The following is a 1,089,112-nucleotide window of genomic DNA, read 5'->3' as shown; positions in this document are numbered from 1 at the left end:
CAGGAAGACACCGTGCTACTTGGTGAGAGTCAAATCACGGCAGGCTGAGGGTCACCAGTTCAGATATTGGAGGTGTGATGCAGTGGCCTTGAACCTTGAATCCATGATCTGAATTGTGTGGACAGTTGGATTGGCCCTCTGTGCATGTCGCCTTTTCTTCTCGCTCTCTCCTCCCCCCCCCCCTCTCTCTCTCTCTCCGAGATATCGAGTTCCTCATCTAGTCACGTATCATGAGTGACGGCAAAGGAGTGGTGCGTCGACTACAGGATCTCTCAAAAACACGATCTCTTGTCGCGTAAGTACATATCTCACACATGGAGCAGGGACCTTGATCCTCTGGAGAAAGGAACCGACACAGAGGGCACTACCTCCAACATCTTTCGTCACTACCAGGTGCAATCGGTGTCGTTCTCGAAAAACACGATGCGCAGGAAATCCTCCACTCCCATGCGCGGCATGTGTCGATGTCAGAGCGACATGCGTGTACTCGGAGGCTGAAAAGCGCCGCTCCATCACAGAAAGGCATGTTACTTCGATAGTATAATTGGAATATACCTATTCAGACAAAAATGTCGCTCAAGCTGATGAGACATCTAGGGAGTATCGTGAACTACTCTCCCTGTCTCATGCTCAGCCGGTATCGCCACAGCCGTCGCAAGCAACATCTCGTTCTCAGGCCAAAAGAAAGGGGCGAGAAAAGTCGCGCTATCTACAGAGGCGAGAATCCTCCCTTCACGACTGTAGTCTCGATACGCCTCCAATTGCACCACATACTATTGAAGCTTCCGCCTCCGGCAATTCCCAAAATGAGACCGTCCTTGAACGAGATGACTGGTGGTATGAGGGAACCAGAAATGTGCTTCTGCATCGATCAGGCGAACATCGTAAGTCAGTTCATCCAATCTAGAGTACGAGCGTGACATGATTCATCCGACAGACTCCAGACTTCCTGGGACCCTCTGCGGCTACTCATATGGTTGAGCGCCTCAACCCTGGCTCAAAAAACCTGGCTTGGGATGCGCGTCCGCTATACGGTGACCCATTGTCTCTACAACGGTCTATTACGCCATCTCTTCCGGGTCTCCCCCCGATCGAGTTCGCGAAACATCTTTTCTGGGTGCAATTCTCCTACATCGGTACCATATTTTCCCTTATTCATCCCCGACAGTTCGAGGAACGACTGCTTTTCGTCTACAATCGACCTGCGGATTTCTCGCGACTCGAGAACCGTCTCATCTACTGCCAAACCCTCTTAGTACTGGCATTTGGTCTGATGTATTCGGTAAATCAGTGGTCAGGGGATGACGGTCCTCCAGGTTTCAAGTTCTTTAAACATGCACTGGAACTCTTGCCAGATATTCACGAAGAAGGCTCAATCTTCTTCGTTGAGGTTCTGTGCTATGTTGCCTACTTTATGCAAAATCTGAATAGACGAGATGCCGCTTTCATTTACGTACGTTGACGATATGTGGGTGTGATATCAATCTCTCGTCGAGCAGAAGCTTACAAGTCCTTGATTTTTTTTTGGCAGATCGGTCTTGCCCTGCGCATGGCAATTTCACTAGGGCTTCATCAAGAAGTCTCCGACCCTATGATCAGTGAGAAGGATCGCAATCGCCGCCGCAGTGCGTGGTGGTCCGTCTACAGTCTGGACCGGTAAGAAGTTTGACTTCCACCCGGGCAGTGCTATCATCTTGGTTACTCATCTTTGATCTATAGCGTCCTCTCGGTCAGGTCAGGCAATCCGATCACAATTCAAGATGACGATATAGGTACATCTTGGCCGGCTGCTCTTGTACGTTTTCGATTTGCATTCCACCTCTTTTCACTGTTCACTGAATCAAATGTTGGTGTTAGGACGGGTCAATCCGCGATCCTTGGCCATCGATTGTCTTGACCTATTACACACAAGTCTCTCGAATCCTCGGGCGGATTGGAGAAGGTGGGCCTTCACCAAAATCTGACCCTAGACCTTTCTCCTCTGACCAAACTCGACCCTAGAAATCTACCGCAAGAAACCTCGCTCCGGTTCCAACCTGATCAAATCGGTCCAAAGTGTCATGAACGACCTGTCAGCTTGGTTGGGATCAATCCCGGACTCCCTTCGGATTGACTTCAACGAGCTAGAGTCACACGTGAACCGGGAGACTGTATCAGTCAATCTGCATTTCTACTCATGCGTCAATATGACAGCACGACCTTTGGTCTTTTACGTTATCAAAAGACGCCTTGACGCCGGCGCGAACGGAACCACCCTAGAAGACTGGAAAGATGGACTCGCGCCAAATACCGTCGCAGTTATCGAAAGCTGTATATCTGCGGCCCGAGCCACCATCATGATCATGGATGCCGCTGATAAGCACAGCCTGATTGGTATGAACCAACTCGCCTTCTACTCAGGCACTGATTGCTTCGACCACTTGTTGCAGGGCAATTGCTGACAGAGTAATGCTATGTGACAGCTACATATGGTTATCTGGATGGCGATTATATTTTTGCTGCAGCACTATTACTGGTCATGGTTAACGCTGCCTTCCCATATAACGAAGCCAACGAGCGTTCGATGGACATGGCTCTCAACCTTCTCCGAAAAATGGCCAACAAAGGCAATGCATATCTTGAATCACGTCACGCCCTTCTCTTGGAACTTAGGACAGCGATTGATCCCCAGTGCAATGGGAATACTGAGCAGAACCCTAATCCTGACCTACAAGTTCGTGATAACCCAAACAGTGACAGAGCGCCGAGTTCAGGAGCTGCAGCTGCCGATCCAGAGACGCCACCGATAGCGTTGAATGATTGGCAGCAAGCTTCTCTCTTCCCATCATTCGGGAATGCATCATTACAGATTAGTCTTGACGATGATCCAGCTCTATGGGAAGGTGCTCTGGACCAGATCAATATCGACATGGATACGGATTGGATTGAGAGTACTTTGAGGCGTTAGTCTTGCGGGTTGCACCGACCTGATTCATGAATCTGACAAACTGAGAATTCTTTACATTCGACCTCGCTCCAATTTTACTAGGCTTCTTAGGATAGATGCACTGTTAGAAATCTGGCCTGCTGATGCTGTTTCGCGACGAGTGTGTAACTGTGTGCTAGTGTAGCACTAGGAACAGCCGCAAGTTACTGTCAGAAAATCTGGCAATCATCGTTCTGACGGCAACTTGCGTACCAAATGACCGCCACTTGTACTAGAGCCCATATCAGAACGCCACAGGCTCAGAATCTGAGGCCCCGTCTACCTGCTGACCACCAGGGGTGCATGTTTTGGGACTTGGTATTTGACTTGAAGATGATAAGAAGCTTGATCTCAAAGCCGCCAGTGGCTTATCGAGTTGTTGCGTCGGCCCGACGGTCCCGATAGCCGGCCATCGGCCCGACACGTGACTCGTCTTCAGTAGAGACGAATAGTTGGTAATCAAATCACAAAGCATTGAGGACCAGTTGGAGGGGTCCATGTCATAAATAAGATCCCAGGTTCTTGTATATCTCTCCAAAGTCGTTGTCCTGGCCAAGTACCAGTCTTGGCGAAGTATCGAGATGGACAACACAGGCAAGATCACCATTTCTATCGACCGAGGGGGCACGTTCACAGATGTACATGCCATCGTGCCTGGTCGTTCTGATATCATCTTGAAGTTGCTCTCGGTCGACCCATCTCACTACCAAGATGCCCCAACGGAGGGGATTCGGCAGATTCTAGAGCTCGCTACCGGCAAGCCACACCCCCGTGGCCAGCCATTGAAGCTCGACCGCATTGGCTGCCTTCGCATGGGCACAACTGTTGCTACAAATGCTTTACTGGAGCGCAAGGGTGCCCGATCAGTGCTATTCACGACAAAGGGCTTCCGTGATCTTCTCAAAATTGGAGACCAATCTCGCCCAGCGATCTTTGACCTATCCATGACACGCCCCGGTGTGCTGCCCGAAGGTGTTGTCGAAGTGAATGAGCGAGTGGTACCCTGTCACTCTGCAGCTGACGACAAATGTTTTCCCGACGCTCGATTGGTCCAAGGTGTGACTGGTGAGAAGTTTCGGGTCGTCCAAGAATTGGATCTTGATCATGTACGGGCCGAGCTGCAACGTCTCAAGGAGCAGGGTTATCAATCTCTCTCAGTAGCTCTGGTACACTCCTATGCATATCCGGACCACGAGAACCAGATCGCCGAAATTGCGGAGCAGATGGGATTCTCTGTTACCCTCAGCTCCAAGCTCCAGCCCATGATTAAGGTGGTGCCACGAGGAATGTCAGCTGCAGCTGATGCCTACCTTACCCCTGTGATCAAGACTTATATCGACTCTATCTCTGCCAGCTTCGAAGGCGGCCTCGGCAGCAACCAGTCTTGTCGCTTCGAGTTCATGCAGTCTGATGGAGGTTTGGTCGATTTTCGCAAATTCAGCGGGCTGAAGGCTATTCTGTCTGGGCCTGCTGCCGGGGTAGTGGGATTCGCAGCGACGAGCTGGGATCCCGTTGAGAAAATTCCCGTCATTGGTTTTGACATGGGTGGCACATCTACTGACGTCTCACGCTATGATGGACACCTGGAGCATGTATTTGGGTCCAAGGTTGCGGGAATCATGATCCAGTCACCGCAACTGGACATCAACACGGTGGCGGCTGGTGGCGGCTCGATATTGACATACCGCAATGGGCTCTTCTACGTTGGTCCAGAGTCTGCCAGTGCTCATCCAGGCCCTGCGTGCTACAGGAAAGGAGGGCCCCTTACTGTGACCGATGCCAACCTTTTTTGGGTCGATTATTGCCCGAATATTTCCCTCATATCTTCGGTCCCAACGAGGACGAACCGCTCGACACGGAAATCACTGCGAGGAAGTTCCATGAGCTTACCACGGAAATCAATGAAGAGCGTCGGCAGAGGTCACAGTCCGAGTATTCGGCCGAGGATGTCGCGCTAGGATTCTTGAAGGTCGCTGACGAGTCAATGGCCCGACCCATTCGCAATCTCACCGAGGCTCGCGGATTTGAGACCGCATCGCATCATTTGGCTTGCTTTGGAGGCGCTGGAGGTCAGCATGCTTGCTCTGTGGCTGAGTCTCTTGGAATTTCGCGCATCATCATTCACAAGTACTCCTCAGTCTTGTCCGCTTATGGTCTGGCGCTTGCAGAGGTGGTCAAGGAGTCTCAAGAGCCGGTATCGTCGGACTATCTTGCTTCTCAGAGCTCCCTTCTTCAGCGGTTCGAGAATATGGCCGCGGCCGCCACGAAAGAAATGCAGGGTCAAGGATTCGAGCCGAACCAGGTGCGACATGAACAATATCTCAACATGCGCTATGAAGGATCAGATACTAGCCTGATGGTCTTACGGCCAAAGGATACTTCTGATTTCCTTGCTGAATTCCGTGAGCGTCATCGACGAGAATTCAATTTCAACTCCGATCGGCCTGTGTTAGTGGACGATATTCGTGTGCGATCCATCGCCTCGTCGAAAGTTCGTACTGAGCGCAGTCCTATATTACAGCTCAATGATGCCACTCTTCGCAACGTGACATCAGCGCCTGCAGGCACAACTTCGGCGTACTTCGATGGCCATAGTGCGCGAGTTGATACTCCGGTCTATCTGCTTAATCAGCTGGAACGACACACTCGTATTGAAGGCCCTGCTATGATTATTGATAAAACGCAAACGATTGTTGTCGCTCCCAAGGCGGTAGCCAATATACTTGAGACTTGTATTGTCATCGATATACTGGAAGATAGACAAACAAGCTTAATCCCAGCAGCTCAACAAGCAGCCGATGTCGACCCAATCAAGCTGAGCATCTTCGGACACAGATTCATGTCCATCGCCGAGCAAATGGGACGGACACTTCAGAAGACATCCGTGTCAACTAATATCAAGGAGCGTCTGGATTTCTCGTGCGCTCTTTTCTCGCCAGACGGAGGATTGGTTGCCAATGCGCCTCATGTTCCCGTGCACCTGGGCTCCATGCAGTTTGCTGTCCGATATCAACATCAGAAATGGCTGGGGAATCTTAAGGACGGAGATGTTCTTGTCGCGAACCATCCCAGTTGTGGTGGCACCCACCTCCCGGATATCACGGTAAGAGAAAGCGTCCTGGATTCATAACTGTACCGGACTGGGTTAACGCTTTGTCTAGGTAATCACGCCCGTCTTCGACAGGCCAGGCGGCAGTGAGATCATCTTCTACGTCGCCTCACGAGGACACCATGCGGACATTGGTGGAATTTTGCCAGGATCCATGCCACCTAAATCCACCGAACTATGGCAGGAAGGCGCTGCGATTGAGGGCGACAAGATCGTTAGCAACGGAGTGCTTGACGAGGCTCGTCTGATTGAACTCCTAGTCACCAAGCCTTCGCAATACCCTGGTTGCTCTGGAGCTCGATGCATCAGCGATAATTTGTCTGATCTCAAGGCGCAGATCGCGGCGAACACGCGAGGTATCAATTTGATTCAGACCCTGATCAACGAGTACGGCGTGACCACGGTTCAAAAGTACATGTATGCCATACAGGCTACTGCCGAGACTGCCGTTCGTAATTTGTTGAAGGGTCTGCATCGAAAGTTTGGGGGAAAGCCTCTCGAAGCGGTTGACTACATGGACGACGGCACTCCCATCTGTCTCAAAGTCACCATTGACGGATCTTCAGGATCTGCAATCTTCGATTTTGCGGGCACAGGCCCCGAGGTCTACGGCAGTTGGAATGCGCCGATTGCCATCACCCATTCAGCCATCATCTATTGCCTCCGCTGCATGATCAACGCCGATGTTCCGCTCAATCAGGGGTGCCTGGCTCCGATCGACATTCGAGTCCCGTCTCCTAGCATCCTCTCTCCAACAAAGACGGCAGCAGTTGTTGGAGGCAACGTGGTTACATCCCAACGTGTGACCGACGTTGTATTCAAGGCGTTCCGAGCCTGTGCTGCATCCCAGGGTTGCTGCAATAATCTGACCTTCGGTACCGACGCCAAGATCGATGCCGAAACTGGAAAAGTCATCACGCCGGGCTTTGGTTACTACGAGACCATCGCCGGTGGTGGTGGTGCAGGAAGTACTTGGAACGGCCAGAGTGGTGTGCAGGTTCACATGACCAACACTCGCATCACAGATCCCGAAATCCTGGAAAAGCGCTACCCTACATTGCTTCGACAATTCACCCTTCGTAACGGCTCGGGCGGTCGTGGCAAGAATCCTGGCGGAGAGGGAGTCATTCGTGATATTGAGTTCCTCGCTCCCATGCAATGCTCCATCTTGTCTGAGCGCCGCGTGCACCGTCCCTATGGGTTGGAAGGTGGTGAAGATGCCCAGTCGGGCCTCAATATGTGGATCACCAAGGACACACAGAGTGGAGAGCAACGCTGTATCAATATCGGGGGCAAGAATACAGTTTCTGTTCAAACGCACGATCGAGTGGTCATCATGACCGCTGGTGGTGGCGGCTGGGGCTTGCAAGATGTCGCTTGTTGAATTCAATCTCATGTAGGCCTAGACACTTGAGGTGAAGGCCTACTTTTCTTGATCTTTTCAGATGACGATTATACATACAAGACTAAGATTACATGATTCTGGGAATTCAGCGATGATAATTTGGCACTGGTTTGGCTGGCAGTCGTAGATAGTGTTGAGATAGCTTGGTGGTCAGGCGTGTCACCAGCGTGGTGCGCGCCCACGCACACCACCTTCGTAGCTTAGATAGGCACCTCTCACCAGATGCAATCTCACCATTCCTTTCTCCCCTCTTTTGGGTCTGCTACGTTTTCCCAGTAGCCTCTAATAGATAGAACGCTACAAACTTAGTGCTTACACTCTCTTCCTGAAGAAGAACAGCCAGATAGTTCGGGTGTTTTGAATGACTTAACTCACTCGTAGTAAAGAACAGCATGGTGTCAAAAGAAATGGAACTTTATCTTTCTGTATAGGCCTCTTCAACAACACAGAACTTTCAAGTGATTGATCTGGAGACAGACAATATTGAGCATTCGTTCATTTTCTGATTGTGATGACCTACAATTTCATGGCTGTTCAACAAAGCGCGACACGACCCGTGACATAGATTTTCTCATCAGGCGAGTTTCTGTCAGTCTCGACTTCAAATAGGTCTCTTGAGGAACGATCGAAGTCACGACATACTCCTACTGTACGCCGTACGGAGCGTCGGCTGTAGTGGACCGTGATTTGCTCGAATACAGTTTGCCACTGGCCCCGCTGACGAAAGATCTTTCACTCTAAATCCAGGTACGCCTTCATAGTCGTGATGCTGCGTAGGTGAGTGTGGATACGATCAAGTTCGCCTGAGAAAAAAAACTTCTTCACTAACCGAACTTGAGGGGGGACGCGATTGAACCTCGGATGATCGCAACGATTTAACCCTCGGGCAATACTCGGGTCATACTGACTCAGAACGGAGTGTTTGACTTTCACGTCATCGGTCGTCGCATCCACTTCTAGAGAATTTAGCCGGGTCTTCCCCTAGGCACGGATCGTTTGGTCCGACGATGCAGGCGCGACCAGTGTGCATCTCGCTATATTCTCCGGAGGGTTTTATTGGACAAGCAATCGTCAGTTGTCGGCTGGCCGGGGAGGTAGCAGCGAGACAACATCACCGCAGTGCATTGGTAAAGGCGGACTCGAAATGAATTTAATCGATGAATTTAAGGTTGACTCCCGAAATGGAAAATCCGGTGGATCTTAACCGACCCATTGGGTCCACGTGCCCGCAGTTGCTCAGTTACATAAGCATCACATGTTGCCGTGCTTGGTCTTTTTTGGTCGCGTCAACTGATCAAAGGAAAAAATTGGGACGTTGTGGGCAGCTTAGACAAGGCGTTGAAGCCGTTTCGCAACTTCTCTGATCATGTCCTCTCTCAAACTATCCATCTGCTGAACTCGTCATCGCCGTCGCCGTAAGGTAACTACACTACGGCTGTCGTGGTGCTAATTTCACTCCAAGATTGTTTCCTGGTTCCTCCAACTCCCCACTATTACTCTTCGACCCCTCTCCGAATGACGGAGGCTCCGCCTATTGTCTTTATCGCCAGGTAAGGAGGATGGCTCAGCTTTAGCTGGCATATTCGTGCCGTAGCTGATGGAAATCACGCAGGCATGGTGCCCGCCTCGATGCAGCAGATAAGAACTGGCACCTCACATCTCCTACCCCGTATGACCCCCCGCTGTCGTATGGGGGTTGGCTACAGGCGAGGGCGCTGGGTCTTCGCATCGCCAGCCTCCTCGAGGCACCTCAGTATGCAGGCAAGGAACCAGAGTCTCTTCTTGGTCATCCTGCCGCCTCGAGCAACCCGACCACAGCCACCTCGTCGTCGATAAAGCCAGGACCGCCTCTGCGATACAATTTCATCATCCACACTTCGCCATACCTACGATGTTTGCAAACGGCTATCGGTGTGAGTGCAGGCCTCAGTCATCATCGATCAGCTGAGCATACCTCGGAATCGTCGCCCCTTTCCGGCGCGACTCAGGATCTTGTGACTGAGAACGGGGCCCAAGACAAACGGCCACTGTTGCGCGTGGACGCTTTCCTGGGCGAGTGGTTGTCCCCAGACTACTTTGAGCAAATCATACCACCTCCTCCATCAGAGAAGATGGTCGTCTCGGCAAAAACCGAGCTGCTTCGTCGAGGCGAGGGAATTCCCAACCCCAGAAATTCGCGGTCGACGTCAGGTCACTTCCCAGGAGGCTGGGGCAGCGACTCAGCCTCGAAAACCACCGAAAAGGAACATGAACGTCAAGTGTTTCCGGGGAACGCTGCTGGTAGTTCAAGCCTTGGGGAGCTGTCACAAAGACCGCGATCGAGCACTTTCAATACCCCCACAGACCCCGCCATCCCACGAGGCCGAGCTCTAGGCCGTCTGAACACCGACATTCGTCCCTCGATTCTCTCTGCATACAAACCTCCCACGCCCAGTTACGCCGTGTCTCCTTCAGATCCGATTCCAGTCGGGTACGTCGCGCACGCACGAGACGCCTGTACCAGGATTGACTATCAATGGGATAGCATGCGCACCCCGTACTGGGGTACAGGAGGCGAGTACGGTGAAGAGTGGGGTCTGATGCACGAGAGGGTACACGCTGGGTTCCAAAAGATGATCGATTACTATCGGGACGGTGAAAGTCCCAGTGACAGAGGCCGTGCATTGTCGAACGGATCATCCCCCGTCGAAGGTCCCACGCAGACCGTGCTGATCATTATCACCCACGGAGCAGATTGCAACGCCTTGATTGGGGCGCTTGCTGGGAGATCAGTCCTTCTTGACATTGGTACTGCCTCCCTGACCATGGCTGTGCGACGCGATCGCCTCGGGGTTGCTTCCAGTCCTTCGTCCGACCGCGTGCCAGAATCTTTGAGGGCCCCTAACTTGCCTTCCTCATTGACCGACCGAGGAGCGCGATTAGTCTCCCAGGAATACTCTTTACAACTCATTGCATCTAATGATCATTTGCGTGCGGGGGTGAACCCCTCCCAGCTCGCCTCCCTCACTTCCCCGACTGCCCCTCAACCTCTGCCGCCACCATCGATCTCCTCCTATCGCAATCGAACTGCCTCTCGCCCATCCGCCTCTATCCTGCAGGGCTCCTTTGTGATTGATTCCACTCCCAAAATCAATACAAATATGCGCAACTGGTCTCAAAACAGGCGCTCCTCTCCGACCTCGGCACCGCCACGAGGCGGACCTGGCCTGTGGGGCTCTATCAGGTCCCCCACAATCGAGGCCGACGAAGACGCCGACGAAAACTATGTGCCCAATTTTGGAAATCCAACTTTGGCACGTCCTGAGAATCACGAGAAATCAGATACTGACCCTGACCAAACCAATGGACCGGGTGGACTGAAGCAACTGCCTCGGAGAACTGCCTCTCAGCGTGGCTTGTGGGGCAGCGCTCAGACTTTGGACGATCGCAATGCCACCTCACGACGACGGTGGACGGTCACCGATCAAAAGTTGTAATCATGAGACATGAACTCTTCTTCTGTTACTTTCGGGCGAATCTGCTACTACGGTTTCCATGAGGGCTTCTCAACTCTTTCATTTTCGATGGCTTCTGGCGCGGTGTTTGGCGTGAATCCAGATCCCTCCCATGTGAGGAATCCAGACATAGCATCTCATAGCGAACTCATAACGAAATCATATCATTTTTTTCTATTCAAGGATTGCTCGTATCAAGAATGGAGTAGCGTACATTTACTGGTCAACAATGGAGGATTGCCTCCGTAGAATCGTAGATTAGTGATCCCAGAATAGATAACTCAGGCATCAAGGCACCCGTGCCTGTCATGGACTCAGCCACAATCGGCGATCGCTTCCCCGGATCTTCGGGTCTCTTGCTTGTAGCTCTCCAAGTAAACAACAGATTAACTGCCCTCGTTCTGATGTCAGCGTTCGAGTCGGGTCCTCCATCCAGCGTATATATTGCAGTGCCTCATTGGTCTCACTCAAGCGATCCAAGCTCTATCCCTCTCTCTTGTCTATCTCATGGTACCTATCAACTCCGACGGTCTGACCGTCACCCATGATTCGGGCCGAACAGGCTCGCCCGATCTCCGTCTGATCCACTTCAACGACGTGTATCATATTGAGTATGTCTGTCTTGACCGTCAAATATTGCTTCCTCATTTTACCGGCTTCTTCCAAAAGGACTCTGCTAATACGTAGAACTGCAGGTCAGGGTCCGCTGAACCAGTGGGCGGTGCCCCCCGCTTTCAGTCTCTCGTGAATCACTACCGCGATGACTCGCAATACGTGAACCAGCCTGGTGTCCTTACCTTTTTCTCGGGTGATGCCTTTAATCCCAGTCTCGAGAGTACTGTCACGAAGGGTCGTCACATGGTTCCCTTCCTGAATAAAATCGGTATCGACGTCGCGTGTGTGGGAGTCAGTCACTTCGTCAAAGCCACATTCATGTTTGTTTTGGAACACCTAGCTGACACCTGCAGAATCATGACCTGGATTTTGGCGTGGCCCAATTCCGTCATCTGTCAAGTCAGTGTCATTTCCCGTGGCTGTTGGCCAATGTCCTCGATCCGGCTCTTGGAGAGGATGTGCCGATCGCGAATTGTGGTAAAACACATATGCTCACTTCCTCCAACGGGATCAAGGTGGGCGTCATCGGGCTAGGAGAACGAGAGTGGTGAGAATTTTCTACTTTGCCCTTCTACATCCGTTCTCCTTCGAGTGCTAATCTGCAAGTAGGCTCGGTACAATCAACTCTCTTCCACCGGACCTGATCTACAAATCAGCCTCCGCCACCGCCAAGGAGCTAGCACCCAGGCTACGAGATCAGGGGGCGGAACTAGTCATTGCTGTTACACATCAGCGTGAGCCAAATGATGTCAAATTGGCCAATAGCTTGCCCTCGGGCCTGGTGGACATTGTCATGGGAGGTCATGATCACTTCTATGCTCATTCCATTGTCAACGGAGTTCATGTGCTGCGGTCCGGAACCGATTTCAAGCAATTAAGCTACATTGAAGCCTTCCGCAAACCTGGCGCCGAGGAAGGCTGGAATTTCAATATTGTGCGGCGAGATGTGCTTCGCTCCATTCCTGAAGACCCCGACACTGTCGCGATGGTAGACAGGTTGACGTCGAGTCTCAAGGCCAAGTTGGAAAAGCCCGTAGGGTACACAGCTAGCCCACTTGACAGTCGATTCACGACTGTTCGTCAGCGTGAGTCGAATCTAGGTAACTTTGTGTGCGATCTTATGCGACACTATTACTCCGCCGACTGTGCCATGATGGCGGGAGGCACGATTCGCGGCGATCAAATCTATCCTCCTGGTGTTTTACGGCTAAAGGACCTACTGAATTGCTTCCCTTTCGAGGACCCTGTGGTGCTGATTCGGGTCAGTGGACAGGCCTTACTTGACGCGCTGGAGAACGGCGTCAGTCAACTTCCGGCTCTTGAGGGGCGTTTTACGCAGGTTTCCAACATCGCATTCGGCTTCAAACTGAATAGTCCCTCTGGTTCACGTCTGACATTTGCTCGTGTGGGAGGGCAGCCCATTGATCCTGAAAGATGTTACACTGTTGCCACTCGTGGATACATGGCCCGAGGCAAGGACGGTTTCAGTTCGCTCCTTGTCGAGTCCGAGGGGGAGATGTAGAGGAACTCGTCAGCGAGGAGAACGGAGTACTTATCAGCACAATTCTGCGCCAGTACTTCCTGAGCCTCAAGGTTCTGGGCAAATGGCGCCGTTGGAGCCCAAGTCTTCGACGACATTGGGGAGTAGTGCATCGAGGGTTACATAGTGGCGGTCGTCTCAAGCCACCCTCAGCCCTATCATCACCGGTAGCAGAGAAAGCACCAGCTCGTCGCCTCGAGTCACGACCAGGATTTCAACGGACTGGGCGCGAAGCTTACTATTACGGAAGATTTCCCGAAGAAGTCAAGCCAGAAAACGTTGCCACTAACGAAGCCAACAGCGACGCCATGGACTCGGACTCTGATGATGACCCGGAAATTCTCACTTCGCCTCGGCCTACGAGCAACTACGTCACTTCCCCTGCAAAATCCTCTGCAGACGAAGAACGTCGTCTGAAGCTCGCACGCCGCGTTGTCAGAAAATGGATGCGACATGCCGGACTGGAATCGTCCTTCCTTGACCCAATGGACGGAGAACGCGAGTTCATTCCCCCTTGGACATCGGGCATTGCGCCTCGAATTGAGGGGCGAATTGTGATTGAGAAGGATTAGGCATACATCGCTACGAATCTTGTTGCAAGGGAGAATAGCTGTTAAGCCGGTGACAGAGCTCTAATATGGTCAGCTTTCGTCAATGAACTTGAAGTACTGGCCTCAGGGATGGGCTGATCTGCATCTTCCCTGGTATACTGTGACAAATTTCGGAGGTTCATCCTATTCACTACAATCCTGTTCGCTTTTAGACGTTGCTAATTGAATGAGTGATGATTCAAGTGACGGTTTTAAGACACCTGGGCATAACCTAAGTAAGTAACATACTGCCAAGCAGAAAGATGGCCTAGGTATCAGTTGGAACTTGGCAGGTTTCAAAAAGCAGTTGCAGTAGATACGGCGTATCTTGTAGTACATACTTCGATGCTGTGTTCAAAGCTGCCGTTTATGCTACTACATCGATACTCTCATCCTGGATGGTTTTCGTTGTCAGCGGATAGCTTCTGTGAGGGTCTCTGCAAAGACCTCTTCAATAGAAATCATAGACCTAAACCAGTGATCGTTATATTGCAGCTCTCTGTTTACACAATTATTGTCTGATGATTCACGCTGGTCAGACGGGAAGAAGAGCGCCGCGGTTGCCTCTACACCCGACATAACCGCCATAAATCATATGCCGCTTGGTTGTGATTCGGACACATAGTCAATCCAAGTTTTGATCGTAACGACCAAACATGGGTATCTGCGATTATCTTCCAGAAATTCATGCGCTCCATTGGCACCATTGCAGGGCATATAGTAGGCAAACTTATTAGGTCTACGACCCATATACAGATTATTTAAGAACATCATTCCACATAGATCGAGTCACGAACATTGTCCAATATCCTTCATTCATAGCATTGAGTTATGACAGCCAAGCCTTTGAGCAGAGCAATACGGGTTTGTATTCAGAAGTCAAATCGTAACAGCCAATCAAGCCCCGGAGCTCATTGGACTCCAACGGGTCGAGCACCCGACAAGTTGACCACACGGCCTCCACCGGCCGCGTCCAGCGCTCCTGGTGGTGGTGGACATACCCAGCCGGGAACATCTGGGTCTTCTCTTTCACGGGAGAAGATAGTCTCCCAGATATTGGGGAATCCGGTCGGTAGAGCACCTCGTTGCCGGGCTCCAGGAATGGCGAAACGTGGATTTCTGTGTGTCAAATAGCCGCGCATCAAGCCCTGGCTTAGGAGGGAGGCAAGAATTGTCTCAATTTCTTCCATAAGTAGGAAGTGTTTGTCCGCATCTGGCCCATCTTCGGTGGGCTCGAAGTACGGATTCAAGTCTGCAGGATCGAGATCCGCGCCCGGGTCGCCATCAATCAATTGCCCTGGCACATTATCATGCCAGCAGCCCATCTCGTCGAAAAACCCATCAGGTGCGAGGTAATCCCCAAATCTCTCCAACAGATATTCTGCTGAGGGCAGTTCGGGAGTGTCTAGATTTTGAAAGTCCGGATCGGTGGACTGGTGGATAGTTTGAGAACCGTAAAAGTGAAACTCAACATCTTCGGGGCGTGCTCCTTTTGAAATCTGCGATTGGCCATGTTGCACTTGCAACCACCTGGTAGCTACAGCCAACTTCTCGAGGTAGAGGTATGGTGGGGGTCCACGCTGCGCCTGCGCTTGAGGGTCCCCGAGGTAACCGCTGTGGATGAAGACTTTTCGACAGAATGACCGCCAGACCATGATCTCGCAACGGTTCCGGAGGGTGAGCAAAATCCCCTTTCGCGAAAACCACTCCGCGGCAGGCGAGCTCGGGGAGAGGTACTCTCGAAATGCGATGTAATCACCCCGGACAATCAATCTGCACAGTTGCTCGAACTGCTCAGTCAATCCATTTGCCTCGGGTCGCTGCAAGAGCCCCCGAGATGGGAAACGGCCCATGATAATGTTACAGGGGATTAAGTACGCGAGAATCAGGTGTCGCTGGCTGATTGCTTGTCGGTGACATTGCTCATAGGCGGCCTGGAGAGCCACAAGAGCTGGGTAGAACAAGTTGTTGGAGAATAGATATCGACCGAGGTAGTAGAGGTAGGTGACTCGCTGTGAGGCAGGGAAATGCGCTAATGGAGGGGATTGGGCACTGATACTGGCGAACATTTGTTCGGCGTTGCGTAGCTTGCCACACTAAAGAGGTCCGTATTCTCACGTCAATATTTTCAAGGTACCAAGAACCGACGAATCGCGGCTTAGGCAAAGGAAATCACTTACCTGGAAGAGAAGTTTGAGACACAGATTGGCCATGAGATAGATTCCCACCCGCTTTCCCTCGGGCTTGCTATGAGGGCCTGGGTTGCCGGTGCGATCGGTCAAACACTTGATGAAAGCCTCACGCACGACGTTCGCTGACTGCTCCACCAGTGTGACTTTCTCATTACCTTCTTCGTTACCCATGCTGTCCTCCATACGCAACATATGTGCGATCAGTTCCGGCCGGCGGTCTAATCCCATGGCGAGCTTTGCCAAGACTTTTGATAGGTAGAGAACGGTAGGCAGTACTATGACACCCATTTGACTGTCTCCAAGAGCTAGGACGCATTGACTGCAAATGGCGCAGAGCGAGGCTCGTCATCAGCCTCCATGTTTTTCTAAGATTGAATCGGGCGCCTTTCGGGTAGGAAAGCGAGCCCGGGTCTCGTAAAATTGTACTCGAGAACACTCACTTGAGCAAGGCTTTTAACTGTTTGTATGTGTCGAGTAGATTATCGGTATTGACGTCGCGGAGAAATGTGAAGTAGAGCTTCATAAAAGTCGGGAAAGCCGTCCATGACGAAGAGCCTTTGGTCCGCGGCACCAGCGCCTCGCATCGTGACAAGAGGGCGGACTCGCTTTCGTTACCGGGCGGATATCGTTGTCGAAGTTCCTGGACTATGCGCTGATAGGCATCCGACAAGGGAGGTTCAATCTGCAGAAAGTCTTGCAGCTTGGCGCCATCGCGGTTTTGGATCTGGACGGCGACGCCGGCGAGGAATTCGTCCAATATGGAGGGAGGACCCGCCATTAGAGGCTGATTGACGAGCGAGACTCCCAGAATTTGAGACGTGCTGATCGATGGATTAAAGCGACACTGATCACAATTCCATGATGCGAGATGGGTACTTGAACAAATTTGCGAGGTGCAGTTTCATGCAGCTCGGCGCAGTTTTGCAGGCAGCTGGTGGTCAACAAAGATCAAGAAGCTTATCGGCGCAAAGTGACAGACGGGTTAAGATCGGCGAATGTCCGCGTCTTCTTGGGGGCACTGGGCCAGGGCGGTCTCCAGTTCACCGCTTTTCAGACTTGTGGCCTCGGAAGCAATTTGAAGCAGCGTTTTCCTTTGCCATCAACTACTGGGAAAAATTCGGCGCAAGAGAACCATGAACAACAATCCTGGATGTGTGTGGTGAAGTAGAGTTGATCATCGAAGAATAGGGAGAAAACAAGTCCCAGAGCCGATATTCAATATATTCGAGCGTTCGGCCTCCTGTGTCTTCGGTCCCACAGGGCCCGACTGTACACTACGCTTCCAGGTTTACGCTTCGTTTACATCAATTCAACACTGGCAGGGCCTTGTCGCTCACTCGTTCTAAGTGGAAGCAGTATCTGCTCGACGCCTGGAATGGTCCAAAAATGTTCCCAACATTTTCAGCTACAGCGCATTAGTCTTGGTAAAGACGCGGTGCAATGGATGTATCTCTTTGTCCATGCCGATTTTAACTAATAGGTAGCGCGCTAAGGTGCCATTGTCCGCTGTCCGATGAGTTAGTCAGCTCGGTGCCTGTTGCCGCGAGGCCAGAAACTAAGTCACTATGACTGTCATTCCAATACTAGCATTAGATGGTATCTAGGTAGAGGGTTCCATGCAGATAGAATATCATATCAAAGGGCAGATAGGCGGCGTCAAAACATCAGTTGGTTCGTTGGTATTCCGCCCAGCTTCAAAGCATTCAAAGACGCTCTTCGCCTTGTTTACCGTCGCCTGCCTGGTGTTACCTACAGGGCGTAATATCGAAGTCACCTGATACGAGGGGAGATTGGAAACAAGTTGGCTCGATCCATGATGCGCATAGCTTACACCATCACATCATGACGGCCCGGACATGTTCTTGAAGTTTGCACATGTCACCGATCGCCCTTTGAAACACTTGGAGCTTGTCTTTTCGGCAAAGAGTATGCAGTCGATCTCGAATCGTGGCTGGTGCAGTTTGAGAAGGAACTAAGAGTGGATGATGGTCAGAAGACTCGGTCCCATTAGTCACTCGACTTAGTGATAATGTTGCCGGATAAATCATTCGGGGTCTATGGTTCCGGGTATCACAACGCCCGCCTGGACGTATTCCTGCGTTATCACCGGACATCCATTTCAGGTAACTTATCTAGCCGCCGCGGGGACCGCCTAAGAAGTTAATGAGTAGTAAGTTCGCGCGTGGGCACATCAATAAGGTATACGATTCAACCAGCTGTGTTTACACCCGTACACTACTTAGGTAAGTAGTGTACCACTGTAACTCGTAGTCAACTACCTACTAGTATACTAGTCACAGGTCAGGAGTTACTATCGTTGGATTCGGGAGTATAGCACAACATTCAAAGTTTGTTTGAACAGATTCCAAGCTTTGACCTTTTCTTATATCGAAAAATTAGAGTAGTAGTAGTAGTAGTAGTAGTAGTAGTAGTAGTAGTAGTAGTAGTAGTAGTAGTAGTAGTAGTAGTAGTAGTAGTAGTAGTAGTAGTAGTAGTAGTAGTAGTAGTAGTAGTAGTAGTGATAGTAGTAGTAGTAGTAGTAGTAGTAGTAGTAGTAGTAGTAGTAGTAGTAGTAGTAGTAGTAGTAGTAGTAGTAGTAGTAGTAGTAGTAGTGATAGTAGTAGTAGTAGTAGTAGTAGTAGTAGTAGTAGTAGTAGTAGTAGTAGTAGTAGTAGTGATATTCGCTCGTGATATTCCTTGATGTTAGCGTCGATCTAAAGCGGAGTACCTGTTGAGTCTTCATCTTTGGTCGACGGGTCCAGGCCGACCGAACCTTTACAGGGAAGAATGACATCATTCCGATTGCATCCACCCTTGAACCTTGACCCCGTCGGCAACTGCCCGGTCCTGACCTTTCCGGCATCCCAGCTCGAGCGGTCCGTCTTCCTTGTTGACGACTCGACGAGTGGAAGTGAACTCCCAAGCAGGTGCGCGGGGACAGTCGGCAAAATTGACGTGTTTACACGTGAATCCGGTCTAGGCCGGGGTTCGCTGGCTCGGAGGGGAGGCAGAGCCCAGGACCAGCCATTGAAACCGCAGGAGGGAAACGCCAACGGTCACATTCACATGCCAAACCACGAACACAAGCTCCACCGGTCACGTCACTTTTGGATAACATCTCCCTTGGTACATGATAGTCGTAGAATAGTAATAGATAACCAAGTCATCCCTCAAACCTCAACAGACCTCGTTCGCCTCCTTCATCCAACCTTTCATTTGCCCGTGTCCTGAACGGACCACCTTCATTCCACCATGGCGGGCTCTCGATCATCTATAGTGGCGCTGATCAAGCATCCCTTTGTGCAGTCTTTCACGTGGATCTATCTGATCCTGCAAGCGGTGCTTCGATTTGTCTTCTCACCTGCACCGCCTCCTCCTTCCGGCCACAACCAGAATCTGCCCCGAAAGAGGGTTGCCGTCATCGGTGCCGGTCTCACAGGTGTCTCGTCTGCAGCACATTGCGTTGGACATGGATTTGATGTGCAGATCTTCGAAGCGAGATCTAAGGACCGAGGTCTCGGCGGGATTTGGAGTGTAAGACTCCCCCGGCGGATGGACACGCAAACGTACAAGTACTCACCGTGCAATAGCGAGTCAATTCAACCTCCGCGCTTCAAGTTCATAGCTTGATGTACCGATTCCACCCGTCAGTCCACTACGACAGTGCGTATCCGTCTCAACAGCAAATCAAAGACCAAATCATCCAGCTCTGGAAACGTTATGATCTGGAACGACGGACTGTGTTTGACACCAAGGTAACCTCGGTGAAAAAGACCGAGGACGGTCAATGGATCATCAACGACGACGAGGAGCAGTACGGCCGCTTCGACGGTGTGTTGACCGCCGTAGGTGTCTGCGGCGATCCCAAGGCGCCGTCTTTACCCGAACAGGACAAATTCAAGGGCCAGATTTTTCACTCTTCAGAACTGGATGGCAAAGATGCCAAGGGCAAGAAGATTTTGATCGTCGGCGGTGGTGCAAGTGCCATTGAAGCCCTGGAATTTGCAGTCAAGTCCGGCGCCGCAGAAATTGATGTCTTGTCCCGTTCCGACAAATGGGTGATTCCTCGCAATATTCTCGTGCAGACTTTGCTCGCTTTGAACATCTTTGGGCAGGAAACTTCCCTTTCGTGGATCCCCGAAGGACTGCTCCGCAAATTCTTCTATCGTGACCTTCAGGATATTGCTCCCACCGACGATGGCATTTTCACTCAAACCCCGATGGCCAATTCAGACTTGTTCAATCAAATCCGCGAAGGCAAGGCTCACTGGCTTCGGGGCGACATTGTCTCCGTGGAGGAGAAGGGCATTGTATTCAATCACCGGTCAAAGGGTGTCCCCAAAGGTGGGCCTGGCAAAGAGCGCTTGGTCGAGGGAGATATCATCGTGATGGCTACCGGCTTCAAGCGTCCTTCGCTCAACTTTTTGCCAGATGAGGTCTTTGAGGAGCCTTACAGCCCGCCGGATTGGTATCTCCAGGTGTTCCCGCCCAAGTTTCCCGACATTTGCGCCAACAACAGCACCTACGTGAACGCCATCGGCACCGTGGGCAATATGCATATTGGCATATATACACGCTTCCTGATTATGTTTTTGACCGATCCCTTGACACGTCCTTCGGAGGGACGCATGAAGACCTGGATTGACTTCACGCGTTTCATGAAGCAGTTCGCACCCACACGGGCGTTTGACTTCTTCACTTACGCCGAACTCATCTACTGGTATGTGTTTGTCCTACTGGTGAACCCCTTCCGATGGAAGTGGGCGCTCTTCGTGTTCTTTGGACTAGGCCGGGCCTTGCCTCTGATGGTGGTGGAACAAGAGGAGTGGTTCCGAAACGAGTTGAAGAAACAACACAAGATTGACAGACCGGATAAGGGAGAGAAAGGTGAGAAAGGCGAAAAAGGCGAAAAAGGCGAAAAAAGCGAGTGAGGCGTACCCCAAGATGATTAGGCGTGGGCCTCGTCAAGTGATGTTGTAAAGGTTTCGATCTAGACGGCTCTGTCAAGTTATTGAATGATCGATCTCCTAGATCATGGCGCCAATTACTAGTACATGGAGTCCAATTCCAGCATTTAGTTCAATTACAGCGTCTAGCTAGAGTATCATGCAAAATTAAGGGTAATTGTAGCCTTAGAGTGTCACTGACCCCAACCTGGAGAGGTTCGACTCGGAGTAGACAAATCTAAAGCCTACTCCTTCTTGATCTCAGGAAGTTTCTCCCCAATGTCATAGGCCAGGTTACCCCGCGAAATCCAAACTGGCAGGTAACCGTTCTCTTCCAAGTACAGCATGGGCCAGAGCGCAGTCACACCAACAAGACAGAAGAAGGTGGCCATCAGGTGCCAGGCCATGACGAGCCAGTAACCAATATGCGGCAGCAGGAACTTGATAAAGTCCGAAGTCTGATACAGATCCTCCTGTCGGGTGATGTAGTACTTGGTGTGGTCGCCGTTGGTAGATGCATCACTTTGTGCCCGGTCGGTGGTCAAATCCAAGACTGTGGTCAATGTCACAGGTGCGACATGGAAGGGGACCAGCCAGATTGAGAAGATCTGGGACATGTTGACATAGAGCTTCAATTGATCCTCATCGAATGCTGTGAATGGTTCCTTAGCACCTTGACTTTTCTCGTTCTTGTAGAACACAGATCGAGAAATCAACGGAGTGAATCACTTACCGACTGAGTGAACTTGCATCTCAATCCGTGGAGACATGATCTTATACCACTGGAAGATCTTGGTAATCCACCACCGGCTTCCATTGAAGCTGGGCACCCGACAGAACGGATGCGCAAACGATGCATCGGGGACGAAGAAACGCTCAATCGCCTTTTGTTGGAGCGAAGGAGGGGACTGGACGAGCAGTTGGATCACTGTCCGGATTTCGGCCACTAGGAAAAGATGCTTGTCAGTCGAGGTGTTTCAAGTGTCATAATTCTGGCAGGAAAGAACGTTGATTCACCTGGTCTTTCCATGATGTATGAGTGTGAGTATACGTTACAATAAGCTGGAGCTGAAGGATGGAAAGTGTCTCGGTTCAAAAAGTTCTACAGTGCGAGTGCAGGATACGTTAAGTCATATGCAGCAGACGAGAATACAATAGAATGGAGTGCTCCGCCAAAGAGTGACATCATTCCTCCGGAACAGACATGTGAAAGGCATCGGAATCCGCAATGAACTTGGCAGCCTGGTCGGTCCACATGGAATTCGGCAGACTTACAGACCAGATACTCATCCGGGGCTTATCATGATATATACAAATAGAATTCTACAGTAGTTGTCTATTTCTTGGCAAGGTATTTACCATTCTGTAGCATCCTTGACGTGAACTTGCAAAAGTCGATTGGGTTTAGATTACTGTGCTTCAGGCGGGATGTGCCAACAAGAGCTTATGGACTCATTGGACTCTCTATGGATGCAAACCTCAAGTGGGTCCTCGGCATCCCGATTCCGCCTGGACAACGAACCTGATCGGGTCGGTTCGAGATGGTTTAAACAGTGGTATCAAGCAAAGCCAGAGGCGCTGTGAACACCAAATTCTATGGGATGTGACATCCTGTCCATGGATACGATCAGACTCGATCAGATTTAATGACTAGACTGCAGTACACCCATCAAGCCCCTGAATAACACCCCAACTCCAGTCAATGAGCACATGACTTTTATGCTTTCACAGCGCGGTGCAGGATGGTTGGTATAATAAGAAAATCATAGATGTGGAGGCGAGGTCCCCAGAAAAACTCCTTTCAAAGGCTTTACCGCTTCCAGGTATCAACCTTCTTGCGGCGCTTATCAAAGATATCACCAACAGCCACACCATCGCTGCGTTGCCCGTCCTCATTTTTGCGCTTCCGGCTTTTCTCAAGCGCGGAGCCACTATTCTTAGACCGACGGGTAAGACGCTCAATACGATCAGCACCCTCGGTAAGGCCTTTCCACTCATCACCACCATAGGTCGAGTCGAGGCGACCTCCACGCTTGGCAAGATCCTTTCGAGTTTCCTTGGGAAGACGGACAAAGTTGGTTTCTTCGTACCGTGTACGCTCCGCCTCATGCTCTCTGTCTTTCTTCGACTTGGTTTGCCGTCCGCCGGCAATGATGGTACTACCGATACTGGGTTCAGCCATAGGCGCCGCCGACATCTCAGCACTGACGAATTCGTCAATGACGTTAGACCGGCGAGGTCGGCGCTCTTGTCGTTCGCGCCGATCAAAGCTGGGCAGAGCAGTAGGCATGATCTTGGGAGGACGGTAGATGCCATCGCTGGGCTCCTCCCTCGAGACCTTGTCTTGAGGTTTCTTCTGCTCCATCTTGGCCTTGGCGAGGGCTGAGATGTTGGGCCGGTATGCCATCTCATCCATATCTTCCTCCTCCTCGTTTTCACTGCTCGCCTCACTGTCATCCCCATCGGAATTCTCGTCGCTGCTTGCATCGACATCCTTGCGGCTTGTCTTGGACTTTTTCGTTTTCGCGGCAGGCTCAGTCCGCTCGGCATCCTCCGCAGCCTTGATGACCTTATCAATTTGGTATTTAAGTCGTCCCTCGAGAGGCCGAACACCACGATCAAGGTACGTTCGCAGCTCGATCAATTTTTTCACAGCCTCGTCGTGAAGATTATCATCCGCAGCATTCTCGGAGCCTTCTTCGCTAGATTTCGTCTGTTTTTGTCGTAATTGAATGATTACCAAAAACACTAGGTTCTGGAGATATGAGAGAAGGATCTCGCTCTTTGTGTCTAGAAGCGAAATGCCGTCCTGGGGCGGCGTGATCGAAACGTCTGCGGGCGCATCTTTCTTTGAGGCTGGTAGGGATGAGGCAGCGCCAACCAGTGAGGTGTTGAGAGTTTCCAGAAGAGCAGAAATCCCGGGGCTTGTGGATTGAACAGTATCTGCCGAAGCCATGATGAATTGCTTTGATCGACGAGTGCGCAGTCCGCGAGCGTCGCAAATCTGTATGTTGCCGGAAATTTTTTGGATAGTTGATTTTCTTATCACCACGTGATAGATGTAGAGCTCCTGGCTTGGTCCATGAGCACCGTATGTATCCGCTTCCGGGTCACGTGTCGCTACCGGTAGCCTTGTCCTTCGTCATGGTGTCTGTCTTTAAAGGTCATCCTTCGTGTTTTGATGGTGTGGTCTTAACTTCTACCGGAATTGAAGTCTGTGACTCTAAGCGCCTCATCGCACTGGTATTCCGCATCTGATTGGCCTAGGTCGGAGTTGGGTAAGATCTATCTGCCTCCTAACGCCTGAATCTCGTACCTACCCTCGTACCCGGTGTTGACATCCATCAAAACACATGAAGCTGTCCTGAACGGAACCACCACCGTGCAACCTACGCGCCCACCATGCGGTTCACCGCCCATGTTTCCTGGCTCGTCCCTGCTTTTCTCTCACTGGCGTCTGTCTCATCGGCCTTTTATCTCCCCGGTGTCGCTCCATCCTCCTACGATAAAGGCCAAGCAGTCCCGCTAAATGTCAACCACTTGTCACCCGGGCTGTCGCGCGACGATCAACTTCACTCAGTCTTCTCTTACGACTACTACAAACCAGAATTCCACTTCTGTCAACCGGAGGGTGGACCAAAAGATGTTAGAGAATCATTAGGAAGCATTCTGTTCGGCGATCGGATTCGCACTTCGCCGCTGCAGCTTCATATGGCTCAAAATGAAACGTGCAAAGCAGTCTGCGGAGAGGTTACATTTGACGCGCGCAGCGCCAAATTCACCAATCGTCGAATTGCGCAGGGATATAACATCAACTGGATTGTGGACGGCTTGCCCGCGGCGCAGCTCAACTACGACAGCAACACAAATACTCAGTTCTATACCCCGGGATTCGCTCTTGGCGACGTGGATCAGAATGGACAATCGGTGCTCTACAACCATTACGACATCATTGTCGAATACCACCGCGTGGGTTTCAGTGGGAAGGATAAATACCGGGTGGTTGGCGTGCACGTGCAACCCGAATCCCGACGTGATTCCCGTGTGCTGGATGATGGTACCGCCGAGTGCGGCACCCAAGACGACCTTCTGAGATTGAGCGAAGAGGTTGACACTTCAGTTACCTGGACATACAGCGTGTACTGGAAAGAATCTTCCACTGCATGGGCCACGCGATGGGACAAGTATTTGCATGTATACGACCCCAAGATCCACTGGTTCTCCCTGATCAACTCCGCCGTTTTTGTTGTCTTCTTGGTGGCCACGGTCAGTATGATACTAGTGCGCGCTCTCAAGAAGGACATTGCCCGGTACAATCGGCTCGACCAAATCGATCTGGATGATTTGAACGGTAGCTCGGGCGCAGTCGAAGACGGAATTCAAGAAGACTCCGGATGGAAGCTTGTACATGGCGATGTCTTTCGCTGTCCCCAGTCGCCTCTCCTGCTGAGTATTTTACTTGGAAATGGTGCTCAACTATTCATGATGACAGGCGTCACCGTTGGTAAGTCGCAACATGAATCTATTCCATTCTTGGATGACTGCGAGTTCGCCGCTTTTGGAGCCTATATCGCTGACCTGCCTCCTCCAGTATTTGCCCTTCTCGGTCTGCTCTCCCCCGCCAATCGCGGGTTCTTGGCCACCGCCATCCTTCTAATTTCCGCCCTCTTCGGGGCGATTGGAGGCTATGTTTCGTCGCGTGTCTACAAATCATTCGGTGGTGAAGCATGGAAGCGCAACATTATTATGACACCTCTTTTGCTTCCGGGGGTCATCTTTTCCACCTTCTTCATTCTGAACCTCTTCGTTTGGGCCAAGGGGTCAAGTGGCGCTGTGCCTTTCGGGACTATGCTTGCGTTGGTTTTGATTTGGTTTGTGATCAGTGTTCCATTGAGCGTGGCCGGCAGCTGGTTTGGCTTCAGGCAAGCGGTATGTTGAACAACATTCTATTCCCTGGCGATCATGACTAGCGATCCACCGTCAATAACCGAACTCAATACTAATCCCTGGCGTCATGAATCTAGGCTATCGAAGGTCCCACTAAGACCAACCAGATTCCCCGTCAGATCCCTCCGGTGTCTGGCAGTCTCCGGCCCATCCCATCTACCCTCATGGCTGGCATTCTGCCGTTTGCCGCCATTTTCGTTGAGCTTTATCTCATAACCACCTCTCTCTGGACCAACAAGATTTATTATATGTTCGGCTTCTTGTTCTTGTGCTATGGGTTGATGATCATCACTTCGGCTGCGACCACCGTCCTGCTAGTGTATTTTTTGCTTTGTGCCGAGAACTATCGGTGGCACTGGCGCGCCTTTGCCGGTGCCGGTATGACCGGTGGCTATGTCTTCCTCAACGCCCTCATCTTCTGGGCCACTCGCGTCAGTTTCGGTGGCTTGACTGGCGCGGTGCTTTATGTGGGATACTCGGCACTGATTGGTTTTGTTGTCTTTGTCCTCACAGGTAAGACCATTGGGCGAATTTTTCAATTCCGTCCGCGCAACCTGCTGCAAGGGAAGCTTGCTAACTCTTTTGAACTATAGGCTCAATCGGCTTCTTCGCTAGCTGGGCATTCATACATCGCATTTACGGGTCTATCAAGGTGGACTGAGGCTGCTTTCCATGACTGGGAAACTTTCCTCTCCCTGGCGACCCTCGACCTGACATCTTTCTTTCAGGGCGATTTTCCCTCGTATACTTTCTCTTGTTTTTCGTTTTTGGCTCTATCCATGTCGACCACAGGCACTTGCATCTTTCCCCGGGGTTGCATTTGATAATGAGACGCATTGTTGTGCTGCGGCGAAAGAGTCCAGTTGTGATTCCCCGGGTATGTTCTTCGTTTACTGCACTCCACCGTATCGTTGCGGTTCGTCTATCTCTTTCGGCAGGATAGATTGATTCTTCGAAAAGCGATATGAAGGTTGAAGTTCTTGTACATAGTAATCCGCTATAATGCATTTATGTGATCACTGAGATGACTTCCTGGTACAAGCACTACTACTACTACTACTACTACTACTACTACTACTACTACTACTACTACTACTACTACTACTACTACTACTACTACTACTACTACTACTACTACTACTACTACTACTACTACTACTACTACTACTACTACTACTACTAGCAGCTTGAACTCAGTTGAAGATAGCAACACTCCCTCCTGTATCAAGTACCATTGTGGCAGTTGACGAGTACTGTGGCTAGAAATGATCTTCCATTCTTACACCGCCAGATCGCATCATCCTCTTGTTGAGGTTCTAGAACCCTCAGAAAGCGCCTATGCGGCAAATTCCAAGATCTTCAAGATTGGAGGAACCCTATCTCTTCACACTGAGCACTGCCCAAAAATAGGTCTTCTCAGAGTCATCGATTTTCACGCCGAGTGGCGTTCTCCACCCACTTCGAGCGATCGGACGGTCTGGACTCGAGGCTTTGTCCCTCCCACATGGGCACCTGTCCTCCAGTACTTCCCACATACCCGGCCGGCAGTGGGGTAGAGTAGGGGACACGCAGGTCTCTCCCCGGTTCCTTGCCATATGGCGGTACCTCAGCCCCGACTCTCGTGACGGGGCTGTTTCATCCCAGCAGGACGCACCCGTGACCTCATTCGGCATTTCCCCCTCGTGGCCTGTGGCTTGAAGACTTGAAGACTTGAAGGCTTCAGACCCAAACGGCGGAAGATTGGGACGGCGGAACCTCCCACGCACTGGGATTATTGTTTTTCCTGTTCACCACTTCTTCGTCACCCAACATACCCACTTCGAACTCAGTCGTGTGGATAGACAGGACGTGCCCCGAGTCCCGACCATCTACACTTGTATTCGAGTCGCTTCAAACACACCACGCACTACTACTACTACTACTACTACTACTACTACTACTACTACTACTACTACTACTACTACTACTACTACTACTCTTCCTCTTTCGTTCTCTATCTTGGCTCCCCCGCTCGCTCTCTTGTCCCCTCCAGCATCCGGCGGCCATCGACCTGCTTGTCCTCTCTTCAACCTCCCCGCCTACGCCACTGGACATTTCAAACCGAGCCACATCTTCTTCCCCGTGCTACCCCGCGTCACCAGATTTGCGATCCCCCTTTTTTTCTCCCGCCTCGTCTTTGAGTAGCGAGCGGCCATACCCTTGCAGCAAACCTCGCCAAAGCCAGACGAGAGCAGATCAGCTGCCGGCCTTCTCTGTCAATCGCCATTTCACCGCAATCATGGGCAAGTCGTAAGTGCGCTCGAGGTTCATCACTGTCAAACATCCTAAGGGCAACCCCGCCGTCATTCGCTGCGCAATTCGAAAGCAGGCGTGAATGCGACATGTACCACGCAATTTTCATCATCGCGGAGACCGGTTTCATGGAACCATGTCCACCTCGGATGAGTCGGTGTTGTTCACATTGTGGGGTATGGTTAGTCTGACACTAGAATCCCAGTCAATCGAAGCTCTCCCCCGCGCAGCTCGACGAGCTGCAGAAATCCACCCACTTTGATAAGAAAGAGCTTCAGCAATGGTATAAAGGTGCGTCTTGATAACAGCCATGCATGAGACCAGGCAGCTATCTCGTCGTTATGCTGCTCTGCATTGCAATTACCATGCTTTTTTGACGCGCAATGCTGATCTCTCGTTGTGTTTCGACACCATTAGGCTTCCTCAAGGACTGCCCGTCGGGCACCCTCACCAAGGAGGAATTCCAAAAGATCTACCGGCAGTTCTTTCCCTTCGGCGACCCCTCATCATTTGCAAATTATGTTTTTCGGGTATTCGACTCGGATAACAGCGGCATGATTGATTTCAAGGAATTCATCTGCGCCTTGTCGGTTACGTCACGCGGGAAGATGGAGGACAAGTTAGACTGGGCCTTTCAATTATACGACATTGATGGCGACGGAAAGATCACCTACGACGAAATGCTAGCCATTGTGGAGGCAATCTACAAAATGGTATGTACCGGCCCCCGGACAAGGCGACGGCACACCATCATCTTCACCCATACTTGGGCTCGTCTGAGTTGCGATCGCATCTGCCGGAAAGGTCCGCTAATGCATCTTCACAGGTCGGCTCAATGGTAAAGCTCCCCGAGGATGAAGACACACCAGAGAAACGAGTACGCAAGATCTTCCGCATGATGGACAAGGATGAGAATGGGAGCTTGGATATTGAAGAATTCAAGGAGGGCAGCAAGCGTGACGAGACTATTGTCAGCGCCTTGTCATTGTACGATGGTCTGGTTTAGCGCCCTGACGGGCTGGTTTTTCAAGGCACAGTGCGGCGCACATGTTTTTTGACTTGTTCTCGTCAATTTTGTTTTTATTTTCTTCGTTTTTCATCCCTCTTTCGACTGCTTCTTTTCCACCAGCTTGGATACTTTTTTTGGGGAATGCTTCTCTTCGTTCTCCTAGCTGGCTTTGTCATTGGGAGGTTCTGCCTGCTTTTCATCCGTCTGATCTTTGCACTTCTTTTTTTTTTTTTTGTTCCATTTCCCTCAGCCTCCCTCAACTTCTGGCCAGTCAATTTGCCCTACCGCTCAAATTCGGCCGGTCATCCTCGGACAACATGTACATGAAAGAAAGCTCTTGTATTTTGTCTGTCGCATACTTATCGTCACATCGTGTCATATCCATCCAGAGACCTACCTCAAACATGATCATTGATAACCTACCTAGGTACGCATGGATCGATTCTTACATTGGCCTTGACCCAACAATCTACGCGCGTACCAATTCGACGAGTAGATGGCACCATCCAACTTGTTCACCTGCCAAACTTCCTTCTGTTCCACCCCTACGAAGGCTACGATGGAATAGATTAGAATCTGAAGCAGACTGTACATGGATTGACTGATCGCATGCATAACGGTCTCTGTAAACTCCCCAAGAAGACCTGCGAGAGAGAAAAAGGTCGCTATGCAGCACTCTATTGGGATTTGATATACAAAGGGTATCGCAAGATGCACAAACCTCCCCTTCTCCCCCTGCGAATACAGGGCACGATCTATTGTACTGGGGGAAATCAGAATCAAAAGAAAGGACACAAGTCACACGCACATGGCAAAGCACATAATGCTAGAGACCACCGGCGGTGTACGGCAAACAAGCATGACAAGAATAACCTTCATCCTTGACGCAAAAAGAGGCATAATTCGGACAGACATATGACATTGCAGAGAAACTCGAGAGCAAAACGAAGAGACAACGGGGGTGGGGGAGTTCCAAGCAAAGATGAGACTCGTTATATGGCGTAAGGAAGATAGTCGAGTGACACAAGAAAGCGACAGTAGGGGCAGCCATAGTAGGGACTGAGATAGTTTTCAGTTCATCATCGACAAACCGGCATACTTGCAAGAGAATTTGTCACGATTCGATGAGCAATCCTTTTTGGACGGAGGAAAGCGGGTGAGATGGTGATCACTTGCGATCAAAGAACCAGCTCGACCGCTTGCCTGAGGACTCTTGTGTTTGCACACCCGCAATGGTGGCATTTGTTGGACCGTCCGACCCACCTCCACCACGAAGGGGCTTCGCAATACGTGAACCGCCAAAGCTGAAATTGCCATTGCTGTCCATGGAAGGAAGACCGCGCGTGGAACCCTGCTTGGCAGCTTCCAGGCGCTCCTTAACGGCGGTGAGCTGCGCTTCGAACCTAAAGGATTTCAGTTAGCATCTTCTGAGAAATAATGCATGCCTGTTCTTCGACGACGACGTGGGAAGGTTGAAAGAACGAGGATAAGGCTGTGTCATACCTGTGGTTCGCCTGAGTCAACTTCTCTTGGCTCTCCTGAAGCAGACTCTCCAGACTGGCAATGCGATCATTTCGCGCAAGCAGTTTGCGCTCCGCGATGGCAACCTCCTTCTTGAACAGGCTGTTCTGTTCCACGAGCTGTCGTTGAACAGAAGTCAGCTGCTCCAAGTTACGCTCCAAGAAGGCCATCTTCTTCTGTTGAGCCCGGCTGTTGGAAGATCGCAGCACGTTATTGTACTGCTCCCGAGCGTCGTCTAGTGAAATCTCAAGCTCCACAACCCGTTCACAACGGTTCTGAAGATCACGCATGAGAGACTTCTTCATGGCGTCGAATTCTGCGATACGCTGATTGAGATCGTCAGTTGCAGCCTGATGAGCCGGCGTGCCGGACTTGTTGTCAAGTTGCACCTGGCGGAGCTTGTGCAACTCCTCGTTCTTCTCGGTGATTTGCGCTTGGAGGTGTTCAATCGCGGCTGTCTCAGCCTCCTTCCGACGATCGAAGACTTGCTCCACACGTTGAAGAATCTCGCCCGCATCAATATCGCTGACACTGCGGGTTAGTAGGTCTTCGTAACCATGTAGCAATCCGTCGAGGTCCTTCAGCAGCTGCGCATAACGGCCGTCTTTCGCCGCATCAGCCTCTCCGCGGTCATTCATTGTGAGTTCAGCTTGGCGAATGAAGCCTTGGGTTTCCAAAAGTCCAGTTTGGAGCTCCAGCAAGTCTTCAGGGGCAATTACTTCGCCCGCGGCGCTCACTTCGTGAAGCGACTTGACACGAGCGATCAGCGCTTGCAATTTGCGCTCGTTGGTCGAGAACAGGTCGTCGCCCAAATCAAACCCAGCCATCATCTTGGCCATCTTTTCGGCCTTCTTCTTCTCCTTCTCATCCATTGCTGCGCTGGTCTCCTTCGCCTTCATGCGCACATCAAGAAGTTGTTGTTTCAGCTCATCAAGCTCAGTGGTCAACTCTGCGTTGGCCTCGCGCAGGCCATCCATGGTGATACCGGCTTCTTTACTTTCATATGACACCTTTTCCAACTGCATGCGCAGCTCGTTGACCTCTGTACTCAGACGCTCGTTGTCCTTGACAGAACTTCCAGCATTTTCTTTCAAAGACTTCAGTTCATCCCGAACATCGCGGAGACTTCGCTCCACATTCGCAATGTGTGTTTCCCTCTCAGCGAGCTGATCCTGCAACTCGTTCTCACGACGTAGGAATTCCTCGCGCTCGTCCTTCTCCAGCACCAGGCTGGGGGTACTGGAACGGTCACCGACCCGTGAATCGGGGCGTGGGGTTTCCGAACGAATGGTTTCTTGTAACCGTGAGGGAGTGCCAGGCCTGGGTCCACGAGCTTCTGCTTTCGCAGCGCCCACAATCTCGTTGCCTCGGGCGGGTGTCCAGTGGTCTTTGGGAACACTGTCTCCGCCACGCCAAAGATTGACTTCTCCTTCCAGCGCAGAGATATATGATTCGTAGCTTGTGACTTGAGTCTGAGCCTTGCGCAGCAGCTGCTTGAGCTCGGCCGGGCTGAGTTCCGCGTTGACCTTTGCCTTGTTCTTGATCGCCTTGGCACGAACACCGAAGCGAAGAGTTGAGATCGTCTCTGCATCGTTATAACTGCTAGGTGAACAGTTGATGATCAGTGTTGTCCGGGAATTTCCTCCCAGTGATTCCTGGAGAATTCGAGTGAGCTTCGAGTCTCGATACGGCACGTGGCTTGATTTTCCGTCAGTCAAGGCGTTGATGACCATGCCCAGCGCACTCAAACTTTTGTTGATCTTCTTGGCTTCTTCCAGGGTTTGACCACTGGCACCTGTCTTGCCAACCTTTTCACTGCCAGCCAAATCCACGAGGAAGAGCTGCCCACTCTTGGCTGAACCCGTTTCCACATTTTTCTGGCTGACTGTGATGACGAAAATTGAATGCGAACGAGACGACTCTTGATTCATGTTTGTCGCAGCAACCGCACGCGCATTTCCACCCCGGCGCATCACCTCGTAGACTTCTTGGACGCTGGACACGTAGACCTCCAACAGGCCCTTGACGTACACTCCGCGGGATTTCTCCTCGTGGACGGGGAGGTTGTCGTTCTGCGGCACAAGCAAATCTCGAATGCGCTCCATGTAAATTTCCATGTAGCTGACCCGCACCGTGTACTCAATATTGCTGGGGCTCGTCAAGATGCTGGCGAATATTTGCTCGACGATACGTGGAATGACACCTTTGCCGATGTCATCATCAATGTCGGAACCCATCATTGTATAAGATTTTCCCGCGCCGGTCTGGCCGTACGCAAAGACCGTTCCATTGTAGCCGTTCAGAATATCGTCCACAGTCGGACGAATTGAAAAATCGAATATGTCGGCTTGGGCTGTGTCCATAGGAAATACGCGATCGAAGGTGAAGGAGCCAGTACCCTCATTTGACTAATACTACATATCAGTATTATTTCATTTTCGCCTTTTGATTCCTATGGCTTCACCGTGCTTCTCTCTGGTTGCAATCCTGTCTAAGCGCAGCAGGGAAATCCGACTCACATTGATGATACATGAGTCCTCGCTCTCGAACTCGACGACTGGCTTACCACCAGACGCCAATTCTACCTTGTTCTGCGGTCTGAATCTGGCCACCACTGTGATATTGCGGTTAGTCGGTCAAATTCGGCGTAGGTCGCCTTCTCAGTCGTGTTGGGCATGCGCCTACCCTTAATGGTGTTGGACCCCGCGGACCTGATTGCAAAGTACTTTTAAGCTTGTGTACGGACTTCTCGCAACACAGTTGACATGGTGACTTACGCCATATTGACGGTTGAGAAGGCTCTCCGTTCGTTTTTGTCGGACTCTCTTCAGAGACAAAATAGTCCCCAAAGAGGGGCAGTGGAATGTCCGGTGGTTGTAGTGTTTGGCGGTGTCTTCTGAGCGTCCAGGATCAGGGGTGGGCTATGGTTGTTTGCGTGTACGGTTGCTCCCCAACCTGCTCTCTGCTCAGACGAAAATCCTCCAGGAACTTGAGGCTCAGTATGTCAACATGAACTGCAGTCCCAGGGGAGATTGGGCGTCGATCTGGTCGGAGCTGGAGGTTGAAGTGGATTTGTTGACACGCGCCCCCCCATTTGGGATGGATGGCCGACCGACCGCCCGACTGGAATTGAGTGGGACGTGCGGGACTGGCTGCAGTCATGCGGGCCAGGCGCATGCATGAATACTACTGAGATAATCATCTTCGTACGTGATGCTAATGATGACCTTTTTACTGACACCACGCGATGATCGGATTATTCAACGCTTTTTTCTTGTCGCCTGCACTCTCAAGATGCCCGCATGAAAGTTACTTTTTTGTAGTTGCCCATGAACCCCGTTCCTCAAGTCAGCAACGCCCTGCGGTACGGAAGCCTCGAGTGTTGAACGGAGGTTGTCTGGGCAGATAAGGTCCTAGAGCTGGAAAAGCGAGGCATACCTGCTCAAGGCGATAAATGCATTCAGGCTAAGGATAGATGGATTTCGGATGTGGGCATATGGGGTCATTCAGAACATCAATGATGGGGAAACAAGATTATGCGCGGAACCCCCAAAAATGGAAACCAAAGCATGGACGAAGAGGGAGCATGCCAAGTCATAAAAAAAGTGTAAACCATGCGCCAAAACCCCACGCTGTGCAGATCAACTGGCTCGATTCAGATACCCCAAATCCAAAAATCTCCTCGTGTCCGCAACGGAACCTGCAGATAAGCAGAAAGAGGACGAAGAGAAAACTGGAGGGGCTTGTGGTTGACTTTCGATGTCACAACATGCCTTTAGTCCTCCCAGCTCTTTTCAACCGTCTCACGTACTCGCTTGATGTATTCCTTGCGGTTGTCCTTATACAGGTTCGAAGCCTCGACGTTGGCTGGAGAGGAGGTGTTGGGATCGTTTAGGAGACTGCAGAAATGGGAGACAAGCCTGTCAGTAAGTCGTTCTCATTCATTTGTCATTCCGCGCCACTAGCCCATGCGACCCATACCTCTGGATGCTGGTCAGAATAGCGGCCACATCGTAGGTGGGACTCCAGCGGTTCTGAAGAATATCAAGACAGAGCTCGCCGGTTCCATAGACATTGGGGTGGAACATCTGGCTGATGAACTTAACACCTGGTGGCTTGTTTGGATATTGCTCCTCGAAATTCATCACCAGGCGAAATGTGCCATCCTCAAAGGGCGTGTCGGCGGGGCCGATGATGACGGCATTCCTGTACTTCTGTCAGTCATTGCCGAACCAACAAGTCGGGTGAGCCCCGCGGTCTGGAATCAGGTACACACCAGGTCATCACATTGTCAGCTACTGGAGATGCAGAAACACCAGCAGGAGGGTCGGTTTGCATGCGCTACAATGGAAGAAAGACAGGTTAGCGGGCGGGGGCGAACTTCAATTGTGGCAGTGTTGAGCTCGTGTCCGACATCAGGCCTTAAAAAAAAGGACGAATGCCCGCTTCTTGACTAGCACTGGAAAGGTGTGGCAAAATCCGAGCTCCAGCCCGCAGCAATGATGGTCGATTTTCAAAACTTGGGGCATCTCTTATGCACTTTGTCCATGTTGTGGTTGAACTAACCTTGAAGTCACGCATCAAGCGGCGGCGAGCGGAGGTCGACATGGCGGCGATGATTATGCTGGTGTCTGTGCTTCCAGTTATATGGAGTAGCTCTGGGACTGTAGAAGGAGACAGACGAGGCAGAAATGAGAGTGAAGACGAATAGTCAAGAGCTCTCGTTAGGCGGCGTGCGGGCGGTGATTGATAAATAGGGAAGAGGGGAATCGGCATAACGTTCCTAAATAGGAGTGATGAAGAAGGTTCGGATAAACTGACCCGATGAGGTCATTGACAGGAAGCCTCCCGTATCTAAATATGATTACCTTCCGGGAGTGGATATCGCGTGCGAGCTTTAGTAGTACTCACTACTCAGTACGTCAGTGTTGTAGAAACAGTGATATGGTATGTTTCGCTTTCATATCTGATCAGTACGTTACAGCTCAACGAACTGTAGCTCAAGTATGTTGTAATGAAGATCAGTCGACGGGCACTTTCTTGATTCGGTCTTGGGCCGAGTTGACCTCGACCGCACACTCAAATGGATGTCATAGATGGAAAACTGGAGTAGTCTTGTTCTAGTGAACGCTGTTGCACCGCCAGCACCCATACCAATAGGTCCCGCTTTCATGAACAATCTTGCCGCAAGACCATTTCCTTCACCTGTGGGCATCATCGCCAATGGATGCCGGAGATAAGAAGGTGGAGTGTGGGTATGCCATGGCGAGAGCACCCCAGGATAGATTTGAAGCATGGGTGAGATACTGAATGGACTGGACCTAGGAAAGGCTCGCGCATAAGGTCATGCCAACGCTCTGTGACGACCCAATATCTCATAGCAGAGTTCTCCCAAGAATGTGCTGGCGATGCTATCGACAGAGTAGCAACTTCTAGTATTCTACTATCTAGAACACTAGAGCACTGAGTAGATGGAACATGGTCGAGTCTACGAGTTATGACTAAGGAGTTTGGACGGCGGTGTGACACAAAAAGTGTCTTTTGGCCAATGATATCACGTGGATCTGCTGATAGCCTCGGCTCGGCGGCTACAGGCGGCGCGCCAGCGGCCCTTCGCAGGGAGAGGCGGGCATGCAGCAGGTGTGAGTTACGTTGCTTTCACGACCAGACTCTTCTTATTCAAGATACTTTCACTTCTGAACATCAAGTATCGGTACTAGTTGATAGTCTTGACTATTTGAATATAGCACGATCACCCTTTGCATTTCCTCACAACATGATGAACGTCGCAGGGCTATCCGCCCGACTTCCGTCACGCATGGCGATCCCCGCAATCCGCGCTCGACACTTCAGCTCCGGTCGCATGGTGCTGAAGGAGATTGAAGATGCCTACATTATCAGTGCATCTCGTACACCTACCGCCAAGGTATGTTATATTGTACTCATAGGTGGAAAGAGAATACGCCTGGCTATTATATCTCTTGGCTCCTCTAGTACCACCAACTGACAGCCCCTTCTAGTTCAACGGTTCCTTCGCCTCCGTGTCAGCACCCGAGCTCGGAGCTGTGGCAATCAAGTCTGCCCTGAGCAAGAGCAAGATTCCAGTAGAGAAAATCACTGATGTGTACATGGGGAATGTCTTGCAAGGGTCGGTCGGACAAGCTCCTGCCCGGCAGGCGTCTATGTTCGCAGGTCTTTCTTCGAGTGTGGAGTCGATGACAGTGAACAAGGTCTGCGCATCGGGTCTGAAGGCTGTCGTGCTTGCCGCCCAAAACATTCAGCTCGGTCTAGCGGAGGCTCAAGTTGCCGGTGGTATGGAGAACATGACCCGGGTGCCTTATTACTTGCCTCGCTCTAGCCAGCTCCCGCCGTTCGGTGAGATCAAGATGGAGGACGGTCTGATCAAGGACGGCCTTTGGGATGTCTACAACAAGTTCCACATGGGAGTCTGCGCAGAGCAGACTGCCAAGAAATACGAGATTTCCAGGCAAGATCAGGATGAGTACGCCATTCGTTCTTACCAGCGGGCGCAAGAGGCTTGGAAGGAAAATAAGTTTGCCGACGAGATTGCTCCAGTGACGGTCAAGGGCAAGAAGGGTGAAACCATCATTGACCGAGACGAGGGATACGAGAACTTGCGCATTGACAAGTTGACCACACTCAAGCCCGCTTTCCTCCGAGATGGAAACGGCACTGTCACTGCGGGCAATGCCTCTACAATGAACGATGGCGCATCTGCGCTGGTGCTGGCCAACAAAGCTCTGGCACGTGAGTTTGGCACTGGTGCTCGGGCTCTAGCCCGCATTGTGTCTTCAGCCGACGCTGCCATTGACCCCGTCGACTTTCCTGTAGCCCCAGCCAAGGCTGTCCCCATCGCTCTGGAGCGTGCGGGAATCACCAAGGACCAAGTGGCCGTCTGGGAGTTCAACGAGGCTTTCGCGGCCGTGATCAAGGCTAACGAGAAGGTAAGCTATTCAAATTATCTCTTGTTTTCACGTTGGAGGTTCCTGTGCAGGATTAACCACTGACTTGAATTCTAGATTCTCGGCCTGCAGGACGCAAAGGTCAACATGCTGGGTGGTGCTATCTCACTTGGCCACGCCCTGGGTAGTTCCGGCTCCCGTATCCTTGTGACACTTCTCCACCAGCTCAAACCCGGCGAGTATGGTGTTGCTGCCATCTGCAATGGCGGAGGCGCAGCCACTGCTATGGTTGTGCAGAAATTGGAGCGCGTGGATTAAGCAATCCCCAAGATGTATATCTTTGCATCTTCGTTCTAAGATACCCTCGCGTTGACCGATCTGGTCGAGCGTGGGCGTATTCACCTTTGTATATATCTAAGCGACACCTCAACATGAAAGTTGAAATACCTTGTGGAATGGACAGCTTTGTACTAAAAGTCGGCTCAATCAGCACCTGATACTGGTAAATCCTTAGGTCCTCCCGTCAGATACCGATAGAGGCGCATCCCGTCTCTATTGGGCACCTTGTTTGCGATGCGCGGGCCAGCCCCGAACCTCAGCGCCCTATGATATTGCTCAAATGCAGGTACCCATCGCCAAGGTTGCTTCAGAGAGGCATATGGTCCTTTCCTTCATGAAGCCAGCTATTGAGTTATTACATCCTTTTTAGTGAGGACTACCAGGCAATTCCTGGGAAACCCCTGATTGAAAGAATGGACAGATCCTTTGTGCAATGCGATTGTTCAATGGATATATTGTTGCATTCAATAGTACTCGGTGTTCTACATTGACGGATTAAAAAGTAGAACTTCTAGGTAAAAATGATTGGCTAGACGTAACGGATTTGGCTACGATGCTGGCGAGCCTAGTGTAAACCTGGCTGCGATGCTGGCTACGTTCCTGGGCCCCTAGCTACGGATCTGGCTGCGATACCGGCTGCGATGCCGGTGCGAATCTGGTCGCGTTAATAGCTACGATGCTGGCTGCGATGCTAGTGTGAATCTGCCTGCGATGCTGGCTACGATGCTGGTGTAAATCTGGCTGCGATGCTGGTGTGAATCTGGCTGCGGATCTGGCTGTGGATCTGGCTGCGATGCTGGCTGTGTGAGTGGTGTAAAATTAGCTGCGATACTGGCTCGGTGCTCACTGTGTATAGAATTCAGAATGTTGTTGTGGCCTCTGACGAGGCACATTCCAGTCCTAAGACCACTTTGGTCCTAGGATAGCTAGTATGTTGAGTGGCAAAAATCAGAGCACCTCTGCTTCACTGATGACAGTTAGAACTGGAGGAAGGAGCTGGTAGCCGCGAGTAAAAGTGATGGTATGATGGGTGGTGTAGCACAAGATCTCGTAGCGATGTTATCTTAGGCAGTTGTGCTAGATATGAGTTTTTTTCAACATTGGTATGAATCTGGTGTATTGAGTGAGCTCTTTCGCTCACGGCTACGCCCACATCCATGTAGCATCCAATGGCAAGGGACGAAACGTATCAAATACTATAAATTAGGAAATTAGGTCTGAGCGACAGGAAGTCAATTCTATATATCTGCGAAGAGATAAACATCGGCATAGGTGCTTTTTCAGCATGGGTCGTTCAACAGTTCTTCCAGGTAAGTAAATCAAGTAAAGGCTGAGGCTCATAGCTGACAGTGACAGTCAATGACGCGGGTCTATCTCGTGGCCAGACTGTCGTCGAGGGTTTCATACAGCCCACAATATCATCACCTTCAAGATAAATATATTTTAAGTTTTCTTGCTCCCCCAAGAATTCCTTCTAGCCAAATTCAGCACAACCACGGTCAATCCCTCAATATGGCATCGATAAGTCCATATATCGCTCCGCCAGGAGTTGCGGACTTCGCGGAGTCAAAAAGCCGGGGTGATTACATTTCATGAGGCTCGCCCAAACCGAGGTATCCTCCCTCTTTTGCCTACTATAACTTGCTAATGTTTCTAGTGTCTTACCAGAGAGCGTCAGTATGAGCATCCCCTCAGAGTTCATACGTTACTTGCCATTTTGGTCTTTCTGAAAACACAGTGTTCAAGGGGAAGACACATCAGTCCCACTTCTTCATCTCTGCTACATGTAGACACCGTCGTGGAAGCCGTTGTCAGGACACAAGTTGGGCAATTGAGTCAGGCCCTCTTTCTCCCCGGTATATGCAGGCTTTTCGCCGGCTTGGTAAGTTTTTTCCAATCTCATTTTCACAATGGACCATTGTTGACGTGTCACGTAGCAAGGAGGCTCTGCTGGGTGACAGAATATAATTCGAGGTGGTTCAAAGTCTCTGAGAGTAGATTTCACGGGGGAACAGGAGATCGATCCGCAGGCTGATTGAAGATTTACATAGGACTCAGGGCTACGTGTGTAGCCTCTTCTTGCATGTCTTTTACATGTCTATTTGCTGGTCAATGTACCCTTCGTGTCTTTTGACGATTGCAGCGGATGATGGACAATATTCACACCATAAAGATGTTTCATCATACCGGTTTTAGCTAGCTTAATTTCAATCTCTTGTCTTTGCGAACACGCCCATGGACTGTTTAGCTGCATAACCAATGTTGAAATGACTCTTCAATCAATTCATGCACAAATTTGTTTGTGCTGTTAGTCAGAGGCGACGGGACGAGTATGTTTGGCCTTTGAAGTTCCAATAACCTTCACGAAGTATTTAGAGCCTACCTACTACCTCTCTGCTCTCCCATCAAGTACATAGCTCTGCCGGTAGGTCAATAAGATCCATATGTCCACGAGATGAAATTAGACGTTCCCTCCGGTAAGGCTGTCATCGTAACTTATAAAATGGGACTGAATTTCAGCTTATCGCATTCGCTTATCGGGCTGCTACCTAATGGAGAAAATACTCGCAAGTCCCGATCGGGGTCCTTCAATCTAGCAGCACGCGCACTGCGACTTCTTGTTTACGTGCGAACTTACCCTTTCTAACTCTACACACAGAAGATGCAGATTGCTTTGACAACCAGAGAAGTGTGAGCTGGCGCACAATGCTGAATTCAATTCACTTACCCTGTGTTCCATCAGGCTTCGAGAGTTTGGCTTGGTCAACCGATGGTGACCTTGCTGTGGCCGCCGGCGAGTATGTTCAAATTTTGGTAAGTGAAAATAATTCTGAGCCGGAGAAAAGCTACCTATTGCTAAGCTTCCCTTAGACCCTCAAACGCCCAGATGAAGACTCGTCGGGTCCACTCAATAAAGATGAGTGGAACATCACTCGGCTTCGAGTCAATCTTTTCACGCAGGCCGAGTGGCAGAACATTCAGCCTCAGAATCGAGATGACTTCTCAGTTGGCGTGGAGCAGTCAACGAGCAATGTTGTTGGTATTGCATGGTCTCCACCGGGGCTGGCTCGATTTCGCCGGAGTGTGCTCGCTGTCTTGACATCCAACCTGCTGTTATCACTATGGGAGTTCGCTGGTATGCCAGGCCAGTGGAATAGAGTTGCTGTCATCAACCATGCGTTTCATTTGGATCCTAAGGCACCTGAACCACTGAGTGGACTAGAGTTGCGCAGGTCAAACATTCGGTCATTTCACTGGTGTCCCCCTTTGCATATCCCGCCTCAAAATCAAGGGCTGGCACGGGAAGCGGAAAGCCGATGGGGCATTCACCTTCTTATGGTGACGAATGATGCGAACGAGGCTATTCTGCTACGGGTTCGAAGAACTGCGCACGAAAAGGGGCTGTCTATGCCATACTCGGTGGAGAAATTGGCTCTCCATTCTTTGCAAGACGAGAAACAGCTTTATCCCCAAGTCTGTTCAAGTTCCCTTCTTCGGAGAGCCATGCAGATAAAGGCCAGGGCCTTGTCGGCCTCATGTGGGCCATGGCTTGAAACGGCTCGGACTTCAGATGAGGATATTTTCTCGGTCACTGCTATGATTGCCGTAACTCTCGGCTCCAAGCTACGAACATTCAAGGCTGTGGTGACTTTGCAAGAGTCTGACCTAGGTCGAGGCGAATTCACGAGTATGCCAGTGCGCGCGAGACTTTCGGGTCACTCAACGAGCCCGATGGTGTCTGATTCCACGACTCGTCCAGTCAACGGTCCCATTAGGTGGATCTCTACCGTAAGTCAAAGGTCCACCCATTTCAAGAAAGCAGTCCCTGATCTTGTATACCTCCAGACCTCGTCCACAACAATCATCTTGACTGCCGCGACAAATGCCAGTCTCTTAACTATACCCTTGCCCAGAGATCTTTACCTCGACAATCCTGCCAATGAGGTCAAGCTTAACATAGAAGAGCGGCTCTTTTCAAGCTTTGTCGAGGAGGATGGGGAAAGACCTCACAGGTATATGATGCCTGTATCAGGTGAGTTCTGAAGACTGGCAAAGATCTGCTAAATTGGTCAGAGCTGACGACTTCTAGAAATTATCTCTTTACTGGACGAGACTGGCGAGACGGCGAATATTCACGTCGGGAATGCTGGTGGTCTTGGAGCCACATTCCAAGTCAACGGAGAGGAGATCAGTCGCACCCCGCAGACTCCTTCATGGAATCATTTTATGCGAGACTCTCTCGAGCAATTCGACCTGGATCGTGACTTGGGAGGGCAGAGTATTGCTCGAGTATGGGGTCTAGCCTCCTTCAGGGATGTGGTTGCGGTGCTTTTCTCTAGACATCCCACAGACATGATCGAGTATCGTGTGGCCTCCGACGAAAGATCTACTATTGCTTTCACTTCTGAAACTTCGAACCACTCTGACGACATACACGCTCTCTTGGCTCCTAGTGCATCGGCAACTCAATCCTGGTCTCCGAAGGATCAGCGTGAAGCAGTGATTTCGTACGTGCTCTCCAGTTTAGATTCAGAGGCGGAGAATGATCTAGAGACCCAGAGACTAGTCTATGCGTCAGCCTGCTGCGCAATTGTGGATCAAGAGGGAAAGGCCATTCGCGAACATGCTCGTCTTTCCTTGGAAAAGCTGGCGGCACTCACGGGGGCCGACCTTAGTGAAGAGATAGCCAAGTGCAACGCGGAGCCGGCCGCAGTATCTGCTAAGACCACCGCGCAGCTTAATGGCCCCGGCATACATTTGTTCGAACGATGCGAGATCTGTGACGCCGGTATCTCATGGACTTCGGCTGATGAAGCGCAATGTGACGACGGTCATCTCCTTGGTTTGTTCCCCGGGCTTTTTCGAGTGTAGTCAATTTGCACTGACTTGTTTTTCTTGTTGTAGTACGCTGCGGTCTAAGCTTCTTGACTATTCAGGAGCCTGGGCTATCAAAATACTGCTCCCTTTGTCAAGCAGAATACATCAACGAAGAGACGATCGCTCATATCCATGAAGGCAGCCTTAGCCCTCTATTTAGAAGTATCTTCGGGGCTTTCGACACATGCCTTTATTGCGGCGGCAAATTTCAGGCCGGGCTGTAGGAGCCCGGGGTCAGCAAAAGTTTCGAATCTGTCAACTGACAGCCCCTCCCCTGGAATGTCGGTTGAGAAGTGCCACTCCTCGAGAGTTCGCGCGAGAAAGACGCCCCTGGAAAGGCCCAGGTCATGTGAGGCCTAGCAAAGTCCCTGCGATCGGATCCCACTCATCCTCCCAGCGGCGGCCGCTTTCCATTTGCGCGCCCGTCCGAAGACGATTCAGCTGCTGCGGATATTTGAAAAAAGTCACCAATTGATCAGTCAACTCGGCCGCGCTCCCAAAACCCATTCCGTTGACACCCTCAGTCACCAATTCCGGCCAAGCTTTGAAGCGATTCCATCCAACCACGGGCAGTCCTGCACCAAACATGTCTACAACTTTCATTGGAAGATCTACTCCACTGCTGCTGGTGTGCAGACTGACCCCCAGTGATGCCGAGGCTAGAAGTTGAGCGTAGTCCTGCACTGTCAGCCATGCAGTCCGAATGGTGACCTTCTTCAGCTTCCCTTCTGCCTCCAATGCCGCAATTTGCCGCATATACATCTCCTTCTGGGGTCCCTTGCCAGTGATGACGGCCAGGATATGGGGGAGGCATGGCTCATTCTCTGTTTGTTCGGAATATTGTTGGAGAGCTTCAATGAGCACAGAGAAATCCTCGTCCGGTGTCCAGGATGTAGAGCTGACCAGCACCTCCGCGCCGCCGGATTCTAATAATTCACGCAGTGGCTCCGCCCCGGGGAGTGTGACCAAAAACTTCTTGCGCTCTCCCGGATCTTGGATCGGGTGGAAATGGTTTGCTGGTCGATCGTGCAGGGTGAGAATAGGTGCGCGGAGGTTGAATTGATCTTTGAGCACGGAACCCATTGCGTCTGTGACACAAAAATGGACTGAAGCCGATTGGGCGAAGGTCCTTTCATACCAAGTTGACACCTTGACGAGCGGATGGTTTCGACCCAATTTCAAGGCGAGAATCGAATATCCAAAGTTGTGCCAGTCGATGATCAGTCGTGTATGTCGTAGAAAGCAAGACACCGAGGCGACCACGAGTGTGGGAATAGATGGCGGATTCTGTGGGATGTTGAACAGTCTGGTTCCGTAAATGACAAGGAAGTAAATCTTCTGGCTGCCTTACCTGTACAATCATCCATTGAGCTGGCGCAGTCGTATATGCCAGACATTTCCAAAGATAAGCGACCTGGAATAAGACCTTTAGAGGTCCATATAGTATAAACAGTATCTTGTTGCTCGTCTGTAGGAATGGCGGGTGAGGACGCAGTGGAACTATCGTGATATTGGGGTCGGTCAGAATCTCAGGGTGAGGGTCAGACTCTATTCGAAGAAGGCATCGGTCAATTCATTTGAATAGCAATCAGAATCTGCTTTGGAGCAGAAAATCGGTCAGAAATTTACCTTGATAGCCAATGATGTCGACTTTCCCGCCTTTGCGGGCGACACTCAGGGCATGATACTGCATGCGGGGGCTCCGTCCGATGTCTCCCAAGACGAGGATCTGGACAGTCGGCCGCGGCGTGCCGTTTCCGCCTTTTGCCTTTTTCGATGGCTCATATTGCGACGGCAGGAGCAGAATGATCAAGGTCAGTAGGCTGGATAGACAAAAGGCGATGCTAATGAGTGATTCGATCATGTTGACCTACGACCGATCGGCCACGCGCACGCCGAGGTCGTCCCGCGTCTGTCGCCGAAAGTCGACTGACAGCGGCTTATCTCATGCCGATAGCAAAACCATGTGACTCTTTATCAGACTCTGATAACGGAGATTACGGCTAATTGAATGGATCTGAAATTCTGTCTGGAAGTGTACTGTAACAATGGGGTTAGGACGTTGGGTTCCTAGATTTGGATCTTCTCTGATATACAATTGCAGACTATCGACTTGCCCCTGGGTATCTAAAAGAAGACCTCTGTACTTCCTCGAATCTTGTTCCATACCAATTTAGCATCAGTAGAGTATGATTGTGGTGTTCCAGCTGTCAGAGCTGGGGAGGCTGTACTGTAGGACTAGGAAGTTGGAACTAGAATTGCGGCAATTGCCTCTTCTGTATGTAAACACCTTACGCCATCTAGCATGCGTCAATTACCGCTATCGGGTTGCCCCCAAATCGTCGAGGCCCGCGCAAGGTACTCCGCAAACTGCTCCGTGCACACATCCTCACCATCGATTGTCGGACCTTCGATACACTACCTCACTCTCGCTTCATTGTCCTAACCGTGAGCAGATCCCACTTGATATCTCACTCTTTTGATACCCTCTCTCGCAATGCTGTCAATCTCTTCCCATTTACGCCCCACTAAATAAGAGCATCGGAAGCTCCTCCACAAATCGCACTGTTGACCCCCAATATTCTTGGCGCTGCCCCTGTTCCTCCTTGTCCGTCACCAGTCAATCTCTCCATAGTCTCCTCGAGCGTCATTCTCGGAGGCGACAATGTCAGCGGGAGCGTCGCCTTCCCTGGTAGAGGTCACGGAGTTGCCTACAGCAAAATCCCACTCCCATGGTCGAGGTCGCGGCCATGGTCACAGTCGGTCTGCGCGCTGGGCGCAACCGCCACTTCCTAGCCCACAGGAATACTCAAATGCTTCCAACTCGCCCCTCTCGAAACCGCTAGACAACGAGCCAGGCAGCTATTCCTACAGACATGCTTCGCGACCCTCTGTCCATGCACATGGTCACTCCAATTCTTTCCAGTCAAGCGGTCATCACTCGAATCCTTCGACCGCGTCCACGATTTATCACGACCCGTCACACTCGCATGCACATGATCATACACACAGCCATGACCACGACCACCACCACCACAACCATCACCATCATCATGAGGGAAACCCTTCCCAATCGCACAATCACCAGCTTCAGTCGGCCATGACGACGCAGGACACCCCTCGCGCGAAGCCGAAATTGCTGTACGTTGGTGGCTGGTCATTCAAGAGGGCACTAGCTAATCGCGATGTATAGATCTGAGACGATGAGGGGCGTGTTGCTTGCGTCGCCCTGGATTATTTTGTCGTGGTCGGCGCGGGGTTACGGGCAAACGAACAGCCCGGAAGACCCTTCCACTCCCTTCAACGAAAGCCTTGGACGCGTTGGTACAATGGTTGGGATGCTGACAGCGATGACTATGTTCACCTTTGGCTGTGGGGCAATCGTGGTTGAGAATATTCCCAGCAGCAAGTCGTCAACTGCCGCGTCCTTCAAGTTTCCCAGGCTTCCAAGAGCCAGCGTGCAGGTGGGAAAGCTAGCTATCCTGCAGACTCTCTCGGTAGCATTGCCGGTCTACGCTGCTTTGAATGTTGGTGGCTTCTTGGTGGCCTTTATCCATCTTCTCATAGCGGCGTCGGGAATCCCTGGTGGGGTCAGGAGGGGCTATCTTCAGCAATACAGCAAGAAGATGTTTACCTTGGCCGTTCTCGGAGTGACGGTCTTGCTGAGCTTTTTTGGTATGAACAAGCCCTGGGGTTCTTCACCTACTGGAGGATATGTCGCGCTTTCCCTTTCGGCAGTCGTGTTCCCGCCGTTTTTCCCACGCTCAATACTGGAAGATCCCAATTCAGAGCCCGGTCTCAGTGTTCAATCTATAGCTCAGCAAGACAAGCCTCAGGGGAGTGGACAGAGATCTGTGACCCCGAAAGCCGATGGTTCCCTCGCTATACTCACTGGACCTGTTTTGGCCGCTCTAACTATAATCCTTTCTGGTGGAAAGACCCTGAGTGCATGGGAATTGATCACTTTGATGCCCACCGCAATCCTTTTCGCGCTTGCATTGTTCATCTGGTCTCCACAAAGTCTTTTCTCTCGCAACAAGATTGGTCTCGCCGCCAGCAGTTCAATCGCGGCACTGCTCTGTTGTCCTAACAAAGAAGATGATCTTCTTTTCAATTACGCCGTCCGCGCTATTCTCGTATTAGTGGGCTTTTATGCTTCTAAGATGGATGATAGGCATCTCACCGAAGGCGACCACTCCCACGCGCATACGCACCCGAATCATCACCATGGTCACTCTTCCGCTGCGAATGCCGAGGCTACCCGAGTCACGAAGTGGTTACTCCGGCGCAGCGAGGATTATCCCTTGTTGCACAGCATTCTCAAGGAGAGCGATTCTCGCAGCATCTTCTACTTCATGTGGTTCGTCAAAAGAGTTTTCGATCAGTACTGGCCGTAAGCTAACTTTTCTAGTCTGAACTTTACGTTCATGCTCGTTCAATTGTCCTATGGTTTCCTGACGGGTTCTTTGGGCTTGTTGAGTGATAGCATTCACATGTTCTTTGACTGCCTGGCGCTCGTTGTTGGCCTCTGCGCGGCCGTCATGAGCAAGTGGCCCCCAAATTCACGGTTCCCCTATGGTTATGGTAAAGTGGATACCTTGTCTGGGTTTGCCAATGGTATCTTTCTCATGTGAGTCTGCGACGCACCTCACGTGCAGAAGCGATGAATCATCTTGTTCGAGTTATGCGATTCCCTCGGGTCTGACGAGTTTCTTCTAGGATCATTAGCGCGGAGATCATCTATGAGGCGGTGGAGCGGCTGTCATCGGGAAGTCAGATGCATCGCATTGGTGAGTTACTAGCTGTCAGTGTTGCAGGTCTGCTCGTCAACCTAGTAGGCATCTTCAGTTTTGAGCATGGGCACCACCACCATGGACATGATCATGGTCACGATCACTCTCATGGGAATGAGAACATGCATGGGATCTTCCTTCATATTCTGGCCGACACACTGGGCTCCGTGGCCGTGGTGATCTCCACGATCTGCGTACACTACTCGGGATGGGCAGGCTGGGATCCTCTGGCGTCATGTTTCATTGCCATTCTTATCTTTGCCTCTGCAGTTCCGCTGGTCAGTGGCACAGCGAAGAGTCTTCTCCTCACTTTGCCAGCGGATACCGAATACAATATTCGTGAGACCTTGGCTGGAGTGAGTACGCTCCGTGGAGTTGTCAGCTACACCGTTCCGAAATTCTGGCTCGATGACACCAATTCGGCATCGTCGTCCGGACACGATCATGCGCATGGTCATGGCCACATTCATGACCAGAGCCATGATCATCATCATCATCATCCTCATCATCATGATCACGATCATAGTGGCCATGATCATAGTCATGACCACGACCACGACCACGACCATGATCTTGGACACAAACACAAGAGCCAGAATGTTCTCGGTGTGATACACGTCATTGCGTCCCGTGGATCGGACTTGGAAGATGTCCGTCATCGGACAGTGGACTACCTCCGCGAAAAGGGCATGGATGTCGTGGTCCAGGTAGAACGCGACGGGGACGGTCGTTGCTGGTGTGGAGCTGGCAACAAAAGCCCTTGAACAGCCTCGTGTTTGAGTTGTGTCTTAGCACATGCATTGACGTATGAAACTCAGGCTACCGGCATGGGCCAGCGGCCAACCTGTGTATAGCTTGGAAGCAAATCCAAATCTTCCGTTGTCCGCTATGATGTACAAAAGACGGCAATTTCCAATTATGGTGCTTGGATTTGGACAGTAGGATGCTTTGATCCATCTGGACGAGATTGTACTATTTCTGTTTCTCACTTGCTGTGAAGATACTACAAAGAAAACCCTGTTCAGGAATACACGATGCTGATAGCCACCCCCGCTGATTGCTCCTCTCTTCCGATCTCCCTGGAGGGGTTTCGGCTCTTCAATACATTGCAACATGTCGATGCATGTGTTACGTGACTTTTGAATCGGGTTGCTGGAGCGCTTATTCCCGCCGCATGGAAGATTAGAGTTGTAAGGTGAAGGAGACACCGGCCTGGTTTGCTAATCGCTGGAGCCATGTAGAATCTCAGGTCGTACCAGACCCATGTCGACTCCGGGACATGGATGGTTCACACACACCAAAGGTCGTTGGCTATACATGGTCTTTTTGTACAACACAGCTTGTCCCACCGTGACTGCCCCCCTTGTGCCTGGCATGATCGAGATATGCCGCGTCGGCTCCGTTACCCTACCTAGTACCACCATCGTCATCATCCCGTTGGCCAACGGTTCTTCCACCGGGAAAATGACATGATTGAGGTCAATTCGCTCGAGTGGACCTGTCGCGTCCTGCTGCTGACAACCGAGGCCAAATTCGCAGAAATTCTATAATAAGATGACAAGGCGCACTGTTCCAGACGAAAATCTGCCTGGAAATCCCCATGGAGCGCAATTGGCCGCCAGCATGAACTCGTTCCCAAATCCCAGAGCCTCGTTTGCCGACGAGATCCTTCGTGAAGGGTACGCCAAGTTTTTTGAAAGACAAACAGTCTTGTTGACTGGCAGTACGGGCTCCTTGGGGGGATGTCTCTTGTATAAACTTACTCTGCAACTTCCAACCCGAAAGATCTATGCTTTGATTCGGAGCACACCCGAGGCAGCTTTTGCCAAATGGCGCAAGGCCATGCCGATTCAATCCCAGGCCATTGTATCGTCCAAAAAGGTGGAATATGTGATCGGCGACATCAAAGCCGAGAATTTCAATGTTGCCCCCGACGTGCTGGAAACGCTCAAGAGCGAGGTCACTCTGGTTATTCATACCGCGGCCAAGATCAGTCTTGATGCCAGTCTACACGACGCGATCGAGAACAACTGCCTGCCTTCGCTGGAATTGGCTCGCATGGCCTCTCAATTTCGACGGCTGAAACTGCTCGTTCAGATCTCCACCGCGTATGTAAATAGTTTCCTGCCCGATGGACCGGTCCTCGAACGTGCATATACACTTGCGGACCTCGACCCCGAGGAAGAATTAGCATCAGCTTTCGCAATCCAACCGACTAGGAGTCCCTCTCCCGCGGCCAGTGATCGATTCTCGTCAACGTATGCACATGCCAAGTACCTCATGGAACGACTTCTTCTCTCGCGTTATCCACTCCTTCCCATCTTGCTTCTTCGCCCGACCATCTTCGGCCAAGCCATACGCCACCCTTTCCCACTTTACGGCCTGGAGAACTCCACCCCCATGAACAAATTCTTCCAATACCTTCTGTCTGACCGTGGAGGTGTCCAGATCTGGCACGCAACAGAGGGCTACAAGACCGGCGCCAATATCCTCGACGAGATCCCCGTGGATTTGGTCGCCAATGCATGTCTCCTGCATGCGGCGGCCCGAACGACGGGGATCGTACAGATCGGATCGGAACTTTACCACCCTCTCACCTTTGACGATTTCCTGGAGATTGCGGTGTCGAATGCCCCGCCGGTGATCCGACGCGAATTGCCGCAGGTAGTCTTCACCGAGGATCGGACGGCTCAGCAGTGCTTTTTGGCGGAGATGGTGAGGGTGGCGTCGAGGAATTGGTTGTTTCATTGTGGTCGGTCGTACTGGCTGAAGCAGGTCGGGGGGGCCTTGAGTCTTTGTGTGGACAAGGGGGAGGCCGAGGAGTTGAATCGGAGGCGTATTCGCGACATTTACAAGCGTGCTGTGGACATGGCGAAGATTTAGGGGTACATGCTACATACTGCATACTCGACTAGTAGTGCACCCAATGTCGGGAGGATTCGGTTTGTTTTGACAACCTGAAGAAAACAAAAAAAAAAAAAAAAGGTCTACCGGGAGCTCAGCATCGAAGCGGCCTCGGACCTGCAAAGATACTGCAAAAGTGAATGTCAGGGGATAAGGATGGATGTTCACTGAGCATTAGCATTTTGTCACTATTATTACATACATGAGATGAGATGGAGAGATTCGAGGGGGACATGGGAACACATTCTATGAAAATCTTGTTCATTTTCCGCATCACTTTAGTAAGATCGTGGTTTTCACGGAGAAGATTCGATATATTTCAAAAGATGTGACCTGAGCCACTTGTGCGTGGTGATCGCGAGGACAAACCGCCAACGTCCCACTACTTTCGTATTTGAGCAGTGTTCACCTCGTCCCATTGGGTGGTCCAGTCGTATTCAATTAGGGGGTAGTTTCGACTCTCGACGTAAGAGCCAGGCCAGTATGGCGGCCTGCTGGAATCTCTTTCATAATGTGCAGATTCCGCATAGAATGGGTTGGCTACTCGACAAGTAGTTGTGTCGAGGAGATTCAGTCCCAGAGCATCAACGTTCACCGTAGTGGAGGCACTGGGTTGGGGCACCTTTGCTCTCTGGGGGTTGCTGTGAAATTTGACACATATCGATCCCTGTTCAAAGCCCGGTCACGGCAGACCAGAGAAACCGAGGGGGAGAGACCAGAGAGTGCTTTCAATGAAGCTCTTGATCTCTGATCCATGTTCTATAATGAAAGAGAAGAGTATCGTCCTGTCAAGGACTTCCACAAGGGTCAGAGACCCAGCCTGCGTCGCGGCCAGGTCACAAACTCTGACCATCGCGCACCTGCATCACTCAGTGATTGCGATAATTCGGCCACCAGGGACTTGCCAGACCCTTGAGCCCACCACCATCGGCCATGAAGCTCGCCTAGCAGGACACCCCAGTGCATGAGGATAAGCAGCGCCAGGGGCTGCCGACGCCGCACGGTATCCACAAATTCCTTGTCCACGGCTGCGAGCCACGACAGGACTTCTCCTGGGTCCCGCGAACTCATGTACAAGGTGAAACACTGCCTAAGATGTCCTATCACCTCTTTATTGGTACGATACTGTTGAACGTCGACCCCAGCCACAGCCTCCTCGTTCAGTCGAGCGAGTCGGTCAAGGGCAGCCGCAGCGTCACCATCTAACTCTGTTGGGGCCGCCGCTTCGTAGAGCTCTCGATGGCGAGAGTAGAGGTTAATCTTGATCCAAGATCGGCCGATGAGGATGATCTTTTTCACCCCTTGCAGAAGCTGGAAGACCACCAGCATGTTTTCGGTCATGTTCGAGGTCTCATCACGCGAGGCCGTCAGACGCGGCAACGCGATACCGATGACCGTTGTGACTATCGACTGCGCGAGAACGGCCTCACAATTTTCTTGGGTGAGATTGTCAATTGCCGCGCGAAAGGGCGCAAATGAAAGGTTATGGTATTGTAGAGCGGTGTCGATGTAGGCCAGCGAGGTCGGCGACTCGGTCGTGGCGGCGATATGTGAGGCGGCCAAAGCGAGAATGCCATTCATGAGAAAGTCATATTGGAGGGCCAAACGGGGGATGACAATTTGCCAGACGTGATATTTTGATTCGGCGGTACAGACGGTACTGAAGGTCTCTGTAGCGAACTTGTGCATCAGCTCCAGGTCGCGCACGCCGGAAATGCTTGAGGGCGTGGATGCTGGACTGATGGGCGCCAACGGTCGGGCGACCTCCAGCTCTCGGGTTGATGCAGACGCAGTGCTGCGCTTCCGCACAGCCGTCCCATCGCGTGGTGGAGCTTTCAGATAAGTACAATTGAGTTCTCGGGAAATGCAATTTGAGCAAGGCGGCCCTTTTTCATCGCACTGTATTGAACATTGATGGCCTGGTTAGCTCAGACGGACGCAACCCATCGTCCATAGGTAGAATGGGCTTGAAAGTAAGATGTCAGATGAACGGCGGAGAGTGATGCTGTTGTCAAGTCCCCAACATCACCCGTCCGGTCGCGCGTGCGCGGAGGCCCGAAGATCGACGGAGTGACCGTTTTGAGGGGGGGCGAGCTCGAGTGGGCATTGAGCAGCGCGCGGAGCCGCCAAAAAGTGTATGGGAGATGGAATATCCACGACCTCGAAATCCGTGCTTTGCATAATTCAGACTCACCTTGACTCGGCGTCGCTTGCATTGATCGCAGCCGTTACGTGATTTGGTGTGCGCTCGTCGCGGAGGCATAACGAGTGGTCAACCATGGACAACTCATGTCATTGAGCTGGGTGGAAGTCGACGGGGACGACGTTGGAGCGAGGGAAAGACGGCCGCGAAAGCAGTCAAGTCACGTGGCATAGTGATCTGGAGATGCGCAGACTCCAAATGACCCCAAGGGAGACGAATGAGAAGAGCTCATGAAAAATAATAATAATGTGGAAATAACGGGCTCGGAAACCAAACAGAATCAAATTGGTCAGATCTCACTAAATTTCCTACCGATCCTTAGGCCGGCACTTGGAGAGGCAAAAAGTGACCGGGCACTGAATGAGCTGTGGATAAGCGTCGCCTCCACGGAGATTGGGGCAACGCTGGACATCATTCGGAATGGGGAGGCTCATGGGAAAAGGGGACAGACTCTGCAGAGTGCTAGTCACCGGACAGTCGACACAGCACGAAAGAGATCAGCAGTTGGAAGGTAAACTGGGGGGGCGAGCTGATGTGAGGCAGTGTTTTCGGTCTGTCATCTGTGAGATGTTTTTTTTATCTCCGAGAAGCCGACAGGGAGGCGATGACCAGAGAGCATTGCCGAGATCTTCTAATGAAGCTGTTAGATCAGTGCAGGGCGTGGAAAGGGTCCAAAGAGTCGCGAAAGGAAGTTTGAGGAACAGCGTGGAGGGAAACATGTCTTTTTCAAGCAATCTTCAGCAAACGACCCCTTTTTTTGTGCTATTAAAGCAGTAGAAATTACGACCGGTTGGCATCCTCAAAGGTAGGGCAGCAATGGCAGATTTAAGACCAAAAGCCTGATCGTCGGCAGCAGGAGTACAGGAGGAGTTGCTCCCCCTCCACGCAGGGTGTTTCGGTCCGATCCAGGCCTCGAGGATCAGCCATTGATTGCTTCATCAAGTCTCTCGACCTTGAATTTGAGGATCGAGGAAAAGCGTAAATATTAAGGCACTGCTGGCTTGGAGGGAGGGGGGGGGGGGGCTAAAGCAGACCATGGGGATGCGAATACGATCCTGACTGAGCTGAATCCAACCCCGGATTGCATCAGTCACAGTGCCTTCAGCTTTACAGGGCTTGAACCGGGCATGACGACGGCCCTGTTCAGAGCTTGAGGGCTCAATCCTGACGGCACGAGTACCTTATCTCCAATCCTCCACTGTGAGATTGCCGTAGACCGGAGAGCCCGAATATGCCATAGTTGGAGATCGTACATGACAGTGCATAAGCTGCCTACTGTCAGTAACTACCTACTCCTATTTCTAGTAGTTCATTCCCTGTGAGCTATGAACAAGGGAGGCGGCCATCGACGCCCGGTAGAGTCAGCGACCACCATACTAGGTAGACTAAACCATACAAAACATTCTCGGTCGATGGGACTACATCAACATTGCCTACATTGTACGCTTTACCTAGTACTCAACTAGACCTGAAATAGTCGTGTATAGTCGTATACCATGAAAACTGTAGGTGATGTGCCTAATCGATGGAAACCAGTGGTCGTGACCTGCAAAGTGACTACAACAGTGGCAGTAATTGAGGTCAATGATTAGGTAATAGGTACAGACCTTGGTCACGGTACATTCAGCATTGAGGGTCGGCTTCGGCGATAAGAAACGATCTCCGATCGGAAGAATCACGACCGACGGAGTCAGACAGTATCACTTGTGAGTCGTGACTCGTGCGACAAACCTGACTCGCAGCATCCATGGTGACCACGGGGGATTCTCATTCCATTATGATTATGTTTTTTATTCCCCTTCCAGTCATGGGCAATCGTTCCGATCAAGCTGGTCTTGACACGACCGCAGTGGAGCTCGCTACGAAGCTCGCTTGGGGCTAAGAGCCCCCCAAGAGAGATAAAGCACCCACGTCCAAAGGGGAAAAGCGAGGGAAACGGAGACAGAACGTCCAGAACATGTGTCCCGCACTGCGAAAACGAGAACGAGAACGACGGTAATCAATCATCGTCCCACTCAGACGTCGGCGCTCCACAGCTGGAGGGTTGCCCTCAAACGGTCAGCGACTCAGCGACTCAGCGGTAACCAGGTATGTGGTACCCCTTAACATACACCATGTGGCGGGCCTGCCAAGGTACTCAGTACATGTCAGGGCCGACCCGACCGACTGCGAGATGACGCTCAGGTATGAATGTGCTTCTTTGCGCATACCTACCTACCAGCATCGTAACCGGCTTGCCAGAATATCCCGGTGCTGAGTGAGAGACACTCCAAGGTAGGCGAGCATATGAAACAGCTTTTTCCCAGTCTGCTACCCATATCTCTATCCGGCAGAATGACCTGGATATTGATACTGATAGTCGATTCTCGACAGGTACACGTACCTTTCAATTCGCGTCAGCAACAGCCGCCGTCCAGAAAGCAACTTGCCCAACGTGGTCAACGCTGCTGTGCCGTGGGCCCCTCCCCCGTCTCCATCTCACACCCAAGACAAACCGGTGTCAATGCTCTTCCAAAGCTGATGCTGCATCAAGGAACACGTCCAGGGTGGAAAACCACAGAGAGACGGTCAGGAGCGTAGAAGGAGTGTTCTATTCCTTTGCTGATACTGAGAACAGCCATCAGTAAGGAAATCCAACCCCGGCTGCGGGTGGATTACTAGAAGATTCGCGGGAATAAAACTAAGTTAAGTAGAGAGTAAGGTAGTTAAGGAAGACGTACACAATAATCATCGGCCTTTGCGAGACACGATCAGATCAAGTGGGTCCTTGACAGCCTCTGTTTCCACCTTTTGCATCTTCCAGATTTCCACACTAGCGTATTTGTAGTATTGCGACTCCCCTGACGTGATCATCCTTCTTTCCTCCCTCTAGGCCAGACCCGGAGCGAGACGACAACTACTTTAGGATTTGAATTGACGCTTCTGGTGGCCCGAAGTCCTTTCGCAGTGACAACCGACCAACCTTCTTCTCAAAAGTTGCGCCGCGCCTTCTCTCTTTTCGTCTTTACCTTGTCTTTCCCTTTTCCCTTTCTTCCGTGACACTCCCCTCATCGAGGTAAAACAGCCTTCAACATGCCGAGCTACGCGGACTGTACCGCGGTAGGCCCCGGCTGCCCCGTGCAAGCAACTACCTATGGCTATTATCCCAACTTGGGCGGCAACATCTTTTTCACGGCCTACTTTGGCGTGTTGGCTCTGTTACAACTCGGGTTCGGCATCTACTTTCGCACCTGGACCTTCATGGTCGCTCTGGGAGCCGGCACTCTGATGGAAATGGCCGGGTACATTGGCCGAGTGCTCATGCATCACAATCCATGGAATCAAGGCGCATTCAAGCTGCAAATCGTGTGCTTGGTCCTTGCGCCTACTTTTGTCGCCGCGGGCGTCTATCTCACCCTCAAGCACATCGTCTTGAACCTCGGGCCGGAACACTCCAAGCTCAAGCCCCAACTGTTCACCTGGATCTTCATCAGTTGCGATATTGGCTCGTTGATCCTGCAAGCCGCGGGTGGCGGTGTTGCCGCGGCCGCCGGCAAGAACAATGCGTTCCTTCTCAAGGTGGGCGATGATATTATCATTGCCGGTATCGCCTTTCAGGTTGCAACCATGGTGATCTGCGGTCTACTTGGAGCCAACTTCTTCTGGAATTTATATCGCAGTGGGAACGGCCTTTCTGGGGAGAAGACCTATGAGGATCCCTCTCCGTCGGTCTCTCCTTCGCGTATAAAGCTCGTGATCATTGCTGAGGTCTTTGCCTATCTTACTGTTTTGATTCGTTGTATCTATCGGTAAGACGGCCTTGTCCTGTGTTTGCGAAGTAAAGATGCATGAAAACGAAGAAGCAGAAAGAAAGAAGAGAGGGAAGACCATTTCGAGGATTTTGCTAACATGAAATTTCTACCACTCCAGTATCCCCGAAATGGCTGGCGGTTGGGGTAGCCCTCTCATGCAAAAGGAGAACGAATTTCTCGTGCTCGATGGAATGTAAGTGCTTCCCCCAGAAACGATTTTTATATATTTGTCACTCAAAAAATTTTTTTTAAAAAAAAAAAAAAAAAAAAAAAAAAAAAAAAAAAAAAAAAAAAAATACCGGCTAAAGTTGCATTTCAGGATGATCGCACTCGCCTGTACGGCCTTTACCCTGGTTCACCCCGGACTCTTCATCCCATCCATGCGAACGGGGTATAAGAACCGCCCACAATAGGGATTTGCGCCATATGCCTCGCTATATTTCTACAAATCGTGTGATTCCGTGTCCATGAACTTGTTTCTACTTCGGTTTGATTCCTTTTTTTTTCGTTGTCTGTGTGATCTTCTATACCCTTTGCATTTATTTTCGCACGGTATAGAGTGCTGAGCATTAGCGTGGACTATTCAAGTATTTGATGATTATGTACAAGCCTGATTTGATAGATTGCTGGGCAGCTCCCGTCTTTCTCTCTTTTCCAAATCTATTCTCCCTACGTTTTCGAAACTTGTCTTGCACAGGAGTCTTCATGAGGCCTCCCCTCCCCGTCTTTCCCTCGGAGCTTTCCAATGACTCGCAGAAGCTCGGGCCTGGTGATCTTCCACGCAGCACCTCAAATCGATGAGTGGCAACTCCCGGAGGGACTTATACAATGTGCGAACTTCGACACAAGCAGTAAAAGGCAGCAGACGTCTAGAGCCACCATCTGGCGCTGCGCGATACAACCAGTCTCAATCCCATTTATCAAGATCTGCCACGATTCTATCCGGAACATGACCCACTGGTGTGATGTACTACTGGGCAGGCGGCGGTAAGAAGCGAAAAGGGTCCATATGTGCAGACGAATATGAAGCCCCCATCAGAGAGCAGCTTTGTTTCTCGCCATATACTACAAAATGCAAAGATTCTGTGCAAGGCCCTCGGCGTCCTTTACTCCCCCAAAGCGGGAAATGCCCAAATGGAAATTTGATATCAGCACTCGCTCCGTAATGCAATCAATGGAAGCAAGACACCGCAAAGGAGGCCAAGAATACACGTAGAGCCCTGACCAGGTCAGCTCAAGGCCAGTTAACCCTGACCAGGGTCATAGAAGGAGATGGGTGAGACGGGTCAGAAAGATATGTGATAAGAGGCAAGGTGAGGGCAAAAGAAAAAGAGCAGAACAAGACCAGGTCGCATGCACCGTGCATTAGATGAATAAAAGAAGAAAACGAATCATCAAATCTCCTAAACGCTCAATCCTCGCCTTGGCTTAGTCGAACACAACGGCGCACTCGTTTCTTGAACTCGGCTGGGTCCTCGCGCCATAACCGCGCAGCTTCCACATTGGCGGGGCTTTCGTCGTTGGGACTGGAAAGCATCGAGATGACCGAGAGAAGGATAGTCTCGGGGGTCTGAACGGGCGACCAGCGCTCCGCAGCGGATTCGTATCCGTACTTATCCTCCTCTGGGGGGTGCAGAATCGATATGCACACTTCGCCGCTCTCGTAGACTGCCAGAAAAGCATGAGTTAGCATCAAGTAACTCCAAGATCAAGGTATCGATTGCTGTCTCCATCACCCCATCCACGCGTAGGGACATCACAATCGATGTGTAATCATGCATCTCAAAACGGGCCATCACTCACTGTTCGGGTGGAAGATGGGTGACTCGAACTTCATCTTCGGGGGCATGTGAGGATACTCTGGTGGGAATGTGAGGCGAGCGCGGAAGAAACCACCTAAGATTCACACACAAAGTGTCAGCAGATCGGCCAAGTATCACAAGGTTGAGCGTATCTCTCCCGCAGTCCCCATCCTTTCAGTATGTATGATCTTGAGGTGAGGATTTACGGGCGGTGCCTGTCCGTATGTCGACAGGCCAGGAATCGAGCGTTCACATACCTCCATACAGCTTCACATCATCAGAGATCATCAACATGACTTCCCACTCAAAGACATTGTTGTCGACCAAGCCACAGCTGATCCCGGGGATATCCTTATCGGACTGCATCTGCTGCAGCTGGCGGGCCAGCATACGGCCAGCGGGAGAGGCTGCCATGGTGGATAAGGATGTGTGGGACGAGTCGCAAAGCAGAAAGGGGTTGTGAGGACTAAATGAGAGTTCTTGCGATCAAGCGATGCCTTGTTGTCAATCAGAGATGAGAGTCGGTTGATGAAGAGGCAAAGGTAGGAGGGGGAGGGGGAACACAAAAAGTGATGAAGGCGGTGACTAAGGAAACGATGAGCGGGGAGGCAAAGTCGGGAAAATTACTAAACGATAAGACTCGCGCCGCTTATCGATGGGGTTCAATTCATATGCGGGGGACAGCAGAAAGATGTAAGTACGTCTGGGCCAGGAATAAAGTGGTCAGCGACTCACAACGCTCAGATTGCTGATCAATATAGGAGATTATTGACTACGGTAGGAAGTCCTTATGGAGGAACGGAAGAAGTACGGCGGATACAAGAATACGTCAAATTTGCTAGTCACATCTTCAATGATCCAAGATAGAAATGCAAGGACGGGCGGAGCGGAACCTGGCTAAGGGAAAGTGTTCTATACACTTTGATGATCGCCTTTGTTGTTTACTCATGCAGCGTCAACAGCATCTTCATCGGCAAAGTTTCAGTGACGGGATGGTCACTAGGAGTTCTTATTCTTCAAGGCCCACGACATTGGGAAAATAGCCATGAAGAATGCAGTGAGCATGAACACTTCGATGACAAAAGTCTTAATGATGACTTTGCCGTAGCGAACCCGAGCAGGCCAGTCAAAGGTTCTCCAAGCGTCAAGAATGCCAATATGGCCACTCCCGCCCATGATTTCGGTCTGAACCTTGCCACCGAATGAACGATCGAAGGGCACGATAGTCTCATCCTCCTCAGGCAGCATGGACGCTGCCACCCGGACAAAGATGACTTGGGCTGGGATTTGGACTACCCACGCAAGCAACGCGGGGATGCCATATCCGAATGCCGCAGGGCTCAGCGTGGAGCTCTGTCCATGCTCACCCAGGTTCCGTGCGATAGCCACGGCAACAAAATAGACAGCTGTGCCCGAAACATCCCTCAGAGCAATCGCTGGGGCAATCTTAATCCAAGTGCGCATGCTAGGAATCCGCTGGTAGAAGCGCTTTGTTGAGGGCTCTGAAATGACAATGTGCACCCAAGCCATGTGCAAAGGAGCAAAGAGGAGATTGAGAGACGTCAAGATTAGGAATGATAGTATCACATGTGATGACACCAGACTCATGATAAACACCTGAGGAACTGTAATGCATAGATGGATAGACAGTCCTCGAAAGCGAGACCAAAAGCCCGCGCGGGCGCGAAGATGTCTGACGGCACTTCGTAGCCCACTCGTGATGGGCTGAATGGGCCGTGGGGGTTGCGAGAAGGAAGCCTCGTCAGCTCCGCGAGGAACGAAAGGTTTAGTGGGATCTGTGGGATCCGGGTGGACGGGATCATTGTCGATGCGGATATAAATATCTGGATTGGAATCCTCGACCGCGGCCAGAGTGCCTACAACCTGTCCGTAAGTGTAATCCACCTAAATGAGAGTCGGTAATCAGCGATCGTCCTCCTTCTAGTCAAGATCCATGTGCGAGTCTTGGATCCAGCGATAATTCAGCCGGCAAGTCACTTACTGCTGCGACCGCACAAGGCACGACTACTACAAGAACGCAGATGATCAGAAAGATGAACAGCCTCAATCCATCTCCTTCCGAGTTCTTCGAATGTGAGGACGCATGTTTCAACCAGGCCTCATCGGCACTGCGTCTGACGAGGTGACCCACGGCGTAATACATGGTACGTGGCCGCCGTCTAAGGGAAGAGTGTTCGGTGCCTGACTCAGGATGCGAGAGAACAATGAAGTATTGGAGTTGAGAATCACTTCTCAAATGGCGATTCAAGAACCTTTGGGGCCAGATGGGGGCTTTTCGGCACCATATATGGGAGAGCCTCAAGAACAAACGAAGCAGGTCCTCCGCGCCACCAAGGCGGTAATATTCTTGGAGTTTAGGGGCAGTGCTGAACTGCTGACATCAGCCTCGAGTTGGAAACCTACTAATCTCGAGTTGACTGGCCAAGCGCCCACCGACGTGTGTCTGTGCACTTTGTGCGGAGTGCACAGCCCAGTTAAAACGGCAATCCCCGTCCAGCGTAGTGAAACATCCGCTGTCTGCCTGGCTCATGGACACTGACAGGTCAAAACGAGGTGAGCTTCTCCACTGTTTGGCGACATTCTCGGTCGATGACTCGAAGGTCGAGGACTTGGCGCTGTGAGCTAGCGACAAAGATAGGAACACGCCTAGATAAAGCGTCAGCTTGTCTATACGCGACGGGGCTCACGAAGACTACTCAGCTGTACCGAGGGACATTGAATACCCTTCTTGTGATTGTACCGTCCGAAATGATATTCCACCTCTCTCTCTCTCGGGTTGAGACCAAGGGTCACGATGGGTTTCTTTGTTGTCTTCCTTGAACGTGGAATGGAGCTTCCATTCCTCTCTTGGGTGGTGGAGAGATGGATCGCCCGGGGGGCGGAAAGTCAGCCTTGAAACTGTGAAATGTGGGTCCGAAAATGTCCGGACAGTGCCAGTCTCTGAGATCAAACTGGAGCCATGTATAACAAACAGGTAGGTCCTTGACGGTAATCCAATCTAGTCGAGCATAGTGATACTGTGACATTTCAGTCATCAGTATGTAGGTCGCTGTCTGATATACTCTTGCGTCGAATCTGAACAGTCGCTCACTAAGTGGAGTATGTCTACTCTCCAGTGCACTTGGCCAAGCGACTTGCATCACTTCGAGGGGAGCCCTTGATGCCGGTGTAGATCGCGAGGTTCTCTCCGCCCTCAGTACACAGGTGTGTCCCAGGGCATGTGGCCCGCCAGGTGCGTGTTGACTGCTTCTTCGAGACGGGCACAGGGATCGCCGATGAAGTAGTGGACTTCACTTCGAGAAAAGCACGTGCGGCTTCATTCACTTCGTTCCTAAAAGAAAGCCAACGAAGAGAGGAGGACTTGGAGGGAAGTGATACACTATCATAACAAATGCGCAGGGAGAGACCTATGATATTTTGAAAAGGTGAATGGAAAATTAATCTAAGTAGGTATCGTATCAACATCCAAAGACGCCCCAGCTATGATATCTCTCATCGAGTCGTTAATGCTTTGACCCCAGAGGCAGAATTCTCGACCAAGCGACAGAGCCGTACTTGGAGAAGGAGAAAATCGCTAGCAACAGAGGCACAACGAGCCACCAGATCATCCAGCTTGCCCGCCCGGCATTCTGCTTCGAAGCGTCCTTCTGAATGAGATCGGTGGTCACTTTGGCACTCATCAGGGCCACGGGCACGCCCGCACCGGGATGCGTGCTGGCACCCACAAAGTACAGGCCCTTGATATCCGGGTGTCGGTTCTGCGGCCGGAAGCTGAGGACGTTGAAGAAAGAGTGGGAGAGACCCAAGATGGCGCCACGGTCCAGATTGAACTTGGCCTTCCAGCTGGTCGGCGTCTCGACGGTCTCGCGGATGATGCTTTCCCGGAGTCCCTTTGCTCCCGTGCGCGCCTCAATCGTCTTGAAGGCGGCTTCTCGCGCACGGTTGACCAGGGCATCCCAGTCTTGGGGGTTAGAAGGGTCATCGTCAATGTGACCCACGGGGACGAGAACCACGGCCGAGTCCTTGCCCTTGGGGGCTGCTGTGGGGTCAATTCGACTGGGGACGTTGACGTAGAAGGAGGGATCGCTGGGCAGTTGGTGGCGGTGGAAGATGGAGTCGAAACTCTCCTTGTACTCCTCGGCCAAGAAGATATTGTGAACAGAAAGCTCGTCAATCACGCGGTCAAAGGACCAAAAGAAAGAGATACTGCTGCAAGACGCCTTTCGCTTGGTTAAGCTCTTGGCGTAGCTGGTCTGCGGCAGTAGGTTGTTGTAGGCGTACACAAGGTCTGCATTGATAACCACCACATCGGCCAAGAGCTCCTCTCCGGACTCGAGACGAACTCCCCGGGCAGAGCCATCGGGGCCTTGAATGATTGAGGCAACTGGTGTGTTTAAACGGAACGTCACACCGAGGCGTTCTCCAACTCGCGCCACTGCTTCAAGGACCTGTTTTCGTCAGTCCTAACTCCAGAAGGGAATGCACTGCGTTTAGTGCAAAAATCATAGTATCTCTTACCTTTACAAAGCCACCTTCTGGATATAGGATGCCATGTGCCAGCTCCGTATACTGCAAAAGCGAATATGTGCCGGGGGCTTCGAATGGATTCATGCCCAAGTACATGCTCGCAAAAGTGAACGCTCTGCGAAGCTTGTCGGACTTGAAATACCGCTTCACACGGCTGAACATACTCTCAAACGGGTGCAGGGCTAATAATGATTTCACGAGACCGGGGCGGAGCATGGCAAAGATGTTAGGGAAATCTTTACAGAGAACGTGCTCCATCGCTAGGTCGTAGTGGGCGCCGGACTCTTTCAGGAAACCAAAGACACCCTCCAGACCATTAGCGCCCTCGAGGCGCTCAATCTGAGGCTTCATTTTGGCGATATCGGTGGACATTTCCAGGTGATCACCATCGGAGAACCAGATGCGGTAATTAGGGTCACATGTCAACAATCTGACGTTCTCCTTTTCGGGAGTCGTGCCCAGCTCCTCGAATGTTTGTTGGAAGCATTCAGGCATCAACAAGAGCGAAGGCCCTTGGTCGAATCGCTATCATAGCTGGTTAGACAATTTGGAAAAATCGCGGCCTGGCAAGATCTGCTTGCACGCTTGATCACAGCCATCATCATTGGAGGAGGGTTTGCAGCTCACGAATTCATCATGGTGCACAAGAGAACACCGGCCGCCGAGGAAGGAATTCTTCTCCACGACCGTGACTTTGTACCCAGCTTTGGCGAGACGAGCAGCCGTGGCAATGCCGCCAGCGCCAGCACCTACAGTCACAATCAGCCATCTCCCTCTTCAATGCCGATGAAGAAGACCCAGCTTCTAGAACGAGTCCATTTGACTTACCAACGACAATCGCACTTCGAGGGGCCATTAGTTTAAAAAAGGGTATGTGTGGTAGGATTGGTTGACCTTAGGTTGACTCTGTCTGGTGCATCAATAAAGGCTCTCTCTCTCTCTCTCTCGATTGACGAATTTCGTCAGGTTCTTTAGAAAAGACGTGGAGATGGTAAGACTGAACGTTTTCTACCCCGTTTATGAATCCCGTGTGGGCTTCGCTATCTATCATAACAAACCGGTGTCAAGCCAGCCATCGTTCTCTCTTTTTCTGGGCCTGGGCCGAAAGTCCCGGATCTGATCAGGTCTCAGTCGCTGGGGTAATTTTACGGCATGTGAACGAGTGGGCAAATCCACGTTTGGGTAATACAATACATAAGATTACAGTATAATACCGTACATCTGTGAAAGATCGTACAGAAAGTCAGTCCGATCGATCGAAAGACCCACTCCAACATTCAGGCCTCCGCTCACGTAACTCTCCTCCCCTGCAACAAGGTGGATTGGTGGACTCTGCCCGACAGACCTGCCACCAGCTGGGCAGCTACCAGCTGCGGCCCCGTTCTGGACCAGATTTTAGATGCTTCGGTACGTATTAGAGTATCAGAAGCTTGGAAGCAGGAGTGAAAAAAAAAAAAAAAAACTAATCTGAATGAGAAACCAAGATGAGAGAGATGTGTGTTTCCGATCTATTTGCCCGGGCCCCCCCCATGCCCTTACAGCCCGTGGAGCCTCCCAAGATATTCCTTCTATCCACCTTTTCCCCCCGACCTCTCCCTCGTTTGTCCCGCGACCGACGGAGCAAGAGGTGAAATCGAATGAGACCCGCCCGTGACAAAACTGAGATGATGGGGCAGATCGCAGTCAGACTCGACTGCCAGTGAACCGAATGCCTTGATTCACGTCATTCCGTTCCTTGATCCTGCCTGTCCCCCCCCACTTGACAGGCTCGGGCCACTTCCAGTCGGACAGAATCAGGCCGATCGGAGATGGCTGAGCACTAAGCGACTTGACTTTTGTTTTTTTTTGTCTTCTTTTGTTCTTGGCCGACGTCCGTGAACTCCGTTAGAAGCCTCGATGTCAGTTTGTTGACTCCGATCGTGCGCCCGATTATGCGTCGATCGGGAACCGATCACCTGGGTCTCGGAGAAAACGGGTGTGGAGAGCAGAGGAATGTTTAATTCAAGCGATTACAATAGATTGAATCACATGCAAATCTCAGGGTCTTGACTACTGTGGAGGGATGGATACCTTATTGGGTCTGTTTATTTTGCTTGGCTTGATTGGTCATCTCTATCGTCAATTCCTGGATGGGGGCGAACAGGGACAAGATATTTATTAGAGGGCTGGCATGTACGTACATGGACAACACAGTTGTACGCAGTGAGGCACTAGGCAGTCGTACATATCCTTCAAAATAGGAAAGGCAGTGCAGTTGTGGGACGATACTCTTCATTGATTGATCGTATGTAGACATGAGATTATGAGTCACTACTCGACACGATGCTGCAAAAGGCCGTGGGCCAAGGATGGAAGCCAAACATCACGACATGAGACAAGGGCGGTTCGTTCCAAAATAAACGCTCGAAATCATGACCTTGAGGGTGGGGAAAGGATATCTGAGAGGCAGTCATCCGTCTAGTGATTAACGTACATGGCCGTCCAAGCCAGCTTTAACCTCCGCCAAAGAGGGACCTTGAGCTTGCCCTCGATCTTGATCGATTCCCGTCGTGCTTTGCGCACCATCTGTCCGATCATCATATAGCTTTCAATAGTGGTCTTGATGGGTCCGCGCACATCTTTGGGAAGCTGATCAATCGCCTTCACGCTCATTTGATACGCTTGGTCAGCCTTGAGGAGCATCTGATCCTCGAAGGAAGCCAGGGCCGGGTTGTCCGGGTTAGTGATCACATCGACGGGCGTCAGGTTTTTCGTCTTCAGCCAAGCGGTGGGGATGTAGACGCGCTTGATGGCCGCGTCACGCTTGATATCACGTGCAATGTTGACATATTGCAGGGCCTGACCCATCCGTTGGCCGGCATCGATGATTTGCTCTTGCTTCTCTGCGCTGTACTGGACGTCGGTGTGGCTGAAGACCAGCTCGAGGAGACCCGCAGCGACGGTACCCGCCACACGCTGCGCGTAGACCTCAAGATCATCCTCAGTCTCGATGGGGAATTCCCGCTTTTCAAAGGAGAATCCCAGGTCCATGTCAAAGCCCGAAAGCAGTTCGAGAAGGGGACCAAGACTCAGACGTGAGGCTGGCAACAAGGCGATAGAGTGGAGCAATGGAGACGCCTGAAGGGCTTGCTTCCGGTCCATATCAGCCTGCAGATAATCATACAAGGGCTTCTTGGGGCTTTTTTCGGAAAATCGCCAGTGCAGCACTTGAGAGGCTTCCTTGATGCTCTCCTGGGCCTTTTCACGGCTGGGAGCTTCATCCACCAGGTCATCGATGACTCGGCAGAACGAATATCTGAAAACCAGCAGACAGGTTAGAAATCCAACATGCCATCTCATCAATCTCGTGGATCAACTCACAAGAAGATCAGATCAACTCGAAGTCCGTCTTGGAACATCGCGCTGCCCAGGTACATACTCTGGCTTTTGCGAGACAGCTCCGTCACCGCCGCGCGAAGCCCGTCTAAAAAACCCTCGTCAAGAGGTTTTCGCTGCTGAGCCATGTAGGAATAGGCCATTTGACCCAGAGACGGGAGCGATCTTCCGGGTGAGTCCGAAGTGACCACATCATACTGGGCCAATGCAATGGCATGGTCCATGGTGACCATGCCAAATACCACCATGACGTTGCTCAGCAGGAAGAAAGTGGCTTCTCTGTTCGAACGGCCCAAGTGTCAATATCCTGGACTAGTTGCGCCATGGAAGCTTTTGGCAGGGCAAGACTTACTCAATGTCTAGGAACCCCCAAAATTGAATGTCCAGCTTGGTACCTTTTTCAATTACCCAGGTCCCCCGCTGCAACGACAAACGATCGACCATCCAGAGATACGCGGTTGGTATCAACACAGACATGAGAATCTGCTTTTTGGGGAAAGAGAGCAAAAAGTTCCCGCACAGACACCTAATTGAAAATAATTAGTTACCCATTCATCAAGGCAAATGCCTGTGACATCGATATTGATTTTTTTTTCCCCCCCGAGCTTACCATTGGAATAAAATCACCGACAAGGCCCACGTCAAAATCAGTCCCATATAAGTCAGATTGCTCTGCATCATAATACAAACCGCGCCAAAGCCGATTCCGGCGATGATGGCCGCGGCGCCCACATTCTTCGCCCCGGGTTTTGAGCGGTCAAGCAAGAAGGACGGAAGCACCAGATGTTTGGTGAGAATCGTGTAAAGCAAACTTGTGCAGTAGGTCTGAATCACGAAGAAGAACAATTCTTCAATGGGGATGTCGAACAATGTCCATCCGACCACAGCATCGGCCGGGTACGTCCAGATGCGATTACGAATTAGAAAAGAATCCCACGGTATCGTGGCATAAACCGCTACCTGGATTGCAAGTTAGTCCTGGGTCGCACTTTTCGCGGTCCGATCAGAAAAGAAAAAAGTCGCGTAGAAAGAGACTGTGTGATCGGTTGAATCCAGATCGCATGGCACATAGGCTTACATTAATCAAAATGACAATCTTCCAAATCTCCAATCGCGTGAAAAATGGCCAATATGCAACCGTGAACAAGGCCGCCGGAGGGATTGTCCACGTCAAGTGCCTGGAGAATTGGAGGCATGGTCAGCGTCAATGACAGACTGGGGGTTCCAAAGAGCTAAGCCGAGGGAAAGACTAACACCAGCCAGTAGTCATAACCCATGTTGAGACGAAAAGGAGCTCTTCAGTAGCGCCGGTGAGCTCGAGGTGCAAATTGCATAACCAAGTCAAGGAAAGGTCAAAGGGAGATAAGAATTAAGAGCGTGAGAATAGTCTAATCCGATCGATGTCGTGCCGGCCTTGGTCTCTTCTAAAAAGAGGATCCAAGGCTCAATCAATCGCTGACTACGACTTCTTATCGTCAGGCTGGGCCGAAACTTGCTGGTCCGGTTTCTTGCGGGATGCGGATACTGAAGGGCTGTGCGAGTCTCGAGCACAGGATGGAGACTAATGACATTCATTACTGTCACTCGCCCAAACCAAGCAATGAGAATACGATGTTAGAGCTGTTCGCAAGGAAATTAAAAAGCGAAAAAATTAAAAATGCAATGTACAGGCGAGCTCTCGCATTTCCGGAAGCCGATCAGATTGGCGCAATTTAGACGATGTTCCGACGGCCGCCCTTGGAAGCTCGTAATTATGGTTCCTTCCGGGACAGGAATGCGCAGTGTGACTGTTCGAGTCTTGTCTTTCGGTCATGATACTCGGTAATCGGTATTGCAGATTGAGTGTGAGAATATGTACGGTACTGAGTATTCAGTATCGTGGATCTATGTCCTGGAAGGCCTGTAGTGCAGCTTGGACTGGACCGCCAAAGCCGAGATGGAGTCCACTCGACTCTGCTCGGTAGCTTTCCGCAAATACACTACAATTGATATCTTAGTTCAAGACCTCTCTATTTTCACATACACGAGGGCAGCAATGCTGTCAATAGGGTGACCTTCACAAGGTCAAATATTCGAGTGTATATTCACCCTGATCTACCTGGGAAGAAACTAATTTCCTACGCTTATTCGGTGCTGTAAAGCTTGAAGCAGAAACAAGACACAGGTAACATGGGCATGCGGAGACAACCCTGGATTTCTTTGATCGTGACAATTTAAGCTTAGTGTGTATTGACGATACCGACTGGGCAATCTTACCCTGCACCGATCGATCGAACTTTGAACTCCACTACTCGCGCAAAGCAGGTTTAACATTTGCGATGCATGCCTAGCGGTCGAGCTGATCCCTGGACCGCGCACACGGTCCATCCAGCTGGAAGAGGCCCAGGAAATCGATAACTCTGTCCCTCGCGCGAGGTGAGCGAGACGGCTGGACCTTTGACGTTCGCGAATTGGCTCCTAGCGAAGCTGGTGCCTCCTCGGCTTTTGCATTCTGACCAACAAATGTCATCACCATCAGACCGACCAGGCCGACCAGGCCGACCAGGCTTCTCATCATCTCACGCAATGTCCCAGTCAAAGCACTCGTCTGTGCCTGGTTAGGTGCGCATTGCGGGTCTACTTCTTCGACTCGCGTTCGTAAAAATGCGGGAGATGTAGCAATTGCTTGATTGTCGCAAAAACTGATTTGGGTATGTAGCGCGCTCATCTTCACACACAAGGCACCGAATTCATCGACACAGAGCTCGACGGCTCAACTTCCTGGTTCAGGTTCGCCCAAGCCATCACGTTCGCCAAACTGCGACCATCGCGAATACCACTGACAGAAGCGCGATTTGTTTCCACGCCGCGCGCAACGGTTCCACCCCCGTATCTTTGCTCGCTTCTGCCGTTACTGCTTCCCGCGATCGAGTCCCCACGCTCTCCCAGGCGATCGGAACGTCCAAGTCACGCAAGATCCTTTCAGCGGTAATTTTGGCACCCGACAGACACGTCGGTACACCCGCGCCGGGATGTGTACTCGCGCCCACGAAGTACACCCCGTCAATGACGTCATGTTTGGTGTGGGGCCGGAACGAGAGAATGTTGAAAAAGTCGTGATTTAGTCCGAACACCGAGCCGCGGTGCGAATTGAACATTTGATGCCAGGTGGTGGGTGAATGCAGTGTTTCGTGTTCGATGAAGTCACGGAGGTCAACTCCGATGCGACTCTGCATAGACGAAAGTACGTATTCGCGGGTCGCGGTGATGAGACTGGTCAGGTCGTGCTGCGCCAACCCGGACATGTCAATGTTTTCCACCAGCACCAAAGCCATCACGGTGTCTTTCCCCTCTGGGGCCGCGGAGACATCGGTTCGGGATGGCACATGGACGTAGAATGATGGCATGGATTTCCGGTCCCGATTCCAATACACATCGGGAAATCGATCTCCAGTGGGTTGTCCCACGAACATATTGTGAGACTCGAGCTGGTGGATTTGGTGCGACATGGACCAGTAGAATGTAATTGCACTGCAGGAGACATCGTCTTTTTCCCTTGTCACGTCCGGCGTGGATTTCTGGGAGGGGAGCAGTTCTTCGTAAGCGTAGAGGAGATCCGCGTTCACCACCACCGCGTCAGCTTCGACAAGCTGTTTGGTGTCCAACTTGATTCCGAGTGCCTTTTTATCCGAGGAGATTGACACGCCGGCGACGGGCTGCGAGAGATGATACTTGACTCCGAGTCTTTCACCCACGTCGGCCAAGGTCTTTGCGATCTATTCAAGCATCAATAAATTAGTGACCTTTCATCATGGGATCTGAGAAGTCGACCTACCCGGTTGAACCCTCCACGAGGATACCAGATCCCGGCGGTGAGCTCCGTGTATTGTAGAAGCGTGTATGTCCCAGGCGTGTCAAATGGTGACATGCCTAGGTACATGCTCGCAAGACTGAATACTTGACGCAGCTGATGAGGCTGGAAGAAGTGCGAAACACGCTGCCATACGGTATGGAAGGGGTGCAGTTTGAACAAGTAGCGCAAAAAGCCGGGTCGTAGGAGCGCGAAGTAATTGGCAAAGTCCTTGTTGAGCACATGAGGGATGCTTTGTTGATAGTGATGGTGGGATTCCGCGAGGAAAGAGAGGAAACTTTGGAATCCATTCCGACTATCCACCTTCTCTAACTGGCGCTTCATTCGAGCAAGATCGGTGGAAGTCGTCAAACATTGTCCGTCGGGAAAGTAGAAGTTGCAGTTTGGGTCACACTTGAGCAGCTCAACGCCTTCCGAGGACATGGAAGTTCCCAGATGTCGATATGTTTCCTCAAAGACCTCGGTCATAAGCAGGAGAGACGGGCCTCGATCGAAGCGCTGCAACTTGAACGTTAGTCGCGCATATCTCCTCTTCCTGTACTTTCCGCCGACCAACAGCTCTTTGTTGACTTACATGACCATCTTCGACGATGCTACTGCATTTCCCTCCCACAAAATCATTCTTTTCGTAAACGGAGACATCCAGTCCACACTGTGCCAGCCTGGCCGCGGTTGCAATTCCACCGACTCCAGCTCCTGAGCGAGGGCTTGTCTCAGCATGCCAATTCGCATTTGACAAACATGGGCTGTCTCACTTACCGATGACAACTACCTTCTTTCTCGTCGGCTCCATCGCAACTGATGCAGTTCACCTCTAAATGGATGTGCCGATATGAGTGAGCCTGAAAAGAATCTTCTACGTCGTATCTGCAGGCGAAAATCGAACATGTTTTCCCCGATCAAGAGACTGGCCATCTAGTTAATGGACCGCTGTGATCATTCATAAAAAACAAAAATAGATTAATACCCGTGAAGGCACACGGTTCGGAGATACCGGGTAGTACGGTCAAACGGTCGTCACCGTATCACCGAGCTGTTGTTTCCATACCAAACGTCCCGATCTGGGCACGCCCAGGAGATACTGTTGAAGTGTACAGATGGGGCTGGTGGTCAATTCCCGCAAACGGCGGGCTTTGGTGTTCTCGTCCAGCTCCCCCTGTAAGTAAGCTTACTACTGCGCGACGCCTAGTAGAGTGCTGTAGCATTGTTTGGCCTTGGCTGTGGCCGTATAGAGTTAGTTTACTTTCTAGTTTCTCTCTAAAGACAGGACCGGCACTTGTGAGTGAAAGTCGCTCCGACTCATTCCGCCCGGTCGTACAATTACAGCTCATCTGATTTTTTTTTATCGGCCGACGTTGCCGAGCGTCTTATCTGATGGTGAGTGCGTTACTGGGTCGGATCTTGAACTGCCAATCTTCAAAACCCGCCAGTCAAATGACACAATCCGTCAACAAGCTATTCAACTACTGTAATAATCGTTGAGGTCTCTGGCGCGTAGAAAAGCAGAGGCACCTCGCAAGATGCTCTCGGTCAATGGCCGAAGCGCTTGTTCTATTACTGACAGGTGCTTTGGCACGTGGATTCCATCTCTTGCTTGAACCACTTCCAGAGCTACAGTAGTAACAGTAGTTATAGTACAGCTACCTGTATTTCACATACCAAAGATATAGACATACCGTAAGTTGATGATACGCGTGGATAGATCGTACCGGAATACACTAAACTCTAAACACTCAATACAATACAGCTTTCGATCGATCCACCCTTTTATGGAGCTCAGCAAGGCACACCATCCACTGCAGCTTATCTCAAGTCTAGACCCCGCAGCTATTCCGATCCGTGACGTCACGTCGCGTCCCACATCTCGTTCAGCTCGTCCGCCCGCCGGAGATGCTGAACTCTCGGTATGTTTCAAAGCCCGTCCCCGTTGCCTGTTCCTTGCAAAGGTACCGTGACCATCGGATGATTTGAATCTTAGAGCAAGGCACTCGAGGACGTCTGGTTGATACACACAACCGCACTTGTTGACTTTCCCGCGCAAATATGGTTGCGTGCAAAACAAGGGCATACAGAGAAAGTGAGCGCCGATCATGACAGAGGCACGCAAGACCTTCACAAGTAACAGACACAGGTAAGCCATCATATGCTCTTTTTCTTCGGATGGGGTGTTCAATAGGTTGAAGTACATTTGAGGCAGTCTAACGCATATCTCGACTAGATGCCTTAGTGGAAACTTTGCGCCCGTCCATCGACAATTCCGTCTCACAGCATGCTCATATTCCGGTATCCTCCCAGTGGAGCTTCATGGCGGCCAGTACGTACGAAATGGCGGAAATCCCAGCTTTGGAAACCAACCTCTGGAAGATGTACATATGTTTGACGGCGATGGGATGCTGAGTGGCATCTGGTTTCGGACGACAAATCAGACCAAGAAAGTTGATCCTTGCTTCGTGAATCGATACATCTTAACCGATCTATACCTCGGCGCAAAGTCAATGCCATATCTCAGGGCTCCAATCTTGCCCAGTATCGCCACCTTGGCGCATCCGCTAAGGTCCACGATTTCAACGTTCTTCAGGCTGTGTCGTTTTCTGGCACTGATAGCTTGGTCGTTTATCAGTCCTGATGCGCACCCTGTCCGGAAGGTCAGTGTGGCGAACACGGCCATTCTCTATCATGACAAGCGAGCGTTGGCGACGTGTCAGACCGGCCCGCCCATGAGGGTTCAACTGCCAGGACTGGATACAATCGGTTGGTTCAATGGACACTCGGCAGTCAACGAGAAGAAGTCCTACGCAGTGGAGCAGGACGCTTTTGGCTGTAACGGGCCACTGGGTTTTTTGAGAGATTGGACGACTGCGCATGTAGGTCACGCCGCTTTGCAAGTTCTCTGGCGCATATCGAGAAGATATGGATACTGACTGTTCCATGTCGAAGCCTCACGTGGATCCAGCTACAGGAGACCTCATCTCCTTCCAAGCCTCCTTTCTGCCACCATTTGTCTGGTACACCCTTATCCCCAGATCCGATGCGAGTCAAACTCGGTCTTCCGTACTCTATGCGCCAGTTCCAGGAGTGTCCATCCCGAAATTGATGCATGACTTTGGAGTCTCACAGCATCATACCGTGATTTTGGATCTCCCAGTTACGCTCGATCCGATGAACATGTTGCGAGGACGACCAATTATCCACTATGACCGAGACTCGCCATCGCGCTTCGGCATCTTTCCGCGCCGGCACCCGGAACAGGTTCGCTGGTTCCAGACGGACCCCTGCTATATTTTCCACACCGCAACCACGTGGGATGAGCCCGCAGTCAGCTCATCGAATTCGCATAATTCGAACATTCAGGCCGTGAGTATGGTCGTCTGTCGATACACCAACGGCAACATGTTGCACTCAATGGGTGCCATCGAACCCACCAATGCCGAGCTGAGCGACAGCAAGCTTTATTACTATCGGTTCTTACTCTCAGATCAACATCAAAATGTCATAACGCACCAATGGGCGCTGTCCACAATTCCGATCGAAATGCCCGTCATCTCAGCCGCTGTCCAAGGTAAAGGTGCCCGTTTCGTTTACGGCTGCTCCTCGCGCGACGCGATTTTCGGCGCTAAGACAGGCGAGCCGATGAAAGTGGACTGTTTGGTCAAAGTCGACATTCACACCTTGATCAAGCGGGGGGTGAAAGAAAGCCCTCGGCCGATCGAGGGCTGCGTCGACACCCGAAGCATGGAAGAAGTGCTATCGAGCCAAGACGCAGAAGATCCGATTCAAATCTTCCAAGCTCCAGTGGGTTGGTACGCGCAAGAACCGCAGTTTGTCCCGCGCAACGACGCACGGTCCGAGGACGATGGGTACCTTCTGACCTTGATGTTCGACGAGTCTCAACTGGATGCGAATGGGCAAGCCGATGAAAACTCAAAGAGTGAACTGTGGATTATCGACGCGCGGGACATGACCAGCGTAGTGGGGAAGGTGACCCTCCCTCAGCGAGTGCCATATGGATTTCATGGTCACTGGTTTAGTCAGGAGCAAATAGAAGCGCAGAGGCCTTATGCGCGGGTGCGCACGGAGATGACAGAGTGATCGCAGACATGCGGAGAGAAGTCTGGTTAATATACCCGGTGATATTGCATGGCTACGGAAGCAAGCTGTCAACGGGGCTGTCTGATTTCCGATCAATGATTTCTGATCCAGATGTGGCTCGAGGACTTGTATATACCCTATTTTCTTTGGGCTTAATCCTCGCTACATACTGTCTTAAAATGGGATTCAGATCTGAGACTTGGGACTTGGTTAAGCACCCCGATATCGTGAGATTATTTCAACTCAGAGTCTTCGAAAAGCTCAGTTCCACCCCCATCGTGACAGTTGGCGACGAATTCTCCTCCACATCTTGGTCACTGGAACGCGCTTCGACTATTCTACCGTTGGGGGCTGAAGTTCAGATATCTCCACTCCCCCTGATAGCAGTTCTCGAAACATCCCAGACTCAGAGTGATCGTCCCATTAGCACAGCAAAAATACCCATGATCAACCCAGCGGCCACAGGAACAGATCCCATGACTGGCCCAAGCTAGGCTGTCCCCCAGTGGACCTCGTGAGATATCGCGGAACCAAGGGGCCAAACCAGGGTTCCAGAAGAGGAACAGAATCATGTATATACCGACCTGACTTGCGATTCCGACCTGGTCATGGTGGAGTTGGGCCTCAATGCCATACTGCTCGGATTACGAGTTGACAATTACTTCTCATCCCGGATTATATGAGAGCTAAGTGGACTGGGAACCGTCGGAGATGAGCGGTCCCATGTTATGATAATTGAGGAATTCGGAAAAAAAAATATTAAATCAAATCAACATGATCTTGCGCCTGGTTGACATTTGACAGGGGGGCCCCCAAAGACACTGTAACCACTAGCCCCTGTATCCAGATACCTGTCCAGGCCGTTTATCAGCGTGGTTGCATCCAACGAGCACAAAAGCCACAAACCCTCCACGATTTCACCGGCAGTGAACGAATTGCTCACTGCACAGCTAGAGGGGGTTCAATATCATCCCGGATGGCCGCAACGCCGGGATAACTCGATCCAATCGCCGGACACTCAGAGCAAGCGCCTCTCCCGATGACAAAAGACTTGCCCGTCACGTCCATACCTACTCGGCAACTCAAGGGGACGGGACAGAGTCGCTTATTGCTTGTTCAATCGCGCTTTGACAGTCGAAGTGTCGCAATACCAAAGAGACGTGTGACGGCCTGCGAGTATACAGGTGATCAAGGCTCGTTATCGAGTTCAATGGCAGCAGCCTGGCTGTGGTTAGTGTGACTACCTCAACTGGGTATCAGATTCAGATGTGCGAGAATGGTTGATTATCTGGACAGTCTGGAGTTGGGATTAGGACATCTACCCAAAGAGTCACATGGACGTCATGAGCTCGGTGGCTGGAGTCTCAACATTCTTTCGCCTGTTTCCGAGCAAGTCATTTGCAAGTGCTGATCTGATCGCACGGATCGTAAGGGGTTGGGCGGGTTCATTCTAGGCTTTTACATGTCCAACTAATTTACCTTGGGGTCTAGGGCTCGGAGTCTTCAGCCGGCCGTTGCTGTTCTTGGTTTTTAAAAAAGCGGAATCAAACGTGGAACGCTGATCATAGGAGTTACAAGTACCGCTCAGGAAACCATGGAATCGTCGGATGAATAGTGTACAGTTGTACATCAAGTCTATGGTTGAACAAGTTGGTGTAATCTGAAGGATAAATAGGGAAGAAAAGCATGATGCGCATCCATGGATCAGGACATCGATGAGACTGTAACCACGGACCAAGTACGCTAAGGGTGGGAAAACACATGAAATGTCCATCATCCAAATATATGAAGGCTAATGCGGTATCAACGGTCGCAACTGGTGATCAAGGAATATATACGCTGGACATTCTATTCACTGAAAAGGAGGAAAAAAAAAAAAACAGTCGGCGGAGGGCTTCAGTCAAACATCGACTTCATAGCCTTGTGTGCGAGTTCAACGCCCAGGCTGTAGGTGAAACAAAAAGTCAGTACTTGGCATTCAAGTGGGGAGTTCCCTCAAACATGGACTGGTAGAAGGAGTTCTTAACGGAACCAACTTACAAGGTTGCGGCATTAGCAGGAACGGCACGGGCCAAGGCGGGTCCGAATCCAGGGAAGAAGGCCTTGAGACCACCGTTGGCGTATATCGTGCGAACAATTCCCCCGATGGTGGGCTTACCCGGTGCACTCTGCAGACGGGACTTGATGGTATCGACGGGGAAGACGGGGATCCACATGGCAATACCGGCGGCGCCACCTGCAGCCACCACGGCCGTGAGAGAGAGCTCACCGGTGACATTGCCTTCAGCATCCTTGGGAGTCAAGGAGCGCTTGATGTACTCATACGCAGCAAAGTACGCAGCCGATCCGGGACCGTCACGAGCTAGCGTCATGGCACTTCCCCGAAAGACACTGCGAACACCACCCTCCTTGTACAACTGACGGACCACATCGAGACCACCAGAGTACTTGGGCTTCTGGCCCGGCGGGGGCGGGTTCTGGCCCTGAATCTGGAGAAGAACCTTGACCCGCTCAAAGGGTGCGGTGATCAAGGTCATGGGAACGGCGGAGAAGAAGCCGGCCGCGGAGATCTGAGCAATGGAGTATTGGGGGGTACCGTTGACAACCGGCACGGTTGTGGTCTTTTCAACGAGACTTTTGCCGACATCGTAACCCTGCAGGTGTTGATCGAGTTAGAGAATTGAATGAATACCATCACAGCCACGTCGATCAAGGGCGGATTTGCAAAGGTCGCCCCGCGACAAAAAGTGGGCTACATACCCAGAAGCTCACGGCGACTGTGACAAAAAAGCAAAAGAAAATTAGCTTTCTCCGTCATTTTCCTCTCGATCTCCCCCAAAGGCCACTTACACATCGGAGTCACACCCACGAGGGGGGCAGATACACCCGCATACAGACCCTACAAGCACATTTCGCACTCGGTCAGTCTGATGAAAAGCTCCAATAACAGTCCAGAAAGAGAAAACCTACACGAGCCAGACCTTCACGGGCAATCGTCCTCCGAACGACATCCATAGCACCTGAATAGACACCCTTCTCGGCGGTCTGCAGACGGACCTTGACCAGATCAAATGGGTGTCCCACCACGACCGCGCAGAGGCCTCCCGCAGCGCCGGCGGCGAGAGAGCGGATCTGCTGAATGGTCTGGTTCACGGGCTTGGCATCGAGGACCTTCTTGACCTCATCTTTGATCTCTTCGGGAGCGGTTGAGGAGGTAGACATTTTGTGCTGGCTGGGTGAGGAGAGCAGTTGGGAGGGGGAGGAGGAGGAGGAGGAGGAGACAGAGAGAAGTACAAAAGGAAGAGGCGGGGTGGGAAAGGGCCGCGAAGAAGGAAGACAGGAGCTAGGAGCTGGTCACGGACGAGGTCACTGGTACAACGCAAAGGGACACCTGATTGACGATTGCAAGACAATGAAGCCGCTGGCAGAGTGAAAGAAGAAAACGAGAGAAGACGTCAAAACGAGATGCAACCACCAAAAAAAAAGATGGCTCGGGTCGCAAACTTACTAAGAGACGAAGAGCTTTGGCCGGCCTGCGTAATGCGGACCGAAGCCGAACGGCGGCGCTTGCGCCCACTCTGGGGCAGATTTCCCCCCGGACAACTGCACATGAGCCGAGGCTCGGAGACCGGAGAATCTGGCCCTCCGGCGATGACCGCTCGACGGTTCCGTTTCCCCATACATCTCGCAGCTACCTACTTGTTCACACGGAGATCCTGAAATGCAGGCCTCTGATCAGGAAGAACGAGCCTGAGGCCGACATCGTTCATTCTGTGCCTTTTGAAGAATCCTCGACTTTGAAAGGAAAAGTCACCACATCCGTCGTCGATTTGTTTCGCAAGCACATTTCTGCTCTCTCTGTCCGTGCGGAGACCGCCGAGCCCGGGTGAACGGGAAAAGTGCGCGGGCGCAACCATTTTCCCATGGAGACACGGAAGCATGAGTCCGGATCTGCTTCCACTTGAACGATGTTATGCTGGACAAGTGATTGAATTGCAAAGCCTTTGGCGTACACCATGGCTACGAATCAAGTACCAAACCCTACAGCCTTACGTGGAAACCAAATTCGAGGGTGGCAGGTGGGCACATGGCCGCTCGTCACATGTTTCTAAAAAAGCCCCTGGCACGTGCCGTTGGCGGAGCATGACTTCATTAGATGTTTCTTCGGGTCGTCGACATTACAGTGTTCTTCGTAAAAATGAGCGTTCGTGATGAGGGCAGGTCCATAAACCAAACCACAGCAGGGCATGAAAAGAAAAACCAACTACAAATGGGGTATTCCTCCAGATTCGCTTCTCATTAAAGAGGGGGGGGGGGGGGGGGGGGAAGGAGAGATCAACAAGGCACCGCATCCATCTACAGGATGAGCATAGCAGCCAGACCCAGAGCACCCATGGCACCAGAGCCCACGGTGGCCATAGGGTAAGCAGCACCAGAGCTGGTGGTGCTGGTGGCAGCAGCGTTGGAACCAGAGCCAGAGCTAGTGCCCTGCGCACCGTTGCCAGAGCCCGAGCCGGACGAGCTGGTGCTGGACCCCGAGCCAGAGCTGGAGGAGCCGCCACCGATGGTGCTGACAGAGGTGGTGACCATGGTGCCAGTGGTGACGGAAGTCATGGTCTGGGTGGTGAGGGTAGTACCGGAGGACTATTGAACGAGTTAGTGCCAGGAGTCAAGATGGGAGATGAGTTCAGGGCACAGAGCACTTACAGGCGTCAAGGTCTGGGACTGGGTCAAGGTGTTGGTAGCGACGCCGGTGGCAGTGCCGGTGACGGTGCCGGTGAAGGTCTCAGTAGTGGTACCAGTCACGCTTCCAGACGCGTCGGTCAGAGTCTTGACGAGAGTGCCGGTGGTGGTCTCGATCAAGGTAGCAGTCACGCTGTGGGAGGTCACGATGACGGTGGATGAGACACTAACACCAGTGCTCATGCCAGTGGAGGTCTGGTCACCCGACTGAGTGCTGGAGGAACCGGTGCCAGTAGATCCGCTGCCGGAGCCAGTGGAAGTGGCCGAGCTTGAGGCGGAGGAACCGGTGCCAGTAGATTCGCTGCCGGAGCCAGTGGAAGTGGCCGAGCTTGAGGCGGAAGAGCCAGTAGCGCCAGTACCGTAGCCGAAACCAGAGCCAGCTGTAAAGATAAGCATGAGCGACACGGTCTTGAATCATTTGGAGGAACAGGGGTGGTTGTGAATGCGACAACTCACCAGGGCATGAGGACAGGGCCATCTGGAGCACCGAGGCGACGTTGTACTGGGGGCAGGCCTCAGAGGTGCAGTCGCGCACACCATACATATAGTCCTGTTTGTTGCAGAGGCAGGTCTTGTCACCGGAGTTGCATCCAAGCTCCTTAGCCTTGTCGTTCATGTTGTTGATACACATTTGCTATCATGGAGAGCTGGTCAGCACTTGGTTGTCTCACGTGAATAGTGTGGTCTGGGCCTCTTCGCCCAAGGCGCAAGACGCAACACAACTTACAGCGCAGTCCTGGCTGGACATCTCAGCGGCGACCATGGAGGTCGCCGCAAACAGAGCAAAAGCGATGACAGACTTCATTGTGATGGTGGAGGGTTGAAGAAGATTAGGTAACTTGATGAAGGATAGAGGAGAATTGGGGATGTATGAGAAGGATAAAGAGGCTCGTGGATGCTTGGGGAATGAGAAGAAGAAGAAGGGAAAGATGGAGGGATGGGGGGGCAGCTGGTCTCCGTGATTAAGTATTTCTAGAGAAGGCAGGAAGCATCGATAGGAAGATACACTTGTGGAAGGCTCCCGCGTATGTACAACAGTCGCAACTCACAACCACCCAAACAAACCAATCTGCGCGTAGCCCATCCGCTGGTGGCTGTCCCACTTTCTCTCAATTTTTGTTTTTTTTTTCTCCTTCTCCACTGCTGTCTCGAGTTTGGTACAGCTCAACCTAGACCGTCCAATTTGCAAAGTTTTGACTATGTCCGACCTCCAGCCACTTCTCCATCTGCCCAAGTGGGGGCGCGTCCAGGCAAATGACGATGGGGGGATCGCGAGAAGATCACAACAGGCGGCGCAGCCAACAGAAAGAAGAAAAAGCAACACTCCGGATCCACTACCGAGCTGTGAGATGGTTGAAGATCGAGAAGACCGAGAAGACCGAGAAGACCGAGAAGACCGAGAAGACCGAGCTCTGCGCTGGCTACTCCAACATGAAGTAGCATATACTAGTTACTCATAAGTAGTCAAGAGTACCGACGCGAGTAATGAGTTGTGACTACCTCTCCTGTACGTGCGAGGGTACAGCGCCAGTGCTCTCGATGTAGCGTGAGCTCGCATCCAATCTCCACACTCGGAAGCTCTCCCCAGCCACGCTGATCGACCATGTGGAGCAGCACTCTGCACACTACACAGCGGTGACCCATGAGATGAGGCGCTCACCGACGGTTGTCATTCGCGAATAGCGATCCGGTGTGAATGGGTGGGGATTATGTACGATGCTTCACGCTCTCGAAGAAGACTGGCATACGACAAAAGACTGGGGTGCTTAGCGAAGACCCAGAAAGCCTGATTCCGTCCCAAGAGGAGGCTGGAGGGCCATGTCCTCGTTCCTCCCGAGACTACTGCCATTATCCATACCTCTCCGGATTACGAGCTGGCCAACAAGGACTCCAGACCTTGGCACTCTGTCGTGGTACTGGGGTGCTGTCTGGTTGTGCACGACCTGCGTCACAGGTCCTTTGCAGCCACCCTGACCGATAAGGAATAGAGACAGAGCAGCAATTCAGCCAGGGCCGGAACAGCTATCTCGTTCTGGTCAGAACAGGAAGGCAGCAATGGTCCATCACGATGATGAAGTCATATATGCGCAGGGATCTTTCCCTGTGTGATGTGTTTGATTTTCTTTTTTTTTTTTGGTTTTTTTTTTTTTTTCTCTTCCGTTCTTTTGTTATTTCGGCCCTGGAAGAGGCCCAGGACCTGGATTTTGGGATCGATCAGGGTTTGACGAGAGAAGGTCATCCTGACCCGACGAGCACTGGTGCTCGAGTGGAACTGGAACTCTCAAGAGTGGAGATCGGTTGATGTTGATGCGTTCATGGGTGGTCATTCGACGGGTGCCAGCACTCAAGTGGAGCCTCCAGGAAGCCAAAAGACCCAACGCCGAGAGGCGGCCAAACTGGTCTCTTCGTTGACTCGGGGACCTTTTGTTTTTCGCGTCGGATTGAGCTTGGAATCTACTCCGATCCGGGTGAAAGAACCACGGCGAGAAGAAGGGTGTATCACTGTACATACTGTGTAGTGTGTACATCATACAGGCCTCCCATACGAAAACTCACAGTCTCGGTGCCTGGGCCTCGGACGCCCCTTCAAGATTGATCGGAATGCGTTCTTGACCCTCTTTTGACATGAGTCGACTGTTGGACCTCTCTTTCGAGGATCATCAGGTCAACCTGGTGACGAAAGCGTTGAGTCACTGGCGATCACTTTCCCCAGCAACGCGACTTCGCCAGGACGTCGAAGCGTCCAGAACGGTGTGACCACGGACTGTCCAAGCTTTGCCAATCATTTGTCCATGTGGGGGAAAGTACGGTAGACTTGTAGAGTACTAGAGTTAGACGAGTAGATAGTAGACTCCAGACTGTAGTCTGTGCTCTGTACAGACCTGCAAAGGTGACACTGGATGACTGTAAAGAGCAGCCTCATGGTGATGAAAGTCAATACTGTGATCACTCTACTGATCAGTCATCCTTTGCCCTACCGTCCGGCAACAGGCACGTCCAATCAATCTTGGCTCTCCAGAAAGTCAATTGCCAATGTCCGTCCATGCGTCATTCCTGCGAGATTTGGGTCTGTGGCTGGGTCGCTACTTTGAGTACTTACTACTTTCTCCCCTCGGTTCCTCTCCTCCGGCACTGCTGCAAGCTCCAGTGATACCGTGTCCTACGGTCGCACCGAGCTGCGTTGAATCACTTTGATCTCCCTGTATACACTCAACACTGTACATGCATAGTGGGACAACGGAGTCTGACCATGGATTCATCATCTGGGTGTGTGGCGTCCGGAGCTCCATGGATGAGAAAAGTGGCTCATATAACCTGTATTGAAATCTTGAGTCTCTCGGCTCTCGAGTCCTCGAATTCATCGACCATTGCAGTTTGCACAGCACATGGAGGACAATAGAAGCTTTGGACAGGTCATCTGCCGATGCATCCTTTCGCAGCCTCATCGGTCGGCGACTCGGCACTCGAACCCAATGCATATTCATCAACCTCGCCATTGGATCCTGGTCTGCATTTGGACGTGCTCGGTCCTACGGTGGTGGGAATGCTTGAAGTAGTCATTCACATACACTCATAATCCTCACGCTCCGTACTCCAGAGTCCATACAAATCAGACCGTGCTCCGATGGGAGGATACTGGATTTGCGGGTCAATGATGATCCAGCCTACACTGGATGGACGTAACAGCGGCACACGCCCGACGGATACGGGAGTGCACCCCATCACGAGGAATCACGAGCGCGAGGTCGTCCATCACTCGTCACCAGCCACCGCTTGTGAGCCGTGCTTCATGCAATACGCATCGCTCTGGGCCTGGGCGCATGGATCCACGGTGATCAAATGGATTCGGATGGGCGCTTGCTGTATCATGATTTACATTTTACAGTGACTACTACTATTAGTAAGTAGCAGGATATAACTCAAGTTAGTACAGTACCTGAGTACACACGGCTATGCGCCATGCGCTGTACCCTACTCCGTCTGCTACCTCAAACCCAATAGAGCAGTGCACGTATCCAACAGGCACGATGTACAGCAAAGTCGCTGGAGCGAAAAGTCTCTCAACACTGAAACAGTAATAGTTCTCACCCGACCCAGGGGAAGACAAGGGAGTCTCTCCCACCGGGCTCAGCCAATGTGGCGGTGTTCCAGAGAAAGTGGTGAGTTGTGGCTGTTCAGCGCCACAGCCATGATCTCACCGACGCCTCGGGACTCACGCCAAGCCCGATGAGCGCGCTCGTTCCGTGTTTCCAGGCCAACTCAATTCGTGCCGACACTCGTGACGGAAGAGACCCGCACGGATCTTCCAAAAGGGCCACGGGGGAAAGGAAAAGTCTCTCGTGGCGTTCCCCGTTCTGGCTTGCTGGGACAGCATCATACTGTTCATCCAATATCAAAATCCAGATCAGCTTGAAACAGGCCGTGCCACTGATTCATTCGATTTCCATTCGAGCTTTTCGCTATGTTTTTCTGAAGAAACCTACTGTAGTCAGTGTACTGTGCACTGTGTAGTGAGAGTCTCCATCTCAAACGACATCGCGTCTTGGTTGATTTTACCGATCCGTGGTTAAATTGAAAAGCACTTTGCCACTACTTCCTCAAGTCTCCCAGGACTCTCGATGCTGGATTCCCTCTGTCTATGGTCTACCACCGATGCAACGTGGCAGTGCTCGGCATGGATCGTCTGATCGTGGCTCCGGATCTATCCTCATTCTCCTCATTCGCGGCACACCGTGTCCTCCCACTTTCCAATAACGGGACTTGGTCGTCCGATACAGATCGAAGTTTAGACCATGGTCATCTCGGGCCCTTGTCAAGAACCCTGACATGACATACCATCTGCAGACCTTGCCAAAGGGAAAAATGGATAAAGAAAGGCCGGGGAGCATGCAAGAAGAACAAAAGTATGACAGTGCTCGCTTTGGCTAGTGAGTTTTGACACCAAGCTTGGTCCCCTCTCTACTCTTGAGTGATTCTCATGGAAGAGGTGTGCAACGGACTATGATACCCACAAGCAGAGTCGAGAGAAGACTCATTGGTCCACGGTGGATTCAATACGCATTTACTCCATCCTCGTTGATCCTCAATTCGGAGCAGGAAGGACCTTCAGTATGCTTTGAATGAACGCAAATTACTCTTCTCGATTTCAGCAAACAGGTCACTGGTCACTCGGTGGAATATCTACCGGGGTAGTCTCCGTTGTTCGAGGAAGGGAGATGGAGCGAGCGACATACCATGGCAGAGTGTCGCGATACTCAATGGCTTCCGTGTAATACGCCAAACCGTCTCACAGAGTCCCAGATTGATATCCCTATGTCCTTGAATGAGAAGAAAATGTATGCAGTCCGTTCTCCTTGCTTTCCCCTGGGCTCTTGGGTCCGTTTGACACATGCTATGCGATTTGATCCAGTTATGGTCAGTCTGACTCCAAACGGGCCTCGCCCATCCACGAGAATCTCACTATTAGGGTTTGTCTCCCCTTTTGAAGCTGCCTACCTTGCACATTTCCCCTTGATCAACAGTGTCCCTCGGCCGCACTCTCGTTTAAAATAGAATCAAGCATGCAAAGAAACTAGATCAGATATATCAATCACCACTCGAGCTGGAACCCGCGGATCCCTGACTACTTCGTTTCCAATTTGCCAGTACAGGCGCCAGCACCAGCTGGGATAGACACATGCTGCTACATCTGAGTTGCAGGGTGGTATCATGAATCAAATGGACCCTCGGCACCAGTATCAGACTGGATTTTTTTTCCCATCCGACAATACCCTAGTGTCTCGTGCACGGTCTGGATCAACACGGCACGATCATGACCTTGGACGATCTCGCAATCTCGATCTGAGTACCTGTCCGTCGGAATATGACTGGACCTACGCGTCGAGCAATACACACTACACCCTACACCCTACACTCTAGCACAGTATGCAGGCTTGGCCCAGCAAGCCGCTACAAAACAATCCTAATCACGAGATTCCATCTTCAATGAACATGAATCAAACTGATAATCTCCCAACATTGACAAACATATCCCTTCGTCAGGCTTAATTTCATCATCCATTCTCTCATCCCCCCCCCCCCCCCCACAACGAGGACGAGAGCTGAAACTTGAAAGAGACCAACGGCGCGATCCTGACACAGTCTGCCAAGTTCCAATTGCATATATGTCACATAGCTCTGTCGGTCTCGGACCTCTCGGTATTTCGATGACTGTGTTCTTCGGGTTCCTATGGACACGGGGTAGAATGGTTATTGTGGTGCAATTCCAGAGGACAAACCACCGCCGAGCGAGTCTCGCCGGCCATTGAGATACTAGCTCTCCATGGGACTGGATGGATTCGAAAGCCTGGGACATTTGACGCGGGATCCGATTCGCGGTACTCTATGCGATTATACATCTCATTCTCAACTCAGACCCCAAAAAAAAGAATAGAAAAAATTGACCGACGCAGGGGTCGAACCTGCAATCTCTTGATTCGTAGTCAAGCGCCTTGCCATTGGGCCAGCCGGCCTTACCTGTTGAGGGAGCCCGAATCTAATTATATAATTCACATTGAACCGAAAACAATCTATGTAGGTCAGCACCTATCTTTGGACGCCCTCTCGTAATCTTATCGTGTGCGTGTCGGGCCGTATCTACCGGAGTTTCAGTCAGTTCAGCGGACTCAAACTGGAACTTACGGATCAGATGGTGTCACAAACCAATAGGTATATTATCATGTTTGACCTTCTGGCCTGAGCCATGGCTCAGATAGCTTCACTTCAGATTTCCACCTATTCACCAACAACGCGAGGGGCGAAGTAGGATTTCCAACTGTGCGGGGATGTTGGGGATGCCCCGCGGATGCGTTTCTATTTATTTGGGGATGACCCGATCCGAGCGACAGGTACTTCCCATCTAGGGTATTTACCTCACGACCTGACTGCTTCAGCTCAGGCCAACGCAAATGGTACGAAGGATATAATCCCGCCCCCGCCTATCGGTAGTAGGTATGGACATGTTCAATTGATTCTCAAAACCAGGATGGTCGAGAAATTGCCCGGATATTTATACCTCTCTAGTGACATAACTTATTCAGTGCTGCAGCGCGAAGCCCCTGAGAGCATACAGGAGTATACGGACACGGGAAGAAAACGCAAAGGAAATGATGGGCGGAGACCCATACAGACGAGATGCATGATAATATGTGCGATCGGATGGAGCTGATCCGACGCTTGGATCCGGGCATAGGGGTAGCACCATAAAAAAAAAGATATGAAATAAACAGTACAATACAGGTATCATCCCAGCCCAAAAGACGCCAAAATCGCAATGCCGTGGAAAAGAAAATGCCGTTGCTCATCAGTACACATGATGTTCCTCATCCGTCAGCCCCGAGATCATTCCACCTCCTCTTCAGATTCGCAGACCTCCACAATGATGGGGAGTTTCTCCTCACGAGAGCCCTGTTCCACGTCGATGGCGGCGGGCGGCTCCTCTGATCGGTTCCTGCGCAACCCCAGACGAGTTGCCAGTGACATGAACAGATGGCCAATGACAAAGCCGACGAGACAGGCGACCAGACCGGCAGTGACCCCGAGGACGGCAGGCAGAATCGCAGGTCGGACGAGATGCGTGAACGGATGGGGTAGACGATGTGGTCGGTGGGGTCCATGACCCCGATGAGAATAGGCGGAGGGTGACCAGTAGGGCGAGAAAATGAATCCCACCGAGGTCCCTTCCGTGAGATCGTCGATGGTGGCTGGGGATGACTGATCCGAGGTGGTCGGAAGATGGAGCAAAGACGACGACGACGAAGCAGCCTTCAATGGGTGTCGGTCACCCTCGTGCTGGGGGATTCGAGACGATTGGCCTTGCCAGAACTTCATGTGCCAGGGACGGTCCTGATCCGGGCGATGGATATCTCCAGGCTCGATGCGAAGGCGGGTAATGCGCTGACTGCCATCTGGGTGGGCGAGCAGATCCAGGACCACCGCGTCATGCGTGACCGGTTGGCCTTGCAGGTCGAGTAATCTGACTCGAACCCGGACGATCTTGGAATGCTCATCCACCTCATCCGACGACAGAGGTCGCGCGTCCAGAGCATAGGTGAGTGGTAGATCTGCCTGGGCGAGTCGTGCATGAGACCCTCCCCGAACTTCGGGGGCGCGGATTTGCATCGAGGTGGTGGGCGGAAACACTTGGTCATGATTGGCATACAGGCATCCATCTGTCACTGACCATTGAAGGGACTATCACCAAAGATGTCAGAATATTTGAGCTGGAAAAAAACGGAAAGCTGAACATGCGACCTGCAGGGCCTGGAATCTCCCCACCTGGGATAGTCCATATGACTTACCAAAAAGGTGTCCGACGGTTGAGGTGAATGAATGGCAGGATAGTATGGCAGGTGGAGTTCATGTGAGACAGAGAGGGGAATCGACGATGTGAGCGCGCCGACCACGGCACAAGCCGACCACGACAATGAAAGCAGCCGCATGATGATCTGATTTCGACCTGGATGGAGAGGCAAGTGGATGGATAGGGTCGGTATTTTCCAGGCTAGTGCCGGTTGTTGCAATGACTCCCGGTGGAGCGGGAGGCGATTGAACAACGGCGAGCCACAGGTGGATGTGGAGGTGCAGCGACGATCAAGATACACCTCCAAGGGAGAGACAAAGAAGGAGAGTGGGTGAGAGGGTAGAAAGAAGAAGAAGAAGGAGAAGAAGAAGAAAAAAAGGAGAAGAAGAAGCTATGAGGAGGTTCACGGGAGAGGGGGAGGGATATCACGTCAGACGAAGGAGGAGTCGCGAGTAGATATAAAAAGGTCGACCGAGATGGGGTCGTCGAGTGGGCGGAGCTGAAGAGCAGGCCGAGACACAGGCGTCAATGATGATCAACCGCCCCCAAGAGCCAAGTCGAATAGAGGGCACCGAAGTCAACGATGGAGACGATCCCCAGGCTTGCACAGGGAATCCGATGGGACGAATGGAACCAGCAGATGCGATCTCGTCAAGTTCAATAATTCCGAGGAGTAGAATCGAGTCACACGCCACACAGACTCTTTCTTTCCTCTCGCTTTTGTGAGATCTATGGAGCATTTGCTCCACCGATCGGTAGTGAGCCGTCAGCTTTTCTTTTTCTTTTCTCTTTATTTTTATTTTTTTTTTCTCTTGTGGGGGTTTCGATCCCACTTGCTCTGCACGGGTGTCAATGGTGTGCTGCGATGGGGCGAGGTGAACCCTTGAGCGCGCGCGCGAGTGGGGGCAAAAGAGGTCTCGGCGATTTTAGAGTCGTCAATCTACCAGTGCAGGGTCTGGGTGGACGAAGCTTGGCGAAGAGGATTATGATACTGCACCGAAGGGGGGTAAGATCCAAGAGAAGACGAAAGTGGATGATGTATGATGTGCGGAAGAGGCGCAAGGGAGGACGGTACTAGACGGTAGTCACGGTACTACTCCTGATCGCGAATTGACCTCTCTGTCCCAGGGAGACTTCACAGGAGAGAGAAAACACGAGGTGGGTATGAGAACAAAATCAAAGAACAGTACTGCAGGACTTTGACGAGAATTTCTACCAACGGAGTGCTCACTACTCACTACTCAGGGAGTCCAAGTCTACCTGGCACCTGGCACCTGGCACCTGGCACCTGTGGTCCTGTGGTCCTGGACTGCTCCTTCGATGCACCCCACACTAGTTCAAGGCAGAAGAATAATCCGCGCACTGGAAATGTCTCACAAGAATGTCGATGCCTATGCGAGGCTCTCTTTGGGAGATGGACCAGGGCACGCTAACGGAAAAGAGACGGGGACTCGGAAGAGTCACGACTCACGACTCACGCGAGGTACCTGTGGGAGGGGGGATGGGACGCAGAGAAGGGAAGTACCCCTCCCAAGTCCAGAGTTACCGTAGGTACAGTCACTCTCTGGTCGGTGGTCCCGTGGAAGAACGCGGTACTTTCTCCCGGAGTATTCTTAGATCAGCCAGAAAGCGAAACACGGGAGATCCGGAAGAGCGGGAGAATCGGTACAGTCTCTGCCTAATCACCCCCAAACTCCCAGGTCCAGCTTGAACATGATCATTGCTGGCGGGAGCAGTATACCAGGGAAGGGGAGAGAATGGACTCTTGTTTCAGATTGTCCGAGTCTCCCTTTGGCCGGGTAGAGATTTCTCCGGGAGCGGTACTACTAGTAAGTGAACTCAGGTATCAAGAGAGTCAAGTGGTAGTAACTTGTGAGTAACGAGTAGTAGGTAGCAAAGTCCCGTAAGTACTAGAGTACTGTATCGGGGATGGAAGTCGCCCAGTCCTTTGGAAGTTGAGGCTACGCGACCGGACCACGAGATTACGAGGATATCTGCAGGTCCGTCCAGACTCCCGACTCCCGTCCAGTCCCGTGCAGGAGTGAAACAACATTGTCATTAACGTTGAGGGGCAAGCTTTTGGACCCGACGGATAGCGAGCCATCATTGGCTCTCGGGGGACCGTCCCTGTCGACCGGGACTGCCAGACTTTGGCTCCATCGTGATTCTTTGGGCCACACGACTCTCCTTTGTACTTGGCTGGGCAGGAAGAGCACGAGCCGAAAGTCATAACTATCGGCCTATACTCCTTCACCGTCTACTAACCTACTACGAGAGTCAGTACTTGCTGGACCAATTTCTCTCTCTCTCTCTCTCCCTCTCTATTTTACTGTGTAGTATACAAGGTACTATACACTGGTATAGTCAGTACTCAGTAGTGTATACTGTATCCTGGATAGGACTAACTTACTAGGTAAGTACTATATTAAGGTAGTGAACACATTGTACTGGAATGTACAAGTGAACTTATAAGGAGATGGTACTGGTAGTAGCACTGTCAGTCTGCGAGTCCGCTGAATCATTTTGGGGACCCCCTGGCGAGTCGTCATGTGCTGTTCTTCATTCTTCATCCTCTCTCCTGTCTTTTTCCTTCTGGTCAAGACAAGCCAGCACCAGAGACCTCTTCTCCCCTTCTGAAGCATCCTATACCCGAGGGCCTATTACCGGAGCGGCACACGCACCGGAGGATGACTAGCTCTAGACCGTTCGGTGACAATGGAACCCCGACTCCTGTAGGGTTGAAATTTTCCACCCACGTGAAGCCCTCCACCTCACATCATGACCAACCACCGGTAGTCATCCGTGATCGATGAGGAGTAAGAGTAAGATCATGGTCGAGCTAGTTGAAAAGAATGGAGAGAGGGAGAGAGTGTGTGTGTGAGAAAGAAAGCAAGCGGGCGCCGCGGGCCCGGGGCAAACGGCGGCGTTTCTTGGCAAAAAGGCTGGAGATGCTTTCCTCTGGTTTTTGCATCCCTTCACCTCCAGGCACCTGCGGTCAATGGGCGGTATGATTGGATTCTGATCAGATCAGTCAAGTGTTTCCCCTCTTGAAGGCTCGCCCGAGCGGAGTGGGCTAAGACTGGTGAGCTCGTACTAGTAGTCTAGCACTACTATTGGAGTTGCCGACTTGGCACTGACTACTGAGAGTAAGCAGTAGTACTCTACAGCGGGAATTCGGACACAGAAAAGAAGACAAAGTCTTCACGTCGAATCAAGTCTCGTTCTCTCGAGACTCTCGTCTTCGGAGGAGAACGAAGCCAGCTGAATTGAACTGTACAGTATACACTAGCGCTGTGTGTCAGTGTGTCAGTGTGTCAGTCAGAGTCCTACCAATAAATAATAAAGAAGTAAATCTTTAAACTCAGTTAATAAAGATGTTGGGCATTAAAAAAGGCTTATTGTTACTACTACCGCCTCCAGTTCCTCGTCGCTTATGCCGACCATTTTTTTTTTCTGTGTTCCACATGGTCATGACTATTTCGATCCTAGCGAGGTGGACAGTCTAAGGACACCCCCGAAAGGACGGCTTGCTTATCGTGCTTAATGACATGCTGTATGACTATGCTGTTGGGAAAAACCTGACCATTCTGCAAGGGTGGCACCCTCTAGTCTGCAAATCCAATGCACGTGTTGCCCTCCCTTACTCTACCAGTGTACAACTGTACATACCTCGGACTCAAAACGGTAGACTCATGCCCGAGGGCCCAAGTGCCTGCGACCTGTGCCTGAGTGCCGATGTGTCCCGTCCGCGTACATGAACTCCTTCGGTAGCCCAAGAGTGAGCGACACGGACAGGCATGATGTACCCTTAGCTTCCGGCAAGTCCTGCAGCTGCGAGCGGATGGTTCGAGACTTGGGATCCCCGGACCAAGTTAACAAGTTAAGGTTGGATCCCAAGTCCTTGCGTGGATACAAACTTACTTTCTCGCATCTAGAACTGGTAAGGCATCGAGATCACAAAATTCTCATCATGCCCTTTCTGCCCGGTCTCAGAATTTGTTTCGTTATGGTGGACATTCTCCCCGAGTCACCCCAAAGATGACGGGGATGTGTACGACGGGATCAGCTATACACAATTAGTCATCTATCACGCATTGGAAGTGGGAGTGTATTCCTTGACAATAACTCCTCTTGATCTCGCCGATACCAAGAAGATCCGGGGAGGGGGTCTCGGCCGAGTCGAAGGACCACCTAACCGACCTCGCCCTCCTGACTCAGTATGGAGTGTATGGACAATGGAGTAGATATGAAGTATACCACCATAGGCCTCGGGCAACAGTTACACACACTACAATAAAGTGGACTCAACGACCAACGCTACGAGATTTGCCGACCTGGTGTCATATTTGCTTCCACCTTTCAACCTCAATTTTTTCTTATTCCTACCTTTCGTCTTACGTTTCAGACACGATCCATGCGCATCCGCTCAATAAGATCAAGTCACAGAAGGATGGAATGAAGGGATGAATGGACTATCTACCCACCTACCGACTTAGGTAACTACTACCCAAGTTACCACCGTGGTAGCTACGGTAGTAGTTTCTTTGCTAATTATACTCGAATCTGCGAGGTAATAGGTCGTAACTTGCTGTTCACATCACAGAAAAAGTTGAGCTTCTAGGTGTTTCCTTCCTGCGTGATACACAATAGTGAAAAAGAACGTATGGCATGTATCCGATAGTCCGCCACGTGGAGAGGTCTAAAAACATCACGTACTCGCTAACAGTCGAGGTCCGGGACCATCAAATTGAAGGTTGCCCGAGTCAGTTACTCGTAAAATTCAGTACTTGTTGATCCTTGCTGTGGGTTGCATACTGACACCCGGCCACGTTCTGATCAAGCAAAAACCGGGCAAAGCATGATGCGGCAGCGCGGCCATGGCCATGTGAGAACGTTGATTCTGTGGAGTCTCTCCCGAGTCCGAGGTCGCTTTCGGAGATTCCCACGAATGTTGGTCAAGTTCAGGGAACACTCATTACTTGGATAGCGGCTGTAGATAGGCAGCCGGCCTTTCCTCAGGGCTCTCTTCTCTTCAATCTGAAAATTTGTATCCTCCTTCCGGTCTGTCTTGCGAGGGTGGAATATCAGGGTCAGGTTTGGTTGATCAAATGGCATTCGACCTTCCTATGATAGTCGTGTCTTGTAAGAAGGAGAGTAATTCTCCCATCACATCGGATCATTATGCTTGATCTCATTAATTTATTACATGATAGGAGGTTCTCTTCATGAGTTCATATGAGCTTCGATTATCACAACAATCACAACGGAAAATCCCAGCCCACCTCACCATTACCGCCTCCATCATGCCTCTCCGGCAAAGTCGGCAGTCTGCCAAAAGCGACACCGAGGGTTATCAGTCGGGTCACGCTCCCTCGCAATCTCGGTATTACTCAGGTTCATCAACATGCCCTTGTCACCATACTGGTGGAACCAGGGCCCCGTCGGAGACCGAGGCTTGCCGGACTGTGCAAAAGAGGTGAAATAATCCTGCATGGTCTCTGCAACGGTACTGTTCTCCTTGCCGAGCAGCGCGTTGCCAGAATTGGACCCCTTGTTAAAGAAGGTATATCCCACATCTTGGCCGTGAATGGCGGGTGGAATGCTAAACTCGTACGCAAACGTCTGGTTGTCGTACGCGCGGTTGAAGTAGTCGGTGTTGCACACAAACACGAGATCGGAAATGACCAGGGCGGCGCGGGCGAGTGGGGAAGTATAACCGTAGGAGCCGTCATACTTGGCTGGATATAGGGTGTTGGCGATGTAATCGCTGACGTTCTTCTTCATATAGGGGAATTGCTGTTTGAGTTGCATGGTGAGTCCATTTGCATCCCGACTGTCCGGCGGGGTGAAGACCAGTCCCTCATCCGCATTGTGTCCCACCATAATTTTCAAGTTGTGGTCAAAGTTGCCCTCTGAGAGGAGCTTGCCTGGTAATTTGGGCACAAAGGTACCGTCGACCACCGGGCCGAACATGAAAGAGCCCCATGACGATTTGGTCGCCACTTGATAGGCGTTGGCCGCGATGACCTTGTCAGAAGGCAACTTGCGGGCCTCGTCGATAGTGCTCACGTTGAGGATCTGCAAGAACTGTTGCAGCACTTGCTCGGGTTGCTTCTCATCTGGGATGGGGACCCACCCGGGACTCTGGAGAATGGCTTGCTTGAAGGGCGAGGGACCCGCGTTGCCTCCATAAGCTGTGATTTGGTGCATGATCGAACCACCGCCGGCCGATTCGCCCATAACAGTCACGCGGGTAGGATCACCGCCGAAGAGGTGGATGTTCTTGTAAACCCAGTCCAGACCGAATCGCTGGTCGTAGAGAGCAGCATTGGCGGTACCATTGGCCTTGATGGATTCCCCCCAAGCCAGCCAAAAGCACCAAGCTAGAGAGAAATAGCAAAGACATCAGTATACACTGGTCTCAAAAGCGAATCTCAAAAGCGAAAGGGAAAGATTCCCCGGCGACTTCATAGAGCCGACCCAAAGGATGCACGAGGTGCCCGACTTACACGATAGTTGAGAGCAACATACACCACACCTTCACCGACCACTTGGCTGCGTTTGATCAGCCCTGTCGGGTCCTGGCCGCTCTTGTCCCCCCCGACATAGCCACCTCCGTAGATCCACACAATCACCGGGGCCAACTTGTTCTTCGGGATAAAGGACTTGTGCTTGGTACTGTTGGTGTAGGAGCGGGCCCGATCAAAGATATTTTTCGGCACCACCACATCGAGGAAGAGACAGTCCTCGGTGGTCCGGGGATCCATCTTCTCAGCGGTGTAGTTGTACGAGGAGATGTTGGTCGACTTGGTGAATGTGGTGTTGTACAGCAAGCTCAGCAAGAATGCTGGCTCAATGTCAGTCTCCCACAGCGGAGTGGCCTGAGGACATATGCGTCCGACATGACCGGTCTGAACGTGAGATCGATTCTTCTCCGGGGCCACGGGGGCCCGGAAGCGAAGGTCACCTAACGGAGGAGCCGCATATCGAATATTGCTGAAGTTGTACTGGCCCGTTGTGTGCTATTCGCAGGTCAGAAGCGGCATCTCCCGGAATAGTCGTCATGTTTGGTCCGTTCTCATCGAGTCACTCACATTCAAGGAGAATGCCTGATGCAATTCGTATCCAAGATCCACGATCGGAAGGTCTGCGGCAAGGGACGCCGAAACGAATCCCAATAACAAAGTTGCAGCCTTCATGATTAGGCTTGCAGTACACTCACAAGCACGTCGAGAAGAAGAACAATTCCACACCTCTTCTTGCCCATCCTCGGAACTCGCGGCATCTATATATATATTTGATATTAATAATCGACCCATGCCGAACTTGTCAACAAGCCTCGGCGCAGCTGTGCGGGGAAAATAAAAAGGTAATTGATCGAGCTCCATGATCCATCGTCAGCTCGCACGACAGAAGATCCCTCAGCTTGAACGAGTCCGTACACAATGATTCGTCGAGCACCTCAGGACCTGGCACAGTGCGTCAAGCCCCAAAAGCATGCCCAACGTGGTGGAGGGCCCTGCACGCGCAGCACAAGCTGACCATGACTCAAACGGGCCATCAGCCCGAGCAAAGATGATGTCAAACGGTGCCGGGACAGTCCAACTTGACTCCGCAAATTGCTCGGGGGTGGTTCAAGAGCCCCACTGGAAGAGATCGTTTCCCCCCAATATGGGGAACAGGAACAGGAACTGGAACAGCTCGGAAGGGCTGGGAAGAGTGAGGGCGAGAGAGGCACATGACCTGCACCTTCAAGGAACAGCTGGCTGATGATGACCGACCTTTATCGCAGGTCCGACAGTATTGTACAGAGCACAGCAGTATACCGACATGATCCAGCGGGATCCCGGACGAAAACATTGCCCCGTTGCCAACTATCACCATCACCATCACGTACTCAATCGAGTTAGTCCTACAGTACTCCACAGTCCGTAGACTTCGTACTCACTACGACTCACAGTGCCTTCGGAGAATGCGGGGATAGCCCAGCCGGGGGGCGTTGAACCTTTTTCATCGGGGAAACATGACTGGCTTGATCAACGATGGGGCACCCCAGAATAGGCGCCTCCGCCGAAGGAACGCGTGAAAAGAAACTACTATTCCTCTTTGGCACAGAGTCGGTCGACACGATAGCGATGCGGCAAAAGCTTGCGAGCTGGGCTTGAGTGATTTTCCAAGAACATCGTCCAGCTGTCTCACCGACTGGATCCATCAATGTACAGTACATCCATAGCGAACGATGTTGCGAGTCACTGCGATGATAATTTCATGTTGTCCAAGTCATGTACTCAAGATGAAGATGCGATGAAGTATCGGTTCAACAACCCCGAGGAGTGCACCTCAATTCGTACGGCAGCGATACAGCTTGACTACCGCAGCAGCCTAGAGGAGCCTTGTGTCGTTCAAGAAACAGAGTCCGGGCACGTTAACGTGCCTTGAACGTAATTCCAATTCCATCCACTCAGTGGAGGCTTCGTCATCCTCGCCAGACTCTCGTACCTTCGAACTGACCACCGACCGACGGTGGTCCTGCTTGCTTGCTAATCACATTGCGACTCGGCTCCCGACTTCACCTTCCGAATGGAGACTTGACCTGAAATACTGGTGCCTTGAAGAGAACGAGACCCTCGGTTGGCGAGACATCCGATCTCTACGATTACCCGAACGCAAGGAGCCGATGAGACTTGTTGCGATCGAATACCACTAATCTCGCCTACCCTGCCGGAATAGACACCCTGGAGCGATGTTGTGAACTTGACTTGAAGCTGTCGCCCATGGCTCTAACACATAGTCAGGCTCACGTGATACTATCCAAGTGCCCCCACATCTCCATCCGGGCGCGCAAAGAGCTCTAAACCATCATGCCGCGGATACGTCCTGGTGGTCGTCCAATTCGTCACTTTGAGCTGCTTTCCCGGTCATCTTGTCGCCTCAGCACCTTGCCAAAAGAAAAAAAAACAGACCTGGTCACGGAATCTACGATTAGGGTGCTAGTAACCACGGCAAGCCCCTCAGCTTGCCTTCCTCTACCTCGCTCCTCGCGCAACACCACCGCCGTCGAAAATCATCCATAATGAATGCGCTTATGCAGTCCTCGCTGAATGAGGTTGAATCTAAGCTCAACACGCTTCTCAAACACCTGACTTCCTCTCCCGGCGCTCTGGGTGCTCCTGCAGCCGCCGTGTCTTTGCTGGAAGCCGATGACACACTCACCTCCTCCATCCAAACGCTTCGACTTCATCAGGACAACTATGCAAAGATCCTCCAGCTGCGCAGTGAAGCAGACCGCCTCGAAGAACGCGTCAAGAATATCGTGAGAGACTTGGAACGATTCGACAAGGAAATCAGGGAAGCATGTGGTGACGACGACGACGAGGACGAGGACAGTAGTAGTGACTGGGACACCGAGGACGAGAGCGAGTCGAAGAGAGAAAGCGCCGTCAGCCAGCGTACCGCTGCTCGCAAGGAGATTGATTACCGACTTTTGCTGGACTTTGCGCGACGAATCAGCAAATACAACCAAGAAGCCGCGGCCGACGTGGCCAAGGGGCTCAGTCGAGACAACCCTTTGGAGAAGCCCACCAAGATTGCGGCAAAAGACCAGGTCATGACGGGGACAAACGGAGAGACAGAGACTGCCGAAGAGAGCGCCGACCCCGTTACGACGGTGACCAAGGAAGCAACGCAATGGCTGGAGGACTCGGCGAATCTTACTCGCGAGGCCAATATGCTTCCATACCCCGCGGAGGACCGAATACGCATGGGTGTCATGGGGAAGATGTCGATAGAGAGTAATGATCCGGATACGGAACTGGAAAAGATGCTGCGTAGTGCGGAAGGTCTGAACGTTGCAGAAGCGTCAAAGCCACTCCCGCCGCCGCCTACTGAACCACCAGCACACGAGCCGGTGAAGCCCTCCGCTCCGCCCGCTGGGACATCTACTGCTTCAGCAGCGCCTCGCCCGGCGCCGGCGCCCGCGCCAAAACCCAAACCCAAAGCGACATTGGACCTTGATCTTTACGATCCTGACGACGATGACTTTTGAATCTACCGTTCCATAAAGCCTATTTGGGTTTTGTTTGTCCCAAGATGATGATAATGATACCAAGAAAGCGAATTGTTCAGATGTCATGGCGAAAATGTCCAAATCCATAGTAAATCCCTCTGAGAAGACTTGTTACATTAAACATGCGCTTAAAATGATCATGCCAGATCCCTCTACAGTTTGTATCTGGTAAACTGGAACTTGACGCCTTTCCACATGTCCAAGACATTGGGAGGTGGGCTACCTCAATCAGTCCACTTGGCGCGAGTCTCTCGACTGACAGAAGCAAAGTCGTTCCTTTTCCGACCGGGCTGGTCGCTGGTGGCTGGCTCTTATCAAGGAGACGAGGAGAGCCCTTGGCCAGCATCAAAGATCTGAGCAACGGATTTCACCAAAGATTGACTAATACCCTGAGACCATCTGGCACACAACACCTGTGATGTGCGCTAATGAAATCAGCCGAACGTTCCGAACGCCGAATACATGATTTCAAGCCGTGGTCCATCCAGAAAGCGAACGGCAGGACGCAACTGGTTCCATTCGCAAATATAGGACACCGTTAAGGAAATTTACCGAAATGGCACTTTTTCATGTGGGTCATTATCCGCGATTCCAAGAGGATTGAAGCTTTTGAACAGCGTAATCTGTGGCCAGACCAAGATCGGCCTCAATACCTCGCAGAAGATCGACAATGATCTGCCGTTCGGTGCTGCTCTCCAGACATTGACCCATAGCATACAATAGCGGAATCATATTGATTCGGACCTCGGCATGTGGTCGGCCAAAAGCTATGCCGCAGACCTCACGACAACGATGCTCAACTTCCTTGGTGACTTCTCTGTATCCTTGCAGACGGTCAAATGCCGTGCTCGGCCCGCTGATCTCGTCCGGGGGACGGTTCAGCAAAAGCGCGATTCGAACGAAGTTATAATGCTGCATGGCAGCCGCACACGTGGACAATGCATGGAACACCTCTGGGAAGGGTGCTGGCGGGCTGTTTGCCGGACTTGACGGATCCCGAGGATGCTCAATGCGAACACAGGGACGTATCGTTTCCGGAACGCCCTCAAACCAAGTTTGCAAATCGAAACATAGGCCTAGCCATGTATTTGTGTCGGGATACTGAGGTGACTGTGCTGAGATCGCATGAGAGTCCTCGGAAATGGAGGAAGGAGTCCGTGTGACTGGGGATCCTGTCCACTGGGCGACTTGCACTTCTTTGGACCGGGCCAGGAAATTTACCACTTTGATTGCTAGCCAATTAAGACTGTTGAGAGTCTGATCTTCCTTTGCAATGTAGGGGCAGACAGTGTCGATGATTTGTGCCTTCTCGTTTTCGTCAATGAACATTCCCGCTGCCCGCCACAGCGACGTATCGGACGGGTTGAGATGGGTCTGCGCGCGTATGTAGTATGACCCCAGGTAATCCAGACGCGCAAAATTCCAGAAGCTGGCTCGAATGGCGTGAGAGAAGGTTGAGCTGTTTGTGCCCATAGCCTTCTTCAACATTTCGAACACTTCTTGAATGCTTGCAAGATACCTGGTTTTGATTTGATGAGTTGTCAGTTGACCGGGTGGGTTTAGGGCTCTTCGCATATCAGGTCACCGAGGTCACTAGACTCACATATGCCATTCTTCGCCTTTCGCGTCCAATAGCTTATACGAAATCAAGATCGCGACAGTTGCGAAGATGTCTTCAACCTTTCGCAAGAATGTCCCATCTGCGAAACCTTTCCCCTCGGCTGTCAATCCCAGCTGAGTCGGCAACCAGCGTTTGAGCACGTCGATTGGCGAATCTAGCACTGCCGAAGTCGATACGCTGGAATAGCCATCCGATGCAGACGCGGCGAGATCGGATATCGCAAGGTAGTAGTAATTGACTCCCTTGAGAAACCAGTCTACCGCCCCAGAGTTGGGATATATCTCGCTCACCGCTGGACTCGTCAAGATTCCTCGGCCGGTGTGGCACTTCACCCCTTTGACTCGACCGAGCTGCTTGGCTGCGAATGCAGCCATGGCGTATCTCATTGATACATTGTTGAGAGCTCTGATGGGAACATGTACCGAGAAGAACTTTGCCGCATCCGAAAGATCCAGCCTAAAGGGCGGAGTCAATGTCTGTTATTCCAAAAGCAAGAGACACGTATTTGTAAGCTTGGCTTACCAAGGAGCGAGGTTCTCTGCAAAGTGACGCGTCAAGAATGCCAGCTCGTGTTCGGTTCCGGTCATGAGCTCGGAAAAGATGTCGCGGAAATCTTCATGCTCATCAGTGTGCTTCATTGAGCTATCCGCGGTAGACGGACTTTGATCATGATGACTGGCCCCAGCAGCGTGGGCAATATTATTGAATTCGTGGGTCAACTCGAGCACATTTCCCCCATTGCTAGGCATTCCTGGGCTTCTTGGTGTGCTCCTTGATGCGTCGCGTGGGTTCGCACCATGAGGGGATCGCGGATAGTGTCCAGAAGTCGTCTGTTGGAATGACAGAGGCAGGCTTGCAGGGTCTGACACAATACCAGGGTGGGTTGAGCCAAAGGATTCGCCTGTAGATAGACTAGGTCCACCTCCTGCTTGTGCTGGCGCAGGATGAAGAGGGAGCTCGGGACCAGACACTTCATTTTCCAAGAACACAGGCTCATTGCCTCTCATTTGCGAAGTATTACTGAAGCTCTGAGGGCAAATGCTTCCAGTGTCATTTCCATGGTCCTGTGCAACGAGGTTAGCGTTTGGATCACATCGACAAGTGGTCAAGGTAGGTCGATTCCAGTAATATCTACCTCTGCGTTTGTCTTCACATGAATTTCCTGATAAGGCGCATATCGACGACGCACAGTGGCCCCCTGGTCAATAAACTTTCGAGTTTGTGAATATCCAGGACATTCTACGCCTGCATTGATGCATCGCTGGCATTGTGGACGAATCTCATCGCACTTGAAGAGTGTCAGTCAGAAATGCAATATCGGTATCCCAACCCAGAGTTTTATACTTTAATGTGACGCTTTTTACAACGTTCGCAAGCCTTATTTGAAGGCACTCCAGGCATGATGCTTTTGTTGTTGTGACTTTGAGTCGTCTCCACGGACTGCACACTATACAGTACGCGGCTACTCACTTTCCGAGGGTTACGACACCCTTGACGCTGTTCAAGCGGTATGTTTGTGAAGTTGCAATGGTCGCCTTATTGTTGTGTTTGCTCTTCACATATCGGAAATGGTGGTCCAATTCCATTCGCTAACCAAGTGCATTTCCCGCATGAGTAGGGATTTAGGATCCATGAGGTAACTGCTATGACGCCCTCGAGAGAGAACTTGTTATCTAAGCCGGCAATATCTCGGCAGATATTCGGAAACCCTTCCTACTGATGCAACTCAGTCAAAGGCAAACGCCCAGAGCTTCATGCCAGGAAAGCACATCCAGTCCTCACTCGTTACCCGTGGTCCTGAATTAATTGTTAGTGATCTCGATAGAAAACTCCCTGTAAAAGATTCAAGTTCGTGATCTTTTGGTGGACAAAATCGACAATAGGAACAACATGGATTCCTGGACGGAGAGGCCGACCGGCAAACACCGTCGGCAACTTGGTTTCGATTCGATCGGACGGTGCTAAGCCTGGCGTGCGACACTACTGCTACTGAGAATCTAGACCACTCAGTAGAGTCAGTACAGTCCTGTTCATTTGATCGGCGCGGTGCTGCTTTGCACGGTTGTGTTGTATTCAGAGCGGTTAGAGGCGATCATTTTCAAGCTTGCAAGCTTGATTTGCGATCTGGTCTGGCCGCCTCATAACTCGGCAGTCATTTACCGTCGGACGGAGTTGGTACATAGATACACCCTCAAGACACACGAAGGACTGGGCTGAACAGCCGGGTTCATGTCCCGTTCAACCAGCGTTGAGTTTGTATTAGTCGAGTCAGTGATACTGTCACCTACAGTTGCACGCCTCATTGCAGGACTTTTGATGGCATGGCTCTAAGACAACCTGCGAGTAACCATGATAAGACGTTGGGAGCAACACCTTGACACGTCCTGTGGTCTACTCATGTCGAATGATGGCTACCTCCTGCTTTCCCCTAATACATGATTTCCATGCAATGCCATTATCGGTGCCAGTCCAATGCATGATTGGGCATGTTTGTCGTTTGATGGCTGTGGGTAGCCGAGTAGAATTACCCGCACGGCGTCATCTTGAGTCGGAGACTTCTTTCCATATTGCTGACTCTTCCAGGGTTGACTTCAATCTGGCGGTATTCAACTATCTCGCAAGCTTTGCAATCTCCCTCAGAGGGTTACATTCACTAATAAAGTATGATTAAAAACGCGAGCAAATCGTGCCGATGCTACTCCGCATCATGGCAGATCAGGATATTGTATCCCCCGCAAACTGAGCGAAGAATATGCCCCGTAACTAATGACTAAAGATCAACACCAGATCAGCACTCCACCTACGACAAGTGGAGATCCTGATCCAACTTAGCTCACTTCTAGGGAGATGTCCAGAAACGCTTCCTTTTTCTCTTCGTGCGGAGTCTCCTCCAGGAAGGCCTTGCACGTGCCGCAGACATCAGGTGCAAGTACCCTAAACGCACGGAATACATGCGTTGGCAGGAGGCCGGCATAGCTGTTTCTGGCATTACCTGGAAAGCAAATGTCACACTATGCAGATCTTGAGTACTACAGTACTTAGTACTTCGTTCGATCTGCCTCATGGGTCTCCATGTATTGGTCTCATCAACTTTTTTCCCTCTCCAGCACCGGCCTCGAAGGCGGATCGGCAGTCCTATCGGAGGGGATGCAGAATGCTATTCACGTGTGGAGTCAAAGCACAGTCAGAATGCACCCGCTGACTTCTGAAACACAAAAAGCCCTGTCGTAGGATGCCTTCCATCTTTTGACAAGACTCTCGCCTAGCTTTCCAACAATTCAAGCAAGCATGCGGCTGCATACTCTGCGCCCCGAGAACATACTGGCTGCGGCCTTCTGTGGCCCATTTGCTCTTGCGGCTTCAGTATCTTCTTTGAATGACTACGATGTACTGAAATATGTCAATCCTTTGATTGGAACGGCCAATGGAGGTACAAGAGACGGGTGCCCAAGAGGACAAGCGCCGAAATTTGACCTGCGACTAACAACTTCCATCTAGGCCATGTTTTCCCAGGAGCGACTCTGCCCTTTGGTAAGGAGCTCAAGGAGGTACTTCAGCGAAATTGGATCTCTTCTGACAAATTGACTAGGAATGGCTAAAGCTGTAGCCGACACCATAGGCGAGAATCAAGCCGGCTTCGCCTTTGATACCGACTATGTCACCGGCTTCTCCCACATGCATGACTCTGGCACCGGAGGCGTAAGAAAGACCGGTTTAACTGCATACAAGGAGCTACATACTGACAGCTTCTTTAGTCGCCATCACTGGGGAATTTCCCAATTTTTGCCCAGCCGTCTTGTCCAAATGACGACATTAATCAATGCAAGTGGCAGCTCAACGACCGAGCAGTGGCGTGGGAAAAGGATTCAGTCAAGGCTCGCCCTGGCTACTTTAGTATCTCTCTGGCAAATGGTGTTCAGGCTGAGATGACGACTACCAATCGATCTGCACTGTATCGGTTCACTTTCGACGAGGGCTTACCCGTGGCTCTTAGTCCTGTCGTTCTGGTTGATCTGATCGATCTCCCACAGTCTCGAACGAATGGCACGGCGGAAGTCCATCGAAGCACCGGACGTCTGACGGGAAACGGCACCTTTAGTCCAAGCTTTGGCATCGGGTCCTACGATCTGCACTTTTGCGTCGATTTCAAAGGTGCCGAGCTTCGCGACACAGGTACCTGGACTAAGAATCGAGCAGGGATCACAACGGATTCAGTCTCAATGCTAGCAGATGGAACGAACACACCGGCATCCTTATCAGCGGGAACGTTCGCAAGATTTCATAGTCCGGCAAACCGCACTATACTTGCGCGTGTGGGTGTGAGCTTCATGAGTGTCGATCGAGCCTGTGCCAATGCCCAACGCGAACAGCCTGATTTTGACTTCGAGGGGACCAGGTCTGCAGCGGAGGCTGCTTGGAGGAAGAAGTTGAGTGTGGTGACCGTCGACGCTTCGGGGGTCTTAGATGACTTTCAAGAGATCTTCTGGAGCGGCGCATACAGGTCGCTCATCAGCCCACAGGATTATACAGGGGAAAACCCGCTCTGGCAAAGCGATGAGCCTTACTATGACAGCTACTACTGGTTAGTAAATTTCTTTGATTGCTTGGGATCAACTCGTGATCTGGAAAGCGGCAAGCTCACATGTGTTGTGTAGTATTTGGGACTCGTTCCGCAGTATTCATCCTTTGTTGACGATCGTCGACCCCATCTCGCAGTCTCGCATGCTACGCAGTCTGATTGACATTTATCGTCACGAAGGATATCTTCCCGATTGTCGCATGTCGCTCTGTAAAGGCTTCACCCAGGGTGGCTCCAACGCAGATGTTCTCATGGCAGATGCCTACCTGAAAAAGGTGCAAGGAATCGACTGGAACACCGCTTACGAAGCCGTGGTGAAAGATGCCGAAGTTGAGCCCGCAAACTGGAATGTCGAGGGTCGCGGTGGTCTAACGAGCTGGAAGAGCCTCGGATACATACCGACTGACGACTTCGACCCCTATGGAGTGGGCACCCACACGCGGAGTATCTCACGCACGGTCGAATATGCCTATAACGATTTCTGCATCTCCGAAATGGCCAAGGTAATGGGAAAACAGGCGGACTACGAGAAATATGCAAGCCGCTCCGGCAATTGGGCCCATATGTTCAAGGCGGATCAGACATCCAGCCTTAACGGGTCCGACACAACTTTCACTGGATTTTTGCAACCCCGTTATATGAATGGAACCTGGGGCTACCAGGACCCGATCTTCTGTAGCCCATTGCTCAATTTCACCTCGTGCTACTTGAACCCAGACGGTCATGAGACTTACGAGGGCAGTTCATGGCTATATACGTTGTGAGTTCTGATCATGCGAATATCTCGTTTTGCCATGTTGCATTGCCGGGCTTACAAGCTCAACGCATGTGCTAATCGATACCTCTTCTATCCTGCAACACAGCTATGCACCACACGACATGGGTGCCCTCATCCACGCACTAGGTGGTGCGGACAAGTTCATCTCCCGCCTAGAATACCTCCATCAATCGGGTCTTCTCTACGTCGGCGACGAACAAGCCTTCCTGACCGTTTTCCAATTCCACTACGGCGGCAGACCCGCGCTCTCATCCAAATATAGCCACTTCTATATCCCCTCCCAATTCAACACCACTGTCGCCGGTATCGCCGGAAACGATGACAGCGGGGCAATGGGATCTTTCGTCACGCTGAGTATGGTGGGACTCTGGCCCGTGCCCGGTCAGGACGTGTACCTGATCACGCCTCCTTACTTCAAGGAGGTGAGGATTAGGAGCCCGTTGACAGGGAAGATGGCTACCATTCGCAATGTGAATTTCGATGCAAGTTACAAGGCTGTTTGTATTCAGGGGGCGAGGCTGAACGGCCAGAGCTGGACGAAGAATTGGCTCACTCATGATTTCTTTACTCAGGGTGGTGTTTTGGAATTGACGCTGGGTGTGACGGAGAGCGATTGGGGCACACGGAAGGAAGATTTGCCGCCGAGTTTGAGTAGTTATGAGTGATGAGGTAGGATGGTAGTGAATGGGTCTGGTGTGACCAAGTTTCTTTCACTATGTTGCCCTGAGTTTTCTGGTGATCCTACCGAGAGGCCGAGACTGTCGGCTTGAAGCTACTATTTTGGCACAGAAAATGTCAAATTCGAACAAGGAGTGGTAGATAGCATCGAAAAGCTCAAGAGATCAAGTGCCTGAAGGGGTGGCGTTCAAACAGAGACACGATCGAGACTGTCATGAAGACGGGATATCATATATATACACAAGAATTGTTGCAGAGATGGCAAATTGGACAGAGGACTCGAACATCGGCTAAATGAGCACACAACAAACAGCATTTCCATGAAATAATAAGGGCTTGACAAAAAAGATTGCCACCTGCGCCATACGAACAGAGAAGACGAGAAGAAAAAAAAAAGAGACCTAGCATCTTGTGATCACCCTCGAGGATCGTCAAGGAGTCTCGTTTGTAGCAGGAGCTCGCCGAGCCCAACCACTGAAAAATCCACCTCCACCCGCGCCAGCATTCGCAGAAGAGCCCGACGCGCGTGAATGATCCGATTGAATTGGCGATTGACTCAGGAAGGAATGGCGTTTTTCCAGCTTGGGTGCCTGCTGAGCGCCGGGCCTGCTGATCATCTTTCGTAAAGCCTCTAATTTTCCTTTGACTTCCTCCAACTCTTGCTTTGCTATGGCCTCGGCAGTTTTAGAATTGACCAGTTCCAGGAGCAGAGAATCTTCAGCGGCAGGCTTCTGATTTTCCGTTGCCAGCACATTCTGTAGACCTAAGCTACTGGACCGCTTGTTGAAGACCGGGGGCTTCTGAGCGCTGGGCGGTGATTTGTGAGAATTGGTCCGCACCAGTCTGAGCTCACGGAGACCTCCCGAGGGAGAAGGCGTCTCATTCTCTGGGGACGCGAACGCGCTATCCGGGGGAGTGACTGCTTCGGGCATCTTAAGCACTCGTAGTTCCTTGTTTAGTCGCTCCAATCTTTGGCGGTCCCGGTAGCCGTCTTGGATCCGACTGCGTGCCTCTCGTAATTGCTCCTTGAGTGAGTTGTTCTCCTTTTCAAAGTCATCCATGCGTCGGGTCAGGTCTAGACAACGGCTTGCTTCGACCTCGTGCATCTGTTTCCATCTAACCATGTCATCGTGCAACTGGTGTTTGGTTTGATAAACAGACGACCGTTGGTGTTCATTGGCATCCACCGAGAAGCGATCTTGAGCCCTGGTAATCAAGTCCAGTGGCTGCGCTTCAGCCGATTGCTCTCGGATAAATTGAAGCATCTCCCTGGCCAAAGAGTGATCTTCTTCACGTTCCTCCCGCTCCTGTTGCAGGTCCCGCGTGAGATCGGCGTGCTGCCGTTGGAGATCGCCCAGTGCCATCAACAGATCCTCGATTTGAGTGTGAAGGTCGCGGTCTTTATGATGGGAAGACATGTTGGACTTTCGTGACCTTTGATCGCTATTTGGGGTTGCTGACAGCTCGGTTGGGGCCGTGCTGGCGTCGGACGTCGACTCCACCGAGTTCAGTGTTGAGGTGAGACTCTGCTTCGAGGTCGAGCGGCGAATGACGCTGGCAGGACGTGAGTAACCCTGATTGGGATTCAGGGTTTTGACCGAGTTGTGGGAGTTCGACCCAGCCCAAAGACGTCCGAGGAAACGAGAGGCAGCGGCTTGCATCTGAGGGAATGAGATCCCCGTTGGAACACCTTGAGATTGGTTGTAGCTGACTTCAAGGGCTTGAAGACTCTCGTGAGTGACGAGAGACGTTAGGGAGACAAAGTCGTTCACAAGATCGTCCGCATTGAATGCATATCTGCGACCATGGTTCAGCGTCAGTGGGGAAAACAATGTATGCAGGTCAAGATTACGTACGTGTCCCACAGGCTGCGTGACAGCAGCAATTGCATAACGTCCTCAAACTCGGTACAGGCCATGATCCGTTTCTCGTTGCGTTGCATCAGAGAGAGTGCGACTCGCATCAGAGTCTCACAGGCACCTTCAAGGAAGATGACATCGTAAATGCGGAGAAGCATTGGGAGAGGACAAGCCACTGCGAAGAAGGACAGGAACCATTGCGATACGTAGACCGGCTCGACTCCCAACACCTCGAGGTGTTGGAACAGCGCTGGACGCAGACGTGCCAAAAGGTTCTGGAATTGATACACGTGGAGGTGGAGGCCTGACAAATCTGGGAGGTAGCATGTTCGAAGGTTGTAGTGGTCCATGAGCCTATGTAATCGGGTCCGTCAGCAATCATGTTCGGGTAGACTTTAGCTGGGATGTCGTCCACACTTACCGCACCAACACACAAAACGCCTCTACGTCCGACATGTGCATCAAAAGTGGGCCAACCACAAAGCCCAATCCCTGACAGTACCCGATTTGCGAATCATACAGGCTGAAGCATCGTAAGACTCGCGCCAGCATGCGCTGGCCCTCTCCGTTAGGATCACGGAACATCTCCACGTTGGGGAAACTGCGACCAATATCTTTTCCAATCAGTCCATCGTAAGGGCTGCTTTCGCCACTTAATCGCTGGAACTCTTCGACTAAAATGGGATCGCGCGCACCCGCCAGGCTCGGCCACACCACACCTCGCAGAGGTGGAGGCACACCTTGCTGGATCTTATTCGAGGTCAGCGTTGGGAGTCGCTGTGCGGTCTGGGGGTAATCAGCCACCAGGGCGGCCCAGAATTCTAGCTCGGTCATTGGAGGCGGTTGAAGTTGCGAGTACCGCAGTTCCGATCGTGTAGGTTCATTGATGAGTTTTTGGATTTGGAAGAGCGACTCGGAACGTGATTGTCGTTGATGTGTTCGCTGGTTGCGGGGCGCATTGGACAATGCGGATTTGGGATTCGTAGCCAGTGCATTGTTCTCTTGTTCGAGACGTGCCAGCAAAAGAGCCGTAGACTAGAAAAACACAACCGGTTGGTATTGTCAATCTCACATTCCACGGGCTGGCCCGCACGATCCGTTGGGTGGATCGAGAGTCGCGAAAAAGGCAAAGAAGAAGAAAACGAGCGGGAAAGGGGGAATGAGGGGGGAGCCGCATTCCATGGGTTTCAACATACATCGTCCGATCCCTCTCCACGCGGCTCTTGTTCCTCGGTCCGGTCCAAGTCAGTCCAATCCCCTTCACTCTTGAATCCCTCGTCATGCAAATCGAGCGTTCCGGCATTGTCATCCTGGGTGGTGGGCGAGGACAATTCGTCTGTGGGGATTGGGGTGGTTTTGGCAGCATCCAGAAGCACCTTGGGGCCGAAGGACTCGGTTTGGTCCTGCAGGGTCCCAGGGCTATGTGACTCGACTGGCGTGGGTGGAATGTTGAGACTTCGCCATTCTGGTTGTGTATGCTCTGAGTTGGACAGATTATCGGACAAGGCCACTGTGACCATCGAGTCGTGGTTAGGGAGTTGTGGCGGTCCCACTGAAGCGGACGCGAAGCTCTCCATGTCTATGTAGACTTTCCCAGACTGAGGAAGGGAGGGACTGAAGAAGCTGTGGTGATGACCAGAATGAGTGGTGGGAGACTGAATGGTGGTCAAAAGAGTGTCGGTCGTGTTTCCTCAGCTGTATCCAGTTGCCAGCAGATGTTTGCTGCGCGTTGTCGCAACGTGTACGAGGGAAGAGCTGAAAGCAAACACACCCCCAGCGGTGATCCAGCACCACCTGTGATATGCGATTTGATGAAAGAGGTCGACAGGAAGGGCTGGCCGAGAGGACAAGTGATGGGTAGCAAACACGCGATCCAGAAGTCGAGGGGAGGCTGGCAATGGGATGGATAGGAAAGTCAGAGTCTATGGAAGGGAGTTCAATTATTCTCAGGAGGGGGCAGACGTCCCAGGCACTAAACCAGTATAGTGAATAATAGTAATACCACTTTAGTACTCACCTTGACTTGTTGCTAAACACACCACGAGACTCCACTCCGCCCCCTTTGGCTGTCCCCCCTGGGGAGGAGTCTCGCCCCCGGCGATCATCCACTGGCAAGCAAACTAGACGCTTCAGTGGATTCACCTGCCTTGGTGGATGGCGTTCTAGTGCTTTCCTTTTGTCGTTGGACGTGATGGATGGTGCAAAAGGTGAGTGCGGGACTGCGGATCCTCCACTTGGCCCCTCATCGCCAGTCCTTCGGCGTCATGATTCTGGTCAATCAGCGGCCAGATATTGTGTGTACATGAGCTACATACTGAACATTCAACATTGTACAATGTACAATGTACATCACTATCTGGATACTGACTATACTCAGAGTCAGTACTCAGTAGTAGTACCATGATATGATGATACTACTACAAAGATACAGTCTAGTGTCTAGGTACCGCGGTATGCAAACTTCTCCCGTCTCGGCCCTGACGCAGGAACCAATTTGCAACTCTACCGACCGTCTTTTCTTGGCGGCGGACACGGAAGGAGCTTAACATTATGTAGATCCAGCGTTGGAGCACAGAGAATTCAACCCTCTGAAAGATTCCTGTCTTCCGTCTGATCAATACTCCAGCACCAAAAAGGAGCCATTCTTTTACTACGACTGTGAGCGTGGAATGTTAAACCCCCCCCCCCCCCCAGCCTGGACCCCTCGCATCGCCACCGTCTTTGCTCGTGGAGAAGAATCTCCGGTGGACTTGCGAGGGTCGGGTGGGTTGTGGTTTCGGAGTCTTCCATCGAGCCTGATTGCCCAAACACCTCCTACTTTGAGTTCTTTCCTGTCCCACGGTTCAGAGAAGCGATTAATCAGGGCAATACGAGGTGTGACATCACGGGCAACGCGACTTTATGTAATTTAAACATCTCATTATTGGGTCAATCAACTAAAGAAGGATATCAATTGGTTGAGATTTGCGGATCTACATTGAAACACTGTTACCGCTGGCCCCCTGAAACCGTCAGAAAACAAGTTTCATGCTTCCCCACACATGAATCAGCCTCCATCAATAGACTGTCTTCCTTCACATCGGACAAAACTCATCCTAAGTCATGATGCCCCGGCACGATCACAAGGTCTGAATTCGCATACGAGGACTACCGGAACAAGATGGACATGGAGGGCTCGGCGCGTATCATTTGTGGACTCATGTGTAATCCTGCAAGTCAGTAGAATCTCGTGATTCAATGCCCCCGCCTACTTCATAGCAAGATATACAACCCCCAACCTTATGCCTGTAGGGCGGCTATGGTTGAAACTTGAAACTTGGGAGTGCTAACTGCTCAGGGCATCATCCATGGTCGTGCTATCAGCCTGTCTGATCATGTTCTTTTTGCAAGCTAAAATAACCAAGCGTTCTTGTGGGCGGTCAGCCAGACGTGCTTTCACCATCCATTCAACCCATTTTATCACTGGGATGCGCAGACAAGGCCCCTTGTAGAGTGGCTGGGCATTTCGTCGTGAATGGAGCATGCACACCAGTCGTCGAGTATTCTACCTTGCTTTGATAGACACCTCGGGACCCGCGTAAGGGTGTATAAATGCGCCGTATTGCACCGCAGTGACCACCGAGTCACTGACCACTGACCACACTATATTCGTACTTCGTGCTGACGTGCTCAGCTCACCTAAGGTTGTGTAAGACGTACCTTCATATCTGATTTTTACATACACACATCGATATGATACCGGCGAGAATGCGATTTCCAAAATCTGTCACCACTTGAAGACTCACTTGAGGATTTTGATTTTCATAGCAGACTCCTGTCAGAGCAGGACACGTTCAGATAGGGCTGAAATTGTCTCACTGAGCCAATGAGACACCATTTCTGGTCTTCGAAACACACAAGTCCAGCCCCAGGAGCCCAAGCCTTGAAGCGTATGTTGAATGAGGGCCAGACGGAATTGACAGGATTGTGACATGAAACGAGCTGTCGCTGTGCAAAGCTCAAGTCATCTCTCGTGGTGAAACCGCTCTTTCACTTTTACATAGGAGGGTGAAATGATTGGATATGCGGCGTCGATCCCAAGCACTGGGCCCCGACCTCATCGGGTAACTGACAGTCTCCCACACCTCCAACTGGAGATGGCTGCGCGAACTCAGAGGAACAGTCGATTTCTTCGATCAAGATTTGGCGCAGCGTGTCCCCAGCGCCTACCAGCGCAGACATGAGCTCTGAATATGAGCTCTAAATTTAGAGTCTTTTGGAATGTACAAAATACTGAATTGTCTCAATGAGGGCAACAGCGTCTTGCAAGCGACTAGCTAGACTGAGATCACTGAGTGCTATGCAACACGCTTGACATACGTAGATGACGCGCGATCGGAACGTCTGGATTCTGCCACCGACAAGCCGTAACATTCACGGAGAGTTTTTCACGTGCAGCACCACAGTGCAATACTGATTTGTTTAGAAATTGCTGCTTTGGGACACAAGTGGGGTAAGGCGGTCGAGGAATAAGGTTGGTCCGACGAGCCACGCAGCTCACCGCCCGAATATGCGCCGGCAGTCGCGTTTCAGCAAAACAAAGAATCAAAGAAGCGGTTTCCCCTCCTTCTACACTCGCCTCTGGACCTGTCATGCTAATCATCTAGTTCCTTCTCAACTTTCATTCACCCCTAATTCACCCCGTGGTCTTAGTTGAGCTCTCGATTCCCTCGTTGATCGGCCTGATACCGAATTCCTCGGTCGTTCAGCGCCGCAATCCCCTGATCATGGAGGACTCGGAGATTGACAATGATTCCATTTTTAACATCAGCGACGATGACAACTCAGATTTTAAACCAGAGAAGCCAGCAGTGGTGAGTCTACGTCTTTAGTGGCGAGTCGCCAGGCGAAGTCAGGCTGACTCGAAGACTCGACAGAAAACCAAGGCCAAAGCTGCGCCCAAGAAGGTTGCTGCGAAGGCTGCCCCCAAAAAGGCACCTGCGAAGCCCAGGGCCAAGCCTGCTGCCAAAAAGAAGGCCAAGGCCGATACGGAGGACGAGGCCTCGAATGTCGCATTGTCCGACGATGACGCCCACTCCCTTCTCTCCCAGACCCCTCCCAAGGCGAAAAAGGCACCTGCCGCGAAGCGTGCTGGCTCAAAGCCTCTGGCAGACCTCGAAAATGAGGCGTTTGGCGGAGATGGCGCGTCAGATGCCCCCCCAGAGAAGGGAAGCGCATCCGAGAAGTACCAGAAGGTAAGCTACAAGCAGAGACCTCGACTGCACATCAGACATGCCCATGCTAACACGGGGTCGCTATCAAAAGCTCACACAACTTGAACACATCACGAAACGTCCCGATACATACATTGGCTCAGTCGAGCGCACAACTCAGCAGATGTGGGTTTACAATTCCGAAACCGATTCCATGGAGTTCCGCAACGTCTCATACGTGCCGGGCCTGTACAAGATTTTCGATGAGATCGTCGTCAACGCCGCAGACAACAAGCAGAACGATAAGAACATGAACGAGATTCGCGTGACAATCAGTCGCGAGGCTGGTGAGATCAGCGTCTGGAACAATGGACGTGGTATTCCAATCGAGATCCACTCTAAAGAAGGGATCTATGTTCCTGAGCTCATCTTCGGCCATCTCTTGACCTCCTCGAACTACGACGATGCGCAGGCAAAAGTTACAGGTGGCCGAAATGGTTTCGGTGCCAAGCTCTGCAATGTGTTCTCCACCGAGTTCACCCTCGAGACCCAAGACTCGCGCCAGAAAAAGAGGTACAAGCAGACCTGGACGGACAACATGAGTAAAATGGGCAAAGCCAAGATCACAGAAGCCAAGGGCGACGATTTCACAAAAGTCTCTTTCAAGCCGGATTTCGTGCGATTCGGCATGGACGGCATTGATGATGATTTTGAGGCCCTCGTGAAGCGCCGAATCTACGATCTGGCTGGTACCACGGGTGTCGCCGTCAAGCTCAACGGTACCCGTGTGCCTGTGCGCAATTTCAGAAAGTACATGGAACTGTACACCAAGGCTATTCGCAGAGAGCGTGGCGAGGAAGGCCCTGCTCCCAAGGACGAGATCATCACCTGCAGCCCCGATCCTCGTTGGGAGATTGGATTCACAGTCTCGGATGGCGCTTTCCAGCAGGTCTCATTCGTCAACTCCATCGCTACCACATCTGGAGGTACACATGTCAACTATATTGCGGATCAGATTTGCAATCGTCTGGCAGAGCAAGTGAAGAAGAAGAACAAGACCGGTGCCACGTTGAAGCCAGCGCAAATCCGAAATCACATTTTCATCTTTGTCAATGCGCTTATCGTCAACCCGGCCTTCAACTCTCAAACCAAGGAACAATTGACCACAAAAGCCAGTCAGTTTGGCAGCAAGTGCGTCCTTGAGGAAGATTTCTACAAGAAGATTCTCAAGACCGATGTGATGAACAACATCCTCCATTTCGCAGCCCAGAAAGCAGATCAAATTTTGAAAAAGGGGGACGTCGGTCGTCGTACGCGCATGAACAACCCCAAATTGGTCGAAGCTAACAAGGCCGGTACTCGCGAGGGTCATCACTGCACATTGATTCTCACTGAGGGTGACTCCGCCAAGGGCCTGGCAATGGCTGGACGGGCTGTTGTTGGTCCCGATCTTTTCGGCGTCTTCCCCCTTCGTGGAAAGCTGCTCAACGTTCGCGACGCAACCTTCGACCAAATCTCCAAGAATCAAGAAATCCAGAACATCAAGAACTTCATCGGTCTGCAGCACAAGAAGGAATACACCGACACCAAAGGACTACGATACGGTCATCTGATGATCATGACGGATCAGGATCATGATGGAAGCCATATTAAGGGTCTGCTGATCAACTTCCTTCAGGCGCAATTCCCAAGTCTGCTGAAGATTCCCGAGTTCCTCATCGAGTTCATCACTCCTATCATCAAAGTTTGGAAGGGTGATCCTAAGAACCCCACCAAGTCGCGATCCTTCTTCACTATGCCCGAATACCATGCCTGGGAAGAGGATCACAAGAATGAGCGTGGATGGGAACACAAGTACTACAAGGGTTTGGGTACCAGCTCTACCGAAGATGCCCAAATCTACTTCCGCGACTTAGACCGACATCTCAAGGAGTTCCATACAATGCAGGACGGTGAAGACGCCCTCATTGAGCTTGCTTTTTCAAAGAAAAAGGCCGACGAGCGTAAGGAGTGGCTGCGTCAGTTCAAGCCTGGCACTTACCTTGATCACTCCACTGACAAGATCTCCTATACGGACTTCATCAACAAGGAGTTGATTCTGTTCAGTATGGCTGACAACCAGCGGTCCATACCCTCGGTGGTCGATGGCTTGAAGCCGGGACAACGTAAAGTTCTTTACACCTGCTTCCGCCGTAATCTGAAGAAGGACATGAAGGTTGTTGAATTAGCAGGTCTCGTCTCAGGATTGACGGCTTATCAACACGGCGAAGCCTCGCTGCAGCAGACCATTGTTGGTCTGGCTCAGACATTTGTCGGGTCAAACAACCTCAACACACTCGAGCCCAGTGGAAATTTCGGTAGTCGACTGCAAGGCGGTGGTGACTGTGCGTCAGCTCGTTACATTTACACACGCTTATCGCCCTTTGCTCGAAAGGTCTTCCATCAGGCCGATGAGCCTCTACTAACATACAATGAGGATGACGGTAAGAAGATTGAACCGGAGACCTACATGCCTGTGGTGCCTTTGATTTTGATCAATGGTGCTGACGGTATCGGTACTGGTTGGAGCTCTTCGATCCCCAATTACAATCCAGAAGACATTGTTGCTAACATCTACCGTCTGATGGACGGTCAAGAAATCATACCTATGCAGCCATGGTTCCGAGGCTTCACTGGTGAAATTGAGAACGTTGGTGGAGATCGCTACAAGTTTAGCGGAATTATCAAGGAGACCGGCGAGAAGGAGGTTGAAATTACTGAATTGCCGATCCGTACATGGACCCAAGACTTCAAAGACAAACTGGAGGACATCATCAAGGCCGAGAAAGTGCCCTCCTTCATCAAGGATTACAAGGATTACAACACCCACAGCAAGGTGCACTTTGTGATTCAGCTCGACGAGAAGAACATGAAACTTTCCGGCTCTGAGAACTGGGAGGAAAAATTCAAACTTTCGAAGACAATTGCGACCACTAACTTGGTGGCATTCGATGCGGAGGGGCGTATCACCAAGTATGCCACTGTCGATGACATTCTGAAAGAATTCTATACCATCCGCCTCAAGTATTACGAGCGGCGTAAGCAGCATCAGCTTTCCGAACTGCAGAAAGAGTTGGAAAAGCTGAGCAATCAGGCTCGTTTTATCATGATGATCATCGAGGGCACTCTGGTCATCTCAAAGAAAAAGAAGTCCGTCCTCGTCCTCGAATTGAAGGAGAAAGGCTTCAAACCCTTCCCTAAAGTCGCCGATGCGGTCAAGATGGGTGAGGATGAACCTGCGATGGAGGATCCTGAGGAGACTGAGGATCAGGATGTAGAAGTGCTGTCCAGCTCGTACGACTACCTCCTTGGTATGCCAATGTGGTCGCTCACCCAAGAGCGAGTCGAGCGCCTTCGTCGCCAGATTGGCGATCGTGAGATGGACATCGACACGCTGATCAAGCTGTCCAAGGAGGACATTTGGAGAAAGGACCTGGAGGACTTCATTACCGAATGGCGCTTCCAACTGGAGGACGAGGCGCGTCGAGTCCGAAAAGTTCAAAACATGGGTCGACGAGGCTCATCCAAACTCATGACTGGTGGCGCTAGAGGCGCCGCAGCGGCGCGCAAGCGGAAGGCTGCCGCCGGTGACGATCCTGATGATGCAGACTTTGCAGCCCCCAAGCCAAAGAAGACCGCTGCAGCCAAGAAGAAGGAGCCGGCGTTCAATAGTCTTGCCAAATTCCTTAACAAGACGCCGACGGAGGAGCCGAAGCCCAAGGTCGTGAAGCCTCAGGACACTGATGATGACTTTGATCTCGAAACGGAGGTTCTTCCTAAGAAACAGCGTGGTGCAGCCGCGCAGAAGGCCGAGGGGAGGACCGAAGATGCTACTCTCGATCTTGAAGAAGTTCCGTTGAATGACTCATCCCATGCCTCGGGCCGGGGGCAGCTTTCTAGTGATCCGATGGAGGTTGACGAAGTCAGAAAAACTGTAGCTGCGAAGCCAGCTCCCAAGGCAGCCGCGAAGCGTGCTCCCAAGGCCAAGGCCAAGGCCGTAATCGATGAGGACGAAGACGACGATGATGCCTTCCTCGAAATTGCGAAAGCAACGGCCTCAAAGCCGGCTCCAAAGACTGGCAGAGCCCGTAAACCTGTCAAGTACATTGCAGAAGATGAATCCGACAGCAGCAATGGCGATGATCTTCTGGGCGATGTCAGTCAGATGGTCAAAGGGATCGGTGGCGATGACGCAAATGCCCGACCTCTGATTTCAGAGCGCTCGCGCGCCGGTAGTAGTGCCAGCTTGATTGCGCCGACTAAGTCTAAAATGAGCGAGTTTGATCCTGACGAGACCGACTACAGCAAACTACTTCCACAAAGCTCCCCTCGTCGCGCACTCAAGGTCACATCCAAGGACAAGGATGTCTCTAGGATCGGAGATGACGAAGACGAGCCAGAAGAGCTCGAGGCCCCGGCGAAGGCTGCTCCGAAATCCAAGGCGGCCCCCAAGGCGAAGGTGGCCCCAAAGACCGCTGCAGCTGCGGGTCCCAAGGCTCGTGGCCGTCCTCCTAAAAAGGAGCCGGCGAAGGCCGCTGCTTCTCCGGCCGCCAAGGCGTACGCTGCCAAGGTCGCTAAGACCACCAAGAAGAGCGCCCTCAACGACGATTTCTCTGAAGATGACATTGATGCCATGGCCAACGATATCTTGGATTCGCCGGCAGGCAAGTTCGATGGATCAGACGACGAACCTGTCGCACCTCGACGGGCTGCAGCGAGACCTGCTCGTCGTACTGCTGCCGCGGCGAGGAAAACCTATGTCATTGAGGACGACAGTGATGAAGAGGCGTCGGCTGACGATTTTGACGATGAGAGTGACTAGTTAGCCTCACATTTGCCAGGGCTTCACATTGCATTCATAGTCCTGGCTCGATCATCTTCACCTTAGATTACTTGAAGCTTTTGCTTCTTTCCTTCCACTGAATATTTGGTGACTATTCTTCGCATTCGCGTTCGTGTGATGTAATTTTCTTATGGGTCTATTTCTGGTAACGGCGGTGCCGGCGGGGGTGTAGTTTCAGGAAACAAATGCTAGTCTTGATTTCTTTTCCATCGCTTCGATAGTTCTTGACGTTTGCGTAGTTACCTGGAGCAAATAAACAACCTCCTCAAAAGACCGTCAAATGTCTTGTCATCAACATCAAGAAGGACAAGGTATGACTTGCACATGAGAAACATCCACCTCGCCTTGGTAAACACCGTTGAAATCACTCTCTCCAAAATCAGCGCCATCCCAGTCTATTTGAACACCGATCCAATGACATTTGACTCATTCATGAAGAAAAATTCACACTCCAGTACCTATTTCCGACGGATCTCGCCGACAAGCCTTCATTTAAATCGAGACACGACGGCGTTTGCGGCTCCGGGGATTGGAACTGGCGAGAGAATACTCAGGGGCCGACTGCTCCAGGCTTCGCTCGTTATTCTTGTCAGAATCATCATCACTGTTTCTGCAAGAAGCGCGTTGCATATGCATGTGGAGCAGAGCATGGGCGGCTCTGATCTCCCGGCCAATTCGAATGGAAGGAGGCGTGATCTGGGGCTCTTCGTCTGCATGGTCGTTGCCGTTACCGTTGCCGTTACTGTTGCCGTTGCCGTTGCCGTTGCGTGAGGGATATCTCTTGGTCACGCTCGTATCACGGACAGCGTCATACTTCAAAGACGACCTGGCATGGCGTGGTCCACGGTACTCTTCATCATCCTCGTTTTCCTCCTCATCCATCAAAGTGCTATCGTCTGGCGAGGTGGAGAGATCGTCACCGAGCTCCGAGTCTGCATCCGCGGAGTCACGGCCAACGCCGGCCATATTGATCATGTCCGACTTGCGACGAGGAGGGTTGGAGCGAGGGACAGGGACCGACTCTGCGTCCGAGTCGCTGCCATCAAGTCGCAGTGTCAGGGCACCCAGTCTGCGAGCAGAGGCCTCATTGAGAAGGCTGCGAGACTCGCTGAGAGCAGGGTGCGAGCTAGGAGGCCGGTTGATCGGGGTGAAGCCATGGTGCGCAGGGCTATGGGGCGAGCCCGAGTACGGCTCAGAAGAAGAGCCGCGCATGCTGCTGGCACTGTCGTCGTATCTGTGTCGAGCCACTCTGCTTGAGACGGAGGACGAGTCCCACTGTTCTGCGTTGAGGATCAGGACGGGTCGCGTGAACTGGTTTTGGAGGATTGGAAGGTGACGGGGCGGTAGAGGGGACGGTTCTTGGGTAGTAGGAAGGCGCTCAAGGAGTCTGTAGCGACGCGAAAGCTCTGCTGCCTCTTGGACGATCCGGGGATCGATGATCATTCGATTGAAGTTGAAATGATCGTCGGGGGGAACGCACAGCTCCGGGAAATCCAGCCCAAAGATCGGAGTGAGCAGGAAACGAATCTCCCAGCAGAAAGTAGCGGCGATGGCCTTGGCTGCCTCAAATGGCATCCAATAGCCTGGATAAATTTTAGTCTTCAGTTTTGTCCAACAAGGAATACGTGTTTGTGGTTGTAATCTTGTGTAGGCTTGGGGAGCAGTGTGTTTGAAGGTTTGGAAGAGTAGAGGTGCGTAGGTTTGGGGGAGAGAGAGAGAGGAAGCGAGAGAGAGAGAGGAAGCGAGAGAGAAAGAGAGAGAGGGAGAGAGGGAGGGAGACAAAAAGACCAGAGAGAATGGATGTCCTACCTTGCGCTGCAAGTGAGCCCCCGGTAATGCTGTGACTGATTTCACGGAGTCCAAGATTGTTGTTCAGCACACGCGCCGGTGCAGTCTAAGAAATGTTTGGTAAGCGAAAGGTGTGATGAGATGAGGTTAGTATTTTCACTGGGTAGAGATGGACAGACCTTTGCATGACCCAGACACTTGAACAGATGAGTCGTGCGCACCAAACCGATGTTGTAGTCCCAAGTGACAGTCCACGGCTCTGCATCCACGCCAGGGCGCTGGAAGGTGTATTGGAAAACTGTGAAGAGACAATCGGATATAGTTGAGTATCGTACTTTTTCGACCAAGTCCCATCTTGTCGGCGAGGCTCACTTACCATGGAAGCAGTCTCGTCCAGTTTGCGTCAAGAATGTCTTCTTCTCGCTCTGGTATGGGATATGGCGAGGATAATCAGCGATATTGCCGTATGGGGTCAATTTTGCTTTGCGATGCTCTTCTTCCAGGAAAGGAGTGCGATCCTCATGAGGAGGATAGCGAAGTTCTCCTTGGATGGGACCGGGTTGGAACACAGCTTTGTCCTTGGCGACTTTGGGCTTCGGGGGTCGTTGATGCTGTTCGGCCAAGACCATCTGAGAGCTCGGCATGATGGATTGAAAATGAGCAGGTTGGGGCTCCCTAACAGGATTGAGCAAGTCACGGATCGAGCCCATGAATGACAAGAGATAGGCCGAGGCCTTCTCTTGGGATGACAGTGAGAGAGGAGTGTACCAGGGTCTTGGACTGATGAAATGGACAGAATAGACAAAAAACTGGGGGAAACCACAAGATGTTGTCGAGTCGAGGCAATGGGGGGAAAGGTGAAGATGAGATGGAGAGGAGAGAGGAGAATCTCGAGAGAAGATGGGAGCCTGGGAGGAGGTCTTAAAGTCAATCGGCAGAATGCTCTCAGTACAATGCACGCGTGGGTGTGTGTAAAGAGGAATCACAGTTTCCAGAAGCTGTCAAAGGTAAGACCTGGGTATCTGCTCTGAATGAGTGTCTTAAGAAGCAAGACAGCTCTGGGCTTTGTTCACGACGTCTGGATGATGGCGCGTTTTGACGCGTTGGGAACCTACGCGGAGCCTTCTTTGCCGCGGTGCTTGAATCACAGAAATGGGAAATTGCAGCAGCTTAATTTATGCTTGCTCAGTCATTGCTCTCGATTTGATACGGGAGCCACCTTGACATGAGTTGAATCCTCTACCAGCAGGACATCAAAGATGCATCAAGCGCCCTGCGAGATGAGCCAAGCGCAATGGAAGGACTTTTATTGAACTTCATCGAATTTATCTGAGATGTGGAATTTGCTGTTCATAAATGGTGGCAGATTCATCAGGGGAATGAGAAGACTCGACTCATTTTTTATGAGCGAGGCCATGGCCAGTGTTGAGATATCATCGGGCCCTCGAGGATGCCTTGATATTCTCCATGCCTTTCTCCGAATCCCTCGAGAACCGATCGCTATCTTCACCCCAATTCATACTTAGACGCCGCATGTCAGAAAGATTGAGTCGGACAACAGTCGGTTCCGATGAGCCTGTTTGTCGCTTTCATGGAAGATTAGACGCACGGTCACCGTCTTCCACGCCACCTGGTGAACCAAATGAAAGGCATAATTATCATCTTCAGGAATCACCAATTCTCAACTGACCGCCATCCGCCATGCTGTGTTGCAGGTCAGAGACTTTGACTCCTCTTGAATGCATGAATGAGTTTGACGAATGAAGCGAGGCGTACAGAAGAGAACCGGCCTTCTACGGGTCACTCTGCATAAAACCCATGTCTCTCAGTTTCGAGGCCTTAGCGGTTACACCACCGGAGCTGCGCTTAACTCAGACCTACCAATTCCCAGACAGGCAATCTGATTCAGGTGAGACTTTGAAAGTGTCTTTGGGATCTTCTTTGAACGCCATGTGGAGCCAGACGTGCTTCTATGAGGAAAGTCGGATGGATGACTCTTGACTTTATGGATGCCATATCCCATATGCATGCAAACAGACCGCGGCATTCAATACTATGCTAGTGGGACTAATCAGACAACTTTGTTCGAGTAGGGCCATCATGATACTGTGGATCTCCTACCGTCAAGCAGTCAGTCAGTAGACGAGCTTCCCTACGCTGGCGGCTTCTCCGTGCCCTAACAGCGGCATCGAACAACATTCGGACGAGATGCCACCATGACACACTTGGAGACAACCCCGATACAGGACGAAAAGACCCTCGAGTGGAGACAATGTCACTTGCAGAACTCGACGCTTTCTTCCAAGCTCATTTGACGTGCTGTCTTGATTTTCTGACTGTTCAAGGTGTTTCTTCAGTCGCTCAAAAGGTCTCAGACCTGCGGCAAGCTGCAGGAATGGGTACCTCACCGTCATACAAGGAAGCAACACGTCCCACATGCAACTCGATTTGATCACAACGGTGAAGTGTCCACCCTGAATGGAGAGATAAACTTCTGACAGACGATGCAAGTTGGTGTACTCTCATACAGAGCCCAAAGGGCTACAGATTCTATGGCCGTGGCATACTCCCATATCCCTCAAGACGAAGCTTTCTTTTCGGGAGAAGAAGGCAGTTGATATTATGATCTTTTATAGCCTGTGAAGGAAACAGAGCCATGGATTCAGATCTCTGCCAGCTGCCAGGGCATTGACAGACCGCCCGTGTTTTCCACTTCACCGGGAAAAATTAATGCATCCATCCTTCCGAGTGGATTGTACTCCGATTTACTCTTCTACATGATTAACAAAACATTCCTTGGGATAGGCGGCCCCACACCTGACCAGAAGAATGTTCCATGCATGCTTCTTTGCAGCCCTGACCGATACTTGGCTTCGTTCCTTGTCTTTGCCTGTTCCCTTTCAGATGTCAATTGTCTTGCGTGTTGACAGCTCTCGATCGCTCAACCCACGTTCACTGTGTTGAGTATAGTGTCATGGACTTTTATTCGACTTCACCCTTCTGGTCTCGACCATCATACTCATGATCGAGGCAGGGTTGTCTCATTGAGCAAGTGTGGTGAAGTCTCCGAGCAACGGTTGACGAAACAGGCACTGAGTAGGTAGGAGGGCCGCGCGTTGACACTGCGAGGTAATTCACGACCTGAACCATCTCGAATTTTGCTTCGGAAAACCTCTCGTCAATTTGAGCCTCCACAACTTTCTTGTGGTTGTAAGATTTCTGGGTGAAAGTGTGCAGACTTTCGGGCAGCTTTGATCTTTGTTGACCTGCTGCCCGACCAACGAGTCTGAGACACTCGGCATGGTTCAAAGAGGTTGGAACTGCAATAACTCAAGACACAGCGCTCATGTGAATACGAGACATAGTCGGTCAGTGCCATTGACAACATTCATTACAGAGTACAGTATGGATTTGGAGGTCTTTTTCAGCTAGACTAAAGTCATTCAATGTGAGAATGGCTACCCCCATATACAAGGATATACAAGGAGATTTGGATTGTTGGAAATGTTCAGAACCTCAAAACTGGCCAAATCACCATGCATCATATCAAATCCCAGCATTGATGCTGATCCATAGAAGCTTGGTTGTCTCTTGGTAGTATGATTCAGCTTGGATATACCCTAGCTATCCAACATCAACAGACAGCATATTGGAGGTAGAGAGTGTCAGATCCACCCGCTGTTCTACTGGTTAGACCTTCCACAACATTCATCGAGGCGAGGCACTCCAAGACTGAATTGCATCGCTATCTCCATAGGTACTGCCTCCCCTAAGTCCTGTTCCCCGTGATTGACTTCCACCATGAAATTCACCATATTCAATCGCACCACATGACATGAGAACAAGCCAGTCCAGATCACAACACGACAACTCCAGACAAATTCCCCGACACTGTTGTGTCGCGTAGTCCAAGATTCAATTCAACCGCTCGACAACATTTCCACCGTGCGGGGAAGAAGGCCACAAGTCATGTCGGATTGCGAGAGAAAGGCATTGTCAATCTGGCCTACGGGGAAGCCGGGTCTGCGCGTGCTTTTTCGTGGGCTCGAAGACAGGCTAGACTGAGGCAGTGACTGGACTCGAGGCTGTGCCGGAATTGACATCCCAACCGCCGGTGGTCTTTGTCCGAATTTGACTGATTTGCCGCGGTCTGGGGTGGGGGGAGCTTGGAGGTGCACTGTCCTGCCGTTTCTTCCCCCGTCGTAGAGACAAGTCATGCGAAGTGACACTGGACACCGTGGCTCAGAACGCTCGAGAGCCGAGAGGTTACAGTCGAACATGCTATCATTACTCAGATGCATCGTACGGGAGCATAGGGTGTAGAATGGTCATGAATTGATTGAAAAGTAGGCATTAACACAATATGAACCCTGCCAAAGGGACATCCACAACACACGGGAGGCACCAAACCCCCCGGTGCAGAGGCAATGGAAATGAACAGTAAATAGTCAGGAATTAAGACACAAGGAAGAAATAGATCAACGAGGGGCAAGCACAGAATGAGGTGGAAGCATGCCCGTACATCACATCAATGAGCATCCCCACAAAAGCTTTTGAAAGAGTCCGTACTCCCTAAGGACATACGAACGCAAAGTATGAAAAGAGTCACCCGCCTAACACAACAGGAGACCGGGATCCCACTAGGCCCTATGCTGTCAATGCGCGCAAGGCCAAGAAGATCTTCTTAGGTCTTGGAGCTGTGATGAGACGAGTGCACGACCTCGCGGGGCGGACCATTTACACAGCCACCAACGGCTCACGCTCAGCAGCGGCAGACGGGGTCTCGTCCGACTCAATTGACTGTGCGATGGGCGCCAGTTTGGGAGCTTCGGGGAAGTCCTCAGATTTAAAAACAGGCTCAGTCACAACTTCGGTCTTGATCAAGGGTTCGGTAGCAGGATCGACCTTCAACAGGGGCTCACTAGCGGGCTCAGACTTAATTGCGGGCTCCGCAGCGGGTTGTGTCTTTGACGGAGCAGGAGCCTTGGTCATCTCAGGGGATGCAGAACGACGGCCAATCATCTCCTGGGCCTTGTGGCTGTACTCATCGACATACTGCTTCATGACACCAGTGGCGTGAGAAGTGCGCTCGCCGGCGAGATCTTTCAGCTGGGTAGTCTGCGAGCTGACAATCTGGTGGATGTTGGTGAGTTGTTCATCGATAATCTCGCGGTTGCTGATGTAGATGAGAGGTCCCAGGTAGGCCACGGTCACTGAGATGACGGCCAGACCCCAGAGAGGAACGAAGCGAACAAGCCAGTAGCCGGAGAAAGCAGCGATAAAAGCCTATACATGGAGTCAGTCGGCTTGTTGACAACGGCGTTGCTAGTCTCACATACTCCAACGGTGTGCACCACGTTCTCAGCAAACAGAATGCGCTGGAACTCAATCACGAAGAAGTCGAGCAGCTGAGACAGGTCTTCGAGGATCGCTTCATGGGTCTCCTTAGGGATAGTGTAGTAACGACGAGGACGGAAAGAGCTGGCAATTCCCTGCTTGAGGATGATCTGACCAGCAAGCTCAACTCCGGCGGTCACTGCATGTAGGGGTGAGCGAGAGTCCATGATCATGGGAGGGCACGCAAGCAACTCACAGCCAAGCGACATGTACAAAAACTTGAAAGCCCAGCGAATCAGAGGTAGGTAACGGGCGGCAAAGATGAAGGTGATGACGGTGGCATAGGAGACAGCGGTCGCGCGGGGTTGTTCCCACTAGATTGTTCAGAGCGCATGTTAGACCGGGGCCACGGAGTAGTTAGTAGCGAGGAAGCCGAAACAACTTACGCTCAAGAGGCTGTACAGGAGCGAGTGGTAGTCTGAACGAAGAGCCAACAATCAGTCCACTGTATTTCTTGCATCGACAATCCATCTCGGTTGACACCTCGAGAACATACGCGTCAGAGGTTGGCCAGTGCTGGTTGTGGTTGAAGGGATGACACGGGCACTATTCAGATCGCGGAATTCACTAGAGGTCTTAGAGACCTCTGCTTTGAGATTGTCGACAACGGGACCTGGAGGCAAGATTGGTCAGACTGATTTTCTCGGGGTGGGAGAGCTTCTCGTGTGTAGGAGGAAGCCATGTCGGACAGGGGGCCTGGTAGGCCAGTACGACGCACCATTTGTGACAGCATCACGAAGGCCTAAGAGTTCATGAAAGATTTGAAATTAGTTTGTGTGGTCCCAAAGGGGTGTATAGCATGGCGCTCTTGACATGGTGTGACTGAAGTAGTGAACGGTCAATTAGTATCTTCCTGCTCAGTACCATAGTGGGCTGTGCGTCAACAAAGGTACTTACCTCACTGCCCGGGTTTGGGTAGCGCACATCACCAGAATCGGACATCGCGACAGATGGAGGGGGGCTCAAGTCGAAGGTGTTGATTAAATGCTCAAGCAAGGTCTGGGGTAGGGTAAGTAGGGCTTAGAGAATGAGTGGGCGTTGCAAAAAGTCTGAGGAAAAGAAAAGAAAGGGGATCTGCTACCAAAAGGGAGAGAGATAAGAAGAAGAGAGCGAACCGGGGCTGGATTGTTGTGGTTATTTTTTTAGGCGTGTGACTGTGATGCAACTGCCGTCCGATTGTCATGTGCGTTCGCCAAGGCTGGGCTCGTACCGCCCCGGCTGATGATGTCAAGTTGCTTCGGCTTTTTGACTTGTTACTTGGTCCATGACCACCCGATCTCTCTTATGATTAGACTATACTCTATCGTAGTATTGGGTGACTTCCTCAACTACTGTTATGACTTTTTGTATAGAGTCAGTTGGAATATCAGCATTATTGACTAGTACCGACTTTACCGAGTACTGACTAGTACTACTACTGACTCACTAAGCTATGCTGTACTGAGTCTCCTTGCAGGAAGCTTTACACCGCGACCGAGTCCCATTCATGGACTTTGACCACCTATCAGTAACTGGAATAGCAGAGAGTGGACATGATAAGTAGTGGAAAGTTGAAACAGGCCGGCTGAGCCTTATCTCTCGTCATGGAGACAGTCAAACACCTAATCGCTTCGTCATCCGCCCGCATTCGCACGACTCTACCCAGGCCATCCCGGTCAAAACGTACCAATTCCACGTCAAGGACCGGAACAGTAGGCAGGCTCCATCTTCTGGTCTGCTCCATCGCTCGTACCATGCGCTTGATGATCGTTTCATGGGTCCCATGTTGTACTAACGGACCTTGGATTTACCAGGAGCCTCCGATCAGCTATATGTCTACTTTAAGGTCACCAAGTGTTTTCAGTAACTTGTTTCGTTCTAAGACGAAAGCTGCATTGAATCTAGCAGTTGTCTAAGCCCGGGGACCGCCGGTAGTGGACGACTACGAAGTACGTACTACGTACTACGTGGTAACTATAATCGCCGGTCGTCACAAGTTTAAATAGTATTGTTGATTGTCTCAATGTTTACTATCGAGCCGAGGGAGTCAACTACACTTGTTGGGTCGTTGATCTAGGTGCGCGCTGGCAGCCATGAACTCGAAAGCTGTCGTGTGCTCACATACGCAAAGCGGGCTGCTTGGTGAGGCTTCGGTGATCTCGGCTCAGGACTGGGAGCTCTTCGGTCGGGTCCAGGCCTAGCGAGGCTGTGGCCGTTGCCTGTTCCCTCAGAAGAGACGTAATGCCTTCTCGGAAGATATGGGCCTACGCTCTTGCCACTTCGTTATACTCCGCTCTGGCAGAATTGCAAAATACACGCATCACAGCCTGAGGCATGGGCAAGGGCACTCCGTATTCCGTCGTCAAATGGCTAGTAGGCGGCCCAAGCTTGAGCAAGGTTGGTTCCAGAGCGGCACTCGATCAAGATTAAGCTTGTTTCATAAGCCCCGAATTCTGCATAGCTTTCCAGATGTACAGTAGCTTCATGAGAACATTCAAACCCTCTGGTGACCGGATCTTTCAAGCTGGAAAGGAGACCATCGAGGCGGTGAAAGGTATCATGAAGAAGTGATTCTGGCTGCCAAGTAAAGAAGAGCACGGATCTCTTAGGCATCGTGCGCACTAAAATCGGACAGCTCCGAGGACGATCAGATTTGATAGTTTAGTGAGATTGAGCTCTTGACAAGCTGACGCCAATCCCGCCTCGGGCCAGACCTGAGAACTTCTTAGGACCTTCAATGGTACTCCAGAGTACCACGTGACTCGGGCAGCCCGCGCGCGTTGCCCCGTTGGGACGTGTGTGTTTTGATTTTGGTCACCTTCTTTCTCCGCAAAGGTTCGACCTCCACAGACCCCACGACGACCATTACAATCGCCGACCGTGAAATTCGATGGCATCCACTCAAGATTGAGTGTGCAGCATAATTGGATCTTCATTTGCAACTCATCGTCAATTTGCATCGTCGGTGATCCCGCCGCCCGCAGCGCGTTGTTTACCTGATGGCTACAGCTACCGCGAGGGCCCGGAAGCCCGTGGGCTCTGCGCCCTGGGTCGCTGCGGAAAAAGAAAACATTACAGATCTTGTTCGACAGGAGCTCGAGGAAGTCGAGTACCCGGTGCGCCATGAGCTCGATTGGTTGAATGAGCATATGGCGGAGATCTTCTCAAAGGGCCAGGCGTGAGTCTCTCGCTCGCGCTCAATGAGTACAATTGACCTGGAGACTGACTTGGCTCAGCAACTTCACCGATGTCTTCAAGACGCCAGGGAAAATGGTGGGGAAGACACCGCGCACGGCGCGTAAGCGTCCGGTGGAGGAAAATCGGGTAGTACGTATCTTCGAAGTGCTTTCGGGCGGGTTTGGAAGGAAGAGACTGACGATGCATTTCTAGCCCCTAAGCGAAATCTTTTCATCGACGCAAAAGAACACAGAAAAGAAAGCTGTTCCAAGTCCGAGCCCTTTTGTGCATCGGGTCATGACCAAGTCCAATGCAGCAGAACCTCAACCCGCCCGCGCGACTTCCCCTGCAACTTCCCCTACAGCCACTCGTTCCGAAAATGTCGCGCAGGGCATGCAGCTACAATATCCCGACCTCACCCAAAAACTAAACTCTTTCTCACAATTCAACACTGATTCGGGATACCATGGATTGCAAGACGACAACGACATCATGATGTCGGACACACAACCCGAAACTCAGTCGACGCAGCCGTTCGAGGAGGACGATCAATTGGTCCTGCACTCTGAAGTGGACGTCTCTCTCGAACAGCAGCCGACTGAAGACTCTTTCCATTCCGCTCAGGAGAATATGCGTCTGCGCGGAGAGACCGTGGAGCCAAGAACTTCTACTCCAACCCCGAAGCAGCCACCAATTTCTCGTTCGAACGCACCCGACTCAGTGAACCTTGGATCCGAGGCAAACCTGACACCAAAGGCTCGCAAGGGCTCAGAGCGTGGGGAAACTGCAGCTGTGGAATACAAGCAGCAGAGTCGATCTCTGGAAAAACAAATTACACTCACGCAAAATGACAGGCTGGTTGACGAGGCCGAAAAGGCAGCCCAAGAAGCACAAATTGGAGACCTTGGAGAGACCGATGTTGACATGGAGGCTGACTTCAAAGAAGATCCTGTTCTTGATGAAGATTTCGACGATATCGGATCGCCTTCGGACGGTTCAACCCCAGAGCGATTCCCCATGCGCAAGAGTAGTCTGAATTTCGCCTCATTGCCCGCGCGGGAGCCGCTGAAGGGGCCTCGTGTGTCCCGTACCTCTCATATCGATCTACCAAAGCTGAATCACGCCGGTCGCACTAGCCTTCTTGGCAAGCAATTGGGGGCTTCTGGTTCCAAGCAAGCTGCATCGGATGATGACGACAAACATAATGCGAGCGATGGCCCGAAAAATTCCGACGAGGCCAGGGAAGAAACTCTGGATGTCGAGCAAGTCAGCAGGATTCACAACAAAAAGTCCACACAGAGCCTTCACGAGAGAATCAGTATGCTTGGCAAGGTTCCGCCGTCCAGACACAAGATCTCACTCGCAGCAACCGCCGCGACATCTGCTGGTCAGATACCTTACCCAGAAATTCCCGCGACAAAAGCGGAGATCAAGCCCAACACACTCGCATCTGAAGAGCGTACGGGCGTGGTGCAGCAGTCCAAGGAGGAACCCGTGGATGAGTGGATCCGTCCGATGAGCTCGCCACAGCGACTTGATCTCACCAAGAGCAAAACTTTTGATGTGAATGAGAAGCTGTCCGAGCAGTCCCAGTCGACGAACAACTCATCCACCAAGGATATGTCGAATCCACAGCCTACCGAACCGCAACGTCCCAAGTCATCCTACTCCATTTTCTCCTCGCCTCGCCCGCATGGTCACTTCAAGACCGCTTCTGTATCAAACATTACATCGGAAACTTCGACTACTCCGACTGGATCACCTAGGCGCTTCGAGGGTCCTTTGAGTGCATCCAAGATGAGACTACAGTCCATTATGAAATCGGCCAAGGGCTTGTTCTCAAGTACTGCTGCGCCAACAAGAGTGGAGGTCCCGTCTCCAGAGCAGCAACGTCTTCGACCCCTAGACCAAGTGCAGAAGGTTTCTGAAAGCAAGTCAAAATCTGAGCAACAGCCTCGTCAACACCTCAGTCCGCCGCGACACGAAGGTCGACGAACCCGAAGCTCCACGGAGAAAGAGGAGAAGCGTCGACAGCAGGAACTTGAGGATCGTCAACGTGAAGAAGATTTGAAGCAGGAGAAGGCGCGCGAGCAGGAAAAGGAGAAACAGCGTGTCTTGCAGGTCAAAAGCATGCAAGACAAGTCGTCCATTGAACCAGAGGACCGTCCGGGCAACGCTGCCCAGCGACCCATCCAGGCACATCGACAACAATCACGAGAGCCGGATTCTGTGCACGACGGATCACGGTTTGGTCTCGCCCAATCGAAACAAGCTGATCGACGACCCAGACCTCCGACCAGGGAGCCCACCCAGAAGTCCAATCCGAGACCGGTCTCCATTCGAGTTGGCAGTACGCTATCAAGGCCGATGTCCGTAGCTTCATCTATTCCTTCCAATTCCCATGAGCCCGCTGTTGTGCTTCCTGCGCCAACTCCAGCTTCGACGGTCAAGGCCCCGACATTGAAGAAGAAAGGTAGCAATCAGTCCTTGCACGCGGCTTCTACGGCCAGTTCATTGAAGAGCTCAGTCCTGAGTCAGACACAGGCACAGCGGAAGAGGAAAGAACAAGAAGAACGTGAGGCGCGCCGGAAAGAGGAGCAGAGAAAAGAGGAGCAAAAGCGTGAATTCGAGCGGAAGCGCGCTCTGCAGAAACAGCAAGAAGAGGAGGCCAGACGGCAGGCTGAGGCGGCTGAGCGAGAGCGTTTGGCCCAGGATGATCCTAAGAAGAGCGCTCACATGCGGGCAATTGAAAGACGTCGTCAAGAAAACAATGCTCGTAAAGGGCACGTCCGTCAGGGCAGTCAGCAAGCGCTTGGCGAGGTAAGAGAGTGCTCTCAGTCTTTCCACCGAAAAAAAAAAAAAAAATATTTTGCTAATCCAAGTTGCGCCAGGCTTCCATCCTACAGCACGAAAAAGCGGCTTCTCAGTCGTCGCAACGAAGTGACATGGGAGCTGCCCGACCAGCATCTCGCTTAGCGTATGGACGTCCTATGAATGCTCCAGCGCCTAATCCAGCCAAGCCACCCAAACGTAATATGGATGAAGAATCTGGTCACCGTTCGGCAATGGTCAATGCCTCCAACGTCCAGCCTTCGGGGGAGGCGAAACGACGCAAGACGGAAGACGAGCATAATCCTGTCCAGCCTGTTCGGCCAACAATGGCTCCTCCTATCCGCCAATCGAGCATCCGAAAGGTATGTACTGAGGGATTTTCTTGCATCAAGCGCTTACTTTGACCTATTCTCTAACGATGATGTTACAGCAACCTTCAATGTTTGGACAGTCAGCCTCGTCTATTTTCAAGACTGGCCAGGCTCAAAGGCCAGCTCATCCATCCGAACTGGCAAAGTATTCAAGCAATAAAATACCCTTTGCTGAACCCAGTCATGCTCCGGCTGCGGCTTCGCAGAAGACACCGGGCCCTAGCTCCGCTCAGCGTCCCCCGTCCTCGGTCAAACCCTCACCCAAGTATCCGAACGGAGAGAACATTCATCTTCCAGAGATTGCTACAGATAGCGAGGACGAAGATGACTCGGACTCTGAGATGTTCCCTGTGCCCAAGTGGGCACAGCCTAAGGAGCTGGAAGACCTGCTGCGGGTACAGGAAGGAATGGAGGTTGACTCCATCTTTGGCCCCATTGCGCCTTTCTCTCTCGAAGAGACCTTCAAGGCCGATAAAAAGATCAAGAAATATCGCGACAGAACCAGCAGCGCGAATTGGAATGGGCCTGACGGTCTAACTCAGGAAGAGATCCGCAAAGATCGACTGGAGCGACAAAAGCTGCGACTCAATGGTGGTTGGTCATTCCATTGACGAATTTCACGAGGTCACATCCTTCGTTCGGTTTGATCCTCATCATTCTCTCTGGGGCTTTGAAAGCATTTTGACGTACTGGCTGGACTAGTCATGCTCTCCGAACGGGGTCTGTTATTGGGATGGTGTTACTGAGGTGGGAGCCACTTGCATGGGTTGGTGCTGGTATTTATTGTATATGATTATTCACTGTGCTGGGAGGCTTGTTCAGGCGTTTGTCAACCCGCATAGTCATGATTCTCAATCTATCGGGACTGTCGGAGTACACTACAGTTTACCAATTAACATTCACTTGATTTGAACGCAGTGCCGAGTGCTTATTAAACCCCTGCACGCCCGGCAGCTCTGTCAGGCTTGTCAGCAGCGTCAATGTCTCAACGCGAAGGACGTGGAGCTGGCCGCAGGTTTTAAGTCGCGTGTGTCAAGTTTAGCTTCAAGTCGCAGCTATACTTCCTTTATCACATCGCCCAGCATCATTGGTCTAGTGGTGGAATTCGTCGTTGCCATCGACGAGGCCCGTGTTCGATTCACGGATGATGCATTTCTTTTTGCACTTGTTCGATCCCTTCAAGGGGGCTCTCGACGGCTTGATCCTTTTTGAGTCTAGCATTGCCGTACTGCGGGTCTTTGGGGCCAACCTTGATCATTCGGTCCTAAGAAGTCAAATCGACTACATGTCTGTTTTGCCTCCATGAAGGTAGCCCTAGGGCTGTGTGCGCGCGCTCGATTTTTGGATGTATGAGAAAAGGAAGTGGCCTCTTTGTTTTGGACACATCTACTCTGACGTTGTGCTTTAAATTGACTAAGTCAGATTGGTTAGGGTTGTCGAATACCTCGGGCTGAGCTCAGGGTAGTGGTGCTTTTATATATCAACGCGTTCAACTGCGCGAGACGCTAGCCGCCCGATTGATACTCTTGTCATGGATGCACGCGATGAATTGCCTCGAGACCTTCCGAATCCCATCCTCAACAAAAGGCACTTAAGACATGCCGAGTCTGTACCCCAACCCACCGGATGGGCTCAGCTGAACGTTCACGTATGGGGTAATGCTGACTTTCTCAGCCAAGACATTCTCTGAGATGTCTGGCAGAAGCTGTCCCGCCGCGAGCAGGTGAGGATTTTGTCCATGATCTCGTATACCTGACTATATACTGCGAAGATAATTCTACGTGGTCGTTGGGACGATCGCGAGGACGGCGTTCTGGCCAATCCCGAGATGTTGGCCGATATTCGCGCGAGCCTCGGGGTAGTCTAAAGATAGAAGCCTGTGACCCTTGATGGAGATCAGGATTGCATGCAGGTGCAGGATTTATGAAACGGCGATATAAGCTCTATATGCAGTTGCCTTTTTCTCGGACCGATGGGTAGGGGGGAATTTGAGCGAGGTACTGTAGTATCCCACTTCGGCGGGATTCGCGAGGCCGACGATCGAGGTTCAAGATACGAGAGCTGGCAATTTATGGGTAGTGTTGTACTTTCGGGCAATCATTTCGACATCGTGGAGATCTGTCGGCGCATCCCAGTGTTCGGCGGCTAATGTCCAATCGGTCAGATTAAACTCACCCAGTATCTTCTCGTCTCCAGGTGGCTTCACGGTTCGATCTATCGGCAAAATGATATCTTGTGGTTCCTGGGCACATTGTCTGCCGGCGACAGGTGCCAACTAACCCCGTCGTTTGTCCAACATGGAGTCGATCACTGTAGAGGGCGTCCGGACAGCATGAATATTCGGATTATTGGAGTTGCGTGGCCCACGAGGTGAGACTGCGATAATCAGCGTTTGTTTACTTTCCAGTGATACAGGCAGGTTCAGCCCTGAATCGATCCCGTCATATACGTGGACTGGCCCTTGATGACCTGTCCATGCGTTCATATAGGAATGTACCTTATTCCTTGCCGGACCAGTCACTGTAATGTATGCAAAGAAGCTGTTGGATTTGCGAAATACCAGAGTATAGTCGACTCTGCTTGATGGATCTTCTCTCCAAGTCGTCAACCACCCCTCGTTGGTTTAGCACTCTGATACGAGGCCACAGGCCAAGAGATGTCAACTTCTCTGAGACACTGCCTTTGTGTACGGCGTATATATTTGTGGTTCAGACTTGCTTTACGGTAATTCCACTACTAGTGGTGGTGGTGGCATGGACGCTTAGCAAGCCTCTAACGAGCAGGATCGGCAGTCCGCTGGCTGCTTATGCCTTTGTATGCTGTACCACGGCTGAGGTCATGTTGCTGTCACTAGTGACCACCATAGCCTAGAAACATGGCCTTTTCGGGCCGAGAACACCATCTTTTATAATAGCGTCGGGTTGCGTGAAATTGCCTGGGGAAAGGTATGCAGATGACCAACCTGAGGGAGACTGATAGAATCTCAACGTAGAAAGTTAACCCCTATTCTTATTGCAGAGCCACTGACCTCCCCGAGGCCGATACAAAAGGGGAAAAAACGACCAGAGTGCACTAGAAGCAGCGATTATCACTAGACGCAGGAACGCCCTGTCCCTGATCTGGACCCAGTGTAAAATCTGTCAAAAGCCCTGACGCTGTATGTGCCCGCAAAGCAGCCCGAAACACTTTGCGAAAAGCATGTGTCCCAAAGCCCGTCGTGATGCAATCAACTTCGGCCGGCGGGCTACCAAGTTCATCTCCATAGTTGTGGAATGGGACAAACTTGACTACATCAGCACCGCGATCTCCACTGTCTTTGATGTTGACAGCAACAACCTCTGGGTCGACTCCTGCGCCCCGGAGCCAAAACTAAAGTGTGGTCGAGATCTGACGGATGAATTCTCGAATGTTTTTAACGACGGGGTGGGCTTTGAAATCTCAGGAACTCTTGATCTTAGCACGGCGACCCCCTGAAGAAAAGAGAGGAGAGCTTGTATCAACATGGTCAACGGAAAATGAGTATTGAGTGGCACGCTTAGGACTGGGTGCATTAATCTGGCATCATCCGGTGTACATATCCTTCAAAGCATACTTATGCCATTGCGTCTAGATCCTTTCTTTCTGGGGTAAGACTGCCCCGAATATCCAGCGAACCTGACCGCATCTTACTGGCTAATTGACAGAAGTCCAGGAATTCTTGAAATTCGTGAGTTGAAGCCTTTCGGCAGGACAAAAGCCCCCGAAGATGCGAATAGTTTCCAGCCTGGCCGTGAGCCAAAATCAACAGTGGAGCTTTTCTGATTAGACGATCCTCGTAGCCCTGCAGATCCTACGCTGATCATGGAGAAGGCACAATGAAAAGCTGGGGGAATAATACGCTAATTGAGATCTAGGGTTTTGTCACGTCTACTCACCAGATATCTCAAGCTCTTCCACAACACAGACCTTGGAATGTATCCATCCGACGCAATAGTAGATCCGGCTGGCCAAACACCATCACGGACTTGGTGACCAGCATGCTCCAGAGAAGGCCAATCGATTGCAGGCATCAACACTGCGGTAGCTTTGGTAGGCCCGAAGCAGACAATATTTGGATGGAATGCGGCAAAATGGTGGTTTCAGAAAGAGACAAAGAGATTTCATAAATGTCCCAGGCCCTTCAGACCTATCCCGACCGGTTACTCCCTTTTCAGATATCATGCACATATAATACAGGATTGCCCGCCATGTATATCAATTCTCACTCGCAGCTCGCGAAGTATTCCCATCATGAGAACTCGGACGGATATAGTTCTACTCCATTTCAGGCTCGACATCGCTACCACCAGCCTCGCCGCCCTCGTCCATGGCATCCGGGTTCAGATTGGCGGCATCAGAGGCGGCACCAAGGACACCCTTTCCCTTGTCATGGGAGATGGTGCGCCACCCGGCCTCAGCAGACGGATCTTTAACATATTCAGACATAGGGAACTGGTCAACCAATAGTCAGCATTAGGCCCATGCAGGTGGCATTTTAGCCGCTGGGAAGTTCTCAGTAGTCTTACATAGTGATCGTTCTTTTTCATGGTTACGACCCATGGCACGTTGTCGAATGTGACAGCACGCAGGCGGAAGTAAGTGTTGTCGGGGATCTTGCGCACTTCCTCGACAAAGGCGTCGAGATTTGGCGTCGAGACGCCATTGACCGCAGTGATGAAGTTGGTGGGAGCCAGTCCATAGTGATAGGCTGGGGAACCACGGCTCTGTAAAGAGAGAGAAAAAAAACATCCGTTAATATGCCAATGATACCAGTATAACAGCAAAGACTAGACTGGAAACTTACCCTGGCGCTAACGTAAATCTCGCTGTGGAGCTTCGTAATTTGCTGGCGAACGGCGTGGTGAGGTTTCTGCAGGACCGCTCCGCAGAACACAACAGCTCGATCCGTCTCAAGATCTTCCGTCGGCACGGTGTGAACACGAATGCGCTTTTCTTGACCGTTACGAACGACCAGAGCCTCCAGGACTTCCTTCTCATACATCATATCGAGCTCAGAGACCCGGGTGATGAGCTGGTCATCCAGAGTGAGGATGATATCGGCTTCCTCGAAGCTGTCGACATCCGACGTGAACGTTGCTGGAGGGCAGTCCACCTTACGGACCATGAAAAGTTGATGCCGAGAAGGATTCGCCTCTGCAACCTTCTGGATCCACTCATCGGAGACGCCCATGATGCGCGCCTGACTCATTAGCACCACATAGCTTTCCATGTTCAAAATGCGCAGCTTGGGAGTGATGCCCTGTTGGACCTTGGATGTCACAGGAAGTAAAGCAGGAGTGGCGATACCAAGGTGATACTCCACGTCTTTGTGAGAGTTCGGTGTCCGCTCACCGAGGTAATTCAGCCACAGAGCCTGGACGACACCATCCTCGCCGATCAAGACACCATTCGTACACTGTGCACTCAACCCAGTGTCGATCGTCACAGCATCCAAATTGATGGCGCGATATCGCGGAGCTGAAGCATTGGCTGGGATAGAGACGGTTGTGATGTCAGTGACGGCGGTCTTGGCAACGACGATTCTGAAATTTTGGTTGAACCCGACAAAGATCGTATCCTGTCCCTGCTTGATATACTCTGTGCTGAAACGGGCACTCTGGACCGGTGCATGCACCAGACTCGGATCATATTGAATGATGGCGTAGTTTTGTAACGGATGCAGGAACACGACCTTGGCGCTCAGGATAACGGAATCGGCAACAGTGATGATGATGTCGCAGAGATCATAGGGCACGACTGCTCTTGAAACCACGACGAGACCCTTCTCGGCGTCGATGACCAGACCGTATCCAGTCTTCCTAGCCTGAGGATACCCATCCAATTTCAAAGGCATAGTGCAAGAAACTCGCACGAAACTCCGCACAATCGCAGCCGCTGCGGGTTGGCTTACACCGTCCAGCTGGATAAAGTCTGCCTTGCGGGGAACAGGCTTGTCTGCTGGGATCGGATCGGCTAGGTCTGAGAAGTCCCAAATGCCAGTCTTATCATTACGGACCGCCAAACGCATCTTTGGGTGCCAATGACGGTCCACGTGAATGATACACGTTCCCCTGGTATGGAGGTCACGAATGTGACGATATGAAATCGCCACACGAGAGCGATCGGGAATAGACCTCATTACTTCTACAAATTCATCCAGATCCCGTGTTGGCCGCTTGTCCACCGAATCGATGATCCACCCAGACAAGGTGTTCTCCAGCTTGAAGGAGCCAGCTGCTTCGCAGACATAGACACCGCGAGTGGCAATTGCATATAGTCGAGATTGTTGGTATGACAAGTTGTGGAAAGTCCCACCAGCAACTGTCACGAACCGATCGGGCGTGATCGCGTGGAGATCCCCAACCTCGCATTCTACCTCAAGATCCTGACCTCCTCGCTGAACCAGCAGACGGACGGTAGTGCCCACGCTCGAGTCTAGAATATCGTCTAGGCGAACAAATTGCGTGAGCAACTCACCGTTCACCTTCAGCAGTACATCTCCCTCTTGCAACTTTCCATCAGCCGGTCCCTCAGGAAGGATGATCTCAGCTGCCAGCATGTTGGTTTCGTTCGGAGACGCCTTGCGCACGGCGGCTTCCCACTCAGGGGTTAAGCCTAAACGACGACATTCGTCGAATGGTCGGAGGATCCACTGAGTTTGAATCGTGCCACGGGTGACGGGCAGTCCCTGGCGAATGCACTCGAGAGCACGTAGTGGGCGATCCAATGGCAAGAAGTAATCCGTTGCGGCGCCATCAGCACGTCCGCCCGCCTGCAGGGCCACCGCATGTCCATCAATATTCACGACCGGACTGCCTGAGCTACCGCCACTGGCCGCAGCCGCAGCCTGGATATAGTTTGTGTTGAAATCGCTGTATCCTTCGCCATATTCAGGAGCGTTGCGATCCAGACGACTGATGACGCCGGACAAGATACTGAGCTTTTCACCGGCATCGTTACCCACAACGCGAACCTCGACACCCACACGAGCTCCGTCGGGCCGAAGCTTCAGTTCCGTGAGCTTCAGATAGCGAATGGCTTTGGGATCAAACTGGAGGATACCGAAATCGTGGACAGGGTCTCGATAGACGGGCTTGACATCGCACTAGAAGGGTTCCAGGCATCAGTCATGAACAGAGACAGCATAGACAATAAATTCAGCCTTATGATCTTACCTCCTCATGATTGTCGAAAATGCAGTAACCCCAGAACGGGCCAGCACCAACAACATGTCGATTGGTAAGGATGTAGCCTCGTTCAGCATCGACGACAAAACCCGTTGCTTGACTGCTCATGGAGAGCTCTGTATCGAAAGAACATGTCTGGCAGAAGTGAATGGACACCACGCTCTTCACGACGCTCTCAATCATTGCCTGCCACTCAGGCGAATCGGCCTGGGGGTTACCGAGGGGCACCATCCGTGTTGAGTCATCGTCACCTTCGTCTCCATCCGCCACGTCGTAGACGGTTCCATTGGCAGGCGTTGAGTCTCCAGGGGTCAGAGCCGAGCCCTCAGGCTTGAGGTGTTTGAAGGGACGCTGCTCAGCGGCACCAGCGCTGCGCTTTCGCTTTGGCCCAAGGTCTCCGTGAGCGTTCATTGTCATTGTATATGACAATGAAGGACGATGAAGAATATCGCGACAAACGACAGTGGAGAATCGCCGGTGAGGACCTTGGCAGAGGAGGGAAGTAACAGAACAGTTTGGGGAAATCGAATATGGAGGGTCGCGGCGCGCAGGTGACCGATCAGGTGCAGGTATGAGCGCGATGGAGGACCAATGCACAGGGCGCGTGATGCAGGTCGGAGAAGAAGTCGCGAATCTGGTGTAGGATCGAGTATGGGAGCTCTGAATGCTTTGCACGCTTCCTTTGCAGCGGCGCAGCAACGGAGACATTCGCGATTGGACAAAATAACTTCAACGAGCAGTTCGTCGAGGAAAGAGCAGCGAGGCGGAGAGAGCCCGCCTTCACTGATTGGGCGGCATGATGCATGTGGGTATGCCTTCAATCTCATGGCGGTCGCGCCTGACCTGATATGCAAGACAGTCGACGTTCCATGCAGCTGAGAAATCAGCATGTGAACAGTGCTTGGTGATTTTTGAATATGACATCGGGTATAGCCAGTCAAGTGTGCATGGTCATGTTTCAACAAGTGTATGTCAACATCTTCACAAAGCCTTACTCGAGGGGTTTCCCCCAATGAGATATAGCGGAATTCAGGTACTGCACGTGACCATGATAGTCAACGACAGCACTGGAACGGGCCTGCTGTTGTTGGCCGCATATCTATACAAAGATGAGTCTTCCTAGTATGAATGTCCTATACAATGTGTATCTGTCATTTGATCCATGAAGTACAAGACTCAATGAATTTCACATATCTTCTCAACCTGGGTCGATCCTGAATTTACAAACAATCAGCCAGTCGGGCAGCATGTGAGCAAGCCTGGTCCAGTCAACAATGATGAATAACAAAACGGAAAGGAAAACACCTCGCCAGTGGAGGGCTGAGTCGAATATTGTATGGACTAATGTCAACCCACTTCATGACCGAACTAAGTGATATTGATAAATGGTTTAAAAGTACAACCTATCATAGGCAAAGTCAGCTCGTCCCGGTAGATTGCACGACCAGCGTGTTCACCCGCAAAGGAAGACTTGACGAGACTAAGCGGCCATGATACATAGTGGCGTTACGGCATATGCTTCCATAGCGGTACACCACACCAGTAGTGGGAAGGATTTGCGGCGATGACGATGGTCCCTCCGGAGCAAGAAAATGGGACGAGGGATGGTCTGCATGAAGGTGCAAATGGACCTACTTTCGGCGTGTGTGGCCGATATAAACGATCTCAGCGCAGCGCGTCCCAGTGTGCCGCCGTGAGGGGCGAGTCTCGGCGGCGGCCCATGCTCGGAAATTGTACTAGGTCCAGGCACATCTCCCAAGGCTCACATGGGGGAAACCTCTGGATGAAAGGCAAAACACAACATCTCCTTCTCGCGAGCAGAAGAACCGAAGAGAACATGGACACGAAGCATCCTTCTCTGATCAAATTCCCGATTCCGTGAGCGGCGACGGACTGGGCCCACCGTTACCCTGCATACCACCCGGACTAAGTGTTTGAGGAGTTGAGCCTTTGCCTGATCGAGGGAATAGCTCATTCAATCTAGCATACAGCTCATGAACGGCCGGCAGATGAGGCGGAGGAGTCATGATTGCGGGAGCTTGAGGGGCTACACCACCGGATTTTTTGGCCCGATCGGCTATCGTTGCCAAATAAGCCAAGTTAACCTGCAGTCTGCGCATGCACTCGATGTATTCTGAGCTTGGTTTGAGGGCGTGAGCTTTCGCCGCATCGGCACTGGGATCGGACGGAGATGCACTGGCATCACCCGGTGAAGGAGTGCCTGCTTTGTTCGATGCTTGCAGGTTGACGACTTCCTGGAGCAGAGCGGAGTTGATATCAAGCAGTACAGTGACCCGTGCCTTTTCGCGCGCCGCCATTTGAGCCTGCATTTGCGCCTGGGCTTGGGTTTGGATGGGAGGTTGGGTCTGCATCGGAGTCTCGGGTTGCATAACTTGAGGCGAATTTGAATGTGATGGTTTGGGCTGGTTTGCGAGCAAAGAACTCTGCTGGATGGATGCCATGTTTTGATTGAAGGCCTGCTGAACAACTGACGGCCCGTTGGGCACGACACCTGGTTGAGAGAAAGGTGTCATATTGGGAGGAAGAGGAGTCTGAGAGAATTGCGACGAGAACGCGTCCATTGTGACTGACGATGACTCTAAAGTTAGAACGACATGCCCATGACATCCACTCGAGACCCTTCAGGGCAATTTTAAAGGATGGATGAAGACGACGATGATGATGGCTTCACAGCATAAGCCATGGCATGCGATTTTCAGCAAGACGGTGACACAACAACCGCAAAATATGCGCATAGACTTATGCGTATAGAATGGCCCATCGTCAAGACAGACTCGGAGTGAGAGGGGGAGTTGCAGTTGCAACTCCGATGCGACAAAAGCGCAGAAGAGAAGGCGAAGACGTGGGTCTCAACACTCGACCGCGCGCAACTGCAGGGCTTTTTCCAGGTCTGGACTCTCGCACGATATTCTCGAGAGTGAACTGCGCCCAAGGACAGGAAGAGACGTCGTGCACGAGTCACAGAGGAACAAGGCAAAGAGCGGGCATAATGGGGAAGATAAGAAACTGCTCACTTACCGGATGTTTGTGGGGGAAAGCCGGCGGGCATCATAGCTCCTCCGGGGCCGCCTGCCTGCATCGGCATCGCACCATAGGAATGCTGTTGGTGCTGCACCGGCGGGATTGGGGGTTTGGACTGGGGATATTGGGGCATCGAATTAGGGTAAAAGGGCATTTGATTCGGAGGAGTCTGGCTCGGCATGGGATACGCAGGGGGATATCCAGCGTTGGGATCCATGGCGGCGCGTGGGGAAATCAGCTCAATGGGAGCTGGGCTCTTTGGCGCAGAAACAGGTCCCCAGAGAAAGGGGAGCAGGCCAACGTGGATGGGATCAGTGGAACGTTCTGCTCAAGAACAAGAGTCTTCTCTTCGCAATAATGCGACTTCGATCCAAGGGAAACACGCGGGAGCTCCGGAGGCTCAAAAGCGCCCTGGACAACCACGCACGGACAGGAGAGGACGCTGGGCGAAAGAGGAGGCGGGTGGAAGAGCTCGCACGGGGAATCCAGGGATAAGGCAGGCTCAAATCGAACTTGCAGAGCGGCTGAGAGGGTCTGGCCGTTTGGGGCGACTGGCGAGACTGAAGCCGCAAGTTTTTGGAATCAACCGGTCAGGCAGATCTAGACCAGTGATTGGTTCCAACAAGACTAATGGCCACAGGACGGAGAACGTTGTCCGAGCGAGAGAAGACTTGCAAAAGATGACGAGTTGGCGAGTCGGGCGACAGCTGGAGAGGGATGGGGGGCGCACAGGACTTTGCACCGGATTCAGTACGATCAGCCGGAAATTAGGCGATGGGACCAGTCCAGCGGAGTTGGTTCGGCTCCGGTGGAGACACCAGCCCTCGCCTTTCCAGCCAAGTAAGTTCACTTGTGGATGGCGGTGGTTCGGCTGTACTTGGGAAAGCAGAGCGAGACCACCCTTGAATCAAAGTGACAGGGCTGACTTGTGCGCAGGCAGGAAAGAATGATGGCAGTAAACAGGCTTCAAGATTGGTTCCACCAGAGGATTCTACCCGAGGACAACAAGCAGGGGATTGGAGGCCGTCGAGGACGCTCGAACCACGGAGCCCAGAGTTTCAGTCACGGGACCGAGCCATTCTGAATGGCAGCGAAGAGGTACATAATAGTACATTAGTAGTACTGGACTACTAACACCACTACCAGTACCCTACTGCTCACTGCCATGAAAAAGTCTGCACACAACAGTCTACACCCGTGTAGACGATCAAAAGGTTGCCCTGTTCAAGAGGCTTGTTCTCGTGGGTCGACAAGACTCCTACGCGAACAGTCATCGCGTCGTCACCAGACGTGTCCATTCACAGGTACCTTGCAAAGTGGGCACGGCTTTGCTCACTTAAGCAGCAGTACGTGACTGGAGTACTACACATATGGATCCGGAGACAAGCCTCGATATTGCAATTTGCCACAAGACGGCGCTCACGCACTGGAGTGGTCCGCTTCCCTGCTCTTCTTTTTGAGTGTCCATTTCTGATGTCGAATGGTATGAAAACTTCAGTCATATTGCAGCAAATTTACCGATTATATTCCCCGTCTGTTCCTTTACATATGACCCTGTACTCTGTAGTGATGGAGTCTGTAATTCTGTAGTTACTTGGCGGAACTCGTACTGGCCGCGAACCCCTGGAAATTACAATAACATGGGTACCTGCTGTGCCACAGCATGTGGCGTATCAATACGCGCTTTTGGTCGTTGAACGCCAACTAAGATTTGTACAGTTGTAACTTGTGTCTATGTCTGCTTTGTCAGGCGGGACCCCCTCTTTTGAGAGGGCGATCATCCTTGTGGTAATGGAACCTTGGAAGTGACTTAGGATTTGGGCAAAGGATCGCTGTGTGTGCAACAACCATGAACTTACATGTAGTTGTCACGCGGATGCTTGGGGTGAATACCCAGTGTTCAGTTATCAGTAGTTTACGACGTCAGTCTTATGTACACTCTGGACTACTTGCGAGCCTGTCCCACATGTTAAGCTGCATATGTTGCCTTTTCATTGTAATTATTGATCTTGCATTGAATAGGTACTGTACTGATCTACGGAGATGTAGTAACGAAGTATGAATTTATGGTCCAAAGACCGCAAGAGACGAAACAACAACAAGCGGACCCGAGCCCCAGATACGTGAGCGAGTCCACCGATCCATCAACAGGACACCTGCCGACGAAATATCTGAGCAGACTCAGGTGCTTAGAGGCACTGAGAGTACCAGGGGTTGGAGTACTTGCAGGTGGTACCACTCACACACGTGGTAGGACCCGTCCAACCGTTACCACCACATTGACCCCACTGCTGAGCGACACCAGAGCCACCAGTAGGTCCGCTGCCGCTGGCAGAAGTGGTAGTGGTCACGGCAGCGGTGGTGGTGGTAGTGGAACCGCCACCGCTGCTGCTGCCGCCAGCGTTCAAGGCGCTCAGGATAGCGTTGTAAGCAGGCTTCTTCTGGTAGTTCGAGTCCCAAGGGCAAGCAGCGCCTTGTCCGGGGAAAGTGTTGGGAACCCAGGAGTACTTGTCGGTCCAATCCCAGATGGTGACGCCGACACATTTCTTGGTCTCGACACAAGCAGCAACGGTGTTGCTGTAGTCGGTGGCCTGTTGAGTGAGCAGGGCATTGGTGGAAGGCAGAGTCATACGAATATCGAGCTCGGTGATGGCAACATCCACGCCGTAAGCAGTGTAGCCAGCCATGGTGGTCTTCTGGTCAGCCTTGCTGGGGGTGCTGCCGACGATGAAGTGAGACTGAAGACCAACGCCGTCAATCTTGGCGCCGTAGGACTGAACGAGCTCGACAATTCTGCGGGCACCACCGGCCTTAGCACCAGAGTACTCGATGTTGTAATCATTGTAGTAGAGCTTGACATCGGGGTCCACTGAAGCAGCAGTGGCGAAGGCAATGGGGATGTAGGCGGGGCCAATGGTGTTGTACCAGACACTCTGGCGATACGTTCCATCCTCGTTCAGAGCTGATGGAATTTAGCTCTCCAATCTCCCATATTGGCCTACAGTCTGGGCACACTCACCCTCGTTCACAACGTCCCACGCGTAGCACTGTCCCTTGTAGTGCTGGACCAGGTTGGTAATGTGGTTTTTCATGATGGAAATCAGAGTGGCATTGTTGAAGTTGCCGCTGGTAACTAAGCATTCGATTAGCACTGACCAGAGATTCAATTTCAAGAGGGATCGAACATACCCCAGCTGGGGAGCTGGCTATGCCAGACCAGGTTGTGACATCTCAACTTCTGGCCGTTGGATTGAGCCAACTTGGCAACAGTGTCACCCCCCGAGTATGTGAAGACGTTCCTTGAGGGCTCCGTAGCATCCCACTTTCATGATATGACTGATTAGCTAACAAATTTAGGGATCCAGGGGGAGACAGTATCGGGTAAGATCTTTACCTTCTGAGAGTTTCCAGGTGTGATTTGGCCAAAGTCGGCGGTATTGCTCAGCTGCTTGACGTAAGTCGAATCGCTCAGCTCAGGGTTATCGGTGGCAGATCCGAAGTAGGCCTGGCCGATTGAAACAGCAGCATCGTTCAATCCAGCACCCAAAGCACTGTGATCTTAGATCAGTACTTGACTCGAAACATGGAGCCAAACAGCCCCTCCATATGAGATGATGACACGCACAGATTGGGCAGGATTCCTGCTGCCAAGAGCAGGGAGCTAGCAGATAGATGAACCATCGTGAAGATCAGGGGGATGGTGATTGGAAGGATCGATCACTTTAACTTGATCTGTACAGGAGGTCTCCTTAGATTGAACAACACCAGGATAATCCTTCTTTATATAGAAATCCATGACCAGAGTCACCTGGCTAGTGAAGAGATTCATGCCAAAAGTCCGGCGGGGACAGTTAACGCAGCATGGGTATCCGAGGCCGCTTCGGACTTACACCCCGTGGCGAAGGAGTCGCGGCTGAAACGAAGGAAGCCAGCGTGCTCGCCGGAAATTGACTTTGCCGTAGAATGTTAACCTGCAATTAGCGGTCGTTGACTCAGGATCACCATCCGTATGGAAGCAGCAAGTTCGTAAAGTACAGCCCAAATTACCAAAGTGGGCCACATCTCGCCCGTGACGGCTCTCCGGCTATATACACCCTCATATCCTGAATAAAAAGCAGTGGTATTGCAGAACGATCATTGGACGCAATACTGTAGGTCAAGCTATGACCAACTGAGGCACGATCAGATGGAAATCCTTGGCGCACGAGAAGGAGTGACAGGAGCTAACCGAGAGCCCGGGCGTTTCAAGTTGGATGAAGGGTCGATGGCGTCCGAATACCACGAACTCTAGCCCATTTCGCTTTTCAATAACGAGTTCACATCTCGCAGTGCTCCGATGTCGTGCATTGATTGAATTCTCAAAACTCTGCAATGTTCGGTGTTTCGTCACCCAAGTCTGAAAGTTGTACGCAAGACAGTATTCAGAATGATTCTGGCTCATGCTCCTTTCTCCTTCATCGCGGAGAGGGCTCCGTGTTCTGAAGTCTGCAGAAATTCATGAAAACTTCTTTTCCGCCACGCGGGAGCAGATGCTTGTCCTCGCATTCCCTCACAGGCTCGAAGCTGCTGAAGAAAGTCTAATCATGTTCCCCTCGTTCTTGGCGCCAGACAGGGGATGCTGAGGAGTCAGGCGGAAACTCGGATAAATTCGATATGCATGCCAAGACACAGTGGTCCAAGAACTTCAACCGGTTGTTCGTACACTGACTAGTGCGGACTGGCTAGCGCGCTCAAATCCGGGGGCAAATGAATTGCGGGGAATATACGGGTTTTGTGTCTTCGTTAATGGGGTATATCCGCAGCTGCACTGCACGAGTCAGGAGAGTAAGACAAGTCAGCGTGGCTCAGATAGTCGACCTGACAGGGGTTCGGACCCGTTATGGCAATTCAGCCGGCAATTTTTTGCAGCAACCCATGATGGGACTGAAGTTCAGTCGGCTGTTGGACCAAATGTGATGCATCTTAGAGCCTTCTGCCATGTCGGCACAAACATACCACCGCTTGCGTAGATAATGCTAGGGCAGGTCAGGTATTAGCCTGGGAGAGTTTCCCAGAGGACGCTGCTTTCGTCGACTGCACAGTCGCACGTGAAATTGAGGTAAAACACTGGCGTCGCCCCCACTCAAGTGAGTGTTGCTAAATCGCAGCGTTAAAGAAAGAATGGGGTTTACAAAAATGCCAGTACATGTATATATTGATCGTGTGTTCATAAAATCGTGGGTATCAATTTGCTCCGGGGTTTGATCTTTGGCTGTGTGGGCGAGATATAAACACACCACACAGTGGATGATGACTGCTGCGTTGTAAGCCAGTCACTACTGGCCGGTTGCTCGCGTTTCAACATCAAAGCCTATTCTGAAGAATTCAGACACAGCAGAGCCGCCGATGCACTTGGGTAAACCGAGTGCGATCAAGCTTTGATGGTTGCAGGCAGGCCACTGCACTAAACGGGTGCTGCGCGCGAATATTGAAGTCGGCTCACTTACGAGCCCAATGGATTTCAATCTTCCTTGCGAGCCTTCATCTCGGCGATAAAAGTGGCAGTCTTAGACAAGGGCACCACGAAAATTCTCACTAGTTCGTCAACAACCTCAACCTTTCCCCCCGAAAGAATCTGCAACAGAGGCAGCTTTTTCCCGGCCTTGATTAGACCACCAGAAACTGTTTGCATGAAGCACTCGACATTGTTGATGGTATAATCTTTCTTATGGTCCCAAGGGAGAGGGAAGATGTAGTCCAAGTGATCAGCGATCGAGTGCATCTCAGAGAAGGATTTGATAAAGTCACTCTGGGCATCCATTGGATACAGGAAGACAGTAGGGAACTCCACTGTGCTCTCCGGCGAAAGGGGATCAGGGACCAATCGAATCCTAGTATCTTCCATGTCTGGGGGCTGATCGGTTTTTCGGGTTCGAATCTGACGAGCTCGCAAAGCCGTGCTAAGAACAAGGTTCTGCTTGCGAGTGAGCTCCTCTTCGGCCCTGCGCTTCGCAGCAACGCGCTCGATCTGGGCTTTGCGATCGGCGACCTTGGCAGCAATGGTTTGAAGAGCTTTGTTTGACGGATCGATTGCCAGGCCCCGCGACGCGGCGTCCTCAGCTTCAGGGACTTTGTCAAGCTTGAGCAAAGCCGTTGCCGATCGATAGTAGGCCTTGACATTTTTGGGATTCACTTTGAGCACAGCGGCACAGTCCAGGGTACAAGAACGGTAGTTGCCTACCGAGCGTTAGGTGAATCGTCTCACGGAGCTGCAGGATTTGAGTTAAGTCACGACTTACCGAGCTCAAGATTGCACAGTGCCCGGTTGACATGTGAGAGTTCTTCCATCTGTCGCAGAACTTTCTTTTCCGCTTCCGGGTCCTCAGGCTTTTCCCACTTGTCTTCCTTTGCGAAGATCACTGCGATACTCTTGGTGTACATCTCCTTCGCATCAATCCATCGCTTTTCTTGTACTGCCTCGTTGCCTTGCTCCTTATAGCTTTGCGCAACTTCTCCACGGGTACCCTCATTTTGAAGCGCTTGCAGTGCATCCAGGAGCTCATTCTCGCCGTCTAGAAAGTCGAAAGAAGTTTCACGTTAGCCTTTCTGTAAACTATGCGACAGTCTAAAAGTCGTTGACCAGTGGGACATACTCTCATCTCCAGCTTTATCAATATCGGTCATGAAAAGAGGAGTTTTGTTCAACATTTCCTTCAATTCATCGACAGAGTGCGATTTGACCGAAGCCATGCTCGGCGGCATATCGGGGGCGTTTGGGTCATTGATGAGCTCCTTCAAACGCTCTTCATTGATCGGGAAGGGCGCTTGGCTCGCTGCGGCTAGAGGATCGAGCCCCGATTGAGGTACGTTTGTTGATGGGACGGCATTGAGGTTGAGCGATTCATCAAAGTCATCGGGAAGCTCCTCGACGCGAGACATGTTGGGAGAGAGAGATTAACAGAAATGATGATATCCTTCTGCTCACTCACGAGGCTTCAAGGACTTTTTTTATGTTGGAGCGGGGATAAGCAACCGCCGGTGGTGGATTAACGCAAACAGTGCAAACGCGAGGGGAATACATGAGCACATGCTGTTGGAAATGCTTAGGTCCCGTGACTTGTCGTCATTGGCAATTGCACTAAAGTCGATTGGAAGTGAGTCGCAGAGTTCGAACTACATGTTACTACTAGGTAGTTAGTTAACGAGAGTACACGACCCAAAAGGCAGATTTTTTAGTACTCCTATGCAGTCCGTACGACGAAACATTGCCTTAATTTCGAAAGGTCTTCCAGCATGATGCAGTGTAGAGAAATATGAAATGCTTCGTTATCCTTGACAGCTTCTCGCCTGGAACCACGGGCCAGCAACTTTGAGACATCTCACACGATACCAATGTCGGAGCAAATACAGGAATGTGATTGATTAAAAGCAGTGAAAAGCTATTCTCATACAAATTTTGAGTCAATGTCAATTTCCCGCAGCGGTGCATTCGCCTACAAACAGGAAATTCTGGGCCCCAAGCAAAACCTATCGGGGAATACCCGAAGCCCCCGCATTGCTCGGTTGAAGACCGAGTTGTAGAAGGGCTTCCAGACATGCATTTAAGCATGGGTTGGTACCGACACGCTAGAACTGATGCCTGGCATACACTTGAACAGTCTTTGATATCGCAATGACCCAAACTCACAGCATCCTTGTCCTCCCCGGTGATGGAATCGGTCCTGAGGTCATGGCGGAGGCCATCAAAGTACTCAGAGCATTCGAAAACCCCGAGTGCAAGTTTGTACTTCGCGAGGAGTTGATCGGTGGCTGTAGCATTGATGCGACAGGGAAACCGGTGACCGACGAAGTGAAGCAGGCAGCCCTGACTTCGGATGCAGTGCTCTTCGCGGCTGTTGGAGGTCCAAAATGGGACAAGGCTCGACGTGGACTGGATGGGCCTGAAGGTGGACTCCTACAGCTTCGGAAAGCAATGGATATCTATGCGAATCTGCGTCCATGTTCATCTCATTCTCCTAGCTCATCGATCACCAAGGAGTTCAGTCCTTTTCGTCATGAGGTCCTCTTTGGCCCCGAAAAAGATGCGACGGGACTTGATGGAGTGGACTTTGTGGTGGTGCGAGAGAATTGTGGTGGTGCCTATTTTGGAAAGAAAGTTGAAGATGCCGATTATGGTATGTCTCATCGCATGACCAGCATCAGATGGCTGAAGCGGTGATCCCGCTAATGTTCTTGTCTATTGGCAGCCATGGATGAATGGGGATACTCTACGGCAGAGGTCCAACGAGTTACTCGTGTCGCCGCCCAAGTTGCCCTCCGTCACACGCCGACATGGCCAGTAATCTCACTGGACAAAGCAAATGTGTTGGCATCATCTCGGCTCTGGCGTCGAGTAGTCGAGGAGACTATGGCCACAGAATATCCTCAGTTGAAGCTGATTCATCAGCTGGCGGATTCGGCATCTTTGATCCTGGCAACCAACCCGCGGGCTCTGAACGGAGTCATACTGGCCGACAACACATTTGGTGATATGATCTCTGATCAGGCGGGCTCGATAGTTGGGACTCTGGGTGTTCTTCCCAGCGCAAGTCTCAATGGTCTCCCTGGTGATAAAACGCTCCAGACCAGGCCGTACGGATTGTATGAGCCTACTCATGGCTCCGCCCCAACGTGAGTGTCACTTCAACAAGCATCCATATGTGTCCTAATACTGACTGTTCCATAGTATCGCAGGGAAAAACGTCGCCAATCCTGTGGCCATGATTCTGTGTGTTGCTCTAATGTTTCGGTATTCTCTGAACATGGAGAACGAGGCACAACAAGTTGAGGACGCAGTCAGACGAGTTCTTGACAAGGGTCTCCGCACGCCTGATCTAGGCGGCAACTTGGGTACAAAGGAGCTCGGAGACGCTATTGTTGCAGAATTGAGGCTTTGAGAGATATCAATGCGGCTGAGATAGTGATAATCTTGCAAGGCCTACCGTGATGGGTTAGGGCTCGAACAAAGCGCTTTCGCATGGCCCGCTGCAGGAGATATCAGCAGCCTTACAGGTCCAAGCACTTGCCCGTCGTGCCCTCTGACAGACGCATTTCACCTGTAGATCTAAATTTCTTTACTAAACATTCCAAATGTTGTACGGTCGGATCAAAGGCTTTCACATCCTTCCATTAGGGCTCAGCGTCTCCACGTTTGCAAGAGAGCCTGAAATTTGGTCGTAGCTTTATTATACACCTCTTCTTCCCATCCATCCATCCATTTATATCTATCTACCAATTCAAGCAACCATTATCCTCACCCCGATCCATCGCCTCAAGTCATCAACTTAAGCTTTCTAGAAGATTACCACCATGTCTCAGCCCAAAGACACAGGGCGGGAGAATCCCGGCCCTGGACCTCTGACACCTCCAGAACGAGGGGCGCAAGTCCCACGATCCAAACCTCATGACTACGCTGCCAGCGACCCCGAATTCGTCCCAGGCTTCTCATTCCTACGTGTTGAACAAGCCAGGCACATGGCCAAGGATGAAGACCGCACAAGACTGATCAACTCCATCACGGACGACATCGTTGCCACCGTCATAAGAATTCGATCGTACTTCAAGAGCGGTGTTCTCAGCGACGGTAACATCTATCAACTTGACACAGTCCTCCAGACTATCGGCCACAACAATCTGAAAGCACAAGAGCGCCTGGAACGCAAGCTTTGCCGCCTAGAGCGAAAGCACTGTCGTCTACAACAGGAGTACGTACGCCTCGCCCGTGGAATGGACGCCATGGGCACGAAATACACAGCCAGACTTGCGTCTCTGGAGCATCGGACCAACACCTTGAGACACCGGCTCGACTGGTTGGAAACGGGTGGCCAGCTGCATGAGTCTCGGAGCCGCAGGAAGACGGCATTGCCGCAGACATTGGAAAAGAAGGAATCTCCAGAGTTGATGGCAATTAAGATTGAAGCGACGGAGGCCACTGAGGGGGAAGGCGAGATATCCGAGTGACGGCCGTTATTGACCTAAGACTTTGTCACCGATGGATTCATGTTGGGGTTCCGAAACGGGAGTACCTTTGGCTGTATGTTTACTCTGTGTTTTGTTCTTTTAACTACTGAAAATGAAAGGCGTTTGCTGGGAACGGAAGATGCAGGCACTCGTTTGCGAGTACAGAGCGGTAAAACACTTCAAACAGGACCTGTTGTAGCTCGAGATTCAGAATCTTCAGAAAAAGACTTTATTCTCAGTGGTGAAGACGCCCCTCTACGTGAACCTCGAGAACAGATTCTCCTTGGTGGCAAATTTAAGAATACCAGTAACTCGATTTTCTCGGAAGGGTCTCCAAAAGTCAACGCCCATTGCAACTATGGCCAGGCGATGCTTATCAGCGAAAACTGCTTCCCCGTCAAAGTCGGAGTTCATCTCGGGCAGACCGCCTATCGCCCGAACTTTGACATCCGAGGCAACAAAATCGAGACCGACGGCATTTGATCGGGCCAGATAAGATCACCACGTTTCTCATCGTATTGCGCGATCCCTTCGATCGTGCCATCCGCCACATGGATAGAAGATTTGACCCCCAAGAAAGACAAATACCTCTACATACAGAATGCTTGATCGGTTGACGATCGAACGTCTTCTGCAGCAGTCAAACCCCCGTAGTGTGCTATCAAACTAGCAGTGCGATCGGCAAAAGATGCCGCCGAAGTCATCTGCGACAATCTTAGGAACCTATTCACTTTCATCACGGTCAGAGGTAGGGTCATCAAAGAACCTCGGCAACTTTGATTGTGGATCGTGGGCGGACTGATTCATCGTGTGGATCCACGGTATGGCCTTCATGTGGAAGCGTTACTCCAGATTTCGCGACCCTTTCTTTTTCCCTCCGGTCATCCCCTAGACATCTTCTTCCTTGAATATTTGCTTTCACATTCAAGCATTTAGTAACCCGTTCGATTCCATCACGAACATTTCCCAAGACCTTGATCACGACGAAATTGACCCTTCTCCTCGCACACTCTGTCGCATCCTTCACGCTTCGGATAGTATCGGCCGAGAATGAGTCGCCACGGTGATTTTGATGCGGTCCGTAAGGATATCGCCGCTCAGCTCCAGAAGCCCGGATATGATGATGGAAGCGCAGGTCCGGTTTTTGTGCGTCTAGCATGGTAAGTGAGCTTCGAATTGTCGTCATCTGTTGTGTTGGGGGTTTTCTGGTGATATCACATACTCGTGGACGCACGCAGAACCAACTAAGATCAAATCAATGTTAACACTTTCCTTTCCATCTCGCGTAGGCATTCTTCTGGCACGTACGATGCTGAAACCGATACCGGTGGTTCGAATGGCGCCGGTATGCGCTACGAGGCAGAGGGTGGCGATCCAGCTAATGCTGGTCTCCAGCATGGTCGTGCGTTCCTCGAGCCGATCAAGGAGAAGCACCCGTGGATCACCTACTCCGATCTGTGGACATTGGCGGGTGTCGTTGCGATCAAAGAACTGGGTGGTCCCGATATTCCCTGGCAGGGCGGCCGAACCGATCTGGTCGATGACTCCAAGGTGCCTCCCCGTGGACGCCTTCCTGATGGGGCATTGGGTGCCGATCATCTGCGATTCATTTTCAACCGCATGGGCTTCAACGATCAAGAAATTGTCGCCTTGGCTGGAGGCCATAACCTCGGCCGCTGCCACGGTGACCGCAGCGGATTCGAAGGCCCCTGGGTAACGAACCCCACTCGCTTTTCCAACTCCTTCTTCAAGCTCCTGTTGCAGCTGGACTGGAAGCCACGCAAGCTGGCCACGGGGATGACCCAGTTCGTGTATGAAGACCCAGACGCCGAGGAGGACGAGGAGCCCCTGATGATGCTACCCACCGACATGGCACTGAAGACCGACCCCGGCTTCCTGCCTTGGGTCCAGCGATACGCCGAGGACAAGGAACTGTTCTTTGACCACTTTGCCAAAGTTTTCGCCAAGTTGGTTGAGCTGGGCATCAAGCGCGATGCCGAGGGCAACGTGATCAACACGGATAACCAGCTGGGCGGCTACCTTTCTGCTCCCAAGAAGAGCAATGTGCCCACGGGTTCAGCCAAGGATCAGCCTCGTGCTCGTTTGTAAGGAAGACTGGCTCGCCCGTTCCTCTTGAGGCAATGAGGTTGAGTCGTGGTCGGCATCACGCTCTCTGCAGGGTTGGTTTGCTGTTTTCTTTTTTTTCCCCCGCTTCTGGACAAATTCCCCCTTTTGTGTTATTGTTAGACCTGCTCAGTTGAGATAGAGGCCGACCATAGACTTGTACATAGACCATAGATTAAGACAAGACTTTCACAATGTGCATTCTGACGTATGAAAACCACGAAGACCCTTTCAGTCAAGGATGTCAAAGTCAAGACGGAGGCTCACGTCGATGGTGCCAGCCGTTGGAGGTACGTGGGCCATGCTTTGAGATTTGGTTGCCATGATTCCAGAGTGTTGGAAAGAATGCCAGGGGAGGGCCTTGGAGAGGAGATAGAAGACAACTTGGCAATGGCGGTACCTGTAGAGGGGAAGTTTAGAGAGGGGGTATCTTCACTTCGGGCAAGTCAGGGTGTCGGAGAACCCCGATCGTCGATGCAAGCAAAAAGTAGTGCGCATTGTGCCGTTTAAACGCCATACCCCGAGGCCAGCTGGTCCAGTTGTTCGTTGTTGTCTTGGGCGCGAGTCTGGGGTAAAAAGTGGGGGCAATCTCCACTCTGCAGAAAATGGGCACCGTGAGTCGAGTCGCCAGGCCTGCCGCCGCCTGCGGGCTGATTTTACAATACGGTAATTCATTTGATAAGTTGGTTGCCCAGAATATCACAATTTAGTCAGGTGTTCATTTAATGTTAGCAACTGATTATCAATTTATCGTATCAATATGCTATGATTTGTCATTCAAACCATGAATCCTCGCTGCGCAATCAGCATTCGATGCGCTCCAGTGTTCTTAGCGCACAATGTCAAAAGCTCTAAGGACATCCCACGCCATGCCTAGATATGAGATATCTTTCTTGACTTTGGTATTCATGCTGCTCCTCGCATGGCAAGTACATCTATAGCTAATTACCTGTTGATCGAGTGGAGCTTATACTTCCAAATTCGAACACGTAAAGGGAGGACTTAGGGCTACTGATTGGAATGCGTTGTTAGACATTTGTGACGGAATGTTCTCCATTGTATTACTTTCTTTCGTGGAGGAGATTAATGAAAATGGATTGCTGCTCACCCACCTTCCGCTGCAATAAGGACAGAACTAGTGCGTCATTTCCACAATATTGGCAAAGGTTGATAGAAAAAATAATCAATTTCCATGCAAGAGTCTATGATTAAAGAAATATCGATTGCCAGGAATCTCAAGTGTAGAAACAAGACATTGCACGGTGGTGTATATTTGTGAACATATATCTGATCATATCCGAAAACACCAAGGTAGAATGATCTTCATTCGATTCTTCCTCTCTGTATTTTCCGTCTGATGGCCCGTTCGACGGCTTCCTCTAACACGTCGTCCAAGGCTTGCCTGCTTCTCTTGTTAGCCGTATACAATGTCTTGGTGTGCTTGCGAGAACCAGGATTTTCCATCCCAGTACTGTTAACGTTTTGGTGCCAGCTTTTGAGTGGCCGCATCGGAGTCTTGAGAAGTTTGATCGCGCCACCGGCGAGAGGCCCCTGTGTTTGTGACAAATTTTCTAGATCATCGAGGAAAGTATCCAAGTTATCGCCTATCAGAGTGTTTACAAACTCCTCATGTGACGCAAGGGCTGTGTCAAAGACGTTGGATGACGGATCGATGTGCATCGGCTCATCCTCGATCACCTGGTCAGTGTGCAGATTCAGGTTTAACCCTGTCCATAGATCTTCCGCGGGCGATACCTGCGGGACCATCCTAGATACTAAGTCTACCGGTGTCTCCCGGTATCTTTCCCCGTCAAGAGGGAGCGGTCTCGCCAAGGGCAAAGAAGGCGAGGGTGGGCGTTCTGGAGTCCAGGGAGCGTGCGAAGTGAGAAAAGGTTGTCTCTGCTCGAAAAGCCTCAACATGTCATCGACTGTTTGCGCGGCAGCTGTCAGTATGTCTTCCGAGGGCTCCATAATGAGCTCGTACATCACGATGGGGATACCGTGACTCACTAGCTCTGGCGGGACTCGCTCGGTTGGTGAGTGAGGGCTTAAGCCACCTACAATGACTCCCCCGGCCAGTTGGCCATCATACTTGCACAAATTACCTGTTTGTTTCTCCCCTCGCTTGTCGTCGTTCCAAAGCACACGGACATGGTTCTCCGTCCAGTATGCCCCTCCAAGCCATCGATATTTTGCGGTTTTCTTCACGCCAGGGTACACCCAATATTCGAGCTCTTGATCCATGGTATGATTCAAGACTGGGCCGCTTGATCGTATCTCAATCGCCAGACGAAGGGGAAGCTCTGTCAGATATGACACTCGCTGGGGTCCGGCGGCGTGGCCGCAGCGATTACAAGGAATGACTCGGGTAGGAGTGCCACCGATGCGACTCAGGTATTCCGACATTTGGACACCATCATCATCGCTGGGTTTCGTCTCTGGTGTGACGCCAGCGCTGTGCCATGAGACGCTATCGGACTCCGTGTATCTGCATTTTCCACATTCGCCGTAGGGAATATCGATCCAGCCCATTCTAAACTGGCGAATCTTTTCCGTGGAATTCTGCCAAGCCACCCAGATAGGCACGGGTATATCCCTCTTGATAAAGGGGTTATGAGCACAAAGCATGTCGTAATAAGAGTGTCGAAGTCGAATGGACTCATCAGACGTGATGGCATCCCAATTCATATTGGTCGCCTGTATAAATGCCTTGGTAAGCAAGTCGAAAGCTTCCTCCGCGCCGTCGGCTCGATCTGCGTTAGTACAACCGGCCATAGTCAGCATACCCAGCACAATCACACAGTCGATGACGCATGATCCTCGATCCCATACAGGCCCACGACCCCGATACGGGAAGAAACAGCCCGCTGGATCAAAGTCTTGAGTAAGTGGGTTCAAACGTACGTGGGAAACGACCGTGTGAGCACCTACCTGAACCTTGTTTAAATGTTCGACCGACGAGGCGACCCGATCAGCCACTGGCTGCTTGCTCGGCGCACGGGGATGTCTCTCGAGGCTATTGTAAGTTATTTTGATAAGAGCCTTCTCAATTGCCTCCCGCACCATGCTTGGGTCAAAGCTCTGCGAGGAGGCGTGCGAATCTGTGCTTTGAGACGATTGTTGGCTTTGCGGGGACTGGGTAGCAGCTTGCGTACTGCCTGGAGCAGTGGGAGCTGAAGGAGCCAAGGGCGCCGTTGTGCTCAGGGTCGTCGCTGGACCGGGCACAGATACAGGAGGATTGGCTGGGAGCAAAAACTGAAACAAGTAATGATCAGGCACATCTGGCGGTGCGTCTGCCGGACGTTGGTACGAGCTTGTCCCCAGCTGCCGTATTTCGGCCTCACTCAGAAGCTTAGGCCAGTGGCGGCTGACTGGGAGAGGAGTCGGTCTGACTGTGTACTTAAGGAGCCGAGGGCCGCCATCTCGCTGAAAATCAAGCATCTCGTCTTCAGTGCTGATCTGGTATTGAGGTCGCATGTAGTAATTGACCTTGATTATCGCAGCCACCATGTTGACGCGGGTCCCCTTGCCATAGGAAAAGCCCCAGAGAATATAACTGGCGATTTTGTCCAGCCCTGCCTTACCGAAATACTGAGCTACTTTGGTCCGGTACTGCTTGAGTGTCGAACCAAGAAACACATAATCTTCCGGGGGATCAGGAAGTGCGGTCAGATCGTAGCTTGGCACTTGTTCATAGGGAATTGGCGGATCACCGGAAGACGCCATAGCTCTTGATATCAACAGTGAGTCGATACGAACTTGAGGGTAATAAGGCAATGCAAGATTCTCAAAGAAGTGCTCTTTTCGACTGCCAGGCAATCGTTCCAGTAAAATGAAGAATATGTAGACTTTTGTCAGGTGTTATTGGGGGCTCAAATCTGTCGCTGGATTCGTGGATGTCAGGATAGAGAGGAGCGAGATGAAATCAATAAGATAGATTGCTTCACAGTAGACAGGAGTCCGGAGTGGAAGTTGATGGTTTCGAGTAGATCGGTGGAAACTCTCGACCATTTAAATAGCATGAATTGGACTCGACATCTGATGGCACCCAAGTGTCTTCCAATGTGCCTTTGAGCCCCTCGAACAATGGCGGCCTGCACCAGTAACGAAATCTAGCACGTGCAATTGTGGGGTATGTCAAAGAAAGCCGCTGACTTCTCTGACGAACAACAACAATGAAACATCATGAGCCAATGTTCTCCAAAGGTGTGCCGAGTTGTTGACCAACACACTTAGTGTGGACATACACGGAACCACACTTGAGGTTCCAGTCTGTGTGTCAATGGAGACAATGAATCTCATAATGTCTGCTTTATCCCTCGAGCCAAGAATAGCCATTGTGAAGGAGGCAAGACTGGCATGGGAAGCGGCGAAGACCTCCAGTTCCAAGTTGATGCATCTTTCAAGAAACAACATCAGAGTTGTTCGTCGAATGTCTCCTTTCTCACCTCACACACGACGAAAATAGACTGTGCTTCAAAGTAGAGTGTTGATGAAGTTCAAGACATTGTTAGGGGATGTGTCCACTGTCCACAGCTTTTGTTGTCTATATATCCAGATCACCACTGCTATCGAAGGCGCATTACCCAGTCTGTTTTCACACCAAACTCGGAAGAAGGCGGCTATCACTTGACTGACGATGGTCATACAGGCGCTCGGCGACAGTCTTCAAACCTGAGGCATTCTGGCAGTTGCGAGTTTGCATTGACTTTGCAACGGGCTAAATTACGATACGTCGTGGAGGTTATGGACCGGTATTGTGTGCCCAAAGCCCGGCGTCTACATTACCAAATTACCTACCGGTCATGTGATATTTTCATGAAAACTCATTCCAAGAAAATTAAAATTGAAATAAAATGTGGCACATAACCCAGCCGCCCAAAACAGACTAGTGCCCCCATCAAGCGAGCCCTCACCACAGACTTTTCCATAAGTGGTTAGCGTCCCAATTACCCGATCCCACAACGGCAGCAAAAGTCACTCGACACTTCCTCCTCTCCATTCCTCTCGTCGACAACACATCGCGATACGCGCGCCCATCGCCCATCATGTGTACGTTGCCCTCTTCTGCGCCAGCTTCGATCAAGCAACACTTCGAAACCGTGAAATCATCCGCTTTTGCCGAAATCGAAGCATGCCGATAATGACCTTGAAGCTAACGTTTTCGCTCGATCTACAGCGCTCGTGTCCGGCGAGAAGACGAACTTCCAGTACATTCTGCGTCTCCTCAACACCAATGTTGAGGGTAAGCAGAAGATCATGTACGCCCTGACCCAGATCAAGGGTGTCGGTCGCCGCTACTCCAACTTGGTCTGCAAGAAGGCCGATGTCGATCTCAACAAGCGGTACGTTTTTCGATGGACAATCCAAAAAGCAGTCTCTGTATCGTCTACAAGTGTCTTCCCGATGTTCTCGGCTATGAACAACAAACGACCAAAGTATTTCAACTTTTTGTGGGCCCTTCACATCGCTTCGCCAAGCATGGATTACGACCATTTTGCGAAATTGGAACGTCTCTCGGCCAGGCTGGCGGCATCTTACAAATTTACACATCAAAACGAGCACGGCTAGAAGACACTTGCAGGCGTTGCAGAGATCCTCGCACAGAAGAATATGCACCCTACTTCAGAATGACACACTGACATACTATCTCTCTTGCAGTGCCGGTGAGCTTACCACTGAAGAGCTTGAGCGTATCGTCACCATCCTTCAGACCCCCACCCAGTACAAGATTCCCTCGTGGTTCCTGAACAGACAGCGTGACATTGTCGACGGCAAGGACACCCAGGTTGTCTCCAACGGTCTCGACAGCAAGCTCCGTGAGGATCTTGAACGCCTGAAGAAGATCCGCTCCCACCGTGGTCTTCGTCACTACTGGGGCCTCCGTGTCCGTGGCCAGCACACCAAGACTACTGGCCGCCGCGGTCGCACCGTCGGTGTCAGCAAGAAGAAGGGCTAAACCATTCGCTTTTCCTATTTATTTTCTGGGGGTTTATGGAGGGATTCCTTTACTGTCGGTGTGTTTCTATGGGCATCCGTGGGATCTTTTCCCTGCTGGACTGGGCGTGATGCTGGTCCCAAAAATGAAAATGAATCATACCAATTTGAAATGAACCAAACGCTGTGCTTTTTTTCTGCACATAGATTGCCATGTGTGGGGGCTCTTTTGCCCTCGTGCCTCGTAAGCAATGACCCCGGTCCATGGCCCTTTTTTCCAGTATCACGTTGTAGTATGGTGGCTTTCGTAGGCTGGCACCATCAACTCGATGCCTCTTAGATGTATCATCGTCGATTCAAGCGTGGAGTATCTACTATCTACGATCTTGAGCACATGAGCATTACGGTAGATCAGGCGTCCATGTCCGGGTTGCACGACACCAGAACCAGTACTGGATGTGGCCAACATCAAAGTGAGTTACCCACTCGTCAGCCCTCTAATGTGCGTTTTGAGCCAACATTTACGGCACTGTACTTTGCCCCAGCACAAGGCGTCTCTCTTTGTTCGACAACCCATTGAGTTGGCACAACAAGCGACGGTAATGGTCGATGTTGACCACCGGCTCAAATTGATGTAGGCTACCCGAGCAATCTGCCAGTACACAGTAATGTAGATACAAAAATTTCTCACATTTAGATTATGAAAGAGACTCGCGAACTATGGCGTGCGCTTTCTACAAAAGTTACTTCAAGGTTGACTGAGGTGTGATGTTGAATTTCGAACAGAAACAATACTTCGTGTACACATATACATCAACCAAAACGAGCCATCCTAAAGACAAGTCAAGTGCAGCCTGCGAAACAATTCCTCATCTCCGAGTGCGTGACCTTATTCGATCTGATCGACTTCAGATCAGGTACTCAAGGGTCGTATAGCTATGATTGTGAAAGCTTTCAAAACCACTCACCACCGAGCCAGCGGTTGAAGAACTCCAGACTGGCCTCGGGCTGGTCCATGGGAACCATGTGGCCACCACCATACAGACGCATGAAGGTGAAGTTGCCATGCGACTTGACTTGACCAATCTTCTTGCCAGTGTGCTCATTTTGCTCAATGGTGAGGTCCTTCAGTTCCTTCTTGGCGAACTGCTTCTGGCCAGGCCACTCAAGAGCCTCAGTCCAGGCCTTGTTGCCAAGCCAGTTGCAGATGAAGTCCGCGTCACCGGCGTAGATGAGCACGGGGATCTGCTCAATGAGACCGGGGACAAGACGGTGGTAAGGCTTCATCCAGTCACCGTGGAAGAGGAAGTTGCGGTTGATGTCAAAGTTGCATGAGTCGTAACCATCAACCTCAGCGCCAAGGGCCTCGCGGACCTTGGCCTGGTTGAGATATTCAGACACGTAACCCATGCCCTTGTAGCAAAGGTTAGAGGAATCCTCACACTTTCCACGGACATCGTAGACATTCTGGCCAGTGCGCTGGTAAGGGGCAAGGAGAGCGTTGTTGCAGTAGATGGAGGCGGGGACACAGACCCAGGCGCTCTCACTGTCATAGCACGACTGGATCATGGAGAGACAGCGAGGCAAGGCATTGTCCATCGACTGGCAGGAAGCCTCGTCGAGAACAGCGGGGTAACCACCATCACCGCAAGCCATGGGACGATAGTATTCGTACTGGGTCAGGCCATCGGTCAACCCGTTACCAATCAGTACAGACTTCAGGTTGATGTTGCGGTTCTTGTGAGACAGGATCTCCGAAGCAAAGACGGGGATATAGTGGCCGGCGTAAGACTCGCCAGCAATGTGGAAGTCCTGCTTAGCATACTCGGGGAACTGTTTGAAGAACAAAGACATCAGAGCATAGACGTCCTTGCCTGCAGCGACGGTGTCGCTAACACTGCTTCCGCTGTAGGAGTATCCCACGTTGACGGGCTGGTCAAGGAAAATCACAGACGCATTGGAGTTCCAAGAGTAATCATTGTAGACCAGCTCAATCTTCTTGTTGACAGAGCTGGGTCCAAGCTCCATGAACAGACCAGTCAGGGAAGAACAACCAGGCCCACCGTTCAACCAGAGAACGACGGGATCATTTTTGGGGTCGTTGCGAGACTCAAAGAACCCTTTCATAATACGTCAGGACCACGCGACCGTCAATGAAAGGATAAGTGACTTCGACTTACAATAGAAGAGATGCTTGTCGTTCTCGTTGTCATCCAGATACCCACTGTATTGCTTGACGTGGGGATCCACACCCAGAGCGCTCGGGTCCACTTTCTTCACGCGGAGATCGTAAGACTCCAGCTTGCCGCTGATCTCACGCTCTTTCTGGCCATCGGCACCAGACACCCAGATGTTCTGCACATCCTTTCCACGGACAACGTGGTCCCAGTGTGAGTCAGGACGACGAGTGTGCTTCTTAGGGAGTGACAACATAGGGGCATGGTCCATGGTGTTGGGGAACTGGTGGGCAACCTCTTCCCAAAGACCACGGGCCTCATCGGACAGAGAGCTGAACTCATTCTTGAGCTTCTCCAGTGGCTCGAAAACAGCATCAGCTCCCTTCTTGGCCCAGTCTTCGAGAACATTTGAGCCCATCTTGGCCCAATCCTCAACAATGTTTGAGCCCTGCTTGGCCAGATCCTCGGCGTGCTCACGATGAGCGCCCATCACCTGCTGGAGAGGGGGAGCCGCTGCCGAAGCGGCTCCCACCAGCAATGTTGCCGGCAAAAGTCTCATGATGACTTTGAAGCTTAGACTGAAGAGAAGATATAGACCACCTGCGATTTGCTGATGAAAACGGGTACCTGCGTAGGAAGAAGCTCTTATCAGCAAGGGATCAGGCTGCCAGGCAGAAGATGATGTGGAACGATGGCAAAGATGGAGGACGGAGACGGGTGGGAGATTATCTCCGACATACAGGATAGTAATTGCTTCGATAAAGATGATGGAGCACGACACAGGACCAACAACAGTGCCTGAGATCGGACAGAGAGGTCTATGGGGGAGCACAGGTGGTTGGGGAAGGAGATGGAACCTTGGAAGCGATGACGCCGGATGAGGAGTCTCCGCCAGATAAGCCGTCTCGCCCCGTGACTCGCTGAGTCATGCGGGGAAAATGGAACCTTCCTATACAGGAAGCGGTCAGCACGAGGTGACGCGATACAGTCCCGTGATATGAATTGTACATGGCTACATGCTACGATGCTGCTAGTTCGATTTGCGAGTTCTGCCGATCATCCCTTGCTCCTGATCTATAGAGGCGGGAGTCGGACTCGGCAGTGATTATGTCGGTAATATACAAGTTAATAACAGGTACTCATCTACCGTACATTAGGTACCAGGCAGGAAGATCATTTATCTGTCGGACCTTGGCAAGCTTTGAGATAGAGGGACAACACGTACATCGTACCTGATGCATCTGTCAAAGATTAGTATCTTACTATTGATCAGCAGATAGTAGCGTTTGCAAGGGTTCTTCTGGTATGTCCGATGATTCTTGCGTGGGTCATTTAGGAACTCTTCGAGGCTTTGCGAGGGTCTCTACAGGCAACTTTCCCAATGATAAACATTAAGGTTATGGACCCACACCAGGAATCGTCTTGGTGTAGGTCTGCAATTGCATACCAAGTGACTGAGACGTCAGATGGGGAGAGAGAGATCGACTATTGTCATGGATGGGACTGTAATTCTGTCAGTGTCTAGCCTCCAAGCAAGCACAATCTGAATCTGGTGCCCGCACGAGTAACTAGCCCCCAAGGCTGCTGACTCAGCACCTTTCCTGTCCCGTCCGCCTGGGCGGGCTCCGTCCCAGCTCGGGAAAAAAGTGCCTGATCATGAGGGGCACCAAGCACCGTTCAAACGAATTCGAGAAGAATTTCAAGATCTGAACTTACAGATTCGTGTGAAGTTGGAGTGCATTGCTGATTTTGCTCAACTGCTGGATCTGGTCCCGAAGGCGCACTCCCATCGTTGAGATCACCCAAAATTAATCAAAAGCATTTCGTCATACCGTCAAAATGCCGATCAATCAACCTTCAAACCAGATTAAATTCACGAACGTGTCTATCGTTCGTTTGAAAAAAGGTGAGTGGTTGCGAAAATACCTACTGAGCTACTAGCTAGTCACTCACGCCCGTCCATTCGCTCAGGCAAAAAGAGATTTGAGCTCGCATGCTACAAAAACAAGCTGCTCGAATACCGATCGGGCGCCGAAAAAGATCTCGACAATGTCCTCCAAGTTCCAACAGTCTTTCTTTCCGTGTCGAAAGCCCAGACAGCCCCTGCCGCGGAATTATCGAAAGCGTTTGGTGCTGATACTCCCCGTGATGAAATCTTGCAGGAGATTCTACGAAAAGGCGAGGTGCAAGTCGGTGAACGTGAGCGGAAAGAAGTTCTCGAGCGTGTCGAGAAGGAGGTTCTGGACATCGTTTCAGGGAGACTAGTCGACCCAAACACCAAGCGGGTGTACACATCTGGAATGATCTCAAAGGCCCTGGATCAGTTGCTGTCCGCGAGCGGTCAGCAACAGCAACAACAACAACAGCAGAATGGAGAAGCAAATGGGGCTGGAGACGAGCTGCCGAAGAAGCCCATGTGGACCGGAGTCTCTTCGAATCGATCGGCGAAGAGTCAAGCGTTGGATGCGATGAAGGCACTAATCGCGTGGCAACCCATCCCCGTGATGCGAGCGCGAATGCGTCTACGAGTGACTTGTCCTGTATCTCTGTTGAAGCAGTCCGTCAAAGCTGCCCCAGTCGCAAATGCAGTCAGGGAAGAGAAGCCATCAGGGAAAGGAGGCAAGAAGGGAGGAAAGGGAAACAAAAAGTCCAAGCGGGATGACTCCGAAGACGAGGCTGGCGCGTCCGGCAGCGAGGCTGCACTCAAAGCCTCCGGAACAGTCAAAGACAAGATTCTGACCTACATTGAAGCAGTCGAGTCGCAAGAAACGAGCGGTGATGAATGGGAGGTGGTAGGCTTTGCCGAGCCGGGAGCTTTCAAGGGGTTGAATGACTTTATCGGCACCGAGACTCGTGGCCGAGGCCGTGTGGAGGTGTTGGACATGTCCGTGACACATGAAGATTGAAATTTTTTTTTCAAATCAATTTTCGCGTGTGAAAGAAAGGCATGCGACAGCCGCTTGAAGTGGCGATGGCTACAGTATATTGCGCGACGACCGTGATGTCTTCAGTAAACAATGCAAATGACATGATACCTACATTTTCCGCAAGAAGCTCATCATCTGGTGGTGTCAGTCCTACAACCATGTAAAATTAGGGCAGAGGTCTGCGTCCCAGACTTTTCCACTACGCATTTCAATGCCTTGACAGGGACGGTACCCGAAGCCTGAGTTTTTCTGAACATGTTTTCACTTTGCTGTCTGCTGACTGATGAACTCGGGCTGTCAAACTTCGGCTTCTGCCTGTTAGAAAGTAGCGAATTTTGCCATCGAGCGAGCTTCTGAAAGCTCGCTGCAGAGAATTCCAAGCTAAAGCGACAAAATTCTAATTTCAAAGTAGTGAAAGCTCAATTTCCAAGGATAGAACTAATTAGCAGATCAAGCAAGTCCCAAACGCTACTTACATGGGTAACATTGGCGTGAAGATCCTCGGACCTCAGCTTGGTTCAGCGTCACCATATCCCAGTACATGAAGGGTATTGACGCATCAAAAGCAAAATGATTTGGAAATCCACATGTTAAGTCACAAAATAAGAGCAGGGTAGACGAAGCAAAAGCAAAAGCGTCAAACATTCTCAAAAACAACAATCAAAAACAATAAAGGGTATCTCGGTAAGCGCGTCAGCCCCTCCCGGGGCAGTCAGAGTACCACTACTGTACTGGCAACTCGACTCCATATGTCACTCGTGTTTGGGCCCCCATTCAGGGTTTCCGCCTCGACCAAAAAGCATTGCAACGTTCAATGCCATTCAACCAGCAATCACTCCATTGCAGCACGCATGTCGATCGAGTCACAACCCGTGACCAATAGCACGAGGTTCTTCCCTGGCCCCAGCTCCTTTGCCAGATCAATGGCTTTCAGCACAGCGTGACTCGAGTCCAGCCCGGACAAGATGCCCTCATGGTGTTGTAAGGTTTTGAACCCGTCCAGGGCTTCCGCGTCCGTGGCAGTCCGAATTCGAACGCGACCACTCTCCTTCCAATAAGCCAGCTCAGGCCCCACCGTTGAGAGGTTCATGTCAGGTGAGATCGAGTGACAGTCGAGGATTTGCCCATCGTCATTCTGCAACATCAAGGTTCGCGCACCCTGGAGAACACCCATCGAGCCCTCGGTCAGCGTGGCTGCTCCTGCACTCTCGACGCCTATCAGACGGATAGCCGGGTTATGAAGGAAAGGTCGGAATAGGCCCACGGCACCTGCACCACTACCAACGGCGGCAATGAGAGCATCGGGCTGGCGTCCAGTCTCTTGATGCATCTGGATCGCGACCTCTTCGCCCATTCGCTGTTGGAAGGTGCGTGTTAAGGTTGGGATGGGGTTAGGACCCACCGGCCCACCCATCAGATAGTATGCAGTCTCATGGTTGCAGACCGAATAGCGGAGAGCCTCTGTGATGGCGGCGCGCAGCGTGCCCATGCCGGACGGGGTGCGCGCGGTCAGAATCTTGGCCCCGAGCATCTTCATCTCGAGAACATCTTCGCTCTGCGACTGTGCGTCATCTGCACCCATGACCACCACACACCGCAGATTCAAGCGAGCACACATTGCCGCCGTGAAGGTGCCATGCTTGGCCGAGGCACAATCGGTGACCACTTCTGCACGGCCCATTCTGCGAGCCAGCAACAGTTGGCCGATGATATTGCGGGTCTTGTGGCTGCCGTATTCGTTGAGATCTTCACGCTTGAGCCAAATCTGAGCTCCCCGGCCAACTCCGTGAGATTACCGGCCAATTGCAGAGAAGAATTCTGAGTCCGGTCGAAGCTGGCAAACTCTTTCCAGAAAGAAGGATCCGAGATGGCCGACTCAAAGGCACGAGTCAGCTCGTCGAGGAATCCGATGATGGATTCGGGCGCGAACCGGCCCCCAAAAGAGCCATAGCCATTGAACGATATGGGTGGCGGCGTGGGCCTACGGTCAAGCTGCAAGCCACACACAGAGCGGAACCCATCTGGGAGAGATGAGTTGTCTTCGAGTCTGCTGTTTGTGCCGGAGGTCACGGAAGAGTTATCACAGGCTCCTGTGGTGGACGCGAGAGCAGACTCTGCAAAAGAGCTGTCCAAAGAAGATGCACAAGTGATGTTGGCTCTCGCTCTGATTGATGGAATTGCCGGTGGTGGGCTGTTGCAGCCAGCCTGAGTCTGGTCATGAGCCGCGAACTGGGAGGTAGGAAGAGGGACTGTGATGACGGGAGTGCTCGGAATTGATTTGATTGTCACGCTACGTGGAGGTACCTCGGGCGACTGGTCGGTGCCAGGCACCTTGGAGGCCCGTGAGAAGCAAAAGAGCTTTTGAATGGTTCGTCGCATGGCGATTGATGACAGAGAAGAGAGAGAGGGAGAGAGAGAGAGGGAGGGAGAGAAAGACAGAGATTGAAGGCAAGCTCAATATGCGTCGAGAGAACCGAGGAAAGAGGAGAAGAATGAAGTCCCACACATGCAGCGAGTGTTTTCAAAGGCAGTGCATCTGCAACGCATGCAAAGAGAAAGATGTCGGTCAAAAGGATCAGGGTGATGGCCAACTTTCACATAGGAAGTGTTTCCAATGAGTCCAGTTTCACAGTGGACTATGCACGTTGATGGCTAGGTTCCCATTCACTTCCCACGTGGAGATGATATGAGAGAGAGATGAAAAAGCGAGAAATCCGAGGTTTGGGCAACGAGAATCAATGATGAAGCTGAGTGAGGATTGGGAGATTGAAGGGATTCGAAACTTGAAAGAAGTGAAACGCCTGGCTCTGGCGTGACTTAAATAAACAAAAGAATCCATTACAGCTCTCAGACGACCTCGACGTTCTGTCTATGGAGTAATTCAATACAAGCATTCTGTACGAACTACGAACTACTTGTGAGCAGTGGGTACCGTTTCTGTTGTCTGCCCTATACTGGAGTAAGTTTTTAGTGTACTCGATGGTTCGAGCCCCACAGGGCAGCACGTCAAAGCACTACGTATTTTGTTGTTTCTTTTTTTTTCTTTGTTTTCTTCCTTCGATCTACATTTTGCCTCGGGGTCGTTTCGAGGAGAAAGAAAAAGCAGAAATTCCACTCGCGAAAAAAAAAAAACGAGGCATGACTCTCAAGAATCAGTCGTTGTGGTCCGTAAGGTCATGATTTTCATGTTATATCGGTGGTGCCGGTGGAGACCAGCTGCACCAAAGTGGATTTTTATCGACAAAGTATGTACCCAGACTGTCGCAGCGAGTCCAGCGAGTCCTGCGACCCCGTCCACTTGCCTGTACCGACAGATTCGACACTCCCCCCTAGCTGGAAGCATTGAATCTCGCTTGCCTCAATACATTCATGTAATGGTGTGGATCTCGGCGTCCGAGTTCCAGGCATCGCCTTGAACCGGAGACCTCTGACCCTGTTTGTCTGCTCTGGGAAGCTCTTACCGCCCAGTTCCAAGCACGCGGTTGGCTCCACCCCGGACCGTCCCAGAAGTTACCTGAGAATGCTCCTGACCAATCGGTCGATGCATTTTTTGCACTACCACAGTGCGGGCCACAGAAGTGCAATGTAGTGAATGTACAGTCTCCGGTACATACAGCGTACCGAGTGAGCGAATAGTCCATTTTTCCAAAGTCGTAACTGTGCTAGCGGGAATATTTCAGATGGACAAGGTTTGAAAGATCATGTGAAGACCACATGTGGCTAGGATTCGGGTTGTGGTGGTCAAGTATCGGTCCAGAAGCTGTGATTACAGCCACTGAATTAACCAACCCAAGGGACGGCTACGTAATCATTTCCGACTTCGTAAGCCATGAAAGTGTGTGTTTCATGATACTGCAGATAGGATTGCACTGACGGAGAATGGCAATCATATTTCCCAAGACGAAGAGGTGATTTGATTACGGGTATGATCCTCTCGAGAATGTAACTCCTATAGCCGCCGACATTGTGCCGAGTCGAAGCACATCTCGTCATGGGAACATCTATCAAGGTCAGCTGGGTACGAGCAACAATTTCTGATTGGATCAGTGTGAGAATGCGGCTTAGATTCACGAGACTCTAGGTCTTAGGTGCAAAATTGAAATTCTCATCTAATGGCTATGAGGAAAATCAGACACGGGGATGAGACAACTTCTCCACTGCTGGAAATTTCTTGGAAACTGACAGACTACAATAAGTAATACCTCAATTTAGTTCTCGTCCTCGAGGCCAATAGGCTTGTGTTTCCAGGTAATACGCTCTACTATTTCGTTGTGTCCACTCACTTGTCTAGTCCTGGCAGTCTCGTCACAGAGTCGTAGTTTGAGTCAAATACGGTTTCTCTACCGTGGACTACCAATTACGGTGTTCGGTTAAAGCTTTTGGTATATGCTCAGCCTTACATCTGTTCTGTTCAGGATTCAGTAGCTTATTAGACCAGATCACCGCTTGTGTTTTTTTTTTTCCTTTTCAAAAAAGAAAAATCCAAATCGGATCATTTCCTTCTAAATCTGATCATTTCCTTGTTCATCTACATGAGAACTGTGGAGGAGCAAACTTTAGATCCAGAAAGTATTGAACATATCAATATGATGGTTCGTCTACCTCACTAGCTTGGCTCGTGGTCTGCCGATCTTCAAAGATCGTTCATCTTAGCAGTAATGCGATCTATCTACTTACCCAGCTGGTACCATCTCATGCAGTGATGTGAGGCTGAGCCTCCTTCCGCGCTACATCTGGAACAGGTCTCACGACCCAGTTGGGCGAACGCGACTATCCCCGTACTATTGTATCGTGGCGGTGGAACCCGGCCCTCATGATCCGGTCGACCCAGTATCTTGGCCTTGGGGACTGTGGCCTTCAGCCTGCTCCTAGCACGTTAGCGAGATCCGGTAACCCGGTGAGGATGATGTCGAGGGGGTGCATAGATCGACGATGTTCGCAGGATTTTCATGCCAGTAGATACTCTCTTCTCATCCGTAGCGCCCATTGTCGATCGACATGTGGCGGTCAAGGAAGGGATGAAATCATTATCATCTGAAAGTCACGATGATTGGTCGTTTGAGGGCATTTTCTCTCACATCGAGTGCATATTTTTGGTGTCTCGCAAACCCAATCGGCTTCCGAGCTGAGATAGACTGCGGGCAACTCGAGGCATTACTGTACGTAGCGTGTGTTGTTTGGCGGTTGTTGGGGCTCTTTTCCTCTTTTCCCACGCAAAACACGATAGGAAGTCATCCTTCCATTTGAGACACTGCGCACACTGTCACCGAATTTAGCTCTGACCTCCATAGGATTTACAGCAGCAGGAGCCACTCGACTGTGAGGATCACAAGACGAACCTAATCATACTGAGGAGCTAGAAGCCAAAGTCCCCCTTCTATGAGATTTTCTCGCCTCACTCTACATCTTTTTCAAGATCGAGTTGGCTGGCAAGGCACAACGTGTTCCAGCCCGATGGTATGGGACCAATTTCTTGAAACGATAAGTACTGTCGACTCGGGGACTTTTCTCGTCAGGCGAATTTTCTTTTCTCCCTCGCGTGGAATATTCTCCTGCTCTCCCGAGAGAACTCAAGTTCCATCTCCATGGGAGCTGGGAACAAGCAACAATACCCACTTTCACAGGAGAAAAAGAAAGCATCAAGATCCACATGGATGCCTCCGGGGATGAGTTCCGGGCTTCAACCCGTGGACTTTGGTGTGCTAGGGACGGGACAGCCACGATCAACACCTGCTTCCCCGGTGATCGGGCAGCTGTGGCGGTAAGGAAAAGCAAGATGATGTTCGAAATCCCTGAAGATTGCAACTTTGGGAGAAGAAAAAAGAAAGAAAAAAAAAGAACTTCAAGAACGATCGATCCATCTGCACGGAAGGTCCCCGATTGCATATTGAAGACAAGGGCGTCCACGGTCATGTGACCAGGTTGAGGCTGCTCGGCGCCGCGCTGTTCATGTGTCATGTGGACAGTGGCACATTTTAGCGAAACGACCATTGTTTGGTTTGGTTTGGTCTCTTTCGGAAAGACTCGATTGCCTCTGGAGTCCATAACCGGCATCGCCAACTTTCATCCGATGATCTCTGATCAGTTGTTCTACTTGGAATATTTTTGGACCTATGCCATCAGCCTCCTCCTCCTCCTCCTCCTCCTCCTCCTCCTCCTCCTCCTCCAGTCCCAGCCACCTGAGACTACTCGGGATTTAGTTCGCTATGGAATCTCGCCGACATCCCCGATCTACGGTCTGCCGAAAGGGGGATTTTTATTTTGCCCATTGTCAGAATTGTTTAATGTACAGTACGTTCGAGACACGCTAAGATCGGGCGTGGTGGGTCATTGACAAAGGTACAATTGGACAGGTAAGGTTTAAAGGTACTCCCAGAGTCCGAGGTCCCTCCAGACGGTGTCCATTTGTCTTACATCATCTGCTGTCACGAGCGTGAACCACTGAACCTTTCGAGTCTCGATCTCCAAGGAGACGGGCTACTTTGTTTTTTTATTTTTCTTTGCTGGATGAGATATTCGAAACTGGACCGAATGCGACTTGTATGATTAGTCAATACGAAACCACTGCTGAAAACCCCTCTCAAGTCCATCAGAGTCAGAACCACGCCAACAACAGAAAGAAACTTGACCTCGTGAAAGAACAGTCCCACTCGTGTTTTTTTTGATTTTCCTTTGACACTCCCGGAAGATCAGAGGGCAAGATCCTCTGCTCTGAAAAATGAGACCTGTCATGAAATGTTGCTTTTCTTTCTTTCTTTTTTTTTTTTTTCTTCTCTCGGGGATCGCACCCAGCATCGTGGAAGCTCTGCCTTGAGAGAAGTCCGGTGCAGGGTGGATTTTTCTCCACCAGCTCAGGAGATACGGGACCTTGGGTTCGTGTCAGTAGGTTGTTCTGCATGAGACCTTTGCAGCCCAACAAATCAAGTGGACAATTTACAGTCCATATAGTACATTTAGGACATTTAGGACATTGAGTACATTTTGGTACATTTGGTACATGAGTACCTAGGTACATTAGTACCCTCGGGGACAATGGGCGCACGTTAATTATAATCATAATGATACTGCAGATTTGGGAAAGCCGTCATGTCCAACCATGAGCGAGGAACGCAAAATGCCACAGCACAATTTACGAGTCCAGTCCATAGGGATTGCTCCAGAATTCCCCATCATCAATTTTGATTTGCGTTGTCGACACTGGTAGGACAAAGAAACGCTAAGTCCTCGTGAGACTCGAACCAGATCATGTAGGCTGGCAGTTATGGGGCATAAATAGTCCTACACCTCCCTCCCCTTCCCTCGTCGTGAGACGTCCTTCTCAGGAGTGAATTCGATCATCGACAGATTCCGGGTTACACCAACAGGTCTGATCGGACGTCCTTGTTCATACTTTTGACGGTCTCATTTTACCTTTTTTTTTCTTTCATTGTTCCACGGTCTTTCCCACGTGGCCCACGCAGTTCAATTCACAATGTCCAACATGCGGTCTGGTACCAGCGAGGGTGTGGATTGGAAACTCGCCCTTTGGCTGTCGTACAAGATAACTAAGAAGCTTGCCTGTCATGCGGTGCATTCACATCACTAGGACAGATGGTATTTGTCTGTGAGTATTTCCCAGCTTCTTAATTTCAAGTACTATCGGTCGTTCGCTTCAGAGATGCCGTGAGATCATGACTGACTCAAACGGGAGAGCCATTAGATTCTCATGACTATTTGCTGCTGTGTCATTTCCTCGGCGCGGTTTCCATGAAGACTCAACAGCATCTATCTGTTCGTCAATCAATCCGTCCGCACTGGGCGATTTGAGCAATATGTCAATTCTCGAATCATCTGTCATGGGTCTCATGACCTTGTTCCCTGGTCGAGAGTATCTTTCTCTTCACTCGACGTCCAACGAAACACTTCCACCACGTTGACATGCGCCCTTTCACAGCCTCTTCATATATTCTCTACTGCACTCTCACGATGCCCTCCCCCCCCCCCCCCCCCTTCAATCTGTGAAGCACCTCCCACCCTCGAATGAGTCAACGCCTATCGGAACTTGAATCTCCCCCCCCATCATCCATTCATCCGTCCGTCTTCATGAATCATGCCCCTCACATCCACCTGTCAACATGAAGCTGGATCTTCATTCTTCCAGACCATGTCATTTTCTGTGTTTGTTTTTTTCCCTCGGATTCCTACTCTCTTGAAATCGCTCTTCCCTCCAGCTCGTGGCCCTCCTTGAAATCCCCATCGATCAGAGCCAGTCCCCACAACAGGACCCCCCCCCCCATCGGCCCCGGTGCTCCCCAAATCAAACAAAAAACTCTAAATCACCAACTTCCAAACGGCGCTCCACTTCCCGCCATCCCAAACATCAACCGCCCGTGCTCGTCCACTCAACGTCTCTCTACCTGACCTACTGTGGGATCACAGCCAGGAGCAAAGCAAAGCAACAAAGGCCTCGCTCTACTTCTCATCGCGCAGAATGTTCGCTCCATTCTACAACCGTATAACTCATGCACCGGGGTAACCATGTCGCCGATATTCCGCCTTTCCTCTCCCAGGTGAAAAGGAAAAACGTCATCCCAAACCAGGCCTTTCCCTTGAATCTGATTCCCGGGCACAAGAGGGACGGGACCTGGATCCGGCATCGATCTCCAGGCACAGCCCTACGCCCTGTGGTGCCGGTGGTACATTCGAGCGCAGAGTTTCCAACCCGCTAGACACAAATAATGACGGATTGATGTTTCTTTTGTTGAAGGGGGGTGATTGTTGCCATCAATTGAGAGTCCTTGGTTATATTTGAGCGTTCCTTCCTGCCCTCGGCGTCTTGATTCGTTCGTTCTTGTTAGTCTCGTGATGTTTTTTTTTTTTGACCTTTGAGCTTACACCATGGGTGGGTTGAGGTTGTTTTGCGTTTTTGAAGCTTGGTGTTTGATGAATTTTCAATGCTTGTGTTGGTGACCGGGGTGATGCCTTGTTGTTCGGGTTTGCTCTTGCGTCTCTGCTTCTTATTGCTTGTTCAAGCTCTCGACTCAATACATGATTACGTCAACTTGAAATACTCTCAACAATTATACATGTGTAATCTTGAATCTGTTTCATTATCTCCTCCAACTTTTTGGACTCATCTATCGACTAACAAACAAACGGTCTAGTCCCTGGGCGGGAAGGAAAACAAAGACACACCAAAAATAGATTCTCGAGCCGAGGTGGGCATGGATCAGAGAATAATCAAAAACGCCAAAAGGTAACGGGTATACGCTCAAAATGCAGGGTTGGATAATCAAGTGTCAAACAGGCAACGGGGTAGATGGAAGGGTGAGGATGAGGGTGAGGGTGGAGGAAGATTGAAGAGGACGAGCAAAGCGGTCAATCGAGAACAAAAGTAACGGCTCGGTTTCGCGTCACGCTGAGATGGGAGGGGGAAGAGAATCAGGCGAAGAGACCACCATCTGGGCTCCAGCCACATGAGGTCTCTTTCATCAAGCCTGTCAAAGGGCCTCGAAAATCATCAATGTGATTTCTGAGGCTTGGAGAGACGGCAGAGGGTCGGGTCCGAAGACCGATTCTGCGAGGTCGTCAATCCTGAACCTGAAACGGAACGATGGAATCCGTTCCCGCGGGGTGGAGACGGCATCGAAGTGATGGCGACATCGAGTCGCCGGTGAAAGGTAATGTCGAATTTGTAGTGCGAAAAACAAACGTTGGAAGCGGGCGGGTGAGATGGGCAGTCATGCATCGCAAAATGTTGCCCAGTCAAGGCAATCCAAATTCCCATTGGCAGGACATGTGGGAGAAGATGAAAGAGGGCAATCCAGGGCAACCCTTCTTGCATCGTCATTCCGCGCGAAGGGAATCTCGAAGCCTTTAGCCGCAGACCTGCACAGCGTTCAAAGCCCGCATCAGATCCTCCGGTGCGAACGGAAGTCCCTTGGCTTTGCTGAGCGGGGGCATCGGGTAAGGCGACGCCGCTGGGGAGAGAGCTCGGACAATCGGTGACGTGTAACGGATCGACTCCTTCAGCAAAACGATCGGGTCATCTGAAGGGTCATAGCCGGTCACGGGATGATCCTCGGGCAGTAGCGTCATCAGCGAACCCGAGTAACTTTCCGAATTGGAATTGACGGCGGTGGAGGACTGCGAGCCGACGGTGGGGCGGCTCAAGTCCAGCGAGTCCGACAACTCGGCAGGAACGGATGCGTCGGGATTTTGGAGACCTGAGGCATCAAGGGGAGCGAGTCAGCACCGAATGTGGAGTCATTGCATCTCGGGTAAATCGGCGAGGGTGCACAGCGGGCGTGGTAGAGGTGGAAAAGAAGAGAGGGGGGAAATGAAAGGCAAGGAATATCGCTGCGACAGAAAAAAAAAACCGAAGAGAATAGAGGAACTTCATGAGTCGAGAGTCGTATCCTCTTTCCCCTTTTGGGTGAAACGGTTCAGAAATTACCCGCGAGGTCATGACTGACATTCCATCCTCAATCTGAGGCGTCCCAACATTTTCTCTGTTTCGGCCGGCAATGGTGGTGATGGTGGTGGTATTGGAGAAAGTGATAGGGCAATATATGTTTAGTACATACCTGGGTCGATCGGCACGCCGTCGTCGTCGGGCGAGATATCGTCGTAATCATCACTATCCAGCGGGTCCAGAGGGCCTAGCGAGTCATTTGGCGGCAGGTCGTACGTGGCGCACGGAGACAGGGACAGATCTGACGGCCTGGGATGATCGGCCATGGCGCCGTCAAACGACCAGGCTGCCAGGCGTTTTTGATGTTCCTTGTCGAATGGTCCCTTGAATTTGGAGGGAGGGATCTCGCCGCGACGATAGTATTCCACTTTGGGTTTGCCGGCCTTTTCAGCCTTGCCAGCAGAGGGACGGCGGAAGACCCGTTTGACGCGATCCCGGAACGACATGGTAGTGCACGATGGATGTGAAGAGGATCTTTCACTCGAGATGGGGGTGTTTCGGGTGTGCAAGATTCGATTTGTGAAAGCACGGCGAGATGGATCGTAGATTTGAGCAATTTGAAGCGTTCGTATCGTGATCGAATTCGTGTCAAGTTCCCGTCGGAAAGATATCCCGGAGTGAGAAAGTCGTGTCGTATAGATCAGCCCGCGGGCAAACCCTCACAGTTGCAGACCACCTGTAGTCCTAGGTTGAGAGGGGAGGCCGAGAATGTGCAAGCACGTAGAACCGGGGAACCGCTGAAAAGACAATGGAATCATTTCATGAAGAGGGGAGATTGGTCTGAGGGCGAAATGGGGAAAATCTGGGGGGGGGGGGGGGGGGGATACAACAGAAGAAAGAAAGAAGGCCAGTGGAAGGGCCAGGGAGGATGTGGTGTCGATTATAGGCACGACGGGAAGTACAACAGTACTGGTATGGCCATGGAGGATGGAGTATGGAGTCTATGGAGTCTATGGACTATGGACCTCACAAGTATGGGGGAAAAGGCCCCTATGAGGGAATTCTGGAGTCAATTCGAGACCCGAAGAGGGGTGGGACGCAAGTGGGAGATGGAACTACGGAACCGGTGGATGCAACGGCGATAAGACCCCAAGCCAGGATGGATGATTCTTGTTCAGACGGTAGGACGAGGCACACACTGTAAGTGAACTTTTCTGGAGTTTTGACGGAATAATTATTACATACTGGTACCTCGCCATGCTGAAGGAGGACAGTCCCGTCAACTTCGGGATCCGACTGTACAGGAGTACATGGAGTCATGGACTACCTCGTGTTCAGTTGGCAGGTTGGCAGGTTGGCGGATGCTTGACATGACAGGACCAGTGCACAACTTCAACTTCATCTTCATTTTGTATTATGGTTTTGTGTAATCAAGTACTGTACCTGGAAGCAGTATGCCATTTCGAATCTCCTTACTACTGTAGGAATGAATATGTAACTATGTATCTCCATTCTCCCCATTCCGGTCAATTCAGCCTCGTCTCCAGCATCTGTACAATCGTACAGAGAATGCTACTACTGTAATAGGCTTTTTTTTGCTTCCCTGGTTTTTTTTCAACCAGCAGAGCCGACTGGAGCGAACAATCAGATAATCATTTTGATTTGTCTAGAGCTCCTCTGTGTCTTCTCGCCATGATGTGTGAGAAAGTTTTTTTTTTCTTTTGCTTATCCACGAGGTGTATACCAAAACCAGAAGGAGGCGCGTTTGACGAGCGATAAAAAGTAGTATGATAATGCCTCCCCCCCACCACTCCACGAGTGTTCAACCCCGAGCGCGCGCGCACGGCACACCTGCAGATACGCCTGTGGAGAAACCGTGGGCGTGGAAGGGAAGGGCAATCGTTCTTCTCCCGCGATAGTTCTCCGGTGAAGGCGATGGGCAACGTAAATCCGACATTGACGAAAGCTGGTTGGGCCTTTCACACGTCCCAGATCCACATTCGACTGTATTCTGCCCGTCTGTGCGAATGGAAAATGGGGAAACACAAAAAGCAAAAAGAAAAAGAAGAAAAAAAAAAACAGCACCTGGAGGCCGCTTTTGCCTCTCGGGCTTACGATTGTCCTGGTCCCGTTCGTGGCTAATTGCCTGTGCAGTACTGTAGACTCGGTACTGGTAGTAGAAGGGAGGCGTTCCCGCTTGAGGGTAGAGATATGACACGATCAAATGACTTTTCATCGCCTGCTGATTGCTCCAGTCCGCATTGAGGGTCCTGGACTAATGCGGGCAAGATTCGGGGCTGGCTTCGGTTAAGACGGAGTCGGCTGGTCGGAGAAAGGCTGGTACAGCCCCCTGACGGTAATCTTTCAGTGGCGTCAGCGTGTGTCGTGTGAAGCAATGGTCTCACCGTCTCAGTATCAGGCCCAGGGCGTTTTGCCGTTTTCTCGTACACCCGCCCGCAATACTTGCTGAACTTGTATTGTGCTGGGACGGCTGCTCAGGTACCGCACGTCTCAGCCTCGGACGAGTCTAACTCTCCGGCGCGTCGGTCACTCTGACCCCACGTCCAGGAAGTGGTGCCGCCGTTCGCGCGGCCCATGATCGCCATCGATCAACCGGTCCACTGGGCGAGAGACATTGAACATGGGTCTTGGTCTGGTCAGTCGTCACAATCGAAAAGAGCGCAATGTATTTCAGCATACCTTGAATGATGACAATCATGTCCAGGGGAATGACGGTCTAGCCGTCGGGCCCCTCTGCCCCGACCGGAACGAGAATGTCCAGGGTCAGGGTCGTCATAGCGGTCGCGTCGTGCGTATGCTTGGCCGATGCTTCCGTCGATGATGGGAGGGGCTCTCACTCTGCTCAGCCTCTCACTATCACTTGGGGAAGTTGGGTCATTGACTTTTGGGTGATTTCGCCGTTCCATGTTACAGTACTTGTCCGACTAACTGACCTGGAGGTCCGGGACTACAGTTCCAACTTCCCAGTGTAAGCCTTGTCAACCCCAAGGCTTGGTTTATCGGGAAGTCCGTCGGCGCTTAGGTCCTGCTTATCAAAAAGGGCCCATCCTTGGGTGTTCCACAGACTCTATCCCGCGTGCCTTGTACACCATCTCCGAGAGGCCCGTGTTGGAGGTCAGGCCAACGGTCGCTCGATTGACGATCCAGGGAATGGAGTGATGATACTTTGTACCAAGAAGCATATCCTCACAAAGTCAACCCCTGTGAGCTAGCTACACGGTCATACAGTATTTTTTTTGGGAGGTTCCAGTACTGTCACGAGACTCACGACTGTGTAATGAATGCAGCACAAATTAATGTCATACCACTCACAGGCTCGTCAGGTCACCCTGTCTGCCAAACGGGATTGCTCGATGCCCCATGAACAATTGATCGCGGCGATGGCGGATAAATCGTGAGATGATCTTCGAGGGCCAGCACACCTTCCTCCACTCCCGACAGAAGTCAAACTGTAGGGTCCTGCAGGGGGCCCAGGAACGGTAGCAGTGGCGAAAACTCTCTGCGGCCGGGCCTTGGGCCTCGAATGATTCTGGAACGACTCGGAAGTAACGTATCTTACAGCGGCATGCCGCGTAACCGCCATCGCAGGTCGATCAAGAGGCGTGCAGGGCCGTGCAGCAGACTGGCAGCCAGTCTGACCACGACAACGAGCCATTTCTCATCACAGCCTGGGAGCCACACGAGACCACCTTTTTCTACACTGTACAGTGTACACTCACAGTCATAGGACCAAGAAGTTGTTGGAACCGACAGTAGTCACAGTACTACATATGTAATACTGTATATGGAACGCCAAGAACTCAACCACCAAGCAGAGTCTAGGATATCATCTCATCCAAGCCTGATCAATGACTAGCAGCATATGAGAGAGAGAGAGAGAGAGAGAGAGAGAGAGAGAGAGAGAGAGAGAGAGAGACTCACGATTGCATCATTTTGCACCATTTGCATCCCCTCCACGGGCGCGGGTTAGCGTCGGCCAAATCAAATTGGATGGAAAAGTCGTCTGGGTGGCCCAGATGTGCCACCCCTGGCCGGCCTGACCTCATCGTGGCTAAAGTCAGGGTATATGTGCACCACTATGACAATCTACGTGGTCCTTGACGAGGTCTGTATCGCAGTGCCACCCCGGTTGTAGTCTATCAGTCAACACCCACCAACCCACATCAACACCCACCAGGATGACGATGACGATGGAGGAGTGAGGGGAGGGGGGTTCAACAACTGGGGGAGCACGTGAGCAAGCGTCGTCAGCCTAGTAACACGCTGCTGCCTCTCAAAGTCCATTTGGTCTGAGGACCAAAAGGTGTCCATAAACTGGTGGGTTCTGAAAATAGGTCGGAGACTAAGAGATATGACTATAATTGATTTCTCATGGAAGAATAGCCACGAGAATAAACCGGGAACAGAAAGAGGGGGCAAAGAATATGTCCAGCGCCAGACCAGATGAGTGGCACACGATACTTTCAGCGGGGGCGCTCTCCAACTCGAGGGGGCACAATCATCAATGCCCCAATTGTTTGGGACTCTCGGAGTCTCGGCACGGCTGCCCCGTTATGTAATGGAAATGAACAGAGTCCCGTGACCGTCACTGCTGAGTGTTGCAACTTGCGTGGAGGGCAGATTATGGGCAGTTTTCACACACGGGCCAAGCAGAGGTAGGTACTTACTACTTACTACCTCTTACTACTTACTGCTTTAGCACTTACCCCAGGTACTTTCTTACCCCTCCAACTAGATGACTCCCATCCAGTCAAGTGGTAGATGCAATTGAATTCTGGATCAATATACCGTAGGCAGATGGATTGGACACGTTTCAGGACACGGTGAACATAATCATTCTCAAGGATCAACCCTCGTCAATCCTTGATCAATAAAGACGGTGAACGGGTGATTCCACTCGTGATCGCGGCATTTTATGCTCTGCTCAAGCAATGCCCTGCTCAAGCAGGTCCGCATTGACCACCACCTTGAACTCGACACAGTCGAGTCTCGACAGGGGATCCAATCGTCAACTGGCTTGCATACGACCGATGGTTTTTGAAAGGATAGTGACCAATCGGAATGAGATAAAGTCGTTTTGTATTTGGCTCAGGCTAAATATAGCACTAATCCGCTTGAATATTCCATAAGCAAGGCCGGCTGGCCCAATGGCAAGGCGCTTGACTACGAATCAAGAGATTGCAGGTTCGACCCCTGCGTCGGTCAGATCTTTTTGTAGATGTTCTATGATCATTGGCGAGCAATGAGTTAGTTGGGGTCTCTGCTTTTTTTTCACAACATCAGAAGCATTTGCCATAATCTTCTTTCTGGCCCTGATAATAAGAGCAGACAGTTACCTAGTTGGCCTTGGAGTCTTCCATTTACCCTCTTCACTAGGTAGGATTCGTTCTCACGCCGATGGGTTTCTTGAGATGTTGTTCAAAATAGCTTTTCGAAGCCTAGGGTAAGGTACACCAGTCACTTGACACCTAGTATATATGTTGAACCACGCTCATCCGTCTTATATTCCCGAGTCTGAAGTCTGAAAACCCGCATTATTCCACCTCGAACCCATGGGATCGTCGCAGCATGTGCGATAAAACAGACGAGACGAACCTGACCAGGAGCAGGGCACACTCCACATTAGTAACATTATCATGTGTCAGCCCCCATGCACAACGGCTCGGCAGGCTGGCACCAAGAATCAATATTGAGGCGCCCTTGAAAGGGACTGACTGGTAGGTCCAGCTCATAGTCCACTCCACCCTGCTTACACTCAATGAACTCATAGACCCCAGGAGCCTTATCTGAAAGGGCAAGTCAAACAATTCACAGAATCATCCGAAGTTACTCGAGCAGAGTGGTCCTGACCCTCTCGTCACACAGGAGATAAAGATCCTACACAAATGAACATTGAAAGTTATCAAGGTATAGGAATTAAGGGAGTGAGATGTAGGGGACGGACTGCTAATCTAGGACATCGTTCGTATCTAGTAGTTACACTCACACACCCTTCGAAGCTGGGAGCATAGCGTGTTGTAAAAGATTGCCGGACCCTCTGATCATACGGACTTGACTTCAAAGATATCAGTGACTATCAGCAGGAGTAGTACTGTATATCCGTGCTGAACATCTGACCAGCAAGGTACACTCAATCCCAGCCACCACCTAACTGAGGTACTGTCTTCCTTGTAAGGCTCAAGCCTTGATCATCCCAGCAACACCCTGCATGTGACAGGGGTCCTGCCCGCCCTATATACCCGATCGGGTATTAGGGCTGAGAGATGCACGTCTCAGCCCGGCACACGACTCATCCAGACGCAGTGACCACGTTATGAAAGCGCTTTGAATCCATCCATGATGGTTCCTACATCCTTGATGCATTGAGGCAGGTCAGTAAAGGGGCCAAGCCATCCATCACACAAAGACCCAGGATGCGTCTCTCCCCTTCAGGAAGACCTCAGCAGTAGCACAGTACAGCACCTGAGCACAGCACTTGGAAGCCAGAGAGCCCTTGGGTGTGGAGACTACAGCTCCATCACGATTGGACACTCCAATTGAAGGTTAGAGTGCGCCCGCTCGACAACGTTTAGCTATGTGCCTGCAGATGACGATCCTGCAATCTCACGATTCTCTAACAAGGGCACGATGAATTGTCGATTCTGTCGACCATGCTTATCGCCTCGAGTGAGGAGACAAGGTTGTCATTTCATACGCCAGTATGAATATCTGAAGTTCGGAAGGGTGCCTAGTAGCCTACTGCCCAGGGAGGATGCTGCAAGCGGCCGACGGAATGTGTGGTGGGTTTGGCAACGGCGCCGGGACAATGCTTATTGGCCTGACAACAAATAAACCGAAATGAGTCGTGAGTCCTTTTTTTTTGTCCTCTTGAAGCGCATCATCGTTCGTCAAAGGAATGGATGCTTTCATGCGGACTTTCACCACATTTGTAGATGATAGCGATAATTCCATGACAGCGACCTCCTCAAGATATCAACTCTTCTATAGTAACTGTGCCCTTGTAGTAACTAGGTGTATGCGTCCTTCCATCACCATCATCGAAGAACCACGGATCCGACTTCCAAAGTCAACCAATTCCAACATACCTCATCTCGTACCGGATCGCCATCCCTTACTCCCACTCGAGCCTCCCAGCTCGTCCTGCTAAACGGTCGAAGGGTGAGACCATTTGGCCCACTCCGGTCGGCACCTTGTCCACAGTCCACAGTCCACAGTCACCGCACTCCTTCCAGACTTGCCCTGACCAAAACCCTTCTGACATCTCCGAGCTGCAGCTCAGCCAACTGCTCTAGTACGCACTACTTAATGTAAGTCGTCCATCATCCCATCGCCTACACCTCCGTCTACGCTCCCTCGGTCATTCCAGCTAGCCTTATCAAATCGCGAAACGGATATTCCAACCGAGATCATCGTCGTCATCGCGACGTGACCTCTTTCTGATTAGGTCATTCCAATATAGATCGCGCCCAACCTACAGATCACATCTTTCCACCATGGCCAAGAAGGGAGGAAAAAAGAAGAACAAGGGTGGTGCAAAGCCCGCCGCCACCACCGCCGCCGACAAGGTCGCTGGACCAGACCAGGATGTCGCGTAAGTGTATCATCCATATCTGGCGTAACACCGAGAAAAAGAGGATCCTCCCGTGTCGCCGACACTGGTCGCGTGCCCACTGGTGATCCGCGCTCGTCTCTTGTCGGGTTGTCGTGACGTGACACTAATTTTATGCTTCGCAATGTAGAACACCTCAAGAGGAAGTTGAGCAAGGCTCCGCTGCCGCTGCCGCTGCCGATTCGCAACCCCAGATCACCAGCGAGACTGGCGCGCCCGTCGTTGCAGAGCAAGCTGGCGCAACCGCAACCGCAGCCTCTGTCGAGACCACTACTCTGCCCACCGCGACTGAGCCTGAGACAAAGGAGGCCGAGAAGGTTGAGGAACCTCCCAAGCAGACAGAAATGGTGGCCGCGCCGTCGGCAGTAGAGAGCACTGCTCAGGATGTCACGGAAAAGACTCAGGCTCCCCTTGCTGCCGAGACGGGCGAGACGGGCGAGTCGCGTGACCTCTTGGATGAGGCCGATGACAAAGGTACGTGCCGAGGACGGGAGGTGACCTGACGGACAACTTTGCTATATGGTCATCAACACCCTTCGCAGCGACACAAAGCACTAACCTCATTCTCTGCGCAGTGGTTCTCCCTACGACAGCCACCACGACTTCCCCCGTCGCATCCGAACCATATCCCTCCACTTCCGAGATCGCCGCCGAAGAGCCTGCTATCTCGTCAGTCCCCGACACCGGGGTCGTTGCGCCCATCTCCACGCTACCGGAGCGTCCCAAGGCTACCGAAGAGCACAGTGAGCTCGCTGCATCTGCGGTGCAGCCTATTGCAACCACTGCTTCCGTAACTGCACCGGTCGAGGGACCCATTGCGCCCACCGTCGAGCCCCTTGCACCAGTCAGCAATACTCCTGCACCCGTCGCCGAGGCTTCAAAGTCCGCTGTCGAACCCGTCGCACCGGTTGCACCCGATACTGAGACATCTGCGCCTGCGGTCACAGAGACCGCTGCGCCTGTCTCTGCCGCCCCTGTCAGTGAGGCTCTGACCGAGTCCACAGCTGCTCCCGGAGAGTCAACCACGGCCTCATCTGTCCCTGTCGAAAGCGATGTCGCCCATACGAAGCGTCCCTATGAGAAGCCAATTTTCTCCAATGACGAGGTCAAGCCCTACAAGATGCCCAAGACCGAAGAGGAGCAGCCCGCCCCTGTGGTGAGCACCGGACCCTCGGCCCTGACAAGCGCTGGGCCAGCAGCGACCGTCGCAGAGACCACTTGCGAGCCCTTGTCCACGAGAGAGGTCAAGCCTCTCGAAGACAAGAAGGTTATAGAGCAGACGCCCGTCGGACCCGCTCCAGCTGCTTCCAAGCCTGCAGATGTGGCGACAGGCGCAACCTCGCAGAGCAAGGTCACCCCGTCCTCTCCACAGGCGGTTGCTGCAGCCGCGGCCGCTTTCAACTCCTCCAAGACCGACAAGTCTGCCTCGACTGGTCCGATCAACGTTGCAGGCACCGAGCCCAACAAGCCCGAGCCTGTTGCGGTTCGGGGTGAGGAACCTCAACCTCAGATTGAATTGCCCGCAGAGGCTTCAGCACCCCAGACAACGGCACAGCCAGACAACTTGAAGTCTGAAGAGGCCAAGACGGAGCCCTCGGAAGATCAGCAGGCTGAGAAGAAGAAGGGGGGACTCTTTGCCAAGCTGAAGCGCATGTTCAAGTGAAGTGACAATCTATACCCCCAAAGCAGCGAGAAACTTCTTTTCAAGTCATGACGTGGCAAACATTCCTACCCTGCCTCCAGTATTGCCCATCTGTATCAGAAGCCCAGGAGATCCTCGATCCATGAACGAAGAAAACATGCGGGAAGAAGATGAAAAAAAAAACGTCTAAACACAAGGATGGGTCTGAATGCAGACAAATGTACGATTCCAAAAGAAACCTCACTAATGTGTTTGTACGCCCATGTGGCACGTGGGTCGAGTGAAGCTCCCTTCCCCTTCTGTACTATTCAGTTCGTACGTCAAGCGGTGGGACATGACATCTTTCTAATTCTGGATCGGCGATTTCTCACCTCCACCCCTTTTCTTTTTCGTCGACTTTATTTCATCTGGACTTGTGAGGACTTAGGGGGTTGTCTGTGTTTTGGGATGATACACCAGTGGAAAACATTGTTACTAGTCACCCCCAATTTCAGTCGTCTTTGACAATCAGTGGTCCTTTTGTCCCCAGATCTGGTTGATCTGGCTCGTACAGTTCAATTTTCCCCTGCAGATTCTAGATTCATGTCGCAGGCACCTTGTCTTTTTGCAAAGTACCTTGCATTTCTAGAATCGCCACATAAGTTAGCAGCGAGCTAGTACTTACTTAATACTCAAAACAGCACTAAATGATGAACCGTTTCTCCCTAACAAGTCCCACCATGGAAATGGAGATATGGTTCTGTATGGTACCTTTGTACACACTACACAGTACACACCGCTAGTCCTCACCTCCGCCTGAAGGTTCCATGATCCGATGCGGTGACCGATTACTGGGACAAAAGCAAAAGCACCTCGATCTACAAAGTGGATCACCGGATTGACCATAAGTACCTGCATACTCCACATTCTCCTTTGCATGTAAAGAACTGCCGCGTAGTTTGCATGGAAATCTGACGCCGTAAAGGCTTCATCTCACAAGACAGGTCCACTCCCACGACTATGGGATTATGTGTCGGTGTAAGGGTGGGTGGAGACCTGTGCAACTAGCGGTGATGATTTCGTTGAGGCCCGGAAGAGAGTGAGGGCCTAACATTGTGGAATTGACGGTGACGTATGTATGTAGCTTAAGATCAGCTGTGACCTGAAGGCTGGCAGTGAGGCGAGTGGGTACTTTGCTCAACTCATACCATACCTAGTATTTAATAGGTAATACTGTAGAGTGTAGCCCCATCGTAAATAGAGGCGATGTTTGGGGCGGGCGTTGGCTACTTTGAGTTCAATGGTAAGCTTCAATGACGATGATTATTGTAAGAACTGGGTGTTTTTGGCTAGTTAAGGGGGTCATTGGACCGCGAGTCTAAGCTTATAACTATCGAGGGGAGATTGTCGTGAATACCTTAGTAACCTTAGGACCTAGTGGGTAGTGTCAATTACGATTATTGTGACCCTTCCAGCTGGTGTACCCTTGACTTGGTTTGAGTCAGTCAGAGGGTAGAATAAGGGACGGGTGGTGATGTTGAATGAGAGCTTCTCAATGAGAGCTTCCAGGTCAATGTCCGTTAGCATCTAGCCTTCAGAGCTACTAAAACGTAGCAGCTACTCTGCTCAGCTATCTGGATGAGTGTTCGACCGGGTGGAAGACCGGTATCGCTGAAGTCGAATCACTCTAGTAAGGGCTCTCGTACCTTTTTATTCAAAATTCGCGAGACTTCCTGGTCATGTCGAAGGGGGTGGGACACAAAAGGCCCGACGTTCCTTTCGATTGAGAATTGCCTTTTTGCACGATGATCGATGATCCTGTCCGCTAGTACATAGTACATAGTACATACTGCATACTACATATGAGTACCTGTCATACACTTGAGATCTTAATATACAGCAAGCAGGTAGGAGGTAGTAAGTAGGTATCCTACGGTTTCTAATTCAAGCACCTCAATCCTTCGCAGTCGCACGAGTGGACCAAGCGCAACATTCTGATTCCAAAGATGGAACTCGTGGTCAGACTCACTCCATTCATGAGCATCGAAGCAGAATCAACTGTAAAGATCGCTGTGATGCCTCTGAACCTCAATACAGAAGGTACTCGCGGCCTACTAGTACAAGCCGAGGTGGTCTGAGCCCGTTATCTTTGAATCATGGAAAACAGCTACATGGTTGAATATCTAGGCCGATAGAATTTGGGTTTGCCATGATGGAAGAGAGAAATTGCCTGAATCACGTATGTATTCCTTATGGGGGACTCCCAGAGTTGATGCCTTTGGCTACCAGATTGCATGGAAGCTGAGTCTCCTGGAGGTGAAAATCAACCATGTCAGCTCTACACAAAGTGTACACCTCCCCACTTAAGCCTTTCATGTATGGATCATAAATCCCTGTGATAAATTCCCCCTGCCTCCCTCTATTTAGATATCATTTGATGACAACAGGTCTGTGATCTCTTCCCCTCGAGCTTAGACCTTGCGGGATCTTCGCGGATACTTGGCTTCCCGCAAATTTATATCCGCAATGCGCTCGAGCCGGCGGCTCTTCCAAGGGACCTCGGATGATCCATGTCGTGTAGGAGCTTGAATGTTGGAATCAAATTTCCTCGGATGAGTATTGGGCAGTGAGCATTCATTACTATAGCAGGTGTGGCAGCCTGACAAGTATCTTTACAAGGAAAAGGTTGGTCACATTGCTACACCGTTGCGATTGGCGTGTCTCCCCAGGTAAAGCACGGTGTTGTGTATCGCGATCGCATCAATTGGTGAGACGCAGAGGTTATCAGGGCCGACTTCAATGTTTATTAACGGGTATGCCATAGCTTCACTACTAACATAGTTACTTCCAAAGTTCAAAGTAAGCAAGATTGATGGAAGAGCCTCGGAGATATCACCGATCGGATCCACTGCGAAATGCGGGGGTGCTTTGAAGCGCTCCTCTTTTTCCCCCCACGGGGTCATTCCAGTAAGTTATGTAGCTACCATCAGCCACGTCGGCCCTCGGTTGATGACTATTTGGGTTGCCGAGTTTCAGATCCGTAGATGCTCTTTTGATCTTCTCTTTTCTGAAGTTGGAACACGAGGTTGAGAACTCCTCTTTCTCAGGGTCTACTTCCACTTCGATAATCGGTACCTATAGCCTCAACAATGGCAACGACTAGCCTACCCCGGAAGCTCTGGGAGCATTCCAATCCCGAATCCACGCAAATGGGTCAATTTCGACGACGGTTGGAGAAATCCACTGGCAGGAAATTCGAGGTGAGTGGACTATGCGTTCTGATGATGGAAGAGTCTGAGATTAACAAGGGGCCGTCTAGACTTTTCACGACATGTATCTCTATTCCATTCAGAATCGGCCAAAGTTCTGGGAATTCTGCTGGAATTCCTTCCCCATCATTCACGAAGGCACCTACACGCAAGTTGTAGATGAGTCCGCGCGAATGGACAGCATACCGGCATGGTTCACGGGTGTCAAGCTCAATTTTGCGCAAAACTTGCTCTTCTCCGAACGACCAGGAGGCACGGCCGGCAAGGAGGATCAGAAAGTAGCCGTGACCGAAGTGCGCGAGGGAGATGCGGCCAATGCAGTGCATCTGACCTGGGGTCAATTGAGACAAAAGACGGGTGCACTTATGCAGGCGATGAAAGCCAGTGGCGTCGTTCGCGGAGATCGTATCGCAGTGTGCTCCTCGAACAGCATCGACACTCTGCTGGTGTTCTTAGCAACCACGGCAATTGGTGCCATCTTCTCTTCCAGCTCTACTGATATGGGCGTCAAGGGTGTGCTTGATCGTCTACTGCAGATCAAGCCGCGTTGGCTGTTCATGGATGACGTTACCGTGTACAATGGTAAAAAGCTTGATCTGCGCGACAAAATGAAGGACATCGCTCGGGGAATGGACTCAATCTCCGAGTTTGAGGGAGTTGTTTCAATTCCACGTTTCGTTTCTCAGCCTGCTGATATCAAATCCGTGCCGCATGCGGTGACTCTGTCAAGTTTTCTAGCCAGAGCAAATGGGAATGATACTCTGCAATTTGAGTGTGTCGACTTTCGAGACCCATTTCTGGTCGTGTATTCATCAGGTACCACGGGCCAGCCCAAGTGCATCGTTCATTCGGTAGGAGGTGTGCTCTTGAGTGGGTTCAAAGAAGGCGGCCTGCATTCTGAGCTCGGTCCAGAGGCAGTCGCTTTGCAATATACCACAACCGGATGGATCATGTATTTGTCTGCGGTTCAAACGCTCATGTTTGGAAGCCGCGTGGTGCTGTACGATGGCAGCCCTTTCATTCCAGATGTTACTGCACTTGTCAAACTTGCTGCTAATGAAAGGTATGCGCTTGTCTTTCGATGGACAGAAAGATCACCTTCGTTCAATTGCAAGCTTCGAGTTCTAATCGCAGGAATAGGGTCACTCATCTCGGCATTTCTCCCCGGTGGCTGGACGAATTACAGCGAGCAAAGATTCGCCCGCGTGAAATGGTTGATTTGAGCTCACTACGCGTCGTTAGTAGCACGGGAATGGTTCTTCGAGATGCTCTGTTCGAGTGGTTCTACGACGAGGGATTCCCCACACAAGTCCGCCTCAATAACATCTCCGGTGGCACCGACATCGCTGGCTCCTTCGGCACGAGCAATCCATTGTCTCCCGTGTACGTCGGTGGATGTGCAGGAGGAAGCCTCGGTGTGCCTGTGGAGGTTTTTGATTCCACCATCGAGGGAGGTGTGGGTGTCAAGGGTGTGGCCATTAAAGACGGCATTCCTGGCGAACTGGTGGCTACGGGAGCTTTCCCCAACATGCCCACAATGTTCTGGGGTGACACGAACGGTCAAAAGTATTTCAATGCATACTTTGCCCGTTTTGACGGTAAGCCCTATCCATACCCGGCGAATTTCGCGTGATCATCGCGAACAAATGTTCAGCAGACTCATTCCTATTTGTTCTCACCCTGTAGATGTATGGACGCACGGCGACTTTGTCTCCATTCATCCCATCACCAAGCAGATTGTATTCCATGGCCGTGCAGATGGTGTGCTCAACCCTTCGGGCGTTCGATTCGGCTCTGCAGAAATTTACCGCGTGATCGAGGGTCATTTCAGCGAGGAGATTGCAGATTCGATTTGCGTGGGCCAGCGCCGGCCGACCGACGCCGACGAAAGTGTGATGCTCTTCCTGCTGATGAAGCACGGGGTAGTCTTCACGGCTGATCTTGTAGCTCGAGTCAGAACGGCGATTCGCACCGAGTTGAGTGCCCGCCACGTGCCAGCTTTTGTTTTTGAGACCCCAGAAATTCCAGTGAGTTGCGCTCCCCACTGATATGTTAAAGCATGGAATCAAGCACACTATATTGACTTGCTCTTCTAGACGACGGTCAACCTGAAAAAGGTAGAGCTCCCCGTCAAGCAAATTGTTTCGGGAAAACGCATTCAACCCTCGGGCACGCTGCTCAACCCGGGCAGCCTGGAGTATTACTACCAGTTCGCGGAGGTGGAAAAGCTGAGCCGCGAGAGCAAATTGTGATCACAAAGATCTTGATAGACTTGAGTCCAACATTTAGAGAAAGCTCTCTGGCAGCCAGCCCCACCATCGATCTCACGATTTCACTGGACCACATAGTGCAGATTCAGCACAGTCTGGCTGTATTGTCGTAGTAAACGTACTGAATCGGTCTAACTTGACCCGATCAGGCACCTAGCACACCACCTGAAGTTCAATCTTGTCTCAACGCCAAAGCCAGGCCCATGTCCGATCTCATGTGGGACTCTCGTCCTCGGGCCAGGTCTGCCAAGTAGCTATGGATGTGTGTCCACGTCGTATGTAATGCAGGCTGCAGCCGACAAGGAATCCGGATGCTTCGACTGTCGTTTGTGGCCTGCTACTGGCCGCAGTGGAGCTGGTGGATACCCAACTGTGGACATTCATGCAGCTTCGGAACACGGCCTCAGACCACACTCACCACATTTGGAACTTGGAGGAGGGGTCCTCGGCTCCATTGTGACTGTGAAGTCGCATGTTGATACGATTCTCTGTCTGAGCCAGGCAGCATGAGTAGACGTGTCGATCGACAGCAGGCCAGAGGATCAGATTGGACAATTTCATCAAGAAATTGCCGCACCTTCTCCCGTCTTTAGCTGCTCACCATCTTCAAGTTCACCACGGACTAACACGACTGACACGGTCCAGAGTCCAGACGATGTCGGGAAGGCGAAGCTGAGGACGATCACTTTGCCAAGCGTACCAAGCTTTAACAGCCAGGAAGAAGGAAGAGGAGAACAAGCAGCCGGATCTCGGCCTGTGAATGCCGGATCGAATTGTCACCCCATCATCATTCAGTTAACAAGGAGCTTACGCCAGCACACTCGGCAGGATTGGAGCAGGGATTTACCGCCAAAACCCAATTATCAACGACTTGTGAGAGTGAGTGTGAGTGTGTGTGTGAGACAGAGAGAAAGAAAGTTCGATTTTCTGCAAGAGCCGTATTTTCTCCAATCATGAGTTTGGTGCAGCTTTAGCATTCGGGCAGTGGACTGTCGAGTTTTCAGCTTTGTGGGTGGTTCTTTGCGATGGGCTGTTTTGGTTGGGGTTCTGGCCCCTCCGCTGAGCAACGTCATGGCCTCCTCCCCCCCCCCGCACGTGTTACGTCCAGTGTCGCTTTTCTCGTTTTTGCTCGCTGGTGTTGGTAAACTTGTTTGGGGGAAAAAATATTTATTAATTGAACCTGGTCCGAACCTCCACCAAGTTACATCCCCAGTCACTCCGCTTGAGTTACTCTTCTCTTCTTCGACCCGTCTTTGTTGTCCCTCGTTCCCCCATCCTCACCATCGCCCGACTCCCCGTAGCCATGGTCCATCTTGCAGCCGTCAAGAACGACGATCAGGTCGTCGACCCGAAATCCCGCGTGGTCGAGTCCATCTCAGCTCCTCAGCCAGATGAGAATGACTTTTACACCAATGTCTACGGCAGTCACTTTGCGGTCGACCACCTCTCTCAGCATGAGATGCCGGAGCGGGAAATGCCCCGTCAGATCGCAGCGCGTATGATCAAGGACGAGCTGAGTCTGGATGGAAACCCCAAGCTCAAGTAAGTTGGATGAATCACAGACCCAGATACGTGGGGAAGGATAGAGGGGTCGCTGGAGGCGACAACCATCAAAGCTCAGAGCTGACTCTGGAAACCCTGCAGCTTGGCCAGCTTCTGCACTACATACATGGTACGATCGAAACGCAGCGACTTCAATGGATACAAATGAGCACCCCGAGAATAATTCTGGTCACTGACACGAAAGCTTGTTCGAAATTATGCAGGAAGATGAGATCGAGCAGATCATGACCGACTCTTTCAGCAAGAACTTCATCGATTACGAAGAGTACCCCCACACGGCTGAAATTCAGAACCGATGTGTCAACATGATCGCTCGTCTCTTCAATTGCCCAACCCATGCCCGGGAGGAGAACGCTATGGGTACCTCCACCATCGGCTCCTCCGAGGCGATCATGCTGGGCACTTTGGCCATGAAACGGCGCTGGCAGAACAGGCGCAAGGCTGAAGGCAAGGACTACTCCCGACCCAACATCATCATGAACAGTGCCGTCCAGGTGTGCTGGGAGAAGGCCGCCCGCTACTTTGAGATTGAGGAGCGCTACGTGTACTGCACCGAAGACCGCTATGTGATGGACCCCAAGCAGGCCGTTGACCTGGTGGACGAGAACACGATCGGTATTTGCGCCATTATCGGGACCACCTTCACCGGTGAATACGAGGATGTGAAGGGTATCAATGACCTCCTTGTGGAGCGTGGCATTGACTGCCCGATCCATGTCGACGCTGCCAGTGGTGGCTTTGTCGCACCATTCGTCGTGCCCGACATGGAGTGGGATTTCCGTCTGGAAAAGGTGGTGTCCATCAATGTGTCGGGACACAAGTACGGCCTCGTCTATCCCGGTGTAGGCTGGGTCGTCTGGCGAGCTCCAGAGTTCCTCCCCCAGGAGCTCGTGTTCAACATCAACTATCTGGGTGCCGACCAGGCTAGCTTCACCTTGAACTTTTCCAAGGGTGCCTCGCAAGTCATTGGACAATACTACCAACTGATCCGTCTGGGGAAGCACGGCTACCGCTCGATCATGACCAATTTGACCCGTATCGCCGACTACATGTCCGATCAGTTGGAGCAGATGAACATGATCATCATGAGCAAAGGTCGCGGCCATGGACTGCCATTGGTGGCTTTCCGCCTGCCACCTCAAGAGGAGCGCGCTTGGGATGAATTCGCGCTCGCTCACCAGCTTCGAGAGCGCGGCTGGATCGTGCCCGCTTACACTATGGCGCCACACAGTAACAACCTCAAGATGATGCGTATCGTCGTCCGTGAAGACTTTAGCATGACTCGATGCGACAGTCTGATGGTCGATATGAAGTTGGCTATTCAGTCTTTGGAAGCGATGGATCAATCCATGGCAGAGAAGTACAAGACGTTAGTGACTGGCAACCCCCATGCTACAAGAAATCACCCCATCGCTGACCCTCCAGACTTAGACACGTGCGCAATCACCGAACGCACCCAGTGCACAAGAATCGCTCTCACGACTCATACAAGGGCGAGAAGCACTCTCTTCAGGGCAAGACTGGCAAGACGCACGGCGTCTGCTAAGCATATTGATTCTGACGATGGCGTATTTGTTCAGTTGCGGAAGTCGTGAAGCTCCTCCGGCATGAGACGGGGACCCAACGACGAGCCGGAAGATTGACTTCCACTCAATACCTCTGACATGACTTTTGCCTAACTCAGCCATTCTTCCGCGCTGTCGGTGTAAATAGCAAGCAGCTACTAACGACACAGACCTCTTCCTACTCAAGTACTAGTCAATTGAATCATGAATTATGAAGTCAGATATGCCTCCAGATGGTCAAGTCCGTGACGTCACGACGACGCGCTTCCTCAACGGGGGCAATGAAAGGGCTCACGATAATCGGGTATCACAACAATGACTCTACAACTCAACCAAGAGATGGAAAGTACATGCAGTATGCAGCGCATCTTCATTGACCCAACTCATGATCAGTCTCCCACACGGGATCTACCCGCCTCGATCATTCCGCCCAACATTCTCCCTCCATCCAAGGCAATTCAATCTCACCCGACCACGGACGGAGGTATCGACAATGCATCCATTTACTACGTCGGTGCAGCAACGATCATCATGTCCGTGATGTTTCCCGAATCCCTCCCCCCCCCCACGCCCTGTTAGTGTACCCAGTGAAGAAAGCACACTGATGACTTATACTTGGGAGAAGAGAGTGGACAGGCATTCGAATTCTGACAGACGTACGTGACAATGCCATAGACTGACGCAGTCGTCCGAGTACCAATAATGCTGATTTGCCTTGTCCCCCATGAAGCCCAATTTCATCCATGCTGGGACCCACGCGCAGTTCGGTGGAGGAGTCTCGAGCGAGCGGCGTACCAACCCCGCGGTGGAACTCCATGATCTACCCCGAATTGATCTTATTTTGCTGTCGCATTTTCATGGGTATGATTGCTAGAGGCTGGTGCTCGCCTAGTGGTTGCACACGGCCCGTTCTTCTAGACGAACAGAAATAGAAGATTGACACCCCCCCCCCTCCCCCAGCTCTCCTCGATACTCACACTCTGCATGCTCAGGGACCACTTTGATCAAAAAGTCGAAGCCTCCCTCCGCCGAGATGTACCCATCATCACCAACCCCCATGCAAAGGCCCAGCTCACGGCTCGAGATCAAGACCCGTTCACCAACGTCTCGGCTCTCCGTCCGTGGGAGACTGCGCTGATCGAGATCGGTGGCACGGGAGGTACAAAACGACCATTACTTCGTGTGACAGGTACAACTGCGCAGCACGTCTCTAGTAATGCTGTTGTTGAGTTGTTGAACAAATGGGCTCAGGCAGTATGTCGACCTGGAATTGATTCAATTTCCTCAAACTTCCATGGCTTGTTGATCACAAGCACGCTTTTTTTCTTCTACCTGCCTGCGAGCTAAAAGGCCCACCAAATTGTATTCTAATATCGACCCTCCAGATTCCACCCACCAATGGCTGGATCCTCGAACTCGGCACGAGCGCCAACTCCCACGACATGACCGACTTCAACGCAGGCTACCGCATCTACATCACCGGCGACACTCTCATGAACGAATCTCTCCATTCCATCCATCAGCGATGGAACCCCAAACACGAGCCCATCAATCTGATGCTCGCGCATCTCGGAGGAACGATGATTCCCTCGCCCGCCGTCTCACCATTCGCTTTCCAGGTCTCCATGGATGCAGGACAAGCCGTACGGTTGATCAAGTTGATTGAGCCGGAGGTGACCATTCCACTCCACTATGAGGACTACGTGAATCAGGCGAGTTCGCTGGCAGAGTTTACAGAGCAGGTCAAGCTGGCGGGATTAGAAGGGCAAGTGGTGATTTTGGAACGGAGAGAGAGTTTCCAGTTCCGAGTTCGGGAACCGGTTGGACGGGTGAGGGTGGAGGATGTTTACTTTGGGGGTGGGAGGGATATAGGTCTCTAGGTGGCGGGTCTCTTGATTGACCCCTGAGAGAACAGCTTCACTCTCGATCGTTGTGAATGTTTCATCCCTGGAAGGACCAATCCAGACGTGGAGAGCCAGGGTTCATCCCGAGACCCATGCAGAGCTAAAAAAGAGGAGGAGGGTGTTTACTAGCTTGACACAGAAATCAGCCCCTTGGAATTAGAAAGCACTTGAGATTGATCAACGCTCTATGTTTGTATTGTGTCTCTCAAGGAGGGTTCTTCACAGGCTCGCGCGAGCACAATTAGGCCGCTTGAGGATAGGCACCTATGCACATGTTGCATCGTAGTTTCCGGCCGGGATTTCGTGAGCAGGTCAACACAGTGTCTCCGAAGTGTCCGACTTCGTGCATTGAGTGTTGCCAAGTCCTTCCACTCTGTTGCAGTGGGACTTGGAAGTGACTGCATCCTCATCGAAGACATGACGGGGAAGGATGGGATCATAACAAAGAAAAAGTCGTACCCATTCACCGACTAGTCGTCCTGGACCATTGCAGTGTCGGTCATCACCTCGCTCTGCCTGGTGATTTTTGCCTCAGCGCGGTGTCCGCTCACTGAGAGATAGGCTCTGTTGATTATTCTTTTCTTTGATTTCTTCTTGGTTTCTATTTTTACCTTCTCCCTCCATGGTACCCTTATATCAGCAAGTACAGTCAGTCGGTCTGAATCCCTGCATAAACCTTTGATCCTCCACCGTTGTGCACCTTTGTTCTTGGAGTCGCCTCTGGCCCCCACCGAGGATCTCTCTTGCTCCCCTTCTCTCGTTCCCTTATGTCTCTCTACTCTCCGTCTTGTGAGAGACTCTTCCGTCCATTGTGACGCTGACTGTAGCCAGATGAACGCTGATGCACAAGCCTACCGGTCAGCAATCTCTTCTTTGTGGGAGGGGAAGAGGATTCATATGGCCCCAACTCCACTCCGACGATCGACCTCTTCGGCGTTTACTGGAATCCCGAGGCATGTCAATGCGTTAAGACGTGACTCGTGTCGTTATTCCTCGCTGCCTGACCAGGATTTAACAACATGACCTACCACTGACTTACCCAATGTACCCCTGATTGATCCGCTTAGCAACTTTGGGGGCAGCTTGCGTATGTGGTTGGAAGCTGCAGCGCTAGATTCGCAGCTCTGACATGAGAAATAGCCTTCCATCACGTTTGAGATCAAAAGCATACGACCAGACCCTCTCTTTCCCCCTGGTAGTCTCGTCGTACACATCCTTCCTGTGTCTTACCGCACTCGCTTTCCACCAACAACTCAAGTCTTAGTAGAAAGTCTTTGTTCGTGGGGATATGTTGTCAACGGCTTCAGCCAAATCCAACCGAGACCGTGCGATTGATCATCGGTGGAACAATAAAAGTCCAACGACTATCGTTTCACTTCCTCGGCTGCTTCAATAGCCGCTCACTGTCAGTCTCTAAGCGCTCCTTACGTGTGCATACTAAACCGTGGCGCAGCATCACGGATAGTAGTCCATATTCCATACTCCATACTCCATACTCGGTTTCATAGCGATCCAAACCTCCCCATCTATCACGAGCTGTTTAGCTGCTGCTTTTTTTTTTTGAACGGCTTCATTTCACCTTCCCGACAGCCGCCCATTCCCTTACTCGAGTGTCATCTGACCGGTGCTTCAGATCCTTTTCTCGAGATCTGTCACCAACACCGAGGTCGCTATCGCCGGTCGAAGCGTCGTGATTGACTCGGTACCAAAGCTGAATTGTCTATTGTCCGAGCAGAGAGCTGCTCAGCTGCTCGATCCTCGTCTCTGCGACCCCCTCATTTTTGGCCTCGTCCCGCAAGCGACCCCCTGACCACTTTTTCCCTCTTCTCTCGCCGCCTCGCTCCCAGAGCCCAAGTCATGCCCCTCTTCAAGAATAAAAAGATCAGATCCTCACCTCGACAATCCCTCACATTTTCCTCGTCACGCCCGTCACAACCTCAGCAACGCCCTCCACCTCCACGCGCCGGCGAACGACTGATACACCCCGCGTTGGCTGCTCCACCGGGACCCATTTATCCGAACGGCAGCAGCAGCAGCGACAGCAGCGACGGCATCAATCCTCGTCTGGATTCGAACACATCTTATACGGATCTTCCTCCAGAGGGCTACCATCCCAACTACGACGGATCGGGCGTCCCGTCCACAGACGAGCTCGCAGCTCCCTATCCCAACTCACCATCGGCGCAACATCAGCCTCCTCCGCAGCTGTCGCAACCTTCTTCGTTGTACCGCTCGCAGAGCTCCCGTCAGCCCCACCTTCGTCATCCCGACCCTCAGCGTCAACAAACAAAGCCGCACGAGAACGAGCTCGACCGACCATCCGTCAATTTGGTTGCGCACGAGGAGAGCCCGCACTCTCGCCCTCTGGCCCCAAGAACATTCCTTGGGCGTCCCACCTCGGGAGTGCTAGAACGAAGATTGTCCGTCAAGGGCAAGTCGCTGTCTTACTCGACCTCGCAACCCTCGTCGCCGCAGATCGCATCTCCTCCGCGGCTGGGCCCGACCGAGAACGAACCCTACAGTCACCGGCCGAGTCATTCAAGTAACTCCTCCCCAACTGACCAACAGCACCCACCCGGTCCGAGAGTCACGTCCCTGCCATTGCAACAGCAACGGTATCAGCCACCATCGTGTGATAACTCGGGGTCCTTGCGGCAGGAGCAGCCTCAGTCATTGGACCGACCGTCATCGCGTTCGCAAGCGCAAGCGCTATCGCACTCGCAGTGGCAGACGCCCTCTCCATCCGCCGCTCTCACGCTACAGGAAGCGCTGGAGCTTCCGCCCCCACCTTCACTGAACCCTGCCCGGCGCAGCAACACCGAGTCAATTCTAGTCCATCGCCCCAACGGTCGTCCAGGGCCGACCGACATCCCTGCTGCATCATTGTCGCACGACCAAGATCGACTGAGCCGTCGTGCTCACCCACCAGTATTGCGAGCAAAACAGCAGGATCTTGTACAGAGCGCCCGGCCCCCGTCTCAGCATTCACTGGAGGCTTCCTCGCGTGTCAATCAAGCCAATCGTCCGGACGCTATGCAGCAGGCTGCCTCAAAGTCACCAAACCCACCCGTCAGCCAGCTTACCCAACACAACCAGCAGAATCAATTGCACCTGCCGCAGCAGCAAGAAAACCAAGGATTGTCATCTGCTCAGGGGTGGTACTCGGACGATTCGCACCGTCAGGTCAATCCGAGCTCGAATATGGCAGACTCGGCTGGTTCCACTCCGACGGCACATCGAGGTGGCGAGGATTCGGCTGAAATTGATGTGCAAGTTTTGAAGCAAAAATATGAAGAATTGCGTCAGTCAATCGTTGTTGCTTCCAAAGGCGTCATCAGAGCGCGCGGGTAAAGGGAAAAATGGGGCTGACTCGAGTACAGAAACCAAATATTCCAAAGTGAAGCGATATTACTTTGACAAGGATGCCCAGGTGCAGCATCTACAAAACACGGTAGCCCATCAACGGATGGCAGTCTCTCGCACCGTCCTCGACGACAACGAGTATGCGAATCGATTCACTCGCCTCGATGGAGCGATCAAAGACCTGGCCTTTTCCGTCCGGAAGGATTGGAGGGGCGTTCCTGGATGGTTGCATGGCTTGGTAGCAGAGGAGGCCACCGCCAAAGAAATGACGGCGGCAGGCCGAGCCGTCATTAGTCGGTGGTTAGTGGAAGAAGTCTTTCACCGTCATTTGCACCCTGGACTGGATCCAACGCTCAGTATTCAATTGAAGAGTATCGAGATGAACTTGCGACGACAACAAGTGCGACCACCGACCGAGGAGGAACGGGAAAATGTATTGGTTAGAATCTCCAACTGGCGACGCACGACCTTTGACGGCCTTGGTGATGCGCTATCCGCGCCGAGTGCGCAGAAACATCGCGATGAGCTGGTTGATTATTTGACCGCAGACCTCACTGCGTTCTTAAGCGGCCAACTACATGAATCCGCGCAGCCGGGCTTGGAGGCTGCAGTACGAATGATTATCGAGAGCTCCGTCAATATTACGGAGAAGATCCCATTAGAGGCCCGCGATGTCTCTGTCGAATACTTCCTCCCCAACAGCTCATTTGACGAGACTTGCATGAAAGTGGATGGTGTCCTGCCTCCTCTCGTTCACCCTCCCTCTCCGCCACCATTAGCCACTCCAACTGATGGGGACGTCTCCACGGATGGCCCTGCACCGGAGGCTTGTGATGCATCTCTCGCGGCCCCTGCAGACTCCGGATCTTCGGTTGTGCAAAAGACACCGAGAAAGACAGTGCTTGGTGCGCTCATGGGTCGCCGACCTCTGGGTTCTGCGACAGGCCGGACCCCGGCGGGAGCTGCTCCGCATGAAGAGAATAAACCGCAGCCAGGCGAGGACCGCGAGAAGCATTCTCGAATCCGGTTTGCATCTTTCCTGGCCATCGAAGTTCGTGGGAAGGGCTCTCCGGTGGTGCTGGTCAAAGCACCCGTCTGGCTCATTGAATGATCTAGTCACGGAGTAGATGAAGCTACGACGCGGTGAGACTTTATCATGCGACCGAGAGAGACCGTTCGAAAGAGTAGGAATTCGATTTTTCCTTGCGCTCAAATTCATTAGAATGTAGGTTCTCACCTCTGGACCTGGTGTATTGTCACTCCGGCGATGATCTCTCCGGTTCTTCGTTTCGACAAGCCCTCGCGGGTTCTTTTTATGATGGGATCTTGGGCGATCTGGATGATGTAGGCCAATTTTGTTGATAATTCGAGAGCGTGAGCACAATGCACAAGAAGATCCGCCCCGGCTGGAAGTTGTTTAGTCCGGATGCTTGGACATGTTTGAATCATCTCGCCGTTGAGTTAAGAAGGTGGAAGGTTTTTTTTTTTTTTTCTCCTTTCCTCGAATAAAAGTATGTGCCTATGCGTTTCCAGGGATGACGTCGTCTCAGCTGCTCTAGCTCCATGCTTGATCTGGAAGTCTCGTAGTTCTCACGAGGTCTCGTTCGGGCATATTCTCCGAGAAGAAGTAGTGTTACCGCAAATCGAATAGCCTTGTGCATTTATGATTGCAGACGGAACGTCCATAGCATTCAAGACATCGACACTCTGCACCGTCACCGTCATTCACTACACGAGACCCCAAATTGAGCAACCTCGGCTGAACTCGCCATAGCTCAACGCTGCATCGCGTCAGGCAGTAGTGTGCACGGGAAGGAAGCCCCCCAATTTAAGCTCCATCGGCATCGCGCGATCTGTCCCAAACCTTCCGCCAAACCTTCCGCCGATCCAGACTCCGAGACCACGGCGCAGACCCACTTTTGTCCGATTTCGATCTGCGCCGCAACAGACTGATGGACATATGCGTGGTTCATGATGTAATTGGGATCTTGGAGCCCAGTTATTTCGCAACGGAGGAGAAGAGGATCCATGCACAGATTGGCAGTGGTTCACTACGGTACCGTAGCCAGTGCTGGTGATCAAGGGTGCTAGTGCAGCATTCCATCATGACGATCCACGGGTCATCATCATTTGAACTCGAGGGCTTCGTACGTGGTTGCTAGCGAGGTGTTTCCACCCTTGATCCATTACGTCGGTCATGTACAGTAGTTATTTCTAGGATACAGTTCCCTTGGCCTACCGGCTCGATTCCTCCTACGGCAATATTTGCAACTGACCATTCATTCCCCATCAACGCGGTCGATCTGACAGAAAAAAAAGTTAACTATACCTCATCATTTTCTAAAATCACTTTCGTCAACGTCTTCCTGGTTAATCTCTCTCATACACCCAATTCCCTCAGCTTCAAAAGAAATACGGGCTACCTTTCATTGACTGCAACATCATGACTCTCGCAATTCAAGTCTCCGTACGCTCTGCCGGTTCGATGCGCACCTGCACTCCCCGACTCTGGTCTCATTCTCGTGCATCACAAAAACGATTCGCTTCCACTGCTTCTGAGAACAAGGGAGGAGTCTCTCGACCGTATGTTCAAGCATCCACACTCCTGTCACTCCGCGTGGTCGTCGTCGAAGGACGAGAATACCCTTCACCGAGACTGGTCCTTCGCCCTTCGGTAGCTAACTTCATCTGCTCTTTCTCTCTCAAACTATAGACTGCTTATCGTCGGCGCCTTGGCTGTTCCCGCAGCTTTGTACATGGCACGTGAAAAGGGTACGTTTCCGGCGCTTGGGAATCGGAATAAGAAATGGGACAGGCCGGCCTTGATTTGGAGTACCTCGGACTAACGCCATGATCTCACAACAGAGTCACAATCGAAAGGCTCTCTTGGAAAAGAGGTACGTTCGCCTTTTTTCAACCCGTTCACTCACTTCTTCATGAATACTTTCCCATTGCACCCCATTTTGGAAAAATGGCCCGATCCGCTTCCAATCCTCTCCACCTGATGTATACCGTGATCTCGTCAAGAAAACAACATGCTGATTCGCCCTGTTTCTCACCATAGGATGCCAACCACCCCGGCTCAGCATCTCAGCATCCATATATGGCCGAGTCCGGGAAGAGCGTCAAGGGCGAGGGTGTCATTGACACGGCGAGATTAAATGGTCCTGTTCGAGTCGATCGACCTGCGACGTGAGGGGTGATACATCTGGGAAGCCACTTGAAGGAAATATCAGTTTTGTGCATATGTGCACGCATGGAATCTACTATTTACTGTATAACATGTTATATTTAAGACTTCCAGACTCTTTTTCTTTGTCAATTGTATCATGCCCAGGCTGGGGCTGTTGATATATATCGACCTCTAATACTCATGGCTTTAGGTCACCGGAGTTGAAAGTATTAGGTCATACGGTGTAACGGTACACACCTATCTCTTATCTGGCGGCTGTGCGCAAAGATTAGGTTAGACGAGCTCGTCGTAGAGCACGCTTCGTTAGCCATGTAGGTGTCAACCAACTCGCGATGTGGATACAGTGATACACACGCTCATCTTCTGAATTGCCATGTGACTGTGTCAATAGAAGATCGCATTGCAAGACTGCTAGGAAAAAACTTCGACTTTCAAATCCATTACTTAGGTAACTGTAGCGGCGACTATATCATGAATCAAATGGACAATTGTGGCATTCTGTAGACATAGACTAATCAAGCAACTCAATACGTCCCATACTATCGATCAAAAGCCGAGAAAACCCTAGGAAAAAAAAAAACAAACACTACTACCAAGTACCAGCCCGAACGTTGCCCTATGACGAGTCGACGACCCGTGACAGTTTGAAACCTAGTCAGCACCGTCTCCTAATCGTTCCCCAAAGAAGCACACTTGGATCACCGTGAAAGTCGACGAGAGAAGTATTTTGCGTGCCTGGCTGCAAAGTGTAAGAAGTTCGGTACGCCGTGAGGCCCCGATGGAGAAGCAGCAGTGGTACTGCGTGCCTGATATTTCATGATATATGATACTGTCGAGACCATCGATCCATGAGAATAGAGAGGGACAAAAACCAGGGGATGAGGGGAACAGAATAACTAGGGTATCACGGCTCGTCAATGGTAATAAGGATGATGCTGGAGGCAAGATAACAAGAGATAGTCGTGCAAGGCAAAGAACGAGAACAAATGATGCTGCTGAGAACGATGAGTGGTAAAGAAGCATGCAACTTGCGTTAAAAAACAATGCATCAGGTGGCTCCGGGAATTCAGTAATCACATGTAGGAGAGCGATGGGGCAAAAAAATAAATAGGAAATAAATAAACCAATGTGCAAAGAGCAGACGGCAGGCTGAACGACTCAAAAACAACCGCAACAACAAAGTAAATGATCCAAGTATTCGGAGACCTCTGTACAGTCTTACTCTTCGAAAAGGTGACCGCTCACACGACGGAGACATCCCCCCCCCCCCCCCTCAATTAGCTCACTGAGTCGGTCTTCTCGCATATAGACCTCAGACCGGGATCCCTTTGGCTGTGGCGGCCTGCTGCAGCACGCGAGGCCAGCGCGAGATCAATTCGACATCGTCCAGGACACCCTTTCCTTGGTTTCGCACGTACTGCTTGCTAGCATCCACACGTGGCTCAAAGTCCCAGAAGGTGGGAGTGCCTTCGATCAAAGCAGAGTACACCAGACGACGACGTCGCTGGGATCGGATCACATCCTCTCGAATTGAGTCCATGTCCCAGCGAGTGAAGGTCTCTTCGAGGAAATAAGCTAGCAGCCTTGCGGGATCTGCGGTATTGGGCACAGAGGAAGATTTAGCCGGGCTCGGAGTGCGAGGGGGCGATAGTGCCGGGAAGGGGTAGTAGCTTTGACCGCCAGTGGCGCGCTGTGGAATAGGCGAAATTCGAGGAGTCTCCTCAGGCGTGGGCAGACCGGCCGGCACATTAAGGGGGTTGCTCTGCTTGCGTGTGGTTGCTGAGGGCTGTTTGATGGAAGGGACTGACAGACCAGCCACCAGATTGGTCTTTTCCTCGGGATCATTCACGAGGTCAAACAACATGGGTGGATCGAGGGGGCAGTAGATGAACTTCCACTGGCCTCGTCGAATCATCATCAGAGGGGCCTGCGTACCTTCACCCATGTACTCGCCGTAAACAGTGTCGGTGCGAAGACCCTCCTCACCCGTCAAATAAGGCACCAAGGAAACTCCATCGAGTGGAAGGCCCGGCACCAGAGATGCACCGGCCAATCCTGCAAATGTGGGCAAAAGATCCATCGTCGAGACATTCTCCGAAATTCGCTTGGGCGAGAATCTTTTTGGAGCGTGGAAGAGCATGGGAACCCGAGCTGAGTTTTCGAACCAGGTCATCTTGTACCACAACCCACGCTCACCCAACATGTCACCATGATCACCCGTGAAGACAATGATCGTATTCTCGTCCAGACCCGTGTCCTCAAGCACCTTCAACAACTTGCCAATATTGGTATCGACATAGGTGCAGGCAGCATAGTAGGCGCGGCGGGCGGCGCGGATGCGCTCATCGGGCATCTCCTTGCCGAATAGATCAATACATTTGAGGACTCGCTGAGAATGTGGGTCTTGCTGATCATGTGGGATTGCGCTATTCTTTGGCAATGGGATGTCCACCGATTCGTAAAGGTCCCAGAACTCCTTGGTCATGGCATATGGATCATGAGGGTGTGTCATAGACACCGTCAAACAAAATGGTTGATCTGTACGATGACGCACATGGTCATACAGATACTGCTTGGATCTGTAAATCACCTCTTCATCAAAGTCAAGCTGGTTGGTCCGCACGACAGGACCAGCCTCCAACACAGAGGACATGTTATGATAGTAATCCAGACGAATATTCTGTCGAGAATCGTCAGCGCTGATTCCAGTGGCGAAGAACAAGAGCTCAATGCCGAGCCACTCTCGCCGGAGACCCCCGGAAAGGGAAGGAAACTCACCGGCTCATCCCAATTGACGGACCAGCCATAGTCGCCAGGGTAGATGTCGCTTGTCAAGCGCTGTTCATAGCCGTGTAATTGATCTGGACCACAGAAGTGCATCTTTCCCGCCAAAGCAGTGTGGTAGCCTTCTCGACGCAGGTAATGCGCGTAAGTGGGCGTGTCGGCGGGCAAGTCCGCGGCGTTGTCGTATGCACCAATTTTCGAAGGCAGCTGGCCGCTCACCATGACGAAGCGTGATGGCGCACACAGAGGCGAGTTACAATAGGCCGAGTCGAAGACCACTCCCTCACTAGCCAGACGATCCAGGTTTGGGGTTTTGATAGGTGAGTTTTTGTCATGAAGTGACAGCAATGGGGCGGCCATTTGGTCCGCCATGATATAGAGGATGTTGGGCTTTCGGTCCGCCATGGCGTGTTGCAAGACCTCGTGGGGAGGTACTATGATACAGATGATCAATCAAGACGAGGCAGGAATTGACTATGTGAAGACTGGAAAAGTTGACTGAGGTTTCACCTCACGTATATGCTACCAGGGACATTCAACGGGAAGAAAAGGGGAAATGTAATTGAATAGAAAAAAGGTAAGAAGATTGTGGAAAGGGAGGAATAGACAATTATATGAGGGTTGGGAGACCCCGGGGGATGTGGGGATTCACCAAAATACGGAAATTCGAATATTGCCCAAAAGGGTCAACAAACATTACGACAAATCGGGATTCGCAGCCTTTGTAAAATACGACACGCACAGAAGTACTATAGCCAACTCGTCCCAAGACAGGAATGGAATGGCGCCTACTAAGTAAAGTGGATGCATTGTAAATATTGCTCGATGCTGAATGCTCACCAGTGAATGACGATAGGCTGGAAATCAGCATGTGGCCTTCTCGAGCGCTTGGAGGTACTTGGTTGTCAACTGGACTTATCATGAAAGGTTCTGTCATGCCGCATCAGGCGAGGAAGGCTACCGAGAAACGACAAAGTTCAAGTTAACCCGAGGCGGATCTCATTTCTCAATGCTACAGGAAGTTGGAACCAGGTGGTACTGTATTGTGATGTATCAATGTAATTAGTAATTCAATGTAGACCCGATACGACCATTTACATTATCGGTGCTAAATTACACGGTCTAGTCCGATTTCTCAGCATCACGCATAATCCTTAAGATTATTTTATTGCGTCTGGGCCAGTAGGCAATTAAGGGCTTGAAACCGACACCTCGATCGCAACCATTCCTGCGAATCACGCAATTTGAGCCCCTTCATAAGCTTATGGCCACTACACTCAAATCTGATTAGCCTCCTGCGTGGCAGATCAGGGGTCCAAAGGGGCGTACTGACGTCGATTCATCCTGGGAAGCAGGCAGTGAACGGATGGGCTCATCCTCCTGTGCGATGGTGTGATAGCGAACCAGAAAAGGGTGGATGAAGGGAGAGTACTAAAGTAGTAGAGTACTACGAATGGTGACTTATGAAATGTTACGGTATGTAAGATGGTACCCGTCACGTGCAAGTTATCCACAACTGGGGCGGACTTGGCAGTGGAAGCCTGGGAATTGTAGCACCGGAGACTTGCTAAGTTGCTACTAGCTACGGTACTAGCTAGGACTACCTCACTACTACTAAATTGGGTAGAGGAAAGTGCCACCTGACTGGCACAATGCAGTGAACGCACAATCTGTGGCTGGACAAGAGGACTTGGGTATGATTGTTTCAGCCTGAGGCCGGATCATTGCGAGTGCCCAGGAGTCTTGGCTGACAGACTCGGTTGAGTCGGTTCACTTGCAAATTGAAAGGAATGGGTCTGGCTCTGGTGTTTTCGGGTCATGTGCCCCTGGACCGTGATGATCAGATGATGTACTGCTAGAGTGGCCAGGCACTATCGAATCGGGTTCGATTCACTGAATCTTCTTCCAGATGAAAGGATTCTAAGTTCCGCGCAGCTATTCAAAATTAAAATACAGGTAGGTCTGTGGTGATTGCTGGCGAGTGAATCTAGACGAGAGTATATTTTTATCCTAGTGAGACTAGTCTGCTGCGCTCAGATTGAACTGTACATATTCAATATTGGCCGAACGTGGGCGCAAAGACCGAAATTGCCTTCATGAGTCATTCCAACTGGCAGCAGGTGACAAGAGGACCACTCTTCCTGGAATCGACAGCGCATTGATAAGCAAGCTCTCTAAGAGGCGGTCGAATCAGCGGAGAAATTCCAGGTGCAGTTGAACACTCTTTTCTCTCTCATCATCTCATGTGATAGGGGGTAAATTACAATCTCCATTACCGTCGTGGGTAACTTGGTACTGTATGTAGCTGCCAAGCTGTGTAGCGGGCTAGCACTGGAGACGCGCGCTAGTAATCTAATGAGCAAAGGTCCCGTACCGCAAAGCTCCTGCGCAACCGGCGGTTTTTCCGGAAGTTCGTTAAGATCGTGTCAACCCCAGCACCGAGTCCAATCACGAGCGAGGCAGATGCTTGCAGACGGGTCTTCGGGTCTGCGGGACGAGACTAGTCGTCTTTGAGACTAGCCTCCTTCCTTAGTGCCGGCTCCCCGACGCTTGAGAAGGTCTTAGTCTGGTTCAGAACTATAGACGACAGCCTGCGATCCAACCAGCAGCCTCTTGCCACTCCGGTAGACATGGCGACTCCACTTGCTTATCTTGAGCTCCCCAATCACGGCGGCGAGACGGAAAGACCGGGGCGTGAGGCGCAGGAGGGGAAAGGGTAAAAGAGTAAAAAAAGTTGGGAATACGACGGGTTCGCGTGGACACCTGCCATAAGTAAGGCCATCAGAGAGGCACGGAGAACAGAAGAGGAAGGCAATCAGGTAATAGAGTAGATACCTGTGAAAACCCGAAGACAGCGAGCCTAGAGCGAAGAGAGCAAGTTGACAACCCTTATCCAGCCCCCTATGTCAATCAAGAACAGCTAGAGGACTGTACCCACGGAATCAGAATCAGTGTCGTCCCGACAGCCTTCGAGCTTCCTTAAGCGAGACGGCCAAAAAAGCGGTGTGTGGGGGAAGACGGAACCTACCGATGCTCCTGGAAAAGATAGGAGGAATACTCGAATGAGACAGAAGTTGGAGAGAGCTGAATTTTCCAACCTGTGTTGGAACTTGGCAGTCATGCGCGATAGCACAAGAGTCACGACCGCGTGATGAGTCTGTTGTCACTCTGAAGTATCTCTACAAATGCCCAACTGGATTGTTTTTTTTGGCAGTTCGCTCTTTCTTTCATACGTAAAGCATTCGAACTTAATGAATCATAGGCTAGGCGATCGATATTGTCGATCTAATCAGGCCGATGTAATCAATTCGATTATGACAATCACTGTTTTCGGGATATGGTACGGTGCTGAGTGTGCTCATGTACTGTCTCACAGATGCCCGGTCAGTGAGCGAATCTTCTCGCCTAAGCTCGCCATGAGGTCGGAGCTCTCTCCCGGCCATCTTCACGCTTTCCGCCCCAAGACCGGCTTGCCACTCCCGAAACCCGCCCCTACAACTTTCTCCGGGCTGGACCGTGGATCTTTTGATATGCACGATTCAGCGCCTTACGATAGCAGTCACACCGAACCGCAGTCGGAGTCACACATTCGCCACTTACAGTAGGTCAACAGTGATCGTGTCCGACTGGTTGAAATATCTTACATAACGACCAACACAGCCCAGGTCACCTCTTGTTCTTCGCTTTGTGCTGCTTTCTTTTTAGACCACGCCCCAGAAAGGGCCGACTCGTGGCTCAAGGCGCGGTGGAGCTTCGAGGTCAAGTCACTGCCATTTCGACTGTTCTCACGAGTCACTACAGACTCGGTACCCGGAACATGAAAAGGTACTTATGAGGTCTACTTGGGCCACAATGTCTCGATTCGCGGGGTCATGTGGAGACAAAACACTTTCTTCCACGATAGCACTGTTCGTCGGTGACCCGTGACCCTGACGCGCGTTCGATGAGCATTGATCGGCCCCCATCAACCGTGAGAAATGCGGTAGGATCTCTTCAATACATTACACTCAGTGGACAGGCAGTCGCCCGACGACATGAACTACACTTTTCAACACTCATGTGATCGCATGACCCAGCACCAGTCCGTACCAGAACAAAAATTTCGCGTCCTGTGTGCTGAGGGCTGACCTTTTTCGCCAGCAATATGATCCTGTTCAGTCGTATCTGCTGGTAATAGATGCCGCATGGTGGAGTATCCGTGTACGCGATATTTTGTATTGTGGCCAGCTCAGCGAGTAACATCAATTCGAGGGACGAGAACCGCGGTTGGTCAATTGCTAAACAGGAGATTGATCCTTCTCGAAGGGAAAAAGGACCTGCATTCGAAAAATGATAAACAGATACCCGTACAGCAGTCGAAAGGGCAATGAAAGAGAAACACATCAAAACGCTGAACATGGAATGCGATAGGTAATATAGAGGAGGACTCCGTGGCGACGGGATAATCGAAGAACCAATGCTTGTTAGTTAAACACAAGGAATCGCCAGGGCAGGGAAAACGCAGAAAAGAGAAGTCTGAGAGAAGGAATTGAACTTTGCTTGTTGGGTCAATCAACCTTTACGGAACTGAAGTTTCGATGTAATCAGTACCCGTCTTGACAGAACACGAGATTCGAGCAAGGTCATACCTGTAGACTCGCCGTACGAACGCATATGCAGCCAAAAAACCAACAGTCCCCGTCAGAAGACCGTACACGGCACAGGCAAGGAAGCTGTAGCTGAAAAAGAGCAAGGTCGAGACAAAGCCGGTGATGTGCAGCTTGAACATGTAGTACCAGATGCAGTAGGCAAAAATCCAGCAGGCGCTGCTTCCACCCGTGACAAAGCTCTGCCACCACCAGTGATAGTTCTAAATAGGTCAGCTGACACGGTGCAGCGAAGGAATATAATCAGGAACACACCTCCGAGCAGAGTTGGCTATAAGTAGCAATCACAGTCACCTCAACGACGGTCACTAAGAGTACAACAGAGACGACGCTGAGGAAACCGAAAACATAATAGTACCCGCTTTTATCTTGCCATAGGTTTTTAAAGACGAATAGGAGTTCGATGAAGAGAACTGCAAAGGGGATTGAGCCAGCAAGTAGCGGGCCGGCAGGGCTGCGTAGATACCAAGGTTGGGGTGGGATTTGACGAGGGATTGCGCTGGTCTGCAGGGGATGCTCCCAGGGACTGGCACGCACATAGCCAACGTAGCTCCCGAGGTAGACCAGCGGGACCTGGATTAACAGCCAGAGAGCAAGAAGAGCGACAAGGGTGCTGAAGGGAATCGCGGTGCTGGATGCCTGAGCCCAAACGAACAAGTTCAGTATGAATACGAGGCAAAAAGCGAGACCGGGAAACAGAATTGCCGTCTAAACGATCATATCAGCGGGTGGATCTCATTGCAAGTTTGGTAGCTTGTCAATCTGGAACTTACAATCAGTGTGTTCTTGCGCCAGGCAGAACCACCAAAGGTCTTGTACAGTCTCCCAGAGAAGTAACCCGAGAAGAGGCCGGCAAACACGAAAAGACCCATGCCAACACTGACAAATCCACCCCGGAAGCTTGGGTTCAAAACGCCCAAGCAAGACAGCGCGAGCAGACCAGTTGCCATGAAGAGAAGCTGCATACCCGATCCAACGAGTGGAGCCAGAAGGCCATTATATGCCGGAACTCGGAACACGTCTCCGTGGAGAAGCTTCCATCCACTTGTATCCTCAAAGCCCTCCTCATCCGATGAAAGGTCGGCATTGTGTTCGACATCTGCACCCTCCAGTAGACCCTCATTCTTGGAGTCTTGCGGACGCTTCCGTCTGGTTTGTCCCTTCATCTTTCGCTCTTCCATGGCTCCGTCGCCGCGACCCTTGATGTCTCCTTGAACAGTCCGACTCCAGATCACAAGGACAGTGACACCTAGCACTGTCGAAATAATCAGAGAGTTGACAATGGCCAACCAGTGAGTCATTGAGCCTCCCTCCTGATTGGTAAAATACAGATCCCAGCGATTGGCCCATTCAATCTTCTTCTCTTCCCTGAAATAGACGGAATACGAATACGGTATATCCAACGTGGCGCCGTCATCTTCTTCGTCATCTTCAGGGACGTAGGAAAGACCGCCGTACTTCTCTTTCAAATGAGCCATATCAGGCGCAATATATAAACACAGGCCTTCGGAGTCCTTGTGGACGGCTTTGGGACAGCCATCATCTTTGCGACCATCTGCAGAGATGCTCTTTGGGTAGACCTCAAAGCCGACGATGACTTTGCCACCGTCCGAAGCGCTTCGCCATCGAATGACAATGGTGAAATGGTTATTTATAAAATACCGCGGCTGTCCGGTGGCAGGAGAAATTTCCCGGTAGCCCAGCTTGAAGCCAGACGCATAATACCTGCGGCTACGATCCACAGTCACAAAGCTCGTCGCTCCTGGAAGGTTATCGACAATCCACTCGATTGCGTAGTTTTCTTCGATCAGTTGGCGGGCCCATTTGACATCGGCGCGGCTGACTTTTGCGGTACATAGAGACTGACACTCCACATTCTTGCCCATGATCAGCTGGAAGTCGGATGTCATGATTCGATCTCCGCGCAAAACTTCACCCAGATTGAGGGATATGCTTTGGCCAGATCCAAACGGTGAGCCACCATGACTGCGGCCACTGGGGGGACAGACGAAAGGAAGATCGAAATAGGCGTACTGTAGCTGAGTGTGGTCGGAAAAGATTTTGTTGACAAGGAGGGGAACTGGCTGGTCGTCGTTGTACTTGGTTACCGAGTAACCTGAAAGGCATAAGTAAGTTAGTACTCGATCATTATACACCTATGCGCAACACCCAGAAGCTGTCTCACCAGGGATGTAGAAGGCCCAGGCATTACACGCTAGTAGCAACAGATACAGAGCCCAGTGATGGGCCCTCATGCCCAAAGGCATGGATTTCATTGTGATCACGATCTCCACTGGTTCGGTACCGGTTCCTGGAGAACTCACGGCGACTAGATACCCATGCGCATCTGTCGCAGCAAGTACACGTTATTGAATGTGAATAGACGGCCGAAGAGAATTCAGTTCACGAGTGGCCAGTGTCTTGAGCAAGGAGAAGTACTTTGGATGAACAAAGTGTATAGTTGGCCTAGTCGTGAAACAGGCAGCGGAGACGTGATTGACGATGTCAAGTGTCGTTTCTTGAGCACTCCGATCAGATCAAGCTGAACCTTGTAGTACTTGCGCGTATCCAGCGAGGTTGGAAAGCGGTAATTCAACGAGCGTAATCGGCACTAAATGCCAGTGTCCGGACGATTCGCCTGTCGAGATATCTTCAAGGTCACAGGGGACTCCTTGCAAGGGTCGTGTCCACTTACACGTCCACAACCCAGGATCCACCCGGCCGCAACCACGTACTCCTCCAATCGGGCATCTAGGTTGATTACATAATACTAACGGTCCCATCTAGTTAACTAGTCACAGGTAACTTATATGTAGGTAACCAACTCCCAGGCACTTAGTAGGTACCTAGGCAGTTACCAGTCAGTGACAAGTAGTCAGTAGTCACTACTACCACTACCTTATCTTAAGGCACTACCTAACTGCCTATACTACCAAGGTTGGTACTGCCTCCTGATAGTAGTCCTAGTACCTTTAGAAGTAAATTACCCGTGGCTGGAAGCTTCTAAAAGACTGAAGTTAGGTGAGACTTCCACTGGCAAAAGAGCTCGTGAACTCCGCTAGCAGCCCGAGGACCTGAATCATATTAGGGACTCGAGGGACAGTCTCTCACAGCTCGGCGACCTATGTTGTGAATTGTCAATTTAAAGGGCTATGTGCAATTAAATGAACATGTGATGCTATATTACGAAGCCAAGTATTGCCTTCAGTTCAAACGGTGTTGCTGTTCTTAGTCTGTCCTCTCGAAATATAAAAGTTTGTACTTATGGCTCCTCATATGCCGGCATCGTACGGAAAATAGATGTTTCAGGGCGGGCTCGTGGATAGCTTCATTCTGCATCATAGCATGGAATTATGTAGATAACATGGATAATGGATACTTTGCCTTGTAACGAAGCACCTAGGAATGGTTGCTGAGAAGGTATTCCACGGCACCCTGAACGCTACCGCCAGACCGACGGAGCGCCTCAATGTTACGCTCAAATTCGAAAAAACCCATATCATTCAGCTGACGAAGTTGATCGGCGTACCTTTCCTCTGGAGGTCTGTTGTCAGGTGGCTGTGAAGTGCCGAAGCCAGCGCCTCCCTGAAGCAATGCAGCAAGCGGATTTGCGCCTGCAGCACCCTCTCCAGCGCCTTGCCCTCCCATTCCCTGCATCATTTGACTCATGAGAGCGGGATCACGCAGAAAGGGATTCTGCTGCGGGTCGAAAGGGTTAATTCCACCCTGACCAGCATTGCCAAACAAAGCCGGGTTGAGCAGCGAAGCAAATGGATTTTGAGCCGATCCCGCAGCAGGGTCTGATGTCCCACTTGCGGACGTCGTTGACTGAGCTGAATCACCTCTATTGCCGGTAGCAGTTTCGGAGGGATTTTCTCCAGTAGTAGGAGGCTGGCGGAGGCCTTGTCCACCAAACAAAGCAGCGAATGGGTTGCCTCCCATCATTGGGTTCGGCATCTGGCCAAAAGGGTTTGGCGGAGTGTTCTGTTGCTGATTGTTTTGGGTACCCTCGGTGGTATTAGTAACACCTGGAGCCGGGAAGGCGCTCTCGCCACCACCCAGACCACCACCACCACCCATCCCCATTGCCCGCTGCATCTGCATCATCTGGCGTATGGATGCAGGATCAGTCAGCATTTGACGGAATGCTGGTCGCTGCATCAATTCACGTGCCATAGGGCCCATATCACGGAGCATTGGGTTTTGTTGAATCATCAAGTCGATCATAGCTGGGTTTTGAAGCGCCTCATTGATTTGCGACTGAATTTGAGGATTTTCGAGCATGCTCAACATTGCTTCAGAGTCAGGAGGAGGGCCCATCTAGATGCGAAGATACCTGATATCAGTTGTTTGCGCGAGACGTGGTCGAGGAGTGAAAAGCTTACCCCACCGTCAGGTCCGAAAAGACCAGCTCCAGGGAGCTGCGCGAAACCCGCGTAACGAGCACCTGTAAGACCAGCAAGAGGATTGTTGCCAGTTCCAGCAGCCAGATTCGTTGGAACGCCAGCGGCAGCGGCCGGCTGGGTTGTGGCTGGATTGTTAGGCCCCGACGCCGCGGGGTTAGATGGCGCACCAGTGGCAGAATGTTGTTGATTACTTGCAGCGCTTTTCACCAAGTGGATAGTATGTCCATCCTTGATCTTGTAAGCTTCCAAGGTATCGCTATCTTTCATGACTCGCCCGGAGTAGATCAACCGCTGGCGCTCAGCAGGGGTGTCAGCATAGTCAGAGCTTGCGAGCTTCTCCTTAAGCTTCGAGACGAGTGTAGACAACGGTAGAGAAAGCGTGAACTTCGCATCGGTTGAGGATTTGATAGTAAAAGTGATTGGAGTTTCCTCCGTGGTTGCATCGTTATCCGCCATAGTCATTCAACGAGCGTGCACTGGTGCAGTTGCTTGCTTCGATGTGGGGTGGTAAATGAGGAAATGACGGCAGCGCAACTGCGGATGTGACGATATTGAAAAGCAGGCTCGATGAGATCGTCGAAGTCGAAAGATATCTCAGTTTCTTTTTATTGGTGATTGTAATCGTCGTCAGAGAGAAAACCTGAAGATGAAAGTGAGGGAGTGTTGTAGAAAAAGGCAAAGAGGGGGGCTTCCTTTCATTTACTACTTTCAAGTGACTGATAGTCTGTCTGATGACGGCCCGCTGAGGCCGACGGTGTATTATTACCTAAGACTTTAGCCGCGGAAGGCGGTCGAATCTCATAGTGCCGAGCTCCACGTGATCGCGGCTAGCTATTCTCGCACCTTTGGAATTTTCCTACCTGCAACTTCCTTCGCATGTAGCGAGAATTGTGCAGACATCCTTTCTTCGCGTTCCCTTCCCATTGCCGATGCTATCAGGAGTTTTATGAATTTGTGACTCCCCTTTAGCAGCTATGGGACACGTGTGATTATCACAAGCCCTTGACTGCAACTGCTCGTTCCATATTTTTGGTGATATTGCTACGCGTCGGGGGTCACCAAAAACTACCCTATCGCTCAGCTTCAACTGCCCATCATGGCGACAACATCGCACATGTTCATGTACTCCCTGACGATCCAGCCTCCGACTGCCATTACACAAGCAATCCTGGGCCAATTCGCAGGGACCAAGGAGCAGCAAATCGTCACTGCCTCGGGATCTAAGCTCACCATACACCGACCTGACGCGACCCAGGGCAAAGTCACCCCTCTTTTTTCGCAAGATGTCTTTGGCATCATCCGCTCTCTAGCAGCGTTTCGACTGGCTGGAAGCAACAAAGGTACGTCTCATGTGTGGCCCTTGAACGCAATATGAGTTCAATTTAGTGATCCTTCAAGCTTCCCGGGTAGCGCGGTCTTGGTCGTCTCATACTTGTCCTTGATGGACTTTGCCAACTGCCCGGGTCTGCAATGTTGACGCTGTATGAAGTCGCTTCACTGCACGCGCCTTGTGCTGAGTCATTTCTCTTCGTACAGATTACATCATCATTGGATCTGACTCCGGTCGCATCACAATCATTGAATATGTCCCATCCCAGAATCGATTCAGTCGAATCCATTTGGAAACATTTGGAAAGTCTGGAGTGCGTCGCGTCGTACCGGGGCAGTATTTAGTCGTTGATCCCAAGGGTCGGGCTTGTTTGATTGCCTCTTTGGAAAAGAACAAGCTGGTCTACGTTCTCAACCGCAACTCGCAGGCAGAGCTCACAATTTCCTCGCCTTTGGAGGCCCACAAGCCTCAGACTTTAGTCTTTGCCATGACAGCTTTGGATGTTGGTTACGAAAACCCAGTTTTTGCCGCTCTGGAAGTAGATTACTCTGAGGCAGATCAAGACCCAACTGGACAAGCTTACGAAGAGATCGAGAAAGTTCTGGTCTTCTACGAACTGGATCTTGGTCTGAACCATGTTGTTCGAAAATGGTCCGACCCCGTGGACCGCACTGCGAATATGCTCTTCCAAGTCCCCGGCGGAGCCGATGGTCCCAGTGGTGTCCTCGTATGCGCTGAGGATAACATCACATACCGTCACTCCAACCAGGACGCGTTTCGTGTTCCAATTCCGCGACGCACTGGGGCAACCGAAAATCCGGAGCGCAAGCGAACGATTGTGTCCGGAGTGATGCATAAAATGAGGGGCGCTTTCTTTTTCCTTCTCCAATCTGAGGACGGCGATCTTTTCAAACTCACCCTGGACATGGTTGAGGACGAGAATGGTCAGCTGACTGGTGAGGTCAGAAGATTGAAGATCAAGTATTTTGACACAGTCCCAGTGGCCTCAAGTCTTCTGATTCTTAAAAGCGGATTTCTCTATGTTGCCAGCGAATCAGGAAATCACAACTTTTACCAATTTGAGAAACTTGGTGATGACGATGAGGAAATTGAATTCTCGAGCGACAACTTCTCTGCTGATCCATCGGTGCCTTATGACCCGGTCTTTTTCCGTCCAAGGCCGGCGGAGAATCTCAACCTGATGGAGAGTCTCAATGCTTTGAATCCAATGACTGACAGTAAGATTGCCAATCTCACCGGTGAAGACGCACCGCAAATCTACACTGTGGGAGGAACCGGTGCTCGCAGTTCGTTCCGAACATTGAAGCATGGTCTCGCAGTTTCAGAGATTGTTGAGTCGGAGCTTCGTACTGTGCCATCTGCCGTGTGGACCACTAAGCTTACTCGTGGTGATGAGTACGATGCCTATATTGTGCTTTCGTTTGCCAACGGTACCCTTGTTCTGAGCATTGGTGAAGTTGTGGAGGAAGTATCTGATACAGGGTTTTTGTCCACCGCACCAACCCTTGCTGTGCAACAGCTTGGCGAAGACTCTTTGATCCAAGTCCACCCCCGTGGTATCCGTCACTTGATGGCTGATCGCCGTGTGAATGAATGGCCTGCTCCCCAACATCGATCTATTGTCGCCGCTGCCACGAACCAGCGGCAAGTGGCGGTCGCTCTCAGCTCCGGAGAGATCGTCTACTTCGAAATGGACTCTGATGGCTCGCTCGCTGAGTACGATGAGCGTCGTCAAATGTCCGGCACTGTGACCTGTCTAAGCTTGGGCGAAGTTCCTGAAGGTCGCATGCGTAGCTCATTCTTGGCGGTCGGGTGTGACGATTCCACTGTTCGCATTCTGAGCTTGGACCCTGACTCCACACTTGAGAATAAGTCCGTTCAAGCCCTGACCTCAGCGCCCTCGGCGTTGAACATCATTTCTATGACCGACTCAAGCTCGGGTGGCACTACGCTTTACTTGCACATTGGCCTTTACTCTGGTGTCTACCTGCGCACCGTTCTGGACGAAGTCACGGGTGAGCTTTCTGATACCCGTACACGCTTCCTCGGGGCCAAGCCTGTGAAGCTCTCTCAGGTTTCTGTAAAAGGGCAAACGGCAGTTCTCGCACTGAGCTCCCGGCCTTGGCTTGGATACTCGGACGTCCAAACAAAGAGTTTCATGCTCACGCCTCTCGACTACCCTGGCCTTGAGTGGGGATGGAACTTCTCGAGTGAGCAATGTGAGGAAGGCATGATTGGTATTCAAGGCAAAAATCTACGGTATGTTCTCAATCCTTTTATTGCTTCTTCCCCAAAACCGATCATATGATGAAACAAAAGGGACCTGAAATACTATGTGGACAAACTTTTATTTTATTCCAATTGTTCCTACTGAGATCGTTTCCCTCTTACCGTTCTGTCTCGTCTTCCATGTTCAAATGACATGTCGCTGATTAGCATCAGGATCTTTTCGATTGACAAACTTGACAACAACATGCTGCAAGAGTCGATCCCTCTGGCTCACACCCCCCGTAGATTCGTGAAGCACCCCGAGCAGGCACTCTTTTATGTCATCGAATCTGATAACAACGTGTTATCTTCAGCAACACAAAAAAGCCTCATCGAAGACTCAAGGTCTCGGAATGGTGAGGTTGATGTCCTCCCAGCTGCGGGCTTTGGCTATCCTCGTGGCCAGGGACACTGGGCGTCTTGCATTCAAATCGTGGATCCTGTCACCTCCAAACAGGTGATATTTTCCTTGGACCTGGAAGATAATGAGGCTGCCGTGAGCATTGCAGCAGTGCCATTCTCTAGCCAGGACGATGAAACCTTCCTTGTCGTTGGCACGGCCAAGGACATGACGAGCGATCCTCCCTCATCGTCAGGCGGATTCATTCATATCTATCGCTTCCAAGAGGACGGTCGCGAATTGGAGTTCATTCACAAGACAAAAGTGGATGATCCTCCACTGGCCCTTCTTGCGTTCCAGGGGAGAGTCCTTGCCGGAGTGGGATCCCTTCTCAGACTATACGACCTGGGCATGAAACAACTGCTTCGCAAATGCCAAGCTCACGTGGTTCCTCATACAATCGTGGGGCTTCAGACCCAGGGAAGCCGTATCATCGTCAGTGATGTCCGTGACAGTGTGACCTATGTCGTGTACAAGTACCAGGAAAACGTCCTCATTCCCTTCGTCGACGACACTGTCGCTCGTTGGACCACGTCAACCGCCATGGTTGATTATGAAACCACTGCAGGTGGCGACAAATTTGGCAACATCTGGCTGCTTCGTTGTCCCACTAAGTTTTCTGAGGAAGCTGACGAGGATGGCTCTGGAGCCCATCTGCTCCACGAAAGAGGATACCTTCATGGGACACCCAACCGACTTGATCTCATGGTTCACTACTACGTTCAAGACATCCCTACTGCCATTCACAAAACACAACTGGTCGCCGGTGGTCGTGACATCCTGGTATGGACTGGTTTCCAAGGCACCATCGGCATGTTTGTGCCTTTCGTCAGCCGAGAGGATGTCGATTTCTTCCAAAGTCTTGAGATGCAACTTGCTTCTCAAACCCCTCCTCTCGCTGGCCGGGACCACCTAATTTACCGCGGTTACTACGCTCCCTCAAAGGGTGTCATTGATGGGGACTTGTGCGAGATGTACTTCCTTCTTCCCAACGACACGAAGAAGATGATCGCGGCGGAACTCGATCGCTCCGTTCGCGAAATCGAACGCAAGATCTCGGTCAGTCCCTGTTTCCCCTCCCACGGGTCCTTGTTTCGACCTGCCGTGCTCTCACTTACTAATGCCATCTGTAGGACATGCGAACAAGGGTCGCTTATTGATTTTATGAGGTTTCTTCTGGCGTCTTGGTTAGCGTTTCCGTGCTTGGGCTTTAGATACCTCATTCCGTCCTGTGATTAATCAAGGCGTGGTGCACACCACCAACTGCTATCCTCCCCCCGGGTTCGGTCCGTGTTCTTCTCGCACGTAGATTCACCTTTCTCCCTCCCTCCCCGTTCAACCTTCCAACCCATCCCCGTCTCTTGCCTCGCTCGGTTTGCCGCCTTCATTCGGCTAATCTTGAGCTGGATGCTGCCCAGACCCTGATTCTTTCAGCGTGTCTGTTCAGCACGAGACAAGATCGAGCATGGATCTCCTATGCTTCGACGTTTTTTGAGTACGATTTGGCTCGATTCGCACCACGGGTCTTCATCGTAATTTATCTGTCGGAACATTTCTCGTAGATTTGATAGCCCGCATCAATGGAACCCCCCCTTCTTTCCATCATTCTTCCATCTCTTCTCTCTCCATTTGCATATCAGCCTCAGACGCCGTCTTCGTTGGCAAGAACATGGCTGTCCTCAGTAGGTTACCCGAAGCCACTGCAATTGCATGACTCGCAGCCGAGGTCATCGGATCCAGCTCGGCGTGAACAGCAACCGCCCGGCGGCATCTCAGACCGAGAGGGGATCCCCGTTGAGTGAAGAATCCCCGAGACTCAGTACTGTTGGTCGGGCTGCCGTAGCCCGGTGACGCAAAAACGCACGCTGGTTGCCGTCGACCCGCCAGCCTTCTGGTCTCAAGCTTCCCCTGATCTTACGTTCCAAGCAATTGTCACATGATGTATCTTGTGTAGTTACGTACAATCGGACTTGGTGCGGTTATGGTCGGAAAACTCTGGATCCTCCCGACTCCTGGGACTGTCGGCTAAACCCGTCTGTTTTGTCATTCTCGTCGGTGAAGTCCCAGATGGGAACCCCATCAATGGTGTCATTGCCGTGGAAAGATATGGAGCCCCTGTAGGAGTCCGTAGGAGCCAGACTGCAAGAGGTAGAGAGCCGAATCAATTCTTTGTCTCTCGGGTCGATCAGTTTCGGGAGGTCGGAGCCCTCTCAGGCTGACAAACCCTGTTGACACTCGGACCACACCGGTCACCTTGACCAGAGAGAGATGGTGCAGCCTTCGCTTGTCGTTAGGTTCAGCCAGGCAGTCCACCGCGAGATCGATGACCCTACCAAGGTCATGCTTACTCCAATAGGCATGCGTTGCCGTTCATTCTGAGTCAGGGTTGAAGGTTTCTGACCGCGGGACTGGCCTTTCGTCTTCCCAGCCAGCAAGCCGGCGTCAACGACCGGCGCCAAGGATTGTCATTGATGCAAGTGGATCCCCCCACTTGCAAAAGCCGCAGGTGGAGACCCAAAGGACCCTCAAGGGCGTGCACAAGGCAGGCCTTCACAATCCGTGCTACGCCTCATCCACAGTTCTTGAACAATCGCTGGCGTCGGCCAGGCACCCCACATGTCCATCGAATATACCGCACGGCTTTGGACAGATGCACGACATCAGTGCTCTCCAGGAATGGAGTCCATGAGCCCGTTGGAGGGGTCGCGTCAGGACGCTCATGGTGTGGTGTGGACGCTGGAATGGGGTGTATGTCTCTTGCTCGAACCTTGGACGAGCTCGGCGATGATGGCTTTATCCCCTTCTCGGAAATAGTACGAATGGAGTACTAGATCGGGTGGATGATGGCCGAAGCCATATGGCACCTCTAGCGAGCCGCAATCATTGTATGTCTGCATCTCTCCTTTTTTTCTTGTTTGGATCCAAACCCCCCATTCAGGCTAGAGAGCTGTTTCTCAGAGGAACTTCCTTACTTGACGCTAGACACGCGGCCCTCTGTGCCGGAGGGCGTGGCACATGTCTCCTACAGGGCGTGACAGTATGGAGGCAGTGAGATCAGCTCCAATCATTCTGGTGCTGACTCACAACGACTACAGAGTCCTGAATCCTGAGTCCTGACTGACTCGTCTGGCTCGACCGTTCCATCTGGACCGTCGGCTGCAGCTTCGCCGTCTTCTTGGCCTGAGCCATCCTCTCCACGTGAAATGTGCCGTTTCCCCTCCAAGTCTAGCACGCCCTTGGGCCATACTAAGGCATCCATCTGATGTAGTGATCGGCTAAGCTCTGGAAGGTCCCGTAAAGTTATTGATGACTCATGCTCCAGGCTAAAAGGCATCTAGATGGATTTGTAAAGCAGCCTTGACCGCATACGTGAGCCCCTCGTGGACGTGGCTATCAATACATTAGGCCTTTGTACAAAAAGCATGAGAGCGCCGCCGTCAGGCCTTCAAGAGAGAACCCCCGTGGTTGTCCTCATTGTCGATTTATTGATTTCCTGCATCATCGGAAATTGAGCTTGACGGAGCACGGAAAGAGCCCCAGTGCGCTTCTACACGACAGGTCCACTTTTACTATATTATCTTTTTTTTTCCCCAGGCCTCACTGTTGTGGAAGGCCCCTTGGAGAAATATAAACAAAAGACCAAAGGCAACATCGAAGGGCCTTTTCTTTTCTGTCGCTTCACCCCTTCTCCTCCCTCTGCCCTTAGTTGTTCCCAAAAGGCTTGATCAGAGTCTACGATCAGAAAGCGATTCTCTCAGGTGACGCAACTCCCGCCGCCCTTGTTGGCCCCGCATACTTGAGGCCGACTAGCAGCAGAGAAGCTGTGATACAAAAGGCACGCGATCGGCTACCTCACACTTCACCTCCCTGTCTGGCAAGCAGCTTGGGTATTGTTCAACGTTCCCAGAGTCAACAACACACTTCAATCAGACAAAATGACGACTCGGTCCATCATGAGCTATGGGTCAGAATCTCTCGACATCTTCACCCGTCGGTCTGTACCAAAAATCGACATACTGTTGGTCGGTCAAAAGCCAGGGCTGGTCAGTTCATACACAACCAGTGATCGCATTGAGGGCCATGTCACCGTCAAGGTAGACACAGACACCCGCTTCGATGAAGTCGAGATTATCTTCCAAGGTACGTTCATTGCACGAACATGTCTGCCTCCTTGCGTGCGTTGTATGTGCAGGGTTGACATTCCACACAGGGTCGTCGCATGCTATCGTGGAGCGTGCCGCATGTCCGGGGCGTACAGGCTCCCAGCAGATGTTCCTGAAGCTCCGTCAGCCAATTGAAGAGTCAGAATACCCTTGTCCAAGAATTTTGGAAGCTGGCCGAACCTATTCATATCCCTTCACGTTTGTGGTACCCGATCGCCTGCTCCCGCAGGCCTGCACCCACCCGCGGTCGAGTATCCACATTCACCATGCACACACGACACTACCACCGACTCTGGGTGATCCCATGTTGGCTGGCAATGGCAAGGTATTGCTAGATGATATGGCTCCCAGCATGTGTCAGGTATCTTATACAGTGCGTGCTGCGGTTTTGAAGAAACCCGTTGGCGACCAAGGCGGGCTCAAGACTTTGGCCAGCACGGCCAAGAAGGTTCGCATCATTCCGACTGTCGAAGAGGAGCCTCCGATTAACGTGGCGGATCACACCGTGTACATCACTCAGAAGGAGAAACTCGTGAAACGAGGGTTCCTGCGAGGCAAGCTGGGTCGATTGGTTGCTTCCGCGTCGCAACCCAGTCCCATTCGGCTGCTTCCTCTTGGTTCTGCAGCTGATAACACTGTCACCACTGTCGCCAGGATCCATTTGAGATTCGATCCCGCCGGGGGTGAGCAGCCCCCCAAACTTGGCTCCTTGTCAAGTAAGATCCGGGTCAGCACCCACTTTGGCGCAGCACCCTGGGAGGATTTTCCTACGCAGAAGACGGGCACATACCATGGCCAAGTGGGCCAGGGACTCTTCATCGACACTGTTTCAATTTCCAACCTGTGCGTTGCCTCCGCGCAGTGGAAGAAGCACACCACACAACTTGAGCCGGAGCGACGGTCGTCGATGCTGTCAATGATCTCAGACGACTCACAGGAGTCAACCACTGCCGATGCCAAGGCCACCTACTTCACTACATCGCTGGTGATCCCCATCAGCCTTCCCAAGAACAAAGCATTTGTGCCAACCTTCCACTCCTGCCTGATCTCTCGCATCTATGCCCTCGACCTCTCTTTGACCTACCACACTCCGGGTGCCAATGTTCTCACCCCGACCATCTCTCTGCGTCTCCCAATCCAAGTCATCACACAACCTGACAATGCCCCCTCGTCCAAAAACGGGGCCAGCGTGATCGTTACCCCAGAAGAAGTGGAGGAGTATTTTCAACCTCGTTCAGTCGCCCCGCCTACTGAGTCAGTCGTCACTACGAATCTCCAGGCCCCGCCGGGGTACTCGTAGTCCCGTCACCGTCAGTGCGGCGCGCGTGACCCTACACCCTTACTGATGATATCTTTATACCCCATTCACTCTCCTAGCTCGACGTTTCCATTTCTGATTTCTCGTTTCCGCGGTTCAATTCCATCCTGCATTGGAAATACCCACATCGCTCAAGCAATGTCCATCGCACAAAAGCAAATTTGTTCTCGTTCTTTCGTATCCGGCATGTCTATCCGGCATGTCTACCCTGCGTGTTCATCGTGTTTCTCGGCCAGCGGCCTCTTATTACGATAATGTGCAGTCGAGCGCAGTCGATCTTCTCGACCATAATACCCATTATATTGCTTTGTTCTTCTTTGATAGGAATATATATATGATACCATCTTTCTTCAACACATTTGCAAAATATTCCGATCAAAGATTATGTATAAACATTAACACCAGATTAAATGGATCCAAGAAGTAGACTCTCGCAGATCGTCATTATTTTTGTCGTTATCTCCAGGCATGAGTTTGGAAGGTAAGGTATGTAATGTACCCCATGTCGGGTCACTCGTACTAGACTCTGTGGGAGTTTACACTTTATAATGATTCGAGCCAAGCCTGCTTTGCCCTTGCTACGCCCAAGAGATTATATTACTCAATCAAGCTAAGCGATTTCTACCTAGTCGACTCGCACAGAAAAGAGATAACAAAGCCATTCAGCCTGGGGGTTAGTAAGGTATTCCATAATAAGATAGTTAACCAACAAAGCACACACAACCACGCCCAAAGCCCAGGTCCATTCGGGCCGCCGGAAGTGGTGGACAACATTCGGCTGACAAGAATTCACCTCAAAACTTGGAGTCTTGATGTAATATGGAGCTCAACTTGGCCACATTGGCGGCAAAATGTGGGTTCCACTATTTATTTTTAAGTCGAGGAGTTCCAGAGTCCCAGACGGGAGCCTGATCGAGCTATCCACGGATACTCCCATTCATCGAAATGCATCTAGAATCAACCTGAATCTCGAGCCTCGGCGTGCTAGGTAGACGTCTTGGACTTGAGTCTGAACCATGGTATTCGAGTGATAATGGCAGTCATTCATTTGCATATCTCATAGTGAGAGACTTGAGATCTAGACTCGTTTTCGAAGTTCTTGATATACATCGATAGCCGGTTTTGAGGTGACTGCTCCGGGGGAGACTTTGACTCCATGGAGACTACGTATTGACAGAAACAATCGCGATGGGGGATCATCAGAAAGATGATTTGAACTACGAGGCCTCTCTAGGGAACATTTTCCATATGGCTCTTAGAGCAAATTCCCAGAAACCAAAGCAACATCGGGATTCGTGACCGGGTCAGTTCTATTTCCTGAGAATACATTGAATCACCATTTGAGTTCTATTGTATGTCGGAATTTGCACTTTCTCCCAGATCTTCAAAATCGTCTCATCTCCCGGTCGTCACATGCATGCAACGACGCCCAGACTAATAAAAGTGCGATTTCTCGGTGAGGTGACCTTGCATGTTCCATCTATCCGAGATTAGATGCTACTTCATATCTTCATACAGATTAGCATGATCAAGCCATCTCATGCATCACCACCGTTGGCATCCTAGTTCATGCAACCATACTTTTTTCACGTGGAGTCCCCGCACACTACCTGTAAACGATAGAGATAGGGCAGAATCATTGTGATTGCTACATCTGTTATCTTCGAGCCCTACCTATGCAAGCTTTGGATTTCGTGCGCCAAACGTGATTCTGCAAGCATTCTATGCACGTTAGGCCCATGACAATGTCTGGTGGATGCAAGATATGCTACAGTCGCGTGCTACATCGTCTTCAAGATGATGAGAGTAGCGAAATGGAAGGATTCTTGACCTAATTGGAAATTCTGAGCTTTCGTACAAGTGGTATGTATGCGCATTGCACTTCGCATCAGCTGACCATGTGACCGACGGTCAAGTGTGAAAGACGCGTTGAAGTGGAAGATCGACAACACTTCAACAGGACCAGAACAAGCTTGACAGAAACGAAGCCAGACCGCAATGAATACATGCGATTCTTCGCCATGAAGCTATTCGGGTCTTGAAAGCAACGGCATGTTGTTTCCAAGGTCGAGGTGAGCCTTTGCAGATACTCTGCAGATGGCCGGGATGTGCACACGCTTTCTGTCGTGACGATCTCACAGCATTCTCCCCGCAATGCAGCCTCGCTCAGGCACTCGGTTTCACAACATTCATCACTCTTAGCGGAACTCATAGCCGAGACAACGGAGATCCGATCTAAGACAAATTTCGGCAGGCAATTCTCAGTCCCCATGTGCGTCAGGTCCCAGTGGGTCTGCAAGCAACCAGAAAGGAGGCATCCCCAGAGCGATCACGATGGAGAAGTGATGGCTCGGTCAAGCGACCTCGCGCACTTGGACAATTCCAGTCAAACCTCCGAGCTCGATCCTACAAGACTCGAGACCAAATGAGGACGCTGTTTCCCGTCCAAGGTCGCATGGCACATGCCCCGGTCGCATGGTTCTTGAATGTTACATTTGATCATCGCGCGGGTGATGCGTTCCTGCAGCTCGTGCCGACCAGGTCGCCCTCTCTGCGATCTCATTCGTCAAGATTGCAGCCGAAACGAACAACCTTCAATGATTCAGATGCAGCGTTATCTATCGATCTATCGTGATCAATTTCCCACCGTGACCGAGTTACATTGGAGGATCAATTAGTCTTCGTGAAGACTGGCTGATCAAGGGCCTTAGCGGCCGACCAGAAGAAGAACGAGAACGGAAAATGCAACGTTCGCGACTGGGATGCTAGGTGAAGGCTTGACGTTTCAGAGTTCATTCACCTTTCCCAAAATGACCCCTGAGAGCGACTTAGCGTCGTTGGCAGTGGGCAGTCGCCAGTTGGTGATTCAAAGGCAACAACTCTCCAGCGCCGGCGTTAGTCATGGCTTGACGCTGCACGTCCATAGTGTTCAACTGGTATGTGGCGTCGCGTTTCACAAGCCTGAAGCGTTTAAGTATTCATTCCTTACTGTGCAAATCCCACCAGTTATGGGGTCATATTGCACTGCTTTTTTGGGTCAATTTATTGCTTCGCAGTCACCAGGGATGTGACCCTTCCTGACTCGACCACCGTTGAGACGGTCGTGGTGGTCGCATTGACCATGTGCAGACAATGAGCCCTCCGATCTTCACGGCGGTTACCGAAACGAGCAAACTGACAGGGAAGTGTGAGCGAGTCGCATCTAGGTTGCTGTACTCAACTGATTGAGCTCATTTCGCAAAAGCGACCTTGAAGAGAGGGTGTCCTTCCAAGGCCGTCATGTTACTTGCTTCAGCCGATCCCTTCGTGCGGCTAGTGTGGCATTCTCGAGAGAACGAGGCTTCTTCAAAGGACGGCTTCAAAGAGGTACAAATAGTATGGACCTGCATCCTGGCTTCCTTTGATTTTTTTTCTTCATCACCAGAGTCGCCGGACCGACCAGACATTCCCTCGAAGAAATACTCATCACTCCTTTACTATGCGCTTCTTTCTTCCCCTCGTCCTCGGCCTTGCATGGCTGGTGGAAGGTGCAGTCATTCCTTCTCATCATATCAATGGCACCGAGCTTGAGGCTCGTGCTTCCGCTGGATATCGCTCTGTTGCATACTTTGTCAACTGGGTTAGTTCTATAAATCCATCATTCCCTGGATGGATAGGCTGTTTTTCGAAGACAAATCGCTGACAATTTCACTGGAAGGCTATCTATGGCCGAAACTTCAACCCCCAGGACCTTCCTGCTGAGAGACTGACCCACGTTCTCTACGCTTTTGCCAATGTCCACCCAGACACTGGAGAGGTCTACCTTTCCGACTCTTGGGCGGACACTGACAAGCACTACCCTGGAGATTCGTGGAGCGAGACCGGAAACAATGTCTATGGCTGTGTCAAGCAGCTGTTCCTTCTCAAGCAGAGAAACCGCAAGCTGAAAGTCCTACTATCCATTGGTGGCTGGACATACTCGAGCAACTTTGCCGCACCTTTGAGCACCGCCTCTGGAAGGGCCACTTTTGCCTCGTCCGCAACAGACTTGGTGAAGAACCTTGGTTTTGATGGAGTGGATATTGATTGGGAGGTATGTCATTATTTTACACCAAGCGACAGATGCTTGAGCAGTCTGAGTATGGGCTAACCGGAACAGTACCCTGCCAACAGCGCCCAAGCAGACAACATGGTCTCTACCTTGCAGCAACTCCGCTCGGTAAGACAGCCTCGAAGCGAGGAGTGCATATAGGTCCTGCTTGGCTAATGATATCTCTAGTCTTTGGATACCTACAGTGCGGCGAATGCGAACAATTATCACTTCGAAATCACCGTCGCTTGCCCTGCAGGTGAGTTATTTCATTGCCCTCTAAGATGCTAGTATCAGTGATCATCAATCTCACTGACATGCGGAAAAAGGTCCGTCAAACTACCAGCAGTTGCATATGGCTCAGATGGACAAGTATTTGGACTTTTGGAACTTGATGGCCTATGATTACTCCGGAAGCTGGGACACTATCGCAGGCCACGATGCCAATACTTTCGCCTCGACGAGCAACCCCGCGAGTACACCCTTCAACACCGACCAGGCAATCAGCTACTACACGGCCAACGGTGTTGCTGCGAATAAGATTGTCATGGGAATGCCCCTTTACGGCCGCTCATTCATGAGCACCGATGGGCCCGGTAAACCTTTCAGTGGCGTGGGAAGTGGCAGCTGGGAGAATGGTGTTTGGGACTACAAGGCCTTGCCCTTGACCGGCGCATCTGTCAATTTCCTGAGTCAAGAAATAGCGAGCTATAGCTATGACTCCGCCCAACGCATGATGGTCAGCTATGACACTCCCCAGGTTGCCCAGCTCAAGGCACAGTATATTCAGTCCAAGGGACTTGGCGGAGGCATGTGGTGGGAGAGCAGCAGCGACAAGACTGGCTCTGACAGTCTGATCACCACTGTACGTTCACAGGCCCTCATTTCAGCATCGAAGTGTCCATATCAAACTTTCGGCGTACTAATCACAGTCTCTCTAGGTTGTGAACCAATTCGGCGGCGTCGGTGCTCTAGACCAAAGCCCGAATCAGCTGAGTTACCCAGTCTCCAGCTATGACAACTTGAAGGCTGGCTTTCCATCAAGCTGAGAACGCTTGATTCTCCTCGCTCGGGGAAATGGAATCTCTTCCAAGGCCATCTGGAACGGATTGGAAGATTATGAAGTCATTTCACTGTCGTTACCTATTCCATCATGGCCGTCTTTTTTCCACCGTCATTCCCTATCCTCTCGGCACTTGCCACTTCACAGTCACTTATTTTTCTGCTTGTCATTTGACCCCCTTCCCTATCATTTACTCTTTTCACTGTCACAGACAGTAGTACATACGGTCATTCACTCTTATGCTGTCATTATCTTTTTCGAACATGTCATCCGCGGCACTGCGAGCCAGCTCGCTAGGTGTGCAGCTTAGTCTATCGTTAACTGCCTTGTTACTCCAATCTGTGCCCTTTGATTCAGACATTGTCATTCTTTCAGATCACGGCTACTTGTCCTTCTTAGCGAGGCCTTGATAAGGGTTATGCTTATAACAAGTGCAGTATATGAATGCCAGATCCACATGGAAAATAATTTTTATGGTAGAATAGAATGCTTGACGAAAGCTCACCAAAAGTGGTCTAATCTATTCTACAAAACGCCAGGAAATGCCCAATCTTTGTACAACAGTCCTCAAACAGGGACCTCAAGTCAACATATCATCAAGTCGCTCACCAAGCACACTCTCGATCTGCTTCACCCACTTGCGCACTTCGCGTTCGACACTCTCATCCTCATCCTCCATTAGCTCACTGATGTACGGCAGCATCTCGGGGAGAAGAGCCAGCCATTCTTCACCAAGCTGCTCGGTGAGAGCTTGCTCGGCCTTCAAGGCAGCAAGGCGCGTGAAGGCATTGTCGCCGCCGGAGGACTTGAGCGTTGTTGCGGAGGGACGGAGATATCTCATCAGAGCCATGTTGAGCTCCTTGTAGTTATCCGTCGAGTCGGCGGCCACGGCCAGTTCCGTAATGGTGGGCACAACCTCTTCGGCAACGAGAGCTGCGGTCTTGGACGTGGTAGCGTGCGTCAGTTGGGAAATGAGAGGCCCAGAGATACTGGCCAGGTGCGACGGTGATTGCCAGAATTCTGTTTGATTGTTAGAAAGACGTTCATAATCATCACGATCATCGTTCTACTAAAAGGCAAAGGGAATCTTACCATCTTGATCATGCTCGAAAGAATTGCGTAAAGTGCGCAGAACAGCCAGCCAAAGGGCCTTCGTGGCCTTGGCAGGCCCGACCTTGCCAAGAACTTCGACAATGTTCTCCAGAACGTAATTTGAGTAGCCAGTGACAATGGATTGCAATGTACCAAAGAACACCTGGAGGAAATTGTAGAAGGTGGTAAGACGGGAGATTTGGCCCTGCTCATTAGTCTTAGAGACGCCGGACGTTGCCCATTCAACAAGCTTTATGAACAATGGGCGGAACGTGCTATCATTCAGCTTGTAGATCATCTTGATAGTAACGTCGTTGAGAGATGACTCTGCCTCCTCAAGATCAGAGGCGTCGAAATCAGACGCGTCACCGAGACTGATCTGTTCGCGACGCAGATCGAAAGCGTCAAAGAGAATCTTAGAAAGAAGACCCACGTTCTTAGACACTGATGACTTGGGGTTCTTCTCGATCGCAAGCGCAAGTACTTCAAGAGTCTCAGTCACTGCGATAGGACCGGTCTCGACAGCATGATGCCAGTTACGGGCGATCGCGCCAAGGCTGGTTGCAAGATCCATTTTTCGTGATGCGATAAGCCGTAAAGTCTCCATGCGCGAGGCGTCCGAGGCATCCTCGAGGTCCGCCTCGGTAGACTTGAACGCAAGTCCAAGCATCTGGTCAAGATGAGATGGCGACAGCATGAATGGAATATTGACGAGCAATGCAGAGAACAAGGAGAACACGGCATCATGTAGACGAGAATTCTCCTTGTTGGGGGTCAAGCTCAACTCCAGGAGCTCCAAAGAACGCTTCATTGCGTCGGGAAGGGCTGGGATCATGGCTTCGCCAAGCACCTCCGCCATTGAAGCAAGACACAAGACACCCATGATGCGAATGCGCTCGTCATCTTGGCCGATGCACGATGAGCTTGCAACAACCTGAGCTGCAGCAATGACCTTGGAGGGGTCTTTGCGGCCATATTTCTCAGTGATACGATCGATACATGCGACAGCTGCGTGTTTAAGCAGCTTATCAGGCGAGGACTTCACGATGGTGACGAGAGTGGGTAAGAAGTCCAGCACACGGATCTGTGATTCATTGTCTCGCTCAGGGTTTTGTCGAAGGCGGTTTTCGAGCAATCGAAGCACCTTGCGCCGAAGGTCATCATTGGGTCCTTGCAGAAGAACTTCAATCGTGTCCAAGAAGTCGACAAGTGACAATGTACCGAACAGTGATCCCAGCACTTCACCACAAGCATGGCTGACAGGCTTCATACTTTGCACGTGCTCGCCGAGTCCAAGAACTTGCTCCAGAACACGAGAGAAGCAAGCTCGAACTTGATCGGCTACTTCGTTCTCCGTCTCGAATGCGGCCTCCAGCTTCGCCTTCAGAGTAGAGTGCTTCAGCAAGTGAGAAAGGTCTCGGAGCAAATCAACAGCGACTTGCTGGGGCTCACGGCCATCATCACTTCCAATCCCGAGAAGAACCTTCGAAATCCCAGGCTTTGCCTTGAGCGCATCGATGACCAGGTTGAGATACTTGCTGTATGTAGTTAACTCGACAACAGGTGATGTGTCTGAAGCTACGGCGGTCATCAAAGTAAGAACGTCCTTGTCTGTAGCATAGCGATTGGCTAGCATTGCCAATACAGCGAACAGAAAGTCTTGTGTACCAAGCTTCGTAATCAGTGCATGGAACAGGCGCAATCGGCGGTGGGAGGGAATGTGCTCAAAGGCAGCTGTGAAGCTGAGCAGAAGCTCGGAGGTACCCGAGACGATGTCGCGCTTCTGGTTGCGGAGAGATTGAATAAGAGCTGGAACCACTTGGTCAATTGTCTGGTCAATGACAGCGACAGAGTAATCGTCATCCTTCCGCAGAACGCTTGAGCCCATGAACGTGAAGATTGGCATCACACTATGGAGGACGAGCTCGGGAGCAATGACTGAAAGGCCAGCCACCAAGAGAAGCGCTGCATTCTGGACTTGCGGGCTGTCGGTAGTTCGAACGCAATCAACAACCAGGTCTGCTCGAATAGCAGAAGTGTCAAACAGCGGTTTCGCAGATGCTTTGGAATTATTCACAATAGCCAAGAGACTACCGAGCGTCAGACTCAGAAGGTAGCTCATGCCAGACTGGATCTGCGTCTTGAAATGATGGAGGGCGGCTAGGGTTTGGAACAGGCCATCAGCCAACTCGGGGTGGGAGCCCGGGTTTGAGTTGTCGATCACTTCAAGAATGAAAGTCATCTTGTCCATGAGTTTGCTGAGCTCGGCCTCATCCTTCACGCTCATGGCAACCATGTTCGTCTGGCTAGTCCTCCTTCTCTTGGGCGCGGGACCCATGCTCTCAATGTCAGTCAAGGAGACTGGGATCTTGCGGATGAAGCTGACGAGGATCGCTCCAGACAGGTCGACACTGCGCAGCACATCACGGGAATAGTCTGACAGAGCAGACTCATCGGCGGTCACACCGAGTGAGATATCCAACAGCTTCTGGGAGGCAACAAACTGGACCTGCTCGGCTGTCTTAGACCAAATTGCCTTGATCCTTTCAAAGACAGCAATGACAAAGGATGTTCTCGTGGAGGTCGAGGGTCGAGTCACATAAGAGAGGAGCATGCCAAACGGATCATCATCTCGAGGAGTAATAATCGCAATCACTTCCTGCTCGCAGCCGGCAGTAGATAGACGCTCCTTCTGACAAAGCTGATCAACTTCGGACTGGCTGAGACCTCGCCAGTACTCGAGTAGCGGAGAAAGTTCTTTAGCATGGCTAGTTCCGGGAGCTTTTGTGATTTTGTTGAGGATGCTCAAAAGAGTGAACTTGGGCGCGAGAATTGGCATGTTGACAACATGCGAACAAAGGGATGTGAAAAGGCTGGTGCGCAATGACTTCTTCAGCTCGTGAGCTCCAGAGTTCTCCGAAAGCACAACTCCGCGAATAGTAGCATCGATCACCTTGACTATATAGGTAGAGTCAAGAGTATATTCCTCGAGGAATGGGAGAATGGCATATTCAAGCACATGTTGTACATCTGACGGAGCAAGCCATTGTACGGCAACGGGCACCTTGGAATTGCCGTAGATGTTGGATGAGCCCCAAGGGCGGACCGCGTCAAGCTTGTGGTTCGTCTTGTAGAAGGAGCACATACGAGCCAGCACACCAGCACTTTCGCGGCGAATGCGCTCTGATGAATCTGCCAGACCAACAATCAGTGTTGGAAGCAGCGCCTGGGGGTCGAAATCTGTCGCCGCGGATTCAATGACGGACGAGAGAACGCTAAGCGCTGCCACCTTTGTACCAATCGGGTACGGACCAGAAAAGACTCGAACAAAGAAAGACATGAACTGGGACTCCTTTGTAGCGCTCTTTTTGCCCAGCATGGGTAGATCCGTGAACTGTTCGATCTTGACATCCGAGTCGACTGCGAGTGCGAAGACTTGGACGAGGTTATCAAACTCAGGAATAGAAGACTTGCCGAGGAACGAGGCTGGGAACAAAGGCTCGTTCTTGAGCGACTCCAAGGCCGGTGCAAATTTCTCCAAGGTCCCCTCCACGTCTTCCATGTCCACATCCTTAATACCAGCCAGCTGCGTGGGGGTATCAACGACTGTCTGCAGATTATGCTCAAGCGCAGGAACATCCAAGGACGGCTCCGCAAGCACTTTCTTGAACTCCAACTGCAACGGTGGGGATTGACTGAAACCTTGAACAATTTCTGCGAGGCGACTTTGAATTTCAAGAGACATCCCCCGGGTCTCGTCGGAATCACTGGCAGCTTTGAGCACAACAGCCATGGCCGCTCTCAGATCTTCGCCTTGAAGCATATTATTTCCAATGATTGAAGACAGGAGAGAAAGTCGGGACACATCTTTTTGTTTATGAAGGTTGTGTACACATCCTGCAACAAGGGCTAGGAGCAGCTTCGAGGTCGGGTACAGAGCCGAGATCTCAGACAACTGCTTCATTGGCAGCTCGAGGCGCGAGACGGCCTTGAAGACTTTGCGTGGCAAGATCGGAAAGCTCTTCTGGCTTGCGAGAATTGATAGACAGATCATACCAGAGCTCAGTGTTTCCTCGGACCAAGAGCTTACAACACTCTCCATGAGGCCATCAAGCACCGAGTCCGTCAATGAAGCTTTTTGGGCTAGCACAACTGAGATCATGTAGCAGCTTACAATCAGTTCAGAGACTGGCTTGAGCGAAAACGCGCGGCTCAGAAGAGGGAGAACACGGATCAGGATGTCTTCATGCTTTTGCTTCTCGGCTTCCCTTCGACCTGAACGAGCGCTATCAAGCATGCCTGCTACTGCCTCAGTCACAACACTAGCCCAAAAAGACAGCAATGCATGACTCTGCGCATTTTGCTGGCAAGCCTTCAGGACATACTCGTTCAGTGCAGCGAAAAAGGCCTTGTTTGTGGTGGCGCTGTGAACAAGTGGATGGCGTGGCGGATTGATGAGGCCAGTCTTGTAAGGGTAGAGTACTTTGAATGTCGGCGTCAGGTCGTTTGGTAGGATGGAAAGGAGATTCAGGAACAGGGGGGTAGTGTGATAAGGAAGGAACGTAAGTAGGATGCAGGCCGTATTGTATTCGTGAACACTTGTGAACACGGTTAGCACAGATCGGAGTCTCTCGTGTGGTACGAATCTATATCAACATACCGGAAACGTCTGACAAGCCAGTCGACAGCTTTGACGGCGGGACTCAACTGCAGCCGTCCACCAACCAGGGCCAAGAAAGATTCAATAACAGCATCTAATTCTTGGTTCTGGGAGGCGTTGAGCTCTGTACGGTCCTCTGCCTTGCTTTGCTCACTGAAAATCGACCGCTCAAACTCCTCAAAGCGGGAGTCGAGCGAACAAAGCTCTAAGAATCCATCATGACAAATATCATATATCGTGTCAAAATCTTGCGTAGAAGCGACTTTGCGATCAAAGATCAGCGACTGCGAATGCGAGATGCGCTGCTTTTTGAGATCGAGCTGGTGGGTCGATTTGGCCGCAATTTGCGACAATTGAGCCGCGAGGGAGGATGCCATGATTGTGGGAGAAGCTCAGATTATATCAAATTTAATGCGAATCACCATGAGCCATTTCTCTCCCTCCTGAATGCTGTTTGCTGCCTCTCAAATGAAGCGCGTAAGTTTCGAGACTGGTGTTAGACAATCAACTTTTTTTTCTGTCGGCGACTTGATCCACCGCCTGCTCATCCCGGAATAAATCCAATATCCGCTGGGCCCCACTCTTCATCTTTACCGCCTTCGACCTCTGTAATTCAGGTTTGCCTCGAGTCTCAATCCACCGCTCTGGACTCTCGGACCGTTCACCACCGGATCATCCTTAGTCCGCATCACTCACCTTCGGATTATCCTTTCTCAATCTCTTTCGGACCACCCTACCTTCGGATCATCATTACTCCGAAAACCTCTCACCGCCGGATAATCCTTACTCCGCTACAACCGATCTACACAGGTAGTCATTCGACAGGTGGATAGCTTTTGATAATGGACTCGTCAGAGTCAAAGGAGGTAAGTCAGGCTTGAGATTGAGGAATGTATCAGGAGTCGACACTGATCAAGATACAGGACAAAAATGCTGTCCCGAAGTTCAGTAGCTTCAAGCTTTCTCCGGATGCCTCGAAAGCTGATCGAGAAACTGAAACCTCAGGTGTCCGCAGCTCGAGACAACATTCCCAACGCCATCACTCCCGTCCTCCTCATGGAAGCCGAGGATACAGAAATCGTCGGGCTTCCCAAGGTAGATCTCGCTCTCGTTCTCGCAAGGGTCATGGCAATCGTTCCCGATCCCCTCATGAAATTCATGAAAGGCGGGAATACAGTCATCGTCGTGCCTCTCATGAAAGATCTCGCTCCCGGTCTTTCAAGGATCATGGCTCTCACACTCGGTCTCCTCATGAAACTCGGGAACACGACAAGCGTCGTGACTCTCGTGGGAGATCTCGCTCCCGTTCCTTTCAGGGCTATCGCCATCATTCGGCTCACAGGGACGATGAAGCTAGATATGAGCTTGGTGCGAATCCGACGCACAGCACGGCTAGCAGAACTGTCGGCGACGAAAGACTGAAAACATCTGACACTCCAAAGCATGGGATTGACCACAGTGAAAAGTCAGATACATTCTCCAGTAGGGACTTCCTACTTGAGACCAAGGGAGATCGCTCGGTTCTCAAGTATGGCACTGCGCATCGTTTTGACACCCCTACGTACACACGCTTTGGCTCTGGTCAAGTCTTGGGTTTGCCCGCGCAGATGACCATTGAACGGGACATATCGGATAAAGACATTGTTATTGTCCGCGACAAAAATCGAAATCAGGAAGACAGCAGGAATTCATTGTCTTTGTCGCAACGCTCCCAGCAACCTTCGAGCCTTTTCAGATTTCTTGACGATCCCGCCTTCGCTTCAGATGAGGGCCTAATGGGCGATTACATTGCTTTCAGCCCCCAGGGGACGAAGGAGTATGAACTTAATGCAGAACTGAAAGCCGCCAAGGGTGGAGGCTCATATGATTCTGACGATGAGCGCCACGCCTATCGCTCTATTCTTGGCAAGGCCAAAGATGATGTGAGAGCTCCTGAGGGTATGGAGTTTGCTATCAGCCAGGAAAGCCAAGTGGAAAGCCTCCAAGTTGCTGCTGAATCAAGAAATCGGTCTCAGCAAGCAGAGTTGAGGCGCCAGCTCAGTTCCCACCCAGCAGACGTTGCGGCATGGCTCAGACTTGTCAAGCTGCAGACGCTGATCCATGGCACTGCAGATGACTCGCGTTCACCGACCGCCTCAGAAGAGAGGGCTGTCGCCGATGTCAAGCTAGGCCTGCTTGAGGACGCGCTGAAAAAGTGTGGCACCACCGCGGGTACAGATCTTCTGAGAATGGAACTCCTGAAAGAAGGTAGCAAGCTATGGGATCGCCAGAGGCTTCTGAATGCATGGACAGTCGCGTTGCGAAGACATCCCGAGTCGCATCTTCTGGTACTAAACTATCTGAACACCCGTCAGCACGACTTCCACGAGTTCTCTGTGGATAACTACAAGTCATTGATCTTCAGCCATATGGAACAAGGCGCTGCAAATCCGAATTCTCCACGCCGAGATGAACTCCAATGCTACCTTCTTTTGCGGCTGTCTCTTGTGCTTAAAGAAGCTGACTATACGGAGCTTGCCGTCGGACTGTGGCAAGCAACACTGGAGTTTGCCCTTTTTACTCCTCGTTCAATCGATGGGGTGGTGCAAGATACACCTCTGGAGGCTTTTCTTCATTTTTGGGATTCCGAGGTTGCGCGTCTTGGAGAATCCAAGGAATCCGGCTGGCAAACAGGAAGACCGGTTCAAGTCGAGCGAGTTCGTGCTGATGTTCAGGCTGACACGTCATCTTCGCAACTTTTTCATTCCTGGTCTCAAAAGGAGCAAAGTCTTGCGCGAGCTTTCACGTTGCCCGCAAGAAGTACAGAGGACTACGGGGCTGACGTTGACACGACTTTCTCGGTTGTGCTTTCATCCGACATCAGTCAAGTCTTGCCATTCTTCTCTCTCCTGAGAGAGCCTAAGCTGCTTGTGGATGCTTTTCTGTACTTTTGCGGCCTGCCACATCTCACGGTCCCGGGCAATTATCACACGACGCGTTCATGGAGTGGCGATGGTTTCTTACAAAATGGCCCTAGAAACCCAATGCAGGCCGTGGTTCATGACTGGGCGGTGGACTTGACTGACAGTATGAATCAGAATCGCTTACCGTTGTCGTTCCCACACGTCAACTTCTTACATAATGCCGATACCCTTCTTTCTCCTCGGAACTGGTTCTCCTCCATGCGACCTTGGGTAAACGCCGAGGACGGCACATCCATTCCTAAAAAGAGCTGGGTACGGCAAACGTTGCGGCAATTGGTCGAGCGATTCGATAAAGACACTGAATTGGCCGAATATACGCTCGCCGTTGAGTTCCTTTGCAGCCGGGAAACAGCCAGAAATTATGCTAAGCGTCTTCTGCGAGCTCGTCCCTCGAATCTACGACTTTACAATATGTTTGCTCTAATGCAATGGCGGTCGGGCTCTGCTGACCGCGCAGTCCTGACCTGGTCATCGGCTATCAAGGAACGCAGGTCTTTCGCGAACACGGAGGAGTATGATGACAGTGTGCTATTGTGGAACACGTGGGCCTCGGAGTTGCTTTATGAGGGTGATCAAGCCAGGTCCCTGCATCTGCTCTATGCCATGGCGCAAGATGAGCTTGAGATGGCAGCGTATCACGCAGTTTCTGCACTGCCTGAGTACAATGCAATGGTGCAGCTCAGACTAGAGAGAGTAAGTTAATGACCCCTCGACCTTTCCCCACAGTTTCCGCTTCTTCAGGGGCTAATTAGAACGTTTAGTTCTGCCTTCAACTCTGCGAACGCGCTTTGGCTCAAGGTCGAGCAAGGGTGTTCGTGGCTTGTGCCGACTCTCTTGCCCTTTCCCGGTACATCTCGAAAAGGTCTCTCGAGTCTGCTCTTGAGGCCTACTATTCGGCTATCACGCAGGCTAGCAATGCTCGATTGGATCCATTGAATTTCAAGGCTTTCGCTCTCGAGCTGCTGCACCAGTCGCTAGTCAAGCTTATGTTCTTCCATATGAATCAGAAGGGGTGTCACGTCAATGTGCATCTTGCTCAATCGGTCTTCAAGGAGATTGTCACAACGTTTCCCCATAACACGATGTTTTTGTCATTGTTTCTGTGGAACGAGTCACGCCTTCCGATTACGCATCGAGTCGCCGACCCAATGGGTTTCGTGAAGGCTGGCGCCGAGGATCGCTACATCAAGCAAGCTCTGTCCGATTCACCACCCGCCGTTCCCTTGAGAACAGATGTGACGCTTGACTTGCTCTCTGTTCATACAGCTCTCTGGCGTTTCTCATCTCTGGGTGGCTCAATCCATGCAGTACGAGCGGCGTTCGAAAAGTCCTTACATGATCAGGCGGGTTCGCCGTATCATCGTCATGGTACGTTGGATAACCAGCCGCCCGACGTGGCGGGCGCACATTCCAGCATCGCCATGTGGAGGCTCTACCTTCTCTTCGAGCTTGATGGGGCCAAGGACAAGAAGGCCGCCAAGAACGTCCTCTACCGGGCTATTCGCGCCTGTCCCTGGTCGAAAGAGCTAGTGATGCTTGGCATCGAGCGTCTCGGAAACACTTCTGCAATGGACTCGGTTGGCCTGTCATTCGACGAAATGCGTGAGCTTTATAACCTCCTGGCTGAAAAGCAATTGCGCATCAGAACGGACTTGACCGAAAGACTGGCACAATGGGATGAGCAGGCGGCAAAAATCAAGAGGGAGGCTAATGCATGGTTTGATGCGCTGCTGGAGGAGTTGAACGGGTTCGAAACAGGGACGAATTAGCCTGCGGGGGGGGGGGGGGGGGCATTTTGCATCTTTCGCAATCTTTGATCACACATGATTCCCTGGCCTCCTTCTTCTCTTCTCAATCAAGGATAAATCGGGTGGATCTGACATTGGGATGAATGAGCCCACGAGAGCGATTGCATTATTTCACATTTGATAATAGCACACGATACCCCTCTTCATTAGTTAGTCATGCAATCCATCCATTGGTCTCGATACTGCATTATATTTATTTCTCTCCAGTGCACAAGATACATAAATCCATATCATTCGATTCGCCATCTATGTTACAGACAATCCTGACGGTTCACCATTAACCAGCCTTGCAGACTGAGGAAAGTACCTAGCCGCAGCCAAGTCACTGGCGTCCAGGTTCAAACCCACATCAAAACAGGACATAAAGATAGTGCAAAAGAAAAGAGCAAATCATCACTCATCAAATCATTCAAGATGCCGTCAACATCCTACCCGGACGGGGCAAAAACAAAAGCTCGCATGGGGCAGACACGGGGAATCAATTAAGAGAGAAAAGAAAACAAAAACAGGCACAGTTATCAAGGTGAATCGAAGTCGAAAATCTAAAAATGCTCTTTCCAAAACTTGAAACGTACCGCCTTACTCGAAGCGTTCTTCGCCGCCTCGTTAATCTGACGAGCTGCTGCATTGGGTCCACAGAAGTAAACACCAACCTCGGTGGTGGAGGCAGTTTGCAGGCCTTGGATATAGCTTTCGTCGAGCAGACCGTTGCGCATGGCGGTGAAGAGACGTTTAAAATCGGGACGGCCGAAGTTGGTCTGGGATTTCAGTTCGGTGAGGGGATCGAGGGCTTGGCCCACGGAGTTGAGGTAGATGTTTGCTGCGGTGTCGTTGTCGAGGCGTTGGGTGAGATAGGTGTGGATACGGAGGAATTCCGTGCTGCCTTCGTAGGCGGCGGCGTTGGCGGACTGGGACTCGAGAGAGGAGAGGAGGGCTTGGAACCATTCGAATGAAGACGTGTCCTTGCAGATCCAGATGAACTCGACACGGCGGAGACGACGAGGCGGGTTGGGACTGGAGCGGAGATGCCAGATGTTTTTCAAGATGGACGCCCAGGGCGTGACGCCGATGCCTGTGCCTATGAGCACGGCGATTTCATTCTCGAAAACATCCTCTGCCGGAGCTCCGTAGGGTCCGTCGATCCGGATCTTGGGCATCATCTGTCCGTTTTGAAGAGCCACCTCGTACATGCCGAGTGGATCGAGACCCTCCAGGTCTTTTGCCTGCGCCGGACCACAACCCAGGGCATCTCCGAGGGCGCGAGTGAAATCACCCACCTGTCGGACATGGATACTGATGTAGGGGTCGAAGGGGCAAGAGGTGATGGTGAATGGGTGCCACTGGTGACTGGAGACATCCGGGACTTGGATAAAGAGCCACTGTCCGGGCTTGTACTTCATGCTGGGCTTGCGGAATTGAATCTCCATAGCATCTGCGGCAAATGGGTTAGCGCTTCAGGGCTTTTCCATCGTTGCAAAGTTGGGCTTCTGCAAGATCCTACCGTAAGGATGACGAATCACCTTGGTGATCTCGGTCTCTCGTCTCGATCGAATCTCTCGGTAGAGCCGCTCAAACATGTACATGCTAGCCGCTACGAGCTCCCATCGCCAGCCCTCGTAGCCGAAGCAATGACCCCAGAACGGGTTTCCCGCGAACGGGGAGATGGGCTGAGGCGTATTGCGGACAAAGCATCCCGTGGCGTGGGTGTAGAGAGCCAACAAGAAGGGGACAAACAAATGATGAGTATACCAAAAAGTTTCGAAGGCTTGCTGGCGAATTCGATGGTGAGAGGTGGTGTACATTAGCATCATGCACAACAGCATGACATGGCCGGTGATACCGGCAGCTTCTTTATAATGCATTTCGACGGCTAGGGCGGGGCGAATGTGCTGTTTTTCAATGTTGTAAAAGCTATTGAAAGGAACGAGTCAATTGAACAGAGTTGCAGCGGAAAAAAGGGGGAGAAAGAGAAAAAAAACCCGAGGGCAAGTCATACTTCACATAATGCGCACCTGTGTGAAGGACGACAAAAACCAGAATGGCGTAGGCCACCTGTCTGTGAAACCAGGCCGACTCATCTAGCGGTAGCCATCTGATCTGGGGGCGCAGCCATCGAAGAACATTGCGACACATGGGCAATATGATCAGGGTCGCATCTATCGTCAAAATGAGGGCGGCACCTCGCGAGATATAGACGGAATACTGGAGCACATTCAGAGCGGCTAATTGGACGTTGATGACCTGCCAATACCTGTGAGAGAGACCGGTTCAGCATGGTGTTGCAAAACCCCACCCCCGAGTCCACTTATCACAAGAACTCGCCTGCTCGTTAACATACCATCCACCTGCAAATACTGCAAAATGACCGCCCCAGAAAATCACATAGAAGAGGAGTTTGCCCGAAGATAGCTCCGCTCTCTCGAGCCAGGACTTTTTCGCTGCGGCTGCCATGGCGACCTTGTGAAGAAGGTCGGTGGAGCAATGTCGGCTGGCGAAAAGCCTTCCGACAGCGCTCTTCCAAGCGGAAGATCAACTCTGTGGGGAGATTGCGAACCTTGGTCTCGGGTGTTTGGGATCTGGAGGGTGGAATGGAGTGTGGAGGGATTGCACGGTTTCTGCGCTCAGAGACAATAGTCGGCGCACACCGTTCGGAAAGGACTGTCGGATGCGCAAGGAAGTAGATCGATGGTTCGTATACCGGTCCCCTCCATGAACGTCAATTGCTCGCCTCAATCGCTCTCTGATGGATCTGAAATGATCCAATGGAGCAAGCCTGGGACCAGAGGCGGCCTCCCTGCCGTCAAGCGTAAAGCGACCGGGGGTTGATGGGTGAGCGAGGTGGTTTGTAGCAGTGTAGTCTGATGTTGAAGGGCGAGACGGGAGACCATCCTTCAACCAACTGTGCCCGCCTCGTGTCTCTGCGTGTTCAGCAGATGCCGCTGGTTGTTGCGGAGTCGATGTCTATTCAAAATACACCAATCCACCGAGTCTGGTCTCCAACCGATTTGGCAAGGACGTGTGGCAAGGATGTGTTGAGGTGGAAGTATACCCTGGTATGACATCGATTAGGGTACACAGACAAGTGGTGACTGCACACCAAGTGGACCACTGCAGCAGTGCAGAGAGGATTGATTTTTCTTTTCCCTCTCACCGCGGTGGACTGTAGTTTGCAGGGATGTCAGCATGAGGAAACGAGGAGGGGGCCGGGAGATGGCTTGGGTTGGATCTATAATTAATTCCTTTTCCCATCCGCGGGGGGGGGGCCAATCCGCCGGCCACACGCTGGCGCACTTCCAGCCGAGTGCTTTTTCCCACAGATGCCCCGAGATGGAGATGAGCTGAGTCGATTTCCAGTTCACGGGCCATGGTCGGGTGGGTTTTGAGATCATGTCCGAGGGCCTGCCGATTGGTGTCTGTGCTTCGATGTGCTTGGAGGCGTCAGGGACCGTCATTGCGCGCCATGGCCCTTTTCCAGATGTGATGGGTGCCCGGGCCTCGGATCGTGCAACGCAGCAACCGAGTATTGTAGTGGTATAGGCGTCGTGTTGGTACTACTGTACTACGAAGTAGTACAGTAGACCCGTCGTAGCCTAGCAGGAGTGAGACCGCAAAGACGACTATGACTGAGTTTAGTGTCTGGAGGAGAAACAGAAGGTGGTTCCAATCTCAGGACCTTTGAATTTCCTTTCGGGTTGGCCTGGAGAGGGAGGTCCCAGCGAAGTTCAACCTGAGGAGGAGTGAACTCGACAGCCAGTCAGCACCATCGGACTGCTCCGTTTCTCTTGACTCGAGTTATAGACATGACTACAATCCCTACATCCACCGAGCCCAAGGCACTGCCGCTCGAGCGCATTCTGTACTACCGTCGAAGGCTGCAGATCTAGATTGACCGATTGACCAGCAGCGAACGAGAAGAGACATCAGAGACCCAATCCATGGGTTGACTGTTGACCAGAGTACCACACCGGGCACAGGAGTAAACACCAAACACGTGGTGCAGGTTCCCGGAACTGTCTTGGATTCCCACATGGCTCCCCAGGTGGTAGGGCACTAGTGGTGCATCATCAACCGCGAGGCTGACTGTGCAGGATCAGGAATTGCCTATATGGGAAATGTCGACTCGAAGCTGGGGTCAGGAGAGAGGATGGGTGGAGAGGTGATAGTCGTGAAGAAGTAACGGAGTAGTCCGTAGTCCGTAGTCCGTACTACTCAGTCCTCATAGATTCCGTCCTCATAGAGTCACTCCTGTCTGAAGACCAGACAGTCACTGACCAGCCTATGAACTGCATCCTGTAAGCGCTGATCCCCCCGTCACACCGAATGAAGCCCCGATCCCGCGCGTCAAGAGCACGTCCCGACGACGCGATGACTTCGGAAGGTTGCCAGTCAGACCAGTCCATTCACACCGGGCGAACGCTCCTGTCACCGAGGCCAGCAGAGTAAGGTCCAGGAACTTCCGACGACGGGAAATCGGAAGTCGCAGAGGTCGAGGACGTTCCAGGAACATCGACCGCATCCGGAAAGCGCCTGCCCCGAGAGCGCCTGCCTCGACTGCATCTCCTCATCTCATCACGCGCGGGGGTCCTTTCCGGGCTGTTGATTGGCCCTGCTCCCCCGCATGAGCATCCACGCCGTCACATCTGGTCCGGCGCCAATCACATGGGGGAAATCCAGTCTTTTTCATCATCTTCGGTGTATCACGTCTCGCGTCCACAACTGGCCCCAAGGTCCAAAGTGTCCACCAGACGAGGAAAAGACCGGACGGTCACAGAGAGAGCAATGGAGTTGGGTGGAATCGGATATCCTACTACTACTACTACTACTACTACTACAATAATCATGCACAGGTTATTATCCCAGTCGATCGGATCATCCACCTTCTCCCACAGAAGACCAAATCACCACTCACCAATCACCACCACTCATGCATCCAGAGATGCACCGACCTCTCCATTCACTCGGCAGATGTGACACGATTGCCATCTTCTGTACTTTCCCAACCGTGGCGGGGCTTCGGCAACACTGCAAGTGATTCTAGGTATAGCTCCTCTTATACCCGCAACCCTTCCCCCCCCCGCCGCCCTGCACAAAAGGTGGAAAGGCTGGGAAGAAGCATCTGAGCCAGGAAACGTTCACTCGACTGGTTTTCCCAATCGAAAAGTCGATCCATGCGATCGTACTGCCTGGACTTGTTCTCGGGGCCGCTGCTCTCTTTCTGACCCCTCTGTCAAAACTTCTCCCGCAACTTCTCGCTTCTCTTCCACCAGACCAAGGAAGCAACTGTCCCCGTCATACTCGACCAGATGGGCCGACTCATCAAAAACCACTGGGCGCGGTTAATCATCCTCACCGCGGCGACTTGTACGTTTCCACCCACCGCTGCCAAGTCAACCGCCCCATCTCGAATGCAACTAACGCAGCAGTCCATTAAACCCCTCACAGATCAGGTCGTCAGCGCCGTCGAAGGCTTCATCTGGCCCAAGGTCTTCTGGGATTTCATCTCCAAAAATCTCGACGCCGCCGTGGCTCCTGTCCCCGTCCTGCAAACGCTCAATCTGCTCATGGGGCTGGTGGGAATTGCCTGGGAATGGCCCCTACGACTGCTGGCCGGCTCGCTGCTTCATCGCAGCATCGAGATTCGCTTGATGGTGTATCCGCTCAGTGCGCTTTTGGCCGTGCTGCTGTATCAGGGGACGGATCCGGCCCTCTATTATTTGATCGGCATTGGGGTGTATTTCTGGGCTTATAGTGAGGGAGAGGTATGTCCATTGTCCACCACACAGCGCATCATACCGTCGGAAGTACAAGATCTTGGAGATTTGGGTACTGATGACCAGCGTTACCTAGATTGTCTGTCCGGAGCCGTGGACGTTACCGAAACGATCCAGGGTGCTCAAAGCGTAGCCTGGACGAGCATGACCTATGACTATGCTAGACATGACCCCTCATGACCCATGACCATATATTGAACGAATAACGAAACAATCGATACCCTTGCTTTGCGTGTCTCATTCTCTGCCGGACTCATGGAACCTGTCGTACTCGAGTCGTAGTCCTAGGAATAGGGAGGTATACCACGCCAAGATAGACCTTCTATAAGATCAACCGCACTTGCCATCACAAAGCAAAGCAGCCCAAGCCTGGCTCGAAAACTAATCGAGTAAACGGACTAGCGGGGGCCTCAATGATTGCTGCACGTAAATCAGAGCCCCAATGGCTGTAAAGTGTGGAGGTCCCAATCAAATCGAATGCCGTCGCTTCACTACGCAGCCCGTATACCTATTATACTGTACCTGATAGTTGAAAGGTTACGCACCGAAGCTGTAGCCTGCCGCGGAACCACCGTGGACGTCCCGCTCAAGACGCAAAACCTCGCCATTTCTCAATGAGAGCGCCTCCCTTTCACTCTCATACGCGCGCCACTGTTGCAATCTGAATAAAGATTAAGTCTACAATACCAGCATGGTACATCCGCCTCCAGCCGAGATTATCGACGGCTGCAAGACTTTTATTCCTCTGGGTAGGCAGTAGATTAGTGACACGCTTTTTGACTCGATACCGACAGTATGACCATGGAGAGAAAAACCACAGCTAATCGCGTATTGTCGGAACGCAATTCAGAAAACAATCCCGATGTATTCGAGACTCTCTGCAATAATCTCAGAGTCGCACCGGGCCTCCAATTCATCGACATCGTCTCTTTATCCCCCGACGCCTTACGCCAGTACTCCACGACTCCCTGTCGCGCCTTGATCGTGCTAGCTGAAACAGCCATCTTCCGCCATGCTCGTCCAACAAATGGACTCCCAATACCCGAATACCAAGGCTCGGGTCCCGAGGAACCAGTCCTCTGGATGAAACAGACGATCAATCACGCATGCGGGTTGATGGCCCTCCTCCACGTGCTTTTCAATTTACACGATCGTCGATATGTTGTCCCTGGTACGCCACTCGAGGAGCTTCGCCAGCAAGCAGTCGCTCTGGCTCCGGACGCGAGAGCCCGTTTACTCTATGAGTCGGAGTTTCTCGAAAAGGCCCACATGGATGCAGCTTCGCGGGGGTCGTCGAGGGTCCCGTCGCCACGCGAGGATAATCAGCACCATTTCATGGCCTTTGTGCAGAAAGATAGCCGGGTCTGGGAGTTAAATGGTGGACTACCTGGACCCTTTTTACGAGGCACCGCCGAGATGGGAGAGGGTCTGTTGAGCGAAAAGGGATTGAAACTCACAGTCCAGGAGTTCTTGGCTGCTGCCGAACAGACTGGACATAGTGAGATGAGTATCGTTGCTGTCATCGAGGATGCTGATGCTGCTTAGTGCTGTCGAAGCTTTTGTATTTCAAGGCTTGACACCCCTAGTCGGTGCCATGTAACTGTAAACTGTGGGGGGTTTTGTCAAGGAAGCACGCTGCGCCGCCGTGCATACTCAGAGTGGTGTTGTTCTCCGTGTATTGTTTTGCGAGCTTACACCCTTTGTCACAGCGCACGAATCCCTTGTCCAATGAACTCGCCTTTATGCTCTATCTGATTGGTATAGAATTACTTACGTTTCTCGTCGGATTTTAGAAGAAACAAGGGGAATACGACCGTTTATGTATCCGTGTGGCTGAAGTCTGGCTGCTGAAGCTTGGCTCATGAATTGTCAAACTGACCGGCTCCGAGTTCACGTGACTGATCGACATTGTCATTGTGGAGTGCTGGAGTGTACCAGTGTGGCCTGTGGAGTGTGACTGTGAAGTGTGAACCACTCTCGAGGTGTAACATCAACAACCTCGACGTAATGCCGATGCAATTCCTGAAACCCAAAATAGTAGAGGTAGAGAACTACATGCCTCCTGCTCTCGGCGATTGATCATTCCTCAAGCGATGTGACACCACTTTACAAGGTCGAATCATACATTGGCGGTCTCATCACTCCGAACTTATATCAGTTTTGATGACTGCAAGCATTCGAGAGGACGGGACCATGTCCACGTCCAACGTCAAGACAGAGGCAAATTCATCTCCACTGGAAGACAGCTCGCAGTCTTCTTCTTCTTCTCCTCCTCCTCCTGGCGATGTCTCGGTTGACAGAATCACCAGCTTCCATGGCACGCTTAATAGATTTCTTCTTACGAGCAATACGGCCGATATATCAGCAGACGTGCGCCCGAGTCCATCCACCTTGGAGGGTCTCGACACCTCGGCGGGAACAGAGACGAGTACAGCCTCGCGAAATGTGCTGGATCATCTCAGCGTGACCAAAACTCGACCACGCACCCGGACTACTCCTACTACTGTCGCCGCCGCCAATCCCATCAGACCGAAAGGGGAACGATCCAGCACAGCACATCTCACATCCTCCCGGTCCCCCATCACCCAGACAAACCGCATTACCCGCTCGCGCTCCTCCTCCTCGATACCGCAATCCTCGCCATCCCCTTCCAACGCCTCGCCGAGAAGAACAAGAACGCCCCGCTCACGAAAGCCAAAGCCCCCTCCCACTCATTACCCCACAGCCGCAGACTCCCTGCTCCAGGACACCATCCCCCCGAACCTGACTCTCCTCCTCGTCGGCGTCAACCCGGGCATTCTCACCGGGACAACGGGATTCGCCTACGCACACCCGTCCAATCTCTACTGGAAACTCCTCCACTCCTCCGGCATCACCTCCGTCCGCCACCCTCCCTCCGACACCTACAAGCTCCCCGCCCTCTACAACGTCGGCAACACCAACATCGTCGAACGACCTTCTCGCGACGCAAGCATGCTCACCAAGGCCGAGATGGACGCCGGCGTCCCCGTCCTCGAAGCAAAGGTAGCTGCACAGCGACCCGAGGCAGTCTGTCTCGTGGGCAAGGGGATCTGGGAGGCCGTGTGGCGCGTGCGTCACGGACGGGCTCTTCGGAAGGAGGAATTTCGATACGGATGGCAGGATGTACAGGAGAATATGGGGTGCACAGCGGACAGCGACTGGAAGGGGGCTCCGGTCTTCGTGACCACGACAACAAGTGGACTTGCGGCGGGGATGAGCATGGCGGAGAAAGAGGCTATCTGGGCGGAGTTGGGCGCCTGGGTGGTGAAGCGGCGGGCTGAGACGGGATTCGAACCTGTTGGGCCAGATCCAGATCTGTGATCTTTACCGGGCACTGGTGCCTTTTGCCTTTGAGCGCAGTCAGTCTATTTTTTTGCTGGATGTGTTGAATGATACCCCGATAATGGTAGTGGACTTGAGAATGCTCGACTATGAGAGTGTGTGTCTATATTGCTCTAGTAAATTTCACATGTCCTAGTACGCGTACAGTACTGACTCTACCTTAGGTACTGATTGACCTACTTTGAAGAGCCTTGATCAATCCAAAGTACTCACCGACATCATCCAGGTTTCAGTAGAAGCTTACCAGAGTCTTTGCTACATCTTACGACGAGGTTCTAAAGCTCAACAGGATTGGAAGATTGTCAGACGAGAGACGATGAATGATGAAATTTCTCGTAACTTCATAATATCAGGTATGAGAAGCCTGTAACTGCTAAATAATGCACAAACTTGAGGGTGAAACTCTTATCGGTCTCCAAGACAATCGAAGCGATATGCTCCTTTCCCCTACACTGGGATCTCCGCGCTCAATGAGAATGAGCCACGTCTAGTTAAAGACGGTAGTCCAGTGCTTCAATCTTCGAAGGATTAGTTTGGCCAAGGTCGGTGTAAGTGAGATTATCGAATCAGGTAATGAAGAAGTTTGGGCGTCCCCGGTCGAAGGCAGACAAAGGGCAAAACGTCCACCACGGAAGAGAGAAGACGAGAGCGGACACGGCCATTCTCGAAGCGTGAACCACCGTCATTGATATGCCTAATGGACACACACAATTTACCGACCAATGGCAACGGAGCCCTTGGAGTCGTTCTTGGAGCCGTCACGCTCGCGGGTCTAGAGAATTCAGAGTCAGTGAGGGTCCGCTTGGGAGTCGCCGGTCAACGCCCTCTACACAGGGTACGGGACGGGAACGTACGGTGGTAGTCTGGTAGTCGCCGTTCTCCAAGATCTTGACAATGCACTCCTCTTCCTTGGAGGTGCCGAACTCGTTCTCAAGGGCAGTCTTGCTGGCGGTGTCGAGAACACCTTGGGCACCGTGGCTGCAGTATAAGAAGGATAATAGTCAGCTTCTGACAGGAACGTGCAATTCGGTTCCATCACAGGTGCAAAACGCCTTCACGTAATGTCCAGAGTCTCAGTTTGAAACGTCAGGGTGAGGGACACCAACCCGTGAGTGACAAAGATCTTCCAGCCGTTCAGAACATCAGTCAGAGGAATGCTGCGGTCCCCCTTCCACTTCTTCAGGATCTCGAGGTCATCGACGAAAACGATGAAGTCCTCGGACTGGCCCTTGAAGAAGATCTTGTGAGTTTGGTCGTTGGCACGCATTTTGATGGAAGGTGGTGTTTTGGGTAGAAGAAGGGTTTGTGAGAGGCTTGGGTGTGAAGCAATTGAAGATTCAGGAAAGCTAGAGAAGCAGTGAGAAATCTAACGCTGTAACAGAAAGGCGGGGTGGGAAGCTTTAAAGTAGTGGTGAGTGATGCATGACGTCACCTGCTTGGTTCTTCTGCCCGTGAGGTAAGTGAGAGTCTCGGGAGTCAGGGAGGTTGGGTTGGCCGAAAAGTGGATCTTCCCGTGCAACTTGATGGATGTCACGCGAGGAGTCCCCCCTCCCAAGTAAAAGTGAGAAATAAAAAAAAAGACCCAAGACCCAAGACCCAAGACCCAAGACCCAAGACCCAAGCCAGCAAAGCTGCCCAGATGCCCCTCCAACCCAAAAATAATCGAAACGAAAGATTTCGACAGGGCCGATGTGGGCTTGACTGGAGCCATGGAGTAAATGGAGTAAATGGGACCAGCTCAGCCCCTCATTGACTCGGTGGGCCATTATGATTGCATCCCACTTCAAGCGAAACACCCCCGACGTCATTTACACCATCAAGATCGAGCTCTCTGTCCCATTCAGCTTCTCACACGGGTCCTCACTGAGTCTGACTCACTGACTCCATACAGCAGGGGTTGCACGGCTTCGAGGAACGATTCTTTCAAATTCCATAGCTCTGCCCTGTTCTCCAATACATGGATGAAATACAATTCAACCCAGTACATTATCTAGTATCATTCCTAGAAAAAACCTGTTATGCTAGTTGTCTGCCCTCTCAAACACTGACAAAGCGCGGTTCAACCCGTGGTTAAAGCTGAGAATCTATCTTTTGCGTCTAGATGGTGGCCGAAACAAGGAGCTCAAGATCGCCTAGGTGCAGTTTGTTTTAAGCATAAGTGCGGTAGGAACCTAAATTTATGCCGCTACTAAGGTCCCAGTGATTGATACTATCTCAAGTTCTCAACCCAATCGCCATCAGTAGGTAGCCAAGTTGACAGAGATCGGAGCCAGTGCGATGAAAGGTCAAAGCTTCTACCGAGGCAGCACATCTGAAGTTAGGTACCTCACTTTACAACAAGCATTTTTCAGGTACCCGTCTGACCGACCGATTATTGATTATCGAGTCCCGATGGAGAGTCTCCAGGCTTGAACTTCTCGATTGATCATCACCCAAATCCCGAATGGAGGGACTTCTGAGGTTGTAGCCTGCGCCTCGACATGCAAAAGTCCCCCACACCTGCGCGGGTGGACAATCGAACATGAACCTCAACCTTGCGCGACTTCATACAGTATAGCTCACAATCAACCCTCGTAGAGTCCGAACCTTCCAACACCCGTTCCTGCAATGACGCCAGATCGACACACTGCCAGATACGCACTGGGAGAAAATAATGATGGAGCACAAGGAGAACAATAAGTAACCGGCTTGATGCCGACCGCAAGCTTAGGAATGCGAATCCGGGTAACAGATGTAATCTCATCCCGGGTACTAAAAGAATACGGTGATAACTTGCTAAAGGGGTATATAAATCAATACCGGGGCGCCCTTCTCAAGCCTTGCCTTCAAGCTGTTGCAGAGAGATCGCAATCATGCAAGTCTCAATTGCCAGTCAGAGCATCAAGCTCTACGCTCGCTCGGGATCGTCGCAGTCTCCGAGGCGAAAATGAACCGAACCATTTCTTGCGAGAGGGAGAGACGGGGGTCGACGGTTCACCGTGGTTCAATTGCTCAACTTCTTCTGTACTTATCGAATCAGACAAACTTCCAGGAGGATCCTGGAACCGAATCGTTCGTTGACGTTCTGCGTCGGTCGTGGGAGTCCGGGGCCTTGCACAGGCGGCATCCGCCGAGCAGCGGAGATCATCTGCCCCGTCAACCATCGCGGGTACAAGGTGCTTTTCTTCCGCGCTGAAATCATCCACAGGTTCTACATCGCTTCCGACAGACTCTCTTTGGCGTGGAAATTCCTTTGAAGTAGATCGTCTACCGAATCCGGCGTGGATGGAGAGATGGCGCATGATTGAGCGGCGGCGAAATTGATCGCTCCGGCTGAGACCCATCCCGGGAAAGGGCAAGACTTCACGCGTGTAGATATCCGAGATCAACGCCTCAAGCCGAATTCGTTCCGCGCGCTTCGCAACCACAACCACTGCCCCCGGCGGCACAGTGGTCTTGGGTCTCTCAATCTCTCCCTCTGGCGAGTGGTCTACCACATCTGCTTGATAGGGGAGGCGTGTCTTTTTGATGACCACGTCCTGAACTCTTGTCTTGCGGGCGACGGTTGCAACGTCCATCGATGAGCGCCGAGCGAGAGAGCTCACTTGATAACGTAGCTGATGCAGAGAGACCAGCGGCAGGTTCAGAATGGAAAACTCTCGAGGTCTCCAGCCGGCTTGTAGGAGCCCCTTCTCAGTGATCGCTGCGGAACATTTCAAAATCTCGGTCTGCCAGACTTTCTCCTCTGTTGCAGAAGACGCACTGAAAACAAATTCGTAATAACTTCCATCGGCTCGAAACACAAACTTCCACGAATAGAAACATTCGTAACAAAAGAGGCCTTTGGAAACACTCGGAGTTAGCGCATCTACCAACGACAGCAAATCAGTTGGACCGCTACTGACCTTGCCCGTTCTGGACTGAATCTTCCTTCAAATCGAGCAGATACACACAAGCGATGACTTCCAGTCGCTTGCTGTCATGAACTCTTCTGGCGAGCAAGAAGTAGCAATGAAAAAGCGCGCAGACCATGAAACTTCCAGTCGTCTGGCCGGGCGTTTGATAAGTGACGAACAACACACCACACATTTGCAGTGGACCTAGATCTTTGTAAATGTCCTGCAGATTGGACTTCACGATTTCTCTTTAGCAAGTAATCGAGGTGGGCCTTTGTGAGCTCGCTGAAGAAGACTGGCTACATACCGATCCAGTGGGCTCGATCTTCTGTTGGAGAAGCATAGTTTTCTGAATTCGGTCTTTCGTGAGAGGATTCCCAGTCAATGCATTAATCTCGGCCACTGAGGAATGTAGGTGAACCAAAATTTGACCGATTCCATCATGAGAAGATGGACAATCAGAAATCCAGGTTTGCTTGAGCAGCTCCTGGAGGAGCAGCGAATACTTGCAAAGGCGCTGGATGGGCTGCAGCATTATCAGTACTCAAGTCTAGCCGGACGAATATTGTAGAATCTCACCTTCATAAGTAAGTCATTGAACGTCATTGATTTGTTCTTGTCATACTTTCGATACTTGAGAGGCGTAGCTGATCTGGACAGCGCTTCGAGGCCCTGATCAAGACTTGGCCAATCGGGGAGCGATTCTTGCAGGACTTCCAAATCTCGAGTGAAGATCTCAAAGTTTTCGCAAAAGTTTCGGTATACAAAAAACGATAGTGTCTGCGCAGAGATTTATGGTAAGCCTAGGGTATTCTCCTTGCACAGTGTCCAGAAAAGGCTCACCAGATTGTCGATAGCGCGTGCAATCTCGAGGGCCTCCAATGGTTCCGCCTGCATAGCTTTGAGGCGTCGGATCATCTTCATGTCAAAGGTTCGGGTTCTCAGAGAACGGCTTCGCATTCTCTTGAATCCAGTTAGCTTGACACTGCCAAGGCGGCCCGAAAGTCCCCTGGGTGCTGGGATAGAAGATGCATCCGTGTCCATTGTAGACAACGGAGCAATTGCCTGCAGATGGGTCAAAAACCTGGCATGGACAGCGCGGATTGCCTCGACACTTCGCGACAGCTGGAGCCTGAGCTCGAAGCACGAGATGACCTGTAGACTTTGATGAGTTTGAAAACAAATTCAGAGAATGATCGAGATGGATCGTACCTGAGCTAGTGCCTTCAAGCCAGTCACATACTCTGCCTCCGTTCTGAGTAGCTCGTTAAGAATACGACGTCTTGTCTTCGCTCTTTCATCAGCTGCCTCATCGGCAGTGTGACTTGAGGGTGGTCGCGAGCTTTCAACCGAATATCGATTGCCTGAGAAACCGCTGAGTCCGGCGCTGCTCTGAGCTCTTTCTCTGCGAGATCCCCCGCTGAAATTGGTGGCCGTCACAGAGATTGTTTTCGCGGTTCCGAGTTGGGAGGAATAACCCGACGAGGTTGAGTTGCGACGTGGTTCAATGACCTCGATGCGATTGTGATAAGAAACGGACTGCGGCTGATCATCGTCGTGCCATCCCATCACATCTCTTTCAGGAATGTCTTGCCTCACCCGTCGATGTGCATGAAAGCTGTCCATCCATTTTTGGAAAGGTTGATGTACATTTGACTCAGGCGTTCTTGCATGGTTTTCACCCTCGACGATATCGACTTTCTCTTGATTATCTTTCGCAAAGTCGTGTGACATGATACTGTTCGCATTGGAGTCGGTCTTCTCCATGATGTGAGATATCATATCTCAAGAGTATGTTGTCAAGTCGACAGTCCATGCAGACCTCTGGAATATCGGAAGGGTCCAGCATACTCAGCATGTAAAGCAGTCACATCTGATGTTTTCCCGCATGTGAAATGACAACAGTCAGTATTCGGCAGTCGCGAGGACGACCCCCCGAAAAATCTCAGGGAAGGTGCGCCCTGGTCAGCGGAACTACTTGCGTCTTGTAGACTGCCCACATCTGTGACTGCTTCTGCCTTGCCAAATTTTACTCTTTTGCTGGAGAGATCATTGATCAAATTCAACTCCTGTGAAGGGTGAATCGCAATGCCTGAGTTTTACTACGATCGCTGTGGTTCCAGGCAGCTGCGGGGACTGCTGAGCAACCATGGATTTGAATTCGCTCTGTGTAAATCGTGGAAAGTGATACCTGGCAGTCGTAATTCCAAGTGTAGCCGTGAGTCGCCATTGGTGCAAACCTGATAAATGGCAGCGCACGGAGGAGTGTACGAGTAGCATGGATCCCGAGTGTCCGGGGAAGATGAATGAGGGTCAAATCATGGGAATCATACTGTCCGTGTCAAGGTTTGTTTATACCACATGTGCGAGTTGCTTAAGAAATCAGCAACCTGGATCCTTTCGGGCACTGGAATTGTGAGGAAGGCTGATCGCTGAAACAGCCTTACATTTTATAGCCCCGTCCCGCTTCCAGTTCCCAACCGGGAGCGCTTAGAATGCGCTTAATGGCCGAGCGGCTCCCGAGTGCGATCCCATCCACGGAACCCCCCACCGCTCTCATAGCCCGGAGCCGCGATAAAGAGATGCTTGGATCTTCCCCACCTTCTGTTTGAATGGGCATCCTCATGGACGACAACATTCATGCTCCTACGGTGGCTTCCGGACCGACGTCCGGAGTCACGCCGCCCGACTTCTCCAAACTTAGCATGCCAGAGTTGATGCAGCAGAAGGAACGAATTGAAGCAGAGCTCACGGCGCTTAGCAGCGTTCTCAGCTCGGTGAGCTCTCGTGCTAGTACTTTGAAGATTCGCCGGAGAGGAAATAACTGACTGTTGTCTAGCATGGAGTCAACATGAACTCTTCTCTTACAACGTTTGATGGCTTCCCGCGAGATGATATTGATATTGCTCAAGGTGCGCAAGAGTGTGGAACTCTCTGTCGTTCAACTCAGTACACCAAGACTTATTAGACAATATTTCAGTGCGAACAACGCGTGTGCGAATCATTCATCTACGCAATGATCATAAAGATGTCATGAAATATCTTGAAAAGGCCCTTCACGCCCATTTTGCTCAACTTCAAAATGCTCCAGCTGGGGAATCGGCTCCTAATGGCACGTCTGCTGCCCCCGTGGCCTTATCTTCTGCCGTGGACGATTCCACGGGGAACCCCGGTGCCCTGGGCACTCCATTCGCTCGAGTCAACACCGTTGAATCGGCAAGCCCAGCTGCTGAAGCGGGTTTGAAGACCGGCGACCTAATTCGCTCGTTTGGTACCGTACACTGGCTCAACCATGAGCGCCTGTCAAAGGTCGCTGAAGCAGTGCAACAAAACGAGGGCGTGAGTCATTCCCTTTGGTGGACCCACGCTGACTCCCAGTGGGTTCTACGTTGGAAGATTACAGACTGACATCCATATGTGCCCAGCGCCCGCTTACTGTGAAGGTGAGTAGAAAGACTGACGGCGCGACCGAAGCTGTGGAGGTAGATCTACAGTTGACTCCACGCCGCAACTGGGGAGGCCGCGGTCTTCTGGGTTGCCATCTAGTGCCTCTGTAGATCATGCCTCCGTCTCTGTTGCCCTGGCTACCGAGGAGAACCTCGAACTCCTCTTTTTTTCACTGTAGAATAACTTATGTCTCGTCAATGATTTATGCCACTTCGAGCTCTTCATTAACTATCCATCGCCTGCGGTGTTGAAAACTACTTACTCTGTTCCAGGTGGGAAGAAATTTGCGTTCACGTTGATTACAAAACTCATGAGGCGTTTGCCGTAGTATGTAAGTGGCGGAAGCTCGGCGGAGCGCTGGTCGCCCCGTGCTCTAGAGAACGTCCTCCCAGGCATAACTTGGGTTTGGAGATTGGTCAACACTACAATCCTGAGAGGACGAGTCTGTGGTTTCAGCTACTGAGTGACTCTTCATGGCAGCTTAATCAGGGATGCCAAAGCTCGATTGACCTTCATAGAAGGATTTAATTTCCAGTGAGTCCTGAATCAAGTCGATTCACTGAGGGATAAGACTGAAACAATTGAATTCATGACTATCGACTGGGCCTTTTGCATTCTCTGTCCCAAATTAAGGGCATCTTAACAGTGACTACCATAGAATGAGTTCCGAACCAACTAGTTACAGCAATATATTCCGACTCTATTTGTAAGCAAAGCGCTGGATCATGAACACCCGACCTCCAACAAGCTCCCATTCTGGTGGTAAAGTGATGCAAGCAAGGCGCCTTTTGGGTGTTGACACTACGTCAGGCTGGCAGGCACACACACATCCATCACGTGATCATTCCATGATCGGGGCAAAATTTCCATCGCGCATTATCCACGCTTTCCCCTTCTTTCTCCCCATCTCTCTCCAAAACAATCCGACCCCTTCGTGATTGAATCTCTGTCCGCTGAAATCTCCAGCGAGCCCTATCACTTTTATACTATTTTTGCGAAAATAGAAAAAAATTTCCAACATGGCAGAGCAGGCCCCACCCACATTCAAGCTCGTCCTGGTCGGTGACGGTGGTACTGGCAAGGTAAGCAAAATTTGATTGAACTTTTGATCTTGATCTCAGGTCTGAGGGCAATCCTTGGAGAAAGTCAATCTTGTTCGATGATTTGGCTTGCGACAAGTCATGTCTCGACCTTTGGCACCAACCCCTCTCTTCTCCCTTGCCCCGCGATCGTCAACAATGATGGAATCAACGGCCCAATGTTCGCCTCACTCTTACGAAGAGCTTATGCTAATTTCATCGATAACATAGACCACCTTCGTCAAGCGCCACTTGACTGGAGAGTTCGAGAAGAAGTACATTGCCACTCTTGGTGTCGAGGTTCACCCTCTGAACTTCACCACCGTACGTTATGCCCCGCCAAGCCCCGCTCCGAATGAGTTTCGCCCAGATCGCTGTTCATTTCGATCAATTCACTGACCTGAAGCTTGCAGAACCTCGGCAATATCCAGTTCGATGTTTGGGACACTGCTGGGCAGGAGAAGTTCGGTGGTCTCCGTGATGGTTACTACATCAACGGTCAGGCCGGTATCATCATGTTCGATGTTACCTCCCGTATCACCTACAAGAACGTTCCCAACTGGCACCGTAAGTTCCTTTTTTTTCGTCCTCATATGGACCGTCTTCCGCGCAGTCACTGATCCATTTTTAGGTGATCTTGTCCGTGTTTGCGAGAACATCCCCATCGTTCTTTGCGGTAACAAGGTTGATGTGAAGGAGCGCAAGGTCAAGGCCAAGACCATCACCTTCCACCGCAAGAAGAACTTGCAGTACTACGATATCTCCGCCAAGTCTAACTACAACTTCGAGAAGCCCTTCCTCTGGCTTGCCCGCAAGCTGGTCGGCAACGCTCAGCTGGTGCGTAGTCCTTGAAGTGCATCGGTTCTGCTTGCCAAAAGAAAATGTTCTGCTAACACGCCCAACAGGAATTCGTTGCTGCTCCCGCCCTTGCTCCCCCTGAGGTCACCGTCGACCTTGACCAGATGGAGAAGTACCGCCAGGAGATGGCCGATGCCGCTGCTCAGCCCCTTCCCGACGAGGACGACGCCGATCTGTAAAGGGATCGATCCCATGCACAAGCTCCCGAAAGTTCGATTATTTGTTGAACCGGGACATCCTCATAGCCAGCTCCCACTTTGTCTTCGTTCTTGAAATATGACAAAAAAAAATAAAGAGGGGCGGCATGTTCCATGGGTTGATAATCACCTAGGCCCTGGATTTACGATACAATGAAAGCGGTTGGGACAGAGGCGATATGAAGAAAGGGACAGCACGATCATGCATTTCTTTGTTTTTGGGGTTTCTCTCCCCTGCTCAACCATACTTAGTAGCTTAGACTCTTTATTTATCATCTCAATGTCCCATTTTTTCTTCTCTCGGCCCACTTGAAATGGAGCATTTAGAATGATGCTTGACATGTGCTTGCGGTCTTCTTTTTAAGAATGGTCCTGGAACTCCTTTCGAGAAAAAGTCATCTAGCTATGCTATCTATGCTATCTATGCTACCTTTGCCAAGATATTCCAGCTTGTACAACTAGTGAACATCTATTATTCTGTGGGGACGGTAGGCTCTTTTCACGCGTCTCGTTGTATCGCTTCTACAATCGAGCCGCAGCCAAAGCATCGATTGAACCCAGATTAAAGAGCAAGACTACATGTAGTTTCTCTTGGAGACTTTCTAGTGCCCCTTTTTCCTGGCACGTAAGAAAGGTCTGTCAAAACAAGAAGAAGAAAAGGCCCAAATCGAGTGATGTCTAGATTGATCATCGCATGCCGTAATTGCGTTAGACTCCCCCCGAGCAAGTGACCGCCATTCTAAGTGTGAACTCCCTGTATGTCAGAAAGTGATTAGCAGCGTGTCAGGGGTCGAAGGGCTTCGCCAGGAAAGCAAGTGCACTTACAAATAGATAAGCCAGCTCCTTCACGTCCAAACGCGAGACGTTCATCGAGCCCCCCTCGTCAAGAGCCCCACTGATGAGCTCTCGCTTCTTTTCCTGCAAGTCGATGATTCGATCTTCCACTGTGTTCTCAATCAGGAGACGATGAACGAAGACATCCCTGACCTGACCGATACGGTGGGCGCGGTCGATGGCCTGATCCTCGACATAGGGGTTCCAGAAAGGGTCGAAAATGATCACATGAGAGGCAGCCACGAGGTTTAGTCCGGCGTTACCGGCCTTGAGGGAGACCAGCATGATTCTGACCTCAGGATCATCGGTAAATGTTGCTACGGCCTCGTTTCGCTGGGTGATGTTCATACTGCCATCGAAACGGCAATACTTCTGACCCTTTCGGTTTAGGGGAACTTCGAGCAGATCAAGGAGCGATGTGAATTGACTGAAAACAATCGTCTTCTCGCCCTTGCCTCTGGCCTCATTCTCCTCTAGGATCTCGAGAGCTTTGAGGATCTTGGCACTCGGTTCCCATGACTTTTCAAGCCGACGGAGATAACGACGCTTGGCCCGCTTGTTCTTCTGACCTTTCTTGCGAAGCTCGGCAAGAGACTTCTTCTTTGGCTTGCCAGAGGAGCTGTCACTATCGGTATCCGATTCCGAATGTTCCAAGTCGGATTCCTCCGATTCTTCCTCGGCCTTGTCGGTGGTCTCGGACTCGGTCGCTTCCGACGGGGAGTACACCTTCTTGAACGATTCCCCATCGGTGATTTTCAAAGGATCAACCGGTCCACGACAATTCTGGCACTTGATCATGCCAGCGGTGTCATCGTTACGGGCGAGCATTTGCGGGTCAGAGATGCGGGCGAAACATTCGTTGCAAACTGAGTGACCGCAAGGAATGTAAATCACCGCGTTCTCAACAATGTCCATGCAAATCGGACAAGTGCCATCGTCCTCCCCGCCTTCGTTACCTTTGATTCGTTCGACCACCGTCGGGCTCAACGCCTTAGCGTTAGCAATCATGTCTCTGCCTTCCATAGCAGGGATTTCGGTCGCGTGCTCCTGCAATAATTGCGTATGGCAGCACGCTTGTCTCAAGCGCAACAGGAGGACCAGAATCGTACTGTACTTCATGCCAAGAGTACCAGCGTTCAACAGGCGCTCTACGTGCTTCTGAGACTTCGAGCTCAGAGCATCGTAGAATTCTCGCTCCTTTTCGTCGAACACCACATGAACCTTTTCAATGACCTTGGGAGGCAGTTGAAGTATCGGTTCGCCGTCAATCTTGGAGGTCTTGGTCCGTCGGAAGCAAACAGATTTGACGAGAATCCGCAGCTGCTGCATCACATGCTCTGGCACGAAGCCGCTCTTGACAACTCGGAAGTCCTGTGGTTTGACAGTCAGTGGGGAGTACTTGTTGTGTGGGATTCGGGGTCGATGTGACTGACGCGTCTGAATTTTTCCTTGTTGTTGTAGGGTCTGATCCGAAGGAAAGACAACAAAGATTGGAAGTCTTCAAGTCGATTCATCATCGGCGTTCCAGTTAGGCACCATCTGTATGTAGCATTGAGCCGACAACATGCCCTGGCCGACTTCGCAGCTGGATTCTTGATGTTCTGTGCCTCATCCACAATGACACGATGGAACTTGGTGGAGGGCGTGAAAAAGACCGACATGTTGCGCGTATCGCGAATCAGACTGCTATCCTTCCCTTCTTGCTCCATTTTCTCCGCCTTGATGATAAACTTGTAGCTAGCGGTCAGCGTGCCAAAGGTTGTGATGACCACGTCATAAGTCTTCAGCTTGTTCCACCCGGCGCGATTGGTGCCATGGTAGATGAATACAGACAGCTGATTTTTCCCAGGCATGATATGTCTATGAATTTCTCGCCGCCACTGATCCATCAGTGCCTTGGGGGCCACAATCAGAGTAGGCTGCCGTTCTGATTCGGGCGGAGGCCTTGCGACCATGAGAGCAATTGCTTGTATAGTTTTTCCAAGGCCCATGTCGTCCGCAAGAATACCTCCTTTGTGATTACTTTCCTCCTTGGCTTTCATCCACGACACACCGATCTTCTGATGTTTCATTAGAGTCACTTTGAGACCTGCTGGTGTCTCGTCCTTTTCCACTTTCGTAGCCTCACGAATATCTTTGATACCAGTAATCAGGTTCTTGATGTCTTGTGGGAAGTTCTGCTCCTCGTAGCGTCTGCACAACAAGACAGATTAGTATCCTTCACATACCGATCCTCAAAGCACGTGGGAGCTGAAACTGACTCTAAATCATCCTCATCCTCCAGTCCCAGAGGATTATCACGCAGCAGGTCTACTGCTTCCATAATTGGAGAGTGCGCTGGAATTTCACCTTGCATCCAAGGCAGATTCCGGCCGCCTAGAGAATTAAAGATTGGGCTGTACCGTGGAGGCCCAAAGCGCGGCTCTAGAGAGGCAGAGCTGTTTCCGTTCGAATATCTGCCTGGTGGATTGAGACGAGAAGAATTGAAGCCAAAAGGGTTGTATCCACGCGAGTCAGGAGATCGCGAATCAAAGTATTCCCTGGGAATCTCTTGCAAATCATCATCGTCGTATGGATACGAGCCGGGAGGTTCAGGGTTGTAGTCGAATTGCGTTGGCACGGCATACGGGCCAGAGTGCCTAGATGAGAAAAGAGACGGACTTGTTGGAGGCCGCTGATGGTGAGGAAGCGTTCTGTCGGGAAGTCTGAATTGTGAGGACGGACTGACGCGACGCTCTTCGTCGCTTTCGGCGGCCAGGTCTTCTGCATGAATCATACGCGCTACTTGCTCATCCATTGCCGTACGGAATTGAGCGCGAATAGCTTCCTCCTCTTCCTCTTGCTCCTTTTCCAGCTTCTCCAAGACTTGAGCAACCGAGATCCCTTCAGCCATTGCTCTTGTTTGGACAGCATCGGCCTCTTTTGACTCTTCGTATTCGTGCCGGGCCCGGTTCAGCTCACGCTCCAGATCCGCCTCTAGTTTCTCGTATCGAGATTTGAGACGGTCAATAGCTACCCTCTTGGATGACTGCTGTTGAACTGGGGACTCAGAAGAGCCCTGGCGCTGACGCTTACGAGATTCCTCAGAGCCAGTGTGAAGTGACGGTGCTGCCACATTTGAAGCGCGATTAACAAATGGAGAAGGGGCTGTAGACGGATGGTAAGGCGTCAATGTAGGATCTGCGTGCGTAGCTGGAACAGAGGCTCCCTGTTTAAAAGTAGCTGGCCCAGTAGATGACTGAGCCATATTGCCATTTGGAAGGTTGCTCGGATTCACAGAGTTGACCGTTGAGTTGCCGTTTGGGGCTGTGCCTAGAAGCTGTGCAATTTGTGCTTCGATCCTCTTGATCGTAGCGTGCATCTCGGCGATTCCCTTCGTATCACTCGGATTGTTCTCGCGCAGGTCATCGAGAAGGAATTGAAAGGTCTCCTGATCTTCCACCAAATTGTTCAGTTCGGCTTCCTTCGAGACCGCCATTGTTGCAAGAGGGGAGGTACGTCGACCGGGTTGTGCTTCAGGGACTTTGCGCAGATATACTTGTGGTCAATCTGGGAAATGATGTAGACGGTAATTCGCGATTGACCGAGGGCCACGTAAGATATGTTGTTTGATCGAAGGCCTGGGCACGTGAGACGAAGATGATGGACGCAAATGGCCACTCCGTTCAGTCTTTGATCAGCGAGAGACTCTTGTCCGAGCATTCACGTCATGTGTGAATGTCCATAAGAATCGATAAATTTTGGGGGACAAGATCGATCGGTGACGCAGGGTGAGTGATTTCAATAATGGACGAGAGGCTGCGCAAAGAGAGCACTGTATGGGGTTGCGGAGTGCGAGGTTGCGGACGAAGGCTTGTGGTTGACTTCCCAGAAGCGCCGGCGCGGCTGGAAGGAGCTATTTAAAGAGGAGGAATGTGCCAGTTTGCGTTCAGTCTAAACTCATCTCAAAGTCAGAGGTAGCAAACGGAGCAGGAGCACCGGCGCGAAAAACACACGGCGACAGAAAAAAAGCAAGCATGCTGCCTGTGTGTACCAATGTTTGATCTGCGCTAAACGATCGTATATCAAGCGATCGAATTACGCATGCCAATTTGGTGAGATGTGAGAGATACACACCTCGGTAAATGAATTATCAGAGACCACTGGAGCGTGGGGTGAGTGAGGTCGTTGTGTTCAGTTCCGTGCAGCTGCGCAGTCGCGGGGAGAGTGGAGATAGGACGGGAATGAACACTTAGAGAAAATTTTGAGAACAAGCAACAACCACCTAAATACCAAGCCTAGCACCCTATTCTAGGATATTGACTCTTCGATCTCTCAAATATCGATGCTATGAAGTTCGATATGACGAAAACGAACATCCTTCGAGTCCATTCATAGCCACAGGCCGACAGTCTGATCAGCGACGTCATTTTGATCGCTTCTCATCCGCCAAGCATCGATACTATGGCGCCATAGCACTCTAGCAGAGTGCTAGAGCCGCGTCGCTACTCGTGACTGGACTGGTGTGATTGCTCATATATATTGCAATGCTTGGTTGCTCTTCACTGTGCTCAAAACATCGGAAAATAATTCTTGGATGCTCACGATCTGATTTATAAATGCTTTTCCTTTCTAGGATCTTGGCCGCTCTCTAAAGTTCCTAACGTAGTGTCTTATCATCACGTGCTGATAGAACGCGTCCACGGGCGTGTTGTAGCGAATTTCCCAAGTTAGTAAGGTAAAGGTACTGTAAGGTACTAGGTAGATAACAATACTTTGTACCAAACTACTAAAGTACTTATTCTACCCAAGGTATTTTCATTTCAGCCCATAAGAGCTCCTAGACTTGACTTCAAGAAGCCTCGTAGAAGCCTGGTCTCATAAAACCTCAAGCAACGACTTCTCAAGGCGAGGGACACCTCCAACCTGTTGGTGCATCCCCTAAGGATTATGTATCTTCGGGCCCCCGACCGGGTACTACGAGCTATGAATATACACGTAGATCACTCCGAACTGGTGTAGGTCACTCTCCTACACCGTTCAGACTTCACTCCAGGCAGTTGAGAGAGACTGGGGATGTGCCGTTGGTGGCCCCCCTAGTGATCAACGTCGGGCATACAAAGCACTTATGATGCTCGAATCCACAGAGGCGATGCTTTGTTTTGTGAAGAGGCCCTCAGTATGTATGTTGACTTGACAGAAAAGCGGCATCTAGGTCACATGATAATACCAAAGTACCTTACCTATTGATGTAACTAGTCAAGAAGTAAGACAGCACCTCGCTAACTACTACTACCTGGTATGCTGGATTCCGTGTGGGGAAGCTCGCATCATTGGTGGCAGCGGCACAGGTCGAGGTGTGGAGCGGATGACCCGACAAGAGAAATCTGGAGAACACAAGACAGGCAGCGAGAGTGGGCGAAGGACAATCTTGATTCTTGGTGGTTGAGATTTACGAGGTTCATGCCACTGTGAGGATTTAAATAACACTACCGGCCCAGTGCAGTACCAAGTGGAACTCATTTGTACCACTCAGCAATCAGCATTATTCTCGACTGCCAAACAAATGAAGTGATACAGAGTAGTACATAAAGTCACCCCCGATCCGTTCACGAGGGGCCTCGGTCCGGCGCGGGCTGACTGGGGACCAAACTCACCAGTATGCTTGTCAGTCGAGGGTTCACATTCACATGTTTGGCAGCGGCTCCGCGAGTGACGATCGCCCGGGCTTCTAGCGACCTTTCGTCATATAAATCACCATCCCCCGGAATTCCGCCTGACCGACCCACGGATTTTCCTCTTACATCTCCCTCAATCCTATACCTCTCACTCTACAAACAAGCACCATGCCTCTGAAGAAAGGTACGTGGTCATCTTCCAGCGCAGGCCCAGCCTGCATGGTTGACATCTCCCGGTCGCACATGACGGATGTTCGGATTGTTTCAACAGTAAACTAACCAGCACGTGGAATTTCCTCTTAGACTCCTTCCCTGCCTCCGCGGCTTTTGACGCGATCAATGAGGCGCTGCAGTCCGACGCCGCCGAGCGCAAGGATGCCGTCAACAAGGCCAAGGCGATCGTCACATTCAACCTCAAGAACGAAAAGGGCGAGGAGGCCAGCTGGTACCTTGACCTGAAGAATAAGGGCGAGGTGGGCCAAGGCGCCGCCCCCGCTGGCGGCAAGGCTGATGGTAAGCAAGCTGATTTCCTGAAAGCTCGCACCACCCATCCGAAGGGTATATCCCTACACACTGACTAACTCTTCTCTTTTTTTGTTTTTACTCTGTCCAGTCACTCTCACTCTGTCCGACAAGGATTTCGAGTCCCTGGTGACAGGCAAGGCCAATGCTCAGCGTTTGTTCATGGGCGGCAAGCTCAAGATCAAGGGTAACATCATGAAGGCTACCAAGATGGAGCCTATTCTGAAGAAGGCCCAGGGCAAGGCCAAGCTGTAAATACATTAGATACCCGGTTCATTCATAAACACTGAAGTATATAAAACATCGCAAACACCCCTGCCTCCCAAATTCTATACACAGTCATTGTGCACGTGCTCTATCTTGCGATGCGAGTCATATCAAATTGTAAGATAATCTCCAACGGTCTGATGTGAAACAGCAAACCGCATCCATGACAGTACCGGGATTGACACAATCGCTTCCGTTTTTGCTATGAGTCCGTCAGCATAATCAAATCACATGCTTTTCCATATGCTTCATGAGGGTTGGCTCCTAGGTGGCACGCGTCAATGGCTCCTCCGCTCGTTGATTACATGTCAGCCACGGCCCCCCGTCGCAAGACTTTCCCTTGGTCCAGCTCCACGAAGTAATCTGCATTCTTCACAGCTTCCACGCGATGGGCGATCGTGATCACAGTCGACAAATGCAGCTCCTCCCTTACTATCTGCTGGAGTTCAAGAGATGTTTCTTGATCGATAGAAGCAGTGGCCTCGTCAAAGATGACAAGCGGACTGCGTCGTAAGACAGCGCGGGTAAGAGCGATCAGTTGGCGTTGGCCCTGACTGAGATTCTTCCCTCCAGATTCGACGTGTGTGTCAAGACTCCACCCATGACGGTCACAGAGACGTTTCAAAATTTCGGCGCATTCATGGTCGGAGAACTCCTCAGTGGGGTCCAAGTTGAGTCGAATGGTGCCTGGGAAAAGAACGGGGTCTTGTGCGACAAAAGTGACTCGCGTGCGGAGAGCTTGGGTGTCCACATTGGCAATATCTAGCCCGTCTATCAGAATACGCCCGGCCTCAGGTCGGACGACGCTGAGAAGAGACACGGCCAGCGTTGACTTGCCACTTCCCGTTCGGCCAATGACAGCAGTGGTCGAACCGCCAGGAATCCGCAGAGAGACGTCCTGGAGGGCGGGATCCAAATGAGAGGCATATCGCAAAGTCACCTTGTCAAAAACCACATCGCTGCCGTACATTGGCCACGCTGCCGGTGGATGAATGGTCCCTTTGGGCTCTTCCTCAATATGAAGGAGTTCATCAATTCGCTCAACGGACACAAAGTCCATCTGCAATTGACCATATTGCTTGCAGAGTCCGTGAGTGGAGTCCACAAAGTTGTTGGCCGCAATGAGCACGAAAGCCACCAAGCCAGGCGTGGTATCGGTGTAAAGCGCCAGAACGGTTAGACAGAAGGTTGACAGGGCAGAGAGGCTCTCGAACCGGTACATTAACCAAGCCTGGAGAGACCAATAGAAGTGATCCATGCTTTGGAACTTGTCAACCACGGAGATTACTCGATTCTGAAACCGTTCTTCGGCACGGAATGCGCGCACAGTAGTCAGTCCATGTAATAGCTCGCCGAAATTGGACAAGAGTGGTGTCAATGACACCATCTCCAGTCGACGGAGGCTTTGCGAGGTCGGTAGGAACTGTAAAAAGATCATGACAAAAGCAATAGTAAGAAGCAACGAAAAGACAAGAAATGTGGGAGTCGCGGTGGCGATCACGAAGATGGAAGAACTCCACGTCATTGCATTGAACGCGATATCCTGGAACTGTGCGCTAATATTGCCGTCCACCACGCTGATATCTGAGGTCAGGCGATTCATGAGACGGCCCACAGGGGTCACATCGAAGAAGCGGAAAGATGCATTACTGACTCGGTCCATCACGCGGCGGAACAGAGTCTTTCCTGCACAGTAGACAATGACCAGCATCAATAGCTGAGATAGTAAAAGTGCGGTTGCTTGAAGACACACGATGACGAAAAAGGTCCACAACCATGGGCGAACGTCCTCGGAGGGCAACGGCAGTTGGTTGGTGGGATAATGAGATGCGACATGTGCGCCATCCACACCAAATGACAGCATCGAATTGGCAAGAAGCGCAGCCTGCGACCAAAATGTTCTTACAATTTGTGCAGACATCGAGACGTCCCCGTACGCCTCACCCCATTCCTTCAGGAACCATGATAGGCCCACAGCCATAAGTCTGTAGGCCGCCAGGACAAACACAAGTAGGGCCCACCAGCGGTACTTGCCCGCTTTGATGTAACTCCAGTAGACGCGAGCTTGAACCCCCCATTCAGCACGATGCTCTTCCTCGAAAAACTTATCAGGGATTGCTGCAGCTTCTTCCGCTGCGTTGACTTCTTCGATCTCAGGACCAACCTCGTCAGAGCTGGCACCATTGCCAATCGGATGGCTTGTGAGTGTGTACTTGGGCAAACTGGCCTTGTCGTAGACTGTAGCGCACCCATCCTCGATACTTATGATTTGGTCGGCAATATTGTAGACCAATGCAGTGCGGTGAGTAACCAGCACTATAGTGCGATCCCTCATTAATGGCCCAGAGAGACACTTGCGCACAACAAATTCAGCAGTGTGATGATCGAGTGCCGACAGGGGATCATCAAGCAAGAGCAAGCGAGAGGAACTATAGACGGCTCGCGCAAGGGCCACCCTCGCCTTTTGCCCACCAGAAAGTCCAACGCCATTCTCACCGATGAAGGTCAAATCGCCATGTTTGAATCGGGACAAGTCTGGCAGCAGCGCACAAGCTTCGATGGTTCGCTTGTAGCGGTGTTCGTCGTAAGGAGCAGAAAAGAGAATATTGTCACGGATGCTCATGCTTTGTAACCATGGTGTTTGTGCGCAATAACCTATGATCTCGTTGGGCAGGTTACAGGAACCAGTGAGAATGTCAAGTTCTCCCAGCAGGCCTTGAAGAAAAGCTGTTTTGCCCGATCCAACCTTCCCACTCACGACAGTGAGACCCTTGGAGATTGTGATTGTGACGTTTCTGAGAACCGGCGACAACTTGCCGGGCCATGAGAGCGAGCAGGAATCGAGTGAGATAGCAATCTCACTGGAAGGGCGATCAGCAGATCCATCAGCTTTGTCCGGTTCCACCATAAAGTCTTCAATCCGACCGAGTGCAATTGAGGCATTCAATAATGAGGTTATCAGATTCGGAATTTCACGCAAGCGTGTTTCGAGCATGGTAAACAGTTGCAAAGCGGGGAATATTATATCAATGCGGAGGTCATAGCCCGCTAGCTTCGTGTATGCGTATAATGCGACAACAGGGAATACTCCGCTTGAGAAAGCGTTGATGATGTTGATTGACGTCGTACACAGTTTGGTGATTACCCGTCTGTTCAGCTCGTGCTGACGAGCGTCCATAACCATCCGAAGCCAATACTCTTGCCATCCGTACCATCGGAGATGTCGGATAGCCTCCACAAATTGTGAGGTGATTTGCAATCTCGCATCAGTAGAAGCCCTGGTCAGCCGTTCTCTTTCGAAAAGGAACTTCGCAATGATGGCATTCAAAGACTGGGCTGCCAGAATGGTCAAGATACCAAGAAAGCACGATGGTCCGAATAATGTCCATACGAGGACAACGGCAATGACCAAACCTAAAGGTTTGTCAATGAGCACGTCAATCTCCCAGAATCGCTGGGCCACATCATAGACATCGCCTCGAAGCAGATTAAAGATTTTTCCGAGTGTGGCAGCTTCCTTGGGTCTCTTGAGCTGTGATATCCGTCGAGCAAAGAAGAGACTCCTCCAAGAACCCCAGCCCTTTGTCGTTGCCGAGCCTGCATCATCTGATCCGGGCTCTTCATTGACTGGGGGTTCGCTGCTAGTTTTTGATTCGTCGTCCTCCTCGTGCGTGCCAAGGATGTTCTTCCGGGACAATGCTTTCTCGTATACCATCATCATCATTTCGCCTCTGGATCGCTCATAGCATCGTCTGCCGTACCACAAGTTCAGTACCTGTGACTGCGCCGCCACTAGCCGAATGACCAGAGCGAGGACGGCATAAGTGAGAGGCACGCGTCTCGGTCGTTTCGGATCCTGCATAGCCTGTAAAAGTTGCTGCAGAAGAACCGGCGTGGAGAACGTGCAAAGCATCTGCACAATTGCAATGATTGAGAGGATCAAAACATCGAGCCCATTGGCCCGCAGAACCCGGGAAATGACAGACCCGCGCATTCGACGAAACTTTTCGTGGAGCCGACTGTGTTGGAATTCAAACCCTAGGAACCACACATCGGACTCATTAAGCTGCCTTGTACGACCGAGCGACATCAAAGGCGCCATCCAGGAGACGGTGAGAAATTGCCACAGACGTAAATTGTCCTCTGGGCTGCGAAAATCACTGCTTGGAGCTTGACCAACTCCACTTATGTCTATTGCAGCAAGCGTAGGTCTTCGAAACGGCATCCACATTATCGTGAAGCAAGCCATCAAGGCAGCGACAGCAGCGATAGAATGTGAGACCGTCAACAACTTCGATTTACCGATGGAGTCGGTGCATAAAATGGTTTCCACCAACAAGCACACAATGAAATAAACCAGCAGCATCACAGGGCAAGATCTCGGTCGTTTGAGTACCAGAACAAGCCCAGTCAAAGCCTGAGAAGAGGTCAGTCACCTTGAAGAATGTCCTAGCACATAAAGAATGGCAACTCACCCATGACGTGATAAGCACACAGCCAGGAACATCAAGATATGGCGGGTACAAATGTACAAGCTTGGCAACGAAGCCAATACCCGTGCATACGAGCAGGACGAGAGTCCATCGCAGGGATCTCTTGGTGTCTTCTGGAAGAATACCATTGCCCTCATCATGCTCAGTCAAGTATGGCCGAGTCCACTCTGGCTGCCACCGTCGAAGAATTGGATCGAGAAAATATCCACAGGCAATGAGGCAAATCAGACTTGCAGGTGCGATCACCAAGAATGGCAGTACACATGGAGGAAACCATGCGCTTTCATGGTCCTGTTTGAATATGTCAGTCGACCCAGTGCGAAAATTGATGAACTCAAGGGACGAGTGTTGTTATAGGGCGGGGTTACAGACCCAGAATTGACGGCAGCCGGGGGTAGCTCCAAGCTCGTCGCTCGCGAGGAGGGGCAGTTGATAAAACATTCTACCTCACGTCAGGATCCATTTGAGTCATCTGGCAGTTTCGCAGGTCGAGAGGTTGAACTTGATTTTATCACAGTCGGATGCTCACCGACCCTCAGATGGTTGAGTTGGAGCAATTGGGCGGACTATCATTCCCCCGAGAGTTGGATTAGACGTTTCACTTTACGGGCATTTTTGGATATTGAACTCGCGCTCGGAATGTAAGCTCGGCGTTCATCGCCAACTGGAAATAAATTAAGCTCATCTCTAATTTCGCTCGTTCCAAAAACTTTCGAAATTGGATTCGCATGATGCAATTGCCCGGCTGCTGCTGCCAGCATGGATTGTCGAAACCTAAAAGATGGCAAACGCGTTCGGTGGACTAGCCACACCCCCAATGACCTATACGTCGCATCACGGGTGCAGTGTTAGCTCAGGCACGTGGTAACTGCGTCCAAAAGAAGCCGCATCTTCCACCAGAATCGGATAACTTACCTTCAACGGCATACTCGACAAAAAGAAGCTATATTTTCCAGTCTCCTTACAGTGCCGCGACAACTTTTCCAGATCAAACAGCTCCCCGATCGGCGTGCCCCAACCAGCGAGCAGCCACTCATGCAGATTGAAATCAGGATCCGCATGACTGCCACGGATGGGAGCACGCTCAAAGCTTGGTGCATCACCCGCGACAGCGGCAAATTGACGATCCCAGAGCCATTGGACCATTCTCTCGGTGGCTTCGACGCCGATGAAGTCAGGAGTTGGCCGATTGGGTAGCTCTCGTCGTTGCTCATCATTCAGCTGGTTGTATGCCGCTGTGAAACCACTTCGGATGAAGAGGATGTCACCTTTGCGTAAGTCGAGGTTGTGGTCACGAATCACAAGTTTGAGATGGTCCAGCGTTATGGATCGAGATTCAAAGGCAGGTACGGAGATTGAGTGTGCTTCTGCCCAGTCGGCATAGTCGAGAAGGACGCCGCGGCCACTGATGCCGCCGTGCTCAGCAACAACTATGTAGCAAACATTAGGATCAGAATTCTTTAGTTTCGATGGGCGCAGAAAATGGAAGATACCATGCAGGCCGATAACACTTGAGCCCTCAATCTCTTCCGAAGTATGTCCATTGTAAAATTTGCGCAACTTTTGATTTGCTAAAACCCTTCTCATGTCAGCCAGATTTGCATTGATTTCGCAAGGTGGTTAATCCATCAATCGCAACTCAAGCAGTCATAAAGTCCAATGTTGTGACAGGGATATTATCTTACCATAATGTCGGAACCCATCCCACTGCGTCGAGCCTTGACTGTTAAATGCCAAAATGTCGTCGTAGATGCAATTGGGCTTTCTCAGAACGAGCTCGTGCTTGAAAGGGCTACGGTCAAAGCTAGGATAGCTTGGCATACTCAGTGGCCAGTCCAGCGAGATCCGAATGCCGGTCTCGATCTCCTTCACGGCTTCAACAATGACCTCTGGAGTAAGCAAGTTCAATGTGCCAAGCTGATCGTTTGGGCCGAATCTTCCCCACGCGTTACCTCGGGGCCCCTCCGGGTCGAGGGGGAGGGCGTCGAAGAGAATCACGTCGTTCGGGGTTCGAGACATGGGCTCAGTGATTACTCAAGTGCCTGATAGTTTTACTCTCTGGATTCTGAAAACGTTCACCACGATGGAAGAAGATCAGTTGATGGTAAATTGCATGTTTGTCATCTTGAATGTGTAAAGTTCGGGGTATATTGGCCCGATGCCTCGACCCCATCGTTAAAAATCCCTGACCCCCACTCTGCTCCACGTCCCCATTCAATCCCCCGCAGCAGCTGCCACATCCAAAAGATTTCTCAAGAAATGTGCACAAAGTAAATACAAGAAGACCAAGCTCATGTAACATGTTGAATCTGAAGCCGCTAAAACATAGGACACGAAAGGTGTACCCACGGCGTGTGACGGGCCCGGATTCCTTCACTGAAGGTGCGTACCCCTACAGAGTAAAGTACGCAATCGTGGCAGGAAAAGTTGCCAGGTTGTCTGAGACAACGGCAAGACTCTTGCCGTTTTCAACAATCATGTTGGTTGTACCGACGGTACTGAGAGTATAGACCACCAAATTGGTGGTAGACCCCTCAATGCTGAAGATCTCGCCCTGGCAATTTTCCGGAACAGGGAAGGTAGAGCAAGCGGTGCTGTAGTGATTGAAGAAGCTGTAAAATCCAGCTCCATAAATGTTCACGTTCTGGGTATTCAGCACCCGAAGTCCAAAGGCGTCACAGTTACCACCAAGACAGTTGGTGAAGGTGGGGTCGTTCAACGAGGGATTGGTAGGATATGGGCTGTGAGCTGCATCTGGTTTGGGTTGGTAGTAACTGCAAATTCAGACAGTTAATTTGAGTGTACAAACATGGAAATTGATAGTCCTGTCATGCACTTACGGGGACTCAGTTTGCATAAATCCTGCCATAATCGAGTCGGCGCCTGAGAACTGATACTGGTACAAAGCATGGTGTTCCACGCTCGTTCCGATGCTAAATGGGTCTGTGTGAGCGAGACGGTTGTCCCAGATTTTGAGCCGGATGAGGACTTACAGCCAGATGTTCTTGCCCTCAATCAGTAGACCGCGACCGCTGTATACGGAGATCTGAGTGTTGGCGGCATCATCGATATCGTGATCAGCAGTCCAAAGCCACACATTTTCCAAGTACGCGCCACTTGCGCAGCTAGTGATATGCATTGACATGTACGCAACCTCACATCCAGCACTCACTGCCGCGGAAGTAGGGCACTGGGCAACTTGCTGCTGGGAGCCAGTGAAGCCCCCAATTCTGGCGTGGACGTCCCACATACCAGAGCCAGTCGCTGCGGCCAAGTTCCACTGAACAAGGACAGCTCCAGGTGCAGAGCCTTGAGTGCTAATGATCATGTCAGACCATTCAATTGAGCCAGACTCGCCGGGCTTTCCAATCTGCATAACTGGAACAGGAGTGGTGATGCTCGCAAATTTGATTCCGGTGGCCATGATGACAGGGTAAGTTTCTCCAACCATGCGCGAGCCGGCAGGGACGTAGATAGTGTCCGTCACTTTGTAGGTTCCTTGGTCAAAGAACAAGACTTTACCAGAGGAAGCTGCTGCGTGGACCGCGGATTGGATTGCTGAAGTATCGTCGGTGGTGCCGTCACCCGTCGCTCCGTGAGCGCGAACGCTCATGAAAGATGATTTTGGCAAATTTGCGTACTGAGGCTTGCTCTTGGTGTAGTAGCGATTTGACCCACTTGCGAGAAGTCCACTGGGACGGGGAGCAGGGCTTATGGCGCCCTGGAAGTTGGCTGGACCATTTGGAGTATACTTGTGGCCCTGACCCCAAGCACTGATGGTGGTGCTACCACCTGATCCCGCTAGAACTGTGCCACTAGTATCCTTCACAGCCACGGGGACGTTCGTCAGCGCAATGTTCTCGAGGATGAGACTACCGTTAGAGAATGTCGAACTTTGCCAAGCGGTGTCAACGAAGGTAGGACAGTCTTCAATGGTACTGTCGATGACATTGACTGAGCCAACGAGTTGATTTCCCGGACCCCCATTGTTCATTGAAAGTGCTGTTGTGCAGTTGGTCACTCTCAAGCCCTGGTAAGTCCAGCCCCAGTCCCAGATTTGCGAAATGGCAGTCACGGCGTCAGAGATGATCATGTTCCGCATGGTGAATTGCTGGTTGCCTACGTTCGCGCCGTATAATCCACCAGTTATCGTGACGTCGGTCATGAAACCTCCAGAGCCTTCATGCTTTTGTCAGTAACTCAAGGTGTGTGAGAGATTTGTGCAGCCAGAAGATCTTACCATTCTCAATGAAAATACCCTGATGCTGGGTGCCAGCAGCGGAGCTCATCGCGATCTCAACATTCTGGATACTAGTTGCCTGTCCCGTGGGCCAGTGGATTCCAGTTGCAGCAGAGCTCGCTGGAATGGAGGTCAGATCAAGCTTGAAGTTGCGAATTTGTCGGAAGAACACATTGGTAGAACCCCATCCCTGTGAACCGTCGCTTTGATATTGGTCTCCATCAATCAGGCCCAGGCCCACAAATCCGGGCGTTGCCTTGAGGACTGGGAGCGAGTTGGGGTTTCCGATCAGTTGGGTGAAGTAATAGTCGATGATTGACGAGGAGATGAGGTATGTTCCAGCTGGGAAGTACACAATGGCAGGAGTTGTTGTGGTGGTCACGCGACTCGCAGGACCAGATCGACCTCCATCACTGATGGCTGCGTTGATGGCTGCCGTGTCATCGGTCACACCGTCACCTATTTACGGGGGTATCTGGGTCAGTCATACGTGGTGACCACTCTGCCAGTGAGTCCATGCAGACTTACCGACCGCTCCATAGTCTTTCACGTTTCGAAAGACCTTGTACCCTGAAGGGTCTGGGTTGAAGGCCGCCCGGCCTTGGTGAGCGATGTCTGCTAGCCAGTACGCGGCATCAGCAGTCTGGTGGCCTTTTTTGAGGCCACCATGCAGATTGGCAGCTGATTGATCTTTGGGGCCATGATAGTGAGTGTAGTCCTTGAAAGGCTTCAGTGCCTCCTTGACCAAGGCATCGACCTGTGGAAGATGCAGGATCTGGGCCTGGGTACAGACCGCAGCTGAGAAGACGGATAACAACTGTACGAAACGCATCCTGGCTTCAGAACAGGCAGAAACTTGATGCGCAACATTCCCAGTTGTGCAAAGGACCTACGACTCATCTTATAGTCCTGCTCCTGTTTGCTCGCGGCTTTGGGTCTGCCGACGTGCCCGGGGAACCCCATTTCGTGTCTGCATGGCATGTACAACTTTCAAGTTAATTCTTCGATGTGGAGAAAAGAGGTCAGCCTTCATTCGAGGCACCTTCGACAACAATTGACTCCTGATACATCAGTTATGTTGGAAAAAGGCTACCCCACAGGTCCAGATGCAACTCTCAGGTCACTTCCAGCAACCCCGAACGGGAAGGTCAAAGGAAATGAGACTTGAATCCGGGGTTGCATCCCCAAAGGGGCAACTGAGGACATGGAGTTAGGCACACTATTCTCGTCATGCTCGGCCTGTGAGGTTGTCACGCCCGTTGTTTTGCTCCCATGATCGGGTCGAGTGCAGAGCTCAGGAACGGGGCAATGTGGATGCCGATCGGTCCCTACGAGGGATGGCGAGCCCCTGGGGGGCTTGAACTTGACACCATGCAGTACAACCACAACAACGTTCCCACTCCCCCCCCTGCTGGAGATTCCATGCGGGAAATACTTCTCTGTAACACCATTGGCTTCGAAACATCCTCGGCCAACGGAAAATGGCTGGACGAGATGTGCTCGGACCACCATCTCCGTGAGGTGCGGTAGAATCCTGATAACCCTAGATGCAATATGGAATGAGAGTCCAGGAATGCACTGGTGCATAACGTCTCCTGACGGCAACAGGCACACGCATCCACCACCCATCATGGGACGACGACGCTGCAGGGCACTATCTGGTAGGCCCGACAGGGCCATGCCCCTGAAAGCCGCGGGCGCATTTGATCTCATTCAGCTCGGCTTCGCTCATACTTCGATCTGACTTTGCCGGTGTGTTGCGTTTGGGCCCCTGCATGTGTGTTCACCGGGCCGAAGCAACCGTGAGGACTTTCGATGAAAAGAGTCACTACAATGACTCTGTAGAGTTGCTCGTCGGGTAAGTTACGACCATTCAACTGATGGTTCTGGAATCGTAGACTCCTATCCATCTGCCTTCTGTCGGTTGATCTTACCCCAGTCACTGCGCTGCTCGTCTCGAGTAGGCAGCGCGTCAACACATTGCCAGGTGAATCTGATATGCACCATCCATTCATGCTCAGTGAACGCAGACAGGCCGAGGCACTGGCCAAGTTCCCTGACAAAGTCAAATTAGAGTTGTCAAATCTCCGTCTGCCTGACCAGTTGCGTGTGACGACGTGATCTGGGGCCGTTCTCACTTTTCGCTTCTTCTCAAGCAACTTGCACTTTCCCTTCGGTCCGACCACTGGGCTTTGATCGATTCTTTTTGGGATATGGTTGAGTTTCCCCGCAAGTCGGCACGGTAACCCCATAGCGAGTGCTGGAGCACCCCAACCGTGGAACCCGACATGGTCCATGCAGCCACTAGCGCACGCCCTTGAATGGGCGGACTGCATAACGACAACCCCTGAAGAACCGGCAGTCCTTCACATACCAAAGAGGACCTGTTTAGCCCTCAGCGCCTGACCCTTTTTGATTGGCGTTTGCACACTACGCACTTACGAAGTGTCTTCGACCGTCATAACCATCGGCTCGGAGAACCAAGCATGATTCGAGCCAACGGGCGGCATTTCTAACTACCAAAATTCGTTCACGGTGAACAGATCGGGCTAAAGTATATCTCGTGTCCACTTATCAAGTCGATCTTCCAGGCAAGTTGGCTCGGAAGGACTTACAGCAAATTCACAGGTTCCGACAGTATCTCCGGGGCAAACGAGGTAAAACTATACCTCACTTTCGTCCGAGATATCCCCCTTATTACGATTCTTTCACCTGATGTTTGATGCCGGGCTCTTGTGCAGGTCATCTTCGATCGAGGATTCGTCCAGCCGAGGGGCGGCGACGTTCCAGTGACAGGTGACCTCGGCCTCGAAAACTCGACCTCCAGTCTCGAGTTTGGACTCGTGATGCGATGCAACCACGACTAAGGGATCACGTTGCTTCTGTGTTTCCCCTCACTTCCCGTTCTGAACGAGATGGATGTCCCTTCCTGGCTACCGATGGGCTCGTCAAGGGTAGACCGGTAGCAGAGCGAATCCTTTCCATATCGAAGAGAGCTTTTGGGCTGATTACTGTTTTGGCATATTGACACAATGCGCCTTTGATCGTGATGATGTTCGCCAGGCCATCTGAGTTGTCTCGGTCCATGTTTGTTCGATTTGTGTTAGCTCAATATGTGTCTTCGTTGTCCTCGGCCTCCCTCACATCGTTTCGTGTTCTTGTTTCCGTACTTGGTGGTATCACGTTGATAGATGATCTCCATTTCGAGACGCGCTCAATGGATGCTTCCATATTCTTTGGCCTATATGAAGAAGGATCATCAACTATAGAACCCTAGGCAGTCACGCATGCACGGTACATCTTACGTACATGACGACGTGAACTCTACGAGGCCCGAATAAGCCGACCACATGATACATGATGCGGTGGCACCGGGAGATACAATCCTAAACATCGAGTGCTACGATGCGGTTTATCCTGCAAGATTGCCATGGCATTCCAAGTCCAGCCGAGCGGGCTTAAGACGGACTTTGCTTCCTAGACTGACTGCGACGTCATTTGACGGTCGGCAAGCACCGTCGTAGGTTGTTCGTTGAGCCAGCTTTGAGTATGAGAAGACATGAGAAGACATGAGAACAGAAACTCGTAGACCGAATATTCAACCCTCCCAGCTCTCACCTAGAGCACCAGGAGAGAATGACAAGCATTTAGGACGCGTTTCGACAAGATTCAGCTCGTAGCCCAATTTCCAAGAGGATCAAAGGCACCTTGCCGCATCAGCGCATGGCAACGCCAAGACAACACGTGACTCTCCATTTTTTAACGCTGATAGCCTTCTTTCTGCAGTAGCCTTGAAAGGTACGCAGATGCAACGCAGCTGGCGCCATCCATTTCCCCGTATATCCATCAGCTTGAACGTGGACATTGACTCTTCTGGCGAAAAGGAGGGTGAAAGACAGGTTCAATCTTACTTCGCCGCTAGTCCTCAACCGAAGGTCGACCTGGTCGCGCCACCACCTGCGCAGAAAAAAGGGCCGTGTCGCGGGACAAAACGCCCTCGCCCTCCGTTTCTCGTTTCTGAAGAAGAGAGACCGCTCAGAAGTCGGCAAATCGAACAACTTTCAAACTCGGTAATCTACCACTTTAGAAACTCATCTGCCCCATCGTCGCATCGAGATCTCCGTCACAGACCCGGTTTCTCTGTCACGCGCCTTGAGAACCAACCGCACCGCTTGGTTAACCACGGCGACTTCAGTTGCAACAGACTTTCCACTGCCGAATCGATCAAGTTGCCTCAGAACTGGCTTCGCGTATAACAAGGTGTCCGGCGTGAAGGTCACATTGTATCAAAGATATAGGTGCTTCGGCAAACTCGGCGCCTGTTTACCTCTGGGCATCGAGTTGAGGACTTGCATCGGTCTTCCGTAGCATGTCTAAACGCACAGCGCAAGGTCCTCAAGGGTCAAAGGACACAGAGTTTGAATTCGGGATGCAGGGCACGCCAGATGACAAGCCTCAACGGGCCACGGCCGCCCAGCTAGCCAGTCGAAAGTAAGTTGCTTCATCTTTTTGGTTGCCTTTTTATGCCCCTACGCCCACAAGACGTGCAGTCAATTATCAGACTCGGAGGGGATATCAGAACGGGCTTGAGTGTGTTGGGAGCTGGTGGGTGTGGAGGTGGGCATCGCGAGTTCAGTTCACCTTGACTTGACAAGCAAAGGAAAGCGACAAGGCCTATTTGTGGCCTGTTCGCGCCTGCCTATCTTGCAACTGCCCCATATGGATATGGCACATGTTGACACACACACACACAATCGCCTTATCTGGATTGAGCACTTGTTTGACACAAACAACGCACGTCACACTCCCAAAGTACAAACACAGTACAAATTCTGCCCACCGTCCCTCTTGTTCCATCTTCCTTCCTCTTTCTTCCCCGTCTCGCCTCGGACGTCCCATCGAATGCGCACCTTTTTTCTCTCTCGATTCAATCCTCCGAGACAATCTTTTTCTACACATCTTCTACGCAATTTCATCTTCACCATGGCCAAACGCAGTCTTGAACCTGAACTGACTCCTGATCCCTCTGACGTTGACAGGATCAAGGAAATTCGCAAGCGACCTCGTGGTACTACTCCAACTGGTGGCGCGGGTGAGTCGTCAATTGCATTCGGACAGCTATCATCTGCTCCAGCTTTCCAAGCCTCCTCGTTCTCAGCGCCTTCAAGTCAAACCGGAGGTTTCAACTTTGGTCAGGGTCAGAGTCAAAGCTTTCCAGGAGCTGCTGTGGCTCCAGGCCAGCCTAGCCAGGAAAGCGATTCGCCCTTCTCTTTTTCATCAAAGCCTTTCGGATTCTCTGCGGGCAGCACTGCGGGATTTAACGCCGCCTCGACTTCTACTCATAACCCATTTTCAGGCGCCTTATTCGGGGCTGCGAACACTGCGCCTGCTCAAGCCAATGCCGGTGCGGGTGCAGCTCCTGTGAGCTTTGGCGGGTTCGGAAATCAACCTGCCTCGCAGCCAACCTCCTTATTCGGCACTACCCAGACCGCAAACTCGTCCGCTGATTCCTCTGCGGTTGCCAGCATCTTTAAGCGCAAGGACCCCACAGATACGGCCGAACCCGCCCCGGCAGATTCCATGCAGATGTCTCCTGAGGCGAAGCCTGTCACCACCAGCAAGAGCAATTTTTGGCAAATGGCCAACCCAAACGAGCCGTTCCGAAAGCCAGCCGCCACAAGCAATCCCTTCTCGTTCCAATCGGCGACTGCGGACGCTGGAAAAGCTACATCTTCCCAAGAAAAGGCGGACAGTATTTTTGCGTCAAAACCGGCTTCTACGCAGTCGGCTCCGGCCTTCTTTGCCTCCCAGGCCCCCTCGTCATCCAACATATTCGCACCCCAAGCTCCGTCAAGTAATCAAACTGCAGATTCACCTTCGACAAAGCCAACAAATGGTCTCTTTGGAGCTGCTGGCACCACACAGTCTAATGCCTTTGCACCTGTCGCAGAGAAGTCATCGTCGCAGGACCTGTTTGGCTCGAATTCGAGCGGACAGGATAAACCAGCAGTGCCTACAGCGAGTCTCTTCGGAGCCGCTGGCACGAAGCCGTCGAAAGTTTTCGGATCTGTACCGGAGACGTCGTCATCGCAGGGCTTGTTCGGCTCGAATTTGAGCGGAGATGGACAACCGGCAAAGCCTGCAAGTAGTATCTTTGGAGCGCCTGGAACAACCCCGTCAAGTCTTTTTGGACCTGCAGCGGAAAAGTCATCGTCGCAGGGCTTGTTTGGCTCGACTTCGAGCGGGCAGGATAATCCAGCAGTGCCCACAGCGAGTCTCTTCGGAGCCGCTGGAACAAAGCCGTCAAAGATTTTCGGCCCTGCATCGGATAAATCGTCATCGCAGGGTCTGTTCGGCCCGAGTTCCAGCGGAGACGGAGTGTCTGCAAAGCCAACCGGGTCGAATCCATTCGGCGGTCTGTTTGGTACAAATTCGAGCACCTCACAAGCTCCCTCACCCACCAAGCAAGCCGACGCCCAGCCTTCCGGCGGTCTTTTTGGAGGGCCTGCTGCTGCTAAGTTAGGCTCACAGTCTGGCAACTCTCTCTTCGGTGACAGTGCCTCTAGGCTTTCGCCCCCATCAACCACTCCCAGTTCTCAAAGTCTCTTCTCTTCGAAACCCACAGTCGAGCAACCTGCACCCAGCCCCGCGAAGCCCCTTGTCAACAATTCCGACAGCAAGGCTTCAGATGGCCCTCTCAAGCCTACATCAACTCTCGGTCCAAAAAGCGGCATGGAGAAAAAGGGTGCTTCAGATCTCCCATTGCCAACCCTTCCATCCGGAACCAGCCCGGAAGTGAGAGCGAATACGGAACTTCTGTGGAAAGTCAGAGGGCTCGACGCGGTGTTTAAGGAGCGTGTTCTTAAGTACGAGCCTGGAGTTCATGGCTTCGATGATCTTATTCTGTTCTACATCAAGGTGCGGAACGGCATGGGTGCGCCACTGAAGGGTGCCCCGGAGCCCAAGCGACAGCCTACACATGATGCTAGCTTGAGCGGCTCCACGACATCTGGCGTGTTTGCCAAATCTTTCTCTGCCCCTGGCTCAACTCATGCGGTGCCTGCATCCTCGTCAAGCAGCACGACAAACCTGTTCGCCAAAGCCGCTGCCAATGGGAGTGTGTCATCTCCAGAAACGACTGGCCCCATCGCCTCTACAGCGAAGCCTCCCAGCAGTCTATCTGCCTCGCCGTCGTCACCTGCGCCGAGCTCAGCTGACTCTTCTAAACTAGCTGGCAATATGTTTGCTCAGTTAGCTCCCCAAACATTACAGAAGGAGGCCACAGCGCCGGCTCTTCCTAAATTTGGCGGTGGCGGTACAGTAGATTTCATGGCCCAATTCAAACAAAAGGCTGAAAAGACCATGAAGGAAGAGAAAGCCAAGCGCAAGGCTGAGGAATTTGACTCGGATGAAGACGACGAAGAGGAATGGGAGCGTCGCGATGCTGAGAAACAGCGTGAGAAGCGTGCTAAGCTTGAAGCTGACGGAGCCAAGAAAAAGAAATCCGTCTTCCGGAATGGGAAATTTGAATGGGTAGATGTTGATGAGCCAACTGCAGCGGAGCCCACCACCACCACTTCGTCTACGCCTTCGGACAAGGCTGTTGATCAGCCTGTTGATAAACCCGCAGGCGAGTCCTCTGAAAAACCAGCAACCAGCAGCCTGTTTGCGCCTTCTAGCGGAGCCTCTTTCAATGCGTCCTCCCCGGGTTCTACTACTGGATCGATCTTTGAGTCATCTGGTCAACCTTTGCCTGCATCCGAGAATATCTTTGGTCGTCTCACGCCGAGCCAGAATGATTCAGGCAAAGAGAGCGACGAGTCTGATGAGGAAGGCAAGGTTGAGTTCACCAAGCAGACGAATTCCCCAGAGACGACGGATGCCGCCAAGTCCAGTCTGAATGCGCCGCTCCCAGCGCCAACTGTGGAAGCTGGTCGAAGTCTTTTCGATCGAGTGTCGTCGCCAGCACCAGCAGCTCAGAAGGAGTCCGCGTCGTCTACTTCCGGCCTGTTTTCCGCCAGCTTCGGTCAAGGTAGTTCTTTCGGTTCGCCTGCAACCTTCGGACAAAACGGCGCGACGTCTACCCCAGACAAGAGCAGCAATCCTTTTGGTCAAAGCTTGTCCTTTGGCCAGAGCACCGCTTACACGCCTGGAGTCGACAAGACCTGGAAGCCCAGCTCACCGATCAAGTTTGCTGCGGGCTCAGCGCCAGTAGCTGCTTCAGCGCCGGCTTCAACTTTGGCTTCAACTCAGCCGTCAAGTGAGGCCGGCTCAGGGGCTGCCACCCCTGACGAAGAGATCAGTACTGGCGAAGTCTTCGACATGTCCAAGGCAAACGCAGGCGAGGAAGAGGAGAATGTTGTTTTCGAGTGCAAAGCCCGCGCTTTCAAGCTGGCTACTGGTTGGCAACTACAAGGTACCGGTATCTTGCGTTTGCTGCAGCATCCTGGAACCAAGCGAGCTCGCATCGTGCTACGTGCCGACCCTGGCGGCAACGTCATCCTGAACACGTTCCTCAAGAAAGATCTTGACTATACTCGTCAAGGGAACAGTGTCCAGTTCTTGGTTCCTCGGGCAGACCAAGCTCAGCCTGAGCATTGGACTGTTCGTGTAAACGCGCAGTCCATCGAGAAGCTCCACCCGAAGATGCAGGAGATCAAGAACTAAGCCTGGCATTGAGGGTGGGAAAAGAAAAACGACGATGAGCGTCTCCAGGCGGATGTGATTTTTTCTCACGCCTTTTCTCTCCATGGCCTCTGCGGCTCTTTCATTTCTGTCACTATTTGTTTTCCTTCATATTTCTTTATCTTCCTCCGGCATGCATTTTTTTTATTTTCATGTTGAATGTACGATATCAACCGGAGTTTTTTTCATGCCAATTTTGCTGTCTTTGATTTTCGTTCTCATATCATTACATAGGTTCATAGCGAGGCTCCGCATCACGTCACTTGATTGGAGTCAAAACTAAGCGACGCATGAATCGTGCACAAAGGACGCGTCGTAATCCTCTTTGGGAACTGTCATTTGTGATCGAGTACATGTTCATAGTCATACGTAATTCATCCTGTTGCGAATCTTCACAGTCTGGATATCATGTCTTCCTCTAATTACCACAGACTAGACGTGACAGTTTGATTTTACTACCATGGGAAAATGGTGCAGGTACAGTTGAGATTCTCTCGAGAGAAAAGTTGTGGCAAGAAGGTGATTTTTATTTTTGAAAAGCCCCGACCGAGCCCCATTGGCGATATGGAATCATAGAAGTGACAGCATCAATTGCATTTCCGAAAAGAAACCATTTACGCGTCATCAACGGTAGCAGTGTGGAGACCCTTGGCGCTCTTGACGTTGACAGCCTGGACGTGGGAGTAGAGACGCTCCTTGGCACCCTCCTCGTCGTTACGCTTGCGGGAGATGCGGATACGGAGACGGAAGGGAACACCCTTAATACCGGCCTCCCAGACCTTCTTGTTCAGGGCGGGGTCAACACGGACATCCTTGGTGCCCTATTAGAAGTTGAAACAATCGTGGTCAGCGACTGCGCGGCGGGATTGAACATGGGATTCCTCAGGAGGAAATTTTTTGACTTACCATAGCCTGCTCGGCGAAAGCACGGATCTCCTTGATAGCACGGGGAGCACGCTTCTTGAAGCTGACACCGTGGCACTATAACCGACGAAGAAGGTTGCAATTAGTCTTCCGTCCGAATGCCATCTGATTTGAGATTTAGAGGATCTCTGCGAGAATCGTTTGATTCGTGTTGAATCGGCCATAGAGGTGGACTTCATAAAACTAATTTCTTCTTCTTTGCGATGGAACACGACTGGATGGAGAGACATTCGCTTCATCGGTTTTCTCGAGAGATATTGATTCGAGGCTTCCGTTGACGGTTGCCCACATCAAATCTCGGACAAGAACCGCTCAAGGAATGTTTCCCGATCTGATCGTCACATGGTCTCGACGAGGGAGCCTTTTTTGGTAGGTGTTCTTCCCCGTCTTCGCATTCGATTGTATTTCGATGGAGACGCGGTGGTGTGGTTTGGAATGTGGTTGTAGAAACAGGAAAAGACAACAATATTTCAGTTGCCAATTCCGAATTCTCCGCACCCAAGTGCGCACACACACTGTTTTTTCCTCGAAGAAGAAACTCCATGTTTCAGGAGAGTGTGTTCTCTGTCCAATGTTTTGCCTCCACGGTTGTTCCGGTTTCTTCACAGAATCGAATCGATTTCTCAAAGGGAGAAATGGGAAGGGGGATATAGGGTGGACAGACGATCTCGTCAGAGATTTTCCGTCTCACAGTTCAACATACCCGCTTGTGGAGGTTGATGGTGTACTCGCGCGACACCACGTCCGAGATAGCCGAGCGGGTCTTCTTGCCGGTGTTTGCGGAGGACATTTCTGGGATTGAATATGTTAAAATCGATGTTGGCGTTATGCACGACAAAAGCGCAACGGTGAGGGAGAAAGACTGACTGATGGTCTGGGGGGGGGGGTTGGTCGGCGACTGTGGGCGGAAGTTTTCGATGAGGAAATTCAATTTTCGAGTTGGCGGGTGAAGTTCGTGTGGACCGCTGGGTGCGTTTGTCGGGTGGGCTCGCTTATGGATCTTTGCGTCCGTTGATTGGTAGTTACCGAGTCTCATCATGTGACTAGAAAGTTGTGCCTCAGGCGCCAGTCGGATGAACCTTCCGGACAAAAAGTGCTAAAGTGGCCATGACCCGTCTCCACTCTCCACTCTCCACTGCTTTCTACCGGCTGTACACAACTTGTGCCCACTGCCCACTGTCTATTCTAGATGACTGATCGGAAAGATTGTGGAAAAAGGCTTGTGCCCAAATCATTGTGGATCTATGTGCCCGTGGTACTATGCATTGTATGCAATATATACCCTGTCATGGGCATTCACTTCCCCCTGACATCTATTTTGAGCTTTGGCCGCTCACATCAGGGTATACATCAAATCGTCGCTGGGTGTAGATGGGAATGCTCTTTCGAGTATTCACGATGGTTTCGTTGTCCAAGTCGGCATAGATGATAGTCTCCTTCTCATCGGCTTCCGTCAGGATACCCGCACTGGGGTCAGCAATCAAGCTGTGTCCATACGCGTGATAAGTCGCCTCGAGATCCCGCGAAGGGCTACACAGCGCGACGTAAGTCTGATTGTCCACGGCCCGAGCTCGACCCAACAGGGACCAATGCAAAGGACCGGTGGTGGTGTTGAATGCCCCGGGGTAGACCAGCAGGAATGCACCCTTGCGCGCAGCAATCATGGCGGACTCGGGGAATCGGATGTCGTAGCAGATGGCCAACCCGATTTTGCCGTACTCGGGCAGATCAATGACTGTCAACTCGTTTCCGGGCGACAAGACATCACTCTCTTTGAACTTGATCTTGCCCGGGATATCAATATCAAACAGATGCGTCTTGCGATGTGTGCCAATTAGGGAACCTGACGGCGAGAACACTAGAGAGGTGTTGTAGTATTTCTTGGACTCGGGCTCCAACTCGGGAATACTCCCGCCGATTAAATATGCGTTCGCCTCGGCAGCAATGGCGGACAGGGCGTGAAAAGAAGGCGATTGCTCCTTGGATGGGGGTGAGGGATGCAGCGTCTCTGCGTATTTGGGGAAAAATTGTGTGCCGTAGGGTGAGTTGAAGCACTCGGGAAGAACGATCAACCGGGCGCCTCCTTGAGCCGCTTCGAGAACTTTGCTGCGGGCGTGGGAGAGATTGGCGGCTTTGTCGGCACCTGGAGGAAAATCCTGGCGATGAGCACCTATCACAAGCTGAAGAAGTCCATGGTTCTGCGTCGCGTGCTACTCACCTGATGCAAGTTGGACCAAGGCTAGCTTGAGAGGCTTTTTGAGGAACGTCGCCATGATGTGAGAGGGTGACAGAGAGAGAGAGAGAGAGAGAGAGAGTGTGTGTGTGTGTATGTCTCCCGGTCGTGTTCAAACCCAGATGGAGGGAAAGAAGAGGATTCAACGAGCACCAATGATTGAAGTGTCCCCTCTGGTATGATGAGTAGGATGAGTACAGGAAGGGGCAGGAGGGGGGGCAGTTGGAGACGTCTCAGCGCGATGATCCGAGGTGCGGGGAGAATAAGGTACCCAGCCCAGTCGGATGAGGACGCGCGATTCGGGGTAGTCTTCTAGTTTTCGTCTTCGTCAACTTGCCAAGCGGTCGGTTGAGTTGAGGACAACTCCAAGCGTTGGGGTAGGTTCGGGGTCGAGGTGACTCCAACTCGTAAAATCTGGTGTCGGGGATTCCATCAAACTATAAAGTAGGTCCTCGAACATCGTTAGCACCCAAGGTTCAGTATGAGCAATCGAGTCTGACATAGAATTAAGCCTGTACTCGTACTATACATTGTGTAAACAGTGAGCTTTGTCAGTTATGTATGTCAGATTCGTGACCAGATGTTTTAATAAACCGAACCCGTCTAAACATACTCAGATCTGGAGTAGCTTCTGGAAAAACATATTTCGAGGCCTAGGTACCGACGCACCCGCAATGGTCCCATTCCCGTATGAACGGCACAAACTAAACCTCCCATTCATCACCTTCTGGACACTGGCTAGGCATCGGGCTCGGCATTCGGATGCAACTGACCGGTGGGGTGGCTGTGGCCGAATAGTTCAAGAGGTGTATCAATCAATGACTCGGGCGCATTGTCGCTGGGTACACTTTGGAGGTGTCGCGAAGACACATGTTAGTAAGACTGGTATTAACTTAGTGGTAACTCCTACTAGTAAGTACTAACGAACTGAAGCCTCGAGTAATTGGTGTCTGCACAGTTCGGTGCTACAGCAACTACCTCCACTTCCAATCCAAATTTTTTTTGACCGCGGAGTAGACACGCGAGGAGTGAGATCTGACTGAAGTGGACGTTGGGCAGTCGACAAAAGTGCAGTAGCGGAGAAAAAGGGTTGGATAAGCCTGTGGGTAAGTCTGCGGAACCTTATGCGGCGATCACTCGCGAGGCGCCACAATATCAAATGTACATGTTTGCCAACTGCGTTTTCGACTCAGTTCTGTGGCTTTCTGATGAGTCCGTTGTTTGACCTCTCGCGGGTACCTAAGGCTGTTTGTGTATGATGGAGCAATTACCCTTGCTCAACATTTGTGAACCGAACTCGTGGTTCAATGTGAAAGTGAGCTTATAAAAAGGGTTGCTCCTCTGTGATCCTTTTCCTTCCTGAGACCAACACTCATCTTGATTTGCCTACACGGTATTCAAAGTATGACAACCACTCATGACACCGACACGAGCGGTTTGATGGTCTGATAGCTTAGGTAAGCGAGCAGCTTCAACGCGAGCTGCTCCAGAGTCAAAAGCCCACTGCGAAAAGATCCAAAGGGGTCACGCACGTCCAGGAGAATCAAGAAGATCCCATCAATGCCATACAAGGCCACCAGAGTGGCAAACAGTCACCAGGTGGCATTTCGAGGGAAGCGATGAGTAAAGCATCGACGAGGATGATCAAGAGCAAGCACTTCAATTTCTCCCAGAGCGCGTGACCCTGTCGGGTGAGGTTGGATAGAATCCAAATCATGAGGCGCAACATGCACGGGGAACTGGGGTTGCCGACGATGACCACCAATGTCATTGAAAACAACGGAAGCCCTGCGGTCTGGAATGAGTTCATCGAGTCGGGCGTCAAGGTGAACCCCAGGTCATTGAATGCCGACCCTGCGGTGAAACCAAACCCCCAACACCAGGGACGTCCAATCCATCGGATGTAACCACGTTGCCCCGATGGTTCATGGTCCTCATCCAAGGGACAACAAAAATGACTCCAATGACATGAAAGCCCATATGTCAGGCAATCAGCACCACGGCGAGCGTTTTGAGCGCACGATATTCAATTCCGCCCCACTCATCACGCTGATCCTCAGTCAGGTCCACAAAGTTGGAGTTTGGAACCACGGTCGCGTTCCTAGATTTGCTCATCATAGAACATGAACTCCCCACCCCACCTTCAGTCACCCTCAAGGTAGGCTGGAAGATCTGTCACAGATCATCAGCAAAGTGGGACAAGTACTTGTGTCGGACGATAGAAGAGGAAGAATGAACAGGGTCTCTACCGGCGCGGGGCTTGAGACAAGACCGGAGTTTTCTAGACCTCGGCCCAGCGAGATCCAGAATACCGTTTTAGGTGCGAGCGAGTCTATATCAAAGGAGTCCCCTGTTTGCTTTGTGTTGTCTGAGCAGTCTTCTCAAAGTCTGGTAGACGAGTGGATTTCCTAATTGGAAATGCATGTATAAGGATATTCTGGCGCTACAACCACTCCTGTCGTGTTTGAATCTAACACATTCCGTCCAGTAAGGGTTGGAATATGGCATTATTACTCCGCTCTTCGTAAGCAAAATTTTCTGGAAATTTGTCGCCAACACGAGGTCGTACAGCCTCGTACATTAGTTTATCGGTTGAGTGTAGTCATTAGCTGTAAGTGCTACCGTCTGATACCCACTTCATGATTGTAATGGACGCGATCGCTGCCGCCGGTGTAAACGCCCAGAAACCGCCCTTCCGAGAGGAGAGGAATTGGCGATTCAGAGGCTCCGGAATCAAATCATGGATTGAACCATATAATCGGAAAAGGGGCATATTCCTCAAAATCTCCAAACATCGACTTGCCAACCAAGAAGAGCATCACACCTAGCACAAACGCTTGAATCTGTACTTTCCAAAAACGAGCCCTCGAAGCTGCGTCAAAGCTCTTCCAGGCGTCCAAGATCCCAAGCGGGACATTATTCATGAGCCTAGGATCTAAAGGCACGATAGGGTTATCGTCGGCGGGCAGCATTGAGACTGCCATGCGAGTAAAAACTGCACGAATCGGGAGGGCAACCAAGAACTCCATGAACTTCGGAAATATGCTCACAATCCAGATTCTTGACCCGAGTTGCGCTGGTTCTTTAAGATGGACTCCATCGGGCATGAAAAGATCTTGTTGAATATCCATAATACCAGTAACCCTCAGAAGTTCTGCTTGGAACAAGACAGCAGCCGAGAAAACCAGCCAGCGGGTGAGAACCTCGACAAACAAAACGGGGCTGACTCGAATCCAGCAGGTGAATTTGGGCATGCGCTGATGTAAAGACTTGTGCGATGCCTTAGTCGAAACTATATGCAACCAGACAATTTGGAGTTCTGCCAGAAGAGATGCGTGGATTGCGGATTGAATTTTTTCAGCCCATGGTGTTTCGCCGTTCATAGGCAGTAGCCAAGGTAAGATGGCATCTTTGGTCACGACATGAAGTAAGAAGGTGAAGAATCCTCGCAGGTAGAACCAACTTCCGAGATGGACACGCAGGTAGTGAAAAATATCGCACACGCTCGTCCTTTGGTGCGTAATGAGGAATTCCGACCCAGCATCTTCGATGATAATAATCGTACCGATAATCATACTGTAAGTGTAATGTATCTGCAATTTGATCAGAGCCTATGATGTGAGCCCGGAAGGTAGATACATACCAGCCATGACAGTATAAGTAAAGCTACCTCTAGTAGCAGGGAAGCAGAACTCGACAGGGTGGTCATGTCGTAAATCTACAACGTGTTCTCGTAAAGAGGAGGGCAAAAGGTGTTCTCATTTATATGACCCACTGCTATATGCCCCACAAAGACGTGATACAAAGCCTCTGGGCCAAGAACGTGCTGTGTGACATTCTTTATGTACACCTACGGTGATGTCTCCTTCATAATAAGCGCCGCAAAATCACGTGCACTTACTGAGTGCTTGGAAGAACTTCAAATGACCGGCATAATATAGACGAGGAATATCGCCTCTATGAGGCATTTTTGGTCTGCCCCACAGTTTGCGCGATACTAAACATGGCAGGATGTACATTGTAGTGATTGTACTATGTACACAGTAGGCATACGGGGTACCTACTAAATATTGGCAAATCGGGCTTCGTAATTGGGTCGGAGGTGCGATCTATCGACCGGTTGCTCCTCACTGGCACAAAGCACATTCCCCACAGCTGTTAGGGTTCTTCCCCCCCATCGGACGCAACTGAATCCCCACTTCAAATTGATTTCCTTCATCATCTTCCACTATCCAAACCGCGTTGGTGAGACCTTCTTTCGATACTCCATTCACCAAATCTTTGATTAGCCCCCCTGTCGACTTGTCGCTATCACACTGTGTACTTTGGGTGCCGTGAGTCGTCAAGGCGGAGATGATGGTAATTCCGTTAGACGTATGGCCCACGATGACATCCACGGTCTTCCAAAACGTCTTGAATGCCTGGTGGCCGGCAAAATTGGCTAGCGCTTGGGCTACCCGAGTGTTACTGATTCTCCCGCCTAGGTCAATTGCCCCAAGGCAAATAGTGTGAAAGGTACAATAGCCCCATTCAAACTGACGTGGACTTAAAAAATGAGGCGATGTCCCGTTCACAGACTCCCACGGGGTCAGCTCAAGCGGGGAGGACCAGAGCTCTTGCACAGCATTCAAATCTTCCTCAGCGAGAGGGAGGAAAACACCAAAGGCGTCATCCAGGTATGACCCATCCTCTGAATGATTGGTCTTGCTGACCGTTTGAAAGCCGCCGTGCATGATAGGCACCTTCATCGTCTCCGCAGTCTCCTCGGCAAGGTTGTATTGAAAGTCGGTCACGAAACCCTTGTTGACAGAGACGGACGGGTCGCGTTTTCTCGAGACCGGGATTACCTGGACCGCTTTGCCTGGAGCATTGTGGAAAATTTCCAAGTCGAGGCAGCCATTGAAATTGGCAATTGTGCCGACGATGCTGCCAGTACAATCTTCGTGGTCGTAGACGTTAACCTCGTAGAGGTCGTCGTGGATGTTGTCAATCTTGACGAGCACAGAGGATGCAACCCCCTCGGCCAACTTTGTACAAGCGCTGGGTCCAGCAAGGCGGAGCACACCAACTTCCTCGCCTGTACAACGCTCACCGACGTACTCGAAGAGGCGGTATGCCTGAGCAAATCCGACAAGCGCGGGTAGGATGAGAGATCGGAGCATTTTGAACATGAATATGCACAGAAGGATATTGAGCGACCAATTTGGATCAGAAGGCACGAGATGATGATGAAGAATCTGCCATTCAATGACCGGCACACGACTGGCTTTTATAGGCACTGGGACCACAGTCTTTCCGGGCAGGAGTCTTGGATGTGACATCTGGAAATGTGGACAATGTGCATATCTCCATGGAACCGCCCCTGGCTATGCCCGCTCATCGTGAACTACTGACGCAAGTCTGCTCTTAGTGCGCACACCAGGATTCCATCGTTACATTCTCGACGCTGCTATATGATTGAGTGAGGATGACCCACCGTCTGCTGTGCGAAATACACTGTCTACCGTATTAACACTAGATGTTCCAAGGTACACCAATGGCGATAGATAGTGACATCACAACCAAACGGCGTGTGGGCCATTTGGGACACTGAAATTCGATGCTAGGAATCATCCTTGTAGTTTCAGCTTCGTCGATGCAAAAAGACCAAAGATAATTCGCACCGCTAACGGCGTCAACCGTCACCATACATATTTTAGTGGGTTATTGATGGGCCGTGGGAGCTGGTGGTGGTGCTGGGTCAAATCGGCAAGGTTGAAAACTAAATCCGTCTTTCCAGAATTCCACGGACGAGTAGGCCACTTTTATTTTTTTTCACAGACCTAAATGTCCTCCCAGGTATCAACTACGCACTTTGTGCCGGTTCTTGGGTACGCTGGTCTTCGGTAAGTCTTTCTTCCTACATGGCACGCTTTGCGCATTTGCAGCGGAGTAGGTATAAAGCTCATACATCCAATGGATGTGAATGCCTGCTGAACCCAGGATATCGTGTCTGTTCGTCGTTATGTACTTCTGCTTCGCGGACATGGACCTACCTAGTAGAAACCGTGACCAATGGGTCGATGCGGACACGAGCAGAAGTGATGCCTACAGGAGCTACTGTAAGGCCACCCGATCGGCCAGGAAGGTGTCCAGGGACTTAGATGGACTGCGCGATTTTGACGAGTCAGAACTAATAAAATAATGTGAATAGTTCGGAGTTAATCTTGTGTTTTGCAGATTTGAACCAGCGGAGTTAATAGTCATGCGCCGCTGTGCCCTTCCCGGAAGTAAATATTGGGGGCTGAAAGTATAAGCACTCCGACCTTTCCGTCTTGAATGCTAGAACCATCATAGGGTGTCAATCTCTCAACGCCACTGACGGGTTAGCTCGACTCGGGATAGTTTTCTGTGGGGAACACCATAGGACACTATTGTTTGCGAATACCGTACTGGGGCCAATGCTTGCTGGAAGGAGTAACTTGGTCGATTCTCTGGTGCGGTAGCAGAAGCAAGCATGATGTCGGCATCGCGTGTATTGAACATTCAATACCAGTGATATCGTTTACATATAATAGTGAGTCTGTGGTCGTTGAGTCAACGTTGCCGTGGGCAAAGAGGTCCTGTTGAAGAACGGTGGCCAGAACTGGTTCCAGCAATAGCACGTGGTTAAACTCACGGTCACCGTTCTCAAGGAAAATAATAGGACCTCACAGTCTGTCAACATCAATCTGTCTTAATATGACTGCGTTCAAATCGTGGACCACACATTTGTGTTCTAAGAAGAGCGTATCATCCTAGGGCACGGGGCAACTTGAGCCACGTGCATAAGTGGCAGCTGAAAACTGGGTTATCCTATGATTCACGTAAATTTTCCGTAGGAACACCACACTGGACGCCTTAAAAAATCTGCAGCGCTCATGAGCTCGCACTACGTATCTTGTTGAACGACGACTAGGGTGGCGATGGATGACTATCGCTGGCAGCCACCTTAACGCTCGGAAGTTCCGCCGCAGAACATCAACAACGGGACTCACTGATTCAGTCTGATTGTCACCACTGCAGTGTCCACCGTCAATTTTTAGTTACTTTTCGCCCACGTCATATCATACTGTACTACCAAGGAGCATCAAGCCTTGCCTTCGGTCCTCACCCGTAACACGCGTCATCTGTCCTCGATGCCCGTAAACCTCGCAAACCCCACACGAACAACTCCTGCCGCCACGGCTAGGTAGCCTCTGAACAAGCCTTCTCACCAATTGAGACTACTCGAGTTGCAAGAATCACCCAGATTGGGCCGCGCTAACATGCACCGGATCACAATCACTCTACTAACACTATACTTCTACATGGCATCCCATGGAAGACAATGCCTATTCACGAAGTTCCCAGCGTGATTGAGGGCCACTCAATACCTTAGTCGAAGAAGAATACGACCAGTGACCCTACGAACATGCGCAACCACATAAAACATAACGCTCTTGAGCAGATTCTTCATTTATACGAATTTTTGAGGGCAGATCTTGGCTTCTTCAAGTCACCCGAATACTCGTCTCTGACACCGCGACGAGGTGCCTGCATGTCGCCAGAGGATCAGGCGAGGGCCGGGCCGCCGCGGGTCACCTAAACGAGCATAATTTTGACGACGCAGGGCTGAAGACTGCGCGAGAGAAATCGGTGTCGCAGCACCCCCCTACGGAGAACAGTTGGTGTCGCAGAGGTTCATCCTGCAGAAAGCGTCATTTTTGATTCACTGGGTTGACACCAGCAAAAGCCAAGACTTCAAGCCGAGGCCTGCAAGCAGACACAACAACACTATGCCGTCGTGGAGGATAGGGATCCAAGTCCTGATTTTCCAGACCGGTCATATAGCCTCCTTTTATGCCCTCTCACCTCCGTCTGACCATAGTTGCCAGCTATGCAGATTTCTTGGGAAAAGTCATGTATTGTGTTGTAGTCACACGGTCTTTGCTGTCGATACCATTATCCCGACAGTCGTTGAAACAGCTTTTAGAGTTCGTAGCTCGTCTCACGAAGTGCTCCACCCCGAACCGTGGATTGAACGATCCAGACGGGCCGCCCCCTTAGATCCACATCGAAATTGTCTCTCGCATTGATATTGTTTATGCCTTTACGGTGTATCACCTTTAACAAATCGTGGAATAACGAGGATTCTGCTCGGATTTACCTAACGAGATAGAGACTCAGCTGTTACTAGGGCCGCCCTGGACGGCCAAATGATGGGGACTTACGGGCGAATAGGGCTCGACGCTTTTCCCTCTGCGGCAATGTTCAAAGTCTCCATGTCGGCTTCTGTCATCCACACAACCAACCAGATGCAGGGCAGACTGTCGACTACACTTTATTTACGACATCATGTTCTCAACTTGAACGATGACGCACCGCAATCTTTGACTACTACCGTTCAATGGTGTGACCTACTTACTGCCCAGAAGAGCTCCGCGGTTATCCGATTCATGGTACGCCTGAGCAAGATTACGTACAACCTGTCTTTGCAAGTTATTCTGACGGGGGTTATGTCCCAACAGACACTGTCCGCCAGTCAAAATCAATTTGCTCCCGACTGTTACATGCTCTTGGCCAGGCATTGATACGAACGCCATTTCCGAGACTTGAAGTAGGATTTTTCTGGCGGTGTTCAACCTCATATTTCACCGGGAACCAGTTATAGGCTCCTACGTGATTTTTCGTGCCTCTGGATGATTGCGTAGATTCGTTGTCCGATTAATACAGAAGGCACAGCGCCATGGAAAGAAATGCCTTATATCGTTTAGCACCTTGAGCCACTGTCTTCGTCTGTAGGGTATCTTCACTGTATAAAGTTTTATCAACACAGACGCATAGAAGGCCGCTACGGTCGGTAACTCGAATTATTACCAGTTGATCCTGGGGTGTAAGATACATCATTCCAAGCAAAATAGAGTCAATAACTTCTGCCATCTTTTTGAGGCAGAGCATGGCATCACCGCAATCTCGCTTCCCCAATACAAAAGTCCCGTCGTAAAGAGCGGATAAAAACATCTCACAAGAAGTCAACAGAGTCCTGATTTGCATTGCATAATTAATATCACTCATCGACAGCTTGCCTAAATGTCTGCGGATGAGATCATTCTGCTTCTCATAGGCATCGATTATTTGAGCGTGACAATCATCGGCAAGACGTTCTCCTCTTACGAGGGTCGCAGATGCCCGACACAGTAATCTTAAGGCCCCGTCAATTGTTGACCGGATTTCGTGTGTGATAGATGGAATTGATAATTGAAGAGCCGATACTTGCTCTTCTACAGTGCGCTGGTCGCGAATATGGCGTGTCTCACACGCAAATCAGTCTTTTTGCTGATTGCCGCGTAATACGAGCCATCCCAATACGTCGTCGCATAAGGGGTCATCTTGGAAATGTCGATTCCAGAGAAACAAGACAATTTTCGCGATGGCAAGGCCACTAAAGAAATTTGCGTTCCCAAACAATTGTCTCAACGACCCGTTTAGGGCACTGAATGCTCTACTCTGTTTACCGCGGCTTTCAGACAGGGCGTCGTCTGCGAACCTAATAAATTTCAAATCGGTTGGGCCATTATGTGGTTTCTCCAACGCTCGTGAGATGAGAGTGGCAGCTTACCATGGTTCGTCTTTGGGAATGTCCTTGTCCCTTCTTTCACCTTTTTTGTGGCACAGCTTTCTTATTTCTTCCGCTATTTCCGGAAGAGCAAACTGGGACGTCAGTTCCGAAAATGCAGCGACAAAGTGGTACATCAAGAAGGTCCTATATTCGGGTCTGCAGTCGGCTTTATTCACAGCGCATAATGGATGAAAAAATTGCAACACGACTGTGGTATGGCCTTTGATAAAAGAGATTTCCTTGCGCCCTAGTCGGTAATCTTCGCCTGGTAGCTCGATTTGCTTCAGCCATTCGTCGCAATATGCGTCTCGGTGGCATCTTAATATGACTTTTGGTTACTTCGCCCTAAGGATTTGTGCGAGGACTTTGTGACATTGTTCATCTTGCTCCGTTGCATATTGATGAGGTTGAAAAGAGAATGCGTCCAGTACGGTGACAGTATGTATGCTTCGGGCACCTTTGGTAGCGACGCGAATGAGTTCGTCGACTGCCCACAGTGTCTTGCAATTTCCGACAAAGTCTTCGAAAGTGTCGTCGAATTTGTGGTTCGTTCTGTGGAGTGTACGTTCCAAGAGAAGCACTATGTCCGAAAAGCCGGCCGACAAGTTCTGCGCTTGAGTAATTTCGTCCTCGGGCCGAAGTAGAGCTTTGCCGAATTCCTCGAGGATCTCAATGGTTTCGAGATCTCCGCGGGTAGGGAGGCAGACGGGCGGGGCACGAACCAGCTCTTTCATCGACAGAGGAACAGGGATATCTAAGCACGTTTGAATATCGTGAGAGTACTTTTTTTTTTTCAAGAGGTTGTGTGTCAACATCTGCTCTTTAGGGGGGGGGGGGGGGGGGGGGGATGTATGGAGTCATCCAAGTGAGTTATGGTGTTGTCAATCTGGTGATCATGATATCACGTGCGCTTACAGGTAGCGAGCGAGAGGGCGGATCTTATTACGATCCAGACTGGTGCAATTGATGGGAGATGTTTGTATGATGGTTCTGCGGCTGCCATTCACTCACCCCCATACCATAGCTGAGGTAGAATCTCTCCTCAGTAGCAATCTCACATCATACAGCTGCCCCTATCGTAGCTGTCCATCATCAGGAAGTAAGCGTCCGCGAGTACAGACGCGGTGTGTATGAGGAGAGAAACTTTCTGATATGGGTTTATAGGACCCTCGGTGGTGAATCGGCAGAATCATCCAAACTCCTTTGAGTTTTATGGAGACGTGGATGCCCTTGGAACGACGTTGAAAGTGACTCTTCACTCACCGTGGGAGAAGATCCTGTCTATTCACTTGATCTGTGGATTCTCGAGGAATCTCAGCATCGTCGATTGATCAAATGCAGTAACCGACTACCCTCCACATGACTCTCAACTTCTCGACTCTTCACAGGGCTCAAACCCAGATCGCACATGTCCTTGATTCAAATAATAGTGATTCGACTCCACTACTGCAAGGAAATACGAAATACTGAAATCCCCAATCGGAGTAGGATCCGCCAAGATGCCCTCTTTTCCAGGGAATCCAGGCCCCGTCTGCCGTCCATCGAAGACGCGGAACCCTTCCATTTTTCCGTCACGTGGTCTTGCCCCCGGAGCCACCGACTGGCTCAGCCGTCCGATCGGCCATGCAAGAAATTTTAGGGTTCCAGGCTAAAAGTTCAACACGAGGCGAATTTCACTGGACTACACTTTACAGGACTACTGCAAACCACTGCCGGTGTGCGCCCTGTAGGGTGTCTCTCGTGGCAATTCGTGGTTCCTGATTCTCCTCCCTCTCTCATCTTTCTCGTTGACTCAGTGCAATATATCCTTCATGTCCCCAGGGAGTTTTTGGGGCGGGAGAGACAACGCACTTACACGCTCGGTCTGACTGCGGGATCACGGCATCCAGTTTAGACTTCTGCATCCGTCTTCGCCATTGCATTGATCTGCCCGAAGCCGGGCTCACTCTTTCCGACACCGCCACAGCGTCCCCCCCTCCCCTCCGTCTCTCGAGCGGAGTTTCTCTTTCAATAGGGCTTGCTGCGTTGCGCCTGATCCTGCATTCTGCGGTCGGATTCACAAGATTCCTTCGTTTTCTTCTCTTCCGTTTCACTGCCTGGCCTCGGTCAGATAACCCCCTATACAAGCCTTTCTTTTTCGGGTGGTGTACAATGTTCGAGGATTTCTCCTTCTCAACACCCTCGTCACGGCCGGGCCGTCTCTCGGTGGATGTGGACGATCGGCTTATGGTCGATTGTGACAGCAGTTTGGTCTCGCCATTGTCTTCACGATGTCCGTCTCCTCAGTCCCACCGATTTCGCAACCTATCTCACTCCCGACCATCCTACTATCGTTCGCAGCAGCAGCAGCAGCAGCAACAACAACAACAACAACAACAACAACAACTCCATAACCACCACCAACACCAACATCAACAGCCTCCGACCTCCGTCCCTTTCCCTTACGAATCCAAACGCCTCTCCATATCCACCTTGACACAAAAACTTCATGAACATACTCTGCACACGTCGGGGGCTGGTGACCTTGCAGATCGCGGCCAGCGGCCGCTGGACGGGCCGAGACTTCCGGGCCGATATGCCGGTTATGTTCTGACGCCGCCGGACACGGATCACGACAGCGACGGACGCGGTGAAACGTCTCCGTCGCTTTGCTCCAACCCGAGTCCAACGTCAATTCCACCGGAATTCCTCACTCTCGACCGGGTGGAAACACCTCATTCCATCCCGGAACTCCCTGATCATCTCGACGTTCGTCTGCAACGGCAACAGATCTCTCAATTGCAATGCAACGAGGGGGACATTGATGCCGTGCGTCGCACAGTCGTGGAAGAGCCCTTCTCATACCATCCGGACTTGTCTTCGGATGACTGTCATCCCAGTTCCTTACCGCCACGATCCTCCCCGCGGCGCAGAGCTTTGACATTGCAGCGTAGCCGGTTTGGACCAGCTGATACGCCCACGACCGAGGCCCGAGGTGGACGACGTCGAAGCAACTCTTGCGCAATACAGTCTCATCGTATTGAAAAGAATCACCATCCCTGCCACCCTTGGCGGGATATGTCGAAACGAGGCGACCATCATGGTCTTCGCAGGATGAGCATGGTGAGCGCGGCCTTGGCATCTGTTGTTGAGCGGCCTTGATGGATATATATTGTGGATCTGTTTGGTATAAGCCTGTGGCCTACTTTGGTTATTTTTTCATTCTTCACTTTCCTGTATATAGTATTTTGGATTTGATACCCGATTTTTACCTCTTTTCTGTTCAATTACCCCTGGTCTTACAATGGCGGTGTGTGTCTGCTTATCACAGAATATCCCGGGGGCGGCAAAGTCATTCTTGAATTTGCCTGCACGCATACAAGAGTATGTGAGCGGCCGCATAATGTAAATAGACTATATTTCAGTTAGTCATCGATTGTTCATGGATCCATCTTACTCTTAAATTTGTTAGTCCAACTTTTCCCGCCTGTCAGCCTGTAGCCGGCGGCTGCGCGGCAAATCCGACTCGACATCCTGCGCTCCGATGTTGGACGCCTAATTTGAACGACCTAACGACCGCTGCAATGATCATGTCGAGGTCATCAAGATAACCCATCATTGATGCTCCTAAGTGCCTCAGGGTAAACCATCAAGAACCCCGATCGCCAGATCCTAGTAGACTTTTCTTCTCACAAAGCATACCCATACACACACACACACACACACACACACACACACCCCCTCCTCAGCTTCCCCGTCTTCCTACCCTGCCGACACCATGACATCCAATTCCAAACTACCGGATCCCCATGCAGCCTTGTCGCGACTGCAAAGACCCAGATTCCAAGTCACACCCTATATCTTCGGCATTCAAGCCGTTCCTCTTCTCGGCAGCGGACTCTTTTCATTGATTTTTCCGGCTGCGATGGCCAATTTTCCGAATTCGCCGATGCAGGGGTTGAGTATGGGGACTATTCAGGCGTTGAGGTACGTTCATTAAAGAGCTCGTTTTTTCGCTACCCTTCGATCTTTGCTTTTCTCGCTCTTTGTTTCGCGCTTTACACACATCTCGTTCTGGACCCTTGGTGCCATATCTACCTCCTAGACCCTCCAACCATAACCGAGATCCGAGAGACAAGAGAGGCATTTGATAAATTCATATCCTGCCTTCAACATACGGATATGCCGTCTGGATCTACGTTGGTACCTTATATCTACCTGGCACCCTCAAGCCCCCAAATCACCGACCTTTGTCTCCTCTGCTTCTGCTCCAGCTCCAGCTCCAGCTCCCATCCTTATTCCATCATGAAATAAAAAAAAAGCCCCAGCACACACCAACTTCAACACTCCCCTCCCCCCAGGCCAGAAACCAGGCAGTTTTCCGTTTGACTATACCTATAAGCTGAGTCGCTGACCAACTCGCTCGGAGTCCCACCCGGGGGCCTTCAAACGAACAAATAGTCTGACCACCCTGTCCCTGGGCACATTCTACACTATCGCCTCATACCAGAATAATACGGCGATGGTCATGGCTGCTGTGCCGGGTCGATTGCTCGCCATGCTGGTGTTTTATCGGGCGGGGGGTCGTGGGCGGACGTTGCGCCGTTTGAAGGGGCGATGGGGCTTATGACGGCGGGGGGGTTGTGGTGGGATTGGTGGTGTGGATTGCGCCGGGGAGATGGGGAGGGTGAGGATAAGGGTAAGGATGATTGAGAGTTGGTTCAGATGGTTCGATATTGGGGAGAGGATGAGGGTTGATCCCGTTTGGGATGAGGATGGGTATGTGATACGTTGAGAATGTGGTGGGTTCAGCGGTTCCAAGGTTGAACTTCGAGTTGGCGATAGTATTTCAATGTCGTATTGAATTATTGTTTCGCAATCTGGATTGTGTTTAAAGGGTCTTCACTGTTCAGTACAAGAGACCTTAGGTGTGTTACTCCGGAATGCTCTGATCCTCGGTCTACAAAGTATATCAGGTGGAAGCAATGTGAGTCGAGTGGATTGAACGACCTACGTGTCGTGTGGTCTTGAAGGAAAACCGTGAAACTGAACTGTAGGTAGTATGTACTGTACAACCCAAGGATACATGTATCGGACCCCGAGTCCCAGACCGGGGCAATGGGAGATGAAACGGAGAAGAGGGATGGAACGAAACAATACAGGTAGGAATAAAAAGGGTTGTAGACGAGAAGAAGTAAAGAATAAAAATGATAAGAAAGTGATCAAGAACAGAAGGGGATGAGAAAGAAAGAGATAAAAGGAAAGGGGAACACGAGAATAGAAAGAGTCCAGTATGAACACATTCCCGGGTGAAAAGATCAAGAGAACCCGGGAACGCATTTTCTTGAATAGAACAGACCGAAATGAGATCAGGAATCAATAAATGTCGTCGTTCCCACAAATCTCAGATATTCAGCACGCATGGACGTCAAAGGTCGTTTTCTGTCTTGTTCTTTCATTTCTGCCGCCAATGCAAACATCAGGACCGCCAACTGAGCAGCTTTTTAAATTTCTTGCGCCGGGAAAAGGATCCCTTTCGACCTTCCTTATGTGTATGCCTTTCACCCGATCCGGATCCAGACCCAGGACCACCCAGACTAATTGAACTACCGAATCTGCGCTGCAGATCGTCCAGAGCTCGATTCGAGTGGCCTCGGAGTCCCATGTTCTCCGCATTGGCCGCGGCCAGCACAGACTGGACATGAGGATCGAAAAACATCGGATCATATGGATTGTAGTGTGGACCCGAAGACGGCGTGGAAGGTAACAATGATGACATGGTATTGGCGTAGTATGTGTCGTATGGAGAGGGGGGTTCCGAGTATGATGGTCCTGAGCTGCCACCATGGAATGTTTGAGGAAAAGAAGGAGGGGGAGGCGGAGGAGGACCCAAATCCAGCAGGACTCCTCGATCCCCTTCATCTACCTGAGACCAATCTCCATTGGCATAAACAGGTGAGCCCGGCTCACCAATGTCGCTGTCGCCAGAGTGGAAATTCGGTTGAGACGGAGAATGAGAGACCGGCGTCTGAAGGTCTGAAGGGTGTAGGATCTCTGATGCAAGGTCCGAGTCCCGCTCGTCCATTCGCCCTGCTAGAATAGCGAGTGGCTGCATCTGTGAGAGAGAGGTGTCGATCAGACCGAACTCCAGCTTTCGCTGTGGAGACGCCGAGAGAGAATCGAGTCGATGTGCGCGTGCTGAAGACCAGTAGTGGTGTTGTTTTTGAAGAGACGAGGCATCGGACAGCGAATCGAGTCGATCATGCACGCCAGGTGATGATTCGGATATGCCGGTGAGGGATTTTTTGGGTGTAGAGCAGCTCAATGATGGCGATATTGTGTAGAGAGATGGAGAAGAGAAATAAGAAGGGAGAGAGGCATCGGTGAATTGGGAGATAGACATGCTGTCGCAGCTGGTGTCCACCGAGTAAGGATGGCGAAACGCCGGGGGCTCGGTCTGAGGGTCAAAGGAAAGGATTGAACAATCGTCGACATCCTCAATGAAGGAAACAATCCGCGTCACATCTAGTGATTTGCGAGGATTCAAGATTTCAAACGAGGCGCCCCCGTGCGAGACGGTGGCGACAGCCTGCGATGTCGCCAGCATTGAAGGTTCGAGGTTGGTGGAAGATGGTAACGACTGTGATGGAACGTGGCCGGGAGACTGAGACTGAGACCGAGGGTGAGTGTGAGTCGAGGTCTGAGTTTGGTTTGAGGCCTGAGCTTGAGTTTGAGGCCGCACTGGGATCTGCCCGTTCCGGTGAAGCTTCTCACGGAAGGTGTTCTTGAATAATAGACAATACTGATTAGTGAGGTGACCCCCAGATATGAAAATTAAAAACAAGGTTCAGTAGTCGATAGACGATGGAGAACGACAGAATCAATTGTTTAAGAGTGGGTTGGAAAGAGAGAAACACAAAAAAGAAACAGGAAACAAGAACAAAGGGGTCAACCTTACCAGTCGCTTGCGATTTGGTCTCGGACGTGTCAATCTGGCCGAAACGAGGTCGACTCGTGGAGTCTGCGAGGGCGAAATGAGCACTGCACAGGGAGAATTGGGATGGTCAGTGGGTTGTCTTGCTTTCATTTTATTGTTCCATTGTTTATGCAATTGTTTTTTTATTCCTTTATCTTTCACTCATTTGCCCAAGTGGAGAGACAGGGCAACAAGACTTACCTGCAGAGGCTTGAGAAACTTCGTAGTCAAAATCACTTTGATAGGAGATGATGCTGTGAGAATAAGATGGAGATAAGGGCGGAGGACTAGACGCCCGCGACGAGGTGGAAATGGCACTGAAGGACAGAGAGCGACGATGGGGTTGGGGAAGCAGATGCAGGTTGGAGGTGGCGTTTTTGCGTTTGAGCGTCTTGTCCACGCGAAGATCAACGGGGTCGTTCACACACTCTGCGGACTGCGACAGGAACTTGCGATAGTCGTGAAGCGACAACATGCCTGTGATGCCCGTCTTGGTCGACCGAGGAAGTGACACGGCATCTGCACGAGTGGGCTCGTCAAGCGACGTGCAGGAGCAGGGGCAGGGTGCATGAACGCCATGAAATTCTCGACAATTGGAACACATTAAACTGTCCAGCAGTTCGGCGCTGTACCAATTGGCGAAGGGATCATGGACCATGTCTGCGATTTTGATCCCGATGCACTTTGAGCGCGATGTTGGTCTCCCTGACTCCCACGACGTTTTTCGTTTCTCGTTTTCCTTCTTCACCTCACTCCCTATACTTTACTTCTTTTTGGAGATTTCGAGCTTCTGAGAAGAGATCTGGATCTTGATCTTGATCCTCTCTGATCTGCGTTTCAGATCGGCCAAGGCTACCCGCAATGGTCGCCCACCCGCGTTGCGTATAGAGATTGTTGACCTGTCACTTTTGCATTGAGTGGATCCAAGTGATCAGTCCAACGCCAGAGGCGCGAGCGCAGTTCTGTACATCACCAGTTTAGTATTCGATTTTCAAATTGGAATCGTGCAAACTGCTCCAAAAGAAAGGGGAGGAAGGAAGACGATGCAAGGGACAATGTAAAGAAAAAAAAACAGGAAACCAGGACAACGTACTCGGTGAGCTCAGGGTTCAATGCAAGGCACGGCCGCTTTGCACGAACGCTTCAACCAATTTGAAACGCAACAGCGATTAGATCAACAATGGACCAATGGACCAAGGAAGAGATGTGCAACACAATCTACGATCCGTCTCGCCCCAATCTGGAGTAACAAAGCACAGAAAAATTAAACACAATCAAAAGAAGGCGGAGAAACACCAGGAACAAGAGGCGGCTCAACAAAGTCTTTTAGTACCTCCTTGGCTGCGATGCCGAGTGTGAGAAACCGCCGGCCGGCAGAACCAGACTTGTAAAATCACGAAGAACCGATGAATGAAGGACAATCCACCATGAACGAGAGTCAGGTCGCAGTGGTTAGTGAATGGGGAGACTGGTATCTGGCCGAGACCTGTGCCTGAGTCTGGTCTGGTCTGGTTCAGCCTCGGGTTTGGCCAAATTCGCAGCCTTTTCTCTTTTTTTCCCTGCTCTCTCCTCTCGCCTTCACGCATACATCCTTTTCACCTACTCGAATTTTTTTTCTCTCTCGGAACCACCCACATTGCCCCCGCGGAACGGAAGACATGCAAAGGATGTTCTGGAACCGGAGGCCTTGGAGGTGCCAGGAACACTGGGTCGTTGAGGGCGACCCCGTGGTTCAGCCAGTCGTGCTGGAGTCCAGGGCACGACTTTGACTGGGTCGCATGGTGGTTATAACGCCGTGGCGGAGAGACTCGACGACGTCACTCGGACCCATCTGGGGGGAAAAAGAAGAAAGAGAGAAGAAGAATGTTCAACGATCAGTCGCCAGATGGAAAGCCCGGAGGGAAAAGCGAAAAGTCCAAGAAAATAAAAAAAAGTCGGTCTGACGGTTCAAGAGTGAAAGTACGACTTGTGCTTCCTATTGGGCTACTCTCAACGTGAGTGTACCATATTGACTGGGGGTTTCTGGATGTGGTACTGCTGTACAAGTCGAGGAATGGAATGTTGTTGTGCATGACATTCACGAAAAGGTCATCCGTCCGACTTGACGTGGTAGTGGTCACCAGTCACCATCTGCTGAGCCTCCGATCGACACAAGTGACCAGCATCCAAGCTGCTACAGCACTGGACTAGTACTATTACTCTTGAAGAGCCCCGGAATGTGAAACCGACCCTGTGAAATCATCAATGGGTTTGCATCACAACTGCAGCGAAAAAAAAAATGACATGCAGATAGATGGGGGAGAGGAGGATCCGCTCCACCAGAGTGGCTCCCGATCGCCCGTCGAGAGGTGGAGATGGGGAGAGTCATTCGCCATGATGCGATCAATCGGAATGCAGAGAAGCTCTCGAGACAAAAGAGGTATTTCCCACATTGTGGTTGACGAGTTGATGGGTTGAGGATGCGTCGGATCGAATCAGTTTTGGCTTGTTCAACCTCATCCACCTTTTTCAGGCAAAGGCTTCACTCTTCACACCCTCCGTCGCACTCGCACGGTCCAATCAGTGGCGCAAAGCGCACTTTCGACCGACTGACCCACACCACCTGGGCCCTGCAGAGATGCTCCGGTTGACCACTCGGCGTGCAGAACACCACTTGGCTGGTCAGAGACAAGCAAGAAGAGAAGAACACAGCGAAGAAGATGTGTGGCGGACCCAAGAAGAAGGAAACCCAACCTAGAGCTGCATAGCACAGTCGTGGTAGCCCTACATGTTGGGCAGAAATGTTTCTTCTTCTACTTCTTCTTTTCATCATCTCAAGACAAGATCAGTCCAGAACGCAGGAACCGGAGCCTCATTTCTTCCATGTCCCATACAACTTTTGGAGGCCAACCCGTTGGTTGGTTCTGGTCTAATCCGAGCAAGACCGACAGGTGGCAACGTTCACTGCCGTCGCTTCCTTCCCATCTTCCTCATATGATGGTTCTCGTGCAGGGACCGACCCAAGGAACGGTCAAACCGGCGCGCCGATAATTCCAGGCATCAATCAGTCCAGAGTCCAGACTCCAGAGGGGAGAGTGGAGAGAGGCCTCGCACGCAATTCTCGGAAGAGGTCGATCAGGCCAGAACTGTGAGATGGGGAACAGGCTCCAGACTGAGGTACGCAGAGCCGACGCTGTGTGGTTGTGTAACTGGGTCCTCCTCTGGATTGGACCTGGCTTTCGGTGAATAATGATCGTGCAGACTGCGGACAAGAGGGAATCCCTCAAGAGGCGGTGGATGATGCGTAGAACGTGACCTGGTCTCGTCAGATCACATGAATTGTTTGTATGCCATGACTCGACTACTGGAAGTAACTTCTTCTCCTCATTCATGATTTCCAGAGACGTACCCACCACCGTGTGCTTTTGAACTGAAATGGATATTCACTAAACACCCACTAATCATCAATCATTGCAATTCATTGTGAGAAGATACTGGATAAGCACACGTGCACACGGTTCGTGGGTTGCGAATCCCGATTGGCACCTGGCATCGAGACTCGGTGGAAGCTGGCTGTGCAGATAACAGATGTATATCTGTCGAAACTTCTGATTAAGAGGGCATTGGGGATTCTTCTACACACAGCTATTACCTAGAATGCTGGCACTTGATTACGATGAAGCCAAGGTACTTGAGTACTTAATTCTACCTTCCAAAGAGAAAACTTCTATAAAACGGACTTGGCCAGGTACCTACCTAATGCTTTCCAGAACCTGAGTGATCTACTATTAAACACTTATCTGACCATGTAACTATATATTCCAGATAGGCCGTACTCAGGTATAGCCACAACTGCTTAAACTCAGCAACCAGCTTCCAAAGCACCATCGTATCAATTCATCCCACGTGAAGAGCGGCATACGGACTCATCTTACAATCCACCAGACTGCGTCGACTCCCAAGTCACCAACTGCCACAGCAACTCCTCCACATCACCACATCAAACCGAAAATCTCGCAAGAGGTCGGGTCAGATCTGCCGACCACCACGGCATTCCAAGTCTCTTGCTTTGACTTTCCCTGTTTCCCCGGTCCAACAACCCTCAGTTCCACCTCTCGGTCATGCCGAAAGCATGAAGACTTGGTCCTCGCACACTACGGTAGGTACCCGGGTCCCGGGGGCGGGGGGCTAGAGGGGTCTTTTTTTTTTGCTCTTATTGCGCGGGAGTTCGGTCCAGACTACTATTGGGCTTTGGAAATAGGTACAGCACAAGTGTGAAAAGTAAATATTGACGACTGGGCAACTCATTGACTGCAAAGAAAAGTCTCATCCGTAGAAGACGAATCATGTCTCCGAAGACCAGCCGAGACCCCGAGAGTCCTATCAACTTGCCTGGCCTGCCCTGACAAGGCAGAAATCGTCGAAAGACCCGCCTCTATCCTATCCTCTTGTCTACACCTTACCATAGGATTTGGTGGAAGACGAGAGACCTACATGACTACCCGGCCGGATGAGCGCATTGTAGAAACGTACGGGCTCCAGAAAGTCCAGTTATTGGCCTTGTACGATCTCAGACGGTCTGTGGTCTATCGAGTAAAATCTTTTCCGGTAATGGATAGGTGGAGGACTTCTTTGATCTCTAGAGCTTCACCTAGACAGGGACTTTGATAGCGATAGATACCTCCCTAGGTAAACGATAGAACGGTCAGTCATAGTAAACGGGTCCTTCTGTTTTCTACATACCTACCTGCAGATGGTAAAGACACATCGGACGCGAACATCGACCGCGATCCCCACGGGACAACATAATCTGTCGTCCTATTAAGTACCTACCTGCTACCAGTACCGAATGCGTAACTATTGCTGACGATAATAATATGTTCTCTGGATTACATTTGCAGTCATTATCCGTTCTGGCCGGACATGGAGGCCGTGTGGTATCATAAGATGGCAACGCAGAAGACAAGAACAAAACAACTTGAGAATATCAAAGCAAATGAGCCAGTCTAACATATGCATCTTCTTCGAGACCCGAAAGGAAAAAAGCCAAAAATGAACAAAGAAAAAAAACATCGCAAATCATCAAAATGAAAAAGATCCCCTAATCTCAATTTCAGAACAAATGTCTGGTGATGAGATTCGGCCCGGCAAGGGGGTTGACTCCTGCTTCTGAATGACATATGTCTCATCCCTTCTCCGAGCTCAATTAAGGGGAGCGACCTTCAGTCTAGTGACGTTTGTATTTCTGCCAGTTGTGATTAGTATTTGGTGACCCAAGGACTGATCAGGAACAAAAGACCATCACTCACATCTTCCATTTTGCGCCGATTGCTTGGATCAAGACTATTGCCGGCACCCAAAAGTGTCTGCCCAACAGCCTTGGAAACGCCAATCGCGGGCCGAAGGATGAGTGTCGGCGCCCGCCTCAAAACAGCCTTGGCTGCGTCCTTAGCATTACCACTCTCCACAACCTCGCCTGGTACGGCGACAACAGCATCCCGCGCTAAAAGAAGATCGCGCTCCAAACCTCGGAAAGCACCCCGTAAACCCTGAACTACCCCGAGGGGTTGTTCAGCGTAAGGGGAGATCTTGTTGCTCTCTTCCTCATCATCATCGTGATCATCCTCCGATGTGAAAGCTGGGCTCTGAGGAGACGCCAATAGATCTTCGGCACCTTGTAGGACGGTCTGCGTGCCAATGGCGAGCTTCGCACCCAGTTTGACCAACTCGCTCGAAGTAGTCTTGGCAAAGGCCGCGGCACCCTTTTGAATGCTTCGCACGATTCGACCGTCTTTCTTGTATTCACGCATCGGCACAACAAACAACTGGCGAACACCCCCACCGACATTGACTAGAGATCGAATAGGCGCAAGGCCAGCAAGCACCCCTGGTAGCTGATTAGCCTTGACGTCCGGTGTCCAGATGTCATTGAGGGTAATCCCAAGGCGATCAAATCCAGAGACTCCGTAAATAATAACGTGTCTGAGCACCATATCCGATCCGTCCAGTACGAAAAAGTTCATAAACTCAGTCGTGCGACCCGATCGCAGGCCAGCGTAATCCACCCGCTTGGGCTTGAAGTCGAGCTTAACTTGTATCGCATTGACCTCGACACGCTGCAGAAAGGGCGCTTCTCCAGGAGTGGGCAAGGCTTCTACGGATTCATCCCGGAATTCAAAGAATCGGCTCATAAAATCAAGAGCATCTTGATCCACATGCAGTCGCAGCGGTAGTACAGAAGCCTGGCTTGTTAGTACATGACCCCAGAAATCAGGCAAAGGGAAGAAATTGTTGGGTGCAAAATGATTTCTTACCTTCAGAATAAGTTCCGATGCCGCTAGTTCCGCAATCGGTTTCACTGTCAGGATCTCCAGATGAACCATACTCGTCCCACTCTCTCGCTCGCCAGCCTCATGAAGATAGGTCGCGAACTTCTTCCAAGTAGAAGTAGGTACATGATCAAAGACTTCCAGGTCCTTGATGCGCACGTCTAGGGAGCTTTGAGTTTCGCCCGAATCAGGGGGAAAGACGACGAGATCCGCACAGATCCCTGATAATTCAAACGTCATTTTGTGATGCTTGCTGCGATGCAAGCGAAGCTTCTTCTTTTTCTCGCGAACATGCGCAGAGCGACCCTGTCGAGATGTAACCCCTGTCACAGTGGTGGACGTGGCATAGCTTCCTGTTTCACTTGAAAGATCGTTGATGTCGCGATTGATCTCACCATGCAGCTCTCGGGGATCTTTGTTGGCAGGTATTCCAATGTAAATTGAATTGAACAGGAAGTCGCCAATAACAGATTCTTCTTCCTCTTCAGCGGTCGAAGATATCCGAGACGTGCGAGCCCGTCGCTCCGTAGCTTTCAATTCTACTTGATCGACCGCTTTAGAGATAGTTTCTCTAGTCTTTTGCCAATCAAAGCCATCGAATAAGTTCCAAATCACATGCACATCTCGCACTCGAACGCGTAATGGACTCATGTGGAGTTTCTGGTCATCGGTAAGACCATAAGTATTTTTTGCAGTGTCCCAGCGATGGGCAGTCCCTCCAACCGCAGAACTTCGGGCGAAATGATTCTCTTGAAAGTCGAGCTCAGTCAAACTAGACGAAACATGATAGTCGGCTTCAAAGTCATCCACAAGCTCACCACTGGCACTCATTGTGCGTTCCTCCGGGCTAATAACGTCAGGGAATTTTTGGTCTTTGGGATAAAATTCGCTGACATATTCAAGCTCCTCGCTCGTATTAGGGGTCTCCTCGGGACTGCCTTCAGGTAGGACAGCCATGTCAGTGCCAGTATCGAAAGCATTGCCGGTAAAAGAAGCAAGCATTTCTTGTAGAGGAGTGACCTCGGTACGATATTTGACCGCGACATTTGGAGGTGCAGGAGGCTGAAGACCATTTAGAATATTGATGAGCGTCTGTGTCGAGTCCGCACAGGTCTCCAAAATGAGAAGGCGATTGCCCAACTCGATATCGAGAGACTTGTAACCGTCCTCGGCAGGTCGCGTAATCTTGACGGCTGCAGTCGCGGTCGATAGCGAGGAGACGGGAACATAACCACGAGATATGTATTCCCCAACTTGATGACTCTGAGTGACTGCCGAAGTACGCTGTCGAAGATTGTCAACATTTCCCTCGTTCTTTATGTTGTCAATGATAAGTATAGACGCTTTCCTGATGTCAAGGTTGGCCTTGGCCTCTGTCGACTGATCCTCGTGCATCGTGCCACTGAATCTCGAATTCGTAAGAACGACCAGAGCTTTTGCAGGTGAATTGCGCGGATTTAGACCAAGAACGCAATCCTGAAAGACTACAGCTAATCTCTTAGGTTTCTCAGACGCAGGTGAAACCCCCCTTTCGGGGGATGGGCAGGGAGACGACCCCGAAAAGCGACCCGAGTGCTGCGCAAGATTGGCTATCGAGTTTGCCATTTCGCTCGCAAGTTCTTCACCAGTTGCACATTCCCCGAGTCCCATAAATGCCATGATCGAAGGAACGGTGTACTCGATCCTCAGACCGTGGAACTTGATCTTAAATGTGGGGTCCATCTCGTCCGGAATGAATCGGGCCATGAGAATAGGCGCTTGTGTGGCGGTGGAAACTTGCTCATTGACAGCAAACAGAGATCTTCCGATTATTTCTTCTTCGCGGTTTCGAGTGACAGTCAAGGTTTCAATTTGTGTGGCGATCAAGGAAGGCATGCTGATCCAGGCAACCTCAGCGTTGACAAGACGGCAATCCATGTCCCCGACATCTCCCCCTAAGTAGACCTGCGTACTAAGATCCCTGACCAACGTCAATGTCAAGATACCTGGGCGGTCATCCTCTGGCAGATACTTTGTGACGCTGGATAATCGAGCTAGCTCCGAGCCAAGCTCTTCCAAAGGTCGCAGGGCAGGTAAGCTGGAAATGACAGTCTTCATCTCTGATACTGTCACTCGGAGAACTGATCCTTGCCTTCGTTGCCGAAGTAGTGTATCTACCATTATGTCATCGTCATCGTCATATCTGTCCTTAGACGGCGTGATGAGGGTCAAAAGGCGATCCAGATCGACTTCTTTCGGTGAGAATAAAAATTCTACTCGGATGTTGGACAATGTCATTTTGGCTGGTGCGTCCAGAGTTTCGTCAAGCGGGTGCGGTCCACTGAGCCTTGCCTTGTCAACCTGGATGCCAACACCTTCAGACCGACTGACAATTTTGACGGCGGTAGTGCTGAGATTGATAGAGTGCGTTTCGCCAATGACATCGACTATTATACCGCCCAATCGAGCATTTGCTTTCCAAGGAATCGAAGCGATTCCCTCTTCGTGGGTAAGCGGAGGAGGGCTCTCAAAGTGAACAGCCCGAGGGCGTTTGTGGGACACTTTGGGCATTCCCTTCAAGGTTGATGTAGATGAGATTGAGCTTCCAAGCTCGAGAATAGAGCTCAGACCACCCATCCAACCGAGAACTTCTTCTATGTGGCGAACGTTCAGATTGATGTGCATAGGAAGAGTCAACACGTCGACCTTTACCGAGTCAGCGGATCTGGTAAGTGACACGTGAACATCCACTTGCTTCGATCCTGCCAAGTCCCTTGTAGACTCTCGAATCCTCAGCTCTTCGTTGAAAGAGATGACGTGATCCAACGCAGTCCCGAACACAAGAGTAGATATGTCAAGCTGCTGGGCTGTGCGCTTCTCGGTCGCGGCCAGCTTCAATGCCAGTCCTGTTGCCTTGACCCGCAATATCACTCCTTCCAGAGAGGGGTCTGTGAAGGATGGTAGTGTTGGAGACGCACGTGGGTATACATGTGCCGCTTCCGGTACGTGGTCAACGAAGCGGATTGATAAGTCGTGCACATCTATCTGCAGATCTGTTTGCACGGAAGCCTTTGGTGACGAGCTGCCTCGCTTGTGTTGACTATCATCACGGCCATCAAATGATGCGCTCAGCTGCTGACCTGCTTTGACCAAAAGCCAGCCGGTGGCAATGTCGAATTGAACAGACAGTGCGAATATTTCTACCGCAATCGCTATAGAGTCGGTGGGCCCACGATGACTTTCTGTAGTTGACAGAAGTGGATCAGTTGACTGACTTGATGAGCCAACTGCTGCAAAAGCCCTGGAGGCGAACATACTGTCCCCGTGGTTGGACTCCCGCATAAAAGATGCAGGGTTCTTGGTGTCCCTGTCGGTGCCGCCTGCACTTATATTGGGTGAAGAGGCGTTCTGCTCTCCATCAGAGCTCAAAGGTAGCCAAATGAGAATCTTATCGATGCTGAATATTGGTTTTCTCTGCTCACTGAACGTGCTGCTAGTGGGTAATGACGGAGTAGGTGTGGAGGTTCTGTCTGCAGGTTGGGAGAGGGGAGAAATTTGCACGCGGTTGAAGTATTCCTCTATTGACGGGTGTATTGATGCTTCATCTACCTTCGGCGTTGATTCATTGGACGAGCTCTGGTCGGCAATGGGGACATGTCCACCTTGACCAGATTGCGAAGAGCTACCTGTACCGGGACGACGATGAACTGAATCCCAGGCTCCCGGCATTCTCGGTGCGAAGCTGCCACCTTGACTCAAAGCGCTCATGTACAAACTCTGAGCCTCATCGTGAGAAAAGTACTGTGATTCCATGAGGCCAGCTCCATTCGTTTCTTGCTCTGGTGACAAACTTCCACTTTCTGATCGAGGACTATTGGGTGAGTTGGCCGCTTGGGCTGACTCTCGTTGCGATAGAGATAAGCCACTATCTCCTCGAACTGCCCTCGCATCATCGAAGTACGGCAGTATAGCGGAACCTGCTTGACTTTGCCTGTGTGGATTTTGTCTCTCGGAGGTTGATGTCCCCAAGTCCCTTTCAACAGTATATGGATCCTTAGCCTCCGTGTCTTCAGAATCAAATTGCTCTGTAGGAAGCAGATGCTTGGGTTGGTCAAATTCGTCTTCCATCTGGCGCCTTCGCGGGCGAAGTGGAGCAGGGGGCTCTTCATCGAAATCATCAAATTGCGTGTCGATGACAGACTCCAAATAGTGGGGATTGTCCAGAAACGACCTTTCGCTTGAAAATTCACGGGAGTCCTCGAGTGCGTTGTGGTGTCGGTATTCATCTTCAGAAGCCGCATCCGAGAACCGACCATCGTGAGAAGGCGACCCATTCGATGAGGTAGGAGAGGTTGGTCTCGACACAATCTCGTCATCCATGGACTGCCTCCTCACGGCGTAGTCCTCCAGGTTGAGAGGTTCCTCCAAGGGCTGTTGCTCCACAGTCTCGTCATTTGAAGTATCACCGCAAGTACTGCTGTCATCACAATCTGGGCGGTAGGACGGATCAAAAATTGTCGACCTTGTCATTGCAAGGTCCAAATCAGATTCTGCGGATTGAAAGGGCAGGGGTGAAAAATTATGCTGGGGACTTTGGCTCTCTTTTGACCGCATTGTTGTTGTCGGTGATGTTGGGACGGTGAAACGAGCATAATTTCCAAACACGCTCGAGTTGGAGACGAGGCCGAATTCTATAGTCGTACAAGACACCAGCCGTTTCCCCACGCGCACGGGTATAGGCTCGTCTCGACTAGAGGTAGATTCAGATGCACCATGCACATCGATCTCGCCCACAGTCAACAGCCCGGCCACAAGGTCTGGCTTGTCCTCGGGATACCTTTTGGATGGGCCCTCTTGCTTCAGCTCCATGTCCAGACGCAATGTCACATCTCTGATCTTCAGCTGAAACCGATCAGCCACGCCTCGAAGAAATCCAGCAATGAAGCTGGGTAGAGAGAGCGTCTCATTTCCTAAGCCAAGCTCTTCATCCTCATCGTCTGCGAAAGAAGTGCTTTCATGCACAGTATGTGACTTGGATGACAAAGCCGCCTGCAGCTCTTGCTTTTCCTCCGATGGCTCAGCCTCCAGAAACGACTGTGCCAGGTCGGTCGCATCTGGTAATATTTGAACATCCTCGGGTCTCCGAGACACAGGAGACAGAGGACTTGGGGAGAGGCCCTCCTTCGAGACTACCTCGTCCGGTAGAACCTGAATATGTACGTTTATCCCGCAGGCTTCGCAGGCTATCCCGCTGCTGTATATATCGGCCGGAACGGTGATCCGAAGGAGGCGAACGCGTGCACTGAGCAACTTGAAATTCGAAGGAAGGTTGAGAAGAGAGGTCAATTTCTAGATGACTGTACTCAGTAACGTGTTTCCCATCTTTGAGGCCCCTGATTAAATGCATACGCATCGACCCCGCACAAAACACGCTCATACTGACCTCTAGCTTCAGCCCGATATCCCTAAGCTCCACCGTACTACGCTGTCCCCAGCGGATGCCGAGGTTATCGGGGTCCAATGCATCTGTATCGACGATTCCCAGGCGCGACAGGGCATATTTCAGCAAGCGCTTCTGGAAGAACGAAGGCAAGAAGTACGACATGTTTACAGTGCCGCCACAGGGCCTGGTTCAACAGACACAAGGGTTCATCGAAGTCTGGCCATCTTTTGACGTGAGTAGCCAAAGATTTTCACACCACACCGAAGCGGCGAAGACAAAAGAGTATGGACGACCGATAGAGTGTGGTGGAGGGGGTGGTAAATGACGTGCGGAGTAGGAATCTCGATGGGCACCTGATAAAGCCGATAAGTGATCTACCGGTTAGGCAGTCAGGCGGACCCTCTTCCCCTTGGGACCAGATCCAAAAGCGACAGATTCTCCACTTTCGGGGGTAGCACCCTTCCACAACTGACAGCATGACTCGGATACATTTGCTGTTCTGCTCTTTGCTTCAAGCTACGGATGACAAGTTTTCGGGATTCAACATTGACAGACTTGTATTTTATGAAATTTCTCGAGCCATGTGCCCGAAGCCCATAGCTATTGGGCTCTCAGAGATGCCGGGAGGCTCTGGAAGTATGGTTATGCAATGTCCGTGCCCATGTTCTTGGCAAGCCGATTTCAATTACTCTTCCTCGTCAAACTCCGCAAACTCCAACACGATCCACTCGCAGAACTTCTCGAACTCAGCATGCCATTCTTGCAGGCGCACGGCTTTCAGTCCGCTTCCAAGAATCCCTTCTTCAACGTCTTGTTTCCATCTCGCAGTCGGTTGGTCCTCGAAACAGCTCCATCGGAGGGAATTCTGAACCATCATGGCCAGTCCAGCCAGATCAACGTTCTCTAATCCCTGAAGAGCCTGCCAGAAGTCATGAGTCAGACCATTTCGCCCGTGACCGAGAATGGCGGGATCATCGTTACACAATGAGACGGCGACGCCCCGGGATAACAATGCCGGCAATGGGTGGGCCTTGATGGAGCTGGCTAGCCGAAGAATCTCGTTGGAGATGGGACAACACTCGATCATGATTTTCTTCTCCTTGACCAAGTCGATGAGCAGCGGGTGTTTGAAGAGGGAAAACCCGTGACCAATTCGTCGGGTACCCAGTAAGATCGCATCGAATAGGTTGTTGTCCGTTTCGTCGCCATCTCCAAGGCACTCCCCGGCGTGGAAAAAGAAAGGGATGTCGAGGCCTTCCTCTGCGCAACGTTTGCGGAACCAGAACAGAATCGGTACCAGGCTCTTGAGAGGTCTACCCAAGTCCTCCTGGCCGACCAAATCAAAGCCACAAATGAGGTCGGGGAATGCATGTTTGGTATCAATGCACTGCTTCATTGACTCGACAATGTCCTTGTTGCCAAAACGACGGAGCGTGGTCCAGATAATGCGAGCGCCATAGAATGACTTTCCCTGTTCAGTCTTCTTAAAGGCTTCGAGTTCTTCCTCAACGACTTGAGCCCAATGATCATAGCCATCGTCGGTCTCGTCGCTCCCTTGCCTCCTCCATTGAAAGACAAAGGCAATGCGGAATTCCACGTATCGAATCCCGTCCGCGGCCAGTTGGCCGAGCATGCGGCGGAAACATGCCCGGAAAATTGGCTCGTACATGAGGATCGAGTTAATGACCGGGAATGTAGTGGTGAAGATCGCCCAGATAGCATCGACACCGTGATGGTGGAAGTAGGAATGTTCGGGCATGATCATACAGCGACTACGCAGCCAGTCGCGAAACCCAGTCTCGCCATCAGGATGTGATGCAGCTGCCGAGTGGATTGGAATCAACGAGGACGGTTTGTACTTCTCCGTCCAGATACTAGCTTTCTTTTCGCTGTCGGCTGTCGGCTGTGACGAGTACTGGAAGAAGACAGGCCCGTGCTCCCTGTCGTTGGCGGATGCCAAGGCCTGGGGTGCCAAAATATGCATGCCCGGCGTTGAGAAGGCTTGGTCGATGAGAAAGTCAATGTCGAACATGGCGTCCATATGAGCGTGTAGAAGTGAGCCCTTGGGCATTCTCTCAACAATCTTCCACAGGTTGGTCTTTTCCATACGACCTTTGGCATAGTGAAACATGACACCCGGGTACAGGATCTCGTCGGATTGGTGAGCTGCATCCTCATCTAATCCGTTCGTCCAGATCTCGTTATGTTCGCGAGCTCGAATCTGGGAGACGATCTTGCAAGCTCGAGCAGCGATGGGAGATAAAGACTTCCGGAACAGTGCATCTGATAAATGTCAGAACGGTGATTCGAGACAGGTACACACGACCACACCAGAATCTGGCGGCTGAAAAATGAGGAGCAATTCTAGATGCTCTCTTACCGTGGCGCCGTTTGCGCTCCTCAGCGATCAGCGCGTCACGACCTTTCAAATATTGCTGGATGAAGGGATCTTCGAACTGAGGAATACCCGCCTCAAGCTCCCATGCACTGTCGCCGGCTTCCATATTTCGCTTTTTGATTGTTCAGCCTGCCTGGATCTTTGACACCGGAACAATCCTGGTCAGCCGCGAAGATCGGTCAAGCTTCCTTGGGAGAACGACCAATGAACCTGTCCTCGGCGTGGCAGACACCCCGCATTGCACAGTGTAGCCTGACGGATCAGGCGCAAACCAGCCCCCGGGGACCATCGAGGAAGTCATGTGGGCTCTCTCCCCATAAGCTAGGAGTTCGCTCCAGCACCACTGAACCTGCCGGAGTCGACGAGCTGTTGTTTACGTTCAATAACGAGCAGAATACTACTGATTGTGAATCAAGAGAGCACCAAATATCGGGCCCGATACAGGTCAAACTGTCCCTTTGAAAATCGTTGATAGCTCCCACATAACCGCTTGCTAAGGCCGCAAGTTCAGTCAAGAATTGAAGACTCAAGACGCTAGTCAATTGATAGATAAGGTAGTGATACTAGTAGATAGTAGATACTAGATTAGTAGATAGAACTAGATACTGATCGAGCGCTACATAAAGCCGCGCTTCTGCCGAACGTCATCCACGTTTATCACATATACAGATTACAGACTACAGACAGGCGATGAACTTTGATCAATAACAGCCCAGGAGGGGAAACACGATATCTCAGCTCCTGTGGATTACGTGATGCCTCATTCCATAGGCTTGTAGGTAATTGCTCTCGGCTCCTTCGAGTTTCGACATATGAAAGAAAAACGTGACCCGAACAAAAAAAAACAATCAGACCTACGGTAGTGAATCACTGAATAGCGAATACTACTCCTGAGTCCTGACTTACTGGGTGGTCTCATTCAACCGTCGCGACTGGCCCTGATAAGCTTCACGTCTCGTGACCTCCCGAGAAGCGCGGGCTGACCGCCACCGGACGAGATGATCCCAATCACAGAGTTCAGACTAGTGGCCCCCCATACAGCCAATCGCTCGAATTGCCTACTGTTCACGTAACGCCAAGATCTGCCGGGCCGGGGTGGCGGTGACTGTCCCTATCGGTTGGTGGACGCTCGATCCCTATCGGGTCGAGGGTGCAAGTCGCGTTGGATGCCAAGGATTCGGGTCTGTCGAGTGTTGACCAGGATTGGGCAAAACAGGGTTGTCTCACAACGCCTATCTGCGGAAATTGTAGGATCGTACAGGTGCAACTGTACAGTTGGACTCGGTAGGGACTTTATTCGGTAAGTGAAATCGTCAATGATAGAGTTCCCCCCGTTGAATTGTGTTTTCCCGTCGATCAAGGAGCTCGGGGTCTAGACTGCATGTGTCTGCTCACTCTGGTGTAAGGACCAAGGACTAAAGTAGAAGGGGGAGGGGGATAGTCACATGAATTCGACCACGGGTAGAGTTGGTTACCAACTTTGCGCCAAATCCTCGAGGTACCGAGCGGCTAAGACGATAAGAAACACGAATGGAGTCCTATATCACAGGGGTTACAGATACAAGGTAGCGAGCGGGCAGGGCTCATGGCAACGAGAAGGAGCGGAGCGTGGTCTCTTGCCTCCAGAACAAGTTTCCATATCCCAAGCTTGAGCATAACAAGATAGGAATGATCAACAGCCGGAGGCACGTCGGGATCACGGGCATATTCGCACCGTGCGACACGATTCCCACTCATTGAGAATTGAGGCAAAGTCGAGGCCTGAGACCCCTCCAGTGTGAACTCCGCAATGTGTGATGATGACAGCTCTCCACGACACACCCGAGCGTGGAGGTCACCAACCGGGAAACTGGCAGCGGCACGAGAACTATGAGTATGGAGTAGCGTCGTATTGGGGCTGTCCAACGGGCTGCATGTCCCACCAGACTTTATTTCCCCAGACTTCGGCCGGTGCAAGTGGCTCGATCAGGTCACTCCGTGCTTATGATCGGACTGGAGAAAGTACTATAGTCTACACAGTTGAGTACTCAGTACACCCGCCGCGAATTCTACAGTAGTATGAAGGTAAACTTGCAAAGTGTTCTGGATGTACCTGAATCACAGTCCCAAGAGAGAAGTTTCGCATCCCAACCTTAAATCGGGCGGGCTGCTCGTCCCGACCAGGGGACTCCAGCACGCGACCATGGTGCTCGACCTTTGCCGACCTAGCAAAAGACCTATCCACAATCGGTACGTGCAAGACTTTGTCCCGACTCCCGACTCCTTTGCAGTTTGCACACTTGGTGTCTTGGTCTCCACCTCATGACAAGGTTCAGCTTTTCTCCCAACCACCAGTCAGGAGTGTCGTGAAGGAGGAGAACAGCACCGACTGTCGAAATCTGCACGCCAGCCAGTAATTTGATCCCGCACAGTGGCAAGATAGGGTCTCCAGCGGCTGGCAAAGGTACTCAGCCGCCTCGATCCCGGCCAGGATTCGTCGAACCGTCATGATACTGCCCGAGTAGAGCACATGCTTACTCGCGCTGCGATCCTTGTACAGTGTACACTGATGTAATGTACTATCATAGTATCATTTCCCCCAACAGGGTTACACGTGCGAGCCACCCGGTTCAGCCCCAAAACTCTCGTTTAAACATTCGAGGGGTCGTCCGACGGCGAGTCCGTCGATTCCGATAGTCGACTCTGTAACGTACCTGTTGTCCTGCAGATGGGGAAAATCCCTAGAATTTGGAAAGAAGATTTTTGCATGGCACGCGACGGAGAGGTACCGTTGAATGGAACGCCCACAATAAAGTGGATTCCAAGCCATTTCTTCGCCTCTCTTGGGTAATGGCCCGAAGCCTTGGCGACCTTCATTGGGTCAGATCCTCTCTAGAGACTTTTTTTTCCTATGCGGCCTCCACTCACCAAGTACCCGCTCCTGTGCACTTGTCGCGCCTGTGAGGTTATCTCGCGACACACACGTTAGGGTGTTTTCCCCGCACAAACCAAAGCAGTGAAGAAGAGGTAGATGGGGGAAAAAAAGAAAAGAAAAACGAAGCGGATCGGAAAAAATTTGGGGGAAAAAAAGAGGGCTCTCGCGTATCGTAGGCCACTGATAAACTCCGGCCTCGCCGCCGCTCACTATCTCACATGTTCAACATGAAAAAAGCACTAAGCTAGCGCTCTCGAGCCTTCGAAGCCACTTGGCTCTGATAACAGAAAGGAACCTTTTCGGAAAAATCCTGCATCGTTGCTTCACGAACATCAAATCAGCGGCCATTGGCTCCTACTGATCTTCCGGCACCGTTGCTTTATTACCTCCACAGTGCCCCCAGTCGCAGCTTCCCCCGGGTCGTTCACAACCTCTCACCTTCTGTGCTCTCTCATCTCTGCCGTACAAGCTCGTACGTACTGTACTCGACGTCACTGCTCCCTCAATCCTGCAGTACTGCAGTGTTGAAAGCCGAGAGGTGTATCGCAGAAGAGGAGGGCTGTTCTGTCTCACGTGCTGAGTGCAGTGCAGATCATTCCCAAGAGGATCGTGACGCAAGTATTGCCACAGGGCAGCGACAAGGAAGATAAAAAAAGCTTCTTTGCCAAAGTGAGACGCTGGTGATCGACCAAAATGACCGAGGCCAACCGAGGAGCGGTAAATGCGACGGAGCAGCAGGATGTCGTGCATCAAGATCCGGCGTTGCAACCCGAACATCAACATCAGCACGCACACCACCATCACACGGCCTTCGCCGAGGCCGGCCGAGAGAACGAGGTGGTCTACTCGAAAGATGCAAACTTTGAGAAGTCCATCGTGCCAGAACCATCGCCCCTCGACCATGGCAGTCGAAGTCTAAACAGCTCGGCAGAGAAGGACGCCGAGGCTGGAGAGACCAGCCCGGCCCCCCGTCCTTTCTACAAGCGCGTGCTGAAGCAATGGAGACATGCGATGCATGCTGCAATTTGGATTCTCTTCACCGGGTGAGTGAGCCAGAACTGAACCTGTGCACGATCAATTGGCCCTAGCTTGTGGAGGTAGCGGCACAATCTTCTCTCTCAGAACTGATGCTCTTTGTTTCAGCTGGTGGATTACCGGTCTCGTCAAGCATCGTGACCTGGGCTGGCTGATCCCGTTCCTGTTGTATCTGGCCATCACCCTGCGCTTGATCTTCTTCTACATTCCCATCAGCATCTTCACACGGCCTGTGTACTGGCTCTGGAATAGAACGGCCACGCCAGTGGTCGCGTTCATCCCGGAGAAGTTCCGCACCCTGGCCGGAGCTACCGTGACCCTTGCCGTCATTCTGATCGGTTCCTTTGTCTCGCCCGAGTCCGAGGGTAACACCCGCGCCAATCGTGCCGTGAGCCTGTTCGGTCTCTTGGTCTTCCTGTTCGTGTTGTGGGCGACGTCGCGCAATCGCAAGAAGATCATCTGGCACACCGTCATTGTCGGAATGTTGGTGCAGTTTATCATTGCACTCTTCGTGCTCCGCACCAAGGCCGGATACGACATCTTCAACTTCATTTCCCTGCTGGCGCGCGAGCTGCTGGGCTTTGCCACAAGTGGTGTCAAGTTCCTCACCGCCGACAACTTTGTTGAAATGCAACAGCCCATCAAGCCAGGAGTGTGGTTCCTGATCAGTGTGATCCCTGCCATCATCTTCTTCGTCTCGATTGTGCAGCTGCTCTACTACTCCAGTGTCCTGCAGTGGTTTATCTCCAAGTTTGCCGTCTTCTTCTTCTGGTGCATGCGCGTGTCCGGTGCCGAGGCCGTCGTCGCTGCCGCCTCGCCTTTCATCGGACAGGGCGAGTCGGCTATGCTGATCCGCCCATTCATTGCCCATCTTACCATGGCCGAACTGCACCAGGTCATGTGCTCCGGCTTCGCTACCATCGCCGGTAGTGTGCTGATTGCGTACATCACCATGGGTGTCAACCCTCAGGCCCTGGTATCCTCCTGTGTGATGAGTATCCCCGCCTCGCTCGCATGCTCCAAGTTGCGATGGCCCGAGGAGGAGGAGAGTCTCACGGCTGGTCGTGTCGTGGTGCCGGACAATGACGAGCACCGCGCCACCAATGCTCTGCACGCCTTTGCCAACGGCGCTTGGCTCGGTCTCAAGATCGCTGCCATGATTGGCTCGACCCTGCTCTGTATCATTTCTCTCATCGCCCTGGTCAACGGTCTGCTCACATGGTGGGGTCACTTCCTCGGAATCAACGATCCTGAGCTGACCCTCGAGCTTATTCTGGGCTACCTCTGCTACCCCATCGCCTTCTTGCTGGGTGTTTCCCGCGACGGCGATCTTCTCAAGGTCGGCCAACTGATTGGACTCAAGCTGGTCTCGGTAAGTCATCAATTATTCAAAACCCCCCTCCCAAGAATTTGCGCAACCCTCTTAGACAAGATATTAACATGGCCCGCATGCAGAACGAGTTCGTTGCCTACAACGCCCTCCAAAACACCGCCGAGTATGCCGATCTATCTGATCGCTCCCGTCTGATCGCCACCTACGCGCTCTGCGGTTTCGCCAACATCGGCTCTCTGGGTAACCAGATCGGTGTCCTATCTCAAATCTCGCCCGGCCGCAGTGGCGATGTCTCCCGTGTTGCCGTCAGTGCCATGCTGACGGGTGCCATCAGTACCTTTACCAGTGCCACTATTGCCGGTCTGCTCATCACGAATGAGAAGCAGTACTTCTCTACCTCATAAGCGGAAGTATCTGATTTGGGGGTGGGGAGCGGGGGAGGGGGTCCATCTGCCTTGCACGGCTCGCAAATGGTGTGAATGCAAAACGTTTTGGTTGTTGCTCTTCCTAATTTAATCTATTCAATTCCACACTCCGCTCGGTCGGATTCGATGATGCCGCTTTTCCATGTTATTTCCAAGGTAGAATTGCGAAAAAGGACATATCGGGTGCTGTCGAGTGATGACAGCGGCAGTGGTCACTGGATTAGGTTAGTCGCTGCCTCGTCGAGGTCATTCGCTAGCCACGAACACCAGGCATATCGGCTGGAGGTGGAGGCCCATGGAGATGTCTCCTGGGAAAGTATTCCGCTACCACAGTATGTCCATTCAGCGGTGCTCAGGATCTCTTCCGTACATAGAAACGTTTCCCTGGGCACATGTCACTCGCTCGCCCAGCCATTTTGCAAAACGACACATAGTAAGAATAGAGCTTTTTACCCTGAAGAGCCAAAAATTAAAGCAGCAAAAGACCTTAGGAGCTAAAACCTAACCTATCAGTAAAACAAACACCTAGCCTGCTCGAACTGTGAAGCGGCTATTATGCACGTGCGAGACCCACTCCCAACCCGATGCCAAAAAAAAAAGACAAAACATAAGCAAAGTACAGGAGTACACCCAGTCAGCCAGACGTCATATCCCCTGGCTTGATGTCGTGGCCGACCGACGCCATGTCCTTGACCACGAATGATGCAAGCAAGAATACGAAAAGAGAGGATCCCGATTTTTATTCCTCGTCGTCGAGATCGCGGTGTCGGCTCAGCACGTGCTTTTTGAACTCGGCTTGATCGGAGTCCCAGAGCTCGGCAGCCTGGGCATTGAGCGGACTCGCGCTTTTTCAATCATATTGTCAGCCATGGACACATCACAACTCGACCTCGATCATTGACCGTGACTCATGTCCGCAAGTAACTCACTTGTTGGGCTCTCCCAGGAGACTCTGCAAGCTCACAAGGACGGTCTGAACGTTGTACACGGCACTCCACTTGTCCTTGAGGATATCCAGGCAGATCCGGCCAGAAAAGTCCACGTTGGGGTGGTAGATCGGTGTCTTGAAAAGAACGGTTGGTGGGGAGTATGGGTAATTGTTGGGGAAGTCAAAGGTGAGCTTCAGCGTCAAGCCTTCGTAGGGCGTCTCAGTTGGGCCGGTGATCGTGGCCGTCCAGGCGAGCAAGTTGCCATCGGCGTTGGGAAATGCAGAGATTCCGGGCGAAGGCGACATCATCAGTTGCATGAGCTCGGCTTGTAAACTAGACAGCAAGAATGGCGATTTAGCTTTGGAATAGCTCCCCCAGGAGGTTGTTCTTGTACGACGGGTCTACTAACCGCTTGGTCACGCTTTGTGTCTCATTGCGCTGTCCCGCGCCACTCAGCTTAGTAGTCTCGAGGCTCTCCGGCGCGGAGTTCTGTGTGTCCTCCATCGTGTAGTCCATAATGTCAGGTGGCAGGTCAGGAATTTTGAGCCGGAAGTGTAAGAGGGCGTCGTTGCGAGCCGACTGAGCACGGTCCGTTGCTTTCTGGAATGGATGACAAGTCTGAGTACTCAAATGACCCCCACTAGAAATGAGAAGAGCGCAGGTGAAGCGAGGCAGGAAAGCTAGTATGGTCGAGGAGGAGATAGCCTTGGCAAAGGTGTGGATGATTCCAGTAATCAAAATGATAGGAAAGAGAGAGTAAGAAGAGACTGTTTAGGAGTCAAATAGAGGCGAGTAATCTCTTAGGTCGTTGTTCTTTGGTCGGAGTGGGCGGCTCGGTCAAGTTTGGTTGGGTTTGTTTATTTGACTGTCCCCGGCAACGAGAGGTCCCCGCTTGTTCAAAAGACGGTCCGGACCAACAGACGAATTGCTCGTGTTTGAGCGCTTGAATTTGAGCACCGTTCGTGGACTATCGATGCCTTTCCGCTATCAATGAACATTCACCTAGAGAGAGAATTACATATACCGGGATATGAAATTGAATGAAGGCAAAAGGCTGATAGTAAAAAGCTTGAAACTCGAGAAAGGGTGAGCCTACACAAAGTAAGAGATTTGATGATCCATTCGTTTAGTAAAAGTCACTTTTCAGCCGAGGTACTAAGAGGTGCATATTTATCAAAGTCGAAGTGCTACCTCCATCAAATATGGAGTCGTTGTACGGAGTAAATTGTCTGACTTTGTTCATCAGAGTCCTGTCGGTTCTAGCTCCAAATCATGCTAGACCGTCATTGCCTCATCCTCGTGACAGAATGACACTATGGCCAGTGGACACTACGACTGGATTTATCCTACCTGTATAGTCGACTCACGTTGAACATCTTTCATAGTTCATATCTTTGCTTCGACTTGGTGAGGAAGCGAGGATCCCACTAGGACATCTACAGACAATTGCTTGATCTTCGACGATTCTTCGGCCTTGATCGTCAGGCCTGCAACTGCAGACATGATCCCGACAGAACACTAAACGACAGAGCGCTAAACCTAAAGCGGGTAAAGTGGCCCCGCGTCGCGTCTTGAAAGCTCAAATGCTTTAGTCACCGAGTCAGGAATCACGCGTTCAGGCGCTCAATAATAATACGCGTATACTACTAGCCAGTCCCAGCCCTTGCGCCGTCAAACACTCTCTGCCTCACATTACACATTCCATGTCGTGCCCGTCGCCAGTCACTCCTTTGGAATCACATCATGGGACTGGATCCATTCCTTAAGCCTCTCAAGATAATTTGACTTCTGTGAGATCTCTTTCTTTCCAATCTTCAGACCAAAAAGCCCGGCAGAGATGCAGCACTCCCAATTGGCCCCGCTGCCTAGTAATGTGCCTTTTCGCATCGTCTCTGAAACCATCGGCCAAGGAGCATATGCTTGGTGGGTCTCCCCTTTTCATGGAATCTAGACCAACATCTTTTTTTGTTGAAGACTCCTTCTGACCGAGCCTCGCTTTGGTCGTTCTCAGTATCAAAAAGGCTGCTCCGCTTGATGCCGACAACCCCGTCTTTGCTGTCAAGTACATTCACAAGGATTACGCTGCCCGTCATGGCAAGATCAGTGCCCGCCAGTTAGCACTAGAAGTGACAGTCCACCGACATGTCACCGGTCATAACAATATTATTGATTTCTATCAAACCGGCGAGGATGACACCTGGCGATGGATTGCAATGGAGTTGGCTGAAGGGGGTGACTTGTTCGACAAAATCGAGGCAGACGAGGGTGTCGGAGAAGACATTGCGCATGTGTACTTTTCCCAGCTCATCAGTGCTGTCAGCTTCATGCACTCCAAAGGCGTTGGCCACCGAGACATCAAACCTGAAAACATACTGTTGACGAGTGATGGCAATCTGAAAATTGCTGACTTTGGGCTCGCAACGCTGTTCGAGTACAAAGGGACCAAGAAGTTGTCAACGACCTTTTGTGGTAGTCCTCCCTATATTGCGCCTGAGGTGATTGCGTGCAGTACTCGGGGTCAGACAAAGGGATCAGGATATCATCCCGATCTGGTCGACATATGGTCATGTGGCATTGTCCTCTTCGTCCTCTTGGCGGGTAATACGCCTTGGGATAGCCCTACAGATGATAGTTACGAGTTTCACGAGTACATCACTACCAATGCACGACCGTCTGACGAGTTATGGCAGAAGCTTCCTGCCGCCACGCTATCTCTCCTGCGAGGCATGTTGACAGTCGATCCGAGGGGCCGCTTCTCACTGGAAGATGTGCGACGGCATCCCTGGTACACCCGATCCAACAGATACCTGTCACCAGACGGCACAAAGCTGAAAGATCCTGTCAATCTCGCCACGTCCATGTTTGAATCATTGCATATCGACTTTAGTCAGGATCCCTTTCCTCAGAAACGGCCTGGTGCGAGCCGAAGTGATCCAATGGATCTTGAGTTGAATGTGCATGGCCCAGGTTCTTTCGGAGGCATGTCCTCAACGCAGCCAGAACTGGTTGCGAACGTCATGGTGATGGATTGGCATGTACCGCATGTGGCTGGGCGATCTGGTGCAACTCAACCAATAACCAAACCATTTTCATCTCAAGATATGGAGCTCTCGGCTCATTTGGAGGACGAGCCTTCAATGTCCCAATTCTCCCAAAAGCCGACCGTGCCTCTGAGTCGCACTCAAAATGCAAAGCGCTTCCAAGATATCATTCCGCCCCGCTCACTGACTCGCTTCTATTCCGCTTGGGAGTTGAAGTTGCTGGTGCCCTTGGTCTGCGAGGCGTTTCATCGGCTGGGGGTACCCGTTCCCTCCGTGCCTGGAGTTACCTCAAGTGACGTTTCCGCTACCATTCGCGTTGTGACTAAAGATGGTCGCGGATGCCCTCTCCATGGCAAAGTCGTCATTGAGTGTGTCTCGGAAGGCCTTTTCGAATTGGAATTCTTGAAGATCAAGGGCGATCCATTGGAGTGGCGTCGATTCTTCAAGAAGGTGGCCATCCTCTGCAAGGACGCAGTCTTTAAACCGGACGAATAAAATGGTGGATCTCACTTTGAGTACTCTCTTTGACCGAGAAAAAAACGTTCACCTCAATTCTTCGCCGATAGCTTGTGTATGCGGGGGTTGACTCTCATATACACCCTGTGCGCCTAAGTCATATCTGTGTATGACTCCCTCTTGAGATCGTAAATGATAACGTACGTATTATCCATAGATAAGAATACTCGAAGCATCTAGGCCGAAGCTAGACAAATGTCTCAGTTGACGTGACTTAAGTCACCCTTTGCGAAAATGATCGACTCCTGGGCTTTGTTGAGCCTTGAATTGTGAAGGTATTTTTCCACTCTGCATCCAGCACTCACTGTATTAAGCTTTGCGTCATTGTCCATTTCGAGTGTTCCAGAACCTTGTGCGCTCGCTACTTCGAACGAGCCAAAAATTGAACACTCTCCCGCCCACGGTGACAGTCGAACATACTAGTACTCTTGATAGTGTACCTGTCGTGACCACGTGACGATAGCACGCGCAGATCGCAAGCGCAGTGAAGCAACTGAAATCCGAAGTAAGTGGCGATTGAATGTTTCTGTGCTCAATTCATTTCCACATGATAGACATTGATCGGCCCTCAATGCAGCAAATTCCTCAGCCTTACTCATGGATTCGTTGCCGGTAGAGATTTTGACCAAGATTATCGACCGTAAGGCCAGCCACCAAGTCTTCCTCACTCCGTTTTGTCCCCCGCACCAGTGGATCTGATTTGCCCTCAAATTGAGGATGATGCATCCCCCAACTAGAATATGACTGACTCCGACACTCAGTCTTAACAACGCATGAGAAGGTAAAAATACAGCTTGTTTGCAAGAAGCTTTTTCGATTGGCGCGAGACAACAATTCATGGAAACTGCACTGTTATGAGCAGTCATGGGCGGCTCGACAAGCACTTCGTTCTCAGCATGATCGAAATGCAGAGAGTCTGTTATTGAATCCCACCGCGACCTTGAGAAGTCTTGGTCAACATTCGTTACGAGATCTGATACAGCCGCCGGAGCCTTCATCGGAGCATCTCAACCCACATGGGACTCGGATCTCATCGCCAGGCGATTTGGCCCGAGCAGCCAGCCACTGGGACTCTTCAATGGAAGGAGAACAAGTGGACTGGTACTCAGAGTATGTTGCCCGCCATGGACCTATGTCCTTCTCCTGGATTCAGCAGGCTCTCAAGCCTGGAGGGGAGAGTTGGAGAAAAGATGCACACGAAATCAAGGGTATGGGGTTGCTGAAAGACTGGAGCTCGGCAAAAGAGGACAGAATAGTAGCCCCTTTGGATGATGGCACAGTCTGCATCTGGGACATTGGCCATTCTCGTCCCGCCGGTCCTCGGTCCGTCAGAGGTAGGATCCTCGGGAGAAGTGAGCCTGGGATTCTCATGAAAAGTCTTCGTCCTGCCAGAGATGGTACATCCAGCCAGTCGTCTCTTTCTTTCCTGGATCTAGGGGAAGGCGTCTCCATCGACTCATTCCAGCGGAGAGCCTACTTGGCTGTGGGCAATATTTTGAACGAGATCGATTTGGAGACGCTAAAGGTCGTATCGCAACAACGATATCCATGGTCAATCTTTGCTCTATCCCAGGAGACGGATTATTCCGTTCCACTTACACTCGCAACAACGCTCAGTTTGCAAATATACGACGGCCGGCTTTCTGCCACTGATGAAGCGGAAGCAATCAGTCTGCGGTGTGATAAGAACCCTTCATCTATGATGACCGGCTCAAGTCTTTTCGCTCGCCCAGAGTCACGCTTGTTTCAACTTCAGATGAACGGGCATTCACCATCCCGCATTCGCAGCCCAGACTCACTAGCCGGAGAGGACTATGCGCCACTGTTTCAGCCTGGACCTCTTTCTGTACTTCACCCTTCGGCTCCTCATGTCAACTCCATTATCTTAGCTGGAAGGTTTCCGAGCATTCTTTGCTACGACCGTCGGTTCTTTCCGCGCTTACACAGCACAGTCCATTCTGGGGGCCGACTGTGTAGCTTAGCTTCGGTCCCAGGGCCGAGAGTCTCCGATCTTTCTCGCACGATACGCCCTTCTTCTCATAACGTCATTGCTTGCGGCGAGTATAACGGACGAGGCTCGCTAGAGACCTACAGCCTGCAGGGAAGGTCACAAGAAGCGAGCACCGATGTCGAATCACAACTCAGACCACTGCACAAAAATCGGCAAAGTGCGGCTCGTTCAAAGCTGCTCTCGGTGGCGTCTCATGGAAACCGCATCGTCTATTCTGACTCCGAAGGCAACATCAAATGGGTCGAGCGTAATGGCCGCTCAGAAGTCCGCTCATGGAACATCAATACCTCTCAGCCTCAGATTCCTTTCTTGCGATCGGATGTATCGACCAGGCTGCAACCCTCAGGTGCGGATGAAGAAGGAGAAGGGGGCCATGATGGTAGTTTGTGGCGAGATCCGTTACAGGACAGCAGCGGCGAAGTGGCCCGTAAGATTCTTCCGACGGGTGAAAATTTGAGCGGTGACGAGTTGCTCGTATGGACCGGCGAACGCATTGGTCGGTTACGCTTCTCGATACCGGACAATGTCGAATGCGTCCTGGAAGAAGATGAGGAGGAAGGCAGTTTCATGGGGACTGAGGTTGAAAGGGGGACTCGGGAGGCTGCACGGCAGAAGCACCGCGATGAGCTTGAGAAGTCGCAACGATACGAAGACATGATGCGGCGAGCGTTGGCACGACAAGCCGACGAAGTCAGATGGATGGGCACTGATACCCTTGGTTGATTTTCCTGTGTAATCATTCGTCGTTCCGGTCGTTTTGTTCTAAATGGCCCCCGCCGATACAAACAGCAACATTCGCCATTGCTCTGCTTTCATCCCCGTTGATAAGCTTGGTTTGGCAGCCTTTTCTCCGACTCAAAGACATTCAGCTGTCGCGCAAGCGGAAAAGGTCACCGAGGTCTCCTAGAGGCCATTCTCTGCGATAACTGAAATAGCTCTGCCTGCCACAATAGTTGTCGTCCAAGCATACCTACGCCCATTCATGGATAGCAGCTGCACTTTCATAGACTCGCGGATTTTCTCAACCAGAGGCCTATATTTATGATCAACCCTTCCTCCAAACTGTGGACTGCATCGTGTTTTCCACATTGAATAATTGATAGGCTTGGTTCTCCTTTTGAGTTGACCTTCTATATGATTTGGTAGTCGGTAGCCCCGCTTGAGCAAAATGGTCGAGGGTCACTTCTCTCCAGTTGACTTGACCTCCGCTTCAATGATACCCCTTGATCGACCATTTGACATTCAGAACTTCAAATTAACTAGACCGTCAAGTCTCAGAAGACCGTTCCGGTTTTGTCGAGTTGGCTCCATCCCCGAACACCATGCCATCATAATCATGTCAACCAAAGCCCCAATTGCGCAACAAACGTGATCGGGCAGGGTATAATGTTCGATTAGGATCTTTGAAAACTCCATTATCATTGTGAGGTCGTATTCTTCACGATCTCCATCTCTACAAAAGTCGTCGGATCAATTGTGCAGTATGCGCTAAGAGTGGTACACACGAGCATCTAGAAGAAATGTCAGGACACGCAAGCTCTTGTGAAAATGAAGGAAACAAATCAGATTTGAGGCCTCTGACTGGCAGAATCTTGAGAAAGTTTCGCTCAATTATTTGGTTATCATCGGGCAGATCTTGGATGTCGGAGATGACACAACAACAAGGAACAAACTCACATTGTGTCCATTAATTCAATCGATACTTCCTCCGCCATTTGTCTCCAAAAGTCATCGCCCGCATATAAATTCGGTTCACGTTCGCTGACAGGGCCGTTGCCAGCCAGGACGCGATACGTCCCAGCAAGAAGCCTATGATTCATTCCTCGAGTTTACCAAAAGAAAACAACGCTAGGAAAACGAGAAGAATTGGAGATTCAGAGATACCTACAAATAGATAAGCTGTTTGTCAGCTTTCTTAATATTGGCCAGCTGCGCGTATGTCACCCCGGTGGATGCCTTCGCCAAGGTTGGAAAAACGCCCAAGTCACCCGCTATTTTGACTGCCATAAGCACCGCGGGCGATTGAGACATCAATTTGCGAATCGACAACGAGGTCTTTGTCGTCTTTTAGTGACGTACTGATCTGAAAAGCGTATTGATTGTATCTGCGGGCTTCTTGAGAGTGGTGTTGAGTCCAATGACCGCGTTTAGTGCCTCCAGCCGAGCTTGTTCGGTCTGGGATGATTGAAAGCCATTGACAAACACAGCGTCCAAGTTGCTGATATTCTTGACGGCTGCAGATCGTTCGTCAGTCGTGTTGGAAGGCAAGGACCTATTATTTTAATAAATCATGCGTCGATGGAAAAAGAAGTTAGCAACCCTTATCTCCAGCTGTATGGGGAAGCTCGTATTTGAGCATTGCAGTGTTCCAAGGTACTGCTTCTTCGCTACTTCACAGACCCTTATGAAGAACCGCTGGGTCTAAAATCATGATACTCAGTGCGCCTTTGCCTCGTCCGTGAAGCTGAGAGCCGGTCATGTACCTCGGGTAGCTTAGGAGCAGAAGATAGAGGATGCTAATGACATCACTGGCAGCATAGAGATCTGTGTGAGGATTGCACATCAGTCAGGCTTGGGGCAGTGAAAGTCAGAAGTTCTCAGCCTCTCCGGTTTGAAGCGGTGCTGTAGCATATCTGGCAAATAAATGCGCAACCATTCCAGGCTAGGCAGGAACGTGCCAAACCAACGGTCTCCGGCACAGATCAACTCATCAGGTGGGTAAACAATGTCGGAAGCCACGAGAATATTTTCGATCATGCTAGATATAGTCTCAACCTTCATGGCGCTCAGAGTCTCTAGGCAAATATCTTGATAATCTCTTCAGTTCGGGATTGCCTACCACCACACGAGACGATGGTCATCCTGCAAAACACCTGTGAGTTCTTCAGATGAGAAGCCTCGCGCGTTACAACAGGATGGTGATTCTGCCTGTCAATAGCTTTGATCAAAGCCCTCGTGTAATCACCGCAGGAGGACTCTTGACTGTGCTAGGCACCGACTTAAGTAGAGCCTCTCACTCGCATTCAAACCTACCTTCTTCACATTCACTCATTCCCCCACATTCACATTTCTCTCACTTTGGGCTGCTCTCAACCTCAACTCAGCTCCCCCTTCTATCAGACCCAATCTGAAATTCAACACACTTCCACAGACCAGGCAAAAAGATCATACAGATCCTTCTTGGTCTGCAAGATGATTTTGAGTGGTATGTCTTGCGAGCCTTCATCTGGAGCAAAACACGGATTCCTTTTGACTGTCATCACACTGACTGTCCATAGCTCTCTTCGTTAAAATCTCCACCGATGAAGCGGTCGAATTTCATTATAGAAGGAGAAAGTTATAATACGTATCACTCGATATTGTGAAAGCGGCTGACGAAGAAAACAGATGTCAGGTCATCTTCACACGGGCGGTTTTGAGGGGAAGTCTGTCTAGACGTGTTCCGAATGAATATGGGCACCTTTTATGGAAACCCTGACCAGGGGCTCTAAATCGGCCTGAATCTCAGCATGGGCAAGCGACGCGTGGAGCTGCGATTGAATAATCTCGATCGTGACTTGACATCGGCGCCTGTGTTTTTCACGTGGCAGAGAACGGGCCAGGCGAGTTCGTTGCATATCGGAAGACCCGCCTCATCCTGACCTTGCCTTGGATTCGATGCGAACCTTGGGTGCTAACCTGCGCATATCACGATGAGCTTGATTACTTAGGCAACGAGGCAAATGACACTTCAGCTGGAATTTTTCAACATAACATAACAACATGATAGCAGTAGAGTTCTGTCTCCTACATTCACAATTTTCTACAATTTTCGTCCTTCAATTCGAACGATCTGCGGAAATTATTACTTGACTAGTACCAAGACGACCCAGCTGACTAAGTACTATCTTTAAAAGTCACCCAATTTCATTGCTGCTCGAGTCATTAGGGGTCGATTGTCAGTATGGCCTACAAGCCCTTTGAGCCCTCTTCAATTGCCGGCAGTGGTTCGGGCTGGACACTCTTAGCTCGTCTTTCGTGCTTCGGTGCTACATTGAGGTACGATGTATCTATTGTTTATTCCTCGGACTTGAGGTATTCCTGCGATAAATTGACGTTTCAAATACGCGATTTGCATTTTCTCATCTCACGAAGGCCCAGTGAACGGTCATCTTAGTATACCCACACCGGCCTGTCATCGCAGCCGTAAGAAAACGGGCTATCGTGTCGGGTCGCGGACGGACTCCACTTGAAGATTGCCTCGTGCCGATTCACCGCCCGGCTCCTCCGCGGGGTCCGGCATCACAGGCATTTCTAATGTCCTGTCAGCGATTACCGAACAAAAGCAGAAGCGAGAAGTCTAGGGACAACACAACGGTCAATTTGCACTCGAATTTCTGCGGCACTGACACTCTCATCCGTTTGAATTTCGTGCATACTGTCTGCCTTCGATATCATTCCCAACATCTCCCGCTATATACCTGAGCGACTATCGCTATCTTGTGAGGGGCAACTTAACTACCACCAGCTTCCTCTCGATGATCCCCTCCAAAACTTATTCAATGCCGTCTACAACAGAAATTGCGCAGCAATTTGACTCAATTGAGGATACTATTGCCGCTTTCAGTGAGTCGAGAAGCAGCCCACGGGCCAGCAACAATGTCCTGTCTCTAATTGCATGTCATGTGCGACCCTCCACTCAATACTGACCTGCCATGACTCACCACAGAGAATGGCGAATTCATTATTGTTCTCGATTCGCAAGATCGAGAGAACGAAGGAGATCTGATCATTGCGGCTGAGTCTATCACTGCCGCGCAGATGGCCTTCCTCGTGCGATATACAAGGTAAGCGCCTCATCCCCACCCCCTGAACTATCAACTGCAGCCCTCGGTTCCCGTCGGACACCACTGTACACGGCCGCTTCCGGAAGAACATTGCCTTCACACAGCCATTCCACTGACAAGTCTTCTTTCGCCCCAGTGGTTTGATTTGCGCGCCTATCCCTCCAGATCTCGCAACTCGCCTCGCCTTGCCCCAAATGGTTGCCGAGAACGCCGATCCCAAGGGCACCGCCTACACTCTCACGATCGATGCCAGCGATGACTCTGTGACAACGGGTATTTCAGCCGAGGATCGTGCGCTGACCTGTCGAACTCTTGCATCCCCCGACGCCCAGGTCGACTCCTTCCGTCGACCCGGTCACATCATCCCATTGCAAGCCCGTGCAGGCGGCGTACGTGAGCGCACAGGTCATACCGAGGCTGCGGTGGAGTTCTGCCGCCTTGCGGGTAAGGCGCCCGTCGGTGTAATCGCCGAGCTTGTCGAGGCAGGTGAGATCGTCGAAGGTGTCCCCGAGATTCGCGGCAACAACGGCATGATGAGGCGCGATGGGTGCCTCCAGTTCGGTAAGAAATGGGGCATCAAGACGTGTACCATCGAGGATTTGGTGGAATATCTGGACCGGACCGAGGGCGTGAAGAATGGATACCAATAGCGATGCGCCGCCGCATGAGCTACGGACGCATGAGCTACGGATTGACTCGACAGGGGCACCCTTCGGTGTACTGTTTGAATCCCGGATCACTAGTCTTCTATCCCCACTTTTCCCCCGTATCTTTGTACAGTATTGCAGATGTGACCGGACAGTTCTAGATCAATTGACGAGATACCCTAGAGTTTGTGGTTTACACCATTCCATGGCATGGATCTGGGCAATGGACATAACCCATCAGTAATGTTTCATGTCGCCCGTGTCATCCTACCTAGCTGCTGCTATTGCATGTAGATGTAACGAGCCTCGCAAAAATGTAAGAATTGCTGATTGCGAGATAAATGTGAAAACGAATGGAATGGGTTAATTTTGGGTATCTATTTTCCATAAAATACAGTCGATAGCCATCTTTCTTTCTGACGATGCCGGGTTGTGGAGATCGTGAGGAACAGCTTCGGGGATATCGCAGAAAAATCAATCAGTCAAGGGAACGCCAGCGCGATGCAAAGAACTGAACCTCAACCCGAGGCCAGAATGAGATCCAGTAAAACTGGAAAGGAGGAAATATGAGCAGAACTCATCGCTTGAGGTGCGAGTAATCCCGCAGGATACCCTGCATGTGAGTGTTGGTTGTCTTGCCACTGCGTCGAGGTTTCTTGGTCTTCCTTTGCTCCACCTTGATGCGAGGCTTCATCACCTTGTTTTTGTTAGTCGGGAGGATGCCCGCTTTGTCCAGGGCCTCCTTGACAGCTTGAGGATCGGGAATCTTGATCTTCTCCCAAATCTGTTTGAACTCAGGATCGAAGTGCTCAATCAAAGATGGGTCATTGGCCCAGACCATCTTCGCGTGATCGTCCTTCTTGTTTCTGGTCACAAGCAGCTTCCCTTCTTTCTCCAGCTGATTGATCGTCTCTTCGACATTCAACCAGCCCTCGCGGAGTTCACGCACACTCATTCCTGCAGCAGTCTTCTGAGCCTGGAGCTTTTGTAGCAGCTGCTCGGCGTTTCGTACATTGTGTGGAGGTCGAAAGCTGAACGTGCCCTCCCCGCCAGCGCCGGCAGGATCGAAGTCGACCTTCTCATGACGCTGTAAAATACTGCGAAGTGCGTGAACATACGCGGGATCATTTGCACGATGCTGGAGTGATAGATAGGACACAATATCGGCAAACTTCAGCGGGACGGCCTTCGTCTTCATGTGCTCGATCGCGAAAAGGACCTGAGTCATGATATCTTTTCCCGTTCCCGTATTTGCTGGCTGCGAGTAGACAATGTCGGCGTCATGGCGTTTCTTCTTTAAATCGCCGATGGCTGAAGGCGTAGGCGTAGAAGATGGTCCGAGGGAACTGCTGCCGGAAACTGGAGGGTTGTTGCCCGCCACTCGCCGCTGCTGAGGCAAGCGGTTTGCCGACTCGACCACGCTTGCATTGAAGCTCTTGAGCTGTTGCTGCAGGTAGGACATGGTTTCAAGAGTTGCGAATCGCGAGTCACGCACTGTCCGAATACAAAAGAAGTTGTTGTGAAAGGAAGGGGGAGCTGCTGCGATATGGTGACAAGATACTGCGCCAGATAGCAGCCGGGCGTGAGTCACTTGGAGTTCCTGCACTCGAAGACCATAAGAGAGCTAGAACTCCATGCAAACCCAGAAGGAGGAGGAGGAAAGGATAAAGAGACAAAAGTTTAAGGGAATGGAAGAGGTTGTTGATCCTGCCTGAGGTCCAGCGCGCTGTCGCATCGGACAAGCCAAATCTGAAATGAATGATCCTCGAGCCTCCAATCACGTGAAGCCCCACTGCAAGCCGCCTTTGACGGGAGCAACCCGGAGCGCGCAAGAGCTCCGTCCTGCGTTCTCCAGCCTCATTCTCCATTTCAATTGCCCTTTTTTCCATACCGTCATCGTCGCAGGGTACTGCCAATCCGAGCACCTATCTTACTTTCGAGAGCGCGATGCCATATATTGCCTCTGAAAGTGTTGCGTGTACTCGAGGCTGAGCTGTGATTGCTACGCGCTTCAACACTCAGTCACTTCACCTCAACCTTTTCCTGTTCCGTCACAGCTCTTTCATTGGAGCAGAATTGAGCGCTCGCCTCGTCTCGCCATCACCGGGCTCCAAGCAGCCATGGCGGATACAGCGATCGCGCTGCCGTACTTGTCGACTCAGTATGCGATCCCGGAAGCAACACTGTCTGCGTTGACTCAAGCTCCAACTACGGATTTGGTCAATGAGCTCCTACAATCTATTACCAGGAAAGCACACGACTTCGACGAACTGAAGTCGGAAAAACTTCGGCTGGAGGTTGAGCTTGAAAATGCTGTACGCAGTAATGAGTCGAAAGTGAAGGTGCTGAAGTCAACGGTCGAAAAGGGTCACGCAGAGGTGGAAGAGTTGAGAAAGAAATTACACGTGTCTGGTAAGATGGCAAACAAAGTGTCCAATATCTTGTTTCGTCAGCTTTAATTTAACATATCTCAGAAACACAATGCTCGGCGCTGGAGTCCGAGATCTCCTCCCTGAAATCCTCGAGCACGTCGAACGCAAGCGAATTTACATCTCTCAAAACACGCATCTCGACACTTGAGTCTGAGAAGCGGGAAAGCCTGGCATTGCTTGAGTCGAAATCAACCGCTCACGACAAGCTGGCCGAAGAGCTTTCGAGCCAACACAAGAAAATCATCGAACTTCGCCGGGAACTCTCTACAAGCGAGCAGAACCTACAAAATGCCAATTCGGCTGCCGCCAGCTCACGCTTCCGCGAACAAAGCCTCCAGCAAGAACTTGAACTCGTCAAGAAGAACAGCGAATGGTTCGAGACGGAGCTGAAAACGAAGGCAGCCGAGCATACTAAGTTCCGGAAAGAAAAAAGTGCCCGTATCGCCGAACTTCAGCGTGCAAATGAGGATGCAGCCACCACGATCGATGCCCTGCGACGCAGTGAAAACTCTCTTAAAGCTCGATTCGATGAGACCGAGCAGCGCTATGAAGAAAGCCTCGTAACTATTGGCCAGCTGAAGGAAGCAGCTATCCAGGCTGAGGAAACCTTCCGCATTGAGCTTGAAACTGCGACTCGTCTCGCAAAGCTTCAAGAATCCTCAGCCACATCTGCGAAACAACGCGCCCAGGAATGCCAAGTCGCCCTGGAAAATGCCAAAAATGAAGCCGCCGAAGAGATCGCACGTCTGCGAGTCGAAATGGAAACGGAACACGCCGACAAGGAAGCTGCTGAAAGAAGAGTCTCAGAACTCGAGGCAACAGTTGCCCAGCTTGAGGTACAAGGATCAGTCAACCGATCGACAAGTCCTGCCCGATCTTTCAATGGAGCACTACCCTCGACTCCTGGTCGACCAGGAACGCCTGGTAGCACTTTCTCGCCCAGAATGTCTCGTACTAAGGGTACTTTGACCTTTACTCAAATGTACACGGAGTACGACAAGATGCGCACGCAACTTTCCGCAGAGCAGAGGACAAACAATGAGCTCAGATCTACGCTCGACGAAATGGTGCAGGAGCTCGAATCGACCAAGCCCGAGATCGACGACCTTCGAAGTGACCACAAGCGCCTCGAGGATGCCGTAATGGATCTTTCAGGTCTACTGGAGACCTCGGCAAAGGAACGTGATGACGCAATCAAGGAGGCTAGAAAATGGCAGGGTAAGGTTGAGGGCCTCACGCGCGAAGGTGACATTCTTCGTCAACAACTTCGTGATCTCAGCGCCGAAGTCAAGGTCCTCGTGATGGAAGTGGCTATTGTGAAGCATGGTGAAGATTACGACCGGGAGGAGCTCGAGAAGATTGCTCGAAAGGAGATCGAAGAATCTGCGGCTGAGCTCAATCCCACTGGATTATTCATCAGTCGGAATCTTGTTACGTTCAAAGACTTGCATGAACTACAGGAACAAAATTTGACTTTGCGACGAATGCTACGTGAACTCGGTGACAAAATGGAAGGTGAAGAAGCTCGTGCTCGCGATGCTGTCCATCAGCAAGAGGTCGAGGAATTGAAGGAACTGCGCATTCGTGTGCAAACATATCGTGATGAGATTGCCAACTTGGTCGCACAATCGAAAACCTACGTGAAGGAGCGAGATACTTTCCGAAGCCTACTGACTCATCGTCGGCAGACGGTGGGAGGCGACGGAGTTTTCTCTCAGTCGGTCCCCCCTGGTGCAGTGCCTGCGGGTGCCCTAAGCAGCCAGATGCAAGACGGCACCGATTATGGCGATCTTCTGCGTAAATTGCAAGCCCACTACGACACATTCCGCGAGGAGACGCTTGCGGACCATTCTTCTCTCCGACAACAGGTCAATGAGCTTTCACGCAAGAATAGCGAGTTGATGAGCGAGATCAGTCGGTCCAACAGCCAGCTTGCCGCTGCCTCACAGCGTGCTGAGCTTCTCCAGAATAACTTCGACATGCTCAAGAACGAGAATAGCGGGTTGCAAGGTCGCTATTCGACGCTTCTCGAGAATTCAAGCAAGCACGAACTCAAAGTACAACAAGCTGCTGAAGATCTCGTTGAGGCGAAGGGTTTGGTCGAAAGTCTTCAGCGCGAAAATTCCAACCTGAAAGCTGAAAAAGATCTTTGGAAGAATATCGAGAAGCGGCTGATTGATGACATTGAAAGCCTTCGCAACGAGCGTGCCCGTCTCGATTCCTTAAACGCCAATCTTCAAACATTACTCAACGAACGGGAACACACTGAGTCCGAAACCCGCCGTCGTCTGCAAAATAGCGTGGAGTCTCTCGAATCTGAGCTACAGTCCGCAAAACGAAAGCTCAATGACGAGACCGAGAACGCCAAACAAGCAGCCCTCCGCCGAGATTACGAACAGGAGCAAAGCCAGAAAAGGATCAACGACCTGGTCAGCAGTCTCGGAAGCGTTCGTGAAGAACTGGTTGCAACAAAGACCACCAGAGACCACCTGCAAGCTCGAGTCGATGAGCTTTCTGTTGAGCTCAAGAGCGCGGAAGAAAAACTTCAAGTCATCCAGGCGCGCCCTGCTGTCTCAGCCGCTCAAACCGAGCGTGAGGTAAACGCGGACGACGCTGAGATTGGTACTGGTCTCACTCGTGAACAGGAATTGCTTGTAGAGATTTCTGAGCTAAAGCGAGATCTTGATCTGGCCAAGGGCGAGTTGACGCATGCAAAGGAGCAAGCTGAAGAATACCGTGCCATTAGCCAATCAACCGAGGAGCGAATGGAAGCTGAGGCAGATACGCATGCCCAGTATCGCGAGGAGACTGATGCCTTAATCCAGGAGAAAGACAAGAAGATTCAAGATTTGGAGACGAGAATCGAAGAGATATCTGCTGAGCTTTCAGCCACGAGTACAGAACTCTCTAAACTGCGAGACGAACAAGGCGACATCACACGTCATATGGAGGAACAGAAGTCTCGATTGGAATCTGAGATCACTCGACTCAAGGATGACAACGATAGGCACATTGCTGCCGCTCAGTGTCACCAGGATGATCTGAGAGCCCAGGCTGAGATTTCTCAAAATATGCAGAAGAGCTACGAGACTGAGCTCATCAAGCATGCTGAGGCCGCCAAAACTGTCCAGGCTGTGCGGGCGGAAGCTAATCAATTGAAGCTTGATATGGCCGAATTGCGAATCCAGGCTGAGACTCACAAGAGAGACCTCGTCCAGAAAGAAGAGAGCTGGGCAGAGCAAAAGGCTCGATATGAAGGAGAGCTTGCTGAGCTGCAGAGGCGTCGGGAAGAAGTCAGTCATCAAAATTCCGTCCTCCACGGCCAGCTTGAGAGCATCACCGGGCAGATCGCCACTCTTCAGCGCGAGCGTGCCGGCGCCTCTGAGATGACAGAGCAGGAAGGTGAGCAGGCGGCTCCCGACTTGGAAGGTCTTCAAGAAGTTATCAAATATCTTCGACGTGAGAAAGAGATTGTTGAAGTGCAGTACCACCTGTCGACTCAAGAAGGCAAACGCCTTCGTCAACAACTTGATTACACTCAATCTCAGCTTGACGAGACCCGCCTCAAACTCGAGCAACAACGTCGTGCTGCCGCTGACAGCGACCATAATGCGCTGAATCACAACAAGCTCATGGAAACTTTGAATGAATTGAACCTGTTCCGCGAAAGCAGTGTCACCTTGCGCAATCAGGTCAAGGAAACCGAAGCTGCTCTGGCCGAGAAGAGCGCCCGTGTTGATGAGCTCACACAGGAAATTCAGCCCCTGGAGACCAGGATCCGTGAACTCGAGGGGACCATCGAAGCAAAGGACGGGGAACTCCAGCTGCTGCAGGCTGATCGCGACCATTACCAGAAGCGAGTACAAAATATCCTGCAAAAGTACGATCGTGTCGACCCTCAGGAAATGGAAGCGCTCAATGAGAAGTTGTCAACCTTGGAGAAAGAGCGCGACGAGGCTATTGCTGCCCGGAATGCACTTCAAACCGAAGTCGAAGAGAAGCTGCAGGCCGCGGCGCAAGCCGCGGAAACCCGCACAACCGAGCTTCGCACGAAACTCACCGATCAATTTAAAGCCCGTTCTCGAGATCTCTCTCATAAGATCTTGGCTCACAAGCAAGAAAAGGAAACATTGCAAGCCGAGCTCGATGCTACCAAAGCTGAGTTAGAGACCACCAAGTCCAAGGTCTCCGCGGCTGAAGCAATGGCGGCATCAGCGGCAACCGCTAGTTCCGCAGTCCAGTCAGCGCCAGAGGAAGGAGTTCCTGTCAATTCTACCCCAGCCTCACAATTCCCTACCGCGACTAACACTGTCGTTTCTACGGAAGACGGGCAGAAGATCAAGGAGCTGGAGACCAAGATCCAGAACTTGGAAGCTGCTCTTGCCGAGAAGGACTCACTCATTGCCGCCAAGGATGCTGAGCTCGAGTCACGACTCAAGGAACGTGCCGACAAGCTCAAAGACATCTTTAACACCAAGCTTGCTGAAATCAAGGCTAGCCATCGCCAAGAAATTGAGAAGCTCTCATCGGGCGAACGTGCTAATCCGGCGACCCCTGCTGTGGACACGGCGCAACCGGCGGCGACAACTCAATCAACAGCTCTTCCTGGCCAAGTTGGACTTAACGACGAGCAAGCTCGTGAGCTCCTGGAGAAGAACGAAACGCTTCGCAATATCTTCAGGAATAACCTACGTACGAAGATCGCACAGGCAGAGGAAAGACTCAAAGGAGAAGCCCAAAAAGCTTCCCAGATGCACGAAGAGGCAATTGCAGCCCTAAAAAGGGCACAAGATGAAGAGACTGCCGAAAAAGTCAAGGCTGCTGTGCAGCTCTCTGACAAGAAGACGGCCGCCCGGATCAGCATGCTGGAGACTCGCATGAAGACATCTCTTGCCAAAGTCGAAGTGGTGTCCAAAGCCGCCGAACAAACCCCCCAGAAGCCTGTCATTGAAGTCTGGGAGGTGGCCAAGACAGCGCGGCCGCCAGCGCCTGCCCCGAAGCCTCAACCTGCAGTGCCTGCGGTGTCTGCAGTACCTGCTGCCGCTGGTTCCCAGGTCAGCCCTGCAGTACCGACACAGGTCACCACTGGGCCTAGTCCAACTCCCGTTCTCCAGCAACAGCCTGCTCTCCAGCAACAGCCTGCTCCACAACAACAGCCTGCTCCACAACAACAGCCTGCTCCACAACAACAGCCTGCTCCACAACAACAGCCTGCTGTCCCGCCTGTCGTTCCTACGGCGGTGAACACCACGAATCAAGCGGCGCCGTCGCAGCAGGCTCCTCCGACACTTAATCCCTTCGGACAGGCGCAGCCTGGTACACCACAAGCTCAGCAGTCGCAACCATCATCATTGCCATCTAAGCCTCCGGGGACGGCGCCGGGCATGCTCCGGGCCTTGCAGTCCGGCCTCCCTGTTGCACGCGGCGGCCGAGGCGGCGGCCGTGGTGGTGGCCAGCAGAATCCACTCGGTCATGCACAATCGCAACAGGGCGAGCAGCAACAAGCTCAAGCTCAAGCGCAGACTCAGAGCCAACGAGGTTCAGGTGTCGTCCGTGGGCGAGGTGGAAGAGGTGGTCAAGGTCGCGGAGGCGCGCAGAACGGCCAGGCCGCCACCCAGGGACAATCTAGCCCTGCTGGCAATCGAGGTAGTCTGAATGTGCAGGCCCGGCAGTTCATTCCTCAAGGAAACAAGCGGACACGTGAGGACGGAGTAGATGTTCCTGCCGAAGGTGCTAATGCCGGCAAACGCATGAGAGGCGGTGGTGGCGGCCAAGGTCGTGGCGGTGGATCATCTTGAAAAGGCCGATTTTGCCTGTTTTGCCTTCTACTTTTGCGATCAAATGTACTTTTTATTTGTCTGCCAAGACACATGCCCGGCGCTTCACGTATCTCGTTCTATCCGTGGCTTCTGATATTACTTTCTTTCCTGGCTGTCACTGTTTCAGTCACGCTGCGAGTTCAGATGTTAGCTTATTCATGTTTCTTTACCATTTGTATCTAGAGAACGACCTGTTTTCGCCTTGCCTCAATTTTTTTTAAATGACATGACAAATTTATCTCCGTGCCCATGACACCACCCGCAAACCATAGACGATGTATGTAACATCACCACCGGCCAGCCGTCGTAAAGATACGCGATGGTTCATCGCCTTAGCTTCTAGATCAAGACACATTTTCCTGTCGACAAACTCGGTTACAAACAAAGGGTATCACTTGAAGTACAAAAGCATCGAACGTCAACCGCGGGTGCTTAAAAAAGAAGAAAAACCACCAGACAACAAACACCCTTTCTCACTTCCTCTTCGAAGCTCCAGCGGGCACAATCATCCTCGCCAACACCTCCCTCTCCTTTTGAAGCACCATCAACCTCGCATCCTCAATGATTTTCCCCTCCGGCGCCGGCGCCGGAACCGGACTCTGCGTAACGTGTGCGGCGACGACCACCGCGGGCGCAGGATCCCTCGCGGTGCGCGCACGCTTGCGCCGCTGTCCTACCTCCGAGCCCCAGACCACTGTCCATTCAGGCACGATACCGTGTACGGGGACCTGACAGCCGGAGCAAATCTTGGAGTGCGCGCCAACGTCGGCGTGGCGGTTGATTGTCACGAGTGACTCAATTGTGGCTGCGGAGTGGATATTGGCGCCTGGGAGGATGGTGGAATGCGGGCCAATGGTGACGAAGTAGGAGATGCGAGTCGTTGGAGTGGTTGTTGAGTTCGAGTCGTGCCCCCTTGACAGGGAAGAAGACGGCGCAAGATCCATCGATGAGGATGTAGGAGATGGTCTTGTTGACGAGGAAGGTGAGGGTCTTGACGAGGTGGAAGAGGAGGAGGAAGTCCCCGGCGCGGCGCCGATGACTGCTTTTTCACTGATGATACATCCGTCGCCGATGGATATCGGGCCCTCGAAAGAGTAGAATTTGGCGCGAGGGTGAACGATGGTGCCTGCGCCGATTGTCACAGGGTATGTGCCTTGAAAGACAGCGGTGTCTGCTATGGTCGCCGAGGGATCAACTTTGAGGGGAGCTTTGGGAGGCCCAGTCGAGGTATGTGATGAAGATGACCGGTGCTGTAGTGAAGGCGGTTTGAGGGTGGACATTGTGTGGTGCGCACTTGACGAAAGATAGTGAAAGGCCACGCTCAAGACGCTCAGGGTGAGCAATAAAAAGGGAAGCCGGAGGTTGTTGTTTAAGTTGGGTGGGTCGCCAACGATGGAGCTTCGGAGCTCTTCGAGAAGCTTGAACCGAGCCGGCGGGGCGCGTTCGGCTGAGGTTCAGCTCTTGATGACAAAACCGCGTGATAGATGTGGAAGCATCGTCTAATTCTGTTTTTATAAGTTCCTCCAAAAGAAAAGGGATCACCTGGTTTAGCCATCCGAGTTGGCCTGACATATTGTTTGGATAGGTGGGGAAACTTCAAAATCTCAAACCGCCTTAGAGCCCACTATCTTGTCGCCCACTACCTTATGTTCCAGGAACGAAACAGCGTCTCAAGACAAGGGCAACATCAGGCCAATTGGTGGACTTGGCCATTCATCACTTCCAAATTCAGTGGTGCATTGGTCTAGCCTATGTTTACCTAACCTTCATAGGTGTGACCCAAACCCTTGCGAGGCGAAGTCTAGCATGCAAGATGTATCCAGGCACCCGTCGGCTTTGGGGAGCTATTGTACGTCTGCTGCGTGGCCTTCACTCGAACATATTACTGATGGTTTACAGCGATTCATACATACACACTGGCTGTCGAAATAGTGTAATAGCCTGCCAGTGCACAACAATGAGGCCATTAGGAGAAATTGAGACCCGTGGCCGCCGCTCAAGGCCAGACTGGAATGAAAGTTAAGTGACTATACCGGTGGAATTCTTGGGAGTATATATACTCCCTAGATTGAACATGAATTGTGGGATGGCGAAGCCCTAACTGACTATGTCAACCAATGGCCAATCGTCCACAAATGTATGCACAACCCATCAACAGGAGGCGTATATCTGCGTTGGAAGTGCTTCCTCTCGCTCTGACTCTCTTCACAGGGGTTATGCCACCGAGCCGCTGTCCTCTTGTGCAGATGAATCGAAGAGAAGTGCGTCAGGGTTGCTTCGGCTGGCAATTCATGCAGGGATCCTTTTCGTCATCTCCCAGGGCCTGCAGTATCCGACCATAGTTGCCGGTCGCCCGTGTCAGAGCTAGATGATCGCACAAGATCGCAGAACAGTTGACGAACCAAAATCTGGATATGCGGTCCAATCCCAGCGTGCTCACGCATCGTCAGCCCCGATCTTCGACTTCTTCCCATTGCGCTTTCTCCATGCCAAAATCCCCTTGTCAACCTCATCCCGCGTCATACCATCTCGGACCAGATAGAAGGTGACCCCGAGTTCTGTCTCAACATTCCTATTTCGGGCCTCGTCGTCGAAGAAGAGCATCTCTTCGTATGCGATTCCGCTGGCCTGATGGATCTTCGCAAAGTGTTGCGTCTTGTTGGCTGGAAAGATTTGTATATATTCAAAATAGTCCAGCGCACGAATAGATTTGGCGCTGTTGGCGGCGACATCGTCGGAAAAGGTAGGGATTATATGGAGGGCTTTAAGCATGTCGCGGGCCAGATCGGGGGTATGGGTGCGAGAGGCCAAGGCCACGGGGATTGATCGGTTCTTGCAAGCATGGATAATGGACGAAACAGCGGGATAAAAGGCGAAGGACTCTCCCCATCTATCAACAAACACATTACCCTGTTAACCATGTTTGCCCGAGCTCTGTCTCCAAAGCTAAACGTACCGATCGACCACACGAGAGTTGTTGTCACGTGCCTTGACGGGCGCGCTGACATGGGTATCTACCCAGAAGGGCCAAAGAGTGTAATCCAAGTCAAAGACGATCAACTTGGGCAATGGTAGGCCGTCTGTGAATGTCGCAGGAGCCACATCGGCATTGTCCATCGTCTGGGCGGTTTGGCGCTTGGTGCGTACCATGACGGGCGGGCGGTTCAAGTGATCGATTGCGAAACTGGGAGAGGACCGTGTCTACAGCTGTAAAAGTGTGAAATGACCTCACACAAGATTTATACCAGCACAGAGCTGTGAATGCCGTGGCAGAATGACAAGAGTATCAACAACTCGCGAATTTTCGTAGGGCAGAATGGTCGAATCAAACGACGAAAAGTTGGGGCGACGTCATTCCCTCCCACGCGGTAGCGGCACGTGGATCGACTAACGAACGATCAAAGAGACGGACTCCACAATCAGAAGGGGTTCGGCAGAAGACTAAGCTAATTGCGGAGCCGCCTTCGGTTAAACTTCTAGAAGGGTACTTCCACCACGGATACAGTTCTACACTGATAACTACGATGCATCGAAATATGCTAATCAGGACTCCCATCTCAGTATAAGAGGTGCCGTGAGTGTTCGCCTCAACATTCTTCATTTTACAATCCGCTTTTCGTAGGGGTAATAGCGTGGAAAGCGTCTATCATCCGATAAGATACCCGCTCCGCGAAGAATGGACTTTGTTACCCTAAGTATAATCGCTTGGGCCTTCCCGTAGATTGCGCAAACGACATTTGATTCTGTCAGCATCCTTGCCAGTGGGATCGTACAGATAGTGGCGTTTTTCTTTGAGATCAAGAAGTCGCAATGGCTCATATGCAAATGGAACCAGCCAAACCATACGTTTTCTCCGCTGGCTTGCAGATGGGGCGTGGAATAGATACCGATCCGCCGCCATCAACCAGACTACCACCATCAGGCATTCGATAGCAGTAAACTTAACCCAGGAAAATCATAGCGCTGCTCTGATTCCCTCCTTCTGTAGATCTGGTTGAAATATGGTGGAGGCATGCATGAGTTAGGACGAGAGAAAGACTGCCAAGGAACTACTGAAGGAACCGCGTAGAAAAATTAAGCCGCTTCGACCGTGATTCGGATGATTGCTCGAGTCACAGGAAGCCGTGTATCTAAGCTGTTCTTCCAACGTAGGAAGAGTAGGAGTCTGTCCTTGCGCAGGATCTGCGGGGGACCCCAAAGCTTCAACGGAGAAACGGGGTAGCAATCGCATTCAAGTATCTAACGCGGAATATAGACGAGTCTTTCGAACAATCATTCTTGTCGAGTGGTCAGCAAGCTGGTAACATTAATCGTACACTCTATTCCTATGCGTCGAGGCCTACTAACCTAGTCATACAAATCATTAAGTCCTTCAAAAAGTGTCAAGACCAGGTACCAGGAATCAAGAAACCGTGAAACCAACCCGTGCGACAGCGGAAAACGGACGATGGGTGGTGATCCACCAAGTGAGAGTCGAGTCAAGGCCAGGTGAGTGGAAACAAGCCAGCCGGAAGTGAGGCGAGACGCAGTACGCAATTACGCATTACGCAATACGCAGAACGCAGACCCGCTTTTTATCGGCGTCATGACTGTGAGGTGGTGTGTCGGACTGTCGGTCCATCTGAGCCAGGAATACAACCGCAACACAACAATCACCGGGTGGGGTTGAGCATCTTTCACCCACTCAAGTCCATTGCCGTATCCGTCAACTCATCCTCGGAGCTCTCCAAGAAGGTGGCAGTTTCCTCTCTTTCACAAGGAGACAAAAGATATTCCGAGATAATCTCCTGCATCTCGGTAATCTCAGTCTCCTCCTCCTCGCGAGTCGCAGCTCGGGGAGGAGAGGAACCGGCCCTTTCTGGACAGGAAGCCGGCTCGCTCGGAAGCAAGGTCATTCGTCCCTGCTCGGAAGAGAAACGATTTGTCGCTCGCTGTGAGGAAGCGAGAGGAACGGAAGGCACACTGGTCATCTGGCCCCCGGCCGAGGCGTACCTCGCGGCAGTTTCAACTGCGCGCTGTGCCACAGAGGCGTCGAGTGTCGATTCCTCGGGCAGCTGAGCCGATGCTGCTTGAGAAGAATCATTCTGTGAGTCCTCTTGTCCTGGGTTGGTCTTGCCGGCGATCTTGGACTCCTTTCGCGGCCTAGACCTCTTGGATCTCCACCATTGCTTGGCCCCTTCCTTGCAGCATCTATGGGTGCATCTAGTGACGTTAGCTAAGTGTTATTTGCACAGATCATCAAGGTGCCCTCACCTTCCCGTATCACGACAGGAGTGAAAGCAAGTCCACTTCCCATTCGCCTTGAGAGTCCGCCCAGTACTCTTTACATCGACTGACTCGTTATCTGGAGTCTTTTCAGTCATCGAATTTTGAGCGGCGGCAGTTGGTGCCACGTTCTGGTATGGACCCGAGGCCCCCTTCCGACAGCAGTCATGATTGCACCTGGAACGGTCAGCCAATCGGCCTATCGGTATTAAGAAAATACCCTTACCTGTTCTTATCTCTGCAAGGATGCAAGCAAGACCACTTTCCATTTGCGTAGAGGACCCGTCCACGATCCTGTGTTGTGACGGAATCAGCATCCGCAGTCTGGCCAGCAGGTTTTTGTTGGCGTGAACGCGCCCTCTTAAGGTAGGATTCCCTTGCCCCCTCGCGACAACAGGTGTGTCCGCAACTATAAATATTAGTCAGTGATTCTAACCGTATGATGAAGATGCTCTTACTCCGAGTTTGCACGACAGACATGAACACAGGACAATCTTCCATTCGGAAGAAGGGTCCGCGCAACCTGAGGGTTGTGCTCGATGACCACGGATTTGCCGTCTGCAGTCTGTTGAGCGGCCGAATCTGGTGCGGCCCGGGCCGAGGGATCCGCCTGTTGTTCGCTTGTTGCCGCTGGCTGCTCGAGAGGCGCCGCTGGCTGTTCGAGAGGCGCCGCTTGCTCTTCGAGTGACGCCACCTGCTGTCCAATTGGAGTCGCCTCCTGCACAGACGATGCAGCCTGCAAGTGGGGTGAGGGCATACGGTGTTGGATTGATGCCGCTGGTGACGTTCTCTGTGTGCCTGTCGCGGGCGATAAGTCGAATGTCACCGCCCTATTCGATCGTGGCAGTCTATTGCCATGAGTGCTTGAGTTCCAGCGCGCTGGCTCAGAGAATGGGTTCGAGAACGGTTCGGCAATTGGGACAACAGGTGGGTAATCGACTCCTTGAACAGCACCGTTGGAAAGTACAGCCCACTGGAATCCACTCATCGAGGATGTTCGGCTGGCTTGGGAGCCTAGTGCATCTTCAGGATAAGGACCCCAGAATATGCTAGCCAAGGAAGGTACTGGACTACCGGAGCGCAGGGGAGGAGTAGGAGAATCACCAGTCGAGCCCTCGATGCTGGAGCTTTCCGTATTCTGGTATGCGAAGCCAGGATCCTCGACACGGGAAGCCTCTGTATTGAGAGCCGTGAAAGGACTACCGACCCAGGCCGCACGCAGGGGAGCATCACAACTGAGACTCCCATGAATGAAAGCCTCTGTGTTGGAAGTCTGCGTGTTGGAAGCCATGAGATTCGGGGCCTCGGGGCCTGGAGTCATGAGATGAGATGCGCCGGAGTTGGAGGTGACGAAGCTGTCTTCTAAGCTGGGATCAATAACATCTACGTCTTCATCTTCAGAAAGAACAAACTCTGCCGGAACTTCGGGCTCGATCCTCGCCTGCTGAGATGTTCCAGCTGCAGGGTGTTAGCAAGCTATACGGCCAGCTCGTGAGTACACAAGACTCACCAATATCGTCACACATGACGTGAGACGTAATGTGTTGATCTTGACTTGTGAGTTTTGCTGTTAAGACGAATTTGATGATGTTTTGAAATTTGGTTGCACTAAAGGTTGGGTGTTGTTATTGTGAGAACAGGAAGTGTGCAGAAGTTTGGAAAACAACAACACGCGTGGAGGGGGCGCCGACCTGATGCGACGAAAGTCGACTAAGCGGCCATCTGATATTTCTGTCAAACAACAAACGAACACTGGCTTACGGTGAAAATACGCAGGTACTGTATTATTTTCATTCATAAAGGCCACTTCAACCTTGAACCGAACATTAACTTCTTGCCGGTTCATGGTCTATATTTTGCAAGTGAGACGATCAGCATCAATCGGTGCGAAGATGAAAGGTAAGTCTCTTACCGTCTCCAGAACTTTCAGCGTAACTCTCAGCTTTGGAAAGTCCTTCAGCCGTGACAATACTTTCACTCCAAATGGGGGTTCTTGCTCAGAATCATATCGATACGAGGCGCTTCCGTAACTTCAAGCTCTTGGATATCTTTTATACCTGCCGCCGCCAACTTTCGAACAGCCACGACCCCAATTTGCTCGATTTGCTTCATCTGAAGCGGAGAATGGTCCCAAACCTTGGCTCCCAAGCTTCTCGCGAGCTCGAGTGCATTTCGTACCGTGACTGAGTCATTTTTCGCAATTGAGCAATCAATAAGACAGCGAATGAGGCGGCCCATGTGAGCAAAAACTTCGCTTTTTTCCTGCTGAAAGGTGAACTTGTGCCTTTGAAGTTGCCCACTAGCTGGAAATTCAACTGCACCAAGTTCAGACTGAAGTAATAGAGAGACTTTGTGCCATGCTAATATAACATTACCCTCAATTGGAAACCGGATGGCGGAATCCTTGTTGATCTCCCGGTAAAGTGCCTTTTCAGTGATCTTGAGTCGAAATTCCCGGAACTCTTCAGCTTGACAGAGGACATTTAACTGATTATATTAGCTTGCATCGTGCCTCCAGGTATATCAACACCACTCACTATATCGTGAATGTCACTTTTCGTCTTCAAAGACACAATCTTCTTCATTGTCTCGAAGCGGACATAGTATCGAGCCATCGCATCCCCGTACGCAGTTGTGCACGTCTTCTTTGTGTCCACAAGTCCGCTCTGTCGCAAGAGCTCGAGATCTTTTTCACAAATCTGTTTCAGCAAGGCCTCTTTGTCGTCTTGGCTATTGCCGTTTTGGAGCTTATAATGCCCTGGGTTTCGACGAAGTCGCACGAAAAGGAAGGTACTTGAGAGCCATTTGATCGCCGTCAGGATGTCTGACACAATTCCAAGGCCAATCTCCGCGTTCAAATGCTCAATCAGATTGAGATGCAAGCAACTCTCAAGACTTTCGGATCCAGAGATCAGGCGTTCATAGTGAGCAACTCGGTCTTTGCGTGTAAGAATAACGGCTGTCGCCGTGTCATCAAATTGTGGTCGCCCAGCACGACCCAACATTTGCATCATCTCGAGGTCTGAATACTGCTTCCATCCGCCATCCTGCCAGCACACTGTGTTTTTGATGATCACCAGCTGGCAGGGTAGGTTTACGCCAACGGCGAGTGTGGAAGTGCAGCATATCACATTCACTTGACCATCCAGGAAACCCTTCTCCACTGCAAGTCTATCAGCAGCACTGAGGCCAGCATGATGAAATGCAACCCCTGCGGCCGTGGTGGCTAATTAATGTCAGCCAAAGTTTTTGGTTATAGTATGCGGCTAGTCTCACCTTTGAGATCATCGTTGCTGATTGAGAGTCGTTTGCCTGGACCTTTCCAAAGGCGGGCCGGTGGGTTGGTCGAATTCCACACCTTGACAAGCTCTTTAGCCGTTGTGACAGCTGAGTTACGGGTGCAGCAGAAGACCATGATAGGTTTCTGGCACGAATGCTTGCCGAGCACTTCAGGAAGTCTGCACACTGACAATTAGTGATTCACCTCTGAACACTTCCCTCAAGTGGTGAACGAACTTGGACCCGCAGATCTTGTCAAGCACAAAGTCATTACCCGTCGAGTGGTATCCGTATACGAACTTCTGTAATTTCACGGGCCGAAAATCTTCTCCGAAGTGTTCACGATGCGCAGGGATATGTTGATTTGCTGCGTCTTTGCCCAGCCACGTCGCAATGTCTTCGGAATTGGGAACAGTTGCGCTTAACGCGACAAATCGTACATTGGATCCGATATTTTTCATGCGCGAGACAACTGCTTCTAGTGTAGCTCCCCGGGTTTCTTTGAGGATGTGAACCTCGTCGATGAGAAACAATTTGACCAGTTGCATCAATCGCATATGATCTTTCCATTTGCGTGTGATGCTGTCCCACTTCTCAGGTGTGGTGATGATGATGTGGCTGCTTTGAACGCTGCGTAACTGCGTGTGATCAGTATCACCAGTCAATTCTGCGCACTTGAGACCGAGTCTTGCGAATTTGTTACTCCAGTCTCGGAACCTCTCAGAGCAGAGAGATTTGGTTGGTGCCTGATAGACCACCTTGAATCGCTCGTCTGTGAGACTATTCAGAAGTCTGCATATCGCCAGCTCCATGACCACTGTCTTTCCGCTTCCGGTGGGAGCTGCAAGAACCACGTTGTCTTCTGTGTTATACGTAGAATGGAAACTTTTGGATTGAATGGCATTGAACACAGGAAAGGGAAAAAGTGGTCGATACCTTTCCGGAAGGTCGGCTACGGCCACGAGAAGAATTCCTCGTACGGATAACGGGAGTTGTCCAAATGGTGTGATGTCTACTCTTGTATGACGTTGGATAGGAGATATGGGATACGAGCGGCCTGATGACTGATGATTCGAGGCACCGAAATCATCTGAATACCTGTGAGTAGCTTCCGCATGGGCTTTTTTTTTGCAGTTGTTCTGCCAATGGCGACTTATATGAGTCTGACGGGCCGTCGCCAATGGCGTCAAGGAAGGACCACAAACTAAGCTGGAGTTGCCACGTTCACGTTCGCCAAGGAACGGCATGCGAGAAACATCAAAATTGGGGTCGGAATCTCGACTTTCACCCGCAGAGCGTTGAACATTCTCTATCGGTGCAAGTCGCGCTCGATTCGTATGCTCAAAGAAGCGAGATATTCGAGGCGGCGAGGCCTGTCGTCTCGACGGGAGTGACGATGATGCATCCCCACTAGAAACGTTTAGATGATTGCTTGGAATGGGAAACCAGCAGGAACTGCTGTTCTTTTGTTGAGCTAACAACTCAAGGTCTGCAGCCAAGTCAGTAACTCATCGTATCCGATCGCCGGTGGGGACGCACCGAATGAATCCAATGGCGTCTCAGCCCGTTCATCATGATCTCTTTCACGATGAGATTGCGGACTGATAGTAGTACACGAGGCACCCTGTCTTGTAGTACACGAGGCACCCTGTCTTACGTTGTTCTGGTCTCCAGGAAGATGAGAACCGTCAATGAGTTTCTGATCAATGAAACCCGCTCTACTCGATTGATGGGAACCCGCTGTCGAGGCATTGACTCGACGCCGTTTAGGCGAAGGGGAGAACTTATTGCAATGGTCGAGATCGCGACGCCTCATGACCACTGAACTGATCAATGGTCGTGGGAAGGTGATTGTGTTTGACTAATTTGAGATGTGTGATTTCGTGGAGCGGGGGGTGAAATGTGATGATAGTTAGGGTTGGACGGCAGCACGTGGATGGCCAAGTCCTGTGCCCCTTTGTACGGAAAGACGAACCGTCTATTCATCAATTCAACATGTGATCCAAACTTCCATTCCTTCGCTCCTATTCTTACACAATCGAGAGTCCCATAAACATACGTTCTCGCTCCACAAGACATGCGCGCCCATGAATTTGATGCCGAAGATGGGCACCCAAGCAGGTGTATACCAGTGATCCACTCAAGCATCAAAAGCGGGCAATTGGCTCGTGTCTATACTCATTTGATAATCATTTCTCCATAAGCACGTAAGAAAAGGTACAATATCAACCACGCTCCCTTGTAGAAGTTAGGACCTTTGCAAAGAACTTCACTTCTTATCGAAATAACCAGCTCCACTGGTATTTCGACTGGCACTGACTCGCACGTGACCCGGGCCGGGCGATGTAGGGCGCGACGACGAGACTCCGTCGGACAAGAACGGACTGGTGGGGAGCTTGATGGAGATCTCATCTGGAGGTCCCCCGGCGGGTGATTCATCCCCGTTCCCGGCGTCCTTCTCATAACTGTCAACTCGGATTGGCGGTGGACGCATTCCACCGACCTTGGTCGATGAATGGTTGAAAATCGGGTTGCCATAGTAGTGCGTCGCAACCAGAACGGCGGCAGCACCTACGAAAAACTAGATAATCATGTAATCAGCATCTTTCTGTCTTCCAATAGAATGCATATATGAACTTACGCTAGCCGTCAGCTCGAATTCGAAGAGCCAGATGCTCCCAACTATACTGAGAACGATGCTTGTGGTAGTGGTCAAGCTGTGGGGATCACGATAAACCTGGCCAATAGCAAATGTAGAAAGGATACCTCCCAACGCCTGGATCAAGATGGTGGCCCAGACTATCAGATTGTAACCTTGGAAGAAGCCATCATTGGCGATTCGCTCGCCATCTTGGAAGAGGATGCCGACGAAGAGCGCGGGGAAAACGGAATAGAGAGACAATTGGACATTTCGCACCCAGAGCGAGATGTGAGAAGGACTGTCCTTGAGGACTTTCTCAAAATAGACGTCTGCGACACCAGACGTGAGTGCAGCGCCAATGACCGCAAGCATGCCTACTGCATGGCTCATTCGAGGGTTGGCCGTCAAAATGTCTTCCTCGATACCTTCGTAGGTCGCAGAGCGCTTGTGAACCTTGGCGACATTGTCTACCCCCCTGGCTGCCTTCCATTCTTCTAAAGATCGAGGGAAATGCAGATGGGCGTTGTCATTGCCGGTCGACTGCTGCTCGACACTGGCGTTGGGAAAATGAACCAATGCAACACCGACTAATAGCAGTAATAACAGACCCCAGTTACGGGGAGAGATGCTTCTGCGAAGTGCCACCAAGCCGAGAACGGCCACAGTGACGAACTGCAGTTGAAACGTGACGGTGAAGGTCGCCGCACTCATATTCGAAAGCGCAACGTATTGAAGAGAGTTGGACATGACGCCGAGACAAGCTGGAATAGCCAACTTCCAGCTGTCACCCGAAAGCACGGCGTTTGACAGAGAGAAAAAGAGGGATGTAGCAGGCATCGAAGGGGGTGCGTTCTTTGAAACATCGTAGAGGGCCATCGTTAGGGTAATGGCGAGTTTGACGACTTCACTCATGAAGACAGCAGTCGAGGTCAGGCATCGTTTTCCACCCGCGGGCGGCATGATCCGAGAGTAGTGCGACAGCTGCATTCAAGGTGAACCGGTACGTTAGTTTGAAGTGTCATTCAAAGGGTCACACGGGGAAAGAAGATTTACCAGCACAAAAGCCACGGATTGCGCAGCCAGCTAGACGAAGGGGAAAATTGTCAGCAAGCCATCTTCCGCCAGCTTCTTCGATTCGTCATTTTCCGTACCAGAAACCATGGCACCGTTTTCGTTGAATCTCTCAACCACGAGGATTGACGTTGTGAGCGGTCCCCCATTGTGCGCAGGGTGGTTAAATCGTCTTCGCCTTCTGGGCGGGTGTTCAGACTTGTTGTCTGCAGGACAAGGTCGAGGTATCAAAAAGCAGATGAATAGAGGTTCGTGTGCGCACAATCACTTGCGACGGATTGCAGGCGCTAACGAAGTGTCGGGGCCGGGGGAGAACTGTCGAGATTAAACCCTGAGGAACTGAGGATCCCTCGTCTGAGCCCAGCGTTCAGGTTCCGAATGACGATCACAGCGGAGCTCCGTGCGATGGTGGCTGGGATTGGCCACCTGACGAAGAGGACAGATTTAAACTCGACGGTCGTCTGTGTATCCGCAACGTCGACTTGTATCGGAGGTACGAATGAGTAGACAAGAAGAGACTATTGTACGGTCAGAAGGTCGAAAGAAGGGTGTGGACGGAGAAGTCGTGGATCTGGGGTAGTAGTAGTGACCTAGGAATGGTCGAGGCTTCCAGTCGCGCCGAATCGGCGGTGTGGATCACGGGGGAGACGCGATCGAATCCATATTCAGTCACGGGCCCAGATTTCGAGTTCATCCAGATGCCAGTGTATGGGCCAAGACCTACGGCGCAACCCTAGACAACAGACAACATGCCAACTTTGGGCATCCAGAGCATTACTCCCCTGAGGATCAAAGCAAATTACGGGTGACCCATGTCTAGCCCAAGGTCACGACAAGTGGGCTTCTGCTGCACGGGAACCAATTAGTGTGCCCAAAGCGCTCGTCTTGACCTGGCTGGCGGACGGAAAAGCTGCGTAGTTGCGCTGCAGGGAGGAAAGGCTACTGCTGTCGTACTAACTCCTTAGGTTCACCCCTTGTACAATTGCCACAGTCAGCTTGCACTACAAGCCTGTCAGGTACGGCAACGATACTCGTTCCCTGTGTTCTGGGCGGGCGTCCCTTCGAGGGCCCCGTGTAAGGCAGTCAGTCTAGGGCTCCACAATAATAAGGCTGCCCAAGAAAATTGATCGGATGACGTCAAGCGAGAAGTGGATGTTCCGATGTCCGGCACCCATCCTGATCTCATCATTTGTCAACTCGATGTGTCTCATGATTCCAAAGTCTCCATGGCACAAGGCTGGACCGTTCTGACTCAGGAGGGGACACAGAAGGAATCAAGCAAGGTCGGAGCTTGTTGACGACCATGGAACAGCGTCCCAAAATGCCCGAAGCTTGGCAATAGTGTGTGCGACTACTCTCATTTGGACTTTTCGGCCAGACTGGGCAGTGGGCAAATCTCGCCACACGCGAGCGCCTGTGTCTACCTGGGTTCTGGTTGTCATGGATGACTCGTCGCGTATGATCACTGACATTTGGTGGCTTGACGTGAGTCACGTGACTGTCAGCTTTGCCCGACTTCACCAACGGGACCGTCCATCCATTCATGGACGAATGGAGGATGACGCACTGAGATGACTAATGATTTACCTGTAACTAGGAAGTGGAATCTGACCGAGATCCCCTTCAGTCTAGAGGTATACTACTCGACGTACTCGTGCCTCGTTTCAGCAGGCCTGCCCCGCTTGTTCGGCGGTCTCGTCTGTCATGGAGTTCTTGTTGAACAAGACTGAACAAGATAGGTATTTAATGTACAGGAGATGTGAGCTTGAACGGAGATCAATATACTGTAGGGATTCGAAGGCCCACATGGCATTGATCGGAGAGTTTTCCTTCGAGCAGCGGTTCTCGGATCTTCGGAAGGATGGATGCATCAAATGCTTCGCTATCGATGAATCAATAGACCTGATCAACGCGGTTAGACAGGAAAGTGACCGAGATATCGCTGAATCAAGTAATTTGGTGTCGAGGGTACGTAAGACAACGGGGAAGGCAGACGACAGTTCTCTGCACATCAGAGTACCATCACATATGTACAAGAAAGAAAATGGGAAAAATGAAGGTGTATACAATGAAAAGGACGACGTTCAAGATGCGGAGAACGCTCAAACAGTGTATCATGCAACAGGACTGGGAAATCTACGAATGAGGTAGACAAATAGTTCACGGCAGTGGGAAAAAAGAATATGCAGAAACATGATGCAAGGAAATTTGGAGAGAGTTGTAGTGGAGCCACGCTGCAAAAGTACGTTCTAATGGGCAGAGCCAATATTCACCCGGCCTTGATCCCATGCACTGTCGAAGGCCCAGATAGGAAGGCCCTGTTTGCGCTGCAGCTCGCCATCATCGTTAAGCATGATTGCTTCGCTGCTATCTGTTCGGCGACGAGAGTGCAGCTTCAGGTCCTCTGGAATGGCCGGGGGGGGACCCCGAGGGGGTGGCTTTGCGGACGGCAATGGTGAGAATCGATGGCTAGGGAGAGTGGGCGTGAGAGGGGAGACAGCACTGGCAGGGGGCGAAGGGAGGCTCTCACTGTAGCCTGCGCTCCGTCCAGGCCAGGCGAACCGGGTGTCATTCGTCTGTTCGTTATCAGACCCCAAGCTTTGCGAGGCTCCTCCGTCACTGTCTGTGTGGACGACACCTTGATCAGTCCGACTCTGTACGGAAGACAGAGTAGCGCTCAGGCGCAAGAACGACGTGTCAACGTCGCAGAATGAGCCTTGTGATGGCCCCGACGCAAGCGAGTTACCGTCCGACTCCGCCGTGCCACTGTTGAGGTTCAAGATGCTTGGTGTGATCTTGCCTTTTCGCTGCCGCATTGCCTCAAGCAGATCTTGCTCTTGACGCGTCACCGCAATGACACGGCTTCGCCGATTCAACTCCCTCAATTCTTGGGGAGTACGTGAAGGCTGTTGCGGGAATTGGCTCAAAATATCGGGCTCGGCAATAATGGGAATATCACTTGAGCGCGCGGAGTTGGGAATTCGACGAGCGCCAACTGACAAGTGGCCAGTAGACTCAACCGAGGCATATTTCTGAGTAGACTGTTGGCGGCTTTCGGAGTAGGAGCCATGACTACTATTTGACGGTGCCCGATCAGGCCGTTTCAAAGCTGGGGCATGTAATGTTCGCGCGTTGCTAGCCTCCTGTTCCGAATCGTGATATGGGGCCGCGCGGTCTCGATGGGTGACCTTGGTATCTCTGGTTTGCTCGAGTCTCGACCTCTCATCGACACACTCTTCGTCTTCGTCCTCGGATGATGAAAGGCAAAGTACGCTTGAGTTTTGCAGATCTTTGTTTCTCAGTGTACTCTTGCTGCTTTGGCGACTCACTGAGCTCTTTCCGCCCCGCGACTTGCTAGACTCTGTGGTTGACGCGCGGTGGCGGGGGTGCTCTTCGGCTGTGGAGCGGCCACCAGAAAAAGTTCTCCAGGCCGAGAAGTCGGGGGAGCTTGCTCTCTTCGAAGCACAAATTCACCTTCAGTGGTCCGCGGAGAATCCTGTCGTAGATGATCTCGACTACCCGTATAGACACTGGAACGGCTGAACAACGAGCGGCGGCCTGCATATCTGTCCAGGGCGATATCGATCTCACTAGTCCCTACGATCCGCTCTAAAGACTGATCATACCACTCACTGTCCTTCGACTCGGGAATTGAATGCAGATCAGAGAGATCATTGTTTGACTTGCTCCCAAGACGGTAGATGCCGAGCGACCGCGGTGGCACAGACTCACCCGGTGTCTTCGGAGAAAGAAAGCCTGATCCTCGCTCTAAACGCGCGGGAGGACGGTCCGACGCCACACTGGACGCCGGTGATGGCGATTGTGTCATGCGATGGGGAGACAACAGGGGCGGGGCGGGATTCCGAGGCTTTGGAAAGAGCAGCGACAAATCCAGACGCGAAGGACGCAGCTTACGCTTTGCTTCCTTTTCTGTGCCCTGATCTTTACCAGCTTTGCTGCGCGGTTGTTGCTTGTAAGTAACCTTGGGATCGAATCCAAGCTCGTGACGGATGTGAGGCTGCAAGCTTGATGGTTTGGTACTGGTTGGCGAGGCGACAGATGAGGACTTATTTTGTTCTTTTGAGCTGAAATAGGAAAATAAAGTCGAGGAGGATCCGGATTGATGAACCTTCTTGGACGTCCTGGTCTTCGAGGGCGCTGACTCTTGAGCGTGATAATTGTAGCCGAGCAAGGGAGACGAAGCTCGCACTCGAAGATTGGGAGGAGGGGCAATGGCATCTCGTGACGATGGAAATGCCGCAAAGGCCGAGCTCTGATTTTGTTGTCTCGAGCTATTGTCCGGAGTTCGTACACTATGTCGACGGGTCTTCTGCGGCTTGTCGCATTCCCTCTGCGGCGCTGGGAGAGGCAGATTGGTGCCCAGGATCCGCTGCGCTTTTGAAGCTCTTCGCTCGTTATAGATCTTGTCCTCGCGATTCTCCATGGTGTGATCTCGGCTGGGTACTCGACGGGGATCATGTACCGGGGAAGGATTGTGATGTGCCTGCGAAACACAAGAGCAGCGGATTTCTTGGGCCAAGGATCATGCGCTGGGCAATGCAAGCGGAGGGTCCTCACGACTGAGGCGCACTTTCGACGAGCCTTCCGTTAAATTTCACGTCATAAGAATCACTCCACATGAGAAACTCGTGCTTCTTCTATTCACTTGATGCCACCCGGGTTTGGAGACTAGCCCCGCAATTCGGATCGCGAATTTCACGAGAACTCCAGGGCAATGTCGGACACGTGCAGGTTCGATCAATCACACAGAGACAGAATATGGTGTCTTCAAATGATACCAATGGCAAAAGACAGGAGAAGGGGGCTGACGAGGAAGGTGAGTGGAAATGGCGGAGGGAAGATCATAAGTGGCCGATGGTCCAAGATGTCCCGTAGTTACGTACAGTGATTGACAGTATTTCCTCCGGAGTACAAGCGGAGGTCAATCAGTCTTCCCGCCCTCGTCCTCCACCCTCCGTCCGCCTTCACTCGAGTCGTCGAAATTTTGCCGAGCCACAACGTTCCTGTCGCCAACTAGCTCGCGTCAGCTCCATGGATCTGCCATTGTCACGCCTGCTCCAATCTGCATTGAGCTCGTCTACGATCAAACTAGTCCGAGCGAACAGCAGCGATCGTCAAAAATCGGGGGTGCATCCTGCATAGTGCATCCAACGTCTAATAGGGGCGACCCACTCTGGGCAGCCGCTCTCCTGCAGGCTGCATCGGCTGCTTCAGAGATTTGAACCTCCCCTGAAAGCTGATTGGAATATCCTCCCCTTCTCGGGCTTTTAGGAAAAGCCCGGCGCAGCCTTCAGGATGCGACCAATCTGTAATTGTGGTCCAGCAATGAAGTGTGGAGCGCAGATGTCGTGGCGGGGCGGTCTATGCTGACATGGTCTCAAAGTCTGCTAGCGTGAAGTCAACCAGTTCGTTGGGTTTCTCTGACAGTGCTACTGTGTTCCATGAGGAGCAAGGTCGCTTCGGCTTGGACAGGCATTGGCGCTTCGAAACCACGACTTCATGGCAATGCCGAGAGCCTGTAGATCTTTCGAGATGTTGCAACAGGCCATGGAGCATGAACAGGCTGATCTTGTGTAAGATCACCGGGGATATACCGCTGGCACTGACCCAAAGAAGCAGGTATCGGCAGGCACCCGCCCTCGCATCATGAACGCTTGTGCCCAGAATCTGATCTTTAGATGAGATTGGTGGTTCGAGCTTTCTTTTAATTTGATTCTTGGCTTTCCACGACCCATGGACCTCGAAGTACGGAACGTCGTTCAGGAATAGCACACAAATGTGCAGTGGTAATAATAGCACGTTCGAGCAATAATTCAAGCTGATCGAGTCCTTGCTTTTCAGGAGTTCATCAAAGAGCAACTTTACCGCCCCGTCCCTCGAGAGGCACAGAGCAATCAAGTGAGACAGGAGCTCCATTTATGTCCGCCTCAGGTTCAGATAATCTGTGGAGCTCTCCGTGAGGAAGATGGCAGAATCATGATCCGAGGACATTTGCCAATTCAGTATGCTACTGCGCTCAGTTTCACTGCTCACGCTCACAGTGCTCACTGCTCAGTGCGAACTACCTACTCACCATCTGGTGTTGTCTGGACGGGTTCTGAGGCCTTGAATACTCGACCCAGCAGTGATAGGCCACTTGATAGTAAGTACAAGTCTGCACTTTCTTTTCGACATGCCTTCATTAGCATAAACTGCCTGAAAATAAGTTTGGAACTTTCGCGCCTCGTCATGCTGTCTCTAGCACCGAGGTTCATTGGGCCCTCGAATACTATAGGTATCGCCGTGCTTCTATGAACGGCATACGTAGACTCTCAGCGACTTCGAAGATGTACCACTGCCGAGGCATCGTCCGTCTCTCTCCACGAGGCCGGTACATAAGATTCAAATGCACGACATACATTTCGCGTGGTTCATTGGATCTGCTGCCTTCTTGCTCGGAGGCGATCCGTCTCCTGTTTTGACAGAGCTGTTAAGTGGCGCTGCACTCTATATTGAAGGACCAGACGGGCGAGGATCGGCGCCCGAGCCTCTACACCAGAATCCAAAATTGGCCATGGTGCAATCTTTCTCTATAAGAGATGGAGACCAAGTAGCTTCAATTTATCAATCACGTGCTCCCGGAACGCTTTTCCAGAGTGGTAGCTTGTCTCACCATGTTTTCCGCTTACTCCTGTAAATAGTTGATTTTCCACCCCCATACCTAGTCCCAACCCCTTTGGCAAATTTAGTGCGTAACAATAAGCTTAAAAAGATACATAGCCCCTTTTGAGTACAACACACTCCAATCATACACAGCTCCAGGCTTGACAAGGGTACCACACTGGCAAGGACTGTGAAGTTGTGAACAAATTTCGCTTGGTCACGTTCGCCCTTTAGGTTGCAATTGAGCACCTTGGCTGGCGACTCTACCTCATAAGCATGGGAGATCTTCGACTCTTTCACTCATCCAGATTACTTTGAGCTTAACTGGGTCGAGTCCATTCTGACTGCCTTCTCGGGGATTGAAACTCAAAGATGAACCGCGTGCGGAAAGGGGTAACCAATTACTACTAGTAGACTGACTCGCAGCTGGGTTTCCCTAGCAACGCCTCCTCTGACTGCGCTTATCGCCTGATGATCTACCGTACCTCTGATAGATCAAGGATGATCGTCACAATATGACACTCATGGGGCAAAGCGCACGGTGCTTGATTAGTACTCGCCTGGTTCCATTTCTTTGTGGAATCGATGAGCCTACAAGCTTTCTCAGGATCATCACGATCGCCATCGTCGTGAAAATGCTTCAATTGGGCCGGCATGAGGCTTATCCAACATTTACGAGAGAATTGATCTGCGTCGCACATGCTGGGGCCGCCTACTAAGAAGCTTTTGATAACCTACCAAACAATTACCTATTCAATCCATTACTACAGCTGTGTTACTACAGCTGTGTTACTACAGCTGTGTAGCAGCAAGATGGACGTGGGCACTCTACACGAGGCAGTAGTCTCTTGATCACAAGAAGCAAACGTCAGGGAGAAGCTTAGTAGTACATTTAATCAGACTTAGCATCGCAAGAAGACAAACGCTAATGGATCAGTGTGCCAAATTTATCTTCCAATCGTTATCTCTTATGGAGTAAGAATGGCTTGCAATTTTATGGTCGATGGTAGCCATGGCCCACACTTTGAGACTAGAGGACTTCATAGCCCACATGATTTTCAGCCATACTTGTGGGATCCAAGGATAAGGTAGAAGCAGATAATTCTATGAGAGAGCTCGCGCCGACCACATCTCACAGACCACATCCCAATGAAGGGGATGGTGTTGCGTACCATGTAGGGATTCTCTTTCTCTTGCCGCCATCATCTGGCTCCAGATCATTTGGTTGGCTTTTGGCACTTCGAATTGGAACCACTCTCTTCGTTGGCATCATGCTCGAGTAAGACTCCTGACTAGTCAACTGTCAAGTTTCTGTTTCTGACTTCATAAAGCGGGTGACATTGAGTCCAGCTCTGTTGAGAATCAGTTCCAAATGTTTATTTGTTCAAAGAAAGGGAGTGTCCTCACGTATAAAATCCGGTATCGACGAATCCACAGTCCAGAGTCTCTCGTCTCCATGCGGTAGAATCCAAGTTACCAATGGGGTTGTCAGGCCAGTCGGAAAGTCCGCATTGTAGGTGTTGCTTGGAGACTGGGCCATCGACGAAGTAGTGAAGCACAAGCTTACGGCTGTCTTTGCCCGTTGTCAAGCTAAACCCCCTCAAGATTTCGTCCATTGACGACTGTGATAAGCCAGCTTACATACCTGGTGGGCTACTCAGCCGATCTGCCAGAACCGTCAACTTGCGAAGCAGACCGAAAATCTCTCTTCTGAATTGTGTCAGCTTGTCGATAGTCCTCTTGGGCTCGTCAAATTCAACTGGCTTCTCGCTATCGTTTTGCGTAGAATCCTGTCGAGACGCCGAGGCTTTGCTCCTTGAGCCAATAGAGATACAGTATTTCTCGAGAATTGTCAGACTATGGCTTGAGCTTTCACAAAGCCAGAGCTGAATGCCAGCAAGCTGACGCTTGGTCAATATTACTAAGATCTCATCGTCCTTCGAGCATCGTCAGCTACCTGGACACACTTTCGGATCCCTTGGACTCACAAGCAAGTCTAGTAAGTCATCGGTTCGCTCATCTTTGAATCTCTCCATAACCATAACCCGGCCGGCTTGTAATTCAAAGATGTTGGCCTTGTCCAAATCGACTCGACCGTGTGCGCCGTGAATAAAATGCTCTTCGTAGCAGATCCCATCTTCGTAAGAGTAAGTACGCAAGTCTCGAGCTCCAAAGGATGCTAACGGTAGAAGTTCTCTGTAAAATCGGTCAGCTAAAGCTTTCCCAGGTTCGCCGTAGGAAATAGACGGTACAACCGAAGGTAGGAGATAGAGGCAACCTGCGTTGCGAGTCAGCGCCGATACTTTGAAGATCATGGTGCACCTGAAGCTCCCACGTACCATCGAATGAATGACGATTTTCATCAGTTCGATGCTATTTCTCTGCAATGCAGTTCTTAGCCTTGCACCCAATCTTCACCGCGGGGGAATGTTCACGTACCAATTCTGGGTAATTGAAAACATCTGTGGGAATCACCTTCCAGAATCTTGTGGATAATGGGGCATACTCTTGAAAGTAATGAAGAGCTCGCTCCTGGTACTGGTTTAGACGCTGACGCTTGCTTGCAGGCTCATCCTCTGCATTCATCAATCGGGCGCGCTTGCTGGTGACTGACGGGCCTTGACGAGAATGCAAAGACAGAATCTGTTTTGCTGATGGATTTTTGATTTTGAGTTTGACGAGTTTCGAGACATGAGGCTCATGCGATTTTGCCGATGGCGGACGAGGTAAGTTGAGCATCAAGCGGGATGTCATTTTTGTGGCTGGCTCTGGTGGTTCGAACTCGCAAATCATAATTGCAGACTCGAGAGAGTCTCAAGTCCAATTGTGAAATGGCTGAACCATGAAGGGGACTGGAGACATGGTGTACTAGGTAAGGCAGAGGTAGCGCCGACGTGACTCCATGTCACCTGGCTTCATTGAATGGAAGCCACGTGCCAGCTCTCAAGAGAATGAAGCTCTACTCGACCGCTGGTCAGCACTGGGGCTGACTAGTAGGTGCAAACGATTCCAACTGACTAAATTACCCGCACTACAGCTCATGTATACGACCCTCTCAGCCGCTTACAACAATCTGTGATATCAGGTTGCATAAAGGGCTTGGAATCCCAGCATTAAATGTCCTCGGGATCGAAGAGATACAAAGCAATCCATCAGTAGGCGGTACCAAGTAGTTACCGGTCGACATCACTCTTTACATCTTGAGAATTTGGGACGAAAGGCATTTCCATCCAAGGCATGATGAGAATTCGTCCTCGGCCGCGTATCTGATCAAGGTGCACAATATCAACATCAGCTATATCAGTCAAGGATCTCGTTGAGTACTCCTTAATCAATCAGAAAGCTTGCTTGTCCGTGCTACTACCCGCGTCTCCCAATATTGAGAAGTACTATAAGACAGAAGGGAAAAGTGGGTACGCGATCCATATCAATCGGAAAATTACCCATCAGATTTACTGCTAGGTAATAAGTAATGATAATCCATGAGGTGGACCACCATTGAGACAGTTGCTACTGCTGCTCTCATTCCCTCGTGCGTGAGAAAGAAGTACAGCCGCGCAGGTTATCTCGACCAGGTGGTACGCGGAGATTACGTGGATCTCCATTCGAGAACCTATTAATCATTGTGTGTCAATTTTGATTGTGAAAGGCAAGTCGCTCCATGAAGTAATCGAAATTACCACGAGATCAGCAATGAATAACATGCTCTCCATCGTGGCAGCGGACGTCGATAAACAGGGTACCTGCAGGTGACGTAGAAGTATGTCAGTTGGGTAGTAGAACATTCCTGGGCTCAACCGGGCCAACCTCTTCCACCAAGAAGGAAGTGGAGACTGGGGATCCCGGAGTGGAGACATGATGAAGGGCCTGCGAGATGAAGAACATGCACCAAGAACAAGTTGTCATGAATCTGCCAGGGATACTGGCAATCTCAAGTAGCACATTGCTGGAAGATGTGGTCTCCATACCCCCTTCCAGGAAACTGGTCCTCAATGAACGCATCCGTCATGTGGAGATCTGCGCTATGATCAACATCAACATGTTGCTTCATGGGTCCGCGAAATGCATAGAATTGTATTCTGTCTGCTTGCTAACGAGAGAATTTGCTACATCTCGGAACTTCGATCGAGGCAGCATACCCCATCGAAGTTTTCGGACCTTGTCCAGACATAAAGAAGAGACTAGCCGAAGTCTTACCGGGTGTGTGAGAGGTCATATTTCGGACTGAAGTAGAAGTCGCGTGAGGCTATCACTTCACAGGGTCGTGTTGATTAGTTGTCGGAAGACCTTCATAGTATCAAAAACCGAAGAGTCTATACAAAATCTCAAGTCAGTACATTGGCTATATCATGAACAAACGAACGTAATCTCAAGCGATGAATCTCCGCTGAGACATCTAGCTAGTTTCCGGCCCAGCTGTGTTGCATTAGATAGGGACGAGCGTTCAGTCCCCAGACTTGCCTGGGCCCATTCCTTGACAGGGCTCAAAAATACATGATTCAAAGTCAGATTTCACTCTGAGTCTTGCACGACTCGGAAGGGGCATACAGTCTCCATGCGCGCAGTTTGGATGTACTATGTACCATTGTACAGCTAGTGATATGCAAGTCAAGGACATAAGTTGGAGTGAGGAGACCCCCAAAAGTCCACACTAGACAAGCCTGCCGACGGATGGTGTGTCCCACAAGCACGTGACTTAATAGTGGCAAGCGTCTGGACCGGCCGTTGCGGCTTGAGGTCTCTCCACTTCACCCGAACAGCTTGTTCAGGAAACAGGTTTGGGTTTCTGAACAAGATAAGATGTACCGTACCAGAAGGGGTCATTCTCAGCAGGCTAAATCTACCCCACTGCCTGGATCACACTATGTCTGTGACCAAAGAAGTTCCGTGACTGACACACGGCTATGAGTGCCATACTGTCTTTGGAAGACCCTGTGACCTCGCCTCTTCGGGATCATCGTTTCATCATCAAAGCAGTCTGGCCTCGAGGCAATAGTGCCTGAACAAAGATACAACAGAAGCAAAGAACGAAGCATTGAAGGGTAGTGGGACCAGCGGGGATCTTGGCAGCTTTGTGTCCAGCGAGCAGTATAAGACTATAATCATACGGGTCCATATGAGATATCGAGGCACTTAGTCATGACGACGGAATGGACGGAATGGACAGAATGGACAGGTCGACCATGTCTGTGAAGTGTACTAGTAGGCAAATCCGTGATACTATACTAGCATGGCAGTAGATGCTTCACTGCATCACCTTATCCCAGTCACAGTTGGGAAGTGTCCACCAGTCCAGCTTTGTTCGTAGGTAGGAACTCAGTGGTGGAGTCGAGAGGCATTCAGAGGATGGCGGTGCTGTAAACACTCAACAGGAAGTCGTGAAGAGAACAGCCAAGAAACTGGAGGCTCCTTTCAACAAGCATAATGCCAGACTTGATGCCAGCTGTCAACCGGAGTTGAAAGAGCGATGAGCCTCCTCGAAGAACGGACGATGGCACGCTGAATGACGTCCAGGCTGAGACGCCTCCAGTGGACTGCGACGCCAACCACCCAACCCGGCTAACCAAAATTGGGAGTCGGGGGTTGCGGGTCGTGGGTCGTGGGTCGTGGGTCGGACCTAACATCTGCGTAAGGCGAGAAACTAGTGCTCAGAAACCACTACAGTGGACGAAGGTAATTGTTGTTCTCCGCCTTCCTTCCCCCCCCTCTCTCTCTCAAACTCAGCCTGGCCCTGGTCAGCCGCCACTCGATCTTCCCCTTCCCGAATTTCTTCCTTGCTTCCCTCTCCTCACTCTCCCCCCCCCCCCCAGAATACCTCCCCGTCTCCCGGTTCAGTCATGCTTTAATCATCTCCTTCTTCTTCACGAATGCTGGAGACAGTTCCCGACTCTCCCCATTTTCAACAGCGTGGCTTACTGACACTGCAACAAAAGTCACATCCTCACTGAACACTATTTCAAGTGGCATTCAGTCGTCTTTAGCCTTTGACGGACATCTTCAACTGCCTATCCGCTCCGCCTACAGTTTCGTCTTCTAACGGAGTCACTGTGCCACAGACTCTTCTCCACCTACCTGCTTTCCTCGCCATCTCTGGTTCATTCACAAAGTCTCACGCGAGCCTGCTGGGAGGCAACGTCCATGTTAGGCGCAAACGGCAACCTCGCCTAGTTCGCTTTTGAGATCCCTCGGAATGGGCGAACAACGCCACGATGACGCTGAGCAACAACTCAGTGCAAACGACTCTCTTGGGCAGTTCTCTTTTGCACCAGCAACTCGGACAACCGTTGTGACGACGACGACCACGACAACTACATCCTTCCCACCGCTCCTGATCAAACCTCCACGTGCAACAAAAGACCTAGATCCTAGACTTTATCCTCTCGCTTCTCTGCCTACCCCAGCAAACCTCAAAAACGTGCGATTCAAGATTGGAAACCAGTCCATCATCTTTAAAGAACCGAATGATACCTTGGCAGCTCTCACTGAAGTAGGTTTTCCCGTAGGCATCACGTGTGTCACGGGGCAGAACTCACGATCCTTCCAGTTGAACGAGAAGAATGACGCGCTTCAGGCCTCCAACGGCTCGATTCGCTCCGTTAATTCCTTCGCTACCGAGGACGACAATGTTACCCGACGCTTAGCGCCACCGCGACCTGTGCGGCAAGTCAATCAACCTAGTCCTCAGCATTCCCAGCAACAGCGACCCGTCTCGCCTATCTCGATATCCGAGCCTCGTCCAATTATTGTGCCTCGGACACGGCGGGTACCCTCTGAGCCGGTCATCCGACGCAATCGTCCTGCGTCTTCCTCGACCCACCTTTCCGCTGGACTGGCTACTCCCGGACTTGAAAACAATGTGAGTGGTCTCGGCGAGAGCCAGGCCCAGGGCCTAGGGCAGCGAGCTCTAAGTGCGGCCCTTCCACGCAGAGAGACACTGCTCCGGTCGCCTCTCTCTACTGAACTCGAGCACGCTAAGCCGAACGATCACAACCTGGGCCAACAACTCCCTCTGCACACTGAATCGCAGAGAAGCGGGCTGATCCAAAGCGCTGCTGCCACGTCACACCCGGCCTCGTTCGATCAGAACACGTCGTTTGAATCCAGCGAGAATGCTTCCCAGCGAAGACCAGAATTGACAACGCAGCTGTCAGCAATTGAGAATGCCATGGCACAGGACATGTGCCTGCCCAGTCCTAGCTTGTCCCCGGTAGCCGCCATGAATGCTTTGCACGGCGAAGCGTCATTTGACTGCGAGGAGCCAGACGTTGATACTGATTCCAGTGCTGACAATGGGGGTCCGCGATACACGAAGGCTCTTCGTCGATTAGATGCTGACCCGTCTCGAGGTCGGAGTCTGGCCGCCTCCCAGACGGCATCCGCGCCCTCATTGATGGACATGCCTCAGGTCCTCCAGTTTTTCGATTCGGTGCCAGACGAGCTCAAAAGTTACATGATGTATCAATTTCTACGACGTTGTCCCAAGCCAACCCTGCATTTCGTTGCGGAGGTTGTGAACCCAACTTTGAAGTGCGACTTTTTGACTCTGCTACCTCTCGAACTCAGTTTGAATATCGTCAAATATTTTGATGTGCAAACCATGTGTCGCGCATCGCAGGTTTCCAAAAAATGGCGTCACATTGTCAGCTCAGATGAGAAGACTTGGAAGGAACTTCTTGACCGAGACGGTTACGCGTTGTCCGAAGGCGAGCTGGAGCGAGCCATTCGCGAAGGCTGGGGCTGGCAATGCAGCATCTCGAATAATTTCGAGCGTGATCTCAGCAAGGCAATCGTTCCCGTTTCCTGGCCTGCCAAGGAAGGATCTCCAATTGCCTCGTCCTCCCAAGCCCTCGAGCCCATCTACGAGCCTTCCTCCACTCCGATCAGACGAGCGAAGCGCAAGGCAAACACCCGCACTCCGAGTAGAAAGCTGGCAAAGCGTAAGATCTCGTCTAGCGGTAATGACCACGATGAGCCGGATTGGAAGAGGAGAGATTGCGGCATCCGAAGCACCATATGCTGCCGCCAGTGCTGCTGCTGCCGCTGTTTCCTATCCGGACGTGGGCATGCCCTCGCTCCGTGGGTTGTATCTCTACAAAGCGCTCTATCGTCGCCACCACGCCATTCGCCAAGGGTGGATGAACCCGGATGTGAAGCCGCAGCATCTCGCTTTTCGAGCCCACGATCGTCACGTCGTCACGTGCCTGCAATTTGATACCGATAAGATCCTGACTGGCAGCGATGACACAAACATCAACGTCTACGATACCAAAACTGGCGCTTTGAAAGCGACCTTGGAGGGTCACGAGGGCGGTGTGTGGGCACTCGAATATCATGGAAACACCCTGGTATCTGGCTCAACAGATCGGTCGGTCCGTGTATGGGACATTGAGCGTGCCCGATGCACTCAAGTATTCAATGGTCATACCTCAACAGTGCGCTGCCTACAGATCATCCTTCCGACGGAAATTGGGAAAGATGCACACGGTCGCATGGAGATAATGCCCAAGGTTCCTTTGATTATCACTGGTTCTCGCGATTCGAATCTCCGTGTCTGGAAGCTCCCCATGCCCGGCGATCGGGAATACTTCCCAAGTGGTGCCTTGGCGGAAGATACTGATTGTCCCTACTTTGTACGCACTCTGTCCGGCCACAGTCACTCTGTCCGTGCGATCGCAGCACACGGTGACACCCTCGTCAGTGGCAGTTACGACTGTACAGTCCGGGTTTGGAAAATCTCAACTGGCCAAGTCCTTCACACCTTACAAGGTCATTCCCTAAAGGTCTACAGTGTTGTTCTTGATCACAAACGAAACCGCTGCATCAGTGGTGCAATGGATCACTTGGTCAAAGTCTGGTCGTTGGATGACGGCTCACTGCTGTACAACCTTGAAGGTCACAACTCTCTGGTCGGACTGCTTTCCCTACAGAACGACTTTCTCGTGTCTGCCGCCGCCGATTCCACTCTTCGAATTTGGGATCCTGAGCATGGTCACTGCAGGAGCAAGCTGAGTGCTCACACTGGGGCAATTACCTGCTTCCAGCATGACGGCTACAAGGTCATCTCCGGATCAGACCGGACGCTGAAGATGTGGGACGTGAGCACTGGTGCGTGTGTGCGTGATCTTTTGACCGACTTGAGCGGTGTCTGGCAAGTGAAATTTAATGATCGACGCTGCGTTGCTGCGGTGCAGCGTGATAACTTGACCTATATCGAAGTAAGATATGCCCGTTCCCATCAACTCGTATCTCAAGCTAATCGGCTTCTCAGGTCCTTGATTTCGGTGCTGCCCGAGATGGCGTTCCCGATACCAAGCTCGGCAAGCGAATTGTCGTCAACCGTCGTGGAAGGGAGATCGCCGCCGGCAATGTCGACTCGGGCTCGGACTCGGACTAGGAGCTTTGAGCAGACGGCTTGGCCTGGCCTTCTCCTACAGTGTCCACTGTCTTACAAGGATAGCGGATTCCAGTTCCACCATCCTCCAGATTTTTTTTGTTCTTCTTTCCCTTCTGTTCCTCTCATGATCCCCAGCGAGTCCTATTCTCCTCCACACTTTCATCCTTATGCGCTATACCCTACTGCCCCGGTCCTCTACTGCTCCCCATCTTCCGAATTTTATTTGCATAGCGTGGTCGGCGTTTGCGGCTTTTCTGCATTACGAAGGGAGAGCGGCGTTTGGTCGTCTCCGTCCTGATTCTCCACGGGCCGCCAATGGTACCTGCCTTCTGGTGTACATTCAATCTGCGTGGCCAGCCCTGATCGTGCTTGATGGTCGGCTGTTTCTCTTAGCAAGCGATTCATCTATTGAGTCTGGCTCATTCTCTCCCTCACTATTCCAGCCACTCTTCTCCATCTTTCTTCATCCTATTGGTCGTGCGATTGCCATTCCGTTAATGTTTTGATTGCAGGGGTTGCTTGCATATTAGGGACTCCATCATTGACTTCTGGCCTACGGAGTCGCTGAAGCTGAGCACATCATATCTACTTTTGATTTTTGCATTTCTTATCTTTGGCCGCAGGTTTTGACTTGGCAGTCATAGATACAAATTGAATACCGCTATTTATTTTCTCAGATATTCAGTAAGCGCCGTGAGCAGTGATCACGTCTTTGGTGTAATGGATATTTTCATGTATACGCTGATCGATTTGGCATGAGTGCGTAATGCCTATCTATCCCTACTAAGAGTCGTCGAAATGGGAGAAGATTAACGAAATGACCAATCCACTCGATCTGAGGGTCAAGGTTGGCATGTGAGAGCATGGGGACAATTCTCAACTGAAGAAAAATTCTAGATAGCCTTGGAGTGGAGCGTGGGTGCTTGGATTGACTGCATGCCAGTATCTGCTTGTTGTTGCATTCATTTTTCGTATGAAACGTCACTCCGACACTTCATTGTTGATGATCCGACCTGGTAGGCATCGCACCCTCCAAGCTCCCATCAATGCCAGCTGCTGACAAAATAGCCCAACGGACGGCGTCAACGCCGAGGACTCGGCCCGGCCCAACTGGTGTGTCTGCACTACACGTCAAAATCTCTCCCAATGCACCTGGTCCGTCTGACTCGCTCGGATCTGGCTGCACCTGTGTTTGTAACTTCCGAAGGGCATCCTGAAGTCGCTGGATACCTACTGTAGAGGCGCCCGTCTTCATTTGCTTTTTGCCCTTTGCAAGAATTTTGTCCACCTTAGAAAGGACAATTTGATGTGGGATCGCGTATCGCCTGAAAAGACCTAGTATGTCTGCGTCATTTTGCTTGATACCATGCTCGCTGTCAATAAGTATAAAAGCTCGACGGAGTCTGCGTTAATGGCAGATCAGTAAAGCTGGTCGAAACTGGAAAGCGCGCAATTTACTTTCGCAAAATTTTGCAGGAAGACTCACTGTTTTCGGCCCTGAAGATATTTCATGATTTCCATGCCCCATTCCGCGCGACTTGCCTTGCCATATCCTGGCATGTCCAGCAAGACCACTTTGTGTTCACCTCCTTTGGTACCGCCAATTCCAAAGGCGTTCATCTCACGTGTGCGGCCAGGTTTTGAAGATGTCCAGCATATTTCCTGACCCATGATCGCATTCAACAGAGAGCTTTTGCCGACATTGGAGCGGCCGAGGAATGCAACTTCGGGCTCGGTGGAGGAAAGCGGCGTGGTACGGAACTTGCTGGCAGACCATAGCTTCGTCGGCGAATGTCGCGATGGTATAAAAATCTTGTTTGCAAATGCGAGTTGAGAGGGGGTAGGAGGTTTTGTGTCCCAGTAGTAGCAAAGGTCAGATGGTGTGAGTTCTTCGAGGGCGCGCTTGTTGGGATTCGATGAAGGTGAAGGTGGTGAGGGTGAGGATGAAGGTGACGGATCTAGTGGCTGGTCATGTTTATGAGTGACCGCTATGGCCTGCTCAATCGCCGAGTGCCGAGGGACAGATCTGAGAGCTCTCAGGGGTTGAGCAGCTCGTATCCTCATCTTCTCTGTTCGTGGTTAACTGTAAATACATTTGGATCATTGCAGTTCGCGGCAAGTCGATCGCCATCTCCAGAAAATTGTCCGCACGGGCCGCCCGGGCTCAGGCCGAGGCCGCTCTTATCGGCATGGCTGACTGATAAGAAATATCACCGGCCGCTGGCTTGAGCTTCGATGCGGAGTACGTTCTCAAGTTGCAGTCCCGCACAGAGACCACAGTTCTGTCGCCAGGTTGCCGCACCCGGGTCTCACTCTCAAGATGATCAATGCAGTTCTGGTGTTCAACAATAATGGACAGCCTCGTCTGACCAAGTTCTACACCACCCTCGTAAGTTCTCCATTCCGTGGAGACTCACTGACTTGCTTTCCCCCCGCGCAGTCGACTAACGATCTTCTCACAGGATACGCAAACACAACAGTCCCTCATTGCGCAAATATACCATCTGGTCGCCCAGCGTCCCTCAAGTGCCTGCAACTTCCTTCCTCTTCCGCCCCTCCTTTCCCAAGGTGCTGCCAGCACCACCGGGCCTTCCGATGCACCGACACAAATTACATACCGAACGTACGCTACACTCTCATTTATCATGATCTCTACCTCGACAGAGTCGCCACTTGCCTTGATAGATCTCATCCAAGTATTTGTGGAGGCTTTGGATCGCATGTTTGAGAATGTGTGCGAGCTTGATCTCATCTTTGGCTATGAGACGATGCATGCCGTGCTTAGTGAAATGATTGTGGGTGGGGTGGTTGTGGAGACAAATCTGGAGAGGATCGTTGCTGGTGTACGAAGTCAGGAGGGTACTACAGGAAAAAAGAAGGCTATTCAGGCTGCAAGCTCGGGTCTAGGACGCGGAGGCTTGCCTGGCTTGGGAGCTTGGCGATGATAGAAGGGTATACCCTATTCCATGCATAAAAGGCGTTGTACCATATCCGAATGTGCTATGTTTTTTTGCGCCGTTGGCAATTAGATACTTCCTATGAGTTGGACTCTTGATACTGAGCTTATTCTGGACGGTGTCAGGGGCAGTGTTTGAGTGTTGTTTAACACATCAGTCTTGCTTGTTTCCCAAGTATTACCAATGCCTTCTTCGCATTTCGAACTGACTTGCATCAAATATATAGAGAAGCTGGTAATTAGGCCATTACTTCAATCATTTGGAGAAGCACATGCCATATAGCATTGAATAGAACAAGAAGCATATCCAACAAACGGAGTAGAACAGAGTGGGGTCGATGGATTATCATGCTTCTTTCAACACGCCCTGAGGCTGAGGGTCTCGATCCATGATCGTATCACGTGATAATAGAATCACATCCCGATGCGACCCACAGCCCTACCCTGAGCCCTAGTCACGTGGACACGCTAGCGCGACCCACGAGAAATTCAAAAGATTGTCTTCGGTCCAGCAATTTTTTCGATCTTCTCCTCATCGTCAACCGTCACCCAGCGCACCGATCTTCAGTCGACAAAATGGTAAGCACTTGAACATTTTTGTTCAGGCTTCGCCCATTACAGCGATGCCATAGAACAATTGTATTTTGTTTCTCATCATGCTTCCGGGTTTTCATTAAACCGAAGCACAAAATTCCGTCGATTGTCCCAAGAGCTCGAAAGAGTAAATGAGACAATCTTGACGATGATCTGGCTGGAGTTGTTCGTGTAAAAGGCACCTGTAACAAGGTGTCTTTTGCGCGGCTCTCCTTAGAGTTCAAAGAAGATGCAGCCCGTCAAGGACTAGATCGCTGATCTTCTTTTTCTCAATGATAGCCTCCCAAGTCCGGAAAGAAGACCGCCGCCATGCCCTACCCCCAGGGCAAGGCTGGCTCCTCCAAGAAGGCCGCCAAGGTTAGTACTTCTTTCCACTGGGAGCGAACGGCTCGAAGGGAGCGATGACTGATACTAATCAACTTGACGCAGAACCCTCTCATTGAGAAGCGTTCCCGTAACTTCGGCATTGGCCAGGACATCCAGCCCAAGCGCAACCTGTCTCGCTTTGTGAAGTGGCCCGAATATGTTCGCCTCCAGCGCCAGAAGAAGATTCTGAACATGCGTCTGAAGGTTCCCCCTTCAATCGCCCAGTTCCAGAACACCCTGGACCGCAACACCGCTGCCCAGACCTTCAAGCTCCTCGCCAAGTACCGCCCTGAGACCAAGGCTGAGAAGAAGGAGCGTCTCGTCCAGGAGGCTACCGCTGTCTCCGAGGGCAAGAAGAAGGAGGATGTTTCCAAGAAGCCCTACCACGTCAAGTACGGTCTCAACCACGTTGTTGGCCTCGTTGAGAACAAGAAGGCTTCCCTCGTCCTGATTGCTCACGACGTTGACCCCATTGAGTTGGTTGTCTTCCTTCCCGCTCTCTGCCGCAAGATGGGTGTCCCATACGCCATCGTCAAGGGCAAGGCCCGTCTCGGTACCGTTGTGCACAAGAAGGTATGTTCAATCTACAACTCTCATCTCAGTCACCTCAGCATATGACTAACAACGCAACACCAGACCTCCGCTGTGCTCGCTCTGACCGAGGTCCGTGCCGAGGACAAGGCTGAGTTCTCCAAGCTCCTCTCCGCCATCAAGGAGGGTTACACCGACAAGTACGAGGATGCCCGCCGTCACTGGGGTGGTGGTATCATGGGTGCCAAGGCCAACGCCCGCCAGGAGAAGAAGCGCAAGGCTATTGAGTCCGCCATCAAGGTCTAAGTTCATCCTTTCTGGGATGACTTGGGTTTGTCTTGACGTGATCGGTTCCTATCAAAGCGCTTTTCTAAAAAGTCTTTGCTGGGTGACGAAGGTGTTGCGAACAACCTGGACAGCCAAAAGTTTTCTTTCTAGCTAGACATGGGTGGAGATGGGAAGTCTCTTGACTCTTTCCTGCGACACACTTTTTTACCCTCCCAAAAAAGAAAACAACGAATAATTCCCACGACTTCCATTCGGCGCCAGGCTTTTGATGTACCACACCCCTTATGCTTTGCCTCTTTTGCCCTCTTCTTGCAGATACCCATGAATGCATTTCTCAACTTGTTCAAATCATGCCTCTTTGTCGTGGATTCGCCACGTCCATGGCTGATTGTAGTCCTTGTTTAGAAAAGCATTCATGCAATCTGCTCGGCCTCTTATCATCTCCCCTTGTGTAGCACTGTAATTTCTGTGGTAGGCCAAACGGCGCAGTAAGTCCTTGAGTGTGGTGAAGTCGAGGAAAAAAAAAGAAACCATCCGATTACGTGCAGACTTGTTGACTTTGGTATGGATGTCTCGAGTCAAGTGCCTTCATGACCAGGATCCATGCGGTACATCATGCATCCAGTAATGCGGTGTCCATCCCAGTGGTTATTGGGATTTTTCTTGAACCCACTTTGCCTTTGTTAGTGTCTGCATAACCATACCTTAAATTTTCTTCTAGACTTCTACATCATCTGAATATCCCTGTACATGGGCATTACATGCCCAGGTGGGAACCATGCAACTCAAAATATCCCGTCCGATTTAGCACTGACCACCAGATATACCTGCGCATTTTTAGCAAAACGTGCCAATGAACGTCCTCTCAACATCTACTAATAAGTACCCGATGACGATGAGGACGTGAAGGGCATGTGGCGCCAATCTTCCAACCTTAATGTTATTCACCAATGGCCCAGAATGCGATTGTATAGCGTCACGTCAAAGAATCATATCCGAAGGCTGTGCTGCTCATTACCCCCAGGCCTCGACGGGCCAAGGTTTGGTGCAGCTGACACTATGACAAATTCGTTATCTACATTGTCAGTTCTCCGAGACACTAGACGGAAACCTAAGGGCGTGGCTAGAAAATATATTCGAGTCTCCTCTTCAGAGTGGTCCAACCTACGGAAGATACTTTTACAAAAGCATGAGCGGCTTCCATTGTCAGGGCAAGTCCTGCCCATCGTTATCCATTCCACTATTTCCTCCAGGCTTCGGCCTCAGGGCTGGCAAAGAGAGTTTCTTGTCCAGTATATTTGCCGTGAGTCGTGACCCCTCAGGATTAGTAGGCACGGGTGCGGGAAATGTGTCTCGCCCTGCCCAACTCAATGGGTGAACAAATTTCGTATTACTGCACGACAAAAAAGCTGCCCACCTGCAGTCCAATAGGCAGATTGAGCCCTGATGATATCTATGGTACAGAGACACACTCAATGAAATCAAAACGGAAGAGCCCGAATATGCCTAATGCGAGGCTGGGGTGAATGACTGGGAAGAAGACTCCACAATCCTGAATAGGAAATCAAGAGAATAACAAGCACAACAAAAATCAGACCAGCCCAGTCCATCACGCCTCGTAGATTCGGATATTGTTCGGCCAGAGAACCAAAATGCAACGAAAAAAGAAAACAAACGGAGGCGCTTCTGTGGGGGCATGTTGCGCACAGAAGAAAGCAACAGGAGTGTGAAAGAAAAAGTGTTGAAAATTGCATCTTAAATGGATGCAAGAGTAAGAGGAAGCAAAGAGAAGTGCAAATACTTGAATCAAAATGGCGAGGCGTTGGTCATGAATGCGGTCATCCAGTATTGTCATTAACGGTGTGCAGGGGGTCGTGATAGTCCTTGCCGAGCCTGCCATCAAAAAGTCATGAGTTGGGTTTTCGCTTAGCACAGTTGTGTTTCCGTCACGTACCTTCATTTGCTCAATTCTCGCCTTTAGCTGGCTGGTCACTTCCGCAGCACGCTTCCAGTTTTCGGCAGGCTCTGCGGAGCGCGGCGCCACCTCGTCATCAGTGGCATGCGCTGAGCTTCGAGATGACCGCGTTGGGCTGCCGAGACCAGACAGCCCATATGTAGGGCTGAGCTTCCGGCGCCCAAGGCCAAAGCCAGCGCTCTCCCGAGCCCCAAGACCACCTGGTGACTCGATTCCAGTGTTTTCCTTCTCCTCACTTGGTGTGGCGGATACGTAGCTTCGCGGGCGACTGTTTTCGAATCTGGACTGAAGATGCAGACCCGAGCGAGCGGCGTGGCCATTGCTGACAGATTCTTGATACATCGATGTAGAGTCGGGAATACTGAGACTGCCCCCATCGGAACCGGCATTGGGCGGACTCATTGCCGATGCTCGAAGAGCTCGTGCGAGCTCGCGCTTCAGTCTCTCAATCTCGCGTTGCTGCTTCTGAACATTCTGCTCAGCGGCTTCAGCATCACTACGGGCCCGAACCAGTTGCGTTTCTTTGGCTTTGATGCTCAAGACATCTCTGGTGTGATCTTCGATCAACTGTGCGTTTTGATTTTGGAGCTCGGTGATCTGAGAGTTGTACTTGGATCGCTCATTCTTCAAGTCGTCGATCGTGCGCAAGAAATTCTCTTTCTCCGCTCGAAGTGCCTCCAGTTCGGCACGGTCCGCCGCGGACATGGCGTTTACAGCTGGGGGTGCAGGAGCCGGAACGGGCTCAGCTGGCGCAGCAGGTTTGGCGATGGGACGGCCAGCGAGGCCACGTCCGAGACCAAACTTCGGAGCCGCAGGAGGCGGCGGTGCTGCATCTTCCGTTGGTGGAGTCGCAACTCGTCTCTGTGGCGAAGCAAGACCTCCAGGACCGCCCAGCTTGCGCTGGAGTTTCATACCTGCACTAGTAGGGGGGCAAGACCAGGTTTTCCAAGTTTCGAGGGAACTCCCCGAGGCACCACCTTGGCTGGAGGCTCTTCCGCTGGGGCAGGGGCCGCGGCCGCTGGAGCCGGTCTCTTGGTCCCCAATGCAGGTTTCTTACCCGGGGCAGCTTTGCGGCCAGCTGGAGCAGCAGGCTTGGGAGGAGCGACAATCGGCTTAGGTCGATCCTTGGCCTTCACCTCTGCCGTCTCGAAGTACTCTTTGATCTTCGTCTTTCGAATGTCATCCAAGCCCTCTAGGTAAGGATTCATAGCTCTTTCACCCAGAATCTTCATCAGCGTGCCGAGGATCTCTGCACCACCAGATCGAAGTGCCTCTGTGGACTCAGTCATTGCTTTGGTGCCAGCATCGGCAATTGCCTTGATGTCCGGCTTCGAGGGCACAACGCGGGTCGTGCGAAGACAACGAATCAAAAACTTCAGCGTTTCCTGCTTGACTTGGGGGTTCTTGTGCTTCAGGAATTCGAAAATCTCCTCCAAACATTCAGAGAGGTCTGTTGAGGTGAACACGGCATCTAGCGCCTGACCTAATGCGTCTGCTACAGACTGCTTCTTTTCCTTCAGACGCTCCAGCATCGGTGCCATAATAATGGGCCGATACTTCTGAAACCCCTCGCGCAGGCCTTTGGCCAGAAGATCAACGCAATTTGCCGCGACCGTGACCACGGCGATGTTGGCATCCTTCATGCATTTAGCCAGAGCCCTCACAATTTCGTCAAAGGGTCCATCTTTGATGCGGGGAACGTTGACCGCGGTGTACAAGGCATCCAGAGCTTCTTTGCGGTCTTTCCACTTGGAGGATGCGAGCTGTTCGTGAAGATCCTTGGGAATCTTGGGCATCACGTCGACGGGCTCGGCCAAATCAAAGACGTCCACCTCTTCCGCTCCCTCCTCTGCATATTCTTCGCCGGCCTGATCATCCCCGCCCTCACCAGCTGTGGGGTTTGCGCTCGCAGCGGCCATGGCATCTTGCTGGGCCCGGGTGAACCGCTCTTGCTTAGGTTGGGCCTCTTGTTTGACGTTCTCGAAGAGCTTTTCCAGGTCCTGCTGCTGCACTGGCTTGAGCTCAGACCAGAAAAGAGGCTTGATAGCTTCGCGTAGCCATCGGTACAACTCCACAGTCAGATTCTGTGCCTCGGCTCGGACGTTTTTGTCAGCGTGACCGAATACTTTGGGTAGCGCTTTCAATGTAGGCTTGGGATCTACAATTTTGCAGCCAAAGTTGTGGTATAACGTGGTCAAAGCGGCGAGCGCCCCGGCAATCGTCTTCGGCACCTTGTGTGATACAACGGGAAGGAGATCCTCAAGGACACCATCGGCACTGTCTAGCTCAACGCATAGCAGAAGAGCTTCCTGCGCACTGGCCTTGCCTGCTGGCCTGGCACAAGGTAGACCCTTTTCTGCAATTGGTCCAACAGTGGAGGCACGGGTCCTATGTAAACATCAGTACAATGAACAGAGGCGTCTTCAGGGGAGATAGGCTGCAGTACCTTGTACAGGCCTGCACTCCACCAAACTTCAAAAAGGCACAATAAGCGCCTAAACCTTCCACCTGAGCGGCGACGTTGGAATCTGCGACTGCACCCTTCCATAGCCCAGGGTCTTGTAGGAACGGTATGAAAACGGGATCGGACTCGTCGGGGGATTTTTCGAATTGTGCCTTCGCATCTTCGTATCCTTCTTTTCGCACTTTCCAGTTCTTTCAGAGCTGCTAGTCAGTGGCACCATCAAAAGGATCAGAGGCGCAAAGTACTCGTCGAATTCATGCGCGGGAACGAAGTCACACCTTGTGAGCGAACCGGTCTGGAAGCGGCAGAGAGGAGAAGTCCTCCACTGCATCAGCCATGTTGAGCGATTAATTAATCGGAGGGGTGGAGTGTAAATGTTCGGAGGTTTGAACACTGTCTTGAATATGTCTTCTGATTAGTTCTGATCATCGTAGTCGATAATGCGCGGGAGATTCCTCATAAACAAAGGGGAGGCAGGCCTATTCAAAGGCAGTGCGACGTGGTGATGGTACCTGAGACTTCCTCGGTGCCCAAAGCAACGGGGGTTTGCCGGATGAGGTCAGTCTGCGACCAGAGAAATTGATCGCCAACAATGAGGAGCACAAGGTGGCATGCAAACCACCTGAAATCACATGAAACGTGGGCTGCTGATGTACAGAAAGAGAAAGAGCGACTCCCTTCGAAGCTGTGTGTTGTATTGTGCCTGCGAGCGTCTTCTAAAGAGGGATGGTTTAAATGACGGCGGACTGGCGATCAGAAAGTAAACAAGCGGGCTTGGCGGTGTCGAGGGTTGTTTTTGTTGTGACCCCGCGATCACCGGCCTTTGCGATCCTCAGACCTGACGGCTTTCCTTGTCGCAAATTCTGAAATCACTGAGCTCACTGTTGCTAAGAGATCTTCCAATATCAAAATTTTGACAGCACCAAGTGGTGTTCCACAATTACAAGCGACCAGGAGACTCGACAGTACCAGTCCTCCCCGGTATATGCGGAGACGCAGTGAAGATCTGATCGAGACGCACACAATCCCGCCGGCACCATGAGCCAGCTCCTCACGGCGCGACAGGCGGAGGAGCTGTAAGTGTTGAATCAAGGCTTTGATTTCCCACCCACAAATACTGACACCTGGATTGTATCGCAGGCACAAGGCAATGATTGCCTATTTGACCGCCGCGAACCTGCCTCAGACTTGCGCTGCACTACGAGAGGAACTCGGGGACTCGGTCTCTGTGGAAGACTCTACACTCAAGAAGTATGAAGGCTTGCTGGAAAAGAAATGGACCAGCGTGGTGAGGCTACAGAAGAAGGTGAGGGGCAGTCCTGTTCGGCCTAGCGCATGCAGCATTGCGCAAGGGCGCAAAGAAAGAGGGAAAATGGAAACTGACGTGATATCCCGGTAGATCATGGATCTTGAAACCCGATGTGCTAGCCTCCAGACTGAACTGGACACCGCCACACCTACGTCCCTTTCCCGAAGAAACCAAGATCCGGTATCATGGTTACCTCGAGACCCTGCGCGCCATGACCTCGAGTCGCATCGGGAAGCTGTGAACTGTGTGGCTTTTCACCCAATCTTCTCCTCACTCGCGTCAGGATCAGAAGACAGTACGATCAAAATCTGGGATTGGGAGCTGGGCGAGCTGGAGAGGACCATCAAAGGTCACACGAGAGCTGTGCTTGATGTTGACTATGGTGGGCCTCGTGGTGGAACGCTACTCGCTTCCTGCTCGTCTGACTTGACGATTAAGTTGTTTGACCCAGCGGATGAGTACAAGAACATTCGTACTTTACCTGGCCACGATCACAGTGTTTCAGCAGTCCGATTCATTCCATCCGGAGCCGCAGGGTCGCCTATGTCGGGCAATCTGTTGGTTTCTGCGTCTCGGGATATGACTCTTCGCATATGGGACGTGACGACGGGGTATTGCGTAAAGACGCTACATGGTCATTCAGGCTGGGTGCGAGATGTTGCGCCCTCGCCGGATGGACGGTTTTTGTTCTCTGCAGGAGAGGATCAAGTCCCGCGATTATGGGATATCTCATCCGGAGAGCCGAAAGCCACCTTCCTCGGCCACGAGCATGTGGTGACGTGTGTCGCTTTTGCTCCCACGACAAGTTACCAGCATCTTGCACCGTTGGCTGGGCTCAAGAAGCCACCGCCATCATCATCGTCTGCAGAATTCGTTGCCACTGGCTCCCGTGATAAGACCATTCGCTTGTGGGATGCTCGGGGCAATCTGGTGAAAACATTAGTGGGCCATGACAACTGGGTGCGAGGATTGGTATTCCACCCTGGGGGCAAATTCCTTCTCTCGGTGGCAGATGACAAGACTCTCCGATGCTGGGATCTCACACAAGAATGCAAGTGTGTTCGCACCATCAAAGCTCATGATCACTTCGTGAGCTCAATTCGATGGGCGCCATCACTGATCAAGGAAAGCCACGCCAATGGTACTGCGGGGGCAAATGGAGAAGGCCAATCCAGTACAGCCAAGGATGATCCCAATGCGGCCCATAAGATGTCGATTCGCTGTGTTCTTGCGACAGGGAGCGTTGATAAGAAAGTACGGGTCTTTGCATCATGATCGCGATATAAGCGCCATCAGCTTTGGTGCTCATAGTAGACACCCGAGAACACATACCATCCCCCTTGATGGGGCTGCACCTTCAGACGCTCATTGCGAGTCTTGGGATTTAGAAGGGTCGCCGTTTGTCATTTTTGGGTAAAGGAGTTGATTTTCTCTTCCGTGATACCAGTGACTTTCCTTTTCCGTTTGCCATTCTCGTTGACATTGAATGCAGGTCAGTGTTGGCTGGCCATGAAAAGCAGCAGACAGAGGGTGGATTCATTTTAGCCGTGCCAGATATATCAGGCTATTCTGCTTTTCTTTGATGGTCATGGAGCGTTTTCTGAATATAGTACATACTTCCCTCACGGTTCTAATGCCGCCTTATGAGATTCATGCTATTCCCACTTCAATGGAAGTCACATATTACCACGAGACCGTGTCCAATAGCAAGCGGCAGAGAGATCCTGCCTGTGAAGGGGGAAAAAATAATTCATGGTAGTTTAGTCAAACAGATATAGTACAAATTTGTCCCAGAGTACATTTCCCGCACAAGCTAAGGACAATATGGACAAAGAGGCACGAAATGAAATTCGCAGTAAAACACACTGCTATGCTCAAAAGACGAAAGCCCATCAAAGAAGGCACCGAGCCTCTCATTAAGAAATCCCTCTCGCTCAAGCTTGAACTTCACCAATTCGCTCTTGCACCAGCTTCTTCACCTTACCGATGCGCTCCTGGCCCTCGAAAATGCGATGGATCAACTCAGCTGCAGACAATGATTCTCCATCCTGAATGTATCCATGTGCCCGGGCAATGGTCTCCAGGTTGATCTCTTCTCCCAGCCGCCGCGACTCGCGACGGACGTATTTGGCAGCCCAGCGCCTCGCCCGTTCCTGCTCTCGCTCCTCTTTAGTCATCACAGCGGGTCGGTCCTCGATTGGCACGGCGAAGGGGGTAATGATTCGCTCCACGACGTGATGCACACGATGGCTCTTGGGTGCGCCAGAAGAGAATTCAATGACATCGCCCTTGCGAAGAGAGTTTTGAGGATCTGAGACCAGGATCTTGACATCCTTGCGGTAGTATTTGCGAACGTGCTTGTCCCATTCATTTGAGCGATAGACAACTGTCACAGTGCGGTCCATGCGACCGACGGAGACCACGGTACCGCTTTTGGTTTTGGAGGCATAGTTGCGAAGGAGAGTGGGCGGCTCGAGGTCGGTTAAGCTGAGTGGTGTTGATGTGGAGGGAGCAGGTGAGGATGAAGAGGCCACAGTGGGTTCTTGTGTAGCTTCAGTGGGTGTGTATGAGTTGTAGCGCACACTCTGGCGAAGAGCAGTGGTAGCACGAATGATGCTGGAGCGGGCGAGACTCCCGGTTGTTGCAATTGATTGCATTGGCCCCATAGCCCGCACGAGATAGCCTGTCGCCATGGTGGATTCAGCAGGCCTCTGAGAAGTAGCACTTGTTGTTCTATGTAGATTGAGTTGAGTGTCAACAAGGGGAGTGAAGGTCGTAGGATGTGATGTTGGACAAGCTGGGTTGTCGAATTCCCGAATAATGCTGATGCCGCGGAGTCGCGGCTGCGGAGTTTCCTTGAGAATTTCTCGGAGGGTGTTTGCAATGTTTGCTTTGCGGACACGGGGCTCCGGCAAAGCCCTCAGCTCAGTCAAGACATCAGCCTAACGCTGTCAGGTGAATATCAGGACAGGGACACCTTGCTTCATCTATACCGATTACTCGGATGGGGGTTGTCAGGATCCAAGTTTTCATCCGGCTTGATGGTCAATTTCATTGTTGGACACCACGGTGAGAGCTTTAGAACGCTTAGATTCTGGATTTCTGTCTGGCATGAAGAAAACGATGTGGGCCATCTGCGATTTAAAACAAGGTCAGGCATCTTTGATGAGTTCTTTCAATCACAAAGTCAAAGATCGTGTTCTGTGCTGAATGCAAGCAAGGTATGGCATCTTCCATTCCTTAATGTACAGCAGGGTGACGGTTCGTAGTCAGTCCAGTTTAATATCAGATGATTCTTCATCTCATTGTGACCTACGACGAAAAGCATTTGACGAGACGGAAATGAGAATGTGACCATGGCCTTAGATTATTTTGAGTCAAAGATAGGTAAGGCATAGATGGGGGAGATAGTATAGATGAGCTCGGGCATTACTGAGTAACGAGATTCTCATGAGACGAAGAATTAATCAGACACACATGCCAGCCACAGATGCAGCACATATTCATGGTACTATTTTGCAACATATAAGTAGATCTGATTCTCTAGCAGAATTGGCGAGATATCTTGTTAGGGGTAACTGTTAACAAGCTAGGAAGAGAAAGCTGGAGAGCAAGGACCCTTGACCTTCCATTAAACGAGTCCGGAAATCTCTTCACAATCGCTGAAAGAAGCCCAGGAAGGGAGCTTCCAGGGGTTGAGCTCCCGGATGCAAAGACCATGGAGGGGGAACTGCCAAAACGACTTCTTTAGCCAATTTAGAACTTCAGAGTTGATATAATGGAAAACAAAAGTGGGAAAACAGTGGCAAGGTTAGTGTCTCACCCAACAAGTATCAGCCTCGAACGCGTGTTGTGATATGAGTAATTGTGAATGTGAATTGTCACATACCCATCACGAGATCTGTTTCATCTCCAGGAAGCGTCGTCTGAATCGAAGGAGCTCGACTTTTACCTGGCTTGTCATAATATGCAATCGACCTGTTCTAAGACTGCCAGTTAGTTATTGGATTGATCTGTTTAGCCAGACTACTCCAATGTTGTCTCGGTCTACATACAGCTTGCTGTAGAATGCTCGCCCCATTCTGTCTGATCAAATACCATACCAGGGGATTCAAGGCTATTTAGTTAGCTTCTGATGTATGAGCTCCTGCCCCTCTATGGAGTCACGGACCGTCTTGATATCTACACTTACTCGAATTGAACTTGATGGATCGACTCGACTAGAGTTGGGGCACGGCTCAAAATTTGTATGTCGACCTTGTTTTCACGATCGTGTCTTGGATTGTTTTTGTCGATGAATACTGGGGTGGAAGAAGGTCAGGCTTTCATATCTTGAATTCTTGACAGAGACTGCCTGATAACCCTTACACATAGATAAGAAAGAGATGGAAAAACCTCGGCGGACAGATACTTTGCCCATGTAGGTAGGCCCGAGAACATAGGATGGATCACCTCATGTTTGACGAGAACAAACGGTTGGAAGGTACAAACTACGAAGTCTGCTTGATCAATGAAATCGATATCACCGGGGTTACCCATTTCCATCTGCCAGTGATGCGGTGATCGAAAAGCGAGCCCAGAGCAGCACAGCTCCAGTTGGCTTGATGTCAAGGTGCAATCTAGAATAGCAGATGATATTGTCAATAGCTAGAAGATTATGGTCACTACCTGGTATGCTCTCCTATCCCACAGACTTTCCTTAGAGAGACGGCCAGAGTGTGGTATGTTCAGAATTGTGGTCAATCACATGTTATCGTGGCGGTAATAAAAAATTGTCTTAGCCTGCCTGATAGTGCTGAGACATCGTGATGTCACCTTAATAGTCTCCATTTGACTAAGTGTCAGAATGGTATGCATGTAGCAGCGACAGAGCTCTCAGGTACAGAACATTTGATGTCGGTAGGTGTTTTGGTGTGATTTGGATTGGATTGGAATACCTCAGGTTGCCAGGCTGTCAGAGTTCTGCATTGGCGTAGGTATTTATCCTATCCGCCCGACGCAGTGGAGCTGGAGCTGAAGCTGAAGCTGGAGGTCAGCCCTATCGAATTGCTCGAGTCATGACATACCACGCCTTTATCCAATTAAATCCTAAAAGTTCAATACCTCCATCACCTCTTTCCGCCTAACCCGTCTTCAAATCCATGCGGCCGATCCCTCACACCGAAACCGCAGATCATCTTTCCCGCTGCCTACCTCCTACCCACCGTACTAAATTAGGGCCCGAATTGTCGGACACTCGACTGTGAACGGTACCACTACCGAGTGACCGACTAGTAATTACCGACTCTACGGAATTCCCGACCAAGTGGTACACCAGACTATCACTTGCTGATCATACTCTTTTCTGCATGAAGACTGCGTGGTTTTTCTTTTTCGGTTGTTTTCTGGTGCCCCGATGCCATGTCATGCCGGTAGGTTCTTGTGTCATAGCCCGCTTGCTTGGTATCTGCGCAGTTCATGCATAGTAGTGGATCGCTGGATCCATTGGGACGTGTGATTTCGGGGGGATTACATCAGTGAGGTCACTGACGGGAGGTGACTGACCCCTTTGGATATGGGTGATTTGCATGCGATTCGGTTGTCCGTTATCGGAAGAAGAAAGAATGTCCTGGTGCTGGAGGTTTTGTTTACTTGCTCTGTGGACGGTCTGGAACTGGGACACCGAGACCAGTGAGGAGTGAGTAATCAATGGCGATACTGGAAAGGGCGAGACGTTGATGACAGTGTTGGGAAAGCTTACTCATGACCCTGGTCCGCATGGCTTGTCTTGAAGGTTAGATTACCATTGTGTACGGACGATTTGGATATTCAATATGGAGGCGGAAATTCGATTCTGAATAACTTGGTGCAGGGCAAGGTCGATGGAGGGTCAATTTGGTTTTTATCATGACATTATTTGATTTGTGCAATATTTGCTAATAGATCCCAAACTTGCCTCCGACCTGAAACCGTGCTGTGTTCCATATATGCAATCATGACCGCATTCCCTGATTAGAAAAGAAGAAGAAAAAGTAGAAAGAAAAACATTGTGGATGAGAATGATGAGATGATGATGATGATGATGATGTAAAAGAGAGGATGGAGGTGAATATAAAAAGGAAACATTTGAGAAATGAATGGATGAGAATAATACACTGAAGGGCCGAAACAACCTTGGAAGGTCAGGGCGATTACCTGTGACTCTGATGTTCGCCAGAAATCACGGTAATCTCGACCTGTTTCGTAATACCCGGATATCCCTCGGGGGACTCTGATCGACCACCGACGGTAGTACTGGTATGGGTGGTAGATGGATCCAAGATGCGCTCAACGCTGCAATTCTCCAGATTGTGGGATTTGGTGAATCGTCGAGCCATCTTGGAGTGGTGCGTCTCATTTTGACCGGTGCGGTGACCGCTGAATGGACCGCTGAGTTCGTAGGATCGGGTCACGCTGGAGAATTTGCGCACCGAGGAGATGATCAAGGGACGGATGCAGGGAATCGACGATGTGATGATGATGATGCTGTTCTCGACATATCCCCATCGGATCAATTCGGTGGCGCCGTCGACGCCAATGTCGGTGACACTGGGGAGGGTGTCGAGTTTGGTGGTCTTGATGATCGAGGCAATCATTGCACTGCAAGATGTTGAAGAAGAGATGGTTAGTTCTGCAGTGCCCATCGCATCAAATTGTGGGTGGGGGGAAACGGGAAGACGTACACAAAACCAATACTCAACAAGAGGATCAGGCCAACCTTGATGCGCAGCTTGAGATTCAAATTCCAAAACACCACAGCCGGGAAAACAGCCAGGAAGAAATCCGTCGCCGAATTGAATGCTACCAAATCGCGTGTGTCAGTCATGGCATGTTCTTTCCGAGACAATTTTCCCATCCCCATTCGAAGAAAGAATAGGCATCTTCAGCAAACTTACTGTTGGAGTAGTAGGCGAAGTTGATCACCGCTTTCACATCACCACACGTCGTATGAATAGCGGCCTCCAAACTCCACAACGCCCTCGCATCCTTGCAGATACTTAATGGCAGCACGGCCGAAGCGATGTTGCCCGCGGCCTGGATGACACACAGAACCCACAGCGCGATCCGGTAGCCCTTGTTCGTCCCCAGCACCGCAAGAAGATAGATGATAAAGGCCGTTCGGGCGGTGGTGGTGCTGATGGTGACCAGTGGAATCTGAATCGCAATATACTTCAAGACCGCTTCCCGGTCCGCGGCTTCCAAGTGGGAGAGGTTGATACCGAATCCATGTCTGACGGAGAGGCTTAAGAAGGCGGTGGACACGATGATGAGAATCTGCGAGGACCAGGTCAGAACAGTCCGTGTGCGCTTTCCAGGTCGACAGGCAGGGTCGATATCGATTTCCATACCTGCGCAAAGATCATCAAGATATCATCGGCGGCAAAGCGCTTGATCTTGATCTTCGCAAAGATCCTGAGAGCGACGATCACAGCCGAAATGATCACTGCAGCCCAGATGCCTTTCTCCAGGGATTCGCCTTTGCCGTTCTGCATGGTGACCGTGCTGAGATCGCGGTGGGGACGGGAAAATGTGACGAAGACGAAAAAGGATCCCACGGGGCTTAATACTAGATCCAGACACAGTAGATCGGAATCGGAACGAAGAAATAGGACCCCCTCGACAACTAGACCTGCAACATAACCCTGGCTTTGCAACTTCGTGTCTCGTCGGACGTTCCGCGCTAGAGAGGAAGATGACCCGGGGGGGGGGGGGGGGGGGCAGATCGTGGACTTGATAAAGTAGAAGAAGCCGAAGGACCGATTTGGCTGACCAAAGAGAGTCGAACAGAGTGCCGACCTGGAGCAGCACGGCCAAGCAACTGCTGAGCGAAGATTAGGAAGGCGATGGAGAACCTACTGAAGTATACTTTTTGGATTGGAGCATCAGTGGAATTTTTTTTACACAATAATTCGGTCATTCAAACTTTCCACGCCGTAGCTAGTGCCGAACCTACAGTAACACGTTCGGTAGGCTAAGTGTAGCTGGAGAAAGGGTTTGTGCCTGGATCTGAACCATTGGCATTGGAGACGAGGAAAGTTAAGAACGCCATCCAAATCGATTTGACGCCCATGGACATGGAGATGGGTGTTTCTCCGACTTTCGGTTTCGCCGCGAAGAAGGTTTCTATGGTCGGAACCTTCCTTTCGCCCCCGTTCCCCTTCTTCCACATCTTCCTATCCACTGGTTCGAGGGGATCATTCCATGAGGAGATTTGCACTGCTTGAGACATCTCGACATAAGCGAAGCGCAAGGTGGCAAATCGTGGTCATCTGGGTCCTGCATATATCGCTAAAGTCTTGCGTTCTCATTTTTGAAGTCGTCGACACTGCAGTACGGCAAATGACAGCTGCGAGATGGTCGAAACGGGTATGCCGGCTTGTGGGCTGCAATAGGATAGGCATATGGTGCAGTGCCAATGACTAGCCCGGCTGCTGTGTCCTCGATTCGATCCATGGTCCGGCTTGGCTGATACTATCTCGCACTGGCTGATGACGGACCCTCTCTTTTTTTTTTTTTCGCATTTGCGGATGAATCTTTCCTGACTTATTCGATGGTTGTGATGTACCCCCTGTTTCCACTTGGACATTCTCGGGGCCAGCGTCAAGTACGTATAAAGTAGTAGTTAACTAACTTGACTATGTCCATCGTAGTGTACAGAATATAGTGAGGTACCGGTTGGAATGTGAAAGCCAGCACGCGAGTCAAAGTACCAGAACAGATGAACAATCCCGAGCGAGGCGTTTATAGTTTCTTGCCTTGTCTTAGCCGGAATGGAACGGGCAAAGTCTAAATTATACGAAAGACATGGACGGAGAAATGAATCCATTTGGCTTTCTTTTCTTTTTTTTTTTTTTCCACCATTCTTTTCCGTCATCATTGTTTTTTGTGTTGTTTTGTGAATTTTCATTTTCATGTTCATTTTTCTCTTTTTTCTGGAATTGCACTTGCAGCCGGGTTCATTTCCCCCTATCTGGTCGAAGTCCAGGCCGGCAACACGCTCTGATGCGGAAAGTAATACGGATGAGTGGACGGAGACTCTGTAATCTCGACTCTGGACTCTGGAGAGCGAGTTGGTGGCCGGCGCTCTGGCACCTGCCATCTGAGGCCTTTTGGAGGGTCCCAAGTTCACCATTTTCAATGCCCAGTGGGAAGATTACTCCGCCGGGTTGAGAATGACAGGCCAAAAGATGGGTCGACGTTGCGTTGTCGCGCGCTGATTCCAAGGGTCGAGAGGGGACAAGCTCCATCGGTCTTGTCCACCCGAAGGGGCGGACAAGCAGTGGCTGAATGCTGAATGCCTCTTTGGAGTGTGGACTACTGTACCACTAGTTGCCAGTCCCGTAGTGACTACCCAGTGTACCCACTGCCCACTGCCCACTGCCCACCGCCCAGTACCCCACTGCCATCTCTCTGGATCGCTTGCGAGCAGACCCAGTCGAACTTTTCTCCCGATTTGGAGATTCGCGGCCGGGGTTCCGCCGGCCAGAATCGGGTCTCGGGTCACGGGTCATTCGAACCCATAGATATGAGCGATGCCAATGTCACGGCAAGTGAGACATCGAATGACCCGGGCGTCTGCGGCTGTCTTGGGACTCTGGACGGTCTTGCACTAAAGGGAGAGCGCTCTCCCCTCGTGTAAAATAGACGCCGAGCCTCGATCATTAGCTTATCCTTGCCCCCGGTCTTGGCAGGCAAAGACCGACTGAAAATTGCGACCGAATGGACCAAACTTTGTCGTCGATCAATCGCATTGACTGGCGGAGTCGCCTCGAGTCGGATGAGTCCAGTCAGTCCAGTCGGTTCAGTCAGTTCAGTCAGTCCAGTCAGTCCAGTCAGTCCCGGCAAGTCCCACTTTTGCTTGTGTCGCTGTCAACCGAACTCCATGAAAATGATTGTCCGCATTGTCCAAGAGCCCGAGAGGCGCCCCCGCTCTTCTTGACTGCATGTAGCCATGTGTATAGTTAACAGTACAATTTATCCTTCGAGGCTCTCCAAAGAGACTTCAATGATCAGTGGCGGGAAAGACTTCCCGCAACCACTCATTCTGGGACTGCTTCCTTCATGTGATGAAAGGATACCTCTCACCCAATTTCTAGAGGGCCAGATTCTCCACCGATAAGGACGCTCGACAACACCCACACTCCAGTTGGTGGCGTGTTTTCAGGGAGTGCTCAGTAGTCAGGACTCAGGACACCGTACACTTACAGTAGTACTGAGAGGGAATACTAACTCCCAAGCTAGTGCGTGAGTAGTGAGTACTGAGTACACTCAACACTGGTACAGGAGTGCTAGTGTCACTGTCCAGTGTGTCCAGTGTATCCACTCACAACTTGCGACCAGGGGAGGGGCTGCCAAATGATGATAGAGTTTGGGGAGAATGTCGGGACCGGATTCCAACTGGCGAGGCGTGTGTCAGGGACCACTTGATGGAGATTGCTGGGGCGATGAGCCAGAGAGGCTGCTCCTCGTTTCTGGAAAGGTGGCCGAAATCTCCGTCCTGCTGGCTCCTGGGCAGATAGCAGGGATACTCTCGATCGTACTCGGCCGTTCCAGTTGATGATAGGCCCGTTCTGCAGATTCATCAGCTCATGCAGGAAATTGTGCAACTGCATGGGCGTTTCGCAGTCATGCTAATGCGAATCCGGCATGGCGTCTGGAGAGTCTGCCGTCTGCAGTAGCCGTTCGGGGCTAGCTGGTCCGATGGTCAGCCACCTCTAGACCGAGTCGGGTTTGGATCAGAGAACGCAATCTACACTATGCAGATTGCAGAATGCCAGAATCACTCAAGTTGCTATCACTTGGACAAGGACTAGGACTCACATGGCCGTGATCTCCGCCCGCATCAGATATAGTATATAACATGCTACGTCTTGTCCAGCAGTACCAGCTAGTCAGCTCGCTAAGCAGAGAACTGGAGTGATCCGTCGGCTGATGGCTGATGGCGGAGGGCTGATGGCTGACGGGGCTGCTCGGGATCTGCTGCTGTGGTTTGGAACCTTCCTAGTACGGGTACCTGGTGAGTCCACCGCAGCTTCGTCCCATGGCTACAGACAAAACTGTGGCAACCCCCAGCTCCACGGATGGGGGGGGGGGGGGGGGGAAGTTAATTTAGCTCCTTCGGACCCGGAACGGTAATGGAAGAAAAGAATAGCGAGGTGGACAGTAGTCTAAGGACACCCGAAAAGAAGGCTCAGTCACAGGGGCCATTCAGCACTGGACTCGGGCTGATTTCTCCGGGAGAAGATATCTGTGTCCGGTGTGTCTGCCAGTCTGGTCACCACGTACGTACTCTTTACGCGAAAGACAGGCTTGACTGAGTGAGGAGTGAGTGACTGAGTGTACGAGCATAAAGTCACGCCCATCTAGACTTACGGACAGGAGACGTCATGAGGAGATGGACCATGCACGGCCACCTTCAGAGGCCCAATTTCCAGACTCCCGGACGGCTGTGTGCGCACGGAGACTCCGAGCTTCAAGCATCGACGGACTCAAGTCCAAGACAGGAAGAATCATTAATGGACTGTACATTCTAGACTGTCTTTCACCACGGGGTAGTCGTGACTAGGACTACGGTACCGCTATATTTTGTAGTTGGACTAACTAAGAACTACTATATTGTGAATGTGAGTCCTCGCTTCTCGTATCATCACCCAGCAAAGGTGACCAAAGCATTGATCCGGCGGGACTGACAAGATTGCCATCAATACTATGGGCCAGAATGACCGACTCAAATCCCGACTCACCCGGCCGTGGTCATTCTGAATACTGTCATTGTGCGAATCGCCATTACCCGAAGAGGCTTGTTTTGGCGAGTATCCTTAGACTGTCCACCTCGCTAGAACCAGAGCGGGAAGGTCGAACTCTCGTTTTCACGTGATTGTTCTGTTATTTTGGTTTTGATCTCGTATGAATCAAGAGACGCGACCCTTTGGAGCCACTCCTTACCGCCTACCGATTTCCCGACCACAAACACCAAAAACTCATTCAGAAGTTCTCTTTACCACAACACTTTTATCAAAAACGATATATATTGTATACTTCCTGAAGACTTTGAAGGATTATGAAAAGTGAAAGTCTAAGAAATCTTTTTGTAGGGTCGGTGATTGATTTATAGAGAACGGGTAGATGCTAGATCGCGGACTTGGAGAATTTGAGTTGTTGAATCGGAAAGCAAAGGCAGACACGGCCGTATTTCATTTTGGAAGTCAAACACTTGCAAAACGATGAACGAAATAGATCCCAAAAAATTGATCTTACTATTTCGATCTTAGCGAAGTGGACAGTCTAAGGACACCCTATTTTGGCCAGGTACTTTTGTACTGTAGGTTTGGATCTGAATGCAATGCCGCCACGTTCCACGAACAACGATAAAACTCAATTCCATCCTTGAAGCAAGCAATATAAACCTTGTACCTTGCAATGATAGTCAATGAGGCAGACCTTCTACCTCCTGTTTACTGTATGAAACAATGTACCCGTGCGATTATCCTGCACCGTCTAGCGCGTTTAAGATGGTAGGGATGCAATCCGGTCATCAGATGGCCTGCCTGCTCCAAGTAAATAGCATATCGTACAGTTCTACACCCTTTGGCGCTCTACCACATTCAACATTGTCGATTGTACAACCACCAGTCACTTGCCTTGCACTAGACTGCACGTGGCGATACGATCGAATTGCAGTACCTGGCAACCTGCAGGTGCCGAACTAGCTCGATCGAAAGCCGGAAAGGTTTCCCAAAATGGCAAGTTCGAGGGGGAAATCGAGACACTGCAAGGCCGTCTCCGCTGGGGGCCGTGCGTCTGGATAATCAAATTAGGCAAATGAATTAGAGGGGGCTACCGGGCTAGTCTCGTGTTGACTTGCTTGACAAATCGTGGAAGATGAAAGATGCAAAGTAATTAGCGTTGGAGGAAGAGGGGGTTTTTCTCTCTCTTCCCCTATCAATGCACCAAGGGCATGCCGGATGGGGTCGAATAGACGTTGATGAGGCAAGACTCGTCTATTTCCGACTCGAGTAATACAGTGTCAATCTTAGAAAAACGGCCTTGGCTTCCATCGGGACATACAAAAATTCTACGGTGTCTGTGATGATCGGATCGACAAGAGATGCCAGGCAACGATCAGAGCAGATTGATCTGCCTGTTCTACAGGCCATGCGAGCCAGTCAGAATCTCCAGCTCAACCATGGCCAATGGGGAGAGCGGAGAGAGGGGAGCTTGGCCACTCGGTTATCGCTCCACGCACTCTTCGTCGGGCCGGCATGACCGATCGGAATCGCCTCCATGTGAGATGTACTGTAGAGTGTAGATCGATCGACGGAGGTCCCTCGTGGAGGTTGATGACCGGAGATAGTGCACAGCGGGACATGATCACTCGGATGAGATGAGGTTGCTAAACATACCAATTCCTCAGACCCAGTCGGATCAGATTTCCCCGGTGGGTGTCTGGTAGGCTGGTAGGCTGGTACTACTGGTGGGACTTGGTTACCTAAGGTCAAGATCGTGTCTCGTGGACATGGTCAAAGCGAGCACTACCCAGCACCCAGTATGTACTATGTACTTAGCAGGGCCAGCACTGCCTGTGGTCTGTACTCTCGGACTCTGCAGTCTGTAGTCTGTACTGCCACATACTGCCACATACTGCCACACGCTATGTTACGGGTACAGCGGCAAGTGTCGTGGTACCTGCACGTCCAGGGTGGGTACCTACTACCTAGTACCACTACCTACTGCATCAAGGTCTAGGGACCTCTCTGGGAGTGGCCCACCTATGGACTGACATGTACCGCAGGTACCACCACCCGCATTGAGCGTCCCGCAAACCCCAGCTTGAACTCGGTACCGGATTTTCCATCCCGATGCCGGTTCCAACCTGCCATCGGCCACGACTTACCTCCGGGAAATGCTTTTGACCTCTCTCTCTCTCCACGACGCAAAATTCAGACCTTCGTGGATCCCGTGGTGAGGTATCCATCTGGTGAACTATCTCTCCCCTGACTCATGTACACCATTCGACTCTTCTGCCGTCTGCTGTAAGCGAAGCTGGAGACCAACGGCCGGCGCTGGAATAGTCATTAGTCACGACGCACGACTCACGACTCACGAGAAGATAGTACTAGCAACTGCCTCGTTGGGGAAACAAGATCTTCCACGTGGCAATCCTACCACATGGCATGCTGATTCTAAGTTAAACTCTGCTGTTGATGAAGCTTAAGTGTTTTTTTTTTTTTGATATCAAACTTGTGTCACATGGAAAGGGCTGCAACCGATTGATAGTTGATATCGCATCCCTTGATACCTAGTCCACGCTTTCCAACACAAGGAACCAAGATTAGTACATATCTCCATGATACTGTCAGCGGTACGATACTCCAAGTACGCTCAGGGGAGTACAGTAGAGTAGACTAGTAGCAGAGTACTACATTCATGGCCCAATTTTGGCACTCAACTGCCAAGAACAAGAGTAGTTCACAACTTCACATGGGCCCCCAAGACCGTCGGGCAGTGGACCGTCTACCGGCATCCATCCTTCTTCCTCTTGTCTCTCAACCGATCGAGTCAACTCAAAGTGCTCACCACCACCAAATAGGTCAACTATATTGGATTATCTGATTTCCTTCCACCGACCGAACGACCACGGCTTCTCCCGTTGAGCCATCGATCCACCCAAATGGACTCGCCACGCGCCTTTGGAGGATGCCATGTTGCCCACCCGGGAACGATCTGGTCTTGAGTGGTTGGATCCGATGAGCCACAGTCCACTCAGACGCCTCAATGATCCTCTGGTCTCCAGTTTATTGAATTTGGCCCTGGCCCGTCCAGATGCCACTGCCATCAATTTGGTGACCTCCGTCCGTACTATTGTCGACACTACCGACGCTTGCGGGAATACCTCCGACTCCCTTGAGAGAGAAAAAAAAAAGACTCTCAAATTCGAGATACGCCTTCGACATGTCAACCGAGGCTCTCCACGACCTTTTCCACTGGATGGACATTCCATAAAACCCTCGACATCTGCGCCTTCAACTCAGTTCTACGTGATCGACATCTTCTCCTTCCCGCTCTCATCTCTTGGAAAGTCTGCTCTGGGACGGCTCTTTTGGTGGTCTACCTTGGTCTTTTCTCCATCACCTCGTCCTCCTCACCCTCGCCGTTCCACCACCCCTCCTCCTCACCGACATCTCCTCCACACATCATGAAGGCTTCAATTGTTGCCTTTGCGGCTCTGTTCGCTGCGGCCGCTGCGGCTCCCCCTCGCGGTCGTGATACCACTTCCTGTCGCTGCATGCCCGGCGATAAGTGCTGGCCTGCACCTCCCGCCTGGTCCAACCTCAACAACACTCTCGGTGGTCGTCTCATTGCTACCGTGCCCATCGGTAGCCCTTGCCACGATCCCACCTACGATGCCGCTGCTTGCCAGGCTCTGCAGGGCAACTGGACGCACCCTCAGCCCCAGTATGTATTTCCCTCTTCTAATATCGGATCATGGCCGGGAGACCCCAAAATGGGTCCTCCACAACAAGATGATGCCAAATCTAGCCCACAAACTACAGACTGCTGACACTAATCTAATAGCCTGAGCTCCCCCACATCGATCATGCAGATCTTCTTCACCAACCAGACTTGCTCTCCATTCTCCGCCGAGAGCACTCCCTGCACTCTGGGTAACTTCCCCAGCTATGCTGTGAATGCTTCTTCCGCCAGTGATATCCAGGCGGCGGTCAACTTTGCCCGTAGCAACAACATTCGCTTTGTCATCAAGAACACCGGTCACGAGTAAGTCCTTTTCAACCCTAATTGAGCATGACCCCTCGACCTGTGGTTTTTCTGTGTAACCAAAGAGAAACGACGAAGAGGAGATCCAAACAGAATTGGGGACAATTTTCTAATTTTTTTTATTTTTTTTTTTAGCTACCTTGGCCGTTCCACCGGTGCTGGTGCGCTTTCCGTCTGGACTCACAACCTCAACAATGTTGAGTATCAGGACTACTCCGACGCTTACTACACCGGCCCTGCCTTCAAGGTCGGTGCCGGCACCATGGGTTTCCAGGTAATGGAGGCTGCTCACGCCAAGGGTCTGCTCGTCGTTGGCGGTGAATGCCCTACTGTCGGTATTGCCGGTGGCTACACGCAGGGAGGTGGTCACTCCGCCATGAGTACCGCGTTCGGTCTCAGTGCCGATAACACTCTGCAGTTCGAGGTTGTCACTGCCGATGGCAAGCTGATCACTGCTTCTGCCTGCCAGAACAGTGATCTGTACTGGGCTCTGAGCGGTGGTGGTGCTGGTAATTACGGTGTCGTCGTCTCCATGACCATCAAGGCTCACCAGGATGCCATTGTCGGTGGTGCCAGTCTGCAGTTCACTCGTAGCGGTATCTCCGCCGACCTCTTCTACGAGGCCGTTGCTCAATTCCACCAGCTTCTCCCGGCCATGATTGATACCGGTGCTACCGTCATCTACGATATGACCAACACCTTCTTCGTCATCAACCCCGTCACCGGTTACAACATGACCTCCGCCCAGGTCACCGCTCTTCTGACCCCCTTCACCAACGCTCTCACCAACATGGGTATTCAGTACAAGTTGGGTGTGACTCAGTTCGACAACTACTACGAGCACTACCAGAACTACATGGGTCCCCTTCCCTGGGGTAACCTCGACGTCGCCACCTACCAGTATGGCGGTCGTCTCATCCCCCGCGACACCCTTGAGAACAACTACAACGGCCTGGCCGCTGCTCTCCGCAACATCACCGAGTCCGGTGTCATTGCCGTCGGTGTTGGCATGAACGTTACTGCCCAGGGTGGTCGCAACGCGATCTTCCCCGCTCTCCGCAACGCCGCCATCACCATGCAGATCGGTACCCCTTGGAACGAGACCGCTCCTCGCTCCCAGATGGTCGCCGAGCAGATGAAGATCACCGACCAATACGTTCCCCAGCTCGAGGCCGTCACTCCCGGTAGCGGTTGCTACCAGAACGAGGCCAACTTCCGCCAGCCCAACTGGCAGGAGACCTTCTTCGGTGTCAACTACAACCCCCTGTTGAAGGTGAAGAACACTTATGATCCCAAATCATTCTTCTATGCCCTCAAGGCTGTTGGCAGTGATGTTTGGACTGTGTCTGAGTCTGGCCGTATGTGCCGTGCTTAAAAAAAGACGAAAAACGACAAACGAAATAAAAAAAACACAAAGGGAAGAAACAAACCCGATCTCCGCCGATTGATTTCCCCCTCGTCTTTTTCTCTTCTCACTTTTTTCCCCCCCCATTTCGAGTCGCATCTAGATGCATCATTTCATGACTTCCATTTGCATAGCGGGATGCTGCTCGAAGCTATGATATAGATTTTTCTTGCCCTCTCCCTGTTTTTTTTTTCTCTCTGTCATGTCAACATATCTCGATCCCCCAAATCAGTACATATGATGAAATAGACCTATTAATATCAACGATCCTTCCATGAACAACCCCCGACTAAGTCAATCCTTCAAAATGACCTCTCTACATCTCACACCTCATCGCTCGTTTCCTCCCCCCTCAAAAACCACTAACAAAAAAAAAAAAAAAAAAACAAGAACATGAGATACATCCTCCACAAACCCAAACACCCCAAATGGACATCCCCCGTCCTCTTCTCCATCAAGAACCACGACGCTCACAAGAAAACACCCGACGAACCATATTCTCTCCCTCCAGCTTCAAATTGACTCGGATCATCCAGTGAGAACTTGAAGACCGGCCCCAATAAGGTCCTTTGAAGTTCGCTCTACCCGTGCCAAGCTTACGGTATGCTTGCAAGTTGCAACGAACCAATGGATCGTGGAATGATGGAACACTCTATTAATCTACTTTATGTCGAGTCGGCTCTTTTTTTTGGTTTTTTTTTCTTTTTTTTTTGGTTTCGGGAGTTCGTTTTGGGTTGGGAGGAGGGTTTGAAAAAAAAGGGAGAAGAACAAAGCCTGAAAAAAAAACACTTTCTTAGAGAGATTGGCTAGGTAGGTAGGTAGGTAGGTAGGTCAAGAGAAAGACAATCTCCAGTGTCACGAAGAAGAGTGATCGCGACACTTGGTCAAGACGGGAATTAATCACCAAGACGAGGATTCCACGAGATGGCCATTTCCAGCCATGCTTTTAAAATCCAGTTATCAGGACAAGCCTACACGGGTCCAAGGTAGATACAGACATAGATAGGTACACCGTTGGGACCGTACTTGGTCGACTCACTTCCAGATACCTGGGTGTGGTTCCAAGGTCCGAAGATGGCAAGATGCACTATGCAAGTAGTGACACTTGAAGATTGATTGAGCAAGGAAATGTATCAGTCTATTTCGATATGTCATTGTAGGCAAGGTAGGAAGGGGCGTTCTCAGGGTAACGTCAAAGTGAGAAAAAAAAAAGGATGCCAGAGACGAGGGTACTAGAGAAGAACGGAAGAAAAAGACAGAGAGTTCTCAGCTCTCGCACATTATTTCCCCAAAGAACAAAAAACGAGAAGATGATCGAGGACACAAAAAAGAGCTCAAGGCTCAAGGCGAGCAGATAATTTTCCACAAATCTTCAGAATGAGCAAATGAAAAACGTTATCCAATCATTAATTAACCAGAAAGAAAAACATAAAAAAAAATGAATAGAAACAAAATAAAAAAAAGGAATACCATTTCGCCACGTCCATGTCATGTCATGAGAGCTTCTAAATCAAAAGGAAAATATGTCGGGTAGAGAAGAACCAAAAACTAAGCAGTCTGTTCCGAGGTGACGCTGCCGTTGGTCGAATTAGATGCATCCACGGCAAGTTTCTGGGCTTGGAATTTGTCGGTAGATTGGTTGGAAATCCGAGTCAATTCGGTCACGAAGGATTGTCCCCAGAATGCGCTATATACGAGTTAGCACCCCCGAAGAAAAAAAAAAGGGTCGGTCATACATTGTCACCTTTTCGGTGACATGCGGATGATCATACCTGGTGTATTTGGAAACGTATTTGTCGAGCTTGGCAAAGTTCAGCGCCCGCTGCTCGTCGCTCATGGTGACCGCCTCCTGATAGGCACCCGCCAGCTCTTCCGTGTTCCAAGGGTTCACAATGATACTGCCGTTCAAGCTTTGCGCGGCACCCGCAAACTCAGAAAGCACCAGGCTGCCATGACGCTTTCGCTGAGTCGCAATGTACTCGTATGCGACCAGGTTCATGCCGTCCCGGGTGGAGGAGACAATGCAGGCGTCGGAGACGGCGTACAGGGCAATCAACTCGTCAAAGTTGACCGACTTGTGCAGGAAGTGAATAGGCATAAACTCGACCGTGCCGAATTTGCCGTTAATGCGACCCACTAACTCATTGACGACGGCGCGCAGGTTCTGGTACTCTTCGACATCCTGACGACTGGGCACGGCGACTTGCACCAGGACGACCTTGCCGACCCACTCGGGATGATCACTGAGGAAGACCTCAAGGGCGTGCAGCTTCTGGGGCACACCTTTGATGTAGTCGAGTCGGTCCACCCCGACCATGAGCTTGACGCCCTTGAATTTTTCTTCCAACATGGCAATACGTTTTTGCACCTTTTCCTTCTTGAGACCCTCGGCGAACTTCTCGGGATCGATTCCGATCGGGAAAGCGCCACAGGTGATGATCTTGCCCTGGAACTCAATTCCGTTGGGAGTAGTTGCCAGTCCACTAGAACAGGAAGAGAATGAAGTCGAGATCAGACCTTGATTCTAGAGGGGAAAAGGGGGGTGACTTGCACGGGTGATCAAGAACTCACAGTAGTCGGGAGCAACTGCTCAGGAAGTGGCGGGTGTAGTCGTACGTGTGGAAACCGATCAGGTCGCAGTGCAACACGCCCAGGAGCAGTTCATTGCGCACGGGGAGGATTCGGTAGATTTCACTGCTGGGGAATGGGGTGTGGAGGAAGAAACCGATCTTGATGTTCTTCTTGGAATCACCAATCTCTTCGCGCAGCATCTGCGGTAGGAGCATGAGATGATAGTCGTGCACCCAGATCAAATCGCCGTCCCGGACTTCTTTGGCGATGGCCTTGGCGAAGAGTCGGTTGGCTTCCTTGTATGCCTCCCAGGCGGACTCGTCAAAGGTGATCTCACCGGGGTGGTAATGGAAGAGGGGCCACAGAATGGAATCTAGGTGCAGCGAGCGTAGACACCGTCATTGTTAGTCCAAGTTCTCATGATTATCATCATCATCGTCATCATCATTACAATTCAACTCTGCCACGGAGTGGAGCGCGCGCGATCTCGCCGACACCTCGGAGGGGCATGAACTCACTTGAAAATCCGTTGTAGTGGCGGTCCGCCAGCTCATCGTCAATAAAGACGGGCACGGCACCATACTCGTCCTTCAGACGCTTGGTGACCGTGGGGATCTCGGCCTCGGGCACCTCCAGACCAGGCCAACCATACCATTGAAAGGTGGTGGATTTGGACAGACCGCTCAATCCACTGACCAAGCCACCGGAGGACATGGAGAAATCATATTTGCCATCTTCTGAGCGCTTGATGGTGATGGGGAGACGGTTCGAGACGAGCAGCAAACGTGCGTCATTTGGCTTGGGATCCTCGGCGGACGACATGGCGGAGAGATGGGGGGTGGGGGGGGACAGAGAGAGAGAGAGAGAGAGAGAGAGAGTGAGAGTGATGGATGAGTATTGCGCGCGCGAGAGTGGGGAAAGAGAGGGGCTGTCCGTCAAGTCGAGCGGAAATTCCTTGCGCCGGTCGCAGGGGCAGCGGCGAAGAAGAGGAGGAGAAGGTATTGCCAGGTGGGAGCGTACGGTCACGTCCAGAGGTGACTGCGTGGAGGGAATTGGTGTGGAAGAGGGAGAGAGAGAGAGGGAGAGAGAGAGAGAAAGAGGGAGGTGTGTCGAGTGTTTTGGAAGACACTAGAAAATTGGAGGTGTGATGGTTTTTTCTTGAAGCTGGAAACGGTCAACTGCAGATCTCAAATTAGCACGAAGCTAGTTTTCGGGTGCCCCGCCTCAGCCAAGTAATCGTCGGCAGTAACATCATCATCATCATCATCATCATCATTCATCATCACCGACACCAAACAGCACCCGACGCCATGGCTTGTCCATTGATCGCACTCTATGGAGGAATACACTTACCGTTGAAATGCTGCCTGCTCACCTGGTCGGCGGTTGAAGTTTTAATCTGCGACCAAACACACCCAAGAGTGTCGGCTTCAACGGTTCACAAGCAGAGAGGGTCTAGACCGTCGCGGCAGAGAAGGCAGATCAATGGAAACAGAGCACAGCGGAGCACAGCGGAGCACAGCGGAGCACAAGCCGTAGCCGATGAGTTGTTGGTCAGAATCTTGGGGGGTTCACGATGTCAAGAAGCTCGCAATTCGAGTGGGGGTGGATAAAGAAGAAGAGGAGGAGGAGGAGGAGGAGGAGGAAGAAGAAGAAGAGAGACAGAGAGAGAGAGAGAGAGAGAAAGGAAAGAGGGACGAAGAGACTATCTCGGGGTTGGGTCTTTGGGGAGGTGAGGTCAGGGTTGACTCAATGGAACCATGCGATACTCGGGATGAGATTGTGATGATGCTAGTGATAATAGTGATGATTATGCGTCTGATTATATATGACGATCGATTAATGAGGAATTCCCATTACGGATACTAGACCTGAACCTGGACGGGGACCTGAGTTTTTCGCTGGTCTCCGGCCGTTTGGAACCGGTCGAAACAACTTGGAACGTGGATTGTCCACCACGGATGGTGGAGCGGAGACCCTTGTTTTTTTCTATCCTATGCTTTGGGTGAAGGCAGAGGCTCTTCCCGGCTGCCCATCATCAGAGGGGATGGAGATGAGAGGACCCGAACAAAGAAGAACCAGACGCGTAGAGAGACGGGGAGAAAAGTCAGTGTAGATGAGGGGCAGAGGTTGAGGAGTGGAAGAGGGGAAAAAAGCCAACAAGGAGAGAGAGAGAGAGAGAGAGAGAGAGAGAGAGAGAGAGAGAGAGAGAGGAAAAAAGAGCGTCTCAGCCAAGGCGTTCAGCCACACGTGAACAGGTGGCCAGGTGGACGGATGAATAACCTTCTCCTCCTTGTTTCCCTCCGCGCTATTCGGTCCTCATCTTTTCTATCGTTGACGCCGGGGTACCTGACCGGGGGGAAGTTGGGCACTCGGTGGACCAAACTTTCTGAAATTCAACTGAGCAGGCTCAGGCTCCGCCTCTCCTGCGAGAGGAGTCTAGTCAGGGTACTATCATACGAAGTCCCAAGAGTACACGAGAGTCTGGACCGGGAGTCACCAGGACAGTAGGAGGACTCACTGAAGATGGAGATCAATAGCCATCCCAACGCACATCCACATGTCCCGCAGGCACCCTTGCGAAGACGGGGTTTGGCCGAAAGAGGAAATCCAACGCCTCGGCCTCGCCCGGACCCGGGCACGTTGTGCACGTTGTTCCACGAAGCATCTCGAGTCGTCGAGTCGAGTCGCTGGGCACCGTCGATCCGTCAAGGTGACGGCAAGTACCTATACCTACTTACCTAGACTGAGACTCGGATGATCGAGATGAGTTAGTTACTACTAGTTAACAGTTACTACTAGTAGATATACGAGATACGAGAGTAGAACGACCTGGACACTACTAGACTCAGACGGAAGACGAGCACGGAGGTCTGGAGGTACCACCGTATCGCACATGAACTTCTCCAGTGCTCTCCGAGAAAGATCACCATCGAGCATCACCAGAAAGATCACCATCGAGCATCACCGGAAAGATCACCATCGAGCATCACCAGAAAGATCACCATCGAGCATCACCGGAAAGATCACCATCGAGCATCACCAGAAAGATCACCATCGAGCATCACCGGAAAGATCACCGTCGAGCATCACCGGAAAGATCACCATCGAGCATCACCGGAAAGATCACCGTCGAGCATCACCGGAAAGATCACCATCGAGCATCACCGGAAAGATCACCGTCGAGCATCACCGGCATTTGACCCGTCAGGCCTCAGTCAATCGACCTTGCCCATCATAAGAAGTAGTAGTAGTAGTAGTAGTAGTAGTAGTAGTAGTAGTAGTAGTAGTAGTAGTAGTAGTAGTAGTAGTAGTAGTAGTAGTAGTAGTACTACTACTACTATTTTAGTGAGTATTCAGTAGTACTAACTTTGTACTTTTATACTACGAGTTTCATCCGGCCTTGACCGGCATGTATCGATACCGTCTATATTACTCAATAAGTGAATACTTAATACTCCATGCCATGGCTATCCAAGATCACTCCCGACCCAATCTATCATCAGCTGTGCCATGGACGTCTCCCATCCACGACAAGAGTGTCAACTGTCAACTGTCAACTGTCAACTGTCACCTTGTTCACTGGCTCGTCGGTCTAGATCCAAGGTGCAATCTGCATCCTTCCATGCGATTCTCATATACTCGGCCCCTGGACCGGGACCGGGACCGGGGGACGGGGAGCTCCTCGTCTCCGGGCAGGCTGGCGCCAGTCCCGGGCGGTTATTCGCTGGCCTGTCAAGCCGTTTGGGCACATTCAACCGGATTCAGGATGAGGACGGTCGACTTGGTTGTCATGTTCGACATGGACCGGAGAAGGAGGGTAAGTCAAAGTATTACTGGGTCGAGGAGAGTGATCAACACTGACATCAGAATCACAGACTGCGGTACGAAGCCACCGGGACGAGTGGTGTTTCTGGAACTACTGGATCAGGTACTGGTGGACTGGGGTTATAGGTAAGGTAGTCCGTGAACCACTCTAGTCAAGAGTCACTCCTCAACTCACTAGTGTATAGTTATACACACAGTGTCAACTCACCGAGAAAGTCACACTCTACCAAAAGCTGGGGACCAACGCATCAGGCCATCAATGACAACTCGACAATCAGCACCAGAACATTGATCATAATAAACTCAACGATGAATTCTGCCGAGCCCGACAATTCAAGGACGACCGACTCGGAACCGAGTGTGGCTCAAGCAGACCCTGATTGGTGTGTGTCTCGTTCCAGCCTGTCGGTCAGGATGCCGCGTGGAACAGAGCGATCAGCCAAGAACCACGTACACTGTCCATGTCTGCATGGTATGCCCCACGGAGGAGGACAAGAAACCCTTGGAGAGTACAGTAGTAAAGACTCAACAGAGTCAAGAGCAAGACTAGCCACTTTACTTACGTTGCCCATGGTCATACCCTACATGACTACATGGAGATTATGCACCAGATTCCAAGTCAGCAGACTCACCATCCCATCAGGCATGACAAAACTCAAAAAACCGGGATAAATAGACCCGAACTGGGCGTGACGGGTCTTGGCGAAAGGGCTTTTTCTTTCGCCGTTTTTCTCGGATTACTTGGTTGGACTGGACTGGACTGGACTATATACCTTACCTGGATACCTGGACAACTGGGCGATCTTCCTGGTCGGACAGCATGCATATGAGCCGCAGAGGGCAACAGAGTAGTAGTCGAGGGGAACAATCACAATAATCACAACTGAGAAGAAGAAGAGGGAACAAGAATGACCGCCTCCTGACGTCGACTTGAGTTCATCAGAACCCGACGGGAAGGATGGGTCGTTTCGGGAGAGGTGGAGCAAAGGCATTCAAGCACCCGCAGCCAGGGAGTCATGGCTCAGCACTCAGCATTCATCACTCAGCACTCCAGCCCGGAGGAGCTACCACCAACCATACATGGCGCTTGACTTGTCGAGGACCCGTCAAGGAGACATCAAATGAAGGCGGGGGGTAGGAACGGTCTACTCCTCGACTCGGTCGTCGAGACGTCCTCTGTACCCGTTTGAAAAGGATGCGCCTGGATCAGAAGCCATCCAGTAGACAGCATGAACCCCTAAAATATGTATCGACTCGTGGAGAATTGACTGCAGCCTGTCACTCATGCCTTGAATACCTTGCCGGACTGCAGACCTACAATGATCTCCATCGGTGAATTGATTGTCCGAGTGTTATCATGCGTGGAATGCATATCCGAGACCTTGCATACCTATTGGATGTGACCTACGGTACTCTCGAACGTCCGAAAGCTGTGAGCTACTATGAGTATGGAGTTATACTATAGCGGAGGTGAGTAGTGCTAGCCTACTAGGAGCCTCAGAGCTTAACCTTCATGTTTAGAAAAGTACTCCTATAGCGTACTGCCCTAAGGAATGTAGGTAATTCTAGCAAGGCCGATCGTCCAGTCCAGTCCAGTAGGTAGGTGATCAAAGCAGAGTACCTCTAAACCAGACCTATCTATGAGCACACCCAAGGCCCCATCTGAGGTCACCACCCGGTCACGCAGTTACAATCACAATCTCTTCAGCGCATTGGCTCAGATAATCAGGTGAAGAAGCATGTTACTTACTTCGAGCATCTGCATTCATACGTCGGCTGCTACCTATGCACAGGGCTGGACACGTCGAGATCTCACCTCACCTCGCCGTTGAGGTATAACTCCACTGCACGAACAGTATGTAGTATGTACTATGGACCTCGGGCAAAGTGCGTCCGCGTTCAGCTGCGGCTATATCACAGGGTACTTTTCTCCCCCACCAGCCTCCATGCCCCCGATTCATCCTGCACCGTCTTCCCTTCTTCCTGCAACTTCTCCAACACCAAAGAGATCCCATGCGATGCCGGGAGATGCAAAGTCTCCGGCACTCCCACGTAGATCGTCTGCACCAGCTGCAGTGGGGTCCACGCACGACGAGACTCGGGCTCGGTGTCGGTGCTCCTCCTCCCCGAGGGCACCTCGAGTTGACCGTAGCGCAGCACGCGAATCACTTCATCTTCGCGCTGTTGTCGATGCTGAATATACTCTTGGATGCGTGCCGGCGCGTTCTCGACAACCGCGCCGTGGCCGGGGTATCCGCGGCCGCGAACGCGTTCGCGCATGCGATGCAGACTCGCCAGATAGGTGCGGAGATTTTCAAACACGGCGGTGCCGTGGCCGAGGACATCTACCGAGAGTTGAGCCAAGACGTTTTCACTTCTTCTCGATGGGTCATCCAAGTATGTAGAAGAGCCGGACCCGTGACAAAAAAGATGGATGAAAAAGAGACAAAAACAGGCCGGGGGAGAGGCGATGGTTCACTCACTATCACCGGTAAACATGGCGTCCTCTTCCTCGAGCACAAACGCCATATGATCCTCCGTGTGGCCCGGCGTGAACAAGGCTTTCAGAGTGGCCCCCTCGACGCCAAATACCTGACCGTCCACGATGGTCGCGTAATCCTGCTCCAGGTCCGTGGGGCATTTGAATACCTGAACTTGGGGACAGAGCCGTTGCAGATCAGCCACGCCCCCGACATGGTCCCCGTGCCAGTGAGTCAAGAGAGCCTGGTGTACTGTGGCGTTTTCGTCGGTCAGCACAGTCTGGAGGTTCTTGGCCCATGCTTCTTCGCCTTGGCCGGTGTCGATGAGGATGCGCTGGTACCCTCGGCCAACGAGGTATGTGTTTGTGCCTGTGATGGTGGTTGGTATCAGACGGACAATCTGTCATTCATTCCGTGGACAAACTGCAAAATACAGAGATGAGGTAGGTACCTTGTAAAGTAAACTATAAGACCAAAGAGCTAGAAAGAGCAGGAGACAAAAGGGCGCCGAAGCACCCTCTTGCCCACTCTCATCCCGACTCAACAGTCAGTCACTCTCATCACTCATCAGCCTGTACACAGGCACAATCCATATCATGCGCCGGATTTCGCGCAGTCTCTATACGCACCTTGCCCGGATTGGCACCCAGGATTCGAATCACCGAAGCGCTCAGTCGTTCAACCTCCGGAAGAGCCACCAGCTGCGTCGCCATTGCGGATGAACACGTGCTTCAAGGCTTGTACCCCAGCGTGATCTTCCCTACGCCAGACACAATCAGACGGCTAGATGAGCTCAGCCCTTCTCCCTTGAACCATACAATGAGCTTTGAGAAGAGAGGCAAAAAGAACCCGGTCAGTTCCAAAGTCAAGATTGAATCGATCAAGCCGAGAGCAGCGCTCTACTATCTCGAACCCCCGAAGTGAGCCAGACACTGTGAAGATCAATGTCAAGACCACCGACGGAGTCTCAATCGTACATACGTAGATCTGTGCACGCTTCGCCGCGGCGTTCACCCTCTTTTTAAAGATGCAAGCCTCACCCGCGGGGTAGAAAGGACCGGGCCTCGGTAGATTAGCTCAGCCTCCATGATCCGGTACCTTACCTCTCAACTGAACCAGGTACGAGACCTTGTGGTGCACCAAACCCAATACCTCACGAGTGTTGGGGCGAGAGCCAGTGTGAGCCTTCAACCTCCATGAAGTGAGAAATAAGCTGACCCAAGTAAGAAATATGTGCCGCTCGATGTCTGGGCAGGATCAGGATTACGCCAGATTTGGACCTACCGATCCGCAAACTCGTCCAGGCGGATTCTGGGCCCAGCTGTGTTGCGCTATACTACTAGCAGGATGGGAAAATTCTGGATAAAACACGAAAGAAAAAATTCAACTGTATGCATGCTATCCTGGAAGACATACGGAAACATCGTGGTGAGAGAAATCAGATAAGATTATATCCAATGAGCCCACCCAAACAGGAATCGGGAATCCAACGCAAGGCCTGAGGCCGGGAAAAAGAAAAAGACAATAGGTCATGATAAAGTGTTTTTCTTCCAAGAAAGCACAACTCCTTCGTACCGGGCTCAAGAAAAAAAAAGTGAGTAAGAGACTAGCATGCATACACACACACACGAGAGACAGCGTAGTAAGGGGGATAGAAGCAGTCTGTTGGTGGGTTTTCCGATAGCCAGCTATGTTCGCTCTCTTATTCGGAAGACGCTAAGCACATCAAGAGAATGTATTGTACATTCAATTCGAAACCACGAGAAGGGAGGGTGAGGTGGCTCCGATTACTCGCGAGATCAAAAGGGGGAGATCATGTAGGAGAGAGTGTGTGAGAAGGAGGGAGAAATGAGGTATTAGAGTGAATCCCCATTTAGTTGCCAGCCTTGCGGGCCATGGTGTTCAGGGCGGAACCGTCGTGGAACCACTCGATCTGAGACTCGTTGAAGGTGTGGCTGAGGGAGACGTCGAAGGCGGCGCTGCCGTCGGCGGGGTGGACACGGAGGGTCATGGGCTTGCCAACGGCGAGCTCAGTGCACATCAGGTCAACCTTGTCATCGGGGCGGATCTTCTCGTAGTCGGCGGGGTCGGTGAAGGTGAGGGGAAGCATACCCTGCTTCTTCAGGTTGGTCTCGTGGATACGAGCGAAGGAGCGGGTGATGATGGCGAGACCACCGAGGTGACGGGGCTCCAGAGCAGCGTGCTCACGGGAAGAACCCTCGCCGTAGTTCCAGTCACCAATGACGACCCACTGGACACCGCGAGCCTTGTAGTCACGGGCAGTGGCGGGGACGGCGTCGTACTTGCCAGTGAAGGCGTTCTTGACCTTGTTGGCCTCACCGTTCTCCTCGTTGATGGCACCGATCAACATGTTGTTGGAGATGTTGTCCAAGTGACCACGGTACTTCAACCAGGGGCCAGCCATGGAGATGTGGTCAGTGGTGGTCTTGCCCTGGCACTTGATCAGGATGGGGATGTTCTCGGCGTTCTTGCCGTCCCACTTGGAGAAACCAGCAAGGACCTGGAGACGGTCACTGGTGGGGGAGACAGCAACGTTGACGGAGCTGCGGTCGGCGGGGGGAGCCTGGTAGGTGTTCTGGCCGGGGTCGTAGCCACGCTCGGGCAGACCGTCACCAGTGGGGGGCTTGAGCATGAACTCCTTGCCGTTGGCATCCTTCAGCTTATCGACGAGAGGGTTGAAGTTGAGGGTACCGGCAACGGTCATGGCAACAACGATGTCGGGGGAGGCGACAAAGGCGTGGGTGGCAGGGTTAGCGTCGTTACGGCCAGTGAAGTTACGGTTGTAGGAAGAAATGATGGAGTTTGCCTCGCCCTTCTTGACGTCCTTGCGGTCCCACTGACCAATGCAGGGACCACAGGCGTTAGCAAGGATGACACCGCCGTACTCCTCCATGGTGGCCATCTGACCGTCACGCTCAATGGTGGCGCGAATCTGCTCGGAACCGGGGGTGATGGTGAACAGAGACTTGGACTTGAGGCCGTGGTCGAGAGCATCGCGCGCGATGGAAGCGGCACGGGACATATCCTCGTAGGAGGAGTTGGTGCAAGAACCGATCAGACCAACCTTGAGCTCCTCAGGCCACTTGTTGGCCTTGACAGCCTCCTTGAACTGGGAGATGGGGGTAGCAAGATCGGGGGTGAAGGGACCGTTGATGTGAGGCTCGAGCTCCGACAGGTTGATCTCGATGAGCTGGTCGTATTCGGCACCCTCATCCTCACGGAGCTGGGCAGCGTAGTCACGGGAGAAGTCACCGATGTTCTGACGCTTGGTGGCCTTCAGGTAATCGTACATGCGGTCATTGAAGGGGAAGATGGAGGTGGTGGCACCAATCTCAGCACCCATGTTACAGATGGTACCCATACCAGTGCAGGACAGGGAGTTGACACCGGGTCCGTGGTACTCAATGATGGCACCAGTACCACCCTTGACGGTGAGGAGACCAGCCACCTTCAGGATGATATCCTTGGGGGTGGTCCAGCCAGACATCTGACCAGTCAGACGGACACCGATGACCTTGGGGGCCTTGAGCTCCCAGGGGAGACCAGCCATGACATCGACAGCATCAGCACCACCGACACCGATGGCAGCCATACCGAGACCACCGGCGTTGGGAGTGTGAGAGTCAGTACCGATCATCAGACCACCGGGGAAAGCGTAGTTCTCCAAAACGATCTGGTGAATGATACCGGAACCGGGCTTCCAGAAACCGATGTTGTACTTGGCGGTGGCGGAGGCAAGGAAGTCGTAAACCTCCTTGTTGATCTCGTTGGCACGAGCCAAATCCTTCTCACCACCAACCTGGGCTTCAATCAAGTGGTCACAGTGGACGGTGGTAGGGGTCTGAACAGAGGGCATGCCAGCGGACATGAACTGGAGGATAGCCATCTGGGCAGTAGCGTCCTGGCAAGCAACACGGTCGGGGCGCAGCTTCAGGTAGGAAGTACCGCGCTCAATCTCCTGACCGTGGGGGTCGTCAAGGTGAGAGTACAGGACCTTCTCGGCGTAGGTGAGAGGGCGCTGCAGGCGACCACGAACGATGTCGAGGTTCTCGGACATCTTCTTGTAGTTGATGTAGTTGCCCTTCTCGTGGATGGTCATCTCGACCTTCTTGTCCAGAGCATCGTTGTTGACGGTAGCAAAGGCCCGAGTTCCGCTGAGCTGGATTGGGAAAAAATTGCTCATGTTAGTACCTGGGGGGGAAAGTCATCATGCATCTTGTCGTCATGCCACGTTTTGCTCCCCGAATGAGGGTGGGAACGCATTTTCGCGGTGACGACCGAGGAGAATCGACTGCTTACAAGGCGGAACTTAGGGGCCTGTGAATGGATCAGTTAGCGATGCTGTTGACTCGATCACATATGTATCTGTCTCAAGGGGGTTTTCTCGGGGCTTGCAAGTGAGCGATGTCCGTGTGGTGAACATCGTCCCATCGCAAGTCGAGGAAGCCTGGGTTGCGAACTTACCAGCGCACCGGCACGCGCAAGGCGAGTAGAAATCATGATGGAAAGCTTTCTCTAAAACGAGACAGCACAACGCATCCAAATGTAAGCAACCACCTTCACCTGTGGAAGCAAGAAAGAGAGGAGAATGGGGAGAGGAAAAGAAGGAAGAGAAAAAAGGGAAGCTTGGTGGTTTTGAGTGGGCGACAGAATTCGACTGGGACCGAAGAGCCGTAACCGCTGTTACCATGGCGATACGTGTCATACGGTAACAATACTCGGTGTTCCGCCGTTTGCTAGCCACAGCAGGGAAGACTGGAGAGGCTGGGGGAAGTGGAGCAACTGTCGAGCTGAATTTGAGTCTCTGGCAGACTAAAGTACATTATAACGATTGTACCAGTCTGTCCGGTTGACACATAGTCACGACTCACCACTGAATAGTGTAGTCGGGTGGTTCTGATGTGCTCTCGAGAAAGTCAATTGTCTCTATAATTCCACTACTTATATCGGGGCTCTCGAATAGGCCTACACCTCTCATGAGAAGCTAAGCACAGTAACACTGAAGTCAAGCCCAGCCACACCCATCATCCGCGGCAAAGCTGGCAGCTGTCAACAAAATGGACTCTGGATTATGGATTCTGGACAGTTGAGCATGGCATCTTGGAAAGAAAGTTGAAAGACCAGATTGATATCGGCCATGGCAATACACGGCATGTGATGGGGCCTGGACGCTGGCGTCCTCTTGGCCGTCCAATCACTGAATTGACAATTACACGCGTGGGACACACCAACCCCAGAAAGGCAAGATCCGGTGCCAGGGCCAAAGAGCAACGGACTGCGGACTGAAGGACGGGTCGTCGGATACTGTAAAATCGTGGGCGAAAAAATAGGTAAATGACACCGTGGACGGAGAGGAATGTGCAGTTGTACATTCAACATTGTACTACTGAATCACGGATATTCTTGTATGAGAGGTATCGAACTCGGCCTGTCCTCCGTAAGGCTGCTCCTTGGTTCCCCAGACTCTCAGTCGCCGGAAAGTCAGGATATGTACACCGAGGCTTGGATTGACGGGCGGTCTTCTGCAGCTTGAAAAGACGTGCCGGTGACCGCGAAGGTCTTAAATGGAGCCATTGGCTATTCTGGTCTACTGCAATAGCAGTCTCTATTCCGAGAGTCAACTCGAGTGCTGTCCACAGAGTTGTCCGTGTCTATCACACTTGGTCTCATCGAGAGACAATCCGGCGCAGTCCTCCTTGTTGACATCAAAGATGGCCGCAACAAGAACTGCGGAGCAGCATGCCGCGATGCAAACGTCATAAGTTACTCATTTCGAGGAGGACACTCGATACCGTCAGGAATACCAAGAATTACAGGACCACGTCCCGTAACCCGGTGACCACCCCCAGCTGAGCCGAGGCGTGCCGACTGCGTGTTCCGCTGCGGCCCAGCGGTCGACCGCCAATCAAACCCGAGGTGTTTCGAAGGTCTCTTTTCCAGTCCGTTCCCCCTCAGTGGTGCCCACGGCCCACAAACCGAAGCGGACAACGATTTCGAATCTCAAACCTCGAGCCCTTTGGCCCCAGCTGCCCCTTGTGCTCCACTTGGGCTCACAAGTTACATCCGCAATCGGCACTAACGGGTTTTTTCCTCTCCATCACTCCAACGACGACCATTTGGAGATACTAGCAGCCCGAACTTCAAGATGGGTGCTCTTCGTAGAATCAAGACGAAGCGTCGCACAAGGTATGCGCCTGCGGCTGCGTCGATGGCCTTTCCACCTCGATGATGATGAGATCGCTGACCACCTGCGCAGAGATTACGACCAGGTCCTGGCCGACCTTGATTCCCCGCGCCACTTGTCGCAATACAAGGAGACCAAGGATGTCGAGGATCTACCGGGATTAGGACAGCACTATTGCATGGAGTGCTCCAAGTGGTTCGAGAGCGACTACAACCTCAAGGCCCATATGAAGGGCAAGAATCACAAGCGCAGGTGCGTGGCGCCTTGAGTCTCATCCTCTCCCGGTCCGCGCCGGATTGCATTGCGGTCGCTAATCAGTTTATTCTTCATCGTTAGACTTCGTATTCTCAAGGAGGAACCTCACAGCCAGAGAATCGCTGAGGCTGCGGTCGGACTCGGTGCCGCGGATAATGTCCAGCGTCGGCAGGACGACAACGTGGAGATGAAAGATTGAGCTGGACTCTGAACTCTCCAAAATTTCACCACAGCTCTCGCCTGCCCAGAGGAGATGGCCCTCTAGCTACGGTCTCTTGCTATGAAGACCACTACGGCCTTATACTTGACCGTTGCTGAGCCCACAAAATCATGCGCCATGAGTTCTATTTCTCAATGCTTGCATCCCGCTCCACGACTTTTCTTTTTTTTTTTTTTTTTTTTGGCGCTGGTGGCCAACTTAGTGTCACGTGATATCTGTCGATAGATGTGCCGATGCCCGGCGATTTTCACCTGTCTCCCGGCCGATGGATCCATGGATGGAAAAAGTGCCGGCATCGGCTCGCACCACATGCGCGAAATTTATTTCCTTGCGAACCAGCGTCCGCGGTGATACCGAGTAAATACTAAAGAATGCCCAGACAGGTGTACCAGTTTGCCAGAATCAAGTCTAACCGTAACTGGATTTCGGTCTACAGCATTGTGACAATTGTGGAAATGGTGGTGGTCGCGGGTGCTATACATTGTCACATTCTAAATCCTAAGGTCCATCTTCATGATCTCACACTAGACATACGAACTATTCATCCTTCGACACGTAGATGATTGGTGACTGGCGCTGGCGCACTCGCGGCACTGAATGCCTTCATCAGCCATTCATAGGCAGCCCACTACGATTGAGTATCAGTCTCCTGATTCTGCTCGAAGTTCCATGCATGTGGGGTACCTGGAGAGGAAACGTACCTGAACAGCGTTGACAATAAAGGCTCGAATGCTGCAGATCCCGAGGCCCCGATAAAAGGCACCCACGCCCTCGGCCCGATAGACTTCACGGGCGAGCTGCATGGAATTCAACGTCGGGCGGCAGGCTCGCAACAGGACCTGACCCTCTGCGTTTGCGGAGAGAGGTGGCCTTTCTTGCATCGTCTGCGCCTGCAGACGAGTCTTGATCATGTCCAGGGGAAAGACAGACCCCCAGGTGACAATGCCCGCAATCCCACCGCACAGGAGAATCTTCACAGCGGACTGATGGGCGCTTTCGTTCTCAACTGTCATGAGTCGTTTGCATAGTTCGTAAGACCAGAAGCTGACCATAGGAAAGAGAGTGTGTGTGTCAGTCAATCGTTTGCGCATGACCGGGCGAAGTCAACGGGTGGGGGAATGGACTGGATCCTCGTACTAAAAACCGTAACCGATGGAATCTCGCGCACTGGTGATGGCGCCTCCATAGTACAGGCCTTGCAAGCCTCGAGTACGACAGATGTCTTTGGCGACAGTCCAGGATGAGACTTCCGGGCGAGAATCCAGCTGCGCTCTACACTTAATAAACTCCGTGGGAGAGGAAATGGACCAACTGGCAAGACCGCCTGCGGCGCCAGCTATCCAGATTTTGTAGAGAGGGACGCCGTCTGGATTTGTAGGATCTACTAGACTGCTATCCATTACCTTCAAGGAGCGATTATACGCAACGAACAGCAGAGCATTGAGAGCGCCATAGCCAAGAATTGGTGCGGCCGCGCCTGAAACGTGGGATCGTTAGAAACGTTGGCTTCCGTAGCAATGCGAAGCTCGAAGTTAGATATCTCGAAAATTTCAAGGCGACAACTGACCTCGCACCAGGGACCGAGCTCTCTCAACACGGCTCAGCTGTGATTGGCCGGGTACCTCTCTTGATCGGCCAGCTTGAAGTCGGACTTTGATCACATCCAGAGGATTGCCAATGATGATCCCGAGAGCGCCGCTGATGTATCCAGCCCAGAAATCAGGAGACATGGAGCTTCGATATGTGATGAATGTGCAAATGTCCAACCCCGCGAACTAGTCGGCAACCCCCAACTTGGCTGACTTACTCCATAGCGGGGGGGCCGCCATGATAACAAGGTCACGTGCACACGCGGCACTTTGGTGCTGTAGGCAGACGCGAGGCATGAACGAGGCATGAGCGCGTCGGTGGCGACTCCTCCAACAACATAATATTTTCAACTCTAGCGGACCATTCATGTTCTCACAGGGGGCGAATTGTACAGTTTCGTCTTCCTCGTCCGCTCAGCTCTCGTCATTTACTATCTGTGATGTATGAATCCTCCGATCCCTTTGCCGCGAGCCGAGAGGAAGACTGACTCACATGCGTGACAGGTATCGCCCTCGGCCAGGCGCTACTGCGGACGGCAACGTCAAGACTCCATTACAGCCAAAATCCGTGAATGTGCTGGATCGCCTCATTAAACCCTTCAAATGTCCCGGTTCCGCAACACATACGCGAGTATCCGAAAAACCGGCAAGGAAGAGAAGAAAGGTGAACTATGCAGATGCCGATGGCAGCGTGGAAGATGGTGCCGAAAAAGCGTACACAAATGACGACCGGCTGGCGCTAGCGACTCGAGAAGTGAACAAATTCCCCGTCTTCAAGCCAAAAGACTCCGATACAGCATTCAGACAGAAGTTCAGGATCCCCTTGGTCAACAAGGACACCGGTGAATACAATGCAGGACGAGCAGCTCCTACCCTGGGCATGCGACAAGGTGCCACGTTTGTGGCGAAACCACTGCACGACCCGAGTGGAGAGTTTGCAATCGTTCTATACGACCCGACTGTTGATGATGTTCCTGAAGAAGTCGAATCAAAGGCAGAAGAGTCGAAGGAGTCCGCTGAGCCCAAGTTGGACGAGCCTCTAGTACATAAAAGCCTAGCAGATATATTGGGCATTAAGAAGAAGGTTGAAGGAAGGCCAAAAGTACCTGTTGTTATTGATCCAAGACTCTCAAAGATCTTGCGACCACACCAGGTGGAAGGAGTGAAGGTAGGAGACAGTTTCACCTAAATGACTAGATGCCCGCTGACTTTCTCTACCGGGCAGTTCTTGTACCGTGCTACCACTGGACTGATTGATAAGAATGCAAATGGTTGCATCATGGCAGATGGGATGGGTCTGGGAAAGACAGTAAGTACTTGAAATGTTGTTATTGACAAGGAGCCTGTGGACTGACTATCTTAGTTACAATGCATCTCATTAATGTGGACATTACTCAAACAAGATCCAGAGGCAGGAAGGACGACAATACAGAAATGTGTAATCGCATGTCCATCGAGTCTGGTGGGTAATTGGGCCAATGAGTTGACAAAATGGCTTGGCAAAGATGCTACCACGCCTTTTGCCATTGATGGCAAGGCGTCCAAGGCTGAGCTTATTTCTCAGCTCAAGCAGTGGGCTATTGCGTCGGGGCGGAGTGTCGTCAGACCCGTGCTCATTGTATCCTACGAGACACTCCGCATGTACGTCGACGTTCTCAAGGATACTTCGATCGGTCTGCTTCTGTGTGACGAGGGACATCGCCTCAAGAATAAAGAGAGTTTGACGTGGATGGCCCTGAACAGTCTCAATGTCAGTCGCCGCGTGATTCTGTCCGGCACGCCTATTCAAAACGATCTGTCGGAGTACTTTGCTTTACTCCACTTTGCCAATCCCAATCTTCTGGGTTCGCAAAATGAGTTCAGAAAGAGATTCGAGATTCCCATTCTTCGTGGCCGAGATGCGGCAGGTACCGAAGAGGACAGAAAACTGGGTGATGAACGCTTGCGAGAGCTGTCCGCCATTGTCAACAAGTTCATCATCCGCCGCACCAACGACATTCTATCCAAGTACTTGCCTGTGAAATACGAGCATGTGGTGTTCTGCAATATGGCGCCTTTTCAATTGGACCTCTACAACCACTTTATCCAGAGTCCTGAGATTCGCAGTCTGCTTCGAGGCAAAGGCAGTCAACCTTTGAAGGCGATTGGAATCTTGAAGAAGCTCTGCAATCACCCCGACCTGCTGAATCTCTCCGAGGATCTTCCAGGCTGTGAGCACGCGTTCCCTGAAGATTATGCGCCTCCGGAAGCCCGTGGGCGTGATCGAGACGTGAAAACCTGGTATTCCGGCAAAATGATGGTGCTGGATCGGATGCTTGCCCGAATCCGACAAGATACGAATGACAAGATTGTGCTCATCAGTAACTACACCCAGACCTTGGATCTTTTCGAAAAGCTTTGTCGATCGCGTGGATATGGCAGTCTCCGATTGGATGGTACCATGAACATCAAGAAGCGAACCAAGCTCGTGGACAAGTTCAATAACCCGGATGGCGAGGAGTTTGTTTTCCTGTTGAGCAGCAAGGCCGGTGGATGCGGTCTCAACCTGATCGGTGCCAACCGGCTGGTGCTATTCGATCCCGATTGGAACCCGGCTGCAGACCAACAAGCCTTGGCTCGTGTCTGGCGTGATGGCCAGAAGAAGGATTGTTTCGTCTACCGATTCATTGCCACAGGGTCGATTGAGGAAAAGATCTTTCAGCGTCAATCTCATAAGCAGTCGCTATCTTCTTGTGTTGTTGACTCTGCCGAGGATGTGGAGCGCCACTTCTCTCTTGAGTCGCTGCGAGAGCTCTTCCAGTTCAAGCCCGAGACTCGCAGTGACACGCATGACACATTCAAGTGTAAGCGCTGTCGCGAAGACGGCACACAATTTGTCAAGGCTCCGGCAATGCTTTATGGAGACACCAGTTCCTGGAATCATTTCGTCAACAATGGGGAGAATGGCCCCTTGGCCAAGATTCAGGACCTGCTCATCCGCCAGGAGACCGGGGAACGGGATGTGTCATCGGTGTTCCAGTACATCAGTCATTAGATAGATAGACATAATAATTCCTGATGCAATGATCATAATGAAGCAGCCTTTATGAAGTCGATATTGATGTTTACGACGCGAAGTGACGCGGAAGAAACCCCACAGTTTGCTTCCTGCAGAACCCCTGCCCTTTCAAGAACTCACAACACGTGCCTCTCTCCTCAGGTGTACGATGCCGCCCTTATAGGTAAAAAGCACCTTTGTATTGACACTTCTATTTGGTGCATCCAGCCCTCATTCAGATCACTTGCGGATGCTCTCTAGTCGAGCGACTTCCCGATTCACCTTGCAGCTTCCAGTCCACTTGGTATATACGCGGCTACGGATATATCTCGAAGCTCGTAAGGTAGCGCGCACTTGGTTTGGAACCTGGGACGAGTGATGCACTGGGCAATAAGTTCCAGTCATCGAGACTGGTCAGAGCTTGCCAATATCCCCACTCGCCTTGACATGATATATACAGTAATTCTCATCCTTTCAGTCATTGAGATCAGCATACGAGCACTTGGTGGCTGCATGCGTGCCTGACGCCGCAAGAGCGATAAGGTTGGACCGCAATCCGGGCGCGCAATCAATGATTGCCGTAGTACCGATACGGAGTTCACACGAGCGCTAGTGAGCTCTAGCTCAAGTGGATTCCACACTGCTCAAAATCCAGATCAACAAACACAAATAACAAGGACCATATCAACCTCCAGTTTCAGACCTAAGTTGTCCGATCGCTTTCCAGATACCATTCTCAGGGGGTCAGCATTGGCTCCGAGACATCTGATTCAGACCAAGTCAAGACTTCCAGCCATTGCTGACTTACGTCATACGCCGCTTTGACTCCTCAGCATCTCCGCGTTGACAACGCACTCCCCCACCTCGGAGCTGTTGATTTGATCGTCACAAGGAACAACTTGAGCACAAAGCCGTTCGAACGTCACAACCTTCTTCTTATACAGCACCTCAGAGCTTGATCGGATCTGTGGTCTGCGACGAGAGGACGCTTGAGCTATACCATTCCCACAATGACCAGTGCCTAGCCGGCGTATTCAATAGTTATCTTCTCCAGATCTTGGAGCGATGGATAACTCAATACAGCGACTACTCAATGACAAGCTCTATGACAAGAGGAAGCAAGGAGCTCTAGAGTAAGAACCGAGCCATGATGATACTTTTATCGCTACACCGCCGCTAACGAACCGTATCGCCTTCAGGTTGGAGAAGATCGTCCGCGATGCCGTTATCAAAGGAGACTCGGAAAGGATTGGAAGGATAGTCGAACAGCTGTGCCACGACTATGCTTATGCTGTACATCAGCCTCACGCTCGAAATGGAGGTCTGATTGGATTGGCAGCTGCCTCGATCGCGCTAGGATCAGTGAGTCACCCTGTGGCTTCGAAACCGACAACCGTCACGAGGTGCTAAATAATGAACCTGTTAGGAAGGAGTTGCACAGTATCTGCGAGAGATTGTACCGCCGGTCCTAGCATGCTTCACCGATCAAGATGCACGAGTGCGCTATTATGCCTGCGAAAGCATGTACAACATCGCCAAGGTGGCCAAGGGTGAAGTTCTTGTCTACTTCAATGAGATTTTCGATGCTCTTTCCAAAGTACACAGACTTACCTAATATTCGCTGTATACTTTCACAGAGGCTAATCATCTGCTTCTAGCTTGCCTCGGACTCAGAACTTTCGGTAAAAAACGGTGCGGAGCTCTTGGATCGACTGGTGAAAGACATTGTGGCTGAATCGGCGGCCTCGTACGTCTCAGTGCTACAGCTGTCAGAGAAAACAGCAGCCGATTCAGAAGATGCAAACGACGATGATCTCCCGACCGCGTTCTCGCTGGCTAAATTCATCCCGCTACTGAAGGAACGAATCCACGTCATCGGCCCATATACACGAAATTTCTTGGTGTCGTGGTTGACACTTCTCGACACCATACCTGATCTTGAGCTGGTCACATTCCTGCCTGAGTTCTTGGAAGGCCTGATCAAATTTCTGGGAGGCCCTCACAAGGAAGTCAATGTTGCCACTCAAGGCCTCTTGGAGAGATTTTTGGGGGAGATCAAAAGAATCACGCGAGTGAAGAAGGGCCTTGAAAAGAGCCAAAAAAGCCAGGAGAGCCGTAGGCGTTCTGTGACGAGCGACACTGTGAGCTCCAAAACGCGGCAGTCGGTTGACAGCAATGGAGCTGATGAGGCGGAGAAAGACGACGTTGCCGTGGACGATTCCGCTGCATCAGATTCCTTATTTGATGAAGAGACGATGCAAGCCGACGGCGATTGGATTCCTGGGCAAGACGTGCAAATAGATTTCCCGAAAATTCTGGATATTCTCGTCACCTTCGTGGACACCTCATATGGTAATTGTGTTCCGCTTCCCTGATCCTCTGCTTACTGTCTGACTCACCAATAATAGAGGAGGAAATGCAACTGACAGCGCTTCGCTGGATCGATGCATTTTTCGAGATCAGTCCCGAAGACATTCTCCCATTTGTCCCTCGGTTATTGACCCAAGTACTTCCGGCAATGTCAAGTGGTGCAGATTCTGTGCGGCAAGCAGCAAATCGCCTGAACAAGTCCTTGCTCGAATACATATATTCTTTATCAGACGACGATATCGAAGAACCCGCTCTTAACCCATCAAAGATTCCTTCCTTCACCAACAGTCGCGACAGCATTGACAGGAAGATGTCAGACATCTCCGCGTTTGACCCTAGAAAGGCGGGGCAGGAGTCTTCAAGGGCTCCAACACCTCGCGACAGTATTATTTCAGCGCCGCCTCAGCCGGTAGACCTCGACTATGCAGCTGCAGTCAACTCCCTTACGCTTCAATTTTTGAACGAGCATGAAGCCACTCGGGTAGCTGCGTTAACTTGGCTGATTATGCTACACCGGAAGGCCCCGCGTAAGGTCGTCGCATTCAACGATGGGACGTTTCCCGCATTGTTGAAAACATTATCCGATCCAGCAGAAGCTGTTGTGACAAAAGATCTGCAATTGTTGTCTCAGATATCGCGGAATAGCGAGGACAGCTATTTCACATCCTTCATGGTCAACCTGTTACAATTGTTCTCGACCGATCGACATCTGCTGGAAGTTCGCGGTAATTTGATCATTCGTCAATTGTGTTTGAATCTGAGTCCAGAACGAATCTATAGGACTCTGGCCGACTGCCTGGAGAAGGAAGAGGTAAGATATGATTACTTCCAGTCAGTAGCGCGATCATGACTAACAAACTATAGGACCTCGAATTTGCTAGCATCATGGTCCAAAATCTGAACAACAACCTTATCACCGCGCCTGAACTATCTGACATGCGAAAGCGATTGAGGAACCTTGACACAAGGGTGCGATATAAATCCTAAGAAACCTGTGACTATGGACTCGGAGAACAAGAACTGACACGGAAACTTAGGATGGACAAATGTTTTTTGTCGCCCTGTTTCGGTCCTGGTGTCACAACGCCGTGTCGACGTTTTCTTTATGTCTCCTTGCGCAGGCTTATGAGCAGGCTTATAACCTCTTGCAAATCTTGTAGGATTAAGCTACTTTTGGTGTCGCAAGTCGTCTACGTTTCTGACCATCACAGTGCTGAACTTGAAATGACCGTCAATATGCTCATCCAGATTGACAAGCTGGTGCAGCTCCTTGAATCACCCGTGTTCACATGTACGGTCACTAGACAAAGTCCTCCTCGCTTATGTACATGCTAACCTCCATAGACCTCCGTCTTCAACTGCTCGAACCCGAAAAATACCCCTACCTGTACAAATGCCTCTACGGTGTCCTCATGCTCCTGCCCCAGAGCTCCGCCTTTGCCGCCCTCAAGAACCGATTAAACAGCGTCAGCAATATCGGTTTTCTCCATGGTGGTCCACGCAGGTACGCAAATGAAGTTCCCACTGTCCTTCCCAAAGGTACTCCTCAATGTCCCAGGCCACACGTACTTATGAGTCACATTAGCACATCTCAAACCACGCCGTCCTTTGACCGCTCTTCCGGAACCCGGCTCAAAAGTCGGGATGATATTCGCTGGACCGAACTCCTCGACAAATTCAAGGCTGTTCAAGAACGAGCACGACGTGCACAGGCTGCCCAACGACACTCAATGGACCCTACTGACTCATTGCAGAATCCTTCGCTCAGTGCCGCGCTATCTGCGGCAACTGCTGAACGGACACGAGACCGACCTGGCATGCCCGATACCTCTCGTGCAGGATTACTCGGTTCTATTGGCACTGGTATGGGCTCCATGACTGGAACCTCCGGTACAGTGGGAAGTATTGCTCGTGGGGTAGCCGAACCCAAGCCATCAGGCTCCTCATCGCTTCTCAGTTCTGCCCACAAACACAAGTCGAGCCTGCCTAACCTGGGCCGTCTAGGCATCGGCGGCCGTAAGTCGAAGAGGTAATGTATCGGATGGAAAGACGGGAGATGCCATCTGATAATGTAACTAGCTTTTTCATCAGTCACTGCAACAACCTAGCGAGCTTTATAAAGCATGGGTACGCCCAAGGCTCCGACTTTTATCAGCCTCCACTGTAGTTGAAAGAATCGTGTCGGCGTCGCCACGCACCACGTTCTATCAGCCTAGTAGATGCTTCTATACATGACTTGACGCTGACCGTGAACGCGCTGAGATTGTGGTTTCCAGGCACTTTCTCGTTCACACATAACGCCCCCCTCTCCCTCTCCATTAATACCGTTACTTCCTTCTCCCTATCTTGCAACCATTCAATCCTCCAAACACTTCTGTTTCCGTACTGGAAGCCCTCCCAACCTAACACCGACACTTCCGATTTGATTGACCTACAGTCATCTACTTACTTTCGCCATCTCCAAACTGCGAAATTCTATAATTTTCGAGTCTCTTACTGGATACTCACATCTAGCCTACCGTCCTCTAGGTATTTACAGATCGTTATCAACCTCAATCCACTTGGTTTATATTTCGTTTGCCCTCGATTTCACACCACTTTGAACCCACTTCACTCCAATCACATACCTATGACAGACCGGCAATCATCCAGCTCACATCATTATGGACCGCCAACTCACCAAGAGCGTCTCGACCCTGAAGATCAATCTCACCGCAGCTCAGCGTGTCCTGTCGTCTTCCGAGTTGCTTAGCCGCATTCTATTCTGGGATGCTCCAAGCCACAAAGCTGAGCTGTGGGAGTACGATTGGATATTCCCTCGAGACCGCTTCATCAAGTACGCCTTGGTCAACTCGATCTGGTTCCACGAAGCAATGCGCTTCGTGTGGTGGAACGGCCTGTCTGTGGCAAAATTGGGCGCGCTCGACAGCATGGCTCCCCTGCGGCGGGCGTTGTACTTGAAGTACGTTGTGCAAGTCAACTTTCACAACGACTCGCGAGGCCAGTTCGCCAGTGTTCAGAACCGAATATGGAGAGGGCTGAGGTTCCCTGCGCTTCGCGTGGCAACCCTCCATGTTCGTCCCGCGCAGCGATTGCTTTCCCTGCCGGAGATTCGCGCTCCGAATCTAGAAAAGCTGACGCTTAAAGTTGTGGCGGCATCAAACCTGCAAGATCCCATCGCTCTTTGCGATGAGCGGACAAGACAGAGACTCACTGCGCGTATCGCGGTAAGTGCTTCCGCGATCACACAAGGACATAAGGTTCATTGTAATCGAGTGATTGAAAATGACAATGGATTATCATCATAGAAAATGTTCCCTCACCTGCGCAAGATGACAATCATGCTGCCACGAGGCACCACATTAAAGCCCAGCGATGTCCAGCATCTCCAGGAATCGCTGCCAGGAGTCGATATCAGCATTGGCTCTGCAGAATTGGAGTATGAACATCGAGGAAACGAATTGTCCCTGGCTTGTGCGAGCGGAGTGTCTCGATAGGAACTGCTTCCACAAGCAAATCTCTCGACGGGAAAGGATACTGTTGCTTATTGTTTTGAGAGAAGGACAGGGTGCCTGACATGATAACTGATGATATCGTTGATTAATGACGTAATGTTCTATTAGCTTCCGATTTTGTACCAGCAGCCACGGCGTTTTGCTCTTTTTGGTAGGCTGCGTAGGTAGTTCTATGCAGAGCCGAAAACTGCACACGGAAAGAGAGTGTAGGTTCTTGCTTTGACATTGAGTCGTTCTGCCTCGCACAGGGAAAGTCACCAATATCAATATCTGATGCCACTGCTCTTAACGCCTAAATTTTATACATGATGCAAGGAGCTCTGCCCGAGAAAACAACAAGATTCACCTCAAGTACACAAAGAAGCTGCCATCAGATTCCTACAAGGCTCTGGAGTCCGTGCGCTCAGTCTCTTTGATCTCCACCGATCCATCCTTTCGAATCTCGGCAACGCTTTGTCGAATGCCCAGAAGCTCTTTGTTCAACGAATCGACTGTGCGTGAGATCTCGGTCTCTGTGGGGGTCGCTTTCCTGACTTCATGTTGATCTGGGCGGATACTGATTCCTCGAGGAGCATCGGCAAGCTCAGTGATCTGACGTTCAGAAAGAATGTCGTTCACTCGAGGCCCACGGGACTGCATGAGAACAGTGGCAGGTCCATCGAATTGCAGGAACAGCTGTAAGGCAAGGGTTAGTCATCGACAACCACAGCTGTGAATGCGACTGGGTAACTCACTCTATCACCCCAGAAGGTCATTCTAGACCATGTCCTGATCCTGTGGAGGATACTCATGGTTTTTTTCCAACCCTGGGAGGCCGAAACGTCACGTACAAGCTTGCTTTTTTGAAGCAGACGTGGGAGGCTTTTTAGGCCAGGGACCTGGAAGCTCAAGGTTGTAGATTTGAAGCGGTAAGGGCGAGGAGGGTCGGAGGACATTGTATAGGCGACAACATTGCTATGCAGAGAGACCAAATCAGTATCAACAAGATCGCTTCTCAAAACCATCTAGCAGAACTCACCTGGGATGCACGATGTATTGTTCGCCCTGTTTCAACTCCACGGAGTAGACCTGGCCCTGGCCTACCAATGCGATCAATCCCCGACCTGTGACCGCCGAGCTTCCCCAGTGCGCCATGCTCTGTATTGCAAAAAAATTAGTCAACCATAGCACTCCTGTGCTCAAGTTCAGAAGACGTACGAGGCTGGTGTCTATCGTTGGCTTGATGGACAAGGACCGGCCCGTCCATGCTAGCAGAGCGCGTCTCTGGGCGACCATCCAGTCTACCGAACCATTGAGGTTGACCACGGCAAATGAAGTTGTTGGGGATCGAACGGATATAAGGGCTGTCACAGGGCTGGCAGAGGAGACCTGGAAAGGTGTGAGCTAGGGCCGTGCAACCACCGATTTCTGCATATTGAGAGATTTACCTTTTGGTATAAGAAAGGCACTCCCAGAGGAGCTCTGCGAAAAGGCTCGAGCACACTCAACGTTGAAACAACCTGGTGCGCCCGTAAGAATTAATGCCCCTTCCGACTCAGAAGTGCTCTGAGATGACATACATTATCTGCCTTGCCGCTCAATCCCACCAACGTTCCACGGCGCGTGTACAGGTTCTGCGAAGCCGACAAGGACACCGAAAGCAATGAGTACGGAGCGCCAACGACGTCGAAGCGTGCATCTATGGCAAATCATTTAGCTGGCTTCCCACAAGACAAAAAATCATTTCGAGTCTCGAGTCAATTTCTCTTACCTCGCGATTCAGCGAAACTGGGTGTGCCGGCCAGAGGCAAGTGGTCGCCGTTGACGGTAGGCTCGGCCGATGGCGTCGCACGAATTTGAACAAATCTGACCTGTCGGTGGACTTTAGGCACAACTCGGGTCCAGGACAGAGTCCGGGCCCCTCGCTGAAGCGCTGGACTCATAGTGTCTGAATGGAAGATGTGGAGCGCAAAGCTTTGTCGGGCTCTACGTCAGTCGTTCCTGGAAGCTCGCAAGGGAAAGCAGGCCGGGAAATTGTGGCGCCGGCACTCGTGGCTGCGGCCAGCGGCGAAGCGGAGATACGACCTAACACCACGCCCGCATTTAATGTTCGATTGCGACATCCTCAACTTGCCTCATTAGAGAGCATTACGCACGACAACGGCGCTTGTTGGTTAAGAGCGGGTCTCACTATTTTCTCGTTACTTTTGATTTCTTCACCTGTGTCTTATCGGTTGGCTTTGTCCCTCTCTATCTGCTGCTCTATTTCCGACTCTCCGCACAAGACCGAGGCTTTCCTTCGAAGCCGGCAGCTCCCACGATCGTCCTTTGAACGGATCCGTCGCAAGAGTACGAGCGCACGCAGTCCCGCTCTGCCACCCTTCAATATGCAACTGTGACCTTGTCAATTGCTTCAGATATCACTGAGTGGTCACATCATCTTGCAATTCGCAGCCATGCTGCTGAGAGCCGCTCGCGCTCCATCTTGGCGCACTGCGCCGCGCACACATCCGAGCTTCGCCAGCCGGCCACCGTGGATGATACCAAAAAATGCCCTGCATCGAAGTATTCGGCTACAATGGTTTCATTCGAGTCGTTTCTGTCAAAACCAGTCGACTGATGGCAAGGATCCTTCCTCTGCTCGGAACAAGGCTCCAACCGCCGTCACCGGCTCCGACGTAGCTGGCGCAGCTTCCTCTGAGAAACCTGGTGGCATTACGGCTAAAACAGCCCCGAAAAAGGATTTATTGAGCGAATCAGCTATCGCGAACAAAGATCAAAGGCGGGCAGACTGGGCTATAATGCGTGAAATGGCCAAATATTTGTGGCCCAAGGTACCAAATTGGCTCCTTCAACCGGCCCATGGTATATAAGGTTGACCACATATGATAGGATGACTGGGGCACCAAGCTCCGAGTTGGCACAGCGCTCTCGCTACTTGTAGGCTCAAAGGTATGTAGACCACAAGGAGGCCCATAGATGTCTGCCCTCTGTCTTACTCTGTCTTACTCTGTCTATCTGATCGAAGTTCGCTGACAGCGCATGTAGGTTCTTAATGTTGAAGTGCCTTTCTACTTCAAGAATATTGTTGACTCGATGAATATCGATTTCGCGACGCTGGGTGGGACGGCGTACACTGTGGCGGGCTCCATGATCATTGCATGTAAGTCATGAGGCTTGAATGACTGTAACGAGCCAATGCTAAAGTTGTTGGAACAGACGGCGCAACCCGCATAGGAGCAACTGTGTTCCAAGAACTTCGTAATGCAGTCTTTGCCAGTGTTGCCCAGAAGGCGATTCGAAAAGTCGCACGGAATGTTTTCAATCACCTCTTACAACTGGATCTCAACTTCCATCTGTCACGTCAAACTGGTGGTCTCACTCGCGCCATCGATCGGGGTACCAAGGGTATTAGCTTTTTGCTCACCTCGATGGTCTTCCACGTTGTACCAACTGCTTTGGAGATTTCTCTCGTCTGCGGAATTTTGGTAAGTTGTTCCACTGCTCCGATTGCCAATGATTGGTGCTCCTGTTTTAGATGACTTTTCTTTGCTCATGCCTCTCCAGACCTACCAGTACGGTTTACAATTTGCAGCCATCACAGCTACTACCATGGTGGCCTACACAGCATTCACGATTACGACCACTGCGTGGCGCACGAAATTCCGACGACAGGCCAACGCCGCCGACAACCGCGGTGCCACCGTTGCTGTTGACTCGCTCATCAACTACGAGGCTGTCAAATATTTCAACAATGAAAAGTTCGAGGTCGCTCGATATGATAAGGCTTTGAAGCACTACGAAGATGCATCCATCAAAGTCACTACATCGTTGGCTCTTCTCAACTCTGGCCAGAACATGATCTTCTCCACTGCGCTGGCTGCCATGATGTATCTGGCTGCTGACGGGGTGGCTACCGGTACCCTCACCGTGGGCGACTTGGTCATGGTCAACCAGCTCGTCTTTCAACTCTCCGTACCGCTCAACTTCCTGGGGTCCGTGTACCGTGAACTGCGCCAGTCTCTGCTGGATATGGAGACTCTGTTTAACCTGCAGAAGGTGAACGTGAACATCAAAGAGAAGCCAAACGCTCCGCCTCTTACCCTCCGAAAGGGTGGAGAAATTCGATTTGAGAATGTGACTTTTGGCTATCACTCCGATCGTCCGATCTTGAAGAATGCGACTTTCACCATCCCCGCCGGCTCGAAGTTTGCCATTGTCGGCCCCAGTGGATGCGGTAAGTCTACCATTCTTCGCCTGCTCTTCCGCTTCTATGACACCCAATCCGGCCGAATCTTGATCGATGGCCAGGACGTGCGTGATGTGAGCCTCGACAGCCTTCGACAGGCTATTGGTGTCGTCCCGCAAGATACACCGCTCTTTAACGATACGATCGCGCACAATATTCGCTATGGTCGAATTGATGCTACTGATGAGGAGGTTCGACATGCTGCCGAGCGCGCTCGAATCAGTGAACTGATTGAGCGTTTACCGGACGGGTATGAGACGGCGGTCGGCGAGCGAGGCATGATGATTTCGGGTGGTGAGAAGCAGCGATTAGCTATCTCCCGATTGTTGCTGAAGGATCCGCAGCTGTTGTTCTTTGACGAAGCGGTAAGTGGCCCAGAGAACTTTCCCCGCATGTTCTCACCCCTTCGATCCATTCCTTCCTTCCTCTGAATCTCCCCGGTCATGCACATATGAACTGACACCCGGCTCCCATTGATCGATCTAGACCTCGGCATTGGATACATACACCGAGCAAGCCTTGCTGCAAAACATCAACAGCATCCTCAAGGACAAGCGGCGCACCAGCGTGTTTGTGGCGCACCGACTGCGGACGATCTACGACAGCGACCAGATCCTGGTACTCAAGGATGGTCAGGTGGCGGAGATGGGATCACACCGAGAACTACTGGATCTGGAAGGAGTCTATGCGGAGTTGTGGAATGGTACGTTTCGACTCTGTCATTTGCGTCTTGGAGCATGGTTGCTAATTTCCGGGAATAGCTCAGGAGTCGAATGTCGAGGATGAGGAGGGAGAAAGTAAGACGCGAGGAGAAGCGTGATGTATAGCGGAGTGCAATAGATCCTCTGTGAATAGAATGTGTCTTTATTCTGCTGTCAGCACTCAGCAGTGCTCGGGGACAGTCGCTTTCCGGGGTATTTGTGAACGTCCAGCCTTACTGTAGTAGGAGGAGGAGGAGGAGTAGTAGTTAGCTCTGAAAGTGCCTTATCGTAGATTTAGACATGAATCGTGGCGAGTCTGGTGCCACGACAGCGGACGGCCCTGCATGGGCTGGGGAACGTGGTACCTTGGGGCCCTAGTAGGCTACTAGGAGGGAAGGTAGGTACTAACTTAGTACTACTGACTCGCACAGTGCACAACTGCACACTATTGCATTGTTGCGGAGAGCTTCCCGCCTTCTCTGGGTGTTGCAAGGCTCGAGGCACTACCTACGTTAATAGAGTGATATACCACCTACTTGTTGATGTACGGCATTTAGTTATGTAGGTAGTAGGTACCTACTAACTTGCCTAGTACCACCACCTAAGTTACTCAGGTACCTAGTACCTCCCTAGGAGTAAGGTAGTACCTAGTACCCACTAGTCTAGCTGTACTACGGTACTACCTTAGGTAGTTGTGTAGTTCTGTACGCTTATCATGTTTGGATGATTCTGCCGACTCACCACCGAGGGACCCACAAACCCACACATCAGATAGCCTCTCTGCCTTCTCATTCCTTTCACACCAATCGAGTTGTGTTTCACCTTCCTCTTTTCCTTCCTGTAGATCGATATCTACCAATATATCAGGTACGGTACCTGGACAAAAGACCACCACTTGTTGTTCGGCCGTCTCGATCCGGGCCGGACGACAGGGATTGAATGTGCCATCATGTCCAATGATGTTGACGACCGTCAGCAAGACGTCCACGCGATCAAAGTGAAACATTGAACGGACGCACGGTCTCTCTCTCTCTCTCTCTCTCTCTCTCTCTCTCTCTCTCTCTCTCTCTCTCTCCCCAGTCTCCAGTCTCCACTGTCGACCGTCTTCCAGAAAGGGGTGTAACCACCCTCGTCCGGCGTGGACTCCGCGTGGCTTTTACAAGAGTTCGTTATCGGTCGAGTCCATTCCACAGGAACCGATTAAACGCGGGAAGAAGGGGGAGTCCTGGTAACATGTAGCACTCCCGGTGACTGTGTGACTGGGTGACTAATTTGGTGGATCTGGTGCCATCACTCAATAGCACATCATTTTGGAGAGAAAGAGAAAGAAAGGAAGAGAGAGAGAGAGAGAGACCGTGCGAGATAGGATTCAATATTGTCTGATATGGCGCGACAACTGGAAAATCAGACCTTTGATTCTCCCGACGGGCAGAAGTTGGATTTCTCATCGCTAGCGTTGTGTTAGCGCCAAAGTAGGTTCGTCGGATTTGATGACGGGTGCGGGATTTTAGATGATAAATGAGATTATTCCTCCCGTCGGGTCGAAACATCCACCTGCTATATAGTGCTGTGCAACTGGAGGTGTGAATTAAGATGACGACTTCTGGTTGTTACTGGTCTCAAGTGGTCAGGGAATTATGCAGAAGCATGCTGTCGGATCACTCAGATGAGATCGTGGAGAAAATGGGGAATGGAAGACACCAGTCGGGGATACTACTACCACCACTAACTAATTACTACTCACTACTATTGTACAACTTGGGTCCTTGTGAAGCCGGCCGAGTTCCCCCCCCCCCCCCCCCCCCCTGGGCTGAATTACCACAAATGGACTAGTGCCGGTTCAAGCTCGCGAGTGGGTCGAATTTCTCATTTGCGTCTGCCACGCGAGCAAACGTTCGTGCGTCGGTTCTCTTGGCAAGTCCGGCACGAGTCCTCCAGGTACTTCTGCAATAGTCCACGATTACCGTGATCTCGGGTACGCTCCCTCGTCCAGATGTCCATGTCCTCGAGATGCGGAGAGAGGAGAGAAGAAAAAAAGGAAAGATCGAACCTTTGTGGAAGACCGTCCCTCCCTGTACACGACCATGTGTACCATGTGCAGATTATTGTTCAACTTTGAACAACACATGTTCGTCCCGGAAAAAGGCCCTTCGGAATTGGACCGTGCTCTGTTGAAGGCGAATAATTGCGTATTCTTCATCCTCGATCGTCGGGGACTTGAGCACATTCCTGTCTTGCTGAGCTCGTGGCTACTAAGGTATACACTGTATAGTATATAGTATATACTCATCGCATATTCATGATTCCATACTGTACCCTTCTCCACGTCGCTTTCTACTCAGTTAAGACGTCAAACGATCGCACACTTCAGTACGGTAATTGACCGACGACTGGGAGGGTTGACCTTTGTAGTCATGAGTGTGACTGTGACTGCTGTCCAACCGGCAGGACCAGACTTCCAGAGTTCCAGAGTACAGCGTTTCCCTCTTCTCCAGTGACAATCGTCCGGTACCTGGACAGTCGCAAGGGGTACCCACCGCTCCCATCCACCGGGACCAGGCAAAAGGGACTCGTCGGTCTCGATCTCTCCACAGTCCTCTCTTCTCGTCCAATCTCGGAATTCAGACTAAATCACTGGATTTGGCCGCAAGCCACTCGCTCTTCCCCTCCAAAAAGTCACTTCCCGTCGCGTGTGCCGACGCCTCGGGTCACTTGACCCAGATCTGATTCCAATTCCCAGGACCACACCACACCTTTTCCATCATTCCGGGCAGTGTACGACACTGATTTCCACTCAGACACACTACTCCTGTACAGGCTACAGGCTACAGGCGACAGACGACAGACGACCGACTCCGAGACCGTCCACACGCTCCCTAACACACGCGCGCACAAACCCCGTCCCCTGCGTTGCTCCTGCTCCTCCTTCCTTCCTGGACCCTCTCTCCCTCTTCCTCCCACTCTTATCTTTTCCCCTGACTACCGCGGGGAATCAACCGTCAAGACACATTCCTTCACAGCCCTTGCGTCCACCGTGTCCCGGTGCAGCTCTGCCACGTTCTTGACACTGCAAGCGCCTCTCCCCTCCCGCTCAATTGTCCGGAGCGATCCCCAGTGGCCATCTCTTCTCGAGCGCACTTCGTAGTTCCAATCTCAGTCCCACTCCGCCTCGTGTTCCTTCACTTCTTCCGACGCCATTGCTAGGCCACACGCGCGCGCTTGGATCCGTGCCTCCACTCCGCGATCGCAAATCAACAACGGGGCCATCTTGTGCAACCCCCCTCTCTCCCTCCTTTCTGCACATCATCTCTTGACGCCATTACTCTTTGCTTGGGGAACAGTTGCAGCCAACTCCATTTTTACGACTCGCGGGATTGAAGAGGTTGACCAAAAGTGACGGGTGAGTCCGAATCCGGTCAATCTGACAGATTGGCCCGTGGGGAACCAGCATCGAAGCATTCCGAACCAAAAGGCTAAAGTGCCGTGCATGACAGTTCTGCTTGCGACTGTTGGATTCCCGCTGCCGGCGACCGACACCTATCAACCGTTCGGTCTGCACTAGGAAAACCAGACTCACTGCGAGGTGACTGGACATTAAATATTCACTATTCCCCGGAATCCATCCTCGGGACACAGCTATCTTCGTGATTGTCCCTCCGTCGTTCCCGCATCAACATTCACCATGGGTCTGATTGACAAATTGCAAGCAAGTATGTCGCACTCTTGAAGCATGCTCATCTCCCCTGCGTCCTAGATCACACGGGCTAACCTGGTCTTCCCCCCCCCCTCTGGTACAGAACTCGAGCTCTATCGCTTGGAGCAGCGATATGCACGTCGCAAGCATCGCACCACCTTCTCCACAGGGGCACAGTACGTCGACGGCGAGTACGTGTATCAAGCCGGGACCAAGTCCCCGACCAGCACCGGCTCCAAGTCGTCAAGCGGCAGCTGGCGCCCATCTGTTCTGCGCGGGACGCAGGACTCGCGCTGGAGAAGGTGAGACATGATGATGCGATATACATGACTGCCATTACCGATGATGCTTCTTGCAAATATATACAGTCGACCGGTCAAACTTCCACCCGGTCGACCTCGACCAAGATTTGACCTACTCAAGCGTGATTCAACCACCCATCTTTTTTTTTGTGGAAATTGACCTTCCTGGCGACTTTGTCGGTCGACTTTTCGGATTCTCAGGAATCAGAACCGGAGCGCATTGCCCGTTCCAACTTATCCCGCTCCCTGCTCGCAACGTGCATACCAAGAGCACCAGCCTTTGCTTACCTCACTTCTTTACGACCTCGACCCCTCCAGCTACTATTGCCATGTCCGTCCCATGAGAATGGTTTCCATCTTCTTCGCCCTCTTCGCCGCCTTCGCCACTGACCCTTTTTTTGTTCCCGCGCCGCCACTACTGGATTATGTGGTCGCTCATCCTCGCGGCTCTGACCGTGGTCCGAGCTGAGGATGAGCGGGGGGTTGATTAGATTCTTCTTGGGGCAATGTACCCTTGTTTGTTCCGGGGGCACACCCTCTTCATCGGCCTTGACCCATGAGAGGAGCTGCTCGACGTTGTCCTTTCCGTTCTGCACGACTCCATCGGTCGTATCGGGGATTGCCCGTATCTTTCTTCGTTTTCCCATTCACTTCTATCTGCATTGTGCCATGAGCATGGCGCCTTCTGTCTGTTTCGCTTCCCTTCTTGTGACTATATATTCTTCACCTTGCATTGGAATCCATAGCAGAATCGTTTGATGATCTTGATCAATTGTTGACGGTCCCATACTATGATAGGCTAGTGAGATCGATCATCTCTCTGGTGGTCCCCGTCTTGATGCCGAACCATTCGACATGATAGCGTTCCATCAAGTCGAAGCTTCGCGCGGGGGGAGGCTCAAGACACCTGTTTTGACTCCAGCCGAGATGCATGAGTTCCCTTGGTGCCGTAGTCGATCTGGCTTAGACTGGCAATCACCGAAAACATAGATCAAGATTGGACCATCTGCCGAGAGAGCTTTCCCCATGCGTTCTCAATCGTTTCTTTCGTTGGCGAGTTGCGGGTCGGGTACTCAATCATGCTCCTCTGTTGATCTTTGAAACGGGCTGATGAAGCAACGGTCCATTCCAACTGACGATCAATTCCGCCCTAAACGTAACTCCTTGGCTGGTCCTTCTTGCACTTTGGATTCTGATTTTTTTTTTTGATCGCTCGCAAACGACGCAAGTCACGGGACGGCTACTACCTCCCGCTGCATCGTGCCGTTCAGTGTTCTAGACTTCCGCTGGAGGTCCCTCCGGTCCGCATCAGACATGCCAACGCCCACCTCGACTGTCCGAGAAGTTGAAAACTGCCCGTGTGCAACTGCCCCGAACTTGAGAGAAAGAAATGTCACAATCATCCTTTTTGTTTCCCCGTTTGACAGGGTCTCTTACCTCCATCTGGCATCAAGTCATCGTCCCTTCTGGCCGCCGGGAGTCCGAGAGACCGAGACCGAACAAGAGTTCAGCCCAATTGGGACTCCGACTTGCAGGCGGGCCGGATCTAAGCGACGCGATTCCTAAAGAGGAAATTCCTGGACTCGGCCATCCGATCATCTACTGACGAAGCCATTTTATGATTTTAGTAGTACTGACTACTGAGTACTGCTACTTAGTGCTACTACTCGTTATTACTGTAGTAACTTGGCAGTACTTCCAAACGGCGATGATCGTGGTAAGACTCAGCTGGTCCTGTACGCATCACAAATGGAGTACCGAGTCAGTAACTGCAATGAGCCACCAAAGAAAAATCAGTCGACGTATTTCTTGTCCATGGATGCTTTAAATGTGGAGCCGAGCTTGACTTTCCCTCCGCGGTCCCGAAGAATATGGGGCACGTTTATAGATTATACTACGATGAGCCTACTACTACTACTATTGTAGTCAGAATGTCAGGTAGACAGTTATACGGCAAGTGGACGAATCAGTCATCGGATGCGCATAGACGCATCTGACAATCGCAGACTCTTCTTTCTCGTTCCCACTTGGGCCCCCGACCGGGAACGACCCTTGGACTCGACCAGACGGACTCAGTGACTCGTCCTCTTGAATGATGGGAGGAGTGGATTCCGTCGTCCAGTGACAGATCGTCCATCTTGTTCCAGACGCTCGTTGGCAGCGGCCACTTGGCTAGTCAGCGACAGGACTTGGGGGATTGCGTGTCGGAGTTTAGCCGTGGACGCGATGCCGAAGGCGCGAATAAGTCCGAAATGGGGATGGTGTTGGGGGGGGGGGTTTTTTTCTGCTTCTTCGTTTCTCTCTCCCTTATCAATCACCCTTTGAAGGTTTTCCGTGCATTTGATTCAGTACCCCTGCTCGTTGTCTCTTTGAGAACAGAATTTTCTGCATTTTTCTGCACCATCAATATCGGGGGCAAGTTTCGACTCATCAGTCATCTACGGTTTGCATGTGGGGGCAGCCTATCTGGAGGTTGTTCCTGATACAAATACAAGAGCCTTTTCTCATTCATTCTCGACGCCCTCTGGTAATCGCATCTATCTTTTCTGTTTCCTTTCCTCTTCTCCCGGCGATCGACGTCATAGCGAATCGTTCTGTCTTATAGACTTGCCCATTATGTAAGTTGTTCCAGCCTTCTCGGTCATCAAGTGATCTGTTCTTACAGTCTACTGGGACGTGCGGGGCCTCATGCTGACTGCTAGCTTCGCCCAGATAAGCCCATAGACAGTATAGACTGGACTACAAATAGAAACACCCATCATCAATTGGCCGCGCTGGATTAGGTCAAATACTCAACAGTCCCTCTCACTTGGGGGCCGTCTGTCTTGACGAACACACACCCACCATCGACGTGGTTCGGTTCCAAGACTATACAACGTCCGCGAAAGTGGTGACCTCTGTCGAGTTGGCAACCGGAAATACATAGATATTCAAACCCCCAAAAATGAACGACTTCCATCAAGACCCCGTGGGAGCTCCCTCGATTGCCGATTCCACCACTACACGGGCACTTTCTGAGCACTCCACGCCATCAATCGCCAACCAAACGCACCACGATATGGAAAAGGGAAAGCCGACCACTCAACCAGTCGAGTCCCAACATGTGCCTGAGAAAGATGAGAAAGCATCAGAAAAGGCCGCAGCAGGCGACCCGGCTCTCGCTGCCGCGCCAGGCCCGGGACCTCCTCCCGACGGAGGTGCAGAGGCGTGGATGTCTGTTTTGGGAGCCTTTTTTGGACTGTTTGTGAGCTTTGGATGGATCAATTGTAGGTGGCTTGTCCCATGTCTTGCTCAAGTATCATGCTCGGGAAGCTTATACAGTCTCGATCTTTACTTTGCCAGGTATTGGAATCTTCCAAACGTATTACGAGACCCACCAACTTCGTGATTTGTCCACCAGTACCGTGACATGGATTACTTCACTGGAGACATTCATCATGTTTTTTGCGGTAAGCCTGGGAATACCTTTTGGACTCTGCTCCGGGTCTAGGTGACCGTTCCCTCTCAAAGAAAACCCTCCATGTGTCTGACCTGCTCCTCCTCTCCTAGGGTCCCGTGTTTGGCACCATTTTCGACAGCTACGGCCCCCGAGCCATCCTTCTAGGGGGCACTTTTTTCCACGTCTTCGGCCTGATGATGGCCTCTCTTTCCACCGAGTACTATCAATTCATCCTCGCCCAGGGCATCTGCAGTCCCCTGGGCGCAAGCGCCGTCTTCACCGCCAGTGTCAACTCGGTCAGCACATGGTTTGCCAAACGACGCGCATTCGCCCTGGGCATCACGGCCTCGGGATCCAGTCTGGGCGGAGTCATCTTCCCCATCATGGTCTCGAATCTCATCCCCAAGGTTGGATTTCCCTGGGCGATGCGAATCTGCGCCTTCTTGATCCTGGGGATGCTGGTCATCTCCAATGTGACTCTTAGATCGCGGATCAAGCATACGAAGAAGCCGTTTGATATCATGAACTTTGTGCATCCCTTGAAGGACAAGAAGTTTATGATCACGGTGGCTGCTTGTTTCTGCTTCTTCTGGGGCATGTTCTTGCCGTTTACCTTTGTGATCACTCAGGCCCAGCGATATGGCATGTCAGAGCACTTGTCGGTATATTTGATTCCCATTCTCAATGCAGCCAGGTATGTGAATGTCATCTCACCTTTTTTTTTTTTTTTTTTTTTAAAAAAAAAAATAAGAAGAAAACAAAGAAAGAAAAACAGTAATAAAGCTAACTGTTTCCCCCTTGTTCAGTGTCTTCGGCCGCACCATCCCAGGCTACCTCGCGGACCGAGTCGGGCGATACAACATCATGATCTTCTTCAGCTATCTCTCCGCCATCCTCGTCCTGGCCCTCTGGCTCCCTTCCCGCAGCAACGTGCCCGCCATCATCTTCAGCGCCCTGTACGGCTTCAGCTCCGGGGCCTTCGTCTCCATTGTTCCGGCCCTGATCGCCCAGATCTCTGATCTGCGAGAAGTCGGCGTCCGCAACGGCACGTGCTTCGCGATCATCTCGTTCGCCGCCTTGACCGGCACCCCGATTGGCGGAGCCTTGGTCCCGGATGTTTTGACCGGGTCGTATACCAGGTTGCAGGTCTTTTGTGGGGTGGTGATGATGGTCGGGTCGAGTCTGTTTGTGGTGGCGAGGGTAGTTGTGGGCGGTTGTAACTTGAGGAAAAAGGTCTGAGAGCGGAAGTCCTAACGGGCATTGAGGAGGGTGAGTGGTTTCGGCCATGCTTTTTGTATAGAAACCGCCTGTTGAGGATATACCCATCTCTTTCTATTCACAATGTTAAACTAGTAGATATCATCATTCCACAGACCTTTCTCCACATTGACACTATGTACAAGACCAAAAGAAAGCGTCATGCTCCAATACCAATAACCTCCCGATAAGAATCAAAAGCTCTTGATCGAAGCATGTTGATCTCCAAACAATCAAAAAGAAGAAAAAAAAAGACGACAAAACGCCGAGCACCGTCGCTGAAGCAAGATGCATCACACCCCTCCCCCCAGAAAAATCACGCGCCAGCATGATCTTCACCTCTCTCTCCCTCTCGACTGCCCTCCCTCGGAGACCTCATTTCGTGATCAAGGTTAAGCAACGACCCCATTCCGCATATTCTCCACGGTCCGAATACCAACACCCTTCAGGGTACTCAGCTCAGCGAGGCTGCTCACTTGAAAAGCCGACGACTCATCGGTGGAATCTTCATTGCAGCCCATCGTCTCATCCATCTCACAGAGACAGTCGACTATAGCCTCGGCCTTTTTGGCGCCAACTCCTTTCAGTAACTTGATCTGGCTCACATCGCGCGAGTTGATGATGGACAAGAGGCGCACGGTCCGTGGAGAGACCGCTGGATCTTGGTAGTCGTCCAGCGCGCTCAAGTCCCCATCGTGGCATTCGAGGGCTTTGGACGTTGCTCGTTTTTTCGCTTGCGGGAGGGTGCTGTCCTCGTCACTCATGGCATGGTCATCGCCGTCGAGTGCATCCGTCATGTCGGTGTCGAGATCAGCTGCTTGACGCTTGCCTAATGTCACAGTTGGCTCCTTCTTCAAGCTGAGCATGCTTCCGAGTCGTCCCTCGGGAGGTGAGACCTGAGCCATCGATGGTCGAGAAATCGCCTTTCCTTGCATCCGCTCTTTCAAATTCGCGATCTTGGACACGAGTTTCTCGTTGTGTGGGAAATGCGGTAGCGCAAGTTGATACATCTTCAGGGCCGAACTGAGTTCGCCACGGGCCTGATGTTGTTTGGCCATGAGCAAGTAGGAAAGACCCTCGGCGCGAGCGTCTTCCGTCCCTTCTATCCGCTGCTCGAGCTGTTCGAGTCGACGTTGGAGGCGTTCATTCAACTCGTGCACCTGAGTGTGGCGCGATTTCTCGCTCATCGCTCGCACTGCCAGAATCTCTTCGACCTTTTTCTCGACCATTTCCTCGATCTTCGCCGCGGAGATATCGCCGTAATTGAGCTGAGAAGGGGCGTAACTAGGTCGAGGCGGCTTGATCGTGCGAATCGCATGCGGTTCCCCGGAGAGGGACGACTTCTTCAAAACTTCAGGTTTGCGAAGTTGCGTAACGGCCTTTATTTGCGTGCGGTCGGAGTAGACACTGAATAGCTTGAGAGGTTTCTCCTCCTCCTTCTTGGCAGGGTCTTTGCTCGCGGCCACGGGCATGTTCACATGAACTGAAGCAGTCAGCGGTTGCAGCGGTTTTCGCGTCGCAGCCAGTGACGGGCGCATTGCCGGCCGCACAGGTCCTTTGAAGATCGGATCGTTCTCGACTTCGCGCACCTCGATCTTTCTGGTGCGGTTGGCAACGTTGAGGGAGCTGAGCGTGTCCAGATGGTAGGATCGCACGGGGGCCAAGTTCAGGATCATGATGGTGAGACCGTTGTTCTGGCCTAAAGAAAGGATTCGAGTCATCTTCGACTCGCGGTACGGAATGCGAGCCTGTTTCTTCGTGATGGCCTCCACACATTGGGCGAGAACGAAGAGGCTTTTGTTGATGCTTGCCGACTCGACCATTCGCTCCTTGTCATTCTCCGTCCGTCGATTATCCTCCGAACCCGCGAGGTCGATCGCGGAGGCGGTACTAATGCGAGTCTTTTCTGGTGTCGTGATTGTGATTTTGACTCCAAGAATCGCGTGGGATCGGGAAGAGTGCGCATTAAGCTACAGACACGTATTGTCAGACGAAGCATGCCGGCAATGTGTACCCCACGTGCAGTAACTCACCTTTGTCGCAGACGTCGAGCGGTTAGTGTTGGCCTGATCATATAGACTCTCAAACTCCTTCAAACTCGTACAGGGCTTCTCTGTCAGCCCACAGACAACAGTCTTGCCTCCGTTGTCTCGCAACGGCAGCCCCGCCAGCGTGCGTTTCTCAGGTGGCTCGAATAGGTCAAAGACCTTGTCGTTATATATCTCGTAATAGCTCAATGACACCTGCACACTGGTCTCGCCATCGCTATCCTTCTCCATCTTCCGGCTTCGTCTGTAAATACCACTCAGGAGTCGGGGGATCACACCTCGCTCGGCGAGGCTTTTACCGCCGCGCATCGTATGCGTCTTGCCGGTTCCGGTGACGCCGTAGGCAAACAAGGTGACATCGAATCCATTGAAGAGGTGCTTGATCGTGGGAGACACTAAAGTACGCGCGCAACGGATTCAGCGATGAGTGGGTTTCGGATGAAAGGGCGCAAAAAAACGGGAGAGGCTGCTCAGCCATCGAAATTGTCCCTCGTCAGGGGAGTCAGTACTCACCCTCTGCATCGAACAGCTCCTGCTGTGTGACATCCGCATCGTACACCGCATTGAACTGAAACGAGTACTCCTCGCCTTCGTTCTTTGGGTTGGGAATCCGAACAATACTATCCCGGTCCTTCAGCGCAGCTGACTTGCGATCTTCAACTGAGGATTCGCGCGACTTGACCTCCGCCGCGCTTGTCGAGGCACCTGTGCGAAGAATGACATCGAAGTCGCGTTCAGACTTGAGAAGTGGTCGCACACGTGCAACGACCCGAACACTCATCTTGGCAATCCAACCATTCAAGTCGAGTCTTCAATCTTGTCGCCAGTCGAATGCTACCTGGACCATCCCCCCCTTATGCAATTACTACTCGCGAGTCTGGCCGAAATGCGGAAGATCGCGCGAGTCTCAAGCAATATACGAGCAATTGAAACAAACCAAAAGCAAGCAAAATCCTCTTAATGCAAGAACAATGACGCGACTCACGAGCCTAGTGAATGACGATGCAAGATTGACGGTGAGAACGTGTGGATCGTGCGTTGCGGCAGACGAGTGTGGTGGGCTGGTGTTGACCGGGCAACACCTCTTCTTCTACCAGCCACATTCCCTCGTGAGGCTCGAAGTAATTGTGTACCCTACCTACGCTGGTATGCAAAAGCGAAGTGACCATGCTGTAAACTGGTCTAATCTTGAAATAGGGTTGCTTTAGACGATCTGCTCGGGATTGAATTGATACAAATGCTTGATATTGTTTTTTGAGTTTATACCTGCTTAGAAGGAATTCTCGAAGATTATTTCATTGAAGTGAACCTCCTATGACGGCATAAACCAGAACAATTCACATCAATAAGAACCTCCTCAACGTCTAAAAGTCCACTCTTGAAGTCTCCCATATATCGATTGATCGGGAGTACATCCAGCTCCTTTCATCTTTGCTTCAACACTCGATGTATATACTTCGCCAGTTGACCAACCTCGGGGCTCCTACAGATATGGTTTTCCCTCATGTGATTGGCCCGCTGACCCTCAGCCTAAAGGCCACCTTCGCCATCACCGCCTCCTTTGCTCTCCTTCCCCCTCCGTGACTGAAGCTCATTCATCTGCTGTTGGTAAGTCCAGAGACTCTTCACAATAGATCTAGTCGCTCACTCCAAGTCGATCGCCTCCTCGCTCTCACCATATCGCCATCTTCTCGTCAATCGAGGACTCGCTGACATTCAAGCTGATTGTGGGGTTCTAGCGAAGCTCAGCATTGTTACCCGCAACCCCATCTCAATTCGCAAACACAACCTACCTTCACCTCTGTCGCCTGGCTCGACTACCCTTCTTCCCTCGGAGGAGCTTCATTGCGGAACATTGAACAACACAGTCAACATCTTCAGCAGATCTTAATGGCCGCTCCACAAGGGGGTTACCCTCCCCAGGAAGGGTATGCCCAGCCGGGCTATGGCTCTCCAGATCCCGCACTTCAACAGTCGTCGGCGGTTCCACCACAGGGTGCACCACCGCCTACCGGTGCTGGTGGTAAAAAAAAGCGAGCTTATGCTGGTGAAGCTTTTGGATTTGGTTCCGGAGCCAATGCGGCTCTCGGAGGCCAGCCTACAGCTGGGGGAGCTTACGGTGCCTACCCCCCACAGCCACCCGTTGCAGGATATCAACAGCCAACCTATGGCGCTGAACCTGTTCCCATGCAGCCAGCGGCGCAGGGATACGCTGCTCCTTCAGATCCCAATGTGGCGCAGATGACACAGCAGTTCGGCGGAATGGGCATGAGCGAGCCACACCACATGCCTCCAGCGCCGGCGGAGCCCGCGGTATACTCCCAACGCCATGTTCCGCTCAACCAGCTCTATCCGACGGACCTCATCTCCCAGCCCTTTAATGTCGCCGAGCTGGACTATCCTCCTCCTCCTATTGTCTTGCCCCCACAGGTATGAACAATCAATGTCCGATCCGCTTGGCGATGCTTGCTCGAAATGATAAACTAATCACCAAGCCTCCCTGCAGACCAGTGTCTTCGACTCTCCCCACGCCAATTGTCCGCCCAAGTATATGCGATCGACTTTGAACGCAGTCCCCACGAATAATTCCCTCCTCAAGAAATCGAAGTTGCCCTTTGCTTTGGTTATTCAGCCCTATGGCTCGCTACACGATGCCGAAGACACCGTCCCCGTCATCCCGGATCAGGTTATCTCACGGTGCAGACGCTGCCGCTCCTATATCAATCCCTTTGTGACTTTCCTTGACCATGGACACCGCTGGCGCTGCAACATGTGTAATTTGACAAATGACGTCCCCCAAGCATTTGACTGGGATGCGACACAACAGAAGCCCGCAGACCGTTCGCTTCGCGCCGACCTCAACTACAGTATGGTGGAGTTCGTCGCTCCGCAAGAGTACATGGTCCGCCCGCCACAGCCGTTGGTGTATCTGTTCTTGATTGATGTGAGCTACGCTTCTGTCACCAGTGGTCTTCTGGCTACCAGTGCTCGGTGCATTCTGGAGAGTCTCGACCGCATTCCCAACGCAGACCGTCGCACACGTCTCGGTTTCATTGCCGTCGACTCGAGCCTACACTACTTTAGCATTCCGCGCGACGGATCTCCCAGCTCCGATCCTCGCATGCTCGTGATCAGTGACCTCGAAGAGCCGTTCTTGCCCATTCCCGGCGATCTGTTGGTGACGCTAAGCGAGTGCCGCGAGAACATTGAGACATTCTTGAACAAGCTCCAGGAGATGTTCCAGAACACTCAGAGTAACAGCTGTGCCATGGGTTCGGCTCTGCGCGCCGGTTACAAGCTTATCTCTCCCGTTGGAGGCAAGATGACTGTCTTGAGCGCATCCTTGCCCAATATCGGCCATGGAGCCCTCTCCATGCGTGAGGACAAAAAGGTCCTCGGCACGAGCAAGGAGTCGGCCCTCTTGCAGACGGCCAACGCATTCTACAAGAGCTTCGCGGTGGAGTGCTCTAAGGCTCAAGTATCTGTTGATATGTTCTTGTTCTCGTCCCAATACCAAGACGTTGCGTCTTTGAGCTGCTTGCCCCGCTACACCGGTGGTCAGACTTACTTCTACCCTGGCTGGAACGCGGCTCGACCCGAAGATGCTATGAAGTTCGCTCGCGAGTTCTCCGAGTACCTTTCGTCTGAGATTGGTCTCGAGGCTGTGCTCCGTGTCCGGGCTACCACTGGCCTTCGCATGAGCACTTTCTACGGCAACTTCTTCAACCGCAGTTCCGACCTTTGCGCGTTCCCTGCATTCCCCCGTGACCAGGCATACGTCGTGGAAGTCGCCATTGACGAGACCGTCGCCAAGCCCGTCGTGTGTCTCCAAGCTGCTGTCCTTCATACTACTTGCAATGGCGAGCGTCGCATCCGAGTCATCACTGTGGCTTTGCCAACTACCACCAACTTGGCCGACATCTATGCTTCCGCTGACCAGCAAGCTATTGCCACCTTCTTCAGCCACAAGGCTGTCGAGCGTGCGCTGAGCAGTGGTCTGGAGCCGGCTCGTGAAGCCCTGCAGACCAAGATTATTGAGCTGCTTTCCACCTACCGCAAGGAACTTGCTGGTGGCAGCGTCAGTGGCAGCGGCCTGCAGTTCCCTGCTAACTTGCGTGGATTGCCCGTTCTCTTCCTTGCTCTGATCAAGAATGTAAGTTTTCAATATGTCAAGCTGGGCTAAAGCTCTCAGTGTCTTCGCTCTGTCTCTTCCGATGACGTGTTTCTAATATGGGATTCTGCACAGCTCGGTCTCCGCAAGTCTGCTCAAATCCCCACGGATATGCGATCCGCTGCTCTTTGCCTGCTGTCCACTCTTCCCCTGCCTCTTCTCATTCAATACATCTATCCCCGGATGTACTCCCTTCACGATATGCCCGACAATGCCGGTATCCCCGATGAGCAGACGGGCGAAATCGTCCTCCCGCCTACCGTGAACCTGTCCTCGGGCCGCATTGCCTCGTACGGCTTGTACCTGATCGACGACGGCCAAACCCAGTTCCTGTGGGTCGGTCGGGATGCCGTGCCCCAGCTGATCGAGGACGTGTTTGGCGTACCCGACCGAACCCAGCTGCGTGTGGGCAAGACGACCTTGCCCGTGGTGGAGAACGAGTTCAACCAGCGCGTGCGTGCGGTGATTGAGAAGAGTCGGGACCACCGCTCCAAGGGTGTCGGCAGTATGATTGTGCCTCACCTGTACGTGGTGCGCGAGGATGGCGAGCCTGGTCTGCGTCTGTGGGCGCAGACGATGCTGGTGGAGGACCGGGCTGACCAGAGTGTGAGCCTGGACCAATGGATGACAACATTGCGGGAGAAGGTATGCTGATGACCTTTCATTTCTTCTTTCTTTTGTGTGTGGTTCCTCTGTCTTTCTGTCTATACACTGCCTCTGGTCTCTCTCAAGTCTTTCCCTCTGAGCGATGACTGACTGCTTTGATCGTCCAGGTCATTCAATAAAAAAATGGTCTTTTCCTTTCTTCGTGCAGGTTTTCTTTTTTTTTTTTTGAGTGTTGTCGATGCCCTCCGTAGAGTCATGTCCACACATCCTCCCCTCTGCTAACCTGTTCCCGTCCCCGTCCCCGTCATGAATGTCTATGTGCCTCCTCTTGCGTTTTGCATGTTTACCTGTACCATTACGGATGAAGGGCTTGGATATCTGAAAATCTTATTTCCTTTCTATACTGTTCTTCCTTGAAGTGTACGGTTCATCAGTGGCGCTGCGACGACGCTAGCCCTTGTGGGCCACCGAAGTGTAGTATGATCATGGAGTATCCTTCCATTTGAGACGCGATGGTCGGTATTCAAGTGACAGTTGTCGATGCGATGTTTCAAAAGCTCGGCCTCGCCACGAATGAGTTTTCATTTCAGTGAAGATTTCAATTCTCATCATGAAAAATTCATTGGCACGATTGTCCATGTGTTGACGCTTCGATCCTCTCGTGGAATGGATTGTTGGCCGAACTCGCTAGGCCGGACTCCGGAGACTTCTGCGCGAAAGAAGACTTGCATAGGTTGATGGTTTTTGATGCCCATTTGTGCTCAAGTCTTGAAGGTCTACGGTCCCCCGCCCTCCTCTCTTTTTGGCAGTGCGGCGGTTCCAGGTTGAACTGAAACAACCACCCTCTTGTTGGGAGAAGGGTGGAGATGTTCCGGAATTCAATTCTGTCTCATCTTACACTGTGTGCTCTGAGTCTCTGAGGTGACATGTGAAACCTGCTATATGGGGGCACGGGACACAGAAAGGGCTGGTTGGGTGCAGGTGGGTTTGAGTTGGTGTATGAGAGAGACTTGGAAAACGGGCGGTGGCCCAATCATTTGGTCGGCTGAGGGAGGGAGTTATAACTTGGTGACTTCCTAGTAGCCCGTTGTCGAGGTTGGTGGGGGACGGGTTGAAGGTAAAACGATGATTTTCGTCCATTAGTCTGGCGTTGCGAGAGAGGTAGAGTAGAGCTCTCCTTCCAGTTTGGCATGGCATGTTTGAGAAAGTGCACGGGCATTACAACAATACGCAGGTAGGATTCAAATGCTACTACAGTGCCGCCGTTGGGTCGGGGCAATGGGTCTGGTTGAGTAGTGGACACTGGACAGGGAGTACTACAATTAGGTACAACGTACTAACCGGAGACCACCGGCTAGATTACTGCAGTGATTGAATAGACTTGAGGACTGATACCATGGAATACAACAGACGAGTCACTGTGATTGTGACCAGTCCCGACAGTAGCGCGAGTCAGCCCTGGAGACCGTGAACATGGGAAAGGGTATGAGAGGACAGCATTTGGCGCTGGTGGCGGGAACTTTGTTTTTTTCTTGAGGGGCTCTGCAAATGACAATGATGGGCATTGGAAGAGCATTGATCGGTGGATCAGGATCTGGGGCCCGGCGTGGATTGAGGGTCAGGCAGGACGGCTGTACAGTGTGGATTGTACCCTCATTACCAGGTTGTTGACTACAATTTACAAGGTACATATGGTGCTAGGAAGTTCCCTTAGATCCCTCTCTACAACTACGATTCTGAAGCTTGTATGGTGGAGGATCTTGGTAGAAGATCTCCAACGGTGAAGACGGACGGAAAGTAGATTGTTGATGAAGTCTGGTCCGGGTCTAGAATAAATTAGCTTCAGGAAGGGGAGTTGTATTTCACATACAGTGCTAGGTTAACTGCCTTGAATCTTATCTACGCTTTGGCTTTGGAAACATTGATATAGTTCTATGAGCCCTGGTAGGACTAGGTAGCCGTACCACTAGTAGCTACGCAAATACTAGTAGCTTGGAATACACACGGGTGGTCGTTTCCGTGACGACATATTCATGAAGCAAGTAGGTAGTGTACTCGTAGTCTCGTAATCATTATCGATATCTTGGAGTACTCATGTTGATCACCTCAACACTGGAGAATGGAGTGTTCCGGATAAACCTCAGCTTCCAGAGGAACCTTTGCCGGCTGCTCTGATTTTCTGGTTCTGTGGAGTCGACCGTCCCCAACGGAGCCAAGGTTCTTGCTAAAATAAACAATCGGTGAGCTCTATGAGCTCCATGAGCTCCATTTGGTCGGATACCAGTACAGTAGTAGTATACTACAGTAACTGGATGTATGAGTAGCACTGCCGCCTCATACCTACCGGTACTCCCAACAAGAGCTAGTGCTCGTGCTGGCCCCGACACTGGCACTGACCATATTTGGTGTGATCCCAAAGTCCTGCTTTTACCAATAAGAAGCGACAGTAACGGTCAATCAAGCATGCAGACAGACTCGACTGTCAAGCTGTTGGAGAGTGTTTGGGGCTAGTCATCGATAGGCTTAGACCTGGGTGGATATGTTTCAATGCATCCTCGTGCACATCCCCGTGCGTCAGCCGTGCGGGCATCTCTCTCTCTCTCTCTCTCACTCTCTTGACTGACTCTCGAGCTCGAACATTGGAGGGCTGTGGAAGGGCGATGATCCGTGGAATTACGGCATGGGAGAACAGCCCGAGTCCATGTCACAGCATCATATACCGTCATTGTTTGCAGAATCTTCGGTTAAGAAGAATAGACTCAGTTACTTGATTGACAAACGGAGCTGGAATCTGGCTAGAGCTCGATCAGCAATCATAGAAGCTGGTCCAGGAACATGATCTTGACAATTCAGGTACCATATTCGCATCTATCTGCCTTCCCCGTTCGGACAATGTCCCCCTCGTCGATCCATACTCTGATAATAAGTACATCACACATGGCTGTACGATCCAAGTTGATGGTCTCATCATATCTGCCCACCTTCAGCCGGCGTCCAGTGGACCAGAGTCGGTACATGACTTCCTGGCACTGGAGGTTACCATGTCCCATCACATCACCACACCACTTCCGAAGGACAGCAGAGCAGAGCAGAGCAGAGCTTTTTAGGGCTTGATCACTTGATCGCTGGATCACTTGACCCGTCCATTCTTCTTTCGACTGCCTCACGTTCCTCTGGAGATCGTCCGTGCTTTTGCACCTCTGCTCATCTCGAGTCCAGCAACTCTGACAATCGCACCGACACTCCTCTCCACCTCCAACATCCATCTTCCATCTTCCATCCTCCGTACTCCACCCACCTCCCATCGTCATCTCGTGCCTCCTGGAACGCTGCTCATCTCCTGGCGGTTTCGTCGGGCCCCACCAACAACACGCCTGTGGCTGAGTTTCGCTGAGTCTTGCTGAGTCGTGCTCCGTTCGTATGCTTGGGACCCTCCTTCGGACTTTGGAGACTCCTTTGGCTCCTTTGGCTCCTTTGGCTCCCCACTGTCTCTTCCACGTTGCCTCCTCTTCCTCCCCCCACCATTTATCAGACCTCTCTCTGATCATCGCTGGAGCGGAAAGATCGAAGCCCTACTGCCACAGTGACTAACAGACCTCCAGCAATTCATCCACCTGGTATGTGTGTGTCCCTCTCTCTTCATCCCTACGACTCTGATCCCCCTACATGTATGGTCTCGCCGTGATCTCCATTGCACCGGCATCGCTATCGCTCGCGGGGCTGGTTATATCTGGTGATCATCCCGCCCGACCACAGAGTTCCCCCGCCTCGGCTTCTACTTCCACCCCTTCCAACCTTGAATCTGTCCCCCCACTACCCAAGCAAGCTTCACCCACCACTAGCTCTCCCAAAGTGAAGTGCTCTGACGGATCTCTCTAGCTGGACCATTCTTGTCCTTGATTCTCCACGATTGCCACCTCTTCCGCCTCCCTCCTAAGACGGTCCTCTGTAGATCGTAAAGATCTCGCTCTACAACTGACCCCTCCTCCGATACCCGCTCCTCATCCTCGTCTCTTTCCATCCTTCCCCTGACTATCTCTGGTCCCAAAAGCCAGTCAACTCCACCTCATCACGTCCCTTCATTTTTTTTCGCAACACCACTCCCCAACACACACTCCTCTTCTCACCCGCTTTCCCTTTCTTTCTCCCTCTATCTCTCTCCCTCTCTCTATCTCTCTCTCTTTCCCTGCGAGTTCCGCAGACTCGCTCACAACAGTCGTGAGCCGGAAAAAAAAGGGGATCTCGAAACAAGCAATTCCGCTCAGACTTGTGGAGTACACAATAAAGGTCAGCTCATACGTCTTTTTCCTCCAACTTTCGTCGTTTTTTATTTCTCGTTCTGTCGCCGAGTGCAGGCTTTACTCTCTTTCCCAGAGAATCATATACATGGACTACTTCCGATTTGGGAAGCTGAATATGTCTGACGTCTGCGCGCTCCCTCGCTCTCCCTCTCTCTTTTCCTCCCGGGATGGATGGGAAACCTCCAGGTCACAATCTTGTGATGGAAATAGGAAAAAGCGGAATCTGGCTGGATGTTGGTCTCCTCTCTTGTTTACTATTGAACTGCAAAAGCAACATGGCCCTGGTTGATTCATCTGATGTTTGCTCATTCGCAATTGACGCCTCTGGGACCCAGCATGTTGTTTTCATCAATTCGTGTCTGGCCTAGCCTGGCCTAGCCTAACCTTGCACTGCACAATCACATCGCACAAAGACCCCATTACCCCAGTCTTGGGCATGAACATCCGTCTCTCTTCCATTCTGGTTCTGTCTGGCTTTCCAACCTGCTCTCAACATTTTCCACTTCTCCACATTTCACTGCCCCCAACTGACAAAAGCTTCCCAGTCTCTTTCAATACCGACACGATGGTCCAACAACCACCGTCCGGAGGATCACGCAAGATCTCCTTCAATGTGTCGGAGCAGTACGAGATTCAGGACGTGATCGGAGAGGGCGCATATGGTGTGGTCTGGTAAGCGCAATACTCCATCCATTTCTTTGATCGTTCTAGTCAATCTATTGGGCGGAAGAAGGTCTTTCCACATTCGGAATTGTGGTCCATCAAGAGAGAGATGACGGGAAAGCTTATGCGACGATTTGCCTCTATAGCTCCGCCATCCACAAGCCCTCCGGTCAAAAAGTGGCCATTAAAAAAATCACGCCCTTCGACCACTCCATGTTCTGCCTGCGAACCCTGCGCGAGATGAAGTTGCTTCGTTACTTCAACCACGAGAACATCATCTCCATCCTCGACATTCAACGACCCCGCAACTACGAGGGTTTCAATGAGGTCTACCTCATCCAGGAGCTGATGGAGACGGACATGCACCGCGTCATCCGCACCCAGGATCTATCCGATGACCACTGCCAATACTTTATCTACCAGACCCTCCGCGCCCTCAAGGCCATGCACTCCGCCAACGTCCTGCACCGTGACCTCAAGCCATCCAACCTGCTGCTGAATGCCAACTGCGACTTGAAGGTCTGTGACTTTGGTCTTGCTCGCTCTGCCGCATCCACCGATGACAACTCGGGCTTCATGACTGAATATGTGGCCACCCGTTGGTACCGTGCGCCGGAGATCATGTTGACCTTTAAGGAGTACACCAAGGCGATCGATGTGTGGAGTGTGGGTTGCATCTTGGCGGAGATGTTGAGTGGCAAGCCCTTGTTCCCTGGAAAGGACTGTACGTGAACCTTCAACCTCATTCAATTTGGCCCCCTCACCTTTGCAGTATATCACAGGAGACTGACGCTGACGATTCTGCTTCCAGACCACCATCAGTTGACCCTCATTCTGGATGTTCTCGGCACACCAACCATGGAAGATTACTATGGAATCAAGTCCCGCCGAGCGCGCGAGTACATCCGCTCCCTGCCCTTCAAGAAGAAGATCCCCTTCCGTGCCCTCTTCCCCAAGAGCAATGATCTGGCCCTAGATTTGTTGGAAAAGCTTCTGGCCTTCAACCCTGCCAAGCGTATCACGGTGGAAGAGGCTTTGCGCCATCCATACCTCGAGCCTTACCATGATCCTGAGGATGAGCCCACTGCGCCTCCGATTCCCGAGGCATTCTTCGACTTTGATAAGAATAAGGACACCTTGAGCAAGGAGCAATTGAAGCGTGAGTTGTCCCTGGTCCCCGTCAATGATGGTATTGTAAAGGCTGCTAACTTGGAACCTCCCGATAGTGTTGATCTACGAGGAGATTATGCGGTGAACACCTTCCATAGATTCAAAAACATCAAGCGGCTTTTGTTTTCTTCTTGTCTAGCATTTCCCCCCTTCCCATTCTATATTTCGTCTTCTTTTCCCGGCGTCCCCCTTTCTACTTTATTTCCTTCCTCCCTCTTTCTGATTTAGAGCATGCAATGAACGGATGGGAGAGCAATGATGATGATTCATACAAACAAGCTGGGAACTGGAATTGGTCCTCTGGGAGTCATAAACTCACAACTTCTTGAAACTTCTCTCTCGTCTTCCAATCTCTTCATCTCTCTCTCGCCCTCTAAGTGACTTTCAAGGATCTCCCATAACCACCCCCCGCCCCCCAAAATGGATGAGAGTTTCGACACAAATGAGACTTGTGCTTACTGCTTACTGCTTACTTCCATCCAGTTGGCTTGACTCGGACCGCGAGGCTTCGTCACGCATGTGGAGGAGCCGGGCACTCGGTCGCAGGATTCGTCACGTCGTTTCGTGGGAACCTTGGATTGTACGTACAAATTTTGCGTCCTCCGGGCAGCAGATTTTCAAAGACCCACGGAAGGGCCCTATAAGAAGGAAGGCCTATGAGGACTAGACAGGATACACAATATACGGGTGGGAAGTCGAACTTGCCCTGTCACCCCTTAATATGGTCCGTCGTCTCCATCTTCGACTGGGCGTCCGTCTCTCGCATCGCCATAAACCATCGAATTCCCTCTGCAACGCCCTCTGGACTCGGTTTCTCCGCACAAACATGCGCTTCGAAAGCAAACTTCTCCCGCAAAAAGTCCCTCGTGGTCGGTCCAATCGTCGCAACAAAGATATCCGGCCGGGCAGCCTGTTTGCCACTTTCGTGTGGATTCTCGTTTCCATCAGACGCGTTCTTCCCAAAGGGACCCATTTTCAAGACCCGCAGCATGGCCTCGCAACCCGTTGGGGAAAAGACGACGACCCAAATTGGAGCTGTTGGACCAGAGAGAGACGGAGAATCGGTAGGGCCAGTGTGTTGAGTCTTCACTCGACACTGACGCACCGCATCCGCAAAGTCCGCCTCAAAGGACTCCATTTCCCCGGTCTCATAGACCACGATCTCTTCCACGTGGATACGATCAGTCTCGGGGCGGTCCGGACCCATGAGAGTCTTGGGAATGATATCTCGACGCTGTTCACCGACCAGAAAGAGCAGGGAGGGTTTTGTCGGTGGGGATGACCCATGTTGTGGCTCTGCAGTAGAGTCCGGGTATATCGTGTTGTAGTGCTCAAGAATCAAGTATGCGAGGTTCTGTCCGTTGCCGGCGTCCTCGCCATAGATTGTGGCGCCGGGCAGGTACTTGTCGCGAAGCGCTGCCAGAGCACGAGCTGTAGCTGGTCCCACGGTATATAATGGGAATGGTTTAGTCTGGGATGGTGTGAATGGCACTATCAAACATTGTCAACCAGGTCCCACCAAATAAGTAAAGCCCATCTTCAATCTTTTTTTTATAAGCAATCCACATACATCCATTCTCCTCAATCATCAGCGCAAAGGCCTCAACAGCCCTCTGACTCGTAAATATCATACCCCCAAACCTCCTGCCCGTCGCACCCAGTTCCCCCGAAGACCCCGGTCCCTGATCCTCCCCCGCAAAAGCCCCCGACGCAAAAAGCCCCCGCACCCTCTCCAGATTCTTCCCGTGAACCCGATGCTCCAGCACAGGTACAAAGCGCGGCTGGAACTCTTCGGAAAAGTACTCGTGGTATCCGTCGTGGGGGGACGATCTCGTTTTGAGCAGGAGAATGGGAGTTGGGCCGGACATTGTTGAGCCGCGAGCGTGCTGAGGGGGGGGGGGGGGGGGGGGTGTTGGTCTGGGACTATTATGTTGGTTTGGTGGAATGCAAGGGCGTTGCAAGCGGGGGAGTGTTTGGGAGGGAAGATTGAAAATCGGATCGAGGGAGTGATTGATGCGGTTCAAACTTCAGCCGGAGGACGTGGGTAGGGTGTTCTGGTGTAGTGTGGTTTTGGTCATTGTTTTGATTGCGAATGGCGAAATTGCATGCGGGGCGGAGCTTCAAGAGTCCGTGTCCGCGGGTTTGTCGGAGGGGGAGGTCTTGAGTAGCGCGGCACGGCTCGTATTCTGGACCAGCTTGAACGCTCCAAGTTCACCGTGGTCCGAGGATCATGATTTGGCTACATTTGGTGCTTGGTGCTGGGAGCTGGGAGCTGGGAGCTGAAGACAGCGGTTTGCATTCACGCTTATGAGGAGTCTTCAGATGGCTTCCAAATGGTCAAACTGCTACACACTACAGAGTACACCTTTCCTCCAGTTCACTACCATTGCAAGGACAAAGGAAATTTCTCGTTTTGATAGTCAAATCCAGACGACCCTAGAAACTAAAATTCGCGCGTCTAGAGAGAGAGAGAGAGAGAGAGAGAGAGAGAGAGATAAAGAAACACAGCTTTATGTACACATTTCATTTCGATTCCAACCCTTCCAATTTAAAGGGCATTCCCCCCCATCTACTGGTCGTCCAGCACGTGCAGATACTTCTTCTCCTCACGACGCTCGCGCTCAGTCGCAGGGGGAAGATCGTAGTAGGAGGAGCTACGGTAACCCTGCAGGTAGTGGAAGGTCAAGTCGGCCAGATCGGCAGTCTCGTTCATGCCGAGATCCTTGAAGGTCTTGGCATCCGGGTCGATCTCCTGGTCGATGAACTCACGCTCGACCTCGTCGGCGGACATGGTGTGCCACCACAGGTACTTGTTCAAGTAGTACGCGAAGGGCTTCAGGAGAGCCTTGGGCACGTTGATGTGGGTGCGCTTCTTGATGATTTCGCGATCCACCAACTCGGCAATCTCCGCGGTGGAGTAGTTCTTTGGACCGTAAAGCTCAAAGGTCTGACCAACGGTGCTGTCATCGTGCAGCATCTTCTCAAGAGCGGCACCGACGTCGATAGCCTGTGTGGAAGAAAAAAATATATACCAACGTCTCAGTTTCTTCGTTGCATACCAGGGCTTGCCGAGATTGGAAATTTATAGACTTACGTGAACGGGCCAGTAACGCTCCTGCATGTGGTTGGCAGTGAAGAGGTTGGAGACACCCGCAAGCTTGTGCAGCAGGTTGTCCTCGAAACCGAACATGGGTGCAGGGCGCACAATGGTGGTCTCCGGGTAGATTTTGCGGACGACCTCCTCACCCCAAGCCTAGATTGCATATGACATCAGTATCCTCAGGTTTCGAGATTACCGAGACAAGTCCAGTCGCAGTGCTACCAACCTTGGTGGCAAAGTATTCAGAGGGTGAATCACGGCGCGCATTGTAGGAGGAGACGTGAATGAAGCGGTCCACATCGTACTTGGCGACAGCCTCGGCGATGCGCTCGGCGCCGTCCACGTGCACGTCGGCGTAGGTGAAGTTCCTGTTTTCACCAGTCAGTTTCCCACTCGTCCAGGTATATCCAACGTCTTCAGTCGTGTTGCATCACTCACTTGGTGGGGTATTGGCGACCAACAAGGTTGTAGACAACGTCGGAGTGACGGACACTCTCCTCGATGGACTGAGTGTTGCGGAGATCGTATTCCTAGGGTCGAGTCAGGACCGGCGCTCTCATGGGAGAAGTGTATCGTCTCAAAGAGGTCCTCCATACCATGAAAGTAACGCGACCCAGATCACCAGTGACCTTCAAGTGACGCTTGGCCATCTCCTCACGGTAGGGGACCACCACATTGCATCCCTGGGTAGCTGCGGAACATCAGTCGCCCAACTTCTCTTTCGTCCGAACCCTGACCAAAAGTACATGATCCTCAACATACCGAGCTTGTTGACAATGTAGCGACCCAGGAAACCAGTGGCACCAAACACAGTCGCAGTGTGGCCTATATAAAATCGAGTGGTGAGTACGAATCGCACGGCTGCTTGAGAATGAATTGAGGCAGGGCCGAGTGATACCTCCGAGAGACGAGCTGAAGACATGATTTCCACGTTAGTGTGAAACCATTGACCGGAGCAGAAATACCATTGACCACTCACCGACCACCTTGAACCTTCAGAATCGGACGTCCGGTGCGAGTAATGGCGACATCCTGGAGGTTGCGGCGCTGGACCTGGACCTGAACGCGCGGGGCGGGAGCAAAGACTCGCGACCCCAGAGCAGGGTTGATTGACCGGCACTTCTGCATGGTCTCAACGGGATAGCTCGCGAGACCTTGTGGAGAGGAGTTGGTTGCCGATCTGGCGATAGTGAGAAGCAGTTGCAACGGGTCTTTCACAGTGAGCCCGTCCCGCCTGCAATTCGGGAACACGGGACTCTGGCACTAGTCCCAATTCGGTGACCACTCGTGTAGTCTGTCGGACTCGGCGGTATTGGCTTCGACCTTCATCAATGATCTGGTGATATGGTGCAATTGCGCACTCAATTCTCGTCAACTGGAGGGAAATGCATGCAACTCGTACGTGGCGTCCGAGTTCAATTCTACATTGTCTGGTGGACCTACTATAACTACATGGGGTTCTACCAGGCCTGACAATTTCAACTACTGTGACTGGACGGAGGCCGCTTCTAGCATTACTGTGACAAAAGAGGCATCTGAGCTGTTGACTGTATAGTCAGTCAGTAAAATAATACCAATGTTATTGATTGACCGACACCACGAGGACGACTGAACTTGCAGCACGACATGATGTATCCAACAATGCATCCGATATGAATACCAATAAACTATAGAAGAACCGCAAAGTCCTCTTTACCCGCCAACTTCCCTTCAGGCCCTTTCCCGAAGGATCAGTCTATCGTCAGAACATGGAGGCCGTAATAGAAAGACTTTTTGAAGAGACGGGTATATCTCTGAAGTGCATTCGGTTTTCAAAAGGAGCTCGGTTGCACATGCCGAGCGAAAGCATATTCTTTTCTTGATGATAGATACCCGGAGGCTACATTACGTGTTCTTGTCTGAGCATGGGCGAAGCCATATCCACATGTATGCAGTGACCTACTAACATCGGAGCTATGGAGAAGGGCTGAAGCTAATCGGCTCATCCACATCTCTTGGCAATATCAACTCATGTACGATTGTACATTCGGTCAATCTCGACAAAGACATTCGGGACAATCTCTCATCACGTAATCTACCTCCTAAAGGGAACTGCTTTCGACTTGGACAGCAAGTCTGCTGCGATCGCCCCTTCTTCCAACCTTCCCGATTCGTCCTGGCGTCCATGCGGGAAACCGGTCACAGAACCAGAGCTCCAAACCTTACAGACGCCGACTTCACACCGCGACTCAACTTCGCTTTCCTCAATGTTGACTTGAACAGAGGATTTTTCTCACACGTATAAATCATGACAATCAGAGTAGCAGTCATAGGCGGCGGGTGAGCAAGCGACTGCCTGCATCAATTGTATCACCTTACATTCTAACAAGGCTAAACCCATAGTCCTGGCGGTCTCGTAGCTCTCAAGACACTGCTTGAAGCATCGACTGCAGACCACCCGATTGAAGCATGCTTATTCGAGTCGTGAGTTACAATGCTGATTGATGATCATGTGATTCTTTGAGCTCCTCGCCTTACGCTCGTTTACTGACAAACGATTTATCATACAGCGAGGCTGATATTGGAGGCACCTTCAACTATCGAGCCTATGAAAACGCAGAACTTGTCAGCAGCAAGCAGTTGACCACCTTTTCAGACCATCGACTGCCACTCAATAGTCCAGATCATGTGTCACTTCCAGGCTATGTGGATTATCTTCGCTCCTATGTGGCAAAATTCCGTCTCGAGGCGCACATGAGACTCAACTGCCCGGTCGTTTCTGTGGAGCGAGCACCTGACGACTCGAAATGGAAACATCGAGTCAAGTACCTTGACAGAGCAGATCCGGAGAATGAGCAAGAAAGAGACTATGAGTGCTCTCACATTGCAGTATGCACTGGGCTCCACGTCGAGCCGAACATCCCGACTATCCCAGGCATCGAACACATCAAAGGAGATGTGTTCCACTCATCTCAATATAAAGGGCGATCCCAGGTGGCAGGCCGTAACGTGCTGGTCCTTGGATGTGGCGAAACGGCAATGGGTTAGTCTGTCCTGTCCAAATATTGAAGCCCTTTGCTCATGACGTACATTTCCAGATATTGCTTACGAGTCCATCAAAGCTAATGCGCAATCGGTAACCATGTGTTTCCGTACTGGGTTCCTCTCATTCCCTAAGCAACTGAGTCGCTTCCAGGTCTTTGGAAAGACTTTCAAGGGAGGGTTGCCCATCGATGGTCTCATCACCAATCTTTTCGAAACCGCTTACGTCCATCGGGCCATTGCGCAAAGCAGGCTGCGATGGTTTGTTTCAGACTTTGTCATCAAGCGTGTGCTTTGGTTCCTCACTGGAACTCAAGCAGGCATGAATCAGCACGTCGGTGGTCTTCCCCAAGAACGTCTTGGCCGAGCATACGTCTTCCTCAACAAGAGCAACAAAGCCATGCCGTATCTCAACCGTCCATACAAGACGCAGAACCCCTTGCTAGCCTGTATTGGGAATCGGTACATTGACCCGCCAGAGGACGCAAACTCCGACCGGGTTGTTGATACATGTACTTGGCCCGAGTACATTGACGAGACTGGTCAAGTACATTTCCAAGAAAACCCTCGGCGGAAGGATTGGCAGCGGATGAAGAGCCGCGTGATCAAGCCAGACTGTGTCGTCTACTGCAGTGGGTGAGTGACCAGGAATCCGCGAGATGAGTTTCCCCGACACCTGGGACATGAACTAACTCGCTCGCTCAAGATACAAGCAAACCTTCCCTTACCTTGACAAGTCGTACCCTACAGCCGCGGATGCGCAGATTCGAAACATTGTCAGCCCGTCCCATCCGGACATTGCTTTCATTGGATTTGTTCGTCCGGGCGTCGGGGCTATTCCACCCATCGCGGAGCAACAGGCCATGTGGTGGACCGCTCTCATCACCGGTCAAATGGATCTACCGACGGATCCGCCGCATTATCACTTACTTGCGGCCAAGGGATCCCGCATCCAGTATGGGGTGGACCACAGTGCCTACATGAGCACGCTTGCTCGAGACTTCGGTGGCGCGCCGGGGCTGCGGGAGCTATACCGCGAGCACGGACTGCGCATTCTCCTTGTCTACTGTTTTGGTGCCTCGTTTGTCACATTCTATCGCCTGGTCGGTCCTTTCAGGTCTCCTGTCGCGCCTGAAATTACTCGTACGGAACTCGAAGAGACCATCCGTCGTCGTGGCATCCTTGGCAATATCTTCTTTGGCGTTATCCCGATGTTGTTCTATGGAGTGTTGAATGCGGTTGCCTTTGCTCTGGACCGAATGGGACTGATCCCGGCGGAAGACAAGATTATTTAGTTTATTGGGAGTCGCAAGCTAGATCAACTTTTTAGTGTCCATCATGAGTCATGGAAAAAGGCAGCAAGTAGAAACTCAGACGAGTTTACGGGCATCCGGGTTCTCTCTAGCGACGTAATCGCACCGCCTTGTCCATTGGTGGTGGTTGTGCCGCGGGTCATATGCACACCACGGATTGATAGTTTGCGCACACGCACTCCATACGTTAATTTCTACTGTAGATCCTTCAGGAAAGCCTTTTTGCAGAAAAAAAAGGGCATATGATAAATGAAGGACGGACAATAAGCTCAACCTCAAAAAGACAGCAAAAAGATACGACGACTATGTCGTAACAGTGGATGTCCAAAGATTGAGAAGAGGAGTTTTGTGGGCAAACCACGGCCATCTCTGGTAAAAGGCAAGAAATGGGTTCTGTATTAGCCTGTCCCACTCCTCGGGGAAGAGTCCCGTGATTGCAATATATCCATACTCTCTGGATCTGGCCTACCAACGTTCGATTCTCAAGAGTGACGATTCTTTTCTTCTCTTTCCTTCCCACCTTTTCTCCACTCGACACAACTGGAGCATTTAATCCGAGCAAGCTGACCCCGCATATGCAGAGCTACCATACCATCATAGAAGCGCCATTCACTCGAATCCGCCTACAAGGACCGCGACTAAACTAAATCACGCCCTCTCAATCAGTCAGTTCGATCCGTAAAGGCCTTTCATCTGAGATCTTCTTAAAGTCCCTCTCTGCGACAATATGTCTTCCGCCGCCTGCATCTTCTGCAAGATCATCAAGGGTAACACACATCTCGCACGCCCCGGAGCTTCTTTGCCGCGATGCCATCGAGGAAAGCCGCGAACGCTGTGACGTTGACTTGGAAGTTGTCGAGTGATCCCCGCGAGGCATACTATGAGTGCATCACTCATGACCTGGATGGCTTCTCCGTAGCTTGCTAACGCACCTTCTCCCCAATGGTCTAGGTGACATCCCCTCTTTTAAGCTCTTTGAGAGCGACAAGGTCTTTGCATTCCTTGATATTCAGCCTCTGAGCCGTGGCCATGCGGTATGTTTTCTTTTTTTTTCCCTACCCATGGTGTCCGTTCGGCGCCCTTGGCTTCGTCCTCCGTGCGGTGGCATCAGATGCTTATGGTGACGAGCTGGAACCCGAGAATACACATTGTTGTTGCATGGTTGCAGGATTGTCACCCCGCGGGAAGAAGAATTGACTGTTCCAGTGCAAATTTTGTACAATGACTCTCGTGCTGACCCATTTTCCTTATAGCTCGTGATCCCCAAGTATCACGGCGCCAAGTTGACCGATATTCCCGACAATGATCTTCTTGAGATTTTGGTATGTGATTGAAGTCGCGGCTTCTGTCGTGAGCAACAAGATAGCGAAGTGGAAGAAAAGAAAAACAAAAACGAAAAGAGGGAGAAGCGCAAGCAGAGAGAATCGACTTTCACAAAGTCGATTGAGTATTGACAGAGGGGACCCCCGTCGGGAGGCGATTAGTCTTCCAAGGTCCCCCTCTTCCTTGATCTCCTTGCACCAGAGTGACAGAATTGCACTTGAAACTATTCCACGGGGACTCAACTAATGCCAATCTTGTAATTCTACCAGCCCGTCGCCAAGAAGATCGCTCTCGCCAGCGGCGCCTCCGATTTCAATATTCTCCAGAACAACGGGCGCATTGCGCACCAGGTCGTCGATCATGTGCGTGTTTTCCTATTTCCTTCCTCGCGCCTCCCTCTTTCGGCAATTGACTGACTTTCATGGCCGCAGGTCCACTTTCACATGGTATGTTGTGAATGCGTCTTGTCTTGTCCAGTGGCTTTTGCCGATCCGCTCGTGCCTCGGAGAGATGTTTGACTTATTGACTTTTCGTTTACTTTGCAGATTCCCAAGCCAAATGAGCAAGAGGGTCTTGGTATTGAGTGGCCTGCCAAGGAGACGGAGATGGATAAATTGAAGGCGTTGTACGAGGAGATCAAGTCGAAGATGTAAGCCATGCTGCGGATATCTGGGAAGAGATAGGTTTCTGGGGGTTCACTTGTGTCCTGGGTTGTCGAAAGTCTGAGGACCGTCTGTCTCGGAGGAGATAAATTGGACGAAACGGACCTTGTTCTATCGAGAGATACTTCCGAGTCACTGGAAGCAAGTAGAATGGAATAAACAAGCATTTGTACTCTATGGGCCTTGTATTGGGATTGATGCGTGCGCGAGCACATGCTCGTTTCTTCCGGCATGCTACCGAAGAAGTATACTATACACTGGCAATCCTCCATTGCAAGATGCTTTTGTCCGTGACCAAACACTCCTCTCCAATGCAAATGGACAAAAAAAGAGTCAACATCAACAGCCGCGCCCGTTGCCTCAACCAATGTATCACATATATCTCAAGCGGAAGGGGTTTCCGCAGCAGCATTACCACGGCCGTTCTTTACACTTTCAGGGTAAAACTCAATCTTGCCATCACCTTGGACAATATCGAGTCGGTCGTACAGCGACCGAGCACGAATGTACGGATCCAGAACCCAGTATTGCTCACGCAGCTGCGCAATCAGATCATCGCGCTTCCCCTTGACGGCCGCGATAGCACTGGTATCCTTGTGGGAGCTGGCGCGCAGCCACTCCATGGTGACGTCTTGAATGTCCTTGGCGAGGACTTGACGCTCAGAGAGCAGCTTGTCGCGGGTTTCGGTGTCCTTGAGTTTGGCATTTTCGCCCTCTTGAACTTCGACGTAGTTGTACTCCCAGTTTTCGTCTCCGTCAAGTTCCTTCATGATCTGACTCGGTGCAATGAACTCTTCCAGGTCTTGACGATTCTTGGTGAAGTGAATCTTGGCGGCGACAACGGGATCGAGCCAACCCTTGATAACACTCCAGATGCCTACATGTGGGTTAGCCATCCTTCGATCATAAGAAAATCAACTCCTGGCATGAGAGGTCATACTTGAGAAAATCCACGGTGCCTTGTGGATTAGGACTGAACCGAGAGACTCGGGATAGTTGGCTTCGAAACATTTGATCATGAACTTGACAGGGGTGTAATCCTGTAGGGAAGTCATCAGCACAACTGCTGGGAGCGGCAAATCCGCCGCGCGCACAAAAAAAACCTACCATGTTCGCTAGTGTGAAGCCGGTCATGTCAAAGATAATAGTCTAAACGCCATTAGCAACCCGTGACTGAGAACCAACAAGCTACGGGTGGTGAACGTACCGCCGTCTCCACGGGTGGTGCAAGCAAAAGCCGCGCCGTCTCGATCGTATACACCGTGAACCGTTCCAACGTGTCCACCTCTTGGTCCGAGGCCTTGTGCAGCCGCGCTCGTACGACACAGATCGGCCGGCCGCGCTTATCGCAACCGTGCAGATAACTCTTGCCCATACGCATCTGCTTCAAAAAGTCCTCGCCCTTCTTCTTCTTGGCGGGATCCGCACTCGACGCCAGCTCCAGCGCTTCCGCCTCGCCGTTGGCCATAATGTCGTCGTCGACATGAACCTCCTGCAGACGCCAGCGCATGGTCGAGATCATCATGATCAGGGCCTTTTTAACGTCCCACTTGCGCGCGCGCAGGAATCGCAGCAACAGCGCATCGGGGTGATCCTGCTTCACCATGTTCCAGAAGGCTGTGCGGATCTCTTCCGGCTGCATCTCGACCAGGGCTTGTTGGAACTCCTTGGACTGCCCGTGCTTGTCGTCACCATCGTTGATGCTGATAGAGGCCAGGCTGGACGTGACGTCGGCGGATGACGAGTGGTTGCTCTTCGTGTCCTCCTCCTCCTCTGCGTTGCCCTTGCTGAAGAGCGACCAGCCACGACGCTTGCTCGAGGTGGCCTTCTTTTTGTCCTGGCCTCCATCGGTCTCGCTCTTGGGAGTGGTATCGGCGGACTTGGCATCAAGACCTTCCACGGGGACGCCAAAGACCTTGAGCGTCAAGACCCAAAATTCCTGTAGCTTGAGTTCCTGCTCGGGAGTCAGAGTCCCGACGGTACCGGGAGCCGGTTCGATAGGCATCGTGGACAGAGTATCGATTACACCGAGGAAGGAGACGTTTTGCGATTGAGAAGGTCGAAGAATCTCCGGTGAGATCGGCGCAGGGGAGTTGAAATAGTTGTTATAGATCCAGGCACCTCCGCCAACAGTGATGATGGTGAATGTAATGGACCACAGTGAAGAGGCCTGTCTTGATTCGTCTCGTGGAAGCGACCGCGTGGAGTAAGAGCGCACGCGAGGAGTCGAGTCGGGCTGGAACTGACGGGCGTATGAGCGAGCGATCCGAGCGCTCCTTTCTAGAGGCGTTGTACAGGGGAAGACACTGCGATGACAATAGTCTGAACAGGATTTGGCCGAGGGTGCAATGCGGCGCAGGACGGAGCAGGCCCGCATGTGGCGGGGGGGCAGTGAGAACGAGTTGTGTAGTTAACTCCTGGATTCCCGGATCATTCGACGCTGGCGCGCTCGAGCGTTGGGTAAATGGTGAGTACGACGATAAAGCTCCTAGACTCTATGAGAGGTGTATTGGAAAAGCGAGGATCGCGAGGGAGGAATATCAATCAGACCGATTCGAGACAACGGACGCATTCCTCAGCCACAAAGTCTCAACTGGACGCTTGAGTGGATTCGGTTTGGAATCAAGGCCGATGACGATCGGCTTCTTGTCCAGTGCGGGGAAGAAGCTTTTGTTGATCGTGTGTGCAGATGGAATTCATGGGAGCTCATAATAATTTGGAGGAATTTACCAGATGACAGTATGAGTGCTCAAGAGATCAAGTCCCCTCATTGTCGAATCCTGTAGTAGTTCGAGCCTCGGCCGGTGATCAGCGTCGAGAACTGTTTTGTTTTGGTTGTTGATGTCAACCTGCTCCAGTTCAGTCCCGCGCTCGACACTCGCAAATTTCCATTTCCACGACTCCAGTCGACATTCACAGACATTGTCATCCGATCAGGGGATCTTGGCTACTAGCGCCCAATCGACTCTCCACGACTATTGCGCAGGTCACACATAACCTCTCACGATTCCTTGCGCGGAGCTGTGCCTCGAAACACTCCAACACACCAATTACGAATCTTCCGCCTCACCCCTCCTCGCCCACAACCAAACGAGGATCATCACAACCTTCCTTCGCGCATCTCCTGCTCGGCAAGATGGAAGCAAAAGCGCATCGCTCAACAAGTCGCCCACGGGCTCCTTCACGTCCCACGACCCCTTTGCGACCGAGCTCACGTTCCTCTTTCCGCGAAGCCCATGGCTACAGTCACAACATCAGCAGCGCGGAATACAACCAGCCCGCCATCAATGCGCTGGAGCCACAATTCGCCGAATTGGCGGACTCCATGGCCGATTTGGAAGCCAATTTCATGCATCTACAATTGATGCACGAGAGCTTGACGCGCTTCAGCGAAAGCTTCGCCAGCTTCTTGTATGGAATGAACATGAACGCCTTCTGTGTGGATTTCCCAGAGGTAGGCATATATTTACATAGGAGAGGGATATGCCGGGTCGTTGGAAGCAATGTGAGGCATCCCATGTGATGTGAATGCGACGCTGACGGCTTACAAGGCTCCAATTACCGATTCATTCAAGAGGGCTAAGCAGGCCGAGGCACAGAAAGGTAGGTCGCGCAGCTCGACTAGCACCTGGGACGATGCTGATTCTTCTTTCTACAGACGCGGAGATTGAACCTACTCGCCCAGATGACGGCGAGATGACTTTCTTGTGAGTGACTGCAATGACCGACCTGTGTTCTCTTTCTTTCATCTACTCTGCCATCACCTGTGATTGGATCTTCACTAACTGCCCTGGGCGTAGAACTACGGACACATCCTTTGTCGAACATCCACCCAGCACCGTCTCCTCCAAACCTTCCAGAACTCCAGCTGCTAGCCGTGGTGTACCTCGGGGCAACACTACCCGAGGTACTGCTGCGCGTGGAACAGCAAGAGGGACCTCACGAGGGTCGACGACCGGACGCTATACCACACGAGGGTCCGATCGGAGTCGACCAAGCGCGCTGCCACGAGGTCGAGGACTGCGATGAACCAATGCGACCTGTGAAGAGCGGCGCGTTTACGTTCCGCGACATATCTGCACAATCGCACTCTCGAACAAATAGTCGAGCCTTTGAATCACATACCCGAGAAGTCAATTTCAACGCGTTCATTGAAATGGCTCATACCAACCGATATTCGTCTCGTGGTCATCGGCAGTGGAGCCGACGGGCAAGGAAAGAGGACATGACGCTGGCTGTCCACCGCTGACGATCGCCATTGGACACTGCACGGTGGGCGTGCAAACCTCGAGCAGGTCATTTTCTTGCAATTGAGCAGAAAGCGGCGACAGTGACGATTTCTGCATCAATTGCGCGCTCAGTTGTACAGCCTTTTCGGGTCATGGCATTCAGCTTGTCTCGACCCCCTCTTTCCATTGAATAGACCTTAGAAATCACACTTTCACTGCCTATCACTTGCATGGTTGCTTGTAATATGTCCCACGAGGTCATGTAAAATGTGTATTCATCCAAAGTTGAAGCCTTCTCTCGATGCACGTAAGCCCAGGAATCTCTCTGGTGGTCGTGCAGATGCGGCACGCCCGATCGCTAATCCGGCGGTAACTCGGAGGCCCTTGCGAAAACTTGAGAGTCAGTCCCCGATGGAGCCACCACGAGATCCGCTGCCGACCCCGGACCAGATCGTTGACTACGGGGGTGGATTCCAAGTCGGGTTGTTCAGATCTTCCAGTCTCCCAAAAGACGCTGCAAGCCACGGTCCTTTGCAGTAATCTCGAGGCATCTTTCTTGTGCTAAGCATTGCCCAGTCGGAGGCACGTTGCCCTCGTTCACCGTCAGCGTGGGTTGCCGCGGCCACCCTGCACCGGCACTGAGAGACCAGCCCTAGAGCAGTGCTTTCTTTGAACCCTCGCTGTCGCCCGTAGGCGACATCGCCAAGTAATCCACTGAAGGACTTGATATCGGTATGTTGATTCCAAAGAAAAGATGAATCGAATTGCGCGGAATCCTGATCATTCGTGGCCAGTGCAATGCTCAGTCAGCTTGGGACCAGTCCTGTGAGGCTCAACGGGATATCTTGAGCAAAAGTGTGGACAGCCCAGAGTTGGAAGGAACGTCGTGGTCTGGTGACTCTCCCAAGAGCGTTCCTTCCCTCATCGATTCCCTAATCGATTAGGGCACTGCCTTGTTTGACGCTCGACACGTTATTGTTTGGACCGTCGGTCCTCTCAGCCTAACGCTCACGCTTTTCTTCTTCTTCCTCTTCTTCCTCTTCTTCCTCTTCTTCCTCTTCTTCCTCTTCTTCCTCTTCTTCCTCTTCTTCTTCTCCTCTCTTCAACCACTCTGAGTCCCCATCCTTCGTCTTGCGTCCATCTTTGATAACCACACGCATCCATCTCAACGTCGTCTGCGTTGAATCTCACTTTTCGTCCTTGGCCCTTTTCAGAGACCATCTTCATATTTCTCACTTCACCTTTTCCTCATCCTCGTCTCGCCCCTCCCCCTGTCCTTTCTTCCTTCTGGCTCTCGCCCCCCTTCGAGTCACCTGTCGACATGGCCAGCCTCGACTCTGTCACTCTCCTCTCCGAGGCAGCCTTCGGTTGTGGTAAGTCATTTCTATAAGCAAGCTCATAACTCCTTTCGTAGTTCTCAAGACAAGACTAACCTGTCTCAGAGCACCTTGCAGCCATCATGCAGGACCAGTCTACGGCTGGCCTGTTCAAGGATGGCTACCGCAAGCAGTATGCGGCCTTGGCACCTTACACCAAGCCCGAGACTGCTGCGGTGCCAACCAGCGGCTTGCGGACAGTGGCTACCCTAAAGCCCAAATACCACTGCTTGAGCTGCTTCGAGGGCTGCCTCAACACGGAGCGTGAGGCTCACACCAAGAAGACCGGCCATGCGTTTTGTAAGTAATCAAGATGATTTGTCTTTGCTCCTGTGCTTGATATCTAACTTTCGGATGTTACTGCAGTCATGGAGTCTCGGAACCGGTACGTCTTTTGCGAGACTTGCGGTGACTTTGTTTATGACCACGGTCTTGAAAGACTGTGCGGCCCTGCAGGTAAATTCGAATACCAGGGTGCGTGACTACCCTTTTCTCTCTGCTCGTGGATGATTCATTCAGTAGAAGCTAACCACTCATGAGGGGAGAATAGGCCGGTGGACTGAAGACTCGGCATCTGAAGTCTACGTCAAAAACAACGCCTACAAGAACCCCTGCTCTCGCCGTGGGGCCCGAGGCGTCTGGAACATGGGCCAGACATGTTATCAGGCCGTGATTCTTCAGGCCCTCCTTCATGATCCCACCCTGAACGCCTACTTCTTGGCGGGGGTCATGACATCCACACCTGCCAGCGCAATCTGTGCATGGGTTGCGCCGCCACCGAGGTCTTCATGGAATTCAACAGCGGCGAGCGGACGGACGCAGTGTCGGCGGCAACCCTGTTGTACCATGGCTGGGATCTGTCACGCGTAAGCTCATCTTCTCATTCCTTTAGTCGGCAGAACCATCTTCCCTCAGCACGTTAGACTAACTTTTTCGGTTGAATACTACAGGAAATGGCCGGGTATCGACAGCAAGATGCCCATGAGTACTTCCAATTCCTGGTCAACGCCTTGCACGCCGCGACCCCTGGTCACTCGGAAAGCTACGACACCAAGTGCGAGTGCTTCTTCCATCGCACTTTCTACGGTGAACTTCGTAGCAGCGTCATGTGCCACAAGTGTGGTAAGACCACTCACACCTTTGACCCGATGATCGACTTGAGTCTCGACGTGCAACTTCAGAACAAGAAACGGAAGCTCGGTCGATCAAGTGCACCAGGCAGTGCCTCCTTAATCAACTGTCTGGAGAGTTTCACCGCTGTCGAGGATCTCCAGCATCAGACCGAGGCGGCCTACCACTGCGAGAAATGTGGAAACACGCCCCAGCGAGCATCAAAACGACTGCAGATCAACAAGCTCCCGGGGATTCTGTGCATGCAGTTGAAGGTATGTGATCACTCCACGTGAATTAACCTTGACAGGCAGAGGAGTCGAGGCTAACAGTGTGTTTAGCGATACGAACACAACTCATCGTCCTCCGAGAAGATGGATGGTCATGTTGATTTCCCGGTCACTCTGAACATGCTGCCATACACGGTTAAGAAGGACAAAGAGCGTGTCGATACTTCCAACTATCTGTATGACCTGTCCACCGTCGTGGTTCACAAGGGAGCTATGGATTCCGGCCACTACTACTCTTACACCCGACTTAGTGGCGACAAAGTAAGTACTCTTACTATTGTCCGTTTAAGGTTGCTTGAAACACGGGGCGCTAACCTTGCTGGGTATAGTGGGTTCTGATGGATGACAACAAAGTCACCGTTGCCAGTATCGCCGATGTTCTCAAGCAGGACGCTTATCTTCTCTTCTACAGCATTCGTGCTATTCACCCTGATAAGTGAACTCGGTCGACTTTGAAGATGTTGAGGGCGGCATGAAAGGTTTTAATACCGGCCAAAGCAAGAACTGGATCGAGACCAAGGATATGCATTAGAATGGGGAATCAGCGTCGTGCGGAACCAGCATGACTACGAAAATAATGTCTTTAGTTTTGAATGAAATGCCTCTCAGGCAAGATCTGAATGGATCGCCTTCCACAAAGTAAAGATTGTCAGCCGGGTGGCCGTTTACATCTACGGACTCAATTTGCGAACCACTTAAGAGCCACCAAGCTGGAAGCGGGGCGCAAGTTGTTGTAAAGTGAGGCGGAACATTGGCGAGGCGAGGGTCATAGATCAAAGTCTACACTCCGGAGTGCAGGAACGTTGGCTGAGAGGCAAGGAAATCCTTCATGATAGTGGGTAAACGAAAAAACAAGAGTCGGATGGGCGAAACATGACATCCGTCCTTTTGATGCGCGAACACTCTCCACACACAGCCAACCCTCTCGGTCCCAATTGACCCATTCCAGGGCCGCCAAGCAGCATATAAGCCCACCCGGTTGCGCTTCTCCATCTAGTAAACGAAACAAGCACAGCAACCAAAACAAGGAAACGATTTTGGAGTCGTCGTGCGGAAAAAAAGAAGAGGAAGAAAACGGAGTTGTTGGGCGTTAAAAAGTCTTTTGCATTTTATTTGCTCCCCCTGTCACTTCCGAACCAAATTTTTCCCATCCCAGGACACTAATCGAGTGGATTTCGCAAAGCGCCTGGGGCACGTACACGAGAGGACGCATCATAGACGAGAATGGATCGAGAAAGCCGTCAAATCATGGACATGGTTTTGAATCGCTTAGCGGTACTGTTGAAGAGAGAGAGATGTCCCTGGTTAGTATTCAAGTGCTGATAATTTGTTGACTAGGAAATCAAGCGCTCGACTGGTCTTGAGACGGTGTTTATGTCTCCGTATTGGTCGGAGTTGCAAGTGTCGATGTCGAGGCTTTGCTCAAGTGGTGTTCGGGATATGGTGCGGGCGCAGAATTAGAAGAAGGAAAAAAAAACGAACCTTGTTGAAACCAATGTCGGTGGACTTCTCACGGAAGCACTGACGGCAGATGTTCATCTGTATGGAAGAACCCAGGTTAGCCCCGTTGTTTGATAGCGCGAGTTCAGAGTGTTCGAGCAGCGCTCATGGTCGCGGAGGGGGCCAGGTTGCACATACGCCGTACTTGCGGATCAGACCGGCGCGGTGAGTGCAGACACGGCTGTAGTCGAGTTGATCCTGATTAGCCTTTCCGATCCTGGCACATCATCCCATCTCTCGAAATTCCCCATCTTTTCGAAATCCAATAGTGAATTCACTCGCTTCCCCAGCGCGCCACTTCTCCGATATTGACATCTTGTAATTTCGAGAACCGGGAGGGGGTAAAAGATGGCTTTAATGCATCTTTTCAAATTGGGGATTGAACACACCATTCGCGGGAGCCCTTGCCGTACCTGCGCAAAAAGAATTCTAGTTAGCCACGATGCTCTTCCCACGAAGTATATATATGTGAAACGATTTCGACCAGCGATTCGAGACGGCGCACGTATTCTTGACTTACTTGCGGGGCCGGGAGTACCAAACAGACTCGTGAGTCATCTTGAAGGTGTCGAAATGGGGGATTTGACGGGTTTGGTTGGTGACGGGGGACGAGGGTCGTTGGCGCTGATGAAGAAGAACGAAGGGCGGACTTTGGTATACCGGTAGGGTTGGAATTTCGTTGTGTGCTGTCCCGATTGGGAACCGGAGGGCACGGGCCAGCTCGCTTGCCCCGACACTAGTCGATTTTGGGGTGCGTTCCCGCCTGCCCTGGATCCGTGATTAGATAATGATTTGGATGCCTTGTGGTTCGGGCCACCTACTCGGCTCGCATTCAATGGCGGTGACAGGAGATTGCTTGCGCTTGTCTGCATTTCAAGTAAGAGCGGATGTGTCCTGACACCCCCCTATCAAAAGAGTCATTCACAAATTTGGTTGAACTTGACGTCTTTGATAAAGCTTCTGTCCACAGAGATGGGGGCTTCCTTATTATTTTCTTTGATTCATATTCTTGAAACGACCATAATCTGCTGTCTTGATACAAGAGCTCATGGGTTTGAACTACTACCTAGTCACGGTTTTTTTGACACCATCCTCCTTAGAGAAGAGACCTTGGTTCGAGGAGATGATGATCTAGTCATAGTACTCCATTGACGCTTCCATGCTGAAAAAGCACCGTAGTCGCGAAGCCTTGAAAATTTGTCATGCAATACTGTACTTGTAGTCTCATCAACCTTGACGTCGAGCAGTCAGCCCACCCCCAATCCAGGGTTCTCTTGTCAAGCTGACATTGCTTGACAACATCTACACAAGCATCCCCCCTCCATATTCTCAATCTGCTTCCAGTCCTAGCGCATAGGGCAAAGTGTTATAGCCAAGGAGAAAAGAACACATTGTTCGACAGGATTGGAGGAGCAATTGATTTTCCTCTCATTGGGTGTCACCTTGATCCAAATATGGCTGAGAATGTGGAAACGTTGAACGTCTGTGGCATCTATTGTACATTATAAAACGCTTATGTGTAGATCTACCTGCTACCTGTGGACGGCATCCAGTAACCTTTTAGGTAAGCCCCCGAGATTCCGTCAGACACCGACTGAGACGGGAAGTCCTGTCGCATGTCACAGAACTGCGTTCTTGCTGAGACGCGAGTCTTCGCTCGAGTATTTCTGGAGAGATCACACCTATCCGACCTGTTCATAATCGTGGAGACGCCTCTCTATCGCTGAAAGACTCTCAATCCGAAACAGTTGCCAATATCGAAAGAGTGATGCCCGTTCAGATGCATCGGGAAACTACACGTTGCAACGATAAGTAGGTACTTCCAACTGTTCCACCCACTTCCGAGTGTAGACGAGGATCAGATCAAGCTTTTCTCTTTGAAGATGGTTTGGTGGTCCATCAGAGCTCCAGCAGGTCCAGGGCCAACCTTTCCCCAGACTCCCCAGACGACATCTTTGTGGGCAATAAGATATTTCAGGCCACGCGACGAGGTCAGTCGCACTCGACGACTTGTAGACAGTTACCGTACAAATCTGCCTCGCACGGATTTTCCCCGTTATTGATCGTTATGCATCACGGGTCACTTGCGTTATTAATGACCCGTAATGAATTAGAGAGCACTGTAGTAGTATAGTGTCCCCTGTCCAGTATCACTATCTACTGTCCCTCTACTGCCCCGGAGACTCGTGGAGTAGCTCAAGTGTAGTACTTAGTGTACGTAGTGCTGGGCACATGTATACCGGGCACATGTATACCAAGTTACCAACAGACCCCACAGATGAAGCCTTGACGATGACTGGACACGGAATGCTCGTATCATATCCCAAAAAGGCGCCCTTTCGCAGGGAGCCGCCGAGTCCCCCGGCTAACGGATATTGCAGAAGCCGAGCATCCGAATTGCAGGCCCGTGCTGCCGTCGATCTGTAAAGGGCGCGATCTCGTGACGTCCCGTGCTCAGCAGTAAGGACAAAGTCGTAAGAACCAGTAAGTGACCTACTTCCAAACCTGAGTACTTTGCAGGTGGGTTTGCAATTGTTCATTATTTTCTAGGCCAGCTGCAGGATACTGAGATGCGGGGAGCACGGGGTCATCAGGACACAAGAGGCGGAGGGTCAGAGTTCAAAAGGGTACATGACTTGCAGGTCAATGCTGTATCCGAGGACGAGCATTGATTGAAAGTCGCGATGGTGGAGATTGGAGAGTGCCCAAGCCGATGATCAACCTTCTACTACACCGAAAAGCTAATCTTGCTGAGCGATGTCGCAGAGTGTGGCTGGAGGACTTGTATATCTTCTTACGTAGTACCTCAGCTATGCCTTTCACACATGTACATTCTCACATTCTCGAAAAAAGTCGATTTGCCTGGCTTCGCAGTTGTACTACAGTAGCGTGTGTTGGTATGCTGTGGAGCAGCTATAATGTCCTGGCAGACCTACTGTAAGTGAGCCACTACTTAGTACTTACTACTTAATATGGTTGTGAACTTTAAACGGGCCAAATCTCGAGCGCGCGGCGAGCATCGGTTCCTAATAGTAATTAGTCTCTTGTCGCCGACTTGACATAATTCATGCGCCGGAAAGTCAAGGACCCGACGATCTTGTCACACCGTCACTTCTGTTGCTCATGATGTGACCGAAACAAAGACTCGGACCACTCCCTGTACAACACTAACAACAGTAGTCAGTGTTACAGTACATCCATGTGAAATGCGGATGGTCGAGGTATTGCCTGTCTGAGCGTAGTACGAACTCTTACAACGTGCCTGTCACTCGAAGAATCCCAGCTCCGTAGGTACGCGATGCAGAAGACCGAGAAAAAAATGAGTACGGCAGCAAGGGCTCCGATTTTTTACTTACTATCTACTTACTATCTACCAGTATTTACTAGGTACCTTAGTGCTTGCTACTGGAGTAAGTACTAAGTACGGATTGTCCTTGCGGGACCGGCAAGTTGTCGGACTCGTCTTCGAGTCTAGCGAAATCATCTGGTCTAAGATACTCAAGACTCCCAGTGGTGTCAATCCGTTCGTCGGGAATATCGAGCTCGTTGGCTCTGGAAGGTTGGAAAAGTGGAAAGTGGAAGGCGGAAACTGACAACTTCAAGATTTGAGAACGATGATTAATCGGCAAGTCATCCATGATCAATCTCCAAATCAGACGTTCGCAGGTGTGACGGGGATTCATGCTGCACAGGACTGGTACAGCATGGCCATCTGGAGACACACATAAGCAAATGATATCCCGGACTATTGCGAGGGATGAATCATATGATGAGTCTAGTGAATGAATCATCGACGGAAGTACCCGGACAGGAACACCAAGTTATTAGCGTGGCTTCACTTGCATGAGCACATTGACAGCACAGCACTAACAGGTGACACTGATCATCACTTAGTACCTGCTGTACTTCGGTAGTCACTGCCTTAGTAGTAGACCCGTAGCTGTGCTGATACCCGTCGAGACGGAATTGCGGATCATATTGCAAGCTCGGGATTTGTCCTAGACAGTGCGCGTGTGTCCTTGAGAGGTGCGTGTGGTTTACAAATCCAGGCCGGACACAGGGTCGAGGCCCACCGAGTCAGAGCTGGGTGGGGCTTCCAGTCAAACCCTTTTTTTTTGCTCTCTCAGATGCCCGTACTGTACTTATCAAGTTTCCATTCGCAGCCCGAATGTCCCGTCCTCACCTCCCGTGTCCATGTTTTACTGGCATGTCCGGAAGACCGCGGATGATCGGGTGAGCACGTTCTTATTCACCGTATCACATGACTTGCTGTACTTGGATGATAAGACGGTCCTAAGTGTCATCCTTCGGCACCTAGGCCTGATCCTCGGGTTTGCAGGACATATTACTCAGCGGAGGTCAAGCTCAAAAGACGGGACTGTCAATGTCGAGCATGTTTCAAACAGTTCTCGTGTTCCATCAAAGCCTGCGAGTAAGGTTTTGAAGGTGGGATGAGAGAAATATGTCTCGAGTCGGGCCACTTGGCGGATGACTAGGTATCTCCATACCTAGTTTCTAACCTGACTCAGATGACTACTATAGTAATGAGTAAGGTAGTTAGTAGTTACAAATTACTAGCAAGTTGACTAGGTCCTTGTACGTACTAGTATGCAAATATGTACCATTTCCGCCAAGTGTTGGAAACCGCGGTGCCGAGAGAATAAGGAACTGCGCTAAGAGTGACGTTTGTTGAGCCTCAGGTCATAGCGCGGTTCTGGCTTGAGCATCGAATGACTCCACTATTGACGAAGACGAGAAAGATTCGATGGCCGGGGCTGGGTAAGTATCTGAATTGTCAGAACAAACCTGGCTCACTGCTGTCAGAATTCGCTGGCAATCATATATGGACGCAGATAACAATGATTCGGTACCATCAGGATTCAATATCTGCAATACCTAGTTCTTGACTCCTGACTCCTAACTGTGCTTGCTTGGCACCTGACACTGCCCAGCACAGTAGAGGCGTGGAATGATGCTCGGGATTTATTCAAAGTCTAGCGGGAGCTTTCTGACTCGGCGATGAGTAAAGTACAGTCCTTGCCCGTGAGATTGAGACATCATCCATACAGTTTTTGAGTCTACTACAATTATTCTTTTAGGTATTGCCGATCAGACACATTCGCTTGTGCACTTTGTGCAGTAATTGTGCGTTCGGGAAATCGGAAGAGACATCACGGCAATCCCGTACCGTTTAACTGATTCGAGTACTAGTACTAAGTAGTTAGTACCTACCTAGTCACTACCTGTCAGTAACTACTACTCAGTAGTAAGGTATTCACTACTCAGTAGAGGTGGCAGTACTAGCAGTAGCAGTAGTGTTGGAATAGTCCCACATGTTACAACCCTTCCCTCCTCTACCCACCGGGCGATCCAAACCCCTAAAGTGCGACTCGGAGGGAGCAAAAAGGCCGTGCGAGGCCGAGCCCACACAACAAGGATGCTCAAAGACGGAAGACGGTAGCCCTTGCGCTGCAGCTGTCACGTCTTTGTGATGGCTCATAGTGGCTCGTGCCATCGATGACTCTTAAGGTCCTCGGGCCTTGACATCTACGTGGCTTGGGAGTGAGTACTTAAAATCAAGTGAAAGTCTGCCAAGCTAGACATGAGCTACTTAGTCAGAATATAACTCTCTCGACTTATGGGTTCAGATCTGTCAAAAGATACTTTGTCTTCTAGGTCAGTTTTGGGTGACTTGACGTGAGTGAGTGACAGCGCTCCCGTTACTTCTGCTAGTAGTCACCATTTGTAGACCACTTGGAGCAATAGTCACACGAGATGCTTACTACGCACCAACCCCCTGTGACCTGCTGATGTACTGTAACTAGTAGAAACTGAGTAGGAAGTGGTACCTAAGGAGCCCTCCTACTCTCACTATGCTGATGATCAATGCTGAACCCTCGAAAGCGCTGGGGGAAAAGCCGGATGAGATCGATCAGCCGCTGGCTGCCAAGAGCGCTGCGCAACGCTGCGCGAGGCTGGCAGGCCCTTATGTTGGGCATCAACACCCGGCCATCTCCTATCACAGTGCTGCCGAACTCACACGGTACACTAAGTCCACACTCCACGGTCGTATTTTCGTTCAACGGTCCGCTTTTGGCGGTAAAAATTGATCTCTGGATACTGGTAGTATGTACCAGTAAGTACGTGGTACGTACTGTAGTCTGTACATCTGTCAGCCTTGTCAATGCACTGCAGCGATCGAAATACGTCATGCGCCTGGAGACGAGGAAAGGCGGAAAGGCGGAAAGGCTCTTGGTTGGATACCCCTAGACAAAGTACAGATTATGATGACTGTTGTGTTGTGCCTGATTTTCGGTCGAAAAATTGAGCAGCGTACTAGGCAGTAGGCACAAATTGCCAGGCCAGGCGAGATGTTCCGATACACCTTGGAAGAGGACCCCCTTCCCGAGCATCGTCCTACTGCCGAAATACAAAGTGGTGCTAATCGCTAACCGATCATCCGACAGGAATGAGGTCATTCAGGCCCAAGGCAACGGGATGGATGGGGCTATCCCTTCAGATGTGAATCGTCTAGATCCCGGCCCCTCCGAGCCGAGACTGAGAGTTCGTCCAGAGTCCAAAAACCGGTTTCGCCAAGACTCACTCCGTTGTAGCAGGCGGGCTGTCATGCCACAATCATTATTCTTGTGCAGATGACAATTCCCAGCGACTGCAGATCCTTGGGTTGCAAAAGTCGGCTCTCCGCTACCGTCTGAACCGACCACCCGCCTTTCTTTGTGCAGGAGTGAGAGTTGTACAAATCCAGGATGCAACGAGTACTCTAGAGTCCTTGACTGTCGACGCAGATGGTTCCCCGACAGTGTTGCTGGAGATCACATGGATCGGAACAACTAACGAAGATGGCCTGTGAAGATCGAGTCCTTGGCCACCGTCTCAGAAAGCTATAAAGTGGCAGAGATGACGCTCCTCGCTTAGCTTCGCGATAATCATGGATCGAACGCAGCCAAAAGAAAGCCAAGGGAGAGAGGAGTGGAAGACACGGCGGAAGACTCTGGACTCTCCTGTAGTACATAGTAGGCTTTGGATGCCTTTCTTACTCGGTCTTACCCACTCGCCCGACCACTGCATTTTCGGGCGACGGAAACTCCGCTTACGAAGTACTGCCACGCACCCCCGGCGGCGGAGACTTTTATATCCGCCATCTCCGAGGGAGCTACAGCGGCAAAAGGCTATTCGTTGATTTTATACTATGTGCGGTACAGAAACGGAATTATGAAAAAGAAACAAGAAAATGAGAAAAGGGCAAAAAGAGAAAAAGAAATAAACAAAGATGAAAGGATCGGTATTAGCTGGACATGATGCAAGACCAAAAGGGAGTAGTAGAAGCTTCCTGTTCTTGGTCATCTGTGTGAGGTACCTCCTGCGGTCCCATTGTCATCGTTCGAACAGGTTCCCGATTCCTTCCATTGAATTATTAATTGCTTCCTTTAAAAAGAAAAGAAATTCGATGTCCCTGGGGTCGGGTCACTTCTCATAAACCCAAGTTTTCCCCCCCTTTGATTTAATCCCAGGCGTTCTCGAACTACATCTACTCTCTCAGCCCTACCGATTCCCGGTTCCCTCGTGCACTGGTTGCGCTTCCCACTACAACTGATCTTGCTGCGGCGTGTCGAGACAAGTTCTGGTCCTAGTCACGCGGAGCTCCTAAGTCCTCGGTACACACGTGCGACTGACGCATCAACCATCCCCAACAGAGCTCGTTGGAACTGACCTCCATTTCCGTCTGGTTGCGAAAGCCGGCGTTTACGTCACATTTCGAAGCTCCGAGCTCTCCAGCTGAGCGATCTTACTCATCACATCTTTTTTCCCTCAATCTGGACTGAGTCCCCATAGTAGACGGACAGCCGGGCGATTTTTCGTCCTGGAGAGTGGTTTACTTCAAAATTGCCAGTTGGGTCCCGATTCACTCTAGTGGGACCGGCGCAATGAGATCTTTCATCTATCGCGCTGCGATTGCAGCCACAGTGCTTGCGCAACTAGCGATAGCGGTGCCACATGGAGATGACGAGCATATGGGTATGGATATGGATATGGATATGGATATGGGTGGTGGCAGGGCGGCGACCTCGTCGCCATCCGCAGCTCCTCCAGACGACGGTCCAATGAGTTACTTTGCGTATAGTAAACACACTGGCGCAATCATGGCGCATATTGCGCTTATGATGCTCGCCTGGTGTATCGTTCTTCCAGCAGGTAAGTAACACAGCATCGTTGCTCAGCAAATGACGACCGTTTCCATAAGTACGAGTCCAGGTGTTGACACTGTTTGCGATAGCTGTAATGCTCAGCGTGGCGCGCTCACGACTTGCCCTACCGTCGCAGCTCCTTTTTCTTCTGGTGAACGGTTTCGGCATGCTCCTGGGAATCGTCTACAACAGCCAGACTCCGGACCTCTACGAGAACAACGCGCACCACAAGATTGGATGGATCGCGACATGGGTGTTCAGCGCTCAGGCTGTCTTGGCTCTCATTTTCACTTACGCCGGACGTGGCGAGTCTTCTACAGACAAGGACGCCTACGAGCACGCGGCATTCTTGCCCGTCGCAACGGACGATCATGAACACACTTACCCGGCGCATGCCACACATGGCTATCGCTGGTCCAGAGACAGCGGCCAGGGTACGGAACCAGGTTCCCCGACCCATGACACAAGTTCCTCTTCGTCTTTCAATTCACCAGTAGAATGCGACGATGGATTCGAAAAGCCCGAGGCAGAGCTTCCTGTTCAACCAACGCCAAGGAGGGGATGGTTACACAGCACTTTTGTGGACCGCTTCTTGTCGAATCGCGTTCCAGGCCTGGTTTCCAACCGGGTGCTGCGCATCTTCAACGGACTGTACAACGTGGTAGATCGCATCATTCTGCCTTTTGGATTTGTCGCCATTGCAACCGGCGCGGTGACTTACGGTGGTATCATGCGGGATCGCGAAATCTTCAATGGTCTGGCACACTTTATCAAGGGAGGAATCTTCTTCTGGTATGGAGCCCTCACGTTGGGTCGCTATGTCGGCTGCTGGGCGGACCTAGGATGGGCCTGGAACAAGAAACCTCCAGCCTCAATCGTGGGGTGGAAGGCAAAGGTACCCACGGGAGAATTCACCGAGTCGTTTGTGATCTTCTTGTACGGAATCACCAACGTCTTCCTCGAACACTTGGGAGGCAATGGGCAATGGTCCGCAACTGATCTGGAGCACGTCTCCATCTCGGTTATGTTCTTCGGCGGCGGCCTGGTAAGATCTTCAATCCATGTTTGTGCAGCAGGGTGAGCGGACGAGAAGCGAGCAGAACCTGTGCTAACCTTGTCCCTTCTTTCGATAGGTCGGTATGCTCTTCGAGTCCTCCCGCATCCGCGAAACCATGAACAGCACTATTCTCCGAACCCCTGCACACGTTGGACGCGATGAGCGCTGGCAGACTCCCAAATCACAAGGTGTTTCTCTGAACCCTATGCCCGCCCTGATCATCTTGCTGCTGGGTATGATGATGGGCTCTCACCACCAAACAAGCATGACATCGACGATGGTTCACAAACAATGGGGTAACATGTTGATGGGCTTCTCCTTGGCCCGCGGCATGACCTACGTTCTGCTGTTCCTGCGCCCACCCACGTCGTATCTGCCTGCTCGTCCGCCCACCGAGATCGTTGCATCGTTCTGCCTGATGTCGGGCGGCTTGATCTTTATGCTGAGTACGCGCAACGTGATCGAGGCTATGGAGTATTACGATGTGGATGCCATGTTCACCTTCACTGTTGGCATGGGCTTCACCGCTTTCATCATGGCCCTGGAGATTCTCTCGATTGCACTGAAGGCATGGGCCGTGAAACGCGAGCACCGACCCCAATTGGGATTCCACTTCCCTTAGGGTTGGTTCCTTTAGGGGGCGGTATTTGCTGATGACTATCACAACGAACTCAATCTTGCTTCGTCCTGGTCTTAATTTTGACCAGTGCTTTTTGCGTCCTTCTTTTCTTTTAACTTTTCTCTCATGCGTTCCCCTTGATACCCCTTTCTCCAAACGACAGTTTGGCGATCAATGCGATATCGGCAATGGTGTGGCGTGATAGACAAGGGAATGATTACGGATATATGACTACGAGGAACGAGAGGGTGTGTCTTGCTGTGCGATTGTGGCTTGATGAGGCGATCGCATGGACTGGACGCCGGGCCTTTTGGGTTTGGGGTTGTTGAATGGGCTACGACCGTGGTTTCTTCATGAATCTTTGTTCGGCCATATGACTTAATGTGTACTAGATGTTATGCGAGATTGGAATGGCGATTTTTTTTCCCCCACAAAGCCTGAATTCTTCGGCGGTATATCATTACCGTACAAGTTATTCTATTCAGAATGTATAAGTCTTGCTTTCTGGATCATACTTGTCGACGAGGAAGCAGATTGGATGAAGTTGCTGAACAGCATCCAAGCTTTCTCCCATACTCCACGAGGAGCTACCGATTATCTGTGGCCTACGTAATCTTTGTACTCCGACCCACCCACAACCTTCAGTTAAGGGTGGGCCTCACTTCAACCGCCAAATTTCACCATCTCTAAGACCTACTACCCTCTTATACCAACCTCCATGCCTAAGGCTAAGAAACTCAGTGAAAGGCGTCTTACTAAAGCTACTTAAGCCTACCACTAAGCCTAAAAGCTAAATATTAGCGTAATTACGCGGCTATATAGTATCCCGCGCACTACTGTTACGGCCTACACACCATAGGGCAGAGGCCTACGCAGATGAGATCCCGAATCCATAGGGGATCACGGGATCATCGAGTCATATAACCTACTACGGGAATACCTACGAAAAATAGGCTAGAATCAGTCAGGACTCAGATAATATCGCTAGCTTCGCGAAGTAATCTCTCCAGATACGAGAGAGTGGCTTATACTGCCTGATTAATCTGTAACTGGTCCGTAGAATTCGTCTCTGTGAATACTCGAAGGGGCCTAAATCCTAATATGTGCCATGGTGATGGATACCTGGGTGAAAGAAGAGCGACCCGAAACTCAATCGCCCTGGTAGAACCTACGCCCATATGACAGCTATTCACGCTTACTATTTCTAGAGGGCTGTGCACAGCCATCAGCGCTAAATTCTAATGTAGTAAGGATGGGATATGTATGCTAGCCTACACAAATCCCACCCACATCCGTGACTTGGTGCTGAATTGACGCCTTAAGACACATCATTGGCGTACGGGCGGGGGCGACACGTTTCGTCTGACCTTCATAATCGCTTCCGTCTACTTGATGCGATAGAGTGGGTAGTGTTCCCTGCAGGCGGCCCGTGTATAATCATGTTACATGTAGGCTCTAATACATCAAAAAGTTGATTTTTTCACGCCACGAGCGCTTAGGTAGTCTGCACGACCCCAGTCTTTGGGCGTTCGCATCACGACGCTTTTTGAAGCAAGCGATCCTCGGTGGCTATTGGGATACACGATTCGGGCCCATGTAGAACACTAATCTATTACCTCACAATTCCTGCTGCTTGTGGGGAACCTTGGTTTACAAAAGTGGTTGTCTTATCGGGTGTCTCGCAGATTATTCAAAGAGACTAAGTAGTCCTTGGTCCTTCCCTCAGTTCCATTCCAGTTTCATCTGCTTTTCTGAGGGATTCACGCATCACATCAAACCTGGTACTGTCAACGCATCTCGCCCTTCAATGATTTGACTAACTATTTGCATAGCGAAATGTGCTGGCAGAGATGGAAAACCCCCGCCAAATTCCCTGATTGCAAGGGAAAAAGCCAGGGAAACTGTACTGAATTCGATCCTCCCAACGACCATGGTCCATATCCAGTGGTGTGTCGAGGCCCAGAAGAGAGGCGGCCGCGGCATTTGCAATCCTTGTGACTCCAACGTCGCAAGGAAGCTCGACAAAGCGCGGCCACAACTGCCCTGCACATCGCAACAACTAAGTCAGGATCTTATTTGGATTGTCACTGTGTCAGAAAAATGGTGGAGAAAGATCTGGATGCTTGACCGTGATGAAGGGACTATGATTCGGGACGAGGACAGCGAGTGGGTCATGTGATAACAAGATTGTATCTAAGCAGCAGCGCCAGCCCCTTGAAGTACAATCAACCCATTTAAACTACCTTTTGTTCCTCTAGTTATGTCCTCTCCTTTCCTCGATATTCGAGGTGATCCGATTCCCAAAGAGCAGGTTGTCGGGTGTGGAAGCTCTGCAGTCATTCTGCTTCAAAATGGCGTTGCCGTCAAAACCCCGTTAAGATATCTTTGGAGCTCAGACTCCGATGTCGAAGTGAACGTTCAGAGCGTCAGACGCGAGCAAGACGTTTATCGTCGCTTGCAAAGCCTTAAGGATGACCGCTCAAAGGGCATTGTCAGTTGTATTGGCTTTTCAGCTGAAGCCACCCAACTGGCTTATATGGCTAACGGCGACCTTCGGACTTATCTTGCAAAGTGCCGACCTTCTCATCAGCTTCAACTCGCATGGTTTCATGAGATGGCACGCACACTTTGTTATATCCACGACAGACGTGTGCTTGTTGCAGATATCGCTACTCGGAATTTCCTACTTGATACAGATCTGTCCCTCAAAATATGCGATTTCTCTGAGGCATCCCTCCTTCCATTAGATTGCAATATGGAGACTGTGGATGACAATGGATTTACCGCACAAATCGACATCGGCCTTCTTGGAACAGTTATGTACGAAGTTGTGACTGGCAGCAAGTGTGATGTCGACCTTTTCAAAGATAATTCTCCTACCGACGGCAGAGCCTATTGGCCGGAGAGGAAGTCTCTGCCCAGTACACAGGGCATCTGGCTTGGTTGGATAATTGAAGGCTGCTGGGATGGTGGATTTCGCAGCGCCCACAGTCTCCTGCGAGCGTTGGATTCTGTTAGGACCGGTGAGGTCTTGTGAGGTGAGGGAGAGTAAGAGTGAGAGGATCTGAGGTGTACTGTAGGGTACAGTTGAATTCCAGACTAATCGTTGAGGAGTCTACATCTATCTAACCTGTCCTTCGCAGGTGTTCCCGTAGTGGGTCATGTGACTCGGTGATTTCGTGATCCCCTGGGATTTCGGGATCTCATATGTGTAGACCTGTGGTGCGTAGGTCGTAACAGTCTGGGACCATATTCGAAGAAGATATACCTAGATAATTCTTATTAGGAGGACTAGGATTTATCTCTTCTATCTTAAAAATAGGATCGATATCTTCCGAAGGAGGTGGCTTTACGCCGAATCTGCGTATGTAGCGTGTTAAGAATACGGTTATTTTGCAAGCTAGTGCTTAGGCAGAGTAGGAAGTGTTGAAACCTTATTTTTTGGGCTAAACAAGGCTCATAACCTGATGGGATACAGCTACGGTAGGGGTAGCTGTATCAATATGTGAGAGGGATGAGGAGTGAGATTGCTGTGGGGGAGAGATTCTACCGAAGCTATTGACTGTGGTGAGTGGCAGAATCACATGTCATACGAATAGCTTCGAAGCTGAGGTCTGGGGGCCTGCGACGGCTGATAAGCTGTGATTGTCTTACAATATTACGTCTGATCTATGCCTAATTCGGTCTATCTGGGGCCTCTACAACTAATAAATACGCGAGATTACTCTAGCCGGATTCGGCCTATTTTTTTTGACCGCTCTTGCGAAAACTTACACCCCACCGGAAGGGGTATGAGTGAAGTTTTTGTAAGCTTTTGCATATACCGCCCACGTCCCATTTCGATGTGGATCAAGTCCGGAGCTAACCAGCCTTATCGCCGAAACATGTGCCGATTGCCGGGCTGACGCGCGAAGCCGTCGAACTTGCATTTGCATCCGCGGCCGTGACTTGAAGCTCTCATTAGTCATGTGCTCGCTTCTGAAGAAAGATCTCAAACGCCCTCGTGTCATAAAAACATACAGTACTCTCCCGGCAGGACTCAGCTGCAGCCATACTCCTGTCATACTCAGGGTCCCTACTCGGTGTGCTTCGTGAAGAAACTCAATTTCGCATCTTGCGGTGGTGAGGGGCAAGTGGAGAACTGGGTCTCTTCCTCCGCCACCATCTCCAAGCACGGAAAAATGCCCCCCCAAATCGTCATTCCCGCTGTTAAGACGGGCTCGATGCTCCATCCAAGACTCTGCGACTGCGCGTGATTGGACTGGCAACGGGGGTGAATGGAGTTGATCATGGAACGCCGCCGAATCCCGCAGGCACAGGTCTAGCAGTTGTTGCCGCAACATGGTGGAGGTTGTCGAGAATGGGGCGGCGAAACGAGGTGCGGCATATATAGACGAAATTTGGAGATTCCGCTTTTAACCTCGGCGATTCCACCTTGAGATCAGTGTTTGCTCTTTGAACGCTCCATTCCTCTGCAACTTTAGCTTTCAATCACTTTCGCGCACGTCCTTGTACTCCCATAAGTTCGCAATGGCCTCCAACGCACCCGCTGCATGCTGCGCCTCTGGCTTCAAGCACCAGGGCACTCCCGCCGGCGAGGTCAAGAACATTGACGGTGGTAAGTAACTTTGACAAGGATACGAATCGCTTTGCCCCCATGATATGTCATTTGAGAATGACCTGGGACCTTAGACTAATGACTCCCTTTTCCTCAAACTGCCAGTCGACACCTACATCACATACCCCAAGGACAACCAGACTCCCGAAAAGGCCGTTGTCTTCTTGAGTGATATCTTTGGCATCTTCCCAAACTCCCAACTACTGGCCGATGAGTATGCCAAGAGCGGCTACCTCACCGTTATTCCGGACTTGTTCCAGGGCGATGCCATCAGCACCGCGGATATGGACTCGGGCAAGGTCGACTTTGGTGCTTGGTTGCCCAAGCACCAGCCCGCCAACGTTGACCCCGTTGTTGAGGCCACGATCAAGTATGTTCGTGAGACATTGGGAGTGAAGAAGGTTGCTGCTGTGGGTTACTGCTTCGGTGCCAAGGTAAGCAAAAGATTCGATACGTGATCAATTGAATCCGGGAGAAGAGCGTCAATATCTGGAACCAAGAAACAGGCTTGGAAACTGACACAATGCGTGACACGCCCTTTTAGTACGTCACTCGCTTCTTGAAGACCAACAAGGCCGACGTGGGTTTTGTTGCCCACCCCTCGTTCGTCACTCACGAGGAGCTTGGCGCCATTCAGGGCCCCTACTCTATTGCTGCTGCTGGTATGTCGTTTTATTTCCCATATTGCTTCGGTCAATTGAAAGTGGTTGACATCTAATACATTGCCTTTCCTCTCTTTGCAGAGACCGACTCCATTTTCACCACCCAACTTCGTCACGAGTCCGAAGAGACCCTCATCAAGACTGGCCAGCCCTGGCAGATCAACCTATTCGGCGGTGTCGCTCACGGCTTTGCCGTTCGTGGTGACTTGAACGTCAAGGTTCAGAAATTCGCCAAGGAGCAGGCCTTTTACCAGGCTGTTGCTTGGTTCCGCGAGTACCTGTAAGGAAGAGATTATTCTATTTATCGCACTGGATCTCATCCACCAAGAGAGTTGATAATCCTGCCTAAAATGATTGGAACTACGGCTTGCAAAGGGCTGATTTGTTCATAGAGAGGAGTCAGCCAACTTTCAGACTTCTAGATTATGAGAAATGAATGTTTGAACCTTTCACGAATTACGCGCAAATACTGAAATTCTGTAATACCAAGGTCGAGCACGGAGATCGACCGTGAAGAAGAACACAGCGCCGGCCTAAGATGGTGCGCCAGCTGCTGTCATAGTCTCTCCAGCACCCGACATCAAACCTCGAAGATCTTGCTTTTCAAGCCAAGTCTTGAATGACTGACAAGGGATCTCCTTCTTTAACTGCGCAGGCTCGATCACATTCTCCAACCCAGCACAGTAGCCAAATTCCCCGATAAAAGCCAATCCACCCAAGACCTCTTCCGGGATCCCCGTTGCCCGGGCCATGTCCTCCATTGTCATCGAGATCAACTTTACTTCCTCTCCCGAGACCGCGGACCAGGCGTCCACGACACTCTGAAGACTCAGATACTCATCATACGCAAGCAACTTGGTGCCCGGCTGCTCATCCTCCACTAGAGCACGCACAAAGGCGCCCGTGGACGCAGCCGTATCGATAATCGGCGTCCTCGTAGCTCTCCCCGTGGGCACCACGCAGACCAACTCCCCCGTGCGAGGGTCAGGTCTCGGCGCCAGGAACGGATTGGTAGCATAGGCGCCCAGGTAGATGAAAGACGCCTTGCCCGCGAGTCCCGGTCTCGCCAGGATATACTCGACGATCGAGGCTTTGGTCTCCCAATGATGCGAGGCCGCGTACTTTCCGCCCGAAGCGGCTTTCATCGGCCCAAGGGCAGAGTAGACGAATCGCTCGAGCGTGGGAATACTCGCCGCGACGTCGGCGGCATTTCGACCATGTCGTACCTCGATGTCAAAGGCTTGCTTGACGCTCGTATCGTGGTCGAGACCGTTACTTCGAGCGTGAGCGTAGGGTCTCCAGAAATCGGTATTGAGGAAGATTGCGTGCACGCCTTCAAAGGCGCGGCGGAGGGACTCTTTATCGTCGAGGTCTGCTTTGGTGACTTCGGCGTGGAGGGCGGCGAGTTCGCCGGCTTTAGGAGATGTTGGATCGCGAGTCAGACAGCGGACGTGCCAAATTCCTAGATCCAGGAATGTTCGAGCAACTGATGAGCCTTGAATACCTGTTGCCCCGACTATGGCGATGGTTTTCTTCGAGGGGGGGCTCATGTTTGGATCTTGCGTTGCTTCAGGATACCGAGTCTCGATTAATGAGTGCGATTAAAGAGTGAGAAATTGAGTTCGTGCTTTGGATTGTAGTGATTTCATCTTGAGTCTCGAGAGATTCTCGAAGCCTTTTATATCGCTCAGGTCTGCGTGGTCTTCACATCGGAGTTAACAATCAGGTGCTTTGCTGTATAGTTGGTAAGAATGCGCTGATTGGTCCTCGGGGCGTAAGCCACGAGTAAGCCAGCACACTTTATGGAAACCTCTCATCTTGACTTTCACTTCAGAACAGTCCATGGGTTTTCCTCATAGTGGCACGCAGAAGCTGTTCGGACCAACGCGGCCTGCGGCCATACCATGAGTGTCTTTACGTATCTGCACGCGCGTCGCTTCGAAAGGTCGTCTGCGATTTCTACTCTGTACGTTGCGCAAACGGAGATAAGGTGACGTTCTGAATAGAGGTCATTCTCATCCGAACAGTCACCCCGCAATGAATACATCTACATTCTTCAACGATCTATCTGGCCCATCCGGTCCATCCGGTCCATCTCGACCTTCTTCAGCAACCAGATCTCCGGACGAGACTCTTCGCGCGAGCAAAAAGAGAGTCGTCACTGCAGCCCGGAGAGAGCAGAACAAGAAAGCCCAGCGAGCTTATCGTATGTGATCATCTGGTAGTCGCCATCTTTGGTTTTTCGAACCTTCCTGACGGGAGATTTCAGGTGAAAGGCAGAAATTACTCCGAAACTCTCCATCCACCCGTCATGGCATGAGTTCTCGAAAGATCGCTCCTCGATTATCACCAAGTCACGGCCTTGGCTACTCTCTGCACAATCACAACACCGACCATGTCTACAACTCTGACCTCAGCATGCAGCTAATTCTACCGGCCAGACATCTCGCAGACCCATTAGCAAACACCCTCCAAACCACCCGGGACGCCTTCTGGTCTGCGATTCTCCACAACGCCCAATGTCTCGGCTTCGACCTCAACAAGCTCGCTGAATGTGGCCATACCTATACATCGCCATTCTACAAATCAATTACCCCCGACGATCAGCCACGAGATCTGGTGGCTCCATGTCTGAGCACGTCTACGCCCATTTCTTTACGGCCCACCATGGCCCAAATTTTAATTCCACATCATGCCAGCCTGGATCTTATTCCCATTCCGTTGTTGAGGGAGCGCGCTATAATGCTGACATTTGCCCTTCCGGAGGTCTATAATCTCTTGGAGTTGAAGCAGGATGTTTACGGTCGTGATGGGTTGGCGTGCTTGAGATACTCGGATGAGGGAGCTTGTCAGCCTTGGGATCCGCAGAGTTGGAGAGTTAAGCCCTGGTTTAGGAGTAAATGGAGAATGGCCGTGGATGATTAGGTGGTAAATTCATACCCGACCGCTCAACGCCATAATAATAAAAGCAATGACATTGTCAAAGAAAATCGAATTCAGCTCCTCTCGAAAAGATCTCTGGCTGAATGCGTACACTGTAGACGGGTCAGGGTAGTGGTACTTCTACAGTGAACAGTCACTGCACTGCGTCCACACTCCACTCTTGTCTTGTCGGCCCGTCGGCGGAGACGTGCTGCCACGGGGGTACGTGACAAAGTCCACGTCCCCCGAACTTGTCAGTCCGCCGCCGCACGCCGAGTCGACTTTTGTCTTTCCGCGCTCCTTCAATACCCAACCTTGCGCCTAATTCTGTCCTGTCGGTGATCGGTCCATACTCATCGCGCCAATCTCTCGCAGTGCGCTCAAGTGTATCGTCGTATAATTGACTGCTTCTTGACGGTGACTCGTGGTAACTGCGAGCTGTACAACTAGATCGATTGTGTGTCCCTGGTGAGTTTATCCCTGGTGCACGACTGACCCACTGCCGTTGCACTTGAATGCTGTGATTTTTTTTATGAGATTCAGTCGCTGAATTTAATAGTGGCCAGCTAACAGTGACGTGTCTCTAGAGGCGTCTGACCAAAATACAATTATATTTCTTGAAGTCGGACTGCTCAATTTTCTGACCATATACCTCTCGCATTGCTCTAAAATACCTGCGAACTTCCACGTCTATCTGCTCCCGCCGATCCGGCTCTGCTGAATAGAACTCGTTTGTCCGATCGAGGCTATCCGACTTTCTCTTCACTGCGGTCTGGTCTTGATTGCCGGCGCGTCCTGACAAGAATTTTTGTGTTACAAAATCCAAGGCTGCGATTCAACCACCCCCAACATGACTACCCCGGCCGCGTTACCCCCGCTGCCCTTTAACCCGGGCAGGGTCCGATCATACGTCCTGCGCTTGCCGCTCTTCACGCGACTGGTCCTTCTGGTAATACTGGTGTTTTGGTTGCTGGAATTGCAGACCGTATGGAGCGTGGTAACATGGGGCGCCCTGATCCCAAATGAAATCAATATTGGCACGAGTATGTTCCTCCTGGGTACCCCCTTCGCATTTGAGCCGACTGTGGCTTCGAGAAATGGTTCTGGGCTGACGCTGGTGATAGTGTACCGACTCAACACCTACCCTCTGATTCATACTGGTTTCTTCCATGCGGCTCTCAATGTGCTGGCATTGACGCCCCTTTTGGAACGGTTCGAGGCGGAGCATGGTACTCTCACCTCAATTGCTCTCTTTGTTGGACGTACGTACTCTTCTCCAGCAACAAGCTCCTATCTCGGCAGGTTGCTCCATGTCACGGCAGAAATTTCCGAGGAAACTAACACGGCCTCCTCTTTTCAGCGCTCTCAACTTTCCCTGGAGGTTTGTACACTGTGATTGAAAGATTCCTCTTGAAGAGCAACACCCAGGTCATTGGGTCGAGGTCAGTACTGACAAATACATGCACTTCTGTTTGTGGGCTCAGATCGCTGATTTTGCCATCTGTCTCAAGTGTCTGGGTCTTCCTTCTTCTAGGCTCCGAGGCCATTCGGACATTCAAGTCTAGCCCCTATTTTAGGTATCGTACATGCGCGCCTAGAAATCGGCCAAGGGTTCGAAAGCTAACTCACTGAAACAACAGTCTGGGTCCGTATAAAATCCCTACCTGGACATCGCCGCTCTTCGCATGCGCTGTGCTCTCGATTTTGGTATCGAGCGCGAGCTTCCTTGGCCACATTTGCGCTATTCTGATCGGTTACCTGTGTAAGTCTCATGCGGCATCTGTGCTTCATGCTTGGTGTACGTTGGCTAATGACAACAACAGTTGGTCTTGGTTATCTCAAGGTCTTCGTGCCCCCCGAGAAAGTCCTCCGATGGATCGAGGGCAAATTGAACCTCCTCGGAAGACTCCCGCACTATGTCTCTGTCGACCAAAAGACCTTTGGTCGCTACGGCGTCTTGCCTTCCGTGAATGCTGCTGGTACGTCTGGTAATCAGGTACCGATGGGCTTGATGGGGTCAAACCAGCGCCTCGGCGATTGAGAGAAACTGTAACGACGTCTGTAAACGAATCGCATGTACACGCTGTGTCCGGAATCATTTGGGCCTGGCAGATTATGATTTGTTAAAAGGGCTAGAACATGGTCGAGTGCAGATTGAAACATAGCATAGCGATTAGCATCTCTAATAATATTGCACATCTGGTCTTCTCCGCTTCTCGTAATTTTTCCCCGTACCGCAGCCTGCCCCGAGCTCCGCTCTCCAAGTCCGCGGGCTGTAGCTAGCTGGCCTCCCTCCCCATCCGACCACCCATCCATTCACTCTTTCCAGCCGGTTCACCGTGGCAATTTGGGGACTGTGAGTCTCAATGATCACCCGTCAATGACGCTCAAATGTAAGAGCCCTGATGCGACTGTTGCTCACAAACCACATTTACAAGGCGCGACCGAGGCTCTCACCATCTAAACCATCTCTAACAATTGTTGGAATAGCTACGATCCGCAGTCTGCGGAATAACCCCCAATTCCTTTTCGGTCGCTTGCCTAACATCCTTTCGTTCCTCTGCATTGTTGTAGGCGTGGCTTGGCTACTTCTACTTCCCTTGGACGAATACTCCCGGCAAACCTACATTTCCGAGAATGCGCTCCTGCCGGGCCAAGTACACGCTTACTTCACCGGCAGTGAGCAGAACATCTTCCGAGGATATAAGAAAGAGCTCCAGGGGTTGATCCAGGATGGTCGCGAACAAGGACCACTCAATCCCGCGGTGGTATCAACACCGGAGTATGTGAAGAGAGAAAGGTTGAGGGTGAAAGACCTTTGTGCGCGGTCACGCTGACCGTTGATAAATTAGGATTTCAAACAAGATCTCTTCGATCTTGCGAGATGCTGGACTCAAAGTTGCGACTCAAAAGTACGAGTACAAATCGGCGGGAATCACATACCAGGGAGAGAACGTCTATGGTATAATTCACGCGCCACGAGGCGATGCGACAGAGGCAATTGTCTTGGTTGCAGCGTGGAAGACGGCCGATGACGAATTGAACTTGAATGGTGTCACGCTGGCATTGACTCTGGCCAGATATTTCAAACGTGAGTTGTCTGATGCTCGCAGGGATGGCTTTTGGGGGAGGGGGGGGGGGGGAGGAAATGACTTCATTTTCTAACCTGAACTCGTCCGAACATTTAGGCTGGTCGCTTTGGTCCAAGGACATCATTCTCGTTTTCCCTCCAGACAGCAAAACAGGTACCCAGGCCTGGATCGATGCATATCACGACTTACACCCCGCGTCTGTGCAGCCGCTTCCGTTGAAGAGTGGCGCGTTGCAAGGGGCGCTGGTCATCGAATATCCCTTTGAGCATCATTTCCGCAGCCTCCACATCGTATATGATGGAGTCAATGGCCAGCTTCCGAACCTCGATCTCTTCAATACAGCCGTGGCGATTGCGAGCGGTCAAATGGGAATGGGCGCCAATCTCCAGGAGATGTTGCAACACGACAATAGCTACCAAGACCGCCTGAAGACTATGATGCGAAGCATGACCAAACAGGGTCTTGGCTACGCAACTGGAGCACACAGTAGCTTCATGCCGTACCACATTGATGCCATTACTCTTCAACCCAAGGGTGAGGGCTGGGAGGATGAAATGGCACTCGGCCGGACAATTGAAAGTCTTTGTCGTAGCTTGAACAACCTGCTGGAGCATCTGCACCAAAGTTTCTTTTTTTATTTACTCATGCAGACCAATCGCTTCGTCAGCATCGGAACCTATCTGCCTAGTGCCATGTTGATTGCTGGCAATTTCACCATCATGGCCATTGCTCTCTGGATGCGCAGTGGCTACGATTCAGATGGGAAGAGCACGCTTGGTGCTGGCTCCTCCGAGACCGGGACGAGCAAGAGTGATGAAAAAGCGGCCTCGCTCAAAGGTCCAGAGGGTGACCAAGCTAACCTCAATGGAAATACTGTCGCCGAGCGTGTCTTGGCTCTGCCGCTAACTCTGGTCAGCGGCTTGCACCTGCTGGGACTATTGCCGCTATGGACGTTCAACACGATCTTCCATCAGGTATGCCCCTCTCGAACTCTCAAAGTCACGCCTAGGGATGAGCCCGACCATGATGAAGTCGACTAACATCCAGTCCACCCCGCTTAGTACTTTTTATTCGCCACCTATGCTTTCGTCCTCGTAGACCTACTCCTCCCACTAACCCTCGCCGCCTGGCTCTCGCACGGCCTGGGCGTTTCCAAACCCTTCATCCCCCAGCAATATCTCCTGGTCAAGTCCTTCGCCCTGCTCATTCTGGGACTCTGTCTTTCAACACTCGCAACCCTCAATTTCTCCCTATCTTTCATGATCGGACTTCTCAGTGCGCCGCTTAGTTTCGTGACTCGCGTTTCGGGCTCGGCCTCGACGCGCTATCCAGTCGCCGTGTTGGGACTGGTGTTGATGAATCTTCTTTCGCCGCCTGCCGTTCTTCTTGGTGGGAGCTGGTTTACTGGGGTGTCGATTGAGACGATTCTTACGCAGGCTGCCTTTGGCTGGGATGTCTGGGGTATGTGGACGCAGGTGGTTGTCTGGTGTGTGTGGTGGCCAGCGTGGTTGACGGGTTGTGTACTGCTTGGGTCTTCGTTGTTTTGATCACCACATAAAGATTATATAGGTCCATGGTTCATGGATCATGCATTGCACCGCATTATTGGATCTTCAGTCTCTCTTGCGATCCCACAACAAATATGAAATCCGGGATACGTACTTAGTTGCCTGCATGGCAGGCAGGGATCATCTTTGTTATGTATTATAGATGGAAAAAAGATGAGGTAGTCTGGACTGCGGAAGTAACCTTAGGTTATACATTTGTTTAGGCGGCCCAAACATCCTTACCAACACCCTCGATCCAGTGACCAAGCTGATTGACCCCCGCATCCCAGTCCTTCAATCGGTTCCGCATTCCCTCGATCTGCTTCATATCCAACACCTTGGGCTGCACCCAGTGGATATGCGCCACCTGGGCGACCTGGTCGATCGAGCCTTTCAACAATCCGAGCGAGAGCGCCTTCATCACCAAGTGCTCAATCTCATCCGGTTGCACCTTGGTCTCCGCCGCGATATCGTGGAAGGAGAGGGATCGATCATGCGGAGGGCGTCGGAAGACCATCTCCGTCAATGCGGAGAGCGAGATCTTCTGGTAAAGGAACATGCGGTGGGACTCGAGCAACTTGTTTTTGCTGATGTTGCCGGCGAGGACATCGTATGCGGTCAGGTCGCCTCGATTGAAGGCGAAGAGCAGATCGCGCAGCCAGTTGTGTGGTGTCTCGGTCAAAGAGTCGAGGATGGGGTGCAGAAGAAGCTCGCCGAAGTTGTAGATGGAGTCGGATACAAGGGCTGCGACGCTGAGGTTGTAGGCGCGGGATGCCCGTTCGGTTTCGGAGAGGTCTTTGAGATCAATGCAGGCCAGGTAGAGAAGGGCGTTTTTGTAGAAGGATGCGAATTCTTGCTTTGCCTGTTGTGTTTTTGAGAAACGGCACAAATGTTAGATCCAACCGGTATCGAGGGATTCCCAAGATTTTGAACAGTCAAATGATGGAGGACACAGCCCAACATACGTGATAGTAATCCGCATTCACTTTGTAGAATGATGCGTGTACGACCGTCTCGACCGAATCGAACGAGTCCAGCACTGTCTGGCAGGTCGCGAGATCACTCTGTGCTCCGTCGAGATCTGGAATTCGCAGCTTGACACTGGCAACATCGGCAAGTGCATAGACATAGGCGTCTTGTGATTCGGGCTTGTTGACCTTGTTGGAAAGGGCTGTAAGGAAAGCGAGCCGTTCTTCATTATCTGTCATATCCCGGCAAGAGGAACGCTGCTTTAGCATATCTCCTCTCATAGTTGGGGGGATCAAACCTCCTCAGTCCTCTCCTAACTCACCGGAACACTCTGTCGATGCCATCAACCCTAGTGATACAAACTTGAGCTGATTGATCCGGTCCGCGAAGCTCAACACAAAGGCCTTGAAGATCGCCAGTCGCTGGGGAGCACTTTCGGGCATGCGGAAGAATTCCACCATTGAATCGGTCAGCTGATGCCATAATTTCCGCTCCCAGTAGTCTTCAAACGTGAGGAAATAGGTCTGCGTCTCGGGCGTGCCTTTGGCTTGCTGCTCGGCCAGGAAATCGGGGATCTTGGAGGCGTCCATGGCGTAAAGCGAATGACCGGGCGTGTGCAGGAGCGGATTCCGTCGAGCACTGAGAGGGGTGTATCACTGCAGATTCAAAACCGATGCTTCGATCTTGCAAGGAATGGAACAAAGAAGGGCAAAGTCGTCGGCGAGAGGAGATTGGAATGAACGATATGACCGGAGCTGATGATGTCTTCCTGGCAGTTTGGAGCTCGGCGGGCGGTGAGGGTAGCTGGTTGTTCCTGGATTTCCTAGGGCCTCGAGCAATCGCATTGTGACAAGACTATCTCTTTGATGAGATCGAGATTCGATGCATAATTTGAGAACTAAGTTGTAACCCTCGGTGGTTTAATGTTCGTCTTCGGTACAATCGGACTCAGCTGTGACAGCAATGAATATTGAACGTTGGAGTCGTGTCGCTAGCCTTTACTTCGGCTGCGGACGGAGCAAATGGCCAAGCGTTATGCTAGAAATTTCATAATGTCCAGTTCAGATTTGCTTCCATAATCAGAAACCTCCCCTGATTAAACATCATGGCCGAGAAGGCGCTCATTGGAGTAGTGACTTCCACCATTCTAGCGGTCTGTTCGGAACAAGATCCCGGAAACGCAATGCCCGGTATATATTCGCTGCTGTACGTACTACCTCCTTCATACCTACCTTAGTACCTAAAAGCTACTAGTTACTAGATAGTTGCGCGTTGAAGCGGACTCACCGGAAAATGATACCTACCTGACCGGGCTTAGCAGTGTATATACGATGGTGACAAACATGGACAGTCCTCTTGAATATTGGCAGATGTATAGGCGACAGCCCCAGATACGGTACAGCGAACACCGAGGCCGCAAAGACTCGATTCGCTTGACATCAAGCCTGGAGGATCAAGAGCTGAGTCGTGTCACTCGACTCATGGCTTCTTACAAGATGTCAGCGCAGGAGGCTGATTTCCAGTTGCCCATATGCGCTATTCTCTGGCCCATTTGGTAGCGCACACGCCTTGCTAAGTGAGCGGATCCGGTCTTGACGGGAGCGAGGGTCATTCGAGGTTCGGACAAGTACAAGTATGAACTCGTTGGAGTTCAAAAAAAGGCCTGGCGTGTTTCAATGCGATTATGCACGGACGGGCCACCATGTAGATCAACATTGTAGATGGCCAGTTTTCTGGGAGACAGATAAATCAAGAACCTTGGGAGAAAAGGATGCAGTGTTGAGGATTCTCATCTCGACGCTTGCGTCTCACAAAGTAAGGTAATTGCCCAGCATAGATGTAGGAATCAAGTATGGGACGCTGGCACAGTCCGGATACTTTGGTATCGAGTCACATGTTGATGGTCTAGACCCCAGCTGGGATTGGCCGTCGATCGATCTGCCCCACCTCCAGCGTCGAAGCGGAGGGGCTGTTTGTAGACGGCCAGAATGGAAGTAATAAGTATCCGAGTATGTCTCCGAGTCAGCGCATAAATACCCTCTGTGTCAGTCGAGACCACTTTTCATTCTCTCAGCGCATTTTCTAAACGGATGTCTTGCAATATTATCTCTCCACTCAAGAGCTCCACATCTATAGGATATTGAATATCTCCAAACACTGCTCAACATGACTGATTCTTGGATCGAGGCCAATCGGGCCTACTTTGAGTAAGATACTCTTGTGGCTGATCTCGTAGTCCTTTCGGGGCATCTCGCTAATCTCAGCCCTTCCAAAGTCAAATGGCATCAACTTACCAGACAAAGTTTGCCGACTCGATGAAGATCATCGCCGAGCAGACTGCAAAGCACCGGCTGTGGATCAGTGACCGGTGGTCGGACACTGAATCCGGCAAAGGTCAGGAACTGAAGATGCTCGAATATGCCTGTGGACCGGGAGTTGTCTCCATGGTATGGTTAACGCTTACATTGCTCTCATCCATCGATTTTCATACATCAGTCAAGCGGACGAAACAACCAATGCTAATACATCTCCCATGGCGCCTCTAGACCTTGGCCCCATTCGTGACCAAGGTGATCGGCGTCGACATCGCGGATCAAATGCTGGCCGAGTTTCAACAGAATGCGAAAACCATCGGTCTCAGTGACAGGATGATTGGCTTCAAAGCTGATCTTTTGAGTGATACTGCAGCGGAGGACTTCTCCGGACCTGAGTTTCATGATTTTGACGTGGTGGCTGTGAGCATGTCCTTGCACCACTTTCAGCAGCCGGATGTTGCCCTGCAGAGGTTGGCCTCTCGTTTGAAGAAAGGGGGCTCCATGATGATTATCGATCTGGTCCCCAGCTCAGGTCAGGATCACGATCACCATCACGATCACCATCACCATCACCATCACGATCACCATCACGATCACCATCACGATCACCATCACGATCACCATCACGATCACCATCACGATCACCATCACAATGACGATCACGACCCCGATCACCATCACCATCACAATGATGATCACGGTCATGGCCATGGTCACGGTCATGGTCAGACCCAGCCTGTTACAGCCAAAGAGTTTGGTGATGCAGCTCCCACTGTCAAGACCCATGGTTTTACCAAGGAAGATATGATGAAACTGTTTGCATATGCCGGGCTGGACAAAGGATTTGACTACGAAGTGATTCCGGATCAGTTGAAATGGGAGAAGCCGGAGGGAACCCTCACTAAGACCATCTTCATCGCACGCGCTCAGCGTGGCTGATGGAATATCGTCAGAACTCAGGACGAGTACGCGGATCAATCATTGAAACCCCGAATGTCGGCATTTAGTCTCGAGCTTCACACTTTGAGTCTTTCATTTCAGTTATTCGGGTCTATACGATCGACAACGCAGTCGCAAGTAAAATGAGATGACTTCCCGTCCGATATCTGATCTTGTATATCCCGAAAGCAGGGGCGGAAAATATGCGTTTAGAAGCATGTACCGCCATTGATTTAGATCTGTAAGGAAAACTGTCGAGTACCTAGGTAGGTACCTAGCAAGATACTTAATGGATGGATTTTTCTTTCCAGTCTCCATGTCTTACCTGGTAGCCACACTGAGACTTATGACACCGGCGAGCCTGAGTGGAGGAAGCAGAAGGGAGAGATCCAGTCGGTTGTCTTGGTTCGAGTTGTTGAAACTGCCGTGAGTCCTCGATTATACCGTTGATGAACACTTTCCGCGTAGCGATATCCCATTGAGTTATTGTACCTTGGACAGAAACCTATTGACCTGATCTATCGGTTTGGTCCATACACCGCGAATAGAGGCGTGCGATTACTGATGACTTCCGTACCCAGCATAACCTTGAAGACAACGGTGACTTATATGCGATCAACGAAGATATACTCGCTGGTAGCTACTTTTACAAAAATATTGCATCTCCACTCTTCCGTGCGCAAAACAAATCTCACGCCAGATCTACGTCTACCGGAGCGAAACCATAATTGTGCGCACGAGATTATGTTCAAGTGAGGGTTTTGACTCTTTTGAGCTTGAACGTTTGAGACCCACACAGCATCCGAGGCAGCTCAATGTGATAGGCACATGACGTCACCATACCCATCGGCTACAGCTTCGTTTGCACGAGACTTGGAGGAACCGGGTCATTGTCACCGGTCTACGTACGTCTTCCTGTTCACTTCCTATTTAAACTATTTCATACCTTCTCAGTATTTCAAACGAAGCTTCCTCAAGTGTTTACTCCACGCTCATCCACCACCTTCACCACCATGTCCGAATCAATTGCCCTTATGCGTCGCCGCCGAAGCGACGAGCTCCACAAGCTCGCAGATGAGCATTTCCAACATGATCTGCAAGCCGCTGATCGCGACGCACTCAAATCCGCTGCCTCTACTGTCTCGAGGTGGACGACCATCGGATCAGCAGTCGGTCTGGGTCTTGGACTCTTTGCTGCCATCCGTCTGCGAAGCAGTCGCAAGGCTTTCTTTGACGCGATCCGAGCTCAAGAACGACCGACCAAGGTCGTGTTCGCCGACGGACGCACCGGTACGCGCTCTGCCAATTCGGTCTTTGTCCCATTGACTCTCCTGCTAACTGAGACTCACCAGAGGCTCTCCCTGATTTGACCCCCATGCTGAAGCCCACTACGTTGGGTGACGTCGCAACTTACTTCTTTGCCTCCCTCGGCGGCTTGTTCCTCGGCGGAGAACTCGGTATGGAATTGCTCGTTCCTCTCAAAGCGTCGGCCTTGACTTTGTGTTTTCCTTTGCTGACACTTGTAATGCAGGCTTTGCAGGAGGTGCAGCCAGCGGCAGCCGGACGATCACAGCTGATCCCGAGAGGAGAGAACGGGTGGAGACTGCGTTCCGCAGATTCAGAGCCGACGTTTTACGACGGGAGGCAGACTCGCTGGATAAGGGGGCCAGTGTCTCCGAGATAATGTTCTAAGGTTGCAGAGCTTGAGGTGAGACGAAGGGCAATGGCTATAATGTTGTTTCATCTGTGATGGATTCTAATTGTCGATGTTGGGGTTCGGCGTCTTTGCAGAGCGAGCTGCGGACATTGGGGGCAGTCCTCTTGGAATTTGTATACTATTTTCCACTTTTACCGTGAATGTCTACTGACACATTCAACTTCTTGTGATTCTGGAGCTTTCTGTCGGTAGTAGTTTCGAGAGTTGGCTGTGGCACATCTGTCCACGCAGCTAAGGTCAAGCAATTGCCTTGAGCAATGCGGCTAAAACCTCCTTTAAAATAGAAAAAGACGCCGTTAGATGTACGTATTCTCGCACAATCACACGAGAGCTCAAGAAAGATCTCAAAATTAACGGCTGCACCGAATGGCTCCGCTCGTCTGATAACCATCTTACTCCAACTGCGTGTTCCAGGCAGAGCACTGTCCTCTTTCCCCGCATCTTCGATCGCCGAAACGCCAAACAGCTTCAGTCGAGGCCAAGCATGATAACAAGACCACTACACCATTTCGATTGACCTACTCCAAATTCACTACCCAACCATCATACAACAATCTATCGGTTCCTCAAGAGGCGGACTTTATCCCGCTGTCCTTCCCCACTCATCCTTATCAACCCTACTCCGAGACATTTCAACTGCTCTTCATCGTCAAAGACTCGCATGAGATATAAGGAGAATTCAGATCCACGATGTTTGGAATTAGAGCATTTCATGCCAACTGGGCTAGCATATCAGTCGGAAGACGACTGTTTAAGCCAGTGACTTTCAGCTCCTCTTCCAACCTATTTTTCCATCGTTGCTTTTCCACCTCGGGTGCTTTCGCCATGTTGACCACGGAGCTCTCTGACGCGGCCATTTCAGCCCTTCGCGTCAACAAAGAGAGACTGGCGAGGGATCTTCATCACTCATGTCAATGGGGTTCGGGGATAAGATGGGGAAAGTAAGTTTTTGCGATTGTCATTTGAAATTCAACATGGAGTAAAAGACTGGATTCTCACCAATTGCGTTCAGTGACCCCACGGAAACGGGTATGCAGCGTCTGGCTCTGTCAGATGAAGACAGACAAGTTCGGGACTGGTTCGTTCAGACTATGAAGAATCTGAAATGCCAAATCACCGTCGATGAAATGGGTAATATCTTTGCCGTGAGGCCCGGTCGACGCACAGATGTACCAGCTACATTTATTGGCAGCCATCTCGATACACAGCCAACCGGAGGTCGATATGACGGTGTCCTAGGTATTTTGGCAGGCGTAGAGGCCCTGAAACGGATGGACGAGCTGGGTCTCGAAACAGAGGGAGGAGTCGGTGTCGTGAATTGGACCAAGTACTGATCCCGCACTGTTTCGGGCTGGATGCTTCGCCTTTACTGACCGATTATTCAGTGAGGAAGGCGCACGGTTTCCAATGAGTATGGTCTCGTCGGGCGTCTGGGCCGAGTGTATCCCGCTATCGAAAGCCCACGATCTCAAAGAAGTGCCCACCGTGGCATCACTCCCATCGGCCGCATCTGCTCCAGAAACGATGAAAGCGGCTTTAGAAAGAATCGGATATCTCGGCGACGTGCCCTGTTCTTACAAGTCCGTTCCAATGGCAGCACATTTCGAATTACACATCGAACAAGGTCCTCACTTGATTTCGGCCGGTCAGCGTGTCGGTGTTGTCACAGCAGTCCAGGCCTACCGTTGGTTCAGGCTTGAGATTACTGGGCGAGATACTCACACAGGTACCACCGCCTTTGAACACCGTGCCGATGCATTGTATGCCTCTGCGCAGATGATGGTCCGAGCACGCGAGGTGGCCGCGGCAAAGGGCTGTCTCGCCAGCGTGGGTATCATTGAAGCGGCACCAGGAAGTGTCAACACAGTCCCCGGACGTGTGAGCTTCAGCCTGGATATCCGAGGCCCGGAGACTGCGCTGGTGGCCGAAGTGGAAGAGGAATTGCGCAGTGCCTTTGATAAGATCGCTGCAGCTGAAGGCGCCGGAATTGGCAAACCCTGTCAAGCGAAGTGGACACTGGACTTTGACTCGCCGGCTATCAAGTTCCACGAGGATTGTATCGACTGCGTCCAGGAATCGGCCCTTGCAGTGGTTGCAGATGCGCCGGTGGCTGATACCAAAGCTTTGGTTCGGCCCATTATGAGCGGTGCTGGTCACGACAGCGTCTTTGCGTCCAAGCGAGTGCCAACGAGTATGATCTTTGTTCCATGTCGCGATGGAGTGAGCCATCACCCGGAGGAATTCTGCTCGGAGGACGATTGTGCCACAGGAGCATCCGTGATCCTTCAGGCGGTGGTGCGGTATGATCGGAGGAGGTTCAAATAAAGCTCACAATGTGATTGAGCCTCGAGGATCCCATCGCGAGAGCATTATCTAGTCGTCATCAACCACCCGTCATCAACGAGAGCAGAGAGGCACAGTACTAGCTCAGTCACCGCTTATATAAGAGAAACAAGGGGTCTCTTGCCGCGGAGATGCCTTGGAAATACGCCTACGAGAGACAATGGCATGCTTTGAATTCAGCATATGCCATGATCTCCGACAAGTAAACTACATCATACAAGAGAGTGGTATCATTTCAAGAAATTTTGATATTTTTTCATATCCCCATGTAACTCAATCGAGGAGACTTTCATAAAGATGTACCGACCGACCAGCCCCTTTCAGAGATGCAAATTGGTTTCCCAAGTGCCTACTCAGGACCAGGAAGTCGATATCATCAGGCCCCTAAGGTCGACCAAGAAGCGGACATGACACCAAGGCATAGGGCATCAGGGTGAGAGAGCATTTACTGCTGCTGGGGGGCACCACGGCCACGGCCGAAGCCACCGCGGAAAGAAGGAGCGAACTCGCCAGGGGCACCACCCTCCTTGCCACCCTCCTCACGACGGCGGTAACCACCCTCGCGACCCTCACGGGGAGCACGGGGCCGGCGCTCACGGTCCTCGCCGCCCATCATACCGCGGGGAGGAGCGTGGGAGCGCTGCTGCTTGATGTGGGTGGCAGGAACAACCTCGGCGGGGAGGTGGAGCCACTCGCGCAGGTAGTCAAGACCCTCGGGGGTGAGGGTGTAGTAGTAGTACTGCCACGAGAACTGGGTCTTGACGAAACCGCGGGAAGTCAGGGACTGCATAGCCTTGATGACCTGTGGGAGTTGTGAAGTATTAGTAACGAATTCAGGGCTTTGGATATGGTGCGCGTCCAATTTTCGACATACATAGAGGTTCTTGGTGTCAATGTCATTGTGCTTAGGAAGGTTGAAGTCCTTCTTGGCCACGAGCACACCCTCTGTATTTCAACGATCAGTCAATCTGTTTTCCCTTCTTCGATTCAATGTCGCAACAGGTTCGGCGCGCCGATAGTAGACTAGCCGAACTAGAAGAGGACAGTTGGCGACGGTGTTGGTTACATACCACGGAAGAGGTACTCGTGGATCTTCTTGCGGTCGGCCTTGGGGATGAGCCTGCGACATGTTAGTGATGTAGAACCACAATGAGACGATCTGGTATGAAAACGTACATTGTCGCGAGTTCCTGGCGCAATTCGTGGAATCGCTTTGACAACTACAGGAAATGGTGGATGATTTAAAGATTCTAGAGTGGAGCTGGCGTGATATGAAAAGTGCGATAATCCTGTTGAAAGGCTCGCTAGGGTTTCCGCCCTAATCTGTTTCCCGGTCCTCAAGCCGGAGAGTCATGTGATTAGACTCCCGTCGGGCGGCATCCATCTGCACCTGCATGGATCCATAACTTCCTGGGCAGTTAGTGACGGATTAGTCATAGGACGCAGTCTTTCACGTGACTCTATGACGGCGCCCCTCCGCTCTCAGTTGGAGGCTCGAATTGCGACTCAATTGGAATTTGATGAAGGCGGGGAAGTATTGCCAGGCGAGAGGCCAGCCCAAATCTAGCCAAGTCACGTGAAAGCTCCGGCCATCGCATCAGGCCCGCCTTATCTGTTGCACGCCACAACCTCAACTTCCTCAATCAACAGCATCACGTCCTTCGCATAACTTACTCGCCGGAGAGTCAGTCAATATGGCGCAGTCCAACATCAACATTCTTCTTTCGACGTTTCCTGGTCTCTCTCTACCCTCAACGTTATCGTTCAGCCTACCTTTTACAGCCAGCGTCGCCGACCTGACAGACAAAGTCACTTCATATCTCCCATCCTCTCTTTCCCTCGATCGACTTATCCTGACCACGACCAACAACAAGCAAATCTTCGCATCGCCAGCTTCAGTCAAGTCAGTCATCTCTGAACCTAATGGCGCAACCTCAAATATACTCCCAATTCGCCTTTCCGCACCTCTGTGCGGTGGCAAAGGTGGTTTCGGATCCCAGCTGCGTGCTGCTGGTGGTCGCATGGCAAGCAAGCGCAAGCGCAACCAAGGCGATGCAAACAGCTCCAGTCGCAATCTAGATGGCCGTCGTTTGCGCACGATCAACGAGGCCAAGGCGCTCGCGGAGTATCTTGCTGTGAAACCTGAAATGGACAAGCAAGAGAAAGAGGAGCGCCGGCGCCGCTGGCAAGCAGTCGTCGAACTGGCAGAAAAACGCCAAGACGAGATCAAGAATGGAGGTGGCAAACAAAAGATTGATGGTCAGTGGATGGACGACAAGGAGGAAATGAATGAAAAGGCCCGAGAGGCAGTTCTTCAAGCAATGAAGGACGGGGACTGGACGGACAACCTTCGAGAAACAATTTTGGGAGGGTCAAGTACCAGTGCAAGCGAGGGCAGTGACGAAGACATGTCCACTGTCTCCGAGGAAGACGAGGAAGAAGAACCGGTCAGCGGACCATCTCCCACTGATAAAGCGCCCTCCAAACCAGCCCCTCGCCGGTACATTGGATTCGACGACGACGACGAGTTTATGAGCGATTCGGATGAAGAGCAAGCAGAGGAGAATGAAGCCAAGGGTAAAGGCAAAGCTCGCGCATAAGGGAGCGATACCGGAGCTTCTGCATTCACGGTTTCTATGATGGCGTTTTTAGCGATTAGGAGTGACGCATATTGTTCTCAAAGTCTTCTTATTGGGCCAAATTTATAATGGCTATATTATCAAAGTGCTCGTTCCATATTTCCACCAATATCCGAATACGAAATGGCAGCAATTAAATCCCAATCAACAAAGTGAATGAGAAGACCAATAACATCATAGCCTAGATCTAGGCCCGGGCGCGCTTATCGATAAGAACTGCTTGACGGTCCAAAAAAAAAGGCTCCGCTCGTGTTCCGCATATTTGCGATCGCATGCAATCATGTCCCTTTGCGCAAGAGGCGCCCTGTTCCGGGCAGGAAAACTCAGAAAACTGCAACCCATCTCGAGAGCTCTGACAGCTCAGTTTGAATACTCAACATGGTCGAATAACGGTCCAAGTCGCTTTGCGACCAAGCACAACTCTCCTCTCAGCCTCCGACACGGCCAGATTCGCAAATTCTCGGCACCTCAATCTCAACAAGGGAAAGATGAACTTGGTCAAGATGAACTCATCGATGTGCTACCTATCTGTTGTCCTGGGTGTGGCGCATTCTCTCAGACAATCGAGCCTGAAGAGCCTGGCTACTACAGTGCCAACCGAAAGCAGACCAGGAAGCTCTTAGCTCGGAAGAAGGGTGCTCTCGAGCAAAGTAGCAAGGAGCAGGATGAGAAAGATGCCATCCTGAAAGATGCTGGAATTGAAGACGACTCACAGTCTTCGGCGCCGGTCCCGATTCATGGTCAGTTCACTGTCCAGAGCTTCATTGGCATCCTGAAAACCAGCAACTGACAGTCTAAAACAAGGCGGCGCTCTTCCTGACGACGTTCTCGTCCCTGAGAGTCAACCTACAACTGAACTACTAGAAGCACCATCGCGTGTGTCCCATGTCTGTGATCGCTGTCACGACCTGATACATCATAACAAGGCCGCCTCTTTGCCCAAGCCTTCTGTACACTCAATCCGGGAATTGATGGACGAGTCACCTTACAAATACAATCGCATTTACCATATCTTGGATGCCGCGGATTTCCCGATGTCCCTCATCCCACGCATCCACGCTGCCTTGGACGCTCAAGAGCAACGGTCGAAGAATCGACGAGCAACGAACGAGAAGTACAGCGGTGGCAGGAAGCTGCCCACCTTGAGTTTCGTCATTACACGCGCGGACCTGCTTGCAGCCACCAAGGAACAGGTAGACTCCAAGATGGAGTATATCCGCAATGTACTGCGGGATGCTCTGGGAAAGGCGGGTAGAGACGTCAGATTAGGCAATGTGCACATGATTAGCGCTCATCGCGGTTGGTGGACGAAACAGGTCAAAGAAGAGATCAAAGAGCATGGCGGAGGTATTTGGGTTGTTGGCAAGGCCAACGTTGGAAAAAGCAGCTTCATTGAAGTGTGTTTTCCGAAAGATTCGTCTCGCCTCGAGAATATGGCTGAGTGGATTGAACAACAGCGGGAAGAGCATGAGATTCCTAATCAGCGCCAGGCCTCTCTGCTCGATCCCGAGAGCTTGCTTCCGCCGGCGCCACGCGAGGACATGTACCCGGTGCTTCCTGTGATTTCCTCCTTGCCTGGTACCACGGTGTCTCCGATTCGAATTCCATTCGGTCGCGGAAAGGGCGAAGTCATTGATCTGCCTGGCCTTGAACGTGGAGAGCTCGAAGATTATGTTCGCGACGAGCATAAGCGTGACTTGATCATGACCAAGCGTGTCAAGCCTGAACGGTGTACAGTCAAACCAGGTCAATCCCTTCTCCTGGGAGGTGGTCTGGTGCGCATCACCGCTGTTGACCCAGACGACACCGTTCTCGCTGCATGCTTTGTCCCCATTGAGCCGCACGTCACTAAGACTGATAAGGCCATTGAGCTCCAAACAGAGCGACGCCCGTATGTCGGGAAGCAGCTTATGAAAGAAGGAACTGGCGCGACGATTGCCTCGTCAGGAAAGTTCGACTTGCGCTGGGACACGACTGCCTCTAACCTCCCGTCGCTCGTGGCCAAAGCTGTGAAAGACAAAGGCATACCTATTCCCAAACTTCCCTACCGAGTCATGTCGGCCGATATTCTCGTTGAAGGCTGCGGCTGGATCGAAGTAAGCATCCAGGTCCGAGCAAGACGCTACCCAGGGAACAAGAACGACCAGGTGAACTATCCACAGATTGAGGTCTTCACTCCCAACGGCAAGCATATTGGTATTCGACCTCCAATCCAGTGCTGGGACTTCATTGCGCAAAAGCTGAAGGCAGACAAAAGGAAAAGACCGCGACTGAGGTTCCGCTATAGCTGATCCACGATCATTCTTGCGCAGATGGATCACGTCGATCTGAAGTACCATGTATACTAGAAATCTGAGCATAGCGTCTGGCGTTCTAAACATCGTTGCATATCATACCCAAAGAAGAATTTATGTTGTATAGGTCGCGATCTCGAGCAAGTAATCACACAGGTTTGGGCTTGGGCTTCCTTCCCTCATCTCGAATGATCCGTTGAAAGAGCAGTGGCAGTCCCTAATTGTACAGCGGCCGTCTCTTATAAGACAGAACAACGCCCAATTTTCTCGACTTCTTCTTTCGGGCCCTCGTCATATCGATATCACTTTCCTGACGATGGAGTGACTTCTACTAGGTAGTCCTCGATTAAGCAGGCGTTTTACACAGAAGAACATATCCCATCGAACAGTAGAAATGTGAATTTTCGTGCTTGGGAAATAAACGACATAAGCTCACCGAGCACGTCGCTCAAAAGTGATCAATGGAGGCGTAAGAGACTATCATAGGTCTACATGTACAGCTCAATCAGTCGACGTTGGCGAACATGAATGCGGGCTGGCCGGGGACAGCGTGTTCGGCGTTCAAACCCTCGCGGGTCTCACCAGTTCCAACGACCTCACCGGTCTTGCCACCCTCATGAACCTTGATCACCTCAACCTGCTTATAACCAGAGGTTCGCTGCAGACCAGGAATCATGGCAGTCAAGTACTTGAGCTCATCGAAAGGCAGCTTGCGGCCGAAGACGAGCTCCGGGTCCTCGCGGCTACCCACGAGGCGGCGCTTCAGAGTTTGAACGAAAGGCATGGCCTTCTTCATCTCGCCCAACTTGCCAACCTTGGCATTGAGCTCCTTGTCATTGATTGAGACAGTCATGGCGTCGAAAGCCTCGCGCACGAGGTCGATGTACTTCTCTTGCCAGGCAGGGAAGTTCTCGGCATAGTAGATAGTAAGCTTCTTAGGCTTGCGGGGGTCAAAGTTTGACGCCTTGCCCTTTGACAGACGCTTAACGAACTGAGCCTCTGATGACAGAATGCTGGAAGAGGTGCTGCGGACGTAGCTTTGAGCAGCAGTGAGCTCTAGCTTGGGCTCGGGAACGGTAGGGAATCTAGCAAAGTGGATGGACTCGGACTGAAAGCAGGTTAGATTTGGAGATTGTAATGAATCTGGGAGTGGGGGCACACCAACCTTCTTCAGGACCTCCAGCCACACATGCTCAGCCCAGTGAGGAGCAATCGGGGCCAGCATCAACGCCTGCAACTCGATGTAGCGGAGGATGGTGTCACGGTGCATACCACAACCAGCAGCGGTGGCGGCCTCGCGGTAAGTGTCACGAGCGGCAGTGAAATCGTACAGACCGGACTTCAGAGCAAGCTTGAAGTTTGTGCTGAAAAAAAAAATCGTAGGTTAGCTGACGTATCCACCTTATCAAAATCTAAGACAGTACTCACTCCTGGTAGTGCTTCTGAGCCTCACGGACGAGGCTGTTCATCTCGTTGTCAAACAACTCGTCGCAGTAGGCATCAGCTGCACCAGTGCGGAGGGAGGAGTCCTTGACGACCTCCTCGATCCATTCCTTCAGGGTGAAGAGACGCAAGATGTTACTGTTGGCAACAGCCTCCTCAAAGTTGGCATCCTCAATGCCATCACCAGCATCGGCAAAGGCAATTCGGGTTGCGTCGGCACCGAACTTATCAACGGCATCCTTCAAGGTAAGGAAGTTACCAGTACTCTTACTCATTTTCTCGCCGTTGAGCAACAGATGACCATTGGCACGGACTCCACGAGGCCAATACTCGGCTGGGAACAGCGCGATGTGAATGTAAAGGAAGAAAGTAAGATGGTTCTGGATCAGATCCTTGCCTGAAACACGGACATCAAGGGGATACCAGTACTCGAATTCACGGCGCATCTTCAGCAAGGCGTCCTTGTCAATACCGGACTGGGTGATCAGGTCGTCGCTGAGCTCGCGACGGGTGAAGACGTAGTCCCAGACTTCATCCGTCATCTGGTCGGCGGTGACGTTCAGGGGACCAGTGGTCTTACCGTATCGATCACCGTGGAGAAGGTGAGCGATGGTATAGTAAGCCATGTAAACAGTGCTATCACTCAGGGACTCGACCAAGAACTGAGTGTCCCAGGGGAGCTTGGAACCTAGGCCGTAGGTGCGGGCACAGGCCCAACGGTTCAGCCATGACAAGTTCTTCTCGAAGCCGTTCTTGGTTTCAGGGGCATAGGCGTTGAGCTTGTTGACAACGTGGTCCAGGGTCTCCTTTTGCCACTGCTCATCATTCTCACCGTAGTTCAGGAACCATTGGCCGAGATAGGCCACCACACACTCGTCACCGGAGCGAGAAACAACCTTGCCCATGGGATCGGCGAAGGGGAAGGCATCCCCACTTTGGTACAGCGATTGACGGACCTTGTCCTTAGCAACGCTGACAGGCTCACCCTTGAATTCACCCACGATCAGAGTTCCCTTGTAGAAGCCCTCGGTGTAGGCAAGATCCTTGGCCTCAGCCAGCTGAGTGACATCCTTGGGCGAGTTGATTTTGAGCTGTTTGATCAAAGCAGGAGCAGTCAAGTTGCCGTAAGTTGGGGTGTCGATCAGAGGGAAAATCTCCTTATCAGCCCACTCTTTCTTAATACCATAGTAATCGGCCTTCTTAATCAAGTCCATAAGGGTGGCATAGTCGTCGGGGCTGTCGGAGGGAACTGAGGTGACGACACCGGTTCCCTTTGAAGCAGAGACACTCTCCATGGGCAGAATATAGACACCATCCTTATGGAATGAAAGAGGGGCGTTGATAAGAGTACCAACGAACGAAGAGCCAGGAGCCTCGAGAACGAGAGGAAGCTCATCCTGGGACTTGGGGAAGTAGCCGTCCTGGAAGAAGTGGCCCTGGAAAGCCATGTTCCAAGCAGCACGCTTGGTGACAATAACATATTCCTTCTCCTTCAACTTGAATAGACCGTAGTTGATCTTGGGGCCAACGAAACAGTTGGTTTGGCCGTACATGGTTTCGGGACGGAGAGTAGCAGGGACGAAGAAGACCTTGGCGTCGTCCTCGATCTTGCCCTTTACGAGTTGAGCAATCTCGGGGGCCCACTCCTTGACCTGCAGCTTCAAAGCAGTGTACTCCTGAGGGCCAATTCCTTCACCTTCTGTGCGGTCGTGGTCCATGCAAGGCTGACCATCCTTGGGAGAGTAGATAGTGTAACGGTTGCCGTACATGATTTTTCCGAGCTCGCGGAGACGATTCATCTGCCAGCGGACGAAGGCGTCATAGTAAGGGTTGGCGTCGGTTGTGACAAATTGGCGGCGCCAGTCGACACGGGCACCCATGCTGTCCAGGTCGCGAATGGCGAGAGGGGGGAAGTGGTGCAGCCAATGGTTGGCATCGGCGAACTTGTGAATATCCTCAAGGGGGACACCGATCGCCAACATGATCTGGAATTGATACTTCATCTTCACGGTCTTAGCGGCGGCCTTGCTCTTCTTTCCAGAGAACTTCTCGGCCTGAGCCTTGGCTTCGGGCTTGGACTCTTGCGTGGGCGCAGCGGGAGCGCTCGCCTCATCCTCCTCCTTGTAACCTTCGAAGTTCTGACCAAACATCTTCACTTCGTCGCGCAGCTTGTCGGCACAAGCCTTGATGGGCATACCGGTGCAGTGGAAGCCGAGGGGGAACAGCGCACGCTTGCCCTCCATACGAGCGACACCAGTCATGAACTCGACCTTACTAGCAGTGAAGCTGTGGCCGGCGTGCAAAGTACCGTTCATGTAAGGATACGCCATGGTACCGAAGAACTTGGGGTGTTTCTCACGCAGCTCAGAAGCGGTCATGGAGCCTTGAGGGACTTCTTCGAATGACGGGGCATCGGCCTCGAAGACTCTGTTCTCCTTCCATTGTGCTTGGTACTTCTTCTCGATGGCAATCAGAGTGTCACGTTTCTCGGTCTAGAGAAATGGAAAACATTATTAGCGACATTAAAAACAGATCAAGTAAAGTAAAGAATTTGGTAGTAAACGGCGTGATGGAGGGGGAGGGGTAGATGAATGATCACATTTTCGAGCTTCAAAGTGTTTTTCGTGCTGTTGCTCGGATCGAGCGCAGCAGCGGATGCAGCAGCAGCCGCCATGATTGATTTCAGACGGATTGAACCCTGGTAGCAAGATTCACAAAAACTACCTAAGGAATTACAGATCGCGGGGTTGATATAAATTCAAGTCAAATTGTGCCGGTGACTCAAAGGCGGTCGAGAGGCGGCGACGGTGAATGGTCAAGTGCCTAGGACTCGAGTTGGTCGTATAGGTATGAGTTGAGCTAGGTGTCTTGGAATTTTGCAGAAGTGATTAATATTCTGTGTAGATATATGCTTGAGTGTACTACCAAGGACTTTCGTCTTATTTAATATTTGATGTAACAAGCATATAGTCTTGTCTTTCTGACAGCTGAGGTGGTCCAAGAAGCATAACTATTTGATGTAAATAACTCACGTGACCCTGAATCGCGCCGCAACTTTCCAGTCATGGATGTCCGCCGACAAAATTCCCCGGATCAGCAATAACACGCTTTCGACTCGATAACAGACCGTCCTTTTAGCTCAGGAGTTGTTTTGTTGGTAGATCGCGATTTCAGTCAATCCCTTTACTTTCGACGCACTAGGGTCGACCCCCTGGGCGATACCCCAAGCCATTATGGTCAACTTGTTCAAGCGCATGCGCAAGCTGAAGACTGTAAGTATACAGGTCTGTCCAGTTTGACTGAATGATTGATTGGGAAACAACCAAACTATATGAAAGCTCGCTGACAAGAACATCTTCCAAATATAGAGGGTAAATTCAATCCATATTCCAAGCAAAACTTCGCTTCTTCCAAAGCTCCTCCGAATCCGGAAATCCTCCCCTTCAGCAAATTGCCCTCTCAGCGCGCCGAATCCAAACAACCATGAAAAAATGCCTCCGTGACTGACACAAACCAACAGATTCTTGATATCAGAACCGGTCTCGGTGCCGCAATCTTTCCCAATCCCACCTCTGCCACGAAAGAATTTCCCCCAGTCACTCGACTACACCTCACATATGCCCGCAAGATCTACAATGGACATCAAGGCGCCCGTCACTTCTGGCGCAATTGCCTTCCCCGCCTCAAATATCACAACCCGGCTGTTCGTATGACGGTGCAACAGACAGAAGACCAGAGCTTAACGCCTTCTTTGACGATCTACTTCGCCGAGCGATTGAGCAGCACTGCACCCGCGATCATTGGGTCCAAGAAGATCTCCGACAAGCACGCTCCTGCCCCCGAGAGCAGCGAGAAGATCGCAGTCGTGGACTTGAAAGATCTTACATACAAGGAGATTTGGAGTCGGGTACAGGCGGCGACCGGAGCCGAGGAGGTCCGTACCTCTGCAGAGGACGAAGCCGAGCGGAAGCGACTGGACGCTATCACAGCCAAGGCTGGCAAGGATCGGGAGCGCATACAGGCCATCCGCCAGGCCAAGAAGGATCAAGAGCGGATGTTGGCCGAGGCGCGTGGTGAGGTTGAGAAGATGAAGGAGCTCTAAAGCGGGCTTTGTTCTCGTACCTTTCGAAGCTATCATGGACGCGTTCTTGTGATTCTTATCGCATTCAAAATCTGTATCATATATATGTGGCGCTTTCAATTTTGACCTGTGCAACCCCTAAATTTACGGCTTCCAAGCAGTATGTCTTCCGCATTGGTATCATTCGGCCCCAACAGATCCGTTGCCCAACCTTGAAATTCTTCCGCCCTGTCGTATCTCCTCTATTCACGAAGTTCCCATCTGAATAGATCACTGCGTGGATTCAACAAACATGACTTATCTACTACCAGAAGATCTGATACTTAGTGCGCAAGACAAGGTGAGGTTGATCAAGCACAGAACAGGGATGCAGGCCAGTGTCCAAGCCAGCATTTTGATTCCATCCACATTCGCCTTAAAGCGATGGCGAATCGCTTCGGGGCTTACTGACATCCGAGCATGTACCTAGCTTAGCCTTGGGGATTACTAGTTGTCTACTTGTTGGAATGAGGCCAGAGCTGAGCTAACAGGAGGTACATACACATGCACCAGCGGTATATTTGATCGTCATGAGCGAAAGGGCAATGCACCTTTCAAGTCGCCCAATATTTCCCAATATGTTAGTCAATTCTAATGCCGGGTCGACTTCACGCATGGTCAGGGTTGTAATTAGTACCCCCGAGAACGTTGTGCCCACTGGGCGCAGACGAGGTTGGGGTACCTGATCGATGTGAAGCGCTTTCACCTTGCGAAGAGGGCCCGGCTTGAGCGCGCCCACCAGCTGCTGCCTGTAGTCGTTGATCCAACGCCTTCAAGGCCAACGCCCGTCTTCGCTCGGCCTCCTCGCGCTTGCCAGAGCCCCGCCCAGCCGCGCGTTGATTGCTGAGGAGCGTGGGGAGGCCCGCCTCGCCGCGCGCGAGAACTTGCTGGTTTCCGGAGGCGATCTCATCCTCCGAGAATGGGGTGATGATCTTCAGAGATACCAGTGAGGTATATATTTTGTCCGCCACGAATGCAATTGGGGGCTGCATCACATCGGGAAACAGACAGGCAAAGGCAAATGTCTCGCTGGCGTCGCCTTTGATACCCTGCCCATTGGTGGAAGTCCCGGTGAGATCGGGCTGTCTTTTATAGAACCGTAAGTACGTCCAGCTAGTCAAGAGACCGAACCAGGCCAGTACTGCAGCGGTGTCGGTCCCAATGATGAATCCACTCAGGGTGTTGAGAAGGAGGAATAGTGCGGGGAAATGCTTGACGCGCATTTTGATCAGTCCCTTGAAGACGGTGACGGTATGCTCGGGCACAAGTTGCTTGAAAGCGACAAGAAATGAGCCTTGAATGGCAACACCGCCACAGATCTGAGTGAGACTGATCATGCGGGACGGGCATCATGTCAGCTCACGAATTTCCAGATTTGCGATTTGCGCAAGGAGATGAGACGAAGAAGAACATACCCCCTGGTTGAAGACCCAGTCAGAGCGGCCCAGGTCAGATAGAATGGAACGATCATCACATTGGGTATCACGGCAACTGCCAAGATGAATTTGCTGAATTCACGCGAGCCCCATGCGCGCTCGAGGTACTTGCCCCCATAGAAGATGGTGGCTGCATTGAGCAAAACTGTAAAGATATTCTGCTCCACAAAAGTCGCAGTAAGAAGAGTCCAAGGATATTGGTAGAAGAGCGAGGGAACCAGGGTCAGATAGGGGATGATGGGACTCGTTTGGACACTGCCAGCAGTGGTGTCGAGTTGGCGCCATCTGGCGATGTTGTAGAGGAGCGATAGGGTTAAGAGGGCGATCAGAACGGCACGAGTGGCCGAAGGAATGTTGAGTCGCATGGACATATCGTCTCGCGGCGGAGACGAGACCGCAGGACTGATCGACCTGGAGCCTGGAGTGTTTCGCAAGGTGATGACAAAAATTCTCAGTTGTCGAGGGCCGGCGGTTGAGGTTGCCGACCGCATAGACCGCATACCTAGCGGCGGCCGCTAGCCATAATAATGACCACGATCATGTCCGTATTTGCCAGGCTACCACTTCCGCGAGCGATCGCAACTGCGAGGTACGAGGTTAAAAGCTCACCAAGCCATCTCTACCTCGGCAATAGATACAGTCCCCGTTGCTCTGTAGACTCCTACTGCAAGTTCAATGTATGCTTGTCAAATGATGGTCACGTGATCTATTGACATCGGGCAGCATTTACGCTCCAGATCACGAGATCCAGTTCCGTTTGCCAGTTCCTTTGGTCTAGTGCGCTCCAATTGAGGTACATCCGACATAGAAAGGATCAATCTGTCGATGCTCCGATGTTGGTCGTAGTAGTTCGTTCACTGGAGAGGACTATGAAGTGTCAGCTCACTTGCAACTGCTCAACGTTTTGACTGCTCTCGGTAGACCCTCACTGCGCGCTTTAAGCTGCCTAGATAGGAATTTATTTTTGACCTTTTTCTACTCCATTTCGTACGCATGAGTACGTAGGTGCTAGGTAGGAGGACTAGTAGATAGTAGGTACTAGGTACTAGGTACACATGCACCGCACCCGCATGGATACGATCGATTATATATGCCCAGGTACGTGCTGGCTTCCAAATGCGCAGTCGGTGGCTCTGAGGGACCTTGGTGTAGTGTTCAGGCCTCCTCCAGCTTCGGGCAGGGAATAGTTCTCGGGCCTTGCTATGCATGTAGGCTTCAAAGTCGAGAATAACAGATGGGTCATGTCATCTTAACGAAACGGTGATGTAGCTGTCTGACTCCCTATATAATCTCATCCGTGACGTTCGGGGAGCCGATTCGATTATTGTCCAAGAAAATGGGAGTAGCACCGAGGAACTGATTGAATGAGATCGCCCATATGTTCTCAGTGCCGGTTTCTAGTGCACTACCTTAGTGACTACTACCATGTGACTCTTGACATCTTGCTGCCTTCTCGAAGGGCCTACGGTACAGCATCGATGAGCGTAAGGAACAATGATATTCCGAACCGATGCTCGAACCGGCCGGAAAGAGGAGAGACCTCCAGAAATCAGGGCAACGGGGAAAAGCGAATTTCTCGATTAGGACTAGATGTCCCGTGCCACAAAGAAAGTTCAAGCATGGCGATTACATTTGCCGATCCACTTGAGGTGGGTCTTGGCACCCCAAAAAGGCTAGACAGTCACGGGCATCGATGCTCAGGTAAGGCTGGACTCAGAACTTATCTGAACCCAAAAATCTCCAACCCACAGAGCCGAACGGCCAGAGGGAGATGCCGCGCAGGTCCAAGCGACACATAGGAGACCTGACCTGATCTACGATTTCCGGTGAACTGCGCAGAGACAGCAGAAGACAGTCACTTATCTTGTTCGGCTGGGAGAGGTAGGTACATCTAGTCCTGAAATGGGCATCTATGGCACCTGTCTTGTTGTGAAGAGGCTCCTTTCCTTCCTCGAGATCTGGGTTCTGTAGGAAGCGCGAAGCCAGATACCAGGTAGGTGTTCGATTGTGTGTGTCTTTACCCAGACAGTAGTACTGGACTACTACTAGACTTACTAGCAACTTAGTAGTCGGGTACTACTCACTGACTCGGTGAGTCAGTACAGGACTACCGGCATAGCTCCGAGCCTTGCTGACTTGCTGTCGTTCGAGATCTGTGTGGACTGTGGACTGTGGAGGGCGCCACCGCAGAATTCCGCACATTTGGAGATTGAGTCCGAGTCCACTTTTCAGCTTCGGGAGTCGTGGCTGGTACTGCGCTTTACCTTGGGATGGGGTCTCTGCCCGTGAGATTGTCACGCCGTGGAAGGTGACGCGCAGTTTGATGTACTTTGTTTTATTGTAGCCGATGTACAGTTGTACACTACCTTGTGGCTTGTAAGGCTTGTTGTATTGTAGCAGATCTGAAGAAAGTCAGCTGGTCTCGTTTTCTGCAGCTTTCTATTAGAGAGTGAGGACTGAGAACTGAGAACCGAGACCTGTTGTTATTATCATTCGGTTCTTCTCAAGTTGGTAGTTGTAGCGGAGAGACTGCGTCAGTCTTCGACGGGAACAAACCCCAACCAAACCCTTTTGCTCTCTCGTGAGCCCATCAACTTGTTCTCCATCATCCATCCTTGAATCTTGCGACATTTGCAGAGTCTGTCTAGTGTCTCTCCATCCACGGCCGGTCTGTATTGATTGTCAAGACCTCCACCCGATTTGCTCCCCCCGGTACTTGTCTCTGGCCTTGGAACTCCCCTCTCTGTCTCTCCTCCCCCATCTACGCTTCCACCTTGCACCTGATCCTCTGGTTCGGTCTACTCGCGGCTACCAGCCACGGATCAACCTGACGACGTGACCATCCGATCATCTTCTGGACATTCTCATTTCCCATTCCCGCTTCCCTTTCTTCCACCTCTCTCTGTCTCTCTGTCTCTCTGTCCCTCTGTGCCTCGCTCTTGCCTTGACTGCCGCTTCTGCATCCTTTTCTCCCTCCCCTCCTAAGGGAGAAGCCCTCTGGTCCCTTCGATCGTCAATCATTCGCGTGTGGGAGCGTGGAAACCTTTCCTCTTACGGAACCGTGACTTTGCCCTCTTCATTTGCGCATCAGCCACCTGCCACCTGCCACCTGCCACTGGCCTGTCCACCGTTCGACGGGCTGGAACCTTCATACCTTCAACTTCCCCGTGACTTGCATCTCGTTCTCCTGCTCTTCGCCCTTTCTCTCTTCTCCGACTCACCTGCACTGCAAATCCTTCGCTGAATTCCTCTCTCGTGGGTGTTTCCACCCCTCCGACCCAATCAATCCCGCCGTCTGGGGCAATTCCATATTCCACGGGCACTTGACCCAATTCCCAGCTGCATCCGTCCAGTCCCTCCACTGTTCGGCACTCCGTACCCTCTTGTCCCTCTTGTCCCTCTCTGCCCCCCCCCAAAGTTCATCTGCATTTCTGCGCGTCTCTTAATCCACCCTCGACTTACACCACCCCCGACACCCCCGACACCCCCGATCTCTCCCTCCGAGCTGCCCCCGAATCTTCCTAGTCTGAGCCGGCACGGCGTCTCGGAAGACCTTATTCTGCCCCCCCTTCCCATTGCGGCTGCGACGCGCTAAAGAGTATTCCACCCTCGCTCTTCCACATTCTTCAAGGTTCACCATTTTTCACCGTTCGGGTTCCTGGAAGCTCCATCTGCCGTCTGCCATCTGGTCTCCGCCGCTGAGCGCCTCCACTTTTGATTTTCATCTTCCCTTGCGGAAGCCCGCCTCACCTCCCCAACCCCGACTTCTGGCATGCGTGCGGCTCTGATCTGATCGCACATGTCATCATGGCACAACCGGATCTGACGTCGCATCATGTCAACTACCTAATATGGCGGTACGTGATTTTACCCCCATTTGCGTGTGTTCCTTTGCGTTTTGCCGCCCGGCGCCTTCAAGTCCAGCGATCATGCAGCTTGCTAACCCGGCCCTCGTGCGACTTTAGATACCTTCAAGAATCAGGTTCGTAGCAAACCACCCCCACCCACTTGTTAATCTTTCTGTCCTGTCTTACTATGGGCTTGTGTCGTTGCGCTTATGATCCCCCTTCCTGCACGTTGCCGCGTCTATACCTCTGCTTCCTCTTGACATTATCCCGATCCAACTTCTAACCGCGCTGGCGCGTAGGTCATGGCGATGCTGCCGTCTCACTTCAGCGCGCATGGTACCCCAATCCCCAAACGTTGCCTTTCGCGCGTCACATTAAAACACATGCCCTGGTCTCGCTTGTCCAGAAAGGCCTACAATACCATGAACTCGAGTCCTCAATTGACAAGGTACGTCAATACCGGCAGCTGTCATCGAAGGACAAACATGGCCGACTGTCTTGCGCGCCGTCGCTGGCCCGCAGAGTAAACACCGCGATCTGTATAATATCTCCAACGTGACTGACAGTCTCCGTACAGGACGGCAATCCGACCACATTCACACCTGAAAGATACTTCTTCGGCCCGGAGCCATTTGACGTCGGCTCGTTAAAACCCAAGGATGAGCCCACTCCAGCCCCAGCCGGTTCACCGAAAGGACCAGTTCCAGAACACGTTGAGGAGGTAGCAACTGAACCAGTCTCTAATGGTGGACACGCGGCCGACCCTGCGCAAGACAGCCATGCTACGGAGACCAATGGCGATGAAGCGATGGAGGTTGACAGAGCCGAGAGCAAGCCGAGCAGCCCGCAACCCCAAGCACCTGAAGTGGATGGCGATGGTGATGTGAGCATGGGCGCGACAGAGCTGGAAGAAAAGCCCCGTGAACCGACTCTCACCACGGGCAATAGCGTCGGAGTACAGATCTCTCCTGCCAAGGCCGCCGATTTGAGTCCGGATGCCGTCCTGCTCAACGAAGAGCACGCCATCTCAGCGACATGGTGTCCAAAGGATTCGTCTTTGCTCTTGGCCACCGGAGACACCTTCTGTTCTCTGTGGAAACTCTCAGCCGCAGCCGAGCCAGCCCGCAACCGCTTCCTGGATCTCAAGGGAACGGGTGCATTCGTGTCGGCCGTCGCGTGGGACAGTGCCGGTGCTAAACTTGTGGTGGCCTCGTACCGGCAATTGAAGGGCACTGTAGCCATTTACAACACAGACGGCAAAGTCATGGACCTTTTGCCGGATATGCCTCGAGTGATCAATGGTTTGTACTGGGCACCAGATAGTCCCCAGTTGGTCATCGTGGCTTCCGACGAGCGATCGTCTGAACTGGTCTTGTGGGATGATGGTCGAAGGCCCGATGTGTACCCGCCATCGCAGACGATAGCAAACCATCTCTATGACGTGGCATGGTGTGGCAGAAACCGGGTGTTTGCTTGCGGAAAGGGATCTGTGTACGAGTGTGAAGTGAGCGACAATATCCGGCTAATCAAAAGCTATCCCTCGCCGCAGGCCGACATGCAGTGGACCTACGTTCGATCCATACAGGATGGAGATACTTTTATCGCAGTGACCGCAAGTGCGGCGTCCTCGGCCATCTGGATTCCGACGCACGACATTCTGGTCGAAGGTGCCCACCAGGCCGCCATCACTGGCATCGACATCAAGCCGCATGCTGCGCTGCCAAGGCAAGAAGGCAATCTGTCCATCTCATTCGCTTCTTTCTCCATTGATGGCACCATCGCTGTGTGGCAGGCGGATCTCGTTTCTAAAGAATACAAGTGCATCCATCGACTTCGTCTTGGCGCGTCCAGTCCCGCCATCACTGGCAGTTTCTCTCCTGATGGCTACGCGCTCGGCGCTGTCAGCAGAGATCAAGTCCTCATTTGGAATGCCGAGCGCGGTGGTGACCCGATTGCCACTTGCAAAGCCCCTCGTGTCGCCAAGGTCAAAGAGGACCCCGATCGCGCCACTAATGGACAAAATGGACACGGTCCCTCATATCCTGATCGAGCTTTGTCGTGGGACCTGGACGGGAAGAAGCTTGTGTGCGGGCTCGGAGAACAGGTACGTTCAATCCCACGGTCAAACAAGCGTGGCACAATTACTGATCATGTCGATACAGATGGCTGTCATCAATTTCCAAAGGTGACTTGAAATGATGTAGTCGATGTTGAACGACCCTCATTAGAACAACATCTCCAAGCACGCTTAGAGCTGGCTACGGCTGGTGTTGACAAATCTCCTCGGTTTCTCGGCCTGCTTCTGTCGCTAGTCGACCGCTCGCTGAGACAAACACCAGTTGAAGATGTGTACGCTGTACAACATTGAGCGGCAGTATACTGCAAAAATGTCGCTTTGTATTTATGTGACGAACTGCGCCCCCGAGTCTCTTTCAAAACCTTGCCTCCCACCCAAAATCTTCACTCGGTGATGTTTTTTGGCGCTATGATACGTCACCGCCCTTCATCGCTTCCACTCAGGTAGTAGCGGTGGTAGCAAGTTGAGTTCCTTGAACCTTTCGATCAGCAACCTTCTCCGTTCTCATCTGAACATACTATTTGCATTCAGAAAAAGTACGATGGCCTTGCATTTGTTCAGGCCTTTAATGAGCCGTGGCGTACGTCGCACAGGGAAGGTGGAGCTCCTGATTCAATTTTGATGTAATGTCTGATGCCCGTTGGCACTGATGAGTGATCTGTGATTGCACAACATGTTCGACTTTCGGAGTGAAGGATTGTCAAGCAAGAGCTTTTGTCGTAGTCGAACAAAAGCACGTGTATATAGCGTACTTGTATGCATCTCCTCGATCATGAAATCCCAGGTCTCTATTTGGATGTATGATGCTCTTCTCAGTGGCTCAATCGCGTGTCTTCCACCTCCAACGATTGACCTTGTTCATTTCGCGCGGGCACGGACTTCTCCGCTGCCCTCATGAGCTCTTCTTGCCTTTTGTCTCTCCTCATCCGTCGAGCTCGCGATCGCACTTCAAATTCGACCTCGAGATCCCTCCAACCTCGCATCCATGCAGCTATCCCGTCGAGGATCCTTTCACGGTCTATCTCCGCATCTCGATCTCCCCGATTCCCTTTGCTTTTGCGGCCCATCCAGGACCCCCGCGTACGGTGGTATTGAGCCGAGAAATCCCTCAATGCGCGGTTCCTTTCCTGCTCCTCCTTCGTACGGTTGGTCCACTCATGCAGTCCCTTGACCGTGCCCTGTAAACATTCTAGATCAATGGCATCTTCGATGATATCGGAATGTCTTATATAAGGGGGTCTGTGTTAGCCGGGGTGGATCTCACATATGGAAAGCATCGATCTTTCGTAACTTACAATTCCAGTACTTCTTCCTCTAGCTCGGTAACGTCGCGAGTCAGACCGCGGCACTTCTCTTCGAATCTCTCGCGGATGTGGCGGGCCTCGTTGCGTCGTCGCTCAACCTCCTCATTAAGCGAAGTAATCTCGCTCAATAGATGCGTCAATTGCGTCAATAAAGCGGCATGACCCAGATGGTGATGCTCGGGACCAATTGACGGCGCATCGTCATCGTTCATTTGATTGAAGTCGGTAAATCTTGCGACAGTTGGTTCCTCCGAGGTCGGTCGCGAAGGCGTCGAGGCCTCGCTCGTCAGCTCTGGCGACGCATTCGTGAAGATTGACTCCAGAGCGTCCAGGTGCGCTTGAAGGGCATCTTCGGCTTCTGGTGCAACACCACGACGATCGATGGTGTTCTCCGCTATTTGCGACAGCTGTCGTAGTCTTTCTGACCAGGATCGGTTTGCTGATGGAGAGTCGCTGAATTGCTCAATCGTTTCGGGCTCCTGATCTTCTGACACGAACGTATCGGTACGATTTGAGCCATGCCGGTCCTCATCCTGGATTGAGGACGTTCTCTGGGTAGGGACTTGTGACATGATATGTACGCGACGCAATCTGCAATCGAAATGGGCGCAAAACTACCGGATTGTATCCTTATATAGCGCAAAATCAACAACCGATATGCCTGATTGATTGGAGCCTATCGATAAGATATGCGCCGCGATCAAAGTCTCTGTGCCAAGACAGGGTTGGGACGCCAACGAAGCTCATGATGACTCTCATTGTTGCGGTCAGATTTGCAATTATCCTTGGGTTTCCTCATTCTCCGACCAAGTACCTGTCACGGACCCACTTCAGGATTGCGCTTGTCTTGACTCTTCAGCGACATGTGACCTACAGCTCATTGCGATCGTGATGAGATGGACCACGTTTTCTCGGACTTATCAGCAACGTTATGGCCGGACCGGTCGCTCGTCCATCTGGCCAGGACGGGTGCCCCACACTGTCACTTTTGGCACGAGATTGGTGTTACTCACGAGTCACGAGTATTTTTCCACCGCCAAATGATCCGTCTACCATCGAGACCTACTCCACCCAGATCTTGTCCCATTGTCTATTGAGATTCATCAGAACATCGGGAACATGGCACCTACAGTATGTGACAAAAGGCACCTTGAGGAGACGATTTCCCGCTGTGAGACGTCACTTCGGCCTCTGACTCGACCCTAAAAAGGCTAACACCTAATTGCACAAATGACTCAGATCGCCAATGTCCCGTCGCTTGAGACGGCGCGCGAGGTCATTTCCAAGTCCAGAAATTCAGCATTCCCTCCCAATCTGCTGCCCATAACAGCCTCGATTGCGGCCGATCTGTTGACGCCAACATTGGCCTACCTCAAGCTTGCAGAGAAGTATGTCAACCAAGCTCCTTTGAATCCCCGCCAAACCATCCCACCACCAGCGGCTATGCCACGATGACCAGAGGCGGGGAAACCACCACTAGGCATGAGAAATATACTGATCCCCATCGCAGCTCGCGCATGTCATTTTTGTATGAGAGCGCTGCTACTACGGAAACAATTGGACGATACAGTTTTGTTGGTGCAGGTACGTCGGGGGTCTTGTCAACGTGCCGGAACTGCGGTCGTTCCGGGGATCTTTAAAACGCAACCGTGCCGCTAACCGGGCGTCTCGTCTCTCCATAGACCCCAAAAATGTCATCAAGACAGGGCCAGGCCATGGCCCCGCCCAAGACCCTCTACCTATCCTTGAAGCCGAGCTCTGCAAGGCTCGCGTGGCGTCTGTACCTGGCCTGGCGCTCCCGCCACTGACAGGTGGAGCGATCGGCTATGTGGGTTATGATTGTGTACGATACTTTGAGCCGAAGACAGCGCGGCCGATGAAGGACGTGCTCGGCGTACCAGAGTCGCTGTTCATGTTGTTTGATACTATTGTCGCCTTTGACCATTTCTTCCAAGTGGTGAAGATCATCACCTACGTGCCGATCCCCGCGGACGATGCCGACATCGAGACCCAGTATCGCCAGGGCCAGGAAGTGATTCGGAAGACGATTCAGACGCTGCTGCAAGAGCGTACACCTCTGCCTCAGCAGGGACCCATCATCCCCAACCAGGAGTACACGTCCAACATTGGCCGGGAAGGCTATGAGGGCCACGTCCATCGATTGAAAGAGCACATCAAGAAGGGTGATATCTTCCAGACCGTGCCTTCACAACGACTCTCTCGACCCACCTCCCTTCACCCCTTCAACCTTTTCCGCCACCTCCGCACTGTCAACCCCTCCCCTTACCTCTTCTATATCGACTGCGAAGACTTCCAACTAGTGGGCGCCAGCCCCGAGCTCCTCGTCAAGGAAGAGCGCGGCCGCATCATCACTCACCCCATTGCTGGCACGGTGATGCGTGGCAAGACCACGGAGGAAGACGACGCTCTGGCGAACGAGCTTCGCAGCAGTCTCAAGGATCGAGCCGAGCACGTCATGCTGGTTGATCTGGCTCGCAACGACATCAACCGCGTTTGCGATCCCATGTCTACCCAGGTCGACCGGTTGATGGTGGTTGAGAAGTTCTCGCACGTGCAGCACCTGGTCTCACAAGTCTCTGGCACGCTGCGACCAGACAAGACTCGCTTCGACGCCTTCCGCTCTATATTCCCGGCGGGCACAGTATCTGGTGCGCCCAAGGTGCGTGCCATGCAACTGATCGCCGAGCTTGAAGGTGAGAAGCGTGGCGTCTACGCCGGCGCTGTTGGGTACTTTGGTTACAACATCGCCAGCGTGGATGGGTCAAGCGAGGTGCCCGGTGCTATGGATACCTGTATTGCCCTGCGGACGATGATGCTCAAGGACGGCGTTGCCTATCTGCAGGCGGGTGGTGGTATTGTGTTCGACTCTGACCCATACGACGAATACATCGAGACCATCAACAAGCTGGGGGCGAATGTTGCTTGCATTCGGGGCGCAGAGGAAAAGTACCTTAGCATGGAGAGCGAGTCTCGCTCTGCTTGAAGAGGAAATTTTCCCGCCCAGTCAACACAATTTATAAAAAGAGTAGGCGGGAGTTCTCGCCTCGGAATCGATCTACTCATATGTGCCTGACCATACCGCATGCTGTCGTATCATTGGTTTGAAACTTGGGAATCTGTCCTCTCTCATTTGAGAATTTTTCATGTCAAGTCCTTTTGTGAAGCTTGGTCCATGTTGCAATGCATTGTTCTTTTCCGGATAGATCCGTTTCTTTCATGATTTTGCCTCTTGGAGTTCGTCCGTATATAGTGAACAGTTCTCAAGGTCTTGTCTCTGACCTACCTCCTCTACCAGATCAGTCCCTGTAGCATTCCCGATACGCTCGATATGTCGCCCAGAGACATAACTGCTGTACGCTCCTTCGCCCCTTGCCGTCTATTGGACGAATCAGTAGCGGTCATTCTCGGGGGCGCAACACATAAATCGCTGTATAGCTAGAAGCCCGGCATCTGTGGACGGCAGGTCAGTAGTAGGCGTGGTGCAACTTCTGATCCCAAAAGTGGTCCGCACTGAGAAGAAATGCCCTTGGTGACCCAGGGTTGTTTCAGTCGAGGAGCGTTATGAGAATCCATTTTTTTTCTCATTCCGAGCGCACAGGCTGCGCACTTGCGCAGTACTTGACATGGTCAGGATGAGTGAAAAGACTGCCAGTACGAAGATGTCGTTGACAAGTCTATAGACCTCTTATCATGGAGAAGTTCTATGTCATGTCAGTCTTCCATTTGTGCTGTTCAGGGAATCAACATGACTAGTAGAGTGCACGTGTCCCTCTTGATTGGGTCGTTGTCTCAAACGGTCTCCACTACTTCCAATGCAACCTTAGCTGCTCCTGCCGAATGAGGGCCGAGGTACTACCGAAGCCACCATAGTGAATCGAGCATCTCCAGTACTGAGTCTACTGACTGACCAAGTTACAACAGTAGTGAACACTGAACAGTAACATGGAACAATGGACACTACTGGACTAACAGTGGACACTAACAGTGACCGAGTGAACTCTCTAAAAATGTACTAGCAGTAGTAAACATTAGCCAGTTGCTAACAACTGACTACCATCAAAACCACCACCACTACAGCACTAGATCCATCCCACTACCGCAGCCCCGGAGTACTACGATCGATTACCACCAAAAAACCCACTGCAACACTGCCACCACCTGCTCACAAATCACCCTCGTCTTTCACATAAGATAATGAAAGACGGGCACGTCTTTCCAACCATGTCCCGACTCAAACCATCATTACCTGAATTCTTGACGCCGCTGAAGATCGACCATGAGCGACTCCATCATCTTGCGTGTCGCCTGTGCTTGACCTATCGTACACTGGCCGCGACATCTTCAGAGCAATTCTTCCCCACGGCCACGACCCGTCTGCCTACGGGCCGGGAAAAGGGTCGGTACTTGGCTGTGTACCTCGGGTTGTATTATCTGCGAGTCGCATTTATCGAATTGTTGGGTGAAGAGCAAATAGGCAAGCATTCGCATGTTCGACGAACCTTGGAAAAGGCATGGCCTATTGAAGATCGACTGCGGCGGGATGATCCCGGCTCATTGTTCTCTTGGATTGGAGATTGTATCGCCGAGGTGATTCATGATGATCTTGCCAACTCCAAGGAAGATGCTCCATCTGAAATTGAGATGGGGATATCATTTTGTTTTCCGATAAAGTACATCTCTCTCTCTCTTTCAGCTTGCGGCCCTGAAATCGGTTGTCTGGACTACGAATTAATTCCAGGCTGAAATTGATCATGGAAAATTGCGAGATGCCGAAGAGAACGCAAACAAGAGACTGACATGCTGATATAGACAAAACTCCGTTAATGAGGCGATATTGATGCCAACCGGCAAAGGCTTCGCATTGGGTACTTCACTCAATTTGCATCAAGCCCTTTTGGATGGTTATGAATGTCACACGCGACGCTCGTCTGAAGCCGACCAGGATGAAAAGCCCGCCAAACGACAGAAGAAGTACTGCCTACCTACGCTCAAAATCTCAGTAATGACCAACGACACTATTTCCACTCTGGCATCACTGGCGTACTCGATCCGCGCGCTACCCAATACGCGCGTGGTGATGGGCCTGCTCGTCGGCGCAGGATGCAACTCTGCAGTGCCCATGAAACTCACCGACTTGCAAGATTCCAAAATTCAGCATATCCGAGAGAAAGACCCCACAGCCGTGGACTCCGTTGTCTCCACGGAATGGACGCTCAGAGGTGCGACGGGCCCTCTCACAGAGCTAAACTTGATCACCAACTGGGATACCGAGCTGGACGCCCAATCTAATCGGCCTGGCTTTCAGCCTCTGGAGTACATGGTTGGCGGACGGTACGTTGGCGAGCTGGTGAGAATTATATGTCATGACTGGTTTACCGGGGTTCAATCTGTACCGCGGTCGTCTCTACCTGAGAAACTGGTGACGAAATATGCTCTAAAAACCGACTTCCTCTCCTTGGTGGTCGCGTCCAGCTCTTCAGACGCCCAATTGGCCGAGAATTTACAACGAGATTTGCCCGCACCGACATCCAGTGACTGGGAATGGACGGCCGAGTATGCAGGTCAAATGCGTGTTGTCGCAGCCACCGTGCAAGATCGCTCTGCTGCTTTGATCGCCGCGGCGACTGTGGGATTACTTGCCTGTGTTGGGGAGATCAGCCTTCAAGAGCAGAACGAGAGGGCTTCACAGAAAGCTCGAGTGACTGCTGAAACTGAAACCGAGAAGCTTGAATCACATCCCCAATCAACTTCGGGCAATCGCGGACTGTCCAGACCTGGGTGGCTCAAGGGACCGGAGGAATTGGTTGTGGCTGTCAACGGAGGAGTCATACAGCATTATCCACACTACAAGGAGACGGTACAACGATACATTGACAGACTATTGATCAGCGCTGGCCCTCAAAGTGAAGGGAAGAGTATCTTTTTGCGAGAAGCTAGCGATGGAGGTCTCATCGGAGTGGGTGCTTTGGCTGGGGCTGTGGCGGGTGATTTCAACGGGATAATTGGATCCACATTTGAAAAAGAGACAGCAAGTATACATAAGAATGGCGAAAGAGCAGTTTCCTCTTTGACAGGCATATAGTATCGAGGCCAAAATGTCCATTGACAATCTATGCTACAATTACATGGGCAGTCGGGCATGATATGGAACCAGAAAGTCCGGATACAGTTGCAGAGGAACATGCTCAGAATTCGGTCATTTGCAGAAACAAATCTCCTTCCCGCCCTATCGTACAAGAAATATAGACCGGCAGCAAATTCCAGGGTATCGCGAAGAGATTCCGTCTGCCAAACGATCTTCTCCGTCTTTTCCAGACTTCATCCTCCGCAGAAATATCAAGATTCAAGCACACATGACAGTTGCAGCTGTTATTCTTTCCCTCGGGCACACGAATTCATTTACCTTCCAGAGATCGTGTATATTGCCAGTCATCCATTCATGACATCCTCAGCTCACGAAACATTGTGCTGTCGTCTTTATTGTGGCTCTTTTCCGCACCTCTATTCCCCAAGAGCCTGATACTGCTCAGTAGTGTAGCACTTTGGCGTCCATGCGTGAATCTTGGGGATCTCCTCCTTCAGCACCGAGTTGACCAGACGGTGACGGGCAAGCAGGTTCTTGCCGGCGAACTTATCAGAAACAATCACGGCTTGGAAGGCTTGACCACAGCCACCTGTCAAAGAAACAAGACGAACAGCACTCATCAGCCAGATTTTTCCAAAGAGAATCAACAAGCGCCAGTCACTTACCAGACAGATCCTCAATCTTCACCGTTTTCGCCTCGAGCTCAACCTCCAGCTTCTTCTGGAGCAGTTCCGCCGTCACACCGGAGGTATCAGCCATTGCAGCGCCGACAGCGGAGAACGAACGAGCCGAAATAGAGAAAAACGGAGCCTGTCGCGAGATCTGGGCAGCGTTTGGAACGGTAAGGTAATGGTAGCCTCGGCTCAGCTTGGTGATGGTGGAGGTGCGGAAAAACATGAACGCTGAGATGTAGAAACTGGCTGTAGTCCGGTGAGTGGTCCAGACTGTAGATGGGTAGTGTTTCAATGCGAGTTACAGTAGTACAGCCTGTGTTTGACAATGGCGTGAAATCGAAGTTGCGATTTGATGTCCGCCGCGGAGCGGAGGGGCCGATCTCAGGTGATCCACCCATATTACGACAACCTGACTTGTAGTCCGCCCGGCCCGCGTCTGGGGGGAGATTACTAATTAATGTGGCTGATGACCTGGTTCGACCTTGGAGAGATGGAGAGTGGCTGGTGAGTGTATTTCGTGGCGTTCCGCAGACGGAGAAGCTATGCCATCATTAAGACAATTGTTATCGAGTGCTGTGTAGCGTCACTCTTATCAAAGATCTTAATATCGCACTCGATACAGGAAGAGGACAAATACACTCATTGACTCTACCTTGACCTTCTGCAAAACTCTATGAATCATCTGCGGACAATTGTCACTCGATACTCGACAATGGCGTCTTCTTCTGCTTCTACGACTTCATGCTCGCCCTTTACCCAGGCCGTGGTGGGCGCTATGCGAAAGCTGTACGTGTGACGTTTGAAGATTGCAGAGACTAATGGGTCCTCTTCACAATGGAAAGATCTTAGTTTTTTCATTGACTGACGGTCAGAACCTGATCTAGCTACCCTGAAGAGCTGGCAGACAAGAGCTTCGACAATACAGGCTGTAAGTGATCCAATGAGGTTGCGATGATCATTCCTCACAACTCAGTTATCAACGCCCTCCTCCCCTACTCTGCTATCGATATTTGAACAAGATCCAGGGAAATTGTGTCACAAGCTAATCAAGTATGACAGTACTTCTTGAAGCTCCCTTTGAGCCCACGCGCCGACAAAAAAACTCGGTCCTGCTGGCCATCGACTTGACTACCGCTGTGGCAGATGAAGCCATCAAGCGACAGGACTCTGCTATTGTCGCCTATCGTACGTACGACCCCAGTTCGCATTCACTTTATCGCCATATGTACTCTATGCAATGGCTAAGACCCTATTCCAGATCCCATCATCTTCCGTGGCCTCAAGTCCATCACTCTGGCCGACACTCAACAGCGCTCACTCCTCCGGCTGGCCCAACATGGAATCAGCGTCTATTCTCCCCACACAGCCGTCGACACCGTCCCCAACGGCATGGCCGACTGGCTGTGTGACGTGGTGACGTGCAACTTCTCCCGGTGCTCCTCCTCGCCAATTGATGGACTCAAGCCCAGTATCCAAACCTGCTCCTCCAGCTTCTACTCTGCACCAACCTACCCGCAACCTCACGCCGTGCCATCCACTACCAACACCGAGAGCGACATTTCCTCCTCCTCCCCCTCATCCTCATCTCCTCCTCAACAGATGCCTCACTCGCGCTCAACCATTCACCCGTCCCCCTCGGCGTCTATTCCCGACGGCTTCGAGGGTGCGGGCGCAGGCCGCCTCGTCACGTTCGAGTCCGCTCAGCCTCTCACCACTCTAATCGATAACATCGGTCGAGGCGTCGGTCTCCAACCCGGCATCCCCATCGCCATCCCCCAGGGTCAATCCGTAGACTCCATTCAGATCCGAACAGTAGGAATGTGTCCCGGTTCCGGATCAGGCGTCCTTCTTCGCGGCGGGCAGATTCCCGATCTGCTGTTCACCGGAGAAATGAGTCACCACGAGACTCTTGCCGCCACGGAGCGGGGATCCGTCGTGATCTCCCTGGCCCATTCGAATTCCGAACGAGGCTATCTCCGTGCCGTGATGCAGTCGAAATTGAAGGGCGAGTTGTCGCGGCGCTGGGAAACCGAGCGGGCGGCGGCGCTCAAGGCCATGCAGGAAAGTGCGAAACAGGGTGGTGCGGCGCCTTGGACGTCAGCGGAGGATGTGTATGCGGATGAAACGGTGGATGTGGCGGTGAGTGAGGCCGATCGTGATCCGTATGGAATCATGATCTGGCGGGCCTAGGGTAGTGGTGGATCCGGGTTCTTGCATGCCAGTCACCAATTTCTATTATTTGAAGCTTGACTCCAAATCTATCGACGAGGATGAAATATATTCAAGATATTTATGTCTTGCGGGTGAGAGTAAGGCTACTCCCGGGCCCATGGCGACTATTCAGATGTGGCCAAGTCTCGACGGAGTGGTAAGCTCCAATCGTCAGGTCAGCCTTAGTTCAAGCCTTCCAAATCGACGGAGGTACCTAGGTACGTGGTCGTACGTTCACGGGGATAATGGCACACCAAGCGGTCTCGAGGGCGTCGGGTCGGTAGGCCTATTTCCTTTTAAATCATGCATGCCACTTGACGCTACGTAGAATAGGTATCGATATATCAAGAAGCAGAATATGATCCACCACCCGACTTGCTTCAAATTAGAAGCTACTATACGAGACCCTACTTGACGCTTACAGTGCGCAGAGAAAGCGTCGCTTGGCCATACCATCCATGGGGCAAGGGAAAAACAAAAATGTGAAGAAGTGAGATGGTTTAAAATCAGAAGATATGAAGAGGAGAACAAACTTGAACCCCAATTTCAGTAGTGAGAAGGATATCCTAGGTACATGAAAGACACGAGCAAAAGCAGCAGCGAGAGACAAATGAGACTACGAGACAGGGTAGGAATAGGGGGTTGTGAGGGGGTTAAGGGGCTGAAGCACATATAGAAACAAACGGTGACCTGTAAAAGGGTTGGAGGGATAATTGGAATTCCACGCAGAGGCTCCCATAGAGAGGGTGGTTGTTTAAAGAATTGGCAATGGAAAGGTGGTGTGATGGCGAAAGAGCAGAGAAAAGGGGAGACAAGTGGTGGCTCGTATAAAGTACATGACCGGAGATGTCATGCTGGTCATGGCACGAGCGCAAAAGAGGGAATCAAGGGATTTGCTGTAGGCAAGAGGCGGCAGATACAACGACAGCAGGGAAGACGGTGCGAAATTCGAGGGTCGAAATCCCACTTAAAGATCGATCAGACTACCACCATTTTGCTGCGGTCGTTGCTGGCTTGCCCATGGGTTGCTGGTCTGCTGTTGTTGCATGAACCCGGTCTGTTGCGGCATGCCAGTATATTGCTGGCCGAAGAAGGGATTATTCCCTGTTTGAGTGGCGTGGAGACGGTTGAGACCTTGACCAGCAGAGTTGACAAAGGTGCCTGGAGCGGTATGTTGAGAAGGAATGCGCAGGTCTCCTGTATTGCCAAAGGTATCCTGGCCTTCGCCAGTCGATAGAAGTGCGTTGAGTCGCAAATGGTGGGGGTCAGCAGACTGAGGTGGCGTGCTCTTGGGAGGCTGGGGGGCCTGGAAGTTGGCGATGGGGTTGGGTTGACTGGGCTGCTGAGCAAATGGGCTGCTGCCATTGTACATGTTGTTGCTGTTCTGGTTGCTGAACTGCGAGGTCGCTCGGTCTTCCGCCAAGGCGTTTAGAGTAGGAGGGCCAGTCCGAGATTGCTGGGCAGCGAATGGTGACTGAGTGCGCTGAGCAAAGGGATTGTTTGATCCGGTTGGCATGGGCTTCAACGTATCGGCGGGCTGATTGGCAGTCCAGGGGTTTTTGTTCCCTGCGGAAAGGTAATTTTCTTGGGGAAATTGCTGTTGTTGCTGCTGTTGCTGCGGCTGCTGACCGAAAACATCATTGGTTCCCCATGGGTTGTTCATGTTGAAAGCGGTCTGTTGAGGTTGAAGTGTAGACTGGGGCTGCATGAAGTTGTTCTGAGATTGTCCATATGGATTTTGGTCAAAGACAGACGGCTGTTGCTGGGGTTGTTGCTGCTGCTGCTGCTGCTGCTGCTGGTATCCGGTGGCATATGGATTACCCATGCCCGTCGGCTGTCCCTGGAACCCGGTTGGCTGCGAGTATTGGTTATTCAGGAAGCCCGTCGACATGGGTTGCTGAGCATTGATCGGGTTGCCGAACCAGTCAACCGCTCCCTGCTGCTGATAGCCCTGGTTGAATCCAGTGGGCTGCACCTGGGCCGGAGTCTCGTCAAAGAGCGAGTGAGCGTTACTTTCCTCCAATTCACGCTTGCGTAAATCTTCTTCCTCTCGACTTAATTTGATCGCCTTTTGGAGGTCCTCATCGTCATCGTTGCCGGCTTGCTGGGCACGTCGCTTGCGTTCCTCTTCAGCCTCGTGTTTACTAGCTTCAATCGCGAGTCGATACTCGGTGTCGTCTTCATCGTCATTGCGCGGGCGACGACGCTCTCGACGTGCAGGATCGCTGCCGCCGCCACCACCTCCGTATCCATCGTCCAATCCACTCACGCGGGTCTTCCACAATTTGCGATCCGATCGCTCGCTGCGCAGTCGGTCTTCGTCGAGAACCAAAGCCGTAAGTTCCTTGGCAGCCACTCGCACTACGTTGAGAAAAGAGGGTCAGTTGTCATGCCCGCGCGGGGATCTCAGATCGATCACACAAGAATCGCTCACCATTTTGACCGACGTCTCGACTTTCCTCGTCGACGTATTGGAACTCGCGCAAGGTCTTGATGATGTAGACGTTCTTCCGCGCCCAGGTCACGACCAGCTCGGACCCCTCGTGCAGGCAGTAATCGAGCACCTTCAACGATTTGAGCACGTGGCGCCAATTCTTTCCCTTGTCGTTCAGGCGTTTGTCGAGCATGTCCATAATCTCATAGAACTCATTGGGGCTATATGCAAGGGATGAGTTAGACGCACATCGGTCCGGATGGAGATCATGAGCGGAGGGGTGAGGGGGAGGACCAACCTTCCAAAGGTCATAGCAGCAATCTCCGACATTTCCGTGCCCGTCGGGCCCCATGGATCATTGCTGGTGGCTAATTGAGCACAAGTCAGTATCGTGGAGAGACACAGTCGTTGCACCTCTACTGACAATTGCATCCACCTCCCCGACGCACCAAGTCAGGCGATCGGACCGGCAGGGATCCGGATCGACTGGGATGATGATCGCGGGGGTGCCGGCGCAATCGACATGAAAGGGAGGAGCTGATCTAACTCACCATTTCGAACTTTGACTTGCACTGAGGAGTACCCCTTTGTGACGTTCTTGACACTGCGAACGACTTTGGACATGGTGGCGGTCTATTCAACACCGTTCGGTCGCGGCAACGAGTATGTGATATTTAAATGGGATTCAGAGCAGGCAACTTCCAAAGAGCCTTTTCTCGCCTTCACTTTCGCTCTTGTCTTGGCGTCTGAGTCTTCACCGTTTCTTCAAGTGTGGTCGTGAGGGAAGAGGACGGAGTGAGGTGTGCGGAGCTCGGGGGGTTCAATGGCCGCGTATCACCGGACGGAGTCGCTGTATGTAGCAGGAGTCACTCGGAAGATACCAAACGCGGTGGGTGTCAAGTCGCAAACACGACGATAAGAGTATACAGATATCAATGATCAAGTACGACAGACTTGAAAGGTGTGGTCTCGGGCTTGAGTCAAAGAGGCGAGCAAGGAACGAGTGTGAGGGAGAGAGAGGGGACTGTGGCTGGAACGGAGGTGCACGAGCCTTGGCAATTGGGCTATGACGAAGCGGGAGTTTTCTTTGGGGGGGGGGTGGGGAAGGTGGGCTTTGCCTCTGCCCGACCGCTCGTGGAAGGATTTCGCAGTAGACTGAAGACTCAACACGGCCCTCAATGTAGAGAGAGATAGATTTTTCACGAGAGGGAAAGGAAAGGCTACCGGCTAGCTAGAAGACTCATATGAATAACGAAGCACGCACACTCGATCACGAGCTATGTCAGTCCACGTTCCTCGAAAGTCGACGCAAAGGGCAAGTATCCAGGACAATCTCCAAGACAGCTTGATAGTGTTCGTTTCCGGTCATCACGCCCCTTTCAGGATGACTGCAAGAATTTCCAAGCGCTGTCACTGCCTAACGTGGCTATTTGTTTCTGTACACTGCAGTAACTGCACTCCGGACCCTTGACTCTCAACTCGATTCGTGTTGGAGTGCCAGAACTTCGAAATATACCGGTCTAGTACTTCCCTTGACTCAGCACTCTTCAGCATGGCACAAGTACCTCACAACTCACCACAACCATGTACCCTGGTAGGAACCCCTAATCTCGAACTTAGGGACTACAAATGCCATCTAAACTAATCCACAATTACGCGTTACTGTCCATCCACTTCTCATGTCTCGTTGACCTTTTTTACTACTACTACTACTACTACTACTACTACTACTACTACTACTACTACTACTACTACTACTACTACCACTACTGGGCGACAGACTAGGCAGACAGATTAAGTAGCTGAAAGCAATATAGTGCACCTTGAAGCCCCAATGACAGAGTTCACAACTCAATGAAGAGGAAATGTGCATGGAGGTAAGGGACGATGTCCTTGGATAACTTGCACAAGCTATGATGCGGAGAATCTGGGGAGGAAATTGCGGACGGACTCGAAAAAGGAGGAGGTGGGCGCCTTTGATCCGTTTCATCCCAGACTCGACCACGTGCTCCGTGCGTCCGCCAAGCTTCGAGGCAGCAGAATTGGAAAGGTACTGATCCAGAGTCCGGGTTACTTCCTCCTACGACGGCAGACTGACACTCCAGAGTGAGATGCTTGACACGGAAACATCCTCATTCGATGGATATAAGGTGGTGCCGTCAAATTATTGTAGTTTACATTCGCCGTCCATGATTCCTCGTTCTGTTTGATATGGAACCGTTAAGAGTTTTTACATTCGTCCTTTAGGAAGATATCTCTCTTAAGCGAGCACCTTCTCAGCGGCGGAAACTGTGGCAGATTTTGATTAGCATTTCATCGTGTATACCTCTCGCCTCGACTTCGAGACGGTCTCTCAGTCGAATGACTGTCTCGACGGGAGCCGACTTACCGTCGACGCCGGTGTTGTCCGGCTCAACAAAGGCCTCCTTGACCTTACCGTCCTCCACCAGCAGGGCATACCGCTTGCTGCGGTCGTTGCCAAAGATGGAGGAGCTTTCAAAGGTCAGATCCAGGGCCTCGGTGAACTTGCCCGAAGGGTCACCCAGGAAGCGGATCTGAACAAAGGGCAAGAGTCAGCTTTCACGACACAACCGTCGGCAATGGAATTTGAAAATCAAACGTACCCCGCTCTTGTTCTGAGGATCCAGAGTCAGACCCCACGCCTGCATGCTACGATGCCAATTGTCGTCAGTATCCTCAATTCCTGCCCCTTCGCCAGTGTTCTTCCTCTGCGCTTCACAGAGTGCTGTGCTTTCGAGCACACGATCGAGGTCGTTCGGCGGGAACTTCTTACACAAAGGGATCATTGACGGAGACCACGAAGGTCTGTCCGGCCTCCTTCAGCTTTGGGTGGCTGATATAACCGGGCACGTGGGTACTAGAACAGGCGGGGCCTAAAGAGTAATGTCGCAATCAATTGTCTGTCCATTGCACGAGCTGACCGACATGGCCAAACCTGACACATGGGTTTCGCGTTTGCAGCTGGATCGGACTTACTGAAGGCGGCGGGCACACCAACGATGACTGCCTTGCCCTTGATCTCCTTAGCAAGGTTAGTCTTGTTGCCCGGCGAGTTTTCGACCAACACCTCCAGGTCGGGGATCGCATCGCCCTTTTGGACGAGGTTGCGGGAGGTGCTGTGGAAGGGAGCCGCCCTCACGCGGGTCGCTTGGGTCGCCAGACGTCGAGCAAACATGGTGTCAAGGAAGGTGATGGGGTTTCGAATGTGGAATTCAAAAAGAGATGATAAAGAGAGAGCGGGATTGCAAAAAGCTAGCCTAGAGCCAGATCAAGAGAAGGACCGTGGTTCAATGGGTACCAAGATGAGGAAGTTTGAGGTGGCCTATCGATAAGATCGAGACTTCGAGAACAGGGTGAGCTACCCGTCCCAAAGTGGATAGCTTGAAGTTGGACCATTTCGTCATCAATCCGCGCCGCACGAAACGAGGTTGAGACGCGATCGACAGACCGTTCGTGCCCTCGTTTGAGCCCTGCGTCCCGCTCAACGGTCACGATCGGCAAGCCTCTATTCCGTTGGGCTATCAGCTATCTCAAATCGCACTTGCGACTGATCCACCTGGTCGACTGGAATCCTGTAAGCTTGGGAGTGATCGATCTTCAGCGTACATCGGAGGGAAGATGATAGAGCTCATTCAGACGGCCAAGATCAAGTAGCTCGTAGCCTCGTGTACAGACGCTGAATAGATTGGTATCACCACCAGTGCCAACCTGCCACATGTCCGATTGGGGTTGACCCGTTGTGGGAGAGCGCAGCTACCTAACCCTTTTTTGCAATGCCGGGACTTCTTCAGGGAGTACCTCCAACTCGGCTTCTGTGGGGAAAAGGAGGTAAGTTGTGGATTTGTACTGACAGTACTTTGAGTCTCAATGAGGTCGTTTTCTTCAGATCAGGCTCTATTGCCGAGTGCCTTCCTGGGTAAGCTTGAGAAGGTTCCAACGACAAAGACAGATCATAGCCTGTCGCACTGAACACTGCACTCAGTGCACTGCCGAGGTAGAAACGATACCTGAGGTGAGTACCACAGGTATCAAGCACCTTGATACGGACTTTACCTAAAGTTCCTGCCTGTTTAAGGTAGATACTAGGTCCCTCGGCAACAGTACTGTAGAGTGTAGAGTGACTAGAGTCAAGAGTGTAGTGGTCTCAGATGAAGGTCTGACTTTCACTCTGCAGTCGGGTCCTGAATCTGCCCCGATCAAATTATTGTCATTCCGCCGAAGTTCATCCGCAGTAACTTGTCTCCTCCTACAATTGACGCGAGTCGACGCATTACCTAGTCGCCGGCTCCTTCTAATGATTCTACAGTACTATGTACTGCGATCCCCGCCCGACGAGTCTCCCTCTTCTTTGATGGTCCGATGTCCGAGTCCGCGTCGGAGCACCCGATCACCTCGCGAGGTCCAGGAGTGGACGCGGAACCCATCGCAACTCCAAGATAGGAGGAATCGTACCCAGCCAGCACTGTACCCGGGATTTGTCCCGAACGGTGGAGCCTCTCCAGTCGCGCCTGGTGGACAAAAGGGAGCCCTTTTGCGTCTCCAATCAACCCCTTTCGGCCGAGGAGGCATCTGTCCGGATAAATCGCGGTACACGGGTATAGTCCCTCAAGATCGTTGCGCGGAGTCTCCGAGTACCTCGTCGCAGGAATCCTTCCGGGCAATAACATGTTGGAGACCGGGACAGGGAGACGCAACCTCACCATACATGATATGAGTATCGTCATCTCGGTTGTTCGGTGAGTTTAACGTTTGCACCATGTTGCACGATGGCAGAGTCGGGTCTTGAACCCACACGAGATGCATGGGGTGGCTTGACTGGCTTGACTGGCTTGACTGGCTTGACTGGCGTTTACCGGTACAATCATGAAATGTCCCTCCACTGAGTCCACTCCATCTGGTGCGCACGGACGGTGGCTGTCCCTAAAGTGGACGTCTCGTCCACTGTTGCTTCGTGCCGCCTGAGACCGTGGGGTCTGAGAACGGGCGGTCTGCGACCGGATCGCTGGTTGCCGATGCTGCCGAGGATGCTCTGTGGAAAGAGGGCTGGCGATGAAGCCTTGACCAGATGAGAGAGTCTTTCCACTCATGCATGACCACCGATGATTGACCTATGTTGACTCCGTATACCGTGTCAATCTACTGTACGAGTGTACACTGTACACTGTACACCCCGTCTTTGGACAAGTGGACGGAACCGTCATCAGAACTGACAAAGAAAGGTCGTGGTTCAACTAGTCTCGCGAAACGGTGGGAGAACCGAAGAGTGAGAGCTCTGTACATGGAGTTCGATCTGATCCGACCGGCCGCTCAGAGATGGAGTTGGCAAAATCAGAACCTAGGGCCGTGCTCATGACCCGGATCGTCAGAGTCTCGTATGGCTATACAGGATCATGCATCCCCTTCGCCCTGAATGGACCCATCCTTCCCTTGGACAGACAACAGTTCCCAACTTTCGATACTTGGCAATCCGGAATCGAGGGTCACCGCCTGCGTGAGCGGCGGTATTCTCACGGTCAGTCAGGTTGTATGCCCACCGTTGGCACGAGTCAATGGTCATACATATTCTTCCGCCTGAACCATCAGTCCTTTTTGTCCTTTTAGTCCCGAGTCTCTGGCAAAAGCAGGGGAATCGGGGTCGTTCTTCGGGTTTTTGATTCTTGAAATCGATGGCCGTGTGTGAGTTGGAGCGTCGGAGAAAGGGTTGATTCAACTGTGTTGCAATGGCCCACCGGTCCAGTGGTGATGTTGGCTCTCGTCACCCGTAGGGCATCGATTCCATCATCGTCGCTGCCCGTGTCACGGGTGGTCCGGCGGACGATCTTTGCTCAGTTGCCCACTTCCGATGTTCCAGTCACTTGGATCTCGAAGACGTGACCTGGTCAGTCTCGGGAAGGGGAAGACGGATCAATCGCTGAGTAGGAATGGGAGAGAACACACTCCCATCTGCCTTGGGTGTATAAGGTAGCTATGCATCATGGATCAAATCGGGGTCAGCCCCGAGAGAGGACTATGGGCATTGTCGAGGGGGTACTACTTTGCTTGCCAAACTCCACCGGAATGTACATCGGTGGTTGTGATTTGTACTCGTAGTTTTGTCCACATCCATCGCGTGTCCCGGTAGTACTTCGATCACCACCACCACGCAGTACCTGCCGTGGTACAGTCTCTAAACCGGAGTACAACGACAGGATCAAGACTTCCTCTCAACCTCTGGTTCCAGTCAGTCTCTCCCATCCGCGTCTATGATGCTCATCTCTTCATCTCTTCATCTCTTCATCTCTTCATCTCTTCATCTCTTCATCTCTTCATCTCTTCATCTCTTCATCTCTTCATCTCTTCATCTCTTCATCTCTTCATCTCTTCATCTCTTTCTTTCTCTCTCGCTCTCTCGGACACCAACTCTCACTCTCACTCGCATCCCAAGTCGAATGCCTCCACCACACCAAACACATGGAAAAAAAAATCCTCCTCCTCCACCACCCTCTCTCTAATTCCTCCCCCCCCCCCCCCCCTTCCCCTCGCTCCCAACCCCGACTCTCTTGACTTTCTCTCCCTCCAACCCCCAAGTTCCTTTTCGTAGTCATCCCCGAACGGGACGGTTCCTTACCCGTTCGCTTCTCCCTCTGGCCTGAGAAATTATTATTCCACCTCCTGCCTTTTCTCCCATTTCCTTCATTCTCTTTCCTCGAAATCCCCCTCCACCAACCAACCAACCAACCAACCAACCAACCCCCACCCTTGCACCGCGTGAGGCGCCTTCCCCATCCCCGTGTCGCGGCCCGGCTTGAAAGCCTGCACCTTCGTTTTCGCCCTCCGTCGCGTCGGATGCCGTAGAGGTTCCTTGGTTCTTTCTTGGGTCTGCTGGCTTTTCGCAGTGCTTATTACCCTCCGTATACCCGCCAGCCCGCCGGGTCCAGCCTGCTGCTCGTTCGACCGGTCGCGACCCGTCTAGCCCAGCATGGAGGGTGGCCAGACCTCGTCGAATTCCGCCCCCGCTGGGAACTCCAGCGATTTTGTACGTGAAAAGCTTCTGCTCCCCGGGACTGCAGTCGGCGATCGCTGTCCAGATCTTTCCTGGATTGTTTGCTTTTTTCTTCAACTTTCTGTCGCAACTAACACGATCACTCCCGATGGATAGGTTCGCAAACTGTACAAGTGAGTCCCTGAACCACCATCATCACTGCCGCTGCTCGGCCACTCGACTTCGAGACTGAATGCGCCGCCATCCGCCTAGTCGCCACAAACAACGCATGATGGTCGCGCACTTACGACAATGCATCTCCCCGACTCCTGGACTAACACTGTCGATAGGATGCTGGAGGACCCTTCCTATGCATCAATTGTACGCTGGGGCGATGAAGGTGATAGCTTTGTGGTTCTCGAGGTACAGTCCATCCCATCCGGCACGTCCGCCCGTGGCCGCGGTCATGATCACGTCGCTCCCCACGTACTGACCCGGCGCCGACAATGCTAGTGTGAGAAATTCACCAAGACCATTCTGCCGAAACACTTCAAGCACAGCAACTTTGCGAGTTTTGTGCGCCAACTCAACAAATATGACTTCCACAAGGTCCGCCAAAACAACGAAGAGAACGGGCAGTCGCCGTATGGGCAAAATGTGAGATTACACCCCCGGGTTTCGCCGGTCCACAGCCGGCGACTCCTTCGCCCCCCCCTGGATCCTATGCGATACCCTGTTGCTCTGTGTCTTTTCTTTTTTTCCTGGTGTGATGCCCGTCGCGACCGATGCTCTGACGCTGGACTCTCTTCGGATCAATTCACAGGCCTGGGAATTCAAACATCCCGAGTTCCGAGCCAATAGCAAGGACTCCCTAGACAACATCCGCCGCAAAGCTCCTGCGCCTCGCAAGCAAACCCAGCCGACCGATGAGGCGGCCCCAACTCAACAGATCGATCTACTTAACCAGCAGATTGTCGCCCAGCAACAACAAATACAGCATCTCTCAGACCGATACGCGCAACTCACCGTCGATCATCAACTCATGCTGCAGGAATCAATGCGCGTCCAGAAGACGGTCTTGAACCACGAAAACGTCATCCACCAACTCATGACCTACCTGCTCTCAGTCGATGCGCGCCAGCGACGAGACAACAAGGCCCTCTCGTTCCAAGCGCAAGGCGGCGCCGGCGTCAGTCCGGGGCAGGTCGGCGCGATGGATGACGCGCCCTCCTCTCCCCTGCAGCAGGCGTCCAAATTGTTGAGCGACATGAATTCCGAGATGCAATTTAACATGGCGGCGATCGACCCGGCAGCCAACGATGCCTCCAAGGCTGCGGTCCCAGTGGCCGCGCCCGTCTCTCGGTCGGAAACGACGGCACCCCTAATACCGCCGCCATGGTATATCCCAAGATGAGTGCAGACCTGGAACAGGTGGTATACCCCGTTGGGGCCACCAATGGCATTGACCCGATGTACAGCCAACATGTCAACAATGTGCCGTATCCTATGCCCGCCAAACCAGATGTTGATGCCAACGATGCGCAACGGTTCCAAGACAACGGCAATCGCAAGAAGACGACGAACGTCGATCCGGGCTGGATGCGCAGCCCTCAAATCTTGCTTGTGGAGGACGATGCGACGTGTCGACAGATTGGTGGCAAATTCCTGTATTCCTTCAACTGTGTCGTCGATACTGCTGTAAGTCAGCAGTTCCCTCTGCGACGGGGTGGAACTTGCCGCATGACCTAGCAGACGAATGCTTACTGATCGGGGTTTGGTTTTTGTAGTTTGACGGCCTCGAAGCTGTCAACAAGATGCAGGCCGGCTCCAAGTACGATCTCATCCTGATGGATATCATTATGCCAAATCTCGACGGTGTATCCGCCTGTCACCTCATCCGCCAGTTTGACCGAACTCCCATCATTGCCATGACCTCCAACATCCGAAGCGATGATATTCAACTCTATTTCCAGAACGGTAAGCGGCGGTCTCACCCAGTTTGATTCAGAATGACAATGACCTCGTCCCTTGACTAATGCGAGTACAAAGGCATGGATGATGTCCTACCGAAACCTTTCACTCGCAAAAGTCTTCTCGGCATGCTCGAGAAGCACTTGGTTCACCTGAAAACGATGGCACAGCCCATCGACGCCACGCCAGCTCCAGCGCCGAGTGCGATGACCGTTCAGCCTTCGGCCACGCAGTCAATCAAAGAGGACAATAGCTCCCCCGGCCAATCTCCGGCCGGCTCAATGACGAATTGGCAGTCTCCGGGTCAGTTCCATGGCATGCCTTCAGTGCCACAACCGATGTCTGCAGTTCCCGGTCAGTACGTCCCTGGTCCCGGCGCGCCGCCGGGGACGTACGCCGTCGATCAAAACGGCATGCAGTACCCAGCACCTGCCAGAGTCACCGTTCCCTCCAATGGCGGACCACCCCGGCCTCAGCACCGTCGGCAAATGTCTGACATGTCGAGTGCCACCGAGAACCCCAATGTCAAACGGCAGCGCATGTACTCACAAAATCAACCGATGATGGCTGTCCAAGCCGGTCGGCCTGGTTGAACGTCCTCAAGCTGCAGTATGACGCTCAACCGCCCCTATTGAAATCCCCTTTGGCTCTTCCTGCCCCGCTCGACCGCATACGGCCCTTCTATGTGTTTCACTTCTGTCCATTATACCAACATTCCCACTGTCTATATTGAGGTCACTGACCGTACATTGCTCACATTTTGCACTTGGCATTCCTTGGCTTGTCTTATTGCTGTCTCTGGGACAGCTTCTTCCAGCGCTGTTCAGGGTCTTAGATATGGTCACTTTCTTTTCGCGGGAGAGAAACTCTCAGTTTTTGGGATGGCGCATTTGTTGCTACGGATTTGGACTATTTAATCGGCGTTTCGCCGACCTATGAGACCCTTTGCTGTATCACTTATCAGGTGGCCGCTATTCAAACAACGTCAACCACTTGACAACATCCATTCCATCATCTAATACGTCTGATCGTGAGCCGTAGGTTCTGTACCGCAAATGAACCAGTCACTTGAATTATCACGATACCCCGACCCTGTTGGGCGACGCTGTAGCTTGATTCGGGAAGCCTAAGTTGGAAAGCGACTGTTCATCAACTCATCGTGTTCAGATCGTCTTACGCACGATCACAATACTTGTCCTGACAGTACTCTCCAGTCTGTCCTATTCAAGTCATTATTCGCCTTTTCGAATCGTCATGGGCCTCCATGCGTTCGATCGCCTGAGATTTTTGACCCGAATAAAATTCCCACGTTCAAGGAAGCCCTTAAAGAAACAGATACCCCACTATACCCGTGTTCCCGCACAGGAACGCCGCTCGGACGAACCTATGCCTATGTAGATCCTCGTCAAGGGGAGATCTGGACCGCAGGGTCGTGTCTAGACCGGATCAGCTTCCACGATCGATTTGCATTCGACGGTATGGAGCCCACCTTGGTCCAGACCCCTCATTAGGTACTAAGGTAGGTAGGTACCTTGATGGTTCTGGACTTTCTGGAGTCTGGACTCTCTGTGGCTGCGTGTGTGGCTTATCACGTGTGGCTCAACCATGCTAGCTCACGTGATGCAAAAGGGAGCAGCAGTCCCCGTCAGTGCAAAGCCATCAAACAGTGCAAAGAGTGCAACGCGGTGGGTGTGTCGCCGGCTTGGCGGGGTTTTTTGTGCTCCTTCTTTGATAGCAAACGTCGTTTTGGGTTCCGCGGCTAGGAAAGTTGAACGCTGTGGTCCCTTGCCCTATTCTCTTCCACATTGTTTTCCTGATCCTGCACTCGACTGCGGCGCCTACTTCCAGCCTCTGTCGGAAAATTTGACCTGTGCACGTTGAAGCTTCCGAGCTCCAGCAAGTGACTCATTTGGAAAGCTTGTTGTTACCTGCCTACAGTCCATCTGAACATGGGTGCAAAGCAAAAGGGCGGCGCAAAGCCCAAGAACACTGCGGAGGAGGTGGAAGATACTCTGCAGGCTGTGGTGCTTGCCGATACCTTTGAGACCAGATTCGAACCTTTCACGCGCACGAAGCCAAGGGTATGTGTCGAAGCATGGAACGACGTTCACTGTGCTGCAGATCTGGCTTGACTGACTGCTGTGTTCTTGCTATGAATTAGTGCCTCCTTCCTCTTGCCAACACGCCTCTCATTGAATACACTCTCGAGTTCCTGGCCAATGCTGGTGTTGAAGAGGTGTTCCTTTATGCTGGTGCTCACTCGGATCAACTAGAAAAATACATCAAGTATGCGCCTTCTTTCACCAATGATGATTGACGAGGCTATGACTGACCCTAGGCCTCCTACAGCACCTCAAAATGGCGCGCACCGTCCTCACCCTTCAAGCAGCTGGCCTTCCTCAAGTCCACCTCTACTTCTGTCGGCGATGTCATGCGCGATCTTGACGGCAAGCACCTTATCACAGGTGACTTCATTGTTGTCAGCGGCGATGTCATCAGCAATATGCCCATCGAGGGCGCCTTGTCGCAACACAGGAAGCGTCGCGAAACCGACAAAAACGCTATTATGACCATGGTTCTCCGTGAAGCTGGCCGGACGCATCGTGCCAAAGCCTCCTCCATCTCGCCTGTCTTCGTGATCGACCCTACCAAGGACCGCTGCCTGCACTACGAGGAAATCGACCACCACTCAGATGAGCATCCAGCGCGGTTGAACATTGACTCTGACATTATTTTGTCTCACTCCGAATTGGACGTCCGCCAAGACCTCATCGATTGCAGCATCGATATTTGCACTCCAGATGTGCTGAGCCTGTGGTCTGATAGCTTCGATTACCAGTCCCCTCGAAAACACTACTTGTACGGTGTTCTGAAGGACTACGAGTTGAACGGCAAGACCATTCACACGTACATCATTCAAGAGTACTACGCTGCGAGGGTACGAAACTTGAGGGCGTATGATGCTATCAGTAAGGATATCGTCTCTCGATGGGCGTACCCATTGTGCCCCGATACCAATCTGCTACCCGGGCACACATACAATCTACGCAAAGGTAATTTATACCAGGAGCAGGGAGTCACGTTGGCGCGTTCCTGTGTCCTCGGACGCCGTACCGTCATTGGTCGGGGTACAAGCATCGGTGACCGAAGCACTGTTCACAGCACGATTCTGGGACGGCATTGCAAGATCGGCAAAAACGTTCAGCTTGAGGGGGCGTATCTTTGGGACAATGTGGTGATCGGTGATGGCTCGGATGTTCGTGGAGCGATCATTGCTGACGGTGTGGTTGTCGGCAAGAACTGTTCTGTCGGACAGGGCGCTCTTCTCTCTTACGGAGTCAAGATTGCGGACGGTGTCAAAATTGGGGGCGGTAAGCGCATCACCCGGTCTCGGCCAGATGGCAGCGTCGGCCCCAATGATCCTAGTGTGGTCGGACAAGGCGGCGAGGGCTACGAATTCATCCCCGGCGAGGAGGAAGACGAGGACGATGATGATGTGAGCGTTGCGTCTTCCGGGCTGGTGTACCGTATGCCCGGTCTCTCTCTGTCCAACGCTTCCATTTCCACTCTATCCTCTGAGATCTCTGAAGGGTCATGGCCGCGCTCTGGACGGAGCAGTTTTTCTGATGGAGAGGAACAAGACAATTTCCACCACGATGCCTCGGTCAGCGTGTTTGACAGTCTTCGCGAGGGCACATCTGCCGACGTAGTGCAGTTGGAATTGGTCAGTCTGCGTATGACTGCCAACGCCTCGGACGTCCAGGTTCGCCGGGCGGTGGTCTCTTCCTTCATGAAGTACATCCAACAATTGATCGAGAATGGCAAGGGTGCCGGCGAAGCTGTCAAAGAAGTCTTCACCAAGTACCGTGAGGTTGTGGATCGAACATTGTTCGACCGCAACAAGGAGGAGAAGAAGGACCAGGTGGACTTCTTGCTCCAGCTGCAGCAGGACCTCGTCCACCGGAACAAGGGTGCTAGTATCCTCCTGTTCACGGCCAAAGAGCTGTATGATCTGGAGCTGGTGGACGAAGAGGCCTACGAGCAGTGGTGGAACGATGAGCGATCCAGCAGCACCGAGGAGATGCGAACAGTTCGTGGACAGACACAGCAATTCGTCGACTGGCTGGCGAATGCTGAAGAAGAGAGCAGCGAGGAAGAGGAAGATGAGGATGAGGACGAGGATGAAGAGAGTGATGATGAATAGACCACTCGACCAATTATACCATATATTCCTGATGAGTTGACGAAATGGAAGCATAACTATACAATATGTACTTTACTCAGTATATCAATATACTGATTGGTATATGACATTCAACGGCTTCTTTGCATTTACTGATGTACCGTACCACTTCTCCCAAATAAATGGCTTGAAAGGGCATCCACCCACCAACGGTGAATCATGGGGGGGTACTTGCCAGAGTCCCACATGTTGCAACAAAACTCATACTGTCAAGACAGGGTCCCAGATCGCGCAGCCAAATAGTACAGGTTATCAGTAACGTACCGACAGGACATTCCTATGAAAGATAGTAGCACCTGTCATGGTATACTCCGCTAACTCCGGACTTGCGGATACCGCCTACTATGTACCTACTACCTAGTCCTACTCCATGATTGCCCTCGATAACAGGTATGTTCTGCCCGATGACAAATATACACCGCCTTCAGTCTGCCCAGAAGGCTTACACCGCCAAGAGGGAGAACCCCCAGTCCAGCGGAGTTCTCATTCTCAATGAGAGACTGAGAGTAGTACTTTGCTTAGTGACGTTGTGGCTCCATTGCCCGTTCCCGCTGGCGTGACACCTCCGATCGCTGCCCCTCTCTTCCCTCTGCGATCTCCAACCGACCACCCTTGTTCTCTTGCTAGGCTCTGGCTTCGCAGCCTCCGTCCCCCTCTCTCCTCAGTTTCCACTTTAGTAGTCAGTCACTGACGCCCTTTTGGTCTTTTGTCTCTCTCTCTTTATATTTTCGCTCTGCTACTGTCGGCAACGTTGCCGCCACACGTCTTCACGACGCCTCGCCTGACACGGAAGAGAAAGGCGGCTGAGGCGGCGATTGCGGACACCGACCAGTCTTCCCTCAAAGCCGCCACCAGGGCTTGTACCCGCGCTGAAACCGCCACCGATTTAACACCGGGTTCCAATTCTCCTTCCCAGCTGCCTCCGGTCACCTCGCTAGATTCTGAAGCTGAAAGTGTGACCAAGGTGGACGGTCGGCATCCGAAAAAGAATCGAATCGCGACGCCCGCGACCACGGCCGGCAGTATGGATTCGGATGATGATTTCATGAGCGATGTCTCGAGTCAAGATGCTTTTCACACGCAGGGTAGTGACGATGAAAGCTTAGGAGAAGGTACGTGGGAGATGAATCGGTGATCGGATGAATCAGTGATCATCTTTGGATCCAAACCCCCCGCCCTCTGTTTGTACATGATCTTGCTGTCGTCTCCATACGTCATTTGCATGATCAAAATCAAACAATACCCTGTAAAAGGTATCTTCTGCAAAAGGTACAAGTGCGCTAACGTCATTCGCGTTCGAATCCTTTCTAGATTTTGGGGATTTGGATACTGGCTTCTCAGACGACAAGGACCTCCTGAAGCAAAAGCGCAAACCTTACGAGGTCAGATTCGACGTTTTGGCTCCCGCCGACATCGAGCGTGAACAGACAGTGCAAGTCCACGAAGTCTCCACGATTCTGGGCCTGCCACCAGAGATTGCTGCCATTCTTCTTCGGTTTTCACGATGGCGGAAAGAAAAACTGATAGAGGATTACATGGATCACGAACAGAGGACGCTTGAAGAGGCTGGCCTGGATAATGACGGTGATGAAACAGCTAGGACAAAGATCATTCCGGGCTTCATGTGCGACATCTGTTGCAATGATGGAGACGACATGGAAACGTATGCCATGCGCTGTGGTCATCGCTTTTGTGTGGACTGTTACCGGCAATACTTGGCACAAAAAATCAAGTCCGAAGGCGAAGCTGCTCGGATACAGTGTCCCGGCGACAAGTGCCATCGTATAGTGGATTCCAAATCACTGGATCTGTTGGTGACTGACGATTTGAAGGAACGGTACGTCAAAGTCTTGTCCAAGCCTCCAGGTAGGACATGCCGCGCATGTCTCAGCACAATCAGAACTAATATCACCCTGTTGCTGCGAACAGCTACCGTGCCCTTCTCACTCGGACATACGTGGACGACAAAGACAACCTTCGATGGTGCCCGGCTCCTGAATGTATCTATGCGGTCGACTGTGCGGTGAAGACTCGGGATCTTCGGCGGATCGTACCTACCGTACAATGTCGTTGCGGACACGAGTTTTGCTTTGGCTGTTCGCTGAATGACCACCAGCCCGCTCCATGCACTTTGGTCAAGATGTGGTTGCAGAAGTGTGAGGACGATTCCGAAACCGCGAACTGGATCTCCGCCAACACCAAGGAATGCCCCAAGTGCCAGTCTACCATTGAGAAAAATGGTGGCTGCAACCACATGACCTGTCGCAAGTGCCGACACGAGTTCTGCTGGATGTGCATGGGGTTGTGGTCTGAGCACGGGACCAGCTGGTATAACTGCAATCGATACGAGGAAAAGTCGGGTTCCGAAGCCCGCGGTGCGCAAGCCAAGTCTCGAGCCTCGTTAGAACGCTACCTGCATTACTACAATCGCTACGCGAACCACGAGCAGTCTGCCAAGCTAGACAAGGATCTTTACCTTAAGACGGAGAAGAAAATGACCAGCTTGCAATCCGCATCGGGTCTCTCATGGATTGAAGTGCAGTTCCTTGATACCGCTTCTCAAGCTCTCCAGCAGTGCCGTCAAACTCTCAAGTGGACATATGCCTTTGCCTATTATCTGGCGCGTAACAACCTTACGGAGATCTTTGAGGACAACCAGAAAGATCTGGAGATGGCCGTCGAGAGCCTGAGTGAGATGTTTGAGAAGCCGGTGTCTGAGTTGGCTCAGCTCAAAGTGGATATCCTCGACAAGACGGCATATTGTAACAAGCGTCGGGTCATTCTCCTGAGCGACACTGCCGAGAATCTGAAGAATGGTCAGTCTGAAACAAGTCTTGAAAACCCCCCGTTCGGCATACCATGTCCCGGTGACTAACATTCATATCTAGAAGTGTGGACGTTCAACGTTGAGTGGTAGACCCATCCAACCTAGAGACCACCGACTTTCAATACAACTGCATGGAAACCCCCAATGATATTGACGACGTTAACGATATCTCTTATGGCCTTCACTTTGTGCAAGCAACCGTTCCTTCGATAGCATCACCCTCTCCCTCATCGTACCCACTTACTCTGCCTCATTTACCTTGCTTGTTCGACACTGGACGGCGTGCACTTTTCGCAGCCTTGGAGAGTCTTGCTGTCTCCAAGCCCCTGCACGCCCCATCATCATCATCAATTGAAGCATCTATTTTCACAGGGCGCCGGGGCGTTTTGGGATTTCGAGTTGAATTTGTTGACACCCTTATTCCATAGCTAAATGCCAACAAGTTCTGTGTTACCTGTCATGTTTATTCTCAGGTCGGACTTTGCGGCTATTGTACTTGAAGGTATATCCTGGAAGGTCCTGCCGCCCACTTCGTAGATGAACCAACCCTTACATCGCTACCTGCGTACTGTGTTTGGTGCGGGGCTATGTATACAATTCGAAATCAAATCGCTCGGATCGGAAGCCCCGGCACAGTACCAGTCTACTGGCTATGGAGTGTATGTGCTACAATACTGCCCTCAAAAAGAATGAGAGAAATGTTAGATCCAATGCTCGCGTAATTTGGCCAGGTAAATTTTTCTCAAAGATTGATGAGACAACGATTACCCCTTGAGGTTGGGATAGTGCTAGTCACCTGCAGTGACGGCTAAAAAAAAAGAGGAGACGACCTCGGCCTGCTGCTTATCCAAGATCGACTGGCCAGATTTCTACACGAATGCGAGGAACGCGATGGATTAGGCTCGTTAGTCACGAGGATGGATGTATTAAGCGGCTGCTTATCAGATTGATAAGTGGGCGCAGGTGTACGGCAGAGAGTACCACAGAGGCACTTTGTTTATGGGCAGACGGTGGCGTGATGAGTAAGTAGCTAAGATGTTGTGACCCTGTACCTCGGTTCGATTTTGAGCCGTGCCAAGGCGCTCGGACGCCCGATCTGGTAAGTAGTTCCGGCTCCGTATCAATCTTATGTAAACTCCGTCATCGGATCGGACGAAAGACGGTCGGCATTCATCCTTGTTTCGGGGAGTGTTTTCACATCGCGATCAGGATATGCGCTGCTTTGCGCGCCATAAGAGGCAAGGAATTGGTTCAAAGGTAGATTGATGGACATTCATCAATGTACATCTTGGACCTCTCTTCATATTATACTTGAATGAAATTTGAAGGTCAAGGTTTTAGAATGGAAAAAAAGCAAGAATGCGAATGCCGCCGTGCATGAGATCTCCCCAGAACGTTATCTGTTAGTATTAAAGTCTGGTAATTTTAATGTAGTTGCTGTTAAGCTCAATTGGAGCAGTAGTACTGCTCATGGCTAGGGTAGTGAGCGATTCAATCCCGCCGCCCTTCTCCCTTCTCCGGGCGCCCCGACAAAAAAAAGCGGACCTGATCTCTTTAGCAACACTCATCTTCTTTCTATTCTCTGCTCTTTTCATCCTCTTATCGCTTCAACTCTCTCTTGTTGCACCTGTACCAGCATTCTTTGTCTTTCGCCGTACTCGCTTTCCCGCTGTGGGCCTGAAGAAACCTGGTCGCTTGGTGCCGGACTTGTTTTTGCTGGCCTCGCGGAGATCTTCCATTGTTGACCTCATCCCCGATCCAACACCTTTAATCTACCTCGACAGCCTGTGGTCACAGCAGAAGTTCACCTTCTACGCCCGATCAAGTGGCCTTTATTGCCTACCTTTCCTTGACATCTCGCATTGCGCCCTTTGCGCCCCGGGCTAGCGGAGCTCCATGGCGTCGTCTCCGGACCAGATTCCAGGACAGGAATATGAGTACGTCTTCCAATCGCAGGAGCTTGAGTGGCGGGTGGTATCTGTTCCTTGATCCGCAGTGAAATCATCGCTGTCTTTTCCATATTCAGACGCCAAAGCTCGGCGCGCAGTGGTGGGCGACACTGGTCGGAGAAGGAGAGGTGGTTCACCGTGGACAAAGATGCTCGATCGCCGCCCGCTAGGATTCCGAGGAGACGGCATGGCACACACATACCAGAGACTGACACGTTGCATTTGAATCGTATAGCTATGAAGCCCTTCCATCTAATTATGGCCTTGGCCATAACATGCTCGCCGGTGCATTCGCAGGGATCGCGGTACGTTTGGCCGCCGCGGAGAAAATGTCGACTCACTGGATAATCCTGAAAATTTGACCGACGAGACTGATTGTTGCATACTTGAATAGGAGCACTCAGTGATGTACCCAGTTGACTTGCTTAAGGTATGCGCCAGTCTTTCTTTTTCCTGTCTGAATTTGCGCCGTGATTGAAGCGTCGGAAATGGAGCCGTGACTGACAGGAAATGGTCATATTTTACTAGACCCGCATGCAAATCCTGAACCCGTCCGCAGGCGGCCTTTACACCGGCCTGACCAATGCTGTCTCAACCATCTATCGAATCGAAGGCCTGCGAACATTATGGAAGGGTGTCTCGAGCGTGATAATCGGAGCCGGTACGTCTTTGATGCAATCTGCGTTCTAAGCTAGGGTCCAGGAAACCAAAAAAAAAAACAAGGAGACTAATATTGAGCAGGTCCGGCACACGCGGTTTACTTCGGTACATACGAATTTGTCAAGGAGCTGGCCGGTGGCAATGTCGATGATGGACATCATCCTCTCGCAGCGGGTACGTCAAGAATGACAAGTTTGTTCTGTCTGCACTGGTATCTTGAAACTGACTAGAAATTCACAGCCATGAGCGGAGCCGCTGCGACTATTGCTAGTGATGCGCTGATGAACCCCTTCGATGGTAAGTGGATTGAACGATTGGAGAAGCAAGACCGAATGGCTAGACTGACAACTTCCCACAGTCATGAAGCAGCGAATGCAAGTCCACGGTTCCGTCCACAAGAGTCTGATGCAATGCGCCAAGTCCGTGTATCGCGCCGAGGGTCTGCAAGCCTTCTACGTCTCTTACCCTACAACTCTCTGCATGACCGTGCCTTTCACCGCCACTCAATTCGTTGCCTATGAGTCCATCTCCAAGTTCATGAACCCCAAGGGCGAATACGATCCCTTCACTCACTGCATGGCCGGTGGTCTTGCTGGTGCATTTGCTGCCGGTATCACCACTCCTCTCGACGTGGTCAAGACGCTGCTCCAGACTCGCGGTCTTGCGCAAAACGAGGAGATCCGATCTGCTCGGGGACTTTTCAATGCCGCGGCGATCATCAAGCGCCAGTTTGGCTGGGGCGGTTTCCTGCGTGGCATGCGGCCCCGTATCATTTCCACCATGCCCAGTACTGCCATTTGCTGGACCTCCTACGAAATGGCCAAGGCCTACTTCAAGAGCCTTTCCGAAAACTAAAATCGCATGCTCGCAATGGTCTCACAGTCTCTTGAAATATGTCGACATCCATTCTGGCCGCCAGGTTCCGCCGTTCTTCCCCCAACCTCTCGTCCTGCATCTGTCCAACCTGTACACTTAATCTGTGTGATCACCCCCATCGCACGCTGACCTGATCCATCTCCCCGCGATGGACTGCCTTCGGCCTGTGGCTTCTTTTCTCTCCAAACTGGTTTTCACTCCATTAGCGGCTCACTCTCGGTCATGGCGCGGCTGGCCTTCGTTCTTGGTGTCTGCGGGAATAAACAGAAGCCTTGTTTTCTCGAACAATTTCCGCGCACTTGCTCTGTTCGACCAGACAAGTGCGATGCACGCTTCTATGTGAGCCAGATCTCGGACCAGGCTGGGCAACCACCTCTCTGAATCCTTTTACACCGAGATGGTGCTTGACTCATCTAACTCCCTCTTCACCTTTTTCTTCCTCTCCCCAAATGTCCTCCTTCATCTATTCTTTTCTCCCGTCCCGTCTTGTTGTGAATCATGCTCCTCCTGCTCGCTGTGCGCTCAAAAATGGCGTTGAATCCTGGAGTGCTCGAGATCACTTGTCTTTCCGTTCTCCTGGGCTGGTTTCTATCATGTTGCATCTGCAAACGCTTTGGGGATCCTTCGCGTTTTATGACTAGTGTCTCATTTTATTATCGTTATAGTCACGTATGTATTGATAGATGTCTTTCTTGAAGGAATACGAGATGTGATGTCCTCGGTGTTCTTTTTTTGCATGCAGTTCGGCTCATCCAGGAGGATAGGCCGGAGTGATCGGTCAGCTGGAACCTTGATGGGTCATCGAATGGCTCCATAGACAAACATCCAACACTTCCGACCATGACAGATAGACAGTCATGACGACTCTCGGCTCGACTTGTTGACCACGAAATCATCAGGAACGGACCTGGCTCATTCAGTGAGCCTCTTCTATCACCATCAACCCAGTCTGCAATCACCACTGAACCTACCTTCCCTCTGGGTTGTCTCTTGTCGCACCCTCGATGGAGTATGATCTTCATCCGGGCACATTGGGTGTTGGTGTTTGTTTGCAAGTCCCGTCTATGGCGATATAGCGGCAAAGCGCCCATGCATGCTCAGCTCGCCCAAGTGAGAAGGTTTCTACGCGTCTAGATCATCATAGTCAATGTTACTTGGTGTGGACAGGGAGTCTCTCCTCAGTACTGTCTTAGGCTGACTTTGTGGCACTACTTCTTCGGATTCTTCCGTCTGTTCGGGAGGGCTTCTGCTTCTGATCTCTTACCAAGCAGTATGACTTACGTCCCAACTGTCCACAGGGACGTGTCTCTTTGTCAGAGGGAAAAAAAAGTCGACATCGGTCGCAGCCACTCCTGCATTGAAGGACCTGCAATAAATCCAATGTGCTCTATTGAAAGTAGGACGGGTTGTCTTGAGTGATGACGATCTCACTTTCGCAGACTAACCCGGGTTAGCCTGCAGATAAGGCTGCCCTCGGACCCTCCGATTTGCACCAAGTTGACGCCGTCGAACCCGCTATCGGGTGTCGAGAATGTAAATATACCTGGAGTCTCGAATCCTCAACTGGATAAAAATCAGCGTGTATAGCGCAAGATTAGGTTCATAGTTTCCTTGTAGTTACACTTGCTTAAAACTGGGCGACCGCGAGATCTGGTGGAGCTGGGCCCGAGTATCCGCAGCCGCAAGCAGTTACTTGACCTCAACCCGATCCAACGACGTCACTCCGAAATTCTAGATTTCCCACCCCTCACACGAGTCCGCCGTTCACTACTGTTCACCACTGTTCACTCTGTTCACTCTCCACCGGCGATCCGGCATCGCCATCTCTATCCCCTTACCAACTGGACCTGGAGCTCCCAGGCCTACCTCTCACTTTTCCCGTGCAGTGAAATGGGCACGGGCTTGCATTTGTCCAATGATGCGCCCACGGCCCGCGTCTTCTTTGCAGAAGACATACGATGAATGCTATCTCGCGTGCTCGACTGCGGTCTACTTTGAAGGTCAAGTAAGTCCACGCTTCACAGTGATGATGACCGTCCATTCCTTTACTTCCCACCAACTCAAGCCTGGTCGGGCCGAATAAGTATGGACTTGTCGCTTATAATCACCAGAATAATGAAGATGAAGCATTACGATCGTGGAAATCGGCGCTCGAGACAATCAATTATCATAATGCCCGTCGGCTACCCTCGACATATACACCCAAGTCTGAGACGGAACGAGCGCTGCAAGATTCCATCCGCGCATTAGAAACTCAATGCCGAGACCGGGTCGAGCTGCTGGAAGCTCTTCGCGAAAGCCGTAAAGAGTCGGCCGAGGCCAATGGCAGCAAAGAACCTTCGACTCTCAAGAATTGGAGGCTCCCTTACCATATGAAACGTTCTCCGTCGTCAAATCACTCACCGGGCTATATTGGAGATGGAACAATCCCCGCTGTCGGTTATACCGACTTGTCCAAGCCTGCCGCAATACCCGGGCATCGAGGCGCCGCTAAGCCCACGCCCGACTCTCAGGCTTTGGTGGATGAGGCCCCCGCCTTGGAGGCGCCGGCTCTACGAGTGGAGTCCAACTCGTCAGACGTGAACAAGTCCCGAGGTTCAAGCCCCGAGAGACGGAAAGGGATGTTGACAACTTTACGAAACAAAGAAGGAAAGAAGAACAAAACCAGCTCAAAAAGGAAAGATAAGAAGGAAACCAGACCGGCCGCGTCAAAAGCAGCAGGTTTGGCGTGGGGAAGTATATACCGGACGCCATCGAGAGAGAAGACTCATAGCGAAGCGATGTTGGCTTCTCGACAGATGGTCACTCGTGACCCCAATTTCCGGCGTGATGTCGAGCCCCGAACCAGCTCTGGTGATGAACCTGTGCCCTCAAGAAAGTCCACACCACGAAAGACCGACTCCTCAACGGACCAGATTCCCGCGGCGCACTGGCGTGAGCCCCAGCTCCCAACTGCCTCGAGCAGGCGTTCCCCCAAACCTTCGACATCGACATCGACATCGACACCGCTGTCTCCGCGAAGACCTCCGTTGTCTGCCCAGGGCCATCACTCGTTCTCGCCTCCATCTTCATCCGGTCAAATCTCCATGCCGGATCCGAAAGATTTCACACGGTCCTCCACGTCCTCCCCTGTTCCCAAGCCCTCAGTTAAGCCCAAACCCGCCGGTCTTCGAAGTTCATTGGCGCCTCCCACGAAACCTACTCCCGCCAAGTCAGAAGGCAGTTCGCCTTCTGCAACACCTCGGCAGGAACGGAACGCTCATTTACCGAGCAGCAAATCACGCACTAAATCTGCCCCGTTGGCACCACCCACTAGACCTCCAGCGACCAACTCACCGTCTTCAAGAACTGGGGCAAGCCGACATGCCGCAGCTCACGCCAACTCCTCTCTTCCTTCAACGAAAGAGGAAAAATCGGTGCGACGAAAACCGCCTGCGCCAAAACGCCAAGAAACGCCGCCATCAAGTGATCCGGAATCTTGGGAGCAGCGATCCTCCTCCTCCGATCCGGACGACGAGGACGAGGATGATGAAAACACAGATGTCACAAAGATCTTGGGCAAGCTGCCCAAAGGAATCGACTTGCAGTCGGCTCGACAAATCCTGAATGACATCGTCGTCCGCGGAGATGAAGTACATTGGGAGGATATTGCGGGACTCGATGGAGCAAAGAAAGCGCTCAAGGAGGCTGTGGTGTACCCCTTCCTCAGACCGGACTTGTTCTCGGGGCTTCGTGAGCCCGCTCGCGGCATGCTTCTCTTTGGCCCTCCAGGCACGGGCAAAACCATGCTGGCCCGTGCAGTAGCAACTGAATCGAAATCCACCTTCTTCTCCGTCTCTGCGTCCAGTTTGACGTCCAAATGGCACGGCGAGAGTGAGAAGCTCGTGCGTGCCCTGTTCGGGCTCGCCAAGGTCCTCGCGCCCTCTATCATCTTCGTGGATGAGATTGACTCATTACTCTCCACGCGGTCCTCGAGCTCCGAGCATGAGGCGTCTCGACGATCGAAAACCGAGTTTCTTATTCAATGGTCCGACCTTCAACGTGCCGCAGCCGGCCGTGAGGTATCTGCGCGTGAAAAGAAGATGGGAGACGCCAGTCGCGTGCTAGTCTTGGCTGCCACCAACATGCCTTGGGACATTGACGAAGCCGCGAGACGCCGATTCGTACGGCGACAATATATCCCACTTCCAGAGCATCATGTGCGTGAGCAGCAGCTACGTAGGTTACTGAGCCATCAACACCACCAGCTCAGTGATGCCGATATACAGACTCTTGTAGAAAACACAGAGGGTGAGTCTTCCAATGATGAGATTGAAACAGCCTCGCGACGCTTTTTAAAAGAATGACCCCATTCCACTGACACACTATCCAGGCTTCTCCGGCTCCGACATCACAGCCCTTGCCAAAGACGCGGCCATGGGCCCTCTTCGTAATCTCGGCGAAGCTCTACTTCACACTCCGATGGATCAAATCCGAGCCATCGAAGTTGGAGATTTCGAGGCCAGTTTGACGTCAATCAGACCAAGCGTATCATCGACAGGTCTCCGTCAGTATGAAGAGTGGGCGAGAGAATTTGGTGAGCGTGGCGGATGAGCGGATAATGTTGGTGTATACCCCCCTTCCCCCCCCCTTTGTCGTTGGTACAAATATAGTACTTTATTTGTTTTAGAGCCAGTGGATTCGGCATTGTCAAGCAAGACGAAAAAGAAAATTCTCCAGAGGTTTAATCGGAAAGCTGGAGCATAACTTGCAATGAGGAGATCGGGCTACCTTTACCACCTCTAAGCCATCGTAAGCTACAATCAATATGTGAGTTACACACTAAAGCGGAATCAAGTTACGAGAATTATCTTCAATGTAAATCCCTGACTGGAAGGACATATGTACATGTGGTGTAGTACGCCATCCGTTCGAGCCTCTAGATCGCCTTTCATGAATCTTTACGTCGGGTGTTCCGACTCGTCTCCTCATCTTCCTTCAACTTGAAGGTAGTCGACGTACTTCTGGAGTCTACTATCCCACCCTGTCACCTTTTTTGTCAACCTGAGATAGATGTTCCTCCGTCTAAGGTTCTCGGAGGTTGATTGCTGCCCGCAAAGGAAATTTGATTATATATTTACAGGGAAAGGCGATGATATATCACTTGGATCGATGACCACTACTGAATGCATCCCGAACACACACAATTCCCCCAATTGCATAGTCCAACGAGGACTATCGCGGCCACATTCGCACAGCTGGGGGCGATCTCAAATCCACTTCCAGTGACTTGTCGTCGATTTCATATCTTGCATGACTGGGTGCTCTCGTACTTGTGAGTCCCGTAGCTTGGACAATTAATAACTACCTGGCTTTGATCTGTTGCTATAATAGCTGGCGGGGGATCGATGTATAAGCGGGCGAATCGAGGGTAAACAGGTTGCGATAATAGCAACCGAGGCTTCTGTTAGACTCCAGACCAGAGCGGTTGAAATTGTGTCGAGTAGATCTCGATGTCCTTCGGAGCCTCCGATCAGATGACATGACACAAACCCACGATGAGTGAATTGATCGATCTCGACTGAGACTGAGGCTCGCGGTTTAAGGTTAGTCGTAGACTAAACAAAGTCTGCGTGGACATCCTTGCATAGTCGAGGAAGTAGATAGGTCGGTGCTTCACCTGGATTATCAGTTCCATATGACGAGCTTTCTTTTGATTGAACAAAGCGACGAATTTGGAAACCGGGAGCCCTGCATCCTGACGGCCGGCCACTAAACGTTGCAATGAGAACGTGGGCATCAACTTCAGCGTGGCGCGGCATGGCATGTCTGAGAGACAGCCCATCTGACCATATTGCGTCTAGTCGGTGCGATCTCGTGGCCCTTTGCTTGATCGGCATGAAGGAATGAAGATGGGCCTTGGCAGTGACTATCTTCACGCCCGTCAGAATGTCATTCGCTCGCCAGAAATTCACGCTCGCAGCCTGTGACCCGCCAAGTCACGGTGAAAAATCTCTATGAAACCTGCATGGTCGAAACATAGACCGACGGGCCTGCCAAATCCAACATTGCGTTAGGAGTGAGCAGGCTCGAAGGGGATCGACGAAATCTCCCTCGGTTTAGGCGATTTCTGCAAGGAAGCATGTTGACCTTTGAGGGGCTGAAGGGGCCAAAAAGCGGAATAGTCAGCGTCAGAGGGCCGGGAGCATATCATTCCTCGTTGGGAAATTGGTCCTGCAAGTAAAGTCGTCAGCCTTTGGAAAGTCGTTCTTCAACAGGCTCGTGTAGGAGAAGCTTGTGCTGGTGAAAAGTGAGAGAGCACATAACATCCCATTCCGCCTCATACCTGTCTCAGCCTGCAGAAATTCAGCTGTCGAAGGGAACTCGGCTGCTTTCCTGATAGATAAAGTGAAGCATTCCGTTTCCCTTGCCTCAAGTGCTTTTTCAGGGTCCAAAGTCTTTTCTTGCAGGTGTGACGTGACGCTCCAGACGTTGAAGATGAAGATTGTCTACTCTTCATCTCTTATCACCGTTGCCCTCTTGGCTGCTGGTGTGACCAGCGCCAGCGTGTCCGGATGTGGCAGCGACATTCCTTCTGCATTTCCCAACCCAGGTCGAAGCAAGAGCCTACGTCTCCCCAACTTCGATCGTGAATACAGGCTACACATCCCTGCCAACTATGACAAGAACAAGCCGACTCCGTTGTACTTCTCTTTTCATGGAGCCACACGGGACATGAACGAGCAGGAATCGCTCTCCCAATTCTCAAATCCCGAGTTCAATCCGAACGGCATTGCCATCTATCCCAACGGTAAAAATGGCCTCTGGCTGTCGAATCCCAACGCTGACACGTCACGACCCAATGACTTGGATTTTGTCAATGATCTTCTCACTCACATGGAGGAGAAACTCTGCATCGACCCTCGCCGGGTCTACGCCGCCGGCAAGTCCAACGGCGGAGGCTTCACCAGTGTACTCGCCTGCAATGCCACCGTAGGTCGTCGCTTTGCTGCCTTTGCGGCCGTAAGTGGCGCCTATTATGACACGGATCAGACTCCCGGTGTTGGTCCCTGTGCACCTGCCAAACGCGACGAGGGATATCCCTTCCTGGAGTTCCACGGTACTGTTGACGTCACGGCGCCCATCGATGGCAACACTGAAAAGCACCCCAAGCTCGCCGTCATTGATATCCTCAAGGGTTGGGCAGAGCGTAATGGATGTGGCGCGAATGCTCAATGGGCTCGGAATGAGACTGTATTCGAGAACCCGTTGGTGAAGCACGCCAGCTGGGATTGTCAGGGCAAGAACGGCATTGTGCAGCATTATCGCGAAGGAGAGAATGGGCACTGCTGGCCTTTGACAGTCAGCAACGATGATTTTATCAATCAGGGAAGCCGTTGTCCATTGGGCAAGTATGTATTCAACGCGACCGAGTACATCTTTGACTTCTTTGGCCAGTATCAGCTGAACCCTTAAAAGCAGAGGGCAGAAACTGTCTGCAATAAAATGGAAACCTGTACATAGGGACACGTGAATGTCACGTCCCATCCCGGTTATGTCAAACTGTACACCACAATACCTCCGAAGGCTTATTATAGAGATCAATGATAATCCGTGTCATCAGCGTCGCCTCCGCATCTTGAATATGGTTCTGAGCGCCACTGTGTGGTCAGTATTACATGATGCATGGTGGCCACCGAGTCCAGTCGACTCAGTCCGTACGGTGGCATATAAAGTATCAGCATCGGACTCAGCTTTGAACATCAAAACCGTGACGGGCCTCAAAGACACATCGCAGTATTCCACCATGGCTTCATCCGCCAGGAGTCAAGCAGAAGCTCAAGAGCACGAGGGTGCTCGCGATTCGAATCAGAAACACAAGGAACCAGAGTCCCACTACTGGAGCGGTATCCAGCCTCGTTACATGAGCGTGGAGCAAGAACAAGAATGTACGTGCTCGGCTTCTTTGAGGAGTCTTGTGAATTGTCAATTTCAGTTCTGCTGACCTGGCGAATTTAGCACAGTATGATATCGGAGACATGAGCAAGTCGGAGATGCTAAACCGCAACCGACTTTTGCGTTCCAAGCCACATGATCCGAATGACTACGCGGAAGGGCCTGTAGAAGGTTGAACGAAGCACCGAGAATGGAAATAAAAGGTCCGGAAGTCCAATTCTTCAAGAGTTCTATCAGTACACGAAAGAGGAACAATCTATTCGCTTAGCTTTTGTACATATAGTCTGTAGCCACGGTCTGTCAGAGTTCACAAGCGAGTATGCTCTATTGAAGGGTTTTTATTGTATATCACATTTGCTCTATACGGAAATCAGCTCAGGAGTACACGAATCTCTCCCGTAGTCCGAGGGAATAATGTCCGCAAACTCCATTGGCCATCTTCGCCGTCTTCATTTTCCTCGCCGCTTGCGCCTGGTCGTCGCGACGATCTTCCGCTGCGACCACTGATCATACTCCCTCCAGTACCAAGATTCATGTTCGTCATTCCCCGGGCCTCGTCAGCGGCAATAATCATGCCTTCGACAAATTCGAAATCACGACAGAAAGCCTCTACGGCATCCTCGGTCACACTTTGCACAAGAGATGCACTTTGAATGCGTTTGAGATTATCCGTCGCGTCCATCAAAGCTGATGGAAGGAAGTCGTCAAGTTGCTGACTTGACGCGACGAGGGACTCCGGCTTAAAGGCGATAAGCTTGATCAGATCTGCAAGTTGGGGTTTCTGCTGATCGCTCTGTTTCGGTAAATTCTCTTCCGCCGACGCCTCTTCAGTGGATTTGTGTGAGAACGGCTCCAAGGCTTCAAGGAGTTTGTCTAGTCCGGACTTTTCAAGGAGGAATTGATGCTGGATATCGAGCAGATTGTTGCGAAGCGTGGACAGCGCAGACGAAAGGGGTGCGTTCTGAGTTGCACTGGCAAAGCCAAATGGTTGAATAGCTGCTCGTGCCGCAAGAAGGATATTTGTCTGGTAAATAACTTGCGCCGTAGTGTCCTTCAACTTATTGGAAGATGAGCGAGCGAGCGTCAGGAAAGGATCAAAAGCGACGCGAAGCACAGATGAAAATGCATTCTCGCCGTCTGAGCTCAACCCGTCCTCCAAATCCACCGAGGTTTCATAAGACTTCATGAGAGACAATAGGCTCTCAAGGGCGTCAAGTAAGAATTCTGGAGGCGAAAGATCATCTGGAGGGACAAGAGAAGCCTGATCCGCTGCCAGCGCACTTGCGAGACCACGCATCAACTGCTCGAAATGATTGAACGTATACTGCTCCAATGCCTGCATCAAATCGACTAGGTTCGATTGTGGACCAATCAATTTGGAAAATGTCGTGCGGTAAAAGGCGAGCAAATTGACAACCTTGTAACAAGTGACCGGATCATCGTGACCTTGTATCACGAGCTCAACTCTTTGTCTAAGCGATCGAGCGACACCAACTAGGTCGCGATTGACCAGGTCGCTAAGCGCCTTTCGCCCGTCAAACGTCACCTCTTTATCTTCGTCGATGCGCGACCACGGCTCGCTGCTCAGGCCAGCCTGTATGCCTCGTGCAAGCTCTTCTCCATCGGCTACAAAGAGAGCCTCCAGTGCTTCCCTTTCAGAGACGGTTGTGGAATGAACCCAAGCAAGCATATCACCGACGTATCGTAGTGGATCATGCGCCGAGAATTCAATTGGCTTCACGCTCCGGTCAGCCACAGTACCAACAGCAGCGTTTCCGGACATAGCATCAGTCAGGGCATAGTGGAATGAATCTGACAAGATATAGTCGCGAGCTTCTGCGAAATAATCGAGACAGCTGTGGAACAAGCTCGGCTTCTCTGCCAGCACACGCAAGGCTCGTCGGATCGAGCTATTGATCCGAGGATCTTCCAGATTCAGTGACTGGAATTCCTTCTGGATCCATCGGTATAGTTTCTGGTAGGCGGCATTCAGATGCCTTGTGCTCAGATCCATAATTTCCAAGCCCAATCGCTGGTTTTCGCCGCCGAGAAGGAGCTCACAGTCATGATGGACCTGCTTCACTCGTGCCAGAACGTCGAAGAACCGATCATCAATGGGCTGTTCGCTCGCCGTTAATACTACGAGGTCTTCCTCGGGCACCAGAAAGTGGTTGGAGAAGGCATCCAGCAACTTTTGCTTCGTCTCGGTACTTTTCTTCTGTTCCATCAACGCTGTGGCTTCCTCCAGCACGGGCGCGGTCTCTTGCTTGGCTTGTCCAATATGTTTTCGCATCTCATCACAAGTTTGGTTCAGAGCTGAAATCACGCGTCCGATTCGTTTCAATTGCTATGGATTGCCAGGCGCATTAGCTTCCCGCGAGGGCAGATTGAACAGCGCGGAGGGTCTAGATACCTCTGCAACCGCTCCAAAGTCCCGAACGATCTCCGCATTACTCTGAATGACCTCCCTTTGCACATCGAGGCGTAGCTGACGTCTTGTCTCGGCTGTGTTGTGTATTCCACGTAAACTTAGCGTCCCCAGCGCATCGCGAATGTCAGAGTCGGCATATGATGCAGATAACACGGATGTGAGACGGTTGGACAGCGCCGTCGAGCGCTGATTTTGCTGCGGCGGGGAAAGTGGAGAGGAAGCGGGCGACGAGCCATGACCGACTCCTGTAGTAAAATAACTCGTCATAATTGCTGTCGCATGTCAACGCCTTTGGAGTGGAGGAGGGGTGTTGGGGTTTAGGACAGCTTCATGGGCAGTTGGGTCAGACCGCCTTCCGCGTATCTTATCGCATACATATGCCAGCAAACTGACAACGTACTACCAGTACCTGGAGCTACCTAATAATGATGCTCAGGCACGAAGTAGCCCTGCAAAATATAAATCTCCTGGTGATATCTCTCGCTGTTGGTCGCGATCGCCTGCACAATGGACCAGTTCCCCAATGGCGCTTTAGCCTCCCCTACTAAAGCTCGTCAGGCTGCCATTCAGGCGAAAGACTGGGCCTACGTGAACTCCTGGCTCAGCCGACACTATGCCCCAAAAACCGTTCCACCATTTGAGCGAAATGAGGATACTCTTCGGGTTTTATTAGCGCTCGCAGCAGCTAGTGATGCTGCAGATGAGGAAGCCGAGCTGCAACATCACGCACGAGAGGGTATTCTCGACGTATGCCGAACTCGAAACGCGAGTGACGCGAATGACGCTCATTGTCGGCAAAAACACGAGATTCTGGATGAATTCGAGATGGGCCTAGACGGAACAAGCCGAAGCAATTTGGAAGATCTTGCAGGCACAGCTTTTGTCCTCGGCCAGTGCTCTAATCCCACTCTGCAAAGCCTGAGCCAATCCGTTGTTGAGCTCACAGTAGAGGAGTTTGACATGCAAAACCAACTAGCAAAGGTACATGCATTACATCAACACCTGCAAAGGGAGCTTGAGCAGCTTGAACTTGATCTGCGGGAGCTAAGATCGAATCCGTCATATGAAACGCCTTCTGAGATCCAGAGCTCAACGTCGGAATGGGTGCGCAGCACGAAGATACTCAGTGCCAAGGTTGGAGAGTATCAGGATCGAATTGCACTACTTGAGCGCAATCAGCTCAATGGTCCAACTATTGAAGAAGTTATGATGGAGGAGCAGAAGGTCGTCCGTCTCAGGGACGATGTGAGATGTCTTGAAAGCCATGTGCGGGCGTTCCACGATCTCCCAGTGGATGTGACTGGGGCACACGCGCATTATCGGGAAATGGAGAAAAAGCTCAAGAACCTGAGACGTCAACGGGATGCTATGCTCGACAGTTCCACAGACCATCAGTGAGAAAGGAAGGTAGCTGATCTTCATACCCTCTTACGCATTAGAGCCTACTTTCAATGGAGACTGTCATTTTCTGAGTCATGGGATGGGCTCTGATATTGAAAAGCTAAGCTACTGTAGTGGTGAAAATCTCCATACGTGAAAACGTAGAGGCAATATGACCAGGGATAATGCCCAAGAAGCAATCAGCCCAGAGTCAAGATGCTACAACGAGGCAATTTACTTGTCGATGCCAAGGGCAGACTTGATCTTATCGCCGCTGTGTGAGAAATTGTTAGTGTATCTCCCAGCTGTGATTCGTGTTTCCACTATAGCGACAACGGAACATTAGACTTACACGGAGCCAGTGGCACCATCGTGAGCCTTGTTGTCATGCACACGCTGAGTCTTGTCAAAAGTCTCCTGAGTGGTGCTCTTGCTATCGTCAGGCTGGGCACCTCGAGTAATGCGGTCAGTGGTATCGGTGACGGTTTCCTTGATCTTCTCCTGGGTGGACTTGGCGGAGTCGGGAGTGATCTCCTCCTTCGCCTCTGTAGACGATAAACTATTAGCAGTCGACAAAAATGTTCAGCAACGTCAGTGATACGTACTGGTGGAGAAATCCTTGCGGCCGGCGTCAGACATGTTAAATGATGATGCTGAAGCTGGTTCTTCTTGACTTTGAAATATGTAAGGCTCTAAGGTCAAGTTGAATGTGGACGATAAAATATTGATGGATAGATGGATGATTGGAAGAAGAAGAAAAACCGGCAGAATCTCAGAAATTGCGAGCTTTTATAAGCTTGGGACAACTTTCATGTGACACTGCATGGAATAGCAAACGAGCAAACAAACTAGCAGAGGGTGTGTGACATGGTCTGTTTGTTGACGCCTGTCCGGACACCGGAACTTTCCGACCTTCTGCTTGATGAAAGATGAAAGCCGGAAATTTTCTGGGCTTTTGGATAGATTGCTAAGTTTATTGTACTAGACGTGTAATGCATGATATAAACTGAAAGAAAAGAAGATTCCACTTTTATCAGTCTGCGTTCTACGACATAACGCTAAAGTCCTTTGAGGACTAAGAGACAGCACCTCCCTACGTGAGCAAGCCTGAATGTCGCTCTTGATATAGTAAGGCCTTCCCCCACAGAATTATAATGAGAAGATGCTTAATCATATCGTAGCTCATGCCGACGTTCGAGCCCTAAAGTGCCTGCAAATCCCCTCTGAAGTGATGCACATAGTGTCTCACCCAGACTTGGTTGTTGAGATAGGAGATAAGTTAGCAACCACCCTGCAGAAAGTATATCAACTGCTCAGAAGTCACAATTCATGACTGTGTCTGTAGGGAACCTCCAGCCTAAGGTAGAACTGAGATATGACAGAGTATATGGCTCGGCGCTTTAAGGTGGACTTTGCCGATCACGGGGACTCGGAATCTCATAGACGAGGTAGTATTCCTAGCACAATGATGAAGCGTTGTATAGGTTCATTTCTCAAGCACCGGATTTAATATTAAAGGCCACACTTACCGCAATGAATAGTCGCAGGCATGTTGAAGTGGACTTGGTAGTCCCTGCAGTGCCTGATTCATAGGTCAGCCGTTCCGGTCATCAACTGAACACAGAACTACTGAAATGTCAGCAACGAACGGAGCCATGGATGTAGTAGAGAAGGCATTGATGAGATCAGTGACGAGGTAGACCCAAAATCTTGAGATATCTCGTGTCAGTATGTAGAGGGGTAGGCGAGATAATTCAATTCTCATACTCCTGTCCGTCTACATATTGCTGGAATTTATATGCTCTTGTTGTCTTCCTGCTCTTTCAGCCTTTGTGTCATTACCAACCTAAGAACCCAGGGCCGATACAGATAAATTTGAATATGCGAAAGTTTGACGATCAATCCCAGACCTTTTCTATACATATCATTGATGACAGCGAGGATGTATTGGACTCTTAGATGAATTAGCTAAGCATTTGACCATCTGAGTCATGCTGGCTGAGTTCCCGAATGCTAGACGCTTGAGCAGGCCGCTAAAACGCGTCGATTTTGTCCTCTTCAATAACTGGCATATCATCCCTTGGTCATGAGGATGGATAAAATGTGCTCTCACGACAAGATAATCACACCCACGTAGGATTATCGCGTGTCTTTCAGCAAGGAGATCTATTCGTACACCGAGCTGTGAAACCGTATCCATACAATGGCATGGTGAACAAGGGCTAGGTACGCTGAATCAAGGGAGAGTCAATGGAAAGAGATATAGCTGGAACAATATGTCAGACTCTAAAATTGCAATTGAACAAGACAAATATATACAGAAAAAGAAAGAAGTAGAATGAAACTCCGCGATCAGGGAGAGGCTGTACCCTGTCGAACAGCACCATTGGTACACCTCCCGGCATGGCTGATGGATCTGTAGCAGACGACTTCATGAACTGAGATAGAATGCATAGCTATTTCTGGCAAGCTTTTTCTACAAGACCCATCGGACATCATTTCCAGCAGAGAATCTGCCCGTGCAGAAACCCAAGCCAGCCATCCTCATTCTCCACCCACGTCCTCCACGCTTTTGCCATTTTCTGCAACTATGTCTCGCTAGCAAGTTGTTCTCGTACTACGGTCACGGCAAGGCCAGAGGAACGGGCTCTTTCTTCCATTACACCACCCTAGTACTCTCGTTCACCGCGGGTAGCAAAACACCAAGAACCCGCACTTTTTTTTCAGTTTCGCTGTTGAAAATCCAGCCTTTCTTGCCCAGACATGCAGTTGGAGATCTGCCTTGATATGATTGCCCGTAGCTTGTCGCATTCGAGCTTGGAGATCCCCCAAAGTCTCTAGAGCCTCGGAAGTAGGGTGTATCGTTGATTTGATAGACTCTTGGACCGCCACGATGCCTCCTGGCTTTACAACCCGCCGTATCTCCCTGAATGCTAGAACAGGGTCTGCGATGTGCTGGAGGACTTGATGCGCATGCACAACGTTGAAGGTATCGTCTGAAAATGGCAGACTGTGTATATCGGCGACGTCAAATTTAACGTTTGTCAATCCTCTGGAGCTGGTAAGTGACCGTGCTCCATCCAGTGGGTCAGATCCATAGTCGACGCTCACCACTTGGCTCTGGGGAACTCTTCTTGCCAAGTCGACCGTGATGGAGCCAGGACCGCAGCCAACATCGAGGATGCTCATGTGTGACCGCAGATATGGCAGCAAATAGGCGGCCGAATCATCGGCATCTCGCCAAATATAAGTCTGAAGGACCGAGGGAGAGTGATCATTTGTATAAGTCGGCGGAACAGCTCTCAGTGTAGGCTATTTTGACAGCAGGTTCCGTAGCAGTTGAGGTGTAGAAGCGAGTCTGATGAGACGCGGATTGAAGCTAGGTGAATGGTCTGACATATGTCAAGGCTGTCTTATGGCGATCAGAAGACAAAAGGTACTGTATCACTCACACGGGCATTATTCAAGGGGCATGCCTAAACAGTAGACATAGTGAACTGGAGAAAATGTGACTTACAATCGGTACTCAGAGATGCCAGGCCAATAGACGACCCATAAGCATTACTGAAGCAGAAGTGCATACAGAAGCTCCACCACGGGGACCATTGTCTTTGTTTGACTTGTTCTTGGAGCTTTGATCCCCCCGTGATTGACCACTCATTTTTGCTGTGAGTGTGGTCCCTCGTCCCAGCATCGTCCAGTCGGATCAGATGAGGTATTGATAGACCCAAGAGCCAAGACACTGAACACTTTTCTAGCGAAGCTATCCGTAGCTTTGGTAACGAAGACCGCACTAATTGCATGATACAGGATCGTTCTGCATCTCGGTAGGGCTCGGAGACCACAGAGAAAGAACTATCAGCACTCAGCCCCGTGACAATCCGACCCTGACATGTGAACGTGTTAGTTCACACTTCACACCCAAGGTCCAGGCGGTTAGGGTTGCTTAGTCAACGGTTGCTGACGGGAGGAAAACAAAACCGAGCCAGTTGAATAGAGGTGGTAAATTGAAATAGGAAGTGAAATCCATTGTAGTGCCCAAGTCGACGCAGGCAGGAGAAGACTACCTGGTCACGTCTCAGTGGTTAGATTCTATGATTATCATTATTCTCTCCACGCATGCATCCCAGACGCGCGAGGAGCGGGGCCGAGATCGGGCCCAGGATGTCTAGGCTAATCCAAGCCCAGGCCTGATCTGCGACGTCGCAGATCTGCATGCTGAGATACGTAACCCAGGCACATATGGAACAGTTCGTGCATTTGAACGTACCCGAGTATGCAAACCTGCGGGCCAGCAAGCCCACTCGAGCTGAAATAGCTACCGGGAAGAGCCTCCGGCAGATCAGGTAGGGACTACCCTGGCAAGTCACATTGTATATTTCCTTGATTCAGAATGTGAGACAGCATCTGCGCCGCCAAGTACAGAGATGCTCCAAGTTGTTTACTTCAAGTATCGCGTATAAAATTGAATATACTGTATCGACATACGTATTGCCATAGAACATGGACATTGTACAAATTGCAGTATGTAGTTATGGATGTCTGTTAGGGGTTGGGTCCGGCAGATGCTGCGCTGGTAATCATGATTGAGCTTTGCATAAAATAGGACTACCAACCTAAGTGCAGATGAATGCCAACCCTTTGAAGTTGACCGTGCTCAATGAGATCCACGGTGGAGCCCGCAATCAGCACTAGTTCCTAGTCCTACATATAGTAGTAGTACTGAGTACAAATGAAGTTTTATGTTGTGGAAGTGACCACAAACAGCGCAATGGCGAGATAGTACCCGACTCTAGTCCAGGTCATGTTTGGTCGCACCGCTAGTCCCTCATTGAATGTCATCTTCTCGCCCCCCTGCATACTCGGTGTGATGAGAAGTTAGGAGTTATCGAGGGAAGACACCTCTCGCCAAGCTTCGTTCATGCTTTCTGATTGCGGTTTTGCAAGGATGCACCTTTTAGGACCGCCCGACTATCTCACTGCTTCAACGCTATACCCAGAAGAGGGACTATCTTCGTGATCGCCACCGCTAGACTATGAGCTATTGGCACGTTCATTCGGACAGACAAGGAATTGACAAATCAATACTCGAGGTCTTGTTATGCACAGCGTGGGAAATATCAAAATCCATTATTCTCAGCCATTATCCACCGAAACTCTGTTTGTAACTGGTCCATCGTGGGTCAAATTGGGTCGAATTGGGTCAAACAGTCCCATTTCGATGAGATGCATGCAGCATAAACCATTGACCGACAAAACAAGAAGATCAGCGGGCGGCTGAGATAATTTTTGTGAGATGTACCATAGGAGAAAAGTTTGAATATGTCGCAGGGACCACTCTTAAAATTGATGGTTCGCTTTGATATCGAGAACGACTCAACTCTCTCATCACACCAGAATGTCGGTAATTCTTGGAGACCACCTGGTTTCGACCGGGGAAATTACATCGCCAACATCGTTCTTGCCCCATGTTAATGCAGTTAATGCAGTGGAGGATTTGAAAGCAGTCAGCACGACTGTAGAAATTGGGACTGAGGTATCTTCGGACTTTCTCAGGCGACGAGCCTACTGGGAGACCACCAAGCGCGTGCTTGCACAGGCAGTCAATGAAGAGTTAGTCGTCGGCACTCTCGAGACAACAGCTCGATCCAAATGGTTGCTCTTGCGCGCACCCAAGCCAGAAGCCATTGCTGGGTACGATGGTACCTGGATCAAGTGTGGCGTCCGTGCTGACGCCTATGTTGAAACGGACGGCGCGAGGATCTTTGGTTTCTTGCGAGCCGAAGACTTGCTCACTCCCGTGCTGCTCGGACGCACAGCGGTCGAAGCTGTCGAAGAGCTTGACCCAGAAGTGCTGTGTCGCATCATTTGCAGTTGGCAGCCTGAATTGGCTCAAAACGGGGGAGGAGCCACGCTGGTTGGAGAAATCAAAAATGCTAGAGATAACCAGGGTATGTTCAAAAAAGAGTCTGTACGGTGATACGGAGTTTGACTAATTCACGATAGTGAAATGGCTGGAGATCGCTGCTACGCAACCAAGATTGCATCTCAAATCTCCTATGGCTGACTGGGAGCAATCAGTCGTGACAGGGCATCCCACACATCCGGTAAGTTTCTCTCTCACGAGACTCGATGCGCAGAAGACTGAAACTGACGGTGACTTAGCTTCACAAAACATGCTTCGCTCAAGCCCCCTTGAAGCCTGTCGTGCCAGACGACATCCCGGAAATGCTATCTCCTGAACTCACGTTCCTCTCCATTCCCAGATCGGAAATGAGAGTTACTGGACCCTTTGAGCAGCTCCTGGAGCCGCTTCTCAGCTCACTCGAGATCCCCAAGGCCGAAAATCCTGATCGAATCACTGTGCCATGCTTCACACGCCAGCTGCCAAGTATCTTGCCCTTGTACCCTCAAGCCCGCCGTCTAAAAAGTGTCCCCAACTGTTGCCGCGCTCAGATCTCAATGCGCAGTCTCTCATTCAACCCCGAGACCAACTTTCCTCATCACATCAAGATGTCACTGTTTGTTCAAATCACCTCTGGTCTGAGGAACGTCAAGCCCTGGGGAGCAGTTCTGGGTCCTGTTCTTGGTAAATTACTACCAAAGTTGCTTCCAGAAAATGTATGGATGCTTGAGGAACCTGCATCTGTTACAGGCGCACAGGAGGACTTTAAAGATGCGGGTCAAATATCGGCTGTCATCCGAACTCTGCCAAAACAACTGGCCGACAATCCCGACGAGGTGCTTATTCCCGGTGCCGGGCTCTACCAGAAGCCATTCAACGAGGATCAAACATACATGGAGATCCTCTTTGGTCTTGATGACCTGAAGAAGAGACAAGATTGGTTTAGGAAGTAGGTCTTCTATTATTTCTGCAGTCTTTATCTTCTTGCTTGCCCTTCATGGCTGACACTTCAAAAATAGGTATGCTGCCCTATTGTTCTCTGCACTGATGCCCCCGTTAGTTCGCTACGGGCTTGGCTTCGAAAGCCACCTTCAGAATGTCCTTGTCCGTGTCAATTTCAAGACAAAGGAGCTCACCGGGTTCGCTATCCGCGATTTTGAGGGAACTAGAATCCATTACCCTACGTTCCTCCGCTCAGGGTATGAACTCAATGAGCTTCCTGCGGGCTCTCCACATCTTTCCGACACCGCACGTAAGCCATGGAACAAAGTGCACCATTCCATCATTCAGGATAATGTGAGCCCGATCTTGCATATATTGGGTTTGGAGGCCCACGGAGGCTGGTTGATCGTTCGGGAAGAGTTGGAACGAGTGCTGAACCCTGCCGAGGATCCCGATGCACGAGGCCTGTGGGAATATTTCACCCAGGAGAAGATGTCGATTCCCCGATTCATGGGAATGCGATTGATCGGCCGCTATGTTGAGGTAAGTCCCTACATAATGACTTTTTTTGAAGAGAATGAAATCATAATAGCGTTTGCTTGCGACTAACACTCGGACAGAGCCATGAGATTGACGTGCCGAACTTTGTTCTTCGGAAGTGATTTTGAGAAGGAGATCAGGCAGCTAGTAGCTACCTTACTTAGTCCTCGTCACCTGTTCAACCGTGTGTCCTAGATGTCTCCTAGCAAACCGAAGTCTGAACTCTACTTGAGAAGGCAAACTGCGTTGCTGTACCTCAGCCTAATCCCCAAAATGAATCTCGGCTTTCAAACTGTCTGTGTATACATTGAAAAGTTCTCGTGTCGTAGTCTTGGGAAAGACCGGACCTGGAGTTTTTTTTCAGGGAGGTGAATGCTCTGAATAATAGCTTGAAGACGCGCAGAAGTTGATGCGCAGGCTCAAGAATCTCGCAGACAGTTCTATGGAGGTAATGGAGATATGTAGAATATATTTTTGGTACATACCTGGGTACGATCCGTGAATTCTATAAAGAAGAAGGAGCAGCTCGGGCAGCCGGTTGCCCGAGCTGTCAATTGCTACTTTGAGAGACCAACAAGAACGGGTTGGGGAGAGAAGGAGAGGAAGAAGGGAAAACCTGCCCACGCAGGGGAAACCCTCCAAACCTCTCAACACAAGCTGGTCCTGGCACCAGGCACATCACCCAGGATCCCCCATCATACATGTTGTCTGCAACTGGACGATACCGAAATGGATATATTCTGAGGGTACTACTGCACTAGTACGGCTGCAAGAGATTGGTCTAGGATTTGAAGAGCCTGATCGATCTCTTGCGCAGACACGGTGATCGGTGGGACTAGACGAATAACCGATCCCTGCGCGGGAGAGGGAACAACACTACACGACAATCCACCGGCCAAGGATTTCTCCACGACAGCATGTCCCAGATCCTTTGCAGTGATGGCTGCCCCTGGTTTTGTCACCAATTCCAAGCCCTGAAGAAGTCCACGTCCGCGCACATCGCCGATCCACCCTCCGTACTTTCCCTGAAGTTGGCGCAAACCTTGTGTCAGCTGGGCTCCACGTTCAGCCGAGTTCTGACAGAGTCCATCACGCTCGACGATCTCCAGGGTCTTGTTCCCCACAGCGGCAGTCAAGGGGTCGTTCTGATGGGTTGTGTTCCAATAGAACACCGAGTTCCGGCAGCCTTTCTCGATTTCAGCACTGGTGACGAGAGCGGCAAGAGGAACGCCACAGCCCAAGGTCTTGGACAAAAGAAGGATATCGGGGACAAAGCCCTCCTCTTCTTGGAAAGCGAACATCTTGCCAGTTCGTCCGACGCCGGTCTGTGCCTCATCCACGATCAACACGATCCCGCGCTTCTTGCATTCAGCACTGAGCCGCGTCAGGTAACCGCCGGGCAGTTCTAAGATGCCTCCTCCGGACAGAATCGGCTCGATCACAAATGCGGCGAGCGATCCGACGCTCTGGCGATCAAGCAAGGACCAACCGTAATCGAATTCGGCCTCCCAGTCGTACTTTCCGTCTCGCTGGAAGGGCGATCCGTATGCATACGGTGCGGGGAAAGCCAGCTGGCCCGGCATGCATGGCAGTCCAGTGTTGCGATATTTGGAGAAAGTGGCGGAGCTGGCGGCCCCAGTCTGGCCGTGATAGCTTGCAGTGAGAGCTATGACCTCGAACTTTCCGGTGTAGGCCTTGGCCAGCTTGATTCCGGCCTCGACACTCTCCGATCCTGTGTTCAAGAGAAGAGTCTTCTCCAGGGGTGAGGGCAGCAAGCGAGCCAATCGGAGAACCAAGTCCGCCACGGGCTCTGTGATCATCGTGCTGTGTAGGTGATCGACCGTCTCAATCTGAGTTTTCACCACATCCACAATCTCGGGATGGGAATGCCCCAGGAGCGAGCTTCGCTGACCTGACGTGAAGTCAAGGATTTGGCGTCCCTCATCGTCTGTGAGGTACGTCCCCCGCGCCTTGACCACTTTTACTGGAGAGATGATGATGCCAGTGTAGAGGAGGTGGTTTGTCGCCGAGGCAAGGTCGAATGTCGTCATGTCTGTGACAAGGAATTCTGATTCGGGTAAGATCAAGAAAAAGAGAATTTTCCTAGGACTCCCGACCTGGAAATATATGGAAAGGGAAATGGTTGAATAGTCAAAAGGGGAACTGTGAACACCCAAGTGGTTCAGGTTCTTGTGTCAAAATTATAGGCAGCGCATCTACGATCACTCATACTCGGCGGTGTGCGTGGAACATGGGCACGTACTGTACGTGTCGAGCCATCACGACCATGACATAGAATAGAATTGGGATACCAACCTCCTTGAGAAGGAATTGCGTGCTAGTAAACGCATTGCGTCGACATGCAAGCGGAGCGTGTCCCTCGCCACTCTCACTGCTCCACCATACAGCTCAGCTAGCCACCACATTGTGAAATTCCCCCACGTCGCTGGCCTACCTGGCCCACTTGGCCGTGGGGAGGATGAATGAGCTTCGATATGTCGTGGGTCAGTGATACTACGGTGGAGTGTGGAGCATAGCTTCTTACCATTACTAGTAATGATAGTCACTCTGGCGTGCGGGAGTGGGAACGGCTAAAACAATAGGGTCTGAGAGCTGAGAGATGAAGTCGCTAGTTAAAGTTGAATATCCATGCCCGAGTCCGAGTACTGTGTAGTGTATAGTGTAAAGTGTATAGTGTAAAGTGTATAGTGTAAAGTGTATAGTGTATACGAGTTAGACATGGCCATTGAATGATATTTTCGATCACCGCGACCGTTTAGGTAGGATTGCATACAATTCTTCCTCTGTTCCTTTGTTAATGATAACGTTTAACAATCTATCCCATGAGTAAAATGCCCACTGGCGGTGCACGATTCCAGGATACATTGCTAAGGAACTAACCGAGACGTGACTTCTTTCAAGTACAAGGAACAGCAAAGCTCGTGTCTAGAGATTTGTGCATGAAATATCTTATACTTTGATCAAATATAATTGGATGCGCATTGACTCAGAGTTGAATCCCACTTTTATTCTGTTCAATGTTCCTTCACGGGTTGTATTGGTGGAGCTACTGCATGGAGCTGCAAGTAATGGGCGCCAAATGATACATCTCATGGGACCCGTGTTGTCGCTCACCGCACTTTAGATCCGAGTATGTCCGAGTCTGGCAGAGCTGATGGATCGACTAAACTTTTCAGTTTACTTCTGGCTGCACGGGCCACCCTCACGGGGTTAGCCGGTAACCTTTTCCAGGCTTTGTGGCGCTTGTTGTACCGAAGGCTCGGGCCGGCTTGTATCAAATTCATTCACGCATACGCGTCAACTGTATATTTCTGAGTATATGTCCCTGCTAAGCTACACAATTTGAACTCGATTCACAGAAGACGCGGGTCACAAACTGAGAGTAAGTGGGGAAAAGAGGCAATAAGTCTCAGTTTTCCTTCCTGAGCGGCAAAATCCAGGCCGTGATCGAGATCACCGAAGTGTGAGAGTCTTTGGATCTACAGTATCTGCATGTATATACCTCCAGACACGATGGACATGCAGACTGAGAAGTTCGGGTGGTTACACACGCCTGCTCGGTACAGGTCTTCCGAGATGCCGAGATGCAGGCACTGTGCAGTCAGGCTTGTATCCTACGAAGATTTCGAAGTCGCTGCACGCCGTCGTCAGCTCAAGCTCCTCGGTTAGTCATATCAACTTAACCCTACCTAAGGCACGACGCAGACTTCTCGTATGCGGATCAGAAATCTTTGTGAATAGTGTCTAGTGAACTGATTTACACTAGTCACATTATTCTGTGTATTTAAACGCTCATGATTCCTACGATCATTTGACCCCAGATCTTGAATATCCTCTTCTGCCCTCCACCCCCAGTTTACATTTACTTCACTATGCAAGTCCAATATCAGCTGCCACCTCCTCTTGGCCATGCGGTTCCTGTGTTGAAGGAGCACGCAATTTCTGTACACTTCCCTGCCTGGGCCGATGTGGCAGGCTACGGGTCTGGAAACAAAGAAGTTACGGCGGCTTTACAAAATGGCTATCCCAGGACCTTTTTGCACACGTTCGTTCGAGAGGTACGCACTTGACAGACTCTCGACTACGCTGGCGCCCAAGGGTCTTAGTAGAATACTAATACACCTGACTCTAGTTCTTTAATCGATGTCTCCACGACCTCCCCCAGCCCGTGGAAAGCATCGCCGTGTTCCCCGATTACCAGAGTGCAGCTGACTGCCGGTCTTTCTTGATGGACAAGAAGCTCCACCCAGACGGTGCTGTTGACGAGAAGGATACATCACTATTTGCGGTGAAACTCAGTCAGGGACCCTCACAATCTGATGCTGAATTCGCCTCGATCCCCCAGCTCTATGCTGTGACACATCCGCATGCCGCAGAGTCGCAGAAAATGACGTTCTGGAGATTGAACGGTCGTGGCATCTCTTCCAGAGTGGCCAAACAATGCCTTCAATGCAGCAAGTGTGAACTGAAACCTGTTGCTGGCTCGCTACAAGAATCTTCCAATATCAAGGATCTGGCCGTCTATGGCACCCTTCGCAAGCGGGTGGCCGACCTCATCTCGCGCTCCCCCATTAATCCTAATAAGCCCTTGCCGACCAGTGAGGATGTCTTTCTCAGCGCATCGGGCATGGCTGCACTCTATCATGTCAACCAGGCGCTTTTACGATGGCGGAGGGCTGACATTGTGATGCTCGGCTTCCCCTATGAGCTCTCTATCAAGATGATTGAGACAATTGGTGTGCCGTACCATCTGTACAGCTTTGGCACCGATCAAGATATCGACAATCTGGAAGCACTTTTAATCAAGAATGCTGACGAAGGCCGCAAAATTCAATCTGTGTGGTGTGAATGTCCCAATAACCCGGTCTTGCGAACGCCGGACATGCACCGGGTGCGTGAGCTGGCAGACAAGTACGATTTCCTTTTTGTGGTGGACGATACCATTGGGAGTGCCGCCAATATCGATGTGACTGATGTTGCTGATATCATTGTCACATCATTGACGAAGAACTTCAGTGGCTACGCCAATGTTCTCGGAGGATGGTGGGTTTTCAATCGTACCTGCCGCATTTTGCGATTCATTTGACAGACTACTCACTGCGTGAAATCAACAGTGTCACTTTGAACCCGAACTTCCCTCATTACCGAGAGCTCAGCACCGTCTTCGCAGCAACTCATGTCAACAACCTCTTTGCAGAAGATGCGCTTCAGTTAGAGGTCAACAGTCGCAACTACCTCGAGCGCTTTACGCAGCAAAACAAGACCGCTGCCTATCTGATTGATTATCTGACCCCCTTCATTGCTGATCCCCACAGCGCGCTGAATGATATTTATTCGCCCCGTGTCTGCTGGAGCCGAAAGAACTACTGCAAATTCATGCGACCCGCGACCGACGAATTCGAGCCGGGCTTTGGCTCCGTCTTTGGAGTGGATTTTGCGACCACTGCGCAAGCGTCCGCTTTCTTTGACAACTTCCCCGTGTGCAAAGGGCCTTCATTTGGTGCCGATGTCACCATTGCCTTACCGTATGTTCAGCTGGTCATGCAGAACCAGAAGGACTGGGCTAGAGGGCATGGACTGAATGAGACTTTGATTCGAATCTCTATTGGTCTCGAAGACCCAGAAGTGTTGCTGGGTCATATCAAGGCGGCTTTGCGGGCGGCGGATGAGGCCCAGGCATCGCTCTGTCGCGACATCATGTCATGAGAGAATTATCGGCGCAGGGAATGATGGTGACCGAGGACTGCTTTTTTGATATATGTATCTAGTGCAACCTCACGCATATAATGGGGCGCTCGAGAAATGAGCAACCAAGCTTGAGCCAGTTACACAGGTGATTCCCAGTCTGCTTCCCACGATGCTGCTGTTCTCCTATAGATCATGGATATGAGGTCGCGTCGGTTTAACATCTTGAAAAAACGCTCTAAACCATCTAAGGTTGCTCTGTATAGTCTGAAAGCTTGCTCGGTGGAGTGAAATTGACGTCACTGAAACAACTTCCAATCTTCTCCTCTCAAACATCCAGTTGCTCTTGCCCGAGGCGACCTTGGGTTGCACTAATTAGAATCACTGAACACTTGTCTATCTCGAACACTTATCATATTTCTACCACCTCGCCTGTCACATTTTTCAAACGAGCTCAATCTATTGAGAAAGTAGTATCCATCTTCCTGATAGTTTATGAGTTATATCCATGTGTGTCGGACCAATTGGCATCGACAAAACAGCTTCAAACAAGGGCGCGTATTTATCTAGAGTATCTTTTCACACATCACCACACCGGGGCCCAGTATCACCTGGATGTTTGGATCATAACAGACCATTGGTCGATGGAAATTGAGTTGCTGCATTAGAATTTCTATTCGAACCGGGAAGGATTTACCTCGCCTTGCTGCGAGCGTGTCCCAAAACGGTAACATGCCGACTGCAAGCTGTGCTGCAAGGTTCCCCGTGCCCCCGAGGAGATGACGGGCTCGATAGCTTTGCTTCTGACAAATCGCTTCACGGTCCATCTAATTTCAGCTCGGGTGGAGCCCGCGAGTCCTCCGAGGAAAAGGATCGCTTGGAAAGAATGGAGTTTTGCTGTCCAATCCTTGCGGTTGCTGAGACGTGCCCAGCATTTCTCAGTAATTTTGTGAGTACAGTTCAAGCTGACAAGACAGAAGAGATGGCCGGTCCAGCCCAGTGACGGCGAGGCAACAGAACCCTGTCGGATCATCGGATACGAAATTATGAATGCAACCTCCTCCTGAGCCATGCAAGATGCTGTTCCTCCCACTCCATCATTATGAGATCTCTGGCCCCGGAAGTGACAAAACAACTTATCGTTGGGAAAGCAAAATACCCGGTTTCCCAGCATCTTTGAGCTGGCAGGCAGTCCACGACTCATGGGTACCCTATTTAACCCCCTAATAGTCCCGGAAAGTCCAAACAAGATGGACAATTTATGGTGGTGCAGCAGAACCCAATAATCGCATTCTGCGACGATACAGAGGTCGGATCAGATTCCTATGATGTACTGTATGTATCTCCTTCCAACTCCTGTCCACTTTTCCCGTGTCCAGGCTCCAGACTCTGGAAGTATCCGGTGCAACAGGTTGAAGCATGAACGACGGGGCGTCTCCTCCAAGCTGGGATGACAAGTGGACCGATTGGCTTCCCCGGGACCAATGCAGAGGGTGTCAGTGGGTTGATTCTCAGGGGATCTTCGGACAAGGGCGTTCGGTCTGTCGATCACAGGCAGCATCTGCATCTGAATCACTCAATGATGCAGAGGGGTTGGGTCGCGAAGATCGAACAACTCCTACCACACCCAATCATGGCCGTCATTCGTGACGAAAAGCAGGTCCCGAGATTGGGCTTCTGAGTCTTTACGTACTTGCAGATTAGTAGAGCATCTGATAGGTCTCAAGCTGAATGGAGTCGATGACAAGACACGACAAGCAGCCATCTGAGATCCGAGGAGCAAGGTGAGTGCCAGGGATAAAACTGAGGGGTCATGATGTCTGCCCAGGGGGAGAGAGAGAGAGAGAGAGAGAGAGTGAGTGAGAGAGTATAGTGAGAGCGTGCGACAATGCAAAACACAGCTCATTATGATCGATGCCCCCTGGGTTCAATTCGGGATGTACACAAGTACGATCAAGCCGAAGACAAAAAAGAAAAAAGACACCATGACCCACTTCTCGACCACCACAATCATATCTGGGTTTATTTAGGGGTGATCAGCTGTCATCTTTCTTTTCAGATACGAAGCCCAGCTTTCAGGCGGAAAGAGGAAACAAAAAAAAAATGTGGGACGTTGGAGCCCAAGCTCTGGATGTCAGAGTCATTATTCTCATCCTGACAACTGGTCTGACCAGCCGAGCCTTTCAAAGCCTGGTAGACTGGACGTGTCGTGCATTTCGCACCACAGATCAATTCGCCAAATTTTTCTACAGCGACCTCGATGGCGAGAGCAAGTTCCAAGAGGTTCAGGCCACCGTGAGGTGGTGGCAGCGTGTCGTGATTGCTATCTTGACAACCAGTGCAGCAGTCGTGTCTTTGTCACGGGCCGTTGTCGCTTCAACAAGAGAGGAATGGCTGCACTGTTATATCCTGGTAGGTTGCGTTTCACTCGGGGATTGTGGACATGACTACTGGCGTCTGTTACTGACTGAATCAGAGTCTAATGCTCATCCATTGTGTCGCCCTGCTTGTGGAGTCACGCTGTACTGTGCGGTATGCGCTAGGTCTGCAACTGAGTTTGAGTTGTCTCCTGGGCTTGGTCTCTGTCGCATTCGAGATTGAGGCATACTATCCTGCTCATCGTGAAGCCATCCAGCGAAGACTGATTGGGGCCGAAGGTTGCTGTCTCCTCGCCACGGCGGCACTCTGCGTGCTGCTTCCCCGTCGACCCGATGTTTATCATAATGAAATGATGGTCGACCGGGAACTGTCCACCTCGATGCTCAGTCGGCTTACATTCAGCTGGGCCAGGAAGATTATCCGTCTCGCTCACCAGGAGAAGGAGCTTGACCCAGCTCACCTCCCAGCGTTGGACCACAGCACACGATCACAGCGTCTCCAAGAACTCTTTAGCGAATGCCAAATGCGCCATCAAGAATCACGGTCAGACGGCCCTAACACGCCAGCACCGATGTGGTGGATACTCGTGCGATCTAATCGTGCAAATCTTCTCGGGGCGGCGATGTTGTGTCTGCTCCTGGCGCTGCTGTCCTTCGCCCCGCACATGATTCTATTGCATATGCTGCGAGTCTTGGAATCTGAAACACCAGAGAAGAAAGACCCCGTTCTGTTGGGGGCATGGGGACTCTTGCTGGGGTTGGCGATTGTTTGCTCGTCTGTCCTCGAACAGTGGGTAAACTGGATTGCATATAACAAGATCTCGGTCCGAATGATCGAGCAGATATCAATCATGGTTTTTCACAAGGCTATGCGTCTCCCCGGGTCTAAAAGATCCGACCGCGACGACGAGAAGGAGGGCGGCGCTGCGAAAAGCACCATCAATCTGGTCGCAGTTGATGGCCAGCGGATCGGTCGATTTGCTACGTACTTTTATCATTTGGCACTTGCCCCGATGAGGATTATCATTGCTTCAGCCATGTTGTTAAGAATCTTAGGCTGGCAAAGCTTGGCGGCCGGTCTTGCATGTATTGCTGTTTTGATGCCAATGGTCATTCCCTGCGGCCGCAAGTACGCGGTAGCTGGCAGACAGTTGATGGCCGCACGAGATAAGAAAATGGATCTTCTCACCGAGATGCTTCACGGGATTCGCCAAATCAAATTCTCTGCACTTGAGGACAAATGGGCGGATCGGATCGGATCAGTGAGAAAAGAAGAGCTCGCTGGTCAGCGCCGCATCTTTATATCCAATGCCGGCATCATGTCCTTCTACATACTTGGCCCAATCGCCTTGTCTGTCGCGTCCTTGGGCGTGTATGCGCTGCTACACAATGGGCTAACGGCTTCCGTCACTTTCACTGCTACATCAATCATGGGCTCGATAACGATATCATTGAGTGTACTTCCAACTCTACTCTCGAACGTGATTGATACTTTGATCAGCACACGCCGCTTAGATGAGTTTTTCGCTGCCCCTGAAAGAATACCAAACCTGACTCCAGCCGATGAAATTGCTTTTCAGAATGCCACGATTGCATGGCCTGGTGCCTTGACATCTCCCAAATCTACCTGGTCTCTTAAAAATCTCGATCTAGAGTTTCCTCGGGGCAAATTGAGTCTGATATCTGGGCGAACGGGATCGGGCAAGAGCCTTCTGCTGGCCGCTATACTGGGAGAATGTGATATCATTACAGGGCAAGTGATGGCCCCCCTTCAACCGCAGCCAGAGACTTTATGGCGTACGTACACAGACAGTGGGAATTGGATTGTGGACTCTGCCACGGCATTTGTGGCTCAAGCGCCATGGATTGAGGCTGCAACCATCAAACAGAACATCTTGTTTGGTCTCCCTTTCCGTGAAGACCGGTACATGGACGTGCTTTACGCATGTGCGCTAGGAAAGGACCTGCAAACCTTTCCCGATGGTGACCGAACAGAGATTGGCGCCGACGGAGTCAACCTGAGTGGTGGACAAAAAGCCCGCATTTCCCTCGCCAGGGCATTATACTCTCGCGCTGGTATCCTGGTGCTGGATGATATCTTCAGTGCAGTTGACGTTCACACCGCGCAACATCTGTACGAGCATGCACTGACTGGATCTTTGGCTGTGGGTCGAACCCGAATTCTCGCCACGCATCACATCGGTATTTGCTTGCCTCAGACTGAACGTATCGTTCATTTAGAAGGTGGAGCGGTCGGATTCACTGGCGTGGCTACTCAGCTGCATGCTAGCGGAATGCTGGACAGCCTACTGCGCTCTTGCAAAATGGATGAGGAGCCAGACGGAAAGGGAGATTACACATTGAAAGATATGCCTTCGTTTGCTCTCGAGCACCTTGCTGAGTCCAGTCAACCCACAGCATCCCCGGGGGAGCAGTTCAACGGTCAGACACCACGAACTTTCTTGCAAAAAGAGCGAGGCAAAACAGACAAGTCCTCTCTGCAGCTTTTCATTCAGTACATCACTGCCAGCGGGTCATGGTGGCTATGGGGTCTGGTTGCCACTACAAGCGTGACGTATATGCTTCTCATCCTAGCGAGAGTAAGTCCATCATCCCGCGGCGGGCATCCCGGTGAGTTGCTTGATATGCTGACTTCAAGAGCAGAGCTGGTGGCTACGTGTTTGGAGCAACCATGACACCGACGCCGCTTCCGCCATCAATGAACCAGGTCTGGCGGTGGAAAATCTGAAGTTCTACTTCGGTATTTACGTCGCTTTCGCTATATCTGAATGGCTTGTGGGTTCAATGGTCAACGTGTTCATCTTCTTCCCTGCGCTGCGTGCATCGGAGCGTCTTTTCCAGCAGTGTCTACGTGGAGTACTTAGCGCCCCTCTCCAATGGCTTGACGCCGTCCCTGTTGGCCAGATTTTGAATCGCTTCTCGGCTGACTTGAACATCATCGATTCTCGAATCTGTCTCTCTTTGATTCAAATGCTCGCCGCTGGCTTGGAGTCTGGCAGTGTCATTGTCGCTGGCGCGATCGTCAACCCCCTCTCGATCGTCCCCATTGTTCCGCTTGCGTCTGCATGTGTCTATTACAGCCGTGCATATCTCGTTGCAGCCCGGGAGATGAAGCGCATGGAAAACATTGCTCGCAGCCCAATCTACGAGAAATTCAATTCTTCTCTCACTGGACTTTTGACCATTCGCGCCTACGGGAAACCCCATATCTACATCGAGCAAATGCAGCACCTTGTGGATGGTCATGCTCGGGCGTACTGGCATCAGTGGTTGTTGACACGCTGGCTTGGAACGAGAATCAACATCATCGGCGCCATCTTCACCACGTGTGTCGCTGTGCTTGTGACAAGCCAAAACGGAGCAGATGCAGCCGCGGCCGGCTTTGCGATCGGATTTTCAATTCAACTTTATAGTGCCATCACTCTGTTGACTCAAGTCTACACTAGCCTGGAGTTGGACTTGAATTCCGTCGATCGAGTCCTGGAATACTCTGATGTGGAATCAGAACGGTATGAGGGCATCGATCCACCCGCTGCGTGGCCAACCGAGGGCCGCTTAGAGATTGCCAACCTGACAGTGAAATACGCATCTGACTTACCGCCGGTGCTCAGGGGTCTCAATATCAATATCAAGGGTAATCAGCGCGTCGGTATCGTTGGCCGAACCGGGGCAGGCAAGTCATCGCTCGCTCTGGCCCTCTTCCGATTCCTTGAAGCCAGTCAGGGTCAAATTCTCATTGATGGAATCGACATTGCCAAGATGACATTGACCCAGTTGCGTAGCCGACTGGCTATCATCCCTCAAAACCCCGTGTTATTCTCAGGAACTGTTCGATCTAATCTAGATCCATTCCAAGAACACGATGATGACGAACTCATCTCTGCTCTTGCACAAGTAAAATGTCCAAGCTCTACGGCAGAACTTCCATCATCAGAACTCGACATGCCGGTCTCTGAGAGCGGGTTGAACCTCTCTCAGGGCCAGCGACAGCTCCTTTGCCTCGCCCGTGCGATTGTCTCCAATCCCAAGGTTCTCATACTGGACGAAGCAACTTCTTCGGTCGATAATGCGACGGATGAGAACATTCAACAGGCATTGCGGGCAAGATTTGGACGTGGATCGTCAACGCTACTCGTAATCGCGCACCGCTTAAGCACGATCGCCGACTTTGATCATATCTTGGTCTTGGACCGTGGCATGGCAGTAGAGTCAGGGTCACCTCAGGAACTGATCAATATTGAGAACGGTATATTTCGGGCCATGATTGAGAAGGACTCTGAAAGCGACCAACTGCTTCAAGTTATCTCGGGTTGAGAACGGCGATTCCACTGGGAAGACGGGAACTTAGTCTGATTCAGACTTAGCTGGGCTGAGTGTCAGTCTGATGCAACCATTGATTCATATGGATGGTCAGTCGTCAGGCCTATGGAGCATAATGTGTAATTAGTACAATTTCTTCAGTGTCTCTAAGAATTACATGAACTACACGCGATTTCGGTTTTTGGACATACAATACCGCTCCGGCAATTATGTATCTGACTTTTCCCCTCGCAATTCTGCCACGTACTTGTATAATCAATGCCGAGTAGTGGCGGACTTCCATAATTGCACAACTCGTGGAGCCAAAACTTACGGACTGAACCGCTCCTAAGTCAGATGCTGATTACTCGATTTGGACTAACGCGATCTCCCTTTACATCGGGCAGAACTGTATCAGCTTAAGTGGAGGTGGAGCCTGTCTCGATGTACGCCGCCCGCGTCGCCACCCTTCTGTTGATACAAACTGGTAGTCTCCTCATTTTCGTTTTGCTTTCTCCCCTCGACCATCTTCAGTTCCATCTGCTTTCATACTTTACGATATGCGACGATCTGATCTGAGTGTTGACCATTCATTTTCTGCTTCGCACCTATCACCCCCTCCTTTTTCGTTTCGTTGCCAACCATTCGACCACCGATAATCTTATTAAGACTCGCCACCAAACCCGTCAATGATTCCACCACCTTCAAACCAGTCGTCCTCATCTTGGGGACTTGATAACGCCCTTGATGTGCTACAATCTCCCACATTCAAGCAAAGCTCTCAATCTCTTGGTCATGATCACGAAGCGGATGCTCCTAATGAGGGGCAATACTATCGATTTTCCCCGCATCTCGCCAGCCACTACTTTCCAACTGGGGGTCCTCAAAAGGTCGGAGACTTTGATCTAAGGGCGGCTTTGCCCAACCAGGACAACTTGAGCCTGGACGAGATAGAGTCATCACTTCATGGAATGCAAATCGCCGGCAACTTTCCAGGGTCCCCTTCTACGCACAACGACCTTGCTACCAGCCCAGACAATGCCTCCAACCACCTGATCGCACATGGTCCTCACCAGTCACAGCTGTCAAAGCAGCTCAGCGCGGCCGGTCCGTCCAATCCTTTGCAAATGCAAGACACCAAGGCAAACACATTCTCCTTGTCTGATTTTACCCCGCGGGCCAGTCCTTCGGCATTCTCGGATCCTACTTTGAGACCTCGTCCGATCAGAAGCGAAGAGGCCGGAGTTTCGCTCGACCAAGCCAGTCCCGTGAGACTTGTGGATCCTCCTTCGAGATCTCGTCCAATCCAAAGACAAAATCCCGGAGTCTCGCTCGATCAAGCCATAGGCGAGTACGTCGATTCCTCCCGAAAACGCACCAACACCAAGGCAAAGAAAGCCAAAGCCAAACCTGTCACGAAGAACGTGGATGCCCACTTCGACACGCTCCCCAATGTCCTGGACTTTAGCCCTAGCGCAGACTCTGACACCAGTGCCACTACTGGTCTTTTTGATTCGCCTGTGACAAAAGAACTCAGTCCCTTGGAGTTTGTACCCTATCAGGTCGGTGGCAGCGGTGTTGTGCGCAGTGGCCGTTATGACACACCACCCTCCTCGTACGATGAAGCAGACTGGGCGGTCCACACGGACGCTGTCCCGAACATAGTTACCACCTCAGCTGGGGTCAAGGTTCTTCCGGCCCTTTACAAAGGCGCTGAAGAGCGTCGAGTTGGTCTCATGACAAAGTTGCTTGGAGATTTTTCCGATTATGCTCGATTGCTTGTACAAGTTGGCCGATCGCCTACTTTTTGCAACAGCCTTGACGACCCCCGCCCCATTCATGTCTTTGTTGACATGTCCAACGTACGTTTTTGAGCCTGTCATCTCTGTCCCCTGCTGAAATAAATAGCTGACCAATGTTTCCAGATCATGGTGGGCTTCCACGATTCGGTAAAAGCTTCGCGGAAAATTCCCGTCCCCACTCGCATCCGTCGTCTTCACATGTCCTTCGCAAACTTCTCCTTAATCATGGAGCGCGGCCGCACTGCGGTTAAGAGAGTCTTGGTTGGCTCTGATCGACTTCCCGCTATCACGGAGGCGGAGAAGCTTGGCTATGAAGCCAACATTCTAGATCGTGTACACAAACTCAAGTACACCACCCCCCGATTCACCAAAAGTCGAAAGACACATGGGGCCACCACTTCATTCGCGTCTGGACCTGAAACGGCTGGCGCAGGCATGGAGCGGTGGGTGGAACAAGGTGTTGACGAAATTCTGCACCTCAAGATCCTGGAGAGCATCGTGGATACAGATGAACCATCCACGATAGTTCTTGCGACCGGCGATGCCGCGGTCGCTGAGTACTCTGGTGGATTCATGCGAATGGTGGAACGGGCCCTCCGGCGCGGTTGGAACGTCGAGCTGGTGAGCTTCGCGCAGACGATGAGCAATTCTTATCGTAACAAAGAGTTTCGCGCGAGATGGGATCGTCAGTTTCGGATCATCGAGCTTGATCGCTATGTTGAGGAGCTCTTCGAGTGAGTGGCAGAGCGATTCTGCTCGTCTTCATGTCGTTACGATCCCACCTCTTCATGCTTCAAGGATTTTCTTAATACTAGTCAGCTCGTCGGTACATTCTTACCTGACAGACAATTAGTGACATGCATTGCATTTGATCATTCATCTTCTGCCTCTCCTTATGTAGAAAACTTGTAGTCATAGGAAAATGTGATGTTCAACGCTTCAAACATCTTAAGCCTCTTGCCGCCAACTGGTGGCGAACGTGATTGGGCGGAAGAGGCACGGCTCTTCCGCCCACGCCTTACATGATGCTACTACCTCTTGACAAGGACGTCGCTCGAAGCACCAACCATTGTTGCTTTGTGCGGGACACAGCTACACGAGCTCTCTCGTTTCCGTTATCTGCACTGCGTCAGTGTTGCTAGCCATTGCTGGGGGACATTTTTTTTGAAACTCTCGACAGATTCAGCCCAGTATGTACATTGACATGAAGTGGGGCTTGATTTCAAGATCCGTAGGTGAACCTGTCAAGCTTACCTCCACCGTACAGAACATTTAGCAGCTCGTATATCGCCAACGAGTCCCCTCTTGCCGCTCGGAGATTATCTCCTCGAAGCCTTCTAAGGATTCCGCACATTCTGCTTCTCGGCAGTCGGGCAATCTCAAGTCTCAGCATGGCTCACATCACGACGAAGGATTTTTTCGGCGGTGCAATCCGCGGGATTGTGCCACATCGGTGGATCGATGGCAGGTCAGTACATTCTCTCTGGAGTTTTGTCCTTGTCGTTGTATTCTCATGGTGGTCCTGCGCGACTTGAGCTATTGAGACGGTCGTATGTCAAGTCAATATAGGCTTCTCTTCTCGTCTCTCGATCTCATGAGCTTGTCAAGTCGTCTGCCGCGCGTGAAGGGAGCCAAAATCCTTGATGCGACGCAACCCCCTCTGCACTTTCCTTGGGCAGCCTTATCCGCGCGAGTGGAAGAGTGCCCGGGGCTTTTGCTACAACATCAAGCAAAATACATTCCACGGATCACCCCGCTTGATTCCGGGTTCTCAAGGATGAAATAAAAAAAGACTAACAAAGTACATAGTGATCTCCGCGAAGTCCCAGATCATCAGGAACTCTTCTTATCACCCGACACGCTCTCAACCTTCATCATTGAGATCAATCAGCGCGTGTCCAAAGAGGAAGCCCTCTCCACATTCGCCACTTTCACCCACCAGCATCCAGGTCTCTCGACCGCAAGCAGCGGCACAGCAACCGCCGGCACTGCGGAAACGATCAATCAAGCTGCAGCCCTGTACCACCTGAACGATCTCTGCGATGAAGGCGACGCAATGGAGATTGTGACTCCGCCGACGCGCGTAGTCCCGACTAGTCTCTCTGCGTCTGCACCGCCTGGCTCGTCAATCTCTGCGTTTGAGGGCATTGTGCAGTATTTGACGACGGGTCGTCGGCGCGGGACGAGCGGCGCGGTGACGGATTCGGCTGTGGCGGGGGCTTCGATCGATGGACCTTCTGGGGAGGGCGCGAAGGTGTCCAAAGTGACATGTCATTATTTGCTTGTGCGGTTGGAGGCCCAGGAGACGGATTTGTTGGCGTTTTTCAATGTGCCGCATAAGGAGTTTGATGAGAAGGGTGATGCGCAGGGCCTCTCGAGGGAGGAGGGTGTTGCGGAGAGCTTTATGGCTAGCCTGGTCGACCGATTGGAAATTCGAGACTGGGGCTTGTTTGTTTGATCAAATTTAATTTACATGTCGCGGTATAGGGGAGAGAGCTCGAGCCAGCATGATTACCATGCTTTGTCTTTGCTCTAGTGATCTCTTCGCTGATCTAGCACCCAGTTGGAAATGTTATAGGTTCATAGGTGCTATCAGTAGCTGGAAACACATGATACACCTCATGTCGATAGATGGTAAGTCGCAGACAGTGTTACCGGACGTGTCTAGAAGATCTGAAACATCTGTCTTATCACACTCGATTCATTAGAAGAAAAGCAATGCCAGCTTGCCATGGACGGTCATGTCAAAATGAAAGTGAACGCAATGAAATGGCCATGGTCGAAAAAAAAAAAAGTCAATCGCTAATCTAAAATGGCAGGAGTCTCAAACGCTAAAGTGCACAAGATGGTGCCGCGCAGCATACGCCAAGAAGGCATAAGGTCACATCATCAATTCATAGACAGAACAGGACCCCCAAAGACTCAAATGACAAACTGATCAAGATTCCTGGTCACGTCCTCAAGAATCCTCCTTTGGCCGGGGATAACGGCGCTCTTCTTCGGCGAAACATTCCGCGGCTTGGGCTTGATCTGCTGGAGCTTGCCCTGACACGTACCGCATCGAGAACGGTCAGTGTCAATACTCTTCGAGTGCCGGCGGTATTCCTGGCCGCAGGCGGTGCAATGCCACACATATTTATAGTCAATCTCATACGAGTGTTTCGTGGTGACGTGGATTTGACCTCCATACAGTGGGTGATCGCGCATGGCATCGGCGCATTTTTCACCCCAGTTTTTGAAGCTCGCGCCGTGGGGGTTGTCGTGGATGTTCGACACCATGTAATTAGCGAGGTGACAATATTCGTGAGCGAGAGTGTTGATCAGCCGGTATTCGTTGTCAATGATCTTCTCGGCTAGCTCGATGCTTGCGTGGTGTTTGATCTTGCTCATTCCTCTCGATTCGCCGTTCGGTCCACGCGAGACCACTCGTTCTCCTTTCCAACGAGCACGGCCGGCGGTGGTGTTCAAAGTCTTCGACCAAGTGATCGTCACACCGCCGGTCGACTCGGCAAGTCGACTCACCTCTCCGCCAGATGCGGCTTGGTCCAATGTGCGGAGAAAGGCTTCTGCAAACTCCGCCTTTTTATGGTTAAAGGACAGACGACGAGCCTTTGCTGCTCGGTTCTTCTCGGCTTCGGCCTTTTTGATGGCACTTTTACTAAGCGGCTTCGGCGTCGTCGGCATCATGTCGCCGCCTTTGCGTGTGGGCTCCAAGTCGCTGCTAGAACTCGAGTCACGGCTTCTATGCCCGTTATCCTCCTCACTGTCGTCAAAGTCTTTGAGCAGCTCAATGACTTTACGACTGGTCGATGTTTCCTTGCGTGGAGAGTGCTGGTCATTCCATGTATTGGTCTCTTCTTGACTCCAGAATTCATCCACGCTCTCGCGATGGGGCGTGGCGGGAATTCGGACCTTCTTCTTGGTTGGAGAGCGCAGTCGCGATGGCCTGGGGCTCACTGGAGGTGTTTGCAGCTTCTTATTTTGAGATTTCTTCCCTTTCGGGAGAGCTTGGGGCTCTACGAATGGGCTTTGTGTAAAATTGTCAGAAGAATGTTCGACGTTCAACTCTAAAAGACAACATGTAACACGTACCTTTCAGATTGCGGTGATTCCTTATCGAATGGGCCATTCTGACTTTCCAGGGTCATTGCATCAAGCTTTGTATGGAGATCCAAGTCTTCCTGAGACATGGGTTTAAGGCTGACCCCATTCGTGTGGGATAGTCTTGAAGCTTCTGGGATTCGGGGATCCAGTACTGCAGACCTTCTCGGCATCTCATCATCACTCTGCTCCCTCTCAGCGACAAGGTTGGGTCGTCTGCCTCTCATCAATCTTCTCCGGCTGGAGGGCGGAGGAGGAGGGGGTGACGGGAGCTTTTCATCCTCTGTCTCGGAAGCTGAAGTTTCATAGAAACTGGGATCCTCATTGTCACTGACGATAAAGTCATCTAATGAGTCAAAGCCATTGTCCTCATCGTCTTCCTCTGTCTCAGATTCCACGTTGTGTCTCCTCAATGCCGGGCTGTTATTTTCTGCGCGAGCTGAGCGGACTGATTGGTGCGCTCCCAGTGGTCGCGGCACATCTCGTCTGGTTGGTGAAGCGGGAAGACTGCCATTCTGCGCTTCCCTGTTCTGCTCCGGGGTGTTTTCTAGAACATCGTTTTCTTTCTCGTAGTCGTCGGTTTCCAGCTTGACAGGAGGTCTTGGCCGCGGTGTCTGGGAGATGGGAAGCAGCAAAGAGTTCACGTTGGCTGTTTTCAGGGTTCGGGCTTTTCTCTGTTTCTTGGGCGGGGTCGATTCAGAACCCTTGGAGACACTTTCTTCAGAAAAAATATCGAACACCAGACTAGATCCCCGACTGTGACTTTGGAAGGAAGGTTTCGTTGCCGTGCTGGGGGTCTTTGCTTCAGATGAGCGGAGGTTGATGTCGTGCTCAGCTGCGATCTTTGCTTGAGTGGGTGTTGAGTCAGCAAACGGAGTCTTTTGCTTCAGACTCTTTTGCCGTTGAAGACCAGTGGTCAAAGGGTTGGAGGTATTCAATCGTGCCATCGTGAATCGATACGCGGGCGGGTGAGGGTGTCGTTGTCTGTTGCTGAGACCACGCCCTTTGGTCAAAGGGATCTTCCCTCTTTTTGGAGAGTGGAGAGGTGCTTTGATGCTGAGATTTTGTTGAGCAGCCGTGAGACAGCTTCCTGGTCGTGCTTCATATGAGCTTGAGCCTCCCAAGGTTGATGGCTCTTAAAGTTGTTGTAGGCCATCCCACCAGCGGTGGGCAGACCGTTGGCCGGGTAACCCCTCGCCTCGGATCGGGCAGTAAGACGGAGTATAGGCCATTAGCAGGTTCTAATTAGAATCATGATACCGAACATATATGACCCACCGAGATCGAACAGATTGGTACTCGAAAGCAAACTGGTTGACCAGATCAGACACATGAAACAAGAACTGCTTGCTCACGTGAGAACGAGCCTGTATGATTTACCCTATTTGAATGTTCTAGCAAATTCTGCTTCCCGCATGGTGCTTCGCAAGTTGACACTTTCATGTTCCGGAGCGGCACTCAGCTCTGTCGCGGGGACTGCACAATCACACCTATTATATGCGGTAGACTTATATGATTTGAGTCGACTAGGTTTGAGTTGATGGTGTGATGATTATGAGTAGCATTCATATGAACCCACATTCGCACTATCTTTGAGGGTACTCCCAGGGCTTCATCTATTCTCATTCATCAGAAACCGTGAATTGTATCAATGTTTCAAGCGTTGTATCGATTCTTTATCGGTGAATATATGACAATGAACTCATTATCGGGTAATTGTTGATTGTGTACATTTTAAATTATTGATGTCTCTAGGCATTCACGCCGCTGAGTTGCGCAGATTATTTTCCCCTGCGTCATGGACAATGATGAGCGTTTTCGAATACCTGTTCATATAGTAGTAGTAGTAGTAGTACTACTACTACTACTACTACTACTACTACTACTACTACTACTACTACTACTACTACTACTACTACTACTACTACTACTACTACTACTACTACTACTACTACTACTACTACTACTACTACTACTAGCTGTACTTACATAGGCTTGGTGGTGTCCGAATAAAAGTCCTGGGTGAGGCTGGTCAACTTTAGATAAAACTTTAGCTTCGTTCTTCGCATAATAAATTGATCTAGGTACCTAGTACCTACTTACATGCTTACGTTCACTCGTATGTTGCTGTTTCTGGGTGTCGCTGGAGATGCCATGATATAAATAAAACAGGCGTGATCAGCTCGAGTTCTAGGTGTGAAAGGGGAAGTTTGAAGCAGCGTCAACCCTGATTTGTATTCATATAGAATATACTTATACTACAGTGACTAGAATGGTATTATAAGTTGATCCTGCTATCGTGATTTGTTGCATCATAGTCAAGGTTACGATCAGACCTGCTCAGCTTAGTATCTATACAACTCATGTCTTACCCAGGTTGCCTAGGAAGATGATCCATCTGAACCCGAGCTCCAGTACTGCAAATAGCTTGAGGCAGTCGTTCTTTCTGTAAGAAACAAAAGGACGAGTAGCAATGGCGACATCAGTCAATTTGTTAATCTGAAAAAGCAACCCTCACCACCCTACCCTTTCTTCTGTTCTTTTCACAAGACCTTTGGTATGCTGTTCGGCGGATAGCACCAGCAAAAGTCGGACACTGGCGACTTTCTGGAATCTGTCCAAGTCTGAGTTCAGGGCAATATCTGGACCATTGACGGTACTTTCTCTTGAATGTCCAAGGTTCCACCAAATCTTGTTCCTCCCAGATACCGATGGCGAGCTTCTTGAGCATTGTTTCGTCAAAAATGATGTGTGTGTCACTGTGCCGAGGAACCTATGAGGCATCTGATCGCTTTTTGCCGCTCCTTCCTGCGACGGTTATGGCCTTCAAGATTCGAAGTGTTCGGTCAAATCTCGTTGGGAGAAGAGCCTGTTGAAGCAAGTGGTCCAAAAGCCCTGAGGCTACTTCGTGTGGTGAAAAAGGTATCCTAGCAAGGAACAAGTACAGTATACTATCGTAGGAAGAGTACTACTTTTTTTTCCAGTCACGGCCATCCGCTGATAACGTGTCGCCATCCAAGTTTGGGAAGTCGCCAGTGAAGGTCTTCTCATCTAAATCAGTAAAGAGAAGCCACTCACTCCACCTTTCCATTGAATCCTCCGCTTATGCTCATCTCTTTGACTCTTCAATCCTGATGTTGACGAATTTTCGGTTTGACTGGTATGGGAACCTTTTGATAGAAGGCTCAAGATCGCCCAGAAAACCCGTGGTGGTTTTATCTGTATATGACTGGGTCGGAGACATCTTGTAGTATTCAGATGAGATATATCATCAGATCTGTCGGAGGTGTTAGAGTTAAGATTTCAGCGCTGGGTGTTGGATGATCGGGTGGGTTCTGCGTCTAGCAGGCCATGGATCCTGAGCGAGACCAAGTCCAGGTGTTGGTCTCACCGAGAGATCAATTGTGGATGGACAATCATCTCAGGTCCATCAAGTCATCTGAAGTGAGGCCATCTGCTCATTCAATACCTGGAGAATGCAGTAGGTCAACTCTTTATGAAGTAAGTTTTGCCTGAATGTTGGATAGCACGGGTCATTGCAGATAACGCACGACAATATCCCTTTAGCAGATCCCTCGGCCGTATCCCTGCTTTGTGCACAGAAACCGTGGGCGGAGCTTAGGTACATGCATCGTCTTGATATATAGTTACATCAAATGGTTGCACACTGTGTGATAGAGAGGTCGCCTCATCCCACTGTGTCTTGGCCTGAGGGCTCCGTATGGCAATATGAATGTCTGTGGATGCCCCAGGCCTCGAGGTTCATATATGTATTTCAAAGTCCTGGACACCGACCGCTTAGGTCACACTTGGTGTGTCTTCCGATCTCACTGATTCTCACTAGTCACTGGACTCATTACAGTAGTGCCTACGTATCGCGCGTGATTGAAACCCAACTCCACTCAGTAGTCAGTAGACTCAGTACTACTAAATCAGTTTGTGTACCTTACCTATCTCACCTATCTCACTTGAAAACCTCATGGGGACCCTGGAGTGATCGCCCACTGTAGATGTAGAGTGTAGACGATGATCGAACCGTCTCTGCAGTCTGCAGCACAACAATCACCCGGGCCACTCAAGTGGACGGGAACGAAAGGAATCTATGGTACTAGTAACTATAGTGGGATATCTCAGTCGACGATGATGAGATCGTCGGATATGATCATCTCCTCCGACTCCTGGTACTGGTACTGGTGTCTAGATGAAAGACAGGAGACGAAGCCGGATCTTTCTCCGCCAACCTGGAAGTCTGAACGGCGCTTGGCTCGTATACTCCTAGCCGGGAACCCCGCCGAACCGCCTCTGTGTAAAAATAAACTGCGGCATCCGGTGACCTCCGTCGTACTGTATGTTACATTTCCATGCAGGACTGCTGGTAAGACCTCACGAGTCACGAGTCACGAGTCACGAGTCACGAGTCACGAGTCACGAGTCACGACAGGCTGTTGTGACACTACCTTTTAGCTGTGAGATACGTCCCTCCAGACACTCGACACTCTACACTCTACACTCTACAGTACTCAAGGTCAAGCGTGCACCGTTAAAGGAAGACCTGCTTCCGTCTCCCTTGCTAATTTGAAAACCAACACCACTTCCATACATGAACACGGAGGCAATGGTCTAGTCACTCTGGTGCGTGTGGCATCTAGATTACGCCCCATCGAAATTGAAATGAACATGGAGATGATTAATTTGACCGTTGACGACACCCCTGAAAAGGCTGAAAAGGGCACTTTGCCACCATCTACCCCTTTTTGGAATGTTCCTGAGCTGCAGCTGCCAGCTTCTGGGTCGGGGTGAATTCAGACACAATGTTTCTGAAAACGGTCCAGTGCTATATACTAAGCCTTCCTCCAGAGAACACTTCGAAGATCAACTCGCAACCCTTCGACAAGGTCCAGTGTCTGCATCGGTATTTCTCACGTCAGCGCCACTAAGAGTATTGGAACTGCGCCGAACCTGGAATCCAAAGTCCACGGAGGAGCCAAATGGGGAGTTAGACACCCGCGACCGGAAGACAGAAACCGAAGATCGGTCTCCACTTTCTTGCAGTCGAGGTGTCGCTGTTCCTGCCGCCGATTAGTGGGCGTTCAGCCTTCCGCTGGAAATTTTGGGCCTTGTGGGAGTCTAGAAGACAGGTGGATGTTCGAAGTTAGTACTGACTCCTGATTCACGGACCCTTGAGTGAGAGTCAGTGAACAGTGAACAGAGCAGTGGGTTTAATATTGCCTTCTCAAGTGCGGAGATTGGATGACATCGAGATGTTCATCAGGTTGCTTAGTAGTGATTGACAACCTTCGGTAGCCCAATGGAGGCTAACCTTGTTAAGCAATTGCCTATGCGAGTTTGGAGGGGCGATTGAAACAGTCAAAAATCTTTTCCGGCGACAATCCGAGCCTCTCCAATTTTTACTGACATCCGCCATTGACGTGACGTGGAAACATTCCAGATACCTGACCCGTTCTATGATCTTCTGGGACAGGTCAAAGACGTTGATTCAACCATTTAGACTTTGACAAGGTTCCAAGTTCAACGCTTATGTGTCCCATTTAAGACTCGAACCTAGAAACTTCCAACTGGCACGGGGCCATCTGCGATTCCAGGCACCCGATTGTGGGAGCTTGCAAATAGATTCACGCTACGCCATGGTGTGTATATCTGGAGCCCGTCTCCCAATGGATGTAGAGAGGCAATCTACTAGAGATCCATGGAAGCATTGGAAGCACCTGAGTAGGCGGGACTCCCATGTAGCTCAGAGCCTCCAGCTCAGACTGATCATCAATGTATAAACCAAGGTACACTTATATGCAACGATAGAGAGAGGTTAGTCAGACCTCAAGCAAGCATCAGCATCTACATTTGTACCACTATTTACTGATCTAGTCTCTGCCAAATCAAGTCACTCAACCGTCAATTCCACAGAGATACTGTACAATTGTCACATTGCATCGGGGGACCACGATGCCAAGACCCAGTTTGGAGTTCAGTCAGGCAAAAGGGCCCATGCGAACGGCACTGGAGGCAAATACGAGACTGGCTCTCTTCATTCGCCGGGACCACAGGGCGATGAGACGCCCAAGCGATGATCGCAATGCAACGGAACCGAACACACCTCGGGGATTGTGTTCTTTGTTGATCCACCCCGACTGGTGGGAGGACTTTACTTTATTGTTGTGTGATTAGGCAAGTTTGGGACGCGTGCTTGAGGGAACCGAGGTTTCTTGCTATGGATGAACCTGACTGGGAGGTTCCATGGTTCAAGGTCCAGTTGATGAAGCCCGGTCGCGGGGGGCGCGGATATACATCTGGACGATGCTACACAGCACGCATTGTAAATACCCTGGTACACTACAAGCATTCTACCGGTAGTTCAGTGGGTTTGCGTGAGGCTTGAGCCGCAACGAAGTAATCCAGTCTGAGATTTCCAAGAAAGGTCTTCGATGGGAATATGGTAGAGTACTATCGAATTGTACGCCAGCGATCTTGCAGACCGTTGAAAGATCAATCTGGAAGTGGTACAAACTACAAGGTGACTCTGTGAGCCTGTACCACCCAGTGGAGGACTCAACCTGGAGCTTACTGCAATGTCAGCACCTTGACTAGGTATATCCATGTAGTAAGTGATGATAGGGTATGTTAGATCTGGTAACAATCCACCACTGTGGTGGAGGAAGGTTCACTGTTGAAGTATAAATAAGGGTGACAATCACATTCTAAAGTGAGACATGAAAATAGACTTAAAAAGCTAGCTGGGCGGCCATTTCGATCGCCTCAGAAGGTAGCGCATGACCGGGAGGGCATGGAACTTGACCCTTTCCTAAGGTGGTCGTTGAAGATATTTTCTTACATACTAATACTACTACTATGGTACTACCTGTTACCTACCGTCCTGCTCCATGTGCTACTGCGGAAATGAACAACCTAGCCTTTGCAGCGTTCCCACTTTTCTACCCTCTTCAAATCTACCATATCCAGCAGCTCTCAGTACTAAATTTTCTGCTCAAAAGAGAAAGCTCCCGAGCGACCACTAGTTGTGTTCTTCCAAGGCACAATGAAGTTTGAGGGATGAGATCAAGGAACGAGGGACCTCCGGGACCTGTAGCTTGGACCAGCGGAACCAGGACAGCCGGTTTTTGTGTGGGCTGTGCGAACGGGAGCCTATCAGCGATTTGGCACTGGGCTTGGTCCGAGAGAAGCTCCAACGGTGGGCTTCGCCAACAGCGACAGGTTCACTTCCTATGTTCCTACTGTTGTACTCTTGGTTCCCTCCTGAGGTTGGTAGTGAGTCAGTGACTCTTGGAGTAGTTAAAGTACCTACCATTGATTAAGGTAAGCACAAGCACAAGCACAAGCAGCAAGCTGAACGGAACCAGATTGCTGGTGGGGATCTTGTTGCAACTTGCAGGGTGTGCTAATAATGAAGTGGCAAAGTTTCTGTTTTCGTACTCGTGTACAGTATTGTAAAGAGTGGTATTGTAAGAATCACGAGCTTGGAGCCTCAGCGAGTCAATAATGGACCATGTCACGATTATAACTACACAGTACAAACTAGTTACAATATATGAATACAATGAACTTCATCAAGGCATGCACATTCCATCACTGTTGTGATTTCATATGTGTTCACTACTCAATACCCAGTACTCACTGACTCAGTAGTATGAAGTATGGACACCTCGTAGAGGCTCTACGTTATGATTGTTTTCAGCATCTCGTGGTCATGACCAGTCTTTCATTGCTTAGTGAAGTATTGTGGTCGCAGTTTCATAGGTACGATACATGTACAGCGAGTATGTAGGACTACACTTCTACAGGTCTTCCATTCAGACTTGTCGAGAGCTGGAGATGCTTTATTATCATGAAATTCAAGGATTGTGCAAATCAGCATGGTTTGTAGCGTGATGACTTGAGAATGAGTCGCCGATATTAATGAGATCGATCGGTGGTTCGCTTCAACGGCAGTGACATGAAAAGCAGTAGACAACTGGGTTCAACTTACACTCTACACTTCTTTAGTCAACAGACTTCTCTCCTACAGTCCCATGATTAAGAGCTTACCCTTAGCCGTCTGCGGAAATGACAGATCGACTCTGTGCGGCAAACCGTCAATGGTGCAGGTCTCAAGCTTGAAGCCACTACCGCAAAGGCGCATTCGGTACTCTGTTTCCTGGATGAAGTGACCCTCTCCACTTCACGTTCCAACGGCAATGATGAACAATCTGGTCAAATCACCGTCTCCTCTGGAAGTCTGAACACACCGATCAGCGCCCGAGAGATCGTTGCAGCCCGGGCGTTGCATGGAAACGAGGAATGGAAAATCGAGTTCGACGACCAGACCAACCTGCATCCCTGCATGCCGGAGCGGACACGATAACAAGGCACGGGCAAATGAAGACCACCGGCTGTCCAGTGTCCACCCACAGGCTCGGACCACCGAATCGAAGCCGTGGGAAAGGCTGGAACTTTCCAGGCTGGACAAGTCGCAGGAGATGCTGGGTGTGTGGCGGGTGGGGCAGGTTTCAGGGGCCGCCGCAATGTCCGTGGAATCTGCTGGGATTGAATTCAGTCTCATTCGTTCCAGTCGGCCCGTGGAGCCCAGCGGGATGTATGGATCATTGGCCGATAACATGAGGATCTTGTTTGCGCCAGAGTGGAGGCGGCCTAGATGTGTCGAGGAAGGCGCTGCACTGCGGGTGCAGTTCTGAGTCGGGTATTGGTGTAACTATCTTACAACAATGCTGAATCAGCAAAGCATTGGATGACGGTGGACGGGGGAGTCTGCAGTCATGGAGTCCTGGGACCTGGAGCCGTGTTAGACAAGTGGACGGGGGCACAATCGATGATAGAACTACCTGGATGGGGTGAGGACTGAGGACTGGGGACGAAGCAAAATCCACGACCACCCAGATGCATGGTCGCGCTCGGCAGGTTGGACGACAACGGCAGATATTAGAAACACAACGGGCGCAGCGGCCAACCCACGGTATTTCGGAGGACAAGAATTCAAGAATTGTCCCGTGGGAGCCACAGGAGATTCAATGATTGAGAAGCAGAAACAAGACCAGTGATCCTGAGGCCAAAAGTACACACGTACTGTTCACCTTGTAAAGTGTCAGTACGCTTGCTGATCAGATTGGCTCACAGACCGATCCCCGGGGACCACAACAGCACTACAGCTCTGCTATTTGGGGAACACGCGTACAAATCGTGTACTGCCGGAGTATCAGACGGCCGGTATGGTATGGAAATGCAGAGCTGAGCCATACCGCAATCATCAATGTACCAATCTGCTCCTGGCCAGGTAGCTCCACTGGCAGTCTCGCTGGCCAATAGCCACACGGGGCCAGGCCATTCCAGCCATAGACAGGGGTCCGAGTCCACCGGTACCTTGCCCACTCACTTTCCCCTGATCAATACACTTCATACATTACCGTGTACGGCACACTGTACTATCCAATTACACCAACATGGAAATGAGACCTGAAGTCGACCCCCGATCCTAAAATAACAGCAGTCGCAGCACTGCCAATATTTTCCCACCCTCTCTGGCAATCTCGCCTGCCTTATCCTACCATCCCCCCCCGGGCCCTTCCACTTCCCAATCTTTCACCCGCCCCTTCCTCATTCCATTCGCTTTGTTACTTTTTTTCCCTCTTCCCCCTCCTGTCCCATCTTCTTGTGCTGAGGCGACACTCTCGTTTCTTGAGGAAGGCTCGGTCTAGGGAAAGTGCCCAGTTGTTTTTTTCTCCCAATTACGCGTGTGCTGTCAACTTGCCCTTTCACTTCACTCGTTGCACGTCCGATCGAGTTTGAGACTCACCGGCTCCCCAAGATATCTTTGTTTCGACTCGACTTCACCGCGTGTTTGCAACCGCCAAATCACTTTCTTCTTTACTCAATCCCCATCGACTATTTCCGCCGATGCAGGATTAAAGCTTCGACTATCTGCAGAACAATTCATACACAACCCTCATCGTTGGCCCATCTTTTCATCAGGCTTGATCCTTTGCATGAGTCGTGGTTGAGGTCAGTCCTCTCTCCCTGCCAATCCTGGCTTCCGTGTCCACCCTCCCCCGATCTAGAAACAGACACCGTGAATTGGGGTCGGCCCGTGGAACATTTGGACTAAGACGGACCCTTGATAGAGCTTGAACTGAGCATTCAATTGCGACCCTTTTCATCATGTCTGGCTACCAGCAGCAACAGCAGCCGCATCAGCAGCCGCCGCCGCAGCAGGGAGGCCACTACGAGGATGACTATGGTCATCCAGGCGCCCACGGCGACTCCTACTACCAGGACGACCAAGCCGGCCAGGGATACTACGACAACCACGACTATGGTGACGGTTATTATGACCGAGGGTATGCATGCCCTTGATTGTCGTGGTACTCCACCACGCGGATTTGAACATCTGACCATCTCCACTGAATGAACACTAACAAGCCTTGAATTAGTGCACCAAATGCATATGCCCAGGAGGGTGCTCACCCCGGTCAGCCCGGTCACGCCGAGGGCGGATACTACGAGTCTGGCCATCAGGATGAGTACTACGCCGACCAGTACTACGATGCCGGCCAGGCGGGATACGGCCGTGGACGCCGTGGCAATGAATCCGAGGAGGACTCGGAGACCTTTAGCGACTTCACCATGAGATCGGAGACAGCTCGGGCGGCTGACATGGATTACTATGGCCGTGGCGACGAGCGTTACAACAGCTATACTGACAGCCAGTACGGTCGTGGGGGATATGGCTACCGGCCACCATCGTCGCAAATCTCATATGGAGGTAATCGCTCATCGGGTGCCTCCACCCCCGTCTACGGCATGGACTACGGAAACGCGTTGCCGGCTGGCCAGCGTTCGCGGGAACCCTACCCTGCCTGGGCCTCGGATGCGCAGATTCCGCTCTCCAAGGAGGAGATCGAAGACATCTTCCTGGATTTGGTCAACAAGTTTGGTTTCCAGCGGGACAGCATGCGCAACATGTACGACCACATGATGACTCTCCTGGATTCCCGGGCATCTCGGATGACCCCCAACCAAGCTCTTCTGTCGCTCCACGCCGACTACATTGGCGGCCACAATGCCAACTACCGCCGTTGGTATTTTGCCGCTCACTTGGATCTGGATGACGCAGTCGGTTTCTCCAACATGAAGCTGGGCAAGGCAGACCGCAAGACTCGGAAGGCTCGTAAAGCCGCGCAAAAGGCGGCCAAGCAGAACCCCGAGAACGAGGAGGCGACCTTGGAAGCCTTGGAGGGTGACAACAGTCTGGAGGCTGCCGAGTACCGCTGGAAGTCTCGCATGAACCGCATGTCCCAGCACGATCGTGCCCGTCAGATCGCCTTGTACCTGCTCTGCTGGGGTGAAGCCAACCAGGTCCGATTCTTGCCTGAATGTCTGTGCTTCATCTTCAAGTGTGCCGATGATTACTACACCTCCCCCGAGTGTCAGGCTCGTGTGGAGCCAGTCGAGGAGTTCACCTACCTCAACGAAATCATCACTCCTCTGTACCAGTACTGTCGAGACCAGGGTTATGAGATCTTCGAGGGCAAGTATGTCCGTCGCGAGCTTGATCATAACAAGATCATCGGTTACGACGACATGAACCAGCTGTTCTGGTACCCAGAGGGCATTGAGCGCATCAGTTTCGAGGACAAGACTCGTCTGGTGGATCTGCCTCCCGCCCAGCGCTGGCCCAAGCTGAAGGACGTGGTTTGGAAGAAGGCCTTCTTCAAGACCTACAAGGAGACTCGCTCTTGGTTCCACATGGTCACCAACTTCAACCGTATCTGGGTCATTCACCTGTGTGCTTTCTGGTTCTTCACCGCATACAACGCTCCTACCTTGTATACTCCCAACTACCAACAGCAACTGGATCAAAAGCCCCCCGCGCCCAAGTATCTCGCCGCCGTCGGATTTGGAGGTGCTCTTGCCGGATTCATTCAACTCTTCGCCACCATTTGTGAATGGTGCTATGTCCCCCGTCGTTGGGCGGGTGCTCAGCATCTGCGCAAGCGTTTCTTCTTCATTCTCGCCGTATTCCTGATCAACTTGGCCCCTGGTGTCGTCATCTTCGGTTTCTTGGACAAGTTGCCTACCGGTATTCAAAAGCCCGTCGGTCTTGCTCTGGGAATCGTGCACTTCGTCCTGGCTCTCTTCACTGTGGTCTTTTTCTCCGTTCAGCCCCTGGGCGGTCTGTTCGGAAGCTACCTCAAGAAGAATGGTCGACAGTATGTTGCCAGTCAGACCTTCACAGCCAGTTTCCCTCGCCTGCACGGAAATGATATGTGGATGTCCTACGGTCTGTGGGTTTGTGTTTTTGGCGCCAAGCTCGCCGAGTCCTACTTCTTCCTGACCCTGTCGCTGAAGGATCCCATCCGCATTCTTTCGCCGATGCAAATTTACGAGTGCACTGGTGTGAAGTATATCGGCAACATTCTTTGCCACAAACAGCCCCAGATTCTCCTAGGTCTCATGTTCTTCATGGACTTGACGCTGTTCTTCCTGGATAGTTACCTTTGGTACATTATTTGCAACACGATCTTCTCCGTTGCTCGGTCGTTCTACCTCGGTGTCTCCATCTGGTCTCCCTGGCGAAATATCTTCTCGCGCCTGCCCAAGCGTATCTACTCCAAGGTGCTCGCCACCACTGACATGGAGATCAAGTACAAGCCCAAGGTGTTGATCTCGCAAGTCTGGAACGCCATCATCATTTCCATGTATCGCGAACATCTTCTGGCCATCGACCACGTTCAAAAGCTTCTCTATCATCAGGTTCCGTCCGAGCAGGAGGGAAAGCGCACTCTCCGCGCTCCCACTTTCTTCGTTTCCCAGGAGGATCAGTCTTTCAAGACCGAGTTCTTCCCCGCTGGTAGCGAGGCCGAGCGTCGTATTTCGTTCTTTGCCCAGTCGCTATCCACGCCCATGCCCGAGCCTTTGCCAGTCGATAACATGCCCACCTTCAGCGTGCTCATTCCGCACTACTCCGAGAAGATCCTCCTGTCTCTTCGTGAAATCATTCGTGAGGATGAACCTTACTCTCGCGTGACCGTTTTGGAATACCTGAAGCAACTGCACCCTCACGAGTGGGATTGCTTCGTCAAGGACACCAAGATCTTGGCCGATGAAACCTCCCAATTCAATGGCGAGTACGGCGAGAAGGGTGAGAAGGATGCTGCCAAGAGCAAAATCGACGACCTCCCGTTCTATTGCATTGGTTTCAAGTCCGCTGCTCCCGAATATACTCTCCGCACGCGTATCTGGGCATCTCTCCGCTCGCAGACCCTCTACAGAACGATTTCTGGCTTCATGAACTACAGTCGGGCCATCAAGCTGCTGTATCGTGTCGAGAACCCCGAAGTTGTCCAGATGTTTGGTGGTAACTCTGAGAAGTTGGAGCGCGAACTCGAGCGCATGGCCCGTCGCAAGTTCCGCATCTGTGTTTCTATGCAGCGTTATGCCAAGTTCAGCAAGGACGAGCGTGAGAACACCGAGTTCCTTCTCCGCGCCTACCCTGATCTTCAGATCGCTTATCTCGATGAGGAACCTCCTGTCAATGAGGGTGAGGAGCCGCGCTTGTACTCAGCCTTGATTGACGGTCACTGCGAGCTTCTGGAGAACGGAATGCGCAAGCCTAAGTTCCGTATCCAACTCTCTGGCAATCCAATTCTTGGTGACGGAAAGTCTGACAACCAGAACCACGCTATTATCTTCTATCGTGGTGAATACATTCAACTGATTGACGCCAATCAAGACAACTATTTGGAAGAATGTCTGAAGATTCGCTCCGTCCTCGCTGAATTCGAAGAGCTGTCCACCGACAACGTCTCGCCGTATACCCCTGGAGTTCCTTCACCGGAGACCACCCCTGTGGCGATCTTGGGCGCTCGTGAATACATTTTCTCCGAGAGCATTGGTGTGCTTGGTGATGTCGCTGCGTCCAAGGAACAGACATTCGGTACCCTTTTCGCACGTACCCTCGCCCAAATCGGTGGTAAGCTGCATTATGGCCATCCTGATTTCCTGAATGCTACTTTCATGTGTACTCGTGGTGGTGTGTCCAAGGCTCAGAAGGGTCTGCACCTGAACGAGGATATTTACGCCGGTATGAACGCTCTTCTTCGCGGAGGTCGGATCAAGCATTGCGAGTACTACCAGTGTGGTAAGGGTCGTGACTTGGGTTTCGGCTCCATTCTCAACTTCACCACCAAGATCGGTACTGGTATGGGTGAACAGATGCTCTCTCGTGAATACTATTATCTCGGTACTCAGTTGCCTTTGGATCGCTTCCTGTCCTTCTACTACGCTCATCCTGGATTCCATCTGAACAACATGTTCATCATGTTGTCGGTGCAAATGTTCATGATTGTCCTCATCAACTTGGGTGCACTGAAGCACGAGACCATCACTTGCAGGTACAACCAGGATCTGCCCATCACCGATCCCTTGGAGCCCACTTACTGTGCGGACCTTGTGCCTATCATCAACTGGGTGAATCGTTGCGTCATTTCCATCTTCATTGTGTTCTTCATCTCGTTCGTTCCTCTGGCTGTCCAAGAATTGACGGAGCGTGGTGTCTGGCGCATGGCTACTCGTCTTGCCAAGCATTTCGGATCCTTCTCATTCATGTTCGAAGTGTTTGTCTGTCAGATTTACGCTCAGGCTGTCCACCAGAACTTATCGTTCGGTGGCGCTCGCTATATCGGTACTGGTCGTGGTTTCGCAACTGCCCGCATTCCTTTCGGTGTCTTGTACTCCCGATTCGCTGGTCCGTCGATCTACCTTGGTGCACGCCTCATGCTCATGCTTCTCTTCGCAACCACGAGCGTTTGGACCGCCGCTTTGATCTGGTTCTGGGTTTCATTGCTCGCTCTGGTCATTTCGCCATTCCTGTTCAATCCGCACCAGTTCTCGTGGAACGACTTCTTCATCGACTACCGTGACTATCTCCGCTGGCTTTCTCGCGGCAACTCTCGCTCGCACGCCTCGTCCTGGATTGGCTTCTGCAGACTGTCCCGAACCCGACTCACTGGTTACAAGAAGAAGCTACTCGGAGTTCCTTCTGAGAAGGGATCCGGCGACATTCCTCGCGCCCGCTTCACCAACATTTTCTTCAGTGAAATCATTGCCCCGCTCGTTGTTGTCGCTGTCACCCTTGTACCGTACCTGTACATCAACTCGCGTACCATGTTCAGTGATGACAAGAAATATGCCCCTGACGCCATTCTGCGTATTGCTCTCGTTGCATTCGCTCCGATTGGTATCAATGCTGGTGTTGCTGGCATGTTCTTTGGCATGGCTTGCTGTATGGGCCCTATCTTCAGCTTGTGCTGCAAGAAGTTCGGTGCCGTTCTCGCTGCGATTGCCCACGCCATCGCCGTCATTGTGCTCATCGTCTTCTTCGAAGTGCTCTTCATCCTGGAGTCGTTCAACTGGGCACGTACCGTCTCTGGCATGATCGCCATGATGGCTTTGCAGCGTTTCTTCTACAAGCTGATCATCTCGTTGGCATTGACCCGTGAGTTCAAGAACGATCAGTCCAACATTGCCTGGTGGACCGGCAAATGGTACAACATGGGATGGCACTCCCTCTCTCAGCCCGGCCGTGAGTTCCTTTGCAAGATTACCGAACTCGGTTATTTCGCTGCGGACTTCGTCCTTGGTCACACCATTCTCTTCTTCATGCTTCCCGGACTTGCTATTCCATACGCAGACAAGTTCCACTCCGTTCTCTTGTTCTGGCTTCGTCCAAGGTATTTTTCTCCCGTGATTCACCTGTTCCTTTCCCACCGAGTCAGCATTGCTAACAGTCTACGCAGTCGCCAAATCCGACCTCCGATCTACTCTCTCAAGCAGTCTAAGCTGCGCAAGAGACGTGTGATCCGTTTCGCCATTCTTTACTTCGCCATGTTGCTGCTCTTCCTCATTCTGCTCATCGCGCCGATCGTTGTACGCAACATGGGCCTCGACACCAGTCTGCGTAAGACTCTTTACAACGCCGTTGGTGTCAAAAAGGGCGGAATGGCTCTTCTCCAGCCTCTTGACGCGGGCCTCAACGACACAGTGTCCTACTACACTGGAAGCGGCCTTCCTCATGGCTTCTCCTCTCACGCTGCTGTCACTCCTACTGCCGGCAACTTCGACTTCCAGCGTTTGCTGTGACCTGGTCGCTCTGACCCTGTATGAAAACGGCCTGTACAAAGATTATTGTTCTGCATTCCATTTCTCCTTCATTCCTCAGTCAAACTCTTTTGCATCCTTTTGTCACCCACTAGGCGCATATGTCGGTCTTAATGGATTCATTGGCAGATCATCACTTGTGATTCATGCGTGATTGCCAATCCTCGGGGGGTGTTCCTTCGTTTACAACTCATTGCTCATTTTCATCGTTCTCTTAAAACTCTCCGGAATAAAATTCTGCATATTCTTCAAAGTATTCTCTTCCTCTGCGTCCCAGATTTCGTAGAGCTACCTAGTACTTCAACGTATGTTCAACAGTGGAGGCACTCGTCACCTAATGTCAGATGTCAGATGGAATCCAAAGCGCAAGCGTAGGTAGAACCTCCAGAATGGAGAAGAGGCCCATACCAGTTGGGAAAGTGGATCACGTGACTCCAAGGGGCTAACCTTTGGCCTCCGCGGCGCCCCGGTCATACATTCCACGCGACGTACCTTTTCAATTAAGTCGCACTGTTGCTCGCGATTACCCAGCCTGGTCGACCTTCCTGAAAATTTCATTGTCGGAAACGCGCTGAAAAAGCTGCACCTCGCATGAGATGGATATCCAGGAGACACATCGTCTCCTGTCGGAGTTCCTCCACGGACTCGCGAATCTATTTCACCGTGTTCCCGGCTCCGCAATTATTCTGCGATACGTCAAGTCTAGTTACCAAGATGATCCGATTCGGTCAGCGGTGGAATTGTTCTTGTTCCTGTTTGCTGTGCGGTATCTATTAGCTCCAAAATACTCAACAAAGCCTGGCGTGGTCCCGTTGACCGAAGATGAGATCGACGATCTTGTCGACGAATGGACTCCGGAGCCGCTTGTGGCCAAGCCCTCTGCGTTGGAGGAAATGGAAGTTGAAAAGCGCACTGTGATTGTTGGGTGAGCGTCTCCCCGGCCGAATCTGTGAGGATGCTGAATGTGTCATGCTAATGTTGATGTCTCGTTCTAGTCCCGTAGGTCCCAAGTCGAAGCTCTCCAACGGACGTACTGTGAACAACCTTTGCTCTTTCAACTTCTACAACTTCAACACCAATGAGTCACTCAAAGAGCAAGCTATCCAGACCCTTCGAAATTATGGGGTTGGCCCTTGCGGACCTCGTGGTTTCTACGGCACCCAGGACGTACACATGAAGACCGAAGCCGACATCGCATCCTTCTTGGGTACACCGGCTTGCATTATGTACTCACAAGCCTTCTCCACCATTTCCAGTGTCATTCCTGCATTTTCAAAACGAGGAGATATCATTGTCGCGGACAGGGGTGTCAGCTTTGCCATTCGCAAAGGTATTCAGATCTCACGCAGTACTGTACGATGGTACGACCACAATGACATGGAGGATCTTGAGCGCGTCCTCGCCAAGGTCACTAAAGAACAAGCCCGCAAGCCGCTGACCCGTCGATTCATCATCACCGAGGCTCTCTTTGAATCCTATGGTGATATGGTGGATCTACCTAAAGTTGTATGTCACCGAAATACAGTAATACCTGGCTTGTTTCTGCGTTCATTGCTAATCGGCGCCTTCCTATCTAGGTCGAATTGAGATTGAAGTATAAATTCCGTCTAATTCTGGACGAGACATGGTCCTTTGGTGTTCTGGGACGCACCGGACGTGGTCTTACCGAGCACCAAAACGTCGATCCCGCGCAGGTTGACATGATTGTTGGTTCACTCGCGGGACCTCTTGTTGGCGGAGGAGGTTTCTGCGCCGGCTCCGAGGAGATTGTTCATCACCAGCGTATCTCAGCTTCAGCTTATACTTTCTCTGCCGCCCTCCCTGCCCTCCTTTCAACCACTGCCAGTGCCACAATCAATCTCCTACAAAACAGCCCGGAAGTCATCAGTCAACTCAGGGAGCATACCAAAGCCATGCGCGCTCAACTGGACCCTCGAAGTGATTGGGTGTATTGCTCCAGCGCCCCGGAGAATCCCATTCTTATTCTTGTCCTGAAACCAGAAGTCGTGGCGTCCAAAAAGCTATCTTTTGACGATCAACAGTATCTCCTGCAGGATATTGTCGACGAGGTTCGTACTCGGAATCCATCACCTGTTGTTCGCCTCATGCTCGATCAAGCCCGCTAACTCCTGACTTCTTGTTTAGTGTCTTGCCAATGGAGTCATGATCAGCCGTCTGAAGGCTCTTGATGATAACTTCCAGCCAAGACAAATTGTTTCTCCTGCACTCAAGGTCTGTGTCACGATCGGTCTCACCAAAAAGGAAATCGAGAAAGCCGGGACTACCATCCGGCACGCCATCACAAAAGTCATGAGCAAGAGAAAGTGAAATGTCCACGGATATGCTCATGTCGTTTCGCCTTGACTCTTTCCTATCTGAATGACTACTCATGCTTCAATGACCTCCGGCATCTTTCACATGTACATTTACTACGTGTCCGTTGGCGATTGATTGACACCCAGCGTTTCATGTCTTGTCTTCTCTCTTGTCTTCGACTTGTTCATTATTAATTATGGCCGTTGATACTCGTATGGCCCCAGCCCTGGATTTCTCTTCTTCCGATCTTTGGTCACTCGGGATCCTGACCCCGATGCTGTACTTTTGGCATAATTCATTACCTAGATTGTTTAATATTAGTCTTATGAAACGAACTCGTCGGTGTTGCGCCCATCTGCCTGTCTCCTCGACGATGCTCACCCCTGCCCGTCCGTTCGAGATCAGTTTTCACGCCGGCCTTTGATGTGATGGCTCTTCCTTGATGATGTCTCAGTCGTGGAGCCTCGTGTCTTGCATATCAAGTGACAACAAGACCTGTGTCGAGCAAGAGATCTTCCCAATCTACATTATTCTGTGAGACCATGGAACGAAAGAGGTTGGGATTTTTGGTACGAAACGCCCAAACATGTCGCCAAAGTCAACAAGGAATCCAATTTCCAGCCCCGTCCTGACCCCTGGCCCCCATCCTCCCAAATCACAATCCAGCCCAGCATTCCACAAACACGGCGACTTGTTAGTCTGGGCACATTCCAGACCAGCTTTTGCTTCAAGTCTCACTCGATCGCGAGCCCTACTCGTCCCATCGCCGGATACTCTCTAGGAATTTGATTGAGCAATGGTAGGCCCAGATCGCGGCTTCGCACCATCTGGCTTACTCAACTCAAGGGGCCAGTACAATGGCATGAATTCGAGACTCTTGAACTCTTTCCCCTTGCTAGTCCACAATGACTGGGCCTGTCCTGGTCAACCCTTCGTTGACCTCTTCGTGCATGGGTCTTCCCCATTGTTCCATTTTCTCTTAAGTGGCTGGCGGCCATCATGCATTGCTTGCCGACTCCGACCTTGAGATCGACCTTTTTCTTTCATTTTTTTGCGCGTGCTGGATGGATCGCGGACGTCGTGTACAGGCTTCAGGGTGCCGATTCAAGTGACTATACCTAGGCTTCAGCGTGGAGAACTGAGTCAAGTCCGTCCGACGGTTGAAGGCTTCCAATGAAGCAGATAATCAGGGCGCTCTTGGCCTTGCGCCTTGTGTGTGATGTAGTGTTTGCGCAAGATAATGGTGAGAAATGGAGCCCTCCTACTCGGTTGCCGCTTCACCTGCGTTATGACTGACTATCATCAAGGAGAACCTAGCGTGCCCTGCATCGATTCATCATACGGCATCTCCTTGGATACTGGTGACCTGAGCCTTCCTGGTATTGGTGACGCCAGTCATCCAGCAGTCTCACAGGGACAGGTCAGAATCTACTATCTAGTCACTAATACGTGAGGCTTGCAGAAGGACTCGAAAGCTCACTCATTGTCTCATAGGTCCCCTCAGTGGAATCTCCAGCGGTATTTCTGCCTAGTTCCCAACCACAGGACGGCTGGCCTGCATCATCATCATCACCACAATCCACGCCAACAGCGTGTTTCGGAAGTCCTGATCTCCTGCTAGACGACCCTCTCTTTGGATCAAGATTGTTAAATAAGCCCGGTCGACCTCCCGCTCAACACCTCGGACCTGCTCAACACCCTAGTCCTGCTCAACATCCCGGTCCCAACCAGCCCATGAACCCCAGCCATCAATTCGGTATTTCGTACTCGCCATACCACGCAGACCGATCGTGCAAGTCCCAAGAAGAAGTCAATAGGGATCTCGACAGACTAGGAGACTACCCGTTCGTCCGAATCTACGGAACCGACTGCGATCAAACCGTCAAAGTTGCCCGCTCTGTACGACAACGCAAGAAACAAGTCTTTGCCGGAGTCTACGACCTAGCCGATCTCCCAAAAACCCTCCAAGAATATCGAAATGCAGCCACTCTCCCCGACGGCCGTCGAGACTGGTCCGTTTTCCACACCATTTCCATCGGCAACGAGCTGGTCAATAGCGGGATGGCATCTCCCGCGGACGTGATCGGGGCGCTGAATCAAGCCCGGACTATCCTTCGCAAGGACGGATACCAGGGCCCCATCGTCACGGTAGACACATTCTCAGTCCTTCTGAAACACCCTGAGCTCTGCAAAGCGTCTGACTACTGCGCGGCGAATTGCCACGCCTTCTTCGACGCGAACCAGCACGCGTCAACTGCAGGTCCGTATGTTCTCGAGCAAGCGCATGCCGTGTCTGCCGCAGCTGGGGGCAAGCGGACCATGATCACAGAGTCCGGCTGGCCGCATGGTGGGAATCCGAACGGTGTTGCTGTGCCGTCGCCGGAGAATCAGCGCAGTGCGATTGAGAGTATTCGGCGGAGTTTCGCTCATCGCGAGGGGGATCTCGTGCTGTTCACGGCGTATGATGATATGTGGAAGAAGGATAACCAGTATACGTTCAATGCGGAGCGGTTTTGGGGTATTCATCAACAGTAGGAATAGAGAAAGTTTGACCTCGTTCAAATATCCATATTTTATACTTGGTAGCCAGTCTTGTGGTTAAAGTCATCAACCCTTTTATATTAGTACACATGCACTGATGCTTGGGTACTTTTGACTGTGAATGGCGGGAAATAGCTCTTTCTTGATCAGATCATCTTCACTTTTGCTGCTGTCATGTCTCGTAGAAGCGCTATTTACAAAAATTCAAAAACGGACCCCAGCAATCTGCCAGGAAGCCACCTTTGCGCTAGCCAGATCGAAGTCTGCGCTGTTCATGAGACTCTCGCGCGCGAGATCTGAGCTTTTCGAGCCATCCGCCGGGCCCGGCAAGTTCCTCGTAAGCTGCCTTGTTCGGAGGGAAATCCCAGAACGAGTCCTGATCATGTGTGGGCTGGTCACCGTGATCAAGATCCCGCTTTCGTTGGCGGACAATATCCTTAAGCAATCGACGGGTTCTAGAACTGGGCTCTAGCCCCGTCACATCCATATCATGCAAGAAGGATACCACGGCAGGAAGGTCATTGCAACCATACCAATAGAACTGGATCATCTCATCATACAGAGCGACAGATGAGCCTAGCAGCGCAGAGGCACGACCCTGGTCCTTGATCGTCGTGCGGAACTGACCGATAAGTGGTGAACCCGGGAAGTGCGTGTTCAATAAACGGAAAGCAATCAGCAGAGTACGCGGGTACAGTTCGGTAATGACCTGGTCAATTGGCACAACGGCTGGGATTCTAAATAACCCTGAGGAGGTGTGAGTATGCGCCGAGTCGGCAACGTCTGCGTCATCGGAACTCGTCTTGTTAACAGCGCCGGGCATGGTGATGTTGGCGTTCTCATCCAGGTGTTGTAGCACGGAGAAAATGCGCTCCTTGCAGACTTCCCAGAGACCCATGTCGCCTCTGCCCTCTTCAATTGCTTGGAACAGCGCAAATTCAATCTTCTGGGACTCCTTCTTCACCACGATCTCGATCGCCTCCTGTATGGTGATTTCGGGCTCCATCATGGTTGCCGATGCGGGTTCGCTGTACCCGAGGTCACTGATGCGGAGCTTGAAAGGTTCGGTGACTTCATCTGAAGGTTCTCCGTCCACGTCACCGTTTTCAGAATCTCCGTCAGAAAAGGCCAAGTCACCTTCAGTACCATATGTTCGTTGCTGCTCCTTTTTGGCTTTTGAAGACGACTTGTCTTTCAACTGAATGTCCTTCAATATTGAGCCAAATTTCGTCATGAGTTCTTGGATTCGCTCTTGATCCTCTTGGGGAACGTTTTGTGATTGTTTGGAGTCTCCCGTGTCAGCGACCTGGTCGCGGCCCACGCCCAATTGCCCAAGGAGCTCTCCAAAAGCTTTCCTTTCAGGGCCTGTGACGGTGGTCGAGCTTTTTGTCGAGTGAAGAGACGGACTTCGCCCTTGGCTGCGACCTTTGGACGTTACTGAAGCCGAACGGCGTCGCAGATAACTTCGCCGAGGTTGGGCGCTGCTAGCCCTTGACTCAGACCCCGACTGATGTGGAGAGCTTTCGTATGCGGATCCTTCCTCGTCATACCTAGGACTTCCTCCTCGTCTTCCATACTCGTAAGACGCCCGGTTCTCTGCGGAATATTGGCGGACGCGAGCAGCGAACGTCCTCCGCAAGGACAACGAGATTGGCGCGAGGGTGCGGGTTTGGTACAAGAATGGGGTCGGGGAGCTAGTCGTTGCCGACAGGTAGAATGCACGCGAGATGTGCGTCGCCATTGCCTCGCCTGGCGTTTCTGGTTGCATTGAGCGTCTGCGTAACACTTTTTTTGCTGTTTGGCGGATTCCGGGAATTTATGGATCAAATGGGCCGGGGAATCTTTTACTATCAAGATCACATGACTTCGCGTCATTCTCCGCGCGTGATCCGCGATTAGCACCTAAGTGCCATCGTGAAGTCAGTGCGAGCTTTCGTGCAGGTTGCATGCGACAGCAACAAACGGCAACAAAGATGGCCAAGGGACCCGAATCGTCTGAACTGTCCGAGTTCGAGAAACAGCGTCTCGCAAATATTGCCGAACGTGATGCGCTCTTGAAGAAGCTGAGCTTGGAGGCGCAATCGGCGGGTCTCTTTAATGCGCCGAAGCCTCTCGGTAGTGGTGCGCCAAAGCCCAAAAAGAGAGCTGCACCCAAGCGCATCAAGGTAGAAGATGAAGCGCCGCTACCTCGTCGGCAATCGTCACGACTGAGAGGTTTGACGGCTGACAGCGAGGTCGTGAAGCGCAAGGCCGAAGAGCAGTACGAGGCTGCTAGAGAGGCTGAGCGAGCTAAAAAAGTTCGGCGGACCGATGCTTACTCTGCGAATGACATGTTCATCGCTGGGCAGAAGTTGGAAGGGGATAGCTTGATTGGCGTGGATGTCGTGAACAAGGGTGTCGCTGAGCCGTATGTGCGAACCTTTGGCGATGATGACATCAAAAAGACAACAGACAAGGACTTGAAAGCTTTGCGTGAGGAAATGGATGGACTGAGTTTGTGGACTCAATGGGACCCTCAAAGTGAGTTCAGAAAATATCCAGGACTCGCTCCATGATGCCTTGCGATAATTAAGACGTGAAATATGTATAGGGATCAAGATCACGCCGGAACGAATCTATGCCATGGCTTTCCATCCATCCGAAACGAAACCCCTGATTTTTGCTGGCGATAAACTAGGACATCTTGGCGTCTTCGATGCCTCCCAGGAAAGGCCAGAAACAGGAGATGACGAGGAGGAAGATGACGACCCGGACCCGGTCTTGACGACACTCAAGCCGCATACCAGAACGATCAGTGCAATGATGGTCCACCCGTCAAAACCGACATCCTTGTTCTCCGCAAGCTACGATAGTTCTATCCGAGAACTGGATCTGGAGAAGACAACGTCCATGGAACGATACGGCCCTGAATCTACAAACATTGACGAAGCACTTTCCGGAGTCGACATGGCCGCGGATGATCCCAACACGTTATATTGGACTACCCTGAATGGTACTTTCGGACGCTATGATATGCGCGCCCGGCTTTCGTCAAAAACAGTCACTAATTGGCAATTGTCTGAGAAGAAAATTGGAGGCTTCTCACTCTACCCTACGCAACGACATTACTTTGCGACGGCAAGTTTGGATCGGACTATGAAGTTGTGGGATCTGCGAAAGCTCTCAGTCGATGAGCCAGTCCCCGTTGCGGAGCATGAAAGTCGCCTTTCTGTGTCCCATGCTGCTTTCAACGCAGCAGGTCAGATCGCCACCACTTCCTACGATGATACTATTAAGCTCTACGATCTCGGGTCCAAGGGCATATCCACGTGGAAGCCTGGCCACACTTTATCTGACAATGAGTTCCGTCCGGACACGGTTGTGAGGCACAACTGCCAGACTGGGCGTTGGGTGACAATGTAGGTTTTAGACCCAGCAAGCACTCTTCTTGCTCTTTGGGTAATTCTTTTCAGATGGATGATGACGCTAACCCTTCTCTTCCCAGCCTTCGACCTCAATGGCAAATGAACCCCCAGTCTCGTATTCAGCGATTCTGCGTCGGAAATATGAACCGTTTTGTTGATGTTTACAGCGAATCCGGTGACCAGCTCGCTCAGCTTGGAGGCGACGGAATCACTGCTGTTCCTGCGGTTGCTGTTTTCCATCGCAGCAAAAATTGGGTCGCCGGAGGGACAGCCAGCGGCAAGCTTTGTTTATGGATGTGAATGGGCTTTCCTTGTCCCTTGGCATGAAGCCGTGATCAATTACGAGCTCATTTTGATGTAATGGAGGATTTATTCTTTGCACAAATAATGGTTTATGGAGGAAAGGGACGAAAGGAATGAAATGGTCATTTGTCCAGAACGTCTTACGACCTTCATGCTAAAAAGACTGAATGTATTTCGAAAAAACCACATCATTCTTCAGGAAATCATGCTCCTTGGTACTCGCTTGAAGATGTAGGTCGAATGCTCTCTCGGAACTTCGTGGCAAAGTCGGCAATATCACCGCACAAGCCCCCGGCAGCGCGGTGTGCATACGAAGAGCAACGGGTGCCACACCATGTCCTAGATCGTACCTCTCGATATTCGCCAAGGCCCATGTGTTGACGAAGACATCCATGTTGGTAAAGTCAGCATGGGAGCCCATCATTTCCGTTGGGCCGAGAGATGATCTGAGGGATGTCAGGTGGTTGACCAAAGAGATGTCAACTGCCTTGGTTGACTTGCGGATGGTCGCTGCGGCCAGGGCGAGACCGCGCACAGGATCGTCCTCTGATGTGAAGTCATCAGAATTGATAGGGCCGGCCTGTGTGGCAATCACTGCATTGCCGAAATAGTGTTCCGAACTCGTGTGTCCTGGATCCCGGGATCGTACATCGATGGGCTGTATAAGCCGTGACAGGCAACCCTTCTTCGTGGGATCAAGGTGCAGTCTGGCACGGGTAATTGATGTCCAGATAAGTGCTGATAGAACATCGTAGGATGAGACAAATCCACCTTCACGCAAGTACGGCAAGCACTCTCCCTTAAGAGCCTTGAGAGTTGCGCCGTCTACGCGATAGATCTTGGCTTCGAATGAGGAGAGAGAACCCGCAGGAGGTTTCCATTGGCTTTTCTCCATCACATAGAAGAATTGAAGTTTCTCAACAGATTCCTGTCGAGTGTATTCGGCAGCGTCGAGAGGCGTGTTGAAGGGGCCTCGATTCAGATCCGGAGTGAAGGTAGGCATCTCGGCACCTTCACGGTGCGCCTTGCACCCTTGGAATATCAGAGACAAGAATCTGTCAATAGAGAACCAATCCCCAGTCGCATGGTTGATCCTCGCGCCCAGAACGAGTCCCCCTTCCAGGAGACTCAATTTCAAAAGACAGGCTGGCTTCCTATCTGTTGCGGCCGCTGGCAGATACTTTGCATAGCCCATCTGATCGGGAGCGAAAGAAGTCCGCGCCAGGTCTGAGAACGAAGGCTGCCCGGTGGAGTTGACTTGGTTGATGTCGAATTCAAGCTTGCTATTCTCATCTTTGATGATGCAAAGCTCGCCGTTCTCCTGTAATTGCAGTTCTCCTGTCATGAATGGTAATGCGCCAAGTGCATTGTTCAGACCAGCCTTCAGCGAAGATAAGAGCTCCTGCACATTGACCTCTGGAGAAATTTGGTAGAATAGCAAGAGAGGCACTTCCATGTGGAACCCGCTCTTGTCTAGGTCCGAAAGCTTGTACTTTGTCTGCTCCGCCATTGTTGAATTCGCCGAATGTTGCGATTCTGCACAAGGTAAAGGAAGAAACCCTCAGTGTCGATACTCTTCGAGCTTGATGGATGCGTGTGCGTAATTGAGCCTTTGCTGTTCAACTGGAGGAATTCCAAATTTCCAAGTAAGTTATAACTTATCCGACGATGGGCGATTGTAAAAACCGAAGGGGCCGTCTCCTCGGGCACCGTTTTAGGCAAATGGTGCAGCATCAGATAGTTAATTTCACTTTTTAGGACCAAGTCGTGAACGCGCCAGATTTTTCTCCCCTCGATTTCTGATCCACTCAACTGAGACAATCGGAAGAAGCTCATCGAACGAAACTCATGTATGACTATGCGAAGGTCGTGGGTAAGGACGATCGGAGACCCCCCGCCCCAACCTCGAACGTGAGGACCTAAGTGGCTGCCGTTCAGCGGCTTTGGGACGCCTGATCTCGCAGATCAGTCAAAGTCGAATTCAAGAGTCCGGGTTGAATGGTTCCAAGGGGGGCTTCAGTGTCGGAGACGATGATAAGAGAGCGGACGAAAGGTGTGCGAAAGAGAAAGCAGTTGTTTATGTACCGAAGCATCAATGGAACGTTTCACCGACCGGGCTCAGGCTCATACAGCAGTATCTTACGCCGCTCCGCATGAATTGATTTGAATACGTCACTATGGAGGAGCTGTGAAAGTGAAAGAAGTCCGAGTCTTTTTCTTCGATCACTCTATGCTTGAATCGCGAGGATAGAGTACACACCGGGCAAGTTTTAAAGGTCTTCCGAAACCTGGGCGGGATATTTAGAGCTCTAGAAGGGGATGGCTGGGTCTGAAGCTATGATATCTGGGTCTCCCCATTGTAGGGAAGGCTGACTGTTGAACAGATGCCACATCAGATCGTCAGTCACCGGCGGAATACCAGTGCTGGTGGTCAGCATCTGGTCTGCGGATAAAGATGGCGTGGCGTAAGAACTTCCATGCACCGAAACTTCAGCACCCCCCTCTGTGTCTGTGAACAGATTCTCATGGGTGACAGGATACCAAGGAGAGATTTTGGCTCCAGGGCCCAGGCTCTGTCGGCTCTGAATCAAAGGCGTACACATGCCCTGGAGTGTCTGCAGAAGGTTGACAAGCTCTGCTATGTGAGGGCTGGAGGTAAAGTGCGAGAGGCTTTGATTGATATCCTGGAGGAGCTGATAGTCCTCTGTGTTCACTTCGCCAATGACGTTGCAAAATAGAACGAAAAATGGACTCAGGGGGTAGAGAAGTAAAGTCCTATATTGAGTTGAACGGATAGAGTTAGACACATATTAGTATATGGTTTGCGACACTGTATGAGTAGAAGCTTACCACGTCAGCCAGGACGGAAAGGGGTCCATGAAACCGGGGCCGTTTGTGATATCTTCGAGCATATACTGCATGATCTTAACCGCCTTGCGAGAATAACAAAGGCATTCTTTGTGCGATAGAGGTGAAAAGGCATATCGAAGCCTCGACCGCAGAATTTCAACCAGAATTGCATAATACGAAAACTCAACGGCAATCCAATCCCGGCTGATCAAGTCGGGTGCAAGATTTCGACTCTATTTGTTATTCCTTACCATCAGCGGGATTCAAGCCGTTTGCAGTGGACCGGTTCCAAACAATGGACTTACCGATTGTAAACTCGAGAAGATGATTGCCATGTTTTCTTGCAACCTTGTATGATGATTGACGATTTGTCGAATGTCGGCCATTTGGCTACATGCCGAAAGCTCACCTTGAACCTGTGCGAGATCCACCAAAACACGAACCAGAGGCATGTGAGCATTTGAACCATCTTCAGTGACAAGGTCACTTGCGGGGCTGTTCAGCTCAGGTAGAGACAAGCTTCGATGAAGGAGGCAACCAAGGGTTCGATCTAGAAAGAAACACCAGAAGACTGAGCTCTTGATCTCTTCATCCCGGTCTGGATCCGTGTCGAATTTCTGCCTGCGGGTGTCGTGGTAACCTAGAGCGGATATCAAGCGAGCAGCGAAGGAATTCAACACCCATGCCTGGCTCATCCTGCCAGACAAAAGCATCAGGAGAGTCTGTGGCCAAGGATATTAACACTATGCTTCGGCAACCCAGTGGTCCATGAATACATACTGCAGATACCAAGGCCTGAATGAAAGGGAGACTAGGGCCATTCAAGAAATTCAGATTTCGGAGCGCTTCCATCGCAGAAGCGGTGTACTCTTTCTTCAGTTGAAGCAAATGCTCATTGATGATCGGATCTTGATAGACTCGGGGCATATGCAGGGTGTGGAGGATGGCCCTCACGTGTATGCAAACGGAGTATTGGTAGAACTCCTGCCCGACAAGATCGCCACTGAGGAACTTGCTGGCAATTTTCCTCAAGCTCTTAGCCGAAATATGGTCAGGCCAGTGCAAATTCCCTGAAGCTCCCGCAGAGCCACTGTATTCTGTCGAACAACCGGTTAGCTTGAATCAAGGCATGAGCGGAGGCGTACTGCCTACCTCGCAGAAGCATAAGTAAAAGCTCCGACGTTGGCTTGCATGATCTTGGACTATCTGTATCTTGATCACATAGTGCATCGTGACTCAAAGCCTCCTCTGGCACTGCGTTAGCTTGGTGGGCTAGGGAGTTCACAAATTGCAAGGCTGATTTGAGGATCATCTGGCGCTCGCGATTGAATCCCCCATTACCGTCAAGCTCAGTTTGGATGATGACTCGAGCTTGCTCAGCGTGGTGAGTAGTCTCGTCAGAAGCCATTTCACATCTCTGCCTGGGAGGCGACTTCGACATTCCGGAGCCAGGGGTGCTATGCTCAGACTTCCTTTTCTTGGTCGAAGAGTCATTCAGGTCAACATGCCAACTTTCACTCGTTGGACTTCTTTTCCGAGTCCTATGCAAGTTAGATCTCTGGTGCACTCTCCTCCGGGATATGTAACAAGGTTCAGGTGCCTTGATCTTACATGTGCGGTACCGTGACTGCCTTCTCCAGTCGCAAAAGTCTCTCGCCTAACGAGCAGATACTGTCATGCTGAATAAGAAACAAGTTCGCCTAGACCTTTCTCAATATTCCCACTCACATGGCAGGCTTCTGAGGCCGACTTGGCCGCTCAGGACGAAGTCGCAGGCACTCGATGCCTGCATCCACGCAATTGGCACATTGAGCGCGTCTGTCGCAACGAACCTGTAATTTGGGTGTCAGTAAAACATCCAATTCGGCGTGTAGGCGAGACAATAGGACTTACCTTACGCGAATGACAAGTATCGCACTAGAGGAGCCATCGCACATTTCAATTAGCAAAAGCTCTCCGTCTGACCAACGTACAGCGATCAACTGCATTCAAGCAATCGCATTACAATGAGCATGGCGGCTTTCAGTTCTGTGGTAGCACTCACCGCACGTAAGACCCCGTCACCCATTATTCTGTGCCACTCGCAGAGTCACGGTTCTCTCAAACGTCAAAGTGTCAGGGCTCAATAGGTAATTTCTAGGGACAGCTCTCAACGAGATTCGACCGATCATGATACGTCATTCGTAGGATTTTTCGTGCAGCATCCTTGAACACACCCTTTGCCCTCCAAAATCCTAAAGCCGCCCGAACTGGACGCCGAGTAAGATGGATTTCCTCTTTTGGTCGGACCTCCGACCGAATCGGGTCTGATCTCAAAGACGTGGCGAACCTTAGAGAACCCTCCACTCTCCATGCATTCATTTGTACAGTACAACGACCGAGAAGATACCCGTACCTTATAGTCAGACTACAGCAAATAGACTGGAGTCACACTTGGCGTTCAATGATCATTGATGTATCATATTGGGTGATACAATTCATCGCTGGGCGGTCTCTCGCATCGGTGCTATGGCGCTTGCTTATCTAGTTCAGGGCCGTGAAAGGAGACGGGTGACTTTCACTCTTCCAAGATAGGTAAGATATGATTGAGATATTCTGACCGCTTCACTTCTTACCTCAACTATCATGCGATCTACTTAGCTGGCCTCTTGGAGGGTCGCTCACTTTCAAACAAGCAAGCAACATCTCAGCAAATGATTGGTCTCTTGCAGTACAATGTCACCGGTCTATATCGGGAACGTTGCTGTATCTCCAATGAACTTTTTGGAGAAAGAAAGTTGGTATAGACTAAAATGGTTTGGATTGTGGTGAACGTAGAAAATTCCGAAGACTAAAAGCAAAAAAAAAAAAAGGGTATCAACACCGTGTCCTATGCCGAGGAAAAACAAAGTGATCCACCCTCGACACATGATCGAGACAAGATTCGAGTCAAAAATATTCGACAGTGAGGTTGAAGGTGAATGGCGTAACGAGGCTTGTGCGTGAACTTCATGAGCACGTGCAGGTCAGGTGAATTTGTGGCAGGGCCCAATATCAAAGTTCACGAGATATATGAGGTGGAGATAGGAAGAAACAGAGGGAGACGGAGAGAGAAGAGAGGTGGGAATGAAGGTAAGGAGAGGGCAGGAGTTATGAGGAGAGAGATGGAATATCGACTTTTCTCAAATCTCATTTCGAAGATCCTCGTGTGAGTGATGCTGGGTCTGCTCCCGTTCTTTCTTGCGGCGCGAAGGAGCAGGCACAAAGTCAAAGAACCGGTATTTACTGGAAGATTCTTTCGTGACGCTAGATCGGCGGCCTTTCGAATTCTCGGAGAACTCAAGAGAATAAGTCGATGAGTTTTTGGAGCTCCCAGTGCTATCCCGAGGATCGGACCATCGAGGAATGCTGAACGGAACGCGTGATTGATCCCAATTTGCCGACGATGAGCTTGGAGGCGTGTCATCTTGGTCAGTCACATTGTCAGTCGAACGACGCGGCATCGACGGTCGCGGGCTGAAGAAACCAATGGAGCCGCGGTGGCCAGGGGTGCTCAATGCCGTGGACACGGAGGTAGTGACGATGCTGTTGGCCGGGGGCGTTTCTGAGGTAACAGTAGTCTGACTGGACGTCTCATCATAGAAGGTGACTGCTCGCTCCATGGAATCAACCAATTCCTCCCATTTGACCTCAAGATTCACACTGGGTCGTTCCGCTTGCTCAGCTTCATGAAGACACTCCTCGGTGCGTTCATGAAGTCCCACTGCGAGCTGATGGAACTTTGCAAGAAAGGGGTCCAATTCCTCCAGTTCTGAAAGGCGCTCTGGAACGACTTCGAGCCAGATCCTGATTAGGTTTGCGAAGCACCGGGAGATGTCGATCAGGAATGGTAGACTGGGAAATCCTTCTCGGGAAGTTGCTGGCAAACGACCCAGAATTTGCAATGGAGTGGTGTAAGACGGTGTGATCAATGCAGCTGGTCGCTCGGCGGAAATGTTGCAGATTTGATCCACAAAGGTCTTGAAATCGGCGCGATTGCCAACCAAAAACTTGTTCATTGGTTCCATCCAAGGTTCCTTGTTACCGAATGTGGTCATATTGGCAAGACCCTGCAACGCCTTGGCGATGAGTGTCAGGGTACGCTGGGCGCGAGGTCGAGGGTGGTCTATCATTAGGTCAGCGGATTACATTGACCTTAAGTCTTGATGCCATCTAATGCGTACCTTTCAATAGCCCAAACAATTTGGGGTTTAGAATCGCCGGGCAGAAGAAGCGCAAGAACAAGAAACCAGAGACACTGCTGTAAGTTACGGAGCGAAGGAAGTCACCATATCGGTCTTCTGCGCAAGCTCGCACGTGCCGAAAGATGCGTCGTAGTTCAGCCGGGCAACGAGGAACAGACATTGCGATTGACTTCCAGACACCTGTCGTGAGAGCGATGAGATTTCGCCAATTACGATCAAGATCTTCCGAGCGTGGCACTCGGGCAGGATCAACCTCGCACTCCGGATCACTTTCGTCGATTTCTCGAATGCGCTCCCCAATAGTCTCTTCGAGGTACTCTTTGCCAAGCCGACGCATATGCTGATCAAGCGCTTTCGTGAGCAGGGAATTTCCTCGGAACAAGAGGTTGGCCTCAACTGTAGCAGTTCGACCCATATCCCTCACAAGGAGTTCCCGATCTTGAGCAGACTCGCGAGAATCATTCGACTGAATCCTTGTCGTGTAGCGCAGGCGATTTGCAGTTGATTCCTTGTGTACGCCGTCGATCTCATCCTCAATGAGCGCGGAGATCCAGTCGACCGTCGTGCCAGAGACCTGGTAAATATTCAAGAGCATCTCAGACAGCTGAGTCAACTCAGAGGACATCACTTGCGCCATGTTAATTGTCAGCCCATTGGTGAAAGCATGAAGTAGCTCATGCATCGGTTTGTACTCATCCGACATCAGGATGACCGTCTCCTCCATGCAGACTTTCATGAACATCTCGCCAACAGCCTGATCTTGATCGTCGAGAATGGGCCACCATTTCTCTGTTTCGACTCCGGGATCTAATTCCTCAAGGCGCAAATCGACTCGGCCAAAGATAGCGTCGTTAGTCGAAATTTCAATCTCATCTAACATGTTTGCTGCGTTTACATCTTGGCCGGAGTATGTACCGTGCGCGATCAGCGTCCAGTCTCTTTGCGTAGGATTGAGTGTTTTGACCAGAATTGAGGCCTGTGAGAGAACGGGTGGAACATCGCTGAATGTGAAGTCTTCGCGCCAAAATGGATTCGTGGTACGGTGTTTGACTGCCGTTTTCGCGCGGATTTCACCATCGAGGAGCACCTCGGTGTAGTAATCGCTAACTTTTGGTGACGGCGGAGCAGAGTGGTTGTGTGATCTTGACATTTTTCGGCTGCGGGGAGTTTCCTCTTCCTGAGGTCGATAAAGTTTCGCTTCAGTGATTCTAAGATTGAGGATGCGTTCGATTCGAAACATGTCATTAGTGGGAGTCTTTGCTTCAGGCGTCTGAGGATCCCGGTCTCGGTCAGAGCTTTCGGGGCCATAGAGCTCTGGAATTGTAAATGCGCGCAACAGAACGAACCAAACTTCGAAAAGCACCCGGCTTTCCAAGGCAAGGTAGATAGGACGCATTCTAGGATCGGCAACAGGGTGCGCAGTGTATTGTGGATAAATGGCGATACAAAACTCATCATCGAGTACAGAAGAGTCGAGCTGCTGAATTGCACAGCGCGAGAGCTGCGAGAGCTGGACTGTGGCAACAAGGGTTACGTCGGCCTCCGTATACAGCTTGAAAAAGCCGTTCTCCTGCAACGTGCAGCTCACCCGCTGCCAGGATGAATTCAGAGCTCTGGATTGCCGGTATGTTGAGACGCGACGCACCGAGGCAGGACGAGCCCCAGAAGCCGAGGGCTTGTCCCACAAGAGCATCTTTCCAACCTTGATGATAGCTGCATCCTTTTGGGACACATTTTCTGAGTTTCGACGACGCTCTGTGAAACGACGATCACCAATGACAACGGCTTGAGGTTTGGTCATCTTGTTTTGAACGCCTTTGGGACGAATAGGCTGCCAACAAAGCAAAGCTGCCAGCCAGGAATCAAAGGTCTCATTAACATGAGGTCGAAGTTGGATGCCGAGTCCTGACGTAAAAGTATGCACACTCAAATATGTCGTCTGCAGTTCTGCATCAAACAGCGTGCGGACGCGACAACCACGAAGATCAGGAATGAGCGTCTTTGCTAATGCGGGTTCGCCCTTTGCTTGATATATCAAGCTTCCCGTGGCGACGTTGATAGCGCAATAGCCCGAGGTCCAAGAATTGGAGGACGATGGCCCACTCGCCGCTGTTCGGAAAGACAAGATTCCATGCATGCGACCACAAGTGGTCTTCATTAGTTGCAGAATTTTGGAGGCATCTGTTTTCGATAATGGCGATGCGAAGGCAGCTTGGTTATGGGCGATAGTACTTGTCACCCCTGAGGATTGAGATCGACTAAATCGTTGACGGGTAACGGCCTGACCAAGATAGTTAGGCGAATGTATTGAAGGGAATCCGATTGAACTTGCGGTGTCCTCGGCAGTCTTAGTATCCACCTTTCTTGCTTGTGATGAACTCGTCGCATTGACCGATCCAATTCTCGCCCGAGTTTTGAAATTGTTGGACGCCATATCCCCCCTGGGTTCCTCGAGAGTCGTCGTTCGTGATCGCGTGCGCTGGGTTCTCACCTCTGGAAGTGCCTCTTCTTCGCTTCGCTCAGTCGGTTGCGACCGCATGGCGGTCCGTGGAGATGAAGCGCTCGTGCTATTCGCGGTAGGGGGTTCCGTATCGGATGAAGTGGAATGTGACTCTGGAGTTACGGTGCGTATACTTGTTTCATGAAAATTGTCAGGGTAAATCATGCCATGTCGGTCCCTTGACGAAGATTTCTTGCTAGGTCGGCGTTCCACTGGGCGACTGTGAAAGGCTTGGTGCAGTGAGCCTCGTTTGTGTTCATTTGAGTTATCAGACTCCATTCTGCGCGATCGCGACCACGCAAAGCAGTTGCAACGAGGGACCTAAAAAGTCCAGATGCGGAGTTCGACACTACACTGGGTGCCCGACACAACTCGGCTCGCCGAGACCGTCACAGTCAGGGAGAGGTAGCCTTTCCGCGAAGGGGGGCCAGATGTCCAAATGATAGGAATTTGCTCAGTCACGCATGGGCAATGTAGAGTCCGTTATATCCAAGAGATTGCGAAAGAAATGCATGGAGTCTAGCATAAAGTCGAGACGGGCTGACTATACATTCGGGCGAGGTTGGGTGCGAGGGCGACCAGGGAGGAACAAAGGCTGGCGCGGGTCACCGTCGTTTGTCCGACACGAGAGAAGCCTAAGATGAGACGGTCAGTTACAATCCTCGCCACAAAAGACCTGCACAGCAGAACGCGCCAATCACAGCTCGGTGGTTGGGTTCTGAGGAATTCTTGAAGCTATGGCGGTCGACGGGGGCACGGTGTCGCTCATGGTGCAGAGGAAAGACGAGACAATCCCGAGATTCATGCAGACAGGGCGCCAGAAGTCATTGAGACACAGATCCAGAGAAACTGAAGAAGACGCACGCACACCTACACACATTCATCAGTCTCTTTCGCAATCAGTCGTCTCGCGTCGTTGCTGCGCCGAAGTTGGGACTGGGTTGCGGTCGTTGAGCTTTGGAGGGGAGGGGATTGTGTGCGGTCCTTTGCAGATCCCTTTTGAGATTTGACGTGTAGGGAACCTCCGAATCAAGCGCGAATTGGGATGCCGGAGAAGAAGCAAGTTGAAGTCGCTTCTCGAAGACAGAGCACGCCTCCGACGCTGGCATTCGAGATCGTGACGGTGTTGGACGGTTAGTGAAGAGAGAAAGAAGGAGAGGGGGTGGAGCGGGAGGGGAGTGGAGTGTGGACAATCGTCGATACGCTGCCCGGACTTGGGTTTTGTTGTATAGGGGATCCAGCAGAGTCCGCATAAGTTGGGTGACTCGAGGTCAAAATTGAAGATGCACGTCCCCTGTGTGAGACCCTAGGAGTCTCGAATTCTGCCTATTTGCTATGGTCCATTTTCTTGGAAACATAGATTTCGTTTATGAGGTGAGTTGAAAGCTTTTTTAAATCATGGAATGAACGGATCGAGTCGATTCCATCAAGGTGGTCAGTCGGACACCTAAGCTTGCCTCAATTCCACCCAACCACCTGCAGCGTGGACACTCTTGACGCAGTGGCACTGTTGATCGCACTGTGTTTCAAACTCTCCAAGATATCATATTGCCTACCACCATCAATACCGCTTCGGCGGCCATGTGCTTTTTGTTTTTTTTTTTGACTTCGATTCGCCCATATTGTCTGGTGAACAGTTCAATGGATGTTCTTACTTCTGGGGGATCCCGGTCGTCGAGCTAACCATTTATCTCAAGGGGAGCTGCAGCTCGACCGTCCAGAGAGTTCAAATTGGTCAACGGTTGCCTCACGGAGGAAGAACTTACCTAGTGTGATCAATATGGAAGGGACGATCGAGAAAGCCATGCAATCTTCGGGACCGACGACATGCTTCTGAGGATCTATGAAGAGATCAGTGAAGATAGATTTACTTTGACCACTATGAAGGACACTACTACGAAAGGGATAGATGCCTTATAGACATCAGTGAAACAGTCCAGGTGCGTCCTACATAATTCTCGGAACCGTGTCTACTGTCTACGTACGGGATGTGTAGGTATCGTGCAGCGACACGAAGATTGTGTCCAGGAGCCAGTGCTGGCCATACTCATGTCTCTGCCGACGAGCGCGGTGGCTCTACGCTGTTATCCGAGGATGCGCTTGGGGCAGCTGTGCGGACTCGGGAGTAAGACCCCATGTAAGAGGAAACTGGGGGGACATGGGTATGCTGCTCCGGATGTCGAGAGAAAAGGAAAAGCATCTCAATCGAGAATTGGATCCAAGTTCGTGGGCCCAAGAGCCATTTGCCGGGACACTCCACAGTCCAGTAGTCCACAATCCACACAGCTGGACTAGACATGAGGCTTACCGATCGGCCAATTGTGTACGCTGATCTCGAGAGTCGCGCGAGATTTCTAAGATGCTCAAGTCTCGGTGATGACAACCAGAATACCACACTGATCAATTGACCTTGAATCGGTTGGCGGTGTATGTAATCGAATCCTTTTGGGAGGGCATCCAGTGGCTCCTTCAAATCGGGCTGACTCAGGACCAGACCACATCTTCCATGTTGAGCGGGCAGCTCTTGAGTCATGCGCAAAAGGGCGACGAGCAGAAGAAGTATCGACGCAGCTAGACAGCCGTAGGAGTACCTGAAGTCTAATGGATCTGACTGATCATGAATACTGGACATGGATTTCCAATGACCTCTCCAGCTGTTGTTGACGTTAGAAACCTGGAATGGAAAGCACCCAGGCGAAGATTTCTGAGAATGACGCTCTCTCAATGCCACCTTACTCTTAGACGGCACGGAGGACAGCGTCTATCGATGAGGCGACACTTGTTGACTCTTCTTCCATTCTGGGAAAAGGCGAAACCGCGAAAAAAAAGAGAGAGTTCTAAACTTCAACCTTTGGGCGAACTCCTACCAGTAACTTGTAAGGTATGGATGTAACACTAGTAGTTACTAACTTACTAGTAGTACCTTACTACTACTATCTACAGATCCGCAACTCATGGACCATGGGTAACTAGATGCTGTGGGATTCACCGGGTTGGTGATCCTGAGGTATTCATTATGTATGCCTGAAAGCACGTGCCACTACGAGCCGCAAAGCTACCCAAGAGCAGCTGGAGGCGGTCACTTCTTATGTCATACCAAGGCGGCCGTGCTTGGAGATCGCGCATGACTTCCAGCATATGGTCTCTCACGAGATCTGATCACATGCGAGGCTCACTGCTTTTCTCACATCGAGGGACGTTTGCCATTCTTACTCTTTCCCTGCCAGGCTTATGCATACATATGACCACCAGAACCACTAATGTGATTACTTGTTCAAAGTCGAGAAGCTGGAACGGCTCTTGTCTGTTTTTGAACTACTCTCCAGTCTCCTCTCCACCTTAGCCCGCATCGCGTGATTCGTACCTATATAGCCCGAGATTCGCTGCTCTCGGCGATGAACCCCCGGGACCGCAGATAAGCTGTCGAAAGGAGTGGCACGATGATGTCCTCTAACATCTTGTCACGTTTCTTGCCCCCCACGGACTCCCCCTCGGTATACGAAGCTATTCGCGAACATGATGCAGGGTCCGATTCCTCCGATCTGGAAGAGCGTGCAGGCTTGGCTCTTGGGATGAACCACGAAGACGATCTCAAAGAAAGCGAAAGGATAGCCCATCTGGTGGATGCAGCTCGCAGTGACGATTACAGCCCGAACGTAGGCGTGTCGGGTCCACGATCTCGAGGCCATGGAGCTGTACGGCGTGGTTCATCATCTCGCACTCGCTGGCGAATGCACACGAAGTCGCAGTCGCCGAATCCTCGATCAGAGTTCCGCTACGAGTCAGAGGACCGGGATGGAGACGTGCCATTGTCTCTCTTGGTAGAAGGGCTCGACGAAGAGGGATTAAGGTCGCGTCTTCCTCCGCCCCCCCACAGTATGCCCAGTCAACCACGAACTCCGAGTCCTGCCACATCACCGCTGCCGAATCAAACTCGTGAACCGACACGTCAAAATCCTCCAATACCAGGCGCCATAAGCGCTCTTCCCTTAGCACGCTGGTTTGTTGCACAGCAACACCCAGGGCTGAGTGCTACTGATCCAAAGCAAAAGGCTATGTGGCGGTGGGCAAATGTGGAGAATTTGGACAATTTCCTCAAAGATGTGTATACATACTTTCTGGGAAACGGGTTTTGGTCCATATTATTGAGTCGGACTTTGAACCTCCTGTACGTGGTACAATTCAAAGATAGTACCTTCCTTCTGTCCTGCAGCCTAGGTGCCATTTGCTGACTTTTGACACACAGGACATTTGCTTTTGTGGTTGGATTCACGACTTTCTTAACCAACTGTATAGACTACCACAAGGTTCGAGGAAGCAAGTCGTTAGAAGAGATCCTTGTTCCCAAGTGCGTTTCGAGGATGTCGGGATCGGCTACGCTTTTGCTCTGGTTGCTGAGCTTCTTCTGGATCAGCAAGTTCTTTCAACTTTTGCTAGATGTTCGCCGGCTCAAGCACATGCATGACTTTTATCACTACCTGCTCGGCATCTCCGATCCAGAGGTGCAAACTATCTCATGGCAAGAAGTAGTCAGCCGCTTGATGACACTTCGAGATGCGAACCCGGCCACAGCCGCCGCAATTTCTGCCAGACACCGGAAGTATCTCCGCAGTCAGTCAAAACAACGAATGGATGCGCATGATATTGCGAATCGCTTGATGCGCAAAGAGAACTATATGATTGCTTTAGTCAACAAGGATATTATGGACCTGACGCTGCCAATCCCATTTCTGCGTAACCGTCCGCTCTTTTCAAGAACATTGGAATGGAATCTCAATCTTTGCATAATGGATTATGTCTTCAACGAACAAGGCCAGCTGCGGACGATCTTTCTCAAAGATACGCATCGCAGAGCATTAAGCGATGGCCTTCGCCGACGATTTATCTTTGCAGGCATCATGAATATCTTTGTCGCTCCTTTCATTGTGGTCTACTTTCTCATGCACTACTTTTTCCGATACTTCAACGAATTCAAGAAGAACCCGTCTCAGATCGGCTCTCGCCAATACACGCCGCTCGCAGAGTGGAAATTTCGCGAGTTCAACGAGCTCTGGCATTTGTTCGAGCGACGAACCAACATGTCCTACCCTTTTGCCAGTCGCTACATTGACCAGTTCCCCAAGGACAAGACGGTCCAGCTTGCTCGTTTTGTTGCATTCGTCTCCGGTGCGCTGGCATCGGTGCTTGCACTCGCTTCAGTGATTGACCCAGAGCTCTTCCTTGGGTTTGAGATCACCCCTGACCGGACCGTACTTTTTTACCTTGGTATCTTTGGTACGGTGTGGGCGTTTGCGCAGGGAATGGCACCCGAGGAGACCGACGTCTTTGATCCGGAATTTGCACTCTTAGAGCTGATTGACTTTACACACTACTGTCCGTCATCATGGAAAGGACGCCTGCATAGTGACGACGTGCGAAAAGAGTTTGCCGTGTGTTACCAACTGAAGATCGTCATTTTCCTCGAGGAAATCTTGAGCATGATTTTCACCCCTTTCGTGCTCTGGTTCAGTCTACCTAAATGCAGCGACCGCCTGATTGATTTCTTCCGCGAGTTTACGGTCCACGTTGACGGAGTGGGGTACCTGTGCTCTTTCGCGGTATTCGATTTCAAGAAGGGCACAAATGTTGGAACTCCAGGTCGACAGGATGATCATGGCCGTCGAGATCTCCGGGCCGACTATTTCTCAGCCAAGGATGGGAAGATGCTCGCGTCGTATTATGGTTTTCTTGATAACTACGGGAACAACCCCCAGCCTGGGAATCGTCGTCCATTCCACCCGCCTCCTGGATTGCCCACTCTCGGCTCTCCCGTGATAACCGCGACTCCGGCTCGATTTGATCAAGCAACGCGGCTGGGCCCAGCAGGCGGGCTCTGGGGCCCGCAGTCCGTCATGGCAGCCTCGAGATATCGACAGGCGCTACCCGCAGACCCATCTCAGTCACCAGGGCCTTCCATCCTTCTTGACCCTCACCACCAGCCGTCTCACTACGGATTCCGCTCTACAGCGCGACATCCGCCTCATCAGCGTTCCCGAGCAGCTCGGTCCCAGCTACCTCTGTCCCGTGCACTCGAGGATGAGGATTCCGACCCGGCCGAGCCTCGTCAATCGTCATCTCGTCCATCTCAGGGTGGAATGAGCGGACCCGCTGGCCTCGGCGAGAGTAGCTTAGGTGATTCGTGGAGAATGAATCCCCTTGGCCCAGAAGATGAAGCGGTTGCGGAAGATGACGACGAGAATCTCGACGCCATTACTGGCGGTGGAGGTGTACTTGGACTCATCCAACAATTTCAGAAAGCGAATGCTGAAAGCAGAAGGCCGCCTATGGGGATCTAGTTCTCAAACACATCCGGAAGCACGCCTTGCGTGATTGTCTTTTGAATAGTCATTCAGCGATAGAAATTGACCTCATATTCTCCGTTTTCAAGGCCTCAATTGCCGCTCGCATTATGGCCCGTACACGGACGAAGACAGCCGAAATATGGAATACAAGCCAACCAATCGTTCGGCTCTCAGAAGTGCCGTCATCCAACTTTTCATACTCTTCAGTCAATCACAACACTTTAGTAGGCTATCTGCTCAAGCTCGTGCACAGTTCTCTCTCCGTAGCAGGAAAAACAGCAGTCTCAATCGATCACCTAGGAACGGAGCGGAACATGTTCGCGACTGCCTTGAACATTCGCTTTCCTGTATGTGGTATGAAGTAAACAAGTTTCGGCCCGGACCCTGGACGCAGCCCCGGCGTATTCGCTCCGACGTCAGCCCATCAAATGCCTCGCCCGCCTGGAGATGGGCCCGGCTCGACGGACGCTCGGCGGGCTTGGTCCCTTGGAAGCAATACAATTGAACGGGGCGTGGACTGCAAATGAAATGACTGCTTTGACGAGAGCCAAGAAGTTGGGGGGCCATAACGATGGGAGCTAAAATCAGGACTTCTGGAGTGGATGCTTGGAGCGGTTATTGCATTGGACGGAAGTCGGAGAGGTGAAACGGGGGGGGGGGCGAAGCTCGGCGTTCAGGTGAGACCGTCGATGCCTTGCTTGTCCTTAATGTATACTTGTAATTTGTATACTTGTAGGTATGTAATTGCTACGTCACGAATGAATGACAACAAATGTTGAAAAGATGTACAGTACTGAGTGCTAGAAGAGTTGTGATCAAGCTTGGAAACAAATCGTGGGTGAGGTCCGACCTGCGTATTTAGGATTGCCATCACGACGAGACCAAAGTAACGGGATGAGGTTGATTGATGCAATTTATATGTTTTGGGACCGAGTTTAAGCGCGGCAGCGAGTCATGCGCGGTGCTACCCGATCTCGGTGCTGAGGCATGTAGCTCTACTTCTCCAATGACAAAGTAAAGTGATGGTTGTCTGCTCTGTGCTCTGTGATTCAGGTCCCAAGTGCATGTGTCAGGGACACTTGGAAGAGATTTGGACAGTCCATTCGAGGACGCGAACAGAGCCAGCGGTTTCAACTGTAAACGTGAACCTGGTGTAACTCGAAGTCCAATGAATAGGATCCATATGCAATGGCCAAAGAGCAGCTGCTCATGTTCTAGTGCCCAGTCATTCTGCATATTAGTAACACACTCAAATGAAAATCACTGCTCACTTTTGAGAGAGAATTGATACACATCTATTCATAGATCCAGTAACTGGGCCGTGCGGCTGTTGGCCTGCCAAATCTCTCCGTTTTCCTCGATGAATGATCAACCTGCTTCCATGTACAGAATGAGCTTCTGAGCCACACTTGTACTGCCGCATCTCGTTGTTGGTCCACCAAAGCACTGCCACTTTCTTACTGCGACATTCATCATGAGCCTTCCGAGCGATATGCATATTGAAGATTGCTGGATTCTGTCCTGTAATCGTGGCCCTTTGGTCGCATTGATCGGCAATCCCATGCAAGGTTTCTCCGACTGTTTGGGCCAATAACTGGTCCGCGTTGAACTGCTAGTCAACCCTGACCCATTTTTTGATTCTCCGCTGCACGAATGATCTTCGGTACTCAGAAATAGTATTTTACAAGTGTTTTGGCTAGTGCTGAGGAAGCGAGTTCACTGGAGCATCGGTGTATGACTATTTCAATCAGGGGCTGTCGGACCCATGACGATGGCGGGTATGGACCCAAGGAGGCTCCCGATTACAGTAGGAGCTGATATTCACAGGCGTCCGAGCCTCCGAGGTAACAACTACCTTAGGTGTACCGACGGTATACAACAGAAATCTGGAAAGCATATACGTGCACAATGCAAGTCGGTTTGTGAGAGAATTTCTTCATTGTAGCACAGTGACTCGGTAGAGCCCAGCACGGTACACTGTATACATCCCACCACAGTGTACAACTGTACAAACTGTACCTCGCATAGAAGGATAAACAGAGAGAAGATCGAAGACAGCAAGACCCTCAGAGTGACTGGTTCCTGGATCCGACCCGTCACATGTGGATCCCCCACTCCGCAATTCAGTCTCCCCCTTCTGCCTTGAGCTTTGAGCCTTGTCTCGTGACATGATCGAATTCTTTCATTTTCATCTTGGAGTCGAGCACTTGCAGCTCGGAACCGAATCGCTGTAGACATTGCAATCCCTTCCGACAGTGGTGTCTCTCCTCGCCCTCGCTTCCTGCTCATCTTGGGAAGTGAATGATATCTGATTCGACTCCGTCTTAGCCGCACTCCGACGGGTGCGACGGCCGCCATGTTTCGCGCCCGCCGCTACCGCGTCCTGCTCGTATTTGCCGCTGTCGTGGTCTTGACGACTTTTCACTTCTCACGATCTCGGGATTGGAGACAGACTGCAATCATTGACACATCCAAGGGAGGTCAATCGGCGCCTGCTCCGAATCCGTATCCGCCCAAACCACCGACTCCCGTGGGCGATACTAGCAAGTCTCAATCACCGCCGGTACCAAACCACAACTCCCAGGATACCCCTCCATCCAATGACCTGAAATTAGGCCAGGGTGCAGGAATCACGACGGATGAGAAAAACACCGGGGAGAAGGTTGGCTTTGCATCGGGATCCGGATCGACCGCCTCCAACGATGCCGCCCTGAAGCTATCAGAAAGCGGGGTCGCAGACAGTTCCAAGAAAGGCGGCAGTGAGAGCAAGGCCACTACTGTGATCACAGGGGATGCCAAAACGGGAACCGAAGAGATTGACCGTGGCGGCGCCGGTCGACTCACGGTCCAGGAACACCCCGATGGCCCTGCGGTGCACTGGATACAGACCCCTGAACGGTTCCCTGTGGCGGCCGCTGAGATGATCAAATTACCCACCGGTCCAGCTAAATCATTACCCACCCTACAGGCGAAATTCAAGGATGAGTCCAGCACGGCGAGACAGGAGCGTCTGCAGCGGCTCAGCGCCATCAAGGCGGAATTCAACCATGCCTGGGCCGGGTACAAGAAAACGGCAATGGGTCACGATGAGGTCAAACCGCTCTCGGAGAGCTTCGATGACCCCTTCAATGGCTGGGGAGCAACACTGGTTGACTCGCTGGATACCCTGTGGATCATGGAGTTGAAGGACGAATTCTCGGACGCTGTAGACGCAGTGAAAAAGATCGACTTCACAACCTCGCCGCGGGAAGATATTCCAGTATTTGAGACGGTCATTCGGTACCTCGGTGGTCTTCTGGGAGCGTACGACATCTCTGCTCACAGATATGGAGGCTTGCTGGAGAAAGCCGAAGAATTGGCGGAGCTTCTCATGGGCGCATTCGATACGCCCAATCGGATGCCAGTGCTTTACTATCGATGGACCCCGTAAGTTCACAATCGTCCACCGAGTCTTTTCGTCGTTATCAGCGCGGCATAAGCGAAAGCTGACAAGCACTTTCTTCCATCTAGCGAATACACCAAACTCGCCCATCGGGCGTCAAGTAAGGCGGTTCTGGCTGAGCTTGGTTCCCTCTCATTGGAGTTCACTCGCCTCGCTCAGTTGACCAAGAAGGATATTTATTACGATGCGATTGCGCGTATCACCAACAGACTGGAGGAACTCCAAGACAAAACCAGCATTCCGGGCCTCTGGCCGCTTTTGGTGAATGCACAAGGGTGCACCAAGTATCGACCTGCCCGAGATACCGAAGGCTTGAGCCCCGATGACGCTGAAGATGCGTCCGTTCCCCACGACAGCCCGTCGCCGATGTCGAAGAAAGCTCGACCGACACCTTCCTCTTCCCGCATAGCGTACCCTGCTCCCACCACTTTTCAACCCCATGCGCAAATGATTCAACGTCGGGCAGACATTGATCTCTCGCAAGCTGAACCGGCAGCTTACAAGCAAGGCGGAGACGGTCAAGTTAGCAGTGTCCCGGACAGGTCCAGCACTGAAAGTGCGACACAGGATGTCGAAAAGTGTGACGGGGGCCTGGAGCTTCCGCCTACCAATCGACAGAACAAGTACAGCCTCGGCGGGATGGCCGACTCTACATACGAGTATCTTCCCAAAGAGTACTTGCTCCTTGGTGGCGTCAATGACCAGTATAGAAAGATGTACAAGAAGGCCATGGATGCGGTACGCAAGAATTTGCTCTTTAGGCCGATGATCAAAGGCCAGCAGCACTTGCGTTTCGTGGCGAGTACCGGCCCCCTCGATCCGACAAAGAAGCAGGAGCTCATCTCGACCGATCTGGATTATGAGACCGGTCACTTAAGCTGCTTCCTGGGTGGAATGGTGGCCATCGGTGCAAAGATTTTTAGCATTGATGGTGACTTGGACCTCGCGGCCAAGCTCACTGACGGCTGCGTCTGGGCGTACGAGGCCACAAACACCGGCATCATGCCCGAACGGTTCCGATTGCTCCCTTGCAGTAAGGACAAGTCATGCGAATGGGACGAGAAGCTCTACCAGGCCGAGGTGAACCGCCACTCGCGTGGCCTGGACAAAGGAGCGGAAACGCGGTTCCGTAATGGCGAGAGCACGTACGGTCAACGCGTGAAGTTGAACAACGATCTCAAGTCCAAGGAAGCAGGCGAAGCAGGAATTGGTGTTCCATTGCCCATGCCTGGCTCCGCCAATCCACATGACCTGGATCCTTACAGGAAGCGTGATGCTGTTGGAGCTGGACGTGGTGTGGGAGCGCCAGTAGCCAACCCAGTGCCCCCATCCAACGCAGCACCAGGCGCCAACCGTGCTGCGCCTCGTCCGGCATTCGTGTCTCAGTCGAAAAGCAACGAGCTCCATGACCGTTTGCCGTCTGGCATGACCAGCATCTCCGCCCCCGAATATTTCCTGCGACCGGAAGCTATTGAGTCTATCTTCATCATGTATCGACTGACTGGTGATGAGACCTGGCGGGAGAAGGGTTGGAAGATGTTTGAGGCGATCGCAAAGCACACTCGCACGAATTTGGCGCACGCGGGTATCAAGGATGTCACGGCGTCCAAACCCGCTCAGAAGGATTCCATGGAATCCTTCTGGACTGCCGAAACGCTCAAATACTTCTATCTCCTTTTCAGTGAACCCAGTGTGGTGGATCTGGATAAATACGTACTGTGAGTCGAAAACCACTTGAGGAAACTCCGAAACATGGGCCAAACAAATGCTGACCCGACCAATCTGCAGAAACACCGAAGCGCATCCTTTCTTGCGTCCAGTCTCATGAGCAATTGTCAAAGTTTGTGTGTCCAGCTCTACGATATTCTGATTAACTGAGGCCTTATCTTGTTGAAATATTTGTCCTGCATGCCATAGTGATACCATCGAAAGAAGCTTTGCATATATATACTCGTGCATTTTGGTCATGGTTCTATAACCCCGATTGTAGATTGCCTGGTGCTAGGTCAAAGTGCAGAGGCTCTTTTGAGCAATCGAGCTTCAAGTTGGAGACATGTAAAGAATTAAGATGCAAATGCGTTCACTCGTCTTCTCTCCAAAAGATCCCTGGTTCTGAAATATCCATCTACGAGAATTCCTCGTTTGAACAAATTCACTGTACCCCGAGGTTGTTTCTTCTTGAAAGGGTGGCCCACACAAAGTGGACACTCGAATCCTTGAGCTCTCCCCGCCTCCGAAACCACTTGCATGCCACAACTCCAACAACTTCTTTCTCTCTACCCGACACGGCCAGGCGGGATGAGTGCTTTGCCTCTCTTACCGCGAAAATCCAGATCGAGCTCGGTGGGAAATGGAGACCGGGATCTTGGAGCCCCAGCAGTTCTGGAATGGTTAGTCCGTCCCACGACTCTCTCTCTCTCTCTCTCTCTCTCTCTATCATGCCCCCCGACGCCGCAGCATTTGCGGTGTTGAACGCCGCATTTCCGCGGCTATGTCATGGCACGGTAGTGGTGGGCCAAGTCCCCAGTACACACGTTGGTGCGCTGATAACTAACACACAATTCTTCCCGGGATAGAACTCCAAGACATTGTCTCCAAGCCTTGCGACTCAGAAGATCTGATTGATGATGCACTCAGAGAATACTTGGGCTTGACAACGCAATACAAAGGTGGGACCGACCACGATCACCTCCCGATCCCCCGCGCTCGCGTCCGCAGCCAGGTCGATAGCTGGTCTTTGGCTGTCCAGGCACGCCAAATCCACGCCCATTGCCTCGTAGCCTTGTCGCGACTGTCGCTGATGCCCTTTGTCAGATGAATTCCTCTCGACCGAGTACGACATCTCCCGTTGCTCGTACAAGCTTTTCGACTCTTCGATCTTTGGGGCTCATGCGGACTATGTCCGTCGCCAAATCATCTATTGTCTCCTACAGGTACCTTCTTCACCCAGTTCACACACATTTTCTTTCGCGAGGCGCGGCATGTTGGAAAAAGAAAACAGAATATCTGGCTGACGTTGTGGCTCTACAATCTAGGAGGATGATCTGAAAACATTACACTTTATCGCATCCTTCCTGCTTTTCGATGGACGGCAAAATGAGGCCGCTCTGCAAATGATGAATGAAGAAGGCGTCTTTGGACGTCTTCTTGAACTGATCCAGACGCTCCGCAACCTTGAGACCGAGGGTGATGCTGGTCTTCACCGTCTGCTCATGGACCTGTTGTATGAAATGTCGCGGATTCAACGGATTAGGATCGAAGATTTGGGTACGTGCACTGCCGAGATATGCAGCGGAGATATTCTCCCACCCAATTTCGCACGCTAACTTTGTCTATTTTTTTCCGTTGGGTAGTCCTTGTGGATGACGATTTCGTACGCTGTCTGTTCGACATTATCGAGGATCTATCATACGATGTCACCGATCCTTACCATTATCCTGTGATCCGGGTGTTGGTAAGGTCACCAATGCTTTGTGAAGTTGATTCCAGGTCGAGCTAACTCGGTGCTAGCTCGTTCTCAATGAACAATTTATGATCTCAGCTCACAATCCAGCTGACGAACGGTTCTCTTCCGGCAAATTGACCAACAAAGTCATCAAGGTGCTGTCGGCATATGGTAGCCTCTATAAAACTTTTGGGGAGAATATCATTCTCTTAATTAATCGCGAAGGTTAGTCCTGCATGCGTCCATTGTGTCTATCCCATACTCCCATGGCGACGCAAGCTCACACGAGAACACAGCCGAGACGTCCCTGCAGTTGTTGACACTCAAGCTGCTGTATTTGATTTTCACCACCCCGAGCACGTACGAGTACTTCTTTACGAATGATCTGCACGTGCTAGTGGACATTCTGATTCGCAACTTGCTTGACCTGCCGGAAGAGGCGTCTGCACTACGACATACTTATCTACGAGTGCTCTACCCACTCTTGGCACACACGCAGTTACGGCTCCCTCCGCATTACAAGCGGAACGAGCTCAGGAACTTGCTGCGAATCCTGGGTCGCGGACAGATCACTTATGGAACCGAGACTGAGCAAGAGAAGATTCTTCATTTTGAAGAGGTAGACGAGACCACTCGAAGGCTTGTTGCACGATGTGCCACAGTCGACTGGCTATGCTCCCCCGATTCCCCATCTACTGCGACTCCGGTTCTCGAAACCTCGGCTCAAGCCCAGGCACCCGCGAAGATTGCGACAGTCTTGGAAGATGCGAGTCAGCAAGACTCACCTGTTGAAATTGAGCCGGCCGATGTTTCGACGCCTCTCTCCCGAACAAGTACTAGCCCTGATACAGCCGACATGGTACCTCCGACAAGGGTTGATTCACTAGAATCCCGCGATTCATCTAGCGCCTTTGAATCACGACGTGGGTCTAGCGCAAGCGCCATGAGAAGGCTTGGTATGCACCTTGAACCTGCATCAGCATCCACACTCAGTGTTCAGGCCGTTGCAGCGCAACACGAGAAGCCCGGCGTCATCACGCCCAGCCGTACTGGCGGCAAAGAAGACGTTCACTTGCCTCCCGAGGTGCCAGTGTTGCGTCTTCCAAAGGTCAAGCCTGCACCACCCAAGTCCCGTCGGTCGCGCGGTCGTCGTCTCGTGGTTGACGAGGAAGAGCAACCTTCAACCAGTGCTAGCAGCATTGACCGAAATAACAATACTGGAAGCGACGACATGAGTCCAACGTCTGTGCATGAGTCGCCCACGAAATCGTTACTTCAAGCGGCAGCTACTGCCTCGGCTCACGCAACCGTGAATCCAAGCCCTAACACAAGTGAGAGGACTCCTGATCAAGGACAGACTTCAATTGGCCTTGGCGCTGCTGCCGCTGCCGCCGCCGCCAATAAAGCAACACCTGTGACTCCTACGACAGCGCGACGATCAGCATCGCATCCTCCTCCAGCCGTTCCTCCACCTCGTCGATCAGCGCACACCACCCCATCGACTAGTCACCATCGCTCATCAATTGCATCAGCATCAACGTCAGCGTCAGCATCAGCATCAACGTCAGCGTCAGCATCAGCATCAGCGTCAGCGTCAGCGTCATCCAGTTTCTGTCCGTCGACAGACCTCATACTCCACACTCACCCTACCCCCACCACCATGACAACCACTACATCAACACCAACTCCTACGACCGCCAACAAACATGGACAAAAACCGGCCCCGCCCAAAGCTCGTCGCTGGGGCCGCAGCAAACCCCAAACCCACCCCCACTCCCACTCCCACACAGACTCCATGGAAAGCGGCATCAGTACCGGATCTCAAGCGAAAGAAAGCGACGCCGAGGCCGTGGCGTTTGCACAGACCCAGGAGCCAGCCGGCCCCGAGGAAGGAAGTGTTTCCGATCCATTCTCACCGACCAGTCCAACTGGTCCTGATCCTCATTTTAATCCCACGTTGGTGGCATCTCCTGATAATATGAAGGGATCCGTGGGACCTGTCAGTGTTGAAGAGGCGGTCCAGAATGTATCTTTACATTGAGAAGCGGGGGGATGCAATTAAATTGTTCTGTCGAGGCTGTATATCCCACGGTCTTGATGGGGACATTGCCTGGTTATGTACAGTTGTCGACGCTGTGGCTGGCATTTTTCACCACGCAGCTCCAAATATGTTCATTAATATGTCATCGGGCAGACAATCGACGATTCCAGCTGACTGGGGTGGACCTTGTTATATTTACAATTGATAAACAATAACACTCTACTGAGAGTTCATGTGAGCTGTGTTGGTTCCACGATGAAGCTAGCCCTATACCTTGATATGGGTCAGAACAAGGAACAAGAGATATATAATACAACTTTGTTCAATCCGAGACGTCTCCCACCGGCAATTCATACAGAAACCCCCAATTTCATCGCCTTCTTATCAGTGTAATGTATCCCCTAAGACCAACAACATCACCTAATTACCCAGTCAATCCCATCAACATCAATCACTTGGAAAAATAGAAGACCATCATGTCGTCCTTAAATCTTCAACCCCCAACTTCGGCCCACCCCAACCACCGTATTGCCCCAGAATCCAACCCAAGATCCAACCCCTTCCACCTTATCCTTCAACGCCTGCTTATCCTCGAACCGTCTCTTCACAAAGGCCTCCGTCTCGACCATGTCGGGCGTCGGATCCCGCGTCATGGCCATTTCGGCACTGGCGTAGATGGCACCGATGGCCATGCGGCGCGCATACCACGTCGAATCGACAGCGGTGTCACCGGCTAGATTAAGAATGTCATTTGAAAGGGCGTGTAGCTCGGAGAATGCGAGTGGGATATTTCCTAAGAGGGACATCTGGGCCAGGGCCTTTTTTTTTCCCCAACCACCCGAGATGTTAGCGAGACGTGCTTCAGCATCATTGACGACGAGAAGAATCCCCCCCCCACGGAGATAACAAACTTACATCCTGCCAAACACCCTTCACATCCTTATTCATCCTCAATCGCTCCATGATCAAGATCCGCACCTTTTCATCCACACTCAGTCCCGACCCCTTCCCCTTCCCCGTCCCCGTTCGATCCCCAGCCGGCGTGCCAGCCGTCTCGCCAAAAACACACCCATCCTCCACCTTCGCCCTCAACAAGCCCCTCCGACTCGCCAGCCAAAACAGCACAAGATCAAACTCGCCTCTCGGCAAAAGCTGCACCGAAACATCGAGGAATCCGGCATCGCGCGCACCCGCCGTCAGCGCCGCTCGCGTGAAACCCTCCGTGGGGATGTGCGCGAGCGAGGCACTGAGAATGGCGACTTGGCTGTTGGTGTATTCATGAGTCGGGGGTCGAGGGTGCAGAGAGGAGTGGTAGGTGCGGATCGAGGGGTGGAGGGCACTTTGGATCTGGGGTTGAGCGTGGAGATGAGAGCGAGCGCGAGCGCGGATGCAGAGAGGTGTTGGTGTCCGGGTTTGAGCTTGGGAGATGGTAGCCGAGTTAGAAATTAAGCATGAGCTTGAGATGGGAGAGCTTCTGGCAGTGCTGGTGCTGGTGCTGAGGCTGGTGCTGAGGCTGTTGGCCGGGGCGTGGTATGGTGCAACTGCTCCGGGTTGATGTGATGTGCGTAGAGATGGGATGGCGGATAGACTCGTGCGGGCACGATGAAGGCGTGGAAGAGATGCCATGGCGACGATGGGATGATAAGAATTATGAAATGCTTTGATGCTCTAGTCGCAGGCCTCGCGCGTCGCAAGCTGCCGGACGATCTGGAGATCTAGCACAGCACGGCTGAGTTCTGGATTTCTGGAATTGCGGGCGGAGAGAGTTCAGCTCGCAAGGCTGCGATCTGCCCGCCGGAGGAAGTTACAGTACTGTTCGGCACGTGCCGTGCGGACACCACCGGGAAGACCGACCTCATACGACATCAAACCAGCATGACTCCTTGTATCGAGTCTACCGACTACTTCATTTCCAGTCGTATGTCAGTTGGTAGCTGTGTGCTAGCCTAGTCCTACTAGGTGCATGAGTACCACTGCCAAGTATTCACAGGGTTGTAGTCATACCCTTTGCAAGCGCTAGCTTCTGAGCGATATATATGTATCACATTTGTTAAGACATCCAATTTGAGACAGCGAAAGAATATGATGGTGAGAATATTGATCCGTGTGCCAGTACATGGAACAGAGGCAAACAAATCGAAAGCGATAAAATGTAAGGGGACGAGAGAAGAGTGCAGAGTCCCGCAAAAAAAAAAAAAGATTGGAGAAGACGAGACAAGCCACAAGATGAACGAGAACCGGAACCCAGAAAGGGGATCACCATCGTGCAAGGGAAGCCAGTCTACATCATCTGGTCTTGAGTCATGGGCATGGGCTCAGCGGGTCGGGGTGCGTCCATCACGGCTGGGCCACTGGGAGGAGTCACATATTTGACAAATGTGATACCCAGGGGACGACCTCCATACTGGTAACCAGTGAATTTGGCTAGATGGGCGGAGAATAATTAGCAGTGCAACGAAAGTAATTCAGCTCAAGAATCAGAGATTTCTTACCAATTGCAGTCTCAGCAGTGTCCGGGCTGTCAAATTCGACCACGCCAGTGCCGCGGGAGCGGCCGTTGGGCTCATACTGAATCTCAGCGCGGTCAACCTTGCCGATTGTCGAGAAGAGATCGACCAGATCCTCATTGCAGGTGGACCAAGGCAGCTAATTTCGAGCACAAGTCAGTCATTGACCGGATCCATTCCACATCTGACAAGGAAATGCCAAACGATGCACCAAAAACAGGGAGAACATCTTACATTGCGGACGTAAATCACCGCGCTTCGATCACCACCCGATGTCGCAAAGTCGGTGAACGGGTTAGGAGGGACCGAGGCAACGGGGGCTTCAAAAGCACCGCCGCCCCCGAATCCACCACTGGGAGCGCCGCCAAAGCCACCACGGCCGCCAAAGCCTCCGCCGAAGCCTCCACGACCACCAAAGCCGCCACGGCCTCCTGCAAAGCCCCCGCGGCCGCCAAAGCCACCGCCAAAGCCACCGCGACCTCCGAACCCAGGGCCACCACCAGCAAAGCGATCCTCCCGGACCTCAAGGGGACGGCCCTGCCAATCGTATCCGTTGAATTGCGCAATGGCGTTACGCGCATCGTCCGGGGATTCAAAGGCAACGATACCGGAGCCCTTGGGGCGTCCAGTAGGGTCGGTATGCACATCAGCGCGGATGACGGTACCTTGTTGGGCTAGTAGAAGAGAACAAGGCGAGTCAGCATGGCTCCGATCGTGCATCGGATGAAAAGGAAGAAAAGGTGACGGGGCAAAAGGAAAATCAATGGGATAGGAGATTCAAGTCTGCATACAAGCGACATTGCGTGAATCATCCCGGGCAACGAGCTTGACTTACCAGCTTGGCGGAACAGGTCCTTCAGATCTTGCCAGCCCACATTGAATGGAAGCTAGAGGAAACGCGTCAATATTACCTTGTGCATCACACGAGAGAAGAGAAAGAAAAGCCCGGCCCAGGGCGCAAATGGAACCGCGTGTGGAGAGGGGACTACAAACGTTCGACACGTAGAGCTGGCGGCCACCACCACCTGGAGCACCACCTCCGCCAGGTGCGCCTCCAAAACTACCACCAAAGCCACCGCGAGCACCACCACCAAAGTCACCGCGAGGGGGACCACCGATAAAGCGAGGTTCGGCTTCCCGGTCCTGTCGTTATGGTCACCCCGTCAGTAAATGTGCGGCTTGCCGATTCGAAAACATCAATGGCCGACACGGTCGAGGAGATGATCTTACTTCACGAACATAGACGAGACGACCCATCAAGGTTTGGTTGCTAAGCGTTGCGACCGCGTTTTGTGCTTGCTCCCTCGTAGCGTATTCCACAATCCTAGCGCAGATCGAGTTAGCGAGCGATCTACGGTCAAAGGCCCCCAGCGAACCGAGGGGGCGAGGTGGCATCAGGCGCAAGAGACTTACCCGCATCCCTACAAATATCCGGACAACCAGGCCCAGCCCGTCAACCCAACAGTCCAAGCAAAGAAAAAACCAGGGAACAAATGAACCGGTGAAAAATCGGGGAATATCATGAGCAAAACAAAAAAGGAACCCGCCGCTCTTCACAATTGGCGCCCACCTTCGACATTCCATTCGGAAGTTGTAAAACATCGGCAAAGAGAACTTCTCCAGCTATAACAGAGAAGGGTCCAAAGATCAGCCCCAGCTCCACATCATTCCAACAACACCATCGTGGTGCCATCAATGGGGCCCTCCAAGATCGCCAGTCATGGAATACATCCAAGTCGGAAAAGGGAGATAAAGAACGGCTTACCCTGTCGCATGAAATCTTTCAAATGGTGCCACTTCACATCGTAGGACAGATTGCCCACATAGACCCGACGATCTTGTTGGGAGGAGTCGCGCACGGATTGCATCATATTCTCTTTGGCAGCCGACCGATCCTCAAAGTTACGAGCGGGCACGTAGCTGTTGCGGCCGGCGAACGGAGAGCCGGCAGAGCCCGCGGCACCAGCGTTGTGCAAGGGCGAGCGCGAACGACGATCGCGGTCGGAGCGACGGTAATCGTCACGGCTGCGGGAGCGACTGCGAGGTGAGTATGAGCGACGAGTGCGACGAGGACTCCGAGAAGATCGACGGCGAGGCGAACGAGACCGCTCGCGCTGCTGAGGACGGTCAGCCATGGAATAGCTGTAATCGGGATATTGAGAAGACATGACGAGCGATTAGGGACCAAAAGAGAGAGAGAGAGAGAGAGAGAGAGAGAGGGAGAGAGAAAGCGGGAGAATTGAGAAGAGCGATAGAGGAACGAGAATCACGCGCGGTGTGTGGTACACGGGACGACGTGATAATTGCGCAGAGGAAGCAAGAGTTGAGGATCTCTGACGCGCGGATCCGAGGTGACGATAGCAATGGTGTTGGGTGTTCAGGCGATCCGCCCAGGTTGACCAGCACCGCAGGCGAATCGACGGGCGGTCGGAGAGGCCAAGCGTGAAACACCCGGGGGGCCAGCCAGATCAGGTGACCTGTGGGCTGAATGGGTTGGACTGGGGGCTCCTCTTGGTCACGGGGACGCCGCTGCGGGCGTCGGATTGGCGAGCGGGACTCGGGAAAAGACAGCCGCAGCGGAGTCGAGGGGAAAGCGTCTCGGGCTCGAGCGCCGGTCCAACTTTCAGGAACCGCAGGAGTAGAAGAAGCAGCTGGAGGTGACAATTGAAACTCAATGGTCATATGTAGTGCGCCTCTGATCTTTTTTGGTCCCCTCATCCGGTTCACCCTCTTGAAGATCAAGGTCGGATGCTCTGATGCTCCGCAGCACATCCGGACGTTGAGTGATCTTCAGGCATTATTGTAACCGCCCCGCAATTGATCACGATAACGCCGCGGCATGGGGAGCCATGCGTGGGTCTCGCCTCTTTTCTCTCTCCGTAGCTGGCGCCCGGCCTATGCTGCCGGGGCATCACATCCATCAGGAAGTGCTGGCTCCCCCCCCCAGCGGTTGGGCCGCAACATTCAACAAGAAAGAAATGTAGTTTAATGAAAGATCATACTCACTTGATGAGGTCGATAGACGTCTGCTGGAATGGCGACACCACACAATTGAACAATTAGCAACCAAATGGCATGGGATAGCGGAGAAGGGATTGGGACGTATGGTGGAAGGAGGGTGAGCAAGGGCGTGAAAGGAAGCGAAGCGGTCCAAATCGACACGGAGTAGGAGAGAAGAGGAAAAAGTGAGGGGCTTCGGCGACGGGATGGACCAGAATGCGACGAACACCGCCAGCAACGGAGTCACTGGGCCAGGCGGCGATGCAGGTGATGATTGGAGGAGCAGTGATGGGACGGGCACAGGTTTGGAACGGAGGGGAACGAACGGGGGAGGAGGGGGAAGGACCTTGGACGTCGGTTGAAACGAAGGTTGAGAGAGTTCCGAAACAGCGAGACGAGAGCAAGCCAGGAAGGAAGAGAAGAGAATGAGAAAGGCAAAAAGGTACAGAGTCCAGAGAAGAAGCCGGCCTGTGTTTTGTGTAGGGCCGAGCAGGAGAGGAATGTACGAGGCCGAGTATGACGGGCGGGATCAGCGGCACACGGACGAGCAGAGAGGAGAGGACCAATGCAATGGTGAACCATGCACGGTCACCACAGCGTGTCGGGAAACACCGTCCATGTAGAGGAGCGGGCGGCCGGGATCCCAGCAGCAATGCATATATGGTCGAATGGATCACGCAGGCCAAGCAGGTCAAGCAGGTCAAGCAGGTCAAGCAGGTCAAGCAGGTCAAGCAGGAGAGGACCATTGTCATGCAGCCGGCCTCATGGAGAGAATAGGGCAGCGAGGCCGCCCAAGTCGGACAGAGCAACGGGGCAAGTAGGCTTGGGAGAAGGGTACAAGAGGGTTTAGTATGTACAGACCGATCAGTCTGTCATACCGGAAGTCGATCCAGAGTGGGAGCTGGGGCTTTTGGCTGGGGGATGGAAGACCGGGTGGGAAGACGTGTTCACATAGTTCACGTAGTTTATGCCCAGTCGAGGACTCGAAGGACATTGAATGGCATGCGCAGCGGCCAGGGCCCGAACCAGAGGCGGCAGTGGAGGAGCAAATGGAGATGCTTACCCATCGTTGCGAGAAGAAGGGGGGGGGGGGGGACCAATTGACACCGGAGAGGGTGGTACAAGAGTCACACTCGGGGAGCACAAAGACTGAGATCTGGCCCCGTGCGGGTCGTGGAGAATGACAATCGGCGGTGCGTGGCCGAGATGGGGCGATGGACGTTGGACAAGGAGGAATTGAGGGGACAAGGAAAGGGCAGCGGCGGCAGGGGAAGGAAGAGAAAGAGAGAAGAAGAGATTCCACGAAAGACGAAGACACTCTTGACTTACCGGAGGGAACAGAAAGAATGAGCAGGAGGAGAGCAGTGCCGAGCAGAGCAGTGCCGATCTGGGAGGGGGATGCCGTGGACGACACGAGCACCTGATGATCAACGTGGGGCCATCGGGGCTTCAGAGGGCCCAGAAGAGGCTCGAGTCAGGGCGAGTTGGTGCCTCGAGTCCTTTGGGGAAAACGGTCACCGGCGTGGTCAAAAGTACCTACCCAGCAAGGGCACCGCAGCTGGGACGCGATACTGGAACGCATCAGCTTAAGAAACGACATCAGAGGCAGGCTCACAATAGCTCAATTGGCCCACGTTATGGAATGGACGTGCACACGTGCTCGGTCATTCTATGCACGTACTGTACAATTGATCAGGTCAGAAGCGCACTACGAGAGAACGGAAGGTGTACAATGGTGAGACCCCAGGTTTCCCAGGGCCGTCCGGGAGGCGTGCGCGATGGCCCCGAGCCCGAAGATGTCGAGGGACGATCTCCCGAAAGACGGTCTGCGGAACGGACGGCCAGCCCGAACAGGATGAACAATGTCTACAGAGCAGCCCGACACGAGACCGTTCGCCCACGTGGATGCTAGCCGCAACAGGCAGAGTGGGATTTACTGCACGAGTCCTCTGCGAGGGAGAGGGAGAGGGAGAGAACAATCGGAAGGAATATCAAGTGAATTCGTATGTAGGTCGTAGCAGAAGAAAAGTTTCAGAGAAATCAAGGTCAAAGTCATAGAACAGATACCAAATGGCCGGACGCGTAAAGAGGTGTGGTGGGAAAGGCCACTCAAGACAAGACGAATAGAATGCACCGCCCAGGTCTCACCAAAAGACAGAACACGACGGTGATCATCAAGAAGAACGGAGAACCCCAAAATCTCATGCAACCCTGGAAAGCCCGACGGGACGGATCAGGGCCCTCCATGAGCATCCAAGTCCCGGGTCGGGCACACGAATGAACATGGTCGTCCGGGGGCCGAAGACAGAGGGGAGAAGCCCATCTGTCCAGTCCCTGCAGCCACGTCAAAGTTCAACCCACAGTGCCCGGACGGACGAGGCACGGCTACAAGCGGTGGCTGACCACAACCTTGGAATGGGCAGAGAATGAGGTCACGCGAAACAGTGACGGGTACAAAGTACGAAAAGCGAAAAAGGCCCAAGTAGTTGGCAGTCGAAGATGGGAAATCCCAGATCATGGCAGAGCATGTTGCAATCTCACAGACAAGTCTTCAGCGACACATGAAGGAAGGACAGATAGTTCAGAAGGCAATTAGGCCGCCACGTTGGTAGGGGGATAGCGACCGGGAATCTTCTGGTCAATAGACAGGACGCTATCAAGCTGTACAAGAGGCGCGCGCGTCGGCTGACCCATGTTGGCGGAGTCGGGCTTGCTTGCGGGAGACTCTTGCTCCAAGTTGCGAATGGGAAGCGGAATAGCCGCAGTAGGAGTCGAACTACTAGCTACGGCAGTACCCTTGGGACCCAGTTCGGGAGATTCATCAATCGAGGTAGCCATGGTGTTGTAGGTGTAGTCGGTGCCGTTGGTGTTGGTCGGCACAGTCGAAACGCTCTCCGGCCGAACTCTCTGTCCAGAAGCGGGAGCGTCCTGGTGATCGATTGGGTCATAACGATCATTCATGTCGTAACGGTCGCTGGTATCGTGGTGTTCGCCTGCCTGATAGATACCACCGGAACCCTCGACGGCCTTCTGCTCTTCAGGCCGCTCTTGGTAGTCGCTCACTTCGGGCTCGGCCGCTTGCTTTTGTTGATTTTGTTGCTGCACCGCAAGAATGGCCGCCGGCCCCATCCAGTCACCATAGTAGCTGCCGTGGCGGGTGTAGTCCTGGCGATTCATCTGGGAGCGCGATGGATCCACCCGGGTGGAGCCGTCATCGATCTCCCGGGCGTCAGACGTGGCCAATTCGGGCTCGCCAGCGCCATAGTAACGAGCAGGTCCCGCTTCGCCGGTGCCATCTGGCAATCCCGTAGCAGCGGCGATCATATCTCGGCCGTTCGAGCTGTTTTCACTGGAAGGGGACATTGGAGCAGCAAGTTGTCGATCGATCTGGACGTCACTCGGGAAGGCTCCGCCGGGCTGGCGGGTGGCGGAGGTGGGTCGCTCTTGAGCCAAGACAACCGACCCGGCTGAATAGGGAGTCTGATCGGCTTCATCATCTTCCATCACATCACTGTGGGTGGAACGACCGCTCACACTGCGCACATGCTGGCGCACAAACGCGTTTCGAGCCTCGCCGGTCGAGTTACACAGCTTGGCAATGTCATGGTACCATTCCATCATGGTCTCGTGCGATTCAGCCCGGAACACCCAGGAGTGACCGCGATGCATCGCACCAGTTTGACGCCCTTTCAGCAGGAATTTGTGGGAGCTCGAATTTTCTTCTGAGTGAGTACCGACCTTCTGCTCAGGCAAATAGAGCGACATGACCGGGGTCTGGAAGGCGACTCGGTCGGCCGACTTGAATTCGTGCAAGTGAGTCGGCGACAGCACGTACCATCCCGGAGTGTAACTCTTCAGATATTTGCTCTTGCGCTCGAGCATGCCCGCCCGAACCTCGGCCGCGGCAGGATGATCGATGCCATCGTACGTGACACTGTCAACATTACGCAGAGGAATGCGCGGGTCGACAAGTTCGGAGCTGGTGGCAACGAAGGCGTTCCACTCGTGATCCTGGGGCATAGAGATTGGGCCAGCACGGAGCTTCTCGACAGTGTCATACGCCTCGTCCGCTTCTTTCTTCAGGATGATTGCGTAAGCGTTGTAGGCCTTTTGGATCTCGCTCACAACGATGGACTCGAGTTCGCGACCCGAATTTTCCAAGTTCAGGTATGCCTAAGAAAGACGAAGTTAGAATTTGAAATGATTATATTCCACTTGGTGAGCAGCAACAACGAATGCCGTTCTGGGCATTGAACCTACCCGGTGCAAGTAATTCTCTTCCTCAATCTGTTTCTCAATCTGGCGATCGACGTTCAGACGCTGCAAAAATGGGTCACCCTTGCCCGATGTGGCTGATGGGTCAGTGTCCACCAGGCCGAGCACTTCATGGAGATTGCGCACGGCCTTGCGTGTGCCTTCAACCTCCTTGTCGACGGTGTTTTTGAAATCGCCAGAGAGACTCTTGATCTCCTTGGTCTTCTTCTGAAGATCGCTTCGCAGTCCAGTCAATTGACTGATAACCTCGACCTCGACGTCGGCCGCCTTTTGGGCCTCGGCCAGTCCCTGGCGGTGAAAGTGTTGTAGAATATCATGCGCGTCGGCAAGGCCACCAGATTCCAGGAAATTTGGTGGCATGGAGTGGTGGCCCATGACACTGGTGGCAGATTGGAAGAGCTTGGCCCGAGTTTCGTATGACTTTTGAATGTCCTTGAAGAAGGCAATGAGGTCTTTGAGAACCTTGCGCCAGGCTAAGCGGAAGTACACATGAGTTAGTCAATGATGCACGCTGATAGTGGCTGCAACGAGTGGGATGGCGACATACCTTGGAACCGATCCGCCAAAACCTCGGTGGGGTTTCCGTGGGTGGGGATTGGAACCGCGAAGACATTGTTCCTGTCGTCCTCGCCGTCCGGATTGTATCTTTCACGAGCCCCAAGGCTGAGGCTTCGGACGCTCCCCGCGCGTGTTGACCGACGACTTCCACTTCGGCGCAAACTGCTCCTCCGGCTCAACGAGGACTTCTTCTGAAGTGTGCCGGAGCGCGATGGACCTCGGGACATAACCGAGGCAGACCGCTGAACCGGAGCACTGCCGCCAGCTTGGCCATCCATGAGGATCGAGCTCCGACGACTAGCCGCCTCAAAGTCCTCCCTGAAGCGCGGGTTGTGGGCCAATTGATTGGATTGTTCCTGACTGGGGTTGTAGGCCGAACTAGGACCGGCGTAGGAACTTGGACGCGAGGAAGACCGCACTCCGCTGTATCCTCGAATCGTTGCCCCTGACTCATGGGGATGAGGAATGGAGTAGGAGTCGTGCAGAGGGGTCTGCGGCTGTGCGGCCGTAGTCATGCTGGCGGGTGCAGCGAGAGCACAGAGAGGTGTAGGACGTTGTCGAAGTAGGCAGAGACTCGGACTCTGTTTCACGGGCGAGAAGCGGGCTCGATACAGGAGACGAGGTGATCACTTTCGGGTGGGTGACTGGCGCGAGTGATCGGGGGATTGGTTACGTTGATCTGTCACGTCATGGACTTGCAATGTGTCTGGGAAATTGGTGCTTGCTCTCTTCAGGTGCCTCAATCCACAGAAGGGGGGAACCCTTTGGCGACCCAGCAACTGCTCCGGCTTGCGATAATTTGCGGGGAGTTCGGCGACCAGGCACGCTGGGATGACGGGAGGATCAGTTCGATTGCCCCACAGTAATATCGATGGCGCGACGATGGGCTGTAGGATGGAGCACGAGGGGAAAGAAGGAAGACACCGCTGGAGTCAGATGCAGCTCAAAAATAGATACCGACTGCTCAACTTCAGCCGATCCAGGCTGTCTTGAATGAATTGGGGGTTTGCAGAAACGGGGGTGACCGAGGCGCACCAAAGGATAAATGAGAGATGGGGGAAATGACGTCTACGAAAGGGTGAGGGACGCGATCGAGTGATGACGACCGGCAAACCCAATCAGTCCGTCCACGCTCGGCCTGATAAGCAGTCCGGCCTACCTTACGGTTCGTCACAGAGAGTCATGATGTATACCCACGATGAACCATTACATCCTCCGTCTTGCCCAGGATCCCATGATCCCATCGGTTCATCGGTTCACCGGTTCATCGGTTCATCTGTTGATCTGTTCATCTTCTCGGCAAGTGCAACTCTGTGACCCCGATGCCCTCTTCACGTTCCCACCATCATCACCCTCTCCTGGGTTTGCCTCGTATCCAAGTATTCGGTGACACCAAAGCGGACGGCCCTGTCGGTCTCTCCAACTGCACCACGAGGTCCCACCTCCACCCATGACTTCAATCGTCCACCTTTTGAAGCCTTGCTTCCCGGGTCTCGGGAGCCCCGGCTATGGGTCGAGGGGCAAGTACTCCAGTCGAAGAACTGTAAAGTGTAAGCCGTAAAAGGTAGGTACTAGGGGAGTAGGTAGTACCACCACAAAGTTTATTCGCACCAGATCGCAGTACTTGACGTCGAAGTTGGGCCTGACTTGGCGAGCGTTTATGCCGATGAGGCGAATCCCGCATAATTGCGTATGTCTAATTCTCGATCCATCCACTCAAGTCGAGGGCACCTGGGAGGTGAACAGGCACAACCTTGGCCATGGAGTCATATCATCTTCATCGTGACTTGAGGTCCGATGTCTATCACATCTCCAGGTTGCTCATTGCCGGACACGCACAGACAAGGTCCAAACGACCTACACAAACAGGGAGTGGAGCACTCGATCAGACATACCAACTCATCCTTCCACTACTTACAGCTTGACTCGAATCGGGCTGTATAGTACAGGGCCTGTGCAGAGTGCACCCCTCTGGGGGTGGTTTGTATCCACCTTTGAGCATCATTGCGATCATCCACTAGCTTGTTTCCGCCGTGCGGGTAGTGTTTCTGATCGGACCCTATGAACTCACCATTTGTCTGCCTAACACGCCAACGTGGCTGACGAAGGTGGCTTTGCCAGGCCGAGGCGTGGCCACAGCCTCGCACCAACAGACAATCCACGAGTGCGATCCCCCCCCCTGATGAAATACAATTTTAGAGTACTACCCACTACCCACCAAATGAACGACGGAGCCACGGAGCCTCGTGGGCTTGCTTGAGGCTGGAGGACTTTGGGGAGAGCAGAATGCGTAATACGATTGGCGGGCCTAACTAAATCGTCAAATCCACCAGACATCACTTTGGTACCCGAGGCGATTCGATGAGCACAGACGAGGAGATGAACGTGGGACCTCCGACAGATGATCGCACGTGCTGCAATGCACAGCTGCCAGATAGCGTTCCTCTGAACCTCCCTACTAGGTAGTAGGTACTAGGTACTATGTCAGCTTACTTAAATATGGGGGTTTGAAATGTATTAATCTGCTTGCTGATCACTCCTCATAATAGGCCGCGTGAGTTGCAAATGAATTTTGTGAGATCCAGTATGTGAATTCGAATTATACATGAAGAGACCGCGCCAGATACCACCACAAAGGGAGAACTGAAAACCAGGAAGGACAAGAAGAGAAGAACAGACTGGTAGAAGAAGATAAGCCAAAAAAAGTATCTTTCGCCAGACATGAGAAATTGATCCAAAATGCCCTCTGGACGCTCGAAACGCCCCAACCACCCCGCTTGCTCTTTGAGCAGGAATGCAGGATATCAGCCACATCGGAGTGCCCTGATACGAGAGCCTGCGCAATCTCAGGATTGTGGCTTGTCATCATCTTCTTGAAGTCCGGTTCTTCAGCCCATGCCTCCGCGGCCTTCTTCTTGCTAATCGACGGCTATTTTCCGTTCATAGCCCCCGGATCCGATTTGGACCCTTGAGAGTCGACCGTGTCTGTGCGGCCTGCCAAAATGTGCATCGCTCGTGTTGCCCGTTCCGAATGCCCTCCAATTACACATACTTTGCCTATCATTTCATCGATGACTGATCGCCTCTATTCGAGTGTCAAAGTACTGAAGGGAGTTCATTCACGTACCCAGGGGCCCAGATCAGTTCCTATATCGACGTCAACTCAATTCGTAATAAGTCTCACTCAGCATTGAGTTAACTCTTGCCGTGTAGTTTGGAGCCATTCGCTCAAGCTGGGAAACCATTCTGTCAAAAATGTCTTGTCTTTTCTTTCTGTGATGAAGATGGTGAAGTGGTGATCTAGGTTGAGGACAGAAGGCTATCTCATCTTTCCTACAAAAGAGAGCGTTAAAGTGATCCACCAAAGTTGAATGACATTTGATGGAATAAGTTCATCCCTCCAGATGAGGTGTTTACTTGCTTAGTCTAGGACCAGCTTGGTTAGTAGATAGTCAGGTGATATACGAGGCTTTTCCTCCTTGCTATCGCTCGCAGACAGAAGTCTCCTTTCCTTCTCTCTCCTCTGGAAATCTCTCTTGACATCGTCTTTTAAATCGTGTCTTTATACTACATGCATGTCCTGTGGAAACTCTCTGACTGTAGTCACTAATAGGTAGCAATCACTGATTCAGACGCGACCTCTCAAGTCTACTAGTATACTAACACTGTTCAGGGACACTGCCTACCTAGTAAGATGACATTGTTCAGGGACACTAAGATACTAGCTATCCTAGGACCAAAGTGGTCTTAGGACTGAAAATGTGCCTCGCCAGAGGCCACAACAACTAGAACCCGACCTCGGGAGCAGACGGGTCCATCGACATCCACACAGCAAGCGCCTATTTAGGAATCTATTGGTAAATGGATTTGGTCGAACTGAGCTCAGCCACCTACAGGAAATCCTCACCCCCGACAGTATCCTTGTGAAAGAGGAAGCTGGTTCTGGACATCAATGTTCAGTGGACCAGCTTTCTGATGATGGGCAATTGAGCCTCCGCGGGGCAGACCACCCAGAATGATATCCGTGCGACCCCTCCTAGTCGGATCTATATTACACGACTCTTCAAGATCAGGTGAGGCCTACGTCATATACTCTAGATGGATGGATATTTTGGAAGAAATTTGAGATTTCCTGCATGCTTAGGAAGCACCATGGAGGAGTGGGTAATTTACACAACAAAACTAGTAGGGAGACGCAAAAACAGTGGCTGAAGGAGAATGGAAGGAAGGATATCGCGGATTTTATGATGCGGGGACTGGGGATCTAGGGACGTCAATGCCATACGCCTCCTTGATTCGCTCCGCGCGGCGCTCCTCGTAATTGGGTCCGTAGATTCCTAAACATCGTTCAATTAGTACGGATGATTTCATGAACAATAGAGCGAGAGGGAAAAAGAGAGGCGAGCATAGTATTGCCCGTATACATACCACGACCCTCACCGAGCTCAGCCACGGTCTGTTCACCAGGAGTCTGGAAAGCCTTGCGCAGCTTGGTGCGACGATCAAACTCATCCACATCCTTATCCTTGCTGGTACCGAACAGGGAGCCACCAGTGTAATCGAACGCGAACATGCCGGCCGAAAGCGCAACACCGTAGCCAAGGACAGCGGGAAGCGAACGAACTAGAAACAGGATCAACCCTCAGCGCTCCATAGATCGACCATTTCCCCGTGCTTGCGCATCAAACTTACCTCGAAGACCCAGAATTGAGCCCGAGAAGAAACCGCCAATCGCGGTGTTCAAAGAGTCCTCCTTCTCACGTAGGTTGGCCGATGCGATCTTGGCAAATTCATAGGTACCACCCATCGCAGCTGCAAGTAAGCATTATCAGAATCAGTGTCCCTGAAAAGGCGTCTCAATGAAAGGTGCCGTACCAAGGGCTGTAATGGTACCACCGCTGCGCATGAAGACACCCAGCGGGCCAACGTTTTGCCTGGTCAGGGTGTTCTGAACCGCCGAGGCGAACAGACCAATTCCACCCGTCATCATGGTAGTTTTGATAGCTGCTGAGATCGCATCCTGAGGATGATAGTGGTGGTCCTCTTCGTGGTTCGCCATGTTGTGTCTAGGTCGCGATCGTCTGCAAAGGAACTCGAAGCCGGACGGAGGTCTGGTCGGGTTAGGATTTCGGACTTCCCGTTTTGCAGCTTCGCACCGCCCATCACACCGCCCGTGTTGGAACATTGCGTCGGTACTATTGATGGAGCTTATGGAGCTTGCCATGGAAGATGCTGAAGTGTAGTCGCAACTTGTTCTTCCAAGTTGCCCTTCCTACATTCGACTCGCATTTCGAAGCTCTTCTATCATACTCCCACAGCTTTGCTCAACAAATGTTTGCTGAGTTGCGAGCACTGACTTGGAGAATCATCAGACAATAACCGCCCACAGCGCGCCGGGCTCCCCGCTGTCTCCCCGCAAGCTCGCCAAGTCTTGTTGAGAGTAGGGAATTGCCAAAACACGTGCCTGTGCAAAGCAGCCTTCATGACCGGGGTGACTTGGGGGCACCAACACTCACCGTTTGTGAAGCCAAAAACATCGATAAGTGTCGCTGCACTTGCATAGCAGTTCGCTCGCAATGGTGCCCCCGCAACGGCCTGGTAAGAGCTCGCGCCGAGCGCTCGTGATTGCACATCAAAGAACACATGGCTGACACGATGTGATATCACAATATATAGGCAAGACAGCTCCTCGTCTTGCCGAGGACATCAAGCTCTATGATCCTGCCCATCTGCCAGGCACAGGACTCAACCTGCTATCACAGGTGCCGCCGGTGCACCCGAAGAAAGGTGACAAATCGACCAGCTCCATATCGCCGGATGCCTGCCGACACGAATACGTGACGAAAGATAATCAGACATCGCTGCTGAGCACGGAAGAGAGGCGGAGACCCGGAGCTTCTTGCAAAGTAGCAGCCATTTGTTCGAAATGTCGGTGTCACTTGCAGGTGGTCGTCAACTACACCTCTGGTGGTAGCGGATTCGCCGTCCCGATGCCGGGGGAGCATCTCCATCATTTCGTCTATCAATCAGGTAGACAGTCGGGACATGAAGTGTTCATTGAGGGGTTGGAGAGTGGGCAAGTCGAAGAGACCTATCACTATCAGTGCTCTCGGTTTTCTTGCGCAACAGTAGTCTCCATTCGCATTCTTTCTCCGCTACTCACGAAGCCGCTCGTGAGACTTTTGTGTGATTCATCAGTGATTCATGCGCGTGCATCGGAGGCCATTGCGGCGCAACCAGAACGACTCGAGGGAATGGCAATTCCAGAGCCGATCACAGTACTGGATAATTTGCGCCTTTACCTGCATAACGCGCTGCATGTCCAAGAGCGTAGCAAGGCTATTTCATCATCAAACAAACGATTCATGCTCTCCTTTGGATTAGAAGGTGCCGGCTGTCGAGACGTGCTGGAGTACCTTGGATTTGCATATGACGCTGTTCGTCCCTCACCCGCCCTCCGGAATCTGCTCTTTATACCCCGATTTATTGACATCGTTTGAAGGATGCTGGTAGCTGGCAGCCACCCAGCCCGAAAGTAGACATCACACGTCCATATTACGACGCCGGCCGAGTCTTCATTGATGACATATTGATTGAACTGCTCTGTTTGCTCCATCAGCGACCAGCCGCCGAGAAGAAGGGTGTCAACATCCCTGCCCTACCCGCCGCGGCATATCAATATCTGGCCTCTTCTCTCGAAGCTTTGACTTGTTCGTGCATATCTCTCGCTTCCCTCCCGCAATTCTCCTGGATACTAACGCCTCAACTAGATTCACGGTCACCTAGAGCCCACGAGTTCGGGATGGCATCCGATTCGTAAGTATCAACGACCTTGAACCCCTATGACTCGATATAATTCCGGAACCTGACTGTTCGGCTTCACCACATAGATTTTACGAGGATCTTGGCGTTGTTGAGGACATGGATGCCCGCAGCATTGTCAACGCTTACCAGTCTCAGGTCGCTCTTGATCCACGAAATGCCCCATTGTACTTGCAGAGTCTCAAAGGAATTGCTCTGGTTCGTCGAGGTGAAGATTTTGAAATTCTCAACCAGGCGATTGAACATGCCTATGCCGAGGGAAAGTTTACAGACGATGATCTCCTTGAAGCATGGCATTATTTTGGCTACCAGCCACTTCAGCAAGTACCCAAAGTTGACGACGATGCTCTTGTTGGCAAATTCTACGCTTATCTGAGTTCTCTGCCGATAGAGAAGCAGGATTTACCACGACTGCATTTGTGGCGGATCGGGTTCGACCTCGGCAGTGAACGCCTCATGGCTGTGTCTCAAGGTCAGATCACCACGGTTGAACAAGCCTATGATTATCTGGGAGCTCCGCGTGGTACACCGGATGACTTCATACTCACCATGTACACTGCAAAACTCAACGATGACCCAGCGTGCGTCGACCTCGCGAATCGTGCCGTCCAAATCATCGCCTCTGCTCGAAATTCGACCCTGCTGAAACATTTCCTTGACACTGGCGAAGCCCTAGCCGGGGATATGGACATCGGTGAAGCGTACCGACGGCTTCAAATTCCTGACCGGACTGTTGACGATGGTGCCATCATGGCGGCTTACACTATTTGTGTCGATGAGAACCCAGGCCAGGTCGATACCTACAATCGCGCTTTGACAGTCATTGCCAAGGCTATGGACAGTGCGGTATTGCGCCAGATGGCTGGCATCTCCAACGAGCCCGATCGTAAATTGTCCGATTGGCCGGTTGGGTTGCAAAATATCGGCAACACCTGCTACCTGAACAGTCTGCTCCAGTTCTACTTTTCCGTCCGCCCTTTCCGCGACATGGTTTTGCACTATGAAAACCATCAGATGGATGTCAATGATGACGAAGGTATCTCAAAAAAACAAGTCGGTTCTCGCAAGGTTGCAAAGAAGGAGGTAGAACGGTCTCTTAAATGTAAGTGGCCCGCAGCTTGTTGTTGATATGGCTTATAGATTTGATACAGGGAAGCGAGTCTAATTATTCTTAGTCATGAGTGAGCTTCGTGGACTGTTCAACAGCATGATCACCTCCAGAACTTCATCTGTGGCGCCGGGCCAAGAATTAGCCCGTTTAACTCTTATCAGCCCTGGAGGTGAAGCCGCTATTCGTCGGCGGTCCACGATTTCCAGATCGCATACCCTTGGTGAGGTTGATGGCCGTCCAGTTCTCGGTCCTCTTGGACCTCCTCAGCCGATCCTTGAAGAAGGGAGTGATGCACAAATCACCTCGGACTCAATAACCCCAGCTCCGACCAGCTCCAACGTCAGTGAAGTTGGCAGTGATGCAACATTGGTCTCCGAGCCGACTGGTAGTGCAGATGATACGGAGATGAAAGATGCCAATGTTGAGGATGCTGTGCTCTTGCCTGCTGAGTCAGATCAAAAGCAGAGGACAGGCGACCCAACTGATGCTGGGGCCAATCTGGCTGAGATTCCAGCGCGTCCACCCCCTGTCCCCCCACGCCCTAGCCTGACTTCCGAAGATGATCGCCGGAAGCAATTGATTGAAGAGGTTGAAATTGGTGCCCAGCAAGACGTCACGGAAGTGATCAACAACGTTCTCTTCCAGAGCCAGTGTGCGATCAGGCCACTGAGGATTGAACCTGACGGTGAGCAGGGTGATCAAATCAAAGAGTAAGTGAGCGCCATACATACTTCACTTGAGTGCATTTTCTAATAGATTGCAGTCTATTCTATGGCTGTACGCGATCATACATTTCGACTGCTGGGGGCACTCGGTCCAAGGAAGAACGGTGGTGCGATATCAAGGTGGATGTGGCTGGTGGACCGCGTGATATCTACGCAGCCATTGACGGAGCCTTTGACGCCCAGAAGATCAGTGTTGAAAATGGCGAAGCTGAGCAATACGGATCAATCACACGGATTCCCCCGATTCTTCAGATCCAGGTGCAGCGCGTGCAGTTTGATCCGGTGCAGAAACGGTCCTTCAAGTCCACAAATCACTTGGGTCTATATCAGACCATCTATCTGGACCGTTACATGGATACAACGAGACATGACATCATGAGTCGTCGCCGGCAGTGCTGGGCATGGAAGAGCAAGCTCCGAGATCTTGAGAGCCGTCGCGCGGTACTCTTGCGCAAGCAGGTACGGATTTTCTCGTGTCTTTTTGGGCAGAGAGCGGGGATTGTTCCAGTTTGAGACTAATGTCCTCTAGGAAAATGAGCCAGTCGCGATGACAGATCTCTTCCGTGCTACTAGGGATGCGCTTGAAGGGATTTCGAAAATTCAGAGCCCCGACAAAGTGGAGATCGATGCTACGCTTCTTGGTGATCTTGATCAGATCTGCGAGACAGTACAGAAGGAGTTGCAGAGTAAGGCGCTTTCGTTGCCCCGGCTGTCGATTTCTCAAAGTGCTAATTACCACCGACAGCTATCGATCAAGAGGTCTCGCGCATCCAGGAGCTTATCAAGAATCAGTTCTCTGATCTGACTAAGCTCCCTTACCAACTTTATGCGGTGTTTGTACACCATGGCTCGGTCTCTTTCGGACATTACTGGATTTACATTCGTGATTTCCAGAGAAATATCTGGCGCAAATACAACGACGAATACGTGACCGAGGTCCAGAATGAGGACGAAATCTTTGGGAACACCGATACTGACAATCCGCCCACGCCCTACTTCCTCGTCTACATCAGGGATTCCATGGAGAATCGCCTCGTGGACCCAGTTTGGCGGGACATTGACGAGCAAGAGCCATTTCAAAGTGAGGTGTTTTTTGACGGGGTCATGCCCATGGAAGATGTGCAATCTCCAGGGCACAACATTGACCACACCCTTTCGGACCCCCCAAGCTACGAAGGGGAGCCCATGCAAGAGACGATCGCCGAGGTTGACGGAGACAGCAAGTGAACGTAAGTGTTGTGAGAATGGGGCGAACAAAGCTCCAAGATCCGCTGAATATCTTGGCCCGCTATCGCTGTCGTAGTCGACGCTTCCGATTGCTTCACAGTTCCGGCTGCTTCGGACCGACCTGACAGTCCCCTCAAGGCGTCTGCATTTGTTTTCTGGATCTCTCCATGGCGACACTGCGTCGTCTTTGCATAGTCTTTCTGGTCTTATGTCAATGCGCATGGGACCAATGATACCACGATGTATTTGAACTTTTCAATGAAACGCCTTGAAGGAGATTATGCGGATTCCTTGCGATCAAATCAGACCCTTAAAAAACACGCAAATGTTCAATCCAGCGATGTGAGTGAGCTTGCCTCGGAAAGGAAAACGAATCTGACGCCATTCACATGACCCGGAGTCTTTCTATCCTGAGCAATTAGAGTAGCGAGGTTTCCTGTTGAACCCCAGAGCATCCGAACTGGATACTGGTGTGAAATCGGCAATGGCACTTTTTGAGCAGTCTCTCATAGTCAATCCAGGTCAAGAATGAGGGGTCAGGCTCCAGCTTTTACGTAGGAAGCCGCTGATTCAATGAACCTCAAGAGAGCGATAAAGATAGGGCAAGCTTTGGTCAGGACATGATGACCAGAATGGTATTGTTCCTTCCATTTTGCATTCAAATCAATATTCGTGCCGTTCAAGATGAGCAGACTCTCTTCAGCATAGCAGATAGACTATATGAGTCAAGAACTATCATGGCTTTTGCGTACTCGTGATGCTACTGGGGAAGGTATCCATCTAATGGATCTTTCGGGCAAGGTAAGGTGGCCCAATAATACAAAAGGTTGATTGCCTGAGGCGGTCAATCGGCTCCAGGTTTGGCCATGTGTTCATGCCTGAAGCTGCTAAGGCATCTGTTTTAACCAGCGGCCCGCGGATCGGAAGCCGGATCGGCTGTCAACTCGGCTGTTGTCGCAACTGAACGGATGCAGTAGTGGGCCACCTTACATCGAGAAGAATGGAGTCGTGGGAGGGACATAGATAAAAATTTATGCTTCAAAGGCTTCACGAGCATCTCACATCAGCGAATCGCTTGCAAATCTAAACAAACCCAATTCGACCATCCGAGAAAACACCTGTAGCTACCTGAAGCGTGCGGCAAAATGAATTTGGAGAAGGACTGACGCTTCGTGCGGGGAACTATCCGGGGAAATGTTTAGGCCCAGCACAAGGAAGCATCCGGCTCTCTTTCCGCAATCATTGCCGCTCCCCGGGACTATAAGACTGCCCACCTGCCGATGACGGCTCCGCTTTCACACCACTCTGAGTCTTAAGATCACGAACTGGCTCTCTTCTTTTCGTCTTCCTTAGACGAACAGCTTCGCAGTAGTGTACGTTTGGTCAGTCACCAACACTAAACCATGCCTTCTCAAGTAGCGACATGTTTGCGCTTCGCGCGCCAGTTCTCATCGGACCCGGTCAAGGTACGTCTGCACTCTACTGTGTCACAACCTCAATTTTGGGACATGTGAGCAGTAAGTTGATCTGATGATTGTTCGCCATTACAGCACCAGCGCTTCCTTGCGCGGAACTTTTCCAGCAGTCTGCGTCGCGCCGCGATCAACAAGGTCTTCGCCTCCGCCGAGGAAGCCACAAAGGACATGAAGTCAAACACAACACTTCTCGCCGGTGGATTCGGACTCTGCGGTGTGCCAGATACGCTGATCAATGCGGTCCGAGACAATACTTCCATCCAGGGTTTGACCGTGGTGAGCAACAATGCCGGTGTTGATGGGTCAGGCTTGGGTCTGCTCCTGCAGTCCAAGCAGATCAAGAAGATGATTGCTAGCTACGTCGGCGAGAACAAGACCTTCGAGCGCATGTACTTGACCGGCGAGATTGAGCTGGAACTCACTCCCCAAGGCACACTCGCTGAGCGCTGCCGCTCCGGCGGTGCGGGCATTCCCGCCTTCTATACTCCCGCTGCCTTTGGTACCGTTGTGCAGACCGGCGACCTTCCTTTGCGCCACAACAGCGACGGCACCGTTGCTCTTTACAGCAACGCTCGCGACACCAAGGTCTTCGATGGCAAGAGCTACGTGATGGAGGAGTCCATCAAGGGTGACTATGCCTTTGTTAAGGCGTGGAAGGCGGATAAGCTGGGCAACTGTCAATTCCGCTATGCCGCGGCCAACTTCAACGGCGCTATGGGCCGCAACGCGAAGATGACCATTGTCGAGGCGGAGCACATTGTGGAGCCTGGCGAGATCGAGCCTGCTGCGATTCATCTACCTGGTATCTACGTCAAGCGCGTGATCCAGAGCACCACTGAGAAGAAGATTGAGAAGTACACCTTCGCCAAGGAAGAGGGTGCCGACACATCGGCCCTGGGCAAGGGTGATACTGCCAACAAGCGTGAGCGTATCGTTCGCCGCGCAGCCAAGGAGTTCAAGAACGGCATGTACGCCAATCTCGGTATTGGTATGCCCATGCTGGCTCCCAACTTTGTCGACCCCTCTGTGGAAGTGACTCTCCAGTCTGAGAATGGTATTCTTGGTCTCGGTCCTTACCCCAAGCAGGGACAGGAGGACCCCGATCTCATCAACGCCGGCAAGGAGACTGTCACCCTGAAGCCCGGTGCCTCGGTCTTTGGCAGTGATGAGTCCTTCGGCATGATTCGCTCCGGTCGCATCGATCTGACCATTCTTGGTGCTATGCAGGTCAGCGCCAAGGGTGACTTGGCCAACTGGATGCTGCCTGGCAAGATCAAGGGTTTCGGTGGTGCCATGGACCTCGTCTCCAACCCATCTGCGACCAAGGTGGTCGTCACGATGGAGCATACCGACAAGAAGGGTAACCCCAAGATTGTCAAGCAGTGCGAGTTCCCACTCACCGGACCCGCTTGTGTGAGCCGTATCATCACTGATCTTTGTGTCTTCGACGTCGACTTCACCGACGGCTTGACGCTGATCGAGCTTGCGGATGGTGTGACTGTGGAGGAGGTCAAGGCCAAGACCGAGGCGCCTTTCAAGGTTGCCGATGACCTGAAGCCTATGTTGTAAAAAGACCACCTTAATCTGGGGATACTGTTTGTGAATTTTCTTTTCCCATGTACCTTGGCATGTTTCGATTTACCCCCTCAGCGTGCATTTGATTTGTTCCGACGATTTAGGATGATATCCGTGGTATACACCTTACTGTACAAGGACTCTGGCAGAAATATATCTGATGGTGATGTGTGACTCTTCCCACTGTGTTGATCTTGAGTAGAGCCGTTACCTACATCCAGACATTGATATATCGTAAGCGAATCGTGCCTTGAAATGCAACAGTCGTCATGGATAGCAGAGATTCTAGTAGACAGAGAAAGAAGATGATTGAGTCGAGTCGTATTTGAGTCGCATAGATTCTCACGAGTCGCGAGTATTGTTACAATGTGAGGGTAAAAGCTGCCAGAGCCCTCCCTTCTCTTTATAATAATCGAGTCCAATAATGGAAAGGAGCAAGATACATCAGCACCATAATCATACAACTCAAGGACCGGCGCCAGACAAGTCGATCCTCTGCAATCACTGCAATCGCAACAAACCACCCAAACGCTTGCGCAAGCGACCAAACCAATCTCTGTTTGGCGCCTCTTCGAACTCTTTAATCAGATTGTCGTAGTATTCCGGGTCACTCGCCGGGTAGCGAATCTTTTGAGACAATGGGAACTTGTTCGCGAAGCGATTCTCCAATAGAGCGGATAGCGCGTTCACAGAAGATTCAGAGATCGGAGGAAGAGGCTTGAGTGCCGGCTCGGGGGAGGATGTAGATCGCGATGAGGAAGGGGTGGTCGTCGTGGAGTTCTGGTTATCGCGGAGTTGCCTTTGAATATAGCTTTGCACCGAGACTGAAGCTGGGCGCACGGCATCTTGGGGCCAGTGTTGAAGAATGTGGGAAAGGCGAGTCTGGAGGGAACGCGGAGTGAGGGACTGTAGTTGAGGGTCGAGATGTCAATGATAGGTTCTGAAGATCTTTTATTCTTGCAATATCGTCTTCACTGAGAATTTTGGGAGTTCAAAGTAGCGACGCGATGCGTACCTGTGGTTTGGCCATGATCAAGGTAGAGTAGTTGAATAAAAGTTGACGGGTAAAAGCTGCGACACAAGACTCTTTCCAAGGGTTCACTATTGAGAGAGGTCGTGAAACAGAACCAAGTTCAGATGTATGTTCGAGCTACTCTTGCTTAGATATGGATGTGATGCGGTCACAATTCGATGACATGAACCGCTTCTGCGAAGCTGCGATCAGATCCGATCCAGACGAGGCAAATCAGTCCGTCGCAGACCGGAGGAGCCCACCGCCGACAGCCCGAGATCCCCGTGATTCTGCTTAATCAGCGCCACATCTCGCCCGGAACTCACCTCATCCGCGTTGTGGCTGCGTCGACGGGCTGGAACTCGAGAGGATTACTCATTGAATGCCTCAGGCGGTCACAAGGCCACTAAAATCCGGAGACTCCTCTTCTTGACGGTCTCGACGCCCTGCTGATCCCCGGTGATTCTATCCGCATATTCCATTCTCCTCTTTCGGTCGTTGTCTCACGTCTTCCGTTTATTTTGATTGTCTCTTCCTCTTCATTCTGCGACTCTGATATACATACCCTTCGTCCTCTTGCTCCTCTGCGGACGATTCTCCTGCTAAGCTCGTCATGAGCTCGCAGCGCTATCAACGGGTTCGTCACTCTCCCTCATCGCTCCCCTCGTCTGGCTGACTTTCATACTCTGCCGGACGGCCCTCCGTCACTCCCCTTTCTTCCAGACCTGGCGATATCTTGCAATATACTGACAGTGAATGCCCTCCCTCTCATTTTAGGTGAATCCCAACGACGAAGATGACGAATCTCATTCATATCCGTTGAACCCAACCAGCAACGGCAGTCCAAACTCTCCGCCTCCCTCGTTTCGATCTCGATCCCGTTCCACCTCACCGTCTTCGCGGCGACTCCTCCATAATGATCCATTGCATGAAGACAACGACCAGACTTTGGCCGACGCTTTTGGTGATGACGACGAGTCGGATGAGGACGGAGAGCCCGATGACAGGCAACGGTTGATGCGTGGCAGTCCAGATACGGGATCACATATTGGCTACGATCAGCCGGCACCATCGGCACCTTCTTCTGATACCCGAATAAACGGTCAAGAGCCCCCTCGTATTTCACCATTATCGCGCCGCCCAACGATATTGCCGACGTTCACCACACCTGCGGCAGGTAGTGGTCGGTCAGTAGCTCCGTCTAATGATGGTGTGTTCGCCAACTTGGCCGCCAAGCCGGAGCGTGGAGAAAAGACTGAGGATTTGCCTCCGGTGAGTATATCCCAAGTCGTATCTGCGTGTGAAATCCATGGGTCGTATATGCACTAACACAAAGATCCGGTTCAGTCCTATGAAGAGGCCGCCGCGGATGCGACACCGCCCTATTGGGAAACCACTATCCTGGCGCCCGGTCTCTCTTCCAACGAGGTCTACGTGGATGGACTGCCAGTCGGATCCGTCTTCTCTTTCGTGTGGAATGCCATGATCTCCATGTCCTTCCAGCTCGTCGGCTTCTTGTTGACCTATCTCTTGCACACCACCCACGCTGCGAAGAATGGCAGTCGAGCAGGTCTCGGCCTTACTCTCGTCCAGTGGGGGTTCTACATGAAAGGCGGCAGTGATTCGTCTGGGGGTGATGGTGGTGACCAATATGTCCCACCCCCGGATCCCAACAGCCACAACTTCGACCCTGACTCGGTAGGCACCAGCGGGGATGGTGATGGAGGTGCCATGTCCGGAATCACCACCAACGAGTGGATCTCCTACGTGCTGATGATTGTGGGCTGGTTTATCCTCATCCGTGCTGTGAGCGACTTCCTCCGTGCCCGGCGTCATGAACAACTGGTATTGCAGAGCCCCGAGCGAGGCCTGGGCGTCCCGGTTATCGCAGAAGGAGAACGTGCCGAGACCGTCGTTTAATGGTTGCCCAGGCCTTGGTTCGATCTTTGTTTTTCCTCTTCCCTTTTTTATGTGCCTCTTTCCCCTTTCTGGACATTGGATATGGTTTATTCCCAAGGCGTTTCCTAGGAACGGTTTCCTACCGGAGTTATCGCCCGGTTGCTACGTACATTCTCTCTCGTGCTTTCTTTTTCCTTTCCTCTCTCTGCAGATCCCTGTTCTGGCATCCATCCGCTGTCACTGTCAGTCTCCTTGTGTGTGTTCACCCATTATTACGTTTGAAGCTCATCGCCAATACCGGGAACTTTGCGTCGAGCACGATACCGTCCTCTTCCACGCTCTTCCACACTTGGTTCTCACTGAGCTTGTCCATTGTCTCGCTCGTCCACTGTTATTCCAGACTTCAGAAGATTGCCCTTTGGATTATTTCTGTAATTACCGTCTTGGAAGATACCACCTGCTACGCAACAGTTACATAGATTCATTCTCAGGTCTTTCGATGAAGAGTACCGCTTACTCGTTTAGGAAGCAACTGGCTTTTTAAGAACCCGGAACCCATTGCTATTCAGATAGCGACCCGATCTTTCCGTCCATGGCTTGAACAGTGTGAGTCTCTTTGAGGTGAGTCGGAGTGTTTCGTCGGTGCCTGGCAACGCCACCGACTGCGCCACACCGCAAGAGCTGGAGATTTTGGGCTCTCTTCCATTCTTCTTATGGTCTCGCACTGCAAGAATGCCCTACTGCTCATCCCCTTGCGTTGCACGGCGATGCAGCCTAATACCTCATGCAAACACCTGTGGGCGTCGTCATCGGTTCGAACGTCATGTCTGTCAAGAAACAGAACTTGGTGGAAGAACGACGGACGAGGAAGAAGAAGCAGCAAATCAGTCCGCCTGATAGGATATAGAACCTATCAACTATAGACGGTCACAAGTTCACAACACCTCCAGTAAGGTTGAGTATTCATTCTAATTTAGTAACTCGGCCCTTTCACACCTACTCTCAACGCTACTTGGGTAGTATGTTAACCCAGTTGTGCACCGGTACTTACGTAGGCCCCTCCCCACTGCGGATCCAGTCGTTCCTCTGCCTCTTCACAAAGACCCGCCGCGGTGCCCCGTTTCTTTTCTGTTTACACTTGGGATGGTCGCAAGGAATTTGATTTCCAACCTTGAACCCTCAGTCCACCCCTGGGGGCCAAAAAGTTGCCCATCTCCCTCCATTAGGGTCCTGCAGAGGACAAGAAGCATGTCTCCCGTCCCTGGGATCACTCCACCGCCCCCCGTTGAAGCTCGTTCGCTTTCATCCATCACCGCCGTCGCCGCCAATCCCCCCGCATATCCGCGCAATCCCACCCACGACAAGCATGATCCATTGGAGCTGTACATTGTGAGGGTACCGGGCAGTCAAGGTCAGTCAAGCAACCTCCACGTCAATGCAAATCGGTATTGTCAAGGTCCGCCGAGCTCAATCTTGCTACTGCTGCTGCATACGCGCTCCGCACCGAGGCAATTGAAAGGGTCGAATCTCCACGCCGGATGGCGATAGGCGCTAACTGCGGGATGCATGCATATGCAATAGACATTTTCCTCTCTCCCGTTAAGCCGCCCACCAAATCCAGTGTCTCTGCGGAAGCCATCAATGCATCCTTGTATTACCTCCATGTCGCAACTCCCGAGGACGATGCGCTGCTGGAAGAAGTCGAGCTCGAGCGTGAGAAACAACAATCGCAGAACTCGGAAGCGTCGAGAGACGCTGCGCAACGGGATCTTGCCCGGTTGAACAATTTCCGCCGGAAACCCGTCGGCACCGAGCATGCGCCTATGAGCCAAGAGAATGGCCGCCTTCCATCCGTGCCTCGTCGGCCGTTACCTGGATCGCACGCTTCAGTGGAGAGGGTGCCTTCGCTGGCGCCACCGGCACCCTCGACCGCGACCACGACCACGACCACGACCACGACAGGGCCAGGGACGGAGAAGAAAAGCGAACAAAGAGACGGTCATGAGGATGCGGTGAACACCGGCATCTCGCGGCTAGCGGTACCGTCCCTGTCCACAGTCGAGATCCCATTCCATCAAGACGTGCCCACTGGCGACGACCAGCCTAGGAAGACGAATCGATGGAGTGCCTTTGCAAATAATCTACAGAACGTCCCGAGTCGAAGCAAAGAAGTATGGAGGGAAAAGTTGGAGGCAGCATCCGCTGGTCGGTACAGCCTCGACGCTAGCCGGCCACAATTGCCCCCTCGTTGGTCGCACAACAATGGTCCTCGCTCGCCAAACCGAAGCCCCGAACACTCACCCAACCGTCAGCCGCGACAAGCTCCAGCCCATCGACGAGATGTAGGCTTTCGCCTGACACTCATTCGGCGAGATCCTGCCTCCGGTTCGCAGTGGAACGTGGCAACAATATCGACGCCTCGGATAGACCACAACACCGTAGATATTGAGATTTCTACGCCGGGCTACAATCGCTTTGCAGGGTCTCAAGAAGCGCTGTCTCTCGCAGATCTTGCTGCGAACTTGCCGCCTGGCATGTTCCAGTCTCCAGGATCTTCGTTGCCTGCAGCTCTGAAAAACGCGCCCTCTGGTGCACATCAAATACCGGGGAAACCCCAGTCTTCGGCTCCTGGCAAATTCCGCCGCCAATTGTGCGTCTCACGGCAATTCGAACAACACAGTGGTAATTGGCGTGGTACAGCAGAGACGGGTCACGGCCCTAATTTGGAGGGATCGAAGCTGAAGAGCGGTTACTATGCTTTCAATTCACCATGGAATGGGATATGCACATTCTCGTCCAGCGTCAACGGTCGCAGCCTGAAGTGCAAACACATGATTCCCACGCCGGGGAATCCCTCACATGCAGACAGCGACGGTAATCAGACCGTCACCGTTGCCGAGATTCGCTTCAACATGCCCTTCCAAGCGGCCAGTCTTCATTATCAAGCATCACGCAGTCCGCAGGCCCACCAACAGTCCCATCCCTCGCAGGACTTGGTGCAAACTGCAGCAAATCCACATCCAATCTCACCGCGCCAGCACTCATCCCACATCTTCAGCTCCGAATCCAACACCAATACCAAACGAAACACCTTTACCCAACTGCTCAATACGTCCAAACTCACTCGGCCACGCGCCACCTCCGGGCCTGGTCTTCAATATCAAGCGTCGCCACAAGCCGAGAATCCTCGCGCATCTTCGAGTCACGGCCACCCGATACGTCGCACCTCCTTTCGAACTGCATTCTCCCGCCAGAACGAATTCCGGCATCACTATCCGCCCCCACCAAATCAGCACCGCAGTGGAAGCACGAGTAGCGGAGGAGGGTATGACTCGGATGAGGACCGATTGGACTTTTCGTTGGCGCGGGAATTGGCCGGTGGCGGAATCCGCGGCAAGAGTGCAAAGTTGGGAAAACTAGTGATTGAAGATGAAGGGATCAAGATGTTGGATTTGGTGGTCGCGGCTTGTATGGCTGTGTGGTGGAGGGGGTGCTCCTCTTGACCCATACATAACCCTTCCACATCCTGATCTTTCGCGATGGACAATTGCCGGAGGGAAGGTTTGCCTTTTTCCATCGTGTCCTCTCTCATCGACCATCGCCGCTCCTTTCCGAATTTCAAGTCCCGAGACAAGACGCGACTTGCGACGAGTTGAGCTTACATGGCGCACCACGAATCTACGATGATGGCTTGGGTATGATCACATTGACTACTATCAAAGTATTACTTCCGACTGGTCATTTGACATCAACAAAGATCCCTCCCCATTCCAAGGTTCTCGGACGCCGCTACATTCGTGCCTGGCTTGGGTACATCTGGTACGATTTATTTCGTTGTTCAAGTCTCTTTCATCTTCCTCTTACATTTTCCCTTTCATCCCATGGGGACCCTTTTTTTCTCTTTTTTTGCTTTATTTTTGGGTACGGCCTATTCGCTGCTGGGTTGGGCAACATGGGTGCAATATTTTTTTTGGATTTGAACTGAGCAGGTAGCATGAGCGATTGCATTAGCATTATTTTTAGTTTCAAGATCGACATAATGTCAAAATCTGAGTAATTAGAGAGCGTGTTCCGCTCAATTTTCTTCCACAAGTACTTCCTTGCAGGTTTTCAAAGTTACAGTGCCCCATTCACCTCGTCACACACTCACATTAGCTCTCATGGATGCAATTTACATCGAGACCAAAAATTGTGTCAGCAATCAATCTTTGCGAAAAATCCCACCGTACGCACCATTGACGTGTGGGAGATTATGGCAAAGGGTTGTACCACACGAAGGTCATGGGCGATATAGGTAGACGGGCAGGCTTCATAAATGATTGATAAAGGAATTGATTATAACGAATCATGGGCTGCAGCCGAACTCGCGCAAGCTATCATCCCCCCCCCAAAAGCCTGGTAAATGGTGGCATACGAAGCAGGTGGACGTATTGTGTGCGCAGCAATGTCATTTTGCAAGTCTATCTTCGAACAAAGACAATACCTTTACGCGTCGAGTCTGAGTTTCCATGCCCCCATCGAGGATCAAGAGCTCATCGCATCAACACATACGATGTGCATGTAGAACGGGAACGGATCGCATAACAACGCAGAATTACGAGCAAGTTTTCGGCCGGACCGGGGCAAGGGGAGAAAGAATATTACTCCAAGGTAGAAAGGGTCAAATCACAGTTGGTGCTAGATAGTAGGAGAAGGCTTCCCGCCCACAAAAAAATAAGGTCTTTTCAAAAAGATCACCGGTGCACGGAGTCCATGCCGCGCTGCAGCGAAGCCTCCAGATCATTCATATGCCCGCCGCCAGCGGCCGCCTCCTGAGGCTTAGGCTCCTCGGTTTTCCACATGCCTTGCTGGTGGTCCGGAATCGGTACGTTAGTCGCCTGGGCAATCTGCTGTTGTTGGGTCGCATGGGCCTGGGACTGTTGGCGAACGGTGGCCCGGAAGCGGATGACTTCGTCGAGGATCATCTTGCGCATTTCAGGAACGTCGTCCACCACTTCAAAGTGGAAGTCAAAGGTCGTCGGGCAGACAGGCTCATCCGAGGCATCGTGCCAAATGTGAAGATAAGGGTGCTCGAGAGCCTCCTCGACGGAGATACGCGAGGAAGGGTCAAAAGCCAGCATACGATCCAGCAGGTCCAAAGCGTCCGGGTTGGCGTTAGGGAAGAGTCGTTGGAAGGGAATCTTGGGCATGAATGGGAGGTTGCGGACATATTCCTGAGCGCGAGGCGATCCGATACGGGCGAGAGTCTCCTCATTGGGGGTACCCAGGTAATGCAGAATCTGGTTCAGCTGATCGACATAGTCACGGCCCTTGAAGAAAGGTCGTCCACCGAGCAGCTCAGCCAGAATGCAACCAACCGACCAGACGTCGACTGAAAGAAGTTGTATTCGTTAGTTCTACCCGTCGTTCGACCTTACCATCGTCGGCAAATGGTCACGATGTGTGGTGGGTGCATCGAAGGTGATACATACTGGCTTTGGTATAGCTCTGGAAGCTCAACATGATCTCCGGCGCACGGTACCATCTTGTGGCGACATACTCAGTCATGTAGCCTGCGTTCTCCTCTGGATCGATAGAGAATCCACGAGCCAAGCCGAAATCACAAATTTTGAGCTCGCAGTCGGCATTGACCAGCAAGTTACCGGGCTTCAGATCACGATGCAAGACGTTGGCCGAATGGATGTATTTCAGGCCGCAAAGGATTTGGTAAATGAAAGATTGGAAGTGAGCATCAGTCAAGGGCTGACCAGATCGAATAATCGCGGCCAGGTCACACTCCATCAACTCTAATATAGCCTTGTCAGATCCAAGATCTGCGTACGTGGTTGAGGAGTCGAGTCTCCCACAATAGCGTGGTTCGTACCTTCATAGAGATATGTTTCGTTGAAGTTGTCCGGGCGGGGGATATCCATATCGTACAGGCAAGTGATCTAGCACATCCGAGGGTCAGTAGGGCCATCAAGACGGGCGGCGCGGGGCCTTGCAGCAGACGAGGGAGGGGCATCCGCCTACATTGCGATGGCCGCGGAAGTGCTGCAGAAGCTTGATCTCGCGCAAGGCACGCTTGGCGAGGATCTTCTTGCTAAAGACATTGGTGACTTTCTTGATGGCCACGCCTTCGCCGGTCTGGATGTTGGTGGCAGCACTGTGTTCGCGAGATGAGCGGAGATAGAATTAGCTTCACCTGTCTTGTCTCGTGCCCAAAGCTCCGGGATTTCGTTGTTTTTCCCAGTCTTTCCGTTGGACATCACAGTCGCATCACATGTATTCACTCACCAGACGATACCATAGGCACCCTGTCCCAATTCCTTGGTCACATTGTATTGTTCATTCACCACAAAGTCCTGGTTGAAGACCTTGAAGACCTTACGACCCTGGAGATCGGCCATGACGGGCGGGGTTTGTTTTCAAGACGGGCGGGTGGGGGGAGGGGAGAAAGAGGCACGAAATAAGGTTGACGGAGAAGACAGGACGAGAGGATAGTTGGGAGCGGTCTACTCGTGAATGTTTTCTTGGGCTTCCAAGTCCGTTTTCAAAACGAGAGTGAGCAGTCTCGGTTGAATGACTGAGAAAGTCTGCGTCCTAGGGGACAGAGATGGAGCACCCACTGCCACGAGGATGGGGAGAAAGAGGAGGGAAAAGGGGAATCAGCAAAGCACAATAGATTGGGTAGGATTGGGCCAGGACAGGAACAGCAACCGCCGACGTAGCAGAAAAAGGGTCCCAGGTGGGAGAGAACGAGAGACAAAACACACTGAGTGACGACGACTCCGTGGGAGAAGAAGAGGATGAGAATCAGGAGAAGAGGAGAGGAAGGAGGAGGAGGAGGTGATGTGAATTGTGATGAGAAGATGGAAAAAAGGTGCCCCGCAGTGCTCAGGTATCCCTCCCCCTCCTCCTCGACCTCGAATGTTCCCATGTCCTCAATGTCATCCGAGACGAAGTCGGGCACATTTCTTTGTTCAGATCGTGCAATGCATCAGCTCTTTCGGGGAGGGCCGCCGACGTGAATGATACGATGATCCTCCGGAGTTGTGTGGAGTCGAAACACTCGGCTTTGTATGAATGCCTGCTTGAGGTATATCCATTCTTTGTTCCTGTGTGAGAGCGTGCATCTCATAGAGCGTTAAGCTCAGTAAGGTTCCATCTTCCTAAATGACAACCTTACTCTCGACTGGGCTACGTTTGCAGTCATAACACGTTGAAGGGTGCCAGTAGCTTTTATAACAAAGCTGCGGCCGTTGTGAGAATATCGCAAGCCGATTAAACCTATATCAAACTGACATCGATATGCAGCTGTACACTGTTTGCTCCTTGTGCTCCTTGCACGGTGGAGACACATGATGCAGAAATTCTATTCCTCTGTTTCTGCTTGGCTCTCTTGCCTGAAGCTGCTGCACGAGGGCTCTCCCACGATACATTAACCCATTCTTGCGGAGCTTGGCCGGTGTAAGCGAAGACCATCACACTCTTCAGACCTGCAAGAAATACCATGCCGAGCTCATCCAGTCGAGAAGATCAATTGCCCCGAGGTTCGTCCTAAACACTGTCGAGTCTCACCACTAGTAAGAACGAAGAAATAGCACTGCAGTCTGACATGGCGGTTCCACTCCCGACGATCCAACAATGGGGATACCGTGTACCTTTGTGATGCCTTTGACGGCTCATGACACAATCTCGGTAGGAGTATGTCCACGCTCCGCGGTTTGTGAATTCGGTTTATCCGCCTCATGCCAAAAAGGTCAAAACTGGCGGATGGCGATCCAGAGCCGTCTGAATCGTGGCGAGGTACACGTTTCGACGCCTGTTTTACGCAGGTCTGTGACAATTGCGTCGGTCGTCACCTTGAAGCGGTTATACACGTGTGGTCCTTTCATGGAATAGGGCGACGATGACCTGACCAGACAGGGAGAACCAACGTGATCGATCACCTTGCTGTACTTGACCCAAATCGTGCATTGGCCCTCTCGATGCAATCGGCGCTAGACAATCCTGGCATCCTACGATAGACATCTCTACATACTCTATTCCCTTGCGGCTTGCGCTGTTGGCATGATCTTGGTCGTAGCTATATCGACATTGATATTCGTAAGACATATTTGATGACATGCAGTTGAAACGGGACCGACATAAATCATCACTGGGAGTAAATGGAAAAGGTCTGCACATAATGTCCATTCGCTTTTGGAGGATATCATTCGGCAGAGACCACTCTACAATTTCGTCTCCAACCGGCGCTCCTTCCGAAGAGCGCGAATCTTTTCCCGAGCTTCGTCGAGCGGCACCATCACTCCCAGCTTCTGGGTTGAAGGGTCGTCGCGGTTGCGGATGTTGACCGACCGAGACTCCATCTCCTGCTGTCCGACCACAAAGATCAGGTTGTACTGGCTGACCTGTTGGAACCACGTATGAGTACGACGCCCGAGTAGGGATCATCAAAATTGCTAAAGAATATCTTACCTGTGCGGAGCGAATCTTCTTGGCTAGTGTGTTACCAGAGACATCGACGTCAACGTTGAGCTTGTCCTTGCGCAAGATCTCTTGCACCTCAAGGGCATACTCGTTCAAAGCAGGCATGACAGGCACAATCATGATTTGGCGAGGGCTGATCCAGAAGGGCCACTTGCCGGCGAAGTGCTCGATCAGAATTCCCAGGAAACGCTCGAAACTGCCGATGATAGCACGGTGGATGACAACGGGACGGGATCGACCAGGGGCGGGCTGGTTAGACTTCTCGCCCTCCTTCTTATCACCTTCCTTCTGCTCGGCAGTCTCCTCTCCGGCCTTTTCCTTGCTGACGTACTCCAGCTTGAAGTTGATCGGCGCCTGGTAATCAAGTTGAATCGTGGCACATTGGAACTCTCGCTTGAGAGCGTCCGCGATAGTAATATCGATCTTAGGTCCATAGAAAGCTCCATCACCCTCGTCAATGACCCAATCATTGCCCTTGAACTTAGTCATGGCCTTCTTGAGTTGGTCTTCAGCGAAGTTCCACGTCTCAAGGTCGCCAAGATACTTTTCTGGGCGAGTGGAAAGCTTCAGCTTGAAGGTGAAGCCGAACAGGCCGTAGATAGTTTGCAGGAAATCGAAGAGACCCTCAATTTCAGACATGATTTGGTGTGGTTCGCAGAAAATGTGTGTGTCGTCCTGTCAAAAATTTTAGTCGTGGCCCTCTGGTCAATTTCCAAGGATGAGTAAGCTTACCTGTTGGAACTTGCGAACACGAGTCAAACCGCTGAGAGCGCCAGAAGCTTCATTGCGGTGCAAAACACCAAAGTCAGCAATACGCATGGGCAGCTCACGGTAACTTCGATCACGGTGCCCGAAGAGGATAAAGTGTCCAGGACAGTTCATCGGCTTCAACGCCCACTCGCCCTTTTCAACGTTCAACTTGAACATGTCATCGGCGTAATGTTGCCAGTGTCCGGAGGTCTTCCAAAGCTCCGTGGAGTACATGTTTGGCGACTGAATCTCCTGATAGCCACGCTTGCGGTATTCGGATCGAAGAAGCTTTTGTAAAGCGTTGAAAATGATGGTACCTCGAGGGAGCAGGAAGGGACTTCCAGGTGACACATCGTCGAAGAAGAATAGCTCCTGCTCCTTGCCAATGCGCAGATGGTTTCGCTTCTCAGCCTCCTCCAAGAACTTCAAATGCTCGGCCATGGACTTCTTGTCGGGGAAAGCAACGCCACGAATGCGCTGGAGGGAATCGTTGCTCTGGTCACCGAGGAAATATGCGGAAGAGTTCTGAAGAAGATCACAATTCAGTATACTGTCATATCAGACCAGCAATTTGAAATCCTTACCTGGAGAATCTTGAAGGCCTTTATTTTGCCGGTGTTCTGGATGTGAGGGCCACGGCAAAGGTCGACAAGCGTTCCGCAGCGATACACCGAAGCACCGTCTCCGGCGGTGAGTTTATCAACGTAGTAATTCTTGTACTTGCTATATGCGAACATCTTCTGAAGGTTTTCCTTCGAGACCCACAGTCTGTCGAAGCTCTGCTTTTCCTTGAAGATGCGCGATGCCTTGGAATCAAGCGCCGGCCAGTCAGACGGAAGCACCACACGACTATCCCACGTTGTTCATTAGTATGAGGCCATAGCATGCACGGATGTCCTTGTTTATAGACGTACTTTCCGGGAATAGCCATATCGTAGAAGAAACCCTGAGGGGTAGGGGGACCATGGGACAAGAGGCATCCAAACTCGCACTCGCACGCCTCGCCGAGAGCATGGGCACTAGAATGCCAGAACACGTCCCGGCCCTCTTGACTATTGAATGAAACGAGCGAAACGGTGGAATCGCCCTCCAGAGGCCGGTTCAGATCCCACAATTCTCCATTGACCTTCGCGACAACAACATCGGCGCTGACTTCCTTGGGTACATCGCGCAGGAAGGATCCGGGGGTGGTTTCGTAGGCCTTCGCAGGGACCTGGGTGGGCTTGCCGTCGCCAATATCGAGGGTCACATTGATCTCAGGGTGCGGTCGGTTCTTGGTCTCCTCGAGGTGTTGCTGCCAAAGCTCTTCGAAGAATCGGTTGCGTTCAATAAGCCAGTCTGGAAGGACTTCGGGAGCGGGGGCTTGCTTTTTAGCATTTTTTGGCGGGGTAGGAACGCTACCCTCAGCCTGCTCAGCAGGCCGGACCGGCAGCTCTTTTGGGGTTTCGGAAGCCATGATTCAATTCCCCTGGGTGAACTTCAGAGAAATTGGCCGTACCGGCGAAATGAAGAGGGGCAGATGGTCTGACTCGACTGCTTCCATCCCGCTTGGAGGGGAAAATGACTGTTTCAAGGGACGGGCGGTGTATCATGTGACTCTAAACTGCCCTGGCTAGCGACGCTGGACCGCGATGAAGTTTCCACCACCCGAAAACTTCGTTATCTGAGACCACCCCAACGACAAACAACCTCAAACATGTCTTTCCGTGGGCGTGGTACTGGTGCTAACCGGGGCGGTTTCGGCAGCCGTGGTGGTATGTGACATGTTTCTCCATGTCCTGTCGCGAGAGATTTCTGACGAAAGCTAACGAAATTTTTTTCTGGCACATAGGCCGCGGAGGCTTCCAGCCGTCCTTTGGCCCCCCCGCTCAGGTCCTTGGTAAATTTGCCCTCAATTGATACGATATGTCGCGGTATATATTGATTATCTTCGATAGAAATGGGTACTGTCATGCACGCTTGCGAGGGCGAGATGGTCTGCGAGTCCATCAACCCCAAGATTCCCTATTTCAACGCCCCGATCTACCTCGAGAACAAGGTACATGGAACATCTGGTCTAGCATGTTGTCTTGGCATGGTTCACTGAGCTAACTGAGCTTGATAGACACCCATTGGCAAGGTCGATGAGGTTCTCGGCCCCATCAACCAGGTGTACTTCACCATCAAGCCCCAAGAGGGCATTGTCGCAACTTCTTTTAAGCCTGGTGACAAGGTCTATATTGGTGGTGACAAGTTGTTGCCCCTGGAGAAGTATGTCTACCTGATCATCGTCCCAAAGTCATACAACATCGCCAAGAACAGCGCATACTGACTTCTTCCCACAGGTTCCTTCCCAAGCCCAAGCCTCCACCAGGTGCTGCTAAGCCCAAGCGTGCCGGTGGTGCCCGCGGTGGTCGTGGAGGTGCTCCTCGTGGCCGTGGTGGCTTTGGTGGTCGCGGTGGTGCCCCCGTGGCCGTGGCGGATTCGGTGCTTCCCGTGGTCGGGGTGGTGGTGGTAGCTTCGGTGGTCGTGGAGGTGGCTTCTCTCGCGGTGGCGGTGGCAGCTTCGGCGGTCGTGGCGGCTCTCGTGGCGGCTTCCGTGGTCGTGGTTGAGGTCCAATGCTAGCTGGCTAAACTTTCTTGTTATGGCGTTTTGGGGGATCTGGGAGCTCTCTGCAGGAATACTTTTTTCCTTTATTGTCCTGATACAATTGCTGCTTCTGTGGATGCAGACAGGGACTGTAAATTATGTCCAGTCATACAAAAACATCTGGTCGACTTGTCGCTTCTGTCATCGTGATCATGATCTTGCTACTTGTAAAGTTCCTAGTCTCGATGAATGCCGACCTTGCTTAGGTAGTCAGCACTCAGCACTGCCGCAGTAGTACTTCCGTACTTGTCTGTTCCAATTGACGAATTAGGCACCGACAAACTATCGGCTCGATATCGGGCCGTGGAAACCTTTTCTCCTGCGTGGCTGAAGAACTCGTGGCGCATGTCACTGTGCACCGCCCCCACCGTTACTGCCCATGTGATTTTATGTAAATGACGTTGACCGCTCAGCGACTGTGCGTCTGTCAACAACTCTTGGAAGCAGGATTATCGTCATCTTTTCCAAGTCCCGCGTTTTCCACACCTTTTCAATTCAGCGCGGCCATATCGCAAATTCCATTTTTGAAGCCTAGTGCCCCCTTACCAAACTACTTCTTTGAGCATGTCTCGCAGAAAATCGAATATGGCCACGAGCAACTCCAACGGAGACGGGGGTGGGTTTCGAGTCGAGCTCATACTAGACCCGAAAGCGCCTTTACTGATTCCAGTCTTGCAGGTCAGGAAAAGCAGAAGATGCTGTTGTCCTCTGAGCACGGCCACTTTAGCTTGGTCAAGTAAGACGGCATACGACAGACTCCTTGTGAAGCATATCTGATCATGTTACAGGGCCCTTCACCTCGCTGATTTGGTCACGGAGCTCAACGGTACGGTCATCTCTTTATTAACCCAAATTGTGTCGTCTTTTCGAACTTAACCAGCTGACAAGGTACAATACAGGTTTCTGCGGAGGCAAGTAACACACTGATATTGGCTTGAGCTCGTGCTAACTGCGGAGGATAGTCATGTCCGTGTTTTCGTCAATGCGCTACTGTCTTGGTGACCAATCTGATTACAGTGCGATGTGGGCTGCTCTCGGCTTCATGCCATTCGGTCTTTTCTTCGACTTCATGGATGGCAAGATTGCCCGGTGGCGCAAGAAGTCTTCGCTGATGGGTCAGGAGCTGGATTCACTCGCTGATTTGGTATGACCCTCGCCCCATCTATAAACATCCCAGTCACGATGAGCTAATTTTGCGTTTCTTTCCAGATCTCTTTCGGTCTCTCTCCCGCAGCGGCCGCATTTGCAATCGGTATTCGTACCTCGCTTGATCACTTCCTCCTCGCCTTTTTCGTTCTCTGCGGCTTGACCCGCTTGGCTCGTTTCAATGTCACCGTGGCCGTCTTGCCAAAGGACAAGACTGGAAAGTCAAAGTACTTTGAAGGCACTCCCATTCCCACGACTCTGTCCATTGCATCTCTGATGGGATACTGGGTGTCCCAAGGCTGGACTCACGAAAATATTCCTCTTGGAGTCGCTGCTCAGGGTACCATTTTCGAGTTTCACCCTGTTGTTCTGTTGTTTGTGTTGTCCGGCTGCTTGATGGTCAGCAAAACGATACACATTCCTAAGCCTTAAATGGCAGAAACGATTGATAACTATTGCACGGACACCATGATTGACAATCAACGAGCCCGAAATTTGATGGTGGAGATTTGAAGGAAGTCAGAAGTGTGAGGGTCGTCGAAACTGCTCATGAGTGCAGTCTCGAGCAACCCTCTGCGGTCATGTCGAGGTCGGTCCTCTGCGATATCTTCGATGTCTGTGGCCACGATTCAGTCATGTATATAAACGCAGGCCCAACGGAATACTGTGGCAGATTATTTTTGATAGATGAATGCCTTTCCAGATTTATGTGCATGATTATAGGATACATCTCTGTCCATGGCACATTCAATCCATAGCGCCATCGACGTGTTGGCACCTGGTAATCCCTCCTTTGGTAGCCGCACTGTTGTCTCATCGAAGCACAGACCTGCTATGCCGTTTTGAGAACGAAGAGAATGAAACCCTTTCCGAGTCTACAAGTACCCTCAAAAGGTGCAAGCTACTAAGCCCAGATGTCGAAGCGCACATCCAACCATGAAAAATGCCACTGAATACATAGCAAAATGGGCGGAGACGCATATTTGCTGGATCAAAGTACAGCGCATCTCAATCATACTATTCTCATTGCTTGTTTGTCACAAAATATGGGCACTACAGAATTCTAGTCCCTTTGCTTGAAAGACCTCGACGGATACAACCTTATGTCACGTGGGCTGAATTGACAAGTAAAGCTTCCGCTCCCCTTACTAAATCTCCCACAAGGACATCTTCAGTATCGTCGGAGCATGGAGAGTTGCCCGGGGAGGGTGGACACTCTTGAGCCATGGGTGTAACATGGCTTTTCGACTCCTCATCTCTCACCAAGGTCTCTCGTGAGTGCAAGTCTGCAAGAGGCATAGGTCAACGGCTCTGTAGGTCGGCTTGGAGGCCGTAAGAGTACCCTCGATCTTTTTGAAAGGCTTCCAGCTCAGCCGATGGAGTCTGACCTGGGCGCAAAGGGGAAATCCTTTTTTTTTCTACTCGAGTCCAAGGCGTTTTCGCATAGAATATGAGAAGTTCTAGACCTGGTTATTACCTGATGGAGTCAGATGTGAATAGAAATTTGCATGCAGTTGGACGTTCTAATGTGCCAATCGGGAGTCTAGGCCTTCCACGCACGCCAATCAAACGACTGAAATATGGATTCTATAGGCTTCCTTAATACTCCTCAATACTGTAGAGTGTAGACTGCCTTTACCAAAAACAGTGCGGTGTTCAAGACATTACTGTATTTATGTTGATTGAAAATATAATTATACATACATATATCGAGGAATCTGCAATAATATACACTACTGTACGCTGCACAGCGTCTTCGTACGGCCGCCCCGTACAGCCGTACACGTGTACAATTTCGAGATGTTGGACGTTGGATGTCAGCCAAGATGAAGACGCGAGTGGTGTTCGACTCAATAGCTGAATGCTGCAACGAGGTCAGTGATATTCGTACACTTCCATGCTATGTACATCCATGCTTTTTGTCTGTTACTACCCACCTTAGTACTATACCCCACGTGACTGAAGAGAGGTAAAAATATCTGTCATACTCCGCAGGAGTAACTGGCCTGAATCGCTTTAGTTTCCGTGCAGGGCTGGGATCAACAATTGTGTAGCCGATGTGGATTTTCAAAAGCGGAATATATCAGTGGCCACTGGCGACCTGCACTACGTACAAGACTGATCTGAAACGATGTCTTCTCATACATTTTTGCCCAGCGATTCAGTTCTAAATCGTCTGGAGCCCATAATAGCTCAGCAAGCTTAGTCTGATCGACAGAAAGGACGGAATATTGTCGTGAGATCTGAAGGGTGAATCACGCAAGATGTACCAAGAGACAAATTGCCCGGTGATTGCCCGGCCCCACTTTACTCCTCATGAATTGGACTCCTCAAACTTCAAAGCCACGATATCGATGTCGGGTCTTTCACGGGTCCCCATCTGAGTCCGCCTCGGGGAATGGAGCTACCTAGGATTCTAAGCTGCAGTCTTTTTAACACTGGTGTCCCTCCGGCTACCAAGAAGGAAAGGTCTTTCAATGGAAGCCAAGGCCTAATGATTTTGATGTCTGCCCGTTTCGATGGGGCAAGAAGGAGGCTTCCACATGGCTACTAAAGATGTCAGATGTTGGATCTCTTGCCGCACCTCGCGGGCTATATTCTCATTGTTTCAACATTCTCGAGAAAGCCACGGTATATCTTGTGCGCTACAAAATAATTTAAGCCGGGCGCCCTGACTTGTCAGTTCGTTGAATGTTGTGCTACAGTAAATGGTAAAGACTAAAGAAGGATTTGCCCATTGAGACTAAATTTTCTGATACGCTGCTGAAATACATCATTACAACATTGAGAAAAGTACATACAATTGGCCATACATAGGTGTATACTGTATCATATACATATTTTACATACATACGCTCATACAGTACGACCACAGGTTTACAGAACAACTCTCCACGTTTCACTTCCCTTCTAGCAGAGCTTGATTCTCGGGGCTGCCCCACCCCGGCAATGTCCGCTCACCTTGATCCGTGGTAAATCCCTTACTTTGTCAATTTGCGAAAGAAAGGGGATGAGAGAACAGGCGGCGCAAGCAAGAACTTATGTTTACTGACTACTACTGTGGAGTGTGAGTAACTATGATAGCCATGTACATTGTACAGTATATGATACCTTCAGTGAGTTGGTCCATCACCCGGTTCTGCGATGAAATGGATACCTCGCTTTTGTAAAGCCGAGGTATTATCGCCGAGTCTTCGGTCCTTTCCCCTCGTAAACAATGTCTCCGCGTTATAGTAAACACTAAACAGGATCCACGGTACCTTCACGCGGAGATTCCCAAGATTCAGGCCTCGCAGTAAGCTGGTGCTATTCGAGGCGCATCGATGTCTGTATAGATTCTCGTCTTGAAATTTCTTCATGTGGCCGTCTCGGTTCACTAGAGCATTCGAAATGGCACATTGGAAACGCGCATATACATTGGTATTGTCTTACACCAATGTATCTAATACATCTATCAAGTAATGTGCGGGTGTCACGGATATACGTATGCAGCAGGTTATCACATGTGTTGTAGTGCCCTGACAACTACCCAGAAATGTCAAGTACAGGCTTACAAGGACTAGATTCTATATATATATATATATATGAAGCCCTCTAAGATCGCCTTATTGCATAATCGCTTTGAGATTACAGGCCAAAAAAGATCACAGCGAAGATATACCTTAACATCCAAGGGTATGTGTGTCTGAGGTCAGATTCTTAACCAAATCTGAACCTACCCGGATATAATTCGCTAGTCACCGTGATGTACTGTCAGTCTCAGTCCAGTGAGTCCACCACTGCCGACGCTGACCTTCATATTGACGAGTACAAACACCGAGGCTCCATGGGTTTTCTGGAGAGCCTCCGCCTCACAGTAAGGCCTCACAGTAAGGCCTCGCAACAATCGACATCCACTCTTGAACACATATCTGATACTGTGCGATCGGAGCAGGAGTAGAGAAAGACTGGAAACCCTACTGTATGTGGCGCTGTGCCGGGCCTGCCGGGCGCCGGCTCATCACAGACGATCGGGTGGATGCACCTCGAGGACGAGAAGTATGTAAGGTAACTAAGTAACTTACCGGGTAGTACACTAACTCCACCGATGCCTAAAGTGGCTTTTCTTCTGGTGAAGAGGACTTCCAATAGTATGTAGTTGACGTAGCCTGCTAAGCCTCCTAAGCCACCAAGCATGCAGACCAATGTCGACCACGGAGGAGAGGTCTGATCTCCAGGATATCCGCTTGGCACTGAGTCGATCACTCACTGAGTCACTACTCAGTGTACTCACTATGTTACTGTGGTCGTCCATCGCTGACTTATTGTGTCTCAAGTCTCAACTGACTAAGACAGCCAACGAAGCCATAGCGGTCAAACAGTTCGTGTCTCCGACGCACACACGGCTAAGTACGGTCGTCCAATACCTAATCGCTTATGTAGGCACCCTTGACTCCATCAAGACTTGGTCGGAACTACATTTTTGCGAGTGCTGCTCCAGTGATTCTGGTATTCTGGTATACGTGCCGCAGGGTTTGCTTGCCAATCATGCACCGGCAATTTTCTAATTTTCGACACGCCGAGGTAAAAGTGATGCTTTAAATGACTTGTTGAAAATGGCCAAGTATACAAAAGTAGGCAAATGCCCTCGACGTCCCCAAATGTAATAATCTACTTGGAGAAAATTTTTCCAACGACAGGAGCCCACCGAGCCAAATATTGCTTTCGTACGGATGATGTATCCAACGTAGCTAAAGAAGTGTTTTCTAGGCTTAGTTATAGTAGTCCGCATCTTGTTGGTTAGTATAATAGCATTAGCGACTGGTCTGTATTTATAGCACAGACCTTGCATTCGGATCGACGCTATTCCTGTCCGGCAGAAGATACAGTCGAGATCTCGAGATGGTCAAACATTTAAAGATTTCGAGAAACCGTATTACAGTTTCATGTAGCTAACTTTCAAAGACATATGTACAGCGCGCTGTATAATACATGGATACCCGATACATACATTCAATACCAGTACACGTTCGTCGACCAATCTCTTGAAGTCTTCTGGAACTCAAAAGGCCATACACGACAAATGCCTGCGATTACCACCGAAAGACCCAAGTTCCGCTCGACGGGCTGGATGGTAGATCGACCGCCCGTAAAATACAGTACCGCCTCCAGAACCCCAAAGTTTCCACCTTGGCGGTTCTCCTGTCCCTGAAAGAGAAACCCACTTGGCTCGACAGGAACACACTAAAACAGAAGGCAAAAGAGATCCCCCCCCCAATACGTTTGTTTCATAGCGCACTGTGCCACTGTCAAGCAACTCATTCCTTCCTATCCAACATTCTCGACTCTCTTTCATCCTCGCAACACCCCTCACACTCGTTTTCACTTGGTTCCCCTGGGTCATACCCTCGCACTCGCTTTCATCCCCCTCTGTTGATTTTGCAAATGCAACTGGTTCGTGACTCAACTCGACCGACTTTCACCCCCTGACTTCGTCCACGACTCATCGTTCTCGCAAATTTCGAGACCCTGCCGCTTGTCTGCCACAGAGTCTTCACTTCGACCAACAACCGCTTCATCCTCAAGTAACTCACTCTCGCTAAGAAGGATTGTTACTTCCTTCCGTGGCTGTCGATCGAGTCTTTTTCCATCTGGTGTTTCCAACAAAGCCCCGACCTTGGTCCAACCCCGTCCGTACCCCCGACCGGTAAATCACCGCACCCAAAACAACAGTGCGACTTCCCACTAGGCTGCTGGGGATATTCAACCTTGACGATTATTATCGGACGTCAAAAGGAATTTCCAAGGGTCACGCGGGTCGTTCCTGGTCTTTCCTGTTACGTTATTTTTTCACTCTACTCGACCATTCAATACTGTGTCTCGGTCGCACGTCCTTGCCCCTCCCACCGTCAACATGCTCATCAACAATATGTGGACTGCGCTTTCGATCTCCGGTCTTCTTTTGGCAGCCAACCCGGCTGTTGCCGGGTACATCGACCGTCTAGCTCCTCGTAACAGTCTAACCCTCGTCGGTTGTTACAGTAGTAAGGAGGGACTCTCGGATCAGGTCTCATATACCTTCCAGAGTTCGGGTTGGTGTTTCGATCGCTGCAATGGCAAGAAGGCCGCCGTGTTCGCCCTTACATCTGGCACAGACTGCCTCTGCGGGAATGAATTACCTCCCGCGTCTTCCAAGGTGGACAGCTCGAAGTGCAACACGGCTTGTGCTGGATGGCCCCAAGATATGTGTATGTTTGATCCCCAGATTCAGCTCCCAACCGTTCCCCGACTTCATGATCAAATAACTGAACTTTTTAATACAGGCGGAGGATCAGATTACTATTCCCTCTACACGACAGGACTGGTCAGTGATGTACCCTCGGTATCGGCGACCACCACTGCTGGCAGTTCGAAAGGCACCGGTAGTAGCAGTGGTAGCGGGAGCAGTGGTAGCGGCAGCAGCAACAGCAGTGGCAGCGGTACGGGAACCAACACCAACGCTGGCCAATCCGCGACGTCGAACCCAAACTCAGGCAGCAACGGTGCGCCTTCCGCTGTGACCGATGCAGTGGGCCACACGACAACCTACACTGCGTACGCTGAGCAAAAGACGACGGACATTTCCGGAGAAATCAAAAGCAGCCACAATACCGCTGCCATTGCTGCCGGTGTTGTGGTTGGTATCGTCGGATTGGCGGCCCTTGCTGGAGCTGCTTTCTTCTTCTATCGATCGAAGAAACAGAATGCTGAAGGCGGTTTCCGAGGCACAGCCGGTGGCTATGGTCGCGATTCGCAGCCTCCCTCCATGACAGACTCCCGTTTCGATGGCGACTACATGGCTACACGCCGCCAGAGCAACGGGAGCATAGATGATGACCACGATTTCTCTCGCCGTATTCTGCAGGTCAGTATCAGCACTACTAGACACTTGCGATAGTGAATTTGCTGACTGTTTATCTAGGTAACCAACCCTGATCGTCGCTGAGCTGGCTCGTGGAACTCCCACAATGCCGAGCCGCGCTGATACGTCGTCTGTTTTCAAATCCATTGCCAAAGGTCACACCAGGTTCCGTCCCGGACTTTTTGTTACTATGCCTCGTTTCTTGCCTCCGGTTGTAATTTAGCGGAGTCATGACGTTTTTGCAGAATTTTTGCTCTTATCGTGGCCAAACCATCTTTCAATGTCCATATTGTGGGTGAATATGTATTCTCATGTCCTTCGAAGGCAGACGAGCAAACGTTGCCAGACACGCCCAGGCTTGCACGAGGGTCAGACCAAAGCGCTTGTGCCTGAATCCTCGACTGCTGGCTTGCAGCCCGCGTGAATCTGGCACGTGTGCATCTTTCCTGTTGTCACTCATTTCTTGGGCTTGGTCTGGGCCACAGATTCTATGGTTTTGGTATACTTCTTGTTATCTGTCGAACTGCTGGTAACGGATACTGTCAAATTTGCTCGATGCTCCTGCGTTTTAATACATTTCATGACCGAAAATATTCCTTACCTTCCCGAGACTATCTTGATAATAATTCTGCCTCGTCTCTCTCGGATGCCTACCGGCTAACCAGCAGATGCTGCGTGGTACTCGAGACAGTCCGTGTCTCACGATTACTTGCTAACTGCAAAACAAGTGCTTAGTAACTGTCGTGGCTAAAGCTCTTGGAAGGTGAAACCGAATGTCGTGCATGACCAACGAAGACCTAGTGCGTGTCAGAGTTCGTGACTCTGATCTTCGAGAGCTGAGTCATGTCCTTTTCTTGTAGGGATTCAAATTCTTTGAGCAAGCGCCCCGGCAAGAGACCAAAGTTCTGCGAGCCCCCGTTGTCCTACAAAATCCTCATTCAATGCTGGTCCTTGGGAGTGAGTCTTGACCCCGGTGGTTTCAGTCATTTTTTAATGATGTTAGGACCTGAAGTTCTGTACCGCGACGTCGAACACTGTGCGCTTCAAGCTCAACTGTGCGGGCCATAACCGCGCTCAAAGCTCAAGTTGTTCATCGACGCTTCGAGTGCGAAAGCTCGACATTGGATGAGTTTAACACGGCTGTTCCACATCCTCACTCGGGTCATTGGTCTGTATGCCCAACGGCCAGGATGAATGATCATGTCATTATTCGACTCCGGGGGAAAGTCTCGCTCTTGTTCTGGCCTGGGATGGCACACTGCGCGTTTCATTTTCGCTTCCGAGACCGCACCGCTAGCAATCTCGCCGCACCGCTAGCAATCTCGCTGAACATCATGTATCTCGGTCACGATTCCGTCAAATTGTCACACCGTCCACTCGGCCCTCAAATGCTTTGCAGGAATCACTGGCCATTTCTGAGCTGGTGCGGGAACGTGGACCTGTGCCTCTGGATCACGACGTGTACAAGATGAGATTCGAGCATCTGTCAGAAGAGTCGTATGTACACTCGACCTCTTGTGACAGGCCGTCCTCGACGTTCAACTGTGCTCAACACTATACGATGAGCCTTGGCGGGTGGCCATGCTCGACAGCAGGCCAAATGCCCTCCCTCACATGGAGACACCTTCGAGATAACACAAGCTACGATCTAGGACACAGGCAGAACTGGCAGCTCACACCTGCAAACGGGTGGGGACGGGGCCTCTAATAGCTGTCAGATGGTCATTGACACCTGTCATGGTTTCTCACTTGAGCACTTCGAGCATCGGGTACTCTGTGCTTCTAGTGACCTCGGCACCAAGGCAGAACCGGTCTCCATCATCATGCCAATTCTCTCGAGCGCCATCATCATCGACAGTTCTCAGTCTCGTCTTCTGCTCTTCGCCCCGACACCTGTTCAATGTGACATTCTTGCATCGTCAGTCATGGCCCTAGAGCCAGCGCCTCTGATGCCTCTTGTCTGGTATCACTCTGTCCGAATCTTACTTTTTCTGTTGAATGGAAATATGACATCAGAGCCCAGTAATATCAGCTCGGCCATTGCAGTGCATGATGCGTATCACCACCAACTTTGAATCTTTTTTCAAAAGTCCCCTTCTCAAAGCCTCTGAGGTCATATACGTGACTTTGACTTGCAATGTTCATCTAAAACGGGTGCAAAGCGTTGATAGCTAAATGAGCACTATTTGGACTACCGAGCTCGTAGTCCAAGGCATTATTGACCCTTGATCGTGAGACGTGGTAAGCTACGTATATGCAGGTTGGAGGCTGGATCATCGACGGCTTGGAGAATAACGCCTTAGCGTCACCATCGATCCAGAGATCAACGAAATACCGTACTGATCAGACAACCCGTAGGAAAGACGTCATACCATGCTGTGATGTCTGCAGCATAGACATTCCATCCTTCTTGCCTGGGATCTCATCCTTTCCGCTTAGAACAGGGGTGCCCTTCCACGTGGAGAGCTCAGCACGCAGGAAATCCAGAACAGAAAAGATTCAAGTCAGTTGACATGAAGAACGGGCCCTGGGGCTCTCTCAGACCAAGGATCGTTCCACCTGCTTGTCTGTCTAGTGAGATCTCATACCCTCCACGGTCAAGACCCCCCGTACGTAGTGGAAGATTGGCTCGGCCGCCCGGCTTGAGGAGTCCCCCTCCATATTTCAATCGAGAGATTTCGACCCATGCCGATGAGCTTAGTCCTACTGCTCTGGGCAAACGACGAAAGCTCCATTGTACAATCAGAGATCAGTCCAACCCGAAGGATGATGATAGTACAAACTATTGGCTCGATTCCCCAGAAGTAAAGTTCGGGATAGATGGTGTAAGGTGTAGTAGCTCACTCTTGCCACACAGCTCCCCTTTCGCCGGCAAGTCGAACTACCTCGGCCGCGGACAGAGCACTCATCCACAATCAAAGCATTGTCAGGTCCATCCAGACCAAAAGATCTGCTATTCCCGAAAAACAAAGTGTCCCCTCAAGGTCCCAATCTAACTTCCTCGATAGAGTCCTTGTTCACACCGATACGGGTACACTCTGGCGATCACCCATCCCGTAAGCGAGTGGCTGACTTCCAACGCCTCTTCTGCAGCGGTCTCACGCAGACTGAGTTGCGGGCGGCAGAGGAACGGGCCCAAGGGACCAATCAAGCCCATGTTGGGTTCCAACAGCGCCTGAGTGTTGGACATGCAGTTGGATAGTGAAGGATAACTCAATTCGTCTTCACGGGGAGATCCCGACCGGGACCGCTAGGTTCATATGATGTCACTTGGGGGAGTTGGGAGACTTCTCGAACAGACTGAAGGGAGAAAGAGAGAGAGAGAGAGAGAGAGAGAGAGAGAGAGAGAGAGAGAGAGAGGGTTCATGGGCATTTGACGATCAACTTCAATACACAAACAAACCGGCCTTGCCATTTCGAGCTCGGACCTGGGGGAAAGACCTCTCGCTTCTTCTTCGTTCCATCGCCTTACTCGGTAGAGAAAGCCAGTCATAGCTAACAAACAGTACCGACTCACCGAGTAGTCTCATGTTATCACTGTAAAGGGTCAACGTCGTGAGCTCCATCAACACCATGGAAATACCTGATGCTGCGGGCCTGACCTTACCAGTGCCTTCATTATTTACCAGGTGCTGGTCCTTTGAGAAATGGCAGAGCGGAGACGGAACAGGATGCCCCATCGCTGACCGTCTACACTCACAGGGGGAGAGGTTTCTCGAGTGGCATGGTTGATCTAGAACTTCGCGTAGCGAACTAGTTGCGGAGCAATGGATGTAGCGGTACGAGTTGCCAACGTTTTTCTGAGGGTGGGATTGGGAGGGCGTCACTACGAGCCAACGCATGAAGAGGGAGATGTTGGGGGTGAATTAGCTCCGCGACAGGAGGGGAGTTTTGAGGAGTACTGACTCTACTGATTAGTACTACTGGTCTAATACTGCGTTTTGAGTCCGTACCACGTGTACTTGGGCTGTAGTAGCAATATTTCCCTCTACATCGACAGCATAGAGCCATGATTGGTGTCCAAGATAGATATAGTAATACGAGTCTCCCAGAAGACTACTCGTTGTCGACAATTAGACAAGTTTAACACTCTTGCCTTCAAAGCGCTTGCCTGATTCAGCAGTGTCCATTCACTTTCAGTTGACTATTCACTTTCAGTTGACTATTCACAAAGATAAGGCGGCTCCTATATCCACATGCCGATTCTATTCACTCTGGTAAGTTGTGACAACCTTGAACCAGCATCATGCCTGGGGATCAGGAGTACAAGCAGAATTTTCTGGTGTTTGCCATCAATGGCAAAAACCCCCAAGTTGAGCCCCCATTTGCGAGACAGCAGCCTCTTACCAGAAACAACTCAAGGGAAAATTCTCCCACGGCATGCCACGCCGGATCAACAGCAGCGTGGCTTCTGCATAGACACCCACTCTTGGATTTTCACGTGTTGGCAAGATGAAACACTAATCATATACCATGTAGATTAGCACTAAAGCAGCACAGTAGTCCTCAGTCACCTATCCTATCAAATGTACGCCATGCGGGCTGAGGTTTTGCTTTTTTTCCCCCTCCTCTCCTCGCCTTATTACCTCCTGACGATATACGGACGAAGAGCCGTCCTCGACTGTGTGTGCTTGCTGACCTCCTAGGGGTAGGTTTTATGGCTTGGACCTTGCAGATGGATGATAGTGGAGTCTCCTTTTTCAACTCGACTCTTCGTTGCTTTAGTCTGCAACACTGTGCAATATGCAATGTGCATGCTGCATGTTACATACCGGTTCGATGCATGCAGCCACTCAAAACTTCATGCTCAAAATGGTAAATCAGCGGCTCATTTCCGCGCAGAGGAGATCATTGTTGGATCGCCTCTCGACCAGCGGAGTGGACTCTTGACATTCGTATGAAGTGATGGCCTTCTCAAAGCCTTAGCGGGTATCTACGTACTAGATCCTTTTGTTGAAAGTGTATCCACGAGAAAGAGGAAGATAAGACAAGTCTCTTCAGACCTAGAAAGTCAAGTGGCGATCGATGTGCTTGTTCCATTGACCTCGCCCCTTGGAGAGAATCTCGGTCCAAGAGGCGCACACGGGCGTTTCTCCTATAGAGTAGGTAATGTTGTTTGGTTGACGATTGGAAGAGAGGACCACGGCCACTGCACTTTTCATGTTCCGCCGCCGTCTTAGGCATTGATATTCTGGAAAATTAAAGCGCTATCCTACAGACGGTTGATGCAAGCCAAGAACTACCGAGTTTGGTGTATTGGTGTAAAATGCCAAATTACACTCTTGTCTACTTCCCAAAGGGGGTTATTGGTTTGCGCCGCATACGTGATTCTGCTTGATCTGGCTGTGGATAGTGGAAAAACGTTCTATATAGGAGGGAAATAGACTAGAATCACCCGATGAGTGGTGAATCCTGAATTGTTGGATGGGGTGGTGCCTACCTAGCCAACACCTGTCCCTGCTGGGTATTATGGCTCCAAAGCTGCCCAGATGTTCGTGTCCAGCAAGTATCTACCCAAACTCCATCCTACCTAGGGTAGGCTGAATATCTATGTTTCCCTTCCGGGCGCCCCACGGTTACATCCATGCATGTAAATACCTAACTGTATACCTAACTGTATATCATGTGCGACCCTCATCATCCATGCCCAAAACCACATGGCAGGGAAGATCAGCTACCTGCTGCAGTCCACTGCAGTCCTGAAACACCAGAATTTGCCTCTTCCCCCCCCCCCCCCCCCCCCAGCCGCAGGCCCCTTGCATTCCTGGAAAATGTGCTTAGTCTCGATCTGCAGTCATCCATGCAGAGGCACGTGGGACCTGTAGGGCAAGAGACTAGACCTGGATGAGAATCTGGGCGACTTCTACCGGCTTTTGTCCAGCTGCATCTCTCTCATCGACTGTATCTCACTGGTTACTCCTGTTAGGCACGACCCACCGTCCTACTGACGGCCTGTGGAAAGAGTTGGGGAGTATTGTACACACTACACACATTGAGAGTGACGGGGCATCTAAGAGCGGAGATTACTATCGATGCAAGACGCCTAGGTGATTTTGCCGTCGCGTATCGATGTTCATCCTAAGATATCGACACGCACTACTTGAGCAGCGGCGATACTGTTTCATGTACATGACCTTCGCCGCTAATGAAGCTATAGTCCCAGGGGATGTGAGAATCAGAGTTGTTGGGAGAATGATCCTGGTCCATGTGGTTGTTCGCACACGTCTCACGTCTTAGGGAGTCTCCAGCAATTAACTGAATGATCAGCATCCATCAATGCAATCAAATCATCAAAATAGGGTTTTTCATTCATGTTGAGAATATGGAGTGAGAATTAAAAGAGACCGAATTTAATCCTCTTCTGGCCGAGTCACGTCATTTAGTTTGTCTTCGGAGGGAAGACCATACGGTGGATAAATCGATATTCATGATCAGTCTATCGGTACTTTGGCGAACAATATCGGTTTATTTGTCTAGAAATAAATGTCTAACACCCTGATTGGTGGCCTGTCAGACTAAATCCTCAAGATACCCCGCGAACGAAACGGCTCGCGGCGTGCAAGAAATGCAGATAATGTTATTCGTTTGATTTAGACAAGGAAGAAGTTACAGAATGAGAACCGGAGAAATAACGCTTCGGTCGTTCAACAACCTTGTCAAAGCGCGGGTCTTCTCAGAAGAGAAGGAGAAAGAAACCCGGACAATTATCAAACTTGCAGTCATTGACAAGCTTCTACAAAGCTCTTCTCACACAAGTGCTTGTTCTTCGCTCGTGAGACCTTGGCGGCGGAGTCGCCCTAAATTGACCATTTAGGTACGCGAGAGGTGAATCGGAGTCATTGCAGGACAGATCGTGCTCTCGTTGGCTGCACCAGTGTCTTCAGATCGTGACGCCTCAATGCTGACCGCGTCCTAAATCTACAGTTTCTGCAAAATCTCACCTGAGACTCCTGGAATAATGCTCATCAGCTTGGCGAACTGAGAGCGACGAGTGGCGACTATGTCCCGGAACTTTGAAGGATGCTCGAATTTCACGCTCTGAAGTCATTACGCCATCAGCTGAGCTCCAGCACTGAAGTTGCTCTGGCACGATCGATCCCTGGGCTCTCATTCGTTGTCTCCCCTGATTCACAGACTCCATGCTCATCTCTATACGTTCTTGTCAAGCACGCATCGGATATCCGGCAACCTGATGAAGATTGATTAGCGGTTGCATCAAAATCGGGGTTAGCTTTGGTCCGTCAGCATAGCCTCGATGGACATATTTCATTCCGTTCACTGTTTCCCCCTCCCCTCTCATAGATCCAGAACGGCCCGTTCTAGTCAAAAAAGACGAGTGACGTATGGGCTTGAATGTCTGACATCTGATAGAACGAAGATGAGGGGTGCCGAGTAAGCTGCATGAACGAACCACCCCCGGAAGAACCTCCAGTCGCACGCTCTCGCCCATTCGGAGTGAGTCTAGGTTGCATGGGCGCCATGTGCACGAATCCATGCCATCATCAGGGACGATCATTGCCGTCTCTTCGGGGCCATTGATCTCTGAGACCCCCCTGTCCATCTCATAGCCAAGTGGTCATCTCACCTGTCAAGCTCATCATATATCATCATCAATAACCTTTTTTCGGCCTTTTGTCTAGGGCTCTGGGTCTTCATCTTTCCATGGGTGCTTTGCGCAGTCACGGGAGTGAACCGATCGTCGGAAACTGATTGGCGTACCTTGGGGGGAGGGGGAGTCTTACGCAGATCTCTCGCTATACTGTGAAGTGGACGACTTGAACACAGGCGAAGCATTGTCATTGTTGGCGCAGATCCGATGCGAATCAACGCCCATCGAAGACCAACCGACATAAGGTCACAAGGATGGCATCCCGCTTCAACATCACAGAGAATCACCGGAGACTGCCTAATCGCCCTCGGCTTTCCCCGTATAAGTCCGCTCTCTCTCACTTGACATGGGATAGAAACCTAACAGCGCATTCAAACAACCTTCAGGTCAACTGGCCACCAACCAAAAAATGTACAGTGTTGACTGTTGACTGTTGACTGTTGACTGTTGACTCGTTTGAGTGTACGCTGTAGTTACAGTCCACTACCTGTCACTGACCGAGTCAAAATATCGGGAAATTTACCCATAAGCAGCCCCAGCCAGGATGGGAGGGATATAGCGCCCCCTTGGACAATCCAACCTCACAAACCGATAGGAAATAACGAGGCGCAAGAAGTGCGTTCTGACTGGCCCTGAAATGCTGACGGAATTCTCGAGCTTCACCAGGTAACTCTGTAATATGCACGTTGATGGAGCAGAAGCGTGGGGCGAAGGTTTTATCCTGGCTAGTCTAACCAATTCAGGAATGTGCTCAAAGTGTAGCTGGGAACTGCTTAAGCATTAATGACGGAAGTTAGTCAGGGCCTCGCTCCCCCGGGGAACTCCCACTGAATGACTCGCTATTGCTAGTATGCTAGCCTGGCAGTACGAGGCTACTGGCAGTGGCTCGGCTTGGACTCTGGAAGATTCACGTCATAAATGCAAGCTAATTAAGGGATTTGGTTCATTTAAAACATGGGCTGACAAGGAAGATCGGGTCAACGGACGGGAGGCAGAAAAAGGGCCAGCCGCCAGTCAATGGTCCTTCCCGCTCTGTCGCGGGTATGAGGCAGTTTAAGCTGTAAGGCTGAGAAAGGTGCTATTCTCTATAGATGAGAAACCGTTACGGCCGAGATATTGAAAAAGATACATTATATCTCTGCCTACCTCTTGAATTGCGAAGATGTGCCGAAGGAGGAGCAGTGGTGCCTCAAGTCTTTTCTAGCTGCAAGCAACGGTCTTCATAGAACGCATACAAGGACGCACCGGCGATGAACAAAAGTCACAGGCGTATGAGGCATGATCAAGTGCTCTTTAATCCAACATATCTGGCCGCCGGCCTGTCTCCCACGGCTGCACGCGTCGCTTAATGGGTTATCAGGGTAGAACCACAACCTTGTGAACTTAGCAATAGCTGCAAATTGCAAGGGTGTTATTTCAAAGACAAATGCCTCAAGCGACATTTGCTGACTATATTATATGCGCGGGGATGAACGAGATTAGACAAAGACATGCTGTTGAATGTTCACTGGTCTGGTCACTGCAATTGCACATGTTGCATGCATGCAGTTTCCCAACACCGAGATTCCTCCGGACTCGGTTCATTGGCTTGCAATCGCAGCCACGTCTGCACACCGAGTGTTGTCGGAAGGCCAAGGCCGACAGGCGGCGGAAATGTGCAACGGGCTATCACTGTCCTATTTTAAGAGTAGTCCAAGCCTATGCAATACCGTCCATGAGATGTGCAATCCCTTCGAACTTTATTCTTCGGTCTTCAAGCCTGTCACCATGAGACGAACGAGGGTATTCGTCGATTCGTAGAGAAGCTCAGTATTGTGGATAATGGTGAGACACCAAATAGCCTCGATTTGCGCCCGCCATATTCCAAAATATCCCACATTCCTCATGTTGTCAACTGCGACCATCAGTGGCAGCGCAGTGAATGGGCAAACAAGGTATAAGCGTAAAATTGCGGAGACTGGAAAGTCTATCATGTCAGATAGCACTCTGGTGGCCGACAGAGGTAGTAAAGGTTCGCCACCCGATTTAGCTCAATTTGACCACTGTTTCATGTTTTGAGCCTCTGAGCTTGAGCTGTCCATGTCACCATGTCTCTCAGTACTCAGATCAGTACTAGTTAGACTACTAGTATTAGTAGGTAGTACCTACTAGGTACTATAGTAGTATAGGTGGTGTACTGCCCTTGGTCCGTGAAGAATTGGCCCCGTTAACGTGTTCCCGCAATGGAGCAGACCTGAGTTAAATTTAGCATCAGCAGTGGCCCCACCCAAAACGGACTCCTCCACCGAGTCGCACTGAGGAGCTGTCAGAAGACTCCAAAGTCCACACACATAGCATCAATATTGATGTAGTCAGAGGACCTTCCTTTTCAAACATGGTTTCAACTTCCATGGATCGTACATGGGCCGTGTCGACTCTGTCGAGCAGGTCCAGTGCTGCTAATAATAATAGAGAGCGTAGGTTGTCGTGATGCAAACCGGTTGTAGGATATAATACCATTGACTAGCTTTCGACCCATGACTGACAGACTTACCGTGCGTGCAATTGCTGTTGGTGTCAAAAAGTCCGCGCAACAGCTTTCATCTCATGTGTGACCTGAAGCCTTCTCTTCACCGGAAACATCCCACATGGCGTAGGGTGTAAAAGTCACATGACAATGTATACCTGGTCAATGTAAACACCGGCAGAAAGTCCGAAATGTCCGCCATTTACCGGACTGAAAGCAGTGACGTTCCGTCGCAGCATAGTCACACATGGCTGTTTCTTCTGGATATTGCGAGGCAGTACAATAGACCAGTACATCGACGACATACACCCAGGTGCCTCGTTGTGCTTCCACTTTCGGGCTAGGAGGGTAGCACCAATAGTCGCAAAATGACATGGGCATGACCTCCGTCCAAGTGATGTAGCCATCTATCCCCAGACCCATGATCTCCACGGAGGGAAGGTTCATCGCTATTCTGGCGATCGTCTGCTAAGCCCAGTGATAGAGTTCTGGGTGCAGCAGCCAGCAGTCGACAGCAGACTCTCACAACCCACTGAACCCAGTGATGCAGTCAAGCCTCGCTTACCTCTTCTTGCACATCCTAACTAGGATGATAGTGCCATGCAGGACCGGCTGAGAAGCTGGTTAATTGTCAATAATTTCCTGAACAGGCTAGTGCAAAGTTTAGCAAAATTAGACTACGATCATAGCGGAGCGGAGCCTCCTATTAAAGTGGATGAATCCGTGCGCCGGTTGGGTTGTGCCACTCCATGCAAAAGGTGAGGACCGGGGAGCGAAGAGCCATGCTAGTGATGAATCACAAGTATAAGCAGGCGTGTTTAGCTCACTATTTTTACATAACTATGTCAACAGCGATCCACCACCAGGAGGTTCGCCCAATCTCACGCTCCATACAGTATCCGTGGAGGATTGCCACGTTTTCACGAGAGGATGACGGAATCAAGCCACGGTGGAGAGCCCAGAAAAGGTTGGTTTGTACCACGGTCAAAAGGAGCGTTCCCGACACTGGGCCATGTATCGATGGGCTGATGATCCATATGCTTGTCGAAATCTGAAACGCACCATCTTCCTATATACCAATTGCCGTGCATTAATTGCTGTTTATAGTTCTCCAAGACTCCTACTAAGCAGCATGGACCTACGTTAAGGTTGAAAATCGTGGTCATACCTTGGCCACAGGCGATATAGTACCATTTGGTCATGAACCTGAAAAGTGCCCATGATACTACTACATGTACGAATCCCATGTTATGAACTGAAAAGATAGCAGGTTTATATTGTAATAGCTCGCTTCCATTCAATCTTCAAAACAAAGCCTCTCCATCTACACAATCCAGAGATGCTAGGTACATACACTGTGGACGTCGATCACTCTATCCAGTCAAGATGCTGACGAAGAAATTCCAACGGCATCCAGGTCATCTAGGTCATCTAGGTCATCTAGGTCATCTAGGTCATCTAGGTCATCTAGGTCATCTAGGTCATCTAGGTCATCTAGGTCATCTAGGTCATCTAGGTCATCTAGGCCAAAATAGCATGATGTTCCAACCATAGTGGAGTGGCGAGATATGATGATCATGGATCTTGCAGACCCAACTCGTCTAATCTGTCTCAATCGAGTAATAGTCTCATTCTGCTTTTCTCGGCCCCAACCTTACCCTGGGAGGAACCTAAGCCCACGTTTCTTGGGGCCAAAATGCCGAGCCGTAGGGTTCGCTGGTGGAATGGATCACCCATTCCTGTCTTCGGCTCAGACCGCCAGATATCGATCACCCTTGCTTCTCACAGGCTCTTGTCACCTCTTTAATCTGCATGGTGATCTTCGAAGCTACGTTTCAGATCTTGCAGGGTACGCCACGACGAGTGATGATTCCTGCACAAACGAGTCCCCCAGCCTGGCTCCATTTTGCACGCTCGCCACACATGAGGCAAAAGGCAACTCTACTGGTTATTTCAGGGCACATGATCTTGCTTAGCAGTGGAAACGGGCACGAAATCAAACTTGGCAGATTATGGGTATGGGGAGAGAAGCATTCTTATGCGACAGTACAAACCAGAGAGCAGAGAAGGTGGTACAGTATACACTGCATACTATGCAGTGCTCAAATGGTCTACATTCCAGGAATGTTCCAGTTCCGGTAAAAAGGGCAAATAGATTCGGTCAAACTAAGATATGACATCGTATGAGGCAATAGTCGCTAATACGCCGAATAATATGATTATCACATGTTCCAAACGACACTATACATTATTACATACTACATTCACCTCCAATCTTGTCTGATCCCTCCATCAGCCCTATCCAGTGTCTCTGAAGCCTCAAGATCTACGGTCTCTGGGGCCGTCCTCCGACCAGCCCACATTCGTTCTATCTTCATCACCAAAAGCACAGAAAGCCCCCAATCCTCCCGCCGAAGATTGGAAGTCACGCATCCGTCACCATTCCACCCTCCCCCGTATATACAAGGCATGGTAACACGGGAGAATTAGTGATAACCTACTTCCGCTTCAGGCATCGCTCATGTCAGGGATCTCGAGGGATGTGGTGGTGATTGAAGGTGAAGAAGGTTACTGTACGCCACGGTCTGATCGTCCGCAACCCTACGGAGGATGGGGATCGGCGACTCTGAAACACACGAGGCAAGCGATCCCTTGATCGGTGATTTGGCGTGCAGCGCAGCGTATGTCCACACCCCGTAAGTGACGCTGTACAGTTTGGGGTATCGGAACAGCACACTCCTCTTTTCAGTTCTCACCCCAATTTTTGTCAGAGTGTCAGCATGCATGAAGTACCAAACCATCATAACTCTCATGTCAGACCTCTTTTGCCCCTCCCAAGGCACACTGTCGGAAGACCCACCGGGCTGATTCTTGGTTTTGCGCGATGGTCCGCGTGAAAGTCAATCACGGTCGGACTCCGGAAATCAGCCTTGTGTACGATACCTCGTGCTCGCTGTTCTCTGAGGGACACCATGTGATCGGGGTTGTATTGCCGTTCTATCTGGCCCATCGCCGAGCATGTGGCTATTTTGACTTTTGACTATATTTGTCATTCTCTCTGATCCCGCAGTGGGGAAGATAAGATTGACCTGGTGGAAGAGATTTGACATCATTCACAGAACTTGTACGGTGAACAGTAAAAATAACACCAAAGACTTCGGCCAAAACCTCAGTGATAGCAGTCACAGAAGTACCAGACCTGGTCTTGCCCGTCTTGGACCTCAGGTGAAGATACAGGGCCTGAACAAACTCCACTGTGTCACACCATAACGTGCGGGAAGGCCGAGAAGAGATCGTTAATCATTGCTTATTGCTTGTTCTTTTTCTGGTAGCCGTCTGACGCGCAGCCAAATGATAGTCTGAGCCTCAGGGACATGACATCAAACCTGAGCACTCAAACATGCAGATGACAGGGTGCTTCCTATCATCTGAGCTCATGAGCGCAATCAATCGAATTCAGACGAGACTAGTACGCACTTGTGCACTACTTGACCAAGTTGCCATTATGTTTTCAAACATTCCAGACTATTACGACCATACCTTCACCTACCTATCTATCCATCGTGGCCCGTGTCCCAGGAATTCGTTACCAACATCTCGTACGTTATCCTTCAAAAGCCGGAATGCAATTCAAATCCCTGGCCTTGGCCGACTGCAGAATGTGCCGTGGCACATGGTCATAATCCTGGTCCTCAGTGGCCAATGATTGATCGGGTCTCCTTCGGCCACACGATCACGACTTGGCGTTGAATCCTGCGTTTACCTGTCTTGGGAGGTCCATAACAGAGTCTGTGGAGAGCCCCATAGCTATGATTATGGACTAAGCCATTTACGGTAGTCAGTAGGCGAGTACAACTGCTAACCTTCTTTGCATAATGTGAATGTGTCGGTACACTAGTGCACCTGTACTGTATTGCCGTCCCGATTGAATCATCATAACTTGTGGCCCCACCACATCATACTAGCATCGTGGGGCAGTCCCGTTGGGTACCACGGGACAAGAACTCTCATGAATCATGGTCGCGGTCGAGAGCTTTTCCCGAAGTGACCCAACTGATGACCTGTGTTTGAGCAGAGAGAGCGGAATATCATCAGGGCTTCAGGACCTGTGATATATAGAATCTGGAGGATGGGACAATCAGTGACCTACTGCGTAACTCTTTCAAAAGATGTGAAATCATTCAGTTCTGCGACCGAGACCTTCCTCTGGAGATGATCGCATCATAGTTGGAGCGGCGCTCGGGTTTTGGAAGGGGTTCAGGGCCCGGCGTCGAGGGACCCAAGGAGGTACCTCACAGATGACACTGATTGCAGCGAATGGTCAAGTACTCACTAGGCTCGTACTGTAGTCAGAAAGTAAAAATGAGTATGTGATGTAGCTTTCTTGTATTGTACCGTACGGTGTTCCCGTCGCGCCTCGCGGCTGAGCCGACTGTCTTCTCCACAGCCTGACTCGCACACCGTCCCTCCCTCAGGGAGCCTCATCCTGCCCCATTCTTCAGCATCCCACACCCGCAGATTGGGAATCATATTCTCGAGTCAAGACAATCGTCACACCCAAATCTTTGACAGGGACACAGGGCTCATCTTACCCAGGTCGATGTCCCCCCCCCTCCCCGATTGTCATTCTATTTCCAGAAGAATTCCTCCTAGTGTCCTCATTTCCGGCGCATCGGTAGCGAAGTTTGCGTTGGTTTTGAACCACTCAGAGCTCGATCTCAACCAACACCAGCACAAAAATACCACTAAGGATTTAGTCCCATTGCCCGTGGGCTCTCGCCAAAGGTGAGGCGTTCGGAGGGTTACAGTCTGCAGCAGACCAACGACCATTCCGGGAACTGCAAGGACTCAAGGAGTACCGTAGTATGTATTAGGACTAGAGACTAGTACAGTAGTAAAGGGTGAAGAGAGTTCATCTTCTCTCCCGGGGGCTCCTGGGAGCTCCTCTCGCACACCGTCCTCCAGAATGGATTTAGTGCACGTCAATCAATCGGCCAGCACACCAGTCATAGATTGACGGCATGGCTGCCCCTTCGACATACCCGATGAGGCCATAGGTCCAAGATGATCGACAATCATGAATTTTCCCCCAAGTTCGCTCCGTCATGTGTGTACAGTCGTACCTTGTACACTGGTACAGTCCCTCCAGAGTACCGTGAGCTCGGTATCTACGAGTCTCAACAGTGTGTCTCGAGTACCCATATCTCTCTACACCGTGTGCTTTGCGCCTCCAACCTGGGCGCCATCGATTCCCACCACTATAGTGCGCGCCCGATATGCTGGCTGGGCGTTACACAGGATTCTTGTCTGCGGCAGCGCTGTTGGCACGCCTCAGCCGCAACGTCTACCACCGACAGGCCTTGCAGTGAACCTTCCGTTCCGCCGTCGACCTGAGTGGTCCGCTCGCACAGCTAACCCGCTTGAGTAAGGATGGTCGTGGTGGCTGCTTTTCATCCTCATCCAACAACGTGGTGAAATGCTGAGTGGTTCGATGGTCAAATTGAGGTTCACTTCTGTGAAGCTAAAAGAAAAGGATCAAATGGGAAGAAATAAATTCAATCGAGGGTAAAAAGAAGAAGAAGAAGAAGAAGCAGAAGAAGAAGAAGCCCAAAAAAGAAAAGAAAAGAAACATTAAATGCAGAAAAAACAACCGTCCCCCCTGAAGAACACCAACGGTCGACCAGAACGAGTAATGATGACTATATCGGGGCCAAATCAAGGTACACATACGACAGTCCCATCTGTCAAGAGGAAGATTAGCATTCTCAGTGATGATCTTGTCTGTTTCATGTTTCCTTTGCTGGACAGTTTATTCGTCTCGATAATAATAGGATGGGCTCACGCCTGATCATCCCGAGCGATCACCGCCTCCACGCCCGTGCTTGGTTCTCTCTGATCTAAGGTTAGCAGGATAATTATGGGTATTATTTTTGGAACCCGGGGGAATTTACCCAAGTGACTCTGTCCGTCTAGCACAGGAGGAAACTGTTCACTGACTGGGGATATTGCCTGAAAGTACACTAGACTGATGCACGAGGGAATACTGGCCCACCATCAGCGACCCAGCTCCAGAAGAGTACGAGGTAGACAGTACCACTCTTACCCACGACGTTCGATCCGTGAGATGGGATCATTTCCGCTCCCTCGATATTATTACCTGATTTTTTTTTTCCAATTTCGAATTTTGGGGGGGGTTTTTTTTTTTTTTTTTAAAGCCCAGGCGCCTTTTTCACATACTCCCGTTGACCCGTCTCCACGCTCTTGTTGGAGGCTCTGATGGACTTAGCCCTCAATCTCGATTCGATTCTGGTTCCCCCTCCGTTTTCTTGTTCACTCGACAGTAAATCTCAATAATCGCATTTTCAGTCCCCTACCTCATCTTTCGACTCATTCGAACGCGGACAATTTTCGTCATTTCCCATTTCTTAAGCTTCCCGGTTTGGGAAAGCTAGCCATCCACACGGGAATCTGTAACAATAGCCCCCGCCGGTGCTATCAACGTGCTGCTTCTATATCAATCCAGTCTCCTCCGCATTTCTGCGCATTCTTCATCAGTTTCATCTCGACCGCCAACCCCATTCTAGATTCCTTCTCTGAATATTTCCAATTTTTGCATTGCGCTCGGTTCCTCGATTGACGCTCTCCACTCATCTGCACATACATACATATATACCTCCTCGTCCTTCCCGTTCATCACCTCCGCAGTATCTCCGCCAGTATACTTCAACATGACTCGATCATCTCAGCCCGCGCGAAAGAGCCACTCCCGCATTATCTCAGAGTCATACTCTTATGCCACTGTCAGGTTGACCACGCCTGCTACATCTGCATCATCTTCACCTGAACCTCATCTCGTCTCGTCCTCCACATCCGCCATGGCTGGTCGCCGAGGCACCATGCGCCGCAGTCCGCAGTCACAATCCGAGCTCCCCTTACCCATTACCTATACCCCTACCACCCACCGTATCAGCAAGGCAAAGAAGGGAAAGCGGGTACACGCTTGCGAATATCCTGGATGTGACAAGGTATGCGCCTCCTTCGGAAGGACTGAGATGATCGTCTGTATGTGCAAGCCGACACTGACGTTCCATTCGCCAACCTGTAGGTCTTCACCCGGGCAGAGCACCGCAGGCGACATGAGGTGAACCACAACCCAGAGGCCTCACACCGGTGTACATATCCAGGTTGCAAAAAGGCTTTCCACCGGTCAGACCTGTTAACGCGACACATGGAGAGACAGTGAGTTGAGAACCTCCATCTTCGGAACATCGTTGCGCATCGGCTTCCGTACCCTCCCATATGACTCTCACAGACCAGAACCCTAACTTGGCCCTTTCCGTGCACCACAGTAAATTGGAAGCTCAGTCGGAGCAACGCCACTGGACACCACCAGCTTCATCCGCGCTGCTCGACGATTCCGCCTCAGTCTCACGCTGCGTGTCCATGGACAGCCCCCAGATGCTCACCGGAACCCCGCCACAGTCGCATGCGATGTCGATTGGCACCATCGTGGCACCGGGGATTCACCCAGACCTCGCCAACGGCTGCTCATTGATGTGGAATGGCATTGACTTGCCGCTGCAGCCTCGCCCCACGACCAACCTGTTCCAAAACCTGCCCGAGTCCGTGGACGACAGCCCATTTTACTCCTCCCCTCCAGAGACCTGCCCCTCTCCACTCTCCGATGTGGCCTTTACAACGATGCCTTCCCAACCGGGCTCCATCTCATCAATCTCCTCGCTTGGCAGCTCTCTGCTGGATCAATACCCGAAAACCATCCTGAACGCCGACGTGACCTCGTCCCCTCAACAAATGCCCACTCCTCTCCGGTGGGACAATCCCGATGCGGGAATGCCCCCATCCCACATGGTAGCCATGTCGATGGAGGAGAGCCTGATCCAGCACCCTGCGCAATGTCACTACCCTTCTCCCTCCTGGTCTGGGACCGATTGCCTCTACGATGAGCAAGTACAGTCATTGACCCAATTTCAGCCCATAAGCTGGAAGCAATGGGACATGTGAGCAAAGGCTCTTTTTGTTCTTTCGAATCTGTTGCCTTTCCTGCTCTCTTTCTCTCTCTCTCTCTCTCTCTCTCTCTCTCTCTCTCTCTCTCTCTGTGCTTGGGAAATGAAATATACCCGCGCTTTGACGCTTCCCGCGGACGATCTGTTCGTCTTTATACGAATTCAACGACTTTCTTTTTATTTCTCTCCTGTTCAACAGCACAGCTTTGCATCATGACCACTAGCCGGGATTTGTATCCCAAAAGAATACGAGAAGACCTTTTTGTGAAGACCATTTGGTGTTTTTGAGTGATTTTGAAAAGAACCGTGTCCCCCAAGAAGCCCGACGGAGGGCACGACAATCCGCTGTCCGTCTTGATTTTTGTCCTGCAACCCAAAGCAGAATGTCAACGGATGACGAGCAAAGAGCAAAGAGCGAAGAGGGTTTAGAGCCAGTCTTGATTCGCTCCGTGCGCGCCTCAAAAGGCAAAACGAAGAACGCGCCGGACGATCTCTTTCCTCATTTGCGCCAAGCTTGGCTTGGCTTGTCCACTCTTTCCACGGATCTTCCGTCCAGCCATGGTCCACGAGGGTCCTCCGAGTCCGACAGGTCTGTAATGTCATAACGGGGGATTCGATCATTAGAATCATCCCGGGGAGGAGCACTTTCCAGACCCTGACCATTTTTCGAGTCTCGCAACTGTGATCGGTTGCCCACCTTGCAGTTTACACATCCAGACTGTGTGCGAGAGCGCGACCGCGGACCGTCATTCTCGGGGGGAGAGGCTCCGCTCTGAAGCAAGCGGCTCCACCGTTTCGAGGCAAGTGGATAAATTCACCAATGCCCCGAAAGGAAAGATGTTTAGGCGGATTCAGATGGGCACTGATCCGCCGAATCAACAAGCCCTTGTCCGCTGTGTTTCTACTCGTGATCTATTTGGAATCTCCCTTGGTCCGTACTTGGTTTCTGCCATGTGTGCCATTCTGCGGGCAAATAGATTTCCTTTGGTGTGGTACGATTATTTGATATGCTTGAAGAATTTTTTCTGGTGCTCACTGTTTAGTGGAAGCACTTTTTCTTGGTTTGGTTTGGGGGGGGTTTTTTCCCCCCTTTCTGTCCTGTTTAGCAGAGAATCTCCTTTGGCGTGGCTCAATTGTCACGATCATCCAAGGGTCTCCCAGCCGAGTTGACCCTATTCTCTCGTTCATGTCGTATATACCCCCTTCGTTATTGGGGTCTTGCTTGGCTTTCAAGCGAATCGACATTATCATCTTCACCTTTACCACCAGTGCAATAGCATTATATGTACAAATCGTCGTAACTCACACTGTACGCAATCTTTCGCACTGACACTTCAAATGCTGGATCATTTTCCCAACTCACCAAGGCCCTCTCTGAAGGTCAATTAAATACATTCGTTCCGTAGGTCAGTACCTAACTGACCCCTCTCAATCATGGCACGGCAGGCACACCTTCTATGATAGCCGAGCCCTGGATAGCTACTGCAGGTAACTCGAAGCTTCAAACCCCCAAAATCCCGACACGGAAAACGGTCCCTCTCCGATTCATTCATTCACCAGAGTCATGAACCGCTTAAACATTCTCCATCAAAAAGCCAAAAAAAAAAGACTGCCCCAATCCCAATCCATCAAGGGACTCCTCTTCCAAGCGACTCCCCCGTCGGAGGCTCCCCGGAAGCGCCGACCCACAGAGCCGCATAGCGTTGGCGGTGCCCACTCCGGGCCTTGTCGCTCCACTGTTGATGGGGACTTGCCAGCAAACACAGAGCGTGACTGGAGATTGGAGGAGAAACTAGCAGTTGAAGTACCTCGTACTCACCCCGAGCTGCCTGTCCGTCCTGCTCAATGGGATTTTTGGGGAAGTGGTCTGGCTAGAACAGCGAGCAGACATTCTGAGCATGAGAGATTGAGGTAGGAGAAGCACAAGCCCACGCGTACTGCTACTACTAAGTTCTAACTCGTTCTTCGGCAATTCCTCGGCCCTTCCACGTGCGGGTAGTGTACTGGCAGTGGTACTCTGGCTAAGTGAGATGAGAGAAACCACCAACGTACCGACTACTGATGTTGAAGGACCTTGTTTGCGAGTCGAACGCAAATCTGACTTATTCGAGGAACCTTTTTCTTTTTTGGGTCGTTCAATATGGCTCTTCGATTTATGATAGAATTCCCCGTCCTATTAAGACAGGATCATTCCAACATTGAAGAAGTTAGAACGCCCTGAGGCTTCTGTTTTCCAGGTTTAGATCGCTGTTGTAAGACATATGGTACTCCATTGTAGTCACACACGAGGCGTCGTCCGTACGGTGTACACTTTATAGTAAATCACCTTGTCGTATGCTGTTGTGCTCTCAAAGGCTCAATTGTAAAGGCTGCTAGCGGCAACATTTGCACATCATACTGTATGAATTCTCGGACAAAGGATCGTTATACTTTGCCCTTACTGTCCACTCCGACCCAGGCAGATCCTCTTTGCCAACGGGCGACGGTCGGCCGTCCGGGCAAGCGGCGCCACCACGTGTCAGAGGCTCCGAGTAAGCCCTTAGCTACTGTATTTTTGATTATCGAGTGAGAAAAACGTGGAGTCTGCTTTCCACCGCAGCAGCGCAGGTGAGAGGCGCCTGGTAGTGGGACTGTAGTTCCAAATTCCAATTACTGGAAATGGCAGTTGAATCGAGTCTCCATCGGTCAGGATCTAGACAGGGCAGCTCAAGCTCCGATGGCCCTGTTTATCCGCGTGAGAGTGCTTTGGACTCAAATTGCATTCCACCGTACCCGGGGAAATGGATGCAACTCTTCGGGTTGACAGACGGCGAGGATGGTTCTGAAGATCAATCATAAGCAGCATCTTCTTGAGCTCCTTCTCTATTTGTCCAAGCTTATTTGCCCCCAGCGGGCGCTGTCAGGGCAGCTGCTAGGTTTTGCAGATGAAGACCATCATGTGGATGAGCTATGGCTTAGACCAGACCTGTGTAAGGTTTATGCTGCACAATCGTACTCTTTATGTTCTCAGACATTCCCCAAACTAACTTCCCAGACGCATCCTCCGTATACTGGCAGTGTCGGGCGGCTAATGACCCGTGGACGGACATGATCCACTTCAGTTCCATCGCAAGGCGAGCGTTTCTTGCTGCATTCAGAGGTACGCCAAACCGAGTGGCCATGTGACTGACTCACCCGAGTCCTGACCACGGTCCACCACTGACCACTTTAAACCAAGCAAGACGGACCCTGTGAGTACTAGCTAGTAGCGACTAGCTGCACAACACTGACCACAGTGCTGTCGGGAATAAGAACAATCTCTTTGGATCGCGACCACTCCCCCTGAAACCTGCATGCCAAGCAACACAACCATGGCCTAGCTTCCTCTGTCGAGTCGTGAAGGCCCTCCCAGAGATTGGCCCCGGCCACGCTTGCATAGCCGGTTCCCGGCCCTGCGAGATTTAAGATTACAGTGAGACCTGGGCGACCGCCGAGGAGGTGTGTGTGCCCCTAGTTCGATAGAGTGTCCAGTGTCACTACCCAGTGTCCGGTGTCCAGTGGTTCACTGCAAGCTTCAAAGCAACAAGGCGCACAGTCGAGTCGTCGACAGAAAAGACGGCACGAGACAAGACCTGGAAAGAGACGATGGCACTTGGACCAAGACTTTGCAGGCAAAGACGGGAACCCCCAACTCGATACAGTAGTAGTGCTGAGGTACTACTACTGTACTGGAGTAGTTCAATGGTCCCGGGCCTTAATCTTCCTCCGATCGGCCGAAGGCGAAGGGGAACAAAAAACTCAAAAGGGCAACTTGGTCACTGCGCTTCGCCTCGCCTGTGAAGGTGGGTTTGGTTTTCCGTCCATCGGATGGTATGAACTTATGAAGTGACGATGATTCCAAATCCAGATCCCACCTGGGCATCACTGACCACATGGTGATCTGCTACCTCAAAATCGACCTTTTGGGCAGTCGTATCCGAAACTTCTGCCAGTCATATGTGACGGGCCGATCAAGACTTGGAGAATCATCCAACAGTAGCAGGACTGAGCACGAGTCGGTTGCATCGTCCACAATACGATGCACTGATGAGTCACGACTGGTCCATCGCTCGACCCGCTTTTTCTTTTCTGTTTCTGTCGGGCGGACTTTTGTCGGGAGTGGACGATATTAAAAAAGCAGTGTGAGCGATCACGAACGTCTAGGGTTTCATATGGAAGGCTGGAAAAAGCCGGCTTAGGGGAGAAGCCTCACCAACAGAAACGAGATAGGACAGGACCATGGGAATTGATCTGGCATCAGCTGGCACAAGCTATTCTCACGGAACGTGCCCCTGGAATATCAACAGCGCAAAAAGCGCCGCCTACCGAGCTAGGCAATCGGTCCAGCAACGGCGTGCTTGGCTCGACCCCTATGAACAGGCTCCTTCAATTTTGAGATCAACCCCCACGAGTCAGGGCCGAAGGGCAAGGTGGGTAGCGTCTGGCTGTCGTGACTCGCAGCGGCACTCGCTCTTCTTTGGAAATGATGGATAGCAGTACACAACTACACATCTCATTCTCGGCAGCTCCGTCGGCTCCGAGAGCAAGATTGCACTCAATGCTGCCGCGTTTGGTGAATGTTTTGAGACACCACTAAGGTCGGTTTGGCAGGAACTTGCTGCTCAACGAGAGGGCTTGTTACGGAAGCGGGCTATCTCATTCTCTAGTATCTGCAGTACAACCTGCAATTGGTGATTGCTTTGCTCGATCCGGACTCTGGGCTCAGCGTTCCTCCATTTCTGTTTGATACTACTGACAATGCTTGGCACTTTGGGCATGGCTTCTCTGGCAGAACACTGCCCGGTGGGTATTGTGTAACAACGTGGTCTTCAATTACATACTTCCAGCTATGAGGTCAACGCCTTCACGCCGTCCACACGATACTTTACGAATCTGACAGTCAGATTTCAACCAACTTCTAGCCGTCCTAACCGTTGTTGCCGCCCGTGCGACTTGGCAACGGCCCCCTGACTTCATCAGAACTCTGTACGTGGATCTAATTGAGTTTTCCAAGGCCGTGTGGCTCGCTGTTGATGGATCATCATGCGCCCAACCACCCAGACACATCGCACTCCTCGTCTCAAATAGGTAAACGGTGCATGCAATGCTAGGATGTTGAAACTGGGGGCCCACTCGAGCACCGCATGGGAATTTTAATTCAAGATCCGTGGACTTTTCCCCCCTCTTTGGCCTCCGTTTCCACTTTTTCTTTCTAATCGTCTCAATCTCCAAGCACTAACTGTGGAGAGAAGTCTGTGAGCCTTCTTTTTTCTCCTCTTTTCTTGTCTGCTGCAACTCAACTCGTCTAGTCTAGTTCAATCTCGCTCCACTTCAGTCACATACACTCTAGCCATCTACTAACCAAAGAGACGACTAGCGCTGAAGATCGACATACCCATTAGGCAGCTCCTCAACCCACTCACCCCCTCTCACCATTCTTCAATATCCATGCTGGCGATTCCTGCCATAGAATGTATAGCCGAACATGGGGACCCTGGTTAAAGCCTGGGCCGTGGAGCATAACCTGCTTCCTGTTCCGGTGCGGAGGTGCAACAACCTCTTGCTTTTATCAATGACTCTGGTAACATCAAAAGGCCTTTCAGGCGTAGTTTCCTAGTACACTGGAAAGGGTGGATCGGCATGGTGCGCAAGTCACTTAACATCGGTCCGTTGAACGAGCCTGTACCATGTCATACTAGCCATCCGACTAAAGTGGTCTTGGGACTGAAATTGTGCCTCGTCAGAGGCCACAATAACATTTTAAATCCTATACGCCGAGCCCGCATCGTAGCCAGCATCGTAGCCAGATCCGCACCAGCATCGCAGCTAGCATCGCAGCTAGCATCACAGCCAGGAACACAGTCAGTATCGCAACCAGATCCGTAGCCAGTATCGCAGGTGAATGGTTTCGATGCTTTCTCTGCCTGAACTTTTGTCAAAGCTAATATAGCTGGGCATATAACATCGCTTTCTCAACCTATTTGGTTATTCCAAGGCAAAGGAGGAGATACCAATCATACATTAACGAGCTAGCAAAAGTCTCAGGCGAGTAGAACTTGAGGTATACAAACAGCCCTACCATACTGCAAGTAGTATTCAACCTTAGCGGTTAATTATCTTCGCCGTTTACCCGCCTAAACCGCCTTTAACCAGCCAGGAGGATCTCTGGGCTGGTGGTATTTTGCCTGGGATTCATAAATCTTTCGGGCAGTAGTATCGTAATCTTGGATGGATCTGGCAAAGCTTCACAGCCCTGGAGGGTCCTTCAAATCATTCAGATGACGGTCCACAGCCTCTGATTAATGGAGTTACTTTGAGAGCCATTCTCATTCTCATAGCCATCTTTGATCCCGAGCTAATTTGTGCCTTGGCCAACTGCCTATAAATTCCACGGTTGAATAGAAGTATAGTGCAATGTCCCTGCCTTTACGGGACGGCTACAAAGCATCGCCCATTTCCTGCGACAATGAAGGATTCAAGTTGCGCTCATGAAATCAATGATTTTCCAGTGAGACAAACGTTTCCCCTCCAAGGGCGCCCAGAGACCAGAAATAATCGATACTACATGAATGGAGAACTACCACAAACCCAGAGGTTTGACTGTGAAGAGCAAATTTATCTGTTCATTGAAGAAGACGTTGACGATTTCCCTGCTCTTAAGAAAATCAACTGTTAAATACAATCTATTTAAGCGGGTTGACAACGCTCAATGTGTTGAATCTTCTGAGAGCCATGGCGAGTATTCTGTCTCACTTAGTGGGTTAGTTTATGAGAACTCATCATGTTGTACTCTGCTCGTTTTTGTAAATATGGGAAGTATTGAATATCGTCTTTCTCTGTATTTCATGTCCTTGCTATTCGGCTGATTGTGTGACGCTCTAAGCTATAAAGAGAACTTAAGTCAAATAACATAATTTCATTAGTTTTTACCCCCCTCTCAATAGCTTGTCGAGCGATGAGCTGTTGTGATAGAATGGATGAGTTTTCCGGCGAGTGTTCCGATACCTGTGATTGAACTACGACAATGTCAGTGGTCGACGACCTAAATACTCAATAGAAACCTAAATGACTCTTTCAATCATACAAGCAATCTCTTTATTGAACAAGGATGAATCCATATGCAAGGTACGGACCGTCGGAAGGACTTTAAAGAACCTGAGTATGTAACCCATTGAGGCCGGAAGAAAGTCCCGGGACATCCACCGTGTCTGACAGTATGATATCATTTGATCATAAAATGATCGTACGAAGCGGCATATTCGCACTCAAGCCCGCTCTTTAAAATGTGTGGGGGGATCAAAGAAGCTTTGAATTATCACTGAGTAAGGATCAAACGGCTTTTAACCATTCCTCGAGCAACGGATGATAAAAAAAAAAGTGTTGCTTCTTCGATGGACGAGCACCGTATATCCGTCTCTTCAACCGCACTCACCATCACCACCAATCCTGAATTCGAGTAGAGGAGATGTCAGAGACTACTTGGCTAAAAGCCTATCACATTGTCGCTGAAAACCTGGAATCAAATCCGATAGCAAAGCTCGGGGAACATGCCTATAGACTGGCTGCCCATCGAATCATCTCCCCAAGCGTTCTGCGTGAGCTGCCATTCACATTCCAAGGATGGGGAATCTGGGCCTGGACAAAAGTTCCACCTCTGGGTAAGTAATCCACGAGATGGCCATTTTTTATGATAGACAAGTAACAACGTCCGATGTGACTTGGGCGTCAAGTGGGCTCGATGGCAGCAGGAGCAATCATATTCCAAACAGTTCTCGGGATTCTGAACGTTGGATTCGGGCCTTTTGGAATTGTCGCAGGTCTGATCCACAGCATCACCAGCCATCATTGCATTGTTGAACTGCTTGAAGCTAACACACATGACACTCGCCACAGGATCTCTGGCAGCAAAATTCCAGTCTGTAATGTACGGTGCATTCACACCCGGAGGGGGAATATTCGCGACCTTGACTAGCCTCGGCATGCGCGGAATTCTTCAGCAGGCGGTTCAGAGTTTTGCTTTACCACTAGGATCCGCAGCTGCTGTGGTGACAGCGTGGCTGATATTTTGACATTCGAAAGCGGTCATCGGCCTAATACTGCAAGATTGGATATGGTTGGGAAATCTTGTCTACCATCCGGTAGCTCGAAGCTGGTCCAGGTTGGCAGATCCTGGTTTAGATGAGAATGCGCATCGTATCAGAAGGCTTGACCAAGCGGTGTTGCAGTTCTTGTGAAAGCGCATGTCTGAAGCACATGTGGACGGACAGAAGAGAAGGAATGATACCGTGGGGGGTTCCCTATTTGGTTCTTGACGCACCTTTCTGCTACAGTATTAGGATAAATGAGACATGCGGGCCATTGGAATCCATTTAGACTGGGGTCCTGGGCATTGATCGACTCAGCTACGGAGCGAGGTCACGTCGGCTCACGATTCTTTGCTCAGGGTCCATCATCTCCCCAGGTATTGCACGTCCAACATGGTGTCCTCGCCAGCGTCGTTGTTCGCACATGCAGTGTTGATGCGAGTTTGGCTAGCTGTCAAGACGGAGACGAGGATGTAGCGTAGCGCCACTGAAGCGGGAGTAACATGGAGCGACAAGTGGAAGTTATGGAATTGCTAGCTCTGTCCAGATTCGGATCTATCCTGCCCAGGGAAAGATAGAACATGACGCTTTGAGTTCGAATCGTGCGGCTAGAGGGCTGGACAGGGTAATGTTCAGGGTCACACTTATGCCAAAGCACACAGCTGATGGTCAAATAAGCTGACCCAAAGGAGGTTAATCAAACTGCTATACTATAGTCATTGAATGAGAGTCGTCTTTCAGAGATAATCAAAATACCTGCCATTCTCTTGGCAAGTCGTCTATCAGGAGTGATCTCAGCTGTCTCGTCTTGTGCGTCAAAACCGGGTCGATAAGAGATAAGAGATAAGAGATAAGAGGGAACAGCGAGCAAGTGCGGGGATGTCATCATCAACCCCAACCTTGAACCTCGACCATACAATTCAACTTGTCAACCTCTTTCGAACCCCTTCAAATTCATCGTAGCCTGCTTTATCGGGCCCAAGGATTGTGCGAGTACTAAGATCTGACCTGATATGAATCTTTATATGCTTTGACCTCAAAGTCTCTTTCAGCTTGGTCTAGGTCAGTTCAATCTTGAAAGTCATCCGACACGGAAGATCGTCTCCGTGCTCCACAGTGTCACGGTCGTCCTCCCAGCCTGCTCAGGACAGATCCACCTGGCGAGTGAAAAACCTCGCCAGCCAGGCGTGCCACAGTCTTATTTTCATGAATGATAGCAGTCGCCGGATCTCATACAGTCCACTGATGGCGGAAGCAGCGTGAGAATGGTGGTATTCGTCGACTTAGAAGATTGCAATGATGCCTTCTCCGAGAAGCATTACGACCAGCATGCTTCGCCATTTTCTTTGGAAAAGCAACCAGCACACGGAACAAAATTAAATTCCGCCGGGATCATCATACGTGCTACTACTCCATCTTTTTCCGTTTCTCCAAGAGATAATATCAACGGGAACGTGAAGCCTACAGCGCCCGGAAGTTATGCCTTCGTCACCAATCAGAATCGAGGTGCCTTTTCGGCTGCGCTCAGCTGCTATCCGTATGTAACTTCCCCCCTCAACAGAGACCCCATTCCCAATCTAGTGATTCCATTTGCTGATATGAAATTCTCTCTTTGAGCCAGTATTGTCAAGGCCATCGCTCGTGCTATTGACCTAAACACCCTCCATGCCTTGTCGCGGACGTGTCGCCAATTTCATGTTAATCTGGCCCAGTTCCGACATCAACTCATCCGGGAAACTTTGCGTTGCGAAAATGAGTTTATTGAGACTGTGGCGGATATGCTGGAGGCGGGGGCCAACGTCCCCAACAGTGTCAAATCGGTGCTCCGGCTGTTGAGTCAGAACAGCCATGAAGCGGGCAGGATCTCTCGCGGCAAGGTGGGCAAGTGCGCACGGGACATGGTGGATGAGTGTAGGCGCTGCCACAAGATCGTATGCAGGGTATGTCCCTTTGCATTACCCGCCATATAATCATCTCACATCTGTAAGGAAGAAGTCAAAGCTGACGTTGCAAACCAGAATTGTACGATAAAGCCCCCATCTCAGTCTCATATCAAGGGCCGTATCCGCCGCCTCTGTCGATACTGCTGTAATGCGCCACTTTCTATGCATTTGCCAAACGGATCTGTTCTCCCAGAGCCTCGCATGACTGGTGAAATACTTAATGTCGCAGCAGAGCTCTCGCGCATAACAGGAATATGCAATTGCAGAGACGCGGTATGGTTATGCCAGCAGTGCGGACAGACGCTACGGAGCGACGACACCACCTATCGAAGGGTTTGGGACTGGAGGACCCGATATAGCACATATCTTGGCGGCGGGCTCGGCACTGGCATTGGTGAGGGAAGCCAGGGCGTGAAATGCGGCCGCGGACAAGCTTGTCTCGCGGCAAAGGAAATCGAGCTTGAGGTTGACTGTGAGGTAGATGAAGGTGTCAGTGACGGCAGTAGCTCAAGTTATAGTCCGCCTGGCCATACATCGCATCACCACCACCACCACCATCATCATCATGACCAAGTCCTAATTGAAAGTCATGACGAAGAACCAGGCTACTTCCGACAGGAGATCGTCGGATTGGGCGGACTTATGAAACAAAAGGCCAAAAAGCGGGTGCTCGTCGGTGCCTGTGTGGTCGAATACGAAGATGAACGAGAAACTGGCAAATATCTTGAGCGGGAAGAGCTTGGAACCTACAGAGCATGGTGCAATTGGTGCTCGAGGGTAATTCCAGCGAGGAATGAGCTGTAATCATCGTATCCTACATATGGCCCTTTACGATCTTGTATAACCTGTCCTCGCGGTGGTAGTTTCACCATACTCGCGGATATTTGGGCACTTTTTCTACATAGCGTCTCTGCGAGCCGTGAGATCGATTCGTACCATCCACTCACGAATATGCAATCGAGTACATGAATTGTTCTGGTCCTAAAATTTGTGCTTATTTATGCACTGATCTCCGGTGCTGGTATGTCTTTGGAATAAAAAGGTAAGGAAGTATTCTCTTTGAAAGGGTTACCCCGCGGACTCATTTGTCCGGTCGGAAAAAAAATGTATCAATTGTCTGAGTAGTATAACAAGAAGGAAAGCAAATGAAAAAAATTGTCTGACAGTCTTGGATCAATAAAGAGGAAGCCAGTCTCATCGTACGAATAAAAAGACAGGACTCCAGGAATGCGCGCTTCTTCATGCAACTTTCACATCAAAATTCTGATAACACATATCTTGAAAACATTGTCTCGTAATCACCACTCTTCATACGTGATTCACCGTTCATCTTTCCTTCTTCTCGTTCATGTGGGCACAACTCGAGCTCATGATCACCGAAAGATACTCCCGAGAGTGTACTTAGTGAGCAGTGATGGCTCGTAGGAAGCCCTTGAGCTTACTCTGCTCCCGCGGCGGGGATTCGTCACGCTTGTGGCGGCGATGAGCCCGAGCCTCCTTGTCTTTGCTGCTCTGATGTGGACGGCGAGAACCCTCAGCTCCCTTCTCTCGCTCACGAGTCTCACGGGGCTCACGCGGTTCGCGGGTTTCACGACTTTCGCGTGGTTCGCGAGGTTTTCCAACCTCAGCTTCCACTGAACTTCGTCGCCGACTCTTCTTCTCCTTGACAGCATCGTCTTCACGTCGTGAGTGAGATTTCTCGGATCGTCCACTGCTTCGTTTTTCTTCGTTTGACGAGCGCTCATGATGACCACTACCATGGCTCCGGGTCGTAGAAGAACGTCGTGGCTTCTCCGGAGCAGGAGCGGCGGATTTGGAAGTTCCGTTGGGTCGCACGATGATTCCGTTGGTATTGGCGACGGGGGCGTTGCTCATGTAGCGCAGGAAGGCGCGAGGTTTGGGCGCAGAAGTTGATGCGTGTTTCGAAGAGGCCGTGGTAGGCTTCGACGATGATGTCTTCACTGCCTTGCTTGGTTCGGCCTCAGAAGATCGACGCTTGGACGTGGGCTTCGATTTGACCTTGGTCTCAGGGACGGCCTTGGCTTGAAGTGGTGGCTCAACTGGTAATTCTGTTTCGGTGACAGCAACAGGTGGTGCTTTCTCTGCTACCATCTCGCGCTTTTCCCTGGTGGATGAGCTTCGAGATTTCACGGACTTTTCCGAAGACGGAGCCACGCTGCGCTCCTTTTCTTCAGCCAAAGCCTGCTGTTTCTTCAAATTGATCGCTTCTGCCCTCTTCTTCTCCTCGTGCTGCTTTCGAGCTTCCTCCAAGGCTTTCGCCCATCGGTTGGTGAAGACACCGCGCTCGCTCTTCTGACGGGTGAGCTGGTCTTTCTTCTGTCCATCTGAGGAAGTCCTAGAATTGCGTCGCTCGTTCTCATTGCCGGGACGCTTCTTACGTCGGCGTGAGTTGTGTCGTGCGGCCGAGTCTCCTACCGGTAGTTCAGATGCCTCGGCAAACAAAGCCTCTTCATCGTCATGAGAGGGCCCAGGCGCATCATCTCCAGGGGGAATATCTGCAGCAACGACTTCATCCACAGAAGGAGCCGAATCACTTGGAGTTTCGGTTGTCTCCACGGGAGGTTCTGGTGCTGGCACGTCCTCCTCGGGCATGGCGCGAACAGCTTCCTCCACCACCGCTGCCTCGCTCACCTCCTCCTGCACTTCTGCTAGCTCAGACACCGGCTCGTCCACCGTAGCCTTAACAGAAGCTAGGTCGGGGGCCGAGATGTCAGTAGTCGCCTCAACGGGAGTTTCCACAACAACTGCTTCCTGTGCAGGTGACGACTCTTCGGGCAATGAGGCTACTGGAGGTTCGGCTTCTTCTAGAGACGCGGACTGCTCTTCAGTTTCTTGCGCAGCAGGAGCAGTTTCTGGCTCAGAAACGGGAGCTTCAACCGAAGTGAACTCTTCGACTCCAGGACCTGGTGCAACCGAGACCGAGACGGGGGCGATGGCCTCTTCAGCAACAGGCTCCTCAGCAACAGGCTCTTCAGCAGCAGGCTCTTCAGCAGCAGGCTCTTCAGCAGCAGGCTCTTCAGCAGCAGGCTCTTCAGCAGCAGGCTCTTCAGCAGCAGGCTCTTCAGCAGCAGGCTCTTCAGCAGCAGGCTCTTCAGCAACAGGCTCTTCAGCAGCAGGCTCTTCAGCAACAGGCTCTTCAGCAGCAGGCTCTTCAGCAACAGGCTCTTCAGTTACTGGCTCTTCAGTTACTGGCTCGTTAACTAGGCTTTTGGTCGACTCGTCAACACCAGAAATCTCGACAGGGCTTTCCTCAGGAGAAGCTTCAACACTATCGACAGGAGGAACCATATCAGCAGGCGTGCTTGTCGCAGGGTCCTCAGTGGTGTTGACAGCTTCTTCCTGTTTTTCTGATTCCGTCTCGACTGCTGATGATTCCTCTCCTGGCGGTGATATCTGAGTCGCCGCGACATCTTCCGTCGCTTGAGGCGCCCCAGTCGCTTCAGACTCCACAGACGTTGAGAGTTCCTCGCCGGCGGCCTCATCGGAAGCCTCTGTCACTGCAGGCTCTGCAGACTCTAGAGACGCGGGAGGCTCCTCTGCTGCTGGCATCTCTTCTTCCTTTGCAAGCTCCCCGACCGGATCCGCGGCCAATGTGACAGAAGCCTCTGAAGCTCCCGCAGGCTCCTCTGCTGCAGGTTCCTCAGGCGCATTGGACTCATCCGTTGCTGTAGGCTCTGCAGACGCTGGAGCTTCCTCCGCCACTGGGAGCTCTTCCTGCTTTGAAAGCTCCTCGGCCGACTCAACCGATGCTTCCTGGGCAGCTTCATCTGTCGCAGGCTCAACACTCGCATCTGCCGCAGGGACTTCCGATGATGCAATTTCCGGTTCGGGCGCTTCATTGCTCACTACTTCAGGTGCAGGCTCTTCCACTGCCGGCATAGCTTCTTCCTCGCCATCAACCGGTGCTTCGATCAATTTCTCGATCTCCGAGGGACCTGCCGATTCAGTGTTCTCAGCCTCTACAATTTCAGCGCCCTCCTCCTCCGCTGGCTCAGCCGATTTCTCTTCTGGTCCTGCCTCTGGAGTGACATCAGCCAGCGCAGGGGTTTCCTCTGCAGCTGCCGGTGTGACCTCCTCAGCAAGTGCAGAGTCGGTCGTCTCAGCGTTGTCGCCTGTCTCAGGCTGAGCAGAATCCTCACCGGGAGCTGGATTCTCATCCTTCAAATCTGCAACAACACTAGCAGGAGACTCATCTTGAACAACAGTTTCATCGTCAGCTGCTGCCTTGGGCTCTTCAGCGTTGACATTGTCATCAGAAGCGAGCTTGTTGGTCTCTTCTCCAGCTTCAAGATCCGCTGTAGGCTCGGGGATTGGTTCCTCGACAGGCGGTGAGGGCGTTGGTTCCGGCTCTGGCTCAGGTTCGGGAGCCTGGGAGTTCTTGCCCTTCTTCTTCTTGTCTTTCTTCTTTTTCGACTTCTTGGAAAATGAAGCTGAAGATAGGTCTTCGGGCTCTTCAACAGGCGGGCTTGCTTCTGCAGGCATGCTCTCATCAGCCTCAACTTGCGCTTTTTCGCTCTCGACCGGCTGACCCTCGGCTTCATCTTTGACATCGGGGATGTCAACACTCGGTGCCGAAACTGGTACTTCCGGATCGGTGGCATCAGCTTCAATCGCTTTGCTTTGATCTTCTTCTGTGGCATCACTCCCAGTCACAGCAGGTGTCTCGGCGTCAGTCGCGCCAGGTTCGATTGGCTTGCTTTCTGTTTGGTCTCCAGCTGCCGTAGTCTCAGGCGTTTCCGATTGGACTGGTGTCTCGACATCAGCCTCAACGGTATCGGCTGGTGGTTCGTCTGCGGCCCCAACTTCGGCTTCAACTTCGGCTGGGGCTGGCTGCTGCTCAGTGGTATCATCAGGAACCGACTCATCGGCCTGAGGAACGCTTCCCTCAATAGCTGTTGGTTCTTCTACACTGGCTGATTCGGTAGACACGCCCTCAGCCGGTGAAGGAGTCTCGTCCTGAGGGGGAGAGTCTTCTGCCTTCTTTTTGTTCTTCTTCTCTTTTTTCTTCTTTTTCTTGGAAGACATAGTTGGAGATTCTTCGACTGGCTCTTCAGAAGGTGGACTTGTCTCTGCTGCAGCAGTCTCTTCAGCTACAGGTGGATCATTCGCAGCTTCGAGTGACTGATCTCCGGCCTCCTTTGTAGGTGCAGGTTCTTCTGTGCTTTCAGGCTGTGCTGACACGTCGGCATCTCCCGTGGCCTCGTCGGCTGGCTTGGTTTCAGCTTCGTCTGCGACGACTGGCGACTCTGCAGCTGCGCTTTGGTCTTGTGCTTCAGTGTCCTCAGGCTGTGCGGGAATCTCGACATTGGCGACTGTGTCGTCAGCGGCGGGTGGCTCATCCACTGGCGGTACCTCTGCCGGGGGTTCATCGGTGACAGCAGAAGTCTCCTCTGGCGCGGCAGACTCCTCTGCCTTTTTCTTGGCGTTTTTCTTAGCGTTCTTCTTGGCGTTCTTCCTTGCCTTGCCTGATAGAGCTGGAGCTGCAGGTTCTGGTTCTACCGGTTCACTCGGTGGTGAGGGCGCCTCCGGGGTCGGGCTGTCATCGCCGGTGGGGTTGGCTTCTGTAATGTCGGCCGACTCGGACTCAACTTCACCTCCACCCGCGACGGGAACTTCAGCATTGGCTGCATTATCATCGCTGACATTCGTCGTATCACCCTCGGGTGTTGGTTCACCAGAAGCTGTTTCGATTGGAGCGGCTTCGGGGGATGTATGAACGTCTCCTTGTGATGGAGGGTCCTCGGACTGGGTATCCCCCTCCGCTGGGCTGTCATCGGAAGGGCCTGACTCGGCCACGGCTTCTTCAGCCGAAAGCTCTTTGGCGCCACTGTCCTCCGTGGACTGAGCCTCTACCGCATCTTCGGCGGCCTGCTTGGCGGCTTCCTCCTTTTCGGACTCTACGCCGTCATGTCCAGCTTCAGGGTCAACTGGTGGAAAATCTTCGTCTACCAGTATGTTAGTCTGAGGGCATAGAAGAAGAGCAAGCAGATGGGGGATAGTAGTACCATTGCCTCCATTCTCGTCGCTGGGTGGCTTAACTGCATCGGCTTCCTCTGTCGGGGCAGCGCTTTCGTCGCCCTTTTCCGGCTCTGTAGCTTCCGCAGCGGGCTCATCGACGGCTCCCTGGGGAGCTTCTTCGGTCTCTGAGCTCGCGGGCTGAGCCTCGGGGTTGGGTGTGTCTCCGGGCTCGACCTGGGCTTCCTCTTCTGATGCGTTTGATGCTTCAGTAGATTTGTCCTCAGCAGATTTGTCCTCAGCCGGAGATGTCTCAGCTTCAGTTGGCTCTGTGAAAGCTTTAGCGAATCCATCCTTAGTCGCAATGGTAGGTCCGGGCCCTTTGACAGGTGATATTGCGTCTTTGTCAAAGAATTCGATATGCTTACCTGCTGGCTCTGCTGCCGCTGGGATTCCTTCTTGAGGAGCTGAAGGCTCCTCTGGCTTTGCTTCATTTGTTGGTTCGGTAGCACTGGGCTCAGCCTTGTCCTGAGCATTGTCTTCCGTCAGATCATTTTCGGTTGCGACCATGGGGTAGTAGGTATATGTATAGCCATCATCTCGATCAATGGTTCGATATTGCGAGTTGAAAGATTGGTATGAATATTGAGGGAGCTCTGCGTACTTGATCTTGAACTGGCTCATCTTCGAGGCCTGCGGGAGCCGACCCGATGGCAAGCTCGTCCGGGGTATCTCCTGACTCTTGAGGTGTGTTGTTGATACCGACGGGGAGTCGATTATTATTGTTGTTGTTGTTCTTGTTCTTGTTCTTCTTCTTATTACCTTTGCCAGCCATGTCCTCGGATCAATGACGTATCATAGATTGGGACCAACAAATGGTGATGCTGACTGGCGCGTGATGCGCCTTAGAATGGAACAATAAGGACGTGACAAGCCGCTGTCAGGCTTCGGATGCAAGGTAAAGGGGGGTCTCGGTTCAGGAATGAAACGACAAGGGGGAATCTAGTAGATTCAACAAGAGACGAGAGAATCAAACGACAGCAAGACCAGGGCAGTGTACAACGTATTAGAGGATCGAACGGGGAAATAAGGATATGCTTGTTCTCGGCTGATCTTGAAGGAATGGTATTGGGCGGCCATCGTGAGGCAGCGTATAATCGTTTGCCATCCAAGGGGAGAAGCTTATGGAGACGACCTGCTACACTGCATGATCGGGCTCTGAACGTCATATGTGTATAGCCTTCATGTTTGTTGCCATTGGACCACGTCGCCTTGGGTCCATCGCATCGGTCGTCCATATCTGGCTGGGACGACTGAAAAGTAACCTACAAGACTCGACTATGGCAATGTGGGAGCTGCACGAGCTCCACTCGGAGGAGATGCTGCAGGCGGAAGCATCGCATGGTCGACTAAGATTGGGGATTGAATGGCGACACAGTCAGGATAGGAAAGGGTTTCATGCAATTCCATGGAGCCATATGGGTACGACGCATACGTGGGGTGGGGATTGTAGCCACCAGGGAAGCTGGCCCTGAATTCAGATCCGCTGTCTTGCCTTCAGCAAGAAATTGGCTTGACCCTTGTCGCGTCCCTCTACCATGCGAGAAGTGACAGTCGACTGGCCGCGTGGGGTGTGTTCAATTGATCTTTGACAGCATAGTGGGGTCAACCGACGATCTGATTCACCACTACAGAGTACAGACAGTACCTAGTCCTACTACCTGAGTAGCACAACTGCAAAGTCGCTTTGCAGCCGGTGAGGGGAGTCCAGTCGATACTGAACCACCAGCCTCTCGGCCAAAGTGAAGACGGGAGCTCGGGCGCCCGCCCTGCAACGCCAAAGTGATGCGGTAAAGAGCTTCCAAGTGTGTGCCCAACGAGGACCCGGCAATGGCGGCAAATAGGATGCAGGCCCGGCGCCTGTGGAGAAGACAGGAGAAGCCTTCTCTGCATCTCACCCAAATTCGCGATAAGTAATGTCCATGCTCGATGGATCGGATGGAGCGAACCAGGAATCAGGATGTTCTCGTAGGGGAATGTCTGCTGGTCCGCGGCTTTTCCAGATACTCCCGGGTCCAGACAGTATCACAGGCGACAGTAGGTACTGAGCGGTCTATGGAGGGTCCTCAATCCACGAAGGGAAATGGACGGGGCGGGTTAGGAGCAATTGAACTCCACTCTTCGACACCGACACTTCACCTTAGGCCGGTCTCCAGCCTCCAGCAAGCCTGAGAGGCAGGCATCATCATGCTTCACAACCAAGGTTGTTCACAGCAAGGGCGTGGATTCAAGAGAACTGACTCGGTGATCGGAATGGGCGAGACTGATTATGCATCGATCTTATGCAGCAATGCGGGAAGGAAAGCCTTGACGGTGGGATGGATGGGACGGGGGATCTGTGAATGATGCCTTGCCTGGTGGATCAGGTGATCCCCCTCGCCGCCGCCAGTTGTCCGACAATTGACTAACCAATACAAGGTCTCCTCCTCGCCGCATCATCTTTCGGACTTGCGGTCGCCAGAGAAGTAATCGGATCGCGGGTCAATGAGATTGCAATTCGGGCTTAAGGACCAGACTGGACCGACAGAGCCTGAGAGCCTAAAGGGCCTCGTCAAGAACTCGCGCCTTATTTTTGGCATGTCGCGATCTCGAAAGAGCTGCATGCATGAAGCGGAATCCAGCCCAATCAGCATACTCATGCCCACTTGCCCAGTAGTGAGACTTAGCGGCTTGTTCTGCGTTTCAACACCCAGTTCATCAATGTTCATCCCATGGCTCTCGCAACGGCGCGACCCGAGAGCGACCCGAACGCCTTCCAGCTTTGTGGACGAGCGCCTTGCTGGGTCTGGCAGAGTGTTGTACCATCATTCAAGTCTTGAGTCCTACGCATCTTTTCAAGTCTCCAACTTTGGGTCGCAATAATGGTCCACTGGTTATAGCCGAAGATCAAAGCATCCTGCAACGGGCAGGAAACCCCTGCTGTGATGCCTCATTATGGCTCACCGGAAGATGGTGAAACGTAGTCAGGCTAAAACCAAGTAGGTAGTAGTATACATGTAGTTATTTAGTACCTGAGGTACTAAGGCAGTTACTAAGAAGGACAGTAGTTAGTTTGTGCTAGAGAATACAAGTATACCTCGGGAATTTGTGTCGCTCGGCTCGACCGAGAAAGGCGTGGCTCCAGTAATATCTTTGACGATCAACAAGACTACATCGAACAGGACCGACTTTCAAGCTACCTTCGGCCCGATTCCCCTCAATCTTACCTATCTAGGTAGAATCAACCTGAAACTGAGCTGCCGAGTCAAATTCCATGAGTAACAAAGCCTCAGATGGAAATTGAACCTAGTTTCATGACCTGTTTCGCAGAAATTGATTCAACACTTGGCCTGGGAGTCTAGGCAAGCTCCGATTTCAGCGTATCAGTTACCAATGTGCAGGGTAAAGTTGAGAGCAGAACCTTCCGTCTGTCGGTGCAATGAGTATATGTAGGGAGACCAAACATGGGGATTGCATGTCCTGGTGATCAGACTGCGTCCGGATCAGAAGGGCCTTGCAGGCTGCCCAACTTCCTTTACCCTTCATCAAGAAGGAAGATGGATTTACAAAAGTAACGTGTTTGAGGCCGTCAATTCGATCGGGTATGATATGTAGTGGCAGAAAAGTCCCAGTGTGGGAACCGACAAAGGCAGTAATGGAACACGCAAACCCCCGCCCCCCCCCCCAAAAACAGAACACAGAATAATACTTCACTAGGCCATGCAGAAAGTGATATTGATAGAATAGACATGAGTCCAGAGAGTGAGACCAGCAGCACCAAAGAATGTAAATCATGTGTCGCGTTACCTTGATCAGTGGATGAACAGCCCGGAATCAAGCATGACCGAAATGAGAACCATGACCCATGTCCTGGAAGTAACGGATGCCCTTCTGGGCTTGAACACAACTAAAGCAGAGCAGAAGCAGGTCATTTCATTCGAGCGTCCATGATCTCTCTCCAGCGAGGACCAAAGGCACGCATCAGAAAAATGACCGAGCTGCTTGCAAAGCCAACCAGCCCGAGGATGGTGAAAAGCCACCCGTTGCCGATGCCACTGATCACGGGCGCTGTCACCAGTGAGCCGACGCAAGAGAAGATGTTGCGCACAAAGTTGTTCAAAGCAACTCCTTCCGATGATTTCTTCGGCATAAACTCAGTCAACATGGTAGTCACCATACTAAAAATCAGCATGGAACCGATGCCAAAGAAGAAGTTGGCAATCATCTAAAGTCAGTCACCAACTGAGTCAGCACGGAGACTCACTGGACTGGTCGAAGGTGGCAAGGAAACTTCTCATACATACCGGAACTAGCCAGTATGTGCCCTTGTCGACAGTCCACCCATACCAGATGAGGGCGGCTGGGTAGAGGAAGGCTCCAAGCAAAGCATTCTCGCGCATCCGGTCTTCGGGGCGGAATACTAGCCTCCCCTTGTCGTCGTACCGGTTTGCCTTTTTGGCCTCGCGCTGCATGATGCTGTCCATCCATCGGCCACCGAACAAGCTCGCAACCACATACCCGATGGAATTTGGAATATAAAGCAGACCGATTATAATCGTACTGAAATTGTATGGTGCTTTGCCGAATGTTCCTTCAATACTGACATTCAGGACATAGAGCGAGCCGAAAGCAATACTTGCGTAGTAAACGCTCAGCAGCACTGGAATGAATCGCAGATAAAGAACAATCTTCAAAGGATCAAGAAAGATCATTTTGAGCGTCTTCAGCCAACTCGTTGTGATTCCCAGTACCTGTCGTGAAGACACGCGGCTCAGCGTACGAGCCGTGGGCAGCGAGTCGGCTTCCGTTGTCTCCGGGAGTACAAGCTTCCGTACCACGAGCGTTTCGGGCAGGGCAAACAAGATAAAGACCAGCGTCAGGGCACCATAGCCGGCAAGAAACCACATGGTACTCCTCCAGCCCCAACGATCAGCGAGAAGTCCACCCACAATGGGGGCAAATAGCGGTCCGCAGAGTGGCCCCAAGTAAAAGATGCCCATTGCACGACCGCGCTCGCGAGGCTCCCATAGATCAGCGATCGTTCCGGCGCCCACTGCTTGAACAGAAGCGGATGCACCACCGCTCAACATGCGCATGACAATGAGCATGGCGATCGACTGAGAGATGGCACAGAGGCAGTTGAACAGCACGAAGAGCGCAAACGAAGCCAAATAGATCGTTCGTCGTCCAAGTCGTTCACTGAAGGAAGACCACCAGAGAGGGAAAATCGACATACTTAGCATATACAAGGCAATTGACAAGTTGGTGATGGTCGTCTTCGTATGCAGCTCCTTGGTCACCTGGGATAGGGAAGCTAATTGACATGATTAGGGTATGTGACCAGCCATATGAAGAAGCGAGTGACTCACGGAAGAATATAGATGAGCCCATTGGGGCCGTGGCACCTGCGACAGCCACGATGAAGGTGATGAACCATTTGAGCTTTCGAGAATAGGTCTTGGGGTTCTCGATTTCCGCGACAAGAGTCACTTGGGCCAGGAGGCCTCTGCGCTTCGAGCGTGGTATCTTGACTGCTGGACCCAGCTCAGTGACCTGTCGTGTCAGCGGCACCGGCGGCTCTTGTGACCCTTTTTCATCATCAAAGGGCACCGACGCGTTGTTGCATGAACTGGGGCGAGCAGCATGGATTCCCGGGGGTATGTCGTTGGCTTTATATGGATGTGCTCCGTCAAAACTTGACGATGGGCTTGGAAGGGGCGGAAAGGGTTCAAGGCCCTCGTCTGGAGACGTCATCTCGGCTTCGATACTGATTTCCAAGGCGGTTTCGATGCACAACTTCCAAGGATCAGTCTGATGGGTAACCGTTCAACGATCGGAGATCTCGGATTTCACAGCAACCTGCAGTCAAAGGCTGAAAGGTCAAATTTGTCGCTGATTCGACTCTGTCAACTTAACAATATCAAGCACAGATATGGACTATTCTTCCAGTATGCGTCGAGCAATAAAGATCATATCTTGCAATAGTCGTCAGTTCATGGATGACATTAGATAAAACAAAGACCGCCGAATACTGAACCGGCTGCCGATGTCAACAAGCATTCCGCCAATGACTACCCTACGTAGTCGCAAGGATCGTGCCTACCTACTGCTCTCCTTGTGGCTCCTTCCTCAAGTCGCAGTCACTGAAAGGCTGACGTAGGTCGATTATCACAGATCGAGACACTTAGTCTCTCGAGCCCCCGATGCTTATGCCAACAAGGCATGCGAACCAGAGACACGCTTTGCTTTGTAGTGCACTCTTCGAAACGGACGGTTGCATGGGTATTATTATCTGATTGAGAATTGTCGTTGCAATCAATCAGCATAATCACGCTAATTTTCCGACTGCATTCGGAAAGCCGACAACGACCGATGATCTCCGAGTCATGTAGCGCTTTTTGTTTTCCTTACGCAGTGCGCTTAATATTTTTATGTCCGCCACGGACACTCATTCGATCTTAAAGAGGGGGGTTGATTAATCAGGTAATGGATCGTGCGCTAGTCGATACAGAGTCAATGTGCCGCTTTTCCGTCGGCAACAATACGTGGGCGGGTACTGCCGATGAGAGACTTGGAAATGCACTCAACTGCGATCCATCAGTTCAATCGATCAATCAGTCGAACAGCAAAGATGTGACTAGACAACATGCCTATACAGTTATGCTGAAAAAGATATGCTGGCCATATACACAAACATTTGCGTCGGAGCTCGTGGCTCTTCTCCCGCGATTGACAAATGAGTCCAACTAATCTTGGTGCGTATCTTCAACTGAAGACTGAAGTGTGACATCATCTGCCAGTACCGCAAGCCATGCGGCGTTGTGAGCAGCTACCGCCCGCTTATCCGACTCATATGTTTTGACATACTAGGAAATCTATCCACCGAGTTCGTTCAAGCTGCGACCTTCAACGACTTTTATTTCAATTTTCAATTCAACGTGGAAGCTTTCGAGTGTCCACTTGCCACTGCGGCACCGGTGCACCCTACCTGGTCGGGCTATCGGCCATCGATTGCTGAGTCATTCGAAAGGGCCCGCCTCGGCCCGAAGTCCCTCCACGATGTGGGGTAGACAACCCATATTATTGCTTCTGTCGTTTCGAGGTGTTTCATCCGGCATTGCTCCAATCGACTGTGTTGTTTGAATCAGTGCGTCGGCGCAGTCGCCCTTCAATCTCTTCTCGAATGCGTAAGAGGCTCTTGACAGCACATTGTATCCAGAAGCTCACTACGCGGGCGATTCACCACACAAAACTACTATCCGCAGCCCGCCGAACCACTCCGAGACTATCATCTCGTGCATATCCAACCGCCCCCGCACTGCGACCTCTGCTATTCACAGCGATGACACCACCGGCCAATATCGACCCTAAGGGCATACAGGCTCATCTGGCAACATACAAGGGGGAACGCTACGTGGAGGGATGGGCATCGCTCTGGGAAAAAGGCGATGATCTGCCATGGGATCGAGGATTCCCCAACCCCGCACTAGAAGACACTCTAGTTGAGCGTGTGGGCACTGTCGGCGGGCCACTCGCACAGCGAGAGGATGGCACTTCTTACAGGAGGAAGGCTCTCGTTCCTGGGTGTGGTCGCGGGGTGGATGTACTATTGCTGGCAAGCTTTGGATATGATGCCTATGGGCTGGAGTATAGCCCAGGCGCGGTCGAGGCATGCAAGAAGGAAGAAGCAGCAAATTTGAGTCGATATCCTGTGCGGGACGAATCAGTTGGCAGGGGCAAAGTCACTTGGATTCAAGGCGACTTTTTTGACGATGCGTGGCTGAAGGCGATCAATGTTCCCCGGAATGGATTTGATATCGTTTACGACTACACGGTAAGTAGTTGCTGCTCTGATTCCTAGTCGCCTCGTCCGAGATATCCTAACCAAGTTCCAGTTCTTTTGTGCTCTCAGCCCCGAATTGCGACCCAAATGGGCGCTTCGGCATACCGAGCTCTTAGCTCCGTCCCCGGCTGGAAATTTGATCTGCCTGGAATTTCCTCGTCACAAAGACCCCCTTGCCCCTGGCCCTCCATACGCCTCCCCCTCAGAGGCATATGTGGAACATCTGAGTCATCCGGGCGAGAAGATTGTCTACAATGACAAGGGTGTCGTGAAAGCGGACCCGTTGCGAGAGCCAAGTCAAGTAGGACTCGAGCGCGTCGCTCACTGGCAGCCAGCACGAACGCATACTGTGGGCCAGGGAGAGAATGGAGTCATCCATGATAGGGTCTCAATTTGGCGAAGACGTGATTAGCTCTGCACGGGCGCCTTTGCGTTGGGCTGGGACGAAGGCTTGTGACTTGACATGAACTAGTAAGGCACCCTCGACATCGTCGCGCATGATCGCCAAATGTGCCGAGCACATCTCCGCAATAGTTAGACCGCCCGTGTCGTGAAACGGATAGTCTTCATGGAGAGCACGTCTCTATTCCTTTTTGAACAGAGCATTGTAGTGCTCGCCCAGGCCGTAGGTATGGCGATAGTATGCCAGCCAAACAACGCGTTTCTTTTTCTCGTCTTCATCAAAAGTGTCCATATCTCCACATTCGATCTTTTCCAACCGTCCGTCCTTTTGCACCACATTGATGTCCACCCCGTATGCTCGTGCAATTGCTTGTAGTTCCAACTGACCGCCCCACTCCGCAGTCAGCTTGATCTTGCGAGTATAGACGTCAATGGGCTCCTCCATGAACGCTTCGAAGTCTTCTTTATGATCAGTGATGAAGTCCGCAGTCACGGCACGAACAGCCCGATATCCGTCGTGCTGAGGCGACGTGACAGTATCGATTCGCGTTTGGGTAGTTGGCTGTAGAACGATGCGGCTGGGGTCTGGGCGTAACCCAATACCGGACTCATCTAGCTGCTTGGCAACGGCTGAGTAAAGGCAATGTCCATCCGGCGTCACCTCGACTTCTTTCAGGCCCAGCTTTTTGAAGACAGCATCCATCACTTCTTGTTCATTGCCCCTGTAGTCAGTCTGATTGGCAGCCTCCTCAGCCGCAGCAGCAGATTGGGCAGCTTGCGCGGCCGCGCGTCGCGCTAGGCGAGCCTTTTGGCGATTGGGCTTCTTGACTTTTGTAGTTGGCTCTTCGGGCGACGGTGCAGTGAGAGCTGGTTCGGGTGTGTTCAAGTTCGCCGCGGCGCTCTCTTGGCTATCATCTAGCGGATTGGTCGGTTGCTCATCGTTGATGCTGAGATCTTCGAGTTGCTCCTCAACCGGCTCTGAAGATCCGCCATTCAACTCGTCAATCTCGCTTTGCTGTCGCTCGGTGAGCTCCCGTTGCATTCGTTCGCATTCATCATTCACACCCTTTCGAGTCTTTTTGGTGGCAGACTTTTTCTTCTGAGTGATGCGACTTTGTAAATCTTTCTGCTCTTTACGGTGCTTGGCGAGTAGCTCCTCCATGCTGAGCTTAGTGGCAAGCAAATAATGTCTGGAAGCGGGTTTGACGACGACAGATAAGCATATCAACAGCGTGGGTTACTACCAGAACCTTTCCGAAATTTAGAAATCCCCGCAGCGAAGCCCTTTAGTGCCTCAGGTATCCAGGTCGCCATGGAAAGGGGGTTAGCGCCAATATAGTCGGAGAAACTCCAACTCCGCTGGGCCTCGGCTCTCCATGCTGGTCTCGGGTATCCCGCGCAAATGGGGGAAAGTAAATGGCGGGGCGAAGAATGATAAAGAATAGTTCTTCTCCTGAATTAAGACGTCTCGTGTTCAGAGACAGCTAAAAGAAAATTACAACAATGGATTCTCAAAGCCTGTTTGACGTCAAGGTACACCGAAGAATGTCACACCATCTACATGTTCTACTTGCTAATGAATGCTGCAGGGTAAAGTGGTGCTGGTCACCGGTGGCGCCAAGGGTATTGGTCGCATGATCTCTGAAGGCTACGTGACAAATGGGGCTACGGTCTATATCTCATCTCGAGATGCGAAAGCCTGTGAGGAGGCTTGCAAGGAGCTGAATGCGCTTGGAAAGGGCAAGGCTCACGCAATTCCTGCCGACTTTTACAAGTATGAGGATGTCAAGAAGTTGGCCGAGGAGCTGGCGAAACGGGAGACCAGTCAGTTATTTTTCTTGCATCAATTCTTGTCAGGCCAAAGCCTGTTGCTAAAGTTTTGGCGATCTTTCGCTGTGCAGAGCTTCATGTCCTTGTGAACAACTCCGGGTCAAACTGGGGAGCACCATACGACAAGTATCCCTCGGAGGCCTTCACTCGAGTGTTGACACTCAACTTGCACCGAGTGTTTGATCTCACTCAGCTGGTCACCCCTCTCTTGGAGAATGCATCCTCTCCTAATGACCCAGCACGCATCATCAACATTGGTAGCATCGATGGTTTGCGTGTCCCCTCCCTCGAGACCTTCGCATATAGCTCAAGCAAGGCTGGTCTCCACCACCTGAGCCGAGTGCTAGCGAACCACCTCGGCAAGCGCAATATCACGTAAGACTGCCCCGTGCTCTATGAACCTGGCTCAAGTCGTGGGATCGTAAGACTGACTAATGCGATCGCGAACAGTTCCAACACCCTTGCCTGCGGCCCATTCGAAAGCAAAATGATGGCGGCTACCCTGAAATCCTTTGGTGATGCTATCAAGGCGGGAGTTCCTCTTGGCCGTATCGGCACACCTCAAGATGTCGCCGGTGCCTGCTTGTTCCTCAGCAGCCGTGCGGGTGCTTTCATTAATGGTGCGACCATCACAGTTGATGGAGGTAGCTCGATTTCGGCTAAGATTTAGACGAACCTCAACTAGCGCGCCAAGCGCTGGGCTTAATTTCGTCACGGGAAGCAAATGTACCTGCTACGGTACTCGAGACGCTTCAGCTGTACAACAATTCCATGATTCATCAAACAGGACACAAGAATCCATTCAAGTATGCCAGATATGAATGCTCATTAGATAGAATCATGCATCAATGTGAATTCTTCACCCTACTGTTACGACTTCAGTGCTAGGTTCTCCAGAAGGTTCCAGCAAAGGTACCATTGAGGACTCAGGTACTAAGGTACCCACGATTATCCATCTCGTCGTTCGCCAGCACATCAATGCCATTCAGAAATAACCTCCACGATTAGCCGAATTCAGACGGACCAGGTATCGGGCCAGGAACAATGTCAATAGCGTTCAACAATGCGTTCTGGTTGTTCATACCAGCTGTCATCCTTTGCAATTGGCGTCTTATCAGACCCGTTGAAAAACGATCATAGTGGAGTAGCGACATCATTATCAGGGTGCATGAGATCATCGCAGTAATCAGGACTCGTTCTTCACATCCCACCATCGCATTAAGAAATATCAGACACATTTGCCCCGCCATTTGTTTTCAGACTCCTTTTGACATACCCAGATTGTTTTTCATTGAGTGAACCACTTTCAATTTCAATCAAGCGACTATTCTTCATTCCAGGGAAGTATTCTAGTTCCCGCAGTCGTTCGACGGCCGAGTATGACCACCGGATTCCCGCCCACTCAAAGAACAGCCTATTGACTTTTGCTTTTTCCCAAAGGCCAAATCACCTCCTGGTTCCTTATCGCCGCCTCACCACCCCTCCATTCGAGTCGAGGATCTCGCAGTCGACATCTCAAGGGATCCTTTAGTCGTCTCCGAAAAGTCGGTGTACGCTTAAAAACAAACCCGCATTGCGTTACGCACGATCGGAGTCCCTAATTGTACCTTCCGTTCCACTTCTCTCTCTCCGAAATTTGCCTCTCCAACATACAATGGCCTCGACAAATGGGAATACCCAGCGGGTTCCCCAGCGAGCTCCCTCTCTTGACCCTTTCTCCCATCCGGATGTCTACTACGGCGATGATGACTCTTTGGCGAGGGCTAGAGACCGCCGACGTGCATTTTCAACGGTAAGCAGCCGCGGCGCCTGTGCGGCAACCCCGCGGATCGACGACCCCTGCTCACTCAGTTATACTTTGTAGAGCGTAAAGGACTATAGCCGCGGCGAGATCTCTGAGTTATTGGGCACATTGCCGTCTCGCCGAGGAAGTCACGGTACGTGCAATGCGTCGATCCCGATCAATTGAAGCAATGTCGACGGGCAGTCTCGAGCTAACATTTGACTTGGACCGCAACAGATGAGGCCTCCGGACAGCCCCGCAAGTTTCTCATCAATGTGGACGAGACCCTCGAGGCCCTTTTGAAGCAAGAGGATACCGATCAGAACATGCAGATCACCATTGAAGACGTTGGTCCCAAGGTAAACTGCCCCGATAACGCTACTAGCCCTTGCCCATCACTAACCAGCCCAGACCCTCTCAGTGGGCACTGCAGGCTCGTCTGGATTCAACCGTGTCGACGTACGCGGCACATACATGCTGTCCAATCTGCTGCAGGAATTGACCATCGCGAAAGACTACGGTCGCAAGTCTATTGTACTTGATGAGGCCCGCCTCAGTGAGAATCCCGTCGCGCGGTTGTCACGCCTGATCAAGAATTCTTTCTGGAAGGCTCTGACGAGACGCATCGATGGTTCCAACATTGAGGTTGCTGGACGTGACACCAAGGACTGGACCGATGACCCCCGCCCTCGAATCTACATTCCCCCTGGTGCCCCCGAACAGTTCGAATACTACTCCAACATCGCTGAGAAGAAGCCAGAGTTGCGACTCGACGTGGTCATGCTTGACGCGGACATTACCCCGGATTATGTGATGAAACTGAAGCAGAAGCCTGGTCTTCTTGCCCTGGCCATGAACAAGACCGAGAACAAGGAGACCGGCGAGGCTGAATATTCCGGCGTTCCCTTCGTTGTCCCTGGAGGTCGATTCAATGAGTTGTACGGCTGGGATAGCTACATGGAGTCCTTGGGTCTGATTGTCAGCGATCGAGTAGACCTTGCTAAAGGCATGGTCGTCAACTTCTGTTTCGAGATCAAGCACTACGGCAAGATCTTGAATGCCAACCGTTCCTATTATTTGACACGGTCGCAACCCCCATTCTTGACGGACATGGCGTTGCGAGTCTACGAGCGCATCAAGAATGAACCAGATGCGCTGGAGTTTTTGCGGAACGCCGTTCTGGCTGCCGTCAAGGAGTACTACAGTGTTTGGGTTTCCGAGCCACGATTGGACCCTGTGACTGGTCTGTCTCGTTACCGGCCAGAGGGCTGGGGTGTGCCTCCCGAGACCGAGCCAAGTCACTTCATCCACGTCCTGATGCCCTACGCTGAGAAGCACGGAATGAATTTCACTGAATTTGTCGATGCTTACAACTCGCGTCAAGTGGTTGAGCCTGAGTTGGATGAATACTTCCTTCACGACCGAGCTGTCCGAGAGTCGGGACACGACACAAGCTACCGACTTGAGCGAGTTTGTGCCAACCTTGCGACAGTCGATCTCAATTCTCTTCTGTACAAGTACGAGGTTGACATCGCCCGCATCATCCGCATTTACTTCAAGGATAGACTCGAGATTCCGCAGGAGTTCCGGACGCCCTCGACTCAAGACGTCAAATTCGAATCTTCTTCCACCTGGGATCGCCGTGCGCGTAAGCGTAAGCAGCGCATGGACCAGCTGCTCTGGGACGCCGAAAAAGGTATGTACTTTGATTACGACACTGTCAAAGAGGTTCGCACCGACTACGAGAGCGCCACTACCTTCTGGGCTCTCTGGGCCGGCTTAGCGTCGCCAGCGCAGGCTGCTACTATGGTCGAGAAAGCTTTGCCCCGACTCGAGGCTTTTGGAGGTCTGGTGTCTGGTACAGAGGAGTCGCGTGGACCTGTCGGTTTGGAACGACCAAACCGACAATGGGACTACCCCTATGGTTGGGCCCCACAACAGATGCTGGCATGGACCGGCTTCTTGCGATATGGCTACCAGGAGGAGGCCGAGCGGTTGGCATACAAGTGGCTTTACATGATCACTAAGGCCTTTGTCGACTTTAACGGCGTGGTTGTTGAGAAATACGATGTGACCCGCCCTATCGACCCACACCGAGTCGACGCAGAGTACGGCAACCAGGGAACCGACTTCAAGGGTGCGCCCCGCGAAGGGTAAGTGGATTTCTCGTTATTCAGAAGTCTTAAATAGCCTAATGCTGACAACAATTCTAGATTTGGTTGGGTCAATGCCAGTTACGTGTACGGCCTCGAGTTCCTGAACGCGCACATGCGGCGGTCACTGGGTGCCATCACCCCTTACGACACCTACAAGAAGGCAATTGATTCCTCAGACACTCTTTGAGGAGAGCATTGCGACATGCGTTTTGGATCCTCGGGCATGGCTTTTTTATAGTCTTGATATTTATATCTCACAGACTTATGAAGCAAACGCCATTAAAAGGCAAGCATTGCGGATGTGATGCTTACTTGAGATGGACTTTTAGCAGGCGAAAAGGCCCCCCCCCATTCTTATTGCGTTTTTCCTTCGTTAACATGACACCTGAAATTGAGTGTGTGCACGATGTGCAGGATTCTCTCCTACTGCAACATCTTGAGTTTGCTGTATCCCACCACTCGCTCGTTCATGATTGATGGACGCCTTCCATGAAAAATAGCATAAATGATTAATTTGTTACAGAGAGAAAGAGAGTACGGGGGCCATCCTTGTCCTTCCGGCGCGCTGTGCGGAATACCTAGCAACATTTTGAGGCTTCATTCCGTAACGGTCCCATCAAATGGACATCTTATTCAATCTGACTCCTCAGTACCCAATAGAGCCATCTGATACGATAGGTGGCTGCTACGACAGACACCGGTCTGAAGTCACTGTAACAGATCGATTATCGCAAATACAAGCAGCCAAGCACTACTAGGTAGTAGGTACCTTGAGCTGAAGCAAGCAGAGATCCCCGCGTACCCACCTACATCCTTCCTGTCATGACTATTGCGCAATCCAGTACCATCCTTTATGCTGAGACTGTGCCCACGGGCAAAAAGTTTGGGTCTTTTCGCACGTGTGCAAACATCTTGCGTGTGGCTTTTCAAACTCTGTGGCTGCTTTCGATGTTACGGGATATATAGAGGCTTCGTCGTTTCAACACGAATTCCGAGGTATTTCTTCCCAGTTCGGTCTGCATGGCCGAAGAGGTATTGGGCACCGCGTTAGTGGATTCTCCAGTACCTGATTGACTTCAAGAACCCCTTGAGAATAAAATGAGGACTACTCAGGTCTCACTAGGTAGATTTTCGAGTACTATATGGATTTACGGAGTTATCTCGTGAGGTAGCGCTATCTTCTTGAAGTGAGCTTGCGACCGAGTTCTGTGACGTGACTTGTGAGTCAGTACCTCAAGATGAAATGCACGAACATCAAATCACCTCCACTGCCAGCGGACTGGGCATGTTGCAACGCGGTCAGCAATACAGATTCCCTCGCATTGGAGCTTAGCGCCAGAATAACATGGTCAAAGTCAATTTGGAGCGTTGTTGTGGTGAAATCGGATCCGGTAGAAGAGATGGAAGTAATAAGTGTCTACAGATTAAAAAACATCCAGTTCGGTCCAGACCTGTCGGGCTCACGACCCTTGTGACTGTGCAGTGTCCACTGTCCACTGGTCCAGTGGCCCATAGGAATGCCTCGTCGTAAAGGAGAGTAAACATTCAATCACCCCTGGGCGTGGTGGTTGAGCCGAGGTCCATCTGCGATGGAAACCCGCCGCCCTCACCATGTACGATTGTACTGTGTGTGCTTCCTGGAGAACAACCAGTGACAGCCCTGGAGGGTTGGAAACGTATCTGAGTCATTTTTGAGAACAAAGTCCACCCTGGAATTTATTGGTTTATCTTTCCGCTATCGGCCTTTCACACATGCCTTCTGGGATAGATCTTTGGCGTTTGTGTAGGTATGGATCCTCATAACTTCGAAGCACATCGCCCCTACATCTTCAGAGCGGGCTGACGTCTGCATGCAGTTTAGATGTATTGTACATTACTACGTAGTACGTACAACCCGATTGGTATCACAGCCCTAGATGATAGTCAGTTACTGACAGTCTGAGCTACGGACCGATCACGACCTAGTAGTATGGATCGAAAATCAAATAGTTTGAAACATTCTCAGCTCTGTTCGGGCGAGCTCCACGCGGTGTGCTGCTCACTGCTAAATGCTGATGTCTGCGACACGAACGAATTTGATTGAGCTGGAACTGTGGCGCCGAGCAGACATTGAATACCGGGGCATGACCGAACCGTATTGAGTCATGGAGTCTCATTTTCAACATGCATCGAGTAACTTCGCTGGAAGAGATCCGTACCGCGATGCCATATAAGCAACAGTAACACTGGTCAACTGATAAAAGACAAGGATTTGACACCAATGACTATCTCAGAAGCCATTTGTTGCATTTGATTCTTAGTCGGAAGCGTTCTCCAAGTACTTCAAAAGTTCAGTCCAGCCGTGTACCTCCGCAATTCCTCAAGGCGCTCCGACTCCAGCCGCATGTGAAAGTCTTAGCGTACTGTCACGTCTGTTATGCATGTGTTCAGGCGACGTCATTTAAACTTTGCCCGCAATCTCATGCCGATTTCTTCCCTGAAGATGGTCGGAATATGTTTTCTGGAAAACCTCAGGACTCGAATCCCAAAGGAAGACCAGAGTCTTTTGACATGCAAAGTGCGCAGTAAAATCAAAGATGCAATCAATCAATTTAGAGAGCACAAGTGGTCACGGGACTTATCTCATGAACGCAGATGAAGGCTTCGGCCAAAGGCACAGTACTACTACTCAGTAGTGAGTCAGTACTGTAATACGAGGCTACCAAGGGCGCCGAGCCCAGCTGTCCGTTAGACCGAGGATCTCCAAAAGTAGGATCCTCTCTTCCGAACCACCGCACCCGCATTCCGGCTTTCGGAGCCAAACTCATGAGGATGCGGAAATTCTACTGGGCATGGGATCAAGCTGACCATCTTGTTTCAACGGGAATGCCTAGGCTTACAAGGTTTCGACCATGAGCTGTCCAGCCGCTAAGCCGAGCGTTTACCGACCATGTTTGAATCTCGAGGTGACGCATCCGTGGAAGTAAATAAGTACCCCGGGGTTTCCCCCTCTGGCTTGTGAAAGAGGTCTCTTCTTTTGGAATAAAGTTGTGGGTTTTGACTTTTTAGAACTTGAATCATTGATCAAGCTTCTCTATCTTTGACTACTCAAATAAATTTATACTCTGTACTGATTTATTGTCGTGCATTGCTGATCATCCTTATCACACCGTGACCATGGGCCTACACGAAGACGAAGACCGCAAGTTTGCGGAGGATGTCGAGGCTGTCCAGAACTGGTGGAAGGACTCTCGATGGCGCTTCACCAAACGTCCTTTCACAGCCGAGCAAATTGTGGCCAAACGTGGAAATTTGACTATCAGCTATCCCTCCGCCGTGCAGGCCAAGAAGCTTTGGGGTATTTTGGAACAGAACTGGCAGGTATGAAAGCGTCTTATTCCGATACATAAGGGGTTGAGAGAGAGCCTGCAGCTTGCTAATGCCTTATATGCACGCGAGTAGAACAAGGAGGCCAGCTACACATATGGCTGCCTGGAGCCCACGATGATCACGCAGATGTGCAAGTTCTTGGATACCATTTACGTTTCTGGCTGGCAGAGCTCTTCAACTGCCTCATCCACGGACGAACCCTCCCCGGATCTTGCAGACTACCCTATGGTACGTGAAACGCGACTCAGTACGAGGACATTGAAGCTTGAAAGTGATGACACTGACCATTCTTCTGATAGGATACCGTCCCTCGCAAGGTCAATCAACTCTTCATGGCACAGCTTTTCCATGACCGAAAACAGCGAGAGGAACGCATCACTACCCCCAAGGACCAGCGCTCCAAAGTTGCCAATGTGGACTACCTCCGTCCCATCATCGCAGACGCCGATACCGGTCACGGTGGTCTGACTGCTGTGATGAAGTTGACCAAGCTCTTTGTGGAGCGCGGCGCGGCCGGTATTCACATTGAAGATCAAGCTCCCGGCACGAAAAAGTGCGGTCATATGGCCGGCAAGGTGCTGGTGCCCATCAGCGAACACATCAACCGTCTCGTTGCCATCCGCGCTCAGGCCGATATCATGGGCACCGATCTCCTGGCCATTGCTCGCACAGATTCCGAGGCCGCCACACTCCTCACTTCCACCATTGACCACCGTGACCATGCCTTCATTGTCGGTTCCACCAACCCGAACATCGAGGCTCTGAACGATCTGATGGTCGCTGCCGAGCGAGCTGGTAAGAACGGGCCTGAGCTGCAGGCAATCGAGGATCAGTGGACCACCCAAGCTGGCCTCAAGCTCTTTGATGAGGCGGTGATCGATGCGATCAATGCCGGTGCTCACTCAAACAAAGAGAGTCTGATTGAGCAGTACCGCGAGGCCGCCAAGGGCAAGAGCAACACTGAGGCTCGTGCCATTGCCAAGGGTCTCATCGGCGCCGACGTTTACTGGAATTGGGAAGCCCCCCGTACCCGGGAGGGTTTCTACCGGTACCAAGGTGGCACACAGTGTGCTATCAACCGTGCCGTGGCTTATGCTCCTTTCGCCGACTTGATCTGGATGGAGAGTAAGCTGCCTGATTACAACCAGGCCAAGGAGTTTGCTGATGGCGTTCACGCTGTCTGGCCCGAGCAGAAGTGAGTTGATTTGGGTTTCATCTTCCCCCGTTCCAGCCCTCACAAAGTTAATGGACCTTCCGTACTGACCATGTCCGTCTTTCCTGTGCCAAATAGGCTCGCTTATAATCTCTCACCCTCCTTCAACTGGAAGAAGGCAATGCCCCGTGACGAGCAAGAGACCTACATCAAGCGCCTGGGACAGTTGGGATACTGCTGGCAGTTCATCACCCTGGCTGGTCTGCACACGACCGCTCTTATCTCTCACCAGTTCGCCAAGGCCTACGCGCAGAATGGAATGCGTGCCTACGGTGAGATGGTCCAAGAGCCCGAGATGGAGCAGGGCGTCGATGTGGTCACACACCAGAAATGGAGTGGCGCCAACTATGTCGATAATCTGCTCAAGATGGTCTCGGGCGGTGTTAGCAGTACGGCTGCAATGGGTAAAGGTGTGACTGAAGATCAATTCAAAAACTAGATATTGATCCGTGATGTCGTCGATCCTTTTTTCCTTGTCCTTTTTTTCCTGGGCCCCTTTTTTCTGAGATGCAAGCTATACATGTACCTCCATATTGGCGTTTGTGTCGATTGATTCTGGACTCAATATTTTTGAATAAACTGGACTGTCGAGCAGTACCTACTACCTACTACCTACTATCTTAATCGGTCGACGCGCTTATCTTTCATTTCAGTGTTTCTCTATATACACACGCTGCATTTGCATTAAGACTTCATCTCGTATCTTCACCTTCTCAATCATCCCTCTCCTCGTCACCACCGACTAGGTATCGTCCTCGCCGACGCCTTCATCCATCTGGATGTGATCACTGAAGATTCGACTTTGCGACCGAACCGAGTCTACAGAGCATTTGCCTTATCCCGTCATTCCTGGTCTCTGTTCACTGCCATGGCCAAACCAAACCAGCTGTCAGCTTCGTCCGATACGGAGCCCGATCTGTTCGATTCTGTGCATAAATTCCTTCATGTCCAATCAGAGACTCTCAAGTGCCCGTGCAGATCTCCAGCGGGGCTCATCCGAAGCCGCGGCTATCAGTTGCAAGTTGCAAGTTGCAACTCGGAGTGCAGATGAACTAAGGATGAACGGATGAAGTAACTTAGTGATATGCGTTTGACCGTACTATCAGGTATCAAGTTGAGTTACTCGTGAACTTGTCCAGACTGTACAGTAGGAGCCCTCCAGCTGGACGCGAAGTCATATTGGCACAGAGCACCGTGTGAGAGACCACGGTCGGACCGGGATGACGGTTGTGTGAGGGGTCGAGGACTTGAATCTCAGTACGCTTTGTTACTCCCGCTGGCTTGCGAAGCTTGTTTGCTTCGAGTATAGAAACTCAAAGTTCGTGAGAAGTGTATTGACATCGAGGCTCCTCTGTAACAAGCGTCCGCAGCTGTATATACTTTATTCGACTGCAAACGTGCATCAGTTGCAAGGTTAACCATGAGATGGTCCGAGCTGGAGAGGTCCTAACCCAAAAGGGGAGTGACAAAGCAACAAGCGCAATTGTCCGGCAAAGCCAACCCTTTTTGAGCAAAAAGAGGCCGAGCATGCGCATGTGGCAGCCCCGTGCGGAGAACTTGGCCCTGCGTCTTCTTAAGAAAGGGACACTCCGCCCACCTGAAGAGGTCTCGACCCTGTAAGCTTCTTCTGGGAAATTCTCCATTGCGATCGTTCGATTTCTCCCTCGGCTACATCCTTCTGATCCCTTATATATACATAGATCTATCTATCGCAGACTCGATCGGCAGCTTGCTTCGATTCCAAGATGGGTGTTCAACTACCCGAGCTGCAGTTCACTCCGCTCGAGGCCATCCCCGCGCGCATCGCCACCGCCAAAAAGGCATTCCTCGAGAACCGGACTCGTGATGTCGAGTTCCGTCTTGTCCAGCTGCGCAAGCTCTACTGGGCGTAAGTCATCGAGAAGCTATCATTCAAACATATCATGGTCCACCTCCATGCAATCGGGCATCCGACGAGCTGACACCATTCGTCTCATCACAGCATCAAGGACCACGAGGAGGAGATCGTCGAGGCGTGCGCCCAAGACCTGAACAAACCTCGATTCGAAGCCGAGGTGGCCGAGAGCGGTTGGATGCTCAACGATATTGTCTTTACGACTCGCAACTTACACAAATGGGTCAAGGATGAGAAGGCGCCCGACATCGAGCTGTCCTTCAAGCTCATGAGTCCCAAGATCCGCAAGGATCCCTTGGGTTGCGTATTGGTGATTGGGTACGTGTCGAGCTTCCGATGGAAATTGGGTGCGCTCCCTCCTCCATGGAACCCAGACTAACGAACACGACACCCGTCATGGAAACAGTGCCTTCAACTTCCCCTTCCAACTGACCATGGGCCCCGTCATCGGTGCCATCGCAGCTGGTAACACGGTGATCATTAAGCCCTCCGAGAATGCGCCCCGCAGTGCCGCTGTCATGCAGAAGATCTGCGAAGCCTCCCTCGACCCTTCATGCTATACTGTTGTGCAAGGTGGTGTGCCCGAGACACAGGCTCTCTTGGCCGAGCGGTGGGACAAGATCTTCTTCACGGGCGGTGCCAACGTGGGTCGCATCATCGCTAAGGCTGCCGCGCCTCACTTGACCCCCGTGGTCCTGGAACTGGGAGGTATCAACCCAGCTATTATCTCCAAGCATGCTGACCCGCGCCTGGTTGCGCGCCGCATGCTTTGGAGCAAGGTTCTGAATGCCGGTCAAATCTGCACGTCGCAGAACTATCTCCTCATCGAGGCGGAACTTGTGTTTCAGGTCGTGGAGGAATTCAAGAAGGCCTACGCAGAGTTCTACCCCAATGGCGCCAAGGGCTCGCCTGACTATTCCAAGATTGTGAACGAGGCTCACTTCCAGCGTCTCAAGTCCATGCTTGACAATACCAAGGGCAAAATTCTGCTAGGCGGAACCATGGATGAGAAGACGCTCTTCATTGAACCCACTGTCGTCCTAGTCGACTCCGTGGAGGACTCATTGTGCACACAGGAGAGCTTCGGTCCTTTCATTCCTATCTTACCAGTCAAGAGTCTCGACGAGGCAATCAGACTTGCCAACGGCGTTCAGAGCACCCCTCTCGGTCTATACCCCTTTGGTAATAAAGCCGAAGTTGAGAAGAGTATGTATTGATCTAACCACCCTTGGCCGCTCTAACACAGCGCTAATCCTGGCCTCCAGTCATCTCCTCCACGCGCTCGGGTGGTGTTTCTTGCAACGACGCCGCTCTGCACATTCCTACCCTGCAGTTCGGTGGGGTGGGTGAGAGTGGTAATGGTGCCTACCGTGGCCGTGCCAGCTTCGACGTGTGGGTGCACCGCCGCCCGATCACTAGCACCCCAAGCTGGCTCGAGTCCATTTTGGCCATTCGCTACCCTCCATACGCTGGTAAATTGAGCAAATTCAAGGCCGCCAGTGCCCTAGCTCCCGACTTTGACCGCAGCGGCAAGAAAGTCACTCTTGGCTGGTTGCGTTATATTTTGACTTTGGGTGGTGGAAGCGCAAAGGCTGGAGCCAGCCGTGCCGCCGTTGTTGCTGCCAGTGAGTAAATCCCCGTAACATATTCCGTCGGCTTTTTCTTTTCAGTGTTCCCTTTGTTTTGTTTCTCCTCCTCCTCCTCCTCCTCCTCCCTCTTTTGACTTGCTTTCGAATGATTCCAATTTCTTCGCGATTTATGCCCTTTCATCTTCCCCCGTTTCGCAACATGAGCATGTCTTGCTTTTCCTATGTCTGTCAAAGTTCTGGGGATATCTCTTTCGTTGGATACGAGAGAAGAGAAGATAGTGACCGCAATTTGTGATGGGTATATGTACTCCACCCGCTTGATATTGATCAATTGCCGTGGCACCCTTTCGTTACAACTTTCTCACAACGCACAGCCGGTGATTTGTTGGCCAGCACACCGACTTTGATACCGTGTTCCCTCTGCATTCCATTTCAATTCTCTTTATCCCCTCCCTCTCCTCCCTTTTCCCTAATGTCAAGGCCGATTCCAAGCTTGAAACTGCCGTTCAAAAACCCAGATGGTCCTCTAAATGATTAATCATAATTGTTGCGCCCCCGTTACCAATTTCGTCAGAGCTGCTATTCACATCACTCTATACCGCACCCTATCAGCTCTCAAACTCCCTAAAAGAGTCATTCTTGATGATGATCATTCTAACAAAATCCGCTAAACCTAGTTGCCTACTTTGTCCTCCAATTCCTCGAAAAGAGATCGTCGAAACTCTAAATCACCCTCAGGTGGTGCAGAACCCGATCCAATGGAGTGCTCTGGGAGGAAGGTTTTACTTTACATTTCATATTCTCGGATGGAGAATCGAACCCCAAAATTTGAGGGAGATTGCTTCGCCTTTTCAAGTGCAAGCACTTAAGGTTACCGAGGGGATTTCATGTGACTTACTTTTCTTCTTCATGGCTTGGTTTTTTTTTTTCCTTTTTTTTCCCTTCTTCCTTTTCTGACTTTCTCGCGAACCTGCTTCGATTCGACTGTCTATATTGACCATTCAATTTTGTAAAAGTTCTCAACTTGATGATTATACGAGTCTCGTACAGTAAAGAGACAAACTCCTATCCTCGCTCAGGCCATCGGACCCCTCAGATCGACAAATTGGCACATGTAAACGCGGGCGTCGTCGATCCCGCATAATCGGCAATGATCGCCTCAACCGCGGCATACAGTCCAGGCCCAAGCATGAACAAACCCACCATCGTGACAAACACATTCACCAGAGACAGAATTGTCCGTTGCGGATCAGCGAACAGTCTTCCACGATTCAATTGCCAATAGGCCACGGCAAAGAAAAGGAATCCGAAAAAGGAATCAAACGCCGCTCCGAGCAAGGAGAGAAAGTCCCCCATGCTGGGGACGACTTCTGAAAAGATAAATGCGATCACCCAGATGCCGATCATGATCAGGCTCCAAACGGTCCATCCGATGAAGGTGTTGCTGTGCGAATGGCGTGACTTGCCGAGGATCTGATTGTAGATGAACTTGGCGGTGACATTTGCATAGATCACGCCGATGATCAGGGTCGGCACGATGACGAAGCCGAATGAAGCTTTCTTGTATGCGACGACCCCAGGCTGCCAAAGGCGGGTGCTGTTGCGTATTGTCCGAGGTAGTGGAATCCAATGGCTGGGGGCCACGATGAACAGAACGCCCGAGATGACGGCTAGGACAGCGAGTGCTTTGGGAAAGTCCTGCGGACGTTCCATTTCCGCGATGAATGTCGGGAAGAGAATCTGAGGCACCCAGAGGAACGTGATATTGAGCACGGCGTTCATGCATGCTATCCACGTTGTGCCGGGGAGAGGGAAGGCGTAGGTTTGGACGGGTCCGTCGCTGGGGAAGTCGCCATTGTAGCCGTATAAGGGGCTTTTTTCCATACCGGCGAAGACGAGGAAGAGAAGAATTGCGATTCCCATGCAGGCGGCTACGGGAGGATGTTTCCGCGGGGTCAGAAGGTTCTTCCCTCTGGGTGATGGGGCAAAAAAAAAAAAGGGAAGAATGCAAGGCCAACCACTTACACGAGAACATCGACATGAAGCTCACATGGCGCAGAGTTCTGGGGGCTGACATGACAATGCCCATGATGGTGACGAGTCCCGAGAAGAGAGCCGTGCAGATGGAATGGTCAGACAGGATGTTGAGGACTTTGGCTCCGGTGAGAACGTGGAATGCGATCAATATGATATTGTTGGCTTACAGCATCAAGGCGGAAAAGTGGAATGCCCATTTACTCTGACCAAAGGCATAGTATCCAAAGTCACCTACATGGGGCAACTCCTCCATCGATTAACAAAGCTCTGCACCAGAAATTTTCGGCTCTGCAGCCTCATGACTACGCGTCTGTTGCTGTCATGCGGGCCCAGGTTAGGTTACCGGTTGCGAGAATCTGTGGGTATTTCATGATGAACTTGTGCATGGTGATTGACGTGGTCCAGAACAGAGCCCCAGAGAGCAACATGGTGATTATTCCCGGCACCCATCCAAGCACTCTGTTCACGCGTCGATGATTGTGTCAGTCTCCCGAATGTGACTGTTTTTCCATCGAGATATCGATTGTACGGGGGATCGTTTTTGTTTCAACTCACGAGAGAGACCACGACTGGGCCATGATTGCCAAGCAGACTTGGTCACCAGCTAGAAGCACTGCTGTTTTCTGTCAGGACATGGTGCACAACTGAATGTCATGTCTATGATCTGCGACGCCATTCAAAGGTTAGACTAGAAGCCATTTGTCACGTCGCAAAGAGATCATCATCATCGTCGTCGTTATACCTTCGGCCACGAGCGCAGTGATCGTATCCACTGACGCTGATTCATCGAGTTCTGTGCCCTGGACATGACCAAAGTCCTTCTTGTCGTCGATCTCTTTGAGTCCAGACATCTTGATTTGTCGGGTTGTTGTTGTTGTTGTTGTTGTCGAGAAACCTTGCCGGCGAAAGAATCAGAGTTGGAAAGACGGAAATTGACTGTGCGCAAACAGAAGGTCGAAGGATCTTGCTCAAGTGAAGATATTGAAGGGACAACTCAGGAACACATAATGCTTTGGAGGGTACTTCACGGGGACAGAAACAACAAAACGAAGAAAATCACGGCCTAGATCGACTTGGCGAATCGACCTCTGATGAAATCTAGCAAAGCTAACCTGAAATAAAAAAAAGTCCAGGAGGATCTTTCTCCACGAGTGCACTCACGGCGTGAGCGGCTGTACGTCTTCTTACCGTCAAACGTCAGGGCTTCCATGAGCACGGAATACATAACGATGGCGTGCACATTTCAAGATTGGGCCAAATCGTGGGACTCATGCGGCTTCGGGTTAGACGGGATACCTGGTCGCTACTTCTGCCCATGACCAATACTCACCGTCAGCAAGCAAGCTACCATGTATCCGTGGCCCCCTTGAAGTCTCATCGGCTTTGGTGGAGCGAATGCTCCATGCATACGCGAGGCATTCGTAGCCGCAGCCTGTACATTGAAAACTGCCGTCACCGATGCAGCTGAAGATGGCTTGCTTGCCTGGAAGAGCAAGTTCGTAGCCGAAGTGCCACTGGTATATTGGCGTAGGCGGGCTATGTGATGGCCCATTGGTATGGTTGGTATGAGGATTCTCGCTATCTCATCGGGTTGTCTCGAGGGCCTATGCCACGTTCTTTCCTACGAGAGGTCGAGACGCTCGACTGAGGACCGATTCGATTACATCAAACCTTGTCGTCGATGTATGAGACGTGCCCGGAGCCGTATCTGGTTCGAGTCGACAGCATGCAAGAGGGAGACCAACTGGCTCGAGGTGGATGGGGGCCTTGATGGCGCAATAGTCAAGCAAATCACGAGATCGGCCAGTGTCACGCGGGACTCAGTTACTGGGTAGTAAGACCTCAATATAGATACACTAACTACTACATACCGCATACTACATACTACACACTCTCTATCGAAGTAAGGTACTGAAGCTTCAGCTTTCAGCCGAGGAGTCGCAAGTCGCAGCTCGCAGCCTGCTTGGCACGGGAGCAGTGAGCTGATCTGATCTTATCTGTCGAGACTGACGGTTGGGCACCTTGGCAGGGTTGGCTTGAGCCCTGGAAGATGCACCTCTCGAGTCCCGTGAACGCTGAATTCGAGGTTTCGTCTGATTTCGCTTAATGCTGATCTCGTATACCTTAGCTTGGCATACCAATGCTATGACGCAAGGACTGTGTCTGTGCAGAATCAAGAGGGTTGAGTCGAGTCGTGTGTAATTTGTGCCGATGAGAAACGTCTCATCAGAGCTCAGATCCTTTGGAGTAGGTAGTACCTGGTACTGTAGGTTCCAGCAGGAAGACATCACCCAAAAAAGAAAGTAGAAAGGGAATCACAGGACCGACTCTCGATGGGCAAAGATTCCCCGACAGGCTTGAATTGCGTTTCTTGCTTGAGCCCAGCCGTGGCGGAAGGTAAAAACAAGGTCAAGACTCGAGGATCGAGCGTTCACGTGGTAAATCATGTGGCCAAGCACTGCGGGCGGTCACGGTTTTGGAAAGCGTCCATCTTCATCGAGTCCATTCTGGCTATTGTACATGAAACCTAGTCCGTGCAGTCTGATACTATACTCTACGAGGATGCTGTATGACGGAACATCCAAGATGCATGTCACGGGTAGCCCAGACATTCGGATCCATTATGTGGAATGATGTACTTGCCTCGTGTTTGACCACCCACCGGCTACCTGAACGGGCTACACCCATAGCCGCAAAGCTATCGGTGCAGAACTTCAGCCTGACAAGTCGCAGCATTCCAATCGCCCAATGTTCACTTCCACTTGGATGAATTTCACAGGTACGCTTAGATCGATGAGGCCACAGAGTACCTACTAGATGAGCATGCGAGAGGGCCAGCTTTGCTCTTCTGCTGGATAAACAAAGATGGGACAATAAATGTTCAATCGAAAGCTTCTTGGTTCAAGATTGCCACTTCCGGCAATCTCCCGTTGCAAGGTGATATAGAGTTTGCAATAGACTGTTAGCTTTATGACCATTCCAAATTCCAATCGTATCAATCGCCGAGTACGCTGGACCATCACCAACTACTCTCCCCCGTGAATCGTGATCAACATCGCCGCTCCACACCGCGCTTGCTGATACAAAGATATTTCACCCCCTTGTAGGGCTTCACACTCTCACCAAGTCCACGGCTGCGCCGCTGGTCGACCGTGAGGCTCTCGACCTTGATGCCAGATGGGAGCCAACCGCGCACAGCAAAAGAGACGGACGCCGAATTCGGCATCAGACTGGCGTTGATTTGGGCTTTTGTCCGTCGCGGGGCGGAACGGTGCGTAGACGAGGCGGGTGTGAAGAAGGACGGGAGCTGTGTTGACGAATTCGTAGGCGCAAGAGTTTGTGCGATTTGTTGGTTGGAGGAGTGGCGGGCAGCCGTCTTGGCTTCAGGGATTTCTTCCGACCCATCATCAGCAGGGGTCTCGCCGGTCTCTTCAGTGACACGGGACTTTTTGCTCGACGACTTCTTCTTCTTTTTCTTCTTTCCTTTGGACGGGTCTCGTGCCTTGCCGCTTCTGCTTGTGGTCAGGTCATATGAAGCTGGTGCCTCATAGTACCCTTGCAGAAGATTTGTATCCGCATCTTCATCCTCCAAACTATCATCCAATTCTTCGTCGGGTGAGGGATATCCAGAGACCGTACAGCGTAGGGTAGCGGTCCCCGTGATGGTCCCGGCATCTTTACCCGTCGGCACTCGCCATTCCAGCAGACCAGTGGCGTGGGTGAATTGTGCATCACCGCGACTGGCCTGCATGTCAGTGATGTGTCGTACAGACTTAGAGATAGGCACCGTGACTACAACTTCCTCCAGGACCGGCCCAGAAGACGTCCCGCTACTACCCCCGAGGAACGATGGAGTCGAGGTACCAGACCCTCCACGAGAGGCCGTCGACCGAGAGGCAGAAGTCTGGCCCGGAAAATTTGTGTTCAGAGTTAGACGAACCTCAAAGTCGGCTCCAGTAGAACCTAATGACTTGCGGATATCGACAAGCGCGGGGAGGAAGAGCTTCTCCATGTGGCTCGGTGCTTGGTCAAGACCGGACTCGATTGGCAATAAATCAACTTCGTATCCTGCGAGTATAAATCGCCCATCGGGAGGTACAAAGCTCAGCTCGCCTGGTCGCTCCCGCCAACGTGCAAGTCGCACACAAGGATGGAATACTGGCAGTTCAAGCTTGCGTGCGAGTGATTGTTGGCCCCCCGGGGTCGATAATGAAAGCAGAAGATCCGGGACCCCAGATATCTTCGCAGTGAAAGCGATCGTTCCGGACGCTATCGCGGAGAGTACTCGACCCGAGGGAGCCACTGTGACGGATAGAGACTCGATAATATCGACGTAAAGCTCATTGGAGGTGTGCCGAACGCCGGAGCGCCGCCAGGGTATTGCGGGACCTTGGGACGCATTGGCTGCAGCTAAGGATTGTTTGAGAGGATTTGTACTTCCAATTGTCGGTGTAGAGGAGCTACTTATGAGAATAGCGTTAGTCAAATGCCCTTGCGATCTCGCAGAAGTCCCAACTCTTGATCCTTACCCGGGCACATTGATCCCACCCAAGAGCTTCCCCATCCACCCGGGCACCTCCACAACTTCTTGGAGAACATTGGGTTCTGTACTGCAGACTATTCCTCCATCGCAGATTTCATGAAGTAACTGCGCAACGACCTCGTAGTTCGCCTGGATCTTGCTCGAGAGCAAGGGCGCGCCGACGAATTCCTCGAGGATGTCAACAACCCGATGAAGGAACTCTAGAACCAGAAGGGGCTCTGTGTCCACCTCAGATAATGCCAGAAATAAGAGATTGGACTGTACGGTAGAGAAGACCGTCACCGGAGGTGTTGTTCCAGGAAGATATATTAATGAAGGACGTGGGGCAGCATGAGCAAGATAGAGGGGCAGGATGGCCGCGGCCGATGGCGGGCGGGATCGGTAGACATGCTCAACGAGGGGGGCGCTAGGTGGGAAGTGTCAGTCAAATTGAAAAGCCTCGAAATCTTCAACTTGCTTACTTATGCTCGTCAAATATGTAAAGAGCATCAATCTCGCCACTCATCGTGAATGCTGACTGTAACCCAGACCTCGATGTCGCAAAGCTACCGGTAGATAGGAAGCTGTTACGATCTGCCGTGAAGCTCCGCCTTGCGCCTTTTACTGATAAGCACGATAAGCTTTTCTCTCCGTGTTTGAAAAGTGTCTGGGTGCCTCCGGAAGTGAGTGAAGCCGTGAAGCATAGCAGCTTAATCACCCAATCAAGCCTTCCTCTGCTTCTCTGAACTCTCCTCCACAAACCCTGCTAATTTTTCTGGCACCTCAATCTTCAATGTTTTCCTCCTCCGAGCCAGAGATCGTCAGCGCAAAGCAGGCTATGAAGGAAGACCAATGGGACGACTGCATGAGTTGCCGAGTCACTGGTAAGTCTACCAACCTTTACTTGGCCGTTTCCCTCCTATGTTCACAATCATGACGCGATTTCCTCAGGCTCTGCTGCGTTCGTCGGTCTCGGGGTCTATAGTTATTACACTGGCATGAACAACCTCCGAAAACAAGAGAAAGCTATCATGCAGGGTGCAACCAAGTACAAGATGGGATCACGCCGTTTGGGTATTGCCTCAATATCAGCCAGTCTGGTTGGGCTGGGAATCTGGAGGGCCTTCAACTAGCGATGAATCGCCTTCCTGGATTATGTATTTCAGCTTAGGGCTCTGAGGAGTGAGGCTATCTATAGCGCAGGAATTTTATCGGAATTTCAAGTACCTTTTACCCGTACCTTTTACCCGCAGCGGGATTGGGGAATCAGATATTGGTGACATGGAGTAGCTAGGCTATTGTGATAATAAGGAGCTGCCCACACCGGGTATCATCAGCGCGTAAGAGGTCTATATGCTGTGGATAAGGTATATGGGAGTGTGTATAAATGATGGAGAAAGGAATTCCAACAGAGGAGAGAAGACCAAACATGGAAAAAAAATTACATGATTAAGGAAAGGAATCGAAAAGAAGACAGTTTATGCGGACAACAGTACAATAACAAAAACTCGCCGGTGTGAGATCCAGACAGAATAAGAATATGCAGGAAGTCCGAAAGTATGCGAAGAATCACGACCTCCAGGATGCACCACCCCAAAACACCCAAGTATCCAACTCGCTGCTGTATGACAATCAGAAGGAAATATTCGTCATCTCGTCGAGTCGTAGAGTATCAATAATTTGGCAGATCTTTAGGTGAACCGGCCACGTTTCCCACCGCTCGACATATTGTCCTTTCCGCTCGATAGATCGGAAAAGTCAAAGAAGTCCGGAAGTGGGAGCTTTCTCTTAGAACCCAAGTGTGTAGGGGTCTCTCGTTGTGGAGTTCGCGAATTCACGTAGGCATGCGAGTGGGCATGACGTTGCGGGCGGGGCGTTCGGGGTATCAAGGGGACGTTGACCGGAGACCGTTCTGGCAATGGAGACTTGGAATCGTCTGTAGGTTGCATGTCTATGTCAAGCTCTTGATACTGAGGAAAAGTTGGGCCGGCAGTGAATGTGAACATAGTGGACGATGCAGCAGTCTCCTGGGGTTGTGGCGCGGGCGAAATCATGTCAGGCTGAGATGAGGGCTCTGTGACGGCAGTAGCGCCAGGGACAGGCAGCTGACGAGATAGTGTCTCTGGGCTCGACGAATCCGCATAAGTCTTTGTTGACGCAGTAGTGGGATCAGACTTCTCAGAATCGACTCGGTCGTCGTCTTCACCTGTCAGAGACCCGGTCCCATCACACTTTGCCGTTGCCCATTGTCGCACTGTCCAGCCCTCTCCATCGTCCAGACCAAGATTCTCCTTGTCCAAAAAATGAAGTAAGTCTTCAATGGCATCTTGATAACCAGCAGAGCGTGCCCGAGCCTGATCACAGACGGCGTTCTTGTAAAGATTGGTGACGGACAAGGCAGCCGCTTTAAAGGATTGGAGCAGTTGTTCGGATGGCTGCGGGCGAGGAGTCGAGGCCGGCAGCGAGGTGTTCAACGACCTCATTGAATCCATGATAGGCCAGTGGAGCAAAGTAGCGCTTGATGTAGGGCTAAAGTAAACGCTTCAGTAACCCTCGTTATAATGCGTGCCAGGTGACGTGGGCTAGTCTTTCAGAAATGGGACGACAGTGACACCAGATGAAAGCTTGACAAGAAGGCAAAGAAGAAATATATAGAACAAGAAACTCAGATAAGACTTCGGTATTGAATTCGAAGTCGACGAAGTTCGTCAAGTAGCCTCGTTCGAGGTCTCGACTTCTATGACTGCAAGCTCTTCTTGGCTGAATAGAGGGGGGTTTGTACAGGTACCCGACACTGCAGATGATCATCTTTTGCACTGACCTGGTAACGTGACCCCACATGTGGGGTAATATGTTTTTCCGAGGCTTTTGAGAAGATAGAAAATCACGTGGTAGGGGTATCGACCGATGTTGAGATATTCCGGTGATGAGTGTTCTCGGGAGAATTATGATCCGGCTCTGGGACCCGAATATGTAATCTGGGCGGGCGGTGAAAGGGAGCTGAGTCATCATTGCATGGAACCGCCGGCGAGAGCGGTACCAATCAGCGCGTACCTGCTCGCCGCGCTCTTTCCGACTCTCTGGCGCGCCCAGCATCATTCTTGCTGTTTCCTCATTTTGCGGCCTTTCAAACACGGAGGTGAGGCAAACGGTTCAACGCGCACTCTCGGTTCAAAGAGACACTTGGACTTCTGAAAACTCTCACATCATTGGTCTCTCTGCTGCTAAGAGCTCTCTAAAATTCACTTCCGATACGCGACCAACTCACTGCGTTGATCGCGATTTTGATTCTATCGTATTGATCCTTGCGCCCCGAGCGCCAAACGTCGACATGGCACCAGCTTCGATCGAATCGCCATCTCAGACAGATACCCCAATGACCGAAGCTTACGATGATGCCATCCCATCCATTCCTGTAGATAGTGCAGACGCGCCTCAGGTATGATTTGCCCTCCATTGCTTCCGTCGCTTCTGTCGCGTCCCCACGGGCAACTAGAGGCATGGTCCTCTCAGTGCTTTTCTTCTGCTTGACGGCACCTTCTGTGTTTCTGTATTGTCTGACACGCGGATAGAGCTACCAAGATACACCTGATTACACGGTAATGAGATTTCCAAAAACCCGTGCAGCGTGAGAAGATATAGCTCGAGACTGACTGGCCCTTTTGATCAGGATTCGGAGACAAATCCAAACACGACTGCTAGTAGTGTCGCAGGCGACCTACAGGCGGACGGGCGACGACGCAGATCAGAGGCCACGCAGCTGAGAAAGAGTATATTGGGAAAGAAGCATGGTCGCTTAGATGAATCGAAGGTGACCACACCCTCACATCTAGCTAATGACTCGGTTCATCACTCATTATGCCATCTGATATAGGACGATGATACCATCCGACGCTTTCGCTATCTTCTTGGCCTGACTGATTTGTTTCGTCACTTTATCGAGACCAACCCGAACCCTCGAATCAAAGAGATCATGGCAGAGATTGATCGTCAAAATGAGGAAAAGACTGAACAAGCTCGGAAGGGCACATCGCGCTCTGGTGGTGCAGGTGGAGAACGACGTCGTCGAACAGAGAAGGAAGAGGATGCGGAGCTTCTCCAGGATGAGGTGCGGGGCGGGGACAATACAACTGTATTCCGCGAATCTCCTGCTTTCGTGCATGGCGAGCTTCGAGATTATCAAATCGCTGGTCTGAACTGGCTGGTGTCACTCCATGAGAATGGCATCTCCGGTATCCTCGCCGATGAAATGGGTCTTGGAAAGACGCTGCAAACCATTTCTTTCCTGGGCTACCTTCGATTCGTTTGCGATATTACTGGGCCGCACCTGGTGGCTGTGCCCAAGTCCACCCTTGATAATTGGAAGCGCGAGTTTGCGAAGTGGATTCCGGGCATCGACGTGCTTGTGCTGCAAGGCGACAAAGATGAAAGACAGCGCCTGATCAACGAAAGACTGGCAGACGGAAACTTCGACGTTTGCATCACCAGCTACGAAATGATTCTTCGCGAAAAGTCCGCTCTTAAGAAGCTTCCGTGGGAATACATCATCATCGACGAGGCTCACCGTATCAAGAATGAGGAATCATCGCTCTCACAAATCATCCGTCTGTTCAACTCCCGCAACCGTTTGTTGATTACTGGAACTCCCCTGCAAAACAATCTGCACGAGCTTTGGGCACTTCTGAATTTCTTGCTTCCGGATGTCTTTGGTGACTCGGAGGCATTCGATCAGTGGTTCTCCGGTCAGGACTCCGACCAAGATACAGTCGTGCAACAATTGCATCGTGTCTTGCGTCCCTTCCTGCTCCGAAGAGTCAAGAGCGATGTGGAAAAGAGTCTTTTGCCGAAGCAAGAGATCAACTTGTACGTTCCACTGGCTGACATGCAGCGAAAGTGGTACCAAAAAATCCTCGAAAAGGACATCGATGCGGTGAATGGTGCAGGTGGGAAACGCGAGTCAAAAACGCGACTACTCAACATTGTCATGCAATTACGCAAGTGCTGCAACCATCCCTACCTATTCGAAGGTGCCGAACCTGGTCCACCATACACCACGGATGAGCACCTGGTGTACAATTCTGGCAAGATGGCCATCCTGGACAAGCTTCTCAAGCGAATGAAGGCCGATGGCAGTCGCGTCCTTATTTTCTCACAAATGAGTCGCGTTCTTGACATTTTGGAGGACTACTGCTGTTTCCGCGACTATCAGTACTGTCGTATTGACGGCTCAACGGCACACGAGGATCGCATTGCTGCCATTGACGACTACAACAAACCGGGGTCTGAGAAATTCATTTTCCTCCTCACTACACGTGCTGGCGGACTAGGTATCAACTTGACAACTGCCGACATTGTAGTTCTTTTTGATAGTGATTGGAACCCCCAGGCCGATTTGCAGGCTATGGATCGTGCGCACCGAATCGGTCAAACGAAACAGGTCAAAGTGTTCCGGTTCGTGACCGAGAATGCGATTGAAGAGAAAGTTCTAGAGCGGGCGGCCCAGAAGCTGCGTCTAGACCAACTTGTCATCCAGCAAGGTAGGGCCCAGCAGGGTTCTAACAAGGCTGCTTCAAAGGACGAACTGCTCGGTATGATCCAGTTCGGGGCCAATGATCTCGTCGAGAAGAACGCCACCGATTCCACTTCAAACGATATCACCGAAGATGATTTTGAGGCTATTCTCAGGAAGGGCGAGGAGAGAACAGCCAAGTTGAACAAGAAATACGAGTCCCTGGGCATCGATGACTTGCAGAAGTTTAGCTCTGAAAGCGCCTACGAGTGGAACGGCAAGGATTTCACCGATCGCAAAAAGGACATTGGTATGACATGGATCAATCCTGCCAAGCGTGAGCGTAAGGAGCAGTTCTACTCCATCGACAAGTACTACCGTCAGGCGTTGGCTACCGGTGGCCGCACTGCCGACACCAAACCCAAGGTACCTCGTCCGCCAAAGCAGATCACCATTCATGACTGGCAATTCTTCCCGCCCGAGCTACAAGAGCTACAAGCGCAGGAGACAGCCTGGCATCAAAAGCAAATCGGCCACAAGGCGGAGCTGCTGGAAGGCCCAGAAGAAACACTCAGTGAGCGCGAAGCAGACCGGGAATTGGCCCAATACACCATCGACAACGCCCAACCCCTCACGGAGGAAGAACAGGCCAAGAAAGCTGCAATGACAGAAGAGGGCTTTTCAACTTGGAACCGGCGTGACTTCCAGCAATTTGTCAATGGTTCAGCCAAATTCGGGCGAACAGACTATGAAGGCATCGCTACGGAGATTGACAGCAAAGATCCTGACGAGATTAAAGAATATGCTGCGGTCTTCTGGGAACGGTACTCCGAGATTGAAGATTACCCGAAATATCTGAGGGTGATAGAGCAGGGAGAAGAGAAGCTGAGAAAGATGAACCATCAGCGCAAGATGTTGCGTAAGAAGATGGAGATGTATCGTGTGCCTCTTCAACAGCTCAAAATCAACTACACCGTGTCCACCACCAACAAGAAAGTCTACACTGAAGAAGAAGATCGATTCTTGTTGGTTATGCTTGATAAGTATGGTGTGGAAGGCGACGGTCTGTTTGAGAAGATTCGCGACGAGATCCGTGAATCCCCTCTCTTCCGATTCGACTGGTTCTTCCTGAGCCGCACGCCCGTCGAGATCAGTCGTCGCTGCACGACACTACTCAACACCGTGGCCAAAGAGTTTGAGTCCGATGCTGACGAGACCAAGAAGAGCAAGGCCAATGGAGAGGGCAAAGGCCGCGGACGCGCCCGTGAGGAAGAAGAGGGGCAGGATGACGCAGCACCTGCAAAAAAGAAGGCCAAGAACGGCGCCGTGGTAAGTTCTTCGGACTTTGTGTGAACAAGCTTCCATGTTCCGGCACTGACGATCGTTTACAGACGAAACAGGCCAAACCTGCTAAAGGTAGCAAAGCTTCGTCTACGGCGACCTCAAGAGCGGCTAGCGTTGCCAACGCACCAAAGTCTAAGTCTAGGAAGCGATGAAACACTACGCACATGCACAAGTTCTTGAATTGAAAGGTCTCACTGGGCGGAGATGAAACGGTCGGCGTTTGCATATTAAGAGGGTGCATTGACGACAATTGCTGTGTCGTGACGAATTAAAAGATATAGAGAGTGAATCAAGGCTTATCTCGAATCTTTGCGAATCTACCATATCACACATCCCGCCCGTAGAACTGCGGCAGCAAGCGGCCGTCCAGACTCGCCTGATACACCACTGCCGATCCTACCACCGAGATGGTCTTTTCTTGAGCGTCACTCGCCGCTAGTGCCCACGCTAGTCAAGCCTTGTGAATACGATGACGAAAGAGCATCCAGTGCAGGATAGATCATTTTGCGTGTGCAAATGACATGTTACAGGCAACCGCCCCGCTCTGTGGTGCCTGCACATCCGCTCTCACTAAAACGATGATGCATCCAAGCTTTCAGCCAAGCCCAACTGAGCAGCGAGCTTGCGCAATCATGGTATGCTCAAGGCCCCAATGGTGCTCTGCATGGTGTACACAACTTGGCAGACCCGAGCGATCCTTGTTCTACATAAACAAGGCCTGAAGCTTCTGCGCTGAGAGCACCATCACAACTTCTGTCTCTTTGCCATGGCTGCTACTAAGATCAAACTCATCACCAACCCACGCTATCAGCGGTCGGGAATCAAGTCGTATGTGTACCTCATGCGAAAGTATGGCTTCCAGCCAACACAGGAAGGACCCTATGTCTTCGGCACAGTGATGCAACAAGCTGGCCGCCAGTACACTGACAAGCCGGTCGGAGGTCGTATTCACCGTCATCAGGTCCTGCAGAAAAAAACCGCCGACCCTGGCCAAGTTGGAGAGGTCGGCGCAGATGATGTGCAAAATGATTCTCTTTACCTTGCGCAGATCGGTATTGGTACGCCAGCGCAGAATTTGACTCTTGACTTTGACACTGGTTCAGCTGATCTATGGGTAAGCAATAAGTGCGACCGTTTCTATTGCGTTCCCAGTCCGAGAAATATGGACTGATGTCCATTCTAGGTCTGGTCTACCAAATTGTCTTCGAATATCTTGTCATCAAATACCAATCACCAGATCTTTGACCCCAGCAAGTCCTCAACCTTCCAGAACAAGGATGGCTCGACATGGAAGATCTCGTACGGAGATGGCTCCTCTGCCTCTGGTACAGTAGGCAATGACGATGTTAACATCGGTGGCTTGATAATCAAGGGTCAAGCTATCGAGCTGGCAGACAATCTCTCTGCCCAGTTTGCCAGTGGATCGGGTGACGGTCTCCTTGGTCTCGCATTTGGAAACATCAACACCGTTCAGCCTACCCCAGTGAAAACGCCTGTTGAGAATATGATCTCTCAGGCTGATATTCCCAAAACCGCTGAGCTCTTTACTGCCAAGCTGGGATCTTGGCGTGATGCGAACGAGCCTGACAAGGGCGAGTCCTTCTATACTTTCGGGTTTATTGATCAGGAGACGGTCACCGCGTCAGGTGAGGAAGTTCATTACACGCCCGTGGACAACAGCCAAGGCTTCTGGATGTTTGATTCAACTTCCGCTACGGTCAACGGCCAGTCCATCAGTCGTCCAGGCAACAAAGCCATTGCCGACACAGGCACTACTCTCGCCCTTGTGGATGACAGCACCTGCAAGGCAATCTACGGTGCCATTGAAGGAGCTTACTATGACAATAACAGTCAAGGATACATCTATCCCACCAACACCGCTTTGGACAAGCTTCCCGTTGTATCATTTGCTGTGGGCGACAAGCAGTATGTTGTTCAGAAGGAAGATCTTGGTTTCGCGGAAGCCAAATCAGGCTATGTCTATGGCGGAATTCAGAGTCGAGGCAACATGAATATGGACATCCTGGGTGACACATTCTTGAAGGGAATCTATGCTGTGAGTTTAGATTATTCTTGCACTCCGTGTGTCTCGCAAGCAACAGCTAACCTTTTATCAGATATTCGATGTTGGGAACACACAATTCGGTGCTGTGCAACGCAAGGAACTTCACCAGAATCTCTCCGCGCCGCCTCAGTAACTCACTTGAACTTTCTGACCCGCCCGTTCTTGAAAGAGAGAAAGAAACTTCGGCAGACGCTGAACAGGGTTTGAGAGACTGTTGTTAATTTTCAACCCAATCACGCACACATTTTTCACAATAGACAATTCATCCAGCCTAGGCTCTTGGTCGAGAAAAAGAACTTGCTCGCTCGAGGACCGAGCTGCCGTAGCGAAGAATGACAGACAGGCTGTGCCTGGAAACTACTTCATTATTACTCGCTTCTTGATTGCACCCAGTGTCCCCCAGTTGTATGTGCTCTCAGCAAACCCCATGAGCTATGACCTCTGAGTCCGCCTCTTCATACGAGCGACCTTCATGCCAGTTCTTTGAAGAAGAGTCACTCCATTCCATTCAATTCGGCGTTCGCACGTAGAGAATGACTGATGTCAGTCAAACGCTGGACCAATCAAGCACAGGCTTGATGACCTTGCCAGCGTGCAAATCCTCCAAGGCCACATGCAGCTGATCTGCCGGATAGACTTTAGCTAGTCTGTTCACTGGAAACTTTCCTTCTTCGTACCAATCCACTAATAGAGGCAGCAGCTGGGTAGATTGCGATAGGTTAACCGGGGTTCTCTCAAAAGGCATTGGAACCTACTCACCACAGCTGGGTCAGCGGCGCCTTCAACAGCGCCTACTACACGTTTGCAATTCATCAGAAGATCCAGAGGCGAAATATTCACCGACGCTGTGACTGGTGGCGCCCCAACGATTGCCAGTATGCCACCATGACCGAGCGCTCTTATGGCGGATTCCAAGACTGTACCAACTCCGGTCGTGTCAAGGATATGGTCAACTCCCTCTGGAAAAAGACTGCAAATGCCTTGGACCAGATCTGGCAGATCTTTTGTGTTCAGTGTGCAAGACGCACCGAGTGATTTCGCCAGCTCAAGCTTTGAATCGAAAAGGTCAACCGCCAGAATGCTCTCAACGCCGATAGCTTTGGCAGCCATGAGGGCAGATAATCCGACTGCCCCCATTCCTAAGATCACGAAGCGACTTGTGGGGATGGGCTTCAGCACGTTCATGACTGTCCCTGCGCCAGTGAGGTATCCGCACCCGAGAGGCGCTAGTGAGGCTATATCTGATTCCGAGAGCGCAGAACCGCGGTTGAGCTTCACAATTGAGGTCTCTGGCACAATAGCTAACTTAGCCATGCAAGACTGTCCGAAGAATTGTCCGCGAATAGGATCTCCATTGGGAAACGAGATGGGAGAGTCTGAAATAGACGGTCCGCGGGCACCGGCTATGTTGATCTCAGTAAATCGAATGCAGGACCCTAGGCTTCCTGACTTGCAAGGTCCACACTCGCAACATGTGGAAAAGCTGAGGAGAACCTCGTCGCCCTCATTTAGGGAATTTGTGTTGACACGGCTGCCCAAGCGACGAACGATGCCCATGCCCTCGTGACCCAGGACTGCAGGAAAGTCACCGACTGGTATACCTCCGGACTGGACAACGATATCCTAAAAGTCGCAAAGAGTAAGTCATTCTGATCCGGTGTGTTCATGCCTTCTTTCAAAGCACAAGGTAGTGACTGACCGTGTGGCATAGTCCAGTGTACTTGATCTCCACAAGTACTTCGTTCGCTCGTACTTCGTCCAGAATCACATCCTCGAGCAGGAATGGGGAGCCAGGTGACCGGACTACAAAAGCCTTGGTCGCTATCTGTCCGTCTGATCCCATAGTGAATTATCGGGACCCTCGGCTCAAGTCGCACTTTCCAGTGTGGATCATACAAGGACAAGAGGAAGTAAGGTTGTAAGCTATGAAACGGAGGAGGGTTGACACCAGTGGCAGTCTTGACGCCGGTTAGAATGCAGTGATGCAGCAGAGGTCACTTAGGTCGAGAGCCTGACCCTTGCTGGCATTCTGCACGCTTAAGTCATTGAGCGAGGCGCCAGACCGTGGCTTTCATTCACCACAGCGATTGCCGTGACCGATCGCTGTCGATCCCGCCGCGAACTACCCCTCACTGACAAGACTTTCGGCATCAAGATACGGCAAACGTGGATGGCGCTCATTTTCCTACAGCGAAATTGCTAGGATCAGCCGTAGAGCTGAGCTAGCATTTTCAAAGTTAGATTACCTCTCCTCAGAAGTACTTGGCCGTCAAAAGACGGAAGTGGTAGCATTCCTGGTGAGCTATGACCCGTTGGTCGTCAATTTCATGTCTATGGCCTCTAAGTCTAATATACAGAGGTATCGTCTCAAGCTGCAATATCGTACAATAATAAACCTACCAGACTCGGTCCTTACTCTTTCTGATGGGCGCAGACATGGCCAGTGGTGTCCGCAAAAACATTTCCATCAAGAGGGCCGCGGCAACGCTGACATTGAGACTGTCAATACGGGCAGGATCCGCCTCTACGCCCAGGTGGGCGCTGTGGCGAGCTCCAGGGATGCTGACGATCGAATCGGCGTGCGACTTGATATGAGTGTTCAGTCCGGTTGCCTCGCTTCCCATCATGATCACACTCGGCGAATGCAGCGTAGGCAGCACTTCTTCGCCTTCTGTTGTTGAGCGATCGAGATATGTTGCACCTGGGCCGGGAGCGTCGGCAGCGTAGAAACGCCATCCATTCTCTTTGGAGCGTTTGATGAAATCCACCTCATTGGGGGCGTGTAGCAGGGCCATATTCTCTGCTGCGCCGGCCGAGGCCTTGATGGTCACAGGGGAGAGAGGAGCTGACTGCCGCCCGGCAAAGATGATAGCGTCGATGCCGAGATAGTACGCAGAGCGAATAATAGCACCGATGTTTCCTGAATCCACAACTCCATCTAACAATAGCACAACAGGGTATCTGTGGGAACCTCGGCCAGAGCGAGAATCCTGAGAATGTAGGATAGGGATGTGGTCAACAGTCCCATTGACAGCAGCTTCTTCACGTGACTGGGCCGCGAGTTCAATGCGGAAGTAACTCTCCGAGATAGAAGTGACCTCATGAAGACCACGGATGGGAAGTCTAGGTAAAGGCGAGGCTTCAAGAACACACCCATTATGCGGACGTCCAGCGGCCATCTTGTCCATCAGCCGGTCCCAGCCAGCGAAAGCCAATTTGATCTCGATGTTCTTCGAAAGGGCCAGCTTTCGCAGGGCTGCCTTCGCTGGACCGAGATCTTCACCCGCTCGTTGGTAGAGGTACAGCTTGTATAATTTCCGCCTGCCACATCTGAGCGCCGCTTCCACCGCGCTCGTCCCATAGATGAACTCGGAGGCTGGGCTTGAGTAAGGTATTGACTCGGGAACTTTGACATTCTCTTTGACACGCTCGGGCATGCCATCCGTACGGCGATAAGAAGATGGCCCACGTTTGGGCGGCATTGGTTCTTCTGACGAATGCGACATTGGTCTCGGTCTTGTGTATCGGTCCCTACCCCTCAAATCATTGCGATCTTGGAGATCTCGTGGCATACCCCGGAATTTTCCAAAGCGCTCGGCGTTGTCAAAGTCTTGTTTGGGTCTGTTCGGTAGCCCACCGTTCCTGCTTCTTCGGTCCTCAGAATATGTAAGCGGTGCTCGGCGATCCTCAAGACGCGACCTTTCCTGTCTTCCTTGAGCACGGGGCGCCCTGTCGAATGAGCCCACGCTTTGCGACCTGCGAATGCCGCGGCCAATTGCTGAATTTAGTGACGCATGGCGTATTGTTTGGCTTGCCGACAGGTTTCTCTGTAAAAAGAGACCTTGCGAGGGGAATCCCAATCTGGGCATTTTGGGGAGCATCATGTCCAGCTGTCCGGTTTTAAGATGATCAAAAATGAGGCTGAAAGGGAACGTAAATTTGTCCCCAGATAAACGTTAAGTCTTATCGGGAGAAGATAGCTGCCGGACTAACACACAAGTGACACATCACACGACAGCCTGTGACCTTATCGATAAGGAACGGGAAACAGACGCGTCTTTCGTGTATGAATCTAGAAGTTAATTTATGATACGACTGATCGAATGCCTTACTCGTCAATTGTCCCTCTTCGCTACGACATCCGAAGCTCACCACATTTTTGTGTCGACTATCTCTCACCTGAAAATTACCCGAACTCTCACAAAAACCGCGTATGACCTCACACATGACCACTGCCTGGGCTTAGCTGGCCTCCACATCCTGCAGTTACTGCCAGGATGGAATACCCGCATACAACGCAATCGCCTGGCTCGGAAGATCCTGATGCCATGGTAGCAGAGCTGCTGAGCCAGCTTGAGAGCACGGCTCCGGATCAAGCTGCTGCTGTTCTCGGTTCTGAACCTCACTTGGAAGCCGAAGATGCGTCCAGGGCAGAGGAGAAGGAACCTCTTAAGTCAATTTCGATTGAGGTTCATGTCCCTCACATCGATAACCCCGAAGACTACGAATTTCTGCCTGGTCACTTCAGGGTCCGGCATATTCTGCAGATTGATTCAAGAAATCCAGACCGACCAATCTACACGGTTCGACTCACAAGTGGAGAGCGTGCAACTGTAGGTCTCGCGATCTCATAATCAATTCTACCTTCTACATACAATCGACTTGACTCGACCCTACATTCGACGAACTTGGAAAACTCATATTTCATTCTCAACAGGTTCCACGCGATACATTTCTGAGCCTCGAAAACAGTGCTCGGGCTTTGGATGAGTTTGTGCCGGAATCAGACTCAGAAGACGAACTGGTAGCTGTGGGGATGAAGTCCCGCTCCTTGAATCTCGGCGGTGATGGCGCCGGCAATGGCAGGCGAGGTCCAAGGTCTGGAGCATCCGCTCGGCGCCGTCCTCGTGGCTCGACTACCCGTGGGAGTTACGCAAAATACTTTCAAGCACCTGAATCCTCTAGCTCCGAAGAAGAGGAAGTGGAATCTGGCAACGAGCTTGCACGGCGCTATTCAACAAGACGCCGTGGCGTGGTCCGCGCGGGCAGAAGGGTGATCAAATCTTCTCAAGACGAAGACGAGGATGATTCTTCTGCCAGAGTAGTGTCGAGAAGCACGCGCAATCGAAGAAGTGGCCGCCGAAACCTGCGAGAACGACTGGAAGATGATCTTTCTGAGGCTGGAAGTGAGGCCCCGAAGCAGAAAAAATACTCAGGCGCCCGCGAAGCATTCCCCGAGCTCCCACGAGACGACGAGTTCCGCCTCAGACATTTTGCATCCTGCTCAACTTGCAATCTTTACGAGGACGATGATGTCCGGGGTCCTCTGGTCTTCTGCCAGGGTTGTACCTCGTCTTACCATCAACAGTGTCTGGGTCCCCGTAGCAGCAGAGAGCACCTTGTCACAAAGATCGACGAGAAGTACTTTGTTCTACAGTGTCGCCGCTGCCTTGGAATCTCGCATCAAAGACATGATGTTGCCCCCCACCTCGGCCGATGTGCTGTTTGCAGGAAGGATGGTGCGATGTCACAACCACTGAAGGAACGTCTCTCATCAAAGGAAGAACAGCAGCAACGTTTGGCAAATGGTGGCGAGGACCCCATCACCTCTGTGGATATGGCTCGGATCAACAATGTCGACGAGGTCCTTTTCCGGTGTGCGAGCTGCCAAAGGGCTTTTCATTTCGAGCACTTGAAGACGGATGATATGCAGGACACTACGGAGCTTGTGACTCACTTCACCACCCATTGGCAATGCCATGAGTGCACAAACGCGCCAGGAGATGTTGAAGGTTTAGTTGCCTGGCGACTGGAGGAGAAGCCCGCTGGCGCCACCAAATTACCCTCCGCTGAGCTCATACCCGAAGTAGACAAGCAATATCTTATCAAGTGGAAGCAAAAATCATACTTCCGCACAACCTGGATGCCTGGAGATTGGGTGTGGGGCACAACCAGTCTTCTGATGCGTCGCGCGTTCTACAGGTCTCCAAAGGCCCGCGAGCCCATCTGGACGACTGAGGAGGCAATCTCCGAGGATGATCTCCGGGTTGACATCGTCTTCGACGTGAACTTCTCGAGCGAGACGTCCCCGGAGGACTTTGACAAACCTGAGCAGGTGGAACGAGCATACGTCAAATATAAGGGCCTTGGCTATGAGGACTCTGTCTGGGAATCGCCTCCGAACATCACAGATACTGCCCGATGGGAGGACTTTAAGGTAGCTTTCCAGGATTGGTTGAATCGGGAAGCAATCAGCCCTCCAGACCGTCAGGTTATGAATAACCACCTGGCCAGTACAAGACGCCTGAACTTCGAGAAAGACTTAGTGCTCAATACCCAACCTGAAATGATTCGTGGTGGCCAGTTGATGGACTATCAGCTGGATGGCGTCAACTGGCTATACTATATGTTCCTGAAGCAGCAAAATGCCATTCTGGCAGACGATATGGGCCTCGGGAAGACCGTCCAGGTCATTTCACTCTTCGCAACCTTGATACAAAAGCATTCTTGCTGGCCCTTCTTGGTCATCGCCCCAAATGCTACGGTCCCGAACTGGCGACGCGAGATTAAGAGATGGGCGCCTGACATGCAAGTTGTTACCTACTTTGGGTCAGCCTTTGCTCGACAAATGGCGCATGACTATGAAATGTTTTCGCAGCATGGCAAAGATCTCCGTTGTCACGTCGTGATAGCCTCTTACGAAAGCATGCTCGATCAAGAGGCTGAAAAGGTTCTTAAAAAGGTGGACTGGGCTGGACTGGTCGTTGACGAAGGGCAGCGCCTCAAGAACGACAAATCACAACTCTATGGGCGTTTGAGCGGCATAAATTTTGATTTTAAGGCGCTCCTCACCGGCACCCCCTTGCAAAACAACATTCGAGAGCTCTTCAATTTGATCCAGTTCTTGGACCCGAAGAACATTGCGGACGATATGGAAGCGCAATACGGCAGTCTCACGGCTGAGAATATTCGATCTCTCCATGACATGATCCGCCCTTTCTTTCTGCGTCGCACAAAAACCGAGGTTCTCCCTTTCCTGCCTCCCATGGTGCAGATCATCATCCCGGTTTCGATGTCTGTCCTGCAAAAGAAGTTGTACAAGTCGATCCTCGGGAAAAACCCGCAGCTGATTCAGGCGATCTGCAAAAAGCAGACCAGTGAGCTGAAGAAGACTGAAAGACACAACCTGAATAATATCCTCGTGCAGCTGCGCAAATGTCTCTGTCACCCTTTTATTTACAACAAAGATATCGAAGAACAAACCCATGATCCCCAATTGGCTTTCCAACGTTTGGTGGAAGCCTCAGGGAAGCTAAAGCTACTGAAGATCATGTTGCCGAAACTTCAAGAACGTGGTCACCGAGTGCTGATTTTCAGTCAGTTCTTGGAGAATCTCGACATTGTTGAAGATTTTCTAACGGGTCTTGAACTGCGTTACTGTCGGCTTGACGGGAGATTGACCTCTCGTCAGAAGCAACAGCAGATTGATGCATTCAATGAGCCGGGTTCGCCTTTCTTCGCATTCCTTCTGTCAACCCGTTCGGGTGGCGTGGGTATCAATTTGGCCACTGCGGATACTGTCATCATCATGGACCCAGACTTTAACCCCAAACAAGACATGCAGGCACTTTCACGTGCTCATCGCATCGGTCAAAAGAATACTGTCTTAGTCTACCACTTGACGACCCGGGCTACGGTTGAAGAGAAAATCATGCAGAAGGGTAAGAAGAAGCTAGCACTTGACCATGTGTTGATTGAACGCATGGAGGCTACCGAAGACGAGGAAGACTTGGAGTCTGTTCTCAAACACGGAGCTCAAGCCTTGTTCAGTGACGATGATTCTCCCGATATTCATTACGACGCCGATTCTATCAACGCTCTGCTCGACCGCAGCCAGGCAGAACAGACCAAGGAAGCAGCGTCAGATACCCCGGTCTCTAGCGAAGCCCCCCAATTCAGCTTTGCGCGTGTCTGGCAAAATGATCGCGGCTCTCTCGAGGAAGTCACGGAAACCGAAGAAGCAGACGTTGATGCCGCTTTATGGGAAGGCATTCTTCGTGAACGCGAGCGCGAAGCTGCTGAAGAGGCGTATAGAAAAGCCGAAAGACTTGGTCGTGGCAAACGAAAGCGCGCTACTGTCAATTATCAAACTCTTCGTGAGGAAGAGGACGATGATGCTGTTGGGGAAGCCAGCTCGGCTTTACCTAGTCCTGTCAAAGCACGTCGAGCTCGCGACAACGATGCTGATTTTCACAATATCGAACATCCTCATGATAGCGACTCTGACGATACAATGATGGATGGAGACACAGCAATCCGACAGACTGGATCCACCAAAACTGCACCATTCCAGCGCATTCAATCTCCGCCGGCTGAACCCCAGCCAAATTTCGATTTAGATGGCGCCTCCGACTTGCTACCTTCTTGCATCGCTTGTGGTCGATATCACTTACTTGGTCGATGCCGACTAAAAACGGCCGGGGTTGAACACTGTCCACTTTGTGGCTTAGCACACTTGGGTGGGCGACGTACTTGTCCCCATCTCCACTCGGAGGACCAAATCCGCCTCATGGTACAAGCTCTCAATCAAAGCCCTGAGAATCCAGAGATGGTCTCCTTTGCGAAGAAATATGCCAAAGGTATTCTCGGTCATCTGCAAAGTAGTCGCAATAGATTGTCACAGCCCATTATCCCCGTGCAGGCTCCGCAACCCCGTGCTCCTGAGCCCGTGCCCGAGCAGCACCAAAACCCCATGGCTCATCCTCAGCCACAAAGCGGGACAACTAGCTCCCAAGCTTCTTGGGTCTTTGATTTGACTGACTGAGTCACTCTCATTTTTGGTGCACATAGGACCTGGCATTTGCTTCGATGTGCACCCGAGAGTGTGCATGAAAGTCTTGAATTTCTTGACCGTTATTATGGATACACACCCTGGCAATCTGAATGTGCGCCGGGTTCCCTTGACGTACTCTTTGCAGTTGGCGCTTTCCAACCTCGTGAATGTTCGTCTTGGCTTTCTGGGTTCATGCAATCCTTGACTCGACAGTGTTTTTTCCTCTATTTTCCCCCACCAGCGATGATTTCAGATACCCACTTAGCTTAGCATGGAAGCCCCATTTTGCTTGGGCATTGGATTATTTACATGATGATAGTCAATGACTTCCACGTAGATCTAAACGGCACTAGTTTGCAAGCCTTCAGTCTAGTCCTGCGTACTACAAGCGATCAAATGAGTCTCATCCCTTACTATCTGTAAATTATTCCAAAAGTCTTGGTAAAGCACAGCCAGAGGTGGGCTCTACCTGAATTTTTGAGGCGGGCGTTTCTATACGCAAGAAATGTCTACATGCTTCAATCTAAGCCGACCATAATGAATGAGCACTTTGATCCCATAAAACATTCAGTTGAACCGAACTCCTCTCACATGTGAAAATACGGCAATGATATCTTAGGAGAGATGCAGCAATCATCACCGATTCAGCCGAGTTGCAAGCTCCTGATGAATCGGTGTTTGTGGCAAGAGGAGAAGAGCTACCGGGGTAAGTAGCCTTCGAGATGGGTGGTATTGCACGTCTGGAGTGACAATGATGTCTCGGCTTGTAATCAACTTCGACCTAAAATGAACTATGACTCATTGTATGGCTTTTTGATGGTCTGTTTGCAGCATCCCTAGTCCCATTGAAGAAATTCAGCGAGTCTAATACATACCCATCGTCGTCCTCGTGTTCTCACATATAATGCTGCGTAGGCCAGCATACCTAAATATGATCGACATCATACCCAGCTAAACTCTCTGACTCTTGATCCTATATTGCCAACTCTCATGAACGACAGCAAATAAGGAGGGTAAGTGGGTCGTGTTGTTCTTATACTATGAACAAAGGAATGCGTCCAATAGCACTGGCGGCTTTCACTGCCAAGTGCATATGAAGGCCTTGCTGGAATAAGCTACAATTAAACCCCATATGAGATGCACATTAAGCGACGCGCCTTTTCTCAGTTCATGTATTGCGCTGGCCGATAAGAATTTGTCTTGAGCTCTGACCGTACACGACCGCTGAGAAAAGTTACCGATCTGAACCCATATTGAGCCCTCTCTATGTGTGACGTGAAGTCGACATGAAGTGGAGGCGTGGCTCGGTTGATCCTAAGTGGCAGCCACAAAACATTGCCATGTTTTGATACGATGGGAGGCAGACAAGCTCTTTCAAGCTTTGCTTGGCACAAAGGCTATTGTTTGGGACATATCGAAAGTAGTCGAGGTACATCAGATCATGCAGACATTTCCATTTTAAGGTCAAGATAGATAGGTCCCTGAAGTAGGTTCTAAACACTTTAGACCTCAAAAGGCCAGTAGGGTCGTGTTTGCTCGACGAGATTCGGAATTCCCCACGGGCTAGGCTGACAAGCCCGTGAACCGTATGCCAAATTTTCCATATCCGATTGTTTTGGTTCTGCCGCCTTCTGTGTTGACATCGTCGCGAGGTTCCAGGAAGTGTAGCAAACAATCAACATGCTAGCAGACTAGTGCGTCTTGCCTTGGGTATAAGAGTCTCCCATCTTTCACCTTTCACCTCTCTTCTCCTTTCCTCCCTCCCTCTTTTCTTCAAACCGATCCTTTCACTTCACTTTTCAAGTTTAACATCCTTGCAGCTTAACAGCTTTCCAAGTCATCTTTCTCTATTCACGTAACATTTTCAAATTTCAGTTCAACACACGTACACTCACTTGTTCCACTGCTGAACTTCTTTTTCATCGATCACTTCCAGGCTTTTCTTCAACAAGAAGCATCACACATATCCTACCCCCTCCAATCTGCTTGTTGATTTCCAACCTCAACACTCCTGTTGAACGGTACTTTTCACACATACACTCGCCCATCCTACCTTGAACCCTTTTACTCCACCTCTAAGCACCTGTCAAGATGTCTCCCACCCAGCAGCATTCCACTATCCTGTCCCGTTTGAATGACAAGGGAGCCCTGTCCTATGTCACTCGCCCTGACGGAAGCATGTCACTCATGATTGCTCTCGATGATCTGCCTGACAACATCAACATCGTAGGCCTGCCTCGCAACTTGAAACACTGGCAGACGCAGGACATGATCGACCTTGGTTTTGCTCCACGTCGCGAAGAACCCTGGCGAATCCAAATGAGTCGCAACAGAGACATGGTGAATATCCTGGAATGGGTGACTGCAAACTCTCGCAGTGTCCCTGATCGCCATGTCAATGCTGCCCGAAGCATCATGGCCCGAGGACGATCCCAGGTTGCTGGCGACGTTGTAAGTCAACACATCGGCCATGATAAGACACAAGAATATCAACTGACTCAATCAGCGTCTGCAGAGATCCGGCCAGAAGGTCTACTGCAACTATTGGGTTGCAAATGGCCAGTGCATGTTCGTGCAGCAAGGTCCGTTCCCATGTACACTCGTAGCTTTTCACGACTTGGACTGACATGAATTCAAGGCTGCCAGTACAAACATGAGATGCCGAGCACCATTGAGACCCTGAACAAGCTTGGCTTCACGGAGATTCCGTACTGGTACCGCGTCAAGTACGGTGTGCCAGCCCTCAACCCAGACAACGAGGGCTTCGACCCGGACAACCGCCGTAACCGAAAGGGTAAGCAGCCTGTCCGACGAGCCATCAACAGGGCCGTCGCCTCTTCCATCGAGGCTGCAAACTCCTCGGAGGAATCTTGGACCTCCCCTGAGTCCAGTCCCTCTCCCACCGGACTGTCCTTCAGCATCGAGGCCAGCAATGCCCCTGTCCGTCGTGTCGACAAGCCCGCCAAGCCCACCTATGTCGACAAGGCCACCGATACCGGCACCGACAAGGCCACTGATAAGGCCACTGACAAGGCCACCGACAAGGCCACCGACAATGTCAACGGAAAGGTCAACGGAAAGGCCACTGACAATGCCAGCAGCACTGGCACCGATGATGGCAGCCCTGCCAAGGGCTTCGTCGACATCTGGGGCCGTTGGGTCAACACAGGAAGTGAGGACTACTGGCAGAACGGCGAGTACAGCCGAGGTAGTGCCTCTGCTGCGGACTGTAAGATACTTCTTAATTAGTTCCGGTGTTGTTTTGCTCATTCAGCTAACATCCACAGCTGCCCGGGTCACTCCCACACTCGCTGAACGCGAGTACTTCCGTCATGAGACTCGTGAGAAGCTCAAGACTTGGAAGCTCCTGGCCGGGTCACAGGCTGTCGGACCCAATGAAGACCTCCGTCATTGGGGGCCCATTGGTCAGCCTGTTGTTCGCAAGGCCAAGTAGTCCTCGCGCTTGGCACTGACTGGTGGCGTCAACGACTCTCATCTTCATCTCTGTACGGAGTCACTTCTTTACGAAGTTGCGTTCACCTCGGATCGTGGATGGTCACCTGGCAGTTTCTTGACGGGCTTTGGATTTCTTTCCGTTCTTGTTTGAGTATTTCTTAGCGTTTCCTTTCTCTGTGTGTAGTTTAGGTTTCTGGGCACATCTTGGCGTTTGTGGACCCATGTCCTTGTGCGATATTTTGAGGTTCCAGGCTTGTAAATGTGACCCCTTAGATTATTGAATGCAAAGTCTTGCAACTCTGTCCATAAAATTGCTTTTCACCCACGTGTGCAGTCATTGTCGTATTGATATCGGCTGTGCTCGACATTGGTATCCATAAGAGGATCTTTACCTCGACCGAAGGATTATTGAGTGAGGCGCCAGAGGAGCAAGAATGACAATCATGTTTTTGAGGCCTGAAGAGTTGAAGGGTCTATTGGCATGGCCTAATTATTAGTACAGCCCACTTCTGCAATCGGAAGTGATATCAATTTCGCTCTTCGAATGGAGGTTGGAGAAGGTTTAATCAAGGACGAGTGGGCGATGCTCTGATCCTCTTCATCAGGCTCATAGGTCTGGCACGCATCAAAGACCTTAATTACTCTTCAGTACTAGGAGAAAAGCGAGAAACTCCTTTGATAGTTATTGCTTTTGAAGAAGAGAGTTGAGATGTAGAAGCAAGATGTACGTTAGGTTAGACTTTCGGGAATCCGATTGGCGTTCCGGGTTGCCGAAACTAATGACACAGTCCGTTGCGATTGGTCATGGGGGCCCACCCGTAATTGAGAGAATGCATGAGGAATAAGGTATGAAACAATCTAAATGTGCAAGCTGTGGCAATGAACATAGAGAAGAAAGACACCATAGCTGTAATTTGAGCTTTGTGGAATGGATATATGAGTTGCTTTAGGTGGTAAGGGGGAAGGATTTGGGGCTATAGTACACTGAAGAAAAACAAAACAAGACCCATCAGACCTCCCAGATTATGCGCCCGCGCCTGCAAAATGTCCGGTCGCAAGTTTTGGTCATACAGTCAAAGAAACAGACCATGCAAAGCATAACTGTACATTGTGAAACCTCCGACATCTTATCGGCGAGCCCCCTTCTTCGCGGGCCGTGCTCCGACCTTGACGGCAACCTTTTCGCGCTCTTCCGCGGCGCGAGCCTTGAGTGCCGGATTCAGTTCGGGGAGTGTAAGCACAGCCTCGGACACAATCTCATTACCATTCACAACAGCTTCGCGGGAAGCTTGGGCATTCAACCGCTCTTGGCGGCGTGCGGCCAGTTGCTCCCGGCGCTTTTCCGTCATGTTCCAGTCTTCGGGGAATTGAAGGCGGACCTTGGGCTTGTGGTGGCGCAGGTCCAGAGGGATATCGGCAAAAGCATCACCCTTCTTGGCTTCCTGGATGAGAGAATTGACCACATCGGCCAGGTAACGCTTGTTCTGAGCTCGCGAGGCAAATTGCTCGCTGGACATCTTCACAATGTCGGTTTGCGGGTTGTATCTAGGCCCGACCAGCTTCAAGAAAGTCTGGCGTTGAGCCTCGGTAAGATAGGTAGGGGTCAAATCACGGGATGCAAGTTCAACCACGACCTTGGGCTCAGCTGGATGTTGCTCGCCCATGTAAGTTGTGTAGCGGAAGCGAAGAATGTGAGTCTTGGGGGGGAGCGTAAAAGATTTGGCGAGTTCTGCCGTAGAAATTGGAAGTTAGTTTTGTGCAGCATCCAGAGTGGGCTCATCGCGATCCGATAAATCTTACTGCTCAGCATCGGCATGTCCCAAGCCGTTATACGAGCATACTCTCGCATTTCACGGTGCAATTCCATCTCGGCGTGTGCCATTGAAGTGATTTCATCATCTTGGATATCTTCATCGCCGTCCTCGACTTGCGCCATCTCATCGGCATCGTCCTCGGCCCAAAACCCCCGGATTTTGGTTCGTACGTCCTCAAAACGAATATCCTCCTGCTTGTCGATTTGATCAACTCTTTTTTGAATCTCCGCAAACGCCGCGGCGCGCTTCTCGAGATTGTTGAAATCGGCCACAAGGCGCTGGTTTTCGGCATCAAAAGCGGCCCTGTCCTCCGGCGACAACATATCATACATAGACCGTTCTTCTTTGGTCAAATGATCCGGGGTATACTCAGGAGCTGGGGGATAGTCCTCTGCCTTGAGGTCCTTGGGGGGCGGAGGGATGACGGGATCTTCGGACACGAATCGGAATGGTGAGACGGAGAAAGGTCGTCTATAGATCGAGCCTGGCCCCCTTGGGGCCAGGTTGCGGACTGAGCGAGTCAATGACCGAGCAACAGAAGCCATTGTGGTGGGCGCGATACGACACAGAGAGAACGCACGTCGAGAGTATCTTTGGTCGATGTTTTCCGACCTGGGGCCGCTGCGCACTAGTCCGCTTTGGGCCCCACACGTGATATGTCTGCGACAACCATAGTAGCAAGAGCATGAAAACGACCTTCAACTATATCATCTGAACACACGCTTACTTTCATTTCCTCTTCCTCAACTTACTAACCATCTTACTGGGTGATCACTCGATTTGATGGCTGTGAAACTTTGTTTCGTGACGGTTGGTGCGACCGCATCATTTGAGGGGCTCATTCGAGCGGTTCTCCAAGACTCATTCGTGGCCGAGTTGGAGAGGCATGGATTCACTCGTCTTTTGATTCAGCACGGTAAAGGCGGCCAAGAGCTGTTTGATGCTTATCGCGCTGAATATGAAAACGGTCAGAAGCGCCATGGCCTCGAGGTTGGTGGCTTCGACCTATGTCCGGATATGACCCCGTACGTCAGTATGGTACGAAAAGATGAGGCGAACTTTCAAGAGCTTGGAATGATGATAAGTCATGCTGGTATGATAATCTTTGTTTCTGTAACTGTTTGGTATTGAATGTACCTAGCTTTCTGACGTACTTCTACTACAGGGACTGGGTCCATTCTGGACGCTCTGCGGGCTAGTGTTCCACTGGTCATTGTACCCAATCCCGATCTTGCGGACAACCACCAGCAGGAGCTTGCTGAAGAATTAGCTGGGCAAGGTTACGCCATTGTTGGAAAGCTCGAGTCAGTGCTGATCTACCTCGCGCCTGTTGACCTGTAACCTTTCAATCTGACATATGATAGTGATCTACCCAGTGTGGTTGCCAAGGCCACAAACTACGGCGAACGCGCACCTTATTTTCGGCGAGAAAACGAAAAACCATTCGCGGTCATGTCGGATGAACTCTCGTGGACGGAGGATTAGGATGCCGCTGTGTGTGTCGTGGTGTTTGCAAATTGTAGCGTTGATGATACCCATGTTATGGTTGGTGCTGGAGTGTAAGGAATCTGCGCGGGATCAGGCTGCAGCCTCTCCTTTGTCATATTAATTTTGATTAGTTGTTTGAACACCGTTGGATTTTTATGGCGGATTATTGTCTACTCTTCTTTTGCATGCATTCAAATTAACAAATAGCACAGTCCTCTGCTGTGTAGTAGGCTCTAGGTCTTCTGAACAACTTGCTTTCTGTCATGTTCTTCCACCCTCCTCCAGATCTTATGAGGTGGAGGCTGGAACCAGGTATTCGGTGATGATTTGTAATGGAAGTTCTAAAAAAGTACCTGGGCCAACATTGCTAAGCCCGAGACTATTGCAGTGACTGATAAGTACGTGTCATAAGGTAGGTTTTTAGGTACCGTACACCTTCAGCTCATTCCGGTCGCTACTTGTCTGTGTTAACAGTGGACACTAAACAGGACCTAGCTTTGATTTCCTGAGGCGTAGGTACAGCCCGACAACTCAGTTGAATGGAACTTTCTTAGTCGAGCGTAAAAGTCTCGCCCTACCCGGATGATAATATACAAAGGATCTCTAGATAGCCAGGTGACCTTTTGCTACTATCTCATACTTGGCCTGGTGGACATACGCGTAACGCCCGGGAGTAGTCGGATGGTCAGACTCTATGGGTAGCTTGATCAAAAAGCCCTAATAAACCAAGTAGAAAAGTAGAAACATACCAATACTTGCTTGTGCAAGCGAAAGTCAAAGAGTAACTATAGTTTACTACTAGCATGTTATGGCTAGACTTCAACATAGATAGTAAAGGTCCTCGGATATGTGGCTGATTACATGGCTTTTGCTCAAGAGCTTTACACCTACCCTAATAGGCTCCATCTGAGGGTGACGTCTTCATGTTTTCTGGTTGTGTTTACTTAGGTGTGAGAGTAATAGAGTACCTGGTAGCACGGCGAGGAACAGGCGGAAATATACCTACACATTGAAGGTGCCTCCTAACTTTAATGATGGACTAAGCCCAGCTAGTTAAAATGAGACCTGATCTCCAGCTATGGTGCGAGGAGGAATCGTGATAAAGTTGTATTAGCCTATAGACAATCTAATTGATCCCAGGAGGGACCTCAGGAATGACCAAACAATATTATAATCAGAAGCTCTTGAGCGCGCAAAAGCACAGGATACTTCATCGATGGCCCTGGACGGAGATGCGTGGAGTCGAGTGGACACGAGGAGACACTCGGATTGGCCCAAGCTTCTTGTTGACAACTCCTAACGCGAAACCGCAAGATTCACGCCCCAAACCACGTTGTCTGGCCCAGACATACACAACTTCTCTTCTCGCCTCTCAGCTTCACCATACTCGTATCTTGCTTGCTTGGAACCTGCTTGATCTTGCGAATCCTCATTTCAGGTCGCAGGGCCGTGTCGCCTACTTTGCGCCTGGACTTTCGACTCCCCCGATCTTGACCCCGAACCCCCGAACCCCCCGAATTCCCCCAAATTCCTCTTACACCTCTCCCCGCAATGGCAGAGGCAACCCTTCATAATGTACCGATTGTCATTGACAATGGCAGTGGAACAATTCGAGCCGGTTTTGCGGGCGAGGAAATCCCATCATGCTATTTCCCGTCCTTTGTTGGCCGACCGAAACACCCGCGGGTGATGGCCGGTGGACTGGAGGGAGATTCATTCATCGGCCAGCGCGCGCAAGACCTGCGCGGTCTTTTGAAGATTCGATACCCGCTCGAGCATGGCATCGTCACAAATTGGGAAGACATGGAATCCATATGGCACTATGTCTACGAGAACGAGCTCAAGACCCTCCCTGAAGAGCACCCCGTGCTTCTGACTGAACCACCTCTGAACCCTCGCGCGAATCGTGATATGGCCGCCCAGCTCATGTTCGAGGCATTCAACGTGCCTGCTCTGTACACATCTATTCAAGCGGTCCTGTCACTATATGCGTCAGGGCGCACGACGGGTGTGGTGCTGGACTCGGGAGATGGAGTCTCTCACGCGGTTCCCGTCTTTGAGGGTTTCGCCATTCCCAACAGTATCCGGAGAATTGATGTGGCCGGTCGCGATGTGACTGAGCAAATGCAATTACTCCTGCGCAAAGCTGGCCATGTCCTGCACACTAGCGCCGAGAAGGAAGTGGTGCGAATGATCAAGGAGAAAGTCTGCTATGTGTCTCTTGACCCGAAGAGGGAAGAGAAGGAGTGGATGAACAACTATCACAAGTCGGACGCAAAGGGAATCGATTACACATTACCCGACGGTCACAAGATCAAGGTGAGATGCGCGTGCACCTGTCATGATAGACGTGCCGCACCATCACAGAAGGGAACTGTCTGTTTAACTGACTATCATCTGTCTCATAGATCGGGCAAGAGCGATACCGTGCCCCTGAAATCCTGTTCGACCCCGAGTTGATCGGGCTCGAGTACCCCGGTGTCCATCAGATTGTACAAGACGCCATCACCCGCACTGATCTCGATCTTCGCAAGTCATTATACTTGAATATTGTCCTCTCGGGCGGCTCCACGCTATGCAAGAACTTCCCCGACCGATTGATGCGCGAAATCAAGAGACTGGCCGTGGAGGATATGAAGATCCGAATCTCTGCACCGGCAGAACGCAAGTACACAACGTGGATCGGCGGAAGCATTCTCGCCGGTCTCAGCACATTCAGAAAGGTATGCGAAGAAGAGCATGAGTTGTGCTTGTTTCAAATTCAGTGCCACTAACATTCTTCTTCGATAGATGTGGGTGAGCGCGGATGAGTGGCATGAAGACCCCGAGATTATCTTCAAGCGATTTGCCTAGCCGAATTCGTTTATTTCGAGCGGACGAACAGGAAGTGGGACTCTCTTCGACAAAAACCCTTCGCCCTGTAGTTCTGCCCCCCCCCCCCGACATGGTCAATCCCAGTACCGTCCGCACCGTCATCGCGGCCAGAGCCTGACAAATTCCTCGACATCTGCCGTGTCTCGGCTGTTGCGTGCTGGGACGTAATGTCGTTCTGCGCGCCTTTGTAGCGACGGCATCGCATTCCCCCCTGCATGAGAGTAGCAGCGTGAGATGGAGGATATATGTGGTGACCTCTCCTCGAGACTTTTACTGTTCAATAAGCCCAGGTCGTGCCTGTGAGCGTTGATACCCATTGCCCCCAGCCCATTCCACCCCATATCTAAGAATCATCAGCATCCGGCCAAATAGGATCCATAACGGCAGCCTGTCATCATGCGCAAATACATTCCATGTTCACCATTTGCCTTTTGATAATAAGACAACCTTGGAAAAGGCTTGCACAATTTTTGGGGGGTTGGGGCAAGTTCCACGCTTGGGAGGCTCGATATCCCCCTCAAACGACACAGACGGTGAGGAAATCGAAAATAACTACCAAAATACGTAATCTTGGTCGTTTAGGCCTTCTTACCTTCTTACCTTCTCCAGAGTGAAGCATCGCGATCAGTTCATGACGATCTCGTGCTTTGCGAGCAATCGGTTATCTCAAGCCATGTCGTCCTTGTATTTGTAGGACTTGTTCATGACAGGCTGAGATCGCTACAAGATCTTCTCATGCAGCACTCTCAGCGAGCAGACGGTTATGACCGAAACGATCGGGCGCGCATCTGGATATCAACCCATCGACGAAGAAGTGCCGGGTCCGTGCAGTCCGATCGGTATCTGTAGTTCTGTACAGCCTCTGGTCGTGTCGGAGTCCGGGACACTTGCCCAGACATCCTTGTGCAAGTGCATACCCGAGTCAATGTCATTCTACAGGCCCGCGATCCATGACTCGGAGCAGTTCCAGTCAGCCCGTATCAACCGAGGAATTATCCGAGAAGCCAAAGAGACGAAGCCGATTCGCAAGTACTCAGCCGTTCCAAGGCATGATTCGGGCCCTCTCGGCCGACTTCCACTTTGGACAGGCAAAAGAAGAAAGTCAAATCCGCGTTTGCAACCCCGCGATGGCGGCGAAACTGCTGTGGTGATCCCGTGACTTGATTGGGTGGGCTCTGAACCGACAGCTTGGTTTCCGTCTCTCTGCATCGTGGAGTTTCTCCGATATGGTGACGAAGGGCTTCAGGCTCTGATCTTGAAGAGATGAGAGACGTACTTGATGTACGCGGTGAAGACGCCCACTGCGAGTCGTCTGGAACAGCCACCAAGTATCTCAAGCCCGGAATAGTCGAATGCGTGCGAACATCGCAGTGGCCGTCTGCCCAAACCATGCGCCGACATCCACCGGCCAGCCAGGGCCAAGGCGGGCTGTCACCTCAAGCTTTTGTGTGGGGGAGAGTGGGGTGAGTCTGTCCACGATCGAGCCAGAGCAAGGAAACCCGAACGATTCAATTATCCGATCCATCCTCACGACCTCGACTCGAGCAGACTTGTCGATGATGTCACTTGGGCCAACTTTAGATTCGCCTCTCCGGCGATGCATTGAAACTTCCTATCAGCGCTGTGATGAACCAATGATAGACCCTCGAAGCCCACATTGTCTGCTGGAAGACCGCGATTGTCACCTTTGACAAGCACACTTTAGCCAAAAGAGGACTACGCCATAGCCATGCGACGGAGGTCAACGGAAAACCTGGAACGATGACTGAACAGGGCGAAGCTTGGTGGGAGAAGTCCTTTTAAGAGAGGCATTGATGCCCATTCCATGACTTTTCAGTCCACTACCAAGTATTATTACTTTTTTTTTTGGTTTCCCTTACGCCGCTACATAACACATCATAACCAGCATAATGGGTTACCCAGAGACATTCGAGGGCTTCATGGTCCAGTCCCACGAGAAATGGAGTGACTTTGAGAAGAAAGATGTGTGTTTGATCAATACTCTACACCGAAACTAGAAGAGACAACAATTGTGATTGAGGATCCGGGACTAATTCATCATTTGCGACCCAGTTCAAACCCAAGCCCCTCGGCGAGCGCGACGTCGAGATTGCCATTGAGGCGTGCGGTGTCTGCGGAAGTGACGTTCACACCATCACCGGCGGCTGGGGTCAGGCCAGTCTCCCCGTCTGCGTCGGCCACGAGGTGATTGGCAAGGTCATCAATCTCGGCTCCAAGGCTACCACCGTCAAGGTCGGTGACCGTGTCGGTGTCGGTGCGCAGGTCTGGGCCTGCTTGGAGTGCGAGGTGTGCAAGTCTGGCAATGAGAACTATTGCCCTCATCAAGTTGGTCAGTGACAATCATCAGCCGGGGGCGGTTTGTGTTGGAAGCCACTATACAACCTTTGTTGAAGAATCTCTCCAAGCTGACTCTATGGGAAAATAATAGACACCTACAATGCCACATACCCCGACGGGTCGATGGCGTATGGTGGCTACGCTAGTCACATCCGTGCCCACGAGTACTTTGTCTTTGCCATTCCCGAGAAGCTGGAGACAAGCCTGGCTGCGCCTATGCTCTGTGCCGGTATCACCTCTTACAGCCCTCTATCGCGCGCCAAGATCGGTCCCGGCAAGACAGTCGGTGTCGTCGGAATGTAAGGCTTTTCAGCGACCCCAACCCTGGTCAAAGCTCGCGTCTAGGTGAAAAACAAAAAAAGCATACGCTGACACGAAAATTTAGCGGTGGTCTGGGACACTTTGGCATCCTCTTCGCCGCGGCCATGGGCGCCGAAGTCTGGGCCATCTCTCACTCCCCCAAGAAGGAGGCCGACGCCAAGTCCCTCGGCGCCAAGGGCTTCATTTCCACCAACGAGAAGGGTTGGAATGAGTCTCACAAGTTCAAGTTTGATTTCATTTTGAACACCACCGATGCTACCGACAAGTTCGACATGGGCGCTTACTTTAGCACCCTCAAGGTCAACGGTACCTTCCACACCGTGGGTATCTCTGACAAGCCCTTCCCCCCTCTCAACACTCCCGACTTTATGAGCACTGGATGCTCCATCTCCGCCAGTCACATTGGCAGTCGCGAGGAGGTTCAGGCTATGCTGGACTTGGCTGCCAAGTCGAACATCAAGAGGTAAGTCCGAATAACTCCGTTCCGCATTGACTCTGTGGTGCGATCGCTTATCTGACATCTTGTGTATGTAGCTGGGTTGAGACGATCGACATCAGCGAGCAAGGCTGCAAGACTGCCGTCGAGAAGGTGTACAAGGGTGATGTGCGATACCGTGTTACTCTTGTCGGCTACGACAAGGTCTTTGGCAAGCGGGCTTAGATTGTCTATTTGAGGCCTAACCGCAACGTTGGCCTTGAAACGCGCCTCAATGATCATGAATGATGGACTCGACGCGCCTAATTGATACGCACTAAAGTACATAGAGTTATGACAGTATTCGTCGGCGCGGGGGTAGAGGCGCCGAAATGCAGAATAATGAATTTATCAAATACATGATGTGATCAACAAAATCATTGGATTTGGGTTGAGAAATTGTGTCAAGAGACCTACTTGTATTGCTGTGCATTCACTATGTTTGACATCTCGTTAGAGGTTTCGCGAGCTGCAGGTGGTTCAGAATCTCGACTGGGGCATCTCGATCTCATGGAACGAGGTCATCCTTGAGTGGCAGGTAGGACGCACCGGCCTGCCTCCTTCTCCCCTGTTGTAGGCCCAGCAGTCATGTTGATAGAATGGAATCCTGCTGCCGAACTTTGCAGGTTTTGCTCTTCCTTTCTGTCTTTCCTTCTTCCTTTCTGTGTCTATCTTGCATCCTCGCTGATCGCCAATACAATTTTTTCTCTCTCTTTACTTTCCGTGCGTAGACCGGGCCCAGCTGGTCCGTCGTCAAACCTCCAGTACGTCCCCCCCCATGATCAAGCCACTACAACCTGGCTGGAACAGTCGAGCACGATCCGATGTCAGTTAGGAGGCCATCAAATCTCTGCAGATTAGCGAGGGATTTGGCCTTGATGACGGGGGAATGAACCGTCATGATCTGTTCTTCCTTTGCATAAGATTTTGACCCCCCGACTCACCTACTGTATGGTGAACCTTTTTTCTCAACAGTCCGGTATCAATAACGAGGATCTGGGCAAGCAGTGGGCAAGCAGTGCAGTGCAATGAATGCTTCAATTTGAGGAATCATTGAAGATGTCAGTCAATGATATCTATGTTGTTGTTGTTGTTGTACTAAACGTTCTACCAATGGCCAAAGTGGAAGTATTACCAGATCTAGTGCCCTTACACACTGGGGGGCGAGTCTCTAAGTTAAGGGATCCACAACCGAAGACCGCTTCCTCTTAGTAGTACGTTCCATTCGATGACCTTGAGACTCTTGGACCTGAACCCTAGTGTGCTTGAGAAGTTGAGGACATTTCTGCTCATCGTAACGTGTGAAGAGAACCATTCCTTTCAAGTCAAGCATAGCGAACCAGGTCATCGACAAGTTGTTCGCTTGGGAAGATGTCGTGAGTTACAAAACTTGCTCTGCATGGGTATACCGGGCCTTGACTAGGATTGCATAGGCTAGCAACTACTAGCTGGTAGGTAAGCATCTCATCATCTAGACTTCTAGAGTGAATCTCGAGTGGTAGGTATCGCAGATCACAAGATGCAGATAATTATATGGTATCCTCGTGGCAGCCATGTTAGACGAGGTTAGTACCTAAGTAGTAAGGTAGTAGTAGGTAGTAGGTAGTAGGTACAAGGTATATGTGGGATGTTAGTACCTATGAACAGGTAGGTACTAGGTAGTAGGTACTAGGTAGTAGGTACTAGGTAGTAGGTAGATACTAGATTTCGACGACCAAGTCACTTCTACGATCAAAAACTACCCATCTATGGAAGAAGAATTCTCTATTTCACATTACTGCATGTTAACTTGGTAAGTGCATAGTGCATACCATGCTCCGCGCAAAAATAATCTTCAACCCCAGTCTTATTCCCATCCAATCCCAGAGACCGTCGTCAAGAATTTCTCTCTTCCCCCTCCCCACATCATCGTGAAAATTTGCAAATCTCCAAAGGACTCAAAAGCCCGGACAACTACCTCTAGAGGCCATCGGTCAAGATTCATGATCCAGGAGGAAGCGGCCGAGTGGAGACCCGTACCCGCCCTGGGGGCTGCAGGTCAAGGTCGAGGTACTTTTCATCGAAAAGATTTTTTTTTTTCCCCCACGGTTCACCGCGCTAGTGCTGGACTGTACTATAATATTCCTGAAATACTCGTGGAACTTGTAGGTGAACTGGAGGACTGTCCTAGTCACCGGCGACCTCCTAAGAGTAGGTCGAGATATGCATGGATTCAATGGAAGCAGTGCTGGTGAAGGGATCGTATCGATTCTCATACTGTTGTTGTCGAGGTGAAGAATACCTCAGGAGAGGAGGAAGAGGCCAAAAATACCTACAGAGTGTAGATCCAGAAATGGAAAAAGAGGAAAGGGCGGAAGAGTCTGCATCATCGGTTGGAGTCGCATATCGACGGCGATGACGGTGCCTGACCACCGTGGCGACTCGGTGAGTGGCCTGGCAGGCCATAACCACCCAACTTACTAAGAAGCGGGAAGCCTCATGAGTGATGACTCCTCAGAGTCGCTGCCTGACTTGAGTGACTGAGTCAGCTCGTGGCCACCGGTACGGCACCGCCGGACGTCGCCATGGGGGAAGTGGAGCCCCACCAGACGATGAAATTCGATCTTTAGTGCAGACTGCAGACTGCAGACTGCAGCCACATCGTCAAACTTCAAGATGTACAATACATTGCATGCTGGGACTACACGAGTATACACTATACACTATACACCCGGACATCTAGTAGTATTACGCTTATGAGTCATTGGTTGGAATATGAACGATTCATCAGCCTTGGAAAAAGCCAGAGTCTAGAACGACTCGGAATTTCATTGTGTATTGTGAAAAGCCCCAAAGCTAGGAAGTAGTAGCTTGGGTATGTGAGTAGCCGTGTACTGTGTAGTGTGTACAGCCTTGACAGTGCTGGAATATTGCACGAGAGATATGCAGACGCGATTGAAGGGGACGGGAGAGTTTCAACTCCGGTGGATGGATGCAAGATGCCATGTCCGAGGTCTATGACTAGAAAGCAGAACAGAAAAGGTGCCTCCATGAGGCGCAATCCGGTGCAGATCTAAATCATAAGAACTAAAAGCAACAAAAGAAAAAGGAAACCACCAACAAAGTGGTTAGGTTCCCACCTTGCAAAAAGATGCAATGACCCATGTAGTGTGATACACACATGAGGCCAAGGTCATCAACCCGTCCAAATTACAGGAATCCGGAGCGCATCCAAAAGGAGAGATAAAAAAGGGACAAGGGGAGAGGAAGAGGACCCTTCCATAGAGCAGAGTGCGCGAGTGGTTGTTGAAATAAATGGAAGATGGCGAATGCCGTCGCGGGAGCGGGGGGTATCGAGCGTCGCAATAGTAGGGATAAGAAACGTTGAGGATTAAAAGTGCAAAGTGTTGAAAAGCGCCAAGATAGCAACCATGAGATGATGAGCATCTTTCCCCTTGCCCTAGCGAGAGGCCTCTGTGAGGAAGAGGCAAGTCCCGGTTCGCGCAGCATTAAGAAAATTGGTAGGCGGTTGGAAGCCCCCGATGGAGTGAAGACAGGCCAATATAGCAGCGGGATGAGAAGAACAGCAAGAACTTTTTTTTTTGAAGGAGGTAGGTCGTCGTGAATGTCGTGATGGTCGTTAGTTGCGAAAGCAAAAAGGGCGCAAGTTGTTTCCAAAGGGCGACGGCCGGCTATGAGCTACCCTTGAGCTTGCCCCAGCCCTTCTCCAGGCCACGGCGGGCCATGTCACGAGCCCGATCTGCCACGGAGCCGGTACTGCTGGTGGTGTTGGTGCTGGTAGACGAGTACTTGCGAGACAAGCTGCAGTTGGAGGCGTCGTCGCTGTAGATCATGTTGCCTGCACCGCCGCGGCCGACGTGATAAACGGGAGCAGCGCGGCGCAAGTCACGCTCCAACTCTTCGTCAAAGCTGAAAATGGCACGCTCACTGCTGCTGTGGACATTGCCGGCACCACCGCGGCCGGTGGTGTAGGTGGAAGGACCGCGAGAGTCCAGGCGCGCCAGGGAGGCCGGACCTGTGGCGGTTCGCGAGTCGGTGGTTTTGGTGTTCTTCAAGCTGATGACATTGCCGCTGCCACCACGGCCGGTGTAGAGGGCAGGACGATTTGACGAGGGCACAGACGGGTGTGGCTCGATGACCCGATAGCTGGCAGTCCTTGCGGAAGGCATGGTGGGTGTCTTGGGTGTCTGTGTAGTTGATATGCGGTTTCGAGGAAGATCGTCTGGGAAGGATCACGAAATCCCAAAGCTGCTGAGCAACTGGTCAATGTTTCTAGATGGGATCTGCGCGAGAAAGGATTGCGCAAGAGAGAGCTATCGAAGTAATTGTGTTCAGGAGATTAAGAGAATTTGGAGGGTTGTAGTTATGGATACGATCGTGAACCATGGCGGGGAGCAAACAGTTTTATAGATGGCGCGCCGGTCCTTGCAGGCTTTGTGGGAGCAAGTGGCCAGGCACACCATCCACGGGTCACACGCTGTTTGCGGGTGGGGCTTTTTTTTTTTTTGCGCCTGTGGGGAACTTTTTCCTAATTTCTTTTTTCTTTTCTATTTTTTTCCATCGAGCTGTATGTTTTTTTTTTTCTGATTAATTTCTTTCATTGTTTTTCTTTTTGGTTATACCTTCTCGCATTTTCCAGGGATTCTGAGGACTAGATCTAGGCTCTTTTCTGATCTTTTCGCTGCTGTCGAAAGATGGACCAGGTTTAGTGTCTACTGTCTAGTATCTACCAGCTGGACTGGCCTGGCGTCATGTGTTCTCAACCCGGCAAGATCGAAGTGGCAGGCGTAGGTAGGGAGAACCTTGAGGCGCCATGGTCAGGTGATGCATCTTATAGTTGACGCTCCAAGAACATCCGGGGACGAGGTCTTGATCGAAGTTCAATGAATGATTGTTGAGTACCCTGTGATGCTCGACCGTGTTCTTTCGGTGCCCTTTCCCCATTCGAATCCACGGGGTAACATGGTTGGTCCTGTATGTCTTGTTTTTTTTTTTTTTCGATTTGACGCCCATCTCATGCGCGCGATTCACTGTGTAGTTTGTACAGTTTGTCACTCCGTAGTGGTCGTCGTCGTGACCTATCTAACAAGAATAATGCCTCACCTAAGATGGGCCTGATGGTTGCGTTGTACACAGTACTGTAGTAACCCTACTCCTATTAATATGATTATTCTTGTGATTACTGTGTTACTCCTGTCGTTACTGTAGTAATGTCCCTCACTCCATCGACAACCATCACACCTCACCACGGGAGCGTCATCAAACCGATCATCTGACCTCCGCGCGCGCGCGTTTACTCGGCCCTCCTCCAACCGGGCCCCAACGGGGACGTAACAGAAATGGTGCGGCCCACCAATAGTGCGCCTCGGCGGTGGGAAACAGGGATGCCAAGCGGGTCGCAGTCGAGGGGAGTCGAGGGGGCGCCGCAACGAGGTTTTTATTACCCCCAGGAAACCCGCCAAAGGGCGCCCTCAACCGCCAATGTAACCCGAAACAGAACGAGAGAGAAAAGAAAAATGAAAAATGAAACGAAAAGAAACACCTCACTTGGGGTCAAGTCTCACCGTCACGTCCACTGACCAGAGCGGGATGGATCACGATGTCTGCAGGACTCCTCAAGTCCTCTCCCAGGTCTCTCTTGACTGCGTATGCGGATGCGACGATGCGTGACTCGCGTTCCTTGAACTTTGAAGCCCCCGTTCACCGTCTCCCCCGCACCCTCGTGGCTGGGCTGGCCATTCTTACACTTGCCCTTCCGGGGTGCATCTCTCTCTCTCTCTCTCTCTCCGTCTCAGTTCTCCCCCGTTCTGGTTCCAGGGCTCCAAAGCCGTGCATGAAAGAAATTCCCTCTTTGGGAAGATCGTGAGGCCCCCGTGCTCGCTGGGCGTGGTTCATTTGGCGCATCGTCGCCATCACCTGATGATACACGGGCAGTCTGAGTCTACAATCCAGCCCCTAGTAACTCTAGCGTCTACACTCTACGTCTACACTCTACCTTCTACTTTCTACCTTTTACTTTCTACAGTCTACCGTCTACACTCTATGTCTACACTCTACACTCTAGTAGTCCCGTCCGAGTCGAGGTCGAGAACCCCGGTTGACGGAACTAGGTAGTTGACTAATGGATTCAATGATCCCCCGATCGTATTGCATCATCCCGGCCCGGCTGTCACGGAGACCGCCTGGGCAAGGCGGAGACCACCCCATCATCGAAGAATTGAAGAACGAAACGGATGTCGTGACTCGGGCACATTATTGTTGCGACCCTTCGTATGGCATCAGTCAAGGGTAGACTGGTCTTCATCAATCGTGCAACCACCGATGTAAATGAGGCATTTTCATCTTGGCTGCATGGATGGATGCCTTCCGATCTAATTGATCGTCATGTCTACCCGGTAGTTTCTAGTTTCCACTCACTAGAGTCACGACTACTTTAGTACTTGTCCCATTCCTGTTCCATCCCATCCCGGTCCGGTCTGGGGTCTTCCTCTGCCACGAGGCTTTTTTTTTTTTTTTCATTTTCTGAGAGATGCTCTCGATCTCCTCGACCGCTGCTGATCGACACGGAACATTGAACAGGATCAACACCTTGGTGTTCCCCTGATGACATATGACAGGAGAGTTGTGTGGGCCAGCGCTATACCTATTACTTAATAGTTGGACTACAGTCTTGACTACTGAGTCTAGTACACTGAACACTCCAGAGAGTCCATACTCCATACTCTACTGATCTACTCACTTAGGTGGTGAGTGGGAAGTGTTACTACCGAGTCACATCTTCATCCCGTCTGTGCTCGCTCTCAGTACTCAGTGTACTGAACGGATCCACCATTCCTATTCCAGATCCCAGCCGCGTGGATCGACTGATTCAAAGGGGCCAACCGATCTAGTCTGGGATGACTCTGTCGGAGCCTTGCACAATCGAGATCCTCACGTCCATGTCGTGCTCTATACCAGAGTCCTTAAGGTTGTTGTTTCAGTGACCATGAAAATGTCAAGTCATGAAACACTCGGCCAAGAAGCAGGAGGTTGGGGTTCGGAGATTCCATGGGCATGCACTATGAGTATGCAGTATGTAACTATGTACAGTATATAGCATGCACAGTGCTTCATGTTGCATAATGCGCGATGTTCTTCTGTGTAGCTTCTCCTCCTCCTCCTCCTCCTCCTCCTCCGAGTCCCTAGACCCCCCTACTCCCAGCTCCTAGCGGCATCAGACCCTGTTCGGTGGAGCCTTGGTCTGAACGTCTGAAGTCGGTAAGGGCTTCTTGGGGAAAGCGTAGGCGGCACACTCGCTCGAGGATTCTCCTGGAGGACTCAGGCTAGAGAGAGGTGGACTCGAGAGTTGACTAATAAAAACAAACCACTAACTTAGTTGAAGAGGCCTGTGAGTCGAGCACTACTACTACGAGTGCAGGATTGCGGTACCTGAGCTCAGGAGATCACCCGCGGCAGCACATCTCCAACTTGACAGCCCTGGACCACACCGGTCCAACTTTCATGACTCAGCTGTACATAGTACTCCCCTCCCGTCCATTTGTTAGTAGTATTGTTGCTGGAGTTTCACGCACTTATGCTGGCGTGGTTCCCACACTACCCCCCTTTCGTGGAGAAAAAGGTGCCATTCTGATTCCCCACTCTTGGAATTGCGCCATATGTGCAAAAATCAATAACCTCATCCCCGGCGCAAGTCCCTCTCGCCGAACTCAACACCGAACCTGCCCAGACTCTGACAGTGCCGAGCCAATAGAAGAATATGGAAATAGTATCCCCCTTTTTGGGAAACACATCTTCAGCCATGAAACTAGACCGGCAATCTTACGCCACTGCCAGGTCCATGGACTTGCCTCTCTGATGGTACCAGAGTACCAGATTACTTGACACCGACAGACAAGAATAGCAGGAGCCATGTCGCAGCACTAGGGTTGGGTGGTGAATTGCGGCGCAGAACCAACACGAGAAAATTCTTTCCGAGGATGGAGTAGCCTCAATGGGGTTAGTCTACCCCAGATCAGGACCGCTTCTTAGCTCTTGCAGATGGCGGGGGGAAAGGCGATTGAAGATGACGACATGCAGCGAATCCCTAAGGAAGGCCAGAAAGGATGGATCAAGCGGGAAACTATGCCAAAGAGGAAACTAACACGTTCAAAGGCACTACAGTAGTGCCTATGTAGTTGTACTAATAATAATACTCAACAAATGTTGAATAGAAAGAACTAGAGGCCCGACGGCCTTCACCCTGAGGGAGAGAGAAAACTCTGCGCGCTCATGAGACTTGGCCCGGTGCAATGGCCGACTCATCCGAGTGCGGCCCCAATCACCAATCACCAGTCACCATCGCAGGTTCCTGCACCGTGACTCGATGATGGGCCCCTGGGCGGGTCCTGGTTCCCCACCTGATCCGGTTTTAATCACATTTTCACATTTCCTCTTTCCACTTCTGTAGGGATGAAGGTCTCCCGTTTTGGAGTCGCTGATTACTCATGATTGCTACCGTGTCGTAGTCCAGCCCCAAGAAAACAGAGTTTTTCTCTTCCGCCCTTTCCCCCCCCCCGGGGCAGGTGTTGATGTTGGTGCGTGATGGCCAGTTTCCCCGGATTTTCCTGGTCGCCCAGCTTTCCCCAGATTTTCTGGGACCCCTCGCCTCAGTTGCGCCTCCGCAGAGCAAGTACTGCAGTGCGTAGTGCGTAGTGCGCACTGCGCACATCTTCTAGCGTTTAGTCGCGACTTTAGTGTTGATTCTATCAGGAACTAGTACTACTAGTACCCTGTCATTCAGTCCATACTGCTCACAAGACTGAGATCCCCCCCCTAAACAAATACTCATACTGTCCTCAACATGAGCCAGTCTTTAATTGCGAACAACAACTATACTAGTACTCACGATGACTTACACGATACCGCCACAGACCTGCAACCTCTCCAGCCCTTGTAGTCAGGAAGAGCCATTTTGCCTCGCTCATACCATTCAAAAACGCCCCCTGGGCCATACCTTGCCGACCAGGTCACAGCGACGATCACGGCCACGGCCACGGTCATGGCCACGGTCATGCCGCCCCTTTGCTGCCCCCTGATCCAAGATGAACGCGCCTCGTGATGCTGACTTTTCAGCCCAACGACCGGAAATTAAGAAGGCGGGCATATTACGCACGAACACGTCTCTGCAGGACCACCCCGACTATTTCCCCTTCTCGCATGCGAGGTTCGACATGTTCGAACTCTTTGACTAGGATTAGCTGCCCTCTATGTAGGTACTTACATCCCTCTAATAGACTCTTGAAAGCTTGTCAGACCCTCGTCAGTCGTCACGAGTACTAGTACATGTGGCACCGTAGCAGTGACTGCATCTCTACAGTATGACCACCGAGAAAAAAAAGTCATGTTATGTCCGGCAACTAATCTTCTCGATGAGTTGACTGGTTCGCCTCGGTCCATATCCTCGGTCCATATGGTCATTGCCGAAGGTCGCCTCGTCGGATGGACACCGGAAACGCATCATCTCCAACAACTTCTATCCACGGTCTTTGCCTGGGTTGCTCGTCTAAACCCGGTGTTTCGAGCCGAGGAGTGGCTTCCCGGTACTGATTCTTATGACTAGACAAATTTGGCAGTTGTCAGGTGACTGAGGCAATGCAGACTGAAATAGGGAGCTAGTAACACAATCATGACCTGAGAACTGAAGAAGCGGGTTCCACCATCTCAAGCGAGCGTCATCCATTTCCCCGGACTAGGGTGCTGACCATACTAATGCAGTAACGTTGGCCCCCAACGCCCGCCTTCTGCCCAAGTCAAGTCATGTGGCCACTCTTCTTTCTAGAACAGCGGGTGGAACGAAGTTGCAGCCTGTTTTGGTCGCACTTAGTCATTACTCTCCCTGCCCGTCCCACGCCGCATCTGGCTTGTCTGATGAATACGCCGCTTTTTGATGGACCTGCAGGGCTATCGCTTCCAATGCCCTATATTTGTGTAGCAGGTTCTAAACCTTAGTAGTCATGCTTTCTCAGTCATGACGAGAAACTACCACGTGTAACCTCGCCTGGAACAAGCTACTCAACCTTGTTCCGAGTCAAGTACAGCCGGTTTGAGCTCTACAGGTCGCGCTTGCAGATCTCAGATCTCAGATCCCAGATCCCAGATCTGGTTCAGTCGATCATAAACTACCACTCGATAAGCCTCCTGTTCTTGACAGATTCCAGATAAGTGACGTACACTGGGAGGCGTTTTTCGATCTGATCAGACACACGTGGATAATATACGACGAAGGCGAACAATAGTCAAGTTGCGAGAGCGATGACAGATCAGTGCATATTTGACTGACCCACTTGAGACCGAGAGTCTAGACACTTCCTCAGTTCGATAGCCAATTCGGCGCTCGTTATCAAGTCCGGCAGCTACCATAGTATAGGCTTGTGTGTGGTACGATTTCTCTCCCTACGTAGGTACTTCTATCGGCTGCCTTGTCCTTGTCATGATGCTCAATGAGGCTATCACACCATATGAAAATTGGTCTACAGAACAACTTGCTGCCCCTTTAGGATGTGTTACAAGTAGATATTATTCGACGATATCAAGAAGCGGACATACTCAGACGAAAAATGATACAAGCGAGGCCTTCGTGGGTCAAGGTTCTCTTATCTCATCAGAGGCGCCGAAGGGCTTGTCTGAGAGAAAGAGAGAGAGAGAGGCATGTTCAAGAGATCATCAAGTCAATAGACATGCTAGTTGTCATCCTCGAGATTCTTGCCCCCCATCCTTGTTCACTCGAAGCTCAACCCGACACCTTCGTCAGCTACCTCGCATGCACTCCCGTCCAACATTTCAGAGCGAAGATCCTGATGGCAGTTCTATTGACTCCGGCCTTGTCAGCGATCTCATGAAAGCCGTTTCTTTGGAATCGACCTTCGTCACGTCTGGTTCATTAGTGTAAGGGAGATCCGATGGCCATGTGGCAGCAGGATGTGGCGAAGATCTGTTATCCCACATTTCGATATAGACGCCTCTAAATCGAGCGTAAGCCTATGATCACTCTGTCAAGCTTTCACCTGCAGGATGCGTTCTCAAACAGTTCAGAATGATAAAAATAGAATCATATACTGGGTCTACTCGCCAAGAAGCTCAAAACCGTTGCAGGTCTACTCGCTTGAGACCCATGACACAGGCTTGCTGATGATGTTTCTATTCATCAAGCGCAGTGCGACTGTTGCTTGAAGGACCTCCGCGGTCCATGTAGATCATCAATGACAAACGAGAACCCCTCCCCAAGGTATGAATCGTGAGCGAAGGCGACGATCCCGTCACACTCGAATTGGTGCAAAAGAAATGACACCGCCATGCATTTCAAGTTCAATATTTCCATAGATGTATCTGTCTCTGAGGTAGATTCCAGAATGCCATGGTGAAGATGGATGAAGCACTCTAGACAGGATCCAATCCAAAACAGATGCCCTTAGGAGACCTAGAACTGGCGCCAAGACTTCAAGGCTTGAGATGTAAAACCTACCAGTCGATCTTGCCGCACTGCCTGGATTTGACGACGAACTGGGAGATAAACAGAATTGACAGTAACGAAGAATATGAAGATATGCCGACTCTAGAAAAGTTGAGATGGCATCGCCGGTTAGACAGGTCGCACAGCTTGGTTGAAAGTTCCAGAACGACAAGCTGATAGTAACTTGCTGGACAACCTCCGCCAACGCAAGCAATCTACAGTTGAGCCCTGAAAAGTAAAAGGGTCACGGTATGTAGAATTAGAAGCGCGTCGCGTGGCAAGATTTTATTGTGTATGCTCTCCGAGGTGTTTACTTTTTGATCTCCTTGAGAACCGTGATCTCCAGCTTGCTTCTCTTGTTGACAGACAATCCGTTCGGGGGCTGGCTCACACACTTATGGTAAGTACCCGCATATGAATGCACGGCTTTGGGCGGTAACACTATCAAAGCGCGCAAACCGAAAAGACTGCACCTAGGGACAATACAAAATCCGTCAAGATGCATCTCCATCTCACTTGGAGTTGGATATGAGCGGGCGACGCGATAAGCTTCATTATGCCGCTTCGCACCGCCTTCACGTCCCTTGCCATCGGAGACACAAGACTACCATCTGTCGCCAATATCTTACTCAATCACCGGGTGACGGCGTTACAGGCTGTCAAAATCACATCAAAAGACACGAAAAAGTCTGCAAGAGTTTTTGCGAGTGTCAATATCCCCGCAAGGTCCACCTTGAGCTCCGAGTCTCTCACAAGAGGGAATTTTTGATCCATCAAGCCGCTGCCTCTGAACCCGCGGCAGAAGCTGGCAAGATGCCGAAATATAAGTCTTCGCCTCACTCGATCAAATCGCTTTGCTCTCAATACTGACATTCCGTGAACTCTTCTGTAGGTTCTCTCGTCTTTGGAAATCTCCGCAGACGCCTCGATCCTTTGACCTCCAGGATCCGCCAAGTGACAGCGACGGGCTACCATGCGCAAAGCGACCCGAGTCTCGCGAGCCATTACCAGGCGCCGATATAATCAGTCTTCATACAGCCAGCTAATATCTCGATCCCGTCTAGGTGACTACTGCGATGTTTACCTCACGCACGACTCAATGAGTGTGCGCAAGGCGCACAACTCCGGCCGTAACCATCTTCGCAATGTGGTAGATTACTACCAACGTAAGTGGCAAGCGCTTCCTACCTTGCTGATCAAGTTTCTCTTCGCGGGAAATTGCTTTCGGTGTACTGACACCTTGCCTTCAGAGATCGGCCAGGAGAAAGCGCAATCGGTCATCGACTCTATCACATCTTCCTACGCCGCAGAGGGCAAAGCGGTGCCGAATCCCGCAATGGTGCCGCCTGGTGCACTCCCTCCTCCTCCATTCGGCTTCCCAGGTATGTAGACTCGAGCAGAAAAAGAAAGCGAGAGACAGCAAACACGCGACAGAGCTAACCCGTGCCCCAACTCGTCGTTTAGGACATCCCGGTCAAATGCCTCCTCCATTCGGTATCCCACCCCCCGGCGCTCCAGGTGCCCCAGCAATGCCACCTTGTACGTATCCAAATCATACTTCGGTCGTTCGCACAATCCCCCTCCAACACATAAACTACAGAAGATACCCAAACTAACCACAGAACCCTCGCGCAGTCCCCCCAGGCGGCCGCGGCATGCCCTTCCCACCACCTTTCCCCCCAAACGCCTCCGGCACACCTCCCCAAGGCGGATTCCCACCACCCATGCCCAATATGCCCAACATGCCCCCCGGAGCAGGAAACCTGCCCCCTCCCCATCCGGGCGGTTTCCCCAACTTCCCCATCCCTCCACCAGGTGCCCCCGGTGCATTCCCTCCACCCATGCATTCACAGCAACATGGGGCTATGGACTCGCCTGCGCCTAGAGGACCGCGTGGGTCGGACTCGTATCCCCCTCCGCCTGGGGGCGGCGGCGGTGGCGGCGGCTATTCACATGGACGTGGGGATCGGTGGTAATTATGAATAAGAAGGGTGAAAAGAGGGAGAAAGAAAGATCAGGAGGGAGAAAGTCATGGAGGAAGCGTCGGCTTCGTGCTGAATTGCTTTCAATTTTCATTTTTTTTTTCAATTCCTTTGGGGGCTTCCATATTGCCGGATGGTTTCCGCTTCATATTGCAACTGCAGATTCAAACTAGTGTATTCATTTCACTTCTTTCAAGGTCAGAATTCAACTAGTCACTAGGTGATTTCTTCGATTATGGTACAACAAGATCATTTGGCCAAACAGGTGACTGAGTAATGATCCCACCCAGCAGATCTCGCAGTCTATTCCTGGCTTCGGAATACATGAAGTCGAGTGGAAGGAACCACAGATATCTAGTCCATCTTGTGGCTGCTGATACTGTCCGATCACGGAAACCTGTTACCTAGCTGGACCTTCCAAGCGCAAGAATACTCGAAAACTTTTGAACGGCGAGATCCTCATATCAGTGGAGGGACCCGCAGCCGGAGTCATTAGGTAGTGACGATTTGTCTCTCCCAGCCACAAGATATGTGATCACTAGGTGTGTCACGAAGATCTTCGCACCTCCGCGCGCAAGATGCAGACATAGTCCCAAGGCAAAGTACGATTACGAGTGATACAGTATCAGGAGAGACGGAGCGGTCGGTATATTCCAAAGCCCGCTAGTACCCCTGGGCCAAAATTTCCATAATCAAGACCTATGCATCAGAACGCCAGGTTCAGCCGGAGCAAAACCGCAGCCGAATGCGCGGAGACAAAACAACGAGGGAGAAATGGGAGGAAAAGAAGGAGAGGAAAAAGACGATAATCCAAATCAAAGATGCCGTCACGCAACACCAAGGGCGAGGACAGAGGAATAGGGGTGGGGGTTGAGACGTACGGGAAAAAAACACGCAACCAAACGGCATGAAAGGTATATGGTAAAAAGTGAAAGTTCACCAATGCTGATTAGCCAATGGCGAATTTCCAGAAGAGAAAAATGGAAAGAAGAAACGAAAAGAAAAGGCAGAGCCAAAGGACAACAAGGAAAATTTTGATGGTAGTCCTCGAAAAGGAGACCAGTGTCGACCTCTAGATTGAGAACAGACCCATGAGCCCCCCTTCCCCCTTTTTTTTTCAAAGCGCTTATTCCAAAACCAAACAGATACCGGACCCGAGGGGATTGCGAATGGAATGAGTATCACTGTCCCATTGCTGTCCAACACTTTAAAAAAAAAGAAGAAAAAGATATTGGACGAATATAAAGAGCACAGAAGGGAATCAAAAGTCACATGTCTTCATGACAAGTTGGTGAACTATGAAAGTTCAGGAGACCAACGCGGTACCGATGAAAGTAAACAACTCTAATGGTCGTAGCCAGCACCTCTTTGCCAAGGACTGGAGTTGTTCTGCGCTCTGTAATTGGTTGCAAGGGCTGATGCGCCGACTGGAGCGTTCTCGTAGTTACGTGATGGCGCGGGTGAAGCAGATCGACCATACTGATCGTAACCGGGAGGTGATCCGCGACTGCTGGGGAGATTTGATACACTGCCGTTGCTGGGGAACAGAGGGACCGAGGGGTCCACGGGAGAGTGTGGAGGTTGATGGCGGTTCAGATGCTGGGCGCTATTGTTGGCGTTCAGGTGGTCTTGATGATGACCCGTCACCCCAGTGCCACTGGAGATGGACGCCGTTTCGTCGTCGAATGGGTTCTGCTGGTAGGCATTCCCGTTCTTCATATCACCCCGAGCAGTTGCACCGAGAGCGTCCAACTCAGTGGTCAGCTGTGTCTGAGACTTGATAAAGGAGCCCCGATCATCTCGCATTGGTTGATAACGCGTGTCGGGGTTCTTTGACACGACCGCGTAGACTGAGGCGAGCAAGACCAGGACAAGCAAGACAAGGGCAAAAACCGCATTATAGACGAAGAAGACGACTCCCATCACACCAATCATCATGCCAGGAGGGTTGAACACATCCGAGAACACCAGGAGGAAGATTGCGTTGAGAAAGTTGACGCTCGCAATGGAGATGTTGAAAATATTGGTCTTCTTGTCCATCCATGGGCGCATGACGCAGACAGCGACCAGCATGGCAGCCTCGAGAATTAACAGGGCAACAGTCTGCACCACGGGAGCGGGCTGGCTGAGACCGATGAACATACCCTTGACCATGATGTAGGCCAAGTACGGGACAACGAAGTAGTATGCGGTCGCACGATATTGCACATACAAAAACCCCCACTTGTTCAGAGCCGCCGGGTCAGAATACAGAATGTAGGCCGGGTTCTTATGCATCGTGACCGAGCGCTTGGCGAGACGAATGACCTTCTGACCCGCCCATCCAAGAGCAAGGAGCAGCGAGACGATCATGACCACAGCCAGGACAACCTCAGCGGCGGAGTCTCGTCGAGTGAACTCCCACAAGCAAAGAACGGTCATTTGCGGGAACCCGATCAGTGTCAAGCGGAAGAGAATACCGCGAAGAACGGTCTTCCACCCGTTGCGGAAATCTTGGAATTTCTCGGTCTTCATTTTTCCTTGTTTAGCCAGTAGCTCGCAGACTCCCTTGAATGTCGTGACAATGATGACGACAATGGCGACAAAGACGACGAAGAAGATCAATCCCGTCATGAAGATATTCGTCTCCTCAATATTCGCACGGAACCCGACACGGTTGATTCCTCGCACAATCACAAGCTGCTGATTCGAATTGGCTCGCTTGCTGAGAAGGCCGGTGGCTCGCTTCATCAAATTGAGCGCAGGATCAATCAGCTCACGCTTGCGGCGCTTGAGGACCTCTACAGAGGTGGTGCTCAGCTGCGAGAGGAGTGTTGAGGGAGTGCCGCCGGTCGCGCGCTGGTACCAGGTGCAAATATTTTGGAGGAACGTGACGTGGATGATACCCATGCTCCACTGGAAATTCTGAGTCCATGATTCCACGATAGGAGGCATGTGAACAGAGATCATGCCGATCATCGCTTGACCCTGCATGAAGCCAAAGAGGGAGAGGGCATTCGCGGCAACGTGCGCAGCGGTATTGGAGTGGCCCAAGCCCGAGGTGATTGCTGATGCCGCGAGGCCTAAGCCGGAGATGATGGCCGTAGCCCAGGCGACGGGCACCTGGTAGACACTTTTATTATTCGAAAGCGAGGCTGACACGCACGCAATCTTCTGGCCGGTATCTTTTTTCTTGATGACGATTTGCACGTTCGCATCCAGGTCGGGCACAGTATAGGCGATACCTGTTACCTCAGTATGTTAGACCAAACTCTCTTTCCCTTCCCCTTCTCAGCAATCCAACCTTGAAAATATTATGCGACTCACCGGGAACTTTGTCGGCGGTACCCGCAGGCAGCTGGATGGAGACCGGGCCCAAGTCAATTGGACCGGGAGCCATTGGGCACATGCCCATGCCTTGGATCTGGCATGGGTCCAGCGTGGCTGAATAGGCTTTATATCCGTAGGCTGTCAAGGTCATCTCGGCCTCGACCTTGCCTGAAATCTGGGAGACGCCATCGAATCCGATGGAGAGGGAATTATTCCCGGGGTAGAAGACGACATTGAAGTATGTTGCTGTGAAATTACCACTTTCCATGCACACGTTGAGTGCATTGGATTCAAGTAGCTTGACCGCAGAGGCCAGCGGCGCTATGATGGCGATGAGAAGGGTGAGCAGCGCCAACGACCTCATGCTGACAGTTGGCAGTGAGGCCTGTGTTTCCCCGTGTCTTTTCTGGTAGTCAAGGGTATGAGAGGGGAGGATTGGCTATACAGCCTGGACGCCGAGGGAGGACGAGTGGTCGGAACAAGGACAGAGTATGACGGCGAAGATCAGAACGTTACTTCCGAGTACCACGTTGCCAGCCGCCGGATGCGGAAACGGAGTGCGAAGATGAGAGGATAAGGGGAAAACGTGGAACCGGCAGTGTATCCCAGGCGGTGCTTGGATGCAGCGACAGGTCAAGAGGCCGGTCGAGCCAAGTAGGTGAGGTAGTCGGAGCGAGGCAGGGGGGCTGGGTCACTCCAGCGTCATTGAAGTTGTTCGTCGTGTCGGGCGGAGAGCGGGTCCTGGATGGAAGGTAACCAGGGGCGTGCTTTGTTCGAGCGACGGCTGATGATAAAGGTGATGGTCGGAGAAGCAAGTTGGTGATGGTCGGAGCGAATGAATGACGGTCGGTATACAGAGAAATGAAGGACGGTTGCCGGAAGAAAGAGTCGTGAGGGTCTGCAATGGCTGCCAGAGTCCGTGAAGCTAGTGCCGCGCGAGGTGACAGGCGATGCAGGCAGGTGGTCAACGGCAGAAACGCAGGCTACAGTGTGGCGGGTGGAGATAAAGCGAGTGGACTGGCGGCGCACACACAGTATGGCCGAGAAGGAGATGTAAGACTGGTGGGAAGTCTTTGAGGGGTAGGTGAATACCTTGACGAAGGTGATGAGGCTTAGTGAACAGGAAGGGAGGAAACCAGGATGGGGTGCGAAAGACGAGGCGGTACCTGGACAAGGGGGGAAGCGCCCGTTTGACTAAAGCAGCACCGGTTTTGCCTTTCCAGTTTCCACTTATTTGGATGACTGTATCAGTCAGACAGATCCAATGGACAAGACCGATGGTCACAGTCAGAATCGTCAAATCAGACTGAAAAGCATCGTCTGGCCATGGGTTTGATGGGCCGGCTGAAGGCCAGTCACGAGCACTGGATCACGGGGCTGTGAAATGGTGGGAGCATGTCTCAGGAACAAGGCGGGTCTCGGAGACTGGAATGTGTGGTACGGTAATTTTAGCAACAGCGGCCTGGAATCTGGAACCCAGTACCGGCGTACGTATGTGAGACTCAATACGTTCAGAACCAGATCACGATGGTTCAATGAATTGTCATCGCCCATGGTCTGTCCATGATTCCATGGTCGAGGTAGAGTGTTAGTGATGAACTGGGTTAGTATATTTCATGGGCTTTCGTTTCTGAGGGGCCACATCATCAACAGGGAGTCTTGATTTGGAGCCATCCCATGTCCTGTGATGCAATATCCAGACATATACAGTTATGCACTGATGCAGTAGTACTCGAGTCACTCGACTATCCAAGTGCCCATACTTTATTGCTCGATCTTTGGGCTGACAATCCAAAGAACTCTACCAGTATAAAACAATCAACTATTTAGTCAGACGTGGAAGGGAACGAATTATGTACTATCGAAGTATTAAGTATACGTAATTACGTTTGTAAGTGTAACGTAATACGCATCACATTGAATTATTGATCATCGACATACATAGCCTATAATCATACATATGCAATATTGTTTGTATTACTGACCTGAAATATGACAACATCTCCCACGATATCGAGAATGATACACAAGTACAGCAAGTACTCAAGTTTGCAGCACCTTCAGGCATCAGCGGAGTAACCTTGGCATGCCTAGGCGGCAAGAAAACGGCCAATCAGACTAAAACTTCCCGGTAGCATGTCACCCTTGTTTAATCCATACACGAATACGGTGCTCGGGCGCCGTAGGACAGTAGGACTAGGACTAGCCATCAGGGTACTGTACCTGCAGGACTTTTACCAGGAGTTCTCATTTCACTACAGTTACACTACTGGTCGCCGCTCGATGACATCCTGACGGTACCTGTCAGGCTGTCAATCCTCTAAACGTTCACGCTACTACTCTGACTGACCAAATTGATAGTGCTAGGTATTCGTCTTAGGGTGGAGACTCCTAATGTCATTGTCTTATGTACCTGGGTCTATCTCTTCCGTCTAGCACTACAACTGTGAGTGTGAAGTAAATGCGTGTATGTGTTACAAATTACAATAGATCTGTATGCCAAGGTCGACGCTGCATATTTGAAACAATGCAGATTGCAGAGTAAGCTCAAGGATGGGAGCTTTCAACCTATCTGAGTCTACAACATGTGCCTTGATAGGTAGGTTCTGGCGGCACCGATGAATGGTAAAAAGACTCTCCAGAAGAATTGTATAAGTACTATATACCTGTCACTGTAGTGTATGCACTGAACTCACTATTCAGTACTGTGTACTTATGGTGTTACTGTACTCCATATAGTATATCACATAACTACATCATACAACATTAATTAACTTATAGGCCATCCAAAATAAGCACCTCTCTCAAGAGAATCCCTTATTTAGTATTCAACCTTGTTGATCCCATGTTTGTGTGTATTTAATTGATTATTGGGATAGCATCTTGCTCATGATCGTCCGACAAGCCAGAAATCATCGGTGTTCCAGTGGAGGGGTTGCTTAGATGTGCAGTGACTGACTACTACCGTCTTAACGCGCGTCCCCCCAGCCTAGCAAATAGAAAGGTTCTGGGCCCCCCCCAAAGAGGGTGATGGATCGTGGCGGGCGGCGGGTCTTCTCGCTGGAGACGGTGGATTACCTTTATCCACCGAACCGCTATCCTGGACAGGAACCCCTCGCTCTCGGTGGAGCGCGACGAGCCTTTAATAACGAGCAGATGCCCCATGCTCAGGGACATTTGTGCATCATCCAGTTTCGAGTATGATCTTACATGGAGCAGCACATTGCTTAATGTCGCTTGACGTACCGTTCTTCAAAGCAAGTGATTCACGAGTCGGGGTGCGGGTACTTGAGATTCACCAACTGAGTCTTTGGGCTCGATAGACGAGGACCAGGGATGATTTGTGCAGTGGATAGATAAGCTAAATATCCGTAAACAGACAACTGAGGGTCAGCAATATCACAAAATGGTCTCAAAAACGATATTCATCGACCTCGATGCACAAGCCTGTGGTGTGTAAGACGCTATAATTCCAGGCACTCTAAGAACATTAGAATCATGTATCAGTACGTTACTTGTCTAGTAGTCACTAACAAGCCCTCCTCGCCACTACAAGTAATTGGCAATGCTGTAATTCTTCTGCCTATTGTCTCACATTGGCTTGAGCGCGCTCAATATAAATCTAGCCCTCACCTCCTCAATGGGGCAGGCGCTAGGTACAACCTATTGTTTTTATAGGCTTCCAAGAGTGTGTGGGGAATGTTGTTTACGCATAGCATGATGACCGTAGGTCTTACTCATGGAGGATGAAAAGAGACCTCAAAGATGCGATATGCCAGACGAGGCGGTCTTGTACTGGGCTTCAAGAAGCATCTGACACAACATTGCTGTTTAAAAGGGCGCTCCTCTGTCTTGATCATGCGCTAGGCTGCAGGTCTTTCGCAAACCTAATCTCGAATAGATCACTGGGCTTCGCAGGGCTCGAGCGTAGCACAGCCCGTTTGCGTACACCATCTTTATATGATTCAAGTCGTGTAATAGTCGAGATACACCACTGTAATAGAAGTGCCTGCCAGGTAAACAGGCATATTTTTTGCAACCAACTTGACTCTACTCACGACCCTTTTTTGGATCGGCAGGGTGCGTAGTTCGATGGTGGAGCATAAGGTTATCATCGGATTGCGCGTCTGAGCTGTATGATCATCGTGCTTAGGGGTTGCCGTCTCTGTCGGTCGACTATTTGAAACAGAGAAATACATTCAGCTAACACGTTGACTTTACCATAAGTCACTGCCATCTTCCTCCTCTATATCTATGGCAATGAAAGAGGCAAGAATGACTCATGTGTGGTCGATTTTGTGCCACGCATGTTCTGAATTGAACTTCTCACCAACTGTGACCCAGCGCTGCCCGTTGTTTATTTTTAGGATCAAGGTTTGGTGAAAGCCGGTCGTTGCCTCAGGTTGACAAACTGGCTTTCAAACCTTAAGGATATCTGTGTTTGGGTAAATTTCCTACTTTACAAGTCTGTATGATAACTTTATCAAGTACACCCTCATTAACTGAAGGCAGGAATGTTTGAATGGAGCTCAGCATGTCTTTATTTACATCCAAGTCTTGTCCGTGATCCATTAGCTTCACAAACAAGATGTTGATCGCGGGTTTCACTATCGATAGCAAACCGTACTCAAGCTGAGTCGTACTTTCACCAAAGTGTGCTCTAAGGTAGTATGACTTTATCCGAATCCCACACGGCGGACAACTCGGGGTTATAACAATACTCATGGCACTGTCAAGTTTTCAACTGGTGGAATACACTGACCGAAACATATGCAGAACTTCAGAAGTGTCAAGGCCGCATGATGAAGCCAACGCATTCCACGACCACCGTGCCGTGATCCATCTAAGTCGGTGAAACATACTGAGATCGGAATCCAAAAATTCGCACGGGTTTTTTGTTCCAGTTCAGCTAAAAGTCTTGGAGTTCTCCTATTATAATATGATCTAAGCTCTGCGAAAAGACTTGTCATACTGGGTTAATACTGGAAGCAGATCATGATGATTGACACAAGGTTCATACTACACTTGACTTTGCCCATGTCGGTTCCTTGAAATTGTGTCGAACTTCGATATTATGCGCGTGACAGAGGAATTGAGATCAAGTTCTTGTAATGACTGCTGCATGTGAGATTGTGACCGTGCCTTATCTTTAACCTCAAGTAAATGAACATCGATGTCCGATGGGTGGCATACAGATTTCAGTAAATTTCTAATAGTGTCTTGATGCCTGAAACATGGTAGGTATTCATTGGGCGATAGGCAATAGGGATCGGGCAATAATGATGTTCGACCAAGTTCCTATCAGCACGTGATGTGGAGATTTTGCCCGGCCTCACCGACCAGAGAAAAAAAAGTTAGGACACTGATTTTCCGTGCCGATTAGATCATCTTTCCGGAGATCAACACGAACCCTGCGATTTTTGTGAGATTCGGCTGATCGCTCAGAAAGGTCTTGCTCGATTTGGGTTACTCGAAAGCCACAGAATTTCTGTGCCAACGACTGCAAGATGCCTGGCCCCGTGGACACTGCCAAGACAATCACGAAGAAGCGCAAGAGAAAGCACGCCGCCCGCGCAGGAGCAGACGATGAGGAAGTGCCAAAGTCAGTCAAGGCCCAGTCCAGCCCTGCCGTGAAGGCAAAGAAGGCTGTCGCCTCTCCCAAGCCTGCCTCCGACAAATCCACCAAGAAGCGCAAAGTCGATCACACATCCAGCGACGACGAGGGTAGTGCGAGCGAGGCCAAGGAGGTCGAGGTAGAGGATGCTGAGGAGTCTGAGGAGTCTGAGGACCTGAAGAACGATCAGGATGATGACAAGGACGACGTGGAGGATGTCAATGGCAAGGGCGAGGATCTTCCGGGTATGGACCAGGTTCGCCTGCCGCAGACCGAGGAGGGTGAGCTGAAGAAATTCAGCGAGTTGAACCTTTCCGAGAAGACCATGAAGGGAATTTCAGACATGGGCTTCGAGACAATGACGGAGATCCAACAACGAACCATTCCTCCTCTTCTGGCTGGTCGTGATGTGCTCGGTGCTGCAAAGACTGGATCTGGCAAGACTCTGTCCTTCCTGATCCCCGCCGTGGAGATGCTGAGCGCTTTGCGTTTCAAGCCCCGCAACGGTACTGGTGTCCTTGTGGTTTCACCCACTCGCGAGTTGGCTCTCCAAATCTTCGGTGTTGCTCGTGAACTGATGGCCCACCATTCACAAACCTATGGCATTGTGATTGGTGGTGCGAACCGTCGTGCTGAGGCTGAGAAGCTTGTTAAGGGTGTCAACTTGTTGATCGCCACCCCCGGTCGCTTGCTCGATCACCTCCAAAATACCCAAGGATTTATCTTCAAGAATCTGAAGACTTTGGTTATTGACGAGGCCGATCGTATCCTGGAAGTTGGATTTGAGGACGAAATGCGCCAAATTGTGAAGATCTTGCCCACTGAAGAGCGCCAGACCATGCTTTTCTCCGCTACACAAACAACAAAGGTCGAGGATCTGGCCCGTATCTCCTTGCGCCCGGGTCCCCTTTACATCAACGTTGACCATCGCAAGGAGCATTCGACTGTGGAGGGCTTGGAACAGGGCTATGTACTCTGTGAGGCCGACAAACGGTTCCTGCTTCTGTTCTCCTTCTTGAAGCGCAACCTGAAGAAGAAGATCATTGTCTTTTTCTCCAGCTGCAACTGTGTCAAATACCACGCCGAACTCCTCAACTACATCGATCTGCCTGTCCTGGAACTGCATGGCAAGCAAAAGCAGCAGAAACGGACCAACACTTTCTTTGAGTTCTGCAACGCCCAGCAGGGTACATTGATCTGTACCGATGTTGCGGCTCGTGGTCTCGATGTACGTATCCTCACGCCCCAGATTGCCTTCTGTCGAGGTCCTTTAACATGTCACATTTGCTAATTCTTCCGTCAGATCCCTGCTGTGGACTGGATCATCCAGTTCGATCCCCCAGATGATCCCCGTGACTATATTCACCGTGTGGGTCGTACCGCACGAGGTGCCAACGGCAAGGGCCGCAGTCTGATGTTCCTGCAACCATCAGAAGTTGGGTTCTTGAAGCACCTCAAGGAGGCTCGTGTGCCTGTTGTGGAATTTGAGTTCCCCAACTCCAAGATTGTCAATGTTCAATCCCAACTCGAGAAGCTCATTGGACAAAATTACTACCTCAACAAGGTTCGTTTTCAATTGACGCCGCCCGCTTTCACAGGGGTTTCCATGATTTGCCATTAGCTGACCAATCCTATCCAGTCCGCCAAGGAAGGATACCGATCTTACCTCCAAGCCTACGCCTCGCACTCTCTCCGCTCGGTCTTCGACGTACACAAGTTGGACTTGGTCAAGGTGGCCAAGGGTTTTGGTTTCTCGGCCCCACCTCGGATCGACATTTCGTTGGGCGCTAGCTTGAGTCGAGACAAGAAGCAAGAGCAGCAAGGTCGTCGGACATATGGCAGCCAGCCAAAGGGCAACAAGGGCTTGAAGTTCAAGCGCAAGCACGACAACTAGGCATTGAAGATGCTGGGGTTGTCTGTATCATGAAACTTGGTCGTGCTTGGGTTGACCAAGGAGATATGCGTTTGAATTGTCAAAAGTGTCTTGTTCCTGCATCAACATTCTTGGGAACATTGGCGTTACTCTGTGTAGATACAACTTTTTTCTGGTCAATTGTCGTTTAATTACCCATTTTGCATTGGGTTCATTGTGTGCGCCTGCGTGTTTCCTGTAGAGATACCTTGCTTTCACATCCATTTCTGACCCCCCTCGAGACTTGCCGGTTCGTCACGGGTTATTCAGCTTTATGCAATACGTCAGAAAGCCATGCCCGGGATGGTGGTCAATTCATTATGGCCTTGATAAGCCATCGTCTTTTCATCAACAAATCTCATCAAGTAGAGTTATGTCTGGTCCAAACTCTTTTGACTCCACCACTGCGATGTGGAGTCGATATGAGAGGCTGGAAGACAACTTTCTGGATGCCTTCAAGATAGGATATTGGAATTGCTTTGAAGAGCAGCTTTCTATTTGGATGGTTATGGGCTCAACGTGCCTGTGGAACTAGGTGGTCTAAGTGATGAGATATTTCCAGAGGCACCACAGGAGACTGATAAGCCATAAGATTGAGGTACGTTTGCTGCGCTGCGGTACCGTGCCTGAGTCGCTGTACCCGCAGGCCCGATGTTAACGCTTGGAACCCGATGACTTGCATGAGTCAGATCCCAACCTAACCAGTGGACCTGGACACTGCACGCAACCATCCATATTGCGCCTACTCAGTACTGACCACTGACTAGTAACTACTGAGTGACCTATCTGAAATACAGTGATTATTTCGGAATTGCACAGAGCCGCCACCAGTCCTACTGGCTTCTCGTCAATCCAAAGTTGATGTTAATGCAACTCCCAGCTCTGCCAAAGTGCGCAATGCTGCAGCATGCGTTTCTCCCATCTCCAAGGGACCAACCTAGTTTTGCCTTGCAAAATGAGGCGGGACTGAAAGCACGTTAGGTCGCATTCTGCATCGTGGCCAGCCGAATGGCCACCACATCCTTCGACAGTCTTTCGGTGTGACGAGACGCATGCGTTGGCAGCTATTTGAACCAATCACCACCAATCCGGCATCTGGCCCCAAGCGAACATCACTCCGGCTTGTTGGAAGTCATGAGCATGCAGCCCGAGGAAGAAAGGCTTGACGGACGGTTGGCTAGGTTTGCTCTAGGAATGGTCTATTTAGCTTGTCAGCACCACGAGTCTCAACAATAACCAACAAACATAATTATCATGACGGCACGTCGTTGTCCAGGGTTGATCCAGTTTGAGATGGAGGGATCGTCGTCTGGGTGACACCCAGGCTCGGGTTGCGACCAGAGCGAGGTCCGTCCTGCTTGCTGACTCAGGACAGAAAGTACTAACTTGTACGTTTTGGTCGGCCTGGTGGATCTCTGGCGTGTTCAGTGTTCACTAGACAGCCCAAGCCCCACGGCCACAGGGCTCACCACTCCAGGACTGGGTATAGTGGGCACTTACTGTGTAGTGGTACTGGTAGTGCTACTGGCCCCATGTTTGTGTACCGTCGCCAAGTGTGACAGGCGGAACGAACAGGTCAAATCACTGACCGGGTATATCGACCCTGCAGTATCCTGATTGCCGGGGTGATGAAGGGAGGAGGGTCGAGAGTGCGGAGACCATCCAGATGGGGATGATCCGTGTATCTGAGCAAAGACTGTAATGTGTACACGGCACAGACTCCATAGAGTCTATAGTCCATACTCCATGAGTCCATGCTGACCCTGGACAGAGTATATGCTTTTCTATGCGCTGGGTCGTCAGGTCGTCCAGGTGAGAGTCAACGGCTCCGACACTTCGAAGTTTGATCAGAACTCTTGCTGGATCAACCTTCACTCTCCAACGATGACGCTGCTGTGGATATGATGGCAGGAGAGTTCTGAGGCTCCCAGTCCAGAACCAGAACTTTCATCCCGAGACGCAAAGAACCAAGGAACCAGCGCGGTCCGCCCGATCAGATCCGCAAACTAGCAGGTCCATGGACATCCGTTTGTTTACCTTTTCGGCGCTGGCTCGCCAGGCCCGAGTAGTGAGTACACTGAGTACTAATTGATAGGCGATGACTGTTTGCGAGTATCTGTCTATCACCATCTCAGCAGCCCCATATGATGGCAGTGGTGAGAAGTGAGATACGAGGTCTTCCTGCGAAACCACAGTCAAGAACAAATACTTCAAGCCTCCATCGGTGTAGAGGACTTGCCCTGATCAACCATGAACAATAGTAGTAGTATATCACGGGTACCTGGCCCTCGGCCTGTTGATTTTGAGGCTGTCAAGCCGTCAAGCCGCCCCAGCCATCTCTTTTTCCAACCCGCATCAAGACCATTGAACGAAGGCTGGGCGGCTGGTGCTTACTGAGAGAAGTGCCTATTATTGTACTTCTTGCGGCCAAGATGACTTCTTCCACAATCCTTAAAAAGATTGCAACGGAGTACAACCCTGAAGTGTTCAGAATCCTCCAGTCTACTAGTAGTAGTACTGCTCAAAGTATTGGAGGTACCTGGAACCTCCTCCGACCAGACTGAGGAGGTACTCAGATCGTGTACCCTGTACCCTGCTTTCCCGTCTCTGGGCAGCTGGAGTGGACGGGCTATCGCTACGATCCCAGCTTTCTTGTCTCTCCTCTTCCACCTTCATCTCTCACATTTCCCTCCTCGCCTCTTCTGGCTCTTTCCCAATTGTGTTATCATCCAATTCTTCAGATTGGAGACCCCCTGTTGCCTTGTTCTGATCCCCTCCAAGTGCCCCCCTCGCGTAATTGGATAATCGCCTTCTCTCTCTCTGAGTTGTCCCACCTCTCCCGGACCTTCTTTATGTGAGGAGAGCAGCGGGCAACGAACACTCGTCGGAACGCTCAGCCCGCGTAGCAACCCAGCCGCCTGACCGGAAACCTCGCTGTTGCTCTCGTCTCGACAGGCTCTTCCTGGCCCTTGACCGTTCTTGTCTTGCACTGGTATGCTTCTGATTGCCCCTGTCCTACAAGACATTTTCATATCCACGATACCCCTCCCTCTGCGCCCGCCACATGCTCTGGACATTCCGTTCACTTTGAGCCCGTCCCCCGCCACTACTACAGCCCTCCTGCATCCCCCCCCCCCTCCTCCCGATTCCAAAACACAGAGAGCATTACCAAGTGACCGCAACTCCCCCTGTTTGAAGCAGTCCGACGGGGTCCATCTTCTATGACAAGAGCATGCGATTGTCGGGCTGAGGGCTAGGGCGAAATCATCGGCCGTCATCCTCTCAAGAAAGCAAGAAGAAAAGCCGAGCGAGAAAGAGCACATGAGAAAGAGAGAGAGACAGAGACAGAGAGAGAGAGATAGAGGGTGCAAACCCACCATAAATCACTAGCCCGCCCGGCGACAGCCCTTCCCTCTCTCCAGACTGCCTGTCATCAACCATGGGCGTCGATACTCGCCGATCCAGACCCGTTCTCCCTGCTCCTACAGAGTCTCTCGTCGATACTACAGCCGGAAGTACTACGGGCACAGACCTGGCAACTGACCTTTCTCGCCGCACAGACAAGACGTCCTTCTCAATTCCAGACGACGGCAGCCCCATCACCGTCTCCACCCAGCGGTATCGGGACCGAGACGAAAAACGGTCGCACTCACACCGGGATTCCCATACTTCCCTTCTGATCGAATATTTCGAAGCAGGAAAGGAACCAGGTAAAATCGCCTCGCGACCAAGCGTTCGAGTGCGAGTGACTCCCTCCGGCTCTCGCAAGTCCAAGGACAGAGATCGGGTTCATATCACAGAATCAAATCGCAAACCCTCATACACCCGGCGCATCTCATTGACCTCGCCTGGTCGCAAGCCGAAGCAGCTGGCCGAGTCGGGCGCAGACGAGTACCTCAGTATCAGCGAGGGGGAATCAGTGGACGAGGAAGGTCGATCCATCTCACCCCGCCCGCCAGTGGAGGTCGAATTGATGAATCGTGATCGCTCCAGCGAGCTGTCAACACTCTCGCGCGACGCCAGACTTGTCTTTCCGCCATCTGATATCTCATCAATGCCCGCTGACAGTATGCTTGACACAACCTCCTCCGCTGGACCCCGGCGCAAGCGCAGCCAAAGTCTCGAGCGTGACTCCACTATTGAAGACAAGGGTCTATTGAAGATGCCATCTCGACAGCGCAGTCGTAGCCTGAGCAAAGAGCGCATTGCTCACCGCGTGGCGGAAAAACTCAGCGGCTCACCGCAGGACAAACACCGACATCGACACCGAAGTAAGCATTCACGCAAAGAGTATTTGGATACCGAGTCCAAGTCATCGCGTCGCAAGCACTACGATGACGACGTTGTTCCAAGCGCCGAGTCGAGCCTGCTGAGCACCTCTGCGGTCTCGTCGAACCGAAAATCGGGGGATCAGTATTCAATACGATCTGGAGCGTCCAAGTCCTCTATTAACAACCCCAAGTTGTTGGAGACGGTGGAGGACGCCATCCGCCGGTTGATTTTGCCGGAGTTGAAGGAAATGAAGAAAGACCAGAAGGTGTTGAAAAACACTAACAGGTTTGAGCGCGATCGGGATTTGATGACAAACTATTCATCCACCAGCTCGAGAGACGAACTGGGCCGAAGGCTGTCCAAACATTCAAGTGCGCCGGATATCGTCAAGCCCAGGGTGGTTTTGAACAAGAACAGCAAGGACGAGGGCATCGTGCTCGCTGAGTCCGGACCCCGGACCAAGGAAATCCCACGGGAGTCCCCGCGAACTCGCAAGTCCAGCAAAGGTAGTGAGACTTCAGACAATGCGTGGGTCAAATGGGGTCGCCCGGAGCTCACCGAGCAGGACAAATTGCGACGGCAGAAGAGCAAAGGTCTGCGGGATGCGCAAGCAGCTGGACGAGTGGGCTCTGCTCTTACCGCGGCATCACTCAAACACCATGACTCGCAATCGAGCCTCGGCCAGAGCGAGCGAAGGGGCAGCGGATCTCGGAAAAGTGTCGATAGCTTCAATCTCAACGAGACTGAGCTAGTGTTCAAAAAGCACAACGTGCCGCGCATGCCCATGCATAGCGAGATCGATTCGGAGCTGACCAGGGCATCTTTGCTCTCTGAGCGCACTGAAAGCCCGGGTCCCAATGCTCAGTTTTCACATGGGGAGGTGTCGCGCGGTTCGCCTCGCCAACTCGCCTCACCCAGCTCACGGACACCTACCCGTACCCCGACGAAGAATCCGATGGACACAGGCCCAGAGCTGATGATGCGGCATGGAAACCAGTCACAGCGGGACCTCTCAACTCACAGCGCGTCCGATCGTGATCTCCACAGCAAAAGTCGCTCACCGGGCACTGACCACGGCGACTGGGTTATTGCAGCTGCAGCTGCAGCGAATTTGCTGGATGCAGCCCATCCTGGAGACCAGTCCGCACACGAAGACCGTTACGAACTCGGTCGACCTCTGAGTCCTATTCAGAGCGTGGCAAGCGACCACACCGAGACTCACGTCCATCAAAAGGGTCGCCTTTTACCTGCCTCTGACAATGCTTTGGAACAACGACTTTCCATTGATTCCTTGTCATCCGCTCCGAGCACGAATCTAGCTCGTTCTACTAGAAACGCTATCAGTCCCCATAGCCAGCAAGGCGATTACCAACATGGCCGAGACGGTCTCGACATTGGATATGGGCAGTCGCGACATGCTTCCGATGAGGATCTCTACGGCCACGATGAGGATTCTCGTCTCTCGGGGGCATATGATGACAGCGAAGTGGACTTTATGGACAAAGTCAAAGAAGGTCAGCATGTCTCTGAAGGCGCAGGTGCAAATCCTCAATTTGTACACCCGTTGGCGGTTGAGTCTAATGTTGCATCTTTGATGGATCCATCGGTCCTGGAATCACACACGTCGGGCCAGTCTGGCAACCGCTCCCATGTTGACTATGAACGTGCGGGCAGCAGAAGTCCCGAGAAGCGCGGAAGCCCATTGAAACAAGTCCAAGGGGCTCCTAGCCTCGACGAGACTTCGTTCCCTCGGCGGATGGGCATGACATCGCCGCCTCAGAGTGTCACTCAGTCGGTCGAGGGCTTGGACGAGCACGCCATGCCTGTCGCCGGGGCGCGCGGTCTTGAGAGTCCCCTCGAAGATGCTGATGAGCGTAGCCAGGAGTCTGAGTCTGAAATCAACACAAACCCGTCAATCATCCAAGGTCCCATTGGCGGAGTACCTCCGGTCGACCAAGACCATTGGGGCCCAGCTCCCGTTTCCTACTATGACTCTCAAGGTGCTCAGCCTGACGGCGCTCACGATCGAGTTCACCAGCCTCAGCGCAGTCTTGACGCCGAGTACTACGAGACCGCAAAGAACATCTTTGGTGGCGATGATTATTTTGTGGAGACACAGGATGATCAGCTGTTTGGGACACCTCCTCATGCGAAAGATGAGGGTTACGTATCAGCCGCGAATCCCATGTCTCCAAGTATCGGCACTCCTAAACAGGGTAGTCGTGGTCTGGCTGCCGGTGTGCCCGGGACTGGGGCATTCGACAGCCCTACTGGAGCCGAGGATCCCTTTGCTCCTGACCAACAGCGTCATTTCAGTGGCTACTCTCACGGAGTGGAATCGCCGCTTTATGACAGCGCCACCGGTCGCGGAATCGAAAGAATTCAATCTAAGGACATCGTGGCGTTGATGGATCATGTAAGTGAACTCACAATCGTGCATGATCGTGACCGTCCATTGGCTGACCTTGTATCTAGCTCACTGTGCGCGATGCTCAACGTAATGCTAGGGACACAGAGATTCTGGTGACCCTCGTTCGAAGCGCCGCGGAGATGCGCACCTCGTTTGAGGAAATGAAGAAATTCATTGCGGCTCAAGATGAGAAGCTGCAAGATTCAACTGAGAAGCAGCACTCTCAGACTCTTCGAGCCTTGGGCGGCCCACGTCCCTTGCCCCCCAGTGGCTCTCGAAGTCGACAGATGAATCTGGACACCGAGGAAGAGTTTCAGTCGAAGCGAAAGAATATCTTCAAACGTGCGCTCAAAGGCCTCAGTCTCAAATCTGGGAATGACCTTGCTAAGATTGAGGGCATGTTGGAGCAGTTGCTTGATGAGGTTGAGGCTCTGCGTGAAGGACAGGGTCTTCCCAGTCCTCGTGCTGGACTCCGCGGAGCTAGCGCTGACCCTTTCGATCCATCCGCTGAACACAATGGAGCCGGGCCAGCGAATTTCTCACAGAATGGGAATGCTGCTCGGGCCAGCACTTCTGATCGTGGCGCCAGCGGTTATGGCCAGCGAGACTTGGATCATGAAGACTCCGACATTGACGAAGATGACCGCTTCCTAGCTGCCCATCTTCCTGTGCAAGAGCCTGTCCGCCACGAACGAGCCGGTTCGATGCCTCTTTCGACGCCGCCTCGGAAGCCCGTGCCCACGGGAGCTCGAAGCACCGAGACGACCCCCAAGGATTCCGTAGACAAGGCTCGGAAGCACAAGTCCAGTAACTCGTCGATCTTCCCCAAATTCTCGCGCTGGTCCAAGACTACGGCCTCATCGATGGGCGACAATATCCGTAACAGCATGCAACCAAATCGTAAAGAGCGTCCTCACTCCGACCCCTCTCGCTCTGCGTCGGACGTGCCCCAGGACGCATACAAAACAGGTGATTTCTATGATTCACAGGGTGATGACCGCCTGCGTTCGACATACACCCTTGACGAGGAGCAGGATGAAAACCGACCTCCATCCCCACTTGTTCCTTCTCAAGTCTCCGAAGCGCCCAAGTACCGTGCCCACCGGGGCAGTTTGGATCTGCAACATCCCCAGCCTCGCCAGGGTCCTACCGGCCGGTATCGAAACCAGCTTGAGAACCAAGCCCAATCTTACAACACCCCTACATCACCCACCTCTGAGCAATGGGGATCCAATCCCAGCTTGCCGCCAGCCCTGGCAAGTCATATCCGCCACAGCACGGGGAGCCGTCTGTCCCCGATCTCTGATGCGGGATATTCGGAGGCAAGCTCTCGTACACCGGGCCCACCTCGCCCACCTAAGGTCAAGGACAACGGTCCCCTCGTTCCTGAGCGTCCACCCAAAATCTCTGAGGGAGAGGACGATGCGTCAGCGCAAGCTCAAGACCACAACAACGGCGATCGCGTCGTCTCCAAGGTACGTGACAGTATGGTCAATCTGCCCTTGTTCACAGAAGACTCGATATGCTAATACTTATGCTTCTTTAGAGCTCGTTGCGTTCTCCGCCCACACGCAGACCCACTGGTCCTCGACCTCTTACGTCTGGCGGATCTTACAGTCCCAGCAACATCAAGCGTACGCGCTACCGTGGCAGTCCGATGCAGATTGACTATGACGATACTTATTGAAGCGTTATGACCGCATTGTGATACCCCCCGGGCTTGTACTTTTGTTTCCGCGACATTGATTTCTTCTTGTTTAAATGACTTTCCTTGTGTTTTTATGTGACGAGGTCGCGTCTCGATTCTGTTTCTTACTTTGACGATTGGTTCCATTTCACCTCGTGATGATTGTTGTTTTTCAAGATCTCCTTGTCTTTGCGTACCTGCCCTTTACGAATGTGACGACCTCTGCGTCTGTTTATCAAAGTAGATGATCCATTTCTTCCAATATACGGGCCACTGGGCATAAGAAGCTGAAGAGAACCTGCGGTCTCAACCCCCTTTTATAAATGGAAGCGTGCTTGCACTTGCAGCAAGAAGTTCTCCGTCATTAGCTTCCCCACTCGGGACAAGCCCGCTCCTAGCAATTTCTCGAATTCCCATAAGATCTTGTCAACAACCCCTCGCCTGACCATTTCCATTCCACAAACATACATCGAAGTCCTTCCGGGCGGCAGCAGGCTGGAGTTTGGACATTGAGAACTTTGAAACGCGATAGTCCCCGGGACCACCCTTCATTACCTCGAAAACTCAACCAGCCCATCGCCGATATGAAATAGTTCTGGAAGACTGTTGTCCGAATACTGTGGTCCTTCCGAGATCTGCTCGGTATCTTTAGGTAAGCTTGAATCTTCCCAGAAGCAGTGTAAGCTGGTGGAATAGCATCCAGAATCATACCGCTCCGTCCATAGTATGTTCCGATGGTGTAAGACACGTCCGGCGAAGGAGAAGAGCGGGAAAGCAGGGCAGGGTTAGTAGATGGGTAGTAATCCTTGGTCATCATCCCTTGTCTCGAGATAATACCGTTGCGATAGATGTGGGTACTGCGAGAGTCGAATGCTGGGTGATTAGTATGGTCATATCGGAAGGTATGCCCCGGCCAATTCACTTATATACCTGGCCGAAAGAGGAAAGACCACCTAAGAAACCAATAAGCTGGTACGCAGCAGGGGTCGTCATGAATGTGGACATGCCCATCGTATAGATACCGCTCTACAGAACTTGGTCCCGAGACTTGTCGAAGGAGGTTCATAGAAGCTTTGCCTAGGGGATCACACCTCCATTCGGGGAGCGATGGATAATGGAATGACTTGACTCCCGGGAAGTAATAGACGAATAGAGCCAGGAAGAAAAAGATCACGATACGAGAAAAGGAAAGTAATATCATGACTTCAAAAGCGATGGAACTACCCTTTTTCATCACCGCTTCTATCAATTGTATGTCCCACTCCAACTCGAGAATAATGAATGAGGTGGATCAAAAATAAGTGCACAATAGTGCGTCTGAGGAATAGACCATAGCCGTCTCCCTCCCTCATAGTCCTGCTTCCAGACATGTCCCACTTCTTGTAAACCCTTTATTAATAATCTGAAAAGGGTCTGGCGTGCATAGTCCCTCTCTCGCGAAAGGCTGAAGGATCGGTAGCCAGGGATCCGGGCTTCAAGCCTTCACTGACAGGGAATTGGCCAGGAAAGCTCTCGGCCGAGCGAGCCATCATCGGACGACGGGGGACAAGACTCAGTGCGAGAGATTTGTCGCTGGTATTGGAAGAAACCCGGGGCTTGACGTTGAAAGGACCCTCGAGATCCTCTGCTGAGCTGGCGACAGACATGAGCCTCAGCTGTGTGGGCGAATGGACATGGCTGAGGTGGTATGTGGCCAGATCAGGGGCTCGCGAGTCGTTGGCCTCTTGGCGGCTTTGTCTCTCGTTGACCACTGGGTCAGCGAAGAGGACGTGCTGACTTTTCCAGCTGTTGAACTTCACGCTCGAACCAGCCGCCTCATACGGCACAAATGTATCTGATCTCAAGGGGCTTCGAGCGGGTTCGATGCCACGGGTGTTGAATCGGATCGGACTCTCTGGTGTGATCAAAATGCCGGGTACACTGCTTCGGGTAGATGTATTGTGATAGGCAGGCGATGGCCTGGTGATCCGTGTCGGGATGGACCCGGAATCGTAGTGTCCGTCGAAACCAGCATGTGGAGGAGGAACATGTCCTGCGGTGACTCTGTGCGCGGTCATGTATTCATACGTGAATACACTGCTCGGCACCGGGGAGCGGTAGATCCGATGAGGCGCAATCTCGGTGATGACCGTGAGGACTTGTGCTTCCTTGCATTTGATGGGTTCCTCAAGAGGAAACGAGTCGGCATCCTTGGACTTGAAGGGCTGAAGGACGAGAGAAATGCCATGGAGGATGTGAAGGCACAAGAGATAGTATAAGAGAGTCAATGTTGCTCGAAGCGAGATTGACATTCCAGTCTGGGAGCGCTGAGACTCAACATGATCCGCCGACGGTGTTGCCATTTGAACCTGTAATTGCGCTCATGGGAAGAATGCGATGGGAGGATGTAAGCGTCTGTACAGCTTGGATGATATCTGAATGTGGAATCTTGAGAAGAGGCAGCTAGGTCCCTTGTTTCGCTCTTGATCGAGATTTCCCCGTCCTACATGAGCGAGACGCATGGGAAGTGCGATTATGGATGCACGCAAGAAGAGAACTCCGTTGAGTCAGAGCATGCGGAGGAAGGTGGTAGGCCAGGCGACGGAATTGGGAAGCATGATGGTCTTGCCGAGCCTGATAATGGGACCAAAGGCTAGTTGTATCTTCAACTTTTCCATGCCTGATTACAATCAACATGCTTCATGTTCAAAGTCATTTGCTCGAAGGACTTGCGCAACCCCCGTGGTGTCTCAGTATTGCTCGTCTTATGACATGTGTCATATCAAAAGCAGTGTGATAGAAATGATGAGCCACTAGCGGGGTCAAGAAGCTTCTGTGTCTGATGTTCATTCTTGCGATTCAAGGACGGCATATTGAAAGTTGAGACGAAGCACTCAGAACTGAGAAGAATCGCGATGCAGAACGACACCAATCCACACTCTAGGAATTCAAGAGGGCACGATTGATCTCGTGACTGCGTTACCTGCAGGGAGGCCCGGCATTTCCTGAGATAAGATATCGGAGTGAAAGTACTTCCATTTCCGTGGCAGCTGCAGTGGGTAAATATGTTACCCCAAAGCAAGCCCGTGCATTTCGTGCTCGACGGCTGATCAAGTCTCGAGTCATTCGCCCATGACTCGTACCACACTACTTAGTAGTACTTACTAGATCCCCATTACGTACCGTGGACGAGTTGGGAGCCTGGCTGATGATTCAGCAGGTGTAAAAAAGGGCATCAACTGAGGATAAAAGATTCCACGTAGTCAATTTTTATCACACAGGCACCAGAAGGCCTATGCCGCTCCACACGCCGATCATGAGGGTTACGATCGCCCCGATCGCGCCGGTGCCGTGGGGAGCAGACCCAGTTCCTCACCAACCTTGCCTTGATGACAAGTCCGTCATCGACAGACAATCAATAAACTGGTCACTCTTCCAACTGTGAACACACAGAGGACTGGTCACTTTCCAGCGAACGCCTTCTAAGTTCTCCGAAATTCAAAGACATTCGACTGTAACGCTTCCTCTGTGATACTTCATGACATTTGCTTCGCCTGGCCTTCGCGCTGCCCGTTCCGCCATCATGTCAACAGGCTGTGCTCACCTTCGACCACGACGATTTGCACCGCTGGATGCTGGGAAATCCTCTGATGCCCCAGTACTCAAGGGTATTGTGTTTGACGTGGATGGAACATTGTGGTCAGTGTCCTGATCTTCTCATCAAATTCAGGTGAAAGCTCGAGACGGATGTCTCGCCTGTCTATTCTAGCCGAGGTCAGAAGACTCAGAACTGCTTGGCTGGGCAGCATCCATCTGCTTTCAACGAGGACAAGACCAGATATGGGGGGTCCCAACTGTTGCTGTAGAAGCGTCGGCTAACGGGTCAAAAACGCTACAGTCTGCCGCAACATCACATGTTTACAGAAATGAGGTGAGTTCGCCATGGCCACCATTGCCAGCCATTGGTACTCGTCCTTGGCAAGAAATCAGCCATGCACCTGCGCAATGATCAATGCACCTGGCCCCCAGAAAGCTCAAATCTGCGAAAAGACATTCCAAAGCTACCAGACAAGAGAGACAGAATAGAAAAAAAACTTATTATTATTCCCCGGCTAATGCTGACATTCTCGCAGAGATGCCCTTGGCATTGAGAAATCAGTCGATATTCTCAATCACATCCGAGACCTGCCGACCGCTGAAGAGCGCGATGCGGCCATCGCTCAAGTTCAGGATGTAGAGCGACGCGCCATGCTGCGCCAAGAACCACAGCCGGGTCTCATGAAACTCATGGATTATCTGCAATCTCGAGGTCTTCGTCGGGCCCTCTGTACCCGGAATTTTGAGTCAGTCTGGCCTTTCGTCGTGATTGTCCAATGTAGCTCGGCTCATAGACAAGATCGTGAACCGTGGATGAAGCCGGACTGATCATAAAACCTGCAGGGCTCCCGTTCAATATCTGCTCCAAAATCACCTCCCTTCACATGACTTCTTACCGATCATTACTCGTGATACCCCCAATGTGCTCCCTAAGCCTGATCCAGCCGGGATTCTGCACATTGCGCAAGAATGGGGACTGACCAACCGGGCAGAGAGCATGATTATGGTAAGTAAACTGCTGAGATGCAATGTTTTGGGAATGTCCATGCCTGTGAACCGTCAATGTCGGGTTAACGCTCCTCGCTAACCATTTGCTGTTTTCTCCTGGCAGGTCGGGGACAGCCTTGATGATATGACATCTGGTCATGAAGCCGGCGCTGCAACGGTGCTGGTGGTTAATGAGAGGAATGGCCATCTCAAAGCGCATGCTCACACAGACCTGTGCATAAGGCGTCTGGATGAGTTGATCGATATCCTCGAAAGCGGGTTTCTGGGCCGTGAAGAGAGTGACATGCATGGGGAGAAACGGTAGAATAGCCGAATTCAAGCTGAACTCGCGGGTCTATCGAGAAATGCTTCACGCCCAGCAATTCAAGTCATGACCATGAGGAATGATACGAAGGAGCACAATCCCATGGCAACTGGTCCGCGCGATGAAGAGGAAATGTACATTTGCAATGCGTTTTCCACAGAAATCGGAATTCTACGAGCATTAGCCCGCTCCCCAAGAAAAACCCCCAAAAGGCATTACAAGGACGGAAACGTCAATCATGATTCGGCTATGTAGTACGGAGAAACAGAGTCAAGTCTGCCTTCATCGCCCTCCCCGAGCGCGCCCTCCACGGCCACGGCCTCGACCGCGATTTCCCCCACCGCCACCACCACCACCACCACCGCGATTGGGCGCGCCTTTGGGTCGGCCAGATGGAGGAGGCGGAGGTTTGCCGCGTGGTTGATCGAATGCTGTGCTATTGCCAAACTTGATCGAGCCGCGGCCTCGTCCACGAGACGGCGGGGGTCCTTTACGGGCACCTTTTCGGGGCATCATATCCTCTTCACTGTTTGATGGCGGCGAGCGGACACTATTATTGTTACCACCGCCACCGCGCCGTCCCTTACCACGTGAGGCAGTTGGTGGCGGCGGAGGGGCAGCCTTCCGAGGCAGGTCCGATACGTTGAGATTATTGACTTTAGTCGGGTCGGCATCCTTGAGCGTGAAGAACCTGGTCCGCTGCTGGAGGCTGACCGGTAGATGGGGACAGTCGCCAATGAGATGGCTAGCACTGGTGCAGTGAGCGCACGATATGGACACGGTGATTGTCTCAAACACTGCTTCCCTTGTGGGCTGGCTGTATGTGTGCTGACAATCGGACTCCATATGTAATGTCGAACCACAGTAATCACAAGGGACCTCGGCGGCAGAGCCCTTGAGTAATGAGGGACAATCATCCTGCAGATGACCTCGTGCCCGACAACGCTGGCACCGCCGCCATGTGGGACATTGTGTGCTGGGGTGTGAATTCCATGCGTTGCAATGGACGCACTGCAAATTTCCGTCAGAATCATGTCGGCGTCATGTATTTCTTTCATTTCGCAAATAAGCACATACCTCCTTCGTGGGACAGACCTCGGCCATGTGTCCAGGTCGCAGACACTCGAGGCAACCCACCGGAAGTTGCAGGTCAATAGCATGGACATCCCGATCCCAATAGACAAGCTTGGCCTGTAGATCCATATCATCCCGGTGCAGATCCAAGAGGGTAACAGGCGCAGTAGGGTATTTCTTGGCGAACCGCTTAAATGCGGCTTCCTTGGACTCGCCCTGAGCTGACTGGGATCCAGGTCGCGATGGCTCCATTTGCCCAGTCCCATTGTGCGACTCTGTATGGGTGTCATCCGCCCCATCACTTTTCCCCCCGATATTGAGCATCAGTGAATCGTCCGCTTCAGAGTCCAGCTCTGAATCATCTGTATCACTCCCTGTGTTCACCTCACCCTCCTCCGACCCGTCCCCTTCTCCACCCGACGAGACTGACGCACTGCGGCTACGCCAGTATGCTTCATTGACTGCCTTGAACTGCTTTGAAGATTTGTCCTTCACTGGGCCCTGTCCTTTATTTTCATTGATTTCTGGCTGTTCTGTCGATAGCGGTTGGGCGGTTGACTCGAGCTGAGATGTTGATTGAGATGGCGCTTGGGTGTCTGCTTTACGCTTTCCAAGTGTGGTGCGCACTGCCGCTTTTCTTCCTTGATTCCAGCTGATGGCCGGTGCTGTGCTGCCGATGTGGGGGTTGGCCGAGGGCACTTGGGACCGCGTGCTTGACGAGTCTGACAAGTCCGAAGAGTCGGAATCACTATCTGAGTCTGATCCGGAACTCGACGTCTCATCTGGATCGACCTCTAGAGAATGCGCAGTGAAAGAGGCGCCTTTGGGGACCATGTCATCCAGATCATCTCCGGACGTGCGGGATCGATTGCGGCGCCGCCTTTTCGTGGGACGTGAACTTTCTGTGGACGGAGGTCGAGACACAGGCTGATTTTTGCGGGCACGCATCACTCCCACAGACGCTGTGCGCGAATCTGCTTCATCGCCCGAGTCCGCCATACCGGCAAACGACAAATGAGAGGATGTGTCAGGGTTGTGAGAGGGTGGAAATGCGACCGAGTTCAATCGCGTTCCGAACGTCAAGTTTTTTACGGGTGGCGGGAAACGCCGTTAGCGCAGAGCCACCCCAGTGCATCGCGGGTGGGTTTTGCGCTTCGCAGTCTCCGGCAGCAATTGGACGAACTCAATCTCAGCCGATTTGTGAAGGTGCAGATCGTGTCTATTTCGCAACAAAGGCGTTCTCAGACATGGAGACGATGCTGCACCAGATTCAGTCTTCTCTCGCCTTTCTAGATGTTGCGAACTTGGTGCCTTGTCCACACTCCAAAAGAGCGTTTCTTCATGTCAACAAACAACAGTGGGATTTCTACAGAGTACAGAGTATGTTGCTGCGGAATGACCTTGAGCTCCAAAAAAAAGAAGAGCAATCGGCGATAAAGACGATCCCGTGCATGAGACGTCAATAATTCCATGTCGTCGGCTATGACACACTCCGCGCCATTCTATTTTTGTCTAATTCAAGTGATCGTTCTCTGTAAGAATGAGCAAGAAGCGCGATAAGACGCTGGCCTTTGCCTCTTGTAATGTCAAGTCAACAGGAGTCGAAAGATGGAACATGCCCAGATTGACCCCTTTTTTTTTTTTCGTAGAGGCCAGATGTTTTTTTTTTTTTTTTTTCAGATCAAGCCTCCGGGGTCTAGCCAATTGAGCAATAATTCGCAGTAGTGAAGAGACTAATGGAAGTACTTCCACCGCTTGTCGGAGCTGCTGCAGTCTGACTTGTGTACACGTGCCGGGTCTGTTGAGTCCTGAGTCAGTCCAGACCGTGTCCCATGTTCGACTTGACATGCCGATTTGTCCACTCTTTAGTCTGGACACTCGAGTCTCCCGTGATCACATGAGCAATTTGCTTTCAAGTCACCTCTCATTGTTTTGAATGTAAGAGTTCTCTGCTCCAAGACTGTTGTCAAGAAAGCACCATTCCAACTCTGTGCACAGAGACTCTCCACTGAGTCCCCATCCCTTCAACGTTCTCCGAGACCCGATCCGCCCGACTCACGATTCTGGAGTTCTGGGCCGTGTGTGCCGTGCCACCTTAATCCCCACGCTCCTTTTTCCTCCCCTCCATTACATCTCTTCCTTCACCACCCCCAAAATAGCTGCCAGCTTTCTGTTTTATCGTGCCACCAACAAACACAGTCGAGTCTTCACGCTGGCGTCCACGACCTCAAGACCCTCTACGCTCGCTCCGCGCGCCATCTCTTTTTCACCCGAGATGGACGGAGCGCAGCGCTTATCACCCAACACGCAGAAGCAGGGCCGCCGTCGGCGGTCCAGCAGCATCATCTACCAGGAGCCGCCTGAGTCGATGGAACAAATCAGTGATCAAGCTGCGCTTCCCAACCTGAACGCCAACTGGGTCAATGCCAAGGGTAAGTTTTTGTCGCTGAGGATGAGCTGGGAGCTTTCCGGCCATTTCACTTGAACTCATGCGGTCACGGTGCAACCGAGATATCCCGTGGTACCGTCGACGGGATACTTCTTCAATTCCCTGCCCCCCCACAAAACGGCAGGAGCTGGGCTGACAATGAATGTTGTGATAAAACAGGTGCTTGGACAATCCATTTCGTGTTGATCGCCGCCCTCAAGATTCTCTTCGATATCATCCCGGGCGTCTCACAGGAAACTTCATGGACCCTCACCAACATCAGCTACATGTTCGGCTCTTTCCTCATGTTCCACTGGGTGAGGGGCATTCCCTTTGAGTTCAACGCCGGCGCCTATGACAACCTCAATATGTGGGAGCAGATCGACAACGGTGATCAATACACACCGGCCAAGAAGTTTCTGCTTTGCGTCCCGATTGTGCTGTTCCTCCTCAGCACGCACTATACCCACTACGATCTCACCTACTTCACGATCAACTGCCTGGCGACTCTGGCAGTTGTTATTCCCAAGTTGCCCTTTGTATGTGTCCCGTTGTCCGCCAATACAGGTATCGCATCTTAACTCCCGCAACTAACACTCTCTTAATAGTCGCATCGGCTGCGGATAGGTCTGTTCTCCGATATACCCGACGATTCATAGTCTTGGTTCCGCCTCGTCTCCTAATAAAAATCATTGCGACTCCTCTTTTCTTCAACAACCGTGCCCCCAGCATTGGGCTTGCTCCTTGTGTCCAGCTTTTCCTCCCCTTCGAAACGGACGAGACCTTCCGCGAACACGCCCACGCCTGAAGACCTTTGTCGAATGACTCCTTTTCTCCAATCTATATCAGGCTTGCGCAGGGCGATGCACCGTCTTTCCTCCCGGGCTCTTTTGAATGGCGGCAATAGGGAATTGCAAGGGCCACTCAAGCGGAACTTTTTGGGCGTTTGCCCCGCGGGCGTGCTGGTTGAATAGTCGAAGATTTTCCGTTTCCATTCTGCCATTAGCCTTCAAAGTCTTGCATATCTTATACCTGACTCATCTCGATACCTTTTGCTCTGTGTCTGTGTAAATTGGGAAAGGAACCTTTTGGGAGTTGCAAATATCGCAGCAGGAGTGTTTGGAACCTGTTTTAGAATGGTTGCGGAATTGCTCCCTCGCCTAATGAAAAGCTACTTTCACCCCTTGGGATATGGGCTCTTTAATATGAAGTAATGAGGTATAAGGATCACATGGAGCTTGTCTTACTAGAAAGCCCGGGAATAGCGTCTCCTGGCGATAAGAACGAACCCCAATTGAGTATCCCTGTAACCATGAAACCATACCTCCGGTACGGCTTCACTGGCATAGACCAGACGCGATTCTTACTTGACCACTTTCTCCCATTCGATCTCACTCGGTTCTTTCCAATAATCCGTTCCACTGAGACTAAATCCAAGCTTCTCCAAAGCCCGAGCACTTCTTCTATTCGGTCTTTCTGTCTCGGCGATGAACCTCGTCACCCCGCGCGTCTCCACCGCCCAATGCATCACAGCTTCTGCAGCCTCCTTTGCAATTCCTTGACCCCAGTGCATAGGCGAGACGCCATACCGAACCTCGACCATTTCATTCCACGGCGGGAAGGGTGCATCCGCGGCGTCTCGTGGGGGGATGGACGTTGTCGTCCCATCACGGACGCCAGCGTATCCAACCCAGACGATTTCCTTCAAATTGTGGACGTCGAAGCGAGGGTCTTCCGTGAAATCAAGTCCTTCCAGAATTTCGATGTTTTTGCTGGACCACATTGAGATATCGGACGGGCGTAAACCAACGGCGAAATCACCCATGCCGCGGGCTTTCCAGCATCGTCCTATATCGCCTTTTTGAATTACATCACGAGTCTCCTCGTCGCTCCATTGCCTGGGTGGGCAACGGTCCCCGAAGGCCATTTTACAAAAAGCTTCATTTGCATGGAGCGACGCATAGAATTCTCGGTAGGATTGTAGAGAGACAGCGTGTGGTGTGGGAAGGACAATGAGTCTTGGTGTTAAGAGGACGAATGGTTCCAAGGGTGTTTCCACCACATTCGAAGTAGACATGTTTGGTGGAGGTCTTGCACTCTTCCTGGACCTTTGGCAGCGCCTGGGCAGTACTTCCAATCGAGTTGGAATCAACTGAAGGTGCGGAAAGTCTGAAAGCGACTTCCAATTTGAGATACAACGTCGACGAGAAATGGAAGGTGTTTTGATTTCTGCGATAGCTAAGGATCGGATTGGGTTGGATAGCAAAGTATACCAAACACAAGCTTTGATTGGCTTGCCGAGATTACTGAGCCTCATCAATGGACTGAGCGAAGAGCAGAAGAAGAGCACATGCAGAGGAACAGAGCGTAACGCAGAAAAATTCACGAGGATATTGACCGGACAACCTGAACATATGTATGTATCTCTCATGCTCTGGATATACAGATTCGAGAAAGTAGAATCTCGCTGTCAGATAAAGTCAAGAGCATTATGTTACTCACCATGACTCACGCTCCGTCAAGTCTCAAGCTAGTCTAGTTCAAGAGGCTTTGTCAATCGACGCCGATGTTAGTGTTTTTCAAGAATTCGGCAGCTCGAAACCAACCTCTACGTCAAGGTTATCCTCATGCCCGAGGCGGTAGATGATACCCATAAATCTTGATCATAAAGAATCGAAATCATTTAGGAACCTCCATGTCGAGCTTACAGGTCATGTGATTTAGTTGTGACTCGAAGAGGATCACATGCAGGGTCACAGTACAATTACATGCACAAAGGATGTACAGTACCTGCAAGTTTAAGTCGCGACGACAAAGCAAACGGACTCTATACTGACTTCACACCCATTTGAAGAGGGAATCCCCGGGTCTGATGAGCTTCAATTAGTATATGAATGAATTGTCTATCACTGCCATTGTACCCGAGTCTGTCTCACTGCACAGGCGACTTGACCGAAGCTAGTCCCTCGCAAAGGCCAGACGCATCACCAAACTCCACAACCTAACAATAGTATTCCCTTATCGATAAAGATTTTCCCCCACCCCCCACACGCGTCAACAAGGACGCGATTCAATGGACAGGATGTTGTCTCAACAGCAAACGGTGATGGCTCCCCCCGGCGAGTTTGCATATAGGACGCCGAGGTTATTACCCTTTGAATTGGCGCAGCATGCTGGTATATTCTTCGAGGAGAAGCTCTGTTCGTGCCGCCGCCCCCTCTGTGTTGCATGTCATGTTCTCTATCTGGGTTCCTTTCGCGGAATGCTATAGAACTCACCGTCGGCCTCGACTAAAGCTGACATAGATTGCAGATACACGAGCTTTAGATCTCTTGTTCAACACACTCGCCTCGGGTACTTACGCTTCAAGTACGGCCATTGTACCTCTTCCACAGCACCTTGCGCTGGCAGCAACGCTCCTCGTTCACCCATCCACAACAACGCGCGCCAAATCAAACGAAGAGAAAGATGCACCGGATGTTGCGCTACGGCTACTGCGACTCTACAGCGCCCAGATCAATCCGATCGAGTCGAAATATAAAGTCGCCTTCAATTTCACCCATTCAAATCATTCCCGGTCGGGTCGACGATACCACGAGGAGCATGACAGCAGGAGTGAGAGCGAGCTCCGCCATTCGGAGACGAGACCACTCAATCTGACGTTGGGAACCACCGAGGCTTTATGGGCTCGGGCAGAGGATTTCTGGCACGCGGTCGGCTGGGCGTTTAATTGCTCCGTGCTGTATCCGGAACGATGGGAATACTGGCAGATATGGTTACGATTCATGTGCGAAGTCATCGAGGATGATTGGGATCAGCGCGAGAAGGAGTATGAGGAGTCCAAAAACCAGCCACGTCCGGAAGTTGACCCTCCTACGCCGAATGAGCCAGTCCGGAGGAGTGGGCGAGGAGCCCTGTCAAATGTGTTGGATGACTTGGACATCTTTCGACAGAGTTTGATCTTTCAATACATTTCTTCCGGAGCGCGAAACGGAAATGCTCGCCGAATGGTCCGGGCTCTCTTTGCAGACGGGAGCACTACGTCCTTGAATGAATTTCGACAAGTTTTCAACAAAGAGCTGGTCTCGGCCAAATCAGGAGAAGACGCTAGCAAGACCAACAAGCGTGAGCGCGAAGTCGACGTTGATCAAGAATTATATGGTGACTACATGACGGAGGACGAGTCCGAGGATGAACCCATGTCCGGAGTGAGTTCATCTCTTTCTCGCGCCTCCCCGCCTAGGGATGGAGAGTCCACGGTACGACGATCTAAACGCACGAGACGGGGAACACGGGGTGCATCAGGCATGACTGCTCCAGAAGTCCCTGAACCCGAGACGTCCCAAGCCGGGAAAGGGAATCATCATTCCGGCGTAGGGGTCGCTCAACTGGGCGGTCTTGACTCGCTAGGCTTGCGCAAAAAGCTTTTCGGCATCTTGTCCAAAGTCTCTGATCGACTAAACAAAGACTTTGTCGATCTCCACAACCTCTATCAAGACTTTGCTGAAAACGTGCGCCGTCAACCGCTCCCGATCTTTCAAGCTTTTGTCAGCCCACTCGTCCTCTCGGAGCTCGATGACGAAGCGCAAACCACTCTCTGTGAGGTCCTAACTCATAACATGATCGAAAGCGCCGCACGCACGTCAGAGCAGGATCGGCTCACAGACACGAAATTAGAAGAATGTTTCCTGCCCTTCACCGCTGCCACGGCAAATGTCGTCGATAATGCCAAGTTCTCAATCCTTCTCGAGTCCATGACCATGTCACTAGCCATGAGGGGCTTCATCAAACAAACACCTTCACTGAAGCAGGCGGTTCACGAGGGAATTGCCCGGCGGGCGCATCGGACGCAGGAAGACTCTCATCGGGGTCATGCTGGGAAGAACAGGGATGCGCTTGACTGGTCCTTTTTGTTGGAGAGTGGGGAGAGACTTGTCTTCCTGGTCGATCTTCTTCCTGAGCAGTAATTGATATAATGATAACCACGAGCGCCACGATACTCACCATGCATGCCTATTGAATCATTTCCATATGTCACGATCAACAATCGCTTTCTGTACCAGCGAACTTCTTGCGCCATTTAAATTGTTTCCTCACACGCAGTCTTCAGGCTATATAGCAGTACCATTTCAGGACGGCTAATTATGGCCAAACGGCCTGCGACGTTTCGATGCGTTGCGATCTAGCCTTTCTTGGTATAACCTAATTCATGATACAGAGTCGCAGACAACGACTTGATACATCGGAGATGATCTATTTTGTATGAATAAAGAAGATACACATCAGGGCTTCCAGGGTAATACACGCGGGATGGACTTTCGCAAAACAACAACAACAGCAACAACAACAACAACACACACAATCAATAGACAGGTAGAAACAAAGCGAGAGGACCAGAAAGACGGATACCAAGAACGCTCAGCGTGGAGGTCGAGGCCCGATAATTTGGCGTCTGGCACCCCCAACACCCAAACCAGTACCTCCGCGGTTCTGATTATCGCCGCCCATATAGCCGTACTGGTGGACATCCCAACTCTGACCCGGGCCAGAGCCCATGGAAGGATCTCGTGCAGCGGCTTGGGTTTGTTTCTGGTTCTCTTCCCATTCGCGCTGGCGTTCTCTCTCACGTTCCATCTCCCGCTCCAAGAGTGACTTTGATGCCCAGCCACCGGCGCGAGTCTTCTGCTGTGACTCCATGCGCCGCTTGTTCTCAGCATCAACTTCGGATGTGGTGCTGTAGTCTTGCGGTCGGTGTGTTGCTGGTGCAGCGGGCTGTGGTGCTGGGTTGGACGAGAGGAATCGGTCTACACGATTCTCACGACTGTGATTTGTCGTGTATGTTGCCGGGTCTGGCAGGGGCCGTGGGACGGCGGGGAGTTCACGAGGAGGTGTCGCGGGCTTCGAGGAAGCTGAGGCTGTAGGATCGGGCAAAGGACGGGAGACTGATGGTGCTGGCGCATCCTCTCTGCGGGATGAATCTTCGGTGGCCGATGAGAGATCTTGGCTCCTCTGCCATTCTCCTCGTAACATTCGACGCTCCTGTTCCAAAGAAGAGAGGGAATAGGACGGTTTTGGCGGCACAGGGATCGGTCGTTGACGAGTTCCAGATGCGGACTGCTGAACCTCGACATTGTTTGGGGATTGGGTACTCTGTCGGCCACTCTGATACTGCTGCTCTCGCTCTTTGGCCAAGGCCAGCTCCCGCTCAAGCTCTTTGATGCGCCGACTTTCGGGAGTCTCCTCGGGACTTGCAGCTGAACCCGCCGCGCGGTCTCCATGGGACTGACTGGTCTGATATTGACTCAGGAACTGCCCATTGAGGCGGGCGTCGTTGGCGCTCCGTCGGCGTTGTCGCTCCTGCTCCAGACGATCTTCCGCCGCCTTTTCTTCGGCAAGACGACGCTGTTCCTCCTCTTCCCACTGACGTTGTTCTTGTTCCCAGCGCTTTTTCTCCATTTCCATCTCCTGGCGCTCCTTCTCTCTCAAACGGGCTGTTTCCGCCTCCCAGCGTCTTTCCTCCTCTGCGCGGGCACGTGCTTCTTGCTCTTCTTGTTCTTGTTGATGCCGGCGTTCAGCCTCCTCTCTCTCAACCTGCTCCTGTTGCAGCCTCTCGTTCTCCTCCCTTCTACGCTTCTCTTTCTCAGCCAGACTTGGCACGGCTGGGCCCGGAGTTGTGATCTGTCGTCGTGCGCCAAAGGCAATACCCTGATTGCCCTGGCTCGCCCCACCCATGTATCCATACTGATGGATGTTCCAAGCCGGAGAGGTGGATGTCTCATCATCTCGCTTGCTCCACGAGCTGAGAGAGCTTGTCCCTCGTGATGGACTACCCGGGTAAGGATTGGCATCACTGGCATTACTTGATGCGCGACCATTTCGCGTGTAGGAGCCCGCGTTGGATGCGCCGGTGGCATTGGGGCTGATCACACCGCGTTTGCTCTGAGGACCAACGGTACGAGGAAATTTCCGGGGTGCGAGAGCATTTGCTCGACGACTGAACGCTGCCAGGCACTGCAGAACCTGGGCAGGATCCTTAGATTCGTAGAGGTCGACCGTGAGAAAGACGTCGTGCGGGGGCAGGCTCAAGGGAGCCATTTGGCAAGCGCGTAGGAAATGCGAGATGTTCTCCATTTGCACAAAGGGCATCGACGATGACTTGAACTTGACGCCGGGTGACACGGCCAGATTAACAAGCCTGGGATTAGAAAAGGGGCCGTTAGTCAAGATCGCAATAGTCGCAAGCTATCGGTCGGTGATCGCGATCGCAGCACCCAATTCGAGTCGAGCGTCAGACTTACTTGCAGAGAGCAACGCCATCTTTCAAAGCTTCAAGGAGATCCCCCGAAGGAAGTTTTTCTTGAAGCACTTCCTCAATCCAGTCGCGGACCTCGGCGGCTGCCTGCGGAGTATAACGAGACAGTCGCAAATTGCGCAAGTCCTTGTCCAAAGAGGTTACCGAAGCCATTGTGATATCTGCGCCAGAGTGTTCACTAGCTAGCAGGAGATTTGCGAAAATTGAGAAAGACCGACGCCTCCGTGGTCTTTGCGAAGGCTTCCCTTAGGCGGCGATCGTGCCTAATCGCTCCAAGTGGGGAGAACGGGAACTTGGGTAGCACTATTAGTATTGAGTTGGTGGGGAAGATCTCGGTGCCTTGAAGAAAAGCCGATTCCCAGGGTGAGCGAGTGCTGCTTCCTCTACTGGTCAATGATAATTGTGTTGATCGCAGAACGTCGAAACTTGTGAGATATGGAAGAGGTATCTGTGAATCAAGGGGAGGGTGCCAGGATGGACTCAACTGTTGGACATTCCATGCGGGGCCTTGGGACTGTTTAGTTGCGGCGGTGCCGATGACGTTCGCTGGGGCCTGGCAGATCATCCACCCAACTCGTGCGCCGGGGCTGTCTCCGGCTTGGGCAAGCTTACCTTGGGCCGGACTTCCATCTGCATGCATTAATTATAAAGGCAATCCAGTAAAGTTCACAGCGGGCTGCCCCATGGTCTCGATTGACGTGAGAATCAGATCTTAGCGCTCAGCGACCTAACTTCTCGCGAGTATCGTTGCCCTTTCTGTGTTGGACCGACGATATAACCCCCTCCAAAGCTACTGTACATCTCACCAAGTGTCGCAGATTGTGCCAGTCGACTAGTTTGTGGCTTGTGAACTACCAAAGAGGCGTCTGCTAGTAGTAATGCCAACTTCAGCTGTAATAAATGTAATCAGAGAGCACAGGGTGGTATTGCTTAGCCATCGTCTGGAGGATCTCCCAGAAAAACTACGTGGTTCCACAAGAGCTCAGGCCGAGTATATAAATAATATTTGCAAGACAAAACAGAGCCTTCAAGCTGTAACTTGTGGCCCCAGCACGACGGCAGAGACTCTGACATGAGGATTAGACCTTCTCCTGCACCGTGGTCTCATCGACGGGACTATCATCATCTTCCGGCTTGGAGTCAGGCAGTCGTCGCCATTCCATAGCCAATGCTGTGACGCAAGCAAGTGCCGATGTTGCGAGAGCCACCCAAAAAGCATTCCTCAATGCCGAGTTGAACGCGCCGACAACAGCACTCATCAGGTTGGGGGGTACTAGTGCTCTGAATCCACTTGCACCGGCCGCTACGATAGCATCGGCATCGACTCCTCCCTGTATCTCGTGGAGGCTCTGCAAAAGCCCCGTCGTGAAGAGGTTCTGTCCAACACTGGGAGCTAAAGCGCCGCCTAGCATCTGGAAGAACATGATGACCACTAGGCCAGTGGGGACATCTGGCTTGTTGAGCACAACTTGCACCGCGAGAATCGGCATTTGGCTGCAGATGCCGTAGCCTAGACCGGTCAGGACCTGGAAGCCAATCCATTGCCCGCGAGGGCTGTTGGGATTGATGAGTTGATAAAGACCGCCGCCTGTGGCGAGGATCGGAGGTCCGATTAACATGAATGGCACGTAGTGCCCGAATTTGGACGCGAGCAGACCAGAACCGGCTGTGCCAATACTGTTGGACACAATCAGTGGAAGCAGGTTGATTCCGGAATCTCTCGCATTTGTGCCTCGGACAGATTGGAAGTAAATTGGCCAGAAGTATGATTGAATGACAATCGCTACTTGTACGAGCATCATAAATCCACAGGAAGCTGATACTGTGCGGCTTTGGAAGATGTGAAGAGGTATGTTGGCACTATAAGTGGGTCAGTATTTGTGTATAGATTTGTTGGTCAGATGAACTCGAGGGGCCCTACATAGGCGCCGGTAAAAAGATAGAGACTCACTTTTTTTTACCTCGAGATTGTAAACCCAAGAAGGCAACCAAGAGAAGGCCAAAGCCGATCAAGCAACCAAATACCTTTCCCTCGGACCAGGGATAGACGATGCCACCCCATTGTAGGGCTAGATTCAGACAAGATGTGGCCCCAAGCAAAATGACGGCTCCCGGGATATCCAGTTGACGAAGCTTTTGCCTCCATGGTGAGTCTCCCTTCACCGCAGGTGGGGGATTCTTCAACGTGAACCAGATTAGCGCCAACGCCACTGCTCCAAAGGCTACCAAGAACTGTTAGTAATCCTGGCATTTATGCTGGAAAATATAAAGACAACTCACGAAGATTGATCCAAAAGATGAATCGCCAAGTCAACTTCTTGTTATCCGTGATTGAACCGCCCACAAGAGGCCCGATAGCTGAGCCAACATTGTACATGCCCAGTACAATCGGTGTCAAAAATGCCTGCTTTCTCAAAGATACGCAGTATGACAAGATCGTAGTCGATCCGCTCACCAGGCCAGCGGCGCCCAGGCCGGAAATTGCTCGTCCAATAATCAGTGTGATAGAATTCGGAGCCAACGCCGCGACAATCGACCCAAGTTCAAAGACGACCAGTGAAAGACAGTAGACCCACTTGATGTTGAAGAAGGTATAGAGCCGGCCACAGGTCGGCAGTAATGCCATCTGCGCGATCAAGTAGGAAGAACCATACCAACCGATATCGTTCAAGCTATGAAAGTCATTGGTGATCTTGGGTATTGCCGTGGCTAGACCAAATGAGTCAGCTTATCGAATTTCCGTCAAGGATGGGACTTGAGATTGATCGAGTACCGAGAATGGTGTTGTCAATAGCAAGCACCAAAAATATTGCCATAAAAGCCATCGTCAAGCCTGCGAGAGCCCATCCGTGCAAGTATGTCGAAGCCGGGGGCTGCTCCTCGTCATCTCCCTTGGCCCCAGCCGCGACCTCAGCTGGATGTGGAATCTCCGTCTCAACGTCCATTTTGCTTGCCCGCGATGAGGGAGTGAAGTTGTAAAGCGTACTCTATCAGAGTCTGGTGTCCATGGAAGCACACATCGGACCGACAGCGGTCTTGAGCAAATTAGCCGCCCGGCCGTTCTGAGCGTGCCGTCAGCTGAACTAATTATGCCACCGATGGAGACTCGATAAGTCGACGGCGATGCCCCTGACCGGCGGCCTCGACATCTTGCGGGGTCAGAGTCAAGCGCACTCTAGGCACGCCTGAACCTTCGAGTTCCGATTTCGCCGGCGCAATATTAGCAGTGCTGAATCGAGTACTACTCCCTGACCTCAAAGTGCGTTACCTGCACAAATCAACAGTGCGTGAGCCGCAGACCGGTGTAGGGTGACCCTGCACGGCGGACAGGGATGTGTAGCCATGCCCAAGTCCTGACTTCCTGAGCGTCAAGGCGGCAGAGAGCAGGAAAACGACTTTTTTTTTTCCATTCCCGGGTGAGCCACAACAATAGGCTGAAAGCCTTGCTGAGAGTAAGCCGCAAGATTTTTCACAGCCCATAGATGTGCTCGGGCTCATGTCAAGTCTGAAATAGAGCCAACGGAATGATTGTCAGAGTTGCCAGAATAGACCTGCACTAATGAATGGAAACTTTCAGTCAGTCGATCTTGGAAGATCAGTACCACGGCTGAGAGACCGAACACCTAGAAGAAAGGAATACTTGATAGGTGGCAGTAGGACTAGCCAGAGATGCTATTTTGTCAATGAGCAGCACGCCGCTCGGGCTTCTTGTCAGGACCAGTCCGTGACCAGCTGAGACATTCTCACTGCAATTCCTATGTCCTTTCTGAGCTGGTGGATGTAAGTTCTTCAAGTATTGAGTGTCCGCTCTAATGAAAAGGGATAATCGGATCCCAATCCAAGCGATTCCAGCCTGCTTCCCCTTCAGGTGGACTTCGATGCTTGACCTAGCAAGACCCGACTGTGCGTAGGTAGGAGGTAAGTCCCAGCCCGTGATCGTCTCCCGCGGTCCCGCCCTCCGCATTGAACTACTCAGGTAGATGAGAAGGTACAGAACAGCCCTTCAACGACTGGCAGTAGTAGTGTAGAACCGTACCTAGGTAGGTAGGCAGGAGATGGTGGACGTCAGCTACTCAATTCTTGGAAATCTGTCTTCGCGAAAATACGAGGCAGCTCTAAGTATCACTTCAATCACGTGGAAGAGGAGGATTCTTTGGCTCATTCAACAACCATCATCAAGTGCGACACCATCCTATCAATGCTCCTGCGACCCACAACAATGTGCCTGGGATGTTCACCCCAGCCAGCTCTTACTTCGAGGGATTCCCAACGGATTCCCACGAGAGATGTTTGCCTGCCTGAGGGTTCAAGGCATCTAGCATCAAGTTTAGCAGCAATGGCCCATTTTTGATTCTTGGAATGCCGCCGAAGTGGCTCTGTACTGTATGTAGAACCTTCATAGCCTTTGAGTGAGGCATTTCAGATCTTTGAGTGTCATGTCTGCCATGAATCAGTAGTGGTTTGCCATCGCCGTCAAGGTCTTCTTGGCCCAAGTAGTCACTGGTCCCTAGTCCTACCCGACATGAACACTTCAGTACTCTTCCTGGAGAAGTCCCCGCCGCGACCTAGCGGTTACATAAGCACTACGTGAATCAGCCCCCGGGCCGATCGGCCTCAAGAGGGAAGTTGAACGACGCGGACGGGTGGAGCCGCGGCAGTCGAAGCCAACTCAAACCGAACCATCGAATAGACGCCCGGCCCTTTGTCGCAGACCGTCATCTAACGGATCTCGAGTCTCGAAGCTTCTCAACGCGGTGCCTTCCATCACCAAACATTTGCACATTCGACATTCGACACCCGAGTCTCTCCTTTCGCTCACAACGCAGTGAACACACACATCCAAGTCAGTCATGGTCAACAGTCTCTGGTTCAAGTGGAAGAGTCTGCGGCTTCCCTGGCGGCGATCGTTTCTCGTTGGTGAGTCTCCGTCCGAGTTCCCGGGCCTGTGCATGTCTTGTCCATTGCTCTGCGTGACGATGTCGCCGATCAGTCTTGGGTCTTTGGGGATATGGACGATCCTGATGACATTGATTCCATCTATTAGGCCAGGATCTGAACGGGAATACATTCTGGGAATTCAAGGACGTCGCAAATGCGAGTCGCTTTCGACGAATCGTCAAATTCGATCCAAAGACTCATTTCGGAGATGTCCAAGTGACGCGTGAGTCTATTCCATTCCTTCGCTCTGCTCGTCCACTGCCATTTCCTTGCCGGCGTTCAAGTTGTGACTAACGGTCTCTTGTTCATCGTTTCAGCGCAATGGCATCAATGGCTCCGATACGTCCGCCGCGACCCGCCCAGCATCCAAGAACAACAACAAGATTTAGTCCGCCAAGAACAAATCAAACATCTCGCCCGACTAGCAGATGAGCGCTGGGCCAGCAAGCCGTCTTTCCTCGACAAACCCAAGACAAGGCCCGATATCCAGACGTCTGCGAATGCTATCAACCCGCCTGCGACAGCCGCCGCGACAGCTCTACCAAATAGTGATGCGCCATCTGTTGCCTCGCCAGCCTCGCCAGCTCACCCGACAACGCAGCCCGCCACCCAGTCGGAAGTCTCGAACCCAGCTCCCGTGAAGGAGGATCCATGGGCCAAGGCGAAGACCGGGAATCCCGGAGATACATGGCAGCCCGAGGCGTGGAATCCGACTTCGAAGCGATGAGGGAACTCTCTTCAGAGTCGATTGAGGGGAACATTGTATCAAGCGAAATGGAGAAACAAATTCCAGACGGATCAGCGATAGCTCTATGTTTCTGAAGGCTCAGTCGAGGTTTCTGGGACTTTCAAACCGTCCGCAAGACTGCGTGGCTGCACACAGACGCAAAAGTTACCGATTTGTTGATGACAGTCCAACGACTCATCACCCTGCACTCGGGTATCGGTGCAATGTTCAGGCGACGACTATTACCGGGTAGCGGGACTACCACTCCCCAACTCAGTCTCACTTGTCATGTCCCTGTGCTGCGGTATGAATGAACCTGTCCAACGCCACTAGAGACATGGACAGAAGACACAGAGACGCTATAACTAGGCACCTTTGCAGGAAATGAACTGTCAAGTATCAAGGATTCCACGTGTGTCGTGTACTTTTACATGAGTAACTATAATACAAATCTCATGCAACATGTTTTTACACAGTTCGAAAGCGCCCTGCTTCTACAGACTACAGCTTCCGACCATCATGCCGTCTAAGTACAACTTGAATCAATAGAATGTTTCATACCGAAAAGAAGAGACTTAGATCCATTGCCATAGGGGCGGTTCATTGCCAGCATTGAACCGTTAGGTACATTCCCAGTTTACCCCGGTGTCGTGTTAATAAACTTTTTGTTAATCCAACCATGCCCAATCGCGGCCAGGGACATGGAGTGGAGCGGCACCATGTATCGTCCACTGCAGACAATACGACAACTTTTGATTTTTCATGTGAAAAGAAAACGAACATCGAAACGCTTCAAATTAATCGTGAGATTGGTGGGCGTCGAGTGCCTGAATGACTCCACCGGCGAGGAAACTCATCTCGTCCGGCAGGACATGAATCCGACCAATAGCCAGACGGTGCTCGAGCAAATGCTCCACCTTGTCCAGAAGGAGTCGGTGAGGAGAGGAAGGGAGGGGGGCGGCGGTGCGTTCGGCTTGCAAGCCAGCGACGTTCTGCTTGCGAAGTTCCAGAAGAGTATCAAATTCGCCCGTCGAAAGAAGGTTGGGGAAGACGCCAATGACGTGGCTTTGGATTAGATCCAGGTACATGCAGTGGGCGTCATCGGGATGCATCGACTCCGTTTGATTGCCAAGTCGGACGTTATCCGCCTGCGTCTGGATGTATGCTTTGTATTTAGCATCGGCGATGCCATGAATGCCATTCATGTAGGCGATGAAGAGTTGGCGGTCCACGTCGACGTTGTCACGGGAAAAGTCCTCAGGGTGAGTGACAGCAGCGCGAGTGAATTCGGCGTGACGGGGCTCTTGTTCCTCTTGCTCCTCATCGTCGTCGTCGCTGTGGTCGTCGGACAGCACAGAAGAACTCAAAGATCCAGCCTTGAGCGCCAACATCATCATTTCATGGCATGTCATCTGAGGCTCGGTGGTGTCCTCGTCATCTGCCATATCCAGGTCGGAGCTATCGATGTACTCAATATCGGTAGCAAAACGAACGGAGGGCTCAAAGGCGATGAAATCATCGTCGAAGGTGTCGGTGCGATCTTCGCGGGTCTCGGGGACTTCGGAAGTCTCTTCCCAGACCGAAAAGTCGGACATGTTATCGTCCTCATCCTCGTCCTCATCCTCGGAGCCCTCAGAGAGTGCGTCGTACTCAAACTCGATGTCGTCCGATCCGTAACCGGATTCAGACTCCGAGTCATCAGACGCGTCATGCGCATCGGATGTAGAAGTTTTCAGAATCGACTTCAGGAAGGGGTGCAGAGTAGGCGAACGCTTCTCAACGAAGGTCTCCACGCTGGACTGCAGAGGAGCGGGCTTGTTGGATGTGACAGAGACTTCGTCTGACCCGTAGCAGCTATCCTGAGAAAATGACACCTCCAGATGGGCGAAGGTGGAGGACAGTGAATCCCATGACTCGCGATGCGTAGCGTGCGCGGTAGCCATGGTGGGCGGTGGTTGAGGTAAGAAGTAGGTAAGGTGAGAGCGGAGGAGTGGCGAGCAAGATACTGGATTGATTTGCTCCTCCTGTAGAGGAAGGGTCGAAAGAAATGTGAAGGAAGTGAAGCTTTTGGTGTTTTCAGTGTTGAGTGGAAAAGAAAGAGATGCGAGGAAGGCCTCGATTGCACGGAGAGAGGTCCATGGTGAAGCACACGGGGAATCGTGTGTACGCTTAAGGGCAGCCCCAGGCAGGCGTGTAAAGCGAAGACATGTTTATTTTGTTGTGAGTATTGGCGAAGATGGTTGAGCGAGGTCTTTCCTCTTTGCGCGCGCGTGTGTGTTTGCCTATGAAGAGTGTGTGTTTGCTGGAAAGTTCCGATAAATGACAAACACTTCGATCAAAGGGATGCTGGGAGCCTGGGGGAGAGCGTGTCCTCTGACGGTGTCCAGCTCGGTTACAGTCCGGGCGGTAGAGTTGAGTGGGATTGTTTGTGTCTTCTTTACTGTGGAACAAGGAAGGGTTTGCTGAGGAGGGGTCGAGACTGAGAGGGTGTGATGATTTCGCGACGCGATGCAAGCGGCGGAGGAATGTCAGGTGCCGGATCAGCCTGAAGAAAGGTCCCGGAAAGGTGGGCGGTCGGGTTGGAGGCCACAAGGCAGGGGACAGCAGGTGACAGTCTTGTTGGCACTGGCAGTACTCAGTTTGTCCACGGTGACCGCGGATGGGAGTCGACGAGAGATGCTGAGGTTCACGAAAGAATCGTCCGACGAGCCCAAAGAGGTAGAGAGACCAGTTGAGAGAGTGAGATCCCACAGTGCGCGGGGGTATCGCCTCTTTCGGGAGGGGGAAGTGGATTGAGTCACTCGGCGAAAATCACTTGCCGAATCGACGGCAACTGGACAGTTGCGTTGAGCCCTACGCAGCGACAACAGGAAGCTGGAAACCGCTGGACAGTAACGATTTTCTTGATCGTTGAAGCTGACAGACAGAAGAATAAGAGTATAGATCGTTCGGTATGAGCTACTAGTTCATCAGAGGTTTCAGAGAAGACTGTGAGAGAAGGCTCTGGCTAAAAGGGTAATGAAGGTTTCGAAGATGATGATCGATCTACCCACCCTAGCAGATGCCAGATGATTCCGCCCATGCAATTGAGCCTGATTTTCGGCTCACTTGGCTGGATCTGACCTCACTCTGCATTGCGCACTAATCAGCCCCCCGCGAAGGACTGTATAAATGTATAGTCCATAGTATATACTACTGTGGAGTGTAGAGTGTAGAGTTGTGAACAATAGTAGTAATCAAGAAATTCGTAATAATGATTCGTCTGAATCATTACTAGAACAAAGCGAATTAGTATTGTGCTTGATAAACATTTAAAGTCTGACTTGGGCTACTTACTGATGGATTAGGTTCATTCCAACTGATGATGCCTTACTCTCCACCTCGTCATTCTGAGTCAGCCGTGGGTTAAGTGCCCATCGCCTGGGGAAAATCGACCCCTGAGGCCGATCGGGGCTCCTGTTTGATCACTCTCATCGCGGAGGTACTACTGCACCTCAGTCTACGAGTATGCGCGAGGACACGGAAGAAAGTGCTAGAGCAGTAGTAGGATCACAAATGCAAGGTGATCACCGAGGGAGGCTCCTGAAGCATGCATACGGGAGAGTGAGACTACTACGGTAAGCCTCGGCTGATGGAACCACCAAGAGGACTAATTTTTGTGCAGCGACCTCGATCGATCGTCATCGGTCAATTGTAATTCCGTCGAGGTGGTTGCGCACCGAATCTGAGCGGTCGGCAACTGGCGGAAGATGCAGCTCGGCTGTTGATGGCCTGATGGCCTGATGGCCTGATGGCCTGATGCTCCACCTGACATCCGCATTGTCAATGACTCTGCAACATCCACTCATACAGGAGTCGGTTCATCGCTTGCGTAGGAGGATCGAGATCGTGCACTTTGCGAGCGCACGCCTGATTCTTCTCGGTGTCGATGTGGTAAACCAGCTGGGTCCCGATCAGTAGCACGCTAGCATAATCCCTGATCCCTCGGCATCGTGAAACGTTAGTCTTTGACATGCCCAGTCGAAGATTGAAGCTAGCGAAGCGGCAGACCTACCTAATCACCTACTAACTCACCTGAAGTACATTGCTCCGCTGAAGTCGCCGCTTCGGCGGACCTTTGCAATTACGAATCTGGACTGCCGAATTCCAAATTCTAGAGGAGGGAACACAAGGGATTCTACTTGGCTAGCAGCCACCTGACGGGGCTTAGTTTGCTCTAGTGGACAACGAGGCTGGCTAATTGATTCATGTTCTTCCAGCAAACGTAAGGAGGCCCCTGCCAAATTTAGATGTTCCCACTCTTGCACTTCGGCTTTACCCTACCAACTCTCAAATTCCTGATTCGGCGATCACTGTCTAGCAGTCAAGCAGTCAAGCAGTGCCACATCCGTTGGGAATCCTTGTATGACCAACGTATGCGAACTCCCAACTTTCCAGAGAGGACGGTGGACTGTGTAGTGTTGTGTACTGAGTAGTAGTACACAACATTTGGTGCCGCAATAGCATCCGAGGACGCGAGTCATGGGCGCCCATTTTTGCACCGTCTTGAGTCTTACTAGCAATGTGACCCAAGGAACAGAGCAGAACTCATCATTGATTCGTGTTCCTGATGGGGAAAGGACCGGCAAAGGAACTGCTACCATCGACTGGCCCATGACTTCGTGAGTCTCGCAATAGCTTGGACTGGGAGACTAAAATTTACTGCCAAATTTCCAAGGCAACCATCAGGCCGCGGTCTCATGTGGCTGCCGGGCCTCAATTTGCACGGAAGGAGACACAACCCTTGACAAGAAAACTGCCTCTGGAGAGACAAAGCACAGTGGGATGTCCCTGGCTCCAACATCAAATGATATCATCCACTCACATCTGTGCCACGATAGCTTGATAATAATAGCATCAAGCTTAAGATGGGTAGAACCCAACCACATCAGTTTCTCGTGAAGATCTCATGCAGGTCCGACGTTTTGTTTCTTCAACTCCACTCATGGCTATACTACGCGAGATGAAGCGATCTCAATGGCCCGGCAGCTCTGGCCAAGCTGCTCATGATTTGTCTAGGGCATTGCTTGAGCGGGAATTACATTCCGTCCAGCCTCCCAAAATTTCGACCCACATTCCAGCTTTCAATGCGATTCGGGGGAGAAGACCACCACCCCGTCGCAGTGCAGATGGTCTTGGAGTGACGACTCGGCAAAGCTCTCACGATGGCAAAACGAGTGGAACCATGTCAAATGGAAGGCACTGGGTCAGGAGCATGGAGAGGGGAGGCTACAGTACTGTAGTAGGCGGCGAGCCCGCTCATTCAATCGAAGCAATCAGGACAGGGCCGTGGATGACCGGACCACAGGTGTCATGACGCCTACACCCAACCCACGAGGGCCAGATACGAGACTACTGGCCTCCACTGATCCACTCAGACCAAACTTGAGCGCTTTGCCTGGGTGGGTGATGTTGCTCCTGATCCGCTTGGCAAGAGCTTCATGTGTATATACCACCACAGAAGCTTTGTCCAGCTCGGCGATTGGAAGAGATCATGGAAGTAACATGCCTCTGAGGCTCTTCTGCACTTCTCCCGCCACATGAACCTATGTCTGGTCCCCACTGCAGGCCTAGTGCGGCTGGAAAAGAGAGCCTACTGCATGCCTGCGGGTGGCTATCGGACCGGATATCCACTCTGGGGGTGGAGCCCCATCTCGCGCTTCAAAGAGCTTCAGCAGTTTATCGGAGCGTGAAAGATTCTTCGATTGGCCTCATGAGGCAGAAGGTGTCTCCTGTCATTCCTCGTACCGTGACAGTGGAGTCTGTCGATCAAAGTCCACAGACCAACCGGGCTGTCCCACAGGACTATACATTCCTAGGGCCCTCTGGCCCGATGCTCAGGAATGTGTGCAGAAAGTCCAAGGCTGGGAATCTTCTGCAGACCTTCAAATAGTCGCCTCGACCTGTTTGTTTGCTTTGCCTTTTTTGCATACTCAGCAGTGTTTTCATCAATTGACAAGCAATCAAACAGCCACAGTCATTCAAACAGGCCCTTGTTGACTCTGCTCGGTGGTTTGCACTCGTTCCAATTGATTTGCACCCTTTGCACCCTTTGCAAGCAAGCATTCGTCATTCACCCCAGCTTTCTTGCTCGACTCTTATCGGTAAAGCCGGTCGATCTCCGCAGATCTCCGATTTGAATCCCGCTGAGTCTGTTCTTCTGTCACTGCAAGAAGTCTCGCCCTTATTGGCTGCCAGTCCATCGCAACCTCTTATTGTGTGGTTGCCAATCAAATCGTCGAACATTACTTCCTCACTACTGGATTCTGGCCGCAAACGGAAGTTCCTCAACGCAAAGATGTTCGCCCAACCTTTCGACCACTCATTCAATGACATTTTCCACCAATACGTCAACGTGGATACCCCCGCGTCTGATGGCAAAGATCCCATGCTCTCCAGCACTCATTGGGACCAGTTCTTCCCGCTCGACTCTCTATCGAGCGAGTGTGGCGATCTCTCGCCCACTGTCTCCACCTCCAAACGCCTTCCTTCATCACCGCAACCCTGGCCGCAGGACTGGTCCCTGCAGGACGATAGCTGCCTCGGTGATCAGTTTGCTTTTTCAGAGACTGTCCACCCGTCCGTGATCTCCGGTCAACTTTCGACGCCTTTTGAGACTCCCGTTCGGCCAACCCTGACTCACCGGGCTACCAGTGCTGTCGCTCCAACGACTCCTCCAGTAACTCCTGAGCGCAAGGCGACCAAGAGCGCACTCCTCACTCCCAAGTCCATTCGCCATCGCAACCCGAATGAGCGCCGCAATCTGATGCGCAAGCAAAGTTTCTCGCCCAGCTTGATGCAATCAACGATTTTGAAGGGAAGAATGTCTTACCCAGAGGCTTGGGCCCAGCGAATTCAAAACTTCACCCTCACCGGCTCAGATGATCGCCTGCCTTTGTCCCCCCCACCATCCGATATCCTCCTACAGCAGGGAGGTCTTGGGGATGCTGCGTCTGTGCAGCACCCTCGCTCCTCTGCAGAAATGGCTGCTCAATATGATGCTCGTCTCTTCCACCAATCACCCGCGATTTCGATGCCATCACCGTCTGCAGATGCCCTTGCTCGCCATTCGCAGCAGTACATGAGCCACTCTGCTTCTTCGGCATTGACCAACTCCAGTCCCTCTTCGGCGGACGACATTTTTTCTACCTCACACTCATCCGATCCTCACTCTTTATCCTCGTGTTATTCTGACTCCCTCACTGCCTCTCTCTCGTTCACCCCCGATCTCCAAAGCCAGGAGGCTCAGTGGTGGTCCCCTATGCCCTCTCGGGTCTCCCAACCGTCAACCAACTATCACTCTATGGTCCCATCCCCCGCGCCTCAGCGCTCTCTTTCAACGGCTAACGGCCAACAAGATATGATGCAAGGAGGGTTGATGATTCAGATGGACCCCTCCTTTGATATGTCGAACGACCCTTCATTACTCACCATGGGCGGCCAAAAGTTCATGGCCCCCTTCGCTGCTCCTCAAGCTCACAATGTCTCCTCTTCTCCGTCACGATCCCCGTCCGGGGGTTCCCCAAAGGACGCCAGCAACAGTGCCCGGAGCAGCCACAGCCGAAAGCACAGCCGAAAGCTTTCCGGTCAGAGCACGTCCACACCAAAGCCCACAAAAAGCTCTACCAGTCCTCGCGGTGCGAATAAGTCGGTCAATGTTTCTTTCGTCAACTTCACAGCTCACGACAGCAAGAAGATCCTCACCGGTGTTGCCCCCTCGGGCAGCTCCAAGACCAAGGCGCGCCGAGAACAAGAGGCTCGAGAACGTCGTCGCAAAATGAGCGAAGCCGCTCTGCGTGCCGTCCGAAACGCTGGCGGAAATGTTGAGGCGCTGGAGGCTGTCTTCTATTGATCGCCTCAGTGTTCCAATGTAATATTATCTCTGCCCCTCGTTGTCTTCCTCTATCTTGTTTTTTTCTTTCTTGTTCGCTTCAGCCAGCTCATCATCGTTTTTCACTTGGCGTCTTGATACTTTATTGGGAGTTACTTTTTTCGGTGGCCGGCCTCTTCTGATTTGGTCTGATTGTTTTTGCTCTATTCCGAGCTCCGCTTTATACTCCAAAAGGCTTGATAGATTTTTTACATAATGTTTAGACACAATACATATTTCTTATATCTCAATTCAGAATTCACATGGTGTCGTAAGCCAGAAAGATCAGAGAAACTTTGCCTTTTCCCCGGGCAGGTATGACCATCTCATCTTGCTCTGAGTTATCGTCGCCTAAGTGAGGTGAGACTAAATTTGTCCCCATTTTGATGTGCATTCTGATCTCCCGTGACAGGGCCATGAGTCTTTCCAAAGCCCTAGAATCGTGAGCATTCCAGCAATATATAGATATCTGGGGTTAGGCAGAGAATCATCCTGTGGGTTCCTCCAGGCTTCAGCCTCCTCTGACTATATAAATCATCCTTTCACACCTCCTCCACTCTCCCTCCTTCCTCTTCCATCAACATCAAAATAAGAATTCGATTCATATTTTGATTATTCAAAATTTCAAAATTTCAAACTGTGCGGCTGTCTTGGGCCTTACCAAGGTACGTGAACGGTGTGCTTCATGCTACGCAATTCCTTACCCCTTCACCTTGACGACATTTCTTCATTGGCTATCACTCTTCTGTTCTACTTGTGTTCAAGAGTTTCAATTGATTTACGAGCCTGATCTGTGAGCTTCTCTTCATACCTACCTACCTTCTCCACACTTCCACATTGGCCGAAGGCAACTGAGCGTGATCGAGTCATGTGTTTATGCCGTTGAAATTCTCTGCATTTCCATCGCTCGACCAAACACTCGCGTGTCCCCTCACAGGCATCAAGCAAACAAGTCTTCCAGGGGGTTTGAGTTTCTGTTCATAGTCGTCTTCTACGCGCTTCTGGATCAATACGCTAACGAGTCCCACAGACAAACAAACATCGTCTTCCCTTTCATTTAAAATCTTGATCTTCAGATCCATTCTTCCTCCTTTCTCTTTCCTTCACATCGCTTTCACCTTCGATTTCAAACCTCACTTTCAACTGCCGACGTCACTCAGACGTCTTCTACAATTCCAAGCTAGACTTCCTGCCCTGTCTTAGGGTTCAAGTCTGACCTTGCGAGCTCAGACTCTTTACAATCTTCGCGCAGTTAAATCTCGTGGAGAGGTCTGAACCACTTCGCCACTGACCCTCGGAGCAAGTTTCGACTTGAATCGGCTTACTCCCCGGTTAGTCACGTCACTTTCTCCTTTCACATCCTGTTCCACTTTCTCACCTCGGGTTTCTAGACAACATGTCTGGATACGGCCGTGGACGTGGACGTGGTGGTGATGGTGGCTACGGTGGTGGTCGCGGTGGTGGTTATGGTGGTGGTGGTGGTTACGGTGGTGGCCGCGGTGGTGGTGGTGGCCGCGGTGGTTATCAAGGTGGTGGTGGACGCGGCGGTGGTGGTGGTGGTCGTGGTCGTGGTGGCAGCGACGAAGAACGGTTTCCGCACTCGGGGTAAGTGATGCACACAGCTGAAAGTCAAAAGTGAAGAGCAACACGCTAATGATTTAAACAGGAAGGTGTACGCCAACCCCCCGGCTCACTCAGCCCTTGTCCACAATTACGAAGATCAATGTATGCAGGCAAAGCCCAGCGAGACGGGCAAGTTGGCTTTGCGGCCTGGATATGGCACCAGGGGAAAACAGATCCAGCTGCGTGCCAACTACTTCAAGTTGGATTTTGACGACGGCATGAAAATCTACTCGTACATTGCGAAATTCAAGCCGGAGCCCAGCCACAAGCGCCAACTACCATTGATCTGGGCGCAAATTTTGGCCGTGAAACAAATTCGAGCGGCGCACCCAGCTACTGACTACGCAAATGAACTGGTGACCACCGGCAACCTTGATAAAGCCCCTGAATTCCAGGTGACCATCAATGACCGTGAGCAGTCGACCTTCTCGGTGACCTTGGAGCGCAACGGCCTCATCGATCCTCAAGTCCTTCTTCAAGGTTTGCGAGACCCGCAGAAGCGCTCTCTTGTCGAGAATGAGGCCGTTGTTGTTAGGGCTATGAACATTCTCCTCGGTGCATACCCTGGCCGGGACGCGGGTGTTGTCACACTGGGGAAAAGCAACAACAACCGATTCTACTGGATTGATAGACGCCAGCAGCAAGAGGATCTTACGACCGGTCTGGTGTGTCTTCGAGGTTACTATGCCAGTGTGCGACTTGGCGGTGGTCGTATGCTTGTCAATTTGAGCGTCAATCATAGTGCTTTCTACAAGCCCGGCCCCATGGAGCATTTCATTGCGGCCTTCGCGAAGTACTATGGTCAGAATGCAGAGCTCTTAACCCGGTTTGTGAAGATGCTCCAAGTCGAGGTCACTCATCTGCAGGATTCGAAGACGAAGGGAGCACCTCGCCGACGCAAGACTATCTGGGGTGTTGCGGAGCCCGGTGACGGCGCCCAGGACCCCCATCCACCTCGGATCTCGAGGCTTGGGTCGTCTCCCGAGAATGTAAGCTTCTGGCATAAGGACAAGAATCGGTACATGACCGTCAAGGAATACTTCAAAATGGGTAAGCTTCTAACCTCTGAAATTGTGATTCAGTTCTCCGTAAAGTACAAGCTGACTGGAAATCTTCACAGAATACAACATGGACATCACACTGCATATGCCTGTGATGAACGTCGGCAACAAGCAGAAGCCCGTTTACCTTCCAGTTGAAGTTCTCGTGATCCCTCCTGGCCGCGTTTTCCGAGGCGAACTGAACACTATCCAACGCCAGAACATCATCAAATTCAGCTGTCGGAGACCTCCTCAAAACTATGACTCAATCACGGACCACGGGCTAGATATCACGGGAATCAAGGGCAACCATACCAAGGAATTCGGGTTTTCGGTGTCACAAGAGATGATCACTGTGCCCGCTCGAACTTTGAACGCGCCCAGACTCAGGTATGGAGGTGGCGTTGAGGAGCCCACATTTGGTGCTTGGAACTTGATCAGAAAGAAATTTACTCGCCCTGTCTCTGTCAAACGCTGGGTCCCAATCGTCATTCAGGAAGGCGGTGCCCAAATCGAGGGAGATCTGAACGCATTTGAGTCGTTGCAAAATAATATGAATAAGCTCGGCATGGACATGAGGGGCATGAGGACCCCCATTCACTACATCCCACTCAACTCGAATGACCAACAGAAGAAACGCCTTGAACAGATTCGTAAAATGTTCGAGGTGATGAAAGGGTTCCAGCCAGCTGTTGAGCTCGTGGTGATTTGTATTCCTTCGGGCGTTGAGAGGCTCTTTGACCACATCAAATGGCTCGGTGAGACACAGTTTGGAATTCCTACTCACTGCTGTATGAGCAGCAAGTTCTTCAAGCGGGGCAACAACGACCAGTACTTTGCCAACAATGCCATGAAAATCAATCTTCGCCTGGGAGGTGTCAATCAGGTCCTGGACACACCCTCTCCATTGATCGCCTCCGGCAAGACCATGGTTGTTGGCCTCGATGTCACTCACCCGTCCGCCACTGACCCTGAGAGTTTCCCTAGCATTGCTTCAATTGTTGCAAGCGTGGATTCGACGATGGGGCAGTGGCCTGGTCAGGTTAAAATTCAGGATCCTCGCGTGGAGGAAGTTCAATACCTGAAGTCGATGTTGACGGGACGTCTTCGCCGCTGGAAGCAGAGCAACAAGGGTGCTCTTCCTCAAAACATTCTTGTCTACCGAGATGGTGTGAGTGAAGGACAGTACGACATGGTCGTGACAACCGAGCTTCAACAGATCAAGGCAGCCACTCAATCTCTTTACGCCGCGAATGCTCAACCCAATATCAGTATCATCGTTGGGGGCAAACGACACAACACTCGCTTCTTCCCTACCAATCAGAAGGATCAGGACAGAACTTGGAACCCCCAGCCTGGTATGGTTGTTGATCGCGCGGTCACTCGCCCTATTTACTGGGAATTCTTCCTCCAGGCTCAGTGTCCACTTCAAGGCTCCGCTCGCTCCGCTCGATATGTGGTTGTGCACGACGAGATCTTCAGCAACCCTAAAGTGAAGCCGCAACTCGGAATGAGCCCTGCGGACGCTATTCAGGAACTGACTCATAGCATTTGCTACATGATGGGCCGTTGCACACGTTCTATCAGTTACAGCACGCCTGCTTTCCTGTCTGACCGATTTGCCGATCGCGCTCGTAAGTACGTCCGTGCTTACTATTATGACCAGTTGATCAACCACAACAACTCTCGTCCTCCCGCGCCCGGAGACAATGTCACAGTGCTCCATCCGGCGGTTGCAGAGCAGATGGTTTACATTTGAGTGGGGTTCTTGATTCTTTTTTGGCTTTGGTTCTGGTTGTGCTTCTATTTTGCTAGTCTTTTTTTGGATTCTTACGGAGTTGACCAGCTGCCCTTGTTATTCGAGCTATTCCACCTTTTTATTAGGTAGGCTTTGGCTCATTTTAGTATGGCTTTTTTGTTTTTCTGGGCTTGATAGCTCCTGCATTTTTATCATACTGCATGAGGGTATTTTGAGCATTCTCTTTTGCGTTCGTTTCTTTTTTTTGTTATAAAAAAATAAAAATAGAAACAAATGTGTGTTCAAGACCTTAGTGCCGTCTAGAATCCTTACATGCCACTTCAGCTACGTCGGGTAGTGTAAGAGAACATTGAAGGAGTCAGTACGGTAGAGTAAAGGCATCGGTTTACCTATGTGCGGTCACAAAACACTGTCATGTATCTGGCGTCCTTCAACTGGGTTTTACGGACAGGGCTCGGTCTCCACAAAATCAGAGCAAGCACTGAGGCTGAACTTGAATGTCATTGGTATGCTTCTCGTGGCAGGTATACACTATCAAATAAAGTGACATGGTACGCATATTGTTTCTGCACTGGCACCGAGTCACATGTATAAGTATAAGGCACGTAGGAAACCCCCCTTCTGCAGTCAACATTGAATATCTTGCGTGATATCTGCACGGATGGGTGAAAGCCGGAATGATTGAGGAAGTCAGCTGGGATGGAACTCATACGAACGAGGAGGAGAATATCGGAGATTGGAGCAGTGCACCTGTTGATATCATGTTTCTCCATTGCTCGTAAGACCTCATCAATCTCAACGCTAGTGCTGGCTGGCGATATCACGCTGAGCTATCTGGTTTTTGTGGACAAGGGCATTTCTCTAGGGTATGATGGCGGTCATTCTACTGCTGAAGCTTTCACTGACTATTGGGTAAAGGTAGTAGATCACAGAGCTGGAGCCCCGCGGTCTCCCCTGTTGTTCTCGTTCCTACTTTTCCAGCTACCGTTCTTCCCACGTCTCTAGCTGAATCCCGCCATACTTCCTCCCCCTTCACGTTTTCGGAAGCTCAAACTTGTCAGACGATTGACGCTTTCCACGACTGATCCCAGGTCCGGGAGATCCGCGCACATTCTCTTTCTTTTTTGAAGGCGGCTGCCTGCTCCGGCGCTGCTAGAACTTGGATTCTTCGGACACTCCCGGTTGCCCGAACCCTTTCAGCAAAGCATCAGTACATAACGAAGAGAACATTGAGACCCGTGGGATCGTAGTACATATCTTGGTTTACCAGGAAATTTTCCAGCAGTGGCCACGGGCTATACTGAGTCTGCGACCCAAGATGCAGCCTACCATGGCGCATGTTCCCATGGCCGGCGTAGTAGACAATGAACAAATGATGGTCTTTGTCGCCGTGCACAGTCCCGTGGTCAAATGCCTTGTCAATCTCTCGGCGCAGGATTTGTCCTGGGAGATTTCGATTTCGGACGCTGTAACCACAAGCTGCTTCACCAAGGGTCTAAAGAGGTCTTGAAGAAGGGTTGAGAATATTTGCACATCGTGGGAGGTATCGGTATTGTCATTCGTGAACCTGAGAAGGAGCGCCGAGCGGTGCGGTGATGATGTCCTCGTTTCCTGTCGGTCTCCAAGAAATTCTTCTTTATCTCAGGTATGGATGATATCTCATTTGATGGTCGGGCCTGCTTTTCTTCAGAGCTTGAAGAATCGACCGTTGGATTTGTATGGGCCATTTTGTCCCAATATATCAGATAGCCGAAAGTCGATGTATAACCGAAACTCACTAAGTCGGCCAATGAAGAATGAAATGGGAGGTTGTTAGATTCAATAACGGAGTTTCATGAAACTTCTACGAGCTAGGAAAGGAAGGGTCATTGAAGTATTCTTAGATGGGTCTACCTTCCATGAAGAAGTGAGCGTGTCACAGTGAATGAGGCACTTTGAAACGGGACGGCCCGAGGCCGTAGACGGCTGAGCCGAAGCGATTCCGCGAAGCGCGCAGGCTCGACGATTTCAATTAGAGGTCAGCCTGTATTTCCTCGTGAATCCTCTTGAAACGACTGCCTTATTCAAGGGTTGGGGCTTTCAGTTATTCAACTTAGTTTCTCTTTTTTTCTTCAGAAACTTGGTTCCAGCTTGCAGGTAGGTTCCAGACTTAGTATAGTCGTGAGAAGAGCGGGAGGAAGAAGAGCAAGATGTGAGTAAGTATGCAAATACTTCGGGTTCCTGGGATTATATGTGATCACATGGACGAGAAAGATGGTACAATCTGCCTTGTGAGGGGCCTCGCAACTTGATGAAAGCAATGCGATGGTCCAGACGGGTGGACGTGGATGTATATCACTACTACCTACAGACTGATGCTCGTACCTACCACGCAATTCACACGCCATTCGATGGATTTGACCTAAGGCCACACCAATTTGTCATGTTCCGTGATGATAAAGTCTCACATAAATCATCTTGTAATTAAAATACCATGTTGATGCCAGCTCCGCAAAAATCGAATTCATGCAATCTAGGCTGTTGGTTTCCAATGAAATTTCAGGTCTTTTATGTTCAGTATCCAGGTGAGGGCTAACTGGCTTCTAACACGAGAACAAAGTCTTTTGAGTAGACAGCAGGTAATCCGAGACTGGAAGGCAATTGTGAGTCTCGGGTGAGTAGGTAAGAAGCGATGCACGAGTAAGCGTATATGGACTCAGACGTATAGTTGCATGTACACAGCTTCTGCGGGCTCACACTAAGGGTTCCAGTTCACGTCAAATGCATTTTGGGAGTATTTCCTACGATGGCCGATGGCAGAATTCTAGTAGCAGCACTACAAGCACCTCGCTGGTCTTTTCTAGAGTAAGGCATAGATTTTTGGATGGATTTTGGGTGGTCTAAACTCTGTCAGTCTCACTATAGGATCCCCAATACTGATTCGCTATAGTTCTCGCTTCATCCTTCATTCCCCAAGCAAGCTGCGTTTCCTCTTCCTCTCGTCCTTCTGTAGGTCCTAACTACAAATAAGGACTTCTAGCCTGAAGAAATCGGAAGTAGTGGTAGTATTAGTTGACCGAAACGCTGTTAGGTCACAATGTAGGTCATTAAGTGTTGCAATGCTTGGCCTACTGAATCATTATCCCCTCCAGCTCTTTTGGTGCTCACCATACTCGAGGTATGCAGTGGTGCACTGTCTACAATATGGGTTCGGGCCATACCTTATGCAGCCGGTCATCATGATGATATAATGTACTCTACTTTAGTCAAGCAGAATTCTCGTACACAAGAGTAATCATGGAAAGAACTCGTCGCTCCTACATCATACGAGACCTTGACTTTACAGTCATGTGATCTGTCACATGAGTGACGGAGATCGTGCTTGAGAGATCAGCCAAAGAGGCGTCTCCCGTCTTCCCGCTCTCTCGCCTCTTTTCGGCTGGCTTAACGGTTGTACTCGAATACCCAGTCGTGGAGGGTTTGTTGCGGTCATGCCAAGTGAGTTGACGGAGAGCTTAAGCGTAGATGGGTAAGTGTCAATTCGGAGCCTTGGAGGTACTTCAAAGTCAACAAGACATGAATATACCTCTTTTCTTCTGGAAGCCACTCACAGTCTGTCTCTCACGAAAAAAAATAAATCAAAAGAACGGGTTTCATTCAATCCAATAGTTCAAACTTCACCTGTTGGAGTAGTCTTATCGCCCCAGTGATTTGTCGATAGATCATGGAAATGTCGATCGCTGTGACCTGCGACCTGCACAGATGCACGGCACAGACGGTTCTGAGAAGGAACAGACAGTCCTCTACCTAGCTGGCCCTGCTGTGCTCAGCAATCCCTGATGGACAAACATGAGCTATCTCGTCGATTGTGATCTACCTACTGAGTCCTGGAATACATCTTGCAGAAGCGATATGCCAATGACGATTGCCCTACTTCCGGTTGGTTCCTAGTTCAGGTGAAGGTAGGATTCGAAGTACCGACGTGCATATTTCTAGTTGCGATCTACTACCGTTATATGTGTACACTTTGTGATACAGAACCATCTACGTCTAGTACCCTCAGAAGAGAGACCCATCGGCGGTTGACTCGATAAGCACATTCAAAGCGGCGACAGTACAGTACTAGACGCCGACGGCCATACTTGACACTCGATGAGCATAGGAAGCAACTGAAAAAATGGAATGTCTTTAGCAGTTGAGCTACTCGGCTTCTCTATGTACTCCACCCGCGTGAAACCTGTAACTCCAATTTCATAGGTGCCCTGAGCTTCACGTCTCGACTGAGTGTGGACTGTGGAGCCGGGGAAAATAACGATTGACATCCAGAAGACCCTACTCTGACAGGTATCCGTGCGCTTTGACATCAGAGCGGTGGACGGGTGGAGATCAACTGACAATTATTGATGATCTTCACAGTGGAAAAAAATCTCCTTAGATCCACTTGATGCGCGTTTTTACAGTGGTACACTCATGGAGTCATGATTCCTGTAGGGATGTGCTGGATGGTAGGATAGGACGTTCGTGTCGGAGGTGATCATGGTCGCACCCCGGATATACCCCGACTAGCCTATTCTTCGCAGAGCACAGATCTCATTTTCAACTTCCAAACTGTTGAAGGCTTGACGAATGGAAACTAGTCGGAGGTAACTAGTGGGTGGTAGGGACAATGTAGAGATTGTTTACTGCGGAATGAATAGTACCTTAGTCTAGTAGGGACCTAAGATCAAGATCATTCCCTGGCCGACTTCCAATTGAGCATACTCAGCCCGTTGATCCAAGTCAAACACCAGTATTTCAAGTATTGAGTGAGGGACTTCTCCCTTATTGATCTCGCTCGAATAGCCAGCCGCTCAAATCATCCCAAAGAAAAAAAAAAGTACAATGAATTGTCCAGACCATCGCTGCTCCGGAGAATCAACCACAACCTGCCGGATAAGCTTGTCGTTCTCCACTGGCTTACAGCCCTCCAGCCAGCCCCGTCTTGGTGCAGGTGGGTGGCGCGCGCGCCGTTGAATGAGATATGTCACAAATCGAGCCATTGCGCTTGCTTTTGTGTTCAGTCGACTGCGATGAAACGCAAAGAGAATGTCAGTGCTGTTCTGGAGGGAGATTGAGCCAGCATGGCGATAGAATTGACAGATCACAACTCCGGCGCTGTCAGGTCAAGTGGGTGCATGGATAGTGATACTGTACATTGGACGCAAAAAGCTGTGCTCAGTTACATCGGATCCATATCTACTCAGAAATACTGTATCTTAAAATAGAACTGGAGACGGCAGTGAATGCAGACCTGGACGCGTCAATCTCAGTTCGAACGCCCACTCAGAAAGAAGAGGTACCAAGCCGAAGGTTGACTATTGATAGACTGGTCTTTCAGTTTAGTCGCTAATTGTAGGTAACGGCATACAGCATCTTGAGTACCAGTCTCCCAGATGATAATCATATAATACCACTGCGCTTCGTTCGTAGCTACAGCACATGTAGGATTGTCGACACCGTTAAGGTATGACGAGGCAGATGGTCTTTAAACTCGCAGAAAACCCTGGATGAACGATCACTGAGTTTGGCCCCGCTTGAACTATAAAGAAGGAGCTCTGCTTATCAGGAAAGAGCTCGTCTACATGGACGTTGCGCGGAGGTCGGTGATACTTGTCTCATCTCTCGAGAACACACTGGATGATTAGGTGAGAGCCGAGGTTTAGAAGCCTCCCTTATTGAAAGATGAGGAGTATACACATGCAGGTAGGCCTGGGCGTGATGTTTGGCTTGAAATCTGACTCCAATATTGGAGAATCTTAATAGGGTTACTTATGCGCCAGGGCTTGATTATCCTCTGAAAGGCGTTATCTACCCATAAACAGTCTTTCCCTGGAACAGAAATTATTAAATGGGCAAAACTTGCCTGCTTCACAAGAACGCGACCAGGTTCATCACTTTTGAATCGAGGTCGTAGGTTCTTCAAAGTGGAACGTTCCGTCTCTTCTTCCACCCACTTCCTAGTACCTCAGCAGTGTAGTCCCCAGCTTTCTAAAATTGGTACACTTTTCAACTATGTACTAGGTTAGTACGTACTACATAGTATTCTCGGCCCACCCCTCCAGCCACAACAAGAAGGCTGAGGATCCTGGTCCCGACAATCACTGGCTCCGCGATGGGCTGTTTCATGGAGATCGCCAACTAGATGGAGCATTCGTTATGAATGTTGATCTTCTGCTCTGAGCCTTGAGCCTGCACCACGTGGCGATCTGTTACCCTTTCCATACTCTAGAGACCGGAGGGCAGTCTCCAGTTGGCAACTCAATGAGTCAGTCACTCGGGAAGTGTGCTATCGTGCAACATTATCATATCGGCGGTCTGACATGCTTGCGGGCTTGGCGTGGCGTGGCATCGAATGCATCTGAGAATCATCAGGTGCTGTATCGGTAGCTTACCAGCATTTAACGTCAAGCCAACTCGGCCTCACAACCTGAAGCCAGTAAGGCGGCCGCCACAGTCTCACGTGTCTCTCAATCGAACTAAATATCCTTGGACACGGAAGCACAGAGCGCGCAATCGAGCCCGATCGGATATATGAGGCCTCAATTGGTGATGGTGTTGTTCATAAAGACTATGGTGCCATTGTGATAGCGCCGATGGCCAGGACGAGCAACTTTACAGGACCACATGACAAGTCTTCAAGTCCCCATTCCTGTCGGAGAAGAGGGCATAAATGGCCGACCATAATCAGATGGTAGGCACGCAAAGCTGGCGGGGCGGAAGATGATGGAACGAGCTGGGACCGTTGGTTCACGGCCGTCTCGGAGCAAATATCGCAATCGGGAGATTTTAGCCTGTCAGTGTCGGGGGCGGCTATACATGAATACATAGTCAATTTCATGACATATGTTAAACTGTCGACTGACTGGGTCTCAGTCATGCTGCGAGGTTGATGCTGACGGCGAATTTGATATCCAACCTGAGTCATACTGAAGCTGATCTCTTTGATTCATTCAACGGTGTAACGACGGGTCACTATCCCTCGTGGCAGGCGTAACTCAAATTCTGTCGCCGTCAGCGGGTCAATGGGGGGACCTCTTCGGGGGCGCCGCTCTTGCTTGACGAAGGGGAACAAGGGATAGTAATGTGTAGTAGTGTGTAGTTTTGTACAGCTGTACACCTACACCATCGTGATGGACAACAAGGGCGGACTGAATTTTGAGTTCATTCAATTCATTGGTACTGCGCCCCACTCCGATCACTAGAGCAATGGACAGGCAAGATGAATGACTATCGAAGGGCAGAAACGATCACATGGCGGTGGACTATTGACCCCTGACGTTCGATGATTGAGGAAGAAGTGCAACCATCTCAGGTAGCGCACAAGACATTTCACATCGCAAGGTGTCAAGGTTGGCCGATGCGGTAGTTTCGAGGGCCGGTCCCAGCCCAAGATAAATGTGCAGTTGTGCACAGGGCGCGCGTGTACGGTGCGCAAGAGCTGACATGCTGCACAGCGGGCTTCCATGGAAGCTATGGAAGCTATGGAAGCATTGCCGAAGCCTGACGGACCCCAAGCGTTCATTCGGTCGCGTAGTTTGCCCATGCCCCATTGTTGTACTTACCGAAATACTGGGTGACGATGGCCCCTATTCTTGGGGGCCGGTTCTTCACTTGGAGTGCAGGGAAGGGAGACGCCACTTAAGCCAGGGGGTCGCACTTTAAAGCAAAGCTAACGACATGCTATGAGGGAATCGATCACCGTCATCTCCAGGTATCTTGAAGAAAATCCGAGTGAACAAATGAAGCAACACATGAACAACTTGTAATTTTGTACTGTAGCTGTCCCAAATTCACACTCGGCTTCCGGTCACCCCGGTCCATCATTTCATCGCACGAACACGAGCTTCAGTAGCACTAGCCTGAGTGACCTCGGTTTCCTAGAGAAGCAAGTACGTCCTGTTCAGAGACAGAAAATATCCGGACCCAATCAAGCGTCGTGAACGGGCAACGTCCCTCCCAAAGGAGATATCGTGGTCGTCGAGCCTCCAGATCTGAGCCATCCGCCGAGGAAACGACTTTCATTGGTGGTATGGAGACCCCATCGATAAAGCCGCTTGGACAATTCCAGCAGTCGTCTGCGAGAATGGAGACATGCTTCGCATGGCGTGAATCTTTTTTCAGCTGGGGTTGACCAGTTCTTGGTGTTTCCAGTCCATGGAAGGCAGAAACTTCCCCCATAATCTTCATCACCATAGGCTCTTCAGGGCCCGGATCCACTTCTCGGACTGGCCCACGGGCGGTGATGTTCTAAACTTTGGCGCCGTTCCTGAGCGGATCCAACTGAAAAAAGGGGGTGCGCTTCCATTCGATCGCCGTGGATCGATGGCTTTGGACCCCTCGTCGAACCACCTGCCACCAAGCAGAAGAGACCACGGCTCGTCAGGGAAGACCAGTTCCTCGCCCGAATGGACTATGTGCATATCAGTCTTTCGAAACACCAGAACGTATTGAGAAGGAGCATTCTCACAATAACAACCAGGATGTAGATTCTGTCGCCAGCAACGATTGAACCAGTCGTGAGGCCGGACGGTCGGGGGAGGCTCCACAATTCATGTACATACAGTACGCACTTCGAACTTGTACTTGGATGCTCCACTCCACCTGGTCAAGGTGGGCTCCCGTCAAAACTCCATCGCCATGCGAGGCAACATCGTCTTGTCATATGCGGTCCTAAATCGGTGCGTACCCGCTTACACAAGTCGAGGCGCTGATCAATTAATTGAGAGTCAACCGACTCAATAATGGTGTTGGTAGTCACCGACGACGATCCGGAATGATTCTTGCATCTGGGGGGGGGGGATAGCTTCCTTGCTTGAATGCTCAATGGTGGGTAGGTGGAAGAGAGGAAAATGCCCGGACGTGGTCAGAAGTTCACTAGTCTCGTTGGAGAGTGGGGTCCAGTGGCCACCCTCGTGCCAGCTGCACTAAGAACACGACGCCCCGCTCTGAATATTGGACACTTTCTGAAGAGGTACAATAGGGAGACGGTCAAAGTGAAGGTCAAGGGAGAAGGGTGGTACTACTACAAGAGTACAGGTAACTTATACTGAAACACTACTAGAACTGGTACAGTATGTTATACTACAAATTGAAGCTCCACTCTGGCCTCTGCAATCCGGAGATTGCAATGTGGGCAAGAATGCGAGGCGCATCGCTCAAGAAACAAGTAAGGTAGCAGCCAGAGGTCGATACGCGATAGCACTCAACGTGAGGGAGCTGCGAATCAGCCTATTATGATTACTCGGGGTTCCTGACGTCTTCACAGGTCAGCAGCATACTTCGAGAAAGCCAGATCATATACTGTAAAGTGTAAGTACTTATAAGTTATCAGTGTACCACAATATTGAAAGACCCCGGTACCAATATGTGACTAGAGTACTCGTGACTCTGCTGAGTCTGCTCACCCATGGCTTCCCACCGCAAAGTCAAAGACACGCGAGTCATTTTCGAGGATCGGCACGGAGAAAACCTGGAGTCTTGAATTGACGGCACACAGAAGTAAGGTAGTGGTGTGGCACATGCACCATTAATTCTACCACCCCATATGGACTACTGTGATGTCCGCCATACAACTCCGCGTAATCAGGGTTCAAGGGACCTCTTTCTTCTTGCCCAAATCCGGTGCGGTTTGGAAAACCAGGGAGGCGGGTTTCATGATACATCATATCCTCATCCTGTGGGGGGGGGGGGGGGGGGGGGCAAGGTGATCTACTGCAGTCTCTGGGCCTATCTCATTGAGGCATGCCGTCTCAGTCCAAACTTGACGACACGACAAGAGTACCGGGGGACGAGGATCACTGCAAGGGCGACGTTTCATGCCTCTGTTCATGGACTTGGGACGATTCCGTACGTCGGATAGATCTTCCAAGGTCTGGTCCAGGAAATCTTACATGAACAATCCTAGTATGTACTTTCTCTCGTCACAGCCCTGCTGTACCTGGAAACCTGCGATACCTCTTGGTTGAGAATATGTACGAGTACAACTACATTGTATGATTGTACACTTACAGTAACTGACTACCTCATACTTCACTACCAATACTGGGCCTACTGGCACATACTGGATTAGTAGATACGAAATAGTAGAACTAGACTGCCGTCGAGTCGGGTCCAAGCGCTCACCCTGTGGCTAAACCAAGTACTATAGAGGATAGACCATGCATCAACCTATTCATGTATCGCTCCCAGCAAAGCCCATTACAGGAGTACATTCCGTGTGCATCACTGGCTCTGAAAGGCCGAGTTCTGATGCTAGTCCATCGATCCATTCGATGGTACGCCAGGAGTGTACAAGACATCCGCTGGCTCAGGGCTGTTAGCCTGTTCCTGACCTTCTTTCGGTACACTCGCCCGCGCGTGGAACCAGACGGGCGGTGGCCCCACTTGAGAACCCCCGCTGCTGCATTTGCGTCCACCCCGTACCCGTAATTACCGTAAATGGAGGCCACGCGCGCATGGGTCACGACTCACCAGCAGGTCTAATCGACGATCGATGTATTCCTCTTTCCATACTCGGCCCAGTTTTATGTGGAAAGGAGAAACCAGACCGAAATTCTGATGGAACCGAAGGTCTGAACTAAGGAACCGATCGCAATCTCTTCTGGGGTCTGGGACGGATGAGTATGATGATTCTGATTATTGTGATTATTGATTTTATTACCACTCTTCTTCGATCATGGTGCCCACCGCTTATCACGAGCCCGTGTCGTGAAAAGAACAAAGGTTCCTTTTTCCCATTCTATCGTCGCTTCTCCGGTTCCTCTCCAGTTCCTTCACCCTTCGATCTCGCTCTCTCCTCTCTTTTTTCTCCCTCGACTTCACGGAGAATCCCACCGCGGAGACAGTACCTGCGACTCGAGATAAACCTTCCTGCGGCCACGCTGCCTATTACGTTCGCTCTCGGTTGCTCTACGCCGTCAACTCTCTAGATTGTTCCGAGGCGGTGGGATGAGCCTGCAGTCTCGGTCGACTTGAAGAGAGTGGTAGTATTGACCAGGAATTTGACACTATTGTTCGGGTACGTAAACGCACCAAGAAGATTCTTTTTTCCCTCTCGATTCTGCAAAGGACCGGCCTGTCCATGGTCAGAGCATGATGTCTCTGCACTGTGCTGCGTTGCTGTATACCATCCATTTGTGACTGGAGACTTCCTCCATGCGATGGCGCGTCGACACGTACCTTAGCCCATGTGAGATGCACAGTACTTGTCGAGGTTGCAACAGGCGCAAATCTACGCCAATTGGACCGAATATCCCCCCAGATGCCCCCGAAATGATCGTCCTCGCCTGTTGTTGTCCCCCCGTCCTTTGTTTTCTTGTCTCCTGTCCTTCGCTTCTCCCACTCTTGACTGCTCCTCCTTTCTCACGCCTCACTGCACTGACATGACAAATCTCGGCTGACCACGCGCGGAGCAATTAAAAAACAGGATGATTCAGAAATTGTGATCCAACCTGGTCGTGCTTCTTGCGACTCCGCTTCTAGCTCATTTGGGAGACCTTCTCGAGGGCCCGTCAATCCCTCGCATCCCGGTCAACGATCCCAGCTTGGCTGAAAGAAAAGATCTACCGACCAGTGAACGAACACGAGCTCGGTCGTCCGACACATTCCTCACAGGGATCCACATTCTCACCCTTTCGACATGCAATCTTACAAAGGCGCTGATTTCCTGGACGCTGGGAGTCTGTCCCGCTCTCGCAGTACCAGCTTCTCCAGCGACTCCCAACATCCGCGAGTCAACCTCATGTCTCCTCCCGCTGTTCGCCCACCGCCCGCCTTTATTTCCTCGTCGGCCGCCTCGGAGATTATTACTTCGGATCAAGAATTCAACACGGCAGACTTTGGCTCGGAGCAAGATGCGACGGGTGCGGGCGCCAATGCACTGGTCACGCCCGATGCGCTGTCCCTGCTGAATGGATTCCTGGACGACCTCCTGTTCAACATCTTGGCCACCTCCCAATCAACACAGTTGGCCAGTATCCGGCCGGCGATCGCGGAGGTACTCAAACCGCGGTTGGCATCGGAGGTGGTTGCTACAGCGGACGAGGAATTGTACGAATACATGGGAGGGACGGAAGACGATCCATCCGACTACCGAGGCGCAACTGATCTAGAGAGCGACTTTGACCTGATCCATGCGTGGAAGTTGACTCGCTTGCGCTGTATGGTGTATACGCGACTAGGCGACCTGGAAGAGGAGGATGAGGATGAATTCATCGAGCAGGAAGGATTGGGGGAGAGTAATGGTGTGGGCCGCAGATTTACAAGCCATGTCGACAAAATCACACCGGCAGCAGCCATCTTCCTCACCTCAATAATTGAGCACATTGGCGAGCGGGCCCTTGTCATTGCGGGTGAGACGGCCCGATCACGCCTGTCGTCTAAATTGAATAATCGGGCTCGCGACGCTACGGATCTGAGTCCTGAAGCGGATGGTGATGCCGAGTCTGATCAGAACCGCAAGCGTATCGACCGCCTCGTGGTGGAAGATCTAGACATGGAGAAGATGGCATTGAACGCCACTCTTGGGCGCCTGTGGCGGACGTGGAGAAAGCGCAGACGCAACGTAACCCTTTCACGCTCTCGAACCGTTTCGCGTGAATCATTCGCCCGCCGTGGCCCAACGCCTGTGCTATCGGGAAGCCAGAAAAGCAGCTCTGTGGTTACAGACGACTGCATCAGTCCTCGGGAGCGCCCAGCTAAGGACCTCCCGGCGCCCGTTGATCCAACGCGCATTCCTCTCCCAACCAATGATGATCGGGATATCCTTGAGATCGAAGTGCCCGAGTTGTCCTCGGAAATGGAAGGCGAAGTGCAAACCATGCAGGCCGTGGTGGCGCACAAGGTCCGACCGCGAAGTTTAATGCTTCTGTCGTCTCCGTCTTTGGCATCCAAATTCGGGGACACACCTCGCAGTGCCGGTGCTATCGATAACATGCAATTCCGTCAGATTCGTTGCAAATCATTACCCAGCGCAGCGGCAGCTCCTCTACGCCAGCCTGCGGAGCAGGACGAGGCCGCGGTGTGTCAGCCTTCACCTCCATTATCGGAGGACAAGACATGGCTCGAGACTATGTATGAGGACGACGAATCGATGGAATATGTGGATGCTACTGAGGTTCCGCCTGGAACTGCAATCACCACATCACATCAAGAAGACGCTTTGGATCCACCTAGCGCGCCATCTCCTACAACTGGCACAATGTCAATGCTTCGAGAGGAGGACGAAAATGCCCAGGCGACGAGCATGGTACGCGCTCTCGACAACTCTAGTGATCAGATCGCTGCATCCTTGCGCTCTCTGGAAGGCAAAGACCTTGCAAGTGAGCACGGTGCGCGCCTTCTGGCGACATCTCTCAACAATTCATCTTCCGACAATGTAGATGTGCTCGACGGAAAACTTGAGTGTCATGAATCGGCATCCACAATGCACCAACCACGACGAGTCCCCAGCCGAAGATCGTCCGCTATCAATGCACCGACGATCATTGAAGAGACGAGTGAGGGTGAAATGCCACTAACCATCAATCGGGCGATCGAAGCGCAAGGGGGTCCAGCCTCTCCCGGCGCCACCATCGAAATTATCGACTCTGACCGCGGGGCACAGGCCTCGGAGCACGCCGGTCGCAATATATCTGTCGTATCTTCTGAGGTCCCCGACGCGGTGACAAGTGACGATGCAACACGGCACATGCCCCGCCAGCCGATTCAAGAACAGTCTTTTGACTTTTCTCAAACCGACCGCCAGTCTCACGAGTCCATCGTGAATGAATTGCCAATCGTTCATGAAATTTCCCGTCCTGCATCAGCAGCCGATAGCGAGCGTTCACAGCGGTCTGCACGGCACCAGGCAAGCACGCTCCTAGGCAATTCAAGCAATCGCACATCGACGCAAATCGAGCAGCGTGCTGCTGTACAGCGAATGCCTCGACCAACGCCGTCTATCGCCACTTCGATCAAGTCGTCCTCGAGTCGCTCTGGCAGTGTCAGCAGCGCCCGTGAGAAGCGCCCAGGCGCATCCACTTCGCCAACTTCTCAGGTTTCTAGCAAACTCAAGGGCCTGGTCACTCGTCCTCAGAGCGACTCGCCATCACTTCGCGTCCGTAGTTCGTCTGAAACAAGTCGCGCATCCGGCAGTGCCGGTTCTTTGGAGAACGACTCCAGCGACCTCGACAAGCTGATTAATAGCGACGAAACAATTCACTTCACTCTCACACCGCGAAGTGTTCGAGAGATGAGTTTCCCGGAGCCTTCCCGTCATATTCCCCGTTCCTCCTTGTCAAACACTGCCGGCCTTGCGGATGTGATCAGGAACACGGGGCCAAATCACGAGAGGTCACGAACGCGAGGTTCGATTTCTTCACGACATGCCACCGAGACCACCTCTTCTGGGTCCTCAAAAGCGCTTGAATCGCCGAGGCATATTCCAATCGCTTCCCGAATGGTCCTGCCGCCCAAATCTCCCGCACGGGAGATTGCGCGTACGGCGAGTAGTCCAACCGTCGTGACCGACTTTGCGGATTCGCGGACGACAGATGGCGCTACGAGCGCGCATACGCAGCAGCCAACGTCTCCGGTTCGCCCTTCGTCTGGCTTCTCCACCAACACCACAAACACCGCTCGCTCCAATCCTAATCGGCCCCGTTTGCAGGCTCGTCCTGCGGAAACCGGAGGTTCGCAAACTTCGGATCTCATTGATTTCATTCGTGAAGGTCCACCATTGCCGGGCGCGCATCGGATTCCGCGTACTGTGGCACCATTCCGCAACACCATTGACTCGGAAGACCTTCACTACGATCACTCGCCGGAAAAGGACCAGACCAGCTCTTTTGCCAGTACCCGGGACGAGTCCGATCCCAACAAGTCGTTGACTTCTCTGGGCTCCCGGACCAGGTTGCTAGACTCGAGCAATCCCCCGGACGATCACAACAAAGACGCGCCTGCGAAGTTCTCAATGCAAGATGACGATCGCCCTGTGCCGGTACGCAGGCAAAAGCGCATTCCTGGCCGGGCTCCGGATCCGTATGCGATTGATGATGATGACGACGATGAGTACCTGGAAGAGCTACTCAATGAGAAGCCACCTCAACGCGAGGAAGAAAGTTTGCTTGACTTCTTGCGCAGCGAACCACCCCCCGACTTTTCGCAGCAACAGGCTCAGCCTCAGCCTCAGCCCTCCCACAACGTTGCCCCACCTCCCAAGGCCAGTGGCATGGGAATGAGATCGCGACTCATGCGAGGCTCTTCATCTGGCGAACGCGCCCCCTCTTCTAAGATGTCAATCAGCTCTCTTCGTTCGCAGATGTCCCTTAGCTCCCAACAGGGACAGCAATCAAACTACTCGTACAAGGTTGGCATGGCACGCAACCCGGGCGTTGTCCCATCTTCGGCTTCCCGTCAAACAGACACATCTGCACTCGCGGACTTTCTTCGCAACACAGGTCCCGCTGAGCCACCAGTCGGGCGTGACATGGGTGTGAAAGAGAAGGAAACCGGTTTTTCGCGCTTCTTCGCCCGCCGCAAGAAGGTCGAGGCATGAAAGCGTCGGCCGGTTTTGATCATTTGATTTGACATTTGGACCCGATGTTCATAACATTCGAGCCGCCTCGCATGATGAAAACAGTTCTTTTGAGCGCTTTCCCTTTCTAACGATATCCATTCATCTCTTCGTTTCTGCTCTGCTACCTTGCGCGTCTCACCTCATCGTCTTTACCGTTTTTTTCCCCTCCAGAATATCGCAGTACTTGCGCGACATTGGACTTGCCCCTCTTGAGAACCCAAAGGTCTTGCCCTATCCGACAATCACGTCGCTATTTCCTGGATTGATTTCTCACACTTGGATTGCAATGCCATCCCTGATCTTGCAATTTTTACCTGTCATCTCGTTCTCTTTTGTTCTTGTGACTTGTCCAGCAAAGATACCACACTCAGAGATATTATGTACATGTATTGGAATATGACCTTCTTCGCTCGAGCTTGCCACCCCTTTGTGACCTCCAGAGACGTCAACATTGGGTTCTACGATCATCCGTTGATGACAGTCTGTAGAAGTTTCCCTTCTGGAGTGAATATTCTCACTGCCCTTGGTCTTGGCGGATCTCCAGCGGAAGATGGGGGTCTACTAACATCTTTCTCCATGATAGGGAGACGGGACCAGGCTCTATCAATCAAGCTTGAGGCCCTTTTCAATACAAACAAATTCTTTCAGTAAACACAGGTGTTTGAGTGGACAATTAAGAAGCTCCGCTATGCCCTCTATGCATTCTCATTACGAGTAATTTTGATCACATGCAAGTCAGCCCTGGCCGGCGAAAAGTTAGTAATGAAGACGCCATGCAATGTATACTTTAACCTTCAAAAGCGGGCGCGCCTGAGCCCGGAACATCATTAATCCCGACCAAGCTGGGTCCCCTTACCAGCTGGCATCAACAGGTGTTCATGTTTACCAACGAATCGACCAGAGTGCCGCAACACAACAATGGGTTCCTCACCATTCTCCATGAGGTCAATCCTCGCGCTTCTTCTGCTGGTTCTGCAGCTGGCTTCTGCCCTGAAATTTGATCTGCACGCCACATCTGGTAAAACCGAGCGATGCATTCGCAACTTTGTGTCCAAGGACCAGTTGGTCGTTGTGACGGCGATTGTTAGCGGCCAGAAGGGTGATGGTCAGCGGGTGAATATGCATGTACGTTGTCGTCGTCGCTGAGCTTGTCAGAAGAACCTGAGGAGTCAGAGATTGTTTCTTGCTCCTCGCTCTCATGCAATTCTATCGGGCGATGCTGACAGATCGCGCGGAATACAGATCAAGGATGCTATAGGCAACGACCACGGTCGTCCCAAGGACATCGTTGGTGAAGTCCGCCAGGCCTTTACTGCGCCTGCAGACACTGCCTTTGATGTGTGTCTCGACAACCAGCTTGTTGGTCGCAGTAAGTTCCCGTCGATCCTACATGGGCCAGAACCCCTCTCCCTTACCGTGCTCTTCGCGACTGTCATTTTGAGTTCATGAGCTAGGTTTGATTCTGACGTTGCATGTATTCTGCCAGACAATGTTGCCAATCCCTTCCGTGAAATCGATCTTGACGTTGAAATCGGCGCCGACGCCCGTGACTGGTCCAGCATCCAAGCGCAAGAGAAGCTCAAGCCCGTTGAAACCGACCTCCGACGTCTTGAGGAGATGGTCGCCGACATTGTCACCGAGATGGAATACCTTCGCATGCGTGAGCAGCGCCTTCGCGACACCAACGAGAGCACCAACGAGCGAGTGAAATGGTTCGCATTCGGCACGATGGGTATGCTGGTCGGTCTGGGTGCCTGGCAAGTCGTGTACCTGCGGGCGTACTTCCGATCCAAGCACCTTATCTAGAGAAATTCGAAGCGATTCAACCATTCAAACCAGTCGTCAGACACCAGTCACGCGAGGCGATGGGTTTTCATGGAGATTCGGCTTTGGTTGACTTGCATCATGCGATTGAGTTTTCTTGCATATTGATCTTTGCTTCTTGGACTCGTCGTTCGCGGCTTTTCTCACATGGTGGGGGGTTGTGGATGAGGTTGATGAGGTGCTAGTTGCATTTGAAAAGTGTCTCTCGCCGCTTGGCCGGTTCAAGGGCTCTCTTCCTTGTCTTTTCACATTTCTGTTTCCAATACCTGTCATGACCTCAATGATATAAAATATATGCTCTGCCTCTGCGGAGATCTTAATTCCCCAGAAACATGCATCTATTTGTTGACTGACGGACAGGAAGGAGGGCAAAAACTACAAGACTGTGACGAGCATAGCTATCGTTACCTTAGGATGGCGACCAAGCCCGACACGACCCATCGATTGGATTGGTTTTGGCCAATAGCTTTCAATATTAGCTATTGTTGAGATAGCTTGGTGGTTTGGCGCGTCTCACCAGCGTGGTGCGCGCCTACGCACACCACCTTCGTAGCTTAGATAGGCACCTCTCACTAGATGCAATCTCACCATTCCTTTCTCCCCTCTTTTGGGTCTGCTACGTTCTCCTAGTAGCCTCTAATAGGTTATGAGCCCTACTTAGCGTACAAAAAGTGAGGTTATTCACATTTCCTCACTGCCTAGGTATAACTTGTATAATAACCTCTTTTTCTATCGTTTTTCGGCGCGTTTTACGCCTTCTATAGAGTATAGACTTCGTATCTCTTTACGACTTAACGATCCCTACACATCGAATATAGCTACCGAAGCCATCGTATCGAATCGTCGCTAAAGTCCCTTCTTCCGGCTTCTACGCTATTTTCAGAGCTCTAACGCTCTTTACCTATATAGCAGCACACCGCCGTAGTAGGTATACCTATATAGTAGTACTTCGCTATAGTAGGCTTACTATATAATATATCTTTATTACTATAGATCTTATACCTTCCGGCTCTTACGCTCCTTACCTATATAGCAGTACTTCGTTATAGTAGGATTAATATATTTACGTATATTTAATATAGTTTCCGATCTCGAGGCTTATAAGACGGCTAAAACCTTCGCCGAATCAGTCCCTATACTTAAGGGAAGAGCTAACTTCGAGAAATAGAAATAGGAGCTTTAATTTATTATAGATAGCCTAGACGAAGATCTATAGTCTATTATTATAGGTAAACTAATATACCCTATTTAAGAGCCTCGTGATACTCCTATAAAGGAAGCTATCTAAAACGTCCTTTTCGCTTAACTTAGACGAGAACCTACCGAAGAGGAATTTAATAAGTAGATTAATAAGAATATAACTTAACTAAATAACCGATTTCACTAGTTTCGCCGGAAATATATACTTACGAAATACCTTATCTATTATATACTTAGCGATTTAGCTTATAGCTTTATACGCGATTATAAAGATTCTTATAAAATCTTCCTTTGTATTAGTAATATATATAGTACTAGTAACTATACTACTTTAAGCTATAGGCTATTATCTTTAATTAAGCTTATATATACTAGTAGTAATCTGTATAATTTCGTTACTAAATAGTAAGCTACTTTAGACCTTATAAATTTAGCCGTTCTAAATACCCTATTACTACCTAAATAGGCTCTAGCTTATTTTAAGCTTATAATTAATAGCTACTAAAGCGTAAAAGGTTTCTTAAATATATATAAACCTCTAACTAATCCGGATAGTATACTTAACTATATTTTCGGTAAATTTATTAAATATAAGTCGAATAAAAAGTCTATAAATATAGTAATCGTAGCCGTTTCTATCTTAAAAGATACAAAATCTACGTAAAATAATAATCGAGGTAGAGGTAGAGGTAGAGGCCGTAGTAGAGGCTCCGGACGAGATTGTAGCTAAAGTTAAAATAACTAGGATAATAATAATTAGCTATCGTATTATTATATCTACTATAAGCGTTTAATAGCTTATACTAGTAAGTAGTACTTCTTTAACCCTAAATCTAAGAGTACCTCTTAAGATAGAGTTAATATAGCTATAGCTAGTACTTCTAATTCAAAAAAGGACTTAAATTCGAAGGAGAAATCCGAAAATAAGATTTTAATAAGCTTCGCCGAAATAAGCTTATTAGCCGTTAATATTATAGCTATATTAATAGATAATAATAAATAGTATACTTAGATAGTAGACTCTAGCGTATTAGCGTATATAATACCTTATTATATAAATTTCATTAATTTCACGCTACTTATTACTAATATAAAGCTCCTAAATAGTTATTAAGTATAGACTAAAGGATATAGTAATATTATCCTAAACTTTTTAAATAGAAATAATATTTCTAAGCTTAAGCTACTTAGAGTCTAGTATATTCCTTCTTTTAATATAAACCTTATTTTCTTATAATAACTTACGAAGGATTCTAGTATTAAGACTCGATTTAATAAGATATACGGCTCCCTATATAGGGAGGAAGAGCTTATTATTACGATAAAGTAGGAGAACGGTTAATATTAGGTTCGTATCTATAATAGTAATAGCCTTATTAATATACTTAGAGCTCTATCTATTTAACTATTCTATATATTTAGTAATAGCTACGTACCTGCTATAGATTTAGCTATAGCTTCTTAAATCGGTAAGATTTAACCTATTTTAATAGACCTAGCTTATCGCAGAGCCTATTATATAGGTAAGTAGAAGGTAAAGTATATACCTAAATATACCGAAGGAATTAATATTAAAAAGGGATCTAGTATTAAGTACCCTTATCCTCCTTATATTCTTAGTAAAAGCTATACCTTACTCTTTAGACGAAGTAAGTATATTAAGACTATACTAGCGTAGAAGCTTTATATTAATATTTAGGATCCTATCTCTATTATAGGCGTTAGAGGTAATCGTTATTTTATAATAGTTACTAATAATACTACTTACTTCTATTAGGTCTTCCTATTAAAGGCGAAGAGCGAAATTACTAATAAAATTCGTATATTAGTAACCTATTTTTTAATATAATTTAACTATAAAGTTAAGATAATTTTAGGCGATAATACGTAAGAATATATTAAAATCGCTACTTTTTACGAAGAAAACGGTATTATTTAGGATCCTATTCCCTCCTATATACCTTAGCTTAACGGTATTATAGAGATTAGGAATCGTTAGCTTATTAAGCTACTAATCGCTATATTAGCTAAAAATTAGCTTCCTAAATATCTATAGGGCGAGCTACTTTTAGGTATTAATTATATAATAAACTATCTCTAGTAGTCTACTATTAATATAACTCTATATAAAGCTTTCTATAGTAAAAAGCTAGATATTTTAAATCTATATATACTTAGCTACTAAGCTTAGTATCTAATTCTAAAGGAACGTAGGGTAGATAAGCTTTCTCTGTATATAGCCGAAGTAAGGCTAGTAGACTATAGTACTAATAGATATTAACTCTATAATATTTATTTAAAGAAGATCGTAGTCTCTTATAATATAGTCTTTAATAAGAATATAACGAAGGATCTACCTAAGCCTACGTATAATCTTGATATAGAGCTAAAGTTAGTTCCTACGTAATCTATAGCTAATTAATACCGTTATATACTATCGGATTTCCTACCGGCTAATAGTAATTAACTAATTTAGCTAGATTTAGCTAATAGCCTTAATAAGCTAGTATAGCTAGTAACTCTATCTCCTTATATTCTAATAGGAGACCTACTATTATCTAAGCGGTCTAATATACTACTTTCTTTATTTAAACACGAAGTCTAACTTAAAAAGCTTCGTGAATAGATTAAGCGGAGATTCGCCTATAAATAGAATAAATATATCGACGATAGCCCTTAAACTATAGAGGATAGTTCCGAAACTATCGAGGGTAGTCCTAGAAATATTAACGATAATCTTTAAGCTATAGAGGGTAGTTCTAAAACTATCGAGGCTAATCCTAAAACTATCGAGAGTAGTTCTTAAACTATACCTAAGATAGATCTTTAGTATTCCTTATAAGTCTATAAGAAGACTTAAGTAGCTATAGAGTTAGAGGAATATTTATATTCTCTTAAGCTTTTAAATATAGCTCTAGCTAATTATATTAAATACGCTACTTTTTTAATTCGTAGTATAACTATAGACTTATAACTACTTCTAAAGCTTTTATATTAAGCTTTAGCTTAGTTAACGCTATATAAACTAGATAGCTAGTAGGATATAATATAAAATTATAGTAAGGATAAATAGACTAAATAGATTAAAGCTATAGATAAAGAAATACAGAAGTAGCTAATAAATAGTACTTAGTATATATATAATCTTCCTACTAAGGATACTAAAAAGATACTTCTTCCGCTTCGATAGGTCTTTTGTATTAAGGATAATAGGACCTATAAAGCGCGTCTCGTTATAAAAGGGTTTAAGTAATATAAAGGAATCGATTATCTTAATATTTATATAAGTATAGCTAAAGCTTTAAGCTTTAAAATATTCTATATAATCGCTACGTATTTCGGCTAGTAGATATATTATATTAACTTTATTATAGCGTTTCTTAATATAGAGCTTCTTAAAGAAATCTATATTTAACTTCCTAATAGTTTTAAAGAGCCTAGAAAATATAGCCTTCTTTTAAAGACTTTATATAGTCTAAAACAGAGTCCTCGCGAATAGTATAATACTATCTATAGGGCTCTAATAGTAATTAGATTTATTCGCTTATAAGCGGACTATTCGGTATTTATATATATTAAATATAAGCTCTATCTTCTTATATATATTAATAATATACTAATTATTACGCCTTTAGATATATCTCTTATATAGCTTAAGGACTATATTCGAAAATCCTTCGATATTACTAATAATAGTACTACTACGCGATTCCTTATAATTAATATTATTTATATAGATAGTAAGATAAAGCTCTCTTAGCTTATCTATATTCGAAAGGTCCTCGCGAAATTCAATCTACAAGATATATATATAGTCCCTACGCTATTTTATAATAAGAAGATCCTATAACCGCGTAAGGATACTATAACTCCGGCGGAAGTTAAAGCTTACTATAAGATAGTAGGCTTACTTATTTAGCTAATAGTTAATATATAACTAGATATTATATTCGTAGTTATAAAGCTTATAAGATATACGTATAACCCCTCCGCGAAGTATATAACTATATTAAAGTATATCTTTCGATATCTTAAGGGTTCTAAAACGCTTACTATTACGTATTCTTACTTACTAGACCCCCTCTTTAGATTCGTTAATACAGATTAGGCCGGTAAATATATAGATAGTAGTATATTAATCTCCGGCTTCCTTTTTAAGCTTACGAATAGTATAATTACTTAGGCTTACAAAAAGTAAATATACGTTACTCTTTCCTCTACAGAAAGTAAGTATATAGCTATATCTTTAGCTATCTAAGAGGTATTATAGCTATAGCTTTTCCTTAAGGAACTCGATATAGAGTCCCTTTTATAACTTCCTACTATAATCTATAAGGATAACTAAGGCGCTATTTACCTTACTAAAAGCTATAATTTATACTAACGAACGAAGTATATCAACATTAAATACTATTATATTAGAGACTAAGTCTCTAGGGGGGTATATAAATTCGTTAAAATCTCTACTATAGAGTAGGCCGTAGATAGCTTTACTAAGCCGCTATAGCGAGTCTAATTCGAGAGGTTTCTATACCTTTTAGGCATAAAAAAGCTCTGATTTAACGGCTATTTAATAGTTTTTTAACAGCCTTTATAGCGAGCTTAATTCTAAGGGTTTAAACACCTTTTTAAGCTCAAAAAGCTATATTAAGGCGTTATTAATATATTTATATGATCACTTTTCATGTTTTTCGTGTTTTGAGTGAGATTGGTGGATCGAGGTCTAGGGGGGTGTTGAGATAGCTTAGTGGTTTAGCGCGTCTTACCAGCGTGGTGCGCGCCTACGCACACCACCTTCGTAGCTTAGATAGGCACCTCTCACCAGATACAATCTCACCATTCCTTTCTCCCCTCTTTTAGGTCTGCTACGTTCTCCCAGTAGCCTCCAATAGCTATATCCAATCGTACACGAGCTACATATCCCATCAGGGAAAGTCTACCACCGCTGCGTGTTGAAGTAGGCACTCTATGGCACGTGTAAGACTGGGCTGAAGATGTTTTTGACAGTTGGTCAATCCCCGGCTAATGGAGGTTTCCAGGCCCTTTTGCCTTGTTCAAGAATGTATAGCATTATGAGGGTTGCTTGAAGTCCTCCAATGTACAGAAGGGCTGATCTGTAGACGATATGCGTATCCAGCATGGGACCCATCCATCCATGGAAATTGGGTGTGTAATTGCCGCTCGCCCAGAGATCCGGTGGATCCCCACCGATCTGCAAATGCTGCAAACACCGGGGAGCATGCATGCCTCGGGTATCTTTTTTCGGCTCCTCCCCCGATATGATGTCAAATCCGCTTTAACAACAGAACGCATCTTAAGTCCATCAGAGTCCGCCTACGTCGTTTTCTAAAGGCAACTGAACTCAATTATCTGATCTCTCCTCCAGCTTATCAGGAAGATCATGTCTGCACCCAGAATCATGACTCGCTTCCTGCGACCCTCGACAGGAGTATTGAATGCTCGCCACATCTCGGGTCTTCAGCGTTCCTTCGGCACCTCCGGACTACGCTTCAAGAACGAACAAGATGGATACATGGGCAAGCTCGAGCACTTCACAGGAGGCCGCCAGGATCAGGGGCCTGCGAAACCCGAGTTAGAGGTTGGAGAAATGGAAGGCATCACATTCAAGGTCGAGCCTTTGAAGAGGAAGAACGAAGATAAGGCGACAATGCGGGCCCGTTTACTATGTACGTTGATCCACAACTCATCCTCTCTCTGCGCATCTCATTTGCGCGATTCGGCATGAGTAAGAACATTACCGGCTAACCAGAGACCCCACACAGATCAAAGCCGTAAGCGCGGTATCCTCGAGTCCGACCTTCTTCTCTCAACCTTTGCCGACGTGAACCTGGGTAAAATGTCTCATGCCCAGCTGCAAGAATACGATCGCTTCTTGGACGAGAACGACTGGGACATCTATTACTGGGCCACGCAGGACCATCCCTCCGAGTTGCCTGACAGCGCGAAGCCGCCCAAGGAGGACACCGTCACAGAGACGTGGATGAACACGGGTGCTAAGAGTGGCGAGTGGGCGCAAACCGTTGGTGCATTCAAGGCGGCGTACCGACCTGTGCCCTCACGTTGGGCGGACTCGGAGATCTTGCAGTTGTTGCGGGCGCATGTGCAGGATAAGAGCGCCACCGGCTTTGAATCTGCCAAGAAGAAGAAGACCGAGGCGGGCAGTGGCTTGGGTCGGATGCCTGATGTGCAGGTCTTTAACAACTAAGAGATTATGGCCCTCGATGGAGTGAGATTGGCCTGCTATATGCACCATGTACGATTAAGTGTTATGGAGGTCTGTTTTTATGACCCATGCTGTATATTTTTTGGCGCTTGAGTTGTCTCGATTTACTCAAAATGAACATCTCCGAATCACGATGACGCCAGCTTTTTCTCAAGCGGCTATATGTATATCATTTGAGCTTCTTTCAAGTCATACAATAGGTGACGAGACGTGCAGCCCATACATGCTATATACTCTCTCAATTAGACCGGGCGGCGGAGAGATGATTATGTAAACTCGAATTGACGGCCCGGACCCGGGCAACCTTAGAACCTTGAACCCGACGAGGACGAGGTATCACCTCGACTTCAGCCTGAAACAATGCCAATCTTGTTCCTGATGGGATGTTCAGAAAGTAAACGAAGGTGGTTGCTGGTGAGGGATGCCTAATCTCTGAATAAACATGGCATATATTTACTACGTACTGAGCCGTATCAGATCAAGATAAGGTTTAAAATTGCCTGTTCAGTCCATTCGGTCCTCGTGGCTTAATATTCCTCGCCAGAGACTGTGTTCACCAAACTCCGAGGTAGAAGGTCGACAAAGATAATATTATGGTGCACCAACTTGTTCGACTATGATTATGGAATTGAAGGACCTGCTGATCATCGATGCGGCAAGCTCGTTCATTTGTATCTAAACCGCAAGTCGATATACTTCGACCTTGATACAACCGCTCTCGTATCACGTGGTCTTCGCTTAAATGTAGGGCACGGCGGAACCACACAAGGCGGGAACCAACCGGGTTAGGGCTCGAGCCGGCACGCAGCAAACCTCCTCCCTCCCTCTGCGATTTTATCTCACCAGCGTCAACGACCTACTCCGCCATACCTCTCTCCTTCATCGTCTCACTCCAATCATGGCTGAGCAGTTGGTTCTTCGCGGCACCCTCGAGGGCCACAATGGCTGGGTTACCTCCCTTGCCACCTCTCTGGAGAAGTAAGAGTTGGATCGCTTCAAAAGACCGCGCAACGAGAGAATATGTCTGACTTGAAATTCGGCTTCTAGCCCCAACATGCTGCTCTCCGCTTCTCGCGACAAGACCCTGATCATCTGGAACCTTACCCGCGATGAGCAGGCCTATGGCTACCCCAAGCGCAGCCTGGAGGGCCACTCTCACATCGTCTCCGACTGTGTATGTGACCTGAATTTTCCATCTCTTCTAGTCCAATACCGCCACGAAAACGCCGATTGAGTGATGGAATCGAGTCGAAGAAAGACTGCGGATATTGGACTCAGTGGAAGCAACTGGAATTGGGCAATGGCTGACCGCGCGCGATGTTTTCTTTCGTATAGGTGATCTCCTCCGACGGTGCCTACGCCCTGTCTGCGTCTTGGGACAAGTCTCTCCGTCTGTGGGAGCTCGCCACCGGTAACACCACCCGCACTTTCGTCGGCCACACCAGCGATGTTCTGTCCGTCTCCTTCTCCGCCGACAACCGTCAGATCGTCTCCGGTTCCCGTGACCGCACCATCAAGCTGTGGAACACCCTCGGTGACTGCAAGTTCACCATCACCGACAAGGGCCACACCGAGTGGGTTTCCTGCGTCCGCTTCAGCCCCAACCCCCAGAACCCCGTCATTGTCTCCGCTGGCTGGGACAAGCTCGTCAAGGTACGCTTCTATTCCCGGTCGCCCCCTCGATTGCCGATTGCTTTGCAATGCCTCTCTTTATCTTTCCGATCCCACATGATGTTTGCATATTCTACGTATTTGCTACTTCAGAGCCCCCGGTGGCTATGAGACAACCAATCACCCAATGCCTGATGGAAATCCCGGAATCAATGCTTTATTTGGCAATGATTTTGAGGAAGACAACGAGAAATGACTTTCTTGGCTTGAACCTGCTTTCACCACGTTGAAGGATCGCAATTGTGCTAACAAGGTTTCTTTCTCGGGTGTATTAGGTCTGGGAGCTCGCTTCCTGCCGCCTGCAGACCGACCACATCGGTCACACCGGTTACATCAACACCGTTACCATCTCCCCCGATGGATCTCTTTGCGCCTCCGGTGGCAAGGACGGTACCACCATGCTGTGGGACCTCAACGAGTCCAAGCACCTCTACTCCCTCCACGCCGGTGACGAGATCCACGCCCTTGTCTTCTCCCCCAACCGCTACTGGCTGTGCGCTGCCACCAGCAGCTCCATCACCATCTTCGACCTCGAGAAGAAGAGCAAGGTTGATGAGCTCAAGCCCGAGTACGTCGAGAAGGGCAAGAAGAGCCGTGACCCCGAGTGTATCTCCCTCGCCTGGTCCGCCGACGGTCAGACTCTCTTCGCTGGTTACACTGATAACAAGATCCGTGCCTGGGGTGTCATGTCTCGCGCATAAATGGGTTGTTTGATTGGGTGTGAGCGAACTCAAAGAAAGGAGGAGGCCTCTTTTTGATCTATCGTCAAGGGAATCAAAAAAAAGTTCAAAACCAGAGCAAGATGGGCATTGATTTGGTTTGGGATGTATGAGCCACGAGCAATTAAGCGCTTCTCACCCACGAGTGAGAAGGTTTTCTGACACGCCTTAGCTTACTTGATTCACCATTAAAATCCAATGTCTGGAATGTAAGCAGGGCGTGTGATGTTCTAATACCACATAAGGCATCAAAATGTTTTCCTTTTTTTTCTCCATATGGTCCACTCATAATACCACCGTAAACTGGAGGTGAATTCGATATTTAGACGTGCAGCACATCGTTTTGTCGGAAGATATGGCAACTTGTACTGGTCTGTGTCGTGACTAGTGTTGTTCCTAATCAAGATTCAAACTGGCTATGCGCTTTTTCTTGCCTCTGGTGGAATGATTCCGTTTTTTCGAATGAAACTACATGTGGTACTGGACGGCTTCGTGCTCCTGGAAGTCTGGAACCTCCTCCATCTGGTGTCCTGATAGTGCCTGCCGCAGTTGATTCATAGCGGAGCGGAATCCTAGTACTAGAAGTTGAGAAAAAGCACCTGGCTACTGAAGGGAAAATCACAATTAATTCATTAATTCAATCCTCACATGGAGTAAATATTGAGGTGTCATCGACGGATATCTTTCATTTGATTCGGACTGGAACTTTGGAGTTCTATTGGTATTGTACAAAAGTTATGACAAGCACTGGTCCACCTTCCTTCTGCGAAGTTGTACACACTGCTAGATACAGTTCTTTATATCTTCAAGCGCTTCAATGCCTCGTCGGCCATGGCGATGCCATCCTCGTAGCCCAGTCCCTGAGCCAGCGATTTGGCCTCCCTATATCGCTGCAGCGCTACCTCCGGCCTCTTCTGAAGCTCGGCGATCTCGCCAAGGTTATATGTTGCAGCCACGCATGTAATATCACACTCCTCGTCTCGGACAGGCGGCATGATATACGCAGCAACATCAATGGCCTTTGGGCCCATTGACGAGCAGCGTCAATGGTCTGCTCTTTCGAGACTGCTTGTTTCTCCTGAGAACGAGGTCTGGCCGGGAGCTGGACCTGGCCGACCATCGCGCTGGCGACGCTGTTCAAAAGCACAACCTGCTTACATGAGGGTGCGTTGCCCTCTGCGGTTCGAATCAAGTCCAATGCGCGCAGGTAGAGGGGCATTGCGAGCTCGGCGCGGTCCTTCGCTATATATGTATCCGCGAGCTCTGACAGAGCGGTCGCAATCTCGGTCATACTCAGCCATGACTCGCTGTTACCGTCGTCCGAGGTTCCTCCCCCAATTGGAAGGCCGAGTTTCTGCCGCCTGTTGAGTTCTTTCAGACTTAACTCTACGGCGGCGACCTGAGCCTCTTCGGCTTTCTTCTCATCTTGCATGTAGTCACTTGCGTACAGCTCGGCGAGTTTCATCTCGATGCCAATCACTTTCTTGAGGGCTCGATCGCGCTGCCTCGTCTCGAATTCTTGGGTCTCCCTCATTTGCTGTAGGGTTGTCTGCAGCTCCTGGTCGTTGATTGGGACATTTGGTGGTGCGTTCAGCGCTTTCAAAGCCTCTTTCTCGAGAGTCTTCGTGTCCGAGGCAGCTATCTCTGACTTGCGACCCTCCTCGATCCATTTCAATGCTTCCATTTTTGTTCGTTCAAGCACCTCAACCGCGGGCTTCACTAGTCCAGACTTTTCCAACATCATGGCAACTTGAAGTTTGATACCCAAGATCTCATCAGAGAAAGGGTGCATGCCCATTTCCAAGCCGATTTTCAGGGCCTCCTTGTAGGCACTCAATGCTTTCGGTGGGTTGAGGCTGATCTCAGTGTAGTACACCGCAGTCCGCAGCTTCTCGGTGACTGGCGGCGGAAATTTGTGGTATTGTGGCTGAACACGAGTCACCTCCACGTAGGAGACGTAGGCGAAAACCGCGATACCACCGACCACGGAGAAAATGGCCAGAGGAAGCAAGATTGGATTTTTGCGGAAGACTCCCTTTGAGGCCTCGCGGTATTTCATGCGAATCTTCTGGGCAGTGGTGAGGTGGCGAGTGTGGAGTGATGATATATAGTTGAGAGTGCGTCTTGGGGATTTCGAACATGGTGTTGGGCGAGCGCTATGAGTCTGTATTGATCGTGTCAATGGCTGTCGCTGCGCTCGTAGAAGCTTCGTAGCTTGGGCGCAGACGCGCCGCGAGGCTGCGTGATACATCGGCGTTGCTTGGGAGATGGATTTTAGCAGAATGACTCAATTGTTTATGTTTCAGAAGGGAAGTGCCGTGCGAGATCATGGGCCACAAGGTTGGCGACGAAGATGTCTGCAAAGCAAGCCGTGCGGGAGCGGAGGAAGCAAAGTTGTAAGGTGGAATTCCGCCGCACTCCGCTTTTCCGCCGCAATCATCTCGATCGAATGACGTCGCTAGGAGGGATGTATGTTCTTGTCTCTCGCTTCAGCTTTGCTTTGAATAATTATTGTCACACAACCGGACACCTACTTCTTGGCGACATTTCTCTGAAGGACAGACTGAAACCTGCTACATAATCTTCGAGGTTTGCATTCTATCCAGAGATGTGTGGAAGATACGCGCTTGGCGTGGTGAGCCTGATACGCCTGTCCCCACCTCTTATATACACATATGATCTAACCAACAAGGAACGACAGCGCTTAGCCTTCATCCAACAGCAGCTTCAAGAACGAGGGCTGCAAGTCGATGAAGCACCAGATGATGATGAAGTCCGTGAAACATACAATTTTGCACCCGGGAATATTGGTGTGGTGTATCGCGCCGAGGCTACCGGCGCCAAGGAGCCATCTGAAAAAGATAACGAAGCGCGCAATGAGCCTCAACAGACTGCTCCAGCAAGTGAAGTCCAAGGTGATACCGGGAAAAATGGCTCGGCGTCTGGAGTACATCCCAAATACAAACTTCAGGGCATGAAGTGGGGGTTGATTCCTTTCTGGACGAAACGACAGCCTGACTACGGCTCCATGATGCGCACCATCAATTGTCGGGATGACTCGCTTACTGAGAATCGAGGCATGTGGACGACTATGAAGCAGCGCAAAAGATGCCTGGTGATATGTCAAGGCTTCTATGAATGGCTGAAGAAGGGACCGGGTGGTAAGGAGAAAGTTCCGCATTTCGTTCGGCGAAAGGATGGTGATTTGATGTGTTTCGCTGGGTTGTGGGATTGCGTCCAATATGAAGGTCAGTACTGCACGAGGCCAAATGTCTTTCGGGTCACGAGTACTATGATGCCTCTCCATGCTGCCGAAAATGAAGGAAAAATCATTACTCACGCTCGAGTCTACAGGATCCGACCAGAAGCTCTACACATACACAGTGATCACAACATCTTCCAACTCGTACCTGAACTTCCTGCATGACAGGATGCCCGTGATCCTCGATTACGGCAGTGATGCAATGCGAAAATGGCTCGATCCCTCGCGAAAGACTTGGTCCAGTGAACTACAGTCCATCTTGAAGCCTTACGAGGGTGAACTCGAATGCTTCCCTGTGTCCAAAGAAGTGGGCAAAGTCGGAAATAACTCACCCGATTTTATTATCCCAGTCGACAGTAAAGAAAATAAAAGCAATATCGCCAATTTCTTCGCCAATTCCAAGAGCAAAGACGCTTCACCGAAGAAACATACTGATATTAAGGTCGAGGACGTCAAGGCTGAACAACGAGATGCTCCGCATGGCATCAAGAGGGAGCTCTCACTCGAAGGTCTCAATCCTGATGAAGGCAACGAGAACAAAAAAAGAAGATCCACCAAGATACCATTTCTCCCTCGCCACAGAAAGGCCGGGCGAGGAGTGCCACCCATAATACGCCATGGAAAAAGTCGAGCGGATCGAAGCCCGCAGATGGATCTCAGAGAATAACGAGGTTTTTCAAGAAATAGGATCTTAAGTTTAGCAATCAACGTTGTTCTCTAGCAAAGTCGTAACACACTGGACAGAGATGTCCTGGATCGTAAATCAAACCAACTGTATTTCTCGAAGGCCATGGTGGCCTTCCAACAGCGGCTTCAGATGTACTATAAGTATCTCATGGGTTGAAATAGCAACGAGGCAATGCCCACTTGGAAATTAGGGTGGCTTTCAATTTTTAGGAAGTCCTTCGCTGCAGTAGACAGTCGACTGACAAGGACCGACATTTTCCAGATCACCACACGGAGTGAAATTCTATCCTCCATTATCGTACAAAAACCTCAAGAGTTAGTCAAATTCTACCATGCTCGTAAAAACTCACTGCTGGTCTAATTCCCGCAGACGTTGCACGAGCTTCTCTCGCATGAAGGGTGTCAAGCCCAGACTGTTTGCAAACAAGAACAATCATTAGCACCTCGAATCTTAGGGAGATTAATAGAACCTCTCCTAGACACAACTTACATGCCGTCGCGAGTGACCAATCGGTATGTGCCTGCCAAAGAAAAACCATGGGTTAGGTCGGAAGGTGAGGGACGTGTTCAATTGCAGACTTACCGCTTGCTTGATATTTGCCATTTCCACCAACAAATTGACCATTCCCATCAACTTCGAGACTGCCGAAAATATCCTCTGGCCTATTGGACAATTAGCCTTGTCCCTGTTCATCTCGACCGAATGACCATCGCACCATGCAGTTCTGCCGAATTCAGGAGCTCGCCTCCTATCAGAGAGATGGATCCAACCACCATGTCCACCACCACCGGCACCACCTTGGCCGCTTGCTCCCCCACTGGAATCCTCAGCCTCGACATGCTTTCTGGTAGATCGTTTGCTGGACACGAGAACGCCACCACTGTAGAGATTTGCACCGGATTGGGATATCATGACTTGTGCTTGAGACTGTGCCTCCGGATCTTCGTGGGCGTGCTTGGCGAAGACCTCATGAAGAATGCTGAGGAATTTAGGATTCTCTCTCACTGAATCCAGGGTAGGTGGTAGCTTGTTGGTGACTCCAATGGCGAGATCTGTATTAACAGGCTCGGTCGATAGAAGAGAAAGTATATTTGAATCGCCATTGGTTTTACTGGGAAAGACATACTGTGCAAATGTTAGCCAACATTAATATGAGGTAATGAATGGTACTTTGTCGCTGTTCCCTTACAATGTGAGGATTGCTCTCGAGTGAAGACAGGGGGCGTATCTGCGACCACCTGAAGGATGTGATGGCATGCCGAGCTAGACTCCCCGTGGTGAAGCTTGATTTAAACATCTTGAAAAGCTGTGATGAGCAATTCCAGTGGAAATTGTTCAAGCGATGTCTTCGAATCTCCGATCTCCGAGCGTGCCCTATCATGCGGTCATCGTGCTGATCGAGGCGGTCTGATGGGCGGTGTAGCAGAATATCCAAGGCCCATCCACGTGAAGAGCAGTTCTAGGATGTTGATGTCTACGTCTGGAGCGAGAGTTGTGCGCAAACAGTCCTGCAATTGCAGATTGAAGCTATGATCGCGTGACTTTGGGCGCCCTCAATCAATGTATAACGAATTGGTGGTCCATCAAATGCATTCTTGAGATTTTTTCAGAGCTCTTTAGAAGTGGGCGCATTCAACAGTTCGCGCAGCCCAAGGTTGACCCGAACTGGTGTTGGTCAGTGTATTCGACTTCGGATCACACAATTTTTGTTTGCTCTGCGACCGTAGACACTACCTCCCCCTCTCACCATGGCTACTCCCTCAGCTAAACCAGGCGCGACGCCAACCCACCTGACCTCTTCTCCCCACCCAACGTCAGCGCCTCTTCGATCAATAGCACACAAATCACCGTCAACACGAACGCCAGCAGCATCGGCCCCCGGTTACGCAGCACAAAACAGCATATCCTCTCAGGCTCATCAGTACGCGACACCTCTAGCAGTGCCAGGCACCGGCGACGACCCTGTCAACTTCAGTTCACCTTCGGCGCTGCTCGCCCTGGGCAGCTTCACGGGTATCAGCCCGGCAGCTATGATCCAAGAGAACATCCCCGGCCACAACATGACCGACGGCGATATGCAAACAATGGGAATACAGGGAATGAAACTGGAAAGAGCGGTGCGCGACAGCAACGAGGAACAAAGGCGACGAATTCAGGACGTGGTTCAATGTCTGCAAGTACGAGTCGCTGGCCGAGGAGTGTCTCGCGAGGGCATCGAGAGATTGAGTCAACTAGAGGGATTTGACTCGTTGTGGGGTGATAACAATCTCAATATTGCGGGTAATTTCGTTGATCTCGAGATTGACTTTTATCCTGGTCAAGATGTGGTCAAGGATGTCAGCTTGCGATACGCGACCCCCGACTATCAGGAAGGAGAAAGACGAGACAAGGCTTCCGAGGTCTTGAAAAGGAATCTCGTGCAGTCACTTGAGGATGTTGAGCATGGTAGGTGGAGGTCACTGCAGGCGTTCCACGACAATCTTCACTGGCTGAGGAAGCTCGACAAATTCAGCCAACAAGTCAACTGTTTCGAAGCCCTGGAAGGTCTCGAGACGAATTTCCAAAGAATCTGGTCCGCAGAAGGAAAAACTGAGAAGTACGGTGGTGAATATGAGCATCTTTGTGCAGGGATCATCGGACGCCCCAGTATGCACAAGGGAACACGTATCGGACTTGGGCTGGAATACTGGGTTGAACAGGCCAAAGTGCTGGACGCCAAGACTGGTCTCCCTTCTGAGGCAATGGCGGTCGATCAGGCGCAAGGTGCGAATGTACATACGCCAGACGAGCAGCAAAAGATCTGGACAGTGATGGTCGAGTGTGAAGAAGGCTACCCATCTTTGCGCATTTCTAAAGAATGGGTTGGAAGTGATGTCTTTACAAATGACAACCAAGAACCATCAGAAGGCGACGTCCATCCAAAAGTGGTGAAGTGGCTTGATCCCCCACAGACCATGCGCCTCTCTCACGGCGATCATCCAGACCCCATGGCATTAGACTCTAGCATGCTAGAATCCACGCCCCCAAACCGTCGCTTCGTTGCTAGACTCGATCCGCCGCTCCACGTTCCGATCCTTGCAGCGTCGGAGATCTACCGCCATATGGGCATGCAACTTCCCCCGGAGTTCAAGATGTTCACATACGACAGTCTGGTTGCTTCTGAAGGGGCACCAACAGACGCCGTACCACAACCTGGTCGAAGGCGATGTCGAAAGCCTGTTGAGACTTTCGATTCAAGTGGCTCGCCATACACAAATTACCACGATTACACTTTTCAGGCGTTCGAGTCTGTCGCTGGTCGCACCATTCGTGACCTTCCATTTTCACATCCCCGACAGATTGCTGAAGTCGTTCCGGTATGAACCCTTGTTGATTCATTTCAAGCCACGCGAATCACTTATTTGTCTAGATGCTAATCCCCTATAGGTGTTCCGCCAATATGCACTGATGGAAAGTCTGATTCGCGAAGTAACTAGCGGCTCCCTCCAGGAGAAGAAGGGGCCGCGAGATTCCACGAATGACGCCGCACTCGGTGACCCAACCACACCAAACTTGGACCTATTCCTTCAAAACGATACGATTACCCTCTGCAATGACGACCCCAATGAGGAGAAGCTAAGTAATCTTTTTGGCGACGATTTCTCAAACGCCTTCTCTGGCTCTGCGGCATCGAATCTAACACCCCATCACACAACTACATACCTTGACGATGTCCGAGTGGAGGTGACTTTGCGGACACCAATCGGCCAAGCGCCAGCTTTGATGCTTCTCGTGACCGACTCGAAGAATTTCCCTCCCGGAGCCTTTGAAAACGAGCCCGTACAGGTATCCCTCTCGTTTGAAGTCGGTCTCAATGGACGGATCACTGTCATTGATGCGGTCCACGTGGGTGGCTCGAGACACGAAGGCGAGGACACAGAGATGCAAGGGGCTGATCCTGCCCGACCAAGCTTGTATGCTATACGCGAGAAACTTGCTCAGGTTCTGGAAATCTCGCAGAATCTAGGGATTCTGGTCGAGTGGGTCCTCCGTTGGCTACGGAAGCGAGCTGCAAGCGGTTGAGTCTGGCGCTAGTCAGCCCTCAAGACTCTCCAGGTGACCACGAAACTTTATGATAATTGAAAAGTTTATCCTCAATATCATGATCTGCAGATCTGTAGATCTGCAGGGTTCACGGGCCAGTCAAGCAAGCGCCCAAAGCCAGGATGTCAGACCTTTGTAGAGACCATTCATCTATGCACACAGGTCGACTCGTTATCAGACTGAAGTGTTCTTCTTTCGGTAACACAGAGGTGTGAGCTAGAAACTCTTGTCGCAGCGCATCTGATCAACAAGAGCGAAGATGTTGTAGTTGTACTAAGACCTTTCATCAACCAAGGTATTAAAGTCAGTGCCGGTCTTGAATGTTGCACATGTGCCCTGAACCAGTCCTTACTCTTTTGTTCTCTTAATTGCATTGTGACAAGCTGATGGATGGCGTCACAGTCAGGAGCAACTTCAAAAAGGCTTTTTTCTGTATAAGACAGGGAACGACTAGATCATAGTTCGAGCGCCCTCCAAGGACTAAGAGTTCAGAAAGTACCCTTCGTTCAGTGGATGTCTCGCACCCTCGTAAAATGTGAAAAATGCACATGTCCTGTCATTTCCGACGATATTTTCGTGTTTACCTTGGTCAATATGAACACCTACTCGGCAACTCACCCATCACAACAGATATGCTATTTCCCATGGTCACGCTCAACGCATATCTCGGTGTCCAACCTTACGCATTAGAGGGCGAAATCCAGACCAGGCAACCATCCCGTCATCCTCAAATCTCACTTTTTCTCTCTCCTCCAACCATCCCCCAATCTCTCATTAGTCGCTTCTCGGCACTCCCGTCTCCTCGATCCTATCTTCAGTCGTCCCCTTGGTCCAAATTGCAATCCTCTCTGGCACGACGGTTCCAGTTCCGTACGATTTCCGGCGTCGCTGAAACCTTTCGTCGTCGCCGGCAGAACCCACTCCAAGCATGGATAAACGCAAATTATCAGTTCGCATTGGCCGACGGCACCACAGGGCACAGCGGGCTTCCATCAAGCACATACTACTCTGTACGTGACGTGCTGAAAAGGTTTACGACTTCTTCCAGCTACTTCTGGCCAGTCCCTGGATGCATTTCACAGGAAGCGCCTGCGATGGCAACGACATCGCCCATGCAACCGTTCGCTTGTTGTCGCCCTCTATACCAGCTGAGGCACTGTGGTACATTGGTACGTTCTTCACAGGCGGATTGGAGAAGGTTCGGTTCTTTCGCCTCGCCAGATGATGAGATTTTCGACGGACGAAAGCATATAATGCATTGAGAAAGAAGGGGAGCAGTGCAGACCGGGAACGAGATAAGCGAAGGCACCCCGGGAGGACTACGGAGATGGCAGTGGTGCAGGAGTCGGTTGTTGTCTGACGCAGGAGATTCGTCTCGTGTGACTTGGTCTCACTAGTGAAGTTGAAGCGGTCGTGAGGTGAGGGCGCTTGGGTGTTGATCTCCGAGGGTTTCACGTGGGTGGACGTCTATTTCTCATGGAGGACACGAACGTATCATAGTTTCAGGCTAAATGAAAAGGAAGTGATCCAGAGAAGGATACTTCCAGAATGAGAACATCAGCCCTCTGAATTCTGCAGAATTCGGACGTTATCATAGCTGGCCCCCTGCCCAGAGCTGCAAGTGGTTTGTGTCAATCTGATAACCGGAATGTATTCATCTGAGAGCCGGTAAAGTAAGCTTCCTGAATTGATCAACTACTTCACTGAAACATGCATTTTCTCGATACTGGTGAGGTCGGAGGGTGTATCTTGAGTTCAATGACCTCTAACTACTGATATACTATTGATCATCGTGGCCCGTTTAGTCACTCCTAGCTTCCACCGTATCCGATCTCTTTGGGTGGATCCAGGTTTTTAGATCCCTTAGAATCACGAAATACGAAGGACAGCGAGGTAATCATATCGTCTTTGAGAAATCTACGCAGTAAGGTCGTTCGTTGTTGGTCCTTCATATGCCGTACATTAGGCAGAAAGTTAGTCCACATTAACGTCCTTTCGAGGTGTGGCCCTGCAGCCCAAGGTGTAGATGTAATGAATCCGGTATGACGTAGGCCTTGGCGGGTATCCTTAGACTGTCCATGTCGCTAGGACCAGAGCGGGAAGGTCGAACTCCAATTTTCACGTGATTGTTCTGTCATTTTGTTTTGATGCTGTATTAATCAAGAGACTGGACCCGTGTTTGCTACTCCTTAGAGCCCTTACCGCCTACCGATTTCCCGACCGTGCACACCGGAAACTCACTAAGAAGTTCTCTTTACCACAACACTTTTATCTGTATCATAATTTTATATACTTCCTTAAGACTTGAAAGGGCTGTAAGAAGGTCGAATCTTAGAATTATTTTTGTAGGGCCGGTGATTTATTTACAGAAACGGGTGGATGCTAGATCGCGGACTTCGAGAAGTTGAAGTGTTGAGTCGGAAAGCAAAGGCAGACCCGTATTTTATTTTGGAAGTCAAGTACTTTCAAAACGACGAACGTAATAAAACCAAAAATTGACCTTACTATTTCGATCCTAGCGAGGTGGACAGTCTAAGGACACCCGGCCTCGGCATGTTCCAGCACAGTCCGTCTACCGCAAATGCCCGAGAATGACAGTAGCAAAAAAGACAGAAAAAGCAAAGAAAAAGAAAACGTGGAGAGAACGTGACGAATGCTCACGAGGGTCCCATCGACACAGGCTCGAGCCCCCGCAGATCTTCTTGTTCTCAGGTGGCGATGGCATCATTCGAGTTGTGAGCACACATCTTCGACGGTAAATGGGTCAATGCAGGAAGTGGTTACCCATCTGTCCGGGAACCTGATCCGATCGAGAAACACGGAGATTTGCTGAACGATTTGGGTGATGTGCTGTGGCCCCAATATTCTTTTCAGGATCCTGAAAATCGAGCAAGAGAAGGTAGGTCCACGACCTGAGTCACAGATCGTGACTTTCTGCTAGTCTCTACTACACTTGAGTGAGATACTGAGTAGTGAGTACTGACAGTAATCAATGCGGAAATTCCAATCTCTTATCGCACTGTTGACTGGAGTCACACAGTCGATCTTTAATTCCCATCGCCAAGACCAGGCCGGCCCGAGACTCTTCATGACACGATTCCGAAACGGGAAACGGACAAGAAATGGCACCAAAACGGATTCAAGTAATTCCCAACCGTATCCACATCTCAAGAGGAGAGGCGGGGCGAGCAGACTTCTCTCCAGATGGGACTTCCAAACCCAGTTGAGAGTTGAGACTACTACTGATAGGGAAGTATCCCCACTCCCCCATCTGGTTCGAGACGATGACGATAGCCGCGGGTTCAACGCCGGATGACATCGTTTCGATGGCCCGGTTCCTGTTATCAGGAGGGGGAGGGGGCAACTCCGAGTGGAAGCGGTGATGTCTTGGGGAACAATCCGTGCGTACTGCGTAGCACGCGACTATATGGACATCCAGTCACTACTACTAGTATGTACCTTCAAACCTTGCACCTTCCTTTTTGTTTCGCTGAGGCCTGGAATCACCGCTGAAAATGTTGTGGTATCTTTATGACAATATTTTAAGTCAGAAAGAATGAGTGTGTTCACAACAAAAAGACTACGATAAGGGTAGTTCAATGTGTGACAAATCTCCAGCTTTGGATCGTCACATGGCAGATGCGATATTGGATGGATGGGGTGTGGCGCGGTCGGCGCGGTTGAGGCCCTATTCTCCGAGTCGACTGTTTTTTTTTCCGCGAGAAGCGCTGTTGGACGACCAGCGAGAAAAGAAGACGATATTTGCTGGATTCAAGGTCGTTGCACTAATTCGCTGGTGAAGGTTGTTGTTCAAGGGCAAAATCGACAAGTGCAGTGTTCAAGCCTCAAATCTGCAGTACATGACTACGTACGCGAAACTCGAGACTCGAGAGATACTCCGAAAGTAGGATGGTTGATCATGGTCAATCCAAGTCCAGCACCGTTCCTCCCACAGCAAGAATTCATTTATATTAATCATATCCGACCGTCAGCGCCGTGTGTCAAGCCACTCATCCACCAATCAGACAGGCCTGATAAGGCGATTGCGTACCCTGTCGATCGTAACCGCGGGCGTATGAGGACTCAACCTTTTTCTATTCCACCATACACTGTCACAGTGATCGTGGGTACTGTACTTTTGGGGGGCTATCCGCTATCGTGCTGGCGACTTGCACTGCTTGAGTTTCTCAATCGTGGACTTCTCCCCGTTGTTTCCAGAAAGAGTGCCTGCCATTATCCACGCGGTATCAACATATGCACATTTACCCGTACTTTTCCTGCTTGTCGCAAAGTCGAGTCATTTGACACTGACAGCTCAGTAGGTGGGTATGCATATTGCACACTATGCACTATACAGTATGCACCAAACACAATGGTATTGGCTCGGTAGTGTGGACTGCGGACTGCGGACTGCGGACTGCGGACTGCGGACTGCGGACTGTGGAGTTGTGGACTGGAACTGGACACTGGACAGGCTTCCATCAATTCGAGTTCGGCAAACACTCGGCGACTGTATTGCCTTTGCAGGGCTGAGCTGGAATGGGTGACTTGAAAGTGCATATTCAAGGGTGGATGCCTGTTGCTGATTCCTGAGCAGGTCTTCCATCTTCTCACGGGGCTGGAGTCACACCATCGTCTTCGCTGGGATCTCGACTGACTGGGTGACGGGAACCGCATGAGTGCAGCTGGTTCGTTTCGAGGTTGGCCGGCTGAACATAAGTCCTGCCGATCAACGCATTAATCCGTTCTCGAGGTCTCGGCCCTCTCCGTCCGTTGAATGGTTCCGCGCGTGACTAATGTCTGCAACGGCGCTGGAAGAATACTTCGAACGACCAAATCCCCCGGCCGGCACCGGACCTGACTTGCAAACGAGCAAGGAATAAGAAGTGAATGTAGTTGTCATTATTATATCTCTTTTCAGGTTCCAGATGCGTGAAAGTGAGTGACATCTCACTTACAGCTCTCCTCGATCTGCCTCCAGACAGTCCAGACTCAAGTCTTGGAAGTCAGGCGCAGGTGCTATTCTTGCACACGGGTCCATACCAATGTCTTACTGCGGTCAAGATCACGTGGTGCGTGTGGCAGTGTCACTGTCCCGAAGATCCTAAATCGGACCTGTGCCACACTTTTATAAAGACTACTGGATTCGCTGAGAGTTAGCATCTGTTTTGAGACATGAAGAAACGCAAATTCACAATTTGGCTAGATCTTTTCTGCCTCTTGCGTTCTTGGTGACACAAGTCGCGCCAAGTTTAGTCGTGCTGCCCGAGAATCAACACGAGAATTGATAGCAAAATGAGACGCGCTTGCCAAGGTGGCAGTAGCGTGATTAACTGAGCAACCAAGTCGTGTCCCGGCATTTGGTGTATACTACTAGGTAGCTATACTCGTATTGAAGACTGAAATCAGAATCACCTGGAGACGGCGGACCACATCCGCATTGATCATCGATGGTCCATAACCCCCATGTCGTCCTCGTCCAGCCACCCGTGCACTAAAACTCATGATTCCTAAATTCCCCGATTTTTCCAGGTTTAATTTCTTACCATCCCCGGGTTTCCGAGGTTGCTCTGGTCCCTCGCAGATGATCTGAACATGAAAAACCCGGGGAAATAAGGAAGATCCTGGTTTTGCCACCGTTCTTTGTTCCTTACCTGTTCTGGAGGAGTGGAGGATCTTCCTGTTTTCCCCGGACTTGGATCAGACTTGGTTCATGAGGGCGATCTGAGCCCCTCTCTAAGATCTGTTCGTGGGTTGCTGATATTCAAACTATGTGAATGTGAAACGGGAGCACCACCTAGACTGGGTAAGAAGACTGCTTTCAAATGACGAATGCACATGTTTGTCAAGAGGTGTAGAGTCGGCTAAATTGACTGTAGACCTGGAGACCCTGGCAGACGATGAGAGATTGAGGACCGGTTACTGGAGAGAACAAGAGGAAACTGCACTATCAGTATCACTATCTTGTGTGAAAGACCACCATTTGCGAACCGGTAAAAGTGTATAGCTGTTCTAGCGATTGTCTACACGATGGTCTCAAACCTAGACAATAACCCGCACTCATTATTGGACTACATTTCTCTTCTTATTCGACGGTGCTCTGTGCCCTCCAGGAAGAGTTGACAGCTACGGAGTACATGTAATACTTGCCGCCACACGACTCGACTCCCTGATAACCCACATGTGTATATATGTAAATCACTGGGACTCATGAGTCATGATTACTTCTTATCGACAAACGACGACCTGAACTCTACGAGGCACCAACAGAGTCAACCCAGAAAGTACAGTATATAATAGTCGTGTCTAACTCAACCACGGCCAACCCATACTCCACGAGCCCTCAAAAGGCACTGACCCTCTCCAACAGTCAAGCCCTCAACTAACCCAAGTGCCAAAATGTCAAGGCCAGGGCCGATATCGGTGCGTGACACCTACCAAGGCCGGATCAATTGGCAACTGATCAGGAACAAATGATTGGTGACCGGACAAAGGGTCAATCAGTCTTTCGCCACGCTCCACTTTTTTAACCGGGTGTCCAGCATGTCGTGGTCGTGGTTGTGGCAGAGGGTAGTCCGTCGGCAATCATCATGGTTCATGGATCATGGAACTTCGGTCGGAAAGAGGCCAGTGGCTGGGGATGTGGCCTCCGGACTCCTCCAGATTGCCGGGATCGTCTCCAGAGGGAGCGGATCCATAGAATACCGTTATCGTCGATACATCGCTACCGGAGCTGGGGCTGTTACGGACAGAAACGTGTATTTTACAGATTAGATAAGTTTCTCGAATAGCTGCGGAACTATGTAGGTACCTGGGTAGGTGGGGATACTGGACATGATTGATTGATACTCATGATCAGATCACGACTTTGCGTCTTCGATGGATAAACATAATATACTTGCCCGAATACTATATCGAATACATTGATACTTGACTTATATGGACTATGGAGTCATGGGCAGTGTAGTCAGAAGTGTAGCTTATAGCATAATCTTGAGGCATGGAAGGATTTTTGACACCCCCTCGTTGATCTAAGAATCTGTGCCGCATCCTGCGTTGAGGTTCCAAGTCAAAGGACGATGTCTGAATGTCGATTTTGGACAACCTTGCAGTATATGGAAATACATTGTAGGGCGGCGAACCCCTTAAGCTTCAACGACATGTCAACCGATGCAGGTACACCGTACATGGGAAGCAGACCGAACAAGGATTTCGTGTTTATTCGACTTTCCATCTTTGACAGCATCTAGAACATGCACTCTCGATGAAAGTGGATTGTTCTCGCTGATCAGATGGGCTAGTGCGACTGTGGGTAGAAAGTAGTAGATACGCACAGACGCAGACGACAGTAGTGGCAGTACCACAGTACTACTATATAGAGTGTAGTATGTACTATAAGTTATATCATATAACTAACTACTATGCATCAGTGTCACCGGCGAGTGGGGTTCGATCCCTAGAGGGACAAAAGTATGTCAGCCACGAGGAAGGCGATATGGAGCGAGGCTGATAAGACCTCTCACAAGATCCCGTTGAGGCGTGGCTCTGCGAAAGATCTCTAGTCAAGTATAGGTAACAGCTCATTGGGTGATCTTTGAAACACCGGTTGGTTAGTCTGCTGCCGCGATACACTATCGATTGAGCAGACCATTGAAAATGAGAAGGCAATATCGACAATAAGAAGAGCTCTCGCGCGCGCGCATGCCGACAATAATCCTGACTCGGTTCTGTGGCCTGTGCCTTGCTCCTCAAGTAGCCACCGGTGTAATCAATGATCAGCTTGGGCGGATACCACTTCGGCCAGATGGAAAAAAGACATTCCAAGTTGCTTTTTTCAACTTCGATGCATTTGAAGCGCTCTGTTCCCTCCACAGTGCACACTGCACCAGTGCACACTAGTGACTACTGAGGAGTGACCTGGTGACTTGAGCGTCCCATCAAAAGAAATTACCGGAGAGATAGCGACCCCTTGGTCCTTGCAGCTGATATGCATTTGACGCTGGTATCATCCAGGAATGGAGTTTGTAAGAGGTATTAGCAAATTGAATAGGTCTTTTCACTATCAATCGCACCTGCATATCTTTTAGAGTTAGGGTTATTGGGCAAGGAGGCAAAGGCATGTCTTCTCTCTCTCTCTCTCTCTCTCTCTCTCTCTCTCTCTCTCTCTCTCTCTCTCTCTCTCTCTTCGGTATCAAGTTGATAGGTAAGTAAGTACTAAGTAGTAGCACTGTCTCCTGCACCAGTCCTTTCACGGAGGACCAGAGCGGGTGGCGGATGGGGTTCTCCGTGTCTGATAGTCAAATACACCTGACCCGACTGGATCTTTTCCACATGTTCTCGGAGGAGCAGTTGAGGGGGCCTAGATTCGGCCCCCCGGACTTTTTCCGGGGTCAGCGACCGGAAGGGGATCAAGTCAAGCATGCCACGGACCCGGCATCCAAGTGGTAACACGGGCAGGGGAACTATCTTGTTCAGCACCCTTGCAATTATCTTGTTCACAATTTAAATGTTGATACTTTTGTCTTTTGTCCGAGACTGGCAGGCTACCGAGGGAACAAAAGGAACGAGAATAATTGCTTTTGCATCACATGTCCGAAAAGTCAAGCGCCCTGGAGAAAGTTGCGTCGCTCGTTGGATAAATCAACCGGGTGGGGGTTATCTTGACCTTATCGGCCCAACAAGATAACTGCATTTGATCGTCTCTGCGACTGGTGGGGGGCTTGAGGGTATGATTGGGCTGCGAGTGGTGCGAGCGAGTCACTTTAGTTCACGATAGGCCTCAAACTCGGCCTAATACGGCATGTACAAAAAAGATGAACACAAAAAGGAAAGAATGGAAATAAACATGGTTGCGCCTCGGTACGATTCTGTCATCATATGTAGAATGAAGTGCATACGGGCCAGTGTACATACTAAAATCCAAGGCACTGCAACAATATATCGTACTGTAGTCAGAATTTACCGAGCCTACAAGTACACACGTGTAAATGCAAAACACTCGTAGTACGCTCGTCATATCGTCACTGCTCCCGCGATTGTGGAATTGAAAGGTACGGGCAACAAGCGAGGGAAACCAGAATCACATGTGCAGGTTTTAGGTTATGCAGGTTTCAGGGAGTATAGAACCAGAGGAGAATGAGAGAACAGTGATGTCGCCTGCACCGTTCGGTGGACTGAGAGATCCAACGTCCCGTAGAATACACTCTACTACTACAGCATGGTCAAACTTTTGAGGCCAAAGGGGAGATCGGTGACGATGTTCCCAAAAGTCCAGGACATACAAAAGGGTCGCTATGATTTTGTATGATGCGGCGATGATGACACGGGTAAAAGTGGGTGGCGTTGTTCACATCAAATTGTGGGCTATTCTCTATAGCCCTTGGAGTATGATGATTTCATGCGGGTTACATTGCTTCATTAATTGAAGAGAAACCACAGAGAACGGGTCTTGAATTGGCCAACTTGATGTTGCTGTGATCACGAGGAGTTTCTACTCAGGTTTGTATGTGTGTTCAAGTTGTAATGTGTACTCGCGCCCAACTACTCAATTGCGTGTGTGTCTTGGGCGCAAAGAATGCGTGATTTAATTTTCTCCCCCTTGGCGGCCGAACAGGACGTGTTTCCTCAACGACCCCCGGTGTCGGGCATGGGAATGTCCACGGCAGGTGGCAGGTGGCAGTAATTACATACAATCTCAGTCAAGCCAAAGTCTATTGTATGAGGCACTTTTGGACTGTGCGCGTGCATGTCCAGTCATTACGATGACTGGAATCTGCATCTCCGTGACCCCGTCCCGGCAACGCACGTAATAACCGGTAAGATAACAGATGTTCTAGAGTGGTCAGAGAGGATACCGCTAGTCCCCATGGGACTGGGTGGATTCACCACTGAGACCATCATTGGCTGCATATGGCTGCCATTTATCCTCCGCTTTGGATTATGGGATTTTCTTTTTTTGTGAGTCTCTTCCTGAGTTTTCTTTTTCTTTTTCTTTTTTCCCTCCCTCCGCTAAGCGTCCCGGCTCCACTGGGACTTTCCCGTTTCGTCTGGGTCCCCCAAAATCGCAAAAAGACTCACTGGCGGGCGTGACTAAATTTAAATCTTTATCGGTCGCCCTCTGCTTCCCCCACCATCTAAAAACTCATCATCTTCCCCTTCTTTTGGATTTTACGATCCATTGCAAATCAATCTTCTCTCTTTTCCTTCGGGAACACCATCTCGTGTCTTTTCCATTCTTGACCTTTGAAAAAGTGTCCTGCTTGCTTGCGAGCCATCCTTGGTTTTCAACCCGTTCACACACATCCCATAATCCCTCATTATGGTACGTGATTCTCTATCCGATAGTCGTTGAATTTGGGGAGTCCCTACTCACTCTTCGAGTGACTCATCCATTTTCACCTCATCTGTCAAAGCCCACTCAATGAATCGTCAATGAATCGCTGCTAACCACCGCTCTGTCCTCTTCTCGATAGGCTGCCGATTCAACTGTCGTCTCCAACACGGAGAATGTGCGTTTGATTCTCGATACAATGGATTTCCACAATGGCCGCTGAGCCTGCGAGGAAATACACTTATACTGACTTCCCTTTGGGGTCGAACAGCTCATGAAGTACATGACTCTGGACCAGCGTGGTCGCGTCCAGGCTGAGTACGTGTGGATTGATTCCTGCGGTGGCACTCGTTCCAAGACCAAGGTATGACTGCGTCATCTTCAACCCACCCTTCATCACGTCTCTGGCCTCTGCCTGCCCGTTCAAATTGCGGGGCTCTCCATCATTATGGTGGTGGATTCGGGGCAGGATGTCTTGTCGATCCCAAATGGGATGGTTGTGGGATGGGTTGCCCCGTGCGTATCGCTGCCCAGCGATAAGAACCACGCGGAGTCTTATCCCTTTTCAGACTGGTGTTTCTGCACACGATGACCCTGCCACGATCCATGTCATGTCATATGGAGGGAGTGGGCGCGCACCCGGCCGTGGCCGTCTTCGCTCTCATGCCAAGCCCCCATTGGAATGGCCTGAAAACAGTGATCCCGCTAACTCGACATGTGTAAACCTGCAGACCCTGTCCAAGGCTGTCACGAGTGTTGAGGAACTTCCCGAATGGAACTTTGACGGTTCCTCCACTGGTCAGGCCCCCGGTGACAACTCTGACGTCTACCTCCGCCCCGTTGCCTTCTACCCCGACCCCTTCCGCCGCGGCGACAACATCCTCGTTCTCTGCGAGACCTGGGATGCCGATGGAAGCCCCAACAAGTTCAACTACCGTCATGACGCCGCCCGCTTGATGGAGACCAACGCCAAGGAGGAGTTTTGGTTCGGTCTTGAGCAGGAATACACCCTCCTCGGTACCGATGCTTGGCCCTACGGCTGGCCCCGTGGTGGTTTCCCCGGTGCCCAGGGTCCTTACTACTGCGGTGTCGGTACTGGCAAGGTCTACTGCCGTGACATTGTCGAGGCCCACTACCGCGCCTGCCTGTACGCCGGTATCAACATCTCCGGTATCAACGCCGAGGTCATGCCCTCTCAGTGGGAGTACCAGGTCGGTCCTTGCGCTGGCATTGATAGTAAGTTCTTCTCTCCCTGCTCTTTGCACCCCTCGCTGGTGCGGTGGTCTCGAACCGTTGATCGGGAATCTTGAACCTGACAAACAACTCTAGTGGGTGACCACCTCTGGATGTCCCGCTTCATCCTTCACCGTGTCGCCGAAGAGTTTGGTGTGCGCATTTCTTTCGAGCCCAAGCCCATTGAGGGTGATTGGAACGGTGCTGGTCTGCACTCCAACGTCTCCACCGCCGCTACTCGCGCTGAGGGTGGCATGAAGGCCATCGAGGCGGCCATGAAGAAGTTCGAGGCCCGTCACCAAGAACACATCGCCGTGTACGGCGAGGGTAACGACAAGCGTCTTACTGGTCGTCACGAGACCGGTAACATCGATAAGTTCTCATATGGTGTCGCCGACCGTGGCGGTTCCATCCGTATCCCCCGCCAGGTCGCCAAGGACGGCAAGGGTTACTTTGAGGACCGCCGCCCCGCCTCCAACGCTGATCCTTACCAGATCACTGGTATCATCGTTGAGACCATGTGCGGTGGCCTGTAATTGAATATTATTTGATCTTAGCGCTCCGATACCCTCCGGCATCAACTGGGAGTTCGGACCATGAGAGCGGCCTGACTGCACGAGGGAGCCCCACCGTCCATTTGAACCCTACTTTGACACCAACCTGCCATTGCGTTTTCTGCTTGTCCTTATGTCTCCCCCTCCCTCCTTCTCTTTCCGCCTATTTCTCTCTATATCTCCCTCCTGGACCCTCACGATGAACCCCCCCATCAATGACCTTCTCTCTCTCGGCGCCAGGGTCCGCCTCCTGCGTTCTTTCACCTCCCTCAAGTTGCACTCGCCAATTGTCTTTGTTTTGTTTCTCCGAGAATGAGAAACTCTTCCTGCCACTATCGTGGGTTATGTGTGACGTACAATAGCATAGAATTATTACACGGATGGAAACCCAGCCCATCGTTCAAGCAATACCTTCCTAACTGTGTGCTTGTATCATCGCATCAATTAACCTGGAGCTACCTGAGACTAGTCGCGACTTGAACGGTAGGACAACGTTACCAACTGACTGGTACCGCCGCCTGGGTGTCTTAGCTCTGACGAGGCTTGTCTTGGATGTAACCTCCGAAAAACCTTAATCGGACCTCAACATGCTGTGGGCCAAGACAGGCTGCTGCCGTTTAGAGATGCTGCGTAGTGAACGCTGTACACGCGGCCGGCCAATCGACGCTTCCTTTAGGCTAATCTCCATACTCTCTGATCAATGGTGGATGCGAATAACCTCAGCAATGGTGGAATACCGGCAGACTTGCAGCCTCGAGAAGAGTGTTCCATACCAAATTCCAGCTGGTTCTCTCATGACCCTTCATTATCATTCGTTTTTTAGAAAAAGCACGTCTATATCTATTCTTTTGTAGACCCCCCCCCCCCCCCCCCCCCCCAAAAGCAACTCTGCGGATCTTGACCCCACGGTACGATGTAAAGATGCTTATCCACAACATTATAGGGCCATTTCATCAACTTCAACTTGTGGACTCCACTCTCAGAGAGTCGAGATGGGAAATGTCCATGGATACCAGGAATGTCTTGGTTTTCAGTTGTTTTTTCTTTCCAAACCGCCATATTGCTCACTTGCGCTCGTCATTTCCCGGCCGGAACCAGCGTCTCACACCTGCTCCCAGGCCCTGCAAACCGCGCTGTTGTGCTTCACGCTGCGCTGCTCCATCGACGACATTCCCTTCCGAATCGACCTGGTCTCGAGCATACTTGCCATCCACGATCCGCAGCAAAAGCTGCATTGTAATCGCAGCCAGTATACTCGCAATCAAGATCCCAATCATGACAAGGTTAGACTTGCGATACTTCTGTCGACCCGGAGCCTCGTAGTCACTCTTCCAGCCCGAATACAGAGCGTACGTGGTGAGGATACTGCCCAGATTACCCCAGCCCGAGACGACGGCCGAGGCGGCGGCGACGCCGACTTCGCCGTGGCGAGGCTGGAAGATCTCGGCGGTCCAGGTCATGGTGATGGGGACGGTGGGGCCGAGTCCGAAGCCGACGATGAGGAGGCCGCCGTAGCGGGGCCAGGGGTTCTCTTCGGTGCCGGCATAGCTGGTGAGCAGGAGACCGAGGATTTGGAGAAGGACAGGGATAGTGAAGAAGAGGGCGCGGTGGCGGTGGAAGCGATCAGAGAAGGGGGTCACGAGGAGAATGGCGATGAGGTCCATCTGGATTGTGCATGGGTTAGCAAACTAGGAATATGAGGACGGAGAGGGCGAGGGACATGGGCGGAAAGGAAGACGATGCAACATACGATCCAGATGGGGGCCGTCAGTAGACTGAGATCAACACCGTTCAGAGACGGGTTAATAGCTTTGATGATGACGTTGGCGTACAGCTGAACCCCAATCCCGACACCCACCACGCCAAAGTACATGACCAACAGCGGCCAAAGCCTCCAGTCCATGAAGACATGAAGCAGGTCCCGCAGATTCCATTTGGAATTGTGATACACACGCTTCATGTCGTGGTAGTGAACGAGGGCATCGCGACCGGTCAAGGCCGGGCGACTCTGGGGCAACCAGCGCAGCCATCTGGAACGCCGGGGGGCATCTGCACCAGGAGCCACGGGTCGGTCAGGAAGCCACCACAGCTCCGCAAAGCCCAGTGCAATGGTGATGACGCCGTAAATAAGGAACATCCACTGGAACCCGACATAGCCCTGGAGTCCGTCCATCTTTTGGAACCCGGCCGAGACGAGTCCAACGACGGCCGCTGAGACTTGAGACGCCGTGAAGTACTGACCAATCCGTTTCCCAATCCGGGACGGTGGATAGAAAAGCGTGAGGTAGTATGTCATACCGGGCCATAGACCGGCTTCGACAATGCCGAGAAGCAGACGGAGTAGGCTTTGAGAAGCTATCAGCACACAGCCCGTTGTCAGGAAAGAGGGCATGAGCCCAGAAAAGAAAAAAAAGCTGAACATACTAAAAACTCCACGCGGCCTTCATTGCGGTCATACAAGTACCAATCAAACCCACGCTGATGACAATTCGGCTCATCCAAACGTGCGGACTCAGACGAGTCATCACCAAATTCGATGGCAGATCGAAAACCACATAGCAGACGTAGAACAGTGCCAAGCCAGTAGAGATTTGATGAGGATTCAAATGCAACACTTCGGCAAGATCATGGCCGGAACTGATATTCATTGTCTGGGCCAATCCGACGTTTGATCGAATGGCCGAGCACATAAAGTAAAGAACCCAAAAGGCGGATATAATGCGCTTGTCAAGCTTTCTAGAAATTTGATCAAAGAGTCAATGTGTGGATGAAATCAGAGAGAGCCTGGACCAAAAAAAAAAAAAGAAAACCAACCGGTAAATTCGTTCGACATTTTCGATCGTGAAATCGCTGGGTTCAAGATCACTCTCATCGATGCTCAATTCTGTAGAGTTCGAGTGAGCTCGCGGAGACTCATTGACCTCACCAGAGCCGTAGGCCTTGTGAGTGTCAACCTCGGCCGGCATGGCCTGGATGGACATTCTTTTTCTTTTCTTGCTTCGCAGTCTTCTCTAGATCGGAGGTATTCTGTTGTTGAGCTTTTTCCTCCCCGTTTTTCTGTCACGGCAAATACCTCGGGCAATGCTGAGATCCAAAGACAATGCGAAGAGTTTACCTAGTCCACCAGAAGCCGGCAAGATTCAGGAAGCGATGATTCACAATCTATCCTATAGTCAGTCACTGAATCCTGCGGAAATCCATGGTATCCGCTTTCCCCACGGAAAACGCGACTCGATCAGGTGGACTGCGCTGCCCTCGGCATAGCTGCAACGTGGGGCAGCACAGATCGAGACAGTGAGAAGAAACCGACTGACCAGTTCCGATACTCTAGAATGAGATCTACTCGTCCGACCGTCTAAGCCATGGCAAGTCTTTCCGCCGTTCACGGGCAAATATCCTGAAAGTTGCGCGGAGAACCAACAGCTCAATGAGGGAGGAAGAAAGAAAGAAAAATGGCGAGGCGGAGAAAGTAACCGGTTCATGTATTTTTTTTTTTTCCTTTTCCTCTCCGAAGTCCGATCTGATAAGGTGAAGATGATGGGGGGTCGGTCTTGGCAGGGCCACCGTCGAAACGGGCAGAACTTCGATTGGGAAAGTTTAAACGTTTTTCAACCATTTTCATCCAGCAGAGCTCTGGTCACTACTGAGCTATGAAGCCGAATAGTTACGTTGAAAACCTGACTATTATCAACATTCTCGAGCAAGATTGAGGCATTGCTTTCTGTGGTCTGTAGTGATGTAGTGATGTAGTCTAGTCTTCATATGTTGAATGCATATACACTCGGAAACCAAGGTCTGACCTCTCCGTACGGCGCATGATGATGTGATCATGAAGCGCATTTCCATGATATCATTATCGTCTTCACAAGCTCTGGGCTATAATGAATCTCGCGGTATATGTCCCAGAAATTCTCATGATCCAATATCTAGACTACCAATAGCAAATCTAAAACACGAAGGTCAAGCTGTTGGGCGCCGTTGAGTCACCGAACGCTCCGCAGTGCAGGTGGAGACTTCACTTTTTTCTCTCTCGCCATTTCCGTTCGTTCGATAGACGGCTAGAAGCGGTCTTCTTCCCCAACACTCACAGAGAATCGGTCACTGCATCTCTTCAGACTGGAGCCCGCCATCTATATCAGCTTGGAAGCAAAAAGGGAAGTGATGATTCCTGCTGGCCGTAGGAAGTAAACAAAGGTAAGTTCTGCGACGTTTGGTTCTGGAACCTTGAACTACTGTGTACTTTCAGAGCTCTGAATACATACTAAATAGTAAATAGTATAACGAAAAACTAAACCAGCCTATCTACATACCAGGTGTCTCGTATCCACTTTCGTCTCACCGAAGATAACCTTATTTTGCTCAATGACCGTGACTCATACGCTTGTCAGAGTTTATCCTGCAACAATCGAAGAGACGAGACGGGACCCAGACGGTGGTATGGAAGCCATGGGAACTTTGTTGCATGAAAATGTCTCCCTAACTTAATGATGACTTCTTGTCGTGCACTACAAGCCTCGGAGAAATATGGAAACATCTCATTTTCCCATCATGCAGGGCCATTTGATCCTGGAAATAGCTCGCGCCCATGTGGATTGAGACCTTTATTCCTAAAAGTCAGGAACTACCGTAAGAGCGAACCCGGTGAGGTGAGCTTCCTCACCATAGCACAGTTAACGTCAGGAACCTACCGCGACACTTGTATACTGTACTGATCACTCATGCCTCGGTAGAATCCATTCGGCGAGCAGAGAATGAGACTACTCACGACCTCGCTGTACTTTTGGCATCCACTTCCCTGTATAGATAGGCTGGATCTCAACGATGCGCAAGGGCAAGTACAAAGTGCACACCAGCGATGTGCTGAATCAATCTATTCTGTGTATCTCATCATGTACACACATCAAAGTCATAATGTCGTAAGGGCATAACATCCTGTCCGTAATGGAACGCAAACTTCTAACATGCTGGGGGTCTGAGGTCGTGGAAGATCAACACTTGCCACGCTCTCGGTTTTCGATGGCGTCAAATTTGTGCACCAGAGACCGCTTTAATGGGTCCTGGTGAATGACTGCGAGTCATTCCCTCTTAATGATTCTGTTTAGTGGTTAAATATGGCTGGAATCTCAATTAAACCCACGCAAAACCGTTTGTCTAGTACTATACCTTGAGACGACAATGTGTCATTGAAACTTTTGTGCGGGCCGACGCCGACTGAGCCATACGAATGATCTCGAGACAGACTTTGAGTGTGGTGTGTAGCTCGTTTCTAGATGATGGGAGTTAGTTTCAAAATCGACCTCGCAGGAGGATCATGCAAGAGCATCAGTTTGCAAGTGGAAGAGGTGATCACCTTGGAACCATCGCCCTCGGGCGCAAGTCTCTCGTATTGACTAAAGTGAGCCTTTTCTTCTTCGGATAAAGGCTGGGTAGGAGAACAATCCCTGATTAGCACCATCGGAACAGATGCCACAACCGAGGCTACGACAGAGTGATACGCACCTCCGAATAGGAAGATGGTGCTCTTTCTGACAGCATGGCCAAATGTGAACCAAATGTAATTATGTAGTATTGTAGTGTCAAGAATTGATCGTGTGCCAACTTGCACAGCTACCGGCTTTCCGAGGATCTCTTCTATATATTTTATACGACCAGCGGAAAATACTTCCTCCCCCCTAGTGCCAACCTTGACACGGTCGAAGTCAATGACGATTTCTCCGGATGGAAATGGGGTTTCTGGTTGGAGGTCATGTCGCAAGCGCGGGGACTGCGTTCTTGGGAATGACATCACAAGTTGGGTCGGGATACGTGGGTCTCGTTTGCACCTTTGCCTCGACTCGTGAACGCATGATATTCCAGACGGCAGGTCTCCAGAGAGTCGCAGCCCCCATTCTTAAAAATCGACAAGTCAGATAGCCAGACCTCAACATTGATTGGGCGTGGTAGCACATGTGAGCATCGAGAAAAGGTAATGTCGATGACGATCGCGAGGCGATGTCCATCTCTCCCAAACGGTTCACAGTCAGTGGGGCTGACTCCAGCACCTTATCTCAACTTTAAACGAAGGTCCATGCTGTGCAGCGGTAGTACAAAAGGTTTGGAGTATATTGAGAATCCTCTCTTTTCACCGCTGCGCATGGACTTGCGCTGAGACGTGACGTGCAGTTCTAATAAAGTCGCATCCCCCATCTCCAGAAGCGAGTGGCGCATCACCGATCTGTCCTAGCCGCTCACCCTAGTCGCTCACGGACATCTCCAAGCCACGACCGCCCACGTTCCTAGGGTCAAAACGAAAGGCTTTTCTTTACATGGAGTCATGCATGTGGCCATTGGTGGTGTGGGTGATGGCAGACGTCACGGTTAGTGTATGAAATTGGAGAAGCTCCTCCTTACCTTAGCAGCCCTTTTACGTTGGAAGAAAGCAGCTATGACAGACACCCTCGGCCGCACCTTCGTCTCTATTCCCAAAGCCGAAATACTCTAGTTACCACCTTAGTTATACTCAAGAAGCGCTGGTAGGCTAAAAGTAACGCTAGTGATCTTCCTTCTACGAGCTTTCTTTACTTCCTCGAAGCTCCCTTTCTAGAATTAATATATTGTCCATAGATTTACCCTTCTAAGTAGGAAACCAGGGCTCTTTCTTCAACTTGTTTGTACGGGGCTGGCGACAAAGTTCTCGTCGCCTCCAAGTTCTTACTCTTACTATAACTTATCTTTGAAGATTCATTTGTAGAATGACCGGGCATGGAATGGAAAGTGATGTTCGATCCGAAGATGAGCAAGCTCAGATCTGAATAGAAGGTCGGAATACACAGGAATCCCCCAATATCAACCCCAATCAGCCTCACATCCATTCCAATTACTCGTTCATGTCCTTGATGTTAGATAATCGGCGAGAGTATCAAAAATAAGCGAGAGGACGAATGACGTGAGCGCAAAATGACGCCAGGCCTTGGGTATCAGGCTACGAGAAAGAAGAAACTTGCAATAGATCATTGCATGAATCGCGGCGACGAGGCACGCCCGGAAATTAAGGCCACATCAAGGACCTGTGCTGTAATCCTCGTGAATCACGACTTCGTCGTGGAAAGCTAACTAAACTCAATAGCATCCGCCTGCTATCTACCAGCCATCGGCGGTGCCAACCTTCTTTTTCTCCTGGCCCTCGTCGTCGGAGTCTAAGTCGATAAGAATCCCTACCTTGGGACCCTCGTCCTTGCTCTCCTCCTTCTCCTTCTTCTCCTTACTCTCCACGCCCCCGGTCTCCTCGCCCCCCGTCTGCTGGCCACGAGCCTGGTTGCCGCGCTTGGGACAGGCGATAGTGGTGTGTCCTTTCGCTCTATAGAATGGTCAGTCTTTGCTTCTTGCGTTGTAGGAATAGAGTAAGCTTACCCGCATTCCTGGCAAACACGAGCCGACTTGCAATCACGAAGCCGGTGGCCAGCCAAGCCACAGTTAGGGCACTTGATCTCCTGGAGATCATGCTCCCCTGTGACGAACTTGCAATCCTCGCTCACATGGCCTATTGCTGCTGAAGTGTAAGCTGGGAAGTATAATCATGCTACAGCACAAAGTAACTCACCACCGCAGTGATCGCATTCTCGGCGGTAACTGGGGCACTCGAACCCGGCCTCCCCCAAGCGGAACAAATTGTGCTCGGCGTTCCTCGGCCACATACCCTTCAGGAAAGGCCGATCTTGCTCCGGGGACTTGAACCATCCGACGCGGAAAGTACAGTTCACTCGACCCTGCAGATCAATGAGAGTGGAGTCTTCAGATGTGCGGAATGTCTGATTACAAGTTAAGATTCCCAAGTCAGTCATTGCAACCAGCACAGGTGCATAAAGTCATACCTGAGCAATAAGGAAGAGACCGCAATTTTCGGCACGCAGTCGCTTCTCAATGTCAACGAAAGTCGCATCAGGTACAGCCTTCGAGTAGGCTTCAAGAGCCTTTGATTTTCGAGAAATGTCAGAAAGGACCTCGCGGATAGCATGTCTGTTCTACTTGCCTCACGGAAATCATGGCCATCGCCATGACTCGACTCTTTGACTCGCTGCCAGGCTTCCTCTGGAGTGTGATCCGGGATGTTGGTGCGGTCCAGCACCCGATCCTCCAAACAAAAGATGGCGTGGTGTCCTACGACGAAGAAACGCGATAGTTAGTGTTCAGTTCAAGCTTCAGTACCTAGAAGCACGATGCAGACAGGGACCTCCAACCTTCTGTCTGGCAATTTTTGCAGAAGTTCCGTCTCTTGATAGGGCATCGAGCGGCGACATGGCCATATGCTCCACAATAATTGCAGTTTCCTTGGAAGAGACGTGGACGAGTGCAATGAATCTTGTTATGTCTGTAATACGGCGTTAGTCAGTAGCCATGTACCTAGGCATATTTGTTGCGCTTTTGAAACTAACCCTTCTCCGCCGCACCGGGAGCAGTCCGAATGCTTGGGTGGCAGGGGGCATCGTGGCTTGCGGTGTCTATGTTAATCCTGTCAGCTCCAGATCATTATCATTATCGCTAGGAGTTGTATACCCAGTGTTTCCACAGTTGGAGCACTTGCGTGGTTCACCTTCTGAATCTTCTGAACCGAAAATATATTCACGATAGCTGCATTTTGTTAGTCATTCCGTGACATGGACCTTCTACCTAGACGCAGTACCAGGACTTACATTGCAAAAACTGGATCCAGCTCGTCCGTGGAGTCGCCCACACTTGTAGTGTCAGTCTGCCAATTGTAATGAAATCCTGGATCAAAGGAGATGCGTGAGCTTTCTAGAGAATGGCAAAGAGCTAACGCCAAGCCGCTGAACATTGGCTGCAATGAAAACTGACTAGGATAGGTTTCAACGAAGACTTCCTTCTTTGGCTCATCGGAGCCCAGAGTAGCAGTTGCGCAGCCATCTCCGATTGACGACTGGCAGCCCTCGGAGGGACGAGATGAAGTGGTTTGATAGGGACCGATAGATGCCTCATTCTTTTGATGATCGTCGTCAGATGATTGAGCCTGATTCTGACGATTCTGACGATTCTCTTGGGACAAATCGATAGGGGTAGCCATTTCGACGCGGTGTCTGCTCTCTCAAATTCAGTATGTCAGTACGTAGCCAACAGTATCAACATCCGGTACACGTTACTTGATATCTTGCGGAGTGAGGTGCTACGGAGGTGTCGCGCCACAGTTGAAAGAAGACATGCGCAGCCTCGACGGGACCAGGACCTCCAAGTATGCAGCAAGTCCGACAGCTGCTACTGTGCTCAGAGTCACTAGGCTTGAAGGGATACTCACTGTTCAGATGAATATGTGTGGAATAAGTATGAATGAGTGTAGGGATGCTTGAAGTGAATGGGAATGAAAGGGGGAGAAGTTTGAGAAAAGAAGAATTAGAGATTAATGGGAGTAAAGCCTGCCTTTTATATCCCCGGAGGACAAGCTAGCATAGACCCGCGTCTTCGACGGCTTTCGCGACAATCAGTGATGAAGACTCCGGAAGCATGGGCAAACGAGCTTTCATTTAGATCCCTCCTGGGGGCGAGTAACAACAGATCTGCTTCTTCGACGGCTACCGCGCCGACCAGTAAAGAATGATCCGGAAGCACAGGCAAACGATCTATCGTTTATATCCCTCCCGGGGGCGAGCAACAACAGATCTGCTTCTCCGGCGGCTACCACGGCGACCAGAAATGAAGAATCCGGGAGCATGGGTAAATGGTCGGTCGTTTATATCCCCCCTAGGGGTAAGTAACAACAGACATGCTTCTTCGACGGCTATTGCAGCGACTAGGGAAGAAGATTCCGGAACCTGTCCCACCGAAATGGGAGCAAGAATAGGGCCGCTCCTTTGACGGCTACCGTGAGGGTAATCGGTGATGAGGATCCCGGAAGCCTGCGGAAATGACCTGGTTTTTATATCTCTCCGGACGAGGAGCAAGAACGAAGTTGCTCTTTTGACGGATAGCACAACAACGATCAGGAACGAGGGGTTTGAAAACAATCGCATTAAAGACACACGTGTTCATAACGTGGTATGATCTGGCGACTTAAGATACAGGAGGCTGCATTCACGAGACATAGCGGATATGTAAGTCCCATGTCATTGGCACAGCTAGTGTCGCTGCCGATACCTCCAAGTCTCCAGTCAATGTTGTGGACTTTAGCGGAAGAGTCTGCCCAGCAGACTACCTGCGAGATTGTTCACCATCCGTCCACCCAAAGCCCGATTGGCAAATGTCGAGGCCTGACTGAACTTGTCACACCGCGAGAATGCGACGGTGTTGGTTATTGTCAGGATCAATGCGATTCCTGAACAAGAGGTCAGTACTTGGATCATGTATCATTTGCATCGAAATCTCTTTCATTGCACTTTGGAGTTGTTGCAGTCGCTTACCAACAAGACTCAACCAAATCACGCCGACCAACCGAACAATAGCAAGAATCGCCAGTCCAACCCAAAGGGCCGGTGTCAGATACAGACTCAGCCAGAAGAACCGCTTGTCCGTGGCGCTAATGGTGCGAACATTTGGGTCGGATGATTCAAACACCATATGCGAGTCGCCAGAAGCCGAATCGACTTCATTCCACCATCGCAGACCAACGAGCCGACGTCCGGCAATGTTTTTGAGATAGTAAAAGTCTGCTGACAAGAGCAGCAGGGTCAGGATGAAGACCAGCACACTGGGCCACGTGGTTAGCAAAAAACGAGCTGTGACTTTGAGGGACTGGTTTGATTGCACTGGATCTCTCACAAGTTACGAATGAACAAAACACCAAAGAGATACATCAGCAAGGCACCTATATGAGACAAACGTCAATTGAGTTTCAGTGGCTCAGATGGTCGCATCTCCTTCTCGCGCCGTCAGTCATACTGCACGTACCGATGCGGATCCCTAAGAAGACAAGTAGTGTTATTGGATGCGCGCTGAGTCGCCAGTTAAGGTCGCCTGTATTCGCTTGCTCCATGATGATGTGATGAAGCTTCCGCGTCTACAGTTTGAGCAGTTGTGAAAAGAAGGTGGATGTTACTCTTTCCAGAGAGTCACTTACAATGGAATGTTGTCTGCGTACCATTCGCGGTCGTCGAGAGCTGGTTACAAGGCGGTCGGGCATGGCATTATGGAACGGAGTTAAGATAAGCCTTATTATTATTAGCTTCGGACCAAACTGTTACGAACTTAAGGACAATTCATGCTTATCACAACCTCGAACCAGGCCGATCACAGAATTGGGCAGGCATGAATGAAAGACTGAAGAACTGATGACTATTGCGACTGAATTGCGCCTATGCTATCATTCCGCGTGACAGGATATTTCTCCAGAACAAGGAAGGAACTAGCTATGGAATACTAACCAATCAATCACCTCTGGACACATGCGGAGATTTGGCTGATCAGAAAGGCAAGAAACACCAGAAACGTTTTAGAATAATATCAAATCTATTGTGTATTTAAATCTCAAGATCACTACCATTGGCTCATATACGAGTTAGTGACAGAACATATCTTCGTTGATCTTTAAAAGGCTGTGTAAGAAGAGAGGCTGATCGTGCAAATGCGATGGGTATCGTGCCGTTGGATGTATTCTCAGATTACGCCCGAGAGAACTCATGACTTCTTCATTTCGAGATCCTCACGTCTGAGCAATTGAATTTTGCCCATGGTGAGGGCCGACTGACCTCCATCCGCCGACAGGTTGTCACTCTCTGCCAGAGCCTTGGCAAGAGATTTGTCGTAGCTGGAGGGATCGATCCCGAGAATGCCACCGACATAGCCCCCACGCTCGCCAGGTACGCTGAATTCACGGAAGAGGTAGCGCCACTCATTGAGCCAGGCTTTGATAGCCTTGCCAATCTTATCTTTGCCATTTTTGGAGTGGTGACCAGTACCCGTAATGGCATACACTACTGGAATCCCTTCTTGTGCATGCTTGAGCAGGATCTTCTCCAAATACTCAATTGCTTCCTCGGGATGGAGGCCATGTAAATCAACATAGAGCTCTTCCGACGCCTCATCCAGGCCAGCCTGGTGTAAATGCTGATTACGTTCCTCATAAAGCTGGCGTGCAGCTTCCCGATGGCAGCGACGCATAGCATCGTTCTCAGCCTGGCCCCTAAGCGAAAGTGCTTTGGCAGCTCGCGCGTCATTTCGATTCCAAGCTTGAGCGGCGCTGGATCGGAAAGTCAGACAGTTAGCCTCTCATAGAGTCAAATGCATTGAAAGAAGACATTTTGTCCCCGCATACCTTTGAAGAAACTTGTTGCGAACGGTGCCGTGGCGAATGGCTTCAGTTCGATATTTGATGTACTGCTGATTGGCTCTCGCCCCGGTCTCTAACCAAGGAATATGCTGTGGCGCAGGGATTGCCATGGCTGCAGCACTATTCTCACGACCCTTGGTCTCTTTGATGCTTTTTGGCGAGTTTTTTCCTTTGTTGGACGCTGGCGACGGCGACATGCGAACTACGTCGGCAAGCGAAGAAGGTATATTCTCCTTGCCTGCATGATGTGCAGCCCGTTTGCCATGATGCTTCTTCCCAGCATTCTTGGAGCTAACTGCAGCGAGTGTTGGGAACGCATCTGGGTCATCAACTGACAGACCAGACGGGTTCAGATCCGGTCGATTTTGATGACGACTGGCCGGTCGGGAATTTGGACGCCCAAGATGGGTCAAGCTACCGTTTCGTCTTCCCATGCCCGGATGGAGACCCGGAGGTATCGTTTTCGCTGGAGAGCCAAGACCAGGGTATCGACTCGTGTACTGATTTGTCCATTGCTCATCCATAGCAGCAGCCGAAAGTGGCGGAAAGGCATCAGTGCCCTCGACCTGGAAAAGAGTACTCAGCGCTGGTGAGACGGGACGGCTATTGCTTGACACGCTGAGATTTGATATCAGGGCTGATGGATCATGGGAGAAGGGACACCCATCACCGGCTAAACAGTTACCCATCACCCAATACCTAGAAGAATCATGGTTAGAAATTCCAGGTGGTTCCTATGCACTGAAACTGATGGCCCAGTGACCTGGGAAAGGGAAAACCTACTTGCAGACGTGGCTGGTCAAATCATGGCTGAAGCGACAGTCGGCTCTCAGACACTGCCCTGTCGATAGCCAGTATTTGCAGACCACGGGGCTACGGCCATTGGCCGAAGGTGTGATGGGACGAGCTTGTTCCATGGCCATAGACTTGCCAACCAAAACACGAGCGTCCTCGGTTTGCTTCATCACGGTGTGCGCCTCGGCATTTTGTGAGAGAGCGGCGATGGTAGCGCCCAGGTCATAGCTGTTTGCTTCCAAGGCACTCTCGATCTCGTCATTTGTCTTCTTGTCACCCAGGACGGTGCGTAAGATATCGTGAGGACTCATGTCCGGCACAAACTCCGCCGCTGTCGCGCTCAGGGACCCCGGAACGCTGAGGCCTCCCGCAGACGATGTTGTGCTGTTGGCATCGTCTCCGACCAGCCAATCGACGTTGCTGTCGCTGCCCAAGTCATCATAGAAATTCGACCCGTGGCCCTGGTCGGAAAATTCATAAGCGTTGAGGTTTGGAGAGTGTGGGATCGGTTGCGCGAGCGCAAGGCGGGGTGAGGGTCGCGGAGAGGTAAACGGAGAGACGGTCGAGGAAAGCGGAGCTCGAGAGAATGCCCCACGCGAGTTCTGCACCCACGAGGTACTTCCAGGACTAGTTCCCAAGGTGCCCAGAGTCGGTTGTGGTGATAGCGGAGTGACCGCACGAGACATTTGCCATGGTGCTGGCGAAGATCTACGGATCACAGTATGGCGAGCCGGGGGAGGCGAGGAGTCGGGGAGAGTGCGATTGCGATGCCGCCATAAGATGTCCAGAACCGCATTCTCCAGGGACGCACCAGCGAGTGAAGAGTTGGCGCGCAAGAAGTCTTCGACTTTCTCAGCCTGCTCCTCTTCATCAAGTGTCTGGTCCTGGAGAATCTCCAAGGACTTTTCCAGCAGCTCTTCAGAAACCATGTCGGGCGGGGTGGCCGATGCGACGCTGCGGGCTGCTGGGCTAGTGGCAGTCACAGCTCACCAAGGCCGGAAAGGGAGGTGATAGAGCGCTGCTAGGATGCGAAGACGGAATAAGATCAAGAACTGTATCTGACTCAACACGGGATACAGACGGTCGAAGTTCCAGGAGGGATGAGCCAACGCAGGGACTGAAAGACTTCGATGTCAAATGCAGTGATCCATGATCTTGATTAAAGCAGGGTTGAGGGGCGCTGTAGCTGAGCGGAGCCGGTAAAGGGGGTAGAATTTCCCCAGAAGCCCCAGATATTGCTTGTGAACTTATCAGACAGTATCACATCGATGCGCCCAGGGCCAGATCAATTTGCGACATATATAGATCATACCAAAGTTTAGATCGGAGGAGGAGAATCACGCATTGGACGAGGAGTGACCCGATACCAACAAACGAGGTGGGGGATAAGGAAGCCAAAGGCGGAGAACCTCCAGGACCATCACTTTAGGTCAACGTACGTTCCACCACGCTAGTTAGACCGTGAGTTACTAACTGTCCAGTACTCCAGTGGTATTACCACCCAAGGTACTTGAGGTACTATAGGTATTAGGTAGTCACTACATGACACGAATCGAGCTGCAGGCAAAATATGTTGATTGACATGATCTGTAACTCTTTAGATGAGTCCCACATTCGATCATGGATGAGCCAGGTAAGAGCAAATTGTTGAGCGCGGAGGACATCCATGCTTGTGATCTTCAGTCAGTATGGATCAGCTCCAAATCCACCACAGCACAGCTCACTTAGCAATGCTGGTATTTGTACCCCTACCAGTGCCAAGTTTCAACTGCGCTCATACTAGATGACAGACGTGCGCTCCAGCCTTCAGCGTCCAGCCATTTGACTTTGATCCCTTCCATTGACGGATGAAGTACTACTACTTACCAGTACCCCGTGTACCCCGGGCTGTGACTGCTGCCTTGAGATTCCCAGAGCTCGGCATCGTGGAATTGCTGGCAACCTACCACTAGTACACTACTACTATACCAGAACCTAAGATGTACTGCAGGTGCTGTTGAGTAGTGGGTGCCAAAGTGGTAACTAGTAAGTACCTAGTGAGTACCTAGGTACCTAACTAAATAGGTACTCGATATGACTTTTTCCACTTCCTTGCTGAAATACAACTTTGAATGACAATCGTCGAGGCTGTAGCTCAGTGAGCAGCACAGAAACACTTGAATCTTCGACAAGCTCCAGCTAAACATGGCACTAGCCTTGCATGGGCCTTTGAAAACATCAGGACCTCCAATGGATCCGCTTGGTTGACGCTTTGAGCCTATTTTTTGAGACTTGATCTCATTCTAAGTACGGTGGCCGACCGAGGTCCCGACTCAGCCCCAACACCGACCCTGGAAGCCAACTTTTCAGGGCAAATGGATCTTCTCTACAGCCGCCTGTCCGTCCCATGCTGACACATCTCCTCCGCATTCAAAGCCTGCCACTAGGTTGACGATGCACTGACGCTTCGGTCGTTTGTCAAGTCCTCGTTCAATTGTCAGGGCCCCTGAAGAGTCACCTCCCGTCTTTTTCTGGGTTCCCTTCCTGTCCCGGCTCCCGCGCGCCGTGCTCGATCGCTCTTTGAGGTGTCCGCTCCGCGTCTGATCGTCCTGCCTGTGACCATTCACAACTTTTATGCGTCATGCCTGCGGATTACGAATCCACGGCACGGGCGTTGTCACTCACCGACTCGCCGCCCGAACCGCTGATGGACTCCCATGACGAGGAAGAGGATGAACAACCGATCTGGAGTCGATCGGGGAGACGCGACTCATCTGCACGTTGGTCGGGGGAACCGGCACTCGGATTCCGCGACCGAATGATGGAGAGGGGGAAGATGCTATGGCGCCTAGCCACTGAACGATACAATGAGTTAACGCTCCTGCAGAAGATCGGACTATATGTGGCTTCATTTGCCGCTCTGGCTTTGGGGGTAGGGATTATGCTCTTGACGGGCAAATTGTTCATTTGGCTTGGCCCAGTTGCGGAGCAATGGCAAAACTCCTGGCTGGTCGCATTTGTGATCTGGATTGGCATCTTTTTCATCTCTTTCCCGCCATTAGTCGGCTGGTCGACTTTGGGAACTGTGGCAGGATTCATCTATGGCTGGTGGAAAGGGTGAGTCCAAATGAGAGCCGCGGCTGTGTCGCGACGGTGTGCCCGAGCTATCTGTCCATTGCTACGGTCCCCGCTAATCTTATATGTTGACCGCAGATGGCTCATCTACAGCACTGCTACTGTGGTCGGATCAACCGCCTCATTTTACGTGTCACGCACTGTTCTCTCCAAGTTTGTAAACCGCATGATGGAACGGGACAAGCGCTTTGCGGCACTGGCCTTGACCCTGAAATATGACGGCTTGAAACTGCTGTGCATGATCCGTCTCTGTCCACTGCCGTATTCATTCTGCAACGGAGCCGTCTCGACATTGCCGACTGTGCAGCCATTGATGTATGGGTTGGCGACGGCGATCATTAGTCCCAAGCTCTTAGTCCCTGCATTCATCGGAAGCCGCTTGAGGTTGCTGTCCGAAAAGAGTGAGCAAATGAGCGCAGGGTCCAAGGCCATCAACATCATCAGCATTATTGTAACTATCTGTATTGGAGTCTTCACGGGCTACTATATCTACAACCGGTGAGTAAATTCTGTTCAATGATGAATTGTTTTTGGCATGCCGCGACAATCAGCGCAAGCATTTGGACGAATCGAAGCTGACCATTCGGCCTTGGCGACTTAGAACGTTGGCTCGTGCCAAAGAACTCGAGGCTCAGGAACGGGAGGAAATTCGTCAATCCCTCCAGGCGGACCATGCGGCTCACCGGCCGCATCGCAGATTCTCCGACGACGACGATGTGAACTCGGCTGCGAAGATTCTGGCCGAAGACGAGGAGGCACGCATCGGACTTCACGATTCATTGGATGACAATGTTGACCTGCATTTGGACGACGACAGTGACAACAAGCCCTCAGGGTCGCGGAGTCAAAAGCAGGGCCGGAGGTCCTACCATGACAACTTCACAGACAACGACTCGGACGACTATTCTGATGAGGGACATGAGGCGTATGGGCTTCACAGCCATGTTCCTTCGTGAGACTCGAGGAGGGGGTGTTGCTCCCAGTTTGATAGAGAAAGAGTCGGGGTCAGTGCTTGTGATAGATCCTGATGGCGTCTTCTGCTTTTTGGCTTCAATATCTGCGACGATAGTCCAGAGCCAGGCGTCTGATGGTCTTTTTTTTGTTATCATGGCACTTTCAACTTGACTTAAAACAGCAGACTTAGATGCACATAATCAATGTTGGACGCCAGTGTAAATGACCATGAGATCAGTAAGAATAACCCTTCCCGGAAGACACCCGAGCCATCGAAGGCCATGTCGTATTCGATCACTGGGCGGACTGAAAAATACGCTCTGTTCCGAGGGATCAGGGCACAACGTCCTTCAACTGGACTTCAAATTTCACCACTTCTCCTGCTAATCGGCGATTGTCCGTCACGCTCATATTCTGATTGACGCCAAATCAGTATCTAATTGACGGACGTCAGACTTGGGAACTGGGGACCGTTCCATGACTAAACTATCGTACGTGGTGGCTCCTCGAGGCCCCGCCTTTACTACCTTTGCTTGAGCCATCATCGGACTACATCGCCACGCAGCAGAAAAAGCAACGAGCCCCAGCTCTATATGCATCATCTTTCGTCCTCACTTGCAAGCGAATGCCTACACCCTTCTAACTTTTGCTTTGTAGAAATCTTCAGCACAATCTCGTCTTCGATCGCAATGTCACCTACACTCGGCGTAGCCTTGGGTCGAAGTTGATAATCGGTGCCTGTGATGTTGTGAAGGAGCAGCCTGGAAAGTCGAGGACAATCCATGCACATCTGAACGAGGACCCCTGCTACCTGAACGAGGGCTCTCGTTGCCTGTTTACATCCTTGTACTTCTTGTACTTTCAACCCATCCTCAAGTATTCTTCTTCAACAAACCAGGATTCGAATATCGAGAGCACCGCGAGTAAGAGAACCGCAGGCAGTTCCTTTCTGGACAATGGGTTCTCTTCAACCCTCCATGGTGCCTTCTCCCTTTGCTGGAATTCATCCCAGCCAACATCCCTTTCTTCATCAAAATGCGCCAGTTGTACCGTCAAGGAATGATCGGCCCGAGATTATGACATCCGTAAAATCAGAAATTACTGAACCGCCGCTTAAGAGGCTTCGGACAGAGACCGGTGCTATCGACTCCATTGCACTTTCCTCGTCTATTCCACGAGCTGGCCTACCGAGACAGCATGGCAGAGCCAAAAATTCGCTACAAGACCATGTCTTCGAAGGTTCGCAAAGCAACGGCGACTCTTCTGGAATACTGTCACGGGCTGTCTCACGATCATTACACACCTCAGCCACGTCGACCTCGGTTTCCTCATCTCTTGAGCCCGGAAAATCGTCCACACCCCCCTCTACACCCGCCACCTCTATCCCTACCCCTCCAACGACCTCCAATCTCAGTGACGTCGAAAGCAAGAAGTTGGACCTGCCGAAATGCCGGCCGCGGTCATCCATACCGTCTAAGCTGACGCCGGCAGTGTACGGCCAGCAGTGCGTGGCTGCGGCTTATGCATCTCGACTTGATCCATATGCACTGCATGAGAACGAACAAGAGCTTCTCCAAGACTCTCTCTGCCATATGCACGTGACCGTGTATCTGAACATTCGAAATGGCATACTCCGCCTTTGGACACGCAATCCAATGGTCAGCGTCAGCCGCGAAGAGGCGCTTGGTTGCGCGAAAGACTACCGATGGATGAACCTGGCTACATTTGCGTATGACTGGCTAGCGCGACACGGGTATATCAACTTTGGCTGCGTGGAGATCCCTATTCCAGTCGTACCTCCTCGTCGCGGACGTCGAAAGGACGGCCCCGTCATCCTCGTCGTGGGCGCCGGTGTAGGAGGTTTGGGGTGCGCGAGGCAACTTCAAGGCCTTTTCAAACACTATCGTGACTCCGACACTGAGCCCAGGGTTGTCGTTATTGAAGGGCGACCAAGAATTGGTGGCCGCGTTCACTCTCATCCACTTCGCAGTCTTCAGACTGATTCGCTACCAACGGGCCTCCGCCCCAAGGCAGAAATGGGTGCTCAAATCATTATCGGCTTTGATCGCGGTAATCCTCTCGATCAGATCATCCGTGGCCAGTTAGCACTTCACCATCACTTCCTCCATGACCTTTCCACGATTTACGACCACGACGGATCACCTGTGCCCAACAACCAGGATGAGATGGTCAGTAAGCTGTACCAGGACATTTCAGAGCGTGCCTTCGGTTATCGTTATGAGAAGCTTGTGAGACAAACGGCTGAGGGCGACCGCGATATGATCAACAGCGGCAGGGAAACAACCGTCGATGATGGTATCACGGTCAGGCAATGGGAGGAAGCCAGAGCAGCAGGAACTACAGATCTGCTAGTTCCCACGAAACACATCCGTCGACGCCGTGGGGTTGGTCACAACACTGGTGGTCAAGTATCGACATCACTTTCAGAACGAGGAATTGAAAGTGAGGCGGACGATGCGCCCGCTGCTCTGACAGCTCAGACAGCAGGTTGGAGGCTAAACTCTGGCTTTGTCACAAGCGATAGCCTCGAGCTAGATCAAGTCGCTCATGCGAGTGATGCGCAGAATCTCGGTGCCGTTATGGACGAAGGGGTCAATCAATACAGGGAGATGCTTCCTCTCACCCCCAAGGATATGCGCCTTCTCAACTGGCACTTTGCAAACCTGGAGTATTCCTTTGCTGCGAACCCCGAGAAGCTCAGTTTGACCCTGGCAGACCAGGACTCCGGTAACGAGTTCGAGGGTCTACACTCTATGGTCGTTGGAGGCTACAATCAATTGCCCTATGGGTTGTATTCTGTGCCTGACAAGCTGGAAGTTCGAACGAACAGGACAGTCACCAAAATCTCGTATGGCACCAACGACCAGAATAATCGCAAAGCAACTGTCTACTGTGCCGACGGTGAGAGGTTCGTGGGAGATCACGTAGTGTACACGGGCTCACTTGGTACGCTCCAACATCGAACTGTTGAGTTCGACCCACCTCTTCCGGAATGGAAGCAAAGTGCGGTTGACCGTCTGGGATTCGGTCTTTTGAACAAAGTCGTGCTTGTCTTCGATGAGCCGTTCTGGGACGTCGAGCGAGACTTTTTCGGGCTCCTCCGCACGCCAGAAAACCTCGAGAGCATGAAACAAGAGGATTATGCGAACAATCGGGGCCGTTTCTACCTGTTCTGGAACTGTATCAGAACAACAGGGTTGCCGGTTTTGGTCGGGCTTATGGCAGGCGATGCAGCCTATCAGGCCGAGCAAAGCACAGATGCTGAGATTGTCACAGAAGTGACAACACAGCTAAGAAACGTCTTCAAACACGCCACCGTTCCTGATCCGCTCGAGACAGTCGTCACCAGGTGGGCGTCCGATCCATTTACCAGGGGCAGCTATTCCTTTGTTGCTGCAGGCGCCCATCCTGATGATTATGAAACCATGGCCCGCCCAGTTGGCAACCTGCACTTTGCCGGCGAGGCTACCTGCGGAACCCACCCTGCAACCGTTCACGGAGCCTACCTATCCGGCTTGCGAGCGGCTGCGGAGATCATCGAGGCTACCCTTGGTCCCATCCAGATTCCCCTGCCCCTTGTGCCTGACAAGCCTATCATCAACGGGGCCACACCGCCAACAGTGGGCGCGGAGTCAGACACGTCGAAGCGCTCGGTCTCAGCGACTCCTCTGAGCCTTCCCAAGGGTGCCGACAAAAACCGTCTGAAGGCCTACGAGCAGGCCATGTGGACGGCCATCTACGCCGAGTTGGGTCCCGCTCCAACGCCCCCGACCAAATCGGCCCGAAACCCGTTCCTGCTCTACCAGAAGGACTTTTGGGTCAAATGCAAGGAGCAATGTGACGACGCGCGACGCGTAGCGTCAGGAAACCCCAGTGCGAAGGCGTCTCGAGACGACGTCCGTGCCGCGCTCGGCCTCATGTGGCGCAATGCTCCTCAAGAGCAGAGACAGCCATACATTGAGCAAGTCGGGGCCAATCGGAAGGCGAACGAGAACGCCTTAGAACGATTCAAGAGCGTGGCCGCGGAGTGGAACCAACGCTCACTGGAGGTGAAGGCCAAGTGGTGTGCGGAAAATCCCATTGAGACTTGGCAGGCCTCCTCGGATTCCGCGGCTTTGGGGGGTCAGGTCACCTGAAACTTGACCTTGAGCATTACCCTAGCTCTAGTTACTCTTACTTTCATCTTAGAGTAGTTAAAGCTTCAGGTTCCAAGTGATACCAGATCAAGGGCGCTCTGCATTCCCAAAGATACGATAAGGGGCTTGAAGCGCAAGACAGGCGCGCAGTCAGGGGACAAGTACTTTGGTAACAACGCACTGCGCCCACGCAGAACACCCGACTATCTAAACCTTTAGGTAGATGCAAGGCGCATCCATTTTTCCGGTGTCTACATAGTACACAGTAGACGCATGTCATGTCCTTGGATACGTACACGGACAAATAACCATGTTGAGCGTAGCAACCTAGGGACTCGATTGCTCCCGGGCATCGACACTCCATGTAGCAAACAGATCAATGGCCCCTTCATCTGAGACGGCTGTAAACAAGCCAGCAGGAAGGCGGAAGTGAACATGGATCGTTTAAATGTGTTTGGATTGATAGAGAGGAAATCTAATGCAGCAAAATCTAAAAGTTGGTATGCTAGCTGGCATATCCCGAACGCTGTGTGCTGAAAGTAATCACAATAATCGAGCTCGACGGAGCCGGGAGGTCAAAGAGATAGAAGGGGGGGGGGGGGGGGGGGTGGGGAGAGGTCGTGGATGAGTATCTATATATATACTTGATTGGAAGAAATGATTGTGCGGCGAAAAGGTTTTAAAGGACGGGTGTGGCCTTGGTGCCGTTGGTCTCGTTATGAGAAACTTCAAGGTCGGCGAGGTACTTCTCGGCTTCGAGAGCAGCGACGCAGCCAGAGCCTTGAGAATGGGAATGTCAGTTGGGGTTCCTTGCACGTTTTTACTGACAAACTCGACTAGAAGTGGGCGAAAGAAGTACTTACCAGCACTGGTGATAGCCTGGCGGTAGCGCTTGTCCTGGACGTCACCGCAAGCAAAGACACCCTCGACGCTGGTGAAGCTAGTACCGGGCTGGGTGACAATATAACCATCCTCATCAAGCTTGAGTTGGCCCTTGACCAAGGCATTTGCGGGGTCGTGACCAACGGCGTAGAAGAGACCATTGGCCTCAACAACCTCCTCCTTATCGTCGACGGTGCTCTTCACGCGCAAGTGAGTCATGAGACCGTTGGGTTTGTCCTCACCCAGAACCTCTGTAGCAACCGAGTTGAAGCGAACTGTGCACTTGGGGTGCTTGAGCAGACGATCGGCCATGACCTTGGAGGCACGCAGCTTATCACGACGAACCAAGACGGTAACGTGGCTGCCGTACTTGGCAAGGAACATGGCCTCCTCAGCGGCAGAATCACCACCACCGATCACATACAGAGGCTTATTGCGGAAAATGGGCACAGCACCGTCGCAGACAGCACAGGCACTGATACCGTTTTGCCAGTACTTCTCCTCGCCGGGCAAGTTCAAGCGACGGGCGTTCGCACCAGTAGCAATGATCACGGCGTCGGCAGTGTGAGCGGGCTCGCTGTCCGGGCCGTCGTTCCATTCGGTCCACATCTTGAAGGGTCGCTGAGACAGATCCAACTTGGAAATGGTCTCGGTGATGATCTTGGTTCCAAAACGCTCTGACTGAGCGCGCATCTTGTCCATCAACTCGGCGCCGCCGACACCGTCGGGGAATCCGGGGAAGTTCTCGACATCGGTGGTGGTAGTCAATTGACCACCGGCAGCGGTGCCGTTGGCGAGCATGCCCTCGTAGAGGACGGGCTCAAGTTCGGCGCGAGAGAGATAGATGGCGGCTGTGTGAGCGCCGGGGCCGGAGCCGATAACTGCGCGAGAGGCGAAAAAAATACCACCGATCAACAACTATTCTTCGATATCATAATCTCACGAGAAGGATGTCGTCTGTGCAAAGGGATCTCACTTACTAACAACTTTGGTGTGCACCATTCTGGCGGTTGTAGTAGAGTTGACGCGCGTGGGCGTCGTTAAAGGTTGCTTAAGTACCGAGGCAGAGGGAGGAGACTGTTGGTGCAGAGTCGATGAGGCTGCGGCAGCAGTGAATCCGAAGGATCGGAGGGCGGCGGGGAAACGGCGAAAAGTGGAGGAAAACAGCTTGAAGGTATTGCTAGTGAAGATTGTTGAAAGAGAAGAAGATCAGAGATCAATATTTGTAGGTCTCAAGGGGAAATTTCTCAATTCGGATCTGGGTCTTGGAAGGCCAAAGAAACGGGCTCTAGTGGGGTCTTGCGTGCTGAAGGTCTCTGGGATGACGAGAAGGTATTCTAATCGATTAGGTGTAGGACACTTCGGCGGCCTTCTTTTTCAATGTATCAGTACTGTAAGTCTGTTAGCTTACAAACACATATCATTACAGGACAGTTGACCCAAGCGCTGATTGAGGTGGATGTTCTATCACTTTAGTGACACAAGAAAGGCTGAAGCTCGTATTATTACGAATGGTGTTTGGTTATTACATTTCTAGCATTCCAGGTCGATACGGCATCGCATTATTCAGGTGCCTGCATCGAGACCCTCGCTTTCTAAGCAGCGGCACGTGATTTGGCCTCGACCCAAGTGGCCTGGGCGACTCTCGGGCTATTCCGTCTCTCCTTAGGCTGCAGGCGCCGAGATATCTAACATTCAGATGCAGCACGACTACTACTGTACGACATGCAGTAGACAGTAGATACTCGGTCAGCCAGGGTGCCGAGACCTGACCACAATCACCGGAAATGCATTGCTTTGGTCACTTGGCTCTCAAGAGATGCTGTGAAGAGATCAGGTTGGCAAACGCCACAATCGAGCCGTGCACCGCCACTCATTACATTTCGACTCTTTCGAGTCCCGGAAACCACAGCCTGAGACTTGCACCACCAGCAGTACCAGAGTAGTACCTCAATAGACGGCCGCATATGCATCGCCGTCTTGCACCCTTGGACAAATGCCACAATGCTTATCGCTTATCGTCGGGGATAGCCCCGCGAAATCACGCCATCTGACTCACCGCCCGTGTTTCCTGGGGAGTCGCGATTGGGCGGTGGATCTATAGTCTTAGCACGTCCTCTCAACCGTGCCAACCTTCAACGTCCATCCCATACGACTCTTCGCACTCTCGTTGTGTGTGGTCCTTCGTCACATATCAAGGTGGGCGGCGTGAGAAGAGAGAGGAAGCGGCTGCTGGGGTGATAGGTCGTGGGGTTGAATGCACCCATATTCCCTTGTTCGAGGTGGGTAGTTGCACTACGAGACATTGAAGACAATAGTGGACATTGAGGAATGAAAGCATCGCTTTCGTATTATAAGCCTCGAAGCCCTCACACTCTTTCATCTGACGTTAGTCGAGTATCTCAAGAGCTGGCTGTGAGACTACTGAAAAAAAAAACACGGAAATGATAAGGTAACAATATACTTGCACGGACGCTCACAAAACTCAACCAAAAACACTTAGTGTACATGCATAAATCAAATCACTCCAAACCACTTCTTGCGAGGACGAGGATAATCGTCTTCATACTCATCTTCTTCGTCGTCTTCGTCTGATCCGCCGGCTGGGCCGCCCGCGGACGGATGGTCCACTCGGCGTGGAACGGGTTCATGGACTTCCTCATCGCTTTCGGGGTATTCGTCGTAGTGAGGGTATGTGGCAGCAGCGTTCGCGCGGGTATTAGTAACTGTGTCATGGTCTTCGTAATCATCGGCATCTTCGTCATCATATTCAGCATCCTCGTCGTTTTGCTTCTCGTTTTTCCGTCGTGGCATACGGAGCCACTTGCGCCATCCCTTGACCACAGGGGTGGGCGCGGGGTCGTACTCAGTACCCTCGTAGTAGAGCGCCGGAACAAGAAGCTTGTAGGGTACGGTAATACCAGCTGGGTCGTGCGGGCTTATCTCAAGATTCAATGTGATGGCCAGACCTCCCTCCAGATTGACAAGGGCTCCAGCCCCGTCATCGCCCTGCTTTTTGGCTCGCTTTCTAGTGCCTTTGAGACTGAGGCTGGTGGGTCGTCGATGGAACGGACCAGGTCGAGAGGTCTCAGCAGGATCGCCAGGGAAGTAACTGTTGGCAGTCTCATTTGGCCGGGGAACATGCGCATCGACGCTGGCTCGTCGGCCCGAGGCCCCTGCGGCACGTCCGAAACTCATGGTACGCGTGGGTGGTCCGCCACGAGAGGACAATCGCCGGAACAGACCACCAGGTTTACCATTGCCGGGGCCCCTGTCTCCTCGTCCCAGTGATAATGTGCGTTGGAGCTTGCCAGGGCGAGGCTCGGGTGTCATTTCCTGTTCGGACTCGGGCGTACCGAGTGGTGTGGTGCCCGGGCGGTACTCTCGAATGGAGCACCAGTTACGTCGAGGGAGAAGACGTTTGTTGTTTCGCGGCTTGCCGTCGACGTCGTGCTCGAAGATGGGGATGACATCTTCATCAGTATTAGAGTCCATGTGGTGGATCGTGTTTCGCTTATTGAGCAGGTCCGAGATGATCTCGGTTTCGGGCACATTGGCAATGGCAGATGAGATCACATTAGGCATATAGCGGTAGTCTCGGTCTTTCGGGATGTCCAATTTAGGGTTCGAGTAGAATTGCCCGATCGCGGCCATGTTCACATCACCGCTACATGCAGGTCAGCACGCTGCTACAGAGAGACAAGTTGTCACATCAGGATGCAGTGCACTTACCTCAGGATTGTGACACGAACGGATTTCTCAGCGGCCAGATCTTGCAAGTCCTCGACCAGCCAAGTCCGTTCGGCCTTGAGATGCTTTCCGGCCCAATGGTCATCAAACACCTCCACATTCCCGCCGGAGCGATTGATGAGGCCTCCGATCATGCCGGCCTTACCAATCGACTTCCGACTATTCATGTAGTTCTTAAGCATGGCCTTTGGAGGCGCTCGAGTCAGCTTCGAGTGAGTAGATGGGTCGAGTGGGCTACGTACCACACGAGGGTAGGCAATCGGTACACTTGACAGGATTATCAAATGTTTTGTTCTTCCTTTCACGATTTCTCGATGACACCTGTCCCATAACAACTCATTGGTCTGGGGGCTGATAACCTCATCGTTCTGCATAGTTCAGTTAGCAGACGAGTCCAATATGTCCACGCAATACGGGCTTCTCTGATCACTCACCTGTCGCTCGGTTCGGCAATCCAGACCCAAAAACATCACGTCCCTACCCATCGACATGAAGAGATTGCGGCTTCTCTCCTCAATGTAGGGGCCTGGTTCAGCGCCGAGGAGCCAGCTAGGCTCGTCAATCTCTGTCTCGTCTCTTACGCTGTGATGCTGGAATAAAAGGTAGTATTTGTGGCCAATCTTGCCTATCCCAGATACGACCGCGCTTTGCATAAACTCGTCATTGTACGATCCAAAGCCTTCAAAAATTTCGTGGTCATTCCAGATGTTGACCATTGGAATCTGAGAATTGGCCAAGGAGAACAGACCCTGCGAAAACCACGAAGCATAGCTTTCGAGATAAAACTTCTCGAGTTCTGCCCGGAATTGCGGTGTCATGGGTGCACCATATCGGTCCGCGGCATTCTTGACCTTGATCCATTCCTGGAAAGACGGAAGATCCGTGATCACCTTGTCGTTGTAAATCTGGTCGCCACCCCCAATCATCACATGGAAGGGCTGGGTCTGATGCTCGTTCAGAACGTCTCTCCAGAGCGGATCGGGTCCGCATAGAGGGTCAGAATCAACATTCGGGCTGAAGCCGTTGCCACTGTGGAACATGATGTTCATCGGCTGATCTTTAGCAGGGACCCAGAATCCCAACGCTGGTCCTTGATTGATACGATAAGCAATGCGCTGCTGTGTCGTCCCAAGTTCAACCTCCATGCTGAATCTCCAGAATGTCACGTCTCGAGCTGCATCCGCGTAAAGACGGACTCCCGGAATGTCTCGATACAAACCGGCAGTCTCGCCATCAATCGGATGGATTCTGTTGGCTGGAGCCGATTGTTTGGCGCCGTCCGCGCTGTAATCGACTATGCTTGGTGATAGCTCGTAAAGTCCATCGTCGTTTTCGACTGCAGACAAATCCACCTCTTCCTCAAGATGTTCGACTGGCTTAGCATACAGTGGACGACCGTCGCGACCAACTTTCATGAGACCCGCTGTGGGATCGACGTATTCGGGAGCCAGCGCTCCATCTTCTCCACTGACGAATGCAGGCGGGGGAGGCAGAAGGTCCATAGGTTGTGAAAACATTCTCAATGTAGGCGGACTCTCATAAGAGGAGCGTGAATCTTTAGTGACAATCAGCACTGAGCCCCGCCAGAACTCTTTCTCCACGGGCTCATTGGCTTCGTCGACAAATACTCTCTTTGTGCCAGTGTATCGGAGGAGGGGTCCGCATCGCATAAACAATCTGGGCTGGAAGGTTTTGTGTGCAGTCACTCCTGTTTCATACAAATGTTAAGAGCTGCCTTCAGTTATAGAATGTGAAGATATGGTAGCTCTTACCTGTGACTTTCTGGGCTGCAGTTTGATAACCTTCTGGTAAGACCCTGCTTTTGCGCCGATCGGTTGAAATGCCACCTTCCCACCAAGCTCTACTTCGATCAATGTCCAGATTTTGATAGTCGAAATCGGCAGCTGCGAGGCGAGCCACAGGCCCATTTCGCCATTCGAAGATTGGTGGTGGAGTGGGCGGTGGTACATCGAAGGAGACAGTCTGTCGTGGTTTTGATCGTGGGAGTGAGGCACCAGACAGTGACTTGAGCGTCGAAGGGGATTCTCTTCTCTCTGCGTGAGGCACCATATTTGGTGCCAGCGGTGATGGGCCTGCATATTCTTGCTGTGACACTGAGCGAGAGTGTGTAGGTGCGCCAACCCATCCCCTGTGGTCTCTTCCAGAATTAGCTCTCATTGGACCGGTCGCCTTGGTTGGCAGGGGTCCGCTGCTATTAACTCCTATATGCTGATCGCCCCTCGTGGTGCGATTCTCTGGATATGAGCCATTTGCCTGACCCGCTCCACCATTGCGCACAGTGGTGAGCTGTTGACGAGTCTTAGGTACGGCGATCTGGGCGTTTTTGGCGGAGGCCACCGGATGATGGTCAACTCCTGTCGTTGACATTTGGTGCGAAGAATTCGGCGACTGCGAGTTGTGATTGATGTGCGCTTCGCCGCCGTTTCTACCATGAGCCGTGGCAGCAGCCTGCTCCTTTTCCAGCTTTTGTCGGGCAAGGCGTTCTCTTAATCGCCGTTCTGCCTCTTGTACTTTGGCACGCTTCTCCTCCTTGCTGATTCCAGACAGGGTAACTTCGAGCTTCTGCAGGGGTGATCGGTCTGAAGCCCAATCCTTCTTGGTGCTCATGCCACTGGTCGATCGTATTGTATTTGATCGACTTGGAAGAGACGAAGGACTCACAGCAATGGAATGTGCCATGTGTGACTGCAGATTCTCATTCTCTGATGTGGCGACATGAGCGCCACGGAAATAGTCCGCAGGAGGAGGACCGCGAGGAGTATTTGATTCCTCGTCGACATCTTGAGTGGTGTTCGCTGGTGCTGGCTTCCGTGTGGTGTAGTTCAGCTTGGCAGCTGTCCTGCCCGAGAATGATCGAGTCGGGGCCACTCCCTCTTCAGCACTCGAGAACGGCATCACGACGGGCTGTCCGCGAACGCTGGAAGCTCGACGGCCCATTTGGGTAGCTTCAAGACGAGGATCTCCATGAGCGAGATCTGGAGAAGCACGGGTTGCAGGTGCAGCCATCTTGATGAGATTACCTCTTGTCTGGGATAAGTCAAGCCCGCGTCATCAGACTGAACTGAATTCCTGGTGGGATGCTGTCTTCACTGCAAATCGCCCAGTTTGGTGCAGGCGGACAAGACTGCGATCCCCGCGGCGCTTTGTCGGGCCGTAACCGACTCTTGAGAGAAGCAAATCGATTACTGTAAGAGATGCACAATGCATTCACTTTTTCGCCCGAGTCAGCTCGAGTCGTGTCCGATCGTCAGGCACCTCTTCGGGCGGGGTGGCGGCGGTGACCAGGCCGAGCGTAGGACGATTTGCACGACGTCGGTCAGTGTTCGCTCAATGGTGGGTTGGATGCTCGGCGCCAGGTGATAGACACAGACACAGTTGAAGTCGCAGAGCCAACAATGCGACAATGGAGTGATCAAGTGCAGAGGATCGGGAGTCAGGTGCGATGAAGAATGGATCTCCGCGTCCCTCTCTGTTCTATACATTGCGATTATCCCGGTGGCTGGTAGCTGGCGGCCCCAGCCCTCTCGCGGGGCAAGGCATACGCAGGAGCCAATCGACCCTCGCTCGTGGATAAAGTGGCTTCGAACTGGGATGCACTGACGGCCGAGGATTTCTTGGTTGTCCCCTGCATTTCAAGAAACTTACAGGCTGGGGGTTCTAGGACGTAAGTTCTGGCGTAGTTGAGCATTATTGTTTAAAAACGGTTCCAACTTCCCACTACCAACGGGGTTGTTCAAATACGGTAATTCTCGAGTCTAAATCCTTACCTCTTATTGCGGTTATTGAGTGGGGATCGATGATGTGTGTAATTGTGTATTAACGGCGGCAGTAGTATTTTTACCCTGACAGTCTCTATCATCTCCTCACTTTGACTTTCGTCTTGTTAAATCAACATTATCATCTGATATTTTGTGTAAGCCTGCAAGATGCAGGTAGTTGTACTGCGTTGCTGCTCCTCCATAAGTACTGATTAACATAGTTGAAAGTTTGCAATATCTGCAGCCTTGTTCGGTACCTTGATGTTACTAACCTACTTGAGTAGCCTTCTTGTTCTTTTGTGAATTATGCTGTATTCATATAAGAGATGTCTGATGCAGTACGTGAAGGACCATCTAACTTATGCGTAATTACATATCATTGAATATATGGAAACCCCTTCACTTCGGGTCGAGACCATCTCCCTGCATATACCCACTGCACTTCCATTGAGCGTACAGTAGTATGTCTTATGGTTTTGCTCAGCCAGGTTTGACTCCAAAAACAAACCTACGCATATATACCTTACCTAGTAAGTTATGTACCTAGAATCACCACTACAGTATGAACTTGACAGTGCCACATAGTACCCAAACATCGATGCAATCATTCCCGTCCTACTATGTGAGGAATACTATTCGATCACGCTAAGCGATGCAGGACTCCGGATATTTTGAATGCTACGGTGAATTGATGCGGACTCGACTCTTGTTCCGTGAACCACTTACGCAATCCACCTAGACTACCAGACCTTGAGATAGTGTATTTTATATTTCCTCGAACCAAGTGATTCTAGGCGAAGTGGGGATGCTTTTATCAAAGTAATATATGTGCTAGAGCCCGTTACCTAGGGCTGGTGAGCCGAAGTTAGATGCGAATCTACCGTAGAATGGGCACCTGACGATACCTATCTGCCTAAGTCCCTACTGTTAGGTCAAGTGTATTTACCATCGATGCATCCATAGGTATAGGTCGCAGGTATAAAGATTATGAGCTCTTGGGAGCTTTAGGTATGATCAGGAGGTAGTATGACTATGCACTATCCACATATTTCGTCGTCTGTTCCAACAGACGGGCGTGTAGCAGTCTTTCCATTTGAAACCGGACAGGGTCATTTGTACACTACCACTACTAACTACAAAACATATATGCTTCGTGGTCGATAGGTATTCTTATTCCTCAAGTCACATTGACTAACATTGAAATCCATTAATCACCTCACCAGACTTCTGTTATCGAAAATTATTGTAGTCCTTTAAAATGACACCCTCAACATGTTGCCGGTTGACGGTCGGCATCCCACCCTCATATACTAAGGGAAGGTGCGGCCCGGAATTAGTAGAACGGTAGAACCACAGTTGACCCAATTTACTAGCGACTAGCGAGTACCGTACCTAAACAGTAGTATGAAAGTTCAGTGAGAAGCTCAAGCAGCAGTAGTAGTACTATACCCCCTGACTCGATGATTGAAGCAGTAGTCCCATGGAAGTACCAGAGGTCGGACGCCAGCTGCCGAAAGTGTGGACGTCGATGGGTCCATCGCCTCCTTTAGCCAAGCATGGCACTTGGACCTCTGCGGATCTTTGATGAAACACAGAAGCAACCGTGGTCTTTCAATGAAAGAAACGTTCAAACTCAAATAATATGGAGGGACACCACACTAGGAAAAACATCATGTATACAGTAGTGTACAAATGTACACTGTAGTGACTGTACACTCGTAGAGACCAAAGCACGTACTTTCTTCGGACCTCTGAACTTTTTTCCTTCTGGTGTTGCAAGTGGGAGTTGATCGCCAAATGGACAGCCCCAGAGCTTAAAGACTCTGGCCTCCACAGACCCGCGTTGTTACGTTGGTCCCGACGTTGATCCACCTCCTATTAGCTATTCTCTTTCATCCATCGTCCTGTCGCCAGTCGCCACAGCTCCTTTTTTGTGGAGGACGGCCCCGGCGATTGTCAACTTTTCCACCTTCTCCTACCTGCATTGGCAAGGAATTGTCTTCTTGGTCTGGTGCATGGCAGCAGTGACGAAGTGCGCTCATGATTCTATACCTTGGCTGCAAGTCCGCATTGCTTGCCGTTAACCGCCCTTCGGCCGGACCGTTTCCTCCCCAGCCATGCGTGTCGCCAACAGCATTGCTGTCGCCGTCAGCTTGATCGGCGCAGCATCTGCAGCTCTGTATCCTCGCGACTACGCAACCCGCGACTATTTTGCCCTCCATCTTGATGAGACCGCCCCTCCGTCCACCGTCGCCCAAGCACTTGGCGCTCGCCATGAAGGCCAGATCGGGGAGCTTACGGGCCATCACACATTCTCCCTACCACGAGAGCAGAGTGCCGACGCTGATGCGGTGCTCGTCAGTTTGAAACAAGCCAGGAAACTTCGCCGCCGGTCGGGGGAAGGGGCTGGGCCCCGAAGCGGGGATCCGTTGGAGGGTATACTGTGGTCACAGAAGCTTGATCCGCCGAGACAAAAGCTGTTCAAGAGGGCGCCACCAGCGCCTCAAAAAGGGCCTGCAAAGCAATTTGCCCGTGCCAAGGCGGACGTGAAAAAGCTGGCGGAGCAGAACAAGCTCATGGAGGCGTTGCAAATTACAGATCCAACCTTTAAGGATCAATGGCATCTGTTCAACGCCGCCCAACCGGGACATGATCTCAACCTCACCGGGGTGTGGCTTGAAGGAATCACAGGCCAGGGCGTGGTCACGGCTATGGTGGACGATGGCTTGGACATGTACAGCAACGACCTGAAGCCAAACTATTTCGCCAAGGGCTCGTGGGATTACAATGACAACGGCCCTGAACCAAGGCCGCGTTTGTCAGATGATAAGCATGGCACACGGTGCTCAGGTGAAATCGCAGCCGCAAGGAATGATGTTTGCGGGCTGGGTGTTGCCTACGACAGCAAGATATCAGGCATCCGAATCTTGTCTAAACCAATCGATGACTCGGACGAAGCGGCGGCTATCAATCATGCATTCCAGGACAACCATATATATTCCTGCTCCTGGGGCCCTCCCGATAACGGCCAGACTATGGAGGCGCCGGGCCTCCTTATCAAGCGGGCCATGGTCCACGGTGTGCAACAGGGACGAGGTGGAAAGGGATCGGTATTTGTGTTTGCTGCGGGTAATGGTGCCATCTATGGCGACAACTGCAATTTCGATGGCTACACCAACAGTATCTACAGTGTCACCGTGGGAGCTATCGATCGTGAGGGCAAACACCCAAGTTATTCCGAGTCCTGCTCCGCGCAGCTAGTGGTCGCATACAGTAGCGGCTCTGGAGACAGCATTCACACAACCGATGTGGGTGTGGACAATTGCTTCAACTACCACGGTGGCACATCGGCGGCTGCCCCACTGGCTGCCGGTACGATTGCACTTGCACTCAGCATCCGCCCGGAACTTACCTGGCGTGACGTTCAATATCTGATGGTCGAGTCGGCTGTGCCAGTGAACGAGGATGACGGAAGCTGGGTCGATCTGCCGTCGGGGAAGAAATTCAGTCACGACTGGGGTTTCGGCAAGATCGATGCGTACTCATTGGTTCAAAATGCCAAGCAGTGGGAGTTGGTCAAGCCCCAAGCCTGGTTCAATTCTCCGTGGCTACGTGTCCACCATGAGATTCCTCAAGGGGCTCAGGGCCTTCTCAGCCGTTACACTGTCACAGAAGATCACTTGAAGGGAGCCAATTTCGCCAACCTCGAGCATGTGACAGTGACGATGAACATCAATCACACAAGACGCGGCGATCTTAGTGTTGAGCTGCGGAGTCCAAAGGGAATTGTCAGTCACCTCAGCGTCACCCGGGAAAGTGATGAAGAACCGCAAGGATATGTTGACTGGACTTTTATGTCCGTCGCGCACTGGTATGTTCGATCTGATCGTTTCTCTTCTATATCCGTGTCCCCTTTCCGCTAACATGAGACAAGGGGTGAATCACCCGTAGGAGAATGGACCGTGATCGTGAAAGACACCAACGTCAATGAGCACACGGGCCAGTTCATCGATTGGAGATTCAATCTATGGGGTGAGGCTATAGATGGCGCCACTCAACCACTCCATCCCTTGCCGGAGGAGACCGACGATGACCATCCATACGAGGAGGCCGACGTCGCAACTACTACTGTCAACACTGCTCCAACAAAGACCGACCTACCTTCGAATCCCGACCACCAACCAGATCGCCCGGTCAAGCCGAAACCCGCGGAGTCATCTACAACCACACTTCCCGTCGAGCAACAGTCGCCTACGGCGACCAGCAAAGCCACAGCTTCGGCCACACCGACGTCGACCTCCGACCACCTTTCTACGTACTTGCCTTCATTTGGAGCCTCCAAGCGCACGCAGATCTGGATATACGCCTCTCTAGCTATGATCATTATCTTCTTCATTGGATTGGGTGTATACTTCCAGCTTCAGCGCATGAAACGTCGTCGCACCAACATGAATGATGACTACGAGTTTGAAATGATCGAAGATGAAGATGAGATGCATCCGATGGCCGCCAGTGGTGGCCGGAGTCAGCGCAGAGGGGGAGAGCTCTACAATGCCTTTGCGGGTGAGAGCGACGAAGAAATATTTAGCGATGACGATGAGGGACCATATCGTGATCACTTGAATCAGCCGGCTGGGCATGACCGACCTAGTTCACCCCAAGATCGCTTGCTGTCCGAGAAACGATGATCGACATGGTCACACTCGGGTCTTCTCCTTCTGTAACCTATGTCTGCCTCCATTCATCTGGCATGCTCCATGATAAGCGTGGTGTCTTCCCGCCTGCACATACTGTGGCGAGGGCATATAGAAATTTCATTCAGAACTGCTCTTGTTAGGTAACCTTTGTTGAGTTACCATAACACGTACATGCAATAGATTGGTACCGCTGTCTCGCCTTCTACAACTGCAGCAGATATGGACACATAGACCCTGCGTATAAGCCTCCACAATTTTGACTGAACCGAAACTTGTCTGAGGTCAACACATGGTACCTGATCGTACATGAATAATAAAATTGATCATAGAAGGTCGCCTCCATAGTTACTCCAGTTGAGGGTTCCTGAAAGTTGGGCAAAGGTAAGCTTAGTCAGTAAGCGGCTTCCGGCGATCCCAAAACGATCGCAAGGCGATGACGAAGGTGCCGCTGGGGGAACGGACTCCGCCTTTTGGAAGCTCGGGGGATCATTGGACTCAGTCCTACAGGAACTGCCAACGTCTACCTACCTAGGTAGCTTTCACCTGTATCGGAATTTCGAGCTCGTCTGCGATTCTCGCCTGTCACACACTTCATCTTAGTGGCCATCAAATCCGCTTTTTGTCGAGTAAAGTCAATACTCCACACGAGGTACATCGTCGCCGGGACACCACGGCTGGGTACGAGCATTGTTCCCCGCCATGGATCAACACGACGACTTCGACAATGTTTCCTGGCGCAACGACACTGCCAGTGATGCCTCACGACCGACCACAGCGGGTACAGACGCGGCGGAGCCTCGCGATGTCGAGCACGATACCAATGGCAAGCGCAGAATGAGCTCCGCCCACGAGGAGCCCCAAGCAGGTCCACTTGCTGATGCTGTGGATTTGGCTGGCATCGGCGACGGTGTGCTCGAATGTCGCGTCGACTCCCCTCTGAAAGAAAATGATGGCACGAAAGATGCCTATATTTCCTACCTTGTCACGACCCACGTCAGTGCTCCCTTGTCGTCCACTCTTTGGGTGTCTTGCTCCTGAGAGCCAAGTTGCTACCATGGCTGCCTGGTCCCTACCGAAGCTCTTTCGGGCCGGCGAGGTGCCCGTTCATTCAATTCGTCATAGCTAATCTGTACTTCTGAATAATCTAGACCGATTTCAAGTCATTTCAGAAGTCAGAATTCAGCGTCCGCCGCAGATTTACCGATTTCTATTTCCTGTACAAGACGCTCTATCGCGAGTACCCAGCATGCGCGGTCCCGCCCCTCCCCGATAAGCACAAGATGGAGTATGTGCGAGGCGATCGATTCGGGCCAGAATTCACCACGAGGCGATCATGGTCGCTTCACCGATTCTTGAAGCGTTTGACCCTTCACCCCGTCCTTCGCCGGGCTCCTCTCTTGATCATTTTCTTGGAATCTCCTGACTGGAATGCACATATTCGACTGCACTCTTCTCGGGGCTCGACAGCTTCCTCCACTGACAACTCTGGGTCTGGTATCTTCGATAACTTGACGGACAGCTTTGTCAACGCATTCACCAAGGTACACAAGCCCGATCAGCGATTCATTGAAGTCAAGGAGAAAGCAGACAAACTCGACGAGGATCTATCGCATGTAGAGAAGACAATAGCCCGAGTGGCACGTCGCGAGTCTGATCTGGAAACCGATTACGCAGACCTTGCGACCCAGTTTCGCAAGCTGGTTCCTCTTGAACCTGCGGTTGAGATGCCATTACAGGTGTTTGCAGCATCCGTCGAGGAAACCGCACGAGGACTGCATGATCTCAAAGACCACACAGACCAGAATTACCTGGGATCCTTGCGTGACATGGAGGCCTATATACTCTCCGTTAAGGCGTTATTGAAGACGAGAGAGCAGAAGCAGCTTGACTTCGAAGCCCTCGTTGACTACCGGAACAAGGCCGTAACGGAGCGAGATTCCCTTGCAAACAATCCAAGCGCCTACTATGCCTCAAATCCTCTGACCTCGTCTCCTGCTTCGTTCATTCGTTCAAAAATGGAAGACATGCGCGGCGTCGACCACGAGCAGTCCCGCCGCGAGCGTGTGCGAAAACTTGAACTACGAATCGATGAACTCACCCGTGAGGTCGAGTCAGCCAAGACCACCTCAGAGATGTTTGACGAGGAGGTCGTTCGTGAAGTCGCTGACTTTGAGCGAATCAAAGCTGTTGAATTTCGCGACTCCTTGGGAGCTCTTGCTGATGCGCACATCAACTTCTATCAAGGTGTTCTGACTACATGGGAGCGATTTGTGGCGGAAATGGAAAGTGATGCTGAGACCAGCCTAGAAGCCGAGACACACGCTGCTGCGTCGCGGTAATTCTGATACAGCGCGCTGTGTTGCGCCTTGGTGAAGATTTCGCGTACTTGACTGATGGTCTGCGACATTGATTTTCGAAAGTCTAGCTGTTCATGAGCCAACCCAATCTCTTCTTGTCTTGCTTGCTTTTGACTGCTTCATACCCGCTAATTCCATAGTTTCTGCATCGTTGGGAATCACCTTTATACTAAATCGCTGCAGCCTTTGAAAATAAGCATGTGTTGAAGAATTGGAGTATTGACGTCGACCTAGTCGTTGTGGGTATGTAGCTTGACGAAGCGTTCCGACATACGCCATTGTAAATGCCATTGACACAGCTCAAGCATGATGGAATATGCTGAGCCACTGAGACTGCATTCTTCAACAGACTGCTTGATCGCATCGATTTGACTGTCGTCTGAAAGCCACCACACTGGCGACCGCAGCCACTACTATTCAGCAGACATGACTCCACGAAATGTCTCGGCTCATTTTGGTACAAGCACTCATCTGACAGTTAGACTGAATCGCATGTCCCAGGGCAGAAGACCAGAGAAAAGGAATTCCTGAGTGGAACAGCAATTATGCCAATTTTGTTCGATCAATTTTGTTCCATGCCATGGTAGTCATGGGTCCGATCTCAAAAGATGGACTTATCATCTGTTTGAGCCATTTATGGCAGTATACGTCGAGCATGTGATCGAAGGTCTAGATTGCCATGCTTGATCTCGAGCAAGGCAGTTTGCACTGTTTGCCTGGGTGCAGCGGGCCCGATCAAATGAGGGTCATACAACTGTAGTTTTCCAAGTATTGATCACAACCCCAACACCATGCGTCTACTCACACAAATCACGTTGCGGACTTATGTCTGTCCGTCATGTAGACATGGTGCGATTGCTGGTCGGCGACGACTTGCCACGCGGGCAGGCCAGACCCCTGACATCTACGATGTTGTCTGTGTCGGAGGTGGCCCGGCGGGTCTAGGGCTTTTGGCTGCGCTTCGTGAGTGATGCTCAGAGGCTAGAGTCGTATAGAGGCATGATGAGGGACTAATTATCTCTGGAATCTAGGAGCTTCTCCTGTTACGTCAAAGCTCAAGGTTGCCCTCATCGAGAGCCAGGACCTCAACAAGGCGCGATCATGGACCATGGACCCCAATCAGTTTTCCAATCGCGTCAGCAGCTTGACGCCGTCCTCGAAGGCCTTTCTGGAAAGGATCGGTGCCTGGGAGCATATTGAGCAGGAGCGAGTGCAGGATTATCAAGAAATGCAGGTCTGGGACGGCGAGAGCGGTTCCCGAATATCATTTGACTGGACGATGGATACACCTGCGTTCGAGGAGATGCGCACAGTAGCGACGATGACAGAGAACTCGAATCTCGTCCGCGGACTTTTGAAGAGAATCGCGGCTTCGGGTGATGAAAACCTGAAGCTCTTCTCCAATACAACGGTGGCTGGAATTGAGAACGGAGTCGACCTTGGCCCTCATGGCCCAGATCTGTCGGCCTGGCCGATTCTCTCGCTCAAGCCCAGCGGACCTATTTCTGAAGGGCAGGCCTCGTCCCAGATCGCAGCTAGATTGCTCATTGGGGCCGATGGCATCAATAGTCCTGTGCGCTCCTTCGCAGACATCCCCACGAACGGCTGGGACTACAATCGTCACGGCGTTGTGGCGACCCTTGCCCTTGCGGATCCCGATACACCTCCTTTCCCACCCTACCTGCGCACCGCGTACCAGCGCTTCCTACCTTCGCTTGGCGGACCTATTGCGCTTCTCCCACTGCCCAACAATCATGCCACGCTTGTCTGGTCCACAACCCCAGAGCACGCCGCATACCTCAAATCTCTCCCCTCCTCAGCCTTCCTCGCCATGGTCAATGCTGCCTTCAGACTGTCCATGACGGATCTCAAATTCATGATGGACGTCAAGACGTCCTCGTCAGGACAAACCTCACATGAGGACGAGCTCTCCTGGCGCGTGCAACACACCCCGATCCCGGCTCAGGTTCCACCCATGGCCAACGCCGTGCAGTCCGGTTCCATCGCGTCTTTCCCGCTGCGCTTCCGCCACGCCGCGCAATACATCTCTCCCCGGGTCGCTCTTGTCGGCGATGCCGCACACGTCATCCATCCCTTGGCAGGCCAGGGCTTGAATCTGGGCATTGGAGACATCGCGTCACTCTCGCAGACAATCGAATATGCAGTCTCTCATGGCATGGACATCGGCGATCTTCTGACTCTCGAGCGATACTCATCTGAGCGATACTTGACTAACTCCAAGATCGGAGGCGCGTGTGATCTCTTGCACAAGATGTATAACGTTCCCGGTCAAGGTCCTGTGACCTGGGCTCGAAGCTTCGGGTTGGATGTGATTGATAAGCTGCCTTTTGTGAAGTCGTTCTTGATGAAGAATGCTCAAGGGTGAGTGACACAGGGGCAGTGAAGTTGAGTGTCACTTTAAGTTATACCCTTGAATCTCTCTTTGTATTTGTACATGTACAATTGACTGCTAGGTTCTGCATCTATCTGATCGCTTGTTTCAACAAATGTTGCTGTGTCTGGTGAGCGTCGTATCTTAGGACAGCCCTTCACTTCAAAGTATAGATGCGAGTGTTGAGACAGTCACCAGCTCTGGTGAATCTTCTTCCGATAGTGTCGTCACTGTCGTGACTGCGGTGATGCCATAAGGTACTGATATATATGTGTACAGCGTCCAGTCTGTGCTGGGCCTTTGCGTATACAATCAAGGTCGAAGGCCGCGTGGAACACGGCTGAACATCTTGCATATCTATACTTTCAACAAACAGCGAAAAAAAATGGGTGGTAAAAAAAGAGGCTGATAAATGCTCAAGGGTAGATGATAATCAGGCCGGCCAAAAGTAATGGAAGTATGAAAAAAAGAGAGAGAAAAAACCGCGAAGACAGCCGAAGCAAAAACTGATCAAAACGCCCAATCATCCACTTTTTAAAAAAAGATCAAAAATGAATTTTATGCAATCCGATCAGACCTGTACATCCTGCAGTTGCTGAGTCAAGTTCGCTACGGAACCTTCCTGTTTCTTAGCAAGGCGGGCTTGCACCTCGGGAATCAGATTGGCCAGGTCGACTTCGACACCCTCCTTTTCGGGGTGGTCCTTGTCCAGACCCATCTCCTTGACCTTGACCTTGCCTGCGGCGAGCTCGTCTTCACCAATGATGATACCGAAGGGAATGCCGCCGTCCTCGGCAGCCTTGAATTGCTGCTGAGGCTTGGGCTTGGCCTTGTATGAAAATTCGGCCTACGAGACGAGGATCAGTAACAGATTTATCATGGAATAGAGGGTCCCCGTTTGTCAGCTTACCTTAATACCAGCGCTCCACAGCTTCTGGCAGATCTCCATACGCTCCTTGAGCATGCCGGTGAATCCCTTGCCGCCAAAGGCCATGACAAGCACGTCGACTTCGCTATTGCGCAGGGGCTTGGCATCCTGCTCGCGCTCGAGGCGAGCCTTGGTGATGGAGAAAATACGATCCACGCCAAATGAGATACCCACGCAAGGAATCTGGGCCTTGGGCAGGAACATGCCAACAAGATTGTCATAACGTCCACCAGCAGCAACACTACCGACACCAAGGGTGGGGTCATCCGAGCGGTCGTCGTCGTCTCCGTTTTTGGACTTGGGCTTCTTGGTGGACTTCTTGAGCTTCTCGGCGTCGGCGGCATCAGATGACACCGCGGGGGCGGAGCCCTCGGTAACTACCTCGTAGATCACACCGGTATAGTAGTCAAGTCCACGGGCCAGAGACATGTCGAATGAAATCTTATCCAGCACCTTGAACGCCTCGAGGTAGTCCATCAACAGAGCCATATCGTCGAGACCAGCCTTGGCAGAGGCATTGGCAGTGAGCTTCTCATCCTGGAGGAGCTTGTCCAGCAACTCCCGTCCACCCTTGTTCATGACATAGGTTTCAATGAGATCCGCCACGGCACCGTCCAGACCTTTCTGTTCCACCATCTCCTTGCGCACGTCCGCCCAAGGCATCTTGTCCAACTTGTCCACGGCGCTCGAGATCGGGCGAATCTTGTCCTCGGGAACACCGCAGACCTGGAACACACCGTCAAGGATCTTGCGGTGGTTGATCTTGATCGTATAGCGGCCGTTCCAGCCAAGCTCCTCGAAGACCTCGCTCACAATGCGCATGACCTCGGCATCGGGGACCATGGGATCGAATGCGCCAGCGATATCAAAGTCGCATTGGTAGAACTCACGCATGCGACCCTTGCTGACAGCGGGCTGGTCTCGGCGATAGACCTTGGCAATGTGATAGCGCTTGATGCTGCGGACTTCCGGGTTCATGGCCAGCCAGCGAGCGAAGGGAACGGTCAGATCGTAACGCAACGAGCAGATCTCACCACCCTGGTCCTTCAGGTCGTAGATGAGCTTCGAGTCCTCGCCGTATTTGCCAGCCAGAATCTCGCGCAGTTCAAAGACAGGTGTATCGAGGGCAGTACCGCCGTGGCGCTTGAAGACATTGCTGATGGTGGTGAAGATGCGGTCTCGGAGGATGGCATCGGACCCGGACCAGTCCTTGGTGCCCTTGGGGGTCTTGAGGTTGAAAGTCGGTCCCTTGTCTTTACCCATGGTGTCAATCTGCGCAGCGAGGTATGGAATCGTGCTGAAGGAACGAGTGCGGCGGGGGAGAATTGAGTGGTGGGGGATGGTGGGGGCTCGGAGACAAATTTGATTCGAGGCGGCGGCGCGCTGCCGTTGGGCTGGCAGGCTCTGAGTCACGCCAATTGAAGAAACCGCTTTGGAGGAACTGGCAAGAGCTCGTCGTGTGGAGCGTAGAGAGACAAGAAGGCACGTCATAAGGCTTTGTGACCTTTTTTTGGATGAGACCATCCGGTTGCCAGATCTGGTGCTGTCGGGGCCTTGCTAATCCTGAGTTTTTCCGTGGAGTTTTTCCGAAGCGCGACGCGTGCATCGCCCACGGTATGATAATAGACAGATCGAGCTTCCCTTCTCTGCTTGAGATATGGAAATCCTAGCAGAGCAAAAGGGTCCATTGCCGCTCGAGTCAGATAAACAGCTGTCATTTGAGGGTCTTTGTCACCGACAACATGAGTTGTCTCGTTCGAGACAGTTGAACCGAAGGTGGAGGCTTTCAAGACAGGCCATCGCACTGCAATGTGATCATCAAGCGGCACTGCCGAGACGCGGTGTGCTCCGATCTCTGTCTACGAGATGTCTTCACTCTTTAGTCCGCCAAGTGCCAAGGTACGGGACAAGGGTGTCGGTCGACCAGAGGAGCTCACGTGCTTCAGATGTACAAGACATGGAGTCTGTCGAGATTAAAGGCAACTCAGTACTACTGAGTCAGTACTACTACTGAGTACTGACTAGTATGTTCTACTTAGTACTTATTTGGTTACTACTTCTTACAAGTTACTAGTTACTCCATACAACGTGGAAGACAGATGACATATCGGCCCTTGGCAAATCAGATGACTGATATGATTATGAACTGCCATCCGAGTTGTAGCTTACTTCGACCCGGAAACTGACGTGTGAAGTCTGAAATGGGCGCTGGGTGGCCGTTCCGCGAATCAAGTGCTGCACTGCATATTTGAAGTTCATGGCTATTGGATTGCCCCAAAGTGCGTATGGCTTCAGAAGTTATTTCGCAGTTTTCAGCTAGCGCTTCGTTGAGAGCATCGAGAATGTGACAGGGGTTTACGTATGTCGAGCAACAGATCTATGTGGCAGTTTCACCGGGCCTTGAATACTAGCCAGATCGAGATATTTTCGGGGCCAGGAGTGCTTTTATTGCGCTCGATGTCTCAGAGCTTGCTCCGTGGTGAACCCCTTGATATACTGTTACGGTCGAGTTGACTAATACAAGCTCACGCCCGGGGTAGACCCTGAAAGTGACCTCACTCACCACAAAGTTCATGGTGCTGTACCGACTTGATGCCCATTTCCCACGTAGCTGGTAGGCTGGTACTCTTGACAGTAGTACTGTCTCCGCAATGACCATCGCAGACGCTTGTCACATTTAAGCGCACGCGCCGGCCCCCACAAGACAAGGGTGAAGGCACCCCGTGGAATCGGATGTCTATCAACAGTCGCCACCTGCCCACCGACACTCTGGTGCACAAGACCACCAGACGAGTGAGCAAGGGATTTCAGGCTTGCCATGTCTCCTAGCAAGAACATCAACATTTGCCCCTGGGAATACCTCCATATGCTCGAGTCGGCCAAGAGCTTCGTATGTAGGAGGTGCACCCAGCAATCCGCAAGCGTTCCGATGTGTGGATGGACCAATTCTTCGCAGTGAGTGTGGTCAGTAGACAGACTAGACTCGGTACATAATCATGCAGTGAGAGCGGGTCGAAATAAAGTCCTTATCAGGTCCACTCAGTATTATTATCCTTTGTAGACATTTGTTGATCTGCGCTTCTTCGCCTTGGGTGTCGAGACTCGAGACGACAATGCATCTAGCGTGATTAGTCATGATGTTTACGTCGACGGCGGTCTGGTGGAAGGCATCGAGCCTACAATCTACATCCATCCTACACATTTACACAGTACACACACCGAGTCAGCTCAACTCCCATTCGTGAAATCAAGGCTGCTGTGCCGGGTATTTCAACAAATCAAGGGTACAACGTACGGTTGAAATCGCCCACCATCGACTCCTTCAACAGTAAATGGCCGATCTTGCCCCGATTCAGGAGGAGGTCGACTTGAGCATTTCAGCCCACTGAGCCCAGTCGCAGCCCTGACCCCCGATCCCCGCCCCCAGTCCCCTGTTGATCATTGGCCGTTCAACACTTTCCATGCGAGGGGCCGGGAGCGTGCACATGGCGGAGGTTGGAGCAGCACCAAATTGTGGAACTCAGCCCAATGGTGATTGACAACGGTGCAGGGATCATCGGTTCCGTTCGCTGCCTGGGCTCTCTCCCGGAAGACCTGAGCGATTGGAACGGTCGGTGCTCAGATGATATGGGAGTGCTTGCAGTGGTTAGGTACACCTCAACCTCAGGTTGCAGGTACATCTGAGATTCTCTTGCCCATGCCAGGGCTCAAGTACGAGTAGACCGGTAGAGTGCCCGTCTGGAGGAAAACTCTCTGGAGCCTGATCTCTGTTCCCGGCTGCCTGTCATAATCCGTAAGTATATCGCGGAAGTGTGAGCGCGACACTCGAGCACGAACCGGGGTCGCGGAACTAGTATTCCTGTACAATGACATAATGATCCCCACTTCAGCTCCTCCGTACAGGTAGGGAGCAGTGAGCAGTGCCCGAGCAGTTGAGCACTGTAGCAGACTAGCAGTCGGCACTTTCATAGTACACTACTATGAATGGAGCGATGGGCTGACTTCTAGTAATTACTAATTACTAGTGATTCACTAGTTAACGAGTAGTTAACTAGTAGTTAACTAGTTAGTCAGTAGTACTTAGTAAAGTACCACAGGCGTGGACGGGATGAACTAGGGAGGCCTCAGGCTACTGATGACTGGCCAGTCCTGGCTCAGACCTCCTCCTGCGCAGGCGGCTGTACCACGGGCAAACCAGACCTTTGTCCTCTTTCCAATCCCCCGATTGCCACCAGATGCACTCCTCCTGTATGTGATGTGGATGCGGGGGATTTCACGTTATGCTTCTTTCTCGAACAGTCAGGTTGCATCGACTCCCGCGAGACTGGAAATTCGGCGATTGGCTGCGTCGTCTCTACTCGCCACCTCCACGTGGCTCGAGCACACCGGGCGGCACTACTCGCGAGAGGGACACTTGTGCAGATCACTTGGAACCGTGAGAGTCTCTTCTCAGTTTGCAGCACTCTCCAAACGTAGGGTCTCGCATAAGCATATTACTCATTGAGAAGTGAGAAGTGAGAAGTGTGTTTGGGTCGGCCTAATAAGGGTTAACGATCATCGAGTGTTGTGGTCAGTGGCCACAGCCTCACAGGTAGTACATTATCGCACTACATCACTACTTATGCTTTGAGTGAAGACTCACGAGTACTGTTACACTGTATAATCATATAGTTATATACATATCTGGGACATCTGATCATTTCCAGTCAGCTTCTCAGCTGACTACCAGTACCTGCAGTATGTACCATGAAGTTATGTACTATGTAGAACTGACCGTCTCACTTCGAGCGTAGTTGCAAGTTGACTGTCTTCTGGAGTAGCGTGTCAGCACAGATACACCACGTTGAAAAAAACGTATGATTGTACATCCCAAATCTCAGCAGATAATGTGCACTTGTGCAGCCTTGACTCGAGCTGAATCTCTGTCTTTTTTTTTTTTTTTTTTATTTGGAAGTCCGTTGTTGGAAGTTTGGGTTATGCGCCTGTTGAGGTCTCCCTTAGCCGCCAGGAAACGACCTCGGACCTACTGCTCAAATTCTCTGGCTAAGAGTCCAACTGCTCTGCTGTTATATGAATAGCAAAGCCTTACATATGGATACTCAGTACTGAGTCTTATTTACTTACTACTGTAATTGATAAGTCAGTAGCCCAAGTCTGTCGCACTGTTAATACCGTACGTGTACACTGGTACAGCCATGATCCATGCTCCGCTCCGCTGCGGCCGTACGGTACATCCGCCGCGTCTTTCTTCCATCGGTTATCGGCTCCTCTGCCTCATTCCTCTCCGGCCTCTAACCCCATCCACCCCATCCACCCCATCCACCCCCAAATCCACCGGGCGCCACACTGAACGAAAGGACAGGTTCACCCATCGCTGGATCTTTCGCGCCCTCCCAATTCTTGTTCGCGGGCCTGTTCCCCCCATGCGCGATTCTTCCATTTGATCCAAAGGACTCGAGACATCATCACCTTTCCCTCTTCCCTGTTCGGTCTTCCATCGCGCTTCGAATTGCTTTACCCCCCAATCCCCCCAATCCGCCATCCCCACTTCCACCTGTTGATACTTTCTTTCCCCGCCTCCCCCCTCTCGTCTGGCCGTCTTGAGTGGTTCCTGCGTGGTCGCAGACTCGGCTTCTGGACACTTCCGTCTTGGCCTTCCCCGGACCAGCGAGGCACCTCTCTCACTTGGGTTCACGACTGACTCAGTGACCACTGACTAACTGACTAACTGACTAGACTGACTAGACTGACTAGACTGACTAGACTGACTAGACTGACTAGACTAGCACCAACTCACTGGTAAAAAGCGAGTGGTGCCCTCCCTAGTCCCTACGCGCGCTGGACTCCGGTACTGCGCTCCCCGTCTCTGGTCTCCCCGAAACTCAACGTTCCTGATTCCTGCTCTTGTCTCTTCCTCCCCTCCCCTCCCCCCATCTCACCCTTCCCCAACCCTGGTTCCGTCCCATTTCACTTCTTTCTCCTTCATCTATCCCGGCTGCCTTCCTGCTCAAAAGGAAGAAAAACACACACACACACAAACACAATCATACTCCCCGTCTACACGACTCCGTGGTCTCTCGAAGAAGAACAGAAGCGAACCGTTCCCCTTCTCAGTCCATGCTTCACGGGAGCCTTCTTCAGTAGGAGTCCACCGTGCCGCTCCATGCTGCCGACTGCGACCGTTCAACCACATTCATCATGAAGGGGCTCTTTTCGCCTCGCCGCGGCAATGGGGTAAGTGCATTAGTGGTCTTGCGACGGGCATGATCCCTCCACCGAGGTGGTACAACCTGTCTGAGATCGCTCAGGCAGCCCGGTGACGTGTTTTGTGAGACAGAATCCTCTCGTTGCGAACTGTGAGACTGATGATGGACTCCCGTAGGCTCCCACCAATCCTTCGCCTGCACCGGCGCCCAAGAAAGATGCACAAACGCCGCAGATCTCGCCCCTGGAAAAGCGACTGCAAGACATGGGCCCGCTTCGGGGCGACGGCAGTGACAAGTTCTTTGGTATGGAGAATGTAAGTCCTCCGGGTGATTTGCGTTCTTGGAAATCACTTCGTCTACCCGTTCACCGATCACCGATCACCGCTGACAGTCGCGCGGCGAATGCGCCCGTGGTGGCTCTCTAGTATGGAAACACGTGCTACTGTAACTCCATCCTCCAATGTCTGTACTACTCCGTTCCCTTTCGGGAGGCCGTCATCAATTACCCGCAGCGCACCCCGGTCGAGCGCCTCGAGGCCGCCTTGGCCTCGAACTTCACCTACCAGAACCCCAATGCGCATCTAGAAGCCGAGGCGCTGGCAGCCAAGCAGAAGGCTACGGCATCCGCATCGTCGGCACGCCAAGCGGGCGTGGCTCCCAATCAACCGCAGAAACCGGAAGACAAAGACTCACCCGAGTACAAGAAAAAGGTCGCGCTGCAGACGCTGCCGCTCATGGACACCAAGAGCAACGCCGACAGCTATGGCATGTCCGAGTCCCTTTTCACTTCGCTCAAGGACATCTTCGAGTCGCTGGTGGCCAGCCAGTCTCGCATCGGAGTTGTCCGACCCCAGCAATTCTTGGACGTCTTGCGTCGTGAGCACGAGATGTTCCGCACGGCCATGCATCAGGATGCCCATGAGTTTTTGAATCTGCTGCTGAATGAGGTGGTGTCCAATGTCGAGGCCGAGGCAACGAAACAGTCCTTCGGCGAAAAGGCTATTACCCCGCCGCCATCGGAGAGTGCCGAGTCGCTCGGGACGGTCACCAATAGCAGCGGCTCCAAGTCCCCCAACACCACGAGATGGGTGCACGAGCTCTTTGAGGGAACTCTGACCTCCGAGACCAAATGCTTGACTTGTGAAAAGGTCTCGCAGCGGGACGAGGTGTTCTTAGACCTGTCCGTCGACCTGGAGCAGCACTCTTCCGTCACGGCCTGTCTGCGAAAATTCTCGGCCGAAGAGATGCTCTGTGAGCGAAACAAGTTCCATTGCGACAACTGCGGTGGTCTGCAGGAGGCCGAGAAGCGGATGAAGATTAAGCGTCTTCCGCGGGTCTTGGCCCTTCACCTGAAACGCTTCAAATACACAGAGGATCTACAGCGACTACAGAAGCTCTTCCACCGAGTGGTGTACCCTTACCATCTCCGTCTGTTCAACACGACCGATGACGCAGAGGATCCGGATCGGCTGTACGAGCTCTACGCAGTGGTCGTCCACATTGGCGGCGGGCCCTATCATGGCCACTACGTGGCGATCATCAAGACCGAGGATCGCGGTTGGTTGCTGTTTGACGACGAATTGGTCGAGCCGGTGGACAAGAACTACGTTCGCAACTTTTTCGGTGATAAGCCCGGCCTCGCTTGTGCCTATGTGCTCTTCTATCAGGAAACAACGATGGAGGCGGTGATGCGTGAACAGGCGCAAGAGGATGCGGCCACCGGTGCAGCGGCGGCCGCCGCCGCGGCCGCTGCCACAGAGACTGGTGATCTAGGCAAGACCAACGGATACCTGGCGTCGCCCAACAATTTGATGCAAGTCCACAGTGCGAGCTATGTCCCCTCCGAAGAACCCCACCGGTTCTTCCCAATCAGCAAGACGACAACGGCACCACAGCTCGAGCCTCACTATGAGCAGGCCGAGTCGGACGCCCCTCTACCATCACCGCCACCATCACAGCAACACCATCACCACACCCTACCTACGCTGCCTCAGGCCCAGACGCCTTTGGCCCCAGTTCCCGATGAACGAGCCCCGATATTGAGTGCTAAAAAGAGCGACGTGCAGTCGAAAAAGGAAAGGGCCCGGGAGGAGAAAGAGCGTCGGGCCGCAGAGAAGGAGCGTGAGAAGAACGAAAAGGCTCGACGCAAGGAGATGCTATTCCAGCATCAACTCGACGCCAAGCGTGAAGCCGAGGAATTGCGTCGAGCTATTGAGGCCAGCAAGGCGGACGCACCGGCTGATCAAGGCGAGAATGGGTCTCCTCGCAAATCGTCCAGCTTCAATTTCCTCCGGCGTAGTAGCCGTAGTCTGAGCCACCGTCTGAGCAAGGACAAGGAGTCTCGTGGATCTATCTCGGATCTCGCGCCTCTGACCGTTCCGGAGACCCCCATCAAAGAGGAGGCCGTGACCACCGATTCAGAATCATTCTCGCCCAGGGATCCATTTTCGCCTAAAGATGGGTCCTATCTATCTCACTCGTCGTTGGCTCCCAATGGCACGATGGCGCCGCCAACCATCAAGGAAGTGAAAGAGATCCGAAACGGGAAGTCCGGCCATTCGCATCGATGGCGGTCACTCAGTTTCAGGAAGGCGTCATGATGGATGACTTTCACCTTGTACTTTAAAAGAAGCATTCTGAACTGCTCGCATCGTTCCTGGGTTTCTCATTGCTCTACCCCCCACCCCTTGATTCTCCTCCTCTCCCATGTTTACCTCGATCCCGCGATACCCTTTCCGTCATGGTCGATGCTTAGCATTCATGCGCGATATTGAGCGTATTTCTTTCCTGCACATACCTTTTTTCTTCTTATTTCGCCATGGAATGTACCACCACAATCTTTGCCTTGACGTACCTGCTTATGATTTGATCGACCCACAGTGCCGTCTTGAAGGGACAATGTTTACAATTTTCTTTTCCTTGCGATGCATTGAGGAGGCTTTCTCATGCGGGCGATTGCATGTACTACGCTTTCCGGGGAAAGAAAAAAAGTCCCGTACCGAGAGAACTTGGCGTACCCTCTGAATCAATGATGTGCACTGTAGCTACTGAAATCGACTTCTGCTTCGCTTCCGCAAAATCACAATCAGTCTTTCAATCTTTCCTCTTGGCTTGCAAATGCGGTCATGGCTGAATTTGCATACCTAGATTGATGGTGACGGAATCATTGTTTGACTCAAGCAACTTACTCGACACCTGAAATGCTCAGTCCCTGTCAAGCATCCACCTGCCTATCGTAGTGGCTGTACAACGGCGTTGCCAACCGGGAGACAAGCGTTCGGCATTAGTATCAGGGGACTTAGAGGTAAGCTTGCTGGGAGATACGTTCTGTAAGCTTGATACGGAGACAGGTCTGGTTCTCAGATATGCGCACTTCGGGCATGACAAGGACGAGCATTCACATAACGCCGTGGGGATATCTGCTGTAGCTGGATTTCCTCGCCAAGACTAAGTAAAGAAATCATGTACATCGTAGAAGGGGTATTCAAAGCAGATCTGGAAGGGAGAGTAGCAGACAGAGACCCAACAACTCAGCGGACAGAGCGTAGGACTTGCTTGCACGTTTCAGCGTCCGAGTTCTGCTCTTGTGCTTCTGCCAGGGAACGCGGCGATTATATCCACGAAATGCAAGTAGTCTCGCTCTTTCTTTCCTTGTCAAAAGCCTCTTCTTTTGCGCTTTGCTCACGGCCTCCTTTTGTTTTGGTTTTTTTTTATCTAGAAGCTTCGGACTAGGATTTCCGGGAATGGTCGATTCATACCCAAATCGAGAGGGTCGGATCAGCCGAGGATCAGCTCGTAGACGATAATCACCGTATTGATGACGATGAGAGGTACTGTATGAGGATGCAGGGTCAACCAAACATGTCTATGAGCATATTCCAATGACGACGAAAGGCAGGGAAGCCAGAGCATCAAGGGGGCCGTTGCACGTACTCCGCATGACCGTCCGTACACTCGCGATCAAATTGACCGACTTTGCTTTCACACTGGTACTATCATAGCTGGCGCCGAAGCCTGGCTCAGCTTGTGTGCGACCCCATCCGACTGTGTTTGGTTATCCATGCGCATTAGTTTTCAGGATCGACAAAGTTGTCCGGTCTTGTCTTGTGATAGGGCGTAGTATTCAAAGAGGGAAAGAGAGGGAGGGAGAGGGAGAGAGAGAGATAGACCGGCGTGAAGCACACAAGCGGGAGGGGAGGGAGGGGACGAACTGCGAGCGAGGAATCGGTCCTCGGAGAGGACGGCAATGGCGTTGATGATGAGAACAATCACTGCGTATCACCCAAGTGTTCGTTAGCTTAGCTTGTTTGGAGCTTCCGATACAGAGGAAGCTGGCGTGGAATGGGCTGATTGTAGTGGGGAGAGTGCTGGTTTGGCACTTACCATAGACCAGATTGCCGAGGCCGAAGAGCAGCATCTTGTCTGGTGAGACGTTGAGTCACTGGCTGTTGTGTGTGAGTGTCAAGAGTCAAAATCGCAGTGCCGGAGGACCTTGGGTATCCGGCGAAGAGAAGGGGGGTGTCAAGAGTTCAGAGTCCAGAGTTCAAAGTCCAGGCACCGGAAGTGGAGCGGCGGATTCGGGGCAGCTTTGGGGGTTGCGGCGGGAAGCCGCCAGATCTCCGGATTTACTTGACATTGTCTCGACACCCCGTCCACAACTTCGTTTCTTTCCTTATTTGGGAGATTTCAGTGAATATTCCTTTTTTCCATGAAGAGAGCCATACCGAGAGAAAAGAGAAACTGCTTGTCAATGCAGTCACTATGAGACATGGTCAGTCTCCGATCATTGAGCTTCTGTCAGATAGAAGTATTCGGCGTCTGGGCCTAGTACTGACCATAAACAATAACCAGCATACCTTGGCCTAGTGCTCTTGCTGGCGAGCTTGATCCTCTTGCATCTCTTCGCTGCGCCTTACACCAAGGTAGAGGAATCGTTTCATGTTCAAGCGACGCACGACATCCTCGCACATGGACTGCCTTATGGTGATTCCATCGAGCACGGTCATTATGATCACTTCGACTTTCCGGGTGCCGTGCCGAGGACTGCGGTGGGAGCGACTATACTCGCTGGCTTAATGCCCATGTCAATTGCGACGTGGACGGGAGTGAACCAACAAATATGTAGTAAGTTATCATCACATGGGTGACCAGGGCAAAGAGCTCATCGCCTTTCTCCTTCAATGGACAGTCATTCACTAAATACTCTCGCGCAGTTCGAGCTCTCCTCGGCTTATACAATGCCCTTGCTCTGGGGATCTTTGCCCGGGGCTTGCGGAACAGCTTCGGCCAGACAGTGGCTGTTTGGTACTTGCTGTTTCAATGCAGTCAATTTCACCTGATCTACTACGCCTCAAGGCCACTGTCGAACATGTTCGCCTTTGGGTTGACCACCCTAGCCATGCGATACCTCTTACCCGACTCAATAGCACAGCCTGGATCGGCGCACTCTCGCCACGTGGGCGTGAGATTGGCCCTCTGTCTCTTGACCGTGGCCGGGGTGATATTCCGCGCTGAGATTGCCCTTCTCCTCGCATTCACCACTCTGTCTCTACTGACCGTGCATGGGAAAGAAGTGCTGGTGGATGTGGTTGTTGCCGGAGTCGTGGGACTACTTGGCGGGCTTCTTTCCACCGTCGGCATTGACACGATCTTCTGGAAAAAATGGGTTTGGCCTGAACTGAATGCTTTTGTGTTCAACGTTGTCGAAGGCCAGTCCTCTGCCTGGGGCACCGAGCCCTTTTGGTTCTATTTCACCAACGCATTGCCTCGACTTCTTTTGAACCCGCTGGTCTATCTGATTGCGATTCCAGTGGCGCTGCAGAATCCCGCACTTAGACGGCCAATGCTACCTCTACTGGCACCATCAGTGTTGTTCGTTGCATTGTACAGTGCGCAGCCACACAAGGAATGGCGCTTCATTCTCTACGTTGTCCCTGTTCTCACTGCTACAGCCGCTCTGGGAGCAGCATACCTTTGGCGCCGGCGCGATCGGTCTTTCTTCGCTCGCCTTGCATGTCAAATGCTAGCGGTTTCCACCATGGCATCATTCGCCCTGTCGACTTTCGTGTTGTTGCCAGCCTCGGCGGCCAATTACCCCGGCGCGCATGCTCTAAATGCTCTCCACGCATACCATGACCGGGCCTCCTCGTCCACCGATCCCGGTGCATATGTCTACCTTGGTAACCTAGCCTGCCAGACAGGAATCACTCGATTCCTCCAGCGACCAACGACACAGGGCTGGGTCTACGACAAGACAGAAGACGAAGCCACCAAATCCCACTCGGCGGGACTCGGAGAGCCGTTTTGGGACCAATTCGACTACGTCGTCGTGGAGGCATCCGACGATCCAGAATACCAGGACCCCGATGAAAGCATGTTGATGCAAGCGCTCCCATCCTCGCGCTGGCAAATCGCCGACGTGATTGATGGCTTCACCGGCATATCTATCTTGAAACCGGGCTCTCCCGCAACTGCGCAGGTAGAACGGCGCATTTTGTCCCTTATGGGCGTTGAGTCTCTGTATGATTCCTATGTGCTTGCCCGGGATGTGGTCAGAGAGCTTGTTCTGCGTGGTTGGTGGGTCGAGCTGAAGATGAGGCCGAGGATTAAGGTCCTGAACCGGATTCGTGATGACAAGTGATACCATGTCCGTGGTCTGAATCGGATGATTACCTACGATTCGGGAGTCATGACGCTAGCAAAATGTTGAGGTCTCTTTTGTTTGTGGGTTCTCAATTACATATTTCAAGTAAGATGAGTGGATTTGCACCATTTGTCCTTCCTAGCCTTCCCTGGACGGTATAGTGAGGATTAGAATGGCTTGTTCTTGTTCACGTGAATGTTGATTTATACGTATGCCCAGAATCTGCCGGGGTGGCATGCTTATGAGAGCATCGGACCAGCAACCTGACCTGATACACCTCGTAAGATCGATGATAGGTTGGAAGAATAGATTGTCACTATACACAAGAAGCCTAATGGGATAGTAGAAGGCGGAAATGGAGACGGCGAGGGGACGCGAGATATAACATAGACAACGCCATCAGACAAGGAAATCGAGAGAATTGGTACACCTGGGTGAGGAATTGGAGGGAGATCAAATGGTGATCTTGAAAGGGTAGACAAGAGAACTCTTCTAAAAATTTTAGTTGCCGCCCTGGCATTTGAGCCGTCGAGAAGAGGTCGCAATCAAGATTCTTCCGGGCTTGAGTATTTCGTTGTTACCCCATCTTTTGAGATTTAAAGAACGATTATGCATTACGCTTGATGCTTTTACCGGTCAACCTCACCGAACACCAGATCCATGGTACCTGTGGAATCAGAAGTCAGCACATTTGACAGAGTATCATATAGAGGAGAAGCAATCTCACCAATAATGGCGACCGCATCGGCCAGCAAGTGACCTCGGGACACTTGATCGAAGCCACCCAAGTGAGCGAAACCGGGGGCACGAATCTTGCAACGGTACGGGCGCTCGCTGCCGTCACTGACCAAGAACACACCCATCTCTCCCTTGGGGGCCTCAATAGCAGAGTAAGTCTCTCCAGGAGGAACGGAGTAACCCTTGGTGAACAGGAGGAAGTGATGAATCAGAGCCTCCATGTTCTCCTTCATGGCGGCACGAGGTGGGGGCATGATCTTGTAATCTTCAACACGAACAGGACCAGCGGGCATCTTGTTCAAGCATTGGTGAATAATGCGAAGGGACTGACGGAACTCCTCCATACGGCACAGATAACGGTCGTAGCAGTCACCGTTGACACCGACGGGGACATCGAATTCAACCTGGTCATAGGCATCATAGGGCTGAGACTTGCGGATATCCCAGGGAACACCAGAGCCACGAAGCATGACACCAGTGAAACTCATGTTGAGAGCATCGGCAGCGTTGACAACACCGACACCCTGAGTTCTGGCCTTCCAGATACGGTTGTCCGTGAGCAGTTCCTCGGTCTCGTCGATACGGTCACCGAACTGAGTGGCCCACTGATAGATATCGTCGAGAAGGCCAAGAGGGAGATCCTGGGACACACCACCCGGGCGAACGTAGGCGGAGTGGAGACGAGCACCTGAGACACGCTCGTAGAATTCCTACAAGGGAGAAGAGCATGGTTAGGAGACCAACGGAGATGTTCAAGAGCTCGCAGCAATGGATGTACAATGACGACTCACCATCAGCTTCTCACGCTCCTCGAAACCCCACAAGAAGGGAGTCAAAGCACCCACGTCCATGGCGTGTGAAAGAACGGACATCAGGTGGTTGAGGATACGAGTGATCTCGCCGAACATAGTTCGGATCCACTTGGCGCGCTCGGGAATTTCGACGTTCAACAGCTTCTCAACAGCTAAAGAGAAGCATTGCTCGTTGGTCATCATGGAAACGTAGTCCAATCGGTCGAAATAGGGCAAAGCTTGCATGTAGGTCTTGTACTCGATCAACTTCTCGGTACCACGGTGAAGCAGACCGACGTGAGGATCAGCACGAACAATCTCCTCTCCGTTCAATTCCAAGATCAGACGAAGCACACCGTGTGCTGCGGGATGCTGGGGACCAAAGTTGACAGTGTAGTGACGGATTTTCCGGTCGATGCCTTCAGCGGCGGATTCGAGCCCGGCAGCTTCATCCTCGGCGGGACCCTTGTTGGCAAAGTGCGTGAAGGTCGGGTCGGTCGGGACTAGCCTTGTGGCTTGAAAGCTGGTAGCCTCGGCGTGACGACGAGGTACGGTGGTCGCGATCGAACGGGATCGTGGCACGGATGTGTTGATCAAGTTGGAGGGGCGGAGACACAGTCTCTTGGGCGCATTGCCCGCGAGGCGAGCGAATGAAGCGGCCATGGAGAAATACTTGTCAATGTATTCTGAGGATCGAAAGATGAGACGGCTGGTCCTCAGTCCAGACGCATTCAATGGCTGGGTGGAGAATGAGCTCGCTGGGGGAAGGGCAGGCCTACGGCTTGAGGATGCAGATGAGGTCGCACTCCAAATTGGAATATCACGTGATAAGGCTCTATGCCGGTCATCAAGCGACTTCTGGTTGGCCTCGGGCTTGCCGGGAGCCCATCGATCGGAGAAAGAGTGGCCAAGCCGCTTTCAGCAGATTGAGCTCCTAAGGCACCAGTATTACATAATTATACATATGTTCACGTGACCAGTCTCGACAGCTGAGGCTGGTTCCCTCCCTCGCCGCACGATGATAAAGCCGGTAGGCGGTCTGCACTGTGCAGGACTGGCAGGACTGCAGGCTGTCCTCGAAACCAGCGGAACAGTGCTTTATTTCTGCCTTAGGCTACCAAGAAAATATTCTTATCGGACTCGATCATTGACCTTTTTCTATAGTCTTCCTTAGCATTTCACCACATCGCCCATCATGGCACCACTTATTCCATCGCAGGAGGAGCTGCAGCGCCGTCGCGTAAGGACTCTTCTGATGTACAAACCAACCAGACGCTAACCTTTCGCAGATCATCGGCATCAACGCAGAGACCGTCACCAACATTCCCTCCACAGACTTCCCTGGGCACTGGCCAGGCGAATCGCATAGCTGGGCTTTGGATCAATTCAAGGATGTACGTGCTGTCATGTAAAAGAAATATTGCGCTCGGTGGAAAGCCCATGTATGAGTATGCGCTGGTGCTTACTCAATGTTTCGTAGAACTTCAAAGTCGAGTTCCATCGCAACGATCCATATGAGGCTTCATTCTCACTAATTGGACTTGACGCCGCCGTTGCTAATGCTTTCCGCCGCATTCTTGTCGCCGAAATTCCGACTCTTGCCATCGAATACGTTTTCGTCCAGAATAACACTTCTGTCATTCAAGATGAGGTCCTCGCCTCCCGTCTCGGCTTGATTCCGCTGAAGGGCTCTGTTGAGGGTATCAACTGGATGCACTGGTATCGCAAGCCCTCCGAAGACGATGACGGTCCTGCCCCACCGGGGCCAAGTGATTTCAACACAGTTGTCATGCAGCTGGCTGTTGAGTGCACAAAGAACCCCGATGCTGCCCAAGATGAGACCGACCCTCGCAAGCTATACCACAATGCCCATGTCTATGCGAAAGATATGACATTCACACCCGTCGGCCGCCAAGAACAGTTCTTCACCGGCGAAGGAGCCATCCAGCCAGTGAACCCGGATATTCTTATCGCCAAATTGCGTCCTGGTCAGAAGATTGATCTCGAGATGCATTGCATCAAGGGCATTGGAGCCGATCACGCCAAGTTCTCCCCCGTCGCCACAGCTACTTATCGTTTGATGCCGCAAATTACTATTGAACGCCCAATTCTTGGTGAAGACGCAAAGAAATTCGCCAAGTGCTTCCCTAAGGGTGTCATCGGTCTAGAGCCCGTGACTGCCGAGGACGCCAAGCGTCAGGGAAGTGGATATGAGGGCCACGCCGGTGAGATGAAGGCAGTTGTCCGGGATGCGTTCAACGACACCGTGAGCCGAGAGTGCCTTCGTCATGAAGAATTTCAGGGCAAGGTTAAGCTTGGTCGCATTCGTGACCACTTCATCTACAATGTGGAAAGCACTGGACAGTTTGAAAGCGACGTATTGTTCCTCGAGGCCGTGAAGGTCTTGAAGCTGAAATGCGCTCGCTGGAAGCGCGGCCTCGAAGACTTGATGGCGTAAAGCCATCTTGTTGGTTACCCCCTCTTGCTAATGCATTTTCCTGGCGTTGGAATTCAAAGATTTGAGCTTCGTTCGCGCTGTACATTTACGAAAAGTTCGGTCAAAGTTAGGCTTTACGAGGCCAGGGTCCGAATACCCCAGTTACTGTTCATTTGATCTTACTGTGAATGAAGATTTTCGTCCTGGTATACCGTTAATTTTTGTCCCGAACTATGTAGCGGCTGAGGTCGCCGATTCCGCCCCACTCTTGAGTCGTGGTAGTCGTAGCATCAAGCACTCATTTGAAGACAAGGCGGTAGCGGAAATCGATCGTATAGGCCGGGTCGCTGACTGCGATTTCTTCGCCGTCCTCGACGAGGTCGCGCAGCTTTAACCGCAAATTTGGTCTTGTATGCTCTTCTAGCTGAGGTGGGAAGCGCTGGTACAGGGTTTTCTCCTCGGTTCGCATGCTAGGCTTCTTCAATTGCGCCTCGGCTCTCTCGCCGAGGCTCTCGATGAATTCTCCCAGCGTCAAGTCAGGATCAACGTCCATCTTGCGAGCGAGATTGCCACAGACCGGGCAGTCTGACTTCTTTTCAGCCTCGAACGTGTACGTGTACACGCCCTCTTCACCGGCATACATCATGTAGTTATTGAGATATGGGTTGCATCCGGTGGCGATCTTCAGCACCTCGGAGGTGGTGGATGCAGCAATCACGGCATTTGTCGATGCAATCGCTGGAATGATATTTTTGACCACACCTTGAGTCATTTGAAATGTCACACCCGCAATGTGGAAGTGCTGCGCTCGCTCCAAAGCAGCATGGTAGACCCACGATATGTGTTCCATGTTATCGCTGTCAAAGGGATCGTCCTTTCGCTTGTCTTGCCATGCGATCTGGTGCGCCCACTCAATGCAATGCTGTGGTTGACGCGGAATGGTTGCAATAGTGCAAAGTGGAACTGCTGGACGAGGAGCATGCATATCGAGCTGACATTCAATGCAGGAGGTCAATGTCGGTAGAATGACTCGAGCTTGGCCCTTGAATCCTGTGTCCTCGGTGGTCAGCGGTTGTCTCTGGAAAGAAGACCTGCCTGGGTATACCTACCTTCAGTTCCACCATCGACAAGAGGTTTAAGACTTTCTTGATTTTCGGGGTCCACCATTCCAATCAGCGTCGCATTGATCCAACGACGAGCTTCTATACTATCCAGGCCGCAGATGATGATTTTGAATTGCATGTAAAAATCCTCATCTTTGTCCTGAATCTTGCCAACGAACGGGGTGATCCGGACTCCTTTTACTCGCTTCTCTACGAAAGCGGCGGCAACCTCTGCTTTCGGCTTTCCGATGTCTGACTGTCGGAAAAGGAATTGTCTGTTCAGATTAGATATATCAATGGTATCTGTAGTACACAGTTAGCTGCCACCCCTCGAGCATGCTTTGAGAACTCACCCATGTCAATGACATGAATGTCCTTGAACCCTGAGAGAGCGAGATTCTTCAGAATCTCGCAACCCAGTCCACCAGCTCCGCTAAGATGCGCTCAGTAAATGCATTCGTCTCCAATCAGTTTCATTGGGTTGATTTACATTACACTGCGGTCTCAGTCAGTCGCTCGTCGCAGCAGATATTGTTTGCTCATGGGGAGAGTGCTCACAGGACTTTGGTAGACTCAAGCATATCAATTATCGCTGATCCTGGAGTCCAGTCTTCATCACAATGGGGTCCAGGTTTGGACATAACCTTGTAGAGGTGCTTCCTGTGACAGATTAGCTTTGCGAAGCGATAGACATGTGAGTTCAGGAGCACTCGCCACCGGCCATGTTGGCTCGCGTTGGAGTGATTCATTTCAGGCAATTGAACTTGGATCGGTGATTTGAAGTCGAAGATCCCAGAAACAGTCACTAGGCCCACCGTCCACTCAATGGGGCCCGTCCAGAGAATGCTTTATTCGAGACTGAAGTGGTGACCGCAGAAGTACCCAACTTCAGCGTGGTATATATCCGAGGGGAGATTGAAAAGAGCTCGAAGCTTTGAGACTACTTAAACAAACAGTAGACTTGGTGGGTCCAGCATGGCACTTATCAGCAGCTATCACGGCGTGGGATAGAGAGGTAGACATCATATCACGTGATATTCCGCATAGAAGCTCCGATGTGTGCGCTGAGATGTTGAAGTACTCTGCGATTTTCTGTTTGGCACTCACAAAATCCACGTGATGGAAGATCTGCTGACTACCATTAAGTCCATAAAGACGCACAGCGAGCCTCCGTTGGTTGAAGTGCAAGCAGATCAAGCGCGCAATGATGGGTTCAGCAAACCTGCCGCAGATTTGAGCCAAGAAATATCATCGGAGCAAGTGATACAATTACTCAAATCTCATCCAAGTAGCGAAGAGCTCGCCATTGTCCTTGCTGCCCTAGATCCTTACAATACATCACGGGAGGTATCTCAGGTTGATGTCCGAATGCCGGGCCCAACGACAGCTCATATCTTACAAATCTTAGCGTCCACCACAGTACCCGATCATTGGCAGCTTTTGAATGCGAAGAGCAAATCTGGTTATGTGAAATATCGTGCTGCACTGCTCCGTTGCTTTAGTAGCATAGCTGGACTGGGATCGCTAGTTGCTGAGCTTCGTGCTTTAGTCATAAGCTCGCGATCGAAAGATCAAACTGACAAGAAATCGAGCACTTCGACTCGAGTGCTAGATATCTTGTCGGTTCTGTCTTCCCTACTTGAGCCACGAGATTTCGTTCGGAGAATTTTTGTCGACATATCAGCTGTGTATGGCAACCACACTCGGCAGCAAGCAGCATGGAGAGAGTTTGTGTCTCTGGTATCGGGTGGCAGGATTCTTTCGACTGCAGCGGAGGCTCTCGCTGTTGCAGGCCAACCCAATTTGACGTCGGAACTTGCCTGGATTGGTGAAGGTTCTCGCTACTCATCATGGCTAGGCCTGAATATCGCTAGCCTTGCCGCTAGTTTGGATGCCAGTGATACAGAAAGCTGGACTTCGCTAGCTCTCCTCACCAGCCGAGCGCTGAGCCTCGGATATCCCGGTAAGTGGCCGTGGCATTTCTCCATATTCGAAAGAAGCTAATCAGGAGCTAGACCATGTTGTCCGTGAGATCTACTGTGAGCTTGTTGTTGAGAAATCATGTTCGCGACACCTGGGCATGTTGATCGACCATCTGCGACCGTTGGAGCAGGTCGCCGTTCTGGAAGCTATCTTCCGCGATGTGCAGAAGAGTTCATTTTCGGAGGACCTCTCTGAAGCTGTGACGAAGTCTGACTCTGTGAAATCAACCATTGCAAGCGTAGGAGCACTCTGCAACTTGCTTGTGGCAGATCGTCCCTTCCTCAAGGAGCAACTACTGAACTGGCTCTCCAAAGGCCAGGGTGGCTCAATATACACAATTGGCCTGCGCCGAGCCATTCTCTCAATATTCAGTGAATCCGCAGGTAGGTCAGTCAAAGATCCTGGAAAATCTCAGATCTAACATTGCGACCTCAGAAACGTTGAAAACATTACTTTCTCACGCTCTTGAACAATTTGGTGACCGGTTCTCGATCAAACACCTTCCAGTCCTTGTACAAGATGGTATGTCTCGTCTTTGAGGACGCTTCGAGATATGGATTCTGATAATCTCACAGCACAAGCGCAAGTAATCCTACTTGTCGCGGGACAACTAAACCGAGCACATCCCCAGAGCGTTCAGGCAATTGGGTGCACGGGACTTTATCTCAATGCAGTGTCTAACCGACTTGCAGCATCTTCGAACAAGGCACGTTTCCTCGGCATGATTGTGGGCACGGGAATATCCCATGTCATAGAAAAGCCCGAAAATGCCATGAAGTTCGACCTCGAAGAGATGCAAAGCGATGAGGCTCTATGTTATTTGAGTCTCACAGATATCCAGGACAAAGTTGGATCTATCGAGTCTTTCCAGGAGTTGAGACGAGGTAACACAGCGAAGGTGTCACCAACTCAAGACGTGCCGAAACCCAAAAAAGCTAAGCCTAGCCGAATCGAACCACTATCAAGCAAGATCATCACTATAGAGGAGATCGAAGATGGTGCAGATGACACCGACAGCGAGGAGGACCTATTGCCGTACGAGAAGCCGGATGACGACATGGAAGACGAAGACGAGGATCCAACGCTTGTCCAACGTAATAAGCCAAGCGCGCCAGTGTAAGTTTCCACCAGTTCATCTCTACGTCCAGTCTGAGTTTGGCTTCTCACTTCTTCTTAGGTACATTCGTGACCTAATCACATTCTTGCGCGACACTGAAAACGTGGATCGTCACCATCTTGCCATCACGACCGCGCCGTCGTTGATTCGACGTAAAGGAGGATTTGGAACCGAGCTCGCCGAGCAAGTAGAAGAGTTGGCACTGACGCTGGTCAGCCTTCAGAACGATAAAAGCCATCCATCTTTCCACGAGTCACGTCTCCAGAGCTTGATTGCTATTATTGTCTCGCAGCCGCTAAAAATGGGCCGTTGGTTTGCTGCGATCTTCTTCGACGGCGACCTGTCACAAACACAGCGGTCTGCAACGCTTACGGCATTAGGGTTAAGCGCACGAGAGATTGCTGGCAATGGCGAGGATGATGCCAAGGCACTGAATCTTCCCAGCTTGGGAGATACTTCCTTCCCATCCAAGCGTTTGTCGCCAGCCTTGGAAGCTGTATATAAAGACAGCAATCAATCCCCAATCGCTGCACTAACACAAGAGATGGCAAAGACATCGTTGCAGCCATTGGCAGCCGATGCTGCTGACCGTATGACCGGTCCCAGCGCGCTGAAAGTCCGCACCTTCTCCTCGCGCATGGAGGTTGAAAACAAGCGAAAGCAACGCGAGGCTCAACGCAAAAAAAAGGTCGTAAAAGATCTCTACAACATTCTAGCCCAGGGCTTCTTCTACCCTCTCCAAGCTCGATTTGAGCGAATGATCCTTCAATTCGCCTCGTACGTCATGATACTCAGTCCCTCATTTGCTTCTGAAAATTGCTAAGAGATCAAATTACAGGTCATCCGCTCCTTCTCATAATCCTTTCTTGGTGCCCCATATCCTCACGCTCTTCCTCCAGACCCTGTCACTGATATTCTCTACTGCTGGTCCACATAATCCCCTCCTTGCGTCCTTCACACATGAGATTCTGTCACTGTTGATCTCGCTCCACACGGCTCCAATAGCTAGCGAGCCCACAGTTACCGCGGCGTTGCTGGGGCTGTTCTTGGCGGTTGTAGACGTGAATATTGCATTCGGTTCAGATGGCGAAGAACGTCTCGTCACCGAGCATGCTACTCGCGTGATGGAGCTACGCGAGTGGGCGTCCGAAGTCTTCGATCGCACGCCTGCAAGCAGAGTCAAAGCAGATCCTGGAACATTCGCCGATCCGCAGGAGCAGGTGCGAACATTGTCTGCGGGAGTGATGGTACGACTGGGTGAGGTCATCGAGCGTTATCAGGGGCGATTGATGGGCGTGAATGCGGGCTTCAAGTACTGAGCAGTCATTTGGTTGAGTGCAATATTTGCCTGTAAGATGAATAATACCGTGATCTAGGAATCACGCTGTCATAAGAAATAGGGAAAAAAAGACTTATTTACAAACAGTGAACGCTTCATGGACATTAATTCAAGACGAAAAAAAAAAAGACTACTCGGTCGTCTTTGCGAAACTGCCTTTCTCAATAGCTGCTTCCATCATGCGGTCACCGCTGATGATCCCGGTAGTACATATCACGATCTTGCGCTTTGGCGCCTCCTGCGCAGCGATGAATCGCAGCGCAGCAATTTCAGTGAATGTGATTCCACCCAGGAAGAAGACATAAACGGTCTTTGTGGCCGAGTTGCCACTGAGGACCTGTCTTGCTCTTACGGCCTTGTCATCTCCCTTCTGCACAATGTTGAAAGTTGAGCCACGGGCACTCTTGATTACATCTTCGAAGCCGAGCCAACCAGGCGATGCGGGACTGGTGGTGTTCATCGACGCCGCGGGTTTCCCGCCTTTAGCTAGTGCGAGCACGTACTGCTTCTGAAGCACACATTGCACCAAGCGAACGCTGAGCGGGGCAAACCCACTGTAAACGTAGGAGATGTCGTCGGGCTCCTTCTCGCTGACCTCTTCGATGACAAGTCTAAGGTTCTTGCGCAGGTACCCGTAGTTTGTTTTAGAGCCCGGTTGAGCACCGGAGGTGGGGATAAGCATCGCTGTTGCTGAAGATCTGGGTTGAAGCAGTTCCATTTTTTCGAGCGCCCAGAAAGTCAGAAGGTGCTGATGGCCGTATGCTTGCAGCACTTGACGTTTAAAATTCTCCAGATCCCGCGCACGTAGTCCGCCAGACATGCACGATTCAAGACACAGCAGACGTAGCACACTCTTCAATGGGATATCGCGAGAGATCAACTCCTCAATAGTCTCATGTTGATAAGTCGGATCAGCTCCGGCTGCATTGTTCTGCTGAACTTCGAGGACTTTCCGGAAAGTCTCTGTTCTGGTCAATCGCATGATTTCCTCGGCAAGATTGGTATGGATGCGAAGAGACTGGTGTTCTAGTTGATAAGTCGGTAGTTTGTTGACAAACTCACGAAGCTCGTTTGTTGTTTGGGCCGTGTGCCGAGTTTCGTATTGATTTTCAAGTCGGCGAGCGACCTTGTTCAGAAGATCGCCCACAATGGCGAAATTTGCATCACGAAGCTGACTGAAAAGCAGATCTGTCGAATCGAGCTGAATTTTGCGCTTCAGGCCTTGCTTGACTGACTGTGAAGTCCTTGATGATTCTTGGGATTGGGTGCCGGGCGCCTGTCCGACAATGCTCGTATCTACATCCGCCTGATTGTTTCTGATACCAACGTACTCATCAATGAGTCCCTCATAGGTGAGTTGCGTGAGAAGCGGAGTCCCAAAGTCCACGTCTCTGTCAATGATAATCAAGCTCTCGGTGTCGGCACTGGGCAAAAGACTTCGTGCGTAGGAATCAGTCAGTCCAGAGCTTTCTTCGGCATCCAATTCTTTACGCATCCGAAGCAGTAGATCAGCTAGTCGGCGAGCATTGTCGCCCTTGCCCACGATGCGAGGGAAATATCCATGCCTCTGTTGAATGCCCATGAGAGCCTTGGCGGCATGGAAGATACATCCGGGGTCCTTGTGCTGATCATGGCGTTAGTTGGGTGTTCTAAGGCCACATCATTTTTCCGTGGACAATCGTACCAGGTAGAGGTCTGCAAATGTATCATCTAGCTCCAGTGATAAGAGGTCTTGTTCCAGTGGCAAGAACTCAAGCGGGAACTCAGCAATGTTGACATCACCAATAATACCCGCCTCTTCCAGAACAGCATTGCCGACCAAGGTCCGCCGAGGGGAGAAGAAGATGGAAAATTCGTGTTCCACATTGCCATTGTTCTGAAGGCGCTTGATTTGCTCTGAAAAGGGGGGAAAGGTGTCAGCTCACACTGATGGCAACTCAAGCAAAGCAAATGTGTAGTGAAACGTAGTAGCCGAGCGCCAAATGAATGAGCTCAATTTGATATCGGGAATCGCTACCATTGCGAGGAGTGGTCATATGAGCTCCACGCAACATATGAGGCCAAATAAAGGCCTATTCCCATGAAGTGTCTACATTCGGGAGTGAGGGTGGATGTGATGGCATCAGAACAGCAAAGAACACCGAACCCCAGGAGCTTACCTGCTACCGTCCGCACATGATGCGCTTTCTCGCCGCGGACTACGAACACCACATTACGCTGCGATGAGTCCACATTGGCATTCTCCAGAAGAAAGACACGGTCTACGCCATACTGCTGGAGTTCGGAAAACTTGACGATCAAGCCCACTGGACCCGCCAGTTCCTGGCTGATGACGATGTTCTTCTTCCCACGAGCCTAAAGTGCACATTAGCCAGTTTGTTCCTTTCTAAATTGGAAGACATGAAGGCAACAGCAATACTCACGCCTTCCAGCAGGGCCAGCAGGTCCCGGCGGGCCTTATCCCTACAATAATCGGCATCTCCCAAAGGCGCCATTGCTCGAGTGGCTGTGGCAGGCGAACACAGAAGCATCATCCAAAAATAACCAAAACGCGGCGCCGGAGGGGCGAAGCTTCTCCGAATCGAGACTAGCGCCACCACTGAGACTGAGTCAGCTCGTTTTTGTATCGTCACGCGTCACGTTATCCCTCTTTCTCCAGCAACTCAAACATGATAGGGTCACTTTGTCTGTGTAACTTTGCATTACTAGAATACATCAATACCGTCGTCGCCGTGGTCGGCCTCCACTGCCCGAGAGCTCCCCTGAAGCATTCTCCGTTTTGAATTAATCTTCTTCTTTTCGGCCAGCTGGCACATTTTCATTCTTTGATACTCCTCCCTCGCATTACGATACTTCTGGCAAAGGCCGACTTGACCGCGACCTTCTCATTCTTGACCGATATCCGGACTCATCTCGCTGTGCTTAGCCTGATCACCCAACAGACACATCACATACGACTCCAGTGCCTCCACCCCACGCCACATCATGGGGCTCTTCAAAAAGCACAGCGAAGACGGCGAAGAGTCCAGCCGCCGCGCTCTGTTCGGCTCTCGATCCAAGAACAAAAGCCCCGCGGCCGCATCCAACCCCTACGCTCAACCGGCATATGTCGATCCCTATACCAAGGCGAAGATCCAGGCCGGGGTGACACCCCCGCCAGCTGGTTATCAGGGCGGGACCCAATCCCCCGCCCCCGCGCAAGGACCCCACGCCATTCCATCCGACAACAAATACTCAGCAAATGCCTACGGGAATCAAGGCGGCTACGGCGGTGATCGGTATGGCAATGGTGGCAACGGCAACGGCGCGGGCGCCTCTCGTTATGGAACCGGGGGTTATGGAGGACTAGGGAATGCCGACCCCAACGATCCAGGAAAGACGGATGCCGCTCGCAATGAACTGTTCGGCGGAGCTAGAGATCGTACACAATCCGGTCAGAACGGCGCGCCGCCTCCATACTCGCCTGGTCAGGGCGGAGAAGCAGGCGGGCAGGGCGGAAACTACGGTGGCGGCAGCAATGAATATAGCATGGCAACCTACCAGGACCGACAGTTGACGGCGGAGGAGGAAGAAGAAGAGCAGATCCAAGCGACCAAGCAGGAGATGAAATTCGTGAAGCAGGGTGACGTCGCATCAACCCGGAACGCTCTCCGGGCTGCCGCCATGGCAGAGGAAACGGGTCGGTCGACACTGGCTCGTTTGGGTGCTCAGGGAGAAATGGTCCACGACGCCGAAAAGAACCTAGACATGGCCACGGTTGAGGGACGTGTCGCGCAGGAGAAGGCGCGGGAGCTGAAAGCACTCAACAAGAGCATGTTCGCGGTGCACGTGTCCAATCCGTTCACAAGTGCCTCGCGCAGACGGGAGCGCGACGAGCGCATCCTCAACACTCACCGTGAAGAGCGCGACCAGCGTGAGGGTACTCGTTCAGAAGCGTACCAGACCAATGCGCGCATGGACAAGGTCTTCCGGGACATTGACCGAGAGGCGAATAAGCAACAGAAGGGCAAGAAGGCGAATGTTACCGAACGGGCCAAATACCAGTTTGAAGCAGACAGCGAGGACGAAGCCATGGAAGATGAGATCGAGCAAAATTTGGACCTCCTCAGCGGGGCCGCAGGCCGACTGAACGGTCTGGCCAAAGCCACCGGTCAGGAATTGGATCAACAAAACAGACATTTGGAGCGCATCACAGGCAAGGTGCGTATTCTCTCTAACGCTCCAACTTCACACTCATTCCCGTCCCGGTGGGGTTGGGACTTCCCAATGATATTGAACCTGATCAGCTAACTTGCTCATACAGAGCGATTACGTCGACGATCAAATTGCCATGAACCGGGCGAAACTCGATCGAATCCGCTGAGTCGGTCACAAACATTCGTAGCAGAATTTACTACTACCTACATACAGTACCTTTTTTTCGAGATACGGGAGCCGGAACATGCCTGGAGCTGCGCCGCTCATTCATTAATTTATCGTATGGGATGTGGTTGACCATTTGCAAATGGAAGATCACTTCATAATACTGCCAAATGCATTTGCTCTGTTTTTGGATCTTTTGTAAATTATTGAAAGACTCCTAGGTATTGCCTCGCTGTATACAAGGGAGGTACTTCCCTTCCCCCACATATGGTGTACCCAAGTCCCCATGTCGTGCAACATGCGACTGTTACAAAGGGAACCACGGCTGCGTCAGTAAAGGGCGTCGGGGAGGCCGAGGCTTATAAGCGCTTGTACGACTCGGGAGCATGTCCTGTGAGACGTGAGAATCTCCAGTGCCAATTTAAGCTTAAGTTCACGACGCAGACGGAATTTTCAATAGAGGTAATTTCGCGTCCAGCGATTGCAAATGATGTGTCGATTGAGAAAGTAAAATGCAGGTCTACTCGACACCCTTTCCTTACGAGGATTCTTGGAGTCTTTTTGGAAAAAAGACACTGGTCGAGTGGTGGGTTTCAAGGACAAATTTTCCATGAGTTATCTCATTGATGCAAATTATATGCAAGTGAGAGAGTATTAAGCTATTGATCCAAAGTGTGGACAGGGAGAAAAAGACCAGCGAAGCGAGAGATGAAGGAGAAAAGTCCCGAATTGGAGGGGAACAAGGGACAGGAGGGAATCCGCATGAAATCATCACAAAAGCCCAATGGTATCAAAAAGTTGGAATCGAAACATTGAAAATCCAGAAAGTCTCCCAAGTCTAGCGAGCGAATGAGAAAAGAAGAAGATGGAGGATTGGTGTTCGTGAATGGAGACACCCCAAGAGAAGAAGAAAAAGGGTACAAGACAGAAAAAATCATAGCCAGGTAGTACCAAAGTCAACCGGCAACTCTATGGTCATAACAGAAGAAAGATGGAAGAGATGGCAAATGCTTCGATTGACACAGGGGAGGAAAGATGGCCTCTGAGAGACGGAAGCAAGTCCCAGCGGCAGAATGAAAATCCACAGACCTCCCATTGGATCCGCTAAGGTATGGCCGGTGTTGAAAGAGGCGGCCCAGGGACGAATTCGCCTCTTTGCGACCGCCGGTTGAAGGGACAGCCTTCGTCGGAACAAGGGGTTCAACCGAGAGGAGTGGGAAGCATAGGCCAGGTATGTTGTACAAGCTTCACTCTCTGACGAATTGCAGATGAGTGGACGCAGAGAAAAATAAGAAGACAAGAAAGATGCTGAACAATTGGGTATCAGAATGTCTCGCGCGAGAGCGTTTTTTGGACGCGCGAAAAGCAAAGCACGAGAGGGAGGGAGTTTCAAGCCAAAATAAAGGCGAAATGGTAGAACGACAGAGACAAAGATTGACGAACAAGTCGTGATCAATCATCGATTTACTCGTCGTCGTCACCCGGAGAGCTGCCCTCCTTCTCGCCCTTGTGAACCTTCTTATGTCGGCGCAGGTTGGACACGACCGAGAAGTGACGCCCACATCCCTCAACGTCACAGGCGAAAGCTGTGCGAATGAGTTAGTTGATTTCTGTCCAGTAGCCAGTCGTTGGTGGGCGAGGGTAAAAGTGTGTTCGAAGCAGGACTTACGTTTTTCACCAGTGTGACTGTACATATGCGTCTGTAGGGAAGAAGGACGAGTAAAGCGCTTATCGCAAACCTTGCACTTGTGCTTCTTCTGTGTGTTGGATGGCATCTTGGAACTGAATTGGCTCATCATGGACTGAGGTCCTGGAGGTGCGCTTCCAGCCAAGAGGCTGGTTGGTCGCGGAAGAGTCCGCGACTCGTACGACTCGGATGTCGTCGAGCTGTAATCGGTTACTGAAGAATCCACGGAGCCGACGGAGGCGCTGTAGTAAGGGTATGTGCTTCCAGAGGAAATCGAGGAGGTTGATGAGTGGTTGGTAGGGAAGCCGTAGGCATCGGTGGAGCTGCGCGCGCCGCGAGGTCCATAGATATTGCGAGGGGTCAGGTCTTGGCTGAGAGCAACCATTCCACGACTGGCATCAAGAGCATCTCCGAAAGAAGGTCCAGGATTTGAAGATGCGATTCGATCACTGTTCGCCGGGTGGGAAAAAGCGTTGTCAGTCAAGGGCACTTTCACGATTCCAAGGCACTTGCAATTCGTGTTGGGGCAACTCAACACCGTCCACTAGAAAGGGAGATGTCGTGTGAGAGGGGAACCATGGACTCACGAGTGCGAAATGCGACGAATGTCGGTTGGAGAAGCGGCATGGATTGGAGCATATGCGGCGGGGGCATAGCTGGCCTGCGCGTAGCTGCTCATGGGAGGCGCGGTCGTATAGGTGGGTGTTTGCTCGTAGGCTGTTCGAGGGACCTCATGCTGCATGCTCAACACATCTGCACTGTAGCCGGTGGTGGTATAGCTGTTGCTGGGTACCATTGCAGGTGCAGACACGGGAATGTTGCTGTAAGGAATAGACATGGCGGCCGAGCGAGCCACGTCCTCTTGCTTGACGGCATTGATCGGCATGCTAGCGCTGTTGCCCATCGAAGTCGCATACACGGGTGGTGTCGAGTGTGTCGATGTGTGTGCCGTCGCCCAGGGATCTGTGAATTGGGGTGGATTGTGGTGGTACACATTATCGAAGCTCATCCCGCCGTAAGGGCGGTTTTGATTCTCCATTACCATCGTCATTGGGGATATTGCGTTGCGATGAGGAGATTCAAGGTTTCAGCTGGCGAACCAAGTCCACACTAGTAACAAAAAATAAAAGATGACAAGAATTTCGGGCGAATTCCTATTCTTTGTTGGAGACGAGGCGCGGTGACTCGTCGCGAAGGACTGGGCTCGTGGGGGAGGGTTGAAGGAAGTTGGGGGTTGAGGGTTGTAGATGATCGACTTGATTGCTGGCTGATCTGCAACAAGACCCAAATAGAAAGTATACAAAGACAAAGGAGTCCGAGGGTGTAGGTCGAAAGATGGATAGATGGGCAAGGGAGAAAACGTGAGAGGTGCGAAGATCGATCCTTAATGTACCTGGACAGGTAATGGGGAGAGTGAAGGGATATTCAAAGTGATAGAGGGAAAGATGTGTCTGGGGAACGGGGATCGGCGAAGCTTAAGAAGGGAAGGGTATCCAGGGCATACATGCGTGCCGCACGTCTCCAACTCGGTCGACTTGACTCCTCAGGCAGTTCACCCATCAGTGGTGAATCCACCCACGTAAAGAGACGGAAAAGAGAAATCCAAAAAAAAAATAACACTCTCTCTAAAAGACCGGGAGAGGAAAAGAGAATTGGGTGAAAATAGAGAATATGTGGTAGGGACCTAAAAAAGAAAGGAAAGGGAAGGGAGAAAAAGAAGAATTGCCCAAAATCAAAAGAGGTAATCTCCAAAATGATCCACCGTAAGAGTGGACTGAGAGAGAGAGAGAGAGAGAGAGAGAGAGAGAGAGAGAGAAAGAGACTCGAGAGAAAGAGAGAGTGAGCGCGGGAAACAAAAATAAAAATAAAAAAGGAAACCCAGGGAGAGAGGGAAAAAAAAAAAAAAAAAAAAAAAGAGGAGAAATTCTACAGTGAAAGAAGGGAGACAGACCTCAAGTCGACCATCCCACAAGGGTTGTGCCACTGACGACGTGCCGTCGGAGGTCGCAGATCCTCAGAAAACGCTATTACCGCGAGCCAAAATACATGCGGGTCAGGTAATTTCACACGTCTCCTCTTCCCATCCCACTTGTCCAGTTTGGGGAGAAAATCAGATTTTAAGCTCTTCATTATTCTGCTGAGGGTAAACCTTCTTTTGGGGGGGGGGGGTTGATTTGAGAAGTTGATGAGTTTGTACCTTTTGAACAGTCTCTCATAATCTGATCTAGTAGACAGCCCCCTTTGGACGTTGTGGTTTGCTTTTTCTATCAGTGACCCTGATTTTGAAATGCAGGCATTTCCCATTTCCCATCATGCGTTCAGCATGAAGTGGGCCAATGGGTCTTGCCTGTACCAAGCTACTGATCATATTTGATTTGTCGTCAAGTGGGAGTACTGCTTGTTCTCGATGGCCGGTAACTACATGCTATATACTTGTAGTATATAGCACTCTAGACTCTGGTCGCTTCTATTACTCGAGAGAGAGTTTCTCTCTCTCTCTCTCTCTCGATCAAAGCTTCTGTCTCACCTCGAAACTGCATATGAGCTACTCTTTCCGCCGCACAACGCTTGCCTTACCAACAAGAACTCGCATCGAAACTCAAGTAGAGCGAGGTCAACCTCTCAATGGAGCGCCCGACGTCTAGACTCCTGTGTACTTCTGAACCATGCGATTGGGATCTCTCTGGGTTGGCTCGGACCCTTTCGCTCGGGTTGTGCCAAATGTGCCAAATGTGTAATGAATCGGAATGGACTTTTTTTTGGGAGTCGGAGGGATTGGCGATCGGATGCTAGACCCGATTAAACTACATTGTTCATCACACAGAGAGGGAAGATAGTAATACACCGGCGTTTGAGCGTGATCGAGTGAGTGCATCAGATAAGGGAGTACAACTAGAGGGACTAAGGTAGATTGATACATTCAGTTACTCCTATCGTAGCTGGAAAGGAAAGATCCAACATACCTTGAACAGTGTCAGAAGACAGAGTACTGTTTTTCCATTCTCCCTTGAATAATCCGTGTCAGTTGGAAATTCTTCCCCCCCCCAAGGCAATCCAGGAAGTCCAGTCAGGTTACATAGATGGAGGAGGGACTCTCAGAATCCTCGCCACCCAGCCTCGCAGTACTCCATCAAAAGAGCGCGCAAGTATTTCAGCATGACGAGTCAATCAAATAGGGGATCCCAAGAGGATGGACCGGTCCACCATGGATGACATACTACCTAACATACTCCTCGGACATGCTCATGTACGGACTACATAGTGCAGACAAAAATAGGTGAAGAATGGAAGGAAAGATTGAGGGAGGGAGGGGGGCCACTCCAGTACTCGACGAGTCGACACCGTCGCAATTTACTTGGGGACGGGACGCGGTAGCAAGAATGTATGAGACGACACCCGTCATGACTGGCGTTCATGGAACTCTTCAGGGTTGGCCGGAGCGTCAAGTGACTTTGGTAAGGAGTACTGCAAGTACATTTACTCATCGTACATCATAGTCATACTACAGACTCACAAGGGATAAAAGTCAGCTTAACAAGAGATGAAGCGTCTGTTCACCGTTGTCCTCTGAGCTCGCTCCTGGCTTCCCTTTTCTTGGGGGGCTGACACTACTGAAGGTTCTCTTTTTTTTTTTTTTCACACTGGCATCTGTTTGATTTCGTAGGCTCTTTCCCGCGGGATAGAGGAAGGACCCGGAGCTTAAATTTGGATCTTGTTTTCTTTTTTGTGGTTTTTGTTTTTCGGCATGGGCAGGCTACGGAATCCCGTGTTGCTTGTGAAAGGGAACCACAGTACCGGTCAGTGGTCGGTGGTGGTCATGGTATGGGATCCTATTTGGTGCCGTAGATAGACTTTGGTGTAGGTGTGGATGTGGAATTGGAGCTCCATCGATCTGGCATGGAAGAGTTGCGCATAGCCACGAACTGGAAAACCACGGGACGGTTCAAGATGGAAATAGACTAGAGGAGGGGGATATACAATCATCGTGGACGAAAAGAATACCAACTCCTATTGTCATGAGTACCTCTGAAATAAAAGAGAGCACGACAGATTCAGCTCAAATCCCCCGCGACGCAGGTAGTCTGCTGGACATGGACATACATGCTATCAACAAGACAAATCTATAGAGTTGGAAAATGCCTGATTGGAGTCGAGTCACATTGTGCTTGTGGTCGTTTAGTAGTGAAGTCACACCGTTGGCGGATATGCAGACGGGGGAAGAAGGATGCACGGGTGTTGCTGGCAGCGGATCACATCGAAAAAAGGGGAGGGAAATCCCGTCTCCAACAAGAAGATGGCTACGACTGGTTGGGTTTTGCAACTGTGTGGTGGCTAGTGGCTGCCTCCAGTCTTCCACCTCAGCTTCAACTTCGTGGGGGGCTTTTCCGACCGCAAGCCATGGGCGACGGGCGACGGGCTACCGGCTTACAGGCGTAGGGGGGGGGGGGGCTGCTACCAGAGGGACAACGGGTGGACGGATGGACGGGTGAACGGGGTGGACCTTCAAGTCTACCTTTTTCTGCCAGTTCCAGTTCCAGTTGGGCCTTTGGGGGTTGGAGTCACGCTGTTCCTCTTCCCTTGCAGAACGCCCCGGAAAAGCGAACATCCCCCCGTCCTACAATCTGGTGACCGAGCCAAAAAAGGAAAAACGAAGAAGAAGAAGAGGAAAAAAAAAAAAAAAAAAAAAAACAGAGCAAGAGAGGAAAAGAAAGGAAGAAGGAATCCGGAAGTGGTCCAGCACGAACGGGTCCAACGGTGATCGGTCATGATTGGCCCCGTCTCTGCCGTGTCGAGTGTCTCCACAGTGCTTCAACGAGAATCACCAGGGAAGACGAGGACAGAAGAGTAGGAGAGTACAGTACTGAGTACATACTTACATAGTAGCACATCGAGAAGAAAAAGATATCAAACAGAATCACCTTGACAAGATCCAATCACCCGGCATGTATCTAGAAGATCGAGACAGGCTCATCCGCAACGCGCCTTCGGGAGTCGGGAGTCGGTACTCGGTAGAGGTACAGTCCTCCAAATGGAAGCTAGAGGGAGAACAACAGCACGTGAGTACACCCTAACCCGATAGACAAAAGCCTAGGGGGGAGACTCGATCTGAATCCAGCGACCAAGGTTCTCATTTCAGACAAGGCGTTTCAGCCTGGCGGGGGTCAGCCAGCGAACCATATTCGACTAGCTGGCCCGGTGAAATGTCAGAACCTCAGGCGATAAACTCAAAAAGGATGTACCCGCACCCCCCGTTTGGGGAAGGCGAGGTGGAGAGGGAGGGGGGCTTGGCTTTGGGATGATCTCCATCGCAGTCACGCCTCCACGCCGGGATGAAGACGGTTGAATTAGCGGTCGAGAGAATAGTCGTCACTATTGTACTAGGGGACTAGAGCACTGTTGCATGGTATTGAGCCGGTCGTGAAAACGAAGATCCGACAAGGTTTACCTTTCTGAGCTTGTCGATCGAAACCACTACATAGTATTGACGAAGTCCACTGGTGCACTAACTATGTATTTTCTACCACTAGTGAGTCGGTGACTCTTGGCTCGGGATGATCCAGTCATGTTCAAGCTTCGGCTCAAGTCTGGTTGAGATGTGATGGCTCACGAAGAATGGGAAGATATACTTCAGGAGCTCCGATCAATGTGCAGGGCCAGAATCGGGCCTCCTTAGCAAAGCAAGCGTTCACCCCAAAAAGGCCTCAGCAACAAGACTGGACTTCTCTTCTATCCGGCCAGCCATCTCCAAGAGGGCCCCCAAGCGGTAGCATCATGCCGGTTCTTCATTGGCGTCCCATCTCCAACTGTCCCGGGGCAGTAGGAATTGCGCGCGAGCGGTGCCGTGAACAGCAACCTTGAGCTGCACAAGTGTACAGTAATGCGGAGGCAAAAGAGGGAAAACATTCCCCAAAGACCAGGCAAGTCGAAAGATGGGGTGAGGTAGGTGGGGAACGAGCCCAATCGAAGGGAGCAAAACTCGAAAGGATGCACACCACCTGCACGGGTCAAGAAGTATGCACTTTATCGTCGCATCGAGTCTGGCACACAGATCCTCTCCACAGTCCACAAGCAAGGGCATCAGAGATCACAGGTCATGGGAGGTCAAAAAAAGGTCGAATCAGACCCAACGGTGGACGGGCGGATGCGAGTACCACTGCAGTGTGCTCCAAGAAAGGAGTTTCCAGATTTCGGTCGTCGAGGATCAAGACCAAATGGACTGCCTTTTGGATCACGAGAGCCCTTCTCCGTCATCATCGAGTATGATTCCATCTGAGCGAAGCCGTGACGACGAGGCAGTCTAACTTTGCGAGGGGGAAGACCGGCCTGCGAGAGCCACACACGATGGAGACGGTACGAAGAAAGGGTGGTTGAGAGCCTTGCGCGGAAGGCTTCCATGGCCATGGACACGGGCCATAAGTGGTCTAGCGTGTGAGGCGGGCTTCACACAGTGGTGAAATCCCAGATGGGGAAGAAATCATTGCGGAATGTACCGCCACCTGTGAAGCTTCAGTCGCACTCCTGCCTTCTTCTCCCCCCCCCTTTTACACAGTAACACAGGGAAGACAGAGAAAATGAATATGAGAAAATAATAAGATTCGGCAAGCCAATGCGCAACGCAACAATAAAAATGGGACTAACACTCGTCGCTGGACGCTCTCCCGCACGCCATGATCTTCCTATCTAGGAGAATCAGACAAGAGTGGATCGTCGACCACTCAAGTCCAGCCTCGGTGGTCTCCACTGTACCTCGCACAGCGGAGTCAGTCAGCAAAGTGGAGGATGGAAATATCACGCCCATCCATCCACAGACGCCCAGGGTCGCTGAGTCATTGTCTGGAGGGCTCAGGAGTGGGTTTGACTTGATCCAGCACTGCATGCAATCAGCGGGTGGGCTACAAAGAGGAGCCGGCGAAGCCCAGAGTGGATATATGGACTCAGCCTCAGGACCAATGAGCAGTCCCCACCCCCCCCGGGTTCCTCAATGATGTCGTCGGGCTTGGCCTTTTTTTTTTTTTTTTTTTTTGGGGTCCATGGCTCCTCCTGCCATTGAAATCAGAGGCTGTGAAAGAATGATATCATGCTGGCCCGTTTCTGCTTTGCACCCTGCTACTGTACTCTCTCTCTCTCTCTCTCTCTCTCTCTCCGCAGGTACTGTACATTCAGCATGACCGTCTACCGTCACTTGGGTTGGGAGAGATGACGGACTGGCGCGCTCCTTTCTGAAGGAATTCCCCTATCCAGTACCCGCAAGAATGTGCATGATGACGACGGTGTCATCTGCAAATAGCTACTGAGCCATTTCTCTCTCGGCCTGGAACAAACTGTTTTGGGCCACCCCAAGGTCGTCGACCAGTTGCCCAAAACGACTATTCTTTTACCCAATGTCATTCTTCACCTGTGCGGTCCAGAGTTCCAGCCAAACTATACTGCAGCTGGATCAGATGACCGCACCAGATGCTACCTAAGGTATGCTTGAGTACGTAGCTTGATGTCGATGATCCACTTCCCAGCTTCTGGAGTTGCTGGAAGTCAACACTCAACACGGAGAGCACTGGGTGCGCGGGAATGGCCTGCCAGATTCCAGCAGGCCTCGGAGGATTGGGACTGTGTAAAGTAAAATCATGACCGCAAAGGATCTGAATTATAATCACACGCCGAGGGAGTAAAAGGTGCCCAGGGTGCCCTCTCTGCCGCTTTGTCACATGAAAAAAAAAAAAAAACAAGAAAAGCTCTGGTTGAAGTCGGATCACACATGCTCGCAACTTTATGGGATCGAGTGCTAACATGCATACATGATGAAGTCTCGTAGTCAACACGCTACAGGATGGTGGTCTGCCAAGAATGGCAATCAAGCGACCCTGACTAGAGTGGTTCAACTCAACCACAGCCTCCCTTCTCTTTCATGTGCGCAAATTGCATGCGAGGTTCACATGAGTCCCGGGCAGTCTATGCTCCGGAACATAGGTAGTAGTAAATTGTAATTCCTTGATGAGACGTCAAGGGTCTCCGAGTCTGAAAATCGGCAGTCTGCATCATTCGCCGATACGTTGCCGAGCCGCTCAAGAATTCAAGGTTGGAAAAAAAAAAAAAAAAGGCAAGACATCAAATCGGATTCACAGCCATCAAGTTCCAAAGGGTTGAGGGCGTGATGACAAGATTCCGGTTTTTCGGTCTGCCCCCGCGCGAGACATATAATTTCCATAACTTCAGAGTGAAGACGGTAGAGCCTTCAGCCTAGAGAGTCATGCGGCCTGTGTTCCAGACTCCCTCCTCCACCGTCAGCAGCTCTTGATTGCTGAAATTGAGAGAACCCGTGAACCCGTGGGTCGGCAACGGACCAAAGGGCAAGACCAGAATAGGAGAAACTGACGGTGGACACTGGAGTCTGGACAGTCCCGCTGGAGAGGATATGGGTAAATGAGCAAAGCACCATGGGAGTGGGACATATTGGCATCAAACCGTGAGGAACGAGTGAAGCCGATGTGAGTGCCACTGCAGGTTGTGGGAAGTCGCCAGGATACCAGGGGAGCCGGTTCAATTGGGTCAAGAACCTCGTCGACCCCCTCGCAGTCAACTGCCCAAAATGCCGTTCCTTCCTCCGCCAATTGAACGTTGACGCCGCCGGAGTGGGTGGATCATGGACCACGCTATGCCGCTTGTGGTTATTTGCACACAATCAAGCCCCCGCCGTGTCTGATCGCTTTGGGACGGTGATGTTGTGACAGGAGAGAGAGTGTGGGGACGCGGGACGCGGGACGCTGGACGCTGGACGGTGTGCGACGGTGCGTGCTTGCTCCCTGCCAGTGCCACTTATGGATGGGGGCGTTCTTTTGCGTTTTTAGGGTAGCAGTAGTCGTTTCTGGAAGATAATGGACAGGAACCGCAAAGACGGGGATAACCCCATCCTCAACTACCTTAGTGCCGACTACCTACTGGAGAGTGTAGACTCGACTTGGAGGAAGAACCCGGACCATTCATTGCATCTTTGGGGGGAATGGTGGTTGAATGATGCGACATACGATCAATCAGAACATGTACGAGAAATACGATGCTGGCATGAGTGTTTCGATGGTCTGAAGAGTGGTTCATCGCGGTGCGGCTCCTGCAATGGAAAAAAAAAAAACAAAAACAAAAGTACGGTAGATCCGACGGCACGCGCTGTTCAAAGGTCGACAATTCAGATAGGGTATGGTCTATAGTCTATTGATTCAGGTGTTTCCCAAAGGGGAATGATGATCGTCACGATAGATGAACCGTTCGTGGGAGAGGCGGCTAATGTGCATTTTTAAAGTACAGTAGTGGCAGGCAGGGAGGGAGGGGACCAGGGGGCTTTGGACTACGCATATCACAACCAACTTAGCTTGGCATACCCTTCCAAGCCAAATCAAAAACATGTCCAGAGTCCAGACTCCAGAGTAGTGTGTTGTACCGCTAAACTCTTCAGATCCAAGGTGCAAACGTTCGTCCCAAAGTCGAGCCGACGGTGGAAATGAGCCTTGGAAATGATGGGAACCCAACTGGTCTCCACCCCGCGAGGGAATCACAATCATCGCGGCAGGTGAGAGCTACCGGGCTTAGACCCTCCGCCAAGGTCCCCGATCCCCATGTGTCAGATCCCCGAGAGAACTTCTCATCGCGACACAATCGGGTCTCTTCAATGATCCCGAGTGAACGGGACAAGAGGAGATTCGGGAAATTTGATACTGTACTAATTTACTAGTCTTGGAAATGCTCCATAACCCTTCAGCACGAGTAAATGTACAGTAGTCACTGGTTAGTGACTACATACAAACTAGCCTAGTCTAGTTCTCCCAAGGTAGTAGTCACGGGTATTTACCAAGAGTTTTGGAGTTGAGCATCTCGGCCAGTGGTGGGAACTTCAACCCACAAGAGGGCCGAACCCTTGCCGTCTTTCTGATTGATACAGATTACACACTACCGGCACTGCACTGCTACAGTGTTCGTCGCACTTTTCCGGGGTCTCTTCCCTTTCGGCCTTGTGATGGGATGGATTCAGCCAACTTTGGGGGGTCTATTCCTCCCCCGGCTCCCGCTTCCCCATCTGCGCACTGACTACTCGACCCTTGCACTTACTTTGGACTCCCCCAGCGCCAAGCTTCTCGGTCATTCAAAATCTGAAGCCGAGAAAGGACTAGACAGTCAATGATTGTCGACTCTATTGAGAGGGATCCTCACTAGTGGTGAATCCCCCGTTGCCAAACCCTAAAAAAGGTCGGGGTGGACCACAGTGGTCAGTGGTCACAGAACCCTTTTTGTTCTCTCCCAGCGCTTGGATCCGCCACCACCTTTTTTTTCCCCCCTTTTTTCCGGGAAACACTATTGATTTGAGCGCACTGTTCCGGTGGGTAAAGATCGACCGTGCTGCGTGCCACCAATCTTGTCTCGTTGCCTTTTTTTTTTTTTGGACCGCGTACCCAAGAACAGTCGTGGTACTGTACTCAGGTACTGAGTACTATACTGCTCAATGAGCACTGAGTAGAACTCACGAGTCACAACTCGTACTCAGTACTTACCCACTACTCAATAGCGTACCTGTCGAGCTCAGGCCCGGGGAGGGGAGGGGGAAACCCGCTTGGATCCCGTGACCACAAAACCTAAACAAGCCCCAGTGGAGAGCTGCCAGTGCCTTCAAGGTCTGGGATCGCCTTTACGGGGCCTGACCCGGCACATCATCGTTAATCTGGTAGTCGACCTTTTGACCCTTTTCTTTCTCTTCCTTTGCTGTCGGTGGGAGCCAGGAAAAGGGAGAGAGAATGAGAGTAGTGTTAAGTGGAGTGTCCTGCACTATGTTCAGGTCCAGCGCCACTGATAGGACGGGTTAACTTGAACTGGAATGAACTCGCACTCGAGTCAGCACCCGCATGAAGGATCGAAAATCAGAGGTGACAACCAACAGACGCATGAGAGCCGGGCAAGTTCACATGCAGGGCGAATGAAGCTGAAGCACTCTAAGATTTGTCAACCGAATACAGAGGGACCGTCCAGATGGAAGCCATGCAGGCCAGTACAACAACAGTCAAAGACAGAGCAACTCGAAAGTGGACCCTGCCTTTCTAGCACGGTGGGATCCTTCCTGAACTCTTCACTTATCACACGGCATATGTAACCTGAGTACAATAGTCAAAGTACTACTAGAGCACCTTACAGCAGACTGGAATTGACCCCCCACGTTTATTGACAGCCTTGCTCTCAGCTTCCGCCAAACCTTCCGTGCGGGCGATCTCCGTCGCTGGACGCTTGATCGCCAGTGCAGTGCTCCGCATCTCCACCCACACGCCACGGGTGCCGTGGTCATGATTTTCGATGGAATTTCTGGAAAAACAAAAAAAAAAAAATGAAATGAAATGAAAATCAGTGACGCTGCTCAGTGCTCTGAGCTCTCAGCTCCAAAAGTCAGAAGTTTGTGACTAGTCACCATTTGACGAGAACCAGAGAACCCGAGAGACTGGCTCCAGCGGAACCGGCGAAATGACACCCAAAGTGGTATATGTGCTCGGTGCTTCCCGTGGATCTGCAGGAGAATTGGAACGGGGGTCCTTGCTGAAAGGTGTGAGTGGCTGCGCCGTGCGGATTGCATGGGGCACGCCGATTGATTGGATAGTGACTGCAATCCAAAGCTCCCTCTTTGCTCTTCGAGTCTCTCCCTCGCTTTCACATGCTTAAAGTGGTGTACCACGGTCTGCTGGTCGAACACGTTATCGCGCCCTGAATCAGATTGGACTGTTGCTCCACCAAAACCTGAACGTTTGCACGACTCAGGCACCTCTAGCCGGATTTTTCCCCCAAGGCATACGCAGTGACGGACTAGTTCACCCTCGACCAGGTCGGAAGGGCTTAGATCCAAAACTTGAAACTGTACATCTCTGGGTCCATGCTGCCAATTGAGATCGGGTCGATCCTTCACCCACGAATTGCCCGCGCTCGGAAGGAAACGCTTCTGATTGGGTAGAGCAAGCCGCTGGAGACGCGGCGGAGTTTGAGCCTCGGGGATCCTCTTCTTATTCTCCGGCAGTGAAGCACCACCAACTTATGATCATGATGATCATCGCACCGGCGCAATGGATGCCATATCAAATAAGGCGTGCGATTGACACGTAGCCGCAAAACGTGGCTTTCTTCCACCAGTCCCTGCACCGAGTGGGGAAGCGATGCGGTTTGATATGAATCTATTGACAGTAGTGTGGGATGTGGACTGGACCTGAATGCCACATGATCCGTTCAAGGATGATCCTCAACGAGGAAACCCGACGATCTTGACAGAGTACAGAGCTCTCGACTGCGGGTGATTCTTTTTCTTGTTTTTGGATGCTGCGGATCCGAACACATGGAGGGATTTGCGGTTCCGTGCGGATGCTCGATCGAGGGTCTCACCTGGGTATACAGATGCTTCAAAAAGGAGTCTCCCGGACGAGCGGTACTCTAGGGTTACAGGGTTGAAGGTGGTGCGTACATGTGGTCTTGTCGGTGGAACCGTCAATGGCGTAGTTTTGGTTGATGCTCAGTTTTGAGATCCTCACTGGGTATCTGTGTATCGTGTATCGTGTATCGTGTGTAGTTGTACTACCTTATGTAGTAAGTAACTTGGTACTTGTCAACGTCGACCGTAGTCACTGATGCGTTCACAGGTCTTGGCAGTGTACCTGATTGTAGAGGTGGCGTCAAGATTGCACTGAAGTCTTCCAGCACAGAAATACATCATGATCCCAGCCATTACCATTTGTGTCCTTGATTCGTATCTCTCGCCCGAGTGTGCCCTGTGCGGTATAGAATCTAGAGCACCACAATACATGGAAAGTGTAGCCCGGGGGATTTCCGGACTGTGCACGTCAGTCTCCGCATGTCAATCAAATCTGTTTCGGAGATGCACCGTGCCAGGCGCAAATAATTTGACTGGCGATTACCCGACGAGCATTCCATAATCAGGGGGAACAGTGCCACCGTTGCTCAAGTGCCCTGTGCTTGGCGGTTATCCCTGTTCTGTGAAGTGTGAACACTTTTGTTCTTGATGGTTGGGGTTTGTCACATGGATGGAGCGGCCCCAAACTGTCGGGCCCGGCTTAAATTGGGTCTTGACGGAGGACGACTCGACAGATTCGCCACTACTGTAGTACGATGACTACCTATCTACAGTATGAGTGTTGCAGATCACGGGGTCGATGGACGAGTACAGACTACAGGGGTAGTAATTCCCTTTATGTAGTACCTGTATATATTTCACTTCACTTCCAATCATCAATGAATATGGTTGGTACACACGTCCCAATGAGTCGGGTGGCAGTGATCACCTGGCGGGGGCGGAATATCATGGATGCATGATCATATCAAAATTGATCATCGATCAGTGATCATCCCGATAAATGTCCGCGACCAGGGCTCAGGTTCAGGTCAATTGTGGACTCAAAGCCAGAGCCATGGAGACGGCCTCGTGCCTATGTGTGTTTTTCAAGGTCTATATAATATGGCATTCGACTTTCGACTATTCAAACGTACATGTCGTTTGGAATCGGGCAATGGAAGCACATCCAAACGTGGGCTATATATTCAGCTCTTATTTCCCTTGCGTCGCTCTTTACAACAGTGACCGCATCGTCTCATTTAGCAATGGATGTTATAAATGTGACATTGGGACCAAAACTAGTCAGGTACAACCGAGTGGAATATGGTCTCCCACGGACATGCATCCACCTGCATCTGGAATTTCATGCCTTCAATTACTACAGCACTACCCTATATGGCTTCTTAAGATTTAGCCGCTCCACTACAGTCCAGCCACATCTCGCTGTCCCCCTCCTCTTTCGACTTCACGTTGGCCCTGGAGGTCCTGAGTTGGAGGTAGGTCCCACCTGATGATTCTCCGTGCCTTGGGTGGCCTCTGTGATGATGTGATCCACTTCCAATGGCCAAGATCGCCATGGAGGCGGCTTCTACCGGGGACGACTTGACCATTTACAATGCATAGGACTAGGTAGCAGGTTGACTACCCGTTTCTGTCTTCCAAGCGCGTGATTCCATTCTTCTCTTGCCTCGTGGAGAATCCTCCTGGAACGGATCGAGTCATGAGTGGAAAAGGGGGCGGGTTCGGTTCATCCATCTTATCCTGAAACAGTTGATTCCATCTCCGATCAACTATTGATGTTGCAGTCGCTGTCATGCTTTATTGATGTCAAGATCGGCCATGCTTAGGTCTGGTACACTGAATTCTGGAGTCTGAAGTCTGGAGATCGAGCATTCAATACACAGTTACACACACAACATTCTCTTTTACTTGTCAAAAGTATAAAATGCCTGTAAAGAAAACCCCCCCAAAAAAAAGAATCAAAAAAGAGACATGGGCTGGCCATCACACATGTCTCACAATTGGACCCGACCGTTGTCAAGCCCCATCCATGTAAGTATGTGGCATATACAGTAATGTACGTACATACAAATTCATTCGGCCAAGATCTCTTGTCCGGAGTGAGCCGGATAATCATACATCGGACTACTGTCGAACTAGAGTTGATCTAACCCCAAACACCATCGGATGGGAAATGAAAAGCCAAAAAAAAAGTAAAAAAAAAACTGGGGTTTAATTAGATGATCCGTGAGTGCCGACCGAGAGATTGTTCCAAGGTACTTTTAGTGTGGGTTTTGGCGCGATGAGAAGAACTTTTCCATGCAGTGGGCAGTGAGCATTGGGCAGTGAACATATGGCGCAACTACTGCTGTACTACTGGAACTAAGTCGACTACTTTGACTACCTTTGTACCTTTTGATCCCTTTTGGAGAGCGGGGCTCCACCGTGGACAGAAGAGGCCTAAGCTTGAAGCTCGCACGGGAGCGGTGGAGACTACCTACTCAAGAGACCAGATTATTGATGGACTTTTAAGAACCAGATTCGGAAATGGAAGAAATGAACAACATTGAACACTTTGAGAAAAAGATCAAGTCACAGCGAGCTCTGAATAACCACAGTCCCAGTCGAGGGCGGTTTCCATGGAAAGGATTATTCATCGAGCTTCGAAATATATAGGTATACCTATGGATAATGTGGTTTTCTATCTACAAAACACAGGGGTTGTCGGAACCAGCTGGAGGCTTTGAAAAAAAATTCGGATTCGATTGAATTTGGGGAAGCACCTCATCGTACTTATTCAATGTCGAGATATTGACATCCATTGGATCAGCATAAACCTATCACTCCTTCCAAGGCTTGGCAAATGCCTGTTGGAATGTACTCGGACACAATTCGCCTCAGGTCACACACCATTTAACTTACCCCTACAGTAGGTGGATTTACCAGTAGTACCGTAGTAGTCATGAGGATACTATCCTCCAAACTGCACCGGTTAGGCTCTTACGACTACACAAATGTCTAGATGCAAGACTCAGAACTCACCCCCATGACAAAATTCAACCTTGATGAGTGGAACAGAGACGACTGGTCCATGGTCAAAGCAAAACAGCAACTTCAGTCCTTTCAATGCCTCTAGTCTCCTTCGAGTCTCCAGGGCCATGCATGGTCCTCCTCACTCCCGAGTCCACACTCCACAGTGTTGCAGCGGGATTCACTCGTTGTGCGTTTTGCCTGAAAGGAGACAAGCGCATCAAGCGCCTCCGGAATGCCGGCTGTTGAACTGTGAACTGACTCGGCCACTCTCCCCAATGCCCATCCACTCGAGTTTCCCGAGGAACGCGCTTTTGAAAAAAAAAAAAAAAAAAAAAAAAAAAAAAAAAAGAAAGGGTGGGGGTGGATGGAGCCCAACCGCATGACTAGCAGGAACTCAAATTCATCCATCGGCAGAGAGGCGGTCAAGAAAGAGTTAGTCCAATCTAAAGCTCATATCAATTCGCATTGTAGTACAAAGTCCAAGGCACACGTGATTAGCTAGCTCGATCGTGAATCACACGGTGGAAAGGCGTCATTTGTCGGTAGCCTCGGTAGTCTTGGAGAAAGAAAATAACTTTCTATCCCCTCGTTTTCAACTCCTGCGAAAGTAATCCGGGGAGAAACCCGTGAATGGCTTGAGTCCCATCGAACAGCACCAAGTCGACGGCGCTGCCAAATCTGGACTTCCACCAATTGTCCGGGCCGCCCAAGGGTGATGATGTTACATCGGCGGACCCGCAACGTGAGTAAGGCATCAACTTGTTTCTTGGGCCTCTTTTCTGCTTCGAGTCCCGCGGGTATTTCTCGGATGAATTGTCATATTCACGTATTCCCATGACCATACCCGTACCGGTGGATCAGGGCTGTCTCGTGCATTTTCCATTTCACATCACGAATGCGAGATGCAAAGGACGAGAACATTGATGGGCCTGGAACTTTCGTGGATTCTCTTCGGATTTTTCGGCGCCAAAGGAAAGAATCACCGAGGTTCGAAATGTCTCATCTGAGATCCAGTCGGTCCCAGTATTCTTCTGATAGTACTGTAAGTGTAGGACTAATAGACTAGTATGACTATGTACTAATGTAGTACCTTGGTAAGGAACGCACATCCGACCGGGGGCTCTGCGCTTGGCAGTGTCCACTGCGGCAGATCGTCCGCGATAATCCTCTTCAGTCGAAAGGCTCCAGACGACTTTGCGCGCATCCCCCGTTTGAGATTGATATGACATTCCGACTTGGGTAATGAATGCGGCTTCCGTGAACTTGACCACATATGCGGGGGAAAGTGCTGCGCTTGTCGCAATGACGAATAGATAATGTGCAGCGAAAGTCCAGACATTGTTGAGGAGCCTGTATCCTGCATAATCCGTGTCCTCGACTCCTCGGTACTCTGGTATCATCCTGTTTTGATGAGACCGGGACCGGCAAAAGGTATGGTATTGGAGAGAGATTCCTGCATCAGTGCATACTGCATAGTGCATACATATTACCTGCATATGTACTACTGCATAGTATGCAGTGCATACTACATACATGTGTAAGTGTCTGCAGTTATGCATAGATAATTGAATACTGTATGTTCTTCGATTCGCCAGCCGTCCGGTCTCCTTTGAGACATTCTCGAACATTTGGGTATTGGAGTCGCACTGAAGAATGCTGGATCCAGCGCTCCCTTTTCCAGGGTCCCTGATCGCCTTCTTCCCTTTCAAAATGTCCCAGAAGAGGAGGAGGAGGAGTAGTGTCTCATTTTCTTCTCTCAACGGTCCTCGATCAGACTGGCCGTGTTGCTGCTCAATGACGGAGGACTATCCCCTTCGAGCGCGCTCTTGATTCTTCACCTGGAAGGTCTCCGTGATCACTTGCTGCGGAAGGCCACTGACCTAAGGTACTGCTAAGTTGCTAACCACAGGGCACATCTGAAACGGGGCTTTTTCCTTCTCTCTCACCCGGATGGTCTGTCCAATAGGGCAATTTGGATAATTCATCCCGATGGTGGACGTGATATGTCTCGTGCTTCATCACGGTGGAGATGGAATGAATCTCTGTTCTGGCCAATAGCCACTCCATTTGTGAGTGGGTCACTCCGACTCCGTCGGGCGCCGACTCCACCACGGCGCCCTTTATCCTGTGAAATCCATCCATATGAGGTGCAAGTGATCGAGTCGACTTCAACTGTCGGATGGGGACCGTGGTCTAGCTATGTCAGTACCTGGTGTTCATCCGTTTTTGAAATATGTGGAAAGGGAATAAAACATCGTAGGATGGTATTCTTGTGTGAATCTCGTCTCACACAAATTGTAGTAAATACTACGTGAGTCGATTCGCAGAATGTGTGCGCGACTCTGTGAGGGGGAAGGCGAGGGACACGTGAGGAGAAATGTAATTCCGATGTGTAGGTCAACGCATCTGGGTCTACCGTTACATTCAAAATGGATCATTCTTCACAAATCCATCCGTACTTACTACTATTACTGCGGTGCTACTATCATCCATTACTCTTCAGAGTCTTTACCAGAATCAATCCCGATACCGACACCGGACTTTCGGAGCATGTCCTGATCCCCTCCATCGTCATGCCAAGTCATCCCAATCCTGTCCCATGGCATCTGCATGACCGTGGTCCACCAAGTGACTCCAAATCCTTACTTTTGCAATCTCATGGTGCAGACAGTCAAGGGTCATTTTGGCTTTTGTGAATCTCCTGGAGCCTGCATTGTACGGGATGTCGTCTGCTGATAGCACGCCAACCAAGTGCAAAACCACCCCCCCTCCCCACTTGGACCTGGATGGGTTGCCCCAAGCCACGCAAAACCCTCTCGCCATTCTTGGATTCGATGGCTGCGTTCCCGCGTCGACAAGCACGTATATACACACATTTGGTGGAAACGTCGACCCGAGGGATAACAGACCCTTGCGGTTCAGGTTGTGTGGTCCAAGGCCATGCCATGGCTATGGCTAAAAAAAAGCCTTATCACACTGACAGTAGCTCGTACCTACTATAGGTAGCCCACCATCTGGAGTTCTACACTCTACAGTACCTAATGTTTGTACTAACAGTATAGCAGTGCGTCACATACTGTTTCGAGCTAAGCGGCAGTCGGCAGATAGTCGATAGCCGAGCTTGGCGTCGACAGATCAGCCAATAACTTTATCTACATCATGCCAGGAGCTGACGCGTGCGAGGAACTAGTACTGGTGTATATTGCACAGCGGATTCCCTTTTCGGGAGTTATCTCCACCCGATTGGGACCCGGTTACACTTGGGCGGGGAGAACTTTGGCTGAACACTATTTGACGGGAGTTTTGGCAGATCCCTCTTCCTCATCCCTGCCCGAGCACGGCACTTATGGGTCCCGTGACGCGGACGGAGTCTGCAAGTCCCAGGGTCCCGCGGCCCTCTTGGACTTGTGTGTGCATCCTGCACCATCAGGGCTCGAGTGACGCAGGACGGGTGAGAAGGTGACCGACTGCAGAAGCGCATGCACTTCGAGACCTACATTCCATCAAAGTCATATCCAATCTGTTCTTAGTTCAACTGAGTACCCACGGCACGACTGGATGGCGCGACGAGAAATTTCCCGCACTATACTGTAATGAGCTATCTCAGTCCGGGTTGTATGCGGCTTGGTCAGGGTATGTAATATGTTTAGTGGGTGATGCGCAGGACCAGTCGTCATTCTCTCAGCGACTGCATGGCCATGCACAATCAAATTTGGGATCCATCAGCGCAAATGGTCGAAAAAGACGGGAGACGTGGCGATTTCCACATAGCAGTAGGAGACTAGGAGTCACTTCTACTGACGAACGTCTTGGTCCAGCAGTATCCTTGTTCCCCCCCACCTGTGTCCTCTTCGGTTGCTGGAATGTCTAATGTGAGGTCACGACATCACGCCAGTGCGTACTGAGATCAATCCATGTTGTTGAGATGGTCGGTGGCAACATTAGTATTTCTCATGGGGGGGGGGGGCTTTCCAATCTATCTTTAGTATCTAGTACTGCAGGTGGCTTGAATGATCTGATCTTAATGATCGACATTGATTGTCAAGATTTTACAGGTACATTTGGACTGTGCGATCACAGAGATTGATAATGCACAACCTAGGGAGTACCTATCCGCCATTGAAGCCACAAGATTGATATTCCACCACACGACCGTGATAGACGGGACGCACAATGGCCCATCCATGTAGCGTATGCGATTTACGAATCTATACGATCACGCGGCATTCTAGTCAATCGAATCATCTATCCTTCCAGCCCCGACGGATTATACTGTGTAACTGTAGTACCTAGTTTACAGTTTACACTGAGTACGCTTGTCAAAGTCAAAACATGCGTCGAGAATCCCGCCGGTGGATGTGAGCCACCACAAAAACATCAAAGGACAGCGCACCACAACCCCACTTCGACCACCTCTTGTACCGCAGACACGCCTCCAATGATACCCCTCCTATAAGGCTTGGCACAAGCCAGTGACGTAGGAGGTATCCCAAGTGTCACGCTTCCCTCGAATCAGTCCAACGTCCCATTCCACGGGTAAATTCAAAAGAGGGAAGAAGAAAAAAAAAAAAAAAGAGAAAGCGGCACTCCCCGCTCGTACCTCTCTCTTTGGGACTAGCTTCCTCTTCCCCCTAAAAAGAAGCTAGGTCCCGAAAGAGGTCCCTGTTATTTGCCCATTGTAGAATGGGGTTGTTTGACCATTTTGGCGTCCACGTCCGCCTGACAGTCGTGACGGACTTTCGGGATTCTCGAAGTGGAAACGTCCTTCTGAAATCCCGACGGGCTGCGACTTGTCCAGTCCAGAGCTTAACCGTCAAAGGTTACTTTCCTTCCTCCGACCGCTCCACTATCACCGCTAACAGCACTGCCACACTCGCCCAGGGTTGTTTGGAATCCTGAGAAAGAAAAGGGTTTGTCGTATCCATGGCAGAGGCTTCAAATCTGAAACGTCCGGTAAGACTTTTCCACAGAACGGATCAAAGGTCTGTTTTCGGGATGGTCTTGGCTGCGTGCTCACTGCCCAGTGCCCACTCTCAGTGCCTGAATGCACTGGTTCTGTTCTCCATGCTAGGTAACGGGTCACCATCATTTACAGTTCCGGTCTCTCCCTCAAGTAGAGGATCAGGAAGTCAGGTATTCCCAGGTACAACCATGGATATTTTTCCCTGGAACTTCTGCTCTGTTGATTGGACTGGTCCTCACAGGTACACCTGGGAATTGCTTTTCCAGCATGTTCCCCACACTGTCGACGGCGTGAGACGACTCGGAGTCCCGGCTGTCATTTCGATCTTATCTGGTCTGTCTAGCGGTTCCGGGTTATACCTTGTGATTCCCCGACGTTTTCCCATCCTGCCACAGTGGCCAAACAGCTCGATCCTGGTGAATTAATATACAGTAGGAACTTTACTACCGGGAGTAGTCTAGCGGGATATCAGAACCCTTGCACCCCCCCCCCCCCCCTAGACATACCTTTCCCCGTTTTAAGGTTTATCCTCTGGGGAATGATCGCCTATCTTGAAGATCCCTTTCAATTTTGGGTCTTTAAGATCTTGAACATTTTTGTCCGTTGCCCCCCCCCCCCTCTCGCGGACGATCATCGACCCAATCCAGCCAATAATCACCGGTGCGGACATTATCTACCTGTTCAATTCCCCCCCCCCCCCTGAATTGAGAGTGAACACATGGCCATAAGCAACCATCCTTTATTTGGGTAATGGGGCTGATTCAGTGGGGAATTCCGATTGAAGCGTGGAGCAAACGACACGCAAGCTTCCCTTGACAGTTTGTCATGTTGACTCACTGGAGTCACTACTAACTAGTACTGAGTCTACTGACTGTTGAGTAGTAACTTAGTACTCACTATTCAGTTTATTGTCAGTGACTACTGATTCTATACTAGTACTGAGTCTACTGACTGTTGAGTAGTAACTTAGTACACTATTCAGTTTATTGTCAGTGACTACTGATTCTAGTGACTGACTATTTCGCTAGGACTTACTACTTAGTACTCGGAATACTATGCAGAGGGAATGCTACTGTATCGGATACCGTGTCGAAGTCGAACTACTGTATCTAACTAGTAACTAGTACTACTAACTACTGTAGTTATCTTCTGGAATACATGTCTGTTCCTCTACTGACAGCTCGCACAGTATTCGTCGTGCTCGCCAATTCGATGGTGAACGAGCCGGTCAGTTGGAGTAGATAGAAAGCGGTGATTTCTTATTTGGCCATTCTAGCCTTGCCATCCCCGCTCAGCTGCTAGTAAGTTGTAACTGTAGGTGACGATTGCCTCTTCGAGATCAAGGTACTTCCCCATGTTTGTAGTTCCCGTACACTGATACCTTTCCGTGAGTCCGTGACACCGCAGTCCGTAGTCTATAGACATGTAGTCTGTACCTATCTCCTGCCGATACCCTCCCTCGAGACACCCTCTCTCTCTCTCTCCATCCTAGCACTCCCTAATCGCCTTGTTTGCTCGCGCCAAGTGCTCCCACTCTCCTGGAACTCCGCTACAAACCGAACAAACCCTGATATCCAAGGTCGAAAAGGCCGGCCCTCTCCCCTCTAGTACGGGGCCCTACTGGGTGGTGGCCCCCAGCTCCGGATGGTTTTTACCCAGAGGAGGCAGACAGGGCATTTGGGTGGCTTGCTTGATGACCGACCCCCGCCACCAGAGTCTTTTAGCGTCGTGGTGGCGCTCTCATCTTCCCGCTGAGAGGTTGCCGTGTGCAGCGTACAGAGCGAGGGACTCTTTTTCTCCGCATCCCGTGTCGCTGACTACTTGTAGAAGGACTGAAGGAGTCAGTTAACGCAACTAGTCGTAGTATGTGACTCGTGTTGAGTGCTGACTGTTGAATGTTCAGTGGATAGGTTAGTGATACTACTATTATGCCCTCCCCTCCGATGTTCTGGAACTGGCCCTTTGGGAGGGGGTCCCGTGACTCCTTCTCCCACTGCTCGGGCTCTCTCCCGTGAGTTCTGATTTAAGCTTTGGGAGGGCCATTTCCTCTTTTTGTGTCGCGACCCTGGACGAAACTTACGGTGTGCGTTGTCCTGCCTGGGGAGTTCGAACCCGAACTCTTTCCAAGCAGGCCTCGCCCTGGCTTCACCAGACGGTCCCACAAAATGCTGCTGACAAACCCGGGCCACCACTGGACCTCAGGCCGCAGCTTCATCACCACGGGCGTCTGCCTTCATTTTCTGGCCCGCACTATTGAAACCCGACCCAGGCCCCTCGACCTTGGAACAGAGAGAGAGAGAGAGCTTTGACGTTTCCCGAGTATCATTGCCGCCAATGATTTCAACCTTTTTCCACTGACACCATCTGACCCGAAGCTACGACATGGAATGATGGAACCATTGGATGCTGGCCACAACAGCGTTTGGGTTTCTTTCCCCTTCCCCCCCCGGGCATCACGTAAATCAGCAGGTTTTTAGAGAGACAGGCTACTAGTACATGTTAAATGCTTACATTTTACTTTTACAGTACACCAAGCTCCGCTTGGTCCAGGCCTCTGTGCTTGATGTCCATGACTCCATGTCATCAAAGGTACAGTACCGGAGTGTCCCTGTGCGCTACTGATGGTCAGAGGGGGTGGAGTACCGCCAGCCTTGGCAGATGTCACTCGAAGCTTCAACTGGGGCCCCCGCAACAATGGGACGAGGAACGACGTAAAAGTTCAGCCTCAACATCATCCATGATCCATCATTCCTTTCACGACCAAGGAGCCGCAGAAGGCATGGACGAACGGAACGGGAGCAGAACAGATGAAATTGCGAAGGACAAGGTCATGAAGAATGTGGACGTCATCAAAGACTCCTCTGCCGCTCTCTTCTTGAAGGAACAATTCCCCATCATAACGAGGTCATCCAGCAGTCAGGCTGGCAAGGCCAGAATAACAACCAGCTCAAAATCGCGAGTGACGAATCACCCAGGAAGAAAAAGAAAAAGAAAAAGAAAAAGAAAAAAAAAACCAACCCCCAGGAAGGGTATTACCGCCTCTCAGCCGTGTCAGGAGACAAGGACAAGCGTACAGATTATGATCATTGCTGCGACAGAGATATATCAGGACCATGAGTCCATATTCTTGCCCAGAGGGTGCGCTGAACGAGTCATCCTTGATCCCTGGGAGAGGCTGCAGGGCGTGTGTCAAAGTCCCCTTGCACGGGATGGAAGCTATCGATGCATGAATGTCAATATGCACGGACACCAATACAACCGCGGTCTTGGAAGAAAACCTGCTGGTTCACCATACCATTTCACCAGTCCTCCAGTCATAGCGTGGTCCTCATGCACTGGGAGGAATTGAACCACAGGACGCTCTTGATTCACCGGGGCAATCAGCCATGGTGCCGATGTCCTTGTCCTGGTAGGCGGGCAACAAGGAGACTCTCTGGTGGTCTCGCCATGACCACATCCTGCAAGTGATTTAGTTTCCTTCCATTAGATCTGATCCAGTTGAATCTTCCAGTACATAACTAGGGACTTCTCAACGCACTGTGACCTTCACTCTTCCCCCTCTTACGACATTCTCTACTGAACGTCCCGCAGAGATAAGATTGCACTCTACGGGACTACCTGTCAGGGCGCGATAATCAGTATCGGCTGCAGGACTGCACTAGTGCACACGACATGATAGCTCCAGAGGGTTCGGATTGAGTCTTTGGGACATTCTTCACCACTTCTACAAAGGTACAGTCTAGGAGTGTGGGAGTGTCCATCTGTAGACGGCCAGACGCAGCCATGGTGTAGTGAATACTCACAAGATTGCTTTCGATTTACTGTGCATGTCTCACGCGTAGAATGAATCAGTCACAAAAGACCGGAATGATTATATATAGAGATGAGTTTGTGATTGACATTTGACCTTTGATATTTGACCTTTGTTTGATATTTGATATTTGATATTTGATATTTGATATTTGATATTTGATATTTGACATTTGATATTTGATATTTGATATTTGATATTTGATATTTGACATTTGATATTTGATATTTGATATTTGATATTTGATATTTGATATTTGATATTTGATATTTGATATTTGATATTTGATATTTGATATTTGATATTTGATATTTGACATTTAACATTTGACATTGACATTCGACATTCGACATTTGACATTTGACAATAATGATCAACTGGCAGTTCCGTTCCTCCAAGTATCCCGACTCCCGAGAGCACCGCCAAATCGAGGAGTGATCTTGCTCCACTCAGCTAGAAGATCCACTTTCCTTTCCTTACTTATCCCTGTCTACCTTGCAGTCTGACGGTAGTTCCTGTTTCAATATACACTTGTGCGAGATATGGAAAGCAATGGCAAACGCTTCTCAGAGAGGAGATCCGAGCTGAAATTGGCCATGAGAATGAGAATTCAGACGGGGAGGGGGGCCGGGGGAACAACAAGGGGGAATCTCAGCTTTCGGTACACTTTGCTTGTGTACAGTCTGTGTGCGGCTGTGCGCCGCCACCCATTCTTATCAGATGGACACCTCTTGTACCGGTACTGAGTGACTGACTTGAAGCAAAGATATCGAGAAAAGACAGAAAGTCACCAGCCACGAAAAGACACCTCCCAAAACAGGACTGACCCCCGGAATGACCACCGATCTGGCAACCATCTTACGTTCCGAAGAACACAACCAACCGACCCGTTCGAACGCCGGTCCCCTATAAAGATGGAACCTCCATGGAGAATCCCTTCCCTTGGCAGAACAGCTGACGCCATTTGACCCCGATGGCGCTCGGGGAGAGGGGGGGGGGGGGGTAGTGGATGAGAATTGGGAGAAGATTCCTGCAAGTGTCTTCGATCTCTTTCTTTTTGTTGTAAGGTGTGTTCCAACACAACGACTTGATGGGTTGCCCGATAGATGGGAGCCCGCTCGTCCCACTGTGGCTGACGCCGCCTCAATCTTCCTTCGTCCTGAATCCGGTATCGCGGCTATCGCGAGGTCCTGTTGTGATGAGTGGGCTTGTGGTGTTTGGGGCCCTCGTGCAAAGTCGTTCGCTCTGCTTCGGTGCTGACTGGCGTCCGCCGCCCCGCGCGCGATGCCCCACGATCCATCCTCTCTTAATCGATTCTGCTGTAGTGCCGTAGGATTCCATCGCACACGTCTCCTGGTGAAGGTGAAACAGCCAAAGATCCACCGTTGGTGCCAGGGAAGGAAGGGGGATCTCACGGTACGACGTGGTCAGTGGTGCGCATGGTATGAACTATGTGGTACGTGATACGTCGTACTTGGTGGCTGAGGGCGTGTTCCGGGTCGGAAGGTTTCCAGAAGAAGCGATAGAAGGGACGAATATGGATCTCAACGCGGTACGAGCCTACGATTCGATGCGAGATCCTGATCGTTTCATGTAGAGCGTTGGGTCAACTGTCTACTACAGTACCTGAGCACACAGTGACACACTCGCTTGATGTACGGTGAAAGGATGAAATTGTGTAGTAGCCCGGTAGTCACATCGACTGTCGAACAATAGAGTACCACGTAGCTAGGTAGGGTCTGATAGTAATAAATGCATCAGTTATACTGCCAAGACCTTTCGATTGCCAACCTGAAGAGGTGCTTGTTTTATCTTGGAATGTCTACCACTCTCTCATTTGTCAGAGGGTCAACTTGAATATCCGCGCATGTCCTGCCGTACTTGTGCTGCAGCTCCCTGGCACTGGCTTACTCGACGACGACCTAACGTCTGTTATCTTACACCAGACGCTCCAGTGTGCCAGAAAGCTGGCTGTAGAAGAGAAAAATTTTTTTTGTTTTGTTTCCGGGGGCGGCTGTGCTGGAAAAATGTCAGTCCCAAACCATGGATCAGGTTCCTTGAACTCGAAACCAGAGACATGCCTCCATGGATACTATACTGAAGGTGGTGTGTCCTGCGCGGAGTACCACATCTTCAACGGTCGTCTCGCATCCTCAATCGGTAGTGCAGATCCAATGTCCAAGCCCCGTCCTATTGGTAAAAGTATGGAAGTGGGTTCCAGCCTCTTGACCCTGAGAGAATTAATGTCACCTATCAGATCAGAACTGGAAATCGCAGGATGAACTTGAAGATAGTAAATCATCGACATGATTATCTCATTCGTAGGTACATACTCGTCGGACTCTTTGGAGCATGTGAATACAGTAGAATCTGTATCGGACCTTGAGAGGTCGAGTATTCAATGAGCTCATAGCAATTCCTCGATCACACTGCTAAAACAGAATGACATTATTTTTTTCAATTCCACTATTCATTGATTTCCTCAGACGATCGCCATATAGGTAGGTAGCAGGTTGATCTTTGCAAGTCCTCAACTTGGAAGCGCAGTCTAAGATCCGGTCCGATTGTTTTGACCGCATTCTATTCGAGACTCTCCCGGACTCTCCAGTCTGCACTCCACTCCACTCATTGCCCATCTTCAACATGCACCCCCTCCCCCACCCGTCACGACTCTGTCCACCCAGAATTCCAAATCCGCATATCCTCTTCCAACAGAACATCTCAAAGAAGAAAAAGAAAGGGCACAACCTTTGCAAAGAGCTGACGCGGCCACTCGACCCTGCGCCAAGACCCCTCCTCCTCTCCGTGTCTCCAGTCTCCAACCCCTTTGCACGCTCCGACTCTCTCTTTCTCTCTTCGTCATTCGTTTTCTCCTCCTTCGTTTCCAAGGGTTTCCGCCCATGATTCCAAACCCTGAAAGTCAAAGGGGATCCATCCACCTGTTCCTATTCGTGTAACGTACAGCTTGAAGTCTTCCAAGGAACCGAATCCGGCAAGTACAGCACGAAAAAAAAAACCCCCAATCAATCACTCAGAGTCCCCATATAATCCGAGCGTTCGAGCTTTGTGTCTGGTTGGGGGGCGGGTTTAAGAAACATCGAGGGCGTTTCTGCGTTTCTTGGCGCTGTGGTGGAGTGGGGGTTGGAACACCGGACCGGACCCTGCAAGTCTTGTTTTGTCGTGCTTGACATGATACTTGGCCTGGAATGTAAGTGCAGCACCTGAGTGGTACTTGTCTGAGAATGAGAGGTTCCAACCACCCACAAGGCAATCCGGAACAACGCGTCGTCGTGGACGGAACATTCCCGTTAAGAGACACAATGATGCCACGGGGTTCGAGAGTTGTGACGATACAAATCACCTTTCACTCCTGAGACATTCTGGGACTGTTGTATCCTCGAGTGCTGCACTTCTACTCACAAAGAAGGCGATGATAAATCAGAGAAAAGTTCAAGTCTATGAGACACCCGTAACAATGCTTGAATTTTCGAAATCTTGATGTACACTACTGACGCCCAAAAAAAAGAACGTCCAAGTTCATCCTGGCAAAGCCATCACAAAAAAGCAGAGGGAAGAGAGGTATGGCATAAAGAACACATTGGTATGGCAGAGGACACCGGCTAGTAAAGAATCGCAAAAAAAAAAAAAAAAAAAAACAAAACAAAAGCAAAATGTGCTCATCCCGGGTAAAAAGTACTTATGCATAGTGAAGAAGTGAAAGGTCCAAAATCCACAGATCACCCAAGTCATCCAGATCATCCATCTCCTCCCATCACACGATGATGTCCAACTCGGAGCGATCCAACCCATCGGCCTTGAGGTCAGGGTAGTAAGGGACCATCGAATCGGCCGCTTGCACATACGCATCGTTGTACAGTCGCCAGTAAGGCGTGCGCACCTTGCGAGCAGGGTGGAAGAGACCGGCCCAGATATAGTTCATGACAGTGCCTGTACCGACTGCCATGCGAATAGCGTCAATGGCCTCGATGATTCGGTCAATGACGTGCGGACTGGTTTCAAAGATGTTGGGGAAAACGAGATTGAGAAGGTGGACCATCGCGTCCTCACAGCCAAGGCCAACGACACCGAGCGCAATGTGTTTCACCACACTGGCAGCGGTCTGTCGATGAACTTGATCGCGATCAATCAGAGCGTCCTCGAGCAGAGGGGTGACCGCATACACATAGTCCTTGGCCATCTCTCCAATGTACTCAAAGAGGAAAGACATCGCCTTGAGAACACCATTCTGCACGTTGAGTTCCGGGACACGGTACTCATTCATCAAGGCCGGGAGAACCGTGAAAGGCGCGCACGTCTCGGCAACAATACCAATGGCGACAGCCGTGCAAACACGAGACTGACGTTCCTGGACGCGCAAGTTGTTGAGGAGAGTGGCCAGAACGTCCTGAGGACCGATGGCTTTGGCAATGAAGCCGAATGTGTTGTTGGCCGCACGACGGATACCCTTCTTGTGGGCCTTGAGCATATCCAGCAGCTCAAAGCAGATACGCATCCACTCGCGCGCATTCACCGATTCGGGCCCACGGTCCGCAATTCGACCGACAAGATCAATGGTGTTCTCTTGCACCTTTTCGTGTCGGTTACGAAGAATAGGCGTCAGGCGAGGTAGGAGGTCACGAATAGGTGGCTGCATCTGGTTGATACCCACCACAGTCACAATGGACCGCAAAGCACCCAAGATCGAACCCAGGACTTCGGGGTACTCTTCTCCTAGGTATTCATACAAGACAATACCTAATTTACCCATGAGAGCATCTTCGCCACACTGCTTCATAACCATGGCAATGCGAGAGATGAGATCGGCTGCTTGCTGACGCACAGTTGCAGACTTGTTGTTGAGTCGCCAGAGAATGGTAGACACAATCTGTGGAAGGTAAGGCTTGCATCGAGTGCTGAGCGCATTCACGACCGTGCCAAATCCGTTCAGAATGACAATGTCTTCAATGGACTGTTCCTGGAAGGCGAAGAGCACGCCATCAATAAGCCGTTCCTCCAGCCGCTCCGAGATATCGGCCGCACCGAGCGAGGCGACCAACTTTTCGATAGTCTCCACGGTCATCTTGCGGTAAGGCTCACTTTCATCCTTCAAGTTGTTGACAATTCGCTCAAGGATCTCCCCCACACCGACCTTTTGGCCCAGGTCCACCGTGGTGTCGACCACCTGACGGTAGTTTCGGCGATCCAAGGCCATGCGGCGCACCCAAAAGCTCTTGAAGAATTCCGTCAAGACGTTCTCCTTGAGGTAGTTGGCTGTGACACCATCGGTGTTGGAACACTGTGACACGACTTTCAACACCACCTTCTTCATTTCCTCATCCGGGGAAGCGAATTCTCGAAGGAGAATCTCCATAATCTGACTGGTATAATAGTTGGCGTACTCTTCATCCATAAGAGGAATAATGTAGCCCACAGCTTTCAGGAATGCGGCGAGGCCCTTGCCGCGCTGCTTCCTGGCTCCAGTCCAGAGGGGATTCAGAATCTCGTCGAAACTTTCGATACCATACGGGTTGGCAGCCTCGGCTAACGCAGCAACAGCCAAAGCCGTGACTGTTCGTACCTTAGCTTGCTCATCGCTGAGGTTGTCTGAAATACAATCAACGAGTCCCTTGAGGTGGGGAAGAATGGCGCAGCCCATCAAAATAGGAATTTGCTGAACGATCTTCACACCAGTGTGACGGGCTTGCCAAGATTTCTTACTACGGCACACTGCCCGCAAGAAAGGCAGAAGTGCCGGAATTCCGAGAGCGGAGGCCACGACAGCGAACGCACGCGCTGTCGTGTTTCGCACGTACTCATCCACATGGTCGATATCTGGACGCATGGTGCTAATCATCGTAGCAAGACCAGCGGCCTTGGAAAGGTTGGAAATGATCTCCCGACCTTCAACACGAGCATAGTAGTCTTGATCGATGAGCAATGGCTCAATGACAACCAAAATCTTGTGCACGTAAGGACGCACCAGGTCGTCAAGCTTGTAAAGCACACGGTCAATGACCTTTACCAGTAAATGACGCTCTTGATCTTCCAAAGACTTCTCCATCAGCAAAGGCAAAATCTGGTTGAAGAGAGCACCGGCCCCAAAGTTTCGCGCATTGTCGGTGAGCTGACGTAGCGCAGTCTTTCGCATGGGAGGCGTGCCATTCTTGACTTTGAGCAGCAGCCTCATAATCTTGCGCTCTTTCATTTCTTCAACTGTCATGGTGCTTTCATCTCCGGCTTCCATGAGCTTGCCAAAGTATGCCATGTCCTCAGGCTTGAAGAACTGCAAGTCACCAACACCCGGAATGTCCGTTGGCAGGTCCTTGCCCATGGATCGAGCGCTTTCGGGTTCCTGCATCATGAAACCTCCAACACCTGCAGCACCAGCCAGTGGCGCCGGTGTCGCCATCACCTTGCGTGCGATATTCCGAACAGGAGCGTAGCCTGGAGGAGGGTCCAGAATCTGGTAGCCTTCAGTTGGCAACATCATATCAAGCTCCTCGTCGGTCCAGTCTCCAGCTCGTACAGCCGTGTCAACTGGGAACCCTGGAGTGGGCCCAGCAGTTGCTTGGGAAGGATGCATGGGCGTCGCAAGCCCTTGATTACCAACGGGTGTGGCCGCAGGTGCCAGGTCCCATCTTGACCTGCGCTTCGGTTCCTCGGGCGCTCCTGGGGCTGGAGCCTCATCCCAACGGGAGCGCTTGGTCTTGACTTCCGCGGGCTTGGCTTCTTCTGATGTCCCGTTCTCGTCTGCGCCGACATCCCAACGCTTCTTTCGCTTCTTGCCCACCTCGGTAGCGGTGGCGCCAGCATCTGGCATTGGGCTATCGTCTTGCGCGGATTTCAGAGTAGCTTGGTGTTCCTCAACAACGTCTTGACCTTGCTCTCGTTTCTCAGCAATCAGCTTTTGAACGCGCTCCTCCTCCTTCTCAAGTTCACGGAGTGCCATGACCTCTCGATATGTCTGACCCTCGGCTTCATCTCGTCCATCGGCGTTGGCAGCGAAAGGGTCGGCACGTGTGGGTGTCAGAGGGCCACGATTGAATCTTCTTTTCTGGTAATCGGTCTCCCTGTCCGCAATACGGGCGGCCTTCTCCCGGCCCAGCAGGATGTCCTCTTCCTCCACTCCGTTTCCTTGCGCCATCTCATCGATTTGACTTCGGGTAGCGGTGTACTGGCCGACTAAGCGATGGCCGCCGTTAGCGTCTTCCATGTCGTCATCTTCATCGTCGCCAGTCACCGCGATGGACGTGTCGTATCCAGCAAATTTGTCAGATCCGTTGCGATCGAACAAGGTCGTATCGAAGGATTCAGTCAGGGAGGCCTTGGTCGAGTTGTCAGTGCGCTGACTAGATGGGTCAAAGGCCCTAGAACCTTTTGTTTTGGCAGCAGCCGCATTGCGCTCGGCTTGAAGCCGCCGAACAGTCTCGATATCGGCTATTCGAAGCAATTAGCGTCAATACGTCCGCAAAGTTAGTTGACGCGACTTACCGTCAGACATGGTGAAGGGTGTGATTGCGAAAACGATATGAGATGTTGTAAGTCTAGTAGCGGAAGCTACATTCGGATCGAGAGCCGTGGACCGGTTGCATTGACGGCATGCAGATAATGCGTCGATGTTCTGCGATGAGGCAAAATGTACGGACGGTTACGAAGATCCGTTCTCTAGCAGTCCAGTTCCGCCTCCCGTCAGCAGCACTTGGATGACTAAACAGCACGTGACCTCGAGCTCTCTTCATAGTAGTACACCAATAACTTAACTACTAACTTGCATTGAGTCCCAACATGGTTTACATTTCAACAGAAGTGAGTCAACACTGCATACCACTGAGCAGTCAAGCAAAATTACTAAGCAGCATGCTTGTCTCATTTGAAACATTCATGATAAATTTGGAGGCCCCCCGCTAAGATGTACGGTCTTAGCCAATAACGTGATGCCCGATCCTGTGAGCGACCCAACGGGATGAGCCAGCCGCGTCAAAACGCGCCAAGACATTCAACCTTCCAACTTAAATCACCCACCATGCCTTCAAATCGCGAGGACAGGCGCTCAAATTTGGTGGAGCAAGAGGGTAGGCTTATCCTCGCGATTGGGGTCTATAAGGATAGCCAGATCTCAACAATTCGCGCAGCCGCAAGATGTTATCAAGTGCCGCGTGCTACCCTAGCCAAATGTCTTGAAGGTAGACCTACGCGCGTTGATATACGCGCTAAATCATTTAAGATGACTCAAAATGAGTAAAACATACATCTTAAATGGGCTCTCTCTCTTGACTCTCGCGGTACTGTCCCTAGGCTTAATCATTTACGCGATATAGTGGATCTACTGCTTGCGGTACGTAGCCGATCTACCCTTAAGGCGCTTGCCCAAGTTGGTTTATACTTAAGTCAGATATAGTTAAATTAGCCTTGAGGGCTGTAGGAACTATGCCTCTAGACCCTAGCTAGGTCCTTAAAAAGTTGAATATATCAGTTACATCAGCTAACGCAGATGCGAATGCGGTGGTCCGTACCCCGATGCCGCAGCCAAGATCAACACCAGGTACTAGATCAAGTCAGATAGAGCCAGAAACGCCTCGGTCTACTAATCAGGATAAGAGGCAGCTTCGCATTATTAGTCGACTATGACCTACTACTCCGATCAAAAGAGTAGTAGATAAGCTAATAAAAGGACATGATGAGGTAATAATACAAGGATGCATCGATCAAAAGGAAAAAGAGGCTCTTCTCGCAGCCAATGCCAGAAAGGTGCAAAAAGCATTAAGATCAAGGCGCCAATTCCCACACCAAGAATGACTATCAATTTAGGAGGCTCTTGATCTATTGGACGCAATAAATCAGCCAGAGAGGGTTGAAGGTCTCGAGATGCAGCCGTATGATCAGCAGGCAGGATCGCCTACCACGCGCGCACCAAGGGGTCTGCAGAGGTGTAGTGGCTGTAGAGAGTTTGACTATAACGTTAACTGTTGACCTAATCGTCAAATGTAAATAATTTGAAATTTGGGTTGCGAAAATTGAATTCAAAGTTGATGCGTTGATGTGGCTCGCTCATCCCGTTGGGTGGCTTATGGGATCGAGGATCACGTTATAAGGAGATGGAAGCCTTCATCTTCTGCCGTGTCATGGCAGGGCTCAGTTTGTATTTGACTCGTAGCTTGGTTGCAGTTGATTCTCTGGCTGCTTCGATCTACATAATGTTCCTCCAGAGAAGACCCATTTAGATATTCGGGACAGCAGTTTGACGTTATGACTGGTCCAACCTGTAGGTCATAATGATATGCAATCTTATCGATCAAGAAGGACTGCAATTTTTCAGGCATCGGGGACCTATCAGATTTTTCACATATCCATCAAGCAGTCAATATGCGCCCCGAATCCTCCTGATGCTAGATGATTTGATATTGATCGTTTTCAGCAGGTCAGTTGGTCGGCCCCAAAGTGCCGTAGCTAACAATCATCCTCGGGGTTCCCAACATCAAAATATCATTCGTCGTTCTGACAAATGGCCCTCTATTTTGAAGTCCTGAATTGACGCTCATATTACATCCATCTACCAGTGGTCTTCGAAGGCGAAAATGGACAGTCGGGTTGACGCGATATTGCCCACGTCTGTTCGAAAGAGCATGATCCCGATTGATTAAGATAGTAGTTCTAGGTCGTATCCACGTGAGTGTCACCGCCAGACAACCGAATACGCAGCTTTCTGCCTTCTTCTCTCTACCAGGCTCTCTTTTCACAGATCGCCTAAAGTTACACCCTACTTGGTCCCGCTGGTTACGGATGCAGTGCGTTCAGTCATCACAATGACTTTAAGTACTCGAAACTACTCACGGTGGTAATTGAAGCAACGAGCCTCATTCCCGAAACTCTTCCTAACTTACCGATCTTTCTGCAATATGGGACTCCTCGAGCCTGACATCAAATAAGACCTATCTACGACCTCGGCCAAGCTTCAAGGCCAATTTTCAAAGCATCTATGCACCTGCGTGTCTTTATAAAGCTACTGCCGGCAGCTTACCCCCGATTTCGAGAGACAAAGAGGTCATTCTTGTGATGAACGAACATGGTGTCAAGGTGCGATCTTTCGAGCAAGGTGTGAAGGTTTCTCATCTTTTGGGTTCGAAGCAAGAGCATTCCCTCAGATTCTGCCTGTTCTATCTCAACAGATGAATCCTCCCCAGTATGCTGCCTCGCTGGGCCTTGGCCATCTTCTCCTCGCCGGATCACCATCTTTATTGGATCATCAAGCGCCCATGCATTTCGGGCTATCATGTTTCCCATTCCTTACTACCCGCCCACTTGAAGGAATTCAACGTCAGAGAGGAGTACGTGTTGACCGATTGAGGTCAAGCACTTGAACGTGGAGGCTTGATTCACGTATGATCACTGGGCGTCCCTCTTGTGCCTTTCACTTCCCACCGCCATCGCCTGCTTTTCTTTTCCTTTTCATGTCTACTCAGTGCCCGCTGCGCATTCCAGCCAGTTGACTCATGATCAAACCTCGTAAATTGAGGATCCTGAGCCTAGAGCTATCCGGCTTCTCCGAAAATGAACAAGTTTTTCACTTCAGATTTTGATGATTGACTGCAACCACGCGAAACGCTCGAGGGAAAATTGCATGCCTGGTTAGGTTTCAGAATATTACCATCACTGTCACGCGAAATCGAGTGCTCAACATGAACATGCCCCCGGGACACCCTCGAGATAAGGCCCCACGCTGATCTTGAAATTATGCTTACAACCAATCTTCGATGACTAAGGGCACAAAAGTTCGAGCAGGCTAGTCGAGAGCTGCAAAGATAGACGCTGGGTCGAAGATCCCGAAGAAGCTGGACGTGCCACTCTTGGTTAAACATACCCAAGCCGTGTTGTAAACATATGCGGTCAATGAGGTCAATGAGTTAAGGCACGAGACCGCACGCACTCCTCCACGTGTGGACTTGAAAAGGCTACGTTCGTGCTGAATACCGCCAACCCTCCCTAATTCAGCGGATACAAAGGGTGCTTCGGTGTAAAACACGCCTAGCGAAACGTGAATTATGAAACGTTGCGGCATGTCAAAGTTCAGAATCTGCATAACGGCGTCTTGATATTTTGCACAAGACATATTCAATGCACGTGCGCATAGGTCCAAGCTCTGAGTACATAAACCGGGGCTCACGCGATCGGTATATGTGGGTTTCAATTCATGATATGCACAGATATGTGCACTGAGTCTGGACAGGCTTTAAGAATCACCCGCTTGCGACAGCAATACTGTTCCATCAATTTGGTATTCCTTGAATCTGGCCTTGGTCCATGACAGAATCGTGGACGCTTACTCGGCGGCTTTGGTCGAGAAGTTTGCAAAGAGCTCAACAATATGCATAGGTACTCGCCTAGCGAAGCGGCACCATTGAAGTCACACGTTGGAAAGAACAAGGGTTTGCAGTGTCAGTCGAAGCGCGGTGTCTCACTTTGAATCAGGTGACTTGGATACACTTGAGCCAATAGTCAAAGCATTGATTCGAGCAGCATTCACATCAGCATCTATACTGCGCAGAAAACAAAACACTTCTTTCTCCGAGCGAGACCCACCGATCGGTCATCCAGACTTGGGCAGCAGGATGACTCACTTTGTTCGTGACGTGAGAAGGTACTTCTGATACATAGAAAGAGCCTCTGTCTTCAGAAATATATGTACCCTAGATACCTTTACGATGGAATTGAGCATCCGACGCAGGGTCAGACATTATCGAAGGATCTTCTGATAGAACAGCTGCGGAGCTTGGGTATGTATGTTTTTGCGCTTTTCATCCATTCCAAAGCATGTGCAAGTCCCAAGTCGTAGTATTACAAAACAGAAATCGCTTTGAGATCCATATTTGCAATGCAATATGCGTTACGTGGAAATCATCTTCGAGGGCTTCTTTGCGAGATCTTTGAATAAATGTGGGATTCCTGCTCATTGTGCACCCCGGAAGGCTCAGGGTTGGTTGCTGAAAATTAATCATGTCTTGCAAATATGTGCGATTTACACCTCTGCCCGCTTTCTGAGCCCCCAACCGAAGGGGACAGGGGCTTCCACTCTCATGTTGCGTTTTTATGTGGTCCTGTAGGATGCGCAGCCATCTCCGGCTCTCTAACCGCCGTCACTTGCAGATGCAAGCCAACCGCCAATGCTGGTATCGGCAATTTATTTTTAGAAAAAATTAAAGGACCCCGTGTTTATACAGAAACAAGCCGGTAAATGTAACTTCCAAGCATACGGGTCGTTTTCGCACTCCGAAGAGCATCCTTAGCGCATACTATTTTCAAAGACAAAGAACGTCAATAGCGAGCCGTAGTCGGTTCCTGCTGTTGGACTGCTTCCATTTGTGTAAAACATTGGAACTGATACCATTTTTGAGGTAGAGGAAGATGGGCTCGTCAGACTGAAAATTGTGTACAAAGTAATCCAACAGCATGGCATTCATCTGACAAATCGACCCGAGTCTTGTTGAAAGTGGTAGGCCATGTTGAATTTGCGGCACGCCTCAAGCCCGAGCACTTGGAAGAAACCCTCAGACCTCTTTTACTTAATGTGATTTTTCTTTGTCATGAGTCGAAACGCATACTATAGCCCGAATGACCTGGATCATAAAACGAGGCAAGCTTGCGCTTATGAAATTCGATCAACTACCTAGTACCAAGGTTTTCTCACAATTCTACTCATCAAAGCGCCGATAAAACCATTTGTTCTTCTCCTCTTCACCAAGTCCTTTTTCAAACCTGTCTTACGTTAGGCCATAATTCTTCACGTTGTTTCCACAAACAACACTCACGATGCGAATTGTGCACTACCTATTTTGCTGGCTGGCTATCTCGCTAGTTGAAACAACAACAGCCATTCCAGATCCGCTGAGATTCACAACTATATTCTCCAGTGCCTCCAAGCAACTTCAAAGTATCAGTCTCGGGAACTGCTCACTGACGGGGATCTCTCCGCCGCTAAACGATACAAAAAAGTCGCTTCCAACACCATCTCCAGGCCTGGACCTGAAATTCATTGCACTGGGTCGTGGAACACAAAACTACTCTTGTACCCCGTCGCCTTCTTCTCAAGATGCCACCAAAGACGAGAAACCCGTTGCGGTCGGGGCTGTGGCAACACTTTTTGATGCTTCTTGTATCGCAGCAACATCACTCAGTTTGCTTCATGAACTGCCTTCTATCATGGGCCGAGCGCCGCTTGGCCCGCTTGCTCTGATAACCGAGCTTCTGGGCGACATGACAAACTCGTCTAGTCTCATTCTCGGAGAACACTACTTCAACGCTGCCGGTGAGCCAACGTTCAACCTGACGATGAGCGGCTCGGATGCTTGGGCCATAAGCAAGAAGGACGCATCCGTTCCGGCACCAAGGAGAGTTAAAGTCAAGAATGCTTGTCCTGAGAAGGGTCAGGACGTGGCGTGGCTCAAACTGGATCGGAAGCAGGGAAATCTCATCAAGGTAGGAATCATGCCGTGAGATCCTTCTCGTGTTCAAAAGTACGCAACTGACAAAAGCATATAGGAGGTTTACCGAGTCGTCACATTCCAAGGGTCTCCCCCTCCACGTGCGCTGGACAGGATGAGACAATTCTGGTAGGGTACGCGGCAGAATACTGGTTTTATGGATGATTGAATGCTTCCATAAGGCCTCCCAAGCTCTCATACGAAATTCAATATAGTTCAATTGGTGAAAAACGATGATTATATTTCACACAGATATTGAGGTTCTCATGTATGGATTATGTACGGCTCGCCACAGGTTGAGTGGAAAGATAGAGGCCGTATATAGGGCCGTTTTCGACGAAATCTCATCAGATCAATCATTGCGAAAGACGATCAGCGCTCGTGACTCATTCCTCAGATCCTATGCTCATGCGTGTTTGGGTAAGCCGGCACGAAGCATTGAAATGAGGACCATCTTGTAGAGCAATTGTCATCGCAGTTGACCTCATTAGAGTTTGACGTGTATTGATAAAGTGAAGCTCAGCCATCGTACGTGTTTGTAGGGCATGTGATACTGCCGACTCACCGTAGTCCATAGCCTAGATATAATCTCTCCCCCGTAGCAATCTCACACCTCATCCCTCTCACACATGGTGATGCTGCACCTATTGTAGCCACCTCCCAACAGTACGGACTTTCGGTACTCAACGATGACCTTTAAAATAGGTCATCAATAACAAGCCGTTTCTCAAAGAATCAGCCCAGGAAAGGAGATGAGCAATTCTTGATAGTTTAAGAATGTGTTACGAATCGCCTGATCTAGATGCTAAATCATGAAACTCAAATGCATCAACGCGCTTGACGTGTCAACAAGGTTTACCGACAACACTGAGCTGTCACGAGTCGATGTTTGGCAAATCGAGGTCAAATCGCTAGTAATGATCGACAGACTAAATATTCATGCCTCAGGCACAGATATCTTGTCGAGCTGCTCTTACTACCACGTGACTATCAGGTGGTGAACCGGTGACGCGAAGCTGGGCGGCTTGGGGTCGCGCCTCTGTCGCGAGACAGGCAGGCTGTCGTCTCTCACTTTTCATCAATACGCTCTTGCATCAATTCCATCTTGAGAAAGAATTGGCATCAAAGATAATCGGTTCACCCATTCGTTCTCTTCGACTTTCCATTGAGCTCAATCGCTCTCGCGGCGCAAACTCCACACCACCTACCACCCTTCGTTCCACCTGACCACTTTCGACATTATGGCGACCGATTACGGCAAGAAAACCAACGCTGAGCTGATTGAGATCCTCAAATCCCGATCGCTTCCTCACACAGGTAAAAAGGCCGATCTTGTCGCTCGCCTCCAAGAAGACGATGGAAAGAAATCAGTAGAAGCTCCTGCGCCCGCTCCCGCGCCAGCGCCCACCTCGACCGAGACTGCGAAACCCGACGCTGTCGCAGAAGACGTGATCGACTGGGACGACGATGTACCTGCCGAGACTGCCAATCCCTCCACAGAGGCTTCCGCGGCTGCCATTGCTGCTGGCGGCAAGGGCCCGGTAGCCAATCCTGTCGCCGTTCCTAACCAAGAACTTGACGTCGACCCTGCCACGACCCACGACCTTAAGGTGGAATCGACCGGTGCGGTTGACTCTGCAGCTGCATCCGAGCCTGCTGCCACCGCAGCTGGTACCGAAACTGCGGCCGAGCAGAAGCCAGCGGTGGACTACACTCGTGGCCTTCCCGCAACTGAACTTGAGGTCGAGTTGGAGAAGCGCAAGAAGCGCGCCGAGAAGTTCGGCATTGTTGAGGATGATGAGACTGCCCTCAAGGAAGCACAGAAGCAAGTCGAGCGGGCTAAGCGCTTCGGTACTGCTGCTACGAATGAGTCCGCTGCCACTACCAGCGTTGGCGTCAAGGGATTGGACGAGGCTCTCCCCGATGAGCGATCCCGCAAGCGAGGCCGTAACGAGCAGGGCGGCCGGAGCGACAAAAGACGCGATGTTGGTCGCAACCGCAATCGTCGCGGGGACGGTGCGCAGCAACGCAATGGCGGAAGCAACCCTCCCAAGGCCGGACAACAAACAGCGCAGCAGAAGTCGTGGGATGAAAAGGACCGCCTAGCGATGGAGGCTCGCAAGAAGCGCTTCGCCGCCGCGAACTAAAGGTGGCCTTCCGTTGCTTTCTCTTTGATTTTCCTGGGTGATCAATCCGCTCTCCTCCCTTCCTTCGACTTCCACATTTCAACCAATTTGTTTTTCTACTTTTGCTTCACGCTGGCGTCGATCACAACACAAATACGAGGCATTTGCGGGCATACCGCTGGAAACAAAATTCTTTTTTCTTTCTCATCTGTTTCTTTAAAAACTTTCTCGACCCAGGCAGGTCCTCAATGGGTCATGTACCAACACTGCTTAAACATGGGTTTTCCTGATACGGAAATTGGCACCGGCTTTTCTCAGCCACTCAACTGCAGTGCTGAACTACCGATGCCAATAGACATGGTGATCTTAGTAGTACTTTATTTGTCCGGGGGTTCGCATTGTCAAAATGTATAATAACGTCCTCTAGACTTGGCACATTGAGTCAGACGACGAGGCGACCTCACAGTAGACGACAATCCAGAAGCCTGCTGTACTGAGTCACGAAGAGAAGGCTTCCAGCCTGATTTGGCTCTCCTCTCGAGATGTCAGCTGAATTGTGCATTAGCCTGTGGTTCCTGCAGCATGGCAATAACCATTAGTCTTGGAGATGAAGCTGGCTTTCCAAGCCACAAAGCACCTCCCTCTCTCCGTCTTCCGGGAAAGTCTACAAAAAGCTCTGACCCTTCATCCGAATACAGCTGTCCAACCAATACATCGATAGCACGATGTCTCGGGTAAGACTAAGACTGAACATCCCGCGCAAACAGTCCATTACTCCCACGCCAGGTTTCACTGCTCGGCTCTACAGCACGTGCCGGCTCGCCCTTCCGCAGGTGAAGGTGTCCCCCGTCCCTTTTCACTGGAGATCCTTCCGAAAGCCAACTGGACGTGGAAATGCCCGACTCGGCATTTCATTTGCCAGGAGGCACTTGGACCGTCAGCCCTGCTTAGCGCCGGACTCCACTGGGACCGAGGGCGTTGTGGCGAATGGAACGCCTTCGTTGCTGTTTTTAGAATGGGTGGATCACTTTGCTGGGAGTGGCCTCAGCAAATAGTCTTCAGTCTTCACACTACTACACTGATGCGCTCTAGATTCTACAGGTCGACAAAGTTCAGGTCGTAGTCTTCACTAGCCGGATATTGCTTTGATTTTCGTGATCGTGATAGACAGGCCTCTGGCGCTGCCGAATCGGGGAACATCTCTTCTATCTTCCAATCTAAAGGACCCAGAACTCGCTGCAAGAGATCAAAACGGGAATCGTCCGATCACGATGTTGTTGCATTATGGAGAGGTAGGTACGGAGTTGCTCCTTGTAGAACTGATTGACCATGGCGGCAGGACTTTAGACATTCTCGGAGAGATTGAGCCAACGAGTCATGAATTATCTTCCAGTTGACAATTGAAGTGAAATCAAGCTAAACTGGAAACCACGACCGGAATGAGAGAAGATCATGTCTACAGAAGATCAAACCTCAGCTGTGTCGAATCTCTCATTGCAATCGCGCGGCTCGATGTCACCAACTTAAGAAAATGACTTGCCAAATGGGGTGGTTTGGTCCTACATTTCGATTATATGATGTTGCTATTGTGGGAGGCCATTCCATGGTTCACAGCTGAGACCGGTACTGGGCTCGGGACGGGCCTTTTTGATGGTACCAAACTTCCGGTCAGGAATAAAGGGTGTATTACTCATGAGCTCTATTGCCTTGGGTCCTGGACGAGTCAATGATCTATACGATTTGATCTGAGGCAGTCCTGAAAATGGCGATGATAGAGTGAACAATTTGACAATGATGTTCCCCTGAAAGGTTCCCCGAAACAAACTAGCCAGTAGTAGACACTAGACACTAGATACTAGATAGTACTGTAGTGGACCAGGGCAGTCGGGGGCAAAAGTTCCTGCAGGATCTTTCACTCGAGTATGGTTGCTTTTGTCCAAGAGTGACTAGTGTCCGCATAATCATGAGGTACATGTGAGCGGTGATTGAAATGCTTACTCAACAACCAAGATACCCGAGAAGAAATACTGGCTGTGGCTCGAGGAAGAGTCGATATAAATTGAGCTTGAACTAGATTGAGTATTTTTTTTCCCTCGGTTTGAGATCGAGACAGTAGATAGTCAAGATTGGGTCCGCGATCAACATCCGTTTCGGCGTCTCCGATTGTTCCGTTACAAATGAGGCGACCTGGACGAGGCAGGCCACTGCACCAGACCGTCCAACGCGGTGAAGTCTTTCCCTCTACGGGCGCTCACCTCCGGGCGTACCCGCACAGATCAATGAAAAAGCAACCAAATCACAGTCTCGACGACGCTCGATGAGTGTAGGACTGTCGATCAGCTGATATCAGGCCAATGCAGGCAGCCCGCCGGTGTTGACCCAAACCGGCACGAATGAGGACGAGTTCTTTCCGGCGGACAAGGAGAGTTGTACCGTGTACGCATCGTGGCAGTCCCTTGAACTCGATGATTCGTATCTCAAACTCCGTTCCAAAGTGGACTCAAGCCGGTTGCAATTGACCACCGTTGCGGTGTGCGCCTCCGTCCGGGACGGATTGGGGGTCAAATCCAACAGTTGATGGTCGTCACTTGAGCGCAGTGCGAGCGCAGTGCTGAGTGCTGACTCGTCGGAAGTTCAGAACTGGAGAATATGCCCTCTCTGTCCGTGCGGACGGTGCGGCCACTGCGGCGTCCCGATTCCCACGACAGTACAACAAAACATCCTGGCCACTCGCAACCGCGGATAAGGCAGACGGGGAGAGTCGAACCAACGACAAGCCGTGTCTGTCCATGAATACTGGGTGAGCACAAACACGAACGAGGAAGCTTGAGACTTCGGAAGTACCTCCAAACTTCTACTAAACGGCGTACTCTCTTCACCAAGGCATCATTTTGGGTTTGCTTCCGACCGACGTCGCTGCCGTACGGATACTATGACCAAACTTTAAGGGCAGGAAAGAGAAATGGCAAGATTCTCCCTGGTTTCTCTGCTCTGGCATCTTCATTGGAGTTCAGTGGAGCATTGGAGACTCACTGCCCCTCGACCCCAGTAGCGCCCATGCAGTCTCGACGGGCCATCGTCACAAGGGTCCACGGCCAATGATCGTCTCCCGACGAGCCTTTCTCTCTTCTACAAACGGAGCCCCACTGCCGGTCGCGTCCTATTCTGTCGAATTCGACGGTTTGACGTGCCCCAGACAAATCAGTCGGAGAATTCGAGCGGACCAGGCCTCGTTTGGGTTGGGAGGAATCACTTCCACCCCCACTCACAAACAGAAAGGGAGAAACCGAGAGAAGAGGGAGAGAGACAGGGAGAGAGAATGAGAAAGAGAAAGGGAGGGGGAGTCTCGATTCGAGTCAGCACGTTCTTGAATGTGGAGACGCCCGCTTCGTCCCAAGGTCGATCTAAAAGGAACTACTTCCGACAACCATACTATCTACTCTCTCATAGTCGGAGGCTCCGAGTCTCTCTTCCTCTTCACCGTATTTGATTGCTGTATATCAGCTTCATCGCCCACGGTGCGTTGTTCAAGCCTACCTGTATGGCTTGCCTGCCTCTGACGTGGCCGAGACCAGTGGGACAATCCTGAGATTCTGCTGCCGCCACACGGCTCCAGTCTGTGGCGAAGCAGCTGCAGCTCTCCCGCCAGTGCGGGTTGATCAGCTCGCACGAGTGGCATCGTGTCGAATTTTCGTCGTGATATCTATCTCATATGCTCTTCGTTTTTCTCTTGGTTCCATGTCTCATGCTTAATGCCCCCTCGCTTCTTGTCCCTTGCTCTGCGAAGCTCATTGACGTTCCTTTGTCATATGACGCGGCAGTTGAATGATTGATGATTGCACGTGGCCGGAGATTACCGTCTATAGAATATCTACATTGCGACAGTGTCGGTGTGCTTTTCTACCCATTCTCTGCGTGGACAGGTCAGCTTCTTCAGTCTGATTCACAAACATTGACCGGACTCGAAGATCAGCTTTCAACATCGACGACTTCTTCATGAACTAACGACAAGCTCCGATGCTCGTGGCCCCAAACAAGCTTCTCATCACATGTCCAATGTGAGATTTCCAGTTCCAGGCTTTCTCAAGAAACTCTAGCTCACACAAGGTCCAGATACAGTGTTCCGTAACCATTAGCTAAATCGTCGGGCGATAGTGGCAAAAAGCTCATACGGATGATAACAACACTCGCGTCACACTCCTAACGCTGGAGTCGACATCTTTGGAGACTATCAAGTCATGTCATCCAACAATCAGATGAGCCGCCGAGCGCCATCCAATGGGTTTCTCTCTTCGGTGCAACCCTCAGGACCGGGCCTCAGCAGTTCCGTCTCAGCACAATATTTGCGCCCAGGCAGGCCTCACCGAGCAAGCTCAACGGCCTCCCTCACGACAAAGGATCGAGGGCCTGCCGCGGAGGATGTTCAGGGAGGAATCACCGCCCTACCTCCACTCACTCGTCCGATACCGAACTCTGGTCAGAGAATGTCATCCTTACCACGTCCGAGTCTCGAAGGCGCAAGATCGATTTCCTCTCCAGCATCAACTGTCTCTCCGCTCACCCCGGCATCGTCGATGCCTTCGTCTCTGTCCAGTCCTGGCACGACGCCTTCGTCCCTGTACCCCTCGAGCCAGCAGCCATTGACCGGGACTGCTACGCCAAAGCGAGCACGTAATGTTCTACGCCGCAAGGCACCGACAATCGGAACCTATTTGGACCAGGGTCAATCGCAGAAACTCAGCCTGGTAATCCCATCGTCCACCCTACCAATCAAGTCGGGAGGCGTTCAAAGATCAACTCCCGTAGACACTCAAGCCAAGGGAGCCTCTCGATACCAAAGCAAGAAAGAGAGCGCGGAAGATCATCAGCGACAACGCCCAAAGATACAAGAACCCATCGAACTGGCAAGCCTTCGCACAAATGTCGACAAACACAGCGCTCCTCCTTCAACGACAACTCACTACCCCTCTGCGGGTACTCCATCAACTCGTTACTCGGAATCTCCAGGCGCTCCCAGCATCTGGAGCCGGGGCTCTACTCCTACGTCTTTGTCCTCCTATTCCCCTGGGATCATCAATTCTTCCAAATTCAGTCGCATGAGACAACCTAGCCCCTCTCAACCTCGACTCCCTCTCTTCTCCGCGGCTCCGACCCCGACTAGTCCCGAAAGCCGCTCAGCGGAGCGATCAGCTTCAAAGACACAGAGATCAGGCTTACCAAGAAGATCACTTGGGCTCGGTTCAGCTACAATTCAAACAGTCCAAGGCCAAGGTAGTCGACAGACGACTTCCAGCAGTAACGATGATCATCCAGACCGTCCTTCCCAGCAGGATTCGCAAGTTGACTGCAGTCCGCCCAGAGACGGTCCGTCCAAGAACCCAGAGATTGACATCGATGAGGCAAGGGAGGAAGTCGAGGAAGTGGAGCGTGAGCTCTCCAAGTTGCAACGAGTAAGGTCTTTATCAGTCACCAGAGTCGAGGCTCCCAAAGTACCACAAACACCACCACGTCCAAGCCGCGAGGGCACCCACCAACTGGAACTGGAAACCTCGCCTGTGATCCGAAGTAACTTGCCCTATCTCAAATCGACGGGGCACAAACGACGAGAGTCGATGGAGGCACATCTGAGTGCTTTATCCCAGTCTACATTGCCCTCCACGGAATCGCTCCTTTCTACTGGAAATCTCTCCGGGCTCCCCTCTCGCGAGATCAATCCCCAAATTCTGGCCCGGAAATCACCAAAAACCTTGACGAAAGAACCTCCCCTTGAAGGTACCGACGCCAATGCATCGAGCGCTCCCAAGCGATTCGGTTTCTTCTCGCGGAAAACTAGAACTAACTCCGAAGTGACCTCCGAGGACAAGACGCGAGCGATAAGAAAAGGCCCGGCTGCAGGAACTGGTCATGAAGGATATGGGAGATATTCTTCTCAACGTGGCCGCCACCCAAGCTCCGGTGCCAGTGGAACACGGGCTCGATCAACCAGTACCAATCGAAGCACATCTCAGTCGGCCACAAGCCGAAAAGGAAGCACATCTTCAAGTCGACCGGACCTTGATCTAGATGATTTCTTGTCCAGTCGCCTGGAGCCTGTTATCATCAATGGTGGGGGTATGGATGGGGCATCCTTGTCCCGAACTGTGAGCGAACAAAGTATTAGCAGTATGAGCGTCACATCGTCCAATCTACCCCGGCTCGCGACACTCACTCCATCTACCGTCCAATCGACAGAGTCTTTAGCGACATCCACTGGGACAACCAGTGACCCGGGCTCATTTGCCCGGACGAAGAATGCCACGTCTGCAAACAAGACTAGGGCTCCTTTGAAGACTCAACCGTCCTCTGAGCGGCGCACATCACGATCTCGTATGCCCGTTCCCAAGGGCACCAATTCTTCTGGTTTCTACTCCCTTCCTAGTGCCGCGACAACCAGCACTTCACTGTCGGGCAACACTTCCAACACCCTCATCTTGCCAAGACTGAAGCCCGCGCCCGCTGCATCCGAGCAGCCCCCGAAGGCTGTGAGGAGTGAACCAATCGAGAACAGAAAAGAGAAGACTTCACGTTGGAACTTGTTTCAAAGGGGCCGTGTCAACGAATCGAGTGTTGTCGTGGAGCCTCAAGTTTCCACTGCGTCGCAAACAGCTTCCTTGCACGCTGCAATTTCGCCAGCGCTGAACCGCCGCCCTGTTGCTCACTACGCTTTAGTAGACACAGACTCTGACGAGATTGATGATATAATTGGCCGGATAGAGAATTCTCCCCCCACAGAGGAGGAGAGGTACGATGTTGCCCTTCAGACGTCACCCAACTTGGACCTCCAGAAAAAGGCCGATTCGACTCAGCTGCAGCCGCCCCCTTTGATTCGTGGTGAGACTGAGCGATTCTGCAATTTTACCCCAAAGACTACAATGGGACCTGGCAGTGAGAATATACCTCAATTTGAAGACGGTCACAGATCACGAAGACCGCAGCGGCTGGCTTCGGTTGGCCGAATTCCGCAAGTAGTGTCTAGGCGAGATCGACATCACATGCCGGGCATTCATTCCTTCTCTCGGCCATTCAGCGTTGCTGAGTCACCTTCTGTGATGGCTCCAGTCGTCGAACCCTCATATGGTCACGATACGCTCGGAGGACTTCCATGGACTGATAATCAAAGCAAGCCAGGCGAATGGGGCCATGGATTCAACCCAGCTTTCAGTGCTCCAGAGGCTGTGAGTGCTTTAGAATTTCTTGCCGGTCCTTTTGTTGCTGGCGAGCTTCTTCAATTCTCCCCTCACAAGGGGTCAGTCTCGTCGGCGAGCTCGGAGGCTACCGCAGCTGTCACAGCTGTTCTCCCTCGACCGGGAACCGCACCGACAGAGGATGAGATTTGGAACGAGTATGACGATCTTATCGATCATGTGCTTTCACCAGAAACGCCGGCTCCGAAAGAGCCTGCGACGAATGAAGAGAGTGACCGATTTGAGATGGCGACCTCCGCTAGCAAGGCTCTACAGGACGGACTGAACCGCATGTTGTCTGATCAACCACGACCTGCCTCAATCGAAGACTGTCCCACCACACCTGACGGGCAGGAGTCACCTTATGTACGTCGTTCGACAATTGTCTCAGCTCTGGAGCCACCCCTAGCACCATCGACCCAGGCATCCTACAGCAATCTCATTGCCAGCTATGGTGATCCCGAGGTCATGTACAGCCCGGTGCAGCACCCTACTCGACCTCCCCCGGACCCGGTTCATGAGCAACAATCTAATTTCCTTCAGTCGCTTGCCGCCACACATGCTCCCAACTCCAGAAGGCATGGCCGAGGAGAATTCCCGGGTTGCTCCGAGCGCGAATGGGACGCTGTAACTCACATCAACATGCGATCGGCATCCCTTATGACCAGTCGATGGCTGTCCTTTGGGCGGGTGCTGTTCAGCCCGGCACATAATCACGTCAAGTCTGGCACTCACGGAAGGATCCTCGTGATTGATGGACTGGGTAACGACGACTGGTCTTTCTATTGCTCTCTGACATACCCAGATGCCGAGGTTTACAGCCTCAGTGGACGGCCTGTCTCGACGGCTACTCCTCATCCGGCTGCATGGCAACCTCCAGCGAACCACCACACTGTTTACCATGCAGGACTGCAGAATCCATTGCCCTTCCCCAAGGACTATTTCACCGTCGCTGTCCTGCGATTCCCCGCTGCGAGCTCGGAGGCTGTGCAGAGCAACATCATCCAGGAATGTCGTCGTGTGCTACGCTCCGGCGGGTATCTCGAGATGAGTCTTCTCGACCGAGATCTGGTCAATGTGGGAGCTCGCACTCGGAAGGCCATCCGACGCCTAAAGGAGACGACCTACCTGACGGATTCTGCAATCAGTCTCAAGCCGGCGAGTGACAGTGTTCAGCGACTCCTCGGCACACAAGGATTTGATAATCTGCGTCGGTGCATGGTTAGCATCCCTGTTGCTGGCATGGTAGTCCGGTCGTCTGGGTCAACAACATCTTCCTCTGACAAGTCCATGTCGGCATCTGCCGCCACTACCGCGACGACGGCCTCTACCCAGCCCGCCGGAGCCTCTGCCTCCAGTCCGATGAATGCGTCTTTGGCATCGGAGGACAACCCTTCTCTCGGAGATCTCCTGTCCGACCCTTCCCCCTCTGCAGCGAACGACGAGTCTATTGCTAAGATCGTGGCTCGCGTTGGTCGCTGGTGGTATACAAAGTGTTATGAAGAGCCGGCTCTTCATCACCTTGAGGCCAACGACCGCAGCGTTTGGAATGACCGCAAGGTCCTCCGCGAGTGTCAGAAGCGCGGAACCGGATTCCGAATGCTTATCGCTTATGCTCAGAAACCGAGTCAGAAGCGGCGCACCGCAAGCGTGTGAAAACAGCCAACATAATACAAACCGATACCCTCTCTTCTCCTTCGATCCATGAATGATGAGGCATGATTTCCCCTTTCTTTTGATTTGATGAACGAATTGCATGTTTATACGACTGTCCCTCATGGCCATGATGTTGATCGGGGCTGGTATATGGTTTTCTCCCCCGATGCAGGTGGACCAGCCGGCAATTTCGAATTTTTCCTATCTTGCGTCTTACTTTTGATTCCCTACACATGATCTTCCAAATGGCTCTACTGGATTGTAATTAATGTCCATGTCTCTTCGTTGTTTGTCTTTCGTTCTTCTGATTCACCTTTTCTCTTCCAATCTTCTTGCTGTTGAGCATGGGGGCTTGACAGACGCTACATATATACTATCATCTTAAGAATGGCATCGACCTCGCGGTCACCTTTATGAACTTACTTGCGCTTGGGCATCTGGATCGACACCACGATCTATCATGGAGCCCGCTTCTTATGTGATACCTCCAAAAGGTCCAAGTCACAGTCATCCACATCTGCAAGGCAGCCGCATGATGACGTGAGCTCAGCCTGAACGGCCCCCACTCTTTCCGCAGGGCTGTGCACTCCAACACTCCAGCCAAACAGTTGCCAAGCCCACCAAGTGCCGCGGCCCCACGGAACGATGACGACTGCGCCACATCTTACGCTTTGTGGGATCAATACGAAGGGACTGAAAGTCCGTGAGAGAAGGGGAGATACGAACGAGCAAGCCTCCAAGACTTTCCGGAGCGGGCTCGGGCGGCTCGTGGGGTGCTGGTGCGACGCAGCGTAGCTGTTTCCTTGAAATACCCCTCGTCCATCCCACTTTGTCGTCTTGGGGTTGATTTTTTGATCTTTCCAATTTCACCAGCGATCCCCGTCTGAATCCACAGTGAAGGTTCATTTTCCTCCATCATGTCCTATCAGTATCCACCTCATCGTGAGCTTTGTACACTAGTCTCCCGCCTCCCCGGAGTCCCCTCCAGTCGTGCGCAAGAAAGTGATCATTGCTCAACGTGCAGTGTTGACTCTTGCCCAGGGCCCCGCGAGGAGCGACCGAGTAGATGAAAGACTAACTTGTGAGATACAGAACAACCTCCATACGGTTATCCTCCTTCTGGAGGACCCCCTCCTCCTCCTCCGCAGGGCTATCAGCAACCTCCCTTTCCTCAACAACAATACGGGCCTCCCGGGGGCGCTCCTCCACCCCAATCTGGCTACGGTCACCAACTTTCCTATCCTCCTCAAGGCCAGCCGGGCCAAGGATACTACGGGGGCCCTCCACCACCGCACGGCGCATATCCACCTCCCACTCATTCGCCGCAACCACCCCAGCAATACGGCCATCCCCCGCCGGGTCAACACTACCCTCCTCCGCAGGGTCATGCCCTCCCACCAGGGCCACCTCCCATGCACGGAGGTTATCCAGGGGGCGCTCCCGCTTCCAACGCATACCCGGCGCCGCCTTCACTTGGCTATGTACCGGGACAAGTTGCACCGGGCGACTTTCGTGCGGAGGCCGACGCTCTCCGCAAGGCCATGAAGGGCTTTGGTACGGACGAGAAGGCACTTATCCAAGTCCTCTCGCGACTGGACCCTCTCCAGATGGCCGGTGTACGCGCCACATACTCCCAGCACATCGGCCGCGATCTGTTCAAGGACGTCAAATCGGAAACAAGCGGGTACTTCGAACAAGGTCTGTTGGCCGTCATCGAGGGACCGCTCATGCACGACGTGACTTGCGTTCGCGAAGCCGTCAAGGGCATGGGCACTAAAGAATGGCTCCTGAATGACGTTCTCCTGGGCCGATCCAATGCCGACCTCCAAGCCATCCAGGCCCTCTATGAACGCACCTACGGTCACTCGTTGGCCAAGGACGTCGAAGACGACCTCTCCTTCAAAACAGCCGAACTTTTCAAAATGGTGCTCCGCGCCACCCGCCACGAAGACTCTGTGTCCTTGAACCCACAATCCATCGAAGCCGAAGTACGCACCATCCACGACTCCACTGCAGCCCGCATGGTCAACAACGTCACCGAGGTCTGCGGCATCTTCGCCCGCTCCTCCAATGCCGAGTTGCGCGAGATCAGTCGTGCCTTTGAAGCGCGCTATCACGCTTCCCTCGAGAAGCACATCGAGAAGGAATTTGCGGGCCACATGGAAGATGCGCTGTTGCATATGCTGCGCACCGCGACAAATCCTGCGATGCGCGACGCGATTCTCCTGGAAGAATGTATGGCGGGGATGGGCACCAAGGATGAAAAGTTGGTTATCCGGGTTGTTCGCGCGCATTGGGATCGGCAGCACAAGGATCAGGTCAAGAGGGCTTATCATCACCGATATGGCCGGGATTTGATCGATAGAGTGCAAGGGGAGACATCTGGTGATTACAAGCGGTTGATGGTTGCGTTGCTGGGGTGAGGACTACTAACAACTGCTTGGGTGGATGTCGGAGGACTTTGGAACGCCTCTACTCTTATGGGCTTTTTACGACTTTATTTGGGACCCGCAGGTTCGCGAGGTCCCTGTATGCTTAACGATTGGGACAGAAGATTTCCACTGGGGCAAATTACCACAACCCGATTCTATAGCACCTTGTATTCTATGTACTCATGAGACAGTGCCTCTGCATGTACCTATCACTTCATGACACGATTTCGACGAGACTACGTGAGTTTCGAAGTCTCACCATTCATGGCCCGCGACTTTCCACGAGGTACTGAATCATGTATTCACGGGCATCTGCCCGTAGACGGGACCAATCGATTAGGTAATCTACCTAGACCTGAACGTTTCTTGGAAGGCATAAGGAAAATTCAACACACGCCGGGAACAGAAGATACTTCCAAGAATCTGGTTGAATGGCATTATTCGTGTTCATCATGTCTTCCCTCCTCCCATAGATCATGATCATCATAAAATTCACCCGCAAATGGAACATCGGCCCAGAACCAGATACAAAACCCAAGTCCAACCCGTAAGCTTCAGAAACGCCCGCGAGCCAACCCATGGATCTCTGGCTCTTTGACCCCAAAAGACCCTAATCAAGCCCGGCCCTCCCGTGCCTTTTCACTTGATTTCTCCCACAACAGTGACATGCGTACCGGGGAATAAACCCGTCCGTCCAGCATAACTTCCCCAAAACCACTCATCATTCACATCGTCAACTTCTTTAATTTCCGCACCACGAGGGAAAAACAATTCATCTTCGTCCTCTTCTCCAGGGAAATAGGACCATCTCGCCTGGACCACGAGGCCCATGCCGCCGTCAGGTGGGAAGCGTCGGAATATGGCCCCATGCTGCAGTGAGGGCGAATTGTTTCCAGAACTCGAGTCCGGGGTGCTGGATGGCTGAGCATGAGAATGGCCTGCGTTCCCACCACCGCTAGGATGGGAAAATGAACCTCGAAGACGAGATGCTTTTTTCCGGCGTTCGGAGCCTTCTTTCCAGCTCCAGTAGCCGTTTATCCTGTCGGCGGAGGCGACGGGACTGCTGCCGGCTGACGAACTCGGTGGCGATTGTGCAGCTATGTGCTCCTCTTGGAGGGCGTTACCGCCGACCCGGTCCCTGACGATCACACGCCGTTGGCCATCGTCTCGGTCCTCGAAGCCAACAACGATCATGCGGTGGGAGGACAGACAGCGGCGCCAACCATTATGCCCATTTTCCTTGCTGATCTTGGAAGTGGCCACCAGTTTCAGATAACAGTTGGTGCAGACGTCATAGTCGCCCTCGTTGCATTTCAGGCAGTGGAATCGGGTTACGGATGCAGGGATTGGGTACGTGCAAATGTCGCAGTTGGTGGAGAAGGAGAGCGTCTTGAAGACTTCGGTGTTGGATCGTGAAAGAGTGATGGAGTCCGCGGGAGTACTAGTCGCCGAAGCCTTTGGAGCCCCAACCACGCGCCGAAGAGGTAAGAGAGGGTGCGTACAGCACCTCCCCTGATTGACACAACGATTGCAGAAGCCCCAATCTCCTTCGTTGCATCGACTGCATTTCCAGAAGCAATCATTGGCTGGAGACTGGCAGATGTCACAGAATAGGCCGGATATCAGACGTAGCGCGGGGTTGTCGTTGGTAATCTTTCTCTCCCCATTGATCACGACTTGTGCACTTTCCGAAGGCCGGTCGTACTTGAACGCGCGCATTATGTGACCGGTTTGGCGCATTCTCGCCGGACGGTGATTCGGTGATGCCTGGATTCGCTCGTACATTGCTTTGGCCGCGGGGTCGAACCCACTCACCCGAGACGAGTCCCCATAGGGATAATCTCCATCTGTGCGATAACATCGCAAGCAAAGGTGGAAGGAGGGGTCTTTGCATTTCGAGCATTTCTTGTGCACGTCGTACTGAATATCCGAGGTGCCACAACGATCACAGGAGATTGACGGCTCCAGGTACTGAGCGCCAGAAGGCGCCTGCGCATTCCAAAGAGAGGACCGAGGACGCCTTTCTGACCTGGGTGGAACGCGCGGTGAAGATACCAAAGGTGCCAGGTGCTCTCCCGCCGGTGAGTCTGGGGTAGACACCGAGACCGTCTCAGGCTGACTGATGTTCGTACTAGACGACGCGTTGCGCTCCCTTCCTCCGCTCACCAAGTCATCGGATATGCCATGTTCTGAATCTGTTGCACGCCGCGAACGCAATCCAGGCGCCTCGGCTCTTGCTCGTGTCGCGTGCGCGCTGTGTATTCGCTCAGCAGTCATGTCACTGGAGGATCGAACAGCCGGCCGTAGATTATCCTCGGAATTAGAGGCCTCGTAGACACGGATGGGGGATGCCCGACGACGACTTTCGGTGTGTTCAGAGTTTCTTCGTTGGCGATTTGACCTCGGCCGTGACGTCGGTGGATCAAACAAATGCGGTCTAGTTGCGGGGGGCCGCCTGTCCGCGCTGTCACGAGCCGATGGCGACGGTGAGGGAGCAGTGGAAGCCACAGCAGCCATAGTAGTGATAGTGGAATTCGAAGTAGTAGTATTCTCACTCGGCCGCTGCACGGATTGCGATCGTGAGCGAGCACGCTCTCCATCCTCGGCAGATCGTCGGGGACTCGAATCCTCAGGATAGCGTGGATATTGTAGTTGACCCCGACGATAGGCATCTGCAATCCGCTCACTCAATTCTTCCTCCTGTGCCGCGGTCAAAGTGTCGAAATCAACATCGTCAAGAAAACCTTGATCTAGAATCTGCCGTATAATTTGCTCCTGTATAGCCTCTGCGTCTGCGGTCAAGCTGATAATCGACCGCAAGCTCGACTGGTGCTGGATGCGCCGTCCATGATTATTTTCATCATGAGAATGCCCCGATTCTCCACCTCGTCGGCGCCTTGTCCTTGTTTCATCTCCTGAGCGCTCACGATGGCTGCTCCCTTCGCGGTTTCTCCCCGAATGCCCAGCTGCCCGACGCGCTTCTCTCCGGGCATGTGACCGACTCTCCCGAACACTCATCTCTTGGACCTGCTGTAATAGCCGTTGGTCCGCCTCATCCTCCTCGCTGCCGGGAGGATTCCTTCGGGATGGAAATACAGAGTCTCCTGGAGTGTAGCGGGTTGCAATTTCTTCCTTTTCGGCTTCAGATCGGGCACGGTCGGGATGCGCCTTCAGCACCATGTCCAGTAACGTCGTTACCGTCGCATTTGTGCGCGTGCGTAGGACTTCTGCACGGCATGATGGACATGTGAACCGAGGGGAAGTGTCTGACGAGGAGCGGCGCCGTGAGCCCTGCGCTGCAAACCATTCTTTCAAGCATGATCCGCAAAAGGTGTGCAGACAGTCCAGCAGCGTCAGTGGTTGGTAGAGTAGCTCCGTACAGATCTACGCAGAAGCACAATATGAGTGATGACGATTATGCAGAGGGGTAGCCGAGAGGGAGAGGAATGCGCTGGAGAATGTGTTCATGGAAGAAAAACGGGGAGATCTGGAAGAAGGATTCCAGATCTGAGATCCCCAGATGGTGATCACTTACCGAGCACCCCAGTTCTTTTTCGAGGTCATTTAACGCGGGCGGCGGCTGCGTTTGCGACATGGAGAGAATGACGGTGGATGGTAAACAACCCAACCCCAGAGACAACCGAAAAGAAGGTGGTCCGCTCGGGGAAAAATGAATGCCAACCTTGGATCCTCCGGAACGACCGTGGATGGCACCGGCTGAGCTTGTTGGATGCGTAATGAAACTCGTTCGGACCAAGGAATGTCAGGGCGGGAGGTGGGCTGTCGCGGTGTGAGACTCAAAGTGGCTCCAGCCCAGCTCGCCCCAAAAAAAGAAGTGGGAGTCCATCGTGACTCCACCCGAGCTTATCGTAGTCCCGCTTTTTCTCCTCTGAACACGATCCATACTCTATCCAGGGCTGACTGGCTGATGATATAGTTTCCTGTAGAGGGGTCGGATATCTCGATAGATTCATAGATGCACATGCAGCCCGGCTTGACAGGAAGTTCATGAAGATAGTGAGGAAATGCCAGAGGGCTACGTCGCTCATTATTTCGAGCGTGCCCGGTGGGACAGCAAGACCCGTCGTGAGTAGAGCTGGAGCTTTTGAGGTCACTATTGAGTTGACCTCTCGGAAGCATGCCGATCATCATATCCAGACAATAAGTTGCCTCCTTTGTCTACCTTGTGGAGACCATATTTCTGCGCAAAGACCGAAGGGTTCACTGATGCGTATCGAGATCCCATACAGCGAAGGGTAATCGACCGGAGGCGTGTCCTAGGGAAATTGTGTTCAATCTGACTGCCAGAGACGACGGCCGAGCCTCGTAGGAAAGCCATAGAGTAGATCTGGCTGTTGAGACCGACCCAGTGCTGCTGTAAATCTGTGCCTGGGTTTGCCTTGGTCGAATTGGCGAGGCGATCAAAACACTCGGACTGAACCTTGTGGGTTGAGCGAACTCTTGGAGTGGCCGATGTACAGTAACGTCCCTGTTGTGAGCTTCTTGATTGATAAACGCCAATGATCCGACTTGGGACAGCTGACCTTGCATCGAGCCATGATTGCTTGATCCTCGCTTCAAATTGGAGTCGAGCACTTATTGAGTATCACATCAAAACCGCGCTACTCGTCTTGCGATTAGTCACAGTAGATATGGACCCTCATCCCGCCAGAATAGCTATCTATGCTTGTGTTAACCGATCTAGACGGCTGCCCCCCCCAGCGGCGTCATGTCAAAGTTAGGGAATCCTTTTGCGAAGATATCCTCAATTGTCCATTCAATGCTACACTTCACTCGGCAGGATACGACCACGTCCATATTCCCGCTGATTTCGACTCATCGAAGCGTCTCAAAAAATGGTTTGTTCTTGATTTGGATGTTACTCAACCACTCAATAGGGAGGATGTTTTGCAACTTCCACATCAGGTATACCTGGCAAGTCAACGCAGTGGCAAATTGTAAGACGCCCAGCCTGATTTTTGATAATGATTCCTCTTTCTAATTACAGAGATCATTCGTCCCTGGCAATCGATGGGCCGAGAATGCAAAGGGCAGGGCTATTTCGTACATTTTGGGGGGGGGGGGGGGGGGGGGGGGAAGAGGAACAGAAGATTGTGGATATAGTATGCGAAAGGAGTTCAATGACGACAAGGAATGAATAACAGAGCCCGAGCCCTCACACTCATACCGTTCAAGACGTCTATGGAGGCGTTCCTCCGTTGAACACGGAACAATATTCGTTGTCCTTATCCTCTTGCCAGTCGTGGACGTCTTCACGCTGATGAGGAGGACAACCTTGTTAGTTGATTTTGAATCGCAGGTCGAAATCCGGCGATATAAGCGGTTGCCTCACGCTCACTATAGCTTAGGTAGAATCTTTCCTCAGTAGTCATCTCACTCCTTATCCCTCTCTCACATTACATAGCTTCCCCTATCGTAGCTGTATATCATCAATATCTTCTGTCGTCGTGATCTTAGCTTGATTAGGTAGCCTGACGGATTCCCCCCTCAAGTTAATGACCCACTATCACATACTAGGCCTGAAGGCTGTTGATTGCTGCATAAAGAAGGATAGGGAGCTAATCGAGAAAAAAACCCCCTACTGTAAAAGCCTTGGCTTTCTATCATTTTGCCAAAGTCGTGCCGAATCACTCCACATTGTCCGTTGTGAGTAATGTCGATTACCACGTCATCAAGGCGAGTGTGTTGCTCATGGCTTAGAGCTCAGCCACCGATGCCCACCATCAGACCGATTCGAGCATTTGAGAAGCTGTACATCATATCCTCGGGCACATGGCCCGCTGAAGGGGTGCCGAGCTGAACCGACCCTGGGCCCATTCTGTTGTCCTGACGGACTCCTCGCAAGCTGCCTACTAGTGTATTTGCACTATCCTGTCCTACATTGTCCCATACAGATGATCTATGACGTGAAAAACGTGGCAAGGTCAGCTTACAATATGCAAATTCAATTCCCAGACTGAGTCCCGTCGCTGCTTCGCAGTGCATTGTGGACTGACTGAAAATGACAGTCTTCAAGCCAGTTTTGCATTCGCTTATATTGCAGTCCCACTTTGTCTCCTCTCTTGATCGATTCTTCCAGCGATAAGGCCTTAATCTCGTCGTATGTCAGTTGGAACACGATATATGACCTCACATTTGGCCTGGCTTGGCTTTCTGAGAGCACATCTGTTGCCCTTCGACTTGGAACAAACCAACTATACGTCATGTGCCGTGCGATAACCCCGCGAAATCATCAGAAAAAAGACACTGGCTTGAGACAGTGCTTGATTTTCACCTTTTAAGACATCCCAACTTTCCAGGATCTCTCTTAGTTTCGAGATTACGTTCGCCATGTCCCACTCCCGTGGATATACCCATCGATTTTGACCCCGAGAGTGAAGTCTTAAGCCTAGCCATCATTATTGCCAGGTTACATATGGGTCACTGTTCTTGCTTCCAACTCACTCTTATCTCTTAATCAGATACAGAGAGCCGTCGTCGTCTTCTTCTCCTCATAATCAGAACGTCATCTCCTCCCCCCCCCCCTGAGTCAACGACAAGATTTTCCAGCTTGACTGGTCTGAAGGGTCGAACTATTTATGCCCTGTGTGAAGCCTCACATCACACTTTACTCGTTCTTGTTTGAGTCTTGATTGATCTTCTGCGCTGCCAAACCTATCTCGCTCCAGCTGTATACTGGCATCAAGAAGGAGCCTGATTGATCTGATGTGTTGCAAGTCTTGAACGCCTTGTCGATCTCCAGGCATCTTCAGTTTGCTAGTATCATCACAACAAGGGAAAGGGCCTGAACATGTGGACTGCCCTCAAGATTGCGAGACATTCATGGCATACCATAATCCGAGATTCTTCAATTCAGCGGCGGTCGGGTTGACAGTCTACACATTATGGAAGAACTCCCACTACTCAATGAAAGCGAAGAATGTGTCCTGCACCGAGCACCTGCCTTTATTCAGAGTGATTCCCGAGTTGATACCTGAACTTGAATGAGACCTCGGGACATCGGCAATGAGGGTTGCGGACTGTAATGGTCTTCATGCTCCTTTTGAACATATTGAACACACTGCACAAGACGACGCAGGCTCTGATCGTGCAGACGTGGACCTCAAGGTGAAGCCTCGGTGGAATAGTCCCTGATCAGAGAGCCTGTCGAGAACGGAAAATTTCAAGCTGCAGTGCTCGCAGACTTTTGCGGTTTTTTCGACAAGGAGGTTCCACGCAGATCGCGAGTCAGGACGGACTTCAGAGGTTCTCGTCTTCAGGCCCTAGATTATTATGCGCGAATCTGGTAGGGTCTGGCAGGATCCACGGAGGCATCATCAAGACTCCGTGAAACTATTCGTCGAATCATGATAAGGCTACCATGCTATCAATCCACGTTGTCAACTTCAGTGAGAATATCATCTTGGGCACAGATCCAAGCATTTCACCAAAAGACCATCATCTGTGAAACCGTCAGCGAGTACAAAGACTCGTGCACAGGGCTTACTTCTCGTGGTGTCCCGGACGCGGATCTGTGCCGAATGTCATCTTCTGTCGTCTCGTGTTCGAATACGATACAAGAATATCATAGACAACGCACACTCCACACTAAAAGCGACGGATGGCATCACAAAGCCATATCGGGTCAAAGGCAATCTCATCAGCCTCTTTGAGCCTCTGTGGTGAAGTGAGAATTCAAGTTTGAAATCTTGATGTGAATCCTCCACTCGACCGGAACGTTTCTGAACAACTGTGAATATTCGAGTATTATCTCAGAGGGTAACACCCTTTTCTTTTTCGCAGCTTCGATGCAGGTAAGTATACCCCATGTGAGTGAAGAGCAGCTGTACCGTGCAAGATTGCCTGTCGTACACTCGGACATGCACTACTTGTTTGCCTCAGGTGAGGATGAAGACGCCGTCTCGTTGTTCAAATCTCTTTTCATAGTTATAAACAAACAAGATCACTGTGCTCGTAATGTAGTGGAGCTTATGTCGTCCGAAGCACCCCCATCACCTTTGCAGTCTCCTGCCTATCTCTTTGCACACACACATGCAGTTACACGTCAACCACCAAGCATGTACAGCCCGAAAAGCCCAAAGAATTGGACACTCAACTGCTGCCAAAGTGGCGGGGGCAAAATGCCGCAAGCCTCGTCCATCAGACTAGTAAGTGTTGCACCAAGCCGATCCGTTTCGACCCTTGGAAAAAAGACCTTGTAAATCCGCTACCTAAGTTACACCATGGAAACTTCCAGTCTACACAGCCTGCGTCAATCGATATTCCCCGCTTTCTGAGTCTGCGGACCTACTACAGAAGATCAGCTTGGAGGAGGCCGGGAGTCGCACGAGCAGTCCGTACAAACTACAAGGGCTAGCGTTATCGAGAGAGTGATGTACCTTGGCCCCGTCGACAAGATGACTTTCACCGGCTGCATATCCTCATCCCAACAAAGTTTGCCTCCTCTACAAATGTTACTTACAACCCTGCGGTGGCGCTACGACGCAGACAGTGGCAGCTCCATTGCCCGAGCGAGGTGGCTTTTATGTACCTCTACCTGCTCACGGTGAGGCAGAGAGGCAAGTAAGAGAGGTGTGAATTGCAACATTTGAACCTTATTGAACACAGAATTGACTTTTGCTCAAGAGCTTGGACGTCCATGTCTGCAGTGTTGTGTTTGGTTTCACAGCGATACAGGCTGGGTCGATGGACTGATGCGATTGGCGAGTAGTGCAGGGCTGTGATCGTAGCTTCTGACATGGTATTCAGAAGAATAAGAACGTTGACGGACCGGAGCGTCGGATGATTTTTTGGGGGGGGGGGGGGGGGGGGGGTTTGCGTCGCATTGTCTAGGTTATACTTGAGTTTACTAAAGAGTCCCACCTGAGGATGAAGCTCTAGACAAGGACTTCAGTGCTGTATTCTTTCACCACTTGATTGCGAGATAGGGCGGGACTGCAGCCTTTCGGTCCAGTAGCAGCGGATAGATAGCATGGTGGTTATTAGATCACTCATCCACATCCCTCGCATATCAATCGTCGATAGAGACAGCTTCAATCTCAGAATGGAAAGAGCTTTCAATTCATGGTATATTTATCACTGCCAAAGTAGGTCTCGAGAGGGGCTTCCACCTATGAATTTCAAGTGCTGCTGGGATACTCTCATGCATGTCAACTATGCGCCAACTTTTCGTGGCTGATGCCTGTACCTTACTAGTGCATCTACACGAGCAACAAAAAGACGCACTAGGCACTGAGCACTGAGCAGTAGGCAGTCGAGGACTAGAGCTATCTTCTTCAACTTGATGATAGTGGGGTCGGTCTGTGGTACTCCGAGCATGGAAATGCAAGCCCAGACTCATGCGAAACAGCATCACGCTTTGAGCGCCGAGATACAAGGGGGGGGTAAAAGAGGGGGATGTTGATGTTGTTGATCTGGAAACGCGCCATTCGGGGATACAAAGTCCCGGAAACACGCTTTTCAGAAATGACCGCCGTCAGTGCAGTGGATTCGAGCGATACGAAGCTCAGGTCTGGCGGGGGAAGAAGGGAAGTTCAACCGGCGCCATGATGAAGTGGCAGGTAGCAAGGGCCCCTCTGGCCTCTGCACCCCGCAATTACATGCGTCTGAGGGTGAGAAAAGGAGGGCAAGGGGAGAGAAAAGGGGCGTTGGTACCAAAAGTCAAATGGCGTGGTCATGGATGGTGATCTTTTTTCGCCGGGATTAGGATACGAAGTCGGGAATGTAGATGATGGACATGAAAGTACATACCGAATCTGTGTGACATTGAAGCCATCCACATTTGAAAAGCGGCCGCGGGCTGGACGCATACCACCCCGAAAAATCGTCTTTGCGTTCGGGCACTTTCCGATCATTCGGTCTATCTGGAGTGAAGTGATCCGAGGTGGACATCCCCGTCTCCAGACTGATTTGGGGTACGTCCATGGGGGTGGCAGTTCCCGAAAAGTGGAAACATTTGGGGGCTGTGATGGAGTAGCATGCATTTCCTCAATGATACAAGTCCGGACCTGAGAGCTACTGCTTTCACCAAGATGATGCCCAGTTCTCTGCCTTTATCTTTGTCTCCGTGGCGGGAAGACCTTGAACTCCACCGAGCCCAAGCCGATCGGCGTGTTCCTGAGGTCTACATGGTACATAGTTACATACCGCCTCGGTTCAAAGTGATATCTGTGTGAGCCTTGGGCGATCAAAAAGGGTCATTGGACGGATAGCGAGCTTGGCTGCGATGGAAAGGTTACTCAGGTAGATTCAAGGTTCGAGTAGCAACAAAAGCGGTTGCTACTTAGAAGTGACTTTGGAGTGCGATTGATCTCCATCTCGCCCGAGACGGGATACTGCGGGTTGTCTGTTTTGGGCTGGAGGGTAGTGGTACAACTACAACGAGAGCATTTGAACCAAGCGGTACATGGCTGCTTGCTTGTTGACATCTGGTCGTAGTGTGCCCCCGCCCCAATGCGATGTTGTTTTTTTACTCATTTGCAGACGGGAGATTGACACAACATGTTGCAGGCGCTAAGTTAATGGAAGCTGCCTAGATTTGATGTGGGAGCAGACTAGAACCAAAAGGGGAAAGGGAGAAGCGTCTTTCGTAGCTACGAGGACAGTGCAATATATCGACTAGTAGATCTACCGCATGGATCGACCTTGTCCGACGCCGATTCAAGTTCGGGTACGAGGACGGCTCCTTTTGGCATCTAAAGAACACATAGGTAACACTCGTGCTACTTTCACATCGCCTAGGTATACAGTAGGTAGTTATCCACAAGGAGACCGTAGCTTGCGGTTATGATTAGACAATCAAAACTCTCCATTACATGAGGTTTTACGTGCTGAGATTCGCCCCGACCATTAGAAATCATGCGATTGCCTTGGGCGGACGAGGAAAACTCTGCACTCAAAAAGCCCCCCCCCCCCCCCCTTTGGATCTGATTTGATGCAATTTACCCATCTCAACATGTACTGTACTCCCGTTGCTCGGACTGTGGCACACACCAGCGCACGGCCCGAGTATGATTTGATTTGCGATGACTGAGTTGTCGGAACTTTTTTTTTTCTCTTGGGCGGACGGGCCTGCGCCCAGCATCAATTGTGACTGGCCCTCGCAAAGTTGTTGGGGGAGGGGAGAAAGAGGATGGTGCGGCGGCGGCACGCCTCTCCCGCCACAGCTGCCTCAGGAGGGAAAAGAAAAGGGTTACATAGCTGCTACAAGAGTCAGCTACTGTAGAGTGTGGAGTGAAGTGGACTTTGGATGATAGTGGAAGATGTTGCGTGATCGCAGATTCGCCTCTTGATAGCTGGATATGGTGACATTCAGATTTGATGATGCTCATGGTCATCATTTCCCGCAAGGGTCAGTAGGTCGATCGGACCGTTAAAGTTCTTATGCGTATAACCAGGTAGGCAGGTCCTCTTCGGGGTAATTGAGCACTCACCATGTCAATTCTGCTCCTACTGTACATATTTTCCCTCGCTAACTTACCTCCGATCCTACCGACGACAGCAGTCCCGAGTACCGACGAAGGTACCGATAACTGTACCCTTCAAGTCCTCCAAATTCAACCGGCCAACGTAGGACCCGATCACGCAATCCCCTCGCTGCAATCCATCTGGACCGGTAAATTAAACGCCGAGCAACGAAATCATTGTGACCTTTACACACGGGAACCCGCAGGCCGAGCCTGTCAATTCAAAATACGGGGACCTCCGAGCCTAGGACAAAAGCCACAGACTCTGGGTGCGTTTCAATGATGCGTGATGCGCGCGTTTTCAGGGCAGTGGAGACATCGTGCGAGATTCTGAAGGGGGCAGTGGGTAATGGTATTAGGGTATATTATTATTCAGTCTACCTGCGGCAGTACTCAGTACTTGCTACGGAGCAGTGAGCAGTGACCTGAGCTCTAGTCATCACTTTTATTTACTTTTGGAGCGGGCACTAAAGACGGTATATGCCCGGTCTCCACCAGGACCCTGAGCGCAGGTCTGAGATCTGAATCAGGAGCAAGAAGAGAGGAAAGAGGACGCAAGGAACGTGAAACATGTTGTATTCCTCGCCTCGAACGCCATCAAACGTGATCTGGGTCAGAGATCGACCTGACGTGGAAATACGACTCCCGGTGAAAAGTGCTTTGCCCCTCGAAGAACAAAATTCCCGTTCACATGCTTATGCAACAGGTGATCGTCTATTTACCTACCTACGGATCAGCGGATCGACGGGTGTAGTATCATTCAGGGCGACCTCGGGTACCTAGGATCGAGAGTAACGGAAATTTCACGTCAACATCCGCGAGAGCACTACCCCTCCGGCGAAAAGCCACTGCCGAGAAGCCGAAGATAAAAGCCCAGTTGCAAATACGACGACAGTGGTGCATTGGAGGGGTCATCATGTCATGCAGGTCGAAGCCCTAAACATGGTATCCCTACAGGAGGAGGAGTCCTCGATATCAATATGCAAGCAAGATGTGGTGATCATGCAAAGCTGTCGCAATGGGAAAATATGTGGACACTGGACACTCGACAGTCGACACTCCCTGACTAAGACACCCGATTACCTACTAATTGTACAGATCAAATTTCTTTTCTTGGGTTGTGGGTAATTGTCCGGGGGCACGGACACTGATATATTGCGTTAGAGTTCTTCCGCAGTCTTACTCGTTAGTCGTTAACTACTACGAAGTTACTAACTAGTAGTTAGTAACTACTACCAGGCGGGATGACTCCTAGCTTAGTAGCACTTGCTCTAGTCAGATAGCAACAAGCTATAGTAGATAAGCAGGGCCGTGATTTAGTACCGTTAGCAATTGACAGCCGTAGGTATCTACTGCTTACCTAGTAGGTATGTATTCAAGTATCCCCATCCAGGGACCAGCACCTCCGAAGGTATACAACCACTGCAAGTATATCGTCGCGCTTTGGCGTGGGTCTACTACCTCCACAACAGTGGAGGCTACCCACCGACTAAGGTACCCCCACTATATAATATTCAGCTAACCATCGGGTTCTGCTTGCCAGCTGGAAGACAGTCCTCCGTGGCTCAGGATAGCCAAGACGCGGCCAATTCGGAGAATCATCAACTTTTTCATCCCACGGTCATTTGTCCCGACCGAGTCTAATTCATGCTCATCCGTTCCTTTTCCCCTTCCCGGTGAGCAGGTACATATATACAGGACTGTGGGATCTACGAAATACTTCTAGCGGTCTTAGTAGGTACCAGGTAGTAGTAGCGGGTAGCTCCCTTGTTAACCGAAGATCCACTCGGAATTGGAAACTGGATGTCTTGAACTTGGACCCTGCAAAGGAAGGAGGATGGATCCTATGGGCCTTATTTCTTACGTACCGTGTCTGCAATGCTGTCTTGACGCAGGATGACTGAAGAAAATAGTCCATGGATAGCGATCAGAGGTACTGACTACTGAGAGCAAATGTCGAGGGTCAAGGTATCTGATACCAAAATGTCCTGACCCCCACGCCTGCATTCGGTCGTAGTGTTGTTACCTCGACGTATACACAAAAATGCGGTGCAATTCTATGCAGGACGGCAGGTTCGACATTCTTCTTGTATGTGTGTGTTAAACTTGAACAAATTTCAGAGGTAGACATTGAAATTCGTTGACCGGGATTATCTTATGATGTCTGATTCTCGAATCATTCTTTTTCACCTTTTCCTAGATCCCGCTGTTGTGACCTGCGCTCTGAGCATCATCCTACTCAAGATGATACACCCCCCACTCATCCCTATCCATAGACCAGGCTAGATCATAGACCCCCGTCAGCGAACCACCCACATACAACATAAGGGGACCAGATGGGAGGAGAAAATCATCAAAAGGACTTGGTCGCTCAGCGACAGATAGCAGATAGTCCAAGCATTGAATGGCACGGACCAGAGGAGTGACAGCATTCCGAGACGCATAGTGTGCATCTCATATGGCGCACTGACAATCTCACGATAAGGTCTAGACTAGGGCGAGGGAGGGGTCCCGGACGACGGGGACGGGACCAAGACCAAGCAACTCCCCCCAAACAAAGAATTCGGATATCTTATCATTTTCAATGATCGAGATTTCACCTCCGTAGTCCTGTAGTACGGCCGTCGGCCACTACAGTGAGGACGCACCCTTGTTCTCCGTTCTGCCTCCATCTGATGGCTTACTTGCTCTAGCGCGGGCACGGTCTAGCGTCAATGTCAGATAGAGGGAAGGCTGTTGGGTCAACCGTGTTGATTGTTCGACGAGTGCAGGTGGGCGTTGGTGGAGTGGGGATTGTCTTGCATGCCATGCATAAGCGTATGCGGCCGGTGCATTAGCATAAGAGGATGTGGGTGAGAAACCCCACCCCTTTCCCCCAAAATAAATAAAAAAAATTCTTGGAAGAACTGCATTGTACATGCTGTGTACAAATCTTGGATCGTACATAGGATGCACACGTTGCAGGGGGTAGAAACTTAGCCCTCCAGTTTCAGTCCAGTCCAGTCCAGTCTAGTTCGGAAGAGTGTTTCCATTCAAATTTCTTCTTCCAAGTTCCTGCCCGTTGTCCCTCCCCGGGCCGTTATTCGAACTTTGACGTTGTAAGCACACGCACAGGATACAGGATACAGAGCATAGGACATAGAACATGGCATGAACATCTTGAGTACCCCCCTTATTACAAGCTGACAACTCACAGCACATTGTCATTTTCAAGCCTGCACTTGACGACGGACCGGACTCGGAAAAGTTTCTGTTTTTTTTTCTTCACTTATCGCGATGATATGGAGACCAAGGTTCTTGGCCGGATCGACTACCTAAAGATCAACACGCAACCTCCAGTTAGGGTGGCGGGTTAACCTGCCGTGGGACTGCGAAGTGCTGAGTAAGGCATCGCGGAGAACTGAGACGACGGATTTCCTGAATGTCTTGGAATAGAGATGGAAAAGGCGAATAATCTTCCAAGAGTACTGAAGTCGGAGCCGGATGTTGAACCGATGTTCTGGTACTATAGTACAGGTAGGTACATGACTACATGAAGCTAGTAGCTAGTCGCTAGTAGCTACCTGAAACCTCATGCTGCTTTCTGTGAGAATAGTCGAGATATATTCGACATGTATGCATCGATACACAACGTCAAGTAAAAATTCCTTGAAGATTGATCATACAACAACATATGACTCTGTTCTTCATTCAATACTTATAGCATATAGACCCGAGTACCGAAAGTGACCGACTGCTCACAGTAGCACATGCCAATAATCACCGAGCGCAACATTGAGCAGTGGCAAATTGTCAGAAGTTAGAACTGGGTAGTACCATATACTCCTTTAGCATACTTTGACTGCTGAGAGTACTGGTGCAGGGCTGGCCCAGCTTTGTGACTGGCGTAGGGCAGCGTCTACATATCAAATGTTGTGATAGTTGCGTATCAGACTAGGTGTGACTAGTAACTACTGGGCATGACCACATACTACTATCAGTGACCGAAGACGCCGACCAAACAAGGATACTTCATCTCTACCAAGTAGTACCCACCAAGTATGTCGCTTGTCCGCTATGTGCTGTAGTATTGACCCTTCAGAGCGCTTGATACTGACATGCTCTCATTTACCCCGCCATTTCAACGTCTACTATCTCTCTCCTCTTCCTCTCCCCTTTCCCCTTCCCCTACCCCTACCCCTCCCGCATGCCCAGTACCGACCTAGGTTCAGCATGAGCATAATCCATATGAGACGTCGGCACGACAGAACCCAGTCGGGGAGTTGGCATCCCTGCAAAGAATCAAGGAGGAGAAAAGGTCATGTGTCCTCTGTCGCAGGGCATAGAGCACAAGTCAAACCGACTGCATGGACGAGGCGTGCATACCTGCAAGATACTGCACGTCGAGTCGGTCAAGCGCTTGAATACGGAGCTCGAGCACGAGCTGCAGCCAATGACCGACAGAAGCAATAGATCTGATGCATTCAGCGCATAGACTTTGAGAAGAGCTCGAGGGAAAAATCATCCACCCACACTTGCGCCCCCCGCCCTTCTCCCCTTAGGCAATAGATCACTGCAAGAATGCGCGTGAAGTTGAACTACATCGCAGCGGCTCATGACGAATGATCGAGAACTGCGGCGATCAAACGGGTTTCTCATTTCAAGGTTATGAGGACCATTGCGAGTTACACCGACATTTGGACACTCTGATGATTTTATCACGCAAAAGGTCTTACAGTAGAATCTGGGGGGATTTAGAATCCGGGGGGGGGGGGGGGAGATAAGGACGGCACCTCCTTGAGCTACGAGGATCGAGTGTGATTCGCGGTTGAGCTTTGGCTATCGCAGATAGCCCAGATGCAACCCCACAATATCGACAGGGAGCCGCACATATAGGCCAACTTCCTCAATCCGAACTCAAAAGTATTGCTCAGCGATCAAGTAACTTTTACACGCAGCACAGCAGCATCTGAGCACGGACACAGCAGATGCACGTCGCTTGCGCGACGTGAACATTGCGGGGAAACAGATCCCTGCGATGTCAAACAGATCATCGGATAGAGAAAGAGAGAGAGACCAGGCCAGGATTGTGTACGACAGAGGCCTGACCGTCATTAATCCGACCCTCCTGTACAGTGTACACACATGTAGTTGATCTGAAGCGTCGATGAATCACGGTGAGCGTTCGGACCACGTCGACGAGCCTCCAATGGAGTAGCTCAGATGTTGAGTGGAACGTTCATGACGGATATCTTGAGGATGACCAAAATAGAATGATCTGCCATCAACGATCCGACGATCCGACGGTCAACTTCTTAAAGAACCTCATTTTGATATCGAGATATCGAGATATCGAGATATCGAGATATCGAGAGATCGTGACTTGGCTATTTTGGTCGTGGTGCGGTCTTTGAAACCCACTTCTCGCAGTAGCAAGGCCACTGAGCTCGGACATGGCTGGCCTGATGTCGAATGAAGCTGGCCCGTTCAAGGTTCAGCCACAACAAGCGCCTTCGCTAGTGAGCAGTGGAGGCCCAGAGGACGGGCCTCCACCAGACTCCGGAGATGGTGCCATGTGGAGAAGATAGTGGACTTGCGGATGGGCCCAGCTCCAGAGGCCTCCAGGGTCTTATGAAGGCCAAGACGTTCGCACCGGTGAATCCAAAAGGGCAACAGGAGACGTGATGTGCAACTGGCAATGGCCATATGCCTCTGCGTTCGAAAGGGTCTGCGATGATCTCTTCTCGATTTCTTCTCCCCGCTTGTGGTGGAAGAGGGGGAATCATCCATTCTGATGCCGTGCGAATCGTACTGTGCTCACTACTCGGTGAGCACAGTACTGTGGCAGTGAAAAAACAGGAAGTTCAGCGCGGTTGACGGTATCATTATCCGAAGAATCGGGGACTCTGGACAACGGGCTAGATCCCATAAGACGTAGAGAAACACCAAAGGCGCAGCGGGCTCATATCTATTGGAAACCTAGATTTGCAGGTGGAACTTTTCCAAAATTCAACTGCCAATCCCATCGGTCTCGGTGAAGGGGGAGAGAGAGAGAGAGAGAGAGCGCTGCTCTCCTTTGCGTTTCCTCTCGCCCCCTCCCTCTGTCTCTGTGTGAGTTGAGTTTCCTCCCCAGTCCGAATTTCCCAGGATAGGGTTCAGTGCGCGGGCGCTTCACCCAGAAAAGAAGATGAGTGACAGACATTGGTGAACGGTTCCATACAGAGACAGACCATGGTGATTTGTCGGTGCACTGGACCGAACGCAATATGGATGGCGCAAGCTTAAAGATCGTACCGGAGCAGGCGAAGCAGGGCTCTCCGCCATTCCAGGGTTGTTCGGCGGGGAAGCGAAAAGGTGGATTGCGCAGAGCTTGTGGTTGGTTGAGAGTCTCAGACCCGGTGGTGAAGGCGGCATGAGCCGAGCAGCCAACGCGAGTGGTGTTCGCCTCATCGCGGCTTATCTCAGCTATGCTCGGCACTGCACAAGTGGCTGCAGCAAATGTTGTTGATTGTAGGGTGGAATTGTACAGTCGGGTACCCGAGCCCGGTCTCGATGAGTTCCGTACCACCTCACTGGCTCGTGGGATCTCCTATTAGGTAATAGACAGTAGACAGTAGACAGTAGACACCGCAGTGACACTGGACGGCCCAGGTATTCTAGCACTGCTCTGAGAAGATATTCCCCTACTGGACCCGGTGGACTCTGGGCAGTTCAAGAATCGAGACATGGAGTGTTAGTCAGCGATCATTAGTCTCCTACCAAGGTAGGTATCTGGTTCGTTCACCATGAGAAGTTTATAATAATCATGGAAGCCGAGTTGTGTTTAAGGGGGAGGAAAAAGACTCCCGAAGGTGAGTCCTGACCTCCTGACTCCTGAGTAGTACAGTAGTAGTAGTAGTAGTAGTAGTAGTGGTGGTGGTGTCTGTCGACTGATTCCTAGAAAGCTCTCGCGCTCGGATCGGAAACCAAGCGATCCGAAAAGCTCACACACACAAAGATCATCTCAGCCTCACTCTGTCCATTGTCCAACCCTGCGAAATCATGGTATCAGGCATACATCTTTCAACCTCGGACAAGTTCCCTGACGTGAGGTCAAACCACGTCAATTTCATTCATCCCGCGATGCTTCCTGATTCCGAAGCCGCCCCGGACATCGAACCCGCTTCATACCATTTACGGTGTGGACGAAATTCGAAAGTGTCTGGAAGAACTTCTGGGGAAGTCCCCAATACTTGATTCTTGCGAGACAGAGACCGAGGGTGGACCGGTGGATAGGTAGAAGATCCATTCTGGTACTTGGAGCCTGGGAAAGTGGGCAGTGGGCAGTGGGCACTTGGCAGTTGGCACTGGGCCGGGCCCGGGGCAAGGACGGTTACGTGACAGCTCGTGGGATCGCAGAAATTTCAGACGCTCCAGTAAGGTTGTTGGTGGAACATTTGGGGTAAGTGATGGAGAGGATCCATCGCGGACGACGCTGGGCCGTCGCAAGTTCCAACCGCTTCCATGCGACGGTCAGTAACTATAGTTAAGAACTGCTGAGTTAGTAAGTACTAACTGAGTAGTACTCAGTGAGTACTATCAGTATCAAATTATCAACACTTAACTTCTAGGCTTTCCGATACAAAGGTAAGATGGTCCACTAGTTGGACGGCTTGAATCTGTATAGACGAGAACCCGGGCGCGGCTTCGATATCGGCGCAATGTACTAATGTACTAATGTAGTAGTGATCCAAAGATCCAGGACAGGATGATGATCGGGAACATCAAGGTGCTCAGTCAGCGGACTATACTCGTGAACTCTCGCGCTGTCCCTTAATATACACTCTACGAATCAATGGCAGACCCGATAGTAGCTCATCAGAGCTAAAGAACCTAGTCAGGTCCTAGGCCAGGGCAGAATCGATCAGAAGTAGGAAAGTAAGCTCGTCCCCGCGAAAAAGTCACCAAACCCAGCTCGTAAGCAGCCAAAAAGAATGTTGGGCGGATCAGCTTGCGTAGATCGACTCTGACCAGCGTTGCGCCAGAGGCTAATTCGTGCAGCTCTCCGGTCTCGACCACGATCATCAAGACCATTCGGGGGGAAAAAAAGAGTCCAGCGACAAAGGGAAAACGAGGGCGGGCCAGAACCGACTTGGGCTATGGGCTGAGAGCTCCAGTTTCAGGACCAAGTTCAGGATCCAGCACTAGCCAACGTGTGGTGGGAAACGGTTGCTCGGGACCATATCGACCTGTGGAAGGAGTGGGATCTGGGATGAAAGAGGGCGGAAGAGGGTCAATGCCCGGGCTCGGGCCCGGGCCCGGTCGTGAATGGTCACCTCGTTGCAATAAGCTCCGAGGAGGACGGTTGATGCCAAGTGAAAGTTATTCATTCGCATTAGTCTGAGGCGCATCCTCCGTCGTCCTGATAGGCAAGACATGTGTCGTGGGTGGCGAAAAATGGAAAATCTCTGCGGCGCTAGTCGAGTGGAAATACCGGACTGTTCACTGCCAGTGCCCGTGACCGGCGCACCCAAATAAGCGCAAGCCCTCACGCGGCTGAATATGGATGATGCCGGTGAACGGTCGGATTAATCTAGAGAGGGTTGTCATTTGCAGACAGAAAATCATAATTCCTCGCATGTCCTCGGTGAATGACATGCGGCCTGCGTAGTCCAACAGGCTGACTCGTGCACAGCGGTGGATTGCTGCAACGGCTTTTTTTTTTTTTGATTCTTTTCCTTGCTTAGTGGGAAGGGGGAGGGGTCCGCGGGGGTCACACAAGTATAGTATTGAAACCTCGAACTGTGTGAAACGCGGGATTGGACCTCGTAATCGAGGACTCCCGACGCGATCGCACTGGCTGTAACTCGTGGCTGCGGGAGGGCAACGCCCTCAACCAGGGAGACACAGTGTAGTAAGACTAAGAATCCTGCGCACAATGTATATCCCGCCCGCCCCCAAAGTGTTGACCACCAGGACAGGGTTGGTCTTGATCAGCATAGGCACATGGATCGTCTTGACGATGACCGCGTGAGCTCTGCCGCGTCACCTCGTCATCCATCAATGGATTCGAAGCGATCGCACGTATTTGGACTTTTTGATGGGTCGCACCCCCAGAACTACAGGCTCCTCCAAAAGTCTTCAGTGTGGAGGCTCCAGAGCTCAAATTTGAGATGAACGCTCTTGTCAGCGGGTCGATCGCCAACGCGTGGTCGCGCTACTTGCGAGATGAGGTGAGAGCCTGGGAAGAGGGCGGAAAGTGATAACGTAGTGTAGCAGATACAGATCGCAATCTCAGGGTAGAGTACCGAAAAAGTACTTGGTACGCAATCCCCAGCCATGTCTCGAAGTCCCTGCCTGGTTGGCGCGGGCACTGCATTCATCAAAATGGACCCTTCGTCATGGGGACCCGGACGTGTGGGACCAAACGGGTCCGGAATGGACAGGGTATAGGGTACAGACCAACTACGCCATCGTGCCTCGTCTGATGTACTCGCGCGTCGAACTCATCATCCCGACCCTACCGTGTACTTTACACTAGACAGCGGCTGAGAGTACCACTCGTGATTCGTGAAAAGGTGATGCCACAAACAAGATATTCGGCACAAGCGGGTCCCCAAGGTCCTTTTGGTCGACGGGGGAGGATCCAGCTCCCTTCCGTGAGAGACGACCATGATAAAAGGGGACGATCTAAGTCTCCAGAAACCCTTACCGGGTGGTCCGTACTCCATAGATAGCCCAGTCCACTTACCTAACCCACCAGACAAACCGACCTCAATCCATCTCCATCCCCAGCTCGGGCATGCACGGATCTTCTTATAACCACTGAGAGCGGAGTCACGACAGCCGGGGGGAGGGTGTTGAGACTGGTGGGCGGGAATGGTGCAGTGGCTCTGCTGGATCGCGATTCACCAGTGAGCGAGGACCAACCTCTGGGATCACTACTCACGATTCACCGTATTATATGATCATTAGTGGAACAGTGAGAGAAATATGTCTCGCCGTGGAAATCCTGTCGAGGATGTGTTGATGGAGTACGAGGGCCGAGATGGACATGTTGAGGAGCGGAGTGACAGATCAACAAAGATTTGATGTTGTTCATGAAGGCCTAGCCCCAAAGGAAAAAAAAAGCCAGACCAAGGAAGTGGACGCCTCCGGGGGCTTGGTCCATGCGTCTTGACGTCATCCACTTCTGGAGCTCTGGTGCGTGGCTTTAATGATGAGACCCACCTTCTCTGCGCGTCAATAGAAGGGCTGCGCTATCAACGTGCCAAGGCTTGCGGCTTGCAATTTGCGACTCGAGAAAAAAAAAGTGGACGGGCGCACTTTCGCAGCGATTGATCGGACTTCAAACACCCACGGCTCAGGAACCAGATTGATTGACCGTCGGCTCGCCCTTATCGAACTCTTCGAGTCTTCTTCCTTGGTTGACCGATCTCAGCCACAAGCTTATTCCCGTGGTCGAGAGATTGAAAGAGAGCAGGTGGCTAGATGCAGTTGACTGTTCGCGGCGACACAGAGATAAGAGAACCAGTGGAACACTGGAAACAACAACATGCAAAGTTTAAAAGACGAGTGCACCCATTCTGGTGGAAATTCATTGAACCATGCTTGATGAGAAACGAATTGGTCCTCATCCCGAAGGAGGTTCGGTTGACCGGTCGGCCCCTACCCACTCCCATCTCCGGCTTCTACGGCATTCAAGGTGGAGCCCTCCAAGAGAGAATGGAGTATGGGGACTGGAGTTGCCATCCACCGACCTCAAATCATATCAAAGACCATGATTCAGGTGTCGATCCACAACAAGAAGCTGAAAGCATTTGGAACACAGCGATTGAATCGAAGAGGCCTCCATACGAAACCGATCTCGGGGGAGAGAGAAACAAACAGCAATTACTCGAGAGCCGAGACCCTCCGTCCGTTTGTGCATCTGCTTTGATTACAAGCATCTTACGGAAGGCTTTGAGTTGGATTTGAATCTATGAAAGATGAAGAGCAGGCAATTGAAAGAAGAAGACTAGAAGCGTCTATAGCCACAACAGGTCCTGCAAATGTGCGTCGAACTCGCTATCGACGAGGAAACACATCGGAAATCGACTTCCTCCGTTGTTCTTCACCTGGGGATCTCACTCGGCGGGAGCCTCCACCGAGGTTGGGGGCGCCGACCTCCTTACATGAAGAGGTCGATGCACGATTCACACCAAGAATGTCTGAATTACGCCAGAGCAGATGAGCGGGGTTGGTCAAGCAAGTACCTACTGTACCCTTCAGACTTGCAGACTCCATCTTATTAGGTCGCAAACAGCCTGCAGAATAGGGCTATTGTTGATGCAGGGAAGGAGTTCGTGTTCAATTCACCGACCCATGGTCGTAAGACATGGAATCAGGGACGAATCTGACGATTCATGAAGGGCACTTTGACCAAGGGCAACAGGGTATGTCCTCCATCTCTTCCCCACCGTCAAGGCATGGAGAGAATCACAGTCAGCAACGAGATGAAGAGGTGCACCGCATCAGAGGTGGAGTCTGCCTTGCGCACACGGTCAAAGTCCGGTCACGACGCGTATGTGGTCAGTGCTGCTGCCAACGGGGCCAGACCGACAGTCATGCAATCTGGAGAACACCACGGGGAGGAGGGGAAAGAGGAGAGGAGGGGAAGGGGAACTAGAAACGAGAAGGTTTATGCTTCACAATCGCGTGCTGGTGCATAAGAGGCCAAAGAGCAGGTTAGTAGTATTACTTATCCACCGGGTACAGGATAACTCCTAGCCCGAATCATGCATATTTCAAATAGCGCCCATGGGGCCAGGAGAGGAGGGGCCTTGCAATCGGTCGAGGGGAGGAAGGGAGGTCGCCGTTTCACAATTCATCGCGCGGTCTTCGCTCCCAGAGACTTTCGCGGATGCTGCCTTGGTTGCCAAGTTCACATCGAGCCAATAGACAGCGGGATCACTGAAGATAACTCGGACCTCGCTGCGAGCAGCAGAGGGTAGAAACCCACCACATGTCTCGATAAGAGACACAATCGACATGGGCTTGATGAGGTACCAAAAACTTAAACTGGGTTTCGGGTACCACGGGGTTACAGGCATTCGCCGACCTTCTACCATGGGCAGATGAACAGTTGAGGACCATCCGTACAGCTCGATAGAGTGTAGACTAGTATAGTAGCAAGGAGTAGGTAGTAGGTGAGTACTACTGAGTATTGTGCGACACTACGAGTATTCGACTGCTTGGGAGTGGACTAGTGGGGGTACACTAGAAACATGCTAGACGGCCGATCGCCTCCGAAAAGGTTGGAAGGTCCAGCCTCGTGCTCTAGGCGGTATGAGATTGATGATCGTGGCCACGAACATCTGGATTTGCACTGAAAATCCGGGGCGTCAGACAAAAGAAGAAAGGGTGAAAGGCAGAAAGGATGACCTTTGCCGGAGAGAAAGTGGATATGCAGTAGCGATACATGTGCAGGACGTCAGTTTATGGAAGCAAAAACAGGGAAATCCAGGTAGATGGAAGTAGCCGTCCCGAGTGGGCGGAGCCACGATGAGGAAACCATAACGACTTAGCTACCTGGCGTCTCCATCATGCGTGAGATGTCGTCGTTGCGGCAAATGCTGGTTGGCTGTACTGTGACCACTGTCCAGCAGTGTACGGGGCCACGAAGGAAATGATTTCAGGACGTATGTCAATGTGGGAGAGTGAAGAGGCTTGCCTAGGGTGTATATACTATATGGCATCGGTGGCTGTGAGGAATCGTAGGCCCTCCCCGGCGTCACGATTCAACTTTTCCTAATGCCAGGTTGAGTTCCTTGCAAAAGTTTAAGCCAGTGTGGCTACTAGTATACTGCTGCCAGAAACTCAGCAGGTGAGTACCTAATCCTAGGTAGCTGGTGACCTGACCATAGTACTTTGAGATTTGGTACTCTGGTACCTGATTCTCAGTGGGATGGTCGTCCAGTTTCAACGCCAGACCCGAAGATCTCCTTGCTCATCCGTACCAAAAGCGCCACTGCACGTTTAAAAATCTAAGTCGAGCACGCCGCGAATCCCTCTGCTGTCTTTCGCCGGTGGTTGAGAACCACCCCCTCTAGACCAGATTCGATGCCTGTGGGATTCGCGACAGATGCTGTATGTGGGGTGGTTGCGTCGGCATGTACCGGAAGGATGTACTCCAGATAGAACTGAATCCTCAACATGCGTAGATTACAAGATACAGGATGGATCAAAGTACACGCTGGTATCTAGTACAGCCACCGGAGATGACTGTGATGACTGTGGTGAGTGTGTTCAGTGTTGGCACTAGCCTGGGGTGGTCGTAAGCGTTGCAACTCGGACAGCACGTACAATAGGAGCTCCTTGAGCGGATTGATAACGTGTTCGGTACACACTTCGAAAGCCACACCGTCGCGCGTCGAAACGACTCCACAATTCTACATCGAACGAAGCAATGGACACTGGTAGTCTGGTACGGTATCTCCATTCAGTAATCAACTGATCATCAAGGGCTCCTGGCACGATGCGGGTCATTCTGTCTAGCAGTCGTGACATTCGCAAGCCGCTTGCTGACGTGAAAAACGACTGAATAAATGGCCGCGGACAGAGAGCGACGGAAGTGCACCATGGATGGCTTGGCATACTGTCCCGAAGCTGTGAAGCAGCGTGTCTGTGATTGAACTCACCGGGGACGAGAGCCTCCAGCTAGAATCGGCACGATACCTTACCATCTATACGCCGTACGATTCAGCATCCAAGCGCCAGTCTCCAGATGTCGCAGTGACTCCAGGACTCCAGGACTCCGGTGTCCAGACCGGACCCACTGGGCGTGGCCCTAAGGCAGTAAGCGACCGACCGGGGGTCTTACAGCCACAGCCCACCCACCCTCTTCGGCAACGCACTGACGGTCTCTCCTCTGGGGCTGTGGGAACTTGAGAAGTGAGTCTAGTCGAGGGCCTCCAGGTCTGGTTCTGTCGGGTCTGTGCCAATGAGCGCTTGCGATATCGTCTTTATTTATCGTGCCCCACTATTCTTTTCCCCTTCCTGTTTCGATTTTTCAGAAATTCGATTTCTCTACCTATGCTCTTTCCATTTTTCTCCATTTGCTTTTCGGGGCTTTTCCATTCTCCCTTTTCGTCGTTCTTTCGTGCAACTCAATTAAGTCATCAATATTAAAATATGATAGTTCCCAGGTCCCGTCATTCTAGATTCCTTGCTCCAAGGGAAGCTATCCAGTTTCTATAATTCTCGGCTCGTATCGCCTCGTGCGCTATCTGAGGTCGAAATCTTACCCTTTTCCTCCCGACTGTCTCTCCTCCTCCCCCTCCTCTTCCTCTTCCTGGTACCTCGTCTCTTCACCTCTCTCATCCTCTCTATTCTTCCTCGCGCCTCTCCTCCCTTTGAACAGATCATCCAGGAGATCAAGAACTCGAACCCATTGATCTTTCCCCTTAGGGCGAATTCCTCAACCAACCTGTGCCACTGGTACACCAAAGGTCCAAGCGGGCGCAGTCTTGACCATTCGGTTTGCCTCCCCACTGCACGACTTCGGAGGTACCTGGGAGGTACAAAGTGAGGTGATCCTCGATCGGAATCATCCCATCCTAGTGTCCCATTTACCTGTCCCGGCGGTTATCCCGGACCTTGTATTAGACTTTTTCGTTTTTCCTTCGTCCTTTTTTTTTTATATTTCCCGCTTTTATTCTCGCTCTCTTCCGTCGCACTCGGCGCCTCTGCGTGGCTCCATTTTATTTACTCTTTGTACCTTGAGTACATTGAAGGATCCTTTGTCGATTCTTTGCTTTGCATTTGATCAGCCCTTTGGGGGTTTGTTGGGATTGGCCTCGAAAAAAACCGCCAAAAAAAAACTTTTTTTCCTTTCCGGAAGAACTCTCGTACACGCCCATTTTGGTCGGCACGTTCGGCGTTGGATGTTACCCGACTGGCAACCGGCCCACCGTTGATAGCAATCGCCATCTCCGCCATCGCGCCCAGAATCATTGCCACACCCCACCCGCAACTGCTGGATGTCCCTTCAACGGTAGGCTTGATAAGCTCTCTTTTTCTTTCCTTCTCTACCTTCCCACAGCTTTAAACCTCCACCCACCTCCCAATCAACCAACTCTCTCCACTTTGGCAGTTTTCAATCCCACTGCTACACTCAACTGTTACCTCAATTGTCTTCTGGACTGGTTTTCTTCCTCATCCTCTCTCTCCGTGTCACTCGTGCTGTGATACCGGTTGCGCGCTCTACTACCTACTCTCCTCCAACCTACCTCCCCCTTCGCCATCTTTGAGGTGCCACCATCTGCATCTATCCTCCTCAGAGCCAAAAGAAGTTTCACCTCGATGACCTTGGTCCAGTCAGTGTGCTCTGTCTAATGCATGGTGATGCCGTCTTTGCTTGCCTGTCGGTGTCTCAGCGCTACCCTCTCGTCTTCGCCTCTCGCCACAGCCTTGATTGATTAAAGGAACGCCATAGCTAACCTCAGACCTGAATCAGAATTCCATTGCATACGCATTGAACCCATCAAGCACACCTTGTGCTAGTTCTTTGCCTTTCTTTTATTTGTTGAGCTTCCTTGTGTTGAGATACACAAGTCGGCCGGATGCCATACACTGCACCCGCAAAGACGTTGCCCGCCGCGCAACATATCGAATACACGGAAGCCTCATCAGGGCCTCGGACAGAACGATCCAGCGCGGCGCGGCCTGCAACACACCGTTCCCAGAGTTCCCGCTCCTACTCATCTACCTCCTATGTTCGTCGGCATCGTCGAAGCCCATCCATCTCTAAGACGAACAACAATCAATCCCCCACCGAGACGACGACTCACCCCCATCTCACCATCGATCCACACGCTAGCCTGCGTCAGTCTCCGCCGCCTCTCAACAATGCCATGATTCCTCCTGGAGCCGTGATCTCACCCCCAGAATCAGTAGCCAACTCGAGTGACGAGGATTCCTCTGGTTCCAAGGATGAGATTAAGCTTGAGGAGCTCGAGGCTGCAGTGCGGTCCATTGAGCAGCGAAGGGAATCATCACCGGAGAGAGGTATTGTGGAGCCGACGGAAGGAACCGGTACTGAGGCGCAGCCCTCCTCGAGCCAGGTATCAACGCCTCCTCAAGCGCAGCCAGAACCCAAGTTCTTGCGTCTCTCCAAGGAGCATCGCAAGATCTCCCACTCACGATCCTCGACGGAATCAGCAGTGGACCTGAAGAGAGAACAGGCATTGACCAGCTCGCCGGACGACAGCGATGCCGAAGCTGCTCCTAAACCACCCATGGTAAGAAAGAAGTCTGGAGAGTTGGTTCGTCCCGCCCTTCGGCCTGCCACTGCTCGTCGACGACCTTCCAGCATGCCCGGCACCCCCAACTATGCCAAGGCCGTGCATTTCGATTCTCAGCTGGAACATATTCGGCATTTCCTGCAGCTGGACCGCCCGCTGGCTGTCAGTGCCGAGACCTCTCCAGTAGACAGCTACGACGGAGAGTCAGAGTTCCCGTTCGGACATGATGCTGACAAGTCGACTCCGTCGTGGGAGTGGGAGCTCCGCCTAACAAACTTCCCGAAGGATACCGATGCGTCCCGGCAAGCCACTCATGCAGTTCGCCTAGACCGGCTATGCCTTTCCTTTGACAAGAAGAGTTTGATTGGCTCGGTCTCTGTGGCTAATCTGGCTTTCCATAAGCATGTGGCCGCCCGCTTTACCTTCGATTACTGGAGAACTGTCTCAGAGGTGACCGCGGTCTATAACAATGACGTTCGTCGGAAGCATTCCCATGACGGGTATGATCGATTCACCTTCGACATCAAGCTTGACGACCAGGCCAACCTGGAGAGCAAGACCATGTTCGTGTGCATCCGATACAATGTCGATGGTCAGGAGCATTGGGACAACAACCAGAACAAGAACTATCAAGTCGACTTCGTCAAGGTTCCCAAATCCGCTCCCCGAAAAGCTGCGGCTCCAAGCCGCCCAAGTCTCCCTCGCAGTCGCACCTTTACTGGCTCCACATCTAGCAGTCGACAACAGTCCATGCCTCCATCGTTCGATAATTTCCCCGAGGTTGGTAAGAGTGCATCTTTCGGGAGTTCTTTCAACACCAAGGTCGGTCCGATGTTGAGCCGAAGCGCCACCAACGACATTGACACGATCGGCCCACCTAAACGTCGCGAGAAGCCTCATCCGCAAGCCTTCGGCAACCGGTATGACTTTGGAGCCTCGTTGACCGCGGCGATCCAGACCAAGCCTCCCGTCGATCGTACGACCCTTACCGCCCGTGCTCGGTCTTCTCAGCCTACGGAAGCTCCCAAAGCCAGCGCGGTGGAAAAGGATCTGGATGTGAAGCCAGGTCGGATTTCTCCTGTGAGAAGCGATGTCCGTCCAGGAGATCTGAAGCCGTCCTCACTGGTCTCTAGCAAACCATGCCACGAGTCCTCGTCGTACAAAGAGCTGGTGGATAAGTACTGCTTTGTGAGTATTTCCCTTGAAGACCTTGATTTGCAGTAGCCGATGCACTGACTAACACTCGGTTACACAGTATGGTTCCCCCGTCGAGTCGTCGACTCCTGAAAAAGCGCCCAGTTTCAGCAATTTCACCTTGACTTTGAAAGGGAACGAAAAGTCCAGGTTTCTCACCACTGCTGCTCCTTCCCCTCCACTGTCTCCTCGCTCCTTGCCCGCACGTGAGTCGACCACGTCTGAGCTACCTCACTCTGACAACCACTCTACCTCTATGAACTCTGGCCCGGGAAGCCCGCGAATCTCTCGGAGCACCTCGCCATCGATGAATTTTCGTTACCCGTATCATCAAAAGACACTGCAAAACGGCTTCATGAAAGATCCCCAGTCATCGCCAGTCATTCGAGGGTGAGTGACACATGAAAAGCTCGGCGACCGGCCTGAAGTCTTCCTACTATATTGCGATGCGGCCGCCGTTCTTCTCCCCCAGTTGTACAATGTTGACACGAATTTCGTACTTCAAAGGGGATATGATGTTTCATTTCTGGAAATGCCCGACTCGCTTGTTTTTCCATCATTTGCCAATGCCTCTACTCACGCGCCCTACGTGGGTGTGGGCGCTCATTGATATCCCAGGGTTATGTTCTTGAACCAGGATGTGTTTCTTTGTGAACAGTCGACTACGGTTGTTGTCCGAGTCTTACGAATGACACAGATGGGACATTCGCGATGCATCATAAACCGCGAGATATTCCTTCTTGTCGCTTGTCGGACAGACACATCGTGTGGGCTTTGCGCAAGGCCACTCAATGGGCAGCTCTGACCTCGGGTGGATGAGTCTCCCTACTTACGTTCGGTGTTTTCCCATCCTCTTATCTGCTGTTCGAACATCAGCCTTAACTTATCATGGCGATGACGCGAACTCTTTATGTCTTCCTCGATTCCTGCTGTTTCTTTGTCTCAGAAAACCGTGAAGGTCACTCTCGAGCGACTCATTTCTCATCTCATCTTCAGAGGTTTTTCGATTCTTGGTCCTGCTTCTCGGCGGGACACCCTTCAGCCCAAAAGTTCACTATTAGTTTTGTTGGGCCTGCCTCTGCTCAAATTTGCATATTATCATTGGATTAGCCGACGTCTCATTGTTAGGGGTGCTCCTCGCGTCTTTCTCGTCCCTCTGTCCGTTCTTGTTTCTGGTTGACTTTCTGGCTGTGCTTCAGCCTTGCATGGCGTTCCGGGGAGATTTCGATTCCGTCTTGTTCTTCCCTCAGTTCTCTTCATCTGTCCATGTTTTCATTAATTCCCCCCTTTTTCTTTTTTCTTCCCTCTTCCTCCCTTTGCTTTTGTCCTTGTTCTGGTACGGTTGATCAATGGTTTATGGATTGAATGCAATGCGATGAAATTGCAGGAGAGGTATCTCTTCTCTCAATGGACATGACTTAGCTGCGACGCTGGAGCATAGTCTAGACAGCGGAACGCACAAATGAACGCGACCTCGAGTCTCATGATTATCACTATTCTTTTGATCATCACCTAGTACTACTTGTAGTTTGGAATCTCTAGACAGCGTCTGGGTGTCCCATAGAGAGGAATAAGGGTTGGGGGGGAAGAATCAGGATGCTGACTTCAAGGCTGTCTGGTCTGTACTTGTGGATTCACAGGCCACCATAGTACCTTACTACTGCACAACAGTACAAAGTGAACTATAGCCATCGGGACGAATATGAGTCTTTACGGCGACTATTCATCGCTCAAAATACAATGCATCAATTCTTCTGTTCGTAGATATTCAAGGCGCAGGCAGATGACTGCACGCTCCAAACATTCGAGTGACTTCGATATCCCTTACTCATCGGAGGAAGACGACTTGAATTCTTCGGACGGAGTCGTGTTGCCAGCCTGAGGCCAGAATATTATGGGCCTTCCCCTCCTCCACGTTCCAGTGGGCCCGCCGCAAGAGCACCTCCCATTAAACCCCACAGAACAACCTTCCGCCTTGATCAAATGCCCGGCGTCGAGTCTCGACTCTTCCACACCGCGCGCAGTCTCCACCCGCAAGGGTACAACGCAACGGGAGTGGCTTTGCGCTTATCGACGCCCGTCTGCTTATCACCACGTGAGCCTTATCCGGTCGATCCCGTCTACGCGGAAAATGCGGGCAACTCCCAATGCTAAAAGACATGCTGGAAATCGGGCTTTCATAACGGTGTTTTACCTTCCATGCCCGCCTGCCACTTACCGCCGTGTCGCGAAATGGCATTCCCCTCTGCTGCCCGAATGACCTAGAGCTTACCTAAGGACGCCTCCCGCCCTGTGCCAATCGACTGTTCGTTTGGTTTTTCCCCCCCCTCATATCTCGGAACCCCCAGAAGGTCACGCGTAATCAAATCGTTGGATGTCCATATTTAAAGCCCACCGCCGGTCGCTGACTGATCTTTTTTCTCCCTTCCATCTTTCTCCTTCCAACTCTCATCGCTCTAACAACGCATCCTACCGGCTTGATATTGAATGCTCAAGGATCTCCCACTCTTTCAATTCTTCCATCAAGCCTATTAAATTCAAATCATCCACTTTTTGGATTTAACACATCATGTCTGGACGTAAGTGATGATCTTTTTTTGTCCATCTACTACTCGCTTGGATGGCTTGGTTCGGGTCCCGATGGTGATGTCGGGAGGTCGTGATGCCCCTGGTACCACGTGATCGGGGGAGGCTATCCCGCCTCAGGCATGCAGGCACTCCACAACCTGTAACCCACTCGCTCGGAACAACCTGATGATCTCGGGTCTAAGAGTCTACCGTACCTAAGAAGCTTAAACAATGTCCCTCGGACTCGTTTGACTCTACATGCCTCGCTGTCCAGCATCTCCACCTTCTACCCCATGATGAATAACTAACACATTCTCTGTCTCTCCACAGGTGGTAAAGGCGGTAAGGGTCTCGGCAAGGGTGGCGCCAAGCGTCACCGCAAGATTCTCCGTGATAACATTCAAGGGATCACCAAGCCTGCCATTCGTCGTCTTGCTCGCCGTGGTGGTGTCAAGCGTATCTCTGCCATGATCTACGAAGAGACCCGTGGTGTCCTCAAGTCCTTCCTCGAGTCGGTCATTCGTGACGCTGTTACTTACACCGAACACGCCAAGCGTAAGACCGTCACTTCCCTGGATGTTGTCTATGCGCTCAAGCGCCAGGGCCGCACCCTGTACGGTTTCGGCGGTTAAACAGTGGATGTCACTTTGACGTGCTGGACTGCCAATGTCAGAAAGCAATCATGGTTTTTGACATGTTCGCACCTTGAAATTTTTTAATGCTTAACGGAGTGATGCGCTTTCAATTCACGAATTTTGGTGGTGAAATCCTGTCTGTGGTGTTTTCTTCTGTCTTCTTGCTTCGACCCTTAGCCGTGGGCTGCTCAGCGGTCTTCTGATGCTCATCGGGTCGCTGGAGTTCTTGTCGGACGCTGGACTGGGATTTTTTTTTGGGTGCTGGGATTGGATTCTCTTGTTTTGTTTCTATGAGTACTATGGCTGAATTTGGGACTGATCCTGGAATCCTGCGAACCGCAATGCCTCAATAAACCCCAGCCACGAGCGCTGGGCTCAATAATTCAAGAATTTGCTGCTTGAACTCGTTGCTCAGTCTTCTGATCTTGAAGTTTCATCTCCTAGTCGTGGACGCTGCAAGGTCCTGCGGTACAGTGTTGATTTGCAAAGCCGGTTTCAACTCAGCTTTCACTTGACATTGCATCTGTACTGCCCCCACGTATTCGCATCATCGATGCAGAAGCTCGCTCATTGTAATGCGAAAGCCCGTGGAATGAGTAATTTGTCTTTCATATCATTCCTCGTTGCTGGACTTTTACGTCAATACCGAGCGGCCTCTGCGGCCAGTGGCTGAGTGTTTTTTTCTACCTTCGATAATAGTCTTCCTGTATGATGAGTTCTGCGTACGCTCTTCTTTGTTATCAAATATTTATCCTTATAATTGAAATTGGGATGCTCCAAACAGATCATCGCTCCGGATCGTGATGATGGACTTGAAGTGAACTTGATCAGGTTCGGTACTCGGTAGGGTCGCTGGCCGGACGGGTCCACAACCACATGATCGGCATGATGTAATCGGAGCATGAACCTCGGCCCTCATTCAGCTGCCTGCTGTGGACTTCGTGTAATCGTGTCTGTCGCCTGGTCGGCCTTCTTTGCGTGAGATCACTCATTTTCAGAACGTACGGATCATTTCTTTATCGTTGGTGACCTCTGAATCCGCGCCCGTCCTACGCCTGGTGATCAGGCTTTCTCGTATTCTGTTTTCTGAATCGTGCAAAGGCATCATTGTCGAGGTTGATCGAGAGGGGTCCATTTTGCGAGGGCGCTCTCCCTCCGCAACCTCACCATGGCCGAATATAAAGTAACTTACGAGTCGGAATTGGTAAGCTATCTCTCTCGAGCCTTTTTCTCTTGACAGACATCTTGGTTGGACTCACCAGGTGGTTTATGATACAGGACGCTTTCCATCCTTCTTTTCGCTATGACCAACGAGACCCAAAGGAGGATTGGAAAACTTCGGCGCTTCGAGGTCCATCGTTGCCGGTCCTCGGAAACGCTGTGGCGGGAGCTCTCGGCTCAGCAATCGCGAATGTGATCGTCTACCCACTTAACGTGATTGTCGCCCGTCTCCAGACCCAGGAGAAGAAAGATCCATCGGACAAAGATTCTCCCAATGAGCCCGAGTACAAAGATATCGTCGATGCAGCGAAAAAAATCTACGAGCAATATGGTTTGGCAGGTTTCTATCCCGGCTTGGCTCAGGACACCTGCAAGTCGATCGTCGATTCCTTCCTATTCTTCCTTGCCTACAACATGCTTCGACAAAGGCGCATTGTTGCCCGCGTGGGACCAGCCCGGGCGGCCAAGAGCAAAAATATCATGCTTCCTATCTGGGATGAACTTGCAGTGGGCATGGTTGCCGGTGCTTTCTCGAAACTCTTCACCACGCCTCTGTCCAATATTGTCACTCGCAAACAGACCGCCGCGCGAAAGAGTAGGAAGGGAGAGAAAGATCCTAGTACTGCAGATATCGCCGCACAAATCCGCGCTGAAAAGGGACTCGGCGGATTCTGGTCAGGATACTCTGCAGCTTTGATTTTGACTCTCAACCCGTCCATTACATTCTTCCTGAACGAAGCGCTGAAGACCGCTCTTATCCCGCGAGCGAAGCGTCAACGGCCTTCACCTGCTCTTACTTTCCTCATCGCTGCCCTGAGCAAGTCAACGGCTTCGACCATCACCTATCCCTTCTCCTTGGCCAAGACACGAGCGCAGGCGCTCGGGAACTCGCAAAAGGCCGCCACACAAGGTTCAGGTTCGGATGCGATTATGGCTGCCTTTACACCAAAGATATTCTCGGCCGTAGCAACGATTTACCGAAAAGAGGGCGTTTCGGCTCTCTACGCCGGTCTCCCCGGTGAAGTCCTGAAGAGCTTTTTCTCCCATGGCTTCACGATGCTGGCCAAGGATGCAGTCTATGCATCAATCGTCAAATTCTATTACCTTTTGCTCATTGTGGCGCGTCGCTATCCATCTCCCGAGGAGTTGTTGGCCCGCGCACGCGAACAGGCGGAAGAATATGGGGAGATTGTTCGCGAGGGCGCCCGAGAATACGCGGAACAGACGCGTGAGGGGGCCGAGGATGCCTTGAAGAATCAGTCTGGCAGTGTCTCGGTTGATATGACGTCTGATCCGGCCTCCATGACAGCTACTGCCGCCGGCGCTGCTGCAAATGGAGCGCAGGGCTTGGATCCTTCGTCGACTATATCAAAAGTTGCCGACGAGGTTAACGAGACTGCTGAACTGGTCGGTGACTATGTTGAAGACGAAGCTGCAGGATGGAAGTCGATGTACCATTGGTTCTGGGACAAGGACCGGATGAAGAGCTGAAAAAAAAATCTTTTTTTTTCATCGCCTGAGCCCCTTTGCGACTCTGGTCTTTGGTTTAAATTCGACCGATTCTCTGTCTTGCCCCACAAAATTGTGATCTGGAGTACATCGGATGGCCGTGACATAGCTGACTTGATCAGTTTTGTAAATTTCTTCCTGTTCAAGTTTTCTGATATTCTCCTACCTACCTTCAGACCCTCTGATCTCCCTTGGTGTATCCATGTCATATTATTACCATCTTTCAATTCGCTCACCTATCGACCCAGCCAGACATGCGACATGACACACGACTCGATGCTTGACATTCACGAGCTTACGCCTCTACTTTCTTCTTCTTTGCCTTTTCTTACTAGCCCAAAAGATCGGTTCCTCTCAAATATGTCCAATTTGTGTGTTTTGCTTGTACGTATGTACCTGCAGGTAACGTTAGGTAGTAGCTACCGCATTTGTATAAGACAACCTCCAGAATTTCACATCTTTTATTTCCCCTTCCGCTCAGCCACAACCACCTCCCTCGACACAAAAGCAGCCTGCAACTCCTTCCCAGCCTCCCACAACACCCACAAGGGAATAAACACCCACAACGTATTGAAAAAGAACAGATACACCCACAGATAAACCGGATCCTCCGTCGCCAGCTGCACACTCCCCGTCAACCACTCCGGCGCAAAGGTCATAAACCCACCATACAGCTCTGCCGTCGCCAACGCCGTCGCCACAAACCACAGCGTCGCCTTCGCTCCCCCGCGCGCACGCACACTCAACGTCTCATTCGACGCCCGACACAGCAAGTAGCACACGTACAGCGCGGCCGGACCGCCCAGGAAAACAGTCAACAATTCCAACGAGACAACCGTGACATCGGCCGTGGCCCAGCGACCGTCCGCCTTGGCGTATTCTTGCCAGAGTCGGGCGCTGGGCCCTGTGCCGTGCGCGGCGCCGTAGATCCGATCGATGCGATTGAGGAAGTGGGGGCCTGAGCTGACGATGCCCTTTGGTAAGGCGGCGTAGCTGAAGAAACATTCGTAGAGGAAGGAGCCCTCGATGAAGATGTGGGTGAGGGCGTCGTAGGCGTGCCAGAAGAAGAGGATTCGATCGCGCGTGTGGCCGGAGGGAATTAGCGCTTTGCCGAGTAGGTAGGCGATTGGCATGAAGGAGAGGCAGAAGGTCAGGCACAGCACCGTCGAAAGGTCCAGGGTAAAGGAGGCGCCCGTGCTGGTGGTGGTCATCTTGGGCGAATTAGACAGACGTGGGTCTGTGCGAAGAGTTTATAACAAAGAGGATTTTGGTATAAATTGAAGCCTGACGATGCGGGTAGTGAATTGTCATCTGAGGAGAGACAACTTGGCGATGTCCGTTGCTAGCAAATAGCCTCGGACGGAAACGAAGTAGATAAATACGTAGATTCATGCAGCAAAGCGTACTGGTAGGTGGTAGTAAGGTACTAAGGTAGCTGTCCCGTGCGGGGTCCACTTTGGTATCTGCCTCAGGTGTCATCTAGGTGGATCAATCTCCATAAGGACCTAAAGGTTGCCGTAGTACTCAAGTGCACACTAGTAAGCCTACTCTTATTTGAAGAGCTGCTTCGGATCTGACAACTCGCCCGGGTTGCTAAGGTTCTATAGCTTTAGCGTGTCAGCTATCCCGTGAATTATCTCGTCCGCTCCAAGTGAAACAGCCGATGTTCTTCTCAAATAAGTGATCAACTGATTATGCTCTATCCTCTATATGCGAGTATCACGAGCCCCGCGGGAACAAGACAGCTTGAACATTCAAATCCCGCGTGCCACGGCAATACAAGGACGAGATTCAGTCTTCTCTACTCGATAGACCCAATTCGAAACGCAGAACATTGCGCCGCAGTCTGTAGAACTATTTGATGAGTGACTGACAAAAAAAAAGCGTCAAAAAGAAACTCTCCCTCGGGGAATCGAACCCCGGTCTCCCGCGCTTATCAGTTGTAGTGACAAGCGGAAATCATGACCACTAGACCAAGGAAGATGAGATAATCGAGTTACTGCTCGACCACTTGGTACTGGTTGATGTCAGGGACGCCCGATTTGATGTTCATGAATGCGGGCTGTTGCATTAGCATTGTCCCGCGACGATAATCATAACCACAATTTGTACTCCATACCCAGAATGTAAAACTGCCTACCGATTCAAGCGATTGATGCTACCTACGTGTCTTATCTGACAACGAGCAGAATTTTCTTTCTTTAGTCGACGGAGATAGAAGTAAAATGTCGACTCGAAGAAAAGCCGAGATCATCGCCGCAGTACATGCAAACGTCCAGGAGTGTTGAGAGCAGAAATGACTCGGTGGCTGATCATGAGCGTAGGTCACGGGGTGATAGACACAAGTCATTCGACAGCCAAGCCTCTCTCTTCCAATAGCTTAGCGAGGCACCTGATCGGATTCAACCTTGATATTTGCAAGAGGCCTCTGAGTTTTCGGGACATTTGATTCAAATCGATCTCAAATTGTCACTCGTGGTCTTGCTACCTGGGCCCTGATTCAGGACTATGTGCTTTTGGTCCTGGCTTCTTCCAGACTCGTGATAAAGGGTCTCCGTTCTATGACCTTCCTCGATTGGCGCGAAACGACAGCACTTTGCTATTTGTGAAGACAGGAGGGCGGTTACGAGCATCGCGCGCTGATCACCGATGCTCATAATTCTCCGCTCATCGAGGAAACAATCAAGGTACGGAGAGAGTCAAAAACACCTGACAGAAGCCCATCAGACGAGTGTCTCGCTTTCCCACCGAGCTATCTCATACGAGATAGTCATGTCGTTCATCGAATGATTATCGTTCAGTCACCTGAGAACAATGTTATCAGAGGCCCATCCCACCTGTGATGCATGCATGCAGCGGGGTAACTCGCCATGGCGCAAGTGGATGATTTGGGAGATATATTGGATCGGTCTTGCATCTTCCACCAAAAATCTCAAGCCGATTCGAGTTGCGCACCTTCACCACAATCACTGTTGCTGAGTCGCTCAGCACCCGGAGTGGATTTATCTCGCTGGAATAATGTCCACCTAAGCAACACCAGCCTCTATTGAAACAGCGAGCGACCGCTGTCGACCTATTCCGCGCTGTACTGCCCCATCGCGCTTCAACTGAGCATCGGATATTCGCAATGACTATAATTCGACATCATCGACGTCATCACTCATGGCCGCACTGTGGCTCACAGATTTGCACTCGCGAGATATGCAATCCCCAACTTCGTGGTGCTCAAATCGCAGCTGGTAGCGACACCGACTTCTCGTGGACAAGTTATCCTAATCCTTCATTTCACCCACTTGACTCCGGTCTGCAAGACCGTCAGAATGAAGCAGATAACGACATTTACGAAGATGACGACGCAGAAATGGCAGGAATCACTCGCATGCAATCACCCCGACTCTATCGTCTCTGGAGCCGTTCACTTGCGAGAAACAGGCGCGATGATCTATTTGTATCGCCGACGACAATACAGGCACGCAAACCAGGTCCTCGTGGCGTACTACGTCGATTGATTCGTCGCCCGCCGCTGGATAAATCGCGATCACTCTTTGTCATGCCGACGTTTCGCAGACAAGGGGAAGCGGAGGCTGGGTCGGGCCGGGCGCCATCGCGGGTCGTTGCTCGGCCGGTGACAATCATTGAAAGGGTGCCAAAGATTCTGCCTGTGTCGGAGCTGAGGGGATCACATCTTGTGGGGGACAGACGCCACCGGCGCTGTCACTCTGAGCAGCCACGGTCATGGAGAGAGCCTAGTGCCAGTCTGTGGCCTTTGCAGGAGGAGAGCTGAGACTGGTGTTGATGGGAGAGGTGGATTCTCCGGGTGTGAGACGGGTTCGAACTTTATATCTTTTCAATTGGTGTATAATTTAGCCTGAGCATTGGCCAGAGGTGATTTGTCTACATGATCAGGGGCGGCAGTATCACATGAGAGTCTTGCACATCTTAGCTTCGGAGGAGAACCATGGAGATTCTCTTGCATAGGTTCTACTATCTTACTCAAGTGTAAGGTGCAGGCGAGCAAGAATACGAACACCCAACCACATGTGAAGTGGTGGATGGATCAAGTCTGCCCTCGTCCATAGTCAAGTGAGGTGGCTCATGAACAATTGCGAGATATCAGAGTTGAGACACGGCACTTGTTTTCAAACTTTTCATCTCAATACACTGACTACTGCACAGTGCACAGGTCTGGAGGTTTCCCATACTGAGTGTCATATCTCGGAAATAAATTTCGACAGGGAGTCAAGACCGCCGCTAGGATCGAACTGACACGGTCATTGGTATCGTGCAGGGACGTGGTGGTAGCAGCAGAGTAGAGGTTGTTAACTCCGAGAACCTCAGAATCACGGAAGGTATGTCCTATTGGGGTCAAATGCGCCGAACTCTGTAAACCCCGATTCGCAGAGTCCGCAAGAGGAATGCACCAGCCTAATAGATAGGTCCCTACACCAGCTAGGCGGTTTCCAAAGCTTAACAGCACAGATGTCATCATGTCGAGTTGAGCTTGTGGGCCATTTCAAATGGAAGAAGATACACACAGTATCTCTCTAGGGAAGAACAAGCATGAAGTTCCAGTCTCCACGGACTTGAGAAGAAGCTTGTTACCACACCATTATTGTTGCTGGTGGAGTCTCGTACTTTTACCGGAGTAAATGGAATTCCTGTGTATGTAGCATGAAGACGATCTCCCACGACCCGAGCTACATACTGGAGCAGTGGTGACTACGATCATGAAACCTGAAACTCTAACAATTGGGTTGCCCAAGTCCGACTGGGTCATGTAAAGAAACTGGATAAGGTTTCGCTATGTAGGGTTACTGGTTAGCTTTCTAAATCTCGAATGGTTCAGCATATCGAAGGTGGGTCATCCACGAGCGCCCGGTGACAATGGATCAGCTCAGCTGAGCGCAAGCTGCAGATTACGCGTGTCTACTGTCTACTGACTTCACTGCAATTCTCCGGATCGCTTGGCATTGGATAAATGTCTTGCTAGGACGGAACTCAAGAGGCAGAGCGACGGATGAGAATACCGGTCGGTCATCCACCCGACGCGTGCCGGTAGCAGCATCGGACAAATGACCTGGAGCACTGAATTGCCTGGAGATAAATTGTCACCACTGGCTTTAGGTGACTTGAAGTACTAGGGCTTGGAGTATTGACTTTATTGAGTCATTTGGTACTTTGTTGCGTGAAGAGCCTCATGCGTGGGGCAACGATCGGGAAACTCGGCATTGGGGTATCGCCCGCATCCAAAAGGGCGTGCACAGGGACCTCCGCGGCATGTCATCCGGGTGGATCCTCGGGCAAGGCCGAGGTTGCCTGCCAGGCAGAAAAATTAAACGGGCGACGGAAAAGGCGGGGACGGAAAGCACATTCCAAAAATACATCCTCTCCACACTCATCCACCATAGGATTCATGATTGAAGACTCGGATGATGATGACATTGGAGTATCAAAGTCGTGGACGAGGGATGAAAGAGTGAATGATGGAAAAGTCCACAAGCTTGCTAACGGGCCCGGTGCTCATCTGATCAATGAGACTAAAATCTGACAGACACTGTACAGGACTTTGGCGAAGCAAAACGGCATGGTCGAATACCTTGTCTAGTGACTGGCTCTTGTCATTGACCTCCTCACCGACATGGACGCCCGGTGCACTTGCCGGGGCCTTCTCACGGATCCCTTCATGCGAGACTCCGATTCGCAGTGGGCGGCCCGTCAGCGAACTTTGCTGCACGGGCGGGGAGTTTGGGTGCCCCAGACTGGCACGCTGTGAACCCTTAATTGGCCCTGTCAGCCGTGTCGGTCATAATCGAGCCACTCGCTCATCCTGGAAGTCGATAGCCTGCATGGTGGCAGCGGGCCCCGGCATCACCAAGAAGCGGAGCTCTCGCTGGTTAGTAGCCTTACAGGGCTATCGATGCCATTACCAAGGCCCAGCGTGGACGGTGGATACACGGCAGACACTCTCAGGATGGATGGTAACCAGTGACCACTGTGATGCGCCAAGTCCAACTCATCAATCCCCTGTCCACCATCCATGAGGCCGTTGAAGGTAGAAAGGGAATGAAAGTGTGGGGAAACGAAGCCGAGGAATGGAACTGATCGAACGTATATGAAGTCCTGTGATCCCCCTCCAGGTCAACGTCTTCCTCCGCCCAGTCATCTGTGAACTATTTTCCTCTGCATTCTATCCGATCGGTAACCAAGTGATGCGTGGGTCCTCCATCAACAATAACCACTCTACCTCTGATCGTGTGCGACCACAGTCTCAGTCCTCCATCACGTCTCTCCCTGCCCGAGACCTCCACCAACTCGATCATAACAGACCCCGTGGTAGTCGAAGAGTGACATTCCCACTGGTCTCCAAGTTCTCTCGATTCAGTAGCAAGCTTCCTACGCCTCTGGATATTTCCCCAACCCATCATCGCTCGCACTCTGCGAGCGTCTCATCCAGCCATCACGACATCGAACGCAGTCTGTCCAACTCGTCGACACTGGCTTCTTCCTCCTCGTCATACTCGTATTTTGACCGACTCTCAGACCGTCAGAGCTCAACCCACATGACCACCCACCCTCTCGGTCTCCAGTCTCCCCAGCAGGAGCAAGGCAGCCGCAAGCGGTCCTCAACCATGGGGCGCAAGACTAGTGATGACTACCGTCGATACCACGGCACCGTTCAGCAATGTGGTCGTCACGCTAACGACTGGCTCTTTGGTGGTTTTAGTGTGCGCGAGACGGTTCGTGACAGCATTGACAAGCTCCGCCGCCACGACAAGGAGAGCTGAACGACGCCTTGTCTTTTCCCTTGCCTACCCACTCTCCCTTGACATGATTCGTCAACCTTTCTCCAACAAAGTGATGACGATACTGTGATACCGTCCACTCGGTTCTGGTTTTGATGCAATGGATTCCTTCTCGATTGCTGTAGCTCAGCTGAGCCATCACATCGGTATGAGGACCTCGGTCACTATCCGGTTCAAGATTTTACTTTCAGATCTCGCGCCTGTTCAGTGAATGTGCCGCCGGCGACTAAGAGAGAGGCGCCATTGATCTTCCAATCGACGGCACCCCAATATATACTTTCATCACGGTGCCCATTGGCCAGGAGCTAAGTGAAATTGTTCCTCCTCTTTGCCATGTCTGTTTCAGCCTCCACCTTGAACTCAGAGAATGCTGGCTCCTGGGTCCAACTCATTTTGCGCTTTATGAACATCCACCGCGCAACCGATCATCTGACACTCTTTTCCCTCTGTATGCCTTTTTACTTTTCAGAAAGTAGTGCAACACTTGATATCTGGGTTGACCAGGGCTGCATTTATATGATAGTGACCAGAATTCAATTTCCCTTATCTGCATGTGCTCCGAGTGTAGACATTTGTTCAATGAACAGCTTAATTTTTGGTACCTTTATCTTTCGAATGACTCTCATTTCGCCCGGATATTGGCAGAGAGGTTTCGTACAAAGCGCCCTCAACCTTGTTAACTCGACACACCACTGGAAACTGCGGGCTCGCGAAGATGGATCTAGTCTCCACAAGTGCTAGCCGGGAATCAGCAGTCAACTGCTAAGAGCAATGGTTGACCGAGCAGTTAGAGTCCCGTTGATCAGTTCGAAAGCTGGATGCCGTCATAATTGATCTCTTTGAAGTAGACAGGGGTCAAGTGGAACGTGGGAGGGATGGAAGTTTCTGATTTGGCCAAGGAGATATTCACCCGGATTGATACGTTGCGTATGATGGTATCGATGGGCAATTACCTTTATTCGAAGCAAACTCCAAGCCCGTGTAGATGATACTTAGAGGGAAGGGATCGAGCGGGGGATCGATTCAGGTAGGTAGGGATGTGAAATTGGTTCATCAAAACCACCACGACCCACGAAGCTAGTGGTACCTTATCCATCTGTTTCTCCGGTCTCGAACTTAACCCTTTCCGTACAATCTAGAGGCTCGATTCGGAAACTCTATTTCCACGAAGCTTTCGTACAGTTCTTATTCAAGTGTGAATTGCTCTGGAGAGACACTTGTTCGAGGTGGCCGATCCGTAGAGGAATAGACCGCATCCATTAGGCGTTTAAATAGCAAATCTTCATATCCAGAAAATCAAAAAAAAAAAAAAAAATTGCGAATGACGCCAGCTTTCATTCGTGAGCAATGGTTATCGGCAACCGTTCCTTGTCTCCTTCATCTCGCTTGTGATCTATATGTCACCACCTGGCACCTGTGGTGGAACTTGCATTCGCTCGGTCGATTGCCTTTTGAATTCCAGATCAGGCGCTTTGCCATCTCGCTATATCTGCAGCAGATATGTCGAGGTTTTCGACCGTTAATTGTTGAAGCGTGGCTATCGTGGCTGGGCCTGGAACAATAACAAAGATGAAACGGGTTAGCTCAGAAAAGCTCACGTGCTATCCAGACCACGAGAGAAAAACGCCCATATCGGAGCTATACCCAGAGCGCATTCTCGATCGAAAGACAATGAAAGACGTACTTGGTCGTTGAGCCGCCGGCGCCGCAGCTTGTACATGAATGACCCCGGAATCCACGAACTCCTTCGTCACCACCCCATTCACCGAAGAAGTGCTCAGCATGATCCTCAACCGATACTTGCCCGGCTGCGAGATCATCAACCCCGTAAACTTGGCGTACCCGCTCATCGACGGCTCATTACGACTGCGCACCATCGCGGTCAGATTCCCACCGAGTCCAGCGGCGGTACTGGTTCCGGCTTCATTGCGCAGGCTGGCACCGGCCACGAGGTGACAGTCTGTGTTGGAGGGGTGCCGATGGCGCGGACTGAGATGATGACGGGAATGGTGAATGGGAGACCTGGTCGGACCGTTGCTGGAGGAGGGATTTCAAAGGTGAGGTGAAATTCTCGGGGTTGTGCCATAGTGTTGGGACTTCCAGAGACCTGGGTTGAAGTTCGGTTATGGAAGGTTCTTTGATGAAAGTGTTCTCGGTTTCGGGCTGAAGGAGAGATGTGAGTGCGATCTTGATTTGGTTTCGAGAGGTGAATTTTTCCAAAGTTCGGCGTACTTGAACTGTTGGTCTGGAGCTGGTACAAATTGATCGAGGACGAGGTAGACGACGACTTTTAAAACTCTTGTGGCCTTGTCAAACCGGACGGATCGAAATTCGTCCAAGATCGAGAGATGAAGCTTGAACCGGGAATAATATCCGAATCGGCGATAGCAGTTGCATCAGACAAAAAACGTGCAAGATAAAAAAAATATTTCCCCAGAACTACTGGGACTCGAACTAGGTGCTCATAAAATCCGAGTGAAGATTGAAAAATTCTCGACGTGTTTAAACAAAGCACACCTCATGGAAAGAATCATACTTATCCGGGTCTTCATATAATTTTTTTCAACAGCTTCATGAGACCAGGGGGAGGTCCCGAACAAGAACCCTGTGCATCGGCAGCCTTTTTCCAGTTTAGGCTATGCGGGATGATTTTATTACAATGCAAGAAATTTGCCACCGGAATCTTCAGATAGCGTATGCATGCACTCGTGCATGAATTATGAAAAAAAAAAGTAATCTATCAAGGAAAAAATGGGGCTAGCGTTTACGGAAATTACTTCCGCCACCTTTTCACGATCATCTCCCGCCTGCGTGTAGATCCGCTCCGAATTGTCGTCCTGGGCGAGCCGAAAGGGTCCCAACTTCCTCAACATGTTTAGAATTGCGAGCTGGGATCCGATAGAGTGGATAGAGTGGATGAGGCAATGACCGGTCTCTCTTCGGTTAAAGTTGTCGGGTTTCAAGTAGAGTTTTCGGTTTGGCGGCGCGAGAGGGAAGACTACTATGTGATTGTTGAGGGACCATTGAACGATCAATCGTGGCTTCGCGAGTAGGGCCGGGTAGGTCATCACTAGATCGAGATCTTCCAATAGGGATCGTCTAACAGGGATTCATTGCTCTCTTAGAATAGACTGAGTGCGATAGAAAGATTTACTGATTCAACAGACCCCGAGCATGGGAGTCTGGATTTACCCCAGTCCCGCTTCAACCTCGTTCTTCTGAAATCCACTCAAAAGTCCCGCTGGGCGCACTGAATGACTCCGGCTGCACTTCGGTCATTCCGACCCGGTACCTGGGTTGACTCTCACCCGATCAATAAACCATCGCACAGGCCTCTGGGGGCATCCAGATTGACGGAGCGCACAGGGATCACCCAGTAGATCGCAGGTCACAAGAGGAGGAGAACCCTTGGACACCAACCATTCTCAAAGACAGAGCAGCCATCATCGCGAACGGGGATTTTGAGACGGAACTGACCTCGCCCTTGACGTTAGAGTGGCTGGTGCCTTGAACTCTGCGAGTCAGTTGTTCCCGCTCTCGGCGTTGCACATCCCGTGGCTTGTCCTTTGCTGGGGAGATACAGGTTCCGTGGATAAGGTGGAGGTCATGGCGCAATCTAGCCTGAAAGCAGTCATGATCGCCCTATCGATCTAGGAGAGCTTAGTAGAATTGGAGTTCTCTCGTCCCACGATACCATGAGCATCTCCTTCGTCATCTCCAGCTGGACAGCGGATTGGACTGCACGAGGTAACTTGATTTCCTGTTGTTGCATTCAACGCAAAGACACCGGCACATTGACCCTTCAATTGCAATTTTGGAAGACGAGGGCCTCTGCTTCTCGTATCAGCAGGGATAGATTTCGATTCTCAACAAAAGCTTGTTGCATGAAAGATTGTCTCGCATCAGGCTGTAGAGCTCGGTTGGACCATCCTGTGAGCCCCTGTTGCGGCGCATGAAGGGTTCGGGCTGGTTACTTGTGGGCCCAGCAAAGACACATGTCGTCAAACTTTATCGGTCACTCCGAGAACCTACGGATACATATTGCATCAGTGCATTCATACCATCGGAGAGCGTCCCAGTCGTTGATCTGCGCCAGGATCGGTCTATTAGTTTGAAATGGTAGCTTTCAGCTTTAGCCTCACGTGTCTCGAGGTACCCAATATCAGCCACTCGCAGAATACAGGGTGGCTTGGGCTTACATTTGGGCGGGAAAGCATACCAGTACGCATTAACAGCGACGACTCTGCTGCGGCGTAAACAAAAGCCTTGACCCCCTCTACTGATGAACAATCACCGACCTAAGCTCCAGGCTTTTGTGAGACTCACGACGCTGTCGGGATCTGAGATTCACTCTGGCAAGATAGCCGAGGGACCGCGGCTCTGTTCTGATGTCAGACTCGATGGATGTGACGGTTGTAACAGCCACACTCCATGGGGAGGAACCCTTGCGCAAATCCTGGCGCTGATGTTCTCCCGGGACGCCTCCTGCGAGATACAAGTTCGGGGCTCGAGAAGACGATCGCTCGTGGATGAGGGCCAAGCGCGCTCGTTGGTCTTTTGATTTTTTTAGACTAACTTCGTCATTGTTCGTCACCGGAAACTCGTGCAGAACAGCTTATCTCCAGATTTGCGAAGCAGTGGTCGATATGCAAAGGGAAATGATCGTCTCCTGCCGGATGAACGTTTCCGTCCTCTCTTGGAATATCTCAGTGGTCCTTGGCACCTTGATAACTTTGTAACCGGGCAGTTCACGACGAACGCGGGGGGGGGAAGGCGTTCCTGATGAGACAATCATATTGTATCATCTGTATCACTCCACTGCAGTAGTGCAGTGGTCCGGGATCATGCAGATGCTGTAGCTGCCCAGTCTGGAACGTCTTGGTGGCCAAGTTTCAAAGACAAAAGCAATATGCACAGGACTTTTCAATCGAAGACTAGTGGGGCCGGACATGGCTCCCCGTCTCGATTAAGTGGCGTCTACGCACGCCCACCGTCAGTCGGTAAGCGAGGAGAGATTGGCGCCAAATAGCATCGTGGCATCACGATTCTTTCTGCATCGAGACCGAGCCTCATGGCCGAGAGTCAATAGAGGTAAAATAGACTTTGCAGAACGAGACTTGGCCGAGGTGTCCGACATGCAGGAGGCTGAGAGGGGAAGGTTTCCATGCTGTCGTGGGGCAGAAGTGGGCCTTAAAAAGGATTGCAGCAGCACCGATCGACGAGACGTGAGGAGACGCACCGCCACTGTAAAGTGTGGCGGTGAAGCCCTAGTCCTTGCACCGACGATTGAGACCATTGTTACTGCATCTGATATGGCAAGGATCTTTGTCCTTTCGGCTGATACCTCGTTGCCCGGTCCCTAACTTCCAAGTCGAGAAGAAAGAAGGATGGTTCACGGTGAAGGGCCGATCAAGTGTGGAAGAATTGCGAGGGCAGGTCATCACGATTTTACAATTACGCACGCATGAAGCCACGCAGCTCAAGAGTGGGGAAGGGCGGAGTGGTTATGGCCCCGGAATGATCGTTTCGATATATTTCTAGGAAGAGAGAAATGAAGAAGGTTTGTCTTGAGTATCAAAAGTCGACGCACCAAACTTCCTTCAGTCTACGGGCCCATGTTGACAACTTGCATGCAACGAACACCGCCCTAAGTTGAAGACTGGGTAACACTGTACATTGTACACTGCACATTGTACACTGCACATTGTACACCGACAAGAAGTGTTCAATTGAGGGCAGCTCAAGCGCAAATATTGGCAACCCGAGAGCTTGAGGAAAGAGAATACTGAGCATATTGAAGATAGCCCAAGACCATCCTTGTTAACTGAGGAAGACTGCATACAGCATTTCATCAACTCGACTCAGGCGTAAACCAACACCAGCTTGCTCAAAATACAATTCACAGGTTCTTGTCGCTCTCTGAGTCGAAGACGGGCTCGTGAAATTCCTTCCCAAAGACTACAAGCCCCGATTGATGCCTTACGCGGACCATGTTTGTCAGAAGGGAAGGTGCACTCCTCCTTAGACCATTGCCATTCGTAGCAAGAGCTTTGAGATCATGTAAACGCCTTCTCTCAGAATTTCCAATTCTGTTCACAGGCACATGGAGCGGTCACTCTTTTATGAGTTGAGTCAGATCGTGCACCACAGCCCTCAGCTCAAAGGCTGGTCTGAATCAAGCAAATGGCTCCACTAGGCGAACCCCAGACTGGAATTCACTCATTCTCATTCTCACGATCCACACCTTCTCGTGCTCATCAGCCCAACCATAATAACCCAACCCATATAAGGGACTATATCAATACCGGCACCTTCGTGCAGCTTCTCGCCGGCACGGTCGGAATTTTTATTCTCTCTGTTCTTTTCTGGAAGACCGGTCAGTTTCTGCGGGCCCGGACCAGACACCGAGTACTGCAAGAGGGCAAACAACCGACAAGTCGATTCGCCAGGACTTGGTATGGCTGGGTGCCCCTCGAGATACACGAGAGGAACAAGAGTCGATTTCGGAAAGCATTTCGATACATACTGGACTGGTTCTCCTGGGAGTCTCCAAGAACAAGTTATGAGTGGATGTGGTGGGACCCGGGCTGTGAGGCGAGAGATGAACGACGAGCCAGACGCAAGCGACTTCGCTTGCTCCCACGATTTCTTCAAAGCACTGAATTCACTCCAGCTTTCTCCGCCGCTTATCCTCGATCTTCAGTAGAATGTCATGGGGCATTGATGAGCGGTAACAGCGGCCCCAACTCGCAAGACATTCGACCTGCATCTGAATGGGAGACGGCCGTCAATGCATGGTCCCAGCCTGCTGAGTTGTTTGATGGACGCTCAAATAGACCCACGACGTCCATGCCTCACCACAGGCTCCATTCGTTTCCAGAGGAGCTCACGCAAAGACGCAGCAGCCCGGTTGGAGAAGGCGCGAGGCATTCAGGAGTAAGGAAAAATGCATCTCACTTGACTTTGCCATCCAAGATTCATTCAGTCTCCTCATCGGTCAATGGGCGGCGCGACTACCGCAGAGATGACATGTGGCAGCTCAACAGAAGACCGCGTATCCGCCACTTGTCACTGGCATCATTCGAATCAGAGAACACTCAGATTGCGGAGTACGATGGTGGGCTCGGTCCCGCGCTTGCGTCCCACACTCGACATGACTGCTCTAGCATCCCTTCGACGCTTTCATCGAGAAAAAGCCACCGACCAATGCGCAGATACAGTGCCTGGTCAGCGAAGATGCAGATAGGAGTGCGCTCGTATGTGGAACAACGCCGCAAAGATTCATCTGGGCCTCCAGGGACCCCAGCTACCGCCGTCTGGACGACCAGTCGCTCAGAGCAAAGCATTTGGGACCTTCACCAAGCCCAAATGATGACCAATAACCGAGCGTCTAAATCGACATTCGAAAACACGCCGGTCTCAATGGCCGCTGCTCCCGGATCCAAGCTCATTGAAAGACAAATAACACTTACGGTTGACCATACGTCTGCCAATTCTGGAAGATTCAACACCGCCCCAGTCCGAGTTCGGCCCCCGGGAAAGCCGAAGTCATTTGTGATGCACACCTCGAATGAGCCCCTACACTCCTGGCACGGAAGGCGCGGTGTTTCACCGAAAGATCTGACCGTGCAAGTATTACCCGGCAGGGCCAGACGCTCCACAAGATCTCAAGCCACGCCAAATTGCAGGCGTCTTCGACGTAAAGGCCGCGAAAAGGTGCCATTTCCGACTGCGAAGCTCAGCGACTGGGAACTACGCCTGATTGACCAACTGAACCGCAAGGTGAAATGGGTGTATGACGAGATGACCCCTGGCCACAGACCGTATCAATTCAGTCTCCTTGCCAACCATTGGCTCAATACAGCCACATGGGTGGTGACTGATCCCGTCTCGAGGGTATCCACTGACTATCGTCGGCGTTGGGGGGACCCCCGATTCCCACTGCCTGGGAGCAGCGACAGCGGTGTCCCGAGGCCCAAATACGCTAAGAACCGCCAGAGGAGGGCTCGAATCCCACGCATAGATTCATGGCGGATTGCTGTAAATCGACAAAGAAAAGTTTCTGGAAACAGAAATATCCTTCACTCAGTTGAGCTGTACGAAGAGTCAGCCGAAGAACCTCCAGATGGGCACACCGACCCGGCGGCATGGATGCTACCGAAGCCACCGCAAGGACATGCGATGTCAAACAAGCAAAAGAACGCGTGGTATGACGGAGGAGCAGGTTGGCAGGAAAAACTGGAGGATTGGCAGCAGGTCGGCCGAGGATATCGCCTTGATAAGTTCATCCACGAAGGCCGTGCAAACCGGACCCGTGTCAGGGAGGTAGCGTCGTCCTTTCAGAGAGGCTGCCTCGCTGCGTCCCTGGCACTGCTTCCAAGGGAGCGAGCACGCTCACCAACTTGACATGCCCAATTTTTGATGCTACTCATCTTCAGCTCTCACTCTCGATGGTGTGGCCCTTGTCTTAGACCCAGCACTGTCAGCCTGCCAGCATCTTATTATTACAAGCCGGATCGATATCATCCTATTGTTAGAAGGGGCCGGACATTGAGCACTGTTCGATCTGAACATAATCGATTGGATAGAAAAGCCAAAAAAAATCACGACTAACGCTGGCTATGAAACAATGGGTGCCAGTGGCTTCCTTGTAAAAAGTGCCTTCAAAGGATTTCTGCATCACCATTAACTCCGGTTTTCCCTTCCTATGTGATGCGTACGTCAGGGCACTCAAGTCATCAAGAATGACCGGCGCTCTAAATTCGGGGGTATAATACAGACGCCAATTGACAGGGCGAAACACTGAATATCTCGACCACTCATCCATGGCGGGATGCAGCCATGGCAGGCTTAGAAACCAGGGGGGTTGACACGCTGGCTGACACGGGTCCACTTGGGAAGCTCTGAGAATGAGGGATCAGTAACAAGCTCAGAGATCCCAGGTATTCGGGAGTCAAGGAGGGTTCCCTGTGTGATTGTGACATACTGTGAATAGACTTGCGGTAGCTTTTCTCCTTCTTATCGAAGAGGGTGTATTTGTCCTTGGGAAGCATCTCTTCCTCGCGAGGCATCTCGGCGTACCACCGCTCGACCGCCTTAGTAGTCTTTCCCTGTCGCGAAAGAGCTGCGCTGAGAGTATCAACGACCTGGTCGACGGCGCGTAGGCGCTTGCGTTGCCGGGCTTTCTGGGGCGATGACAGACGCCATGGGGTCTTCCTATTACTCAGTACAAGAGGGGGTCAGTCTGATGGATCGAGATATTGAAAGGGGTATTCGTTGTCAATGTCTCCTTACCAGAGAAGACCCGAGAAAAGGGCCGAGGTGGGCTTGAACATGATGGCGGCTTGCAGGAGAGAATGAAAATGATACGGCGGGCAAAATCGTGCTTGAAGTCCGGAATACAATTGGTCCGTGCGCTTCGGCTCTGCTGTACTTCAACGCCGTTCAGTACGAGTATAGATCGAGGGAACACTGTACAATAACAACCGCGTAATTAGGATTGGGTGCAATAATTATGTAAAGAGTAGGCTTATTGGTGATGCTAGAAGCAATTCTGAAAATTTGACTCAGTGTAGGTCAACTGTAGTGGGAGGATTTTAGATAATTCTACATGTGTTTACCCCAGGCTCAGTCACATGATTCCGGAAGACCGAATGTTCGCCGATCAGCAGCGGCCCTGTTTTTTCCCCCTCTGGCGTAAAGGGTTCTTCTGTTGACTTTTCAGAGTAAGAAGGCAGTCTCGGAATTCCCTGGACATCTGCTTTCCTCACGAGCGCCTCCGCTCGTCTATGGAGCATCACTGAATTTCCACGATTCACATCACTATGGACGCCGGCGCATCAACCGCAGACGCGCCGTCCCTCCCATGGCGGGCAATGTCCAGTGTCACCATGTGGGGAGTAGCTGGGCTATGTCGTGGCTTCTTGTCAGCATTGAATAATGCAGAAGTTCATGGCGGTGAGGCATTCACAGCGCTGTTGGACTCAAGGCAGGATGCGTCGCAACGGACGAAAGGTCTCATCACGGGTATGTACTCTGGCGGATCGGTTCAAACGACGTCACTCTACCTATGTTCCCTTTGCTCACAGTGAAATCTTGAAACAGTCTCAAATCACATTAGCGTGTACGTTGCCGACATGTTCACGAGAAATCGCTCCTTGTTTGGTTGAATTATCGACACTGACGGCCCCGCGATGGAATTAGTATGGATGATCCGTTGATCTGGGGATTGCTCCCCATGAGATATTGGAACAAGCGATGGTCCTTTGGTAGCCATGACATTTGCTTCCAGGGAAGGTGAGTACTTCTTACATACGTATACAGGTCAATGGCTTCTGGTCGTGGCTAACCTTTCATGTTTACGACCCAGGCCTCTCTCGCTCTTCTTTGCACTAGGCCAGGTCCTCCCCACGCATCGCCTCGCACACTCGCCTTTTGGCGGACTCGGCCAACCCGCAATTACGCAGGCCATTCGAATGCTTTCCAAGGGTCCCTTCCCTGTCGACCACCATCGCGCAAAACCCGAACGGCAACATTTCAGCCTTGAGAATGTATGCGTCGATCCCTTCTCTGATCTCTCCGTCGCATACACAACAAATGGCGAAGACTCACACATGGGCCCCTCTGCCTATGCTTGCAATTCACACTCTTGGGTGCACATCTTCCCCGAGGGCAAGATCCACCAATCGCCCCGCAAAACCATGCGCTACTTCAAATGGGGCATTGCACGTCTCATTCTTGAGGCAGATGAATGTCCCGATGTGGTACCCATGTGGATTGAGGGCTTTGACCAAATCATGCATGAAAGCCGCGAATTTCCTCGATTCCTCCCTCGTGTGGGAAAGAATGTCAGCATCACATTCGGCTCCAAGGTAGACAACGAGAAGGAGTTTGGAGAGATGCGATCACGCTGGCAGAGGCTCAAGGCCAAGATTGAAAAAGCAGATGCTCAATCTCGAGACCTGCCGCTTGGAGTGTTGAGCGACGAGCTTTTACATAACAAGGAAGTGGTCGAGTTGCGCAAGGAAGTGACTCGCAAGATTCGCCGCCTTGTTCTCGACGTCAGACGCTCCCGTGGGCTTCCTGACGAAGATCCTAAGGAGGGTTTAGTTGAAACATGGTTAGAAGAGGGCCCGGGTCGAGAGGGCCACATGAAGGATGACTCCTGGGTTCGTGATCTATGAAAAGCCCAGTACGAAATATTTATTGTAAATAGCCTTGTATAGAACTGTACGATAGCGGGCATACTCCAAATTAATAGAGTGACCGACGAGAAGAATGAAGCACACCGCTTCAACACCAATGTAACGTGATTCTTAGTTCTTGTTCATCATTTCATTCAGTCCTAGCAGAATAGATAGTACATCGGCAGTGTAGAAGACTCCCGATATTCCATCGATCTAAATCCCAAATTAACTAGATTTCAACAAAGCCAGGAACATGGAGACAAGATTGAAGCGAGTACTAACCTTTGAACCTACTAACTGTAAGTCTGTAACTTATTAGTAGTCACCTTCGGCATGGAACCGTGCGATAAGAGAGCCCCGATCGATAAGCAATGACATCGGCGGGGACGGTCTACGATTCCACAAACCTGTCTATCTCTCACGAAATCTTACCCATATCTTACACACACTGCTCATGCCCAAAAGACAGAATAAATCATTTGTATATAAACCGAGCTTCAGCCCTAGCCCATCGCTCACGTCCCAAATCCGTCGAGATGATCAACATAGACGGCCCACCGCTTCCGACGACTCGGAATCGCCTTCTGTCAACGATCTGATCAGCCATCTTCGGCGTACGCAAGTTTCAGGTGCTTTGGACAATGGAAACTCTTCTGCATCGCGATCCGTCATCTCCCAGGCATCGGTTCATCCGTCTCTGAGGACCCTGCTCGAACTGCCCAATAACCCGCCACCTCGACCTCGCGCGGGGTCTCGTCGTGCGATCATCGGTGGGCGCCCCGTTCGACTTGTGCCAGGGCCTCCTCCTCCGGATAGCTGGCTCGCGAGGCATGCAGACACGGGATGTTTGAGTGGAGGTGGTGCTGGTGGGGTGGCGGGCTCTCGTACTGCTGGACCTCCTGTCATTCGACTTGACAGGTTACCGGGGGCAAGATTTCCCAGCGAGTCGAGTCTCGTTCATGCGGTCCTCAGATCTATGGCCTCAAATTGGGCCTGGCATCTTGACTATGATGGGCCATTTCTGTGTCAGCTTCCGCTTCATATAAGGGAGCTTATGCTGAGTTACGTCGCTACATATGCTGGTCATGCGAGGACCCAGCCGCTGAAGAGAATGGGAGGGCTGGCCCCACTATTTCTCCCTGAACACCATCTTTCGCAATATGCCGTCGACGAAATGGGTCCAGCCACAGGCTCTGATGCTGATGTCCGTCGGCTGGATATGACACGGAGTCTAGGATACTGGACGTCGTTGAAACAGCTCTCAAGCGAGCTTGTCATCTCCGCCAAGGCAGCATCGGCGGCACCCAAGTCTGCTGCTCCCAAGAAAGAGATCCCGACATCCTGGGACGAAGAGGATCTCGATGTGTCTGGCAATAGCAACGAATCTTTCAAGTTTGATGCAGTGCCTGCCATCCCCAAGGTCTTGAATCTGACCGCCCGGTTCAGCAATCTTCGTTACCTGTCCCTCGCGCATCCAGCAGCGGGCGCTGCAAGTTGGAATTCTCTGCTCCATCTCTTGTCGCGTATAGTTACAATCACCCATCTATCTCTGGCTCACTGGCCCGCTCCAACACGTACACCACAGAACGCTCCCCTACGAATGAAACCGCCTAACCATCGCGGGCCATATATGTTGCACGGGGGCACTGATGAGTACTCAGCGGTCGAGAATAATTGGGCCGAAGCAGCAGGCATTCTGCGCCAGCTATCTCGTTATACATACTGCCTGAAGTGGCTGGATCTAGAAGGGTGCTCCGACTGGATCGGTGCTCTAATCTGGACGGGGACGACGCCCGATGGGCAACCCTATCGACCGGGTAGCGCGGGTCCCGAATGGAACGCATCCTGGCGGAATATCGAATGGATCAGTCTGGGTCCTGGGTTCGAGTATCCTCGGGATGAAATGCCGTCGACGCAGACCCCAATATACCGAAGTGATGCTTCCGTCGGTCCTGCCTCTTCGGATCTGCCTTGGGATGTGGAAGAGGAGAGATGGGCTTATCGTCGAGAAAAGGGACGTCAAGCTTGGCAACAGGCTGTGCTCCAGGCGGAAGAGGTGTGCACTGAGATACGGTCGGTTAGGAAAGCTGCTCGTGGGAAGTGGCTCCAGGCATACACTGGAGGACAGACTCAGTCGTGGGAGGTCTCCTGGCCATGTCGAGGCCCTTGTTGATGCTAGAATGTCCACGTAAGGAGCGCATGGGTCTACTGAGTACTCTAGCGTAGCAACTTCTGGGACTTATCAGCGTAGCAATCTGATGGGATGCTCGAAACTCGGGATTTAGAACAAAAAGATAAACAGCCTCTACAAGGCAACAGCCAATGCAAAAATGGTCTGAAATTCCTGTTCAGCTGTATAATGGTATCATAGCATACATCTAAGCATCCGCACATATCCTCACTTGCGACCCCGATTGAATGTCTTCAAAGGATCCACCTTGCCAGTTTTCTTGCCCTTCGCACGCGCGCGGTTGCGGTCACGAGCCTTGCGAATACGGTTCTCGCCAGTTTTCTTGAAGCTGACGTAACCCACATCCTCCTTACTGATGCCCTTCCGTCCCTTCGCAGGCATCAGATACTCTGGTACGTGCTTGAGATGGGGCTGGACCCGAGCAGCGCGCAACTCGCCGTCGTGACGTAGTTGACGCAGCTCGTCCGGGTTCTCCTCGAAATGCCGCTTCAGCTTCTCGCTTTTGATCAGTTCCTGTCGAATCTCGCGGGCTCGAGCCTCCTGTACGGCCAAACGTGTCACTGCCCGCAGAGCGTCAGTCATACGGTAACGGAAGGCATCGACTTGTGACATTTCGAAATGGTAAGGCTTCACTTCATTCCCGATCTTGGCTTGGCGCTTGATGATCTTTGCGATCACGGACTCATCGTGCTTGGCGGTCGACGTTGACGTGGGCTTGTGTTTGCCATACTGGTCGGCGGGAACCACAAACGAAAGGGCCATTCCGGCTTTGCCTGCACGGCCGGTTCGTCCAATCCGGTGGGTGTATGATTTTGAGGTAGTCGGGAGGTCGAAGTTGAGAACGCAGGCGACGTTTCGGAAATCGATGCCGCGCGAAATGCCATAGTCTTTCTCTTTACTGGACATTTTGCGCTTCTTGGTCTTCTGCTTGCCGTTGGACTCTTCCACGTCCTCTTCGTCCTCGCTGCTTCCAACTTCCGTCTTGTTTTCAGCGCTCTCCTCAGCCTCCTTGGCCTTCTTCGATGGCTTTGGTGTGCCCATCACCTCCTGGTCATCGGCGGCGATGATGATGTCGTACACACCCTTGTTGAACTCTTCGACAACATGCACTCGGGAATTGATGGGGAGCTCCGAGTTCAACACACAGCTTTTGATACCGAACTGTTCCAGGAACAGCTTCACACGGTAGCAACGATCCACATCGCACACGAAGATGATGACTTTGCCCTTGACTAACTGTAGCTTGAAGATGACGTATGTAAGAAGGAACTTTTCGTCTTCGGCACATCTGTGTAGTTCTCATTAGTCTGGAGTCAAAAGTAGCTTGAGGAACAGCCTTCACTATCAACGTACCTGACCACGAATTGGCTGATCTCGGCACCCTTCTCTTCCCTGTCCTCCAACTTCAAGATGACAGGGCTTCGACAGAACAAGCTCTTGAGGGTATCTACCTCCGACGTGAGAGTGGCACTCATGAGGAAAGTCTGCACGCCACGAGGAATGGCTTTCGAAAGAGCGTTGATATCCTCATCGTATCCGTATGAAAGGACCAAGTCGGCTTCGTCAATCACGAGATGGGTAAGCTTATCAAGCGACAGAGCCGAGTTGTTCACATTCGTCAAGACGCGGGTGGGTGTGGAGACGATAATATCGGGGAAGTCTGCCAGCAAAGTTTGCTGAACGGCATCGGAGACCTTCTGTGTTAGGTTGACGGAACGGATGTCCTTTCCACAGAAAGCGGCGAAAGAAGTGATGACTTTTTGAACTTGCTCTGCCAACTCACGGGTTGGAACCAGCATGAGAGCAGTGGTGGCTTTCAAGGACGTATCGGCCTGTACCACCAATTCCGAGTCAGCATGGGCCGGAATTCAAGAGATCCATCAGAGAGGGTGATACTGACAGCTTTGCGCTGAAGGATCGCTTGCAATACGGGCAAAACGTATGCAGCAGTCTTGCCGGATCCCGTTTTTGCGCGTGCTGTATTCGTCAGAATAGATGTCTGATTTAAGCCGAAAGCGAGGAGACTCACCCAAGATATCCTTGCCCTCGAGAGCGAGCGGGATAGCCTTGGCCTGGACGAGTGTCGGTTTGCTGAAGTTTTCCTTGATAAGAGCCTGGCGCAGACGTGGATCAAGGCCCAAGGCCTCAAAATCAAGATCCTTCTCCCCGGCCTCGACAGGCTCGGGAGAGGGCACATCGTTGGCATCCAATTTGCGCTTCATGTTGGCTGTGCTGTGTTGCTGTATGATTGCAACCCCAAATTGAAGAGAACAATTTGGGAAATTTTATCGGGCGGTGAGATTTTCTGCAGAGCGGTCAGTTGGAAAAACACCTGCGAAGGAGAAAAGGTGGGTCCTTCCTGCGGGCATCTTTCTTCCTCTTGTGAAAGCTGAAAATAGCCCAACATGGATGGTCATGACGGCGAGATTAAACAAGGCTTAGTCCACCACGTGCAGACTGGACTTCTTCCTATCACTACTGTAGCTTTCAGCTTGTCACCAAGTCATTGATCCAATGCTTGAATGTAGCACACCCGACTGTGTCAAATGTGGGCAAATTGATACAATGTATTCCATACCCACCTGAGGATTTGCTGATTGACATAAATTAATGCCTCGATGGCTCCGATCCAATGTCTCCCGTCCTGGATTGGCAACATTTAGGTCAAACAGGTGGTTGTAGGCGGACGCCCATCTATCTAATTCCACGATGGGATTGCCCCGTCTTTGGCGATCTTCTGTGGACAAGTTTCACATGGACTGATTTGTGTAGAGGCTGAGTACAAAATCTGTGGGGGAAGATCATGCATAAACCTCGACGGGAGGAGAGAGATATCTACCATACACCTCATCAATGTCATATCCAGCATGTAGAACAGATTTGAAAGTGGCTAATGGAACGTGGTATACTAAGGTATATTCTTCATCCTACCTATCCGCTGTACCGAACTTAATGGGTTGGTCACAGGCAGATCGTCCACCTTGATCGGTAGGTAGATGTACCTCGGATGAGCGCATTTCTTTCGGTCTCGGCCATGCGGACATGTCTTGATCGGAGGGGATCCGGTCCACTTCGTATGCATAACCCATGTTTTGAGACTCATCTTGATCACGTTTGCTAGTCTTTCCGCATATTCTCCAGCCAGTGTCAAAGCATCTCACCGCTGGCGCTCTTGCTCTTTCTGTGAGGCCATCTAATATTCGCTTGAATAGCAACACTCTACGTCCAGACCTCATTTCGGCGGTTGAGACTGCTACTACCGCGCTCCTCGCCCCGCAATGGCTTCACTCAAGGAACAATTGAATGAATTGACTCGGAATTATACTGCTTGCGATGTGAGTGTAGCAGCTCTGATGAGTCGAAACTCTGCAGTCTGGTTCCTTCATTGACGTTTGAGCTACTCCATCAGGTATCAGATGCATTGCTCAAGCTCCAGAAGGTTCCCCCAGGGGAGGTCGCACGCGCTGGCTTCCTAGCAGACCTCAGTATGAGATCCCGATGTTTCAAGAATTGCCCATGATCCATCTACTACGAGGACTCACACATGACTCGACCCGGAGACGTGAACGCTCAACTTACTGATGGAGCAGCAGCTGACGTATGAACCTGTCCAAAGCTCCCTACTCCCCCAGCATCGGCCCAAACCATAGCCTCGAACGGACAGCCGGGCCAGCAACCACCTTCCAATTTGGGACCAAGGATGAAAGTCCGCCGGAGATCGCTCGTGAGAATCCCGAAAAACATGGCTTCCCGCCTGGTCGGCATTGGGTCGATTTTACAGGAGATTATGCAGCGGCGAACCCGACAGATGTCGGCTTCGTTGTTGTGATTGACCAGCCCCAGGGCCAGTTCTGCGCCGTGACCGGTGGTATTGTGGCCACTCGAATGGGGGTGCTTGGTGCGAAAGCTGCTGTTGTCAATGGGCGAGTGCGCGATGTGAGAGAAATGCAATTGAGAGGATTTCCTGTACGTGTGCGGTTTCAATCCCTTGTTTTGATTAACCACGTCTGGTAGGACGGGTGTTGCCCACTCTAGGATAAACAAGCTGCTTACTCCAGGACTTCTCATAGGTCTGGGCCCGAGGCACTTCAACGGTAGGCACAGGGGCCGAAGCAAAAGCCGTGGCGCGAGACATTCCCTTGAACATTGGGGGTGTACATGTCTCTCCTGGTGATATTGTCTTCTGCGACCCAATGAACGGGGTGGTAGTCGTTTCGCGCGATCTCCTTGAGCCTGTGCTTGAGCTACTGCCCAAATTGGGCGATATGGACAATCATGCGAAACAGGCCGTTGAACAGGGAATGTCCGTGACAAAGGCCTTCAAGATGTTCCGAAGCTAGTTCCCATTGATCTTTTACTCTGTTCTGCTTTGAACTCCGACGCTCTTGAGTATTTCATATCCCTGAGTGTGTAAAATGGGTCTTCAGTGGGAGAAGAAGTATAGTTTACATTTTTATTGCAGGATAGATACGTGGTCCATATCTCGACATAGATACAATGAAAGCAAGCGTGACCCATGGTGGTATCCTCATAATGGGTTAATGCACCGAATTCCAGGGGAAAAGAAGACAAGGCGGAACTCAAATTCCAGTGTCCCGTGGAGAAAAGCAAAACAGCGCTGTGCAATATATGATAAAAGGAAAAAGACAAGGTAAGAAAAAGTTGAGTTACTCGGCGACCCAGACGGCAGCCATACCCATACCGGTACCGACACACATGCTGGTCACACCGATCTTCTTGTCGGTACGTTTGAGCTCAGTCAGGAGAGTGCTGACCTGGCGAGAGCCAGTGCAGCCGAGTGGGTGACCGAATGCAATAGCACCGCCCTTGGGGTTGATCTTTTCAGCAGGGAGGCCAAGCTCGTTGACACACCAAACACACTGAGAAGCGAACGCCTCGTTGATCTCATAGATGTCGACCTCATCCTTGGTGATACCAGCCTTCTCCAGGGCTACGGGAATGGCAGCCCAGGGGCCGATACCCATCAGAAGAGGCTTGACACCGACCACACTGGCGGTGACGTACTTGCCAATGATCTTCTGACCCAGGCGCTCAGCAGTGGAGCGCTTCATAAGCAGAACAGCGGCAGCACCGTCAGAAATCTGGGAAGCGTTGCCAGCGTGAATGGAACCATCCTTGGCGAAGGCGGGACGAATCTTGCCGAGCGACTCGGCAGTCATACCCTCGCGGATACCATCATCGGCCTTGACGGTGATGGTCTTCTCCTCGCCAGTCTTGGGATCGGTCCACTTGACATCAAGAGGGGCAATCTCCTCGTTGAACAGGCCAGCCTTCTGGGCCTTGACGGCCTTCTGATACGAGTTTGCGGCAAAGGCATCCTGGGCGGTACGGGAAATACCACGGTCCTTGGCCATGTTCTCGGACAGAACACCCATGGGCACCTTGCAGTTGGCGGACTCGGGGTGGCTCTCAAGGAGCTCGGAGAACTCAGTCACAGCGCCGGGTCTGTCAGAAAAGAGAGGAGACAACAAGTTAGTCAATGATACTTGCAGTGGGGCCAGTAGAATGAAAGGCGATCCTTACCCGTATTGCGAAGACATGCTCTCAACACCAGCACCAATACCAACATCAATCATGCCGGTCTTGATGGCGTTGGCGATATCAACCACGGCCTGCAGACCGGAGGAGCACTGACGGTTGAGGGACTTGACAGCAGTAGTCTCCGGGAAGCCAGCGACGAGGGCAGCAGCACGGAATTCCGTAGCACCGCCGCCAGGAGGCAGAACTGAGCCAACAGCGACATCCTCGACATACTTAGGGTCGATACCACTCTTGTTGATGACAGCCTTGAAGACACCGGCAAGGAGATCAGCAGCAGCAGTGTCCTTGAAGCCACCCTTTCCGCCCTTGGTCAGAGCTGTGCGCAGAGCACATGTCACGACAATATCATCAGGGTTCTTCTGGGTGAGGGCCGCGGCTCCCTTCTGGCTACCGGAGCCAAAGTGAGAAGACACTTGAGAAAGACGTTGCTGGGCTAAAACATGACAAGTCAGCACCACAGCTTTCGAAGCGTGATTTTGGTGAATTTGCACGAGCTTCTGCCTGTGGCTCTAAATGCAGGCCATTGTACTCATTGTAGTGGTGTGGAAACCGTACCTGAAGACATGGCGTATTTTGTATTGATGAAGTGAGCGATTTAAGGGGGAGGAGAGGAGGAGAGGAGGACAGGAAAGTTGAAGTAGTTTCGAGCAAATGTAAAACACAATCAGTGCTTGCCCGGTCGGAGACCTCTTATAAATCACATTCGTGGATCCGGTGTACTGTTCCCTCCAGTCGCAGCAACGTCCGAGCTACTTGCATCGTGTCGAAAGAGCCGAGGTCCCCGCACTTTTGTTGATCCGCCCATATTCTCCAGTCACGGGATCCCCGGACGTCCCGACCCCCTCGGGCATGTGAACATGTGAAATTCGCGCGAAGACCACAAGCCAGCACCACCCCGGTGACTAAGTGGAGCTTACTGTTCAGTCTCGAGTCATCAGGAAACCTGAGGTAAGTAGTACCTACTCTCGAGGGGAGCAGAGCCAGAGTCTTGAGTTTATAAAGAAGGCTGGCATAAAAGGCTGCCAAATACTCACCTCGAACGTTGAGTCGCGACTAGATAGTGACAGAGAATTGAAGCGTGCCCTGGACGTTGGTCTTACTACTTTCTATTCTGAGCCTCTGCCTTTAATTCAATAGAGCGAGAAGGAGGTCTCATCGATTCATGTGCAATACCTCATCCCAAACGGGAAGCGGTGCGAGGCGGGTAAGGCTGGCTTTGAGCCTCCACCTAACGTCTCTTCCATCCCCTGCATCCAATCGCATTTGCCCATAATCTATCTGCGCACAAGGCCTCAAATACAGTCTTGTCCGCATCTCTGATAGATCCTTCGCCATACTCTTTCGAGAACTCATCATACTTTCCAAACTGTTTCGAGATGGAGGAATCTTGTTGAAGGCAACAAGTCGCCCTCCAGCTTGTTCCTAAGTCTTTCTGATCATGATAGCTCGGCCCAACGCGGGTCCACAAGCTATAGAATCAGTCATAAACCACTTGCACCTACGAACAAAAGCAAGGACTTCTTTGATTGCATGCTTTGAGGCTCTCAACTATGCTGGCATGAAGAGGAACCTAATACAAGATGGATCAAAAAGTGCACATGACGAGAATGCTTCGGCGACTTGTCCGAGAACTCAGAGCTAGGCTGTTGATTCCTATCAAAGCCCACAGCGGGAAAAAACCTGCCGAACTCAGTCCACCTCCACGTCGTGAGACGTTACAGTTTTAATTGAGTTCTTTAGGAAAGACCACTTCAGATCACTTACCGCAGAAGTGCTCAGTCGGAGGTTCATTCTCGACCCCAGACACACTGTCTAGAAAGAGATCGCCGCAAATATACTGTTTCGGAGCTTTACAGTGCAACTCACGTCCATCCAGAACATGCGTTAACAGCGCGACTTGGTGTAGCATGCAGTATTCCACCTAGGCTTGGAATCATCCATGCAAACAGTGATGAAGCTACCTAGAGACATCTAGGCCAAGATCTGGGTCTACCTCAAGCGCAACTCTCCAGTCATTAGTCGGACACGTTTCGATTCAAGCCTGATTCATTCAGAAAGGAACGTCAAGATGCTGCAAACCCACATACACCATCGTACCAAACGTTTCAATCTTGTCTTCTAAGTAACTCTCATCAGTATCGAATCAGAAACCTTCGAGGGCATTTCAACAGCAATCTTGCAGGATCTACCTAAAGATCGGCTTGTCAATCTTGATATTCACCAGCGAGACCGGGAGCGTCCAGCACCTCATTTTCTCAAGTCCACGCGTCTACCGGAGAGTTCCTCCACACGAGTGATCGGCCGGAGGTAATTGATCAGGGTTTGAGCGATTTTGAAGATTATGGTGGCCTTGCGCCTAGTGGACGCCCCAATCTTGAAGACCTTCTTGCAGCGAGCAAGCCGGAATTACTAGCCTCGGCGTCGCATATTGAAAATTCGGGCATGCATGAAACAATCTTTCAATGGCGCGTATAAGGCCGCTTGAGTATTTTTACAGGATCACTGGGATAAAGGTAAGACTTCGCTTTTTCAGAAAGCAACTGCGCTACGAAGCCAATCACTATAACGGCGACGGTTTGAATAGCCAGTAATGGTTCCATGCTCGAGAAAACTCACCGAGCGTTGGCCTGGATGAATAGAGACGCTCTGTACGGAGGAAACGTCATTTCAATACGCACTGCGATATAAATACTGTCGAGGAAAAGACCTTGACCTGAATGCGTGAGCAAGTCCAAGCCAACGTAATGCGGCGCGTTTCCCGTTAATCCTCCTATACGATAAATTTGTTTAACCTGTGTCTCTGTACTTCGAACGAGTTTCAAAGCAGTTACAAAATGGTATAGTCATGTAGAGATGGACCTTTGTAGTCTAGAACTCTATACAAACAACACCAAATCAGCTTTTAAAGGCACTAGGAGTACTGTGTTTGCGCTAGTGACTGGAGCTTCAGGACGACCAAAAGCCGAACTTTTCTAATCACGCGCAGACAGACACAGTTTGCAAGTATTACGGGGACAGATTGATTCAAATTAAGTAGAGCTCACTGCGCGAGTGAACAGGGATAGAGGACCCCTCAGGTTTCTATACTTTGCGGGGGTGGGGAAACCCAGGCGCAACTGTCGGAGAAGAAGCCATCTGATGCGGAGAAAGCGGCAGATCAAATAATTTTCTGGCCCGCGCGCGAGCCGACTTCACCTCGATGTTTGCGAAGGACCGTCACCTTCATGACTCTTGTCGCACAATAAACGCACCTCCCACGTCGTGAAAAGTCCCATCATAATTGCCTTCATGATTCGACCGTTATTTGCAGCCGTGTCGTCGGCGCGCTGCGCGTGTCCGGTCTCAACTACGGCCCGTCAGACGCCAATCGCGACGCTGTTGACGCCGCGCATCCAAGTAAGACACTGTCCTGACGTGTTTTTGGAGTCTCGATCATGGGAAGATGCTGACACACTTCTATTAGAACAATCTGCACATCTCTGCCACCATCGCACAGTCTGCCCCCGCCGCCATGTCCAGACAATTCACAAGCTCCGCCCTCCGATCCTCATCGCCCTTCCGTCTCTCCTCCGACAAAAACGAATCCTACCAAAACCCTAATGATGAATACTACAGTCCCTATAAGCCAAAGCGCCAATGGCCTCCTGATATGTCGAAACTGTCACCGAAGCATCAATTTCGACTCGAGCGCAAGTATCGCCGACGCGCGGCGCTGAAGTACGCCCGGCCCAAGTTCATCAAGACTGTGACTTTGGCTCAGTGGGTTATTATTGGCTGTGAGTTGTGTTGATCGGATTTGCAGGCGATACTATCTTCCAGGCACTAATTGTGGCTTTTTGTCGTAGTTGTCGTGGTTTATGCGGTCCTCTTCATGAACTGGGATACCAAGGATACGCCGTTTGATGGAGTCAGTGATGACATTGTTTTCTGTGTCACTTCCTGTCGAGCTCGTTCGTGCTAACTTTTTAATTGACAGATCCGAGAGGCCGTGTTCTCGGGGGTCAAATCTGTGTTCTCGAGTCCGCCGCCCCCTGGCCCAGTCAAGCGAGCAAATGATGGCACCGTGGCAGGTTCTGAGAAGTAGTGTAGGTTTGCGATACCAGGCACTGGCGCCAGTTGATAATGTAGTGAATTGTGGCGCAAGCCGTGCCGCGTGACCTACAAAAACCCACGATTTCCGTTCGAGAGACTATTGATTGTTTGTGAATGGCTAGGTAGTCAACTCGCTACGTGAGTATCAGAAATCAATATACGTGTCAGAGGTTCCGGACCCAAAAACCTCGAGTCTTGGAAGCAAGATTCGCAACAAATATCAACTCAATCTTCATATCTGTCATGCGTCGTAGCTCATGATGAGGTGTTCTCGCATAAAGAGCGGATCCTCGAAGGGCAAGACAGGACACATCAATGCTTGTGACACAACCAGCCTTGTGCGGTTGATCGTATCAAGAATCTGCTATGCTACACATGCTGGCCCTGTCCCTTGCTGCAATTTCAGTCGATTCTGGTGGCCTGCCAAAAAGATGCAGGACATTGATAAATGATGCAGGTTTGTCTAACGCCGGGAATGCCAACGCCTCGAATCTCAAGAAGAATCCCCGAGACAATGAAAACGATGAGTAGATGATCTCGCCTAAAATAGACGGAAAAAACAATGTAGAGCATGCCAATGGGGGAAAAAAATCAATACGGTCCCTGCAAGAAGATAGACTCGATAACCGAAAGCCCAGGAACGCCAAGTCATGACACGTTAAGAAGAAACCCAAAAACGGGCTCTCACGAAGAGGAAGGAGGAAAGAACAAGAGGAGAAGGATAAGAACGCGAGGAGCATTTACCATGAAAGTAATCGCGAAACGGGTGGGAATTCAGAGCCAACGTGCAAGCTCACTGGATGGCGTTAATGGGCCCAGGGGCTGAGAGATGCGGGAGTCGGAAAAGTCAAGTGCCAGATTCAAATTCAGCTGTGGTGGTTTGTCGTCAAGAAGACCTTTCTTTGGGCTCCCCGGTGCAGCCTTCTTAGGTGATTTGGCTGGCGATGAAGGTTCCGTACGAGGTGGGCCTTCTCGTACTACCAGGTATGGCCAGCCATCTTCCAAGGCGGCTGCAACCCAAGTACGAAGACATTCGTGAACGGCAGAATAGAACTTTTCCTTGCACGTGCGCAAACTGCCTCCCATGACCTTTTCGAATCCCGAGGCTCGAAGCTCAGAGCGAAGCTGGTTCCGATCTTCTCTCGTGGGCAAATAAGCAATCAAGCCATTGAGGAGATCTAGATGGGCAGCAAGATAATTTGTGGCATCCCACTCGACACCTCCCACGTAAGGCGCAGCAGGCACTGGTGGACGAGGGCTGGGGAAGTGACGCTCTTGATAGGAACGATCATCGCGCGAGCTCTTCGTCTCCGTATGCGGATCGTCCGATGAAGAAGTTGCTTTGGGAAGAGGAATCACATTGAGGTGATGAAGGAAAATCCAGAAAACTTCCTTCGTCACATTGGTGACTTCTTTGCACCATATTCGGTATGGGCGAGCTTGATAAATGTTCGCGATGAATGAGACAGGCTGGCTCTCATCTTCGGGGGATGGATCCCGAAGGTAGGCAAGAATCCTCTTCGCCCGCTGAGACGAGGTTTCATGTGGATGAGGAGCAGCGAGTTGGGTCAAGAGTAGGTTGATGATGATACCCCGTGTAGTGAATTCGCTAGGACCCTTCTTTTCATCGTCGAATAGCATCTTGAGCAAAGCAGGAAACAGCTCGCTCTCAATGCGCTCCAAGTGGGCTAGTGCAATAGAAGTGGTGCAGAGGGCCTTGAGACACAGCAGTGCCTCGTGCAAGAGAGTATCCTCATGGTCCTCCCTAGAAAGAACATGGTCAGAGTGAGGGGATTTTTTGTAGAGGTAGAGGTGAACTGTACATACCTCCACTCCATCTTCATGATTCGGTAGATCAACTGGACAATCTCGTCCATACCTCCCTCTGCGATAAACCCATTCACCCAGCTAACGGTTTCGTTCCGCAAAAGAAGCCGCAGCTTGTGCAGCTTGCCAACCTCGACCATCTCCGGCTTCTGGATTTCCCTCAAATAATGTACGAAGTCGGAAGGATCAGCAGCCGTGTCGACCACAGCCGCGTCGGCCAGCGAAGCGGTAGAAACAGCTCCACCAAGCGTGGTGTAGACCCCCACGGGCTGTGAGAGGTCCACAGATCTTGGTCGATGAGAAGATCCGCTTTCTGGCCGGGCCTTCTTACCTGGTGATGAGGAACCTCGGCCAAATGTAAAGCCACGGCTCCGAGAGCGGGACCGCGAGCCCTTTCGGTCTTGAGTATCTTTATCTTCTTTGCCTCTTCCGCGTCGACTGTCAGATGCACCAGCACTCAGAGGAGTGCCGTGGTCGGTGCGGTCTTTCTGAATGAAGTCCGCCTTGATGTTGGTGTCCAAGGACCGCATTTTGTCTCGCATATTGTGGGGGATGTTGCGTGCATCCTGTAATCGTTGTCAGTGAAATTGACGACAAAACTTGTACCACTTCGAGAAAATTCCTCACCAAAAGCTTCTCGAACTCGCTTTCCAAGTCCTTGGAACTGAAATGCTTCGGAACATCGCCATCGCGTTCCTTGCCATTAAACACCGAAATCGCGGCTTGTACCCGGGAGAGTCTCTTAGTGTTTGTCTGTTCCTTTGGGGGGATTGCTGGTGATGCCGAGACTGACATCTTTTGAATTTTGTCAAATCCCTGACTCTTCAGTGACGCATTGTCTCGTCCATTACTGGCATCGCTGCCACCCGAAGGCATTCGCTGCGGCCCCCGGTCATCCTTGACTTGTTGGTTGCCGGAATAAACACCTGATTCCGGACGTGGCTTTGGATTGCCCTGCCTGGTGAGAGACGGTTGCTGATAGTCACAAAAGTTACGCTGTTGAGCTGGGTTATACGGTTTGGGCGTGTAAAGAGAGACTTCATCGGCGACACTGCGACGTTTGTCAGCGCCGCCAGAATTGTGTCGCTCCTCGCTCCTCGCGGCTCCATATGCTGCGGGCTCTGGCTGCCAAACAGGCGAGGGCATGTTGTCGACCAGCTCTACCGGGCTTCGGTTCTCCTTGTCCCGGCCCTGTTGAGCAGCCTCTGTCTTGCGGCCACGGTGAGACCGCTTGAGGATGGCCGATAGACTGGTGGAAGACTTGGTCTTTTTCGGCTCTGAATCAGCAGGCTCCGTGGGCGGACTGTCGTGTGGCTTACTGTCCTTTCGATCCATATAATTCCGCAGAGACTTGAGTGACACGGCGCTTTTCGTTTTCTTGTGAAGCGACCGCTTATTCTCTTTAGTTGCCGACTTTGTCGACGGCGGATAGTTGTCTCGGCCGTCGCGATTCGGCACTATCTCTGCCAAGGGAAGATGGCCCGAGGGCACATCGTTCTTGTCAGCCCATGGGAAAGGGATTGTGCCGGATGGTTTGCTGTTCTTGTATTGTGGAGGAATAGCATCGTCTGCAGACTGGTTTCGTTTGTGCGGTTTTGACATTATTGCACGGAAGACCGAGGATCTGGCGGGGGCGCTGTCGGCGTCGTCGAAAATCTGAGGTCCGATGTGATTTGAATCCATTGTCTTTCTGGTTGATCAACAACTGTGGGCCTGTTAGTGGTCTGGGCAACGTCATGACACGGGTAGGGGCAGCATTGCACTCACAAGGCTGCTGACGGAAACTTTTTTTTCTTGCTCAAACGCAAACACAAACGCCAGACAAAATAGAAAATCAATTGCTAGTAATGCCAGTAATGCCAGTATTGTCGCTATTGAAGTCGACTTCAGTGCAGAGACCTGTAAGCCTGGCTGGCCGCAGTTGACTTCACATCCAACTCGAGTCAAAAAGGGCGAGGACACGCAGACGCAAGGCAAGATCAGCAGTTGGAGCGAACTTGAGTTTCAAGATGGAGCGCAGAAGCCGGGGGGGGAGGCGACCGAGAAGATGATATGAAAGCCAGAATCGGGGTCGCGCGCATAATCTTGGAGGAGCCAGACTCCACCTCAAGACCGGGACAACAGCTAGCCTCGGTGGGTGATCGTCTCCTCAGTGTCTATCGGGGGGTTGGCTGGATCAATCGGAGAGGAGTAAACAACGTATGGATTAGGCGGTTGCGAGGGGCAACGCAGCGGAGATGGCGGAGCTGATGGTCAACGTGGACTCAATGACGAGACTTTGTCGAATCGAGACCCATCACATCTGCCATCTAAGGGGTCATATTCAGCAGTTGACGCATGAGCTTAGTTGCTTTCTTTCCGGGGTATTTGGTCTCCTTATTCGTCACCGTGGTTCACTAAAGATGGCAGGTGAAGGAGTTGTGCTAGAACGGGGTCTATCTCCGGTGGTGCCTGGGCAGTTCTCTCGAGTCTCCACTAGAGGCGGCTTCAGAGTCGAGTCACTCTTCATGCCTGCATTGACTACTTGATCCGAATTTTGCGTGCCACTGGATGAAGATAGAAGATGGCCTTCGTCGCCGTCTTCAACTTGAAAGTACTCACCTCATGAGTGAAATATGCTTCAAGTGGTCCTTTCAGAGAGACAGAATGCAATGTTGCGCGCCATTACTTCAGCTCAAAATACTGTGAGTGTGCACTGTGCAGTGTCTGTTGTGCACTACCAGGACCATCCATGCCAGCAGTAATGCTGGCATCGATTTGCAAAGGAATCCAACCGTCAAACTTTCGTATTCAATTTCCAGCTGCCTGAGCCGTGTAGAGGTCTGCTCGTATATATCGTCCATCGTGGTGGTAAAGATGATTACTGCAGATTAGCGCTGACTAGGTATCTGTTGAAACCCTGGCAGCCTACTGTGGATGTACTACTCGTAACTCGACTCGTATCTGGCAGGCGGGTATTGACTCCGTCGACCGACACGATCTCCCAGGTGAATCTCCAGAAATCTGTACATCCTGCCTAGTGATCAGTGATCCGAGTCTCTGAAACCTAGCTCAGGGAAGAAGCCAGCAAGAGCCACTTTGGGCATGACATCAACAGCGCAGATCTCTGGAATCCTTAAATAATCCCACTACGATGGTAGTCTAGTGGCGGATGCTTATCTCTGCACGCTAATCACTGCAGAAAACACGATGTTCGTGTTGGGCATCGACACTTCCCTACAAGTCAGCAGACCTCTTCATCTGTTTATTTTCTCGTGACTTGAGGGCAGAATAGCATGCAGGGCCCAAACGAGCCCTTCTGATCACTCAATACTTCCCCAGATGGTTTTCTATGCGGGGTCACCCATTCCATCCCACCTGAAGTTTCTCCCTTACTGCATCCATCGAACCGGCGGATCGCTTGGCATACTCGACCGACTATTGCCCTTTCCTTCCAAGCGGCCGAGCCTGGGATGGCCTCTCTGTGAAGTGACGTCTGTTAAACTCTTCGAGACGTGTCCCGTAAGGTATCTGCCTCAAGGCTTTGCCCGCAAGCTTTGATGATTTCGCCGGGTCTGGCAGGACTGGGCCCAAGGTCCACAAAAATTGCCGCTTGCGACACGCCCCTCCTCAACGTGCCGGGGGACGACCATGGCAATCGACTCCGGTCTGCACACAGTGCACAGTGCAGGACCCGCCGGGGGAAGTGCTTCAAGAGACACATGGTCCATCCTAGCGCTTCTACCTTAGGGCGCCTTTGTTACGTACACAATTCGCGAATTTCAAGCTCGTGGCCAGAGACCGGACGACCCAGATTGCGCACACCAATTGGCCGCGGTACCTTCTCATTCATAGGCATCAAGAATCTCGGGCAGACCCGGACCTCCGGCAGTACCCACAAGGTTCTCAAAGGTCAATCTTACGCTCAAACAGCGTTGGTCGGCGATTTGGTCGCGATAATACAAGACTCCATATAATTGCATCACCAACCCGGGGTGAACGGACCTTGGGAACGCTGTACAGAAAGCAGTCCGCCGCCCCAGTTGCAATCAAAATGAATTGCCCCTCCAGAACTGATGATACACTTGCCAATCCGAGCTGGAATCAGAGTCCACCTCGCTTCAGCCCAGATATTACGACTCGCAATGACTTCAATGGTCTAGCCAACACCCGGGTTCACCACAAGCATGCCAAGGGTGCAGGGACAATATCCGGCGACGACACAATGGCCATAGAATCACGATCGCAGAGCCTGGACAATCCAAGTCCCGGAAATGAAAAGGAACCAAAGGGCGAAGTGACCGCAGCGACCTCAGGGTGTCCAGCACCCTCGAGGACCTGCGGCCCGCCTCGCCGTTACTTCTCTACTTCTTCATTTGTGGCCTCTGCGCAGCACTGCGCTCGCAGTCTGGTCAAATTCGGCCGTTTCGTAGGGCCTGGGTTTCTCATTGCCGTGGCGTACATCGACCCAGGAAATTATTCGACGGACGTTGCCGCCGGCGCACGGTTCAGATATGCTCTACTATTCATCGTGCTGCTGTCCAATCTGTTTGCAGTTTTCCTTCAGTCCCTGTGTATCAAGCTCGGTTCGGTGACAGGACTGAATTTGGCAGAGAACTATCGGGAGCACTTGCCAAGATGGATGGTCGTTATACTATATGTGATGGCCGAAGGGGCGATCATTGCCACTGATGTTGCAGAGGTAAGAACCTTGCTGAAAGTCAAGTACCACGGCTCTCACCTCCAAGAAAAACCGTATACTGATACGAGTCTAGGTGGTTGGATCGGCTATCGCTTTGAACTTACTTCTACATATTCCACTTGTCGCAGGCTGCGCGATCACCCTTGCCGACGTCTTTTTCCTGCTCTTGTTCTGGCGGCCCAACGGGTCAATGGTGGGCCTACGCATGTTCGAGTTTTTCGTCATGGCGCTGGTCTTGGGCGTGGTGATCTGTTTCTGCATTCAATTGTCTCTCATCAAAGGTCAACCTGTAGGGGAGGTCTTCCGGGGCTATCTTCCTTCCTCAGCTATCGTGACATCGGATGGGTGAGTAGGACCAGCCATTCACTGGCCTCGTCAAGCACTTCAAGAAGGACACGATACTGATACCTCTCTACAGACTGTACCAGAGTTGCGGTATTCTGGGCGCTACCGTGATGCCGCATTCCCTATTCTTGGGTAGCGGTGTCGTTCAATCTCGTCTGAAAGAGTTTGATGTAACGGCTGGTTATGTTCAGTCAACCGTGGCCCTGGGAAGTACCGATGGCAAAGTTGAATACCGGCCTAGTATCCACGCAATTCGCGGTTGCATGAAATATTCGATCATTGAGTTGGCCTTGTCTTTGTTCACCTTCGCCCTGTTCGTCAACAGCGCCATTCTCATTGTCGCGGGTGCCTCTCTCTATGATATACCGGGCAGTACCAGTGCCGATCTGTTTGGGATCCACGAGCTTCTCACCAGCTCAATCTCCAAAGCAGCTGGCTTGGTTTTCGCCTTAGCCTTGCTGCTCTCAGGAATTTCCGCGGGCATCGTCTGCACCATGGCCGGCCAGATGGTGAGCGAAGGCATGTTGAATTGGTCCGTGCGTCCGTGGATTCGCAGACTCATCACCCGCACGATCAGCATCATTCCTAGTATCATCATTGCAGCGGCTGTCGGGAAAGAAGGTCTTGATAAGACTCTGAACGCTAGTCAAGTCTGTCTCAGCGTGATCCTTCCTTTTGTGTCCGCTCCGCTCATCTGGTTCACGTGTTTTAGCAAATACATGAATGTGGCAACTGAGCAGGCGACAGAGGGCGAGGGAACTGTACAAGTCGACCAGATCAGTATGCGCAATCACTGGGTGACTTCGATCGTCGCCGTCCTTGTGTGGTTGCTGATTGTGGTGATGAACGTGGCATTGCTGGTTCTGGTAGGAATGGGCAAGGCCTAGTTTTGACTCAGTGCTGCCTGAGCGACGCTCAGCCATGCAGACTTCCAAGACACAGCATTTGACTGATTCCTTCTGCGCTAGTCGCAATGGTGAGGGACAGAAGTGACGAGATCAATGTACCTCGATCTCACTTCAGGGGGGTCTTTCTAGTCTTACGAGCGGTATCCTTTTGGTAGATCCAGGCGCTCCAGCAAAGGTGTTCACATTGATATCGACATGGCCGATGTCGAAGCTAGCACTTCAGCCGCAACAATATATGGACGTCTACTCGTTTTCATGACGAAGCCAGTGCCTAAGTATTGCAAATTCTCATTCGGCGAGACTACCTCCCAAATTACGTCTTCCGTAGCCTGATTAAGTCCCAGATAGGTAGGTAGGTGTTTCTCATAGTGATGTCAATCTACAGAGTTGAGCGTTGGTGACAAATCTTTTCATGTTGCTTTGCCCAAACACTACAAGTAACAAATCCTCCACATTCAGAGACTGTGTGGTATCGAATAGACTCTCTTCTTCAATAAGTTTCATACAGTGAGGCAAGATGCGCATTAGCCAATTCCACCCGCCGCCTCCTTGACCTTGGCCTGCTCTGGCGGCTCGTCGATGAATTGCGGAGGCGCAACCTCGTCTTGCAAGAAACTGGGGACTGCATCGGCGCCCATCTCAGTCTCAAACAAGGACTCTTCACCCAAGGCCTCTAGCTCTGCATCCAGGTCGGCTTCATCCACCTCTTCCGGCAGATCGTACGCTCGAGAGATACTCTCCTGAATCTCGTTTCCAACCTCCATCAGATCGGCCATCTCATCCTGCATCTGTTCGATCTTGTCAATGTCCACCTTGCCGTATTGCTTCTTCAGCTCCTTGGTGGTGGTCTTCATGGCGTCGACAGTCGTCATCACGTTCTTCAGGTTGTCTTGCATCATGCCGGCTTGTTCCATGTTCCACGATTGCTGGGATAGCTGATCGCGCTGGGCTTCGTACTGTTTCCGACGCTGGAGGACTTTGAGGGCCTTTTGGCGAATGGCGTTCTTGCCTGGGCCGTCGCGCATCTTGGAGAGTTTCGCCTGGTAGGCGGAGAGCTCCGAGTTGAGCGCACTGAGCTTCACATCGATGCTGGCGACGCGGTCGTCAACCTGGTCGCATGTTAGCTCGAGTCAGCTCTTTTGACGTTTGGTTCCCGTTACTGAGAAAGCGAAAGTCTGACCTTTGAGATCGCGCCATCGAGCGTAGGCTTGGGAGCCGTGCTCTTTGTCCCGAACAGACGATTCATGGTGATCGATGGCCGGTTGAAGAAAGGAGGCCCGAAGATGGGGTGACCCCGCAGGCCACAGAGTACAGCCTGTACTTTCCGTGACTTGATCAGACGCTGGAAGCGACGAATATTATTGAAAATAGGTAGAGAAAAGACAGCTTCGAGGCTGCAAGGCTGTTGCGCAACAGATATGACACGTTAAAGTCGAAGACTCCGGATCTCGTCGCCCAATATCCGACTCGTTGTTGGTATGGCCTGAATGCGATAATGCGGAGCGCCCGACGTCAGTGGGTGCTATTTTGGCCTGAGGCTCCAATTCTTCAACCGACCTGGACTTTGGGACAGTAACTGAGTAGAGGAGTAAGTAGTTAGACCTGATAGACTTGAGTTAGGCACCGGAATCAGTAGGTATGTAGTCCTCCACCTCTGTTCTGTTGTTGACGCTTCAACGATTGTTCCCCCTCGGTTTATACTGTTGACCAACCCGACGCCGAAAATGGCTCTCCTCTGCACTCCAAGCCAGGGCCCTTTCCTTCTCGCCCAGCCTTGTCGAGCGGCTATTCCATATACAACAGGGCCACCTGAACTACCTCCTAACTGCCGCGCTACTTTGAACCTCGACCGAAACGGGTGTACCCTGGCTGCAAATCTGCGTGGTGGTCCCTTGCTGCATACATGGTGGATGCCCTTGACTGTTCCATGAGCCTTTCCAACGTTACTGTCTGAGGACGTGATCTACCAAGTCATGTTCCCCTTGAGACGAGATGACTAGGGGTCGTGAGAACAGCACGGCCACTCAAGACTTTTAATCAGCGGGTCACTCTGACTATGGGACACACATGCAGACTGTCAACAGTGATTTTGACTGCCCTTGGAAGTCATTCACTAGTAGCTCAGGAGGCCAGATCACACTTTCTACGTGCAAATGTCGAATCTGACAGGTGATCACTCAAATGTCGGAGTCGAAGGCATGATCAGGAACGGTTGCCGTCTTGTCGAACCTTGCTGGTGACTTGGAAATTCCATGCTGTACTGGAGGTAGACCGATACCCCTTCGCCAGGTGGACAGTTTTAAAATCTAGTACCCGTTCACCACGGCGCTCCTGACCCCTTCAAAACATAGTGAGAAGAAACACAGTGGCGGATTCAAAGATGCTGGAGAGGTGGCCTGGACCGAGGTTGGGGCGACAGTGGGAAAATCGGGTAGATATGAGGTGCCTCGGACGAGAAATATACTCCTAAATAGCTTAGTCGTAGTCTGAGGGCGCATACTCCAGGCAGGATCAACAATTGTGGAATGATCGATCACAATAGTATGTGCTCTTGTGCTTTCAAACTTTCAATCTCTAGGTAAAGTCTCCATCCCTTAAGTGGTATCATCAACTGGACTGCTGGCCAAGGGAAGGCACTTGGAGGTAGTACTAAAGTACTAACACTCCCTGGTCGGGGGTTCCAAGGGTTTTAATCTGCATGGATCATGGAAAGCATAAGTGCATCCCATCGAACATTACGGAGTAGTTAATCGATTGTTCCAACCAACTACGCAAATCATTAGAATACGTACTCTACACTCTGTGACTCTACGGAGAAGCAGGCGAGACAGCCAGTACCCACTTGATTCATGCGAGGCAATGAACTACTTATGAATACCTAGTAAGATTGTCTTCGATGCCCGGATTGACCCAAAGATAGTGCCAGGGCAGCAGAAGAGGGGGGGGGGGGGGACCTCTAACCAAAGTACCTCTGTGTATAAGCGTAACTCAAGTGCGATCCGAAGCCGAGTCGATGACCGGTAATTACACCTTCTGCCTGCGGTCTTTGGCTGATTCCTGGAGTCTTTTCCTTTTCTTCCTCCTGACCAAGATCCGTAAGCATCATTCTCGCTTCTCCAAGTCACTCAACTCCCCGGGTGTTGATCACTCTCCAGCTTGCGCGTGGCTCCTCGATGGACCAGCGCTGATTCCTGCATTCCCGCCCGCAAGTCGGCAATCTCCCAACTCTTCTCTTCTTCCCACCACAACTACCACCCACATCCACCCTCGGGAGGCCCTCAATTTCCCGCGCTCCTTCGTCTCGTCGCTCTTTGATCTGTGAAGGTATGTATCGATCACCTGGGGGTTTGGCCTTCCTCCATGTCGGTTTGCGTCGCGGCTTGGCCCCTCCAGGGGATCCGGTCTTGCGGAGGAGGGAGGGGGAATTCATTCTCTCATCAACGTCAAATGCAAAACCGAATGGCGGTTCAATCACAATCCGTACTCCGTTCAGGTGGTCGATGATCAACCGTCGACGAGCCATGCTGACTTGTGTCCTTTCTCCCCCCCCTCATAGCGCCGGGTTCGCTTCGGCCTAGATTCCGACCGAGATCGATCTTTGCTCGAGCAGGCGCCCGCAATCAACCAGCCCTCCCGACCCCACTGAACCCTCACCTCAACGCATCCCACGTGTGTGTGTGTGGAACGAAGTACCGTTCAATCGCCCTGCTGGCGGGACTCATAGACACTTTTCTTCACCCTCTTCGATCCACCGAGTGGTTTTTGCTGCTTTAGAAAGGGCTTTCACCTTCGCAAAGCCCGAGATCTTTGCCTGCTTGATCGCTCAAAGTTGACCGGAATCTGCTATCCCATGAATCGTGCCTTTCAGCAACAAAGTTCATCATGTTCTGGCGGTTTGGGGGATATGCGAGTATCTCCACCATTGATACCCTGCTCGACAAACCCGATGTTGCTCTCGAGGACCTGCTAGATGAGCCGGAAATCATCCAGGAATTGAAACAGCATAACACAAAACTCATTGAATTTCTGCGCGAGGATCATGTCCTGAAACGACTTATGGACCATGTCATTGCACCAAGCCTGGTGAATGACGATGATGATGACGATGATGAGGGAGACGAAGATGAAAAACACGATAACGATCCCCATGCGAAAAACGACAGCGAGGCGTCCGCCGATACCGCCGCCGTGCCGGCAGAGCAGACGGACAGTGAGGATAAGGACCACAAGACGGAAAAGGCCGTCGATCCGCTCAAAAGTGTGCTGGATCCGGAAGACCTGGAAAAGGTCGAGAAGGCTCGATTGAAGCATGCTTACATAGCCTGCGAGGTCCTGTCCTCGGAAACGTGGTCCATCCTGGAATCGATCATGGCCAACCCGGCCTATCTGCGTGATTTTTGGGGATTTGTACGAAGGCCCGCCCCACTTGATTCACTTCAGGCCAGTTATTTTACCAAAGTGAACGAAACACTTCTCGACAAGAAGACGGAGGAGATGCTCGAATTTTTGAAATCCATGGATGGCATTGTGGCGGCGCTGCTTCAGCACGTTGACAATCCGATGGTGATGGATCTCTTGTTGAAGATTATCAGCTTGGAGAAAGCGGAAGGAGGTCAAGGAACTGTGGATTGGCTGCAATCGCAGGACCTGATTCCTCAACTATTGTCCTTCTTGTCCCCAGAGCAACCGGGCTCCGTGCAGACATCTGCTGGTGACTTTCTCAAAGCGATCATCACCATCTCGGCCAACGCGACCCCAAATGATCAGTCTTGTATTGGACCCAACAGCCTCACCCGTCAGCTTGTGTCGCCTGAACGTGTGCAGCAGTTGATCAATGCGATGTTGAAGGGCGGAAACCCTCTAACGGTAGGTGTCGGCATCGTTATTGAGGTTATTCGCAAGAATAACTCGGACTATGACCCTGAGCAGACCGGCGGCCCCGAGTCGGTGCCGACGCCCTACGATCCCATTTATCTCGGGCATCTACTGCGCCTATTTGCCAAGCACATCCCTCAATTCATGGCGCTCATTCAGAGCTCTAAGCATGCAGTTTACGACGGTACCACAGTCAAGTCCGTTGAAAGAGGCCGTCTGAAATCTGCATGGGGCGCCAGCATCGAGCCTCTGGGTTTCGATCGTTTCAAGACCTGCGAGTTGATGGCTGAATTGCTGCACTGCAGTAATATGGGTCTTCTGAACGAGCCTGGTAGCGAGGACTACGTTCGTCAGCGAAATGAAGAGCGCGACAGATTGATCCGCGATGGTGTCTTTGGCCACAACCGTGATGAACAGTCGGGCATGGAATACAATGACACCACTGCCGATTTCACAAATGGTTCAACAATGAATACAGACTCCCTTGATGATGTTCACCCCAGAGCTGTTGAGGAGGAGGGATTCGAAAAGGTCGGAGCATCCGGGGACTCTGTTCCCGATGAGAAGTCAGAGCAAAAAGATTCCACCATATCGTCGGATCCGCAGAATCCTTCTGGAACGACCGGAGAGCCATGCGCAGAAACGGCTGAACCCAACACGACTGGATCGCCGTCCCCGCAGACTCCTACTACCGTGCTTAGTGATGAAATCAGCGATATCAAGCTGGATGAGCAAACCCCACAAACACAGGAATCACTCGCCGAAACACAGAAAGACGCTCAAGCTGGTGCAGCACAGACTACCGATGTGCCTGCACCATTGTTCGCCTCAAAAGAAGCAGAAGCCGAGGTCGCCGCGGCATCGAAAGACGTATCGGAGTCTCAGAAGAACGACGAGCCAGCAAAGGATGGCGGAGCCGAGGACTCAGTCGATCAGTACATTCAATACGACCTTGACGGGCGACCTGTTGTGGGAGACTTCTTAAAAATTATGTTTGTGGAAAATCAAGTGGTGCCCACCATTCTGGTAAGTTTATTCGAGCTTAACCCATTGACCCACGCCGACGCGCTTTCTCACATATCTTTTGCAGGGATTCTTCTTCCGATTCCCCTGGAATAATTTCCTTCACAACGTTGTGTATGACGTCGTACAACAGGTCTTCAACGGCCCAATGGAGCGTGGCTACAACCGTGCTCTTGCTATCAATGTGTTTGAGACTGGCAAGATCACCAACGCAATTATCGAAGGCCAGAAGCGAAGTGACGAGACCCAACGCGCAAAGCAAATCCGTCTCGGCTACATGGGTCACTTGACTCTTGTGGCGGAGGAAGTCGTCAAGTTCAGTGAGCGCCACCCGCCAGAGCTGCTCTCCCGATCTGTCATGGACGCTGTCTTGGATCCCGACTGGATCGAATATGTCGAGCAAAGCTTGTCCGAAACGAGAGAGCGCGATAATGCCATTCTTGGAGGTGTTCGACCGGACATGGCCGGTGGACACAGGCAAACCTCTGCGAACAACTCTACACCTAGCCAAGGATTTGGTGGCTCTTCTGCTCTCGCCGATGCCGGTTTGAACGGCGGAATCGGTGGCTCAACTTTTCAAGGGTTCGATGTCAATCAGGGCGGTGTTTCTGGCGGGGCATTCAGCGGAGGCGGTACTTCCTTATTGAGTGGATTTGCTAGCTCCAGCGATGACGAGGACGAGGAGATGGAAGACCACGAAGATCGTGATACTGGTAGTACCGACCATGGTGACACCGAGAATGTGCGTACCTTCCTGTTTAGTCACGAGGAGTGAGCGTTCTTTGGAACGACGATTGTTCCCCACTGTGTGTTTACTTCACCGCAAGACTCTTGCGCATCCGGGGGGGAGGGCTGGTCTGGGGGAGGCAACGGGAGTTCTGACCTGAGACGAGGAGGCTGTGCAATGACTGGCGTCGCACCGAACTTACCCCGACTCGATGACGACTCTTCAATGCACCTCCACCGGACTCTGCTTTTCCACTTGGTCTGTAGCATTCACTCTCATTGTCATATTCATAGGCCCCTGCCTCTCAACGCTTCCTATTGAACTTCTTACCTTTATTGATCCCCAGTCATCACCGCGCATGTCTCAACTTACATGCTTTGTGTTTTATGCTAACCAGTGATATTCCCAGGTATCTGAAAATTCGTCAAGCCAGCCAATTCCCATTCTTCCACCGCCTCCTGCCCCGCTGAGCATGGGTCCATCCAGAGCCCGTCGTCAACTTGCAGCACGTCTTGCGGCCCACAAGCAGCAATCTAATGACAATGACGAAGGTTCGGCGGACGACCACGCACAGCAGGACGCTGATGAATGGTCCACCAACCCCTTCATCATTGCAGGAATTGACGACGATGCTGAAGGTAGCCATTCGGCATTCCCTGGTACCGACTTTGCTTCTACCCATGATTCAAACTTCCATTCCACCTTCCCAGACACTGTGTTTAGTCCACCGGATTCATTTTCTCCTAATTCATCCGAGGAGGAAGGTGATGGCCGTGGTGAAGGTGTTCGACGACGCGTCCGTGTCCCCCTCGAAGTCGAGGACGATGACGAAGAAATGGGCGAAATGATTGGACCCAACGCGGGCGGGATGGACTCTGACGAAGAGGATGAGGCCATTATCAATGAGAGTCTTGGGTATTCCAATCTTCCTGGTCAGATGAGATATAGTGGCTTCTTCCAGTCGCCGGGCTCTGGTTCCCACTACGACGACGACCAGGACAGCAGTGATGGTGAGGATGAAGGCCTCGTGGAAATTCTCGTTCCTGGCCGCAAACCTTCCACCTCCTAGTGTTTGAAAATTACCTTCTCATTCATGTCTGATTCCCCTTCCGCGTCATGTCTTCGTCTATTTCCTGCGTTCCTCTTTTGCAAGTGCTATCTCATCCCTTTTTCGATTACATTGACAATCATATACCGCGAGGAATGATTTTTCTATTTCTTTCAAGGGCCGAAATCGTCATCTCATTGCTCCTGCTGTGCTGGCGGGCGTTTTACTCGCCATCGAATTTCAATGGGTTCTACTTATACTTTGCCTCGGGCTTACCAACAAGTGGGATGGCTGTCATCATGGTTTGACCCGGTACATGACACTGTCTATATGAGGTTGACCCCTTCACCGAGCTGAAGAATAGTTGTCAAGTTCTGGTTCTGCTTCTGTGTCCTCGTTTCTTTGCTCTTCCTTTCACCGATCTTCATCAAAGCTTTTGCGTGGGTCATCATCACAACCATCATCCGGGAGCGTTTTGTTGAGAGGAGTTGATGTCGTGTACGATATTTGAGTTCGAAATGATGTTCTAAGCGGCTTGAAGTGCATCTTCCTAGCATGAAGACTCCATTGGATCACCTTGTCAAGTAGTACGAGCATGACGGACGGGAGCGATGTTAGGTTATGGTTCAGCATGGTCCAACTCTCTTACGATCACAATTTGCGTCGGATAGTTCAATGTGGAATGCGATCTCTGCCTTTAATGTCAGGCGTTATCAGATCGTTGCCTGATGCCCGCTGCACCCGTTAGAACGTCATCCTAAGCAGCATTCGGGCACGACTAGTATATACTGCATTTCAAGCTGCAACAGTATTCCCATTATTCAAGGTTGCCAAGTATTGCAGTGGCCGATGACCCAGGTATACGGAATGATTATACAGAGGAAAATACCTGGCCCGCCTCACATGCGAGGGAAAGGAAGTCGTGAGTCGTGA

The 1,089,112-nt window shown here is 51.3% G+C and overlaps 321 protein-coding genes across 321 annotated transcripts; 178 read left to right on the top strand and 143 right to left on the bottom strand.

Moving 5' to 3' along the window:
• Positions 1-806: 806 nt before the first annotated feature.
• On the top strand, positions 807-2,947 carry N7539_006525 (transcription factor domain-containing protein; the record flags this gene model as incomplete). Its single annotated transcript, XM_056936127.1, has 7 exons — positions 807-884; positions 938-1,453; positions 1,532-1,656; positions 1,720-1,795; positions 1,858-1,942; positions 2,002-2,373; positions 2,463-2,947. 7 exons carry the CDS (start codon positions 807-809, stop codon positions 2,945-2,947), a joined length of 1,737 nt encoding a protein of 578 aa, XP_056789051.1.
• Positions 2,948-3,546: 599 nt separating this feature from the next.
• On the top strand, positions 3,547-7,458 carry N7539_006524 (5-oxoprolinase; the record flags this gene model as incomplete). Its single annotated transcript, XM_056936126.1, has 3 exons — positions 3,547-4,679; positions 4,700-6,068; positions 6,127-7,458. 3 exons carry the CDS (start codon positions 3,547-3,549, stop codon positions 7,456-7,458), a joined length of 3,834 nt encoding a protein of 1,277 aa, XP_056789050.1.
• A 1,536-nt stretch (positions 7,459-8,994) lies between these two features.
• N7539_006523 (uncharacterized protein) lies at positions 8,995-10,955 on the top strand (the record flags this gene model as incomplete). Its single annotated transcript, XM_056936125.1, has 2 exons — positions 8,995-9,029; positions 9,092-10,955. 2 exons carry the CDS (start codon positions 8,995-8,997, stop codon positions 10,953-10,955), a joined length of 1,899 nt encoding a protein of 632 aa, XP_056789049.1.
• Positions 10,956-11,480: 525 nt separating this feature from the next.
• N7539_006522 (putative 5'-nucleotidase) lies at positions 11,481-13,700 on the top strand (the record flags this gene model as incomplete). The annotated part of the gene is given in 5 exon segments (XM_056936124.1): positions 11,481-11,584; positions 11,669-11,879; positions 11,942-12,135; positions 12,198-13,106; positions 13,124-13,700. The coding sequence occupies 5 exon segments, from the start codon at positions 11,481-11,483 to the stop codon at positions 13,698-13,700; spliced, it is 1,995 nt and encodes a 664-aa protein (XP_056789048.1).
• A 929-nt stretch (positions 13,701-14,629) lies between these two features.
• N7539_006521 (uncharacterized protein) lies at positions 14,630-16,688 on the bottom strand (the record flags this gene model as incomplete). The annotated part of the gene is made up of 3 exons (XM_056936123.1): positions 14,630-15,814; positions 15,899-16,229; positions 16,351-16,688. 3 exons carry the CDS (start codon positions 16,686-16,688, stop codon positions 14,630-14,632), a joined length of 1,854 nt encoding a protein of 617 aa, XP_056789047.1.
• Positions 16,689-18,293: 1,605 nt separating this feature from the next.
• On the bottom strand, positions 18,294-18,707 carry N7539_006520 (uncharacterized protein; the record flags this gene model as incomplete). Its single annotated transcript, XM_056936122.1, has 1 exon — positions 18,294-18,707. The coding sequence occupies one exon, from the start codon at positions 18,705-18,707 to the stop codon at positions 18,294-18,296; it is 414 nt and encodes a 137-aa protein (XP_056789046.1).
• A 455-nt stretch (positions 18,708-19,162) lies between these two features.
• Positions 19,163-20,841, top strand: N7539_006519 (flavin-containing monooxygenase; the record flags this gene model as incomplete). The annotated part of the gene is made up of 2 exons (XM_056936121.1): positions 19,163-19,444; positions 19,501-20,841. The coding sequence occupies 2 exons, from the start codon at positions 19,163-19,165 to the stop codon at positions 20,839-20,841; spliced, it is 1,623 nt and encodes a 540-aa protein (XP_056789045.1).
• Positions 20,842-21,101: 260 nt separating this feature from the next.
• N7539_006518 (uncharacterized protein) lies at positions 21,102-21,886 on the bottom strand (the record flags this gene model as incomplete). The annotated part of the gene is made up of 3 exons (XM_056936120.1): positions 21,102-21,508; positions 21,590-21,802; positions 21,874-21,886. 3 exons carry the CDS (start codon positions 21,884-21,886, stop codon positions 21,102-21,104), a joined length of 633 nt encoding a protein of 210 aa, XP_056789044.1.
• A 780-nt stretch (positions 21,887-22,666) lies between these two features.
• lcp5 (small subunit rRNA maturation protein LCP5) lies at positions 22,667-23,812 on the bottom strand (the record flags this gene model as incomplete). The annotated part of the gene is made up of 1 exon (XM_056936119.1): positions 22,667-23,812. One exon carries the CDS (start codon positions 23,810-23,812, stop codon positions 22,667-22,669), a length of 1,146 nt encoding a protein of 381 aa, XP_056789043.1.
• A 446-nt stretch (positions 23,813-24,258) lies between these two features.
• N7539_006516 (transmembrane 9 family protein) lies at positions 24,259-26,464 on the top strand (the record flags this gene model as incomplete). The annotated part of the gene is made up of 3 exons (XM_056936118.1): positions 24,259-25,785; positions 25,881-26,316; positions 26,397-26,464. 3 exons carry the CDS (start codon positions 24,259-24,261, stop codon positions 26,462-26,464), a joined length of 2,031 nt encoding a protein of 676 aa, XP_056789042.1.
• A 165-nt stretch (positions 26,465-26,629) lies between these two features.
• Positions 26,630-26,986, top strand: N7539_006515 (uncharacterized protein; the record flags this gene model as incomplete). The annotated part of the gene is made up of 2 exons (XM_056936117.1): positions 26,630-26,680; positions 26,828-26,986. 2 exons carry the CDS (start codon positions 26,630-26,632, stop codon positions 26,984-26,986), a joined length of 210 nt encoding a protein of 69 aa, XP_056789041.1.
• A 321-nt stretch (positions 26,987-27,307) lies between these two features.
• Positions 27,308-27,983, top strand: N7539_006514 (uncharacterized protein; the record flags this gene model as incomplete). The annotated part of the gene is made up of 2 exons (XM_056936116.1): positions 27,308-27,360; positions 27,689-27,983. The coding sequence occupies 2 exons, from the start codon at positions 27,308-27,310 to the stop codon at positions 27,981-27,983; spliced, it is 348 nt and encodes a 115-aa protein (XP_056789040.1).
• Positions 27,984-28,081: 98 nt separating this feature from the next.
• Positions 28,082-29,101, top strand: N7539_006513 (EF-hand domain-containing protein; the record flags this gene model as incomplete). The annotated part of the gene is made up of 4 exons (XM_056936115.1): positions 28,082-28,092; positions 28,301-28,386; positions 28,513-28,808; positions 28,922-29,101. 4 exons carry the CDS (start codon positions 28,082-28,084, stop codon positions 29,099-29,101), a joined length of 573 nt encoding a protein of 190 aa, XP_056789039.1.
• A 1,171-nt stretch (positions 29,102-30,272) lies between these two features.
• Positions 30,273-33,407, bottom strand: N7539_006512 (putative kinesin family protein (KinA); the record flags this gene model as incomplete). The annotated part of the gene is made up of 5 exons (XM_056936114.1): positions 30,273-30,507; positions 30,608-33,033; positions 33,145-33,239; positions 33,311-33,336; positions 33,403-33,407. The coding sequence occupies 5 exons, from the start codon at positions 33,405-33,407 to the stop codon at positions 30,273-30,275; spliced, it is 2,787 nt and encodes a 928-aa protein (XP_056789038.1).
• A 993-nt stretch (positions 33,408-34,400) lies between these two features.
• Positions 34,401-35,233, bottom strand: ubc2 (E2 ubiquitin-conjugating protein RAD6; the record flags this gene model as incomplete). Its single annotated transcript, XM_056936113.1, has 4 exons — positions 34,401-34,545; positions 34,607-34,831; positions 34,902-34,966; positions 35,192-35,233. 4 exons carry the CDS (start codon positions 35,231-35,233, stop codon positions 34,401-34,403), a joined length of 477 nt encoding a protein of 158 aa, XP_056789037.1.
• A 1,168-nt stretch (positions 35,234-36,401) lies between these two features.
• Positions 36,402-37,866, top strand: N7539_006510 (thiolase family protein; the record flags this gene model as incomplete). The annotated part of the gene is made up of 3 exons (XM_056936112.1): positions 36,402-36,551; positions 36,646-37,590; positions 37,666-37,866. 3 exons carry the CDS (start codon positions 36,402-36,404, stop codon positions 37,864-37,866), a joined length of 1,296 nt encoding a protein of 431 aa, XP_056789036.1.
• A 2,727-nt stretch (positions 37,867-40,593) lies between these two features.
• On the top strand, positions 40,594-42,989 carry N7539_006509 (uncharacterized protein; the record flags this gene model as incomplete). The annotated part of the gene is made up of 4 exons (XM_056936111.1): positions 40,594-40,701; positions 40,759-41,913; positions 42,001-42,753; positions 42,825-42,989. The coding sequence occupies 4 exons, from the start codon at positions 40,594-40,596 to the stop codon at positions 42,987-42,989; spliced, it is 2,181 nt and encodes a 726-aa protein (XP_056789035.1).
• Positions 42,990-43,110: 121 nt separating this feature from the next.
• On the bottom strand, positions 43,111-44,629 carry N7539_006508 (chitobiosyldiphosphodolichol beta-1,4 mannosyltransferase; the record flags this gene model as incomplete). The annotated part of the gene is made up of 3 exons (XM_056936110.1): positions 43,111-44,052; positions 44,117-44,313; positions 44,395-44,629. The coding sequence occupies 3 exons, from the start codon at positions 44,627-44,629 to the stop codon at positions 43,111-43,113; spliced, it is 1,374 nt and encodes a 457-aa protein (XP_056789034.1).
• An 801-nt stretch (positions 44,630-45,430) lies between these two features.
• Positions 45,431-48,322, top strand: N7539_006507 (metal cation transporter MSC2; the record flags this gene model as incomplete). Its single annotated transcript, XM_056936109.1, has 4 exons — positions 45,431-45,906; positions 45,959-47,125; positions 47,177-47,395; positions 47,485-48,322. 4 exons carry the CDS (start codon positions 45,431-45,433, stop codon positions 48,320-48,322), a joined length of 2,700 nt encoding a protein of 899 aa, XP_056789033.1.
• Positions 48,323-49,112: 790 nt separating this feature from the next.
• N7539_006506 (uncharacterized protein) lies at positions 49,113-50,441 on the top strand (the record flags this gene model as incomplete). Its single annotated transcript, XM_056936108.1, has 1 exon — positions 49,113-50,441. The coding sequence occupies one exon, from the start codon at positions 49,113-49,115 to the stop codon at positions 50,439-50,441; it is 1,329 nt and encodes a 442-aa protein (XP_056789032.1).
• Positions 50,442-51,269: 828 nt separating this feature from the next.
• Positions 51,270-52,725, bottom strand: N7539_006505 (Zn(II)2Cys6 transcription factor domain-containing protein; the record flags this gene model as incomplete). Its single annotated transcript, XM_056936107.1, has 2 exons — positions 51,270-52,361; positions 52,657-52,725. The coding sequence occupies 2 exons, from the start codon at positions 52,723-52,725 to the stop codon at positions 51,270-51,272; spliced, it is 1,161 nt and encodes a 386-aa protein (XP_056789031.1).
• A 3,012-nt stretch (positions 52,726-55,737) lies between these two features.
• On the top strand, positions 55,738-56,869 carry N7539_006504 (RTA1 domain-containing protein; the record flags this gene model as incomplete). The annotated part of the gene is made up of 3 exons (XM_056936106.1): positions 55,738-56,453; positions 56,575-56,649; positions 56,776-56,869. 3 exons carry the CDS (start codon positions 55,738-55,740, stop codon positions 56,867-56,869), a joined length of 885 nt encoding a protein of 294 aa, XP_056789030.1.
• Positions 56,870-57,867: 998 nt separating this feature from the next.
• Positions 57,868-58,672, bottom strand: N7539_006503 (putative ubiquitin conjugating enzyme; the record flags this gene model as incomplete). Its single annotated transcript, XM_056936105.1, has 3 exons — positions 57,868-58,124; positions 58,260-58,352; positions 58,516-58,672. The coding sequence occupies 3 exons, from the start codon at positions 58,670-58,672 to the stop codon at positions 57,868-57,870; spliced, it is 507 nt and encodes a 168-aa protein (XP_056789029.1).
• A 585-nt stretch (positions 58,673-59,257) lies between these two features.
• Positions 59,258-60,422, bottom strand: N7539_006502 (uncharacterized protein; the record flags this gene model as incomplete). Its single annotated transcript, XM_056936104.1, has 2 exons — positions 59,258-60,163; positions 60,261-60,422. 2 exons carry the CDS (start codon positions 60,420-60,422, stop codon positions 59,258-59,260), a joined length of 1,068 nt encoding a protein of 355 aa, XP_056789028.1.
• Positions 60,423-61,782: 1,360 nt separating this feature from the next.
• Positions 61,783-63,662, bottom strand: N7539_006501 (phytoene desaturase family protein; the record flags this gene model as incomplete). Its single annotated transcript, XM_056936103.1, has 4 exons — positions 61,783-62,727; positions 62,798-63,331; positions 63,434-63,555; positions 63,635-63,662. The coding sequence occupies 4 exons, from the start codon at positions 63,660-63,662 to the stop codon at positions 61,783-61,785; spliced, it is 1,629 nt and encodes a 542-aa protein (XP_056789027.1).
• A 1,601-nt stretch (positions 63,663-65,263) lies between these two features.
• Positions 65,264-67,458, bottom strand: N7539_006500 (Bifunctional lycopene cyclase/phytoene synthase; the record flags this gene model as incomplete). Its single annotated transcript, XM_056936102.1, has 6 exons — positions 65,264-66,101; positions 66,167-66,460; positions 66,534-66,707; positions 66,792-67,141; positions 67,260-67,359; positions 67,436-67,458. 6 exons carry the CDS (start codon positions 67,456-67,458, stop codon positions 65,264-65,266), a joined length of 1,779 nt encoding a protein of 592 aa, XP_056789026.1.
• A 1,506-nt stretch (positions 67,459-68,964) lies between these two features.
• Positions 68,965-70,824, bottom strand: N7539_006499 (phytoene desaturase family protein; the record flags this gene model as incomplete). Its single annotated transcript, XM_056936101.1, has 4 exons — positions 68,965-69,936; positions 69,996-70,529; positions 70,606-70,727; positions 70,791-70,824. The coding sequence occupies 4 exons, from the start codon at positions 70,822-70,824 to the stop codon at positions 68,965-68,967; spliced, it is 1,662 nt and encodes a 553-aa protein (XP_056789025.1).
• Positions 70,825-71,800: 976 nt separating this feature from the next.
• N7539_006498 (carotenoid oxygenase family protein) lies at positions 71,801-74,120 on the top strand (the record flags this gene model as incomplete). Its single annotated transcript, XM_056936100.1, has 4 exons — positions 71,801-71,935; positions 72,010-72,149; positions 72,259-72,895; positions 72,969-74,120. 4 exons carry the CDS (start codon positions 71,801-71,803, stop codon positions 74,118-74,120), a joined length of 2,064 nt encoding a protein of 687 aa, XP_056789024.1.
• A 1,896-nt stretch (positions 74,121-76,016) lies between these two features.
• Positions 76,017-77,342, bottom strand: N7539_006497 (carnitine:acyl carnitine antiporter; the record flags this gene model as incomplete). Its single annotated transcript, XM_056936099.1, has 5 exons — positions 76,017-76,065; positions 76,161-76,774; positions 76,881-76,897; positions 76,971-77,019; positions 77,091-77,342. The coding sequence occupies 5 exons, from the start codon at positions 77,340-77,342 to the stop codon at positions 76,017-76,019; spliced, it is 981 nt and encodes a 326-aa protein (XP_056789023.1).
• Positions 77,343-78,476: 1,134 nt separating this feature from the next.
• Positions 78,477-79,668, bottom strand: N7539_006496 (CFEM domain-containing protein; the record flags this gene model as incomplete). Its single annotated transcript, XM_056936098.1, has 4 exons — positions 78,477-78,764; positions 78,828-79,243; positions 79,320-79,497; positions 79,591-79,668. The coding sequence occupies 4 exons, from the start codon at positions 79,666-79,668 to the stop codon at positions 78,477-78,479; spliced, it is 960 nt and encodes a 319-aa protein (XP_056789022.1).
• Positions 79,669-80,123: 455 nt separating this feature from the next.
• N7539_006495 (uncharacterized protein) lies at positions 80,124-80,303 on the top strand (the record flags this gene model as incomplete). Its single annotated transcript, XM_056936097.1, has 1 exon — positions 80,124-80,303. One exon carries the CDS (start codon positions 80,124-80,126, stop codon positions 80,301-80,303), a length of 180 nt encoding a protein of 59 aa, XP_056789021.1.
• Positions 80,304-86,243: 5,940 nt separating this feature from the next.
• On the bottom strand, positions 86,244-87,343 carry N7539_006494 (uncharacterized protein; the record flags this gene model as incomplete). Its single annotated transcript, XM_056936096.1, has 2 exons — positions 86,244-87,095; positions 87,203-87,343. The coding sequence occupies 2 exons, from the start codon at positions 87,341-87,343 to the stop codon at positions 86,244-86,246; spliced, it is 993 nt and encodes a 330-aa protein (XP_056789020.1).
• A 5,162-nt stretch (positions 87,344-92,505) lies between these two features.
• Positions 92,506-94,403, bottom strand: N7539_006493 (uncharacterized protein; the record flags this gene model as incomplete). The annotated part of the gene is made up of 3 exons (XM_056936095.1): positions 92,506-93,587; positions 93,743-94,226; positions 94,299-94,403. The coding sequence occupies 3 exons, from the start codon at positions 94,401-94,403 to the stop codon at positions 92,506-92,508; spliced, it is 1,671 nt and encodes a 556-aa protein (XP_056789019.1).
• A 1,874-nt stretch (positions 94,404-96,277) lies between these two features.
• On the top strand, positions 96,278-97,249 carry N7539_006492 (uncharacterized protein; the record flags this gene model as incomplete). The annotated part of the gene is made up of 1 exon (XM_056936094.1): positions 96,278-97,249. The coding sequence occupies one exon, from the start codon at positions 96,278-96,280 to the stop codon at positions 97,247-97,249; it is 972 nt and encodes a 323-aa protein (XP_056789018.1).
• A 600-nt stretch (positions 97,250-97,849) lies between these two features.
• On the bottom strand, positions 97,850-100,292 carry N7539_006491 (Zn(II)2Cys6 transcription factor domain-containing protein; the record flags this gene model as incomplete). Its single annotated transcript, XM_056936093.1, has 6 exons — positions 97,850-98,789; positions 98,874-99,347; positions 99,414-99,721; positions 99,766-99,825; positions 100,027-100,179; positions 100,236-100,292. 6 exons carry the CDS (start codon positions 100,290-100,292, stop codon positions 97,850-97,852), a joined length of 1,992 nt encoding a protein of 663 aa, XP_056789017.1.
• A 1,887-nt stretch (positions 100,293-102,179) lies between these two features.
• On the top strand, positions 102,180-104,913 carry N7539_006490 (glycoside hydrolase family 92 protein; the record flags this gene model as incomplete). The annotated part of the gene is made up of 6 exons (XM_056936092.1): positions 102,180-102,321; positions 102,390-102,422; positions 102,481-102,590; positions 102,647-103,473; positions 103,547-104,230; positions 104,289-104,913. The coding sequence occupies 6 exons, from the start codon at positions 102,180-102,182 to the stop codon at positions 104,911-104,913; spliced, it is 2,421 nt and encodes an 806-aa protein (XP_056789016.1).
• A 444-nt stretch (positions 104,914-105,357) lies between these two features.
• On the bottom strand, positions 105,358-108,362 carry N7539_006489 (putative GTPase activating protein (Evi5); the record flags this gene model as incomplete). The annotated part of the gene is made up of 4 exons (XM_056936091.1): positions 105,358-106,723; positions 106,783-107,139; positions 107,207-107,820; positions 107,982-108,362. The coding sequence occupies 4 exons, from the start codon at positions 108,360-108,362 to the stop codon at positions 105,358-105,360; spliced, it is 2,718 nt and encodes a 905-aa protein (XP_056789015.1).
• A 3,189-nt stretch (positions 108,363-111,551) lies between these two features.
• Positions 111,552-116,838, top strand: N7539_006488 (DNA topoisomerase 2; the record flags this gene model as incomplete). Its single annotated transcript, XM_056936090.1, has 3 exons — positions 111,552-111,638; positions 111,702-112,019; positions 112,090-116,838. The coding sequence occupies 3 exons, from the start codon at positions 111,552-111,554 to the stop codon at positions 116,836-116,838; spliced, it is 5,154 nt and encodes a 1,717-aa protein (XP_056789014.1).
• A 513-nt stretch (positions 116,839-117,351) lies between these two features.
• On the bottom strand, positions 117,352-119,291 carry N7539_006487 (uncharacterized protein; the record flags this gene model as incomplete). Its single annotated transcript, XM_056936089.1, has 4 exons — positions 117,352-118,442; positions 118,669-118,753; positions 118,827-118,945; positions 119,024-119,291. 4 exons carry the CDS (start codon positions 119,289-119,291, stop codon positions 117,352-117,354), a joined length of 1,563 nt encoding a protein of 520 aa, XP_056789013.1.
• A 4,093-nt stretch (positions 119,292-123,384) lies between these two features.
• N7539_006486 (uncharacterized protein) lies at positions 123,385-124,986 on the bottom strand (the record flags this gene model as incomplete). The annotated part of the gene is made up of 7 exons (XM_056936088.1): positions 123,385-123,933; positions 123,987-124,183; positions 124,241-124,358; positions 124,431-124,462; positions 124,541-124,657; positions 124,763-124,786; positions 124,947-124,986. The coding sequence occupies 7 exons, from the start codon at positions 124,984-124,986 to the stop codon at positions 123,385-123,387; spliced, it is 1,077 nt and encodes a 358-aa protein (XP_056789012.1).
• A 2,036-nt stretch (positions 124,987-127,022) lies between these two features.
• Positions 127,023-131,014, top strand: N7539_006485 (uncharacterized protein; the record flags this gene model as incomplete). Its single annotated transcript, XM_056936087.1, has 5 exons — positions 127,023-127,201; positions 127,260-127,350; positions 127,414-130,020; positions 130,092-130,394; positions 130,463-131,014. The coding sequence occupies 5 exons, from the start codon at positions 127,023-127,025 to the stop codon at positions 131,012-131,014; spliced, it is 3,732 nt and encodes a 1,243-aa protein (XP_056789011.1).
• Positions 131,015-131,994: 980 nt separating this feature from the next.
• Positions 131,995-132,888, bottom strand: N7539_006484 (uncharacterized protein; the record flags this gene model as incomplete). The annotated part of the gene is made up of 5 exons (XM_056936086.1): positions 131,995-132,159; positions 132,185-132,346; positions 132,374-132,464; positions 132,491-132,617; positions 132,684-132,888. The coding sequence occupies 5 exons, from the start codon at positions 132,886-132,888 to the stop codon at positions 131,995-131,997; spliced, it is 750 nt and encodes a 249-aa protein (XP_056789010.1).
• Positions 132,889-132,901: 13 nt separating this feature from the next.
• Positions 132,902-133,158, bottom strand: N7539_006483 (uncharacterized protein; the record flags this gene model as incomplete). The annotated part of the gene is made up of 2 exons (XM_056936085.1): positions 132,902-133,079; positions 133,127-133,158. The coding sequence occupies 2 exons, from the start codon at positions 133,156-133,158 to the stop codon at positions 132,902-132,904; spliced, it is 210 nt and encodes a 69-aa protein (XP_056789009.1).
• Positions 133,159-133,601: 443 nt separating this feature from the next.
• Positions 133,602-133,877, top strand: N7539_006482 (uncharacterized protein; the record flags this gene model as incomplete). Its single annotated transcript, XM_056936084.1, has 1 exon — positions 133,602-133,877. One exon carries the CDS (start codon positions 133,602-133,604, stop codon positions 133,875-133,877), a length of 276 nt encoding a protein of 91 aa, XP_056789008.1.
• Positions 133,878-134,696: 819 nt separating this feature from the next.
• Positions 134,697-138,019, bottom strand: N7539_006481 (putative nuclear serine protease HtrA2/Nma111; the record flags this gene model as incomplete). The annotated part of the gene is made up of 4 exons (XM_056936083.1): positions 134,697-134,873; positions 134,948-135,145; positions 135,226-137,526; positions 137,597-138,019. 4 exons carry the CDS (start codon positions 138,017-138,019, stop codon positions 134,697-134,699), a joined length of 3,099 nt encoding a protein of 1,032 aa, XP_056789007.1.
• A 1,451-nt stretch (positions 138,020-139,470) lies between these two features.
• N7539_006480 (uncharacterized protein) lies at positions 139,471-140,867 on the bottom strand (the record flags this gene model as incomplete). Its single annotated transcript, XM_056936082.1, has 2 exons — positions 139,471-140,195; positions 140,648-140,867. 2 exons carry the CDS (start codon positions 140,865-140,867, stop codon positions 139,471-139,473), a joined length of 945 nt encoding a protein of 314 aa, XP_056789006.1.
• A 1,972-nt stretch (positions 140,868-142,839) lies between these two features.
• Positions 142,840-144,331, bottom strand: N7539_006479 (putative endo-1,4-beta-xylanase; the record flags this gene model as incomplete). Its single annotated transcript, XM_056936081.1, has 5 exons — positions 142,840-143,612; positions 143,670-143,783; positions 143,840-143,972; positions 144,045-144,201; positions 144,276-144,331. 5 exons carry the CDS (start codon positions 144,329-144,331, stop codon positions 142,840-142,842), a joined length of 1,233 nt encoding a protein of 410 aa, XP_056789005.1.
• A 1,819-nt stretch (positions 144,332-146,150) lies between these two features.
• Positions 146,151-147,568, bottom strand: N7539_006478 (HSP70/90 family co-chaperone CNS1; the record flags this gene model as incomplete). The annotated part of the gene is made up of 3 exons (XM_056936080.1): positions 146,151-146,866; positions 146,929-147,201; positions 147,283-147,568. The coding sequence occupies 3 exons, from the start codon at positions 147,566-147,568 to the stop codon at positions 146,151-146,153; spliced, it is 1,275 nt and encodes a 424-aa protein (XP_056789004.1).
• Positions 147,569-148,301: 733 nt separating this feature from the next.
• On the top strand, positions 148,302-149,565 carry N7539_006477 (3-isopropylmalate dehydrogenase; the record flags this gene model as incomplete). Its single annotated transcript, XM_056936079.1, has 3 exons — positions 148,302-148,803; positions 148,876-149,299; positions 149,355-149,565. 3 exons carry the CDS (start codon positions 148,302-148,304, stop codon positions 149,563-149,565), a joined length of 1,137 nt encoding a protein of 378 aa, XP_056789003.1.
• A 412-nt stretch (positions 149,566-149,977) lies between these two features.
• Positions 149,978-150,628, top strand: N7539_006476 (uncharacterized protein; the record flags this gene model as incomplete). The annotated part of the gene is made up of 1 exon (XM_056936078.1): positions 149,978-150,628. The coding sequence occupies one exon, from the start codon at positions 149,978-149,980 to the stop codon at positions 150,626-150,628; it is 651 nt and encodes a 216-aa protein (XP_056789002.1).
• Positions 150,629-151,678: 1,050 nt separating this feature from the next.
• On the top strand, positions 151,679-152,737 carry N7539_006475 (peroxidase; the record flags this gene model as incomplete). Its single annotated transcript, XM_056936077.1, has 2 exons — positions 151,679-151,788; positions 151,918-152,737. 2 exons carry the CDS (start codon positions 151,679-151,681, stop codon positions 152,735-152,737), a joined length of 930 nt encoding a protein of 309 aa, XP_056789001.1.
• A 1,338-nt stretch (positions 152,738-154,075) lies between these two features.
• Positions 154,076-156,478, bottom strand: N7539_006474 (uncharacterized protein; the record flags this gene model as incomplete). Its single annotated transcript, XM_056936076.1, has 1 exon — positions 154,076-156,478. One exon carries the CDS (start codon positions 156,476-156,478, stop codon positions 154,076-154,078), a length of 2,403 nt encoding a protein of 800 aa, XP_056789000.1.
• Positions 156,479-157,644: 1,166 nt separating this feature from the next.
• On the top strand, positions 157,645-158,711 carry N7539_006473 (40S ribosomal uS13 domain-containing protein; the record flags this gene model as incomplete). Its single annotated transcript, XM_056936075.1, has 3 exons — positions 157,645-157,804; positions 157,932-158,097; positions 158,414-158,711. Coding segments are annotated over 3 exons (624 nt in total), but the record flags the coding sequence as incomplete, so codon positions are not given.
• A 932-nt stretch (positions 158,712-159,643) lies between these two features.
• Positions 159,644-161,425, bottom strand: cp3 (carboxypeptidase C PRC1; the record flags this gene model as incomplete). The annotated part of the gene is made up of 2 exons (XM_056936074.1): positions 159,644-160,809; positions 160,870-161,425. 2 exons carry the CDS (start codon positions 161,423-161,425, stop codon positions 159,644-159,646), a joined length of 1,722 nt encoding a protein of 573 aa, XP_056788998.1.
• Positions 161,426-162,705: 1,280 nt separating this feature from the next.
• Positions 162,706-163,772, top strand: N7539_006471 (guanine nucleotide exchange factor SDO1; the record flags this gene model as incomplete). Its single annotated transcript, XM_056936073.1, has 2 exons — positions 162,706-162,772; positions 162,838-163,772. The coding sequence occupies 2 exons, from the start codon at positions 162,706-162,708 to the stop codon at positions 163,770-163,772; spliced, it is 1,002 nt and encodes a 333-aa protein (XP_056788997.1).
• Positions 163,773-164,625: 853 nt separating this feature from the next.
• N7539_006470 (tryptophan synthase) lies at positions 164,626-166,172 on the bottom strand (the record flags this gene model as incomplete). The annotated part of the gene is given in 2 exon segments (XM_056936072.1): positions 164,626-165,575; positions 165,590-166,172. The coding sequence occupies 2 exon segments, from the start codon at positions 166,170-166,172 to the stop codon at positions 164,626-164,628; spliced, it is 1,533 nt and encodes a 510-aa protein (XP_056788996.1).
• A 7,476-nt stretch (positions 166,173-173,648) lies between these two features.
• Positions 173,649-174,692, bottom strand: N7539_006469 (uncharacterized protein; the record flags this gene model as incomplete). Its single annotated transcript, XM_056936071.1, has 2 exons — positions 173,649-173,998; positions 174,359-174,692. The coding sequence occupies 2 exons, from the start codon at positions 174,690-174,692 to the stop codon at positions 173,649-173,651; spliced, it is 684 nt and encodes a 227-aa protein (XP_056788995.1).
• Positions 174,693-176,827: 2,135 nt separating this feature from the next.
• On the top strand, positions 176,828-177,028 carry N7539_006468 (uncharacterized protein; the record flags this gene model as incomplete). The annotated part of the gene is made up of 1 exon (XM_056936070.1): positions 176,828-177,028. The coding sequence occupies one exon, from the start codon at positions 176,828-176,830 to the stop codon at positions 177,026-177,028; it is 201 nt and encodes a 66-aa protein (XP_056788994.1).
• Positions 177,029-181,700: 4,672 nt separating this feature from the next.
• Positions 181,701-183,479, top strand: N7539_006467 (uncharacterized protein; the record flags this gene model as incomplete). Its single annotated transcript, XM_056936069.1, has 3 exons — positions 181,701-181,798; positions 181,947-182,290; positions 182,392-183,479. The coding sequence occupies 3 exons, from the start codon at positions 181,701-181,703 to the stop codon at positions 183,477-183,479; spliced, it is 1,530 nt and encodes a 509-aa protein (XP_056788993.1).
• Positions 183,480-186,586: 3,107 nt separating this feature from the next.
• N7539_006466 (acetoacetyl-CoA synthase) lies at positions 186,587-188,958 on the top strand (the record flags this gene model as incomplete). Its single annotated transcript, XM_056936068.1, has 5 exons — positions 186,587-186,697; positions 186,757-187,769; positions 187,847-188,304; positions 188,393-188,733; positions 188,803-188,958. The coding sequence occupies 5 exons, from the start codon at positions 186,587-186,589 to the stop codon at positions 188,956-188,958; spliced, it is 2,079 nt and encodes a 692-aa protein (XP_056788992.1).
• Positions 188,959-190,279: 1,321 nt separating this feature from the next.
• Positions 190,280-192,085, top strand: N7539_006465 (glutamate decarboxylase; the record flags this gene model as incomplete). Its single annotated transcript, XM_056936067.1, has 4 exons — positions 190,280-190,518; positions 190,621-190,648; positions 190,743-191,908; positions 191,965-192,085. 4 exons carry the CDS (start codon positions 190,280-190,282, stop codon positions 192,083-192,085), a joined length of 1,554 nt encoding a protein of 517 aa, XP_056788991.1.
• Positions 192,086-192,419: 334 nt separating this feature from the next.
• N7539_006464 (MBL fold metallo-hydrolase) lies at positions 192,420-193,984 on the top strand (the record flags this gene model as incomplete). The annotated part of the gene is made up of 5 exons (XM_056936066.1): positions 192,420-192,637; positions 192,727-192,760; positions 192,835-192,965; positions 193,097-193,358; positions 193,490-193,984. The coding sequence occupies 5 exons, from the start codon at positions 192,420-192,422 to the stop codon at positions 193,982-193,984; spliced, it is 1,140 nt and encodes a 379-aa protein (XP_056788990.1).
• A 1,881-nt stretch (positions 193,985-195,865) lies between these two features.
• Positions 195,866-198,482, top strand: N7539_006463 (uncharacterized protein; the record flags this gene model as incomplete). Its single annotated transcript, XM_056936065.1, has 2 exons — positions 195,866-197,309; positions 197,389-198,482. 2 exons carry the CDS (start codon positions 195,866-195,868, stop codon positions 198,480-198,482), a joined length of 2,538 nt encoding a protein of 845 aa, XP_056788989.1.
• Positions 198,483-199,814: 1,332 nt separating this feature from the next.
• Positions 199,815-200,567, top strand: N7539_006462 (uncharacterized protein; the record flags this gene model as incomplete). Its single annotated transcript, XM_056936064.1, has 4 exons — positions 199,815-199,954; positions 200,085-200,203; positions 200,252-200,268; positions 200,436-200,567. 4 exons carry the CDS (start codon positions 199,815-199,817, stop codon positions 200,565-200,567), a joined length of 408 nt encoding a protein of 135 aa, XP_056788988.1.
• A 1,309-nt stretch (positions 200,568-201,876) lies between these two features.
• Positions 201,877-203,753, bottom strand: N7539_006461 (putative choline sulfatase; the record flags this gene model as incomplete). Its single annotated transcript, XM_056936063.1, has 2 exons — positions 201,877-203,244; positions 203,343-203,753. The coding sequence occupies 2 exons, from the start codon at positions 203,751-203,753 to the stop codon at positions 201,877-201,879; spliced, it is 1,779 nt and encodes a 592-aa protein (XP_056788987.1).
• A 4,153-nt stretch (positions 203,754-207,906) lies between these two features.
• N7539_006460 (transmembrane 9 family protein) lies at positions 207,907-210,270 on the bottom strand (the record flags this gene model as incomplete). Its single annotated transcript, XM_056936062.1, has 4 exons — positions 207,907-208,197; positions 208,250-208,702; positions 208,768-210,110; positions 210,180-210,270. The coding sequence occupies 4 exons, from the start codon at positions 210,268-210,270 to the stop codon at positions 207,907-207,909; spliced, it is 2,178 nt and encodes a 725-aa protein (XP_056788986.1).
• Positions 210,271-211,393: 1,123 nt separating this feature from the next.
• N7539_006459 (ubiquitin domain-containing protein DSK2) lies at positions 211,394-212,856 on the bottom strand (the record flags this gene model as incomplete). The annotated part of the gene is made up of 2 exons (XM_056936061.1): positions 211,394-212,314; positions 212,380-212,856. The coding sequence occupies 2 exons, from the start codon at positions 212,854-212,856 to the stop codon at positions 211,394-211,396; spliced, it is 1,398 nt and encodes a 465-aa protein (XP_056788985.1).
• Positions 212,857-213,496: 640 nt separating this feature from the next.
• Positions 213,497-217,579, top strand: N7539_006458 (DDB1/RSE1 family protein; the record flags this gene model as incomplete). Its single annotated transcript, XM_056936060.1, has 4 exons — positions 213,497-213,740; positions 213,937-216,010; positions 216,194-217,478; positions 217,553-217,579. The coding sequence occupies 4 exons, from the start codon at positions 213,497-213,499 to the stop codon at positions 217,577-217,579; spliced, it is 3,630 nt and encodes a 1,209-aa protein (XP_056788984.1).
• Positions 217,580-218,021: 442 nt separating this feature from the next.
• On the bottom strand, positions 218,022-219,678 carry N7539_006457 (uncharacterized protein; the record flags this gene model as incomplete). Its single annotated transcript, XM_056936059.1, has 6 exons — positions 218,022-218,327; positions 218,382-218,388; positions 218,451-218,558; positions 218,644-218,748; positions 219,053-219,155; positions 219,504-219,678. The coding sequence occupies 6 exons, from the start codon at positions 219,676-219,678 to the stop codon at positions 218,022-218,024; spliced, it is 804 nt and encodes a 267-aa protein (XP_056788983.1).
• Positions 219,679-220,354: 676 nt separating this feature from the next.
• Positions 220,355-221,882, top strand: N7539_006456 (arrestin (or S-antigen), N-terminal domain protein; the record flags this gene model as incomplete). The annotated part of the gene is made up of 2 exons (XM_056936058.1): positions 220,355-220,559; positions 220,630-221,882. The coding sequence occupies 2 exons, from the start codon at positions 220,355-220,357 to the stop codon at positions 221,880-221,882; spliced, it is 1,458 nt and encodes a 485-aa protein (XP_056788982.1).
• Positions 221,883-225,378: 3,496 nt separating this feature from the next.
• N7539_006455 (glycoside hydrolase family 18 protein) lies at positions 225,379-227,018 on the top strand (the record flags this gene model as incomplete). Its single annotated transcript, XM_056936057.1, has 6 exons — positions 225,379-225,519; positions 225,598-225,972; positions 226,039-226,098; positions 226,159-226,228; positions 226,299-226,834; positions 226,911-227,018. The coding sequence occupies 6 exons, from the start codon at positions 225,379-225,381 to the stop codon at positions 227,016-227,018; spliced, it is 1,290 nt and encodes a 429-aa protein (XP_056788981.1).
• Positions 227,019-227,612: 594 nt separating this feature from the next.
• On the bottom strand, positions 227,613-233,161 carry utp10 (snoRNA-binding rRNA-processing protein UTP10; the record flags this gene model as incomplete). Its single annotated transcript, XM_056936056.1, has 3 exons — positions 227,613-228,052; positions 228,125-232,722; positions 232,785-233,161. 3 exons carry the CDS (start codon positions 233,159-233,161, stop codon positions 227,613-227,615), a joined length of 5,415 nt encoding a protein of 1,804 aa, XP_056788980.1.
• Positions 233,162-233,674: 513 nt separating this feature from the next.
• Positions 233,675-237,516, top strand: N7539_006453 (uncharacterized protein; the record flags this gene model as incomplete). Its single annotated transcript, XM_056936055.1, has 2 exons — positions 233,675-236,440; positions 236,509-237,516. 2 exons carry the CDS (start codon positions 233,675-233,677, stop codon positions 237,514-237,516), a joined length of 3,774 nt encoding a protein of 1,257 aa, XP_056788979.1.
• A 581-nt stretch (positions 237,517-238,097) lies between these two features.
• Positions 238,098-240,006, bottom strand: N7539_006452 (putative NADPH oxidase (NoxA); the record flags this gene model as incomplete). Its single annotated transcript, XM_056936054.1, has 4 exons — positions 238,098-238,987; positions 239,057-239,466; positions 239,552-239,806; positions 239,894-240,006. The coding sequence occupies 4 exons, from the start codon at positions 240,004-240,006 to the stop codon at positions 238,098-238,100; spliced, it is 1,668 nt and encodes a 555-aa protein (XP_056788978.1).
• Positions 240,007-242,858: 2,852 nt separating this feature from the next.
• N7539_006451 (uncharacterized protein) lies at positions 242,859-243,459 on the top strand (the record flags this gene model as incomplete). The annotated part of the gene is made up of 3 exons (XM_056936053.1): positions 242,859-242,916; positions 242,998-243,314; positions 243,403-243,459. 3 exons carry the CDS (start codon positions 242,859-242,861, stop codon positions 243,457-243,459), a joined length of 432 nt encoding a protein of 143 aa, XP_056788977.1.
• Positions 243,460-244,017: 558 nt separating this feature from the next.
• N7539_006450 (uncharacterized protein) lies at positions 244,018-244,871 on the top strand (the record flags this gene model as incomplete). The annotated part of the gene is made up of 2 exons (XM_056936052.1): positions 244,018-244,075; positions 244,177-244,871. The coding sequence occupies 2 exons, from the start codon at positions 244,018-244,020 to the stop codon at positions 244,869-244,871; spliced, it is 753 nt and encodes a 250-aa protein (XP_056788976.1).
• Positions 244,872-245,519: 648 nt separating this feature from the next.
• Positions 245,520-246,668, top strand: N7539_006449 (mismatch-specific DNA-glycosylase; the record flags this gene model as incomplete). Its single annotated transcript, XM_056936051.1, has 1 exon — positions 245,520-246,668. One exon carries the CDS (start codon positions 245,520-245,522, stop codon positions 246,666-246,668), a length of 1,149 nt encoding a protein of 382 aa, XP_056788975.1.
• Positions 246,669-247,401: 733 nt separating this feature from the next.
• N7539_006448 (SBDS family protein) lies at positions 247,402-247,956 on the bottom strand (the record flags this gene model as incomplete). The annotated part of the gene is made up of 3 exons (XM_056936050.1): positions 247,402-247,461; positions 247,544-247,667; positions 247,748-247,956. The coding sequence occupies 3 exons, from the start codon at positions 247,954-247,956 to the stop codon at positions 247,402-247,404; spliced, it is 393 nt and encodes a 130-aa protein (XP_056788974.1).
• Positions 247,957-249,550: 1,594 nt separating this feature from the next.
• N7539_006447 (putative Rho guanyl nucleotide exchange factor) lies at positions 249,551-252,331 on the bottom strand (the record flags this gene model as incomplete). The annotated part of the gene is made up of 6 exons (XM_056936049.1): positions 249,551-250,536; positions 250,574-250,799; positions 250,872-251,090; positions 251,144-251,344; positions 251,408-251,719; positions 251,777-252,331. 6 exons carry the CDS (start codon positions 252,329-252,331, stop codon positions 249,551-249,553), a joined length of 2,499 nt encoding a protein of 832 aa, XP_056788973.1.
• Positions 252,332-253,176: 845 nt separating this feature from the next.
• N7539_006446 (putative 26S proteasome non-ATPase regulatory subunit Nas2) lies at positions 253,177-254,121 on the top strand (the record flags this gene model as incomplete). Its single annotated transcript, XM_056936048.1, has 4 exons — positions 253,177-253,341; positions 253,404-253,476; positions 253,545-253,903; positions 253,990-254,121. The coding sequence occupies 4 exons, from the start codon at positions 253,177-253,179 to the stop codon at positions 254,119-254,121; spliced, it is 729 nt and encodes a 242-aa protein (XP_056788972.1).
• Positions 254,122-255,030: 909 nt separating this feature from the next.
• Positions 255,031-256,127, top strand: N7539_006445 (Ran family GTP-binding nuclear protein; the record flags this gene model as incomplete). The annotated part of the gene is made up of 5 exons (XM_056936047.1): positions 255,031-255,093; positions 255,322-255,414; positions 255,504-255,657; positions 255,722-255,927; positions 255,996-256,127. The coding sequence occupies 5 exons, from the start codon at positions 255,031-255,033 to the stop codon at positions 256,125-256,127; spliced, it is 648 nt and encodes a 215-aa protein (XP_056788971.1).
• Positions 256,128-256,928: 801 nt separating this feature from the next.
• Positions 256,929-260,457, bottom strand: N7539_006444 (DEAD/DEAH box helicase; the record flags this gene model as incomplete). Its single annotated transcript, XM_056936046.1, has 3 exons — positions 256,929-258,350; positions 258,413-259,172; positions 259,241-260,457. 3 exons carry the CDS (start codon positions 260,455-260,457, stop codon positions 256,929-256,931), a joined length of 3,399 nt encoding a protein of 1,132 aa, XP_056788970.1.
• A 2,347-nt stretch (positions 260,458-262,804) lies between these two features.
• Positions 262,805-263,413, top strand: N7539_006443 (SCP2 sterol-binding domain-containing protein; the record flags this gene model as incomplete). The annotated part of the gene is made up of 3 exons (XM_056936045.1): positions 262,805-262,820; positions 262,940-263,149; positions 263,250-263,413. The coding sequence occupies 3 exons, from the start codon at positions 262,805-262,807 to the stop codon at positions 263,411-263,413; spliced, it is 390 nt and encodes a 129-aa protein (XP_056788969.1).
• A 313-nt stretch (positions 263,414-263,726) lies between these two features.
• N7539_006442 (uncharacterized protein) lies at positions 263,727-268,359 on the bottom strand (the record flags this gene model as incomplete). Its single annotated transcript, XM_056936044.1, has 3 exons — positions 263,727-267,842; positions 267,901-268,251; positions 268,291-268,359. 3 exons carry the CDS (start codon positions 268,357-268,359, stop codon positions 263,727-263,729), a joined length of 4,536 nt encoding a protein of 1,511 aa, XP_056788968.1.
• Positions 268,360-268,692: 333 nt separating this feature from the next.
• Positions 268,693-269,937, bottom strand: N7539_006441 (cyclase family protein; the record flags this gene model as incomplete). Its single annotated transcript, XM_056936043.1, has 4 exons — positions 268,693-268,740; positions 268,834-269,348; positions 269,412-269,489; positions 269,604-269,937. The coding sequence occupies 4 exons, from the start codon at positions 269,935-269,937 to the stop codon at positions 268,693-268,695; spliced, it is 975 nt and encodes a 324-aa protein (XP_056788967.1).
• Positions 269,938-270,310: 373 nt separating this feature from the next.
• On the bottom strand, positions 270,311-272,990 carry N7539_006440 (glycoside hydrolase family 55 protein; the record flags this gene model as incomplete). Its single annotated transcript, XM_056936042.1, has 5 exons — positions 270,311-270,692; positions 270,759-270,851; positions 270,912-272,097; positions 272,159-272,617; positions 272,687-272,990. The coding sequence occupies 5 exons, from the start codon at positions 272,988-272,990 to the stop codon at positions 270,311-270,313; spliced, it is 2,424 nt and encodes an 807-aa protein (XP_056788966.1).
• A 440-nt stretch (positions 272,991-273,430) lies between these two features.
• On the top strand, positions 273,431-274,279 carry N7539_006439 (uncharacterized protein; the record flags this gene model as incomplete). Its single annotated transcript, XM_056936041.1, has 4 exons — positions 273,431-273,679; positions 273,767-273,819; positions 273,876-274,016; positions 274,057-274,279. 4 exons carry the CDS (start codon positions 273,431-273,433, stop codon positions 274,277-274,279), a joined length of 666 nt encoding a protein of 221 aa, XP_056788965.1.
• A 2,248-nt stretch (positions 274,280-276,527) lies between these two features.
• Positions 276,528-280,825, top strand: N7539_006438 (uncharacterized protein; the record flags this gene model as incomplete). The annotated part of the gene is made up of 2 exons (XM_056936040.1): positions 276,528-276,649; positions 277,198-280,825. The coding sequence occupies 2 exons, from the start codon at positions 276,528-276,530 to the stop codon at positions 280,823-280,825; spliced, it is 3,750 nt and encodes a 1,249-aa protein (XP_056788964.1).
• A 632-nt stretch (positions 280,826-281,457) lies between these two features.
• Positions 281,458-282,557, bottom strand: N7539_006437 (60S ribosomal protein eL31; the record flags this gene model as incomplete). The annotated part of the gene is made up of 3 exons (XM_056936039.1): positions 281,458-281,664; positions 281,750-281,824; positions 282,471-282,557. The coding sequence occupies 3 exons, from the start codon at positions 282,555-282,557 to the stop codon at positions 281,458-281,460; spliced, it is 369 nt and encodes a 122-aa protein (XP_056788963.1).
• A 523-nt stretch (positions 282,558-283,080) lies between these two features.
• Positions 283,081-284,040, bottom strand: N7539_006436 (carbon-nitrogen hydrolase family protein; the record flags this gene model as incomplete). Its single annotated transcript, XM_056936038.1, has 2 exons — positions 283,081-283,937; positions 283,986-284,040. 2 exons carry the CDS (start codon positions 284,038-284,040, stop codon positions 283,081-283,083), a joined length of 912 nt encoding a protein of 303 aa, XP_056788962.1.
• Positions 284,041-286,738: 2,698 nt separating this feature from the next.
• Positions 286,739-287,575, bottom strand: N7539_006435 (uncharacterized protein; the record flags this gene model as incomplete). The annotated part of the gene is made up of 1 exon (XM_056936037.1): positions 286,739-287,575. The coding sequence occupies one exon, from the start codon at positions 287,573-287,575 to the stop codon at positions 286,739-286,741; it is 837 nt and encodes a 278-aa protein (XP_056788961.1).
• A 552-nt stretch (positions 287,576-288,127) lies between these two features.
• On the bottom strand, positions 288,128-289,162 carry N7539_006434 (uncharacterized protein; the record flags this gene model as incomplete). The annotated part of the gene is made up of 1 exon (XM_056936036.1): positions 288,128-289,162. The coding sequence occupies one exon, from the start codon at positions 289,160-289,162 to the stop codon at positions 288,128-288,130; it is 1,035 nt and encodes a 344-aa protein (XP_056788960.1).
• A 4,792-nt stretch (positions 289,163-293,954) lies between these two features.
• Positions 293,955-294,434, bottom strand: N7539_006433 (uncharacterized protein; the record flags this gene model as incomplete). The annotated part of the gene is made up of 1 exon (XM_056936035.1): positions 293,955-294,434. The coding sequence occupies one exon, from the start codon at positions 294,432-294,434 to the stop codon at positions 293,955-293,957; it is 480 nt and encodes a 159-aa protein (XP_056788959.1).
• A 1,336-nt stretch (positions 294,435-295,770) lies between these two features.
• On the top strand, positions 295,771-296,760 carry N7539_006432 (uncharacterized protein; the record flags this gene model as incomplete). Its single annotated transcript, XM_056936034.1, has 1 exon — positions 295,771-296,760. One exon carries the CDS (start codon positions 295,771-295,773, stop codon positions 296,758-296,760), a length of 990 nt encoding a protein of 329 aa, XP_056788958.1.
• A 2,317-nt stretch (positions 296,761-299,077) lies between these two features.
• N7539_006431 (oxidoreductase, short-chain dehydrogenase/reductase family) lies at positions 299,078-301,232 on the bottom strand (the record flags this gene model as incomplete). Its single annotated transcript, XM_056936033.1, has 3 exons — positions 299,078-300,382; positions 300,557-300,639; positions 300,776-301,232. The coding sequence occupies 3 exons, from the start codon at positions 301,230-301,232 to the stop codon at positions 299,078-299,080; spliced, it is 1,845 nt and encodes a 614-aa protein (XP_056788957.1).
• Positions 301,233-305,811: 4,579 nt separating this feature from the next.
• Positions 305,812-312,466, bottom strand: atg2 (uncharacterized protein; the record flags this gene model as incomplete). Its single annotated transcript, XM_056936032.1, has 2 exons — positions 305,812-312,210; positions 312,305-312,466. 2 exons carry the CDS (start codon positions 312,464-312,466, stop codon positions 305,812-305,814), a joined length of 6,561 nt encoding a protein of 2,186 aa, XP_056788956.1.
• Positions 312,467-312,989: 523 nt separating this feature from the next.
• N7539_006429 (putative CECR1 family adenosine deaminase) lies at positions 312,990-314,808 on the bottom strand (the record flags this gene model as incomplete). The annotated part of the gene is made up of 2 exons (XM_056936031.1): positions 312,990-314,587; positions 314,685-314,808. The coding sequence occupies 2 exons, from the start codon at positions 314,806-314,808 to the stop codon at positions 312,990-312,992; spliced, it is 1,722 nt and encodes a 573-aa protein (XP_056788955.1).
• Positions 314,809-318,309: 3,501 nt separating this feature from the next.
• N7539_006428 (NupC/NupG family nucleoside CNT transporter) lies at positions 318,310-320,388 on the top strand (the record flags this gene model as incomplete). Its single annotated transcript, XM_056936030.1, has 3 exons — positions 318,310-318,659; positions 318,760-320,023; positions 320,107-320,388. 3 exons carry the CDS (start codon positions 318,310-318,312, stop codon positions 320,386-320,388), a joined length of 1,896 nt encoding a protein of 631 aa, XP_056788954.1.
• A 760-nt stretch (positions 320,389-321,148) lies between these two features.
• Positions 321,149-321,854, bottom strand: N7539_006427 (putative ubiquitin conjugating enzyme (UbcK); the record flags this gene model as incomplete). Its single annotated transcript, XM_056936029.1, has 3 exons — positions 321,149-321,254; positions 321,339-321,671; positions 321,748-321,854. 3 exons carry the CDS (start codon positions 321,852-321,854, stop codon positions 321,149-321,151), a joined length of 546 nt encoding a protein of 181 aa, XP_056788953.1.
• A 1,321-nt stretch (positions 321,855-323,175) lies between these two features.
• N7539_006426 (uncharacterized protein) lies at positions 323,176-324,874 on the top strand (the record flags this gene model as incomplete). The annotated part of the gene is made up of 2 exons (XM_056936028.1): positions 323,176-323,261; positions 323,350-324,874. The coding sequence occupies 2 exons, from the start codon at positions 323,176-323,178 to the stop codon at positions 324,872-324,874; spliced, it is 1,611 nt and encodes a 536-aa protein (XP_056788952.1).
• Positions 324,875-325,492: 618 nt separating this feature from the next.
• Positions 325,493-327,629, top strand: N7539_006425 (uncharacterized protein; the record flags this gene model as incomplete). Its single annotated transcript, XM_056936027.1, has 2 exons — positions 325,493-325,535; positions 325,657-327,629. The coding sequence occupies 2 exons, from the start codon at positions 325,493-325,495 to the stop codon at positions 327,627-327,629; spliced, it is 2,016 nt and encodes a 671-aa protein (XP_056788951.1).
• Positions 327,630-331,447: 3,818 nt separating this feature from the next.
• On the top strand, positions 331,448-332,382 carry N7539_006424 (3,4-dihydroxy-2-butanone-4-phosphate synthase RIB3; the record flags this gene model as incomplete). Its single annotated transcript, XM_056936026.1, has 3 exons — positions 331,448-331,511; positions 331,615-331,732; positions 331,869-332,382. 3 exons carry the CDS (start codon positions 331,448-331,450, stop codon positions 332,380-332,382), a joined length of 696 nt encoding a protein of 231 aa, XP_056788950.1.
• A 574-nt stretch (positions 332,383-332,956) lies between these two features.
• N7539_006423 (transcription factor TFIIE subunit TFA2) lies at positions 332,957-333,841 on the bottom strand (the record flags this gene model as incomplete). Its single annotated transcript, XM_056936025.1, has 1 exon — positions 332,957-333,841. The coding sequence occupies one exon, from the start codon at positions 333,839-333,841 to the stop codon at positions 332,957-332,959; it is 885 nt and encodes a 294-aa protein (XP_056788949.1).
• Positions 333,842-334,499: 658 nt separating this feature from the next.
• N7539_006422 (putative filament-forming protein (Tpr/p270)) lies at positions 334,500-340,609 on the top strand (the record flags this gene model as incomplete). Its single annotated transcript, XM_056936024.1, has 2 exons — positions 334,500-334,791; positions 334,854-340,609. The coding sequence occupies 2 exons, from the start codon at positions 334,500-334,502 to the stop codon at positions 340,607-340,609; spliced, it is 6,048 nt and encodes a 2,015-aa protein (XP_056788948.1).
• A 494-nt stretch (positions 340,610-341,103) lies between these two features.
• Positions 341,104-341,910, bottom strand: N7539_006421 (transferase hexapeptide domain protein; the record flags this gene model as incomplete). The annotated part of the gene is made up of 1 exon (XM_056936023.1): positions 341,104-341,910. The coding sequence occupies one exon, from the start codon at positions 341,908-341,910 to the stop codon at positions 341,104-341,106; it is 807 nt and encodes a 268-aa protein (XP_056788947.1).
• Positions 341,911-343,066: 1,156 nt separating this feature from the next.
• On the bottom strand, positions 343,067-343,780 carry N7539_006420 (Mg-dependent acid phosphatase; the record flags this gene model as incomplete). Its single annotated transcript, XM_056936022.1, has 2 exons — positions 343,067-343,520; positions 343,587-343,780. The coding sequence occupies 2 exons, from the start codon at positions 343,778-343,780 to the stop codon at positions 343,067-343,069; spliced, it is 648 nt and encodes a 215-aa protein (XP_056788946.1).
• Positions 343,781-345,306: 1,526 nt separating this feature from the next.
• On the bottom strand, positions 345,307-349,310 carry N7539_006419 (ATP-dependent DNA helicase MER3; the record flags this gene model as incomplete). Its single annotated transcript, XM_056936021.1, has 5 exons — positions 345,307-345,832; positions 346,354-347,336; positions 347,657-347,674; positions 348,433-349,121; positions 349,172-349,310. The coding sequence occupies 5 exons, from the start codon at positions 349,308-349,310 to the stop codon at positions 345,307-345,309; spliced, it is 2,355 nt and encodes a 784-aa protein (XP_056788945.1).
• A 34-nt stretch (positions 349,311-349,344) lies between these two features.
• Positions 349,345-349,986, bottom strand: N7539_006418 (uncharacterized protein; the record flags this gene model as incomplete). Its single annotated transcript, XM_056936020.1, has 1 exon — positions 349,345-349,986. One exon carries the CDS (start codon positions 349,984-349,986, stop codon positions 349,345-349,347), a length of 642 nt encoding a protein of 213 aa, XP_056788944.1.
• A 1,457-nt stretch (positions 349,987-351,443) lies between these two features.
• On the bottom strand, positions 351,444-353,035 carry N7539_006417 (putative UDP-galactose transporter; the record flags this gene model as incomplete). Its single annotated transcript, XM_056936019.1, has 4 exons — positions 351,444-351,755; positions 351,816-352,796; positions 352,869-352,898; positions 352,967-353,035. 4 exons carry the CDS (start codon positions 353,033-353,035, stop codon positions 351,444-351,446), a joined length of 1,392 nt encoding a protein of 463 aa, XP_056788943.1.
• A 2,100-nt stretch (positions 353,036-355,135) lies between these two features.
• Positions 355,136-357,330, bottom strand: N7539_006416 (uncharacterized protein; the record flags this gene model as incomplete). The annotated part of the gene is made up of 2 exons (XM_056936018.1): positions 355,136-356,159; positions 356,216-357,330. The coding sequence occupies 2 exons, from the start codon at positions 357,328-357,330 to the stop codon at positions 355,136-355,138; spliced, it is 2,139 nt and encodes a 712-aa protein (XP_056788942.1).
• A 3,622-nt stretch (positions 357,331-360,952) lies between these two features.
• Positions 360,953-362,303, bottom strand: N7539_006415 (uncharacterized protein; the record flags this gene model as incomplete). The annotated part of the gene is made up of 6 exons (XM_056936017.1): positions 360,953-361,122; positions 361,195-361,486; positions 361,538-361,745; positions 361,802-361,827; positions 361,889-361,930; positions 361,989-362,303. 6 exons carry the CDS (start codon positions 362,301-362,303, stop codon positions 360,953-360,955), a joined length of 1,053 nt encoding a protein of 350 aa, XP_056788941.1.
• A 3,436-nt stretch (positions 362,304-365,739) lies between these two features.
• On the top strand, positions 365,740-368,943 carry N7539_006414 (F-box/WD repeat-containing protein; the record flags this gene model as incomplete). The annotated part of the gene is made up of 4 exons (XM_056936016.1): positions 365,740-366,036; positions 366,076-367,486; positions 367,536-368,764; positions 368,818-368,943. 4 exons carry the CDS (start codon positions 365,740-365,742, stop codon positions 368,941-368,943), a joined length of 3,063 nt encoding a protein of 1,020 aa, XP_056788940.1.
• Positions 368,944-369,937: 994 nt separating this feature from the next.
• N7539_006413 (translation initiation/elongation factor MRX8) lies at positions 369,938-371,007 on the bottom strand (the record flags this gene model as incomplete). The annotated part of the gene is made up of 2 exons (XM_056936015.1): positions 369,938-370,346; positions 370,430-371,007. 2 exons carry the CDS (start codon positions 371,005-371,007, stop codon positions 369,938-369,940), a joined length of 987 nt encoding a protein of 328 aa, XP_056788939.1.
• Positions 371,008-371,263: 256 nt separating this feature from the next.
• Positions 371,264-371,888, top strand: N7539_006412 (putative AP-3 adaptor complex subunit sigma; the record flags this gene model as incomplete). Its single annotated transcript, XM_056936014.1, has 2 exons — positions 371,264-371,332; positions 371,406-371,888. 2 exons carry the CDS (start codon positions 371,264-371,266, stop codon positions 371,886-371,888), a joined length of 552 nt encoding a protein of 183 aa, XP_056788938.1.
• A 587-nt stretch (positions 371,889-372,475) lies between these two features.
• N7539_006411 (60S ribosomal protein eL8) lies at positions 372,476-373,696 on the top strand (the record flags this gene model as incomplete). The annotated part of the gene is made up of 4 exons (XM_056936013.1): positions 372,476-372,478; positions 372,773-372,850; positions 372,923-373,432; positions 373,496-373,696. The coding sequence occupies 4 exons, from the start codon at positions 372,476-372,478 to the stop codon at positions 373,694-373,696; spliced, it is 792 nt and encodes a 263-aa protein (XP_056788937.1).
• Positions 373,697-375,532: 1,836 nt separating this feature from the next.
• N7539_006410 (putative spindle pole body component) lies at positions 375,533-378,455 on the bottom strand (the record flags this gene model as incomplete). The annotated part of the gene is made up of 5 exons (XM_056936012.1): positions 375,533-375,571; positions 375,633-376,514; positions 376,568-378,041; positions 378,100-378,308; positions 378,396-378,455. The coding sequence occupies 5 exons, from the start codon at positions 378,453-378,455 to the stop codon at positions 375,533-375,535; spliced, it is 2,664 nt and encodes an 887-aa protein (XP_056788936.1).
• Positions 378,456-379,155: 700 nt separating this feature from the next.
• Positions 379,156-380,701, top strand: N7539_006409 (WD40 repeat domain-containing protein; the record flags this gene model as incomplete). The annotated part of the gene is made up of 3 exons (XM_056936011.1): positions 379,156-379,193; positions 379,258-379,423; positions 379,517-380,701. The coding sequence occupies 3 exons, from the start codon at positions 379,156-379,158 to the stop codon at positions 380,699-380,701; spliced, it is 1,389 nt and encodes a 462-aa protein (XP_056788935.1).
• A 659-nt stretch (positions 380,702-381,360) lies between these two features.
• N7539_006408 (uS17 family ribosomal protein) lies at positions 381,361-382,119 on the bottom strand (the record flags this gene model as incomplete). Its single annotated transcript, XM_056936010.1, has 1 exon — positions 381,361-382,119. One exon carries the CDS (start codon positions 382,117-382,119, stop codon positions 381,361-381,363), a length of 759 nt encoding a protein of 252 aa, XP_056788934.1.
• Positions 382,120-385,596: 3,477 nt separating this feature from the next.
• Positions 385,597-386,937, bottom strand: N7539_006407 (uncharacterized protein; the record flags this gene model as incomplete). Its single annotated transcript, XM_056936009.1, has 4 exons — positions 385,597-386,044; positions 386,128-386,245; positions 386,341-386,719; positions 386,794-386,937. The coding sequence occupies 4 exons, from the start codon at positions 386,935-386,937 to the stop codon at positions 385,597-385,599; spliced, it is 1,089 nt and encodes a 362-aa protein (XP_056788933.1).
• Positions 386,938-394,640: 7,703 nt separating this feature from the next.
• On the top strand, positions 394,641-396,596 carry N7539_006406 (putative isoamyl alcohol oxidase; the record flags this gene model as incomplete). Its single annotated transcript, XM_056936008.1, has 3 exons — positions 394,641-394,900; positions 395,021-395,221; positions 395,357-396,596. The coding sequence occupies 3 exons, from the start codon at positions 394,641-394,643 to the stop codon at positions 396,594-396,596; spliced, it is 1,701 nt and encodes a 566-aa protein (XP_056788932.1).
• Positions 396,597-398,174: 1,578 nt separating this feature from the next.
• On the bottom strand, positions 398,175-400,019 carry N7539_006405 (glycosyltransferase family 20 protein; the record flags this gene model as incomplete). Its single annotated transcript, XM_056936007.1, has 4 exons — positions 398,175-398,313; positions 398,399-399,109; positions 399,198-399,570; positions 399,716-400,019. The coding sequence occupies 4 exons, from the start codon at positions 400,017-400,019 to the stop codon at positions 398,175-398,177; spliced, it is 1,527 nt and encodes a 508-aa protein (XP_056788931.1).
• Positions 400,020-404,939: 4,920 nt separating this feature from the next.
• On the bottom strand, positions 404,940-406,218 carry N7539_006404 (uncharacterized protein; the record flags this gene model as incomplete). The annotated part of the gene is made up of 3 exons (XM_056936006.1): positions 404,940-405,370; positions 405,509-405,905; positions 406,135-406,218. 3 exons carry the CDS (start codon positions 406,216-406,218, stop codon positions 404,940-404,942), a joined length of 912 nt encoding a protein of 303 aa, XP_056788930.1.
• Positions 406,219-407,378: 1,160 nt separating this feature from the next.
• acoA (aconitate hydratase ACO1) lies at positions 407,379-410,026 on the bottom strand (the record flags this gene model as incomplete). Its single annotated transcript, XM_056936005.1, has 3 exons — positions 407,379-409,685; positions 409,826-409,843; positions 409,991-410,026. 3 exons carry the CDS (start codon positions 410,024-410,026, stop codon positions 407,379-407,381), a joined length of 2,361 nt encoding a protein of 786 aa, XP_056788929.1.
• Positions 410,027-411,671: 1,645 nt separating this feature from the next.
• N7539_006402 (putative C2H2 finger domain protein) lies at positions 411,672-412,164 on the top strand (the record flags this gene model as incomplete). The annotated part of the gene is made up of 3 exons (XM_056936004.1): positions 411,672-411,712; positions 411,783-411,962; positions 412,047-412,164. The coding sequence occupies 3 exons, from the start codon at positions 411,672-411,674 to the stop codon at positions 412,162-412,164; spliced, it is 339 nt and encodes a 112-aa protein (XP_056788928.1).
• A 562-nt stretch (positions 412,165-412,726) lies between these two features.
• N7539_006401 (uncharacterized protein) lies at positions 412,727-413,915 on the bottom strand (the record flags this gene model as incomplete). Its single annotated transcript, XM_056936003.1, has 4 exons — positions 412,727-412,813; positions 412,887-413,229; positions 413,323-413,662; positions 413,753-413,915. The coding sequence occupies 4 exons, from the start codon at positions 413,913-413,915 to the stop codon at positions 412,727-412,729; spliced, it is 933 nt and encodes a 310-aa protein (XP_056788927.1).
• Positions 413,916-414,267: 352 nt separating this feature from the next.
• N7539_006400 (DNA-dependent ATPase RAD54) lies at positions 414,268-416,808 on the top strand (the record flags this gene model as incomplete). The annotated part of the gene is made up of 3 exons (XM_056936002.1): positions 414,268-414,942; positions 415,000-415,083; positions 415,138-416,808. 3 exons carry the CDS (start codon positions 414,268-414,270, stop codon positions 416,806-416,808), a joined length of 2,430 nt encoding a protein of 809 aa, XP_056788926.1.
• Positions 416,809-417,876: 1,068 nt separating this feature from the next.
• Positions 417,877-421,214, top strand: N7539_006399 (VAC14 family protein; the record flags this gene model as incomplete). Its single annotated transcript, XM_056936001.1, has 10 exons — positions 417,877-417,944; positions 418,011-418,173; positions 418,238-418,408; positions 418,470-419,163; positions 419,220-419,992; positions 420,046-420,150; positions 420,219-420,337; positions 420,393-420,472; positions 420,526-420,685; positions 420,767-421,214. 10 exons carry the CDS (start codon positions 417,877-417,879, stop codon positions 421,212-421,214), a joined length of 2,781 nt encoding a protein of 926 aa, XP_056788925.1.
• A 630-nt stretch (positions 421,215-421,844) lies between these two features.
• N7539_006398 (Protein VAC14) lies at positions 421,845-422,678 on the top strand (the record flags this gene model as incomplete). Its single annotated transcript, XM_056936000.1, has 2 exons — positions 421,845-422,408; positions 422,490-422,678. The coding sequence occupies 2 exons, from the start codon at positions 421,845-421,847 to the stop codon at positions 422,676-422,678; spliced, it is 753 nt and encodes a 250-aa protein (XP_056788924.1).
• Positions 422,679-423,074: 396 nt separating this feature from the next.
• N7539_006397 (AIM24 family protein) lies at positions 423,075-424,618 on the bottom strand (the record flags this gene model as incomplete). Its single annotated transcript, XM_056935999.1, has 7 exons — positions 423,075-423,371; positions 423,419-423,650; positions 423,715-423,833; positions 423,894-424,064; positions 424,124-424,195; positions 424,256-424,374; positions 424,447-424,618. 7 exons carry the CDS (start codon positions 424,616-424,618, stop codon positions 423,075-423,077), a joined length of 1,182 nt encoding a protein of 393 aa, XP_056788923.1.
• A 513-nt stretch (positions 424,619-425,131) lies between these two features.
• On the top strand, positions 425,132-427,720 carry atm1 (ATP-binding cassette Fe/S cluster precursor transporter ATM1; the record flags this gene model as incomplete). The annotated part of the gene is made up of 7 exons (XM_056935998.1): positions 425,132-425,509; positions 425,568-425,627; positions 425,724-425,838; positions 425,895-426,163; positions 426,243-427,289; positions 427,411-427,642; positions 427,686-427,720. Coding segments are annotated over 7 exons (2,136 nt in total), but the record flags the coding sequence as incomplete, so codon positions are not given.
• A 3,587-nt stretch (positions 427,721-431,307) lies between these two features.
• Positions 431,308-431,625, top strand: N7539_006395 (uncharacterized protein; the record flags this gene model as incomplete). Its single annotated transcript, XM_056935997.1, has 2 exons — positions 431,308-431,335; positions 431,423-431,625. 2 exons carry the CDS (start codon positions 431,308-431,310, stop codon positions 431,623-431,625), a joined length of 231 nt encoding a protein of 76 aa, XP_056788921.1.
• Positions 431,626-434,565: 2,940 nt separating this feature from the next.
• On the top strand, positions 434,566-436,299 carry N7539_006394 (MCT family MFS transporter; the record flags this gene model as incomplete). Its single annotated transcript, XM_056935996.1, has 4 exons — positions 434,566-434,887; positions 434,964-435,070; positions 435,171-435,754; positions 435,867-436,299. The coding sequence occupies 4 exons, from the start codon at positions 434,566-434,568 to the stop codon at positions 436,297-436,299; spliced, it is 1,446 nt and encodes a 481-aa protein (XP_056788920.1).
• A 410-nt stretch (positions 436,300-436,709) lies between these two features.
• N7539_006393 (kinesin family protein) lies at positions 436,710-439,146 on the bottom strand (the record flags this gene model as incomplete). Its single annotated transcript, XM_056935995.1, has 3 exons — positions 436,710-438,287; positions 438,351-438,760; positions 438,879-439,146. The coding sequence occupies 3 exons, from the start codon at positions 439,144-439,146 to the stop codon at positions 436,710-436,712; spliced, it is 2,256 nt and encodes a 751-aa protein (XP_056788919.1).
• A 665-nt stretch (positions 439,147-439,811) lies between these two features.
• N7539_006392 (COPII subunit SEC24) lies at positions 439,812-443,321 on the top strand (the record flags this gene model as incomplete). Its single annotated transcript, XM_056935994.1, has 5 exons — positions 439,812-439,945; positions 440,105-440,795; positions 440,872-442,518; positions 442,558-443,181; positions 443,310-443,321. The coding sequence occupies 5 exons, from the start codon at positions 439,812-439,814 to the stop codon at positions 443,319-443,321; spliced, it is 3,108 nt and encodes a 1,035-aa protein (XP_056788918.1).
• Positions 443,322-448,008: 4,687 nt separating this feature from the next.
• N7539_006391 (mitogen-activated protein kinase) lies at positions 448,009-449,361 on the top strand (the record flags this gene model as incomplete). The annotated part of the gene is made up of 4 exons (XM_056935993.1): positions 448,009-448,115; positions 448,253-448,830; positions 448,918-449,265; positions 449,333-449,361. The coding sequence occupies 4 exons, from the start codon at positions 448,009-448,011 to the stop codon at positions 449,359-449,361; spliced, it is 1,062 nt and encodes a 353-aa protein (XP_056788917.1).
• Positions 449,362-449,985: 624 nt separating this feature from the next.
• Positions 449,986-451,144, bottom strand: N7539_006390 (uroporphyrinogen-III synthase HEM4; the record flags this gene model as incomplete). The annotated part of the gene is made up of 2 exons (XM_056935992.1): positions 449,986-450,767; positions 450,847-451,144. The coding sequence occupies 2 exons, from the start codon at positions 451,142-451,144 to the stop codon at positions 449,986-449,988; spliced, it is 1,080 nt and encodes a 359-aa protein (XP_056788916.1).
• Positions 451,145-451,845: 701 nt separating this feature from the next.
• Positions 451,846-453,504, bottom strand: N7539_006389 (complex I NDUFA9 subunit family protein; the record flags this gene model as incomplete). Its single annotated transcript, XM_056935991.1, has 8 exons — positions 451,846-452,283; positions 452,371-452,529; positions 452,603-452,744; positions 452,815-452,906; positions 452,973-453,067; positions 453,139-453,201; positions 453,275-453,288; positions 453,356-453,504. 8 exons carry the CDS (start codon positions 453,502-453,504, stop codon positions 451,846-451,848), a joined length of 1,152 nt encoding a protein of 383 aa, XP_056788915.1.
• Positions 453,505-454,663: 1,159 nt separating this feature from the next.
• Positions 454,664-456,692, top strand: N7539_006388 (flavin-containing monooxygenase; the record flags this gene model as incomplete). The annotated part of the gene is made up of 5 exons (XM_056935990.1): positions 454,664-454,695; positions 454,759-454,839; positions 454,926-455,398; positions 455,454-456,033; positions 456,104-456,692. The coding sequence occupies 5 exons, from the start codon at positions 454,664-454,666 to the stop codon at positions 456,690-456,692; spliced, it is 1,755 nt and encodes a 584-aa protein (XP_056788914.1).
• Positions 456,693-457,437: 745 nt separating this feature from the next.
• N7539_006387 (HIT family protein) lies at positions 457,438-458,686 on the top strand (the record flags this gene model as incomplete). The annotated part of the gene is made up of 5 exons (XM_056935989.1): positions 457,438-457,477; positions 457,662-457,744; positions 457,964-458,032; positions 458,303-458,395; positions 458,579-458,686. The coding sequence occupies 5 exons, from the start codon at positions 457,438-457,440 to the stop codon at positions 458,684-458,686; spliced, it is 393 nt and encodes a 130-aa protein (XP_056788913.1).
• Positions 458,687-459,078: 392 nt separating this feature from the next.
• N7539_006386 (CRAL-TRIO domain-containing protein) lies at positions 459,079-461,072 on the bottom strand (the record flags this gene model as incomplete). Its single annotated transcript, XM_056935988.1, has 4 exons — positions 459,079-459,572; positions 459,636-459,735; positions 459,803-459,844; positions 459,903-461,072. The coding sequence occupies 4 exons, from the start codon at positions 461,070-461,072 to the stop codon at positions 459,079-459,081; spliced, it is 1,806 nt and encodes a 601-aa protein (XP_056788912.1).
• A 759-nt stretch (positions 461,073-461,831) lies between these two features.
• N7539_006385 (DASH complex subunit DAM1) lies at positions 461,832-462,406 on the top strand (the record flags this gene model as incomplete). Its single annotated transcript, XM_056935987.1, has 3 exons — positions 461,832-462,149; positions 462,247-462,298; positions 462,354-462,406. 3 exons carry the CDS (start codon positions 461,832-461,834, stop codon positions 462,404-462,406), a joined length of 423 nt encoding a protein of 140 aa, XP_056788911.1.
• A 1,519-nt stretch (positions 462,407-463,925) lies between these two features.
• Positions 463,926-464,145, bottom strand: N7539_006384 (uncharacterized protein; the record flags this gene model as incomplete). Its single annotated transcript, XM_056935986.1, is given in 2 exon segments — positions 463,926-464,099; positions 464,116-464,145. 2 exon segments carry the CDS (start codon positions 464,143-464,145, stop codon positions 463,926-463,928), a joined length of 204 nt encoding a protein of 67 aa, XP_056788910.1.
• Positions 464,146-464,245: 100 nt separating this feature from the next.
• N7539_006383 (uncharacterized protein) lies at positions 464,246-466,140 on the top strand (the record flags this gene model as incomplete). The annotated part of the gene is made up of 8 exons (XM_056935985.1): positions 464,246-464,297; positions 464,367-464,600; positions 464,667-464,774; positions 464,851-464,969; positions 465,050-465,166; positions 465,251-465,685; positions 465,752-465,961; positions 466,030-466,140. 8 exons carry the CDS (start codon positions 464,246-464,248, stop codon positions 466,138-466,140), a joined length of 1,386 nt encoding a protein of 461 aa, XP_056788909.1.
• A 982-nt stretch (positions 466,141-467,122) lies between these two features.
• Positions 467,123-467,781, bottom strand: N7539_006382 (40S ribosomal protein uS14; the record flags this gene model as incomplete). Its single annotated transcript, XM_056935984.1, has 4 exons — positions 467,721-467,781; positions 467,590-467,613; positions 467,339-467,381; positions 467,123-467,239 (listed from the first exon to the last, which is right to left on the bottom strand). Exons 1-4 carry the CDS (start codon positions 467,756-467,758, stop codon positions 467,123-467,125), a joined length of 222 nt encoding a protein of 73 aa, XP_056788908.1. The 5' UTR covers positions 467,759-467,781.
• A 5,292-nt stretch (positions 467,782-473,073) lies between these two features.
• Positions 473,074-473,470, top strand: N7539_006381 (uncharacterized protein; the record flags this gene model as incomplete). Its single annotated transcript, XM_056935983.1, has 2 exons — positions 473,074-473,299; positions 473,361-473,470. The coding sequence occupies 2 exons, from the start codon at positions 473,074-473,076 to the stop codon at positions 473,468-473,470; spliced, it is 336 nt and encodes a 111-aa protein (XP_056788907.1).
• Positions 473,471-475,146: 1,676 nt separating this feature from the next.
• N7539_006380 (Ytp1 family protein) lies at positions 475,147-477,086 on the top strand (the record flags this gene model as incomplete). Its single annotated transcript, XM_056935982.1, has 3 exons — positions 475,147-475,414; positions 475,497-476,452; positions 476,541-477,086. 3 exons carry the CDS (start codon positions 475,147-475,149, stop codon positions 477,084-477,086), a joined length of 1,770 nt encoding a protein of 589 aa, XP_056788906.1.
• Positions 477,087-479,013: 1,927 nt separating this feature from the next.
• Positions 479,014-479,262, top strand: N7539_006379 (uncharacterized protein; the record flags this gene model as incomplete). The annotated part of the gene is made up of 1 exon (XM_056935981.1): positions 479,014-479,262. The coding sequence occupies one exon, from the start codon at positions 479,014-479,016 to the stop codon at positions 479,260-479,262; it is 249 nt and encodes an 82-aa protein (XP_056788905.1).
• An 81-nt stretch (positions 479,263-479,343) lies between these two features.
• Positions 479,344-480,120, top strand: N7539_006378 (uncharacterized protein; the record flags this gene model as incomplete). The annotated part of the gene is made up of 1 exon (XM_056935980.1): positions 479,344-480,120. One exon carries the CDS (start codon positions 479,344-479,346, stop codon positions 480,118-480,120), a length of 777 nt encoding a protein of 258 aa, XP_056788904.1.
• A 1,493-nt stretch (positions 480,121-481,613) lies between these two features.
• N7539_006377 (dienelactone hydrolase family protein) lies at positions 481,614-482,647 on the top strand (the record flags this gene model as incomplete). Its single annotated transcript, XM_056935979.1, has 4 exons — positions 481,614-481,701; positions 481,807-482,135; positions 482,246-482,363; positions 482,445-482,647. The coding sequence occupies 4 exons, from the start codon at positions 481,614-481,616 to the stop codon at positions 482,645-482,647; spliced, it is 738 nt and encodes a 245-aa protein (XP_056788903.1).
• A 249-nt stretch (positions 482,648-482,896) lies between these two features.
• Positions 482,897-483,913, bottom strand: N7539_006376 (uncharacterized protein; the record flags this gene model as incomplete). The annotated part of the gene is made up of 1 exon (XM_056935978.1): positions 482,897-483,913. One exon carries the CDS (start codon positions 483,911-483,913, stop codon positions 482,897-482,899), a length of 1,017 nt encoding a protein of 338 aa, XP_056788902.1.
• Positions 483,914-484,400: 487 nt separating this feature from the next.
• On the top strand, positions 484,401-485,288 carry N7539_006375 (bZIP transcription factor; the record flags this gene model as incomplete). Its single annotated transcript, XM_056935977.1, has 2 exons — positions 484,401-484,569; positions 484,633-485,288. The coding sequence occupies 2 exons, from the start codon at positions 484,401-484,403 to the stop codon at positions 485,286-485,288; spliced, it is 825 nt and encodes a 274-aa protein (XP_056788901.1).
• An 847-nt stretch (positions 485,289-486,135) lies between these two features.
• On the top strand, positions 486,136-489,924 carry N7539_006374 (Gaa1-like protein; the record flags this gene model as incomplete). The annotated part of the gene is made up of 9 exons (XM_056935976.1): positions 486,136-486,547; positions 486,646-486,727; positions 486,797-486,862; positions 486,926-487,047; positions 487,109-487,264; positions 487,776-488,067; positions 488,138-488,376; positions 488,474-489,351; positions 489,439-489,924. The coding sequence occupies 9 exons, from the start codon at positions 486,136-486,138 to the stop codon at positions 489,922-489,924; spliced, it is 2,733 nt and encodes a 910-aa protein (XP_056788900.1).
• Positions 489,925-490,144: 220 nt separating this feature from the next.
• Positions 490,145-491,483, bottom strand: N7539_006373 (proteasome regulatory particle lid subunit RPN9; the record flags this gene model as incomplete). Its single annotated transcript, XM_056935975.1, has 3 exons — positions 490,145-490,786; positions 490,890-491,125; positions 491,216-491,483. The coding sequence occupies 3 exons, from the start codon at positions 491,481-491,483 to the stop codon at positions 490,145-490,147; spliced, it is 1,146 nt and encodes a 381-aa protein (XP_056788899.1).
• Positions 491,484-493,059: 1,576 nt separating this feature from the next.
• N7539_006372 (class I SAM-dependent methyltransferase) lies at positions 493,060-494,147 on the top strand (the record flags this gene model as incomplete). Its single annotated transcript, XM_056935974.1, has 3 exons — positions 493,060-493,100; positions 493,169-493,340; positions 493,440-494,147. 3 exons carry the CDS (start codon positions 493,060-493,062, stop codon positions 494,145-494,147), a joined length of 921 nt encoding a protein of 306 aa, XP_056788898.1.
• A 1,013-nt stretch (positions 494,148-495,160) lies between these two features.
• On the top strand, positions 495,161-495,839 carry N7539_006371 (uncharacterized protein; the record flags this gene model as incomplete). Its single annotated transcript, XM_056935973.1, has 3 exons — positions 495,161-495,437; positions 495,500-495,604; positions 495,679-495,839. 3 exons carry the CDS (start codon positions 495,161-495,163, stop codon positions 495,837-495,839), a joined length of 543 nt encoding a protein of 180 aa, XP_056788897.1.
• A 715-nt stretch (positions 495,840-496,554) lies between these two features.
• On the top strand, positions 496,555-498,189 carry N7539_006370 (M20 family metallo-hydrolase; the record flags this gene model as incomplete). Its single annotated transcript, XM_056935972.1, has 3 exons — positions 496,555-496,805; positions 496,877-497,191; positions 497,250-498,189. 3 exons carry the CDS (start codon positions 496,555-496,557, stop codon positions 498,187-498,189), a joined length of 1,506 nt encoding a protein of 501 aa, XP_056788896.1.
• Positions 498,190-498,652: 463 nt separating this feature from the next.
• On the bottom strand, positions 498,653-499,603 carry N7539_006369 (40S ribosomal protein eS10; the record flags this gene model as incomplete). The annotated part of the gene is made up of 5 exons (XM_056935971.1): positions 498,653-499,009; positions 499,082-499,152; positions 499,278-499,327; positions 499,384-499,427; positions 499,598-499,603. The coding sequence occupies 5 exons, from the start codon at positions 499,601-499,603 to the stop codon at positions 498,653-498,655; spliced, it is 528 nt and encodes a 175-aa protein (XP_056788895.1).
• A 298-nt stretch (positions 499,604-499,901) lies between these two features.
• On the top strand, positions 499,902-500,807 carry N7539_006368 (telomere maintenance SDE2 family protein; the record flags this gene model as incomplete). The annotated part of the gene is made up of 1 exon (XM_056935970.1): positions 499,902-500,807. One exon carries the CDS (start codon positions 499,902-499,904, stop codon positions 500,805-500,807), a length of 906 nt encoding a protein of 301 aa, XP_056788894.1.
• Positions 500,808-501,126: 319 nt separating this feature from the next.
• N7539_006367 (uncharacterized protein) lies at positions 501,127-503,137 on the top strand (the record flags this gene model as incomplete). Its single annotated transcript, XM_056935969.1, has 2 exons — positions 501,127-501,586; positions 501,630-503,137. The coding sequence occupies 2 exons, from the start codon at positions 501,127-501,129 to the stop codon at positions 503,135-503,137; spliced, it is 1,968 nt and encodes a 655-aa protein (XP_056788893.1).
• A 508-nt stretch (positions 503,138-503,645) lies between these two features.
• On the bottom strand, positions 503,646-507,257 carry N7539_006366 (leucine--tRNA ligase CDC60; the record flags this gene model as incomplete). Its single annotated transcript, XM_056935968.1, has 4 exons — positions 503,646-504,248; positions 504,306-504,504; positions 504,569-507,075; positions 507,183-507,257. The coding sequence occupies 4 exons, from the start codon at positions 507,255-507,257 to the stop codon at positions 503,646-503,648; spliced, it is 3,384 nt and encodes a 1,127-aa protein (XP_056788892.1).
• Positions 507,258-507,816: 559 nt separating this feature from the next.
• Positions 507,817-508,685, top strand: N7539_006365 (mitochondrial 54S ribosomal protein mL61; the record flags this gene model as incomplete). Its single annotated transcript, XM_056935967.1, has 2 exons — positions 507,817-507,855; positions 508,104-508,685. The coding sequence occupies 2 exons, from the start codon at positions 507,817-507,819 to the stop codon at positions 508,683-508,685; spliced, it is 621 nt and encodes a 206-aa protein (XP_056788891.1).
• A 626-nt stretch (positions 508,686-509,311) lies between these two features.
• N7539_006364 (rhomboid family protein) lies at positions 509,312-510,510 on the bottom strand (the record flags this gene model as incomplete). The annotated part of the gene is made up of 2 exons (XM_056935966.1): positions 509,312-510,032; positions 510,119-510,510. The coding sequence occupies 2 exons, from the start codon at positions 510,508-510,510 to the stop codon at positions 509,312-509,314; spliced, it is 1,113 nt and encodes a 370-aa protein (XP_056788890.1).
• Positions 510,511-513,946: 3,436 nt separating this feature from the next.
• On the top strand, positions 513,947-516,176 carry N7539_006363 (WD40 repeat domain-containing protein; the record flags this gene model as incomplete). Its single annotated transcript, XM_056935965.1, has 5 exons — positions 513,947-513,996; positions 514,105-514,121; positions 514,287-514,435; positions 514,565-516,091; positions 516,150-516,176. 5 exons carry the CDS (start codon positions 513,947-513,949, stop codon positions 516,174-516,176), a joined length of 1,770 nt encoding a protein of 589 aa, XP_056788889.1.
• Positions 516,177-516,876: 700 nt separating this feature from the next.
• On the bottom strand, positions 516,877-517,940 carry N7539_006362 (uncharacterized protein; the record flags this gene model as incomplete). Its single annotated transcript, XM_056935964.1, has 2 exons — positions 516,877-517,288; positions 517,360-517,940. The coding sequence occupies 2 exons, from the start codon at positions 517,938-517,940 to the stop codon at positions 516,877-516,879; spliced, it is 993 nt and encodes a 330-aa protein (XP_056788888.1).
• Positions 517,941-518,598: 658 nt separating this feature from the next.
• On the top strand, positions 518,599-520,372 carry trpE (anthranilate synthase TRP2; the record flags this gene model as incomplete). The annotated part of the gene is made up of 2 exons (XM_056935963.1): positions 518,599-518,756; positions 518,953-520,372. 2 exons carry the CDS (start codon positions 518,599-518,601, stop codon positions 520,370-520,372), a joined length of 1,578 nt encoding a protein of 525 aa, XP_056788887.1.
• A 1,211-nt stretch (positions 520,373-521,583) lies between these two features.
• N7539_006360 (hexokinase family protein) lies at positions 521,584-523,471 on the top strand (the record flags this gene model as incomplete). Its single annotated transcript, XM_056935962.1, has 2 exons — positions 521,584-522,059; positions 522,199-523,471. The coding sequence occupies 2 exons, from the start codon at positions 521,584-521,586 to the stop codon at positions 523,469-523,471; spliced, it is 1,749 nt and encodes a 582-aa protein (XP_056788886.1).
• Positions 523,472-523,890: 419 nt separating this feature from the next.
• Positions 523,891-524,371, bottom strand: N7539_006359 (BolA family protein; the record flags this gene model as incomplete). Its single annotated transcript, XM_056935961.1, has 2 exons — positions 523,891-524,063; positions 524,140-524,371. The coding sequence occupies 2 exons, from the start codon at positions 524,369-524,371 to the stop codon at positions 523,891-523,893; spliced, it is 405 nt and encodes a 134-aa protein (XP_056788885.1).
• Positions 524,372-524,860: 489 nt separating this feature from the next.
• N7539_006358 (Nif3-like dinuclear metal center hexameric protein) lies at positions 524,861-526,338 on the top strand (the record flags this gene model as incomplete). Its single annotated transcript, XM_056935960.1, has 4 exons — positions 524,861-524,934; positions 525,033-525,076; positions 525,208-525,333; positions 525,407-526,338. 4 exons carry the CDS (start codon positions 524,861-524,863, stop codon positions 526,336-526,338), a joined length of 1,176 nt encoding a protein of 391 aa, XP_056788884.1.
• A 988-nt stretch (positions 526,339-527,326) lies between these two features.
• N7539_006357 (epsin) lies at positions 527,327-529,417 on the bottom strand (the record flags this gene model as incomplete). The annotated part of the gene is made up of 4 exons (XM_056935959.1): positions 527,327-528,720; positions 528,794-529,014; positions 529,092-529,161; positions 529,345-529,417. 4 exons carry the CDS (start codon positions 529,415-529,417, stop codon positions 527,327-527,329), a joined length of 1,758 nt encoding a protein of 585 aa, XP_056788883.1.
• A 1,636-nt stretch (positions 529,418-531,053) lies between these two features.
• N7539_006356 (peroxiredoxin family protein) lies at positions 531,054-531,989 on the bottom strand (the record flags this gene model as incomplete). Its single annotated transcript, XM_056935958.1, has 5 exons — positions 531,054-531,082; positions 531,183-531,348; positions 531,418-531,463; positions 531,588-531,687; positions 531,791-531,989. The coding sequence occupies 5 exons, from the start codon at positions 531,987-531,989 to the stop codon at positions 531,054-531,056; spliced, it is 540 nt and encodes a 179-aa protein (XP_056788882.1).
• Positions 531,990-535,772: 3,783 nt separating this feature from the next.
• skn7 (uncharacterized protein) lies at positions 535,773-538,339 on the top strand (the record flags this gene model as incomplete). The annotated part of the gene is made up of 8 exons (XM_056935957.1): positions 535,773-535,829; positions 535,953-535,969; positions 536,126-536,198; positions 536,289-536,432; positions 536,599-537,173; positions 537,254-537,473; positions 537,563-537,752; positions 537,825-538,339. 8 exons carry the CDS (start codon positions 535,773-535,775, stop codon positions 538,337-538,339), a joined length of 1,791 nt encoding a protein of 596 aa, XP_056788881.1.
• A 1,356-nt stretch (positions 538,340-539,695) lies between these two features.
• N7539_006354 (translation initiation factor eIF2B catalytic subunit epsilon) lies at positions 539,696-541,950 on the top strand (the record flags this gene model as incomplete). Its single annotated transcript, XM_056935956.1, has 3 exons — positions 539,696-539,827; positions 539,908-540,032; positions 540,096-541,950. 3 exons carry the CDS (start codon positions 539,696-539,698, stop codon positions 541,948-541,950), a joined length of 2,112 nt encoding a protein of 703 aa, XP_056788880.1.
• Positions 541,951-542,359: 409 nt separating this feature from the next.
• On the top strand, positions 542,360-544,906 carry N7539_006353 (uncharacterized protein; the record flags this gene model as incomplete). The annotated part of the gene is made up of 5 exons (XM_056935955.1): positions 542,360-542,379; positions 542,785-543,101; positions 543,301-543,826; positions 543,919-544,805; positions 544,878-544,906. The coding sequence occupies 5 exons, from the start codon at positions 542,360-542,362 to the stop codon at positions 544,904-544,906; spliced, it is 1,779 nt and encodes a 592-aa protein (XP_056788879.1).
• Positions 544,907-546,712: 1,806 nt separating this feature from the next.
• mrsA (putative mitochondrial carrier protein) lies at positions 546,713-548,280 on the top strand (the record flags this gene model as incomplete). The annotated part of the gene is made up of 7 exons (XM_056935954.1): positions 546,713-546,753; positions 547,001-547,070; positions 547,160-547,195; positions 547,294-547,426; positions 547,507-547,599; positions 547,666-547,722; positions 547,784-548,280. 7 exons carry the CDS (start codon positions 546,713-546,715, stop codon positions 548,278-548,280), a joined length of 927 nt encoding a protein of 308 aa, XP_056788878.1.
• Positions 548,281-550,216: 1,936 nt separating this feature from the next.
• Positions 550,217-552,894, top strand: N7539_006351 (uncharacterized protein; the record flags this gene model as incomplete). The annotated part of the gene is made up of 3 exons (XM_056935953.1): positions 550,217-550,306; positions 550,413-552,591; positions 552,674-552,894. The coding sequence occupies 3 exons, from the start codon at positions 550,217-550,219 to the stop codon at positions 552,892-552,894; spliced, it is 2,490 nt and encodes an 829-aa protein (XP_056788877.1).
• A 1,884-nt stretch (positions 552,895-554,778) lies between these two features.
• On the top strand, positions 554,779-555,756 carry N7539_006350 (CE1 family esterase; the record flags this gene model as incomplete). Its single annotated transcript, XM_056935952.1, has 1 exon — positions 554,779-555,756. One exon carries the CDS (start codon positions 554,779-554,781, stop codon positions 555,754-555,756), a length of 978 nt encoding a protein of 325 aa, XP_056788876.1.
• A 331-nt stretch (positions 555,757-556,087) lies between these two features.
• On the top strand, positions 556,088-556,412 carry N7539_006349 (uncharacterized protein; the record flags this gene model as incomplete). The annotated part of the gene is made up of 2 exons (XM_056935951.1): positions 556,088-556,229; positions 556,300-556,412. 2 exons carry the CDS (start codon positions 556,088-556,090, stop codon positions 556,410-556,412), a joined length of 255 nt encoding a protein of 84 aa, XP_056788875.1.
• A 194-nt stretch (positions 556,413-556,606) lies between these two features.
• cog6 (Golgi transport complex subunit COG6) lies at positions 556,607-558,934 on the bottom strand (the record flags this gene model as incomplete). Its single annotated transcript, XM_056935950.1, has 2 exons — positions 556,607-558,583; positions 558,650-558,934. The coding sequence occupies 2 exons, from the start codon at positions 558,932-558,934 to the stop codon at positions 556,607-556,609; spliced, it is 2,262 nt and encodes a 753-aa protein (XP_056788874.1).
• A 240-nt stretch (positions 558,935-559,174) lies between these two features.
• Positions 559,175-560,065, top strand: N7539_006347 (uncharacterized protein; the record flags this gene model as incomplete). Its single annotated transcript, XM_056935949.1, has 1 exon — positions 559,175-560,065. One exon carries the CDS (start codon positions 559,175-559,177, stop codon positions 560,063-560,065), a length of 891 nt encoding a protein of 296 aa, XP_056788873.1.
• Positions 560,066-560,281: 216 nt separating this feature from the next.
• N7539_006346 (heat shock 9/12 family protein) lies at positions 560,282-560,686 on the bottom strand (the record flags this gene model as incomplete). Its single annotated transcript, XM_056935948.1, has 3 exons — positions 560,282-560,321; positions 560,400-560,592; positions 560,653-560,686. 3 exons carry the CDS (start codon positions 560,684-560,686, stop codon positions 560,282-560,284), a joined length of 267 nt encoding a protein of 88 aa, XP_056788872.1.
• Positions 560,687-565,445: 4,759 nt separating this feature from the next.
• On the top strand, positions 565,446-567,556 carry N7539_006345 (IucC family-domain-containing protein; the record flags this gene model as incomplete). Its single annotated transcript, XM_056935947.1, has 4 exons — positions 565,446-565,998; positions 566,238-566,901; positions 566,972-567,437; positions 567,515-567,556. 4 exons carry the CDS (start codon positions 565,446-565,448, stop codon positions 567,554-567,556), a joined length of 1,725 nt encoding a protein of 574 aa, XP_056788871.1.
• Positions 567,557-568,183: 627 nt separating this feature from the next.
• N7539_006344 (aspartate aminotransferase family protein) lies at positions 568,184-569,485 on the bottom strand (the record flags this gene model as incomplete). Its single annotated transcript, XM_056935946.1, has 1 exon — positions 568,184-569,485. One exon carries the CDS (start codon positions 569,483-569,485, stop codon positions 568,184-568,186), a length of 1,302 nt encoding a protein of 433 aa, XP_056788870.1.
• A 1,842-nt stretch (positions 569,486-571,327) lies between these two features.
• Positions 571,328-573,161, top strand: N7539_006343 (Cys/Met metabolismpyridoxal phosphate-dependent enzyme; the record flags this gene model as incomplete). The annotated part of the gene is made up of 3 exons (XM_056935945.1): positions 571,328-571,513; positions 571,588-572,498; positions 572,570-573,161. 3 exons carry the CDS (start codon positions 571,328-571,330, stop codon positions 573,159-573,161), a joined length of 1,689 nt encoding a protein of 562 aa, XP_056788869.1.
• A 2,082-nt stretch (positions 573,162-575,243) lies between these two features.
• On the top strand, positions 575,244-579,853 carry N7539_006342 (putative ABC bile acid transporter; the record flags this gene model as incomplete). Its single annotated transcript, XM_056935944.1, has 3 exons — positions 575,244-575,552; positions 575,617-578,118; positions 578,183-579,853. The coding sequence occupies 3 exons, from the start codon at positions 575,244-575,246 to the stop codon at positions 579,851-579,853; spliced, it is 4,482 nt and encodes a 1,493-aa protein (XP_056788868.1).
• A 674-nt stretch (positions 579,854-580,527) lies between these two features.
• Positions 580,528-582,378, top strand: N7539_006341 (NYN domain-containing protein; the record flags this gene model as incomplete). The annotated part of the gene is made up of 2 exons (XM_056935943.1): positions 580,528-581,700; positions 581,764-582,378. The coding sequence occupies 2 exons, from the start codon at positions 580,528-580,530 to the stop codon at positions 582,376-582,378; spliced, it is 1,788 nt and encodes a 595-aa protein (XP_056788867.1).
• Positions 582,379-583,031: 653 nt separating this feature from the next.
• On the top strand, positions 583,032-584,098 carry mog1 (Ran GTPase-binding protein MOG1; the record flags this gene model as incomplete). The annotated part of the gene is made up of 2 exons (XM_056935942.1): positions 583,032-583,108; positions 583,450-584,098. The coding sequence occupies 2 exons, from the start codon at positions 583,032-583,034 to the stop codon at positions 584,096-584,098; spliced, it is 726 nt and encodes a 241-aa protein (XP_056788866.1).
• Positions 584,099-584,562: 464 nt separating this feature from the next.
• N7539_006339 (SprT family zinc-dependent metalloprotease) lies at positions 584,563-586,688 on the bottom strand (the record flags this gene model as incomplete). Its single annotated transcript, XM_056935941.1, has 2 exons — positions 584,563-585,667; positions 585,733-586,688. 2 exons carry the CDS (start codon positions 586,686-586,688, stop codon positions 584,563-584,565), a joined length of 2,061 nt encoding a protein of 686 aa, XP_056788865.1.
• Positions 586,689-595,923: 9,235 nt separating this feature from the next.
• N7539_006338 (1,3-beta-glucan synthase) lies at positions 595,924-601,905 on the top strand (the record flags this gene model as incomplete). The annotated part of the gene is made up of 3 exons (XM_056935940.1): positions 595,924-596,102; positions 596,196-601,496; positions 601,563-601,905. 3 exons carry the CDS (start codon positions 595,924-595,926, stop codon positions 601,903-601,905), a joined length of 5,823 nt encoding a protein of 1,940 aa, XP_056788864.1.
• Positions 601,906-602,519: 614 nt separating this feature from the next.
• lcbA (serine C-palmitoyltransferase subunit lcbA) lies at positions 602,520-604,251 on the top strand (the record flags this gene model as incomplete). Its single annotated transcript, XM_056935939.1, has 4 exons — positions 602,520-602,848; positions 602,919-603,429; positions 603,501-603,992; positions 604,069-604,251. 4 exons carry the CDS (start codon positions 602,520-602,522, stop codon positions 604,249-604,251), a joined length of 1,515 nt encoding a protein of 504 aa, XP_056788863.1.
• Positions 604,252-605,412: 1,161 nt separating this feature from the next.
• On the top strand, positions 605,413-606,774 carry scw4 (putative cell wall glucanase (Scw4); the record flags this gene model as incomplete). The annotated part of the gene is made up of 3 exons (XM_056935938.1): positions 605,413-605,482; positions 605,547-605,659; positions 605,734-606,774. The coding sequence occupies 3 exons, from the start codon at positions 605,413-605,415 to the stop codon at positions 606,772-606,774; spliced, it is 1,224 nt and encodes a 407-aa protein (XP_056788862.1).
• A 253-nt stretch (positions 606,775-607,027) lies between these two features.
• On the bottom strand, positions 607,028-608,521 carry N7539_006335 (uncharacterized protein; the record flags this gene model as incomplete). The annotated part of the gene is made up of 1 exon (XM_056935937.1): positions 607,028-608,521. One exon carries the CDS (start codon positions 608,519-608,521, stop codon positions 607,028-607,030), a length of 1,494 nt encoding a protein of 497 aa, XP_056788861.1.
• Positions 608,522-608,753: 232 nt separating this feature from the next.
• Positions 608,754-610,484, top strand: N7539_006334 (WD domain protein; the record flags this gene model as incomplete). Its single annotated transcript, XM_056935936.1, has 3 exons — positions 608,754-609,300; positions 609,371-610,178; positions 610,265-610,484. 3 exons carry the CDS (start codon positions 608,754-608,756, stop codon positions 610,482-610,484), a joined length of 1,575 nt encoding a protein of 524 aa, XP_056788860.1.
• A 157-nt stretch (positions 610,485-610,641) lies between these two features.
• N7539_006333 (transferase) lies at positions 610,642-611,997 on the bottom strand (the record flags this gene model as incomplete). Its single annotated transcript, XM_056935935.1, has 1 exon — positions 610,642-611,997. The coding sequence occupies one exon, from the start codon at positions 611,995-611,997 to the stop codon at positions 610,642-610,644; it is 1,356 nt and encodes a 451-aa protein (XP_056788859.1).
• A 799-nt stretch (positions 611,998-612,796) lies between these two features.
• N7539_006332 (Zn(II)2Cys6 transcription factor) lies at positions 612,797-615,405 on the bottom strand (the record flags this gene model as incomplete). The annotated part of the gene is made up of 9 exons (XM_056935934.1): positions 612,797-613,262; positions 613,338-613,570; positions 613,643-614,059; positions 614,118-614,434; positions 614,490-614,878; positions 614,949-615,008; positions 615,066-615,169; positions 615,231-615,254; positions 615,343-615,405. 9 exons carry the CDS (start codon positions 615,403-615,405, stop codon positions 612,797-612,799), a joined length of 2,073 nt encoding a protein of 690 aa, XP_056788858.1.
• A 1,093-nt stretch (positions 615,406-616,498) lies between these two features.
• On the bottom strand, positions 616,499-620,339 carry N7539_006331 (GTPase-activating protein BUD2; the record flags this gene model as incomplete). The annotated part of the gene is made up of 2 exons (XM_056935933.1): positions 616,499-617,481; positions 617,540-620,339. 2 exons carry the CDS (start codon positions 620,337-620,339, stop codon positions 616,499-616,501), a joined length of 3,783 nt encoding a protein of 1,260 aa, XP_056788857.1.
• A 3,161-nt stretch (positions 620,340-623,500) lies between these two features.
• atgI (autophagy protein ATG9) lies at positions 623,501-626,395 on the top strand (the record flags this gene model as incomplete). The annotated part of the gene is made up of 2 exons (XM_056935932.1): positions 623,501-624,228; positions 624,307-626,395. The coding sequence occupies 2 exons, from the start codon at positions 623,501-623,503 to the stop codon at positions 626,393-626,395; spliced, it is 2,817 nt and encodes a 938-aa protein (XP_056788856.1).
• A 2,362-nt stretch (positions 626,396-628,757) lies between these two features.
• On the top strand, positions 628,758-631,565 carry N7539_006329 (class I alpha-mannosidase 1A; the record flags this gene model as incomplete). Its single annotated transcript, XM_056935931.1, has 2 exons — positions 628,758-629,827; positions 629,912-631,565. 2 exons carry the CDS (start codon positions 628,758-628,760, stop codon positions 631,563-631,565), a joined length of 2,724 nt encoding a protein of 907 aa, XP_056788855.1.
• A 628-nt stretch (positions 631,566-632,193) lies between these two features.
• On the top strand, positions 632,194-635,329 carry N7539_006328 (DUF2013 domain-containing protein; the record flags this gene model as incomplete). Its single annotated transcript, XM_056935930.1, has 7 exons — positions 632,194-632,233; positions 632,658-632,776; positions 632,879-633,110; positions 633,197-633,297; positions 633,354-633,459; positions 633,519-634,827; positions 634,897-635,329. The coding sequence occupies 7 exons, from the start codon at positions 632,194-632,196 to the stop codon at positions 635,327-635,329; spliced, it is 2,340 nt and encodes a 779-aa protein (XP_056788854.1).
• A 485-nt stretch (positions 635,330-635,814) lies between these two features.
• N7539_006327 (uncharacterized protein) lies at positions 635,815-636,955 on the bottom strand (the record flags this gene model as incomplete). The annotated part of the gene is made up of 2 exons (XM_056935929.1): positions 635,815-636,147; positions 636,245-636,955. The coding sequence occupies 2 exons, from the start codon at positions 636,953-636,955 to the stop codon at positions 635,815-635,817; spliced, it is 1,044 nt and encodes a 347-aa protein (XP_056788853.1).
• Positions 636,956-637,610: 655 nt separating this feature from the next.
• N7539_006326 (uncharacterized protein) lies at positions 637,611-640,004 on the bottom strand (the record flags this gene model as incomplete). Its single annotated transcript, XM_056935928.1, has 9 exons — positions 637,611-637,753; positions 637,822-637,975; positions 638,071-638,510; positions 638,672-638,723; positions 638,830-638,979; positions 639,067-639,160; positions 639,250-639,257; positions 639,407-639,459; positions 639,602-640,004. The coding sequence occupies 9 exons, from the start codon at positions 640,002-640,004 to the stop codon at positions 637,611-637,613; spliced, it is 1,497 nt and encodes a 498-aa protein (XP_056788852.1).
• A 1,402-nt stretch (positions 640,005-641,406) lies between these two features.
• Positions 641,407-641,613, top strand: N7539_006325 (uncharacterized protein; the record flags this gene model as incomplete). The annotated part of the gene is made up of 1 exon (XM_056935927.1): positions 641,407-641,613. One exon carries the CDS (start codon positions 641,407-641,409, stop codon positions 641,611-641,613), a length of 207 nt encoding a protein of 68 aa, XP_056788851.1.
• Positions 641,614-643,428: 1,815 nt separating this feature from the next.
• On the bottom strand, positions 643,429-646,184 carry N7539_006324 (SLM1 family PH domain-containing protein; the record flags this gene model as incomplete). The annotated part of the gene is made up of 3 exons (XM_056935926.1): positions 643,429-645,009; positions 645,097-645,584; positions 645,659-646,184. The coding sequence occupies 3 exons, from the start codon at positions 646,182-646,184 to the stop codon at positions 643,429-643,431; spliced, it is 2,595 nt and encodes an 864-aa protein (XP_056788850.1).
• Positions 646,185-649,911: 3,727 nt separating this feature from the next.
• N7539_006323 (Tim17/Tim22/Tim23/Pmp24 family protein) lies at positions 649,912-650,728 on the bottom strand (the record flags this gene model as incomplete). Its single annotated transcript, XM_056935925.1, has 4 exons — positions 649,912-650,006; positions 650,098-650,292; positions 650,362-650,481; positions 650,545-650,728. 4 exons carry the CDS (start codon positions 650,726-650,728, stop codon positions 649,912-649,914), a joined length of 594 nt encoding a protein of 197 aa, XP_056788849.1.
• A 517-nt stretch (positions 650,729-651,245) lies between these two features.
• On the top strand, positions 651,246-655,554 carry N7539_006322 (ubiquitin-specific protease UBP2; the record flags this gene model as incomplete). The annotated part of the gene is made up of 9 exons (XM_056935924.1): positions 651,246-651,267; positions 651,346-652,106; positions 652,172-652,379; positions 652,440-652,485; positions 652,560-653,593; positions 653,667-654,312; positions 654,366-654,786; positions 654,857-655,013; positions 655,073-655,554. 9 exons carry the CDS (start codon positions 651,246-651,248, stop codon positions 655,552-655,554), a joined length of 3,777 nt encoding a protein of 1,258 aa, XP_056788848.1.
• Positions 655,555-656,957: 1,403 nt separating this feature from the next.
• On the top strand, positions 656,958-658,598 carry N7539_006321 (3-oxoacid CoA-transferase; the record flags this gene model as incomplete). Its single annotated transcript, XM_056935923.1, has 2 exons — positions 656,958-657,020; positions 657,105-658,598. 2 exons carry the CDS (start codon positions 656,958-656,960, stop codon positions 658,596-658,598), a joined length of 1,557 nt encoding a protein of 518 aa, XP_056788847.1.
• A 507-nt stretch (positions 658,599-659,105) lies between these two features.
• N7539_006320 (ubiquinol-cytochrome c reductase complex assembly factor 2) lies at positions 659,106-659,634 on the bottom strand (the record flags this gene model as incomplete). Its single annotated transcript, XM_056935922.1, has 2 exons — positions 659,106-659,510; positions 659,620-659,634. 2 exons carry the CDS (start codon positions 659,632-659,634, stop codon positions 659,106-659,108), a joined length of 420 nt encoding a protein of 139 aa, XP_056788846.1.
• Positions 659,635-660,229: 595 nt separating this feature from the next.
• N7539_006319 (metal homeostatis BSD2 family protein) lies at positions 660,230-661,536 on the top strand (the record flags this gene model as incomplete). The annotated part of the gene is made up of 3 exons (XM_056935921.1): positions 660,230-660,253; positions 660,394-660,888; positions 660,964-661,536. 3 exons carry the CDS (start codon positions 660,230-660,232, stop codon positions 661,534-661,536), a joined length of 1,092 nt encoding a protein of 363 aa, XP_056788845.1.
• Positions 661,537-662,763: 1,227 nt separating this feature from the next.
• Positions 662,764-665,018, top strand: N7539_006318 (uncharacterized protein; the record flags this gene model as incomplete). Its single annotated transcript, XM_056935920.1, has 2 exons — positions 662,764-662,897; positions 662,972-665,018. The coding sequence occupies 2 exons, from the start codon at positions 662,764-662,766 to the stop codon at positions 665,016-665,018; spliced, it is 2,181 nt and encodes a 726-aa protein (XP_056788844.1).
• A 1,230-nt stretch (positions 665,019-666,248) lies between these two features.
• mpkA (mitogen-activated serine/threonine-protein kinase SLT2) lies at positions 666,249-667,904 on the bottom strand (the record flags this gene model as incomplete). Its single annotated transcript, XM_056935919.1, has 5 exons — positions 666,249-666,886; positions 666,987-667,328; positions 667,379-667,445; positions 667,528-667,660; positions 667,792-667,904. 5 exons carry the CDS (start codon positions 667,902-667,904, stop codon positions 666,249-666,251), a joined length of 1,293 nt encoding a protein of 430 aa, XP_056788843.1.
• Positions 667,905-669,728: 1,824 nt separating this feature from the next.
• N7539_006316 (threonine--tRNA ligase THS1) lies at positions 669,729-672,193 on the bottom strand (the record flags this gene model as incomplete). Its single annotated transcript, XM_056935918.1, has 5 exons — positions 669,729-669,908; positions 669,976-670,662; positions 670,720-671,262; positions 671,322-671,586; positions 671,652-672,193. The coding sequence occupies 5 exons, from the start codon at positions 672,191-672,193 to the stop codon at positions 669,729-669,731; spliced, it is 2,217 nt and encodes a 738-aa protein (XP_056788842.1).
• Positions 672,194-672,433: 240 nt separating this feature from the next.
• Positions 672,434-673,341, top strand: N7539_006315 (H/ACA ribonucleoprotein complex subunit GAR1/NAF1; the record flags this gene model as incomplete). The annotated part of the gene is made up of 5 exons (XM_056935917.1): positions 672,434-672,491; positions 672,569-672,616; positions 672,675-672,775; positions 672,842-672,987; positions 673,062-673,341. 5 exons carry the CDS (start codon positions 672,434-672,436, stop codon positions 673,339-673,341), a joined length of 633 nt encoding a protein of 210 aa, XP_056788841.1.
• A 588-nt stretch (positions 673,342-673,929) lies between these two features.
• On the top strand, positions 673,930-674,943 carry N7539_006314 (CDP-diacylglycerol-serine O-phosphatidyltransferase; the record flags this gene model as incomplete). The annotated part of the gene is made up of 5 exons (XM_056935916.1): positions 673,930-673,981; positions 674,044-674,101; positions 674,154-674,191; positions 674,328-674,509; positions 674,575-674,943. The coding sequence occupies 5 exons, from the start codon at positions 673,930-673,932 to the stop codon at positions 674,941-674,943; spliced, it is 699 nt and encodes a 232-aa protein (XP_056788840.1).
• Positions 674,944-680,404: 5,461 nt separating this feature from the next.
• On the top strand, positions 680,405-681,475 carry N7539_006313 (uncharacterized protein; the record flags this gene model as incomplete). The annotated part of the gene is made up of 3 exons (XM_056935915.1): positions 680,405-680,738; positions 680,814-681,394; positions 681,452-681,475. The coding sequence occupies 3 exons, from the start codon at positions 680,405-680,407 to the stop codon at positions 681,473-681,475; spliced, it is 939 nt and encodes a 312-aa protein (XP_056788839.1).
• A 16,759-nt stretch (positions 681,476-698,234) lies between these two features.
• Positions 698,235-699,528, top strand: N7539_006312 (uncharacterized protein; the record flags this gene model as incomplete). The annotated part of the gene is made up of 3 exons (XM_056935914.1): positions 698,235-698,531; positions 698,612-698,745; positions 698,856-699,528. 3 exons carry the CDS (start codon positions 698,235-698,237, stop codon positions 699,526-699,528), a joined length of 1,104 nt encoding a protein of 367 aa, XP_056788838.1.
• A 7,485-nt stretch (positions 699,529-707,013) lies between these two features.
• N7539_006311 (uncharacterized protein) lies at positions 707,014-707,617 on the top strand (the record flags this gene model as incomplete). Its single annotated transcript, XM_056935913.1, has 2 exons — positions 707,014-707,206; positions 707,379-707,617. 2 exons carry the CDS (start codon positions 707,014-707,016, stop codon positions 707,615-707,617), a joined length of 432 nt encoding a protein of 143 aa, XP_056788837.1.
• A 1,280-nt stretch (positions 707,618-708,897) lies between these two features.
• Positions 708,898-710,379, top strand: N7539_006310 (uncharacterized protein; the record flags this gene model as incomplete). The annotated part of the gene is made up of 3 exons (XM_056935912.1): positions 708,898-709,169; positions 709,254-709,563; positions 709,651-710,379. 3 exons carry the CDS (start codon positions 708,898-708,900, stop codon positions 710,377-710,379), a joined length of 1,311 nt encoding a protein of 436 aa, XP_056788836.1.
• A 597-nt stretch (positions 710,380-710,976) lies between these two features.
• On the bottom strand, positions 710,977-716,235 carry N7539_006309 (PE repeat family protein; the record flags this gene model as incomplete). The annotated part of the gene is made up of 1 exon (XM_056935911.1): positions 710,977-716,235. The coding sequence occupies one exon, from the start codon at positions 716,233-716,235 to the stop codon at positions 710,977-710,979; it is 5,259 nt and encodes a 1,752-aa protein (XP_056788835.1).
• A 3,283-nt stretch (positions 716,236-719,518) lies between these two features.
• N7539_006308 (MFS transporter) lies at positions 719,519-721,344 on the bottom strand (the record flags this gene model as incomplete). Its single annotated transcript, XM_056935910.1, has 3 exons — positions 719,519-719,815; positions 719,895-720,904; positions 720,960-721,344. The coding sequence occupies 3 exons, from the start codon at positions 721,342-721,344 to the stop codon at positions 719,519-719,521; spliced, it is 1,692 nt and encodes a 563-aa protein (XP_056788834.1).
• Positions 721,345-722,932: 1,588 nt separating this feature from the next.
• Positions 722,933-723,845, top strand: N7539_006307 (putative thiol methyltransferase; the record flags this gene model as incomplete). Its single annotated transcript, XM_056935909.1, has 2 exons — positions 722,933-723,424; positions 723,486-723,845. The coding sequence occupies 2 exons, from the start codon at positions 722,933-722,935 to the stop codon at positions 723,843-723,845; spliced, it is 852 nt and encodes a 283-aa protein (XP_056788833.1).
• A 171-nt stretch (positions 723,846-724,016) lies between these two features.
• Positions 724,017-724,997, bottom strand: N7539_006306 (deubiquitinase OTU2; the record flags this gene model as incomplete). Its single annotated transcript, XM_056935908.1, has 1 exon — positions 724,017-724,997. The coding sequence occupies one exon, from the start codon at positions 724,995-724,997 to the stop codon at positions 724,017-724,019; it is 981 nt and encodes a 326-aa protein (XP_056788832.1).
• Positions 724,998-725,338: 341 nt separating this feature from the next.
• Positions 725,339-726,335, top strand: N7539_006305 (short chain dehydrogenase/reductase family; the record flags this gene model as incomplete). The annotated part of the gene is made up of 4 exons (XM_056935907.1): positions 725,339-725,368; positions 725,425-725,659; positions 725,737-726,040; positions 726,116-726,335. The coding sequence occupies 4 exons, from the start codon at positions 725,339-725,341 to the stop codon at positions 726,333-726,335; spliced, it is 789 nt and encodes a 262-aa protein (XP_056788831.1).
• A 984-nt stretch (positions 726,336-727,319) lies between these two features.
• N7539_006304 (alpha,alpha-trehalase) lies at positions 727,320-729,791 on the top strand (the record flags this gene model as incomplete). Its single annotated transcript, XM_056935906.1, has 5 exons — positions 727,320-727,457; positions 727,530-727,602; positions 727,686-727,807; positions 727,860-729,601; positions 729,662-729,791. 5 exons carry the CDS (start codon positions 727,320-727,322, stop codon positions 729,789-729,791), a joined length of 2,205 nt encoding a protein of 734 aa, XP_056788830.1.
• A 2,969-nt stretch (positions 729,792-732,760) lies between these two features.
• Positions 732,761-734,625, top strand: N7539_006303 (isocitrate lyase 1; the record flags this gene model as incomplete). Its single annotated transcript, XM_056935905.1, has 4 exons — positions 732,761-732,964; positions 733,046-733,201; positions 733,273-734,168; positions 734,265-734,625. The coding sequence occupies 4 exons, from the start codon at positions 732,761-732,763 to the stop codon at positions 734,623-734,625; spliced, it is 1,617 nt and encodes a 538-aa protein (XP_056788829.1).
• A 1,306-nt stretch (positions 734,626-735,931) lies between these two features.
• Positions 735,932-737,713, top strand: N7539_006302 (hexadecenal dehydrogenase; the record flags this gene model as incomplete). The annotated part of the gene is made up of 4 exons (XM_056935904.1): positions 735,932-736,074; positions 736,168-736,398; positions 736,487-737,286; positions 737,346-737,713. 4 exons carry the CDS (start codon positions 735,932-735,934, stop codon positions 737,711-737,713), a joined length of 1,542 nt encoding a protein of 513 aa, XP_056788828.1.
• Positions 737,714-738,761: 1,048 nt separating this feature from the next.
• On the bottom strand, positions 738,762-740,557 carry N7539_006301 (uncharacterized protein; the record flags this gene model as incomplete). Its single annotated transcript, XM_056935903.1, has 5 exons — positions 738,762-739,600; positions 739,695-739,868; positions 740,050-740,165; positions 740,262-740,322; positions 740,449-740,557. The coding sequence occupies 5 exons, from the start codon at positions 740,555-740,557 to the stop codon at positions 738,762-738,764; spliced, it is 1,299 nt and encodes a 432-aa protein (XP_056788827.1).
• A 2,198-nt stretch (positions 740,558-742,755) lies between these two features.
• Positions 742,756-744,754, bottom strand: N7539_006300 (putative AP-3 adaptor complex subunit mu; the record flags this gene model as incomplete). Its single annotated transcript, XM_056935902.1, has 3 exons — positions 742,756-744,166; positions 744,236-744,655; positions 744,711-744,754. 3 exons carry the CDS (start codon positions 744,752-744,754, stop codon positions 742,756-742,758), a joined length of 1,875 nt encoding a protein of 624 aa, XP_056788826.1.
• A 267-nt stretch (positions 744,755-745,021) lies between these two features.
• Positions 745,022-745,361, top strand: N7539_006299 (uncharacterized protein; the record flags this gene model as incomplete). The annotated part of the gene is made up of 2 exons (XM_056935901.1): positions 745,022-745,112; positions 745,180-745,361. 2 exons carry the CDS (start codon positions 745,022-745,024, stop codon positions 745,359-745,361), a joined length of 273 nt encoding a protein of 90 aa, XP_056788825.1.
• Positions 745,362-745,919: 558 nt separating this feature from the next.
• On the bottom strand, positions 745,920-746,720 carry N7539_006298 (uncharacterized protein; the record flags this gene model as incomplete). The annotated part of the gene is made up of 1 exon (XM_056935900.1): positions 745,920-746,720. The coding sequence occupies one exon, from the start codon at positions 746,718-746,720 to the stop codon at positions 745,920-745,922; it is 801 nt and encodes a 266-aa protein (XP_056788824.1).
• Positions 746,721-747,559: 839 nt separating this feature from the next.
• Positions 747,560-751,233, top strand: N7539_006297 (uncharacterized protein; the record flags this gene model as incomplete). Its single annotated transcript, XM_056935899.1, has 5 exons — positions 747,560-747,667; positions 747,801-747,827; positions 747,899-748,039; positions 748,103-751,066; positions 751,129-751,233. The coding sequence occupies 5 exons, from the start codon at positions 747,560-747,562 to the stop codon at positions 751,231-751,233; spliced, it is 3,345 nt and encodes a 1,114-aa protein (XP_056788823.1).
• A 614-nt stretch (positions 751,234-751,847) lies between these two features.
• On the top strand, positions 751,848-753,279 carry N7539_006296 (pepsin-like aspartic protease; the record flags this gene model as incomplete). The annotated part of the gene is made up of 3 exons (XM_056935898.1): positions 751,848-752,195; positions 752,265-753,137; positions 753,199-753,279. 3 exons carry the CDS (start codon positions 751,848-751,850, stop codon positions 753,277-753,279), a joined length of 1,302 nt encoding a protein of 433 aa, XP_056788822.1.
• A 414-nt stretch (positions 753,280-753,693) lies between these two features.
• N7539_006295 (NAD(P)-dependent alcohol dehydrogenase) lies at positions 753,694-754,989 on the bottom strand (the record flags this gene model as incomplete). The annotated part of the gene is made up of 3 exons (XM_056935897.1): positions 753,694-753,846; positions 753,906-754,769; positions 754,846-754,989. 3 exons carry the CDS (start codon positions 754,987-754,989, stop codon positions 753,694-753,696), a joined length of 1,161 nt encoding a protein of 386 aa, XP_056788821.1.
• Positions 754,990-755,542: 553 nt separating this feature from the next.
• N7539_006294 (RNA methyltransferase, TrmH family) lies at positions 755,543-756,652 on the bottom strand (the record flags this gene model as incomplete). The annotated part of the gene is made up of 1 exon (XM_056935896.1): positions 755,543-756,652. One exon carries the CDS (start codon positions 756,650-756,652, stop codon positions 755,543-755,545), a length of 1,110 nt encoding a protein of 369 aa, XP_056788820.1.
• Positions 756,653-757,423: 771 nt separating this feature from the next.
• On the top strand, positions 757,424-761,970 carry N7539_006293 (uncharacterized protein; the record flags this gene model as incomplete). The annotated part of the gene is made up of 2 exons (XM_056935895.1): positions 757,424-757,759; positions 757,864-761,970. The coding sequence occupies 2 exons, from the start codon at positions 757,424-757,426 to the stop codon at positions 761,968-761,970; spliced, it is 4,443 nt and encodes a 1,480-aa protein (XP_056788819.1).
• Positions 761,971-764,070: 2,100 nt separating this feature from the next.
• N7539_006292 (uncharacterized protein) lies at positions 764,071-765,433 on the top strand (the record flags this gene model as incomplete). The annotated part of the gene is made up of 4 exons (XM_056935894.1): positions 764,071-764,430; positions 764,495-764,561; positions 764,618-765,208; positions 765,267-765,433. 4 exons carry the CDS (start codon positions 764,071-764,073, stop codon positions 765,431-765,433), a joined length of 1,185 nt encoding a protein of 394 aa, XP_056788818.1.
• A 1,129-nt stretch (positions 765,434-766,562) lies between these two features.
• On the bottom strand, positions 766,563-767,794 carry N7539_006291 (mitochondrial 37S ribosomal protein mS35; the record flags this gene model as incomplete). Its single annotated transcript, XM_056935893.1, has 2 exons — positions 766,563-767,164; positions 767,236-767,794. 2 exons carry the CDS (start codon positions 767,792-767,794, stop codon positions 766,563-766,565), a joined length of 1,161 nt encoding a protein of 386 aa, XP_056788817.1.
• A 238-nt stretch (positions 767,795-768,032) lies between these two features.
• On the top strand, positions 768,033-768,734 carry alg13 (N-acetylglucosaminyldiphosphodolichol N-acetylglucosaminyltransferase catalytic subunit ALG13; the record flags this gene model as incomplete). Its single annotated transcript, XM_056935892.1, has 3 exons — positions 768,033-768,342; positions 768,415-768,553; positions 768,614-768,734. The coding sequence occupies 3 exons, from the start codon at positions 768,033-768,035 to the stop codon at positions 768,732-768,734; spliced, it is 570 nt and encodes a 189-aa protein (XP_056788816.1).
• A 1,554-nt stretch (positions 768,735-770,288) lies between these two features.
• Positions 770,289-771,590, top strand: N7539_006289 (actin-related protein ArpA; the record flags this gene model as incomplete). The annotated part of the gene is made up of 3 exons (XM_056935891.1): positions 770,289-771,056; positions 771,146-771,460; positions 771,528-771,590. 3 exons carry the CDS (start codon positions 770,289-770,291, stop codon positions 771,588-771,590), a joined length of 1,146 nt encoding a protein of 381 aa, XP_056788815.1.
• Positions 771,591-773,521: 1,931 nt separating this feature from the next.
• On the top strand, positions 773,522-774,951 carry N7539_006288 (NAD(P)-dependent alcohol dehydrogenase; the record flags this gene model as incomplete). Its single annotated transcript, XM_056935890.1, has 5 exons — positions 773,522-773,596; positions 773,685-773,886; positions 774,061-774,268; positions 774,355-774,753; positions 774,825-774,951. 5 exons carry the CDS (start codon positions 773,522-773,524, stop codon positions 774,949-774,951), a joined length of 1,011 nt encoding a protein of 336 aa, XP_056788814.1.
• Positions 774,952-778,436: 3,485 nt separating this feature from the next.
• Positions 778,437-778,934, bottom strand: N7539_006287 (DUF3602 domain-containing protein; the record flags this gene model as incomplete). Its single annotated transcript, XM_056935889.1, has 1 exon — positions 778,437-778,934. The coding sequence occupies one exon, from the start codon at positions 778,932-778,934 to the stop codon at positions 778,437-778,439; it is 498 nt and encodes a 165-aa protein (XP_056788813.1).
• Positions 778,935-787,226: 8,292 nt separating this feature from the next.
• On the top strand, positions 787,227-788,229 carry N7539_006286 (putative U1 snRNP complex component Yhc1; the record flags this gene model as incomplete). The annotated part of the gene is made up of 3 exons (XM_056935888.1): positions 787,227-787,635; positions 787,718-787,792; positions 787,889-788,229. 3 exons carry the CDS (start codon positions 787,227-787,229, stop codon positions 788,227-788,229), a joined length of 825 nt encoding a protein of 274 aa, XP_056788812.1.
• A 1,350-nt stretch (positions 788,230-789,579) lies between these two features.
• Positions 789,580-791,908, bottom strand: N7539_006285 (transient receptor potential ion channel family protein; the record flags this gene model as incomplete). The annotated part of the gene is made up of 2 exons (XM_056935887.1): positions 789,580-791,459; positions 791,542-791,908. 2 exons carry the CDS (start codon positions 791,906-791,908, stop codon positions 789,580-789,582), a joined length of 2,247 nt encoding a protein of 748 aa, XP_056788811.1.
• A 5,143-nt stretch (positions 791,909-797,051) lies between these two features.
• Positions 797,052-799,052, top strand: has1 (ATP-dependent RNA helicase HAS1; the record flags this gene model as incomplete). Its single annotated transcript, XM_056935886.1, has 3 exons — positions 797,052-798,386; positions 798,462-798,722; positions 798,798-799,052. The coding sequence occupies 3 exons, from the start codon at positions 797,052-797,054 to the stop codon at positions 799,050-799,052; spliced, it is 1,851 nt and encodes a 616-aa protein (XP_056788810.1).
• Positions 799,053-802,509: 3,457 nt separating this feature from the next.
• N7539_006283 (uncharacterized protein) lies at positions 802,510-807,439 on the top strand (the record flags this gene model as incomplete). Its single annotated transcript, XM_056935885.1, has 3 exons — positions 802,510-805,758; positions 805,818-807,227; positions 807,299-807,439. 3 exons carry the CDS (start codon positions 802,510-802,512, stop codon positions 807,437-807,439), a joined length of 4,800 nt encoding a protein of 1,599 aa, XP_056788809.1.
• Positions 807,440-808,833: 1,394 nt separating this feature from the next.
• On the bottom strand, positions 808,834-809,781 carry N7539_006282 (uncharacterized protein; the record flags this gene model as incomplete). Its single annotated transcript, XM_056935884.1, has 1 exon — positions 808,834-809,781. One exon carries the CDS (start codon positions 809,779-809,781, stop codon positions 808,834-808,836), a length of 948 nt encoding a protein of 315 aa, XP_056788808.1.
• Positions 809,782-810,956: 1,175 nt separating this feature from the next.
• Positions 810,957-812,327, top strand: N7539_006281 (putative haloacid dehalogenase-like hydrolase; the record flags this gene model as incomplete). The annotated part of the gene is made up of 5 exons (XM_056935883.1): positions 810,957-811,117; positions 811,317-811,349; positions 811,552-811,761; positions 811,859-812,021; positions 812,127-812,327. 5 exons carry the CDS (start codon positions 810,957-810,959, stop codon positions 812,325-812,327), a joined length of 768 nt encoding a protein of 255 aa, XP_056788807.1.
• A 282-nt stretch (positions 812,328-812,609) lies between these two features.
• On the bottom strand, positions 812,610-814,400 carry N7539_006280 (zinc knuckle domain protein; the record flags this gene model as incomplete). Its single annotated transcript, XM_056935882.1, has 2 exons — positions 812,610-813,338; positions 813,405-814,400. The coding sequence occupies 2 exons, from the start codon at positions 814,398-814,400 to the stop codon at positions 812,610-812,612; spliced, it is 1,725 nt and encodes a 574-aa protein (XP_056788806.1).
• A 1,276-nt stretch (positions 814,401-815,676) lies between these two features.
• Positions 815,677-816,488, top strand: N7539_006279 (ORMDL family protein; the record flags this gene model as incomplete). Its single annotated transcript, XM_056935881.1, has 3 exons — positions 815,677-815,833; positions 816,010-816,368; positions 816,438-816,488. 3 exons carry the CDS (start codon positions 815,677-815,679, stop codon positions 816,486-816,488), a joined length of 567 nt encoding a protein of 188 aa, XP_056788805.1.
• A 704-nt stretch (positions 816,489-817,192) lies between these two features.
• Positions 817,193-817,906, bottom strand: N7539_006278 (GNAT family N-acetyltransferase; the record flags this gene model as incomplete). Its single annotated transcript, XM_056935880.1, has 1 exon — positions 817,193-817,906. The coding sequence occupies one exon, from the start codon at positions 817,904-817,906 to the stop codon at positions 817,193-817,195; it is 714 nt and encodes a 237-aa protein (XP_056788804.1).
• A 1,005-nt stretch (positions 817,907-818,911) lies between these two features.
• Positions 818,912-820,796, top strand: N7539_006277 (uncharacterized protein; the record flags this gene model as incomplete). The annotated part of the gene is made up of 2 exons (XM_056935879.1): positions 818,912-819,029; positions 819,142-820,796. The coding sequence occupies 2 exons, from the start codon at positions 818,912-818,914 to the stop codon at positions 820,794-820,796; spliced, it is 1,773 nt and encodes a 590-aa protein (XP_056788803.1).
• A 451-nt stretch (positions 820,797-821,247) lies between these two features.
• Positions 821,248-823,294, bottom strand: N7539_006276 (calponin homology domain protein; the record flags this gene model as incomplete). Its single annotated transcript, XM_056935878.1, has 2 exons — positions 821,248-823,024; positions 823,128-823,294. 2 exons carry the CDS (start codon positions 823,292-823,294, stop codon positions 821,248-821,250), a joined length of 1,944 nt encoding a protein of 647 aa, XP_056788802.1.
• A 926-nt stretch (positions 823,295-824,220) lies between these two features.
• N7539_006275 (MDR family MFS transporter) lies at positions 824,221-826,086 on the bottom strand (the record flags this gene model as incomplete). Its single annotated transcript, XM_056935877.1, has 4 exons — positions 824,221-824,818; positions 825,180-825,354; positions 825,422-825,850; positions 825,915-826,086. 4 exons carry the CDS (start codon positions 826,084-826,086, stop codon positions 824,221-824,223), a joined length of 1,374 nt encoding a protein of 457 aa, XP_056788801.1.
• Positions 826,087-827,991: 1,905 nt separating this feature from the next.
• N7539_006274 (uncharacterized protein) lies at positions 827,992-828,806 on the top strand (the record flags this gene model as incomplete). Its single annotated transcript, XM_056935876.1, has 3 exons — positions 827,992-828,058; positions 828,186-828,302; positions 828,397-828,806. 3 exons carry the CDS (start codon positions 827,992-827,994, stop codon positions 828,804-828,806), a joined length of 594 nt encoding a protein of 197 aa, XP_056788800.1.
• A 797-nt stretch (positions 828,807-829,603) lies between these two features.
• On the bottom strand, positions 829,604-830,749 carry N7539_006273 (uncharacterized protein; the record flags this gene model as incomplete). Its single annotated transcript, XM_056935875.1, has 1 exon — positions 829,604-830,749. One exon carries the CDS (start codon positions 830,747-830,749, stop codon positions 829,604-829,606), a length of 1,146 nt encoding a protein of 381 aa, XP_056788799.1.
• Positions 830,750-835,143: 4,394 nt separating this feature from the next.
• On the top strand, positions 835,144-836,697 carry wetA (developmental regulatory protein WetA; the record flags this gene model as incomplete). The annotated part of the gene is made up of 1 exon (XM_056935874.1): positions 835,144-836,697. The coding sequence occupies one exon, from the start codon at positions 835,144-835,146 to the stop codon at positions 836,695-836,697; it is 1,554 nt and encodes a 517-aa protein (XP_056788798.1).
• Positions 836,698-838,111: 1,414 nt separating this feature from the next.
• On the top strand, positions 838,112-838,324 carry N7539_006271 (uncharacterized protein; the record flags this gene model as incomplete). Its single annotated transcript, XM_056935873.1, has 1 exon — positions 838,112-838,324. One exon carries the CDS (start codon positions 838,112-838,114, stop codon positions 838,322-838,324), a length of 213 nt encoding a protein of 70 aa, XP_056788797.1.
• Positions 838,325-838,442: 118 nt separating this feature from the next.
• Positions 838,443-841,137, top strand: N7539_006270 (argonaute/piwi family protein; the record flags this gene model as incomplete). Its single annotated transcript, XM_056935872.1, has 2 exons — positions 838,443-839,388; positions 839,459-841,137. The coding sequence occupies 2 exons, from the start codon at positions 838,443-838,445 to the stop codon at positions 841,135-841,137; spliced, it is 2,625 nt and encodes an 874-aa protein (XP_056788796.1).
• Positions 841,138-842,455: 1,318 nt separating this feature from the next.
• Positions 842,456-842,647, top strand: N7539_006269 (uncharacterized protein; the record flags this gene model as incomplete). The annotated part of the gene is made up of 1 exon (XM_056935871.1): positions 842,456-842,647. One exon carries the CDS (start codon positions 842,456-842,458, stop codon positions 842,645-842,647), a length of 192 nt encoding a protein of 63 aa, XP_056788795.1.
• Positions 842,648-852,793: 10,146 nt separating this feature from the next.
• N7539_006268 (uncharacterized protein) lies at positions 852,794-856,690 on the top strand (the record flags this gene model as incomplete). The annotated part of the gene is made up of 1 exon (XM_056935870.1): positions 852,794-856,690. One exon carries the CDS (start codon positions 852,794-852,796, stop codon positions 856,688-856,690), a length of 3,897 nt encoding a protein of 1,298 aa, XP_056788794.1.
• A 939-nt stretch (positions 856,691-857,629) lies between these two features.
• N7539_006267 (p24 family protein) lies at positions 857,630-858,517 on the top strand (the record flags this gene model as incomplete). Its single annotated transcript, XM_056935869.1, has 3 exons — positions 857,630-857,836; positions 857,954-858,080; positions 858,198-858,517. 3 exons carry the CDS (start codon positions 857,630-857,632, stop codon positions 858,515-858,517), a joined length of 654 nt encoding a protein of 217 aa, XP_056788793.1.
• A 6,619-nt stretch (positions 858,518-865,136) lies between these two features.
• N7539_006266 (succinate dehydrogenase assembly factor 2) lies at positions 865,137-865,961 on the top strand (the record flags this gene model as incomplete). Its single annotated transcript, XM_056935868.1, has 2 exons — positions 865,137-865,422; positions 865,519-865,961. 2 exons carry the CDS (start codon positions 865,137-865,139, stop codon positions 865,959-865,961), a joined length of 729 nt encoding a protein of 242 aa, XP_056788792.1.
• An 823-nt stretch (positions 865,962-866,784) lies between these two features.
• Positions 866,785-868,351, top strand: cpcB (40S ribosomal protein RACK1; the record flags this gene model as incomplete). The annotated part of the gene is made up of 4 exons (XM_056935867.1): positions 866,785-866,957; positions 867,027-867,153; positions 867,315-867,632; positions 867,926-868,351. The coding sequence occupies exons 1-4, from the start codon at positions 866,878-866,880 to the stop codon at positions 868,349-868,351; spliced, it is 951 nt and encodes a 316-aa protein (XP_056788791.1). The 5' UTR covers positions 866,785-866,877.
• An 815-nt stretch (positions 868,352-869,166) lies between these two features.
• N7539_006264 (TPR domain protein) lies at positions 869,167-870,620 on the bottom strand (the record flags this gene model as incomplete). The annotated part of the gene is made up of 2 exons (XM_056935866.1): positions 869,167-869,388; positions 869,478-870,620. The coding sequence occupies 2 exons, from the start codon at positions 870,618-870,620 to the stop codon at positions 869,167-869,169; spliced, it is 1,365 nt and encodes a 454-aa protein (XP_056788790.1).
• A 357-nt stretch (positions 870,621-870,977) lies between these two features.
• N7539_006263 (SOS response-associated peptidase) lies at positions 870,978-872,298 on the top strand (the record flags this gene model as incomplete). The annotated part of the gene is made up of 2 exons (XM_056935865.1): positions 870,978-871,617; positions 871,724-872,298. 2 exons carry the CDS (start codon positions 870,978-870,980, stop codon positions 872,296-872,298), a joined length of 1,215 nt encoding a protein of 404 aa, XP_056788789.1.
• Positions 872,299-872,664: 366 nt separating this feature from the next.
• On the bottom strand, positions 872,665-873,616 carry N7539_006262 (uncharacterized protein; the record flags this gene model as incomplete). Its single annotated transcript, XM_056935864.1, has 5 exons — positions 872,665-872,731; positions 872,809-872,839; positions 872,902-872,981; positions 873,035-873,444; positions 873,509-873,616. The coding sequence occupies 5 exons, from the start codon at positions 873,614-873,616 to the stop codon at positions 872,665-872,667; spliced, it is 696 nt and encodes a 231-aa protein (XP_056788788.1).
• Positions 873,617-874,067: 451 nt separating this feature from the next.
• N7539_006261 (RNA polymerase II mediator complex middle subunit MED1) lies at positions 874,068-876,381 on the top strand (the record flags this gene model as incomplete). The annotated part of the gene is made up of 2 exons (XM_056935863.1): positions 874,068-875,675; positions 875,746-876,381. 2 exons carry the CDS (start codon positions 874,068-874,070, stop codon positions 876,379-876,381), a joined length of 2,244 nt encoding a protein of 747 aa, XP_056788787.1.
• Positions 876,382-884,417: 8,036 nt separating this feature from the next.
• On the top strand, positions 884,418-884,850 carry N7539_006260 (uncharacterized protein; the record flags this gene model as incomplete). The annotated part of the gene is made up of 2 exons (XM_056935862.1): positions 884,418-884,426; positions 884,659-884,850. The coding sequence occupies 2 exons, from the start codon at positions 884,418-884,420 to the stop codon at positions 884,848-884,850; spliced, it is 201 nt and encodes a 66-aa protein (XP_056788786.1).
• A 1,870-nt stretch (positions 884,851-886,720) lies between these two features.
• On the top strand, positions 886,721-888,501 carry glnA (glutamate--ammonia ligase; the record flags this gene model as incomplete). Its single annotated transcript, XM_056935861.1, has 5 exons — positions 886,721-886,723; positions 886,875-886,910; positions 887,004-887,096; positions 887,302-887,968; positions 888,062-888,501. The coding sequence occupies 5 exons, from the start codon at positions 886,721-886,723 to the stop codon at positions 888,499-888,501; spliced, it is 1,239 nt and encodes a 412-aa protein (XP_056788785.1).
• Positions 888,502-889,583: 1,082 nt separating this feature from the next.
• N7539_006258 (putative MFS transporter) lies at positions 889,584-891,500 on the bottom strand (the record flags this gene model as incomplete). The annotated part of the gene is made up of 4 exons (XM_056935860.1): positions 889,584-890,183; positions 890,270-890,864; positions 890,944-891,255; positions 891,334-891,500. The coding sequence occupies 4 exons, from the start codon at positions 891,498-891,500 to the stop codon at positions 889,584-889,586; spliced, it is 1,674 nt and encodes a 557-aa protein (XP_056788784.1).
• Positions 891,501-895,638: 4,138 nt separating this feature from the next.
• Positions 895,639-897,577, bottom strand: N7539_006257 (uncharacterized protein; the record flags this gene model as incomplete). The annotated part of the gene is made up of 10 exons (XM_056935859.1): positions 895,639-895,855; positions 895,909-896,038; positions 896,099-896,306; positions 896,370-896,519; positions 896,570-896,655; positions 896,729-896,866; positions 896,931-896,996; positions 897,052-897,126; positions 897,189-897,230; positions 897,352-897,577. 10 exons carry the CDS (start codon positions 897,575-897,577, stop codon positions 895,639-895,641), a joined length of 1,338 nt encoding a protein of 445 aa, XP_056788783.1.
• Positions 897,578-898,670: 1,093 nt separating this feature from the next.
• N7539_006256 (DUF846 domain-containing protein) lies at positions 898,671-899,476 on the bottom strand (the record flags this gene model as incomplete). The annotated part of the gene is made up of 4 exons (XM_056935858.1): positions 898,671-898,819; positions 898,905-899,191; positions 899,263-899,308; positions 899,392-899,476. 4 exons carry the CDS (start codon positions 899,474-899,476, stop codon positions 898,671-898,673), a joined length of 567 nt encoding a protein of 188 aa, XP_056788782.1.
• A 641-nt stretch (positions 899,477-900,117) lies between these two features.
• On the bottom strand, positions 900,118-902,493 carry N7539_006255 (CCCH zinc finger and SMR domain protein; the record flags this gene model as incomplete). Its single annotated transcript, XM_056935857.1, has 3 exons — positions 900,118-900,679; positions 900,755-901,468; positions 901,553-902,493. 3 exons carry the CDS (start codon positions 902,491-902,493, stop codon positions 900,118-900,120), a joined length of 2,217 nt encoding a protein of 738 aa, XP_056788781.1.
• A 1,691-nt stretch (positions 902,494-904,184) lies between these two features.
• N7539_006254 (TVP38/TMEM64 family protein) lies at positions 904,185-905,634 on the top strand (the record flags this gene model as incomplete). Its single annotated transcript, XM_056935856.1, has 3 exons — positions 904,185-904,660; positions 904,757-905,176; positions 905,280-905,634. 3 exons carry the CDS (start codon positions 904,185-904,187, stop codon positions 905,632-905,634), a joined length of 1,251 nt encoding a protein of 416 aa, XP_056788780.1.
• Positions 905,635-906,609: 975 nt separating this feature from the next.
• On the top strand, positions 906,610-909,789 carry aof2 (putative lysine-specific histone demethylase Aof2; the record flags this gene model as incomplete). Its single annotated transcript, XM_056935855.1, has 1 exon — positions 906,610-909,789. The coding sequence occupies one exon, from the start codon at positions 906,610-906,612 to the stop codon at positions 909,787-909,789; it is 3,180 nt and encodes a 1,059-aa protein (XP_056788779.1).
• Positions 909,790-910,468: 679 nt separating this feature from the next.
• On the bottom strand, positions 910,469-911,673 carry trr1 (thioredoxin-disulfide reductase TRR1; the record flags this gene model as incomplete). The annotated part of the gene is made up of 3 exons (XM_056935854.1): positions 910,469-910,569; positions 910,653-911,552; positions 911,652-911,673. 3 exons carry the CDS (start codon positions 911,671-911,673, stop codon positions 910,469-910,471), a joined length of 1,023 nt encoding a protein of 340 aa, XP_056788778.1.
• A 1,515-nt stretch (positions 911,674-913,188) lies between these two features.
• On the bottom strand, positions 913,189-917,448 carry N7539_006251 (uncharacterized protein; the record flags this gene model as incomplete). Its single annotated transcript, XM_056935853.1, has 4 exons — positions 913,189-914,338; positions 914,404-914,789; positions 914,856-916,129; positions 916,194-917,448. 4 exons carry the CDS (start codon positions 917,446-917,448, stop codon positions 913,189-913,191), a joined length of 4,065 nt encoding a protein of 1,354 aa, XP_056788777.1.
• Positions 917,449-920,317: 2,869 nt separating this feature from the next.
• On the top strand, positions 920,318-922,888 carry kexB (kexin kexB; the record flags this gene model as incomplete). The annotated part of the gene is made up of 2 exons (XM_056935852.1): positions 920,318-922,071; positions 922,135-922,888. The coding sequence occupies 2 exons, from the start codon at positions 920,318-920,320 to the stop codon at positions 922,886-922,888; spliced, it is 2,508 nt and encodes an 835-aa protein (XP_056788776.1).
• A 708-nt stretch (positions 922,889-923,596) lies between these two features.
• Positions 923,597-925,236, top strand: N7539_006249 (sorting nexin-4; the record flags this gene model as incomplete). The annotated part of the gene is made up of 2 exons (XM_056935851.1): positions 923,597-923,890; positions 924,046-925,236. 2 exons carry the CDS (start codon positions 923,597-923,599, stop codon positions 925,234-925,236), a joined length of 1,485 nt encoding a protein of 494 aa, XP_056788775.1.
• Positions 925,237-926,045: 809 nt separating this feature from the next.
• On the top strand, positions 926,046-927,640 carry N7539_006248 (putative ubiquinone biosynthesis monooxgenase (Coq6); the record flags this gene model as incomplete). Its single annotated transcript, XM_056935850.1, has 2 exons — positions 926,046-926,217; positions 926,286-927,640. The coding sequence occupies 2 exons, from the start codon at positions 926,046-926,048 to the stop codon at positions 927,638-927,640; spliced, it is 1,527 nt and encodes a 508-aa protein (XP_056788774.1).
• Positions 927,641-928,217: 577 nt separating this feature from the next.
• N7539_006247 (histidine--tRNA ligase) lies at positions 928,218-930,065 on the bottom strand (the record flags this gene model as incomplete). Its single annotated transcript, XM_056935849.1, has 2 exons — positions 928,218-928,493; positions 928,557-930,065. The coding sequence occupies 2 exons, from the start codon at positions 930,063-930,065 to the stop codon at positions 928,218-928,220; spliced, it is 1,785 nt and encodes a 594-aa protein (XP_056788773.1).
• A 1,327-nt stretch (positions 930,066-931,392) lies between these two features.
• On the top strand, positions 931,393-931,875 carry N7539_006246 (uncharacterized protein; the record flags this gene model as incomplete). Its single annotated transcript, XM_056935848.1, has 2 exons — positions 931,393-931,464; positions 931,636-931,875. The coding sequence occupies 2 exons, from the start codon at positions 931,393-931,395 to the stop codon at positions 931,873-931,875; spliced, it is 312 nt and encodes a 103-aa protein (XP_056788772.1).
• A 2,897-nt stretch (positions 931,876-934,772) lies between these two features.
• Positions 934,773-937,380, top strand: creB (uncharacterized protein; the record flags this gene model as incomplete). The annotated part of the gene is made up of 3 exons (XM_056935847.1): positions 934,773-934,808; positions 934,957-935,094; positions 935,206-937,380. 3 exons carry the CDS (start codon positions 934,773-934,775, stop codon positions 937,378-937,380), a joined length of 2,349 nt encoding a protein of 782 aa, XP_056788771.1.
• Positions 937,381-938,557: 1,177 nt separating this feature from the next.
• On the bottom strand, positions 938,558-939,197 carry N7539_006244 (YOS1 family protein; the record flags this gene model as incomplete). The annotated part of the gene is made up of 4 exons (XM_056935846.1): positions 938,558-938,613; positions 938,714-938,824; positions 938,965-939,051; positions 939,164-939,197. The coding sequence occupies 4 exons, from the start codon at positions 939,195-939,197 to the stop codon at positions 938,558-938,560; spliced, it is 288 nt and encodes a 95-aa protein (XP_056788770.1).
• Positions 939,198-939,541: 344 nt separating this feature from the next.
• N7539_006243 (dolichyl-P-Man:Man(7)GlcNAc(2)-PP-dolichol alpha-1,6-mannosyltransferase) lies at positions 939,542-941,420 on the top strand (the record flags this gene model as incomplete). The annotated part of the gene is made up of 3 exons (XM_056935845.1): positions 939,542-939,551; positions 939,632-939,904; positions 939,994-941,420. The coding sequence occupies 3 exons, from the start codon at positions 939,542-939,544 to the stop codon at positions 941,418-941,420; spliced, it is 1,710 nt and encodes a 569-aa protein (XP_056788769.1).
• A 632-nt stretch (positions 941,421-942,052) lies between these two features.
• On the bottom strand, positions 942,053-943,615 carry N7539_006242 (NADH-quinone oxidoreductase subunit D; the record flags this gene model as incomplete). Its single annotated transcript, XM_056935844.1, has 2 exons — positions 942,053-942,871; positions 942,953-943,615. The coding sequence occupies 2 exons, from the start codon at positions 943,613-943,615 to the stop codon at positions 942,053-942,055; spliced, it is 1,482 nt and encodes a 493-aa protein (XP_056788768.1).
• A 532-nt stretch (positions 943,616-944,147) lies between these two features.
• Positions 944,148-945,410, top strand: N7539_006241 (DNA-directed RNA polymerase core subunit RPC40; the record flags this gene model as incomplete). Its single annotated transcript, XM_056935843.1, has 3 exons — positions 944,148-944,192; positions 944,242-944,346; positions 944,433-945,410. The coding sequence occupies 3 exons, from the start codon at positions 944,148-944,150 to the stop codon at positions 945,408-945,410; spliced, it is 1,128 nt and encodes a 375-aa protein (XP_056788767.1).
• Positions 945,411-945,687: 277 nt separating this feature from the next.
• Positions 945,688-947,216, bottom strand: N7539_006240 (NEDD8-activating protein UBA3; the record flags this gene model as incomplete). Its single annotated transcript, XM_056935842.1, has 5 exons — positions 945,688-946,439; positions 946,499-946,795; positions 946,846-946,925; positions 947,051-947,152; positions 947,203-947,216. The coding sequence occupies 5 exons, from the start codon at positions 947,214-947,216 to the stop codon at positions 945,688-945,690; spliced, it is 1,245 nt and encodes a 414-aa protein (XP_056788766.1).
• A 395-nt stretch (positions 947,217-947,611) lies between these two features.
• N7539_006239 (telomere length regulation TEL2 family protein) lies at positions 947,612-950,911 on the top strand (the record flags this gene model as incomplete). Its single annotated transcript, XM_056935841.1, has 6 exons — positions 947,612-948,455; positions 948,508-948,858; positions 948,911-948,997; positions 949,051-949,591; positions 949,653-950,369; positions 950,431-950,911. The coding sequence occupies 6 exons, from the start codon at positions 947,612-947,614 to the stop codon at positions 950,909-950,911; spliced, it is 3,021 nt and encodes a 1,006-aa protein (XP_056788765.1).
• Positions 950,912-951,061: 150 nt separating this feature from the next.
• On the bottom strand, positions 951,062-953,426 carry N7539_006238 (Sec1 family protein; the record flags this gene model as incomplete). Its single annotated transcript, XM_056935840.1, has 4 exons — positions 951,062-952,555; positions 952,616-952,827; positions 953,091-953,286; positions 953,355-953,426. 4 exons carry the CDS (start codon positions 953,424-953,426, stop codon positions 951,062-951,064), a joined length of 1,974 nt encoding a protein of 657 aa, XP_056788764.1.
• A 490-nt stretch (positions 953,427-953,916) lies between these two features.
• On the top strand, positions 953,917-955,294 carry N7539_006237 (putative plasma membrane SNARE protein (Sec9); the record flags this gene model as incomplete). Its single annotated transcript, XM_056935839.1, has 2 exons — positions 953,917-955,131; positions 955,235-955,294. 2 exons carry the CDS (start codon positions 953,917-953,919, stop codon positions 955,292-955,294), a joined length of 1,275 nt encoding a protein of 424 aa, XP_056788763.1.
• Positions 955,295-956,757: 1,463 nt separating this feature from the next.
• Positions 956,758-958,031, bottom strand: N7539_006236 (C2H2-type zinc finger protein; the record flags this gene model as incomplete). Its single annotated transcript, XM_056935838.1, has 3 exons — positions 956,758-956,879; positions 956,963-957,429; positions 957,568-958,031. The coding sequence occupies 3 exons, from the start codon at positions 958,029-958,031 to the stop codon at positions 956,758-956,760; spliced, it is 1,053 nt and encodes a 350-aa protein (XP_056788762.1).
• A 15,224-nt stretch (positions 958,032-973,255) lies between these two features.
• Positions 973,256-973,771, bottom strand: N7539_006235 (uncharacterized protein; the record flags this gene model as incomplete). The annotated part of the gene is made up of 1 exon (XM_056935837.1): positions 973,256-973,771. The coding sequence occupies one exon, from the start codon at positions 973,769-973,771 to the stop codon at positions 973,256-973,258; it is 516 nt and encodes a 171-aa protein (XP_056788761.1).
• Positions 973,772-975,530: 1,759 nt separating this feature from the next.
• Positions 975,531-975,812, top strand: N7539_006234 (uncharacterized protein; the record flags this gene model as incomplete). Its single annotated transcript, XM_056935836.1, has 1 exon — positions 975,531-975,812. The coding sequence occupies one exon, from the start codon at positions 975,531-975,533 to the stop codon at positions 975,810-975,812; it is 282 nt and encodes a 93-aa protein (XP_056788760.1).
• A 9,105-nt stretch (positions 975,813-984,917) lies between these two features.
• N7539_006233 (U2 snRNP complex subunit HSH155) lies at positions 984,918-988,646 on the bottom strand (the record flags this gene model as incomplete). The annotated part of the gene is made up of 2 exons (XM_056935835.1): positions 984,918-988,582; positions 988,637-988,646. 2 exons carry the CDS (start codon positions 988,644-988,646, stop codon positions 984,918-984,920), a joined length of 3,675 nt encoding a protein of 1,224 aa, XP_056788759.1.
• A 5,303-nt stretch (positions 988,647-993,949) lies between these two features.
• Positions 993,950-994,753, top strand: N7539_006232 (uncharacterized protein; the record flags this gene model as incomplete). Its single annotated transcript, XM_056935834.1, has 2 exons — positions 993,950-994,615; positions 994,679-994,753. 2 exons carry the CDS (start codon positions 993,950-993,952, stop codon positions 994,751-994,753), a joined length of 741 nt encoding a protein of 246 aa, XP_056788758.1.
• A 1,108-nt stretch (positions 994,754-995,861) lies between these two features.
• On the top strand, positions 995,862-996,767 carry N7539_006231 (SAP domain-containing protein; the record flags this gene model as incomplete). Its single annotated transcript, XM_056935833.1, has 1 exon — positions 995,862-996,767. One exon carries the CDS (start codon positions 995,862-995,864, stop codon positions 996,765-996,767), a length of 906 nt encoding a protein of 301 aa, XP_056788757.1.
• Positions 996,768-1,000,984: 4,217 nt separating this feature from the next.
• Positions 1,000,985-1,005,625, top strand: N7539_006230 (uncharacterized protein; the record flags this gene model as incomplete). The annotated part of the gene is made up of 1 exon (XM_056935832.1): positions 1,000,985-1,005,625. The coding sequence occupies one exon, from the start codon at positions 1,000,985-1,000,987 to the stop codon at positions 1,005,623-1,005,625; it is 4,641 nt and encodes a 1,546-aa protein (XP_056788756.1).
• A 917-nt stretch (positions 1,005,626-1,006,542) lies between these two features.
• Positions 1,006,543-1,008,048, top strand: N7539_006229 (annexin; the record flags this gene model as incomplete). The annotated part of the gene is made up of 2 exons (XM_056935831.1): positions 1,006,543-1,006,567; positions 1,006,718-1,008,048. 2 exons carry the CDS (start codon positions 1,006,543-1,006,545, stop codon positions 1,008,046-1,008,048), a joined length of 1,356 nt encoding a protein of 451 aa, XP_056788755.1.
• A 648-nt stretch (positions 1,008,049-1,008,696) lies between these two features.
• N7539_006228 (SH3 domain protein) lies at positions 1,008,697-1,011,652 on the bottom strand (the record flags this gene model as incomplete). The annotated part of the gene is made up of 2 exons (XM_056935830.1): positions 1,008,697-1,011,441; positions 1,011,593-1,011,652. 2 exons carry the CDS (start codon positions 1,011,650-1,011,652, stop codon positions 1,008,697-1,008,699), a joined length of 2,805 nt encoding a protein of 934 aa, XP_056788754.1.
• A 2,129-nt stretch (positions 1,011,653-1,013,781) lies between these two features.
• On the bottom strand, positions 1,013,782-1,014,063 carry N7539_006227 (uncharacterized protein; the record flags this gene model as incomplete). The annotated part of the gene is made up of 2 exons (XM_056935829.1): positions 1,013,782-1,013,927; positions 1,014,012-1,014,063. 2 exons carry the CDS (start codon positions 1,014,061-1,014,063, stop codon positions 1,013,782-1,013,784), a joined length of 198 nt encoding a protein of 65 aa, XP_056788753.1.
• Positions 1,014,064-1,030,878: 16,815 nt separating this feature from the next.
• On the top strand, positions 1,030,879-1,031,212 carry N7539_006226 (uncharacterized protein; the record flags this gene model as incomplete). Its single annotated transcript, XM_056935828.1, has 2 exons — positions 1,030,879-1,030,936; positions 1,030,968-1,031,212. 2 exons carry the CDS (start codon positions 1,030,879-1,030,881, stop codon positions 1,031,210-1,031,212), a joined length of 303 nt encoding a protein of 100 aa, XP_056788752.1.
• A 75-nt stretch (positions 1,031,213-1,031,287) lies between these two features.
• Positions 1,031,288-1,031,533, bottom strand: N7539_006225 (uncharacterized protein; the record flags this gene model as incomplete). The annotated part of the gene is made up of 1 exon (XM_056935827.1): positions 1,031,288-1,031,533. The coding sequence occupies one exon, from the start codon at positions 1,031,531-1,031,533 to the stop codon at positions 1,031,288-1,031,290; it is 246 nt and encodes an 81-aa protein (XP_056788751.1).
• A 3,570-nt stretch (positions 1,031,534-1,035,103) lies between these two features.
• On the top strand, positions 1,035,104-1,037,588 carry N7539_006224 (protein phosphatase regulator GAC1; the record flags this gene model as incomplete). Its single annotated transcript, XM_056935826.1, has 3 exons — positions 1,035,104-1,036,972; positions 1,037,040-1,037,368; positions 1,037,486-1,037,588. 3 exons carry the CDS (start codon positions 1,035,104-1,035,106, stop codon positions 1,037,586-1,037,588), a joined length of 2,301 nt encoding a protein of 766 aa, XP_056788750.1.
• Positions 1,037,589-1,039,547: 1,959 nt separating this feature from the next.
• Positions 1,039,548-1,040,178, top strand: N7539_006223 (histone H4; the record flags this gene model as incomplete). Its single annotated transcript, XM_056935825.1, has 2 exons — positions 1,039,548-1,039,557; positions 1,039,877-1,040,178. 2 exons carry the CDS (start codon positions 1,039,548-1,039,550, stop codon positions 1,040,176-1,040,178), a joined length of 312 nt encoding a protein of 103 aa, XP_056788749.1.
• A 1,171-nt stretch (positions 1,040,179-1,041,349) lies between these two features.
• Positions 1,041,350-1,042,893, top strand: N7539_006222 (putative mitochondrial carrier protein; the record flags this gene model as incomplete). The annotated part of the gene is made up of 2 exons (XM_056935824.1): positions 1,041,350-1,041,385; positions 1,041,460-1,042,893. The coding sequence occupies 2 exons, from the start codon at positions 1,041,350-1,041,352 to the stop codon at positions 1,042,891-1,042,893; spliced, it is 1,470 nt and encodes a 489-aa protein (XP_056788748.1).
• Positions 1,042,894-1,043,372: 479 nt separating this feature from the next.
• Positions 1,043,373-1,044,122, bottom strand: N7539_006221 (EXPERA domain-containing protein; the record flags this gene model as incomplete). Its single annotated transcript, XM_056935823.1, has 1 exon — positions 1,043,373-1,044,122. One exon carries the CDS (start codon positions 1,044,120-1,044,122, stop codon positions 1,043,373-1,043,375), a length of 750 nt encoding a protein of 249 aa, XP_056788747.1.
• A 1,916-nt stretch (positions 1,044,123-1,046,038) lies between these two features.
• On the top strand, positions 1,046,039-1,046,695 carry N7539_006220 (uncharacterized protein; the record flags this gene model as incomplete). Its single annotated transcript, XM_056935822.1, has 1 exon — positions 1,046,039-1,046,695. One exon carries the CDS (start codon positions 1,046,039-1,046,041, stop codon positions 1,046,693-1,046,695), a length of 657 nt encoding a protein of 218 aa, XP_056788746.1.
• A 2,019-nt stretch (positions 1,046,696-1,048,714) lies between these two features.
• Positions 1,048,715-1,048,950, bottom strand: N7539_006219 (uncharacterized protein; the record flags this gene model as incomplete). The annotated part of the gene is given in 2 exon segments (XM_056935821.1): positions 1,048,715-1,048,801; positions 1,048,819-1,048,950. 2 exon segments carry the CDS (start codon positions 1,048,948-1,048,950, stop codon positions 1,048,715-1,048,717), a joined length of 219 nt encoding a protein of 72 aa, XP_056788745.1.
• Positions 1,048,951-1,049,120: 170 nt separating this feature from the next.
• Positions 1,049,121-1,049,696, top strand: N7539_006218 (uncharacterized protein; the record flags this gene model as incomplete). The annotated part of the gene is made up of 1 exon (XM_056935820.1): positions 1,049,121-1,049,696. The coding sequence occupies one exon, from the start codon at positions 1,049,121-1,049,123 to the stop codon at positions 1,049,694-1,049,696; it is 576 nt and encodes a 191-aa protein (XP_056788744.1).
• Positions 1,049,697-1,051,177: 1,481 nt separating this feature from the next.
• On the bottom strand, positions 1,051,178-1,051,800 carry N7539_006217 (uncharacterized protein; the record flags this gene model as incomplete). The annotated part of the gene is made up of 3 exons (XM_056935819.1): positions 1,051,178-1,051,266; positions 1,051,399-1,051,580; positions 1,051,664-1,051,800. The coding sequence occupies 3 exons, from the start codon at positions 1,051,798-1,051,800 to the stop codon at positions 1,051,178-1,051,180; spliced, it is 408 nt and encodes a 135-aa protein (XP_056788743.1).
• Positions 1,051,801-1,055,897: 4,097 nt separating this feature from the next.
• N7539_006216 (uncharacterized protein) lies at positions 1,055,898-1,058,120 on the top strand (the record flags this gene model as incomplete). Its single annotated transcript, XM_056935818.1, has 1 exon — positions 1,055,898-1,058,120. One exon carries the CDS (start codon positions 1,055,898-1,055,900, stop codon positions 1,058,118-1,058,120), a length of 2,223 nt encoding a protein of 740 aa, XP_056788742.1.
• A 444-nt stretch (positions 1,058,121-1,058,564) lies between these two features.
• On the bottom strand, positions 1,058,565-1,059,049 carry N7539_006215 (mitochondrial 54S ribosomal protein mL60; the record flags this gene model as incomplete). The annotated part of the gene is made up of 3 exons (XM_056935817.1): positions 1,058,565-1,058,617; positions 1,058,701-1,058,930; positions 1,059,009-1,059,049. The coding sequence occupies 3 exons, from the start codon at positions 1,059,047-1,059,049 to the stop codon at positions 1,058,565-1,058,567; spliced, it is 324 nt and encodes a 107-aa protein (XP_056788741.1).
• Positions 1,059,050-1,059,538: 489 nt separating this feature from the next.
• N7539_006214 (tafazzin) lies at positions 1,059,539-1,060,897 on the top strand (the record flags this gene model as incomplete). The annotated part of the gene is made up of 4 exons (XM_056935816.1): positions 1,059,539-1,059,740; positions 1,059,819-1,059,837; positions 1,059,918-1,060,010; positions 1,060,084-1,060,897. The coding sequence occupies 4 exons, from the start codon at positions 1,059,539-1,059,541 to the stop codon at positions 1,060,895-1,060,897; spliced, it is 1,128 nt and encodes a 375-aa protein (XP_056788740.1).
• Positions 1,060,898-1,061,354: 457 nt separating this feature from the next.
• N7539_006213 (uncharacterized protein) lies at positions 1,061,355-1,063,073 on the top strand (the record flags this gene model as incomplete). The annotated part of the gene is made up of 1 exon (XM_056935815.1): positions 1,061,355-1,063,073. The coding sequence occupies one exon, from the start codon at positions 1,061,355-1,061,357 to the stop codon at positions 1,063,071-1,063,073; it is 1,719 nt and encodes a 572-aa protein (XP_056788739.1).
• A 225-nt stretch (positions 1,063,074-1,063,298) lies between these two features.
• On the bottom strand, positions 1,063,299-1,065,313 carry dbp9 (ATP-dependent DNA/RNA helicase; the record flags this gene model as incomplete). Its single annotated transcript, XM_056935814.1, has 4 exons — positions 1,063,299-1,064,379; positions 1,064,445-1,064,923; positions 1,064,992-1,065,068; positions 1,065,121-1,065,313. 4 exons carry the CDS (start codon positions 1,065,311-1,065,313, stop codon positions 1,063,299-1,063,301), a joined length of 1,830 nt encoding a protein of 609 aa, XP_056788738.1.
• Positions 1,065,314-1,066,369: 1,056 nt separating this feature from the next.
• Positions 1,066,370-1,067,431, top strand: N7539_006211 (RraA family protein; the record flags this gene model as incomplete). Its single annotated transcript, XM_056935813.1, has 4 exons — positions 1,066,370-1,066,426; positions 1,066,501-1,066,576; positions 1,066,708-1,067,057; positions 1,067,162-1,067,431. 4 exons carry the CDS (start codon positions 1,066,370-1,066,372, stop codon positions 1,067,429-1,067,431), a joined length of 753 nt encoding a protein of 250 aa, XP_056788737.1.
• Positions 1,067,432-1,067,758: 327 nt separating this feature from the next.
• Positions 1,067,759-1,069,218, bottom strand: N7539_006210 (3-ketoacyl-coA thiolase peroxisomal A precursor; the record flags this gene model as incomplete). The annotated part of the gene is made up of 3 exons (XM_056935812.1): positions 1,067,759-1,068,557; positions 1,068,636-1,069,086; positions 1,069,209-1,069,218. 3 exons carry the CDS (start codon positions 1,069,216-1,069,218, stop codon positions 1,067,759-1,067,761), a joined length of 1,260 nt encoding a protein of 419 aa, XP_056788736.1.
• Positions 1,069,219-1,071,941: 2,723 nt separating this feature from the next.
• On the top strand, positions 1,071,942-1,072,737 carry N7539_006209 (uncharacterized protein; the record flags this gene model as incomplete). Its single annotated transcript, XM_056935811.1, has 4 exons — positions 1,071,942-1,072,049; positions 1,072,117-1,072,429; positions 1,072,499-1,072,560; positions 1,072,630-1,072,737. 4 exons carry the CDS (start codon positions 1,071,942-1,071,944, stop codon positions 1,072,735-1,072,737), a joined length of 591 nt encoding a protein of 196 aa, XP_056788735.1.
• A 782-nt stretch (positions 1,072,738-1,073,519) lies between these two features.
• Positions 1,073,520-1,076,255, bottom strand: N7539_006208 (uncharacterized protein; the record flags this gene model as incomplete). Its single annotated transcript, XM_056935810.1, has 3 exons — positions 1,073,520-1,074,510; positions 1,074,573-1,075,138; positions 1,075,200-1,076,255. The coding sequence occupies 3 exons, from the start codon at positions 1,076,253-1,076,255 to the stop codon at positions 1,073,520-1,073,522; spliced, it is 2,613 nt and encodes an 870-aa protein (XP_056788734.1).
• A 2,350-nt stretch (positions 1,076,256-1,078,605) lies between these two features.
• Positions 1,078,606-1,080,485, top strand: N7539_006207 (NRAMP family metal ion transporter; the record flags this gene model as incomplete). Its single annotated transcript, XM_056935809.1, has 3 exons — positions 1,078,606-1,079,253; positions 1,079,327-1,079,598; positions 1,079,672-1,080,485. The coding sequence occupies 3 exons, from the start codon at positions 1,078,606-1,078,608 to the stop codon at positions 1,080,483-1,080,485; spliced, it is 1,734 nt and encodes a 577-aa protein (XP_056788733.1).
• Positions 1,080,486-1,081,030: 545 nt separating this feature from the next.
• Positions 1,081,031-1,081,752, bottom strand: N7539_006206 (putative SNF7 family protein (Cta1); the record flags this gene model as incomplete). The annotated part of the gene is made up of 2 exons (XM_056935808.1): positions 1,081,031-1,081,615; positions 1,081,687-1,081,752. The coding sequence occupies 2 exons, from the start codon at positions 1,081,750-1,081,752 to the stop codon at positions 1,081,031-1,081,033; spliced, it is 651 nt and encodes a 216-aa protein (XP_056788732.1).
• Positions 1,081,753-1,084,388: 2,636 nt separating this feature from the next.
• Positions 1,084,389-1,088,200, top strand: N7539_006205 (SAPS family protein; the record flags this gene model as incomplete). The annotated part of the gene is made up of 3 exons (XM_056935807.1): positions 1,084,389-1,086,407; positions 1,086,472-1,087,146; positions 1,087,541-1,088,200. 3 exons carry the CDS (start codon positions 1,084,389-1,084,391, stop codon positions 1,088,198-1,088,200), a joined length of 3,354 nt encoding a protein of 1,117 aa, XP_056788731.1.
• Positions 1,088,201-1,089,112: the final 912 nt, after the last annotated feature.

Source organism: Penicillium diatomitis (genome assembly GCF_028827545.1).
Source record: "Penicillium diatomitis strain IBT 30728 chromosome Unknown utg000008l_segment0_segment0, whole genome shotgun sequence".
Taxonomy (NCBI): Eukaryota; Fungi; Ascomycota; class Eurotiomycetes; order Eurotiales; family Aspergillaceae; genus Penicillium; species Penicillium diatomitis.
This window is presented reverse-complemented; position numbering and strand designations above follow the sequence as displayed.